The sequence below is a fragment of the Desmodus rotundus genome, chromosome 7 (assembly GCF_022682495.2).
Source record: "Desmodus rotundus isolate HL8 chromosome 7, HLdesRot8A.1, whole genome shotgun sequence".
NCBI lineage: Eukaryota > Metazoa > Chordata > Mammalia > Chiroptera > Phyllostomidae > Desmodus > Desmodus rotundus.
In genome coordinates, this window is record NC_071393.1 from 13,402,372 (window position 1) to 14,313,742 (window position 911,371).

Below are 911,371 nucleotides of genomic sequence, written 5' to 3' on the forward strand. Positions count from 1 at the left end.
CTAGGGTCACACGAGACAGGGACAGCGTGGGGATCAGGACGGCGGGACTTAGTGACTGCCGAGTGACGCCTGAGTTCTCACTTAACGCCGCAAGTGGATGCCCACTAGCGGGGATCGCAAGCTCTGAGCGTCAACAACCCAAGGAAGGGCTGACTGGAGGATGGGACGGTGGCCTGTCCCTGGGCTGTATATCAATCCTGTTGCTCCAGAGAACGGGCTGCAGCTCACAGGAAACGCTAACATAGACGCCCTGTGTCTCCCAGTTCCAGGTCGGGTATGTGCTCTCCTGAAGTGCTGGTGCGTGCCTGGAGGATGCGCAGGGTTTCCGTGGGCTGCGTGTGTGGAAGGAGAACCAGAACTGCCCCAGTGTCCCCCCTCTGGGGACAGGCCAGTACTGTGCTGTCTTCTCTCATAGAGAAGTCTATTCTCTATGAAGTCTCATGGAGTCTACTCTCACAGAGGCGTCTAGCTCTCTGTATTTGATGTGGTTGTACCCTAGTCCTGGAGATGCATTCGTAGGAAGTTAGGAGGAGCATGGCTGTCGGCATGATGTCCTTCGAGCACATTTGAAGACTTGGAACAGAATGCAAGGTGCTCAGCATGACCTTCAAGGCCCCAGGGGCCTGCTGGCTCCCTCTCTTGCTTTCCCCGCACCCTCCCTCAGATCTGGCCACAATGGCTTCCTTGCTGCTCCTGTAACTTATCAGGCACGTTCCACCCCAGGGCCTTTGCACGTGCTGCTTCTGCTGCCAGGAGCACTCCCTCCCAGGCACCTCCCTGGCTAGTCCCCTAGTGTCATTCAGAGGTGGCGTCTCCCGAGCACCTACCTATATAAACTACAGAAAGTTGGATAGTATCCAACTATCTAAAGCCAATAGTTGCCACTCTCTCCCTCCTATTACAGCACACTGTCTTCTTTGTTCTGGCCTGTGTCACTGCTGGAACTTTGCTCCAGGATTTGGTCTTAGAGGCCATTGTTGTTTTCCCAGGACCTAAAGCAGCACCAGGCTTTGGAGCTGCTCGGTAGCTATGTGTGGAATGAAAAGTGCTTGTTTTTTCTGGGGAAGGAGGGAGCTCATGGGATGGGGGTTGGGGGCTGAAAATGTGGGGCAGGGCAGGGGGCAAGGGGAGTCGCTCCAGCATGATTAGCTGTTCATCTTCCCTTCACGAAAACACCAGAGCTAGTTGGCCCCAGGTCAGCATTTGTTGCTTCTGCGTCTATATCAATGTTTTGGGCATTTTTGTGTTTCCGTAAAGCCAGACCCCCTTCCCTGCTGACACCCTCCATCCAGCATGGAGGAGCCCTGCCCCAGGGACTCTCTGGTCTGGAAATTCCTTTCCCCCAGGGTCCCTTCTTCCCTCCTTGGGAACTGTGCACCCTGTGTATGTGAAAGGTAGGGGTTCAAGATCCCATCAGCTCCTCTGCCACAGCCTTTGGAGAGCTCCCCTGGGAGAGCATCTGGCCCTTGTGCTCTGGCAGGGCCTTGGGAGCTGGAACTTGAGCGCCCAGGCCAGGTGGGAGGGGACCAGAGCACTGGTCTAGGAGTCGGGGCCAGGGCTCTACCACCTGCCTCCCGTGTGACCTTGGCCAGGTCACATCCATCCCTGTGAAAGGAGAGAATGTTCTTCCCAGACTTGTGCAGCCGGGATTTCTGATGAACACTCTTCCGGTTATTACTGAGATGAGTGTGACTTTGTAGAGAAATTACAACAGATGCCACTAGAGGGCACTATCAGTTTGGGTGTGCTCCGGTGTGAGTGTGAAGGCGTGTGAGTTGTGTGTGTGTGAATGTGAATGTGTGCCTGTGGACCTGAGTGTGAGGGGGCATTGCACTTGGACACTTGGGGTGTGTTGACCAGGAGTGCAGATGGGACACGTCTGTGTGGCCCATGGAGGACAGTCAGGGGAAGGTGGTGACATTTCTGTGCAGGTATCTCCCCTGAAAGGTGTGTGGTGCCCACCTGGCTGGGGTCCTCACCACCTGGCTGTTCTGCTTCTGGGTCAGCTCCTGACAGGCCCGAGCTCCTCTCTTCAGGGGTACACTTGAGCCCCTTGGGCCTGGGGAGAGCCCGGGGGGTCCTGGTCCATCAGAAGGGACCTGGGTCTGTGGGTGACTGTGGAGTACGGGGCAGGGGTCGCTGTGCTCCCTGGGGCCTGGAAGGAGGGGTGGCAGGAGGAGACAGCTTGTCCTCTCAGACATTGTGTATCGTGTCCCTGACAACTCAGACCCCATTCCTGTGTCCCCTCATGTTCTGTCTGCTCAGAGTGGGACTAGAGCCACTCACAGGGAGGTCACCCAGGGGCTGCCTGCTCCAGTCAGGTGCTGCCCCGACCCTGGGTCTCCTTGGTTAGGGTGTGAGGTAGGAAGCTGAGAGATGGGAAGCTGATGTTCAGTCTCGAATGTGCTGCAGGACTGAAGGCCAGAGGAAGGAAGTCCGGGCCTGCATGGGCCAAGCGGGGTGGGCCAGGAGGCCTGGAAGGGGCAGCCAGCTCTTTGGCCTTGACTGGGGACCCTGAGGGCTACTCACCTCAAAGTGGCCAATTCTAAGCCTTAGGGTGCAGGTCACAGGGCTCAAATGGCTGAGAGGGCGGCCCCCTTAGGGCCAAAGGCATGTGGGTGCCGTGTGGGGGGAGCAATAGGCCCTGAGTCCTAAGTCCTTAGCTGCTTGTGGGACTTGGTTTCTCCTGTGTAAGCTGAGTGGATTGCCCCTTCTATGTTCCCCAGTGAGCCCCCGTCAAGCCTTCCTCTGGCTTCTGGGGCAGCCGGGTTGGGCAGCCAGGACCCCTGACAGGCCTGGTTCCCAGGCTCTGAGACCAGACTCGGGGGGTGGGGGCACCAGGCTCTATGGTTGGAGGTGCTGGGGCTGGAGGTCTCCTGTCCAACCCCCTATGTCAGGGGCAGCTGTGCTGGGAAGGTCAGACTGGGGTCTCCGTCCCCAGAAACTGAGAGGTCAGGTATTATCTGGGCAGAGGGGACAAATCCCCTCTTTGGGCCCTAACTGTGAGAACCACCACCAGGCCCCTTGTGTCCTCCCACAGCCCACACAGCAGACCCCACAGACCCCCGCACAGCCTGCTGACCTTGGGCCACGTTCCTAGCCACCCTCACAGCCCCCAGATCAGACAGAGGTCACATTTACAGTGCTGAGCCTTCTCCTCTGGTGGGGATCTCGGTGCTGCCAGGCAGACACATCAACTGTGGTGTGGGGGGTCCGAGGCCTCCTTGTGGAAGGGGGTTTGGGCCTGGTTCATGTCACTGGTCGGGGTGGGGGGGGCTCTGAAGAGCTGGGGAGAGGCCTCAGGGCCTCTCTCTGCCTCTGTCTCAGAGCAGAGCCGGGGTTGTGGTGGGACAGGAGGGAGAGCAGTGTTCCCAGGCTCCTCTCTGTCCACACCTGTGCCGTCCCTTCCTGAGGTCCCAGCAGGTCCTCCAAGGCTCTGAGTGGTGCTTGGGGGCTGGTGGTACATTCTAGTTTTTCTGGAAGGCCTGGAAGTTGGTTTGTATCTTGCCTCCAAAGCCTCAGACAGGCGTGATCTTTGATGTGCATGAGGAATGTCCACCCGAAGGCAGTGGTGGACCACGGGGATGGGAGCCAGGGCACTGGCTGTGTCCTGTGTGGGACAGTGTTGCTCAGCGGGACCCGGACGGGCAGCCTGAGTGTTGTTGGAGCCACAGGGTCACAGGGCGCCCAGGTGACCCACAGCCACGTGGGGTGCTGCTCAGGGCAGAAGGGACGCCCTCCGTCCATCTGTCTGTCATCTATCTAGCCTTTTTCACCCACCTGTCTATCTACCATCTACGTGAAATTCAAGGTCACGCCTGGAAGGACACATACCAGATACAACCAGCATGGATCTGGACAAGGCTGTGCTGGAAACTTCTTTACACCTTATTTCCAAAGAATCTTTGTATTTCTTTATATAATCAGGAAAAAATTTAGGCTGGCTCCATGTTCGAAAACCAAGCAAAGGGAGACGACGCGTTGCACAAACACGAGGCGTTGGAGAGACTGTCACTGCAAGGCCCAGGCGGCGCTGCTGGGCCCGCTCCTGGCCGACCTGCCCAGCCTGGCCTGCAACCCGGCACACAGCCAGCTGTCCTGCCTCCGCCAGCGTGAATGGGTATCCAAGATGCAGCCTAATAACCTGTGTGACGTTCAAAAGCAGGCGAGGCTGAGAAACGGTGGGCTTCAGCGCGCGCACAGAAGAGGTAAAATTGTAAGGAAAAGTGAAGAACTCGGGATCCCGAGGTTCTGACCAGGTTCTGGGTCTGGGTGGCTAATTGACGGGACATTCACATCACACAGAATTCACCATGTTAAAGTGAACAATTTGGTCGCCTGATACGTTCCCAACATTGTGCAACCATCACCACTATGATTATTCCTTTTTAAACTGTACAGATGCATTTTATGTGTTTATTTTGTACTCCTTACAGTTTGCAATTAAAAAAGGAGATCCTTCAAAATATTAGCAGTGGCTCTTCTGGGTGCGTGAAGTATGCAGGTGAATTTCTTCTCCTATTTGTTTTTCTGTGCTTTTCACGTTGTTTACAGCGAGGAGTTATTGTTTTTAAACCAGAGACCAAGACCGATGCTCTATTTTAAGAGGAACTCAGAAAACAACAAGGTGATTTCCCTTACTCTGGATGGACACCTGTGTCCTTGTCGCTCATCTACACCCTGCTGCCTCCACCTGGGCCTGGAGTTGGGGACCCTGGAGGTGCTGGAACCTCGGACAGGGTGGGCCCTGAACAGGAGAGAAATCTCTTCCAGCCTTGGCAATTTCCTTCCTGGATTATCCGCTCCAGGTCCTCCGGCCCACTCCATGTTCGACAAACTCTATTTCCCTCTGTTTGGGCCTCTGGTTGGATTTTTGTCAGCACAGGCCCATGGGCTAGAGAACTGAAGGTCTCTCAAGGACGTGGGTTGAGATGTTTTGGCCCCAGCCACTGCCTCGTTCTCCTTCAACTTCAGTTTATTGTTAAAGCTCTCTCGTAACACACTGGAAAGACAGATTTGAAAGGAAAGTTGAGATTCCCCCCCGCTCCAATCCTACTGCTTGATCCAAATAGTATTTCCACCCCATTCTCCCCACCCCTGCAGCCCCCCAACTCTTGCAGCCTCTGCCTGGTGGTGGTAGTCCTGTCTCAGGCCAGGTGTTCCAAGGCAGGCCCCTGCTCCTGGGCCGGGAGGGTCTCCCACTGGGATGAGTGCTCAGCCTTTGCTGTCTCTTGACCTACCGCATGCTCTTGGGGGGCCTCAGGTCTCGGTCTCCTAAAGGAGGGCCTTGGTTATGGTTAATCCCTTCTGGGCCATGGCCGCTTTCTGCCCAAAACCCTGGGGCTCTCCGCACAATGCACATTTACACGGAAACATTTCCGAGTTTTGCCACCCCTGCGCTAGATGTCCTAGAACACCTTCTGGCCTCCAGGGCACTCAGCTGCAGGTAGGGGGCTGAGTCTCTTCTTTGTGAGACCTTAGTTCCATCACTGCACCCTTGCCTGGGGCTATGCTGAGTGCTTTATAGAATTATTCCCCCGGTGTCTGTCCACATGTCACTCCTCATACAGCCCTGCAGGACGGTGGCCACTATCATTACCTCCACATCACAGAGAGGACCCATAGAGGACAGTCACCAGCCCAAGGTGGTACCCTTGGAAAGTGGTGGAGCCAGGACTAGAACTCAGGTCTGTCTGGGCTCCAAGCTCAGACTCTTGCCACAAGGCGTGATCCAACCCTGGGTGGGGGGTCAGCCTGATGGCCTGCAAGGTCCTTCCACCACAGCAGCGCGCCCGAGAAGCCCTCTGGAGTTTCTAAAGCATCTTCATGGATGCGTGTCCCTCAGTGTCCTGCCCGCAGTTTGTGAGGTGGGCAGGGCAGGGACCAACATGCTCTTCGTCTACGAAGGACAAGGCTTGGAGACATTGAGGAAATTGTCCAAGGTCGCACCAAGTCAGCATCAGATGTGGGATTGGAACCCAAGTGTGGGGTTCAGTTCCTCTCCCAAGAGCTGCCAGGCACCGAGGTTCTATGTTTCTCATGATTAGGGTCTACCCACCCAGCCCACATCTGTCCATCTGTTCACCACCCAACTACCCATCCACTCTAGCACCCACCAACCCACCGATTCACACGCCCGTCTATTCATCATCCATCTGTCCGTCCATCCATACATCCACCCATCCACCCAGATATCCACCAGTCATCTACCTATCTCCCCAGCCACTCATCCACCTGCCCCACTACTCATCTCCCCATTCACCCATACAACTATACACCCAACCATTCACCCACCAGTCCACCCACCCACTCATCCATCCACCCACCCTCTCATCTGCCCATCAGTTACTCACCCATGTCCATGCACGTGTCCATTCACCCACTCCTCCCTCCCTCCTTCCTTCCCTCCTTCCCTTCCTCCTTCCTCCCTCCTTCCTTCCCTCCCTCCCTCATTCAATCTGTTTATTGGGAGTCTTGGAGTTACCAGGCACTGGGCTGGGGTTGAGATGAGGAGTCTGCAGACCTGGGGAGGAGCTGCATCTCCTGGAGCCAGTAGCTTTTCCTTTGTCAGTGAGGGTTCTGGAAGGGGAGCTGAGCCAGGAAGCAGACAGACTGCAGAGCTGACTGAGTTCCTGCCATTTTGGGCTCCAGGCGACAGCTCTAAAGTCACTGAGTTGTGTTAAATACTGTATTTTTCTGGGTAGAAAGTGAGGAGTGAACCACCGAGGTATGGTGTCTGACCACACGTCACTTGTAGAATAGAATGTTGGCCGTGACCTCCAGCGAGGAGATTCTGTACACAGAGATTCTATGAATATAAGAAAGAAACGACATGTGTACGAGTGACTAGAGAGCTAACGTAAATGTAATTGGAATTAACAAACTGGATAACGCAGAGTGGGTTTCCAGTAACAGTTTCTACCCGGTGTCTGCTCTTCATTGAGCCAGGGGTTGTTAAGGGACTTTTCCACATTCTCTCCTGTTCCCCGTAATGGACAATGCACCTTAGCAACTAACACTGTCGCCATCCACGTGATTAGAACACAAGGAGGGAGGCTGTCAGGGTGAATTGTCACCTACGTGGTGGAGAAGTTTGTCAGCCTAGGTCTTCCCGCCTCCACTCACCAAGCTCTGGGCAGCATACAATAATTAATATTCTCCTGGTCCAAGGAACCGGGGACATCTCTCGAAGTCTCTCCTGGCCTGAGTCCGATTGTGCTTCTGCCCCTCGCACCTTCTGCCAGCCCCGGACTAACCCCGGGGCCCACGCCACTCTGCTTTATCTGTAGGAAGGTTCGTAACACTGTTTGTAGACACTGTTTAAACTGTGATTGCAATCGCTCTGTCTTCTGTTTTTAATTGTATTAAACGGGTTGCTTTTCTCCGATCCGCTGTGCTCTCTGCCTGCTGCCGGGCCCTCACCGCCCCTGGAACACCTTCTCTTGTTTTTCCCATGGCCAGAAACTCCTTCTGCTTCCTGCCCCGTGTGGAGCTGGAGAAGGAGCTGCGAGAGACTTTCACCAGTTTGGACAAGATAACCCTCAGGAGTGAGATCCCATATTGGTACTTTCATGACCTTTGTCCCTGTGCATTTCACACCCCTCCCACCCCCTGTCCCGGGGCCTGAGCTACACGCTTCTGTCTTCGTCCTCACCATAATCCCAGACCCTGTCTCCACCTTTGACGATGCAGCAGGCATGCGACAAATATTTGTTGGATGTCAAGTGAATTGGGATAAATATGCTTACTTAAGTGAGAAAAAATCTGTTTTTCATCACTGTACATTAAATGTATAATCATTGCACAAACATTATAAAAGTCCAATGCTCACAATAGAAAATGACACTACCTGTCGTGTCCACCCCCACCGGCAGCCCTGGTAACAGATTCGGATGAGAACGTAGGTGTGGAAATAGACAGAGAGACGCCTTCCCAGAGGTCACGTTTTGTGACTTCTTTGTGCTAATATGTTCAAGCCCTTTCAGATGTCATTCAAGTCTAAGAGACCATTTTTAGTGCACCACTCATCTTCAGTCAGCTCACGGTTTTGTTTTCTGATTATAAAAGTACTACATGTCCTTGGAGAAACCAGAAAACGGGGAGACGTATAAAGAATCAAATAAAGCAAACATCTGCTCTCACCACCGGAGAGGACCCCTGTCGGCGTGTTGTTGACAAGGGTCCTTCCAGACTTTTCTCTGCGTGCAGTGGTGTCCTTTCTACAAAGATGGGCTCAAGAGAGCCTTCTCCTGTTACCTGCCCGGATGCCACCGTCCCCCGCTCTGGCATCAGGTCATGCACAGCCCCAGAGCCGTTTGGAGCTGTGGGCCTGAGGCCACCGGCAGCAGACGGGCTAGTCAGACACACACTGACGGGCTCACCTCGGCGTCTCCGTGTGCTGGCCCTGTGATGTCTTCACGATGATTTTCTACCAGCGGGCCTGCTGGGGTCAAGGGGGAGTGCCTTCCTGGGCCATGGATATGGGGGACAAATTTCCCCCTGAAAAGCTTCACTGTGTGTCCCCGAGGCCCCTCAGAATCATGGGGTCTTGGGAAGCCAGGATGCCCTCGCCCACCTGCCTGCCTGCCCACTCAACCACTCATTCTGCTGCAGGAAGGGCCTGGGCTGCGCCTCCAGAGCCCGGCCCCTTCCTCTTGTGTCAATCTGCTCTCTGACCCTGCTGGTCCCCTCCCTGGGACCCTGCTGACAAGGAGGAACACCTCGGGGGATTTTGAGATCCCTTGAGGTAGGGCCCTCCAGGATTCCAGGACCCAGGATGGAACTCAGGGGAGAGGAGGGGAGGCAGCCAGGGGGCAGCACCAGGCCCAGAGGGGCCGGGCGTGGCTGGAGGGCTCTGCTACCCCCACCTGGGAGCTACACAAACATCCGGCCGCAGCTCTGAAACTGCACGACCTGATTCCTGGGCCGCAGCTGGCCCTGTTTGTCTCTGGCCCCACGCCCTGCTGACCATGGGCCTGGTTTCTCTTCCCCTTACTTCTCCCCTTTTGCCACCCCGAGTTCTGGTTTCAACCAGCTCAGGGTTAACTTTAGCTTGGGGATTCCCAGGGGTGGCCAGCTGCAGGCTGGGCCAGCACTCCTCCCTCCTTGCCCCCACCCACCCTCAGCCTGCTCCTGACTCAGGCCTCACTGCCCCTCCAGGCCCAGGGCCTTCCCTCTCAACCCCTTCCTCCAGGAATTCCTAGTTTCCCTAGAATTCCTAGGTTCTGGCCCTCAGGGCTCCTCACCCAGCTCCTCCTTGAGCAGAAAGCAAGGCTGGGGCCCAGAGAGGGGAAGGAAGTTGCCTAGGGTCACACAGCATGTCAGAGGCAAGCCCCAGTGACAGCCCAGGAAATGACAGCAATGGCGGGGGGTTGGTGAGAGTCACCCTGGGCCAGGTATGCCACAGGCATCTTTAATCCCCAAACCCCCCCTGTCAGGGAGGAAACTGAGGCCCACAAAGGAGAAGCAAGGTCATAGCTAGCAGTCAAGGTCAAGGACTGAGAAAGGCTGCGTGTGGGTGGGGACCCAACCCTGTCTGCTCTGAGGTCTGGGCTCCCACTTCCAAGTCTCCCCCAGGCTCTTTGCCAGCCAGCCCTTCCTCCTCCCCGTGAAGGGGCGGCCGTGGAGTCCACTCTTGAGCCTCTTTTCTGCACCCTGGAGATGGGGTTAAGGCTGGGGAATGGTGGGGGGAAATTGCCCCAAGTGAGCACATGGCAGAGGGCAGTGCGCCACACAGGCCACCACTGTGTGAGCCCAGGCAGGCTCCCTCCTCTGCTGGCCTCAGTTTCTTCATCCATCAGATGGGACCGCCAGGCTTGGCACTGGGACACCCAGGAGCTGGTTCTCTCTCACTCTCTGGGATGTTAGTCATTCTGAGCCTCAGTTTTCCTGCCTGTGAAGTGGGACAATGATCTGGGCCATCAGCTCACAGAACACATGAGTGGCTCGGCCAGATAACTTGGCTCCTGTGTTTTATAAATGGCACAGGGACAATGGGCAACTCAACAGTGTCTCAGGGTGCAGCAGCTTTTGCAAACACAGGTCTGGTCAATGCCAAGGCCTCTAGGGCCTCTGCCCATGGCCTTGCCTCCTCTGAGTCCTGTACCCATACTTCACCCCTGGAGAACCCTTGTGCGCCCCACCCAGGGCCTCACCCTGGGCTGGAATCCCAGCATCCTCTGCACGCTCCCCCTCTGCCTGGCATTACTGACTACATCCAATTTTCCCTCCTTCCCAGGGCAGGGCCTGGCCACAGAACTCAAGGACTTTCTGGGCTGTAGACCACGTGACATGGGAGACAGGAGTCTGGGGTCACTGAGGTGGAGGAGTCAGGCGGCTTCACCGGGGGGTCTGTGTACCAGCTGAGGGGTGCGGCAGTCCCCCTCTGCACCTTTGCTCATGCTGACCCCCCAGGGTGCCCCTCCTCCCTCTGTCCCTCAGCCCCGGGCGTCTAGCTCCCAGGCCCTATTTTGAGGTGGTTTAAGTAGCGGCCACCACCAAACCACCTTTGCTGGCTGTCCAGGACCCCCAGGGTCCCCCATCCCTTGTCTTCCCCATTAATGTTTGTGGCAGGGAGGGTCTGGCCTGCAGCCTGAGTTCTGGGCTGAGCAGCGATGAGCCCAGGACCCGACCTGGGCAGGGCAGGTGTGCGCCTGCTGCAGGGGGGAGAAGCACAGTGGATGAGCCAGTTGATCACGGCTGAAGGGGGCACACTCCCCCAGGCTCCTGGTCGGGGCACTCTCCCACCAGACCCTGCACATCTCATGTGTCAGGTAACACGGTGTTCTGGCCTCGCCTCTGGCTCCTGGCTTCCCTGGGCTGAGGGAGCTATTGGCAGTGTCCCCCAAGAACAAGCTGGTAAAGCCCCACTGGTAGAAGGACTATGTCATTTTTGGGGGTGAACCCAGGAAACTGTGGTTGGGTACATGGTCCCCATCTCCACTCCCAGTAGGACCTTGGAGCTCTGGAGTGTCCTGGAGACCTGTCTGATTGGAGAAGGACAGGGAGAAGAGGGGAGAAGGGGAAGGTCAACCTCAAGGGTGGAGTAGGGAAGCCTCTAACTGAGGTGCTTGGGGAATCCGGTCACCCTCTGGGCAGGGGCATCAGGCCTTACCACCCTGTCTTTGCCCTCAGCAGCAAGGGCCAGCCAGGGGCAGACTGGGCAGGGACTCGGGCACCCAGTGCCTGATGCCCGCTCCTCCCATGGTGAAGCAAGCACATTCCAGGTCCCCAGCCTCAGGGAGGCTGGTGGGTGACTGGATGAAAGTATGGGTGATGGGTAGATGGATTGGTGGGCCAACAGATGGACAGACACATGTAGGGACAAATAAGTAAGTGACTGACCAATCCACTGGGGGGAGGACCCTGTGAGGCCTTGTGGCGGACAGCTGAGCCTGTGGGCTCTTCCTTATTACCCCAGACCCTGGGCTCCCAGGGCAGCGATTATGAGGGTCCACGTTTCTCTCTCCCTCCCCTTACTTGGCCCGCACTTCCTGAAGAGTCCCAGGCCTGGGGGTGGCAGTTGAGGTGTGACCCACAGTGTCCCGCACCAACCCTGGCCAGCCCTGCCCAGCCAGGGCCCCTCTGAGCCCTGGGTGTCTGATTGTGCCCAGTCAGCAGCAGCTCCGTGCCTGGCATTTAGAAAGGTGCTGGAGGAGTGAGAACGACCTGTACAGACACAGCATTCTGGAACAGGAGACGCCTCTCCTCACTGTTGGTTGACCGTGATCTTGAGACCTTGCCCTGCTCAGTCCTGGCCACAGGAACTTGGTGCCTTCGTCCTGGGATGTGGGCCCCTTCTCCAGCTGGGCTGGTGGAAGCTTCCAGAGCAGGAGCCCCCCTACCCCACCCCCACCCTGGGGAGCTGGGGACACCTGCTGCTAAGGCTGGGACACGTCGGAGTTTCCCAGCTATTTTGGGCATCGGGGACTCTTGGTTTCACCAGGCCAGCTGCACTGGGGTGAGGGTACGGGGCCGCAGGATCCCAGGGCGCTGGCCTGAAGCAGGTTGGGGTTGGCACAGCCCACCGACAACAGCAACAACAGTTGACCACAGAGACGAGCAGAAGGTCCATTTTCCATCTCACAGTCCTTCCCTCCAGGGAGTATGGTTCCATTATTGTGAACCCAGCTGCACTGGGGGGAAACTGAGGCCCTCAACCACCAACCCCAGCTGCAGGGACCTGGCCCTGAGTCAGGGCTTCTCCTGGCCCCGTGCCCCCTCCAGCTGCATGGACATCGCCCCCTGTTAGACCCTGGCTGGAGGGTCCCTGGCCCTGGCCCCCTGCCTCTGTGACTACATTCTCCCCTCTGTGAGGGCCCTGTCTCCTGCAGGAAACCATGCTATCGGGCTGACCCCACGTTCCCTGAACGTGCGAGCTCTAAGCAGGGCTGTGCCTGCGCTGCTGGCTGCTGCGGCCCCCATGCGGCAGGCGCTCAGAGAGAGACGCCGAATGGGCAGTGCTGCTCAGGGAGGTGTCTACACAGTGGTCCCATCTGTGCTGGGCCTTGGTCCCCGACAGAACTGAGCTGAAGCTCCTTTCTGACTGGGGGGCACCTGAGAGCGGGGCTCACTTAGTTGGTCTAGGGTCCTGCGTTTTCCAGCCCGTTCTGCCTCAGAGGATTTTTCTTGGCTACCCAGCACTCAAAGCCTTCTGTCCTCCTCTGGGAGCCAGGCCAGGCCAGGCTGCAGTTCCCCCTTCTTCTCAGGTCAGGAGACCCCGGTATCAACCCACACAGGCTGGGCACTGGGGGGAGGGGCAGGGACTGCCCATCCCAGTGAGGATCTGCAGGAGGTCTGGGCCCTGGTGCCCAGCACAACCCTGGGCACTGTGGGCACTCAGTGGACACCGCCCCTGACCTGAGATGTCCCCAGGCCAGATGCCGAGGAGCAGGAGGGATCTGGGCTGTTGATGTGGCTACAGAAAGTGGGTGCCACCACAAAGGGGCGACTTGTGTGGAAACAGACCCCTGGCAGGTGCCCTGGTGGGTCACGGTGACCACTGGCTACTCTGTCCCCAGAGGGACAAGGAAGCATATGCTGACTCTGTGCCGCTGGCCGTGGAAGTTTCTCAGCCCTCCCCTGGCCCCTGTCTTGGTTGCCCTGAGACATGTCCACTGACCTCTGCCCATTTCCCCAGGGACAAAGGCTGCCCAGACCAGTCCCTTGCTGATGCCCCCATACACTGTGTGGTCACTGAGTGGGAAATGGCGTCCGGTCACACTTGGGTCTCTCAGGGGCCGAAATGGTGTGAGCTCACACCCAGCGGACCAAGGCAGGGCCTGCGGAGACCTGGAACCTCCTGGTGGCCTCCTGAGTGTGGTCCCTGGTGAGGCCACTGGCCCCTACAGCAGCCTCTCTGTCAAGGCGGGAGCCACACAGTGTCCGGCAGGGCTGACTGCAGGGCTGTTTTAGCCCATTACAGGGAGCGTCATTTAGTCATTCAGCAGTCAGTTACTCTGAGCTTGGACACCCAACATTTATCTTCCAACTGGGACATTTTCAGGGATGGAAGGGCCGTTATTATTACTGGACCCAGGCATGAGCCGGGAATGTCTGGGAAAATCCAGGACCAGGTCACCAGCAGAGCTCACCCTGGGCCTGGTGTTCAAGGAGACACTGTTACTGTGGGTTCTGGGCCATAGAGGATTAAGTTTGTTGTGATTCCAAGTGACCAAGTTTGTTGTGATTCTGGCTTTTCAGAAAAGCCGATCCAAACACAGGCCTCACCCGACCCCACTGCTGCAGGCCTGTCTGCAGCTCTGCAAGGTGATCACACAGGACAGGGGCTCTCCCAGATCGCCCCACAGGAAGTGAGTTCTCACAAAGGCTCCCACAAGAAGTGCCTTTCGGGGACCTTGCACGGCAGTGTTTTGGGGAGAGCCAGCTGCCCCCTCTGTGGGTGCTGGTTTGGGATGCTCCCCTGTGTGCTGTGGGACCCTGTTCCTCCCACACTGCCTGCTAGGAGGAGGTGGATGTGTAATCTGGGCTGGATGGGCTTTGGCCTGAACCTGGCCAGGGGGTGATAGAGATCTCCAAAAGAGGCTGATGTGTTGGGAGGAAGGTGGCAAAGGAAACCCACTCTGAGAGGTGTGACTGTCATTGCGCTGTGTCACGTGTCACTGAACTGGTGGGTACTCCAGTGAACAGTTGATGGTTTTGTGGACACTCCTGGAGGCTGTATTGACAGGGTGGCTGGAAACCTGGTTTTGGACCTTTGTGTTGAAAAGTGGGCTTTGCCTCATTTTGGACATTCAGGTCTGGTTTGTCTGTTTCCTGGTGAGTGTATGTCTCCAGAAGACACAGACGGGGCAGGACCCCCTTCCCACCACTGCTGGGCTCAGTGAATACTGTGCCTGCTTGGGGAACGCTCTTGCAGGTCTCACGGGGGTCCTGGTAGACCGAAGAGTCACACAGCCCTGCCTAGCAGGAGCTCGCAGGCCTCCCCCAGGGCCCTGAGCACTCACCTCCCTCTCCTCCCCTCCCCCAGGGCCCTGAGCAATCACTTCTTCTCCACCCCGCCTCCACTGCCCTGAGCACTCACTTATCCTACCTTCCCCTCCCCCAGGGCCCTTCTGTGACACTATTCTGAGCTCTGGTTATTTGGTTGGCTGTGGAGGAAGCCACAGTTCCCTTCCCCCATCTGACTCAATGCTTCCCCGGCCCTGGCCACCAGCAATGCCTGGGGTGGGGGAGAGGGCTGCTCAGGTTGCACAGAAGGACAGGCGGGCCCAGGCCAAGTCCCCCATCTCCAGACCTGCCACTGTTTTCTATTCCATGAGGGGCCCCGCATGGACCTACCTGTTGCCCTGGGGGCATTACCCCCTGGGCTGCCCTGCCTCTGAGCTGGGCAGGGTAGCCCCAGTGTGACCTTCATGGTCAGTGTCCCTTCTGTGAAATGGGCAATGACAATGACAGGGACTTGGAGGGTCCATGAGGGACTGTGATACGCTTGGAGAGGTGCCCAGTGACGGCAGGTAGGGGCACCTGCCACGTGGGGTGACTTTTTCTGTGGGTGAAACCTTGTCCTGCGTGTGCAAGGAGAGGTTCATTCTCCATCAGGGGCCTGGGGTCAGGGGTAGAAGTCAGCCATGGTCCCCAGACGCATGAGCCCTGGCAGGACAGGTCATTCTCATCTCTTTGTACCCACAGCAGCGCTCACTGAGGGTTGAGTGAATGAGTGAGTGACACGTCACACAGGTCTGAGGAGCTGTGGAAAGAACCTGGGGGCAGGTCAGCCATCAGCTCACCTTGTGACCCAGAGCAGCTTACCCCCACTGCAGCCCCACTACTCTCATGTGTGACATGGGGACACAGCAGCTGTACCTGCTTCACTTTGTAGATTCAGAGGGTTGATGACTTCTTTTCTGCCTGCCTCTGCCCCCAGTGAGTCAATACAGATCCAGGAACCTAGGCGCCCCCACCCCCGGGCCTTAAGGAAGCCTCTGACTTCCATGTGCTCAGCATGTCTTCCTGGTCCAGCCCAGGCCCGGCCCCCAGGAGTGGAGATGACCACGGGGTGGGCAGCCCCGCCGTCTGTGTGGTCCTGAGCGCCTGTGGCATGTCCCCTTTAGTCTGGCATTGGAAAAGATGGGTGGCCTTGGGTCAACCCTGGGTAGGAAGCCTGGGTACCTGCCATTTGTGTGGCCCCGTACCACTGCGGGACATGGGCAGGTTGCCTCAGGACCCGGAAACGCTGTAAGGGTGTGAGCGCCTGGCTCTTCTGTGATCTGCGGGTCACAGGAGGTGAAGCACGTCAACCGCCAGTGCAGAACTTCCCTCAAGGAGCAATCGGCCAGGGTCACTGTCCTCAGAGTGGGCGGGATAACCCCGAGCAGAGTGGGGGACAATCCCACAACTGGGCAGAACTGCAGACAATCCCACAATTGGACAGACTTGGAGACAGTCCCACAACTCTGCAGAACTGGGGACAATCCCACCATTGGGAAGAACTGGGGGCCACCCAATAATTGGGAAGAGCGGGAGACAAACCCACAACTGGACAGAGCTGGGGACAATGCCACCATTGAGCAGGGCTGGGGACAATCCCACACTAGGGTAGCAGTCATCAGGGCTTAACAACACCGTGCCCAGCACCCGTCTGCTCCTCTGAGGGACCGAGGGAGATGTAGCCCTTGCCCTCAGGCGCCCACCATTCTGAACCTGGTCTTCAGCCCTGGTTGTCAAGTCCAAGGCAAGCCTAAGAGGCTGGGTGGGTAAAGAAATTAAGAGGTGCTTTTTAGCCAGTTTCTGGCCTCACATGGACAGAGAAGGGAAGAGTAGATGAGGGGCCAGCTCCCCATGCCTTTGCTGATGACGGGAGGGCCAATGAGGCAGGGAGACTGGAGGCCAGACAGATCCGGGAGAGGGTCTGGGGGACTGAGGAATTTCAAGATGGAGACGATGGTGTGTGGTGCCCAAGCCCACCTAGAGGCTGACAATGGGGGGACAGCTGAATTTGGCCACTTGGAGGCCACTGGTGGTTTGGCAAGCGTAGGGGAGAGATGGGGAGACAGCAGAAAGGGAGGGGACATGGAGTCCCAGAGATGCGCTGTAAGGGGCAGGAGGGAAGTAGGCGCAAGTGGAGAGAAGGTGGCATCTAAGATGGGTTCTGAGGGCACCAGAGTGGGCTTATGGCCACAGGGGCAGGAGGGGTGGTGGGAAAGGGGCTTGCTCAGATGTGCCGTACTCAAGGGTCAGGGCCTAGGGGGTACCAGAAGGGGCAACCTGGACAGACCAGATGGTTTACCCCGAAGTGACCAAGAACCTTGGAAGCCACTGGGGCTGCCTGCTGACTGAGGGGGTCAGAGGTCAAAGGCCCTGCTAGAGTGTCCGTTGTCCCAGGTTTAGAAGGGCGTCCCCACATAGTCCCCTACAGGGTTGTTCACACACACAGTCTTCTCATCATTTTCTTACGGAGAAATAAAATCCTCAGACCTTGTCAGGTCGCAGGTGGGCCAAGCCGAGCCCAGGTGCTTCACTGCGCCTGGGTTACTCGTTCCCCCTCGGAGTGCATCTGGGGTCCAGTGATGGCCACTGGGAGGTGTTGAGGCCTGGTCATTGGTGCTGGGGCTGAGGGACTGCCCGAGAAGGCGCGGGGGCCCTGAGGCAGCTGTGACTGCAGCCCAGGGCGTCTGGGCAGGGCCCTCCACGGCTGCTGCAGTGGGGCCAGGCAGGGTCGGGACTTCGTCCTCCGCTGGGGTTGGGCACACTCAGCACTTGGAAAACTGCTGCTGATTTGTGGTGGTGGCCTGGGACCTGGATGGGGCTGGGGTCCCTTGTGGGCCTGTCATTTCTCCAGTCCCAGCATCAGCCTCAGTTCCCAGGGGTCCCAGGGGAAGGGGATTGGAGCAGCAAGCAGTAACAGTGACGGCAGGGAAATGGGGTGTTGCTGAGATTTGACGGGGGTGGGGCAGGAGAGTTGACAGGTGGATCTGAGAGAAAAAGCACCCCTATTTCCTGGGCGGTGTGTGCTTCCCTGTAAGGCGTGTCTGTCTTTCTCGGGGTCTTGGGATCTGAGGGTCCTTCTCAGAAGTCACATCCCCTCTGCTGGGTGTGCTTATTATGTGCCTTCCCCTGGATATTTGGTGACGTCTCCTAGGGCAGGAGATGTGATACTGGAGGAAACGGGGGCCTGGAAGTTTCTCATTAGGAAGGGGCAGGGGTGGAATGGACGGCGTGGGGGGTCAGGAGTGGGAGGAAGGGAAGCCAGCCTGGTGTTCTCGCTGGTCGGGGTGCATCGTCCTGGCCTGCTCCTTGGGGGTTTCGTGCAAGTCACTGTTGCCATTCATCTGCCAGCCCTGGAGCGCCTGCTGTGCTCAGCACTGGGTCCCCTTTCTCTGAACCCCCAAACCCACAGCTCCATGTGTTTTCCCCCCAGAGAGCCGCTTTGGCTGAAGGTGTTGCTGGAAGTCCTGCACCCTGGGGAGAAGCAGGTGGCCCAGGGAATGGAGGGATTGACCTGGGAAGCCATCTGCCAGAGACTGACCTTCCCATGCTGGGGCAACCAAGGGTGAACATTACGGGACCCCTGCCACCCAGAGCCTGACCTGAGGTGAGATCCGCAGGAAGAGGAGACACTCTCGTGCCCTGCCCCACCAAGGCCCTGACACTGATTTTTAACCCGGAGGGAGAAAGGGTCTCAGGAAGCCAACCTCTCTGACCTGAGGCTTTTGTCCCCCTTGGTCTCTCATCAGCCCCAACAGCTCTGGCCCCTAAGGCCATGGGTCCTGAGGGGGGATCGGAGTACAGGTGGGCCTGGAGCTCTCCAGGGAGGAGGTGGGACTAATCAGGACAGCCTGCCGGGGTGGGCAGGACACTGAGGGTAGTGGGAACGGGGCTGAGATCTCCAGCCAGACTCTAGTCCCTGCTGTGACTTTGGGAGGGTCACCCGGGGTCTCTGGGTCTTGGTGTCTTCATCTGCAGTCTGAGGGTCATACAGGATCTTCCTGCAAGTATGGTAAGGTGTTCAGAATGTAAGATCGGGAGAGCATTTAGCTGGGGCCAGTGGGAGGAAATGCCCCAGGCTGAAGCTGAAATCAACATCTCCCCTCACCCCTGTGTCCCCAGGAAGAGAAGGGACTGCAGAGGACCAGGGTGAAAGGAGGGCTGCACCTAGGCTGGGAAGGCCCCAGAAGTGGTGCAGACTGGAGACTGGGCAGGACACGGCAACAGAGAGAAATGTGGGAGGTTTCTTGAACCCCTGGGAAACTGCACAGGGTCAGCCCACTAAGGGCCCCCATCCTCGTCCTCAGAAACGGCCTTCAGAGCTCATCTGTGTTGAGTGCCAGAGCCTCCCAGCTGGTGTTTGCGTGGCAGCTTCTTTCCCGCCTTCCTTCTAGTCCTCTCACACCTCTGAACCTGCCATCAGGTGAGGAATCCACATGGGCCCAGACTTAAGGCCTGTGAAGCAGATGCTGCTGAAGGATTCCTGGACTCTATGGGTGGCCCAACTTGAGGGAGTGACAGAGAGGCAGCGAGGGTGTGGGGGGGAGCTGAGCTGAGCACAGAAGAAGGAGGGCATTCCAGGGGGTGAGGGCCAGGAGCCAGAGCAGGGTTTCCAGGCTGAGGAAAGAGAGGACATGCAGGGTGGGTGTGGGAGGGAAGGGTCCCGACCCATGGCAGAAAGGGAGGGCTTACCTGGAGGTCACCTACCACGGCCAGCTCTGACCAGAAAGGAGGGATAGAGTGGGCTGGAGGAGGAACCAGGGGAAGCAGAGAGGGCAGAGGGACTGATCGGTAACCAGACTCCTTGTGTCCTGGTGAGATCCCTGCCAGGTGTCCCAGGAAGGCTGTGTGCCTCTCTCCGTGGGGTGTTTTCCCGTTGGTTGCTAAGGGTTCCCCCCACCCCATCCCAAGAACCGGGAGAGGTTGCAAATGAAATGTGAGACAAAATAAACAAGCAGGGACAGTGGCTCCTGATCGACACAGTGAGGACATTTTATTGAGAGTTGGTTGGTGCAGGAAGCGGGGCTGGGGAAGACTAGGTGGGGAAATGGAGAGAGCCCTACCAATCTGTGGGGAGATTCTCAGTGCCCTAATCACGGAAGTTCTGGGCTTCTCTTTGGCCTCAACCTCTCCTTAGGTTCTCACATCCTCATGACTGGCCACCCCAATGCTGCGCTCCCTGGTGCTGTCGGACATCAGCCTTGAGGTCTTCTCCTTCCTCAGGGCAGCTGCCTGTCTTGGGCTCAGACTCTCTTCCTGTTTGGGGACGGACTGTCTTGCCCACAGTCCCAGACCATGAGACCCCAGGATTCCAGAGAAGGGAGCTTAGACATTAACCTGGAGGCCAATGGGAGGCAATAGGATTTGGATAGGGGGCCAAAAATGAATAGCAATAAAAAATCACATGATCATATTAATAGATGCAGAAGAAGCATTTTATAAAACCCAGCACTCATTTATGAAAAAAACTCTCAGCAAAGTGGGACTAGAGGGAACCTACAGCAACATAATAAAGGCCACATATGACAAACCCACAGATGACATCATACTCAACTGGGAAAAACTAAAAGCATTTCCCTTAAGATCAGGAACAACACAGGGATGCCTGCTTTCACCACTCTTGTTCAGCATAGCTCTGGAAGTCCTGGCCACAGCAGTCAGACCGGAAGAAGAAATAAAAGGCATCCAAATTGGAAAGGAGGAAGTAAAACTGTCATTATTCACAGATGCCATGACACTGTGTCTACAGAACTCTAAAAAGTCCACCAAAAATTTACTAGGACTGATCAATGAATTCAGTAAAGTAGCAGAATACAAAATAAATACCCATAAATCAGTTGTATTTGTATACACCAATAATGAACTATCAGAAAGGGAAACTAAGAAAACAATCCCATTTACAATTGCATAAAAAATACCTAGGAACAAATTTAACCAAGGAGGTAAAAACCCTGTAGTTGGAAAATGATAAGGCATTGAAGAAAGACATCAAAGAAGATATAAATAAATGGAATCATATGCTGCATTTATGGGTAGGAAGAACTGACATTAAAATGTCCATACTACACAAAGCAATTTATAGATTCAGTGCAATTCCTATCAAAACACCAATGGTGTATTTAGCTGAACTAGAACAAATAATCCCGCAATTTATATGGAACCACAACCCTCACGCCCCGCCCCCGAGTAAGCTTAGCACTATTGAGGACGAAGAACTAAGTTGGAAGTGTCATGCTACTTGACGTCAAACTGTACTGCAAGGCCATAGTAATCCGAATGGCAGGGCATTGGCATGAAAACAGTCATACAGATCAGTGGCACAGAATAGAGAGCCCAGAAGTAAGTCCATGTCCATATGGTCCATTAATATTTGACGAAGGTGGCAAGAACATACAATGAATAAAGACAGTCTATTCAACAGATGGTGCCGGGAAAATTGACATACTTGCAAAAAACAATGAAACTAGATTATCTGCTTACACCATACACAAGAATAAACTCAAAATGCATTGAAGACTAAAATGTAAGACTCAAAACCATAAAAATCCTAGAAGAAAATCCCTGACGTTTCTCTCACCAATATTTTTCTGATATGTCTCCTTGAAGAAGGGAAACAAAATAAAAAACAAACAAATGGGACTAAAAAAGTTTTTGCACAGCAAAGGAAACCATCAACAAAACAAAGAGACAACTTTCTAAATGGGAGAACATATACACCAATGATACATCTGATAAGGGGCTAATATTAAACATCTATAAAGAGTTCATGCTACTCAACACCAGAAGAACAAACAATCCAATTAAAAATAGGCCTAGGGCCTGAATAGATAGATACTTCTGCAAAGAGAACATACAGATGGCCAATAGACATATGAAAAGATGCTCAATATCACTAATTGTCAGAAAAATGCAAATTAAAACCACAATGAGATATCACCTCACACCTGTCAGAATGGCCGTCAGCAGTAAATCAACAAACAAGTGCCAGAGAGGATGTGGAGGAAGGGGAACCGCGTGCATTGTAAGTGGGAACGCACATTGGTGCTGCCACTGTGAAAAAGAGTATGGAGCTTCCTCAAAAAATTAGAAATGGAACTGCCTTATGACCCAGTGATTCCACTTCTGGGATTCATCTTACGAAACCCAAAACCCTAATACAAAAGACTATATGCATCCCTATGTTCATTGCAGCATTATTTATAGTGGCCAACATATGGAAGCCTCCCATGGGCCCATGAATAGATGAGTGGATAAAAAAGCAGTGGTACATATATGCAAAGGACTATTCCTCAGCCATAAAAAGGAATAAAATATTACCACTTGTGACAGCATGGATGGCCCTGGAGGGTATTATGCTCAGTGAAATAAGTCAGAGAAAGACAAATACCATATGAATTCCCTTATATGTGGAATCTAAAGAAAAACAAACAAACGAAATTGAAACAGACTCAGAGATGCAGAGAGTGGACTGGCTGTAGGTAGCCGGAGGGGAGGGGTTGGGGGATTGGGTGAAAGAGGTGAAGGGATTAAGAAGTATAGATTGCTGGTTGCAAAATAGTCACGGGGGAGGGGGTAAGTGAAGCACAGGGAACATAGTCAGTAATATCGCGACAACTATGTATGGTGCCAGTGGGTACTGGCAATATCGAGGGAACACTATGGAAAGTATACAATTGCCGAAACCCTAAGCTACCCACCTGAAACCAGTGCAAAATAAAATTGGAAGAAAAGAAAAGAAAACAAAAGAATAATCGTAAGAGAGAAAGTGTGCAGGACACCTATCCTGGGCCCTCCTCCCTACCTTCTCTTCTGTGACGCTTTCTGGGTATTTCTGGGTGAGAGTGAACTCCCCTCAAGGAAAAAGGAAGACTCCATCAAACCCAGAGTCCAGAAGAGAAGGTCCCCGGGAGAGCTTGGACTCACAGTGAAGAGGGGCAGGACAGGGTCCTTGGCATCCTTTCATCTTGCCCTCACCAGGTGCCCCAGAAGCCATACAGGGCACAAGGGGCTGAGAAGAGCAGACAAAAGAGGTGAATGCCAGAGCGATTCAGACCCTAGGCCTCGGCTGGATGGAAAGAGGAGGAAAGCGGACCTAGATTTCACTCGACTCCTAGGAAGAGGGAAAGGAAGAGACTCACCCAGGACAGTCGGATAGGTCCCTCTGCCAAACACAGCACACAGTGACACAGCCTTGAACATAAACCTCCTGTCACCCCCTCTACCCTTGCCCAGGCCCACCTGCAGCTGCATGGGAGGCCCAAAGTCCAGCCTCCTTGTCATGGGGGCTGGTCTGGCTGATGGGAGGGTGAGGGAGGGTGGTCATCTCCCCACCTGCAACTTTGCTTCCTTGGGGGGTAACCTTCCATCCATCCCCAGTAGTGGAGGGAATAGGAGGGAATGTCTGAGTGTCCCAATATATCCCAGGGACCATACAGTCCTAGAAGGAGCTGTGTCTCTGGCTCCTTGGGGAATGTCAGGTAGGAGAAGTGAGAAGTCCACTTTACAACCCAGAGAGGATGGAGCCTGCGCCATCTGCAGAGCTGAGGCCCATAGGGAGGTTCTGGGTGCCAGACGTCCTAGACACGTGATCTATGGGGCCATGTTTGCAGTGGCAACTGTGGGTGCGAACGCGTGTGTTGTGTGTGCGCATGCGTGGTGAGTTAGTGAGAATGCATGTGTGCATGTGCGCGTGCGGTCCTTCAGTCTGTATGACAGCTCAGAACCCATCCTGTGCCAGCTTCTAGGACAATAATCTCCTGGCTTCTCAGGTCCCATTCTAGGGCCCCAAGAAGGGGAGTCAGCTCAGAGACATGTTCATGGCTCATTCCCAGAATCGTATTCTTGGCCTTAAACTTGTGGCCTTCTTGGCTGCCCATGGCTACTCTGACATTAGTGCTTGTGGTGGGATCTCTGGTGTGCTAGCCTCCAAGGGGTTGAAAGAGAGCAGAACTGGCCACTAATTCCCATGAGCCCTGACTACAGCTGGAAACCTCGTGATGCAAGGGGGGGAGGGGGTTGGTCCCAGGCACACTGTGCAGGTGAGTGACCAGGGTCCAGGGACTGAGGGCTCTCTATTAACTGTGACAGTGAGGGGCAAAGGGATAGGGCACATGGTAGTGTCCAAGATGAGGCAGGCAGGAGGGTGGGTGGTAAGGAAGGAGGAACGCTCTAGACTATGAAGATGAGAAGTTTCCAGAGTGGGTAGGAAGCAGTGGAAGGTATATAAATGGGGAGACTGAAGATTCTGGGGAAGGGAACTCCCCGGTGTCCATGGAGACCAAGGAAACTGGGTCTTGGGAGTAAGCATGGTCCATAGGAGAAAAGCCGTAGCAGGGAAGGTGCAGAGGGTGGGCTCTCCTGGGTTGTGCTGCCCCATCCCATGTTCAGGAACATTCTGTGGGCACTTGTGGGTATGAGCGAAACCCCCTAAGGGAAACAAAAAGACTCCTTCACTTGTTCCTTTCCCATAATGTCAAAAGGGTTGTTGTGTTCACCTTAGGAGACAGTTGAATTTGAGTTCAAAGTACATACACAAAAATGAGCAGAGAGTATGATGTCTGATTGACAGTAAGAAAAATTTATTGAGAGCTGATTAAGTGCAGGGAGAAGAATGGACATTAGGCCAGGGAAATTCTCCTTGGGGACCTTAAGGATCCAGTCCCCAAGGGAGGGGACTGAAGGTCCTAGGAACACTCCGAGGGGACCACTGTCTTCTCCACAGTGTTCCCATCGTGCGTCACGTGGCAGCTGTACTGGCTGGCAGATTTCCACTTGCTGGCTGACATGCTCAGGTAGCTGCTGGCTGCGTACTTGTTGTTGCTCTGTTTGGAGGGCTTGGTGGTCTCCACGCCCTGGGAGACGGGGCTGCCATTTTCCTTCCAGGCCACCGTCACGGCTCCGGGGTAGAAGTCACTCATCAGACACACCAGTGTGGCCTTGTTGTTGCTGAGCTCTTCAGTGGAGGGCGGGAACAGAGTGACCGTGGGTGCAGACTTGGGCTGACCTGTGAGGTGGGGGAGGGGCAGGAGGTCAGAGGCTCAGCATCCATCCTGGGAGCTCCTGACCTCAGTCTTGACATGGAACACACACTCCACAGGATGCAATCTGGGTCCCTAATTTCAGGACTACTCTGGTTTGAGGTCCATGCCAGAGAGACTGGTTTGGGTGTCTCCTCTTACAACTCCCCTCCTTCCTGGGGTAACAGGAGGCTGGACACCTGTCATCACTGTCCTCAGGCCCTCCTAGGCACTGGCTGTTCACACAGACATGCTAACTTGCACCCTCCTGCTCTGCTTCTTCCTGACACCCTAATGGGGTCCGTGTGTGTGGAGGGGTCTTTCCTTCATCAGAGAAGATGATGTGCCTCTGACCTCCAACTGGGACAATCTCGAAGCATTTGTGACCCATCTCATCTGCTTGGGCCTTTGTCCTAAGGGGCCTGTTTCTACTGAAATCTGCTTCTCCTGATCCTCTCTAATGGGGTGGGGTAGTCACTGAGGAGGGAGAGTCTGTTCGCCTGTCCTTAGCTCTCTCCCATCTGCAGAGTTGATTTGAGGTTCCCCTCTGGTAGCTGACCATCCTAAGATCTAACACTGAGGTATCTGTGATCTTTTTTCCTCAAGGATTTGTACTTCTGAGGAGTCTATCCCTTGAAATCCTTGAGTCCACTCTCTTACTGTCCCCTGTCTTCCATTCTCCTTGTCCCACTCTTAACATCCAGAGCATTAAGCTCCCCACTGTGCAGCACCCACACCCCCCACTGCCTGGTTCTCTGGGTCCCACACTGGCTGAGGACTGGGCTTGGAAGCTCCACAGAGCCCGTCCATGCCTGCACCATTGCTGGCCCTGCATCCTGAGTCCTGCAGCCTCGGGGGGCTTCCCTGAAAGTCTGACACATCTGTCCCCAGACTCAGCCCAGAGCATTTGGAGTTTCCCCTCAATATACATAGTCCCCCTTTCCACATTAAATGGGTGTCTAAGTGACCCCTAGAGTGGGGCTGCTCCAACAGGAACCCATTGGAGAAGACAGAACAGAGTAGGTCTACCCAGCCTGACCCTGACAGACAGATAGAAGAGTCTACTGGTCATCTTATCCATTCCTCTGCCTGTGGGGTCAGAGGTGAAGGCTGATGAGACCAGTAAAGGCAGGCAGGACAGAACAGGGTTGGAACAGGTCTTAACCCGAGACTGGGGTCTCGAGTGAAAGCTTGGGTAGAGGGCTAGAAAAAGGAAGCAAAAACAGCAGAAAATTGCTGAAACCTCTGGGAGAGTGGCGAAGGAAGGGGAAGGAGAGACTCACCTAGGACGGTCACCTGGGTCCCTCCACCGAACACGAAACACTGTGACACAGACTCATACAAAAACCTCTGTGGGAGGCCCTGCCCCAACCACCCTGAGCACCCCCTGCAGCTGTGATGGAGGAAGCCTGGGTCACTGTTCGAGGTACATGCCTGCTCTGTAAGCAATATATTAGCCCCCCCCAAAACGCCCACCTCCACCATGTAACGGGCTAGGCGAATGCTTGTGCTCAGTAGTAGGAGCCTGAAAATCCAGGCCCCTGAACGCAGTTCTCATGGATTCCATTTCCCATGAACTTCTTTAGGACTGGGAATGGGTTTATTGGAAGGCATTTATGCCACTGGGAGTGAAGTTCCATAGCAATCAAAAGAAGGTCTTTTCTTTCAGGGTTGAAAGAACATGATCCCTTGGGTGAGCTCATGGGTAGGAGTGACTCTCAAACACCTCTAGGAAAAGGCAGGGCCGGAGAGCAGTAGCCATAGGAATGTATCAGTGCACCCCCGCTGCACTCTGAGGTCTCAGCCTCATCCTACCTGTGGACATGCGAGTTTGGGATTGCCCTGAGGGATTCCTCAACCTGCACTGCCAGCAGTGGCTGCCCGTCCTCCATGAGGAACTCGAGAGACCCTCCTTCTCCCTCCGTGACCGGGTTTTATAGGATGAGGGGCTGGTGGTCCTGATCCTACATTCATCTTCAGGGCACCCTGATCAAGGTGGATTCTAGTCTTGAGTTTGGAAAGGCACAGGGAGCAATGTCATGTTGTCATCTGTGTGCGGGAGCCATGGATGTTCCCAGGTGTTGCCAGGGTCCCCAGGAGCTCCCTGCAGAGGCTGTAGTAGAGAAGTTCCATCATTGAGACCACATTGCCATGGACACTAGAGGATAACTGCCGTGTATTTGCACAACAGATACAGACCCAGTCTATCATTTGTCATTGTTTTTGTATGTTAATTGTCCCCTTAGTAGGGCTGAAGGGAGACTTATCCTCATTTTGTGAAGGGGAAATAAAGGAAGAATCTCCACTTCCTACTTTTCACTCTGAGGTGAAGGCAGAGCAGCTGAAGGCCCCCAGGGGGTGAGCCAAAGTGGGTGTGGATTCCTGAGATCCAGGACAGTGTTGTGTCACCAGGGGGGCAGCAGTGGGTAGGGGCTCACCTTGCTGTATCCCAGAGTGCACAGGCCCCCTGCCCTGAGGACTTCTGAACCTCCCTCCCACTACTCTTGAATTCCAGGGGACACGCCCTTTCTGGGACAGGACGTGGTGCTCCCACTGGGCCCAGGAAGTCACCCTTCCTCATCTCATGACCTGCCCTCATGACAGCGGTCACCTGCTCCCTCCGGGAACCAGCTGTGTGTTTGCTGCAGGAACAGTCAGTGTCTTGCTGAGCTATGGTCCAGTGAGGGAGTTTGAGACTCATCCTTAAGGGATACATGGCTCCAGATTTCTGTGGCTCTGCGGTGACAGGACAATGACAAAACCTTCACCTTGTCATGGTTCTCGCCAGTGGGTTTCTTGAGGAAACAGGGAAGTTAAACAGCTGTTCCTGTAAGAACAAGACTTGGCTCAAGGGTCTTCTCCCAAATTCCTACCATTGACCTCCCTGAGCCTCCTCATTTCCCCTTGACCCTGCAATGTGACCAGAAGCCTCTCACTCAGCCCTCCTCCCTTCCCAGGTGACAAGGGTCCCCTGGGCTAGCCCCGCAGGACAAGTTCATCTTCTGTGTCATGGCTCTTCCCAGTACTGAGATCACAGCTGGTTCCTGGGGAATAGGTGGGGTGTGGGAGGCCAGGGAAACAGGATTTCATGCTGGAGCGACCCCTGAGTCTGGCTGAGTAACCCTTCATCCCAGAGATGTCGTCAGATGCTGAACACACATAGAGTCACACAATGATACATGACCAGGGCTTTATTGAGGAAATGGAGAAATGGGGAGGTGGTGAGACCAGCCCATTCTGGACAGACCTGGGCTAGAGTCCCAGGGGCACAGTGAAGAGCTGGGAATGGGGAATGTGGGTGAGCAGAGTCCCAGAATGTGGGGGTTCAGTGTCCTAGGAACACTCTGAGGGGACCACTGTCTTCTCCACAGTGCTCACTTCGTGCGTCACGTGGCAGCTGTACTGGCTGGCAGATTTCCACTTGCTGGCTGACATGCTCAGGTAGCTGCTGGCTGCGTACTTGTTGTTGCTCTGTTTGGAGGGCTTGGTGGTCTCCACTCCCTGGGAGATGGGGCTGCCATTTTCCTTCCAGGCCACCGTCACGGCTCCGGGGTAGAAGTCACTCATCAGACACACCAGTGTGGCCTTGTTGTTGCTGAGCTCCTCAGTGGAGGGTGGGAACAGAGTGACCGTGGGTGCAGACTTGGGCTGACCTGTGAGGTGGGGGAGGGGTAGGAAGTCAGGGATTCAGCATCCATCCTGGGAGTTCCTGACCTCCGTCTAGATGTGAGTAGCATACACCCACTTTCAGGCCATGGACCCCAGTTTCATCTTAGGTCCCCTTCATCAGGTCAGTGATGGGAGGTGAGAATTCCTGTAGGGAAAATCTCAGTACCTGACTCTTGGGAGTGCTGGTTCCCTTTTGCTTACCATTGGTCCTCAGGGCCACTGTCCTCGTTACCTACCATCCTACCCTCTGCTCCCCTGGTCCTGTCTCCTTTATCTTGAGAGCTCATCTGTCCTCAGAGAATGGGGACATCTGTCCTTCTCATATCTCCTAGCCGATTCCTCTGCCCAGTGCCTTCACAAGAGGGCCTGTGTCTGTCCTGGGTTCAGACTCTCCTCCATTTCAGGGATGACATTTCTTGCTCACAGTCCCTGGACCCCATAGTTACAATCCCCTGCTTCACTGCCCGCAGAGAACCCTTCAGGGTACAGAGTTGGGGCCAAGGTGTGTTATCACTGGGGGCTCACTTTTAGGGGGTTACCTGGGTTTCTGTGGAACATGGCTGTTGAGTTCTTACCTAAATCTGGGGCTGTTCTGAGCAGGAGTTCCTGTTGTAAACTTTACTGGGGAAATTTGACTGTCTTAGAACATCTGTCTGCAAGGCCAGCTCTGTCCTTGCCACCTCTCCCAGGAGGTGTCCCCAGCCTGTGCTCTGGGCACTTGTTCTAGGCTTTCTCTCCCAGTGGAAATAGGGGTCGGATGGTCATTGGGGCCTGTCTGAATGTCCCACCACCTGTTCTGTCTGGGGGTTCAGCCTGTCTGGAGGAGGAAGAAGGATCCAGCACCCCAAGGCTGTCTCACGGGAAATCTCCCTTCCACTCTGTCTGCTCTGCGTCTATTCTTTCTCCTCCTCTCCACGCCTCCAGTGAGGAGCTCCTCTTCTAGCCCCTAACTAACTTCCACTCACCCAGAAAAGACAGGACTCAAGAGGGACACACACATGTACCATTCAGCGGACTCCAGACTTGTACCCACATCCCCTGACCCTGGACAACCATGGAGAGGCCCCCTCTCTCACGTCCCTTCAGTCCCTTAATTCTCCGAAGACCTTGGGCTTAGAGATCTGAGGGACCAACATCCTGGAGGTTAGGAGGCAATGTCCCCTTGAGACAGAGCTCTTGGCCACAGTGAAAAGTGGCAGAAACAGAGTCTGGGTTACTCCCATCTTGTCCCCATCAGGTGCCTCAGAAGTTAAGAATTAGGGGGCTAAGACAGGCAGCCAAAGGTGAAAGTTCCAGAATGCCAGAGTGATTCCAATGCCATCTCAACCCCATAAGTGGAAAAAGGAGAAAAATCAACCCCAGTTTCACTCTGCACCCCAAGCCGGAGGAAAAGGGGAGACTTACCCAGGATGGTCAGAAAGGTCCCTTGGCCGAACACATAACACAGTGACACAGCCTTGAACATAAACCTCCTGTCACCCCCTCCAGCCCCTGCCCAGGCCCACCTGCAGCTGCACAGGAGGCCCAAAGTCCAGCCTCCTTGTCACGCGTGCTGATCGGGCAGATGGAGGGGGTGGCGGTGAGAGGGGTGGCCCTGTGGATGGAATTTCCATTCTCTGGAGCTGTGGGATTCCATGAATCCTAGGCTACCTTGACGTGGCATGGAAGAGAGTGAGCTAGTGCTGAGTCAGGATTTCCACCTGCTTCCATCTTTGGGAAGGAGCTGTGTCCTGGCCCAGCCCCTGGCGCATATTGTGGGGAGGTCCTGGATACCACCATGTCCTCAGCACACAGGGTCGAGTCGGGTCAGGGGTGGGAATGGGAAGTGTGTGTGGGGGAGTATCACATTCACCCCCAGCACCCAGACCAGTCTGTAGAGACCCACTTTGTGGTGCACCTGTCCTCAGCTGAGCCAGCCTCATTGGGACAGTGACTATTGAGCCCCTCCTGAGCAGTGTGGGCTGCTTCAATCTGCGTGGGTCCACGGGCTGAATTAGAGGTGGAATGTCCCCTTCAGGAGCCCGCATGGTCAGGTAGGTGATCACCGCTGCCAGCACAGTGTTTTCTGTGAGGGCTCAGTGTGTGAGTTTCTGAGCCCCCTCACACCCCTGAGTGACACATATCCAAGTTCACCAAAGTCACTAGCACAGGGTGACTTTGTCACCCTGCCTTCCAAAGACATTGCAGCCCTGGGCTGAACGTGCATGTTGTGAATGGGAGCCCAACACCCAGGGGCTCAGCCTGCATTCTCTTTCTGTACATCATCTGCAAGGCTCACTCAAGGGACACACAGGCCTGGCATCCTTCTATGACCGCGTCAGGACCACCGAACACTCTCCCTTCCCAAGTCAGCCCGCTTTTGAAAGCCAGACTCCCTCCCAGAAACTTCCCCAGGTTTCCTGTCTCACTCTCAACCTGGACAGGAGTGTCCCTGCCCTTTGTCTGGTCACTGATTGTCTCTGGAGCCCAAGAGCTGGGACTGCAGTGACCTGCCTCTCTTTGCTCATTTGTGCCTGGGGTCCTGATCATCACCTTCTCCCTGAGCTTCTCCAGGGCTTCTCAGAGCGATGCCCCCTGAGGGCATCTTTGTAAACGGATGTGTGTCTTAATGAACATCACGTGTGTGAGTGTATGTGTGTGTGCACCTACACGTGGGTGTGTTACTGTTCCGATTTTACCCAAAGGAGGTGAACTGATTACTGAAGAGTCAATGGCCCATTATTAGAATTTGACTCTTGACTTTGACAGAGGTGCAGGCAGGTCACTGAGAACACCGGATGTTAGGCCTTGTGGTGGGATTAGTGGGGGCTGGCCTGGAAAGGGATGGAGAGAGCAGACCTGTCCTGTCTCCGAGGGGCCTCACATAGAGCGGGGACCCTGGTGACACTTGTGAGAGGTGAGGGTCACCACAGAGTGCTTGAGAGTGAGCAACCAGGTCCCAGAGACGGAGGGTCCTTCGGTGAGAGTGTCAGAGAGGGACTGGCAACTGAAGCACAGTGCGCGCCTGTGGGACAGCAGGAGTAGTCGGTGGGGGAGGGGGGGGCGTCTATAAGCAAAAAGGGAGTTCCTAGCCTGTGAGGATGCGAAGCTTCCAGATGGGGTGGGGCCCATGGGAGGCTTGTGAAAGGGAAGAATGAGGATTCCCTGGAATGGTGCTCAGGAATGATCCTGCTATCCGTGGGGACCAAGCCTTGGGATTGGACATGACCCACAGGACAGTGACAGGAGTAGGAAATTTGTGAAGGGAGGGCTCTCCTAGGTCATACTGCCCTTTCTTCCTTTCTGGAACATTCTATGGGCACTTCAGGTTAGGAGTGAAACTACCACTTGAGGATGGATACATGGAGCCTATTTTCCCAAAATGTTCCACAGGGCCAAAGGGTTGTGTCCACTTTGCATTTGGTGGAGTACTCCACGAAAATGAATAAAGCAAAGATGAGCAGAGAGCATGATGTCTGATTGACAAGGAAGATATTTTATTGAGAGATGATTTTGTCGAGGAAGAGGGTTGATTGGGGTTTGGTAGGGAGGTTTGTCCAGGGTCATGAGGTGCTAACCCCAGGGGTTGGGGAGTGAAGGTCCTAGGAACACTCCGAGGGGACCACTGTCTTCTCCACAGCGCTGACTTCGTGCGTCACGTGGCAGCTGTACTGGCTGGCAGATTTCCACTTGCTGGCTGACATGCTCAGGTAGCTGCTGGCCGCATACTTGTTGTTGCTCTGTTTGGAGGGCTTGGTGGTCTCCACGCCCTGGGAGACGGGGCTGCCATTTTCCTTCCAGGCCACCGTCACGGCTCCAGGGTAGAAGTCACTCATCAGACACACCAGTGTGGCCTTGTTGTTGCTGAGCTCCTCAGTGGAGGGTGGGAACAGAGTGACCGTGGGTGCAGACTTGGGCTGACCTGTGGGGTGGGGGAGGAGGCAGGAGGTCAGGTGTCTAGTTCAGAGTCCACTCTGGGTCTGAGGGACCTTTTCATGGGCAACAGTGTGCTATGTTCTTAAAGCAACTCCCCATTTTCCCGAGAAGTTCTGAGCCTGGACACCTGCCATCACCTGTCCTTTGGTCCCTCCTCTGCCCCACAGACATCTGACTGTCACCCTCTTGGCTGTGCCTTTTCCTGATAACAGCATCTGTCTGTCCTTCTGTTTGTCCCCAGAGAAGAAGAGATGAGCTCTCTGAGCTCCTCTGGGGCCATTCTCAGTACATTTCTGACCTGACCATTCTGTGTTCAGCTCTTAGGGTCTTTGTTGGAAGGGGCCAGTTTTTCTCTGAAATCTCTCTCTCCTGGAGCTTCTCAGTCATGATAGTATCTTGGCTAGTCAAAGAGATGTCGTTCTGTCTGTCCTCAGTCTCTGTTTTGTGCATTTGTCACAACCCCTGCACACTCAGCCCACTGGGCATGCAACTAGAGCATCATGGTGTAGAGTGTGCCCTTCTTTGTGTGCAGTTTGTCCCGCAGAGACTGAGGGGCCCACCTTGTCCTCATCCCCTGTCATTGCACAACCATTCCTCCAGCACCATCTCCTCCCCACCGTGTTCTCTCTCCTGCAGGGCTCTCCTGTCCCAGTCCGGTAAAGGACACTGCACAGTAGCTGTGTGCAGGCCCTGTCCACGTCCGCAAACTACCAGCCTGTGATTCAAGCCTCTCATCCCTGAGGATGTTCCCTTGTCTTCTGACCTGTGTAACTCTAGCCTTGGCCTTGAGAGATGAAGGATCCTTCTAAGATTCTATGTGGCCACCCCTTCAGGACTACTTGCCCTCTCTTTCCCTAGAGAGAGAACCCCTAGGAACCCCTCCAAAAAATCTGGTACACCAGGGCCCGAAAGGGAACTCAGAACACAGCCCAACAGAAATGCAGCCTGACCCTGGCAGACACAGAGAAGAGTCTACAAGTCACTCTGTCCATTCCTCTATCTCTTGGGTCAGAGTTAAAGGTCTGATAGTGACCATGGACACAAGGAAGACAGTAAGAAGAGGGACAGGAGGAGCTCAGGGTCCCAACGTTTGAGATCCTGGGTGAAAGATTGGCTATAGGCTGACTTTAAATCCAGGAAAGGAGCAGAAACAGCAGAAAATTGCACAAAAATGTGGGAGAGTGGGGAAGGAAGGGGAAGGAGAGACTCACCTAGGACGGTCAGCTGGGTCCCTGCGCCGAACACCCAACACTGTGACACAGCTTCATACAAAAACCTCTGTGGGAGGCCCTGCCCCACCCCTGAGCCCCCCATCTGCAGCTGTGATGGAGGAAGCCCAGGCCTCTGCCCTGGGCTGCTGTCTGCTCTGTATGGGGCCTAGAACCCCCACCCCAACTCTCAGCAGCAACTTGTAATAGGACTGTTGTGTCTGTGTACTCATGAGTAGGCTGCCTGGAAAGCCAGGCTCCAGAATGTAGCTGTTCTGTGGGATGCCTTGTCTCCATGACCTTCACCAGGACTGAGGGTGGATTTCTTAGGAGGCATTTGTGTCAGTAAGGAGTCCAGTGTCATGTCAATGAGCAGAAGTTCTCTTCTTTCAGGGGTTTGCAGAGTCCTGCACCCTGACCAGGGAAGACCATGGCCCTAGCAAGCAAGCCATGGAAATGTATGTACAGACCCTAGCCATACCCTGAGGTCTCAGCCTCATCCTACCTGTGGACATGTGAGTTTGGGATTGCCCTGAGGGATTCCTCAACCTGTACTGCCCGCAGTGGCTGCCCGTCCTCCATGAGGAACTCACGAGACTCTCCTTCTCCCTCCACAACCGGGTTTTATAGGATGAGGGGCTGGTGGTCCTGATCCTACATTCATCTTCAGGGCACCCTGATTAGGGTGGATTCCAGCCCTGGGTTTGGAAAGGCACAGGGAACAACAATCATGTTGTCATCTGTGCGCAGGAGCCATGATGTTCCCAAGTGTTGCCAGGGTCCCCAGGAGCTCCCTGCAGAGGCTGTAGTAGAGAAGTTCCATCATTGAGACCACATTGCCATGGACACTAGAGGATAACTGCCGTGTATTTGCACAACAGATACAGACCCAGTCTATCATTTGTCATTGTTTTTGTATGTTAATTGTCCCCTTAGTAGGGCTGAAGGGAACGTTATCCTCATTTTGTGAAATGAGGAATGTCTAATCCTACTTTTCACTAGAGAACACACACTGTGGGCTGAAGGAAGAACAGTTGAAGGCCCTTGGGGGATAAGCTAACGTGGGTGTGGGCCCCTGAACTCCAGGGGGGTGCTCTCTCACACCCAACAGAGGTGGGGGCTGACCTGGCTATAGCCCACAAGCCCACTGTCCTGAGGACTTCTGACCTACCCTCCCTCTAATCCTGATTCCAGGGGACACACCCTTCCTGGACATGGTGCTCCCTCTGGGCTCAGGAAGGTGCCCTTCCTCATCTCATGTCCTGCCCTCATGACGGCAGACACCACCTGCTCCCTCCGGGAACCAGCTGTGTGTTTGCTGCAGGAACAGTCAGTGTCTTGCTGAGCTATGGTCCCGTGATGGAATTTGACATAGGTCCTGAAGGGACATATTTTGTGTCCCAGATTTTTGTGGCTCAGTGGTGACAGGCCAATGACAAAACCCTCACCTTGTAATGGTTCTCCCCAGTGGGTTTCTTGAGGAAACAGGGAAGTTAAACAGCTGTTCCTGTAAGAACAAGGCTTGGCTCAAAGGTCTTCTTCTCCCAAATTCCTACCATTGACCCTCCCTGAGCCTCCTCATTTCCCCTTGACCCTGCAATGTGACCAGAAGCCTCTTACTCAGCCCTCCTCCCTTCCCAGGTGACAAGGGTCCCCTGGGCTAGCCCCGCAGGACAAGTTCATCTTCTGTGTCACAGCTCTTCCCAGTACCGAGATCACAGCTGGTTCCTGGGGAATAGGTGGGTGGGGGGGAGGCCAGGGAAACAGGATTTCATGCTGGAGCGACCCCTGAGTCTGGCTGAGTAACCCTTCATCCCAGAGACATCGTCAGATGCTGAACACACATAGAGTCACACAATGATACATGACCAGGGCTTTATTGAGGAAATGGAGAAATGGGGAGATGGTGAGACCAGCCCATTCTGGGCAGACTTGGGCTAGAGTCCCAGGGGCACAGTGGAGAGCTGGGAATAAGGGATGTGGGTGAGCAGAGTCCCAGAATGTGGAGGTTCAGTGTCCTAGGAACACTCTGAGGGGACCACTGTCTTCTCCACAGCGCTGACTTCGTGCGTCACGTGGCAGCTGTACTGGCTGGCAGATTTCCACTTGCTGGCTGACATGCTCAGGTAGCTGCTGGCTGCATACTTGTTGTTGCTCTGTTTGGAGGGCTTGGTGGTCTCCACTCCCTGGGAGACGGGGCTGCCATTTTCCTTCCAGGCCACCTTCACGGCTCCGGGGTAGAAGTCACTCATCAGACACACCAGCGTGGCCTTGTTGTTGTTGAGCTCCTCAGTGGAGGGCGGGAACAGAGTGACCGTGGGTGCAGACTTGGGCTGACCTGTGTGTGGGTGGGGGCAGGAGGTCAGATGTCTGAGGCCACTCTGGGTCTGAGGGACCTGTTCATGGGCAACAGTTTGCTGTGTTCTTAAATCAACTTCCCACTTTCCTGAGAAACCCAGAGCCTGGACACCTGTCAAAACCTGTCCTTTGGTCCCTCCTCTGCCCCACAGACACCTGACTGTCACCCTCTTCCCTTTGCCTTTTCCTTACAACAGGGTCTGTCCTTCTGTTTGTCCACAGAGAAGATGATATGAGCTCTCTGCGCTCCTCTGGGGCCAGTCTCTGTACTCTTCTGTGCTAGGCTCTTAGGGTCTTTGTTCAAAGGGTCCAGTTTTTCTCTGAAATCTCTCTCTCCTGGACCTTCTCCAGCATGATAGCGTCATGGCTAGTCAAACAGACACCTTTCTGCCTGTCCTTGGTCTCTGTCCTTGTACATTTGTCACACCCCTGCATACCCAGCCCACTGGTCATACAGCTAGAGCCTTCATGCTATAGAGTGTGCCCTTTTTTGTGTGCAGTTTGTCCCGCAGAGACCGAGGGGCCCACCTTGTCCTCATCCCCTGTCATTGCATGACTCTTCCTGCAGCACCTTCTCCTTCTCACTGTGTTCTCTCTCCTGCAGGGCTCTCCCTTCCCAGTCCGGTAAAGGCCACTGCGCAGCAGCTGTGCTCAGTCCCCACCCATGCCCCCATATTTCCTGGTCAGTGATCTCGACTCCCTCATTCCTGAGGACGTTCCCTTAACCTTTGACCTGTACCCTATAGCCATGGCCCTTAGAGTCCAAGGGTTGATCTGAGATTTTATGTGGCCACCCATTCAGGACTACTTACTCTCACTCCCCTTGAGAGAGAACCCTAGTAACCTGCATCCCCCTTAAATTTTTTGGTACAAGGGTTTTGAAGGGGAACTCAGAATGCAGCCCATGAAGAATGCAGCCTGACTCTGGCAGACACAGAGAAGAGTCTATGAGTTACTCTGTCCATTGCTCTCTCTCTGGGGTCAGAGTTGAAGGTCTGAGAGTGACTATGGAGACAAGCAGGACAGTAAGAAGAGGGACAGGAGGAGCTAAGGGTCCCAAGGTTTGAGATCCTGGGTGACAGATTGGCTACAGGCTGAAACTAAATCCAGAAAAGGAGCAAAACAGCAGAAAAATGCAAAAAAGTATGGGAGAGCAGGGAAGGTGGGGGAAGGGGAGACTCACCTAGGACGGTCAGCTGGGTCCCTCCGCCGAACACCCGACACTGTGACACAGCCTCATACAAAAACCTCTGTGGGAGGCCCAGCCCCACCCCTGAGCCCCCAACCTGCAGCTGTGATGGAGGAAGCCTGGGCCTCTGCCCTGGGCTGCTGTCTGCTCTGCATGGGGTCCTGAATCCCCAACCCAACTCTGGGCAGCAATGAGTAACAAGACCATTGTCTCTGTGTACTCATGAATAGGCTGCTTGGAAAGCCAGGCTCCAGAATGTAGCTGTTCTGTGGGATGCCTTGTCTCCATGACCTTCAGCAGGACTGGGGATGGTTTCTTGGAGGCATTTGTGTCAGTAAGGAGTCAAGTTCCATGTCAATGAGTAGAAGTTCTCTTCTTTCAAGTGTTTGCAGTGTCCTGCACCCCCACCAGGGAGGAGCATGGCCCCGGACAGCTAGAGCCATAGGAATGTCCCAGGGCAGGCCCCTTGCCCTGAGGCCTTCTACCTCCCTCAATCTACTCCTGAATTCCAGGGGACAGCCCTCCCTGGGACAGAACCCGGTGCTCCCTCTGTGCCAAGGAAGTCACCCTTCCTCATCTCGTGTCCCGACCTCATGACAGTGGACATCTGATCCCTCAGGGGACCAGCTGTGTGTTTGCTGCAGGAATGGTCAGTGTCTTGCTGAGCTGTGGTCCCTTGAGGGAGTTTGAGACTTGACCTTAAGGGACACATCACTCCAGATTTCTGTGGCTCTGTGGTGACAGGCCAATGACAAAACCCTCACCTTGTCATGGTTCTCGCCAGTGGGTTTCTTCAGGAAACAGGGAAGTTAAACAGCTGTTCCTATGAGAACAAGGCTTGGCTCAAGGGTCTTCTTCTCTCACATTCCTATAATTCACCCTCCCGGACCCTCTTCATTTCTCCCTGACCCTGAAAAGTGCCCAGAAGCCTCTCACTTGGCCTTCCTCCCTCCCCTGGTGACAAGGATCAGTTGCCTGGTGCCAGGGCTGAAGGACAAGTTCATTTTGTGGGTCATGCCTCCCCCCAGTACTGTGATCACAGCTGGCTCCTGGGGAATAGGTTGCGGGGGGCAGGGAAACAGGATTTCATGCTGGAGCGACCCCTGAGTCTGGCTGAGTAACCCTTCATCCCAGAGATGTCGTCAGATGCTGAACACACATAGAGTCACACAATGATACATGACCAGGGCTTTATTGAGGAAATGGAGAAATGGGGAGGTGGTGAGACCAGCTCATTCTGGACAGACCTGGGCTAGAGTCCCAGGGGCACAGTGGAGAGCTGGGAATGGGGGATATGGCTGAGCAGAGTCCCAGAATGTGGAGGTTCAGTGTCCTAGGAACACTCTGAGGGGACCACTGTCTTCTCCACGGTGTTCCCATCGTGCGTCACGTGGCAGCTGTACTGGCTGGCAGATTTCCACTTGCTGGCTGACATGCTCAGGTAGCTGCTGGCCGCATACTTGTTGTTGCTCTGTTTGGAGGGCTTGGTGGTCTCCACGCCCTGGGAGACGGGGCTGCCATTTTCCTTCCAGGCCACCGTCACGGCTCCAGGGTAGAAGTCACTCATCAGACACACCAGTGTGGCCTTGTTGTTGCTGAGCTCTTCAGTGGAGGGTGGGAACAGAGTGACCGTGGGTGCAGACTTGGGCTGACCTGTGGGGTGGGGGGGCAGGAGGTCAGATGTCTGAGGCCACTCTGGGTCTGAGGGACCTGTTCATGGGCAACAGTTTGCTGTGTTCTTAAATCAACTTCCCACTTTCCTGAAAAATCCAGAGCCTGGACAGTTGCCATCACCTGTCCTTTGGTCCCTCCTCTGCCCCACAGACACCTGACTGTCACCCTCTTCCCTTTGCCTTTTCCTCACAACAGGTCAGGGGTCTGTCCTTCTGTTTGTCCACAGAGAAGATGATATGAGCTCTCTGCGCTCCTCTGGGGCCAGTCTCTGTACCCTTCTGTGCTAGGCTCTTAGGGCCTTTGATCAAAGGGTCCAGTTTTTCTCTGAAATCTCTCTCTCCTGCACCTTCTCCAGCACGGTAGTGTCATGGCTAGTCAAACAGATGTCTTTCTGCCTGTCCTTGGCCTCTGTCCTTGTACATTTGTCACCCCCCTGCACACCCAGCCCACTGGTCATACAGCTAGAGCATCATGCTGTAGAGTGTGCCCTTCTTGGGTGCAGTTTGTCCCGAAGAGACCAGGCAGCACACCTTGTCCTCATCCCCTGTCTTTCCACGACCCTTCCTCCAGCACCTTCTCCTCCCCACTGTGTTCTTTCTCCTGCAGGGCTCTCCTGTCCCAGTCCGGTAAAGGCCACTGCACGGGGCCAGCAGCTCTGTGCAGGCCCCGTCCACACCTGTACAGTTCCCGGCCTGTGATCATGACCCCACATCCCAGACGTCCTTCCATTAACTCTAAACCTGTGTTTCTCTAGCCATGGCTTTGAGGGTTCTGGTTTCTTTAAATGTCTGCATTTCATCACATCCTTAATACTACTCACCCTCCCTTCCCTCAGAGATAGGACCCCTAGTAACACCTTGAAATAAATCTAGAACAGTGGGACTCGAAGGAGAACAGAGCACAGAGCCAGTCATGAATCCAGCCTGAACCAGGCAGACAGAGAGGAGACTGCAAGTCACTCTGTCCATTCCTCTGTCTCTGGGGTCAGAGATGAGTGTCTGATAGTGACCATGGAGACAAGCAGGACAGTAAGAAGAGGGACAGGAGGAGCTAAGGGTCTCAAGGTTTGAGATCCTGGGTGAAAGCTTGGCTACAGGCTGAGACTAAACCCAGAAAAGGAGCAAAAACAGCAGAAAATTGCCCAAAAGTGTAGGAGAGCAAGAAGGAGGGGGAGGGAGACTCACCTAGGACGGTCAGCTGGGTCCCTCCGCCGAACACAATACACTGTGACACAGTCTCAGACAAAAACCCATCTCTCAGAGGCCCTGCCCCACCCCTAAGCCCCCCACCTGCAGCTGTGATGGAGGAAGCCTGGGCCTGTGCCCCAGGATGCTGTCTGCTCAGCATGGGGCACACGCACTCCCTCCCCCACAAGCAGATGCAGGGCAGGTGACATGGGCCATGTGCAGAAACACTATTGGGGAAGGAATTCTCCCAATTCATTTTGGTGTCTGACATGATGTCCCCACTATGTCTCCTGGGATTTGGGATGAGTTTGATGGGCATTGGTGTCAGCATGAATGGGTTTCCATGGTGATGGGTAGCACATCTCTCATAGGTTCAAATCATCCAAATTCCTTGGTGGCATGAAGGGAGGGCAGGGTACATCCCCACCTCTGTCTGTACCTTCCCCTTCCTGGCAGAGGCACATGGCCTCTGGACAGAGTCTATCAGCCACTTCTTATGTCCCCAGTCATCAAATCAGGGCCGCACCTTATGTTTTCCAGTGACAGCCTAGTATGGGACTGTACTGTGTGAAGTCAGGGTGACCTCATAAGAAAAAGCTGCCTTCCTTTAGGGTGACCTTGTGAGTGTTCCCTGTAGTCCCTTAACCTGGTTTCATGTTGACAAGGGTCTGGTGCTGCCACTGTTGCTTTGCTTCATGCAAAGGGGGACATGAGCACACCTTGACTGTGGCCCGACATCCCCCCTCACACTGAAGGCTCATTTCAGACCAAGGTTTGGTCTGCCCAACATGAGGTACTTTATGTTGTCACCCAATAGTAGGAGCCACAGAGATCCCCTGGGGTCAGGTCCGGGCATCCAGAGGCCCCCCACAGATGCTCCCTGTGGACAAATGTCCACATTATCAGCCACACTGTGGTCATTGCTAGAGGACAATGGCTGCCTGTTCACACAGCAGACACATTCACAGGGTGTCCCCTGCCACATCACTCAGCAGCAATCGTTCACCATGGCAGGAAGGCAGGGACCAAAAGGACACTCTGTGACCTGGTGGACAACAGAGGACAGTCTCCATTGCTCCCTTCTTGTGGGTGTGAGACGCACTGCGGCGTGAGGAGAGAGCCGCTGAAGGCATTGACTGTGGGGCACTCTCAGCAGCAGGAGGGCAGAACTGAAAGTTCCCATGATGCATTCCTGCCTATCTGGTGGGCAAGTCATTGGACATGACAGCAGCTAAGGCCACTCAAAGGGGTCAATCCGATGTGCGTCCCTTGGTGCCAAGTGAGTAACCATCCTGGGAAGCAATTCTGCCCAAGTCCAACCTGGACCTCATGAAGCCTCTGATGCCAGACCACTTTGTAGGAACATGAAGCAGAGAAACCCACCCAGGTACGGCGTGGGGAGCCTGGGGACAGCTCCCTGGCCCTGGGAGATGCCGCATGACCAGCAATTCCAACCCCGCAGCCACCTCCTTGCACGAAAACTTGGAGCAAATTGAGAGACCCTTAGAGATCCAGTGCCTGTCAATCACTATGTGAAACTTCATTCAATTCATGTAGAGAAAGAAAACAAAGAAACATAACCAAATATAACGACACCCGAAAAACAATCAAGGAAATACACTATGACAACTATGAGCCATTTAATGAGAAAGTGCTGTTTGATATTCAAAAATTATTGATAATGTCTGCTCAGGTTCCATCATGATAATGTAATTATCTGTGAGGTCCCTACCTCTCAGCACACTAGCAAAATACTTACAGATGAAGAGTTACATCTGGAATTTGCTTCAACGTATTGCATAAGACAGGAGGTGCTGTGTTCTGTTGGGTGGGCATGATGAGGGAATCGAAGACTTTGGGGGACTTGTTGATGGACACGTGGGGTCGTTTCTATTCATCTGCCTTTTCATTTTTGTGTGTCCGGTTTTCCACAATAGAACATCACACAGAGTGAGCGGGAAAATGCTGTAACTGGGAAGTGACGCTCAGGCCTTGTAGCAGCAGTGCCACCAAGACGAGAGAGAGATGGGCGATTCTTTCCCTAAAGGGACCTAAACATTCAGATTCAGGGAAGGGGGCAGACAGACACTGTGGGACACTGGGACCCCCAATCTTCCTTCCATGTTTTCGGCTGTGATGGGGGCAGAGGTAGTTGTGGTGAAGCTCCAAGGGGGCCCCTCCTTCTGCTCTGTTCTGGCTGCAGAGCTCCGTGCCCTTACAGGCCCCCGTTCCTGTGCTGCCGTGGACGCCAGCAGTGGTGGTGAAGGCAGCTCCATGTCACTGATGAGCTTGAGGTTCACACAGGGAGGGCTTAGAATCTGGCAGCTGTGGGCTGGCAGCCTGCTGGGCCCGCACATCTGTGAGCTGACCAACCCGCCTCAGGGTCTGGGATGGAGGGTGTCTCTGACACCAGGCTGCAGGTGCACCAGGGGCTGAGCCACAGTGAGAGACGACTGAGGGGCTGTGGACTGGTGGTGTGAAATCACCCAGTCACCATGGAACTAGGACCTTTTTGTATCCCCTGATCACACTCACTTTACCCTGAGCTAATCTGCCCTTCTTCTGAAAGTGACCTCGCTCCCTAGGAAACTACTGATGTCCTTTCTGCACCCAGGACAGCGCCCTTTCTCAGTGACCCTGTGTTTTTGTGTCTCCCACTTCATGCAGGTAGGATCATGAGCTCCGTCCGTTAGCCAACCCTAAATGAGCTCTCTCCCTGGCCCACTTCAGATGTCCATACTCTTCATGGTTATGGTCCCTTAGCTCCTGGCTAGGGTAACCTTGAGCCTGAACTTATTCCCCAAAACATCTGAACATAAACTCCTTGCCTCTGTGTATCAGGCTCACTTGTCACCCTCCTCATTTCTCCCTGATTCTTCCTCAGGGCCCCCAGATCCCTGTCACTTCCACTTCTGCCATCCCAGCTGACAAAGCCTGCATCCAGTGGTCCCCCCGCAGGACAAGTTCCTGCTCAGGATCAGGCTTCCCACAAACGCAGAGAGCTAGCGTGCTCCCTGGGGTATTGGGTGGAGGGACAATGGTAAAGAGCAATTTGTGTTGTCTCTGTCCCTTCCCTTAATTACAGACCCTTTAACCAAGTGACCCATCCAGAGTAGAATGCATGCCACATTTTCACGATAGATGATAAGGTCTTTATTAAGGAGAAGTAAAAGAGGGGTGGGTGTGAGACCTGTCCAGTCAGAGAGGACTTGGGCCAGACGGAGTCCCAGGGGTACAGTGGAGAGCTGGGAATGAGGGATGTGGCTGAGCAGAATCCCCGAATTTGGGGGCTCAGTGTCCTAGGAACACTCCGAGGGGACCACTGTCTTCTCCACAGTGCTCACTTCGTGCGTCACGTGGCAGCTGTACTGGCTGGCAGATTTCCACTTGCTGGCTGACATGCTCAGGTAGCTGCTGGCTGCGTACTTGTTGTTGCTCTGTTTGGAGGGCTTGGTGGTCTCCACGCCCTGGGAGATGGGGCTGCCATTTTCCTTCCAGGCCACCGTCACGGCTCCGGGGTAGAAGTCACTCATCAGACACACCAGTGTGGCCTTGTTGTTGCTGAGCTCTTCAGTGGAGGGCGGGAACAGAGTGACTGAGGGTGCGGACTTGGGCTGACCTGTGGGGTGGGGGTGTGGAACAGGAGGTCAGGTGTCTAGTTCAGAGGCCACTCTGGGTCTGAGGGACCTGTTCATGGGCAACAGTTTGCTATGTTCTTAAAGCAACTCCCCACTTTCCTGAGAAACCCAGAGCCTGGACACCTGTCAAAACCTGTCCTTTGGTCCCTCCTCTGCCCCACAGACACCTGACTGTCACCCTCTTCCCTTTGCCTTTTCCTCACAACAGGGCCTGTCCTTCTGTTTGTCCACAGAGAAGATGATATGAGCTCTCTGCGCTCCTCTGGGGCCAGTCTCTGTACCCTTTTGTGCTAGGCTCTTAGGGCCTTTGATCAAAGGGTCCAGTTTTTCTCTGAAATCTCTCTCTCCTGGACCTTCTCCAGCATGGTAGCGTCATGGCTAGTCAAACAGACGTCTTTCTGCCTGTCCTTGGCCTCTGTCCTTGTACATTTGTCACCCCCCTGCACACCCAGCCCACTGGTCATACAGCTACAGCTTTCCTAGTATAGAGTGTGTCTTTCTTTGTGTGCAGTTTGTCCCGCAGAGACACAGGGACCCACCTTGTCCTCATCCCCTGTCTTTCCACGACCCTTCCTCCAGCACCTTCTCCTCCCCGCCCTGTTCTCTCTCCTGCAGGGCTCTCCTCTCTGAGTCTGGTAAAGGCCACTGCACGGCATCTGTGTGCAGGCCCCGTCAGTCCTGTGTATTTCCTGGCCCGTGATCATGACCCCTCACTCCCAAGGTCTTCCCTTAACTCTACAGCTGTGTGTCTCTAGCCATGACCTTGAGGATTCTTGTTCTTTCAGTAGTCTGCACATCATCACTCCCTCAATACTACTTATCTTCCCTTCCCCCAGAGATGGGACCCCTAGTAACCCCTAGAAATAAACCTGGAACACCGGGACTCAGAGGAGAACATAGAACAGAGCCTGTCATGAATCCGGTCTGACCCTGGCAGACTCAGAGAAGAGTGTACAAGTCACTCTGTCCATTCAACTATCTGTGGGGTGAGAGCGGAAGGTCTGATACTGAACATTGGAGGCAAGAAAGACATGAAGAAGAGGGACAGAGGGAGCTCAGGGTCCCCATAGTGGGGATGCTGGGTGAAAGTTTGCTACAGGATGAGACATCACTCAGAAAAGATTAAAAACAGCAGAAAATTTCCAAGCTGCTGGGAGAAGCAGGGAAGGAGGGGGAAGGAGAGACTCACCTAGGACGGTCAGATGGGTCCCTCCGCCGAACACACCACACTGTGACACAGGCCCATACAAAAACCTCTGTGGGAGGCCCTGCCCCACCCCTGAGACCCCCACCTGCAGCTGTGATGGAGGAAGCCCAGGCCTCTGTTCCAGGCTTCTGTCTGCTCTGTATGGGGCCTAGAACCCCCACCCCAACTCTCAGCAGCAACTTGTAATAGGACTGTTGTGTCCGTGTACTCATGAGTAGGCTGCCTGGAAAGCTGGGCTCCAGAATGTAGCTGTTCTGTGGGATGCCTTGTCTCCATGACCTTCACCAGGACTGGGGGTGGATTTCTTAGGAGGCATTTGTGTCAGTAAGGAGTCCAGTGTCATGTCAATGAGCAGAAGTTCTCTTCTTTCAGGGGTTTGCAGCGTCCTGCACCCTGACCAGGGAAGACCATGACCCTGAAGAAGAGTAGCCATGGGCATGTACCAGTGGACCCCCGCTGCACCCTGAGGTCTCAGCCTCATCCTCCCTGCAGACATGGGAGTTTGGGATTGCCCCGAGGGATTCCTGAACCTGCACTGCCAGCAGTGGCTGCCCGTCCTCCATGAGGAACTTGACAGACCATCCTTCTCCCTCCACAACCGGGTTTTATAGGATGAGGGGCTGGTGGTCCTGATCCTACATTCATCTTCAGGGCACCCAATCAGGGTGGATTCCAGCCCTGGGTTTGGAAAGGCACAGGGAGCAATGTCATGTTGTCATCTGTGCGCAGGAGCCATGGATGTTCCCAGGTGTTGCCAGGGTCCCCAGGAGCTCCCTGCAGAGGCTCTAGTAGAGAAGTTCCATCATTGAGACCACATTGCCGTGGACGCTAGAGGGTAACCGCCATGTATTTGCACAACAGATACAGACCCAGTCTATCATTTGTCATTGTTTTTGTATGTTAATTGTCCCCTTAGTAGGGCTTAGGGAACGTTATCCTCACTTTTTGAAATGGGAAATAAAAGGAGAATATTCACTCTCTTTTTCTCTAGAGTACACGCACTCTGAGGTGAAGGCAGAGCAGCTGAAGGCCCCCGGGGGGTGAGCCAAAGTGGGTGTGGATTCCTGAGATCCAGGACAGTGCTGTGTCACCAGGGGGGCCACAGGGTGTCGGGGCTCACATTGCTGTATCCCAGAGTGCACAGGCCCCTGCCCTGAGGACTTCTGAACCTTCCTCCCACTACTCCTGAATTCCAGGGGACATGCCCTGCCCGGGACAGGACATAGTGCTCCCTCTGGGCCAAGGAAGTCACCCTTCCTCATCTCATGTCCTGCCCTCATGACGGCGGTCACCTGCTTCCTCTGGAACCAGCTGTGTGTTTGCTGCAGGAATGGTCAGTGTCTTGCTGAGCTGTGGTCCCTTCAGGGAGTTTGAGACTCGACCTTAAGGGACACATCACTCCAGATTTCTGTGGCTCTGTGGTGACAGACCAATGACAAAACCTTCACCTTGTGATGGTTCTCGCCAGTGGGTTTCTTGAGGAAACAGGGAAGTTAAACAGCTGTTCCTATGAGAACAAGGCTTGGCTCAAGGGTCTTCTCCCAAAGTCCTATAATTCACCCTCCCTGAGCCTCCTCATTTCTCCCTGACCCTGAAAAGTGCCCAGAAGCCTCTCACTCAGCCCTCCTCCCTTCTGTGTTGACAAGGACCAGTTGCCTGGTGCCAGGCCTGCAGGACAAGCTCATCTTGTGGGTCATGCCTCCCCCCAGTACTGTGATCACAGCTGGTTCCTGGGGAATAGGTGGGGGGGGAGGCCAGGGAAATGGGATTTCATGCTGGAGCGACCCCTGAGTCTGGCTGAGTAACCCTTCATCCCAGAGAAGTCGCCAGATGCTGAACACACATAGTCACACAATGATACATGACCAGGGCTTTATTGAGGAAAGTAGAAGTGGAGAGGTGGTGAGACCAGCCCAGTATGAGCAGAGTGGGGCAGGACTCCCAGAGGCACAGTGAAGAGCTGGGGAATGGAGGATATGAGTCAGCAAAGCCCCAGAATGTGCGGGCTCAGAGTCCTAGGAGCACTCCGAGGGGACCACTGTCTTCTCCACAGTGTTCCCATCGTGCGTCACGTGGCAGCTGTACTGGCTGGCAGATTTCCACTTGCTGGCTGACATGCTCAGGTAGCTGCTGGCCGCATACTTGTTGTTGCTCTGTTTGGAGGGCTTGGTGGTCTCCACTCCCTGGGAGACGGGGCTGCCATTTTCCTTCCAGGCCACCGTCACGGCTCCGGGGTAGAAGTCACTCATCAGACACACCAGTGTGGCCTTGTTGTTGCTGAGCTCTTCAGTGGAGGGTGGGAACAGAGTGACCGTGGGTGCAGACTTGGGCTGACCTGTGGGTGGGGGTGTGGAACAGGAGGTCAGATGTCTAGTTCAGAGGCCACTCTGGGTCTGAGAATCCTTGCAATGAGCAACAGTTTGCTGTGTTCTTAAAGCAGCTCCCCACTTTCCTGAGAAACCCGGAGTCTGGATACCTGCCTGTCCTTTGGTCCTTCTTCTGCCCCAGAGAGAACTGACAATGACAATCTTGGCTGTGTCTTTGCCTGATATTCAGACAGGGTGTATTTTTCTGTTTGTCCCCAGAGAAAATAATATGAGCTTTCTGAGCTCATCTGGGGCCAATCTCTGTACATTTCTGACCTGACCCTTCTGTGCTCAGCTCTTAGGGTCTTTGTTCGAAGGGGCCAGTTTTTCTCTGAAATCTTTCTCTCCTGGAGCTTCTCTGACATGGCAGGTCTTATATAGTCAAAGAGAAATCTTTCTGTCTGTCTTCGAATCTCTGTCCTTGTACATTTGTCACACCCAGTGCACACTCAGCCCACTGGGCATACAACTAGAGCATCATGGTATAGAGTGTGTGCCCTTCTTTGTGTGAAGTTTGTCCTGCAGAGACTGAGGGGCCCACCTTGTCCTCATCCCCTGTCATTGCACAACCTTTCCTCCAGCACCATCTCCTCCCCACCGTGTTCTCTCTCCTGCAGGGTTCTCCTGTCCCAGTCTAGTAAAAGACACTGCATGGCAGCTGTGTGCAGACCCTGTCCACACCCGCACACTACCAGCCCGTGATCACAACTCTCTCATCCCTGAGGATGTTCCCTTGTCTTCTGACCCGTGAACTCTAGCCTTGGCCTTGAGGGTTGAAGGATCCTTCTAAGATTCTATGTGGCCACCCCTTCAGGACTACTTGCCCTCTCTTTCCCTAGAGAGAGAACCCCTAGGAACCCCTCCAAAAAATCTGGTACACCAGGTCCCAAAAGGGAACTCAGAACACAGCCCAACAGAAATGCAGCCTGACCCTGGCAGACACAGAGAAGAGTCTACAAGTCACTCTGTCCATTCCTCTGTCTCTCGGGTCAGAGTTGAAGGTCTGATAGTGACCATGGACACAAGGAAGACAGTAAGAAGAGGGACAGGAGGAGCTCAGGGTCCCAACGTTTGAGATCCTGGGTGAAAGATTGGCTATAGGCTGACTTTAAATCCAGGAAAGGAGCAGAAACAGCAGAAAATTGCACAAAAATGTGGGAGAGTGGGGAAGGAAGGGGAAGGAGAGACTCACCTAGGACGGTCAGCTGGGTCCCTCCGCCGAACACCCAACACTGTGACACAGCCTCATACAAAAACCTCTGTGGGAGGCCCTGCCCCACCCCTGAGCCCCCCATCTGGAGCTGTGATGGAGGAAGCCTGGGCCTCTGCCCCAGGCTGCTGTCTGCTCTGTATGGGGCCTAGAACCCCCACCCCAACTCTCAGCAGCAACTTGTAATAGGACTGTTGTGTCCGTGTACTCATGAGTAGGCTGCCTGGAAAGCCAGGCTCCAGAATGTAGCTGTTCTGTGGGATGCCTTGTCTCCATGACCTTCACCAGGACTGGGGGTGGATTTCTTAGGAGGCATTTGTGTCAGTAAGGAGTCCAGTGTCATGTCAATGAGCAGAAGTTCTCTTCTTTCAGGGGTTTGCAGAGTCCTGCACCCTGACCAGGGAAGACCATGACCCTGAAGAAGAGTAGCCATGGGCATGTACCAGTGGACCCCCGCTGCACCCTGAGGTCTCAGCCTCATCCTCCCTGCAGACATGGGAGTTTGGGATTGCCCCGAGGGATTCCTGAACCTGCACTGCCAGCAGTGGCTGCCCGTCCTTCATGAGGAACTTGAGAGACCCTCCTTCTCCCTCCACGACCAGGTTTTATAGGATGAGCGGCTGGTGGTCCTGATCCTACATTCATCTTCAGGGCACCCTGATCAAGGTGGATTCTAGTCTTGAGTTTGGAAAGGCACAGGGAGCAATGTCATGTTGTCATCTGTGCGCAGGAGCCATGGATGTTCCCAGGTGTTGCCAGGGTCCCCAGGAGCTCCCTGCAGAGGCTCTAGTAGAGAAGTTCCATCATTGAGACCACATTGCCATGGACACTAGAGGATAACTGCCATGTACTTGTACAACAGATGCAGACAGAGTCCATCATTTGTCATTGTTTTTGTATGTTAATTATCCCCTTAATAGAGCTGAAGGGAACGTTATCCTTATTTTGTGAAATGGGAACTAAAAGAAGAATGTCTTTTCCTACTTTTCACTAGAGAAGACACACTCCGAGGTGAAGGAAGAGCTGTTGAAGGCCCCTGGGGGTTGTGCCAAGTGGGTGTGTGACCCTGAGCTCAAGGGCAGTGCTGTGTCCAGGGAGGGTGGGGTTGACTCAGCTGCAGCCCACAGGACCCCTGCCCTGAAGACTTCTGACCTGACCTCCCTCTACTCCTGAATTCTAGGACACATGCCCTCCTTGGGACAGGACATGGTGCTCCCTCTGTGCCAAGGAAGGTGCCCTTCCTCATCTCGTGTCCCGACCTCATGACAGTGGACATCTGATCCCTCAGGGGACCAGCTGTGTGTTTGCTGCAGGAATGGTCAGTGTCTTGCTGAGCTGTGGTCCCTTCAGGGAGTTTGAGACTCGACCTTAAGGGACACATCACTCCAGATTTCTGTGGCTCTGTGGTGACAGGCCAATGACAAAACCCTCACCTTGTCATGGTTCTCGCCAGTGGGTTTCTTGAGGAAACAGGGAAGTTAAACAGCTGTTCCTGTGAGAACAAGGCTTGGCTCAATGGTCTTCTTCTCCCAAAGTCCTATAATTCACCCTCCCTGAGCCTCCTCATTTCTCCCTGACCCTGAAAAGTGCCCAGAAGCCTCTCACTCAGCCCTTCTCCCTTCTGTGTTGACAAGGACCAGTTGCCTGGTGCCAGGCCTGCAGGACAAGCTCATCTTGTGGGTCATGCCTCCCCCCAGTACTGTGATCACAGCTGGTTCCTGGGGAATAGGTGGGGGGGAGGCCAGGGAAATGGGATTTCATGCTGGAGCGACCCCTGAGTCTGGCTGAGTAACCCTTCATCCCAGAGAAGTCGCCAGATGCTGAACACACATAGTCACACAATGATACATGACCAGAGTTTTATTGAGAAAGTGGAGAAATGGGGAGGCTGTGAGACAAGCCCATTCTGGGCAGACCTGGGCTAGAGTCCCAGGGGCACAGTGGAGAGCTGGGAATGGGGGATGTGGGTGAGCAGAGTCCCAGAATGTGGGGGTTCAGAGTCCTAGGAACACTCTGAGGGGACCACTGTCTTCTCCACAGTGTTCCCATCGTGCGTCACGTGGCAGCTGTACTGGCTGGCAGATTTCCACTTGCTGGCTGACATGCTCAGGTAGCTGCTGGCCGCATACTTGTTGTTGCTCTGTTTGGAGGGCTTGGTGGTCTCCACTCCCTGGGAGACGGGGCTGCCATTTTCCTTCCAGGCCACCGTCACGGCTCCGGGGTAGAAGTCACTCATCAGACACACCAGTGTGGCCTTGTTGTTGCTGAGCTCTTCAGTGGAGGGTGGGAACAGAGTGACCGTGGGTGCGGACTTGGGCTGACCTGTGGGGTGGGGGTGTGGAACAGGAGGTCAGGTGTCTAGTTCAGAGACCACTCTGGGTCTGAGAATCCTTGCAATGAGCAACAGTTTGCTGTGTTCACTTTCCTGAGAAACCTGGAGCCTGGACACCTGCCTTGATCTGTCCTGTGTTCCCTCTTTTGTCCCATAGACATCTGACTGTCCCCTTCTTGGCTGTGCCTTTTCCTGATAACAGCATCTGTCTGTCCTTCTGTTTGTCCCCAGAGAAGAAGAGATGAGCTCTCTGAGCTCCTCTGGGAACATTCTCTGTACATTTCTGACCTGAGCCTTCTCTGCTGGCTATTAGGGTCTTTGTTGGAAGGGGCCACTTTTCCTCTGAAACCTCTCTGTCCTGGCCCTTCTGTCATGGCAGCATCTTGGCTAGTCAAACAGAAATTTTTCTGACTGTCCTCGGTCTCTGTCCTTGTACATTTGTCACACCCCCTCTGCACTCAGTAATCTAGGGCTTTCCTGGTACAGACTCTGCCCTCGGTGTGTGGTCAGTCCTGCAGAGACCGAGGGGCCCACCTTGTCCTCATCCCCTGTCATTGCACGACCCTTCCTCCAGCACCTTCTCCTCCCCAGTCTGTTCTCTCTCCTGCAGGGCTCTCCCGTCCCAGTCACGGCAGCTGTGTGCAGGCCCCGTCCACACCTGCACAGTTCCCGGACCGTGATCATAATCCCACATCCCAGACTTTCTTTCATTAACTCTACACCTGGTGTCTCTAGTCATGGCCCTGAGGGTTCTGGGTCCTTCTAAGGTCTTCCCCCGGTCAGCCCCTCAGAACTACTTATTCTCTCTTCCCCTGGAAATGGGATCCTTGGTAACCCTTAGAAATAAATCTGATACACCAGGGTATGAAGGCGATCAGAGATGAGAGCCTGTCAGGAATCAGCCTGACCCTGGCAGACAGAGAGAAGAGTCTACAAGATATTTGGTCCATTCCCCTGTCTTGGTTCAGAGTTGAAGGTCTGATAGTAACCAGTGGAGGCAAGTAAGAAAGTAAGAAGAGGGACAAGAGGAGCTCAGAGTCCCGGTAGCTGGGATCTGGGGTGAAGCTTGGCTAGAGCCTGGGACAAACCTCAGAAAAAGGGAAGAAAGAGCATAAAATTTTCCAAACAGCTGGGAGAGCAGGGAAGGTGGGGCAATGGGAGACTCACCCAAGACGGTCAGCTGGGTCCCTCTGCCGAACACAGCACACTGTGACACAGGCTCAGACAAAAACCTCTGTTGGAGGCCCAGCCCCCCGCCCCCACCCTGGAGCCCCCACCTGCAGCTGTGATGGAGGAAGCGGGCCTGTGCCCCAGGCTGCTGTCTGCTCTGCATGGGGCACATGCACCCCAGCCCCCACAAGCTGATGCAGGGCGGGTGACACAGGCCATGTGCAGCAACAGTGCTGTTGGAAGCAATTCTTCCCATTGATTTTGGTGTCTGATGTGCTGTCCCCATTAGTGTCTCTTGGGAGTTTGGTGGGCAATGCTGTCACTAATAGTGAGGTTCCATGGCATGGATGGCATAGGCTCAATCATCCAAATTTCTTGGTGGCATGAAGGAAGGGCAGAGTACAATCCATACCTCTGGGCCTTCTCCTTCCAGAGAGAGGCAGGCGGCCTGCGTAGAGAGTCTACCAGCCACTTCTTATGTCCCCAGTCATCAAATCTGGGCCCCATGTTTTCCAGTGACAGCCTAGTGTGGGACTGCACTGTGTGAAGTCAGGGTGGCCTTGTAGGAAATGGCTGCCTTCCTTTAGGGTGACCTTGTGAGTGTTCTCTGTGGTCCCTTAACCTGGTTTCATGTTGACAAGGGTCTGGTGCTGCCACTGTTGCTCTGCTTCATGCAAAGGGGGACATGAGCACACCTTGACTGTGGCCCGACATCCCCCCTCACACTGAAGGCTCATTTCAGACCAAGGTTTGGTCTGCCCAACATGAGGTACTTTATGTTGTCACCCAATAGTAGGAGCCACAGAGACCCCCTGGGGTCAGGTCCGGGCATCCAAAGGCCCCCCACAGATGCTCCCTGTGGACAAATGTCCACATTATCAGCCACACTGTGGTCATTGCTAGAGGACAATGGCTGCCTGTTCACACAGCAGACACATTCACAGGGTGTCCCCTGCCACATCACTCAGCAGCAATCGTTCACCATGGCAGGAAGGCAGGGACCAAAAGGACACTCTGTGACCTGGTGGACAACAGAGGACTGTCTCCATTGCTCCCTTCTTGTGGGTGTGAGACACACTGCGGCATGAGGAGAGAGCCGCTGAAGGCATTGACTGTGGGGCACTCTCAGCAGCAGGAGGGCAGAACTGAAAGTTCCCATGATGCATTCCTGCCTATCTGGTGGGCAAGTCATTGGACATGACAGCAGCTAAGGCCACTCAAAGGGGTCAATCCGATGTGCGTCCCTTGGTGCCAAGTGAGCAACCATCCTGGGAAGCAATTCTGCCCAAGTCCAACCTGGACCTCATGAAGCCTCTGATGCCAGACCACTTTGTAGGAACATGAAGCAGAGAAACCCCACCCAGGTACGGTGCGGGAAGCCTGGGGACAGCTCCCTGGCCCTGGGAGATGCCGCATGACTAGCAGCTCCAACCCTGCAGCCACTTCTTTGGGAGGAAAATCTGGCTCCCGTTGGGAGATACTTATGGAGCCTGTATCCACCAATCACAATCTTAAACCTTATTCCATCCTCATATGTGAGCACATAAACATCCCCAAATAACAACAGCACCTAAAATACAGCAAGTAAATGCGCTTTGGACTATTATGGGGCATTTGATGAGAAACTGAGTATTTATGGATATTAATGATTTAATCATAATTCCATTTTGGTTTGATAGTGATATTTTTGTTACTTTTTAAGTTCTTATCTTTTAGTGAACAAATGAATCATTTACAGATTAAAGACATACACTGGAATTTGCTTCAAAATATTGCAGAAGGGAGAATTTCTCCTGCTGTTGTGTTGGCATTGCCAGTAAATTGATTATTCTGTGATCTGGTTATTCGGAACATGGGAGTATTCTTATTGCTCTGTGTCCTTATTTTTGTGTTTTCCCTTTTTCTTCTTAAAAACTTACAAGGAAATAAATGAGGGATCAGTGCAGGGCAGCCCCCGAGGTGGGTGGGTCCTGGCATTCCAGCCGTACTGCCATTGACATGAGGGAATCCCGGTGGTTCTACCCCTCCTTTGTGCCTCACATTCAGATCCATGCAATGGGGTCCGACAGATGTTGGGGGACAGTAGGACACCCTACTCTTCCTTCCACTTCTCAGGTTGTGATTTGGGGGTGCATGACTAGGATCAAGCTCCAGGGGGTCCCATTCCTCTGCCCCTTTTGTGGCTACAGTGCCCCCTGTCCTTGCAAGCTCTGTTCCTGGGCTGTCCCAGTTGCTCAGCAGCCCTGGTGAAGGCAGCTCCATGTCCCCGATGAGCTGGAGGCTCAGACAAGGGACCTAAGAGGCCAGAGGCCCTGAGGTATGGCAGCGCTGGATGGGCCTGCACCTTCAAGAGGTGGATAAAACCTGTCTCAGGGGCCTGGGAGTGAATGTGTTTCTGGCACCAGCTGCAGGTGCACTCAGGGCTGAGCCAAAGTGCGCGAGGGGACAGCGAGCCCGTGGGTAGAGTGGTCTGGGGGTGCTGTGTCACCGGGGAAGGCTGACCTTGCTGGAACCCAGAGGCTTCCCTCACCTTGCTCTGAGCTAGTCTTACTCCACTCCTGAATTCCAGTTAGCATGCTGTTCTTCTGTATCACTGGTGCCCAGGACGGACGGTGCCCTTTCTTACTCATCCAGTGCTCCCAGGTCCCCCCCCTCACCCCACTGCCATCGCCTGCTCCATCATAAACTGAACATAAAGACTCTCTCCCTGATCTGACTTCAGGTGTGGAGACTCTTCATGATGGGTGTCCCAGTCCCCTGTCGGGTCACCTTGAGCCTGACCCAGGCCCATCAGATCATAAACTGAGCTTCCTTGTGGCTCAGCTGCACCCCTTCTTCCCAGCACCAGTAACCATGCCTTGAAGCCCATTGCAGGGATCCCTGAGTTGGTAGGGGTGTGAGCATGATTGGGGAACTGTTAGGCTGTATGATATGAAACTGTGTCTCTCCCGCAAGCCTTATCAGTATCTTTACTTGGCTAATGTGCATTGTCAAAGTTTGGGAAGCACACTTAGGGGATGCATGGTCCAAAGCTCTCCATGGTTCCATGGTAACAGGCCACCCATGATCCCTCACCATTTCCTGTTGGGTTCCTTGATGGAACAGCCAAGACCATGGCCTTGGCCCAAGGGTTTCCTTTCTCCATATTTCCAACTGTAGCCCACTGCTGTTCTCCTGGGACCTTCTTCATCTCTCCCTGATTCCTCCTCAGGGCCCCTGGGTCCTTCTCACTCAGCCCTTCTCCCTTCCCCATGGACAAGGCCGGCATCCCAAGGCCGGCCCTGTAGGGCAAGTCCCTGCTCTGGGTCAGGGCTCCCACAGGCCCTCAGAGCTGATTCAAGTCAGGTTGGTTGAGTGGATAACGAGTAGATGGACCCTCTTGTCATTACTGTCCTACCCTTTATTACTGACCTTTTAACCTAGAGACCCATCCAGAATATAGAACACACATCAGAAATACCAGATGATAAATGATCAGGGATTTATTAAGGAGAAGTAGACATCGGGAGCAGGTGAGACCTGCCCAGTTTGAGCAGACCTGGGCAGGAGTCCCAGGGGTACAGTGGAGAGCTGGGGAATGAAGGCTCTGGCTGAACAGGGCCCCCAAATATGGGGGCTCAGTGTCCTAGGAGCACTCCGAGGGGACCACTGTCTTCTCCACAGTGTTCCCATCGTGCGTCACGTGGCAGCTGTACTGGCTGGCAGATTTCCACTTGCTGGCTGACATGCTCAGGTAGCTGCTGGCCACGTACTTGTTGTTGCTCTGTTTGGAGGGCTTGGTGGTCTCCACTCCCTGGGAGATGGGGCTGCCATTTTCCTTCCAGGCCACCGTCACGGCTCCGGGGTAGAAGTCACTCATCAGACACACCAGTGTGGCCTTGTTGTTGCTTAGCTCTTCAGTGGAGGGCGGGAACAGAGTGACCGAGGGTGCAGACTTGGGCTGACCTGTGGGTGGCGGTATGAGACCCAGGGTGGTATCTAGGTGTTGGGATCCCCTCAACCCAATCTACAGCCTCTGTGACCCGTCCCATGGTGTCTGTGTTTGTTAACCCAGGGGACTCTTCTCTCTTTCTGCCCTTTGCTTCCATTCAGCCCCTGAACAGAAAACAGCTTCTCACCCTTCCAGAAGCCCTTTCACGGCAACTCTCCCAGGTGACTCGGTCAAGCCCCTCCACCTGTGGCCTCAGTTCCCCTAAGTGTAACCAGGTCAGGATGTCCTCCCTCCTGAGTTCGGAGTCTGGCCCCAACCTCCTGGGCCCTCAGCCCTGTGCCAGGCCCCCACCTCACCTCACTCCCCTGAAGCCTGGGGCCTCCTCTGTGGTCTGGGGCCCCCTGCTCAGCCAGCTGAGACTATCATGGCAGCATGTGGGGAGGCCCCAAGGCTGAGCCCAGCACACAGTGTGGCCTAGAGCCGCCTGTCTCCTTTCAGCACCTGGCTTTGTCCCTGTGCTTGGCCTCAGCTCTCCAGTGAAAGCTGGGTCCTCACAGCCGAAGCTCCCTGTGGCTCTTCCTGCCTCCATGTCCCTCATGCCCTGACCCCAGGACCCTTAATCTCGGCTGTGTTCTTGGGGCTGCTCAGAGGTCCTGCAGCCACCCCTGACCTCACGGGGCAGCTATATCTCTGAGTCCCCTGTTCACTCCCCCATTCACCACCTCCTGAATCTAACATTCTGTAGGAGGCTGACCCTTGGACAGATGGGACACCTGGGCCTGGGCTCCCTGGGACCTGCTCCTTCCTGACTGTCATCCTGAGGGGGCCGGCTTCTTGCCTGTTCACCCCATCTCACCCGTGTGTCTGTGGCCCCATATCTGCCAGGCCCTGCAGAGGCCCTGAGGGCTTCAGCCTAGAGTGAGCCTGACCCTTCTCTCTGCCCTTCATGCACCCCTCTCCGGCTATCCTCCTTGTCCCCAAAGGCTAAGTCCCAGCCCCAGCACTGCCCCAGCCTCCTGTATGGCTCCCCCAGGTTGGATGGGCATAGAGACCGTGGCCTGATTCTCTCAGCACCTGGGACCATCTCCAGGGCTGCCCAGTGACCCTGTCAGACTGGTCTTTGCCCCCATGCAGACAGCTGCCCTGGAAGTGGGTAAGGACCCTGTTTCCGAGGCCAAACCCCAGCCTAGGCCTCTAGGACCTGGTCACATCTGAGTGTCAGACTCTGGAATGGTCACTGGGGTTCTTCTCTGGGTCCTTCCTGCTCATTACCCCAAGATCAACCTGCCTCCCCAGGCCCCACAGAGAACGTAGAGGTCAGTCTGTAAGGCTGGAGGGCAGAGGGGAGCAGCCCACAGAGAGAGAAGAGGGACTTTCCCAAGACAGCAGTGGGGTGGGATACGACAGGAAAGGTGTGAGAGCCACTTACCTAGGACGCTGAGGTGGGTCCCGCTGCCGAAAACATAACACGGTGACTGAGGCTCGGACTAAAACCCACCGGGCCAGCACCTGGGGCCTGTGCCCCGGGGACCAGTCCTGAGCCGGAACCTGCTGGGCGTGACGGGTGCAGGGCTGCAGCTGTGTTCTGTGGCGGGGCAAGGAGGTGGGCAGTCAGCCCCCCAGAGGCTGGGGTAACTGTGGGTGGGTCCACAGCCCAGAGGCGTCCTTATGCCCAGCCCCTTCATTCAAGGCAGGTGCCACCCATGCCTTGGAGTGACCCAGTGTGTTCCTCCCAGCGCCTGGTACCCCCAAGGCTGTCCTGGTTACCATCAAATGCTCAGTGCTGACAAAGGTTCTGAGTGTCTTGTCCCCTCAAGCAGCTGGGTGGTGGAGCTGGGACCTGCCTGACCTCTCTCCTGGCCTCATTTCAGGGCCTCTGAGTGTTCCTTCCCCACAATGTCCCACATCCCAGCCAGGTGAAGCTCTCCCTGGGCCTGTGGACACCAGGCCACTTCTGACTCATGCTGCTCCCCTGTGGAGATCCCCTCCCCCTCTGTCTCCACATGCTGAGGCTCAGTTCAGTTCCACCTCTTTCACGAAATTTTTCTGATGTGTCAGACCACTGTCTTTCCATCGATCCACCCATCCACCCATCCACCCATCCATCCATTATCTTTCCATTTGTCCAACAATGGCTCCCAACTGTTTCGTGTGCTGGGATGTGTTTGGGGGACACCCAGGCTCTCACCCCATCTTTCCCTGAAACCTGCCACGTCAAAGCCAATAAGACCCTCAACCTGGTCAAGTTTGAGGTCCCTCCCCAGTGCCCTGACATGCCTACAAAGGATCCCTCTTCCTGGTGTCTGTCCTTCCCTTGGCGTCTGAGACTACCCACTCTCCCCTTCCCTTTCTCCCATCACTGTTGACCCCCAGGTCCCCAGAATCTCGTTCTGCCTGTTGTCTCCCTCTCTCTCTGCTTCTGACCTGCTCCGTGCACTCTGACAGCTGCCCAAGGGTTTCCCGTCCCTATTTGCAGCCCGACCTCTCTTTCCGGCTCTAGAGTCACGTGCACCCTGTCCTCTGAACTCTTCCCGAGGGCCCTGCAGTCCGCGCAAACGCAACGGGCCTCACAGACACTCCTTCCCCTTCCCCCACGTTCAGGGGCTTCCTTTCCAAGCCAGTGGCCTGGAGTCACCCAGAGGCTTTCCCCTCACTGAATCAGCCTCTGTGTTTTAGACATCCTACCATTAAACACAAATACCATTAAAACACGGAGACAAATAAGCAGAAACCCCCAAGTCACCCTCTAAGAGTTTATGACGGCAAGACACCTCAGGCTTTGCCCCATCTGGTGTTGTCTCTCAGGCTGGTTTATCTGAATTGGAAGGTGACCCATCGCCTCAGGGCCAGCGTTTTCCACCCTCGCAGCAGGGCCATTTGGTCCCGGGGGTATTTAAGATGTGCCCATAAGATTTTTGAATCAGAATTTAATATAATCTTGAGATAAATTCAACACTTGTTTCTGATTTAAAGAAAGCAAACATCCAGCCTTTTTATTAGGTTAATTTCCTAAGGACACTTCCTCAACTCAATAAAGTGTATCTCCCCAAATTCACAGCAACCTTCACGTGTAAAGGCGAAACTTTCTTAAGGGCCAGGTCGCCCACTCCCAGTTTTATGATTCAACATGTTCCACAGATTCTAGCCATAAATGAGACGAAGTGGGAAAGGCATAAGGAATAGGAAAACAGAGGGAACATGGTTCTTTGCAGGCGATGTGAGAGTCTACTTAACAAACAACCCAAGGCAATCAGCTGAAGAACTATTAGAATTACTATGAGTTAAATAAAGTCACTCAATACAAAAGCCACATACAAAAACCAGTAGTTTTCCCTTCTATACAAACAGTAACCTTTTAAGATAAGAAACTGGGGAAAATTTTATAGGTTCAATAAAAATTATGTTAAAAAACCCCAGGAGTTAACTTAACAGAAAATGCGCAGGATTTGCAGGAATCGAATACAAAACCACTTGGCTCAGAGACACAACCGAAACGCGCATGGGGAGGGGCAGGTCACGGTCCTGGAAGAAGATGCCGAGCGCCGCAAAGATGTCAGTTCTTCTCAAATACGTCCCACGAAACCACAAACAGACACAGAAGAATGGTTTCTGAAAGCGAGTGAATTGATTCTAAAGCCCAATAGATAGAACGATGACAGCGAATAGACACGGCTGTTTTGACAAACAGTGGTAACGATGGGTTCTCTCCCCACCAGATGCCGAAACGTACTTGAGAGCTAGAACACTTAAACCAGCGTGGGGCAGATGCAGGACTAGATCATCAGATCATTAGAACCACAGAGGGAATGTGACCAATCAGTAATGTAGTGTTTGATAGAAGTTGCATTTACGTTCAACAAGGATGTGATGCCTGGCTCTCCATTGGCAAAATCAATCAGGCTCCGTCCTCACCTACACAAAAATCAACTCCAGGTGACGTCAAAACAAGCAAATGAACACCAAAGCAATGAAAACACCAGACTGAAATAGAACAATGATCTTGTAATATTGAAATAAAGAGGTCTCTCCATGCTTGCCACAGATCACAGAAACCATGAAGAAAACGCTAAACCAGTCTGACATACCGAAATTAAAAAAGGCTTTACGGCAACCGGCCCCCTTAACAAAAGGCATAAAACAGATCAGGGAAAAAATTTTCCAACATAGATGCTTAACAACGGGGTTGAGATCTCCAACTGATGAAGAGTTTCTGTAGTTCTGTAAGAAAATACAACCAACTGCCTGGAAACAGGGGCAAAATGATGAGCGGTAAATTCACAAAAGAAATAAAACGAGTCAATAAAAATAGGAGAGGAAAATAAAATTTCTCAATGATCAAATAAACAGACAACAAACATACTCTCATTTTTTGCTCATCAAATGGGAGAATTAAAAAAAAACAACAACAACAGCAATACCACAGTATCGGCCAGCAGGTAGAGGAAAGGGCACCGTCATTACCTGTAGTGAACACAGGTTGGAGCAGCCTTTCAGGAGGACCACTGGGCCCCACCTGGGAACATTCCTAAAGCGCCCTCTCTCTGACCCGCAGTTCCACTTGCAGGCACCTGCCCTGTGGAAATCCGCAGGGGCCGCTGCCCATGGGCACACGGCGCATGCGTGTGCCTGCGGGGGTTTCAACAGGGCGTCGCTTGCAACTTATATTTTTCAATGGGAAGCAGCCTAAATGTCCATGAATAGGGGAATGCTTAAATATATTCCAGTTTATCCCAGCTTGGAAGCGTTGCAAAGCCATGATGAGAACACGGGAGAGCCCTATGGGCCGACATGGAAGATGTCAAGAACAGGTTGTTTAAGAAGCTGGTTGCAGGGTAATATGCGGAGTATGATTCCATTTCTGGAAAATAAAACCCGCACACCGACTGGATGTGTCTGTGCGTGTTTTCAGGGCCATGCTCTCGCAGGAGAGGGCCCGGCAGTGTACACGCCAAACTACAGGCTGCCTGCTGGGTGTAGGGTAAGGTGCAGAGAGAGAATACGCAGAAACACTCGGTTTTTACTCTGTATACTTCTGTGCTTAATCTCTTTTCACAGGACATTGACTCTTGTATTAAAATTATTTTAGAAGATGAAAATGAAATAAATATTCTTGTGAATATTTTCATAGCTACAGACAACTATAAAGCAAGAATCAAAATCAGGTAAAAATCCCACCAGCCAGAGACATATCTTTGGCATTTTTCTACATTTTCTGCCAAGCTTTTGAAAACGCACACGTATTAGAAAACCGGAGTGGAAGCATTCTGTATATCGGACATTGCGCATGCCCTCTAACAAAGGAAGTCTGCCGTGTTATTCAAGATGCTGCGGCACCGCAGTTTGGGGGGTTGTGCGAGGTTCCTTGGGATGGGTATTCTGTGCTGTGTTTACTCACAGCCGTTGTGCTGGGTGTTTAGGTTATTTCCAGCGTTCTCCCATCATTAAGGGTGTTGGGCTAACCACTTTTGTTTGTAAACCTTTGGTTATATCTGATTATTTCCGCCCCCTACCCCCCAGGATGAATTCCTAGAAGTGGAATTACACGATTTTAATAAAAACACGTTCTTTTATGACTTATATATTGCTAAAATGGTTGTACATTTTAGACTACTACAGTCTGTCCATGAGGGTGCCCACTCCTCTCCATCCACCGTCTGGTCTCGTCACTTCAATCCACTGGCCGACCGTAGAGGGGATTTCGGACCCGAACCGACTTTGCCTCCCCAAGGCGCAGGCTTGCGCTGCGCCTTCTCTGCGCTCTGATCAGGCTTCGCCCCAGTCTCTGGTATGAAGCCATTTTTCCAAAACACGAATCTGATTCTGACAATCCCCTACTAAGATCTTTCAACAATCCCTCCTGGACCTCAAGATGAAACCCGGGCGCACAAGGCACAAGACCCGCACGGTCTGTGCCCCAGCTCTGGCTCGCAGTTCCCTGGAGCCGCACCTGCGCACTGTGTTCTCCTCGCTCTCTCCCGCGCTGCTCCCTTTGCCTGGAGCATTCCCATCACGGGTGAGATGCCTGAAGCTAAGGGGGATGCCCTGTAAGACCAACTTGGGCATCCCCCTTCCACCTTACTGCTCCTAAAATGTCCATGGGTCTGTCCCCACAATGGGACATGACTCCCTGGTTCAGGTCCGACTGAGTGGCGTCCCTGGCCCTGGCCCTGGCCCCAGGAATCATTTATGAGAGTTGAGGAGCTGAGGACCACGGGGGAGACAAAGCCAAGCCCTTGCTCCCTTCTCTTGGACCATTTTGTTAACACACAGGACGTGCAGCTGAAGTCACAGCATTCAGTCCTGGGACTTCTTCCAGTCAGGTGCAGCCACCTCTCTGGGCCTCTATCCCGCTCTGACACCAGGACCTTATGGAGACCCAGAGACGGATGGTCTGCCTCTAAAATGATAAGTGCCTCATTAAAAAATAAGAATCAGTGCAAACAAATCCACACTGGACAAAAATGCCAACTCTTTAAATAAGGCTAGCATCTGCCCAGGGCCCTGCTCTCCGGCGGACTCTCCCTTCCTCCACATCCTTCCCGCTGCCGCGTGGGGTCCTTACCTGTCCCTCAGGCTCCGAGGGCTTCTTCCTGCCGGGGCTGGGGGCCTGGGGTGCTGCTATCAGGGGCTGTGGGCCATGGTGGCCATGGCCAGGCCCAGCAGCAGCAGCGACCAGAACTGTCTGAGGCCAGGGCTCTCCCGGAGTCCTCACGGCCCACTTGGCCTGTCCTGGGCCTCCTCTGCCTTCAGGGTCAAAGGCACCTCTGGCTTGACCTTCAGTGTGAGCTCCCTGGAGGGGGCGGGTGCTGTTGGTAGAAGCCCCAGGTCTTTACTGGTAGCGGCCATCCCAGTGCGTCCTGGCCTGAGCCTGGGCCTTCTTTGGTGCCTGTCCCCAGTGCCCGGTCCTCTCCAGGGTTGTTACCCCTGGAGATCTTCCTTAGAGTGGCATCTGCCAAGTGCCCTGCTGCAGCTGGGATCCAGAGCTCAACCATCTCCCACTGAAACCCCCGCCGGCCCCGCCCCTGGGGCACTGGGTGGAACACACCTGCTCCTGCCCGATTCCCCCAGTTCCCCAAGGGCACCTCTGGTCTGTAAAGCATCTCCCTAGGGCCTGGAGAGGCCGTGGAGGACAGCCAAGCACCCAGTGGGTGAGCAATTGAATTCCTCGGGGTGGGCCTGTGGCTTCTCTTCTGTCCAGGCCCCCAGGCTGGGCCCCTGCACGCTCCACTCCTTCGAGTCCAGCCCGGCCCTTCCCTGGCTGGCTTCGTCAAGCCTGGTAGGTTTGGTCGGCTCCTCACTCGGCTTCTCCGCTAGGCGAGGGTCCTATGGGGAGTGACCTCTACTCCTCATTCAAGCAGTAACATCAGGCTCATGAATGTTGAAACCGTCCAGACCTAGGTTACCCCCTTGGGCCTCAGTTTCCTTATCTGTGAAATGCGGGGAAGTTCCTGTGCAGCAGGCAGGCCAGAGGGTGAATGCGATCATGTGTCTGCCAAGTACCCACACAGAGCAAATGCCCTTCCCTGTTCGCCTCCTCTTCCTGTGGGCTTTGGAGCAACTCTTAGTGTGTCCTTGAGTCACGTGCCCCTGTTTCACAGGTGGGAACACTAAAGCCCAGAGAGGATGCATGCAGGACCCAAGGCAGTTCCGGGATGCAGGGTGTAGGATGAGCAGGAATTTAGGAGTGACTTTGTTCCCTGCGTTTCTGGCCCTCCACGCACCTGGAAGGCTGTGCTTTGCACCCAAGGGAGCCAGGGCTGGGTTCTGTTGGGCAGGGGTGCAGGAGGGATGGGCTGCACAGGCACGTTTTGGGTTGGGGTCTGTTTTGAAGCCCAGGAACATAGTATATAATACAACAATGAGCATGACGCTGCTTATGTAGCTCTGACAACGGCGCCTGCTCCCTTGTGAGCTAAGGTGGTCTCCCCCACTTAGAAGATGAGGAAAGCGCCATTCAAGCAGATTCCGCACTTTCTTGGGGCCACCCAGCCAGGAGGCCTGGCCCTTGCACAGCTCCTGGGTGAGCTTTGTTGTTGAAGACGCCGCTTCATGCGTCTCCGTGGAGTCGCGCTGCTGGGTGTCTGGGGGACTGTGGCTGTAGGTTCCTGCCTGTCGTGCCCGGCACCCACCCTCCTGCTTTCCAGTTGCCTTTTGGGCCACAGGATCTTTCATGCATCCACTCGAGTCCAGAGCTGCAGCTCCTGGAGCCCCCAGTTTTCTGTTTCAACAACTCCAAAGGGGGCTCCAGGACCCACCAACCTTGACTTTTGCTGGGAGGTCCCTTTATGAGTTGTCTGGCCTGTGTTTTGAGTCAGATACCCATTAATTTTTCTGCTACATTAGGTGAGCATCAATCCAGATCTTTCCATGGGATGCGGTAACAAATAGCCAGGGACTTCAGCTCGTTGGTGTGGATATTGATTGCCGGGAACAGCTGTCTGAGGGCCTCTTCTTTCCTGCCTGTCTCATGAGCAAAGGTGCTGATTGCCTTTGGGGCGGACTGTCTTTCCAAGGATGCTCAGGTAGTGAACAGCCTTGGGAGGCAGAGGTGCTGTCTCCTTCGGGAGCAACCTGTGCTTACTAGCCAGTATAAAAGGTTTGGGGTCCCAAGATTTGGGGTCCTCTTCATATCTCCTTATAGGGCTCAGAGAACTGATGGAAGAAGATGCTGCTATTCAGCTGTTGTTCTTGATGATGCTGATATTCTGGCTACTTGAAGGATAAACTATGAGCAATAAAGTGGCTTTTGTCTCTGATCCGAAAGTCTCGTGTCTCCCGCGGCATCCAGGAGTCTGAAGCAGACTCACTTTTTAGCTTGCAAGTAGAGTAAAATTCTCAGGCCCTCTACTGTTCTTGGTCACGGTGATAGGGAGCAGGGAGAAAGGAGCGGAGTTGGTGGTGGTGATTAGGATTTCATGGTTTGACCAAACTCAGCAGAGCAGCTTTCATGGGACCCCAAGCTGGGTCTTCCCAAGCCGCACGCACTGCTTAGGCGGCTTCTGAGAGACCAGGTCCGGGCTGAGCGCTGCCCCATGCAATGCACACATCCCTAGCCTCGGAGACAGTCAAGGCCCTGACCAGTGACAGGGAGTGGGTGCCCTAACAGACGTGATGCAGGGGGCAGGGGAGCCCCTGATCCAGTTCAGCTTCTCCCCATTTTGGTGCTTGACCCACTGCAGCCTCTGACCTTGGGCTCCTGGGGACCCTGGGCAGGGTCTACCCCAGGGGTTCAGGCCAAAGCTGCTCCATCCCATCACCCTTGTGTGGGTGTGGCTCTCATCCCATACCCAGGGCCCAGAAGGTGTGGTTCCCCCGAGGATGGTCCCAGGTCTTGGGGAGAAGAAGGGGCTGTCCCCTAGCCGCTCCATCCCCAGCTGCCCCTGCTCCCCCGCCCCTGCACCTGCCTCTGGGAAGACCCCACCGCCGACCACATCCTCCACCGACCACATCCTCCTGTGGTGGCTGCGGTCGGAAATCCGGGTTTGTCTACAGCCTGGGGACCCTTGAGGGATGGGCTGGGACTTCCCAGCTGATACAGCTGCAGCTCTGGCCCCTCCAGACTTGCTCCCCACCCCTTCCCTAGTCTCAGGTGTGCCTTGTGCTGAGGGTAGGATTCAGGTTGGGCCCAGCTGTCCGGCTCATTGGACCCCCTGCTCAGGGTTTCTGGGTCCTCTGCATCCCACCCTGGCCTTTCCCTCCTGGAGTGGAGGGGTGTGACCCTGCCCAGTCACTTCTGCCCTGCTCCCCGAGTCAGAGGTACTCTTTGCCCCCTGTCAATTAGTCTCCTGCCCACTCTCCGTCTCAGGGGCTGAGATACCTGCTGGAGGCCGAGGACTCCTCTCCCCCAGCCCAGGTCTCCCCGGCTCTGCATGCCCCTCCATTCATCCCCAGACTCAAGCCACTGGTCTTTCTCTCTCACCGTTAGCATTTCACTGTCATTCCTGCGGGGGTGGGGGTGGGGGGAGGGAGGCCTGGGGCAGAGGGTGACGAACAACCCATCTAGGAATATGACAAAGGTTCTGGCCTCTCAGAGTCCTCAGCATCAGGGTCTGGCTCTGCAGCTCCTGGGCCCCTCAAGGGGTCCCCAGGGGTCCCGAAGACCCGGGCTCTTCTGGTGACCCTGGGAGTGCAGCCCCTCCAGCAAGTGGGGAGAGAATGCTGCTGCTTCTCTAGACAGCATGGACTCACCAATGGAGGGGGCTCTTCCAGCTCCTACTGATGAGAAGAAACAGGCATGGAGAGGGGGGTTTCTTTCCTAAGACAGACAGTAGCGTGGTGTCAAGACTGTGTCCCGGGACGTGCCAGGACCAGCTAGACCTGGGAGGCCCAGCCTTTTTGGACACAGGGGTGGGGGCCCAGCCTGGCACTGAGGGCTTTGGAAAATGTCAGTGTTTTGACCTCTAACTCTCCCAGTCCAGCTGCCTGGGGTGCAGCTGGAAGGAGAGATTCCAGTAGGGGGCAGCAGAGACCAGCGGTAGAGGGAGGCAAGGCCCAGAAAGGCCTGGAGCTCAGAAGATGGAGACAGGCAGCAGACCAGGTGAGGGCTCCACTGGACAGGGCCAGAGGGAGGTGCAGGGGCAGGACTCCGGTTCTGCACCTTCCCTGGCACCCACCTCCCCCCAGGTACCTGGACTGGGTCTGGGGTGGGGTGGGGAGCAAGTGAAGCACGTGAGCGAAGTCTTGCCTGTGTAGGGCGGGATCCTGACTTGACTTAACAGTTTGATGTTTTATTCATCATGGAATATTTTTGTATTAATTTTGACTTCAAAACTATTGCATTAAATATTATTTATCTTGATTAGCAAGTCTTGGGCACGCCCTTAAATTTTGCATGCAAGGAAAATGTCTTACTTGCCTCACGCTTCACTCTAGTCCTGGCTGTGTCTGGAACTCGGGGACACCTGCTACTTCCAGCTCGAAGGCGGGGCGACGGCATGGCTCCCGCTGCAACGGATGTGGCCAGCTCTCTGCACCTTCTCACCAGGTGGCACACCTGCACAGCAGATCCCGATTTCCCAGTCCCTTTCCAAAGTCCTGTCTGACACCTGCGGGGACCGTCCACTCCCATCACGAGGAGACTGCACGCAGGTGGTGGCTTTGTAGCAGCCCCGGCTCCTTTCTCTGTTCCGCCAGCACCCATCAGTCCGGTCGTATTTATCCTGAGCCTCCAGAGGTCCTGTCTGCCTTGTTCATTCATAGGAAGTGCTGCATCCTGTTGGCTACCCAAACTGATCTGATTTCTATTGGTTCTACTGGTTCTTATTTCCTTATTCCTAGAGGCCAACACACCCCCACTTTATTTATAATTCACACACGGCATACAATACCAGCTACTACGTGGTAAATTCAATAATGACAAATAGCCTAGTGACTTACCTTGTTTTTAAAAAGTGAATATGAAATAAATAGATGATCACAAACGGCACCTTATTTTGATGTTGAACTCACCAGATACACCCTTTAATTATCAGTGAGTTTTATGGTGTTCTTCAAAATACCCAAATAACATCAGGCAGGTTCCTACGGAAGTGCATCTGAACGGGACATGTGACAAGGTAGACGGGCTGTGCCGACTCGATTAAGACCAAAGGCAGGGACACAGCATGTTCAAGGTGGCCTCAGGCGCTCGTGTTCAGAAGGACACCCTGTGCCCAGTGGTGCGTGAGAGGGGGTACTCACTCCTTCAGCCTTGAGCCTAGAAGGTTCCCATGTCAGGAGAGCTGACAACATGGCAGGGGACAGGCAGAGAGGAGGACCAGCCCAGGGTGGATTGTGTCTCCTTCCCAGCACTGAGACACTGTGGCAAAGAGCCCCGTCCCCGCATTGCATGGGAACCTCCACAGCTACCAGCCTCAAGGCTGCATGGAGCACAGAGGGAGGCTCAGGGAGGCCGCGTTGTCCCCTGGGGTCTGGGAGGATTGGTTCCTGACCTTCACCTCAGCCATTTAGGACGTGGTCTCAGCTGCTGGTATCAGGAGACACAATTATAATGTCCAATGTCACTGCTGCTCCTGACAGAATATGGTCACCATCTGTCCAGGGGCCCCATATGTCTGGGAGAAGGGAGAAGTCAGGACAGAGCAGGCCCCAACCTTGATGGGAGGGACAGATGAGAGCAGGGGTGAGTGCAGGGTCAAGGCCACAGGGAGTCTGGGAGGGAGGGAGAGCAGGTCCCTGTGCTAGACAGACGGTACCTTTAGGTGATGAGTGTCACTGAGCTGTGTGTGACAGGTGGACAGGAGTGAAGCCACCCCCAGTGTGATCCTAGGAGGGGACGGTCTGACAGGCAGTTTCCCGGGCCCACCCTGCCCTGCTGCCCTGCTGCATCTGCATCTGCATCTTAGTCCGTCCCTGGGAACCTGTGTGCCCTGGTCTGTCACCATGGAAACTCTCACTTCCTCCTGCTGTGTCCCCAGCTCCTTCCTAGGACACTGGAGTCTTCATGGTGAGCTGTCCTGCCCTTGTCACACTGAGCTTCATTAAGGTGCTGGACCCTGCAATGTTGTGGAGAAAGTGTTTTACAAAGAACCACATGGGGTGTGTTTGAAGAGAAGGTGGGGTCCCTTTCTAACCTTGGTCTTCATTGTATTCTGCTTCATTGTGAATAGATTCTTTAGCTCTGACAGCAAGTGCTGAGTGTTGTCTTTGGTAGCATCTCATTGGCTGTCAACCTCTTCCTGTGCATTTTGAATCCCCAACATTACAGCTTTTATATCTAGGTTTCCAATTTGGACTTTTGGCCTCTCTGTCTTCCCTTGTCATGTCAAACCATTCGTTCTCCCTTGTGAACAGAGGAAATACTGTTACAGTCACATTTTCTGTCTCCTAGTCCACAAACTGTGTCATCTGGGCCATTTCCGGGCCATTCTGGACAAAGTGGTTTTTATATTCATGACAGTCCTGTTTCCCTGATTATTCGTGGGAAAGTTTGACAGGGAGCCAGGCAACGTGACTGATTCCTGTTGGATCTGGAACACGTGTGCGTCCCACTATGTCGGGGATTCCCATTTGGAATTCAGTGACTTTCCTGGTCACAGGTCCATCCTGTCTCCACCTGCTCTCACTGACACTTTCTGAGATGCCACCAGCACACATATTGGTTGGGGACTAAGTTCCCTTCCGTGGGGCACAGTCTTCTCATTCGTCCACCTGATGCCTGGACTGGGAGCTCCCCCCGACTGGGCACAGGCACTGTAGGCTGGTGTGCTGACCTGTGCCTGTCCCCTCCCGTGTCCTTGGGAGGACACAGATCCTGCAAGAGAAGAGAGGAGAGGTGGGTTTAAGGATGAAGGACCCCTTCCCAGGACACCCCGGCCTGCCCGTGTTGGGCGAACTACAGGGATTCTCTGGGTCATTGGTCTCAGCCCGGGTGTCCCACGGACCTAGATGACCCATGAAGTCTGTGAAGAAACAAGGACCTTCCTGTCCCTTTCTCCTGGCAGGTGCAGCCCCTCAGGTCACTCAGACAGGGGAGGGTACAGCACCCCATCCCCTCATCCTGCAGCTGTGTCAGGGGCATCTGGAGCCCAGAGGCAGCACCCTGCTCAGCCAGAGTCAGGGTCAGGCTTGTCTAGGTCCCTGGGGCTGGGGGAGGGTGGGGGCCTGGGCCGAGCACCTGTGCAGTGAGCGAGGAGGCCGAGGAGGAGAGGGGTCCAGGCCATGGTGGAGGTGCCCCACTTCTGCTCCCTGAGGCCCAAGACTGGGCAGCTTTCCTCCCAGGCCTCTCTTATCCCCTTGCTGCAGGGAGAGCTGCTGGGTATGCAAATCAGCCAGGGCTCAGGGCTGCTGCCTGAGAGCTGTGTGGTTCCTGATGGGGGCTCAGCCTGAGAGACTCAGGGAAGAAAGAGGGTGTCCCTGCACCCTACCTCATTCCCAGGAGATTCCAGTTCATCCTCTGGTGCCACAGAGTGGGGCTGACATCTCCAACACAGACTGTCTCATGGCCTCACTCCTTGGGTGGCGTGGCCACATCTGAGCTCAGAGGTGACATCTGTCTGTATGTTCTGGACCCACTAGAGAGCGTTAACTGTAGTGGTGACAGTGTGAGACCAAGGTCCGAATAGGGTCCCACCCCAGTGACAGTGTGTGAGCATCAGAGCTGAATGACATCCCCACCTTGCTCAGGGCACAAGGAGCACTTGGAGCCCCTGAGGTGCTGTCAGTTTCCAAGTCGGTTCCAGCTCCTGGGACAGGTCATAGATGCTGTGCCCCATGTCCCCAGGGTGCGCTAGTGCCAGGGGCAGCCCCAGTGATAGAGCAGGTGTGACAGTTACAGAGTGTGAGCATGAATGGGGTGGCTGGACAGGAGTGAATTACCCGGGCCTGAGGTGGATAAATGACCAATTCTACAGGAACCCAGTCTGAGAGACTCAGTCAGAATGTTCTGTCATCCGTGTCAAAGGTGACACTGTGGAAAACTTACTATTCTCTCCACAGGTGTGAATGGTGGTTAATAAACCGCCTGTTTTAGGACATTTACATTATATCAATTATTAGTAAACAACAGATGATTTAAAACATAAATTATAATAATCCCCCTGCATGGTAGAATTCCCCAGGCCCCCACAGTCTCCAGGAGGCTTTGCGTGGTGGTCTCTGCTGCCCCCTGGTGGCCTCCCCACACAGGCTGCAGGAGGAGCAGGTGTGTCCTCTGTGGAGGTGGAGAGTCTGAACCTACTGTTCTCAGGTGGTAACTCCCTGATCCACGGACTGCTGGTTCCACGGGGGGTTGCTGTTCTGTACGTAACCACCGCCGGCCTCAAGACCAGGCACAAGCAGCTCAGATCGCCCATGAAAGTATGAAACAGGCTCATTGGGAGGATGAGAGGGCGGGCCCACCTAAAGCATCTCTGACATATCCCTGAGGTGGTGGTTTGATTCTGGGGCTTGCATGGGGGACAAGGGACACAGGGACTGCCTCTCACTGAGCCACCCTAGTGCAGGTTGAAAACAGAGCGCTGGCGGCATCTGCCCCAAAGACTGAGACAGGAGACGCTCACCCAGCATCAGTGATTCAGCCCCACTCTGTGTGCCAGACACTGTGTCCTGGGTAAGACATGTGAATGGGACCACTCCTGCCTCTCACATGCCAGTGTGCAATGGGAGCACCCGGGGGACACGCTGGTTTGGGTGACACAGCACAGTCACCTACATTCTACCTGTACCTTGTCTTCGATCCTCTGCTCAAAGACAGGCGATTGCTCTTCCTGAGTCCCTCTTGGCCGGTATTGAACTTGTGGCTCCCTGCTGACTCATGGGTGTGTCACTCAGCTGGGTATTTTCCTAAGAATTTGAGCTCTTGTGAAGGAAAGAAGAGGCTAGATTTGTGCAACTCCTATGCACAGACCTTGACCCTGGGTGTGACAGCTGAGCTGCAGTGGCCATGCTGAGGTCTGTCTGCAACAAGAAGGAGGGCAGAGCGTGCATAGCAGGGTTGGCGGAACATAAAGTGAGAGACGTTAGGACCTCACAGGGATGGTGGGCGTCTGCGGACAATCGTCCAAACCCAAACTCGTTGCTGCAGAAGAAAAAGATCTCTTGTCTGCCCACGTCTCTCATTGTCGGGTGTGTTTGCATTACAGAATTTCCTGACTAGTGAGGGAAATAATTAACAAATCAATCAAGCAATCAATAAAATAATTACAGGGGAATAACTGTGCAGCTGCTGTAGTATTCAGAGAATTAGATGAGATCAGACAAGAATGGACAGGCAAGTCCTCTGTGGGGACAGGCTGCAGGGGTCTCTCTGGAGGGGACCCTGGAGCTGCCATCAGGGTGGGAAGAGGAAGCAGTAGGAGGACGTGAGTGTGGGGACAGCAGGGTCCATGCCCTGGGAGGAGGGTCTGTTCGGTCTGAGCAGGAAGGACAGTGAGAAGCTAAGGTGGTTATGGTGCAAACCAGGTCGGCCCCACGTGACGTAAATCTGTAGCATTAAGGGAGGAGGGGCAGGACAGATGTCACACTGAGCACACACACCTGGCCCAGGAGTCAGAGCAGCTGAAGGGGGACCCAGGGGAGGGAGGAGCCACTGCACTGTGACCCCTGTCCTGTGTCAGCCAGGTGGGCGAGCAGGTGACCCACCAGGACCATCACTACACAGGGGCTGCTGCTTCCCTTCCTGGTTTGCACAGGAAGTCCCACGGGACCTTGTCTGGTGATTCAGAGAATTCTGACAACACTTCTCTCCTGCTGCCGAAGTTACGAACTTGTGGGAAAATGTCATATGGGACCTTAACTAGGTGTAAGTGAGACACCTGAGTTTATCATAACACGTTCCTCTTCCTCTCAAACCTTTGAGGTAACATGATGTATTATAAACCACAACATATATTGGTATAGTGTTTTTGCATTAAACAGTGATATCTTTTGTGGAATAACATGACAAAATATTTCATATTTATCCACGGGTAACGATACCTGACGCCGTTAATTTCTCTTTGTAGATTCCCATTTCTCTCTGTCCTGGGCGTGTCCGTGGCCTTTCTGGGTCAGAGCGTCCGTGGGTGTCAGTTCTCCCAGTTTCTGTACATCTGAGAACGTTCAACTTTGCTTCCTTTTTTGGAAGATATTTTCACTGGGTAAAGATTTGAAAGTAGAGAGGTTTTTGTTGAAGTTCTGTTCTTGCTTTTAGTTTTCAGACACTCTGCTCCCTTCTCCCCTCGTCTGTGTTGTTTCCAGGGAGACCTCTAGCCGGATCCCTCTGCTTCGTCCTCTCCGTGGACGGGCCTCGTGTCTCTGAGGCTTTGTTGTCAGCACTGGACCAGGAGTTTGGCTGTGTGATGTGTGAGGAGTTTGGCTTTGATGTTTCCTGTATGTTTTTTGTGCTTGAGTTTTGTTCATCTTCTTGGATCTGTAGGATCTCAGTTTTCACTGAAATGGGTACATTTTTGGCCAGTATTTCCTCAAACAATTTTTCTGCCTCCCCCAAGCTTCTCTGCTTCAGAGACTGCAGTCCCGGGCACGTGAGGCTCCCTCATGCCCTCCAGCACATGACGCTTCTGTGTGTGTTTTCAGTGAGGTTTGTGTCTGGGGTCTCATGTGGACCCAGCAGGGGAGTGGGGGAGGGTCAGCCCTGAGGGGGGATGCAGGTGGTCATCAGCAGCCCTGCCAGGGTTTGCTCTGTTCAGAACCCAGGCGTCCAGGACATCCTGCGGCCTCCTGAGCTCTGCTGAGCCGGGAAATTCTGGGGACAAACCCAGGACAGGCAACCAACGAGGGGCCCAGTCACCATTACAAGGATAATCAAGGACAATTAGCACTGGATGTGGGTCCTGGTCTGTGTGTCCTTCCACCTACGCCCTCTGTCTCCAACTCACGTGCAGGCCCTGGAAACACCAGGTCCTCCCCTTCCTGTGAGACTGAATCCCTGCTGTGCCATCCTCTGCACAGCTGCCTGAGGCTGAGGAGGGGCAGCCTGAGGATCTGAGGTCTGGGGGCCTGGGCCAGACCTGTTGATGGCTTTGTCTGTGGTCCTATTTGGGCTGGAGGAGAGTGTGACACAGAAGAGGAAGGGGGTTTGTGTCTCACTTCCCTGTTGGCCTGTGTCACTGTGAGCATTACCACTGCTGTACCATGTTGCACAGTAATAGTCAGCGTCGTCCTCAGACTGGAGGTTGGAGATGGTCAAGTAGCGGTCGGCCCCAGAGCTGGAGCCTGAGAACCGGTCCGGGATCCCGTCCCCCTTGCTGTGGCTTCCGCTACTCTGCACGTACAGCACAAACCGAGGGGCCTTCCCTGCCTGCTGCTGATACCACCGAATGGTATAGCCACTGAGCTCACTGCTGAGGGTGCAGGTGAGCTTGACCGAAGCTCCCGGGGAGGCAGAAGCAGACGGGGGCTGGGTCAGTACAGGCTCAGCGCACAGACCTGCAAACACAAAACACAGGGATGAGTCCAAATGCACCGAGACTGGACAGTTGCCCCTAGGAGCTGTTCTTGGAGAAAACCTGAACCCTTGAGTGCCCAGGGATGCTCTGACCTGTGAAGAACACCAGGGGCAGGAGGTAGAAGGGAGCCCAGTCCATGGTGGGAATGGCTTCCAGGAGCTCTGCCCTGAGGCTCCCCAGCTGGCACTGGCCTCTCCAAGCCCCTGTCTTATCTTCTTGCAGCTCGAGAGGGAGGAGCATGAATGCAAATGTGTTCTCCGCTCCTCACCTAGTCTGTCTTAGCTCTTGTGTCAACCCTGAGCCTAACAGCTTCCTGCTGGTAATTTCCAGTTGTCAGAACAAGGTCGAAGTGTTGGTTTCATTGTTAAGAATTGATTTTACCCGACAGATGTGTCTTCAAAGGAGCCTCAGTGGTGCCCTTTGCAATTGAGCACAGCCAAGGGCTCTTAACCTGTAATGTTCCCCAAACCAGGACCCACAGTGCCCCCTGGTGTCCACAGGTGGAATGTTTAGCTAGTGCATCAGATGGCTACTTCTAAGATCTTAATGAATGGTGAACCTTGGTGAGTGTTTTATATGCACCTCTCACCTGACATCATAATAACCTGACATCAGAATAACACACGTCATCCCTGTGCTGAAGGCCCAGCCCCTCCTCTGGTCTCATGGGCAGGGGGCCATCACTGAGAGGTTATGAGTCTCCCAGAGCCCCCCCAAGGCAGTGATGATGCAGCAAGACTTCAGTCCAGGAGGCTGACCCAGAGCCTGAGTGTTGAGTCCTCTCCTTGCCCCTCCCCTCTCTGGGCCCCGTGTCCCTGCCACCCTCACCCCAGGCCCCCTGTCACCGCCCTCTTTTTTGTTCCCGGGCACCGTCCTCCCGGAGTCTGCTTTGAAGAGCGCTCAGGTCCTCAGTGTTGGCACCTGCATTTCCCAATGACACGCGGGACTGTGTGTGGGAAACGCGGGGACCCTCCTGTAGCTCCCTCCCTGGCAGAGGGCACAGGGTCCCGTGTCAAAGGGGCATTGGGCATCAGGTGACTGGGCAGGGTTTGCATCAGGCTAGGTTTCCAACGGTTTACATCAGGGTTGTTTTTCTCACGTGGTCAAAGCCGTTGAGTTCTCACAAGTGTCAGTATCTGGAGAGAAACCTTTTAATTTTATAAAACTTCAAAATTTTATGTTTGGCAAGCAAGCACTTTTTACCTGCTACCCCGGACAAATACATTGGTTGTCACCCTGGTGGTGCTGAGGATGCAGTAGAACGAGTTCACGTACAAAATGCTGGAGGCGCTGTACTTGGGGGTGATGGTGCAGCCCTGCCGGGACTCGTGCACAGACAGACAGACAGACCCCTGACTCACTAGTCCGAGTTTGGTCTGAGAGACAGTGGAGAGAGGTCTGGGGTCCCGTGTCTGAGACACACCCACCGCTGTCCCCAGATGAGGGGACCACTGCAGCTCCTCTCTGCCCTTCCCACCCCGGGGTGTCCACTCCTCACACTCACACCTCAGGGTCCCCATGGGGCCCGCTGGTCACTCCTGCAGGCCAGTCTCACACCTGTGCCCTGGGTCTCCTGACCACCTGCGAGGTCACCTGTGAGTGCCATCCTGGGAGATTTCACCTTCAAAACGTGATCTGTGCTAGTGACTTTGGCAGAGATATCTCTTTGTGGGGAATAGGAAGTCATCTAACTTTAATAAAATATTCCTATGTTTTCTGTTTCCTTTGTATCTCTGCAGAAAACATCATGTTATGCCTTGCATAATGCTTATGGAAATGATCTTTCTACTGAGCAATATTTTGCAGCAATATTTTTTCAAAAAATCAAAAGGAGTATTGCCATTCATTACACAGATTTTTAATGTGTTTGTAGCTCAGATTTATCTTTAAAATTGTAATCATATTTAATAACGCGTGTGTAAGAATGAAAGTAGTGTGGACACATGGTGTGATAATTTCCTTGTTTCTCTGGCCTCAGGATTCCTGGTTTGGGTGGAAAGTGGAGCAGCCCTTGCTCCCTAAAGAGGCGCTGGGTTCTGGGGCCCTGTATCGCCCCCTGGTGGCCGTGAGTGTGTCCGTGATGAGCAGCACATGGTGAGTCCCTACATGGACAGTTACATGAGACACCTCATCCCCCTGATCCTACTCTGTCCTATTTGGTGCCACAAGCCACACGCTGCTGTTTAGCATGAATATGGGTCGACCCAGTGGAGATGAGCTGTAGTTCTGAGAGACATGGCAGATTTCAAAGACTTACTATGAACATAATGGAAAAGTATCAAAAAGTCTTTCTGTTTACTTCACATTGAAATATTTCAAACTGATTGAACTTAAATAAATATTTTAAGGAAATGGATTCTACCTGTTTAACCTGTAAATGCGGACTCTGGGAAGCCTAGGTTTCCTGGGGGATTCACACTTCATTGCTATGGGACAGGGCTGCGCTGCAGAACCAGGTCATCCGTCCCCTGCTTGTGAAAGAGGAGAGGGAACTTTCTGGCACCTAAAGAGGTGGCAAGTCTGCCCTTTGAGAGCACAGTGAGACTCCGCAGGACTGTGGTGAAGACCAGGGACTCTGGGCCCAGGACCTTGGTTTGCTACCGCGGGTCCACTTTCTAGTTTGGAGCTCAGACAGAAAGCTCATCTGTTCATGTCTCAGGTTCTCCCTCTGTCAAATGGGGTGATGGTGAGAATGCTTATCTAATGGAGGGGCTGATATTAAAGGGTTTGATAACTATGAAGCATTTGGTGCTTTACACATATGAAGCACACACGAGTGTGTACTCACACTTCTTCATTAATACCCTTATTTTATTTTCATGATAGAGCAAAGACACTGAAGACAGAAAACTGATAAAAGTTAAGTAAACATAAAAATATTGTGAGTTGGGACATGTGAGTAGACGACATTTCCTGGCAACACCAAACGCACACAGGGGCACGTGGCCCCAGTGCAGTGCCCTCCGCAGAGGTCACCGAGCCACCGGCACTCAGCCCCTTTCCTGTCCACTAGGCCTTAGTCCAGGGACCTGGTTCTCGTCCTCCACCAGCAACATCTCAGCGTGTCCAGTAGAGCAGAGGCAGAACGACTCCACATTGGAGGAGACCTGTGACATGTGTCATATCACCCTTGCTGTCTAACTGGACTCTGCCCCGAGTGCGACTTCAGGTTCTGGGAGGGGAGCCTGGTTCTGCAGAAGCTGCAGCCTGACCCGCACATGCTGGCATCAGTGTGTGTCTGCTGACCCGTCCACCGAGGGCCGCCAGGATGTCAGGGTGCCAGGTGAGGGCTGATGGGCTTAGGGCTCAGACAGATGCCACTGGGCAGAGAGAGAAGGGGCACCTCACATGACCCCTTGGGCACAGGAGAGTTTTAACAGGGTTCTAGAGTCACCATATCAATGCAGAGCTGAGCTGAATCAGGAGAACCAAGATCTTCAGGGGGAGGGGAAGCAGATCAGGTGGTGTCCTGGGGTCTCTATCAAAAAGTCAGGGTCCTCGGAGTCCTTCACTGGAAGTAGGCGGTCCTTGCCCCACTTCTACCAGACTGGGAAGCTGTGGAGGATACTTTGTCTCGTGTCAGAGACTCGTTCCCTGTGGCGATGTCAGAGAACAAGGATGGAGCCTGGCCGTGCTGCACAGAGAGGGGCCACTCAGGGGAGGGTCAGGGTCTTTCTGGGCCCCAGTGATGCCTCCTCTGATCCCTGAGAGCTTGTGGTACACCCCAGCCTGTGGGCCTCCTAGGAGGCGGGTAGACCCCATCACAACAAAGACAGTGTTGATGGTTGAATCGTGTGCCCCAAATTCGTATGCTGATGCCCTAATCTTCACTACCTCAGGTGAGAGCTCATGGAGTTAGGCATGTCGTAGATGTCGTTCTTCACGATGAGGTCATGTTGGAGTAGGGTGACCCCTGATTCATTAGGCTGGTGTTCTTAGTGAAAGGGGAAAATACAGAGACAGATGCTCATAAGGGAGAATGTTACGTGAAGAGGGAGGCAGAGTCCATCGGCCAATGACAACAGAGATGCCAGCGACCCCCAGAAGCTAGAGGGAGGCAGGGGGTGTCTCTCCTTCACAGCCCACAGACCACCAGCCCAGCTGACTATTGATCTCTCACTGCTATCCTCACAGCTGGGAGACAGTAAATCTCTATTGTCACCCCCCACTCTGGTGTGTGGTGTCAGTGGCCACGGCACCAGCAACTACTGGAGTCCCCCCTAAGGATGCTGCTCTCAGAGCGTAAGCAGTAGGCTGGCTCCTTCCAGGTGCTTGTTGCCCAATCTGTTCATCACAGGACCGAGTCTAATGGAGATGCAAGGGACAAAGGAGACAAGAGCTGTGCAGAGAGCTGGAAAGGGGGCGCTATGGAGTCCGACAAGATGCTTCAGCAAAGGCATCTCTCTTGGTCTTTGTGTCGTGGGGGCCTCCCCGAGGATGGGACTTTCGAACACAACCTTGAAAGAGAATTTGGTGTTGACTTGATAAGGTCGATCCCCTATGGAGGATGAAGAGCAGGAGCTGAATCGGCCGTAGGCTGTGGAAAGGGATTTGTGAGGAGGTGGGAGGCATCTCCAGTGGTAGGTCCCATTGCTCCTTCAGGGTTCTGCTGGATGCTGACCAAGCCTGAGTCCCTGCAGGCAGCAGGCGCTCCCTTCCCTCAAATCTGCTTCCTGGGTAACATGGCGGTCAGGCCAGATCAAGTGCCTGCTCCCATTACTTCCCCTGGTAACGAGAAGGAGGAACAGATCTGAAAATCTGGACCCCGAGGCTTCTGTCCGAGGACGAGCAGTAGCTAGAGGCAGGATCTCAAGGTGACACTTGTGCGCTGTCCCAGCGGGACTCTGAGCCACCCAGACAGCACCATACCCGCGTCTCACGAGGCATCTGGTGGGTGACTGAGCACACAGACCACAGGCAGAGAGAAACTTCATTCTCAGGTGATCTCAGTGAGCCTGTGCTCTCAAGGATCCACCAACCTCGTGGTGGGAGAGAGGAAGGGACCTCATTTCTTTGTGCTTGAACATGAAAGGTGTCCCTTATCACTGGAGCTGACAACAGAACTGAGGGCAGGAGGGGCAGCCTGGGATGGTTTGATCTCACTTCCTCAGCACTAACACACAGCGGGGAAGAGCCCCTTCCACACCCCACCTGGGAGCCACAAAAATAAACCTTGTGGCTGGGCTCGGGCCGAAAGATGCTCAGGGAGGCCCAGTTGCCAGAGTTGGTGTCTGTTGGTCTGTGAGGTTTGATTCTCGACCTTGCACCTCAGCCATGTTAGGCTGTGCACAGGAGCTGCTGGTATCAGGAGACACTGGTATCAGGAGACATGATTATAACCTCCGGTGTCACTACTGCTTCAGCACAGAATATGGTCACCATCTGTCCAAGGGCCTCATGTACTGGGAAGGGGGGAAGTCAGGACAGAGAGGCCCCCCTGTGATGGGAGGGAGAGATGTGGGCAGGGGTGAGCGCAGGGTCAAGACCACTAGGAGCCCGGGAGGGAGGGAGAGCTGGTCTGTGATCGACAGATTGTGCCTTCCTGTGGTGACTGTCACTGAGCTCTGAGTAGCAGGTGTACAGGGTGAAGCCACTCCCAGTGTGGTCCTGGGAAGGGTCAGTCAGACAGGCAGGTTCCTGGGCCCACCCCTCACCTGCTGCAGCTGCATCGGGGTTTTAAGAGACCCCAGGGGACTTGTGTGCTCACAGAGGTTCAGAAGCCTTGGTTTAGGTCACCATGGAAACTCTCACTTCCTCCTGCTGTGTCCCCAACTCCTTCCGAGGCCACCTGGCTCTTGGTGTTTAACTGTCCTGCCTTCGTCAGGCTGAGTCTGATTCAGGTGCTACACCCTGTAATGACGTGGAAAAAACCGTTTTACAAACATATTTCCACCAGCCACATGGGGGGGTAGAGGATGGGGGTGTCCCCATGAAACATGCAGATAAAAATAAATATTCATGACATCATTTGTTCTTCGCTCCAGTGGGTCTGGACATTCCTGCTTTCCACACGTGCTCTCCTCTGTCTGCCTTGCAGTCTCTGCACGTGTTTCTCTCGCACTGACCCCTCCCGTGGCCCCTTCCTCACCCAGTGCCTGCCTGAGCCCCAGCCTCCTTTCGGTTCTGTGTGCGCATCACTTGTCTGGGAGGCAGCCTCTGACCGCCACACATTCGGAAACACAGCGTTACAGCCCTGTATCATTTTTTAAGGAGAGTCTTCACCGTTGGGTGCGGCCATCCAGAACCTTTGCGCGGAAGAACCCACCCAATCCCCTCTCCACAGCAGCAATCGCACCTTCTGAGGAGGTGAGAGGGCTAGAAACACAGCTAGAAGCAAGGGCGAGGGGCGTGAAAACCTCGTGACTACCGAGAAGACAATGATGCTTTGTTCTCTACTGTGTTCCTATGGCGTCTGGCGTTGATTGGTTTCCAGGTGCTAAAACAAGCCTGCGTTCCCGGGATAAATGCCAGCCGGTCGTGGTGCATGCCCCTTTATGCAGGCGGCTGGGTTGGTTTTCTAGGGTGGTGCGGAGGGTTCCGGGTCTGTGTCATAAGGGTTATTGATGTGCAGTTTTCTTTCCTTGCGATATGTTATCTGATTTGGGGTTCACAGTAAAGCTGATCTTGAATGAGCCGGTAGGTGTCTTTTTCTTTTCTATTCTTTGGAAGAGTTTATGAATAATTGGTAATAATTGTTCTTTAAATGTGCGATGCCACTATCCAGTGAAGCGTCTGTGTCTGGGCCTTTCTTTGTGGGTAGTTTGGGATTATTTGTTCTCTGCGTTGTTGCAAGCTTCATCAGGTTTTCTTAGTTTTCACTGAGTGAGTTTCAGCAATTTCTCTTATTCTAGAAACTTGTCCACTGCATCTACTTTCTCTGGAATGCGTAGTGTTCCCTTATATCCTCAAAGTCTTGTTTCACTTTTGCGATGCCGGTAGTATTGTCTCCTCTTTATTACATGTACTTAGTAATTTATCTTTTTAAAATATAATCAGTCTCTCCCTGAGCAGTGTGGCTCAGTGGACTGAACACCATCCTGCAGAGCAAAAGGTCACTGGTTGGATTCCCAGTCAGGGCACATGCTTGGGTTGCGGGTTCAGTTCCTGGTCAGGGTGCATTTGAGAGGCAACCGATCGATGTTTCTCACATTGAAGCTTCTCTCCCTCGTTTCCCCCCTCCCTTCTCCTCTCTCTAAAAATAAATACATAAAAATCTTTAATAAATAAATAAGTAAATAAGTAAATAAAATATAATCAGTCTAGCTAAAAGTTTGTCAACATTGTTTATGTTTTAAAATAACAAACTTTTAGTTTTGTTGATATTCTTTAGTCCTTCTTTCCTTAATATGTCATCTAATCTTTATTATTTATTTTGTCTGCTTTGGTTCAGTGTACTCTTCTTTTTCTAACGTCTGAAATTGAAATGCTATGTTGCTGATTTGAGATCATATATATGTATTAGAATTTAGAAACAGAAAAATATTTTTAACTCTGTTTGTTAATATACATTAAGTACATGTAAGTATATTACACATAATAATTAATACCAGTAGGGCAACAGTAGTCTTATAGTTGTTTGTGTAGATAATAATACAATCGCAAATACATAACAATAGAAGAATACACTCTGTTGTGTATTCACCGCTGGAAACCTACTTTGACCCCCCTGTATATAAGTCAGGGTAAATACATGGATTTGGTTGTATAAATACGAATATGCAAGGCACTCCTTGGAGGGAACTATATTCCTGTGGATACGTACACATAAACACACAGGGCAGGTATACACTTTGGTGTGTGCACACTCGTGTGTAACATACAGTGCACACATTAAGAGAGCATGCACACACACACACAGAGATGAACACGCTCTCTTAAGCACGGCTTTGGAGGCCTTCCGTTGGGTTGATACGCCATGTCTTCACCATCATTCACTGTGAACACATTTTCCACTTTTCCTTTGATTTCTCCATTGACTATTTGGGTGTGCGCTTTTAAATTTCTGTTTTTCTCATCAATTTCAAAAATTGTTGTATTGATTTCTAATTGTATTCCCCTCTGGAGAAAATACAATGTGTAATTTCTATCTTTTATTTATTTTCTTGATGTGTAACTTTTTTATTGTATTTTTTCCATGACCATTTATCCTCCTTATACCTTCTCCCGCCTCCTCTGAATCTAGGACCCTGTTCCGTGTCCCCAGAAACGTCTGTTTGGGAGAGAGGTCACGTGCCCTGGAGACCCGTGTGTGTTGTGCTGGTTTGGGCCTGAGCGTTCTGTCTGCGTGTCTCGTTGTTTACACTGCGCTTCGATACATTCCACTCACTTGTACTCCTGGAAATAGGTGTTTGTGTCTGTGGTCCATCCTTTCTCAAAACTCTCTATATTCTGTCCTCTATCCGAACTGTGTCCATGTAGTTACCCTGTCTGAAGCTTTTCGATTCTTTGTGTGGACACCTTTCCTATCGGGTGTCATTCTCCTTGTGTCTGAGGGTGTCTCACTCTGTCCCGCAGTGGGGGTCTGCGTGTGGTTAATTCCGTTTGTTTGGTACGCCGGAAACACTATTATTTTGCCTTTAACTTTGAAAGACACTCTACCTGAGTAAAGAATTCAAGGGCCTTTTTTTCTGTCTCACTTTAGGACCCTTCCATCTCTTGGTTGCATTGTTTTTCAGAGAAATCTCCCCTTACCATTGTCTGGTCCTCATTACAGGCCATGTCTTCTCTCCGACTGCTTTCGAGATCATCTTTCCCTAAGCAATCTTGCTATGAAACGGTTGGTGTGGTTTTCTCTCTCTCTCTTTTCCTTCCTCCCTCCCTCCCTCCCTCCTTCCCTCCCTCTCTCTTTCACCCTTCCTTCCTTCCTTCCTTCCTTCCTTCCTTCCTTCCTTCCCTTCTTCCTTCGTTCCTTCCTTCCTTCCATCTTCCTTTCTCCCTGTCTTTCTTTCTCTCTGTCTTTCATTTGTGCTCGAGTTTGTTAAGGTTCATGGATCTGTGCCTTTACAATTTAACCAATTTGAAATATTTTGATCATATTTCTGCCGTTTCTCTAGTGACCCCAACCCCGTACTTGCCAACTTTTCCCCTTCACTGCTTCCAACGATGCATATTTAGGCCCTTTGAAATTGTTACAACTCAAAGAGGTTCTGACCTTTTTCATCATTTTTGTTTGTGTTTCGTTTTGTATATGTTCTATGGCAATCCATCAGTTTCACTAAACTTTGCTTCTACAGCATCCCATCTATTGTCGACCCCATGCTTTGTACTTTTGAGTCTCGGATGCCGTCGTTTTCATTTGCACAAGTTCAGTTTGTATCTCTATTTATTCCTCTGTATCTCCACGTAACGCGTTCAGTCTTTCTTCTACCCTCACGAGCCAGTTATAATAATTGCTTTTATATCCTTGAATATGAATTACATCATCAAGGAAATTTCAGGGCAAGTTTGGATTCATTGCTTTTTGTACTTATAATAGCTCATATTTTCCTAATTCTTTTTCAGAAAATTTTTCATAGGATGCAGGCTATTGTGAGTTTTCCCTTGTTGGGTATTAATATCTGTATTTCTCTTGATGCTTTTGATTTTTATATTTGGATTCAGTAAAGGTACTTGGACAGATCTGATTGTTTCTCAACTTGCTCTAATCGTCTCTTCGATGGCACCAGAGGAGTCTTTAGTTTGGGGCTAATTTTCTCACCTCTGAGTCAAAGCTCTTCTGACTGGTCCACCTGATGCCTGAAGTGGGAGCTTCCCACCCGAAGGCCACAAGGACTGTAGGCTGGAGTGCTGACCTGGGACCGTCCCCTCTGGTGTCCTTGGCTGGTTCCCTCCTGAGCCTCAGCTGGTTTCCTCCCATGTGCGCTCACCAGTCTCCCGGGGACCGTTTGTAGATGCCCAGAGGGTCATCTCTGTGCGGCCCTCTCCTCTCCCACACACTCCCCTGGGCTGTTATGTCCTCTCGGGGGCCCTGAGGACTCCCTCTGACACGGAGAGCCAGTCAGGGGGTCTGTCTGGAAGGAAGCCGAGGCGGGCAGACCTGCCCTGTGGTAACAAGTGAGGACTGAGCGGGAAACTGCACAGGATCCTCAGCAGAGGCAGGGCCTGGGGACCCTGGCATCGAGCGGTCATTCGGCCTGAGACATGCTCAGAGAAAGCACGTACCACCCGTGGGGGCGCAATTCTCTGCCACCACGGACTTCCCGGTGAGGGCACAAATGTGAGCTGCCTGGGGCTCCCAGCAGGGGTGGGTGGGTGTGAAAGCCCTGGTTGGGGATCACGGTGGATCCCCAGTGCCCACTCTACTAGTGTGTTCCATTCAGAATCCCAGCTGCCAGGGAACCCAGCGTTTCAGAACCTGGGGATTAATCTAGTACATTTTGCCGGGAAGTGGCCCAGTCACTGTACATGGAAATCCAAGGCCCACTGGATATAGATTTCCATCTGTATGTCCTTCAAGTCAGGACTTCTTTCTACAACTCATACCTTCTCCTCGACCCACCAGGACAGCCTGGATCAGCCAGCCCTGAATTCGCTCCTGACCCACCCTCTGCAGAGCTGCCTGAGGGCTCCAGGAGGGGGCAGCTGTGGGATCTCAGATCAGGGGACCTGAGCTGATGGCGCATGATTTCCTGCACAGTCCCCCTGGGGCTGGAGGAGAGTGAGACACAGACAGAGGAAGGGTTTGTGTCTCACTTCCCCGTCGGCCTGTGTCACTGTGAGCATCACTACTGCTGTCCCATGACTGACAGTGATAGTAGGCCTCGTCCTGGGCCTGGGCCCCGCTGATGGTCAGGGTGGCCGTGTTCCCTGATTTGGAGCCTGAGAATTGGTCAGGGATCCCTGAGGCCCGGTTGCTATCATCATAGATGACCATTACAGGGGCCTGGCCGGGCTTCTGCTGGTACCAGTTCACAGTAGATGCTTCCCCGTAGTCATCAGATTGTGTGAGGATATCTCCCTGGCAGGTGACGGTGGCCGTCTGTCCTGGGGCCACAGACACCGAGGGCGGCTGTGTCAGCTCTGAGGAAAACACAGAACCTGCAAGGGGTGGAGACAAGAGAGAGATTGAGAATTAAGGGCCTGTTCCCATAAGGGCCCACTGTAAGTCTGGGTCTGGGCTGAGATCAAGGTTTGGGGGGACACAGCTCTGGTCCTGTTGGGCTGAGAAGCAGGCAGGGCCTGGGGGCAGCACCTGTGCAGAGAGTGAGAAGGGGGAGCAGGAGTGGGGTCCAGGCCATGGTGCAGACGCCCAGAGCTCTGCCTCCTGTGACCTCATACACTGTGGGCTCCCCAGGCCTCTCTTATGTCCTCTCAGTCCTTTGGGGCCCTGACGCTTTAGTGTTTATGCAAATGCACTCCCCATAGGGCTCCAAGGTGAGCAGTCAGCAGACCTCATTTCCACCATCTAGCGGGGGCAGGCCTGGTGACTGAGGAGGAAGGGCTGAGTGCCCAGCTTCTTCTACGCTGCTTCTCAGGTCAGAAAATTATCCAAGGACTCTAGGACCCCTGGTCACAGTCACCTTCCTGGGGTCTGACCCCAGCACCACTGTCCCAAAGCCTCCTGGCCAGGCCTCTGACCTGGGCTGGCTCAGCAGGGCTGAGGGCCTTCCAGGAGCCTGGCCTCGGGGCTGAGTGAGCCCTCTGAGACCTAAGTGACAACACGTGTCTCAGCAGACAGAGGGCCATGGTCACCACCTCTTCCTCCTCCTCCTTCACGTCCACTCTCTGTGTCCCCGTGCCCGTGTGGGTGCCCATCATCGGCGTTACATTAGACGTGGTTCCGTGGGGTCAGGATGCGTGTGCGGTGCTTCTGTGGGATGTTTCCTTGTTCACTGTGCTCCTGCTTTGGACAATTCAAACCAGCTCCTAGTTGCACTCACACCTGTGTGTGTCTACCCTCTATCACTTCCCCCCTCTCCACGTAGACCCACTATGGGCGTTGTCGACTCTTTGGTCCTTTAAAATGTTTCATCAGGGTTTTAACTAACCTGTGAAAAGTTCCAGAAATCCACCTGACTGAGACACCAGCTTTAGTCTCCATGTGCTCTGTGAGGGTCCCCAGAGACCTGGTCTTCACACAGGTCGTGACCGCTGGCAACCAGACGTTGTGGTCTGTCCTTGGAGGCTGAACTTGTCTCAAACAAAGGACAACTGGTGACCAGAGTTGGACCCGAGTAGGGAGAATCCACTTCACTGAGAGTGTCCTGAAGTGTCTGGTGCTCCAGGCAGGGACCAGAGGTTCCGACTGTGAACCTCTTCCCCTGAGATGACCCTGAGCACAGGAGCTGCAGCCCCAGGGTCAGAGTGCACCCACAGGTGGGAACAAGAGGCAGAGGATAGAGGTCCGGGTGTCCCTATCCACGCCCAGACAGAGGGTCAGCCCCAGGATCCCTGTGCACAGTGAGGTGGCCTGCATTGCAGGTGAAGCACTCACGGGTGCTGTCAGGGTCCAGGAGTGACACTGTCTGACAGTCACGATGTGGTCATTGGGTCTCAAGGGGACAGATGGGACTTCCTGAAGTCCAGTGTCTGTACCCAGCCTTGGAACTGCTGACCCCAGGGTTGGTCTCCCTCAGGCTCTACCTGGGCAGCCTCAGTTCTGCCCAGGCTGCTCCTGGATGCAGCTCTGCTGCCCCCTGCTGGTGGGGAGAACTCAGACCTGGAGCTTCCCTCTTGCAGGTCACCCAGAGCACTTGGCACCTGAGAGGGTGTGACCCCTGCCTTGTGCAGCCCTGCTCTGGGAGGTCAAATAAGGATTGCAGGAAGGCGGGAGGTGCAGTTCCGGTAACACTGTCCCAGGGTTACAATGCCCTTCCCGGTGATTGGTTTATTAGAAGAGTGGAGGGTGCAGAATAAACTCTGTTCTCTTGCAAAGTATCAAGGCCCATAGAAACCCATGTGGCACCCTACAGGGACCCAGGCTTTCAGTGTATTTCAAACCAGAGCTGTCTCTACCCTTACCCCAGTAAGGACTGTGGGACGCAGATGTTCCCACACCGATGTCAGCTGGGCACTGAAGGCAGTGTCACTGTTGTCACCTGTAAGGCTGTGTTTCCATTTCCGCTCCTGCCTCCCAGAGTGAGGAGTGGGAGGGGTCTGCTCCGCTGGCGGCCCTTGACGAGACTGGGCACCTCCTGCTCCTTAGATGTGGGAGCTGACCCCTCCCCACAGATGTCAGCATCTGCTGGCTTCTCTCCCAGGTCCCCGGGGGATGAAGCGGAGGTGCCAGACCTGAGCCCAAACTGACCTCCTGCCCAGTCTCTAAGACACTTTGCTTTCTTTTGTATGATTTAATTTTGGGGAAAAAAGAAGAGTTTCCAAATTAATTGCAAAACTTTCCATTTAACAGCAGGTGAAGTTGAGGCCTAGAGACTAGGTCCCCAGGAAAAGAGAGAAAAGAGTGTGAGTCCAGGACAGGAGCCCCGGGGTCCTGGCCTCCGACCTTGGCTCTTTGGAGCTGAGCGTGACCAGAGGTGAGGGGCGGGGAGCATGTGGCCAGACTGGGTGGTAGGGTGGTATACTCCAGGCTCAATGCTGTGCCCATCTGTTCCTGGCTGTCATGAGAATCCCCCTCAGTGGGGACATTAGGGTGTCAGCAGCAGTGCCCAGGTTAGACCTGGAGAAGCCCTGGGGACCTGGGAGCTGCTTTGCTGTGCAGGGTCCGGCCTGGGTCCTGCTGGCTCTGCTCCACTGCACTGATTGGTCGTCAGCTCTCTGACCAGTGGGAGTGACAGGTGTGTCACGGCCACTCTACTGGGAGCACCTTTGTCTTCAGGAGACCATGGACCTGCAGCTACCGCAAATAGTAGGTCACTTGCAAGGGTCCCACCCCTCGCAGCATCCCCAGGGCTCAGCTCAGGCTCTGGGTTCTGTGGGTGCAGAGCCGCAGACAAGGCCTGGGGACACCACCTGTGCACAAAGGGCAGGAGAGGGGCCCGGGCCTCAGTGGCGATGCTCCAAGTCCTGCGTCCAGTTCTGACCCTGCAGCCCCAGCCTCCCTGCCCGCTCAGCAGTCCCTGTGAAAATGCTTTTCAGAGGCCTGTGTGGGAGAGAGCTCTGTGTGGGCGGGATGTGCAGGTCCAGGTGGTGCCAGGCACTCACCTCCTTCTCACACACCGTACCTTGTACTTCTGTGTTCTGTTTCTTTCCTGCTTTGTCCTGTATTGCTGACCCCAGCAGGTCAAAGCGCCACGGGGCGGGCGGGCATTCAGTCTGTTTCCTTCTCTGCGACGGCGGCACAGAGACCAGGGTCTGAGCCCGTCAGAGACTTGTCCCTCCTTCATGGTGTCGCTCACGGGAAAGCTTCGAGTGTCTGCAATGACATCAGATTACCACGCGTTATTCTGAAATCCATTCAGATTGTCTGAGAGGTTTTAGTGGAATTAGTGACTGAAAGCAAAAACGAAGACTCAGCCTCAATCGGCCTAAGCAGCAGAGGCATGTCACGGTGGTGCTCACGGGCCCCCTGAGGCCTTTCCAGGGGCCCTGGGACTCTGCCTTTCTCTCCCGGTGAGTGAGTCGTGGGACATCCTGGGTGGCCTCTGTCAGGTTCATTAAGCCCCTGGGCTCCTGATCTTAAGAGTTTCTTCTCTCACAGGAGAAATGCAAAATTCTACATTCAGATGCAGGCACTTCAGTATCTTTCCCTCAGAGAGAGCAGGAAGAGAGAGAGAGGGGAAGGGGAAGGAGAGGGAGAGACATTGATCAGCAATTAAACCCCTTCCTGCCACAACAAGAACCAGAGCCACAGTGGCCTCACTGGTCAATTCGATCAAATCTGTACGGAAGAGTAACACCAGCTCCACGTGGACTCCTTCACAACGAGGACGCAGGGGGCGCACTTTCTGGTTCATCTCTGAGACCAGCAGGGCTGAGGTCCCCATGGCAACTCCACGAAAACGGAAACGACAGAGGAACACCCAGCAGTGAGTCCACAAGCCCTCAGGGACCTGTCAGATGGAGGGACCTCAGGCAGGCGCTCTGTGCACCCCAAGGGCCCCTCCGGACACCCCTGGCCTCGCTCTCTCTCCACGTGTGTCCACACCACCGTCCTGTTCACCTGGCAAGTGCATGTGGGTGTTTGGTAGGCAGCCTTTTACCGAGTGTTGCTGGAAAATTCAATCTCACCATAACTGTCTTTGAATATATTTTCATGATTTCATGTTACCGCCCTTGGTGGCATATTAAATGTAACTGATGTTTACAAAGGGTTTCAGTTTAAGGGTTGTGGTGGGGTCCACGGGACACACCCACCTCACCAAAGTCCACCTTCTAGTGCTGTTGTATCGCTTCACACATCACACAGGGACATTACAGCACGTTTTCTCCCTCGAAAACTGCTGCTAACATTGTCCTACATTTTCCTTTAACGAACATGATAAATCACAGCATACTCTGTTACTCTTCTTTTGCTTTAAACAATAGGATAAAATGTTTCTGTTTATCCACGTGGTTACCTTTTCTGGTGCCTTTCATTTCTTTGCGGGGATTCCTACTTCTGTCTGGTCACTTCCCTTCTGTCGGAGGGGAGTCCTTTGTTCCTTCAGCATCAGGGTCTGCTAGTGGTCGGTTCTGTACGTGGTTATGCGTGTGAGCAAGGGTGGTTCTCCCCGTTCTCAGAGGCATTTCTCCGGGTTGAGTGGAGAGTCGACAGCTTCTGTGTTGGTTGGTGTGTGTGTTCTGAAGACGTTGCTCCTGGTTCCTCCCGTTGCGTTGCTTCTGCTGAGAAAGCGGCTCCCCCGCCACAGGTCTTCCCGTGTGTGGAAGGCGACGTTTGCTCTGATGCTCTGTGATTGTCTCCGCCTCATGGGTTGGAGGGGTTAGGTTGTGAAGTGTGTGGGTGCTGTTTCCTTTATGTTTTCGGTACTTGGGGTATGTTGTGTTTCTTGGATCTGTGGGTTCCTAAAGTTCACCTAAACTAGAACATTTTTGGCCAATATTTCCTCAAACATTTTTCCTTTCTACTCTCCCCACCCCACCCTTCACATCTGTTCAGAATCCCAGGTGCCGTCAGATCCTGCAGCCTCAGGAGCTCAGATCAGGGGGACAGTTCCGGGGATTAATTCAGATCAGTGGGCCCATGAGTGACAAGCCTCCATCGTGTGGACATCCGGTGTCCTCACCGCTGCATGTGTGTCTCCCTCTCTGTCCTTCCATTCAGGCCCTCTGTCCCTCCTCACACCCTGGCCTTGAAACCACAGGACATCCCGGTCCTGCCAGCCCTGAATGCACTCCTGCCTGCCCCGTGCAGAGCTGCGTGAGGGCTGGGAGGAGGGGGCAGCCTGGGGATCTCAGACCTGGGGCCTGAGTCAGACCAGGTCATGGCTGGTCTGTGTCCAGTTCAGGCTGAAAGCGAGTGTGACACTGTCAGTGGTTTTTGTCTCACTTCCCCGCCTGCCCGTGTCACTGTGAGCTTTACCATTGCTGTCCCACGCTGCACAGTAGTAGTCAGCCTCGTCCTCAGCCCGGGCCCCACTGAGGGTCAGGATGGTTTTGTCCTCTGGGTCAGAGACAGAGAATCGGTCAGGGATCACTGAAGTCCGGTTCTTGTCAGCATAGATAAGCAGCGTGGGGGCCTGGCCTGGCTTCTGCTGTAACCAGGAAGCATAATAGCGCTTTAGTATCTCCCCTTGGCAGGTGATCCGGGTTGTCTGTCCCAAGGTCACAGACACTGCTTGGGGCTGAGTCACTTCAGAGGAGGCCACTGAACCTGTGAGAGAGGACAGGAGAGGTGAGTGTGAGGATGAGGGTGTCCTTCCTACACCGTTCACGTCTGCTGTGCTGGGAGAAGGTCAGGGCCAGGTTTCTCCTGGTTTCTTTGGGGGCTTAGCCTTGGGACACAGCACCTGTACAGAGAGTGAGGAGGGGGAGCAGGAGAGGGGTCCAGGCCATGGTGGAGATGCCCCAGGATCTTCCTCTGACCCACAGCTGACAATATGGCTTCATGGCCTCTTTTATCCAGTATAACGGGCGCCATGCAAATCCACTTCCTTCCTCCTGAGTGGCACCCGGTGAGCAGAGAGCAGCTGGGGCCAGTGGAGGGTTTAAAGTTGGGTCCTCGTGTCCAGGTCTGTGCCAGGTTGCTCAGAGCTCTCTGTGGTGTTGAGTGAGACATACTGACCCCTGACCGGCCCCTGTACCCACACTTGGGCAGAGTCTCCTGTCTGGTCTAGGGGAGAAGGCTCAGTCCCCTGCAGTGAAGAGATCACACTCTGCTGTGGGGTGGGGGTGCTGGAAGCAGGGATGGAGGGACAGTGGTCAAGCTGGTGTAAGAGGCTGGCATTTCCTCCAGGGCCCAGGGAAACTGGTCGTGTGCTTCTGGGGGAATTTTTACTATGTTTTAAAAAATGGAGAAATCTTTTGCATCTTGGTCTTGGCAAAAGTTCTTAGAGTTCATAGAAATGCTTGATATGTAAAAAGAAAGAAAGTAAATGGAAACATTTTAAAATTAAAACTTTCTTCTACAAAAGGTTCTTTTATGGAGTTAATTTAAGAAAACAATAAAGTGGGAGAAAATGCTTGGCAATTCCAACCCTTCAAGGAACTGTGTGTACAAGTTCCAAACTAATTAATACGGAAAGGAAATGGCCCCAGCTGGGGGCTCGGTTGGTGGGAGGGGCGTCCAAGTGCACCAGGGGTTCGGTAGATCTCTGGCTGAGGTGCACACAGGAGTTGCCCAATGAGTGCACGGGGGCGGGGGGCAATAGATGCATATTTTTCTCAAATCATTTAAGAATTTTAAAAAACAAACCAAATGAAATTCTATTTGAAAATGGGCAAATGACATAAATAGAGAGTTGATGGAAAAATATACAGATGTCAAAAAAACACACAAAAAATGTCCATCAGTAGCCCCCAGGGAAGGTAAAAGAAAACCATGGTGAGACACCTGCACACCTGTGAGAGTGGATCAGACTGACCGGAGTACAAATCGGGGCAGCACCAAACACTGGGCAGGTGGTGAGAAGGGGGTCCGTCACGCGTCGCTGGCAGGAGTGTGAGACGGCAGAGCCACAGCGGAAAACCAGCCGTGCGCTCAGTGTAACATGAACATGCAGGCACCATGCCCCCCAGGCACTGCAGCACTGGGCGTTTGTTTCAGAAAGTTAACACGTTATGTTTACGTAGAAGCCCGTACACAAGTGTGCACAGCACCTGTCTAGTCCCCTCAGGCTGTGGTAACCAGACAGCACCGAGCTGCTTAAAGTTGGAAGTCAGAGGGAGACAGAGACAGAGAGACACAGAGAGACACAGAGAGACAGTCAGACAGACACAGAGACAGACACAGAGACAGACAGGCTCGGAACTTTGATATCTTCAGACCAGAGTCCTAACCATAACACATTGTTTGGCTTTTATTACTTTCTTAGAAGTCCCCCTCTCCAAATACAGCTACAGGAGGAAGGACTTCAACGTATGAACTTCGGAAGATGGAAACGTTCAGTTCATAGCAGCGCCGTTACACACAGGAGCCCCAAACTGAACACACTTCAAATGCCCTGGGGGCGATGGCTAAACAGCCTTTGGTACCTGTGAATCACGGAATGCTATTGAGCCCCCCAAAATGGACTGTGGGTACACACCACACCATTGTCAAGTCTATGATGAAAACAATGAATGAATGACCAGTCACAAATGTTATGTTCTGTAGGGTTCTATTTATACACAAGTTTTCAAATGACAGAATTGGAGAGATGGAGAAGCAGGGGATGGCTGCAGGGCTGAGGGACAGGGGAGGGGGTGGGTTGGAGGAGGTGGATGTTGTAACAGGGAAACAGGAAGAGTCCATGTGCAATTGGACTGCGTGGAATCCTGACTGAGTGGCAGGCGCATGAGCCTGCCCGTGGGACGGAAGTGCAGAGCCGAGGCCCATGTGGCTCAGGTGGTTGGAACATTGTCCTGTAACTAAAAGGTTTGGGGTTCAGTCCCGGGTCTGGGTGCTGACGGGAGGCAACCCACCAATGCTTCTCTCCCACACTGAAGTTTCTCTCTCTTCCTTCTTTTTTCTCCCTTTCTCTGTCCCGGAAAGTAATGAAAAAAAAAGACCTTTGGGGAGGAAAATAAACAAACAAATAAATAAAGTGCATAACAACAAATTCACAAGCGCACACACACACGCACACACAAGGCTGGGGACCCAAATTTTTAAAAATATGCAAATATGTGATCAAACACTTCACCAAAAAAGAAGGTGCATGTGTGAAAATATCACCTGGAAGTCTGCTCACCTCCCTGGTCACTAAGGTCATGGAGACGACAGACAGACACAGAGACACACGCACCCCGTGCACCAGGAAGAACATGGAGAAAGGGGTGCGTGACCGGGGTCAGGTGACACAGGGTCACAAGCTCTGGAGGGATGACCCAGAACATGACTGAGGAGGAGAGACCCAGATGTCACCAGAGTGACAGACAGAGAGTGACAGTGTGAGAGGGGCAGAAGGCACCGAGGGAAGGGGACAGCTCACCACACTCTCGCTTGCAGCCCAGCCTGCCTGTCACTCCCTCAGCCACATCCCCTCCAGCTGCCTCCAAGGGCGGGGCCTGGGGCCTGTGTCTGCTGCTCCCTGGTTTTTTTGTCAGCAGCTTTAATTGTCCCCTAATATACCAGCGACACTGGGCGATGTCCATTCTGCAGACCCCAGCTTGAAGTCCTGGGATGAGCCCCCAGATCATGGGACAGGACTGACCTGAACCTGGTCAGGTGAGTGCCCAGCCTTGCCGCTCACCTACCTGTGAGCAGTGGCCAAATCGCTGTGGTGCCCGCAGCTGCTCCGGGATGACTCTGTGGTGTCGGTGCGAGTGAAAGGCTCTGGTGTTTCAGTTCCCAGCAGAGTCAGCAGAATATCAGCCCTTCCACTAATCCTGTCCCCATGGCCCCGCAGATGCAGTTGAGGCCAATGACCCACAGGGCAGAGACTGGAGGTAGGAGGTCGTTGACATATTTTCCACGTCAGCATTCGCATGCCCCATGCCCCATGTCCCAGTGACATTGTTTTGGCCTGTCCCTGGAAAACTCCTGTAGCCCCCTGGGGAGCTTTCCTTGGCACCAGAGGCTGAGAATCTGGCACAGCTGGGGCACCCAGGCCATGCTCCATGCAGGTCCAGCCCCAGACCTCCAACAGGCACCCGCTTCCCTCCCGGACCCAGCTCAGCTCCCACCAGTGGGTCAGGTCTCTGTCCTGGCTCCACTGAGGGACAAGTGCTTCCTGCCAGACCTCAGTCCTGACAGGACCCCTGCTTCACCCCAAGGTGTCCTTAGTCAACATAGTCACTGTTCCCACTTCCAACCCTGGGACACCAAGGTCTGTGTTCCTTCCTTGAGAAGATTCCCATATGGGAGCAAAGGCCAGGTGGCTCCTGGTGACTGGTCATGTCATCCGAGCCACTCTCCCAGGGTCATGTTTGAGCCTGGGCTGGTCTGGTCTGTCCCAGCATGCCTCCCACAAGCCCGCAGTAGAGGAGGCAGAATGTACAAGGTGGACTCACAAGAACCCAGAATTTGTTTATTAAAAATTGAAAATTGATTCCTACATTTGAACTTCAGTCACCTTCAAAGAACTCTCCATTTTGTGCAATATATAAATGTTCTTCCATAGCTCAGAACAGTTTTTGAACTCATCAATTTTGATGTCTTTTAGTGCTTCTGCCATTTTTTGTTTCACCTCCTCCATGTTGGCAAAAGATTCCATTTGAGGACTTTTTTTTTTTTTTTACCTGAGGAAACAAAACACACAGTTGCTAGGGGCAAGTTCGGGGGAATAGGAAGAATGGGGCATGGGGGTCCTGCTATTTTAGTCAAAAATGGCTGAACACTCAGGTGGAGTGGGCAGGTGCACTTGTAAATCACCCATCATGAAATGGGCAAACCAGTTGAAAGAGTCTTCAAAGAAATTCACTGAAGCCATACACAGCCTCTCACAACAACGCCAGCCAGCACACTGCTACAGAGGGGTCCGAGAACACTCTCGTAGTGTGGGAATCCAGTACTACAAGGGTCTGTGCTCCAGAAGATAATTCCCCTTGGGGGTAGGTACGTCCTCTTAAGTGTCATCAAAATGACCTAAATTGTGACCCTCCTTTGACTCTCCCTAGTGGTGCTTTGGGGAGCAGGTGCAGGATGATGGGATTTGTACAGAGAAGAGTCAAAATCTCAGCATCTTGGTGACTGACAGGGAGCGGGTCACTCTGGGTCCCTGTGGGGCAGAGGGGACAGAGGAGGTAGGTTTTGGCCTCACTTCCCCTTTGTCTGTGTCACTGTGGCTTAACCATATTGGCCACCGATACTATAGTCTGCACCACAGATATACTCAGCCTCGTCCTCAGACTGGAGGTTGGAGATGGTCAAGTAGCGGTTGGCCCCAGAGCTGGAGCCCGAGAAGCGATCAGGGATCCCGTCCCCCTTGTTGTGGCTTCCATCACTCTTAAGCCACATCACATACCGAGGGGCCTTCCCTGGCTGCTGCTGATACCAGCGAATGGTATAGCTGCTGTGCTCACTGCTGAGGGTGCAGGTGAGCTTGGCCGAGGCTCCCAGGGAGGCAGAAGCAGACGGGGGCTGGGTCAGCACAGGCTCAGCACAGAGACCTGCAAACACAAAACACAGGGATGAGGCCGAATGCACCCAGACTGGACAGATGCCCTTGAAAACTGTGTTTGGAGAGGAACATCAAGCTTCAGGACCTCTAAGTGCTAAGGGATCACTGACCTGTGGAGAAAACCAGGGGCAGGAGGTAGAAGGGAACCCAGTCCACGGTGGGAGTGGCTTCCAGGAGCTCTGCCCTGAGGCTGCCCAGCTGGCACTGGCCTCTCCAAGCCCCTGTCTTATCCTCTCCTTGCAGCTCAAGAGGGAGGAGCACAGAATGCAAATCTGTTCTCCATTCCCCAACACGTGTCAGTCTCAGCTCTTGTCTCAACCCTGAGCCTAACAGCCTCCCAATGGTGATTTCCCGAGGTCAGAAGAAGGTCCAGGTGTGGGTTTCATTGTTCAGAGTTGATTTTACCCAATACAAGTGTCTTCAAAGCAGCCTCAGTCATGCCCTTTGCACTGGAGCACAACCAAGGGCACTTAACCTTTAAGTTCCCCAAACACGGACCCACAGTGCCCCCTGGTGTTTACAGGATGAATAACATCCTACAGGTGTAGCAAGTTCATCAGATGGCTACTTCTCAGAACTTAATGCAGGGGTGTCAAAGTCATTTTCACCAGGCTCCACATCAGCCTCGAGGTTGCCTTCAAAGGGCCGAATGTAATTTTAGGAGTGTATAAATGTAACTACTCCTTAGGGGCATGGAGCTGGCGCTGCCCCCCGGGTAGAAACAAGGTGCTGGGCCCCATAAAAGAAGGTGGAGGGCCGGATTCAGCTGGTGGGCCTTGTGTTTGCCACCTGTGACTTCAAGGATGGTGAACCTTGGGAATTGTTTTATACACACCCCTCACCTGATGACATAATAACACAACATCAGAATAACCCAAGTCATCCCTGTGCTGCTGGCCCAGCCCCTCCTCCTGTCTCATGCGCAGGGGGCCGTCACTGAGAGGTTATGATTCTCCAAGAGCCCCCCAGGCATTGATGAGGAATCAAGACTTCAGTCCAGGAGGCCGACCCAGAGCCTGAGTGTTGAGTCCTCTCCTTGCCCCGCCCCTCTCTGGGCCCTGTGCCAGCTGGTCCCACCCCAGGACCCCTGTCACCGCCCTCTTTTCTGTTCCCGGGTGCTGTCCTCCCAGAGTCTGCTCTGAAGAACGCTCAGGTCCTCAGTGTCGGCACCTGCGTGTGCCAGTGACATGCGGGACTGTCTGTGGGGAACTCGGGACCCTCCTGCGCTCCCTCCCCGACAGAGGGCACAGGGTCCCGTGTCAAAGGGGCATTGGGCATCAGGTGACTGGGCAGGGTTCATGTCAGGCTGGGTCTCTAATGGTTTATGTCAGGGTTGGTTTTCTCACGTGGTCAAAGCCATTGAGTTTCCACAACTGTCAGTAATAGGGGAGAAAACTTTTAGTTTACAAAACTGTAAAATTTTATGTTTGGCAAGAAAGCACTTTTTACCTGCTACCCCGGACAAATACATTGGTTGTTACCTGGTGGTGCTGAGGATGCAGTAGAATGAGTTCACGTACAAAATGCTGGAGGCGCTGTACTTGGGGGTGATGGTGCAGCCCTGCGGGGACTCATGTGCACAGACAGAGAGACCGGGGAGTCACTCCCCGAGTTTGGTCTGAGAGACAGTAGAGAGAGGTCTGGAGTCCAGTGCCTGAGACATGCCCACCGCTGTCCCCAGCTGAGGGGACCACAGCAGCTCCTCTCTGCCCTTCCCACCCTGGGACGTCCACTCCTCACACTCACACTTCTAGGGCCCCCATGGGGCCCACCTGCCACCCCTGCAAGCCAGTGCTCACACCTGTGCCCTGGGTCTCCTGACCACCTGGAAGGTCACCTGTGAGTGCCACCCTGGGAAATTTCACCGCAAACCGTGATCTGTGCTTGTGCGTTAGGCAAATGTATCCCTTTGTGAAGAATAAGAAGTGAACATTTTTGGCCAGTATTTCCTCAAATAATATTTCTGCCTCCTTCAACCTTCTCTGCTTCAGAGACTGCAGTCCCGGGCACGTGAGGCTCCCTCATGCCCTCCAGCACATGACACCTCTGTGTGTGTTCAGTGAGGTTAGTATCTGCGGTCTCGTCTCCTCTCTGCAGTGTCTCCTCCACGTCATCTATTCACTGTCTTCCTCCGCGCTGGTGAACCGGCCATCAGTCCCATCAGGGTCATTTGTCTCAGACGCTGCAGTTTCCGCATCTGTGTGCTGACTTGGCCGTGGTGTTCGTCCTCCTGGTCTGCAATTCCCAGTTCCAGCGTTCCCCTGCCCACCGGAACCAGGGAACATGGGTTTCATAAAATCCATCACTGACCCCTCAGTCACGGGTGACATTTCACGGCCAGGACGATTGGCTGATTTTGTTGCTTATCAGAGCTCGTATTTTCTTGCTTCCAATCAGGAATATTTGATGCGACACCGGACTTGGTGAATATTCCCTTGTTGGTGAACAATACTTGTGTTTCTATGTATGTTTTGTCTGCTGTTCCAGGTTATTGCGGATTCATTCGAGTTAATGCAAAGAGTTGGATCCTTCATCAGTTGTGCTCACACTTCGCAGGTGGGACCACAGCAGCGAGGAGTCGGGTGCTAATTTCCCACCTGGAGACCCAGCTCTTTCACAGGTCCATCCGATGCCTTGATTGGCACTTGTCCTCTCTGACTGCAGGACAAGTACGACTTCTGAGCTTGGCAAATGGTTCTCTGTGCCCTCAAGGGTTTCCTCACCTCCTGTGGTGGTCAGATTCATGAAAACGGGCAGTCAGCTCCCTGGGGGCACACAGGGGGTGGAGAACCACATGCAGGAGGGTTACGGGTGATCTTTCTGGAGTAAACATGAGAGACAAGAGTGGGGACCTGCAATGTGGTGATATTGAGAACTCAGCTGGGAGGACCTGTAAGGTCATCCTGACCTTGAGCCACCCTCTGAGAGGGGCGTGAACTTTTGGGGGGGAGCATCTGTCCTCTCCACCAGCATCACTTCGCTGTGAGGGCACCCCTGTGAGGGGCAAGGACGCAGCAGGAGAGGGAGGGAGGGTCAGCCCTGAGGGCGGGATGCAGGTGGATCCTCAGAGTCCCACGCCCGGGTTTGCTCTGCTCAGAACACAGGCTGCCAGGACGTCCTGGGGCCACCTGAGCTTTGCAGAGCTGGCTAGTTCTGGGGACAAACCCAGGAGAGGTGACCAATGGGAGGCCCAGTCACCATTACAAGGATAATTAGGGTCAAATACCATGAATTTTGTGTTCTTCTGCTCACGTCCTCTGCTTCCAACTCACACGCAGGCCCTGGAAACACCAGGTCCTCCCCTTTCTGTGAGACTGAACCTCTGCACAGCTGCCTGAGGCTGAGGAGGGGCAGCCTGAGGATCTAAGGTCTGGGGAGGTGGGCCAGACCTGCTCACGGCTTTGTCTCTGGTCCTGTTTGGGCTGGAGGAGAGTGTGACACAGCTGGGGAAGGGGTTTTTGTCTCACTTCCCAGTCTGCCCGTGTCACTGTGATAATTACTACTACTGACCCCCACTGCACAGTAATACTCAGCCTCGTCCTCAGCCCGGGCCCCGCTGATGCTCAGGGTGTTCGTGTCCCCTGAGTATGAGAGAGAGAATCGGTCTGGGATCCCGGAGGGCCGATCGTTGTTCCCATACACGACTGTTACAGGGGCCTGGCCCGGCTTCTGCTGTATCCAGGCAGGATAGTAGCTTTTTAGGGCCTCTCCCTGGCAGGTGATCCTGGCCATCTGTCCTGGGGTCACAGACACTGCATGGGGCTGAGTCACTTCAGAGGAGGCCACCGAACCTGTGAGAGAGGACAGGAGAGGTGAGTGTGAGGATGAGGGTGTCCTTCCTACACCGTTCACGTCTGCTGTGCTGGGAGAAGGTCAGGGCCAGGTTTCTCCTGGTTTCTTTGGGGGCTTAGCCTTGGGACACAGCACCTGTACAGAGAGTGAGGAGGGGGAGCAGGAGAGGGGTCCAGGCCATGGTGGAGATGCCCCAGGATCTTCCTCTGACCCACAGCTGACAATATGGCTTCATGGCCTCTTTTATCCAGTATAACGGGCGCCATGCAAATCCACTTCCTTCCTCCTGAGTGGCACTCACTGGGCAGAGAGCAGCTGGGGCCAGTGGAGGGTTTAAAGTTGGGTCCTCGTGTCCAGGTCTGTGCCCAGGTTGCTCAGAGCTCTCTGTGGTGTTGAGTGAGACATGCTGACCCCTGACCGGCCCCTGTACCCACACTTGGGCAGAGTCTCCTGTCTGGTCTAGGGGAGAAGGCTCAGTCCCCTGCAGTGAAGAGATCACACTCTGCTGTGGGGTGGGGGTGCTGGAAGCAGGGATGGAGGGACAGTGGTCAGCTGGTGTAAGAGGCTGGCATTTCCTCCAGGGCCCAGGGAAACTGGTCGTGTGCTTCTGGGGGAATTCTGACTATGTTTTAAAAAATGGAGAAATCTTTTGCATCTTGGTCTTGGCAAAAGTTCTTAGAGTTCATAGAAATGCTTGATATGTAAAAAGAAAGAAAGTAAATGGAAACATTTTAAAATTAAAACTTTCTTCTACAAAAGGTTCTTTTATGGAGTTAATTTAAGAAAACAATAAAGTGGGAGAAAATGCTTGGCAATTCCAACCCTTCAAGGAACTGTGTGTACAAGTTCCAAACTAATTAATACGGAAAGGAAATGGCCCCAGCTGGGGGCTCGGTTGGTGGGAGGGGCGTCCAAGTGCACCAGGGGTTCAGTAGATCTCTGGCTGAGGTGCACACAGGAGTCGCCCAATGAGTGCACGGGGGCGGGGGGCAATAGATGCGTATTTTTCTCAAATCATTTAAGAATTTTAAAAAACAAACCAAATGAAATTCTATTTGAAAATGGGCAAATGACATAAATAGAGAGTTGATGGAAAAATATACAGATGTCAAAAAAACACACAAAAAATGTCCATCAGTAGCCCCCAGGGAAGGTAAATGAAAACCATGGTGAGACACCTGCACACCTGTGAGAGTGGATCAGACTGACCGGAGTACAAATCGGGGCAGCACCAAACACTGGGCCGGTTGCGAGAAGGGGGTCCGTCACGCGTCGCTGGCAGGAGTGTGAGACGGCAGAGCCACAGCGGAAAACCAGCCGTGCGCTCAGTGTAACATGAACATGCAGGCACCATGCCCCCCAGGCACTGCAGCACTGGGCGTTTGTTTCAGAAAGTTAACACGTTATGTTTACGTAGAAGCCCGTACACAAGTGTGCACAGCACCTGTCTCGTCCCATCAGGCTGTGGTAACCAGACAGCACCGAGCTGCTTAAAGTTGGAAGTCAGAGGGAGACAGAGACAGAGAGACACAGAGAGACACAGAGAGACAGACAGACAGACACAGACAGACAGGCTCGGAACTTTGATATCTTCAGACCAGAGTCCTAACCATAACACATTGTTTGGCTTTTATTACTTTCTTAGAAGTCCCCCTCTCCAAATACAGCTACAGGAGGAAGGACTTCAACGTATGAACTTCGGAAGATGGAAACGTTCAGTTCATAGCAGCGCCGTTACACACAGGAGCCCCAAACTGAACACACTTCAAATGCCCTGGGGGCGATGGCTAAACAGCCTTTGGTACCTGTGAATCACGGAATGCTATTGAGCCCCCCAAAATGGACTGTGGGTACACACCACACCATTGTCAAGTCTATGATGAAAACAATGAATGAATGACCAGTCACAAATGTTACGTTCTGTAGGGTTCTATTTATACACAAGTTTTCAAATGACAGAATTGGAGAGATGGAGAAGCAGGGGATGGCTGCAGGGCTGAGGGACAGGGGAGGGGGTGGGTTGGAGGAGGTGGATGTTGTAACAGGGAAACAGGAAGAGTCCATGTGCAACTGGACTGCGTGGAATCCTGACTGAGTGGCAGGCGCATGAGCCTGCCCGTGGGACGGAAGTGCAGAGCCGAGGCCCATGTGGCTCAGGTGGTTGGAACATTGTCCTGTAACTAAAAGGTTTGGGGTTCAGTCCCGGGTCTGGGTGCTGACGGGAGGCAACCCACCAATGCTTCTCTCCCACACTGAAGTTTCTCTCTCTTCCTTCTTTTTTCTCCCTTTCTCTGTCCCGGAAAGTAATGAAAAAAAAAGACCTTTGGGGAGGAAAATAAACAAACAAATAAATAAAGTGCATAACAACAAATTCACAAGCGCACACACACACACACACACACACAAGGCTGGGGACCCAAATTTTTAAAAATATGCAAATATATGATCAAACACTTCACCAAAAAAGAAGGTGCATGTGTGAAAATATCACCTGGAAGTCTGCTCACCTCCCTGGTCACTAAGGTCATGGAGACGACAGACAGACACAGAGACACACGCACCCCGTGCACCAGGAAGAACATGGAGAAAGGGGTGCGTGACCGGGGTCAGGTGACACAGGGTCACAAGCTCTGGAGGGATGACCCAGAACATGACTGAGGAGGAGAGACCCAGATGTCACCAGAGTGACAGACAAACAGACACAGAGAGTGACAGTGTGAGAGGGGCAGAAGGCACCGAGGGAAGGGGACAGCTCACCACACTCTCACTTGCAGCCCAGACTGCCTGTCACTCCCTCAGCCACATCCCCTCCAGCTGCCTCCAAGGGCAGGGCCTGGGGCCTGTGTCTGCTGCTCCCTGGATTTTTTGTCAGCAGCTTTAATTGTCCCCGAATATACCAGCGACCCTGGGCGATGTCCATTCTGCAGACCCCAGCTTGAAGTCCTGGGATGAGCCCCCAGATCATGGGACAGGACTGACCTGAACCTGGTCAGGTGAGTGCCCAGCCTTGCCGCTCACCTACCTGTGAGCAGCGGCCAAATCGCTGTGGTGCCCGCAGCTGCTCCGGGATGACTCTGTGGTGTCGGCGCGAGTGAAAGGCTCTGGTGTTTCAGTTCCCAGCAGAGTCAGCAGAATATCAGCCCTTCCACTAATCCTGTCTCCATCGCCCCGCAGATGCAGTTGAGGCCAGTGACCCACAGGGCAGAGACTGGAGGTAGGTAGGAGGTGGTCGACATATTTTCCGCCTCAGCATTCCCATGCCCCATGTCCCAGGGGACATTGTCCTGGCCTGTCCCTGGAAAACTCCTGTGGCCACCTGTGGAGCTGTCCTTGGCAGAAGAGGCTGAGAATCTGGCACAGCTGGGGACCCAGGCCATGCTCCACATGGGTCCAGCCCCAGACCTCCCAACAGGCCCCCGCCTCCCTCCTGGACCCAGCTCAGCCCCACCACTGGGTCAGGTCTCTGTCCTGGCTCCACTGAGGGACAAGTGCTTCCTGCCAGACCTCAGTCCTGACAGGACCCCTGCCTCATCCCAAGGTGTCCTGAGTCAACACAGTCACTGTTGCCACTTCCAAGGTCACCCCTGGGACACCAAGGTCTGTGTTCCTTCCTTGAGCAGAGGCCCAAGATGGGAGCAAAGGCCAGATGGCTCCTGGGGACTCGGTCATGTCATCACAGCCACTCACTCAGGGTATTGTTCCTGTCTGGGCTGCTTGGGTCTCTCCCAGCGTCCTGCCTGCAGCCCCGTATTGCAGGAAACAGGACGTTGCTTTGTCAAAATGACCGACGTTGTGACCATATCTGACTGTTCCAAGTGGTAACCTGGGGAGGAAGTACGGGATGAGGGGTTTTGCAAGGGAACATGTCTCAGGGTCCTGGGCAAGGACAGGGAGCAGCATACCTGAAGGCCCTGTGGGGCAGGGGGACGGGGGATGGAGGTTTGGGACTCACTTCCCTTTTGTCTGTGTCACTGTGGTGTAAGTGAAAAGGCCATCGTGTGCATGGCTCTCACCACAGATGTACTCAGCCTCGTCCTCAGACTGGACGTGGGAGATGGTTAGGTAGCGGTCGGCCCCAGAGCTGGAGTCCAAGAAGCGCTCAGGGATCCCTCCCCCCTTGCTGTGACTCCCATCGCTCTTAATGTACATCATGTACCGAGGGCCGTTTCCAGGTCTCTGCTGATACCAGCGAATGGTGTAGGTGCTGTACTCACTGCTGAGGGTGCAGGTGAGCTGGGCCGAGGCCCCCAGGGAGGCAGAAGCAGACGGGGGCTGGGTCAGCACAGGCTCAGCACAGAGACCTGCAAACTCAAAACATAGGGATGATGTCGAATGAGCCACATACTGGACAGATGCCCCTTGGGACTGGGCTTGGAAGGAAAGTATTGGGGAGTGGGACCCCTGAGAGCCCAGGGATGCTCTGACCTGTGGAGAAAACCAGGGGCAGGAGGTAGAAGGGGGCCCAGTCCATGGTGGGAGGGGCTTCCAGGAGCTCTGCCCTGAGGCTGCCCAGCTGGCACTGGCCTGTCCAAGCACCTGTCTTATCCTCTCCTTGTAGCTCAAGAGGGAGGAGCATGAATGCAAATCTGTCTCAGCCCCAAGGCTGACAACCACCTGATGGCAATTTCCTGAGGTCAGAGGAAGGGCCAGGGGTTGGTTTCATTAAGAGTTGATTTTACTCAATAAATTATCTTGAAAGGAGCATCAGTCACACCCTTTGCCCTGACAGGGGACCTGGACTCTCTGAGATCCCAGGGCAAGACCCACAGTGCCCCCTGGTGCCCCCAGGGTGAATGTCATTCTCCATGTGAGTAGCTCAACCTATTGACTACTTGGAGGCCTCAATAGGTGCCAGACGGTTGGTGAGCGTTTCACACACACCCCTCACTGGACATCATACTTATGCAACATGATCCTTCTGCTGCAGGCACTGTCTGATGAGCCGGGCGTCATCCTTGGGAACTTAGGATTTTCCCAAAGTCCCCCAGACAGTGATGCTGAGTCAAGACTCCAATCCAGGAGCTGGACCTCAGAGCCTGACCTTTGAATCCCCTCCCTGCCCGGCCCCTCTCCATGTCCCTTATCCTGCTCCTGCCCTGTCCCAGGTCCCAGCCCCCTGAACCCCTGAGCACAGCCCTGCCTTCTGCACCCAGGGCTCCGCCTCCCCGAGTCTGCTCTGAAGTGGGCTCAGATCTTCACGGTGTGGAGTCTGCTTCCCAGGGGAACCCAGGTTTCTCTGGGCACAGAGGTGGGGACACTTCCACCACGGCAGACGACACCCCGAGACATTGCGGTTCAGGTTGGGATCCTTGGGAGAACTAAATCAGAACTATTTTTTTAACATTGTCAAGGCCATTGAGGTTGGATGACTGTCAGAACAGGAAGAGAGATCTTTCAATATTAACATATAGGATGGGCAGGTGCGCTGTTACCTAAGGTCTCAAACAAATGTATTTGTTTTCTCAGCCAGTACTGCTGTGAATATAATGTAATTAATTCACCTGGGAAATGCTGGAGGTGCTGTACTTGGAGATGATGGTTCAGCCCTGCAGGGACTCATGTGCACAGACAGACAGACCCCTGACTCACTCCTCCCAGTTTGTTCTGAGAGACAGTGGAGAGGGGACCAGGGTCCAGTGCCTCTGACATGCCCACCGCTGTCCCCAGCTGAGGGGAGCACAGCAGCTCCTCTTTGCCCTTCCCACCCCAGGGTGTCCACTGCTCACAGTCACACCTCCGGGGCCCCCATGGGGCCTGCTGGCCACCCCTGCAGGCCAGTGCTCACACCTGTGCTGAGGGTTTCCTGACCACCTGGGAGGTCACCTGTGAGTGCCATCCTGGGAGATTTCATCTCAAACCGTGATCTGTGTTGTGAGTTCCACAAATGTATCTCTTTGTGGAGAATAGCCAGTGATCCCACATCAATGAAATCCATCTATTACCCTCCTTCCCTCCAGATCTCTGCACAGAATACACCCTTATGGCTGTATTGATGTTCACGAAAATGACCTGCCCACAGATGCGTCTTCAGTACAAAATTGGTTACAAACATATCACAGACTGTGTGATCATTACACAGGTGATACAAATGGGCTCGATGTTTCAGAGTCGTGTTTAAAACTGTGCTTGTATTTACTGCCTGGTCTGTGAGGACGGAAGTGAGGACACGGGATGCAGTAATTTCCTCTTTCTGGCCCCATGTACCTGGCTGGGGTGCTGTGTGCAGCAGACATTCCTGCCCAGGAGGCTCTGGTCCTGGGACCCGTCCCCCGTTCCTTCCTGATGACTGTCTTCTGCACTGGAGGGTCAGAGTCATTCCCCCCCAGTCACAACTCAACGAGCACATGTCACCCATCTGACCTGCTCTGTCCAATGTGGTGTCCACAAGCCACACACACTTACTGAGGATGAGTTGTGGGCAGTCCCAGGAGAGAGGTGCTGTGGTTTGAAATGCTTACCAGATGTTTACGATTTATTATAAAGTAATGTGAAATTATCAATATTTAATATTTAATTTGTACTCAAATATCTTCCACTACCGGAGTGAAACACAATATATTATGGAAATGAATCCCACCTGTTTCCTCTCCTCCAGGTGTTACTACGCCTGAGTGACACTCAGAGAAAGTGCTGAACCAGGTTGGGGGGGCCCTTCCCTGCCACCATCCCGTTTGCGGGTGAGGGCCGAGCTGAGACCAGCCAGGGGCATACAGCTGTGGCGGAGGGTTTGTGTCTGACCTGACTGGGCACCTAGGGGGATGTCACAGTGTCCTCTATACTCATTGGCTCCATTCCGAGTCCCAGGTGGCCTTGGAGCCTGGGGCCTTAGGAGTTCAGCTGAGCTCGCAGCTTCTGGGGATTAAACCAGGACCTTTTGCCAAGGAGCAGCCCAGTCACGATAATATGGAAATTGCAGGACCATTACTTGTGGACACAGGTCTCTGGAGTTCTATCCTTTTGTCACTCCTCTACCAGAAGTGACACTGGGACAGCCTGGTCCTGCCGCCCTGAATCTACCCTCTGCACAGCTGCCTGAGGCTGGGAGGAGGGGCTGCTGGGAGAGCTGAGAAATGGGACCTGGGACAAACAATATCATGACTTTGCCCACAGTCCCCGTGGGGCCAGAGGAGAGTGTGACACAGAAGGAGGTTTTTGTCTCACTTCCCCGTCAGCCTGTGTCACTGTGAGCTTTACTATTGCTGTCCCACACCTGACAGTAGTAGTCAGCCTCGTCCTGGGCCTGGGCCCCACTGATGGTCAGGGTGGCCGTGTTCCCCGAGTTGGAGCCTGAGAATCGGTCAGGGATTCCTGAGGGCCGGTTGCTGCTATAATACATGACCGTTACAGGGGCCTGGCCGGGCTTCTGCTGGTACCACTGCACATAATAATTTCCAATGCTGTTTCCTGCACAGGTGATCCTGGCCGTCTGTCCCGGCTGCACTGACACCGAGGGCGGCTGTGTCAGCTCATAGGAGGCCACAGATCCTGCAAGAGAGGAAAGGAGGGGTTACATTCCAGATGAGAGGCGCATTATGTGGAAACCCCCTCCTGCCTGACCTGCACTGAGTTCCCGGCAGGCAATTTTGGGGCCCTAGGACTCCCCCACTCATCAGTCTCATCCTCAGCGGCCTGTGGGCCTGGCTGGTGGGTGGCACTGTGGACAGTGAGAGGACCCCAGTCACTCAGACTCAGAGAGCACAGTGGAGTCCAGCCCCAGCAGCCCTGCGTGCACCTGCAGGATCAAGAGCTTCCTGCCCCACAGGCAGCGCCCTACTCAGCCAAGGTCAGGGTCAGGGTCAGGCTTGTCCAGGTCCCTGGGGCTTGGGGAGGGTGGGAGCCTGGGCGCAGCACCTGTGCAGTGAGCGAGGAGGCCGAGGAGGAGAGGGGTCCAGGCCATGGTGGAGGTGCCCCACTTCTGCTCCCTGAGGCCTGAGGCTGGGCAACTTTCCTTCCAGGCCTCTCTTATCCCCTTGCTGCAGGGAGAGCTGCTGGGTATGCAAATCAGCCAGGGCTCAGGGCTGCTGCCTGAGAGCTGTGTGTTCCTGCTGGGGGCTCAGCCTGAGAGACTCAGGGAAGGGAGGGGCAGTCCCTGCTGACCCCATCTCAGCCCAGGGGATTCCGGTTCATCCCCTGGTGCCACAAAGTGGGACTGACATCTGCACCCCAGACTGTCTCATGGCCTCACTCCTGTGCTGGACTGGCCAGAGACGAGCTAGAGGTGACGTCTGTCTGCATGTTCTGAACCCGCTAGAGAGCGTTAACTGTAGTGGTGGCGATGAGTTCTGAGCAGGGTCCCACCCCAGTGACAGTGTGTGAGCATCAGAGCTGAATGACATCCTCACCTTGCTCAGGGCGCAAGGAGAATTTGGAACCCCTGAGATGCTGTCAATTCAAGTCAGTTCCAGCTCCTCGGACAGGTCATAGATGCTGTGTCCCATGTCCCCAGTGTGCGCTAGTGTCAGGGTCAGCCCCAGTGATAGAGCAGGAGAGACAGTTACAGAGTGTGAGCACGAATGTGGTGGGTGGACAGGAGCGAATTACCCAGGCCTGAGATGGAAAACACGCCAATCCTACAGGAACCAAATGTGAGAGGCTCAGTCAAATGTTCTGTCATCCATGTGAAAGGTGATACGGTGGAAAAGTTACCACTCATTTTAAAGATGCGATGCGGTGCTTAATGTTCCCCTTGTTTTACCACAATTAAATACTGTAATTATTAATAAATGGACAGATAGTTCCAAAACATAAATTATAATAATCCCCCTGCATTGTACAATTCCTCCTGCCCAGGCCCTCCCAGTCTCCAGGAGGCTCTGCCAGGTGGTCTCTGCTGCCCCCTGGTGGCCTCCCCACACTGGCTGCTGGAGGAGCAGGTGTGTCCTGGGTCCAGGTGCTAAGTCTGAACCTACTGCTTAGGTGGTAACACACTGATCCACGGACTGCTGATCCCAGGGGGTGTTGCTGTTCTCCACATAACCACCGCCGGCCTCAAGACCAGGCACAAGAGGCTCAGATGGCCCATGAAAATACCAACAGGCTCACTGGGAGGAGGAGGGGGCAGGGCTCACTGGACCATCCCTGAAATATTTCTTGGGTGGTGGTGTTCTTGGGTGTGGTTCTGGGGACAGAGGACTCAGAGGCTGCTTCTCACTGAGGCCACCGATAGTACAGGTTGAAAACAGGGCGCTGGTGGCATCTTCCCCAAAGACTGAGACAGGAGACCCTCACCCAGCATCAGTGACTCAGCCCCACTCTGTCTGCCGAACACTGTGTCCTGGGTGAGACGTTTGAACGGGACCAGTCCTGCCTCTCACATGCCAGTGTGCAATGGGAGCACCCAGTGGACACGCTGGTTCAGGTGACACAGCACAGTCACCGCCAGCTTCTATGTGAATGTTGTGTCCCTTCCTGATTCAACAGCCACAGGATTGCTCTTCCTGAGTCCCTCTTGGACGGTGTTGAACTTGTGGCTCCGTGCTGACCCGTGGGTGTGTCACCCAGCTGGGTTTTTTCCAAAGAACTTGAGCTCCTGTGAAGGATTGGAACAGACTAGATTTGTGCTGCTCCTGTCCCCTTGACACTGGGTGTGACAGCTGAGCTGCAGCGGCTGTACTGAGGTCCATCTGCAACAACAAGGAGAGCAGAGCCTCACTGCAGAGATGTCGGTAAAGAAAGGGAGAGACGTTAGGACCTCTCAGGGCTGGTGGGTGTCTGCGGACAACCGTCGGGCCCCGGACTCGTTCCTACAGGAGGAAAAGATCTCTTGTCTGCCCACGTCTCTCATTGTCGGGTGTGTGTTTTAAATTTAAAAATTCCTGACTACTGAGGAAAATAATAGGCACTAATAAATTAATAAAAAATGAGAATAATTATAGGGAAATAACTGTACAGCTGCTGTAGTATTCAGAGAATTAGATGAGATCAGACAAGAGTGGACAGGCAGGTCCTGTGTGCGGACAGGCTGCAGGGGTCTGGCTGGAGGGGACCCTGGAGCTGCTCTCAGGGTGGGAAGAGGAAGAGGTAGGAGGACGTGAGTGTGGGGACAGCAGGGTCCGTGCCCTGGGGGAAGGGTCTGGTCTGTCTGAGCAGGAAGGACAGTGAGAAGCTAAGGTGGTTATGGTGCAAACCAGGTCGGCCCCACGTGACATAAATCTGTAGCATTAAGGGAGGAGGGGCAGGACAGATGTCACACTGAGCACACACTCCTGGCCCAGGAGTCAGAGCAGCTGAAGGGGGACCCAGGGGAGGGAGGAGCCACTGCACTGTGACCCCTGTCCTGTGTCAGCCAGGTGGGCGAGCAGGTGACCCACCAGGACTGTCCCTACACAGGGGCTGCTGTTTCCCTTCCTGGTTAGCACAGGAAGTCACACGGGACCTTGTCTTGTGATTCAGAGAATTCTGACAGCACTTCTCTCCTGCTGCCGAAGTTATGAACTTGTGGGAAAATGCCACATTGGACCTGAACTTGGTTTGAGTGAGGCACCTGAGTTTATCATAACACATTCCTCTTCCTCTCAGAGCTTTGAGGTAACATTGTCATAACTTTACTTTATCATATATTATAAACCACAACATGTATTGTGATATTGTTTTCCCCTTAGCAGTGATGTATTTTGTGGAATAATAAGACAAAACATTTCATATTTATCCACGTGGTAACCATAGCTGATGCCATTAATTTCTCTGTGTAGATTCCCATTTCTCTCTGTCCTGGGCGTGTCCGTGGCCTTTCTGGGTCAGAGCGTCCGCGGGTGTCAGTTCTCCCAGTTTCTGTACATCTGAGAAAGTTCAACTTTGCTTCCTTTTTTGGAAGATATTTCACCGGGTAAAGACTTGAAAGTAGACAGCTTTTTATTGACGTTTGGTTGTTGCTGATAGTTTTCTAAACACTCTGCTCCCCTCTCCCCTCATCGGTGTTGTTTCCAGGGAGATGTCTGCCCGGATCCCTCTGCTTCGTCCTCTCCGTGGACGGGCCTTGTGTCTCTGAGGCTTTGTTGTCAGCACTGGACCAGGAATTTGACTGTGATGTGTGTTGATGTTTCCTGTATGTTTTACCTGCTTCAGTTTTGCTGAGGTTCTTGGATCTGTAGGATCTCAGTTTTCACTGAAATGGGTACATTTTAGGCCAGTATTTCTCTTACAGAGCAGGCGGGGGGTGGTTCACTATAAATTATTACAGAAAGGTTTCCCCCTTTCCGTCACTGGAGGTTCCCCCCTACACACACACCTGCTAGGTTCGAAATGCCCGCCACCAGAGGAAAGACATCTCTCAATGCCAGAGACTGGTGAAAAGGAAAGAAATTTTATATTTAAAAGTTATACAGACTTAGAGTAGTGACTTAATGTCTTCATTAAGATACTAAAGTCCTTTAGAATACCCACAGATGCAGACATTGCTTCCCTCTCCCTCTGCCCAGTCAGGGTAACAATGTCAGGAAAAGAAGTAGAAGTCCGTGATTCAGGCTCCCGGCACCATCAGCTGTGTGGCTGCTGCAATCTCCAGTTAATCCAAGACATGTGGCACCTTCTCATGGCCCAGCAGCAAGAGTCCTTTCTCCCGTTTTCTTCCTGGCAAAGTCTCTCCTGCTGCCTAAGACATGTAGTAAAAAGAAGCACTCCAAAGCCACATGGTCCTCTCCTATTCACTCTGGAACTGCCTGGTCCTCTCTTCTCCTCTTCAGAACCGCGTGGTCCTCTCCCACTCTATGGCTGCCGAGCCTAGGTTTAAATCCCAGCACCCATCTTTCTTTGCAGCCCCATTTCCGACTCCTCCTACAATCAGTTACACCTGCCAGCATCCCCGTATTCTTCCAGCTTTACTGGGCTGCCATAGTAAGTCCGGGCAGGTGTGGCCCCATGGCATGGAGCCAATCATCTCCAAGCACTCACACAGGCCCTGTAACCAGGGGGAATTGCTTCCCAGTCCCATCTTGGGTGGAATTGGCTCCCATCCCCCTGGCTCAAAGCATGGCCACAGCGATTTGACATATCGATGAAACAAGTTCAAGGTTATAGATATGTTAAATGACCATGCCAGGGGTTAGCTGCAAAGCTGTTGCTACCCAAAACAGCTCTGAATGGCCCTGTTCCATGTGTCTCATCCCCCCTGGCTCAGGCTTGTGGGGGTGAGGACGTCCTATATATATTTTTTCTAATATTTCCTGGACACCTTGAGTTCTGTATCCCATTACAATTCCCTTCTTGGGGCCCTCCTCTTGGCTGCACCCTGATTAATTTCCTCAAATATTTTTTCTGCCTCCCGCAGACGTCTCTTCTTCAGAGACTGCAGTCACGGGCACATGAGGCTCCCTCAAGCCATCCAGCACATGATGCTTCTGTGTATTTATTCAATGAGGTTTGTGTCTGTGTTCTCATGTCTTCTCCATAATTTCTCCTCCACGTCATCTATGCACTATCTTCCCTCCGTGGTGGTGAACCTGCCGTCAGTCCCATCAGGGTCATTTGTCTCAGACGCTGCAGTTTCCGCATCTGTGTGCTGACTTGGCCGTGGTGTTCGTCCTCCTGGTCTGCAGTTCCCTCGTTCCAGCGTTCCCCTGCCCACCGGAACCAGGGAACACGAGTATTCATGATGTCCGTCACTAAGCACCCAGTGACAGGTGACGTTTCACGGCCAGGACGATTGGCTGATTTTGTTGGTTTTATCAGAGCTCATATTTTCTAGATTCCAGTCAGGAATATTTGATGCGACACCGGACTTGGTGAATATTCCCTTGTTGGTGAACAATACTTGTGTTTCTATGTGTGTTTTGGCTGCTGTTCCAGGTTATTGCGGATTCATTCGAGTTAATGCAAACAGTTGGATCCTTCGTCAGTTGTGCTCACACGTTCGCAGGTTCGCAGGGACCACAGCAGCGAGGAGTTGGGTGCTAATTTCCCACTTCAAGGCTCAGCTCTCTGACAGGTCTGTCTGGTGTCCTTATGTGGTCTTGTCCTCTCTGACTGTGGGACAAGTGTTTGTTCTGATTGTGTGTGTGACCTCAGCAGGTGGTCTCTCGTGTCTCTGGGTGGTTCTCTGTGGCCTCAGGGGGTCTCCTCACACTGTGTGTGTTACAGAACAGACCCGGGGCGGGGGGGCAATATACTATTACCAAATGGACCCCATCTTCTCCCTGGGTCCCCTGTACTAGGTTCACCTTGCCCATCACCAGCAAATTATAGCTCTCAATGTCAGAGATTGGTGAAAAGGAAAGGAATTATTTATTCAAAAGTTATACAGTCTTAGAGGAATAATTTAATGTCTTCATTGACGTCCCAAAGTCCCTAAGAATACGCATGAAGCCACAGTCTTTCCTTTCCCCTCTGCCAGGTCGGGGTACCATATCTCAGATAAAGAACTAGAGGTCCGTGGCTCAGGTAGCCTCCAGTTCTTTCCAGTAATCCATGGCCGGCCTCCCTCGGTTCCCAGCACCATCAGCTGCGTAGCTGCAGCGAACTCCAGTTCTTAATCCAAACCCTGGTGGCCCCTTCTGCTGGCCAATCAGCAAGAGTCCTGTCACCCCTTTCCTTCCTGCAGCGTCTCCCCTTCATGCTTCCTCATCGCTAAGGGAGAGCTCTGCATCGCTGCTACATCTTTTTTCCGTTTTCCTAAGCTGCGTGGCAAAGGGAACCCCAAAGCCACTGGGTTCCAAACTTTTTCATGGCTACCACTCCTGGGTTTTAATCCCTGTGCCAATCTTCCTCTGCAGCCCCATTTCCGACTCCTCCCACAAGTGGCTACATCTGCCAGCATTCCAGTACCTTTCCAGCTTTTCTGAGCTGCCACAGTAAGTCCAGGCAGGCGAGGCCACATGGCATGGAGCCAAACATCTCCAAGCTCTCAGGCAGGTGCAGGGGCTCCAACCAGGGGAGCTGCCTCCTGGGAGCTCCATCCTGGGTTGAAGTCACTCCCATCTCCCTGGCTCAAAGCAAGGCCACAGCCATTTAACGTATCCATGAAACCAGGTACAGTCATAGACATGCTAAATGACCCTGCCTGAGGTTATCTGCAAAACTGTTGCTGTGCAGAACAACTCTGCATGGCCCTGCTCCGTGTGTCCCATCCCTTAGTTCAGACTTGTGGGGGTGAGGACATCTATATTTTTAATATTTCCTGGACACCCTGAGTTCTGGACCCCAGTATAAATCCCTCTTTGTGGGGGGCCCTGGCTGCAGCCTGTTACATGTGCTGATCAGATTCAGGAAACGGGCAGTCAGTTCCCTGGAGGCACACAGGGGATGGAGAACCTCATGCAGAGGGTTTGTGGGTGATCTATCTGGAGTAAACATGAGAGTTAAGAGTGGGGACCTGCAACGGGGTGACAAGTGAGGACTCAGCTGTAAAGTCATCCTGACCCTGAGACACCCTCTGAGAGTGGCTTGAACTTGCAGGGTTGGTCCTCTCCGCCAGCAGCACTTCCCTGTAAGGGCACAGCTGGGAGCTGCCAGGACCCAGCAGCGGGGAGGGGGGGGGGGCGGGAGGCGGGGGGGGGGGGTCAGCCCTGAGGAGGTGATGCAGGTGGATCCTCAGAGTCCCCTGTGCGGATTTTGCTCTGTTCAGAACACAGGTGCCAACATCCTGGAGCCACCTGAGCTCAGCTGAGCTGGTAGTTCTGGGGATAAGTCCAGGACAGGTGACCAGTGAGGAGCCCAGTCGCCATTAAAGGATAATCAAGGACAATTAGCACTGGATGTGTGTCCTGGTCTGTTGTCCTTCCACTCATGTCCTCTGTCTCCAACTCACACGCAGGGCAGGAAACACCAGGTCCTCCCCGTCCTGTGAGACTGAACCCCTGCTGTGCCATCCTCTGCACAGCTGCCTGAGGCTGAGGAGGGGCAGCCTGAGGATCTGAGGTCTAGGGACCTGGGCCAGACCTGCTCATGGCTTTGCCTCTGGTCCTGTTTGGGTGGGAGGAGAGTGTGACACAGATGGGGAAGGGGGTTTGTGTCTCACTTCCCTGTTGGCCTGTGTCACTGTGAGTAGTCTTATTGCTGTCCCATGACTGACAGTGATAGTCAGCCTCGTCCTCGGCCAGGGCCCCGCTGATGGTCAGGGTGGCCGTCTTCCCTGAGCTGGAGCCAGCAAATCGGTCAGGGATCCCTGAGGGCCGCTCACTGTCCTTATAAATGACCAGCACAGGGGCCTGGCCTGGCTTCTGCTGGTACCACTGAGTATATTTTTTATCCAGTAAATCCCCGGTGCAGGTGATCCTGGCCGTCTCTCCCAAGGCCACTGACAAGGGAGAGGACTGGGTCAGCTCGTAGGAGGCCACAGAGCCTGTAAGAGAGGAATGGGGGGAAGGCTGAGGCTAAAGAACCATGACCCACAGGTTCCATCTTGGGGCTGTGCTGAACTGAGCTCAGGGTTTGGGGCGGGTCCAGCTCAGGGTCTTGGGGGGCTGAGCCTGCAGGCAGAGCCTGTGAGGAAGCACCTGTGCAGAGGGTGAGGAGGGGGAGCAGGAGCGGGGCCCAGGCCATGGCGGTGGCGTCTCGGGTTCTGCCTCTGTGCCCACAGCTGGGGTTGGTCTCTGGGCTTCTCTTATCCTCTGCCAGGGGCTCCTCATGCAAATCTCCCTCCTTCCCTCCTTGGCCTCCCTGACAAGGGCAGTGGGGCAGAGTGTAGGTGGGCCCAGGGAGCATTTAAATTCAAGCCCTCACTCCCAGGCCTGTACCTAGTCTCCCCAGGTCTCTCTGCAGTGTTGAGGGAGACAGTGCTAAACCCCAAATCACTACCTGCACCCCCACTTCTGTCTGATCCCGGGTGCCTCTTCGGGCTGGGGGACAACCATCCATCATCCTCTCTAGTGAGCAGATCATTCGTGGGCGGGGCGGACTTATAGGGACAGGGGTCATGCTGGTGAGGGACAGGCCACATTCCACGATCACACACTGTGACATGGGTCACATACCTTCCAGGAACAACTTTTTCCTTATGTTTTGGGGAAAAAACATATAGTTTTTTGGGGGATCCAGAGATTTGCAGAGTATGTTGTTGACAACAGGCTCAGACTCACTGAAGGAAGAAAATCGGACCGCCCGGGACAGCCCCGCCCTTGTTACTGTGCTGTGCGGTATTGTCGAAAGGGGGAGAAAAGGAGAAGAAGTGCGAGAAAAGATTTGCAAACTAAATATCAAATGAAAAATTACTCCCAGAGTATAGAAAGAACTCTTAACACTGAACAGTGAAAAGATAACAAATGGATTGACACATTTAGAGACCGGTCAAGGGTTTCTGAACAAGAACAGACAGGTCCTGGAAGAGACAGAAAATGGCAACAAGAACATGGAAAGATGCTCCTCCTTAGCCAGCAAGGAAATGCAAGTTAAAATATTGGGGAGATCACCGCACACCTGTCAGAATGGGAAGGTAGGAAAGGTGACAAGCCCCTGTGACGGAAGGACGTGGAGAGACGGGGTCACCAAGTCACGGCTGAGGGGACGTGAACTGACATCGGCACTGGGAAGAGTTTGGCAGCTTCGTAAGGAAGCGAACCAGTGGTTCTCATGCGGCCCAGCGATCGCAGTTCAGGGCATTTATTTCAGACAACTGCAAACTGACGTCCACACAGAAACCACCCACACGTGTGTGTTCCTGGGACCCTGGTGCCCAGTCTCCCAAGGTGAGAACCTTCCAGGCGTCTCTGCACAGGTGGGTGGTTGCACAGACCGGGATCCACCCAGAACGTGAAATTCTTCTCAGCAAGGAAAAGGAACCAACTCAACATATAGCAAGTTGGAGGAATCTCGTGGAGTTATGAAAAGCAAATTCTGCCAATCCCAGAATGCTAACTACTACGAGATTTGATTTATTTTACGTCACTAGGCAATTTCCGCAAAGAAAAGGGGTTAGAAATGAAGAACTCATTAGTGGTGCAGGGTTAGGTGCAGGGAAGGGCACCTGGTGGGAGGTGGGTGCTGTTATAGGAGGACAAAAAGAGGGCCCAGGGGAAATGAGGCCCATCAGTCCTGAAGGCAAGTTCCACAGTGCCCCCTGCTGTCCACAGGGTGAGTGACATCCTACAATGTTTAGCTCCTTCAAAGGAGTGACTGTTCTTTACTTTTGAGCTCAGAAGAGAAGCTGACCCTTGGTGAGTGTGTCACCTGCACCCCCACCAGACACCAGCCCAGCCCAGCCCCTCCTCCTGTCCCATGAGCAGGAGCCCTCACTGTGAGGTTAGGATTTTCCCAGAGTCCCCCAGACAGTGATGCTGAGTCAAGACCCAATCCAGGAGCCCCACCTCAGTGACTGACTTGTAAATCCCTCCCTGCTCAGCCCCTCTCCATGCCCCTTATGCTGCCCTTCCCTGTCCCAGGTCCTGGCCTCCTGAGTCCCTGAGTCACCGCCCTGCCTTTGGCACCCTGGTGCTCTGAGCGCTGAGGTCGTCAACGGGGAGGAATACGCATCACTTGACATTAGAGGCTGGGTGTGCACAGAGTGGGCTGGGACACTGAAGTATTTCTGTTTCCAAAACCTCAGTTAAGAAACATGTAAAATACATCAATATTTTATATTTAATTCACATCGAGATGACGACATTTTCAACCAAGTCAGTTAAACAAAATCTATTATGAAACATAACGCCACTGGTTTCTGCACATTTGTCAGTGTGGCTCCTGGAAAAGTTTAGGTTACACGTGTGATTCAAAGTTTTATTTCTGTTGGACAGGAGCGCCCTGCAAGTCACTGTGTCAGTCACCTGCTTTTGAAATAGCAGAGAGAACTTTCTGGCACCTGAAGGAACAGACACATCTCAGCACTGAGAGCACAGTGAGAGGCTGAGGACGGTGGAGATGACCAGGGACCCTGGGGCCAGAACCTCCAAGTGCTGCCACTCACCAGTGGTGACCTAGCCCAGGGCCCCTGGGTCCGGGCCTCAACTCCCAGTCTGTGACAGGGGTGAGGGGGGACTGTGGGACACACAGAGCCCCTGCGGTCACACAGATGACGGACGGAGGTGCTGGGAGCAATACTGTCACCTGTGGGGCAGCAGTAAGGGGCTGACCCTCCTCCCATCCACGCCCGTGATCCTCCCCCTTGCAGGGAGCGCAGAGAAGAGGCCTGGGTGCTGGGTGAAGGACATGGAGGGGCAAGAGGTCCAGGGTTTGGAACATTGGACACTGGGAGTATTTCTTGGCAACACCAACACACACACACCGTATGCACACACACAAGTAATGGGAGGTCAGTTTCCCCAGCCCCCTGTTGTGAGCACAAGAAATGGGAGGGTTTTTTTGGATGAAATTATTTCAGATGAGGTCCCACTGGATCAGGCTGGGCCATTATCTCATTAGACAGGTGACATTATAAAAGGGGACATGTGTGGACAGACGCTCATAAGTGAGGCCACCCTGTGAAGAGGGAGGCAGAGTCTGTCAGCCAAGGAAACAGAGATGCCAGCGAACCCGGCAGCTGAAAGGGAGGCCGGGGAGACTCTCCTTCCCAGCCCACAACCCCCCACCCAGCTGACCACAGATGGCACACTGTTACCCTCAGACCTGAGACAGTCAGCCTCTATTGTCACCCCCATGGTGGTGTCTGTGACTGCAGCCCCAGCACCTGCACTGTCCCCTCCAAGGACCAGCTCTGAGGACACCAGCTGCTTCTGTGTCTCTGATGAGGACCCCCTGGGGCAGGGCCTCCAGCCCTCGCTTCCCTTTCCCCCGCCAGGCGCTGACACTGCTCGTAGAGCTGCCTCTGTCCCACATAGCACAGTCTCTCCTGCACCCTGAGACCCTGCACCCCCTTGCAGCTCCTTCTGGGGTCACAGTGAGGAGACATCAGAGGTCCCTAAGGTCTGTGCTGGCCCACGAGAGTGTTCTGCAGTGTCCAGGGTGAGGGTTGCCCTGAGTGCAGCTGTCCCCAGTCACTGGTCTGCGGGACCCTGTGTGAGGCCCCCCCTCCCAGGACTGAGTGTGAGGGGGACAGAAGGGGCGACTCAGATGGGAGCTGTGCTCAGAGCTGCAAAGGGGGAGACTGGGGTCTGATGAGTTCCCTTAGGAAAGCATGGCCCTCAGTGTTTGCATCACCAATGGCCTCCCTGGGGAGGGGACTTTTCTACAGGACCTTAAAGGGAAAGGCAGAGTTAATCAGGGGGGCCTGTGGATGAGGGCAGGGAGCTGAGACAGCACATGTACTGGGAAATGGGAGGGACTCAGGAGGAGGAGGGAGCCCTTTGACAGGAGGCCCTGGGGCTCTAGCAGGGCTGCAGGCAGCTGGGTGCAGATGAAGGTGATTTGCAGCCAGTAGGAACCCCCTCCCCTGACCTGCCCCCTCAGGTATCCCAGGCAGGGATCAATTGTCCCCGTTACCTCCCCTGGTGATAGGAAGAGAGGACACGTGACACACTGGCCTCTGTGTCTTCCCGTGTCCTGTCAGATCATTGATCCTCCCTTATGGATGGAGGGAATACGAGTACAGTCTCATTTTCTATCTCTTAGGAATGTCACCTGGGCCATTTCAGGGCCATTCTGGAAAAGGTGGTATTTATATTCACGACAGTCCTGTTTCCCTGATTATTTGCAGGAAAGTTTACCTGGTCACAGGTCTGTCCTGTCTCCACCTGCTCTCACTGACACTTTCTGAGATGCCACCAACATACACATTGGTTGGGGACTAAGTTCCTGTCCGTGGAGCACAGAGCTTCTCACTCGTCCACCTGATGCCTGAACTGGGAGCCCCCACCCCCCACTGGGCACAAGCACTGTAGGCTAGTGTGCTGACCTGTGACCATCCCCTCCCATGTCCCTGGGTGGCTCCCTCCTCAGCCTCAGCTGGGCCCTCCCACGTGCGATCACGAGTCTCATGGGAACGTGTGCAGACACCCAGAGGGTCATCTCTGTGGGGCCCTCTCCTCTCCTACACAGTCCCCTAGGCTGTTATGTCCTCTCTGGGCCCTGGAGACTCCCTCTGACACAGAGAACCTCACTCAGGGTGGTGTCAGGGGGTCTCTCTGGAAGGAAGGTCAGGGGCAAGTCCTGGGAACGGCAAAGTGGTGACAGTGGGGGACACAGCTGGGGGCTGCTATGTCCTTCTGACCTAAGGCAGGGCCTTGGATCTTGGCATCGGGTAGTCACCAGGCCTGAGTCATGCTGGTGGAAAGGAATGACCCTGAGGGAGGCAATTCTCTGCCCCAGGGTAACCTCCTGGTGAGGGCCCAGCTGTGGTCACCGGACCTCCAGCAGGGGGGCTGGGGGTGCAGACACTAGTTGGCCCCATTCAGCGTCCTAGGTGGCCATGGAGCCTGGGGTCAGCCAGGCCCAGCCGAGCTGCCAGCTCTGGGCATTAATCCAGAGCATTTCACATGGAGCGGCCCAGTCACCCTGATGCAGAAATTCAAGGACTGTTACTTCTGGACACAGGAATGTGGCAGTCTATCCTCTTGTCACTCCTTCTAACCAGAAGTGACACTGAGAAAGACACACTAGGACAGCGTGGCCCTGCCAGTCCCAAATACATTCATGACGCACCCTCTGCACAGCTGCCTGAGACTGGGAGGAGGGGCCACTGGGAGACCTGAGAAATGGGGTTGGGCCAAACATGCTGATGACTTTGCCCACTGTCCTCGTGGGACCAGAGGAGAGTGTGACACAGGAGGAGGTTTTTGTCACACTTCTCTGTCTGTGGGTATCACCGTGAGTCAATGCCAGCTGCTCCCACTGCCATCACCTACTGCACAGTAATAGTCAGCCTCGTCCTGGGCCTGGGCGCCACTGATGGTCAGGGTGGCCGTGTTCCCTGAGTTGGAGTCTGAGTATCGGTCAGGGATCCCTGAGGGCCGGTTGCTATAATACATGACCATTACAGGGGCCTGGCCGGGCTTCTGCTGGTACCAGTAAACACTTTTACTTCCAATGCTGTTTCCCCCACAGGTGATCCTGGCCGTCTGTCCCGGCTGCACCGACACTGAGGGCGGCTGTGTCAGCTCATAGGAGGACACAGACCCTGCAAGAGAGGAAAAGAAATGTTACATTCCAGCTAAGGGCGCATCATGTGGAAACCAACCCCTGCCTGAACTGCACTAAGCTCACAGCAGGCAATCTGTGGGCCCCCAAGACTCCCCCACTCATCAGTCTCAGCCTCAGCAGCCTGTGGGCCCGGTGGGTGGGCAGCACCCTGGACAGTGAGAGGACCCTAGTCACTCAGATTCAGAGAGCACAGTGGAGTCCAGCCCCATCAGCCCCTCCTCCACCTGCAGGGTCAAGAGCATCCTGCCCCACAGGTAGCACCCTGTTCAGCCAGAGTCAGGGTTAGGCTTGTCCAGGTCCCTGGGGCTGGGGGAGGGAGCGGCCTGGGCCCAGAACCTGTGCAGTGAACGAGGAGGCCGAGGAGGAGAGGAGTCCAGTCCATGGTGGAGGTGCCCCACTTTTGCTCCCTGAGGCCCGAGGCTGGGCAGCTTTCCTCCCAGGCCTCTCTTATCCCCTTGCTGCAGGGAGAGCTGCTGGGTATGCAAATCAGCCAGGGCTCAGGGCTGCTGCCTGAGAGCTGTGTGTTCCTGATGGGGGCTGAGCCTGAGAGACTCAGGGAAGGGAGGGGAGGCCCCTGCAGACCCCACCTCAGGTCAGGGGATCCGGTTCATCCTCTGGTGCCACAGAGTGGGGCTGACATCTCCACCCCAGACTGTCTCATGGTCTCACTCCTTGGGTGGCCTGGCCACATCTGAGCTCAGATGTGACGTCTGTCTGCACGTTCTGAACCCACTAGAGAGCGTTAACTGTAGTGGTGACGATGAGGTCCGAGCAGGGTCCCACCCCAGTGACAGTGTGTGAGCATCAGAGCTGAATGACATCCCCACCTTGCTCAGGGCACAAGGAGCACTGGGAGCCCCTGAGATGCTGTCAGTTTCCAAGTCGGTTCCAGTTCCTGGAACAGGTCATAGATGCTGTGCCCCATGTCCACAGGGTGCGCTAGTGCCAGTGTCAGCCCCAGTGATAGAGCAGGTGTGACAGGTACAGAGTGTGAGCACGAATGGGGTGGGCCGGACGGGAGTGAATTACTGGGACCTGAAATGGAAAAACAGGCCAATCCTACAGGAACCCAGTCTGAGACTCAGAGTCAGAATGTTCCATCTTCCGTGTCAATGGTGACACTGTACAAAAGTTACTCTGGACAAATACATTCATTGTCACCCTGGTGGTGCTGAGGATGCAGTAGAATGAGTTCATGTACAAAATGCTGGAGGCGCTGTACTTGGAGGTGGTGATGCAGCCCTGTGGGGACTCATGTGCACAGACAGACAGACCCCTGACTCACTCGTCCGAGTTTGGTCTGAGAGACAGTGGAGAGGGGACCAGGGTCTGGTGTCTGAGACACACCCACCGCTGTCCCCAGCTGAGGGGACCACAGCAGCTCCTCTCTGATCTTCCCACCCGGGGCGTCCACTCCTCACACTCACACCTCAGGGGTCCCCACGGGGCCCGCTGGCCACCCCTGCAGGCCAGTGCTCACACCTGTGCTGTGGGTCTCCTGACCACCTGGGAGGTCACCTGACAGTGCCCATTTGGGAGACTTCACCTTCAAACTGTGATCCGTGCTTGCGAGGTAGGGGAATACGTTCCTTTCTTAAAAATAGCAAGTCATCCTGCCTCAGGAGAATATTTCTTAGTCTTCCCCTCAGATCACTGCACCAAGTACAACATTATGACTTCAATGAGCTTTATGGAAATAATCACCCACTGAGAGGAAGGTTATTTACTTAAAAGTAAAAAAGGAAGATTGCCATCCTCACACTGACTCATAATAAATGTGTTTAATACCCCGATTCGTGTTTCAGGCTGTAGTTGTATTTAATATTGCGTATTTGAGAATGAAGGTAATGTGGACGCACTATAAATATCCCTCCATTGTCCTGGTCTCAGCCTTCTTGGGTTGGTGGAAAGTGGAGCAGCTTTTCCTGCCTAATGAGGCCTCTGGGTCATGAGACCCTCCATCACCCCTGGTGGCTGTCGTATGCACTGCAGGGACAGTTACCCAAGGACACCTCATCCCTCTCACCTGCTCTGTCCAATGTGGTGGCGCCAGTCATCACAGCTGTTGAACGTGAAATGTGTGTCTTCCCTGGAGAGAGGTGCTGTCGTTCTGAAATACACAGCAGATTCCAAGCCAGTTTAAAAACGATGTAAAGTATATCCATAGTTTTATATTTAATTCACATTGAAATATATATTTTTTCATTTAACATTTTTTATTGTTATTCTCTTACAGTTGTCCCAATTTTCCCCCCTCAGCCTCCTCCACCACCCAGCCCACCCGCCACTCCCAGAGTCAGTCAGCACAGCTGTCCATGTCCCTGGGTCGTGTATACTTGCTCTTTGACTAGTCCCTTCCCCTTCTCGCCACCATCATCCCCTCCCCCTCCCCTCTGGTCCCTGTCGGTGTGCTCCGTGTTTCCCTGTGCGGTTCTATTTTCTCATTAGTTACTTTTGTTCCTTAGGTTCCTCTTATAGCCAAGGTCATATGGTATTTTTATTTCACTGACTGGCCTATTTCACTTAGCATAATATTCTTCAGTTCCATCCATGATGTCTCAAGAGGTAGGAGTTCCTTCTTTCTTTCTGCTGTGTAGTATTCCATTGTGTCAATGTTCCACAGTTTTTTGATCCACTTGTTTACTGATGGGCACTTGGGCTGTTTTCAGCACTTGGCTATTGCAAATTGTGCTGCTGTGAACATTGGGGCGCATAAATTCTTTTGAATTAGTTTTTCAGGGTTCTTAGGGTATAGTTCCAGCAGGGAATTGCTGGGTCAAAAGGCAGTTCCATGGTTAGTTTTTGAGGAAATTCCATACTGTTTTCCACAGTGGCTGCACCAGTCTGCATTCCCACCAGTGCACGAGGGTTCCCTTTCCTCCACAACCTGGCCAGCACTTGTTGTTTGTTGATGTGTTTATGTGGCCATTCTGACGGGTGTGGAGTGGTGTCTCATTGTGGTTTTCATCTGCATCTCTCTGATGGCTAGTGATGTCGAGCATCTGTTCATATGTCTCTGGGCCCTCTGTATGTCCCCCTTGGAGAAGTGTCTGTGCAGGCCTTTTGTCCATTTTTCAATTGGATTGTTTTCCTGCCTGGTGTTGGGTTGTATGAGTTGTTTATGTATCTTGGAGATCAAACCCTTGTCCAATGTTCCATTGGCAAATGTGTTCTCCCATAGAGCCGTTTCCCTTTTCATTCTGATGATGGTTTCTTTAGCCATGCAGAAGCTTTTTGATTCCATGTAGCTTCAAACAAACGAAATCGTTAGGCATAAATCAATAAACTGGGAAAGAATTTTATGCTGAAAACTATTATCTGTTCATGAAATTAATAGAAGATCTAAATGGATAGAGAAGCATACTGTGTTTATGCATTAGAAGTCTCAACATAGGAAAAATGTTAATTCTCCGCAAACTGGCCTAAAGATTTCACAAAATGCAAATATAAATCCCTGCATATTTTTTGTGGGTATAAACATAACGATTTTTAAACTCACATGGAAAGACAGGAACTAGACTATCTAAAATAAAGAATACATTTAAGGAAACATATTTATTTCCCATAATCTCAATAGTAATCACGATAGGGTGGACTTTTGAACAATGGAGCAGAATTGAGAATTTAGAAATAGACCCACAACAACACACTACTTAATCAAAATCAAATCTTTTTTTCTTTTTTTAATTCTTGTTCAAGTACAGTTATCTCCATTTCTGCCACCACTTCCCACACCCCAGCATCTAAATGAATTAAACAAAATATATTATGAAAACTAATTCCAATGGTTTCATCTCATGTTTTAAATGTGGACCCTGCAAAATTTACAATTATGTTTGTGGATCCTATGGGACGGGGCTGGCTGCACTTTGAAGTCCCAATACCAGTCACTTGCTTTTGAAAGAGGAGAAGAACTCTCTGGCGTTTGAAGGAAAAGCCAATCTTCGTTTAGAGCCCGAGGAGAGGCCACAGGATGCAGGCGAGGACCGGGCACTGTGGGGCTGTGCTCCGGGTTCGCTACCGGGTCTGCCCCTTTCTGGCGCGGACCTCCGGTAAGGCTGCTGCCGACCTCAGCTTCCCCGTCTGTGAGGACAGCAGATCAGGAGAAGGCTTCTTCCTCGCCTGTTTGAGACTAAACAATTTAAAGTGCTGTGAATGTGCTGACATGTTTTAGACACAGATGAATGCTACTCCTCCTGTTCTTATTAATGTCCCTAACCCTTATGCTTAACGTGAAGCAAGGACAACAGAAGAGTGTACAGAGGAAGTTCTAGAAAGGGAGAGTCTGGGACATTTGCCATCGCGAGATTTCCTGGCTACACCAAGGTGCACACGCGTGTGCACACAGAGGCTCACAGGCCCACACATGCCCTGCCCTTTGCTCAGGTGACAGGAGGCACATTAGCAAGCTGTGACATGCTCCCTAGGTCTCTGGTGTCAGGGACATGACCCTGGTCCTAAGCAAAGACCACGGTGGAGGGCCCAGCAGGACCACCACACACACGGCTTCACAGTGTGGAGACCTGAGGTGTGTGCCAGGTCACCCGACTTTTCCCACTAGAGCCGACCCTGCACCTGACTCCCCATCCTGGAAGGGGAACTGGTTCTGCAGACTCCAGCCTGACCTGCACAGCGTTGACTTCAGGGCGTGTCCTCTACCTGTCCACTGAGGGCAGCATGGAGGTCTGGGTGGCAGGTGAGGACCTCAAAGAGCAGGTCCCCTGTGATTGACACATGGTGCCTTCCTGTGGTGACTGTCACTGAGCTGTGAGTGGCAGGTGGACAGGAGTGAAACCATCCCTAGTGTGATCCTAGGAGGGGATGGTCGGACAAGCAGGTTCCCGGGTCCCCGCTGACCTGCTACAGCTGCATCTGTATCTTAGTCCAACTCTGGGGACCTGTGTGCCCTGGTCTCAGTCACCATGGAAACTCTCACTTCCTCCTGCTGTGTCCCTCAACTCCTTCCTAGGAAGCCGGAGTCTTGATGGTGAGCTGTCCTGCCCTCGTCACACTGAGCTTCATTTAGGAGCCGGACCCTTCAATGTTGTGGGGAAAGTGTTTTACAAACAGCCACATGGAGTGTGTTTGAAGAGAAGGTGGGATCTCTTTGTAACCTTGGTCTTTGTTATTTTCTGCTTCATTGTGAATAGATTCTGTTGCTCTGACAGCAAGTGCTGAGTGTTTTCTCGTCAGCTGTCAGCCTCATCCCGTGCACTTTGAATCCCCAACATTACACCTCTTATCTAGGTTTCCAATTTGGACTTCTGGCCTCTGTGTCTTCCCTTGTCATGTAAAATCATTCGTCCTCCCTTATGAATGGAGGAAATGTCGCTGCAGTCATCCTTCCTGTCTCCTAGTCCACAAACTGTGTCATCTGGGCCATTTCAGGGTCATTCTGGACAAAGTGGTTTTTATATTCATGACAGTCCTGTTTCCCTGATTATTCGCAGGAAAGTTTGACAAGGTGCCAGGCAACGTGACTGATTCCTGTTGGATCTGGAACACGTGTGCGTCCCACTGTGTCCGGGATTCCCATTTGGGATTCAGTGACTACATGGTCATAGGACTGTCCTGTTTCCATGGCCCTGGAAACACCATGTCGGGCCTGTCCTGTGACACTGAATCCACTGCTGTCCCACCCTCTGCACAGCTGCCTGAGATGTGAGGTCTGGGGACCTCGGTCAGACCAGCTCATGGCTTTGTCTCCTGTCCTATTTGGGTTGAAAGAGAGTGTGACACAGATGGGGAAGGGGGTTTTTGTCTCACTTCCCCGTCGGCCCGTGTCACTGTGGTGTTACCACTGCCGTATGTTGCACAATAATAGTCAGCCTCGTCCTCCGACTGGAGGTTGGAGATGGTCAAGTAGCGGTTGGCCCCAGAGCTGGAGCCCGAGAACCGGTCAAGGATCCCGTCCCCCTTGCTCTGGCTTCCATCACTCCTAAGCCACATCAAATACTGAGGGGCCTTCCCTGGCTGCTGCTGTAACCATGCAATACCGTAGCTGCTGTGCTCACTGCTGAGGGTGCAGGTGAGCTTGACGGAAGCTCCCGGGGAGGCAGAAGCAGACAGCGGCTGGGTCAGCACAGGCGCAGCACACAGACCTGCAAACACAAAACACAGGGATGAGGCTGAATGCACCCAGACTGGACAGATGCCACTTAGGAGTGTTCTTGGAGGAAACCCGGACCCCTGAGTGCCCAGGGATGCTCAGACCTGTGGAGAAGACCAGAGGCAGGACGTAGAAAGGAACCCAGTCCATGGTGAGAGGGGCTTCCAGGAGCTCTGCCCTGAGGCTGCCCAGCTGGCACTGGCCTCTCCAAGCCCCTGTCTTATCCTCTTCTTGCAGCTCAAGAGGGAGGAGCATTGAATGCAAATCTGTTCTCCATTCCCCAACACGGGTCGGTCTCAGCTCTAGTCTGAGCCCTGAGCCTAACAGCCTCGTGCTGGTAATTTCCAGATGTCAGAAGAAGGTCCGGGTGTGGGTGTCATTGTTAAGAATTGATTTTAACCAACACACGTGTGTACAAAGGAGCCTCAGTGGTGCCCTTTGCAATCGAGCACAGCCAAGGACTCTAAACCTATAAAGTTCCCCAAAGAAGGATCCACAGTGCCTCCTGGTGTCCACATGTGGAATATCATCCTACAGGCACAGCTAGGGCATCACATGGCTACTTCTAAGAACTTAATGAATGGTGAACCTAGGTGAGTGTTTAACATGCACCTCTCACCTGACATCATAATAACGGACATCAGAATAACCCCATGTCATCTGTGGGTGCCGTGCGTCTCCTGACACCCTGGGAGGCCACCTGTGAGTGCCATCCTGGGAGATTTCACCTTCAAACCGTGATCTGTGCTTGTGAGTTGGCAAATGCATTCTACTGTGGAGAATAGAACATAATCTGACTTCAATAAAATATTCCTTAGGTTTCCCTTAGTTCGTAATCTCTGCAGAAAATGCCACGTTATGACTTGTGTGACATTTATGGAAATGATCTTCCTACTGAGAGGGATACTTGCAGCAATATTTTCTCAAAAATCCAAAAGGAGCATCACTATTCATTACACAGATTTTTAATAAAATGTGTTTGTAGCTCTGATTTATCTTTAAAACTGTAAGTATGTTTAGTATCGCGTGTGTAAGAATGAAAGTAGTGTGGACACAGGTTGTGATAATTTCCTTGTTTCTGTGGCCTCAGGATCCCTGGTTTGGGTGGAAAGTGGAGCAGCCCTTGCTCCCTAAAGAGGCACTGGGTTCGGGGGCCTGTATCGCCCCCTGGTGGCCGTGAGTGTGTCCGTGGTGAGCAGCACGTGGTGAGTCCCTACAGGGACAGTTACCTGAGACACCTCATCCCCCTGATCCTGCTCTGTCCTATTTGGTGCCACAAGCCACACGCTGCTGTTTAGCATGAATATGGGTCGACCCAGTGGAGATGAGCTGTAGTTCTGAGAGACACGGCAGATTTCAAAGACTTACTATGAACATAATGGAAAAGTATCAAAAAGTCTTTCTGTTTACTTCGCATTGAAATATTTCAAACTGATTGAACTTAAATAAATATTTTAAGGAAATGGATTCTACCCGTTTAACCTGTAAATGCGGACTCTGGGAAGCCTAGGTTTCCTGGGGGTTTCACACTTCATTGCTATGGGACAGGGCTGCGCTGCAGAACCAGGTCATCCGTCCCCTGCTTGTGAAAGAGGAGAGGGAACTTTCTGGCACCTAAAGAGGTGGCAAGTCTGCCCTTTGAGAGCACAGTGAGACTCCGCAGGACTGTGGTGAAGACCAGGGACTCTGGGCCCAGGACCTTGGTTTGCTACTGCCGGTCCACTTTCTAGTTTGGAGCTCAGACAGAAAGCTCATCTGTTCATGTCTCAGGTTCTCCCTCTGTCAAATGGGGTGATGGTGAGAATGCTTATCTAATGGAGGGGCTGATATTAAAGGGTTTGATAAACATGAAGCATTTGGCGCTTTACACATATGAAGCACACACGAGTGTGTACTCACACTTCTTCATTAATACCCTTATTTTATTTTCATGATAGAGCAAAGACACTGAAGACAGAAACTGATAAAAGTTAAGGAAACATAAAGACTTTGTGATTTGGGGCATGTGAGTAGACGACATTCCCGGCAACACCAAACGCACACAGGGGCACGTGGCCCCAGTGCACTGCCCTCAGCAGAGGTCACCGAGCCACCACCACTCAGCCCCTTTCCTGTCCACTCTCACCATAACTGTCTTTGAATATGTTTTCATGATTTCATGTTACCGCCCTTGGTGGCATATTAAATGTAACTGATGTTTAAAAAGGGTTTCAGTTTAAGGGTTGTGGTGGGGTCCACAGGACACACCCACCTCACCAAAGTCCACCTTCTAGTGCTGTTGTATCGCTTCACACATCACACAGGGACATTACAGCACGTTTTCTCCCTCGAAAACTGCTGCTAACATTGTCCTACATTTTCCTTTAACGAACATGATAAATCACAGCATACTCTGTTACTGTTCTTTTCCTTTAAACAATACGATAAAATGTTTCTGTTTATCCACGGGGTTACCTTTTCTGGTGCCTTTCATTTCTTTGCGGGGATTCCTACTTCTGTCTGGTCACTTCCCTTCTGTTGGAGGGGAGTCCTTTGTTCCTTCAGCATCAGTGTCTGCTAGTGGTCGGTCCTGTACGTGGTTGTACGTGTGAGCAAGGGTGGTTCTCCCCGTTCTCAGAGGCATTTCTCTGGGTTGAATGGAGAGTCCACAGCTTCTGTGTTTGTTGGTGTGTGTGTTCTGAAAACGTTGATCCTGGTTCCTCCCCTTGCGTTGCTTCTGCTGAGAAAGCGGCTCCCCCGCCACGGGTCTTGCTGTGTGTGGAAGGCGACGTTTGCTCTGATGCTCTGTGATTGTCTCCGCCTCATGGGTTGGAGGGGTTCGGTTGTGAAGTGTGTGGGTGCTGTTTCCTTTATGTTTTCGGTACTTGGGGTATGTTGTGTTTCTTGGATCTGTGGGTTCCTAATGCTCACCTAAACTAGAAGGGTTTTGGCCAATATTTCCTCAAACCTTTTTCCTTTCTACTCTCCCCACCCCGCCCTTCACATCTGTTCAGAATCCCAGGCTGCCGTCAGATCCTGCGGCCTCAGGAGCTCAGACCAGGGGGACAGTTCTGGGGATTAATTCAGAGCAGTGGGCCCGTGAGTGACAAGCCTCCATCATGTGGACATCCGGTGTCCTCACCGCTGTGTGTGTTTCCCTCTCTGTCCTTCCATTCAGGCCCTGTGTCCCTCCTCACACCCTGGTCTTGAAACCACAGGACATCCCGGTCCTGCCAGCCCTGAATGCACTCCTGCCCGCCCCCTGCAGAGCTGCGTGAGGGCCAGGAGGAGGGGGCAGCCTGGGCATCTCACACCTGGGCCTTGGGCCAGACCTACCCATGGCTTTGTCTCCGGACCTTTTCGGGCTGAAAGAGAGTGTGGCACCGTCAGTGGTTTTTGTCTCACTTCCCCGTCTGCCTGGGTCACCGTGAGCTTTACCACTGCTGTCCCACACTGCGCAGTGATACTCAGCCTCGTCCTCAGCCTGGGCGCCACTGAGGGTCAGGATGGTTTTGTCCTCTGGGTCAGAGGCAGAGAATCGGTCAGGGATCACTGAAGTCCGGTTCTTGTCAGCATAGATAAGCAGCGTGGGGGCCTGGCCTGGCTTCTGCTGTAACCAGGAAGCATAATAGCGCTTTAGTATCTCCCCTTGGCAGGTGATCCGGGTTGTCTGTCCCAAGGTCACAGACACTGCTTGGGGCTGAGTCACTTCAGAGGAGGCCACCGAACCTGTGAGAGAGGACAGGAGAGGTGAGTGTGAGGATGAGGGTGTCCTTCCCAGACAGTTCACATCCTCTGTGCTGAGAGAAGGTCAGGGCCAGGTTTCTCCTGTTTTCTTTGGGGGCTTAGCCTTGGGACACAGTACCTGTGCAGAGAGTAAGGAGGGGGAGCAGGAGTGGGGTCCAGGCCATGGTGGAGATGCCCCAGGATCTTCCTCTGACCCACAGCTGACAATATGGCTTCATGGCCTCTTTTATCCTGTATAAGGGGCGCCATGCAAATCCACTTCCTTCCTCCTGAGTGGCACCCACTGGGCAGAGAGCAGCTGGGGCCAGTGGAGGGTTTAAAGTTGGGTCCTCGTGTCCAGGTCTGTGCCCAGGTTGCTCAGAGCTCTCTGTGGTGTTGAGTGAGACAAGATGACCCCTGACCGGCCCCTGTACCCACACTTGGGCAGAGTCTCCTGTCTGGTCTAGGGGAGAAGGCTCAGTCCCCTGCAGTGAAGAGATCACACTCTGCTGTGGGGTGGGGGTGCTGGAAGCAGGGATGGAGGGACAGTGGTCAAGCTGGTGTAAGAGGCTGGCATTTCCTCCAGGGCCCAGGGAAACTGGTCGTGTGCTTCTGGGGGAATTCTGACTATGTTTTAAAAAATGGAGAAATCTTTTGCATCTTGGTCTTGGCAAAAGTTCTTAGAGTTCATAAAAATGCTTGATATGTAAAAAGAAAGAAAGTAAATGGAAACATTTTAAAATTAAAACTTTCTTCTACAAAAGGTTCTTTTATGGAGTTAATTTAAGAAAACAATAAAGTGGGAGAAAATGCTTGGCAATTCCAACCCTTCAAGGAACTGTGTGTACAAGTTCCAAACTAATTAATACGGAAAGGAAATGGCCCCAGCTGGGGGCTCGGTTGGTGGGAGGGGGTCCAAGTGCACCAGGGGTTCGGTCTGATCGCTGGCTGAGGTGCACACAGGAGTCGCCCAATGAGTGCACGGGGGCGGGGGGGTGGGCAATAGATGTGTATTTTTCTCAAATCATTTAAAAATTTTAAAAAACAAACCAGACAAAATTCTACTTGAAACTGGGCAAATGACATAAATAGAGAGTTGATGGGAAAATATACAGATGTCAAAAAACACACAAAAAATGTCCATCAGTAGCCCCCAGGGAAGGTAAATGAAAACCATGGTGAGATACCTGCACACCTGTGAAAGCGGATCAGACTGACCAGAGTACAAATAGGGGCAGCACCAAACACTGGGCCGGTGGCGAGAAGGGGGTCCGTCATGCGTCGCCGGCAGGAGTGTGAGACGGCAGAGCCACAGCGGGAAACCAGCCGTGCGCTCAGTGTAACATGAACATGCAGGCACCATGCCCCCCAGGCACTGCAGCACTGGGCGTTTGTTTCAGAAAGTTAACACGTTATGTTTACGTAGAAGCCCGTACACAAGTGTGCACAGCACCTGTCTCGTCCACTCAGGCTGTGGTAACCAAACAGCACCGAGCTGCTTAAAGTTGGAAGTCAGAGGGAGACAGAGACGCACACAGAGAGACACAGAGAGAGAGAGTCTCTGAACTTTGATCCCTTCAGTCCAGAGCCCCGACCATAACACTTCATTTGGCTTTTGTTACTTCCTCAGAGTCCCCCTCTCCAAATACAGCTCCACTGGGAGGAGGGACTTCAACGGATGAGCTTCGGGAGATGCAAACGTTCAGTTCAGAGCAGCCCTTACACTCAGGAGCCCCAAACTGAACACACTGCACATGTCCTGGGGGGCGATGGTTAAACAGACTTTGTTACGTGCGAATCACAGAGTCCTATTCAGCCAAAAATTGGACTATGGATACACAAAACACCATTGACGAGTCTATGATGAAAACAATGAATGAATGACCAGTCACAAATGTTATGTTCTGTAGGATTCTATTTATACACAAGTTTTCAAATGACAGAATTTGAGAGATGAACCAGGGGATGGCTGCAGGGCTTAGAGGCAGGGAAGGGACTTGGCGGGAGGGAGTGGATGTTGTAACAGGGAAACAGGAAGAGTCCACGTCTGATAGGGCTGCATGGAAACCTGACCACTGTGGCGGGCGCATGAGCCTGCCCGTGGGACGGAAGTGCACAGCTGTGGCCCGTGTGGCTCAGGTGGTTGGAACATTGTCCTGTAACTAAAAGGTTTGGGGTTCAGTCCCTGGTCTGGGTGCTGACGGGAGGCAACCCACCAATGCTTCTCTCCCACACTGAAGTTTCTCTCTCTCCCTTCTTTTCTCTCCCTTTCTCTGTCCCTGAAAGGAATGAAAACAAAGACGTTTGGGGAGGAAAACAAACAAACAAATAAATAAAGTGCATAAGAACAAATTCACAAGCACACAAGCACACACACACAAGGCTGGGGACCCAAATTTTTAAAAATATGCAAATATGTGATCAAACACTTCACCAAAAAAGAAGGTGCATGTGTGAAAATATCACCTGGAAGTCTGCTCACCTCCACCGGTCACTAAGGTGATGGAGACGACAGACAGACACAGAGACACATGCACCCCGTGCACCAGGAAGAACATGGAGAAAGGGGTGCATGACCAGGGTCAGGTGACACAGGGTCACATGCTCTGGAGGGATGACCCAGAACATGACTGAGGAGGACAGACCCAGATGTCACCAGAGTGACAGACAGAGAGTGACAGTGTGAGAGGGGCAGAAGGCGCTGAGGGAAGGGGACAGCTCACCACACTCTCGCTTGCAGCCCAGCCAGCCTGTCACTCCCTCAGCCACATCCCCTCCAGCTGCCTCCAAGGGCGGGGACTGGGGCCTGTGTCTGCTGCTCCCTGGATTTTTTGTCAGCAGCTTTAATTGTCCCCGAATATACCAGCGACACTGGGCGATGTCCATTCTGCAGACCCCAGCTTGAAATCCTGGGATGAGACCCAAATCACGAGACAGGAGTGGCCCGAACCTGCTCAGGTAGTGCCCAGCCATGCCGCTCACCTACCTGTGAGCAGCGGCCAAATCGCTGTGGTGCCCGCAGCTGCTCCGGGATGACTCTGTGGTGTCGGCGCGAGTGAAAGGCTCTGGTGTTTCAGTTCCCAGCAGAGTCAGCAGAATATCAGCCCTTCCACTAATCCTGTCTCCATCGCCCCGCAGATGTAGTTGAGGCCAGTGACCCACAGGGCAGATATTGGAGGTAGGTAGGAGGTGGTCGACATATTTTCCGCCTCAGCATTCCCATGCCCCATGTCCCAGTGACATTGTCCTGACCTGTCCCTTGAAAACTCCTGTGGCCACCTGTGGAGCTTTCCTTGGCAGAAGAGGCTGAGAATCTGGCACAGCTGGGGACCCAGGCCATGCTCCATGCGGGTCCTGGCCCAGACCTCCCAACAGGCACCCGCCTCCCTCCTGGACCCAGCTCAGCTCCCACCAGTGGGTCAGGTCTCTGTCCTGGTTCCACTGAGGGACAAGTGCTTCCTGCCAGACCTCAGTCCTGACAGGACCCCTCCCTCACCCCAAGGTGTCCTGAGTCAACACAGTCACTTCCCACTTCCAAGGTCACCCCTGGGACACCAAAGTCTGCGTTCCTTTTTTGAGCAGATCCCCATATGGGAGCAAAGGCCAGATGGCTCCTGGTGACTCGGTCATGTCATCGCAGCCGTTCGCTCAGGGTATTGTTCCTGTCTGGGCTGCTCTGGTCTCTCCCAGCGTCCTGCCTACAGCCCCATATTGCAAGAAACACAATGTTGCTTTGTCAAAATGACCAACATTGTGACCATATCTGACTGTCCCAAGTGGTAACTTGGGGAGGAAGTACGGGATGATGGGGTTTGCAAGGGAACATGTCTCAGGGTCCTGGGCAAGGACAGGGAGCAGCATAGCTGAAGGCCCTGTGGGGCAGGGGGACAGGGGATGGAGATTTGGGCCTCACTTCCCTTTTGTCTGTGTCACTGTGGTGTAAGTGAAAAGGCCATCGTGTCATGGCTCTCACCACAGATGTACTCAGCCTCGTCCTCAGACTGGACGTGGGAGATGGTTAGGTAGCAGTCGGCCCCAGAGCTGGAGCCCGAGAAGCGCTCAGGGATCCCGTCCCCTTTGCTGTTACTCCCATCGCTCTTAATGTATATCATGTACCGAGGGCCGTTTCCAGGTCTCTGCTGATACCAGCGAATGGTGTAGGTGCTGTACTCACTGCTGAGGGTGCAGGTGAGCTGGGCTGAGGCCCCCAGGGAGGCAGAAGCAGACGGGGGCTGGGTCAGCACAGGCTCAGCACAGAGACCTGTAAACTCAAAACATAGGGATGATGTCGAATGAGCCACATACTGGACAGATGCCCCTTGGGACTGGACTTGGAAGGAAAGTATTGGGGAGTGGGACCCCTGAGAGCCCAGGGATGCTCTGACCTGTGGCAGGAGGTAGAAGGGGGCTCAGTCCATGATGGGAGGGGCTTCCAGGAGCTCTGCCCTGAGGCTGCCCAGCTGGCACTGGCCTGTCCAAGCCCCTGTCTTGTCCTCTCCTTGTAGCTCAAGAGGGAGGAGCATGAATGCAAATCTGTCTCAGCCCGAAGCCTGACAGCTCCCTGATGGCAATTTCCTGAGGTCAGAGGAAGGGCCAGGGGTTGGTTTCATTAAGAGTTGATTTTACTCAATAAATTACCTTGAAAGGAGCTTCAGTCACACCCTTTTCCCTGAGCACAGCCCAGGGGACCTGGACTCTCTGAGATCCCAGGGCAAGACCCACAGTGCCCCCTGGTGTCCCCAGGATGAACGTCATTCTCCATGTGAGTAGCCCAACCTATTGACTACTTGGAGGCCTTAATACGTGCCAGACGGTTGGTGAGCGTTTCACCCGCACCCCTCACTGGACATCGTACTTGTGCAACATGATCCTTCTGCTGCAGGCACCATCCCATGAGCCGGGAGCTGTCCTGGCAGACTTAGGATTTTCCGAGAGTCCCCCAGACAGTGATGCTGAGTCAAGACTGCAATCTAGGAGCCAGACCTCAGAGCCTGAACTTTGAATCCCCTCCCTGCCCGGCCCCTCTCCATGTCCCTTATCCTGCTCCTGCCCCGACCCAGGTCCCAGCCCCCTGAGCCCCTGAGCACAGCCCTGCCTTCTGCACCCAGGGCTCCTCCTCCCCGAGTCTGCTCTGAAGTGGGCTCAGATCTTCACGGTGTGGAGTCTGCTTCCCAGGTGAACCCAGGTCTCTCTGGGCACAGAGGTGGGGACACTTCCACCACGGCAGATGACACCACGAGACCTTGGGGTTCAGGTTGGGATCCTTGGGAGAACTAAATCAGAACTATTTTTTTAACATTGTCAAGGCCATTGAGGTTGGATGACTGTCAGAATAGGAAGAGAGATCTTTCAATATTAACATATAGGATTGGCAGGTGCGCTGTTACCTAACATTTCAAACAAATGTATTTGTTTTCTTAGCCAATACTGCTGTGAATATAATGCAATTAATTCACCTGGGAAATGCTGGAGGCGCTGTACTTGGAGATGATGGTTCAGCCCTGCAGGGACTCATGTGCACAAACAGACAGACCCCTGACTCACTCCTCCCAGTTTGTTCTGAGAGACAGTGGAGAGGGGACCAGGGTCCAGTGCCTCTGACATGCCCACCGCTGTCCCCAGCTGAGGGGAGCACAGCAGCTCCTCTTTGCCCTTCCCACCCCGGGGTGTCCACTGCTCACAGTCACACCTCCGGGGCCCCCATGGGGCCCGCTGGCCACCCCTGCAGGCCAGTCTCACACCTGTGCTGTGGGTTTCCTGACCACCTGGGAGGTCACCTGTGAGTGCCATCCTGGGAGATTTCATCTCAAACCGTGATCTGTGTTGTGAGTTCCACAAATGTATCCCTTTGTGGAGAATAGCAAGTGATCCCACATCAATGAAATCCATCTATTATCCTCCTTCCCTCCAGATCTCTGCACGGAATACACCCTTATGGCTGTATTGATGTTCACGAAAATGACCTGCCCACAGATGTGTCTTCAGTACAAAATTGTTTACAAACATATCACAGACTGTGTGATCATTACACAGGTGATACAAATGGGCTCGATGTTTCAGAGTCGTGTTTAAAACTGTGCTTGTATTTACTGCCTGGTCTGTGAGGATGGAAGTGAGGACACCGGATGCAGTAATTCCCTCTTTCTGTCCCCATGTACCTGGCTGGGGTGCTGTGTGCAGCAGACATTCCTGCCCAGGAGGCTCTGGTCCTGAGACCCATCCCCTGTTCCTTCCTGATGACTGTCTTCTGCACTGGAGGGTCAGAGTCATTCCCCTCCAGTCACAACTCAACGAGCACATGTCACCCATCTGACCTGCTCTGTCCAATGCGGTGTCCGCAAGCCACATGCAGTTACTGAGGATGAGTTGTGGGTGGTCCCAGGAGAGAGGTGCTATAGTTGAAATGCCCACCAGATGTTTACGATTTATTATAAAGTAATGTGAAATTATCAATATTTAATATTTAATTTGTACTCAAATATCTTCCACTACCGGAGTGAAACACAATATATAATGGAAATGAATCCCACCTGTTTCCTCTCCTCCAGGTGTCACTACGCCTGAGTGACACTCAGAGAAAGTGCTGAACCAGGTTGGGGGGGCCCTTCCCTGCCACCATCCCGTTTGCGGGTGAGGGCTGAGCTGAGACCAGCCAGGGGCATACAGCTGTGGCGGAGGGTTTGTGTCTGACCTGACTGGGCACCTAGGGGGATGTCACAGTGCCCTCTATACTAGTTGGCTCCATTCCGAGTCCCAGGTGGCCTTGGAGCCTGGGGCCTTAGGAGTTCAGCTGAGCTCGCAGCTTCTGGGGATTAAACCAGGACCTTTTGCCAAGGAGCAGCCCAGTCACGATAATATGGAAATTGCAGGACCATTACTTGTGGACACAGGTCTCTGGAGTTCTATCCTTTTGTCACTCCTCTACCAGAAGTGACACTGGGACAGCCTGGTCCTGCCGCCCTGAATCTACCCTCTGCACAGCTGCCTGAGGCTGGAAGGAGGGGCTGCTGGGAGAGCTGAGAAATGGGACCTGGGACAAACAATCTCATGACTTTGCCCACAGTCCTCGTGGGGCCAGAGGAGAGTGTGACACAGAAGGAGGTTTTTGTCTCACTTCCCCGTCTGCCTGTGTCACTGTGAGTTTTACTACCGCTGTCCCACACCTGACAGTAGTAGTCAGCCTCGTCCTGGGCCTGGGCCCCGCTGATGGTCAGGGTGGCCGTGTTCCCCGAGTTGGAGCCTGAGAATCGATCAGGGATCCCAGAGGGCCGGTTGCTATCCCTATAGATGACCATTACAGGGGCCTGGCCGGGCTTCTGCTGGTACCACTGCACATAATAACTTCCAATGCTGTTTCCCCCACAGGTGATCCTGGCCGTCTGTCCCGGCTGCACTGACACCGAGGGCGGCTGTGTCAGCTCATAGGAGGCCACAGATCCTGCAAGAGAGGAAAGGAGGGGTTACATTCCAGATGAGGGGCGCATTATGTGGAAACCCCCTCCTGCCTGACCTGCACTGAGTTCCCGGCAGGCAATTTGGGGGCCCTAGGACTCCCCCACTCATCAGTCTCATCCTCAGCGGCCTGTGGGACTGGCTGGTGGGTGGCACTGTGGACAGTGAGAGGACCCCAGTCACTCAGACTCAGAGAGCACAGTGGAGTCCAGCCCCACCAGCCCTGCGTGCACCTGCAGGATCAAGAGCTTCCTGCCCCACAGGCAGCGCCCTACTCAGCCAAGGTCAGGGTCAGGGTCAGGCTTGTCCAGGTCCCTGGGGCTGGGGGAGGGTGGGAGCCTGGGCGCAGCACCTGTGCAGTGAGCGAGGAGGCCGAGGAGGAGAGGGGTCCAGGCCATGGTGGAGGTGCCCCACTTCTGCTCCCTGAGGCCCGAGGCTGGGCAGCTTTCCTTCCAGGCCTCTCTTATCCCCTTGCTGCAGGGAGAGCTGCTGGGTATGCAAATCAGCCAGGGCTCAGGGCTGGTGCCTGAGAGCTGTGTGTTCCTGATGGGGGCTCAGCCTGAGAGACTCAGGGAAGGGAGGGGCAGTCCCTGCTGACCCCACCTCAGACCAGGGGATTCCGGTTCATCCCCTGGTGCAACAAAGTGGGACTGACATCTGCACCCCAGACTGTCTCATGGCCTCACTCCTGTGCTGGACTGGCTAGAGATGAGCTAGAGGTGACGTCTGTCTGCATGTTCTGAACCCGCTAGAGAGCGTTAACTGTAGTGGTGACGATGAGGTCCGAGCAGGGACCCACCCCAGTGACAGTGTGTGAGCATCAGAGCTGAATGACATCCCCACCTTGCTCAGGGCACAAGGAGCACTTGGAGCCCCTGAGATGCCGTCAGTTCAAGTCAGTTCCAGCTCCTGGGACAGGTCATAGATGCTGTGTCCCATGTCCCCAGTGTGCGCTAGTGTCAGGGTCAGCCCCAGTGATAGAGCAGGAGTGACAGTTACAGAGTGTGAGCACGAATGGGGTGGGTGGACAGGAGCGAATTACCCAGGCCTGAGATGGAAAACAGGCCAATTCTACAGGAACCAAATCTGAGAGGCTCAGTCAAATGTTCTGTCATCCATGTGAAAGGTGATACGGTGGAAAAGTTACCACTCATTTTAAAGATGCGATGCGGTGCTTAATGTTCCCCTTGTTTTACCACAATTAAATATTTTAATTATTAATAAATGGACAGATAGTTCCAAAACATAAATTATAATAATCCCCCTGCATGGTACAATTCCTCCTGCCCAGGCCCTCCCAGTCTCCAGGAGGCTCTGCCAGGTGGTCTCTGGTGCCCCCTGGTGGCCTCCCCACACTGGCTGCTGGAGGAGCAGGTGTGTCCTGGGTCCAGGTGCTGAGTCTGAACCTACTGCTTAGGTGGTAACACACTGATCCACGGACTGCTGATCCCAGGGGGTGTTGCTGTTCTCCACATAACCACCGCCGGCCTCAAGACCAGGCACAAGAGGCTCAGATGGCCCATGAAAATACCAACAGGCTCACTGGGAGGAGGAGAGGGCAGGGCTCACCGGACCATCCCTGAAATATCCCTTGGGTGGTGGTGTTCCTGGGTGTGGTTCTGGGGACAGAGGACTCAGAGGCTGCTTCTCACTGAGGCCACCGCTAGTACAGGTTGAAAACAGGGCGCTGGCGGCATCTTCCCCAAAGACTGAGACAGGAGACGCTCACCGAGCATCAGTGACTCAGCCCCACTCTGTCTGCCAGACACTGTGTCCTGGGTAGGACGTGTGAACGGGACCAGTCCTGCCTCTCACATGCCAGTGTGCAATGGGAGCACCCAGTGGACACGCTGGTTCAGGTGACACAGCACAGTCACCGCCAGCTTCTATGTGAATGTTGTCTCCCTTCCTGATTTAACAGTCACACGATTGCTCTTCCTGAGTCCCTCTTGGCCGGTGTTGACCTTGTGGCTCCGTGCTGACCCGTGGGTGTGTCACCCAGCTGGGTTTTTTCCAAAGAACTTGAGCTCCTATGAAGGAATGGAACAGACTAGATTTGTGCTGCTCCTGTCCCCTTGACACTGGGTGTGACAGGTAAGCTGCAGCGGCCATGCTGAGGTCCATCTGCAACAAGGAGAGCAGAGCCTCACTGCAGAGATGTCGGTAAAGAAAGGGAGAGACATTAGGACCTCACAGGGCTGGTGGGTGTCTGCGGACAACCGTTGGGCCCCGGACTCGTTCCTACAGGAGGAAAAGATCTCTTGTCTGCCCACGTCTCTCATTGTCGGGTGTGTGTTTTGAATTAAAAAAAATTCCCGACTACTGAGGAAAAATAATAGGCACTAATAAATTAATCAAAAATGAGAATAATTATAGGGAAATAACTGTACAGCTGCTGTAGTATTCAGAGAATTAGATGAGATCAGACAAGAATGGTCAGGCAAGTCCTGTGTGGGGACAGGCTGCAGGGGTCTCTCTGGAGGGGACCCTGGAGCAGCGATCATAGTGGGAAAAGGAAGCAGTAGGAGGACGTGAGTGTGGGGACAGCAGGGTCCATGCCCTGGGGGAAGGGTCTGGTCTGTCTGAGCAGGAAGGACAGTGAGAAGCTAAGGTGGTTATGGTGCAAACCAGGTCGGCCCCATGTGACATAAATCTGTAGCATTAAGGGAGGAGGGGCAGGACAGATGTCACACTGAGCTCACACACCTGGCCCAGGAGTCAGAGCAGCTGAAGGGGGACCCAGGGGAGGGAGGAGCCACTGCACTGTGATCTCTGTCCTGTGTCAGCCAGGTGACCCGAGCAGGTGACCCACCAGGACTGTCCCTACACAGGGGCTGCTGCTTCCCTTCCTGGTTTGCACAGGAAGTCACACGGGACCTTGTCTTGTGACACAGAGAATTCTGACAGCACTTCTCTCCTGCTGCCAAAGTTCCAACTTGTGAGAAAATGTCACATTGGAACTGAACTAGGTATGAGTGAGGCACCTGAGTTTATCATAACAGGTTCCTCTTCCTCTCAAAACTTTGAGGTAACGTTGTCATAACTTTACTTTATCATGTATTATAAACCACAACACACACTGTTGTAGGCTTTTTGCATTAAACAGTGATGTATTTTGCGGAATAATATGACAAAACATTTCATATTTGTCCACGTGGTAATCATACCTGATGCCGTTAATTTCTCTGTGTAGATTCCCATTTCTCTCTGTCCTGGGCGTGTCCGCTGCCCTTTCTGGGTCAGAGTGTCCGCAGGTGTCAGTTCTCCAAGTTTCTGTACATCTGAGAAAGTTCAACTTTGCTTCCTGTTTTGGAAGATATTTTCACTGGGGAAAGACTTGAAAATGGAGAGGTTTTTGTTTTAGTTTTGTTGTTGCTGATAGTTTTCTAGTGACTCTGCTCCCCTGTCCCTTTGTCTGTGTTGTTTCCAGGGAGACCTCTGCCCGGATCCCTCTGCTTCATCCTCTCCATGGACGGGCCTCGGGTCTCTGAGGCTTTGTTGTCAGCACTGGACCAGGAATTTGACTGTGATGGGTGTTGATGTTTCCTGTGTGTTTTGTACTTCAGTGTTGCTGAGGTTCTTGGATTTGTAGGATCTCAGTTTTCACTGAAATGGGTACATTTTTGGCCAGTATTTCCTTAAATATTTTTTCTACCTCCCCCAAACGTCTCTGCTTCAAAGACTGCAATCACGGCACGTGAGGCTCCCTCATGCCCTCCAGCACATGATGCTTCTGTGTGTGTGTTCAGTGAGGTTTGTGACTGTGGTCTTGTCTCCTCTCTGCAGTGTCTCCTCCACGTCATCTATTCACTGGGTCCTCTGGGGTGGTGAACCGGCCATCAGTCCCATCAGGGTCATTTGTCTCAGACGCTGCAGTTTCCGCATCTGTGTGCTGACTTGGCCGTGGTGTTCGTCCTCCTGGTCTGCGGTTCCCGCGTTCCAGCGTTCCCCTGCCCACCGGAACCAGGGAACACGGGTTTCTAAAATCCATCACTGACCCCTCAGTCACGGGTGACATTTCACAGCAAGGACGATTGGCTGATTTTGTTGCTTATCAGAGCTCGTATTTTCTTGCTTCCAATCAGGAATATTTGATGCGACACCGGACTTGGTGAATATTCCCTTGTTGGTGAACAATACTTGTGTTTCTATGTGTGTTTTGTCTGCTGTTCCAGGTTATTGTGGATTCATTCGAGTTAATGCAAACAGTTGGATCCTTCGTCAGTTGTGCTCACACGTTCGCAGGTGGGACCACAGCAGGGAGGAGTCGGGTGCTAATTTCCCACTTCAAGGCTCAGCTCTCTGACAGGTCTGTCTGGTGTCCTTATGAGGTCTTGTCCTCTCTGACTGTGGGACAAGTGTTTGTTCTGATTGTGTGTGTGAGCTCGGCAGGTGGTTTCTCGTGTCTCTGGGTGGTTCTCTGTGGCCTCAGGGGGTCTCCTCACACTGTGTGTGTTATAGAACAGACCCAGGGTGGACGATATACCATTACCAAATGGACCCAATCTTCCTCCTGGGTCCCCTGTACTAGGTTCACCTTGCCCATCACCAGCAAATTATAGCTCTCAATGTCAGAGATTGGTGAAAAGGAAAGGAATTATTTATTCACAAGTTATACAGTCTTAGAGGAATAATTTAATGTCTTCATTGACATCCCAAAGTCCCTAAGAATATGCACGAAGCCACAGTCTTTCCTTCCCCCTCTGCCAGGTCGGGGTACCATATCTCAGATAAAGAATTAGAGGTCCGTGGCTCAGGTAGCCTCCAGTTCTTTCCAGTAATCCATGGCCGGCCTCCCTCGGTTCCCAGCACCATCAGCTGTGTAGCTGCAGCGATCTCCAGTTCTTAATCCAAACCCACGCGGCACCTTCTGCTGGCCAATCAGCAAGAGTCCTGTCACCCCTTTCCTTCCTGCAGCGTCTCTCCTTCATGCTTCCACATCGCTAAGGGAGAGCTCTGCATCGCTGCCACATCTTTTTTCCGTCTTCCTAAGCTGCGTGGCAAAGGGAACCCCAAAGCCACTGGGTTCCAAACTTTTTCATGGCTGCCACTCCTGGGTTTAATCCCTGTGCCAATCTTCCTCTGCAGCCCCATTTCCGACTCCTCCCACAAGCGGCTACATCTGCCAGCTTTCCAGTACCTTTCCAGCTTTTCTGAGCTTCCACAGTAAGTCCAGGCAGGCGAGGCCACATGGCATGGAGCCAAACATCTCCAAGCTCTCAGGCAGGTGCAGGGGCTCCAACCAGGGGAGCTGCCTCCTGGGAGCTCCATCCTGGGTTGAAGTCACTCCCATCTCCCTGGCTCAAAGCAAGGCCACAGCCATTTAACGTATCCATGAAACCAGGTACAGTCATAGACATGCCAAATGACCCTGCCTGAGGTTATCTGCAAAACTGTTGCTGTGCAGAACAACTCTCATTGGCCCTGTTCCATGTGTCCCATCCCTTAGTTCAGACTTGTGGGGGTGAGGGCATCCTATATTTTTCATATTTCCTGGACACCCTGAGTTCTGGACCCCAGTATAAATCCCTCTTTTGGGGGGCCCTGGCTGCACCCTGTTGCATGTGCTGATCAGATTCAGGAAATGGGCAGTCAGTTCCCTGGAGGCACACAGGGGATGGAGAACCTCATGCAGAGGGTTTGTGGGTGATCTATCTGGAGTAAACATGAGAGTTAAGAGTGGGGACCTGCAACGGGGTGACAAGTGAGGACTCAGGTGTAAAGTCATCCTGACCCTGAGACACCCTCTGAGAGGGGTGTGGCCTTGCAGGGTTGGTCCTCTCCACTAGGAGCACTTCCCTGTGAGGGGAGAGCTGGGAGCTGCCAGGACCCAGCAGGGGAGGGAGGGAGGGTCAGCCCTGAGGAGGGGATGCAGGTGGATCCTCAGCAGCCCCTCTACAGGTTTTGCTCTGTTCAGAAGACAGGCAGGCTGCCAGGACGTCCTGGGGCCTCCTGAGCTTCTTGGAGCTGGGTAGTTCTGGGGATAAGTCCAGGACCTCTGACCAATGAAGGGCCCAGTCGCCTTTACAAGGATAATCAAGGATAACTAGCCCTGGATGTGTGTCCTGGTCTGTTGTCCTTCCACTCCCGCCCTCTGTCTGTAACTCACAGCAGGCCCTGGAAACACCAGGTCCTCCCCGTCCTGTGAGACTGAACCCCTGCTGTGCCACCCTCTGCACAGCTGCCTGAGGCTGAGGAGGGGCAGCCTGAGGATCTGAGGTCTGGGGACCTGGGCCAGACCTGCTCATGGCTTTGTCTCCTGTCCTATTTGGGCTGGAGGAGAGTGTGACACAGAAGGGGAAGGGGGTTTGTGTCTCACTTCCCTGTTGGCCTGTGTCACTGTGAGGATTATCACTGCTGTCAGCTGAGAGACAATGATAGTCAGCCTCGTCCTCGGCCAGGGCCCCGCTGATGGTCAGGGTGGCCGTCTTCCCTGAGCTAGAGCCAGCGAATCTGTCAGGGATCCCTGAGGGTCGCTTGCTGTCCTCATAAATGACCAGCACAGGGGCCTGGCCTGGCTTCTGCTGGTACCAGTAAGTATATTTTTTATCCAGTAAATCCCCGGTGCAGGTGATCCTGGCCGTCTCTCCCAAGGCCACTGACAAGGGAGACGACTGGGTCAGTTCGTAGGAGGCCACAGAGCCTGTAAAGGAGGAGAGGGGAGGGGGTTGAAGATAAAGAACCGAGACCAGCAGGTTCTGCCTTGGGACTGTGCTGGACTGAGCTCAGGGTTTGGGGCAGGTCCAGCTTGGGGTCCCCGGGGGCCTGAGCCTGCAGGCAGGGCCTGTGAGGAAGCACCTGTGCAGAGGGTGAGGAGGGGGAGCAGGAGCAGGGTCCAGGCCATGGCGGTGGCGTCTCGGGTTCTGCTCTGTGCCCACAGCTGAGGTTGGTCTCTGGGACTCTCTTATCCTTTGCCAGGGGCTCCTCATGCAAATCTCCCTCCTTCCCTCCTTGGCCTCCCTGACAAGGGCAGTGGGGCAGAGTGTAGGTGGGCTCAGGGAGCATTTAAATTCAAGCCCTCACTCCCAGGCCTGTACCCAGTCTTCCCATCTCTGTCTGATCCCCGGTACCTCCTTGGGCTGGGGGCAACCGTCCGTCATCCTCTCTGGTGAGGAGGTCATCCGTGGATGGGGCGAACTGATAGGGACAGGGGTCCTGCTGGGGTATGAGAGGCCACATTCCATGATCACACACTGTGACATGGGTCACATATGTTCCAAGAGAAAAATCTCCTTATCTTTTGTGGAAAACACATATAGTTTTGGGGAGATGTAGAGATTTGCAGAGTATCTTGATGACAGCAGGCGCAGACTCACTGAAGGAAGAACCATCAGACCACCCAGGACAGCCCCGCCGCTGTTTCTGTGCTTGACAGTGTTGTCGAAAGAGGATGAAGAGGAGAAGAAGTGCGAAAAAAGATTTGCAAACTAAATATCAAATGAAAAATTACTCCCAGAGTATAGAAAGAACTCTTAAAACTAAAGAGTGGAAAGATAACTAACTGATTGAACACCTTTAGAGACCGGAAAATGGTTTCTGAACAAGAACAGACAGGTCCTGGAAGAGACAGAAAATGGCAACAAGAACATGGAAAGATGCTCCTCCTTAGCCAGCAGGGAAATGCAAGTTAAAATATCGGGGAGATCACCGCGCACCTGTCAGAATGGGAAGGTAGGAAATGTGAAAAGCCCCAGTGATGGCAGGACAGGGAGAGATGGGGTCACCGAGGCCCGGCTGAGGGGGCATGAACTGACATCGGCACTGGGAAGTGTTTGGCAGCTTCTTAAGGAAGCGAACCAGTGGTTCTCATGCGGCCCAGCGATCGCAGTTCAGGGCATTTATTTCAGACAACTGCAAATTGACGTCCACACAGAAACCACCCACACGTGTGTGTTCCTGGGACGCTGGTGCCCAGTCTCCCAAGGTGAGAACCTTCCAGGCGTCTCTGCACAGGTGGGTGGTTGCACAGAATGGGATCCACCCAGACCACGGAATTCTGCTCAGCAAGGAAAAGAAACCAACTCAATATACAGCAAGGTGGAGCAATCTCGTGGAGTTATGGAAAGCAAATTCTGCCAATCCCAGAATGCTAACTACTACGAGATTTGACTTATTTTATGTCACTAGGTAATTTCTGCAGAGAAAAGGTGCTAGAAATGAAGGACTCATTAGTGGTGCAGGGTTAGGTGCAGGGAAGGGCACCTGGGTGGGAGGTGGGTGCTGTTATAGGAGGACAAGAAGAGGGTCCAGGGGAAATGAGACCCATCAGTCCTGAAGGCAAGTTCCACAGTGCCCCCTGCTGTCCACAGCGTGAGTGACATGCTACAATGTTTAGTTCCTTCAATGGAGTGACTGTTCATTACTTTCAGCCCTCAAGAAATGCTGATGGTGGTGTGTATCACCTGCACCCCCACCCAACGTCAGCCCAGCCCCTCCTCCTGTCGCATGAGCAGGAGCCCTCACTGTGCGGTTAGGATTTTCCCAGAGTCCCCCAGACAGTGAGGCTGAGTCAAGACTCCAGTCCAGGAGCCCCACCTCAGAGACTGACCTGTGCGTTAAGCGGCTCTTTGCATCGGGAGTCACAATTATAATGTCCAATGTCACTGCTGCTCCTGACAGAACGTGGTCACATCTGTCCAGGGGCCACACATGCCTGGGAGAAGAGAGGTCAGGACAGAGTGGGCCACACACAGATGGGAGGGACAGATGTGGGCTGGGGTGAGAACAGGTTCGGGGACCACAAGGAGCTTGGGGGGAGGGAGAGCAGGTTCCCTGTGATTCACAGAGGGTGCCTTCCTGTGGTGACTGTCACTGAGCTGTGAGTGGCATGTGCACAGGAGTAAAGGCACTCCCAGTGTGGTCCTGGGAGGGGCAGTAGACGGGCAGACTCCCGGGCGCACCCTGCCCTGCTGCAGCTGCAGCTGCATCTTATTGGGGAGTGGATGAGGTCAATTTCCAGCGTTGGTGTTCACTGTTTTCTCTTTAATTTTGAATGCATTCTGTTGCTCTCTCAGCAAGTGCTGAGTGTTTTCTTTGGTAGCATCTCATCGGCTGTCAATCTCATCCCGTGCATTTTGAATCCCCAACATTACAGCTTTTATATCTAGGTCTCCAATTTGGACTTTTGGCCTCTGTGTCTTCCCTTGTCATGTCAAATCATCCGTCCTCCCTTATGAACGGTGGAAACACCGTTACAGTCATCTTTCCTGTCTCCTAGTCCACAAACTGTGTCGTCTCGGCCACTTCAGGGCCATTCTGGACAAAGTGGTTTCTATATTCATAACAGTCCTGTTTTCCTGATTATTCGCAGGAAAGTCTGACAGGGTGCCAGGCAATGTGACTGATTCCTGTTGGATCTGGAACATGTGTGTGTCCCACTGTGTCGGGGATTCCTATTTGGGAGTCAGTGACTTTCCTGGTCACAGGTCCATCCTGTCTCCACCTGCTCTCACTGAAACTTTCTGAGATGCCACCAGCACACACATTTTTGGGGACTAAGTTCCCTTCCGTGGGGCACAGATCTTCTGACTCATCCTCCTCATGCCTGAACTGGGAGCTCCCCACCAACTGGGCACAAGCACTGTAGGCTGGAGTGCTGACTCTGTGATTATCCCCTCCTGTGTCCTTGGGTGACTCCCTCCTCAGCCTCAGCTGGTTTCTCCCATGTGCGCTCACCAGTCTCGTGGGAACATTTGCAGATGCCCCCAGTGTCATCTCTGTGGGGCCCTTTCCTCTCCCACACACTCCCCCTGGGCTGTTATTTTCTCTCTGGGCCCTGGAGACTCCCTCTGACACGGAGAACCTCACTCCGGAAGGTGTCAGGTGTCTCTCTGGAAGGAAACCAGAGGAAAGACCTAGGAATGGCAGAGTGGTGATAGCGGGTGACTCGGCTTGGGGCTGCTATGTCCTTCTGACCTGAGGCAGGGCCTTGGATCTTGGCATCGGTCGGTCACCAGGTCTGAGTCACGCTTGGGAAAAAGAATTACCATGAGGCAGGCAATTCTCTGTCCCAGGGTAACCTCCCGGTGTGGGCACAGCTGTGGTCACCGCGCCTCCAGCAGGGGTGCTGGCTGTGCAGACACTGGTTGGCCCCATTCACAGTCCTAGGTGGCCATGGAGCCTGGGGCCTGCCGAGCTGGCAGCTGTGGGCATTAATCCAGAACATTTCACAATGAGCGCCCCAGTCACCATGATGCAGAAATTCAAGGACCGTTACTTCGGGACACAGGTCTCTGCCAGGCCCTCTTTTCAGAACTGATTCTGTGGCCCAGACACAGCAGGCCAGCCTGGACCTGCCAGCCCTGAATCCACTCCTGTCCAACCCTCTGCACAGCTGCCTGAGGCTGGGAGGAGGGGCCACTGGGAGACCTGAGAAATGGGGCCTGGGCCAGAGCTGCTCAGGGCTTTGTCTGCCGTGCTCCTGGGGCCTGAGGAGAGTGTGACTCAGACTGAGGTTTTGGTCTCACTTCCCCGTCTGCCTGTGTCACTGTGAGTATTAGTACTGCTACTGGACGCTGCACAGTAGTAGTGAGCCTCGTCCTGGGCCTGGGCCCCGCTGATGGTCAGGGTGGCCGTGTTCCCCGAGTTGGAGCCTGAGAATCGGTCAGGGATCCCTGAGGGCCTCCTGCTATCACCATAGATGACCGTTACAGGGGCCTGGCCGGGCTTCTGCTGGTGCCAGGAAACACTATAACTTCCAATGCTGTTTCCCCCACAGGTGATCCTGGCCGTCTGTCCCGGCTGCACCGACACTGAGGGTGGCTGTGTCACCTCATAGGTGGACACAGATCCTGCAAGAGAGGAGAGGAGAGGTGGGCTTAAGGATGAAGGACCCCTTCCCAGGACACGCCAGCATGCCCGTGCTGGGCGAACTAGAGGGATTCTCTGGGTCATCGGTCTGAGTCCGGGTGTCCCACGGACCTATATGACCCATGAAGCCTGTGAAGAAATGTGGAACCTCCTGTCCATTTCTCCTGGAAGGTACAGCCCCTCAGGTCACTCAGAGCCAGTGAGTACAGGGGAGGGTACAGCACCCCATCCCCTCATCCTGCCGCTGAGTCAGGGGCATCTGGAGCCCACAGGCAGCACCCTGCTGAGCTCTGAGTCAGGGTCAGGCTTGTCCAGTCCCTGGGACTGGGGGAGGGAGGGGCCTGGGCACGGCACCTGTGCAGTGAGCAAGGAGGCCGAGGAGGAGAGGGGTCCAGGCCATGGTGGAGGTGCCTCACTTCTGCTCCCTGAGGCTGGGTAGCTTTCCTCCCAGGCTTCTCTTATCCCCTTGCTGCAGGGAGAGTTGGTTGGTATGCAAAACAGCTAGGGCTCAGGGGTGATGCTTGATAGCTGTGTTCCTGATGGGGGCTCAGCCTGAGAGTTCAGGGAAGGGAGGGGCAGTCCCTGAGACCCCACCTCATTCCCAGGGGATTGCAGTTCATCCCCTGGTGCCACGAGGTGGGGCTGATATCTCCACCCCAGACTGTCTCATGGCCTCACTCCTGTGCTGTCTTGGCCACATCTGAGCTCAGAGATGACGTCTGTCTGCATGTTCTGGACCCACTAGAGAACGTTAACTGTAGAGATGATGGTGTGAGACCGAGGTCTGACAGGGTCCCACCCCAGTGACAGAGTGTGTGCATCAGAGCTGAATGACATCCCCACCTTGCTCAGGGCACAAGGAGCAGTTGGAGCCCCTGAGATGCTGTCAGTTTCCAAGTCAGTTCTAGCTCCTGGGACAGAAACTGTGCCCCAATGTCCCCAGTGTGTGCTAGTGCCAGGGTCAGCCCCAGTGATAGAGCCGGTGTGACAGTTACAGAGTGTGAGCATGAATGGGGTGGCTGGACAGGGGTGAATTACCCGGGCCTGAGGTGGATAAATTACCAATCCTACAGGAACCCAGTCTGAGAGCCTCAGAGTCAGAATGTTCCATCATGCATCTCAAAGTTATACTATAGAAAACTTACCACTCTTTTTAAAGATGCTACGTGGTGCTTAATATTCCCCTTGCTTTACCACATAAAATATATTAATTATTAATAAATGGACAGATAGTTCCAAAAAATAAATTATAACAATCCCCCTGCATGGAAGAATTCCCCAGGCCCTCCCAGTCTCCAGGAGGCTCTGCCAGGTGGTCTCTGCTGCCCCCTGGTGGCCTCCCCACACTGGCTGCTGGAGGAGCAGGTGTGTCCTGGGTCCAGGTGCAGAGTCTGAACCCACTGCTCTCAGGTGGTAACTCCCTAATCCATGGACTCCTGGTCTCAGGGGGGGTTGCTGTTCTCCACATAAGCACCGCCGGCCTCAAGACCAGGCACAAGATCACCCATAATTGTATGAACAGGCTCATTGGGAGGAGGAGAGGACCACCTGAAGCATCTCTGACATATCCCTGGGATGGTGGTTTGATTCTGGGGCTTGCGTGGAGAACAAGAGACACAGGGACTGCCTTTCACTGAGGCCACGCTAGTGCAGGTTGAACACAGGGCTCTGGCGGCATCTGCCCCAAAGACTGAGACAGGAGATGCTCACCCAGCATCAGTGACTCAGCCCCACTCTGTCTGCCAGACACTGTGTTCTGGGTAAGACGTGTGAACGGGACCAGTCCTGCCTCTCACATGCCAGTGCGCAATGGGAGCCCCCGGTACACACGCTGGTTTGGGTGACACAGCACCGTCACCGCCACCTTCTACGTGAATGTTGTCTCCCTTCCTGATTTAACAGCCACACGATTGCTCTTCCCGGGTCCCTCTTGGCCGGTGTTGAACTTGTGGCTCCATGTTGACCTGTGGGTGTGTCACCCAGCTGGGTTTTTCCCAAAGAACTTGAGCTCTTGTGAAGTATTGGAACAGACTATGTGTGTGCAGCTCCTGTCCCCTTGACCTTGGGTGTGACAGCTGAGCTGCAGCGGCCATGCTGAGGTCCATCTGCAACAAGAAGGAGAGCAGAGCCTGCACAGCAAGGCTGGCAGAACACAAAGTGACAGATGTTAGGACCTCACAGGTCTGGTGGGCGTCTGCGGACAACCATCGGACCCCGGACTCGTTGCTGCAGGAGGAAAAGATCTCCTGTCTGCCCTCGTCTCTCATAGTCGGGTGTATGTTTTGAATTAAAAAAATTCCTGACTACTGAGAAAAATAATAGGCACTAATAAATTAATAAAAAATAAGAATAATTATAGGAAAATAATTGTGCAGCTGCTGTAGTATTCAGAGAATTAGATGAGATCAGACAAGAGTGGACAGGCAGGTCCTGTGTGGGGACAGGCTGCAGGGGTCTCTCTGGAGGGGACCCTGGAGCAGCGATCATAGTGGGAAAAGGAAGCAGTAGGAGGATGTGACTGTGGGGACAGAAGGGTCTGTGCCCTGGGAGGAGGGTCTGGTCTGTCTGAGCAGGAAGGACAGTGAGAAGCTAAGGTGGTTGTGATGCAAACCAGGTCGGCCCCACGTGACGTAAATCTGTAGCATTAAGGGAGGAGGGGCAGGACAGATGTCACACTGAGCTCACACACCTGGCCCAGGAGTCAGAGCAGCTGAAGGGGGACCCAGGGGAGGGAGGAGCCACTGCACTGTGACCCCTGTCCTGTGTCAGCCAGGTGGACATGCAGGTGACCAACCAGGACCGTCCCTACACAGGGGCTGCTGCCTCCCTTCCTGGTTTGCACAGGAAGTCACACGGGACCTTGTCTTGTGACTCAGAGAATTCTGACAACACTTCTCTCCTGCTGCCGAAGTTATGAACTTGTGGAAAAATGTCACATTGGACTTGAACTAGGTGTGAGTGAGACACCTGAGTTTATCATAACAGGCTTCTCACCCTCTCAGAGCTTTGAGGTAACATTACCATAACTTTATCATGCATTATACACCACAAAATATGTTGTCATAGGCTTTTTGCATTAAACAGTGATGTATTTTGTGGAATAATATGACAAAACATTTCATATTTATCCACGTGGTAACCATAGCTGATGCCGTTAATTTCTCTGTGTGGATTCCCATTTCTCTCTGTCCTGGGCGTGTCCGCTGCCCTTTCTGGGCCAGAGTGTCCACAGGTGTCAGTTCTCCAAGTTTCTGTACATCTGAGAAAGTTCAACTTTGCTTCCTTTTTTGGAAGGTATTTTCACTGGGGAAAGACTTGAAAGCGGAGACATTTTTGTTGAAGTTCTGTTCTTGCTTTTAGTTTCCTAGTGACTTTGCTCCCCTGTCCCCTCGTCTGTGTTGTTTCCAGGGAGACCTCTGCCCGGATCCCTCTGCTTCGTCCTCCCCGTGGACGGGCCTCGAGTCTCTGAGGCTTTGTTGTCAGCACTGGACCAGGAATTTGACTGATGGGTGTTGATGTTTCCTGTGTGTTTTTTGTGCTTCAGTTTTGTTGAGTTTCTAGGATCTGTAGGATCTCAGTTTTCACTGAGATGGGTACATTTTGGCCAGTATTTCCTCATATAACTTTTCTTCCTTCCCCAAGCTTCTCTGCTTCAGAGACTGTAATCACAGTCACATGAGGCTCCCTCGTGCCCTCCAGCACATGACGCTTCTGTGTGTGTGTTCAGTGAGGTTTGTGTCTGCGGTCTCGTCCCCTCTCTGCAGTGTCTCCTCCACGTCATCTATTCACTGGGTCCTCCGGGGCGGTGAACCGGCCATCAGTCCCATCAGGGTCATTTGTCTCAGACGCTGCAGTTTCCGCATCTGTGTGCTGACTTGGCCGTGGTGTTCGTCCTCCTGGTCTGCAGTTCCCGCGTTCCAGCGTTCCCCTGCCCACCAGAACAAAGGACACACGGGTTTTCATGATGTCCGTCACTAACCACTCACACGGGTGACATTTCACGGCCAGGACGATTGGCTGATTTTGTTGCTTATCAGAGCTCGTATTTTCTTGCTTCCAATCAGGAATATTTGATGCAACACCGGACTTGGTGAATATTCCCTTGTTGGTGAACAATACTTGTGTTTCTATGTGTGTTTTGTCTGCTGTTCCAGGTTATTGCGGATTCATTCGAGTTAAGGCAAACAGTTGGATCCTTCGTCAGTTGTGCTCACACGTTCGCAGGTGGGACCACAGCAGGGAGGAGTTGGGTGCTAATTTCCCACTTCAAGGCTCAGCTCTCTGACAGGTCTGTCTGGTGTCCTTATGAGGTCTTGTCCTCTCTGACTGTGGGACAAGTGTGACTTCTGATTGTGTGTGTGAGCTCGGCAGGTGGTCTCTCGTGTCTCTGGGTGGTTCTCTGTGGCCTCAGGTGGTCTCACACTGTGTCTGTTACAGAACAGACCTGGGGCGTGGCGGGGGAGAAATACTATTACCAAATGGACCCCATCTTCTCCCTGGGTCCCCTGTACTAGGTTCACCTTGCCCGTCACCAGCAAATTATAGCTCTCAATGTCAGAGATTGGTGAAAAGGAAAGGAATTATTTATTCAAAAGTTATACAGTCTTAGAGGAATGACTTAATGTCTTCATTGACATCCCAAACTCCCTAAGAATACCCACAATTCCACCCAGTCCTTGCTTCCCCCTCTGCCAGGTCGGGGTACCATATCTCAGATAAAGAACTAGAGGTCCGTGGCTCAGGTAGCCTCCAGTTCTTTCCAGTAATCCATGGCCGGCCTCCCTCGGTTCCCAGCACCATCAGCTGTGTAGCTGCAGCGATCTCCAGTTCTTAATCCAAACCCTCGCGGCACCTTCTGCTGGCCAATCAGGAAGAGTCCTGTCACCCGTTTCCTTCCTGCAACGTCTCTCCTTCATGCTTCCTCATCGCTAAGGGAGAGCTCTGCATCGCTGCCACATCTTTTTTCCGTCTTCCTAAGCTGCGTGGCAAAGGGAACCCCAAGGCCACTGGGTTCCAAACTTTTTCATGGCTGCCACTCCTGGGTTTAAATCCCTGTGCCATTCTTCCTCTGCAGCCCCATTTCCGACTCCTCCCACAAGCGGCTACATCTGCCAGCATTCCAGTACCTTTCCAGCTTTTCTGAGCTGCCACAGTAAGTCCAGGCAGGTGAGGCCCCATGGCATGGAGCCAAACATCTCCAAGCTCTCAGGCAGGTGCAGGGGCTCCAACCAGGGGAGCTGCCTCCTGGGAGCTCCATCCTGGGTTGAAGTCACTCCCATCTCCCTGGCTCAAAGCAAGGCCACAGCCATTTAACGTATCCATGAAACCAGGTACAGTCATAGACATGCTAAAGGACCCTGCCTGAGGTTATCTGCAAAACTGTTGCTGTGCAGAACAACTCTGCATGGCCCTGCTCCGTGTGTCCCATCCCTTAGTTCAGACTTGTGGGGTTGAAGACATCTATATTTTTAATATTTCCTGGACACCCTCAGTTCTGGACCCCAGTATAAATCCCTCTTTTGGGGGGCCCTGGCTGCACCCTGTTGCATGTGCTGATCAGATTCAGGAAATGGGCAGTCAGTTCCCTGGAGGCACACAGGGGATGGAGAACCTCATGCAGAGGGTTTGTGGGTGATCTATCTGGAGTAAACATGAGAGTTAAGAGTGGGGACCTGCAACGGGGTGACAAGTGAGGACTCAGCTGTAGAGTCATCCTGACCCTGAGACACCCTCTGAGAGTGGCTTGACCTTGCAGGGTTGGTCCTCTCCGCCAGCAGCACTTCCCTGTAAGGGCACAGCTGGGAGCTGCCAGGACCCAGCAGCGGAGGGAGGGAGGGTCAGCCCTGAGGAGGTGATGCAGGTGGATCCTCAGAGTCTCCTGTGCGGATTTTGGTCTGTTCAGAACATAGGTGCCAACATCCTGGAGCCACCTGAGCTCAGCTGAGCTGGTAGTTCCGGGGGTAAGTCCAGGACAGGTGACCAGTGAGGGGCCCAGTCTCCATTAAAGGATAATCAAGGACAATTAGCACTGGATGTGTGTCCTGGTCTGTGTGTCCTTCCACTCATGCCCTCTGTCTGTAACTCACATGCAGGCCCTGGAAACACCAGGTCCTCCCTGTCCTGTGAGACTGAACCCCTGCTGTGCCACCCTCTGCACAGCTGCCTGAGGCTGAGGAGGGGCAGCCTGAGGATCTGAGGTCTGGGGACCTGGGCCAGACGTGCTCATGGCTTTGCCTCTGGTCCTGTTTGGGTGGGAGGAGAGTGTGACACAGATGGGGAAGGTGGTTTGCGTCTCACTTCCCTGTTGGCCTGTGTCACTGTGAGGATTATCACTGCTGTCAGCTGACTGACAGTGATAGTCAGCCTCATCCTCGGCCAGGGCCCCGCTGATGGTCAGGGTGGCCGTCTTCCCTGAGCTGGAGCCAGCAAATCGATCAGGGATCCCTGCGGGCCGCTCACTGTCTTTATAAATGACCAGCACAGGGGCCTGGCCTGGCTTCTGCTGGTACCAGTAAGTATATTTTTCATCCAGTAAATCCCCGGTGCAGGTGATCCTGGCCGTCTCTCCCAAGGCCACTGACAAGGGAGAGGACTGGGTCAGCTCGTAGGAGGCCACAGAGCCTGTAAGAGAGGAATGGGGGGAAGGCTGAGGCTAAAGAACCATGACCCACAGGTTCCGTCTTGGGGCTGTGCTGAACTGAGCTCAGGGTTTGGGGTGGGTCCAGCTCGGGGTCTTGGGGGGCTGAGCCTGCAGGCAGAGCCTGTGAGGAAGCACCTGTGCAGAGGGTGAGGAGGGGGAGCAGGAGTGGGGCCCAGGCCATGGCGGTGGCGTCTCGGGTTCTGCCTCTGTGCCCACAGCTGGGGTTGGTCTCTGGGACTCTCTTATCCTCTGCCAGGGGCTCCTCATGCAAATCTCCCTCCTTCCCTCCTTGGCCTCCCTGACAAGGGCAGTGGGGCAGAGTGTAGGTGGGCCCAGGGAGCATTTAAATTCAAGCCCTCCCTCCCAGGCCTGTACCTAGTCTCCCCAGGTCTCTCTGCGGTGTTGAGGGAGACAGTGCTAAACCCCAAATCACTACCTGCACCCCCACTTCTGTCTGATCCCGGGTGCCTCTTCGGGCTGGGGGACAACCATCCATCATCCTCTCTAGTGAGCAGATCATTCGTGGGCGGGGCGGACTTATAGGGACAGGGGTCATGCTGGTGAGGGACAGGCCACATTCCACGATCACACACTGTGACATGGGTCACATACCTTCCAGGAACAACTTTTTCCTTATGTTTTGGGGAAAATACATATGGCTTTTTGGGGGATCCAGAGATTTGCAGAGTATCTTGTTGACAACAGGCGCAGACTCACTGTAGGAAGAAAATCGGACCGCCCGGGACAGCCCCGCCCTTGTTACTGTGCTGTGCGGTATTGTCGAAAGGGGGAGAAAAGGAGAAGAAGTGCGAGAAAAGATTTGCAAACTAGATATCAAATGAAAAATTACTCCCAGAGTATAGAAAGAACTCTTAACACTGAACAGTGAAAAGATAACAAATGGATTGACACATTTAGAGACCGGTCAAGGGTTTCTGAACAAGAACAGACAGGTCCTGGAAGAGACAGAAAATGGCAACAAGAACATGGAAAGATGCTCCTCCTTAGCCAGCAAGGAAATGCAAGTTAAAATATTGGGGAGATCACCGCACACCTGTCAGAATGGGAAGGTAGGAAAGGTGACAAGCCCCTGTGACGGAAGGACGTGGAGAGACGGGGTCACCAAGTCACGGCTGAGGGGACGTGAACTGACATCGGCACTGGGAAGAGTTTGGCAGCTTCGTAAGGAAGCGAACCAGTGGTTCTCATGCGGCCCAGCGATCGCAGTTCAGGGCATTTATTTCAGACAACTGCAAACTGACGTCCACACAGAAACCACCCACACGTGTGTGTTCCTGGGACCCTGGTGCCCAGTCTCCCAAGGTGAGAACCTTCCAGGCGTCTCTGCACAGGTGGGTGGTTGCACAGACCGGGATCCACCCAGAACGTGAAATTCTTCTCAGCAAGGAAAAGGAACCAACTCAACATATAGCAAGTTGGAGGAATCTCGTGGAGTTATGAAAAGCAAATTCTGCCAATCCCAGAATGCTAACTACTACGAGATTTGATTTATTTTACGTCACTAGGCAATTTCCGCAAAGAAAAGGGGTTAGAAATGAAGAACTCATTAGTGGTGCAGGGTTAGGTGCAGGGAAGGGCACCTGGTGGGAGGTGGGTGCTGTTATAGGAGGACAAAAAGAGGGCCCAGGGGAAATGAGGCCCATCAGTCCTGAAGGCAAGTTCCACAGTGCCCCCTGCTGTCCACAGGGTGAGTGACATCCTACAATGTTTAGCTCCTTCAAAGGAGTGACTGTTCTTTACTTTTGAGCTCAGAAGAGAAGCTGACCCTTGGTGAGTGTGTCACCTGCACCCCCACCAGACACCAGCCCAGCCCAGCCCCTCCTCCTGTCCCATGAGCAGGAGCCCTCACTGTGAGGTTAGGATTTTCCCAGAGTCCCCCAGACAGTGATGCTGAGTCAAGACCCAATCCAGGAGCCCCACCTCAGTGACTGACTTGTAAATCCCTCCCTGCTCAGCCCCTCTCCATGCCCCTTATGCTGCCCTTCCCTGTCCCAGGTCCTGGCCTCCTGAGTCCCTGAGTCACCGCCCTGCCTTTGGCACCCTGGTGCTCTGAGCGCTGAGGTCGTCAACGGGGAGGAATACGCATCACTTGACATTAGAGGCTGGGTGTGCACAGAGTGGGCTGGGACACTGAAGTATTTCTGTTTCCAAAACCTCAGTTAAGAAACATGTAAAATACATCAATATTTTATATTTAATTCACATCGAGATGACGACATTTTCAACCAAGTCAGTTAAACAAAATCTATTATGAAACATAACGCCACTGGTTTCTGCACATTTGTCAGTGTGGCTCCTGGAAAAGTTTAGGTTACACGTGTGATTCAAAGTTTTATTTCTGTTGGACAGGAGCGCCCTGCAAGTCACTGTGTCAGTCACCTGCTTTTGAAATAGCAGAGAGAACTTTCTGGCACCTGAAGGAACAGACACATCTCAGCACTGAGAGCACAGTGAGAGGCTGAGGACGGTGGAGATGACCAGGGACCCTGGGGCCAGAACCTCCAAGTGCTGCCACTCACCAGTGGTGACCTAGCCCAGGGCCCCTGGGTCCGGGCCTCAACTCCCAGTCTGTGACAGGGGTGAGGGGGGACTGTGGGACACACAGAGCCCCTGCGGTCACACAGATGACGGACGGAGGTGCTGGGAGCAATACTGTCACCTGTGGGGCAGCAGTAAGGGGCTGACCCTCCTCCCATCCACGCCCGTGATCCTCCCCCTTGCAGGGAGCGCAGAGAAGAGGCCTGGGTGCTGGGTGAAGGACATGGAGGGGCAAGAGGTCCAGGGTTTGGAACATTGGACACTGGGAGTATTTCTTGGCAACACCAACACACACACACCGTATGCACACACACAAGTAATGGGAGGTCAGTTTCCCCAGCCCCCTGTTGTGAGCACAAGAAATGGGAGGGTTTTTTTGGATGAAATTATTTCAGATGAGGTCCCACTGGATCAGGCTGGGCCATTATCTCATTAGACAGGTGACATTATAAAAGGGGACATGTGTGGACAGACGCTCATAAGTGAGGCCACCCTGTGAAGAGGGAGGCAGAGTCTGTCAGCCAAGGAAACAGAGATGCCAGCGAACCCGGCAGCTGAAAGGGAGGCCGGGGAGACTCTCCTTCCCAGCCCACAACCCCCCACCCAGCTGACCACAGATGGCACACTGTTACCCTCAGACCTGAGACAGTCAGCCTCTATTGTCACCCCCATGGTGGTGTCTGTGACTGCAGCCCCAGCACCTGCACTGTCCCCTCCAAGGACCAGCTCTGAGGACACCAGCTGCTTCTGTGTCTCTGATGAGGACCCCCTGGGGCAGGGCCTCCAGCCCTCGCTTCCCTTTCCCCCGCCAGGCGCTGACACTGCTCGTAGAGCTGCCTCTGTCCCACATAGCACAGTCTCTCCTGCACCCTGAGACCCTGCACCCCCTTGCAGCTCCTTCTGGGGTCACAGTGAGGAGACATCAGAGGTCCCTAAGGTCTGTGCTGGCCCACGAGAGTGTTCTGCAGTGTCCAGGGTGAGGGTTGCCCTGAGTGCAGCTGTCCCCAGTCACTGGTCTGCGGGACCCTGTGTGAGGCCCCCCCTCCCAGGACTGAGTGTGAGGGGGACAGAAGGGGCGACTCAGATGGGAGCTGTGCTCAGAGCTGCAAAGGGGGAGACTGGGGTCTGATGAGTTCCCTTAGGAAAGCATGGCCCTCAGTGTTTGCATCACCAATGGCCTCCCTGGGGAGGGGACTTTTCTACAGGACCTTAAAGGGAAAGGCAGAGTTAATCAGGGGGGCCTGTGGATGAGGGCAGGGAGCTGAGACAGCACATGTACTGGGAAATGGGAGGGACTCAGGAGGAGGAGGGAGCCCTTTGACAGGAGGCCCTGGGGCTCTAGCAGGGCTGCAGGCAGCTGGGTGCAGATGAAGGTGATTTGCAGCCAGTAGGAACCCCCTCCCCTGACCTGCCCCCTCAGGTATCCCAGGCAGGGATCAATTGTCCCCGTTACCTCCCCTGGTGATAGGAAGAGAGGACACGTGACACACTGGCCTCTGTGTCTTCCCGTGTCCTGTCAGATCATTGATCCTCCCTTATGGATGGAGGGAATACGAGTACAGTCTCATTTTCTATCTCTTAGGAATGTCACCTGGGCCATTTCAGGGCCATTCTGGAAAAGGTGGTATTTATATTCACGACAGTCCTGTTTCCCTGATTATTTGCAGGAAAGTTTACCTGGTCACAGGTCTGTCCTGTCTCCACCTGCTCTCACTGACACTTTCTGAGATGCTACCAACATACACATTGGTTGGGGACTAAGTTCCTGTCCGTGGAGCACAGAGCTTCTCACTCGTCCACCTGATGCCTGAACTGGGAGCCCCCACCCCCCACTGGGCACAAGCACTGTAGGCTAGTGTGCTGACCTGTGACCATCCCCTCCCATGTCCCTGGGTGGCTCCCTCCTCAGCCTCAGCTGGGCCCTCCCACGTGCGATCACGAGTCTCATGGGAACGTGTGCAGACACCCAGAGGGTCATCTCTGTGGGGCCCTCTCCTCTCCTACACAGTCCCCTAGGCTGTTATGTCCTCTCTGGGCCCTGGAGACTCCCTCTGACACAGAGAACCTCACTCAGGGTGGTGTCAGGGGGTCTCTCTGGAAGGAAGGTCAGGGGCAAGTCCTGGGAACGGCAAAGTGGTGACAGTGGGGGACACAGCTGGGGGCTGCTATGTCCTTCTGACCTAAGGCAGGGCCTTGGATCTTGGCATCGGGTAGTCACCAGGCCTGAGTCATGCTGGTGGAAAGGAATGACCCTGAGGGAGGCAATTCTCTGCCCCAGGGTAACCTCCTGGTGAGGGCCCAGCTGTGGTCACCGGACCTCCAGCAGGGGGGCTGGGGGTGCAGACACTAGTTGGCCCCATTCAGCGTCCTAGGTGGCCATGGAGCCTGGGGTCAGCCAGGCCCAGCCGAGCTGCCAGCTCTGGGCATTAATCCAGAGCATTTCACATGGAGCGGCCCAGTCACCCTGATGCAGAAATTCAAGGACTGTTACTTCTGGACACAGGAATGTGGCAGTCTATCCTCTTGTCACTCCTTCTAACCAGAAGTGACACTGAGAAAGACACACTAGGACAGCGTGGCCCTGCCAGTCCCAAATACATTCATGACGCACCCTCTGCACAGCTGCCTGAGACTGGGAGGAGGGGCCACTGGGAGACCTGAGAAATGGGGTTGGGCCAAACATGCTGATGACTTTGCCCACTGTCCTCGTGGGACCAGAGGAGAGTGTGACACAGGAGGAGGTTTTTGTCACACTTCTCTGTCTGTGGGTATCACCGTGAGTCAATGCCAGCTGCTCCCACTGCCATCACCTACTGCACAGTAATAGTCAGCCTCGTCCTGGGCCTGGGCGCCACTGATGGTCAGGGTGGCCGTGTTCCCTGAGTTGGAGTCTGAGTATCGGTCAGGGATCCCTGAGGGCCGGTTGCTATAATACATGACCATTACAGGGGCCTGGCCGGGCTTCTGCTGGTACCAGTAAACACTTTTACTTCCAATGCTGTTTCCCCCACAGGTGATCCTGGCCGTCTGTCCCGGCTGCACCGACACTGAGGGCGGCTGTGTCAGCTCATAGGAGGACACAGACCCTGCAAGAGAGGAAAAGAAATGTTACATTCCAGCTAAGGGCGCATCATGTGGAAACCAACCCCTGCCTGAACTGCACTAAGCTCACAGCAGGCAATCTGTGGGCCCCCAAGACTCCCCCACTCATCAGTCTCAGCCTCAGCAGCCTGTGGGCCCGGTGGGTGGGCAGCACCCTGGACAGTGAGAGGACCCTAGTCACTCAGATTCAGAGAGCACAGTGGAGTCCAGCCCCATCAGCCCCTCCTCCACCTGCAGGGTCAAGAGCATCCTGCCCCACAGGTAGCACCCTGTTCAGCCAGAGTCAGGGTTAGGCTTGTCCAGGTCCCTGGGGCTGGGGGAGGGAGCGGCCTGGGCCCAGAACCTGTGCAGTGAACGAGGAGGCCGAGGAGGAGAGGAGTCCAGTCCATGGTGGAGGTGCCCCACTTTTGCTCCCTGAGGCCCGAGGCTGGGCAGCTTTCCTCCCAGGCCTCTCTTATCCCCTTGCTGCAGGGAGAGCTGCTGGGTATGCAAATCAGCCAGGGCTCAGGGCTGCTGCCTGAGAGCTGTGTGTTCCTGATGGGGGCTGAGCCTGAGAGACTCAGGGAAGGGAGGGGAGGCCCCTGCAGACCCCACCTCAGGTCAGGGGATCCGGTTCATCCTCTGGTGCCACAGAGTGGGGCTGACATCTCCACCCCAGACTGTCTCATGGTCTCACTCCTTGGGTGGCCTGGCCACATCTGAGCTCAGATGTGACGTCTGTCTGCACGTTCTGAACCCACTAGAGAGCGTTAACTGTAGTGGTGACGATGAGGTCCGAGCAGGGTCCCACCCCAGTGACAGTGTGTGAGCATCAGAGCTGAATGACATCCCCACCTTGCTCAGGGCACAAGGAGCACTGGGAGCCCCTGAGATGCTGTCAGTTTCCAAGTCGGTTCCAGTTCCTGGAACAGGTCATAGATGCTGTGCCCCATGTCCACAGGGTGCGCTAGTGCCAGTGTCAGCCCCAGTGATAGAGCAGGTGTGACAGGTACAGAGTGTGAGCACGAATGGGGTGGGCCGGACGGGAGTGAATTACTGGGACCTGAAATGGAAAAACAGGCCAATCCTACAGGAACCCAGTCTGAGACTCAGAGTCAGAATGTTCCATCTTCCGTGTCAATGGTGACACTGTACAAAAGTTACTCTGGACAAATACATTCATTGTCACCCTGGTGGTGCTGAGGATGCAGTAGAATGAGTTCATGTACAAAATGCTGGAGGCGCTGTACTTGGAGGTGGTGATGCAGCCCTGTGGGGACTCATGTGCACAGACAGACAGACCCCTGACTCACTCGTCCGAGTTTGGTCTGAGAGACAGTGGAGAGGGGACCAGGGTCTGGTGTCTGAGACACACCCACCGCTGTCCCCAGCTGAGGGGGCCACAGCAGCTCCTCTCTGATCTTCCCACCCGGGGCGTCCACTCCTCACACTCACACCTCAGGGGTCCCCACGGGGCCCGCTGGCCACCCCTGCAGGCCAGTGCTCACACCTGTGCTGTGGGTCTCCTGACCACCTGGGAGGTCACCTGACAGTGCCCATTTGGGAGACTTCACCTTCAAACTGTGATCCGTGCTTGCGAGGTAGGGGAATACGTTCCTTTCTTAAAAATAGCAAGTCATCCTGCCTCAGGAGAATATTTCTTAGTCTTCCCCTCAGATCACTGCACCAAGTACAACATTATGACTTCAATGAGCTTTATGGAAATAATCACCCACTGAGAGGAAGGTTATTTACTTAAAAGTAAAAAAGGAAGATTGCCATCCTCACACTGACTCATAATAAATGTGTTTAATACCCCGATTCGTGTTTCAGGCTGTAGTTGTATTTAATATTGCGTATTTGAGAATGAAGGTAATGTGGACGCACTATAAATATCCCTCCATTGTCCTGGTCTCAGCCTTCTTGGGTTGGTGGAAAGTGGAGCAGCTTTTCCTGCCTAATGAGGCCTCTGGGTCATGAGACCCTCCATCACCCCTGGTGGCTGTCGTATGCACTGCAGGGACAGTTACCCAAGGACACCTCATCCCTCTCACCTGCTCTGTCCAATGTGGTGGCGCCAGTCATCACAGCTGTTGAACGTGAAATGTGTGTCTTCCCTGGAGAGAGGTGCTGTCGTTCTGAAATACACAGCAGATTCCAAGCCAGTTTAAAAACGATGTAAAGTATATCCATAGTTTTATATTTAATTCACATTGAAATATATATTTTTTCATTTAACATTTTTTATTGTTATTCTCTTACAGTTGTCCCAATTTTCCCCCCTCAGCCTCCTCCACCACCCAGCCCACCCGCCACTCCCAGAGTCAGTCAGCACAGCTGTCCATGTCCCTGGGTCGTGTATACTTGCTCTTTGACTAGTCCCTTCCCCTTCTCGCCACCATCATCCCCTCCCCCTCCCCTCTGGTCCCTGTCGGTGTGCTCCGTGTTTCCCTGTGCGGTTCTATTTTCTCATTAGTTACTTTTGTTCCTTAGGTTCCTCTTATAGCCAAGGTCATATGGTATTTTTATTTCACTGACTGGCCTATTTCACTTAGCATAATATTCTTCAGTTCCATCCATGATGTCTCAAGAGGTAGGAGTTCCTTCTTTCTTTCTGCTGTGTAGTATTCCACTGTGTCAATGTTCCACAGTTTTTTGATCCACTTGTTTACTGACGGGCACTTGGGCTGTTTTCAGCACTTGGCTATTGCAAATTGTGCTGCTGTGAACATTGGGGCGCATAAATTCTTTTGAATTAGTTTTTCAGGGTTCTTAGGGTATAGTTCCAGCAGGGAATTGCTGGGTCAAAAGGCAGTTCCATGGTTAGTTTTTGAGGAAATTCCATACTGTTTTCCACAGTGGCTGCACCAGTCTGCATTCCCACCAGTGCACGAGGGTTCCCTTTCCTCCACAACCTGGCCAGCACTTGTTGTTTGTTGATGTGTTTATGTGGCCATTCTGACGGGTATGGAGTGGTGTCTCATTGTGGTTTTCATCTGCATCTCTCTGATGGCTAGTGATGTCGAGCATCTGTTCATATGTCTCTGGGCCCTCTGTATGTCCCCCTTGGAGAAGTGTCTGTGCAGGCCTTTTGTCCATTTTTCAATTGGATTGTTTTCCTGCCTGGTGTTGGGTTGTATGAGTTGTTTATGTATCTTGGAGATCAAACCCTTGTCCAATGTTCCATTGGCAATTGTGTTCGTCCATAGAATCGTTTCCCTTTTCATTCTGATGATGGTTTCTTTAGCCATGCAGAAGCTTTTTAATTCCATGTAGCTTCAAACAAACGAAATCATTAGGCATAAATCAATAAACTGGGAAAGAATTTTATGCTGAAAACTATTATCTGTTCATGAAATTAATAGAAGATCTAAATGGATAGAGAAGCATACTGTGTTTATGCATTAGAAGTCTCAACATAGGAAAAATGTTAATTCTCCGCAAACTGGCCTAAAGATTTCACAAAATGCAAATATAAATGCCTGCATATTTTTTGTGGGTATAAACATAACGATTTTTAAACTCACATGGAAAGACAGGAACTAGACTATCTAAAATAAAGAATACATTTAAGGAAACATATTTATTTCCCATAATCTCAATAGTAATCACGATAGGGTGGACTTTTGAACAATGGAGCAGAATTGAGAATTTAGAAATAGACCCACAACAACACACTACTTAATCAAAATCAAATCTTTTTTTTTTAATTCTTGTTCAAGTACAGTTATCTCCATTTCTGCCACCACTTCCCACACCCCAGCATCTAAATGAATTAAACAAAATATATTATGAAAACTAATTCCAATGGTTTCATCTCATGTTTTAAATGTGGACCCTGCAAAATTTACAATTACGTTTGTGGATCCTATGGGACGGGGCTGGCTGCACTTTGAAGTCCCAATACCAGTCACTTGCTTTTGAAAGAGGAGAAGAACTCTCTGGCATATGAAGGAAAAGCCAATCTTCGTTTAGAGCCCGAGGAGAGGCCACAGGATGCAGGAGAGGACCGGGCACTGTGGGGCTGTGCTCCGGGTTTGCTACCGGGTCTGCCCCTTTCTGGCGCGGACCTCCGGTAAGGCTGCTGCCGACCTCAGCTTCCCCGTCTGTGAGGATAGCAGATCACGAGAAGGCTTCTTCCTCGCCTGTTTGAGACTAAACAATTTAAAGTGCTGTGAATGTGCTGACATGTTTTAGACACAGATGAATGCTACTCCTCCTGTTCTTATTAATGTACCTAACCCTTATGCTTAACGTGAAGCAAGGACAACAGAAGAGTGTACAGAGGAAGTTCTAGAAAGGGAGAGTCTGGGACATTTGCCATCACGAGATTTCCTGGCTACACCAAGGTGCACACGCGTGTGCACACAGAGGCTCACAGGCCCACACATGCCCTGCCCTTTGCTCAGGTGACAGGAGGCACATTAGCAAGCTGTGACATGCTCCCTAGGTCTCTGGTGTCAGGGACATGACCCTGGTCCTAAGCAAAGACCACGGTGGAGGGCCCAGCAGGACCACCACACACACGGCTTCACAGTGTGGAGACCTGCGGTGTGTGCCAGGTCACCCGACTTTTCCCACTAGAGCCGACCCTGCACCTGACTCCCCATCCTGGAAGGGGAACTGGTTCTGCAGACTCCAGCCTGACCTGCACAGCGTTGACTTCAGGGCGTGTCCTCTACCTGTCCACTGAGGGCAGCATGGAGGTCTGGGTGGCAGGTGAGGACCTCAAAGAGCAGGTCCCCTGTGATTGACAGATGGTGCCTTCCTGTGGTGACTGTCACTGAGCTGTGAGTGGCAGGTGGACAGGAGTGAAACCATCCCTAGTGTGATCCTAGGAGGGGATGGTCGGACAGGCAGGTTCCCGGGTCCCCGCTGACCTGCTACAGCTGCATCTGTATCTTAGTCCAACTCTGGGGACCTGTGTGCCCTGGTCTCAGTCACCATGGAAACTCTCACTTCCTCCTGCTGTGTCCCTCAACTCCTTCCTAGGAAGCCGGAGTCTTGATGGTAAGCTGTCCTGCCCTCGTCACACTGAGCTTCATTTAGGAGCCGGACCCTTCAATGTTGTGGGGAAAGTGTTTTACAAACAGCCACATGGAGTGTGTTTGAAGAGAAGGTGGGATCTCTTTGTAACCTTGGTCTTTGTTATTTTCTGCTTCATTGTGAATAGATTCTGTTGCTCTGACAGCAAGTGCTGATTGTTTTCTCGTCAGCTGTCAGCCTCGTCCCGTGCACTTTGAATCCCCAACATTACAGCTCTTATCTAGGTTTCCAATTTGGACTTCTGGCCTCTGTGTCTTCCCTTGTCATGTAAAATCATTCGTCCTCCCTTATGAATGGAGGAAATGTCGCTGCAGTCATCCTTCCTGTCTCCTAGTCCACAAACTGTGTCACCTGGGCCATTTCAGGGTCATTCTGGACAAAGTGGTTTTTATATTCATGACAGTCCTGTTTCCCTGATTATTCGCAGGAAAGTTTGACAAGGTGCCAGGCAACGTGACTGATTCCTGATGGATCTGGAACACGTGTGCGTCCCACTGTGTCCGGGATTCTCATTTGGGATTCAGTGACTACATGGTCATAGGACTGTCCTGTTTCCATGGCTCTGGAAACACCATGTCGGGCCTGTCCTGTGACACTGAATCCACTGCTGTCCCACCCTCTGCACAGCTGCCTGAGATGTGAGGTCTGGGGACCTCGGTCAGACCAGCTCATGGCTTTGTCTCCTGTCCTATTTGGGTTGAAAGAGAGTGTGACACAGATGGGGAAGGGGGTTTTTGTCTCACTTCCCCGTGGGCCTATGTCACTGTGGTATTACCACTGCTGTCTCCTGTTGCACAATAATAGTCAGCCTCGTCCTCCGACTGGAGGTTGGAGATGGTCAAGTAGCGGTCGGCCCCAGAGCTGGAGCCCGAGAACCGGTCAAGGATCCCGTCCCCCTTGCTCTGGCTTCCATCACTCCTAAGCCACATCAAATACTGAGGGGCCTTCCCTGGCTGCTGCTGTAACCATGCAATACCGTAGCTGCTGTGCTCACTGCTGAGGGTGCAGGTGAGCTTGACGGAAGCTCCCGGGGAGGCAGAAGCAGACAGCGGCTGGGTCAGCACAGGCGCAGCACACAGACCTGCAAACACAAAACACAGGGATGAGGCTGAATGCACCCAGACTGGACAGATGCCACTTAGGAGTGTTCTTGGAGGAAACCCAGACCCCTGAGTGCCCAGGGATGCTCAGACCTGGGGAGAAGACCAGAGGCAGGACGTAGAAAGGAACCCAGTCCATGGTGAGAGGGGCTTCCAGGAGCTCTGCCCTGAGGCTGCCCAGCTGGCACTGGCCTCTCCAAGCCCCTGTCTTATCCTCTTCTTGCAGCTCAAGAGGGAGGAGCATTGAATGCAAATCTGTTCTCCATTCCCCAACACGTGTCGGTCTCAGCTCTAGTCTGAGCCCTGAGCCTAACAGCCTCGTGCTGGTAATTTCCAGATGTCAGAAGAAGGTCCGGGTGTGGGTGTCATTGTTAAGAATTGATTTTAACCAACACACGTGTGTACAAAGGAGCCTCAGTGGTGCCCTTTGCAATCGAGCACAGCCAAGGACTCTAAACCTATAAAGTTCCCCAAAGAAGGATCCACAGTGCCTCCTGGTGTCCACATGTGGAATATCATCCTACAGGCACAGCTAGGGCATCACATGGCTACTTCTAAGAACTTAATGAATGGTGAACCTAGGTGAGTGTTTAACATGCACCTCTCACCTGACATCATAATAACGGACATCAGAATAACCCCATGTCATCTGTGGGTGCCGTGCGTCTCCTGACACCCTGGGAGGCCACCTGTGAGTGCCATCCTGGGAGATTTCACCTTCAAACCCTGATCTGTGCTTGTGAGTTGGCAAATGCATTCTACTGTGGAGAATAGAACATAATCTGACTTCAATAAAATATTCCTTAGGTTTCCCTTAGTTCGTAATCTCTGCAGAAAATACCACGTTATGACTTGTGTGACATTTATGGAAATGATCTTCCTACTGAGAGGGATACTTGCAGCAATATTTTCTCAAAAATCCAAAAGGAGTATTGCCATTCATTGCACAGATTTTTAATAACATGTGTTTGTAGCTCAGATTTATCTTTAAAATTGTAAGTATGTTTAGTATCGCGTGTGTAAGAATGAAAGTAGTGTGGACACAGGTTGTGATAATTTCCTTGTTTCTGTGGCCTCAGGATCCCTGGTTTGGGTGGAAAGTGGAGCAGCCCTTGCTCCCTAAAGAGGCACTGGGTTCGGGGGCCTGTATCGCCCCCTGGTGGCCGTGAGTGTGTCCGTGGTGAGCAGCACGTGGTGAGTCCCTACAGGGACAGTTACCTGAGACACCTCATCCCCCTGATCCTGCTCTGTCCTATTTGGTGCCACAAGCCACACGCTGCTGTTTAGCATGAATATGGGTCGACCCAGTGGAGATGAGCTGTAGTTCTGAGAGACACGGCAGATTTCAAAGACTTACTATGAACATAATGGAAAAGTATCAAAAAGTCTTTCTGTTTACTTCACATTGAAATATTTCAAACTGATTGAACTTAAATAAATATTTTAAGGAAATGGATTCTACCCGTTTAACCTGTAAATGCGGACTCTGGGAAGCCTAGGTTTCCCGGGGGGTTCACACTTCATTGCTATGGGACAGGGCTGCGCTGCAGAACCAGGTCATCCGTCCCCTGCTTGTGAAAGAGGAGAGGGAACTTTCTGGCACCTAAAGAGGTGGCAAGTCTGCCCTTTGAGAGCACAGTGAGACTCCGCAGGACTGTGGTGAAGACCAGGGACTCTGGGCCCAGGACCTTGGTTTACTACTGCCGGTCCACTTTCTAGTTTGGAGCTCAGACAGAAAGCTCATCTGTTCACGTCTCAGGTTCTCCCTCTGTCAAATGGGGTGATGGTGAGAATGCTTATCTAATGGAGGGGCTGATATTAAAGGGTTTGATAAACATGAAGCATTTGGCGCTTTACACATATGAAGCACACACGAGTGTGTATCATCCTTCTTCATTAACAAGCTTATTTTATTTTTATGATAGAGCAAAGACACTGAAGACAGAAACTGATAAAAGTTAAGGAAACATAAAGACTTTGTGATTTGGGGCATGTGAGTAGATGACATTCCCGGCAACACCAAACGCACACAGGGGCACGTGGCCCCAGTGCACTGCCCTCAGCAGAGGTCACCGAGCCACCGCCACTCAGCCCCTTTCCGGTCCACTCTCACCATAACTGTCTTTGAATATGTTTTCATGATTTCATGTTACCGCCCTTGGTGGCATATTAAATGTAACTGATGTTTAAAAAGGGTTTCAGTTTAAGGGTTGTGGTGGGGTCCACAGGACACACCCACCTCACCAAAGTCCACCTTCTAGTGCTGTTGTATCGCTTCACACATCACACAGGGACATTACAGCACGTTTTCTCCCTCCGAAAACTGCTGCTAACATTGTCCTACATTTTCCTTTAACGAACATGATAAATCACAGCATACTCTGTTACTGTTCTTTTGCTTTAAACAATAGGATAAAATGTTTCTGTTTATCCACGGGGTTACCTTTTCTGGTGCCTTTCATTTCTTTGCGGGGATTCCTACTTCTGTCTGGTCACTTCCCTTCTGTCGGAGGGGAGTCCTTTGTTCCTTCAGCATCAGTGTCTGCTAGTGGTCGGTCCTGTACGTGGTTGTACGTGTGAGCAAGGGTGGTTCTCCCCGTTCTCAGAGGCATTTCTCTGGGTTGAATGGAGAGTCCACAGCTTCTGTGTTTGTTGGTGTGTGTGTTCTGAAAACGTTGATCCTGGTTCCTCCCCTTGCGTTGCTTCTGCTGAGAAAGCGGCTCCCCCGCCACGGGTCTTGCTGTGTGTGGAAGGCGACGTTTGCTCTGATGCTCTGTGATTGTCTCCGCCTCATGGGTTGGAGGGGTTCAGTTGTGAAGTGTGTGGGTGCTGTTTCCTTTATGTTTTCGGTACTTGGGGTATGTTGTGTTTCTTGGATCTGTGGGTTCCTAATGCTCACCTAAACTAGAAGGGTTTTGGCCAATATTTCCTCAAACCTTTTTCCTTTCTACTCTCCCCACCCCGCCCTTGACATCTGTTCAGAATCCCAGGCTGCCGTCAGATCCTGCGGCCTCAGGAGCTCAGACCAGGGGGACAGTTCTGGGGATTAATTCAGAGCAGTGGGCCCGTGAGTGACAAGCCTCCATCGTGTGGACATCCGGTGTCCTCACCGCTGGGTGTGTTTCCCTCTCTGTCCTTCCATTCAGGCCCTGTGTCCCTCCTCACACCCTGGTCTTGAAACCACAGGACATCCCGGTCCTGCCAGCCCTGAATGCACTCCTGCCCGCCCCGTGCAGAGCTGCCTGAGGGCTGGGAGGAGGGGGCAGCCTGGGGATCTCAGACCTGGGGCCTGAGTCAGACCAGGTCATGGCTGGTCTGTGTCCAGTTCAGGCTGAAAGCGAGTGTGACACTGTCAGTGGTTTTTGTCTCACTTCCCCGCCTGCCTGTGTCACTGTGAGCTTTACCATTGCTGTCCCACGCTGCACAGTAGTAGTCAGCCTCGTCCTCAGCCCGGGCCCCACTGAGGGTCAGGATGGTTTTGTCCTCTGGGTCAGAGACAGAGAATCGGTCAGGGATCACTGAAGTCCGGTTCTTGTCAGCATAGATAAGCAGCGTGGGGGCCTGGCCTGGCTTCTGCTGTAGCCAGGAAGCATAATAGCGCTTTAGTATCTCCCCTTGGCAGGTGATCCGGGTTGTCTGTCCCAAGGTCACAGACACTGCTTGGGGCTGAGTCACTTCAGAGGAGGCCACTGAACCTGTGAGAGAGGACAGGAGAGGTGAGTGTGAGGATGAGGGTGTCCTTCCCACACAGTTCACATCCTCTGTGCTGAGAGAAGGTCAGGGCCAGGTTTCTCCTGTTTTCTTTGGGGGCTTAGCCTTGGGACACAGTACCTGTGCAGAGAGTAAGGAGGGGGAGCAGGAGTGGGGTCCAGGCCATGGTGGAGATGCCCCAGGATCTTCCTCTGACCCACAGCTGACAATATGGCTTCATGGCCTCTTTTATCCTGTATAACGGGCGCCATGCAAATCCACTTCCTTCCTCCTGAGTGGCACTCACTGGGCAGAGAGCAGCTGGGGCCAGTGGAGGGTTTAAAGTTGGGTCCTCACATCCAGGTCTGTGCCCAGGTTGCTCAGAGCTCTCTGTGGTGTTGAGTGAGACATGCTGACCCCTGACCGGCCCCTGTACCCACACTTGGGCAGAGTCTCCTGTCTGGTCTAGGGGAGAAGGCTCAGTCCCCTGCAGTGAAGAGATCACACTCTGCTGTGGGGTGGGGGTGGTGGAAGCAGGGATGGAGGGACAGTGGTCAAGCTGGTGTAAGAGGCTGGCATTTCCTCCAGGGCCCAGGGAAACTGGTCGTGTGCTTCTGGGGGAATTCTGACTATGTTTTAAAAAATGGAGAAATCTTTTGCATCTTGGTCTTGGCAAAAGTTCTTAGAGTTCATAGAAATGCTTGATATGTAAAAAGAAAGAAAGTAAATGGAAACATTTTAAAATTAAAACTTTCTTCTACAAAAGGTTCTTTTATGGAGTTAATTTAAGAAAACAATAAAGTGGGAGAAAATGCTTGGCAATTCCAACCCTTCAAGGAACTGTGTGTACAAGTTCCAAACTAATTAATACGGAAAGGAAATGGCCCCAGCTGGGGGCTCGGTTGGTGGGAGGGGCGTCCAAGTGCACCAGGGGTTCGGTCTGATCGCTGGCTGAGGTGCACACAGGAGTCGCCCAATGAGTGCACGGGGGCGGGGGGGGTGGGCAATAGATGTGTATTTTTCTCAAATCATTTAAAAATTTTAAAAAACAAACCAGACAAAATTCTACTTGAAACTGGGCAAATGACATAAATAGAGAGTTGATGGGAAAATATACAGATGTCAAAAAACACACAAAAAATGTCCATCAGTAGCCCCCAGGGAAGGTAAATGAAAACCATGGTGAGATACCTGCACACCTGTGAAAGCGGATCAGACTGACCAGAGTACAAATAGGGGCAGCACCAAACACTGGGCCGGTGGCGAGAAGGGGGTCCGTCATGCGTCGCCGGCAGGAGTGTGAGACGGCAGAGCCACAGCGGGAAACCAGCCGTGCGCTCAGTGTAACATGAACATGCAGGCACCATGCCCCCCAGGCACTGCAGCACTGGGCGTTTGTTTCAGAAAGTTAACACGTTATGTTTACGTAGAAGCCCGTACACAAGTGTGCACAGCACCTGTCTCGTCCACTCAGGCTGTGGTAACCAAACAGCACCGAGCTGCTTACAGTTGGAAGTCAGAGGGAGACAGAGACGCACACAGAGAGACACAGAGAGAGAGAGTCTCTGAACTTTGATCCCTTCAGTCCAGAGCCCCGACCATAACACTTCATTTGGCTTTTGTTACTTCCTCAGAGTCCCCCTCTCCAAATACAGCTCCACTGGGAGGAGGGACTTCAACGGATGAGCTTCGGAAGATGCAAACGTTCAGTTCAGAGCAGCCCTTACACTCAGGAGCCCCAAACTGAACACACTGCACATGTCCTGGGGGGCGATGGTTAAGTGGCTTTGGCACATGAAAATCACAGAATCCTATTCAGCTCCCCTGCAAAATTTGTGTACTATGGATACTCACAACACCATTGACGAGTCTATGATGAAAACAATGAATGAATGACCAGCCACACATGTTATGTTCTGTAGGATTCTATTTATACACAAGTTTTCAAACGACAGAATTTGAGAGATGAACCAGGGGATGGCTGCAGGGCTGAGGGACAGGGGAGGCTGTGGGTGGGGGGAGGTGGATGTTGTAAAATGGGAACAGGACGAGTCCACATGCGATGGGACTGCGTGGAAACCTGACTGCTGTGGCGGGCGCATGAGCCTGCCCGTGGGACGGAAGTGCAGAGCCGAGGCCCGTGTGGCTCAGGCGGTTGGAACGTTGTCCTGTAACTAAAAGGTTTGGGGTTCAGTCCCGGGTCTGGGTGCTGACGGGAGGCAACCCACCAATGCTTCTCTCCCACACTGAAGTTTCTCTCTCTCCCTTCTTTTCTCTCCCTTTCTCTGTCCCTGAAAGGAATGAAAACAAAGACGTTTGGGGAGGAAAACAAACAAACAAATAAATAAAGTGCATAACAACAAATTCACAAGCACACACACACACACACACACACAAGGCTGGGGCCCGAATTTTTTAAAATATGCAAATATCTGATCAAACACTTCACCAAAAAAGAAGGTGCATGTGTGAAAATATCACCTGGAAGTCTGCTCACCTCCCCGGTCACTAAGGTGATGGAGACGACAGACAGACACAGAGACACACGCACCCCGTGCACAAGGACGAACATGGAGAAAGGGGTGCGTGACCGGGGTCAGGTAACACAGGGTCACATGCTCTGGAGGGATGACCCAGAACATGACTGAGGGGGAGAAACCCAGATGTCACCAGAGTGACAGACAAACAGACACAGAGAGTGACAGTGTGAGAGGGGCAGAAGGCGCCGAGGGAAGGGGACAGCTCACCACACTCTCGCTTGCAGCCCAGACTGCCTGTCACTCCCTCAGCCACATCCCCTCCAGCTGCCTCCAAGGGCAGGGCCTGGGGCCTGTGTCTGCTGCTCCCTGGATTTTTTGTCAGCAGCTTTAATTGTCCCCGAATATACCAGCGACCCTGGGCGATGTCCATTCTGCAGACCCCAGCTTGAAGTCCTGGGATGAGCCCCCAGATCATGGGACAGGACTGACCTGAACCTGGTCAGGTGAGTGCCCAGCCTTGCCGCTCACCTACCTGTGAGCAGCGGCCAAATCGCTGTGGTGCCCGCAGCTGCTCCGGGATGACTCTGTGGTGTCGGCGCGAGTGAAAGGCTCTGGTGTTTCAGTTCCCAGCAGAGTCAGCAGAATATCAGCCCTTCCACTAATCCTGTCTCCATCGCCCCGCAGATGTAGTTGAGGCCAGTGACCCACAGGGCAGATATTGGAGGTAGGTAGGAGGTGGTCGACATATTTTCCACCTCAGAATTCCCATGCCCCATGTCCCAGTGACATTGTCCTGACCTGTCCCTTGAAAACTCCTGTGGCCACCTGTGGAGCTGTCCTTGGCAGAAGAGGCTGAGAATCTGGCACAGCTGGGGACCCAGGCCATGCTCCATGCGGGTCCTGGCCCAGACCTCCCAACAGGCACCCGCCTCCCTCCTGGACCCAGCTCAGCTCCCACCAGTGGGTCAGGTCTCTGTCCTGGTTCCACTGAGGGACAAGTGCTTCCTGCCAGACCTCAGTCCTGACAGGACCCCTCCCTCACCCCAAGGTGTCCTGAGTCAACACAGTCACTTCCCACTTCCAAGGTCACCCCTGGGACACCAAGGTCTGCGTTCCTTTTTTGAGCAGATCCCCATATGGGAGCAAAGGCCAGATGGCTCCTGGTGACTCGGTCATGTCATCGCAGCCGCTCGCTCAGGGTATTGTTCCTGTCTGGGCTGCTCTGGTCTCTCCCAGCGTCCTGCCTACAGCCCCATATTGCAAGAAACACAATGTTGCTTTGTCAAAATGACCAACATTGTGACCATATCTGACTGTCCCAAGTGGTAACTTGGGGAGGAAGTACGGGATGATGGGGTTTGCAAGGGAACATGTCTCAGGTTCCTGGGCAAGGACAGGGACCAGCATAGCTGAAGGCCCTGTGGGGCAGGGGGACAGGGGATGGAGATTTGGGCCTCACTTCCCTTTTGTCTGTGTCACTGTGGTGTAAGTGAAAAGGCCATCGTGTCATGGCTCTCACCACAGATGTACTCAGCCTCGTCCTCAGACTGGACGTGGGAGATGGTTAGGTAGCGGTCGGCCCCAGAGCTGGAGCCTGAGAAGCGCTCAGGGATCCCGTCCCCTTTGCTGTGACTCCCATCGCTCTTAATGTATATCATGTACCGAGGGCCGTTTCCAGGTCTCTGCTGATACCAGCGAATGGTGTAGGTGCTGTACTCACTGCTGAGGGTGCAGGTGAGCTGGGCTGAGGCCCCCAGGGAGGCAGAAGCGGACGGGGGCTGGGTCAGCACAGGCTCAGCACAGAGACCTGCAAACTCAAAACATAGGGATGATGTCGAATGAGCCACATACTGGACAGATGCCCCTTGGGACTGGGCTTGGAAGGAAAGTATTGGGGAGTGGGACCCCTGAGAGCCCAGGGATGCTCTGACCTGTGGCAGGAGGTAGAAGGGGGCTCAGTCCATGATGGGAGGGGCTTCCAGGAGCTCTGCCCTGAGGCTGCCCAGCTGGCACTGGCCTGTCCAAGCCCCTGTCTTGTCCTCTCCTTGTAGCTCAAGAGGGAGGAGCATGAATGCAAATCTGTCTCAGCCCGAAGCCTGACAGCTCCCTGATGGCAATTTCCTGAGGTCAGAGGAAGGGCCAGGGGTTGGTTTCATTAAGAGTTGATTTTACTCAATAAATTACCTTGAAAGGAGCATCAGTCACACCCTTTTCCCTGAGCACAGCCCAGGGGACCTGGACTCTCTGAGATCCCAGGGCAAGACCCACAGTGCCCCCTGGTGTCCCCAGGATGAACGTCATTCTCCATGTGAGTAGCCCAACCTATTGACTACTTGGAGGCCTTAATACGTGCCAGACGGTTGGTGAGCGTTTCACCCGCACCCCTCTCTGGACATCGTACTTGTGCAACATGATCCTTCTGCTGCAGGCACCGTCCGATGAGCCCGGAGCCGTCCTGGCAGACTTAGGATTTTCCGAGAGTCCCCCAGACAGTGATGCTGAGTCAAGACTCCAATCTAGGAGCTGGACCTCAGAGCCTGACCTTTGAATCCCCTCCCTGCCCGGCCCCTCTCCATGTCCCTTATCCTGCTCCTGCCCCGACCCAGGTCCCAGCCCCCTGAGCCCCTGAGCACAGCCCTGCCTTCTGCACCCAGGGCTCCGCCTCCCTGAGTCTGCTCTGAAGTGGGCTCAGATCTTCACGGTGTGGAGTCTGCTTCCCAGGTGAACCCAGGTCTCTCTGGGCACAGAGGTGGGGACACTTCCACCACGGCAGATGACACCACGAGACCTTGGGGTTCAGGTTGGGATCCTTGGGAGAACTAAATCAGAACTATTTTTTTAACATTGTCAAGGCCATTGAGGTTGGATGACTGTCAGAATAGGAAGAGAGATCTTTCAATATTAACATATAGGATTGGCAGGTGCGCTGTTACCTAAGGTCTCAAACAAATGTATTTGTTTTCTCAGCCAATACTGCTGTGAATATAATGCAATTAATTCACCTGGGAAATGCTGGAGGCGCTGTACTTGGAGATGATGGTTCAGCCCTGCAGGGACTCATGTGCACAAACAGACAGACCCCTGACTCACTCCTCCCAGTTTGTTCTGAGAGACAGTGGAGAGGGGACCAGGGTCCAGTGCCTCTGACACACCCACCGCTGTCCCCAGCTGAGGGGAGCACAGCAGCTCCTCTTTGCCCTTCCCACCCCGGGGTGTCCACTGCTCACAGTCACACCTCCGGGGCCCCCATGGGGCCCGCTGGCCACCCCTGCAGGCCAGTCTCACACCTGTGCTGTGGGTTTCCTGACCACCTGGGAGGTCACCTGTGAGTGCCATCCTGGGAGATTTCATCTCAAACCGTGATCTGTGTTGTGAGTTCCACAAATGTATCCCTTTGTGGAGAATAGCCAGTGATCCCACATCAATGAAATCCATCTATTACCCTCCTTCCCTCCAGATCTCTGCACGGAATACACCCTTATGGCTGTATTGATGTTCACGAAAATGACCTGCCCACAGATGCGTCTTCAGTACAAAATTGGTTACAAACATATCACAGACTGTGTGATCATTACACAGGTGATACAAATGGGCTCGATGTTTCAGAGTCGTGTTTAAAACTGTGCTTGTATTTACTGCCTGGTCTGTGAGAACGGAAGTGAGGACACGGGATGCAGTAATTCCCTCTTTCTGTCCCCATGTACCTGGCTGGGGTGCTGTGTGCAGCAGCCATTCCTGCCCAGGAGGCTCTGGTCCTATATCCCGTCCCCCGTTCCTTCCTGATGACTGTCTTCTGCACTGGAGGGTCAGAGTCATTCCCCCCCAGTCACAACTCAACGAGCACATGTCACCCATCTGACCTGCTCTGTCCAATGTGGTGTCCACAAGCCACACCCACTTACTGAGGATGAGTTGTGGGCGGTCCCAGGAGAGAGGTGCTGTAGTTGAAATGCCCACCAGATGTTTACGATTTATTATAAAGTAATGTGAAATTATCAATATTTAATATTTAATTTGTACTCAAATATCTTCCACTACCGGAGTGAAACACAATATATTATGGAAATGAATCCCACCCGTTTCCTCTCCTCCAGGTGTCACTACGCCTGAGTGACACTCAGAGAAAGTGCTGAACCAGGTTGGGGGGGCCCTTCCCTGCCACCATCCCGTTTGCGGGTGAGGGCCGAGCTGAGACCAGCCAGGGGCATACAGCTGTGGCGGAGGGTTTGTGTCTGACCTGACTGGGCACCTAGGGGGATGTCACAGTGTCCTCTATACTCGTTGGCTCCATTCCGAGTCCCAGGTGGCCTTGGAGCCTGGGGCCTTAGGAGTTCAGCTGAGCTCGCAGCTTCTGGGGATTAAACCAGGACCTTTTGCCAAGGAGCAGCCCAGTCACGATAATATGGAAATTGCAGGACCATTACTTGTGGACACAGGTCTCTGGAGTTCTATCCTTTTGTCACTCCTCTACCAGAAGTGACACTGGGACAGCCTGGTCCTGCCGCCCTGAATCTACCCTCTGCACAGCTGCCTGAGGCTGGGAGGAGGGGCTGCTGGGAGAGCTGAGAAATGGGACCTGGGACAAACAATCTCATGACTTTGCCCACAGTCCTCGTGGGGCCAGAGGAGAGTGTGACACAGAAGGAGGTTTTTGTCTCACTTCCCCGTAGGCCTGTGTCACTGTGAGCATCACTACCGCTGTCCCACACCTGACAGTAGTAGTCAGCCTCGTCCTGGGCCTGGGCCCCACTGATGGTCAGGGTGGCCGTGTTCCCCGAGTTGGAGCCTGAGAATCGGTCAGGGATCCCTGAGGGCCGGCTGCTGCTATAATACATGACTGTTACAGGGGCCTGGCCGGGCTTCTGCTGGTACCACTGCACATTTTTACTTCCAATGCTGTTTCCCCCACAGGTGATCCTGGCCGTCTGTCCCGGCTGCACTGACACCGAGGGCGGCTGTGTCAGCTCATAGGAGGCCACAGATCCTGCAAGAGAGGAAAGGAGGGGTTACATTCCAGATGAGGGGCGCATTATGTGGAAACCCCCTCCTGCCTGACCTGCACTGAGTTCCCGGCAGGCAATTTTGGGGCCCCTAGGACTCTCCCACTCATCAGTCTCATCCTCAGCGGCCTGTGGGACTGGCTGGTGGGTGGCACTGTGGACAGTGAGAGGACCCCAGTCACTCAGACTCAGAGAGCACAGTGGAGTCCAGCCCCAGCAGCCCTGCGTGCACCTGCAGGATCAAGAGCTTCCTGCCCCACAGGCAGCGCCCTACTTAGCCAAGGTCAGGGTCAGGGTCAGGCTTGTCCAGGTCCCTGGGGCTGGGGGAGGGTGGGAACCTCGGCGCAGCACCTGTGCAGTGAGCGAGGAGGCCGAGGAGGAGAGGGGTCCAGGCCATGGTGGAGGTGCCCCACTTCTGCTCCCTGAGGCCCGAGGCTGGGCAACTTTCCTTCCAGGCCTCTCTTATCCCCTTGCTGCAGGGAGAGCTGCTGGGTATGCAAATCAGCCAGGGCTCAGGGGAGCTGCCTGAGAGCTGTGTGTTCCTGCTGGGGGCTCAGCCTGAGAGACTCAGGGAAGGGAGGGGCAGTCCCTGCTGACCCCATCTCAGCCCAGGGGATTCCGGTTCATCCCCTGGTGCCACAAAGTGGGACTGACATCTGCACCCCAGACTGTCTCATGGCCTCACTCCTGTGCTGGACTGGCCAGAGACGAGCTAGAGGTGACGTCTGTCTGCATGTTCTGAACCCGCTAGAGAGCGTTAACTGTAGTGGTGGCGATGAGGTCTGAGCAGGGACCCACCCCAGTGACAGTGTGTGAGCATCAGAGCTGAATGACATCCCCACCTTGCTCAGGGCGCAAGGAGAATTTGGAACCCCCGAGATGCTGTCAATTCAAGTCAGTTCCAGCTCCTGGGACAGGTCATAGATGCTGTGTCCCATGTCCCCAGTGTGCGCTAGTGTCAGGGTCAGCCCCAGTGATAGAGCAGGAGTGACAGTTACAGAGTGTGAGCACGAATGGGGTGGGTGGACAGGAGCGAATTACCCAGGCCTGAGATGGAAAACAGGCCAATCCTACAGGAACCAAAGCTGAGAGGCTCAGTCAAATGTTCTGTCATCCATGTGAAAGGTGATACGGTGGAAAAGTTACCACTCATTTTAAAGATGCGATGCAGTGCTTAATGTTCCCCTTGTTTTACCACAATTAAATACTGTAATTATTAATAAATGGACAGATAGTTCCAAAACATAAATTATAATAATCCCCCTGCATGGTACAATTCCTCCTGCCCAGGCCCTCCCAGTCTCCAGGAGGCTCTGCCAGGTGGTCTCTGCTGCCCCCTGGTGGCCTCCCCAAACTGGCTGCTGGAGGAGCAGGTGTGTCCTGGGTCCAGGTGCTGAGTCTGAACCTACTGCTTAGGTGGTAACACACTGATCCACGGACTGCTGATCCCAGGGGGTGTTGCTGTTCTCCACATAACCACCGCCGGCCTCAAGACCAGGCACAAGAGGCTCAGATGGCCCATGAAAATACCAACAGGCTCACTGGGAGGAGGAGAGGGCAGGGTTCACTGGACCATCCCTGAAATATCCCTTGGGTGGTGGTGTTCCTGGGTGTGGTTCTGGAGGCAGAGGACTCAGAGGCTGCTTCTCACTGAGGCCACCGCTAGTACAGGTTGAAAACAGGGCGCTGGCGGCATCTTCCCCAAAGACTGAGACAGGAGACCCTCACCCAGCATCAGTGACTCAGCCCCACTCTGTCTGCCAGACACTGTGTCCTGGGTAAGAGGTTTGAACGGGACCAGTCCTGCCTCTCACATGCCAGTGTGCAATGGGAGCACCCAGTGGACACGCTGGTTCAGGTGACACAGCACAGTCACCGCCAGCTTCTATGTGAATGTTGTGTCCCTTCCTGATTTAACAGTCACACGATTGCTCTTCCTGAGTCCCTCTTGGCCGGTGTTGACCTTGTGGCTCCGTGCTGACCCGTGGGTGTGTCACCCAGCTGGGTTTTTTCCAAAGAACTTGAGCTCCTGTGAAGGATTGGAACAGACTAGATTTGTGCTGCTCCTGCGGTGTGATAGCTGAGCTGCAGTGGCCGTGCTGAGGTCCGTCTGCAACAAGAAGGAGAGCAGAGCCTCACTGCAGAGATGTCGGTAAAGAAAGGGAGAGACATTAGGACCTCACAGGGTTGGTGGGTGTCTGCTGACAACCGTTGGGCCCCGGACTCGTTCCTACAGGAGGAAAAGATCTCTTGTCTGCCCACGTCTCTCATTGTCGGGTGTGTGTTTTAAATTTAAAAATTCCTGACTACTGAGGAAAATAATAGGCACTAATAAATTAATAAAAAATGAGAATAATTATAGGGAAATAATTGTGTAGCTGCTGTAGTATTCAGAGAATTAGATGAGATCAGACAAGAGTGGACAGGCAGGTCCTGTGTGGGGACAGGCTGCAGGGGTCTGGCTGGAGGGGACCCTGGAGCTGCTGTCAGGGTGGGAAGAGGAAGAGGTAGGAGGACGTGAGTGTGGGGACAGCAGGGTCCGTGCCCTGGGGGGAGGGTCTGGTCTGTCTGAGCAGGAAGGACAGTGAGAAGCTAAGGTGGTTATGGTGCAAACCAGGTCGGCCCCACGTGACATAAATCTGTAGCATTAAGGGAGGAGGGGCAGGACAGATGTCACACTGAGCTCACACACCTGGCCCAGGAGTCAGAGCAGCTGAAGGGGGACCCAGGGGAGGGAGGAGCCACTGCACTGTGACCCCTGTCCTGTGTCAGCCAGGTGGGCAAGCAGGTGACCCACCAGGACCGTCCCTACACAGGGGCTGCTGCTTCCCTTCCTGGTTTGCACAGGAAGTCACACGGGACCTTGTCTTGTGATTCAGAGAATTCTCACAGCACTTCTCTCCTGCTGCCGAAGTTATGAACTTTTGGGAAAATGTCACATTGGACCTGAACTTGGTTTGAGTGAGGCACCTGAGTTTATAATAACAGGTTTCTCTTCCCCTCAGAGCTTTGAGGTAACATTGTCATAACTTTACTTTATCATATATTATAAACCACAACATGTATTGTGATATTGTTTTCCCCTTAGCAGTGATGTATTTTGTGGAATAATATGACAAAACATTTCATATTTATCCACGTGGTAACCATACCTGATGCCGTTAATTTCTCTGTGTGGATTCCCATTTCTCTCTGTCCTGGGCGTTTCCGCTGCCCTTTCTGGGTCAGAGCGTCCGCGGGTGTCAGTTCTCCCAGTTTCTGTACATCTGAGAAAGTTCAACTTTGCTTCCTTTTTTGGAAGATATTTCACCGGGTAAAGACTTGAAAGTAGACAGCTTTTTATTGACGTTTGGTTGTTGCTGATAGTTTTCTAGACACTCTGCTCCCCTCTCCCCACATCTGTGTTGTTTCCAGGGAGACCTCTGCCCGGATCCCTCTGCTTCGTCCTCTCCATGGACGGGCCTCGTGTCTCTGAGGCTTTGTTGTCAGCACTGGACCAGGAATTTGACTGTGATGTGTGTTGATGTTTCCTGTATGTTTTACCTGCTTCAGTTTTGCTGAGGTTCTTGGATCTGTAGGATCTCAGTTTTCACTGAAATGGGTACATTTTAGGCCAGTATTTCTCTTACAGAGCAGGCGGGGGGTGGTTCACTATAAATTATTACAGAAAGGTTTCCCCCTTTCCGTCTCTGGAGGTTCCCCCCCACACACACACCTGCTAGGTTCGAAATGCCCGCCACCAGAGGAAAGACATCTCTCAATGCCAGAGACTGGTGAAAAGGAAAGAAATTTTTTATTTAAAAGTTATACAGACTTAGAGTAGTGACTTAATGTCTTCATTAAGATACTAAAGTCCTTTAGAATACCCACAGATGCAGACATTGCTTCCCTCTCCCTCTGCCCAGTCAGGGTAACGATGTCAGGAAAAGAAGTAGAAGTCCGTGATTCAGGCTCCCGGCACCATCAGCTGTGTGGCTGCTGCAATCTCCAGTTAATCCAAGACATGTGGCACCTTCTCATGGCCCAGCAGCAAGAGTCCTTTCTCCCGTTTTCTTCCTGGCAAAGTCTCTCCTGCTGCCTAAGACATGTAGTAAAAAGAAGCACCCCAAAGCCACATGGTCCTCTCCTATTCACTCTGGAACTGCCTGGTCCTCTCTTCTCCTCTTCAGAACCGCGTGGTCCTCTCCCACTCTATGGCTGCCGCGCCTAGGTTTAAATCCCAGCACCCATCTTTCTTTGCAGCCCCACTTCTGACTCCTCCTACAATCAGTTACACCTGCCAGCATCCCCGTATTCTTCCAGCTTTACTGGGCTGCCATAGTAAGTCCGGGCAGGTGTGGCCCCATGGCGTGGAGCCCATCATCTCCAAGCACTCACACAGGCCCTGTAACCAGGGGGAATTGCTTCCCAGTCCCATCTTGGGTGGAATTGGCTCCCATCCCTCTGGCTCAAAGCATGGCCACAGCGATTTAACATATCTATGAAACAAGTTCAAGGTTATAGATATGTTAAATGACCATGCCAGGGGTTAGCTGCAAAGCTGTTGCTACCCAAAACAGCTCTGAATGGCCCTGTTCCATGTGTCCCATCCCCCCTGGCTCAGGCTTGTGGGGGTGAGGACATCCTATATATTTTTTTCCTAATATTTCCTGGACACCTTGAGTTCTGGATCCCATTACAAATCCCTTCTTGGGGCCCTCCTCTTGGCTGCCCCTGCTTCATTTCCTCAAATATTTTTTCTGCCTCCCACAGACGTCTTTGCTTCAAAGACTGCAGTCACGGGCTCATGAGGCTCTCTCATGCCCTCCAGCACATGATGCTTCTGTGTATTTATTCAATGAGGTTTGTGTCTGTGTTCTCATGTCTTCTCCATAATTTCTCCTCCACGTCATCTATGCACTATCTTCCCTCCGCAGTGGTGAACCTGCCCTCAGTCCCATCAGGGTCATTTGTCTCAGACGCTGCAGTTTCCGCATCTGTGTGCTGACTTGGCCGTGGTGTTCGTCTTCCTGGTCTGCAGTTCCCGCATTCCAGCATTTTCCTGCCCACCGGAACCAGGGAACACGGGTTTCATACAATCCATCACTGACCCCTCAGTCACGGGTGACATTTCACAGCCAGGACGATTGGCTGATTTTGTTGCTTATCAGACCTCGTATTTTCTAGATTCCAGTCAGGAATATTTGATGCGACACCGGACTTGGTGAATATTTCCTTGTTGGTGAACAATAGTTGTGTTTCTATGTATGTTTTGTCTGCTGTTCTAGCTTATTGGAGATTCATTCAAGTTAATGCAAACAGTTCGATCCTTTGTCAGTTGCCCTCACACGTTCACAGATGGGACCACAGCAGGGAGGAGTCAGGTGCTAATTTCCCACATTGAGACCCAGCTCTCTGACAGCTCCATCTGGTGTCCTGATTGGTCTGTGTGTCCTTCCACTCACTCCCTCTGTCTCCAACTCACACGACAGCCTTGGAAACACCAGGGCCACCCAGTCCTGTGAGACTGAACCCACTGCTCTCCCACCCTCTGCACAGCTGCCTGAGATCCGAGGTTGGGGGCCTGGGCCTGACCTGCTGATGGCTTTGTATCTGGTCCTGTTGGGGCTGGAGGAGAGTGTGACACAGATGGGGAAGGGGTTTTTGTCCCACTTCCCCATCAGCCTGTGTCACTGTGAGCATTACTACTGCCATCCCATGTATAACAGTAATAGTCAGCCTCGTCCTCAGACTGCAGGTTGGAGATGGTCAAGTAGCGGTTGGCCCCAGAGCTGGAGCCCGAGAACCGGTCAGGGATCCCATCCCCCTTGCTCTGGCTTCCATCACTGCTAAGCCACATCACATACTGAGGGGCCTTCCCTGGCTGCTGCTGCTGTAACCATGCAATACCGTAGCTGCTGTGCTCACTGCTAAGGGTGCAGGTGAGCTTGACCGAAGCTCCTGGGGAGGCAGAAGCAGTTGGCGACTGGGTCAGCATAGGCTCAGCGCACAGACCTGCAAACACAAAACACAGGGATGAGGCCGAATGCACCCAGATGGGACAGATGCCCCTAGGTGCTGTTCTTGGAGGAAACTGGGACCCCTGAGTGCCCAGGGATGCTCCAACCTGTAGAGAAGACCAGGGGCAGGAAGTAGAAGGGAACCCAGTCCATGGTGAGAGGGGCTTCCAGGAGCTCCGCCCTGAGGCTGCCCAGCTGGAACTGGCCTCTCCAAGCCCTTGTCTTATCCTCTCCTTGCAGCTCAAGAGGGAGGAGCATGAATGCAAATCTGTTCTCCATTCCCCAACAAGTGTCAGTCTCAGCTCTAGTCTCATCACTGAACCTAACCGCCTCCTGCTGGTAATTTCCAAATGTCAGAAGAAGGTCCAGGTGTGGGTGTCATTGTTAAGAATTGATTTTACCCAACAGACGTGTCCTCAAAGGAGCCTCAGTGGTGCCCTTTACAATTGAGCACAGCCAAGAGCACTAAACCTATAACGTTCCCCAAAGAAGGATCCACAGTGCGCCCTGGTGCCCCCAGGATGAATGTCATTCTCCATGTGAGTAGCTCAACCTATTGACTACTTTGGAGGCCTCAATAGGTGCCAGATGGTTGGTGTGCGTTTCACACGCACCCCTCACAAGACATCGTACTTGTGCAACATGATCCTTCTGCTGCAGGCACCATCCAATGAGCTGGGCACGGTCCTTGGGAGCTTGGGATTTTCCCAGAGTCCCCCAGACAGTGATGCTGAGTCAAGACTCTAATCCAGGAGCTGGACCTCAGAGCCTGAACTTTGAATCCCCTGCATGCCCGGCCCCTCTCCATGTCCCTTATCCTGCTCCTGCCCCATCCCAGGTCCCAGCCCCCTGAGCCCCTGAGCACAGCCCTGCCTTCTGCACCCAGTGCTCCGCCTCCCTGAGTCTGCTCTGAAGTGGGCTCAGATCTTCACGGTGTTGGGGTTTGCTTCCCAGTGGGACCCGGGTCACTCTGGGCACAGAGGTGGGGACACTTCCACCACGGCAGATGACACCACGAGACCTTGGGGTTCAGGTTGGGATCCTTGGGAGAACTAAATCAGAACTATTTTTTTTAACATTGTCAAGGCCATTGAGGTTGGATGACTGTCAGAATAGGAAGAGAGATCTTTCAATATTAACATATAGGATTGGCAGGTGTGCTGTTACCTAACATCTCAAACAAATGTATTTGTTTTCTCAGCCAGTACTGCTGTGGGTATAATGTAATTAATTCACCTGGGAAATGCTGGAGGCGCTGTACTTGGAGATGATGGTTCAGCCCTGCAGGGACTCATGTGCACAGACAGACAGACCCCTGACTCACTCCTCCCAGTTTGTTCTGAGAGACAGTGGAGAGGGGACCAGGGTCCAGTGCCTCTGACATGCCCACCGCTGTCCCCAGCTGAGGGGAGCACAGCAGCTCCTCTTTGCCCTTCCCACCCCGGGGTGTCCACTGCTCACAGTCACACCTCCGGTGCCCCCATGGGGCCCGCTGGCCACCCCTGCAGGCCAGTGCTCACACCTGTGCTGAGGGTTTCCTGACCACCTGGGAGGTCACCTGTGAGTGCCATCCTGGGAGATTTCATCTCAAACCGTGATCTGGTTGTGAGTCAGGCAAATGTATCCCTTTGTGGAGAATAGCCAGTGATCCCACATCAATGAAATCCATCTATTATCCTCCTTCCCTCCAGATCTCTGCACAGAATACACCCTTATGGCTGTATTCATGTTCACGAAAATGACCTGCCCTCAGATGCGTCTTCAGTACAAAATTGGTTACAAACATATCACAGACTGTGTGATCATTACACAGGTGATACAAATGGGCTCGATGTTTCAGAGTCGTGTTTAAAACTGTGCTTGTATTTACTGCCTGGTCTGTGAGGACGGAAGTGAGGACACGGGATGCAGTAATTTCCTCTTTCTGTCCCCATGTACCTGGCTGGGGTGCTGTGTGCAGCAGACATTCCTGCCCAGGAGGCTCTGGTCCTGGAACCCGTCCCCCGTTCCTTCCTGATGACTGTCTTCTGCACTGGAGGGTCAGAGTCATTCCCCCCCAGTCACAACTCAACGAGCACATGTCACCCATCTGACCTGCTCTGTCCAATGTGGTGTCCACAAGCCACACCCACTTACTGAGGATGAGTTGTGGGCGGTCCCAGGAGAGAGGTGCTGTAGTTGAAATGCCCACCAGATGTTTACGATTTATTATAAAGTAATGTGAAATTATCAATATTTAACATTTAATTTGTACTCAAATATCTTCCACTACCGGAGTGAAACACAATATATTATGGAAATGAATCCCACCCGTTTCCTCTCCTCCAGGTGTCACTACGCCTGAGTGACACTCAGAGAAAGTGCTGAACCAGGTTGGGGGGGCCCTTCCCTGCCACCATCCCGTTTGCGGGTGAGGGCCGAGCTGAGACCAGCCAGGGGCATACAGCTGTGGCGGAGGGTTTGTGTCTGACCTGACTGGGCACCTAGGGGGATGTCACAGTGTCCTCTATACTCGTTGGCTCCATTCCGAGTCCCAGGTGGCCTTGGAGCCTGGGGCCTTAGGAGTTCAGCTGAGCTCGCAGCTTCTGGGGATTAAACCAGGACCTTTTGCCAAGGAGCAGCCCAGTCACGATAATATGGAAATTGTAGGACCATTACTGTGGACACAGGTCTCTGGAGTTCTATCCTTTTGTCACTCCTCTACGAGAAGTGACACTGGGACAGCCTGGTCCTGCCGCCCTGAATCCACCCTCTGCACAGCTGCCTGAGGCTGGGAGGAGGGGATGCTGGGAGAGCTGAGAAATGGGACCTGGGACAAACAATATCATGACTTTGCCCACAGTCCCCGTGGGGCCAGAGGAGAGTGTGACACAGAAGGAGGTTTTTGTCTCACTTCCCCGTCAGCCTGTGTCACTGTGAGCTTTACTATTGCTGTCCCACACCTGACAGTAGTAGTCAGCCTCGTCCTGGGCCTGGGCCCCACTGATGGTCAGGGTGGCCGTGTTCCCCGAGTTGGAGCCTGAGAATCGGTCAGGGATCCCTGAGGGCCGGCTGCTGCTATAATACATGACCGTTACAGGGGCCTGGCCGGGCTTCTGCTGGTACCACTGCACATAATAATTTCCAATGCTGTTTCCCCCACAGGTGATCCTGGCCGTCTGTCCCGGCTGCACTGACACCGAGGGCGGCTGTGTCAGCTCATAGGAGGCCACAGATCCTGCAAGAGAGGAAAGGAGGGGTTACATTCCAGATGAGGGGCGCATTATGTGGAAACCCCCTCCTGCCTGACCTGCACTGAGTTCCCGGCAGGCAATTTTGGGGCCCTAGGACTCTCCCACTCATCAGTCTCATCCTCAGCGGCCTGTGGGACTGGCTGGTGGGTGGCACTGTGGACAGTGAGAGGACCCCAGTCACTCAGACTCAGAGAGCACAGTGGAGTCCAGCCCTACCAGCCCTGCGTGCACCTGCAGGATCAAGAGCTTCCTGCCCCACAGGCAGCACCCTACTCAGCCAAGGTCAGGGTCAGGGTCAGGCTTGTCCAGGTCCCTGGGGCTGGGGGAGGGTGGGAGCCTGGGCGCAGCACCTGTGCAGTGAGCGAGGAGGCCGAGGAGGAGAGGGGTCCAGGCCATGGTGGAGGTGCCCCACTTCTGCTCCCTGAGGCCCGAGGCTGGGCAGCTTTCCTTCCAGGCCTCTCTTATCCCCTTGCTGCAGGGAGCGCTGCTGGGTATGCAAATCAGCCAGGGTTCAGGGCTGCTGCCTGAGAGCTGTGTGTTCCTGCTGGGGGCTCAGCCTGAGAGACTCAGGGAAGGGAGGGGCAGTCCCTGCTGACCCCATCTCAGCCCAGGGGATTCCGGTTCATCCCCTGGTGCCACAAAGTGGGACTGACATCTGCACCCCAGACTGTCTCATGGCCTCACTGCTGTGCTGGACTGGCCAGAGATGAGCTACAGGTGACGTCTGTCTGCATGTTCTGAACCCGCTAGAGAGCGTTAACTGTAGTGGTGATGATGAGGTCTGAGCAGTGTCCCACCCCAGTGACAGTGTGTGAGCATCAGAGCTGAATGACATCCTCACCTTGCTCAGGGCACAAGGAGAATTTGGAACCCCTGAGATGCTGTCAATTCAAGTCAGTTCCAGCTCCTCGGACAGGTCATAGATGCTGTGTCCCATGTCCCCAGTGTGCGCTAGTGTCAGGGTCAGCCCCAGTGATAGAGCAGGAGTGACAGTTACAGAGTGTGAGCACGAATGGGGTGGGTGGACAGGAGCGAATTACCCTGGTCTGAGATGGAAAACACGCCAATCCTACAGGAACCAAATGTGAGAGGCTCAGTCAAATGTTCTGTCATCCATGTGAAAGGTGATACGGTGGAAAAGTTACCACTCATTTTAAAGATGCGATGCGGTGCTTAATGTTCCCCTTGTTTTACCACAATTAAATACTGTAATTATTAATAAATGGACAGATAGTTCCAAAACATAAATTATAATAATCCCCCTGCATGGTACAATTCCTCCTGCCCAGGCCCTCCCAGTCTCCAGGAGGCTCTGCCAGGTGGTCTCTGCTGCCCCCTGGTGGCCTCCCCACACTGGCTGCTGGAGGAGCAGGTGTGTCCTGGGTCCAGGTGCTGAGTCTGAACCTACTGCTTAGGTGGTAACACACTGATCCACGGACTGCTGATCCCAGTGGGTGTTGCTGTTCTCCACATAACCACCGCCGGCCTCAAGACCAGGCACAAGAGGCTCAGATGGCCCATGAAAATACCAACAGGCTCACTGGGAGGAGGAGAGGGCAGGGCTCACTGGACCATCCCTGAAATATCTCTTGGGTGGTGGTGTTCTTGGGTGTGGTTCTGGGGACAGAGGACTCAGAGGCTGCTTCTCACTGAAGCCACCGATAGTACAGGTTGAAAACAGGGTGCTGGTGGCATCTTCCCCAAAGACTGAGACAGGAGACCCTCACCCAGCATCAGTGACTCAGCCCCACTCTGTCTGCCAGACACTGTGTCCTGGGTGAGATGTTTGAACGGGACCAGTCCTGCCTCTCACATGCCAGTGTGCAATGGGAGCACCCAGTGGACACGCTGGTTCAGGTGACACAGCACAGTCACCGCCAGCTTCTATGTGAATGTTGTCTCCCTTCCTGATTTAACAGCCACACGATTGCTCTTCCTGAGTCCCTCTTGGACGGTGTTGAACTTGTGGCTCCGTGCTGACCCGTGGGTGTGTCACCCAGCTGGGTTTTTTCCAAAGAACTTGAGCTCCTATGAAGGATTGGAACAGACTAGATTTGTGCTGCTCCTGTCCCCTTGACACTGGGTGTGACAGCTGAGCTGCAGCGGCCGTGCTGAGGTCCATCTGCAACAACAAGGAGAGCAGAGCCTCACTGCAGAGATGTTGGTAAAGAAAGGGAGAGACGTTAGGACCTCACAGGGCTGGTGGGTGTCTGAGGACAACCGTCGGGCCCCGGACTTGTTCCTACAGGAGGAAAAGATCTCTTGTCTGCCCACGTCTCTCATTGTCGGGTGTGTGTTTTAAATTTAAAAATTCCTGACTACTGAGGAAAATAATAGGCACTAATAAATTAATAAAAAATGAGAATAATTATAGGGAGATACTTGTGCAGCTGCTGTAGTATTCCGATACCTTGATGAGATCAGACAAGAATGGACAGGCAGGTCCTCTGGGGGACAGGCTGGAGTGGTCTTGCTGGAGGGGACCCTGGAGCTACCGTCAGGGTGGGAAAGGAAGCACTAGGAGGACGTGAGTGTGGGGACAGCAGGGTCCGTGCCCTGGGGGAAGGGTCTGGTCTGTCTGAGCAGGAAGGACAGTGAGAAGCTAAGGTGGTTATGGTGCAAACCAGATCAGCCCCACGTGACGTAAATCTGTAGCATTAAGGGAAGAGGGGCAGGACAGATGACACACTGAGCTCACACCTGGCCCAGGAGTCAGAGCAGCTGAAGGGGGACCCAGGGGAGGAAGGAGCCACTACACTGTGACCTCTGTCCTGTGTCAGCGAGGTGGGTGAACAGGTGACCCACCAGGACTGTCCCTACACAGGGGCTGCTGCTTCCCTTCCTGGTTTGCACAGGAAGTCCCACGGGACCTTGTCTTGTGATTCAGAGAATTCTGACAGCACTTCTCTCCTGCTGCTGAAGTTATGAACTTGTGGGAAAATGTCACATTGGACCTGGACTTGGTTTGAGTGAGGCACCTGAGTTTATCATAACAGGTTTCTCTTCCTCTCAGAGCTTTGAGGTAACATTGTCATAACTTTACTTTATCATATATTATAAACCACAACATGTATTGTGATATTGTTTTCCCCTTAGCAGTGATGTATTTTGTGGAATAATAAGACAAAACATTTCATATTTATCCACATGGTAACCATAGCTGATGCCGTTAATTTCTCTGTGTAGATTCCCATTTCTCTCTGTCCTGGGCGTGTCCGCTGCCCTTTTTGGGTCAGAGCGTCCGCGGGTGTCAGTTCTCCCAGTTTCTGTACATCTGAGAACGTTCAACTTTGCTTCCTTTTTAGGAAGATATTTCACCGGGTAAAGACTTGAAAGTAGACAGCTTTTTATTGAAGTTTGGTTGTTGCTGATAGTTTTCTAGACACTCTGCTCCCCTCTCCCCACATCTGTGTTGTTTCCAGGGGGACCACTGCCTGGATCCCTCTGCTTCATCCTCTCCATGGACGGGCCTCGTGTCTCTGAGGCTTTGTTGTCAGCACTGGACCAGGAATTTGACTGTGATGTGTGTTGATGTTTCCTGTATGTTTTACCTGCTTCAGTTTTGCTGAGGTTCTTGGATCTGTAGGATCTCAGTTTTCACTGAAATGGGTACATTTTAGGCCAGTATTTCTCTTACAGAGCAGGCGGGGGGTGGTTCACTATAAATTATTACAGAAAGGTTTCCCCCTTTCCGTCACTGGAGGTTCCCCCCCAACACACACACCTGCTAGGTTCGAAATGCCCGCCACCAGAGGAAAGACATCTCTCAATGCCAGAGACTGGTGAAAAGGAAAGAAATTTTTTATTTAAAAGTTATACAGACTTAGAGTAGTGACTTAATGTCTTCATTAAGATACTAAAGTCCTTTAGAATACCCACAGATGCAGACATTGCTTCCCTCTCCCTCTGCCCAGTCAGGGTAACAATGTCAGGAAAAGAAGTAGAAGTCCGTGATTCAGGCTCCCGGCACCATCAGCTGTGTGGCTGCTGCAATCTCCAGTTAATCCAAGACATGTGGCACCTTCTCATGGCCCAGCAGCAAGAGTCCTTTCTCCCGTTTTCTTCCTGGCAGAGTCTCTCCTGCTGCCTAAGACATGTAGTAAAAAGCAGCACTCCAAAACCACATGGTCCTCTCCTATTCACTCTGGAACTGCCTGGTCCTCTCTTCTCCTCTTCAGAACCGCGTGGTCCTCTCCCACTCTATGGCTGCCGCGCCTAGGTTTAAATCCCAGCACCCATCTTTCTTTGCAGCCCCATTTCCGACTCCTCCTACAATCAGTTACACCTGCCAGCATCCCCGTATTCTTCCAGCTTTACTGGGCTGCCATAGTAAGTCTGGGCAGGTGTGGCCCCATGGCATGGAGCCAATCATCTCCAAGCACTCACACAGGCCCTGTAACCAGGGGGAATTGCTTCCCAGTCGCATCTTGGGTGGAATTGGCTCCCATCCCTCTGGTTCAAAGCATGGCCACAGCGATTTAACATATCGATGAAACAAGTTCAAGGTTATAGATATGTTAAATGACCATGCCAGGGGTTAGCTGCAAAGCTGTTGCTACCCAAAACAGCTCTGAATGGCCCTGTTCCATGTGTCCCATCCCCGCTGGCTCAGGCTTGTTGGGGTGAGGACATCCTATATATATTTTTTCTAATATTTCCTGGACACCTTGAGTTCTGGATCCCATTACAAATCCCTTCTTGGGGCCCTCCTCTTGGCTGCACCCTGCTTCATTTCCTCAAATATTTTTTCTGCCTCCCGCAGACGTCTCTGCTTCAGAGACTGCAGTCACGGGCACATGAGGCTCCCTCAAGCCATCCAGCACATGACGCTTCTGTGTATTTATTCAATGAGGTTTGTGTCTGTGTTCTCATGTCTTCTCCATGATTCCTCCTCCATGTCATCTATGAACTATCTCCCCTCCGTGGTGGTGAACCTGCCGTCAGTCCCATCAGGGTCATTTGTCTCAGACGCTGCAGTTTCCGCATCTGTGTGCTGACTTGGCCGTGGTGTTCGTCCTCCTGGTCTGCAGTTCCCACGTTCCAGCGTTCCCCTGCACACCGGAACCAGGGAACACGGGTTTCATACAATCCATCACTGACCCCTCAGTCACGGGTGACATTTCATGGCCAGGATGATCGGCTGATTTTGTTGCTTATCAGAGCTTGTATTTTCTAGATTCCAGTCAGGAATATTTGATGCGACACCGGACTTGGTGAATATTTCCTTGTTGGTGAACAATAGTTGTGTTTCTATGTATGTTTTGTCTGCTGTTCTAGCTTATTGGAGATTCATTTGAGTTAATGCAAACAGTTCGATCCTTCTTCAGTTGCCCTCACACGTTCACAGATGGGACCACAGCAGGGAGGAGTCAGGTGCTAATTTCCCTCCTGGAGGCCCAGCTCTCTGACAGCTCCATCTGGTGTCCTGATTGGTTGTTGTCCTTCCACTCACGCCCTCTGTCTCCAACTCACACGACAGCCTTGGAAACACCAGGGCCGCCCAGTCCTGTGAGACTGAACCCACTGCTCTCCCACCCTCTGCACAGCTGCCTGAGATCCGAGGTTGGGGGCCTGGGCCAGACCTGCTGATGGCTTTGTATCTGGTCCTGTTGGGGCTGGAGGAGAGTGTGACACAGATGGGGAAGGGGTTTTTGTCTCACTTCCCCATCAGCCTGTGTCACTGTGAGCATTACCACTGCCATCCCATGTATAACAATAATAGTCAGCCTCGTCCTCAGACTGGAGGTTGGAGATGGTCAAGTAGCGGTTGGCCCCAGAGCTGGAGCCCGAGAACCGGTCAGGGATCCCGTCCCCCTTGTTGTGGCTTCCATCACTCTTAAGCCACATCACATACCGAGGGGCCTTCCCTGGCTGCTGCTGTAACCATGCAATAGTGTAGCCGCTGTGCTCACTGCTGAGGGTGCAGGTAAGCTTGGCCGAGGCTCCCAGGGAGGCAGAAGCAGACTGGGGCTGGGTCAGCTCAGGCTCAGCGCACAGACCTGCAAACACCAAACACAGGGATGAGGCCGAATGCACCCAGACTGGACAGATGCCCCTTGGGAGTGTTCTTGGAGGAAACTGGGACCCATGAGAGCCCAATGATGCTCCAACCTGTGGAGAAAACCAGGGGCAGGAGGTAGAAGGGAGCCCAGGCCATGGTGGGAGGCGCTTCCAGGAGCTCTGCCCTGAGGCTGCCCAGCTGGCACTGGCCTCTGTAAGCCCTTCTCTTATCTTCTGCTTGCAGCTCAAGAGGGAGGAGCATTGAATGCAAATCTGTCCTCTGCTCATCACCTTGTCTACTTTAGCTCTTGTCTCAACCCTGAGCCTAACAGCCTCCTGCTGGTAATTTCCAGATGTCAGAAGAAGGTCTGGTGTGAGTTCAAGGTGGAGAGATGATGTTACACAACAGAAGAGTCTTCGAAGCACACATATTACCACCTTCACACTCAGCACAGCCCAGGGGAAATGAGACCCATCAGTCCTAAAGGCAAATACCACAGTGCCCCCTTCTGTCCACAGGCTGAGTGACATCTTACAGTGTTTAGCTCCTTCAATGGAGTGACTATTATTACTTTTTAGCCCAGAAGAGAAGCTGACCCTTGGTGAGTGTGTCACCTGCACCCCCACCCGCCCTCAGCCCAGCCCCTTCTCCTGTCCCATGAGCAGGAGCCCTCACTGTAGGGTAGGATATTCCCAGAGTCCCCCAGTCAGTGATGCTGAGTCAAGACTCCAATCCAGGAGCCCCACCTCAGAGCCTCACCTGTGAATCCCCTGCCTGCCCTGCCCCTCTCTGTGTCCCTTATCCTGTCCTCCCCTGTCCCAGGACCCAGCATCCTGAGCCCCTGAGTCACTGACCTGCCTTCTGCAACCAGGTCCTCTGAGCGCTGATGTCGTCACCCTGGAAGAATTCGCATCTCTTGACATTAGAGGCTGCATGTGCACAGAGGCGGGACAGACACTGAAATATTTCCCTGTTTCCAAAACCTCAGTGTAAGAAACATGTAAAATACATCAATATTTAATATTTAATTCACATTGAGATGATGACATTTTCAACGGAGTCAGTTAAACAAAATCTATTGTGAAACATAACACCACTGGTTTCTGCACATTTGTCAGTGTGGCTCCGGGAAAAGTTTAAGTTACACGTGTGGTCAAAGTTTTATTTCTGTTGGACAGGACCGCCCTGCAAGTCAAACTGTCAGTCACCTGCTTTTGAAATAGCAGAGAGAACTTTCTGGCACCTGAAGGAGCAGACACATCTCAGTGCCCATCTCAGCACTGAGAGCACAGAAAGGCCGAGGACGGTGGTGATGACCAGGGACCCTGGAGCCGGAGGACCTCCGAGTGTTCCACTCCCCAGTGGTGACCTAGCCCAGGGCCCCTGGGTCCGGGCCTCAGCTCCCCATCTGTGACAGGGGTGAGGAGGGGACTGCGGGGCACACAGAGCCCCTGTGGTCACACAGCGTTCGGACTGAGGCTCTGGGAACGGTGCTGATAACTGCTGGGAAGCAGTAAGGGTCTGACCTCCTCCCATCCACGCGCGCGATCCCCACCTTGCAGGAAATGCAGAGCAGAGGCCCTGGGTGCTGCGTGAGGAAAGTGGAGGGCAGGGCCAGGGGTTGAGACATTGGACACTGGGAATATTTCTTGGCAAGGCTGACACACACGCACCGTATGCACACATACACACTCGTCTGCGCACACAAGCAATGCCCTTCACACAAATCACGGGAGTCAGTCTCCCCAGCACGCCTTTCTGATAAGCAGAAATGAGAGTTTTGTGGATGAAATTTGTTCAGACAAGGCCACACTGGACCAGGGTGGGCTCTCCTCCCATTAGACGGGTGACATTATAAAATGGGACAGGTGGGGACAGACGCTCACAAGTGAGACCACCCCGTGAGGAGGAGGCAGAGTCTGTCAGCCAAGGAATCAGAGATGCCAGCCACCCCGGCAGCTGGAAGGCAGGCCGGGGAGACTCTCCTTCCCAGCCCACAAACCCCCACCCAGCTGACCACATATGGCACACTGTTACCTCAGACCTGAGACACTCAGTCTCTATTGTCACCCCCATGATGGTGTCCGTGACTGCAGCCCCAACACCTGCACTGTCCCCTCCAAGGACCAGCTCTGAGGACACCAGCTGCTTCTGTGTCCCTGATCAGGACCCCCTGGGGCGGGGCCTCCTGCCCTGAGCTTCCCTCCCCTGAGGGGCTGACGCTGCTCCCTGAGCTGCCTCTGTCCCCACACAGCACAATCTCTCCTGCACCCTGGGACCCTGTGCCCTCTTGGCTCCTTCTGGGGTCACAGTAGGAAAGGTCACAGGTCCCCAGGGTCTGTGCTGGCCCACGAGAGCGTTCTGCAGTGTCCAGGGTGAGGGTTGCCCTGAGCGCAGCTGTCCCCAGTCACTGGTCTGCGGGACCCTGTGCGATGTCCCTTCTCCCAGGACTGAGTGTGAGGGGGACAGAAGGGGCGACTGAGATGGGAGCTGTGCTCAGAGCTGCAAAGGGGGAGACCGGGGTCTGATGAGTTCCCTCAGGAAAGCATGCCCCTCAGTGTTTGCACCACCGATGGCCTCCCTGAAAGGGGACTTTTCTACAGGACTTGAAAGGGAAAGGCAGAGTTAATCAGGGGGGTGTGTATACTCTATGGAGGATGAGGGCAGGGAGCTGAGACCGCCCACTGGGAGCAGGCAGGGTCTCGGGAGGATGGAGCCCCTTGAACACGAGGGCCTGGGGCTCTAGCAGGGCTCCAGGGAGCTGGGTGCAGATCAAGGTGACCTGCAGCCAGTAGGAGCCCCCCGACCCCCACCATCTGCTTCCTCAGGGATCCCAGGCAGGCCAAGGTCAATTGTCCCCATTACTTCCCCTGCTGATAGGAGCAGTGGACAGACCTGATACGTTGGACAGTGAGACCTGTGCTAGGGGCGGGTGGAAACAGTGCCTGGAGTCAGGATCTCCAGGTGAGACGCATCCCCACCCCGCCCCTCTCCTGTGCTCACAGCCAGACTATGCGGGGTGGGGTCACCACGTGAACCTGCCCCTCCTGTGCCATCCTGCAGTGTCTCAGCACACACACCGCCAGGGGGATGGGGTTGTTCCGAAGCGTCCCCATGCACTCGTGTTCACAAGGTCACACTGTGCCCAGTGGTGGGAGAGAGGAGGGATTCACTCCTTCCCATATCAGGAGAGGTGACAACACGGTAGGGGACAGGCGGAATGGAGGGCCAGCCCAGGATGGACTCTGCTCCCTTCCCAGCACTGAGACACTGTGGCAAAGAGCCCTGTCCCCGCCCTGCATGGGAACCTCCACAGCTACCAGCCTCAGGGCTGCGTGGAGCACAGAGGGAGGCTCAGGGAGGCCGTAGTGCCACCTGGGGTCTGGGAGGTTTCATTCCTGACCTTCCACCTCAGCCGTCTTAGGCTGCGTTAAGCGGCTGTTTGCATCAGGAGTCACAATTACAACGTCCAATGTCACTGCTGCTCCTGCACAGAATATGGTCACCATCTGTCCAAGGACCCCACATGTCTGGCAGAAGAGAGAAGTCAGGACAGAGCGGGCCCCAATCCTGATGGACGGGACAGGTGAGGACAGGGGTGAGGGCAGGGTCAAGACCACAGGGAGCCTGGGTGGGAGGGAGAGCAGGTCCCCTGAGATTTACACATGGTGCCTTCCTGTGGTGACTGTCACTGAGCTGTGAGTGGCAGGTGGACAGGAGTGAAGCCACGCCCACTGTGATCCTAGGAGGGGACAGTCTGACAGGCAGGTTCCCGGGCCCCTGCTGCCCTGCTGCAGCTGCATCTGCATCTTAGTCCATCCCCGGGGACCTGTGTGCCCTGGTCTCAGTCACCATGGAAACTCTCACTTCCTCCTGCTGTGTCCCTCAACTCCTTCCTAGGACACCAGGGTCTTGATGGTGAGCTGTCCTGCCCTCGTCACACTGAGCTTCATTCAGGTGCTGGACCCTTCAATGTTGTGGAGAAGTGTTTTAAAACAGCCACATGGAGTGTGTTTGAACAGAAGGTGGGATCCCTTTCTAACCTTGGTCTTTGTTATTTTCTGCTTCATTGTGAATAGATTACGTTGCTCTGACAAGTGCTGAGTGTTTTCTCGTCAGCTGTCAACCTCATCCCGTACCCTTTGAATCCCCAACATTACAGCTTTTATATCTGGGTTTCCAACTTGGTTTTTTGGCCTCTGTGTCTTCCCTTGTCATGTAAAATCATTCGTCCTCCCTTATGAATGGAGGAAATATGTTACAGTCATCTTTTCTGTCTCCTAGTCCACAAACTGTGTCATCTGGGCCATTTCATGGCCATTCTGGACAAAGTGATTTTTATATTCATGACAGTCCTGTTTCCTTGATTATTCACAGGAAAGTTTGACAGGGTGACAGGCAATGCGACTGATGCCTGTTGGATCTGGAACATGTGTGCGTCCCACTGTGTTGGGGGATTCCCATTTGGGAATCAGTGACTACATGGTCATAGGTCTGTCCTGTCTCCACCGCCCTGGAAACACCATGTCAGGCCCATCCTGTGACAATAAATCCACTGCTGTCCCACCCCCTTCACAGAAGCCTGAGATGTGAGGTCTGGGGACCTGGACCAGACCTGCTCATGGCTTTGTCTCTGGTCCTATTTGGGCTGAGGAGAGTGTGACACAGATGGGGAAGGGGTTTTTTGTCTCACTTCCCCATTGGCCTGAGTCACTGTGGTATTACCACTGCTGTACCCTATTGCACAGTAATAGTCAGCCTCGTCCTCAGACTGGAGGTTGGAGATGGTCAAGTAGCGGTCGGCCCCAGAGATGGAGCCCGAGAATCGATCAAGGATCCCTTCCCCCTTGCTCTGGCTTCCGTCTCTCCTAAGCCACATCACATACCGAGGGGCCTTCCCTGGCTGCTTCTGCTGTAACCATATAACACCGTAGCTGCTGTGCTCACTGCTGAGGGTGCAGGTGAGTTTGACCAAAGCTCCTGGGGAGGCAGAAGCAGTTGGCGGCTGGGTCAGCACAGGCTCAGCGCACAGACCTGCAAACACAAAACACAGGGATGAGGCTGAATGCACCCAGACTGGACAGATGCCCCTTGGGAGTGTTCTTGGAGGAAACCCGGAGCCCTGAGAGCCCAGGGATGCTCCAACCTGTGGAGAAGACCAGGGGCAGGAGGAAGAAAGGAACCCAGTCCATGGTGAGAGGGGCTTCCAGGAGCTCTGCCCTGAGGCTGCCCAGCTGGCACTGTCCTCTCCAAGACCCTGTCTTATCCTCCTCATGCAGCTCAAGAGGGAGGAGCGTGAATGCAAATCTGTTCTCCATTCCCCAACAAGTGTCTGTCTCAGGTCTAGTCTCATCCCTGAGCCTAACAGCCTCCTGCTGGCAATTTCCAGATGTCAGAAGAAGGTCCAGGTGTGGGTGTCATTGTTAAGAATTGATTTTAACCAACAGACATGTCCTCAAAGGAGCCTCACTGGTGCCCTTTACAACTGAGCACAACCAAGGACACTAAACCTATAAAGTTCCCCAAAGAAGGATCCACAGTGCCTCCTGGTGTCCATAGTATGAATATCATCCTACATGCGCAGCTAGGGCATCAGATGGCTACTTCAAAGAACTTAAAGGAGGGTAAACTTTGGTGAGTGTTTTATATGCTCCTCTCACCTGACATCATAATAACGGACATCAGAATAACCCCATGTCATCTGTGGGTGCCGTGCGTCTCCTGACACCCTGGGAGGCCACCTGTGAGTGCCATCCTGGGAGATTTCACCTTCAAACCGTGATCTGTGCTTGTGAGTTGGCAAATGCATTCTACTGTGGAGAATAGAACATCATCTGACTTCAATAAAATATTCCTTAGGTTTCCCTTAGTTTGGAATCTCTGCAGAAAATACCACGTTATGACTTGTGTGACGTTTATGAAAATGATCTTCCTACTGAGAGGGATACTTGCAGCAATATTTTCTCAAAAATCCAAAAGGAGTATCACTATTCATTACACAGATTTTTAATAAAATGTGTTTGTAGCTCAGATTTATCTTTAAAACTGTAACTATATTTAATATCGCGTGTGTAAGAATGAAAGTAGTGTGGACACATGGTGTGATAATTTCCTTGTTTCTCTGGCCTCAGGATCCCTGGTTTGGGTGGAAAGTGGAGCAGCCCTTGCTCCCTAAAGTGGGACTGGGTTCGGGGGCCTGTATCGCCCCCTGGTGGCCTTGAGTGTGTCCATGATGAGCTACACCTGGTGAGTCCCTACAGGGACAGTTATCTGAGACACCTCATCCCCCTGATCCTGCTCTGTCCTATTTGGTGCCACAAGCCACACGCTGCTGTTTAGCATGAATATGGGTCGACCCAGTGGAGATGAGCTGTAGTTCTGAGAGACATGGCAGATTTCAAAGACTTACTATGAACATAATGGAAAAGTATCAAAAAGTCTTTCTGTTTCCTTCACATTGAAATATTTCAAACTGATTGAACTTAAATAAATATTTTAAGGAAATGGATTCTACCCGTTTAACCTGTAAATGCGGACTCTGGGAAGCCTAGGTTTCCTGGGGGGTTCATACTTCATTGCTATGGGACAGGGCTGCGCTGCAGAACCAGGTCATCTGTCCCCTGCTTGTGAAAGAGGAGAGGGAACTTTCTGGCACCTAAAGAGGTGGCAAGTCTGCCCTTTGAGAGCACAGTGAGACTCTGCAGGACTGTGGTGAAAACCAGGGACTCTGGGCCCAGGACCTTGGTTTGCTACCACGGGTCCACTTTCTAGTTTGGAGCTCAGACAGAAAGCTCAGCTGTTCGTGTCTCAGCTTCTCCCTCTGTCAAATGGGGTGATGGTGAGAATGCTTATCTAATGGAGGGGCTGATATTACAGGGTTTGATAAATACGAAGCATTTGGTGCTTTACACATATGAAGCACACACAAGTGTGTACTCACCCTTCTTCATTAATACCCTTATTTTATTTTTATGATAGAGCAAAGACACTGAAGACAGAAAACTGATAAAAGTTAAGGAAACATAAAAACATTGTGATTTGGGGCATGTGAGTAGATGACATTCCCGGCAACACCAAATGCACACAGGGGCACGTGGCCCCAGTGCACTGCCCTCAGCAGAGGTCACCGAGCCACCGCCACTCAGCCCCTTTCCTGTCCACTCTCACCATAACTGTCTTTGAATATGTTTTCATGATTTCATGTTATCACCCTTGGTGGCATATTAAATGTAACTGATGTTTAAAAGGGTTTCAGTTTAAGGATTGTGGTGGGGTCCACGGTGTCGGGGGGCTTTAACGCAGCCCCCCGGTTCCGCCACGGAAGAAGAAAAAGACTACCAAGACATGATCTGCTTGGGGAAGAAAGGTGGCCGTTTCTCTCAAGGGGAGAAGGGCCCCCGAGTCTCTCTCTCCAGGGTCTTTTATTAGGTTCATTCGCACAGGAATACAGATAGAGCTCATCAATCATTGTCAGTCAGTAAGGGTTAAACAATACATGATTTACAGAGAACTCTGAGGGCTTATTCTGAGTTACAGCCAATTAGTTAGAGGGCCATAAAACTTTAGGCGCCAGACTCATCTCAGGTCTGGACCCTTATCTCTTGAACTGAGGGTACAAATTGAGTAGGTTTCACAGGAATGTATGTATTTTTGTTAGGCCTGATTCCCCAGGGAATCCGCCCCTCCCAGCACAGGACTGCACTGCCCTCTGTTATTGCTTCAGGCTTAAGTCAGGCAAGGGAAGTAAGGCAGCCAAGAGATTAGGAGACTTCTTGCAGACAGAATGAGGACTCAGGCTATTTCAAAGCCGAGGGGCGAGGGTCCATCACCCCCTTTTTCCACAGCCCCCCGAGTCCTTCCCTGCGGTCCTCTTCCATGACCAGAGCCTGTCTTAGGTTGATCCTCCCTTGAGGATTCTTACCCGTCATTGGCTAACTGGCCAAGTTCAGGGCCAAGCAGGGTGAAGTGGGCAGAGGTGGCACTTCTGCCAGGGAGACAAGCTTTGTCTCCTTAGTGGCTTATGGTCCCAACTCTGACTCAGCCTTAACCATGAGGGGTTACAGCCTCTGAAACCAGGCAGGGCGGTTCCCAACACACCGGACACACCCAGCTCACCAAAGTCCACCTTCTAGTGCTGTTGTATCGCTTCACACATCACACAGGGACATTACACCACGTTTTCTCCCTCCGAAAACTGCTGCTAACATTGTCCTACATTTTCCTTTAACGTACATGATAAATCACAGCATACTCTGTTACTCTTCTTTTGCTTTAAACAATACGATAAAATGTTTCTGTTTATCCACGTGGTTACCTTTTCTGGTGCCTTTCATTTCTTTGCGGGGATTCCTATTTCTGTTTGGGTCATTCTCCTTCCATTGGAGGGTGGTCCTTTGTTCCTTCAGCATCAGTATCTGCTAGTGGTCGGTCCTGTACGTGGCCGTACATGTGAACAAGGGTGGTTCTCCCCGTTCTCAGAGGCATTTCTCCGGGTTGAGTGGAGAGTCGACAGCTTCTGTGTTGGTTGGTGTCTGTGTTCTGAAGACGTTGCTCCTGGTTCCTCCCGCTGCGTTCCTTCCGCTGAGAAAGCGGCTCCCCCGCCACGGGTCTTGCTGTGTGTGGAAGGCGACGTTTGCTCTGATGCTCTGTGATTGTCTCCACCACACGGGCTTGAGGGGTTTGGTTGTGAAGCGTGTGGGCGCTGTTTCCTTTATGTTTTCGGTACTTGGGGTATGTTGTGTTTCTTGGATCTGTGGGTTCCTAAAGTTCACCTAAACTAGAAGGGTTTTGGTCAATATTTCTTCAAACCATTTTCCTTTCTACTCTCCCCACCCCGCCCTTCACATCTGTTCAGAATCCCAGGCTGCTGTCAGATCCTGCGGCTTCAGGAGCTCAGACCAGGGGGACAGCTCTGGGGATCAATTCAGAGCAGTGGGCCCGTGAGTGACAAGCCTCCATCGTGTGGACATCCGGTGTCCTCACCGCTGCGTGTGTGTCTCCCTCTCTGTCCTTCCATTCAGGCCCTCTGTCCCTCCTCACACCCTGGCCTTGAAACCATAGGACATCCCGGTCCTGCCAGCCCTGAATGCACTCCTGCCCTCCCCGTGCAGAGCTGCGTGAGGGCCGGGAGGAGGGGGCAGCCTGGGGATCTCAGACCTGGGGCCTGAGTCAGACCAGGTCATGGCTTTGTCTCCGGACCTATTGTGGCTGAAAGACAGTGTGACACTGTCAGTGGTTTTTGTCTCACTTCCCCGCCTGCCTGTGTCACTGTGAGCTTTACCACTGCTGTCCCACGCTGCACAGTAGTAGTCAGCCTCGTCCTCAGCCCGGGCCCCGCTGATGCTCAGGGTGCTGGTGTCCCCTGAGCGAGAACTGGAGAATCGGTCTGGGATCCCTGAGGGCCGATTATTGTTACCATAGATGACCAGCACGGGGGCCTGGCCCGGCTTCTGCTGTATCCAGGTAGGATAGTAGCTTCTTACAGCCTGTCCCTGGCAGGTGATCCTGGCCGTCTGTCCTGGGGTCACAGACACTGCTTGGGGCTGAGTCACTTCAGAGGAGGCCACTGAACCTGTGAGAGAGGACAGGAGAGGTGAGTGTGAGGATGAGGGTGTCCTTCCCACACAGTTCACGTCCTCTGTGCTGAGAGAAGGTCAGGGCCAGGTTGCTCCCTGGTTTCCTTGGGGGCTTAGTCTTGGGACACAGCACCTGTGCAGAAAGTGAGGAGGGGGAGCAGAAGAGGGGTCCAGGCCATGGTAGAGGTGCTCCAGGATCTTCCTCTGATCCACAGCTGACAATATGCCTTCAGGGCCTCTTTTATCCTGTATAAGGGGTGCCATGCAAATCTACTTCCTTCCTCCTGAGTGGCACCCGCTGGGCAGAGAGCAGCTGGGGCCAGTGGAGGGTTTAAAGTTGGGTCCTCATGTCCAGGTCTGTGCCCAGGTTGCTCAGAGCTCTCTGTGGTGTTGAGTGAGACATGCTGACCCCTGACCGGCCCCTACACCCACACTTGGGCAGAGTCTCCTGTCTGGTGTAGGGGAGAAGGCTCAGTCCCCTGCAGGGATGAGATCACACTGCGCTGTCGGGTGGGGGTGCTGGAAGCAGGGATGGTAGGGACAGTGGTCAAGCTGGGGTAAGAGGCCGGAATTTCCTCCAGGGCCCAGGCAAAGTGGTCCTGTGCGTCTGGGGGAATTTTGAGTATGTTTTAAAAAATGGAGAAATCTTTTGCGTCTTGGTCTTAGCAAAAGTTCATAGTGTTCATAGAAATGCTAGATATGTAGAAACAAAGAAAGTGAATGGAAGCCCTTTAAAATTAAAAACTTAGTTCTACAAAAGGCCCTTTTATGGAGTTAATTTAAGAAAACAATAAAGTGGGAGAAAATGCTTGGCAATCCCAACCCATCAAGGAACTGTGTGTATAAGCTTCACACTAATTAATACGGAAAGGAAATGGCCCCAGCTGGGGGCTCCGTCGGTGAAGAGGTGTCCAAGTGCACCAGGGGTTCGGTCGATCGCTGGCTGAGGTGCACACAGGAGTCGCCAATGAGTGCACGGGTTGGGGGGGGCTAGGGGGGGCAATAGACGCGTGTTTTTCTCAAATCATTTAAAAAATTTAAAAAACAAACCAAACGAAATTCTTTTTGAAAATGGGCAAATGACATAAATAGAGAGTTGATGGAACAATATACAGATGTCAAAAAAACACACAAAAAATGTCCATCAGTAGCCCCCAGGGAAGGTAAATGAAAACCATGGTGAGACACCTGCACACCTGTGAGAGCGGATGAGACTGACCAGAGTACAAATCGGGGCAGCACCAAACACTGGGCCGGTGGCGAGAAGGGGGTCCGTCACGAGTCGCCGCAGGAGTGTGAGACGGCAGAGCCACAGCGGGAAACCAGCCGTGCGCTCAGTGTAACATGAACATGCAGGCACCATGCCCCCCAGGCACTGCAGCACTGGGCGTTTGTTTCAGAAAGTTAACACGTTATGTTTACATAGAAGCCCGTACACAAGTGTGCACAGCACCTGTCTCGTCCCCTCAGGCTGTGGTAACCAAACAGCACCGAGCTGCTTACAGTTGGAAGTCAGAGGGAGACAGAGAGACAGAGACACAGAGAGAGAGAGTCTCTGAACTTTGATCCCTGCAGACCAGAGCCCCTCCCATAACACTTGGTTTGTTTGGCTTTTGTTACTTCCTCAGAGTCCCCCTCTCCAAATACAGCTCCACTGGGAGGAGGGACTTCAACGGATGAGCTTCGGAAGATGCAAACGTTCAGTTCAGAGCAGCCCTTACACTCAGGAGCCCCAAACTGAACACACTGCACATGTCCTGGGGGGCGATGGTTAAGTGGCTTTGGCACATGAAAATCACAGAATCCTATTCAGCTCCCCCACAAAATTTGTGTACTACGGATACACACAACACCATTGACGAGTCTATGATGAAAACAATGAATGAATGACCAGTCACAAATGTTACGTTCTGTAGGATTCTATTTATACACAAGTTTTCAAACGACAGAATTTGAGAGATGAACCAGGGGATGGCTGCAGGGCTGAGGGACAGGGGAGGCTGTGGGTGGGGGGAGGTGGATGTTGTAAAAGGGGAACAGGACGAGTCCACATGCGATGGGACTGCGTGGAAACCTGACCGCTGTGGCGGGCGCATGAGCCTGCCCGTGGGACGGAAGTGCACAGCCGAGGCCCGTGTGGCTCAGGTGGTTGGAACGTTGTCCTGTAACTAAAAGGTTTGGGGTTCAGTCCCGGGTCTGGGTGCTGACGGGAGGCAACCCACCAATGCTTCTCTCCCACACTGAAGTTCCTCTCTCTCCCTTCTTTTCTCTCCCTTTCTCTGTCCCGGAAAGGAATGAAAACAAAGACGTTTGGGTAGGAAAATAAACAAACAAATAAATAAAGTGCATAACAACAAATTCACAAGCGCGCACACACACACACACAGAAGGCTGGGACCCGAATTTTTTAAAATATGCAAATATCTGATCAAATACTTCACCAAAAAAGAAGGTGCATGTGTGAAAATATCACCTGGAAGTCTGCTCACCTCCCCGGTCACTAAGGTGATGGAGACGACAGACAGACACAGAGACACATGCACCCCGTGCACCAGGAAGAACATGGAGAAAGGGGTGGGTGACCGGGGTCAGGTAACACAGGGTCATATGCTCTGGAGGGATGACACAGAACATGACTGAGGAGGAGAGACCCAGATGTCACCACAGTGACAGACAGACAGAGTGACAGTGTGAGAGGGGCAGAAGGCGCCGAGGGAAGGGGACAGCTCACCACACTCTCGCTTGCTGCCTGTCACTCCCTCAGCCACATCCCCTCCAGCTGCCTCCAAGGGCAGGGCCTGGGGCCTGTGTCTGCTGCTCCCTGGATTTTTTGTCAGCAGCTTTAATTGTCCCCTAACATACCAGCGACACTGGGCGATGTCCATTCTACAGACCCCAGCTTGAAGTCCTGGGATGAACCCCCAGATCATGGGACAGGACTGACCTGAACCGGGTCAGGTGAGTGCCCAGCCTTGCCGCTCACCTACCTGTGAGCAGCGGCCAAATCGCTGTGGTGCCCGCAGCTGCTCCGGGATGACTCTGTGGTGTCGGCGCAAGTGAAAGGCTCTGGTGTTTCAGTTCCCAGCAGAGTCAGCAGAATATCAGCCCTTCCACTAATCCTGTCTCCATCGCCCCGCAGATGCAGTTGAGGCCAGTGACCCACAGGGCAGAGACTGGAGGTAGGAGGTGGTTGACATATTTTCCACGTCAGCATTCCCATGCCCCATGCCCCATGTCCCAGTGACATTGTTTTGGCCTGTCCCTGGAAAACTCCTGTGGCCACCTGGGGAGCTTTCCTTGGCACCAGAGGCTGAGAATCTGGCACAGCTGGGGCACCCAGGCCATGCTCCACACGGGTCCAGCCCCAGAACTCCCAACAGGCCCCTGCTTCCCTCCCGGACCCAGCTCAGCTCCCACCAGTGGGTCAGGTCTCTGTCCTGGTTCCGCTGAGGGACAAGTGCTTCCTGCTGTACTCAGTCCTGACAGGACCCCTGCTTCACCCCAAGATGTCCTGAGTCAACACAGTCACTGTTCCCACTTCCAAGGTCACCCCTGGGACACCAAGGTCTGTGTTCCTTCCTTGAGCAGAGGCCCAAGATGGGAGCAAAGGGCCACATGGCTCCTGGGGACTCGGTCATGTCATCACAGCCACTCGCTCAGGGTTTTGTTCCTGTCTGGGCTGCTCGGGTCTCTCCCAGCGTCCTGCCTACAGCCCCGTATTGCAGGAAACAGGACGTTGCTTTGTCAAAATGACCGACGTTGTGACCATATCTGACTATACCACGTGGTAACCTGGGGAGGAAGTACGGGATGATGGGGTTTGCAAGGGAACATGTCTCAGGGTCCTGGGCAAGGACAGGGACCAGCATAGCTGAAGGCCCTGTGGGGCACGGGGACAGGGGATGGAGATTTGGGCCTCACTTCCCTTTTGTCTGTTTCACTGTGGTGTAAGTGAAAAGGCCATCGTGTGCATGGCTCTCACCACAGATGTACTCAGCCTCGTCCTCAGACTGGACGTGGGAGATGGTTAGGTAGGGGTCGGCCCCAGAGCTGGAGCCCGAGAAGCGCTCAGGGATCCCGTCCCCCTTGCTGTGACTCCCATCGCTCTTAATGTACATCATGTACCAAGGGCCGTTTCCAGGTCTCTGCTGATACCAGCGAATGGTGTAGGTGCTGTACTCACTGCTGAGGGTGCAGGTGAGCTGGGCTGAGGCCCCCAGGGAGGCAGAGGCAGACGGGGGCTGGGTCAGCACAGGCTCAGCACAGAGACCTGCAAACTCAAAACATAGGGATGATGTCGAATGAGCCCAGACTGGACAGATGCCCCTTGGGACTGGGCTTGGAAGGAAACTATTGGGGAGTGGGACCCCTGAGAGCCAAGGATGCTCTGACCTGTGGCAGGAGGTAGAAGGGGGTTCAGTCCATGGTGGGAGGGGCTTCCAGGAGCTCTGCCCTGAGGCTGCTCAGCTGGCACTGGCCTGTCCAAGCCCCTGTCTTATCCTCTCCTTGTAGCTCAAGAGGGAGGAGCATGAATGCAAATCTGTCTCAGCCCCAAGCCTGACAAGCTTCCTGATGGCAATTTCCTGAGGTCAGAGGTACGGCCAGGTGTTGTTTCATTAAGAGTTGATGTTACTCAATAAATTACCTTGAAAGGAGTATCAGTCACACCCTTTGCCCATAGATAGTCCAGGGGACCTGGACTATCTATGATCCCAGGGCAAGACCCACAGTGCCCCCTGGTGCCCCCAGGATGAATGTCATTCTCCATGTGAGTAGCTGAACCTATTGACTACTTGGAGGCCTTAATAGGTGCCAGACGGTTGGTGAGCTTTTCACATGCACCCCTCACTGGATATCGTACTTGTGCAATATGATCCTTCTGCTGCAGGCACCGTCCGATGAGCCGGGCGCAGTCCTGGCAGATTTAGGATTTTCCCAGAGTCCCCCAGACAGTGATGCTGAGTCAAGGCTCCAATCCAGGAGCCAGACCTCAGAGCTTGACCTTTGAATCCCCTCCCTGCCTGGCCCCTCTCCATGTCCCTTATCCTGCTCCTGCCCCATCCCAGGTTCCAGCCCCATGAGCCCCTGAGCACAGCCCTGCCTTCTGCACCCAGGGCTCCGCCTCCCTGAGTCTGCTGTGAAGCGGGCTCAGATCTTCACGGTGTGGAGTCTGCTTCCCAGGGGAACCCGGGTCTCTCTGGGCACAGAGGTTGGGACATTTCCACCACGGCAGATGGCAACGCGAGACCTTGGGGTTCAGGTTGGGATCCTTGGGAGAACTAAATCAGAATTCCTTTTTTTAACATTGTCAAGGCCATTGAGGTTGGATGACTGTCAGAACAGGAAGAGAGATCTTTCAATATTAACATATAGGATTGGCAGGTGCGCTGTTACCTAAGGTCTCAAACAAATGTATTTTTTTTCTCAGCCAATACTGCTGTGAATATAATAATATAATGTAATTAATTCACCTGGGAAATGCTGGAGGCGCTGTACTTGGAGATGATGGTTCAGCCCTCAGGGATTCATGTGCACAGACAGACAGACCCCTGACTCACTCCTCCCAGTTTGGTCTGAGAGACAGTGGAGAGGGGACCAGGGTACAGTGCCTCTGACATGCCCACCGCTGTCCCCAGCTGAGGGGAGCATAGCAGCTCCTCTCTGCCCTTCCCACCCCGGGGTGTCCACTGCTCACAGTCACACCTCCGGGGCCCCCATGGGGCCCGCTGGCTACCCCTGCAGGCCAGTGCTCACACCTGTGCTGTGGGTTTCCTGACCACCTGGGAGGTCACCTGTGAGTGCCATCCTGGGAGATTTCACCTTAAACCGTGATCTGTGTTGTGCGTTCGGTAAATGTATCTCTTTGTAGAGAATAGCAAGTGATCCCACATCAATGAAATCCATCTATTATCCTCCTTCCCTCCAGATCTCTGCACGGAATACACCCTTATGGCTGTATTCATGTTCACGAAAATGATCTGCCCACCGATGGGTCTTTAGTTCAAAATTGTTTACAAACATATCACAGACTGTGTGATCATTACACAGGTGATACAAATGGGCTCAATGTTTCAGAGTCGTGTTTAAAACTGTGCTTGTATTTACTGCCTGTCTGTGAGGACAGAAGTGAGGACACGGGATGCAGTAATTTCCTCTTTCTGGCCCCATGTACCTGGCTGGGGTGCAGTGTGCAGCAGACATTCCTGCCCAGGAGGCTCTGGTCCTGGGACCCGTCCCCCGTTCCTTCCTGATGACTGTCTTCTGCACTGGAGGGTCAGTGTCATTCTCCCCCGCCTGCACCCCAACGGGCACATGTCACCCATCTGACCTGCTCTGTCCCATGTGGTGTCCGCAAGCCACATGCAGTTACTGAGGATGAGTTGTGGGCGGTCCCAGGAGAGAGGTGCTGTGGTTTGAAATGCCCACCAGATGTTTATGATTTATTATAAAATAATGTGAAATTATCAATATTTAACATTTAATTTGTACTCATATTTTCCACTACTGGAGTGAACCACAATATTTTGCACCCACTGACGCAAGAAACAGACGTTCGGAGACTTTCACGATGTTTACAGAGATGTTACTTTAATGGCCAACTCTTTTAACCTGCGCAGGGGCGGACTCTCGATGTGTCCCGGAGACACGGTGCTCAGAAGAGCTGCAGATGAGAGCCGCCCCGAGCGCTCACAGGCTAGCCCTTTTATACACGCGCGAAGCAAGCAAGCAAGTTACAAAAGCAGATGTGGCAGTTAGCAATTGGCTATTATTTCTTGGCACACTCAGGGTTGGTTACCAGGACAGGGGAGATGTTCACAAGAATAAAATGTTCTCTTAAGCTGCTGTTACAACAAATATATTATGGAAATGAATCCCACCCGTTTCCTGTCCTCCTGGTGTCACTAGACCTGAGTCACACTCAGAGAAAATGCTGAAGGGGTGCGGGGGGGCCCTTCCCTGCCACCATCCCGTTTGCCAGTGATGGCTGAGCTGAGTCCAGCCAGGGGCGTGCAGCTGTGGTGGCGGGTTTGTGTCTGACCTGACTGGGCACCTAGGGGGATGTCACAGTGTCCTCTATACTGGTTGGCTCCATTCCGAGTCCCAGGTGGCCTTGGAGCCTGGGGCCTTAGGAGCTCAGCTGAGCTCGCAGCTTCTGGGGATTAATCCAGGACATTTGCCAAGGAGCGGCCCAGTCACAATACCATGGAAATTGTAGGACCGTTACTTCTGGACACAGGTCTCTGGTGTTCTATCCTCTTGTCACTCCTCTATGAGAAGTGACACTGGGACAGACACACACTGGGACAGCCTGGTCCTGCCGCCTGAATCTACCCTCTGCACAGCTGCCTGAGGCTGGGAGGAGGGGCTGCTGGGAGAGCTGAGAAATGGGACCCTGGGACAAACAATCTCATGACTTTGCCCACAGTCCTCGTGGGACTAGAGGAGAGTGTGACACAGAAGGAGGTTTTTGTCTCATTTCCCTGTCAGCCTGTGTCACTGTGAGTTTTACTACCGCTGTCCCACACCTCACAGTAGTAGTCAGCCTCGTCCTGGGCCTGGGCCCCGCTAATGGTCAGGGTGGCCGTGTTCCCCGAGTTGGAGCCTGAGAATCGGTCAGGGATCCCTGAGGGCCGGCTGCTATCACCATAGATGACCATTACAGGGGCCTGGCCAGGCTTCTGCTGGTACCACTGCACACCCTTACTTCCAATGCTGTTTCCCCCACAGGTGATCCTGGCCGTCTGTCCCGGCTGCACCGACACTGAGGGCGGCTGTGTCAGCTCATAGGAGGCCACAGACCCTGCAAGAGATGAAAGCAGAGGTGACATTCCAGCTGTGGGAGCAATAGGTGGAAACCAACCCCTGCCTGACCTGCACTGAGCTCCTGGCAGGCATTCTCGGGGCCCCCAGGACTCCCCCACTCATCAGTCTCAGCCTCAGCGGCCTGTGGGCCTGGCTGGTGGGTGGCACTGTGGACAGTTAGAGGACCCCAGTCACTCAGACTCAGAGAGCACAGTGGAGTCCAGCCCCACCAGCCCCACCTCCACCTGCAAAGTCCAGAGCTTCCTGCCCCACAGGCAGTGCCCTGCTCAGCCAGAGTCAGGATCAGGCTTGTCCAGGTCCCAGGGTCTGGGGGAGGGTGGAGGCCTGGGCGCAGCACCTGTGCAGTGAGCGAGGAGGCCAAGGAGGAGAGGGGTCCAGGTCATGGTGGAGGTGCCCCACTTCTGCTCCCTGAGGCCCAAGGCTGGGCAGCTTTCCTCCCAGGCCTCTCTTATCCCCTTGCTGCAGGGAGAGCTGCTGGGTATGCAAATCAGCCAGGGCTCAGGGGAGCTGCCTGAGAGCTGTGTGGTTCCTGATGGGTGTTCAGCCTGAGAGTCTCAGGGAAGGGAGGGGAGGCCCCTGCAGACCCCACCTCAGACCAGGGGATCCGGCTCATCCTCTGGTGCCACAGAGTGGGGCTGACATCTCCACCCCAGACTGTCTCATGGCCTCACTCCTGTGCTGGCCTGGCCAGAGACGAGCTAGAGGTGACGTCTGTCTGCATGTTCTGAACCCACTAGAGAGCGTTAACTGTAGTGGAGACGATGAGGTCTGATCAGGGTCCCACCCCAGTGACAGTGTGTGAGCATCAGAGCTGAATGACATCCCCACCTTGCTCAGGGCACAAGGAGCACTTGGAGCCCCTGAGATGCCATCACTTCAAGTCAGTTCCAGCTCCTGGGACAGGACATATATCTGTGCCCCATGCCCCTAGTGTGCGCTAGTGCCAGGGTCAGCCCCAGGGATAGAGCCGGTGTGGCAGTTACAGAGTGTGAGCACGAATGTGGTGGCTGGACAGGAGTGAATTACCCGGACCTGAGGTGGATAAATGACCAATTCTACAGGAACCCACTTTGAGAGACTCAGTCAGAATGTTCCATCATGCGTCTCAAAGTTAATACTGTAGAAAACTTACCACTCTTTTTAAAGATATGACATGGTGCTTAATGTTCCCATTGTTTTACCACAATTAAATATTTTAATTATTAATAAATGGACTGATAGTTTCAAAACATAAATTATAATAATTCCCCTGCATGGTAGAATTCCTCAAGCCCAGGCCCTCCCACTCTCCAGGAGGCTCTGCCAGGTGGTCTCTGCTGCCCCCTGGTGGCCTCCAACCAGGGCTGCTGGAGGAGCAGGTGTGTCCTGGGTCCAGGTGCAGAGTCTGAACCTATGCTCAGGTGGTAACTCCCTGATCCTCGGACTGCTGGTCCCAAAGGGGGTTGCTGTTCTCTACATAACCACCACCAGCCTCAAGACCAGGCACAAGCAGCTCAGATCGCCAATGGAAGTACCAACAGGCTCACTGGGAGGATGAGGGGTGGTGGGGCCCACCTCAAGCATCTCTGACATATCCCTTGGATGGCTGTGTGATTCTGGGGCTTGCACAGGGGACAAGGAACACAGGGACTGCCTCTCACTGATGCCCACCGCTAGTGCAGGTTGAAAACAGGGCGCTAGTGGCAATTGGTCCAAAGACTGAGACAGGAGACCCTCACCCAGCATCAGTGACTCAGCCCCACTCTGTCTGCCAGACACTGCCTCCTGGGTAAGACGTGTGAATGGGACCAGTCCTGCCTCTCACATGCCAGTGTGCAATGGGAGCACCTGGGGGACATGCTGTTTCGGGTGACACAGCACCATCTCTGCCACCTTCTAGGTGAATGTTTTCTCCCTTCCTGATTTAACAGCCACACGATTGCTCTTCCCGGGTCCCTCTTGGCCAGTTTTGACTATGTAGCTCAGTCTTCATACATGGGTGTAGGTGTCAGCTGGCTCTTTTCCTGAGAAGTTTAGCTTTGTACAGGAAGAAACAAACTATGTTTGTGCAGCTCCTGTCCCCTTGACCCTGGGTGTGACAGCTGAGCTGCAGCGGCCATGCTGAGGTCCATCTGCAACAAGAAGGAGAGCAGAGCCTTCATTGCAGTGATGTCGGTAGAGAAAGTGAGAGACGTTAGGACCTCACAGGGCTGGTGGGCGTCTGCAGAACAACCATCCGACCCAGACTCATTGCTGCAGGAGGAAAAGATCTCCTGTCTGCCCACGTCTCTCATTGTCGGGTGTGTGTTTTGAATTAAAAAAATTCCCGACTACTGAGGAAAATAATAGGCTAATAAATTAATAAAAAGTAAGTATAATTATAGGGAAATAACTGTACAGCTGCTGTAGTATTCAGAGAATTAGATGAGATCAGACAAGAATGGTCAGGCAAGTCCTGTGTGGGGACAGGCTGCAGGGGTCTCTCTGGAGGGGACCCTGGAGCAGCGATCATAGTGGGAAAAGGAAGCAGTAGGAGGACGTGAGTGTGGGGACAGCAGGGTCCATGCCCTGGGGGAAGGGTCTGGTCTGTCTGAGCAGGAAGGACAGTGAGAAGCTAAGGTGGTTATGGTGCAAACCAGGTCGGCCCCATGTGACATAAATCTGTAGCATTAAGGGAGGAGGGGCAGGACAGATGTCACACTGAGCTCACACACCTGGCCCAGGAGTCAGAGCAGCTGAAGGGGGACCCAGGGGAGGGAGGAGCCACTGCACTGTGACCTCTGTCCTGTGTCAGCCAGGTGACCCGAGCAGGTGACCCACCAGGACTGTCCCTACACAGGGGCTGCTGCTTCCCTTCCTGGTTTGCACAGGAAGTCACACGGGACCTTGTCTTGTGACACAGAGAATTCTGACAGCACTTCTCTCCTGCTGCCAAAGTTCCAACTTGTGAGAAAATGTCACATTGGAACTGAACTAGGTATGAGTGAGGCACCTGAGTTTATCATAACAGGTTCCTCTTCCTCTCAAAACTTTGAGGTAACGTTGTCATAACTTTACTTTATCATGTATTATAAACCACAACACACACTGTTGTAGGCTTTTTGCATTAAACAGTGATGTATTTTGCGGAATAATATGACAAAACATTTCATATTTGTCCACGTGGTAATCATACCTGATGCCGTTAATTTCTCTGTGTAGATTCCCATTTCTCTGTGTCCTGGGCATGTCCGCTGCCCTTTCTGGGTCAGAGCGTCCGCAGGTGTCAGTTCTCCAAGTTTCTGTACATCTGAGAAAGTTCAACTTTGCTTCCTGTTTTGGAAGATATTTTCACTGGGGAAAGACTTGAAAATGGAGAGGTTTTTGTTTTAGTTTTGTTGTTGCTGATAGTTTTCTAGTGACTCTGCTCCCCTGTCCCTTTGTCTGTGTTGTTTCCAGGGAGACCTCTGCCCGGATCCCTCTGCTTCATCCTCTCCGTGGACGGGCCTCGGGTCTCTGAGGCTTTGTTGTCAGCACTGGACCAGGAATTTGACTGTGATGGGTGTTGATGTTTCCTGTGTGTTTTGTACTTCAGTGTTGCTGAGGTTCTTGGATTTGTAGGATCTCAGTTTTCACTGAAATGGGTACATTTTTGGCCAGTATTTCCTTAAATATTTTTTCTACCTCCCCCAAACGTCTCTGCTTCAAAGACTGCAATCACGGCACGTGAGGCTCCCTCATGCCCTCCAGCACATGATGCTTCTGTGTGTGTGTTCAGTGAGGTTTGTGACTGTGGTCTTGTCTCCTCTCTGCAGTGTCTCCTCCACGTCATCTATTCACTGGGTCCTCTGGGGCGGTGAACCGGCCATCAGTCCCATCAGGGTCATTTGTCTCAGACGCTGCAGTTTCCGCATCTGTGTGCTGACTTGGCCGTGGTGTTCGTCCTCCTGGTCTGCAGCTCCCGCGTTCCAGCGTTCCCCTGCCCACCGGAACCAGGGAACACGGGTTTCATAAAATCCATCACTGACCCCTCAGTCACGGGTGACATTTCACAGCAAGGACGATTGGCTGATTTTGTTGCTTATCAGAGCTCGTATTTTCTTGCTTCCAATCAGGAATATTTGATGCGACACCGGACTTGGTGAATATTCCCTTGTTGGTGAACAATACTTGTGTTTCTATGTGTGTTTTGTCTGCTGTTCCAGGTTATTGCGGATTCATTCGAGTTAATGCAAACAGTTGGATCCTTCGTCAGTTGTGCTCACACGTTCGCAGGTGGGACCACAGCAGGGAGGAGTCGGGTGCTAATTTCCCACTTCAAGGCTCAGCTCTCTGACAGGTCTGTCTGGTGTCCTTATGAGGTCTTGTCCTCTCTGACTGTGGGACAAGTGTTTGTTCTGATTGTGTGTGTGAGCTCGGCAGGTGGTTTCTCGTGTCTCTGGGTGGTTCTCTGTGGCCTCAGGGGGTCTCCTCACACTGTGTGTGTTATAGAACAGACCCAGGGTGGACGATATACCATTACCAAATGGACCCAATCTTCCTCCTGGGTCCCCTGTACTAGGTTCACCTTGCCCATCACCAGCAAATTATAGCTCTCAATGTCAGAGATTGGTGAAAAGGAAAGGAATTATTTATTCACAAGTTATACAGTCTTAGAGGAATAATTTAATGTCTTCATTGACATCCCAAAGTCCCTAAGAATATGCATGAAGCCACAGTCTTTCCTTCCCCCTCTGCCAGGTCGGGGTACCATATCTCAGATAAAGAATTAGAGGTCCGTGGCTCAGGTAGCCTCTGGTTCTTAGCAGTAATCCATGGCCGGCCTCCCTCGGTTCCCAGCACCATCAGCTGTGTAGCTGCAGCGATCTCCAGTTCTTAATCCAAACCCACGCGGCACCTTCTGCTGGCCAATCAGCAAGAGTCCTGTCACCCCTTTCCTTCCTGCAGCGTCTCCCCTTCATGCTTCCTCATCGCTAAGGGAGAGCTCTGCATCGCTGCCACATCCTTTTTCCGTCTTCCTAAGCTGCGTGGCAAAGGGAACCCCAAAGCCACTGGGTTCCAAACTTTTTCATGGCTGCCACTCCTGGGTTTAATCCCTGTGCCATTCTTCCTCTGCAGCCCCATTTCCGACTCCTCCCACAAGCGGCTACATCTGCCAGCATTCCAGTACCTTTCCAGCTTTTCTGAGCTGCCACAGTAAGTCCAGGCAGGTGAGGCCCCATGGCATGGTGCCAAACATCTCCAAGCTCTCAGGCAGGTGCAGGGGCTCCAACCAGGGGAGCTGCCTCCTGGGAGCTCCATCCTGGGTTGAAGTCACTCCCATCTCCCTGGCTCAAAGCAAGGCCACAGCCATTTAACGTATCCATGAAACCAGGTACAGTCATAGACATGCTAAATGACCCTGCCTGAGGTAATCTGCAAAACTGTTGCTGTGCAGAACAACTCTCATTGGCCCTGTTCCATGTGTCCCATCCCTTAGTTCAGACTTGTGGGGGTGAGGGCATCCTATATTTTTAATATTTCCTGGACACCCTGAGTTCTGGACCCCAGTATAAATCCCTCGTTGTGGGGGGCCCTGGCTGCACCCTGTTGCATGTGCTGATCAGATTCAGGAAATGGGCAGTCAGTTCCCTGGAGGCACACAGGGGATGGAGAACCTCATGCAGAGGGTTTGTGGGTGATCTATCTGGAGTAAACATGAGAGTTAAGAGTGGGGACCTGCAACGGGGTGACAAGTGAGGACTCAGGTGTAAAATCCTGACCCTGAGACACCCTCTGAGAGGGGTGTGGCCTTGCAGGGTTGGTCCTCTCCACTAGGAGCACTTCCCTGTGAGGGGAGAGCTGGGAGCTGCCAGGACCCAGCAGGGGAGGGAGGGAGGGTCAGCCCTGAGGAGGGGATGCAGGTGGATCCTCAGCAGCCCCTCTACAGGTTTTGCTCTGTTCAGAAGACAGGCAGGCTGCCAGGACGTCCTGGGGCCTCCTGAGCTTCTTGGAGATGGGTAGTTCTGGGGATAAGTCCAGGACCTCTGACCAATGAAGGGCCCAGTCGCCTTTACAAGGATTATCAAGGATAACTAGCCCTGGATGTGTGTCCTGGTCTGTTGTCCTTCCACTCCCGCCCTCTGTCTGTAACTCACAGCAGGCCCTGGAAACACCAGGTCCTCCCCGTCCTGTGAGACTGAACCCCTGCTCTGCCACCCTCTGCACAGCTGCCTGAGGCTGAGGAGGGGCAGCCTGAGATCTGAGGTCTGGGGACCTGGGCCAGACCTGCTCATGGCTTTGTCTCCTGTCCTATTTGGGCTGGAGGAGAGTGTGACACAGAAGGGGAAGGGGGTTTGTGTCTCACTTCCCTGTTGGCCTGTGTCACTGTGAGGATTATCACTGCTGTCAGCTGAGAGACAATGATAGTCAGCCTCGTCCTCGGCCAGGGCCCCGCTGATGGTCAGGGTGGCCGTCTTCCCTGAGCTAGAGCCAGCGAATCTGTCAGGGATCCCTGAGGGTCGCTTGCTGTCCTCATAAATGACCAGCACAGGGGCCTGGCCTGGCTTCTGCTGGTACCAGTAAGTATATTTTTTATCCAGTAAATCCCCGGTGCAGGTGATCCTGGCCGTCTCTCCCAAGGCCACTGACAAGGGAGACGACTGGGTCAGTTCGTAGGAGGCCACAGAGCCTGTAAAGGAGGAGAGGGGAGGGGGTTGAAGATAAAGAACCGAGACCAGCAGGTTCTGCCTTGGGACTGTGCTGGACTGAGCTCAGGGTTTGGGGCAGGTCCAGCTCGGGGTCCCCGGGGGCCTGAGCCTGCAGGCAGGGCCTGTGAGGAAGCACCTGTGCAGAGGGTGAGGAGGGGGAGCAGGAGCAGGGTCCAGGCCATGGCGGTGGCGTCTCGGGTTCTGCTCTGTGCCCACAGCTGAGGTTGGTCTCTGGGACTCTCTTATCCTTTGCCAGGGGCTCCTCATGCAAATCTCCCTCCTTCCCTCCTTGGCCTCCCTGACAAGGGCAGTGGGGCAGAGTGTAGGTGGGCTCAGGGAGCATTTAAATTCAAGCCCTCACTCCCAGGCCTGTACCCAGTCTTCCCATCTCTGTCTGATCCCCGGTACCTCCTTGGGCTGGGGGCAACCGTCCGTCATCCTCTCTGGTGAGGAGGTCATCCGTGGATGGGGCGAACTGATAGGGACAGGGGTCCTGCTGGGGTATGAGAGGCCACATTCCATGATCACACACTGTGACATGGGTCACATATGTTCCAAGAGAAAAATCTCCTTATCTTTTGTGGAAAACACATATAGTTTTTGGGAGATGTAGAGATTTGCAGAGTATCTTGATGACAGCAGGCGCAGACTCACTGAAGGAAGAATGATCAGACCACCCAGGACAGCCCCGCCGCTGTTTCTGTGCTTGGCAGTGTTGTCGAAAGAGGATGAAGAGGAGAAGAAGTGCGAAAAAAGATTTGCAAACTAAATATCAAATGAAAAATTACTCCCAGAGTATAGAAAGAACTCTTAAAACTAAAGAGTGGAAAGATAACTAACTGATTGAACACCTTTAGAGACCGGAAAATGGTTTCTGAACAAGAACAGACAGGTCCTGGAAGAGACAGAAAATGGCAACAAGAACATGGAAAGATGCTCCTCCTTAGCCAGCAGGGAAATGCAAGTTAAAATATCGGGGAGATCACCGCGCACCTGTCAGAATGGGAAGGTAGGAAATGTGAAAAGCCCCAGTGATGGCAGGACAGGGAGAGATGGGGTCACCGAGGCCCGGCTGAGGGGGCATGAACTGACATCGGCACTGGGAAGAGTTTGGCAGCTTCTTAAGGAAGCGAACCAGTGGTTCTCATGCGGCCCAGCGATCGCAGTTCAGGGCATTTATTTCAGACAACTGCAAACTGACGTCCACACAGAAACCACCCACACGTGTGTGTTCCTGGGACCCTGGTGCCCAGTCTCCCAAGGTGAGAACCTTCCAGGCGTCTCTGCACAGGTGGGTGGTTGCACAGAATGGGATCCACCCAGACCGCGGAATTCTGCTCAGCAAGGAAAAGGAACCAACTCAATATACAGCAAGGTGGAGGAATCTCGTGGAATTATGAAAAGCAAATTCTTCCAATCCCAGAATGCTAACTACTACGAGATTTGACTTATTTTATGTCACTAGGTAATTTCTGCAAAGAAAAGGTGCTAGAAATGAAGGACTCATTAGTGGTGCAGGGTTAGGTTCAGGGAAGGGCACCTGGGTGGGAGGTGGGTGCTGTTATAGGAGGACAAGAAGAGGGTCCAGGGGAAATGAGACCCATCAGTCCTGAAGGCAAGTTCCACAGTGCCCCCTGCTGTCCACAGGGTGAGTGACATGCTACAATGTTTAGTTCCTTCAATGGAGTGACTGTTCATTACTTTCAGCCCTCAAGAAATGCTGATGGTGGTGTGTATCACCTGCACCCCCACCCAACGTCAGCCCAGCCCCTCCTCCTGTCCCATGAGCAGGAGCCCTCACTGTGAGGTTAGGATTTTCCCAGAGTCCCCCAGACAGTGAGGCTGAGTCAAGACTCCAGTCCAGGAGCCCCACCTCAGAGACTGACCTGTGCGTTAAGCGGCTCTTTGCATCAGGAGTCATAATTATAATGTCCAATGTCACTGCTGATCCTGACAGAACATGGTCACATCTGTCCAGGGGCCACATGTGCCTGGGAGAAGAGAGGTCAGGACAGAGTGGGCCACACACAGATGGGAGGGACAGATGTGGGCTGGGGTGAGGACAGGTTCGGGGACCACAAGGAGCCTGGGGAGAGGGAGAGCAGGTTCCCCGTGATTCACAGAGGGTGCCTTCCTGTGGTGACTGTCACTGAGCTCTGAGTGGCACGTGCACAGGAGTAAAGGCATTCCCAGTGTGGTCCTGGGAGGGGCAGTAGACGGGCAGACTCCCGGGCGCACCCTGCCCTGCTGCAGCTGCAGCTGCACCTTATCGGGGAGTGGATGAGGTCAATTTCCAGCGTTGGTGTTCACTGTTTTCGCTTTAATTTTGAATGCATTCTGTTGCTCTCCCAGCAAGTGCTGAGAGTTTTCTTTGGTAGCATCTCATCGGCTGTCAATCTCATCCCGTGCATTTTGAATCCCCAATATTACAGCTTTTATATCTAGGTCTCCAATTTGGACTTTTGGCCTCTGTGTCTTCCCTTGTCATGTCAAATCATCCGTCCTCCCTTATGAACGGTGGAAACACCGTTACAGTCATCTTTCCTGTCTCCTAGTCCACAAACTGTGTCGTCTCGGCCACTTCAGGGCCATTCTGGACAAAGTGGTTTTTATATTCATAACAGTCCTGTTTCCCTGATTATTCACAGGAAAGTTTGACAAGGTGCCAGGCAATGTGACTGATTCCTGTTGGATCTGGAACATGTGTGCGTCCCACTGTGTCGGGGATTCCTATTTGGGATTCAGTGACTTTCCTGGTCACAGGTCCATCCTGTCTCCACCTGCTCTCACTGAAACTTTCTGAGATGCCACCAGCACACACATTTTTGGGGACTAAGTTCCCTTCCGTGGGGCACAGATCTTCTGACTCATCCTCCTCATGCCTGAACTGGGAGCTCCCCACCAACTGGGCACAAGCACTGTAGGCTGGAGTGCTGACTCTGTGATTGTCCCCTCCTGTGTCCTTGGGTGACTCCCTCCTCAGCCTCAGCTGGTTTCCTCCCATGTGTGCTCACCAATCTCGTGGGAACATTTGCAGATGCCCCCAGTGTCGTCTCTGTGGGGCCCTCTCCTCTCCCACACACTCCCCCTGGGCTATTATTTTCTCTCTGGGCCCTGGAGACTCCCTCTGACACGGAGAACCTCACTCAGGAAGGTGTCAGGTGTCTCTCTGGAAGGAAACCAGAGGAAAGACCTGGTAATGGCAGAGTGGTGACAGCGGGTGACTCGGCTTGGGGCTGCTTTGTCCTTCTGACCTGAGGCAGGGCCTTGGATCTTGGCATCAGGCTGTCACCAGGTCTGAGTCACGCTTGGGAAAAAGGATGACCTTGAGGCAGGCAATTCTCTGTCCCAGGGTAACCTCCCGGTGTGGGCACAGCTGTGGTCACCGGGCCTCCAGCAGGGGTGCTGGGTGTGCAGACACTGGTTGGCCCCATTCACAGTCGTAGGTGGCCATGGAGCCTGGGGCCTGCCAGGCCCAGCCGAGCTCCCAGCTCTGGGCATTAATCCAGAACATTTCACAATGAGCGGCCCAGTCACCATGATGCAGAAATTCAAGGACCGTTACTTCGGGACACAGGTCTCTGCCAGGCCCTCTTTTCAGAATTGATTCTGTGGCCCAGACACAGCTGGCCAGCCTGGACCTGCCAGCCCTGAATCCACTCCTGTCCAACCCTCTGCACAGCTGCCTGAGGCGGGCAGGAGGGGCCACTGGGAGCCCTGAGAAATGGGGCCTGGGCCAGAGCTGCTCAGGGCTTTGTCTGCAGTGCTTGAGGGGCCTGAGGAGAGTGTGACTCAGACCGAGGTTTTGGTCTCACTTCCTCATCTGCCTGTGTCACTGTGAGTATCACTACCATAGTCCCACGCTGCACAGTAGTAGTGAGCCTCGTCCTGGGCCTGGGCCCCGCTGATGGTCAGGGTGGCCGTGTTCCCCGAGTTGGAGCCTGAGAATCGGTCAGGGATCCCTGAGGGCCGGTTGCTATCACCATAGATGACCGTTACAGGGGCCTGGCTGGGCTTCTGCTGGTACCAGGAAACACCCTTACTTCCAATGCTGTTTCCCCCACAGGTGATCCTGGCCGTCTGTCCCGGCTGCACCGACACCGAGGGCGGCTGTGTCACCTCATACGAGGACACAGAGCCTGCAAGAGAGAAGAGGAGAGGTGAGGTGGGTCTAAGGTTGAAGGACCCCTTACCAGGACACCCCAGTCTGCCTGTGCTGGGCGAACTACAGGGATTCTCTGGGCCATCAGCCTCAGCCCAGGTGTCCCATGGATCTAGATGACCATGAAGCCTGTGAAGAAATGAGGACCCTCCTGTCCCTTTCTCCTGGCAGGTGCAGCCCTTTAGGTCACTCAGACCAGTGAGCACTGGGAGGTGGGTACAGCACCCCCTCCCCTCATCCTGCAGCTGAGTCAGGGGCATCTGGAGCCCACAGGCAGCGCCCTGCTCAGCCAGAGTCAGGGTCAGGCTTGTCCAGGTCCCAGGGGCTGGGGGAGTTTGGGGGCTTGGGCACAGCACCTGTGCAGTGAGCGAGGAGGCCGAGGAGGAGAGGGGTCCAGGCCATGGTGGAGGTGCCCCACTTTTGCTCCCTGAGGCCCGAGGCTGGGCAGCTTTCCTCCCAGGCCTCTCTTATCCCCTTGCTGCAGGGAGAGCTGCTAGGTATGCAAATCAGCCAGGGCTCAGGGTTGCTGCCTGAGAGCTGTGTGTTCCTGATGGGGGCTCAGCCTGAGAGACTCAGGGAAGGGCAGGAAGTCCCTGCAGACCCCACCCCAGCCCAGGGGATTCCAGTTCATCCTCTGGTGCCATGAAGTGGGGCTGACATCTCCACCCCTGATTGTCTCATGGCCTCACTCCTTGGGTGGCCTGGCCACATCTGAGTTCAGAGGTGACATCTCTCTCCATGTTCTGGACCCACTAGAGAGCGTTAATTGTAGCGCCGACAGTGTGAGACCGAAGTCCAAGCAGGGTCCCACCCCAATGACAGTGTGTGAGCATCAGAGCTGAATGACATCCCCACCTTGCTCAGGGCACAAGGAGCACTTGGAGCCCCTGTCAGTTTCTAAGTCAGTTCCAGCTCCTGGGACAGAAGCTGTGCCCCAATATTCCCAGGGTGCGCTAGTGCCAGGGTCAGCCCCAGTGAACGTGCAGGTGTGACAGTTACAGAGTGTGAGCACGAATGGGGTGGCCGGACAGGGGTGAATTACCCGGACCTGAGATGGATAAATGACCAATTCTACAGGAACCCAGTCTGAGAGCCTCAGTCAGAATGCTGTATCATCCGTGTCAAAGGTGACACTGTAGAAAAGTTACCAATGTTTCTACATGTGTGAGTGGTGGTTAATAAACCGCCTGTTTTAGGACATTTACATTATATCAATTATGAGTAAAGAACTGATAATTCAAAACATAAATTATAATAATCCCCCTGCTTGGTAGAATTCCCCAGACCCTCCCAGTCTCCAGGAGGCCTTGTCAGATGGTCTCTGCTGCCCCCTGGTGGCCTCCCCACACAGGCTGCAGGAGGAGCAGGTGTGTCCTCTGTGGAGGTGCAGAGTCTGAACCTACTGTTCTCAGGTGGTAACTCCCTGATCCACAGACTGCTGGTCCCAGGGGGCATTGCTGTTCTCTTCTTAACCACCGCCGGCCTCAAGAGCAGGCACAAGCAGCTCAGATCTCCCATAAAAGCACAAAAGAGGCTCATTGGGTGGAGGAGAGGGCGGGACCACCTGAAGCATCTCTGACATATCCCTGAGGTGGTGGTTTGATTCTGGGGCTTGCATGGGGGACAAAGGACACAGGGACTGCCTCTTACTGTGCCCACTGCTGTGCCCAGTGCACGTTGACAACATGGCGCTGGTGGCAATTGGCCCAAAGACTGAGACAGGAGACACTCACGCAGCATCAGTGATTCAGCCCCACTCTGTCTGCCAGACACTGCGTCCTGGGTAAGACGTATGAACGGGACCAGTCCTGCCTCTCACATGCCAGTGTGCAACAGGAGAACCCGGGGGACACACTGGTTTGGGTGACACAGCACAGTCACTGACACCTTGTGTCACTCAGCTGGGTATTTTCCTAAGAATTTGAGCTCTTGTGAAGCATTGGAACAGACTAGATTTGTGCTGCTCCTATGCCCTTGACCCTGGGTGTGACAGCTGAGCTGCAGCGGCCATGCTGAGGTCCAACTGCAAGGAGAAGGAGAGCAGAGCCCTCACTGCAGAGATGTCGGTAAAGAAGGTGAGAGACATAGGACCTCACAGGGCTGGCGGGTGTCTGCGGACAACCGTCGGACCCCGGACTCATTGGTGCAGCAGGAAAAGATCTCCTGTCTGTCCACGTCTCTCATTGTCGGGTGTGTTTGCATTAAGTAATTTTCTGACTAATGAGGGAAAGAATTAACAGAAATCAATCAATAATGAAGGAAAATAATTACAGGGGAACAATTGTGCAGCTGCTGTAGTATTCAGAGAATTAGATGAGATCAGACAAGAATGGTCAGGCAAGTCCTGTGTGGGTACAGGCTGCAGGGGTCTCCCTGGAGGGGACCCTGGAGCTATGGTCAGGGTGGGAAGAGGAAGCAGTAGGAGGACAGGAGTGTGGGGACAGCAGAGTCCGTGCCCTGGGGGAGGGTCTGGTCTGTCTGAGCAGGAAGGACAGTGAGAAGCTAAGGTGGTTATGGTGCAAACCAGGTCGGCCCCTGTGACTAAATCTGTCACATTAAGGGAGGAGGGGCAGGACAGATGTCACACTGAGCACACACCTGGCCCAGGAGTCAGAGCAGCTGAAGGGGGACCCAGGGGAGGGAGGAGCCACTGCACTGTGACCCCTGTCCTGTGTCAGCCAGGTGACCGAGCAGGTGACCCACCAGGACCGTCACTACACAGGGGCTGCTGACTCCCTTCCTGGTTTGCACAGGAAGTCACACGGGACCTTGTTTTGTGAGTCAGAGAATTCTGACAACACTACTCTCCTGCTGCTGAAGTTCAAACTTGTGAGAAAATGTCACATTGGACCTGAACTAGGTATGAGTGAGACACCTGAGTTTATCATAACAGGTTCCTCTTCCTCTCAAACCTTTGAGGTAATGTTGCCAAATCGCTGCTTTAATATACATCATAATTTGAAACATGCATTGTTATGTGTTCTTGCATTAATGATATCTTTTATAGAATTATCAGCTTCTGTATTTGTCCATGCGGTTACCGTATCGGATGCCCTTCCCCTCTTTGTGTAGATTCCCGTTGCTCTCTGTCTACAGTGTCCTTCCTTTCCCGTACTGCAGGTCTGCAGGTGACCCATTTCTAAAGTTTTGTACTATCTGAGAAAGCTCTATTTTTCCTTCTTTTATAGATATTTTTACTGGGTAAAGTCTCGAAAATTGACAGGTTTCCCTTCTTGTTTTGTTCTTTTCTTTTTGCTTTCTGTTTTCTAAAGACTTTGCTCCCCTCTCCCCTCGTCTCTGCTGTTTTGGGGGAGACATCTGCCCCGATCCCGCTGCTTTGTCCTCTCCATAGACGGGTCTCGTCTCTCTGATGCTCTAACAATTCTCCCGTCTGCACCGGTGGAGGAACGTGACTGTGTTGTGGTATGAGCTTCCCTCCCCTAAGGGCCTGATTCCATTCTCGGGAGCCTTTCTCAGTCCCCAGGCAGCAGAGGGTCTCCTGACCCTAGAACCCGCTGTCCCCTCCCTGCTCCTTCTGGGGTCACAGTGAGGAGTGACGCACAGCATCTCTAGCGTCTGTCCTCTCCCTCAGGAACATTCCGGAGTCTCAGGTGCGAGTATCAGCTTGAATGTAAACATTCAAATCACTGCTTTGCTGGTCCCCCTGCACAATCTCTCCCTGGCAGGGGAGAGTAACTGTGATGGAAGGTACGGAAATGAGACACTGCTGTTTCTAATCTACACGTTGGCTTTGGGTATTGTCGTTGTCCTCGTGTGTTCACTCAACATGTTCGGTGAACTGGGCACAGCACGAAAACATCCCCTCGTGCCTGGTGGCCCCGCCTCCTGCTCGTCTACAGATTTCACACAGGCTAGTCCAAGAGCTGCATGAGCCAGTTCCTTCAAATCTATTATCTGTCTGTCTGTCTGTCTACCTCCCTCCCTCCCTCCCTCTCTCCCTCCCTCCCTCCCTCCCTCCCTAGGTATATCAGCTGGGCAGCACGTGGAGGTCTTTCTGCGTGCAGACCCCATCCATACCATCTGCACCTCTATCTTTCTATGTCTGCGTGGTTTCTACACCTGCACCTGCACTCCCATCCGCCCGTTGTAATTTCTCTCCCCCTGGAGACCCGAGCAAATACACCTTATTGGCTGTAACTGTTGCTGTTGCAGGGCTGGTTTGAAGGACAGCTTTGGGGTCAGAGCACCAGCCTAAGTCACCCAGGTCCACCTCCAGTGACGCCACGTCACAGAGAGGGTGGGACTGTGCACCTGCTGCGCCCTCGCCCCCCGCCCTGAGTGCTGTCATTGTCACCTCTTTATCTGGACAGTCATGAAAGAGCCCCACATGTTGTAGTAACATTGTATTTACAGCACTTCATTCCATGCACATTAAGAGAAGACCGATGTTCCTATTGCTTTCCGGAGATGACCGTTTCTGCTGCTTCTCCTTTCTCTCTGTGGATTCACATTTCTTCTGGGGTCATTTTCCTTCTGTCCGAGGGGCCGTGAGTACTTTGTCTGAAGGTTCTGTTGGTGACCAATGTTGCACTTTTTTCATATGTAAAAATTCTTCATTCTGCCTTCATTTTTCAAAGATATTTTCACTGCATGAATGACTCAAACTTGACAGAGTTTTTTAAAGATTTATGTTTTTAAAAGCGCTTTTCTTTTAGAGATATTCTCCACGGTCTCCTTCCTTATGTCGCTTTACTGAGAAGCCAGGTTTTTCCATGACGTCTGTTCATCTGCATTTGACGTTACTTTCTGTCTGGCTGTTAGTTTGTTTTTTTTCATATTGTCTCCTCGTCACTGCTTTTGAGCAATTTCATCCTGACGTGCGTTTGTGTTGTCACCTCTTGTGCCCTGGGCATGACTTCTGTGGACATTCTCAAACATTTCAGTGTTTCCCCCGGGGCTGGGCCAGTTTCGGCCGTCGCTTCTCCGCGTACCTCTCTGTGCACTGCTGCAGGTCCTGTCCGCTCGGGGGCTCCAGTCCCGGGCCAGTGGGCTGCATGAGCTTGTCCTGCGCGTCGCTGAGGCTTGGTCTCTGTGCGCAGTCGCGTATTTCCCGTTCTGCTTTGAGCAGGTGCTACTTTTATGGCGTCAGGCTCGCCACCCTCGCGTCCGCAGTGTGTCATGGCCGTCGGTGCAAACGGTGCGGTTTCCCATCCGCGATGCCGAGTTTCCATCCCTGAAGACGCTGAGCCATTCACATGTCACACCAGCCAGCACTTCACACGTGTGACCGTGACACCCGCTCCTCAAACAAATGGGACACCGTGACAACATCAGTGTTGTGTCCTCTCCCAGGACCCCTCTGCAGAGCCTGTCTGGAGGGCGAGGAGGAGACGGGAGACTGGGGTCTCAGATGCAGGGACTGGGACTGTCCTGCTGTGGCCAGACCACAGTCCTCCCGGGGCTGGAGGAGGGCGTGACACAGAAGGAGGTTTGTGTCTCACTTCCCTGTCTGCCTGGGACCCTGTGGTTCCATCACTGATGTCCCACACCTGACAGTAGTAGTCAGCCTCGTCCTGGGCCTGGGCCCCACCAAGGGTCAGGGTGGCCGTGTTCCCTGAGCTGGAGCCTGAAATCGGTCAGGGATCCCTGAGGGCCGGCTGCTGCTGTAATAGATGATGGGCACAGGGACTGGCCGGGGTTCTGCTGGTGCCAGTGCACGTAACTTCTGTCCTCAAAGCAATCTACCCGGCAGGTGATGGTGGCCGTCTGTCCCAGGGCCACAGACACCGAGGGCGGCTGTGTCAGCTCTGAGGAAAACACAGAACCTGCAAGGGGTGGAGACAAGAGAGAGATTGAGAATTAAGGGCCCGTTCCCATAAGGGCCCACTGTAAGTCTGGGTCTGGGCTGAGATCAAGGTTTGGGGGGACACAGCTCTGGTCCTGTTGGGCTGAGAAGCAGGCAGGGCCTGGGGGCAGCACCTGTGCAGAGAGTGAGAAGGGGGAGCAGGAGTGGGGTCCAGGCCATGGTGCAGACGCCCAGAGCTCTGCCTCCTGCGACCTCACACACCCTGGGCTCCCCAGGCCTCTCTTATGTCCTCTCAGTCCTTTGGGGCCCTGACGCTTTAGTGTTTATGCAAATGCACTCCCCATCTGGGCTCCAAGGTGAGCAGTCAGCAGACCTCATTTCCACCATCTAGCGGGGGCAGGCCTGGTGACTGAGGAGGAAGGGCTGAGTGCCCAGCTCCTTCTACGCTGCTTCTCAGGTCAGAAAATTATCCAAGGACTCTAGGACCCCTGGTCACAGTCACCTTCCTGGGGTCTGACCCCAGCACCACTGTCCCAAAGCCTCCTGGCCAGGCCTCTGACCTGGGCTGGCTCAGCAGGGCTGCGGGCCTCCCAGGAGCCTGGCCTCGGGGCTGAGTGGGCCCTCTGAGACCTAAGTGACAACACGTGTATCAGCAGACAGAGGGCCATGGTCCCCACCTCTTCCTCCTCCTCCTTAAAGTCCACTCTGTGTGTCCCCATGCACGTGTGAGTGCCCGTCACGGTGTTTCATTAGACGTGGTTCCGTGGGGTCAGGATGCATGTGCGGTGCTTCTGTGGGATGTTTCCTTGTTCACCATGCTCCTGTTTTGGATGATTCAAACCAGCTCCTAGTTGCACTCACACTGGTGTGTGTCTACCCTCTACCACTTCCCCCCTCTCCACGTAGACACACTAAGGGCGTTGTCGACTCTTTGGTCCTTTTAAAATGTTTCATCAGGATTTTAAGTAACCTGTGGAAAGCTCTAGAAATCCACCTGACTGAGACACCAGCTTTAGTCTCCATATGCTCTGTGAGTGTCCCCAGCGACCTGGTCCCACACAGGTCATGACCTGTGGGGACCAGATGGTCCGCGGGTCTCCTTCAAGGCAGATGCTGTCCCTGAACGACGATAGCCCAGCAACCAGAGCTGGACTGGAGTAGGGAGAATCCACTTACCTTGGAGTCTTCTAAAGTGTCTGTGGTGCTCCAGGCAGGGACCAGAGGTTCTGAGTTGGCCCCGGACTCCCTGAGATGGACCTGACCAGAGGAGCTGCAGCCCCAGGGTCAGAGTGCACCTGGAGGTATAAACAAGAGGCAGAGGGTAGAGGTCAGGGTCTCCATTTTGGTGCCCAGACAGAGGGTCCAGGATCCCTGCGCACAGTGAGGTGACCTGCATTGCAGGTGAAGCGATCTCGGGGGTCATGCAGACTGAGAGAAACCAGAGCCACAGGGCTGCCTTGAGTTGCATGGTCTCATTTGTGTGACTTGTGTGCGAAGAGCCACTTATAAGTCAGACGAGGGATCAGTCATTGGCAGGGGTCGGGGCAGGGCCGGCAGAGGCTCTGACTGCCCAGGGCCTGTGGGCTTTATGGGCGCTGCCGGAGCTGTTGATGGGGGCAGCGGTGACTGCTCCGTGTGCCTTTGCCAAAACCCACATAACGTTCACTAAAAAGAAGCATTTCAGTGTATGCAAATTAACTGAATTTCAAAAAAAGAAAACTAAATTGTGGCCAGGGAAGGCGCCCGGGGCAGACTCTCCCTGAGAGTCTGTGTTCAGAAAGTCTGGAGTAATCAGAGATCACAGTGCAAGGGGAGGCGGCCTGGGGCGGCGGGCACCGTGCTGGCCTGCAAGGCCGTCCCAGCAACGCCCTAAGGAGCGCTTACACCTCAGTCAGTGCCAGACTCAAAGCATCGGTCTTGCTGTTTTTAAGGGATAGAGCCCGGCAAACGCATCCATGTGTGTTCACAGACTCACACACTGGCGCAGGAAAGACAATGAGGAAGGAATGCGTGGAAAAGGAGCAGGCAGCACAGGTGCAGGTGTACTGGCAGAATTAACAGAAAGTGACTGACGGGGAGAAGCGCAGGGCTGAAGCAGAGGAGACGCAGGAGGAGACAGCGGGGGAAAGGACCCCTCCTGAGCACACGCTCAGCCAAGTTGGCTCCAACTCTCTCCAGGGGCGGATTCTGGGGATGGTTTCAGCTGCTGCCTGGATTTAATGTCAACAGCTCTTCAGGTATGTGAGATCCCCCTCCTGCGACAGTGACCCTACATAACGTCCAATCTCAAGACCCTGCTAACGGCACAGAAACGAATTCTTTTGACATGAACATTGACTCCTCGTCCCAGAATCCCCTGGTGCAGTGACTCCGTGTGTGGAACAATCCAGAGGGACGCTGACACTTGTCCTTCACACCGGTCACTACTTTCCAATGACAGTGCTGACAGTGGCCTCACTGAGGTCCAACCCTTGCACAACCTTGACCACCAGAAATGCCCTACCCGGGGCCCTTTGTCCCTCTAAACTGGGATGTGAAGTGGCAGCCGCCTCACTGCTGGTCACCATCTAAGCGCAGCAGGGGTGACCTGCATCTGCTCCCTGTGCACTCCCTGTCGTCACTAACACAGGTGGTCCCTCTGTCTGTCTATCGAGGCCACTGCTGACTTTCTCCCACGTTACCCGCACCACAGGGCCCGTGGGGACCTGGACGAGACCTGGTCCATGCTCAGGTTGGGGCTTCATTCCCCACAGTCCTGGGGACGCACTGTCCTGCAGTGTGGGTGGTGGAGGCCACTCTGCCTGCTAGAGAGCCCGCGGGAGCCTCATTTGGGACAAAGTCGCTGTGTCCCTTGCAGAGAACACTTGACTGGAGAGGGGAGGATGGGGATGGCTCTGTGGCCCTGTGACTCCAGTCCCCTTAGATGACCAAGGTCACCATGGGACTGAGCCTCAGTCCATGTCCTCCTGCCCATTCTACCCCCTGTCCACGCCCACCCCAGAGACCAGCCCCCTCGAGGTCACACAGGCCACAGGCAGCTGCTGGATTTTCATCGGAGAATCAGTCACTGGGGACCAGCCTGCCATTCTGGGATCAGGCCTGAAATCCCCGCTCACGTCAGCGTCCTGCAGTCACTGCGGACAGGAGGCTGCTCCATGGGGGCTCAAGGCTGTGGCCGTGTGAGACGAGTGTACTGTTTCAGTTTCCAGAAGAGATATGGAGGCAATGAACTCGTCCAGAAAACTTGTCCCCCCGAAATGCTTTTGAAATGGAGCAATCACAGTGCTGAGGTGCAAGGGGATCCACACATCTTCGTGTCAGTGTCCCCCGCCCACCATGCTCTGCTGCTGTCCCAGTGAAGGTGGCCTTCACTGTCCCCTGTAAGGTCCTGTGGGCAGATGTGGAGCCTTTCCTGTCACCACAGGCTGAGAATCTGGCACAGCCGGAGGTACCGGGCCGTGCTCCACGCAGGTCCTGCCCAGACCTCCCACTAGGGCATCAGGTCTCTCTGTCCTGCCTCTGCTGAGGGACAAGTGCTTCCTGCTGAACCTCAGTGCTGACAGGCCCCGTCATAAACCGTGTCCACTCGGAGTATAGACATGCACTGCTGTGACTTCCATGGTCACTGCTGAAACCCCAACATCTACGTTTCTTCCCTGCTCAGAACCCCAGTGGGGGATCAGGGCTCAATGTCGCTTGGGGACGTGGTCATCCCAGCTCAGCCTGTCTCTCAGGGCGTTTTCCCTTCCGCTGGGCGGCTCTCTCCCAGCGTCGTCCCCATAGGCATGTGTGAGGAAGCACAGAGAATGTCTCTGTGTTGTCAAAATGACCCAGGTTATAAGCTGCATCAGCCTCTCCTTAGGGGTGTCCCAAGGAGGACGCGCAGGATGATGGGACTGTCAACCAGTAGAGTCGGGGTCTCAGGTCCTGGGGGGGGAGAGGGAGCACATCAGCTGGAACCCCTGGGGAGGTGGAACAGGGGGAGGAAGGTTTTTGCCTCACTTCCCCTTTGTCTGTGTCACTGTGGCTTAACCGTATTGACCACCGATGCTATAGTCTGCACCACAGATGTACTCAGCCTCGTCCTCAGACTGGAGGTTGGAGATGGCCAAGTAGCGGTCGGCCCCAGAGCTGGAGCCAGAGAACCGGTCGGGGATCCCGTCCCCCTTCTTGTGGCTTCCATCACTCTTAAGCCACATCACATACCGAGGGGCCTTCCCTGGCTGCTGCTGATACCAATAAATGGTGTAGGTGCTGTGCTCACTGCTGAGGGTGCAGGTGAGCTTGGCCGAGGCTCCCAGGGAGGCAGAAGCAGACGGGGGCTGGGTCAGCACAGGCACAGCACACAGACCTACAAACATAAAACACAGGGATGAGGCCAAATGTGCCCAGACTAGACAGATGCCCCTTGGGAGTGTTCTTGGAGGAAACCCAGACCCCTGAGTGCCCAGGGATGCTCTGACCTGTGGAGAAAACCAGGGGCAGGAGGTAGAAGGGGGCCCAGTCCATGGTCGGAGGTGCTTCCAGGAACTCTGCCCTGAGGCTGCCCAGCTGGCACTGGCCTCTCCAAGCCCCTGTCTTATCCTCTCCTTGCAGCTCAAGAGGGAGGAGCATTGAATGCAAATCTGTCCTCTGCTCCTCACCTTGTGTATCTTAGCTCTTGTCTCAAACCCAAGCCTAACAGTCACCTGCTGGTAATTTCCAGATGTCAGAAGAAAGTCCAGGTGTGGGTTTCAAGGTGGAGAGATGATTTTACACAACAGAAGTGTCTTCGAAGCACACATATTACTCACCACCTTTGCATTGAGCACAGCCCAGGGGAAATGAGACCCATCAGTCCTAAAGGCAAATTTCACAGTGCCCCCTGCTGTCCACAGGCTCAGTGACATCCTATTATGTCTAGCTCTTTCAATGGAGTGACTATTACTACTTTTTAGCCCAGAAGAGAAGCTGACCCTTGGTGAGTGTGTCACCTGCACCCCCACCCGCCCTCAGCCCAGCCCCTTGTCCTGTCCCATGAGCAGGAGCCCTCACTGTAGGGTAGGATATTCCCAGAGTCCCCCAGTCAGTGATGCTGAGTCAAGACTCCAATCCAAGAGCCCCACCTCAGAGCCTCACCTGTGAATTCCCTCCCTGCCTGGCCCCTCTCCATGTCCCTTATCCTGTCCTCCCCTGTCCCAGGTCCCGGCCTCCTGAGTCCCTGAGTCACCAACCAGGTGCTCTGAGCGCTGAGGTGGTCACCAGGGAGGAATCCGCATCTCTTGACCTTAGAGGCTGCATGTGCACAGAGGCGGGACAGACACTGAAATATTTCCTTCCCTGTTTGCAAAACCTTAGTGTAAGAAACATGTAGAATACATCAATATTTTATATTTAATTCACACTGAGATGATGACATTTTCAACCGAGTCAGTTAAACAAAATCTACTATGAAACATAACACCACTGGTTTCTGCACATTTGTCAGTGTGGCTCCTGGAAAAGTTTAGGTTACATATGTGGTTTAAAGTTTTATTTCTGTTGGACAGGACTGCCCTTCAAGTCACACTGTCAGTCGCCTGCTTTTGAAATAGCAGAGAGAACTTTCTGGCACCTGAAGGAGCAGACACATCTCAGCACTGAGAGCACAATGAGAGGTGGAGGACGGTGGTGACGACCAGGGACCCTGGGGCCAGAATCTCCAAGTGCTGCCACTCCCCAGTGGTGACCTAGCCCAGGGTCCCTGGGTCCGGGCCTCAGCTCCCCCGTCTGTGACAGGGGTGAGGGGGGACTGCGGGACACACAGAGCCCCTGCGGTCACACAGCTGATGGACTGCTGCCATCCTTGCCCTAGATCCCCCCCCCCCCCACTGTTGCAGGGAACGCAGAGCAGAGGACCTGGATGGTGGGTGAAGAACGTGGAGGGGAGGGAGGTCCAGGGTTTGGGACATTGGACACTGGGAGTATTTCTTGGCAACCTTGAGACACACATACCATAGGCACACACACACTCGTCTGCGCAAAGACGCAATGCCCTTCACACAAGTCACGGGAGTCAGTCTCCCCAGCACACCTTTCTGATTAGCAGAAATGAGAGTTTTGTGGATGAAATTTGTTCAGACAAGGCCACACTGGACCAAGGTGGGCCCTCATCCCATAGACAGGTGACATTATAAAGGGGGACATGTGTGGACAGACGCTCACAAGTGAGACCACCCCGTGAGGAGGAGGCAGAGTCTGTCAGCCAAGGAATCAGAGATGCCAGCCACCCCAGCAGCTGGAAGGCAGGCTGGGGAGACTCTCCTTCCCAGCCCACAAACCCCCACCCAGCTGACCACATATGGCACACTGTTACCTCAGACCTGAGACACTCAGTCTCTATTGTCACCCCCATGATGGTGTCCGTGACTGCAGCCCCAACACCTGCACTGTCCCCTCCAAGGACCAGCTCTGAGGACACCAGCTGCTTCTGTGTCCCTGATCAGGACCCCCTGGGGCGGGGCCTCCTGCCCTGAGCTTCCCTCCCCTGAGGGGCTGACGCTGCTCCCTGAGCTGCCTCTGTCCCCACACAGCACAGTCTCTCCTGCACCCTGGGACCCTGTGCCCTCTTGGCTCCTTCTGGGGTCACAGTAGGAAAGGTCACAGGTCCCCAGGGTCTGTGCTGGCCCACGAGAGCGTTCTGCAGTGTCCAGGGTGAGGGTTGCCCTGAGCGCAGCTGTCCCCAGTCACTGGTCTGCGGGACCCTGTGCGATGTCCCTTCTCCCAGGACTGAGTGTGAGGGGGACAGAAGGGGCGACTGAGATGGGAGCTGTGCTCAGAGCTGCAAAGGGGGAGACCGGGGTCTGATGAGTTCCCTCAGGAAAGCATGCCCCTCAGTGTTTGCACCACCGATGGCCTCCCTGAAAGGGGACTTTTCTACAGGACTTGAAAGGGAAAGGCAGAGTTAATCAGGGGGGTGTGTATACTCTATGGAGGATGAGGGCAGGGAGCTGAGACCGCCCACTGGGAGCAGGCAGGGTCTCGGGAGGATGGAGCCCCTTGAACACGAGGGCCTGGGGCTCTAGCAGGGCTCCAGGGAGCTGGGTGCAGATCAAGGTGACCTGCAGCCAGTAGGAGCCCCCCGACCCCCACCATCTGCTTCCTCAGGGATCCCAGGCAGGCCAAGGTCAATTGTCCCCATTACTTCCCCTGCTGATAGGAGCAGTGGACAGACCTGATACGTTGGACAGTGAGACCTGTGCTAGGGGCGGGTGGAAACAGTGCCTGGAGTCAGGATCTCCAGGTGAGACGCATCCCCACCCCGCCCCTCTCCTGTGCTCACAGCCAGACTATGCGGGGTGGGGTCACCACGTGAACCTGCCCCTCCTGTGCCATCCTGCAGTGTCTCAGCACACACACCGCCAGGGGGATGGGGTTGTTCCGAAGCGTCCCCATGCACTCGTGTTCACAAGGTCACACTGTGCCCAGTGGTGGGAGAGAGGAGGGATTCACTCCTTCCCATATCAGGAGAGGTGACAACACGGTAGGGGACAGGCGGAATGGAGGGCCAGCCCAGGATGGACTCTGCTCCCTTCCCAGCACTGAGACACTGTGGCAAAGAGCCCTGTCCCCGCCCTGCATGGGAACCTCCACAGCTACCAGCCTCAGGGCTGCGTGGAGCACAGAGGGAGGCTCAGGGAGGCCGTAGTGCCACCTGGGGTCTGGGAGGTTTCATTCCTGACCTTCCACCTCAGCCGTCTTAGGCTGCGTTAAGCGGCTGTTTGCATCAGGAGTCACAATTACAACGTCCAATGTCACTGCTGCTCCTGCACAGAATATGGTCACCATCTGTCCAAGGACCCCACATGTCTGGCAGAAGAGAGAAGTCAGGACAGAGCGGGCCCCAATCCTGATGGGCGGGACAGGTGAGGACAGGGGTGAGGGCAGGGTCAAGACCACAGGGAGCCTGGGTGGGAGGGAGAGCAGGTCCCCTGAGATTTACAAATGGTGCCTTCCTGTGGTGACTGTCACTGAGCTGTGAGTGGCAGGTGGACAGGAGTGAAGCCACGCCCACTGTGATCCTAGGAGGGGACAGTCTGACAGGCAGGTTCCCGGGCCCCTGCTGCCCTGCTGCAGCTGCATCTGCATCTTAGTCCATCCCCGGGGACCTGTGTGCCCTGGTCTCAGTCACCATGGAAACTCTCACTTCCTCCTGCTGTGTCCCTCAACTCCTTCCTAGGACACCAGGGTCTTGATGGTGAGCTGTCCTGCCCTCGTCACACTGAGCTTCATTCAGGTGCTGGACCCTTCAATGTTGTGGAGAAGTGTTTTAAAACAGCCACATGGAGTGTGTTTGAACAGAAGGTGGGATCCCTTTCTAACCTTGGTCTTTGTTATTTTCTGCTTCATTGTGAATAGATTACGTTGCTCTGACAAGTGCTGAGTGTTTTCTCGTCAGCTGTCAACCTCATCCCGTACCCTTTGAATCCCCAACATTACAGCTTTTATATCTGGGTTTCCAACTTGGTTTTTTGGCCTCTGTGTCTTCCCTTGTCATGTAAAATCATTCGTCCTCCCTTATGAATGGAGGAAATATGTTACAGTCATCTTTTCTGTCTCCTAGTCCACAAACTGTGTCATCTGGGCCATTTCATGGCCATTCTGGACAAAGTGATTTTTATATTCATGACAGTCCTGTTTCCTTGATTATTCACAGGAAAGTTTGACAGGGTGACAGGCAATGCGACTGATGCCTGTTGGATCTGGAACATGTGTGCGTCCCACTGTGTTGGGGGATTCCCATTTGGGATTCAGTGACTACATGGTCATAGGTCTGTCCTGTCTCCACCGCCCTGGAAACACCATGTCAGGCCCATCCTGTGACACTGAATCCACTGCTGTCCCACCCCCTTCACAGAAGCCTGAGATGTGAGGTCTGGGGACCTGGACCAGACCTGCTCATGGCTTTGTCTCTGGTCCTATTTGGGCTGAGGAGAGTGTGACACAGATGGGGAAGGGGTTTTTTGTCTCACTTCCCCATTGGCCTGAGTCACTGTGGTATTACCACTGCTGTACCCTATTGCACAGTAATAGTCAGCCTCGTCCTCAGACTGGAGGTTGGAGATGGTCAAGTAGCGGTCGGCCCCAGAGATGGAGCCCGAGAATCAATCAAGGATCCCTTCCCCCTTGCTCTGGCTTCCGTCTCTCCTAAGCCACATCACATACCGAGGGGCCTTCCCTGGCTGCTTCTGCTGTAACCATATAATACCGTAGCTGCTGTGCTCACTGCTGAGGGTGCAGGTGAATTTGACCAAAGCTCCTGGGGAGGCAGAAGCAGTTGGCGGCTGGGTCAGCACAGGCTCAGCGCACAGACCTGCAAACACAAAACACAGGGATGAGGCCGAATGCACCCAGACTGGACAGATGCCCCTTGGGAGTGTTCTTGGAGGAAACCCGGAGCCCTGAGAGCCCAGGGATGCTCCAACCTGTGGAGAAGACCAGGGGCAGGAGGAAGAAAGGAACCCAGTCCATGGTGAGAGAGGCTTCCAGGAGCTCTGCCCTGAGGCTGCCCAGCTGGCACTGTCCTCTCCAAGACCCTGTCTTATCCTCTTCATGCAGCTCAAGAGGGAGGAGCGTGAATGCAAATCTGTTCTCCATTCCCCAACCAGTGTCTGTCTCAGGTCTAGTCTCATCCCTGAGCCTAACAGCCTCCTGCTGGCAATTTCCAGATGTCAGAAGAAGGTCCAGGTGTGGGTGTCATTGTTAAGAATTGATTTTAACCAACAGACATGTCCTCAAAGGAGCCTCACTGGTGCCCTTTACAACTGAGCACAACCAAGGACACTAAACCTATAAAGTTCCCCAAAGAAGGATCCACAGTGCCTCCTGGTGTCCATAGTATGAATATCATCCTACATGCGCAGCTAGGGCATCAGATGGCTACTTCAAAGAACTTAAAGGAGGGTAAACTTTGGTGAGTGTTTTATATGCTCCTCTCACCTGACATCATAATAACGGACATCAGAATAACCCCATGTCATCTGTGGGTGCCGTGCGTCTCCTGACACCCTGGGGGGCCACCTGTGAGTGCCATCCTGGGAGATTTCACCTTCAAACCGTGATCTGTGCTTGTGAGTTGGCAAATGCATTCTACTGTGGAGAATAGAACATCATCTGACTTCAACAAAATATTCCTTAGGTTTCCCTTAGTTCGGAATCTCTGCAGAAAATACCACGTTATGACTTGTGTGACGTTTATGAAAATGATCTTCCTACTGAGAGGGATACTTGCAGCAATATTTTCTCAAAAATCCAAAAGGAGTATCACTATTCATTACACAGATTTTTAATAAAATGTGTTTGTAGCTCAGATTTATCTTTAAAATTGTAAGTATGTTTAGTGTCGCGTGTGTAAGAATGAAAGTAGTGTGGACACATGGTGTGATAATTTCCTTGTTTCTGTGGCCTCAGGATTCCTGGTTTGGGTGGAAAGTGGAGCAGCCCTTGCTCCCTAAAGAGGCACTGGGTTCGGGGGCCTGTATCGCCCCCTGGTGGCCGTGAGTGTGTCCGTGATGAGCAGCACATGGTGAGTCCCTACAGGGACAGTTACCTGAGACACCTCATCCCCCTGATCCTGCTCTGTCCTATTTGGTGCCACAAGCCACACGCTGCTGCTCAGCATGAATATGGGTCGACCCAGTGGAGATGAGCTGTAGTTCTGAGAGACACGGCAGATTTCAAAGACTTACTATGAACATAATGGAAAAGTATCAATGTCTTTCTGTTTCCTTCACATTGAAATATTTCAAACTGATTGAACTTAAATAAATATTTTAAGGAAATGGATTCTACCCATTTAACCTGTAAATGCGGACTCTGGGAAGCCTAGGTTTCCTGGGGGTTCATACTTCATTGCTATGGGACAGGGCTGCGCTGCAGAACCAGGTCATCTCTCCCCTGCTTGTGAAAGAGGAGAGGGAACTTTCTGGCACCTAAAGAGGTGGCAAGTCTGCCCTTTGAGAGCACAGTGAGACTCCGCAGGACTGTGGTGAAGACCAGGGACTCTGGGCCCAGGACCTTGGTTTGCTACCGAGGGTCCACTTTCTAGTTTGGAGCTCAGACAGAAAGCTCATCTGTTCATGTCTCAGGTTCTCCCTCTGTCAAATGGGGTGATGGTGAGAATGCTTATCTAATGGAGGGGCTGATATTACAGGGTTTGATAAATACGAAGCATTTGGTGCTTTACACATATGAAACACACACAAGTGTGTACTCACACTTCTTCATTAATACCCTTATTTTATTTTTATGATAGAGCAAAGACACTGAAGACAGAAAACTGATAAAAGTTAAGGAAACCTAAAAACATTGTGATTTGGGGCATGTGAGTAGACGACATTCCCGGCAACACCAAACGCACACAGGGGCACGTGGCCCCAGTGCACTGCCCTCAGCAGAGGTCACCGAGCCACCGCCACTCAGCCCCTTTCCTGTCCACTCTCACCATAACTGTCTTTGAATATGTTTTCATGATTTCATGTTACCGCCCTTGGTGGCATATTAAATGTAACTGATGTTTAAAAGGGTTTCAGTTTAAGGATTGTGGTGGGGTCCACGGTGTCGGGGGGCTTTAACGCAGCCCCCCCGGTTCCGCCACGGAAGAAGAAAAAGACTACCAAGACATGATCTGCTTGGGGAGGAAAGGTGGCCGTTTCTCTCAAGGGGAGAAGGGCCCCCGAGTCTCTCTCTCCAGGGTCTTTTATTAGGTTCATTCGCATAGGAATACAGATAGAGCTCATCAATCATTGTCAGTCAGTAAGGGTTAAACAATACATGATTTACAGAGAACTCTGAGGGCTTATTCTGAGTTACAGCCAATTAGTTAGAGGGCCATAAAACTTTAGGCGCCAGACTCATCTCAGGTCTGGACCCTTATCTCTTAAACTGAGGGTACAAATTAAGTAGGTTTCACAGGAATGTATGTATTTTTGTTAGGCCTGATTCCCCAGGGAATCTGCCCCTCCCAGCACAGGACTGCACTGCCCTCTGTTATTGCTTCAGGCTTAAGTCAGGCAAGGGAAGTAAGGCAGCCAAGAGATTAGGAGACTTCTTGCAGACAGAATGAGGACTCAGGCTATTTCAAAGCCGAGGGGCGAGGGTCCATCACCCCCTTTTTCCACAGCCCCCCGAGTCCTTCCCTGCGGTCCTCTTCCGTGACCAGAGCCTGTCTTAGGTTGATCCTCCCTTGAGGATTCTTACCCGTCATTGGCTAACTGGCCAAGCTCAGGGCCAAGCAGGGTGAAGTGGGCAGAGGTGGCACTTCTGCCAGGGAGACAAGCTTTATCTTCTTAGTGGCTTATGGTCCCAACTCTGACTCAGCCTTAATCATGGGGGGTTACAGCCTCTGAAACCAGGCAGGGCGGTTCCCAACACACCGGACACACCCACCTCACCAAAGTCCACCTTCTAGTGCTGCTGTATCGCTTCACACATCACACAGGGACATTACAGCACGTTTTCTCCCTCCGAAAACTGCTGCTAACATTGTCCTACATTTTCCTTTAACGTACATGATAAATCACAGCATACTCTGTTACTCTTCTTTTCTTTAAACAATGCAATAAAATGTTTCTGTTTATCCACGTAGTTACATTTTCTTAGGCCTTTCATTCCTTTGCGGGGATTCCTATTTCTGTCTGGTCACTTCCCTTCTGTCGGAGGGGAGTCCTTTGTTCCTTCAGCATCAGGGTCTGCTAGTGGTCGATTCTGTACGTGGCTGTACGTGTGAGCAAGGGTGGTTCTCCCCGTTCTCAGAGGCATTTCTCCGGGTTGAGTGGAGAGTCGACAGCTTCTGTGTTGGTTGGTGTCTGTGTTCTGAAGACGTTGCTCCTGGTTCCTCCCGCTGCGTTGCTTCTGCTCAGAAAGCTGCTCCCCCGCCACAGGTCTTCCTGTGTGTGGAAGGCGACGTTTGCTCTGATGCTCTGTGATTGTCTCTGCCACACGGGTTTGAGGGGTTTGGTTGTGAAGCGTGTGGGTGCTGTTTCCTTTATGTTTTCGGTACTTGGGGTATGTTGGGTTTCTTGGATCTGTGGGTTCCTAAAGTTTACCTAAACTAGAACATTTTCGGCCAATATTTCCTCAAACCTTTTTCCTTTCTACTCTCCCCACCCCGCCCTTGACATCTGTTCAGAATCCCAGGCTGCCGTCAGATCCTGCGGCCTCAGGAGCTCAGACCAGGGGGACAGTTCCAGGGATTAATTCAGAGCAGTGGGCCCGTGAGTGACAAGCCTCCATCGTGTGGACATCCGGTGTCCTCACCGCTGCGTGTGTGTCTCCCTCTCTGTCCTTCCATTCAGGCCCTGTGTCCCTCCTCACACCCTGGCCTTGAAACCACAGGACATCCCGGTCCTGCCAGCCCTGAATGTACTCCTGCCCGCCCCCTGCAGAGCTGCCTGAGGGCTGGGAGGAGGGGGCAGCCTGGGGATCTCAGACCTGGGGCCTGAGTCAGACCAGGTCATGGCTTTGTCTCCGGACCTTTTTGGGCTGAAAGAGAGTGTGACACCGTCAGTGGTTTTTGTCTCACTTCCCCACCTGCCTGTTGTCACCGTGAGTATTACTACTTCCATCCCACACCGCACAGTAATACTGAGCCTCGACCTCAGCCCGGGCCCCGCTGATGCTCAGGGTGCTGGTGTCCCCTGAGTATGAGATAGAGAATCGGTCTGGGATCCCTGAGGGCCGATAGTTGTTACCATAGATGACCAGCACGGGGGCCTGGCCTGGCTTCTGCTGTATCCAGGTAGGATAGTAGCTTCATAGGGCTTGTCCCTGGCAGGTGATCCTGGCCGTCTGTCCAGGGGGCACAGACACTGCTTGTGTCTGAGTCACTTCAGAGGAGGCCACTGAACCTGTGAGAGAGGACAGGAGAGGTGAGTGTGAGGATGAGGGTGTCCTTCCCACACGGTTCACGTCCTCTGTGCTGAGAAAAGGTCAAGGCCAGGTTGCTCCCGGGTTTCCTTGGGGGCTTAGCCTTGGGACACAGCACCTGTGCAGAGAGTGAGGAGGGGGAGCAGGAGAGGGGTCCAGGCCATGGTGGAGACGTCCCCAGGATCTTCCTCTGGCCCACGGCTGACAATATGGCTTCATGGCCTCTTTTATCCTGTATAAGGGGTGCCATGCAAATCTACTTCCTTCCTCCTGAGTGGCACCCGCTGGGCAGAGAGCAGCTGGGGCCAGTGGAGGGTTTAAAGTTGGGTCCTCATGTCCAGGTCTGTGCCCAGGTTACTCAGAGCTCTCTGTGGTGTTGAGTGAGACATGCTGACCCCTGACCGGCCCCTGCACCCACACTTGGGCAGAGTCTCCTGTCTGGTCTAGGGGAGAAGGCTCAGTCCCCTGCAGGGATGAGATCACAGTGTGCTGTGGGGTGGGGGTGCTGGAAGCAGGGATGGTAGGGACAGTGGTCAAGCTGGTGTAAGAGGCCGGAATGTCCTCAAGGGCCCAGGGAAACTGGTCATGTGCCTCTGGGGAAATTTTTAGTATTTTTTAAAAAATGGAAAAGTCTTTTGCATCTTGGTCTTGGCAAGAGATGTTAGACTTCATGGAAATGCTAGATATGTAGAAAGAAAGAAGGTGAATGGAAACCCTTTAAAATTAAAAACTTAGTTCTACAAAAGGCCCTTTTATGGAGTTAATTTAAGAAAACAATAAGGTGGGAGAAAATACTTGGCAATCCCAACCCTTCAAGGAACTGTGTGTATAAAATTTCACACTAATTAATACGGAAAGGAAATGGCCCTGGCTGGGGGCTCCGTCGGTGAAAGGGCATCCAAGTGCACCAGGGGTTCGGTTCCGATCGCTGGCTGAGGTGCACACAGGAGTCGCCAATGAGTGCACGGGGGTGGGGCGATAGATGCGTATTTTTCTCAAATCATTTAAAAATTTAAAAAAACAAACCAAACAAAATTCTATTTGAAAATGGGCAAATGACATAAATAGAGAGTTGAAAAGAAAATATACAGATGTCAAAAAACACACAAAAAATGTCCATCAGTAGCCCCCAGGGAAGGTAAATGAAAACCATGGTGAGACACCTGCACACCTGTGAGAGCGGATCAGACTGACCGGAGTACACTGGGCAGGTCGCGAGAAGGGGGTCCGTCACGCGTCGCCGGTAGGAGTGTGAGACGGCAGAGCCACAGCGGGAAACCAGCCGTGCGCTCAGTGTAACATGAACATGCAGGCACCATGCCCCCCAGGCACTGCAGCACTGGGCGTTTGTTTCAGAAAGTTAACACGTTATGTTTACGTAGAAGCCCGTACACAAGTGTGCACAGCACCTGTCTCGTCCCCTCAGGCTGTGGTAGCCAAACAGCACCGAGCTGCTTAAACTTGGAAGTCAGAGGGAGACAGAGAGACAGAGACAGAGAGACACAGAGAGAGAGAGTCTCTGAACTTTGATCCCTTCAGACCAGAGCCCCTCCCAGAACACTTCATTTGGCTTTTGTTACTTCCTCAGAGTCCCCCTCTCCAAATACAGCTCCACTGGGAGGAGGGACTTCAACGGATGAGCTTCGGAAGATGCAAACGTTCAGTTCAGAGCAGCCCTTACACTCAGGAGCCCCAAACTGAACACACTGCAGATGTCCTGGGGGGCGATGGTTAAACAGACTTTGGTACATGCGAATCACAGAATCCTATTCAGTCAAAAAAGTGGACTATGGATACACACAACACCACTGACGAGTCTATGATGAAAACAATGAATGAATGACCAGCCACAAATGTTATGTTCTGTAGGATTCTATTTATACACAAGTTTTCAAATGACAGAATTTGAGAGATGAACCAGGGGATGGCTGCAGGGCTGAGGGGCAGGGGAGGGGGTGGGTGGGGGGAGGTGGATGTTGTAACAGGGAAACAGGAAGAGTCCACATGCGATGGGATTGCGTGGAATCCTGACTGCTGTGGCGGGCGCATGAGCCTGCACCTGGGACAGAAGTGCAGAGCCGTGGCCCATGTGGCTCAGACGGTTGGAACGTTGTCCTGTAACTAAAAGGTTTGGGGTTCAGTCCCTGGTCTGGGTGCTGACGGGAGGCCACCCACCAATGCTTCTCTCTCACACTGAAGTTCCTCTCTCTCCCTTCTTTTCTCTCCCTTTCTCTGTCCCGGAAAGGAATGAGAAAAATAAAAGACATTTGGGGAGGAAAATAAACAAACAAATAAATAAAGTGCATAAGAACAAATTCACAAGCGCACACACACACACACACACACAAGGCTGGGACCCGAATTTTTAAAAATATGCAAATATCTGATCAAACACTTCACCAAAAAGAAGGTGCATGTGTGAAAATATCACCTGAAAGTCTGCTCACCTCCACCAGGCACTAAGGTGATGGAGACGACAGACAAACACAGAGACACACGCACCCCGTGCACCGGGAAGAACATGGAGAAAGGGGTGTGTGACTGGGGTCAGGTGACACAGGGTCACATGCTCTGGAGGGATGACCCAGATGTCACCAGAGTGACACACAGACAGACAGAGAGTGACAGTCTGAGAGGGGCAGAAGGCGCCGAGGGAAGGGGACAGCTCACCACACTCTCGCTTGCTGCCTGTCACTCCCTCAGCCACATCCCCTCCAGCTGCCTCCAAGGGCAGGTCCTGGGCCTGTGTCAGCTGCTCCCTGGATTTATTGTCAGCAGCTTTAATTGTCCCCTAATATACCAGTGACCCTGGGCGATGTCCATTCTGCAGACCCCAGCTTGAAGTCCTGGGATGAGCCCCCAGATCATGGGACAGGACTGACCTGAACCTGGTCAGGTGAGTGCCCAGCCTTGCCGCTCACCTACCTGTGAGCAGCGGCCAAATCGCTGTGGTGCCCGCAGCTGCTCCGGGATGACTCTGTGGTGTCGGCGCGAGTGAAAGGCTCTGGTGTTTCAGTTCCCAGCAGAGTCAGCAGAATATCAGCCCTTCCATTAATCCTGTCCCCATCGCCCCGCAGATGCAGTTGAGGCCAGTGACCCACAGGGCAGAGACTGGAGGTAGGAGGTGGTTGACATATTTTCCACGTCAGCACTCCCATGCCCCATGTCCCAGTGGACATTGTCCTGGCCTGTCCCTTGAAAACTCCTGTGGCCACCTGTGGAGCTGTCCTTGGCACCAGAGGCTGAGAATCTGGCACAGCTGGAGCACCCAGGCTATGCTCCACACGGGTCCAGCCCCAGACCTCACAACAGGCCCCCATTTCCCTCCCGGACCCAGCTCAGCTCCCACCAGTGGGTCAGGTCTCTGTCCTGGTTCTGCTGAGGGACAAGTGCTTCCTGCTGGACCTCAGTCCTAACAGGACCCCAGCTTCACCCCAAGGTGTCCTGAATCAACACAGTCACTGTTCCCACTTCCAAGGTCACCCCTGGGACACCAAGGTCTATGTTCCTTCCTTGAGAAGAGCCCCATATGGGAGCAAAGGGCCAGATGGCTCCTGGGGACTTGGTCATATCATCTGAGCCACTCTCCCGGGGTCATGTTTGTGCCTGGGACCTCTGGTCTGTCCCAGCATGCCTCCCACAGGCCCGGGATAGAGGAGGCACAATGTCCCTGGCAGACTCACAAGAACCCAGAATTTGCTTATTAAAAATTGAACATTGATTCTTACGTTTGAACTTCAGTCACCTTCAAACAACTCTCCATTTTGTGCCATATTGAAATGTTCTTCCACGGCTCAAAACAGTTTTTGAACTCATCAATTTTGATGTCTTTTAGTGCTTCTGCCATTTTTTGTTTCACCTCCTCCATGTTGGCAAAAGATTCCCTTTGAGGACTTTTTTTTATCTGTGGAAACAAAACACACAGTTGCTAGGGGCAAGTTCAGGTGAATAGGAAGAATGGGGCATGGGGGTCCTGCTATTTTTGGTCAAAAATGGCTGAACACTCAGGTAGATTGGGCAGGTGCACTTATAAATCACCCATCATGAAATGGGCAAACCAGTGGAAAGAGTCTTCAAATAAATTCACTGAAGCCATACGCAGCCTCTCACAACAACACCAGTCGGCACACTGCTACAGAGGGGTCCGAGAACATTCTCGTAGTGTGGGAATCCAGTACTACAAGGGTCTGTACTCCAGAAGATAATTCCTCTTGAGGGTGGGTATGCCCTCTTAAGTGTCATCTAAATGACCTAAATTGTGACCCTCCTTTGCTTCTCCCTAGTGGTGTTTTGGGGAGCAGGTGCAGGATGATGGGATTTGTACAGAGAAGAGTCAAAATCTCAGCATCTTGGTGCTAGACAGGGAGCGGGTCACTCTGGGTCCCTGTGGGGCAGAGGGGACAGAAGAGGTAGGTTTTGGCCTCACTTCCCCTTTGTCTGTGTCACTGTGGCTTAACCATATTGGCCACCGATACTATAGTCTGCACCACAGATATACTCAGCCTCGTCCTCAGACTGGAGGTTGGAGATGGTCAAGTAGCGGTCAGCCCCAGAGCTGGAGCCCGAGAAGCGATCAGAGATCCCATCCCCCTTGCTGTAGCTTCCGCCACTGTTAACATACATCAGATACCGAGGAGCCTTCCCTGGCTGCTGCTGCTGTAACCATGCAATAGTGTAGCTGCTGTGCTCACTGCTGAGGGTGCAGGTGAGCTTGGCCGAGGCTCCCGGGGAGGCAGAAGCAGACGGGGGCTGGGTCAGCACAGGCTCCGCACAGAGACCTGCAAACAGAAAACACAGGGATGAGGCCTAATGCGCCCAGACTGGACAGATGCCCTGAAAACTGTGTTTGAAGAGGAACATCGAGCTTCAGGACCTCTAAGTGCTAAGGGATCACTGACCTGTGGAGAAAACCAGGGGCAGGAGGTAGAAGGGAACCCAGTCCATGGTGGGAGTGGCTTCCAGGAGCTCTGCCCTGAGGCTGCCCAGCTGGCACTGGCCTCTCTAAGCCCCTGTCTTATCCTCTCCTTGCAGCTCAAGAGGGAGGAGCACAGAATGCAAATCTGTTCTCCATTCCCCAACAAGTATCTGTCTTAGCTCTTGTCTCAACCTTGAGCCCAACAGCCTCCCAATGGTGATTTCCCGAGGTCAGAAGAAGGTCCAGGTGTGGGTTTCATTGTTCAGAGTTGATTTTACCCAATACAAGTGTCTTCAAAGCAGCCTCAGTCATGCCCTTTGCACTGGAGCACAACCAAGGGCACTTAACCTTTAAGTTCCCCAAACACGGACCCACAGTGCCCCCTGGTGTTTACAGGATGAATATCATCCTACATGTGTAGCTACTTCATCAGATGGCTACTTCTCAGAACTTAATGCAGGGGTGTCAAAGTCATTTTCACCAGGGTCCACATCAGCCTCGAGGTTACCTTCAAAGGGCCGAATGTAATTTTAGGACTGTATAAATGTAACTACTCCTTAGGGGCATGGAGCTTGGCGCTGCCTCCAGGTAGAAACAAGGTGCTGGGCCCCATAAAAGAAGGTGGAGGGCCGGATTCAGCTGGTGGGCCTTGTGTTTGTCACCTGTGACTTCAAGGATGGTGAACCTTGGGAATTGTTTTATACACACCTCTCACCTGATGACATAATAACACGACATCAGAATAACCCAAGTCATCCCTGTGCTGCTGGCCCAGCCCCTCCTCCTGTCTCATGGGCAGGGGGCCATCACTGCAAGGTTATGATTCTCCCAGAGTCCCCCAGGCAGTGATGATGCAGCAAGGCTTCCCTCCAGGAGGCCAACCCAGGGCCTGAGCGGTTGGGTCCTCTCCTTGCCCCGCCCCTCTCTGGGCCCTGTGCCAGCCGGTCCCACCCCAGGACCCCTGTCACCGCCCTCTTTTCTGTTCCCTGGTGCGTCCTCCAGGAGTCTGCTCTGAAGAGCGCTCAGGTCCTCGTTGTCGGCACCTGCGTTTCCCAGTGACACGCGGGACTGTCTGTGGGAAACGTGGGACCCTCCCGCAGCTCTCTCCCTGGCAGAGGCACAGGGTCCCGTGTCAAAGGGGCATTGGGCATCAGGTGACTGGGCAGGGTTCATGTCAGGCTGGGTCTCTAATGGTTTATGTCAGGGTTGATTTTCTCACGTGGCCAAAGCCGTTGAGTTTCGACAACTGTCAGTATCAGAAGAGAAAACTTTTAGTTTACAAAACTGTAAATTTTATATTTGGTGAGAAAGCACTTTTTACCTGCTACCCTGGACAAATACATTGGTTGTCACCCTGGTGGTGCTGAGGATGCAGTAGAATGAGTTCACGTACAAAATGCTGGAGGCGCTGTACTTGGGGGTGATGGTGCAGCCCTGCGGGGACTCATGTGCACAGACAGAGAGACCGGGGAGTCACTCCCCGAGTTTGGTCTGAGAGACAGTAGAGAGAGGTCTGGAGTCCAGTGCCTGAGACACGCCCACCACTGCCCCCAGTTGAGGGGACCACAGCAGCTCCTCTCTGCCCTTCCCAACCTGGGGCGTCCACTCCTCACACTCACACTTCTAGGGCCCCCATGGGGCCCACCTGTCACCCCTGCAAGCCAGTGCTCACACCTGTGCCCTGGGTCTCCTGACCACCTGTGAGTGCCACCCTGGGATATTTCACCTCAAACCGTGATCTGTGCTTGTGAGTTAGGCAATTGCATCCCTTTGTGAAGAATAACGAGTGAACATTTTTGGCCAGTATTTCCGCAAATAATATTTCTACCTCCCCCAAACTTCTCTGCCTCAGAGACTGCAGTCCCGGGCACGTGAGGCTCCCTCATGCCCTCCAGCACACTGACACTTCTGTGTGTGTTCAGTGAGGTTAGTGTCTGCAGTCTCGTCTCCTCTCTGCAGTGTCTCCTCCACGTCATCTATTCACTGTCTTCCTCCGCGGTGGTGAACCTGCCATCAGTCCCATCAGGGTCATTTGTCTCAGACGCTGCAGTTTCCGCATCTGTGTGCTGACTTGGCCGTGGTGTTCGTCCTCCTGGTCTGCAGTTCCCGCGTTCCAGCGTTCCCCTGCCCACCGGAACCAGGGAACACGAGTATTCATGATGTCTGTCACTAACCACCCAATCACGGGTGACGTTTCACGGCCAGGACGATTGGCTGATTTTGTTGCTTATCAGAGCTCGTATTTTCTAGATTCCTATCAGGAATATTTGATGCGACACCGGACTTGGTGAATATTCCCTTGTTGGTGAACAATACTTGTGTTTCTATGTGTGTTTTGGCTGCTGTTCCAGGTTATTGCAGATTCATTCGAGTTAATGCAAACAGTTGGATCCTTCGTCCGTTGTGCTCACACGTTCGCAGGTGGGACCACAGCAGCGAGGAGTCGGGTGCTAATTTCCCACCTGGAGGCTCAGCTCTCTGACAGGTCTGTCTTGTGTCCTGACTGGGACTTGTCCTCTCTGACTGCGGGACAAGTGTGACTTCTGATTGTGTGTGTGAGCTCGGCAGGTGGTCTCTCGTGTCTCTGGGTGGTTCTCTGTGGCCTCAGGGGGTCTCCTCACACTGTGTGTGTTACAGAACAGACCCGGGGTGGGGGAGATATACTATTACCAAATGGACCCCATCTTCTCCCTGGGTCCCCTGTACTAGGTTCGCCTTGCCTGCCACCAGCAAATTATAGCTCTCAATGTCAGAGATTGGTGAAAAGGAAAGGAATTATTTATTCAAAAGTTATGTAGTCTTAGAGGAATGACTTAATGTCTTCATTGACATCCCAAAGTCCCTAAGAATACGCACGAAGCCACAGTCCTTCCTTCCCCCTCTGCCAGGTTGGGGTACCATATCTCAGATAAAGAAATAGAGGATTGTGGCTCAGGTAGCCCCTGCTTCGTTCCAGTAATCCATGGCCGGCCTCCCTCGGTTCCCAGCACCATCAGCTGTGTAGCTGCAGCGATCTCCAGTTCTTAATCCAAACCCACTCGGCACCTTCTGCTGGCCAATCAGCAAGGGTCCTGTCACCCCTTTCTTCCTGCAACGTCTCTCCTTCATGCTTCCTCATCGCTAAGGGAGAGCTCTGCATCGCTGCCACATCTATTTTCCGTCTTCCTAAGCTGCGTGGCAAAGGGAACCCCAAGGCCACTGGGTTCCAAACTTTTTCATGGCTGCCACTCCTGTGTTTAAATCCCTGTGCCAATCTTCCTCTGCAGCCCCATTTCCAACTCCTCCCATGATCGGCTACAACTGCCAGCATTCCGGAACCTTTCCAGCTTTTCTGCGCTGCCATAGTAACTCTGGGCTGGCATGGCCCCATGGCATGGAGCCAATCATCTCCAAGCTCTCAGGCAGGTGCAGGCGCTCCAACCAGGGAAGCTGCCTCCCAGTTCCATCCTGGGTTGAAGTCACTCCCATCTCCCTGGCTCAAAGCACGGCCACAGCCATTTAACGTATCCATGAAACCAGGTATAGTCATAGATAGGCTAAATGACCCTGCCTGAGGTTATCTACAAAACTGTTGCTATGCAGAACAACTCTCATTGACCCTGCTCCATGTGTCCCATCCCCCAGTTCAGACGTGTGGGGGTGAGGACATCCTATATTTTTAATATTTCCTGGACACCCTGAGTTCTGGACCCCAGTATAAATCCCTCGTTGTGGGGGGCCCTGGCTGCACCCTGTTGCATGTGCTGATCAGATTCAGGAAATGGGCAGTCAGTTCCCTGGAGGCACACAGGGGATGGAGAACCTCATGCAGAGGGTTTGTGGGTGATCTTTCCAGGGTAAACATGGGAGTTAAGAGTGGGGACCTGCAACGGGGTGACAAGTGAGGACTCAGGTGTAAAGTCATCTTGACCCTGAGCCACCCTCTGAGAGTGGCTTGACCTTGCAGGGTAGGTTCTCTTCACCATCAGCACTTCCCTGTGAGGACAGAGCTGGGAGCTGCCAGGACCCAGCAGGGGAGGGCGGGAGGGTCAGCCCTGAGGAGGTGATGCAGGTGGATCCTCTGAGTCCCCTGTGCAGATTTTACTCTGTTCAGAACACAGGTGCCAACATCCTGGAGCCTCCTGAGCTCAGCTGAGCTGGTAGTTCTGGGGATAAATCCAGGACAGGTGACCAGTGAGGGGCCCAGTCGCCTTTACAAGGATAATCAAGGACAATTAGCACTGGATGTGTGTCGTGGTCTGTTGTCCTTCCACTCATGCCCTCTGTCTGTAACTCACATGCAGGCCCTGGAAACACCAGGTCCTCCCTGTCCTGTGAGACTGAACCCCTGCTGTGCCACCCTCTGCACAGCTGCCTGAGGCTGAGGAGGGGCAGCCTGAGGATCTGAGGTCTGGGGACCTGGGCCAGACCTGCTCATGGCTTTGTCTCTGGTCCTATTTAGGCTGGAGGAGAGTGTGACACAGATGGGGAAGGGGGTTTGTGTATCACTTCTCGTCTGCCTTTGTCACTGTGAGGATTATCACTGCTGTCATCTGAGAGACAGTGGTAGTCAGCCTCGTCCTCGGCAAGGGCCCCGCTGATGGTCAGGGTGGCCGTCTTCCCTGAGCTGGAGCCTGAGAATCGGTCAGAGATCCCCGAGGGCCGTTTGCTGTCCTCATAAATGACCAGCACAGGGGCCTGGCCTGGCTTCTGCTGGTACCAGTAAGTATATTTTTCATCCAGTAAATCCCCGGTGCAGGTGATCCTGGCCGTCTCTCCCAAGGCCACTGACAAGGGAGACGACTGGGTCAGCTCGTAGGAGGCCACAGAGGTTGTAAGAGAGGAGAGGGGGGGAGGCTGAGGATAAAGAACCGAGACCAGCAGGTTCTGCCTTGGGGCTGTGCTGGACTGAGCTCAGGGTTTGGGGCAGGTCCAGCTCGGGGTCCCGGCAGGGCCTGTGAGGAAGCACCTGTGCAGAGGGTGAGGAGGGGGAGCAGGAGCGGGGCCCAGGCCATGGCGGTGGCGTCTCGGGTTCTGCCTCTGTGGCCACAACTGAGGTTGGTCTCTGGTCCTCTCTTATCCTCTGCCAGGGGCTCCTCATGCAAATCTCCCTCCTTCCCCCTTTGTCCTCCTTGACGGTTGCAGTGGGGCAGAGTGTAGGTGGGGCCAGGGAGCATTTAAATTCAAGCCCTCTCTCCCAGGCCTGTACCCAGTCTCCCCAGGGCTCTCTGGGGTGTTGAGGGAGACAGTGCTAAACCACGAATCACTACCTGCACCCCCACCTCTGTCTGATCCCCGATGCCTCTTTGGGCTGGGGGACAACCGTCTCTCATCCTCTCTAGTGAGGAGGTCATCCGCGGGCGGGGCGAGCTGATAGGGACAGGGGTCATTCCGGTGAGGGACAGGCCATATTCCACGATCACACACTGTGACATGGGTCACATACCTTCCAGGAACAACTTTTTCCTTATGTTTCAGGGAAGAAACATAGTTTTTGCGGGGGATCCAGAGATTTTCAGAGTATCTTGATGACAGCAGGTGCAGACTCACTGAAGGAAGAACGATTGGACCGCCCGGGACAGCCCCGCCCTTGTTCCTTTGCTGTGCGGTATTGTTGAAAGAGGATGAAGAGGAGAAGAAGTGCGAAAAAAGATTTGCAAACTAAATATCAAATGAAAAATTACTCCCAGAGTATAGAAAGAACTCTTAAAACTAAAGAGTGGAAAGATAACAAATGGATGGAATACATTTAGAGACCGGTCAATGGTTTCTGAACAAGAACAGACAGGTCCTGGAAGAGACAGAAAATGGCAACAAGAACATGGAAAGATGCTCCTCCTTAGCCAGCAGGGAAATGCAAGTTAAAATATCGGGGAGATCACCGCACACCTGTCAGAATGGGAAGGTAGGAAAGGTGACAAGCCCCAGTGATGGCAGGACCGGGGGAGACGGGGTCACCGAGGCCCGGCTGAGGGGACATGAACTGGCATCGGCACTGGGAAGAGTTTGGCAGCTTCGTAAGGAAGCGAACCAGTGGTTCTCATGCGGCCCAGTGATCACAGTTCACAGCATTTATTTCAGACAACTGCACACTGACGTCCACACAGAAACCACCCACACGTGTGTGTTCCTGGGACCCTGGTGCCCAGTCTCCCAAGGTGAGAACCTTCCAGGTGTCTCTGCACACGTGGGTGGTTACACAGACCGGGATCCACCCAGACCGTGGAATTCTGCTCAGCAAGGAAAAGGAACCAACTCAATATACAGCAAGTTGGAGCAATCTCGTGGAGTTATGGAAAGCAAATTCTACCAATCCCAGATTGCTAACAACTATGAAATTTCATTTATTTTACATCACTAGGCAATTTCTGCAAAGAAAAGGGCTTCGAAATGAAGAGCTCATTAGTGGTACAGGGTTAGGTGCAGGGAATGGCACCTGGGTGGGAAGTGGGTGCTGTTATAGGAGGACAACAAGAGGGTCCAGGGGAAATGAGACCCATCAGTCCTGAAGGCAAATTCCACAGTGCCCCCTGCTGTCCGCAGGGTGAGTGACATCCTACAACGTTTAGCTCCTTCTGTGGAGTGACTGTTTATTACTTCCAGCCCTCAAGAAAAGCTGACCCTTGGTGAGTGTGTCACCTGCACCCCCACCTGACGTCAGCCCAGCCCCTCCTCCTGTCGCATGAGCAGGAGCCCTCACTGTGAGGTTACGATTTTCCCAGAGTCCCCCAGACAGTGATGCTGAGTCAAGGCTCCAGTCCAGGAGCCCCACCTCAGAGACTGACCTGTGCGTTAAGCGACTGTTTGCATCAGGAGTCACAATTGTAATGTCCAGTGTCACTACTGCTCCTGACAGAACATGGTCACCATCTGTCCAGGGGCCACACGTGCCTGGGTGAAGAGAAAAGTCAGGACAGAGTGGGCCACACACACATGGGAGGGACAGATGTGAGCAGGGCTGAGGGCAGTTTCAAGACCACAAGGAACCTGGGCTGGAGCGAGAGCAGGTCCCCTGAGAATCACAGACGGTGCCTTCCTGTGGTGACTGTCACTGAGCTGTGAGTGGTAGGTGGACAAGAGTGAAGCCACCCCCAGTGTGGTCCTGGGAGGGGCAGTAGACGGGAAGATTCCTGGGCCCACCCTGCCCTGCTGCAGCTGCATCTTCATCTTAGTGGATCCCAGGGGACTTGTGCGCTCTGGTCTCAGTCACCACGTCACCATGGAAACTCTCTCTTCATTTTCTGTCCCCAATCCTTCCTGGGCCACTGGGGTGATTCCTGTTGGATCTGGAAAAAGTGTGGCTCCCAGTGCGTTGGGGATTCCCATTTGGGATTCAGTGACTTTTTGGTCACAGATCCGTCCTGTCTCTGCCTGCTGTCACTGACACTTCCTGACATGTCACCAGCACACATATTGGTTGGGGACTAAGTTCCCCTCCGTGGGGAGAGATCTTCTGACTCGTCCACCTGATGTCTGAACTGGGAGCCCCCCCACCCCCCGGACTGGGCACAAGCACTGTAGGCTGGAGTGCTGACCTGTGACCGTCCCCTCCCGTGTCCTTGGGTGGCTCCCTCCTCAGCCTCAGCTGGTTTCCTCCCACATTCTCACCAGTCTCGCTGGAATGTTTGCAGATGCCCCGAGTGTCATCTCTGTGTGGCCGTCTCCTCTCCCATACAGTCCCCTGGGCTGTTATTTCTTCTCTGGGGCCCTGGAAACTCCCTCTGACATGGAGAACCTCACTCAGGGAGGTGTCAGGAGGTCTCTATGGAAGGAAGTTCATAGGCAAGACCTGAGAACGGCAAAGCGGTGACAGCGGGGGACACAGCTGAGGGCTGCTATGTCCTTCTGACCTGAGGCAGGGCCTTGGATCTTGGCATCAGGTGGTCACCAGGCCTGAGTCACGCTTGGGAAAAAGAATGACCTTGAGACTGGCAATTCTCTGCCCCAGGGTAACCTCCTGGTGAGGGCACAGCTGTAGTCACCAGGCCTCCAGCAGGGGTGCTGGTGTGCAGACACTGGTTGGCCCCATTCAGAGTCCTAGGCAGCTATGGAGCCTGGGGTCTGCCAGGCCCAGCCGAGCTGGCAACTCTGGGCATTTATCCGGAATATTTCAAAGTAGTGATCCAGGCACCACGATGCAGAAATTCAAGGACCATTACTACTGGGCATAGGTCTCCAGCAGTCTGTCATTCTGCCAGGCCCTCTTTTCAGAACTGATTCTGTGGCCCAGACACAGCAGGCCTGTTTGGACCTGCCCTGAATCCACTCCTGACCCACCCTTTGCACAGCTGCCTGAGGCTGGGAGGAGGGGCCACTGGGAGCCCTGAGAAATGGGGCCTGGGCCAGAGCTGCTCAGGGCTTTGTCTGCAGTGCTTGTGGGGCCTGAGGAGAGTGTGACTCAGACTGAGGTTTTGGTCTCACTTCCCCGTCTGCCTGTGTCACTGTGAGCATCACTACTGCTACTGGATGCTGCACAGTAGTAGTGAGCCTCGTCCTGGGCGTGGACCCCGCTGATGGTCAGGGTGGCCATGTTCCCCGAGTTGGAGCCTGAGAATCGGTCAGGGATCCCTGAGGGCCGGTTGTTATCACCATAGATGACCGTTACAGGGGCCTGGCCGGGCTTCTGCTGGTGCCAGGAAGCATATTTATTTCCAATGCTGTCGCCCTCACAGGTGATCCTGGCTGTCTGTCCCGGCTGCACCGACACCGAGGGCGGCTGTGTCACCTCATAGGAGGACACAGAGCCTGCAAGAGAGGAGAGGAGAGGTGGGCTTAAAGATGAAGGACCCCTTCCCTGGACACCCTGGCCTGCCCGTGTTTGGCGAACTATAGAGATTCTCTGGGCCATCAGCCTCAGCCCGGGTGTCCCATGGACCTAGATGACCCATGAAGCCTGTGAAGAAACGAGGACCCTCCTGTCCCTTTCTCCTGGCTGGTGCAGCCCCTCAGGTCACTCAGACCAGTGAGCACAGGGGAGGGTACAGCACCTCATCCCCTCATCCTACAGCTGAGTCAAGGGCATCTGGAGACCACAGGCAGCGCCCTGCTCAGCCAGAGTCAGGGTCAGGCCTGTCCAGGTCCCTGGGGCTGGGGGAGGGTGGGGGTCTGGGCACCACACCTGTGCAGTGAGCAAGGAGGCCGAGGAGGAGAGGGGTCCAGGCCATGGTGGAGGTGCCCCACTTCTGCTCCCTGAGGCTGGGCAGCTTTCCTCCCAGGCCTCTCTTATCCCCTTGCTGCAGGGAGAGCTGCTGGGTATGCAAATCAGCCAGGACTCAGGGCTGCTGCCTGAGAGCTGTGTGTTCCTGGTGGGGGCTCAGCCTGAGAGACTCAGGGAAGGGAGGGGAGGCCCCTGCAGTCCTCACCTCATTCCCAGGGGATTCTGATCCCCTGGTGGCACAGAGTGGGGCAGACAGCTACGTCACATGGCCTCACTCCTGTGCTGGCCTGGCCATAGCCAAACTCAGAGGTGACGGTTGTCTGCATGTTCTGAACCCACTAGAGAGCGTTAACTGTAGCAATCAAAGAGACCAATTCCACAAGAACCAAATCTGAGAGACCTAGTGAGAATGTTCCATCATCCGTTGCAAATGTGATACTGTAGAAAACTTACTAGTCTTTCTACAGGTATGAGTGGTGGTTAATGACCTCCTGTTTACCACAATTAAATTATTTTCATTATTAATTAAGGGACAGATAGTTCAAAATAAATTATAATAGCCCCCCTGCATGGTAGAATTCCTCAGGCCCAGGTACTCCCAGTCTCCAGGAGACTCTGTCAGGTGGTCTCTGCTGCCCCCTGGTGGCCGCCCCACACTGGCTGCTGGACGAGCAGGTGTGTCCTGCATCCAGGTGCAGAGTGTGAACCTACTGCTCAGGCAGTAGCTCCGTGATCCACAGACTGCTGGTCCCAGGGCGGGTTGCTGTTCTCCACATAACCACTGCCGGCCTCAAGACCTGGCACAAGATCTCCCATAATTGTACGAACAGGCTCATTGGGAGGAGGAGAGGGCTGGGCCCACCTGAAGCATCTCTGACATTTCCCTGGGGGTGATGGTTTGATTCTGGGGCTTGCGTGAGGGACAAAGGACACAGGGACTGCCTCTCACTGAGGCCACGCTAGTGCAGGTTGAAAACAGGGTGCTGGTGGCAATTGGCCCAAAGACTGAGACAGGAGATGCCCACCCAGCATCAGTGATTCAGCCCCACTCTGTCTGCCAGACACTGCGTCCTGGGTAAGACGTGTGAACGGGACCAGTCCTGCCTCTCACATGCCAGTGTGCAATGGGAGCACCCGGTGCACATGCTGGTTTGGGTGACACAGCACAGTCACCGCCACCTTCTACCTGTATGCTGTCCTTTTCTTCCCAAGCCAAACTGTATCCAGCTTTATTAAAGATGCTTTTCATAAGCAATCCTGGTGTTTCAGGCAGGACGTGAGCAGACAACCGTTAACTGTACATAACAACTTTCACACTCCCGTGGTCTGTGGACTGCCCAACCAGAAAGCCACTGTAAAACCCGGCTACATCTTCCTCTGCTGCTCTGAATGGGGACAGTTTAGAGTGTGGGTTGACATCTCACACTGGCGTGTTGTTTAACAGCTTTTCACAAGCCGACACTGACTTTCAGGAAATGAAATGAAAATGGCAGAGTTAGCAACCTGTGGATCCACGACGGGAAAGAGGACGGCTGCTCTGTGGAGGGATGCCATCTCCATGGTGACACTGGAAAGCCCTGATTGCCGAACATATGGTGACCAATTCGTTTTTAGTCAGGTCACAGCAGTTCTGTGGGCTTTAGGGAGCCAAGTCTATGCTTAAAGAGGGGAGGGACAAAGGACATAAAAACAAATAGTTTTCCCACACCACAAGGCATCTGTGCCAGGGGGGCTATGTGTGCCAACCCCACGGGATCCCCCCTCCCGGGAGCCAAAAGGAAGTCTCTCAAAACTAGAAGGGATACTGTTCCCACCCCCCGTGTCTGTCCAGCTTTGGAGACATTCTATTTTTCCTCTGTGTCCTTCTCCCCAAAACAACAGTGACGTGTTCTGTGTGCTAACAACACAGCTTAAAAAAAAGTTTAAAAAGTATGCATTTTTATAAAACTTTATAAAAAGTAGTATTTGGAACTGTACAGTCACAGAAAAACAAGTCATCAAAGATGCACGCACTTCCCTTGGCATCTCCAGCACCTGCAGCTTCCTGTGCCTGGTCTGTTTTGGCATCTCCATTTTCTGCAGGGTTATTCCCATCCTCGCCAGCATCAGCTTCCCCCTTTTTCCCTAGGGTACCTGTCTCCCTTCTTTGCAGGGGCCTTTTTAGGTTTGGGCTCTGGCTTTGGAGGAGATGGTGAAGCCAATTACCTGGCGGATCTTCTCTGTGGTTCGTCCTTCAGCTTGGCTTCATCTCCTTTACATCCCCCTCGGCCGTTCTCTGGGGCAGGATGGGCATGGTGGCTGTGTGTTGTCTCCTATCCTCATTCAACAGCTAGACTATTGCTCTTTCTGTGTCCCTCTTGGAGGGTATTGAACTTGTAACTCTGTGCTGACTCATGGATGTGTCACCCAGCTGGATAGTTTCCCTAAGAGCTTGAGCTCTTGTGAAGGAATGGAACAGACCAGACTTGTGCAGTGCCATTCTCCTTGAACTGGGTGCTGGGTGCTGGGTGCGGGGTGCTGGGAGCAGCCATGCTGAGGTCCGTCTGCAACAAGAAGGAGAGCAGAGCCTGCACAGTGGTGCTGGTGGAACAGAAAGTGAGAGACGTTAGGAACTCACAGGGCCGGTGGGTGTCTGTAGAACAACCATCGGACCCTGGACTCGTTGCTGCAGGAGGAAAAGATCTCCTGTCTGCCCTCGTCTCACATTGTCCTGTGTGTTTGCATTAAATCATTTCCTGACTAATGAGGGAAATAACAGAAATCAATTAAGCAATCAATAAAATAATTACAGGGGAACAATTGTGCAGCTGCTGTAGTATTCAGAGAATAAGATGAGATTAGACAATAATGTTCAGGCAGGTCCTGTGTGGGGACAGGCTGCAGGGGTCTCTCTGGAGGGGACCCTGGAGCTTCGGTCAGAATGGGAAGAGGAAGTAGTAGGAAGACATGAGTATGGGGACAGCAGGGTCCATGCCCTGGGGGAAGGGTCTGGTCTGTCTGAGCAGGAAGGACAGTGAGAAGCTAAGGTGGTTATGGTGCAAACCAGGTCAGCCCCTGTGACTAAATCTGTCACATTAAGGGAGGAGGGGCAGGACAGATGTCACATTGAGCACACACCTGGCCCAGGAGTCAGAGCAGCTGAAGGGGGACCCAGGGGAGGGAAGAGCCACTGCACTGTGACCCCTGTCCTGTGTCAGCCAGGTGACCGAGCAGGTGACCCACCAGGACCGTCACTACACAGGGGCTGCTGACTCCCTTCCTGGTTTGCACAGGAAGTCACACGGGACCTTGTTTTGTGACTCAGAGAATTCTGACAACACTACTCTCCTGCTGCTGAAGTTCGAACTTGTGAGAAAATGTCACATTGGCCCTGAACTAGGTATGAGTGAGACACCTGAGTTTATCATAACAGGTTCCTCTTCCTCTCAAACCTTTGAGGTAACATGATGTATTATAAACCACAACATATATTGGTATAGTGTTTTTGCATTGAACAGTGATATCTTTTGTGGAATAATATGACAAAACATTTCATATTTATCCACGTGGTACCATAGCTGATGCCATTAATTTCTCTGCGTAGATTCCCATTTCTCTCTGTCCTGGGCGTGTCGCTGCTCTTTCTGGGTCAGAGCGTCCGCGGGTGTCAGTTCTCCCAGTTTCTGTACATCTGAGAAAGTTCAACTTTCTTTCCTTTTTTGGAAGATATTTTCACTGGGGAAAAATTTGTAAGTGGACAGGTTTTTGATGAAGTTCTGTTCTTGCTTTTAGTTTTCTAGACACTCTGCTCCCCTGTCCCCTCGTCTGTGTTGTTTCCAGGGAGACGTCTGCCCGGATCCCTCTGCTTCGTCCTCTCCGTGGACGGGCCTCGGGTCTCTGAGGCTTTGTTGTCAGCACTGGACCAGGAGTTTGACTGTGATGGGTGTTGATGTTTCCTGTGTGTTTTTTATGCTTGAATTTGCTGAGGTCCTTGGATCTGGAGAATCTCAGTTTTCACTGAAATAGGTACATTTTTGGCCAGTATTTCCTCAAATAATTTTTATGCCTCCCCCAAACTTCTCTACTTCAAAGACTGCAGTCACGGGCACATGAGGCTCCCTCATGCCCTTCAGCACATGACGCTTCTGTGTGTGTTTTCAGTGAGGTTTGTTTCTAAGGTGTCATGTGGACCCAGCAGGGGAGGGAGGGAGGGTCAGCCCTGAGGGAGGATGCGGGTGGTCATCAGCGGTCCCTCTACAGATTTTGCTCTGCTCAGAACCCAGGCTGCCAGGACATCCTGGGTCCTCCTGAGCTCTGCTGAGCCGGGTAATTCTTGGGACAAACCCAGGACAGGCAACCAATGAGGGGCCCAGTCGCCATTACAAGGATAATCAAGGACAATTATCATGGGATGTGGGTCCTTGTCTGTGTGTCCTCTGTCTGCAACTCACACACAGGCCCTGGAAACACCAGGTCTGCCCCTTCCTGTGAGACTGAACCCCCTGCTGTGCTACCCTCTGCACAGCTGCCTGAGGCTGAGGAGGGGCAACCTGAGGATCTGAGGTCTGGGGACCTGGGCCAGACCTGCTCATGGCTTTCTCTCTGGTCCTATTTGGGCTGGAGGAGAGTGTGACACAGAAGAGGAAGGGGTTTTTGTCTCACTTCCCCATCGGCCCATGTCACTGGGAGCATTACCACTGCTGTACCATGTTCCACAGATATACTCAGCCTCATCCTCAGACTGGAGGTTGGAGATGGTCAAGTAGCGGTCGGCCCCAGAGCTGGAGCCAGAGAACCGGTCGGGGATCCCGTCCCCCTTGCTCTGGTTTCCATCACTCTTAAGCCGCATCACATACCAAGGGGCCTTCCCTGGCTGCTGCTGATACCAATAAATGGTGTAGCTGCTGTGCTCACTGCTGAGGGTGCAGGTGAGCTTGGCCGAGGCTCCCAGGGAGGCAGAAGCAGACGGGGGCTGGGTCAGCACAGGTGCAGCACACAGACCTGCAAACACAAAACATAGGGATAAGGTTGAATGCACCCAGACTGGACAAATGCCCCTAGGAGCTGTTCTTCGAGAAAACCCGGACTCCTGAGTGCCCAGGGATGCTCCAACCTGTGGAGAACACCAGGGGCAGGAGGTAGAAGGGAGCCCAGTCCATGGTGGGAGGGGCTTCCAGGAGCTCTGCCCTGAGGCTGCCCAGCTGGCACTGGCCTGTCTAAGCCCCTGTCTTATCCTCTCCTTGCAGCTCAAGAGGGAGGAGCATGAATGCAAATCTGTCTCAGCCCCAAGCCTGACAGCCACCTGATGGCAATTTCCTGAGGTCAGAGGAAGGGCCAGGTGTTGGTTTCATTAAGAGTTGATTTTACTCAATAAATTATCTTGAAAGGAGCATCAGTCACACCCTTTGCCCTCAGCACAGCCCAGGGGACCTGGACTCTCTGAGATCTCAGGGCAAGACCCACAGTGCCCCCTGGTACCCCCAGGATGAATGTCATTCTCCATGTGAGTAGCTCAACCTATTGACTACTTGGAGGCCTTAATAGGTGCCAGACGGTTGGTGAGTGTTTCACAGGCACCCCTCACCGGACATCGTACTTATGCAACACGATCCTTCAGTTGCAGGCACCGTCCAATGAGCTGGGTGCCGTCCTGGCAGACTTAGGATTTTCCCAGAGTCCCCCAGACAGTGATGCTGAGTCAAGACTCCAATCCAGGAGCCAGACCTCAGAGCCTGACCTTTGAATCCCCTCCCTGCCTGGCCCCTCTCCATGTCCCTTATCCTGCTCCTGCCCTGTCCCAGGTCCCAGCCCCCTGAGCCCCTGAGCACAGCCCTGCCTTCTGCACCCAGGGCTCCGCCTCCCTGAGTCTGCTCTGAAGGGCGCTCAGATCTTCACAGTGTTGGAGTCTGCTTCCCAGGGGAACCCGGGTCTCTCTGGGCACAGAGGTGGGGACACTCCCACCACGGCAGATGACACCGCGAGACATTGAGGATCAGGTTGGGATCCTTGGGAGAAATAAATCAGAATTCCTTTTCTAACATTGTCAAGGCCATTGAGGTTGGATGACTGTCAGAACAGGAAGAGAGACATTCAATATTAACATATGTGATTGGCAGGTGTGCTGTTACCTAACATCTCAAACAAATGTATTTGTTTTCACATCCAGTACTGCTGTGGGTATAATGTAATTAATTCACCTGGGAAATGCTGGAGGCGCTGTACTTGGAGGTGATGGTGCAGCCCTGCAGGGACTCATGTCAGACAGACAGTCAGACAGTCAGACAGACCCCTGACTCAATCCTCCCAGTTTGGTCTGAGAGACAGTGGTCAAGGGACCAGAGTCTGGTGCCTCAGACACGCCCACCTTTGTCCCCAGATGAGGGGACCACAGCAGCTCCCCTCTGCCCTTCCCACCCCAGGGTGTCCACTCCTCACACTCATACCCCAGGGTCCGCATGGGGCCTGCTGGCCACCCCTGCAGGCCAGTCTCACACCTGTGCTGTGGGTCTCCTGACCACCTGCGAGGTCACCTGTGAGTGCCATCCTGGGAGATTTCACCTTCAAATCATGATCTGGGTTGTGAGTTAGGCAAATATATCCCACAGTGGAGAATGGCCAGTCTTCCATAGTTAAAAACAAAAACAAAAACAAAACACCTTAGGATTCTCCTTCTGTCTAAATCTCTGCCCAAAGTACCACTTTATGAGTTGCGTAACATTTAGGGAAATGATCTTCCCATTGTGATGGATTCTTGGACTGATATTTACACAAAACTAATCTGTACTTTGTCAGTTACTACACTCATAACAAAAAATGTGTTTGATGGCCAGCTTCATCTTCAGAATTGTAGTTATATTTAACATCTTGTCTTTTGAATGGCAGTGTTGTCGAAACGCTGTAAAAAGTCCCCTGTTTCTCTATGCCCTCAATACTCCTGGTTTGGGTGGAAACTGGAGCCGCCACTCCTCCCTAGTGCATCACATGCTTCATGGATCCCACCTTTTCCCCCGGTGGCTGTGAGTATGTACTGCAGGGACAGGTACCCAAGGTCACCTCCTCCTACCCGCTCTGTCCAATATGGTGGCCTCAGCCCCACGCAGCTGTTGAGAATGCAATGTGGTTCTAGCAGAGGCGTGCTGTCCGTCTGAAGTACACACACAATTTCAAAGACCTTGTATCAAATAATGAAAATATGTCAATATTTTAAGACTGTATTCCCATTGAACTACAGCCTTATAAACAATAAGGCAGTGATCTCTACCTGTGTGGCTTGGTTGGCTGGGCAACCAGTTTGATTCCCAGCCTGGGCACATGCCTGGGTTGTGGTTTCAGTCCCAGTCGGGGCTCGTGCAAGACATGACTGATCAATGCTTCTCTCCTGCATCAATGTTTCCCTCCCTCTTTCTGCCCTCTCTTCCCCAATCTCTAAAATAAATAAATAAAATCTTAAACTAAACAAAAGACTAGAGCAGTGATACTTGCTGCAGCTGTTTCTGGAAGGATGTACAAGACATGCTGCAGGTGATGGTCTTGGATAGGGAGAACCAGGGCAGAGCCTGCGAGAGGAACGTGGGCCCATGTCATTTATTGGAGAGTATCCTTAAGTGAAACCAAAGAGGGAGACTGGGGAGCTGGGTAAGGGAGGTAGGAAGGGAAGGCTGGCCTCTGCCTGACCTATCAGAAGCTCAGGAGCATACGTTCCACACCAGTGGGTGTGATCCCTTTAAGGTGAAGGGGTCAGGGTTTGTGTACCCCGCACCACTCAGTCATTGGCTAGAGAAGGGAGTGTATAGCTTCCAAGCCCCTCTTTGCAAGCCGACTTCAGTCTTCCGAGATGAACATCTGCAGAGAAAGCTGTCTGTGTGAACCATTAGCCAGAGCCCCTTCACTGAGGGGCAGGGGGGCTCACTAATGGAGCTGCAGTACCAATAGCATCGACTACTGGTACCATCTGAAAATGTTCTGCTGATGTGCATGTATTAGCCAGTGTTCAAATTCAAGTTCGTTACGTTTATTCTAAAGAATGCCATAAACTCCCCAATCAAAAGTCCTGTGACCCCAAAGAATGCAAATCAGACCACCTTCACCAACACTTCCTTTCTTTTGCACTGACTGCTAGTGAAGCAGCGAGGCAGAATCCGCGCTGCTCTGGAGGAAATCCATTTGTCCCAGGAATGTTATATTCCATCCACCCATTGGCTGAGGGAGCAGAGCCGGGAGTTTGGAGGGTTTCAGCCCTCGCCCAGTGTGAGGAGATTCTTTCTCTCTGCTCACTGTGCTGCTACTCCAGGCTGAGAATGGTGACGTTTCAAAGCAGCTCCCCGTTACAAGCTGTCACTGTGAGGCAGGTGCATTGTGCCAGGCTACACAGAATTGCTCAGCTTCATCCTCAGGCTGCATCCCCTTGATGGTGAGGCAGCTCAGTCCCCAAGGATAGAGTCTGAAAAATGGTTGGGGGCAGATGTGGGGCATTTGTCCATCTGGTAGATGAGCCATGCAGAGGAGCTTGGCCAAGGTTCTTTAGGAATCATTCTGGAGAATTCCCAGTCGTGACAGGTCCCATGTTCACAGAGCAAGTGAGGGTGACTGTCAGCCCGGGCCTCACAGTGAGGAAGGGCTCCTGAGTCACAACAGGCTGGGAGCTGACAGCTGCGGAGAACAGAAAGGGATGCCCACGAGCACTGCAGTTAGGACAACTCCTCCCCATGGCTGCTTGTTTTGCCAGGTCCCCAGCACGCAGGGAGTCTGCCCTGACCTGTGCAGGGGCTCACGAAGAGGACAGCGGTCCAGGGCATGTTGGTGATGCTCCTGCAGATACTGCTTCCTGAGGACCTCGCAGCTGGGGCTGGACTCCTCCAACTTTAACTCTCCTCGGTCTCCATCTCTCCTGTGAAGGGTGGTCTTCACGTAAATCTCCCACCCAGTTTCCTGCTTGCACCCTGGGCTAAGTCCCAGTGGGGTTAACATCCTGCTGGGTGAAGCAAGGGTGGAAAGGGGGGAGGGGTGATGAGGGCTTTGCTTATGTTTTCCTTCTTCCTGTCGCCTGCCCTGACTGACTGTGGGGGCACCACAGCTGCCTAGGCATGCCTGGTGGGCACCTAGGGAAAATGCAAATGCTGTCCGTTGAAAAGCTTCACAGCTGGGCCCCGGGTCCCCACAAACACAGACGTGATCCCACAGTGCCCCCTGCTTCTCACCCATCTGAAAAGACACTCAGGCCTGACAGATTCAACTTTGGGTCTCTGGCTGACTTCCTCTAAAACAAACCTCAGTCCTTTCTCGAATGCTCCCAAGTAAAACTGTTCCCTTTCAAGTCAAAATGGAGGCCTTAGTGTCCTAGAATCCAGCCAGAAATTCTGTATCAAACCCTGTCTGAGGCCCCTGGAACATTTGGCCAGAAGGAGGTGGATGTGATGACTTCTTTCTTTGATCGACCCAGAAGCCTGGTCATTTATGGACCAGGGGAATCAAGGAACCCAAGACTCTGTGTTCAGGTTTATGTAATAAGGCTTTTCCCAAGGGATGGAGGGAGGATGGAGAGGTGGGCGTGGGCCTGATCTCTGGGACAGGGTTGAATATTTTGGGATGTCAGTGTTCTCTTTAATTCAGTGAGATGGTGGCCCCCACATTGTAAGATGGCTCAGTCAGCTTCAGGGACCTGGGAGCTGAAAGGCTGAGGCACCAGTCAGTCTCTGGAGATTATCTGCCTCCCAAATTCTTGAACCCTACATGGATCCCAAGCAGTCCTCAAGAAGTGGCAATGACTTGCAATCACACGATAAGAGAATAAGAGAGGAAAGAGAACCGAGCAATTTGCTTAATACATGTATATAGACACATAAATATATTCATAACAAAATAAAGAGGACACACTCAAGACACAGTCCTCACGTCTACAAGTGGTCACGTGGCCACAGCTGGTATCTGTAACTTCCTTCTTCTACTGCCCAGTCTCTATTCCCTTGGCTGTCAGCAAGCAGCTCAGCTGTTCATGGGTCTGGCTCTCAGTCCCTTCACCTTTTACACCCCGTCCCCCAACTCTCCTCCCCTCTGGCAGCCATCAGCCTGCTCTCTGTATCTATGAGTCTGCTTCTGTTTCGTCTGTTCATTTATATTGTTCTTTACATTCCCCAGAGAAGTGAAACCATATGGTATTTGTCTTTCTCTGACTGGCTTATTTCACTAGTATTCTACCCTCTAGGTGCATCCATGATGCAAATGGTAAAATTTCGTTCGTTTTAGGGCCGAGTAATATTCCACTGTATATCACAGTTGTTTTTTTTATTCACTCACTTATTGATAGGGACTTGGGTGCTTCCACATCTTGGCTGTTGTAAATACTGCTGCAGCGAACATAGGGGTGCACGTACTCTTTCGAATTAGCGGCTTTGGATTTCTTCACCACCCACTTGATTTTGAAAATTCTCTGCTGAGGTCACATATTGATGTGCGTTCACATGGGACACAAATATCTTCGCTTCTTTTCCTACTCAGAGAGGTCTATTCACATACCTCTTTCCCAGATTTATTTTTGCACCAATTTCCCAACGTGTCCCTTCCAAGTCCCTGACCACCCAGCCAAACTAACGACTATATAGTCACTATATAATTGCATATCTGGCCATTTCTCCTTCCAAAGTACTCAACGAAGTGAACTGCTGGAAGTTCTGTGCACTGGGAAGATTTCCTGTGACCACTGTTCTTCAAAGACGACCCCGAGAAGGGCTGTAGTGCTATAGCTCTCCTCCTTTTGGTGGTTCTTGTGTGTTGTGCAGAACCATCTGTAAACCAGCCCTGAGTCTTGTCTTCCTCTGTCAGCTGACTGTTGGGAGCTCCGTATGGGGCCAGGGGTCCAGGCTGGAAGACAGAAGGCAGTGTAGCGGGCGTAGGGACCATGGGTGTGAACCACTTCATGTAACACACTTGTGCCTGCAGGAACAGCTCAGGCCTGCTCACATAAACACCGCTTTCCTTTGATAATGGAGCGTTGCTGTACATGCCCAGCTTTATGCCTTAGTGAGTCAGATAACACCGAATTTCTGATAGGCAGCGCAAGCCACAAGTTAACTACATTTTGGAACTGGAGAAATAACCTCCACATGGACTCAGGGATACCCTGGGCCCACTGTGATGCAGACTGAGATAACACCCCATTGGCCTCCCATCTCCATGAGCCCTACTCTGCCTGGAGGGCCACTGTGATGTTTTCAGTCTCGGAATCAGTGGCAGTTCAGAGACAATGTCCAGGAGATTCTAAAAAGTCTGATGACTTTCTTTCCCCCAATGCACACTTATCCCAATAAAAAAGCCATTGGTTCCCTTTGGGGAAGGCTGGGAGAGAAAGCAGCAGTGTACATTTTTCAGTAGCGTGCCGGGATCCTTCCTCAAGGGGACTCAGCCTCCCCTCCGCTCAAAGGATTCTGGATCTGTGAACTGGTGCATGCCTAGGAATTGATCAAGGGGCCATGACTCTCTGTTTTTGTGACTGGAGTTGGCCTTTTGTTTGCTTGACCTAGAATTTTTCTGCTTATACAGATCAAGTAAGAATTTAGTGGGCTTCCTATCTGTTTTACATCTAGGAACACAGTGATTAACTAGTGTCTGTACAAGTCAGCTTATTCCGATTGCTGCTTTGACTCTGATGTCAACTACGCCACCCACACCCACCTTGCCTCTGGCAGCTGGTGCCTCCACGTGGGCTCTGCCCTCCCTGGTTCCAATCACTCCCATCGCATTTGGTTTTCTGAGTGAGTGGCTGCTGCCCCCTCTGTAAGACCTGGCCTAGAGAAGAGTGATCGTGGAGCTCTTCAAGGATGTTAAGGTTTCCTTACAAGATAATTTCTCAAAGTATTGGTGGAAGATATGTCATTTGGACCCTCCCAGTGTGGGTGAGTAGGTCTTAAGTGATAAATCCACTTTAACATTCCAATCTCCCCACTGCTCTGAAGTCCTTCTTCTACATAAGACCACGGTAGGTCAAGCTTTTCCAGTTGGCTCACTATGGGCCATCTTTTGATCTATGTTTACAGCCAATGAATGAAACTGTTAGAGCTCTTTCTAGGTCCCTGATTCTGCATGAAATATCAATACATTCCGCCTGATCCAACTTTATGCTCCTCCTACCATTATCCCACATCCATCGTATCCGTTCCCACAACCACTCTTAGGATTTCTGTCTGTATAAACTAGAAGAATCCAGTAGTCTTTTTGGAGCATAATGTACCTCCTGGTAGGTCACATTCCATACCGCACCTTTGGCGGACGGCTGGGACTTGTGTCTAATTATAGGTCTAGGAGTAAACAGAGGGGTGCGAATGGGTCCTGAGGACAAACAGCAGGGCCCAGCATGGCAACTGCCTCAGGGTGGTCACACCTTTTCAGGGGATGCAGCGTTAGTCCTCTCAGACAGAAGGCGGAAGACCTATACCACTGGGCGTGAGGAGGCTACTTCCACTGAAGTGGGGCGGGGAGCTTCTTCCACTGGCAAAGAAGACTCATCAGAGTGGAGGGGCTCAATAGTCCCAGCTTCATCAAGGTCTTCCCACACATTCCCATCCCAACTTATAGGATCCCAGTCTAATTTAACCAACCAAAAGAAGAGGCTCTGCATTTGGTTCTCAGCAATTTCAGTCCAGCTGCTGCATGGCTTAAGGCTTTCCTTCAGAGCACACCTAGAAGCTCTTAAGGCATTTATAGGTCTCTTAAACTGAGAATTGAAATCCCTGAGCTCACCTTCGTCTCTCAGCACTTTATGCAGTAACATTAGGGGCAAGCAACCAACGTCACGATATTCCTTAGTGTTCCAAAAATGTTCAGGAGCGCCATGTACACAGTCATTTAGCTCCATGTTCCTTGTAAGTGATTGATTAAAAGTCTCCAATGCAGACACATTGCTTATCTTGATAAACAGTTCAGGACAGGGACTATCCGTGCTCTCTTTACTAATGGAACTAGAGTCATTAACATCATTACATCTAATCAGATTAAACAGCCAATTCTGTAATCTCAGAACCAATACAGAAAAGTCATCATTAAAATTCTATTTATTTAGAATGACTCCAGGTACCAACACAAGTATTAAATCTGTATTAGTCGGGATTCTCCAGAGAAACAGAATGTATACAATAAAAATTAGTTCACACAGTTTTGGAGGCTGAGAAGTCCCACAATCCACTGCAAACTGGAGAACCAGGAGAGCCAGTGGTACAATTCAGTCTGCATTGAAATACCGGAGAATTGGGAGGGAGCAGTGTCAGCTCTGGGTTGAGTCCCAAAAGTGAAGAACAGCAGTGCCACCGTCTGAGGACAGGAAGAGATGGATATCTGTGACTAAGCGGAGAGAGAGAATTCCCCCTTCCTCCACCTTTTGTTCCATCCAGGCCCTCAAGTGACAGGTGATGTCCAGCAGCATTGGCAAGAGTGATCTGCTTCACTCAGTCTATGGTTCAAATGTTAATACCTTCCAGATACATCTTCACAGCAACCAAGAAATAATGTTTACCAGCTCTCTGGGCACCCCTTATCCCAGCCAAGTTAACACATAACATTGGCACATAGTCACACCGTCACACCGCTGTCGAAAGCTGGAAAGAGTACCACATTTAGGGTCCACATCACACAGTCAAAGAGGAAGCTGTCATAGTCTTAAGACAATAAACCTAAGAGCCTATTTCCTTTCGTGTCAGGGAGAGTTGAGAGGGAAGTGAACTCTAGACGTACTAAATGAAGCCGCCTCTGCTCAGAGTGGAAAAGCATCTGCAGAGTAAGGAGGGAGCCTGTGAGCTCAGGGCAGGTTTTGGTCTCACTTCCCCATGAACTGGCACCGCTGTGGTTAGTGCTACTGCTGCTATATGAAGCACAGTAGTAATCAGCCTCGTCCTCAGCCTGGAGCCCAGAGATGGTCAGGGAGGCCGTGTTGCCGGACTTGGAGCCAGAGAAGCGATCAGGGATCCCCGAGGGCCGCTTTGTGACTTCATAAATCAGGAGTTTGGGAGCCATGCCCTGTTGTTGTTGATACCAGGAGACATAATTATAGCTCCCAATGTCATTGCTGCTTCCAGCACAGGAGATGGTGACCGACTGTCCCGGAGTCCCCGACACTGAGGCAGGCTGAGTGAGTGGAGCCTGGGCCCAGGAACCTGAAAAGAGCAAAAACACACTCACTGCTCAGTTCAGTGCTGGGCCGGGTGACCCTGAGGAGGAGACTGAAGAATCAGCCCAGATGTCCCCATGGTCCCCTTCCTGGAGGCCTCACCTGATCCCTGTGTAAGAAGAGTGAGGAGGAGCAGAGCCCAGGCCATGGTGGAGATCCCCCAAGACTGTTGCCTTCTGAGACCCCAACACTGAGCCTGGCTCCCCCAAACCTCTCTTATCCCCTCTTCCTGGCTCAGAGGAGAGAGTGGCCTCCATGCAAATCTGCTTCCTGCACCTGCCTCTCCTCACCCCACTCTGACCTCACCCTTGATCTAGATGCTTCTGCACACTGAACAGCACAGCTAATCCGAGAGTATTTTAAATGTTTGACATGGAATTTTCTCACTCAAAACACATTGCGACCATCATTCCAGTGTCCAGGAAATGGAGACCACTTCTTAGTGTAGGAGTCAGGGTGGTTTCTGGTTGAGGAATACGGCGATTTCCCCTCTGAGACATCTGGGAGGAGGGTGAGGACAGGGTCGGAAGTTGGCTAGAAAACATCCAGTCACCGCACTGTCCAAGGACCACAGGCAAAGCTGGCATCTCTCATTCTTCCTCAACCTTCTCTTGAGGCTCTTCAGTTGAAATGGATCCTCTCATATTCTTTGTCTCAATCTCTACAGTGTCTGCGCCTCAGGCACATTTATTGTCACTTGTAGAAGTAGAAAGATTGAGACACAACACATACAGGACATCCCCTTCCCTCAACCACCCACTCAGGGGAACCTCCAGGGAAGACTTCATACAGGTCAAGGAAAACCAGTAAGTGCTTTCTCCAAGTTAGACTATGCTGCCCCCTGGTGGCTACAGATGATTCCACCAAAGCAATTGAAAAGGCAGTTGAGTGGGAGGTGAAAAATTCTGCTCTGTTCCCTTCTCCTCCTCTTTTTATTCCCACGCAGCTCACTCCGAGGGCTCTAGATATCCTTGACATCCACCTGAGCTCATTATCTTCCTTGAGGACAGAATATTAACTGCCAAATGATTTGGTCCAATCCTCCGCACGGAACCAGGGAGCTTGTTTCTTAGCCATCTTTCCACAGGGTGTGTGCTCCAGAGGCGGATCTTGTCTTGGGTTAGAATATTACACTTGAAATAGAATCAATTGCAGGAGGAAAATGGATGAAGGAAATGGGACAAAGGGAAGACAGACTGACGTCCCACAATGTTGAAATACAGCGTAAGCATGTGAGAGGAGAGCTCAGTAGGATTGCCACTGAATGGAAGTCGGGAAGTAAAATGTTGTGTTTTGGATTCTGGGAGGTGACAAGTCAGGACTGGCAAAGAGCCCAAACCTGGGACTTGTCCTCCGAGCGTGTCTGTCTGTCACATGGGAGACAGAATGTTCTTCATCGTGCCCCCTACATAGTACATTGAAGTGACCTTGTCTGAGAGCTCTGTTACTTCTTGAGGCAAAATCTCCCTCATTCACAAAGAGATGTGAATGGTCCGGCATATTTTTCTGAAGAGTTGGATTTGGAGAACAAATAAATCGGGACTGACTGGTCCTGGCCAGACTGTAATGGAAATGTCCTCAGGAAATGACTGGAGGTTCTGTGGATTAAAATGCTCAGAGAACACTATTTAAATGTCATTGTTTATTCTGCATCACAGACATTGAGAATAGCAAAGAGAGGTAACATTCTGTCCCAGGGAGGGCACAGATTTATGGCAGCCTCTGGCATTGGGGGAGAGGAAATGGGACGTGAGAGGAAGTGCTGGTTTTCTATTCGATAAATTGTTTTACTGTTGGTGCACTAATCATTTATGTGCTATATGACGTGGTTTTGAGAATAATGTCTCTAGTGTGAAATAATAGTAAAGTGGTAGTCATCTATGACCTGGTCAGAGATCCTTCTGTCGGACCTGTGGATCAAGTAGACTGTTCCTTGTCACTTGGGAAAACCACGCAGACGTCCCCTGGGTACATTCCAGTTATCCACATAGCACAGCAAGAAGCAACCCTCTGATCTTCACTAGTTTCCACCGTGTCCTCATTCCTGGTTCTGATACAACCGGGAACAACTCAGAGCCCCCATGCTGCGGGAGCCCCCATCTCATTCAACATTCTCTCTGTATGTGTGTGACCACATGACAAGACGTGAGACAGAAGCACTAAGCATGACAGCCACCCAAGTGGGCAAAATGAACACTTGTAACTATGATTAATAATCTATAAAGCCCAGCAAATAAATTAAGACACACACATATTTATTCCCAAACCCATACTCATTTCACAATGAATTGATGATTCCTTTAAAAATTACAATTACGCCCTGGCCAGCATAGCTCAGTTGATTGAAGAATCGTCCCATAACAGAAGGATTGAAGGTTTCGATTCCTGGTCAGGGCAGAGGCCAAGGCTGGAAAATCAATCTGCAGTCCTTGCAGGTACAACCCTCAGTCTGGGCTTGTAAAGGAGGCAGCCATTGATGTTTCTCTCTCGCATCGATTTTTCTACTCTCCCTTTCTCTCTCTATAATCAATGGAAAAAAATGTCCTTGGGTGAGGATAAAAGAAAAATTGCAATTAACATTAAATTGCATGAAAAGAATATTAAATATCCAGAAGAGGTACAGTGTAAAATAAGTGGCACCTGACACAAAACAGCCCATCGTAATTGGAAGACAGCTCAGGTGCAGGGCTGCTTCCAGTAGAACCAATCAGGTACTGGAGGTGAGGGGAGACTCTGAGAAACACTGAATCTTTCATTCATATTATCAGCTGAGAACTTCCTGTTATGGGAATGTTTAGGAGCATGGAAAGAAGGACAGAGAGAAAGAGCAGACAGAATGAAAGGCAGAAGGAAGGAAGAAAAAAGGATGGAATGGAGGGAGAGCGGGAGGAAGGAAGGAAGGGAAGAAAAACTCTTGTTTTAATTCCCACTTCATTTGTAGAGATTTGAATCCAATTTGATCTGCACAGGTGTGGGAACCCAGGTAATTTAAAGTGAGGATTTTGATATCAGTCGTGGACAGAGGAAGGGGCAGGTTCCGTGGGCAACGCTGTCCTGCTGACCCTTCAGAACCCAGACATGTGCTCAGCCACAGTGCTGACTTCAGCCACGGAACGGTGAGCCGATGGCCAAAGTGTCGGTGCTGAACGTGAAGGTGCTGGAGAATCCAAGCCTTTCCACAGACCTTTTTGGTTTGAGATCAGCTTCGAGTGCAGTGAGGCTCTTGTGGACTGCCTGGAGTAGAAGATTGTTCATGTCGAACTTCTGCTCCAGGAGTAGGAATTTGACCAAACCCTAGACTCGGTGCTGGTTGGCCCCATCCCAGCAGGGAGACACAGGTTCATATTTGAAGACAATGTCAACAACCTGTCCCTCATCCCTGAGAGGGACATCACGGGTGAGACAGTGGCCCTTATCACCTGCACCTACCATAGACAGGAGCTCTTCCTCGTGACTACTACATCAACAATGAGAACCATGACCCAGAGCTGTGGAGGAACCTGCCCCCAAGCCAGAATTCTCTCAGCGCCAACGGAACATCACGGCCTCAAATTCTTGATGACACATTTCCACATCAACTGGGACAACAACGCGGACAACCTGGAGGCCATAGAGAACAAAGACCCTGCCCTAAGTTGCAGCCCACCCCCATCTACAGCACCCCTATCAAGAACTTGGGGCTCCCTAGCTGTGTCTCTGGCCTCCTGCCTGAGAACTCCATGGACTCGACCTAACTCGAGTTGTGATTACAGCTTCTATTTTAATGGGCTTTTAAAATTTTCAAATAGCTTTGGGTTGTGTAAAAAATAAATAAATAAAGTGAGAACTGAGGGATATCTACCCAACATTCAGTTCTGGGACCTCCCAGTGGCTGTTACAATTAAGGGTTTGGAATGAGTGCCTTTTTGGATCCACAAATTACAAGCGAAGGCAATAAACCAAAGACATAGCTTTCTTCTGCATTTCATGCGATAGAGGAGAATGCCTGAAAAAGAAAAAGGAAAACCCCACTGCATTCTCATAGCTTTGAGTTAGGACACAGGAAGAGGTAGAAAAGGGTTTCTCCAGGCCGTGCTGCATGAGCCCCCTGCCAGGGTTGAGGGAGCATCTTCAGAGCCAAGAGGAAGACAGTGAGCCCACTGGAGGTTTTGGTCTCACTTCCTCAGGAACTTGCACCACTGTGGAGAGTGCCACCGCTCCTATATGAACTACAATAATAATCAGCCTCGTCCTCAGCCTGGAGACCAGAGATGGTCAGGGAGGCCGTGTTGCCGGACTTGGAGCCAGAGAAACGATCAGGGATCCCCGAAGGCCGATCATCATCATCATAAATCAGGAGTTTGGGGCCCATGCCCGCTTGTTGTTGGTACCAGGAGACATCACTATAACCACCGACATCATCACTGCTTCCAGCACAGAAGATGGTGACCGACTGTCCCGGAGTCCCCGACACTAAGGGAGGCTGAGTCAGGGCAGCCTGGGCCCAGGAACCTGAAAAGAGAAAAAACACACTCAGTGCTCAGGTCAGTGCTGGGGACCAGGTGAGCCTACAAGAAGGAGAAAAGGAATCAGTGCTGATGACCCCATGGTCTCCACCCTGGAGTCCTCACCTGAGCTCTGAGTGAGGAGGGTGAGGAAGAGCAGAGCCCAGGCCATGGTGGAGATCCCCCAAGAGTGTTGCCTTCTGAGGCCCCAACACTGAGCATGGTTCCCCAATCCTCTCTTATCCCCTCTTCCTGCCTTAGACAAGGGAGGGGCCTCCATGCAAATCTGCTTCCTGCATCGACTTCTCCTCACCCCACCCTGACCTTAAACCTTTATCTGGATGTCTCCACTCACCGGACAAGACTTTAATCTGAGAGAATTAAAATGGTTTGACATGGCTTATTCTCACTCAGAAAGCACTGACAATATTACTTGAGTGTCTAGGAAATGGAGCCACCTTGGAAGTCCCTGTCTTTGCCACTGTAGGAATCAAGGTGTTTCTAGGCTGAGGAATACAGGGACTTCACCTCTTGCCTAAGATATCTGGGAGGAGGGTGAGGATAGGGTCTGAAGTTGGCTAGAAAAAATCCAGTCACTCCACTCTCCAAGGACCACAGGCAAAGCAGGCATGTCTCATTCTTTCTCAGCCTGTTCTTGAAGCTCCTCAGTTGAAATGAATCCTCACATATTCTTTGTCCCAATCTCTACAGTGTCTGAGAATCAGGGACATTTATTGCTATACCCACAAGTAAAAATATTGGGACACAACACATACATGGCATCCCCCACCCTCAACGACCCACGAGGGAGGATGTCAGAGAGAAGGTCTTTTAGACACCATACAGGTCAGGGGAAACCTCAGTTAAGTACTGGTGGCTTCCCCAAATGCAGACAACGCTGCCCCCTACTGGCATCAGATAATTCAACTTGAGTGGGAGCTCAAAAAATCTGCTCTATTCTCTTCTCCTCCTTTTTATTCCCATCCAGCTCAGCAACAGGTCCCTAGGTATCCCGTACATCCATCTTTGCTCATTTATCTCTGTATTCCTTTTCTTTTAGATGGAATGTGACCTGCCTAACGAAGAAGTTCAGACCCTCCCCACAGAACCACTGAGCTTGTCTCTAAGTCTTCTCATCACAGGGTTTGTGCTCCAGATCCAGGTCTTGGCCCGGGTGTGGAACATTAGATGTGAAATGAAATCAATTGCAAGAGGAAAAATGGATGAAAAAACAGGACAAAGGGAGGACAGACTGACATCCCACAATGTCAAAATACAACATATGTATGAAGGAGAGAGAGCTCAGTAGGATTCATTACCACCAAATGGAAAGCAGGAAGCAGAAATTTTGTGTTTGAGATTCTTAGAGGTGACAAGTCATGAGTGGCAAAGAGCCCATCTCCTGGACTTGCCCTCAGAGTGTGTTCATCTGTCACATGGGACACACAATGTCCTTCATTGTGCCCCCTACATAGTACATTGAGATGACCTTACCTAAGAGCTGTGTGACTTCTTGAGGCATAATCTCCCTGATCCATAGCGAGACACTTGGCTTTGTGTATTTTTCTGGAAAGAGTTGGATTTGGAAAACAGACATATCAGGACTGACTGGTCTTGGCCAGATTGGAATGGAAATGTCCTTAGGAAATAAGTAGAGGTTCTATGAATAAAAGTGCTCAGAAAACACGATTTTTGTGTCGCTGCTCTTTATGCATCATGGACATTGTGAAGAGGAAAGAGGGGTGACCCTGTTCAAGCAAGAGCACATATTTACGGCAGTCTCAGGCACTGGGGTAGAGGGAATGGGACGAGAGAGGAAGTGCCATTCTCCTGTCTGACACAGTCAATTCAGTGGGGGTCCTCGAACCATCTAAGTGCTATATGACGTGGTTTAGAGAGTAATGTCTCTAGTGTAACGTAGTAGTAAAGCGGTAGTCATCAGTGACCTGTTCAGAGATCCATCACTGGACCTGTGGATCAAGTAGACTGTTCCTTGTCACTTGGGAAAACCATGGAGAGGCCCCCTGGGTACACTCCAGTTATCCACATAGCACAGCAAGGAGCAAACCTCTGATCTTCACTAGGTTCCACCTTGTCCTCATTCCTGGTCTGGTAGAACCGGGAACAACTCAGAGCCCCCATGCTGGGGGAGCCCCCATCTCATTCAACATCACTGTGTATGTGTGTGACCACATGACAAGACATGAGACAGAAGCACCAAGCATGACAGCCACCCCAGTAGGTGACATGAACACTTGTTACTATGATTAATAGTCAATAAAGCCAAGCAAATAAATTAAAATATACAAATATTTATTCCCAAATCTGTAATTTCAGGTCAAAATAAGTATGTTAATTCCTTTAAAAATTAAAAAAGACTGACTGGTGCGTCTCAGTTGTTTGCAGCTTTTCTCATAACAGAGGGGTTACAGGTTTGATTTTCAGGCAGGGTTGATCCCTGTTCCAGGCCCATGCAGTTATTGGTTTGGGCATGTACAAGAAGCAAGCCATCGTCGCTTCTCTCGCGCATCGATGCTTCTCTTTCTCCCTATTTCTCTTCCTTCCTCTCTAAAATCAGTGAAAAAAAAATGTTCCCAGAAGATGATAAAAAAAGAAACTCTTGCAATTAAGAGAGAAAAGATTACATATTCAGAAGTGGTACAGCATAGAAAGAGTGGCAGCTGACACAGACACTGTGTGGACCCATGAAAGGTCATTGTCCTGTGCTGCTGAGTCCCTGACTACATCTAAAAGAAAAACATTGGCGGATATATTGACCATAGCGATGTAGAAAATGTCTATTCTGTTCCATCAAAAATGAGCCTTCCTCTGCATCTGAAAACAACTTATTTATTCTATTGCATTACTTGAGACAATGCTGGAAGCTTCCCTACAATTAGAGACTCCAAATATACAAGAAACACAGTGTGCTTGTTGCTTCACAGAGATCCTCTTCACTCAACATCTAGCCATCGGCTCTCGTTGTTAAACTCCCTCTTATAAAATAGTGACTTGTTCTCAAAAGGAAATTGTGGTTCCACCTTAGAGGAAAAACACCAGAAGAGTTAACGGGGGATCCCACCCTCCTATCACCTTGAAATAACTTGTAAACTACCGGACAGGCTATTAAAGCCAGAGAGCATGACATACATCAGATGCCATGGATGATCATCACAACAGTTGTCACTCTGCTTTCTACTGGTGTTCAACCCAAGGATGTTGTCACACATGCACCCTGTTGGCAAGCTCACCCTATGACCAGCATTACACAGACTCAGGGCTGTGATTCAGGACATTATCCTGTGTCTCCAATAGCAGAGACCCCTTCCCACTGTGGTGTGACCCAGCTAGGGAAGGGTCCACGTGTGTCACTGTGGCAGCCTGGATGATTAAACATGAAGGTACTGACTCTTTTTGGGGAACAGATGACATAACTGGAAAAATGTGAACAAGTAACTTAAAGAGAGAACATTACAACAAAGATGTGACTTCAGGTAGGATGACCCTCCACACTGATTTGGTGGGGATAGAGGTTATTTTCAAGACCTGGCACATTGAGGGCTAAGGTTGGGGAGGGTTTTTACAACCTGGGATGATGAGGTCACTGCACCGCCTATTCTGGCACCTAAACCCAGCTTCATTCAACAGTCAAAGAATTCTTGGCCTGATAGTTATATGTATTTGTATTAGTATTTTGTGATTCATTGTAACATGGATTATAAGTAGAAATGAGTTGGGTTATCATGGAAAATCGCACACTTTGGAGATCCCTTAGGACTGGGGGCCACAGCCAACACATGCTTGAAGAACCAAGCAGCCATTCGGAAAGATCCCATCGTAATGGGAAGACAGTTCACGGGCAGGGCTGCCTCCCGTACAATCATTCAGGTATCAGAGATGAGGGAGATTCTGAGAAACCACAGCACCTTTCACTCAAATTGTCACTTCACACATCTTGTTATGGGAAATATTAGGAGCGTGGAAAGAAACAGAGAGAGAGCAGAAGGATGGAAGGAAGAAAGGAAGGAATGAAGGAGGAAAGGAAGGAGGGAAGGGAGGAAAGGAAGGGAAAACTTAGTTTTCATTCCCACATCATTTGTGGAGAACTGGATCCAGGCCGGTCTAAACAGGTGTGGGAGACCAAGGGATTTAAAGTGAAGATTTCCCAGGGGAATCTGAGTAATCTACCCAACAAGCAGAGTTTGGGGTTCCCAGTGACTGTTACAATTAGGAGTTTGGAATGATTGATCTTCTGGATCCACAAAACACCTGCAAAGACAATAAACCAGAGAGAGGCTTTTCTTATGGATTTCATCTGAGAGAGGAGAACACCTGAACCCCACCCCCCCACACACACACACAAAACACTGCATTCTCATAAAGTTGGGTTAGGAGAAGGAACAGGTAGAAAATGAATTCTCCAGGCCAAGCTGCATGAGACCCCACCAGGGTTGAGGGAGCATCTTCAGAGCCAGGAGGGAGCCAAAGAACCCAATGGAGGTTAGCCTCACTTCCCCATGAACTTGCACCACTGTGGTTAGTGCTACTTGTTGTCTATGAAGCACAGTAATAATCAGCCTCGTCCTCAGCCTGGAGCCCAGAGATGCTCAGGGAGGCCGTGTTGCCGCACTTGGAGCCAGAGAAGCGATCAGGGATCCCCGAGGGCCGACCGCTGACACTATAAATCAGGAGTTTGGGGGCCACTCCAGGTTGTTGTTGGTACCAGGAGACATAACTACTATACCCAACACCACTGCTGCTTCCAGCACAGGAGATGGTGACCGACTGTCCCGGAGTCCCCAACACTGAGGGAGGCTGAGTCAGGGGAGCCTGGGCCCAGGAACCTGAAAAGAGAAAAAACACACTCACTGATCAGTTCAGTAGAGAGCCACATGAGTCTGAGGAAGTGACAAAGAATCAGCCCAGATGTCCCCATGGTCCCCTCCCTGGAGGTCCCCTACCTGAGCCCTGAGTGAGGAGGGTGAGGAGGAGCAGAGCCCAGGCCATGGTGCAGATGCCCAAAAGACTGTTGCCTTCTGAGACCCCAACACTGAGCCTGGCTCCCCCAGACCTCTCTTATCTCCCCTTCCCGCCTCAGAGGAGAGAGTGGCCTCCATGCAAATCTGCTTCCTGCACCTGCCTCTCCTCACCCCGGTCTGACCTGTTTGTTCTTGGGCTCTAGATAAACTTGCAACCCTGGGCAGCAGAACTTAGCTGAGGTATTAGAAATCATTGATAATTATGATTTGTGAAACACAGAGTTTGTTCTTGTATTATTATTGATTAATTATTGTATTATTTTCCATATGAACATCTGTAAACCTACTTTTGCCCCACTCTATGTGTATTTATTTACATATATGTACTCTATATAGAAAAACATTAAAAAATCTGCATTTAAGCACACCCATGCAGCTCGAATGCACGTTCAAGAGTCAACTATATTTTTGATCCATGTGTGGGAACCCACATATGCAGAGAGCTGACTCGGTACACATGGATTTCCTAACCTGTGGGTGGTGGGCGCCCCCTAACCCTCCTGCTGTATATATACACACACATTCATAAAATGAGGATTTATATTGAGGGGAAGCAGAATCTGTCACCCCAAGATATGCTTCTTGTGACGTTGATATATACATATTTCTGTTGGTTTTGTTTCTCTGAAGAATCCTGACTAATACAGCCACCTTACCAAAGAGCTCAATCTTCTCATAATATTCTCACCGTCAATTATTTAAAACATTTTTTTTTTGCTGGGTGTCTTGTGTCTTTCTCTAGCAAACAGTCAATACCTTCATGCTTACATCATCTAGGCTCGAGCTGCGTCACACATGGACACCTCAGCAGCTGGGTCACAGCACAGTGGGGCAGGTCCCCTCTCCCGGACAGAGAATAACACCCTGAGTCACAGCCCCTTGTCTCTGCAAGCATGGTCAGAGGTTGCACCTGCCGTAAAGTGTGTGTCTTTGTGAAGAAACGCAGCAGGTGGCAAAGGGACACTGTCTGGGTACCCTCTGTGGCATCTAATATAAGACTTGCTCCCTGACTGAAATGACCTCACAGGACCTTCACATGACATCAGAGGGCAGGGAGTCACCATTGCCTCTTCTAGTGTGTCTCCTTTAGAAGTGGGAACACAGTTGCCTTCTGAGAAGCGGTTATTGTTTGCGTAAGAAAAAGAATTACCTAGAGAACCACAAACTAGGTACTGAGTTAACAGAATCGTTTCAATATGAGATTTCTGGAGCAAAAAGCCCTTGCGTCTTGTATGTGGAGTATTAAGCTGTAGGAACAGCCTCCTGAATCTTCACAAATAATTAAACTCTATAAATTTAAAATTTCCTAAAAGGAGAAAAAAGTCCCCTTTGACAGAAATCATATAAAAGGTTTGGATGTCCCTACGGTCAATATTTCCACTGGTGTTTTCAGTTTCAGTGCAATGAGGGAATCAGTATCTCAAGGCAATTACCATTCACGTGTCCATTAAATCTCTGGGCCAGGTGCCATTATATCTCTTCTGGATATTTTCTCTATCTTTTCTTTAAAAATTGCTATTGTTTAAGGAATCACCATATTCAATTTATCATAAAAGATAAGAACGCAGGAACTGAGTTTTCTTTCTAGAAAGATATGCTTTGTTTGATCGGTTAGTAATCCTATCATGTGCGATTGGTAATTTTGCCTCCTTTTCGTGGCCCTCATGCTTATTATTTCTGTCATATCTCATTGTGTGGGCACAAACTCTAGAGGAACTTTGAGTAAACACAGGACTCCTGTATTGTGGGGGCCCTGAGCGCGCTCCCAGTAGTAACGGGACGTGGAACTGATCAAGGCCGCCCCTCATGAAGGTCAGTGCTTTCTTCTCAAAGCCGAGCCCGGCCACCTGCAATGCTCACAGGAGGCCTCTCCACGGACCCTAAGAGAAAAGGACCCAAACCGCTACCAGGCGCTGAACCGAGCCTCAGAGGCCTAGCTGCCTGTATCACAAGAAGGTCGGCAACCAGTTGCTGTTGTATTATCATCTCAAAAAGTAGATATCACTGTCTAAACGGATGCCCAAATAATAGAGCACATAAATGTTCCAAACACACAAAAATGATAGCCTCAAATCCCAAACTGTATTTCTTTACCCATACTTTTCCTTTTTCGCCAGAGGCTACCACTTTGCTCATCCCAGCATCTCAGCCAGGGCCACACCTTCTACACACTCATGGAACTATCTGCCACAGGGTATGAACAGTGGCATCCAAATCGTTTCATCAGAACACTTGAGTCCCAGAGGGGCTCCGATCTGTTTTCGGCAGGGACGTTTCCACTCTGTTCTGGAAAGTATCTGTCAGCCCTAACTGTAGTCGTTGCTCCAAACCGTTCTCCTTCTAGAAGACCACACTAGGTCAAGCATCGCCCTGTGGATGAGACTTTGCCTCAGGAGGCTGCACAGTTCTGAGTTAGTCTGTGTGCACAAGGAGGCCAGGCTAAGAGCGTCCCGTGTCCCCCGTGACTCACACACTGGCTCTAATGATGAGTTCCTGGAACTGGGGTCCTGAGGACAAACCTGACCCCGGTTCCACCCCCCACATCCTTCAACACTGGAATCTTCCTCTTGATTCTCATCAGGCCATTCTCCCTCTTTTCTGAGCTCTCCCTCTTTGTTGCATTATTCCTTTTTCTAACAGTTTTGAGAACTTGATCTTCTCGTGAGTCCCCTTTTCACATCTGTGTACATCCTGGGATTAGGTTAAGTTCATGTGTAATGTTTCCTGAGCTGACATCCACCTCACATATGCTAACCCTGTGACAGAGCCTTCCTGCAATAAGCAAGGTGACCCTTAGGGGGATCACTCTTGGCCACCAAATTTTGCATGTGACGTAAGTCACTCTGGAGGATGTTAAAGGGTCATGGACTGGCTCAAGAGGGATCAGGGGACTTGCTAATGAGCTGGGAGGGGGAGGAGGGAGGACAGGAGTAGGAGCAGAGCATGGTGCTAGGCATTCACCGTCACTGCTTTTTGTGGTTATTCTGTCCTGTTTAAAGTCCCAGAAGCTGCTTCCTGAGCCACTCCTACGTGGGGCATGAAGGAAGAAAAGGGTGTTCAATATCTACTGTGTCCCAGTAATTCCTTTTCTAGGAGTGCCAGTAAGCATCTCCAAAAGAGGGGGACCAAGGAGGGGTGGAGGGAGAATGACAGATCCCCAGCTCTGCCTTTGGTCCCTGGGAAGAGCAGTAGTTGGATATCCCTTATCCCAGCCAGCCTGGGTGGGTCTCTTCACCTTTGTCCCACGCGGCAGTTGGCGGACGTCCTAACATTCCTCTGCCACCCACGCCGTGACTTCCACAATAGGAAGGTGAGGACACTCCAAGGCTGGCTTGATTCCCTAGGCTCTGTCATGGGCTCAGTCTGCGGTGACTCAGAAAATATACAGGTGGGGCAAAAGTAGGTTTACAGTTGTGAGTATGTGAAACAGAGAATTTATTCTCGTGTTATTATTAATTAATTAATTATTGTATTATTTTCCATACAAACACCTGTAAACATACTTTTGCCCACCCCGCATCTCTGTTCAAAGGAATAAGCCTTTGTGAGGAATAGGCCCTCACGTGACTATTAATTACTGAGGCACGGAAGTCGCATGAGCTGCTATCTGCAAGCTAGAGAGCCGGTAAACCTGGTGTTTCAATTCAGCTTCAGTACAAGGGCCTGAGAACCAGGAGAGCTCATCATGTCAATTTCTGTTATGAAGGCAGGAGAAGATGAGATGAGATGTCCCCATTCAATCAGTGAGAAAGAAGAGGTGAATCCCTTCTCCCCCCACATTTTGTCTACTCACGCTCAGTGGGCTGTATGAGCCCAGTCACATGGCAGGGCTAGGGGGACCATCTGTCTACTCTACTGAGCCCACCAATTCAAATGCTGGTCTCATCCAGGAACACCGTCCGACAACCCCCAGAAACAATGTTTAGTCTGGGCACTCTGTAGTCCACTCAAGTTAACTATAAAATCAATCATCACAGGGGCCATCTTTCCTAATTTGCCCTGAGATCGAGGACCTTGCTAAGATACGGCACTTTTAGCGCTAAAACCAGGAAAATTCTTGCAAAATGGGAAGAGTTGGTCACAGTCCGGTTTTTCTGGTTCCTACTAAGCCTAGGTTCATTCAGATGGTCAAACAATTCTTAACATTACATATACATGCCAGAAATATACATATGCCAACAAGTAATTTCATTGGTTCATCACAGAAAACAGATACGTTGGGGATTTCTTGAAAAAAAAAGGGGGTGAACACACCCACCAGATGTCTCTTCCTTATGGAAAAAGAGGTATTTTGGAAAGAGCCTAGCTTGATGGGGTGCAGGCATTTTGCAGAGTTGTTTCCAGGTTAGGAATTCACTGCTCTAAAGAGAGTAGAAATTCTACGTAAAACAGAGTGGCAGCTCAAATTCGTTACTGCTCAGTGTCCTAGGATATGGGGTCAAAACGAGGTATCCTAAAAGGAAAAGAACATGTAGCCCCTTATCCTTGGTCCCTCAGCAACATCTTCAGAGAGTTGATCTTCTCTCAGCAGCAGACGTGTGGAGGAATCGCCCACCGAGGAGGGCCACGCTGCCCAGAGAACATGGGGGACCCTGACTGAATAAGACAAGGTTCTTTCTGCAGAACTAGATCCAACATGGTTGGGCTGCTGTGGAGACCATGGCATTTAAAGTGACGATTTTCCTGAGGACGGCAAAACTGCCCCAAGCATGAGGCAGCTTGCCTCTCTGTTACCGCACGTGAGGAGGTAGGAAGAGTTGTACATTTTGGGAAGGTGACACATATGCAAAGAGGAAAGTGTTTATTGTCCCACAACAAAAACTCAGAGAGTGCTCTGTTATGTGTGTGATGATGAGAGAGGAGAGGGGCTCTGAGTGAATGACTGTCCAGGGCTTTGGGAATGAAGCCAACACTTCAGGGAGTGGAAGCATGTTCAGAGGGAGGAGGGAGCCTGTGAGCTCAGGGCAGGTTTTGGTCTCACTTCCCCACGAACTGGCACCACTGTGGTTAGTGCTACTCCTTGTATATGAAGCACAGTAGTAATCAGCCTCGTCCTCAGCCTGGAGCCCAGAGATGCTCAGGGAGGCTGTGTTGCCAGACTTGGAGCCAGAGAAGCGATCAGGGATCCCCGAGGGACGATTGTTGTCACGATAAATCAGGAGTTTGGGGGCAGAGCCTGGTTGTTGTTGGTACCAGGAGACATAACTACTATACCCAACATCATTGCTGCTTCCAGCACAGGAGATGGTGACCGACTGTCCCGGAGTCCCCGACACTGAGGCAGGCTGAGTGAGTGGAGCCTGGGCCCAGGAACCTAAAAAGAGCAAAAATACACTCACTGCTCAGTTCAGTGCTGGGCCGGGTGACCCTGAGGAGGAGACTGAAAAATCAGCCCAGATATCCCCATGGTCCCCTCCCTGGAGGCCTCACCTGATCCCTGTGTGAGGAGGGTGAGGAGGAGCAGAGCCCAGGCCATGGTGGAGATCCCCCAAGACTGTTGCCTTCTGAGACCCCAACACTGAGCCTGGCTCCCCCAAACCTCTCTTATCCCCTCTTCCTGCCTCAGAGGAGAGAGTGGCCTCCATGCAAATCTGCTTCCTGCCCCTGCCTCTCCTCACCCCACTCTGACCTCACCCTTGATCTAGATGCTTCTGCACACCGAACAGCACAGCTAATCCGAGAGTATTTTAAATGTTTGACATGGAATTTTCTCACTCAAAACACACTGCGACCATCATTCCAGTGTCCAGGAAATGGAGACCACTTCTTAGTGTAGGAGTCAGGGTGGTTTCTGGTTGAGGAATACGGCGATTTCCCCTCTGAGACATCTGGGAGGAGGGTGAGGACAGGGTCGGAAGTTGGCTAGAAAACATCCAGTCACCGCACTGTCCAAGGACCACAGGCAAAGCTGGCATCTCTCATTGTTCCTCAACCTTTTCTTGAGGCTCTTCAGTTGAAATGGATCCTCTCATATTCTTTGTCTCAATCTCTACAGTGTCTGCGCCTCAGGCACATTTATTGTCAGTTGTAGAAGTAGAAAGATTGAGACACAACACATACAGGACATCCCCTTCCCTCAACCACCCACTCAGGGGAACCTCCAGGGAAGACTTCACACAGGTAAAGGAAAACCAGTTAAGTGCTTTCTCCAAGTTAGACTATGCTGCCCCCTGGTGGCTACAGATGATTCCACCCAAGCAACTGAAAAGGCAGTTGAGTGGGAGCTGGAAAAATCTGCTCTGTTCCCTTCTCCTCCTCTTTTTATTCCCACCCAGCTCACTCCCAGGGCTCTAGATATCCTTGACATCCACCTGAGCTCATTATCTTCCTTTAGGACAGAATATTAACTGCCAAACGATTTGGTCGAATCCTCCGCACGGAACCAGGGAGCTTGTTTCTTAGCCATCTTGCCACAGGGTGTGTGCTCCAGAGGCGGATCTTGTCTTGGGTTAGAATATTACACTTGAAATAGAGTCAACTGCAGGAGGAAAATGGATGAAGGAAATGGGACAAAGGGAAGACAGACTGACGTCCCACAATGTTGAAATACAGCGTAAGCATGTGGGAGGAGAGCTCACTAGGATTGCCACTGAATGGAAGTAGGGAAGTGAAAATGTTGTGTTTTGGACTCTGGGAGGTGACAAGTCAGGACTGGCAAAGAGCCCAAACCTGGGACTTGTCCTCCGAGCGTGTCTGTCTGTCACATGGGACACAGAATGTCCTTCATCGTGCCCCCTACATAGTACATTGAAGTGACCTTGTCTGAGAGCTCTGTTACTTCTTGAGGCAAAATCTCCCTCATTCACAAAGAGATGTGAATGGTCCGGTGTATTTTTCTGAAGAGTTGGATTTGGAGAACAAATAAATTGGGACTGACTGGTCCCGGCCAGACTGTAATGGAAATGTCCTCAGGAAATGACTGGAGGTTCTGTGGATTAAAATGCTCAGAGAACACTATTTAAATGTCATTGTTCATTCTGCATCACAGACATTGAGAATAGCAAAGAGAGGTAACATTCTGTCCCAGGGAGGGCACAGATGTATGGCAGCCTCCGGCATTGGGGGGAGAGGAAATGGGATGTGAGAGGAAGTGCTGGTTTTCTATTCGATACAATTGTTTTACTGTTGGTGCACCAAACATTTATGTGCTATATGACGTGGTTTAGAGAATAAGTCTCTAGTGTGAAATAATAGTAAAGTGGTAGTCATCTATGACCTGGTCAGAGATCCATCACTGGACCTGTGGATCGAGTGGACTGGACCCTTGTCTCCTGGGAAAACCACGCAGAGGCCCCCTGGGTACATTCCAGTTATGCACATAGCACAGCAAGGAGCAAACCCCTGATCTTCGCTAGGTCCCACCTTGTCCTCATTCCTGGTTCTGATAGAACCGGGAACAACTCAGAGCCCCCATGCTGTGGGAGCCCCCATCTCATTCAACATCGCTCTGTATGTGTGTGAGCACATGACAGACGTCCCACAATGTTGAAATATAGCATAAGCATGTGGGAGAGAGCTCAGACGTGAGACAGAAGCACTAAGCATGACAGCCACCCAAGTGGGCAAAGTAGACACTTGTAACTATGACTAATAATCTATAAAGCCAAGTAAATAAATTAAAATACACAAATGTTTATTCTCAAATCCATACTTTCAAGTCAAAATGAATATGATGATTCCTTTAAAAATTACAATTACGCCCTGGCCGGCGTAGCTCAGTTGACTGAAGAATCGTCCCATAACAGAAGGATTGAAGGTTTCGATTCCTGGTCAGGGCAGAGGCCAAGGTTGCAGGATCCAGCCCTAGTCCTTGCAGGTACGACCCCCAGTCTGGGCTTGTACAGGAAGCAAACATCAATGCTTCCCTCTCGCATCGATTTTTCTACTCTCCCTCTCTCTCTCTATAATCAATGAAGAAAAAATGTCCTTGGGTGAGGATAAAAGAAAAATTGCAATTAACATTAAATTGCATGAAAAGAATATTAAATATCTAGAAGGTTTAGAGTGTAAAATGAGTGGCACCTGACACAAAACAGCCCATCGTAATTGGAAGACAGCTCAGGTGCAGGGCTGCTTCCAGCAGAACCAATCAGGTAGCAGAGATGACGGGAGACTCTGAGAGACCACAGAATCTTTTACTCAAATTGTCACCTGAGAACTTCCTGTTATGGGAAAGTTTAGGAGAATGGAAAGAAAGACAGAAAGAAAGAGCCAACTGAAGGAAGGGTAAAAGGAAAAAAGGAAGGAGGCGAGAGAGAAAGGGAGGAAAGGATGAAGGAAGGAAGAAAGGAAGCAAGAAAGGAAAGAAGGAAGCAAGGACGGGAGGGAGGGGGATAAAGAAAAAATTCTCCTTTGTTTTCATTCCCAGTTCATTTGTCAAGACCTGAATCCAGTTCCATCTGCACAGGGGTGGGAACCCTGGCACTTGAAAGGGAGGATTTCATTAGCAGCCCACGGTCACAGGAAGGGGCAGTTTCGTGGCCAACTGCTGACCTTACGGAACCCAGACATGGACTTGGCCACATGTCCAGCTTCAGCCGCGCCAGGCGAGATGACAGCCAAAGTGTCCGTGCTGAATGTGACTGTGTTGGAGAATCTGAGACCTTTCCACAGACCTTCCTGGTTCGAGATCAGCTTCTAGTGCAGTGAGGCTCTGGCGGATGGCCTGGAGTAGAAGAGTGAGGAGTTTGATCAAACCCCAGACCCGGTGCTGGTCACCCTGGCCCATGAGGGAGGCACACATTCATATTTGAGGACTATGCCCCGAGCCCATCCCTCTTCGCTGAGAGCGACACCATCGGTGTGACAGTGACCCTCATCACCTGCACCTACCATGGACAAGAGCTCTTCCACGTGACTACTATGTCAACAGTGAGAACGTCCCAGAGCTGCAGGAGAACCTGTCCCCAAGCCAGAGTTCTCTCAGTGCCAATGGAACACCATGACCTCAGATCCTTGGGTGACACATTTCCACATCAACTGGGACAATAACACGGACAGGCTGGAAGCCATCGAGAACCAAGACCCTGCCCTAAGCTGCAGCCCTCCCCCCATCAACTACACCCCTGTCAAGAGCTTGGGGCTTCCTGGCTGTGTCCCTGGCCTCCTCCCCAAGGACTCCATGAATGCTACCTAACTTGGGGCTCTAGGCTGTCCCTGGGCCCAGCCAACACTATAGCCAGTCTCCCCACACACTTAGAGGTGGTAGTCAGGCCTCCCAGAAACTCCTGTGACCATCTGGAAGACCTAGTGTGATCAGGCGGATGCTGAGCAGTGATGGTTGGCACTTCCTCTCAGTCAAAACCACCCCGTCGTTCCCTCTAACTGCATCTGGGTCTCCCTGGAAGCTGCTCCTGTGGGGAGATGGCCCGTTGGAGTGACCAGGCCGTACTCTGACACGCCCCTCTGTCTCTGGCCACCGAGATCTGCTCTCTGATAAGACCTTGTGCTCTCGACACTGCACAGTGATGCTGGCACGGGGGGCAGAAAGAACCCAGAAAATCTCCCACCTGTCCATGCTCTCTGCCACATTCACCATCCCCTCGCTGCTATGTGGAGGCTGTTGTGATTACAGCTTGTATATTAAAGGGTTTTTAAATTTTAATATGTTTGGTTGGTTAAAACTATAAATACATAAACTGAGGACTATGGGAAATTTACCCATATTCAGTGCTGGGGTCTCCCTGTGGCTGTTACAATTAAAATTTTGGAATAAGTGGCTTCTTAGATCTGCAAATCACAAGCAAAAGCAATAAACCAAAGACACCATTTCCTTCTGGATTACCAGTGAGATAGGAGAACACCTGAAAAAAACCAACCCTGCATTCTCAAAGCTTTGGGAGAGGAGACAGGAACAGGCAGGGAACACATTCTCCAGGCCGTGCTGATGAGCCCCCTGCACAGGGATGAGGGAGCATCCTCAGGGCCAGGAGGGAGCCTGTGAGCGCAGGACAGGTTTTGGTCTCACTTCCCCATGAACTGGCACCACTGTGGTTAGTGCTACTGCTTGTATATGAAGCACAGTAGTAATCAGCCTCGTCCTCAGCCTGGAGCCCAGAGATGCTCAGGGAGGCCGTGTTGCCAGACTTGGAGCCAGAGAAGCGATCAGGGATCCCCGAGGGCCGATTGCTGACATCATAAATCAGGAGTTTGGGGGCAGATCCTGGTTGTTGTTGGAGCCAGGAGACATAATTATATTTCCCAACGTCATTGCTGCTTCCAGCGCAGGAGATGGTAACTGACTGCCCCGGAGCCCCGGACACTGAGGGAGGCTGAGTCAGGGGAGCCTGGGCCCAGGAACCTGAAAAGAGCAAAAACACACTCACTGCTCAGGTCAGTGCTGGGTCTACATGAGCCTGAGAAAGAGACAAAGAATCAGCCCAGATGTGCCCATGGTCCCCTCCCTGGAGGCCTCACCTGAGCCCTGAGTGAGGAGGGTGAGGAGGAGCAGAGCCCAGGCCATGGTAGAGATCCCCCAAGAGTGTTGCCTTCTGAGACCCCAACCCGGGACCTGGCTCCCCCAGACCTGTCTTATCCCCTCTTCCTGCCTCAGAGGAGGGAGGGGCCTCCATGCAAATCTGTTTCCTGCACCTGCCTCTCCTCACCCCACTCTGACCTCATCCTTGATCTAGATTTTTCTGCACACTGAACAGCACAGCTAATCTGAGAGAATTAAAATGGTTTGACATGATTTATTCTCACTCAGAGTACAATGAGAGCATTATTCGAGTGCCTAGGAAATGGAGCCCACCTAGATGTCCTTGTCCTTCCTACTGTGGGAAGCAGGGTCGTTCTTGGCTCAGGAATACAGGGACTTTCCCTCTGAGACATCTGGGAGGAAGTTGAGGACAGGGTCGGAAGTTGGCTAGAAAACATCCAGTCACTGCACTGTCCAAGGACCGTAGACAAAGCTGGCATCTCTCATTCTTCCTCAACCTTTTCCGGAAGCTCTTCAGTTGAAATGGGTCCTCATGTATTCTTTGTACCTGTCCCCACAATGTCTGTGACTCAGGGACATCTACTGTCACTTGTAGAAGTAGAAATATTGAGACACAACACGTACAGGACATCCCTCACCCTGAATGACCCACTCGGGACAATGTCAGGGTAAAGGTCTATTAAAACTTTATACAGTCCTGGTAAACCACAGCAAGTGCCTTCCCCCAATTCAAACAGCGCTGCCCCCTGATGGCTACAGATAATTCAACCTATGCACCCGAGAAGGCAGCTGAGTGGGAGCTGGAAAATCAGCCCTGTTCCCTCTCCCCTTCTTCTTCTCCCCATCCAGCTCAGTGCTAGGTCTCTAGATAACCCTAAAATCCATCCAAGCTCATCTGTCTTTGTATTCTCTTCCTTTAGAATGGAAGGTCACCTGTTCAACGAGGTTGCCTAGATCCTCCCCCGAGGATCCCTGAGCCCGTTTCTAATCCATCTTGTCACAGGGTTAGTGCTTCTGGGGTAGTTCTTGGCCTTTCCTCAGGAAACATTAGACACGAAATAAAATCTAATCCAGGAGAAAAAAGTGGAGGAAAGTAATGGGACTAAGGGCAGACAGATGGACTTCCCACAGTGAGGAAATACAACACATCCACGAAGGAGAGAGAGCTCAGTAGGATTGATCACCAGCGAATGGAAAGCAGGACTAGGTTCTTGTGTTTGAGATTCTGGAGATGACAAGTCAGGATTGGCAAAGAGTCCAACTCTGGCACTTGTCCTCAGAGTGTGTCCGTCACATGGGACACACAATGTCCTTCACCGTGCCCCCTACCTAGCACATTGAGATGACCTCACCTGAGAGGTCTGTGAATTCGTGACACAAAATCTCCCTGACCCACAGAGAGATGCTCGGCTTTGTGTAAAGAGTTGGATTTGGAGAACAGACAACCAGGAATAATGGATCCTGGCCAAATTGGAATGGCAATGTTCTCAGGAAATAACTGGAGGTCCCATGAATGAAAATGCTCCGAGAACACTATTTTAGTGTCATTGCTCATTCCACATCATGGACATTGTGAAGAGCAAAGAGAGGTGCTATTCCGGCCAAGGGAGGGCACAGATTTACGGCAGCCTCAGGCGCTGGGGAAGAGGGAATCGGATGTGGGAGGAAGTGACACTCTGCTGTTGGACGCAGCCCTTTCACTGGGGGTCCTCTAGCCATCTGTGTGCTATATGACGTGGTTGAGAGTAATGTCTCCAGTGTAACAGAGTAGTAAAATGGTAGTCATCAGTGACCTGGCCAGAGATCCATCCGCTGGACCTGTGGATCAGCAGACTTCATTCTTGTCTCCTGGGAAACCCTGGAGAGGCCCCCTGGGTACATTCCAGTTATCCACATAGCACAGCAAGGAGCAAACTTCTGATCTTCACCAGGTTCCTCCTCAATCCGGTCCCTGGTTGTTAACACGAGGAACAATTCCAAGCCTGAGCACTGCAGTAGTTTTCATTTCATTTAACCTCGTCTGTAAATGTTTGACAGCATGACGAGTAGTGACACAGAAATACTAAGCATGACAGCCACCCAAGCAGGTGAAATGAACACTTGCAACTATGATTAACAACCTATAAAGCCAAGCAAATAAATTTAAATACATGATATTTGTTCCCAAATTCATACTTTCATGTTAAAATAAAAAGATGATTTCTTTTAAAGGGCAATTATGCCCTGGCTGGTGTGGCTCCGTTCATCGGATCATTGTTCCATAACAGAAGGGTTACGGGTTCGATTCCCAGTCAGGGCACATGTCTAGGTTGCAAGTTCAATCCCTGGTCTGGCGTGTCCAGGAAGCATCTGATCAATGCTTCTCTCTCTCTCATCCTCTCTCTCTAAAATCAATGAAAAAATATCTTCAGTTGAAGATTTTTAAACATTGCTATAAAAAAGATTAAATATTGCAAAGAGGTGCAGTGTAAACAGAGTGGCAGCTGACACAGACACTGTGCGGACCCATGAGAGGCCACTGCCCTGTGCTGCGGAGTCCCGGACCGCATCTAAGAGAAAAGCATGTGCACATATGCTGACCACAGTGCCATGTAGAGCATGTCTAACCTCTCCCATCCAAAAGGACCATTTCCTTCTGCATCTGAAAAAGACAAACAGGTATTCTGTTGTCTTACTTGAAAACCTTAAGGGGCCTGTCGCTACAATATCCGTTCCAAATACACAAGAAAAAAGGGGCACTGTGGCTCCAGGGAGATCACGTTCACTCAACATGCATCTACCTACTGGCTCGGCTTGTAACACCCTCTGTATGAAACAGCGACTTAGTTCTGAAAGGGACATTGTGGTCCCACCTTAGGTGAGAAACACTAGAAGGGTAAACGGGGGCCCTTACGGCCCTGTGCACATTGAAATGAATTATAACATACCGGCATAGCTGTTGAATTCAGAGAGAAGGACGTGCCTGAGATGCCAGGGCGGACCACCAGAGCGCTTGTCACTCTGCTTTCTGCGGGTGCTCAGCACAAGGATGTTGTCACACACGCACCCTGTAGACCGGCTGACCCTGTTGCCAGCATTGCACAGACACAAGAATGTGACTCACAACCTCACCCCGTGTCTCCAGTAGCAGAGACCCCTTCCCGCTGTGCTGTGGCCCAGCCGGGGAGGGTCCGCGTGTGTCACTGTGGCAGCCTGGATGATTAAGCATGAAGGTACTGACTCTTAATGGGGAAAGAAAGGAGTGACTGGAAAAATTCTGAACAAGTAACTGAAACAGAGAACATTGCAACAAAGATGTGACTTCAGGTAGGATGACCATCCATGCTGATTTGGTGGGGATCGAGGTCATTTTCACAACCTGGCGCTGCCAGGGCTGAAGTGAGAGAATTCTGACAACCTGTGATGGTGAGGTCACTGCACCACATCTTCTGGCTCCTAAGCTCAGCGCATCCAACGGTCAATGATTTCTTGTCCTGAGAGTCACGTGTATTTGTGCTTGTGATTCACTGTAACTGGGAGCACAGCTAGAAATGAGTTGGATGATCATGAGAATCACATACTTTGGAGACATACATCCGAGATACATCTTTTTCTTTTTTTGTTTTTTAAAGATTATTTATTTATTTATATTTAGACAGAGGGGAAGGGACAGAGAAAGAGAGGGAGAGAAACATCAATGTGTGGTTGCCTCTCACGTGCCCCCAACAGGGGACCTGGCCCGCAACCCAGGCATGTGCCCTGACTGGTGACCCCTTGGTTCGCAGGCTGGCCCTCAATCCACCGAGCCACACCAGCCAGGACCCAAGATATATCTTGAAGAACCAACCAGCCATTTGGAAAGATCCCATCGTAATGGGAAGACATTTCGCGTGCAGAGCTGCTTCTAGTAGAATCACTCAGGACCCTGAGAAGAGGGGCGATTCTGAGAGAGGCAGCATCTTTCACTCAAATTCCCACATCAAAACTTTCTCATTAAGGGAAATACTAGGAGCAAGGAAAGAAAGACTTAAGGAGGGAAGAAGGAAGGAAGGAAGGAAGGAAGGAAGGGAGGAAGGAAGGAAGGAAGGAAGGAAGGAAGGAAGGAAGGAAGGAAAAGAGGGAGGGAAGAAGGAAAGCCGGGAGGGAGGGAGGGAGGGAGGGTGGGAGGAAAGAAGGAAAGAAGGAAGGAAGGAAAGAAGGAAGGAAGGATAAAATAGAGGGACGGAGGGAGGGAGGGAAGAAAGAATGTAGGAAGGGAAAGAAAACTTCTTTGTTCTCATTCCAAAATTGTTTGTGGAGAACTGGATCCAAGCCAGTCTGCACAGGTGTGGGAGACCAAGGGATTTAAAATGACACTTTCCCAGAGGACTGTGGGAAAACTACACAACAAGCGGAGCACAAGCCTCCCAGTGGCTGTTGCAACAAAGGGTTTGAAATGAGTGGCCTACCGGGTCCACGAAACCCATGCAAAGACAACAAACCAGAGAGAATTTCCTTTTGGATTTCATGTGAGAGAGAACACATGAAAAAAACCGCTGCATTTTCACAGCTTTGGGAGAGGAGATGGCAATAGATATAAAAGGAGTTCTCCAGGCCGTGCTGCATGAGCCCCCTGCACAGGGATGAGGGAGCATCTTCAGAGCCAGGAGGGAGCCTGCGAGTTCAGGGCAGGTTTTGGTCTCACTTCCCCATGAACTGGCACCACTGTGGTTAGTGCTACTTGTTGTATATGAAGCACAGTAATAATCAGCCTCGTCCTCAGCCTGGAGCCCAGAGATGGTCAGGGAGGCCATGTTGCCGGACTTCGAGCCAGAGAAGCGATCAGGGATCCCCGAGGGCCGACTGCTGACACCATAAATCAGGAGTTTGGGGGCAGAGCTTGGTTGTTGTTGGTACCAGGAGACATAACTACTATACCCAACATCACTGCTGCTTCCAGCACAGGTGATGGTGACCGACTGTTCCGGAGTCCCCGACACTGAGGCAGGCTGAGTCGGGGGAGCCTGGGCCCAGGAACCTGAAAAGAGTAAAAACACACTCAGTGCTCAGGTCAGTGCTGAGTCCATGTGAGCCTGAGGAGGAGACAAGAATCAGCCCAGGTGTCCCCATGGTCCCCTCCCTGGAGGCCTCACCTGAGCCCTGTGTGAGGAGGGTGAGGAGGAGCAGAGTCCAGGCCATGGTGGAGACCCCACAACAGTGTTGCCTTTGAGACCCCAACCCAGGACCTGGCTCCCCCAGACCTGTCTTATCCCCTCTTCCTGCCTCAGAAGAAGGAGTGGCTTCTATGCAAATCTGCTTCCTGCCCCTGCCTCTCCTCACCCACTCCGACCTGACTCTTGATCTAGATGCTTCTCCACAGTGGACAGCACAGGTAGTCTGAGAGAATTTAAATAATTTACCAGGATTTTTCTCACTCAGAACACACTGAGACCATTATTCGATCTTGTAGGAAATGGAGTCCACCTGGACATCCCTGTCCTTCCTACTGTAGGAGTCAAGGTGGTCCGAGGCTGAGGAATACAGGCACTTCCCCCCTAGACATCAGGGAGGAGGGTGAAAATATCCAGCCACTCCATTATTAAAGGACCTAAGACAAACCTGGCATCTCTCATTCTTTCTCAACCTTTTTTTTTTTTTAAGCTTCTCAGTTGAAATGAATTCTCATGTATACCTTGTCCAAAACTCTATAGTGTCTAGGTCCACAAGCATTTTTGTCACTTATACAAGTAGAAATATTGGGACAGAACACATGCAGGACATCCCCTTCCCTCAACCACCGAATCTCCAGGTAGGACTTCATACAGGTCACAGTAAACCACAGTGCTTTCTCCAAACTTAGACAACGCTGCCCCCTGGTGGCTACAGATGATTTAACCCAAGCACCTGAGAAGGCATTGAATTGGAGCTGGAAAAATCCACTCTGTTCCCTTCTCCTCTTTTTATTCCCATCCGCTCAGTAACAGGTCTCTAGATAACCCTTACATCATCTGAGCTCATTTATCCTCTTTTAGAATGGAGTACCAACTGCCCAACGAGGGAGTCCCAGACCCTCCCTTCAGAACCATTGAGCTTGTCTCATCACAGGGTTTGTGCTTCACATCCAGATCTTGTCCCAGGTGAGGGACATTAGACGTGAAGTAAAATCAATCTCAGGAGGAAAAATGGCTGAAAAAATGGGACAAAGGGAAAACAGAGGGACTGTCTGCAATGTCGAAATACAACATATCCGTGAGGGAGAGAGAGCTCAGTAGGGCTGATTACCGCCAAATGGATAAGCGGAAGTGGAATTCTGTGTCTGTGCTTCTGGGAAGTGACAGGTCAGGACTGGCAAAGAGCCCAGCTCCGGGACTTGTCCTCAGGGTGTTTAACCTGTCACAATTATATGGGACATATAATTTTCTTCCCTGTGCCCTCTACATAGTACATTGAAATACCTCACCTGCGAGCTGTGTGACTTTGTCAAGCAATATCTACCTCATCCACAAAGAGATGCTTGGCCTGGTGTATTTTTCCGGGAAGCATCGGATTTGGAGAGCAAACAAATCAGGACTGACTGGTCCCGGCCAGATTGGAATGGAAATGTCCTCAGGAAATGACTGGAGGTTCTATGAATTAAAATGCTCAAAGAACACTATTTAAATGTCATTGTTCATTCTGTATCACAGACATTGAGAAGAGCAAAGAAAGGTGACATTTTGGCCCAGGGAGGGCACAGATTTATGGTAGTGTCAGGCATTGGGGGAAAGGGAATGGGACGAGGGAGGAAGTGACAGCTTTCTATTTGATACAATTGTTTTACTGTTGGTGCACCAAACATTTATGTGCTATATGACGTGGTTTTGAGAGTAAGTCTCTAGTGTGAAATAATAGTAAAGTGGTAGTCATCTATGACCTGGTCAGAGATCCATCACTGGACCTGTGGATCGAGTGGACTGGACCCTTGTCTCCTGGGAAAACCACGCAGAGGCCCCCTGGGTACATTCCAGTTATGCACATAGCACAGCAAGGAGCAAACCCCTGATCTTCGCTAGGTCCCACCTTGTCCTCATTCCAGGTTCTGATAGAACCGGGAACAACTCAGAGCCCCCATGCTGTGGGAGCCCCCATCTCATTCAACATCACTGTGTATGTGTGTGACCACATGACAAGACGTGAGACAGAACCACTAAGCATGACAGCCACTCAAATGGGCAGTGAACACTTTTAACTATGACTAATAATCTATAAAGCCAAGTAAATAAATTAAAATACACAAATGTTTATTCTCAAATCCGTACTTTCAAGCCGAAATGAATATAATGATTCCTTTAAAAATTACAATTACTCCCTGGCCGGCGTAGCTCAGTTGACTGAGGAATCGTCCCATAACAGAAGGATTGAAGGTTTCGATTCCTGGTCAGGGCAGAGGCCAAGGTTGCAGGATCCAGCCCTAGTCCTTGCAGGTACGACCCCCAGTCTGGGCTTGTACAGGAAGCAAACATCAATGCTTCCCTCTCGCATCGATTTTTCTACTCTCCCTTTCTCTCTCTCTAAAATCAATGAAAAAAAAATGTCCTTGGGTGAGGATAAACAAAAATTGCAATTGAGAAAAACAGATTGAATATCCAGAAGAGGTACGGTGTAAAATGAGTGGCACCTGCCAGACACTGTGGACCCCTGAAGGGTCTCTGGCCTGTGGCGCTGAGTCCCTGAGTGTATCTAACAGAGAAGCGTGGGCGGATATGTTGCCTGTAGTGAAGTAGAACATGTCTTGCCTTTTCCTTCAAAAATGACCCTTCCCTTCCTGTCTGAAAAAAGACTTAAACAGGCATTCTGTTGCATTACATGAGAAAAAGCAGGGGGCTATTCCCACAACTGGAGACTCCAAATTCACCAGAAACAAAGGGTGACTTTTGCTACAAACAGGTCATGTTAGAGAGATGCTGTCCACTCAACATACTGGCTCTCCCTGTAAGAGTCCCTCTTGTAAATTAGTGACTACCTTCTCAAAAGGCCATTGTGGTCCCACGTTAGAGGAGAATCACTGGAAGAGGTCATGCAGGCTCCTACCTTCCTATCACATTGAAATAACTTATAAAATACTGGGCTTGCTATTACAGCCAGGGTGTGGCACATACACCTGATGCCGAAAAGGGTCACAAGAGCGGTTATCAGTCTGCTTCCTGCTGCTGTTCGGCACGAACATTATCACACACGCACCCTACAGGCAGGCTCACCCTGTGACCAGCATTACACAGACTCAGCACTGTGACTCAGGACATTATCCTGTGTCTCCAACAGCAGAGACCCTGTCCCACTGTGCTGCGACCCAGCTGGGAGGGTCCACAAGTGTCACTCTTGCAGCCTGGATGATTAAACATGAAGGTACCGACTCTCTATAGGGAAAGAAAGAGGTAACAGGAAAAAATGTGAACTAGTAGCTTAAACAGAGAACATGATAACAAAGATGTATCTGCAGGCAGGAGGACCATCCACCCTGATTTGACAAGGAGCGAGGTCATTTTCAAGACCTGGAGCTTTCAGGGCTGAAGTTGATAGGTCTTACAAGTTGGGATGATGAGGTCACTGCACCAGGTATTCCGGCACCTAAGCTCAGCCTCATTCAATGATCAAAAGAATTTTGGCCTAAGTATTATGAGTATTTGTACTTCGTGATTCATTGTAACTGGGATCACAGCTAGAAGTGAGTTGGGTCATCATGAAAATCATATACTTTGGGGATGCCTCAGGAATGGGGGCCACATCCAACAGATATCTTGAAGAACCAAGCAGCCATTTGGAAATATCCCGTCATAAAGGGAAGACATTTCACGTGCAGATCTGCTTCCAGCAGAATCACTCAGGAGTCCAAGGGGAGGGGCAGTTCTGAGAGAGGCAGAATCTTTCACTCAATTCCTACCTCAAACATTCCTTGGTTATGGGAAATATTAGGAGATCAGAAGGGAAGAATGAAAGAAAGAGAAAAAGAAAAAGAAGGAAGACAGAAAGGAGGGATGGAGGGAGGAAAAACTTCGTTTTCATTCCCACTTCCTTGGTTGAAAACTGAAGCCAGGTGGGTGTGCACAGGTGTGGGAGACCAACGGACTTAAACTGAGGATTTCCCAGAGGACTCTGGGTGATCTACCCAACAAGCAGAGCGTGGGGCTCCCAGTGGCTGTTACAATGAAGGGTTTGGAATGAGTGGCCTCTGGATCCACAAAACCCATGCAAAGACAATAAACCAGAGAGAGAGTTTCCTTTTGGATTTCATGTGAGAGAGAACACATGAAAAAAACAAACACACACACACACCTGTATTTTCAAAGCTTTGGGAGAGGAGATGGGAATAGGTAGAAATACAATTCTCTAGGCCGTGCTGCATGAGCCCCCTGCACAAGGGTGAGGGAGCATCTTCAGAGCCAGGAGGGAGCCTGTGAGCACAGGGCAGGTTTTGGTCTCACTTCCCCATGAACTGGCACCACTGTGGAGAGTGCCACCGCTCCTATATGAAGCACAGTAATAATCAGCCTCGTCCTCAGCCTGGAGCCCAGAGATGGTCAGGGAGGCCGTGTTGCCGGACTTGGAGCCAGAGAAGCGATCAGGGATCCCCGAGGGCCGCTTTGTGACTTCATAAATCAGGAGTTTGGGGGCAGAGCCTGGTTGTTGTTGGTACCAGGAGACATAATTACCATACCCAACATCACTGCTGCTTCCAGCACAGGAGATGGTGACCGACTGTCCCGGAGTCCCCGACACTGAGGGAGGCTGAGTCAGGGGAGCCTGGGCCCGGGAACCTGAAAAGAGCAAAAACACACTCAGTGGTCAGTTCAGTGCTGAGTCCATGTGAGTCTGAGGAGGAGACAAGAAATCAGCCCAGGTGTCCCCATGGTCCCCTCCCTGGAGGCCTCACCTGAGCCCTGAGTGAGGAGGGTGAGGAGGAGCAGAGTCCAGGTCATGGTGGAGATCCCCCAAGAACGTTGCCTTCTGAGACCCCAACCCGGGACCTGGGTCCCCCAGACCTCTCTTATTCTGTCATCCTGCCTCAGAGGAGGGAGGGGCCTCCATGCAAATCTGCTTCTGCTCTCTCTCCTCACCCCACTCTGACCTGATCCTTGATTCTAGATATTTTGCATCCCTGGACAGCAGAGCCAATCTGAGGCGTTTAGGCTCTTTAACACAGATTTCCTAAGACTGAGCCCATGACAGTGGCCAGGAAATGCAGTCCAACTTGAAAGGTCCCCATCCTTCCAACTGTTGGTTTCACGATGTGCTCGATTGGCTAAATAGACTCATATCCCAGTACTTTTTTTTTTGTTCTGCGTGGTTCAAGGGTAAGGACAGGGTTCAGAAGGGCTGGGTTGGAAGAAATCTAATTGGTTTTCTTCTCAGGTGCTGAAGACAGAGCTGGTGGTTGTTCACATCCCTCACCTGCTTTCTATCCTCCTCAGTAGCTTGGTTCTTCATCCTACCTGTTCCACCTCTTCACTGCTCTGAGGCTGAGACCTGGGGAAATTTATGGTTCTGTCTTGCAGTACAGAGTGGGGACACTCTACTTCCAAATTCTCCTCTGGAGGAGCTCAGTTGGAACCAGGCTTTGGGACCTCATACAGGCCAGGGTAAAGCACAGCTAGGACCTCCCCCAAATCTGGGCTTTTGCTGCCACCTGGTGGCTAACATTGGAGTGACAAGCTTCAAGGTGGTATACCAAGAAGGCAGCTGAAAATCCCCGCTCTGCTCACCTCCCAGGCTCCCTCTTTCTCATCTCAGCTCAGCACCAGGTCCCTTGATTCTGTCGGTTAAAAAAAGAAATAACTGGCCCAAATGGAGTCCCTTTTGCTAAACTGCATCACCAAACCAAAACTTACTGCCTAACTTAGTTTCAGTTTCAGCTGCTCCAGGGATGGAATTTTAAACCTAGTAGTCTGGGATTTCCAGGCCAGCACTAGTCAGGTCACCTGCCTGATGAGACCCCTGCCTTCCCCAGAGGGAAAGTGCCCTTGTCTGAAATAATCTATTCTTTTAACTTCTTAGTCCCACCCTCTTTCTGCCTATAAAAATTTCCACTTTCTATGCTCCTTAGAAAGCCCTTCCAGCTGCTAGGCAGGATACTGCTCAACATATGAATCGTGAATAAAACTAATTAGATCTTCAAATTCATTCTGTTGAAGGTTGTTCGTTAACACTTCTGGTCCTGTTTACTGTCTTCTCAGTTTGTCACCAGCTTCTTCCAGAATGGAATGTGGTAGCTGCCGTGCCTGGTGGTCCAGACCAGGACCACCAGGACCACACCCCGCAGGACCACTGTGCTGGTCGGGGGGACCTTGTCACAGACCTCTCAGGGCTGAGGAAACATTAGACACGAAATAGTCCCAACCCCGGCTGGAAGGCTAGGTGAAGAGAAGACTGGCTGATTGCCTTCTCAAAATGAGGAAAAAATATTCCCAAAAGGAGAAGAGTAAGTTCACTAGGGTTGAAAATAATCTCATAAACACCAAGAGTGGAACTCCAGTGTTGGAGGAGTTTTGAAATGGAGAATGGGGTCAGGATTGCTCTAAGGGCCCCGTCTCAGGGACCTGCCCTCCGGGAGTGTCCGTCTGTCACAGGGGGTAAGAAGCTTTCATCCCCGCGCGCTGAAACAACTTCACCCCAGAGCTCTGCCCGTTCCCGAGGTAACATCGCCTCCATCCGCACAGAGAAGCTAGGCTTTTCTAGGAAAACATGGGCTTGGGGTGCAGACTCCAATCAGGGCTGACCTAGTCTACCCTGAATGGAAACAGAAATGTCCACTGAGGAAGTGGGAAAAGAGTTTCGTAGAATGCAAGTGTTCTGAGGAAACGATTTTAGTGTCGCTGTACATGACAAGGGACAGACACGTTCAAGAGCGCACGAAGGGTGAGGTCTTGGTTAAGGGCAGGATGAGCTACGAGCAGGATCGGGGGATTGGGGAGAAAGTGGTAAGAAAAACCTTGAGAAAACAACCTTTGCTCAATTGCTCATGAACTTCTGGGCCCACCTCTGAAGTGCGCTTGCGTGGACGGGGCCCCACAGAGCAAGGACAGATTTCGGAGCAGCATCAAGAGGCAGCCCGCTGCTCAGTTCCCACGTGGGCCTCTTGGTGGGGCGCACTGTTTGTAGACCCATGTAGTGCTGGCGAGATTTTAAATTGAACAGACATTTAAACGCCGATTCACAGACAGCTGGGAGGAACTTGTTGCCAAAAGGCAGCTTATCTTCTAAAATAAAAAGGCCAACAAAACATTGAACAAGATCCAGTTTCACTCCATAATACAAGATAGATCCAGAAGAGAATCCTAAGTTACTAGACGTATGAAGAACAGGATAACCGCAACTGCAGAAAAGACAATCGGCCGATGATGACTCAGAAAGGACTCAGACGTGGGACTTACCTGACAGAAGATGGAAAAACTAAGCTCTTGTTACAATAATGGCCTAAGTAGAGAAAACCCTCTTGAAATGAGTGAAAATGGAAAGTGTCAGTAAAGAAACAGAATAAAGACAACAAATGAACCCATTAAAAGTGAAAACTACACTAGGTGGTAGGAATGGCCTTTTTCCATTGCAGATATAACTATGAGAGCATAGCTTTTTAACGGGAATTATTCAAAATGAAGCACACATTTTTTAAAATTAAAAAAAATGATCAGTGAGATACAAGATAACAAGAGAATTAGTAAACATGTAAATGGAGTTTCCAAAGTTGAAGAAATAGCAAAAGAACATGTAATGGCCAAAAACATTCAAAGTTTTTTTTAAAAAATCCTGAACCCATAGATTCAAAAAGCTCAACCAAGCCCAAGCACAAGGACCATGAAAAAAGAACAAAGCAGGGGCCATCCAGTCCACTCCTTGTTTTTGTAGAAACCCTTCTAGAGCCCTCTTTACGCTTCAGTAACTATTCAGTTGTTGGTTAAATGTCAACAACAGAAGTTTATTTCCTGAGAAGTCTATGAAAACACTTCTCTCTCTCTCCCTTCCCCCCTCCCTCCCTCTCCCCTCCTCCCCACTCATAACACAACCTGAAGTGTTAAGGCCACTTCTGCCTCTGCCCGATGTGAGTGCCGTATCACGGTATCACCGTTTTGGCATCTCCAGTGACCTACTTCTACCGGAGCAAGAGCTGCTCCCCGGACGCATCCCAGGAGCCTGTGGGAACATGGAGAATAGGGAATATACACCCGGGCAGTAGCAGTTTAAGACGCTGGATCAAAAGTGAGTGAACACATGCCTCCCTCCATTCCTCCACGAAACACCACCAAAACTGTTGAAAGAATTCAAACACGTGAGAAAACAGGGATATGGGTAACAGGACTACAGAGAAAAAACAAGTCAGGAATTTGACGCCCACGTGTTACCTGACGTAGGCTCATCAACGCCCAATCCCAGGGCTGCAGGCACACAGACCTGGGATATCGGTTGAATTCTCAGTTGGCTGTGGTGTCCAAGTGATGAAGGAGAGTAAAACTAAAGTTTAAATGAGCGGGGAAGCTTTTAGAAAAGCGGGTACATGCTATTTGGAATAGGCAGCCCAAACCCAACAACGCAAGAAGCCTGCTAAAAAAATCAACGATTTAAACAAGACATATTGTTTCATAACATAAAGTAACGTTGGATATATCGAGGATAGAATTCAAAATTACACACGGACCATGAAGAAAAAAATCTCAATTGACTAGAAAAGACATTTACCACATGCTAACCCCATATGACAGGTATGCTAGAATTTTTTTCCCAAACACTTTAAAACAACTATTTAAAAGCTGATGAAAGAAATAAGGGGAAACCTTCTTGAAATGAGTGGAGATATAGAACATCTCGGCCCAGAAGTAGAAGATATAATGAGACACAAAAAGTAAACAAACCAAAGGAACTACACCGTATGGAACTACATACTACACTGTATGTAGTATGGAAACAAAAGACTAGTGACCTCAAAGTCATAGCAAAGGAAATTGTACAATGTAAAATGTAGGAAAAAATAAAGAAATACCATCAAAAGGTGTCTGTAAACTTGAACTTGAAGTGGTACTTCAAGTGCATAATACAGATAAAATTGAAGATGCTAAAGAGAGACACAGAGGAATAGAAAGAAAACTACAGTCCAGAAACTCGACAAACCCCAAGCACAAGAAACATAAAGAAGAAAGAAAGAAAGAGAGAGAGAGAGAGAGAGAGAGAGAGAGAGAGAGAGAGAGAGAGAAAGAAAGAAAGAAAGAAAGAAAGAAAGAAAGAAAGAAAGAAAGAAAGAAAGAAAGAAAGGAAGGAAGGAAGAAAGAAAGAGAAAGGAAGAAAGAAGGAAGGAAGGAAAGAAAAAGAAAGAAAAGGAAAATAAAAGAAAAACCACCACAAGGCACATTTACCCAATTCTTTGCTCTAGGGACCTTTTTCAAGACCCTTGTTTGGCTTCTGTAACTATTCATTCATTCATTAAGAAAATATTAACCAAGAGATTTTACTCCCTGAGAATCCTCCTTGGGTTGTGAATGTGGAAGTGATGGGAGCGGATGTTGTCACATAAGCAGAAAGATCTCCAGACCCCTCCACAGCTCCGCTAGCACTAAGGCTAACAGACCGCACCCCACTGGCCCGGCCCCTGACCAGTTCTGTCTCGGCAAAGGACCAAGGGCATAATGCAGGCTGAGAGGAGCCCAAGTAGCGTTGGCGTTGTGGGTATCGTAATGAGAAGCCTTGCGCTTTACAGATGTTGAACCCTTTGACGGCCTGCCTCTGGAGGTCATCTTGTTCCAGGCTCTTCCTAAAGAAACTCCAAAGCTCACCTCTGAGGAAGCTACAGTGTTGACGGCAACGGGACTGTCTTGAAGTGTTCGTGTGTTGGGCCTGGAATCTTACTTGCACTTTCTGGTGTGAACCAGGTTCATCTCAACACGAGCCGTGCACTGATGTTCTGATCAGCGAAGAATAATCCTCGCTCTCCCCCTCCCAGAGAAGTGATCACAGACTGTGCTGGGAAAACGTGCTGAGTTAGGCAGCACAAAACGTCTGACAATATTCCTGCTGGAGACCCAGTGCCTGCCCATTATTCAGGAAGGCCATGTGCCCAATTCCTCCCCCTCGGCCCTAACTGTCATCTTCAGAAAGGGATCCAGTAGACTCCCAGGGAAGCTTCCCCAACATTGACCCTGAGCCTCTGTCAAGGTGACTCTCTCCCAGGGCCCCATCTGATAGACACATTGTCCTTTTTTCCAATCAGCTGATGCGTTGCTTTCTACTCACTGCTTCGAACTTACAAATTGCTTGAGGATGATAATTGGTGGAAAGAACGTGGAGAAGAGCAAAGAAGGGGTTAACAGCAAACACAAGACACTAGTAACTGTGGGTCGGACAGATGCATGTTCTGAGCGAGTAGAGGCAGAGGGGGTAGATGTAGCTTCCATCTGTTATTCTTTCTAAATTGTATATCATCACTTCATGTACTCTTCTTTAGGTACAATATGCTCACAATAAAAGAAATTTAGAAAAATAAAAGAAAACACACCTGAATGCTTCTCCTTTCTCCTACCTAGAACAGAGAGGCAGAATAAATGCAGAAGTAGAGAAAGTTCCCATGAGCAAACACAAGGAAAGGGGAAAGAACCGCCCTTGTGGGCTTTTTGGAGTACACGGAAACAAATTTACCAGGAATCTTTGAACAAAGTCACTGGAAAAGAAAGAGAAAGAGCCGAGGGCAAGGGCGAAGCCCCACCTCACGCTGTTCTGATGAATCGGAGGCCCCTCCTCCCTCCCTGTCCTCTGCGGCACGTCCAGACAACAGGTGAGAAGGAGGGAAGATGCCCCTCAGTATGGAATCCTCTGGAGACTCAAAGATGAGACGACAATGATGCCTGGCCTCCTACTATGTTAACTCCCCGAAAATGAATTCTTTTCTAAATATGATTTGATGGTATAATAGTAAATAAAAATCTTAGTGGGGGTGGGGGGAGTGTTCCCTAGTCAAAGAGGAAAGGAGGCCACCCTCTCCTGTTTTTTGGCATTTACTTCAGAAAACTTGTGCTGCAAATTCTTTCCCCTCCTCTTAAAATTGTATGTAAATCGTTGAAACAACTAAAGAAGCCCCTATGTGGGTTAACAACCCAGGGATGCCTTTCTCTAGGACCTGAGTCACAGACCTTTGAAATGCAAACATCAGGGAAGACAGTGTCCCTGATTTACAGTTTGCGTGGGAGGGTGGGGGCCTCCCTTTCCTGAGAGCCTGGCTCCAAGCACAAGCCTACCTCTGGTCATAAACACATAAGAAACGTCTTTTTTTCTGACATATTTTGGATATTAACCCCATGTGGGATACATGGTTTGCAAACATTTCCTCCCGTTCTACAGGTTGTCTTCACTTTGTAAAGATGCCCAGGAATCCTACTGCACCCACGGAGCTCTGTTGGGTCACAGGTGAAAACCCTAATGGCCCTGCCACCTCGTATAGGCTTCCTTCGAAGACACACACGCCCTGTGGGCAGGTGCCGCCTCTGACCCGCCTTACACAGACCAGGGACCAGAAGTCGAGATGTCAGACTCCGTGAACAGAGGCCCTTGCCCACTGTCTGGTGGCTCAGCTGCTTAGGTCTCCATACGTGCACCCCATTTCAGAGGACATGACTGAGGTACTGGTCATTTACTGGGGGCGGGGGGCAGTATAAATAGGTGACTGGGACAAGATTGGAACATAACTGAAGAAGAACATTAGGAGAAAGTTATTAGGGAAGGTGAACATCCATCCTAGTTTGCCCAAGAATGAGCCCAGTGCCTAGATTGACACTGTAGAGTGCTAAAACTGGGAAAGTTCTAGAACTTGGAAGACATGGTCATCCTATCAGGCATTCCAGAATTTAAGCCTGGTGTCAAAGGAGTTCAACAGAATCCTGCATAGATATTTAGGTGTCGGTGTACTTAGGGGTTCATCAGAAGTGGGAGTCAGGTAGAAACCTGGTGGGTTCCGCACGGAAGCCGGACACACACGAAGGTCCCGGGAGAACCGAGGACAACCTGCTGTTTCTTCCCTTGCGGAACAAAGAACTCATTTTAAAAAGAGTCTGTTCTAACGAGGAGACAGTCCATGTGCGGGGCAGTGTCCAGGACAGCGGTTCAGGGGTCTGGGCGGTGGGCAGGGGTGGGGCAGGAGCGAGGGGCAGGGAGACTCTTACAGACCACAGAGTCTGCCAGTCCAATTGGCCAAGCTCAGCCCCCAAGGGTATTATTGGTCAAAGATGAGGGACAATGAAAAGAAAAGTACATTCCGTTTGTCCTCCTTCTCTCGGCAATGTCTTCAGATACTCTCTCAGGTGCTGTTGCTTTGGGAATAGACGTGCAGAACGATGACCCACACGGGGAACTAGCGTGCCTAGAGCATGGTGAAAGCCGAGTTGAATATGACAGTCATTTTGTAACTGAATGCAGGTCCAGCCGCCCTCGGCTTCGAAAGCCAATATTTGAGATGGGTGCCGATGTAAAGGAAAGTGGTTTTATTCAGGTGCCAGCAACCCGGAATATGAGGGGCTCTCGTTTCAAAGCTCATCGATGTCCTGGCTAGTTTTTGGGAACCGTGGGGAAAGGGGAACTGAGGAATTCCTGGTGACATGTGTGCAGTTTCTCTTGGGTGGGTTCAACGTTACCTCCTGCGTGCATCGTCATGTAGTGTCAAGGCCCCGTCTGAGGTTTCCCTGCCGATAGCTGGGAACGGGGCATGCAGGGCAGCGTCTCTGCTGGTTCTGATATGCGTCCCCGACACTCATCCAATTTCTCGTTTCCAGGGTCATTCCTCGGTTAAGCAGAAGCTGCAACTGCTTATGTGTATAAAATACTTACAAGGAAACTGTTAATACACGAATCTTCTATGAGTTTGTCAGTACAGCCTATTCTATAGTTACCACCTGATTAGTATAATAGGTTTATTTCAATCACTGTTACATCCCTGGAGAACTGAATCCAGGGCAGTAAGTAGCTGCGTCCGTGGAGAAATTTAAAGCCAGATTTCCCTGAAAACAGCAGAAGGTGTGCCAGGCAGGCAGGTGCTTCTCACTCTGCCTCTAACAATGAAGAGAGAGATTTGCCTCTGGGGGCACACAGGACAAGAGGAAGCTGACATGATACCCTGAAAACTACAGAGTGTTTTTGTTTGAACTCCATGGTAGGAGAGGAGATGAGAACAAAGGGAATTCCAGGCCATGCTGCCTGAAGCATGGGGCTGAGGGTGAGGAAGCGTCAGAACAAGGAGACAGCCAGTAAGCAGAGGGCAGATTTTGGTCTCACTTCCCCATGAACCTGCATCACTGTGGTAAGTGCCACTGCCCACATATGAAAAACAGTGATAATCAGCCTCGTCCTCGGACTGGAGCCCAGAGATGGTCAGTAAGGCCATGTTGCTGGACTTGGAGCCAGAGAAGCGATCAGGGATTCCCGAGGGCCGAGTATTTACATAATAAATCAGAAGTCTGGGGGCTGTGCCCGGGCGCTGTTGATACCAGGAGACATAATTATAACGCCCAATGTCACTACTGCTTCCAGCACAGGAGATGGTGGCTGACTGTCCCAGAGCCCCGGACACTGAGGTAGGCTGAGTTAGGGCAGCCTGGGCCCAGGGACCTGAAAAGAGCAAAAACGTACTCTGGTAAGTTCAGTGCTGGGGCCCAGGTGAGACTAAAAGAGGAGAGAAAGGATCAGCCCAGATGTCCCTGTGGTCCCTTCCTGGGAGGCCTCACCTGAGCCCTGAGTGAGGAGGTGGAGGAGGAGCAGAGCCCAGGCCATTGCAGAGATGCCCCAAGAACACTGCCTTCTGAGCCCCCCAAGCTTGGTGGCCTCCCTTATCCCTTCCCCCTGCCTCGGAGGAGGGAGGGGCCTCCATGCAAATCTGCTTCCTGCACCTGCCTCTCCCTAGGCCCCTCAGACCTAGCCCGTTGATTCCAGATGTTCTGCACACTGGACAGAGAGCTCAATTGAGGGGTTAAAAGCCTTCGACCTGCACTTTCTGAGCTGGGATAAGCTGAGCCCGTGGCAGAGCCGAGGAAAGGAAGACAATCTTGGGTGTCCCTTTCTTTCCTACTGTGAGGGTCACTGTGGTTCCCCACTGAGGAATCTAAGGGCTTCGGCTTCTTGCTCTGAGGGATGAAGGTGAGGACAGGGTGTGAGGCAGGAGGGGAGAGATTTGTGCTGTTTCCAGGGACAACAGGCAAAGCTGGGTACTTTTCATTTTCCTTCACACCGCCCTGGGCCTTCTCCTAGGATGGCTTCTCCTGCACGGCTCTGTCCCCTGCCTGTGCATTGGCTGTGTCCTGAGTCTGAGCCCTGGAGTGCACGTAATGAACCCTGTATAAAGAACTTACTGGGGTGTAACAGATTTGGGACCCTACCCCCATGTCCCTTTAGAGATGCTCAGGGGGACATGGCTCCTAGGACTTCATACAGGTCGGGCTAAACCAGAGCAAAGACCTTCCCCAAGTCCAGACCCTCACCGCCCTCTGGTAGCCATAGACTGCGTGACATGTACCAGGGGAGGCAACTGAGTGGGAGCTGGAAATCCCTGCTCTGCTCCTACACCTACTGTCAATATATTGGACAGATAACAAAATCAACCGCAGCAGGCAGGTTGCATAAGAAAAATGGATTGAGAGGGACCAACTGGCTCCTCAAAATGTTAACAGGAAAGTATTGCTTGAAGGAGAGGGAGCTCAATACGATTCAGAATAACATAATAGAAAGCAGGACACGAACTCCGAGATGAAAGGATCGAGAAGAAGGGGACTTGGGTCAGGATTGTTCTAAGGGCACAAGCTCTGGGACCTCTCGTTAATCTGTCTGTCACCTGCAACAGCTGATGTTCCTCGTCTTGCCCACTGAGTGCACACCGGCTAACCACATCACAGCTGTGCGCCTTCCTGAGGCAAAGTCTGCTCATCGGCAGAGAGGGGCTTAGCCGAATGGGTGTCTAGAGTTACACTGGTTTGGTGATGTGGCTGCAATTACAGCTAGCTGATCCTTCCAGAATAAAAATGTCCCCTCAGGAAATGGACAAGGTGTTCTATGGTGTGGGAATGTTCAGAGAAAACTATTTTGCTGTCACTGTTAATATCTTGTGACAGACATTTCCAACTGAACAAGGGAAGAGACTTTATAGCTAAGGGTGGGAGAAGCTGAACTTTGGCCTCTGGGATGGAGGGAGAAGGAGAAGGATGTTCAGGGGAAGTGATACTTTTAGCTTTGTCACTATTGTTTGTTTTCAACATTTAGGTGCTGCATTACTTTTTACACTAGTTTAGACAATAATGTGTATAATTTGAGAGAGATAGTAAGTCAATGACCTGCTCAGAAATCCATTAGGCAGGGCACGTATGCCTGGATCAGAGACTAGAAGTCTGAACTTTGCCTCTTAGAATCACCATGGCGCGGCCCCCTGGGAACACGACAGGTGTCTAGGCATTTTCTGCAAGAGGCAAATGTCTGACCTTTATGAGGATCCACCTTGGCCTCTGTTCCATGTTCTATTACTGTGAATTGAGCATCCTCATTCCACGCTACGGGTGTACTCAATTTCATCTGAAATATCCTGGATACATGTGCCCACACATTAAGGCGTGAAACAGTTAAAAGAAACAAAATGCTGTCATTCGGGAGGCAGAAGGACCAGTACAAAAAAATCATTATTAATTAAATCAATGCACATAAATTAAACATATGCAAAATCAACTTCAATTCACTTATCTCTCCGTACAAATTAAAACTGATGTTTCTCTGCACAAACACAATTTCTTAAGAAGAATAAAATACGTGGGGAAATGCTGTGGAAAACGTGTGACCACTAACCCTGGAATCTGCAGGCAGTTGAGTGGGAATCTGATTATCGATCATCTGGTCACACGGATGATGCCCCCCCGGGGGATGATCTTACAATGAGGACACTGAAACCCTTACACCTCTTCTACTGAAAATGATCTGGCACATTTTTACAAAATTAGAAAAAAAAAACTTACCAAAAATTTTTAATTAAATAATTAAAAGAGAGAGAGAGAAATTGTATTACTTGAGAAAATGTAGGTCGCCATTTCTGCAAACTGTCTCCTGTATCAGGAAAACAGATACACAGAGCAATGGTATTTCCAGAAATGTCATATGGGGAGTAATCCTGTTTCCTCAACATCTAGCTACTGGTTTTCTACATACGGCACAAGTTACAAAACACCTGACTCCCACCTGAGAAGGGAATTGTTGCACCACTTCAGAGCCAGACAGACAGGAGGGGCATTCGAGGTGGCCTGCCCTCCTGCTCACATGTAGGACATTCATCTAAAAAACTGGTCATGTTACACATTTGGGGGCAGGTGTTGGATTGCTCTGGATAAAGACCAGAACTTAGCTCCCCCACCTCCTATTTGCTGCCTCCACAAAGACACACCCTACAGGCGCTGTATCCTCTGTCCTGAATTGCACCGAGGCTGGGCTGTGACTCAGGGCTCTAATCTCTGTCTTCAAGAGAAGATGCCCCTTCCCGTTGGTGCTCTGACCAGTGAGCGGCTCCAGGGTTAATCTAAATCACTCTTTCTGCCATAAATGATTAAAGCATGAAGGTACTTCTCATTTTCTGGGAACTAAAGAGTATAATGAAAAAGTTGTGAAAAAATCGAAGTGTGTAAACATTATGAGAAAGAGCAAGTTAGTAGACAGAGTGACCAACACTCTGGCTGACACAGGAATGAGGGCCCACCAGGGCCCTCCAGTGCCAAAGGACCAGACTTCTGGTTCCAAAACCAAGAGAGTGAAGATGGTCATCTACCAGGTCTTCTTGAACTTAAACCCGGTGTCCATCAGAAGTCCAACGAAGTCTTGCACAGATATTTAATGCTTGTGCACTTAGTGATCATTATAATGTGAAGTCCAGCTAAAAATTTATTTAGACAGCCAAGGAAATTAGACATCAGTGAGAACTCCAGAGGAAATGGAGAGAGGCTCGCCAAATATCTCTTCCTTGTGGAACCAAGAAACCATTTTAGGAAGATCCCATTCTTATGAGAAGGAAGTCAGGTGCTGAGTGGTTTCAAAACTATGTCGTTTGTGGGTGCAGAGTGAGGAAGGTACAGGGGAGGAATGAAAATAACAACAATAGGGGGATTAACACCAAAGCCGGCACAGTGGCTCTGTGGGGAATGGGACAGATGGATATGCTTTGGGCGGGTAGATCTAGCCAGGGGTAGATGTGGTTCCTGTTTATTACTCGTTCTTAAGTTGTGAGTATTCATCGCACACTCTTCTTTGGGAACGACGCATATAGTAACAGAAGGAATTTAGAAAAGTAAACTGAAAGGTACTTGAATTTTTTTCCTCTCCTTAGCTCCATAGAGAAGAGCTCAGAACAAATGCAGACAGGGAGGAAGTTTTTTTATGACAAACCTCAAGTAGAAGGTGAAAAACTTGTCCTTTTAGCCTTTTGGAGGTGGTGGAAAGTCACCTAGAACATTTGGCACTGGGAAAGAGAAAGAAACAGCTAGTAGAAGGACAAGGCCCCCTGGCTCGGTTGAAGCTGAGGCCCAGGCCCCTGCTTACCCTCTCTGCTTCATCCAGCACAAGCTAAAAAACAGGTGGAAAGAGGGAAAAATGCTCCTCAACAGGAAATCCTTATGAGGAGGCTCTAAAACTGAAAAAAAAAATAAAAAAATGAAGGCTTGGCTGCCTCCTACGGACTTCCCGGAGTATTATATTTTTATTTCCTCTTGTGAAGTGATGTGAACCTCGGGTTTTTCATGCCTTGGATCCAAAAGGATCACTCTGCCCTTGGGTTGTGAAGGAAGAGACAGATAAACTAATGGGAGTCCGTCAATTGATTAATGAATAAATAAAATGAGGCCTATCTATATAATGCAATATTATTCGGCCATGACAATTGATGAAGTCCTGATACATGCTTCAACCTGAAGGAACCTTGAAAACGCTTTGGTAAACAGGGAAAATCAAACACAGAAGACCAGGTACTGTGTGACCCCATCTATGTGCCGTGTCCAGAATAGACAAACCCAGAGAGACAGAAAGTGAGTGACTGATCACGACGGGTTGAGAGAAGAGGGAGACGGGAGTGACCGCTAACGGATGAGGTGTTACTTTCAGGGGGATGAAAACGTTCTGGAGTTACAGCGTGTAATGGGTGCACTTACTTGTGAATATAATGACAACCAAGGGTTATACACCTTGAAATGTTGTCTGTTGTGGAATGTGAATTCTAGAAAAATAGACATTAAAATGAGGTGCTGGTGGATACAGCTTACTCTCAAATAACTCAGAAAATGACTGTTCTGTGTGTGTTATGTAAGTATGTTTATGTATGTGTGTATATTTATGTACGTGTGTATATTTATGTATGTGTGTATATGTATGTATGTATATTTATGTATGTGTGTGTTTATGTATATTTATGTATGTGTGTATACCTATACTTAAACATACACACACACATATATGCTGAGATGAAAAATAAGAAAATATAATGAAAATCAAATATGATAAAGTCTTAAAAAGTGGTGAATCAGGAAAAAGGTTATATAGGATTTCTTTATATTACCTTTAAAATTTTAAGTTTGCAATTATTTAAAAATTAAATAATAACAAAGAATAAACAAATGAAAGCCTGAGTTTACGATTAAAGGGACTTGAGTGAGTTCAAAGGAGGTTTTGGTCTCACTTCGCCATGAACTGGCACCACTGTGGAGAGTGTTAGCACTCCTATATGAAGCACAGTAATAATCAGCCTCGTCCTCAGCCTGGAGCCCAGAGATCCTCAGGGAGGCCGTGTTGCCGGATTTGGAGCCAGAGAAGCGATCAGGGATCCCCGAGGGACGATTGTTGTCACGATAAATCAGGAGTTTGGGGGCAGAGCCCGGTTGTTGTTGGTACCAGGAGACATAATTACCATACCCAACATCACTGCTGCTTCCAGCACAGGTGATGGTGACCGACTGTCCCGGAGTCCCCGACACTGAGGGAGGCTGAGTCAGGGGAGCCTGGGCCCAGGAACCTGAAAAGAGCGAAAACACACTCAGTGCTCAGTTCAGTGCTGGGTCCACGTGAGTCTGAGGAGGAGATGAAAATCAGCCCAGATGTCCCCATGGTCCCCACCCTGGAGGCCTCACCTGAGCCCTGAGTGAGGAGGGTGAGGAGGAGCAGAGCCCAGGCCATGGTGGAGATCCCCCAAGAGTGTTGCCTTCTGAGACCCAACACTGAGCCTGGCTCCCCAAGACCTCTCTTATCCTCTCCCTCTGCCTTAGGGGAGGGAGTGGCCTCCATGCAAATCTGCTTCCTGCACCTGCCTCTCTTCACTCCACTCTGACCTGACTGGGAGTCTAGGTATTCCTGCAATCCTGGAAAGAAGAGATTTCTGAAGAATTAAACTCTTGCCCTGGCTGGGTAGCTCAGTTTGTTAGAGCATTAGTACTGATATGCTGAGGTTGCGAGTTCTATACCCAGTCAGGGCACATCTAAGAATCAACCAATGAATGCATCAGTACGTGGAACAACAAATCAACGTTTCTCTCTCTCTTCCTCTCTCCCTCCCCCTTTCTCTCTCTCTCTCACATCAATCAATAAAAATGTTTAAAAATCAAATTAAACTCTTTAACATGTTCTAAGTAAGATTAGACTCTGCCCAGGACAGTATGCAGAAATGAAGCCAGGCCAGGGAGACACCCCCCTTTTGTGGTGTGGGAGCCATGGAGGTTCCTGAGGGCGAAACCTCAGGACTTCCCTTCTGCGTTGTGTGGAAAGAGGCGAGTACAAGGTCCCAGGATGGCTGACAGATCCAACGGCTCCATTTCCCTGGTATGAACGGCAGAGCGGGGAGTAAGTTCCACCCTCAACCCTTTCTTATTCCCCTTAGTTAGGATGGCTCCTCATGAATGGCTCCATCCTCTGTCTTTGCTGTGGTTTGGGACTGAAGTCTGACACCAAGCCCTTAGACATATTAGCTCTTTTAAAAGATGATTTATTGGGCACAACCGTTTTGGGATAAAAGGGGCTCAGAGGGAAGCAACTCCTCCAACTTTACCTGGGACAGCATAAACCACAGCAGGCACCTTCCCCACATCCAGGCCTGGGCTGCCCCCTGGTGGCCTAAAACGGTGCATCCCAAGCACCAGAGAAGGCCACTCACTGAGCAGGAGCTGGAAATCCATTTGCTTCCTTCCCATTTTCTGTCCTTCCCCACTGAGCTCAGTACCAGGCCTCCTGATCCCTTCTATTTCCCTCTAAGCCCATCTAGAGTGGAATGTGTCGCCTGTCACACCAGGTGGCCCAGATGCTCACCTCAGGACTATTTAGCACGTCCCACCACAGACTTGACACAAGATAATTGCTTGTGAAGCAGCTCTTGGCTCAAGGCCGAGGAAACATTAAATAAAACCAAACCAAACAGGAGGGCTGGCTGAGAAACACGGGCCTAAGTGGAGACAGGCTGACTTCCCAAAGTGTGGAAGGAAAAAACACTGCACAGAGAAGAAAAATCTCCGTAGGACTGAGAAGTCCCAGGGGCTTAGAATAGCAGACATTACGGTGTCAGATGGACTAGTTCCTTCTGGAGGCTCCAGGGAGAATCTGTTTCCTTTCTCCTCCAGCTGCTAGGTTGCCAGCATTCCTTGGCTAGAAGATCCATGAACTCCAATCTCTCCTCTATGGGCACATGTCCTTCTCCTTTTCTGTCCCCAAATCTGCCTGCACCTCTTCTTCTAAGGACACGTGATTATATGAAGGCACGCTGAGTCCAGGATAATATCCCTTGACTTTGTATTAGTCAGGATTCTCCAGAGGAATTGACCCAATAGGAGATTTCTCTCTCTCCCTCTCTCTCTCTGTGTGTCTCTCTCCTCCTACATATGATTATGAGGAATTGGCTCATGTGATTACAGAGACTGAGAAGTCCCACAATGTGCAAGATGGAGGCCCAGGAAAACTGTTGCTATAATTTAGTCTGAGTCTGAACACCTGAAAACCAGAGGAGCCGATGATCCAGTCTGAGGGGAAAGGGATAAGAGATGAGATGCGACGTCCCAGCTCAACAGTGAGACAGCAAAAAAAAGGAGGGAATTCTTCCTTTCGTTCTGTTCAGGCCCTCAGTAGACTGGATGATGCCCACCCACATAGGGAGGGTGATCTAGTTTTCTGAGTCCACCAATTCAAATGTTAATCTCATCTGGAAAACCTGCTCACAGACCTTTCCAGAAATAATGTTTAATCCAGGCCCTCTCCCCTTGGTCAGTGAAGCCAACACATAAACCATCACAGTCTCCACTGCAAGATCCTTCAATCACATCTGCAAAGTCCCTTTTGCTTTATAAGGTAACACTCACAGGCTCCAGGAACTGGGACCTGGATATATCTGGGGCTCATTATGGAGGCTACTGACCAGCCTTCAAGTCCTACGGAGGCGCACACACAGGAAATGCTCTCAGGGGCTGTTCTCAGGGTGTTTTGCACAGTAGCACACTGACATATTCCACAAACTGGAGCTACCCACAACCGATGTTTAAGTCACTAAAATGACCTACCAGTCCTCCTTTTATTGGAAATCTGGGAGGCTGTTCCGACTACGTGATACAAAGTAGAGAACTGCACAAAGAGAGAACTCACAAAGAAAAGTTCTAGAAATATCCATTGGTACAATATTTATGAGAACCTGGGATGATGTTCCTACTGCTTGAGTCTGCACAAAGAGAGAACTCACAAAGAAAAGTTCTAGAAATAAGCACTGGTATAATCCTGTCTTGCTCACAGTCTGAGCTACCGGGGCTCTCACTATTGCTTCGCATGAAAATCTGTCTCACCATAAACCTAAGAGGACATTTTCCTTCCACAATCACAGGAATTTTAGGAAGTCATTTATGCATTCCTACACTTGTCCCCACCGGGTTCTTTTTTAAGGGATTCCATCCCTCCCACCACAGGCACAGGGCGGGAGGAGGGGGGGGACTTCCCGTGTGAACCCTCCGTGACATATGGTACGAGGGTGGTACCTCTCAACCTCCTGCTCTTTCCTTCCCAGTACTCTGTAATTTCTTTTTTAATTTTTGACCAGGCAATTACATTTTTAAAAAAATAAATTGCAGATACTTTTTCTATGTATCAAAGTTCATTAAAGAACTTTCCAAATTATGAAATCATCTTCATCCTTCAGGAATGATTCATTCACAAAGCAAACCATCATTTCATATCTTAAATCCCAGGGCTCTCATGCGCTCCCTGTGGGCCTCAGTTGGGTGTCCACAGTGTTCTCCTTTCTCAAGGATGCACACATCGTGTGCCTTCTTGGTGTCCGGGCAGGCACAGCAGGGCTTCAGCGGCTCCTTCTTCTGCATCTCAGGAGGGGCAGGCTGGCGGCCACCCCCAGCACCTTGCAGGCTGAAAGCAGCAGCTAGTACGGGCACTGTGACTTCTATCCCAAGCACGGTTAAGTTGAGAATTCAGGTTCTTTCCCCTTCAGGCTTACTTTATTTTACTCTATTTTTCTTTCTTTCTTTCTTTTAAAAAATTGTTGTTCTATTACAGTTGTCCCAATTTTCCCCTGTTGCTCTCCCCGCCCCCCACAGTCAATCCCCACCCTGTTTCCGTGTCCATGGGTCATTTATACCCGTTTGTTGATTAGACCCTTCCCTTTCTTCCCCCTTATCCCCCTCCCCCCTCTCCTCTGGTCACTGTCAGTCTGTTGCTTGTTTCCATCCCTTCAGGCTTACTTTAGGTGATCCTAGAAAAAAACATTTTCCTGTTTCAGTTCATCCCTATCTCATCCCCAGCCTCTCTCAGCAGAGCCGGCTGACACACACACAGAACAGCTTCTTCAAAGGCATCCTCCCTCCCTTTCTTCCCTCGCTGGTTTCTAACGTCTCCACGGTGATCATTAGAATGCAGTGCAGGCTGACTGAATTTTTTAACATTTCCAAAGTGAAAATACCACTGTTTTCATCGCTAGTTAAGGAGAAATGATTTTGATAGAAAACATTTTAAAAATACAGAAAAGTATTTCACAATAACCAGCATTAACATTTTAGTGACCATCTTCGGAACGTGTGGACCTGCTTATCTAAGAGGTTCACAGATGTGAGTTACACATATCCCAGAAGCAAGGGGCCCTGTAACTTCCAGTCCCTCTTCCATGCCCAGGCCCAGCGTAACCCAGGCATGTGGTAGACACCGTGAAGCATTACTTGAAGCAATTTAATAAATGAGTGTTATATTGATGTTTAATTTTACATGAATGGGATTGCATTACATAATTAATTGAGTGTTGTGCATTTTGCTTTCAAATATTACAGACCTCATCTTTTTAGTGTATCAGTGTCAGTGAGTATGACAAGCAACCAGATCATGAAAATAAGGATGGGCAATCTTTGAATGGATTCGCTTTTCAGTGTACGCCGCACAGATGCATCCGCAGCCCTCCCCATCACTCTCACCCCCCAGGCCTCGCCCCAGTCTTTTATGTTCGCAAATTGGCCAAGCGCTGGACTCTCTCAGCGTTTGCGCAGTCTGTCCTTACGCCCCCAAGGGCTGCTTCTTGCTCAGGCCTCAGGCAGGAGTGGGCCTGAAAGTTGCATTTGTAACTTTCCTGTACCACCCCCTTTGTTTTTTTCAGAGAATTAGTTACAACTTGCCACTTTAAGACAATGTTCTTCTTGTTTTTTGGTGGGGTTTTTTTTTTTCTGTTTTCATCCTAAACCTTATGAGGAGAGACTGTGTGTACCTCAGAGCATTGCATTAGCAGCCACTCAAGGGCAAATATTTGCTGAATGAGTCTAAAACACAGGAGGGAAGGGCAGGCTGAGCCTCCAGTTCCAAGGTGAAGAAATTGAGTTTTTAATCAGCTCTGTTCTAGGTGACAATCCCAGATCCACAGGGGATCGATGCAATGACCTCATTGGTATTCATTCATTCATTCATTCATTTATTCATCTATGTAGATGGCAACTTTATACTCTGCTAGTTCATAAGCATGGGGATATCTGGAGGAACGGCAGGGTAGATCCACAAAAAGTAACCAGCCTTACCACCCTGCCTGTTACTCTCAACCACCACAACCTGCCTATAGCCCACGGTAAAAAGATTCAGGGTTATTTGGATGAGATGGATACGGCGCCCACGACCCCTTTCAGAAAAATGTCTTACAGTTTGAGGAGGCTGAGTATTTCCCAGGCATGGGTGAGGAAACTCATTTCAAAAGACCCCAGGGAAATTCCTCAGGCCACCTTGAATGACAGGGCTGGGGCCTCCACTTTGGTCCTAACCCCTCCCTCTCTCCTCACCAGGAAAGGGTCCTCACCCATCTGAGTTTTGCCATCTCTACAGAGAAGCCTGACTTTTCCGCCCTAAATTGACAGGCAAAAAGCAGGCGCCAAAACCGGGCACACGTGGAGGATCCCAGGCCCCTGGCGCCCCCTGCTGGCGCCACAGGGTACCCCCAGGTTTAAGAGGAGTCGCTCTGTGAGAGGCCAACACCAGTCTCCGGCGAGGTGCCTCCCCAACCTCTCCGGGGCGTTGTTGACCTGCTCCCTCTTCAGGAGCGTGCTGTCCGCAGTTTGTTTTCAGGTCCAGTTGTGGCTTTGTCCAAAGGGATTTGTTGGTGAGAAGCAGAGAAGCCTTGCATTTAGGGGAGCGGACGCTGAAATCATTTCAAGGACTGGGGGAGGTGAGTAGAGCAAACGCCGGAATTTGGGGTTTCTGAAGGAGCTCTGGTAAACCAAATCCGAAGGGAAGTCAGAGGAGAGTACGCTTTGGAGAGAGGACAATCTAAATGAATCTGGCTGAGTTCTCCTCTGCCCAGGGGGTTACAAAAATGGTCAGAAAGTAGGGAACAGTGGACTAGCTAATGGCGGCGCCATCTTTTCTAGACGAGGGAGGTGGAGGCGGGACGAGAACCCGCGCTCGGGGCAGCCGAGAGGTGACCATGGCATCCTGCAGAGGGAGAGGGGTGGAGAGCTGGGGATGGGTTGGGGTGTTCCGGCCCTCCATCCTCTCCTTCCACGCACCAAAGGCCCCCGCATCCCAGCCCACCTCCCACCCCACCCCCTCCATTTCATCCCCACGCCCCACCTCGCCCCCCCACCAACACCCCAGGCAGCCTGGTGGGTGTGGCCCCTGGCACCCCCCCCCATCCTCTCCGAGCTAAAGCAAACCCCTTCCCGGCTGCCTGGGCGACCCCACTCGTTATCTCAGGATCTCGCAGCTTTTCGCCCGAGAGGGAACCCTAAAACAGGATTGGTCTGCCGCTGTTTCCGGCGGAGCGGAAGTTTGCTGAATCCGTTTCCGCTCCTTTCCCTCCAGCCGCTGGGCCGGGGACCGCGTGGCGACTTGCATGGTCTGTGGAAACCGTAAGTTCAAACCCCACTTTGTCGCAGGGTGAACTTGCGCTAGTCACCAGTAACCCTCAACCCCGCTTTTGCCTCTGTTTTCCAACTGAAAATGAGTTCTCACAACTGGGGCTAGAGAAAAGGAATAGGTGGGTCATTCGGGGGAGCCCAGGCCACGTGCTCCGTAAAAATGGCCGCGCGGCTTTGAGTTTCAGATGTAACAATTCACTGAACTCCGGCGTTTGCGTTCATTGTTGCTTCTTAGTTGGTCGTGTATGCACTTGCGATGGGTGGGCTCCCCTGGGAATCTGGCTCCTCAAGAGGTGCCAGGGTACGAGGAGCAGAAACGTGGCCGCAGGACGGTGGTCCGTGTTCGTGAGCGGGAAGGGACCCTTTTGAAAGAGGGCAAGGACTGTCACTCAGATTGTCCTCTGGTGCAGCCAATGAGAAACGGGTGGTCAGGCGTGGACGTAGGAGGTGACTCCCGCTGAAAGGGCTGGATTGTGTTTCCAGTTTTCAACTTTCTCAGCAGTGTTCTCAAAGATTTTCATAGGAGCCTGTAGCTTCCTAAATACTCGCGTTAACACAGCCTCCTTGTTTTTGGAGCATTTTGGGTCTTGCTCTCACTTGCGTGGACACGGGTGACTGAGACCAGAGAAACCACCCATTGGAGCACCTGAGGCCAGTCTGAGGTGGACCAGAGTGGAAGGAAGACTTGTTCAGGTAAGCTAGCCGTCTCCAGTGTCTGGAGAAGCCCTATCGTGGCCCCCCCCCCCACCCCCCTTCTTATCTTTGAGCAACTAGGTGGAGGCTGCATCCTGAGGTTCCTGTGGAGGAGAAGCAGGAGCAGCTGCTACATTCTCAAGTCATATCTCCGAGAGAACGTCTGTCCTGCTGCTGTTTTATGAGAGGGGAAAAAACATTGTATAGCAGTAGCTGTACAATGTTAGGGACCCCATTCCCAAAGCCACGGTTACATTCGCCAACTCCACTTGGGGTGAAGGAGCAGACTTGACTGGTGTTTGGTATCAAGTAGGTTCTGGTCTCACTTCCCTGGGAGCTGGGGCCAGTGAGGTAAGGGGTGCTCCTTGAAAGAAAGTAACAATAGTGTACAGCTTGTTCTCTGGCTGCAGCCTGAGGAATTCAGGGAGGCCTGGGAGCTGGAGAATGGGGCTGGATAGTGGTTGACCTCATGCATTGGGAGTATCAGGCACAGAGAGTGGCTATGTCAGGACAGACTGGACCCAGGACCCTGAGAGGAGAGGTCAAGGTCATGATTCCAGGGTAGTAGGGGGCAAAGAGAGAGAGAACGGTCAGCCCTGGGCTGCCAGAAGGTCCCCTCCTTAGTATATTTCACATGTGCAGAGAGTGAGGAGGATGAGCAGGACAGAACAGAGCCCAGGTCATGGATGAGACCCCTGGAGCTATGCCTCCTGTGGTCCCTCCCCCTTCTTATCCTCTGCCTCACATGTGGGAAGGGCCTCCATGCGCATCTGCTTCCCAGAGCTTGCAGGTGACATCCCATCCACAAATTTGCTTACTTGGGGATCTTCCCGAATTTCTCCCTGGGAATATCACACTATCCCTGCCCCCACCCAGAAAGACCTGGTAGGGTCCATAGACTCGCTGAGCCCCAAGACTGTGGTGGGTGATTGCTGCCTAAATGAAGGCCTCTGCCCGTGTCCCTGACCTTGTCTGCTGCTGCCACCCATAGAGCGGGATGTCCTCACTCTCTGGTGACTTCTCTGGCGCACTCCTGTCAGGCTGCGTAAGTCATGACCATTGGAGCCCTAGACGAGGAGCCAGGGCCTTGTTCTGGTGTCGCCTTCCCGTTGCCTGCTCTTGGGATACGGGTGCAGGTGACTCACTCACTCAGGCCCCGGATACTGCACAGGAAAGGGAGTATCAGTTTAAGTGCCCTGCTGACATTTTATGTCTTGGGAGAAATAACGAGACTAGGGAAGTGAAATGCTTTGATAATTCCTTAAATTCTACCAAACACAAGGAGTTATTTTTACTCGTCGTCATGATTAAGAATCCAGCTTCAAGCTCACAGTTCCAAGCTCCCAGAGAAGTGTAAATGAAGAATAGGGTTGTGACAGAAAGGATGACAGTGTCCCAGAGGAAGCAATGCAGGGAAAAGCATCTTCCCACTAAAGGAACTCTCTCAGAGAGGTCCTGACACAGAACGCAGGAAGGATGAAACCTTGGAAGCCTGTCCAAACTTAGAAAGCGGTGTGACAGCTCACCAGGGCGTGGAAAAGATTCTCGCTCTGTAGCGGGAGTTCTGTGACCAGAAAAAACACAAGTCACGTTTGAACTATTATTCACAGCTTTTTACAAAGACACAAAATACTTTAATTCTTGACATGTAAAATCACAGTGTATTAAATAGTAATTGTACTATATTATTTGCTCACTTATATATTTATATAAATTTTGTTTTTGATTTCCTTTTCTTTTGGGATGATACCACAGTCTGCCTAAAGCATCTGAACTCGAACATTTGGGAATAGTCATGTGGCCCAAACGCTCCCGAGTGTACTTACAGGTTGGTTGAATTTTCTTTTTCTTTTCCTTTCACAAATGGACATATGATTCAGTTAGTCATGTGAAGAGTGAAAAACCCAACCAGGGCTAACTGGGTAGAGATCCAGTAATAAGGATCTCTTTTGCTTTCAGTTAGAAGTTGAAGTTTCAGCTGGGAACTCAAAAGGAAGGCATGGCAAGAAAGGGCCGTAATAGCTTCTGAGGAGCCCGAGGAGGGACCAGAGGCTAGCCTGTGAGGGTCACTGCCGAGGTCTGAGCAGAGGGCGCAGCATGCCTGCTCTGGTCAATCAGGAGCTTCAGGTGGTCTCCAAGGACCTGCAGGCCAAGATCGCACAGAGAATTGTCCTTTTTGTCCTGACAAAGGAGCAGGCTTGGCTTCTGCCTGGAAAGGCAGTTTTGCCTTAATCTCAAACATATCTTGACGACTTGTTCCGGTGCGTGCCGTTTTGTAGATGTTTACAATGCAGGTTTCCCCTGTTACCTGAAAGTAGAACATTCCCACGAAACCTTTCATAAGCTGAAATGGCAAATCCTCTTTGGATTTCCTTTGGTTAGTGAAAACAGGTACTAGGGTAGGTCTTTCATAAAAGCAAAGTGACCTAACATGAAGTTTGGGGAAGTGCGGGAGTGATACCTGTATTTCTTAACCGAGCAGATTGTTTAAAAAATGCATCCAATTCATTGGAAATTTCTGATCATATTTAAACTCTTTAGTTTGTAACCATAGTTAATAGTTCAAATCATTTATGGTTTTGTAATTTTATTAGCTAATTAAAATAAAAACAAAAAACCTAAGAGCTTAGAAAAGGTTCCATAGTCTCTTTTGAAGTGGGGGCTTCGTTCTGCAGGTGAGCACTTCGTTCCCACGAACAAAGTGGCAATTCTGACATTCAGACAGTAAAATGTCTCTCGGAATTAATGTTTGTTTTTCTCCTCTCCAGCTCTCATGTGCTATATAATACTGTTATGCTGCTTTTGCAGTTTCTCATTTAAAATGTTTTAAATGATATAACGGTACCCATCGAGTGGGTGTTCCTTCATCTTCCCCATGTGGATGGTCTGTTGGAGCCTAGAAAGAGACCGTGCTGGGCCCCGTGCTGCTCCTTATTGCAGTTGTTGTCAGTTTCTGAGTGAAGATAGGAAACTTTTCTCCCCACAAAGGGTGGGATCAGCTCTCAGGCTGGGATCAGCTCTCAGGCGTCTCAGTGCTCACTGCACTGCAGAATTAAACACAGCCAGTGGGTAGGTGTGGGAGGGGGCTGGTGGTCATCTTGCCCCTCCTCAGTGCCTGGCGAGATGTTTGCCTTGCCACTGGCAAAGGCAGAGCTGTGGCTTTTGGCCCCCAAGCAGAAAGTGGAATCTGGGTAAACAGAGGACCGACCCCCTGACTATTGTCGGAGCAGTGCCTTTGGCCCTCAGCTGGTTCCTCTGAAGAGTGGAGGGTCAGTGGGGTTGCTCATGCTCAGCTTTGCTCTCTGGATGTCTCCCCAGGATCTGTTTCAGAGCAGATTCATCAGGATGAGCCTCCCGACCCCACGCAGACTCCTGGAGCTGGCGTGTCAGAGTCTGCTGAAGGATGAGGCCTTGGCCATGAGTGCTGTGGAATTGCTGCCTGCAGAGATCTTCCCACCTCTGTTCATGGCGGCCTTTGCTGGGAAGCACGATAAGATCGTGAAGATGATGGTGCAGTCTTGGCCCTTCCCCTGCCTCCCTCTGGGGGCCCTGATGAAGGATCAGCAGCCTCAGCAAGAAACCTTCCAGGCTGTGCTTGATGGACTCGATGCCCTGCTTGCCCAGGAGGTTCGCCCCAGGTGAGGGGCATTCATAGCCCAGTAGGGCCCCGGGGATCTGTGCAGATACAGTGGGGATCAGGGAGAGGGCAGTGCCAAAGGAGGAGCCAGAGGCTTCAGATGGCATCAGTGAGAATGCTCAGGGAGGCCTGGGAACCATTGCTGGGATCATTCTGGAAAAAGGCTTCTGGTCATATAGGGCTGACTAAGATGCAGAGGTGACCAAAGAAAAGTGCACTTAAAGGTATCAGAAATGGAGAGCAGGAAGGATCTCAGTAGTGCAAGGAGCAGCTAATACCTTGCGTATGGAGTAAAAATGCAGTCAGGTATCTGGTCCAGATGCCCAGGTTCCTTGATTCACGGTCATGGTCTTACTCTCTGTTATCTTGCTGGAGCTCTGTTTGTCTCCTGTTTTCTGTACAGGAGATGGAAGCTGCAGGTGCTGAATTTACAGAAGGATGCTCATCAGGAGTTCTGGACCGTGTGGTCTGGAACCAGGGCTGCTGCGTGCTCACTGATGGAGACCGAGGCCCAGCCCATGGGGAAGAGGCAAAAAGTGGACAGTTCAAGGGTGGGGTCCAAACCGCCCTTGGCCCCTGTGGAGGTGTTCATAGACCTTAGTCTCAAGGAAGGTGCCCCTGATGAGTCCCTCAGCTACCTCATTAAGAAAGTCAGTCAGGGGAGAGGTTTGCTGCACCTTTGCTGTAAGAAGCTGAAGATTTTTGCAGTGTCGATGCAAAACATTAATATTCTTAAGATGGTGCAGCTCGACTCTGTCCAGGATTTGGAAGTAAATTGTACCTGGAAGCCGTCCACCCTGAAGAAATTCGTTCCTCAACTGAGCCAGATGGGCAATCTGCGCCGGTTCTTTCTCTCCCACATCCTGATGTCTTCTCACACCACTCCGTCGCAGGAGCAGCAGTGTGTTCGCCAGCTCACGTCTCAGTTCCTCAGCTTGCACCACCTCCAGGAGCTCTGTCTAGATGCGCTCTCCTTCCTTGAGGGCCGCCTGCACCAGGTGCTCAGGTGAGAGATGGCAGGGCTTCTCTGCAGACCAGACCAACCCCTTTTCATCTTAGTCAACAGTAACGGTATTTCCCATGTGCCTGCTGTCAGCGTGCCAGGGTGCCTGAGTCACTAGATGGTCTGCACAGTCAGGATCTTGTTCACTGCTCCGTCCCCCTGCAGATTGTCCTTGCTAGGCATCTCTGTGACGGCGGCTCCATCAGGCCAGGTGAGGGTAGCTTTGGGAATTCTTTCCTTAGGAAGTGATGGCTAAGTGAAGATGTTGGAAAAGTGCTAAGTGAGGATGGCAGTGATGAAGGGAAGGCCCATCAGAGGTGAGGTTTCAGGTGTTAAGCAGTTTGTCGATAGGAGCTTCTCACTTTGATCCTGCCTTGAATTGCCTGCCAAGGATTCTTTTAGGCTCCAGCTAAGGGAATACGTGGGAAATTCGGGGTTCTGGAGTAAGGAATTGTAAAAGGGGATAGATGGTTTGTGGGTGATGCAGTGACATAAATTAGTCCCTGCAGGCTGGCAGCCCCCTTTCTGCACATCTGCCAGTAACCTCATTGGGCTCAGAGGTGAGGGTGATGGGCCCAGGCTGTGGTTGGAAGGAAGCTAAGTTGAATGCATCTCGGACCATGTCTCCCAATACTAAAACATATTGACTCCCTCCTGCTTGAGACATTGGGTCAGGCTCCGTTCTGGGCACCTCCCATCTTTTTACCCCCATTCCTGCTCACTATACCTGGGGGTGGGGGGGTGTTATATATTCTACTTGACCTAGAGCAAAGAGTGTGTGAGGTTTCATTCACTTGATTCAGTCACACAGCAAATAAGTGATGGAAAAAGGACTCTACTTTGCACCGCTTCGATGCTTTTCACCTTGCAGCATCTCGGAGGTTGACTCACCTGGAAAACTTTAGGTTTTGGTGATACAGGACCCTTTGCCCTTAAGGCTGGGTCATCTCCACCTCTCTCTGCCCACCAGCTCCATCCTCCAGAACTAACTGCTCTGTCTCTCCCCAGGTGCCTGCAGACCCCATTGGAGGCCTTGTCCATCACTAACTGTTCGCTTTCAGAAAACGACTTCGCATATCTGTGCCAGACCCTGAACGTCAGTCAGCTGAAAGGCCTGAGTTTCAGCGGGCTCAACCTAACCAATATGAGTTCTGGGCCCCTCCAGCTTCTGATAGAGAGAGCCTCTGCCACCCTCCAGGACCTGGACTTGGATGAGTGTGGGATCATGGATCCTGAGATCACTGACATTTTGCCTGCTCTGAGCCTCTGCTCTGAGCTCACCACCTTCAGCTTCTGTGAAAACCCCATCTCTATGAGTGTCCTGGAGGAGCTGCTGCGCCACACTATCGGGCTGAGCAAGCTGAACCACGTGCTGTATGCTGCCCCCCTGGAAAGTTACGAGGAGCTCACTGGCACCCTCCACCTGGGCAGGCTTGCCCAGGTGCACACCACGCTGAGGCAGTTGCTGCAGGAGTTGGGGCGCCCCGACATGGTCTGGTTCAGTGCTAGTCCCTGTCCTCACTGTGGTGATAGGACCTTCTATGACCCAAATCCCATTCTGTGTCCCTGTTACATGTCTGTCTAGCTGGCTGCACATATCATAGGCTTTATTCTGGGCATCTGGGAACTGAAGCCCAGGCATAAGTGCATGTTAAGGAAACACAGCAGCCACAGTTTGAGACAGCTACTCAGTTTAGGGGGGGAAATGTTGACATGGGGAGTTGATGGTTTTGGGGAGAGTGTGTTCTATAAAGTTAGAAATAGGAATCTGAATGTTTAGAGGGGGATTCGGGCTTGGGAGGTGGATGTGGGAGTTAACTGTTGCTTGAACGGTTGTAAAGAAAAATAAAGGGGACCTCGCTGTTAACTACCTGTTGTCCTCTATGACATGTTATCCTGATTTTCCAGCTTAAACCTTAGTATCTTCAGTTACTGATCAAATGAGGCATGAGCATCCGTGATGCTGACACTCTATGCTGGGTGAGTCTCGGTCCCAGGAGTTCACGTCGCCATTTATCATTTCCTGTTTGGTTCTTTCTGGTGCATCTGTTCTCTCCTCACTTATCTGTGACTATTCAGTCAGCGCACTCGAGTTGCATCTGCAGGGCCTGGAACGTACTAAGTGGCCTGTAGTGAGCGCCATCGAAGTAAAAGTTCTCAGGGGTCCTCACTGCTAATTCACCCAGGCCCTGGACTTGAACACTCCTCCCCATTGGCAGCCAGAGCCTCCATCCCTGGCCTTTGGCTGCTCCAGGACAGGGCTTCCCTGTGCACAAGTCAGGCCCCAGGGGACATCTACCCTGCCAGTGAGCCAGAGCCTCACCCTCACCAATCCATTGCTGTCATCCCACTGGTCCAGCCCCTTCTTGAATTCAACTACTCAGGGCCAATGAAATCGTCTACATTCCTTTCAGCAAAATCCTAAAGTTATATAAGCATCTTAACGTTTGTTTAGTGTATGTGTCCCATGTTAAACACACAACATCCTTTTGTGGAGGCTAGGTTGGAACAGTGTGAGGATGACTCCCCAGGTGATCTGCCTCTATCGAGGTGGTGAGCCAACTCTGAGCCAGTGAGAATCCCTGAATTTTGGGCCCCAAGAGTGAACAACCACATACCATGTCCCAGAGGGCACTTAAGTGGACATAGATGAATGCGAGTTCACCTATGGGAGTTAGTGTGGAGGGGCCACCCGAAGGGACAATACATCCAAATGAAAAGGAGATGGCATACTGTGTGGTTGGGTTCTGTGGTCAGTGGGCAGTTAGCTACCCAGCAAGGAAGAAGCTCCATGCCTCCCTGCCACTACACACTGACCCTAGGCGGTCTCAGCTCCCTCACGAGTGGTCTCAGAAAAGCAGCTGGGGAGAGGGCCATGTGCCCAGGCCCAGGGGCAGACTCTGTTTGCATGCTTCTCCGAGGAAGAGCGAGCCAGTCCTCTTTCTCCTTTAACCGCCTCACTCAGTGCCAGCCACTTGGGTGTGTGCTGCTGTCTCTGCCGAGTGTCAGCAGCTTCCTGTCTTGCCAAGTATAGCAACTGGCCCTTCTCCATTCTCTTCCCATAGCCGTTACCCTCTTCCACCTTCCAGGCCCCTACCTGATATGCCATGAGAAAGAACCAGAAATGGGCCTGCCAGCTTGTTGGCACACTTGCCATTTCTAAGAAAATAGAAAATGCAGCAATCTCTATAACTGATGGTGAGCCCAAACAAAGGAGGATCGGGAAAAGATGCCTTCTTTTTCCCGACATGCACTCTGTCTCAACTTCCCCATCTTAGACCCAAGTTACAAGGACTAGTTTCCAGAATGGGAACCAGCAACTCTGGAATTTAGGGAAAAAAATTATACAAAATGGGCAGTTCCTTGGGGAGGAAGGGCATAGGCAAAACATCACACAATCTCAGCGTCGGTTCCTCAGCCACAAAATGGAGATAACACCCCATTATGTTGTGAGATTCACCTATGGAGTTCACTTACGTAAAGCACCTGTCAGCGTGCCCTGTGTCAGGATGGCACCTTATTATTAGCGTTAGTAGTGATTATTAGCCACCAGATGCAAGTGGGAAGAAAAAAGCTAATGTTGCGTCTTGCTTCAAGCCTGGGCTGCAGGTGGGTCCCCAGTGGGGGGTATGGGAGAGGCAACCACACACTGATGTTTCTCTCCCTCTCTTTCTCCTTCCCTTCCCCTCTGTCTGGAAATAAATAAAATCTTCAAAAAGAAAAAAAAAATAAAACGGTATTCTGCAGTTGAGGCTTTATTTGGTCTGGAGACCTCATTTGAGAAATCAGGCACAATTCTTTACTACAATTTAGGCTTTTCCATTGAAATATTCAAAGGCATAGTGTTAAGGCAATGGACTTTTGAAAACTTGTGTTTAGTCAGAGATGTCATCCGTGAGGATGGCCATACAAGGCACCCGGGGAGGTGGTAACTGCTAGCGCACGGGGTCATGTAGATGAAGTCCCTATGTGCGTGGACCTCATTACAAAGCAAGCCAGGAGAGTATGGCACACACAGTAGGTTGCTTACTATTAACAATTTACCCTGGAGTCCAGTGATCTACATAGCAGGCAGGCAGGTTGAATTCAGAGCAGCTGGGGGAGATGCATGTCAAAGGGAAGAACCTGGATGGAAAACAGCCAGAACGCAATCCAATGCAACATGCTCAGGGCATTATCCAGAGGCAGAACTGAGACTGAAAGGATGCCTGAGGTCAAGGCACAAAGGAAAAGTCAAATGGTTTTAGGAGAATGAGTTGGGGGAGATCTGAACTATTTCCTGATGCCAGCCAGAACTGCTGACTGGACCCAGAGTCTGGATCAGTATTAGGAACCCACGTTACTATTACTACTATTAATAAATAATAATAACAGGGCTATACAACTAGATTCTGCAGTCATTATAAGAGGCACATGCTCATTGTGGAGAGGGGGAGCTGCTGGACTATAGAGACCTGTCAATCTAACTAGGGAGTGTGGACCCATCCAAAGCCTATGAAAGCCTGGGAATTTGACTGGTTCTTTTGAAAGGCACCTGGTCCATTCCAAATGCAAACTAATATAATCCCAGGAAACAAAGACTCTCTCTCTCTCTCTCTCTCTCTCTCTCTCTCTCTCTCTCTCTCTCTCTCTGTGTCCCTCTCTCCCCCTAACCCCCTCATTCTCTCTTGCCCAGGAGCGTGTGACCATGTGGCTCTAGCAGCCGCGGGGTCCCGTAGAAGATGATGTGGGCTTCGAAAGAACTAACTTCGCTCTCTCACCCAGGTGACCTGCACTTGCACGGTGCACTCACACATCCTCTCTCCATAGCCATGTGCCCTTAGCAGCCATGGGGCCATGGCCTTGGGGACTCCACACGCAGGCTTCAGGAGGGAGCCCGAATACAGCAGCACAGCAATGGTCTGCAGCTGGAAACACACACTCATCTAGCCGGATGCCGGACTGGACTGCACGTTAATATGGAGCAGAAACTAACTCTGGACACTGGCTTCTGTGTCGGCCTTACTGAAGACAAGATTGGACTTTTTCCATGGCGAGACAGATGGAGATGGGACATTGGGAAGCCAGGAGGAGAACCCCCTTAACTTTATATCCCCCATAAAGTCTACCACAGAGCCTCATCACCCCATGCGAGTCTCGGGAAATTCTTTTCCTCTAGACACTGCAAGAACTCGTTTTCCACCAGTAACTCTATGAAACGCACAAGTGCCAAGTAGGCCGGGGTCTGTCAGACCTCTGCATGCCCTTCACACGTGCGGCCCTGAGCGCCTGCATAGCTTTCTTCCAGCCCACAGACTATTTAACATATCTTCCTTTGACAAGATAGATCCCTGTGTTCTTCATTTTAGTCCTATGTGAAGATCCCCACTCGCCTCCTTTCTCCTGGCTCAGCTCCTCCAGCGTTTTAGTTGAGGGGCAGAGAAAGGCTTCCACTGAATCCCATAAAAGGACCAAAATGGATCAGGACAGATCAAGTCTGATTGACATATCACTGCTATCGCCTATGAAACCTTCTTGCTCACTGAGCGAGGGACTCTTTCTTGTGTCTGATGGAGCTGGGGCGAACATGAGCAGCCACCATAATTTGTCATCTGGGAGTGTCCTGGAAATTAGTATCTCCCTGCTTTGCAAAGTCGATGATATAAATTAATGGATTTTTAAATAGATTTTATTCATTTATTTTTAAAGGTTATATTTATTTTTAGAGAGAGGGAATGGGAGGGAGAGAAACAACAATGTGCTAGAGAAACATCCATCCGTTGGTTCTCGCACGCCCCCAACTGGGGACCTGACCCACAAGCCAGGCATGTGCCCTGACTGGGAATGGAACTGGCGACCTCTCCGTTCGCAGGCCGGCACTCAATGCAGCCAGGGCTTATTTATTTATTTTTAGGTAGAGGGGAGGAGAGGGAGATAGGGAGAGAAACATCGATGTGCAAGAGAAACATCGATTGGTTGCCTCTTGCATGAACCAGTGACGTTTCAGTTCACAGGTCAGTGTTCAATCCACTGAGCCACATCTGCCAGGGCAGTTGTTGGATTTTTTTTCAGTGTGTCTTGTTCCCTTGTATTTTAGTTCCTCTCTTCCCTCTGCTGGCATTTAAGCTGGGAAATCATCCTTTTTGTGAGTTGTAACTGCAGTGATAATCAAAGCTGAGAGCAGAAGCAGCAGGAAGCTAGAGGCACTGCCACTCACTGATTTACAAAAGCTCAAATCTCTTGTAATAAAGCTTTCCCAGGGCGAGGGGAAGAGGAAAACGTTTGTGAGAACAATGGGAGAGCCTTGATGGCCTTGGAATTGGAGGAAGGGACAAAGGCTGGCTTGATCAGTGCCCTCCTGAACAGGTGTACCTCCCTAGGCCACATCATAAAGTAGGGTCCACTTTCCTTGCAGCTTCAGTCTGCCTGTAACGGGGTGCCAGCCCCTCCATCCTCAGGGCTTGATTTACTCCTGGGTATAACATTCTTAGATGGACCGAGGTGCCCAGTCCTGTTGGTAGGTCATCAGTCTGACCACATATCATGACCTTGAGTCTCAGAGATGATGTTGAGGTCAAGGAGCTGCCTCCTTGATCACAGCTCTGCTGGGGCTCCTTTGGCCTTGGGGCTGACCACGGGTGGGAGGGTGGGAACAGGTAATTCCCTGAGCCCAGCGTGCTGCCCAGAAGCACTCTGATGTTAGCTGGTGAAAAGGCAGCCTCCACGTGATTGGTTTTGATGAAGTCAGGGCCAACATTCCTCTCCCTGACTCCAGGGAATTCCCATGCTCAAGACTCATTATGTGGAGGCTCCTGGAGAGAGAGAAAACTGAGAAATAACACACACCCCCTTCCTACCCCTTTGCTACTCATATTCTTTTATTGGCTAAAGCCCCAAATTCCTTCTAAGTTTTTCTTCTCTCAACCCAGTCTGCAGATGGCATCTTGTCCTTCATGGCAACCTTCCCAGCGTCTGCAAGCAGGTTGAACTTATGCCCTCTGCGTCTCCATAACTTAACATTTTAAGGCCTTTCTGCATGTCAGGTAGTTAGCTTTGAGACCATACTGCTATACAGCTAAAGTTTGTTTTTCTTCCTTTTCTTGGCTATAGTAGATGGAAAGAGCACAGGTATTTTTCTTCACCTCTGGGATGATATGAAAACGAAACTCTGTCTTTAGGGTTCTGTCCTTCACAGTCTAGCAGGGAAAGGAAAAGAATTGGGGGCCTGGAAGTCAGTTGAATGGGGGCTCCTACCAGTCATGGTCTCAGGAGATAGTGCAAAGGAGAAGCAGAAGCAGACCGCTTCCTGGAAAATCAGGGTGGATGGGTATTTGCTTGTGGCCAGGGGTCACTTGGGCATTCAGCTATCACCTGCACAGTATAAACAGTCATATAAATGGAGCCACTTTAAAATGGAGGCGGAGCTGCCTTCCCAGAGGGGCTGCCTTGCACATCTTATGCCTCAAACGTCTAGAGTGTTAACTGGACAAAATAACCTTGGAACTGGGCCTAAGGCAACATCGTGTCCCAAGAACTGTGTGCGTGATAGCAAGAAAGCAAATATTAAGGCAACCGGACTAATGCCTACTGGGCTGACAATGAAAAATATTGTTTAGAATTGGGGGCATTATGTCATGTTTTCTGCGCCAATAGAAATGCCTTCCTTCTTTTGATGTGATTGGTCCCCTTCCCTTTCTCATAAATCCCCCTCGCCTTTGTCTCCTCATCAAATATGATTTGGGCTTCTGCCTGAATCCATGTGCCCCAAATAGTATGCTTTATTTTTTTTTAAATCTCTAATTAATGTTTGTTATCTCTCACTTCGGCCTTTTCTTTTTAGGAAAGAACAACAGCCCCTCCCTGTCACTGAGGTCAGCCCTCTCTACTGGCTTCTTTTCAAGGGAGTATCAGTTTGCTAGCGCTGCCATAACAAAATACTACAGACTGAATGGCTTAAGCAAATGAAATTTATTTTCTCATAGTACAGGAGGCTGGAAATTCGAAACCAAGGTGTTGGCAGGTTTTGTCTCTCCTGAGGCCTTTCTCCTTGACTTGCAGGTGGCTGCATTGTCACTGGGTCCTCACATGGTCTTTTCCTCTATGCGTCAGCATCCCTGGTGTCTCTGCATGTCCAAATTTCCTCTTATAAGGACGCCAGTCAGATTAGATTAGGGTCCATCCAAACGACCTCGTTTTCCTTTTAACTTACCTCTTTAAAGGTCTTATCGCTAAATATCATTATATCCGGAGGTACTGGGGGGTTAGAACTACAACATATGAATTTTGAGGGACACAATCAAGGCCACAGCAGGGAGTGACGGAGGGGGCCTCGTTCGCACAGGCTACTTTACTCGGTAAATGCTGAGCAGGAGCCGTCACCAACTGAAACAGTGGTTTCACCACCCAGCTGTTTATTAGAAATACCTGGGAGCTTTAATAACACGGAATCCTGGGTCCCACCCTTGGAGATACTGCTTCTGTTGGTTTAGAGGAGGATCAACAGAATCAACCAGGACATCACTACTTTTCAAAAGCTCCCTAGTACCTGCTGCTCAAAATCTGGGCTGTGGCCAAGTGGCCTCCGTGTCACTCAGGAGCTTGTTGGGTACATTCAGACTGTCAGGCCCTGCCCAGAACTACTGAACCAGAATCTTTACTTTCATAAGACCCATGGTGAGCCCCTAGGTTCACTGATGCTTAAAAAGCGCAGTGCAGGTGATTCAGTCCTCATTGAGGCATTTGCTTCTAGATCTCTGGGCTTTGCTCACACACCCAGCCTCCATAAACATTGTAGGTCATTCAGAAGCCCCAGAAAAAGAGGTGGGGGTCCTGAAAACTTAGAGGGGAAGGGGGAAGCTCCCAGCTCAAGCTCCAGACTGAATTGTTCGATTGTGTCACCCAACACTGCACTTGTCCCAAAGGAGATGCTCAGTGTAAATGTCAAATAAATGAAAAAAAAAAAACCACCCAAAATTCCTGACCCTCAATCCACCCTCAGGTTTCCCTTGGAAGAATAGGTACAGAAATATTTCAGTCATACCCGAGAGATCAGTGCTTCCCAAGGTACTCTCGTTTAAGAATCCAATGGCTTACTGGATTGAGCGCTGGCCTGTGAGCCAAAGGGTCACCAGTTAGGGCACATGCCTGGGTTGTGGGCCAGATTCCCCGGTAGGGGGCGTGTGAGAAACATCAAACCACACTTCGCTGTTTCTTTCCCTCTCTCCCTCCCTTCCGCTCTCTCTAAAAATTAAATAAATAAAATCTTTTTTTTAAAAAAAGAACCCAATGGGCAAACAGCAGACATTTAGATTCCAGGGCCCCTCTCCTAGAAATTTGAGCTTCCTGGTATGACAATGCAGCTCCAGAATCTGTATGTATAACAATGTCCTAGGTGATTCTGAGGTTTAAACAGTCTTTAGAAGCATCTAAGGGACCAAAATTCCGCCACCCCAAAGATGCCTTTTTGGGATATTGATTTTTATGATTTTAAGCTGTTTATCAAAAAACCTAAGACTCAGAAAGAAGCATCGATCCTCCTTGCTTTCTGGCACAAGAGATTCAGACAGAGAAACCTGCTTCAGGAAGGAGATCTTAGGATGTTTGTCTTAGCTTAATTTGAATTAAGTATGGTAAATAAGAGGACTTCAGGCAGGTGCCTGCGCCTGTTAGCTAGATAACACCCCCCCCACCCCCCCCACCCCCCGCCATGCCACAGTCCCATCTCTGAGTTGCCTAACAAGGATTTTCCTGCCTGTGTATTCCACCCTTCCTCAATTACCTGTAAATTGTCCATTTGCACTTCTGAAATCTAAAACCCCTTTCTCCTTTTTCCAAAAATATCTTATATACCTAATGTTGCCTCATTGTCTTTGAAGTTTTCCTGCCTATGTGGATTCCCCATGCACATATATTAACACTTTGATTTCCAGCTGTTAATCTGTCTTTGTTAACTTGGTTATTAGCCCAGCCAGAACAACTTAGAAGGTGGGAGCAAAGGTATTCGTATTATTTTAGCCCCGCAGTTCGTTGAGCTGGCCAGTAGAATTACCAGGTGGGACACTGCTGGCTCCCTGGACTCCTGCAGCTGAGAGACCATGGACGCCTGACAACAGCCAGCAGAGGTGGAAAGCATTCAGACTGTCAGGCCCTGCCCATCCCCTCTGATCTCTTGTCTGCAGGCTTTGGTAGAAGTTGGCAGTGGTGAGTCTCTCTTCTAAATTTACCTCGGTGGAGAAGAAAAATATTTGTGAATTTAGCTTCCAAGGCCTAGAAGCTCTTGAGTTTTAATTTTATTTTATTTTTTATTGATTCTTTTCTCCCAGAGAGATGATTATTTTGTTTTTCTATGTCTGTGTGTTTTATGTTGTTTTGGCATAAGAAGGAAATACCATAGGGATAGAACACAGGCGTAGGCTCCCTCTGTGCCTGGTCTTTGAGCGGCCTCAGAGGCTGGGGAGTTAAGTGGTTCTCTCTAGACTGGTGTCTATCCAGACAAATGTCTCTGAGTTTTCATATAAAAGCCCAATGAGGTTTTTCCTTTTGTTGCTGGTGGAAATGGGATCCTTTCATGCAGTCGTGAGAAAAACATTTCTGGGGACGCATGCAAGGGAAGATGAGGTTTAATGGTAAGATTTCTTGGGGTTGAAATAAATGGCTGTGCCCAGGTCTCTGGTGCCTCATCACCATCCACCCTACTTTCAAAAAGTCCAGGCTTGTCTTCATCAGGCCCAGTTTCCAGTTTACAAACTTTCAGACTCTTGAATAAATCATTTGTTTCTAGCAAAGCCTCCAGATTCTTGAGTTTTTTGTCATAGAAAAAAATATATTTAGAAAAAAGGGTTAGAAAAATAATGACTTAAGTCAGTGCTGTCTGATGGAAATGTTTTATATCTGCTCTGTTCAATTTGCCATATATGACTACTGAGCCATCAAAAGGTAGCCAGTGCGACGGAGGTACTCCGTGTTTAATTTTATTTAATTTTGATTTCTTAAAATTAAGTTTAAAGGTAGAAGAAATGTCTTCCTTACAAATGAATTCCAAATAATTTGTGTACTCGCTGTAATTTGTGTGGCTTAAAGATACTCGCCCCTTCACGAGACTCCATGCCCTATTCTGAGTGTAGGCTGGATTTAGTGACTTCCTTCCAAAGAATAGAATATGGAGAGTGAAAAAAAATGACATTTATAGTGGAGAAACTAGTGCTAAATAATACTGATACCATGTATCCGTGATGGAAAGTTATGAGAAGTATCTGTCACGTCTGTGGTAGAATTCTAAAAACTTATCACCCAAGTTTAACCATGAGAAAAACACCAAGCCCAGATTGAGGAACATTCTGCAAAATACCTGAACTTTAAGGACACCTTAAAGTCATCAAGGAGATGAAAAACAAAGAAAGTTTAAGAAACTTCCCAGAATAAGCTAAGGAGATGCTATAGCAAAAATCGTAGTGGTATCCTGTATGGGAATCTGGAACAGAAAAAAAAGGACGTTTAGTGGAAAAACTAGTGAAATTTGAACAAAGTCGGGAGCTTACTTAATTGTAACTTACTGGAGGATACTGGAGTAATTTTGAGGCTTAAATAAGGTCATTTCACATATATACATTTTAAACATTGCAAATATTTTCTCTACATCTACATCCTCTACTTTCTTATGGTACACTTCATTAACCAGAAATCTTCAAATACAAGGATCAATAATATGGAGACTGTGTGTCTGACCATAACGCAACAAAATGAGAAACTGATGAAGAGCTTTGTAAAATTTCATGGATTTGAAAAAATAAATTCCATATTATTATATAACCCTTGTGTTAAAAAGACAATCACTAGGGAAATTAGGACATACTTGGAATTGAATAATGAACATACCATAAAGCAAAAATTGTGGAACACAGTTAAACTGGCACTTAAGTAAAATTAAGGTAAATTTATAGCATTACATAAGGAGAAATAAAGGAATTTAAACAAATGAGGAACAATGTACATAGATAAGGAATAGTGGAAGACTTAAATGAAATGGGGGTGGGGGGAAGTGGCACTATAGATTAATAAAACCAAAAGAGTCCTAGAAAGATTCCTAAGTCTATTCCTAAGTAGACTTCTGGCAGAATTGAGCAATTAAAAATAATTCCATAAAGGTCCAGATAGTAGCTATTTTAGGCTTTGTGAATATGACCTCTGGCAATTAGTGAACTTTGCTGTTGTATCAGGAGAGCAGCCATAATGCAGTACCTGCAGGAATGTCCTGTGTCCAATAAAACTTTATTTGCGGACACTGAAATTTGAATTTCATAGAATTTTCAAGTCTCTTTGTGGGTTTTTCAGCCCTTAAAAACCGTAAAGCTCATTCTTAGCTTTCTACTAAGGTGGCAGAGGCTAGATTGGATGGGCCCCAGATGCAGCTTTAAGAGAATGGATGGCGAGACACAGCCCCATGATCAAGTTCCTTAAACATGGGACAGGATTGTATGGAAAAGAGACCATACTTGAGGACTATGAGATGGACACCAGGTGGGGAAACCTATTCCCTGGTAGACTGTGAGCCCCGCCTTCCGTGTTAACGTCGACGCCCAAGACCCGTCCAGGAACTCAAGTATTCATTATTTCCCTACCCACACTCCTCGACCCTGACCCCTCCCTCAGCGGGACCCTGCCCAGAGCCAGCTCCCCGCGCATGCGCCCGACCCAACCTCCCGACCAATGAGATCGCAGCCCCTGGAGCCGCGCCGGCCTCACGCCCGCACCTGGCAGCCAGTCACTGGTTGCTGCGGGCGCTTGTGTGGAGGCGTTGGCGGCGGCTGCGGTGGCGCCTGGGGACTGAGGAGACGACGTCACCTCAGACTTCACCGGGGGAGCTTCTGGGGCCGGGGCGCTGCAGGCAGCCTCGGGAACGGCGCGGGCTGGCCTCGGTAAGCACCGGGCGTGGCGCGCTCCACGTGTTCCTTGAGGGGAGAGGAGAGGAATTCCGCCACCCCACGCCTGTCCTTGCACTGCCTAGCGGCCTGTCCCTGTGTCGCAGCGGGGCAGCGGCCTCCGCGCGCGGTCGGGAAAGAGCCTTTCACATGCGTTCCCGCCCCGCATCTCCCCGGCGAGGCGTCCGCATCCCGTGAGTGTGGGGAGAGGGCCTGTCCGCGCGCCCGCTGGGGACCCTCGTGGGGCTTTCTCCCGCGGTGGGACTCTGAAACCAAGTTCGTGGCCCCGGCGTCGCCCCCTTTCCCAACGTCTGTGGGCTCAGACCCTGGGAGACCTTGGAAGCACCGAGGGGTTTATTACTTATTGACCTCTCCTCTGCCTCACTTTCCCCTTTACCGCCTGGCTGGACTCCGCGCAGCCTCCGCGGCCCGAGCCGGCGCCCAGACAGCCGGGGCCACGCGTGGGTTTGAGGCTTTTGTGTTGAGCAGTTGCCAGATGGGGTGTTTTCTTGACGGAGGTGGGGTGGTGAGGAGAACGAGGATTTGGGGTTTTGTGGTTCTTTCTTTTTTAACCAGAGCATCACAGATTTATTTCAGAGGTAGCAGCAAGTGCTAAAATCAACAAGTTTGTTCTTGGCTGCACCAAGTAAACGTAGTCATTTAAGTATTTTCAAAGTTAGTCCCTCCAAAAAAAAAAAAAAAAAAAAAAAAACAACTCAGGGAGCTTTTCTTTTTCAGTCCAGGTACCACGTTTTCTCATTAGTTCTGTTCTTTTCTTCTTCCTTTATTTCTTTTTTTGGAAGGACTTCCCATTGATGAGTAAACTGCTTTGGGGAAATTTCAGAATTTGTTTCCCCAAATAAAAACTAATCTATATATTGCATAGATTTCTCTGCAGAGTCTTTTCTTCAGAACCTAAATGCCATTACCATGCAGTATATTCTTACTTACTTGCCCACAGTAAAAACTACCTGTCCCGAAAAGTATGATGGCTGTGATCATCCAGTTAATAGAATTGTTTTACCTCAGTGATGATTTTTGCCATATTTCAACAAAGCCAGCTCAGCATGGGGCATTATTTCAGTCTCCATTGACTCACAGGCATATGAACTAGTGCCCAGCTTCTGCTTCTTCGAAGTCTTCCTTCTCCATCAGTGGGTGGAATTAATACAAGTTTGAGGTGGGACAATGAAACTTACCCAGTTTAGGTTAAAGTTATTGACTAGGGTGGAAAAAGAAACACTATAATGGTAGTGTTCACACAATTCAAAATTTAATTTTTTATTTTGGAGGAATAGGTTTGAGGGAAGGAATTAAATTCTCTTTTCTGGTTAAGTGGGAGATGCTTGAGAAACAGCCAAAGGGCAACATCAGGTAGGCGGTGGATAGAAACTATTTCTGTAACACGTAAGTGACCTTAACCCTTCTCTCTGGTTGCCTCAAGGGTGTGATCTTCTGCCTGGAATATCTCAAGTTCTTAGAAGTTTTCAGTGCACACCCAAGGTAAGAGAAGAGAAATCTCTTCATCGTGAGGACTTAAAATTGTATCTTTTTTCCTTCAGTTTTTCTCTGGTTCTCTCCCGTGCTTAAACATCAGTATTTAGACAGTGCTTCCTGAGTGTGTATGGTCTGAATCTGAATGTGTGTGATACATTCAGGCTAATCATTGATTTAGGTAATTTTGGAATCTTCTGAATTGCTTCTTTAAAAAGGGGGAGGGTGGTTGTGAAATTCTTATACCTGATCCCTTGAAAGGAAAAGAAAATTAAGAGCACTATGGATTTTAAGCTATGTAAATCTGATTTCTTCTAGCATGTTATGAGGCTAAAATTGGCTAACACAAACCATAAGATCCCAGCAAATGTGTTAAGGTGATAAGTGATTCACTTAGGGTGAATGGATATTGGTTAAAATGATTACATGGGGTTAGGCTGTTCATTTCTATACCTTTTCCAAAAGGGAGTTCTGTAACTGAATGTGACTGGGTAGAGGAAGGCAGGTTTATAGGTACGTCGTATGCCCAGCAACTTGCATATACCGCTCAATGAGACCCATTGGGTGGGTCTCAGGTGGTTCTGGCTCAGGGTCTCCCATGAGGTTGTACTCAAGCTTTTGGCTATAACCACAGACTTGACTTGTGTTGGATGATCTTCATCTAAGCTCACTCGCTTCACTGTTACCTAGAGATACTCGAGGCTTCAGTGCCTCACTCTGTGGGCCTCTCCGTTAGGCTGCTCATGCCATGGCAGCTTGCATCCCCCAGAGCGAGTGATTCGAGGGAGAACTTGCACCCAAGATGAAGCACAGACTCTTTTTCAAAAGTTAGGTGTGCTGTATCTGCCTGGCCCCACAGGCCAGCCCTGTGACAGTGTGGGAGAGGGCTGCATAAGACGTGAATACCAGCAGGTGGGATTCATTTGGGTCCATCTTGGAGGTTGGCTACTACTCCCATATATATACTGTTCCAACCTTTCCCTCATATGATCTCAGATACTGTCCTATGACCATGAGTCAGTTACCTGGCTCCAGGCTAAGGCCAAAACCTCTGCTTGCGTACTAGATCAAAGGAATTCTTGTTTATTCAAGGATATTGTTCCAGCAAGTCTCCTCTTTGTACTGGATTATGTTGTCTGTTTTTCTGGATCATTCCCATCAGCAAACAGACTGATCGTAATGTCACCTCTCATTAAAAATTCATCTTTTGATTACACAGTCCCCCTCCTGCTTATTTTATTTCATATTTGGAAAATTTCTTCAGAGTTGTTTATATTTGCTGACTACTATTCTCTTTCTCCTTTAAAACCTTTAAAATTCATATTAAGGCTAATAATGAATTCCATAATGTATATAATTCAGTGGTCAATTTTTAGTTTTTTAAAAATTTGATCTATGGGTAGCATTTGTCAGAATAACTCATTTCCACCTCATTTGGATTACAGGATGCTGTTGTTTCTTGATCTTCTCTCTAACCCCCCACCCCCGCCCACATGGCTGTGAATAACTGTTACCTCTTCATATTCTTTTTTGGTTCCTTCTCATTCCACCTAATCTCTAACCAGTGGGATTCCCCATGGCTTGGATCTCAGCTCTTTTTCCTTAAGTGAACTTATCCAATCTTGTATTTTAAGTAACACTACATGCTGAAGGCTCCAACATTTGTATACCTAGCCCAGGCCTTTCCCTGAGCTCCAGTTTTATCTATTTATTTGCTTAGCATCACCTATGGTTTGTCAGCCTCTTCTTCAAATCCCAAATCCAATCCATCAGCAAATCTTGTGGACCTTCAAGATACTGATCTAGAATCTGACTCCTTAGTACATCCATTTTTCTGTGTGTGTTTGTGGCATTGAATTCTAAGGCAGCATATATGTGCGGGTTAATGAAGGAAGAGAGAGGAATAGTGGTGGCGAAGGGAACAAGTGCTGTGGGTGGGGAGAAAGTGAGGGGGTTGGAACAGGAATTTGGAGGAATAGTTCTGGGGGGAAAAGGGTCTGGGGCAAGGGAAGATGGTGAGGATAGGTACCAGAGGAGTCCTGGTGGCCTAATTTTAGGAAGTTACTCAAGAAGGACAGATGCCTGAGAAAAGCTGGTGATAATAATAACAAAGAGCCATTACAAGGTCCATTGTGTAAATGCACAGGAATAAAGTAGGAGGTGGATTATTGCCAACTGACCTGTCAGCTGCCTTTGGAATAAAACCTTTGCTTTGGCTCCTCCTACAGCCCTGGGCAACTTTCTGACCGGAGGGGTATAAAGTGATATTTCAGGACTGATGTGGATTATCACTGACTGACCTGTCAGCTGCCTTTGGAATGAAACCTTTACTTTGGCTCCTCCTCCAGCCCTTGGCAACTTCCTGGCTGGAGACGTATGAAGTTATTTTTCAGGACTGACTCCTTAGATCCTTAGAGCTAGTAGGTCTTTACAGTTCCAGCCTCAGAACCCCCCTATCTCAAGATTCTAATAAATTGTAGAAAATAAGGACACTAGAGAAGTGGTAAGAAAATTCCCATGTTCTAATGTTATGCTTGCTCTAAATGAACTCATTAATTTATTCACTTTGTCTGATTGTTTCTGTATTCTTAACTTTCCATCTTGAATTATTTGGTTGGATGGAAGGGTAATCAATATGGATAATAGCTAGAAATCCAACCAAGATGAGTTGAGTGAAAGTGTAGCAATGTTACTAGAACTTGCTCATTTCATATTTTTTTAACACAGGAAAGTATCATAATTTGGGAGCCTGGGAAGTCCAAGATCAAAGTGATGGCTGATTTTGTTCTCCAGTGAGTATGCTCTCATCCTGGTTTGAATACAGCTGCCTTCTCCTGTGTCCTTACCTGGTCCTGGGATAGAGAGGAAGCAATCTCTCCAGTCTCTTTAAGGTCACTAATCTCATCATGAGGCCCCCACCCTGATGACTTCATCTAAACCTAATTACCTGTCAAAAACCCTATCTCCAATTCCATCACATTCTGGGTTTAGGGCTTCAACACATAGATTTGAGGGATGGGGATACAATTCAGTCCATAGCAAAACCTAAACTGTATTGCCAAGGATCGAAGGAATCATTCAACATTTAGGTGTTTTAATATTCAAATAGTGGTGATGTGTTATATAATTTGAAGGATAGAGAGATAATACAGAACAATTTGGAGCCTATTACAGATGTACAAACAGGAAGTAATTAGTGGACCTAAACCTAGAAGTTGGGGAGAGGTACTTTAATAGGAATGGAAATGTAGTTAGAATGACCAAGGCTCTAAAAAGTTATTTAGAATCTCTTACAACTTTCTGTAATTAATTTGATAAGAGCTGGGGGAGGTTAGAATAAGTTCTACAACATAGAAGTGTTAACAGGAGAAACCTGGTTCTTGCCGATGCAGTAAAGAATTACAGATCAGCAAGACTATTAGCATGTGAGCAGGGCTTATTAGTGATAGGTTCTGAGGTAGGGGAGAAAGGTAAGAGCATGGGTGACAAGAGCAAGGGTAGCAAAAGGCTGAGTGGCCAGAGGCCCAGTGGCCATAGGCCAGGCGGCCAGAGGCATCAGGTCCTTTGTTCTGAGGACTTGTAAAGTTGGTGGGATGGGGTGAAGAAGTTACATACTGATCAGTAGATAAAAGTGATACCCCCGTGGGATGACTACCCAAATGTAGGTATGTGTGGGGGTTCTTTCCCAGGTAGTGGAAACAACATAGAATTTCAAGGACTCCCCTCCTACCTTTTAGGCCTTGGGATGTTCAGGACACCTGGCAATCTTAGTAAGATTGTTACAGAAGCCCAGTCTCAAGGACTGTTCCCTCCTCCTGTGCTATCGTAGTTTTGCTTGTGTTGTTCAGAATACTTGGCAATCTTACTGGACTAGGCTCAAGACAGCTGGGTCAACCGGTGAGACATGTCTTCCTTTGCTTCTATCCTCCTGGATTAAGTTCTTTGTTAGATTGTAATGGTGAGGGCCCTGCCTTTATTTCCCCTCTAGCTGCTCGTTCCTAGCTGCTACCTAATAGAAGGAGAGTAAAAATGAATCCAGTGAAGCTCTTCGATCCTTAGAGGCTAAGCAATTAATAGCACTATCATCAGAAACAGGTATGCATTAAATTAGAGTTCTTTTGGAGAGAACATAGGACCAGAATTCAGGAATCACACATTTACTGCTAGCTCTGTTCCCAAACACTACATGTATAGCTTTAGGTGAATCATAAACTTTTCTAGGCTTTAGAAGTCCATCTTCAGAAAATTCTGATTGTTACAGAACAGACCCCGGGGAGGGGGCGAATGATAAACTATTTCCGAATGGACCCACCCTTGTGCTCTAGGGGTCCCCCACCCTGTACAAGGTTTGCCTTGCCTGCCTTCGGGGGAAGACTTCTCAATGCCAGAGATCGGTGAAGAGGAAGGGGATTATTTATTTTAAAAGTTATACAAACTTAAGAGTAATGACTTAATGTCTTCATTGAGATCCCAGAGTCCTTTAGAATACCCACAAACGCACAGTCCTTCCTTCCCCCTCTGCCCAGTCCAGGGTACCGTATCTCAGAAAAAGAAATAGAAGTCCGTGGATCTCTGTCCCAGCCGCATGGTCCCAAAAAGATGCCTGGTTCTTCTCTGCCCAAGCCTCACGGTCCCAAAAAGACGCTGCATGGCTGCCATGCCTGGGTTTAAATCCCAGCGCCAATCTTCCTCTGCCGCGCCATTTCTGACTCCTCCCACAATTGGCCACAGCTGCCAGCATTCCCGTATTTTTCCAGCTTGACTGGGCTGCCATAGTAAGCCCTGGCAGGTGTGGCCCTGTGCTGTGCAGCCAATCATCTCCAAGCTCTTACGCAGGCTCTGTAACCAGGGGGATTTGCCTCCCAGTTATATCATGGGTTGAAGTCACTCCCATCCCCCTGGCTCAGGGCACAGCCACAGCTGTTTAACATATCTATGAAACCAGTTAAAGATTACAGATACGTTAAACTACCGTTCAGAGGTAATCTGCAAAATTGTTGCTATTCAAAACAACTCTCAATGGCCCTGCTCCATGCGTCCCATCCCCCCGCTCAGGCTTGTGGGGGTGAGGACGTCCTATATATATATATATTTTTTTTTTTCTAATATTTCCTGGACATGGAGTTCTGGGCCCTGTTACAAATCCCTGTTTGGGGGCCCCCCTTGGCTGCACCCTGTTATATTTTGGTCATATCACTTGTCAAATTACTTTGTGATTTTTATCGTATCAGGAAGAATATTAATAATTTTGATCTAGATTCATGTTTTTAGAGAGGATAGTAGAGCATAAATGTAGAATTACCTAGAAGGTAGTTACTAGAAATGTGGAAGTGATCATGCAGAGAAGGTTAGATTAAGGAAGAAGTTCTCCCACAGAACATTTTCTGATTGCCACAACTAGGGGATTGCTACTGGCATTAGCAGGTAGAGGCCAAAGATGCTGCTAAATGTCCTAAATGCAGCCGACAGTCTCCCACAACAAAGAATTATCTGCTCCGAAAAGTCAACTTAGATTGGGAAACACTGGACTATGTGGCATCTGGAGTTAAATGACTGAAATTGTGGATAGACACACCAAACCCATTTTTGTGGACTCCAAAGAGCAGTGTTTTCAAATCTGCATTATGTTTTCTTGCATTACATATCTCCTAATTATCTACTTAATCTTAGTTTTGAAATTTTAAATTACTTTGTAAATAACTGCTTATGACATATTAGACTATAAGCTTCATGCATTTACCACTTTCTTTTTTTCTTTATGCGTTCAGTACTTTGCATGCTTGGTAGTGCTTTCAGACCAGTGTTGGGCAGGCAAAATATAGTTGTGGAATAGTGAGGAAAAGGACAATTTTTATTATTCTTAATATTACATATCTTTTTATATTCACTTCCCTGTTGGTACACGTTTGCAGGATTAGATATCTATATGTTCCAAAATTATACTAATAAGCTAATTAAATTAATGAGAGGTGCATAGCACATGGTAGATGCAGTTTGATTTTTATAGATTGGATTATGCTGGTTTGAAGATACCCACATTGGGCTACAATGAATTTGACATTGTTTTCAGAAGTTGGTGAGTTTTGAGCTGTGGTTTAAAGTGCCTACATTTGCCAGCCTAAACCAATGGTTTTCAAACTGCTAGTAGTGTACCCACTGATGAATCATAATTGAATTTGTGGATCATGGTCAATTTAGGAAAAATGAAATAAAAATATTAGAATAAGCATCCCATGTAGTAAAGGAAATTTTTATATGTGTTTGTGTAGTTGGATGCCATATAAATTTTATTTTTATTATAGATTGTAGCAAAAAGTATTTGTAACAGGGTAACAGCTTTAAATCCTTTATTGACTTACAGAATTTCTGTTGTGGACAAGGTTCTCAGAGTAAATTCATAGAAAACATTGAATTAATGGAGCACAATCTGCTCTACAAAAGAAGGTTCTTAATAAATACTATTTATTAATTCATTTAACAAATAATGTATTTGTTGAGCTCCAGTGCTGGGGATACAGCCCTTTGGAGTTTATATTTTATTGGATAGACAGTAGAAAAGAATCAAGAGAAATAAAATTTATAATACCTTAGGTAGTGATAAGGGATTGAAGGTAAAGGAAGGGAAGAGGTACCAGGAAAATGAGTTAGAAGTTTGTTGGCGTATTTGAGAACCTCTGTGTAAGACTTGGCACGGAGCCCTGAAGGCGGTGAGGAGCCAGCCATGCAGATACCTGGATGATGAGCATTCATATTAGAGGGGCAGCAAATACAAAGGCCCTAAGCAAGGTGAAGTATTCTGTGTGTTTAATAAATAGTAAGGAGGTTAGTGTGGCTAGAATGAAGTGGATGTGAGGAGTATGAGATAGCTGCAGGGTGATTTGCAGGGTTGGAACATGGTCTTGTAGGCATTGGAAGGATTTGGTCCTTTACTGAGTAAATCAGAAAGTCATTAGAGAGTTTTGAGCTGAGTAGTGATAGAATCTGATTTAACAGAATCACTTTCCCTGCTGTGTGGAGAAGTCACTGAGGTGGGGTGAGGGAGGGAGGAAGCACTGTTGGATTTAAGTTCAGTGGGGGAGGCAAGGACTGGAGGGAGAAATTTAGGATACATCTGCAAATGAATTATAATTAAGGCCTTGAGCTGGGATGAGATCATCTGGAGAGCTGTATGTGCTAAGCATTTGACATTGAATTATATTATGTGTTAACTGTGTGTAGGTATTCTTAGTCTATTCTTTGAATTTGATACTTTATTAATATTTATGAAATTAGTATGTGCGAATTCACTTGAATATGTGCATTTAATATAAATTTTCCTCAATTCTACTACAAAACAAACTGCCACTTAATAGTTGGTGCTTTTTAGAAAGAACTGTTACCTTAAGTCTAAGAAATAAGAATTTTTGCCATTAAGATAACAGAAACACATTTAAAAGTTATAAACTTGCCAAAGAAGCTTCAGCTGCTGTGTGGCTGACTTAGTTTCTGGCTTTATCTTCTCTGATTCTGAAGCTTTTTTTCTAAACACTGTGCAGTGGTACCTTTGTCAAAAATACTTGTCCTTTACTTATGATTTTGCCTAATGATTAGTTGTTGGATGTTTTTGTTATTAGAAGAGATCATAATTAGCATAGGACAAAGCTATGATTCTAGAGTCGCGCAGACTTGTAATCAGAGTTTTAAGCTATCATTTATCCTCTTTGATATTCAGTGACCTTAGCTGTAAAATAAGGATGTTTATAACTATCTTAGAGTTTTGGAGAGAATTAAAAGAGATACATCTTTTTTCTATACTTACTGATGTGTAGTGTCATTTGTGCTTAGGTGGCAGTTCATATAAAGGAAGCATTGGGAATTGTGCTACAAGGCTACACCCTTCAAGAATAAAAAAAAAAATTAGAAAATGGAACCAACACGTGTATCACGTGAGGAAGAACAAGAGCCAGAACCACAGAAGAGCACAGAAAGAAAACAGGTAGATGAAGAAGATAACGAGCTGATCTTTGTTGGAGTGGAACGTGGAAGTGACGATGCTGAGCTGATCTTTGTTGGGGTGACTTCAGATTCAAAACCAGTCATTTCAAACATTTTGAACAGAGTCACCCCAGGTTCATATTCAAGGAGAAAAAAGTATGGTCACCCCAGAAATGCTACTGCTCGCGAATTGCGGCCTGTAAGTCACGTGACCCCTACGTCAGAAGCAGTGACTGTCTTGCCAGTTTCTGAATCTGAATCAAGATTAACAGATAGTCCTATTATTATTGAGCCTTTGTCTAAACCTGATTATAAAAGTAATTCACCACATGTTGTGCCTAATAGTTCTTCAGAGTTATGTTCTCCTTTGATTACATTCACAAATTCATTGCAGCATCCAGTAGGAACAGCACTTTCTGTAGCAAGTTGTGCATCAAAGCAACTTTCCAATTCTGAAGTAAACAGCATAAGTCCCAAAAGGCCTAAACTCAGTGACGGAGTCACAAGGGGACATTCTTCAGCTTTATCCTCTTCAGGAAACTTTCATACAATTATTCCTCAACAGACCACACCCCCAAATGGTGTTCATACCTCATTAAGCCCTATTCATAATGGAACATCTTTTCCAACAGCTTATCCAAAGGACAGTGTCCGTTTCAAGACTATAAACCCTGTTAGGGAAGATGGTCAGACAAAAACAGACTTTTCAGGTCTAGCGAGTCAAAACAAGACTGTTGATCCCAAGAAAGGAAATCTGATCATGTTACTTCACGACTTTTACTATGGACAGCATAAAGGAAATGGACGGCCAGAAAAAAAGACCCACACAGCCTTTAAATGCCTCAGCTGCTTGAAAGTTCTAAAAAATGTCAAGTTTATGAATCACATGAAGCATCATTTGGAACTCGAGAAGCAGAGGGGTGACAACTGGGAAATCCACACCACCTGCCAGCACTGCAACCGGCAGTTTCCCACTCTCTTTCAGCTGCAGTGTCACATTGGAAGTGTGCACACTGCCCAGGAGTCCTCTGCTGTCTGTAGAATTTGTGAATTGTCATTTGAAACAGATCAGTTTCTCTTACAGCACATGAAGGACAATCACAAGCCTGGCGAAATGCCCTATGTGTGCCAGGTTTGCAATTACAGGTCATCGGTCTTTGCTGATGTGGAAACACATTTCAGAACATGCCATGAAAACACTAAGAATTTGCTTTGTCCGTTTTGTCTCAAAATTTTCAAAACAGCAACACCCTACATGTGTCATTATAGAGGACACTGGGAAAAGAGTTTTCATCAATGCTCCAAATGCCGACTACAGTTTTTAACTTTCAAGGAGAAAATGGAGCACAAGACCCGGTGTCATCAGATGTTTAAGAAACCTAAACAACTAGAAGGGTTGCCTCCTGAAACTAAAGTTGTTATTCAAGTATCACTGGAACCTCTTCGACCGGGGTCAGTGGAAGTAGCATCCATCACTGTGAGCACATCTGATTCTGAATCATCATCCCCCAGCGCCTAAAAGTAGAATTAAAAAAAAAAACTTTTGAATCCCAGTTTCAGGAAATCTAAAGCAAGTATTTAATCAAAATCAGATACACCATAAAGAAAAAATACAAACCATACATTATTTAATAGCTTAAATATGAGTTTTTTTAAATTAATAAAATATAGTATTATTTGATATGAGTTTTGAGATGCTATTTAAAAATGTATTACCTGGTTTTTATATGACTGTATGTGGCTTAACTCAAAAGGTGCTTGTGTGTGTATATGTTTGTGAAAGAAAGTTGGAAACCTATTTATTATTTTGCTATTTCATATAACTTGTGTGTAACCTCTGCCTATATAGAGAGAGTTTAAGTATTTAATTTTATTTTCTACTTTTTCCATACCTTGAAGACTTTAATGTTAACTCTAGTCAGACTGGGATGGCTTTGTTATGGCATAGTCCTGTTTGCTGCTGAACTCCCAAAAGTGCCTCTGTTGTGCTGGCCTAAAATAAACCTGGCTCCAAAAGCCTGAATGTGGAGAGAAGTTGAGCAAGAAGCTGTGGCATGAATGGGACCAGAAAGTGAGAGGTTAGTCAGTGGACAGCAGTGACTCCTTTGCCCAGTTAAGAGAGTCGTGCATTCACTTGTCTTGGAGCTAAGGCATAAGGAATTCTGTGTCAGAGTGTCTTTACCTAGCCCATGTACATCCAGGAAAGCAAGACCATTACAATGGAATGCCTATGTTTGGTGAGAAGTCCCTGCAGACTCAAACAACTAGTGTATCACTGACTTCAGCTGGAGAAGCAGAAGTAGTTAATAGAATTGTGCCTGGTGCCAGTGGACCTACTGTTGAGTGATCCACAGGGGAATTTGATATGTTCCCGCCCCTCTCCTTTCTCGCTGGCCTTTAGTCAGAGTGAACTCTGTCCCTCACAGCCACAGCAGTAAAGAAGTAAAGTTTCCCAAGGGAAAGAAGCTCTGGCATCTATAGTTTGAACTGTACTGGGCCCATAATTTTAACAGAAAAGGGCCAAACAGATTGTATCTGTCCAGTTCATGGACTGAGAGAGCTCAGTTCAGTTCTGTTAAGCTGGAATGGGGGTTGTCCAAGAACACTAGGTATAGTGGATAAAAATAGCCCTTGTGATTACCTAAACTTAAGCTGGTTGTAGGGCTTTTTCTTGTATTTTTTATTGAACATGTGAAGTTTGCAGTTTTGTATCTTGCCTTGGACATGAATGTATTACAATTAAGTTATTATTCTTTTGTGTGTATAATTTCCCACTTTATGAAATTAATACTGTTTGAGTCTTACTTGACCCATTCCAATGTGCAAGAAATGACCCTTCTTTCAGTAAGTATTAGGATGTAGAGTTGCTGCTCTTCATCCAATCTGTCCAGCTTTCTAATATGTGGGAGACCTTTTTTTCTTGCCATTTCCACGGGCTCCTCCGCAGAACTGTGGAGTACCCTCTGAGTGTTGATTTAACAGCAGCAGCCTTGGCTGCCTCTGTGGTTCCCAGGGTTGAGTCTTCCTCAGTGTATTCTGGTGCCTTCTTTCCTCCACCCCTGACCCAGGCACCTAGCAGCTTCTGTGCACTATTCAAGGGATATTGGATCCTGGTGGTATATCTAAGCCAGGAGAAATCTTTTTTCCCTTGCTTTCTCCTCTTCCTTAAAGGCACCTTATTTCTCCCCACTCCTTTCTTCCCTCCTTAGTCTAGTTAAATTCCTTAAACTTTCGCAAAGAGCTGGGAAGTGATAATCATCAAAGGTTTAGCATTCCTCTTAGAATAGGGGAGGAAGAACTACAGACAACAATGTAGCTGTGAATATAATGTCCATAATTTAGATAATACCCTCAGTGTAGATTCCATTGTATCTCTTTGCTCAATGCTCGACTGATTGATTAGCACTTTGAACGTTTAACTAGGCCTTTTTGGTTAGTTTGCTTGGACCAAGGCACTTTGCTAAAATTTTAGCCTGAACCCCTTTCTTTAGACGTAGAGAATGTGTTTGTGTGTGTGTGTGTGTTCTACTTGTTCTGGTGTCAGGTGGAAGCTTCTCTGTATAACCAGAGCTTCAGACTTCGCATACTTACCTCCCTTATTCTGTTTTGATGATAAAAATATGAAATGTTTTAGTTCTGTGTGTTTGTGATTGCTTAGTTTTATCAACTGTTAACTGCTGTTTGCTCTTTTACTAAATACACCCCTAAGGAGTGCAATTGTTATTTATTGCCAAGGTTTCAGTGATAGGGGCCCTCCCTGCCTCTTCTCTTTCATTCTGGACCATGGTACTCTACCATTTTCCCCAGTGATGCACTATTTTTGACACACTGGCCTTGCTTCTCCTCAAGCAAGTCACATTTCTTCCCAATCCAAAGACTTTACAACTGCTGTTCTTTGTCTTAGAATGCTCTTCCCCAAGACCTGCATGGTTTGCTACCTCAATTAATTGTTGGACATTTTCTTTGAGTCATTGAGTTTCGTCAATGTTCTTAAAATGACACTGAATGAAATTTGACCCTTATCCCTTTTCTCCCCATAAAGACACTTTATGCCTCTCCTTCCTTCTCTCTCTGATCTAGTTAAAGTTCCTAGGTTTACACCAAAAGCTGGGAAGGGATAATCATTAAGGGCTTTGCTTCTCTCTCAGAATTGAGCTAGCCTGAGTCCATTTCTGTGCCTGCAACCGAAAGAAAATTAATATAGTGAGTTGAGTTCCTTCAGGAGCTTTCTCTGTTTTTCTATTGATATCTCTATATTTTTTAAGGCAATGTCACTTTCTTTTGTTTACATATATATTGAATAGCAGTCAAGATTACTATTTTGTAATTACCTCTTGTGAATTTCCTTATTTTGCTTGCTTGTTATTTCAGATAAAAGTTTATTATTGTTGCCAAAAAGTGTAAGTAAAGTAGCAATTATAGTAATAAAATGTTCTTTTGAAAAAAATGTTTTTTGGTATTTGTCTTTTCATCAATAACACGGCACGTTTTTAGTTAATTTTATTTATTTATTTTTTTAGTACCACTCTGTAAACTCTTTGGACTTTACTGCATTGGCCAGACCATCTAAATGATGATATGAAAATAGGCTTTCTTGTTCTTGGTTTTAATGAGAAATGCTTACCATTAAAGGTAATGAGTATATATATTAAGGAATTTCTATTTAGAATATTTAAAGAGAATTGTTATTTAGTTTTATTGGATAGTTTATGACATTATTGAGATAATCATTTACTTTTCCTTTACAGACCCAGGGTTTTGCTTGGCTGGATTCACAACTTTTCTGTTAATGCAGAAATAGTTCCACCTGGGGTTGAGTATTGTTCTCCCTACTCAGCCTGTTACTCCCTTTCTCATTTCTAATACTGAAATGTATTTTCTTTTCCCCTCATTACATTTGCCAGTTTTATCAATGTTTCTGGTTTACTTTTTCCAAGAAGCAACTCTTGATTTATTATCCCAAGTAGTTTTGATTTTATTCTCTATTTTTATCTTGATTCATTATACACCTACTTTTTAATGAGTTCTTTTTTATGGCTTTTTATTTTAAAAGCTATATATGTACATATTTTGTATTAAAGGACTTAAGTTCTGGCTGGTATGGCTCAGTGGATTGAGTGCTGGCCTGAGAACCCAGGGAGTGGCCAATTCGATTCCCCATCAGGGCATATGCCTGGGTCCCTGTGTTTGAGAAACAACCACACATTGATGTTTCTCTCCCTCTCTTTCTCCCTCCCTGCCACTCTTTCTAAAATAAATAAAATCTTTTTAAAAATTAAAAAAAAGGATTTAAGACTGCCTGACTTTGTTTACAGGTTTGTCTGAACCCAAGTATTTTGATGCATACTTTCATTTTTATTAGAGTTTTAATTCTCCGTACCTTTTTGGTAAGTTAATTCCATTACCATTTGCAGGCTCTTTTAGCCTTAATTTAGTTTTACTGAGAATGAAGTTTTTCTTGGAGCTTTGAGGGTGTGTATATTATACACTGACATGTATACACATCCTTCTCAAATTACTCCATGAATTATTTTAAAATTACTTCTTCATTTTTATGGTAAAAATATGAAATATTTTAATCTAAAAATCTGTTCCTCAAAGTGAATATAAAATAAAAGGTAAAGGTATGAAAATACGAATTTGAGAATTCCTAGTAACAAAACTTGGAAATGTTAAAGAAAAGGTACTCTTGACACTGTCAAAGATGGTAAGGAAAACTTTATTCAAGGGGGCACTAGTATACCACTAGATAAAATGGGGTTTTGTGAGAGAGCCTGAGCTTAACTCTGACTCCACGAAGTGCCAAGTTGGGTTTTATAGCCCGGAACAGGGTGGGTGTCAGTGGATGGAACATTACTAAGAGGAAACTTCAGGGGTAACGTAGATTTGGGCCAAACCACCTTGACAGGATTATTGCTGACGACAGGCCAGGGTGCTGAGGAATTTGATCAGCTATAAAGGGTGGCGATTTTCCCTAAACTGACCCAGCAGAAATCTTGCTAAAACCAGACTAAACGGGAAGAGCCACTGGGTTAAAGACAGAGCTCAGTGTTGGGAGTGTGTGAGTTGTCTATTGATGAATAATTCATTACCATAGGACTAGCACCTTAAAGAAACATTTATTACCTCTCACTGTGTCTCAGAGCTGGGGACCCAGGAGCAGCTTAGCTGAGTTGTTCTGCATCAGGGTTTCATGAAGTTGCAGTCACCTGAAGGCTTGCTGGGGCTGGAGGATTTGCTTCCAAGGTGGCTCACTCACATGGCTAATGAGAGGAAACTAGTTCCTTGCTGGCTGTGGGGAGAAAGCCTCAGTTCCTCCACGTGAGCCTCTCCACTGGGCTACCTGAGCGTTCTCGAGACATGGCTAGTGGGCTTCTAGAGCAAGTGATCTGAGAGAGGGAGTAAGGGGTCTGCAATGCCTTCATGACCTAGTCTCAGAAGTTCCACTTGTCATTTCTATGACACTCTATTCATTAGAAGGGAGACACTAAGTTCAGTCCACATATCAAGGGGAAGGTAATTAAGTTTCACCTTTGACTCAATTAGGTATGTTTTCAACTTTTCCTATCACTGTAGGTGCTGTTACTAAACTTTCAGGCTCTTCCTGAAAGACTCTTCCTCCATTTTCTAATAACATGTTCTTCACTTCTTTTTAAGCCACATCAGAGCTGTCTCAAAGTCAAAGTCCAGTTTTTTTGTTTTTTCCCACAAAGGCATGTACTAACTCTTCAGAGTCCTTTCGGCCTTTGCACACCGCCCAGTTCCAAACACACTTCCATGTTTTAGGTACAGTATTGCAGCAGCATGCCCCTCCGGGTACGAAAATCTTTATTAGTTACCTATTCCTGTATAAAATACTACCCCAAACTTAACAGTTCAAAACAACAAACACTTATTTATCTTGTGATTTTTTTCAAGAGCCAGGAATTTGGAATTGGCTTAGGTCAGTGTTCCTGGCTTTGCTGCTTTCATGAGGTTGCAATTAAGGTGTTGGCTGCAGCTACAACCATCTGAAGGCTTGACAGGCTGGAGGATTAGTGCCGTGGTCTGTTTATGCCCCCCTCAAATTCATGTTAAAATTCTAACCCCCAGATGTGGTGGTATTAGTAGGTGCGGCCTTTGGGAGGTGATTAGGTCATGAGGGCAGAACCTTATGAGTGGGATTACTACTCATAAAAGAGGTCTCGAAGGGCTCCCTTTCCCCCGTTTCCACGTGAGGACACAATGAGAAGTCTGTGACCTGGAAGAGGGCCCTGGTCATGCACTCTGACCTTTGACTCCCAGCCTCCTCAACTGTAAGCAATAGGTTTCTATGGTTTATAAACTACCTGATCTTTGGTATTTTGTTAGTCTTGAATGGACTAACATAATCAACTTTTAAACCTGATCGGATGCTGGCAGGAGGCCTCAGTTCCTTGTCATGTGCTCCTCAAGACATGTCATTTGGCTTCTGGCAGAGTTAGTGATCTAAGAGAGAGCCAGGAAGACGCTGCAACCGAGCCTCCGAGATGAAATACCATCACTACTGTTGTATACCGTTGGTCGCACAGACCAGCCTTGATATAATATCGAAGCGGGCCACAGGAATACCGGGGGGTGGGGAGCCCTTGGGGGCCATCTGGGGGCCTACCACAGGGAGAATGGAACATTGGAGATTGTATGCCACCCCACACATTCTTGAGATAAAACCTAGTTAGTGGTGATACCTTCCCACGCTCTGGTTTGCCATCGTGGTTGACACTCACCAGTTCGAGATGAGATTCTTTTACAATTAAGTACATAAATTTAAAAACTTTGGATACAGAATATATTCACATTGTTCAAACATCCGAAAGTATGACAACTTTGATTCTTTTTTAGCCTTCCAGATAATTTATCTTCTTTTTGTAGAAAACTGATTTCTATTACAGTTTTTGCCTACTTTTTTTGGACAATGTAACATGTTTACAATGTTTTATGGCGTGCAAACTGGCAAAACCATTGCCTGAAATGATGAAAGGAATAATTAAATATTTTTGAAGCTTTTCTAGACATTACTAAGGAAAATCTCTAATGCACTACTGTAAAATTACTGTAAAGAGAAAAATCCAGGCTGTTTCACAAAGGAAAATTACAGCTAGTTAATAAATAAATGCAAACTACTCAATCTCAACAGCAAACATAGAATGGAAATTAAAGCAGTGGTATCTTACTGATGAATATTGTAGGAATTACAAAGTCTGTGCCGATGAGAGGGGGATGAAAGGAGCGTCGGTGTAAACCCTTCAAAAATGTGTAGAAAAAGCAATCATGTCACATTTTTTCATAGATGTTATAAATTCAATAAAAATGTCCATAATGAATGTTCATGTGTCAAAAAATTTAGCACACAAGAAAATGCAAGGTTTTAGTTTGTACTTACAAAAAGTGGAAATAATTTAAATGCTCAAAAATTGCAAGATTGCAGTAATATGTAATAAAACTAGCAGGATATAAATGTGTGTATACTCTGTGATCTGGAGAAAATATTTGAAGAAAAAAGACTAAAATTAGTAACTTCTATAGTAATCCAACTTTTGAACTATTTTGGTCTCTACAGGTTAGGAAATAAACTTCTTCCAGATTTTAAAAGACTGTTAAAAAAAAACCACTTCCAGATTTTATGCAGTGACCCTGCATTGTTTTGAAAACATATGAAATGAGGAGCTCATTTTCTTTGCTACCAGCAGTCAGAAGTATATCTTCGAGAGATGCTTTTTTTGGAAAAAATATATGATCATGAACTGTTCATGTAGTGTAGCTTCTATTGTCCCCTATGGATTGACAAAATATTTGGGTTCTATTTTTGCTAGATCCATCTTCTCCCAAAATACTCCCTGAATCATTTTAGCCTCCTTCCCTGAACATTTTTTCCCTCCGTGAGTAGCTAGTATTTAGATTGCCTTGAGAGCTAAGATGTCTGTCCATGTGATACCCAATTCAGGTAATCTCGGATGCAGACCCAGGCAGATTCATGCCTCCCCGCTCCTCATCAGGGAGGGCCTCTCCCTGAGGCAAGCAACTGGATTTACCAGCAAACAGCAGCGCTCGGCCTGCTCCTTGGGCTGGGCTTCTGAGAAGGTGAGGGCAGCTTAGCCTCCAGTAGGGAACCTGAGAAGTGAGCATGGGTTCATGACTGTTTGCCTTTGTATGAGAAATCAGTGTCCTTGAAACTTGGTCAGACGTCTTCCGGCCACATTGTGAGTCGTCTCTGGTGGCTACTCTAGTGCTGGAGCTGCAGGTGAGAGCGACTGTCCTCCGGGTCAGTGAGGACTCCTGAGTAACCATAGCCTGACAAGTGACCCCTTGAAACAAACCAAAAAATGGACATCCATTAAGAATGAGGAAGGAAGACAGAAGGATCACTCTCGAGCCTGCTCTCTGAAATTTCCTTGAGCCTGGGCAGTGATGAGGAACAAGAGAAGAAGAATCTAGGGGATGGCGTGGATGTTCCATGGCCCCACGGGCCCACAGTTAGTGTTGGCCCCTCTGATGACTCTCTTAAACGGCTTTGCCTCTTCTGTTCAAGGTTGGCTGTTTGCATGATGCATTATGGAAGTCTAAGCCCTTACCCACCACCACCCACCACCCACCACCACCTCGCAATTCTGGGTCCTTGGTCCAGGGAGCAGCCTCATTGTCCAGGGGAGGCCTGGGTGGCTCTTAACTCTGGGTTTTCCCTGTGGGAGGAAACGACTGCTGTGTGCTCTCAGTGTCCGGTTCATTAACTCGGACCACTTGAACCTGAACTTCCTTCAGGTTTCTGAGAAGACTCACAGTGCCCCCCAACTTGTGACTTCTTTGGGCCAAGGAAGTATGCTACCCTTCTTATTCATTTAACAAATTACTCTGGTTTAAGCTTTTTTTTTTGACATCTCCACTTTGTTTCTCAGGCCAACCCACATTCATTGCTTGTCTTTTCTTTGCTCATTGCTGTTTGTTCTTCTTTCTACAGTTATTGTTGAAATCCACTGTGTTGTCTGCATTTCAATTTCAGTGTTACTTGGTCTTACTCATTAATCTGAGTATTTTGAGTGACTAAAGACATTGTATACGTGACTGTCTGACTTCAGGTTATTTACTTTGAATCTCAAGTTCAATAAACTGCTGGTTCAAAATGATATTTATTTTAAATAACTTACTTTAGAGCATTCTAAATAGAAAATACAGACACATAATAAAAAACTATGCCAGTCCAGCAGGTGGGTTAGGCTTGGGGGACTCAGATGGGAAGGGAAATCTGGAGCATTTAAAAGCTGAGAAGCACAAACTGTCTTTGCCTGATTTTAGGACAAAGCAGTATCTCCTCGTGCTGCTCATCAGGGAAAGAATTTAAGCTTACGTTGAGGCATTGTGCAAGTTCTTTTCCTTGGTAGCTTCTGGTGTGTAAGTGTGTGTGTGTGAGGGGGGGGTGGGGAGAGAGAGGAGAGAGAGAGAGAGAGAGAGGGAGAGAGAGAGAGGGAGATCCTGGTTTGGGAGTTACAGGCCCTTCTGATGTTTTAACAGGCATCTAAACTGTACCGTTGTCAGCAGGTCATCTAGCCACATCAATAAAAATGGCATTCTAGACCCTAGAAGGTATTCATGAATTTTATGCACCTTGGAGGGATTTCAATTTTAAGTACAAGGTAGGAAAGAAATTACTTTGTGAGTTGCAAAATATGGGAGGTGCTTATTATTTGCATTTAATGTCTACCCATAACTCTGGCAAGGGACTGAGATCTGCACAAAATTCAGCCTACTGTTTTGAGTGAGAAATTTAGGAGTTTTTACAAAGAACATGACTATTGTTATAGCAACAGAAGTAGTTTGAAAGTTCAACAATGTACTACATATTAGAGAAAACACATAAAACCTCTACAGTGCTCTGAATAAGTAATGATTTAAACAGGTGAAGAACACTTGAAAGCACGCAGAGATGTTGATTGTATCACTAAATGGGAAACTGGATTATAAGATACATTGCCGTTTGACCTATCTCCCTTTCTGAGTTCCTACCCTAACCCTTCACCCTGCCCCAGCCTAACTAACATCTCATATAGAAACAAGAAAACAAGCAAAAACCTGGAATGGTATTGTTGCCACAGGTAGTTCTCTAGTTACTAATAAGAAAGGGAGTAAAGGGAAACTGAGGAGCAGAAGCCCGCTTGCCTAGCCAGGAAGCTGCGGCATTTACAGATTCATTCACACTTTCCAGGGGACCCCTGCAGAGGAGACTTCATCCTAGGGACACAGGTAACATTCCCAGGAGCACTGCTGTCCCTCCAGCATCAGATTGCTGGGGAGAGCAGAGGGAGGTAAGTGCATGCACACCAGAAGTCAAAATGGCAAAGGTGAAGGTGCTTTACAGAGGCTTGTCAGTCTAACTAGGGGGTGGGCCCGTCAGAAGCCCACAAAAGCTTGGGAAGTTGATTGGTTAATTTGAAAAAACTGGTCTTTCCCCAAACCCAAGATAATATAATCCCAGAACAAAAAAGTTCTCTCTCTCTCTCCCCCCTTCTCTTTCTCGGGTGACCCACACTCACCCCTTTTGTTTGTGTTTGTGCATTCTCTCTCCCTAGGAGCATGTGACCATGTGGGGCTCGCAGCTCCCGGGGCCCAGAGGGGACTGTATGGGCTCCAAAGGACTAAGCTTTAACAAGAAACACTCTGGACACCAGCCTTTGTTTTTGCCCCGGTTTTTCTGTGGTGGGATGGAGAAAAATGGGACACAGGGGCAGATTTCTACCTGAATAAATCATCTTGCCACATCACAATCTCCCATGCACAAGTCTGAAATGTTTTCTCATGGTCTTGTGGAAGAGCCTGATTTGCACCGACAAGAGTATATGTTGTCAAAATATGTGCAGAGGTTACCTCTAAGTGGTGAGCTTATTAAACAATTTTTACAGTGGCCATTTATTCCTTTCGTTATGTTACACTCATCCTTTTCAATGTTATTTAACTTCAAAGGAACGTGTGGGAGAGTCCAGACGAGCAGTCAAAAAAAGCAATTCCTTCCTGATTATGAACGGGTCATTGGTGCCCACGTCTTTCCTCCGTGGCTCCACACTGTCGATCTCTCAGCCCCGGGTCATGGCAGCCCTTTCCCAGCCGCCCGTCCTCTGCATGCCCGTCTACCTCCAGCTCAGGCCACACTGAACCTGCAGCCTTAACAATAGGGCAGCAGAGATCAACCGCACAGCAGGAAGTGTTTGAGTGAGTCTTCCTTCACTCCTCGACCTCCTGTAGGCCCTACATTTACAAGAAAATAAAGACAAGCAAGCTGTAAATATTAATCTCAGGAGGAGATAAAGGGAGATGGGGGTGGGGCCTCTAGTCCGTCAGGTGGGGTAAAGCAACAGAAGAGGGTAGACTTTACCGCACTGTGAAATGGGGGCTCTGCTCCTGGCAGCGAGTGACACATGCTAAGTCTTGGGCTTTAGTGCCTTCTCTTTGTACCTTTTAAATCTGAATAGGTGGAACCCCCCCGTGGAATGGTCATGGAATTAATCAGACACCTATAGCAATACACACACATTATAAAAAGGTATTGACTCAACATTTTAACAAAACAATCTAATAGAACATCCAGATTTAAAATAAGCACAATGTCCTCAGCAATTTAAGTAAGAATAATAGTGGTAACAAAGTGTTGAGAGCATTTGTTGCGCCCAAAGAGGCACTGATTGCCATCCCTCCCCCCCAATTTTGCACAAGTGTCATACAGACCAGATTATTTAAAGTTGTATCCCTGCCATTCCTTATTTCCATCCTCTGCTTTACTCACAGTGCTTACCCACCTTCTACAAAATTTATCTTTCTGGTCTGTGTCTCTCTCTTAGCACGTATTTTCCATGAGGTCATTGGTCTGTGTCCTCAGCACCTGGAACATGGCCTGACTCATAGTGGGTATGGAGTAAAGCCTTGTTGAACTAGATCAATAAATGGAGACGTGTAAAAGAAATGGGAATGGAGACTATGGAATTAGCGTACAGATTTATTATCAGCAGAAATGAGGGTAAAAAGTAAAAAGGAAGGATGGTGGAAAGGGGGAGAGAGAACAAGGGAAGAAGGAAAGGAGGAAGGAAGGGAAGAATTAAAACACATGTTCATTTCAACCCTTACCTAAAATAATAAGTGATTCCTATGGAATGAGGATGCTGAGGACTGGGCGCGGGGAGTGGAGCCAGAAAGGCGTGAGAGCTTGCTGCGTGCTTAGTGGTTAGTCACAGGTGAGTTGTCAGTTAGGGGCCACAGACAGCAAAGGCTTGTCTGGAGCAGTTAATTGGCTCTGCTTTCTCACATGGCTATTGCAGGCCTTGGTCCCTCACCAGGTGGCCTTCTCCGGGAGGTCACTTAGGCAGGGTACCTTGTTCCTCCCAGGACAAGCAACCCAAGAGAAAACAACCAGGACAGGCCCCTCTCTTTCTACAACCTAGTACCAGAGGTGACATTCCATCTCAGTTCCGTGACCTATTTGTTAGAACTCAGTTGTTACATAGTGGGTTGTAGATGTCTCTATATCTTGTCTCCTACTGTGTTTACCCCTTCACAGCATGCTACGGCCATGAGCTTAAATCTGCCTGCAACTGAAATCAAATCTTTTCACATCCAGTTGTTTTCAATAGAGACCAAATAAACAGATGTGTATTCATTTAGAACCTGCCTGCTTCGCGCACCCCATGAGACTGCACTCAGTGAGTGCTAGCTATAGACAAGAAAATGCTTGGCGGGCTTTGATGGACCCCAATCTGCTGCTGCCCCGTGTTGCTGTCTGACCCAGAGATGCCTGGCTGTGCTGCTGAGAGGCATGTGGGAGACTCAGGAGCCCTTCACCGATTCCCTTCCCACCTGGGAGTTCTCCGCCCTCTTCTCTGCGTGTTGGCCCTGTGCCACTGTATCCAAAGGTTCACTTACGGCTGTGAGGGACTTCACCTCTCACCTAGCCTTTCTAAGTGCCGCCCAAATAGAGCTCTCTGTGCGACCGCCATCTCCTAACAGTGCTTTTTGTCTTTTCCCTCCATCCTCCTGAAGTCCTCACACTCACCACCCCTTCGTGCAGTGCAGCCTGCACTCAAGGGAGGGGCTCACAAGAGCGTGAACACCAGGAGGTGGGGTCATGGGGGGCTGTCTGAGTGGTTTTCAATAACAGTCTGCCCTCTGGGCCCCAAAGATTCACGTCTCTGTCACATAGCATCCACATTTCCTAGGCCTAGTGTTCAGCTTTGCAGACGCAGAAGGGAAATGTTCAGGGGCAGAGGGTGCATGGAGCATGGGGGTTTGTGTCTCACTTCCCCCCTGCATCTGTCACTGTGGGAATGGTTGCTGTACCACAGAACACAGTAGTACTCGGCCTCGTCCTCAGGCTGGGCCCCGGTGATGGTGAGGGCGGCTTTGTCTCCAAGCAGGCTGCCGGAGAACCTGGCAGGAACCCCTGGTACCCGGCTGCTGGTACCACCTATTAGACCCTGGGGTGCCTGGTAGGACTTCTGTTGGACCCAGCAGGCATAGTTACTGGTGGTAACGGCCCCAGTACTGGAGCCACAGGTGAGTGTGACTGTCCCCCCAGGAGTTGTGGACAGTAAAGCTTCCTGAGTCACCACAGCCTGGGATATGGCTCCTGAAAACAGGTGAGAGACCAAAGGTCAGGAATGGGGACAGGTGGCATGAAGGTGCCTTGTGGCCTCTCTCACTTACCCCCGACCCCCAGCCCAGAGAGCCCCCCTTGACCTGTGCAGTGAGCCAGAAGTGTGAGCAGGAGAGGAGCCCAGGCCATGGTGTAGATGCCTCGCTGCTGTGCTTCTCTAGACCCTGCAGCAGAGTCCGCCTGCACAGCTCTCGTTATAACTCCCGCCGCGTGTGGGGGTGGGGCTGCCAGGAAAATGCGCTCCACCCCCGGGGGTGTTCAGCAGTGCGGTCACAGCTAGGGAGCCGCTCCACAAAAGTGACCACGTGGTAGAGGGACCCAGCGCCTATAGGACCTTTTCACAGCTGAGCCTGCTTTCCCAGGCGCTGACCCACAGCCCCCTCTAGTGTCCATAGTGAAAATATCACCCATGGACAGATGCTCTCCTGAAGGGCTTTCCGAGTTTGCAACCCCTCTCTCCTCTGATCTGGAGCTTTCAGTCCTCTCAGTAGGTCATGTGAAGTACCTACGATTCCTCAGGCAGAAACTGGAGAGAGGAATTTGGGCAAGGGGAGGCATGAATGAACTACTGCCTCTCCACACATCGTAGGCATCTATATTGAGTAGAAAGGCTAAGGTCTTGGACTCCCCGGCTGCCTTAGCTCCGGTTCCTCAGGAACCCAATTATATGCACGCCTTGCCACATAGGTAGTTGACTGCCCCTGGTCAGGTACTTGGTCTCCACCAGAGCCTAGCAGCATTTCGGAATGTATTTCTTTTTTCTCTTTCTTAATGGTGTTTAGTTTACTACTGCTCCGGAAAACTGAAAGACCACAGTGGGATTTTTCTCCCAGGGCTTGCCAAATACTTGCTGTGTGTGTGTCAGCTGGGTCGTAGGACTCAAGTGTCAAGGCTGTGTACATCATAGCTTCCGCGAACTTGTCTGCTCTGGGCCACCTTAGCATCGGTGTCACCTGGTAATCTGGTGGAGCAGTATCTCCGACAGTGGAACGTGGGCTTCCAGAAGCTGAACAGGCCAACGAAGTGCATATTCCCTATTGAGGGTGGGCACCGTGAGACGCACTCAGTTTTCCTACTCTGGAGGGCGTGTCTTGTCACGTCGGAGACTAACGCTGCCCTAGGAGCCTCAGTGATAGGGTGGGCCTCTAAAATTTCACAGGGTTTGTCTCCTATGTGACAAAATCCTAGTAACTGAAATGTAATCTAAACGGTAGTGTAGAGCTTCTGGAAGGCTTTTTTAAAAAGCCAGGGTAGCTCTGCTGCCGGAATATCTGGGTATATACCCAAAGAAAAGGAAAGAAACACCTTGAAGCGATATCTACGCTCCCGTGTTCATTGCAGCAGCATTCTCAATCAGCAAGATACCGGGACAACCCAAGTGCCCATTAACAGATTAGCGGATAAAGCAAATATGGTGTGCGCATGCAATGGGGTATGATTCAGTCGTGAAAAAGAAGCCCCTGCCCTGCCCCGGTCAGGGCACACGCCTGGTTCCAGGTTCGGTTCCTGGTTGGGGCAGATGTGAGAGGCGGCTGATCAACGTTTCTCTCTCGCATCGATGTTTCTCTCCCTCACTCTCTCCTGCCCTTCCCTTCTCTCTGAGGTTGATGAATGTGTCCTCGGGTAAGGATCAAAAAAAAAGAGAGAGAGAGATACTGCCATTTGCAAGAACATGGATGATTTTTTATTGTGGTAAAATACACAAAACATTTCATGTTTTTAATTTTGAAGGTATCCAAAAATGTCATACACTGGGGAATCCTTCGTGGACTTGAGGGCGCGGTGGGCCTGGATACTCACAGGGTGTCCCCTACCTTCCCTTATCCGGAAGCCCTTATCTGGAGCCCTGCGTCTCCTTACCAAGGACTTTGATGTGCTCCTATCTCTTGCTCATCTTGTGCAAATACCTCGGTGTCAGCAATATAATGTATTACTGTGAAGTTCCACAAAAAAATGCAGGTTGTCCGGTCTTCTTGGGGAAATGTTGGCCAAAAGGCAGAGTCAAAACCACCCAGGGGAACTCTGCGTACACTGTTGTCCTTCCCACGTGAGTGCGAATGGCGGCCGGTACTCCTCACTGGCCACTGAGAGGCGTGGAAGGTCTGCACTCGCCAGAGCCGAGGCTCTCTCTATAGCGCTGGACTGAAGCAGTGTGCACGTGCCCCAGAAAGCATGGCACGTGAAGCACACAGCTGCAGTTGGGGTCCTAGTTGTCTGAGTTTGGAATAGCCCGCATTCTTCTGGCAGAGCCCTGGGGTTTTGTTTGTTGTTGGTTGTTGTAGCTGAGTAGCCACATTGGTAGATTAAATGAGGACGTGTCAGGGACCAACGAACTGCATTATTAAGGGTAGCTCTAACTCTGCTGTTTTCCCATAATAATAATTATTTTTTAAATGTCCATCTTGAGGAAAATGGAGCAAGGCGAAGTTACATAGGCTTTCCCTTGGCCCTCTCAACTACCAGTACGGTGACTTGTTGACCTCGTGTCCAGGGCAGTAAACGAGTGTGGAGATTCTACTGACAGGTATGGGAATATGTCCACTGGGTGATTCCATAGACCTGTTCCCAGCTGCGCCTCTGCTAGACCAGACACCCAACATCCCTGTTGTAGTGGGGGGCGCCATGAAGTCTGAGATTCCTGAGTATTGCTGTCACTTGGGTCATGTGTCCAACAGCACTAGCGATATTTGGACATTTCCTCCCTGCCGCCGGGTACATTCAATGGTACATTCGACGACCAGGGGCCCCTTTACGGCAGCAGTGGGAGAATCACTACCATATACTTCGGTCAGGTGCTGACCACCTTACTGGTTTCCACCATAAATTTCACAAGTTTCTGGGTTTGAGGAATGGGTCAAGTCAATACACTGGGTGATAAAAAATAGCATTTTATTAGTCTGGCTACGCTCAGTCCTCTGCACATCCAGTGTTCACGATTTGGCTGTAGAGAGTGACAGTCTCTTTGGTGGCTACTGTCTGCCGCGCCCCCGGAACACTGCGGGCTAGCAGCCACGCCCACTGCACTTTGTGTGGTCCTCTCTGATTGCGGCTCTTTGCCCTAATTGTATTCACCTTCTTTCTAATAATGAGAGGCCTCTGTGCCCTCTAATTTTTGGAGGCGCTAATATTTCTGCTGATAGCAGAGAGAACATTTCATCAATGAAATATCCTCCCGTGAGCCCTAGCCTACCAAGAACCACATGACTAAGGTATGAGGTGGGCGGGGATAGAGGAGCTGCCGATGCTGTTGGCACTATAAGTGCACCTGTGAAGGCTGGACAACCTGGAAATTAAAGCCCGTCAGGGAGCATGTGGATCTCAGCAACCACCTGTTGATGTATAAACTCTCAGATTTCAAGAAGTCCCTAGGAAATGTTTTGTAACACATGAAGACATGTGCTGTGGACCAAGACCAGGTAGGGCATTCAGAAATGCACCATTCTCATAGATGGGTGCTGGGAAATACCTGGGAAGGTGAAGTTCCCATCGCAGAGAGGGAGGCTACACTGGAAGTCAAGCCCTTTGGAAGGATGTGGGTCCAGGGCAGGCCAGCCGTGAGGGTTTTCCTCGCTGCCTCTGCCTGGGTCACAGTGGGTTGCTCTCTGTATGCCGCCTGCTCCACAGCGGGAGTCATTCTTATCTTCTTCCCGGGGGTTTTGGGGAGTCGGGCACCAATTTAGGTCAGAGCCAGGGCCTGAGAAGCATTGGTTAAGGAGGGGAAGTCCTAGAAATGACATATGGGAGGAGAGAGAGGAAGAAAGAGTGGGGTGGCTTCGGCCGGGACAGGGGGCCTCTGCATCTGGGATCTGGGGACCGTGTGGTTCTTCTTTAATGAGAACACTTTCCTCTCTGTTGGCGATTTCACTCTGTTTCTTGTCTGCAAATAGCTTCCCATCTTATTTCACAGCATGCTTATGGATTTCATGTAAAACATTCACGTCGATTTTTTAGGCAGGGAGGTTGTGGAAATGAAGAATCTTAGGTTCGACTCAAGATCCACTGATTCAGAATCCACATTTTACAAGATACCCACATGATCCCTGTGCATTTTAAAGTTTGAAAGCAACTGATCTAACACATTCAGGAAGGCTAGGAGTTTGGTTTTGGATATGAATTAATTCCATCTTAACCTGTTCTGCTTACAACCAACCTGTCAGAAAATTAACTCTCTGTTTCTTCATTTTGTGCAAGGCAAGTCAAGATTAGTGGACACGGAACACAGAGATTGTCATTTGATATTTCAGGGCTACTGGGAACATTGTGCACTGTTCATTCCTACAGGTTAACTTATGTCCCTGCTGTTGGTGGGGGAGGCTCTTGTCGGTCCCCAGCCCCCACTGCAGAGGCTATGGCTTTGATCCCTGTCTGTGCAGGAGACTCATCGTTGTCTGGGTTCGTGTCTGCTCTTCGTTACTGCTCTGGGTCCCCTTTGGCCCTCCTTTGTCAGCCTGGTGACACCTTACTTTCCTGTGACCATCTAATACATTTCAGACCTTAGAGTCTAATTACTGTTTTCTTCAGTGCAAAAGCTCTTACAAAGCAGAGAATCAAGTTTTTGTCTGCAAATGAGGCTGGAGTGTGTAGGACCCATGCCCAAATGAATGGAATTTACCCAACATCCTTCCACCCAAACTACTGGCGAGGGAAATGATTGGAAGTCCTGGCGCTCAGCTGGGATGGTGAGCACTTGGTGGTCTGAGAGCCTCTCCGCAGTGGGAGGCTTTGCCCAGCCCTGGGGATGAGGGGCTCCGTGGAGCTCTGATTGCAGGTGACAGGGAGACCCAGCTCTGTAAGGTCTCAGAGCTCAGGTGGCACCAGGAGGCTCACAGGGCAGTGGGCACGGGCACCTGGCTCTCTCAGTCACACACGATGTGCTCCTGTCCTCCTCCCCACCCACCCGGCCACTGAGCCGGTGCTTTACAGTGTTTGCCCCGGGCTCTAACGTCCTGTATGATTTTCCTACAGTGTCCACTTTTTTGCTGAGATCTTCTACCTGTTCATTCGTTACAAGTGATTGTCAATCAAATTCTGGCTGGGAATACATAAATACACTTGGGGATGATTTATACTGAGTGTCGGACCTTGAACTGGATGTGTGTTCATTTATTTAGGTCTCCATGTATCTCAGGACAGTTTGTACCTCTCATTTTACATCAATTTTGTTTTTCAGTTTTATCTTTAAGTATTTCTTCCTTTTCATGCCAGTATAATATTTTAAAATTTTATGTTAATTTAAGTTTTCTTATTAGTTTTTGATGATTTACTGGTATGTGTATACACTGGTATTCATTTATTCATGCTGCTTTTTTTTTTAATCTGAAAGTCCCAAAAATCATTCAGAGAAGAAACATCACTGAGTGTCCCCTGGACACAGAGACGGGCATGGTCACTGCCAACCATGGTCCACACCTCCAGCGTCTCCACTGGGAGACCTTTCTCCCTGAGAAGAGCTCTCTGCCTCTAAGACATAAACAGCTGAGACAGAATGGCCACGGTCAGTCTGAATGAGAGACGAGGGAAAGGCCAGATTGCTCTTAAGGTTAAACTCAGGTCCTCTCTGCAGAAGTGATAACAGGTGTCAGCCCTGTATGAGACTTGGTTTCAGGCCGAGCAGGGGTGAGGTTCCCTGGAGGCAGGGGCAGGGAGGTTTTAGTCTCACTTCCCCGTGACTCTGGAGCACTGTGCAATTGTACGGGCCGCTGTAATATAAGCAACAGTAATAGTCCCCCTCGTCCTCGGGCTGGGCCCCCGTGATGGTGAGGGTGGCTTTGTTACCAGAGATGGACCCGGAGAAGTGCTCAGGGACCCCAGAGGGGCGATGGCTCGTGCTGTAGATGAGTGTGCGGGGAGCCTTGCCTGGGGTCTGCTGGAACCACTTAGGGTAGGTGCTGGTAGAGACTGACCCAGAGCTAAGGCCACAGGTGAGTGTGACCGTCCCTCCTGGAGACACGGACAGTGACGGCTCCTGAATCACCACAGTCTGAGAATCCACACCTAAAACTGGCAGGAAAGACACAGGTTTTGTTATATATGAGAGATAAGCTCCCCCTGAGACCCTGCTCTGTCGTGTCCCCCAAAATGCAGAGTCCCTTTCTCTGACCTGCGCTGTAAGCAAGGACCCCGAGCAGGAGCACTGTCCAGGCCATGGTGGGGACGCTCACAGGATGCAGCCTCCTCAGGCTCCTTAGGTGGAGTGAATGTCCTTGGGCCTTTTCATGCCTCCCAGACACTAGGACAGCCATGTGCTTCATGCAAATCAGCTTCCTCTGTCTTCCTGCCCCAGTGTCACCCTGGTGTTCCATGGGGAGATCTTGAAAGAGGCAGATGCTGGGACCTCACACTGACCAGTGACTGCACCTTGTTGGAGACACTGAGTGAGGGGATTGACGTGTGTCACCAAACCAGTTCCCCCACATTCCTGATGACCTGAATACGAAATTTCACTCCTGGAGACCCTGTGGTTCACAGATAAGAGGCCATGTTCTCCCTTCCTGGCCCAGCCATCCAGTCTAGACCATCCCCAATCGGTCCCGTACCCTGGAGCCTCCATCCCTCCTCAGTGTAATCCTTCCTGGTCTTTGGAGGATCTGAGCAGTCACTCCTCCGCCCAGCTGGGATTCCTCTGGGACTTCGCAGAGCTTGTGTCTGAGGTGTGAAGGGATAAGGGTGTCCCCTACCTCCGTCCTGGACCCTGCCCCAGTGGCCCTGCCCCTGTATCCCTGGTCAAGGGGTGAGGCTCCAGGTTCTGACACAGACGCATGTGCTGCCAGGCACTGATGTCACCTCCGCTTTCCTCTAAGAACTATCTCCAGGAAATTAGAGATCCTATTAGTGTCTGAAAACAAAGTAGGAACGTGTACATCGTTACCAGTGATGAGAACCACGCTGTGTGTGAGCCCCTCGGGGTTCCCGTGAGAGATTTAAATCGGCCTTTCCCTTCACGTCCTGCTGTGGAGCCGAAGGAGCAGGGAGGGCAGACAAGGGGTTTGGGACGTCAGGGGACCAGCAGGGAGACAAGGAGGCTCCAGGGAGAGGGGAACAGAAACACACACCAAAGTCGTCCCTCAGGGTATGAAATAAAACTGTGGTTTGTGGTGTTTCCTTCGCAATCACTAACAAGTCCTCTATGTTTTCAAAGTTGGGTGATTAATCCGTTCTTATGTGTTTGAGAGTTCAAGCCAAAGGAAAATTCGTGGTAAATTATTTTTCTATCATACAAACATGTAGCTGATAGTGCACAGAAATATGGAAATTTCAATACCTATCAAATTTGGAGATGAGGAATGTTAACTCTCAAGAAAAAGGAAGACAGAGAGCAAAACTGTGCACCGTCCATGTCCACAATCACTATGAGACGTGTGGTCGCTGAGACCCACAGACGAGTAGAGCAGCAGTCGCCTGCCCGCACAGAAGGACTAAGCACTGACTGTGTTCTCCAGCACGAACACACTGGGGTCGTCTTAGCAGCAGGGGTCCCTGAGGTGTCCACCCCTGCAGCTGTCTCAGGCTTCTCCCAGCTGCACGGGTCACATAAATGTTTCCCAAGGAGCAGACCTGGGTGGGGAATGGGAGCTGGAGTGGGAGGGAGGGCTTGATAGGCTGGATATGGGAGATGCACCCAGGGCCCCAGGAGCCCCTCCCATATATGAAGGAGACAGACCAGCGCCCCCTGTGGATGCTGAATAACACTGCCTGCCTGGAGGAGGGGGTTGGGGGTGGGAGCAGGGTGGGCATTGGGGGGAGCCTTCCCAGAGAGAGTGCCCATGGCTGCTGGCTGACCATGGCTTCTTCACATCTACTCCCCCACAATTGCAGGGCCATCATCATTCTGAGACTGCGCATGTCCTAACCTCAGCCCAGATCCTCCCTGTGGGTCAAGGAGAAGTTGTCTTGATAAGGTGTGGATTCCTTTTGTTTGGACATTGAGCCATTTGTGCAACTAGTAACTATGAGTATAAATAATTTTTTTTGTATTTTCCCCATACACTACTGTGCCTGGTTTATGTGGCTCCTTTGATTTGCTAGAATGAAAACATTAGTTTAGGCTACATTCTCTCTCCATCTCTGTCTCTCTCTTTCTGGCAGAGACAGCACCATGTACCCCAGGACTGGAAGCAGGCCTAGAGGTGGCAGAATAAATGGGACAAGCCACCAGCTGTGCCCCGAAGGCGGGAGGAAAAGGCAGCACCAATGCCTCCCCCCACGCGTCCTCTCAGGGTCCCCGGGAGCCACTCCTTGAGCAATAATGAGTGAGAAGGTGCAGGGGCACCCAGGCGAGGGAGGCCTGATTGTTGGCATGGAGAACGTTCCTCCCCAGGCTCCTCCTACCCTATGCCCAGGTGCCATTGTGGGTCATGTTCCTTCAAGGAGATTTCTTTTGTGTGTGTGTGTGTGTGTGTGTTTATCTATGGAGACGTGTGAATCTGGCCTGGACAATGGAATTCCTGAAGGTAGGAGAATGAGATATGAGGGAAGTGAGTAAGTCAGAGCTGAGCGCTCATGTGGCTCTTGGGAACCAGGTGCAGGACAGTCACACTTCACTGAGGATACTGCCTGCCCAAGTGGGCAAGGGCCAGTAGAGTCTTTCTGGCACACAGTCCTGAGCTTTCAGGCCCAGTCAACTGGTGCCCCCTGCTGGTCTCAGAAGGCATATCCTCCAGCTCATCTCAGCCCCAGCTGTCCTGGGAGGGCTCTGATGTTTGCAGTTGGGTCTCTCTGAGGTCACCCCCCAGGGCAGTGGAATGAGCAGGTCCCCTCTGTGATGTTTGGGATGAGCCATTGCTTTTTCAGGTCACTGGTGGTCCTCAGCCAGCACAACGAAATGCTGTGTTCCCAGATTGTAAAGCGTCACCTGCTAGTTGAGTTTCCTTCTGTCTGGCCCCTGGGTGAATTTCTGGTACTGACCATTTTGGCAAAATTGGGTGCCTAAATATTCCCAGAAAGCCCTGTCAGTTCCTCCCGGGTGATAAATCTACCTGGGCGGTCCTTGCAGGTTGAAATGCTTGTTTTCTCGTCGTTGCTGCAGATGCTGGAAGGGGCTCCTGTTCCACCCCCCACACCCAGGGACACGTCTTGCCTTTTATTCCTGCCTTTGCCGTGAGAACACCACACTGTCAGGGGACAAATGTCCTGTGTTCTGGGTTCCTCCTGCAGGTCCTCCTTTGCCCTTGACTGTGATGCTGACGATGCTACTGACCCTTGAGGGATTTAAGAGATTGGCCATAATCTTGTCATTTGTTTCAGTACAATGATTCTCGTTTCACATCAGTCATGGTACTGAATCGGTCATGTTATTGACTGATTAATATCAATCATATTAATATGAAAGGGTCTGTGCCTGTTTTTACAGGTTCTTCCTCCAGTATGCAATTTCCAAACCCTCATTTTGCATCTCCAGTCGGCATGAGCCCCAATCAAGCTCAGATGTTAAGAGCCCCACAGATTTAACGGGCACTGGGTGTGTAAGCTGCAAGTCCAACCAACTATGAACCATCACAACCAGCCCCACAGCACAAACAACACCCACAGCGCAAACCCAGAGTGGAAAGTAGGACAGGCCATGGGACGTGCTGGAGGAGGAGGGGAGCCAGAGCCCAAGAGCCGGGCCCTTCATGGAGCGGGTGTCCCAGCAACCGGGCATCAGGCGCTCCTTCGAGAGTGATCTCCAGAAAAAAGAAAACCCCAGCTTTCCTCAGGCGTCAGGATTCAGGGATTGTGTCCTTCCTGCTCACCCCTCTCCCCACCAAGACCCACCCGCTCATCTCTCCTCATTCACAGGGCCACCCTGAGGTCTGGGCCACCCTGAGGTCTGGGCCGCCCTGATGGAGACAGCCCGGGGCAGAGGAGCCAGAAGCCCAGAGGGGAGTCAGCAGCTACCTCCTTCCCAGGGCACCAGGACCAGCTCTCCCTTCCTTCACCCCTGGCCAGACCAGACCCTCGTCCCCTGACACAGGTCCCGCCTTCAGAGTCCCAGGTGTCCCCACCTGGGCTTTGTCTTCTCTCAGCCCTCCTGACACCACTTTCCGTAGATTCTGAGCTCCCTTGTGGAAGGAAAAGGTAATAACGTGTGCACAGTTGTATTCATAACCCACACGTTACCACCTGATCCAGGAGAGACCTCACAGGCGGCAGCATCAGGGTGTAACTGTTGCTGGGGTCATTTCCTCTGCAGACACCTTCCCTATTGGGTCAGAATCCTACAGAGGGCAACCAGTATGGCCCTAAGTGACAGAGTGTCCAGGGAAAGCTCATGTCTTTCTCACTGCTGTGCCTTCTTTTGGGGCCACTGAACAATCTACAGTCCCTTAGAGTCACAGGAGAACACGGGACCTGTGACAGCAGCACAAGACACAACCTGATCCTGGATCTACGAAGGTTGATTTAGGAGACACTGTGACCTGGAAGGTTAACTTGTTTAAAATTCAAACAGAAGTTTTCAGGAATCATTTCCTAATAATAGAGGCAGAGGTATATTTAAAACTTTAGTGTTCCTAAAATACTTTAGGAGAGACTTGTTAAAGCACCGTTTTGCTCACAAAGACACAGATCTGACTCAGCAGGCTGGATCAGGGGTCCAGCATTACGTAGAAGCTCCCGATGACACCGTCAGTCAAATACCAATGAAACGTTCATGTGGTCCGAAATGTGAAATCAACATGGGAGAGTATAAGTTGCTAAAGCTGCCGGAAGGCAGGCCCACACGGGTCGTGGGGGCTCTTCGTGTCTGATGGTTAATGTGTTTGCACTCAGCCTTCACCCCATCCTGGCTCTAGGGAGAGGGAGGAGAGGAAGCCCATTCTGCCAGTGTCCCATGGGACAGATGGGCACACCCTGGGGGAGCCTGGAGGAGGCATGTGCAGAGGAGCCCCTGGACACAGGAATGGGGCCATGGAACCCGCTCCCCTTGGTGTGCTGACCACCTATTTCCTTCTGTCACTGAAGCTGAGCCACTGTGAAGAGGTTTAGGTTGCACTTCCCCCTGGGTTCACACCACTGTGTGAGTATCCACACTACTACCCGTGTACAGAGCACAGTAATAGTCGGCCTCGTCCTCAGGCTGGGCCCCCTTGATGGTGAGGGCGGCTTTGTTCCCAGAGATGGACCCGGAGAAGCGCTCAGGGACCCCAGAGGGGCGGCTGTTTGTGTTGTAGATGAGCGTGAGGGGAGCCTTGCCTGGGGTCTGCTGGAACCAACTAGGGTAGTTACTACTAGTGACTGACCCAGAGCTCAGGCCACAGGTGAGTGTGACCGTCCCTCCTGGAGACACGGACAGTGACGGCTCCTGGATCACCACAGTCTGAGAATCCACACCTAAAACCAACAGGAAAGACACAGGTTTTGTTATGATAGACAAGCTCCCACTGAGACCCTGCTCTGTCGTGTCCCCCAAAATGCAGAGTCCCTTTCTCTGACCTGAGCTGTAAGCAAGGACCCCGAGCAGGAGCACCGTCCAGGCCATGGTGGGGATGCTCACAGGATGCAGCTTCCTCAGGCTCCTGGGCTGCAGGGTGGTGTCCTTGGGCCTTTTCATGCCTCCCAGACACTAGGACAGCCATGTGCTTCATGCAAATCAGCTTCCTCTGCCTTCCTGCCCCAGTGTCACCCTGGTGTCCCCTGGGGAGATCTTGAAAGAGGCAGATGCTGGGACCTCACACTGACCAGTGACTGCACAGTGATGGAGACACTGAGTAAGGGGATTGACCTGTATCACCAAACCTGTTCCCCTACATTCCTGATGACCTGAATAAGAAATTTCACTCCTGGAGAGCCTGAGGTTCACAGATAAGAGGCCATGTTCTCCCTTCCTAGCCCAGCCACCCAGTCTAGACCATCCCCAATCTGACCCTGTCCCTGGGAACCTCCGTCGCTCCTCAGTGTAATCCTTCCTGGTCTTTGGAGGATCTGAGCACTCACTCCTCAGCCCAGCCGTGAGTGCTCTGGGACTTCGCAGAGCTTGGTGTCTGAGGTGTGAAGGGATAAGGGGGTCCCCTACCTCCGTCCTGGACCCTGCCCCAGTAGCCCTGTTTGGGGGTGAGGCTGGGGGTTCTGACACAGACACATGTGCTGCCAGGCACGGATGTCACCTCCGCTTTGCTATAAGAACTATCTATTGTGTAAGTGTCCAGGAAATTATGAGATCCTATTAGTGTCTGAAAACAAAGTAGGAACGTGTAAGTCGTTACCAGTGATGAGAACAACGCTGTGTGTGAGCCCCTCGGAATTCCCCTGAGAGAAGATTTAAATCCACCTTTCCCTTCACGTCCTGCTGTGGAGTTGAAGGAGCACGGAGGGCAGAAAAGGGGTTTGGGACATCAGGGGACCAGCAGGGAGACAAGGAGGCTCCAGGGAGAGGGGTACAGAAACACACACCACGGGTGTCCCTCAGGGTGTGAAATAAAACTGTGGTTTGTGGTGTTTCCTTTGCAATCACTAACAAGTCCTCTATGTTTTCAAAGTTGGGTGATTAATCCTTTCTTATGTGTATGAGAGTTCACGCCATAAGAAAATCCATGGTAAATTATTTTTCTATCATACAACATGTAGCTGATAGTGCACAGAAATATGGAAATTTCAATACCTGTCAAATTTGGAGATGAGGAATGTTAACTCTCAAAAAAAAGGAGACAGAGAGCAAAACTGTGCACCGTCCATGTCCACAATCACTATGAGACGTGTGGTCGCTGAGACCCACAGACGAGTAGAGCAGCAGTCGCCTGCCCGCACAGAAGGACTAAGCACTGACTGTGTTCTCCAGCACGAACACACTGGGGTCGTCTTAGCAGCAGGGGTCCCTGAGGTGTCCACCCCTGCAGCTGTCTCAGGCTTCTCCCAGCTGCACGGGTCACATAAATGTTTCCCAAGGAGCAGACCTGGGTGGGGACTGGGAGCCGGAGTGGGAGGGAGGGCTTGATAGGCTGGATATGGGAGATGCACCCAGGGCCCCAGGAGCCCCTCCCATATATGAAGGAGACAGACCAGCGCCCCCTGTGGATGCTGAATAACACTGCCTGCCTGGAGGAGGGGGTTGGGGGTGGGAGCAGGGTGGGCATTGGGGGGAGCCTTCCCAGAGAGAGTGCCCATGGCTGCTGGCTGACCATGGCTTCTTCACATCTACTGCCCCACAATTGCAGGGCCATCATCATTCTGAGACTGCGCATGTCCTAACCTCAGCCCAGATCCTCCCTGTGGGTCAAGGAGAAGTTGTCTTGATAAGGTGTGGATTCCTTTTGTTTGGACATTGAGCCATTTGTGCAACTAGTAACTATGAGTATAAATAATTTTTTTTGTATTTTCCCCATACACTATTGTGCCTGGTTTATGTGGCTCCTTTGATTTGCTAGAATGAAAACATTAGTTTAGGCTACATTCTCTCTCCATCTCTGTCTCTCTCTTTCTGGCAGAGACAGCACCATGTACCTCAGGACTGGAAGCAGGGCTAGAGGTGGCAGAATAAATGGGACAAGCCACCAGCTGCGCCCCGAAGGCGGGAGGAAAAGGCAGCACCAATGCCTCCCCCCACGCGTCCTCTCAGGGTCCCCGGGAGCCACTCCTTGAGCAATAATGAGTGAGAAGGTGCAGAGGCACCCAGGCGAGGGAGGCCTGATTGTTGGCGTGGAGAACGTTCCTCCCAAGGCTCCTCCTACCCTATGGCCAGGTGCCATTGTGGGTCACGTTCTTTCAAGGAGATTTCTTTTGTGTGTGTGTGAGTGTTTATCTATGGAGACGTGTTAATCTGGCCTGGACGATGGAATCCGTGAAGGTAGGAGGATGAGATACAAGGCAAGTGAGTAAGTCAGAGCTGAGTGCTCATGTGGCTCTTGGGGACCAGGTGCAGGACAGTCACACTACACTGAGGACACTGCCTGCCCAAGTGGGCAAGGGCCAGTAGAGTCTTTCTGGCACACAGCCCTGAGCTTTCAGGCCCAGTCAACTGGTGCCCCCTGCTGGTCTCAGAAGGCATATCCTCCAGCTCATCTCAGCCCCAGCTGTCCTGGGGAGGGCTCTGAGGTTTGCAGGTGGATCTCTCTGAGGTCATCCCCCAGGGCAGTGGAATGAGCAGGTCCCCTCTGTGATGTTTGGGATGAGCCATTGCTTTTTCAGGTCACTGGTGGTCCCCGAACAGCACAACGAAATGCTGTGTTCCCAGATTGTAAAGCGTCACCTGCTAGTTGAGTTTCCTTCTGTCTGGCCCCTGGGTGAATTTCTGGTACTGACCATTTTGGCAAAATTGGGTGCCTAAATATTCCCAGAAAGCCCTGTCAGTTCCTCCCGGGTGATAAATCTACCTGGGCGGTCCTTGCAGGTTGAAATGCTTGTTTTGTCGTCGTTGCTGCAGATGCTGGAAGGGGCTCCTGTTCCACCCCCCACACCCAGGGACACGTCTTGCCTTTTATTCCTGCCTTTGCCGTGAGAACACCACACTGTCAGGGGACAAATGTCCTGTGTTCTGGGCTCCTCCTGCAGGTCCTCCTTTACCTTTGACTGTGATGCTGACGATGCTACTGACCCTTGAGGGATTTAAGAGATTGGCCATAATCTTGTCATTTGTTTCAGTACAATGATTCTCGTTTCACATCAGTCATGGTACTGAATCGGTCATGTTATTGACTGATTAATATCAATCATATTAATATGAAAGGGTCTGTGCCTGTTTTTACAGGTTCTTCCTCCAGTATGCAATTTCCAAACCCTATTTTGCATCTCCAGTCGGCATGAGCCCCAATCAAGCTCAGATGTTAAGAGCCCCACAGATTTAACGGGCACTGGGTGTGTAAGCTGCAAGTCCAACCAACTACGAACCACCACAACCAGCCCCACAGCACAAACAACACCCAGGCGCAAACTCAGAGTGGAAAGTAGGACAGGCCATGGGACGTGCTGGAGGAGGAGGGGAGCCAGAGCCCAAGAGCCGGGCCCTTCATGGGGCGGGTGTCCCAGCGCCCGGGCATCAGGCGCTCATTCGAGAGTGATCTCCAGAAAGAAGAAAACCCCAGCTTCCCTCAGGCATCAGGATTCAGGGATTGTGTCCTTCCTGCTCACCCCTCTCCCCCACCGAGACCCACCAGCTGATCTCTCCTCATTCACAGGACCACCCTGAGGTCTGGGCCACCCAGATATCTGGGCCGCCCTGATGGAGACAGCCCCGGGGCAGTGGAGCAGAAAGCCCAGAGGGGAGGAGTCAGCAGCCACCTCCCTCCCAGGGCACCAGGACCAGCTCTCCCTTCCTTCACCCCTGGCCAGACCAGACCCTCGTCCCCTGACACAGGTCACGCCTTCAGAGCCCCTGCTCTCTCTGCCTCGGCTTTGTCTTCTCTCAGCCCTTCTGACACCACTTTCCGTATATTCTGAGCTCCCTGGTGGAAGGAAAAGGTAATAACGTGTGCACAGTTGTATTCATAACCCACACGTTACCACCTGATCCAGGAGAGACCTCACAGGCGGCAGCATCAGGGTGTAACTGTTGCTGGGGTCCTTTCCTCTGCAGACACCTTCCCTATTGGGTCAGAATCCTACAGAGGGCAACCAGTGTGGCCCTAAGTGACAGAGTGCCTGGGGAAAGCTCATGTCTTTCTCACTGCTGTGCCTTCTTTGGGGGCCACTGAATGATCTACAGTGCCTTAGAGTCACAGGAGAACACGGGACCTGTGACAGCAGCACAAGACACAACCTGATCCTGGATCTACGAAGGTTGATTTAGGAGACACTGTGACCTGGAAGGTTAACTTGTTTAAAATCCAAACAGAAGTTTTCAGGAATCATTTCCTAATAATAGAAGCAGAGGTATATTTAAAACTTTAGTGTTCCTAAAATACTTTAGGAGAGACTTGTTAAAGCACCGTTTTGCTCACAAAGACACAGATCTGACTCTGCAGGCCGGATCAGGGGTCCAGCATTATGTAGAAGCTCCCGATGACACCGTCAGTCAAATATCAATGAAACATTCATGTGGTCCGAAATGTGAAATCAACATATGAGAGTGTAAGCTGGGAAAGTTGCCGAAAGGCTGGCCCACAGGGGCCGTGGGGGCTCTTCGTGTCTGATGGCTAATGTGTTTGCATTCAGCCTTCACCGAATCCTGGCTCTAGGGAGAGGGAGGAGAGGAAGCCCATTCTGCCAGTGTCCCATGGGACAGATGGGCACACCCTGGGGGAGCCTGGAGGAGGCATGTGCAGAGGAGCCCCTGGACACAGGAATGGGGCCATGGAACCCGCTCCCCTTGGTGTGCTGACCACCTATTTCCTTCTGTCACTGAAGCTGAGCCACTGTGAAGAGGTTTAGGTTGCACTTCCCCCTGGGTTCACATCACTGTGTGAGTATCCACACTACTACCCGTGTCCAGAGCACAGTAATAGTCGGCCTCGTCCTCGGGCTGGGCCCCCTTGATGGTGAGGGCGGCTTTGTTCCCAGAGATGGACCCAGAGAAGCGCTCAGGGACCCCAGGGGGGCGGTTGTTTGTACTGTAGATGAGCATGCGGGGAGCCTTGCCTGGGGTCTGCTGGAACCAACTAGGGTAGTTACTACTAGTGACTGACCCAGAGCTCAGGCCACAGGTGAGCGTGACGGTCCCTCCTGGAGACACGGACAGTGACGGCTCCTGGATCACCACAGTCTGAGAATCCACACCTAAAACCAATAGAAAAGACACGGGCATTGTTATGAGAGACAAGCTCCCCCTGAGACCCTGCTCTGTCATGTCCCCCAAGAATGCAGAGTCCCTTCCTCTGACCTGAGCTGTAAGCGAGGACCCCGAGCAGGAGCACCATCCAGGCCATGGTGGGGACGCTCACAGGATGCAGCTTCCTCAGGCTCCTGGGCTGCAGGGTGGTGTCCTTGGGCTTTTTCATGCCTCCAGGACCCATTAGGAGGAGGAGATGCTTCATGCAAATCAGCTTCCTCTGTCTTCCTGCCCCAGTGTCACCCCAATGTCCCCTGGAGAGATCTGGAAAGAGGCAGATGCTGCTACCTCACACACACCAAAGACTGCACTGTGACTAAGGCCCTGAGTCAGGGGTTTGACCCCTGTCACCAAATCAGTGCCCCCACATCCCTGGTGGCCTTCACGTTAAATGTCTGTGTGAATGGGCTCTGGCCTGCAGGGTGAGATGACTGTGTTTAACTCTGGCCCCAGCGATCTAGTTCATCTCAAATGTCACCCCGTCCCTTAGATGAGATCATGTCTTCCTTCTTCAGTAAATACCATTCTTGTCTTATTTGAAGGAGGTAGCAGGCCCTCCCTCCTCCTACAGGCAGTCCACCCGGAAACCACAGAGTTCGCTTCTGGGGAGTGGAGGGACAGGGTGTCCCCTGACTCAGCCCTGACCCAGCAGCCAACAGAGAAAGAGCCTGACCAGGCTGAGTGTGGACACTGGGTGCACGGTCAGGCGGGGAGGGCAGCTCTCCTTTGTGCTCAAAGCTGGCAATTAGATGGAGCAGCTTAATTTTAACTGAAGATCCTGAGTAAGAAAGTCACTGTGTCACCACGAAGTCCTGAGACACTTCACAACATCAGACATAGAAAGTAGGACATGTGTCTCCTCATCAGAAATAAAAATAACTTAAAGCATGCTTTTCTGTGAACGTGAGGGAACACTGACAAGCTCTGTTTCCCTGTGCATTGGGCTGTGGGGCAGACACAGGGAGGGGCGGAGAGGGACCTGGGACAGAAGAGGAGGAGCAGACAGCAGAGCATCTCCCGCCTTCGGGGAAGACACACACAGTGGGTGCGTCAGTGTGAAGTGAAATTCTGCTTGGGGTGCATTTGGAAAGTCCTAGTTGATTGTGTGTGGAAGAGAACTTGAATGCTTCTTTTTCCTTTTCTTCATATGTGTTTGAGACCTGAGATCACAGGAGACAAAATACTCACACCGCATTATTTTCCCCATTATTCAACTGTACCTGTGACAGTGTAGAGAGAAATTAGAAGTGTACGCCCCTTGTACTTTGACATTAGGAAGAGTGCCAAGACAAGAAAAATAATGAAAATGTCGAATGTGTGATTAATGCCAGTCCCATAGGTCATTTCATACCACTGACATTAATGAGAAAGGACAGACTAGTAAGAAACAACAACTTAAATAATGAGGGAAAAACGTGAAAGCGTTTATTACCAATTTCTTCACCAACACATTTGTAAGTATAGCAGCAAATGACCCTGACGTTTGCCACGGGTACAGACTGTCTCAGGCTGTCCCCAGACACCATGAGTGCCTTTAAGGCTTAGGAGCCAGTGGGGGATGGAGGGAATCATAGGCTGGGTGTGGGGACACTCCCAGGTCCCAGGAGCCCCTCCCATATATGAAGGAGACAGAGCAGCACCCCCCATAGATACCAAGGGACACAGCCTGACTGAGGGAGCACTTTACTTCCTGAGCTGCTTTCACCCCTGAGAGACACCCACCTGAAGACCAACCTTGGCCTCTTCACGTCTGCTCTCCCCCAAATTCCAGGTCCATCACCCAGACTTGTGAACATATTCTCTCCTCAGCCCAAGTCCTCCCTGCGGGTCAAGGGTAATTTTTCTTGATAAGATGTGGATCCTCCCTGCCCCATGTTGACTCATTTGTGAAAATATCAGGTACAATCATAAACTAGGGATTTTTTGTAATTTTCCAATAGTTCCTTTACAGGACTATTAAAATCCGTTGATTTGCTAGAAAGAAAACAGTAATTTAGGTGACACTCTTCTCTCTCTCTCTCTGGCAGAGGCAGCACTGTGTAATCCAGGACCAGACACAGGGCTAGAGGTGGCAGAATGAATGGGACAAGCCCCACCACCTGCGCCCCGATGGCAGGAGGAAAGGGCAGCGCCAATGCCTCCCCCAGCATATCCTCTCAGGGTCCATGGGAACAAACTCATCTGCAGGGAGTGACCACGTGACAGGAATCCAGGCCATGATGGGGAAGCCCCGGAGCTCTGCTAGCTGAGAACTAATTGTTGACATCCAGACTGTCCCTGCCCAGGAGTCCCCTACCCTATGCCCAGGGACAACTGTAGGCCACATTTTTTTCAAGGAAGTTTATTTTGGTTGTGTGAAGGTCCACCTACCTTGTCCTGTCAATCAGGCTGGGACAATGACTACATGAGGGGCGGGGGGCAAGATATGAGGCTTGTGTGTGAGTCAGAGCTGAGTGCTCATGTGGCTCCTGGGGACCAGGTGCGGGACAGTCACACTTCACTGAGGACACTGCCTGTCCAAGTGCCCAAGAGTCAATAAAGTTGTTTCCCAGGCCCGAGACAGAGCCCTGAGCTCTCAGGCCCAGTCCACCAGTGCCCCCTGCTGGTCTGAGGAGGCACATCCTCCAGCTCATCTCACACCCCCAGCTCCCCTGGGAGGGCTTGATGTTTGCAGTGGGTCTTTCTGGTGTCACCAGCCAGGGCAGTGGAAGGAGCAGGTCCCCCCTGTGACTCTGGGTTGAGTCGTTAATTTTTTCAGATCACTAATGGTCTCCATGGAGCTACCTGAAATGCTGTGTTTCCAGATGTTAAAGGATTATGAGATAGTTGAGTCTCCTTCTGTCTGGCCCCTGCGTTAGTTGCTGGCACATGACCGTTCTGAGTCACTTTTCAGGATAAATATTCTCAGGCAGCCCCGTTAGTTCATAGCCGGTCATAGTTCTATTTGGGTGGTTCTTTCAGGTTGAAGCATTTGGTGGTTGCTTTTGCTGTTGTCATCATTGTGAGGGTTTCCTGTTGGGTCTCCAGCCCCAGGGACAGGCCTTGGCTTTCTATTCCTGCCTTTGCCATGAGAACGCAGCCCTGACGGAACAAACGCCAGGTGTTCTTGGTTCCTCCTGCTGGTTCTCATTTACCCTGGACTGCCATGCTGACGATACTTCCTTCTGGCTCTGGGGGTATGTAATATGTGTCTTGTCTAGTTTTATAATTACTTTTCAGGACAAGGACTGATATGTAAGAATATTACTATGAGTGGTAGCCCGCCCCTTTGTAGAGGTCCTTCTCCATCATGGGATTTAGAAACCCTCGTTTCGTATTCTCCCGTCTTCATTAGCTCTCATCTAGTTACTGTCGACATTATTTTGTATTGATTTCAGGTGCACAGCAGAGTCGTCAGACAATCATACCCTTTACAAAGTGATTCTCGTGATATCCGAGTCCCCAGGGGGCCCCACACCCAGTGTGGCAGCGTTACTGACCACGTTCCCACGCTGTGCGTCCCATCCCCGAGACGCTCTGTTCTTAGGGTGCCTCAGGGGTGTGGACCCCACTCATGTCTCCATCTTCTCTGAGCCCCAGGCTGCTCTTCTCCCTCTGGCGGACTCACTGCATTTGGTACAACAGGGAGCCGAGTGAGTGCGTCTCCTATTCCTACCACGTGTCAACTCTGGCTTCCCTGAATGGTGTCCTGAAGACTGGACCCTGCCTGCCTGGTCAGTGCTACAAATGACCCTGAGTCACAGACCCAAGCCTGACACATAGTATGTGTTCGGAAAACATTAAGGACAGACAGAAGTCTGCATTTCTTGTTTTCCCTGATCTGACCCCGCTGGACTCTGTCCCTTTTCGGACTGGCCCGTCCCAGATTCTATCTCCTGGGTCGGCTGCCCCGGGCATCAGGGAGCTGCCTTTGAAGCAGGCTGACAAGGGTGCCCTTTGAGGGTCAACCTTGGGAGGATGAGGCTGTGTTCTTGAGCTAGCCGTCCTGACTTGAGTGCTAGGCCCTAGTTAGGGCTCAGACTAGCACACGTGCCAACAAAAGCTGTCCCCACCATGGGCATCAGGTGCTGCAGGCAGGGTCACAGTGTTGGCTGGTCCCGCAAGTTGTTGTCTCACTTCCCTGCAGGCTGGACCTCTGCGGGAGCCTGTCTAGGGCCTCACTGTGACAACCAGCTTTGTCCACAGCTGGAGCCCACCTGCTCTGCAAGGCCGTGTTGCCAGACAACGTAACCTGAAAAGCAGGCCATGTCCCCAGCAGGCTGGTATTTGCTTCTATAGACCAGAGGTTTGTGGTCATCGCCTGGTCCTTGTTTGTACCAGGACAGAGTCCCAAGACCCACCTTGGTGCTGTTTCCAGTGTAGGATGTGGTGACAGGTGTAGCCACAGCCTAAGACAGTGCGGGCTCCTGAGAGTTGGGAGAGAGACACAGGGTGAAGGAGCCAGCTCCTGATGCCTGGTCTCCAGCCACCTGTGTAGAGAGAGAGGCTGGTGAGGAGGGGAGGGGTCCAGGCCAGGGTAGAACCACAAGGCTCAGGGTGAACAGCCTCCATGCTGTCTCATCCCCCCGCCCCAGCAATCCTGGGGAGGAAAGGGACTCAACGCAACTCTGTCCAGCTAACCCTGGTTGTGTTTGCCCACATAGGACACAGAGCTCAGCTGCTCTGGTTGAGGTGAGGCTGTTTGGAGATGGGGAGGCCATCTGGTCAGTGAGTCCCATGGCACCCTAGTGGGATATGGCTGCTTGTGAGCACAAAACAGACACGGGGATGGGTGCCTGCTTTCCCAGGACATGTTCAGCCACGAACCCTTTTCAGGCTGTTCATAATTCGGTTTTCTCTCCTTCCACTTGAATGCTCACCTGATTGGCTCTGGGGCCGAGGGGTGAATGTTTGTGAAGATAAATTAGCATGCTTGTGTGGTTTTCTGCATTGAATGGAAAATGAGGGGGAGACCCAGGAAATAGAAAAAGAAGGTACTGAGGGGAAATAAACAAAGAGAGACTTTGTTTATTTTTGTTTATTTCCTCCTCCTCCTAACAGCAGGGTTAGGAGACTTCAGAACTACGGGGTTAGAGAGGGTCAAGAAAGGGAAAGGAAATGTGTCAACTCCAAGGCGTAAAAGTCTGGAATAATGTCAACAGCACTTTGAGGAGGGGACAAAGGAGAAGGAGCAGGTGGGAAAGGGAGCGGGACAGTGAATTCAGAAGGGAAGCTTCCATCAGATATGGAGAAGGTCCTCTCCCTTAGAGAAGACTGGAGGGGCAGCCAACAGGGTAATCAATCAGGCAAGAGCACAGGGGAGTTCAGGTGCGGAAGAGATCTTCCAGTTCTTTTGTTGCTTTTGTTTTTGCTCCTAAACACAGAGGAGCCTCTCCCAGCTTTGCATCTGTGCTCCCAGGGAAGCACCCTGTTGCAGCTCAGGGGAGCTTTTTCTCTAATCCAAACTCATCAGTTCTGTCAGAGGTCTCTCTTAGGCTCTTGTCTTCCAGTGATTCTCCTTTGTATTTTGTACTATTCTCATACTTTTGCTATTAAATATATATAAAAATATACACACATAGAGACGTTGCACTTTGGGTGGCTGGGAGCTTTTAGAAATACGGAAATTCCACCCTCACTCCACACCCAGGAATCAGAATCCACATTTTACAAGATCCAGAGACGGTGCGTGTGTCCCTTAGAGTTTGAGAGACACCGGCCTAGGGCAGCTCGAGACGCTGGCATGATTGTGGACATGGATTACACCGTTAAGGGATCCATTACACTCCCACCGGATATGTGCATCCCCTCTCCGTGTCTCCCGCATTGTGTGCTGAAACGGCAGGGTAAGGTACTGGAGGGTTCCCGGTGGAAATGGCGGGCATCTCCCTGACTTCATGAAATGCACGGAATTGAACAGCGTGTTGTCTGAGTAACAACATGGGTTACATAACAACGTCACTTCTTTATTTGACTAGTAACCCTTTGCTTTACTATAATAGTGCATCATAGAGAAATCACAGTAATATTAAGCAGACATTCAAATACATGTGGCCTTTTAATAAGTGGATGTTATTTTTTGTGTGACGTGAACAGTACACAGTGCCCAATATCAGCACTTGGTTTGATCTCAGTTTTGGATGTACTGAGAACAAAAGTGAAAGCGCGCGTTCAACTGCACAACTACAGTTACATCGATAGATCACGGGTATAACATATTGATATTAATAAGGGCTTGGCATACAGAACCTTTGGGGGAACCTTAGTGATATTCAATACTTTTTCTAAAGATTTTATTTATTTATTTATTTTTAGATAAGAGGGGAAGGGAGGGAGAGAGGGGAACACCAATGTGTGGTTGCCTCCTGTGTGCCCCCTTCTGGGGACCTGGCCTTTAACCCAGACACATGCCCTGACTGGGAATTGATCCGGCGATCCTTTGGTTTGCGGGACGGTGCTCCATGCACTGGGCCCACAAAGCAGGGCTGATATTCAATACTTTTGCTTTTAAACAACCCGTGTGTGTTGCATTACTTAAAACCCAACGAAATACCCTTTAGTGATGTATGAAAGGAGCCGGCCAACTAGATCATGGGAGGAGGCACTCCCTTCTGGGGGGAAGGTGTTTGACCACACCCCTTAGGTCTGATCCAGCTCTTCCTATTCCTTCTGGATTATGAAATAATTGGGTGTTGCTTTTCCAGGACGAGTTCCTCCCAAATCGTATGTATTTCCTCCACTTTAGGGCTGAAGCACCTATAGGAATTAATTTCTACCCTCTGTTCCCTTTCAATGGGTGGCCCACTTATAGCTTCGTGAGAGCTGGTATGTCTGGTCATGCGATCCTCTTATCACAAGTGCTGAGGAGGTTGATGTCCTGGGTCCCCCTCTGGGTGTCCACTGTACACCAGTGAGCACTGGTGCACAGCCTTGTCCTCAGCCTGGGCTCCCGAGAGGGGCAGGGTAGCTTTGCCCCCGAGGTTGGAGCCTGAGAAACGGGCAGGGGTTCGGGAGAGTTTATTGGTTGCATCATAATTCCGTGTCCTGGTGGCTTGGCCAGACTTCTGCTAGAACCAGTGTGGGTAGTGACCACTGGTGACCGCTCTGGTGCTGGAGGCACAGGTGACAGTGACTGGCCCTCCTGGGGACACGGTCAGTGAGGGCTACTGAGTCACCACAGCCTGAGACCTGGACCCTGAAATAAAATACTCACATGTCAGGAATAAAGAAGGAAAGCAGAGGGATCCCCAAAGGCTCGTATCTAACACCTGTGTTCACCTGGGCAGAGGGCGAGCAGGGCGAGCAGGAGGAGAGGAGTCCAGACCATGGTGGACACTTTCCAAACCCCTGGCCTCGGGCTGGCGCTGGTCTCTGGGTGTCCCTTTATCTCCTCCTCAGCTCCCTGGGTGAAGGGTGTGTTTGGTGGGGCACTATGCAAATATGAGCCCACAGCACCATCCAATTCTGGACCCTGGGCCCAGTTTATAGTTCTACTATCAGGAGGAGGCTGGGTTCTGTGAGCTCTGAGTCTGTCCCTTGAGAGGAAGCACCTGCTGTTACTTCTAAGGGAGGCAATGAATGTGGGCACAAATTAGAACCATTTGGGTTGCTTTCAGGCCTTGCAGCTCTGAGAAGACCCACAGCGCCCCCTAGTGACGTCCTCCACAGTCTATTCCTGGCGGTGAGAGCTCTGCAGTCCCAGTGGCAGCCCAGTTACCATTTCAACAATCAATCAATCTATAAACACGTAACAAATAAAATAATCAGTAAACTTTATGTATCCTTGATCCTTCCATTAGTTTATAAAATTGCACGTTTGGTGTTTTTTAGTTCTACATTTCCATTTGGTGCCTTTTTATCACGTCTCCTTCTATTTGAGTTTCTCTCCTTTTTCATTTCATCCGAGAATGTCTGTAGTGCTGGTTACATGGATTTTATGATGTTGCCAAAGAAATCGGTCACATAATTTAATTATCTGACTCAATTCTCTGTCGATTTCAGTAGATTTTCTAGATTCTTCAATTTTTCATATTCCTGGTTCTAGATATGACCCGTGTTATTTCCTGTGGGACCCTGGATGTGGGGACACTACATTGGGGCCCCTGTGTCCCATTTCCTCTGTCTCTCAGGCCACGTGCCTGCTGAGCTGCAGCAGAGGGTCAGGGTGTGTTTGTTCGGCTCCCAGTGGCCCAGTAAATGTGGAGCACAGACTCGCTTGCTCTGTGCTACCTTCCTGGGGACAGTGGGGCAGTGACTGTCACCAGCTGGTTCCCATCAAGGTAGGATGAGTGTCGAGCCCACAGCCAGACCCTGCAGACTCAGGGAGGGAAGCACAGGGAGGAGGGGAGTTGCTGTGCTCAGTGGGTTGAGCGCCCATCTCCTCACTGGTTCCCACAGTTACAAGCAAGGGGTACAGGAGTGCAGACTAACTCTGCCTTGTACCCTCACCCAGTCTCATTCCTTAGGGGTGAGGTTGAAGTTCAGGTTCCCACTGGGCGGCCAGAGTCCTGGGCGGGAGAACTGGAGTGCTAAGCAGCCTCAACTGGCCCTACCTGGCTAAGGCCTGTTGAGTCTCTAATGGGAGGGAGTCAGCCTTCCACTGAATCCCCCACACTGTCCCAGGTGGCAAAGGGACACTGCCAGCTTGTGCTGGGAGGGAATGGACCCCAACACCCTGGTCCTTACGGCTGACATCCCCGGAAGGGGGTGCAGGTCAGGGAATCTATAGTGTGGGAGGGCGGTGGGTGGGTGTAGTCCCCAAGGTTTTCTCTGGCTAGGCAAGTGGTTCCCAGGTTCTTCGGCTGGAGAGACAGGGTCATCTAGGAGCCTCTATCTGTCTTTCCATCTGCCATTCTGTCTGTATCTTAGTTATTTGAAATCTTGAGGTCTCTGCACCTGTCTGCTCTGTCTACAGGGAGGAAACAGGGACCCAACGACTCCAAACCACTCTGTTCCTCTAGTTGGAGGATGCAGGAAGTCTGCCTTCTTCTTTTCGCATTGGAAGCCTAAGTCTGCTTTGATTGGCTAGGTCCACTGTATGTAAGATTTCCTTGGCCCAAGACACCAGAGGAGGAGACTGGCCACATCATTCCATCAGGAGCTCAGTCAGGGAAGTGACACAAATGGTGCATCTGGGGCGGGGACAGGAACACGTGGATTTGCTGTGCCTTCCACTGCCACCCCCTGACTCTCTGCTGTATCTCAGAACCAGTGAGCCTACCTGCTGTGAAAAGAATGTGACTTTCATCTAAGGGTGGGGCACCCTCAGGTGCCCAGGCTCTGTCACCAGAGCTGGGGTAGAGACAGATAAAGACAAGGGAGGGGCACAGTCTTTGTGTATAGTGGGGGAGGGGTGCAGCAGGAGTCAAAACGGCAGGATGGCTTCCAGATGGAGTCACTTTGGCTGCACAGCCAGGAGGTTTTACTTAAGGAGATTCTGGGAACAATGGGGCTCTTCAGAGGGACTCAGTCCCGAGATTCTCATGGAATAGAATCCTAGTGGTTTATTGCAGCCACTGGATGAATGAGAGGCTCTGCTTTTCTGGTTCCGCAGAGAGTATGTGTGTATAATAAATAAGTGGCTGGTGCACATGATTGATATTTTCATATGTTTTTTTCCTCAGCGTAGATGAACATGGACATAGAGCACGTGGCCGCGGTTTGCGTGTGAAAGGCTGGCTGTCTGCTCAGGAGCCTCCCACTGCACCAGGGGTCGGCCTTGGACTTCACCCACCCAGAAGGGAAGGGAGTATATTTTCACTCCTCTGTGTGTGTTTCCAAACTTTTAATTTTGTAATAATTTTGCACTTACTGAAAAAAATTTTAGTAAACAAAACTTTTCCATAACTATCACCCATATTTGTTCTAACATTACAACCTTGAAAAACTGTTGTCGTTTTTAAAAACTGAGACGCTAACATTGGTAAAACAGCATTAACTAAACTGGAGGTTTCATTTAAATTTCATCAAATTTGTTGAGAGCTAGGAAAGAGGGCTAGCCAATTTTAAGCATTGCTAAGCAGAAAACCTCTTGAAGGTCACCAGAATAGATAGGGGAGAGAAACAACATTGTCGGCCAAAGTAAGGGTAAAGGTAAACAATACGTGATTTGCAGAGGGCTTATTCTGAGTTACAGCCAATTAGAGGGCCATAAAACTTTGGGTGCCAGACTCATCTCGGGTCTGGACCCTTATCTTTAAATTGAGGGTACAAATTAAGTGGGACAGACAGATGGTTCTTATCAACAGGAGACAGACAGATAGTTCCTCCTGACCCCAGAGCTATGCAGAGATAACCACAACTCCCACTTTTGTAACTTGCTTGCTTGCTTCTCACTGTATAAAAGAGCTAGCCTGTGAGCGTTCGGAGCGACTCCCCTTTGCAGCCTTAACGGGCACCCTGGGAGTTCGCCCCTGCGCAGGTAAAAATAAAGTACCATCTAAGTGCACTCCACACGTCTCCATTTGATTTTCTGCTCGCGTACGGGATACAACAAAATTCCCAATATATTCTTTTTAAATTATTAGAACCAGTTTGGGAATCATAATGTCATAAACGCTACAGAAAACAATCACAGATAAACATATATATTCCTAACATGCCTGATATTAAGCTTTTTTCTTTTCAATTTAGTTTTCATTGACTTGAAATAAAGTTTTTAAAGCATTTTTTAACAAAGATCAGAACAGTGAAAAATGGGCAGTTTCACACTCCGCTTCCCCCTCACAGCCCAGAGCCAGGCGCCTTAGGGAGCCGGGTGTGGACTCAGGGCCTGCAGCCCCGCCCCTGTCCCTGAGCCAGAGCAGGAGGCCCAGGGGCTTGGGAGGAGTGTTTCTGGAAGCCACTTCTAAACAGATGCCATCTCAGAGCATCAATAATCAGGTAAGTCCTGGAAATCCTCTCAACTTATGGTTGTAGTTTTCAATTTAAAAACAAGGGAGAAGAGAAATCAGCTCACAGTTTTCAGCTGTGACCTGAGATTTTAAACCTGTTTCTGAAAGTTCAAGGATTTATGAATGTTGATATAGGAGAGATGGTGACCTAGATTTAACTTGATTAAATTTTACACACAGGTGTTCAGGGATAATTTTATAATAATAGAAGTGGAGGTATTTAAAACTTTAGTGCTCCTAAAATACTTTAGGAGAGACTTGTTAAAGCACCGTTTTGCTCACAAACACACAGATCTGACTCAGCAGGCCTGGTCAGGGGTCCAGCATCACCTGGAAGGTGGTAGTGACACTCTCATTTAAAGGCTATTAAAATGTTCACAAGGTCGGCAGTGTGAAATCAACATATAAGTGTATAACTTCCTAAAGCTCCTCGAAGGCAGGCAGGCTCACAGGGGCACTGGGGGCTCTGCGTCTCTGATGGATAACGTGTCTGCACTGAGCCTTCACCCCGTCCTGGTTCTAGGGAGAGGGAGGAGGGAAGCCCATTCTGCCAGTTCGCATGGGACAGATGGGCACACCCTGGGGGAGCCTGGAGGAGGCGTGTGCAGAGGAGCCCCTGGACACAGGAATGGGTCCTTGGAACCCCCTCCCCTTGGTGTGCTGACCATCTATTTCCTTCTGTCACTGAAGCTGAGCCACTGTGAAGAGGTTTAGGTTGCACTTCCCCCTGGGTTCACATCACTGTGTGAGTAGTACTACCCATGTCCAGAGCACAGTAATAGTCGGCCTCGTCCTCAGGCTGGGCCCCCTTGATGGTGAGGGCGGCTTTGTTCCCAGAGATGGACCCAGAGAAGCGCTCAGGGACACCAGAGGGCCGGCTGTTTGTGTTGTAGATGAGCGTGCGGGGAGCCTTGCCTGGGGTCTGCTGGAACCAGTTAGGGTAGTTACCAGTAGAGACTGACCCAGAGCTCAGGCCACAGGTGAGTGTGACCGTCCCTCCTGGAGACACAGACAGTGATGGCTCCTGGATCACAACATTTTGAGATTCCACACCTAAAAACAAAAGGAAAGACACAGGCATTGTTATGAGAGACAAGCTCCACCTGAGACCCTGCTCTGTCGTGTCTCCCAAGAATGCAGTCCCTTCCTCTCACCTGAGCTGTAAGCGAGGACCCCGAGCAGGAGCACTGTCCAGGCCATGGTGGGGACGCTCACAGGATACGGCCTCCTCAGGCTCCTGAGGTGGAAAGAGGTGTCCTTGGGCCCTTTTCTGGCCTCCCAGACGCATTGGGAGGAGGAGGTGCTTCATGCAAATCAGCTTCCTGTCTGGGTGCCACAGTGTCATCCTGATGTCCCCTGGGGAGATGTGGAAACAGGCAGGTGCTGGCACCTCCCACCAGACCAGTGAGGATAGAGGGACTCAGGCACTGCATGAGCAGAGTGACCTGAGCCTTGGGGACCACTGCTTTGGCACCTCCAGTGGGTCTGGGGCTCCCTGTGCAGGAGAAGATGACCTTAGATCTGGCTCATTGAGCCCTTCACAGGGGGTGTGACACAGGAACAGATTGGGGAGCAGGCGCTCCTGCTCCGCTCTCCCGCCAGCCCCCACGCTGGACTGTTTGGGAGCTGCAGGAGGGTGTGGGAGGGGCGAGGCACAGCCCATGCGTGTTCACAGACTCAGGGATCCACTCCCAGGAGTCCCTGTGGTCCTAAGCACTGTCAGCTGTCACAGCGTCTCACGCATGGACCCACTTTACCCTGGAGCAGGCTCGGCAATTCTCCAGGAAACATAGACACCCCCCCATCCTCTCCTGTCCCATGGAGAGTCTCCTGGTCTCAGGCCTCAAATTTGCCCTTGGACGAACCCTCCCGTCCCTGACCTCACACCTAAAAGTCCAGGTACCCAGCTAGGGGTCCGAGCCTCCCTGTGCCTGTAGTTCCACACACACCTGTGTCCCCACCCAGCCTCTCATTTCTCAGTACTAGCTCCCTGGGACCCAGAGTGCTCAGGCAGCCCTGAGCTCAGGGACTGGGAGGAAGGGACCAGCTCTGCTTTGACCCCCTGATTTGGTTTCCTAATGTCAAGCCAACTCCATATGCCCCTCCTTCCCCAGATGCAGGCAGGTCACGTGGCCATGGAGCAGTGTTTTCCCAGGGCTCTAACGTATTTTATGATTTTCTTAGAGTTTCCACTTCTTTGCTGAGATTTCCTGTATGTTCCTTCACTGCAAGTTTATGTCATTCAAATTCTCCCTGAGGATGCAGAAATACGTGTGGGAATGATGGTATTCAGTGTCTGATCATGAATTAGATATGTGTTCATGTACTTAGGTCTCCTTTATGTATATCGGGAACACTTTGTACCTCTCAATTTTACAAAACTTCCTGTTGTTTAATTTCATTTCTAAGTATTTCTAATTTTTGATGCCGTTATAATATTTAAAACTATTATTCTTAATTTATAAGTTTTCTTGTTAATTGTTGATGGTTTATTGCTAGTGTGTACATTTGTATTCATTTCTGCATATTGTTTTTGTATCTCAAAGCCCCGATTAAAGCATTTAGAGAAGAAACAGCACTGAGTCTCCCCTGCACCCAGAGCCGGGCACAGCCAGTCCCAACCACTGTCCGCACGTCCAGCCTCTGCGCTGGGAGACGCTTCTCTCTGAGAAGAGCTCTCTGCCTCTGACACAGGAACAGTTCAGACACCATGGCGATGCTGAGTGTGAATGAGAGACGAGGGAAAGGACAAGTCCTATCTGCCTAAGTGACAACAGATGTCACCCATGAGGGAAACTTGATCCCAGGCCGAGCAGGGGTGAGGTTCCCTTCCAGGGGGAGCACAGGGGGCCTTTAGTCTCACCACCTGTGACCCTTAGCAGAGTGTGAGCATCAGGGCTGCTGTCATGGACACAGCAGCAAGGCCAGGCTGGTCCTCAGGCTGCAGCCCAGATATGAGCAGGGGCCCTGCTTAGGCCGAGGCAAACTTGGATCCAGAGATGCACCTGCAGAGATCAGAGCCCTGATGCTTATCTGAGTGTGGGAGGTAGGACAGGAGATGCTGGGAAGGGCTCCCTGACTTCTGCTGGTACCAGACTGTGTGGTAGGTGCCAACATTAAATCCACTTCTCAGGGTGCAAAGGAATCTCACTGATGTGGCCAGGATGCAGAGAGGGAGGGGCTGAGTCAGCACAGGCTGGGAGAGGGAACCTATAAACAGACATACTCATGGCTGATGGAACAGGTACTCAGGGTCAAGTTTCTCAAGGCTCTGGGCAAGTAAAGAAAGATGTAAGATCAGTGGCTGTCCTGGTTTGAGAGGCCTGTCCCTACCAGTGCAAAGAAAGAGGAGCACGAGGAGGAGAGGGGTCCAGGCCATGGTGCACACAGCCCCTGAGCCCACAGTGGGGCTGGGCTGCCCAGGCCTCCTTTTCTCCCCACCCTCTGCCAGGGGAGGGGCCGTCCATGCTAATGTGTATCCATCCAATGGCTACCCAGACCTCCCTCAGCCCTGGGGCTGGAGCTCAACTCACACCCAAGACAGAGGAGGATGGGGGTTGGCTTCATCCCTGGGGAGAGCCCTAAGGGAAGCACCTGCTGAAATCACAAAAAGGCCCCAACTCAGGAGACTCTGCCAGGCCTGAAAGGACACAGCTGCTAAGTCCCCATCAGTGAGCACAGTGCCCAGCCCCCAGGCCCAGATTCCTTGGAGAGAATGATCCTCACTGAGCTACGGGTTAGAGGCTCCTGGGTAGTCCAGCAGCAGCCCCTGCTGGTCATGGCCCAAAGCCCTGAGAGCCCAGCTGGTTTGTGCAGCTCACCAGGTGGCTGTCTCTATTCACACACGCAGGGTCTCATGTGTAGATATTGTTGATCAATCAAGTAGGGTGTGTAATTACCCTACTTCTTTTCACTGCCAGAGAGAGTTCCAGTCTCCGGGAAGTGAGAATGTGTACGGGTAACTATTTCAGATATCAGCCGGAACACATTGTAGGAAATGTTAACAACCCCTGTGTTCCATGCAGTCCAGGGTCACACAAGAGGAGCGCAGTAAAACTAGTGTGGAGGGAATTGTCCAGAAAGTGAGCTGGTGGCCTATTCAAATCAGGGCAAAGCTTTCGAATGTTGATGGGGAACAGAGAATATCCAGGGATTTGTGAGGAACTAATACATTGGTGTGCTTAACATTCACCAGTGAATATACTTCTTTGTATCAAGAATTGATTTTCTTTTTCTGTATTTGTATCTCAGTGCGGTGCTGGGCGCCCTTTCCTTCACTGTATTTAACTTTGGGCGTTATTATCACAGTGAGAGTTCAGACGATGCATATGATGATGCCTGTCTGCTCATAAAACTCCCAATCATTCCCTCCCCATCATGATAAATACAAATCCTTAGTGTCTCATTCAAGGTATCCGGGGGCGGACACACACTGATGCCCGTCTCCTGCCTCACCTTCCCCTCTGTAGTCTGTAAAACACACGAATGGATCCCGGTGGCTAATGATTCTCAACCCTGAACATCTGAGCCTCATTCCATTACACTCTTCCCGTCCCTCAGCTCACATCCCGAGTGCCCTTTCCCGGGAGTTCATACGGGGTCTCTTATTGATATAGAGACTCAGGCAGTGTCAGCTCAGAGCTGTTGGATGACGACCCTCTGCCAATGGGCCAGGACGCTCAGTCCTGGAAGAAGCCATCACAGCAGGATAGGGCTCCATCCCCTAGGGTCCGCCCTTGTAGCTTTTAGTCCACTAGCTTCTGTGACCCGTTCACGAGCCCTTCTTCCATGGCCTGTGGGCAAACTGCAGGCGCTCATCCGTGGGAGGAACTGTAGGGTCTGCTGCTAGAGTTGGTCTCAAGCTGCAAGGACACCACGTGACCTCTCCTTCCACCTCCCATGCTGATTCCCCTCCCCTTTCTAACCAGCAGGTGCAGGTGGCTAGTGGTAGGGAGGATCAGAACCTCATTCTTGAGGGGTCTGTGCTCAAACCCATTCCTCCTGAGGACACGTGTCTGATGTTGCTGTAGCTGTTCTCTTCCCATCACAATAGGGGAGGAGAGGCTCCCCAAAGCCAAGCTCAGCATCTTCCATCCCCATTCTGTGACAGCAGCCCCACCAGGTCCTGATAACCAGAGTGAACTGTCCCTGCCAGTTTAGTGACTTTTCTCTTTATGTGTAGGTCCCAGGGGAGCTGACCTTGGAAATGTTCGGATTTCCCTTGTGTCCCTGGAAGAAATATTCCTCATCTCCCCGTAGCAACCTAAAAACCCACAGAGACCAGCACTGCAGGAAATGGAGGCAGAGGTGCCCCACGTGGAACCCCGGACTGATGGAAGGAGTGGCCTCTCCTCTGCGCCCCTCGTGCTGCTGGGGTCCAGACAACGCTCCAGGGCAGGACAGAGCAGCAGGTCCATAGTCCCGGGGTTGGTGTTTCTATGTCACAGGTGTGCTTCAACCACCGTGCTGGGTGTCCTGTGGGGGTGGGTCCTCAGGGAGGATGGTGAGAAGCTAGGGAAATTGCTCAACAAGTGGAATATGGGAAACAGAGAGAAAAAATTAAACAAGGTGAAACAGTGTGAGCAAGTACAGCCAGCTGATGAATCACTAGGTTTGATGTTACCTCACCAAGGACACTAGGAGCAAAAGAGTCACACCTTCCAGACTGCTCCGGGGCAGACCGGCATGTGTCCTGGTCTCTCTTCAATATGTTCTGAAAGATACAACCCACCAGACAATATCCTGACCCCTTATACTCACATTTGGATGAATCAATATATTGCAGGACACCTGGGAAGGTAATGAATATTCTGTGAAGACCCCCCGCCCAGATAAAATCCCTCAGGACAAAGAATCCCTGAGCCATCCAGCTGTAGCAATGCCACGCCTTGTGTCTCTGCTCTCTCCCAAATGCTACGGGTCCCCTTGAGACTTGCAACCAGGGAAGCAGCGGACACTGGCCCCTTGTCCTGGGCTCACACCCTGCAAATGTCTTCAAGGCACCATTTATAAAAATTTACTTCATTGTGTTTTTTTCATTAAAATGTGTCCCTCTTCTACCCTCTTCTACCCCCTCCCACCCCTGCAGTCAGCACACTGTTGTTGGTATCCATGAGTTCTTCCTTGTTTGTCATTTTTGCTCATCCCTCCATCCACTCCCCTCTCCCCCACAGAGCTGGCAGCCTGCTGTGTTCTCTTTCCTACCCTGTTCCAGTCACATTCAGGTTCAGTGTGAGCCTGTATATTTGTGAACTCAGTGTGTTGGTCTTTCTGTTATCACCTCTACAGAGCAGGCTGGGATTCTGAGTGTAAAATTCATCTTTTACACATCCAGCTGAGGAAAATGGCACCCGAAGGAGATGATTCTCGCCATTGGGAGCCTGACTGCGCTGCACACCCTGTCACGTGCCCTCCCTACCTGCCCACTGCTGACAAGAGCAGCCCAAGGGCCACCACCGTCCTCACAGGGCTGCTGCCCTTGGATCTCTCTGACCGCAGGCCCCATAGTGCGATGCTGAGTAACATCTCCAGAGCTCTCTCCCCCTCTCTGTCCCCATCCCAGGAAGTCCCCGTGCTCCCCGCACCTGGGTGCCAGTGTCTGGACAAGCACTCGAATTGCGGGTTAGTCTGTCACACAGCCTGTCGAAGTGCAGCCCAAAGAGGCTCCTGCTGGGCCCCAGCCAGGGTGCGCTCACGCCTTCTCATTGTCCCCTTACAGCCTCCGTCTCAGTCCCCACGCAGTGCAGCCCACACTCAAGGCAGGGGTCACACAAGGGCAGGAGCAGCGGGAGGAGGGACGCAAGCTGTTCCAGGGATGTGTGCCTTCTCACGTCCAGAGGTCCACCCCTCTCACTTCCCAGACACACTTCCTAGGGCATCTGTTCAGCTTTGCACGCACAGGAAGGGGCAGAGCTGTGGCTGAACATGGGGTTTGTGTCTCACTTCTCCCCTGCATGTGTCACTGTGGGGATGGTTGCTGTGCCACGGAGCACAGTAATAGTCAGCGTCGTCCTCAGGCCGGGCCCCCGTGATGGTGAGGACGGCTTTGTTCCCAGAGATGGATCCTGAGAAGCGCTCAGGCACCCCAGAGGGCCGGTTGTTTGTGCTGTAGATGAGCAAGTGGGGAGCCTTGCCTGGGGTCTGCTGGAACCAGTTAGGGTAGTTACTGGTAGAGACTGACCCAACGCTGGAGCCACAGGTGAGTGTGACCGTCCCTCCTGGAGACACGGACAGTGATGGCTCCTGGGTCACCACAGTCTGAGAATCCACACCTAAAACCAACAGGAAAGACACGGGTGTTGTGATGGGTTACTAAGTCACCCTGTGAGCCTGCTGGGTGTGTCCTCCCAGAATGCAGAGTCCCTTCCTCTGACCTGAGCTGTAGGCGAGGACCCCGAGCAGGAGCACCATCCAGGCCATGGTGGGGACGCTCATAGGATGCACCCTCCTCAGGCTCCTGGGCTGCAGGGTGGTGTCCTTGGGCCTTTCATACCTCCCAGGCATATTAGGAGGAAGAGGTGCTTCATGCAAATGACTTTCCTCTCTCCTATCCTTCCACAGTGTCACCCTGATGTCCCCTGGGGACACTGGAAAGAGACAGATGCTACTACCTCACACACACCAAATACTGCACTGTGACTAAGGCCTGAATCAGGGGCTTGACCCCTGTCACCAAATCAGTTCCCCCACATCCCTGGTGACCTTCACGTTAAATGTCTGTGTGAATGGGCTCTGGCCTGCAGGGTGAGATGACTGTGTTTAACTCTGGCCCCAGCGATCTAGTTCATCTCAAATGTCACCCCGTCCCTTAGATTAGATCATGTCTTCCTTCTTCAGTGAAAACCATTTTTATTTTATTTGAAGGAGGTAGCAGACCCTCCCTCCTCCTACAGGCAGTCCACGGGGAAACCACAGAGTTCGTTTCTGGGGAGTGGAGGGGCAGGGTGTCCCCTGACTCAGCCCTGACCCAGCAGCAGAGAAAGAACCCGACCAGGCTGAGTGTGGACACTGGCTGCACAGCCAGGCGAGGAGGGCAGCTCTCCTTTGTGCTCAGAGCCGGCAATTACATGGACCAGCTTCCTTTCACCTGAAGATCCTGAGTAAGAAAGTCACTGTGTCACCACAAAGTCCTGAGACACTTTGCAACATCAGACATACAAAGTAGGACATGTGTCTCCTCATCAGAAATAAAAATAACTGTAAATCATGCTTTTCTGTGAACATGAGGGAACACTGACAAGCTCTGTTTCCCTGTGCATTGTGCTGTGGGGCAGACACAGGGAGGGGCAGAGAGGGACCTGGGACAGAAGAGGAGGAGCAGGCAGCAGAGCATCTCCCGCCTTCGGGGAGGACACACACAGTGGGTGCATCAGTGTGAAGAAATTCTGCTTGGGGTTCATTTGGAAAGTCCTAGTCAATTGTATGTGGAAGAGAACTTGAATGCTTCCTTTTCCTTTTCCTCATATGTGTTTGAGACATGAGCTCACAGGAGACAAAATATTCACACCGAATTATTGTTCTCATTATTCAACTATACCTGTGACAGTGTAGAGAGAAATTAGAATTGTACGCCCCTTGTACTTTGACACTAGGAAGAGTGCCAAGATAAGAAAAATAATTAAAAGTTTGAATGGGTGATTAATGCCAGTCCCATAGGTCATTATATACCTCTGAAATGAATGAGAAAGGACAGACTAGTAAGAATTAACAACTTAAACAATGAGGGAAAAACGTGAATGCATTTATTACCAATTTCTTCATCAACACATTTGTAAGTATAGCAGCAAATGACCCTGACGTTTGCCACGGGTACAGACTGTCTCAGGCTGTTCCCAGACCCCATGGGTGCCTTTAAGGATTTGGAGCCAGTGGGGGATGGAGGGAATGATAGTCTGGGTGTGGGGACACTCCCAGGGCCCCAGGAGCCCCTCCCACATATGAAGGAGGTTGAGCAGTGCCCCCTGTTGGTCCTGAGGGACACAGCCTGACTCAGGGAGCACTTTCCATCCTGAGGTGCTTTCACCTCTCAGAGACACCCGGCTGCAGGATGACCTTGGCCTCTTCACATCTGCTCTCCCCCAAATTTCAGGTCCATCATCACCCAGACATGTGAACGTATTCTAGCCTCAGTCTAAACCCTCCCTGGGGGTCAACGGCAATTTTTCTTGATAAGACATGGATTGTTCTTGCTCATATGTTCAGTCATTTGTGAAAATATCTGCTATAATCATAAATGAGATATTTTGGGTAATTTTCCAATAGTTCCTTTGTGTTAAGCTCCTTTGAGTTTCTGGAAAGAAAACATTAATTTAAGTGACATTCTCGCTCTCTCTCTGGCAGTAAGAACACTGTGTAATCCAGGACCAGACGCAGGGCTAGAGGTGGCAAAATGAATGGGACAAGCCCCACCAGCTGCACCCCGATGGCAGGAGGAAAGGGCAGCGCCAATGCCTCCCCCCACGTATCCTCTCAGGGTCCACGGGAGCAAACTCATCTGCAATGAATGAGCACGTGACAGGAATCCAGACCATGGTGGGGAAGCCCTGGAGCTCTGCTAGCTGAGAACTAATTGTTGACATCCAGACTGTCCCTGCCCAGGCGTCCCCTACCCTATGCCCAGGGACAACTGTAGGGCACATATTTTTCAAGGAAGTTTATTTTGGTTGTGTGATTGTCCACCCACCTTGTCCTGTCAATCAGGCGGGGACAATGACTACATGAGGGGAGGGGGGCGAGATATGAGGCTTGTGTGTGAGTCAGAGCTGAGTGCTCATGTGGCTCCTGGGGACCAGGTGCAGGACAGTCACACTTCACTGAGGACACTGCCTGCCCAAAGGTGCAAGGGCCAGTAGAGTCTTTCCCAGCTTGCCTGGCCAGAACCCTGAGCTCTCAGGCCCAGTCCACCAGTGCCCCCTGCTGGTCTGAGGAGGCACATCCTCCAGCTCATCTCACACCCCCAGCTCCCCTGGGAGGGATTGATGTTTGCAGTGGGTCTTTCTGGTGGCACCACTCAGGGCAGTGGAAGGAGCAGGTCCCCTCTGTGACTCTGGGTTGAGTCGTTAATTTTTTCAGATCACTAATTGTCTCCATGGAGCTACCTGCAATGCTGTGTTTCCAGATGTTAAAGGATTTGGAGATAGTTGAGTCTCCTTCTGTCTGGCCCTGGGTTAGTTGCTGCTACATGACCATCCTGAGTTCGCTTTTCAGGATTAAATATCCTCAGGCTGCCCCATTAGTTCATAGCCGGTCATAGTTCCATTTGGGTGGTTCTTTCAGGTTGAAGCATTCGGTGGTTGCTTTTGCTGTTGTCATCATTGTGAGGGTTTCCTGTTGGGTCTCCAGCCCCATGGACAGGCCTTGGCTTTCTATTCCTGCCTTTGCCATGAGAACACAGCCCTGTCGGAACAAACGCCGTGTGCTCTTGCTTCCTCCTGCTGGTTCTCATTTACCCTGGACTGTGATGCTGACAAGACTTCTGACTTTTGAAGAATTTAAGATAATTTTGTCTAATTTTATAAATATTATCAACACAAGGATTGATATGAAAATCATATTATTATTATGGATGGCAGTCCACCCCTTTCTACAGGTCTTGCTCCATTTCTGGGTTTAGAAACCGTCATTTTATGTTCTCCAGTCTCCATTAGCTCTCATCTAGTTACTGCCCACATTATTTTGTATTGATTTCCGGTGCACAGCAGAGACGTTACACAATCATACCCTTTACAAAGTGATTCTCGGGATATCTGCGTCCCCACGGGCCCCACACCCAGTGTGGCAGCGTTACTGACCACATTCCCACGCTGTGCGTCCCATCCCCGTGACGCTCTGTTCTTAGGGTGCCTCAGGGGTGTGGTCCCCACACATGTCACCTTCTTCTTGAACCCCAGGCTGCTCTGCTCCCTCTGGCGGACTCACTGCTTTTGGTACAACAGGGAGCCGAGCGAGTGAGCGGGTGAGGAGGAGCAGGATGCACCACGCGGATTTCTTCCGACCAAACGAGGGCAGTTCAGTAGAGTGTCTCAGGGGCTGAGGGAGTGTGGCCTCCTCAAGCCATTTGACCAGCAGAGGGCCCTCCCCCTGGGACCCTGCCCTGGGAAGGAGGCAGTGGGGGTGGCAGAGGATGTGGATGAGGAGGCTGGAGGCAGATTAGGTGGCTGCATGCCCTTCCCTGCACAGACGCAGTTCGTGCTGCTCTGGAGCTTTTCCATGGGCCCTTATTTCCCTGCACCCAGAGCCGGGGCTGCCACAAGGGTCCTGGCCCACGATGACACCTGCAGTGTCTTGCCTGAGCTGAGCATCAGCCCTGAGTCCCCTGCCCACCCTGTCCAGCAGCTGCTCACAGCGCCCCTGTACTGTCAGAAGTAGCTCTGTTCTTTAGCTGGGGACAAGTAGCCCCTTCAGTAGCTAAGTGCACCCCAATGGTCTCCGTGCGCCCCAACACACATGGCCCAGAGCCTCGGCACCGTAACTCAGGGGCAGATAGCCAGCTGCTCTCCCCATGAAAAAGTGACAGTTCAAGTAAGTCTCCGTGAGTGGGAATGAAGGGCAGCGATGCTCCCGTGAGTCCCTGTGCTGTCCCACACACAGGGAGCGTGTTCCCATGATACCTGTGCAGAGGGCTGATCACCTTTTGGTGTCTCTGGCCACACTGGAAGAAGGAGAGTTGTCTAGGGCCACCCACAAATACACAAACACTGACGACAACTGATCAGCAAATAAAGGTCCGTGCGTGATTTTCACGATACCCGCCACCACGGACAAGCAAACTGTCCTCACACAGTAACCCTGTCAGGCAGCAGCATTTTCGATAATCTTCCAAAATCTCCTGGCTGTAGTAACCAGAGCCACGCATGCGTGCAAGTAGCCAGAGTGCACAGACGTGGATTTTATGTGACATTGCCACACGTAGTCACAAAAAAGTCTCCTGAAGTTTCAGGTAAATTTATAATTTGGGTTAGGCCCCATTCATAGCCATCCTGGGGCTCATTCAGCCGTGGGCCTCACTTTGGAAACCCCTTGTCTATATACCTGATGACGTCTGCTCGTAGGTCCTCATCACCTCTTCACGGCAGGCTGGGATTCTGAGTGTGAAATTCATGATTTTACATTTCCAGATATGTAGATGGAACCGAAAAGGATGATTCTCAGCCATTCGGAGCCCAACTGCATTCCTCACCCTGTCACCTGTGCTCCCCTCCCGCTCACAGCCGCCAAGACCAGCCCCGGGGCCACCGCTGCCCTCCCGGGGCTGCTGCCCTGGCAGCTCTTGCAGGAAAAGTCAGTATAAAAAATTTTGTATAACTTTCATCCACTTTTTTTCTACCATTACATTCTTACAACACTAGGGTCCTATTTAAAATCTAAGAAGCTAACTTTGGTAAAATAATATAAACTAAACTGCAGGTTTGATTTACATTTCATGAAATTCCCAATATATCCTTTTTCTGTTCTTAGAGCCAATCCAGGAATCCAATGATCCAATAACATTCCAGAAAACAAGCGCGCACCAGTATAGATATTTGTTACATGCTAGATAAAATGCTTTATTGTTTTATTTTGTGTTGCCTCGTTATAAAGTTTTTCTAAGGATTTTTTAAGAAAGATGAGAAGTGTTAATACAAGGACAGTTTCAAACTCTGCTTCTCCCCTCCCGGCCGGTGCCCGGCACCCTGGGGAACCTGGTGCGGAGACAAGGCTTCCCGCCCTCACCTGTCGCTGTGCCGGGGGAGGCGGCCAGGAGGGTGGGAGGAGTGTTTCTCGAAGCCACTTCTAAACACGTGTCGTCTCAGAGCAGAAATATTCACACAATCCATGGAAATCCTCCCAACTGTGGCTGTGGTTTTCAATTTAAAAACAAGGAATAAAGAAATCAAGTCACAGTTTCCATCGACGACCTGAGATTTTAAGTCTGCTTGTGAGTGTTCCTGGGTTTATGAGGGTGATTTAGGAGAGATGGTGACCTGGAATTTAACTTGATTCACTTTCAAACACAAATTTTCAGGAATACTTTTATAATGATAGACGTGGAGGTGTATTTACACTTCAGTGTTCCTAAAATGCTTTAGGAGAAAGCTTGTTTAAAACAGAGATTTTGCTCACAAACACACAGTTCTGACTCAGTCCGAGACAGTGGACCAGCATCACCTACAAGCTCCCACTGACACTCTCATTTAAATGCTATTGAAGTGTTCACGAGGTCCGCAGGGTGAAATGAGAGTATAACCCGTTAAAGCTGCTGTATTACAGGCGGGCTCTCAGGGGCATGGGCTCTGTGTCTCTGATGGATAACGTGTCTGCACTCAGCCTTCACCCCGTCCTGGTTCTGGGGAGAGGGGAGGAGGGGAAGCCCATTCTGCCAGTGTCACATGGGAGACATGGGCACACCCTGGGGGAGCCCGGAGGAGGCATGTGCAGAGGAGCCACTGGACACGGGAATGGGGCCGTGGAGCCCCTCCCCTTGGTGTGGGGACTGTTTCCACCCTCTCTCTGTCCTTCTATTACTGAAGCTGAGCCAGTCTGAGCACAGGAGCAGGTTTAGGTTGCACTTCCCCCTGGGTTCACATCACTGTGTGAGTATCCACACTACTACCCGTGTACAGAGCACAGTGATAGTCGGCCTCGTCCTCAGGCTGGGCCCCCTTGATGGTGAGGGCGGCTTTGTTCCCAGAAATGGACCCAGAGAAGCGCTCAGGGACCCCAGAGGGGCGGCTGTTTGTGTAGTAGATGAGCATGCGGGGAGCCTTGCCTGGGGTCTGCTGGTACCAACTAGGGTAGTTACTACTAGTGACTGACCCAGAGCTAAGGCCACAGGTGAGTGTCACTGTCCCTCCTGAAGACACAGACAGAGATGGCTCCTGGATCACCACAGTCTGAGATTCCACCCCTAAAACCAAGAGGAAAGACACGGCTGTTGTTATGGTAAACTAGGTCACCCCGAGACCCTGCTTTGCTGTGTCCCCCAAGGACACAGAGTCCCTTCCTCTGACCTGCACTGTAAGCGAGGACCCCGAGCAGGAGCACCGTCCAGGCCATGGTGGGGATGCTCACAGGACGAAGCCTCCTCAGACTCCTGGGCTGGGGGCAGGTGTCCTTGGGGCCTTTTCTGGCCTCCCAGACACATCGGGAGGAGGAGGTGCTTCATGCAAATCAGCTTCCTGTCTTGGTGCCACAGTGTCATCCTGATGTCCCCTGGGGAGATGTGGAAAGAGGCAGATGCTGGCACCTCCAAAAGACCAGTGAAGATTGAGGGACTCGGGCCCTGAATGAGCAGAGTGACCTCTGTCACCAAAGCATGGAGTGAGGAGGGTGAGGCGCAGAGGGTTCTGGGTCAGATGGGGAAGGCCGGGCGCTCTGCTTGCTCAGGCCTCGCTGCTGGAACTGAGACTCTCCCATCTCCAGGGGTCTCTCGTCCTGTGTCCAGCAAGACTCATGGGCCGAGTTTCTTCATGCAGATTTGTTTGTGCTGTGTGTCTGTCCACCTGACCCTGTCTGTCTGCACATCAGGCGGGAACAACTCTTTGAAGGGGAAGATGAATGTGAAGTGAGGGTGTGAGTCAGACCCCGGGGCTCATGGAGCTCCTGGGGACCCTGGTGATGGCAAGTCACACACAGTTAGGGTTCTGCTTGCCCAAATGGGCAAGAGTCAGAAAAGTACTTTCCTAGTTGTCCTGTCTCAGAACCCAGTCCTCCCAGCACCAGGCACCAGCACCCCCTAGTGTCTTCAGAGCCCACATGCTCCAGGCTTGCAGAAACCTCCCAGCTCTCCTGAAAAGGGCGGGGTTTTGGGGATGCCTTTTGCACTTGGATGTTGTCTTATGTCACTGACTCAGGTAGTACACTGAGCAGGTCCCAGCTGTGTGGACTGGGACCGAGACACCGATTTTCCACATCACTGATGACCTCTACAGAGCTAAATACAGGACGTGGAGCACAGAGCTTGTCATTTGATATTTCAGGGCTACTGGGAACATTGTACACTGTTCATCCCTACAGGTTAACTTATGTCCCTGCTGTTGTGTGCGGGGGGGGGCTCCTGTCGGTCCCCAGCCCCCACTGCTGAGGCCGTGGCTGTGATCCCTGTCTGTCCACTGGACATATCGTTGTCTGGGACCGTGTGTTCTGCTCTTCATTACTGCTCTGGGTCCCCTTTGGCCCTACTTTGTCAGCCTGGTGATGCCTTTCTTGTGACTGGCTAACACATTTCAGACCTTAGAGTCTAATTACTGTTTTCTTCAGTGCAAAAGCTCTTACAAAACAGAGAATCAAGTTTTTGTCTGCAAATGTGGCTGGAGTGTGTGGGATCCATGCCCAAATGAATGGAATTTATCCGACATCCTTCCACCCAAACTACTGGCGAGGGAAATGATTGGTAGTCCTGGCGCTCAGCTGGGACGGTGAGCACTTGGTGGTCTGAGAGCCTCTCCGTGGTGGGAGGCTTTGCCCAGCCCCTGGGATGAGGGGCTCCGTGGAGCTCTGATTGCAGGTGACAGGGAGACCCAGCTCTGTAAGGTCTCAGAGCTCAGGGAGTGGCCAGTGGAGCCCCGGCAGCACCAGGAGGCTCACAGGGCAGCGGGCACGGGCACCTGGCTCTCTCAGTCACACACGATGTGCTCCTGTCCTCCTCCCCACCCCGCCACTGAGCTGGCACTTTGCTTCTTCTAAGAATAATATTATGTTTGTGTTCAGAGACCAGCGACCCCAAAAGCAGATATTTTCATTTGGTTTGTAAGGACGGACTGAGTCGAGCGCCGGCCCCCCTGGCTTTAGTAGCACAAGGGACAGCAGAAGCCCAGAAATGAGCTGGTGTTGGTCCCGGGCAGGGACAGGGCAGCCATGGGTCAGACAGCAGAGGAGGGACAAATTTGCTCACGTGTCCCCATGGAACAGGAGCCTTCTGTGGCATTCGGGTCATGTTCGTCTCTCTAACGATGAGCATCAGCCTGAGCCTGAGACTGCAGCCCAGAGGTGATCACATAGGATCTGGTGACAGACCTGCATCAGGACCATCCAGCCCGAACCCCTGGGAGGTCGTCTGTGCTGTCTCAGGTAGGAAAGCCAGGGCCCTGCTGGGGTCCTGGGGACCATTGCCAAGGTACCTCATCTGGATCTGCAAGTCCCTGTGCAGGAGACAGTGACCTCATATTTGGGCTCACAGGGAGCTTAACAGGGGGTGTGTCAAAGGAACAGATTGGGGAGCACCCACTCTTGCTGCCCCACTGCCCAGCCCCCACCCTAGACTGTTGGAGAGCTGCAGGAGGGTGAGGGAGGGGCGGGAGCACAGTCCGTGCCCACAGACTCAGGGATCCACTCCCAGGAGTCCCCGTGGTCCTGAGCGGTGTCAGCTGTCACAGCGTCTCATCCATGGACCCACTTTACCCTGGAGCAGGCTCGGCAATTCCCCGGGAAATGTGGACCACCCCCTCCCTTGTCCCACTAAGAGGGTCCTGGTTTCAGGTTAAAAAGTTCCCCTTGGATGACCCCTCCTGTCCAGGACCTCACACGTGAAGGTCCAGGTACTCAGTCAGGGGTCCCGACCACTCTGCGCCTGGAGTTCCTCCCAACCTGGTGCCCCCCCACCCACCCCTCGCCCTGGATCTCACCACTCAGACAGCCTGGAGCTCAGGGACTGGGAGGGAGGGAGGGGGTCTGCTTAGACCCCCTTAATTGGTCTCCTAACATGAAGCCACCTTCACAAGTGCATCCTTCCCCAGATGCAGTCAGGTCACGTGAACATGGAGCAGCGTTTTCCCAGGGCTCTAACGTCATTTATGATTTTGTCACAGTTCCCACTTCTTCACTGAGAATTTCTAGCTGCTCATTCAGTACAAGTGGTTGTCACTCAAATTTTCGCCGTGAATGTGTAAATCCGTATGGGGTTGATTGACACCGAGTGTCTGGCCATGAACTGGATGCGTGTTCATTTGTTTAGGTCTCCTTTATGTGTGTTGGGAATACTTTGTACCTCTCATTTTCACAAAACTTTCAGTGTTTCACTTTTATATTTAAGTATTTCTTGGTTTTGATGCCATTATAATTTAATAAATTTTATTGTTAGAGTTTAAGCTGTTAATTTTTGATGGTTTACTGCTTGTGTGTAGACTGGTAGTCACTTCCACATGCTGCTTTTGTATCTCAAAGCCCCGATTAAAGCATTTAGAGAAGAAACAGCACTGAGTCTCCCCTGGACTCAGAGCCGGGCACGGCCAGTGCCAACCACGGTCCGCACCTCCAGCCTCTCCACTGAGAGACCTTTCTCCCTGAGAAGAGCTCTCTGCCTCTGAGTCAGGAACAGCTGAGACACCATGGCGATGGTAAGTCTGGAAGAGACTCGAGGGAAAGGCCTGATTGCTGTTAAGAGGAAGTGACAACAGATGTCAGCCCTGCATTAGACTAGGTTTCAGGCCCAGCAGGGGTGAGGTTCCCTGGAGGGGGGGCCCTGGGGGGTTTTAGTCTCACTTCCCGGTGACTCTGGAGCACTGTGTGATTGTACGGGCTGCTGTAGTATAAGCAACAGTAATAGTCCCCCTCGTCCTCGGGCTGGGCCCCCGTGATGGTGAGGGCGGCTTTGTTCCCAGAGATGGACCCGGAGAAGCGCTCAGGGACCCCAGAAGGGCGGCCGTTTGTGCTGTAGATGAGCATGCGGGGAGCCTTGCCTGGGGTCTGCTGGAACCAACAAGGGTAGTTACTACTAGTGACTGACCCAGAGCTAGAGCCACAGGTGAGTGTGACCGTCCCTCCTGGTGACACAGACAGTGTCGGCTCCTGGGTCACCACAGTCTGAGAATCCACACCTAAAACCAATAGAAAAGACACGGGCATTGTTATGAGAGACAAGATCACCCTGAACCCCTGCTTTGTTTTGTCCCCCAAGGATGGGGAGTCCCTTCCTCTGACCTGAGCTGTAAGCAAGGACCCCGAGCAGGAGCACCGTCCAGGCCATGGTGGGGACGCTCACAGGATGCAGCCTCCTCAGGCTCCTGGGCTGCAGGGTGGTGTGCTTGGGCTTTTTCATGCCTCCAGGATCCATTAGGAGGAGGAGATGCTTCATGCAAATCAGCTTCCTCTGTCTTCCTGCCCCAATGCCACCCCAGTGTCCCCTGGAGAGATCTGGAAAGAGGCAGATACTGCTACACACACCAAAGACTGCACTGTGACTAAGGCCCTGAGTCAGGGGTGTTGACCTCGTCACGAAATCAGTGCCCCCACATCCCTGGTGGCCTTCACGTTAAATGTCTGTGTGAATGGGCTCTGGCCTGCAGGGTGAGATGACTGTGTTTAACTGTGGCCCCAGCGATCTAGTTCATCTCAAATGTCACCCCGTCCCTTAGATTAGATCATGTCTTCCTTCTTCAGTAAATACCAGTCTTGTCTCATTTGAAGGAGGTAGCAGGCCCTCCCTCCTCCTACAGGCAGTCCACCGGGAAACCACAGAGTTCATTTCTGAGGAGTGGAGGGGCAGGGTGTCCCCTGACTCAGCCTGAACCAGAAGCCGCAGAGAAAGAGCTGACCAGGCTGAGTGTGGACACTGGGTGCACAGCCAGGCGGGGAGGGCAGCTCTCCTTTCTGCTCAGAACCAGCAATTACATGGAGTGGCTTCCTTTTAACTGAAGATCCTGAGTAAGAAAGTCACTGTGTCACCATGAAGTCCTGAGACGCTTCGCAACATCAGACATACAAAGTAGGACACGTGTCTCCTCATCAGAAATAAAAATAACTTAAATCATGCTTTTCTGTGAACATGAGGGAACACTGACAAGCTCTGTTTCCCTGTGCATTGGGCTGTGGGGCAGACACAGGGAAGGGGGGGACCAGGGACCTGGGACAGAAGAGGAGGAGCAGGCAGCAGAGCATCTCCCGCCTTCGGGGACGACACACAGTGGGTGCATCAGTGTGAAGTGAAATTCTGCTTGGGGTTCATTTGGAAAGTCCTAGTCAATTGTATGTGGAAGAGAACTTGAATGCTTCTTTTTCCTTTTCTTCATATGTGTTTGAGACCTGAGCTCACAGGAGACAAAATACTCACACCGAATTATTTTTCCCATTATTCAACTGTACCTGTGACAGTGTAGAGAGAAATTAGAAGTGTACGCCCCTTGTACTTTGACATTAGGAAGAGTGCTAAGACAAGAAAAATAATTAAAAGGTCGAATGTGTGATTAATGCCAGTCCCATAGGTCATTATATACCTCTGAAATGAATGAGAAAGGACAGACTAGTAAGAATTAACAACTTAAACAGTGAGGGAAAAACGTGAATGCATTTATTACCAATTTCTTCATCAACACATTTTTAAATATAACAGCAAATGACCCTGACATTTGCCACGGGTACAGACTATCTCAGGCTGTCCCCAGACACGATGGGTGCCTTTAAGGCTAAGGAGCCAGTGGGGGATGGAGGGAATCATACTCTAGGTGTGGGGCCACTCTCAGAGCCCCAGGAGCTCCTCCCACATATGAAGGAGACAGAGCAGCACCCCCTATGGATACCAAGGGACACAGCCTGACTCAGGGAGCACTTTACTTCCTGAGGTGCTTACACCCCTGAGAGACACCCACCTGAAGACCAACCTTGGCCTCTTCACGTCTGCTCTCCCCCAAATTCCAGGTCCATCATCACCCAGACTTGTGAACATATTCCATCCTCAGCCCAAGTCCTCCCTGAGGGTCAAGGGTAATTTTTCTCGATAAGATGTGGATCCTCCCTGCCCCATGTTGACTCATTTGTGAAAATATCAGCTATAATCATAAATGAGGGGTTTTTTTCTAATTTTTCAATAGTTCCTTTGTGTTAAATTCCTTTGATTTGCTAGAAAGAAAACAGTAATCTAGGTGACATTCTCGCTCTCTCTCTGGCAGTAGGAACACTGTGTAATCCAGGACCAGACGCAGAGCTAGAGGTGGCAGAATGAATGGGACAAGCCCCACCACCTGCGCCCCGATGGCAGTAGGAAAGGCCAGCGCCAATGCCTCACCCCACGTATCCTCTCAGGGTCCACGGGAACAAACTCATCTGCAATGAATGAGCACGTGACAGGAATCCAGGCCATGGTGGGGAAGCCCTGGAGCTCTGCTAGCTGAGAACTAATTGTTGACATCCAGACTGTCCCTGCCCAGGCGTCCCCTACCCTATGCCCAGGGACAAATCTAGGGCACTTTTTTTTTAAGGAAGTTTATTTTTGTTGTGTGATTGTCCACCTACCTTGTCCTGTCAATCAGGCCTGGACAATGACTACATGAGGGGAGGGGGGCAAGATATGAGGCTTGTGTGTGAGTCAGAGCTCAGTGCTCATGTGGCTCCTGGGGACCAGGTGTAGGACAGTCACACTTCACTGAGAACACTGCCTGTCCAAGTGCCCAAGAGTCAATGAAGTCGTGTCCCAGGCCCAGACAGAGCCCTGAGCTCTCAGACCCTGTCCACCAGTGCCCCCTGCTGGTCTGAGGAGGCACATCCTCCAGCTCATCTCAAACCCCCGCTCCCCTGGGAGGGCTTGATGTTTGCAGTGGGTCTTTGTGATGTCACCACCCAGGGCAGTGGAAGGAGCAGGTCCCCCCTGTGACTCTGGGTTGAGTCGTTAATTTTCTCAGATCAGTAATGGTCTCCACGGAGCTACCTGAAATGCTGTGTTTCCTGATGTTAAAGGATTATGAGATAGTTGAGTCTCCTTCTGTCTGGCCCCTGGATTTGTTGCTGGCACATGACCGTTCTGAGTCACTTTTCAGGATAAATATCCTCAGGCAGCCCCGTTAGTACATAGCCGGTCATAGTTCTATTTGGGTGGTTCTTTCAGGTTGAAGCATTCGGTGGTTGCTTTTGCTGTTGTCATCATTGTGAGGGTTTCCTGTTGGGTCTCCAGCCCCAGGGACAGGCCTTGGCTTTCTATTCCTGCCTTTGCCATGAGAACGCAGCCCTGTCGGCACAAACACCGTGTGCTCTTGGTTCCTCCTGCTGGTTCTCATTGACCCTTGACTGTGATGCTGACAAGACTTCTGACTTTTGAAGAATTTAAGATAATTTTGTCTAATTTTATAAATATTATCAACACAAGGATTGATATGAAAATCATATTATTATTATGAATGGCAGTCCAACCCTTTGTACAGGTCTTGCTCCATTTCTGGGTTTAGAAACCGTCATTTTATGTTCTCCAGTCTTCATTAGCTCTCATCTAGTTACTGCCCACATTATTTTGTATTGATTTCAGGTGCACAGCAGAGTCGTCAGACAATCATACCCTTTACAAAGTGTTTCTCGGGATATCTGCATCCCCACCAGGCCCCACACCCAGTGTGGCAGCGTTACTGACCACGTTCCCCCGCTGTGCGTCCCATCCCCGTGACGCTCTGTTCTTAGGGTGCCTCAGGGGTGTGGTCCCCACACATGTCTCCTTCTTCTTGAACCCCAGGCTGCTCTGCTCCCTCTGGCGGACTCACTGCTTTTGGTACAACAGGGAGACGAGCGAGTGAGCGGGTGAGGAGGAGCAGGATGCACCACGTGGATTTCTTTCGACCAAACGAGGGCAGTTCAGTAGAGTGTCTCAGGGGCTGAGGGAGTGTGGCCTCCTCAAGCCATTTGACCAGCAGAGGGCCCTCCCCCTGGGACCCTGCCCTGGGAAGGAGGCAGTGGGGGTGGCAGAGGATGTGGATGAGGAGGCTGGAGGCAGATTAGGTGGCTGCATGCCCTTCCCTGCACAGACGCAGTTCGTGCTGCTCTGGAGCTTTTCCATGGGCCCTTATTTCCCTGCACCCAGAGCCGGGGCTGCCACGAGGGTCCTGGCCCACGATGACACCTGCAGTGTCTTGCCTGAGCTGAGCATCAGCCCTGAGTCCCCTGCCCACCCTGTCCAGCAGCTGCTCACAGCGCCCCTGTACTGTCAGAAGTAGCTCTGTTCTTTAGCTGGGGACAAGTAGCCCCTTCAGTGGCTAAGTGCACCCCAATGGTCTCCGTGCGCCCCAACACACATGGCCCAGAGCCTCGGCACCGTAACTCAGGGGCAGATAGCCAGCTGCTCTTCCCATGAAAAAGTGACAGTTCAAGTAAATCTCCGTGAGTGGGAATGAAGGGCAGCGATGCTCCCGTGAGTCCCTGTGCTGTCCCACACACGGGAGCGTGTTCCCATGATACCTGTGCAGAGGGCTGGTCACCTTTTCCTGTCTCTGGCCACAATGGAAGAAGAAGAGTTGTCTAGGGCCACCCACAAATACACAAACACTGACGACAACTGATCAGCAAATAAAGGTCCGTGCGTGATTTTCACGATACCCGCCACCACGGACAAGCAAACTGTCCTCACGCAGTAACCCTGTCACGCAGCAGGGTTTCCGATAATCTTCCAAAATCACCTCGCAGTAGTGACCGGAGCCACGCATGCATGGATTTTATGTGACATTGCAACACATAGTCACAAAAAAGTCCCCTGAAGTTTCAGGTAAATTTATGATTTGGGTTGGGGCCCATTCATAGCCATCCTGGGGCTCATTCAGCCGTGGGCCTCACTTTGGAAACCCCTTGTCTATATACTTGGTGGCATCTGCATGTAGGTCCTCATCACCTCTTCACGGCAGGCTGGGATTCTGAGTGTGAAATTCATGATTTTACACTTCCAATTATGTAGATGGAACCGAAAAGGATGATTCTCAGCCATTCGGAGCCCAACTGCGTTGCCCACCCTGTCACCTGTGCTCCCCTCCCCCTCACCAGCCGCCAAGACCAGCCCCGGGGCCACTGCCGCCCTCCCGGGGCTGCTGCCCTGGCAGCTCTTGCAGGAAAAGTCAGTATAAAAAATTTTGCATAACTTTCATCCACTTTTTTTCTACCATTACATTCTTACAACACTAGGACCCTATTTAAAATCTAAGAAGCTAACTTTGGTAAAATAATATGAACTAAACTGCAGGTTTCATTTACATTTCATGAAATTCCCAATATATCCTTTTTCTGGTCATAGAGCCAATCCAGGAATCCAATGATCCAATAACATTCCAGAAAACAAGCGCGCACCAGTATAGATATTTGTTACATGCTAGATAAAATGCTTTATTGTTTTATTTTGTGTTGCCTCGTTATAAAGTTTTTCTAAGGATTTTTTAAGAAAGATGAGAAGTGTTAATACAAGGACAGTTTCAAACTCTGCTTCTCCCCTCCCGGCCGGTGCCCGGCACCCTGGGGAACCTGGTGCGGAGACAAGGCTTCCCGCCCTCACCTGTCGCTGTGCCGAGGGAGGCGGCCAGGAGGGTGGGAGGAGTGTTTCTCGAAGCCACTTCTAAACACGTGTCGTCTCAGAGCACAAATATTCACACAATCCATGGAAATCCTCCCAACTTGTGGCTGTAGTTTTCAATTTAAAAACAAGGAATAAAGAAGTCAAGTCACAGTTTCCATCGATGACCTGAGATTTTAAATCTGTTTGTGAGTGTTCCTGGGTTTATGAGGGTGATGTAGGAGAGATGGTGACCTGGAATTTAACTTGATTCACTTTCAAACACAAATTTTCAGGAATACTTTTATAATGATAGACGTGGAGGTAGCTTGAACTTCATATCCTTTGAAGTGTTCCTAAAATACTTTAAGAGAGAGCTTGTTTAAAAGAGAGATTTTGCTCGTGAACACACAGTTCTCACTCAGCAGTCTGACACAGGGGAGCAGCATCACCTACAAGCTCCCTCTGACACTCTCAGTTAAATGCTATTAAAGTGTTCACGAGGTCCGCAGGGCGAAATCAAGTTATGAGAGTGTAACCCATTAAAGCTGATGCAATACAGGCGGGCTCTCAGGGGCGGGGGCTCTGTGTCTCTGATGGATAATGTGTCTGCACTCAGCCTTCACCCCGTCCTGGTTCTGGGGAGAGGGGAGGAGGGAAGCCCATTCAGCCAGTGTCACATGGGAGACATGGGCACACCCTGGGGGAGCCCGGAGGAGGCATGTGCAGAGGAGCCACTGGACACGGGAATGGGGCCTTGGAGCCCCTCCCCTTGGTGTGGGGACTGTTTCCACCCTCTCTCTGTCCTTCTATTACTGAAGCTGAGCCAGTCTGAGCACAGGAACAGGTTTAGGTTGCACTTCCCCCTGTGTTCACACCACTGTGTGAGTATCCACAGTACTACCCGTGTACAGAGCACAGTGATAGTCGGCCTCGTCCTCTGGCTGGGCCCCCTTGATGGTGAGGGCGGCTTTGTTCCCAGAGATGGACCCGGAGAAGCGCTCAGGGACCCCAGAGGGCCGGCTGTTTGTGCTATAGATGAGCCTGCGGGGAGCCTTCCCTGGGGTCTGCTGGAACCAACTAGGGTAGTAACTACTAGTGACTGACCCAGAGCTAAGGCCACAGGTGACTGTGACGGTCCCTCCTGGAGACACGGACAGTGACGGCTCCTGGATCACCACAGTCTGAGAATCCACACCTAAAAACAACAGGAAAGACACAGGTTTTGTTATGATAGACAAGCTCCCCCTGAGACCCTGCTCTGTCGTGTCCCCCAAAATGCAGAGTCCCTTTCTCTGACCTGCGCTGTAAGCGAGGACCCCGAGCAGGAGCACCGTCCAGGCCATGGTGGGGACGCTCACAGGATGCAGCTTCCTCAGGCTCCTGGGCTGCAGGGTGGTGTCCTTGGGCCTTTTCATGCCTCCCAGACACTAGGACAGCCATGTGCTTCATGCAAATCAGCTTCCTCTGCCTTCCTGCCCCAGTGTCACCCTGGTGTCCCCTGGGGAGATCTTGAAAGAGGCAGATGCTGGGACCTCACACTGACCAGTGACTGCACAGTGATGGAGACACTGAGTGAGGGGATTGACCTGTATCACCAAACCTGTTCCCCTACATTCCTGATGACCTGAATACGAAATTTCACTCCTGGGGAGCCTGAGGTTCACAGATAAGAGGCCATGTTCTCCCTTCCTGGCCCTGTCCCCGGGAACCTCCATCCCTCCTCAGTGTAATCCTTCCTGGTCTTTGGAGGATCTGAGCACTCACTCCTCCGCCCAGCCGTGAGTGCTCTGGGACTTCGCAGAGCTTGGTGTCTGAGGTGTGAAGGGATAAGGGGGTCCCCTACCTCCGTCCTGGACCCTGCCCCAGTAGCCCTGTTTGGGGGTGAGGCTGGGGGTTCTGACACAGACACATGTGCTGCCAGGCACGGATGTCACCTCCGCTTTGCTATAAGAACTATCTATTGTGTAAGTGTCCAGGAAATTATGAGATCCTATTAGTGTCTGAAAACAAAGTACTAACCTGTACGTCGTTACCAGTGATGAGAACAACGCTGTGTGTGAGCCCCTCGGGGTTCCCGGGAGAGAAGATTTAAATCCGCCTTTCCCTTCACGTCCTGCTGTGGAGTTGAAGGAGCACGGAGGGCAGACAAGGGGTTTGGGAGGTCAGGGGAGAAGTGGGGAGGCAAGGAGGCTCCAGGGAGAGATTGAACAGAAACACACACCACAGGCGTCCCTCAGGGTGTGAAATAAAACTGTGGTTTGTGGTGTTTCCTTTGCAATCACTAACAAGTCCTCTATGTTTTCAAAGTTGGGTGATTAATCCTTTCTTATGTGTATGAGAGTTCAAGCCAAAGGAAAATTCGTGGTAAATTATTTTTCTATCATACAAACATGTAGCTGATAGTGCACAGAAATATGGAAATTTCAATACCTATCAAATTTGGAGATGAGGAATGTTAACTCTCAAGAAAAAGGAGACAGAGAGCAAAACTGTGCACCCTCCGTGTCCACAATCACTATGAGACGCGTGGTCGCTGAGACCCACAGACGAGTAGAGCAGCAGCCGCCTGCCGGCGACAAGACTAAGCACTGACTGTGTTCTCCAGCACGAACACGCTGGGGTCGTCTTAGCAGCAGGGGTCCCTGAGGTGTCCACCCCTGCAGCTGTCTCAGGCTTCTCCCAGCTGCACGGGTCACATAAATGTTTCCCAAGGAGCAGACCTGGGTGGGGACTGGGAGCCGGAGTGGGATGGAAGGCTTGATAGGCTGGATGTGGGAGATGCACCCAGGAGGGGGCCCCAGGAGCCCCTCCCATATATGAAGAAGACAGAGTGGCGCCCCCTGTGGATGCTGAATAACACTGCCTGCCTGGAGGAGGGGGTTGGTGGTGGGAGCAGGGTGGGCATTGGGGGGAGCCTTCCCAGAGAGAGTGCCCATGGCTGCTAGCTGACCGTGGCTTCTTCACATCTACTGCCCCACAATTGCAGGGCCATCATCATTCTGAGACTGCGCATGTCCTAACCTCAGCCCAGATCCTCCTCCCTGTGGGTCAAGGAGAAGTTGTCTTGATAAGGTGTGGATTCCTTTTGTTTGGACATTGAGCCATTTGTGCAACTAGTAACTGTGAGTATAAATTTTTTATATTTTCCCCATACACTACTGTGCCTGGTGTGTGTGGCTCCTTTGATTTGCTAGAATGAAAACATTAGTTTAGCTACATTCTCTCTCCATCGCTGTCTCTATCCTTCTGGCAGAGACAGCACCATGTACCCCAGGACTGGAAGCAGGGCTAGAGGTGGCAGAATAAGTGGGACAAGCCACCAGCTGAGCCCCGAAGGCGGGAGGAAAAGGCAGCGCCAATACCTCACCCCACGCGTCCTCTCAGGGTCCCCGGGAACCACTCCTTGAGCAATAATGAGTGAGAAGGTGCAGAGGCATCCAGGCGAGGGAGGCCTGATTGTTGGCGTGGAGAATGTTCCTCCCCAGGCTCCTCCTACCCTATGCCCAGGTGCCATTGTGGGTCACGTTCCTTCAAGGAGATTTCTTTTGTGTGTGTGTGTGAGTGTTTATCTATGGGGCGTGTGAATCTGGCCTGGACAATGGAATCCGTGAAGGTAGGAGAAAGAGATACGAGGCAAGTGAGCAAGTCAGAGCTGAGTGCTCATGTGGCTCTTGGGGACCAGGTGCAGGACAGTCACACTTCACTGAGGACACTGCCTGCCCAAGTGGGCAAGGGCCAGTGGAGTCTTTCTGGCACACAGCCCTGAGCTTTCAGGCCCAGTCATCTGGTGCCCCCTGCTGGTCTCAGAAGGCATATCCTCCAGCTCATCTCAGCCCCAGCTGTGCTGGGAGGGCTCTGAGGTTTGCAGGTGGGTCTCTCTGAGGTCACCCCCCAGGGCAGTGGAATGAGCAGGTCCCCTCTGTGATGTTTGGGATGAGCCATTGCTTTTTCAGGTCACTGGTGGTCCCCGAACAGCACAACGAAATGCTGTGTTCCCAGATTGTAAAGCGTCGCCTACTAGTTGAGTTTCCTTCTGTCTGGCCCCTGGGTGAATTTCTGGTACTGACCATTTTGGCAAAATTGGGTGCCTAAATATTCCCAGAAAGCCCTGTCAGTTCCTCCCGGGTGATAAATCTACCTGGGCGGTCCTTGCAGGTTGAAATGCTTGTTTTCTCATTGTTGCTGCAGATGCTGGAAGGGGCTCCTGTTCCACCCCCCACAGCCAGGGAAACGTCTTGCCTTTTATTCCTGCCTTCGCCATGAGAACACCACACTGTCAGGGGACAAATGTCCTGTGTTCTGGGCTCCTCCTGCAGGTCCTCCTTTGCCCTTGACTGTGATGCTGACGATGCTACTGACCCTTGAGGGATTTAAGAGATTGGCCATAATCTTGTCATTTGTTTCAGTACAATGATTCTCGTTTCACATCAGTCATGGTACTGAATCGGTCATGTTATTGACTGATTCATATCAGTCATATTAATATGAAAGGGTCTGTGCCTCTTTTTTACAGGTTCTTCCTCCAGTATGCAATTTCCAAACCCTATTTTGCATCTCCAGTCGGCATGAGCCCCAATCAAGCTCAGATGTTAAGAGCTCCACAGATTTAACGGGCACTGGGTGCGTAAGCTGCAAGTCCAACCAACTACGAACCATCACAACCAGCCCCACAGCACAAACAACACCCACAGCGCAAACCCAGAGTGGAAAGAAGGACAGGCCATGGGACACACTGGAGGAGGAGGGGAGCCAGAGCCCGAGAGCCGGGCCCTTCATGGGGCGGGTGTCCCAGCGCCCGGGCATCAGGCGCTCATCTGAGAGTCATCTCCAGAAAGAAGAAAACCCCAGCTTCCCTCAGGCATCAGGATTCAGGGATTGTGTCCTTCCTGCTCACCCCTCTCCCCCACCGAGACCCACCTGCTCATCTCTCCTCATTCACAGGGCCACCCTGAGGTCTGGGCCACCCTGATATCTGGGCCGCCCTTGTGGAGACAGCCCCGGGGCAGAGGAGCAGGAAGCCCAGAGGGGAGTCAGCAGCCACCTCCTTCCCAGGGCACCAGGACCAGCTCTCCCTTCCTTCACCCCTGGCCAGACCAGAACCTCTTCCCCTGACACAGGTCCCGCCTTCAGAGCCCCTGCTCTCTCTGCCTTGGCTTTGTCTTCTCTCAGCCCTCCTGACACCACTTTCCATATATTCTGAGCTCCCTGGTGGAAGGAAAAGGTAATAACGTGTGCACGGATGTATTCATAACCCACACATTACCACCTGATCCAGGAGAGACCTCACAGGCGGCAGCATCAGGGTGTAACTGTGCGGTGGGGTCCTTTCCTCTGCAGACACCTTCCCTATTGGGTCAGAATCCTACAGAGGGCAACCAGTGTGGCCCTAAGTGACAGAGTGCCCGGGGAAAGCTCATGTCTTTCTCACAGCTGTGCCTTCTTTGGGGGCCACTGAACGATCTACAGTCCCTTAGAGTCACAGGAGAACACGGGACCTGTGCCAGCAGCACAAGACACGACCTGATCCTGGATTTACGAAGGTTGATTTAGGAGACACTGTGACCTGGAAGGTTAACTTGTTTAAAATCCAAACAGAAGTTTTCAGGAATCATTTCCTAATAATAGAAGCAGAGGTATATTTACAACTTTAGTGCTCCTAAAATACTTTAGGAGAGACTTGTTAAAGCACCGTTTTGCTCACAAACACACAGATCTGACTCAGCAGGCCTAGTCAGGGGTCCAGCATTACATAGAAGCTCCCGATGACACCGTCAGTCAAATACCAATGAAACATTCATGTGGTCCAAAATGTGAAATCAACATATGAGAGTATAAGTTGGTAAAGCTGCCGGAAGGCAGGCAGGCCCACAGGGGCCGTGGGGGCTCTTCGTGTCTGATGGTTAATGTGTTTGCACTCAGCCTTCACCCCATCCTGGCTCTAGGGAGAGGGAGGAGAGGCAGCCCATTCTGCCAGTGTCCCATGGGACAGATGGGCACACCCTGGGGGACCCTGGAGGAGGCATGTGCAGAGGAGCCCCTGGACACAGGAATGGGGCCATGGAGCCCCCTCCCCTTGGCATGCTGACCATCTATTTCCTTCTGTCACTGAAGCTGAGCCACTGTGAAGAGGTTTAGGTTGCACTTCCCCCTGGGTTCACATCACTGTGTGAGTAGTACTACCCGTGTCCAGAGCACAGTAATAGTCGGCCTCGTCCTCAGGCTGGGCCCCCGTGATGGTGAGGGCGGCTTTGTTCCCAGAGATGGACCCGGAGAAGCGCTCAGGGACCCCAGAGAGCCGGTTATTTGTGCTGTGCATGAGCATGCGGGGAGCCTTGCCTGGGGTCTGCTGGAACCAACTAGGGTAGTTACTACTAGTGACTGACCCAGAGCTAAGGCCACAGGTGAGTGTGACCGTCCCTCCTGGAGACACTGACAGTGACGGCTCCTGGGTCACCACAGTCTGAGAATCCACACCTAAAACCAATAGAAAAGACTCGGGCATTGTTATGAGAGACAAGATCACCCTGAACCCTTGCTTTGTTTTGTCCCCCAAGAATGCAGAGTCCCTTCCTCTGACCTGAGCTGTAAGCAAGGACCCCGAGCAGCAGCACCGTCCAGGCCATGGTGGAGACGCTCACAGGACGCAGCCTCCTCAGGTTCCTGGGCTGCAGGGTGGTGTCCTTGGGCTTTTTCATGTCTCCAGGACCCATTAGGAGGAGGAGATGCTTCATGCAAATCAGCTTCCTCTGTCTTCCTGCCCCAGTGTCACCCCAATGTCCCCTGGAGAGATCTGGGAAGAGGCAGATGCTGCTACCTCACACACACCAAAGACTGCACTGTGACTAAGGCCCTGAATCAGGGGTTTGACCCCTGTCACCAAATCAGTGCCCCCACATCCCTGGTGGCCTTCACGTTAAATGTCTGTGTGAATGGGCTCTGGCCTGCAGGGTGAGATGACTGTGTTTAACTCTGGCCCCCAGTGATCTAGTTCATCTCAAATGTCACCTCGTCCCTTAGATTAGATCATGTCTTCCTTCTTCAGTAAATACCATTCTTGTCTGATTTGAAGGAGGTAGCAGGCCCTCCCTCCTCCTACAGGCAGTCCACCGGGAAACCACAGAGTTCATTTCTGGGGAGTGGAGGGACAGGGTGTCCCCTGACTCAGCCCTGACCCAGCAGCCAACAGAGAAAGAGCCTGACCAGGCTGAGTGTGGACACTGGGTGCACAGCCAGGCGGGGAGGGCAGCTCTCCTTTGTGCTCAGAACCAGCAATTACATGGGGTGGCTTAATTTTAACTGAAGATCCCGAGTAAGAAAGTCACTGTGTCACCATGAAGTCCTGAGACACTTTGCAACATCAGACATACAAAGTAGGACATGTGTCTCCTCATCAGAAATAAAAATAACTGTAAATCATGCTTTTCTGTGAACATGAGTGAACACTGACAAGCTCTGTTTCCCTGTGCATTGGGCTGTGGGGCAGACACAGGGAGGGGGGGACCAGGGACCTGGGACAGAAGAGGAGGAGCAGGCAGCAGAGCATCTCCCACCTTCGGGGACGACACACAGTGGGTGCGTCAGTGTGAAGTGAAATTCTGCTTGGGGTTCATTTGGAAAGTCCTAGTCGATTGTATGTGGAAGAGAACTTGAATGCTTCCTTTTCCTTTTCCTCATATGTGTTTGAGACCTGAGCTCACAGGAGACAAAATACTCACACCGCATTATTTTCCCCATTATTCAACTGTACCTGTGACAGTGTAGAGAGAAATTAGAAGTGTACGCCCCTTGTACTTTGACATTAGGAAGAGTGCTAAGACAAGAAAAATAATTAAAAGGTCGAATGTGGGATTAATGCCAGTCCCATAGGTCATTATATACCTCTGAAATGAATGAGAAAGGACAGACTAGTAAGAATTAACAACTTAAACAGTGAGGGAAAAACGTGAATGTATTTATTACCAATTTCTTCATCAACACATTTGTAAGTATAGCAGCAAATGACCCTGATGTTTGCCACGGGTACAGACTGTCTCAGGCTGTCCCCAGACCCCATGGGTGCCTTTAAGGCTTCGGAGCCAGTGGGGGATGGAGGGAATCATAGGCTGGGTGTGGGGACACTCCCAGGGCCCCAGGAGCCCCTCCCACATATGAAGGAGACAGAGCAGTACCCCCATGGATACCAAGGGACACAGCCTCACTGAGGGAGCACTTTCCTTCCTGAGGTGCTTTCACCCCTGAGAGACACCCACCTGAAGACTGACCTTGGCCTCTTCACGCCTGCTCTCCCCCAGATTCCAGGTCCATCATCACCCAGACATGTGAACACATTCTATCCTCAGCCCAAGTGCTCCTTGCGGGTCAAGGGTAATTTTTCTTGATAAAATGTGGATCCTCCCTGCCCCATGTTGAGTCATTTGTGAAAATATCAGCTATAATCATAAATGAGGGTTTTTTTTCTAATTTTCCAATAGTTCCTTTGTGTTAAATTCCTTTGATTTGCTAGAAAGAAAACAGTAATCTAGGTGACATTCTTCTCGCTCTCTCTCTCTGGCAGAGGCATCACTGTGTAATCCAGGACCAGACGCAGGGCTAGAGGTGGCAGAATGAATGGGACAAGCCCCACCACCTGCGCCCCGATGGCAGTAGGAAAGGCCAGCGCCAATGCCTCCCCCCACGTATCCTCTCAGGGTCCACGGGAACAAACTCATCTGCAGGGAGTGAGCACGTGACAGGAATCCAGGCCATGGTGGGGAAGCCCCGGAGCTCTGCTAGCTGAGAACTAATTGTTGACATCCAGACTGTCCCTGCCCAGGCGTCCCCTACCCTATGGCCAGGGACAACTGTAGGGCACATATTTTTCAAGGAAGTTTATTTTGGTTGTGTGATTGTCCACCTACCTTCTCCTGTGAATCAGGCTGGGACAATGACTACATGAGGGGCGGGGGGCAAGATATGAGGCTTGTGTGTGAGTCAGAGCTGAGTGCTCATGTGGCTCCTGGGGACCAGGTGCGGGACAGTCACACTTCACTGAGGACACTGCCTGTCCAAGTGCCCAAGAGTCAATAAAGTCGTGTCCCAGGCCCAGACAGAGCCATGAGCTCTCAGGCCCAGAACACCAGTGCCCCCTGCTGGTCTGAGGAGGCACATCCTCCATCTCATCTCACACCCCCAGCTCTCCTGGGAGGGCTTGATGTTTGCAGTGGGTCTTTCTGGTGGCACCACCCAGGGCAGTGGAAGGAGCAGGTCCCCCCTGTGACTCTGGGTTGAGTCGTTAATTTTTTCAGATCACTAATGGTCTCCATGCACCTACCTGAAATGCTGTGTTTCCAGATGTTAAAGGATTAGGAGATAGTTGAGTCTCCTTCTGTCTGGCCCTGGGTTTGTTGCTGGCACATGACCATCCTGAGTTCGCTTTTCAGGATTAAAGTTGCTCAGGGAGCCCCGTTAGTTCATAGCTGGTCATAGTTCTATTCAGGTGATTCTTTCAGGTTGAAGCATTCGGTGGCTGTTTTTGCTGTTGTTGTCATTGTGAGGGTTTCCTGTCGGGTCTCCAGTCCCAGGGACAGGCCTTGGCTTTCTATTCCTGCCTTTGCCCTGAGAACGCAGCCCTGTCGGAACAAACTCCAGGTGTTCTTGCCTCCTCCTGCTGGTTGTATTTTACCCTTGACTGCGATGCTGACGATACTTCCTTCTGACTCTGGGGGTATGTAATATGTGTCTTGTCTAGTTTTATAATTACTTTTCAGGACAAGGACTGATATCGTAAGAATGTTACTATGAGTGGCAGTCCGCCCCTTTGTAGAGGTCCTTCTCCATCATGGGATTTAGAAACCCTCGTTTGGTATTCTCCAGTCTTCATTAGCTCTCATCTAGTTACTGTCGATATTGTTTTGTATTGATTTCCGGTGCACGGCATGGTGGCTAGACAGTCATACCCTTTACAAAGTGATTCTCGTGATATCCGAGTCCCCAGGGGGCCCCACACCCAGTGTGGCAGCGTTACTGACCACATTCCCACACTGTGCTTCCCATCCCCGAGACGCTCTGTTCTTAGGGTGCCTCAGGGGTGTGGTCCCCACTCATGTCTCCATCTTCTCTGAGCCCCAGGCTGCTCTGCTCCCTCTGGCGGACTCACTGCATTTGGTACAACAGGGAGACGAGTGAGTGCGTCTCCTATTCCTACCACATGTCGACTCTGGCTTCCCTGAATGGTGTCCTGAAGACTGGACCCTGCCTGCCTGGTCAGTGCTACAAATGACCCTGAGTCACAGACCCGAGCCTAACACATAGTATGTGTTCGGAAAACATTAAGGACAGACAGAAGTCTGCATTTCTTGTTTTCCCTGATCTGACCCCGCTGGACTCTGTCCCTGTTCGGACTGGCCCGTCCCAGACTCTGTCTCCTGGGTTGGCTGCCCCGGGCATCAGGGAGCTGCCTTTGAAGCAGGCTGACAAGGGTGCCCTTTGAGGGCCAACCTTGGGAGGATGAGGCTGTGTTCTTGAGCTAGCCGTCCTGACTTGAGTGCTAGGCCCTAGTTAGGGCTCAGACTAGCACACGTGCCAACAAAAGCTGTCCCCACCATGGGCATCAGGTGCTGCAGGCAGGGTCACAGTGTTGGCTGGTCCCGCAAGTTGTTGTCTCACTTCCCTGCAGGCTGGACCTCTGCGGGAGCCTGTCTAGGGCCTCAATGTGACAACCAGCTTTTTCCACAGCTGGAGCCCACCTGCTCTGCAAGGCCGTGTTGCCAGACAACGTAACCTGAAAAGCAGGCCAGGTCCCCAGCAGGCTGGTATTTGCTTGTATAGACCAGAGGTTTGCGGGCATCGCCTGGTCCTTGTTTGTACCAGGACAGAGTCCCAAGACCCACCTTGGTGCTGTTTCCAGTGTAGGACGTGGTGACAGGTGTAGCCACAGCCTAAGACAGTGTGGGCTCCTGAGAGTTGGGAGAGAGACACAGGGTGAACGAGCCAGCTCCTGATGCCTGGTCTCCAGCCACCTGTGTAGAGAGAGAGGCTGGTGAGGAGGGGAGGGGTCCAGGCCAGGGTAGAACCACAAGGCTCAGGGTGAACAGCCTCCATGCTGTCTCATCCCCCCGCCCCAGCAATCCTGGGGAGGAAAGGGACTCAATGCAACTCTGTCCCGCTAACCCTGGTTGTGTTTGCCCACATAGGACACAGAGCTCAGCTGCTCTGGTTGAGGTGAGGCTGTTTGGAGATGGGGAGGCCGTCTGGTCAGTGAGTCCCATGGCACCCTAGTGGGATATGGCTGCTTGTGAGCACAAAACAGACACGGGGATGGGTGTCTGCTTTCCCAGGACATGTTCAGCCACGAATCCCTTTCAGGCTGTTCATAATTCGGTTTTCTCTCCTTCCACTTGACTGCTCACCTGATTGGCTCTGGGGCTGAGGGGTGAATGTTTGTGAAGATAAATTAGCATGCTTGTGTGGTTTTCTGCATTGAATGGAAAATGAGGGGGAGACCCAGGAAATAGAAAAAGAAGGTACTGAGGGGAAATAAACAAAGAGAGACTTTGTTTATTTTTGTTTATTTCCTCCTCCTCCTAACAGCAGGGTTAGGAGGCTTCAGAAGTAAGGGGTTAGAGAGGGTCAAGAAAGGGAAAGGAAATGTGTCAACTCCAAGGTGTAAAAGTCTGGAATAATGTCAACAGCACTGTGAGGAGGGGACAAGGGAGAAGGAGCCAGGTGGGAAAGGGAGCGGGACAGTGAATTCAGAAGGGAAGCTTCCATCAGAGATGGAGAAGGTCCTCTCCCTTAGAGAAGACTGGAGGGGCAGCCAACAGGGTAATCAATCAGGCAAGAGAACAGGGGAGTTCAGGTGCGGAAGAGATCTTCCAGTTCTTTTGTTGCTTTTGTTTTTGCTCCTAAACACAGAGGAGCCTCTCCCACCTTTGCATCTGTGCTCCCAGGGAAGCACCCTGTTGCAGCTCAGGGGAGCTTTTTCTCTAATCCAAACTCATCAGTTCTGTCAGAGGTCTCTCTTAGGCTCTTGTCTTCCAGTGATTCTCCTTTGTATTTTGTACTATTTTCATACTTTTGCTATTAAATATATATAAAAATATACACACATAGAGAAGTTGCACTTTGGGTGGCTGGGAGCTTTTAGAAATACGGAAATTCCACCCTCACTCCACACCTAGGAATCAGAATCCACATTTTACAAGATCCAGAGACGGTGCGTGTGTCCCTTAGAGTTTGAGAGACACCGGCCTAGGGCAGCTCGAGACGCTGGCATGATTGTGGACATGCCACAATCATTAAGGGATCACATCGTTAAGGGATCCATTACACTCCCACCGGATATGTGCATCCCCTCTCCGTGTCTCCCGCATTGTGTGCTGAAACGGCAGGGTAAGGTACTGGAGGGTTCCCGGTGGAAATGGCGGGCATCTCCCTGACTTCATGAAATGCACGGAATTGAACAGCGTGTTGTCTGAGTAACAACATGGGTTGCATAACAACGTCACTTCTTTATTTGACTAGTAAACCTTTGCTTTACTATAATAGTGCATCATAGAGAAATCACAGTAATATTAAGCAGACATTCAAATACATGTGTCCTTTTAATAAGTGGATGTTATTTTTCGTGTGACATGAACAGTACACAGTGCCCAATATCAGCACTTGGTTTGATCACAGTTTTGGATGTACTGAGAACAAAAGTGAAAGCGCGCGTTCAACTGCACAACTACAGTTACATCGATAGATCACGGGTATAACATATTGATATTAATAAGGGCTTGGCATACAGAACCTTTGGGGGGACCTTAGTGATATTCAATACTTTTTCTAAAGATTTTATTTATTTATTTAGTTTTAGATAAGAGGGGAAGGGAGGGAGAGAGGGGAACATCAATGTGTGGTTGCCTCCTGTGTGCCCCCTTCTGGGGACCTGGCCTTTAACCCAGACACATGCCCTGACTGGGAATTGATCCGGCGATCCTTTGGTTTGCGGGACGGTGCTCCATGCACTGGGCCCACAAAGCAGGGCTGATATTCAATACTTTTCCTTTTAAACAACCCGTGTGTGTTGCATTACTTAAAACCCAACGAAATACCCTTTAGTGATGTATGAAAGGAGCCGGCCAACTAGATCATGGGAGGAGGCACTCCCTTCTGGGGGGAAGGTGTTTGACCACACCCCTTAGGTCTGATCCAGCTCTTCCTATTCCTTGTGGATTATGAAATAATTGGGTGTTGCTTTTCCAGGACGACTTCCTCCCAAATCATATGTATTTCCTCCACTTTAGGGCTGAAGCACCTATAGGAATTAATTTCTACCCTCTGTTCCCTTTCAATGGGTTGCCCACTTATAGCTTCGTGAGAGCTGGTATGTCTGGTCATGCGATCCTCTTATCACAAGTGCTGAGGAGGTTGATGTCCTGGGTCCCCCTCTGGGTGTCCACTGTACACCAGTGAGCACTGGTGCACAGCCTTGTCCTCAGCCTGGGCTCCCGAGAGGGGCAGGGTAGCTTTGCCCCCAAGGTTGGAGCCTGAGAAACGGGCAAGGGTTCGGGAGAGTTTATTGGTTGCATCATAATTCCGTGTCCTGGTGGCTTGGCCAGACTTCTGCTAGAACCAGTGTGGGTAGTGACCACTGGTGACCGCTCTGGTGCTGGAGGCACAGGTGACAGTGACTGGCCCTCCTGGGGACACGGTCAGTGAGGGCTCCTGAGTCACCACAGCCTGAGACCTGGACCCTGAAATAAAATACTCACATGTCAGGAATAAAGAAGGAAAGCAGAGGGATCCCCAAAGGCTCGTATCTAACACCTGTGTTCACCTGGGCAGAGGGCGAGCAGGGCGAGCAGGAGGAGAGGATTCCAGGCCATGGTGGACACTTTCCAAACCCCTGGCCTCGGGCTGGCGCTGGTCTCTGGGTGTCCCTTTATCTCCTCCTCAGCTCCCTGGGTGAAGGGTGTGTTTGGTGGGGCACTATGCAAATATGAGCCCACAGCTCCATCCAATTCTGGACCCTGGGCCCAGTTTATAGTTCTACTATCAGGAGGAGGCTGGGTTCTGTGAGCTCTGAGTCTGTCCCTTGAGAGGAAGCACCTGCTGTTACTTCTAAGGGAGGCAATGAATGTGGGCACAAATTAGAACCATTTGGGTTGCTTTCAGGCCTTGCAGCTCTGAGAAGACCCACAGCGCCCCCTAGTGACGTCCTCCACAGTCTATTCCTGGCGGTGAGAGCTCTGCCGTCCCAGTGGGAGCCCAGTTACCATTTCAACAATCAATCAATCTATAAACACGTAGCAAATAAAATAATCAGCAAACTTTATGTATCCTTGATCCTTCCATTAGTTTATAAAATTGCACCTTTGGTGGTTTTTAGTTCTACATTTCCATTTGGTGCCTTTTTATCACGTCTCCTATTGGAGTTTCTCTCCTTTTTCATTTCATCCGAGAATGTCTGTAGTGCTGGTTACATGGATTTTATGATGTTGCCAAAGAAATCTGTCACATAATTTAATTATCTGACTCAATTCTCTGTCGATTTCAGTAGATTTTCTAGATTCTTCAATTTTTCATATTCCTGGTTCTAGATATGACCCGTGTTATTTCCTGTGGGACCCTGGATGTGGGGACACTACATTGGGGCCCCTGTGTCCCATTTCCTCTGTCTCTCAGGCCACGTGCCTGCTGAGCTGCAGCAGAGGGTCAGGGTGTGTTTGTTCGGCTCCCAGTGGCCCAGTAAATGTGGAGCACAGACTCGCTTGCTCTGTGCTACCTTCCTGGGGACAGTGGGGCAGTGACTGTCACCAGCTGGTTCCCATCAAGGTAGGATGAGTGTCGAGCCCACAGCCAGACCCTGCAGACTCAGGGAGGGAAGCACAGGGAGGAGGGGAGTTGCTGTGCTCAATGGGTTGAGCGCCCATCTCCTCACTGGTTCCCACAGTTACAAGCAAGGGGTACAGGAGTGCAGACTAACTCTGCCTTGTACCCTCACCCAGTCTCATTCCTTAGGGGTGAGGTTGAAGTTCAGGTTCCCACTGGGCGGCCAGAGTCCTGGGCGGGAGAACTGGAGTGCTAAGCAGCCTCAACTGGCCCTACCTGGCTAAGGCCTGTTGAGTCTCTAATGGGAGGGAGTCAGCCTTCCACTGAATCCCCCACACTGTCCCAGGTGGCAAAGGGACACTGCCAGCTTGTGCTGGGAGGGAATGGACCCCAACACCCTGGTCCTTACGGCTGACATCCCCGGAAGGGGGTGCAGGTCAGGGAATCTATAGTGTGGGAGGGCGGTGGGTGGGTGTAGTCCCCAAGATTTTCTCTGGCTAAAGATAAAATCTTTAAGTGGTTCCCAGGTTCTTCGGCTGGAGAGACAGGGTCATCTAGGAGCCTCTATCTGTGTTTCCATCTGCCATTCTGTCTGTATCTTAGTTATTTGAAATCTTGAGGTCTCTGCACCTGTCTGCTCTGTCTACAGGGAGGAAACAGGGACCCAACGACTCCAAACCACTCTGTTCCTCTAGTTGGAGGATGCAGGAAGTCTGCCTTCTTCTTTTCACATTGGAAGCCTAAGTCTCTTTGATTGGCTAGGTCCACTGTATGTAAGATTTCCTTGGCCCAAGACACCAGAGGAGGAGACTGGCCACATCATTCCATCAGGAGCTGAGACAGGGAAGTGACACAAAAGGTGCATCTGGGGCGGGGACAGGACCACGTGGATTTGCTGTGCCTTCCACTGCCACCCCCTGACTCTCTGCTGTATCTCAGAACCAGGGAGCCTACCTGCTGTGAAAAGAATGTGACTTTCATCTAAGGGTGGGGCACCTTCAGGTGCCCAGGCTCTGTCACCAGAGCTGGTGTAGAGACAGATAAAGACAAGGGAGGGGCACAGTCTTTGTGTATAGTGGGGGAGGGGGTGCAGCAGGAGTCAAAACGTCAGGATGGCTTCCAGATGGAGTCACTTTGGCTGCACAGCCAGGAGGTTTTACTTAAAGAGATTCTGGGAACAATGGGGCTCTTCAGAGGGACTCAGTCCCCAGATTCTCATGGAATAGAATCCTAGTGGTTTATTGCAGCCACTGGATGAATGAGAGGCTCTGCTTTTCTGGTTCTGCAGAGAGTATGTGTGTATAATAAATAAGTGGCTGGTGCACATGATTGATATTTTCATATGTTTTTTTCCTTAGCGTAGATGAACATGGACATAGAGCACGTGGCCGCGGTTTGCGTGTGAAAGGCTGGCTGTCTGCTCAGGAGCGTCCCACCGCACCAGGGGTCGGCCTTGGACTTCACCCTCCCAGAGGAGAAGGGAGTATATTTTCACTCCTCTGTGTGTGTTTCCGAGCTTTTAATTTTGTAATAATTTTGCACTTACTGAAAAAATTTTAGTAAACAAAACTTTTCCATAACTATCACCCATATTTGTTCTAACATTACAATCTTGAAAAACTGGTGTCGTTTTTAAAAACTGAGATGCTAACATTGGTAAAACAGCATTAACTAAACTGCAGGTTTCATTTAAATTTCATCAAATTCCCAATATATTCTTTTTAAATTATTAGAACCAGTTTGAGAATCATAATGTCATAAACGCTACAGAAAACAATCACAGATAAACATATATATTCCTAACATGCCTGATATTAAGCTTTTTTCTTTTCAATTTAGTTTTCATTGACTTGAAATAAAGTTTTTAAAGCATTTTTTAACAAAGATCAGAACAGTGAAAAATGGGCAGTTTCACACTCCGCTTCCCCCTCACAGCCCAGAGCCAGGCGCCTTAGGGAGCCGGGTGTGGACTCAGGGCCTGCAGCCCCGCCCCTGTCCCTGAGCCAGAGCAGGGGGCCCAGGGGCTTGGGAGGAGTGTTTCTGGAAGCCACTTCTAGACAGATGCCATCTCAGAGCATCAATAATCACGTAAGTCCTGGAAATCCTCTCAACTTATGGTTGTAGTTTTCAATTCAAAAACAAGGGAGAAGAGAAATCAGCTCACAGTTTTCAGCTGTGACCTGAGATTTTAAACCTGTTTCTGAAAGTTCAAGGATTTGTGAATGTTGATATAGGAGAGATGGTGACCTGGATTTAACTTGATTAAATTTTACACACAGGTGTTCAGGGATAATTTTATAATAATAGAAGTGGAGGTATTTAAAACTTTAGTGCTCCTAAAATACTTTAGGAGAGAACTTGTTAAAGCACCGTTTTGCTCACAAACACACAGATCTGACTCAGCAGGCCTGGTCAGGGGTCCAGCATCACCTGGAAGGTTGTAGTGACACTCTCATTTAAATGCTATTAAAATGTTCACAAGGTCAGCAGTGTGAAATCAACATATAAGTGTATAACTTCCTAAAGCTCCTCGAAGGGAGGCAGGCTCACAGGCGCACTGGGGGCTCTGCGTCTCTGATGGATAACGTGTCTGCACTCAGCCTTCACCCCGTCCTGGTTCTAGGGAGAGGGGAGGAGGGGAAGCCCATTCAGCCAGTGTCACATGGGAGACATGGGCACACCCTGGGGGACCCTGGAGGAGGCATGTGGAGAGGAGACAGTGGACATGGGAATGGGGCCGTGGAGCCCCTCCCCTTGGTGTGCTGACAGTTTCCACCCTCTCTCTGTCCTTCTATTACTGAAGCTGAGCCAGTCTGAGCACAGGAGCAGGTTTAGGTTGCACTTCCCCCTGGGTTCACATCACTGTGTGAGTATCCACACTACTACCCGTGTACAGAGCACAGTGATAGTCGGCCTCGTCCTCAGGCTGGGCCCCCTTGATGGTGAGGGCGGCTTTGTTCCCAGAGATGGACCCGGAGAAGCGCTCAGGGACCCCAGAGGGCCGGTTGTTTGTGCTGTAGATGAGCTGGCGGGGAGCCTTGCCTGGGGTCTGCTGGAACCACTCAGGGTAGTTACCAGTAGAGACTGACCCAGAGCTCAGGCCACAGGTGAGTGTGACCGTCCCTCCTGGAGACACAGACAGTGATGGCTCCTGGATCACAACATTTTGAGATTCCACACCTAAAAACAAAAGGAAAGACACAGGCATTGTTATGAGAGACAAGCTCCACCTGAGACCCTGCTCTGTCGTGTCTCCCAAGAATGCAGTCCCTTCCTCTGACCTGAGCTGTAAGCGAGGACCCCGAGCAGGAGCACCATCCAGGCCATGGTGGGGACGCTCACAGGATACGGCCTCCTCAGGCTCCTGAGGTGGAAAGAGGTGTCCTTGGGACCTTTTCATGCCTCCAGGACCCATTGGGAGGAGGAGGTGCTTCATGCAAATCAGCTTCCTGTCTTGGTGCCACAGTGCCATCCTGATGTCCCCTGGGGAGATGTGGAAACAGGCAAGTGCTGGCACCTCCCACCAGACCAGTGAGGATAGAGGGACTCAGGCACTGCATGAGCAGAGTGACCTGAGCCTTGGGGACCACTGCTTTGGCACCTCCAGTGGGTCTGGGGCTCCCTGTGCAGGAGAAGATGACCTTGGATCTGGCTCATTGAGCCCTTCACAGGGGGTGTGACACAGGAACAGATTGGGGAGCAGGCGCTCCTGCTGCGCTCTCCCGCCAGCCCCCACGCTGGACTGTTGGGGAGCTGCAGGAGGGTGTGGGAGGGGTGGGGCACAGCCCGTTGCGTGTTCACAGACTCAGGGATCCACTCCCAGGAGTCCCTGTGGTCCTAAGCACTGTCAGCTGTCACAGCGTCTCACGCATGGACCCACTTTACCCTGGAGCAGGCTCGGTAATTCTCCAGGAAACATAGACACTGTTGAGAGCTAGGAAAGAGGGCTAGCCAATTTTAAGCATTGCTAAGCAGAAAACCTCTTGAAGGTCACCAGAATAGATAGGGGAGAGAAACAACATTGTCGGCCAAAGTAAGGGTAAAGGTAAACAATACGTGATTTGCAGAGGGCTTATTCTGAGTTACAGCCAATTAGAGGGCCATAAAACTTTGGGTGCCAGACTCATCTCGGGTCTGGACCCTTATCTTTAAACTGAGGGTACAAATTAAGTGGGACAGACAGATGGTTCTTATCAACAGGAGACAGACAGATAGTTCCTCCTGACCCCAGAGCTATGCAGAGATAACCACAACTCCCACTTTTGTAACTTGCTTGCTTGCTTCTCACCGTATAAAAGAGCTAGCCTGTGAGCGTTCGGTGCGACTCCCCTTTGCAGCCTTAACGGGCACCCTGGGAGTTCGCCCCTGCGCAGGTAAAAATAAAGTACCATCTAAGTGCACTCCACACGTCTCCATTTGATTTTCTGCTCGCGTACGGGATACAACAGACACCCCCTATCCTCTCCTGTCCCATGGAGAGTCTCCTGGTCCCTGTCCTCAGATTTGCCCTTGGACGAACCCTCCCGTCCCTGACCTCACACCTGAAAGTCCAGGTACCCAGCTAGGGGTCCGAGCCTCTCTCTGCCTGTAGTTCCACATACACCTGTGTCCCCACCCAGCCTCTCACTTCTCAGTACTAGCTCCCTGGGACCCAGAGTGCTCAGGCAGCCCTGAGCTCAGGGACTGGGAGGAAGGGACCAGCTCTGCTTTGACCCCCTGATTTGGTTTCCTAATGTCAAGCCAACTCTATATGCCTCTCCTTCCCCAGATGCAGGCAGGTCACGTGGACATGGAGCAGTGTTTTCCCAGGGCTCTAACGTATTTTATGATTTTCTTAGAGTTTCCACTTCTTTGCTGAGATTTCCTGTATGTTCCTTCACTGCAAGTTTATGTCATTCAAATTCCCCCTGAGGATGCAGAAATACGTGTGGGGATGATGGTATTCAGTGTCTGACCATGAACTAGATATGTGTTCATGTACTTAGGTCTCCTTTATGTATATTGGGAACACTTTGTACCTCTCAATTTTACAAAACTTCCTGTTATTTAATTTCATTTCTAAGTATTTCTAATTTTTGATGCCATTATAATATTTAAAACTATTATTGTTAATTTATAAGTTTTCTTGTTAATTGTTGATGGTTTATTGCTAGTGTGTACATTTGTATCCATTTCTGCATATTGTTATTTTATCTCAAAGCCCCAATTAAATCATTTAGAGAAGAAGCAGCACTGAGTCTCCCCTGCACCCAGAGCCAGGCACGGCCAGTGCCAACCACTGTTCGCACCTCCAGCCTCTGCGCTGGGAGACGCTTCTCTCTCAGAAGAGCTCTCTGCCTCTGAGACAGGAACAGTTCAGACACAATGGCGATGCTGAGTGTGAATGAGAGATGAGGGAAAGGACAAGTCCTATCTGCCTAAGTGACAACAGATGTCACCCATGAGGGAAACGTGATCCCAGGCGGAGCAGGGGTGAGGTTCCCTTCCAGGCGGAGCACAGGGTGCCTTTAGTCTCACCACCTGTGACCCTTAGCAGAGTGTGAGCATCAGGGCTGCTGTCACGGACACAGCAGTAAGGCCAGGCTGGTCCTCAGGCTGCAGCTCAGATATGAGCAGGGGCCCTGCTTAGCTCGAGGCAAACTTGGATCCAGAGATGCACCTGCAGAGATCAGAGCCCTGATGCTTATCTGAGTGTGGGAGGTAGGACAGGAGATGCTGGGAAGGGCTCCCTGACTTCTGCTGGTACCAGACTGTGTGGTAGGTGCCAACATTAAATCCACTTCTCAGGGTGCAAAGGAATCTCACTGATGTGGCCAGGATGCAGAGAGGGAGGGGCTGAGTCAGCACAGGCTGGGAGAGGGAACCTATAAACAGACACACTCATGGCTGATGGAACAGGTACTCAGGGTCAAGTTTCTCAAGGCTCTGGGCAAGTAAAGAAAGATGTAAGGTCAGTGGCTGTCCTGGTTCACGAGGCCTGTCCCTACCAGTGCAAAGAGAGAGGAGCACGAGGAGGAGAGGGGTCCAGGCCATGGTGCACACAGCCCCTGAGCCCACAGTGGGGCTGGGCTGCCCAGGCCTCCTTTTCTCCCCACCCTCTGCTAGGGGAGGGGCCGTCCATGCTAATGTGTGTCAATCCAGGGGCTGCCCAGCCCCTCCCTCAGCCCTGGGGCTGGAGCTCAACTCATACTCAAGACAGAGGAGGATGGGGGTTGGCTTCATCCCTGGGGAGAGCCCTAAGGGAAGCACCTGCTGAAATCACAAAAAGGCCCCAACTCAGGAGACTCTGCCAGGCCTGAAAGGACACAGCTGCTGAGTCCCCATCAGTGAGCACAGTGCCCAGCCCCCAGGCCCAGATTCCTTGGAGAGAATGATCCTCACTGAGCAACTGTTTAGAGGCTCCTGGGTGGTCCACCAGCGGCCCCTGCTGGTCATGGCCCAAAGCCCTGAGAGCCCAGCTGGTTTCTGCAGCTCAGCAGGTGGCTGTCTCTGTTCACACAAGCAGGGTCTGATGTGTAGATATTGTTGATCAATCAAGTAGGGTGTGTAATTACCCTACTTCTTTTCACTGCCAGAGAGAGTTCCAGTCTCCGGGAAGTGAGAATGTGTACGGGTAACTATTTCAGATATCAGCCAGAACGCATTGTAGGAAATGTTAACAACCCCTGTGTTCCATGCAGTCCAGGGTCACACAAGAGGAGCGCAGTAAAACTAGTGTGGAGGGAATTGTCCAGAAAGTGAGCTGGTGGCCTATTCAAATCAGGGCAAAGCTTTCGAATGTTGATGGGGAACAGAGAATATCCAGGGATTTGTGAGGAACTAATACATTGGTGTGCTTAACATTCACCAGTGAATATACTTCTTTGTATCAAGAATTGATTTTCTTTTTCTGTATTTGTATCTCAGTGCGGTGCTGGGCGCCCTTTCCTTCACCGTATTTAACTTTGGGCGTTATTATCACAGTGAGAGTTCAGACGATGCATATGATGATGCCTGTCTGCTCATAAAACTCCCAATCATTCCCTCCCCATCATGATAAATACAGATCCTTAGTGTCTCATTCAAGGTATCCGGGGGCGGACACACACTGATGCCCGTCTCCTGCCTCGCCTTCCCCTCTGTAGTCTGTAAAACACACGAATGGATCCCGGTGGCTAATGATTCTCAACCCTGAACATCTGAGCCTCATTCCATTACACTCTTCCCGTCTCTCAGCTCACATCCCGAGTATCCTTTCCCCGGGAGTTCATACGGGGTCTCTTATTGATATAGAGACTCAGGCAGTGTCAGCTAGAGCTGTTGGATGACGACCCTCTGCCATTGGGCCAGGACGCTAAGTCCTGGAAGAAGCAATCACAACAGGCCAGTGCTCCGTCCGCTATGTTCCGCCCTTGTAGCTTCTAGTCCACTAGCTTCTGTGACCCGTTCACGAGCCCTTCTTCCATGGCCTGTGGGCAAACTGCAGGCGCTCATCCGTGGGAGGAACTGTAGGGTCTGCTGCTAGAGTTGGTCTCAAGCTGCAAGGACACCACGTGACCTCTCCTTCCACCTCCCATGCTGATTCCCCTCCCCTTTCTAACCAGCAGGTGCAGGTGGCTAGTGGTAGGGAGGATCAGAACCTCATTCTTGAGGGGTCTGTGCTCAAACCCATTCCTCCTGAGGACACGTGTCTGATGTTGCTGTAGCTGTTCTCTTCCCATCACAATAGGGGAGGAGAGGCTCCCCAAAGCCAAGCTCAGCATCTCCCATCCCCATTCTGTGACAGCAGCCCCACCAGGTCCTGATAACCAGAGTGAACTGTCCCTGCCAGTTTAGTGACTTTTCTCTTTATGTGTAGGTCCCAGGGGAGCTGACCTTGGAAATGTTCGGATTTCCCTTGTGTCCCTGGAAGAAATATTCCTCATCTCCCCGTAGCAACCTAAGAACCCACAGAGACCAGCACTGCAGGAAATGGAGGCAGAGGTGCCCCACATGGAACCCCGGACTGACGGAAGGAGTGGCCTCTCCTCTGCGCCCCTCGTGCTGCTGGGGTCCAGACAACGCTCCAGGGCAGGACAGAGCAGCAGGTCCATAGTCCCGGGGTTGGTGTTTCTATGTCACAGGTGTGCTTCAACCACCGTGCTGGGTGTCCTGTGGAGGTGGGTCCTCAGGGAGGATGGTGAGAAGCTAGGGAAATTGCTCGACAAGTGGAATATGGGAAATGGAGAGAGAAAAATTGAACAAGGTGAAGCAGTGTGAGCAAGTGCAGCCAGCTGATGAAGCACTAGGTTTGATGTTACCTCACCAAGGACACTAGGAGCTAAAGGGTCACACCTTGCAGACTGCCCCGGGGCAGACGGGCATGTGTCCTGGTCCCTCTTCAATATGTTCTGAAAAATACAACCCACCAGACAATATCCTGACCCCTCTATACACACATTTGGATGAATCAATATATTGCAGGACGCCTGGGAAGGTAATGCATATTCTGTGAAGACCCCCCGCCCAGATAAAATCCCTCAGGACAAAGGATCCCTGGGCCATCCAGCTGGAGCAATGCCATGCCTTGTGTCTCTGCTCTCTCTCCCAAATGCTAAGGGTCCCCATGAGCCTTGCCACCAGGGACGCAGCGGACACTGGCCCCTTGTCCTGGGCTCATACCCTGCAAATGTCTCCAAGGCACCATTTATAAAAATGTACTTCATAGTGTTTTTTTCATTAAAATGTATCCCTCTTCCACCCTCTTCTACCCCCTCCCACCCCCGCAGTCAGCACACTGTTGTTGGTGTCCATGAGTTCTTCCTTGTTTGTCATTTTTGCTCATCCCTCCATCCACTCCCCTCTCCCCCACAGAGCTGGCAGCCTGCTGTGTTCTCTTTCCTACCCTGTTCCAGTCACATTCAGGTTCAGTGCGAGTCTGTATATTTGTGAACTCAGCATGTTGGTCTTTCTGTTATCACCTCTACAGAGCAGGCTGGGATTCTGAGTGTAAAATTCATCTTTTACACATCCAGTTGAGGAAAATGGCACCCGAAGGAGGTGATTCTCAGCCATTGGGAGCCGGACTGGGCTGCACACCCTGTCACGTGCCCTCCCCACCTGCCCACTGCTGACAAGAGCAGCCCCGGGGCCACCATCATCCTCACAGGGCTGCTGCCTTTGGAGCTCTGTGACCTCGGGCCCCCAGTGCGCTGCTGAATGACATCTCCAGAGCTCTCTCCCCCTCTCTGTCCCCATCCCAGGAAGTCCCCGTGCTCCCCGCACCTGGGTTCCAGTTTCTGGACAAGCACTCGAATTGCGGGTTAGTCTGTCACACAGCCTGTCCAAGTGCGGCCAAAACAAGCTCCCGCTGGGCCCCAGCCAGGGTGCGCTCACGCCTTCTCATTGTCCCCTTACAGCCTCCGTCTCAGTCCCCACGCAGTGCAGCCCACACTCAAGGCAGGGGTCACACAAGGGCGAGAGCAGCAGGAGGAGGGGCACAGGCTGTCCCAGGGGTGTCTGCCCTCTCACATCCAGAGGTCCACCCCTCTCACTTCCCAGACACACTTCCTAGGGCATCTGTTCAGCTTTGCACACACAGGAAGGGGCAGAGCTGTGGCTGAACCTGGGGTTTGTGTCTCACTTCCCCCCTGCATGTGTCACTGTGGGGATGGTTGCTGTGCCACGGAGCACAGTAATAGTCAGCGTCGTCCTCAGGCCGGGCCCCCGTGATGGTGAGGACGGCTTTGTTCCCAGAGATGGATCCTGAGAAGCGCTCAGGGACCCCAGAGGGCCGGTTGTTTGTGCTGTAGATGAGCAAGTGGGGAGCCTTGCCTGGGGTCTGCTGGAACCAGTTAGGGTAGTTAGCACTAGAGACTGACCCAGCACTGGAGCCACAGGTGAGGGTGACTGTCCCTCCTGGAGACACGGACAGTGATGGCTCCTGGGTCACCACAGCCTGAGAATCCACACCTAAAACCAACAGGAAAGACACGGGTGTTGTTATGGATTACTAAGTCACCCCGTGACCATGCTGGGTGTGTCCTCCCAGAATGCAGAGTCCCTTCCTCTGACCTGCGCTGTAAGCGAGGACCCCGAGCAGGAGCACCGTCCAGGCCATGGTGGGGACACTCACTGGATGCAGCCTCCTCTGGCTCCTGGGCTGGAAGATGGTGTCTTTGGGCCTTTCATGCCTCCCAGACCCATTAGAAGGAGGAGATGCTTCGTGCAAATCAGCTCCTCTGTGTTCCTGCCCAATTGTCACCCTGATGTCCCCTGGAGAGATCTGGAAATAGACAGATGCTGTGACCTCACTACACCAGTGACTGCACTGTGACTAAGTTGTTTTTGCTGTTGTCGTCGTTGTGAGGGTTTCCTGTTGGGTCTCCAGCCCCATGGACAGGTCTTGGCTTTCTATTCCTGCCTTTGCCATGAGAACGTAGCCCTGTCGGGACAAACTCCAGGTGTTCTTGCCTCCTCCTGCTGGTTCTCATTTACCCTGGACTGTGATGCTGACAAGACTTCTGACTTTTGAAGAATTTAAGATAATTTTGTCTAATTTTATAAATATTATCAACACAAGGATTGATATGAAAATCATATTATTATTATGAATGGCAGTCCACCCCTTTGTACAGGTCTTGCTCCAATTCTGGGTTTAGAAACCGTCATTTTATGTTCTCCAGTCTCCATTAGCTCTCATCTAGTTACTGTCCATATTATTTTGTGTTGATTTCAGGTGCACAACAGAGTCGTCAGACAATCATACCCTTTACAAAGTGATTCTCGGAATATCTGCGTCCCCACGGGCCCCACACCCAGTGTGGCAGCGTTACTGACCACATTCCCACGCTGTGCGTCCCATCCCCGTGACGCTCTGTTCTTAGGGTGCCTCAGGGGTGTGGTCCCCACACATGTCTCCTTCTTCTTGAACCCCAGGCTGCTCTGCTCCCTCTGGCGGACTCACTGCTTTTGGTACAACAGGGAGCTGAGCGAGTGAGCGGGTGAGTGAGGAGCAGGATGCACCACGCGGATTTCTTCCGACCAAACGAGGGCAGTTCAGTAGAGTGTCTCAGGGGCTGAGGGAGTGTGGCCTCCTCAAGCCATTTGACCAGCAGAGGGCCCTCCCCCTGGGACCCTGCCCTGGGAAGGAGGCAGTGGGGGTGGCAGAGGATGTGGATGAGGAGGCTGGAGGCAGATTAGGTGGCTGCATGCCCTTCCCTGCACAGATGCAGTTCGTGCTGCTCTGGAGCTTTTCCATGGGCCCTTATTTCCCTGCACCCAGAGCCGGGGCTGCCACAGGGTCCTGGCCCACGTTGGCACTTGCAGTGTCTTGCCTGAGTTGAGCATCAGCCCTGAGTCCCCTGCCCACCCTGTCCAGCATCTGCTCACAGTGCCCCTGCCCCCCTCTCCCCCGTAGTGTCAGAAGTAGCTCTGTTCTTTAGCTGGGGACAAGTAGCCCCTTCAGTGGCTAAGTGCACCCCAATGGTCTCCGTGCACCCCAACACACATGGCCCAGAGCCTCGGCACCGTAACTCAGGGGCAGATAGCCAGCTGCTCTTCCCATGAAAAAGTGACAGTTCAAGTAAATCTCCGTGAGTGGGAATGAAGGGCAGCGATGCTCCCGTGAGTCCCTGTGCTGTCCCACACACGGGAGCGTGTTCCCATGATACCTGTCCAGAGGGCTGGTCACCTTTTCCTGTCTCTGGCCACACTGGAAGAAGGAGAGTTGTCTAGGGCCACCCACAAATACACAAACACTGACGACAACTGATCAGCAAATAAAGGTCCGTGCGTGATTTTCACGATACCCGCCACCACGGACAAGCGAACTGTCCTCACGCAGTAACCCTGTCACGCAGCAGCATTTTCGATAATCTTCCAAAATCTCCTGGCTGTAGTAACTGGAGCCACGCATGCGTGCAAGTAGCCAGAGTGCACAGACGTGGATTTTATGTGACATTGCCACACGTAGTCACAAAAAAGTCTCCTGAAGTTTCAGGTAAATTTATGATTTGGATTGGGCCCCATTCATAGCCATCCTGGGGCTCATTCAGCCGTGGGCCTCACTTTGGAAACCCCTTGTATATATACCTGATGACGTCTGCTCGTAGGTCCTCATCACCTCTTCACAGCAGGCTGGGATTCTGAGTGTGAAATTCATGATTTTACACTTCCAGATATGTAGATGGAACCGAAAAGGATGATTCTCAGCCATTCGGAGCCCAACTGAGTTGCACGCCCTGTCACCTGTGCTCCCCTCCCCCTCACCAGCCGCCAAGACCAGCCCCGGGGCCACTGCCGCCCTCCCGGGGCTGCTGCCCTGGCAGCTCTTGCAGGAAAAGTCAGTATAAAAAATTTTGCATAACTTTCATCCACTTTTTTTTCTAACATTACTTCCTTGCAACACCAGGATCCTATTTAAAATCTAAGAAGCTAACTTTGGTAAAATAATATGAACTAAAATGCAGGTTGGATTTACATTAAATGAAATTCCCAATATATCCTTTTTCTGTTCTTAGAGCCAATCCAGGAATCCAATGATCCAATAACATTCCAGAAAACAAGCGCGCACCAGTATAGATATTTGTTACATGCTAGATAAAATGCTTTATTGTTTTATTTTGTGTTGCCTCGTTATAAAGTTTTTCTAAGGATTTTTTAAGAAAGATGAGAAGTGTTAATACAAGGACAGTTTCAAACTCTGCTTCTCCCCTCCCGGCCGGTGCCCGGCACCCTGGGGAACCTGGTGTGGAGACAAGGCTTCCCGCCCTCACCTGTCGCTGTGCCGGGGGAGGCGGCCAGGAGGGTGGGAGGAGTGTTTCTCGAAGCCACTTCTAAATACGTGTCGTCTCAGAGCACAAATATTCACACAATCCATGGAAATCCTCCCAACTTGTGGCTGTGGTTTTCAATTTAAAAACAAGGAATAAAGAAATCAAGCCACAGTTTACATCGATGACCTGAGATTTTAAATCTGTTTGTGAGTGTTCCTGGGTTTATGAGGGCTGATTTAGGAGAGATGGTGACCTGGAATTTAACTTGATTCACTGGCAAACACAAATTTTCTGGAATACTTTTATAATGATAGACGTGGAGGTATATTTAACACTTCAGTGTTCCTAAAATGCTTTAGGAGAGAGCTTCTTTAAAACAGAGATTTTGCTCACAAACACACAGTTCTGACTCAGTCCGAGACAGCGGACCAGCATCACCTACAAGCTCCCACTGACACTCTCATTTAAATGCTATTAAAGTGTTCACGAGATCCACAGGGTGAAATCAACTTATGAGAGTATAACCCGTTAAAGCTGCTGCAATACAGGCGGGCTCTCAGGGGCAGGGGCTCTGTGTCTCTGATGGATAACGTGTCTGCACTCAGCCTTCACCCCGTCGTGGTTCTGGGGAGAGGGGAGGAGGGGAAGCCCATTCTGCCAGTGTCACATGGGAGACATGGGCACACCCTGGGGGAGCCAGGAGGAGGCCTGTGGAGAAGAGACAGTGGACATGGGAATGGGGCCGTGGAGCTCCTCCTCTTGGTGTGCGACCCTTTCCACCCTCTCTCTGTCCTTCTATTACTGAAGCTGAGCCAGTCTGAGCACAGGAGCAGGTTTAGGTTGCACTTCCCCCTGGGTTCACATCACTGTGTGAGTGTCCACAGTACTACCCGTGTACAGAGCACAGTAATAGTCGGCCTCGTCCTCTGGCTGGGCCCCCGTGATGGTGAGGGCGGCTTTGTTCCCAGAGATGGACCCAGAGAAGCGCTCAGGGACCCCAGAGGGGCGGCTGTTTGTGTAGTAGATGAGCATGCGAGGAGCCTTCCCTGGGGTCTGCTGGAACCAACTAGGGTAGTTACTACTAGTGACTGACCCAGAGCTCAGGCCACAGGTGAGTGTGTCGGTCCCTCCTGGAGACACGGACAGTGACGGCTCCTGGATCACCACAGTCTGAGAATCCACACCTAAAAACAACAGGAAAGACACAGGTTTTGTTATGATAGACAAGCTCCCCCTGAGACCCTGCTCTGTCATGTCCCCCAAAATGCAGAGTCCCTTTCTCTGACCTGCACTGTAAGCGAGGACCCCGAGCAGGAGCACCGTCCAGGCCATGGTGGGGACGCTCACAGGATGCAGCTTCCTCAGGCTCCTGGGCTGCAGGGTGGTGTCCTTGGGCCTTTTCATGCCTCCCAGACACTAGGACAGCCATGTGCTTCATGCAAATCAGCTTCCTCTGCCTTCCTGCCTCAGTGTCACCCTGGTGTCCCCTGGGGAGTTCTTGAAAGAGGCAGATGCTGGGACCTCACACTGACCAATGACTGCACAGTGATGGAGACACTGAGTGAGGGGATTGACGTGTGTCACCAAACCAGTTCCCCCACATTCCTGATGACCTGAATGTGAAATTTCACTCCTGGAGAGCCTGACGTTCACAGTTGAGAGGCCATGTTCTCCCTTCCTGGCCCAGCCACCCAGTCTAGACCATCCCCAATCTGACCCTGTCCCCGGGAACCTCCGTCCCTCCTCAGTGTAATCCTTCCTGGTCTTTGGAAGATCTGAGCAGTCACTCCTCTGCCCGCTGGGAGTCTCGGGGACTTTGCAGAGCTTGTGTCTGAGGTGTGAAGGGATAAGGGTGTCCCCTGACTCGATACAGGCCCTGCCCCAGTAGCCCTGTTTGGGGGGTGGGTGAGGCTGCGGGTTCTGACACAGACACATGTGCTGCCATGCACGGATATCACCTCTGCTTTGCTCTAAGAACTATCTATTGTGTAAGTGTTTCCATGAAAGTATGAGATCCTATTAGTGTCTGAAACAAAGTAGGAACGTGTACGTCGTTACCAGTGATGAGAACAACGCTGTGTGTGAGCCCCTCGGAGTTCCCCTGAGAGAAGATTTAAATCCGCCTTTCCCTTCACGTCCTGCTGTGGAGTTGAAGGAGCACGGAGGGCAGAAAAGGGGTTTGGGACATCAGGGGACCAGCAGGGAGACAGGAGGCTCCAGGGAGAGATTGAACAGAAACACACGCCGCAGGCGTCCCTCAGGGTGTGAAATAAAACTGTGGTTTGTGGTGTTTCCTTCGCAATCACTAACAAGTCCTCTATGTTTTCAAAGTTGGGTGATTAATCCTTTCTTTTCTTATGTGTTTGAGAGTTCAAGCCATAGGAAAATTCATGGTAAATTATTTTTCTATCATACAAACATGTAGCTGATAGTGCACAGAAATATGGAAATTTCAATACCTATCAAATTTGGAGATGAGGAATGTTAACTCTCAAGAAAAAGGAGACAGAGAGCAAAACTGTGCACCCTCCGTGTCCACAATCACTATGAGACGCGTGGTCACTGAGACCCACAGACGAGTAGAGCAGCAGCCGCCTGCCGGCGACAAGACTAAGCACTGACTGTGTTCTCCAGCACGAACACGCTGGGGTCATCTTAGCAGCAGGGGTCCCTGAGGTGTCCACCCCTGCAGCTGTCTCAGGCTTCTCCCAGCTGCACGGGTCACATAAATGTTTCCCAAGGAGCAGACCTGGGTGGGGACTGGGAGCCGGAGTGGGATGGAAGGCTTGATACCCTGGATGTCGGAGATGCACCAGGGCCCCAGGAGCCCCTCCCATATATGAAGGAGACAGAGTGGCGCCCCCTGTGGATGCTGAATAACACTGCCTGCCTGGAGGAGGGGGTTGGTGGTGGGAGCAGGGTGGGCATTGGGGGGAGCCTTCCCAGAGAGAGTGCCCATGGCTGCTAGCTGACCGTGGCTTCTTCACATCTACTGCCCCACAATTGCAGGGCCATCATCATTCTGAGACTGCGCATGTCCTAACCTCAGCCCAGATCCTCCCTGTGGGTCAAGGAGAAGTTATCTTGATAAGGTGTGGATTCCTTTTGTTTGGACATTGAGCCATTTGTGCAACTAGTAACTGTGAGTATAAATTTTTTATATTTTCCCCATACACTACTGTGCCTGGTGTGTGTGGCTCCTTTGATTTGCCAGAATGAAAACATTAGTTTAGCTACATTCTCTCTCCATCGCTGTCTCTATCCTTCTGGCAGAGACAGCACCATGTACCCCAGGACTGGAAGCAGGGCTAGAGGTGGCAGAATAAGTGGGACAAGCCACCAGCTGAGCCCCGAAGGCGGGAGGAAAAGGCAGTGCCAATACCTCCCTCCACGGGTCCTCTCAGGGTCCCCGGGAACCACTCCTTGAGCAATAATGAGTGAGAAGGTGCAGAGGCATCCAGGCAAGGGAGGCCTGATTGTTGGCGTGGAGAACGTTCCTCCCCAGGCTCCTCCTACCCTATGCCCAGGTGCCATTGTGGGTCATGTTCCTTCAAGGAGATTTCTTTTGTGTGTGTGTGTGTGTGTGTTTATCTATGGAGACGTGTGAATCTGGCCTGGACAATGGAATCCGTGAAGGTAGGAGGATGAGATACAAGGCAAGTGAGTAAGTCAGAGCTGAGTGCTCATGTGGCTCTTGGGGACCAGGTGCAGGACAGTCACACTACACTGAGGACACTGCCTGCCCAAGTGGGCAAGGGCCAGTAGAGTCTTTCTGGCACACAGCCCTGAGCTTTCAGGCCCAGTCAACTGGTGCCCCCTGCTGGTCTCAGAAGGCATATCCTCCAGCTCATCTCAGCCCCAGCTGTCCTGGGGAGGGCTCTGAGGTTTGCAGGTGGGTCTCTCTGAGGTCACCCCCCCAGGGCAGTGGAATGAGCAGGTCCCCTCTGTGATGTTTGGGATGAGCTATTACCTTTTTCAGGTCACTGGTGGTCCTCAGCCAGCACAACGAAATGCTGTGTTCCCAGATTGTAAAGCGTCACCTGCTAGTTGAGTTTCCTTCTGTCTGGCCCCTGGGTAAATTTCTGGTACTGACCATTTTGGCAAAATTGGGTGCTTACATATTCCCAGAAAGCCCTGTCAGTTCCTCCCGGGTGATAAATCTACCTGGGCGGTCCTTGCAGGTTGAAATGCTTGTTTTCTCGTCGTTGCTGCAGATGCTGGAAGGGGCTCCTGTTCCACCCCCCACACCAAGGGACACTTCTTGCCTTTTATTCCTGCCTTCGCCATGAGAACACCACACTGTCAGGGGACAAATGTCCTGTGTTCTGGGTTCCTCCTGCAGGTCCTCCTTTGCCCTTGACTGTGATGCTGACGATGCTACTGACCCTTGAGGGATTTAAGAGATTGGCCATAATCTTGTCATTTGTTTCAGTACAATGATTCTCGTTTCACATCAGTCATGGTACTGAATCGGTCATGTTATTGACTGATTCATATCAGTCATATTACTATGAAAGGGTCTGTGCCTCTTTTTACAGGTTCTTCCTCCAGTATGCAATTTCCAAACCCTATTTTACATCTCCAGTCGGCATGAGCCCCAATCAAGCTCAGATGTTAAGAGCCCCACAGATTTAACGGGCACTGGGTGTGTAAGCTGCAAGTCCAACCAACTACGAACCACCACAACCAGCCCTACAGCACAAACAACACCCACAGCGCAAACCCAGAGTGGAAAGTAGGACAGGCCATGGGACGTGCTGGAGGAAGAGGGGAGCCAGAGCCCAAGAGCCGGGCCCTTCATGGGGCGGGTGTCCCAGCAACCGGGCATCAGGCGCTCCTTCGAGAGTGATCTCCAGAAAAAAGAAAACCCCAGCTTTCCTCAGGCGTCAGGATTCAGGGATTGTGTCCTTCCTGCTCACCCCTCTCCCCACCGAGACCCACCAGCTCATCTCTCCTCATTCACAGGGCCACCCTGAGGTCTGGGCCACCCAGATATCTGGGCCGCCCTGATGGAGACAGCCCCGGGGCAGAGGAGCCGGAAGCCCAGAGGGGAGTCAGCAGCTACCTCCTTCCCAGGGCACCAGGACCAGCTCTCCCTTCCTTCACCCCTGGCCAGACCAGACCCTCGTCCCCTGACACAGGTCCCGCCTTCAGAGTCCCAGGTGTCCCCACCTGGGCTTTGTCTTCTCTCAGCCCTCCTGACACCGCTTTCCGTAGATTCTGAGCTCCCTCTTGGAAGGAAAAGGTAATAACATGTGCACTGTTGTATTCATAACCCACACGTTACCACCTGATCCAGGAGAGACCTCACAGGCGGCAGCATCAGCGTGTAACTGTGTGGTGGGGTCCTTTCCTCTGCAGACACCTTCCCTATTGGGTCAGAATCCTACAGAGGGCAACCAGTGTGGCCCTAAGTGACAGAGTGCCCGGGGAAAGCTCATGTCTTTCTCACTGCTGTGCCTTCTTTGGGGGCCACTGAACGATCTACAGTGCCTTAGAGTCACAGGAGAACACGGGACCTGTGACAGCAGCACAAGACATGCCCTGATCCTGGATTTACGAAGGTTGATTTAGGAGACACTGTGACCTGGAAGGTTAACTTGTTTAAAATCCAAACAGAAGTTTTCAAGAATCATTTCCTAATAATAGAAGCAGAGGTATATTTAAAACTTTAGTGTTCCTAAAATACTTTAGGAGAGACTTGTTAAAGCACCGTTTTGCTCACAAAGACACAGATCTGACTCTGCAGGCCTGGTCAGGGGTCCAGCATTATGTATAAGCTCCCGATGACACCGTCAGTCAAATACCAATGAAACATTCATGTGATCCGAAATGTGCAATCAACATATGAGAGTGTAAGTTGCTAAAGCTGCCGGAAGGCAGGCCCACAGGGGCCGTGGGGGCTCTTCGTGTCTGATGGTTAATGTGTTTGCACTCAGCCTTCACCCCATCCTGGCTCTAGGGAGAGGGAGGAGAGGAAGCCCATTCTGCCAGTGTCCCATGGGACAGATGGGCACACCCTGGGGGACCCTGGAGGAGGCATGTGCAGAGGAGCCCCTGGACACAGGAATGGGGCCATGGAGCCCCCTCCCCTTGGTGTGCTGACCATCTATTTCCTTCTGTCACTGAAGCTGAGCCACTGTGAAGAGGTTTAGGTTGCACTTCCCCCTGGGTTCACATCACTGTGTGAGTATTACTACCCGTGTACAGAGCACAGTAATAGTCGGCCTCGTCCTCAGGCTGGGCCCCCTTGATGGTGAGGGCGGCTTTGTTCCCAGAGATGGACCCGGAGAAGCGCTCAGGGACCCCAGAGGGCCGGCTGTTTGTGTAGTAGATGAGCGTGCGGGGAGCCTTGCCTGGGGTCTGCTGGAACCAACCAGGGTAGTAACTACTAGTGACTGACCCAGAGCTAAGGCCACAGGTGAGTGTGACGGTCCCTCCTGGAGACACGGACAGTGACGGCTCCTGGGTCACCACTGTCTGAGAATCCACACCTAAAACCAATAGAAAAGACACGGGCATTGTTATCAGAGACAAGCTCCCCCTGAGACCCTGCTCTGTCATGTCCCCCAAGAATGCAGAGTCCCTTCCTCAGACCTGAGCTGTAAGCGAGGACCCCGAGCAGGAGCACTGTCCAGGCCATGGTGGGGACTGCTCACTGGACGCAGCCTCCTCAGGTTCCTGGGCTGCAGGGTGGTGTCCTTGGGCTTTTTCATGCCTCCAGGACCCATTAGGAGGAGGAGATGCTTCATGCAAATCAGCTTCCTCTGTCTTCCTGCCCCAGTGTCACCCCAATGTCCCCTGGAGAGATCTGGAAAGAGGCAGATGCTGCTACCTCACACACACCGAAGACTGTACTGTGACTAAGGCCCTGAGTCAGGGGTTTGACCTCGTCACCGAATCAGTGCCCCCACATCCCTGGTGGCCTTCACGTTAAATGTCTGTGTGAATGGGCTCTGGCCTGCAGGGTGAGATGACTGTGTTTAACTGTGGCCCCAGTGATCTAGTTCATCTCAAATGTCACCCCGTCCCTTAGATTAGATCATGTCTTCCTTCTTCAGTAAATACCAGTCTTGTCTCATTTGAAGGAGGTAGCAGGCCCTCCCTCCTCCTACAGGCAGTCCACCGGGAAACCACAGAGTTCATTTCTGGGGAGTGGAGGGGCACGGTGTCCCCTGACTCAGCCTGACCCAGCAGCAGAGAAAGAGCCTGACCAGGCTGAGTGTGGACACTGGTGCACAGCCAGGCGGGGAGGGCAGCTCTCCTTTGTGCTCAGAGCTGGCAATTACACAGAGCGGCTTAATTTTAACTGAAGATCCCGAGAAAGAAAGTCACTGTGTCACCACGAAGTCCTGAGACACTTCACAACATCAGACATAGAAAGTAGGACACGTGTCTCCTCATAAGAAATAAAAATAACTTAAATCATGCTTTTCTGTGAACATGAGGGAACACTGACGAGCTGTGTTTCCCTGTGCATTGGGCTGTGGGGCAGACACAGGGAAGGGGGGACCAGGGACCTGGGACAGAAGAGGAGGAGCAGGCAGCAGAGCATCTCCCACCTTCGGGGACGACACACACAGTGGGTGCATCAGTGTGAAGTGAAATTCTGCTTGGGGTTCATTTGGAAAGTACTAGTCAATTTATGTGGTAGAGAACTTGAATGCTTCTTTTTCCCTTTCTTCATATGTGTTTGAGTCCTGAGATCACATGAGACAAAATATTCACACCGAATTATTTTCCCCATTATTCAACTGTACCGGTGACAGTGTAGAGAGAAATTAGAAATGTACACCCCTTGTACTTTGACATTAGGAGGAGTGACAAGACAAGAAAAATAATGAAAATGTCGAATGTGTGATTAATGCCAGTCCCATAGGTCATTTCATACCACTGACATTAATGAGAAAGGACAGACTGTAAGAAATAACAACTTAAATAATGAGGGAAAAACGTGAATGCATTTATTACCAATTTCTTCATCAACACATTTGTAAGTATAGCAGCAAATGACCCTGACGTTTGCCACGGGTACAGACTATCTCAGGCTGTCCCCAGACCCCATGGGTGCCTTTAAGGCTTAGGAGCCAGTGGGGGATGGAGGGAATCATAGGCTGGGTGTGGGGACACTCCCAGGTCCCAGGAGCCCCTCCCATATATGAAGGAGAAGAGCAGCACCCCCCATAGATACCAAGGGACACAGCCTGACTCAGGGAGCACTTTACTTCCTGAGCTGCTTTCACCCCTGAGAGACACCCACCTGAAGACTGACCTTGGCCTCTTCATGCCTGCTCTCCCCCAAATTCCAGGTCCATCACCCAGACATGTGAACATATTCTATCCTCAGCCCAAGTCCTCCTTGCGGGTCAAGGGTAATTTTTCTTGATAAGATGTGGGTCCTCCCTGCCCCATGTTGACTCATTTGTGAAAATATCAGGTACAATCATAAACTAGGGATTTTTTGTAATTTTCCAATAGTTCCTTTGTGTTAAATTCCTTTGATTTGCTAGAAAGAAAACAATAATTTAGGTGACATTCTCGCTCTCTCTCTGGCAGTAGGAACACTGTGTAATCCAGGACCAGAAGCAGGGCTAGAGGTGGCAGAATGAATGGGACAAGCCCCACCAGCTGTGTCCCGATGGCAGTAGGAAAGGGCAGCGCCAATGCCTCCCCCCACGTATCCTCTCAGGGTCCACGGGAACAAACTCATCTGCAAGGAGTGAGCACGTGACAGGAATCCAGGCCATGGTGGGGAAGCCCCGGAGCTCTGCTAGCTGAGAACTAATTGTTGACATCCAGACTGTCCCTGCCCAGGCGTCCACTACCCTATGCCCAGGGACAACTGTAGGCCACATTTTTTTCAAGGAAGTTTATTTTGGTTGTGTGATTCTCCACCTCCCTTGTCCTGTCAATCAGGCCTGGACAATGACTACATGAGGGGCGGGGGGCAAGATATGAGGCTTGTGTGTGAGTCAGAGCTGAGTGCTCATGTGGCTCCTGGGGACCAGGTGCGGGACAGTCACACTTCACTGAGGACACTGCCTGTCCAAGTGCCCAAGAGCCAATAAAGTCGTGTCCCAGGCCCAGACAGAGCCCTGAGCTCTCAGGCCCTGTCCACCAGTGCCCCCTGCTGGTCTGAGGAGGCACATCCTCCATCTCATATCACACCCCCAGCTCTCCTGGGGGGGGCTTGATGTTTGCAGTGGGTCTTTGTGATGTCACCAGCCAGGGCAGTGGAAGGAGCAGGTCCCCCCTGTGACTCTGGATTGAGTCACTAATTTTTTCAGGTCAGTTATGGTCTCCATGCACCTACCTGAAATGCTGTGTTTCCAGATGTTAAAGGATTATGAGATAGTTGAGTCTCCTTCTGTCTGGCCCTGGGTTTGTTGCTGGCACATGACCATCCTGAGTCACTTTTCAGGATTAAATATCCTCAGGGAGCCCCGTTAGTTCATAGCTGGTCATAGTTCCATTTGGGTGGTTCTTTCAGGTTGAAGCATTCGGTGGTTGTTTTTGCTGTTCTCATCATTGTGAGGGTTTCCTGTCGGGTCTCCAGCCCCAGGGACAGGCCTTGGCTTTCTATTCCTGCCTTTGCCCTGAGAACGCAGCCCTGTCCGAACAAACGCCAGGTGTTCTTGCTTCCTCCTGCTGGTTCTCATTTACCCTTGACTGCGATGCTGACGATACTTCCTTCTGGCTCTGGGGGTATGTAATATGTATCTTGTCTAGTTTTATAATTACTTTTCAGGACAAGGACTGATATCGTAAGAATGTTACTATGAGTGGCAGTCCGCCCCTTTGTAGAGGTCCTTCTCCATCATGGGATTTAGAAACCCTCGTTTGGTATTCTCCAGTCTTCATTAGCTCTCATCTAGTTACTGTCGATATTGTTTTGTATTGATTTCCGGTGCACGGCATGGTGGCTAGACAGTCATACCCTTATAAAGTGATTCTCGTGATATCCGAGTCCCCACGGGCCCCACACCCAGTGTGGCAGCGTTACTGACCACATTCCCACACTGTGCTTCCCATCCCCGAGACGCTCTGTTCTTAGGGTGCCTCAGGGGTGTGGACCCCACTCATGTCTCCATCTTCTCTGAGCCCCAGGCTGCTCTGCTCCCTCTGGCGGACTCACTGCTTTTGGTACAACAGGGAGACGAGTGAGTGCGTCTCCTATTCCTACCACTTGTTGACTCTGGCTTCCCTGAATGGTGTCCTGAAGACTGGACCCTGCCTGCCTGGTCAGTGCTGCAAATGACCCTGAGTCACAGACCCGAGCCTGACACATAGTATGTGTTCAGAAAACATTAAGGACAGACAGAAGTCTGCATTTCTTGTTTTCCCTGATCTGACCCCGCTGGACTCCGTCCCTGTTTGGACTGGCCTGTCCCAGACTCTATCTCCTGGGTCGGCTGCCCCTGGCATCAGGGAACTGCCTTTGAGGCAGGCTGGCAAGGGTGCCCTTTGAGGGCCAACCTTGGGAGGATGAGGCTGTGTTCTTCAGCTAGCCGTGCTGCAGGCAGGGTCACAGTGTTGGCTGGTCCCGCAAGTTTTTGTCTCACTTCCCTGCAGGCTGGACTTCTGTGGGAGCCTGTCTAGGGCCTCACTGTGACAACCAGCTTTGTCCATAGCTGGAGCCCACATGCTCTGCAAGGCCGTGTTGCCAGACAACGTAACCTGAAAAGCAGGCCAGGTCCCCAGCAGGCTGGTATTTGCTTGTATAGACCAGAGGTTTGCGGGCATCGCCTGGTCCTTGTTTGTACCAGGACAGAGTCCCAAGACCCACCTTGGTGCTGTTTCCAGTGTAGGACGTGGTGACAGGTGTAGCCACAGCCTAAGACAGTGCGGGCTCCTGAGAGTTGGGAGAGAGACACAGGGTGAACGAGCCAGCTCCTGGTGCCTGGTCTCCAGCCACCTGTGTAGAGAGAGAGGCTGGTGAGGAGGGGAGGGGTCCAGGCCAGGGTAGAACCACAAGACTCAGGGTGAACAGCCTCTGTGACATCTCACTCCTCTGCCCCCGCAATCCTGGGGAGGGAGGGGCCTCAACGCAACTCTGTCCCGCTAACCCTGGTTGTGTTTGCCCACATAAGACACAGAGCTCAGCTGCTCTGGTTGAGGTGGGGCTGTTTGGAGATGGGGAGGCCGTCTGGTCAGTGAGTCCCCCTGGCACCTTAGTGGAATATGGCTGCTTGTGAGCACAGAACAGACACGGGGATGGGTGTCTGCTTTCCCAGGACATGTTCAGCCACGAACTCCTTTCAGGTTGTTCATAATTCGGTTTTCTCTCCTTCCACTTGAATGCTCACCTGATCGGCTCCAGGGCTGAATGTTGAATATTTGTGAGGGTAAATTAGCACGCTTGTGTGGTTTTCTGAATTGAATGGAAAATGAGGGGGGGAACCAGGAAATAGAAAAAGAAGGTACTGAGGGGAAAAAAAACAAAGAGAGACTTTATTTATTTCCTCCTCCTCCTAACAGCAGGGTTAGGAGACTTCAGAACTAAGGGGTTAGAGAGGGTCAAGAAAGGGAAAGGAAATGTGTCAACTCCAGGCTGTAAAACTCTGGAATAATGTCAACAGCACTGTGAGGAGGGGACAAGGGAGAAGGAGCAGGTGGGAAAGGGAGCGGGACAGTGAATTCAGAAGGGAAGCTTCCATCAGATATGGAGAAGGTCCTCTCCCTTAGAGAAGACTGGAGGGGCAGCCAACAGGGTAATCAATCAGGCAAGAGCACAGGGGAGTTCAGGTGCGGAAGAGATCTTCCAGTTCTTTTGTTGCTTTTGTTTTTGCTCCTAAACACAGAGGAGCCTCTCCCACCTTTGCATCTGTGCTCCCAGGGAAGCACCCTGTTGCAGCTCAGGGGAGCTTTTTCTCTAATCCAAACTCATCAGTTCTGTCAGAGGTCTCTCTTAGGCTCTTGTCTTCCAGTGATTCCCTTTGTATTTTGTACTATTCTCATACTTTTGCTATTAAATATATATAAAAATATACACACATAGAGAAGCTGCACCTGGGTGGCTGGGAGCTTTTAGAAATACGGAAATTCCACCCTCACTCCACACCTAGGAATCAGAATCCACATTTTACAAGATCCAGAGACGGTGCGTGTGTCCCTTAGAGTTTGAGAGACACCGGCCTAGGGCAGCTCGAGACGCTGGCATGATTGTGGACATGGATTACACTGTTAAGGGATCCATTACACTCCCACCGGATATGTGCATCCCCTCTCCGTGTCTCCCGCATTGTGTGCTGAAACGGCAGGGTAAGGTACTGGAGGGTTCCCGGTGGAAATGGCGGGCATCTCCCTGACTTCATGAAATGCACGGAATTGAACAGCGTGTTGTCTGAGTAACAACATGGGTTACATAACAACGTCACTTCTTTATTTGACTAGTAAACCTTTGCTTTTCTATAATAGTGCATCATAGAGAAATCACAGTAATATTAAGCAGACATTCAAATACATGTGGCATTTTAATAAGTGGATGTTATTTTTCGTGTGACATGAACAGTACACAGTGCCCAATATCAGCACTTGGTTTGATCTCAGTTTTGGATGTACTGAGAAGAAAAGTGAAAGCACGCGTTGAACTGCACAACTACAGTTACATCGATAGATCACAGGTACAATATATTGATATTAATAAGGGCTTGGCATACAGAACCTTTGGGGGACCTTAGTGATATTCAATACTTTTTCTAAAGATTTTATTTATTTATTTATTTTTAGATAAGTTGGGAAGGGAGGGAGAGAGGGGAACACCAATGTGTGGTTGCCTCCTGTGTGCCCCCTTCTGGGGACCTGGCCTTTAACCCAGACACATGCCCTGACTGGGAATTGATCCGGCGATCCTTTGGTTTGCGGGCCGGTGCTCCATGCACTGGGCCCACAAAGCAGGGCTGATATTCAATACTTTTGCTTTTAAACAACCCGTGTGTGTTGCATTACTTAAAACCCAACGAAATACCCTTTAGTGATGTATGAAAGGAGCCAGCCAACTAGATCATGGGAGGAGGCACTCCCTTCTGGGGGGAAGGTGTTTGACCACACCCCTTAGGTCTGATCCAGCTCTTCCTATTCCTTCCAATTCCTGGATTATGAAATAATTGGGTGTTGCTTGTCCAGGACGACCTCCTCCCAAATCATATGTATTTCCTCCACTTAAGGGCTGAAGTACCTATGGGAATTAATTTCTACCCTCTGTTCCCTTTCAATGGGTGGCCCACCTATAGCTTCGTGAGAGCTGGTATGTCTGGTCATGCAATCCTCTTATCACAAGTGCTGAGGAGGTTGATGTCCTGGGTCCCCCTCTGGGTGTCCACTGTACACCAGTGAGCACTGGTGCACAGCCTTGTCCTCAGGCTGGGCTCCCGAGAGGGGCAGGGCAGCTTTGCCCCAGAGGATGGAACCTGAGAAACGGGCAGGGGTTCCGGAGAGTTTATTGGTTGCATCATAATTCCGTGTCCTGGCGGCTTGGCCAGACTTCTGCTAGAACCAGTGTGGGTAGTGACCACTGGTGACTGCTCTGGTGCTGGAGGCACAGGTGACAGTGACTGGCCCTCCTGGGGACACGGTCAGTGAGGGCTCCTGAGTCACCACAGCCTGAGACCTGGACCCTGAAATAAAATACTCACATGTCAGGAATAAAGAAGGAAAGCAGATGGATCCCCAAAGGCTCGTATCTAACACCTGTGTTCACCTGGGCAGAGGGCGAGCAGGGCGAGCAGGAGGAGAGGAGTCCAGACCATGGTGGACCCTTTCCAAACCCCTGGCCTCGGGCTGGCGCTGGTCTCTGGGTGTCCCTTTATCTCCTCCTCAGCTCCCTGGGTGAAGGGTGTGTTTCGTGGGGCGCTATGCAAATACGAGCCTACAGCATCATCCAATTCTGGACCCTGGGCCCAGTTTATAGTTCTACTATCAGGAGGAGGCTGGGTTTGTTGTGAGCTCTGAGTCTGTCCCTTGAGAGGAAGCACCTGCTGTTACTTCTAAGGGAGGCAATGAATGTGGGCACAAATTAGAACCATTTGGGTTGCTTTCAGGCCTTGCAGCTCTGAGAAGACCCACAGCGCCCCCTAGTGACGTCCTCCACAGTCTATTCCTGGCGGTGAGAGCTCTGCAGTCCCACCTGTGCTCCCCTCCCGCTCACAGCCGCCAAGACCAGCCCCCGGGCCACTGCCGCCCTCCCGGGGCTGCTGCCCTGGCAGCTCTTGCAGGAAAAGTCAGTATAAAAAATTTTGCATAACTTTCATCCACTTTTTTTCTACCATTACATTCTTACAACACTAGGATCTTATATAAAATCTAAGAAGCTAACTTTGGTAAAATAATATGAACTAAACTGCAGGTTTCATTTACATTAAATGAAATTCCCAATATATCCTTTTTCTGTTCTTAGAGCCAATCCAGGAATCCAATGATCCAATAACATTCCAGAAAACAAGCGCGCACCGGTATAGATATTTGTTACATGCTAGATAAAATGCTTTATTGTTTTATTTTGTGTTGCCTCGTTATAAAGTTTTTCTAAGGATTTTTTAAGAAAGATGAGAAGTGTTAATACAAGGACAGTTTCAAACTCTGCTTCTCCCCTCCCGGCCGGTGCCCGGCACCCTGGGGAACCTGGTGTGGAGACAAGGCTTCCCGCCCTCACCTGTCGCTGTGCCGGGGGAGGCGGCCAGGAGGGTGGGAGGAGTGTTTCTCGAAGCCACTTCTAAATACGTGTCGTCTCAGAGCACAAATATTCACACAATCCATGGAAATCCTCCCAACTTGTGGCTGTGGTTTTCAATTTAAAAACAAGGAATAAAGAAATCAAGTCACAGTTTCCATCGATGACCTGAGATTTTAAGTCTGCTTGTGAGTGTTCCTGGGTTTATGAGGGTGATTTAGGAGAGATGGTGACCTGGAATTTAACTTGATTCACTGTCAAACACAAATTTTCAGGAATACTTTTATAATGATAGACGTGGAGGTGTATTTAACACTTCAGTGTTCCTAAAATGCTTTAGGAGAGAGCTTGTTTAAAACAGAGATTTTGCTCACAAACACACAGTTCTGACTCAGTCCGAGATAGTGACCAGCATCACCTACAAGCTCCCACTGACACTCTCATTTAAATGCTATTGAAGTGTTCACGAGGTTCCGCAGGGTGAAATCACTTTATGAGAGTATAACCCGTTAAAGCTGCTGTATTACAGGCGGGCTCTCAGGCGCACTGGGGGCTCTGCGTCTCTGATGGATAACGTGTCTGCACTCAGCCTTCACCCCGTCCTGGTTCTGGGGAGAGGGGAGGAGGGGAGCCCATTCTGCCAGTGTCGCATGGGAGACATGGGCACACCCTGGGGGAGCCCGGAGGAGGCCTGTGGAGAAGAGACAGTGGACATGGGAATGGGGCCGTGGAGCCCCTCCCCTTGGTGTGCGGACCGTTTCCACCCTCTCTCTGTCCTTCTATTACTGAAGCTGAGCCAGTCTGAGCACAGGAGCAGGTTTAGGTTGCACTTCCCCCTGGGTTCACACCACTGTGTGAGTATCCACACTACTACCCGTGTACAGAGCACAGTGATAGTCGGCCTCGTCCTCAGGCTGGGCCCCCTTGATGGTGAGGGCGGCTTTGTTCCCAGTGATGGACCCGGAGAAGCGCTCAGGGACCCCAGAGGGGCGGCTGTTTGTGTAGTAGATGAGCGTGCGGGGAGCCTTGCCTGGGGTCTGCTGGAACCAACTAGGGTAGTTACTACTAGTGACTGACCCAGAGCTAAGGCCACAGGTGAGTGTCACTGTCCCTCCTGAAGACACAGACAGAGATGGCTCCTGGATCACCACTGTCTGAGAATCCACACCTAAAACCAAGAGGAAAGACACGGCCGTTGTTATGGGAAACTAGGTCACCCCAAGACCCTGCTTTGCTGTGTCCCCCAAGGACACAGAGTCCCTTCCTCTGACCTGCACTGTAAGCGAGGACCCCGAGCAGGAGCACCGTCCAGGCCATGGTGGGGATGCTCACAGGACGCAGCCTCCTCAGACTCCTGGGCTGGGGGCAGGTGTCCTTGGGGCCTTTTCTGGCCTCCCAGACACATCGGGAGGAGGAGATGCTTCATGCAAATCAGCTTCCTGTCTTGGTGCCACAGTGTCATCCTGATGTCCCCTGGGGAGATGTGGAAAGAGGCAGATGCTGGCACCTCCAAAAGACCAGTGAAGATTGAGGGACTCGGGCCCTGAATGAGCAGAGTGACCTCTGTCACCAAAGCATGGAGTGAGGAGGGTGAGGCGCAGAGGGTTCTGGGTCAGATGGGGAAGGCCGGGCGCTCTGCTTGCTCAGGCCTCGCTGCTGGAACTGCGACTCTCCCATCTCCAGGGGTCTCTCGTCCTGTGTCCAGCAAGACTCATGGGCCGAGTTTCTTCATGCAGATTTGTTTGTGCTGTGTGTCTGTCTACCTGACCCTGTCTGTCTGCACATCAGGCGGGAACAACTCTTTGAAGGGGAAGATGAATATGAAGCGAGGGTGTGAGTCAGACCCCGGGGCTCATGGAGCTCCTGGGGACCCTGGTGATGGCAAGTCACACACAGTTAGGGTTCTGCTTGCCCAAATGGGCAAGAGTCAGAAAAGTACTTTCCTAGTTGTCCTGTCTCAGAACCCATTCCTCCCAGCACCAGGCACCAGCACCCCCTAGTGTCTTCAGAGCCCACATGCTCCAGGCTTGCAGAAACCTCCCAGCTCTCCTGAAAGGGGCGGGGTTTGGGGGATGCCTTTTGCACTTGGATGTTGTCTTATGTCACTGACTCAGGCAGTACACTGAGCAGGTCCCAGCTGTGTGGACTGGGACCGAGACACCGATTTTCCACATCACTAATGACCTCTACAGAGCTAAATACAGGACGTGGAGCACAGAGCTTGTCATTTGATATTTCAGGGCTACTGGGAACATTGTACACTGTTCATCCCTACAGGTTAACTTATGTCCCTGCTGTTGTGTGTGGGGGGCTCCTGTCGGTCCCCAGCCCCCACTGCTGAGGCCGTGGCTGTGATCCCTGTCTGTCCACTGGACATATCGTTGTCTGGGACCGTGTGTTCTGCTCTTCATTACTGCTCTGGGTCCCCTTTGGCCCTACTTTGTCAGCCTGGTGATGCCTTTCTTGTGACTGTCTAATACATTTCAGACCTTAGAGTCTAATTACTGTTTTCTTCAGTGCAAAAGCTCTTACAAAACAGAGAATCAAGTTTTTGTCTGCAAATGTGGCTGGAGTGTGTGGGATCCATGCCCAAATGAATGGAATTTGCCCAACATCCTTCCACCCAAACTACTGGCGAGGGAAACGATCAGAAGTCCTGATGCGGAGCTGGGATGGTGAGCACTTGGTGGTCTGAGAGCCTCTCCGTGGTGGGAGGCTTTGCCCAGCCCCTGGGATGAGGGGCTCCGTGGAGCTCTGATCACAGGTGAGTGTAAGGTCTCAGAGCTCAGGGAGTGACCAGTGGAGCCCAGGCAGCACCAGGAGGCTCACAGGGCAGCGGGCACGGGCACCTGGCTCTCTCAGTCACACACGATGTGCTCCTGTCCTCCTCCCCACCCCGCCACTGAGCCGGTGCTTTGCTTCTTCTAAGAATAATATTATGTTTGTGTTCAGAGACCAGCGACCCCAAAAGCAGATATTTTCATTTGGTTCGTAAGGACGGACTGAGTCGAGCGCCGGCCCCCCTGGCTTTAGTAGCACAAGGGACAGCAGAAGCCCAGAAATGAGCTGGTGTTGGTCCCGGGCAGGGACAGGGCAGCCATGGGTCAGACAGCAGAGGAGGGACAAATTTGCTCACTTGTCCCCATGGAACAGGAGCCCTTTGTGGCATTGGGGTCGTGTTCGTCTCTCTAACGATGAGCATCAGCCTGAGCCTGAGACTGCAGCCCAGAGGTGATCACATAGGATCTGGTGACAGACCTGCATCAGGACCATCCAGCCCGAACCCCTGGGAGGTCGTCTGTGCTGTCTCAGGTAGGAAAGCCGGGGCCCTGCTGGGGGCCCTGGGCACCATTGCCAAGGTACCTCATCTGGATCTGCAACTCCCTGTTCAGGAGACGGTGACCTCATATTTGGGCTCACAGAGAGCTTAACAGGGGGTGTGTCAAAGGAACAGATTGGGGAGCACCCACTCTTGCTGCCCCACTGCCCAGCCCCCACCCTAGACTGTTGGAGAGCTACAGGAGGGTGAGGGAGGGGCGGGAGCACAGTCCGTGCCCACAGACTCAGGGATCCACTCCCAGGAGTCCCCGTGGTCCTGAGCGGTGTCAGCTGTCACAGCGTCTCATCCATGGACCCACTTTACCCTGGAGCAGGCTCGGCAATTCCCCAGGAAATGTGGACCATCCCCTCCCCTGTCCCACTAAGAGGGTCCTGGTTTCAGGTTACAAAGTTCCCCTTGCATGATCCCTCCTGTCCAGGACCTCACACGTGAAGGTCCAGGTACCCAGTCAGGGGTCCCAGCCACTCTGCTCCTGGAGTTCCTCCCAACCTGGTGCCCCCCCACCCACCCCTCGCCCCGGATCTCACCACTCAGACAGCCTGGAGCTCAGGGACTGGGAGGGAGGGAGGGGGTCTGCTTAGACCCCCTTAATTGGTCTCCTAACATGAAGCCACCTTCACAAGTGCATCCTTCCCCAGATGCAGGCAGGTCACGTGAACATGGAGCAGCGTTTTCCCAGGGCTCTAACGTCATTTATGATTTTGTCACAGTTCCCACTTCTTCACTGAGAATTTCTAGCTGCTCATTCAGTACAAGTGGTTGTCACTCAAATTTTCGCCATGAATGTGTAAATCCGTATGGGGATGATTGATACCGAGTGTCTGGCCATGAACTGGATGCGTGTTCATTCGTTTAGGTCTCCTTTATGTGTGTTGGGAATACTTTGTACCTCTCATTTTCACAAAACTTTCAGTGTTTCACTTTTATATTTAAGTATTTCTTGGTTTTGATGCCATTATAATTTAATACATTTTATTGTTAGAGTTTAAGTTTTCTTGATAATTTTTGATGCTTTACTGCTTGTGTGTAGACTGGTAGTCACTTCCACATGCTGCTTTTGTATCTCAAAGCCCCGATTAAAGCATTTAGAGAAGAAACAGCACTGAGTCTCCCCTGGACTCAGAGCCGGGCACGGCCAGTGCCAACCACGGTCCGCACCTCCAGCCTCTGCGCTGGGAGACCTTTCTCCCTGAGAAGAGCTCTCTGCCTCTGAGTCAGGAACAGCTGAGACACCATGGCGATGGTAAGTCTGGAAGAGACACGAGGGAAAGGCCAGATTGCTGTTAAGAGGAAGTGACAACAGATGTCAGCCCTGCATTAGACTAGGTTTCAGGCCGAGCAGGGGTGAGGTTCCCTGGAGGGGCAGCCCTGGGGGGTTTTAGTCTCACTTCCCGGTGACTCTGGAGCACTGTGCAATTGTACGGGCCGCTGTAGTATAAGCTACAGTAATAGTCCCCCTCGTCCTCGGGCTGGGCCCCCGTGATGGTGAGGGTGGCTTTGTTCCCAGAGATGGACCCGGAGAAGCGCTCAGGGACCCCAGAGGGGCGGTTGTTTGTGCTGTAGATGAGCATTCGGGGAGCCTTGCCTGGGGTCTGCTGGTACCAGTTAGCGTAGTTACTACTAGTGACTGACCCAGAGCTAGAGCCACAGGTGAGTGTGACTGTCCCTCCTGGTGACACAGACAGTGTCGGCTCCTGGGTCACCACAGTCTGCAATTCCACACCTAAAACCAACAGGAAAGACATGGGTGTTGTTAAGGGCAACTAGGTCACCCCGAGACCCCATTTTGCTGTGTCTCCCAAGGATGGAGAGTCCCTTCCTCTGACCTGAGCTGTAAGTAAGGACCCAAGCAGGACCACCGTCCAGGCCATGGTGGGGACGCTCACAGGAAGCAGCCTCCTCAGGCTCCTGGGCTGCAGGGTGGTGTCCTTGGGCTTTTTCATGCCTCCAGGACCCATTAGGAGGAGGAGATGCTTCATGCAAATCAGCTTTCTCTGTCTTCCTGCCCCAATGCCACCCCAATGTCCCCTGGAGAGATCTGGAAAGAGGCAGATGCTGCTACCTCACACACACCAAAGACTACTGTGACTAAGGCCTGAATTAGGGGTGTTGACCCCTGTCACCAAATCAGTGCCCCCACATCCCTGGTGGCCTTCACGTTAAATGTCTGTGTGAATGGGCTCTGGCCTGCAGGGTGAGAACTGTGTTTAACTCTGGACGCAGAGATCTAGTTCATCTCAAATGTCACCCCGTCCCTTAGATTAGATCATGTCTTCCTTCTTCAGTGAAACCCATTCTTGCCTTATTTGAAGGAGGTAGTAGGCCCTCCCTCCTCCTACAGGCAGTCCACCGGGAAACCACAGAGTTCGTTTCTCTGGAGTGGAGGGACAGGGTGTCCCCTGACTCAGCCTGACCCAGCAGCCAACAGAGAAAGCGCCGACCAGGCTGAGTGTGGACACTGGGTGCACGGTCAGGCGGGGAGGACAGCTCTTCTTTGTGCTCAGAACCGGCAATTACATGGAGTGGCTTCCTTTTAACTGAAGATCCTGAGTAGGAGAGTCACTGTGTCACCATGAAGTCCTGAGACACTTTGCAACATCAGACATACAAAGTAGGACACGTGTCTCCTCATCAGAAATAAAAATAACTTAAAGCATGCTTTTCTGTGAACATGAGGGAACACTGACAAGCTCTGTTTCCCTGTGCATTGTGCTGTGGGGCAGACACAGGGAAGGGGGGGACCAGGGACCTGGGACAGAAGAGGAGGAGCAGACAGCAGAGCATCTCCCGCCTTCGGGGACGACACACACAGTGGGTGCGTCAGTGTGAAGTGAAATTCTGCTTGGGGTTCATTTGGAAAGTCCTAGTCAATTGTATGTGCAAGAGAACTTGAATGCTTCCTTTTCCTTTTCTTCATATGTGTTTGAGACCTGAGCTCACAGGAGACAAAATACTCACACTGAATTATTTTTCCCATTATTCAACTGTACCTGTGACAGTGTAGAGAGAAATTAGAACTGTACGCCCCTTGTACTTTGACATTAGGAAGAGTGCTAAGACAAGAAAAATAATTAAAAGGTCGAATGTGTGATTAATGCCAGTCCCATAGGTCATTATATACCTCTGACATTAATGAGAAAGGACAGACTAGTAGGAAACAACAACTTAAACAATGAGGGAAAAACGTGAAAGCGTTTATTACCAATTTCTTCATCAACACATTTGTAAGTATAGCAGCAAATGACCCTGACATTTGCCACGGGTACAGACTATCTCAGGCTGTCCCCAGACCCCATGGGTGCCTTTAAGGCTAAGGAGCCAGTGGGGGATGGAGGGAATCATAGGCTGAGTGTGGGGACACTCTCAGGGCCCCAGGAGCTCCTCCCACATATGAAGGAGACAGAGCAGCACCCCCCATGGATACCAAGGGACACAGCCTGACTCAGGGAGCACTTTCCTTCCTGAGGTGCTTTCACCTCTGAGAGACACCCACTTGAAGACTGACCTTGGCCTCTTCACGTCTGCTCTCCCCCAAATTCCAGGTCCATCATCACCCAGACATGTGAACATATTCTATCCTCAGCCCAAGTCCTCCCCTGGGGTCAAGGGTAATTTGTCTTGATAAGATGTGGATCCGCCCTGCCCCATGTTGACTCATTTGTGAAAATATCAGCTATAATCATAAATGAGGGTTTTTTTTTCTAATTTTCCAATAGTTCCTTTGTGTTAAATTCCTTTGATTTGCTAGAAAGAAAACAGTAATCTAGGTGAGATTCTTCTTCTCCCTCTCTCTCTCTGGCAGAGGCAGCACTGTGTAATCCAGGACCAGAAGCAGGGCTAGAGGTGGCAGAATGAATGGGACAAGCCCCACCACCTGCGCCCCGATGGCAGTAGGAAAGGGCTGCGCCAATGCCTCCCCCCACGTATCCTCTCAGGGTCCACGGGAGCAAACTCATCTGCAGGGAGTGAGCACGTGACAGGAATCCAGGCCATGGTGGGGAAGCCCCGGAGCTCTGCTAGCTGAGAACTAATTGTTGACATCCAGACTGTCCCTGCCCAGGCGTCCCCTACCCTATGCCCAGGGACAACTGTAGGGCACATATTTTTCAAGGAAGTTTATTTTGGTTGTGTGAAGGCCCACCTACCTTGTCCTGTCAATCAGGCGGGGACAATGACTACATGAGGGGCGGGGGGCGAGATATGAGGCTTGTGTGTGAGTCAGAGCTGAGTGCTCATGTGGCTCCTGGGGACCAGGTGCAGGACACTCACACTTCACTGAGGACACTGCCTGTCCAAGTGCCCAAGAGTCAATAACGTCGTGTCCCAGGCCCAGACAGAGCCCTGAGCTCTCAGGCCCAGTCCACCAGTGCCCCCTGCTGGTCTGAGGAGGCACATCCTCCAGCTCATCTCACACCCCCAGCTCCCCTGGGAGGGCTTGATGTTTGCAGTGGGTCTTTCTGGTGTCACCAGCCAGGGCAGTGGAAGGAGCAGGTCCCCCCTGTGACTCTGGGCTGAGTCGTTAATTTTTTCAGATCACTAATGGTCTCCATGGAGCTACCTGAAATGCTGTGTTTCCAGATGTTAAAGGATTAGGAGATAGTTGAGTCTCCTTCTGTCTGGCCCCTGGGTTTGTTGCTGGCACATGACCATCCTGAGTCACTTTTCAGGATAAATATCCTCAGGCAGCCCCGTTAGTTCAGAGCCGGTCATAGTTCTATTCAGGTGATTCTTTCAGGTTGAAGCATTCGGTGGCTGTTTTTGCTGTTGTTGTCATTGTGAGGGTTTCCTGTTGGGTCTCCAGCCCCAGGGAAGGGCCTTGGCTTTCTATTCCTGCCTTTGCCCTGAGAACGCAGCCCTGTCGGAACAAACGCCAGGTGTTCTTGCTTCCTCCTGCTGGTTCTCATTTACCCTGGACTGCGATGCTGAGGATACTTCCTTCTGGCTCTGGGGGTATGTAATATGTATCTTGTCTAGTTTTATAATTACTTTTCAGGACAAGGACTGATATCGTAAGAATGTTACTATGAATGGCAGCCCGCCCCTTTGTAGAGGTCCTTCTCCATCATGGGATTTAGAAACCCTCGTTTGGTATTCTCCAGTCTTCATTAGCTCTCATCTAGTTACTGTCGATATTGTTTTGTATTGATTTCCGGTGCACGGCATGGTGGCTAGACAGTCATACCCTTATAAAGTGTTTCTCGTGATATCCGAGTCCCCAGGGGGCCCCACACCCAGTGTGGCAGCGTTATTGACCACATTCCCACGCTGTGCTTGTTGAGAGCTAGGAAAGAGGGCTAGGCAATTATAACCATTGCTAAACAGAAAACCTCTTAAAGGTCACTAGAATGGATGGGGAAGAGAAACAACATTGTCAGTCATGATTTGCAGGGATTTGAGGGCTCATCCTGAGTTATAGCCAACTAGTTGGTGTGCCATAAAATTTGAGGCGCCAGTCGCATCTTAGGTAAGACAAATGGTTCTTATCACAGGAGACAGGGGTTCAAAAGAAGATTTTAACATCTGGTTAATGTCCCTCCAGGACCAAGAGCTATGCAGAGATAACAGCAACCCCCGCTTTTGTAGCTTGCTTCCTTGCTTGTTTCGCGCGTATAAAAGAGCTAGCCTGTAAGCGTTTGGCGCGACTCCCCTTTGCAGCCTTAACCGGCACCCTGGGAGTTCGCCCCTGCGCAGGTAAAAAAATAAAGTACCATCTAAGTGCACTCCACACGTCTCCATTTGATTTTCTGCTCGCGTTCGGGATACAACATTTGGAGGCCCCAGCGGGATCTCCCTTTTGGGAGTTTTGCTTTCGGAGACTGGGTGGACAGTTCGAACTCAGTAAGTAATTTGTCAGGATCCTGTTTTGGTTTTGGTTTCAGTCCTCCGGAGGCTTTGCCCTGAGGTAGTAGGCAGGACGCTGCCGGAACCCTACCCAGGGGTTCGGAGAATAGTGGGACGCCACTTCCGAATATAGGTTTTGTCTCTGTGCCGCGCGGCCTTGTCGTGTTTGTCTGTGTTATGTTGTCGGAGGTATGTGTAGTGAGAATGAGAGTGTGATTGTGTCTGTGGCTCCACCGGCATCAGCCTACGGAGCGTGCGTGGGCCCCAACCTGCGGTTCCTCGGTCTGTCATACGGCATAACGGCTGGGAGTTTAACCCGAATTCTACGCGGGCAGCCTTAGCTAAGACAGACCTAAGTCCTCGCGAGAGGAGAGGCCAGGCGGGCGAGGCGAAGATTGTGTCTGTGGCTCCACCGGCATCAGCCTACGGAGCGTGCGTGGGCCCCAACCTGCGGTTCCTCGGTCTGTCATACGGCATAACGGCTGGGAGCTTAACCCGAATTCTACGCGGGCAGCCTTAGCTAAGACAGACCTAAGTCCTCGCGAGAGGAGAGGCCAGGCGGGCGAGGCGAATATCCTCCGACCTCGTCAACTACCTGTTTGTCTTGTCTCAGTTGTGTGTTAACAACCTTTGTGAAAATGGGCCAGCGGGAGTCCACCCCGAACTCCCCGCTTGATTGCATCTTGAATAACTTTTCTGATTTCCAGCGCCGTGCACGCGGTTACGGGAGCGTGCGGGTTGATCCAGAGTTCCTGCGGACTCTTTGCCAATTAGAGTGGCCGACCTTTGGTGTCGGATGGCCTGCAGAGGGGACTTTCGACCTCCCTGTATTGTTTGCAGTTCGGGCCACAGTTTATAGAACTCCACACCTCGATCAGATGGTTTACATCGATGTGTGGGTAGACATAGCCACAGACAAGCCAGGCTATGTTCGGAAATGTCTAAAAAGGAGTGCCTCCCGCAGAAGAACGGTTCTGTTAGCCGCGGGAAGAGAAAAGCAAAAGAAATCCCCGGAGCGCTCCGCACAGCGAGAGCAGAGGGTGCCTAAACTCTACCCCCCACTACCAGGTCCTGGGGAGGACATGTTAGATCCCTTGAATGCGCCCCCTCCCTACCCTAGGAGGGAAGTGCCGCATTCTACCCAGCCGGAGGAGGGAGGGACACTTGCGAGCCCTCCTCACACCCGAGGGGGAGCTAGATACGGGCAGGAGGCTCCGGTATCCCCAGCGCCTCCGGCGCTTCTGCCACTCCGTGAGGCGCTGCCTGGACCGGATGCCCCTGCCGGAGCACCCCCTCGGTTGATATATGTCCCCTTCTCTACTAGTGATCTGTATAATTGGAAACACCAGAATCCCCCATTTTCTGAGAAACCGCAGGGATTAATTTCCCTACTAGAAACTATATTTAGGACTCACCAGCCAACCTGGGATGATTGTCAGCAGATAATGTTTACTTTATTCACCTCAGAAGAAAGGGAAAGGATCTATAGGGAGGCTGCGAAGCTTGTGTTGGGAGAAGGGGAGGGAACTGCTGCAGCTCGCCAAGAACTGGAGGGTATTCTCCCCTCACAGCCTCCCAATTGGGACCCCAATACCACGGGAGGAAGGGATGCGCTTCACCAGTACCGCCGGACCTTATTAAGAGGGCTTAAAGCAGCTGCTAGGAAACCCACCAATTTTGGGAAGATTAGTGAAGTGATTCAGGGAAGGGAGGAATCTCCCGCTGCCTTCCTGGAAAGATTACTAGAGGCTTATAGGATCTATACTCCCCTCGACCCAGAAGCTGGAGAGAACCGGAGAATAGTTAACATAGCCTTTGTGACTCAGTCAGCTTCAGATATTAGAAAGAAACTGCAAAAAAATTGAAGGGTTTGAGGGAGAGAATAGGAGTAGGTTACTGGAGATAGCTCAAAAGGTATATGTCAACAGAGATGACCCTGAGATTGGCAGGGCAAAGGAGGTGGCCAAGATTCTTATAGCGGCCCAGACACCAGAAGGTAAGGGAAAGGGGAGGATGGACAAGGGCAGGCGAAGACGGGTTGAGAAAGATCAGTGTGCCTATTGCAAGGAGAAGGGGCACTGGAAGAAGGATTGTCCTAAGCTAGGTGGAACAACCAAGGACCCTGGACGTGGTCCCCAGGTGCTATTGCAGACGCTGGACTGAAGGGGCCGGGGCTCCATCCCTGTTGGCTCCCAGGAGCCCATGGTCACCCTCAGGGTCGAAGGAAAGCCAGTGGACTTTCTTGTAGACACGGGAGCCACCTATTCAGTGCTGAAACAACCCCAAGGACAATTACAGAAGGCAACTACCAAGATAGTAGGGGCAACAGGGAAATCACAAGCATACCCATGGACAACAGCTAGGATCACAGATTTAGGAAAAGGAACTGTCACCCATTCTTTCCTAGTCATACCGGACTGCCCATACCCATTAATGGGCAGGGACCTGTTGCAGAAGCTTCAGGCAACTATAACCTTCAGGAAAGAACCAACAGTTGGGGAAAGGAATAGTGAGGAAACTGGAGTAAGCCTCAATGTGACTGTGCCCATGTCAGAAGAATACCTCATGATAACGGTCCCAGAGGAGGAGGCAGATGTAAAAGGGGAGATAGGAGAACTGTTGGCCAAGATACCTGGGGTGTGGGCTGAGCAGAACCCCCCAGGGTTGGCATCTCACCAGCCACCGGTGCTTGTACAATTGGCCAGTTCCGCCACCCCTATTAGGATCCGCCAGTACCCAGTTCCTGCCAAAGCACGGCAGGGGATTGCCAAACATCTGCAGCGGCTACTGCAGGCGGGAGTGCTGAGGCCCTGTCAGTCCGTTTGGAACACTCCTCTCCTCCCCGTGCAAAAGCCAGGGACTGAGGACTACCGCCCTGTACAGGATCTCCGGGAGGTCAATGCACGGATAGAGACTATACACCCAACTGTGCCAAACCCGTATACCTTGCTCAGTTCCTTACCCCCAACCCATGGTCATTATTCTGTATTGGACCTGAAGGATGCTTTTTTTTGCATCCCCCTGGCACCCTCAAGCCAGGAGATATTTGCGTTCGAATGGAACGACCCAGAGAATGGGTTCATAGGACAATATACTTGGACTCGCCTACCTCAAGGCTTTAAGAACTCACCTACCCTGTTTAATGAGGCTTTGGGAAAGGATATACAGGGTTTCCGGGTATCACATCCAACCATAGTCCTGTTGCAATACGTCGATGACCTCCTCCTTGCCGCCAGAACAAGGGAGGAGTGTTTAGAAGCCACTACCGACTTGTTGCGGGACCTGGAGCGGATGGGGTACCGGGTGTCAGCTAAGAAGGCCCGGATTGCCGTGCAAACCGTGAGCTACCTCGGATACGTACTCCAGCAAGGTAAGAGAGCCTTGTCTCAGCAAAGGATCCAGGCTGTCCTGCAGATTCCCAGACCTACTACAAAGAGGCAGGTGCGGGAGTTCTTGGGAGCAGTAGGATATTGCCGCCTCTGGATTCTAGGGTTTGCAGAATTGGCTAAGCCTCTCCATGAGCTTACGAAGGGAAAAAAAGAGAGTATAACTTGGACTGAAAAAGAGAACCAAGCCTTTGAGGCGCTTAAGGCAGCCTTGGTATCTGCACCTGCATTGGCCTTGCCCAATTTAGAGAAGCCGTTCCAGCTGTTTGTGGCAGAAAACGGAGGCATCGCAAAGGGAGTGCTGAGCCAGGCTTTGGGACCATGGAGGAGGCCCGTGGCCTATTTGTCTAAGAAATTGGACCCAGTAGCCTCAGGGTGGCCAGCCTGCTTGCGAGCTCTAGCGGCTACAGCTATGCTAGCGAAGGAGGCCAGTAAGCTCACCCTTGGACAGAATTTGCAGATAATTGGGGAGCATCACATAGAGAGAATTTTGAAATCTCCTCCTGATCGCTGGTTGTCTAATGCACGGCTAACTCAGTACCAGGTGCAGTTGCTGAATCCCCCAGCAGTCCAGTTCCTGAAAAGTGCAGCCCTGAATCCAGCCACCCTGCTGCCAGCCCCTGATCCAACCATCATGCATAGCTGCCATGAAATACTAGAGCGGGTCACAGGTGTGCGCCCAGACTTGCGGGATGAGGCATACGACAAACCAGAGCTCACTCTATTCTCGGATGGCAGTAGTTTCGTTAGAGAAGGGCAGCGGTATGCGGGGGCGGCGGTAACTACCGAAACTAAAGTCATTTGGCAGCAAGCCCTGCCAAAAGGAACTTCAGCCCAGAGGGCAGAGTTGATAGGGCTCATACAAGCTCTGAAAATAGCAGAACAGAAGACGGCGAACATTTATACTGATAGCCGCTATGCCTTTGCAACTGCACATATTCATGGAGCATTGTATAGAGAAAGAGGATTGCTAACTGCTGAAGGGAAAGAAATTAAGAACAAGAAAGAAATCTTAGCCTTACTAGAGGCCATTTGGTTGCCCCAGAAAATTGCAATAATACATTGCAAAGGACATCAGAAAGGGGAAGACCCTGTCGCCAGAGGGAACCGGTTGGCAGACGAGGCCGCCCGAGAAATAGCTTTGCAAGAAACCCCACATATACTACCTTTAGTGCCTCAGCCCGAATTGTCCATCAGCCCAAAGTATACTCATAAGGAAGAACTTGAAGGTCAGAATCTAGGAGGAAGGAAGGATAATCAGGGATGGCTAGAATTGCCAGACCATAGGATATACTTACCCCAGGGAGCAGTAGATCTCATAGTCAAGGAGATCCATAGGGGAACCCACCTAGGGCAGACTAAGTTGGAACAGCTATTAAGAAAATACTACTATAGCCCAAGGATGAAAGACGTAGTTCAATCGGTAGTATCGAGATGTGAAATTTGTGCCAGGGTAAATTCCCCAGTAAGGAAGTTTCCACTTCAAGTCAGGTATAGGGGAAAGGCCCCAGGGGAGCTATGGGAAATTGATTTCACTGAAATGACTCCTGGGAAATTTGGGTATAGATATCTTCTGGTCCTTATAGATACATACTCAGGTTGGGTAGAAGCGTATCCCACGAAGGGAGAGACCGCATCTCTAGTTTGCAAGATCTTACTGAAAGAAATCATTCCCCGTTATGGGCTACCTGTAGCCATTGGATCAGATAATGGGCCAGCATTTGTCTCCAAAATTTCACAGGAGTTAGCAACTAGGCTAGGGATTAATTGGAGATTGCATTGTATTTATAGACCCCAGAGTTCAGGACAGGTAGAAAGAATGAATAGAACCATAAAAGAAACCTTGACCAAATTGCATGAGGAAACAGGTGAGAACTGGGTGGAGCTCCTTCCTTTCTCCCTATTAAAAATTCGTTGCACCCCTCACATTGGTAAATGGACCCCTTATGAAATCATGTTTGGGCAACCAGTACCAGTCATACCTCGGCTGACTGCGGAGGAACAAGAAATTACTAACCAGAACTTTCTTAAGTCCCTTCAGGCTTTGCAGCACATCCGGGGAGAGGTCCGAGCCTTGCGCCAGCGCCAGGCACTAGCCCAACAGGACGCAGACGGATCAGAACCTCATGAACCAGGACAGTGGGTGTGGATTTTGCGGCATCGGCGGAAAAACCTTGAACCCAGGTGGGAAGGACCCTACCAGGTAATCATAAGCACTCCCACCGCGGTGAGGATAGCCGAGAAGCCGTATTGGATCCATCAGTCACACCTAAAGCCTGCGGATCCCCCGGTAGAGGAAGTAGCTAAGGAATGGAAGGTGAAGCAGGACCCACAGAAACCTTTGAGACTCACCCTCACCTCGCGTTGAGATTGTTAACGCTATTCTGTATCATTTGCTCAGGCTCAGGTCTTAGCAGACAGCAGTGGGTGCTCATTAGGACAGCGGATGGGACTGTCATTGCGTCCAACTACACCTGGGGCGATGCCGCAGTGACCCTCACAGCGGACTTTTCCAAATTTTTTGAGGACCACTTCTGTGATTCCCCGGCCGCCTGGAGGCATTCTAACCCCAACGGCCCTCTGCAGGAAGCGCATGACGGACTCACCCAGTGGGCGAGAGGTGGTAGGGGGTGCGATCCGGCACAAATGAACAAGAACCTTTGGTATACCCCCCATTACGGGTGCCCAGAGCCACCCCCAGGGAAGCGGTACACATGTGGGTCTCATACTGACTATTATTGCAAAGCTTGGGGTTGTGAGACCTTAGCCCTAGGCTGGGATCCAGGGGCAGGGCAGGATAAGCATATTATCCTCTACCGCGACCCAAGCAAGAAGCCTGGGTTTGGGTGGAATAATAATTGCGCCTTAGACAGCTGCAACCCTACAATTGTAACTGTTTTGAACCCAGCTGATCCTGAATGGATAAGAGGCAGGACTTGGGGAATAAGACTATATGTGTCTGGGACAGACCCAGGGACTTTCTTTACTGTACGACAGCTCCCTATAAGTAACGGGCCCTTCCTGAAAGGGATGGGACGAGGTCTGCCCAGAAAACCCACCAGCATTCCCCAACCGGTTTCAGCAACCCTTAAGACCCATCAGCCCACCACTTCCCCGACTAAGCCAACAGAGAAAGCAGAGGAAAAACTAAATAGTGCCCAGAAGGTGACCCAGATGGAGGAGCAACCTGTTATAAGACCTCAGAGGCCACAGGAGACTAACCAGGAAAATCAGCGGACTTATGCCTTACTAGACAAGGTATTTCCATTCCTAAATTCCACACAGCCAGATCTAACTGACTCATGCTGGCTGTGCTTGAGCCCTCATCCACCTTATTATGTGGGGATAGGAGCTAATACTTCACAGGGAGGTGACTTAGCACCAACTTTTATAACCCTCTCCCAGGATTATAGCCATGAGGAGGAGACGCTCCAGCATTGCCTCACTGAGGGCACTTTAACCATTGAAGATTTTCAGGGAAATGGGACCTGCTATGTATTTGGCCACTATAATCCGGCTCAGTCCGATTATAGAAATCGTTGTTTGACAACAAGGAACATGACCCACTCCTCTTCAAAGAATCCAGGATTACTGAAAGCCCCTGAGGGCATCTGGTTTATATGCCTCCAAGGAATGTACCGTTGTTTGCCACCAATTTCTTATCCAGAGTTTTGTGTAACTGGGTATATAATTCCCCAAGTGTATATATATGCAGGAAACCCAGATTTTGTTCTCCCCTTTAGGACAAGGGAGAAGAGAACTCCCCTTCTTATACCCATAATAGCCACTGTTGGGATCTTAGGGTCCACCGCACTCGGTGCTGCAGCCCTCATTCGGGGGGAATTGGAGTTAAGGCAGCTTTCGCAGACTTTCTCTAAGGACCTGTCTCTGCTGCAAGATCAGGTAGCTTATTTAGAAAGACAAGTAGACTCCTTAGCAGAGGTAGCTCTCCAAAATCGGAGAGGATTAGATTTATTATTCTTAAGGCAAGGAGGATTATGCGCAGCATTAGGAGAAACTTGTTGCTTTTATGCTAATCATTCAGGGATAATTAGGGATAGTATTAAGGTCTTAACCCAGAGACTGGCAGAACGAGAAAAGCCGGAAGAGCTAACGTGGTACGCAGGAATCTATAAGATGTCCCCATGGCTGACTACCCAAATTTACTCTATCAGCGGGCCTTTATTAATTATACTCCTCTGTTTGACCTGTGGCCCCATCGTCATTAATAAGCTTACATCTTTTGTTAAAGAAAGGATAGAGACTGTCAAGCTGATGGTATTGGCGCAGCCCTACACTATCCTTCCCCCTGAAGAAGATGATTCAAGGATTTGACTCATAAGTGCCCGCAAGGAAATGGGGGAATGTTGAGAGCTAGGAAAGAGGGCTAGGCAATTATAACCATTGCTAAACAGAAAACCTCTTAAAGGTCACTAGAATGGATGGGGAAGAGAAACAACATTGTCAGTCATGATTTGCAGGGATTTGAGGGCTCATCCTGAGTTATAGCCAACTAGTTGGTGTGCCATAAAATTTGAGGCGCCAGTCGCATCTTAGGTAAGACAAATGGTTCTTATCACAGGAGACAGGGGTTCAAAAGAAGATTTTAACATCTGGTTAATGTCCCTCCAGGACCAAGAGCTATGCAGAGATAACAGCAACCCCCGCTTTTGTAGCTTGCTTCCTTGCTTGTTTCGCGCGTATAAAAGAGCTAGCCTGTAAGCGTTTGGCGCGACTCCCCTTTGCAGCCTTAACCGGCACCCTGGGAGTTCGCCCCTGCGCAGGTAAAAAAATAAAGTACCATCTAAGTGCACTCCACACGTCTCCATTTGATTTTCTGCTCGCGTTCGGGATACAACATGCTTCCCATCCCCGAGACGCTCTGTTCTTAGGGTGGCTCAGGGGTGTGGTCCCCACTCATGTCTCCATCTTCTCTGAGCCCCAGGCTGCTCTGCTCCCTCTGGCGGACTCACTGCTTTTGGTACAACAGGGAGACGAGTGAGTGCGTCTCCTATTCCTGGCTTCCCTGAATGGTGTCCTGAAGACTGGACCCTGCCTGCCTGGTCAGTGCTGCAAATGACCCTGAGTCACAGACCCGAGCCTGACACATAGTATGTGTTCGGAAAACATTAAGGACAGACAGAAGTCTGCATTTCTTGTTTTCCCTGATCTGACCCCACTGGACTCTGTCCCTGTTCGGACTGGCCCTTCCCCGACTCTATCTCCTGGGTCGGCTGCCCCTGGGCATCAGGGAGCTGCCTTTGAAGCAGGCTGACAAGGGTGCCCTTTGAGGGCCAACCTTGGGAGGATGAGGCTGTGTTCTTGAGCTAGCCGTCCTGACTTGAGTGCTAGGCCCTAGTTAGGGCTCAGACTAGCACACGTGCCAACAAAAGCTGTCCCCACCATGGGCATCAGGTGCTGCAGGCAGGGTCACAGTGTTGGCTGGTCCCGCAAGTTGTTGTCTCACTTCCCTGCAGGCTGGACCTCTGCGGGAGCCTGTCTAGGGCCTCACTGTGACAACCAGCTTTGTCCACAGCTGGAGCCCACCTGCTCTGCAAGGCCGTGTTGCCAGACAACGTAACCTGAAAAGCAGGCCAGGTCCCCAGCAGGCTGGTATTTGCTTCTATAGACCAGAGGTTTGCGGTCATCGCCTGGTCCTTGTTTGTACCAGGACAGAGTCCCAAGACCCACCTTGGTGCTGTTTCCAGTGTAGGACGTGGTGACAGGTGTAGCCACAGCCTAAGACAGTGTGGGCTCCTGAGAGTTGGGAGAGAGACACAGGGTGAACGAGCCAGCTCCTGATGCCTGGTCTCCAGCCACCTGTGTAGAGAGAGAGGCTGGTGAGGAGGGCAGGGGTCCAGGCCAGGGTAGAACCACAAGGCTCAGGGTGAACAGCCTCCATGCTGTCTCATCCCCCCGCCCCAGCAATCCTGGGGAGGAAAGGGACTCAATGCAACTCTGTCCCGCTAACCCTGGTTGTGTTTGCCCACATAGGACACAGAGCTCAGCTGCTCTGGTTGAGGTGAGGCTGTTTGGAGATGGGGAGGCCGTCTGGTCAGTGAGTCCCATGGCACCCTAGTGGGATATGGCTGCTTGTGAGCACAAAACAGACACGGGGATGGGTGTCTGCTTTCCCAGGACTTGTTCAGCCACGAATCCCTTTCAGGCTGTTCATAATTCGGTTTTCTCTCCTTCCACTTGACTGCTCACCTGATTGGCTCTGGGGCTGAGGGGTGAATGTTTCTGAAGATAAATTAGCATGCTTGTGTGGTTTTCTGCATTGAATGGAAAATGAGGGGGAGACCCAGGAAATAGAAAAAGAAGGTAGTGAGGGGATATAAACAAAGAGAGACTTTGTTTATTTTTGTTTATTTCCTCCTCCTCCTAACAGCAGGGTTAGGAGGCTTCAGAAGTAAGGGGTTAGAGAGGGTCAAGAAAGGGAAAGGAAATGTGTCAACTCCAGGCTGTAAAAGTCTGGAATAATGTCAACAGCACTTTGAGGAGGGACAAGGGAGAAGGAGCAGGTGGGAAAGGGAGCGGGACAGTGAATTCAGAAGGGAAGCTTCCATCAGAGATGGAGAAGGTCCTCTCCCTTAGAGAAGACTGGAGGGGCAGCCAACAGGGTAATCAATCAGGCAAGAGCACAGGGGAGTTCAGGTGCGGAAGAGATCTTCCAGTTCTTTTGTTGCTTTTGTTTTTGCTCCTAAACACAGAGGAGCCTCTCCCAGCTTTGCATCTGTGCTCCCAGGGAAGCACCCTGTTGCAGCTCAGGGGAGCTTTTTCTCTAATCCAAACTCATCAGTTCTGTCAGAGGTCTCTCGTAGGCTCTTGTCTTCCAGTGATTCCCTTTGTATTTTGTACTATTCTCATACTTTTGCTATTAAATATATATAAAAATATACACACATAGAGAAGCTGCACCTGGGTGGCTGGGAGCTTTTAGAAATATGGAAATTCCACCCTCCTCACTCCACACCCAGGAATCAGAATCCACATTTTACAAGATCCAGAGACGGTGCGTGTGTCCCTTAGAGTTTGAGAGACACCGGCCTAGGGCAGCTCGAGACGCTGGCATGATTGTGGACATGGATTACACCGTTAAGGGATCCATTACACTCCCACCGGATATGTGCATCCCCTCTCCGTGTCTCCCGCTTCGTGTGCTGAAACGGCAGGGTAAGGTACTGGAGGGTTCCCGGTGGAAATGGCGGGCATCTCCCTGACTTCATGAAATGCACGGAATTGAACAGCGTGTTGTCTGAGTAACAACATGGGTTGCATAACAACGTCACTTCTTTATTTGACTAGTAAACCTTTGCTTTACTATAATAGTGCATCATAGAGAAATCACAGTAATATTAAGCAGACATTCAAATACATGTGTCCTTTTAATAAGTGGATGTTATTTTTTGTGTGACGTGAACAGTACACAGTGCCCAATATCAGCACTTGGTTTGATCACAGTTTTGGATGTACTGAGAACAAAAGTGAAAGCGCGCGTTCAACTGCACAACTACAGTTACATCGATAGATCACGGGTATAACATATTGATATTAATAAGGGCTTGGCATACAGAACCTTTGGGGGAACCTTAGTGATATTCAATACTTTTTCTAAAGATTTTATTTATTTATTTAGTTTTAGATAAGAGGGGAAGGGAGGGAGAGAGGGGAACATCAATGTGTGGTTGCCTCCTGTGTGCCCCCTTCTGGGGACCTGGCCTTTAACCCAGACACATGCCCTGACTGGGAATTGATCTGGCGATCCTTTGGTTTGCGGGACGGTGCTCCATGCACTGGGCCCACAAAGCAGGGCTGATATTCAATACTTTTCCTTTTAAACAACCCGTGTGTGTTGCATTACTTAAAACCCAACGAAATACCCTTTAGTGATGTATGAAAGGAGCCGGCCAACTAGATCATGGGAGGAGGCACTCCCTTCTGGGGGGAAGGTGTTTGACCACACCCCTTAGGTCTGATCCAGCTCTTCCTATTCCTTGTGGATTATGAAATAATTGGGTGTTGCTTTTCCAGGACGAGTTCCTCCCAAATCGTATGTATTTCCTCCACTTTAGGGCTGAAGCACCTATAGGAATTAATTTCTACCCTCTGTTCCCTTTCAATGGGTGGCCCACTTATAGCTTCGTGAGAGCTGGTATGTCTGGTCATGCGATCCTCTTATCACAAGTGCTGAGGAGGTTGATGTCCTGGGTCCCCCTCTGGGTGTCCACTGTACACCAGTGAGCACTGGTGCACAGCCTTGTCCTCAGGCTGGGCTCCCGAGAGGGGCAGGGTAGCTTTGCCCCCAAGGTTGGAGCCTGAGAAACGGGCAGGGGTTCTGGAGAGTTTATTGGTTGCATCATAATTCCGTGTCCTGGCGGCTTGGCCAGACTTCTGCTAGAACCAGTGTGGGTAGTGACCACTGGTGACCGCTCTGGTGCTGGAGGCACAGGTGACAGTGACTGGCCCTCCTGGGGACACGGTCAGTGAGGGCTCCTGAGTCACCACAGCCTGAGACCTGGACCCTGAAATAAAATACTCACATGTCAGGAATAAAGAAGGAAAGCAGAGGGATCCCCAAAGGCTCGTATCTAACACCTGTGTTCACCTGGGCAGAGGGCGAGCAGGGCGAGCAGGAGGAGAGGATTCCAGGCCATGGTGGACACTTTCCAAACCCCTGGCCTCGGGCTGGTGCTGGTCTCTGGGTGTCCCTTTATCTCCTCCTCAGCTCCCTGGGTGAAGGGTGTGTTTAGTGGGGCACTATGCAAATATGAGCCCACAGCACCATCCAATTCTGGACCCTGGGCCCAGTTTATAGTTCTACTATCAGGAGGAGGCTGGGTTCTGTGAGCTCTGAGTCTGTCCCTTGAGAGGAAGCACCTGCTGTTACTTCTAAGGGAGGCAATGAATGTGGGCACAAATTAGAACCATTTGGGTTGCTTTCAGGCCTTGCAGCTCTGAGAAGACCCACAGCGCCCCCTAGTGACGTCCTCCACATACTATTCCTGGCGGTGAGAGCTCTGCAGTCCCAGTGGCAGCCCAGTTACCATTTCAACAATCAATCAATCTATAAACACGTAACAAATAAAATAATCAGTAGACTTTATGTATCCTTGATCCTTCCATTAGTTTATAAAATTGCACCTTTGGTGGTTTTTAGTTCTACATTTCCATTTGGTGCCTTTTTATCACGTCTCCTATTGGAGTTTCTCTCCTTTTTCATTTCATCCGAGAATGTCTGTAGTGCTGGTTACATGGATTTTATGATGTTGCCAAAGAAATCTGTCACATAATTTAATTATCTGACTCAATTCTCTGTCGATTTCAGTAGATTTTCTAGATTCTTCAATTTTTCATATTCCTGGTTCTAGATATGACCCGTGTTATTTCCTGTGGGACCCTGGATGTGGGGACACTACATTGGGGCCCCTGTGTCCCATTTCCTCTGTCTCTCAGGCCACGTGCCTGCTGAGCTGCAGCAGAGGGTCAGGGTGTGTTTGTTCGGCTCCCAGTGGCCCAGTAAATGTGGAGCACAGACTCGCTTGCTCTGTGCTACCTTCCTGGGGACAGTGGGGCAGTGACTGTCACCAGCTGGTTCCCATCAAGGTAGGATGAGTGTCGAGCCCACAGCCAGACCCTGCAGACTCAGAGAGGGAAGCACAGGGAGGAGGGGAGTTGCTGTGCTCAGTGGGTTGAGCGCCCATCTCCTCACTGGTTCCCACAGTTACAAGCAAGGGGTACAGGAGTGCAGACTAACTCTGCCTTGTACCCTCACCCAGTCTCATTCCTTAGGGGTGAGGTTGAAGTTCAGGTTCCCACTGGGCGGCCAGAGTCCTGGGCGGGAGAACTGGAGTGCTAAGCAGCCTCAACTGGCCCTACCTGGCTAAGGCCTGTTGAGTCTCTAATGGGAGGGAGTCAGCCTTCCACTGAATCCCCCACACTGTCCCAGGTGGCAAAGGGACACTGCCAGCTTGTGCTGGGAGGGAATGGACCCCAACACCCTGGTCCTTACGGCTGACATCCCCGGAAGGGGGTGCAGGTCAGGGAATCTATAGTGTGGGAGGGCGGTGGGTGGGTGTAGTCCCCAAGATTTTCTCTGGCTAAAGATAAAATCTTTAAGTGGTTCCCAGGTTCTTCGGCTGGAGAGACAGGGTCATCTAGGAGCCTCTATCTGTGTTTCCATCTGCCATTCTGTCTGTATCTTAGTTATTTGAAATCTTGAGGTCTCTGCACCTGTCTGCTCTGTCTACAGGGAGGAAACAGGGACCCAACGACTCCAAACCACTCTGTTCCTCTAGTTGGAGGATGCAGGAAGTCTGCCTTCTTCTTTTCACATTGGAAGCCTAAGTCTCTTTGATTGGCTAGGTCCACTGTATGTAAGATTTCCTTGGCCCAAGACACCAGAGGAGGAGACTGGCCACATCATTCCATCAGGAGCTGAGACAGGGAAGTGACACAAAAGGTGCATCTGGGGCGGGGACAGGACCACGTGGATTTGCTGTGCCTTCCACTGCCACCCCCTGACTCTCTGCTGTATCTCAGAACCAGGGAGCCTACCTGCTGTGAAAAGAATGTGACTTTCATCTAAGGGTGGGGCACCCTCAGGTGCCCAGGCTCTGTCACCAGAGCTGGTGTAGAGACAGATAAAGACAAGGGAGGGGCACAGTCTTTGTGTATAGTGGGGGAGGGGGTGCAGCAGGAGTCAAAACGGCAGGATGGCTTCCAGATGGAGTCACTTTGGCTGCACAGCCAGGAGGTTTTACTTAAAGAGATTCTGGGAACAATGGGGCTCTTCAGAGGGACTCAGTCCCCAGATTCTCATGGAATAGAATCCTAGTGGTTTATTGCAGCCACTGGATGAATGAGAGGCTCTGCTTTTCTGGTTCCGCAGAGAGTATGTGTGTATAATAAATAAGTGGCTGGTGCACATGATTGATATTTTCATATGTTTTTTTCCTTAGCGTAGATGAACATGGACATAGAGCACGTGGCCGCGGTTTGCGTGTGAAAGGCTGGCTGTCTGCTCAGGAGCGTCCCACCGCACCAGGGGTCGGCCTTGGACTTCACCCTCCCAGAGGAGAAGGGAGTATATTTTCACTCCTCTGTGTGTGTTTCCGAGCTTTTAATTTTGTAATAATTTTGCACTTACTGAAAAAATTTTAGTAAACAAAACTTTTCCATAACTATCACCCATATTTGTTCTAACATTACAATCTTGAAAAACTGGTGTCGTTTTTAAAAACTGAGATGCTAACATTGGTAAAACAGCATTAACTAAACTGCAGGTTTCATTTAAATTTCATCAAATTCCCAATATATTCTTTTTAAATTATTAGAACCAGTTTGAGAATCATAATGTCATAAACGCTACAGAAAACAATCACAGATAAACATATATATTCCTAACATGCCTGATATTAAGCTTTTTTCTTTTCAATTTAGTTTTCATTGACTTGAAATAAAGTTTTTAAAGCATTTTTTAACAAAGATCAGAACAGTGAAAAATGGGCAGTTTCACACTCCGCTTCCCCCTCACAGCCCAGAGCCAGGCGCCTTAGGGAGCCGGGTGTGGACTCAGGGCCTGCAGCCCCGCCCCTGTCCCTGAGCCAGAGCAGGGGGCCCAGGGGCTTGGGAGGAGTGTTTCTGGAAGCCACTTCTAGACAGATGCCATCTCAGAGCATCAATAATCACGTAAGTCCTGGAAATCCTCTCAACTTATGGTTGTAGTTTTCAATTCAAAAACAAGGGAGAAGAGAAATCAGCTCACAGTTTTCAGCTGTGACCTGAGATTTTAAACCTGTTTCTGAAAGTTCAAGGATTTGTGAATGTTGATATAGGAGAGATGGTGACCTGGATTTAACTTGATTAAATTTTACACACAGGTGTTCAGGGATAATTTTATAATAATAGAAGTGGAGGTATTTAAAACTTTAGTGCTCCTAAAATACTTTAGGAGAGAACTTGTTAAAGCACCGTTTTGCTCACAAACACACAGATCTGACTCAGCAGGCCTGGTCAGGGGTCCAGCATCACCTGGAAGGTTGTAGTGACACTCTCATTTAAATGCTATTAAAATGTTCACAAGGTCAGCAGTGTGAAATCAACATATAAGTGTATAACTTCCTAAAGCTCCTCGAAGGGAGGCAGGCTCACAGGCGCACTGGGGGCTCTGCGTCTCTGATGGATAACGTGTCTGCACTCAGCCTTCACCCCGTCCTGGTTCTAGGGAGAGGGGAGGAGGGGAAGCCCATTCAGCCAGTGTCACATGGGAGACATGGGCACACCCTGGGGGACCCTGGAGGAGGCATGTGGAGAGGAGACAGTGGACATGGGAATGGGGCCGTGGAGCCCCTCCCCTTGGTGTGCTGACAGTTTCCACCCTCTCTCTGTCCTTCTATTACTGAAGCTGAGCCAGTCTGAGCACAGGAGCAGGTTTAGGTTGCACTTCCCCCTGGGTTCACATCACTGTGTGAGTATCCACACTACTACCCGTGTACAGAGCACAGTGATAGTCGGCCTCGTCCTCAGGCTGGGCCCCCTTGATGGTGAGGGCGGCTTTGTTCCCAGAGATGGACCCGGAGAAGCGCTCAGGGACCCCAGAGGGCCGGTTGTTTGTGCTGTAGATGAGCTGGCGGGGAGCCTTGCCTGGGGTCTGCTGGAACCACTCAGGGTAGTTACCAGTAGAGACTGACCCAGAGCTCAGGCCACAGGTGAGTGTGACCGTCCCTCCTGGAGACACAGACAGTGATGGCTCCTGGATCACAACATTTTGAGATTCCACACCTAAAAACAAAAGGAAAGACACAGGCATTGTTATGAGAGACAAGCTCCACCTGAGACCCTGCTCTGTCGTGTCTCCCAAGAATGCAGAGTCCCTTCCTCAGACCTGAGCTGTAAGCGAGGACCCCGAGCAGGAGCACCATCCAGGCCATGGTGGGGACGCTCACAGGATACGGCCTCCTCAGGCTCCTGAGGTGGAAAGAGGTGTCCTTGGGACCTTTTCATGCCTCCAGGACCCATTGGGAGGAGGAGGTGCTTCATGCAAATCAGCTTCCTGTCTTGGTGCCACAGTGCCATCCTGATGTCCCCTGGGGAGATGTGGAAACAGGCAAGTGCTGGCACCTCCCACCAGACCAGTGAGGATAGAGGGACTCAGGCACTGCATGAGCAGAGTGACCTGAGCCTTGGGGACCACTGCTTTGGCACCTCCAGTGGGTCTGGGGCTCCCTGTGCAGGAGAAGATGACCTTGGATCTGGCTCATTGAGCCCTTCACAGGGGGTGTGACACAGGAACAGATTGGGGAGCAGGCGCTCCTGCTGCGCTCTCCCGCCAGCCCCCACGCTGGACTGTTGGGGAGCTGCAGGAGGGTGTGGGAGGGGTGGGGCACAGCCCGTTGCGTGTTCACAGACTCAGGGATCCACTCCCAGGAGTCCCTGTGGTCCTAAGCACTGTCAGCTGTCACAGCGTCTCACGCATGGACCCACTTTACCCTGGAGCAGGCTCGGTAATTCTCCAGGAAACATAGACACTGTTGAGAGCTAGGAAAGAGGGCTAGCCAATTTTAAGCATTGCTAAGCAGAAAACCTCTTGAAGGTCACCAGAATAGATAGGGGAGAGAAACAACATTGTCGGCCAAAGTAAGGGTAAAGGTAAACAATACGTGATTTGCAGAGGGCTTATTCTGAGTTACAGCCAATTAGAGGGCCATAAAACTTTGGGTGCCAGACTCATCTCGGGTCTGGACCCTTATCTTTAAACTGAGGGTACAAATTAAGTGGGACAGACAGATGGTTCTTATCAACAGGAGACAGACAGATAGTTCCTCCTGACCCCAGAGCTATGCAGAGATAACCACAACTCCCACTTTTGTAACTTGCTTGCTTGCTTCTCACCGTATAAAAGAGCTAGCCTGTGAGCGTTCGGCGCGACTCCCCTTTGCAGCCTTAACGGGCACCCTGGGAGTTCGCCCCTGCGCAGGTAAAAATAAAGTACCATCTAAGTGCACTCCACACGTCTCCATTTGATTTTCTGCTCGCGTACGGGATACAACAGACACCCCCTATCCTCTCCTGTCCCATGGAGAGTCTCCTGGTCCCTGTCCTCAGATTTGCCCTTGGACGAACCCTCCCGTCCCTGACCTCACACCTGAAAGTCCAGGTACCCAGCTAGGGGTCCGAGCCTCTCTCTGCCTGTAGTTCCACATACACCTGTGTCCCCACCCAGCCTCTCACTTCTCAGTACTAGCTCCCTGGGACCCAGAGTGCTCAGGCAGCCCTGAGCTCAGGGACTGGGAGGAAGGGACCAGCTCTGCTTTGACCCCCTGATTTGGTTTCCTAATGTCAAGCCAACTCTATATGCCTCTCCTTCCCCAGATGCAGGCAGGTCACGTGGACATGGAGCAGTGTTTTCCCAGGGCTCTAACGTATTTTATGATTTTCTTAGAGTTTCCACTTCTTTGCTGAGATTTCCTGTATGTTCCTTCACTGCAAGTTTATGTCATTCAAATTCCCCCTGAGGATGCAGAAATACATGTGGGGATGATGGTATTCAGTGTCTGACCATGAACTAGATATGTGTTCATGTACTTAGGTCTCCTTTATGTATATTGGGAACACTTTGTACCTCTCAATTTTACAAAACTTCCTGTTATTTAATTTCATTTCTAAGTATTTCTAATTTTTGATGCCATTATAATATTTAAAACTATTATTGTTAATTTATAAGTTTTCTTGTTAATTGTTGATGGTTTATTGCTAGTGTGTATATTTGTATCCATTTCTGCATATTGTTATTTTATCTCAAAGCCCCAATTAAATCATTTAGAGAAGAAGCAGCACTGAGTCTCCCCTGCACCCAGAGCCAGGCACGGCCAGTGCCAACCACTGTTCGCACCTCCAGCCTCTGCGCTGGGAGACGCTTCTCTCTCAGAAGAGCTCTCTGCCTCTGAGACAGGAACAGTTCAGACACAATGGCGATGCTGAGTGTGAATGAGAGATGAGGGAAAGGACAAGTCCTATCTGCCTAAGTGACAACAGATGTCACCCATGAGGGAAACGTGATCCCAGGCGGAGCCGGGGTGAGGTTCCCTTCCAGGCGGAGCACAGGGTGCCTTTAGTCTCACCACCTGTGACCCTTAGCAGAGTGTGAGCATCAGGGCTGCTGTCACGGACACAGCAGTAAGGCCAGGCTGGTCCTCAGGCTGCAGCCCAGATATGAGCAGGGGCCCTGCTTAGCTCGAGGCAAACTTGGATCCAGAGATGCACCTGCAGAGATCAGAGCCCTGATGCTTATCTGAGTGTGGGAGGTAGGACAGGAGATGCTGGGAAGGGCTCCCTGACTTCTGCTGGTACCAGACTGTGTGGTAGGTGCCAACATTAAATCCACTTCTCAGGGTGCAAAGGAATCTCACTGATGTGGCCAGGATGCAGAGAGGGAGGGGCTGAGTCAGCACAGGCTGGGAGAGGGAACCTATAAACAGACACACTCATGGCTGATGGAACAGGTACTCAGGGTCAAGTTTCTCAAGGCTCTGGGCAAGTAAAGAAAGATGTAAGGTCAGTGGCTGTCCTGGTTCATGAGGCCTGTCCCTACCAGTGCAAAGAGAGAGGAGCACGAGGAGGAGAGGGGTCCAGGCCATGGTGCACACAGCCCCTGAGCCCACAGTGGGGCTGGGCTGCCCAGGCCTCCTTTTCTCCCCACCCTCTGCTAGGGGAGGGGCCGTCCATGCTAATGTGTGTCAATCCAGGGGCTGCCCAGCCCCTCCCTCAGCCCTGGGGCTGGAGCTCAACTCATACTCAAGACAGAGGAGGATGGGGGTTGGCTTCATCCCTGGGGAGAGCCCTAAGGGAAGCACCTGCTGAAATCACAAAAAGGCCCCAACTCAGGAGACTCTGCCAGGCCTGAAAGGACACAGCTGCTGAGTCCCCATCAGTGAGCACAGTGCCCAGCCCCCAGGCCCAGATTCCTTGGAGAGAATGATCCTCACTGAGCAACTGTTTAGAGGCTCCTGGGTGGTCCACCAGCGGCCCCTGCTGGTCATGGCCCAAAGCCCTGAGAGCCCAGCTGGTTTCTGCAGCTCAGCAGGTGGCTGTCTCTGTTCACACAAGCAGGGTCTGATGTGTAGATATTGTTGATCAATCAAGTAGGGTGTGTAATTACCCTACTTCTTTTCACTGCCAGAGAGAGTTCCAGTCTCCGGGAAGTGAGAATGTGTACGGGTAACTATTTCAGATATCAGCCGGAACACATTGTAGGAAATGTTAACAACCCCTGTGTTCCATGCAGTCCAGGGTCACACAAGAGGAGCGCAGTAAAACTAGTGTGGAGGGAATTGTCCAGAAAGTGAGCTGGTGGCCTATTCAAATCAGGGCAAAGCTTTCGAATGTTGATAGGGAACAGAGAATATCCAGGGATTTGTGAGGAACTAATACATTGGTGTGCTTAACATTCACCAGTGAATATACTTCTTTGTATCAAGAATTGATTTTCTTTTTCTGTATTTGTATCTCAGTGCGGTGCTGGGCGCCCTTTCCTTCACCGTATTTAACTTTGGGCGTTATTATCACAGTGAGAGTTCAGACGATGCATATGATGATGCCTGTCTGCTCATAAAACTCCCAATCATTCCCTCCCCATCATGATAAATACAGATCCTTAGTGTCTCATTCAAGGTATCCGGGGGCGGACACACACTGATGCCCGTCTCCTGCCTCGCCTTCCCCTCTGTAGTCTGTAAAACACACGAATGGATCCCGGTGGCTAATGATTCTCAACCCTGAACATCTGAGCCTCATTCCATTACACTCTTCCCGTCTCTCAGCTCACATCCCGAGTATCCTTTCCCTGGGAGTTCATACGGGGTCTCTTATTGATATAGAGACTCAGGCAGTGTCAGCTAGAGCTGTTGGATGACGACCCTCTGCCATTGGGCCAGGACGCTAAGTCCTGGAAGATGCAATCACAACAGGCCAGTGCTCCGTCCGCTATGTTCCGCCCTTGTAGCTTCTAGTCCACTAGCTTCTGTGACCCGTTCACGAGCCCTTCTTCCATGGCCTGTGGGCAAACTGCAGGCACTCATCCATGGGAGGAACTGTAGGGTCTGCTGCTAGAGTTGGTCTCAAGCTGCAAGGACACCACGTGACCTCTCCTTCCACCTCCCATGCTGATTCCCCTCCCCTTTCTAACCAGCAGGTGCAGGTGGCTAGTGGTAGGGAGGATCAGAACCTCATTCTTGAGGGGTCTGTGCTCAAACCCATTCCTCCTGAGGACACGTGTCTGATGTTGCTGTAGCTGTTCTCTTCCCATCACAATAGGGGAGGAGAGGCTCCCCAAAGCCAAGCTCAGCATCTTCCATCCCCATTCTGTGACAGCAGCCCCACCAGGTCCTGATAACCAGAGTGAACTGTCCCTGCCAGTTTAGTGACTTTTCTCTTTATGTGTAGGTCCCAGGGGAGCTGACCTTGGAAATGTTCAGATTTCTCTTGTGTCCCTGGAAGAATATTCCTCATCTCCCCGTAGCAACCTAAGAACCCACAGAGACCAGCACTGCAGGAAATGGAGGCAGAGGTGCCCCACATGGAACCCCGGACTGACGGAAGGAGTGGCCTCTCCTCTGCGCCCCTCGTGCTGCTGGGGTCCAGACAACGCTCCAGGGCAGGACAGAGCAGCAGGTCCATAGTCCCGGGGTTGGTGTTTCTATGTCACAGGTGTGCTTCAACCACCGTGCTGGGTGTCCTGTGGAGGTGGGTCCTCAGGGAGGATGGTGAGAAGCTAGGGAAATTGCTCAACAAGTGGAATATGGGAAACAGAGAGAAAAAATTAAACAAGGTGAAACAGTGTGAGCAAGTACAGCCAGCTGATGAATCACTAGGTTTGATGTTACCTCACCAAGGACACTAGGAGCTAAAGGGTCACACCTTGCAGACTGCCTCGGGGCAGACGGGCATGTGTCCTGGTCCCTCTTCAATATGTTCTGAAAAATACAACCCACCAGACAATATCCTGACCCCTCTATACACACATTTGGATGAATCAATATATTGCAGGACGCCTGGGAAGGTAATGCATATTCTGTGAAGACCCCCCGCCCAGATAAAATCCCTCAGGACAAAGGATCCCTGGGCCATCCAGCTGGAGCAATGCCATGCCTTGTGTCTCTGCTCTCTCTCCCAAATGCTAAGGGTCCCCATGAGCCTTGCCACCAGGGATGCAGCGGACACTGGCCCCTTGTCCTGGGCTCACACCCTGCAAATGTCTTCAAGGCCTCCATTTATAAAAATGTACTTCATAGTGTTTTTTTCATTAAAATGTATCCCTCTTCCACCCTCTTCTACCCCCTCCCACCCCCGCAGTCAGCACGCTGTTGTTGGTGTCCATGAGTTCTTCCTTGTTTGTCATTTTTGCTCATCCCTCCGTCCGCTCCCCTCTCCCCCACAGAGCTGGCAGCCTGCTGTGTTCTCTTTCCTACCCTGTTCTAGTCACATTCAGGTTCAGTGTGAGTCTGTATATTTGTGAACTCAGTGTGTTGGTCTTTCTGTTATCACCTCTACAGAGCAGGCTGGGATTCTGAGTGTAAAATTCATCTTTTACACATCCAGCTGAGGAAAATGGCATCCGAAGGAGGTGATTCTCAGCCACTGGGAGCCGGACTGGGCTGCACACCCTGTCACGTGCCCCCCCACCTGCCCACTGCTGACAAGACCAGCTTGGGGCCACCATCATCCTCACAGGGCTGCTGCCCTTGGATCTCTCTGACCGCAGGCCCCATAGTGCGATGCTGAGTAACATCTCCAGAGCACTCTCCCCCTCTCTGTCCCCATCCCAGGAAGTCCCCGTGCTCCCCGCACCTGGGTGCCAGTGTCTGGACAAGCACTCGAATTGCGGGTTAGTCTGTCACACAGCCTGTCCAAGTGCGGCCAAAACAAGCTCCCGCTGGGCCCCAGCCAGGGTGCGCTCACGCCTTCTCATTGTCCCCTTACAGCCTCCGTCTCAGTCCCCACGCAGTGCAGCCCACACTCAAGGCAGGGGTCACACAAGGGCGAGAGCAGCAGGAGGAGGGGCACAGGCTGTCCCAGGGGTGTCTGCCCTCTCACATCCAGAGGTCCACCCCTCTCACTTCCCAGACACACTTCCTAGGGCATCTGTTCAGCTTTGCACACACAGGAAGGGGCAGAGCTGTGGCTGAACCTGGGGTTTGTGTCTCACTTCCCCCCTGCATGTGTCACTGTGGGGATGGTTGCTGTGCCACGGAGCACAGTAATAGTCAGCGTCGTCCTCAGGCCGGGCCCCGTGATGGTGAGGACGGCTTTGTTCCCAGAGATGGATCCTGAGAAGCGCTCAGGGACCCCAGAGGGCCGGTTGTTTGTGCTGTAGATGAGCAAGTGGGGAGCCTTGCCTGGGGTCTGCTGGAACCAGTTAGGGTAGTTAGCACTAGAGACTGACCCAGCACTGGAGCCACAGGTGAGGGTGACCGTCCCTCCTGGAGACACGGACAGTGTTGGATCCTGGGTCACCACAGCCTGAGAATCCCCACCTAAAACCAACAGGAAAGACACGGGTGTTGTTATGGATTACTGAGTCACCCCGTGACCATGCTGGGTGTGTCCTCCCAGAATGCAGAGTCCCTCCCTCTGACTTGAGCTGTAAGCGAGGACCCCGAGCAGGAGCACCGTCCAGGCCATGGTGGGGACACTCACTGGATGCAGCCTCCTCTGGCTCCTGGGCTGGAAGATGGTGTCTTTGGGCCTTTCATGCCTCCCAGACCCATTAGAAGGAGGAGATGCTTCGTGCAAATCAGCTCCTCTGTGTTCCTGCCCAATTGTCACCCTGATGTCCCCTGGAGAGATCTGGAAATAGACAGATGCTGTGACCTCACTACACCAGTGACTGCACTGTGACTAAGTTGTTTTTGCTGTTGTCGTCGTTGTGAGGGTTTCCTGTTGGGTCTCCAGCCCCATGGACAGGCCTTGGCTTTCTATTCCTGCCTTTGCCATGAGAACGCAGCCCTGTCGGGACAAAAACCGTGTGCTCTTGCTTCCTCCTGCTGGTTCTCATTTACCCTGGACTGTGATGCTGACAAGACTTCTGACTTTTGAAGAATTTAAGATAATTTTGTCTAATTTTATAAATATTATCAACACAAGGATTGATATGAAAATCATATTATTATTATGGATGGCAGTCCACCCCTTTGTACAGGTCTTGCTCCATTTCTGGGTTTAGAAACCGTCATTTTATGTTCTCCAGTCTCCATTAGCTCTCATCTAGTTACTGCCCACATTATTTTGTATTGATTTCAGGTGCACAGCAGAGTCGTCAGACAGTCATACCCTTTACAAAGTGATTCTCGGGATATCTGCGTCCCCAGGGGGCCCCACACCCAGTGTGGCAGCGTTACTGACCACGTCCCCACGCTGTGCGTCCCATCCCCGAGACGCTCTGTTCTTAGGGTGCCTCAGGGGTGTGGTCCCCACACATGTCTCCTTCTTCTTGAACCCCAGGCTGCTCTGCTCCCTCTGGCGGACTCACTGCTTTTGGTACAACAGGGAGCCGAGCGAGTGAGCGGGTGAGTGAGGAGCAGGATGCACCACGCGGATTTCTTCCGAGCAAACGAGGGCAGTTCAGTAGAGTGTCTCAGGGGCTGAGGGAGTGTGGCCTCCTCAAGCCATCTGACCAGCAGAGGGCCCTCCCCCTGGGACCCTGCCCTGGGAAGGAGGCAGTGGGGGTGGCAGAGGATGTGGATGAGGAGGCTGGAGGCAGATTAGGTGGCTGCATGCCCTTCCCTGCACAGACGCAGAATCCGGTGTTCGTGCTGCTCTGGAGCTTTTCCATGGGCCCTTATTTCCCTGCACCCAGAGCCGGGGCTGCCACGAGGGTCCTGGCCCACAATGACACCTGCAGTGTCTTGCCTGAGCTGAGCATCAGCCCTGAGTCCCCTGCCCACCCTGTCCAGCAGCTGCTCACAGCGCCCCCTGCCCCCCCCCATAGTATCAGAAGTAGTTGTGTTCTTTTCCTGGGGACAAGTAGCCCCTTCAGTGGCTACGTGCACCCCAATGGTCTCCGTGCGCCCCAACACACATGGCCCAGAGCCTCAGCACCGTAACTCAGGAGCAGATAGCCAGCTGCATCCCCATGAAAAAGTGACAGTTCAAGTAAGTCTCCGTGAGTGGGAATGAAGGGCAGCGATGCTCCCGTGAGTCCCTGTGCTGTCCCATGCACAGGGAGCGTGTTCCCATGATACCTGTGCAGAGGGCTGGTCACCTTTTGGTGTCTCTGGCCACGCTGGAAAAAGGAGAGTTGTCTAGGGCCACCCACAAATATACAAACACTGACGACAACTGATCAGCAAATAAAGGTCCGTGCGTGATTTTCACGATACCCGCCACCACGGACAAGCGAACTGTCCTCACACAGTAACCCTGTCAGGCAGCAGCATTTTCGATAATCTTCCAAAATCTCCTGGCTGTAGTAACCGCAGCCACGCATGCGTGCAAGTAGCCAGAGTGCACAGACGTGGATTTTATGTGACATTGCCACACGTAGTCACAAAAAAGTCTCCTGAAGTTTCAGGTAAATTTATGATTTGGGTTGGGCCCCATTCATAGCCATCCTGGGGCGCATTCAGCCGTGGGCCTCACTTTGGAAACCCCTTGTCTATATACCTGATGACATCTGCTCGTAGGTCCTGATCACCTCTTCACGGCAGGCTGGGATTCTGAGTGTGAAATTCATGATTTTACACTTCCAGATATGTAGATGGAACCGAAAAGGATGATTCTCAGCCATTCGGAGCCCGACTGCATTGCTCGCCCTGTCACCTGCGATTCCGTCCTGCTCACCAGCCGCCAAGACCAGCCCCGGGGCCACCGCCGCCATCCCGGGGCTGCTGCCCTGGCAGCTCTTGCAGGAAAAGTCAGTATAAAAAATTTTGCATAACTTTCATCCACTTTTTTTCTACCATTACATTCTTACAACACTAGGACCCTATTTAAAATCTAAGAAGCTAACTTTGGTAAAATAATATGAACTAAACTGCAGGTTTGATTTACATTTCATGAAATTCCCAATATATCCTTTTTCTGTTCTTAGAGCCAATCCAGGAATCCAATGATCCAATAACATTCCAGAAAACAAGTGCGCACCAGTATAGATATTTGTTACATGCTAGATAAAATGCTTTATTGTTTTATTTTGTGTTGCCTCGTTATAAAGTTTTTCTAAGGATTTTTTAAGAAAGATGAGAAGTGTTAATACAAGGACAGTTTCAAACTCTGCTTCTCCCCTCCCGGCCGGTGCCCGGCACCCTGGGGAACCTGGTGCGGAGACAAGGCTTCCCGCCCTCACCTGTCGCTGTGCCGGGGGAGGCGGCCAGGAGGGTGGGAGGAGTGTTTCTCGAAGCCAATTCTAAACACATGTCGTCTCAGAGCACAAATATTCACACAATCCATGGAAATCCTCTCAACCTGTGGCTGTGGTTTTCAATTTAAATACAAGGAATAAAGAAGTCAAGTCACAGTTTCCATCGATGACCTGAGATTTTAAATCTGTTTGTGAGTGTTCCTGGGTTTATGAGGGTGATGTAGGAGAGATGGTGACCTGGAATTTAACTTGATTCACTTTCAAACACAAATTTTCAGGAATACTTTTATAATGATAGACGTAGAGGTACATTGAACTTCAGATCCTCTGACGTGTTCCTAAAATACTTTAAGAGAGAGCTTGTTTAAAAGAGAGATTTTGCTCGTGAACACACAATTCGCACTCAGCAGTCTGACACAGGGGAGCAGCATCACCTACAAGCTCCCAGTGACGCTCTCACTTCAATGCTATTAAAGTGTTCACGAGGTCCGCAGGGCAAAATCAACTTATGAGAGTGTAACCCGTTAAAGTTGGTGCAATACAGGCCGGCTCTCAGGGGCGGGGGCTCTGTGTCTCTGATGGATAACGTGTCTGCACTCAGCCTTCACCCCGTCCTGGTTCTGGGGAGAGGGGAGGAGGGAAGCCCATTCAGCCAGTGTCGCATGGGAGACATGGGCACACCCTGGGGGAGCCCGGAGGAGGCATGTGCAGAGGAGCCACTGGACACGGGAATGGGGCCTTGGAGCCCCTCCCCTTGGTGTGGGGACTGTTTCCACCCTCTCTCTGTCCTTCTATTACTGAAGCTGAGCCAGTCTGAGCACAGGAGCAGGTTTAGGTTGCACTTCCCCCTGGGTTCACATCACTGTGTGAGTATCCACACTACTACCCGTGTACAGAGCACAGTGATAGTCGGCCTCGTCCTCAGGCTGGGCCCCCTTGATGGTGAGGGCGGCTTTGTTCCCAGAGATGGACCCAGAGAAGCGCTCAGGGACCCCAGAGGGGCGGCTGTTTGTGCTGTAGATGAGCATGCGGGGAGCCTTGCCTGGGGTCTGCTGGTACCAACTAGGGTAGTTACTACTAGTGACTGACCCAGAGCTAAGGCCACAGGTGAGTGTCACTGTCCCTCCTGGAGATACGGACAGTGACGGCTCCTGGATCACCACAGTCTGAGAATCCACACCTAAAACCGGCAGGAAAGACACAGGTTTTGTTATGATAGACAAGCTCCCACTGAGACCCTGCTCTGTCGTGTCCCCCAAGGACGCAGAGTCCCTTTCTCTGACCTGCACTGTAAGCGAGGACCCCGAGCAGGAGCACGATCCAGGCCATGGTGGGGACGCTCACAGGATGCAGCCTCCTCAGGCTCCTGGGCTGCAGGGTGGTGCCCTTGGGCCTTTTCATGCCTCCCAGACACTAGGACAGCCATGTGCTTCATGCAAATCAGCTTCCTCTGCCTTCCAGCCCCAGTGTCACCCTGGTGTCCCCTGGGGAGATCTTGAAAGAGGCAGATGCTGGGACCTCACACTGACCAGTGACTGCACAGTGATGGAGACACTGAGTGAGGGGATTGACATGTGTCTCCAAACCTGTTCCCCTACATTCCTGATGACCTGAATACGAAATTTCACTCCTGGAGACCCTGTGGTTCACAGATAAGAGGCCATGTTCTCCCTTCCTGGCCCTGTCCCCGGGAACCTCCATCCCTCCTCAGTGTAATCCTTCCTGGTCTTTGGAGGATCCGAGCAGTCACTCCTCTGCCCAGCCGTGAGTGCTCTGGGACTTCGCAGAGCTTGGTGTCTGAGGTGTGAAGGGATAAGGGGGTCCCCTGACTCTGTCCTGGACCCTGCCCTAGTAGCCCTGTTTGGGGGGTGAGGCTGCGGGTTCTGACACAGACACGTGCTGTCAGGCACGGATGTCACCTCTGCTTTGCTCTAAGAACTATCTATTGTGTAAGAGTCTAGGAAATTAGAGATCCTATTAGTGTCTGAAAACAAAGTAGTAACGTGTACGTCATTATCAGTGAGGAGAACAACGCTGTGTGTGAGCCCCTCGGAGTTCCCCTGAGAGAAGATTTAAATCCGCCTTTCCCTTCAGGTCCTGCTGTGGGGCCTAAGGAGCAGGGAGGGCAGACAAGGTGTTTGGGACGTCAGGGGACCAGCAGGGAGACAAGGAGGCTCCAGGGAGAGGGGAACAGAAACACACACCACAGGCATCCCTCAGGGTGTGAAATAAAACTGTGGTTTGTGGTGTTTCCTTTGCAATCACTAACAAGTCCTCTATGTTTTCAAAGTTGGGTGATTAATCCTTTCTTATGTGTATGAGAGTTCAAGCCAAAGGAAAATTCGTGGTAAATTATTTTTCTATCATACAAACATGTAGCTGATAGTGCACAGAAATATGGAAATTTTAATACCTATCAAATTTGGAGCTGAGGAATGTTAACTCTCAAGAAAAAGGAGACAGAGAGCAAAACTGTGCACCCTCCGTGTCCACAATCACTATGAGACGCGTGGTCGCTGAGACCCACAGACAAGTAGAGCAGCAGCCGCCTGCCGGCACAGAAGGACTAAGCACTGACTGTGCTCTCCAGCACGAACATGCTGGGGTCGTCTTAGCAGCAGGGGTCCCTGAAGTGTCCACCGCTGCAGCTGTCTCAGGCTTCTCCCAGCTGCACGGGTCACATAAATGTTTCCCAAGGAGCAGACCTGGGTGGGGAATGGGAGCTGGAGTGGGAGGGAGGGCTTGATAGGCTGGATATGGGAGATGCACCCAGGGCCCCAGGAGTCCCTCCCATATATGAAGGAGACGGAGCAGCGCCCCCTGTGGATGCTGAATAACACTGCCTGCATGGAGGAGGGGGTTGGGGATGGGAGCAGGGTGGGCATTGGGGGTAGCCTTCCCAGAGAGAGTGCCCATGGCTGCTGGCTGACCATGGCTTCTTCACATCTACTCCCCCACAATTGCAGGGCCATCATCATTCTGAGACTGCGCATGTCCTAACCTCAGCCCAGATCCTCCCTGTGGGTCAAGGAGAAGTTGTCTTGATAAGGTGTGGATTCCTTTTGTTCGGACATTGAGCCATTTGTGCAACTAGTAACTATGAGTATAAATTTTTTTATATTTTCCCCATACACTACTGTGCCTGGTGTGTGTGGCTCCTTTGATTTGCTAGAATGAAAACATTAGTTTAGCTACATTCTCTCTCCATCTCGGTCTCTCTCTTCCTGGCAGAGACAGCACCATGTACCCCAGGACTGGAAGCAGGGCTAGAGGTGGCAGAATAAATGGGACAAGCCACCAGCTGTGCCCTGAAGGCGGGAGGAAAAGGCAGCACCAATGCCTCCCCCCACGCGTCCTCTCAGGGTCCCCGGGAGCCACTCCTTGAGCAATAATGAGTGAGAAGGTGCAGAGGCATCCAGGCGAGGGAGGCCTGATTGTTGGCGTGGAGAACGTTCCTCCCCAGGCTCCTCCTACCCTATGCCCAGGTGCCATTGTGGGTCATGTTCCTTCAAGGAGATTTCTTTTGTGTGTGTGTGTGTGTTTATCTATGGAGACTTGTGAATCTGGCCTGGACAATGGAATCCGTGAAGGTAGGAGAAAGAGATACGAGGCAAGTGAGCAAGTCAGAGCTGAGTGCTCATGTGGCTCTTGGGGACCAGGTGCAGGACAGTCACACTTCACTGAGGACACTGCCTGCCCAAGTGGGCAAGGGCCAGTAGAGTCTTTCTGGCACACAGCCCTGAGCTTTCAGGCCCAGTCAACTGGTGCCCCCTGCTGGTCTCAGAAGGCATATCCTCCAGCTCATCTCAGCCCCAGCTGTCCTGGGGAGGGCTCTGAGGTTTGCAGGTGGGTCTCTCTGAGATCACCCCCCCAGGGCAGTGGAATGAGCAGGTCCCCTCTGTGATGTTTGGGATGAGCCATTGCTTTTTCAGGTCACTGGTGGTCCTCAGCCAGCACAACGAAATGCTGTGTTCCCAGATTGTAAAGTGTCGCCTGCTAGTTGAGTTTCCTTCTGTCTGGCCCCTGGGTGAATTTCTGGTACTAACTATTTTGGCAAAATTGGGTGCGTAAATATTCCCAGAAAGCCCTGTCAGTTCCTCCCTGGTGATAAATCTACCTGGGCGGTCCTTGCAGGTTGAAATGCTTGTTTTGTCGTCGTTGCTGCAGATGCTGGAAGGGGCTCCTGTTCCACCCCCCACACCAAGGGACACTTCTTGCCTTTTATTCCTGCCTTCGCCGTGAGAACACCACACTGTCAGGGGACAAATGTCCTGTGTTCTGGGCTCCTCCTGCAGGTCCTCCTTTACCTTTGACTGTGATGCTGACGATGCTACTGACCCTTGAGGGATTTAAGAGATTGGCCATAATCTTGTCATTTGTTTCAGTACAATGATTCTCGTTTCACATCAGTCATGGTACTGAATCGGTCATGTTATTGACTGATTCATATCAGTCATATTACTATGAAAGGGTCTGTGCCTCTTTTTACAGGTTCTTCCTCCAGTATGCAATTTCCAAACCCTATTTTGCATCTCCAGTCGGCATGAGCCCCAATCAAGCTCAGATGTTAAGAGCCCCCAGATTTAACGGGCACTGGGTGTGTAAGCTGCAAGTCCAACCAACTATGAACCATCACAACCAGCCCCACAGCACAAACAACACCCACAGCGCAAACCCAGAGTGGAAAGAAGGACAGGCCATGGGACACACTGGAGGAGGAGGGGAGCCAGAGCCCAAGAGCCGGGCTCTTCATGGGGCGGGTGTCCCAGAGCCCGGGCATCAGGCGCTCATCTGAGAGTCATCTCCAGAAAAAAGAAAACCCCAGCTTTCCTCAGGCGTCAGGATTCAGGGATTGCGTCCTTCCTGCTCACCCCTCTCCCCACCGAGACCCACCTGCTCATCTCTCCTCATTCACAGGCCCACCCTGAGGTCTGGGCCACCCAGATATCTGGGCCACCCTGATGGAGACAGCCCCGGGGCAGCGGATCAGGAAGGCCAGAGGGGAGTCAGCAGCCACCTCCCTCCCAGGGCACTAGGACCAGCTCTCCCTTCCTTCACCCCTGGCCAGACCAGACCCTCGTCCCCTGACACAGGTCCCGCCTTCAGAGCCCCTGGTCTCTCTGCCTCGGCTTTGTCTTCTGTCAGCCCTCCTGACACCACTTTCCGTAGATTCTGAGTTCCCTGGTGGAAGGAAAAGGTAATAACAAGTGCACAGTTGTATTCATAACCCACACATTACCACCTGATCCAGGAGAGACCTCACAGGCGGCAGCATCAGCGTGTAACTGTGCGGTGGGGTCCTTTCCTCTGCAGACACCTTCCCTATTGGGTCAGAATCCTACACAGGGCAACCAGTGTGGCCCTAAGTGACAGAGTGCCCGGGGAAAGCTCATGTCTTTCTCACTGCTGTGCCTTCTTTGGCGCCACTGAACGATCTACAGTCCCTTAGAGTCACAGGAGAACACGGGACCTGTGCCAGCAGCACAAGACACGACCTGATCCTGGATTTACGAAGGTTGATTTAGGAGACACTGTGACCTGGAAGGTTAACTTGTTTAAAATCCAAACAGAAGTTTTCAGGAATCATTTCCTAATAATAGAAGCAGAGGTATATTTAAAACTTTAGTGCTCCTAAAATACTTTAGGAGAGACTTGTTAAAGCACCGTTTTGCTCACAAACACACAGATCTGACTCAGCAGGCCTGGTCAGGGGTCCAGCATTACGTAGAAGCTCCCGATGACACCGTCAGTCAAATACCAATGAAACATTCATGTCGTCTGAAATGTGAAATCAACATGGGAGAGTATAAGTTGCGAAAGCTGCCGGAAGGCAGGCAGGCTCACAGGGGCCGTGGGGGCTCTTCGTGTCTGATGGTTAATGTGTTTGCACTGGAGGAGGCATGTGCAGAGGAGCCCCTGGACACAGGAATGGAACCATGGAGCCCCCTTCCCTTGGTGTGCTGACCATCTATTTCCTTCTGTCACTGAAGCTGAGCCACTGTGAAGAGGTTTAGGTTGCACTTCCCCCTGGGTTCACATCACTGTGTGAGTAGTACTACCCGTGTCCAGAGCACAGTAATAGTCGGCCTCGTCCTCAGGCTGGGCCCCCTTGATGGTGAGGACGGCTTTGTTCCCAGAGATGGACCCAGAGAAGCGCTCAGGGACCCCAGAGGGGCGGTTGTTTGTGCTGTAGATGAGCATGCGGGGAGCCTTGCCTGGGGTCTGCTGGTACCAACTAGGGTAGTTACTACTAGTAACTGACCCAGAGCTAAGGCCACAGGTGAGTGTGACCGTCCCTCCTGGAGACACGGACAGTGACGGCTCCTGGGTCACCACAGTCTGAGAATCCACACCTAAAACCAATAGAAAAGACAGGGGCATTGTTATGAGAGACAAGCTCCCCCTGAGACCCTGCTCTGTCATGTCCCCCAAGAATGCAGAGTCCCTTCCTCTGACCTGAGCTGTAAGTGAGGACCCCGAGCAGGAGCACCGTCCAGGCCATGGTGGGGACTGCTCACTGGACGCAGCCTCCTCAGGTTCCTGGGCTGCAGGGTGGTGTCCTTGGGCTTTTTCATGCCTCCAGGACCCATTAGGAGGAGGAGATGCTTCATGCAAATCAGCTTCCTCTCTCCTCCTGCCCCAGTGTCACCCCAATGTCCCCTGGAGAGATCTGGAAAGAGGCAGATGCTGCTACCTCACACACACCAAAGACTGTACTGTGACTAGGCCCTGAGTCAGGGGTGTTGACCTCGTCACGAAATCAGTGCCCCCACATCCCTGGTGGCCTTCACGTTAAATGTCTGTGTGAATGGGCTCTGGCCTGCAGGGTGAGATGACTGTGTTTAACTCTGGCCCCAGCAATCTAGTTCATCTCAAATGTCACCCCGTCCCTTAGATGAGATCATTTCTTCTTTCTTCAGTAAATACCATTCTTGTCTTATTTGAAGGAGGTAGCAGGCCCTCCCTCCTCCTACAGGCAGTCCACCGGGAAACCACAGAGTTCATTTCTGGGGAGTGGAGGGGCACGGTGTCCCCTGACTCAGCCTGACCCAGCAGCAGAGAAAGAGCCTGACCAGGCTGAGTGTGGACACTGGTGCACAGCCAGGCGGGGAGGGCAGCTCTCCTTTGTGCTCAGAGCTGGCAATTACATCGACCAGCTTCCTTTTACCTGATGATCCTGAGTAAGAAAGTCACTGTGTCACCACAAAGTCTTGAGACACTTCGCAACATCAGACATACAAAGTAGGACATGTGTCTCCTCATCAGAAATAAAAGTAACTGTAAAATATGCTTTTCTGTGAACATGAGGGAACACTGACAAGCTCTGTTTCCCTCTGCACTGTGCTGTGGGGCAGACACAGGGAAGGGGGGGACCAGGGACCTGGGACAGAAGAGGAGGAGCAGGCAGCAGAGCATCTCCCGCCTTCGGGGACGACACACAGTGGGTGCGTCAGTGTGAAGTGAAATTCTGCTTGGGGTTCATTTGGAAAGTCCTAGTTGATTGTATGTGGAAGAGAACTTGAATGCTTCTTTTTCCTTTTCCTCATATGTGTTTGAGACCTGAGCTCACAGGAGACAAAATACTCACACTGCATTATTTTCCCCATTATTCAACTGTACCTGTGACAGTGTAGAGAGAAATTAGAAGTGTACGCCCCTTGTACCTTGACATTAGGAAGAGTGCTAAGACAAGAAAAATAATTAAAAGGTCGAATGTGTGATTAATGCCAGTCCCATAGGTCATTATATACCTCTGACATTAATGAGAAAGGACAGACTAGTAGGAAACAACAACTTAAATAATGAGGGAAAAACGTGAAAGCGTTTATTACCAATTTCTTCATCAACACATTTGTAAGTATAACAACAAATGACCCTGACGTTTGCCACGGGTACAGACTGTCTCAGGCTGTCCCCAGACCCCATGGGTGCCTTTAAGGCTTCGGAGCCAGTGGGGGATGGAGGGAATCATAGGCTGGGTGTGGGGACACTCCCAGGGCCCCAGGAGCCCCTCCCACATATGAAGGAGACAGAGCAGTACCCCCATGGATACCAAGGGACACAGCCTCACTGAGGGAGCACTTTCCTTCCTGAGGTGCTTTCACCCCTGAGAGACACCCACCTGAAGACTGACCTTGGCCTCTTCACGCCTGCTCTCCCCCAGATTCCAGGTCCATCATCACCCAGACATGTGAACATATTCTATCCTCAGCCCAAGTCCTCCCTGCGGTTCAAGGGTAATTTTTCTTGATAAGATGTGGATCCTCCCTGCCCCATGTTGACTCATTTGTGAAAATATCAGGTACAATCATAAACTAGGGATTTTTTGTAATTTTCCAATAGTTCCTTGACAGGACTATTAAACTCCTTTGATTAGCTAGAAAGAAAACATTAATTTAAGTGACATTCTCCCTCTCTCTCTGGCAGAGGCAGCACTGTGTAATCCAGGACCAGACGCAGGGCTAGAGGTGGCAGAATGAATGGGACAAGCCCCACCACCTGCGCCCCGATGGCAGGAGGAAAGGGCAGCGCCAATGCATCCCCCACGTATCCTTTCAGGGTCCACGGGAGCAAACTCATCTGCAATGAATGAGCACGTGACAGGAATCCAGGCCATGGTGGGGAAGCCCCGGAGCTCTGCTAGCTGAGAACTAATTGTTGACATCCAGACTGTCCCTGCCCAGGCGTCCCCTACCCTATGGCCAGGGACAAATCTAGGGCACATATTTTTCAAGGAAGTTTATTTTGGTTGTGTGAAGGTCCACCTACCTTGTCCTGTCAATCAGGCCTCAACAATGACTACATGAGGGGAGGGGGGCGAGATATGAGGCTTGTGTGTGAGTCAGAGCTGAGTGCTCATGTGGCTCCTGGGGACCAGGTGCGGGACAGTCACACTTCACTGAGGACACTGCCTGTCCAAGTGCCCAAGAGTCAATAAAGTCGTTTCCCAGGCCCAGACAGAGCCCTGAGCTCTCAGGCCCAGTCCATCAGAGCCCCCTGCTGGTCTGAGGAGGCACATCCTCCAGCTCATCTCACAACCCCAGCTCCCCTGGGAGGGCTTGATGTTTGCAGTGGGTCTTTGTGATGTCACCAGCCAGGGCAGTGGAAGGAGCAGGTCCCCCCTGTGACTCTGGGCTGAATCGTTAATTTTTTCAGATCACTAATTGTCTCCATGGAGCTACCTGAAATGCTGTGTTTCCAGATGTTAAAGGATTATGAGATAGTTGAGTGTCCTTCTGTCTGGCCCCTGCGTTTGTTGCTGGCACATGACCGTTCTGAGTCTATTTTCAGGGTTAAAGTTGCTCAGGGAGCCCCGTTAGTTCATAGCTGGTCATAGTTCCATTTGGGTGATTCATTCAGGTTGAAGCATTCGGTGGCTGTTTTTGCTGTTGTTGTCATTGTGAGGGTTTCCTGTCGGGTCTCCAGCCCCAGGGACAGGCCTTGGCTTTCTATTCCTGCCTTTGCCATGAGAACGCAGCCCTGACGGAACAAACGCCAGGTGTTCTTGGTTCCTCCTGCTGGTTCTCATTTACCCTTGACTGCGATGCTGAGGATACTTCCTTCTGGCTCTGGGGGTATGTAATATGTGTCTTGTCTAGTTTTATAATTACTTTTCAGGACAAGGACTGATATCGTAAGAATGTTACTATGAGTGGCAGTCCGCCCCTTTGTAGAGGTCCTTCTCCATCATGGGATTTAGAAACCCTCGTTTCGTATTCTCCAGTCTTCATTAGCTCTCATCTAGTTACTGTCGACATTATTTTGTATTGATTTCCGGTGCACTGCATGGTGGCTAGACAGTCATACCCTTTACAAAGTGATTCTCGTGATATCCGAGTCCCCAGGGGGCCCCACACCCAGTGTGGCAGCGTTACTGACCACGTCCCCACGCTGTGCGTCCCATCCCCGAGACGCTCTGTTCTTAGGGTGCCTCAGGGGTGTGGACCCCACTCATGTCCCCTTCTTCTTGAACCCCAGGCTGCTCTGCTCCCTCTTGGGGACACACAGCTTTTGGTACAACAGGGAGCCGAGCGAGTGAGCGGGTGAGGAGGAGCAGGATGCACCACGCGGATTTCTTTCGAGCAAACGAGGGCAGTTCAGTAGAGTGTCTCAGGGACTGAGGGAGTGTGGCCTCCTCAAGCCATTTGACCAGCAGAGGGCCCTCCCCCTGGGAACCCTGCCCTGGGAAGGAGGCAGTGGGGGTGGCAGAGGATGTGGATGAGGCGGCTGGAGGCAGATTAGGTGGCTGCATGCCCTTCCCTGCACAGACGCAGAATCCGGTGTTCGTGCTGCTCTGGAACTTTTCCATGGGCCCTTATTTCCCTGCACCCAGAGCCGGGGCTGCCACGAGGGTCCTGGCCCACGATGACACATGCAGTGTCTTGCCTGAGCTGAGCATCAGCCCTGAGCCCCTGCCCACCCTGTCCAGCAGCTGCTCACAGCGCCCCCTCCGCCCTGTACTGTCAGAAGTAGCTCTGTTCTTTAGCTGGGGACAAGTAGCCCCTTCAGTGGCTAAGTGCACCCCAATGGTCTCCGTGCGCCCCAACACACATGGCCCAGAGCTCGGCACCGTAACTCAGGGGCAGATAGCCAGCTGCTCTTCCCATGAAAAAGTGACAGTTCAAGTAAATCTCCGTGAGTGGGAATGAAGGGCAACGATGCTCCTGTGAGTCCCTGTGCTGTCCCACACACGGGAGTGTGTTCCCATGATACCTGTGCAGAGGGCTGGTCACCTTTTGGTGTCTCTGGCCACACTGGAAGAAGGAGAGTTGTCTAGGGCCACCAACAAATACACAAACACTGACAACAACTGATCAGCAAATAAAGGTCCGTGCGTGATTTTCACGATACCCGCCACCACGGACAAGCAAACTGTCCTCACGCAGTAACCCTGTCAGGCAGCAGGGTTTCCGATAATCTTCCAATATCACCTCGCAGTAGTGACCGGAGCCACGCATGCGTGGATTTTATGTGACATTGCAACACATAGTCACAAAAAAGTCCCCTGAAGTTTCAGGTAAATTTATGATTTGAGTTGGGCCCCATTCATAGCCATCCTGGGGCTCATTCAGCCGTGGGCCTCACTTTGGAAACCCCTTGTCTATATACCTGATGACGTCTGCTCGTAGGTCCTCATCACCTCTTCACGTTAGGCTGTGATTCTGAGTGTGAAATTCATGACTTTACACTTCCAGATATGTAGATGGAACCGAAAAGGATGATTCTCAGCCATTCGGAGCCCGACTGCATTGCTCGCCCTGTCACCTGCCCTGCCCTCCCGCTCACAGCCGCCAAGACCAGCCCCGGGGCCACTGCTGCCCTCCCGGGGCTGCTGCCCTGGCAGCTCTTGCAGGAAAAGTCAGTATAAAAAATATTGCATAACTTTCATCCACTTTTTTTCTACCATTACATTCTTACAACACTAGGATCTTATATAAAATCTAAGAAGCTAACTTTGGTAAAATAATATGAACTAAACTGCAGGTTTCATTTACATTTCATGAAATTCCCAATATATCCTTTTTCTGGTCATAGAGCCAATCCAGGAATCCAATGACCCAATAACATTCCAGAAAACAAGCGCGTACCAGTATAGATATTTGTTACATGCTAGATAAAATGCTTTATTGTTTTATTTTGTGTTGCCTCGTTATAAAGTTTTTCTAAGGATTTTTTAAGAAAGATGAGAAGTGTTAATACAAGGACAGTTTCAAACTCTGCTTCTCCCCTCCCGGCTGGTGCCGGGCACCCTAGGGAACCTGGTGTGGAGACAAGGCTTCCCGCCCTCACCTGTCGCTGTGCCGGGGGAGGCGGCCAGGAGGGTGGGAGGAATGTTTCTCGAAGCCAATTCTAAACACGTGTCATCTCAGAGCACAAATATTCACACAATCCATGGAAATCCTCCCAACTTGTGGCTGTGGTTTTTAATTTAAAAACAAGGAATAAAGAAATCAAGTCACAGTTTCCATCGATGACCTGAGATTTTAAGTCTGCTTGTGAGTGTTCCTGGGTTTATGAGGGCTGATTTAGGAGAGATGGTGACCTGGAATTTAACTTGATTCACTGGCAAACACAAATTTTCAGGAATACTTTTATAATGATAGACGTGGAGGTGTATTTAACACTTCAGTGTTCCTAAAATGCTTTAGGAGAGAGCTTGTTTAAAACAGAGATTTTGCTCACAAACACACAGTTCTGACTCAGTCCGAGACAGTGGACCAGCATCATCTACAAGCTCCCACTGACACTCTCATTTAAATGCTATTGAAGTGTTCACGAGGTTCCGCAGGGTGAAATCACTTCATGAGAGTATAACCCGTTAAAGCTGCTGTATTACAGGCGGGCTCTCAGGGGCATGGGCTCTGTGTCTCTGATGGATAACGTGTCTGCACTCAGCCTTCACCCCGTCCTGGTTCTGGGGAGAGGGGAGGAGGGGAGCCCATTCTGCCAGTGTCGCATGGGAGACATGGGCACACCCTGGGGGAGCCCGGAGGAGGCATGTGCAGAGGAGCCACTGGACACGGGAATGGGGCCTTGGAGCCCCTCCCCTTGGTGTGGGGACTGTTTCCACCCTCTCTCTGTCCTTCTATTACTGAAGCTGAGCCAGTCTGAGCACAGGAGCAGGTTTAGGTTGCACTTCCCCCTGGGTTCACATCACTGTGTAAGTGTAACTACCCGTGTACAGAGCACAGTGATAGTCGGACTCGTCCTCTGGCTGGGCCCCCTTGATGGTGAGGGCGGCTTTGTTCCCAGAGATGGACCCGGAGAAGCGCTCAGGGACCCCAGAGGGGCGGCTGTTTGTGTAGTAGATGAGCCTGCGGGGAGCCTTCCCTGGGGTCTGCTGGAACCAACTAGGGTAGTTACTACTAGTGACTGACCCAGAGCTAAGGCCACAGGTGAGTGTGACCGTCCCTCCTGGAGACACGGACAGTGACGGCTCCTGGATCACCACAGTCTGAGAATCCACACCTAAAAACAACAGGAAAGACACAGGTTTTGTTATAAGAGACAAGCTCCCCCTGAGACCCTGCTCTGTCGTGTCCCCCAAAATGCAGAGTCCCTTTCTCTGACCTGAGCTGCAAGCAAGGACCCCGAGCAGGAGCACCGTCCAGGCCATGGTGGGGACGCTCACAGGATGCAGCTTCCTCAGGCTCCTGGGCTTCAGGGTGGTGTCCTTGGGCCTTTTCATGCCTCCCAGACACTAGGACAGCCATGTGCTTCATGCAAATCAGCTTCCTCTGCCTTCCTGCCCCAGTGTCACCCTGGTGTCCCCTGGGGAGATCTTGAAAGAGGCAGATGCTGGGACCTCACACTGACCAGTGACTTCACAGTGATGGAGACACTGAGTGAGGGGATTGACCTGTGTCACCAAACCTGTTCCCCTACATTCCTGATGACCTGAATAAGAAATTTCACTCCTGGGGAGTCTGAGGTTCACAGATAAGAGGCCATGTTCTCCCTTCCTGGCCCGGCCACCCAGTCTAGACCATCCCCAATCCGACCCTGTCCCTGGGAACCTCCGTCGCTCATCAGTGTAATCCTTCCTGGTCTTTGGAGGATCCGAGTAGTCACTCCTCTGCCCAGCCGTGAGTGCTCTGGGACTTCGCAGAGCTTGGTGTCTGAGGTGTGAAGGAATAAGGGGGTCCCCTACCTCCGTCCTGGACCCTGCCCCAGTAGCCCTGTTTGGGGGTGAGGCTGGGGGTTCTGACACAGACACATGTGCTGCCAGGCACAGATATCACCTCCGCTTTGCTCTAAGAACTATCTATTGTGTAAGTGTCCAGGAAATTATGAGATCCTATTAGTGTCTGAAAACAAAGTAAGAACGTGTACATCGTTACCAGTGATGAGAACAACGCTGTGTGTGAGCCCCTCGGAGTTCCCCTGAGAGAAGATTTATATACGCCTTTCCCTTCACTTCCTGCTGTGGGGCCTAAGGAGCAGGGAGGGCAGACAAGGGGTTTGGGACGTCAGGGGACCAGCAGGGAGACAAGGAGTCTCCAGGGAGAGGGGAACAGAAACACACACCACAGGCGTCCCTCAGGGTATGAAATAAAACTGTGGTTTGTGGAGTTTCCTTTGCAATCACTAACAAGTCCTCTATGTTTTCAAAGTTGGGTGATTAATCCTTTCTTTTCTTATGTGTTTGAGAGTTCAAGCCATAGGAAAATTCATGGTAAATTATTTTTCTATCATACAAACATGTAGCTGATAGTGCACAGAAATATGGAAATTCAATACCTATCAAATTTGGAGATGAGGAATGTTAACTCTCAAGAAAAAGGAGACAGAGAACAAAACTGTGCACCATCTGTGTCCACAATCACTATGAGACGTGGTCGCTGAGACCCACAGACGAGTAGAGCAGCAGTCGCCTACCCGCACAGAAGGACTAAGCACTGACTGTGCTTTCCAGCACGAACACGCTGGGGTCGTCTTAGCAGCAGGGGTCCCTGAGGTGTCCACCCCTGCAGCTGTCTCAGGCTTCTCCCAGCTGCACGGGTCACATAAATGTTTCCCAAGGAGCAGACCTGGGTGGGGACTGGGAGCCAGAGTGGGAGGGAGGGCTTGATAGGCTGGATGTGGGAGATGCACCCAGGGCCCAGGAGTCCCTCCCATATATGAAGGAGACAGAGCGGTGCCCCCTGTGGATGCTGAATAACACTGCCTGCCTGGAGAAGGGGGTTGGGGATGGGAGCAGGGTGGGCATTGGGGGGAGCCTTCCCAGAGAGAGTACCTATGACTGCTGGCTGACCGTGGCTTCTTCACATCTACTCCCCCACAATTGCAGGGCCATCATCATTCTGAGACTGCGCATGTCCTAACCTCAGCCCAGATCCTCCCTGTGGGTCAAGGAGAAGTTGTCTTGATAAGGTATGGATTCCTTTTGTTTGGACATTGAGCCATTTGTGCAACTAGTAACTATGAGTATAAATTTTTTATATTTTCCCCATACACAACTGTGCCTGGTGTGTGTGGCTCCTTTGATTTGCTAGAATGAAAACATTAGTTTAGGCTACATTCTCTCTCCATCTCTGTCTCTCTCTTTCTGGCAGAGACAGCACCATGTACCTCAGGACTGGAAGCAGGGCTAGAGGTGGCAGAATAAATGGGACAAGCCACCAGCTGCGCCCCGAAGGCGGGAGGAAAAGGCAGTGCCAATACCTCACCCCACGCGTCCTCTCAGGGTCCCCGGGAGCCACTCCTTGAGCAATAATGAGTGAGAAGGTGCAGAGGCATCCAGGCAAGGGAGGCCTGATTGTTGGCGTGGAGAACGTTCCTCCCCAGGCTCCTCCTACCCTATGGCCAGGTACCATTGTGGGTCATGTTCCTTCAAGGAGATTTCTTTTGTGTGTGTGTGAGTGTTTATCTATGGAGACGTGTGAATCTGGCCTGGACAATGGAATCCCTGAAGGTAGGAGAATGAGATATGAGGGAAGTGAGTAAGTCAGAGCTGAGTGCTCATGTGGCTCTTGGGTACCAGGTGCAGGACAGTCACACTTCACTGAGGACACTGCCTGCCCAAGTGGGCAAGGGCCAGTAGAGTCTTTCTGGCACACAGCCCTGAGCTTTCAGGCCCAGTCATCTGGTGCCCCCTGCTGGTCTCAGAAGGCATATCCTCCAGCTCATCTCAGCCCCAGCTGTGCTGGGGAGGGCTCTGAGGTTTGCAGGTGGGTCTCTCTGAGGTCACCCCCCAGGGCAGTGGAATGAGCAGGTCCCCTCTGTGATGTTTGGGATGAGCCATTGCTTTTTCAGGTCACTGGTGGTCCCCGAACAGCACAACGAAATGCTGTGTTCCCAGATTGTAAAGCATCGCCTACTAGTTGAGGTTCCTTCTGTCTGGCCCCTGGGTGAATTTCTGGTACTGACCATTTTGGCAAAATTGGGTGCCTAAATATTCCCAGAAAGCCCTGTCAGTTCCTCCCGGGTGATAAATCTACCTGGGCGGTCCTTGCAGGTTGAAATGCTTGTTTTCTCATTGTTGCTGCAGATGCTGGAAGGGGCTCCTGTTCCACCCCCCACAGCCAGGGAAACGTCTTGCCTTTTATTCCTGCCTTCGCCATGAGAACACCACACTGTCAGGGGACAAATGTCCTGTGTTCTGGGCTCCTCCTGCAGGTCCTCCTTTGCCCTTGACTGTGATGCTGACGATGCTACTGACCCTTGAGGGATTTAAGAGATTGGCCATAATCTTGTCATTTGTTTCAGTACAATGATTCTCGTTTCACATCAGTCATGGTACTGAATCGGTCATGTTATTGACTGATTCATATCAGTCATATTAATATGAAAGGGTCTGTGCTTCTTTTTTACAGGTTCTTCCTCCAGTATGCAATTTCCAAACCCTATTTTGCATCTCCAGTCGGCATGAGCCCCAATCAAGCTCAGATGTTAAGAGCTCCACAGATTTAACGGGCACTGGGTGTGTAAGCTGCAAGTCCAACCAACTACGAACCATCACAACCAGCCCCACAGCACAAACAACACCCACAGCGCAAACCCAGAGTGGAAAGAAGGACAGGCCATGGGACACACTGGAGGAGGAGGGGAGCCAGATCCCGAGAGCCGGGCCCTTCATGGGGTGGGTGTCCCAGCGCCCGGGCATCAGGCGCTCATCTGAGAGTCATCTCCAGAAAGAAGAAAACCCCAGCTTCCCTCAGGCATCAGGATTCAGGGATTGTGTCCTTCCTGCTCACCCCTCTCCCCCACCGAGACCCACCTGCTCATCTCTCCTCATTCACAGGGCCACCCTGAGGTCTGGGCCACCCTGATATCTGGGCCGCCCTTGTGGAGACAGCCCCGGGGCAGAGGAGCAGGAAGCCCAGAGGGGAGTCAGCAGCCACCTCCCTCCCAGGGCACCAGGACCAGCTCTCCCTTCCTTCACCCCTGGCCAGACCAGAACCTCTTCCCCTGACACAGGTCCCGCCTTCAGAGCCCCTGCTCTCTCTGCCTTGGCTTTGTCTTCTCTCAGCCCTCCTGACACCACTTTCCATATATTCTGAGCTCCCTGGTGGAAGGAAAAGGTAATAACGTGTGCACGGATGTATTCATAACCCACACATTACCACCTGATCCAGGAGAGACCTCACAGGCGGCAGCATCAGGGTGTAACTGTCCGGTGGGGTCCTTTCCTCTGCAGACACCTTCCCTATTGGGTCAGAATCCTACACAGGGCAACCAGTGTGGCCCTAAGTGACAGAGTGCCCGGGGAAAGCTCATGTCTTTCTCACAGCTGTGCCTTCTTTGGGGGCCACTGAACGATCTACAGTCCCTTAGAGTCACAGGAGAACACGGGACCTGTGCCAGCAGCACAAGACACGACCTGATCCTGGATTTACGAAGGTTGATTTAGGAGACACTGTGACCTGGAAGGTTAACTTGTTTAAAATCCAAACAGAAGTTTTCAGGAATCATTTCCTAATAATAGAAGCAGAGGTATATTTACAACTTTAGTGCTCCTAAAATACTTTAGGAGAGACTTGTTAAAGCACCGTTTTGCTCACAAACATACAGATCTGACTCAGCAGGCCTAGTCAGGGGTCCAGCATTACATAGAAGCTCCCGATGACACCGTCAGTCAAATACCAATGAAACATTCATGTGGTCCAAAATGTGAAATCAACATATGAGAGTATAAGTTGGTAAAGCTGCCGGAAGGCAGGCAGGCCCACAGGGGCCGTGGGGGCTCTTCGTGTCTGATGGTTAATGTGTTTGCACTCAGCCTTCACCCCATCCTGGCTCTAGGGAGAGGGAGGAGAGGCAGCCCATTCTGCCAGTGTCCCATGGGACAGATGGGCACACCCTGGGGGACCCTGGAGGAGGCATGTGCAGAGGAGCCCCTGGACACAGGAATGGGGCCATGGAGCCCCCTCCCCTTGGCATGCTGACCATCTATTTCCTTCTGTCACTGAAGCTGAGCCACTGTGAAGAGGTTTAGGTTGCACTTCCCCCTGGGTTCACATCACTGTGTGAGTAGTACTACCCGTGTCCAGAGCACAGTAATAGTCGGCCTCGTCCTCAGGCTGGGCCCCCGTGATGGTGAGGGCGGCTTTGTTCCCAGAGATGGACCCGGAGAAGCGCTCAGGGACCCCAGAGAGCCGGTTATTTGTGCTGTGCATGAGCATGCGGGGAGCCTTGCCTGGGGTCTGCTGGAACCAACTAGGGTAGTTACTACTAGTGACTGACCCAGAGCTAAGGCCACAGGTGAGTGTGACCGTCCCTCCTGGAGACACGGACAGTGACGGGTCCTGGATCACCACAGTCTGAGAATCCACACCTAAAACCAATAGAAAAGACTCGGGCATTGTTATCAGAGACAAGATCACCCTGAACCCCTGCTTTGTTTTGTCCCCCAAGAATGCAGAGTCCCTTCCTCTGACCTGAGCTGTAAGCAAGGACCCCGAGCAGCAGCACCGTCCAGGCCATGGTGGAGACGCTCACAGGACGCAGCCTCCTCAGGTTCCTGGGCTGCAGGGTGGTGTCCTTGGGCTTTTTCATGTCTCCAGGACCCATTAGGAGGAGGAGATGCTTCATGCAAATCAGCTTCCTCTGTCTTCCTGCCCCAGTGTCACCCCAATGTCCCCTGGAGAGATCTGGGAAGAGGCAGATGCTGCTACCTCACACACACCAAAGACTGCACTGTGACTAAGGCCCTGAATCAGGGGTTTGACCCCTGTCACCAAATCAGTGCCCCCACATCCCTGGTGGCCTTCACGTTAAATGTCTGTGTGAATGGGCTCTGGCCTGCAGGGTGAGATGACTGTGTTTAACTCTGGCCCCCAGTGATCTAGTTCATCTCAAATGTCACCTCGTCCCTTAGATTAGATCATGTCTTCCTTCTTCAGTAAATACCATTCTTGTCTGATTTGAAGGAGGTAGCAGGCCCTCCCTCCTCCTACAGGCAGTCCACCGGGAAACCACAGAGTTCATTTCTGGGGAGTGGAGGGACAGGGTGTCCCCTGACTCAGCCCTGACCCAGCAGCCAACAGAGAAAGAGCCTGACCAGGCTGAGTGTGGACACTGGGTGCACAGCCAGGCGGGGAGGGCAGCTCTCCTTTGTGCTCAGAACCAGCAATTACATGGGGTGGCTTAATTTTAACTGAAGATCCCGAGTAAGAAAGTCACTGTGTCACCATGAAGTCCTGAGACACTTTGCAACATCAGACATACAAAGTAGGACATGTGTCTCCTCATCAGAAATAAAAATAACTGTAAATCATGCTTTTCTGTGAACATGAGGGAACACTGACAAGCTCTGTTTCCCTGTGCATTGGGCTGTGGGGCAGACACAGGGAGGGGGGGACCAGGGACCTGGGACAGAAGAGGAGGAGCAGGCAGCAGAGCATCTCCCGCCTTCGGGGACGACACACAGTGGGTGCGTCAGTGTGAAGTGAAATTCTGCTTGGGGTTCATTTGGAAAGTCCTAGTCGATTGTATGTGGAAGAGAACTTGAATGCTTCCTTTTCCTTTTCCTCATATGTGTTTGAGACCTGAGCTCACAGGAGACAAAATACTCACACCGCATTATTTTCCCCATTATTCAACTGTACCTGTGACAGTGTAGAGAGAAATTAGAAGTGTACGCCCCTTGTACTTTGACATTAGGAAGAGTGCTAAGACAAGAAAAATAATTAAAAGGTCGAATGTGGGATTAATGCCAGTCCCATAGGTCATTATATACCTCTGAAATGAATGAGAAAGGACAGACTAGTAAGAATTAACAACTTAAACAGTGAGGGAAAAACGTGAATGCATTTATTACCAATTTCTTCATCAACACATTTGTAAGTATAGCAGCAAATGACCCTGACGTTTGCCACGGGTACAGACTGTCTCAGGCTGTCCCCAGACCCCATGGGTGCCTTTAAGGCTTCGGAGCCAGTGGGGGATGGAGGGAATCATAGGCTGGGTGTGGGGACACTCCCAGGGCCCCAGGAGCCCCTCCCACATATGAAGGAGACAGAGCAGTACCCCCATGGATACCAAGGGACACAGCCTCACTGAGGGAGCACTTTCCTTCCTGAGGTGCTTTCACCCCTGAGAGACACCCACCTGAAGACTGACCTTGGCCTCTTCACGCCTGCTCTCCCCCAGATTCCAGGTCCATCATCACCCAGACATGTGAACACATTCTATCCTCAGCCCAAGTGCTCCTTGCGGGTCAAGGGTAATTTTTCTTGATAAAATGTGGATCCTCCCTGCCCCATGTTGAGTCATTTGTGAAAATATCAGCTATAATCATAAATGAGGGTTTTTTTTCTAATTTTCCAATAGTTCCTTTGTGTTAAATTCCTTTGATTTGCTAGAAAGAAAACAGTAATCTAGGTGACATTCTTCTCGCTCTCTCTCTCTGGCAGAGGCATCACTGTGTAATCCAGGACCAGACGCAGGGCTAGAGGTGGCAGAATGAATGGGACAAGCCCCACCACCTGCGCCCCGATGGCAGTAGGAAAGGGCAGCGCCAATGCCTCCCCCCACGTATCCTCTCGGTCCACGGGAGCAAACTCATCTGCAATGAATGAGCACGTGACAGGAATCCAGGCCATGGTGGGGAAGCCCCGGAGCTCTGCTAGCTGAGAACTAATTGTTGACATCCAGACTGTCCCTGCCCAGGCGTCCCCTACCCTATGCCCAGGGACAACTGTAGGGCACATATTTTTCAAGGAAGTTTATTTTGGTTGTGTGATTGTCCACCTACCTTCTCCTGTGAATCAGGCTGGGACAATGACTACATGAGGGGCGGGGGGCAAGATATGAGGCTTGTGTGTGAGTCAGAGCTGAGTGCTCATGTGGCTCCTGGGGACCAGGTGCGGGACAGTCACACTTCACTGAGGACACTGCCTGTCCAAGTGCCCAAGAGTCAATAAAGTCGTGTCCCAGGCCCAGACAGAGCCATGAGCTCTCAGGCCCAGAACACCAGTGCCCCCTGCTGGTCTGAGGAGGCACATCCTCCATCTCATCTCACACCCCCAGCTCTCCTGGGAGGGCTTGATGTTTGCAGTGGGTCTTTCTGGTGGCACCACCCAGGGCAGTGGAAGGAGCAGGTCCCCCCTGTGACTCTGGGTTGAGTCGTTAATTTTTTCAGATCACTAATGGTCTCCATGCACCTACCTGAAATGCTGTGTTTCCAGATGTTAAAGGATTAGGAGATAGTTGAGTCTCCTTCTGTCTGGCCCTGGGTTTGTTGCTGGCACATGACCATCCTGAGTTCGCTTTTCAGGATTAAAGTTCCTCAGGGAGCCCCGTTAGTTCATAGCTGGTCATAGTTCTATTCAGGTGATTCTTTCAGGTTGAAGCATTCGGTGGCTGTTTTTGCTGTTGTTGTCATTGTGAGGGTTTCCTGTCGGGTCTCCAGCCCCAGGGACAGGCCTTGGCTTTCTATTCCTGCCTTTGCCCTGAGAACGCAGCCCTGTCGGAACAAACTCCAGGTGTTCTTGCCTCCTCCTGCTGGTTGTATTTTACCCTTGACTGCGATGCTGACGATACTTCCTTCTGACTCTGGGGGTATGTAATATGTGTCTTGTCTAGTTTTATAATTACTTTTCAGGACAAGGACTGATATGTAAGAATATTACTATGAATGGCAGCCCGCCCCTTTGTAGAGGTCCTTCTCCATCATGGGATTTAGAAACCCTCGTTTCGTATTCTCCCGTCTTCATTAGCTCTCATCTAGTTACTGCCCACATTATTTTGTATTGATTTCCGGTGCACTGCATGGTGGCTAGACAGTCATACCCTTTACAAAGTGATTCTCGTGATATCCGAGTCCCCAGGGGGCCCCACACCCAGTGTGGCAGCGTTACTGACCACGTTCCCACGCTGTGCTTCCCATTCCCGAGACGCTCTGTTCTTAGGGTGCCTCAGGGGTGTGGTCCCCACTCATGTCTCCATCTTCTCTGAGCCCCAGGCTGCTCTGCTCCCTCTGGCGGACTCACTGCTTTTGGTACAACAGGGAGACGAATGAGTGCGTCTCCTATTCCTACCACGTGTTGACTCTGGCTTCCCTGAATGGTGTCCTGAAGACTGGACCCTGCCTGCCTGGTCAGTGCTGCAAATGACCCTGAGTCACAGACCCGAGCCTGACACATAGTATGTGTTCGGAAAACATTAAGGACAGACAGAAGTCTGCATTTCTTGTTTTCCCTGATCTGACCCTGCTGGACTCCATCCCTGTTTGGACTGGCCTGTCCCAGATTCTATCTCCTGGGTCGGCTGCCCCTGGCATCAGGGAGCTGCCTTTGAGGCAGGCTGACAAGGGTGCCCTTTGAGGGCCAACCTTGGGAGGATGAGGCTGTGTTCTTGAGCTAGCCGTCCTGACTTGAGTGCTAGGCCCTAGTTAGGGCTCAGACTAGCACACGTGCCAACAAAAGCTGTCCCCACCATGGGCATCAGGTGCTGCAGGCAGGGTCACAGTGTTGGCTGGTCCCGCAAGTTGTTGTCTCACTTCCCTGCAGTCTGGACTTCTGCGGGAGCCTGTCTAGGGCCTCACTGTGACAACCAGCTTTGTCCACAGCTGGAGCCCACATGCTCTGCAAGGCCATGTTGCCAGACACCATAGCCTGAAAAGCAGGCCAGGTCCCCAGCAGGCTGGTATTTGCTTCTATAGGCCAGAGGTTTGCGGGCATTGCCTGGTCCTTGTTTGTACCAGGACAGAGTCCCAAGACCCACCTTGGTGCTGTTTCCAGTGTAGGACGTGGTGACAGGTGTAGCCACAGCCTAAGACAGTGTGGGCTCCTGAGAGTTGGGAGGGAGACACAGGGTGAATGAGCCAGCTCCTGGTGCCTGGTCTCCAGCCACCTGTGTAGAGAGAGAGGCTGGTGAGGAGGGGAGGGGTCCAGGCCAGGGTAGAACCACAAGGCTCAGGGTGAACAGCCTCCATGCTGTCTCATTCCCCCGCCCCCGCAATCCTGGAAAGGGAAGGGACTCAACACAACTCTGTCCCACTAACCCTGGTTGTGTTTGCTCCCATAGGACACAGAGCTCAGCTGCTCTGGTTGAGGTGAGGCTGTTTGGAGATGGGGAGGCCGTCTGGTCAGTGAGTCCCCCTGGCACCTTAGTGGGATATGGCTGCTTGTGAGCACAAAACAGACATGGGGATGGGTGTCTGCTTTCCCAGGACATGTTCAGCCACGAACTCCTTTCAGGCTGTTCATAATTCGGTTTTCTCTCCTTCCACTTGAATGCTCACCTGATCGGCTCCAGGGTTGAATGGTGAATGTTTGTGAGGGTAAATTAGCATGCTTGTGTGGTTTTCTGAATTGAATGGAAAATGAGGGGGGGGGGGCCAGGAAATAAAAAAAGAAGGTACTGAGGGAAAAAACACAAAGAGAAACTTTGTTTATTTCCTCCTCCTCCTAACAGCAGGGTTAGGAGACTTCAGAAGTAAGGGGTTAGAGAGGGTCAAGAAAGGGAAAGGAAATGTGTCAACTCCAAGGTGTAAAAGTCTGGAATAATGTCAACAGCACTTTGAGGAGGGGACAAGGGAGAAGGAGCAGGTGGGAAAGGGAGCGGGACAGTGAATTCAGAAGGGAAGCTTCCATCAGAGATAGAGAAGGTCCTCTCCCTTAGAGAAGACTGGAGGGGCAGCCAACAGGGTAATCAATCAGGCAAGAGCACAGGGGAGTTCAGGTGCGGAAGAGATCTTCCAGTTCTTTTGTTGCTTTTGTTTTTGCTCCTAAACACAGAGGAGCCTCTCCCAGCTTTGCATCTGTGCTCCCAGGGAAGCACCCTGTTGCAGCTCAGGGGAGCTTTTTCTCTAATCCAAACTCATCAGTTCTGTCAGAGGTCTGTCTTAGGCTCTTGTCTTCCAGTGATTCTCCTTTGTATTTTGTACTATTCTCAACTTTTGCTATTAAATATATATAAAAATATACACACATAGAGAAGCTGCACCTGGGTGGCTGGGAGCTTTTAGAAATACGGAAATTCCACCCTCACTCCACACCCAGGAATCAGAATCCACATTTTACAAGATCCAGAGACAGTGCGTGTGTCCCTTAGAGTTTGAGAGACACCGGCCTAGGGCAGCTCGAGACACTGGCATGATTGTGGACATGGATTACACCGTTAAGGGATCCATTACACTCCCACCGGATATGTGCATCCCCTCTCCGCGTCTCCCGCATTGTGTGCTGAAACGGCAGGGTAAGGTACTGGAGGGTTCCCGGTGGAAATAGCGGGCATCTCCCTGACTTCATGAAATGCACGGAATTGAACAGCGTGTTGTCTGAGTAACAACATGGGTTACATAACAACGTCACTTCTTTATTTGACTAGTAACCCTTTGCTTTACTATAATAGTGCATCATAGAGAAATCACAGTAATATTAAGCAGCCATTTCAATACATGTGGCCTTTTAATAAGTGGAAGTTATTTTTTGTGTGACATGAACAGTACACAGTGCCCAATATCAGCACTTGGTTTGATCACAGTTTTGGATGTACTGAGAACAAAAGTGAAAGCGCGCGTTCAACTGCACAACTACAGTTACATCGATAGATTACGTGTATAATTAAAAGTTTGGCATACAAAACCTTCTTGGGGACCTTGGTGATATTCAATACTTTTCCTAAAGATTTTATTTACTTATTTTTAGATAAGAAGGGAGGGGAGGGAGAGAGGAGAACATCAACGTATGGTTGCCTCTTGTGTGCCCCCTTCTGGGGACCTGGCTTATAACCCAGACATATGCCCCGACTGGGAATTGAACCAGCGATCCATTGGTTTGCGGGCCGGTGCTCTATCCACTGGGCCACACAAGGTGGGCTGATATTCAATTCTTTTGGTTTAAACAACCCATGTGTGTTGCATTACTTAAAACCCAACGAAATACCCTTTAGTGATGTATGAAAGGAGCCAGCCAACTAGATCATGGGAGGCACTCCCTTCTGGGGGGAAGGTGTTTGACCACACCCCTTAGGTCTGATCCAGCTCTTCCTATTCCTTCTGGATTATGAAATAATTGGGTGTTGCTTTTCCAGGACGACTTCCTCCCAAATCATATGTATTTCCTCCACTTCAGCTCAAGCACCTATAGGAATTAATTTCTACCCTCTGTTCCCTTTCAATGGGTGGCCCACTTATAGCTTCATGAGAGCTGGTATGTCTGGTCATGCGATCCTCTTATCACAAGTGCTGAGGAGGTTGATGTCCTGGGTCCCCCTCTGGGTGTCCACTGTACACCAGTGAGCACTGGTGCACAGCCTTGTCCTCAGCCTGGGCTCCCGAGAGGGGCAGGGTAGCTTTGCCCCCGAGGTTGGAGCCTGAGAAACGGGCAGGGGTTCGGGAGAGTTTATTGCTGGCATCATAATTCCATGTCCTGGCGGCTTGGCCAGACTTCTGCTAGAACCATTGTGGGCAGTGACCACTGGTGACCGCTCTGGTGCTAGAGGCACAGGTGACAGTGACTGGCCCTCTGGGGACACGGTCAGTGAGGGCTCCTGAGTCACCACAGCCTGAGACCTGGACCCTGAAATAAAAACAGTCACATGTCAGGAATAAGGAAGGAAAGCAGAGGGATCTCCAAAGACTTGTATCTAACACCTGTGTTCACCTGGGCAGAGGGCGAGCCGGGCGAGCCCGGCGAGCAGGAGGAGAGGATTCCAGGCCATGGTGGACACTTTCCAAACCCCTGGCCTCGGGCTGGTGCTGGTCTCTGGGTGTCCCTTTATCTCCTCCTCAGCTCCCTGGGTGAAGGGTGTGTTTGGTGGGGCACTATGCAAATATGAGCCCACAGCATCATCCAATTCTGGATCCTGGGCCCAGTTTATAGTTCTACTATCAGGAGGAGGCTGGGTTTGTTGTGAGCTCTGAGTCTGTCCCTTGAGAGGAAGCACCTGCTGTTACTTCTAAGGGAGGCAATGAATGTGGGCACAAATTAGAACCATTTGGGTTGCTTCCTGGCCTTGCAGCTCTGAGAAGACCAATGGCGCCCCCTAGTGACGTCCTCCACAGACTATTCCTGGTGGTGAGAGCTCTGCAGTCCCAGAGGTAGCCCAGTTACCACTTCAACAATCAATCAATCTATAAACACATAACAAATGAAATAATAAATTTTATGTATGCTCGATCCTTCCATTAGTTTATAAAACTGTACCTTTGGTGTTTTTAGGTTCTACATTTCCATTTGGTGCCTTTTTATCACGTCTCCTTCTATTTGAGTTTCTCTCCTTTTTCATTTCATCCGAGAATGTCTGTAGTGCTGGTTACATGGATTTTATGATTCTTGCCGAAGAAATCTGTCACATAATTTAATTATCTGACTCAATTCTGTGTCAGTTCCAGTAGATTTTCTTGGTTTCTTGAAGTTTTCATTTTCCTGATTCTAGATATGACCCGTGTTATTTCCTGCGGGACCCTGGATGTGGGGACACTACATTGGGGCCCCTGTGTCCCATTTCCTCTGTCTCTCAGGCCACGTGCCTGCTGAGCTGCAGCAGAAGGTCAGGGTGTGTTTGTTCGGCTCCCAGTGGCCCAGTAAATGTGGAGCACCGACTCGCTTGCTCTGTGCTACCTTCCTGGGGACAGTGGGGCAGTGACTGTCACCAGCTCGTTCCCATCAAGGTAGGATGAGTGTTGAGCCCACAGCCAGACCCTGCAGACTCAGGGAGGGAAGCACAGGGCGGAGGGAAGTTGCTATGTTCAGTGGGTTGGGCGCCCAGCTCCCCACTGGGCACCTCGGGCATCCCTGACACAAGAGGGGTGGGTGCCCCTGCATGGCCAACCTGCCTGCCTCCCACCCCCTACTCAGAGCTCAGAATGCTACTTGGAGACCAAGGCTTAGCTGCTCACTGGTTCCCACAGTTACAAGCAAGGGGTACAGGAGTGCAGACTAGCTCTGCCTTTCACCCCCTCACCCAGTCTCATTGCTGAGGAGTGAGTTTGAAGTTCAGGTCCCCACTGGGCGGCCAGAGTCCTGAGCGGGAGAACTGGAGTGCTAACCAGCCTCAACTGGCTCTGCCTGGCTAAGGCCTGTTGAGTCTCTAATGGGAGGGGCTCAGCCTTCCACTCAATCACCCACACTGTCTCAGGTGGCAAAGGGACACAGCCAGCTTGTGCTGGGAGGGAATGGAGTCCAACACCCTGGCCCTTATGGCTGACATCCCCAGGTGGGGGTGCAGGTCAGGGATTCTCTAGTGTGGCTGGGCGGTGGGTGGGTGTAGTCCCCAAGATTTTCTCTGGCTAAAGATAAAATCTTTAAGTGGTTCCCAGGTTCTTCGGCTGGAGAGACAGGGTCATCTAGGAGCCTCTATCTGTGTTTCCATCTGCCATTCTGTCTGTATCTTAGTTATTTGAAATCTTGAGGTCTCTGCACCTGTCTGCTCTGTCTACAGGGAGGAAACAAGGACCCAACACCTCCACACCACTCTGTTCCTCTAGTTGGAGGATGCAGGAAGTCTGCCTTCTTCTTTTCACATTGGAAGCCTAAGTCTGCTTTGATTGGCTAGGTCCACTGTATGTAAGATTTCCTTGGCCCAAGACACCAGAGGAGGAGACTGGCCACATCATTCCATCAGGAGCTGAGACAGGGAAGTGACACAAAAGGTGCATCTGGGGCGGGGACAGGACCACTTGGATTTGCTGTGCCTTCCACTGCCACCCCCTGATTCTCTGCTGTATCTCAGAACCAGGGAGCCTACCTGCTGTGAAAAGAATGTGACTTTCATCTAAGGGTGGGGCACCCTCAGGTGCCCAGGCTCTGTCACCAGAGCTGGTATAGAGACAGATAAAGACAAGGGAGGGGCACAGTCTTTGTGTATAGTGGGGGAGGGGTGCAGCAGGAGTCAAAACGGCAGGATGGCTTCCAGATGGAGTCACTTTGGCTGCACAGCCAGGAGTTTTTACTTAAGGAAATTCTGGGAACAATGGGGCTCTTCAGAGGGACTCAGTCCCCAGATTCTCATGGAATAGAATCCTAGTGGTTTATTGCAGCCACTGGATGAATGAGAGGCTCTGCTTTTCTGGTTCCGCAGAGAGCATGTGTGTGTAAATAAGTGGCTGGTGCACATGATTGATATTTTCATATGTTTTTTTCCTTAGCGTAGATGAACATGGACATAGAGCACGTGGCCGCGGTTTGCGTGTGAAAGGCTGGCTGTCTGCTCAGGAGCCTCCCACCGCACCAGGGGTCAGCCTTGGACTTCACCCTCCCAGAGGAGAAGGAAGTATATTTTCACTCCTCTGTGTGTGTTTCCAAACTTTTAATTTTGTAATAATTTTTCACTTACAGAACAAAATGTTAGTAAACAAAACTTTTCCATAACTATCGACCATATTTGTTCTAACATTACAACCTTGAAAAACTGTTGTCGTTTTTAAAAACTGAGACGCTAACATTGGTAAAACAGCATTAACTAAACTGCAGGTTTTATTTAAATTTACCAAATTCCCAATATATTCTTTTTAAATTATTAGAACCAGTCCGCGAATCCATAATGTCATAAACGCTACAGAAAACAATCACAGATAAATATATGTATTTCTAACATGCCTGATATTAAGCTTTTTCCTTTTAAATTTATGTTGTGTTGACTTGAAATAAAGTTTTTAAAGCATTTTTTAACAAAGATCAGAACAGTGAAAAATGGGCAGTTTCACACTCTGCTTCCCCCTCACAGCCCAGAGCCAGGCGCCTTAGGGAGCCGGGTGTGGACTCAGGGCCTGCAGCCCCACCCCTGTCCCTGAGCCAGAGCAGGGGGCCCAGGGGCTTGGGAGGAGTGTTCCTGGAAGCCACTTCTAGACAGATGCCATCTCAGAGCATCAATAATCACATAAGTCACGAAAATCCTCTCAACTTGTTGTTGTAGTTTTCAATTTAAAAACAAGGGAGAAGAGAAATCAGCTCACAGTTTTCAACTATGACCTGAGATTTTAAACCTGTTTCTGAAAGTTCAAGGAATCATGAATGTTGATATAGGAGGGATGGTGACCTGGCGTTTAACTTGATTAAATTTTACACACAGGTGTTCAGGGATAATTTTATAATAATAGAAGTGGAGGTATATTTAAAGCGTTAGTGTTCCTAAAATACTTTAGCAGAGACTTGTTAAAACATTGTTTTGCTCCCAAACACAGTTCTGACTCAGCACCCTGGTCAGGGGACCCACATCACCTGAAGGTCCCAGTGACACTCATTTAAATGCTAATAAAATGTTCCCACTGTCCACTGGCTGAATCAATACAGTATAAGTTGTTAAAGCTCCCGGAAGGCAGGCCGGCTCCCAGGGGCACTGGGGGCTCTGGGACTCTGATGGATAATGTGTCTGCACTCAGCCTTCACCCCGTCCTGGTTCTGGGGAGAGGGGAGGAGGGGAAGCCCATTCTGCCAGTGTCACATGGGAGACATGGGCACATCCTGGGGGAGCCCGGAGGAGGCCTGTGGAAAGGAGATGTGGACACGGGAATGGGGCCGTAGAGCACCTCCCCTTGGTGTGGGGACTGTTTCCACCCTCTCTCTGTCCTTCCATTACTGAAGCTGAGCCAGTCTGAGCACAGGAGCAGGTTTAGGTTGCACTTCCCCCTGGGTTCACATCACTGTGTAAGTGTAACTACCCGTGTACAGAGCACAGTGATAGTCGGACTCGTCCTCTGGCTGGGCCCCCTTGATGGTGAGGGCGGCTTTGTTCCCAGAGATGGACCCAGAGAAGCGCTCAGGGACCCCAGAGGGCCGGTTATTTGTGCTGTAGATGAGCATGCGGGGAGCCTTGCCTTGGGTCTGCTGGAACCACTTAGGGTAGTTACCAGTAGAGACTGACCCAGAGCTAAGGCCACAGGTGAGTGTGACCGTCCCTCCTGGAGACATGGACAGTGATGGCTCCTGGATCACCACAGTCTGAGAATCCACACCTAAAACCAACAGGAAAGACACAGGCATTGTTTTGGGAGACAAGCTCCACCTGAGCTTGTCCCCCAAGAATGCAGAGTCCCTTCCTCTGACCTGTGCTGTAAGCGAGGACCCCGAGCAGGAGCACCGTCCAGGCCATGGTGGGGATGCTCACAGGACGCAGCCTCCTCAGACTCCTGGGCTGGGGGCAGGTGTCCTTGGGCCTTTTCTGGCCTCCCAGACACATCGGGAGGAGGAGGTGCTTCATGCAAATCAGGTTCCTCTCTTGGTGTCACAGTGTCATCCTGATGTCCCCTGGGGAGATGTGGAAAGAGGCAGATGCTGGCACCTTCCACCAGACCAGTGAGGATAGAGGGACTCAGGCACTGCATGAGCAGAGTGACCTGAGCCTTGGGGACCACTGCATTGGCAACTCCAGTGGGTCTGGGGCTCCCTCTGCAGGAGAAGATGACCTTGGATCTGGCTCATTGAGGGCTTCACAGGGGGTGTGATACAGGAACAGATTGGGGAGCATCCGCTCCTGCTCTGCTCTCTGCCCAGCCCCCAGCCTGGACTGTTGGGGAGCTGCATGAGGGTGTGGGAGGAGCGGGGCACAGCCTGTGCTCACACTCTCAGGGTTGCACTCCCAGGAGTCCCCGTGGTCCTGAGCGGTGTCAGCTGTCACAGCATCTCATCCTTGGACCCACTTTACCCTAGAGCAGGCTCGCAAATTCCCCAGGAAACGAAGACTACCCTCCATCCTCTCATGTCCCATGGAGAGTCTCCTGGTCTCATGCCTCAAATTTGCCCTTGGACGAACCCTCCTGTCCCTGACCTAACACTTAAACTCCAGGTACCCAGGCAGGGGTCAGGATCGCTCTGTGCCTGGAGTTCTTCCCACGCCTGTCTCCCCACCAGCCTCTCCCCACTCAGTACTGGGTCCCTGGGGCCCAGGGTGCTCAGGCAGCCCTGACCTCAGGGACTGGCGGGGAGGCACCAGCTCTGCTTTGACCCCCTGATTTGGTTTCCTAATGTCAAACTACCTCCATATGCCTCCCTTCCCCAGATGCAGGCAGGTCACATGGACATGGAGCAGTGTTTTCCCAGGGCTCTAACGTATTTTATGATTTTCTTAGAGTTTCCACTTCTTTGCTGAGATTTCCTACATGTTCCTTCATTGAAAGTTTATGTCATTCAAATTCCCCCTGAGGATGCATAAATACGTGTGGGGATGATGGCATTGACTGTCTGACCATGAACTAGATATGTGTTCATGTACTTAGGTCTCCTTTATGTATATCGGGAACACTTTGTACCTCTCAATTTTACAAAACTTCCTGTTTTTTAATTTTATTTCTAAGTATTTCTAATTTTGATGCCATTATAATATTTAAAAATTTTATTGTTAATTTATAAGTATTCTTGTTAATTTTTGATGGTTTATTACTAGGGTGTACACTGGTATTCATTTCTGCATATTGTTTTTGTATCTCAAAGCCCCGATTAAGTCATTCAGAGAAGAAACAGCACTGAGTCTCCCCTGCACCCAGAGCCGGACAAGGCCAGTGCCACCCACTGTCCGCACCTCCAGCCTCTCCACTGGGAGACCCTTCTCTCTGAGAAGAGCTCTCTGCCTCTGAGATAGGAACAGCTCAGACACCATGGTGACGGTGAGTGTGAATGAGAGACGAGGGAAAGGCCAGATTGCTGTTTAGAGGAAACTCAAGTCCTGTCTGCCCAAGTGACAACAGATGTCACCCATGAGGGAAACTTGATCCCAGGTTGAGCACTGGTGAAGTTCCCTTCCAGGGGGAACACAGGGGCCTTTAGTCTCACCACCTGTGACCCTTAGCAGAGTGTGAGCATCAGGGCTGCTGTCACGGACACAGCAGCAAGGCCAGCCTGGTCCTCGGACTGCAGCCCAGATATGAGCAGGGGCCTGCTTAGGCTGAGGTGTCTTTGGACAGAGACCCACCTGCAGAGCCCAGAGCCCTGATGCTTATCTGAGTGTGGGCGGTAGGTTAGGAGATGCTGGCAAGGGCTCCCTGACTTCTGCTGGTACCAGACTGTGTAGTGGGTGCCAACATTAAATCCACTTCTCAGGGTGCAAAGGAATCTCACTGATGTTGCCAGGATGCAGAGAGGGAGGGGCTGAGTCAGCACAGCTGGGAGAGGGAACCTATAAACAGACACACTCATGGCTGATGGAGCAGGTATCAGGGTCAAGTTTCTCAAGGCTCTGGGCTAGTAAAGAAAGATGTAAGGTCAGTGGCTGTCCTGGGACCCTTAGGCCCATCCCTACCTGTGCAGTGAGAGAGGAGCACGAGGAGGAGAGGGGTCCAGGCCATGGTGCACACAGCCCCTGAGCCCACAGTGGGGCTGGGCTGCCCAGGCCTCCTTTTCTCCCCACCCTCTGCCAGGGGGAGGGCTGTCCATGCGAATGTGTGTCCATCCAGGGGCAGCCCAGCAACTCCCTCAGCCCTGGGGCTGGAGCTCAGCTCACACACCACACAGAGGATGATGGGGGTTGGCTTCATCCCTGGGGAGAGCCCTAAGGGAAGCACCTGCTGAAAACACCAAAAAGCCCCAGCTCAGGAGACTCTGCCAGGCCTGAAAGGACACAGCTGCTGAGTCCCCAGCAGTGAGCACAGAGCGCAGCCCCTAGGCCCAGATTCCTTGGAGAGAATGATCCTCACTGAGCAAGTGTTTAGCGGCTCCTGGGTGGTCCAACGGCGGCCCCTGCTGGTCATGGACCAAAGCCCTGAGAGCCCAGCTGGTTTCTGCAGCTCAGCAGGTGGCTGTCTCTATTCACACAATCAGGGTCTGATGTGTCGATATTGTTGATCAATCAAGTAGGGTGTGTAATTACCCTACTTCTTTTCACTGCCAGAGAGAGTTCCAGTCTCCGGGAAGTGAGAATGTGTACGGGTAACTATTTCAGATATCAGCCGGAACACATTGTAGGAAATGTTAACAACCCCTGTGTTCCATGCAGTCCAGGGTCACACAAGAGGAGCGCAGTAAAACGAGTGTGGAGGGAATTGTCCAGAAAGTGAGCTGGTGGCCTATTCAAATCAGGGCAAAGCTTTCGAATGTTGATGGGGAACAGAGAATATCCAGGGATTTGTGAGGAACTAATACATTGGTGAGCTTAACATTTACCAGTGAATATACTTCTTTGTATCAAGAATTGATTTTTCTTTTTCTGTATTTGTATCTCAGTGCGGTGCTGGGCGCCCTTTCCTTCACCGTATTTAACTTTGGGCGTTATTATCACAGTGAGAGTTCAGACGATGCATATGATGATGCCTGTCTGCTCATAAAACTCCCAATCATTCCCTCCCCATCATGATAAATACAGATCCTTAGTGTCTCATTCAAGGTATCCGGGGGCGGACACACACTGATGCCCGTCTCCTGCCTCGCCTTCCCCTCTGTAGTCTGTAAAACACACGAATGGATCCCGGTGGCTAATGATTCTCAACCCTGAACATCTGAGCCTCATTCCATTACACTCTTCCCGTCCCTCAGCTCACATCCCGAGTGCCCTTTCCCCGGAGTTCATACTGGGTCTCTTACCCAAATAGAGACTCAGGCAGTGTCAGCTAGAGCTGTTGGATGACAACCCTCTGCCATTGGGCAAGGACACTCAGTCCTGGAAGAAGCCGTCACAGCAGGACAGGGCTCCATCCCCTACAGTCCGCCCTTGTAGCGTTTAGTCCACTAGCTTCTGTGATCCATTCCCGAGCATCCTGTGGGCAAACTGCAAGCGCTCATCCGTTGGAGGAACTGTAGGGTCTGCTGCTAGAGTTGGTCTCTAGCTGTAAGGATGCCAGGTGTCCTCTCCTTCCACCTCCCATGCTGATTCCCCTCCCCTTTCTAACCAGCAGGTGCAGGTGGCTAGTGGTAGGGAGGATCAGAAGCTCATTCTTGAGGGGTCTGTGCTCAAACCCATTCCTCCTGAGGACACGTGTCTGATGTTGCTGTAGCTGTTCTCTTCCCACCATAATCGGGGTGGAGAGACTCCCCAAAGCCAAGCTCAGCATCTCTCATCCCCATTCTGTGACAGCAGCCCCACCAGGTCCTGATAACCAGAGTGAACTGTCCCTGCCACTTTAGTGACTTTTCTCTTTATGTGTCGGTCCCAGGGGAGCTGACCTTGGAAATGTTCGGATTTCCCTTGTGTCCCTGGAAGACATATTCCTCATCTCCCTGCAGCAACCTGAGAACCCACAGAGACCAGCACTGCAGGAAATGGAGGCAGAGATGCCCTGCGTAGACCCCAGGACTGATGGAAGGAGTGGCCTCTCCTCTGGGCCCCTCATGCTGCTGGGGTCCAGACAACGCTCCAGGTCAGGATGGAGCATCAGGTCCATAGTCCCGGGGTAGGTGTTTCTATGTCACAGGTGTGCTTCAACCACCGTGCTGGGTGTCCTGTAGAGGTGGGTCCTCAGGGAGGATGGTGAGAAGCTAGGGAAATTGCTCGACAAGTGGAATATGGGAAACAGAGAGAAAAAAATTAAACAAGGTGAAACAGTGTGAGCAAGTACAGCCAGCTGATGAATCACTAGGTTTGATGTTACCTCACCAAGGACACTAGGAGCTAAAGGGTCACACCTTGCAGACTGCCCCGGGGCAGACCGGCATGTGTCCTGGTCCCTCTTCAATATGTTCTTAAAAATACAACCCACCAGACAATATCCTGACCCCTTATACTCACATTTTGATGAATCAATATATCGCAGGACACCAGGGAAGGTAATGAATATTCTGTGAAGACCCCCCCCCCCCCAGATAAAATCCCTCAGGACAAAGGATCCCTGGGCCATCCAGCTGGAGCAATGCCACGCCTTGTGTCTCTGCTCTCTCTCCCAAACGCTAAGGGTCCCCATGAGCCTTGCCACCAGGGAAGCAGCGGGCAGTTGCCCCTTGTCCTGGGCTCACACCCTGCAAATGTCTCCAAGGCACCATTTATAAAAATTTACTTCATTGTGTTTTTTTCATTAAAATGTATCCCTCTTCTACCCTCTTCTACCCCCTCCCACCCCCGCAGTCAGCACGCTGTTGTTGGTGTCCATGAGTTCTTCCTTCTTTGTCATTTTTGCTCATCCCTCCGTCCGCTCCCCTCTCCCCCACAGAGCTGGCAGCCTGCTGTGTTCTCTTTCCTACCTTGTTCCAGTCACATTCAGGTTCAGTGTGAGCCTGTATATTTGATGACCTCTGCGTGTTGGTCTTTCTGTTATCACCTCTACAGAGCAGGCTGGGATTCTGAGTGTAAAATTCATCTTTTACACATCCAGCTGAGGAAAATGGCACCTGAAGGAGATGATTCTCGCCACTGGGAGCCTGACTGCACTGCACACCCTGTCACGTGCCCTCCCCACCTGCCCACTGCTGACAAGACCAGCTTGGGGCCACCACCGTCCTCACAGGGCTGCTGCCCTTGGATCTCTCTGACCGCAGGCCCCATAGTGCGATGCTGAGTAACATCTCCAGAGCTCTCTTCCCCTCTTTGTCCCCGTCCCAGGAAGTCCCCATGCTCCCCGCACCTGGGTTCCAGTTTCTGGACAAGCACTCGAATTGCGGGTTAGTCTGTCACACAGTCTGTCCAAGTGCGGCCCAAACAAGCTCCCGCTGGGCCCCAGCCTGGGTGCGCTCACGCCTTCTCATTGTCCCCTGACTGCCTTCGTCTCAGTCCCCACACAGTGCAGCCCACACTCAAGGCATGGGTCACACAAGGGCGGAACAGCGGGAGGAGGGACGCAGGCTGTCCCAGGGATGTGTGCCTTCTCACGTCCAGAGGTCCACCCCTCTCACTTCCCAGACACACTTTCTAGGGCGTCTGTTCAGCTTTGCACACACAGGAAGGGGCAGAGCTGTGGCTGAACCTGGGGTTTGTGTCTCACTTCTCCCCTGCATGTGTCACTGTGGGGATGGTTGCTGTGCCACAGAGCACAGTAATAGTCGGCCTCGTCCTCAGGCCGGGCCCCCGTGATGGTGAGGACGGCTTTGTTCCCAGAGATGGATCCTGAGAAGCGCTCAGGGACCCCAGAGGGCCTGCGGTTTGTGTAGTAGATGAGCGTGCCGGGAGCCTTGCCTGGGGTCTGCTGGAGCCAGTTAGGTTCATTACTACTAGTGACTGACCCAGAGCTAGAGCCACAGGTGAGGGTGACCGTCCCTCCTGGAGACACGGACAGTGTTGGCTCCTGGGTCACCACAGTCTGAGAATCCACACCTAAAACCAATAAGAAAGACACAGGTGTTGTTATGGGCACCTATGTTACCCTGCAATCCTGCTCTGTCGTGTCCCCCAAGAATGCAGAGTCCCTTCCTCTGACCTGCGCTGTAAGCGAGGACCCCGAGCAGGAGCACCGTCCAGGCCATGGTGGGGACGCTCACAGGATGCAGCCTCCTCAGGCTCCTGAGGTGGAGTGAATGTCCTTGGGGCCTTTTCATGCCTCCAAGACCCATTAGGAGGAGTATGTACTTCATGCAAATCAGCTTCCTCTGTGTTCCTGCCCCAGTGTCACCCCGATGTCCCCTGGGGAGATGTGGAAAGAGGCAGCTGCTGGGACCTCGCACAGAGCAGTGACCGCACAGTGACTGAGTCACTGAGTGAGGGGCTGGATGTCTTGCACCCAAGCAGCTTCCCTAGGTCCTCGGGGACCGCAGTCCTAATTTCTCAGTCCTCTGGAAAGCGGGAGGACTGAACGGTGGCCTATGCGCGGTCTCACCCTCCTCCCCCAGACGCTTTGTTTTTCCCGGACCTAACCCTATCCTTCAAACGTGTTCTGGCCTCTCTAGTGAAGCCCCTTCCTGCCCTCCCTGGGGGTCCTTTGCAGGTCTCCTCCCTCCAGCACTGAGACCACTAGGAAATCACAGTGCTAGTGTCAGGGTTGTGAAGGGACAGGAGTCTCCCACCGACACGGCCCTGTCAGCAATCTGGGCGTAGCAGTCAGGGGACCGGGGCTGGAGCTGTCTGCCAGTCTTGGGTGCCACCTCCCCTCAGCTCTCCGTAGCCATAATGCACGGCGCATCCTCCGCAGCGCTGCCGGCTTTGAGGAGAAAGGCAACAGCATCGCCATTAAATTACGAGATGTATCCCAACAAACAAGGGATATGACAAAATAAGAAAAATATGCCTAATAATTAGAAAGAAAACAAGACAGTCACACGGTGCCTAGACTAGTGGGTGTGAACACCATGGGGCATTTTAACCACCTGTGTCCCACTGTCCACTGTGGAGCAGAAGGCATGGACAGGAAGGAGGGAGACTTGGGGGGAGGTAAGATGGCAGGAGATAAAATTTTTCCAGTATTTGGTGAAGATAATGCCCTCAATTGTTTCATCACAGTGTGAAATAAAAAATATGATTTCATATTTATTTCTTAATTGCCTGTAAATTGATTAATGGAATTTGAATGTACTTTTTATTCTTATCATTGTGTTTGTGATGCTCAACTTCCATCAGACAAAATGATTCCTACTAAAATACTGTATGTGTATAGTAACCAAATGTGTACTTGTTGCAATAGAGATAATTTTATCTTGAAATGAGAAGGATCTAAAATTTAAGGTTAAAATAAATCATTTGAAAGGTAATTGAAATACCTCAAAATGTAAACGACATCCGTTTCCAGAAGTTGTTAGGAATTACTGTCTCTGAAGTAAGTGAGAACTGGACCAGCCAGACTTAGAATCTGAATAGACGGCGGCGCAGGGACTGCAGCCTTTACTGCGAGTCTCCTCAGGGGCGCACTGGGTCCGCACGGCTGCCCGCAGGGTTCCTGACCTCTGGAGGGAGCCCTGAGCCTCCTTTGGAAATTGTCTGAGACACTAGGGTTGAAAGCAGTTTTCTGCCGTGGGGAAATCTGGGCTGCAATTGGGAGGGAGTGCTGAACTGAGGGTTGCTAAAACGCACACGGGAGAAGAACCCGGGTCGCAGGAGCCCATCACAATGCGGGAAGGAGCGGGGCGCAGCGCCCCCTGGTGGCTCTGGGCTGATGCTGCCTCACCCAGGGAAGAGCTTTCTTTTGGGCTGAGCTGTGCATTTCTGGAGGACCGTGCTGATGCACTTTATGGACCGTGGGCTGCAGTATCAATGAGTCCATGACATGGTGTCCAGTTACACCATATTGCCCTCTTATAGTGTGTCACAGCAACCCCGGAGAGAGCTCTGAAAGGGGCATCTCCCACGTGGTTCAGTACTTCTTCATATTTGCTCTCCCTCCAAAGTCTGTGTTCCCATCCCCCAGAAACATCCCATATTCCCTAGCACCAGCCCATGTCCTCCCTGGTGGTCAAGTCAATCTTTCTGGATATCACATGGGTCCTACTGGTATGTTGAGGAATTTTTGCGCCTATGCTCATAAATGATGATGTCCTATAATTTTGAAACCTCAGACTGTTCCTGTTTTGGGGTTTCCTGCTTTTTCTATAATCAGTGAATTAGATTAGACTATGTACCTCTATTTCAGGTCTTTGAAAGACCTTCTTTTTTAGAGTTTAGAGTGAAAGTGAGTTTATTAATAAAGCTATGAGACAGAGGATGGCTACTCCACAGGAAGAGTACCCTGGGATACCCTCTTGAATATTTGCTGGACCATGTCGTTGTGCTTTCTGACTCAGATTTAGTATCAGAGACCATCCCGCACATACGCTTAGGTGCACGCACACACAGACCCAGAGAATGTGCACGACCGCAGGGTTAGCACTGTCTAACCCAGGACCCTGGAACTGGGGACAGACGGTTGTAGAAAGACTGAGAAAACCCACTTCTTGTGCCCAGATGACAAAAGGAAAGGGCAGTGTGAATGTCCCCCAAGGACATCCTTCCCATCCCACCCCCCCAATGAAGCTCCTTGTCCAGGGAAGGAGGAGGGTGAGGAGCGGAGGGGTCTGGGTCAGGAGGGGGGAGCCCCAGAGCTCTGCCTGCTCAGGCCTCCTTGCTGGAACTCTCTCAACCCCAAGTGTCTCTTGTCCTGTGCCCAGGAAGACGTCATGCAGATTTGCTCCCGAGCATGGCAGTCTCTCTGTTTACCCCTGGACATCAGGCTGGAGAAAGAACTCTAGGGAACTCTAGGGAGGATGAAACATGAGGCAAGTGGGTAAGCCAGAGCCCAGAGCTCACAGGGCTCCTGAGAGTCCTGCGGATGCAGTGCCCATCACAGGCCGATTCCACAGCACTTTCCTACACTGTGGTCCTCACACGGGGACGCTGCCCATCCCCCCATCTGTGAGAGGGATTCTCTTCTTAATTCCTGCTGTGCAGGGATGAACACAGGCAGAGTGAATCATTCTAGCAATAACTCAGATAAAATACTGTAGAGCCTTGAATGTTCAAAACTTGAGACAAGCAACACCTACAGCACATGGAAAGATGGCGTTGCTCACTAGAGAAATACAAGTTCAAACTGCAGTGAGACCCCCGCCCAGTGTGGCTCAGTTGGTCAGGTGTCGTTCTGCAAAGCAAGGAGGTGGCTGCTGTGATTCCCGATCAGAGCACACGCCTGGGTTGCAGGTTTGATTCCTGGGCGGGACAGGTAGGAGGGTGATCGATCGCTGCTGCTTTCTAAAACTGCAGTGAAATATCACTTCTCCCGGACTAGAAGGGCTGTGATAAAAGGAGACAGGTTAACAGTTGTTGGGGAGATGTGAAGACACCAGGCCCTGATATCTTGTTGGTAGAAAAGTCAACCGTCCAGCCGTGCTGACCGACATCTAACGGCCTCTCACAATTATAACGGAATGTTGGCACGTGTCTCGGTAACTCCAGTTTTCAGTGTCTCCCCCAGAGAAACGAAAGCATACGTCCACTCAAAACAAAATAAATTGTCACGTGTACACAGATGTCCCTAGCAGCGCAGTGCATCACAGCCAAAGATACAACCACTGCAGTGCCCATCCGCAGGTGACGGGCACACAAACACCAGTGCGCTCGGACACTGCGGTATTATTTGCCCGAAACAAGGATGCTGGCCCACATCCCGGCATGGGTGGGCCCTCCAGGTCATCGATCAAGAGAATTTTGAAGGACACAAGATAGCCACCAAGGACCACCTATTTTCTGCTTCCGTCTATATGAGTGTCCGGGAGAGGAAACGTATAAATGCAGACAGTGGGGCGGCAGTGGCTCCGCGCTGACACAGGTGTGATGAGGCGTGATTCCTGGTGCGTGGGGACTTCCTCTGAGGGATAATAAAAATGTTCTAAAATTAGAATATGGGATGGTAATACCAGTCTGTAAATATGCTAAATGATGTTGTGTTGTATGAATGAACCAGTGAAACTTATGGCATGCAAGTTATATCTTAATGAAGTTATGATAAACAATGTGAGAAGAATCACCTGCCATGAACTCTTTAGCTGGGTTTTTGCTCACAAAGTCAGACCCTTGGAGTCAGACCGTCTAGGCAGGGGTGTCCAACCCCGGCCTGCAGGCTGCATGCGGCCAGATGGCTATGAATGTGGTCCAACACAAACTCGTAAACTTACTTTAAACATTATGAGATTTTTTTTTTTGTGATTACGTGTCTCGATGTATTTAAAGTGTGGCCCAAGACAACTCTACTTCTTCCAGTGCTGCCCAGAGATGCCAAAATGTCAGACACCCCCGCCTAGGGTCTACCATAGTCACCCTCTTTATCTGTCACACGCATGGTGGGGAGATCCTGGGAGGAGGGCGGGTTTTTGTCTCAGTTCCCCATGGGGCTGGAGCACTGTGGGATTGCCACTTAAATCGAATGTCAAACAGTAGTAATCAGCCTCGTCCTCGGGCTGCAGGCCGGTGATGGTCAGAGTGGCCGTGTTGCCAGACTTGGAGCCGGAGAACCGAGCCGGGATCCCTGAGGGCCGAGAATTTTTGATCATCACAGTTTTGGGGGCGGCACCAAGAACCTGTTGGTACCAGCCTACACCAAGGATTCCAAAAGTGTATCTGTCTCCAGTGCAGGTGAGGTTGACCGTCTGTCCCGCAGACCCTGACACCGAGGCTTCCTGTGTCAGCCCCGACTGCGCCCAAGACCCTGGAACAGAAAAGGGGAGACACAGAGAGGTGAGACTGGGGGTGGGAGGGTTATTTCTCACAGCGTGTCTTCAGTCAAAGAGAAAAGGTATCCCAGGTGTGTCCCATAGTCACTACTTCAGCTTCCCTCAGTCAGTCACCTGAGCAGTGAGCAAGGAGGGCGAGGAGGAGAGGGGTCCAGGCCATGGTGGAGGTGCCCACGCTCTGCTTCTGAGCCCACGAGGAAGAAGGGCACAAAGTCTCTTTTCTTCTCCCCTCCTGGGAGGGCAGAAAGGACCCTTCATGCAAATTGTTTCCTCCTCCTGGGTCCCTGGGATAAAGCCGGTGAAAGCTGAGAGTGTGTAGGGCTGTGTGAGCCTCAGGGGGTGAGGGGGACTTGGCAGGTCCCAGCTGCTTGTCCCCAGTGAGCACGGAGCAGAGGGCACTGGGCTCAGGCCCTGGTTTCCCAGCTGAGACACCCCCATAGGCCCTCAGGGATGGGCCCACAGCGCCCCCTGCTGTTTCAGAGTCCACACTCACTTGGGACTGGAATGGAGAGGCAGGAGCTTACCAGAGAGAGTGAGGCTTGGACTTCAGTCCTGCCTGGCACACCATCCGCCCCACAGGGCAGGGTGGGCAGGGATTTCTCAACCCCCAGGGCTGCTTGCTGTGCTGCAGGTGTCCCCAGCCTCACTCCTTCCTCCAAAGAGGTGACCTCCTCAGCATGAGGTCTTCCTCCTGCTCCTCCTACTGTTTAGATAATGATCTTGTTGGGACCATATAGGTGCCTGAGCCCTCAGAACGAACGTGTCCTCCACTCAGAGAACGGACATGCTGAGGCCGTGAAGACCCCAAAACACCCTTTATTTCAGGGTGACCAGCTCCCCTTTCTCTCCTCATACTTGACTTCCCACCTTGTCATCCCAGTACCCCAAACCTCTTCAATTGTCCCGTCATCACGATGGGGCCTGGGTCCACTGACAACCAGCCACAGGGGACGTCTCCAGAAGAGACAGGAATCATTCGGAAGAGAGATGTGCTTTCTTGTTGCTCGCCCCCCCCCCCCGAGAGCACCCACAGGAGAAGGTCACAGTACTTCCCTCCAGGACACAGCCAGGTCCCCTCAGCCCCAGCGGTCCAGCAGGGTGAATGGGTTTCTCGCACCATGTGAGGTGTGTATCGGGACGGGGTTGGAACCTGGGGATGTGCAGAAGCATTGAACTTGCTACAAGAGTGCTGAGTATGGTGACCCTGACATCCCCGGGGCCCTGTGGGAGCCTCCCTCACTGCCCACAATGCCTATTTACTCACTCAACACACCTTCTCCGGACCCTACTGGGTGTCAGCCTCGCATTCCACCCACATACAGAATATCAACACAGCTACTTCCCCATGCTTTTTAGCCTAATTAATGTCTGTGCTAATAATGCTATTAATATGAATTACATATATTTTAATATATAAACGTGTATACACTTTTCTGTCCAGTCATGTCCACTCTCACGTGCTAACTTCACAACTGCATACTGTACCCCTGTGAAGCCTCAGTGCTTCCCTCCGAATACATCACAGAAAACACCCCCTCACGGGATCGCACACGGATCACACGAAAACCAAAGGGTGCCCGTGGCCACGACAGTTTCTTGCTGCCTTATTGTAGCACCGATTGTCTGGAGCACGATGACGTTTATTTGTGGCTCAGCAATTCATTTTAAAATTTCCAAAAAGTTAAGTCTGTGAAGAGAAACGAAAACACATGTATTCACTTTCCTTAACCCATGGTTCACACATGTGTGCCCTTCTTGCATACGACCATGGTCATCCAACCACATCCCAGCCAGGAACGCGGAGCCGTCCTAGACCCACCCACACACCCACACTGAACTTCCACGCGAGGCCCCAGGCCAGCGTTTTTCCCAAGGAAACAATCTGGAGTCTTCTCTATTGTCTTCGTCTTTCCTATACTCCCCTAGACCTGGCCACTATCTTCTCCTCCAGGATGGGACAGACAGACCCTGATCTGTGTCCCTGCCCTGCTCACTGTATTCTCACATCAGCTGGGAACGGAGTCAGCAGACGCCAATGTACTCATGTCACTCCCCTCTGCTGGTCCTTCCATGACTGCGCTTCTCCTTCTCAGCAGAAGTCATCACAGCTACCTGGCCTCTGCCTGCCTCTTCAGCCCTCCTGTGCTTCCTAAGGCGCTCCTCCTGGTGCCCTTCCTCACTCCAGAAACCCATGCATGGCCCAAAGGGAACTTCCCCCATTTATTTGCATGACCAACACCTGCTTCTTTGCGTTCTTGCCTGTTGTTACAATATTATGCTGCTTGCCCATACCTCCTTCTCCCTCCTACTTATTCTGAAAATCCCAGATTCGACACCAGTCACATTGATCGGGTCTATTTGGCCCAATGCCTCACCCACTTCAACGCAAACCTACACAAGCACCATGTCATGTGGGTGCTGGTATTTCACTTAAGTTTTCTCCCATAGCACACCTTCTGTGACCAGGAAGAAGCAGATACAGAACTCGAAGTACACAATTGGCATATTTTTGGTTTTGGTTTTAATTATGAAGAGATTTAAATATCCTTCAGGTAAAAATTTATTTTTATCACATCCCTGGAGCATCCACGTATATTTTCCCTGAATGAAGAGTTCAGACCCTTCTGCTCCTTGGGACAGCCCCACAGCGCCCCCTGCAGGATCCTCGTTACAATCTCTCCAGGTCTTATGACCAGACCCCCCTGCCACCCCACCACCACCCCAGGAATGAAGGAGGAGATCCATGATTGAACTGTTTTACTCATCACTCTGGACCTCACTGGTTAGGGGTCCTGGAATAGTTGTTCACACGGGAAAGAGAACAGACTGTTCTGTCTTCTCCAGAATGCAGCTGTGGGATCTTTGCAAAGCCCTGAGTTTCTGGAATCAGATTCCACAACAATGTCAAGTTATTCAAATGGAATTCCTCTCTTCACTTGAGGGAGAACCTTAACGATTAAAATGAAAGGAGGTGGATCCTAAACGTGCACGCAGACCTCTGGCTCATGGAGGCTCAGAGTGGCCCGTGTGACAGGCTCTGGACCCACCTGACAAGGGGGTGTCACTCCCCGAATCCCACCCCCGTCCTTCTTCTAAGACTCTCTCCTTCCTTGGGCTTTGCTAATTGGTGCCCATGACGGGGTCATGTTTTTTAAAGCTCTGACTACCCTTCCAAGTGTGTATGTCACACAGAGTCACCACCAGTTAAAAGCCACTCTGAGGGCAGTGTTGGGGCTTTTGGTCAAGATCTGCTACACCTGCTTCACCCCACACTCCCTCGGGATCCCCTGAGCCGTTCACTGCTCCAGCCGGGAGAGCTGTGGCAGGCAGGAGAGGATTTTGTCACTGTTTTTATAATTTCAAACCCAAAAGGTGTTTCTAATCATTTGGAGCAGTAAACAGATCAAATCTGCTCTTTATCCAGTGACTCCCAGCGTTACTAAGGGGGCCGCAGTCCTGTGATATGGACACAAGCTCATCACCACGCGATCCGTGTCAGTTGCTGCCATACATAATGTTCCCAAGAGAAGCAAGTGAAGCTCAGCTGGTCCAAGTGTCCTGAACTCAGATTCAGGAGGGACGATCATCTTCATTTGGCTCCACCTGCAAATGCAAACACCCTAATGTCCTGTGGTGTCCCCCAATCAGGCTTTATTGGAGACATTTACAGAGGGCTCGGCAGAATCATAGCCTTTCTATGCTCTCCTAAGCCTTATGAGTAGCAGATATGGTCGCAGCCAGGGGCAGCTGGATGGATTTGGGGTCCTGCTCCTGAAGAAGCACCGCTCTCGACCCCCGAGAGGCCCTGTCTGCAATAAATGACATAGGTGAGAGGTGGTGTAGGGAGACCTGATGGAGGAGAGTCAGCAGCAGCTCAGGGGAGATGCAGGGCTGTGACTTAAATCTGTGTGCATGGCACCTGGAGACTCGAGAGAGTGATTTTCCCTGGGGGAGGCACAGATGACATTTCTGGCCAGCTCAGGTCAGGCCACACTGAGAGAGACATTTGAGCCCCCAATAGAGAGTCGTTTTACACAAGTAGGATCTGAAGCCACACAAATGGCCAAACCTGTCCTAGGGGACAGGAAGGAGGAACAGGGATGTGCTCCTGAGGGGCCATGTCCAGGAACCTCTCAGCCGCGCACCTGTGCAGAGAGAACAGTGAAGACAGGAGCACCCCACGCCATGGGTGGAGTGTGCCAGAGTGGTCTTCCTGACCCATTACCATGGACATAACTCCCCCACACATCTGGTCCTCATTCAAATGTTTCATCGGATGTGTGTCATCCAGCTGAGTGTCCCCAAACTCTGCATGTCTCCAGCCTCGCAGACATCAGGGCATGACCCTTCTCACAGGGGAAGAAGAGAAAGGTGGAGATTACAGATCTTGCCTCAGGGATGGTGGAGCCCCCTTATTGTAAATCCTCACCTGAGCGAGTTTATTGATATGAGAGACAGAGGAAGGGGGTTGGAGAAAGAGAGAGAGAGGATGGGAGAGACAGAACGTGAAAGAGACAGAGAAAGAGAGAGAGAGACATTGACGTGAGAAACAAACTAACTGGTTGCCTCCTATATGGTCAAACTCACAACCTAGCATGTGCGCTGACCAGGAATGAAACCTGCAAGCTTCCCTGTGCACAGGATGACACTCTGACCATCTGAGCCTCTCGGCCAGGGCCTGAGGGAACCTTTTGCTGACATCCTGGTGGGCACGGAGAGGTCATACACAATCATATTTGAATGCGGAGAGGACTCTGTATGCTCAGCATCCCTGGAGCCAGAGTAACCCACTTCCCCTGAGCCCCAGGAGGAGAGAACAGGTCCCAGAAATGGGCCACAATGGGCACAGGCAGATGGAACTAAGCTCCCTCTTGGAGCAGTTTCCTGGGAAGTGGGCCTGGGACACACTGGACCCTCTGACCCGCCCGCACCTCTACTCCAGGCCTGGACCTCAGCTGGGCACAGGAGGGTTCAACCACCTCCTTCCTTGTCTATGATGCCCCTGGAGGGTTAAGCAGCCCTGAGATCAGATTTATGCCAGTGTAGACTTGAGCAGGCTGAAAAGATATTAACAAAGGAGAAAGAAAATATTTAACTAAGGACAATAAGTAAAAAATCGCAAATCCATGGGTCTTAAGAAAACAGTTGCCAAACTGAAAAGTGACAAGTGCCACCCTGAGTTAGACTTGGTCCCAGGCAGATCAGGGTGGCAGCCCCAGGCAGAAAGAGCAGGGCAAGGGTTTCAATCTCACTTCCCCGTGACTCTGGAGCACCGTGTAAGTACTACTGCTGCTGTCCCACACAGCACAGTGATAGTCGGCCTCGTCCTCGGGCTGCAGCCCAGAGATGGTCAGGAGCCCTGCATTGGCCGAGGCATCTTTGGATCCAGAGAAGCGGCTGGGGACCTCAGAGCCCTGGTGCTTGTTGGAGTCTGAGTAGAACCTCAGCAGATACCGGGGAGGGCTCCCTGGCTTCTGCTGGTACCAGTATATGTGGTAGCTGCCAACACTGAAGCCACTGCTGAGGGTGCAGGTGAGTCTGGCTGATGATCCAGGAAATGCAGAGAGGGAGGGCGGCTAAGTCGGCACAGGCTGGGAGAGGGAACCTGCAAACACAGAGACATCAGCGGGAAGAGAAGGGTCAGGGTGCAGGTGCTCTGTGTCCTTGAGGCCTGTCCCTACCTGTGCAGTGAGAGAGGAGCACGAGGAGGAGCGGAGCCAAGGCCATGGTGCGCACAGCCGTGCTGGATGCCCGGAGCTGGTGCTCCGTTGTCCCAGCTTCTTTTATCTTCCTCGAGGGCCTTGAGAGGAGGGGCTGCTCACACAAATTTGTTTCCCTTCCTGGAGAACCTGCACCACCCTCACCTCATCCCTGAAGTCTGAGTTTGTTGCTGTAGACAGACCAGAGTCTTAGGGTGAGTCTCCGAGTTTCCCCATGGGAGGCCCTTGGGAGGAAGCAGCTGCTGCGACCCTCCACAGACCAGTGGGCAGGAGACTGTGCCCAGCCCCGAGATGCAGCTGCTGAGTCCCCACCAGCAAACAGGCACCAAGGCCTCAGCCCTGGGGAGCTGGGGAGATTGCACAGCAGGCAGCGAGCGCCCATGGGCCCTGGGGATGGCCCACTGTGCCCCCTGTTGCCCACCTTTCCAACTTTAGTCTGTGTACGGAGATGATGTCAGAGATGTAGACCTGATGGCAGGGTCACTGTCATTCTTGCAGCATCCATGGGCCACAACTGCTGCCGTGTCCCTAGGTAACTGACATTAATAAACAGCCCATCCCCTGGAGCGAGTTCCTAGGCTACTGCGAGGAAGCAAGGCGGGCACGTGACCACTGTCCGAGGCCTACCTGGAGGAGGTGAGCATGCAGAGGGCTGTGGGGGCAAAGCCCTGAGTAGACACAGGGAGGAGGCCATTGGCGATCTGGGTCTGAATGGCCAGTGAGGGTCTGGCTGGTGCACAAGCAAAGGGCCCGATATTCCAAGAAGACGTGAGGGTTCTTAACCGTTCGGCAGAATCTGCAGACACTCAGCAACGTGAAACAGAGTCCTTTTGTGGAACAGGTGACAGACCGCACAGGCGCCCATGGCACGGGCCTGGTGGCATGAAGGCCGCGGGGCCAGGAGCAGCAATGTAGCCAGATTGCAGAGAGCTTTCTCGGTCATTGGGAAGGGTCAGAGGTGTAATTAGGGCAACTTTGATGAGGTTTTCCTACGGTCAATGGCCCACAACTAAATGTGTTATGTGCTAACTCCTCTAATGTGTGTATATCTGGGAATACATCACCACAATCAAGATAATAAATATATCTGCCACCCCCCAAAATGTCCACATGTCCTTTTAGAAGTCTCTGTGTCATACCACCCCTTTCCCAGTCTCTAATCAGTCTCCGGTCTTCCTTTTATCATTTGCATTTCATAGCTTTGTACAGAAATGGAATCTTATTTTCCCAGTTTTTCTCGTTTCCCTCATTAAGCGTTCTTTGAGGTCTGGCATGGTTTGCATGTACACACCGATCGTTCCTTGCCAAAGAGCATCCCATTGCACAGCTGTGCCGAAGTGTGCTGGTCCATTCGCTGCCTCACAGGCCTGCGGGTTGTTTCCGCATTGGGGCAATTGTGCATAAAGTATTATTTACATTATAAATCAGTTAGTCATCAACTTACACTTGTGTGATGCAATGGAAGTATCCATGATATAAATGTTTAATATTAATTAATGAATATAAATTTGGTGTACAAATCAGATACATTATAAATGAATAGAGTCGCTGTGCATCCCTGTGGACATGTCTTTGCATGGGTGTGCACTCCCTTTTTCAAGGGTAAATAACAATAGCTGAGTCACAGGGTAGGCGTACATTCAACCTCATTAAAAACTTTCCAGCTATTTTCCAAAGCAGTTTTTCGACTGCACACTCCCCCACAAGTGTTCAAGAGGTATTGGGCCGCCCACTCTCCAAAGCTGGCCCGGGGCGGCATCTTACTTGCACCCATTCTGCTGTATGTTCAGTGATATTCTTGTTTTAATTTCTATCTCCATATCCTGTGATGACGCCGAACATAATGCCATGTTCTAACTTGCCATCATAGACCATCCTTGTTGAGGTGTCTGCCTAAATTTAATTCAATTGCCTTCTAATTTTGAATTGTAGGAGTTCTTTGTATACTAGTGATAGAAGCCTCTATTGCAGATGTGGTTTGCATATATATTTCCTCAGTTTATCAATTGCCTTTTCATTAAGTTTGACTGAATGATGTCATTTTATTTTCCTTACAAGTACTCACAGAACAGTACGTCTCACACCAGCCCCCGGGGCTGGACCCCGGGGGCTGACGATGCCGATCTCTGATGAGGTCAGGTTCTTCGTGCAGTAAAGACAGGTCAGGAGGTTTCTCTCTGCGGTTAGCTTTCCCTTTGGAGAAACAAGGCCAAGCTCGGGGGCTGTGACAATCATCCGGTCAGTCTCTGCCAGACAGGCTCACACACTCACACTCACACTCACACACACGCTCTGGCTTGCGCGATCTTCCCTGAGAAACCCTACCCTACAGGATGGCCAGGTGATGGATTTCACCTTCTTTTCCCGGGCCTTTACTACTGAAAATGTGTTGTCATTCTGCCCACTTGGGACTGTCATTGTTTTTATTCCATCAGTATACATTTTAGTTAGTTTAATGTGTAAGGGTCATCGTGACCATTTTATATAAAGTGGGAAGGGGCTATAGTGTGACGTCATTTACACCAGACACCCTGGGGCTTAAGTCTACTGTTATTATCAGTAAGTTGTTTGCTGCCTACTGAATGTTTCTGAAGCTGGAAACATTGAGGCCCTGGGTTTTTGTCACACTTCCTCATGTGTCTCTGTCACGGTGGAAAGCGCTGCTTTCATACACCTGACAATAATAGTCGGCCTCGTCCTCGGGCTGCAGCCCCGAGATGAGCAAATGCGCTGCGTTGCTTGAGGCGTCTTTGGATCCAGAGACTCGACTGGGGACCCCAGGCCCCAGCTGCTTGTCTGAGTCTGAGTAGTAGTACAGGAACAACCGGGGAGCACTCCCTGGCTTCTGCTGGTACCAGTACATGTTTTTACCACCAACGCTGAGGTCTCTGCTGAGGGTGCAGGTGAGTCTGGCTGTTGCTCCCGGAGATTCAGACAGGGAAGGAGGCTGAGTCAGCACAGGCTGGGAGAGGGAACCTGCAGACACACAGACACGTGGGAGTGAACACAAGGGTCAGGGTGCAGGTGCTGTGGGTCTCTGGGGCCCATACCTACCTGTGCAGTGACAGAGGAACACCAGGAGCACGGGGGCCCAGGCCATGGTGAGCAGGCTGCTCCTCAGTCCTCACAGCTGGGGCTGGGCTGACCAGGCCTCTCTTATCCCCTCCCAGGGGGCTCCATAGAGGAGGGGCTGCTCATGCAAATGAGTCCCCATCCTTTGTGTTTTTCCCAGGTTCACCCACAGGGTCTGGAGCCCTTGCTGGGGGAGGCCAGTCTAACGTACTTGGTTCCTCCTGGGTATGGCTGGGAGCAAGTAGTTCTGGGACCACACAGAGGGCCACGTCCAGGGAGCTGAGACAGGCCATGGCCTGTACTCACAGGAATCAAAGGGCCCAGGGCTGAGGGCTCCTGTCACTAGAGGGCTGCCTAGCCAGGAGCTCCTGTTTTACAGAGACGGCCTCGTGGCGCCCTCTGCTGGTCCCCAGGCAAACTGCTCTTCTTTCAAGATGATCCAACATCTAGACTTCACTTGCCTCCTTTACTCCTGTGTTTCCAACACTTAAGGGTCATGGCTACAGGGGACAAGAGTCATCCTTACAGGAGATGATGCAGGCTCAGGCCTGGTGTGGCCATCGTGTATTCGGGCACACAATACTCCTGAACGAGGAGAGCCTGAGGACTGCTGTAGAGTGAAGTCACATGAGGGGAACAGAGAGCAGAGTGGATATGGGACTGGGGCCAGGCCAGAGCCTGGATCACTGCAGCAGGAGGACCCTGGAAGAGGAGGGTGGAGGGGGCTACAGAGGTATACCCCCAATTCTGGGTCCTCTGCCCAGTTTGTAGCTCCACTGTCAGGAGGAGGCTGCGGTGGCTGTGAGCTCTGAGTCTGTCTCTTGAGAGGAAGCACCTGCGGTCTCCTCTGATTGCCAGTGAGCATGAGTCCGGGCCCATCAGTTAGAATCATTGCACTTGTTTCAGGCCTTGCAGCTCTGAGAAGATCCACAGCGCCCCCTGGTGACTGTCAAGGAGAATGTTAGTGCTAGGAATTAAGCAGAACACAGGGCTAGTGGGACAGGGTTGGGTTTTCTTGAAGTCCCTTCCCCTCTTCCCTCCTTCATTCCTGTCAACCCATGTTCCTGAGGACCAATTCGATGCCAACAAGGATCCCAGTCTGGGGTGGGGTCAAGAAGGAAACTTTATTCAGTAGCAACCACAGCGATACAGCATGGCTGTGGAAACAGCGCTGCTGTGGAACAGCCCAACTGTGATGCAGCAGAGCTGTGGAAACCGTGGGGTGCAGATCAGCTCTGGACCAGGTGGCCAGGCCACTCTGGCTACATGGCTCTGCTCTCTTCCTGTATGTTCCCTTCTTCGTGCCGCCCTGGTTTGCTCCACTCTGCACTCATCGGCTTCACTCTGCTCTGGGGAGACCACTTTGGCTTCTCTGAGCCACAAGGAGCCCAGCTCATCTCAACAGCAGGGGACTCTGATCCCTGGTCCCTGATAGGTCCATCCTCATGCAAATGAGGGTGCCAAATCCTTGTGGTTTTATTGGCCCAAAAGGCACTGCCCTGACTGGTCAGAGTAGAGCTGCTGTGATTGGAGGTGGGAAGTCTCAATGTTATTGCCTGACATAGAATTCCAGGAACCCTTTAAAGGGCTGGCTCAGAGGGCAGCCACACAGGGCTGGCAGGCAGGTTGGCTCAGAGGAAAGGCACCTTAGGAAAGAGGTAATTTGTGTGATAGGTCCCTGTGCAGAAAGGCTGCACATTTCTCTGTATTCACAGCGAATCCAGAAATCCAACTGGGCAATAACCATTACAGAAAGCAAGCATACAGACAACTATTCTATATACATTGCTAACATAGTGTATGTCATGCTTTTCTTTCTTATATTTATTTGGATTGACTCAACCTGAAATTTCCCCGATCAGATATTTAGGAAGATGAGGCAAATAAGGTAAATCATAATATCACATGTTTCCCCCTTCATGGCCCAGTGCTACAGCCTTAAGGGAAGTCATGTAGTGATACACCTGTAGCTTGTAGAACCGCAATTCTCCCACCAAACACGGTGTCTGTCTCTGTGGGTTAGTCTGGGGAACTGCATTTCCAGCCCGCCCAAGGGGAAGGCTCCCACTTGAGTGGGAAACGGCATATGTGTGTGGTTTGAGCGTCAAATCAATAAGAGAAAACCTGTTACGACCCTTTAAACAGAAGAGACTTCCAGAGAGTAGAGGGACCTGTGACTCGCTGTTGGTTAATACATTTTGGGGACCAGGTCCTCTCCAGCATCACCCTAGAAAGAAGAGGAGAGAGAAAACCCAGCCTTAACGGAGTCACACGGGGAGATGGACACACCCTGGGAGACTGGAGGAGGCACGTGGTGCTGAGCACTGGAGAGAAAACAGGACCAAGGAGCCAGTCCCATTCCCCGCTGACCATTCCCACCCTCTGCCCTTTCTTCTGCCTCTAATGGTTCAGCCCTCCTGAATTATGTGGAGGTTTTGGGTGCACTTCCCCACGGGTTCACATCACTGTGTAAGTGCCAACACTAGCACCCGTGTACAGAGCACAGTAATAGTCGGCCTCGTCCTCAGGCTGGGCCCCCCTGATGGTTAGGGTGGCTTTGTTCCCAGAGGTGGATCCGGAGAAGCACTCAGGGACTCCAGAGGGCCGGGTGTTTGTGTGGTAGATGAGCGTGCGGGGAACCTTTCCTGGGGTCTGCTGGAACCATCTGGGGTAGTTACCACTCGAGACTGACCCAGAGCTAGAGCTACAGGTGAGTGGACTGTCCCTCCTGGAGACACGAACAGTGACGGCTCCTGGGTCACCACAGTCTGAGTATCCACACCTAAAACCAACAGCAGAGAGGCAGGGATGGTATTAGGTGAAAAGGTGCACCTCTGATCCCGCTTTTATTCACCTTCCACCCCCAAAACGCAGAGCCCCTTCCTCTGACCCGAGCTGTAAGCGAGGAGCCCAAGCAGGAGCACCTTCCAGGCCATGGTGGGGACGCTCACAGGACTCGGGCTCCTCAGGCTCCTGGGCTGGAGGGTGGTGTCCTTGGGGCCTCTTCCTGCCTCCCAGGCCCATTACAGGGAAGAGGTACTTTATCACTTGTGCAACTATCAGCTCTGATCACAAATGATATTGGCTTCTAATTGTCACATCTCATTCTGTTCCTCTTAGGTTCTTTAATTAGTAAGATGAGAAAATATGTTGAGGCTACCTGCCCTCTATATTATTATATGTTTTTGTTTTTCAAAAAAAACAAAGTCCTAGACACTGTGGATGGCAAAGCCAGAAGCATCTGCCCAAGGACCCTGGGAGGACAGTTAGAAGGTGGCAAAAAGTTGAACGACAACCACCCATGCCCAGAGAGTAGTAGCAGCAAATGTCCCCTTCCCCTAATAACATTCCCCTGTCCCCTAAAGTAAAGTGTTGGTTCATTGACTGAAAAGGTAAAGAGAGGAGTCCGGGCCGTGGTGGAGCCGCCCCAGAGCTTTGGACTGACACAGTCCTTGCCCGGCTGTCTCCAAATAGATGGGTTGCCTCAGTGATTCTGTTTGCGCTGGGTACCAGGAAGGAAAGAGACATTTACTGAGTGCCAACAACAGACGAAGGTGAGAACCTGTGACCGCTGGTGTCAGAGCACTCATGACAGCTGAAGCCATAACCCTGGCAAGTACAGGACAGACTCAGGGACACAGCCCTGATGAGACAGGGTGCGGAGTGGACAGCAGATTTACCTCACTTCTCTGTGGAACTGCAGCCCTGGGGTGGCAGGCCGTTGTCCTGAGCTGCGTGACAGTGAGCACCTGGCTCCTCATCAGGCTGCAGCCCACAGCTGGTCCGGGGGCCGTACGCAACACCAGAAGGCAAAGAGGGACGAACCCCTGAGGATCGATCACCTCTGTCTTAGCTCACAAGGTAGGGACCCTGCCTGGGAGCCCTCGGCACCATTTCCATGGTAACCCCCAATGCCTCTGTTGCTCCTTGTGCAGGAAAAGGAAGCCTCACATCTGGGCTCATCAACAGCATGAAAGGGTAAGTGAAATAGGCCAATATTGGGAAATTCTTGCTCCTGATATCCCATATCCCACCCACAGCCGGGATCTGGGAAAGCTCCAGTGAGGTGTGAGAGGAGAGGAGAGGAGAGCCCAGTCGGTGTCAGTGGGCTCAGGGAAGCTGCTCAGGGATCCCACTCGCAGGAGTCCCCGTGCTCCTGAGTGGTGTCAGCCATAGGGACATTCATCCATGGATCCACGTCACCCACTTTCCCTTGGGCGGGCTCAGCATTTTTCTAGCAACTGTGGGTCATCTGCCCACTGTCTCATGTCCCACAAAGAAGGGTTTGGCCCAGGCCTCGAATTTTCCTTTGACAGACCCTCCTCTCCCTGACTTCACAACCAAAGGCTCAGGACCCAGCCAGGGGTCCAGGCAGGCTGTGTCCTGCATCCTCACACAGCATCGCACAGCTTGGTGCCTGGTCGCTGGGACACTGTGCGCCATGGGGACTCTGAACTGATGGGCCTGAAAGGGAGGACACATTTCTGCTTGGAGCCTGGCACTGCAGAGTGTACTCTGTGAAGACTGTCACCTGCCAGGATGTCCCCGGATCACAACAAACACTAAACATAGAAAAGTCTCCGTTGTCTTATTTCCAGAGGTCAAGGGTAGCTCGGCAGGCTCGGGTCCCCCACAGTGAACACCAGGCAGCTCTGCAGTGTCACCGTGGCCACTTAGTGTTCAGTTTGGCCTCCATGTTCCTGAGACTCCACATGAGGGATGGAAAACTAGGAGTAGACCAATTATAAGCCAGTAGGTACTTCTGAGTATAGTTTACACACACACAAATTATTTTCAAATGTTCCACCATCTTGAACAAAAACTCTGCTAGGCTGAGGTTTTTGTCCCACTTCCCCATCTGTGTGTGTCACTGTGAGGAGCACCACTGTGCCATATCATACAGTAATAGTTGGCCTCGTCCTCGGGCTGCAGCCCAGAGATGGTCAGCAGCCCTGCGTTGGCCGAGGTGTCTTTGGATCCAGAGAAGCGGCTGGGGACCCCGGAGCCCTGGTGCTTGTCTGAGTCTGACTTGTAGGACAGCAGATACCGGGGAGGGCTCCCCGGTTTCTGCTGGTACCAGCGTATGGTGTAGCTGCCTACACTGAAGCCACTGCTGAGGGTGCAGGTGAGTCTGGCTGATGCTCCAGGAGATGCAGAGAGGGAGGGCGGCTGAGTCAGCACAGGCTGGGAGAGGGAACCTGCAAACACAAAGACTCATAGGTGAAGAGGCATGAACCCATGTTAAGGTCTCTGATTTCTGAGTAATGTTGAGGGGTGCTGTGGTTTCCAAAGTCCTGTCCCTACCTGTGCAGTGAGAGAGGAGCACGAGGAGGAGAGGGGTCCAGGCCATGGTGCACACAGACCCTGAGCCCACAGTGGGGCTGGGCTGCCCAGGCCTCCTTTTCTCCCCACCCTCTGCCAGGGGAGGGGCCGTCCATGCAAATGTGTGTCCATCCAGGGAATGCCCAGCCCCTCCCTCAGCCCTGGAGCTGGAGCTCAGCTCACACCCAGACTGAAGAGGATAGAGGTTGGCTTCACCCCTTGAGTGAGCCCTGCTGGGGAAGAACTTGCTGAGACAACACAGCTCTGAAAACCATAGAAGACGAGAGAAGACACAGCTGCTAAGTCCCCATCATTAAGCACTGAGGCCAGCCCCCAGGCCCAGGCTCCTATTAAAAATGGTCCTTAATGAGCAGCTGAGTAGGCTCAACAGGGCAGCCCCTAGCGTCCCCTGCTGGTCACAGGGCACACATGTCTCCCTGGAACAAACCCTGAGAGCCCAGCTGGTTTCTGCAGCTCAGCAGGTCACTGCCTCTATTCACACATCCAGGGTCTGGTTCTCAGATACCGCGACTCTGATACACTGTACTGGTTACTGGTGCATCTCACTCCCAGGTATCCACAACTGTGGGAGTTGCAAACTTGTATGGAAATGACAAATTAATTTGGATTCACCCCCCATGATGATATTGCAAAAGTAAATGCACAGTGACCTTCATGTCCACTGTCATAGATGAGGGGGCCCCGCACCTGGTTTGAAGACTCATAACATAAGGGCTGCTCAGAGAATTTTCTGGGAACACACTCAGGGGCACATGCAGAGGAGGCCTGTTCAGCAAACATCTCAAGTCCCGTGTTGCACGCAGTTTTCATAGATCCGATGTGATGAAGAGATGGGCAACAACAATGGCTTTTGAAAGGCCTGGGAGTGTGTGGGAAGGGCCAACCTGAACATCCAGGCCAGCTTCCATGGGCAGTACACTCAGTGGCAGGTGAGCAAAAGGCCTGAGGACCCTGAGCTCTGCCTCCACCTGCCTTTGCCTGCTGCCTGCCTGGCAGACTCAGTCGCTGAAAGACTTCTGCAAGGCAGGTTCTCGGTGAGTCCGCGAGTGGAAGCAGGTGGTGCTCACACATCGATTGGACTCCATCTCCTAGCCCAGGTTACGTCTGAAGCCACTCAGCGCGCGTCCGAGCGCTCACCAAGGCGAGTGGCCCCCCGCCCGGTGCCTGCAGACTTTGTGGTGGGCCCAGGTCTCAGGTGGTCAGCAGGGAAAAACCAGCAGAGCTTGTCAGGCACAGAGCAGCCAATATTGGCCATGCTAGGGGATGGCTCTGAGCCTGTCAGGCCAGTGAAGGAAAAGTGCCCCCATCCATCCTACAACCAGGCAACTCAGCCTGTGCCTGATACTTTCAGGACCTCCGGGAGGACCCACGCTTGTCAGGGGTTTCCCACCAACACAGCCCTGTCAACCCTCCAGGTGCACCCATCAGGGGACCAAGGTGGGAGCTGTACTGCCTGGCCTGGGTGCAGCTCCCCTTTGCTCTGCGAAGTTCTAATTGTAAAAGTACCTTCAATAGAGCTTCAGATAGGGAGGAGAAAGCTAACAGCGTTGTCATTAATTATGAGATTTATCCTAACAGGAGATCTAACAAAATTGGGGGAAATGCACCCAATAATTAGAAAGAAAACAAGACAGTCACATGGTGCCCAGACTAGTGGGCGTGAGCACCACGGGGCATTTTAACCACCTGTGTCCCACTGTCTCTTGTGGAGCAGAAGGAATGACAGGAAGGAGGGAGTCCTGGGAGGTTGGGGAAGGTGGGAGGAGATGAAATTTTGCCAGTATTTGGTGAAGATAATGCCTCATATTTGTTTTCATCACAGTGCAAAACAAAGCTGTGGTTCCATTTTCATTTCTTACATGCCAATAAATCAACTGATAAAATTGTCATGGAGTCTTTTTTCTCATCCTGTTCGTGATGCTTAACTTACAGCTGCACAGCTATTCCTACGAAAATATGGTGTGTGCATAACAGTCAAATGCACATTTGAGGCAGTAGAGATGAATGGATATACTTATCTGTATAACATTTTGAAATGAGGAAAAGGATGGAAAACAAGATAAAAATAAATCATTGAAAGTAATTAAAATGTGTGAAAACATACACAACATCAGTTTCTGTAAGTCGTTAGGAAATATGTCATGGAAAGAAACGAGAGACAGCAGAGTGGCAAGACATGTCATCCAAAAGCCTGGCAGCGCAGGGATGCAGCCTTTACTGCGAGTCTCCTCGGGAACACACTGGGTCCACGGGGCCCTGACCTCTGGAGGGAGCCCTGAGCCTCCTTTGGAAACTGTCTCAGGTATTCTTGGGGCACCGCTGTTCAGAGCAGATCTTTCCAGTCGGGCCAGTCTGGGTTGCAATGAGGAGCCAGCATTGAACTGAGGACTGCTAATTTCATAAGAAGAACCCAGGGGACCCAGAAGCCCATCATGATGCAGTAGGCAGCAGAGCGCAGCGCCCCCTGGTGGCCCAGGGTGATGCTGTCCCACCCTGTTAAGAGCTTTCCTTTGGGCTGGGCTGTGCATCTCTGAAGGGCGGTGCTGATGTCAGCACATCATGGACCCAGGGCTGCAGTATCAATGAGTCCATTCGTGACGTCCAGTTACATCATCTCTTTCTCCTGCACCGTGTCACAGACCCAATGCTGAGCGCTGCGAGGTCCTTTCCCTGCATGGGCATCGGACATATGACTCAGCACTTCTTCCTATCTGCTCTCTCTCCAATATCCATGTGTCCATCCCCCAGAAACTTCTCCAATCCCCTCGCCTCAGCCCAAGATTTCCCTGGTGGTCACGGTAAATCTCCGCGGATATCACATGGGTTCTACCGGTGTGCGGAGAAATTTCTGTATCTGTGCTCAAAAATGATGACGTCCTACAATTCTGAAACATCATAGTCTTTCTGTAATGTCAGTCCCCGCTTTCTCTATGATCAGTGAGTGAGGCAGACTGCGAGCCTCTGTTTAAGTCTCTGGAAAAGCTTCACGCATATTCTGTAGAACTGTGTCATCGTACCTTCCGACCTAGACCTATTATTAGAAAAGATCGCTACTCACTCATTTTACACACGGACACACTCATGTGCGCGCACACACCGAGACCTGGACAACATGCATGACGGCAGGGTTAGCGCTGTCCAACCGAGGACGCTGGACCTGGGGACAGAGGGTGGTAGAATGAAGGAGACAACCCACTTCTTGTGCCCAGATGATACTAGTAAAGGGCAGTGTGAATGTCCTCCACAGACATCCTTCTCTTCCCCCCTGAAACTCCTTTTCCAGTGAGTGAGGAGGGTGAGGAGCGGAGGGATCCGGGTCAGATGGGGAAGCCCCAGCGCTCTGCCTGCTCAGGCCTCATTGTTGGACCTCATTGTTGGAGACCCATCTCCAAGGGTCTGATACCCCATGTCCATGAGATGCATAGGCCAATTCATGCAAATTTGCCCCCGAGCTGTGCCTGCCCGTGTCTCTCTACCCGGACACCAGGCTGCAACAACAGCTCCAGAAGTGCAGGGAATGAAATGTGAGGCAAGAGTGTGAGTCAGAGCTGAGTGCTCCCGTGGCCGCCAGGATTCCTTCGGCTGCGTGCCCATCACAGGCCGATTCCACAGCCCCTTCCTGTCTCATGGTCCTCACAGGAGAGGGCTGGCCTATGCTGCGCGATCAATTCTCTGTAAATAGGTAAACACTATTGCTTTGTAGGCATTATCAGTGGAAAGTATGGCATGCACCCTGTATCTCAAAAAACTCATGAAAAGAATTGGGAGGAATCACCTGTCACAATTTAAAGGGGGACTGTGCCCAGAAAGGAAGTCCCTTGGGCTCGGAAGCTCTATGCTCTGCCACATCACCCTCTTTATCTGTCACTGGCACCCATGGGGTGATCACGGGAAGATGGCAGGTTTTCGTCTCAGTTCCCCATGGGGCTGGAGCACTGTGTCATTGCTGATGCTATAGTCCCACGTTGAACAGTAATAATCAGCCTCGTCCTCGGGCTGCAGGCCAGTGATGGTCAGAGAGGCCGTGTTGCCGGACTTGGAGCCGGAGAACCGAGCCGGGATCCCTGAGGGCCGAGTACTGCCGAGCATCACAGCTCTGGGGGCGGCACCAGGAACCTGTTGGTACCAGCCTGCACCATAGGCTCCTACATTGTTGCTGTTTCCAGTGCAGGTGAGGGTGACCTTCTGTCCTGCAGACCCTGACACCGAGGCTTCCTGTGTCAGACCCGACTGCGCCCAGGACCCTGGAACAGAAAAGTGGAGACACAGACGTGAGACTGCGGTTATACCTCTCAGCCTGGTCTCAGTCAAAGAGAAAAGGTGTCCCAGGTGTGTCCCATAGTCACTACTCCGGCTTCCCTCAGTCAGTCACCTGAGCAGTGAGCAAGGAGGGCAAGGAGGAGAGGGGTCCAGGCCATGGTGGAGGTGCCCACGCTCTGCTTCTGAGCCCACGAGGGACAGAAGGGCACAAAGTCTCTTATCTTCTCTCCTCCTGGATGGGCAGAGAGGACCCTTCATGCAAATTGTTTCCTCCTCCTGGGTCCCTGGGGATAAATTGGTGAAAGCTGAGTGGCGGGGGGGGGGGGGGCGGCTTGAGCCTCTGGGGGAGGTCCAGCTGCTGGTCCCCATTGAGCACAGAGCAGAGGGCACTGGGATCGGGCCCTGGTTTCCCAGCTGAGATACCCCACAGGCCCTCAGGGATGGGCCCACAGCGCCCCCTGCTGTTTCAGAGTCCAGACTCACTTAGGACTGGAATGGAGAGGCAGGAGCTTACCAGAGAAAGTGAGGCTTGGACTTCAGTCCTGCCTGGCACACCATCCGCCCCACAGGGCAGGGTGGGCAGGGATTTCTCAACCCCCAGGGCTGCTCGATGTGCTGCAGGTGTCCCCAGCCTCACTCCTTCCTCCAAAGAGGTGACCTCCTCAGCATGAGGTCTTCCTCCTGCTCCTCCTACTGTTTAGATAATGATCTTGTTGGGATCATCTAGGTGCCTGAGCCCTCAGAACGAACGTGTCCTCCACTCAGAGAACGGACATGCCCAGGGCATGAAGACCCCAAAACACCCTCTATTTCAGGGTGACCGGCTCCCCTTTCTCTCCTCATACTTGACTTCCCACCTTGTCATCCCAGTACCCCAAACCTCTTCAATTGCCCCGTCATCACGATGGGGCCTGGGTCCACTGACAACCAGCCACAGGGGACGTCTCCAGGAAGAGACAGGAATCATTCGGAAGAGAGATGTGCTTTCTTGTTGCTCGCCCCCCCCCCCGAGAGCACCCACAGGAGAAGGTCACAGTACTTCCCTCCTGGACACAGCCAGGTCCCCTCAGCCCTGAGCGGTCCAGCAGGGTGAACGGGGTTCTCGCACCATGTGAGGCGTGCATCGGGACGGGGTTGGATCCTGGGGATGTGCAGAAGCATTGAACTTGCTACAAGAGTGCTGAGTATGGTGACCCTGACGTCCCCGGGGCCCTGTTGGAGCCTCCCTCACTGCCCACAATGCCGATTTACTCACTCAACACACCTTCTCCGGACCCTACTGGGTGTCAGCCTCGCATTCCACCCACATACAGAATATCAACACAGCTACTTCCCCATGCTTTTTAGCCTAATTAATGTCTGTGCTAATAATGCTATTAATATGAATTACATATATTTTAATATATAAACGTGTATGCACTTTTCTCTCCAGTCATGTCCACTCTCACGTACTAACTTCACAACTGCATACTGTACCCCTGTGAAGCCTCAATGCTTCCCTCCAAATACGTCACAGAAAACACCCCCTCACGGGATCGCACACGGATCACATGAAAACCAAGGGTGCCCGTGGCCACGACAGTTTCTTGCTGCCTTATTGTAGCACCGATTGTCTGGAGCACGATGACATTTATTTGTGGCTCAGCAATTCATTTTAATTTCCAAAAAGTTAAGTCTGTGAAGAGAAACGAAAACACATATATTCACTTTCCTTAACCCATGGTTCACACATGTGTGCCCTTCTTGCATACGACCGTAGTCATCCAACCACATCCCAGCCAGGAACGCAGAGCCGTCCTAGACCCACCCACACACCCACACTGAACTTCCACGCGAGGCCCCAGGCCAGCGTTTTCCCCAAGGAAACGATCTGGAGTCTTCTCTATTGTCTTCGTCTTTCCTATACTCCCCTAGACCTGGCCACTATCTTCTCCTCCAGGATGGGACAGACAGACCCTGACCTGTGTCCCTGCCCTGCTCACTGTATTCTCACATCAGCTGGGAATGGAGTGAGCAGACACCAATGTACTCATGTCACTCCCCTCTGCTGGTCCTTCCATGACTGCGCTTCTCCTTCTCAGCAGAAGTCATCACAGCAACCTGGCCTCTGCCTGCCTCTTCAGCTCTCCTGCGCTTCCTAAGGCGCTCCTCCTGGTGCCCTTCCTCACTCCAATAACCCATGCATGGCCCAAAGGGAACTTCCCCCATTTATTTGCATGACCAACACCTGCTTCTTTGCGTTCTTGCCTGTTGTTACATTATGCTGCTTGCCCATACCTCCTTCTCCCTCCTACTTATTCTGAAAATCCCAGATTCGACACCAGTCCCATCGATCAGGTCTATTTGGCCCAATGCCTCACCCACTTCAACGCAAACCTACACAAGCACCATGTCACGTGGGTGCTGGTATTTCACTTAAGTTTTCTCCCATAGCACACCTTCTGTGACCAGGAAGAAGCAGATACAGAACTCGAAGTACACAATGGGCATATTTTTGGTTTTGGTTTTAATTATGAAGGGATTTAAATATCCTTCAGGTAAAAATTTATTTTTATCACATCCCTGGAGCATCCACATGTGTTTCCCAGGATGAAAAGTTCAGACCCTTCTGCTCCTTGGGACAGCCCCACAGCGCCCCCTGCAGGATCCTCGTTGCAATCGCTCCAGGTCTTATGACCAGACCCCCCTGCCACCCCACCACCACCCCAGGAATGAAGGAGGAGATCCATGATTGAACTGTTTTACTCATCACTCTGGACCTCACTGGTTAGGGGTCCTGGAATAGTTTTCACACGGGAAAGAGAACAGACTGTTCTGTCTTCTCCAGAATGCAGCTGTGGGATCTTTGCAAAGCCCTGAGTTTCTGGAATCAGATTCCGCAACAATGTCAGGTTATTCAAATGGAATTCCTCTCTTCACTTGAGGGAGAACCTTAACGATTAAAATGAAAGGAGGTGGATCCTAAACGTGCACGCAGACATCTGGCTCATGGAGGCTCAGAGTGGCCCGTGTGACAGGCTCTGGACCCACCTGACAAGGGGGTGTCACTCCCCGAATCCCACCCCCGTCCTTCTTCTAAGACTCTCTCCTTCCTTGGGCTTTGCTAATTGGTGCCCGTGACGGGGTCACGTTTTTTAAAGCTCTGACTACCCTTCCAAGTGTGTATATCACACAGAGTGACCAGCAGTTAAAAGCCACTCTGAGGGCGGTGTTGGGGCTTTTGGTCAAGATCTGCTACACCTGCTTCACCCCCATACTTCCTGGGGATCCCCTGAGCCGTTCACTGCTCCAGCCGGGAGAACTGTGGCAGGCAGGAGAGGGTTTTGTCACTGTTTTTATAATTTCAAACCCAAAAGGTCTTTCTGATCATTTGGAGCAGTAAAGAGATCAAATCTGCTCTTTACCCAGTGACTCCCAGCGTTACTAAGGTATCCAGTGTCTCCCAGCATTACTAAGGGTGCGGGAATTCTGTGTTACTGGACACAATCTCATCACCACATGATCTGTGTCGATTGCTGACAACAGTGTTTCTAAGACAACCAAGGTGTCTCCCATCCTCAGAAAGGTTCAGCTGGTACAAGCTTCCCCAACTCAGATTCAGGAGGGGCCATCACCCTCACTTGGCACCACCTGCAAATGCAAACACCCAATGTCCTGCACCGTCCCCCGTCAGGCTTTATTGGAGATGTTTACTACAGAGGGTCCTCGGAATAGCCACACACTTCCATGGTCTCCTGAGCCTCATGAGTAGCAGATGCGGTCACAGCCAGGGGCACCTGGATGGATTTGGGGTCCCGCTCCTGGAGAAGCACCATGCCCCACCCCCGAGAGGCCCTGTCTGTGGTGATGACGTGGGTGAGAGGTGGTGCCGGGAGACGTGACAGAGGACAGTCAGCAGCAGCTCGGGGGAGATGCAGGGCTGGGACTCAAATCTGTGTCCATGGCACCTGGAGACTCGGGAGACTTAGGTCCCTCAGGGAGGCCCAGACCACATTCCCGGCAGGCTCAGGTCAGGCCAGACTCAGAGGGACATCTGATCCCTCTACAGAGAGTTGTTTCACACAGGTAGGGTCTGAAGCCACATAAGCAGCCACATGTCTCCTAGGCGATGGGAAGGAGGAACAGGGATGTGCTCCTGAGGGCCCATGTCCAGGAACCCCTCAGCTGATCGCCTGTGCAGAGAGAAGGGTGAAGAAAGACTTCAGGCCAGGGCTGGAGTGTCCCCTACAGTAAGAGTTGGCCTCCTGACCCATTACCATGGACATAACTCCCCCACACATCTCTGGTCCTCATTCAAATGTTTCGTTGGATATGTCTTCTGCAGCTGAGTGTCCCCAAAATCTGCATGTCTCCAGCCTCGCAGACATCAGGGCATGCCCCTTCTCACGGGGGGAAGAAGAGAAAGGAGGAGATTACAGATCCTGCCTCAGGGATGGTGGAGCCCCCTTATTGTAAATCCTCACCTGAATGTGTTTATTGATATGAGAGACAGAGGAAAAGGGATGAGAGAGAGACATTGATGTGAAGAAGAGACACTTGATTTGTTGTGTCTCATACGATCAAACCTGCACCCTGTACGTGCGCTGACCAGGAATGAAACCTGCAAGCTTCCCTGTGCACAGGACAACGCTCCGACCATCTGAGCCTCTCGGCCAGGGCCTGAGGGAACCTTTTTCTGACATCCTGGTGGGCACGGAGAGGTCACACACAATCATATTTGAATGCGGAGAGGACTCTGTATGCTCAGCATCCCTGGAGCCAGAGTCCCAGGAGGAGAGAACAGGTCCCAGAAACAGGCCACAATGGGCACAGGCAGACGGAACTAAGCTCCCTCTTGGAGCAGGTTCCTGGGAAGAGGGCCTGGGGCATGTTGGACCCCCTCACCCACCAGAAGCCCTCAGCCCACCTACCCCTCTGATCCAGGCCTAGAACTGGGCTGGGCACGGGGGTGGGAGGGGGCGGTACAACCACTTCATTCCTTGTCCATCATGCTCCTGGAGGGTTTCATAGCCCTGGGAACTGATTAGGGCCTGTGTAGACTTGAGCAGGCTACAAAGATATTAACAAAGGAGAAACAAATTTTTTAACTACGGACAATAGGAAAAGAGTTGAGCAGCCAAGGGTCTCTGCAAAAGAGTTGCCAACTGAAGAAGTGACACAAGTGCCACCCTGAGTTAGACTTGGTCCCAGGCAGATCAGGGTGGCAGCCCCAGGCAGAAAGATCAGAGTGAGGGTTTTAGTCTCACTTCCCCGTGACTCTGGTGCACCGTGTAAGTTTTACCGCTGCTGTCCCATGCAGCACAGTAGTAGTCGGCCTCGTCCTCGGGCTGCAGCCCTGAGATGAGCAGGAGCCCTGCATTGGCCGAGGTGTCTTTGGATCCAGAGAAGCGGCTGGGGACCCCAGGTCCTAGCTGCTTGTTCGAGTTTGAGTAGTAGTACAGGAGAAACCGGGGAGCGCTCCCTGGCTTCTGCTGGTACCAGTTTATGTAGTAGCTGCCAACACTAGTACTGAAGCCACTGCTGAGGGTGCAGGTGAGTCTGGCTGTTGCTCCTGGAGATTCAGACAGGGAAGGCGGCTGAGTCAGCACAGGCTGGGAGAGGGAACCTGCAGACACACAGACACGTGGGAGTGAACACAAGGGTCAAGTTGCAGGTGCTGTGGGTCTCTAGGGCCCGTCCCTACCTGTGCAGTGACAGAGGAACACCAGGAGCACGGGGGCCCAGGCCATGGTGAGCAGGCTGCTCCTCAGTCCTCACAGCTGGGGCTGGGCTGACCAGGCCTCTCTTATCCCCTCCCAGGTGTCTCCATAGAGGAGGGGCTGCTCATGCAAATGAGTCCCCATCCTTTGCCTTTTTCACAGGTTCACCTACAGGGTCTGGAGCCCTTGCTGGGGGAGGCCAGTCTAACGTACTTGGTTCCTCCTGGGTATGGCTGGGAGCAAGTAGTTCTGGGACCACACAGAGGGCCACGTGCAGGGAGCTGAGACAGGCCATGGCCTGTACTCACAGGAATCAAAGGGTCCAGGGCTGAGGGCTCCTGTCACTGGAGGGCTGCCTAGCCAGGAGCTCCTGTTTCACAGAGACGGTCTCATGGCGCCCTCTGCTGGTCCCCAGGCAAACTGCTCTTCTTTCAAGATGATCCAACATCTAGTCTTTGCTTGTCTCCTTCACTGCTGTGTTTCCAACACTTAAGAGTCATGGCTACAGGGGACAAGAGTCATCCTTACAGGGGATGATGCAGGCACAGTCCTGGTGTGACCACCATGGATTCATCACATGGTGGTCACATTCACACATGACTCCTGACTGAGGAGAGCTTGAGGACTGCTGGGGAGTGAGGTCGCATGAGGGGAACACAGAGCTGAGAGGACATGGGACCAGGGCCAGGCCAGAGCCTGGATTATTGCATCAGGAGGACCCTGAGCCCCTGCTGCAGAGGAGGGTGGAGGCAGCTCCAGAGGATTCCCCAGGCCTGAAAACTCCCTGATGTCTCCCACGCCAGTCAACTGGTAAGACTGCGGGCGTCTTACAGGGCCTTCCCTCTAAGCATGTGGCTAGGGCAAGGTGGGCAGTATCTCCATGAATGCAGGGGCCCGTGGGAGGAGGAGGGCACACCCCTGTCCTGAGGGTGGGACACAAGCAGCACAGGCCCTGGTGGCGGCCCTGGAAGTACACCAGTCACACCTCCTTCCCAGAGACCCTGCAGGGGAGTAGAGGCCACCTGCAGTGCCACTGCCTCATTGTGGGTTCAGGCAAAGAGGGGCAGCACAGGTGGCTAGAGCCCAGCCTGCCCTGCTGGAGGCAGTGTCCTTAAGGGGCCCCCCACCTGCAGGAGACTTCCAGGCACTCAGCCTGCCTGAGACCTACCCAGACCTGCACTGTGGTAGCAGCTCTTCCTACCCCATCCCTCCTTCTCGCCCCTCCTGGGAGCAGCACTGTCGATGACGGCTCTCCCTCCTTCTCCATCCCTTCCCGTTTCCTGCACCAGCGTTCCCACCTCCAAAGTCACTTCTCTACTTCTTTGTTGTCCTCTGCTTCACAGAGCTGCACACTCAAGAAATTCCGAGTCAGAGAGAAAAGCAATCCACAAGAAAAATATGGCTCTTTTGTTAATTAATATAGTTAATCAATATATTTATTCATTCATTCAGTTAAAGGTATATACCTTAAAATTGACTTACTACATTAAGGTATATATACACATATATTATGTATGTATGCATACATATGTATTACATATACATATATTTATGAATATGTACAGATAAATATGCACATTCAATACACACAAATGTTTATATTGTATAACACAGGCCCAGCACTAAGGTGCTGTCTCTTCTACAAACTCCTCTTAGATCAGGTTGAAGTCCAGACCAGTGACTGTCCCTTGAAGGCCTGTCCCTTCCATGCAGAACACCTGGTTCTTTCCTTCTTTGCAATTCTTCCCCGGGCCGGGCTCTCCTCCTTGTGGATCCCCTGCCATCCCGGGGAGCAAGCAGGCTCTTCCATCCAGGGACTGAGAGGCGGTTGAATGGAAGGCCCTGTGTGGGTTGTGAGTCGCTGATGTGTAATTCTTTACTGTCTGTCAATGTTCCCATGCACTTAAACACAACTGTCATTCACATGGTTTTTGCAGGGGGACTCCTGGGAACCTTTTCTTCAGGCAGAGAAAACAGGTTTGCAGGGAGCCATGCAAAAGATGTTCTCCGGAGCATTTTACTTACAAACTCCACTTGCTTAGAGCTGTGCTTGTTCCCAGTGGAGGCTGATACATGGTAGATATTAGGAGTAACTTTCCCAAATGGAGAGTTTGAAAAAATATGGGTTTCTGCTCAAGAGTGAATGCTGTTGGGGCCTGATGAAAGGCAGAGAAATTTATATGCTCTTATCTGAAAATATGCCCACTCTACATCATGATTTTCCTGGAAAGGTCAATGCAGAAAATAATAAAAACAGAAGCAGAATAAAATAATAAAATCATTGTATCCATGTACTAAATTAAAAATGAGAAACTAAAGTGATTTTGTGTGATTAGATAAATTCTGGGCTGCTATGCGCCAGGCTGTGACGTGATCTCAGTCTGGGGCGGGGTGTTCTGGGAAGACCACCTGACTGTCGTTACATGGATTATGGAAACCTACGTTCATCATCTAAACGTAGTCCATGGGTTGGTTGTAATTTGGGGTGCGTGTCCCAAGCCCCACACCAAGGATGAGTCGGTAACATGGGGCCACAGCCCCCCAAAGAGGGGACCACATCCTCTCCCATGGACGCGCATTCATTTCATCCCCACAGCCCCAGCCCTCCCTTGGCCACCCCCGGTTTCAATCTCAGTCCAAAGTCTCACCTACACACCACCAGCATCGGTGTGGCTGAGACTCAAGGTGCAGTTGGTCCCGAGGCTCATTTGTCTCCAGCTAGGACCCTGGGAAACCGAACAACTGATATTCATAGAAAACATAGCCGTGAGCCCTGACTGGTGCAGCTTGGCCCTGGGTTAGAACTCGACACATCTTATTCGGGACACAATTTAACTCATTTTGTTAGATAAGAATAATCCTTTTTCCCAAGTTTAATATTGAAAAAACATAACAAAAAATTTCAGAATACAGTCAAATTGCTTTTAAGTAAATCTGAAAATTAACCATCTATATTATAAAAAATGTGTTTTTCTTTTTCTTTTGTTTTCCTTCTATTAGGTGAAACTCATTTCACCTCAAACCCGCTTCCCCTGAGCCCCAGGAGGAGAAAACAGGTCCCAGAAACAGGCCACAAAGGGCACAGGCAGACGGAACTAAGCTCCCTCCTGGAGCAGTTTCCTGGGAAGTGGGCCTGGGACACACTGGACCCTCTGACCCACCCACACCTCTACTCCAGGCCAAGACCTGGTCTGGGCTCGGGGCTGGGGGGGGGGGGGGGCGGTAAAACCACCTCCTTCCTAGTCTATCATGCACCTGGAAGGTTAAGCAGCCCTGAGACCTATTTGGGCCAGTGTAGACTTGAGCAGGCTGCAAAGATATTAACAAAGGAGAAACAAATTTTTTAACTACGGACAATAGGAAAAGAGTTGAGCAGCCAAGGGTCTCTGCAAAAGAGTTGCCAACTGAAGAAGTGACACAAGTGCCACCCTGAGTTAGACTTGGTCCCAGGCAACTCAGGGTGACAGCCCCAGGCAGAAAGATCAGAGTGAGGGTTTTAGTCTCACTTCCCCGTGACTCTGGTGCACCGTGTAAGTATTACTGCTGCTGTCCCATACAGCACAGTAGTAGTCGGCCTCGTCCTCGGGCTGCAGCCCCGAGATGAGCAAATGCGCTGCGTTGGTTGAGGCGTCTTTGGATCCAGAGACTCGACTGGGGACCCCAGGTCCCAGCTGCTTGTCCGAGTCTGAGTAGTAGTACAGGAGCAACCGGGGAGCGCTCCCTGTCTTCTGCTGGTACCAGTACATGTTTTTACTACCGACGCTGAGGTCTCTGCTGAGGGTGCAGGTGAGTCTGGCTGTTGCTCCCGGAGATTCAGACAGAGAAGGTGGCTGAGTCAGCACAGGCTGGGAGAGGGAACCTGCAGACACACAGACACGTGGGAGTGAACACAAGGGTCAAGTTGCAGGTGCTGTGGGTCTCTAGGGCCCGTCCCTACCTGTGCAGTGACAGAGGAACACCAGGAGCACGGGGGCCCAGGCCATGGTGAGCAGGCTGCTCCTCAGTCCTCACAGCTGGGGCTGGGCTGACCAGGCCTCTCTTATCCCCTCCCAGGCATCTCCATAGAGGAGGGGCTGCTCATGCAAATGAGTCCCCATCCTTTGCCTTTTTCACAGGTTCACCCACAGGGTCTGGAGCCCTTGCTGGGGGAGGCCAGTCTAACGTACTTGGTTCCTCCTGGTATGGCTGGGAGCAAGTAGTTCTGGGACCACACAGAGGGCCACGTCCAGGGAGCTACACCAGGCCCAGAGAGAACAGGCCATGCATGCCCTGTACTCACAGGATTCAAAGGGCCCAGGGCTGAGGGCTCCTGTCACTGGAGGGCTGCCTACCCAGGAGCTCCTGTTTTACAGAGACGGCTTCGTGGCGTCCTCTCCTGGTCACCAGGCAAACTGCTCTTCTTTCAAGATGATCCAACATCTAGACTTCACTTGCCTCCTTTACTCCTGTGTTTCCAACACTTAAGGGTCATGGCTACAGGGGACAAGAGTCATCCTTACAGGAGATGATGCAGGCTCAGGCCTGGTGTGGCCATCGTGTATTCGGGCACACAATACTCCTGAACAAGGAGAGCCTGAGGACTGCTGTAGAGTGAAGTCACATGAGGGGAACAGAGAGCAGAGTGGATATGGGACTGGGGCCAGGCCAGAGCCTGGATCACTGCAGCAGGAGGACCCTGGAAGAGGAAGGTGGAGGGGGCTACAGAGGTACACCCTCGATTCTGGGTCCTCTGCCCAGTTTGTAGCTCCACTGTCAGGAGGAGGCTGGGGTGCTTGTGAGCTCTGAGTCTGTCTCTTGAGAGGAAGCACCTGCGGTCTCCTCTGACTGCCAGTGAGCATGAGTCCAGGCCCATCAGTTAGAATCATTGCACTTGTTTCAGGCCTTGCAGCTCTGAGAAGATCCACAGCGCCCCCTGGTGACTGTCAAGGAGAATGTTAGTGCTAGGAATTAAGCAGAACACAGGGCTAGTGGGACAGGGTTGGGTTTTCTTGAAGTCCCTTCCCCTCTTCCCTCCTTCATTCCTGTCAACCCATGTTCCTGAGGACCAATTCGATGCCAACAAGGATCCCAATCTGGGGTGGGGTCAAGAAGGAAACTGTATTCAGTAGCAACCACAGCGATACAGCATGGCTGTGGAAACAGCGCTGCTGTAGAACAGCCCAACTGTGATGCAGCAGAGCTGTGGAAACGCGGGGGTGCAGATCAGCCTGGACCAGGTGGCCAGGCCACTCTGGCTACATGGCTCTGCTCTCTTCCTGTATGTTTCCTTCTTCGTGCCGCCCTGGTTTGCTCCACTCTGCACTCATCGGCTTCACTCTGCTCTGGGGAGAACACTTCGGCTTCTCTGAGCCACAAGGAGCCCAGCTCATCTCAACAGCAGGGGACTCTGATCCCTGGTCCCTGATAGGTCCATCCTCATGCAAATGAGGGTGCCAAATCCTTGCGGTTTTATTGGCCCAAAAGGCACTGCCCTGACTGGTCAGAGTAGAGCTGCTGTGATTGGAGGTGGGAAGTCTCAATGCTATTGCCTGACATAGAATTCCAGGAAACCTTTAAAGGGCTGGCTCAGAGGGCAGCCACACAGGGCAGGCAGGCAGGTTAGCCCAGAAGCAGGCAGTTCAGTAAGGGGGGAGTTTGTATGAGAGGTCGCTGCACAGAAATACTGCACATTTTTGTGTTCACTGCCAATCCAGGAACCCAACTGTGCAATAAACATTATAGGATGCAAGCATACAGACAACTGTATTATATATATATTCCTAACATAGTGTATATAATGCATTTTCCTTTATATTTAATTTGTATTGACTTAACCTGAAAATTTCCAATTGAGACATTTAGGGAGAAGAAAAAATCAGGTAAATCATAATATCATATGTTTCCCTCCTCACACTCAGTGCTGGAAGCCTTGGGGAGTCATATAGTGATACAGCCGCAGCCTCTAGCCTGTCCCCGCACTGAGGCATGTAGCCCAGGTATCAGTGGTTCTGGGAGCCAGTTCTAAGCAAGATGTGTTCTCATGTGTAATTCTGCCTATGAGCCAGAAAATGCGTCTTAACATATAGTTTAAAAAATCCTTCCAAATTCTGGTTGTACTTTGAAATCAAGTCATAATGAATATAGTTGGATATTGTAAATCTGTTTATTAGTGTTTCTGGAGTTTTGAATGGTTATTGGAAACAGATTGTGCCCTGAGATGTGAATCTTATTGAATTTGAAGCAGAAATTCTCAGGAAGGATTTTAGCAGAGAAGGTACTTTTCAAACTTTAATATGTACAAAAATCTCATGGAGGGCTTGTTAGAGTGGCAATTCTCCCGCCAAACACGGTGTCTGTCTCTGTGGGTTAGTCTGGGGAACTGCATTTCCAGCCCGCCCAAGGGGAAGGCTCCCACTTGAGTGGGAAACAGCATTATGTGTGTGGTTTGAGCGTCAAATCAGTAAGAGAAAACCTGTTACGGCCCTTTAAACAGAAGAGACTTCCAGGGAGTAGAGGGACCTGGGATTCGCTGTTGGTTAATACATTTGGAGGTCCAGGTCTCTCCAGCATCACCCTAGAAAGAAGGGGAGAGAGAAAACCCAGCCTTAACGGAGTCGCACCGGGAGATGGACACACCCTGGGAAACTGGAGGAGGCACGTGGTGCTGAGCACTGGAGAGAAAACAGGGCCATGGAGCCAGTCCCATTCCCTGCTGACCATTCCCACCCTCTCCCCTTTCTTCTGCCTCTAATGGTTCAGCCCTCCTGAACTATGTGGAGGTTTTGGGTGCACTTCCCCACGGGTTCACATCACTGTGTAAGTGCCAACACTAGCACCCGTGTACAGAGCACAGTAATAGTCAGCCTCGTCCTCAGGCTGGGCCCCCCTGATGGTGAGGGTGGCTTTGTTCCCAGAGGTGGATCCGGAGAAGCGCTCAGGGACCCCAGAGGGCCGGGTGTTTGTGTGGTAGATGAGCGTGCGGGGAGCCTTTCCTGGGGTCTGCTGGAACCATCTGGGGTAGTTACCACTCGAGACTGACCCAGAGCTAGAGCTACAGGTAAGTGTGACCATCCCTCCTGGAGACACGAACAGTGACGGCTCCTGGGTCACCACAGTCTGAGTATCCACACCTAAAACCAGCAGCAGAGAGGCAGGGATGGTATTAGGTGAAAAGGTGCACCTCTGATCCCGCTTTTATTCACCTTCCACCCCCAAAACGCAGAGCCCCTTCCTCTGACCTTGGGTGAGGAGCCCAAGCAGGAGCACCTTCCAGGCCATGGTGGGAGCAGTCACAGGACTCTGGCTCCTCAGGCTTCTGATCTGGAATGGGGTGTCCTTCGGGCCTTTTCATGCCTCCCAGGCCCATTAGGAGGAAGAGGTGCTTCATGCAAATCAGCTTCCCCTCTCCTGCCCTGCCCCTGTGTCACCCTGATATCCCCTGGGGGTCATCTTGAAAGAGGAAGATGCTGGGACCTCACTCAGACCAATGACTGCACAGTGACTGCACAGGGTCCAAGGCCCCACCCCTGGGCAGTCTGGGAGTTCACACAGTGGGAGGCACACACTGTCTGGCCCTGGGGACTCACAGCACCTCTGCTGCTCACTGCTCAGAATTCATCTGGGATGGAAATGATGTTGGGGACACTAACCTGAGACTGGTCACTGTCGGTCCATGGGCACACTGCTTGCTACACTCCCAGTCTCTGATATAAATAAACTACCTTTTACTGTGATTGGCTTTCTGGAGCTGGTTAGAAGAAAAGAATCCTCAGGGATTTTGTGTCGCAGAGGCCTCAGCTGCTGGCTTCCACCACAAGCACATGAACAGGGGCTCTGCCGGCCCCTGGGGGCAGGCATAGCTGCTGAGACCTCAGGATGAGCTCTAGGACCATGTGTTTCCCGCCAGACTCTAAGTCAGCCAAGCCCCACGGAAGTGAGCTCACCAGGTAAGAAGAGAAGGAATTTATCTGGGAAGATGGTCCGAGGGGATGGGGCCTGTCCAGGAGTAGCTCCCACACTGGTCTGAGGCCTGGACCCACTGACTCCCTAAGTCACGTTCCCCTCCGGGCCTCTGCCCACCTCAGGCAGCTTCCTTCCCCCTCCACATCTTCTCCTGGACAGTTCTCTGCTGTGAGGAGGTGATGGTACCTTAGACTGCTGACTTGGCTTGAAGCGTGGTAGGGGGCTTCATAGACACTCGGATACCAGAAATAGCCTCCCCTACTCAGGGAATGGGGATGGAGGTGACAGCAGAGTCACAGACACAGACATGGACAGGGCTGGGAGCTGGGTGGCAGGTCTGTCTGGTTCACAGGGACCTTGAGCAGGAGCAGGAGCTCCCTGACTGGAAGGAAGGTCAGGTTGGAAGCACTTCCTGCCTCTTCACTGCAGTGACACTGCAGAATGGACACTAAGCGGCAGCAAAGCACCAATTCACCCAACACCCCACTGAGTCCTGGCTGGCTGTGTTCTGATACAAAACATAAAAAGAGAAGTGATTCTGCAGATATTTCTTTTAAGGAAGAGCTACCCATGTTCGTCTGGCCACTCTGAAGAGAGCCATGGGAATAAATGAGATGTCATTTGGACGAAAGCTGCTTTAAAATAGAAGAGCTGAACAAAACAAATAAGTGAGTAATCCCCCCCACAACAACTCATCATTTATGAAGTACCTCCCAGAGAAAATACAATACAATTAGGTTCTGATTTTTCAGACCTGGCAATTGGATGCTGCAGGTGCACAAGGAGACTAAGCCTGCGGTCTCCAAGGCCCTTCATCCCAGGCAGGTACCCTGTGGGGGGGGTTCCTGACGGGTGTGGGCCCCAGAGGAGGCAGTTCTGCTGCTTCATTGATGCAGTGGCTGTGGTATAGTGAGCATTTTGTAGATAATACTCAGGCCCCAGGCAGGTGGCCAGATGGGGCTTTCTCATTGATGAGGAGTAGCTCAGGAGGAAGAATCCATCTGCTTCTAGGGCCGAGCCTTCAGAGTAGAAGATTCAGCACTTGGCAGACAGGTCCCTGTTGCAGGCTGCATCCCAGAGGCAGGAAAAGGACAAGCGGGGGACAGGAAAAGCTTATCCAAAAGAGCACTCAGCTAGAGTCCAGCAACCTGCGTCCTGTCTCCCAAAGACCAACATGTTCTAAGAACCTATTTAGCCCACCCCATGGCCCTGCTCACCACACCCACCCTCATGCTCTGCTCTTACAAGAGAAATTTCTTTTTCCTTTTTCTTTAAAGAGAGGGAGAGAAACGCTAATGTGCGATTACCTTTCGCACATCCCCCAGTGGGGACCCCGCCCACAGCCCAGGCATGTGCCCTGACTAGGAATGGAACCAGAGACCCTTTGGTTTGCAGGCTGGCACTCAGTCTACTGAGCCACACCAGCCAGGGCAGAGAGAGCTATAAGAAGCCAGGCAAGGTCAGCTGAAGTTGTTAAACTTGTAGAAGACCAGTTGTTCAGCTGGTTGGAAACTCTGTGTGTGGCCGTCTGACAGCACGAGCAGAAACCAGAATCCGAGCTGGGAGTGGAGCAGTGGGGAGGGGGCCCTGTCAGACGCCTGTCCTTTTTCTCTGGCTGCAGCATCTAAGCAGCCCCAAATGTCAAAGGCCATTGAGAGCTGTAACTTTACAGAGTATAAGGAACTCGATATTGCCATCTGGGTGTTTTGTCGTCTTCCTCACCCTTCCCAGTCCCTGTGAGTTCAGTGAGGTGGGGGACATGGCACATGTGCCCTGTGACTTCTCCCACAAGCCTGGGCAATGCGGGGACATTAACCCACGTGCCATCCTGGGTCAGTGGACCACTGACTCCACACGAGGGCATTTTAGGCTTGTCTTTCCGATTTTACATATTGCCTGAAACCCCTCCTCCTTTGCAAAGCCTTCCTTAATTAATGAATTAGACTTGTCTGCTAATGAATCCCTTACATTCAAAGCCTATAATTCTACTTTTACATGTAACCTCCCTACAATTAATTAATTTCTGTGCTTACGATGTAAAGGATTTCCTGGTAAATTTCCTGTGTGTTTATACTAGCTTTGCTCACAGTTCATATTTTCTCTGTTTCCAGAATCATCATGCTGTGTCCCGGATGTCTATCTCCCTGAGGGCATGGAAATGAGGGGGGATGCAGGTGACCCCCTGCACCCGGACATTAGGGCGGCTTGACCCACGCTCCAGTCCACGTGCGGACTGACTGCCAGTTGCAGCGGTTGCAACTTGAGGGGGACGCGCTCTCTCCATCGCGCAGGCCTGGCAGGTTGTCTGGACGAGCCCTGGCTCTGCGCCTCGAGGCTCAGTCGCCCAACGCCTTTGATGGCTCCTATAGCGCATGCGCGTGTGTCGCGGAGCATCGCTGCCAGGGTTCTGGGACCGACAGACGTTGGAGAAGCCAGGTCACAGGGACCGCCGGGTCACAGGAACGGGCTCACAGGAGCCAGGTATTCCCCAGCCCTAAACTACCCAATGCACACACGTCCACAGCAGAGTGGGAGAGAACCAACTGCTTTTCAGGTGGGACAGGGACACTGGCGGAGTATCCTCCTCTCCCGGCACCCGGGAGACCGTAAGCCCGCACGTCCACGTGGGCGATTCACTGTTGCTCCTTGGCAGTTACTGCCTTGGAATCCACTGTGGCCGTAGTCTCCCTCTGTCCCAGAGACTAGGGAGTTTTGGGGCCCAGGGGCAAACTCCATAGGCCCCAGCCGCCAGAGGCCTGAGTGAAGGGTGGGTGTTTACCGCTCCTGGGCGAGGGGCAAAGTTCAGGGTCACAGGGATCTGAGTGGGGCTGGGCTCCAATATCTGTACTTGCTTTTCCCTCTGTCCATGGCTCCCTCCACGTGTAACTAACCCTGTCATTGTCTGCTGAATAATGTGTTTTTTGCATGTGTTTGGGGCGAGAAAAAGAAGGCCTCTAAGGCCTCGTAGATTTTCCCAGCTCACTTGCTCTTGGTCACCCCTTCTCTGTACCTTGCTCCCCCTCAGTGATGTGTCAAATAGGGGCCACATCTTTTTGTGACCTGGAATGAAATAAGAATCCTGCTAAGCACGCGCAAACTAGCCCAGGAAGTCCTGTCCGTATGGCTCAGTTGGGTGTCGTGCCAAACCAAACACCAGAAGGCTGTGGGCTCGATAACCCGTCAGGGCACATACTCAGGTTGCAGGGGAGATCCCGGGTCGAGGAGCATACGGGAAACAACCAATCGATGTTTCTCTCTCACATCTACATTTCTCTCCCCCTTCCTCTCGCTCTAAAATCCGTAACCATATCCTCGGGTGAGGATTTTTTTTTTTTTAATTAAGATTTTAAAAACTAGCCCAGGAAGGTAGGTGGCAACATTAGGAAAAGAGAGTGACTGTATTTTCAGAAACAGTGTGACCATTCGAGGGCAGAGTCTGTTCCCCGAGGAGGCACCAGCTCGGGCCGTTCTGAGTAACGGTTCTGTGCCTCCCTCTGGGGCATCCCTGACAGCAGCTAAGCCTCCTACAGACTGGCTTTCAAGGTGACTACTGAAATGTAGTCCACAGGTCTCACAGTCCCTTGCCCTTATAAACCTGTGGCCCTGGCTATGTGGTGATGGACACCTGGCCTTGTGTCCCAACTGTCACTCAGTGAGCCGAGAGATTTAAATTTGTTAGAAGAAGAACGCTCTCAGGTTCAAACCTGGAGTCCTAGCAGACGGGACATGTGAATGGTGGCTGTAGGGCTACATTTGTATTGATCTGCTGAATGACATCTCCGCAGATGGGTATTTTTTGTCACTATATGTGTATCTCATTTCCATGTTCTGCTCTCCAAATTGTTCTGGGAGTATAAATGTATTTTATAATATTTTTATTTCTCAATTTATGTTTGATTTTCCTATCACGCTGTTGCAAGAAATGTTTTAACCATTTAGGAAATTGCAGTGTTTGCTAGTGTCTAAATGAGGAGCAAACCCACACCAAGAACAGGCACAGAAAGGACACTCTAGCTGCTCTCATGGGGCCAGGGGTGTCTTAACTCAACCTCAGGAACAGGCATTTCGGCAGAGGGAAGTCCCACGAGAAAGTCTTTGGGGGGAAAAGTCAATCCAAACTAAACAAACGCATTTTCCCTCGGTGCCCTCTAAGCTGGCTGTGGGGGCCTCGACTGACTACTCCAGTGCTCAGCGAGACAACCGAGCGATGCACAGACAGTCCGTGAACGGATCGGTGCCACTGTGGCCTCCTCCGTAACGGCAGGTGGTGTCTAGACCAGAAGGAAATGGTACAAATTCTGGATGTTTTTTCTGGCCGAGAAGACATTGAGAAGATCAGACAAGTGGACACCCTGCCTGCCTTCATGCCGGAGCTCAAACGTGATTCCAGGTTTTGGTGAGAATGGGAATTGGGGCTTGAAGAACAAATCCTGATTTTCCGAATTAAAAAAAAACGAAAGTGATAAATGTGGTCTACTGTGCAGCACCTGGAAGCAACTGTGCTCCCTTTGGGTGGGGCAGGGCTGTGTGCACTGGGTGAGGGTGTCTTGTGTTGTTAGGTGTGGAGAGATTGTAAATGTGTGTGTGAGTTGTGTTTGTGAGCCCGCATGTCTTCCCAAGAGTTATTTTCCATTCACACCCTGATGTCAGTGTCAACCTTCTGATATAAATCCCATGACAACTGCACACTTTTTTAAATTAACTCATACAGCGCACACCCCAGCTTCACCTGGAGTTCTGTTTATTTCTCCAGCTCATCAGATGGAGAAACCGAGGTGCTGATATCAATGGCGCAGGCTCTCTGGTTCTTAAAGTGGAACAGCCGCTACGTGGACATGGAGATTCCGATGCTCTGAACCACCGACCTGCACGTTCACTCCGTCATGGGATCGGTATTCGCCGTGCAAGCGTCAAGGATGTGTGGAGGCCAAGCCGCACTCCCTGCACCTCGCATGTTGCCAGAAGACCGCAACTTGCAGAGAGTCCGAGGAGGCCAGCCAGGCGCTGGGCACAACCAGCTGTGGTGTGAGCTGTTCAAGAAGTACACGCAGCCCCGTGTGCACAGCACGCCCAGGGCAGAGGACCCAGTGCTGGGGAGGATGGAGGCTTGCGGACTGCTGGGTGCTCACTCAGTAAGTTTCCGACAAAGAGGCTGGCTGGCACCTCCACGGCCTTCCAAAGTATTGTGCCCAAAATAGCCATTGAGCTCAACGAGCTGCCAGGTTTGTCTGGAGTCCAGAGCAGAGGCTGCCACCCTCACTGCAGCCAGACCCCGCAGGCCGCCTGGTGACACTTCAGGGACTGGAGTGTTTCTCTGGAGCTTCTCCCCTTCCCTGCTCTTCTCCATCTTGTCCTACGTGCCTGTGGCGGGAGGGAAGGGGGTTATTGCCATTCGCTGAGCTTGTTTCTTCAACTCTTTCAGGGAAACGGATGCTCCAGAGAGCTGTACCACACACAGATACTCTGTTGTTGGCAGCCTCCGCCACAGGCTCGGGGTTGTGCATTCTCCAGTCTGAGAAGCATGTAGTGATGTAGTATGTGGGGTTAATCAGAAACCTGAAGTGGAAAACAAGACGTAAGAGAATTTTCAGGGTGACCCCAATACCAGGGCATGATTAAAGGCGGCTTTGAGTGGCTGGCCACGCAGGAACCATGTGTGACCTTCATTCACGCAGTAACATCACCTGACATTTCAGAAAGAACAATTGGGGCACTTTTTAAATCCTCACCTGAGAACATTTTGTTTTTATTGCTTTTAGAGAGAGAAGAAGGGAGAGAGGGAAACATCAGTGCGAGAGAGAAGCATTGATTGGTCACCTCCCGTGGGGGCAGAGTTGGGGAATGACTCCTAGACCAGGGATTGTATGTGCCCACGCCCATACCAGGGTTCGAATCCGCACCCTGCCTCTGTGTCCTGACTGGGAGTCAAAGCTGCAACCTTCTGACTACAGGATAACATGCCAACCAACTGAGCCCCACCGGCCAGGGCAAGGGGATTTTTGTCCTGTGTTAAGGTCAACAGGTCCACAGTAGGATGAGGAAGTCCCATAAACAGGCTGCTATCTTGGGTGTCAGGTAGGAGTGGGCATGGTACCCAGAAAGGCTTAGGGGTCACTTATCTGTGCCCTGAGTTTCCTGACTATAAATTCAGGAGCAGGACCTGCCAGCGTGATCCCTTCTCCTTTTTATGACAGGTGACAGGAGCATCTTCCTTATACCCCTGACCCAGGCCTGGGCCTCCCGCCAACCCAAGGGGCCCAGGGTGTCCTTGATGCCCAACCTCCCGGCGTCCAGTGGGAGGACTCCCAGCAGAGACAGCAGCCCGTGGGATGGCGGGCATGAGGGGAGAGCGGGCTGTACAAAGGCAAGGTCCCGTCTCAGGGGTCTGTGTTGATATTTTGGACAGTGAATGGACAGATTCAGAAACCATCAGGGGTGTCCATGGTTTCAAAGACGCCTGAGAACTGTATAGGAGTCCCGGCCGCCAGGGTGGCATCTGGCCGCAAAGTCTTCTCACCTGCAGTTACCTGTCTGCTGTGATCACGGTCAGGGATCGTCCTAGAGTCTCAGCAGGTAGATACCGTTCTCCTTCACCTCTGGAGGAGGACGAGGAGTGAGAGCGGGGCCGGGGACCAGGGCTGGAGTTGGCTGAGGTGGGGGAGTGTCCTGCAGTCTGTCATCCAGCTGAGCCCCAAACCAGAGGGTTAGCCTCGTTGTGACTCCTGGAATCCATGGGACTCTGGGGCTGATGGATGACAAAATCTTTACTTTCCAAGCCACAGAACTCTAGGTTCTTTAACATTTTGCCTCCCTATGCCACCTTTGGCCTGAATTTTTGTAGTAGACTTACATTTCCCAAATGATGTCAGCCATGCTGGCCCTGGTGCTGTTGTTGACGTGGCCCCAGAGGGAGAGCAGGGTCTTTCTTGGGGCCCACGTGGATTCTCTGAGCCTGGAGACTTCATTGCTGGCTCTTGTCTGGGTGTCCTTGACCTTCAGCTTGCATGTAGGTGAGTGAGGGAAATTCTGTGGCCCTCAAACCCTGCAGAGGGTCAACCCTTAACACTTAGTCGAAAAGGATACGAATGAAAACATCCATGAGTCAATATCAGAGAAAAAATGCTCAGCCACCCTCCCTAACACACGGGTGAAGAGGGGGAAGACATGGCCACAGAATCGCTGTGATTTGTGCTGGAATCCAGCACCCTCATCTCCGGCAGGCGTCCACGCACGGAGTCGCCCTAGGTGCACCCACGTGACCTCGCCCGGACACCTAAGCGACCCCCCGCTGCTTGCTGAAGAGCAAAACGTATCTTGACTCTGCTCTCTCCATCTCAGTTTGACTAACCGAGGCCCAGCCTCCGTTACCTTGCCCTGAGTAATGACGACAGTCCTCTGCTCTCTCTCCCTATCGAAGTTCTCAATTTCGTCGTCCCTTCAGTCACCTCCAAGGATCAGCTGGCAAGTCACTGACCAAAGAGCGGCGTCTTCATAGTCTCCGCTTGCCTCCACATGCCTCTCTTATCACCTCAGCTCATCTTGGGGGGATGGGGGGGTCTCTTCTCGGAACTCTTACCCTCCCAGCAATCCAGTGCATGGGGCAAACGCAACTTGTGCGATTTAACTGAGGCCGATTTCCCAATGTTAACAACATGTGCTCATGTGAAAACATTCAAACCCTCACCCCTGTATGTCACTCCTTCGTTAGAAACATCCCGAATGAGCTTCCATGCCTGTCAATCAGGCCTCATTGGCCCGATTCTCTCTCACCCTCAGCCCCACCCACACACAAGTGCCTTCCCCCATGGATACTCCTGTTCCACGCTTTGGTTTTTCTACCACAGCGCATCTTCAGGGACTGGTAGCAACAAGTACTATAACTCTGTAATAAATAGTTTACACATTTTCCTTTAAAATAGGAAGGCCTTTACAATTGTTTCTGGATGAAAATAAAGATGTTCAGAGCCAAGCCCTGAGAAGTGTCCAGTCTTAGAGAGCCCAGGCCATTGCTTTTCAGACAGCCCACAGCGCCCTCTGCTGGTCCCATAACCCCAAACCCTCCCCCACCGATGACCCCCCTGAGCTCCCTGGGCAGGAGAACCCTGAACACACGGATCCCCAGGACCACCCTGGTCAGGGGCCCTGCAAAGTCATGGATCTGGGAAAAGCCCAGAGCTGTACCCAAGCCTCTCTGACGTGCAGGACTCGCTCCTCACACTGTCGCCCCATCAGATGTCATCGGGGCTTGGTTATAGCCTTTGTTAGTTTTGTTAGTTAGAAACAGTCGGACAGGCATTGAAGTATTTCTTACAATTTTCACGTGAGCCAGCAGTTCCACTCTTAGGTAGCTACCCAAGAAAAATTAAACTGTGAGCACACACACAATAATGCACAGAAATGTTCGTGGCAGCAATGTGCCTCATTACTACTGAGGTGTGAATAACCCCACGTGCCCATCCACTGATGAATGGAGAAACACGCTGTGCTATGTCCCTGTGACGGAGCATTGTAAGCCAATGAACACGAAGAGGTACAAATTCACTCTACGTCCTGTGTGGAGTCCAAAATCGTTACGTAAGAGAATTAAATGAAAGACATCCTTTGCACAGGACCACATGTTATGAAACTTTATTTATGGAAAATGCACAAAACTGGTACATTTGTAGAGATGCAAGGCAGACCAGTCCTTACTAAGCGCTGGGTGCAGGGAGCCTGAGGCATGGCGGCTAATATACGAATGATCTCCTGTCTCTCACAAGACTCAACTGCTAGGCTCTACCAAACACTCAGATTCAGGAGAAGTAAATGTCCATGATTTCCACTGGGTGCAAATGCAAACACCCCAATGTCATGTGTGTCCCCCCTTGGGGTTTATGGGGGAAGTTTAGAACACTGGGCTCAGCACTTCCATGGCCCGGCTCCCCTCTGCTGAGCCTCCCAAGAAGCCGATGTGGGCATGGCCAGGTGCAGTGGAATGGCTATGGACTCCTGCTTTGGGGGGAAGCAGCCCCACGAGAGAGGCTCCATCTGCAATCAACGAAGTGGGTGAGAGGCCGTGAAAGGAGACGTGATGGAGGAGAGTTGGCAGCTGCCCAGAGGAGACGCAGGGCCGTGAATGTGACTTGTGTGCATGGCACCTGGAGACCAGGGGCTCAGGTCACTGGAGGAGGCACAGGCAGCCGTCCAGGGCAGCTCAAGTCAGGCCATGCTGGCAGAGGCTGTCGAGTCACCTGCAGACTTTGGCTTCACCTTAAGTAGGATTGGAAGCCAGTACGAAGGACGGACCCTGTACTAGCGGACAGAAAAAAACAGGGCAGGTGCTTGTGATGAGCCATTTCCAAAACCCTCCACCTCTCACCAGTGCAGAGAAATGTGCAGAGGGAGGACCCAGAGTCAGGGATAAAGTGTCCTCACTATCGGGCTCCTCGAAGACTAGTGGAGGGACATACCTCCCCACATATTCTCATCTTCCTTTATTGATTTCGCGGGATTTATCTTAGTCACCTGTAAATACCAAGTAAATGCCAAGTCCCCATCCTCATGGAAATGTGGGCACGACCTTAGGGTGAGGAAGAACTGTGGCTCTGCCACAAGCATGGTGTTAGTGTCTTCGTGCACACAGGTAAGTCACACACACAGTTGCATTTCACTGTGCAGACTGTTTGCTCAGAATTCCTAGAGCCACGGAGACCTGGTTCTTCTCAGCCTCAGGAGGGAAAACAGTCCCCAGAGATGGGCCACAAGGACCAGATAGGGGAGGTGACCTGACACTTGGAGCTCTGCCCTGGATGATGGGCTAGAGGCCTATTGGATCCTGTGACCAGCCGAAAGGACTCAGGCCACATACAACCCTGAGTCGAGTCTCAGCCGTGCACGGTGGGGACAATCAGCTCCTTTCTTGTCCACCATCCCCTTGGAGGAGTGGTGGCCCAAAGGCCAGTTTTATAACTGCGTAGGCAGGATCAGGGTAAGAAGATATGAGCATAGGTACAATTAACTTTTAATAAGAAGATGGAAAACATCGGCACCTCTACGAGTCCTAGGGTAGAAAGTGCTGACATAACAAGTGACAACACTGTCATCTATGAGGAAGGCTTGGTTTGAGGCAGAACCAGGGTGATGGCCCCAGACAGAGAGGGTACAGGGAGGTTTCAGTCTCACTTCCCCGTAACTCTGGAGCACTGTGTAAGTACTACTGCTGCTATGCCACACAGCACAGTGATAGTTGGCCTCGTCCTCAGGCTGCAGCCCAGAGATGGTCAGGAGCCCTGCATTGGCCAAGGTGTCTTTGGATCCAGAGAAGCGGCTGGGGACCCCGGAACCCTGGTGCTTCTCTGAGTCTGACTTGTAGTACAGGAGAAACCGGGGAGGGCTCCCTGGCTTCTGCTGGAACCAGCGTATGGTGTAGCTGCCAACACTGAAGCCACTGCTGAGGGTGCAGTTGAGGCTGATGCTCCAGGAGATGCAGAGAGGGAGGGCGGCTGAGTCAGCACAGGCTGGGACAGGGAACCTGCAAACACAGACACGTGTCAGTGATGAGGCAGAACCAGGGGAAGCTTCTCAGGAGATGGAGCAGGAGGAGAATAACTTGGAAACTGAGATCTGGTCTGCGATGCCTGTCCCTACCTGTGCAGTGAGAGAGGAGCATGAGGAGGAAAGGGGTCCAGGCCATGGTGCACACAGCCCCTGAGCCCACAGTGGAGCTGGGCTGCCCAGGCCTCCTTTTCTCCCCACCCTCAGCCAGGGGAGGGGCCGTCCACGCAAATGTCTATCCATCCAGGTACCGCCCAGCCCCTCCCTCAGCCCTGGAGCTGGAGCTCAGCTCACACCCCAGACTCAGGGCGATGGACTTTGGCTTCACTCTTGGGAGAACCCTGGGAGGAAGCATCTGCTGACACCGCATAAAGGGTAATTAATGCTCAGGAGAATATGCCAGCCCTGATGCACTGTCAGGGCAGAAGCAACCAACCCAGGTGCACGTGTCAGATGCCCTCAACCCTTGCCCGGAAAAGCGATGGAAGCCACCACTCTCTCATACACCTGTATGTGCTCTAATCCACTCAGAGGAGACAAGATTGGCTAGAAGGTCGGCCCAGAGCAAGCCCATGGATGTGTGGGAAGGTCATTGGTTCTTTGTCAAAAGGGTCCTTCCCAAGCCTGAGACAACATAATGCCAGAGCATTATGAGAGAGAGTCCTCTCTCTCTCTCTTGCCCACTAACTTGTGCTCGCCTGGTTCATTCACATCTTCTCTCCATAGCGACATTTGGGTGCAACAGCCAACCAGGGCCCACAGCAGGCCACACGGGAACCAAAGGATGAAGCTTCCATGTGAAACAGAAACTAAGCTGGACACCGGCCTTTGCTCCGGCCTTGCTGAAGCCACAGCTGAACGTGTTCCATGGCGGGAGAGACAGACATGTGACACAGCAGCAGCCTGCTATTCCCACCCGAATAAATCTGCCACCCCACAAAGTCCCATGAGTGCGTCTGAGAAATGCTTTTCTCAGGGTCCCGAGAAAGGACAGGATGTCCACCAGCAGCATGAAGGGCCATCGGGCTCTCTGGGGTCACACCCGCTGCACTTGGTCCTTCCCCACCCCCCTCAGCACTGTGGGAAGGTTTTCTCTGGAAACAAGGCTATTCTGTTTGGTTTGGGAGAACTGCATTTTCCAACAGATATTTTGATTGATACCATAAAGAGAAACAGATTTGAGAGAATAAACTCTTTGGTATTAATAGAACCAGTGAAAGCCAGAGAAAAATCCTGAGCTGGTGTTGGTCACCAGCAGGAACAGGGGACTGAGGAGCCAGGCAGGGGCACGGAGGGCAGATTCATCACTTGTCCCCATGAAGCAGGAGATCTGTGTGGCATTGGGTTCTGTTCTGCTCTGTACCAGTGATGGTCAGCCTCTCCCAGGGGAACGATAATTCGGAGAACGAGACTCAAACCCTGGATGGTCCCTCAAAGCTCTTCTAGGTCACACCTGTAGGAGCACTACCTGGGAGCCCTTGACAACATTGCCATGGTCACCCCCAATGTGTCTGCTGCTTCCTGTGCAGGAGAGGCTGACCAGGGGTCAGGGTTCATCAACAGCTTCGTGGGGGAGGAAACACAGGCACATACTGGGGACTTCCTGCTCCTCATGTCCCACACCCAGCCCACAGCCTGGATGGTGGGGGAGCCCAGGGAAGTGTGAGAGGAGAGGGGGACAGGCAGTGCCTGTGGGCTCAGGAGAAGCCACTGGCAGTCATGAGGTCCAGAGTCACAGAGGTGCCCGAGGGCACAGAGTTGAGGGTCAGGCTGAAGGGCCTGGGGCCGTGGGTGTGTTGAACAGGTAACACAAGGTTCTCACTTATGACATTAACTTGTGGGTTCACGTGACTGTCGGGGTCATCACTTGTAGTTGGTGACACAGTATCATGAGATAATAGAGAATATCTACTGGTCTCAGCCTCCTGACCTTGAAATTTCCTGGGTGACAGGTTTTCCTTTTGTTCTAATGAGGTGACTGGGTGGGCTGCTGGGTGAGGACTGCTCACTCAATAGACAGAGGCGTGATTCAAAGCTTGGAATTTTCATAGCTGCCCCCCATTTCCTTGAGGAGGGAGAAGGGCTCAGGTGGAGTCAGCAAATTCATTGAAACCATGTGAGAGACCCTCGGAACCGTTGACTTATAGCCAAGGCAATGAGAGAAACCTGGGGACGTCCTGCTTGTGACTGTTACCTGCAGCGCGGGCAGTCCTGTGGGACGGAGCCCCTCACTGCAGACTTGACACCATCTCCAGGCTGTTGTGTGAGAGTGGAGTTGTGTGGTGGGACATCCAGCTGGTGTCACAGGGAATTGCTTGTTGTGAAGAAACACACCGCACACATTTCGTGACCAGAACAAAGCGGTTTTATGTGAGTAGAAACCAAGACACAACAGATGAAAGGAAATGAGATTTTAACCTAAAAATATTTTGTTAAAATTTACTCTAGACACTGTTGGGACAGTTACTCAGGCTTTGTCACTCCTTCAATGAGAGTGACCCGGGGACGCCCTGTGCTCTCACTCATGACTGTGCTGCTCCTTCCCTTCCATGGACAGTTCTGACTGCAGAGGAGCCCCCCTCACAGAGGCCTCCACAGACGCCTCACTAAGACTCAGAGCCATAACCTCTGGGCCCAGGGGTTTCTGTCTCACTTCCTCGTCATCTGAGCCACTGTGAGTGACTATAGCTGCTCCCACTGCCCTGCTCTATAGAACAATAATAGTCGGCCTCATCCTCAGGCTGGGCCCCCGTGATGGTGAGGGTGGCTTTGTTCCCAGAGATGGACCCGGAGAAGCGCTCAGGGACCCCGGAGGGGCGGCTGTCTGTGCTGTAGATGAGCAAGCGGGGAGCCTTGCCTGGGGTCTGCTGGTACCAGCCGGGGTAGTTACTCCTAGAGATGGACCCAGAGGTAGGGCCGCAGGTGAGAGTGACTGTCACTCCTGGAGACACAGACAGTGACGGCTCCTGGGTCACCACAATCTGAGAGCTGGACCCTGAAATGAAAACAGACACATCAGGAATGAGGAAGGAAGGCAGAAGGTCCCGTCCAAAGCTGGTCTCTGAAATGTCCATGAACCTGGGCAGAGAGCGAGGAGGAGCAGCAGCACGAGGGGAGCCCCGGTCATGGTGCAAACGTGTCCAGCACACTCTGGCCCCACAGCTGGCACTGGACACTCTGGTGGCTCTTTTATCTCCCTCCGCTCCCCGGAGGAAGGCTTCGTGTTTGGGTCATGCTCAATGCAAATCTCAGCTCTTTCTTTCCCCACCCTCCATTTCGTGCGTCCTCAACCCAGGGCCAGCTCTACCGTCGGGAGGAGCGGCCGGTGTGCCTGTGGGCTCTGAGTTGGTCCCTTGGGAGGAAGCACCTGCTGGAAAATATAACTCAAGCCAGTGAGCTTGTTGCATTCACAGTCATTAAATCTGCATTTACTGCAGGCCTTGTTCACCTCAAGTGGATCCACAGCGCCCCCTGGTGACAGCCTCAAAAAATAATAGCGATAGAGCGACTTATTTAGAGCAAATGTCCCCTTTCCTTCAAATATGTTGCAATCTTTGAACATCCCTCTTTGTTGTCCAGGTACCACCAGGCTCATTGGTGCTCCGTCTTTGTGAATACTTGTTGGTTCTTTTTCTCCCCAGTTCCTGGAATTCAATGTAATTGTTAGTCTGTTCTTCAGCCCATCCCATGGACTTATTAGTCACCCAGTGCCATTTTTATTTTGGTAATTTTCCTTTGTTCCAATGTATAATGCATACATTCTGAGGTTTTCCCTCTTTTTCAGGTCTCTCGACACGGAACATAATTTTTTTTGTCCAGGTGATTATGTGATTGTCGCTTAAAATCCGTGTCACATAATTTCCACCTCTCACTCAAGTTGCAGCTAAAGCAGGTCCGTCAGCCTGTCACCCCTGCCGCCTAGGACACAGACATGAGCGAGAAGAGGCCCATGGAAAATGGGAGCAAATGAGCAGAGTCAAAGCAACGTGGTGAAGGGCCAGGCCGGGCCATCGGGGCACTGGGGTGACAAGTGCAGAGAGACACAGACGCACGCCGGTGTGTGGGCCACAGCGCGGGGGCAGGTGGGCCTGTTCTCACCTGTCTGGTGGCACCTGCTCACCTCAGAACCAGACCTGCAAACAGCTGCTACAGAGAAACCCGGGGCCTTGCACAGCCAGTGGGAATGTCAGTGTCCCCGCACACGAGAAAGTCCCTGTCATTGACTTCTGCTTGTGAGAGGCCTGGTCTCAGGATGGCAGCTCTGCGGCAGTCAGGACGCTCTGGGTAATGCTGGGCAACAACACACTCAGCTCACACACACACAGCAAACAGGCAGCAAAGGATCAGGGTTCTGGGTGTTTCCCGACTGCCCTGACAACAAGACCCAGTGACACTCACATCACTGCTGTTTCCTGCTGATGAGGATTCTGCCTCCTGGAGACTCTGAGCCTGAGGACGCTGGGTCAGCAGAGTGTGACCCGGACTTCTGGAGTGAAAGAGAAGCCTGAGACCTGCACAGTCCTGAGCAAGAAACCCTCAGAGAGGATAGAGGGTGTCTCTTTGGGGAAGACTGCACGTCCAGGACACCCTCAGGGAGCCCATCCCTCAGAATTGGAGCAAGAGGACAAGTGGCCTCCTGTCCATCTGACATCCTCTCCATCCCTGAGCAAACCTGTCCTCAGGGCAGCATAGCTGTCAGACCCTCAGGGCCTGGATCCTGGAGCTACAGAAGACCAGTGTGTGAAAGGCACTTGCCTGAGACCAGGATGAATCTGAGGGGAAAGGACCCAATTGGTGCAAGATCAGCTCTGGTAACAATTGCCCTTCCTTAGGAGTCCGGGTCCTGTGGGGGGCAGGAAATCTGTGTCCTTCCCTACGGGCACGGCATCCCCAGCCGTGGTGTCTTCAGGTCTCAGGGAGCACAGGACAGGGGTGAGCACAGCCACTTGCTTCTGCCATGACACCACCGCCCGCCCCACAGTGCCCGGTGGTCCCTGGTGCCTCCCTGGCGGTGACCAGGAGAGAGTGTAAACTTTTATTTTCTGTAAATAACAATGCATGGGATTTCCTTAATGTGCACAAAATGTATGTGTGGCTGGAGTGGGTCAGATGTGCTCAGCGAACACATAGTCTCAGGAGGAGGAAGAAATGGTCGCATGTTCTGACATAGGCAGCCCACCCTGCCTGTGTCTCTGACATTGAGACTGATGCTGTGCAGGGACTCAGCGTGTCTCAGGGATGAACACTGACCACCTCAATGGCTTCTCTGTGTGAGTACTCAAAGGCAGATGGACACATCTTCTGAAGAAAACAACAGGAATTATATTGTCATGTTACAGAGATTGGCTCTCGGTGAGAGCCAGAGGGAGAGAAGAGGGGGTGAGGGAACAACAGCGGAGGAGAGGAGGGGAGGGTCGACCTGCGGGGCCTGTTCAGCGAGTGTCTACAGGACCTGGGTCCCTGTACCTGTGTGGGCTGCTCCAGGGACAGAGGAAACTGTGTCTATGACCAGGGTGGGAATCGCTGTGGACGTGTCATTAGCAACACAATGTTGTCACTTCAAGGTGTAAGATGTGTCAGCTCAGCATGACTGTCTTTTTCTTTTGTCCTTTTTTTATCCTCGCCTGAGGACATGCTTACTGATTTTAATGGGAAAGGAAAGGGGAGAGGAAGAGATACATCAATGCAAGATAGAAACATGGGCAGCTCGCCTCCCGCTCGTGCCCTGGCCAGGGACTGAACCCACAACCAGGCATGTGCCTGGCAGAAAACTGTCCCGGACTCTTTGATCTATGGGGTGACACTACAACCAACTGCACCACAGCAGCTGGGAAAACACGTCTGTCTTCATCACCATTTAGAGTTGCAGACACTGTGTTCATTTGTTACCTCACTCCTACCCTGTGGGCATGGACAGCGGGGCTCCATCACCTCATCAGTGTGGGACCCTGGAATGGCCTGTGCTCCCTGACTGAGTCACTTCTTCCTATTCAAGAACAGGACTGACTGAAGGGCACCCCCAGCAGGCACCTCCACACAAATATCTCAATAAAAGATGCTCAGAGACAAGGTCTTCGGGCCCAGGAGTTTTTGTCTCACTTCCTAGTCATCTGAGCCACTGTGAGTGACTGATGCTGCTCCCACTGCCATGAGCTGTAGCACAGTGGTAGTCGGCCTCGTCCTCGGGCTGCAGCCCTGAGATGGTCAGGATCCCTGCATTGGCCGAGGCATCTTTGGATCCAGAGAAGCGGCTGGGGACCCCAGAGCCTTGATGTTTTTGTGAATCTGAGATGAATGCCAGGAGATACCGGGGAGGGCTCCCTGGCTTCTGCTGGAGCCACAGTATACCATAACTGCCCACACTGAAGCCACTGCTGAGGGTGCAGGTGAGTCTGGCTGATGCTCCGGGAGATGCAGAGAGGGAGGGTGGCTGAGTCAGCACAGGCTGGGACAGGGAACCTGCAACACAGACACGTGTCAGTGATGGGACAGAAACAGGGGAAGCTTCTTAGGAGATGGAGGAGGAAGAGAATAACTTGGGAACTGAACCCTGGTCCCTGAGGCCCGTCCCTACCTGTGCAGTGAGAGAGGATCACAAGGAGGAGAGGGGTCCAGGCCATGGTGCACACAGCCCCTGAGCCCACAGTGGAGCTGGGCTGCCCAGGCCTCCTTTTCTCCCCACCCTCTGCAAGGGGAGGGGCCGTCCATGCAAATGTGTGTCCATCCAGGGGCTGCCCAGCCCCTCCCTCAGCCCTGGGGATGGAGCTCAGCTCAGTTCCCTGAATGAGGGGATGGAGGTTGGCTTCACCCCTTGAGTGAGCCCTGTGGGGGGAGCACTTGTGAAACAACACAAGTTCCCAGCTCTGGGAACCATATAAGTCCTGAGAGGACACAGCTGCGAAGTCCCCATCATTAAACACCAGGCCCAACCCCAGGCCAAGGCTCCTGTCAATAAATGGTCCTTAATGAGCAACTGGGTAGGCTCAACAGGGCAACCCCACAGTGCCCCCTGATGGTCACAGGGCACACATGTCTCCCTGGAACAAACCCTGAGAGCCCAGCTGGTGTCTGCAGCTCAGCAGGTCACTGCCTCTATTCACACATCAGGGTCTGGTTCCCAGATACTGTGACTCTGACACACTGTACTGGTTACTGGTGCATCTCACTGCCAGGAATCCACACCTTTGGGACATGCAAATTGTACCTAAATGACAAATTAATATGTTTTCTCCCCCAGTGATGATAATTGCAAAAAGAAATGCACAGTGACCTTCATGTCCAATGTCACAGATGAGATGGCCACACATCTGCTTTGAAGGGTCACAAGGGCTGCTCAGAGAATTTGCCAGGAACACAGGCAGGGGCACGTGCAGAGGGGACCTACTCAGCTAACATCTCAAGTCACGTGAGCACCCACACTTGTCCTAGATCCGATGTGATGAAGTCATGGGCAACAACAATGGCTTTTGAAGGCTTCACACTTACCAGCAGGAAGTGTAACACGCTTATCCGTTTCAGAAGTTGCCTTTGACCTTAGTTTCTGGTGTTCTGTATACCTTGGTCATGTGTTTTTTCGTAGGGTTTTGTGTTAGGCGACCAAACATTGGTTTTTATCTTAAACCAATCTCCACCTATGGGTGTTCTCTTACTGATTGTCCTATTTTTGCAGGAAGATAAATGTGAGATGGAAGTATTTTTCATTTCAACTATTCTGTTTTTCAGTTCTTTAATGTCCATTTGGTTTGTTTTCATGACTTTCTTTCAATTCTGAGTTTTTCTAAACACCCTTTTGAAACAAGCAGGCTTATGATCGCTCATCAAATGGATGTTGGGATTGGTCTCAGAAACTACCAGTCACAGCATTTCCTCATGTGAGTCAGCTCCGCGTTAGCACTAACAGATTGTCCTTCCCATTCAACTTTGGTCTTCTGTTTATTCTTTAACATGAGGAAGGACGTATTTACACTGGTTTCAGGACTTCCGGTAGGTTAGATTAGGAGGAGCTTAGCAGAGAGAGAGAGAGTGAGGCTTGGACTCCAGTCCTGCCTGGGAAACTACCCACTCCACACTGGGCAGGGGCTCCTCATCCCTGAAGGCTCCTCAACCTTGCTGCAGGTGTCCCCAGCCTCACTCCTTCCTCTAAAGAGGTGACCTCCTCACCATGAGATCTTCCTCCCGCCCCTCCTTCCGTTTAGAGAATTATGTTGTTGGACCATATAGGTGCCTGAGCCCTCAGAGCGAACATGTTCTCTACTCAGAGAACGGACGGGCCGAGGGCATGAACACCCCTGCATACCCTCCATTTCGGGGCCTGGGGTGACCAGCTCCTCTCTCTCCTCATACTTTACTTCCCACCATGGCGTCCCAGTACCCTAAACCTCTTCAATTGTCCTGTTGTCCCCTGTGATGGGGCCTGGGGCCACTGATAACCAGTCACAGGGGACCTCTCCAGGAAGAGACCAGAATCATTCAGGAAGAGAGACCTGTTTCCTGCTTGTTCGCCCCCCTGAGGGCATCTGCATGAAAAGGTCACAGCACTTCCCTCCCAGGAACCCAGCCAGGTCCCCTCACCCACGGACATGTGACTCCTATGCAATACAGTGAGCTGTTGTGTCCTGTGACTTCTTCAGAGGGAGGCATCAGGCCTTCACAAGTATGCACTTGTGGAGTCAGTAAGTGAGAGTGGAGTGTGACTGGAGAAAAAAGTAAGTATACAAACACACACACACACCAGCACAGAAATGTATTAGACCAGGGCACTAAGGACATCATTGCGTTAACATCCTGTACACGAGTGCAGTACGAGGCTGACACACAGCAGGGTCTGGAGAAGGAGGGCAGAGTGAATGAAGAGGCATTGTGGGCAGAGAGGGAGGCTCCGCCAGGGCCCCCCGGGGGTGTCAGGGTCACCATGCTGAACAGTCTCCTGGGAGTTCGGCGCTTCTTTGACAGCCTTCCCTGGTGCCACCCACAGCTCAAAGGTGATAATCAGCCTCGGCCTCAGGCTGCAGGCTAGTGATGGTCAGAGGGGCTGTGCTGCTGGACCAGGAGCCGGAGAACCCAGCCGGGATCCCTGAGGGCCGAGGACTGCCGAGCATCACAGCTCTGGGGGCGGCACCAGGAACCTATTGGTACCAGCCTGCACCATAGGTTCCTACACTGTCGCTGTCTCCAGTGCAGGTGAGGGTGCCCTTCTGTCCTGCTCATTTCATTCCCATTGCAGATGGAGAGCAAGTGTGTCACTCCCCACTTTCCCGGTCCCCTTCCTACTTCACTAACCAACACCTGGCCCCGAGCAACTTCCCTCATTCATTTGAATGATCGATACCTTTTTCTTTGCATTCTTACCTATTATTAGAACACTCTGGGCCCCACCCATACATCCACGTCACTCCTACTTCTTCTGCCAATTCCAAGTTGAAGAGCAGTCCATTGATTAGGCCTCTTTGGCCTATCTCCCCACCCACCCTCAGGCCCAAGCCCACCCACATAAGCACTTCCCCATGTAGGTGTTTTTTTCCACTCTGTACACTTTCCCTCACAGCACAGCTTCAGGGGCTGGGAAGACGCTGACAGAGAGCTGGAAATACACAGCTGGCATAGTTTTGGTTTCCGTTGTAATTGAGAAGAGATTTATACGTCCCTCAGAGAAAAATTCATTGTTATTTCATCCCTGGAGCATCCAAGTGTATAGCCCACTATGAAGAATTCAAATGCCTCTCCCCTTTAGGACAGCCCCACAGCGCCCCCTGCAGGGTCCATGTCACAATCCCTCCAGGTCCAATGGCCTGTCTGAGGAATGCAAGTACAAAGTTCATGATTTTGGATAATTTTACTAATCACTCTGGATCTCACTGGTTAGGGGTCCTGGAATTTTGGTCCACACACAGAAGAGAAGAGACTGTCTGTCTTCTCTAGGATACACCTTACGTGGTCTTTGCCAAACACTTAGTTTGTGAACAGGCAGAAATGATAGTAACACTGGGTAACAAATGTGTAACTACCGACAATACGGAAAAACGTGCACATCGATGGGTCCGTGGAAAAGAGTTGCCAGCTGAAGAAGTGACAACAAGTGCCACCCTGAGTTAGAAGTGGACCCAGACAGATCAGGGTGGCAGCCCCAGGCAGAAAGAGCACAGCAAGGGTTATAGTCTCACTTCCCCGTGACTCTGGAGCACCGTGTCAGTATTACTGTTGCTGTGCCACGTACCACAGTAGTAGTCGGCCTCGTCCTCGGGCTGCAGCCCAGAGATGGTCAGGAGCCCTGCGTTGGCCGAGGCGTCCTTGGATCCAGAGAAGCGGCTAGGGACCCCGGAGCCCTGGTACTTATCTGAACCTGATTTAAATCTCAGTAGAAACCGGGGAGGACTCCCTGGCTTCTGCTGGAACCAGTTTATATGGTAGCCCTCAACAACAAAGCCACTGCTGAGGGTGCAGGTGAGTCTTGCTGTGGCTCCCGGAGATGCAGAGAGGGAGGGAGGCTGAGTCAGCACAGGCTGGGAGAGGGAACCTGCAAACACAGACACTCATTATATCCTGGAGCAACAACAAGAGAAGGACATTTTCAGCATGTGGGGAGAGGCGGTCCAGGGAGCTGGGGAGTCAGGACTTCCTGACCTGTGCAGTGAAGGAGGAGGCTGAGGAGGGAGAGTAGAGTCCAGGCCATGGTCAGGACTCCCCAGAGCTCTGCTGAGGCTGACACCCAGCTGGCCTCTCTTATCCCCTGAGACACAATAGAAAGGGTTCTTCATGCAAATTTGTTCCATCCTTTGGCCAACCAAATCCATCCCAAGGCCCTGGGTGTCCCCCAGTCTCCTGAGTCCTATCTGGGAGGGGTGGCCCTGGGCTGGGCCTCACCTAAGGTTCCCCAGGGGCCCATAGAGGACTCAGATGCTGGGCCCAGTGAACACAGACACCAGTAGCCGCATGCCTGGTTTCCCAGCTGAGAGTCCACATAGACCACTCGCCAGAAAATCTCAGAGCCCCCACTGCCCCAGCCCAGGTCCGTCATGCCCATGACCAGGTGGCAGGTGACTGACTGAGACCCTGCCTCCACTACCGCCTTGTCCTCGGCCCACTCCCTGCCCAAGTGCACAGCCAGGCCCCTCCTCAGGGGCTGCCTGCTTCCTCCTTTCAGTGTGTTTTCCCTTCGGGCTCCTTCAACCAGAACCAGTGCAACTTTTCCCCCCTTTATAAGGAAGCTGCGGGCAATGGTGCCTCCTGCACAAGCTGCACGTGACACAGGCTCACGTTAGCTGAGAACAGGGACAGTTCAGCCAGACGGTCACTCCCCAGGCTGCTCAAGAAGGCAGGTTTCTCACCTGCTGCGGGGTCCGCACTACATTGGCACATGAGACACACAGAGCACGTCGAGGTGAGGTCTGTGGTGAGTGCCCCTCTGTATTTGCTCGTGTTGTTAAAGTGACGTGGGGTCTCTCCCAGGTTTGCAGCGGTCTGCTTTGGTTTAGGAATAGAGTCCAGGTTGCTCCTTTCATCAAATAACTTGATTCTCCTTGTCAAGATTTCTCCTCGGTTTCTGACTACCTTTGTCTTCCCTTCCTATTTTATACCAATCTGGGCAGTTGAATGATTTTAAAACGTGTTTGTAGATGTGTTTGAAGAAGGGAGTTTTTGTCCCCACTGCAGACCCGCTGAATCAGAATCCACATTCTGCACGGCCCCGGAAGCTTCCTGCACAGAGTGAAGTTGGAGGGGCTCCGGCCTCACACACACGAAGGCCCTGCTGGGCGTTTGTTGTGGAGTGTTTCCCCTCCTCAATCTCTCCTCCTCCCCTGGCTCATTCCTGCAAATTCACGTCCTGTTTCTCCTTGCCAGCCCCTCACACCCAGACAGAAGTTCCTCAGGCTTCCCACTGAGAATGGCAGGCATCGCCCCCTCACCTCACAGAACACAAACAGGCCACCAGACTGTGTCGATAGTGAGCAGATGGTCCTCACATAATGACACTAGCAAGCAGTGGGACCCATACAATAGCCACAATTTGTATTATTTCTTACAATCAAAATAATAGTAGCAATTATTCCATGTTTGTATACTTTTTAAGACAAGGGAAATTAAGCTTAAATGAGACAGTAATTGATAAAAGGTAAGGAAATAGGCACAAATTGGACAATAATTTGGGAAATATTGAGAATGGAGTTTATGTAACGTATGCACCCTAGGGAATACGGTGATGTGAATTGTTGGAGGTATTAGTTTCCTGGAGATGCCATAACAATGTACCACAACTTGGTGACTCAAATTCACAGATATGTGCGATGTGTTGGACCCCAGCCCTTAGTTCTAACTGAGCAGTTACTGCTCCTCCTGGACTATCCAGTAGGTGGATTCTACTTTCCAGGACATGTTGGACAGGTTCCACACCCCTGGACCCCCAGCAGTGGTCTCCGGTGTGGGTGAGGTGGCTGAGGCACAGGGCAGAGGGCAAGGAGGGCAAACAGGAGGAGAGGAGTCCAGGCCATGGTGGGCACTTTCCAAACCCGTGGCCTCAGGCTGGCGCTGGTCTCTGGGTGTGCCTTTATCTCCTCCTCAGCTCCCTGGGTGAAGGGTGTGTTTGGTGGGACATTATGCAAATACGAGCTCACAGCACCATCCAATTCATGGCCCTCAGTCCAGTTTCAACCCTCAGTCTCAGGAGCAGTCTGTGAGCTCTGAGTCTGTCCCTTGAGAGGAAGCACCTGCTGTCTCCTCTAACTCAGCCCAGTGACCATGAGTCAGGGCCATTCAATTAGAACCATTTGAGTTTGTTTCAGGCCTTGCAGCTCTGAGAAGACCCACAGCGCCCCCTGGTGACGTCCTCTACAATATTCATGATGGTGGGAACTACAGAAGGAATGATATAGGCCTTTATTTTCTGTCAACAAGTAAAATAAATAAGTAAATAAGTAAGTAAGAAAATAAAGTATTACCTGATCTTGATTCCCTGTAGATAATTTTCTCTTTTAATTTTAACTATTGTGTTTTTTAGTTCTACGATTTCCATTTGTCTCGTTCTCATGACTGCTATTTCCATTCCGACTGTCTCTCGTTTCCTAACGCTTGTAGTTTCCTTTCAGATGAATATTATGAATGCTGCCTAAACACATCCATCATTAATGTCGCCTGCCTCATGTCTCTGTTACTGTCAGTAGCTCCTCTTTTCCCTGAGTCTTTGTGAGACACCAGGTGTTTTTTACTTCCGGATGCTGGACATTTTGGAAAATGCATCAGCATCCTGTGGGTCCCATCTACTCTCCTTCATCCAGTGACCCTCGTTTTGAGTAGCACCAGGTCAGGGGGTGTATGTTAAGTTGCCACTGGCCCCAGCAAAGGTGGAGCCTGACTCCAAGGCCAGCTCCGTGCTACTGACACCCTCCTGGGCACAATGAAGCAGAGACTGTCACCAGCAGGTGCCCATCCAGGGGAGTGTGAGGCAAGCCCGCTGCCTGCTGAGCGAGTTCCTGGGTGGCAGTGGGGGTGGGCGCTGTGCTCTCCACTGATTCCTTTCATGTCACCACACCAGGGAGGTCCAGGGCAACTCAGTCCCAACTCCCCTGCCCCCCACTTCTCAGTGCTATTAATGCAGGATGGGGTCAAGTTTCATTTCTCGCTGGTCCACATAGTCACCATCAGGGGGCGCACATGTACAATGTAGTGTTGGTCACAGTCAGGGACAGGGCACTGATGGGTCACCAGGGAGAGGTGGGCAGATGTTTCCCTCACTGCCCCATGTAATGGGAGCCCTTGGTGGCATTAGGTTGTATTGAGTCCTGTGACAGTGATAATTAGACTCCTGATTAAGCTGGAGCCCAGAGGTGGGCAAGGAGGTCGTGAGCACCAACAAGGAGCCAGAGAAGAGGCCGAACCCCTGAGGGTCAGTGACCTCTGTCCTAGGTCACAAGGTCAGAGACCTGTCTGGGAGCCCCGAGGACCAGGGGGTTCGCTGCTCTCTGTGCAGGAGAAGGGATCCTGGACCTGGGCTCATCAAGAGCTTCCCAGGGGCAGTGGCCTAGGAACACCCAGGGGATGTGCTGCTCCTGCTGGCCCACAGCCCGGCCCACGCTCTGGAGTGCTGGAAAGTTCCAATTACATCTGAGAGGGGAGGGGTAGGTTTCAGGAAGCCTACTCACAAGCATCCCCATCATCCTGAGTGGTGGCAGGTGTGAGAGCACCTCATCCATGGACCCACTGCCCCCACGTGCCCTGCAGCGGGATCAGCATTTCCAGCTGCTGAGGAGCCTCCTTCACCACGTGAGTTGGACTATACAGGCTTGTGAAGGTCCAACTGAATGTGAGCATAACAGTCTACTTGCCATGCTCCAAGTACATTTCACTATGATAAAACTGTGGTGAAGAGTTTGAGCGCCTCGAAATAACTTGGGAATGAGAATACTTCATACGAAGTGGGTTCTTGGGAAAACCCATCTGCAGCGTTTATAACGCCGTGTACGTGTACTCATTTCAGTAGGTGCTGAATTCTACTGGCGTCTGAGATGATAAATGCTGTTTCCAGCGGATCTGTGACCCAAACGCAGATTTCCTGATCTCAGGTCCCACATTTCCCCTTTGAGGAACCACCCAACCCAGCTTCACAACCGAAGACTCAGGGCCCCTGCAAGGCTCACAGGTGAGCTCTGTCCCTGCAATTCCTCCTGCACCTGAGTCTCCACCCAGACTCTCACGTCTGAGTTTCCAGGCCCTGAGACACAATGGCCCTCGGCCAGCCTGGAGCTCGGGGACCAGGAGGGAATGGGACAGTCTCTGCTCTGAGCCCTCACAGAACAGAGTCCATGGGGTGAGAAAGTGTCCCCCTGCTGGGGTGGTCATCGCATCCGACCAAGATAGAAGCCCGCAAGTATGTTTTCTTATTTCAAAGGAAATAAAGAAGTTCCTCAGCCTCTAGTTTTATTGCACATGGATGATGGGCAGCATTTCTGTCAAAATGAATACTTCGCTTTTGTTTTGTTTTGTGTTTCTGACACTTGAGGAAACGGAATAGAATACGGGGAGTACTCCCACAATGAAACAAAGGCACTTCCAGGTAGAGATTGCATGTACACAGGATATTTTCTACTGTTGAATTGCCATGAGCCAAAACTCTGTGAGGCTGAGGTTGTTGTCCGCTTCCGATCTGTGTGTGTCACTGTGAGGACCATTATTGTGCCCAGTCATACAGTAATAGTCAGCCTCGTCCTCCGGCTGCAGCCCAGAGATGGTCAGGAGCCCTGCATTGGCCAAGGTGTCTTTGGATCCAGAGAAGTGGCTGGGGACCCCGGAGCCCTGGTGCTTGCTCGAGTCTGTGTGATAGTACAGCAGATACCGGGGAGGGCTCCCTGGCTTCTGCTGGAACCAGAATATACCATAGCTGCCCACACTGAAGCCACTGCTGAGGGTGCAGGTGAGTCTGGCTGTGGATCCCGGAGATGCAGACAGGGAGGGCGGCTGAGTCAGCACAGGCTGGGAGAGGGAACCTGCAAACACAGACACGTGTCAGTGATTAGGCAGAAAGAGGGGAAGCTTCTCAGGAGATGGAGCAAGAGGGGAAGAAACTTGGGAACTCAGCCTGGGTCCCTGAGGCCTGTCCCTACCTGTGCAGTGAGAGAGGAGCACGAGGAGGAGAGGGGTCCAGGTCATGGTGCACACAGCCCCTGAGCCCACAGTGGGGCTGGGCTGCCCAGGCCTCCTTTTCTCCCCACCCTCTGCAAGGGGAGGGGCCGTCCATGCAAATGTGTGTCCATCCAGGGAATGCCCAGCCCCTCCCTCAGCCCTGGGGATGGAGCTCAGCTCACACCCCAGACTCAGGGGAATGGACTTCGGCTTCACCCTTGGGAGAACCCTTGGAGGAAGCATCTGCTGACACCGCACAAAGGTTAATGCTCAGGAGAATATGCCAGCCCTGAGAAGAGACACAGCTGCTGAGTCCCCATCATCTACCACAGGGCCCAGCCCCCAGGCACAGGCTCCTTTGAGTGATGTGTCCTCACTGAGCTGCTATACAGAAACCACAGTGCAGCCCCACAGCACCACCTGCTGGTCACAGGGCCCACTAGTGTCCTGGACCAAAACCCTGAGAGCCCAGCTGGTGTCTGCAGCTCAGCAGGTCACGGGCTCTGTTCACACATCCAGGGTCTGGTTCAGATACCGTCACTCTGATACACTGAACTGGTTACACTGGCATCTCACTCCCAGGGGTTCCCACCTTGGGAGGGGCAAACATGTACTTATATGACAAATTAATTTGGTGTCACCCTCATGGAAGATGTGGCACAACACATACACAGTGAGCTTCCTGTCCCACATTGCAGATGACAGACAGCTGATCTGGTTTGAAGGGCTCACAGGGGCTGCTCCGGGAAACCACATAGAAAGGGGGTTTTCCAGGACAACGCTCAGAGGCATCTTCAAAGGAGAGCAACGCAGCAAACGTTTACACTCATGGGATGCATTTGCAGTTCTTTTAAACAATTTTTTTAAAGAGTTTATTTATTTATTTGGAGAGAGGGGAAGGGAGGGAGAGAGAGAGAGAAACATCAATGTGTGGTTGCCTCTCCCATGGACCCCACTGGGGGCTTCGGCCACAACCCAGGCATGTGCCCTGACTGGGAATCGAACCCTGTGCCACTTTCGTTTGCAGCCCACACTCAATCCACTGAGCGATACCAGAAAGGGCATTTACAGTTTTTATGGCAATCTGATTTAATAGTATGTAATTAGTAAACACATAATAACAGTGGCTTTGCTGGGCTTCACAAGTACCAGTGTAGAGAGTGGCCTGCTTCTTCACTTCAGAAACTGACTTCCAGTCTCACGTTTGCTGTGTTCCCCTTCTCCGGGCCACGTGTTTCTGGTCAGAACTTTGTCACAGGTGTCCTAAGTTTACTTACACTGTAAATAAGGCTTTCCCTGCCTGCACTGTCTTACTCCCTGGCTCACTTTAGTAGCAAGATGCCAGTCGGGTGTGATGCGTTTGCAGATGAGCTGAGTGTCTGCTCAGTTGGAGGCAGAGACCAGCACGTCCCTCTGTGCCCAGATCCAGCTCTGCTGCGCCTGTGCCCAAGGTCCCATGTCCCACACGTCTAGACTCACAGGGACTCCCAGTCAATGACTCTGATCAGGACCTCTTGCTCCCCGCGGGCGCAGTGTCCTGAAGGCACTCAAGGGGCCTTTCTCATCACCTCAGGCAGGTCACCCCCTGCTCAGAACCCTCAGGGACTCCCCACTGACGGTTGAACACAGAACCCCAACTCCTAGGCTCTGCTCAGGGGGCTTCATGACCTGTCTTCTCCACGCCTGGCTGGCAGCCCCTCCTCTTGCTCTCAGACACCAGGCTGCCCTGACTATTTTGTAGCTGGAGAACCATGGACTCCTGTTCTTCCTATGGTCTCCATCCACGTCAGATTCTTCTGTTTGTCCGGGGAAATGGCCTTAAGCTTGAGATTATAGCGAAAACACCACTGTTGGTCATTTTGAGTTTCTCTTTATGACAACGCCTAAATGCATCATCACACAGACAAAGAGAATTTAAAAAAATAGGTAATGGAGAGAATTTTGAATTTACACACACTAGAGAGAATACTTCAAAATACTCCCTGTCTCCACCATCCCCTGCACATGAACCGCAGGTCTCTGGCTGTGTGTGTGCCCCCCTCCGTGACTGCAGCCCACCCGCCGGCTGACTGTGAAAGCCACCCACACACGAGAGCGCTCCGTCAGCACGAGCGTCTGCCCCGGTGCACGTGTCAGATGCCCTCAACCCTTGCCCGGAAAAGCGATGGAAGCCACCACTCTCTCATACACCCGTATGTGCTCTAATCCACTCAGAGGAGACAAGATTGGCTATAAGGTCGGCCCAGAGCAAGCCCACAGATGCGTGGGAAGGTCATTGGTTCTTTGTGAAAAGGGTCCTTCCCAAGCCTGAGACAACATAATGCCAGAGCATTATGAGAGAGAGTCCTCTCTCTCTCTCTTGCCCACTAACTTGTGCTCGCCTGGTTCATTCACGTCTTCTCTCCATAACGACATTTGGGTGCAACAGCCAACCAGGGCCCACAGCAGGCCACGTGGGATCCAAAGGACGAAGCTTCCATGTGAAACAGAAACTAAGCTGGACACCGGCCTTTGCTCTGGCCTTGCTGAAGCCACAGCTGAACGTGTTCCATGGCGGGACAGACAGACATGTGACACAGCAGCAGCCTGCTATTCCCACCCGAATAAATCTTGCCACCCCACAAAGTCCCATGAGTGCGCCTGAGAAATGCTTTTCTCAGGGTCCCGAGAAAGGACACGATGTCCACCAGCAGCATGAAGGGCCATCAGGTTCTCTGGGGTCACACCTGCTGCACTTGGTCCTACCCCACCCCCCTCAGCACTGTGGGAAGGTTTTCTCTGGAAACAAGGCTATTTTGTCTGGTTTGGGAGAACTGCATTTTCCAACAGATATTTTGATTGACACCATAAAGAGAAACAGATTTGAGAGAATAAACACTTTGGTATTAATAGAACCAGTGAAAGCCAGAGAAAAATCCTGAGCTGGTGTTGGTCACCAGCAGGAACAGGGGACTGAGGAGCCAGGCAGGGGCACGGAGGGCAGATTCATCACTTGTCTCCATGAAGCAGGAGATCTGTGTGGCATTGGGTTCTGTTCTGCTCTGTACCAGTGATGGTCAGCCTCTCCCAGGGGAACGATAATTCGGAGAATGAGACTCAAACCCTGGATGGTCCCTCAAAGCTCTTCTAGGTCACACCTGTAGGAGCACTACCTGGGAGCCCTTGACAACATTGCCATGGTCACCCCCAATGTGTCTGCACTTCCTGTGCAGGAGAGGCTGACCAGGGGTCAGGGTTCATCAACAGCTTCGTGGGGGAGGAAACACAGGCACATACTGGGGACTTCCTTCTCCTCGTGTCCCACACCCAGCCCACAGCCTGGATGGTGGGGGAGCCCAGGGAAGTGTGAGAGGAGAGGGGGACAGGCGATGCCTGTGGTCTCAGGAGAAGCCACTGACAGTCATGAGGTCCAGAGTCACAGAGGTGCCCGAGGGCACAGAGTTCAGGGTCAGGCTGAAGGGCCGGGGGCCGTGGGTGTGTTGAAGACATAACACAAGATTCTCACTTATGACATTAACTTGTGGGTTCATGTGACTGTCAGGGTCATCACTTGTAGTTGGTGACACAGTATTGTGAGATAATAGAGAATATCTACTGGTCTCAGCCTCCTGACCTTGAAATTTCCTGGGTGACAGGTTTTCCTTTTGTTCTAATGAGGTGACTGGGTGGGCTGCTGGGTGAGGACTGCTCACTCAATAGACAGGCGTGATTCAAAGCTTGGAATTTTCAGAGCTGCCCCCCATTTCCTTGAGGACGGAGAAGGGCTCAGGTGGAGTCAGCAAATTCATTGAAACCATGGGAGGGACCCCGGGAGCCTTTGACTTATAGCCAAGGCAATGAGAGAAACCTGGGGATGTCCTGCTTCTGACTGTCACCTGCAGTGCGGGCAGTCCTGTGGGACGGAGCCCTTCACTGCGGACCTGACACCGTCTCCAGGCTGTCGTGCAAGAGCAGAGTGGTGTGGTGGGACATCCAGCTGGTGTCACAGGGAATTGCTTGTTGTGAAGAAATACGCCCCACACATTTCGTGACCAGAAGAGAGCAGTTTTATGTGAGTAGAAACCAAGACACAACACATGAAAAGCAATGAGATTTTAACCTAAAATATTTTGTTAAAATTTACTCTAGACACTGTGGGGACAGTCACTCAGGCTTTGTCACCCCTTCAGCGAGAGTGACCCGGGGACGCCCTGTTCTCTCCCTCATGACTGTGCTGCTCCTTCCCCTTCCATGGACGGTTCTGACTGCAGAGGAGCCCCCCTCACAGAAGCCCCCTACAGACGCCTCAGTGTGGCTCAGAGCCACAACCTCTGGGCCCAGGGGTTTCTGTCTCACTTCCTTGTCATCTGAGCCACTGTGAGTGACTGAAGCTGCTCCCACTGCCATGGTCTATAGAACAATAATAGTCCCCCTCGTCCTCAGGCTGGGCCCCCATGATGGTGAGGGTGGCTTTGTTCCCAGAGATGGATCCGGAGAAGGGCTCAGGGACCCCTGAGAGGCGGTTGTTTATGTCATAGATGAGCATGCGGGGAGCCTTGCCTGGGGTCTGCTGGAACCAGTTAGGGTAGTTACTCCTAGAGATGGACCCAGAGCTAGAGCCACAGGTGAGTGTGACCGTCCCTCCTGGATACACGGACAGTGACGGTTCCTGGGTCACCACAATCTGAGAATCCACACCTAAAATCAACAGCAGAGAGATAGGGATGATATTAGGAGAAAAGGGTGAACCTCAGATCTGGCTTTTATTTGCCCTCCACCCCTAAAACGCAGAGTCCCTTCCTCTGACCCGAGCTGTAAGCGAAGAGCCCGAACAGAAGCACCATCCAGGCCATGGTGGGGATGAGCACAGGAAGACGTGTCCTCAGGCTCCTGGGCTGGAGGGTGGTGTCCTTGGGGCCTTGTCTTACCTCCAGGACCCATTAGGAGAAGGTGGTGTGTCATGCAAATCAGCTTCCCCTCTCTCATCCTGCCCCATTGTCACCCTGATGTCCCCTGGAGGTTATATTAAAAGAGGCAGATGCTGCCACCTCACGCAGACCCTCTTCCTCCTAATCAGCCTCCCCGTGGTTCCCGTGGCCTCTTTCCTGATGGTGTTCTGGACAGAGCGGTTGAGGGCTGAACGATGGGCTGGGTGGGCTCTCCTCTTGGCCCCAGCGACCTAGTCCATCCCAACTGTAGCCCCAACCCTGTGTACACACCTTCCGACCTCAGTGAAGTCCCCGCCTGTCTTCTCTGGAGGAGTGAAGCAATCACCCCTCCCTCCAGAAGTCAAATGCTTGGGAGTCACAAGCCAATGTCTGGCGTGCAAAGGGACAGGCTTCTCCCAGTGACAAAATCTTATAACCTGTCCCCAGTAGCACCTGGAGGCCCAGGCCTTGGGGTGCCCACACACAGCCTCACTGCCAGCCTCGGGGCGACAGGTCGCCTTTGCTATCAAAAGCGATAACTGTGTGTGCCTTCAAAGTAAGCACAGGTTTGAGGAGGAAGGTCACGGTGCCATTGTGAAAATGTGAGATTCCTGAGGCATCAGCTACGGCAAAGTAGGCACCTGGATGTGGTGTGTGAGCCTGTCGGTGTGCACGTGATAGAGGATTTAAATCCCCCTCTCGCTTCACATCCTGCTGTGGAGCCAAAGGAGCAGGGAGGATGGACGAAGGGGTTGGGAGGTCAGGGGGTGGAGCAGGGAGACACGGTGGGTGCTCCTCAGCATGTGAAACAAAACTGTGACTCGGTATCCATGTTGGAATTGCTAGTATACTTTCTGTTTATTAAAATAGTATGCATATCTGCTAGTGTATAAAATTAGGTCATTTCGTATGTACCAAATGGTGAGACAAGGGGCAGTATGAACACATGAGAAAAAGAAAGAATTAGAAAGCTGAAACACAAACAATACCAGTTTCCATAAGTCAGTATAAAATAAAGAAAAATGAGAATGAACAGGGCAGTAAGGTGGAAACAGCAGACCTGACGGCAGATAAGGACTAAAGCGTTGACTACATTTTCCAGCAGGAACACGCTGGGGTCATGTTAGCAGCAGGGTCCCTGAGGTGTCTACCCCTACGGCTCTCTCAGGCCCCACGGGTCCCTTAAAGGTTTGCTGTGTGGCAGATCTGGGAGGGAATTTGAAGCCGAACAATGCCCATAGAATTAAGAGGTATTGAAAGCCACGATTTTGGAGACACACCTAGAGCCCCAGGACACCCTCACAGGCAGGAAAAAGAGACAGAGCAGCGCCCCCTGTTGGTCCTGAGGGACACAGCCTGACTCAGGGAGGAGCTTTCTCTGGGCGGTGCTTTTACCTCTGAGAGATGCCCTGCTGCAGGCTGACCTTGGCCTCTTCACATCTGCTGTCCCCCAGATTCCAGGTCCTTCATCACCCAGAGACTGCACACACATCCTGATCTCAGCCCAAATCCTTCCTGTTGGTCAAGATAAGTTTTGTGCATATGACATGGATTCTTTTTGCTCACGTGTTGAGTCATTTATGCAACTATCAGTTACGGTTTTAAATGAGATTGGCTTCTAATTTTCAAATTCAATACAGTTCTGTTGGGTTGGGATCCTCTGATTTGCTACAATGAGATAATTTTCTTAGGCTACTCGACCTCATTTCAACATATATATTTAAACACGATTAAACAAAGACTTAGGTGCTGTGGATGGCAGAGCCAGCAGCCTCTGACCTAGGGCTCAGGAAGGAGGTTTAGAAGGTGGCAGGAAGTATGGATGACGACCACCTGGGCCAGATGACAGAAGCAAAAGACAGTGCCAACGCCCACACCTTTCACTCTTCCACTTTCCCTGGGACGAGACTCTTTGCTCAGTGAATGAGGAGGGGAAGGGAGGAATCTGGACCATTGGGGGAAGCCCGGGAGTTCTGTTGGCTGAGGACTAATTGTTGACATTGAGAAAAATCCCTCCATAGGTGTCTCCTGTCCTGTGTACACATGGCACTATAGGTCACATTTCATTGAGCAAACGTACTTTTGTGTGTGTGATTGTTTATCTCTCTGTGAATCAGGCCTGGACAATGGAATCTGTAAAGGTAGGAGGATGAGATATGAAGCAAGTGTGTGTGTCAGAGCTGAGGACTCATGTGGTTTGGGGACCAGGTGCAGGACAGTCACACTTCACTGAGGACACTGCCTGCCCAAGTGTGCAACAGCCTGTATAATCTTTCCCATCCTGCCCGGCCCAGAGCCCTGAGCAATCAGGCCCAGTCCACCAGTGCCCCCTACTGGCCAAGAGGAGATGGCACATCCTCCTGCTCATTTCACACCCCCAGCTCTTCTGGGAGGGCTCTGATGTTTGCAGTTGGGTCTTTCTGATGTCACCACCGAAGGCAGTAAAATGAGCAGTTCCACTTAGTGTAGTTTGGGGTTGAGACATTAATTTTTCTAGCTAATGACCTCCAGACAGCACAATGAAGTGCAATGTTACCAGATATTAAAGGATCACTGATAATTGAGTTTGCTTCTGCCTTGCCCCTGGGTTCATTAGTGGTACGTAACCACCTTGTAACAAACTCCAGGGTTAAGGTTCCCCAGAGAACACCGTTAGTTCATCTCTGGGAACAATCCGACTTGGCTGACCCTCTCTGGGGGACACATGTGGTTGCTGTAGCTGTTGCAGGGACGCCTGCTAGGGTCCCCATCCCACACTGCACATGTCTTAGCTTCTCATCTGTGCCTTTGCCATCAGGATACAACATTGTCAGAGACAAAAGGTGTTTTGTGGTTGATTACTCTGTGTGTTCTCATTTAGTCTTGAATTTATTCTGGAAGTACAAACATGGTGAGCAAAAGTAGGTTTGCAGCGGTAATGTGAATGAATAGCACAACAGATAAAAAATAGTAATAGAAGATTAAACTGTTTTGCATGCTCACACCTGTAAGACTGCTGTTGTCCACCCCCTGTGTGTGTGTGTGTGTGTGTGTGCACACTCAGAGTTTCCTTCTTCATTTGTCACCCGAAAAACTCTTACAGCCTGTTTTTTTCTAATCTGTACTAGCCTGGATAAAGTTTATTTTTGAGAGCTCAGCAGGTTTTTTTTTCCTTGTCCTCACCCAAGGATATGCCCATTGATCCCAGAGAGAGAGGAGGAAGAGTGAAAGAGAGAAAGAGAGAGAGAGAAACATCAGTGTGAGAGAGAAACACCTATCAGTTGCCCCATCCCATTGTGTCCCGATTGGGACTCAAACCCAAAACCTAGTATGTGCCATGACCGGAAATAGAACCCGCAACCTTTTGGTGCACAGGACAACGCTCCCATCAACTGGGCCACCAGGCCAGGGTGACTGGAGCATTCTTATGCACAGGTTCTGGAAATATAAAATGAATTGAATCACATGGAGTCAAGTTCAACTACAACAGGTTGAACCACTCATCCTTTTTTATGCTGGATACTCCTGGTTTCATTAATGGAAGTCTTGTATTCGTGTTCCTGGTTATGCAAGGTACAGGTCCCCTAAATTAAACTTACAGTTGAATTTGATACATGTATTGTATTAGAAAAGATTTATGTACACAAAGTGATAATAGCCTTAATTTGTACAGATTATAATATTTAAAATGCTATACAATTGTAATAGTGTAACAGGGTGCAGCCAAGAAGGGGGGCCACATAGGGATTTGTAATGGGGCCCAGAACTCGGTGTCCAGAAAATATTAGAAAAATATATACATATAGGATGTCCTCACCCCCACAAGTCTGAGCTGGGGGGTGGGACGCAGGGAGCAGGGCCATTGAGAGTTGTTTTGAATAGCAACAGTTTTGCAGATTACCTCTGGAACGATCGTTTAACATATCTATAACCTTTAACTGGTTTCATAGATATGTTAAACAGCTGTGGCCATGCTTTGAGCCAGGGAGATGGGAGTGACTTCAACCCATGATGTAACTGGGAGGCAACTCCCCCTGGTTACAGAGCCTGCGTAAGAGCTTGGAGATGATTGGCTCCACACCACAGGCCACACCTGCCCGGACTTACTATGGCAGCCCAGTCAAGCTGGAAGAATACAGGAATGCTGGCAGCTGTGGCCAATTGTGGGAGGAGTCAGAAATGGTGCGGCAGAGGAAGATTGGCGCTGGGATTTAAACCCAGGTATGGCAGCCATGCGTCAGTGTCTTTTTGGGACCGTGAGGCTTGGGCAGAGAAGAACCACGGACTTCTATTTCTTTTTCTGAGATACGGTACCCCTGACTGGGCAGAGGGGGAAGGAAGGACTGTGCGTTTGTGGGTATTCTAAAGGACTTTGGGATCTCATGAAGACATTACGTGATTACTCTTAAGTTTGTATAACTCTTTAAATAAATAATCCCTTTCCTTTTCACCAATCTCTGTCATTGAGAGATGTCTTTCCCTGGCGGTGGGCAAGACAAACCTAGTACAGGGTGGGGGACCCCCCAACCACAAGGGTGGGTCCATTCAGTAATAGTATATCGTTCTCCCCCACCCCTGGCTCTTTTCTTTAACAGTAGGTCTTACATGAAAAAATAATATTATGTGGCCATTCCAGTATATATTGAAATACAGTTCAAGAAACATTAAATAGTTTATAATTGTATTTAAAATTATTTCATTACACTAATGATACAATTATAACCATGTATTGTATTGAAAATTCTGGAAATAATTGAGGAAAATTAATCTACTTAAACTCTAAAAAGTGTACAAGTGATAAGAAGTGAGCTTTCTTAAAAGCTTTGTAATATCCATATTTCCTAGATTTTCTTTAATAACATCTCACTGATTAAAAATCCCATGAGATGAAACATACACTTTCAGTCATATACAAAATGATGAGTCCATCCCTTCTACCTTAGCTGACAAAATTCATAGTTTGGACATCTCTTTCCGGCGAAAACATGTTTGACTTCGGCCTGCTCAGCCGATCCAGGTCTCTCCGTTCGAATTATAAATAACTGGACTCCCCAGAATTATAAAATAACTGGGCTCTGGTTTATCTGGAAAAGCTTCTCCTACGTCATTCACTGTGATTTCCTCCTCTTTAGTGCTCCAGGGGCGTAGGCATCACCAAAGAGTCTTTCCTGTCCCCTCTGTCTCATTGGGACTGTCTGGAGGGCTGAAGCGTATGACCATGTGACCCTCAAACTGTGAGATTATTCTTAAACCAGGCTGGGCCAGGAGCAGGTTTATGTCCTAGTTCCTCATCTGAATCTGTCACTGTGCCGAGCACCACTGTACACCATCCAACAGTAGTACTCGGCCTCATCCTCGGGCTGGGCCCCCGACAGGGTCAGGGCCCCTTTGCCCCCGATAATGGAGCCTGAGAACCGGGCTGGGGTCCACCTGTTTTTCTTGTCTATGTCATAAATCAAAGTTGTGGGGGCTCGTCCAGACTTCTGCTGGAACCAGGATGGGTAGTGATCACTGGTGACGGCTCCCGTGTTGTGGCCGCAGGTGAGAGTGACTGTCCCTCCTGGGGACACTGTCAGGAAGGGCTCCTGAGTCACCACAGCCTGAGAGCTGGACCCTGCAATGAAAACAGACACATCAGGAATGAGGAAGGAAGGCAGAAGGTCCCGTCCAAAGCTGGTCTTTGAAATGTCCATGAACCTGGGCAGAGAGTGAGGAGGAGCAGGAGCACGAGAGGAGCCCCGGTCATGGTGCAAATGTGTCCAGGACTCTCTGGCCCCACAGCTGGCACTGGACACTCTGGTGGCTCTTTTATCTCCCTCCGCTCCCCGGAGGAAGGCTTCGTGTTTGGGTCATGCTCAATGCAAATCTCAGCTCTTTCTTTCCCCACCCTCCATTTCGTACGTCCTCAGCCCAGGGCCAGCTCTACCATCGGGAGGAGCAGCTGGCGTGCCTGTGGGCTCTGAGTTGGTCCCTTGGGAGGAAGCACCTGCTGGAAAATATAACTCAAGCCAGTGAGCTTGTTGCATTCACAGTCATCAAATCTGCATTTACTGCAGGCCTTGTTCACCTCAAGTGGATCCACAGCGCCCCCTGGTGACAGCCTCAAAAAATAATAGCGATAGAGTGACTTATTTAGAGCAAATGTCCCATTTCTTTCAAATATGTTGCAATCTTTGAACATCCCTCTTTGTTGTCCAGGTACCACCAGGCTCATTGTTGCTCCATCTTTGTGAATACTCGTTGGTTCTTTTTCTCCCCAGTTCCTGGAATTCAATGTAATTGTTAGTCTGTTCTTCAGCCCATCTAGCGGGGTTTTTAGTCATCCAGTGCCATTTTTATTTCGTTAATTTTCCTTCCACTTGAATTTATAATGTATATTTCATTTCTGAGCTTAACTCCTCTTCACTTGTTTAAACAGTGACCATAATTTTTGTCAAGGTAATTTTATGATTGTCGCTTAAAATCTGTGTCCCAGGATTTCCACCTGTCAGTGATCTTGTAACGGAAAGCAGGTCCGTCTGCCCATCGCTGTGAAGCTGACACTGGAGACGCAAGTGCTGCTGGGGCCACGTGGCTGCTATGAAAAGGAGAGAGAACATGTTACTGGGAGGGAGAGACGGAGACACAGAGAGAGGTTCTTTGTTAAATGGAGATTACCGTATTTGCCATGTATAAGCGCATCCACATTTCTGTGTGCATCATTGACCAGATTATTATACCCGATATTATACCTGTGGTATGTTATCATTATACCCATGTATAATGGGCATCCTTATTTTTCCCTCAAAAATTTGGGCAAAAAATGTGCACATTATACATGGCAAAATACAGTATATTATCTTGGGTTTGGGAAGGACCAAGCACCTTTTTTTTTTTTTTTTTTTTTTTTTATTGTTATGCAATTACAGTTGTATGCCTTTTCTCCCCATCCCTCTACCCCATCCCAGGTGAACCCACCTCCCTCCCCCCTCTCCACCCTCCCCCTTGGTTTTGTCCATGTGTCCTTTATAGTAGTTCCTGTAATACCCTCTTCCCACTATCCCACTTAGCCAGGAAGTGAGGGACAAGTACCATATGATCTCACCTTTAACTGGAACATAAGCACCTTTTCAAACTAACCAATCAACTTCCCAATCTTTCCTGGGCTGGCACAGATCCTCCCCCTAACCAATCCATTTCCTGGATCTCCCGGGTTCTGTGTCCCATATCCAATCCAATCCTTTTCCCAGGCTGGACACTCCTCCCTCTTAGTTCCTACTGCTCATGCCACAAAGTAGAAGCAAACCTCACCCCATGCCATCTGGCCTCCACTGGGCATGTGTCCAGCAGAGGAATTTCTTCTGGTGTTTTATTCCTCCCTGGGTAATGAATGACCAGTAGCGATCCTTCCTGCCCACTTTGTGGCTTACAAGTCACCTGGGGAAGGAGTGAAGCTGCAGCTTTCTAGCAAAGCAGGCCCGGTGTCTGATTCCTCTCCACAGCCCATTAGGTTCGGCAATGCCTGATTCCATATGCTCCCTTCCTTTATTAACACCTGGCTACCTATGGTAACATAACAAGGAGATAAACAGAGACAGAGAAATGCAGAAAGAGATGTACACGAGGAGAGACAGAGACAGAGAGACAGGGGATGAGCACAGGAGAGAGGGAACCAGAGGAAGTCAGCCTTCCCATAACTACACTTGAATGACCCTTCATCGCTTCGTTCTACTCTTGTTGTTAGAAAACAGTCACAAAGTCCATCCAGCCTCAAAGGAGAGGGGATCACACAGGGATGGGAGAACGGGAGGTGGGAACACTTGGAGCCATCCCGGGGGGGTCCCAACACACAGGCAAGGATGAGGCACTTGGCCCTGAGTCTGTCCACATTGGCAGCCCTGGAAGGTTGCCCACCCAAGGGATGACATCGAAATTTCAGGTCTCTTCAACCTTCTCAGGTACCTTGGACATGGGCAGGAGGAGCAGGGAGTTCCCCTCCATCCAGAGCAGACCTGGTCTATTTGCATCCAATTCTGTGCTCCCCCAGCCCTCCGTGTGACCCTCCCACTGCCGAGTCTGTGCCTGAGTCCCGTGGATCCTGCCCCGAGGTTACAGGCACCACAGGTGTTTATAGTACCACACACCTGAGGACACAGTAGGAGGTAGATGCCAGAAAGACCCCAAGCTCAGACTGGGAGACTAAGATGACTTGAGAAGATATAACTGGTTTAGGGTCCCGTGACAGGTGAGGAGGAGGAGCCTGACGCCAGGTCTGTGTCCCCAAAGCTGAGGCCCTGGCTGCACCCAGGCCTCCCGGGGCTAGGGGTGGGTGAGTCAGTGTATCAGTGTTTGGACAGCAGTGGTGGAGCTGCGTGTGGCATGGGGTGCAGGGTGAGCAGTCAGCAGCCCAAAGGGACCCTTGGGGAGCTCTTTTCCTAGGAGCAATCCCAAGTAGGGGACCCCAGGCCGTGACCTCACTTCCTGGTGATGGAGCAAAACAGAACTTGGAACCCTGGTGACCGTGAGGCCACATTCTAGAGAAACCTCTACTCAGCTCACCTTGTTGCAGATGCACCAGAGACAACACGTTCACTTGTTTTGTCCCCAGTGTAGGAGGCACTCGCCTCAGGAAATCACGCAATGACAGCGTCCTTACACTGTGCGATTGTTGTGTCAGCCCAGACATCTCTGACCCTTTCCCAGCGGGACTCAAAGATGACCCAGAGAGGCCCAGGGAGTCCAGCTCCAGCTAGGCGCCACTCCAATTCCACCTGGGCAGCCGTATTTCCCCTCCCTGTTTTGTATGTGGAGGGAGAGTTCACGTGGGCCGGGCCCACCCCCACCTCCAGGCAAAGCAGGCTAAGGGGAACAGAGCCTGGCGTGGTGGTCACGTTCACACCCCAGTTCAAGGCTGGCTGGCATAGGGGAGCCCTCTGACCACAGTTTATCCTGAGCCCTGGAGGTGAACCTCCTGTCCCCAGGGTACAGTTCTGGGGAGACACAGGGCTTGGCTGATGTGGGAGCCGAGAGTAAAATGGGTGAGAGGAGTCCCACAGAGGGCCTAGGAGGCCTGCAAGGCCTCCAGGGAACCTGGTGGTCACTGTCATTGCAGAGGTACACTCAGGATATGGGCAGGAGACACCCATGATGTCTTCACATGATGATCCACGGGGACACCGCTCCACCTGCCCTAGTGACATGCAGCTGGGCCACAGCACCAATAAGGCCGGCAGAGGCACAGAGTAACTGTGGCCATTGGGTAGCCGGCGTCTTCGTTTAAAAAATCTCGAATGGCTGGGGAAGACCCTCAGCCCAGATGCCGTCCAGACCACTCCCCAGGGTCCCTTCCACAGTTTCTATATTGTTCAGAATCTTCAGCCCCGACCTGGATCTCTGGACTCATCTGCCCTGGACTTGGCTTGAGAAGCTGGAGCTTTCGGAGGCAGAGACTGACAGTGCGAGGTGGGTGGGAAGTGCCTGTGCCTGGGAGCCTGTGGGGAGGGGCCGGCCAGGACACACAGAACGTAAACCTGGACCTGGCGCTGGATCGGGAGCAAAGTCTGGCCTCAGACCACCCACCTGGAGGACAGCAGGCAGGGAAGATGTCCTGTGCCGGGTCCTGGGCTGACGCCTCTCTGGAAGGCTCAGCCTGTGGTCAGTCTTTGGAGAGCACATGGAAAGAGAGGCACACGGGTGATCTTTTCTCCTCTTGCAGCTCCAGCCCCATCCAGAAGGCAGATCTAGCTCCAGCCTCAGCACCTGCACATCCTGAGGTGCCAGGCACAGGGGCAGAAGCCAGTGCAGAAGCCAGTGCAGAGGTAGGGGCCACTCCAGAGCAATGTCCACCTCTAGGAGCAGCTACAGAGCCGCAGGCAACGCCAAGGCCAGCATCCGCTCCTCCCTCCTCCCGCAGCTCTGCAGGCTGCATATGCACACTGTGCAGGGCGGGGCCACGTCCCTCTGACACCTGCAGAGGGTCCTTCCGTGCCCCTCCAGAGGTAACGCAGGCTTTCCTGGAATGTCTGGGGTTCCTCGTCCTGTCACTGGGCAACTCCAGTCTCTGCCTCCACCTTCACATGATGATTTTTTTGTGACTCCCTGACTTCACGTGGCCTTTTTCTTATATGGACACGGGTCATGTGAGTTCAAAGGGCCACCCTACAGTAATAGGGCCGCATCTCTGCTCCGATAGCATTTTTAAATGATGCCACACTGTGAGGCACTAGGTGTTAGGACCTTTACATACTTCCTTCAGTGCACCATTTAACTGCCAAGATCTGGGAGCAAGGGCTCTTCCCAAAATTTTATATTTTAAAACATATTTCTGAAAGCAACACATACTGTTGCATTTGCAATAAAATGATTCATGATAAAAACATAGTCTTGACTAATACTGAAAAGAGGATTTCTTTCCTTACAAGGATATGGGTCGGACTTCAGTCCTTAGTCCTAATTCAGCACTTACTGCTCCTCCTGGACTACAAGGGAACTGTAGTCTACTGTGTCTACTTTATTTTACTAAATAAGTTTCTTCCTAGTTATTCACAAATTTTTTCCACTTTAGGACCCAACAGTAGTGAGGTTGATTCAGACCCTCTTCCCCACCTTCTCTCTCTACGAGTCGTCAGCGTCCAGGCTGAGCTGGAGTGCGGGTGTCTAGTCACGTGATCTCCGCACCAAGTGATCCTATTTGTACCCACAGACGCTGTGAACTAGAGGCTCACGTCCTGGTTCCCCATCCGGGTCTCAGACGATACTGAGCACCACTGTAGCGCAGCCAGAAGTAGTCTCAGCCTCGTCCTCGGGCTGGGCCCCCGACAGGGTCAGGGCAGCTTTGCCCCGAGAATGGACCCTGAGAACCTGGCAGGGGTCCCAGAGAGTTGATTGCTTCTGTTGTAAATAAGCATCCTGAGGACTTGTGCAGCCTTCTGCTGGAACCAGTGTTGTCAGTGACCTTTGTGACACTCCAGGGTCCCCGTGGTCCTGAGTGGTGCCAGCTGTGAGAGCACCTCATCCATGGACCCGCTTCTCCCATGTGCCCTGCAGCAAAATCAACATTTCCAGCTGGTGTGGAGCATCCCCCACCATCGGAACACAAAAACAGATTTCCTGACCCAGGGCCCCACATTTCCTGGCTGAGGATCCCCTCTCCCCTCAACTTCACAACTGAAAACTGGGGTGCCCAGCAGGTGTCATGGGTTAGCTTTCCTCCGGCATTTCTCCTAGGCCTGAGTCTCCACTCAGACTCTCACGTCTGAGTTTCCAGGCCCTGAGACACGGCGCTCCTCCACCTGCCCGAGCTCAGGGACAGGGTGGGAATGGGACTGTCTCTGCTCTGAGCCCTCACAGCACAGAGTCCCTGCAGTGAGCAACTGTCCCCCTGCTGGGATGTCCTGGGCTCGGACCGAGGACAAAGGTAGGAAGGTCCGTCACCTTATTTCAGGGGAGAGGGCCGTTCCACAGGCTCTCTTCTATCATACATGGAAACAAGCAACGTTTCTGTGTGATCATAAATATTTAGGTTTGGTTTTATTTCTGTTTTCCTGAGACTTCAGACACATTGAGGGGAAATTGAGAGTAACACATAGTGGGTCCAAAAGTAGTTCCAAATGCAATTAGCATATATACAAGTTATTTAAAAATGGTCAAATGTCGTAAACCAAAAGCATGGCACTTCGAGGTTTTTGTCCCACTTCCCCGTCTGCATGTGCCACTGTGTGAGGGATATTGTGCCAGATCCTGCAGTAGTAGTCGGCCTCGTCCTCGGGCTGCAACCCCGCGATGAGCAGCAGCCCTGCGTTGGCCAAGGTGTCTTTGGATCCAGAGAAGCGGCTGGGGACCCCAGAGCCCTGCTGCTTGTCTGAGTCTGATTTATACCACAGCAGATACCGGGGAGGGCTCCCCTGCTTCTGCTGGTACCAGTGGATGTGGTAGTCGCCAACACTGATGTCCCTTCTCAGGGTGCAGGTGAGTCTGGCTGTGGCTCCCAGAGATGCAGAGAGGGAGGGCGGCTGAGTCAGCACAGGCTGGGAGAAGGAACCTGCAAAAATGGACATCCATGGGTGATGGGGCAGATGCCAGGGTAAAGTTTATCAAGATACCAAGCACAATGGGAGTGACATTGGAGGATGCCAAGGGTGTCCAAATTCTGTCCCTACCTGTGCAGTAAGAGAGGAGCACGAGGAGGAGAGTGGTCCAGGCCATGGTGCACACAGCCCCTGAGCCCACAGTGGGGCTGGGCTGCCCAGGCCTCCTTTTCTCCCCACCCTCTGCCAGGGGAGGGGCTGTCCATGCAAATGTGTGTCCATCCAGGGGATGTCCAGCCCCTCCCTCAGCTCTGGGGCTGGAGCTCAGCTCACACCCCAACAGGGAAGGATGGAGGTTATCCTCATCATTCCATAGAGCCCACCCACAGAGGAAGCACCTGTTGAGACAACACAAAGGAGGATAGGAGAATATGCCAGACCAGAGAGGAGACACTGATGGTTAATCCCCATCAGGGAACGCAGAGCCCAGCCCCCAGGCCCAGACACCCTTGACTGAGCATTCCTCACTGAGCAGTGGTGTGGGGACCACAGTGCAGTCCCACAGCTCCCCCTGCTGGTCACAGGGCACACATGTCTCCCTGGAACGAAGTCCTGAGAACCCTGCTGGTTTCTGCAGCTCAGAGGGTCACTGACTATTCACACACCCAGGGTCTGTTTCCAGATACTGTGACTCTGATCACTGTACCAGTTACTGTAGCAGCTTGGCCCCAGGGCCTCTTCTGTGGGAGGTGGAAACAGGAACGTACAAAACTAATTAATTTGGCGTCACCCTCAGGGAAGATGTGGCACAGCACATGCACAGTGAGCTTCCTGTCCCACATTGCAGATGACGGACAGCTGATCCGGCTTGAAGGGCTCACAGGGGCTGCTCGGGGAAACGACTTAGAAAAGTAGTTTCCCAGGGGAACGCTCAGTGCCAGGTTCAAAGGAGAGCAACGCAGCAAACATTTTAATTCATGGGATGCATGTACAGTATTTATGGAGATCTGATTTAATTTAGTATGAAATTGGTAAAAAGTGATGGCTTTGGTGGGCTTCACAAGTGCCAGTGGAGAATGTGGGATGCTTCTTTGTTTTAGAAATTGAGTTAATACTCTTAAGTTGGCAGTATTCTCTTTATCTATGTCACATGGTCCTTGTCAAAATTTAGTCTAAGGTATCCTAAAGATTGTTTATATTGCAAACAAAATTTTCCTGTATTTTCTCGCTCATTGTGTTAGTTTTGTAACAAGCTAAATATGAGATTGTGATGTGTTTGCAGATGTGCTGAATGTCTGCGCGGTGGGATGCAGAAGATACCACTTCCTTCTGTGCCCCGCGTGCAGCTCTGCTTTACTAAGCTACTGGTGCCACGGCCCCCACACCTCTACACCCACAGGCCGTTCAGTAAATGGTTGGGACCAGGAACCCAGTTCCCTAAGACCCTCCCTTCTCCAGGCACCGGAGAGATCTTTCCCATTTATCTCAGGCAGGTGCTCTCCGCTTAAAAAGATCATGAATTCTCTCGCTACTGTTTGAACAAAACACTGTCTCCTTCCAGGAGAATCCAAAGCAGTTTGGTCACTTCTGTGCAGATGATCCCATGTTACAGGTGCACAAGGAGACAGACTGCGGTCTCCGAGGCCCTTCATCCCAGGCAGGTACCCTGTGTGGGTCCATGACGGGTGTGGGCCCCAGAGGAGGCAGTTCTGCTGCTTCAGTGATGCAGCGGCTGCGGTATATGAGCATTTTGTAGATAATACTCGGGCCCCAGGCTGGTGTCCAGATGGGCCTTTCTCGTTGATGAAGAGTAGCTCAGGAGGAGAATCCACCCACTTCTAGGCAGAGCCTTCAGAGTAGAAGATTCCGCATTTGGCAGACGGGGCCCTGATGCAAGCTGCATCCCAGAGGCAGGAAAAGGACAAGCAAGGGACAAGGGATGTGGTGACTTTAAGGCTATTCTGCTAGAGTCCAGGACCTCCAAGTCCTGTCTCCCAAACACCAACTCTTCCTAGAATTCCATCAGCCCCTTCATGCAGGCAAGCACCGGAATAGAGGTTGAACCTCCTGGTACCCGCTGCAGTCTGGGCAGCTTAGGGGACTCCAGGGACTGATAGATGATAAGTCTTTACATTTCTGTCCACTCAGAGATGGTTTCTTCATGTCTTCCCTCTCAATATCCATCTCTGAGGCTCAATGTCAGTATTATATTTCATGTCCCAGAGCGGTGCTGCCCAGGCTGGCCCTGATGCTGTCACTACGGTGGCCCTGGACGGGGCAGGGGTCCTCCCTGGGGCCCCAGTGGGATCCCTGAGCCATAAGACTTCATTATAGGGGGTTGTCTGGGTGCCATTGACCTTCAGGTTGACATGTGGGTGAGTGAAGAAAATGTTCTCAGATGTGGCCTACAGTGAGATTCCACTAGTTTGTGGATTTTAATCTCCTTATACTTATTGGCTAATACAGTAGAGTATTTACCATATGGTGAAGAGAAACAAGCCTGAGAAATTCAGAATTATCCAGTGTACAAGAAAATGAAAAAGGTTTACGAGAAACATCTCCCTCTCATAATACATGTAAAATAAATGAAGGAGACTCACAAACACGGTAACTGTAACTAGCACATCAAAAGCACTTTTAAATAACAGAACAGAACCACCACTTACTATATTTGAGTGAAAATTGATAGTGTAGAAAATTAAAAATGGTATGAGGAAACCATGAAAATGAAAAAAGTCTATTAAAAATAGACAATACGCACATTTTCCTAGGAAGATAATAAAGGGCTTCAGGAAATTGAATAAAATGAACAAGTTCCTTAGAAAAAATAAAATACACTATAATGGAACTATCCACAAAGAGAGCATAAGATACAGTTTAGTTTTGCAACCAACACTAAGACATTCAGAGATGGGATGTTTCAAATGTGTTTATATATATTTTTTCCCCAAACTTTGAGGAAATGGAATGTTTTCTAATTCTTACAGAAAGCAGGTGTAACACAGATACCAACAGCTGACAGGGAAAATACAGAAAAGGGAAAAGAATGTGCATTATGAATGCGAACGTTCCATCAAAATGTTACCAGAGACTCCGGTATCAGACTAGTAAAGAGACACGCAAGTGGCACGTTTGATTTCGCTCAGATACGGCTCACAGGGTCCCTGCTGACAACCTGTCCTATAGCACGTCATGCTAATGGGACAAAGGAAAAAATCCTATGATCACAACACATCAGACAAGCCTTTGACCATCTTAAAATACATTTCTCATGAAAACACATACAAAGTGAACAGCAGGCACATTTACAGAAAGGGATTCACACTCCCTCCTCACACACACGCCCGAGCCCTACAGTCAGCCCTCAGCTGCTGAGGCGGGAAGATGACATTCCCACAAAGATGGGGAACTGACCAAGGTGACTTCACCTGCATTGTCATTCAACGTCACACGGCAAGTATTAACAATACAATTGAACAAGAAGAAATCGATGGTTGCATCGTAGCATGATGGGAACGGACACCTGGTCGTCCCCAGGCCCCAAAGCTCAGCCACAGCCCGAGGCGCTGCGGGGCCGGTGCAGCCTGGACAGAGGCCCCTCCCTGTGAGCTGCAGGCACAGCTGTTCGCAGGGAGGGCTAAGGAGAGGATGGCAGCTGGGGAACACCCAGGAAAGAAGTCAGTGATCAATGACAGAGATGCAGGAGGCCCAGTCAGAGCTTGGGCCTGAAATGACCAGAGATTGTACCCCCATTTCAGCTCCTGGGCTTCAGAGCAGAGCCTCTCTGTGTCCCCAGCTGATGGGGAGCTGGACTTCCTGTTTCCTGTGGGACCTGCTGTGTAGGAAGGGGCTGCGGTGAGGTGCTGGGAGCACAGCAGGTGGAGGAGGCACATCCACTCCCCAGGGGCTGCCCTGGAAGAACCTGGCCCACGGTGGTGGCAGCAGAAGCAGAAGCCACAGGCTGTCTGAGCAGCAGGTGCTAGGACGCCCCCTCCTGGCAGATGACAATGGGCTTCTCCTGGTGTCAGGTCCCACAGGCCTGCAGCTTGGTGTGAGCAGGGAGGCTGCTGCCACAAGGGTGGCTGCAAGAGGTGGCCTTGTCCCCAGCTCTCAGCCCAGGGAGGGTCAAGGAGCCTGAGCTGCCAGACCTGCTCCCGGGAATGGGTCGTGGGTCACACAGGATGGACCCATCATGAGTGAGGAGAAGAGCAGAGGCTGTGTGGGGACATGTTGGTGACAGCACACACGCTGGGCCTTCCGGATGTGCACTGACTGGGACACAGCTGGGTTCCGTGTCCCTTGTTCTTCCTGACCCATCCTGCACTCTATTCCCAGGACAGCCTGCCCTCACACACAGGAACTCCCCTCATTGGAGAAAATTGCACAATGTGTTGCTGCCACAGACAGGCCTCAGAGGCAGCACTCAAACCATGTGACAAATGTTCCCATCCAAGTCCCCTGCAGTGGGTCTCAGACCTGAGTTCAGGCCACGCAAACTGAGAAAGCAGCTGTCTTCTCGGAGGAGTGGGGACTGCACCGGGGAACCGCATTGCAGGGGACAGCAGTTTTTGTCTCACTTCCCCATGGCCCTGCGGCACTGTGGGACCGCTGAGACTACTGTCCCATGCTGAGCAGTAGTAGTCGGCCTCATCATCAGCCTGGAGCCCAGTGATGGTCAGAGTGCCAACGCTGCCAGACCTGTAGCCAGAGAATCGATCGGGGATCCCGGATGGTCGGCCGCTATTACCATAGATGACTGTCTTAGGGGTTTTTCCTGGGACCTGTTGGTACCAGTGTGCATATTCACCAGCCCCAAAGTTGGAGCTGCTTCCACTGCAGGCGATGGTGACACTCTGTCCTGGGTTCCCAAACACTGAGGGCGGCTGAGTCAGCACAGGCTGGGACCAGGACCCTGGAGGAGGGAGACACACAGAGACAGTGATTGAGGGTCCAGAGACAGGAGCAAGAAAAAGACCCCCAAGTGTCCTCCCCAGGCCTCGTCCCCGGTCCCCTTATCCAGTCACCTGTGCAGTGAGCCAGGAGGGTGAACAGGAGAGGGGACCAGGCCATGGTGGAGACCACCCCTGAGTCCTGCCTTCTCTGGCCCCACAGCTGAAGCAGAGTTCCCCCACACCTCTCCCTTCACTTCTTCATACTCTGAGACAGGGAGGGTCCACCCATGCAAATGAGACACCCCCAATTTCTGGTCACTCACTGGGCCCTCCCTCAGGTACCAGTGCCTGGGGATATCAGGGGGCATAGGACTGAGTCTGTTTGAGGGCCAGGGCGTGGCCACAGCTGTGTGCCCTCAGCAGAGGTCTCCAGGCAGTGCCAAGTCAAAGGTCCCAGCTCTGATTACACCACACCTTCAGGAACACTCCCTGAGCACCCCCTGGTGCTGACACCTACTCACACCATTGTGTGACATGCTGGTGAGGCCTATCACAGACACATCCTGCCTGCCCACAGCCCTGTTCACTGACCTGCTCCCTTACGGACAGGCCAGGTGCCCCTTTATGAAGGGTCCTCGTCACTCCAGGACACTTTCATGTCCTCCTCAGGCCCCTCCGGGTGAGGCGGCCCACGTGTCCTTCGGCTGGTCCGTGGTCAGCACCACACTGCTTTCACTCGGGTCGTCTTCCCTGGAGCGGGAGCAGGCCCACAGCAGTGACTGTCCCACGGCGGCGGGAGTGCTATGGCAGGACACTTATTTTTCACTGTGATTGCTCCCTTGTTAACACTTAATCACTATTTCTCCAAGGCACAAACAAGAGTGCTTCAACATCCTTCCCTTTTTTCAGCACACAGTAAGTATATTATTATGCATATAATTTTAGCCAAGCTTTACCTATTGCCTGGTATCTAATGGACTGTGTGTTCTAGACGGTGCTCGCTGATGTGAGTGTCAGACACTAGATTCTGCTTAAATAAATGAACAGTCAGGGATACGTCAACTCCATACTTGGAAGGGAAGGTCTTTGTCCAAGTGCGCAAAAGGCAGTAGAGCATTTCACATCTTGACCTTTTCCTAACCTGCTCCTGAGGGGACCAGCCTCACAGTGCCCCCTGCTGGTTTCTGATCCAGGGCCCACCAGCCCCTGGACCATACCCCCCACTCCTGGAGGGCAACCTGATTTGACACAAGGACCTTTGGGACGTCACTACCTGTAACAGGAGGATGAGTGGGTTTCTCCATGGGGTGGGGAACTAACACATTAACTGTCTCCTGATAACCGATGACTTCCAGGTGGCTGCATGCAGGACGCATTCACCACGTTTATGTTGCTAGAAATTTCAGGTTTTCTTGACATTTTCTTTGCTTCCTCCCCTTGTGTGTTGCCTTACACCTCCAGGAACATCTCAAACCAAGTTCAAGGCTCAGAACCTTCACTGTACTCTGCCAGCTTGTACTGACACAATGTCTATGTGAAGGACCCTTATTCGGGGACACATGTTATGTGTGTGTGTTGGACACGCTGCAGTTGGACTCCCACCCCCGCTGCCCCGGTGCTGGTGTGTCCTGTCCCTCTTGGTCACTCTAATCGGCACAGTCAGAGAGGAAGTGTCCTGTCCCCCTGATCTCCACTCTGCCCCTCCTGTCCCCTTCAGGGATATTCTGACACTTTATTCTTTCCTCTCTGAATATATTATGTATTTGTGATTCTTTGCCTTTTCCCCTTTTTAGTACAATGTTAACATTATCCTCAGTCTAAAGATTGAGAAATGAGCCACTACTATAAACATCTCTTTAGTGTTTATTATTTTCCCTTTTCAACCTAATGCCCTCATCCCACACTGAGTCCTATCAACTTTTTTGAAAACTGCTCCACATTTGAACTTGAAGAACAACCAGAGTTTTCTTGATATTTTCATGTAATTTTGGTAATTGGTGGTATTGAGTGTTACATCGTAGGCTCTAGACTTGAATGAACTCAAATGCTTTTAAACAACCTTCAAATAATTAGGATTTTTGTTAGTAAACTGGGTACTGCATAAAGGTTATGAGCCTGACAGCAAGGGCCTTAAAGGGACAGGGCTCCCTCCTGTGCCTGGGAACTCGGAAGTTCCTCAGAATGTGACGGCAGGAGAGAGAGAGCACTCTGCTGTGTGCAGAGGTCAGAGCTCAAGGAATGATCAGCACTTCCTGGGCCAGGCTTCGGGGACAGACCTGGGACAGGGCAGCAGGGCTGGGGGGGAACCAAGCTCCTGGCTCTCATGAGCCAGGATTCTCTGTCATTCCCAGTCAGCATGTGAGTGGAGGTATTGTCGCTTCTGGTGACAAAGAAACGTTCTTTTCATTGGACAGCAGGAAGAACGAGAGTCATTTTTGTCGCATCCCTAAGGTAGGAATGTCTCAGAGCATCAGTCCCTGCAGCTTTACTAGCACAGTGAAAGAGAATCCAAACCTGAGCTGCTGTTGCCCACAGAGAGGGGGAGATGTGCGGGGGTTGAAATAGGGGGGAGTGGAGGGCAGATGTTCTAGCACTTTCCATGGACTGCATGTTCCTGTGTCACTGGGTTGCATTCAGCTCCTTTGACCGAGACCAGGAGCCTGGTTCACCCTCCGGCTGCAGCCCTGCGTGATCACAGGGGTTGTGTGGACTGACCTGACTCTGCAGAGCTGGCGTGGCACTCAGGGGGGTCCACCATGCCTCCGAGGTCACACACATATGGGCTCTGCCTGGGGGTCTGGAGCTGCGTCAGAGACGCCCACACTGACTCTGCTACTCCCCTGGTGACAGCTGAATGGATGGAGTCTCCTTGTGTGTACCCTGGGGACTCTGATATTCCAAAGACCCCTGTGAACTTGGGCTGGGTAAAAGCTACAGTGGGACATGAGGGGAGGGGAGGACACACTCCAGCTCTCGGGGACTCAGGAAACACCCCTCACACAAATTCTTATGGATTCTGAGAGGTAGGAGCTGTAGAAAAGTCACATCCAGGGACCTACTTCACCCACCTTCTCTGGAGCAGCCTCACGGTTTTTCCAGCAATGGTGGAGCCTCTCCTTCATCATCTCAGGTCCCAGAAATGGGTTCATGTCCTCAGGCCCCACACCTATTCTTGCCTGACGCCCTACTCCCTAACATCACAACTCAGGTACCTGGGTAAGTGCCAGGCCAGCTCTGTGCCTGGTGTCCTCCCACATCTCCCTCATCACACAGCACCTGGAGTGCCTTGTCTCAGGGACAGAGGGAGCCTCAGGTCCCTGGAAGTGATGGGAGGGCTCTGCTGTGACCCCTTGATTTGATTCCTTAACCTTAGACCAACTTCTGATGCTCCCCAGGCCTCCTTTCCTTCCCACCTTCTGCCACAGGAGGGGCCATCCAGGCAAATGTGTGACCGACCAGGGCTGCCCAGCCCTCCCTGAGCCCTCTTGTGAGCCCTGAGCTCAGCTCACACCAAAGACCGAGGGGGACAGAGGGTGGCTTCACCCCTTGGGAGATCCCTGGGAGGAAGCACCTGCTGACACCACACAAAGTCCCTGCTCTGGAGACTCTGCCAGGCTACAGAGGACACAGAAGCTGAATCTCCAGCAGTGAGCACAGAGCCCAGCCTACAAACCCGGCCCCCTCTGAGTGAACAGTCCTCCCTGAGCAGCTGTGCAGGGACCACAGCAGAGGCCCACAGTGCCCCCTGGCCTGGGCAGGGCACACATCTCTGTGTTCCCTAAAGGCCTTAGAGCCCAGCTGGTCCCTGCAGCTCAGAGGGTCACTGACTGTATCCTCATGTCTGTGACCGCACTCCCCAATACTGTGATCCTGATGCACTGGGTGTGGTCACAGTGCTGTCCCTCACTCCGCCATGGAGGCTCCGCCTGTGCCTCATGCCTGACTGCTGAGATACACATGCCCCTCAACTCCCGAGGACACTGTCATTCTCAGTGCTCTGCACACAGTGTGTCTGCAGTCCCCACACCTCCCTGTGCCACTCCTGGTGTGTACGGGCGGGTTCCCATCTACACTCTCCGGGACCACTCATGTTCCCCCTCTGATACTATTATTGTCACACTTCATTCCATTCCTTGCATAATGACCAGTTATATTTCACACGCACCCATCTGGTGAGGCCCCTCTCTGGTGATAAGTCATACGTACCCTCTCTACAATAATTAAGGGACAATCTTTCATATCTCCTTCAAGGTATTTGGGACCGGTCGGCATTGGGACCCGTCTCCGCCCTCCTATCTCCCGTCTGTAGCCTGTAAACCAGCACACAAGGACCCTGGTGGCTAAACTGAAATTCACCGCTGGACCCTTTCAGGTTAAATGCTGGTCTGACCCCACCCCCCAATTCTAGCACTGTCCTTACAGGTGACCATGAGCAACCCTTTACCCTACTGCACATCCAGAAAAAGTGTCAGCTTAGACCTACTGGAGGATGACTCTCGGCCATTGGGCAAGTCATGAGCAGTTCTGAAGGAATTCACGGCAGGACACCCCTGCATCTGGGGCGTCATCGCTGGCTCAGTTTGACCCCCTACTTTCTCACGTAAGTCCCAGGAGGATATACTCCAGGAATCCATTTAGCCTGTTTTCCTGGGGGAGCTAGGGTGGCAAGATGCCATGCTTGGGAAGGACCCCAGGCCCACTGGTACAGCTGGACTTAGGCTGGAAGGATGCTCACTGTCCTCTTCCTCCACTTCCTGTGCTGGAAGCCCCGCCCCTTTGCTGAGCACCTGGTGCAGTTTCTACCTGGCAGGGGGTGCCAGAGATCAGCTCCGTGGGTCCATATACTCCAAACCCATGTCCTTCTCAAGATGTGGGCTATGTTTTTATTATGTTTCTACTATGTTTCCCTCTAGTATTTCTCTTCATAAATCATAGCTGTACAATATCACTAATGTTAACCTGAAAACTAAAAGCCAATGGCAGAGGCTACAACCATTTATTTGGGTTAAGAAGAATTGCAAGCCTGGGACATAGTTTCATGCAGAAAGCCACAGTGTGTCCAATTATGGGGTGAAGGCAGTGCATTTTATGTGAAAGGGGAGGAAATAGTTACATGAATAGAAGGGACATGCTTCTGTGAACGTACGTTTAATGAGCCAACAAAGAAATTTCTACAGTGAAAATAAGCAGCTGTTCTTTAGCTACACACAGTGGACCAGGTCTAAGGAGCGTCCTGACTTGTGGGCCCCGTCCTCAGGCTGTCTGCTCTCCCGTTAGCTGTGCGAACGGTCGGCTGGAATATGCCGTTGCTCTCACCCAGAACAGAGGTTAGGAGTTCCTGTCCTCAAGCATCACAGAGGATGGAGAAGGAAGAGAAGGAAGGAACCTCCTCTGGGACGGCGGCTGCAGCTCCATTTCCCAGGGGCTCTGCCTCCACCGCTTCTTTACACCAGATTATGAAGTGTGTCTTGGTTGTTCAGTGCCAGCCATGCCACCATCACACCTGACTGTCTGTGTCGTGTGTGTCCGCGTGGGGATCACCTTTCCTTTGCTGTCCTGTCCATTACCTGTGACATTGTTGCTGACATTTGCTCTGGTTTTAAAGAGGACTTTGTCTTCACGAAACAGTGGCTTAAATCATGTCACGGCTTAGAAATGTGGGTCCGATTGCACCCCTGGGGCCGTGGAGAAGAAACCTCCTGAGCCCGCACTCCCTCGACCAGCCTCTGTGAGCAGGATCGGGGAAGGCAGAAGCAGAGGGTGCCCTGAGCCCTGGGTTTGTGTCTCACTTCCCCCCTGCATGTGTCACTGTGGGGATGGTTGCTGTGCCACAGAGCACAGTAGTACTCGGCCTCGTCCTCGGGCTGGGCCCCCGACAGGGTCAGGGCAGCTTTGTCCCCCAGGATGGAGCCTGAGAACCGGGCGGGGGTCCCGGAGGGTTTACCGTTTGTGTTATAAATGAGTGTCCTGGGCACTTGGCCAGACTTCTGCTGGATCCAGTGTGGATAGTTACTGTTGGTGACGGCCCCGGTGCTGGAGGCACAGGTGAGAGTGACTGTCCCTCCTGGGGACACGGTCAGTGAGGGCTCCTGAGTCACCACAGCCTGAGACCTGGACCCTGAAATGAAAACAGACACGTGTCAGGAATGAAGAAGAAGGCAGACAGATCCCTCCAAAAGGCTGGTCTGTGAAGCATCCCCGGACCTGGGCAGAGGGCGAGGAGGGCGAGCAGGAGGAGAGGACTCCAGGCCATGGTGGACACTTTCCAAATCCCCTGGCCTTGGTCTGGCGCTGGTCTCTGGGTGTCCCTTTATCTCCTCCTCAGCTCCCTGGGTGAAGGGTGTGTTTTGGGGGCACTATGCAAATATGATCACACACCACCATCAAATTCTGGGTCCTCAGGACAGTCCTTGGCTTTCCTGTGCGCAGAATGCAGTGGTTGTTGTGAGCTTTTGGTCTGTCCCTTGAGGGGAAGCACCTGCTGTCTGTCAGGTCTAACTCAGGCCATGAATGTGGGCACAGGGCCTTTCCATTAGCACCATTAGAGTTGGTTTCAGCCTCTGAGAAGACCCACAGCGCCCCCTGGTGACGTCCTCTCAGGAACAGTCATGGTGATGGGAACTGTTGAAGTAATGGTGGTGGAAGAGAGTGAGAGGAGGGAAGGAAGGAAGGAAGGAAGGGAGGGAGGAGGGGAGGGAGTGGGCAGGAGGGAAGAAGGGGGGAAGGTAGGAAGGATGGCGGGAGGGGTAAGGAGGGAGGAAGGGCAGAAGGAAAGGAAAGAGAAAGTAAAGAGAGAGAGAGAGAGAGAAGGAAGGGAGGGAGGATGGATGCAAGGAGAGAAAGAAAGTTAAGCTAGTCCTGATCCCCTGCCGAAAGTATCTTTTTTCGATTGCACTTATTGTGCCTTTCAGTTCTACAATGTAATGTCCATTTGGTTCCTTGGATGACTCCATTTTAAATTCAGTGTTTTTCTCTTTTCCCATTTGTCCCAGGAACACTCATTGTTGCTCTTCACATGGATTTAGGTTCCTTGTCAAAGTAATAGTGTCACCTTTTTCTCATCTCAGTCCACTCTGTGTTAGTATCAATAGAGTTTCTTTTTCCATTCAAGCTTTGACTTTTCTGTTTACTTTTTTTTCACTATACTATGGTGTGTATTTACTGGATTTTGGACATTTGGAGACCTCAGGAGGAGCCCCTGGGTCCCGATTTCTCTTCCTTTAATCAGGCCACCCTCCCGCGGGGCTAAGCAGAAGGTCAGGGGGAGTGTGTTCAGCTCGCACTGGGCCCTGGCAAAGGTGGAGCCCTGACTCCACTGCTCTGTGATCTGACATCTTCTGGGGACCGTGTGGAAGTGTCTGTCACAAGCTGGTTCCCTTCAGGTGGGTGAGAGACTAGTCCCTTGCTCTGGCTCTGCTGGCCTCAGGGTGGGAAGCACCCTGGGGATGTCCTGCTCCTGCTGGCCCACAGCCCGGCCCACACCTTCGAGTGCTAGAAATTTCCAATTACATCTGAGAGGGGAGGAGACACAGTCACTGCCTGTGGGCTCAGGAAACCCACTCATGAGCATCCCCACCATCCTGAGTGGTGGCAGCTGTGAGAGCACCTCATCCATGGATCCACTGCCCCCACGTGCCCTGCAGCAGGATCAGCATTTCCAGCTGCTGAGGAGCCTCCCCCACCACCTAGTGACCCAAAGAATTTCCAGGCCTAAGACCCCATATTTCCCCTTGAGGACCCCCTGTTCCTCAGTGTCACACCTGAAGACTCAGGGCCCCAGCAAGGCTCACAGGTGAGCTCTGCCCCTGCAATTCCTCCTGCACCTGAGTCTCCACCTAGACTCTCACATCTGAGTGTCCAGGCCCTGAGACCCAGTGGTCCTCGGCCCGCCCGAGCTCAGGGACAGGGTGGGAATGGGACTGTCTCTGCTCTGAGCCCTCACAACACAGAATCCCTGCGGTGAGCAACTGTCCCCCCGCTGGGATGTCCTGGGCTGTGACCAAGGACAAAGGTAGGAAGGGCTGTCACCTTATTTCAGGGGAGAGGGCAGTTCCACAGACTCTGGTCTTATTGCACATGGATGACATGCAGCATTTCTGTGTCATAAATGTTTTGTGTTTGGTTTTGTTTCTGCTTCCTGAGACTTCAGAAACATAGGAGAGAAAAGTGAGAGTAATTCATCACGGATCCAAAGGAACTTCTAAGTAAAATCTATGTGTATACTAGTTATTTCAATACATGACTGCCCTGCTTGATATTGGTCACTGCTGACAATAGCACTTCTTCTTGATTAATCACTGTTACCCAGCAAATGGGCACGTGAGCCCTGTTACATCACCTGAGGTTGTTGCTGGGACAGCCCATGTGGACTGGGGTACCAGGCATCATAGTGGGCTACTTTTCCACCTTGGAGGTCAGGTCCAACCACAGAGGGGCCTCCCCTGCAAGTGTCATCACAGAGCCTTGTCGATAAAAAGGGCTCAGAGCCAAGGGCTCTGGGCCCAGGGGTTTGTGTCTCACTTCCTCGTCATCTGAGACACTGTGAGTGACTGTAGCTGCTCCCACTAACATAACCTGTACCACAGTAATAGTCGGCCTCGTCCTCGGGCTGCAGCCCAGAGATGGTCAGGAGCCCTGCGTTGGCTGAGGCATCTTTGGATCCGGAGAGGCGGCTGGGGACTCCGGAGCCCTGGTGCTTGTCTGAGTCTGATTTATACCACAGCAGATACCGGGGAGGGCTCCCTGGTTTCTGCTGGAACCAGTATATGTAGTAGCCGCCAACGCTGAAGCCACTGCTGAGGGTGCAGGTGAGTCTGGCTGTGGCTCCAGGAGATGCAGAGAGGGAGGGCAGCTGAGTCAGCACAGGCTGGGAGAGGGAACCTGCAAACACAGACATTCATAAGGGATGTGGCAAGAACCATTATAAAATTTTTTCGAGCAGAATGAAACAAAATCAGCTTAGGGAAATCTCTTGTTGATAAGTAACTTGTCCCTACCTGTGCAGTGAGAGAGGAGCACGAGGAGGAAAGGGGTCCAGGCCATGGTGCACACAGCCCCTGAGCCCACAGTGGGGCTGGGCTGCCCAGGCCTCCTTTTCTCCCCACCCTCTGCCAGGGGAGGGGCTGTCCATGCAAATGTGTGTCCATCCAGGGGCTGCCCAGCCCCTCCCTGAGCCCTGGGGCTGGAGCTCAGCTCACACCCCAGACAGAGGAGGATGGAGGTTAGATTCACCCCTTGAAAAATCATGGAGCTCTGACCAGATCAGGTGCATTCAGGGCAGTAGGGCCATACACAGTATATCTGAATGAACCTCGAACACTAATTTGAAAGAACATAAGCACCCGCATGTCCATCGCCGTCGCCGTATTACTTACAGTCACCAAGATGTGGAAGCAGCCTAAGTGTCCATCAGTACATGACTGGATAAAACAACTATGGGACATTTACTCAATGGAATACTACTCAGACACAAAAAAGAAGAAAATTTTACCCTTTACAACAGAAGGGATGGACCTGGAGAATGTTAGGCTGTGTGACGTAAGCCAGTCAGAGAAATACAAACATCATGTGATTTCACTCCTATGTGGAATCCAATGAACAAACTGAACTCAACAAGGAAAATAGAGACAGACTCTTAGATCGAGCCCAGAGTGACAGCTAAGGGGGAAGGTCAGAGGGTGGAGGGACAGGTAAAAAGGGAAAAGAACTCATGGACGTGGACAACAGTGGGGTGATTGTGGGGGGAGGAGTGATTAAGGGGGACTAAATGGTAATGGAAAAAATATAATTAAAGAAAGAAAAGGGGGGGGGGGAGGAAGCACCTGCTGAGAGAACACAAAGGTCTTTGCTCACAGGATCTGCCAGGCCAGAGAGGACCCACCTGCAGAGTAACAATCAGTGAGTTCCCGCCCCTCCCCCAGCCCCAGGCTCCACTGAGTAAAGGGTCCCAGCTGAGCAGCTGTTGGGGGACCACAGGACAGTCCCACAGCGCCCCCTGCTGGTTGCAGCGCACACACCTCACCATGGCCCAGAGCCCTAAGAGCCCTGCTGGTCTCTGCAGCTCAGCAGGTTACACACTGTTCCTTGGGCTTGATTCCTAAAACCAGAACCACCTTACCATCCAGCCGTTCCACCTGTGGGTATTTATCTGGAGAAAACTAAAACATCTCTAAAAGACATCCGCAGCCCCAGGTTCAGGACAGCATGTTATACAAGAGCCAGCACCCGGGAATCACCTAACTATCTGTTGATGGGTGAATGGCTAAGGATAATGTCGCGTATAATATATAATGTTAAATCAGTGTATAAATGAGCCTTGAGAGAAATGGAATCTTGTCGTTTGACACAACATGAATAAAACTTGGGGACATTATGCCACGTGAAGTAAGTCAAACAGCAAGACGGACACCGTGATCTCACTTATATGTGTAATCTGAGCAACCAGAAAAACCTAATAAACAAGATACAGAGAACAAAGTGGTGGTTGCCAGAGGCTGAGGGAGGGTGTGACAGAATGAGTGAAGAAGTTCAAAGGTACCAATTTGCAGTTATGACATAAAGTAGTCCCTGGCCAGGTAGCTCAGTCGGTTACAACAAGTCGAGATATGGCGAGGTTGTGGGCTCGGCCTTTGGTCAGGGCACATACAGGAAGCAACTAATGATTGCGTAAATAAGTGGAACAACAGCATCCCTATCTGTGTGTGTCTGTGTCTCTCTCACTGTCTCTCTCCCTCTCTTTCTCCCTGTCTCTCTCCCATCGCCTTCCTCTCTCTCTCTCAAGTCATATCTACCAAGAAGCCGTCGTTATTATTCTTAGAGTCTTAGAGAAGCCGATATCTGGGGAAAGGCAGATTCACAACACTGGGCACCATCATATGCGATTCCACTCAATGGACAAAACAATGAAATATTCATGAGTAATCTCCTGCAGGGACATGCACAGTTGTAAATGTTTCCATATGCAACCATACGTGTCCGTGAAACCAAACCTGAGTTCATACCGCTATTGGCAACCCCAGCACGTCACTGCCTGGAGCATGGTGCCTCCTCCGCATGGTGATAGGTGTCAATCCCATTACTAGAGTGACAAGTCTGGCCCCCACTCGTGCCCACCCACTCACGTGATTATGTAACGACAGTGCACAGCACAGCCACACCTGCACTGGTACCTGTACCCCCTGGGAATCCCCTTTTTCACCTGGAGCAGAGATTTATGTGCAGTTTCCTCTGCTGTTAGTCTAATTGGAGCCCCTCACTGTCACAGGTACTTCAGTCAGTAGCTTCCCTCCCATCCCTCCAACGCGGGGCTCAGGCCTTCCCAGTGCAAACTGATGGGCCCCTGTCACCTTCCGCATTCCACCACCGGGTCCTCCACCTCCTAAACTGCATGTCATGGGCACATGTTAAGGTTCTGTCCTTGTGCTTCACAGTTTTCAATGCACTAGACAAGGTCATAGTGCCATTTAGGGGCCACCACATTGTCACGTAGGATAATTCAGTTGCTCCTTCTTTGTGTTCACATGGGCAAATTTACAACAGATGTTCATACTCTCCCTAGAGTTCTGCCTCTTCCAAAATGTGACAACATTAGAAATATATTCTGAATCACATCTATTTTTAAAAAGAGGCCACCTGTTGGAGGACCTCACCGCTGCTTCCAGGTTGGGCTGAGTCCACACACAGCTGTAATACACACCCACGCACGGCCTTTGGTGGCTGTCAGGCTGGGGAGACTGTTAATAAAGCAACTGCAAACATTCGCATGCACGATTTTCTGTGGACAGAAGACTTGAATTTATTTTTATCATTCATTTTATATATTTTATTTATATTGAGTTATAAATGACATACAATGGTATATTAGTTGGAGGGCACAGCATATCATTCTATATGGATATACATTGCACAGAAAGCCTGTGAGAGTGACTCTAGTTGACATCTCTCACTATACAAAGATACAATTTTTATTATTTCTTGTGCTGCGACTGTTGGGGTCCTGCTCGTTTAGCTGTGTTCACACACGCATGATCACAGCATCTCTGCCGTAGTTCTCGTGCTGTCCCTGACGTCCCCAGAGCCATTCATTTCACAACTGGAAGTGGGTCCCCTTTCACTCCCTGTACCCACGTGGGCCAACCCCTTCATCTCCCATGTATGGGCACCATGAAATGGTTCTAATTTTATGTTTGTCTGAGACTATATTTTGTACTGAAAATCAGAAGACAACACAAAGCAGTCAGCACTGATTGCACTGGAGGACGTTATAATATGAGATGCAGACAACTGACTCCTCCTTCATGCACATCACGCACAGTGCGGAAGCCCCACGGTAGGCTCAGGGGCCCAACACGATGTTACTTTTTTGTTCCATTACTAAAAATGATGAATATAAACCAGCCGGAAAGTCCACAGCTCCAGCTGGACAGAGTTGGCCTTTCACTTTTGTTTGGACCCTTAGTCCAGAAAAGTGCCACTTTCAATGACATTAAAGACAGAGGGAGAGGAGAATCCTTCCCTCCCAGACAGTGTCCCTGGGTGACCCTGGGCCCTGGACAGCAGCCACAGAATGAGCAGAAGTCACAGAGCACAGGCTGAGCCTGAGCGGCAGCGCCTGCAGTGTTCACCCAGCTCACAGATGACACAGGGGTTCTTGTCTCACTTCCCCACAGGCCTGCCGCACTGTGGGACCACTGAGACTGCTGTCCCATACTGAGCAGTAATAATCGGCCTCGTCCCCAGCCTGGAGCCCAGTGATGGTCAGGGTGGCTGAGCTGCCAGACTTGGAGCCAGAGAATCGGTCAGGGATCCCAGAGGGTCGTTTGCTATTATCATAAATAAGGAGTTTGGGGGCCTTTCCTGGGAGCTGTTGGTACCAGGCCACGTAATAACCCCCAATGTTGGAGCTGCTTCCAGTGCAGGAGATGGTGACCCTCTGTCCTGGGTTCCCAGACACTGAGGGCGGCTGAGTCACCACAGACTGGGCCCAGGATCCTGGAGGAGGGAGACACACAGAGATGGTGATTGTGGGTCTAGAGACAAAAGGAGGAACCCAACTTCCCAGCGCCCTTCCCCTGTCCCCTCAACCACTCACCTGTGCAGTGAGCCAGGAGGGTGAGCAGGAGAGGGGACCAGGCCATGGTGGAGACCATCCCAGAGTCCTGCCTTCTGGGGCCCCACAAATGAAGTAGAGCTTCCCACACACCTCTCCATTCCCCTCTTCATACTCTGACAGAGGGAGGGCCCACTCATGCAAATGAGATCCCCACCCACACCACCTGCTACATTATTCCTTCCTGGGCCCAAACCAGGTGGCTCTGCCTGAGGATGGCCATGGGTGTTTGCAGGGTGGGACTGTGTGAGGCCTATAGGTGGGGAAGTCACAGCTGTTAGCCCAGAGCAGAGGGCACTAGGCAGTGCCAGGTGGTGGGTAACAGCTCAAAACACACCTAGAAACTCAAAACAACACCCCAGCGCCCTCCTGTGGCCAGGGTCAGACACACCATTGTGTGACAGGGTGACCAGAACCCATGAGAGACAACCTCTGCATCCCAGGGCTCTCTGTCCACTGAACCCTGCCTTAAGCCCAGGCCACAAGTCCCCTCTAGTGGCTTCACCTTCACCTCAGGGCACTTTATACTCTACTCAGCCTTCTCTGGTCGAGTCTGTCCTCAGCGCCCTTGTGTCCGTTCAGTGGTCAGGACTGACGTGGTGTCTCTCACACAAACCCTTAGACCAGTGTCAAGTCCAGAGCAGGGACCGGCCCCAGGCGGACATGTCCCCTTCTCAGCAGGACACGGGTTCGCTCCTCCCTGGTTGTTAGAGGTCTCCTTCCCTGTGGGCCCCCAGCAGAACTGAGGGGATAGGGGCCCTTCTCTCTAGGGACGGGCCGTTGCAGGAAGGAAGCCCTCCTGCTCATCCCTAGTGTGCCACGCTGTGTGCTCCTTCGTCTGCCTTCATCCCACCTGCAGGAGACCCTTGGTCCCCACACACTGTGAGCAGCGATCCCTCCTGGGAGTCTGTTCTCAAGGTCACAGTCAAAAGTTGCCAGGCACCTTGCACAATGACATTGTTTGTGGCATGTCTCTGAGAGCAAAAAGGGAAAACATGCAGAAAGATCTGGAAAAAATTTTTAAATTCCTTGGAAAAGTTTTTATTAAAATGTATAACTAGTCACCACTTACCCGACTTAAAATGCATGTATGTTAGTATTGTAAGAGTCACCTCAATAAGATTGAGTTAAAAATTCCACCACAGGATCCCCAACTTTCTACATTACAATTCTTGTGCCTCTTTTAAGCTTCTGTCATTGTGCCATAAAGTTTTCAATGGATACGACACAGCCATGGTCTCCTTTGCGTGCCATTCCATGGTCGTGTAGAATAATTCCTTTGCTCCCAAGGAAATACGTTGTTTTCACATAGTCCGTTCTTCTTCGCAAAACCCTGTGTACAACAAGTGTTCATACTATTCTCGAGTTGTGCCTCTTCCAAAATGTGACGTAGTTAGAATCGTACTGGGAATAAAAATCCCCTTTTCAAAACAGGCCGCTTGTTGGAGGACGTCATTGCCGCTTCCAGCTGGGCTGAGGCTGCTGACAGCCACATGGACGCCCACGCGCAGGGGTGTGGCTGCTTTCTGATTGGGGACGTTCTCAGTAAAGCAACTGTGAAGTGTCACATGCAGGGTTTTCTATGAACAGAAACAAGTTTTGCATTTCTTTTTATAATAATTTTCATTGTATCTTTTTACTCAGGTTGATTCACACACAACACTGATGAGTGTCAGTTGCACAACACTACCGATCTCCATGGATGTGTATTACAAAATCATCAAGGGAAGTCTGCCTACATCCATCATGTAGTGATGAATGTGTATTATTTCTTGTGCTGAGACTGTTTGGGGTCTGCTCGTTTAGCTGTGTTCACACACACACGACCGCAGCATCTCCGCCGTAGTCCCCGTGCTGGCCCTGACGTCTCCAGAACCATTCATTTCACAAGTGGAAGTGGGTCCCCTTTAACTCCCTTTAAGCACGTGGGCCACAACTTCATCCCAGACCCCTGGAAACTACTGATCTGTTAAAATGTTATACTTCTACATGCACATATTTTACACTGAAAATCAGATGCCAAAACAGCAGGTCAGCACTGATTACACTGGAGGACATTATAACACGAGATGCAAACAGCAGACTCATCCTTCACCCACACCTCACAATGTACTGAGGCCCCACTGTAGGCTCAGGGGCTACACAATGTTTTATTTATTTGAACATCACAAGAAAAACTGAATCCAAACCAGTCTGGAAATGAACTGTCTCCATCGTGTGGGAAAATGGACTTGCAGATTCATTTAGGACCCTTAGTCTGGGAAAGTGCTGCTGTGACTGACTCTGAGGACACAAGGGACAGAAGCATCCTTCAATCCCAGACAGTGTCCCTGGGTGACCCTGGGCCCAGGACAGCAGCCACAGAATGAGCCGAAGTCACAGGGCACAGGCTGAGCCTGAGCAGCAGTGGCTGCAGTGTTCACCCAGTTCACAGATGACACAGGGCTTCTCGTCTCACTTCCCCACAGGCCTGCAGCACTGTGCGACCACTGAGACTGCTGTCCCATGCTGAGCAGTAATAATCGGCCTCATCCTCTGCCTGGAGCCCAGTGATGGTCAGGGTGGCTGAGCTGCCAGACTTGGAGCCAGAGAATCGCTCAGGGACCCCTGAGGGTCGAATGCTATTATCATAGATGAGGAGTTTGGGGGCCTTTCCTGGGAGCTGTTGGTGCCATTGCACATAATAACCCCCGAAGTTGGAGCTGCTTCCAGCACAGGAGATGGTGACCCTCTGTCCTGGGTTCCCAGACACTGAGGGCGGCTGAGTCAGCACAGACTGGGCCCAAGACCCTGGAGGAGGGAGACACACAGAGATGGTAATTACGAGTCTAGATACAAAGAAGAAAGTACAGCATGAGTTTGCCCAGGGACCCATCCCCTGTCCCCTTATCCAGTCACCTGTGCAGTGAGAGAGGAGAGTGAGCAGGAGATGGGACCAGACCATGGTGGAGACCATCCCTGAGCCTGCCTTCTGTGACCCCACAGCTGAAGCAGAGCTTCCCACACACCTCTCCCTTCCCCTCTTCATACTCTCAGAAAAGGAGGGTCCACTCATGCAAAGGAGGCCCCTCAGCTTTCTGATTCTTTATTGGTCCCTGGGACAGGCCCCTCTGTCTGAGGTTGCATGGGGAGGGAAGTGGCAGGGTTAAGGGGTGTGGGACCCAAGGACTAAAAAAGTCACATCTATGACCCTTGAGCCAAGGGCATAGGCACAGCTAGGTGGCTGCAACCAGCTCTATCACCCCAGAACCCTGAGGAACAGGCCAGGAGCGCCCCCTGGTGTTCAGACATATACAGACTATGGTGCCACATGGTGACCAGAGCCATCAGTGACAGCTTCTGCCCCCTCTGCTCTGCCCACCATTCTCCTGCCTCAGAGACAGGCCAGGTGTGCCCTCAGCTAGCTTCCCATCACCTGAGAGCAGACTTACGCTCTACACAGACACCCGAGGGTGAGTCTCTTCATGTCCTCCCCGGCAGTTCCGTGGTCAGGACGCAGGCTGTGTGTGTTACACAAACTTCTCTGAGGTCAGGTGCAAGTCCAGAGCAGTGACCGCCCCCTGAATGGCAGGTCCCCTACTGTGCTGGACACACGTGTTTTCCTTATATTGCCCCTCCCTTGTGGTGAGAGCTCTCTTCCTTGTGGTTCCCCCCACAGCCCTGAGAAGATCAAGGCCCTTCTGTCCAGGGATGGAGAAGTACAGAAAGGAAGCCCCTGTGGATGACCCACGGGTAGTGGTGTGGAGCCTCACTGTCATCAGTATCCCCCCTGGAACGAGCGACCCCACACTGAGAGCGGGGGTCACCTTGAGGCTCTGTGCCCAGATCACCGCCATCCGTCCTCAGGGGCCTCCCAACGTGACCTTGTCTGCTGCTTGTTCATAAAATAAAAGATGGCGAATATTCAGTTAGTTCTAGAAAGAATGAGTTGACTTTCAAATCGCTCTGGTAGGGTTGATTAAAACAGTTTATAACTCATTTTTGAGAACAGTATAGAAGGCGATACCTGGCAAAGGGCAGACTCGCGACCATGGGGCCCCATCCCTGCAAATCCAGTCCATGGACAGACAATGGGGTGTCTCTGAGGAAACCAGTGCAGGCACCTGCACGTTTGTAAATGTTTCCGTGTGCCGTCGTCTGTCTCCGTGAACCAACCTGAGTTCGCACTGCTACCCGCAACTCTAACATGGCACTGCCCGGAGCATCGCCCCTGCTCCCCACAGTGAGCAGTTGAATCCCATGACTAGAGTGAGGAGTCCGCCTCCCACCCGTGCCCACCCACTCATGTGATTATGTAACCACAGGGCATGGCAGAGCCACACCTGCACTGGTACCTGTACCCCCTGGGAATCCACATGATCACCTGGAGCAGAGATTTATGTGCAGTTTCCTCTGCTGTTAGTCTAGTTGGAGCCCCTCACTGTCACAGGTACTTCGGTCAGTAGCTTGGCCCCAAGGCCCCGGGGCGGGGCTCATGCCTTCCCAGTGCAAACTGATGGGCCCCTGTCACCTTCCACATTCCACCACAGCGTCCTCCGCCTCCTAAACTGCATGTCACGTGCACACGTTAGCGTCTGTCCTTGTGCTTCACAGTTTTCAATGCATTGACAAGGTCGTAGTGCATTTAGGTGCCATCACATTGTCACGTACAATGATTTTATCACTCCTCAGGAAACAGCTTGTGTTCACTAGTGACCTCTTCTCCTTCTAATCCACGTGCCTCCCAGATGTCCGTGCTCCCCCTACAGCTGGTCTCTTCCAACATGGGACATCATGAGCATCTCACTGTGAATCCCATCCCCTTCTGAAATAAGCCACTTTGTGGGGACATCTTTACTGCCACCAGCTTGCGCTGAGTCTGTTGCCAACTTACTACACATTCATGCACAGATGTTCGGCTGTTTTCAGATTGGGGAGACTATTAATAAAGACACTATTCACCTTCCCATGATGATTCTGGTGATTCTGGGCACACAAATTAGGATTTATTTTACAATTACATTTAGTTATTGTGTCTCTGTAATTGCCATATAATTTTACACAACATTATGTTGGTATCAGGTGTACAAGATCATCGATCTATGTTGATATATATTACAACATCATCACGAGATAAGTCTAATTAACTTCTATCACTATGCATGGTAACGATTTTTATTATTTCATCTGCTGAGAACGTTTGCGGTCTGCTCCTTTAGCTGAGTTCACACACCCACCATCGAAGCATCTCTGCCGTAGTCCCCATGTTGGCCGTGACGTCCCCAGAACCATTCATTTCACAACTGGAAGTTAGTCCCCTTTCACTCGCTGTACCCACGTGGGTCACCTCCGTCATCTCCCACCTCTGGAACCACCAATCCGGTGTAATTTTGTACTTCAAAAAGGCCGTCTGCTGCACTAATATCAGAAGGCAACACAAAGCACTCAGCCCTGATTACAGGGAAGGACGTTATAATAAGAGATGCAAACAGCTGACTTATCCTTCGCCCACAGCACACACAATGCTGAGGCCTTGTGATACTTTCAGAGAATCTACACTACGTTACATTTTTGTTACCATTACAAAAAACATATTTAAAACAGTCTGGAAGTAAACTGTCTCCATCGTGTGGGAAAATGGACTTTCAGATTCATATAGGACACTTACTCTGGGAAAGTGCTGCTGTGACCGACTCTGAGGACACAAAGGACAGAAGCATCCTTCAATCCCATACAGTGTCCATGGGTGAACCTGAAACCAGGACAGCAGCCACAGAATGTGCAGAAGTCACAGGGCACAGGCCAAGCCTGAGCAGCAGTGGCTGCAGTGTTCACCCAGCTCACAGATGACACAGGGCTTCTTGTCTCACTTCCCCACAGGCCTGCCGCACTGTGGGACCACTGAGACTATCGTCCCATGCTGAGCAGTAATAATCGGCCTCGTCCTCTGCCTGGAGCCCAGTGATGGTCAGGGTGGCTGAGCTGCCAGACTTGGAGCCAGAGAATCGGTCAGGGACCCCTGAGGGTCGATTGCTGTTCCAATAGATGAGCAGTTTGGGGGCCTTTCCTGGGAGCTGTTGGTGCCATTGCACAGAATTACCCCCGATGTTGGAGCTGCTTCCAGTGCAGGAGATGGTGACCCTCTGTCCTGGGTTCCCAGACACTGAGGGCGGCTGAGTCAGCACAGACTGGGCCCAGGAACCTGGAGGAGGGAGACACACAGAGATGGTGATTGTGGGTCTAGAGACAAAAGGAGGACCCAACTTCCCAGCGCCCTTCCTCTGGCTCCCTATCCAGTCACCTGTGCATTGAGCCAGGAGGGTCAAGAGCAGAGGAGACCAGGCCATGGTGGACACCATCCCCGAGTCCTGCCTTCTTGGGCCCCACAGCTGACACAGAACTTCCCCCACGCCTCTCCATTCCCCTCTTCATACTCTGACAGAGGGAGGGCCCACTCATGCAAATGAGATCCCCACCCACACCACCTGCTATAATATTCCTCCAAGAGCCCGAGGCAAGTGCCTCTGCCTGAGGATGGCCATGGGTGTTTGCAGGGTGGGACTGTGTGAGGCCTATAGGTGGGGAAGTCACAGCTGTTAGCCCAGAGCAGAGGGCGCTAGGCAGTGCCAGGTGGTGGGTAACACCTCAAAACACACCTAGTCCCTCAAAACAACACCCTAGCACCCTCTAGTGGCCCGGGCCAGACACACCATTGTGTGACTGGGTGACCAGAACCCATCAGAGACAACCTCTGCATCCCAGGGCTCTCTGTCCATTGAACCCTGCCTTAGGTCCAGGCCACGGGTCCCCTCTAGTGGCCTCACCTTCACCTCAGGGCACTTCATGCTCTACTCAGCCTTCTCTGGTTGAGTCTGTCCTCAGCTCCCTTGTGACCGTTCAGTGGTCAGGACTGACGTGGTGTCTCTCACACAAACCCTTAGACCAGTGTCAAGTCCAGAGCAGGGACCGGCCCCAGGCAGGCATGTCCCCTTCTGTGCAGGTCACACGTTCGCTCCTCCCTGGTTGTTAGAGGTCTCCTTCCCTGTGGGTCCCCATCAGAACTGAGGGGAAAGGGGCCCTTCTCTCTAGGGACCAGGGGCCATTGCGGGGAGAAAGCCCCTCTGCTCATCCCTAGAGTGCGAGGCTGTGTGCTCCTTCGTCTGCCTTCATCCCACCTGCAGGAGACCCTCGGTGCCCACACACTGTGAGCAGCGATCCCTCCGGGAGTCTGTCCTCAACCTCACAGCCAAAAGTTGGCCGGGACTTTGTCACATGAAAGAAATCCCACGATTTTGTTTTCTTTCTTGTAACATTTACCAAATTATATGCACATGTTGTACGTGAACTGCATCTCACTGTGTGAAAACGATACGTCAACGGTTCAGAAAACATCCGTCACCACCCAGGAGCGTGCCACAAGCTGTAAATGGGCAAATCTGTGTTTCAGAGTTACCACTCTGTTTGGTTAATAACAACAGCATCGGCTCATGGACTGCAGCCAGGGCCAGGCCTCTCTGCTTCTCTCAGCTCTCTGCCCGGTCCTGGTGGATGAAAAGCAGCATCAAGGTCCTATTTGTCATGTGACAAAGGCTTGACCATCTCTGTGATGGGGACGGGATACTGTGACTTAGGTCCTCGTCCCAAACCCAAGCACTCCTTCCCCAACCTCCTGAGTCCGTGGGCGGAAGTCCACACGACATCCACGTGCCCAGCCTCTGGATGCTCACGGGCACTTTCCACCTGAGCCTCAGTCTGTGTGGTCGTGAGCAGGCTGGGGGCTTTATCAGAACAGTCCAGTATGAAGATGGGACTGGACAAAAGGCCCACGGATCTCGGAAGCGTTCTGAACTTTGGGTCCTGAGGGACAGGTGGCTGTAGGGAAGGCTCCTGAGTTGGTGTCCGGCCCACGGGGTGAGGTGGGTCTATGGGCCTGGCTGAGGTTCCAATGGAAGGCTTGCATCTCATTCTCCTCCTGGGCTGGTGCCCTGGCTTAGGGCAGGATCCCTGCAAGTCTCAACGACCATAGTCACCCTGGTTCCCTTCCTGTTCCATCCTCCTACAGGAGCCCACAGGTGTCGGGAGAATGAGCAACTAGGTCTGGACACAAGGGAACAGGTAGGGACCCTGAGGGTTCAGGACAGCAATATGACTCTTTGGGGCTCCTGTGGGGGAACCCTTGGTGCCTGGACACAGTGTAGCCCAACTCAGCGGCTCCTTCCCGGTAAACGAAGCTGACATTCCAACCAGGGGGTCCAGTCAGCTGGGACAGTCCAGACCACCCACAGGCCCTGGACAGGACCACACGGCACATCTGTGGAAGAGCCGGCCCTGAGAAGGCACAGTGACCCTGCGTGATGTCAGTCCATGGTGTTTGCGACACGCCAATCCCGGTACCAACGACGAGTTTGTAGTGTGGCCTCCGCTGACACCCACCTGTGTGCCCTATCAAGGGAAAGCTCGTTTAAATCAGTAATAACATAAAAAGGAAAAGTGCTTATATCACTTTCCCACTCAGAGCTGACAGTTCCACTGTGTTTTTATGTAAGAAGATATTTGACAACATGTCAAAATTTTCTTTTTTATTGACTGCTGAACATTGTATTTCTTTTTCTACACATATAGATTCATTCCTCATGGACTTGGAACACACTGATGAAAACCTTTTTTATCAGGTCCGATACATCAGCTTCTTCTTCGTACTGGATATAAAACACGTGTGGGGAGTCCAGGACGCGGTGGAGACGACCTGAGCCCTGATCTCGGCCCTGGATCCAGCCTCGCATCCGCAGCCCCCTCCGCAGTACAGGTACTGGAAGACCTGGCACTTCGCTTTTCCCTCCATTTGGGAAAGATGTTGTCTTGGGCACTCTGAGAATTTGGAACCACAAACTAGGATATTTACTTAAGTTTAAATTTCTGACCATGTTCTGCACCTTTCCCTGTATCAGACTGTCCTGTCTTTCAGGTTTACCCTTCAGTATTTCGTGTGTATGTTGTTGCAAACAGTCCTGACACCGAACACGTGGGTTCTGGTGCCGGCTCCAAGGAAAGGCAAACTGGTGAGTCAGGAGCGGGTGCAAAAGACAGAGGTTTGTTTAGGTGCCGTGCAACCCGGGACACCAGTGGACTCCTGACTCAAAGCCCGTCTGCCCTCCCTGCTCAAGCCCGCAGTTCTTGCAGGTGTAGGAAGGGGAGGGCTCTTCTTTTCTATCCTATTGTCTTGCTGGTATTCAGTAGGTTGGGTGGTACCTATTCATCATACCAGCTATTGGCATCTCAGTGTAAGTGTCTCCGTTACCCCCGCCTTTGCCACTGGGGAAGAGACTCCCTGAGCTCCCTGCCTCTCTGTGGTATGTGGGTCAGTGGGGAAGAGGTGGGGGCTACAGGATGCTCTGTCAGATATCCTGGAGATTTGCAGTCCTCACCCCATGCCCTGATGCTGGACAAGGTGTCCAGGCATCCGGGGGAGCCCCTAGGAGTCCAGCCTGCACATATGCTCTGTGATGCGTCTGCTTGGCCCATGACTCAAAGTGGCCAGCTGGGACGACACTTTGGCTGGCAGCAGCGTACGGTCCCAGTACTGCAGTTATTTTTACATTCTGATAGCTCACTGCTAGTATATCCAACTGGATACGGTTGATGCCGACGTGTTGGTTTGCATCACCCAGTTCAGATTTGAGCACTCATACTGGAATCCCATCTCAGTCGCCCCTCCAGCCTGAGCTGGCCTGGGCCCGAATCAACCTGACTGGACCTCCTCAGACGTCTCCGATGGGAAATTGTCTCTCTCAGCAAGGAATTTCTGTGTGTGAAAAAGCTAACACAGTGAGACACACGGGCAAGACATGTTCTAAAGGTTGAAGTGAAGGAAAAGACGAGACATTGTCACAACTAGTGCTCCAAGCAAAGTCGGTGCCAAAGGAAGATGTGACCCCACAGTCAGCGCTGAGCTAGAGTGGGTCAGAGCCACCGGCCGGGGTGGCTGCAGCAGGACTGGAGAGCAGAGAGGCGGTTTCTGTCCCGCTCCCGGGTGTGTCTGAAACACTGTGCAAGTCTCGGAGGTGCTGTCCCACGTAGCACACTAGTAGTCACCTCGTCCTTGGGCTGCAGCCCAGTGACGTGCAGGACACTGGAGTCAGTGGAGGCGTCTTTGGATCCAGAGTAGCGGCTGGGGACCCCGGAGCCCTGGCCCTGGTCTGAGTCTGTGTGGTAGTAAGGAGCCACCGGGAACGGCTCCTGGGGTTCTGCTGGAACCAGTGTATGTGGTAGTTGCCGAGATTAGGCCACTGCTGAGGGTGCATGTGAGTCTGCCTTGGCTCCCAGAGATGCAGAGAGGGAGGGCTGCTGAGTCAGCACAGCTGGGAGAGGGAACCTGTAAAATACACACTGTTCAGTGATGGGACAAAAACCAGGGGAAGTTTCTAAGTACATGTAGCATGAAGAGAATACACAAGAACTGATCCCTGATCGCCGTGCCTGTCCCTATCTGTGCAGTGAGATAGGAGCACGAGGAGGAGAGGGGTCCAGGCCATGGTGCACACAGCCCCTGAGCCCACAGTGGGGCTGGGCTCCCCAGGCCTCCTTTTCTCCCCACCCTCTGCCTGGGGAAGGGCCGTCCATGCAAATGTGTGTCCTTCCAGGGACTGCCTATCCCCTCCCTGCACCCTGGGGTTGGAGGTCAGCTCACACCCCAGACAAAGGTGGATGGAGATTGGCTTCACCTGTTGAAAAATCATGGGGCTCAGACAATATCAGGTGCGTTCAGGGTAGTAGGGCCTTACACAGTATATCTGAATGAACCTGGAACACCAAATTTGAAAGAACATAAGCACCCCTATGTTCATTGCTACATTATTTACAGTCACCAAGATGTGGAAGCAGCCTAAGTGTCCATCAGTACATGACTGGATAAAACAACTATGGGACATTCACTCAATGGAATACTACTCAGACACAAAAAAGAAGAAAATTTTACCCTTTACGACAGAAGGGATGGACCTGGAGAATGTTAGGCTGTGTGACGTAAGCCAGTCAGAGAAATACAAACATCAAGTGATTTCACTCCTATGTGGAATCCAATGAACAAACTGAACTCACAAGAAAAATAGGGACAGACTCTTAGATGGAGCCCAGAGTGACAGCTAAGAGGGGGAGGGCCAGAGGGTGGAGGGACAGAGCAAAAAGGGAAAAGATCTCATGGACTTGGACAACAGTGGGGTGATTGTGGGGGGAGGAGTGATTAAGGGGGACTAAATGGTAAAGGAAAAAATATAATTAAAGAAAGAAACGGTGGGGTGGGGGGGGAGGAAGCACCTGCTGAGAGAACACAAAGGTCTTTGCTCACAGGATCTGCCAGGCCAGAGAGGACCCACCTGCAGAGTAACAATCAGTGAGTTCCCGCCCCTCCCCCAGCCCCAGGCTCCACTGAGTAAAGGGTCCCAGCTGAGCAGCTGTGGGGGGACCACAGGACAGTCCCACAGCGCCCCCTGCTGGTTGCAGCGCACACACCTCACCATGGCCCAGAGCCCTAAGAGCCCTGCTGGTCTCTGCAGCTCAGCAGGTTACACACTGTTCCTTGGGCTTGATTCCTAAAACCAGAACCACCTTATCATCCAGCCGTTCCACCTGTGGGTATTTATCTGGAGAAAACTAAAACATCTCTAAAAGACATCCGCAGCCCCAGGTTCAGGACAGCATGTTATACAAGAGCCAGCACCCGGGAATCACCTAACTATCTGTTGATGGGTGAATGGCTAAGGATAATGTCGCGTATAATATATAAAGTTGAATCAATGTATAAATGAGCCTTGAGAGAAATGGAATCTCGTCGTTTGACACAACATGAACAAAACTTGGGGACATTATGCCACGTAAAGTGAGTCAAACAGCAAGACGGACACCATGATCTCACTTATATGTGTAATCTGAGCAACCAGAAAAACCTAATAAACAAGATACAGAGAACAAAGTGGTGGTTTCCTGAGGCTGAGGGAGGGTGTGACAGAATGAGTGAAGAAGTTCAAAGGTACCAATTTGCAGTTATGACATAAATTAGTCCCTGGCCAGGTATCTCAATCGGTTACAACAAGTCGAGATATGGCGAGGTTGTGGGACCGACCTTTGGTCAGGGCACATACAGGAAGCAACTAATGATTGCGTAAATAAGTGGAATAACAGCATCCCTATCTGTGTGTGTCTGTGTCTCTCTCACTGTCTCTCTCCCACCCCCTTCCTCTCTCTCTCTAAAGTCACTTCTCCAAAGAAGCCATCCTTATTTTTTTTAGAATATCATAGAAACCAATATCTGGGAGAAGGCAGGTTCATCACATTGGGCACCATCATATGCGATTCCACTCAACGGACCAAACAATAAAATATTCATGAGTAATCTCCTGCAGGGACATGCACAGTTGTAAATGTTTCCATATGCAAACATACGTGTCCGCGAAACCAAACCTGAGTTCAAACCGCTATTGGCAACCCCAGCACGTCACTGCCTGGAGTCTGGCGCCTCCTCGCCCTGGAGATAGGTGTCAATCCCATTACTAGAGTGAGGAGTTCGGCTCCCACCCGTGCCCACCCACTCACGTGATTATGTAACCACAGGACACAGCACAGCCCCACCTGCACTGGTACCTGTACCCCCTGGGAATCCCCTTAATCACCTGGAGCTCTCATGTGCAGTTTCCTCTGCTGTTAGTCTAATTGGAGCCCCTCACTGTCACAGGTACTTCAGTCAGTAGCTTCCTCCCACACACCCCCAGGGTGGGCGGGGCTCAGGCCTTCCCAGTACAAACTGATGGGCCCCTGTCACCCTCTGCAAAGCACCACCGGCTCCTCCACCTCCTAAACTGTATGTCGTGTGCACACGTTAAGGTTCTGTCCTTGTGCTTCACAGTTTTCAATGCACTAGACAAGGTCGTAGTGCCATTTAGGGGCCACCACATTTCACGTAGAATAATTCAGTTGCTCCCTCTTTGATTTCACATGGGCAAATTTACAACAGATGTTCATACTCTCCCTAGAGTTCTGCCTCTTCCAAAATGTGACATTAGAATCATATTGTCAATCACATCTCCTGTTAAGAACAGGCCACTTGTTGGAGGACCGCACCGCTGCTTCCAGCTGGGGTGAGTCTACACACAGCTGTCATACACACCCACGCACCGCCTTCGTTGGCTGTCAGGTTAAGGAGACTAGTAAAAAAGATACTTTAAACTTTCACATGCAGTTGTTTCTGTGGACAGAAATTCAGGTTTATTTTTATAATTTCGTTTTATTTACTGTAACTTTTAAATTGAGGTATAACGGATATACAATATTATGTTAGTTTCAGCTGTACAACATCATCATTCTATGTTGGTAATTATTGCAAAATCATCACCAAAATAAGTCTACTTCCATCACTACACATGGTAAGAGTTTTTATTATTTCTTGTCTGCGACTGTTCAGGGTCTGCTCGTTTAGCTGTGTTCACACACACACAACCGCAGCATCTCTGCCGTAGTCCCCGTGCTGGCCCTGACGTCCCCGGAACCATTCATTTCACAGCCGGAAGTTGGTCCCCTTTAACTCCCTTTAACCACGTGGGCCACACACTTCATCCCAAACCCCTGGAAACTACTGATCTGTTATAATGTTATACGTCTACATGCACATATTTTACACTGAAAATAAGAAGCCAACACAGCAGGTCAGCACTAATTACACTGAAGGACGTTATAACACGAGATATATATAGCAGACTCATCCTTCACGCCCAGCACGCACAGTGCTGAGGCCCCACAGTAGCCTCAGGGGACCAACACAATGTTTTATTGATTTGAACATCACAAGAAAAACTGAATCCAAACCAGTCTGGAAGTAAACTGTCTCCACCATGTGGGGAAATGGACTTTCAGATTCATTTAGGCCCCTTAGTCTGGGAAAGTGCAGCTGTGAGTGACTCTGAGAATAGGAGGGAGAGAAGCATCCTTCAATCCCAGAAAGGGTCCCTGGGTGAACCTGGGCCCAGGACAGCAGCCACAGAATGACCAAATGTCTCAGGGCACAGGCTGACCCTGAGCAGCAGCGGCTGCAGTGTTCGCCCAGCTCACAGATGACACAGGGCTTCTTGTCTCACTTCCCCACAGGCCTGCCGCACTGTGGGACCACGGAGACTATCGTCCCATGCTGAGCAGTAATAATCGGCCTCGTCTTCTGCCTGGAGCCCAGTGATGGTCAGGGTGGCTGAGCTGCCAGACTTGGAGCCAGAGAATCGGTCAGGGACCCCTGAGGGTCGACTGTTAGTACCATAGATGACAGTTTTAGGAGGTTTTCCTGGAACCTGTTGGTACCAGTGCACATAATTACCCCCGATGTTGGAGCTGCTGCCAGTGCAGGTGATGGTGACCCTCTGTCCTGGGTTCCCAGACACTGAGGGCAGCTGAGTCACCACAGACTGGGCCCAGGAACCTGGAGGAGGGAGACACACAGAGATGGTGATTGTGGGTCTAGAGACAAAAGGAGGACCCAACTTCCCAGCGCCCTTCCTCTGGCCCCCTATCCACTCACCTGTGCAGTGAGCCAGGAGGGTCAAGAGGAGAGGGGACCAGGCCATGGTGGAGACCATCCCCGATTCCTGCCTTCTGGGGCCCCACAGCTGAAGCAGAGCTTCCCACACACCTCTCCATTCCCCTCTTCATACTCTGACAGAGGGAGGGCCCACTCATGCAAATGAGATCCCCACCCACACCACCTGCTATATTATTCCTCCCTGGGCCCAAACCAGGTGGCTCTGCCTGAGGATGGCCATGGGCGTTTCCAGGGTGGGACTGTGTGAGGCCTATAGGTGGGGAAGTCACAGCTGTTAGCCAAGGGCAGAGTGCACTAGGTAGTGCCAGGTGGTGGGTACAGCTCAAAACACACCTAATCCCTCAAAACAACACCCTAGCACCCTCTCGTGGCCAGGGTCAGACACACCATTGTGTGACTGGGTGACCAGAACCCATCAGAGACAACCTCTGCATCCCAGGGCTCTCTGTCCACTGAACCCTGCCTTAGGTCCAGGCCACAGGTCCCCTCTAGTGGCCTCACCTTCACCTCAGGGCACTTTATGCTCTACTCAGCCTTCTCTGGTTGAGTCTTTCCTCAGCCGCCTTGTGACCGTTCAGTGGTCAGGACTGACGTGGTGTCTCTCACACAAACCCTTAGACCAGTGTCAAGTCCAGAGCAGGGACCGGCCCCAGGCAGGCATGTCCCCTTCTGTGCAGGTCACAGGTTTGCTCCTCCCTGGTTGTTAGAGTTCTCCATCCCTGTGGGTCCCCAGCAGAACTGAGGGGATAGGGGCCCTTCTCTCTGGGGACGGGCCGTTGCAGGAAGGAAGCCCTCCTGCTCATCCCTAGTGTGCCACGCTGTGTGCTCCTTCGTCTGCCTTCATCCCACCTTCAGGAGACCCTTGGTGCCCACACACTGTGAGCAGCGATCCCTCCTGGGAGTCTGTTCTCAAGTTCACAGTCAACAGTTGCCAGGCACCTTGCACAATGACATTGTTTGTGGCATGTCTCTGAGAGCAAAAAGGGAAAACATGCAGGAATATCTAGAAAAAATTTTTTAAATTCCTTGGAAAGGTTTTTATTAAAATGTATAACTAGTCACCACTTACCCGACTTAAAATGCATGTATGTTAGTATTGTAAGAGCCACCTCGATAAGATTGAGTTAAAAATTCCACCACAGGATCCCCAACTTTCTACATTACAATTCTTGTGCCTCTTTTAAGCTTCTGTCATTGTGCCATAAAGTTTTCAATGGATACGACACAGCCATGGTCTCCTTTGCGTGCCATTCCATGGTCGTGTAGAATAATTCCTTTGCTCCCAAGGAAATACGTTGTTTTCACATAGTCCGTTCTTCTTCGCAAAATCCTGTGTACAACAAGTGTTCATACTATTCTCGAGTTGTGCCTCTTCCAAAATGTGACGTAGTTAGAATCGTACTGGGAATAAAAATCCCCTTTTCAAAACAGGCCGCTTGTTGGAGGACGTCATTGCCGCTTCCAGCTGGGCTGAGGCTGCAGACAGCCGCATGGACGCTGACGTGCAGGGTTGTGGCTGCTTTCTGATTGGGGACGTTACTAGTAAAGCAACTGTGAAGTGTCACATGCAGGGTTTTTTATGAACAGAAACAAGTTTTGCATTTCTTTTTATAATAATTTTCATTGTATCTTTTTACTCAGGTTGATTCACACACAACACTGATGAGTGTCAGTTGCACAACACTACCGATCTCCATGGATGTGTATTACAAAATCATCAAGGGAAGTCTGCCTACATCCATCATGTAGTGATGAATGTGTATTATTTCTTGTGCTGAGACTGTTTGGGGTCTGCTCGTTTAGCTGTGTTCACACACACACGACCGCAGCATCTCCGCCGTAGTCCCCGTGCTGGCCCTGACGTCTCCAGAACCATTCATTTCACAAGTGGAAGTGGGTCCCCTTTAACTCCCTTTAAGCACGTGGGCCACAGCTTCATCCCAGACCCCTGGAAACTACTGATCTGTTAAAATGTTATACTTCTACATGCACATATTTTACACTGAAAATCAGATGCCAAAACAGCAGGTCAGCACTGATTACACTGGAGGACATTATAACACGAGATGCAAACAGCAGACTCATCCTTCACCCACACCTCACAATGTACTGAGGCCCCACTGTAGGCTCAGGGGCTACACAATGTTTTATTTATTTGAACATCACAAGAAAAACTGAATCCAAACCAGTCTGGAAATGAACTGTCTCCATCGTGTGGGAAAATGGACTTGCAGATTCATTTAGGACCCTTAGTCTGGGAAAGTGCTGCTGTGACTGACTCTGAGGACACAAGGGACAGAAGCATCCTTCAATCCCAGACAGTGTCCCTGGGTGACCCTGGGCCCAGGACAGCAGCCACAGAATGAGCCGAAGTCACAGGGCACAGGCTGAGCCTGAGCAGCAGTGGCTGCAGTGTTCACCCAGTTCACAGATGACACAGGGCTTCTCGTCTCACTTCCCCACAGGCCTGCAGCACTGTGCGACCACTGAGACTGCTGTCCCATGCTGAGCAGTAATAATCGGCCTCATCCTCTGCCTGGAGCCCAGTGATGGTCAGGGTGGCTGAGCTGCCAGACTTGGAGCCAGAGAATCGCTCAGGGACCCCTGAGGGTCGAATGCTATTATCATAGATGAGGAGTTTGGGGGCCTTTCCTGGGAGCTGTTGGTGCCATTGCACATAATAACCCCCGAAGTTGGAGCTGCTTCCAGCACAGGAGATGGTGACCCTCTGTCCTGGGTTCCCAGACACTGAGGGCGGCTGAGTCAGCACAGACTGGGCCCAAGACCCTGGAGGAGGGAGACACACAGAGATGGTAATTACGAGTCTAGATACAAAGAAGAAAGTACAGCATGAGTTTGCCCAGGGACCCATCCCCTGTCCCCTTATCCAGTCACCTGTGCAGTGAGAGAGGAGAGTGAGCAGGAGATGGGACCAGACCATGGTGGAGACCATCCCTGAGCCTGCCTTCTGTGACCCCACAGCTGAAGCAGAGCTTCCCACACACCTCTCCCTTCCCCTCTTCATACTCTCAGAAAAGGAGGGTCCACTCATGCAAAGGAGGCCCCTCAGCTTTCTGATTCTTTATTGGTCCCTGGGACAGGCCCCTCTGTCTGAGGTTGCATGGGGAGGGAAGTGGCAGGGTTAAGGGGTGTGGGACCCAAGGACTAAAAAAGTCACATCTATGACCCTTGAGCCAAGGGCATAGGCACAGCTAGGTGGCTGCAACCAGCTCTATCACCCCAGAACCCTGAGGAACAGGCCAGGAGCGCCCCCTGGTGTTCAGACATATACAGACTATGGTGCCACATGGTGACCAGAGCCATCAGTGACAGCTTCTGCCCCCTCTGCTCTGCCCACCATTCTCCTGCCTCAGAGACAGGCCAGGTGTGCCCTCAGCTAGCTTCCCATCACCTGAGAGCAGACTTACGCTCTACACAGACACCCGAGGGTGAGTCTCTTCATGTCCTCCCCGGCAGTTCCGTGGTCAGGACGCAGGCTGTGTGTGTTACACAAACTTCTCTGAGGTCAGGTGCAAGTCCAGAGCAGTGACCGCCCCCTGAATGGCAGGTCCCCTACTGTGCTGGACACACGTGTTTTCCTTATATTGCCCCTCCCTTGTGGTGAGAGCTCTCTTCCTTGTGGTTCCCCCCACAGCCCTGAGAAGATCAAGGCCCTTCTGTCCAGGGATGGAGAAGTACAGAAAGGAAGCCCCTGTGGATGACCCACGGGTAGTGGTGTGGAGCCTCACTGTCATCAGTATCCCCCCTGGAACGAGCGACCCCACACTGAGAGCGGGGGTCACCTTGAGGCTCTGTGCCCAGATCACCGCCATCCGTCCTCAGGGGCCTCCCAACGTGACCTTGTCTGCTGCTTGTTCATAAAATAAAAGATGGCGAATATTCAGTTAGTTCTAGAAAGAATGAGTTGACTTTCAAATCGCTCTGGTAGGGTTGATTAAAACAGTTTATAACTCATTTTTGAGAACAGTATAGAAGGCGATACCTGGCAAAGGGCAGACTCGCGACCATGGGGCCCCATCCCTGCAAATCCAGTCCATGGACAGACAATGGGGTGTCTCTGAGGAAACCAGTGCAGGCACCTGCACGTTTGTAAATGTTTCCGTGTGCCGTCGTCTGTCTCCGTGAACCAACCTGAGTTCGCACTGCTACCCGCAACTCTAACATGGCACTGCCCGGAGCATCGCCCCTGCTCCCCACAGTGAGCAGTTGAATCCCATGACTAGAGTGAGGAGTCCGCCTCCCACCCGTGCCCACCCACTCATGTGATTATGTAACCACAGGGCATGGCAGAGCCACACCTGCACTGGTACCTGTACCCCCTGGGAATCCACATGATCACCTGGAGCAGAGATTTATGTGCAGTTTCCTCTGCTGTTAGTCTAGTTGGAGCCCCTCACTGTCACAGGTACTTCGGTCAGTAGCTTGGCCCCAAGGCCCCGGGGCGGGGCTCATGCCTTCCCAGTGCAAACTGATGGGCCCCTGTCACCTTCCACATTCCACCACAGCGTCCTCCGCCTCCTAAACTGCATGTCACGTGCACACGTTAGCGTCTGTCCTTGTGCTTCACAGTTTTCAATGCATTGACAAGGTCGTAGTGCATTTAGGTGCCATCACATTGTCACGTACAATGATTTTATCACTCCTCAGGAAACAGCTTGTGTTCACTAGTGACCTCTTCTCCTTCTAATCCACGTGCCTCCCAGATGTCCGTGCTCCCCCTACAGCTGGTCTCTTCCAACATGGGACATCATGAGCATCTCACTGTGAATCCCATCCCCTTCTGAAATAAGCCACTTTGTGGGGACATCTTTACTGCCACCAGCTTGCGCTGAGTCTGTTGCCAACTTACTACACATTCATGCACAGATGTTCGGCTGTTTTCAGATTGGGGAGACTATTAATAAAGACACTATTCACCTTCCCATGATGATTCTGGTGATTCTGGGCACACAAATTAGGATTTATTTTACAATTACATTTAGTTATTGTGTCTCTGTAATTGCCATATAATTTTACACAACATTATGTTGGTATCAGGTGTACAAGATCATCGATCTATGTTGATATATATTACAACATCATCACGAGATAAGTCTAATTAACTTCTATCACTATGCATGGTAACGATTTTTATTATTTCATCTGCTGAGAACGTTTGCGGTCTGCTCCTTTAGCTGAGTTCACACACCCACCATCGAAGCATCTCTGCCGTAGTCCCCATGTTGGCCGTGACGTCCCCAGAACCATTCATTTCACAACTGGAAGTTAGTCCCCTTTCACTCGCTGTACCCACGTGGGTCACCTCCGTCATCTCCCACCTCTGGAACCACCAATCCGGTGTAATTTTGTACTTCAAAAAGGCCGTCTGCTGCACTAATATCAGAAGGCAACACAAAGCACTCAGCCCTGATTACAGGGAAGGACGTTATAATAAGAGATGCAAACAGCTGACTGATCCTTCGCCCACAGCACACGCAATGCTGAGGCCTTGTGATACTTTCAGAGAATCTACACTACGTTACATTTTTGTTACCATTACAAAAAACATATTTAAAACAGTCTGAAAGTAAACTGTCTCCATCGTGTGGGAAAATGGACTTTCAGATTCATATAGGACACTTAGTCTGGGAAAGTGCTGCTGTGACCGACTCTGAGGACACAAGGGACAGAAGCATCCTTCAATCCCAGACACTGTCCATGGGTGAACCTGAAACCAGGACAGCAGCCACAGAATGTGCAGAAGTCACAGGGCACAGGCCGAGCCTGAGCAGCAGTGGCTGCAGTGTTCACCCAGCTCACAGATGACACAGGGCTTCTTGTCTCACTTCCCCACAGGCCTGCAGCACTGTGGGACCACTGAGACTGCTGTCCCATGCTGAGCAGTAATAATCGGCCTCGTCCTCTGCCTGGAGCGCAGTGATGGTCAGGGTGGCTGAGCTGCCAGACTTGGAGCCAGAGAATCGGTCAGGGACCCCGGAGGGTCGATTGCTGTTCCTATAGATGAGCAGTTTGGGGGCCTTTCCTGGGAGCTGTTGGTGCCATTGCACATAATTACCCCCGATGTTGGAGCTGCTTCCAGTGCAGGAGATGGTGACCCTCTGTCCTGGGTTCCCAGACACTGAGGGCGGCTGAGTCAGCACAGACTGGGCCCAGGAACCTGGAGGAGGGAGACACACACAGATGGTGATTGTGGGTCTAGAGACAAAAGGACGAAAGCGGCCTCCCAGCGCCCTTCCCCTGGCGCCCTATCCAGTCACCTGTGCATTGAGCCAGGAGGGTGAAGAGGAGAGGGGACCAGGCCATGGTGGACACCATCCCTGAGTCCTGCCTTCTTGGGCCCCACAGCTGACACAGAACTTCCCCCACGCCTCTCCATTCCCCTCTTCATACTCTGACAGAGGGAGGGCCCACTCATGCAAATGAGATCCCCACCCACACCACCTGCTATAATATTCCTCCAAGAGCCCGAAGCAAGTGCCTCTGCCTGAGGATGGCCATGGGTGTTTGCAGGGTGGGACTGTGTGAGGCCTATAGTTGGGGAAGTCACAGCTGTTAGCCCAGAGCAGAGGGCGCTAGGCAGTGCCAGGTGGTGGGTAACAGCTCAAAACACACCTAGTCCCTCAAAACAACACCCTAGCACCCTCTAGTGGCCAGGGTCAGACACACCATTGTGTGACTGGGTGACCAGAACCCATCAGAGACAACCTCTGCATCCCAGGGCTCTCTGTCCACTGAACCCTGCCTTAGGTCCAGGCCACGAGTCCCGTCTACTGGCCTCACCTTTACCTCAGGGCACTTTGTGCTCTACTCAGCCTTCTCTGGTTGAGTCTTTCCTCAGCCGCCTTGTGTCCGTTCAGTGGTCAGGACTGACGTGGTGTCTCTCACACAAACCCTTAGACCAGTGTCAAGTCCAGAGCAGGGACTGGCCACAGGCTGGCATGTCCCCTTCTGTGCAGGACACTGGTTCGCTCCTCCCTGGTTGTTAAAGGTCTCCTTCCCTGTGGGTCCCCATCAGAGCTGAGGGGAAAGGGGCCCTTCTCTCTAGGGACGGGGCCATTGCGGGGAGAAAGCCCCTCTGCTCATCCCTAGAGTGCGACGCTGTGTGCTCCTTCGTCTGCCTTCATCCCACCTGCAGGAGACCCTCGGTGCCCACACACTGTGAGCAGCGATCCCTCCGGGAGTCTGTCCTCAACCTCACAGCCAAAAGTTGGCCGGGACTTTGTCACATGAAAGAAATCCCACGATTTTGTTTTCTTTCTTGTAACATTTACCAAATTATATGCACATGTTGTACGTGAACTGCATCACACCGCGTGTAAACGATACGTCAACAGTTCAGAAAACATCCGTCACCACCCAGGAGCGTGCCACAAGCTGTAAATGGGCAAATCTGTGTTTCAGAGTTACCACTCTGTTTGGTTAATAACAAGGGCATCTGGTCATGGACCGCAGCCCGGCCCAGGCCTCTCTGCTTCTCTCAGCTCTCTGCCGGGTCCTGGTGGATGAAAAGCAGCATCACGGTCCTATTTGTCATGTGACAAAGGCTTGAGCATCTCTGTGATGGGGACAGGATACTACGACTTAGGTCCTCGTCCCAAACCCAAGCACTCCTTCCCCAACCTCCTGAGTCCATGGGTGGAAGTCCACACGACATCCATGTGCCCAGCCTCTGGATGCTCACGGGCACTTTCCACCTGAGCCTCGGTCTGTGTGGTCGTCAGCAGGCTGGGGGCTTTATCAGAACAGTCCAGTATGAAGATGGGACTGGACAAAAGGCCACGGATCTCAGAAGCGTTCTGAACTTTGGGTCCTGAGGGACAGGTGGCTGTAGGGAAGGCTCCTGAGTTGGTGTCCGGCCCCTTGGGTGAGGTGGGTCTATGGGCCTGGCTGAGGTTCCAATGGAAGGCCTGCCTCTCATTCTCCTCCTGGGCTGGTGCCCTGGCTTAGGGCAGGATCCCTGCAAGTCTCAACGACCATAGTCACCCTGGTTCCCTTCCTGTTCCATCCTCCTACAGGAGCCCACAGGTGTCGGGAGAATGAGTAACTAGGTCTGGACACAAAGGAACAGGTAGGGACCCTGAGGGTTCAGGACAGCAATATGACTCTTTGGGGCTCCTGTGGGGGAACCCTTGGTGCCTGGACACAGTGTAGCCCAACTCAGCGGCTCCTTCCCGGGCAAAGGGAGCTGACATTCCAACCAGGGGGTCCAGTCAGCTGGGACAGTCCAGACCACCCTGAGAATAGCCGGCCCTGAGAAGGCACAGTGACCCTGCGTGCTGTCAGTCCATGGTGTTTGCGACACGCCAATCCCGGTACCAACGACGAGTTTGTAGTGTGGCCTCCGCTGACACCCACCTGTGTGCCCTCTCAAGGGAAAGCTCGTTTAAATCAGTAATAACATAAAAAGGAAAAGTGCTTATATCACTTTCCCACTCAGAGCTGACAGTTCCACTGTGTTTTTATGTAAGAAGATATTTGACAACATGTCAAAATTTTCTTTTTTATTGACTGCTGAACATTGTATTTCTTTTTCTACACATATAGATTCATTCCTCATGGACCTGGAACACACTGATGAAAACCTTTTTTTATCAGGTCCGATACATCAGCTTCTTCTTCGTACTGGATATAAAACATGTGTGGGGAGTCCAGGACGCAGTGGAGACGACCTGAGCCCTGATCTCGGCCCTGGATCCAGCCTCGCATCCGCAGCCCCCTCCGCAGTACAGGTACTGGAAGACCTTGCACTTCGCTTTTCCCTCCATTTGGGAAAGATGTTGTCTTGGGCACTCTGAGAATTTGGAACCACAAACTAGGATATTTACTTAAGTTTAAATTTCTGACCATGTTCTGCACCTTTCACTGTATCAGACTGTCCTGTCTTTCAGGTTTACCCTTCAGTATTTCGTGTGTATGTTGTTACAAACAGTCCTGACACCGAACACGTGGGTTCTGGTGCCGGCTCCAAGGAAAGGCAAACTGGTGAGTCAGGAGCTGGTGCAAAAGACAGAGGTTTGTTTAGGTGCCGTGCGACCCGGGACACCAGTGGACTCCTGACTCAAAGCCCGTCTGCCCTCCCTGCTCAAGCCCGCAGTTCTTGCAGGTGTAGGAAGGGGAGGGCTCTTCTTTTCTATCCTATTGTCTTGCTGGTATTCAGTAGGTTGGGTGGTACCTATTCATCATACCAGCTATTGGCGTCTCAGTGTAAGTGTCTCCCTTACCGCCGCCTTTGCCACTGGGGAAGAGACTCCCTGAGCTCCCTGCCTCTCTGTGGTATGTCTGTCAGTGGGGAAGAGGTGGGGGCTGCAGGACACCCTGTCAGATACCCTGGAGATTCGCAGTCCTCACCCCATACCCTGATGCTGGACAAGGTGTCCAGGCATCCGGGGGAGCCCCTAGGAGTCCAGCCTGCACACATGCTCTGTTAAGCGTCTGCCTGGCCCATGATTCAAAGTGGCCAGCTGGGACGACGCTTTGGCTGGCTGCAGCGTACGGTCCCAGTACTGCAGTTATTTTTACATTCTGATAGCTCACTGCTAGTATATCCAACTGGATATGGTTTTAGCCGACATGTTGGTTTGCATCACCCAGTTCAGATTTGAGCACTCATACTGGAATCCCATCTCAGTCGCCCCTCCAGCCTGAGCTGGCCTGGGCCCGAATCAACCTGACTGGACTTCCTCAGACGTCTCTGATGGGAAATTGTCTCTCTCAGCAAGGAATTTCTGTGTGTGAAAAAGCTAACACAGTGAGACACACGTGCAAGACGCGTTCTAAAGGTTGAAGTGAAGGAAAAGACGAGACATTGTCACAACTACTGGTCCAAGCAAAGTCGGCGCTGAAGGAAGATGTGACCCCACAGTCAGCGCTGAGCTAGAGTGGGTCAGAGCGACCGGCCGGGGTGGCTGCAGCAGGACTGGAGAGCAGAGAGGCGGTTTCTGTCCCGCTCCCGGGTGTGTCTGAAACACTGTGCAAGTCTCGGAGGTGCCGTCCCACGTAGCACACTAGTAGTCACCTCGTCCTCGGGCTGCAGCCCAGTGACATGCAGGACACTGGAGTCAGTGGAGGCGTCTTTGGATCCAGAGTAGTGGCTGGGGACCCCGGAGCCCTGGCCCTGGTCTGAGTCTGTGTGCTAGTACAGGAGCAACCGGGAACGGCTCCTGGGATTCTGCTGGAACCAGTGTATGTGGTAGTCGCCGAGATTAGGCCACTGCTGAGGGTGCATGTGAGTCTGCCTTGGCTCCCAGAGATGCAGAGAGGGAGGGCTGCTGAGTCAGCACAGCTGGGAGAGGGAACCTGTAAAATACACACTGTTCAGTGATGGGACAAAAACCAGGGGAAGTTTCTAAGTACATGTAGCATGAAGACAATACACAAGAACTGATCCCTGATCGCCGTGCCTGTCCCTACCTGTGCAGTGAGAGAGGAGCACGAGGAGGAGAGGGGTCCAGGCCATGGTGCACACAGCCCCTGAGCCCACAGTGGGGCTGGGCTGCCCAGGCCTCCTTTTCTCCCCACCCTCTGCCTGGGAAGGGGCTGTCCATGCAAATGTGTGTCCTTCCAGGGACTGCCCAGCCCCTCCCTGCGCCCCAGGGTTGGAGGTCAGCTCACACCCCAGACAAAGGTGGATGGAGATTGGCTTCACCTGTTGAAAAATCATGGGGCTCAGGCAAGATCAGGTGCATTCAGGGTAGTAGGGCCTTACACAGGATATCTGAATGAACCTCGAACACTAATTTGAAAGAACATAAGCACCCCTATGTTCATTGCTACATTATTTACAGTCACCAAGATATGGAAGCAGCCTAAGTGTCCATCAGTAGATGACTGGATAAAACAACTATGGGACATTTACTCAATGGAATACTACTCAGACACAAAAAAGAAAAAAATTTTACCCTTTACGACAGAAGGGATGGACCTGGAGAATGTTAGGCTGTGTGACGTAAGCCAGTCAGAGAAATACAAACATCATGTGATTTCACTCCTATGTGGAATCTAATGAACAAACTGAACTCAACAAGGAAAATAGAGACAGACTCTTAGATCGAGCCCAGAGTGACAGCTAAGGGAGGGAGGGCCGGAGGATGGAGGGACAGGTAAAAAGGGAAAAGAACTCATGGATGTGGACAACAGTGGGGTGATTGTGGGGGAGGAGTGATTAAGGGGGACTAAATGGTAATGGAAAAAATATAATTAAAGAAAGAAAAGGCAGGGGGAGGAAGCACCTGCTGAGAGAACACAAAGGTCTTTGCTCACAGGATCTGCCAGGCCAGAGAGGACCCACCTGCAGAGTAACAATCAGTGAGTTCCCGCCCCTCCCCCAGCCCCAGGCTCCACTGAGTAAAGGGTCCCAGCTGAGCAGCTGTGGGGAGACCACAGGACAGTCCCACAGCGCCCCCTGCTGGTTGCAGCGCACACACCTCACCAAGGCCCAGAGCCCTAAGAGCCCTGCTGGTCTCTGCAGCTCAGCAGGTTACACACTGTTCCTTGGGCTTGATTCCTAAAACCAGAACCACCTTACCATCCAGCCGTTCCACCTGTGGGTATTTATCTGGAGACAACTAAAACATCTCTAAAAGACATCCGCAGCCCCAGGTTCAGGACAGCATGTTATACAAGAGCCAGCACCCGGGAATCACCTAACTATCTGTTGATGGGTGAATGGCTAAGGATAATGTCGCGTATAATATATAATGTTAAATCAGTGTATAAATGAGCCTTGAGAGAAATGGAATCTTGTCGTTTGACACAACATGAACAAAACTTGGGGACATTATGCCACGTGAAGTAAGTCAAACAGCAAGACAGACACCGTGATCTCACTTATATGTGTAATCTGAGCAACCAGAAAAACCTAATAAACAAGATACAGAGAACAAAGTGGTGGTTGCCAGAGGCTGAGGGAGGGTGTGACAGAATGAGTGAAGAAGTTCAAAGGTACCAATTTGCACTTATGACATAAATTAATCCCTGGCCAGGTAGCTCACTCAGAACGAGGCGCAATAAGGCGAGGTTGTGGGCTCGGCCTTTGGTCAGGGCACATACAGGAAGCAACTAATGATTGCGTAAATAAGTGGAACAACAGCATCCCTATCTGTGTGTGTCTGTGTCTCTCTCACTGTCTCTCTCCCTCTCTTTCTCCCTGTCTCTCTCCCACCGCCTTCCTCTCTCTCTCTCAAGTCATATCTACCAAGAAGCCGTCGTTATTATTCTTAGAGTCTTAGAGAAGCCGATATCTGGGGAAAGGCAGATTCACATCACTGGGCACCATCATATGCGATTCCACTCAATGGACAAAACAATGAAATATTCATGAGTAATCTCCTGCAGGGACATGCACAGTTGTAAATGTTTCCATATGCAACCATACGTGTCCGTGAAACCAAACCTGAGTTCATACCGCTATTGGCAACCCCAGCACGTCACTGCCTGGAGCATGGTGCCTCCTCCGCATGGTGATAGGTGTCAATCCCATTACTAGAGTGACAAGTCTGGCCCCCACTCCTGCCCACCCACTCACGTGATTATGTAACGACAGTGCACAGCACAGCCACACCTGCACTGGTACCTGTACCCCCTGGGAATCCCCTTTATCACCTGGAGCAGAGATTTATGTGCAGTTTCCTCTGCTGTTAGTCTAATTGGAGCCCCTCACTGTCACAGGTACTTCAGTCAGTAGCTTCCCTCCCATCCCTCCAACGCGGGGCTCAGGCCTTCCCAGTGCAAACTGATGGGCCCCTGTCACCTTCCGCATTCCACCACCGGGTCCTCCACCTCCTAAACTGCATGTCATGGGCACATGTTAAGGTTCTGTCCTTGTGCTTCACAGTTTTCAATGCACTAGACAAGGTCATAGTGCCATTTAGGGGCCACCACATTGTCACGTAGGATAATTCAGTTGCTCCTTCTTTGTGTTCACATGGGCAAATTTACAACAGATGTTCATACTCTCCCTAGAGTTCTGCCTCTTCCAAAATGTGACAACATTAGAAATATATTCTGAATCACATCTATTTTTAAAAAGAGGCCACCTGTTGGAGGACCTCACCGCTGCTTCCAGGTTGGGCTGAGTCCACACACAGCTGTAATACACACCCACGCACAGCCTTTGGTGGCTGTCAGGCTGGGGAGACTGTTAATAAAGCAACTGCAAACATTCGCATGCACGATTTTCTGTGGACAGAAGACTTGAATTTATTTTTATCATTCATTTTATATATTTTATTTATATTGAGTTATAAATGACATACAATGGTATATTAGTTGGAGGGCACAGCATATCATTCTATATGGATATACATTGCACAGAAAGCCTGTGAGAGTGACTCTAGTTGACATCTCTCACTATACAAAGATACAATTTTTATTATTTCTTGTGCTGCGACTGTTGGGGTCCTGCTCGTTTAGCTGTGTTCACACACGCATGATCACAGCATCTCTGCCGTAGTTCTCGTGCTGTCCCTGACGTCCCCAGAGCCATTCATTTCACAACTGGAAGTGGGTCCCCTTTCACTCCCTGTACCCACGTGGGCCAACCCCTTCATCTCCCATGTATGGGCACCATGAAATGGTTCTAATTTTATGTTTCTCTGAGACTATATTTTGTACTGAAAATCAGAAGACAACACAAAGCAGTCAGCACTGATTGCACTGGAGGACGTTATAATATGAGATGCAGACAACTGACTCCTCCTTCATGCACATCACGCACAGTGCGGAGGCCCCACGGTAGGCTCAGGGGCCCAACACGATGTTACTTTTTTGTTCCATTACAAAAAATGATGAATATAAACCAGCCGGAAAGTCCACAGCTCCAGCTGGACAGAGTTGGCCTTTCACTTTTGTTTGGACCCTTAGTCCAGAAAAGTGCCACTTTCAATGACATTAAAGACAGAGGGAGAGGAGAATCCTTCCCTCCCAGACAGTGTCCCTGGGTGACCCTGGGCCCTGGACAGCAGCCACAGAATGAGCAGAAGTCACAGAGCACAGGCTGAGCCTGAGCGGCAGCACCTGCAGTGTTCACCCAGCTCACAGATGACACAGGGGTTCTTGTCTCACTTCCCCACAGGCCTGCCGCACTGTGGGACCACTGAGACTGCTGTCCCATACTGAGCAGTAATAATCGGCCTCGTCCCCAGCCTGGAGCCCAGTGATGGTCAGGGTGGCTGAGCTGCCAGACTTGGAGCCAGAGAATCGGTCAGGGATCCCAGAGGGTCGTTTGCTATTTTCATAAATAAGGAGTTTGGGGGCCTTTCCTGGGAGCTGTTGGTACCAGGCCACGTAATAACCCCCAATGTTGGAGCTGCTTCCAGTGCAGGAGATGGTGACCCTCTGTCCTGGGTTCCCAGACACTGAGGGCGGCTGAGTCAGCACAGACTGGGCCCAGGATCCTGGAGGAGGGAGACACACAGAGATGGTGATTGTGGGTCTAGAGACAAAAGGAGGAACCCAACTTCCCAGCGCCTTTCCCCTGTCCCATCAACCACTCACCTGTGCAGTGAGCCAGGAGGGTGAGCAGGAGAGGGGACCAGGCCATGGTGGAGACCATCCCAGAGTCCTGCCTTCTGGGGCCCCACAAATGAAGTAGAGCTTCCCACACACCTCTCCATTCCCCTCTTCATACTCTGACAGAGGGAGGGCCCACTCATGCAAATGAGATCCCCACCCACACCACCTGCTACATTATTCCTTCCTGGGCCCAAACCAGGTGGCTCTGCCTGAGGATGGCCATGGGTGTTTGCAGGGTGGGACTGTGTGAGGCCTATAGGTGGGGAAGTCACAGCTGTTAGCCCAGAGCAGAGGGCACTAGGCAGTGCCAGGTGGTGGGTAACAGCTCAAAACACACCTAGAAACTCAAAACAACACCCCAGCGCCCTCCTGTGGCCAGGGTCAGACACACCATTGTGTGACAGGGTGACCAGAACCCATGAGAGACAACCTCTGCATCCCAGGGCTCTCTGTCCACTGAACCCTGCCTTAAGCCCAGGCCACAAGTCCCCTCTAGTGGCTTCACCTTCACCTCAGGGCACTTTATACTCTACTCAGCCTTCTCTGGTCGAGTCTGTCCTCAGCCCCCTTGTGTCCGTTCAGTGGTCAGGACTGACGTGGTGTCTCTCACACAAACCCTTAGACCAGTGTCAAGTCCAGAGCAGGGACCGGCCCCAGGCGGACATGTCCCCTTCTCAGCAGGACACGGGTTCGCTCCTCCCTGGTTGTTAGAGGTCTCCTTCCCTGTGGGCCCCCAGCAGAACTGAGGGGATAGGGGCCCTTCTCTCTAGGGACGGGCCGTTGCAGGAAGGAAGCCCTCCTGCTCATCCCTAGTGTGCCACGCTGTGTGCTCCTTCGTCTGCCTTCATCCCACCTGCAGGAGACCCTTGGTGCCCACACACTGTGAGCAGTGATCCCTCCTGGGAGTCTGTTCTCAAGGTCACAGTCAAAAGTTGCCAGGCACCTTGCACAATGACATTGTTTGTGGCATGTCTCTGAGAGCAAAAAGGGAAAACATGCAGAAAGATCTGGAAAAAATTTTTAAATTCCTTGGAAAAGTTTTTATTAAAAATGTATAACTAGTCACCACTTACCCGACTTAAAATGCATGTATGTTAGTATTGTAAGAGTCACCTCGATAAGATTGAGTTAAAAATTCCACCACAGGATCCCCAACTTTCTACATTACAATTCTTGTGCCTCTTTTAAGCTTCTGTCATTGTGCCATAAAGTTTTCAATGAATACGACACAGCCATGGTCTCCTTTGCGTGCCATTCCATGGTCGTGTAGAATAATTCCTTTGCTTCCAAGGAAATACGTTGTGTTCACATAGTCCGTTCTTCTTCTGCAAAACCCTGTGTACAACAAATGTTCATACTATTCTAGAGTTGTGCCTCTTCCAAAATGTGACGTAGTTAGAATCGTACTGGGAATAAAAATCCCCTTTTCAAAACAGGCCGCTTGTTGGAGGACGTCATTGCCACTTCCAGCTGGGCTGAGGCTGCAGACAGCCGCATGGACGCCCACGTACAGGGTTGTGGCTGCTTTCTGATTGGGGACGCTCTCAGTAAAGCAACTGTGAAGTGTCACATGCAGGGTTTTCTATGAACAGAAACAAGTTTTGCATTTGTTTTTATAATAATTTTCATTGTATCTTTTTACTCAGGTTAATTCACACACAACACTGATGAGTGTCGTTGCACAACACTACCGATCTCCATGGATGTGTATTACAAAATCATCAAGGGAAGTCTGCCTACATCCATCATGTAGTGATGAATGTGTATTATTTCTTGTGCTGAGACTGGTTGGGGTCTGCTCGTTTAGCTGTGTTCACACACACACGACCGCAGCATCTCCGCCATAGTCCCCATGCTGGCCCTGACGTCCCCAGAACCATTCATTTCACAAGTGGAAGTGGGTCCCCTTTAACTCCCTTTAAGCACGTGGGCCACCCCCTTCATCCCAGACCCCTGGAAACTACTGATCTGTTAAAATGTTATACTTCTACATGCACATATTTTACACTGAAAATCAGATGCCAAAACAGCAGGTCAGCACTGATTACACTGGAGGACATTATAACACGAGATGCAAACAGCAGACTCATCCTTCACCCACACCTCACAATGTACTGAGGCCCCACTGTAGGCTCAGGGGCTACACAATGTTTTATTTATTTGAACATCACAAGAAAAACTGAATCCAAACCAGTCTGGAAATGAACTGTCTCCATCGTGTGGGAAAATGGACTTGCACATTCATTTAGGACCCTTAGTCTGGGAAAGTGCTGCTGTGACTGACAATGAGGACACAAGGGACAGAAGCATCCTTCAATCCCAGACAGTGTCCCTGGGTGACCCTGGGCCCAGGACAGCAGCCACAGAATGAGCCAAAGTCACAGGGCACAGGCTGAGCCTGAGCAGCAGTGGCTGCAGTGTTCACCCAGCTCACAGATGACACAGGGCTTCTTGTCTCACTTCCCCACAGGCCTGCAGCACTGTGTGACCACTGAGACTGCTGTCCCATGCTGAGCAGTAATAATCAGCCTCGTCCTCTGCCTGGAGCCCAGTGATGGTCAGGGTGGCTGAGCTGCCAGACTTGGAGCCAGAGAATCGGTCAGGGACCCCTGAGGGTCGTTTGCTATTATCATAGATGAGGAGTTTGGGGGCCTTTCCTGGGAGCTGTTGGTGCCATTGCACATAATAACCCCCGAAGTTGGAGCTGCTTCCAGCACAGGAGATGGTGACCCTCTGTCCTGGGTTCCCAGACACTGAGGGCGGCTGAGTCAGCACAGACTGGGCCCAGGACCCTGGAGGGGGGAGACACACAGAGATGGTAATCACGAGTCTAGAGACAAAGAAGAAAGTACAGCATGAGTTTTCCCAGGGCCCCATCCCCTGTCCCCTTATCCAGTCACCTGTGCAGTGAGAGAGGAGGGTGAGCAGGAGAGGGGACCAGACCATGGTGGAGACCATCCCTGAGCCTGCCTTCTGTGACCCCACAGCTGAAGCAGAGCTTCCCACACACCTCTCCCTTCCCCTCTTCATACTCTCAGAAAAGGAGGGTCCACTCATGCAAATGAGGCCCCTCAGCTTTCTGATTCTTTATTGGTCCCTGAGACAGGCCCCTCTGTCTGAGGTTGCATGGGGAGGGAAGTGGCAGGGTTAAGGGGTGTGGGACCCAAGGACTAAAAAAGTCACATCTGTGACCCTTGAGCCAAGGGCATAGGCACAGCTAGGTGGCTGCAACCAGCTCTATCACCCCAGAACCCTGAGGAACAGGCCAAGAGCGCCCCCTGGTGTTCAGACATATACAGACTATGGTGCCACATGGTGACCAGAGCCATCAGTGACAGCTTCTGCCCACACTGCTCTGCCCACCATTCTCCTGCCTCAGAGCCAGGCCAGGTGTGCCCTCAGCTAGCTTCCCATCACCTGAGAGCAGACTTACGCTCTACACAGACACCCGAGGGTGAGTCTGTCCATGTCCTCCCCGGCAGTTCCGTGGTCAGGACGCAGGCTGTGTGTGTTACACAAACTTCTCTGAGGTCAGGTGCAAGTCCAGAGCAGTGACCGCCCCCTGAATGGCAGGTCCCCTACTGTGCTGGACACACGTGTTTTCCTTATATTGCCCCTCCCTTGTGGTGAGAGCTCTCTTCCTTGTGGTTCCCCCCACAGCCCTGAGAAGATCGAGGCCCTTCTGTCCAGGGATGGAGAAGTACAGAAAGGAAGCCCCTGTGGATGACCCACGGGTGGTGGTGTGGAGCCTCACTGTCATCAGTATCCGCCCTGGAATGAGCGACCCCACACTGAGAGCGGGGGTCACCGTGAGGCTCTGTGCCCAGATCACCGCCATCCGTCCTCAGGGGCCTCCCAACGTGACTTTGTCTGCTGCTTGTTCATAAGATAAAAGATGGCGAATATTCAGTTAGTTCTAGAAAGAATGAGTTGACTTTCAAATCGCTCTGATAGGGTTGATTAAAACAGTTTATAAGTCATTTTTGAGAATAGTATAGAAGCTGATACCCGCAAAGGGCAGACTCACGACCAAGGGGCCCCATCCCTGCAACTCCGGTCCATGGACAGACAATGGGGTGTCTCTGAGGAAACCAGTGCCGGCACCTGCACGTTTGTAAATGTTTCCGTGTGCCGTCGTCTGTCTCCGTGAACCAAACCTGAGTTCACACTGCTACCCGCAACTCTAACACGGCACTGCCGGGAGCACCGAGCCTGCTCCCCGCAGTGAGCAGTGTGAATCCCATGACTAGAGTGAGGAGTCCGCCTCCCACCCATGGCCAACCACTCATGTGATTATGTAACCACAGGGGACGGCACAGCCACACCTGCACTGTTACCTGTACCCCCTTGAAATCCACTTGATCACCTGGAACAGAGATTTATGTGCAGTTTCCTCTGCTGTTAGTCTAGTTGGAGCCCCTCACTGTCACAGGTACTTCGGTCAGTAGCTTGGCCCCAAGGCCCCGGGGCGGGGCTCATGCCTTCCCAGTGCAAACTGATGTACCCCTGTCACCTTCCACATTCTACCACAGCGTCCTCCGCCTCCTAAACTGCATATCACGTGCACACGTTAGCGTCTGTCCTTGTGCTTCACAGTTTTCAATGCATTGACAAGGTCGTAGTGCATTTAGGTGCCATCACATTGTCACGTACAATGATTTTATCACTCCTCAGGAAACAGCTTGTGTTCACACAATGACCTCTACTCCTCCTAATCCATGTGCCCCCCGATGTCCGTGATGCCCCTACAGCTGGTCTCTTCCAACATGGGACATCATGAGCATCTCACTGTGAATCCCATCCCCTTCTGAAATAAGCCACTTTGTGGGGACATCTTTACTGCCACCAGCTTGTGCTGAGTCTGTTGCCAACTTACTATATATTCATGCACAGATGTTCGGCTGTTTTCAGATTGGGGAGACTATTAATAAAGACACTATTCACCTTCCCATGATGATTCTGGTGATTCTGGGCACAAAAATTAGGATTTATTTTACAATTACATTTAGTTATTGTGTCTCTGTAATTGCCATATAATTTTTACACAACATTATGTTTGTATCAGGTGTACAAGATCATCGATCTATGTTGATATATATTACAGCATCATCACTAGATAAGTCTAATTAACTTCTATCACTATGCATGGTAACGATTTTTATTATTTCATCTGCTGAGAACGTTTGGGGTCTGCTCCTTTAGCTGAGTTCACACACCCACCATCGAAGCATCTCTGCCGTAGTCCCCGTGCAGGCCGTGACGTCCCCAGAACCATTCATTTCACAACTGGAAGTTGGTCCCCTTTCACTCGCTGTACCCATGTGGGTCACCTCCGTCATCTCCCACCTCTGGAACCACCAATCCGGTGTAATTTTGTACTTCAAAAAGGCCGTCTGCTGCACTAATATCAGAAGGCAACACAAAGCACTCAGCCCTGATTACAGGGAAGGACGTTATAATAAGAGATGCAAACAGCTGACTGATCCTTCGCCCACAGCACACGCAATGCTGAGGCCTTGTGATACTTTCAGAGAATCTACACTACGTTACATTTTTGTTACCATTACAAAAAACATATTTAAAACAGTCTGAAAGTAAACTGTCTCCATCGTGTGGGAAAATGGACTTTCAGATTCATATAGGACACTTAGTCTGGGAAAGTGCTGCTGTGACCGACTCTGAGGACACAAGGGACAGAAGCATCCTTCAATCCCAGACACTGTCCATGGGTGAACCTGAAACCAGGACAGCAGCCACAGAATGTGCAGAAGTCACAGGGCACAGGCCGAGCCTGAGCAGCAGTGGCTGCAGTGTTCACCCAGCTCACAGATGACACAGGGCTTCTTGTCTCACTTCCCCACAGGCCTGCAGCACTGTGGGACCACTGAGACTGCTGTCCCATGCTGAGCAGTAATAATCGGCCTCGTCCTCTGCCTGGAGCGCAGTGATGGTCAGGGTGGCTGAGCTGCCAGACTTGGAGCCAGAGAATCGGTCAGGGACCCCGGAGGGTCGATTGCTGTTCCTATAGATGAGCAGTTTGGGGGCCTTTCCTGGGAGCTGTTGGTGCCATTGCACATAATTACCCCCGATGTTGGAGCTGCTTCCAGTGCAGGAGATGGTGACCCTCTGTCCTGGGTTCCCAGACACTGAGGGCGGCTGAGTCAGCACAGACTGGGCCCAGGAACCTGGAGGAGGGAGACACACACAGATGGTGATTGTGGGTCTAGAGACAAAAGGACGAAAGCGGCCTCCCAGCGCCCTTCCCCTGGCGCCCTATCCAGTCACCTGTGCATTGAGCCAGGAGGGTGAAGAGGAGAGGGGACCAGGCCATGGTGGACACCATCCCTGAGTCCTGCCTTCTTGGGCCCCACAGCTGACACAGAACTTCCCCCACGCCTCTCCATTCCCCTCTTCATACTCTGACAGAGGGAGGGCCCACTCATGCAAATGAGATCCCCACCCACACCACCTGCTATAATATTCCTCCAAGAGCCCGAAGCAAGTGCCTCTGCCTGAGGATGGCCATGGGTGTTTGCAGGGTGGGACTGTGTGAGGCCTATAGTTGGGGAAGTCACAGCTGTTAGCCCAGAGCAGAGGGCGCTAGGCAGTGCCAGGTGGTGGGTAACAGCTCAAAACACACCTAGTCCCTCAAAACAACACCCTAGCACCCTCTAGTGGCCAGGGTCAGACACACCATTGTGTGACTGGGTGACCAGAACCCATCAGAGACAACCTCTGCATCCCAGGGCTCTCTGTCCACTGAACCCTGCCTTAGGTCCAGGCCACGAGTCCCGTCTACTGGCCTCACCTTTACCTCAGGGCACTTTGTGCTCTACTCAGCCTTCTCTGGTTGAGTCTTTCCTCAGCCGCCTTGTGTCCGTTCAGTGGTCAGGACTGACGTGGTGTCTCTCACACAAACCCTTAGACCAGTGTCAAGTCCAGAGCAGGGACTGGCCACAGGCTGGCATGTCCCCTTCTGTGCAGGACACTGGTTCGCTCCTCCCTGGTTGTTAAAGGTCTCCTTCCCTGTGGGTCCCCATCAGAGCTGAGGGGAAAGGGGCCCTTCTCTCTAGGGACGGGGCCATTGCGGGGAGAAAGCCCCTCTGCTCATCCCTAGAGTGCGACGCTGTGTGCTCCTTCGTCTGCCTTCATCCCACCTGCAGGAGACCCTCGGTGCCCACACACTGTGAGCAGCGATCCCTCCAGGAGTCTGTCCTCAACCTCACAGCCAAAAGTTGGCCGGGACTTTGTCACATGAAAGAAATCCCACGATTTTGTTTTCTTTCTTGTAACATTTACCAAATTATATGCACATGTTGTACGTGAACTGCATCACACCGCGTGTAAACGATACGTCAACAGTTCAGAAAACATCCGTCACCACCCAGGAGCGTGCCACAAGCTGTAAATGGGCAAATCTGTGTTTCAGAGTTACCACTCTGTTTGGTTAATAACAAGGGCATCTGGTCATGGACCGCAGCCCGGCCCAGGCCTCTCTGCTTCTCTCAGCTCTCTGCCGGGTCCTGGTGGATGAAAAGCAGCATCACGGTCCTATTTGTCATGTGACAAAGGCTTGAGCATCTCTGTGATGGGGACAGGATACTACGACTTAGGTCCTCGTCCCAAACCCAAGCACTCCTTCCCCAACCTCCTGAGTCCATGGGTGGAAGTCCACACGACATCCATGTGCCCAGCCTCTGGATGCTCACGGGCACTTTCCACCTGAGCCTCGGTCTGTGTGGTCGTCAGCAGGCTGGGGGCTTTATCAGAACAGTCCAGTATGAAGATGGGACTGGACAAAAGGCCACGGATCTCAGAAGCGTTCTGAACTTTGGGTCCTGAGGGACAGGTGGCTGTAGGGAAGGCTCCTGAGTTGGTGTCCGGCCCCTTGGGTGAGGTGGGTCTATGGGCCTGGCTGAGGTTCCAATGGAAGGCCTGCCTCTCATTCTCCTCCTGGGCTGGTGCCCTGGCTTAGGGCAGGATCCCTGCAAGTCTCAACGACCATAGTCACCCTGGTTCCCTTCCTGTTCCATCCTCCTACAGGAGCCCACAGGTGTCGGGAGAATGAGTAACTAGGTCTGGACACAAAGGAACAGGTAGGGACCCTGAGGGTTCAGGACAGCAATATGACTCTTTGGGGCTCCTGTGGGGGAACCCTTGGTGCCTGGACACAGTGTAGCCCAACTCAGCGGCTCCTTCCCGGGCAAAGGGAGCTGACATTCCAACCAGGGGGTCCAGTCAGCTGGGACAGTCCAGACCACCCTGAGAATAGCCGGCCCTGAGAAGGCACAGTGACCCTGCGTGCTGTCAGTCCATGGTGTTTGCGACACGCCAATCCCGGTACCAACGACGAGTTTGTAGTGTGGCCTCCGCTGACACCCACCTGTGTGCCCTCTCAAGGGAAAGCTCGTTTAAATCAGTAATAACATAAAAAGGAAAAGTGCTTATATCACTTTCCCACTCAGAGCTGACAGTTCCACTGTGTTTTTATGTAAGAAGATATTTGACAACATGTCAAAATTTTCTTTTTTATTGACTGCTGAACATTGTATTTCTTTTTCTACACATATAGATTCATTCCTCATGGACCTGGAACACACTGATGAAAACCTTTTTTTATCAGGTCCGATACATCAGCTTCTTCTTCGTACTGGATATAAAACATGTGTGGGGAGTCCAGGACGCAGTGGAGACGACCTGAGCCCTGATCTCGGCCCTGGATCCAGCCTCGCATCCGCAGCCCCCTCCGCAGTACAGGTACTGGAAGACCTTGCACTTCGCTTTTCCCTCCATTTGGGAAAGATGTTGTCTTGGGCACTCTGAGAATTTGGAACCACAAACTAGGATATTTACTTAAGTTTAAATTTCTGACCATGTTCTGCACCTTTCACTGTATCAGACTGTCCTGTCTTTCAGGTTTACCCTTCAGTATTTCGTGTGTATGTTGTTACAAACAGTCCTGACACCGAACACGTGGGTTCTGGTGCCGGCTCCAAGGAAAGGCAAACTGGTGAGTCAGGAGCTGGTGCAAAAGACAGAGGTTTGTTTAGGTGCCGTGCGACCCGGGACACCAGTGGACTCCTGACTCAAAGCCCGTCTGCCCTCCCTGCTCAAGCCCGCAGTTCTTGCAGGTGTAGGAAGGGGAGGGCTCTTCTTTTCTATCCTATTGTCTTGCTGGTATTCAGTAGGTTGGGTGGTACCTATTCATCATACCAGCTATTGGCGTCTCAGTGTAAGTGTCTCCCTTACCGCCGCCTTTGCCACTGGGGAAGAGACTCCCTGAGCTCCCTGCCTCTCTGTGGTATGTCTGTCAGTGGGGAAGAGGTGGGGGCTGCAGGACACCCTGTCAGATACCCTGGAGATTCGCAGTCCTCACCCCATACCCTGATGCTGGACAAGGTGTCCAGGCATCCGGGGGAGCCCCTAGGAGTCCAGCCTGCACACATGCTCTGTTAAGCGTCTGCCTGGCCCATGATTCAAAGTGGCCAGCTGGGACGACGCTTTGGCTGGCTGCAGCGTACGGTCCCAGTACTGCAGTTATTTTTACATTCTGATAGCTCACTGCTAGTATATCCAACTGGATATGGTTTTAGCCGACATGTTGGTTTGCATCACCCAGTTCAGATTTGAGCACTCATACTGGAATCCCATCTCAGTCGCCCCTCCAGCCTGAGCTGGCCTGGGCCCGAATCAACCTGACTGGACTTCCTCAGACGTCTCTGATGGGAAATTGTCTCTCTCAGCAAGGAATTTCTGTGTGTGAAAAAGCTAACACAGTGAGACACACGTGCAAGACGCGTTCTAAAGGTTGAAGTGAAGGAAAAGACGAGACATTGTCACAACTACTGGTCCAAGCAAAGTCGGCGCTGAAGGAAGATGTGACCCCACAGTCAGCGCTGAGCTAGAGTGGGTCAGAGCGACCGGCCGGGGTGGCTGCAGCAGGACTGGAGAGCAGAGAGGCGGTTTCTGTCCCGCTCCCGGGTGTGTCTGAAACACTGTGCAAGTCTCGGAGGTGCCGTCCCACGTAGCACACTAGTAGTCACCTCGTCCTCGGGCTGCAGCCCAGTGACATGCAGGACACTGGAGTCAGTGGAGGCGTCTTTGGATCCAGAGTAGTGGCTGGGGACCCCGGAGCCCTGGCCCTGGTCTGAGTCTGTGTGCTAGTACAGGAGCAACCGGGAACGGCTCCTGGGATTCTGCTGGAACCAGTGTATGTGGTAGTCGCCGAGATTAGGCCACTGCTGAGGGTGCATGTGAGTCTGCCTTGGCTCCCAGAGATGCAGAGAGGGAGGGCTGCTGAGTCAGCACAGCTGGGAGAGGGAACCTGTAAAATACACACTGTTCAGTGATGGGACAAAAACCAGGGGAAGTTTCTAAGTACATGTAGCATGAAGACAATACACAAGAACTGATCCCTGATCGCCGTGCCTGTCCCTACCTGTGCAGTGAGAGAGGAGCACGAGGAGGAGAGGGGTCCAGGCCATGGTGCACACAGCCCCTGAGCCCACAGTGGGGCTGGGCTGCCCAGGCCTCCTTTTCTCCCCACCCTCTGCCTGGGAAGGGGCTGTCCATGCAAATGTGTGTCCTTCCAGGGACTGCCCAGCCCCTCCCTGCGCCCCAGGGTTGGAGGTCAGCTCACACCCCAGACAAAGGTGGATGGAGATTGGCTTCACCTGTTGAAAAATCATGGGGCTCAGGCAAGATCAGGTGCATTCAGGGTAGTAGGGCCTTACACAGGATATCTGAATGAACCTCGAACACTAATTTGAAAGAACATAAGCACCCCTATGTTCATTGCTACATTATTTACAGTCACCAAGATATGGAAGCAGCCTAAGTGTCCATCAGTAGATGACTGGATAAAACAACTATGGGACATTTACTCAATGGAATACTACTCAGACACAAAAAAGAAAAAAATTTTACCCTTTACGACAGAAGGGATGGACCTGGAGAATGTTAGGCTGTGTGACGTAAGCCAGTCAGAGAAATACAAACATCATGTGATTTCACTCCTATGTGGAATCTAATGAACAAACTGAACTCAACAAGGAAAATAGAGACAGACTCTTAGATCGAGCCCAGAGTGACAGCTAAGGGAGGGAGGGCCGGAGGATGGAGGGACAGGTAAAAAGGGAAAAGAACTCATGGATGTGGACAACAGTGGGGTGATTGTGGGGGAGGAGTGATTAAGGGGGACTAAATGGTAATGGAAAAAATATAATTAAAGAAAGAAAAGGCAGGGGGAGGAAGCACCTGCTGAGAGAACACAAAGGTCTTTGCTCACAGGATCTGCCAGGCCAGAGAGGACCCACCTGCAGAGTAACAATCAGTGAGTTCCCGCCCCTCCCCCAGCCCCAGGCTCCACTGAGTAAAGGGTCCCAGCTGAGCAGCTGTGGGGAGACCACAGGACAGTCCCACAGCGCCCCCTGCTGGTTGCAGCGCACACACCTCACCAAGGCCCAGAGCCCTAAGAGCCCTGCTGGTCTCTGCAGCTCAGCAGGTTACACACTGTTCCTTGGGCTTGATTCCTAAAACCAGAACCACCTTACCATCCAGCCGTTCCACCTGTGGGTATTTATCTGGAGACAACTAAAACATCTCTAAAAGACATCCGCAGCCCCAGGTTCAGGACAGCATGTTATACAAGAGCCAGCACCCGGGAATCACCTAACTATCTGTTGATGGGTGAATGGCTAAGGATAATGTCGCGTATAATATATAATGTTAAATCAGTGTATAAATGAGCCTTGAGAGAAATGGAATCTTGTCGTTTGACACAACATGAACAAAACTTGGGGACATTATGCCACGTGAAGTAAGTCAAACAGCAAGACAGACACCGTGATCTCACTTATATGTGTAATCTGAGCAACCAGAAAAACCTAATAAACAAGATACAGAGAACAAAGTGGTGGTTGCCAGAGGCTGAGGGAGGGTGTGACAGAATGAGTGAAGAAGTTCAAAGGTACCAATTTGCACTTATGACATAAATTAATCCCTGGCCAGGTAGCTCACTCAGAACGAGGCGCAATAAGGCGAGGTTGTGGGCTCGGCCTTTGGTCAGGGCACATACAGGAAGCAACTAATGATTGCGTAAATAAGTGGAACAACAGCATCCCTATCTGTGTGTGTCTGTGTCTCTCTCACTGTCTCTCTCCCTCTCTTTCTCCCTGTCTCTCTCCCACCGCCTTCCTCTCTCTCTCTCAAGTCATATCTACCAAGAAGCCGTCGTTATTATTCTTAGAGTCTTAGAGAAGCCGATATCTGGGGAAAGGCAGATTCACAACACTGGGCACCATCATATGCGATTCCACTCAATGGACAAAACAATGAAATATTCATGAGTAATCTCCTGCAGGGACATGCACAGTTGTAAATGTTTCCATATGCAACCATACGTGTCCGTGAAACCAAACCTGAGTTCATACCGCTATTGGCAACCCCAGCACGTCACTGCCTGGAGCATGGTGCCTCCTCCGCATGGTGATAGGTGTCAATCCCATTACTAGAGTGACAAGTCTGGCCCCCACTCCTGCCCACCCACTCACGTGATTATGTAACGACAGTGCACAGCACAGCCACACCTGCACTGGTACCTGTACCCCCTGGGAATCCCCTTTATCACCTGGAGCAGAGATTTATGTGCAGTTTCCTCTGCTGTTAGTCTAATTGGAGCCCCTCACTGTCACAGGTACTTCAGTCAGTAGCTTCCCTCCCATCCCTCCAACGCGGGGCTCAGGCCTTCCCAGTGCAAACTGATGGGCCCCTGTCACCTTCCGCATTCCACCACCGGGTCCTCCACCTCCTAAACTGCATGTCATGGGCACATGTTAAGGTTCTGTCCTTGTGCTTCACAGTTTTCAATGCACTAGACAAGGTCATAGTGCCATTTAGGGGCTACCACATTGTCACATAGAATAATTCAGTTGCTCCTTCTTTGTGTTCACATGGGCAAATTTATAACAGATGTTCATACTCTCCCAAGAGTTCTGCTTCTTCCAAAATGTGACATCATTAGAAATATATTCTGAATCACATCTATTTTTAAAAAGAGGCCACCTGTTGGAGGACCTCACCGCTGCTTCCAGGTTGGGCTGAGTCTACACATAGCTGTAATACACACCCACGCACGGCCTTTGGTGGCTGTCAGGCTGGGGAGACTGTTAATAAAGCAACTGCAAACATTCGCATGCACGATTTTCTGTGGACAGAAGACTTGAATTTATTTTTATCATTCATTTTATATATTTTATTTATATTGAGTTATAAATGACATACAATGGTATATTAGTTAGAGGGTACAACATGTCATTCTATATGGATATACATTGCACAGAAAGCCTGTGAGAGTGACTCTAGTTGACATCTCTCACTATACAAAGATACAATTTTTATTATTTCTTGTGCTGCGACTGTTGGGGTCCTGCTCGTTTAGCTGTGTTCACACACGCACGATCACAGCATCTCTGCCGTAGTTCTCGTGCTGTCCCTGACATCCCCAGAGCCATTCATTTCACAACTGGAAGTTGGTCCCCTTTCACTCCCTGTACCCATGTGGGCCAACCCCTTCATCTCCCATGTATGGGCACCATGAAATGGTTCTAATTTTATGTTTCTCTGAGACTATATTTTGTACTGAAAATCAGAAGACAACACAAAGCAGTCAGCACTGATTGCACTGGAGGACATTATAATATGAGATGCAAACGTCTGACTCCTCCTTCATGCACATCACGCACAGTGCGGAGGCCCCACGGTAGGCTCAGGGGCCCAACACGATGTTACTTTTTTGTTCCATTACAAAAAATGATGAATATAAACCAGCCGGAAAGTCCACAGCTCCAGCTGGACAGAGTTGGCCTTTCACTTTTGTTTGGACCCTTAGTCCAGAAAAGTGCCACTTTCAATGACATTAAAGACAGAGGGAGAGGAGAATCCTTCCCTCCCAGACAGTGTCCCTGGGTGACCCTGGGCCCTGGACAGCAGCCACAGAATGAGCAGAAGTCACAGAGCACAGGCTGAGCCTGAGCGGCAGCACCTGCAGTGTTCACCCAGCTCACAGATGACACAGGGGTTCTTGTCTCACTTCCCCACAGGCCTGCCGCACTGTGGGACCACTGAGACTGCTGTCCCATACTGAGCAGTAATAATCGGCCTCGTCCCCAGCCTGGAGCCCAGTGATGGTCAGGGTGGCTGAGCTGCCAGACTTGGAGCCAGAGAATCGGTCAGGGATCCCAGAGGGTCGTTTGCTATCATCATAAATAAGGAGTTTGGGGGTCTTTCCTGGGAACTGTTGGTACCACTGCACATAATTACCCCCGATGTTGGAGCTGCTTCCAGTGCAGGAGATGGTGACCCTCTGTCCTGGGTTCCCAGACACTGAGGGCGGCTGAGTCACCACAGACTGGGCCCAGGATCCTGGAGGAGGGAGACACACAGAGTTGGTGATTGTGGGTCTAGAGACAAAAGGAGGAACCCAACTTCCCAGCGCCCTTCCCCTGTCCCCTCAACCACTAACCTGTGCAGTGAGCCAGGAGGGTCAAGAGGAGAGGGGACCAGGCCATGGTGGAGACCATTCCCGAGTCCTGCCTTCTGGGGCCCCACAAATGAAGCAGAGCTTCCCGCACACCTCTCCATTCCTCTCTTCATACTCTGACAGAGGGAGGGCCCACTCATGCAAATGAGATCCCCACCCACACCACCTGCTACATTATTCCTCCCTGGGCCCAAACCAGGTGGCTCTGCCTGAGGATGGCCATGGGTGTTTGCAGGGTGGGACTGTGTGAGGCCTATAGGTGGGGAAGTCACAGCTGTTAGCCCAGAGCAGAGGGCGCTAGGCAGTGCCAGGTGGTGGGTAACAGCTCAAAACACACCTAGTCCCTCAAAACAACACCCCAGCGACCTCCTGTGGCCAGGGTCAGACACACCATTGTGTGACAGGGTGACCAGAACCCATTAGAGACAACCTCTGCATCCCAGGGCCCTCTGTCCACTGAACCCTGCCTTAGGCCCAGGCCACGAGTCCCATCTACTGGCCTCACCTTCACCTCAGGGCACTTTATGCTCTACTCAGCCTTCTCTGGTCGAGTCTGTCCTCAGCCCGCTGTGACTGTTCAGTGGTCAGGACTGACGTGGTGTCTCTCACACAAACTCTTGGGCCAGTGTCAAGTCCAGAGCAGGGACCGGCCCCAGGCAGGCATGTCCCCTTCTGTGCAGGACACGGGTTCGCTCCTCCCTGGTTGTTAGAGGTCTCCTTCCCTGTGGGTCCCCAGCAGAACTGAGGGGAAAGGGGCCCTTCTCTCTAGGGACGGGCCGTTGCAGGAAGGAAGCCCTCCTGCTCATCCCCAGTGTGCCACGCTGTGTGCTCCTTCGTCTGCCTTCATCCCACCTGCAGGAGACCCTCGGTGCCCACACACTGTGAGCAGCGATCCCTCCTGGCAGTCTGTTCTCAAGGTCACAGCCAAAAGTTGCCAGGCACCTTGCACAATGACATTGTTTGTGGCATGTCTCTGAGAGCAAAAAGGGAAAATATGCAGAAAGATCTGGAAAAAATTTTTAAATTCCTTGGAAAAGATTTTATTAAAATGTATAACTAGTCACCACTTACCCGACTTAAAATGCATGTATGTTAGTATTGTAAGAGTCACCTCGATAAGATTGAGTTAAAAATTCCACCACAGGATCCCCAACTTTCTACATTACAATTCTTGTGCCTCTTTTAAGCTTCTGCCATTGTGCCATAAAGTTTTCAATGAATACGACACAGCCATGGTCTCCTTTGCGTGCCATTCCATGGTCGTGTAGAATAATTCCTTTGCTCCCAAGGAAATATGTTGTGTTCACACAGTCCGTTCTTCTTCTGCAAAACCCCGTGTACAACAAGTGTTCATACTATTCTCGAGTTGTGCCTCTTCCAAAATGTGACGTAGTTAGAATCGTACTCGGAATAAAAATCCCCTTTTCAAAACAGGCCGCTTGTTGGAGGACGTCATTGCCACTTCCAGCTGGGCTGAGGCTGCTGACAGCCGCATGGACGCCCACGCGCAGGGGTGTGGCTGCTTTCTGATTGGGGACGTTATTAGTAAGGCAACTGTGAAGTGTCACATGCAGGGTTTTCTATGAACAGAAAGAAGTTTTGCATTTGTTTTTATAATAATTTTCATTGTATCTTTTTACTCAGGTTGATTCACACACAACACTGATGAGTGTCGTTGCACAACACTACCGATCTCCATTGATGTGTATTACAAAATCATCAAGGGAAGTCTGCCTACATCCATCATGTAGTGATGAAGATGTGTATTATTTCTTGTGCTGAGACTGTTTGGGGTCTGCTCGTTTAGCTGTGTTCACACACACACGACCGCAGCATCTCCGCCGTAGTCCCCGTGCTGGCCCTGACGTCCCCAGAACCATGCATTTCACAAGTGGAAGTTGGTCCCCTTTAACTCCCTTTAACCACGTGGGCCACAACTTCATACCAGACCTCTGGGAACCACTGATCTGTTATAATGTTATACTTCTACATGCACATATTTTACACTGAAAATCAGATGCCAAAACAGCAGGTCAGCACTGATTACACTTAAGGACATTATAACACGAGATGCAAACAGCAGACTCATCCTTCACCCACACCTCACAATGTACTGAGGCCCCACCGTAGGCTCAGGGGCTACACAATGTTTTATTTATTTGAACATCACAAGAAAAACTGAATCCAAACCAGTCTGGAAATGAACTGTCTCCATCGTGTGGGAAAATGGACTTGCAGATTCATTTAGGACCCTTAGTCTGGGAAAGTGCTGCTGTGACTGACTCTGAGGACACAAGGGACAGAAGCATCCTTCAATCCCAGACAGTGTCCCTAGATAAACCTGGGCCCAGGACAGCAACCAGACAATGAGCAGAAGTCACAGGGCACAGGCTGAGCCTGAGCAGCAGTGGCTGCAGTGTTCACCCAGCTCACACATGACACAGGGCTTCTTGTCTCACTTTCCCACAGGCCTGCAGCACTGTGGGACCACTGAGACTGCTGTCCCATGCTGAGCAGTAATAATCGGCCTCGTCCTCTGCCTGGAGCCCAGTGATGGTCAGGGTGGCTGAGCTGCCAGACTTGGAGCCAGAGAATCGGTCAGGGACCCCTGAGGGTCGATTGCTATTATCATAGATGAGGAGTTTGGGGGCCTTTCCTGGGAGCTGTTGGTACCACTGCACAGAATTACCCCCGATGTTGGAGCTGCTTCCAGCACAGGAGATGGTGACCCTCTGTCCTGGGTTCCCAGACACTGAGGGCGGCTGAGTCAGCACAGACTGGGCCCAGGACCCTGGAGGAGGGAGACACACAGAGATGGTAATCACGAGTCTAGAGACAAAGAAGAAAGTACAGCATGAGTTTTCCCAGGGCCCCATCCCCTGTCCCCTTATCCAGTCACCTGTGAAGTGAGAGAGGAGAGTGAGCAGGAGAGGGGACCAGACCATGGTGGAGACCATCCCAGAGTCCTGCCTTCCGGTGACCCACAGCTGAAGTAGAGCTTCCCACACACCTCTCCCTTCCCCTCTTCATACTCTCAGAAAAGGAGGGTCCACTCATGCAAATGAGGACCCTCAGCTTTCTGATTCTTTATTGGTCCCTGAGACAGGCCCCTCTGTCTGAGGTTGCATGGGGAGGGAAGTGGCAGGGTTAAGGGGTGTGGCACCCAAGGACTAAAAAAGTCACATCTGTGACCCCTGAGCCAAGGACATAGGCACAGCTAGGTGGCTGCAACCAGCTCTATCACCCCAGAACCCTGAGGAACAGGCCAAGAGCGCCCCCTGGTGTTCAGACACATACAGACTATGGTGCCACATGGTGACCAGAGCCATCAGTGACAGCTTCTGCCCACACTGCTCTGCCCACCATTCTCCTGCCTCAGAGCCAGGCCAGGTGTGCCCTCAGCTAGCTTCCCATCACCTGAGAGCAGACTTACGCTCTACACAGACACCCGAGGGTGAGTCTGTCCATGTCCTCCCCGGCAGTTCCGTGGTCAGGACGCAGGCTGTTTGTGTTACACAAGTTCTCTGAGGTCAGGTGCAAGTCCAGAGCAGTGACCGCCCCCTGAATGGCAGATCCCCTACTGTGCTGGACACACGTTTTTTCCTTATATTGTCCCCTCCCTTGTGGCGAGAGCTCTCTTCCTTGGGGTTCCCCCCAAAATCCTGAGAAGATTGAGGCCCTTCTGTCCAGGGATTGAGAAGTACAGAAAGGAAGCCCCTGTGGATGCTCTGCGGGTGGCTGTGTGGAGCCTCACTGTCGTCGGTATCTCCCCTGGAACAAGCGACCCCACACTGAGAGCGGGGGTCACCGTGAGGCTCTGTGCCCAGATCACCGCCGTCCATCCTGAGGGGCCTCCCAACGTGACCTTGTCTGCTGCTTGTTCATAAGATAAAAGATGGCGAATATTCAGTTAGTTCTAGAAAGAATAAGTTGACTTTCAAATTGCTCTGGTAGGGTTGATTAAAACAGTTTATAAGTCATCTTTGAGAACAGTATAGAAGCCGATACCTGGCAAAGGGCAGACTCACGACCATGGGGCCCCATCCCTGCAAATCCAGTCCATGGACAGACAATGGGGTGTCTCTGAGGAAACCAGTGCAGGCACCTGCACGTTTGTAAATGTTTCCGTGTGCTGTCGTCTGTCTCCGTGAACCAAACCTGAGTTCACACTGCTACCCGCAACTCTAACACGGCACTGCCGGGAGCATCCCGCCTGCTCCCCGCAGTGAGCAGTGTGAATCCCATGACTAGAGTGAGGAGTCCAGCTCCCACCCGTGTCCACCCACTCACATGATTATGTAACCACAGGGCACGGCACAGCCACACCTGCACTGTTACCTGTGCCCCCTGGGAATCCAAACAGCTTGTGTTCACTAGTGACCTCTTCTCCTTCTAGTCCATGTGCCTCCCGGATGTCCGTGCTCCCCCTCCAGCTGGTCTCTTCCAACATGGGACATCATGAGCATCTCACTGTGAATCCCATCCCCTTCTGAAATAAGCCACTTTGGGGGGACATCTTTACTGCCACCAGCTTGTGCTGAGTCTGTTGACAACTTGCTACACATCCATGCACAGATGGTTGGATGTTTTCAGATTGGGGAGACTATTAATAAAGACACTATTCACCTTCATGTGCAGGTGACTCTGGGCACAGAAATTGGGATTTATTTTTACAATTACATTTAGTTATTGTGTCTCTTTAATTGCCGTATAATTATTACACAACATTATGTTGGTTTCAGATGTACAAGATCATCGATCTATGTTGATATAAATTGCAACATCACCACTAGGTAAGTCTAATTAACTTCTATCACTATGCATGGTAACGACTTTTATTATTTCTTCTACTGAGAATGTTTGGGGTCCTGCTCGTTTAGCTGTGTTCACACCCGCACGATCACAGCATCTCTGCCGTAGTCCCCGTGGTGTCCCTGACGTCCCCAGAGCCATTCATTTCACAACTGGAAGTAGGTCCCCTTTCACTCCCTGTACCCACGTGGGCCAACCCCTTCATCTCCCATGTATGGGCACCATGAAATGGTTCTAAATTTATGTTGCTCTGAGACTATATTTTGTACTGAAAATCAGAAGACAACACAAAGCAGTCAGCACTGATTGCACTGGAGGACGTTATAATAGGAGATGCAGACGGCCGACTCCTCCTTCATGCACAGCACGCACAGTGCGGAGGCCCCACGGTAGGCTCAGGGGCCCAACACGATGTTACTTTTTTGTTCCATTACAAAAAATGATGAATAGAAACCAGCCGGAAAGTCCACAGCTCCAGCTGGACAGAGTTGGCCTTTCACTTTTGTTTGGACCATTAGTCCAGGAAAGTGGCACTTTCAATGACATTAAAGACAGAGGGAGAGGAGAATCATTCCCTCCCAGACAGTGTCCCTGGGTGAACCTGGGCCCAGTACAGCAGCCAGACAATGAGCAGAAGTCACAGGGCACAGGCTGAGCCTGAGCAGCAGCGGCTGCAGTGTTCACCAAGCTCACAGATGACACAGGGCTTCTTGTCTCACTTCCCCACAGGCCTGCAGCACTGTGGGACCATTGAGATTATCATCATAGGACTCGCAGTAATAATCAGCCTCGTCCTCAGCCTGGAGCCCAGTGATGGTCAGGGTGGCTGAGCTGCCAGACTTGGAGCCAGAGAATCGGTCAGGGATCCCAGAGGGTCGTTTGCTATTTTCATAAATGAGGAGTTTGGGGGCCTTTCCTGGGAACTGTTGGTACCACTGCACATAATTACCCCCGATGTTGGAGCTGCTGCCAGTGCAGGTGATGGTGACCCTCTGTCCTGGGTTCCCAGACACTGAGGGCGGCTGAGTCAGCACAGACTGGGCCCAGGAACCTGGAGGAGGGAGACACACACAGATGGTGATTGTGGGTCTAGAGACAAAAGGAGGAACCCAACTTCCCAGTGCCCTTCGCCTGTCTCCTCACCCACTCACCTGTGCAGTGAGCCAGGAGGGTCAAGAGGAGAGGGGACCAGGCCATGGTGGAGACCATCCCCGAGTCCTGCCTTCTGGGGCCCCACAGCTGAAGCAGAGCTTCCCACACACCTCTCCATTCCCCTCTTCATACTCTGACAGAGGGAGGGCCCTCTCATGCAAATGAATCCCCACCCACACCACCTGCTACATTATTCCTCCCTGGGCCCAAACCAGGTGCCTCTGCCTGAGGATGGCCATGGGTGTTTGCAGGGTGGGACTGTGTGAGGCCCATGGGTGGGGGAAGTCACAGCTGTTAGCCAAGGGCAGAGGGCGCTAGGCAGTGCCAGGTGGTGGGTAACAGCTCAAAACACACCTAATCCCTCAAAACACCCCAGCGCCCTCCTGTGTCCAGGGTCAGACACACCATTGTGTGACTGGGTGACCAGAACCCATCAGAGACAACCTCTGCATCCCAGGGCTCTCTGTCCACTGAACCCTGCCTTAGGTCCAGGCCACGGGTCCCCTCTAGTGGCCTCACCTTCACCTAAGGGCACTTTATGCTCTACTCAGCCTTCTCTGGTTGAGTCTGTCCTCAGCTCCCTTGTGACCGTTCAGTGGTCAGGACTGACGTGCTGTCTCTCACACAAACCCTTAGACCAGTGTCAAGTCCAGAGCAGGGACCGGCCCCAGGCAGGCATGTCCCCTTCTGTGCAGGTCACACGTTCGCTCCTCCCTGGTTGTTAGAGGTCTCCTTCCCTGTGGGTCCCCAGCAGAACTGAGGGGAAAGGGGCCCTTCTCTCTAGGGACGGGGCCATTGCGGGGAGAAAGCCCCTCTGCTCATCCCTAGAGTGCGACGCTGTGTGCTCCTTCGTCTGCCTTCATCCCACCTGCAGGAGACCCTCGGTGCCCACACACTGTGAGCAGCGATCCCTCCGGGAGTCTGTCCTCAACCTCACAGCCAAAAGTTGGCCGGGACTTTGTCACATGAAAGAAATCCCATGATTTTGTTTTCTTTCTTGTAACATTTACCAAATTATATGCAGATGTTGTACGTGAACTGCATCGCACCGCGTGTAAACGATACGCCAACAGTTCAGAAAACATCCGTCACCACCCAGGAGCGTGCCACAAGCTGTAAATGGGCAAATCTGTGTTTCAGAGTTACCACTCTGTTTGGTTAATAACAAGGGCATCTGGTCATGGACTGCATCCCGGCCCAGGCCTCTCTGCTTCTCTCAGCTCTGTGCCGGGTTCTGGTGGAGGAAAAGCAGCATCACGGTCTTATTAGTCCTGTGACAAAGGCTTGACCATCTCTGTAATGGGGACGGGATACTGTGACTTAGGTCCTTGTCCCAAACCCAAGCACTCCTTCCCCAACCTCCTGAGTCCGTGGGCGGAAGTCCACACGACATCCACGTGCCCAGCCTCTGGATGCTCACGGGCACTTTCCACCTGAGCCTCGGTCTGAGAGTGGTCGTGAGCAGGCTGGGGGCTTCATCAGAACAGTCCAGTATGAAGATGGGACTGGACAAAAGGCCCACGGATCTCGGAAGCGTTCTGAACTTTGGGTCCTGAGGGACAGGTGGCTGTAGGGAAGGCTCCTGAGTCTAGTGTCCGGCCCACGGGGTGAGGTGGGTCTATGGGCCTGGCTGAGGTTCCAATGGAAGGCCTGCCTCTCATTCTCCTCTTGGGTTGGTGCCCTGGCTTAGGGCAGGATCCCTGCAAGTCTCAACGACCATAGTCACCCTGGTTCCCTTCCTGTTCCATCCTCCTACAGGAGCCCACAGGTGTCGGGAGAATGAGCAACTAGGTCTGGACACAAAGGAACAGGTAGGTACCCTGAGAGTTCAAGACACCAATATAACCCCTTTGGGGCTCCTGTTTGGTTTCACCACCTGTAGAGTCTGGGGGGAAATACCCGTGGGACCACACAGGGTCTCTACTCAGGGGACTCTGCCAGGCCAGAGGGGAAACAGCTGCTGCATCCTCTTCAGAGTACAAAGCCTGGCCACCAGGCCCAGTCTCCTGGAAGTGTGAATAGTCCTCACTGAGCAGCTGTAGGAGGACCTCAAGGCTGTCCCACAGCACCACCTGCTGGTCATGTGTGTAATTTTTTTAAATAATAAAGCCAAGATTTCTAACCTTTATTTAAAAATAGATAAAATGTATACTTTCCTAGGAAGATGCAACACCAGCCACATCAAAAATAAAGTAAATGATAGATCAATTTTCTCACGAAAATAGCAAATGTTGCGGAACTGCTTCACAGAACGGATTTTTTCACTGGAACATCCAACACATCATCACAGATACGATGATTCCGAATTACTTTCGTCATAATTTAAAAAGATGTAAACCGTGTTTGTTCCTTTTGAAGCAGTTGTCACAGTGGGAGATGCACCAGGAAATTGCAGACCAATGACGTTAGGTACCGACGCAGGTGCCCAAATAAAATATGAACCGAGGAAACCAGAATAAAAGCGAATGTGCAATTACTAAATGCCATTTAATCCAAGGTAAATGCGGGGCTTTGTTTTAAGAAATACGTAATATAATACACCATAGTAATACACCCATAGATAATATATATACATTGCCTGCCTTGGTCATGAAAGCATGTAACTTTCCAACACCAGACTCTTATGAAGCCATATATATGTATATGTTTTCTATATCACTAGATAAATGTGTGATATGGTTTTAGACACCTGATGCTGGTGCGAAAGTGACAGCAGAGATTTCCCCAGTGAGTGACCAGCTAGCAACGCTACCCAGTCCTGGGAAGAGTTAGCGGCAGTGGAGCAATGGACGGAACAAGAGGAGTGGAGGACATCGTTGGCCCGCGTGCCCGGGGATGAAGAGGGCCCTGTGAGCTCTGAGCCACACACCCCGCCACCAGGTGTGAGTAACAACCTCTCTCCCATTCAGGCTGAGTCCTCAGGAACATAAATCATCACATTGCAGGGCTGCAGTCTCAGAGCCAGGATAACCGCCGCTGCAGAGACTGCCAGTGCAGAAAGGGGTGACCACCTGACCAGCGGCCGATACACGGAGACAGAGAGCTGGGGTCTGGTGTCACAGAATCTGGTCTGCGGGCAGCTGAGGAGAAGCCCGGTCCTCTGGGGCCCCAGGAGATCTTCTCTGTAAAATGCGACAAAGGCTCACTACACATGCACTGGGAGAGGAAGCCTCCAGGACACGACGGCGACACCTCAGAGCTCTGTGTCCTGTTGTTCTGTGGGCAGGTTCAGCCCAAGGCCAAGTCGTGTCTCCCAGGCAGGTTTTCTGGAAGCTCTCTTCCTCCTCGGAAATACATTCTGGCTCCTCGTTGTCTACAATGTCCAACCTGCCCCAGATGTGACCAAAGACTCCACAGTGAAAGAGGAGAGGACTCGCACTGGAAGCACTGAGGTGTGAGAGCTGGACCCAGGAACTCATGGAGAATGGGGGTCTCAGAGAGGGAGGATGGTCCCACATGAGTGAGGACACAGCCCAACTCTAGATGCGGTCATTGGTTTACCAGCTGCTGTCTGGCTCAGCACCCTCGCTGTGGCACAGTGCACTGCTCCCCCTGCTGGTCACAGGAGCTTCCTCCTCCTCCTCCAGCCACTGGGATGCCCCTAAACACACCACACAGACTGGTCTTTTTGTACTGGTATCTATTGATGTTACTCCCAATAGGTGAGAGAGGACCTTTCTAAGTGTCGATGGGAACAGTAACTCACTCACATTGGAACATTAGTCTCCATGGAAACTATATTTTTTCAAAACATCCATTTTTGCCCACTGCACCCATACATCTCCAACCTTGTTTGCTGTACCAGACACTGAACATTTATGTAAAAGGACAGGTAACGGGTGCAACAGGAGCACGTGTGGTGACATTTCCCTGCAAACATGTTGTGCTGTTCATGGAGTAGGCGGGCCCAAGAAGCCTGTTCGAAACCTTGGAGTGTATGTAGCCTTGTCCAGGTGGCTCAGGTGATTGGAGCTCTGTCCCATACACCAAAAGGTTGTGGCTCCCATCCCCCGTCTGGGTGTGTACAAGAGGCAACCGATCAATGTTTTCTCTCACATCAATGCTTCTCTCTCTCTCTCCTTTCCTCCCTCCCTCCCTCCCCTTCTCTCTAAAATGTGTAAAAATATTTCAGGATGAATACCTAAAAAAAGATCGAGTTAAGTTGGATCTTTAGAATAAGGCAGGTAATCACCAGGGCAGAGTGGAGAAGAGCCCTTGAGTCAGAGGGCAGAGCAGGTGCCAAGGCCAAAAAAGGGGAGGCTGTTTGCTGACGACCCTGGGGAATGACCACAGCTGGTCAGAGAGGTGGACCCTCCGAGCTTGTGTATCCCATGACTCCAAGTAACGTTAAAAATCTGAGAAAATATATATTCCTTACTTAAATGTTGAAATCCATTTTTACCACTTGTTAATTTATGTGAATATTTGATCATGTAGCCACAAATATATTCACCATTATGTTGCCTGTATAAATTGGCTAACCATGCAGTTATACTTTCTTTTCACTTACCTCATATTTAATAGCCCTAAGTGGTGGACACCACTCTCAGCTGGAACCCCGCCTTTGTCTTTCCCTGGGGCAGTCAAGTGGTGCTCTCTGAGGTCCCCACATGCAGGGTGAAGACAGGGCGCTCAGGGTTTGTGTCTCACTCCCCCACTGGCCTGGAGCTCTGTGTGACCATGGAGGCTGCTGTCCTATGCTGAGAGGTATCGCTCAGCCTCGGCATCAGGCTGGAGACAAGTCAGGGGCACTGTGCTGCGTCTCCCAGGGCCAGAGAACCTCTAAGAGACCCCAGAGGGCCTGTTACTATTCTTGGGGTTCAGGACTTGAGGGATGTGGCTCCGGTGTCTCTCCGGTGTCTCTCTAGTCCCCTCACCCTGGTAACCAACATGGTTTTTGTTCCCAGGGCTGGTGCGGGTGGCCATCTGTCCCAGGAATTTGGCCACTGAGGATGGGCAAGTGAGCCCTGCCTGGCCACAGACACTGAGAGGAGGACAGAGGAGAGGGACAGCAGGATCGCAAGTCACTGTGAATGAGAGAGGGAAGTGGGGCAGACCTGAGTGCGGATCCCACAATCCCCAGAGAAGGTCGGCCCCACCTGTGCGGAGGGTGAGGAGGGTGAGGAAGAGAGGAGCCCAGGGCGTGTTGCAAACTTCGATCTGATCTCTGACGCTCTGTTGTGGAGACAGAGCTTCCCTGAGTCTCTGTATCAGGCCTAATATAACTGGAGGCAATGTTTGTTCATTCAGAGAAGCCCTTGTCACCTTCCTGTTCCTGGCCTCCCAGCTTTGAGTCCTCAAGAATCAAGAAGGAGAAAGAGGAGGAGGACGTGAGCTGACCCAGAAGGCAGAGATGCCTGGCTTTTGATCACCCTGCTAGTTAACTAGTTATTAATAAGAAAGAGAGCAAAGGCAATTAGACATTGAGCTTAATAAACTGAGAAGCATAAGCCTGCTTACCTAGCCAGGAAGCTAGAGCATTTACAGACTCATTCACACACTCCAGGGAGCCACTGCGAAGGAGCCTTCATCCTAGGAACACAGCAAGTATCCCCAGGAGCACCCACCAATATTGGACTGTTGGGGTTGCAGGGAGAGGTAAGAACAGGAGCAACACAAGCCAAACGGCCGAGGCGGAGGTGTTTGACCATAGAGACCTGTCAGTCAAAGGAGGGGTGGGCCCATCATAAGCCCACGAAAACTTGGGAAGTTGTTTGGTTGTTTTGAAAAACTCCTGGTTATAACCCCGGGGAACAAAGACGCTCTCTCTCTCCCTCTCTCTCCCTCTGTCCCCCTCTCTCCCCACCGCCCTCACTCTCGGGGACCTGTTCGGTCACTGTCTTGCTCAGGAACACGAGCAAGCATGTGGTCTGGCAGCCGCGTTGCCACTGGGTCAAAGGACTAAGCTTCGAAATGAAACAGAAACTCTGGACACTGGCCTTTGTTTTGACCTGCTGAAGACACAGTTGGATGTTTTCCATGGTGGGACAGACAGAGATGGACCCTGGAAACCCAGGGACAGATTCCACCCGAATAAACCTTGCCACGCCACAGTCTCCTCCCGTGTGTGGGTCCGTGAAGTGCTTTTCTCGCCATCCTGTGCAAGAGCCTGATTTCCACCAGCAGCAAGAGGGGCAGCGGTGGCCTGATCCACTTTGGAGACGGATGGAGCCTTTACACACTGGGAGGCCCCCTGAAGGCTGGTGTTGGGTCAGGAGCACAGTCTTTGTAAAGATATTTGATCACGTAGATAACAGTTTCTGGTGGATTATACACAGTTGCTGGATTGGTATTTTATTAACTGGTAGCCATTAAGCATGCATGGGTAAGCATTCATATCAAGGCCAAGAAGATTGAATTTGTTTGGGGAAACCAACGAATGGCCCTGAAAATGACTTAAAAAACTAAACTACCGTGGGTATTTTAGTTTAAAAGTTATATATTTAAACTGTTTTCGTTTTGTCACAAATTCGTCCTCCTGTAAAATATCAGCGTAACATGGGGAAAGGACAACCATATAAAATGAGTTTCTGGCTTCAGGAGGCTGCTCTGGTCCACTGTTTGCCTGAGACAAATCTTGTCATGAAAAAGCATTAAACAGGTAAGTATTAAAGGTTAGAAACATATTCCTGGCCGAAGTAAGAAATGCATTTATTTTACTAGGGTAGCAAATGCGGGGGTTTTTTGTTTGGGTTTTTTTTTTTGGGGGGGGGTTGGTTTGTAGAACAAACAATCCATCTCAGTTTTAGTCACAATCAGGCACAATTCCTGATTCTATTTAAATTGTGTGTAAACATATAGTGCACACTTATATGATGTCTGTATTTGTCAGGAAATATGTTTCTACATGGTGCCACGCTGACAAATACAGGCTCAGTGTCAGCCTGCCAGCTTCCAACTCTGGCTGTTATTTAATAGCTTATTTCTTGACTGGCTGTAAAATGAGAATAAAATGTGTACCTACTGTGTGGGTCTATTATAAGGTTTAATCACATAAAATAAGTGTTTTGAAGGCCCAGCACACTTAGTAAATGTTCAAAATCTGCCAATTACCACCGCAAGTCATGTACATCCCAGTGACTATTGTGGACTGTGTGCATTTAATTCTCTATTGTTATCATTCTCAGCAGCAGAACACGTGTGGTGAGTTTAGTGTCTCTTCCTTTCACATGGGACTTCATATAGGAAAGAGATCAGAGGGACTTAGGGTCCAGTCTTCCTCCTTGTAAAGCCCATGTTTGAACTCTCTCTGCAATGCCATTTTACTGAGAGAATATCTTGAGCAGGAAATAGAGGGTACAGATTTCCACTCCCCCCAAATTCTCAAAACGCTAAATGCTTTAACATTTTCTCAGAAGCTTAACATAACAGCCAATTGTATGTTATATACCGTAAGTAACGGTCTGTCTGTAACACAAAATTAAAAAGCATGTTTAGAAATCTAGACACAAACAGATTGGTGGGAAAGCACACGGCACCACCTTCGCAGCACCCAGAGATTCCGAGGACCAGCGCTTGGACTGCCACTGCTGACCCTGAAGACGAAGGAAGAGGGCCCCGGAACGAAGCCAGTAAGCCGACCTGGGCGGGGAGCAAAGGTGAAGGATGTAAAACACGGTTAACAAAAAAAAGAGAGAGAGAGAGATTTCTGTATAAGAACTATGGGGAGCCACTGGAAAGCCTTAGGCAGAAGAATAATAGGACCCGACTTTCAGTTTTAAGAGCCTAGTGGATTAGAGGCAGAACCAGCAGGAAAGGGGAGACTCCTTGGCAGTGGGTGGTGTGTCCAGGAGAGAGACTGATCCTGTGTCCAGTGGCAGGAGTGTGGAGAAGGGTGTTAACCAGAAGATGGTGAGAAATGGAGGAGGAGATTGTCACCAGAACCTACCAATGGGGTGGGCCTGAGAGGACAGGAAAGATTCATCAACGATGCCACCCAGAGTTTTGTTCCGAGTACCAGGCTGGGTGGTGGAGCTTTTAAGGGAGTTGATGAAGAAAGGAACATGGTTTCATCAAACAGCGTTGGGTCTGGGGACCTACACATAGCTCAGTGCTGCTGAAATGCAACCCATGGCACCATACTGGGCGAGGTGAGAAGAGACTAAAAATGGAGAACGGCTAAATTGTGGGAAGCCTCCTTTCTTGGTGGGCTGTTTCCATACAGGCAAATGGGTAGCCTCTGGCCACTTTCTTCCAAGACGCAGTGGCATTATATTGAGGATGCTCTCCCGGGTGATGTGGTCGAGTTTCAATCACTGGAAACACCGCCGATGGGAGGAGACAGGTGAGGAGGCTGGAGCAAGAAGTCAGGTTGACTAAACAGGCTCTCCCAGTCTTCTGAAAGAGAATTCCCCATTGCCTGACATTGGCATTTGTTTCGCTATGTGTCTTCATTTGCAATGCAAAGTCTAATTGCTTTCAGCTACGGGTGATTATCTAATTCTATGTTACCCAGTGTGCACGGCATTCTCGTTTTCTCTGCTTTCTCCCCTTTGGAGAGTGTGCAGCTACTGGCTGGCCCTGGAAAGACAATGGGACACGTCCCCTGTCAGCAAGGCCTTAGTGGGGACCAGACCTCATGGAAAAGGAGCCTCCCCCCATTGCAGGCACAGAGAGGTCATTGATTTCTAATTACTGAAATAGTATGTCTCAAAAAGGGGGCACATACCCACTTTCCAAGGCTACAGGTAATGAGCAAATGGGTTTGAGGCACCCTGCAATAGCCAGAGAGGAGAGATGGCTGAGAAGAATGAGGCTTTGCCACCACCTTTGAAGGTTCACTTACGGCTTTTGCATGATGGGCTTCTCCTGTGAATCCTGAAAGATGGCGTAGCGGTTGGGATTGAGGGACATCCCTCAACAGTGCGAGCCTGAGAAGGGTGTCCCAGAATCCCAGGGGTTCCCCAATGGCAAGGGGTAAAGAATATCAAAGAAAGGGAAAGAAATCAACAGAGCCCTTCCCTTCGCTGCACATGGACGGTTATGGTGGGACTGTGTGTGGCGTTGGGTGTAGGGTGAGCATCAGCATACCAGAGGAGCCCTTGGGTAGATTCCGTCTGGGGAGGAAGCCCAGGCGAGGCACACCAGACAGTGACCTCACTTCAGCCCTGGGAACCAGGCAGCCACATTCTACAGAAACCCCTATGTGGCTCACTTGACTAGGGACATTTAGACTGACAAGATGTTTTCTTGTTGGGGCCCCAGGTCACAAGACCGTGGCCTCAGAAGAGCTTACAGTGACAGCCTCTTTATATGTTGCAGACTTTGGGCCAGCTCTCACTCCGAGAACCTCTGGCCTTTTTCTCGAAGGGACCCAAGGGAAGCACAGGGAAGCCCAGGGCGGTTGCATTCATACCAGGCTACCACTCTGATCCCTCCTGGGCATCTCCACACCCTACCCCGTGGTGTGTGTGTGTGTGTGTGTGTGTGTGTGTGTGTGTGTGTGTGTGAAAGGGAGAAGTTCCTTAGGGTAGGGTCTGCTGTGAGCAAGAGCAGGCTGAGAAGGGGTCAGAAGCCAGTCATGTTCACACCACAGATCAAGGCTGGCTGCGGAGCTGGACATAGAGTGTGGGGAGGTAGTCGCTGCCTGAGGTTTTTCCTGATCCCTGGAGGCGAAGCTCATTCCCCTCCCCATCCTCAGTGGAAGACTGTGCAGACACAGGGTTGGGCTTAATTTAAGAACAGAAGGTCAAGTGGTCAGAAGAGGCAGCAAAGAACTGGCAGGGCTCTGATGCCTCCAGATCGGCTGCCGGTCACTGTCATCGCCACGCTCCCCACAAAAGACCGGCGAGGGGATGGTCAATTGAGAAGTGAGCGGGCAAGTGTCTCAAACTGCCACCAAGGTCCCGTGCAAGCTCAAAGGGACTGTGGCTACTGTGGGATCTCCACAAACAGGGCCAAGGGGCGGCTGGGGAAGGCCCCGTCCAGACGCTGCCCAGGCCAGTTCCCAGGGTCCCGCCCAGTTTCTCCATGCAGTTCAGCTGCTGCGTCCCTGCCCTATAGCACCACGTCAGCTCCCTGGTTCTTGGCTTGAGAACCTGGAGCCCTCGGATGCAGAGGCTGGTGGGGTGAAGACAGTGGTGAGGGAAGGGAAGTGGTACCTGTGAGCCTTTGGGGAGGGTCCCGATCTGGACACCCGGGGAGGACCTCTGCTTACTGACTTTGGGTCAGGAGCAAAGTCTGGCCTCAGACCACCCATCTCGAGGTGGGGAAGATGTCCTGTGTTGGGTCCTGGGCTGACACTTCTCTGGAAGGCTCAGGCTGTGATCTGTCTTTGGGGGGCACGCAGAAAGGCAGTCACGCGAGTGATCTTTTTTCCTCTCGTAGCTCCAGCGCCAGCCAGGAAGCAGAGCCAGCTCCAACTTTACTGCCTGCACATCTTGAGGTGCCAGGCGCAGCGGCAGAAGCCAGTGTAGAAATAAAGGCCACTTCAGAACCAGAGGAATGTCCGCCTCCGGCAAGTGCCCTAGAGCTGCAGGCAACAACAACATCCATTCCAGCAGCAGCTCTGGATCAAGCGCCAGCATGCGGGTGGCTCCTGCAGGAGCTGACAGAGAAATCACCAGTCCTGCCAGAAAAACCATCACCTGCCCTTGTACCGGATCCTGCAGAGGCCATGCGCTGCCACATGACCCAGCACCCAAACTGGGACAACCACCACCGGAACCTGCACCCCAGAACTGGCAAGTTACCCAGCCCCCCTGTGGGCAGAACCATCACCCGCACCTGCTATGGCTCCCACGGGAGAGGAGAAGTTGGCACATCACTTAACACCCCTGAAAGCAGAGCTGCTTCTAGAACCTTCTACAAAGCCAGTTACGGAGCCTCTTCTTCTGCCTGCTGTCCCACAGGACCTCCCTTACCCCTTCCCTTTTTGAGCTTTGCTTTCACGTTATTTATGTTTTATAATGTGTACATGTCACGTTCTCATTGATTTCAGATTACACACACTAAAAATTTTATTTTAAATTGTACAAGTCACGGGCATCGTGCATACTTACGAGGCTGTGCAAACATCCCCAAAATATATTTGCAGAATATTTTAACTCTGCAAATGAAAACCTTTCAGCAAGAGTCTCACTCCCCATTCTTCCTCCCCTGGTCTGCTTTTGGTCTGTGTCCCTTTACCTCTTCTGGACACTTCCTATAAATGAAATCTTACCACAGTTGTCTTTTTTGCAGCCGCTCACATGTTTTTTAATGACGGAACTCATTAATTTTTTGTCCTGTTTTTATTTGAACTAGAAAGTTCAAATTTTTGTTTATTTGAAAGGGAAACCCAGGGTAAATTAAAGATTACGTGTAAGGAGACCCTTTTAGTCAGTGTGTGCATGATCCCAGAGTAGGGACCACCGGGATGAGGGTGACCCTAACCTACAGCCAGGAAGAAAAAGGCTAATTCTCCATGCGCCCGAAACAAAACTAAGAAAAATGCAGAAAGCTGGAAAGAAGAACCACAAGCTGGAAAGCAGCCTTATCGCCCCAGGCCAGAGTGAGGTTTAACAACCCCTGTGATGCAGAAAACTCACAAAAGTCAGTGTTTTTAAAAATACAAGGACTGCTTGCACCTCAGTGAGAGGCAACACCCACACCGGGCCACGTCAAAGAGGCCTGGCCTCTCCGATGGACACACACGCACTGTAAGCCCTGGAGGCGGCACTGTCTCCGCCAGATTGGCAGGCCTCCAGTCAGGAGGGGACCCGCCTTGGGGACAAAGCCGGGAAGCAGAGAACCCAGCAGATCCCCTGGAGAGAAGGGAGAAAGGCACCTCCTCTAGGGGAACGGTGTGCTGACCCCTTCAAACTGCCACAGGTGCTTATCCTAGGAGGTGACCTCACAGAAATACGGGCAAAATTTTTCAAAGACGTATATTCAAGAACCTGTCAGAGCATCGGCAAAATTGACACGGATTGAAGAAAATGCGGTCTTTGGAGAGGGGTTGGTACCCATCCATCCTGACCTCATGGAGGAGTGAAGCTGAGCAGCTGCTAAATTGGGGGCAGGGGTCTCCGTGTGCCAACAGGTAAAGACCTCAGGCATCCACGTAGGTGAGACACCTGGACCAACCCTGTGCCACCAGGATCCCCTGTTAGACCACGTATGTGTCATTTCAATAGGAAGACACACATGTGTATAAATGAGTCTGCGTGTGACCAAAAAAAAGACAGAATGAGAGGTTAAGCCAGAGAGATGCCCCTAAACTACGCATCGTGGTCTCCTCTGGGGGTGGCACTTGCAAATCCCTTTTAGGTGGTGGAGAAATTTTTTATTAGGTGCATTACTTCTGTAACTCCAAAAAAGATTAAAATATGGTAATATCCATTTATCTCTCATCTATGGACTAAAGTACATTATTTAGCTTTTATTTTTAAAGGTGTTTATTACAAGGACAACAGGACTTACTAAGTAATAAAATAGTGAATTCTGAAAGAAATAAAAATGAAGTAAACAGAAAAGGCCTTTCCTGCAGGAGCAGCGCCGTCACCGGTGGCAGGTGGCAATTCAAGGGGAAAACCCAGCTGCAGAACAGGGTTGAGTCCAGCGCCAAAGACCCCAGAAGCAAGTGTCCTGGCTGCTTATCCCGATTCCAGGTAGAACCAATGGGTGAGATTTACCAAGAATCTCAGAATTTATCAGCAGGGGCTTTGAAAAAGTAACGCCTGGCCAACCAACACGGGGTGCCCAACCTATGTTTGGAGTGAAGGTACTGTGAAAATTCAAGTTTTATTTTGATTCACGATGAGTAGTTACAGGATTCTTCATTTCCCAAATGTGAGAGAAAACTATATAAAGACCGTTCGTATCATGGCTTTTCTGCCCTCCCCCCCTTGTCATTTGGCTTTGCCTCAGTAGAACGGTTCAGCAGAGGCTCTCTCACCGCCTCCATACCCTCTGGTGTCGTGCTCACACCTGTCACAACTCTCTAAGGAGTTCGCTGCACCAGCTCTGGATGCATTTGTCGTATAGGGAAGCCAAAGGCCAAGGGTCAGAATTCTCCAAAACCAGACATCATTTCCCACAGAGTCCATCCATTAACAAGCGCCAGAAGAAAACGCCATGAGAATCCAATCATCTGCCCCTGTGTTTTGAACTCATAAAGAGTTTAAAAAAACAAAAAGTGGTGGGTGGGGAGGCATCCATGGCCGTTCTTTTCCAGATTCAGCCACGACGTGGCAACTGTTTTTATAAGGAAAATGGTGGTTTCTGCTGTGAACACTCTCCTACATCTGAGTCATTGAACAGCGATGCCCCATGCGCTCTCCAACCTCCTGCTGGGCCCCCCGCATGCTGCAGGCCCAGCAGGTATGAAATCCAGCGCACCTGTGGACTTCCCTCTCTCCTGCCACCCCCTGCCTGGCCTGCAGCCAGCTCTGGGGTTCAAGGCCAATGGCGTCACCAAGCAGCATTGCCGGGACTGTTAGCCAGGTGAGGCATGGGCAGTGGTTCACCTAGTGCTAAAACAAACCCAAAGCACAAGCAGAGGCAGATATGTCTCCTCAGCATGTGAAACAACATGCAAGAAAAATTGCACCATGTCCTTGGAAAGTGATGTTACCTTAGCGATAAGAAAAATAAAATGCACGCATTCCGTTTTCCTTAAAAACAGGGATGTGTAAAAGTGCACAGCTTGTTTTCTGACCCTCCCAGGGTTTTCTTTGCTACTATTGCAGACGCCTCAAGCGTCGGGGATGTTAGTATGGGTTCTGGAACATCAAGCTGGCTGAACAGGAGAAAAAATGGCTCTCGTCAAGGTAGCCACTCGACTTCTGAGTCCTGAAACAGGCAAGGGGGTGTGGCCAAAGAGAACGGTCCCCGGTGTGGGCAGTTTATGCTGAGTGAGTCTCCAGAGAAGGGCTGTGAATCCAGAAGAAAGAGCACGGTGGTCTGGTGTCAGCCAGCACAGTGCAACTGCTGTCCGGCGGGAGGGACGAGCCCTTTCCACTAATCAATTTAGTCGCGACGCGGCTGTCCTCACAGAGTGCCTTTTAGAGGCTGTGAGTAATGCAATCTGTGCTTCTGGGTACCAACGTTCCCGGACAATCCAGGGCGGTAGGGTTCCCGGGAACATTCAGCACGCACCAACAGTGCTTAAAAAATGTATGTCCCTCTCAGCGACCCTGTGCACCAAGCCTGTGTTCAAACCATGGGTGCCTACCCTTTTGGCATCTCTGGGCCACACGGGAAGAAGAAGAGCTGTCTTGGGCCACTCATTAAATACACAAACACTAACGAAAACTGATGAGCAAAAAAAGGCCGTGTGTGATCATCCTGATACCCACCGTCACAGAATAGCAGAAAAGCCCTCACATAGTAGCCCTAATTATGCAGTGGCCCTTTGGATAATCTTTTAAAAAATCGTTCAGCATGTCCCAAGTTTGTGATTTTTCATATGGAAAATGTAAATATCTAAGTAATAAAACTTAGTAATAAAGCTAAGTAATGTCTTCAGTGAATTTACGATTTTGTGTTGGGCCACATGCATAGTCGTCCTGGGCCATATGCCGCCGGCGGGCCGCAGGTTGGACACCCCTCGTTTAAAGCGAAGGTACTGTGAAAATTCCAATTAATTTTTATGTGATGAATCATTAGAGGCTTTCAACTTCCCATATGTAAGAGAAAATTATAAAGTCTTTGTCTGATTTCTTTCTGTTAGAATGCACGGGGACACGAAGGACCTGAGCCACCACCTATACTGGAACAAAGAAGGTGTGCATCCCCGGGGGAACACCTGACCTTGAGGTTCCCTATTACCGGAGGCAACAGAGGTATGGCTGCCAGCACCCTGCTGGGAACCCACTGAATCCTCACTGCCCCTCCCCTCTCCCTCAAGCTTTTCCCAGAGGCAAGGCCCAGAAACCTCCTGGACTTTAGAAGTCCCCCAAATTAGCCATCCCCCATCAGAGGACATTGTCTTGCAAACATCTATTCCCAGGACACCTGGGGCGGATCAGCAGGGTGACTCATCCTCCCCAGGAGTGGGGGGGGTTGGGGGTTCTGCTACACACCCTTAAAAAACCCTCTACCCATTCCCTTGCTGCTGCCACCTGCTCAGACTCAGCCTGTCCGATCGCAGTGTCCTGCCTGGAATAAAAGCCCTTTATTGGAACACTTTGGCTCCTGGTCCTTTCTTAGCCACCTCAGCTACGTAACACTTTCCTGCTCCTCTTCTTCGTCAACTATCTTTCACCCAGCAGGATGGCCCAGCAGTTCAGTCCATACTACTCAGTAATCACCTTCATGCCCTCTGGCCCCTTGTCCAAACCGAGAAGAGCTCCCTGAATGGTCCGGAATTAGCCTCCACCGGAGCGCTGAGGGCAGCTCTGTGCTGTGTGCCCCTGACTCCGTCTGACGCCCTGCTGCCATCAGAAAGTCTGGGGTTCAAGTAAGTGCGCTTTTACTGAAGTTACAGGGAAATGTGGCTTCAACAGTACTTTTCCTTTCCAAATTCAGATACCAAAATTCAATCATGTATAATCAGCAAGATAGAGTGTCTTTGACGTTAGGTTCATAGTGACCTGTCTTTTACCGTGTGATATCTGATTGGAGAGAACAGTTTGAAATGACGGAATCCATCACAAACTGGATGGTGGAGTCTTTCCTCACAAGCCCTGCCCCGGCCTGGATTAAATAAGTTTGTCGTTGGAAATCCAATGAGCATGAGGGATACTTGCTCCAAGAAAAGCTTCTGCCTTTCACAGAGGTCATCTCTACTTGCTTTTGTGGTCTTTAACCTTTGATTCAAACCCTGTTCCACTTTTTTTTTTAACTCATCAAGAAAAAATAGCCCTTGAGAAGTCACACAGCTTGGTACTTCACTCCCCAGGGATGCAGTTGTCTCAAGCATTAGGGATATTGCTACATACCCTGAAATTATTCACTGACTGAATTTTAAAAAGGAGTTGGCTTCTTGTCTGCGTAGCCACCCTCATTCTGGATACCACCACTGAAATGAGCATGGGGGTGTGGTGAGAGAAACGGGCTTCACATGTGTAGTTCAGTGTTGAGTGAGTCTCCAGGAAATTGCTCGGAAGGAAGCCAGGAGAAAGAGCAGGGTGGTCTGGGGTCAGCCAGCTCAGCCTCACTGGCGTCCAGAGGAAGTAGTGATCCCCTTCCTCTAGCGACTCTCCTTCTGATGTCTGCATTTCGACAGAGTATCAGAATCCACCAGCAAGGGGCTGGAGAAAGGAACGCCCTGCCAAGCAGCGGGTTGCTCCCCGCCTGTGTTCAGATTGAAGTTACTGTGAGAATGTCAATGTCGGTGTGATTCATGTTGAATAATCGTAGGTTACTCAATTTCTGAAGAGCAAACTGTACAAACCCTCTTTGTGGCCTTTAGCTCCTGCTTCTCTCCTCTGCCATCTGTGTTTCACCCACTGGATTGTGCAGCGGGGGCAGTGGGGGCAGAGACCTAACCCCTTAAACTACCTGCACGCCCTCCAGTCGGGCCACACCCAGCAAAGCTCCCTGCGTAATTTGTAATTAGCAGCCCCCCCGACTGTTTTTCTGTGTCCCCCCAGCTCCCCCAACGTTGGTGCCCAGGATACATTTCTTCATCACTGCCTCTGAGACCCTGCTGGAGGCAACTTCTGGAAAAGCAAAGTGCTGCTGTTGGAGCAAGGCCCGCTTTATTTCTCATACGGATGTTTACTTCCTTGGGTTTTTTGTCTTTGTTTTTACTTTTAGATCCATTACAGATATTATAATGTGACAGAGTATCATATACATGATATACACAGCACCGTAGTGCTCTGGCTTGGAATTTACCGTGAATCTTTCATTACTTGGCAGCTGAGAGAAAACCACCTTGAAATGGAGCATCCATTAGGAACTACATAGTGAGAGCTTTCTCTCAAGACCAATTTCTCTGTTGGATTACGTATGTGTGTTTTTGTAATTGGGAGTCCAATGTACTCAGCAGGTACGTGCTCCAGGAAAAGCATTTGCCTTTTAACTAGTTTCCCCTGCACTTGCTTTTGGAGTCTTTGATCTTTGAGTCAGCACGTAATTCCCATCTTTAAAAAGTAAAAACTTAGCAGAGTAAAAAAAAAATACCCTTGTGAATTTCCACAGCTTGATCTGCCCCTCACAGGGTTTTCCTTTCTTCAAGTGCAGATTCCTGAAGCTTCAGGGGTAGTGGTATGTGTTCTGGGATTACTCACTGGCTGAGCAAAACTGTCTGTTGGCTGTTGTCTGTATAGCCCCCCTAATTCTGGGTCCTGAAATGGAATGGGGGTGCATCTGGTGAGAGAAAAAGAGCAGAGTGATTTGGTGTCAGCCATACAGCCTCCCTGGTGTCCGGAGAGGGGGCAGGTGAGCCCTTGTCCCTAATAAACTTTCCTCCTGGTGTCAGTTTTTACGGAGATTTTAGAGAGTGCGAGTGAGGTTAAAATCTGTTCTGCTATGTAATAAGTTTCTAGAAAGGTCCAATGAAGAATGGCTGCCAGGGGCAGTCAGAAAATACAATAATTTTGAAAAAAATTACATCCTGCCAAAAATAGGACCAATTATTCCAATGACATTACTGTGGAAATTATATTTTCAGTTGACTCAAAATTAATAATGGTAGCTACTTAATGCCTCATATGTAAGGGAAAACTGTGAAAAGGCAAAGCCATATTCTTTTCATTGGCACGTGGAAGATCATTTTACTTAGCCAAACAGTGTTGCTGCAACCACAGATGGGAAGATTCATTTGAGAGTCAAGTGTGAGGACAACCACTGCCAGGTTCACCAGGTCCCAGTCAAGGCTGCACAGAAAGTATTAATAGCTCCGAGACCATGACTCATGACTCAGCCAAGTACCAGGACCCACAGACTTCATCCACTAACCCACCGAAGCTCCAGCCCAAGTGGCCACTTTCCCACTTTGTTGCATTAACTGCTCTTCCAGAGCTGGACCGTTGAAATAACTGCTGATTCTTGGCAGAGCTACCATGTGACAGTTGGTTTAGAACGTTCTGGGTTCTAAGACAGTTTGAGAGTCAAGCAGATGCCTAGTTCGAGTGTGGTCCCCCGATCACAAGAAGGACTCAGGGCAAAAGATCCGACCCTGAATATATCTGCGTGTGTGGCAACAGGCTTGGTTTCCCCAAGGGACCTCACTCAGAGAGGCTTTGGTTGGAGGAAAACGAGCAGGAAGGAGGCTGGTCAGGTTTGAGAATCTTCCCGACTCAGGTCTTTGCCTGCATTTCTTTTCCCCATATTAGGCAGGTGGCCATGATGGCCCCAGAAAGCCTGAACCAGTGACAAGGTTGACAGATTGGCTCTTCGGTAGAGAAAGAGAAAAAAAAATACATGAGGTTACATGAGCATAGTTTTGTATAAATGAACCAAAGATGCCCAACTCACTGGCCCTGTTGTTTACTGCCCCATTTGTTCAAAAATCAGCACAACCCACCGAGCTACAGCCGCCACAGCCAGACAAGGACATTTATTTTAATATAAAGATTTAGAAGGACATCAAGTCTCTAGGGAATTCCTAGAAATCCAGAGGAAGAGCAGAGGGATTTGGTATCAGCCGTCACAGCCTCCCCGGTGTCCCTAATGAACTTTCCTCCTGAAGCTGGTTTTTATGGAGGAGATTTTAGAGAGTGTTAGTGAGGTTCAAATCTGTCCTGCTGTGTAATTAAGTTTCTAGAAAGGTCCAGTGAAGGATGGTTCCCAGGCGCATTCAGAAGATACTTTCAGTAAGTTTGAAAAATTTACATTTAAAAGTCAAGTGTGAGTACAGCCACCACCAGCTTCTTCAGGACTCATTGAAGGCTGAACAGAAAGTAGCAGAAATCATCAGTCAGCCATATACCAGGGCCTGCAGACTTAATTCCTTAAGCCACCGAGGCTCCATCCCACGTGGCCGCTTTCTGTTTGATGCATTAACTGCTTTTCCGGGGCTGGCCAGTTGAAGTAACTGCTGATCCTCGGCAGAGCTATCACGAGACAGTTGGTTTGGAATGCGGTGGGTTCTGAGACAGTTTGACAGCCAGGCAGCCTGCTGGTCACTGGTGTGGTCCCTGATCCTGAGAAGGACTAGGGCAAAAGATGCGACCCCGAATATGTCTGGGGGGAGGGGAAAGGCGAGAAGGGACTGCCTGAGTGTTTGCTTTTCCCAAGGGACCTCAGCGAGGCTTTGGTTGGAGGAAAATGAGCAAGAAGGAGGTTGATCAGTTTTGAGAATTTTTTCCTGACTCAGGCATTTGCCTGCATTTCCTGTCCAAATAGGCTGGTGGCCTTGATAGCTCCAAGGAAGCCTGAAGCAGTGACAAGGACAACAGATCATTGGCTATTCTGTGGAGAAAGAGAAACTGCAAGAGAGGGTATGTGAGCAGGGTTTATATAAATGAACCAAAGACCCCAGACCATTGGCCCTGTGGTTTTTTCACCGCACAGCAGCCTGGACCACTTTTTCAAAAACTACCTGTCCCAACCCCAATTCTTACACATGCAATTGTTTTAATTATACCTGAAGTAAGCACATCTTAGCCATTTAATGCCTGCCAGCTCTGTGTAAAATCTGCCTCACCATTTCCTGGCTATGAATAAGACAGACCCTGGGGGTGTGAACGGACTCAACCCACCACAGCCTTTGTGGGTTCTGTGACCCAGAGCCCCCTCACCACACTGCTGAGCAAATTCACGAGATACCTCAGGTCCCTGACAGATTCCCTTCTCCCCCTGGAGCTACCTGCACTTTTCATTTCCAGATGGGACCCCATCCTGTTGACTCTAAAAGGCCCTCATCCTGGGAGGGACTCCCCTTGCACGTAAACTTGGCAAAGTGCTCCCCAAATAAAGCCTGCTGTGTGTGACTGCTTCCTTGCTGTGAACATATGATTTGCCTTGATTAGCATGAAATCCCTGAACTCAGCACACAGGGGAATTGGCGCCAATAATCGGGCAGTGCGCGCTGTGAGGGGTGACAGGGATAGGCGAGGTTTCTACCTGCTCCTCACCTACCCAGACTGAGTCCTGAGTGGTTCCAGGAGAAGAATATGCGGCCACACTTCTTTATAAGTGTGCGGCCCAGGGAATATGACTTCAGGCCAACAAAATGCCAACAGCTCTCTCTATTGTAATGTGTTTCCCAGAGTCTTGTCTCAAAGTTACAACCACAGAAGCTGACACTTTGTTAGGAAATACAGAGGCTGTTTCAGAAAGTAGATCAGAAACACGGGCATCTGGCTAAACACCTGGGTACACTGCCCACACAGCTCTCTGGAAAGAACTGTTGAAATTGAATCTTTAAGATGATGCAAGCTGCCTGGGGTGGGAGTGGGAGAGAGTCCCTAGAGGGGTGAGGGTGTAACTATAGATAGTTAACTAGTTATTAATAAGGAGGAGAACAAAAGGAATTGCACCTTGAGTTTAATAAATTGGGAAGCATAAGCCTGCTTGCTTAGCCAGGAAGCTGGAGCATTTACAGACTCATTCACACTTTCCAGGGGACCACTGCTAAGGAGACTTCATCCTAGGAACACAGGAAATCTTTCCCAGGAGCACTGCCTGCCCTTGGGTACCAGACTGATGGGGGTGCAGGTGGAGGTGCTTGGCCATAGATACATAAAAGTTCGATCTTCTTCTTGAACAACAAGAGACTAGGCACGAATCTGACGTTCTATCAGAACCTGTCCTTGCTTTGGCTTTTCAGGCACTCAGAACAATGGGCTAAGACCAACTTAGTGGTGAGAAAGATGCCCAAGAGAAAGATCCCTTGCTAAACCCACCACACTGGTCAGAAACACCGGCCATGTTAACAGAATGGGACTCAGGATGGCCTATTGGGGCAGAAGCACAGGGAAGAAACAAGAGCCAGTCAATTTTCAGGTGGCATTTGTAAATAGCATTGCCTGCACGCTTGTTGATAGAACCATATGTCTCTCGGAATAGCTTCAGACGACCAAAAAGGGAAGGGTTAGGTATAAATGAGGTCTGGGAGTCCAGGCAGTATATGATTTCATCCTACAGAATTTCCAGGGTTTGGGCCCTAGCTTTATGACTGTGTGGAGGAGTCCACACAGCTCATCACATCTCAGCTTTCCTTTAACTCGACAGAGCTTCCGTTGTACCAGGCAGATAAAAACTGAGAAGGGCTCGTTTGGTTTGAAGCTTTGGGTGGGAACTGGGTTAAATTGTGTTCCCAGCTCATTTTCACATTCTTAAGCCAAATGAAAAACACCCATCCCTTCAAGACTGACACACAACTAGATTTCACATGGTGAGACTGGATTTTTCCAACATGAAGCGTGTCCCTAGGGGCCAGTTATGGCTGAACTTCCTTTCACTCCAAGTTGGGGCCTATAGCCCTATTTGGGGTAATTTGCATGCAAATTGGTAAGACTGCTGCCTATCCCCTGGCTGCCAGCAAGTCTAGCTATGTTTGGAAATTGATTTTAATTTATTTTTTTCCTAAGCGATAAAGGTGCCTCATCAAAGGCCAGTCCTTGTATTGTGTTTATGGCGATCCTATCATTCAAACTGGGACACTTTTGAGAGTGAAAAAACTGCTGTTACTAACTATGCTGGCAGACAGGTGTAAAGCAAGGCTGTGCCGGGGAAACTGGGATGAAAGTTCACCCTGCCTGCAAGGAAATGGAGGTGGTTTCATCCAGCGCAATGACCAAGGGAGAAATGTGCTCTCTCTGAAGGCGCGCTAGGTGATGAATCCATGCCACACCCACACAAGGACCTTATAAATCCCAGGCCACCAAGAGCATTACTGGAAGAAACACCAGACCGTTACTCATCATTCACCTGAGCTCGGTTTAGGATGTGTTCCTTTTTGTGTGTCACGGATATTTTTTGAAATACGATGAAACCTAACCAAAAATGCTCTGAATCAGAAGGATTCACGGGCATGTCAGATTTTGCATAGAATTCCACAGGAGTCTGAGTTTCCACAAAGCCACCCATGAAAAGATGAACCCTAGATGTATCAGTCCTGTAAGGCGTGAGCTACCCAAAATGTTTTTGTTATTTTTATCAAAGGTGTTAAAACAAGTTGAGGAGCATCCTGGCTGGGTGGCTCAATTGGTTGGAGCACCGTCCGGTACACCAAAATGTTATGGGTTCCATCTTCGGTCGGGGCGCATATAGGAAGCAACCAATTGAGGTTTCTCACGTTGATGTTCTCTCTCTCTCTCCCTTCCTCTCTCTCTAAGATCAATAAACACACGCTCTGGTGAGGATTAAAAAAAATAAGTTTAGGAGCATATAACTTACAGAATTTGTTGAAATAGGCATGATCAAAAGCCATTGTGTAAAAGGTAATGAACAACATGTGAATGAATATAATTCACGAGTGGTTGCCCCAAATTTACTTCCTGAATACGCATCATTGACTGACTTTCTACCAACTGGGGGGCCATTAAAGCAATTTATAAAATATATCCAGAAGTTAGCATGCCCGATCTCAAGATACCTCCATGAGAGGTGTCAGGCTATAACAGCAATCATAATTTGGTAACATCCTTTCTTTCTTAACCCAAGTAGGTTTATTTTTTAATGACAAAAAGCTTGTTAATAAAGACACTACATATTTAACAGAAAAATTGTTAAAGCTAGAAGTTAAAGGCACATTAAGGGAGAGTGCCTTTTTAATCCTATTATTTTTCTCTTTCTTTTCTAATTTGGGCCCGGAGGAAGGTTGGGGAAACCCCTAAAACTGTTCCTTGCCCCCATTCCAAGATCCCAAGTACACCTCACACCCTGGCGCATCCCTTCACTGGGAGCGAGGTGCTGTGTACCATTTAATCCAATTTAAAGGAATCATTTTTACATATCAATAAAACAAAATTGAAGAAAATTATTTTGAAGTGTTTTATTACTGACAATTTTAAATAAATCCCTGGTTAACCATCAATACTTCATAAATACAAAAAAAATACTCTACTATAAAAAAATCTATACTATAAAAAATACTCTTCCTAATTCTCTTCAAAAAGCATAAATACATGGCACCTATAATAAGAAAATGTAATAGGGGACCTAAAACTAACCTAACGAGTTTAGGGTGCTGCTAGGGAAATAAATGGCCCAAAAGGCTTTAGAATGTTGTTAGTTGTTGTCCAGATATTTTTAAACTTTTCACTTTCTAAAAAGAACGTAGAGGCGTTAGGCTGCCTCACTAATTCTGGAGGTATTTTTTCACATTTTCAAAAGAGTTGACATAGTACACACCCTCTTTATTCTCCTCCTTTCTCAAGGTACTGAGATGACCTAACGAAGAAAAAAACTAATGAAGGGTCACACAAACACCTAGCCCTTCAGCTGGTAAAAAGCACCTAATCCTTCACACTGACATGATGACGGCTATTTTACGGTAGCCGATGAGGTCCAATAGCCTTCCTTACAGGGTATATGAGGGAGGACCAAAAATACCCAAAAAACTATTTATAAAAAATTGTGTATTCTTGCATGTTTAAATTTCAGTCACCTTCAAAGTACCTTCCCTTTGATCGATACACGTATCGAGATGGTTTTCCCACCGCTCAAAACCGTTTTCGATTCGTCGATTTTGATGCCTTTCAGCACTTCTGCCTTTTTTGTTTCACCTCTTCCACATCAGCGAAACGTTTCCCCTTGAGGAATTTTTTCATGCAAGGAAACAAAAAGAAGTCACTAGGGGAGAGACGGGGTGAATAGGGAGGGTGGGGCATGGGGGTCATGCCATTCCTGGTCAAAAACTGCTGAACACTCAGCATGATGGTGGGCAAGTATACTTATAAGTCACTCATGAAATGGGCAAATGCCTTGAAAGAGTCTTCAAAGACATTTCAGTGAGGCCAGACTCAGCCTCTCACAACAATACTAGCTGGCACACTGATTACAGATGGTTCCTAGAACACTCACCTAGGGTGGGCAGGGGAGCCTGTACTACAAGGGACTGCAGTCCAAAAGATAATTCCAGTTTTGAGGGGATCCCCCTGGTATGCAGCACCTAGAGTTACTTGCTCCAACCATTAATGAATCAGTCCTATCCAACAGGAATTACTGTGGCTTAATTAATCCTCATTTTGGTCCCCGGGGAAGAGGGTTTTGGAGTCTCTGGGGACGCAATTGAAGAAATGGCTTGCCTTGGATTAGAAACTCAAGGTACCCTTGCTCCCGCTGCTGCGGCTGAAACCTCAGATTTTGTAAGCTTCATGGGGTGCTCCGCACTTCCCTGCGGGGTTGGGGCTCCTGTGCTGAGTCCCCGTGCGACCGGGACAGCTGCACTAAATCTGAGCCCATGTGGACCCTCTGGCTCTCTCTTCTCAGGTCTACGCATAACTCACACACTCGCCTCTGTGTTGCAGCTGCTGAGGCCTGGGCTCTCCGTTTCTTCCCCTGTCTTCCATTTTCCAGCAGTTACAGTTGCGGCAGCTGCAGCTGGCACTTTCCCGAGCGTCTGCTCCAACATCTGCATCTCCCTGTACTGGCTCCTTTCCTTTAACAGTACTTTTCTCACTTACTCAACTGCTGCTTCAAAACGGTTTCCATCTTTTCCTACTCCAGGAGCTGTGTTTGTTTTACATAGTTGGGAGCCATTTGCTCACCCGTTTGGTAATATCTCACCACTCTCTTTTACATAGTCGTTCCCCTGATGTTCAATTTTCCTTTATAGGCCTCCGTTTTGTTGGTCACATTTACTACCTTGAATTTAGTGGCAGCCTGCACAGGGACTCTGTCACTGAGGAGCAGCAGCCTGACTTCCTCCACTCCTTTTATTTGCTTCATCACTTCGCCTTTCTTCTCCACAGCCCCCATTGCTGCCGTTGTTGGTTCAAAACCATTAGTACTGAAGGAAGATATTGTGTAGTGCGAATGCTAGGAACCTCAGCAAACAGGCTCCTGGGGTCCAGGCCTTCCTTGTCCAGGTCACTGGGAGGGACAGGCAACAAGGAGGTGGGGTGAGGGGCCTGCCAGTCGCTCGCCGCACGGACCCCTGTGGCATGGGTTCTCGATGTCTGGAGTCTGGCCTCAATAGGAGCCTCCTGCACAACCCAGCACACCTGCTCCTGCCGGTCACTGAGCAGCCAGGTCCTGACCACAGCGGCTTTGAGTGGCACCACGCTGTGGGTTGGGGCCCGGAGAGGCACCATGGGCATGCATGGCACACTGGTGTCCGGCGGCACTTATGTTTTAGGAGGTTCTGGTCTGGGTGATGCACCCTGGCACTCTTGTCTCCAGGGGCCCTGGTCCCCACTCCATTGCCCCTGAAAGGGAACCACTCAGCACTCTCCCTTCTGGGCACCCTCAGGAGGCCCTTTCCCACCATGGAGAGCTCTGGCCCTTTGCAGCCCTGCTTCCCTGGTCACCTGCTCTCTGCCATTGTTCTGGGTTGGCTCCCAGGACAGTTTGACACGGAAAGATAAGGCCTCATCCCTTGGCTCTCTCCTCTTCAATCTGATAGGCTCTCTTTCCCAGCTGGGAATGAGAGACCTTGAATGCAGGCCTCTTCTTTAAAGCTGAGAATCTGTAATGGGGGACCTGACCCCCAGAAATGGGGATAAGTAGAGCTGCGTCTGTGTGCATCGCCCTAAAGCCAGGGCGACACACGCTGGCCGCACAAGGGATACTGGGGGAAGGATTGAAAAAGGAGCACCTGGAAATGCAGCTCCTCTTTAACCTCCTCCTCATCCGGTGCCTGGAGCTGGAGGTCCTGGGCCCCAGGCATCAGGACCAGGAAGAGGGGAGGGGAGGAAGCTTTGGCCTATCAATGGCAGGCCCCTCGCCTTTCCCCCATGCATGCATGTCACCCTAAAATATTAGTTTCAGGGCTCTTATGGAGGGAGAAAAACACTAAACGGGACTGAAGTTTTATGTGTCTTCTTCAGTGGTCTTAGATGACTTTTATCAGCATTCTAGTTTTTCAGGAAATACTTAATTTTTGTAACCTGAGGCACACGTTCCTAAGAACAAAGATATTTGTCTGGTCCAACGAGACCTTGGGGATGAGTCATAAATTGAAAGCTGCTTATGAAAGCTCAGTCCAGCACTGCCAACAGAGTGCTGTCCTTGCATTATTGCTAGTTCTTGAATCTATGTGGTAGTTGTAATGGGTCATATTCTGGCCATTGTCCCCCAGAGAGTTTGCAAATTACATAAAAGATTCCTTTTCCACCAAACTCTGTCTCCAGAATTTTTTGTGGGGGCAGAGCAGTTGGGCCCCTCCTGGTTGGGTATCAGCTCCGCTGTGACCCAGGCAGAGGGGTGAAGCCCGCTGAGCTCATAAGGGGGCTGTGGCCCCAGTGTGTCTGTTGGTGTTGGGAACATTTTTCTTGAAACAAAAAACTATTCTCCAGCTCCTATGGTGGGCTTGGCTGCTGTTAGAGTCAGCTGCTGTGGCCGGGCCGTGAGGCCCGAGCTCACATGCAGCCCGTGGAGAGCCTAGGATATGCCAGACTCCAACCCACCCTTGGGCTTCAACGTCTTGGTGCTGGATCTTGGCTTTCTCGTGCTTTTTCTCATTTGTTGCTTTCTTCTCCCCTTCTGCAGTGCCATTTGCAATGGCTTTCCACACCTCCGAGACTTTCTCTTTCCTGTGTATTTAAATAGATTATTAAATGTTTCGGGCATCCCTGAATCCTCTAACCATGTCCTTAGAAAAATGGAAACTCCTCAAATGCAAGGACTCAACAAGAAAATGGATAAACTTAGTTTGTAACATTTTTTCCCTTTATTATTCAGTAGAATCTAACTGTAATATATAGTCTTGACATACTTCGGGTTCCCTGGGTAGATTTTCAACTATTAGTATAATTTCTTTAAAGGTCTAAGGACTATTTATGTTTTCTATTTCTTCTTGAGGGAGCTACACTAAGTACATATTTGTAGAAAATTGTCCACTTTATTTAGGCCATTAAATATATTGGCATAATATTAATAAGATATGATTATTATTATTGTTATATAACATCTTATGCTGAACTTATGGCTTCATAGTTGTTCCTAATTAATTTGTGGCCTTTTTCTGTTTCCTTCTTGGTCTTTTCTAAGGAAATATACACATTAGTTTCTTCTCATGTTAACGGCTATACATATATTCATATTCAAACACTAGACCAGATGAAAACACACGAATTTGATTTGTGCTCTTCAAACAAATCTAAGGTGATTCTAGTGACAGGCATATTAGGCACATTTTGGTAGATGTGTGAGTTAAACTCAAGACTTACTACAAGGTACCCATTCTGCTCATACATAGGACTGTTCTACTCCTCCACACTGCCCAAGTCTTTTGTAGTTGTTGTTAACCTATTTAAAAATGTAAGAGCATATGCAAGACAAGCTCAGAGCACACAGCCAAGCAGTAAGCTAATTGATTGTTTCATCCATGAATGCAACAAGTATCTGTGAGACACGTACCACGTGCCGGGCCTGATCTTAGGCACACTGTACTGCTAGGCACCGCCGCCCTCCTGGCCCAGAGCGTACAGTGCCCTTGTAATCTGAAGTGTCCTTGTACATGATTTCTAGGAACCCTAAGAAAAGCAGAGTGTTCGTACAGGCCAAATCAGCAACAGGATGAAAGCACTGCCTCCAAACAATTGGTGGAAACTAAACCGCTGGGCTTCCGCTCTGCCTCCCTGCACCCTCTGTCCCATGACACGCCTGTGTCTGGGCTCGTTCCTCTCCTGCTGCTGTTGTTTCTGTCAGATTAATGCTGCCGAGTGGGAGGATCGTTTGCTTCGTACCATTAAATTGCTGGTGGAATCTGAGCGGCATACACATTTCTTTCACTGAGTCATTTTGTATTTCATCACTGTCGTTTCGAACATATTCTGAGAGAGACTTGATTATGTGGTTATGTCCACTGACACAGGTGAATACTTTGGTTTTGAGAATACGTAGTGTACGGTGGTATTGCCGAAATCTGGAGGTCAATTGGTTGGTTAGGGGACAGAGAGTTAAAATTTTCTATTTTGACCTGTTGCAAATTACTTTTCTATGGAACAATAGTGGTGGGGAATAGACATTAATTTGCAATCTCCGTTATCAATATACATAAAATTATGTAAATATGCTTTGAAGACAGTTCCTATTCCAGTGCCCACTTAGGTTCGCCTTTAGTACTGTTTTATGGGACTCCAGGCATTTCAGAATCGAGTGGTTTTCAGTTAATGTCCATCCCAACACACCTGAGCACCACACCAGCTGTGCCATTCCCCATCAGGGATGCGCTGGGGGGGTGATAGGGTGTTTATAAAAACCCTCAAAGCGGCTTTTCACAAACAGTGACCACTATGAATATTTGTTGAGTGTCTGCTGTGCATTAAACACAAAATACTGAAGATACAGGACTGAGCAGGTTCGTTATTGCCGTCTTGGGATTACGTTATATTGATGGACTTCTGTCACGCAACGTCACTGCTCCCAGGCAACTCTGAGGCTCCGGCCCAGCTGGGGGATGATCCTCTGGGCTTAAACACGAAAGTCACTGCAGCTAACATTACATGTCAGAAAGCCAACTCCACCGCCTGCAAGTCTGGCATGTAAGGCATAGAGATCTATCTTGAATCAAAACCACGGACAGTTGGAGCTTGGGGCAGTCCAAGAATGCAGGCAGGGATTCTCTCTGATCCAGCCCCAGCTGAAAGCTCAGGTGAACACCTGATGTTGAGGGGCTTGGTGAACCCTCTAACCTCCGAGACACGCACAATCCTATCAGAGTTAGATGAGTTCATAAATCTCACAGAGGCCTCCCCACCAAAGTTCCCCATTGGTATGCCTTGCCTGGATTTTAAGTTAATATAATAGCTTCAGACTCAGATGTTCAACTAGATTTTTTATTTTTAAAACCAACCACACATTAGCCAGGGTTTGTCTAAGTCCTCCTGTGAATTGCCCGTTCAATCCCTCTGGACTCATCTATCACTGTTGACCCATAAAGCCATAACTTTTGCCCTTTTATCTTACTTATTGAGGACTTTCTGAAATGTCAGTTGCTGAGGATATAAAGGGGAACAAAACATCGTTCTTGCCTTTAAGGGATCACATTAGCCCAGTAGAAAGATGGACTTTGTTCTGTAGCCAAGGTAGGTAGGAAAGGACCAGGAGCCAAAAAGTTCCTGGGCTTTTAATTCCAGGCGGGACACTGCGATCAGACAGGCTGAGTCCGAGCAGAGTGCAGCAGCAAGGGAAAGGGTAGAGGGGTTTTTAAGGGTGTGTAGCAGACCCCCGGGGAGGATGAGTCACCCTGCTGATCTGCCCCAGGTGTCCTGGGTATAGGTGTTTGCAAGACAATGTCCTCCGATGGGGGATGGCTGATTTGGAGGACTTTTTAAAGTCCAGGAGGTTTCTGGGCCTTGCCTCTGGGAAAAGCTTGAGGGAGAGGGGAGGGGCAGTGAGCATTCAGTGGGTTCCCAGCAGGATGTAGGTGGCTCTGACCCCAGTAATAGGGAACCTCAAGGTCAGGTGTTCAGCGGGTGATGCACACCTTCTTTGTTTCAGCATAGGTGGTGGCTTAGGTCCTCCCCGTACATTCTAACAGACTTTGGACTGTAGTAGGAACAGGTTTTTTTCAAGTGTATCTCTCCAGCACCGTTTTAGTATCTGCCCAAACTGTTCCAAATACTTTAGGAACTTTGAAAAATTAGAGGCACCTCCTCATTCTAAGCGGACCTTACTTTGTAATTGTATAGCCACAATGAGATGGCAATTTAGGGCAGTTAGAGAGACCAGCCAAAGGTCTTTGCTGTCCCTTTGTGCCTGACAAAATGCGGGCCAAGCAGAACCCAGAAAACACCAGCTGTGCCCTAGCTCTGAGCACGGGCTGTGTCTTCCCCACCGGAGCAACTGACTGACCCAGGACTCCTCAGGATTGCGTACAATCTACAGTCAAACCAAGCGCTGTGACCTTGACCAGGTGACAGCTTCAAAGGATGAGGAAGAGCTTTATCCTTCTGATACCCCCTGGGCCTGTGCATTCTGATTGTCACCGAACAGTAATTGAGGCCCTGCTTCCCGCCACCACCCTCTCCACAAAATTCCAGAGGCAAAGGTTTGGTGATAAGGAAAGGAATCTTTATTCAAAAGCTTCACAGTTTTGGCATAACAGCTTTCCACATGAATTAGTCACTTAGACCTATCAATTAAGGCTAAACTCCTGGATTCTCCTATCATTCCCCTGTTAGTTTTTAATTGTCTTATTTCTTTTTTAAAAAATTTATTTATTTATTTTTACTCAGTTACAATTGTCTGCATTCTCTCCCCATCCCTCCACCCCACCCCAGCCGGTCCCACCTCCCTCCCCCACCTCTACCCTCCCCCTTGATTTTGTCCTTGTGTCCTTTATAGTAGCCTTATTTCTATAAGATTAGTTTACAAACTAAAACAACATAAACAATTCTGGAAGAATGGCAGGCTTCTGCCTCAGAGCTCGTCACCTCTAGAGCACCCAAAGAAGAATAACCCCGCCACCCTCTGCCAGGCCAACCCGAACCTAGTCTGCGCCCAGAGTTCCTTCCCATCCCAAACACCACCAGCTGGGAAATCAGGCAGCTGCAGCAAAGCATTCGGGCACCCTGGAGGAAGAGAGAGCCCCAGAGCCAGAGCCAGCCGGTCCAGGAGCCAGAGAGCCTGAGTGGGCCGCCCCAGGGCCCTTCTCTTATTTCAGATCTTCTTGCCCATAATTCCATGCTCTGGAGGCATGCAGCTTCTCAGCCATTCCCACCCTAGACTTTAACCATTGCTACTCCCTACTCCCCCCTCCCCTCTTCTCAGGTGATGTAATCCGCCTCTCAGTGGCACCATTAGAGGTTCTTCTTCTGAGTCACGAATGCGCACGGTGCTCTCTGTTATAGAACTCCTACGCAGCATGCACATTTTTTGGACAGACAGAGTTTAATCCCAGAAATTTTATGAGATCAACATACTTTCTCTCCTGTGTAATATGTAGGATTTCTTTTACAGTGAATTAAGAAGAATAAACAATGAGCACAGTTTATTAATGCTATGTTTCCCATGAAAAGAAGACGAAAAAAATAATGTGTTAACAACAGTCAAGGATTTCTGAGGCCCTTGGTGACGGTTCATTTTATATTTTAACTTGACTGAGTTGTGGACTCTCCAGATAGCTGGTAAGAGCATTATTTCTGAGTGTCTTCGTGAGGGTGTTTCCAGAAGAGATCAGCCCTGGAATCAGCATCCTGAGATGCTGAGTAAAGAAGGTCTGCCCTCACCGACGTAGGTGGCTACCGCCAATTCCCGGAGGGCCTGAAAAGACTAAAAAGCAGAAGGAGGAGGAATTCATTCTCTCTCTCTGTCCCTCTCTCTCTCTCTTTCTCTCCCCTCACACCTCCTCCTCCTCTTTCTTTCTCTCCCTCTCTCCCTCCTCCTGCTCCTTGAGCTGGGACACCCATTTTCTCCTGCCTTTAGACATTGGAGTTCCCAGGTTTGGGGCCTCTGGATTCCAGGACTTATACCGGTACCCACCCTACCCCTCCCAGTTCTCAGGCCTTAGGCTTCATAGTGGGGGTTAAACCATCAGCTGCCCTATTATCACACCTTTAGACTTGGACCGAATCCTACCACCACCTTCCCTGGTTCTCCAGCTTGCAGAAGGTGTATCATGGAACTTGGCAGTCCCTGTAACCATGTGAGCTGATTCCGATAATAAATCTTCTCTTATATATCTCTGTGCATATGTCCTATTGGTTTTGTTTCTCCCGAGGACCCTGACACACCCTTTAAAGGAAACACTGACTGAAGTCCTCCCGTAGCAAACATCTAGCGCAGTGCTGGGCACATGGACAGTTTGTGACCTGACACTAATGTTAGTCCTAATTGTAGGCTTCTGTAGGAGACGGATACATACTTTTCCTCCACCTTGTTCACATTCTCCTTGAGTTTCTAAATGGTACTTCTTTTGCCAATGCCTCCTAGGTCATCCTACTTACCAATATGTATGAGTTCTACATAATTAGTTACTAAAAGTTTGCCAACCTCTCCCCGCTTTGCAAAGTAATGCCAACCTTTGATGCATCCAAATGAGTCACTCATGCATACAGCTCCTTACCTATTGGCTGTTGCCACCCTGTGTGGCAGCGACTCCAGACTGCTGGAATGGCATGGACACGGGCATGGTGACAACCGTGGCCTTCACACAGAGTCAGCAATGTCGTGGGCTGCCTCTTAACCATGAGTGAGTTGTCGTTTTGGCCTGCATCCATTTTAGACACCACTATTCCAAGGCTACTATAGTCTTCCCACTTAAGTCCACTCGCATGGGAATGTTTCTCTCCTCCCCGAACTTTCACAGGCTGCGAGGCAGCCCGAGATCCTCTACGTAGCCGGTAGAGTCAGCTGACCTCTGCTCTGCAGACTCAACTCCCTCCAGGGCCAGTCCAAGGTGTAGATTTGGACAGAGGTAGGAGGAAGCCTCTGATTTTGCCTTGGTTTCCAGCCAGGAAGACCTGGGCTTTGGGAATGATTAGTTCTTGATTTAAAAACTAATCATTTTACTTATTAATCCTGAATTAGTTTTCTACTTATTTGCTCTTAGAGGAGAAGAAAGGTAATAATTAATTGGTATCCTAGAATGCTAACAGGCTTAGGAGAGGCTATTTCGGCACTGGCTCAATTTCACCTTCCAAGACACTTTCTTGTAGGACCCCGTGGGCGCATGGGCTTCAAAGCACACACAGGCAGAGTAAGCACTGACTGCGGTAGGTCTGCCTGCTCTGCTCCCTCGGCACACACTCAAAGTCTGCAGTTCAGAAGCAGATCACAGTCTAGAGTATCAACCCATCTTATGGACCAGCTGGCCTCCATTTCCTTCCCCAATGATGAAAGTGAGATTCTATTAAAGGGAAAAACTAGAAGGTATATGGGAGGGGAGGTTAAAAGCCATATAAAGTAGGAAGTAAATTTAACCTCAGCAGAAATAAAAATCCTAATACTGAAAATCCTTAGCAAAAAGTGCAACCCACCACTGGAAATGTGATATGGAAGCTGGGTGGTCACGGCAAGGGGCTCAAGGTGGGATCTACAACTTGAATGAGAAAGTCAAGATTCTCTGCGACCCAGGTACATTATGCAGTCAGGAGACCCCAAGCTGCCGTCCAGCCCAAGTACAACCTGGACTGGCTTGCTTTGCCCAGAGAGCACCAGAGGCCCCCAGGTGTCAGTGAAAGCAAGAAAATAAAAACGAGTCCTTGGGTTTGGGGGGGTTTGCTTTGTTTTTAAGTAGCTTGCCTAAATGTACACCAGGTGACAATATTCTGGACACCTTTAAGATTAAATAATAATAATAATAATAACAACAGCAAATACAGAAGCTCACAAATATTATCAAAAAAGTTCATGAACACTATAATAAATGAACTCCCACTTTTTCTCAGAGTATCAGAGAATATTTTAACGAATATTACATTATTCGTTAACGAATGCCACATTTAAGAGGAAGAAACACTAGTCTCTACTGGTCAAATATGCAAATGGCAAAGTGACTTTAATAAACTTGACTGACAGGTGCCTTCCCACCTGGGATCAGCACAAGCATCGTGAGAAATGCACAGCTCTTGGAGGCTCACAGCTGTTGACTCATTCCAAGCACTTTTAGCTGGCTCTCCCACACTCCCCAAGAGAACGATCTTGCTTCGCATTCTTACTGGCAACGTTAGAGAAGGTTCTGCCCATTGGGAGGGTCGCCTGTGCCACACAGATTGAAGTAAGAACAACCCACTCCCTCTCACCTGTGTGGGACCTAAATTGACCCTGCACGGCGTAGATCGGCACCCCCAGGAAACTTCATACCTGTACACTTCTGAAGTCACTGTGTTCTTGTGGGGGCCTTCCCTGCACCTTTAAAGAAGCTATATTAGGGAGAACTAGCTACCTCTCTTTGCCTCAAAAACAAAATTCTTCCTGAGGAAATAAAAACCAATGTTTGCATACCACGTTATGCTTATAAGACAACACTTTCATCCATATTTGATATTAACGGGAATCCTGTTTGTAGGTAAAAAAAAAAAAAATCCATGTCCATTTTGTACAGGAAGTGATCGAGGCTCAGCCATGAACCCAAGTTTGCACATGAACATCCCATTTGTAATTTTTTCTCAGTCAGCTCTAAGAACAATTAAAAATAAACAATGATCCATGTGGCAGGGCAACACACACCAGCCACCTAGTTTTATTAGAAAAGGGAGACCTTTCTCTCACAAAGCACATATGGCAGCCCAGTGTGCATAAATACGTGTACGTGTGTGTGTGTGTGTGTGTTTACATGCACGCACCAATGACTCAATTGGCTGAAGATTAAATAATGGCCTTCGGTAAATGTCGATTCTATAGAAAGATGAGACGGTCGACATAGAGCTATGAAGTTCCTGTAACAAAAGCCGAGTGTGTGCTGTGAGAGACTGCGGACCACCTTTGAGAGCAAAGATAACATGCTCATTCATTCTTCGTTCATTCTGTAGGGATTGAATACCTGCTTGGCAGGTGGAAGATTGGGGGAATGGCAGAACAGAGGTTGTATTAGTTGCCGCATAACGAACTAACCACCCAAATGCAACAACTGGAAGCAACACAAATTTGCTGTCTCAGAGTTTCTGAGTGCCAGGAGTCTGAGGGAGGCTTAGTTGGGTGGATCTGGCCCAGCGCCTCTGATGAGGTTGCAGTTCAGATATCAGCCCAAGCTGCAGTCATCCGAAGTGGTAACTGGCTAGAGGATCTGCTTCCAGGGTCACCTCTGGGGCTGTGCCCATCGTCCTCAGTCACTCAGCACGTGGACATCTCCATAAGACTGCCCACAGCACGGCCGCTGGCCTCCCTAGAAGCACGTGATTGCAGACCAAGAGAGAGCAACCAAGAAGGGAGCCACCTGACCCTCTCTTTTGAGACATGTGTATTTGGAACCTCGAGTCACCGTGTAAGAAATCCTGCTACCCTGAAGCCACCAGGCTGGTGAAAGCACGGGGAACAGTCACACAGACCCAGAGAAAGATGCCAGGGGAGCCTCAGCTGTGGCAGCCTTCAGCCCAGACAGCACAGCACCCAGCCACTGAGGGACTGCGAGCCCATCAGAGACCCCGAGCAAGAAACACCTAGCTGGGCGCAGCCAACTCTCAGCACCATCGGAGGTGAGAAGTGATTGTTACCGGGTTTTGAGCCACTCCTTCTGCAGTAACAGACAACCTGAGGCAGAGATCTTAGGAAGAGTAAAGGCCCCTTGCCTTTAGGACAAGGAGCCACCAGGACATAATCAAAGATGTGAGATGAGTACTGTGATGAGTAATGTCCCAGAAACCAAGAGAGTGTGTCTTAGTCCGTTCAGGCTGCTATAACAAAGATACCATAAACTAGGTGGCCCATGTAGGTTTTCACAGTTCTAGAAGCTGGAAGTCCAAGATCAAAGGACTGGCAGATTGTCTGGTGAGGGCCCACTCCCTGGTTCTCAGGTGGCCATCTTTTAACTCTCAGCACACAGAGCTCTCTGGGGTTTATATTATAAGGGCACTGATCCCATTTCTGAGCACTCCGCCCTCCTTACCTAATCGCCTTCCAAAGGCCCCCTCTCCCAATACCATGGCTTTGGGAGTTAGGATATTAATGTAGGAATTATCGGGGGATGTTCAAACCACCGCAGAGAGTTTCAAGAAGGGTGTTACCAAAGGTGAGAAAAGCTACAGAGTACACACATAATTTACAGACTGAAAGGTGCCCATTTAATGAGACAGATTCCACAATAATGAAGTTTACAAAAGGCCAAAATTGTAGAGAAGGGGTAACCTAGAAAAAGGAAACAAACAAACCTAGCGGAATAAGAAAAGACTTTACTTTGCCCATCTTTTGGATAGAAGCTTCCTTTACCTCCCTCCACAGAACTCAGCACAAAGATTATCAAAGTCTTTTCTCATGCCATTCAGATATGTTCTAAGTTGGACAAAAGATACTGTATCATTCAAACAAAACACTGATTGTCTTCCCCAGTTTCCAGGAGGGAAGTCATTTACGGTTTGCAATGGCATCTTTGTTGCTCACGTATCTGAGTCGCACTTTTGGAGCCAAGTGTTAGAGGCTAGAAAAGAAAAGAAATAAGCAGTAATAAATACTGAAGATGGAAACCTAGGAAGAAGCTAACTGTTGATTTGGTGACTTTCTATTTCATGGATAGTTATGCTTAAGATTGTAATTTTATGTTATTAACTTAAAGTATGTCCTTAGTTCATATAATAGAATTAACTATGTCCACTTTTTCGTGGTGTTCTAAAAAATACCAAGAAAAGTGGTACTTTTTTTTGTTTTACCCAAAAAAATCTGGGCACTCTATCTCCTGAACAAATTTGCTAACCGTTGGCCTAACACATTAATTTGCATGAAGTGAACAAACTCCCACTGACGGGGGATCGAACCCACAACCTTGGCATATCTGGACAACTCTCTAATCAACTGAGGTACATGGCCAAGGCTACCACTTACATTTCTCACCAGAAATCTTAGCATGAGTGTGGCATGGAATGTGCCTTCTAGTAAAAAAGCAGCTCTCTCATTTGTGCCTAGAGGAAGATGATTGTTGCCAAGGACATAGAATATTCTAGAATGGGAAATGAGATTCTTGGGAGAGGTTGGAGAAACTAGATAACTGAAGAGACGAATGGATATTTTAGTATCTTTAGTATCTTTAATTGCCCCTATTATTATTCTCAGAATAGCACAGTTAAAATATTTTAGTTTTTTCTAGACTCTATTTTGGGGTTCTGGATTCTGTGTTTTGAATGTTAAAGCACTTAAGTGGGGCTGCCCGAGTCTTCGGGTTCACGGAGCCTCATCTAGAGTTTCAGACCCTCTCAGGGTCACTCCGAGGCTGGGCTCCGGGGTCAACTGTAGTGACTTCCTGAGCAGAGAACCTTCTTCTCAGTGACCCGCTGAGAACGTGTTCTCTCCGCATATCACCCACCACCTCTGAGTAACAACTGAGCAGGTCGAAAAGTTCGTTTCGTTTTTTTCCATACAATGGCTCCGCTAGTGCTGCTGGGTTGTTCTTAACTTCGTTCTAAACAATTTTGTTAGATGGTACTGTGACAGCTGTCATGTCAGCGTGCATTTTAAAAAATTTATGAAAATTGGTGAATTTGGGGGCATCCATTTTACTACTGAAGATGGAAGAAAATAAGCAACATTGTTGGCATCTTATGCTTGATTATTTCAAGAAAGGTAAAAGCGCAACTGAAATGCAGAGAAAGATTTGTGCAGCGTGTGGAGAAGGTGCTGTGACTGACTGATTTAACGAGTCAAAAGTGGTTTGCGAAGTTTCTTGGTCCTATTGACAATGTATCCAAATAATTCTTTGCTGTGGGGCTGTCTTATGCATTGGAAGATGTTTAGCAGCACCCCTGGTCTCTACTCACTAGAAGCCAATAGCAGGAGATAGCCGACGTGCTCAAAATATCCAAATCAATAAAGTTATTGGTGAAAATGAAAAATGCATCTTTTATTTTACAGGAAAAACTAAGCAGACTTTCTGCCAACCCGATCCATTCTTGGCAAATGGCTCTGCCCTCCTACCTGCAGCTGGGTGCAATTGGTCTCCCAGTCTTAGCCAAACTTGTACAGACAAGGAACCAAAGGCCTTTATCCCACAGTGAAAAGTTACTCCCGCATCCTCGGTATGCCATAATTTTTCCATCCAGCCATCAAATGAGCTGCAAGAATTCCCATCTCCTCCACCCATGGGAGAATTAGCTGGAAAAATCAATGTCGTACTGATTTACAGTTCTGGGCAGCCTTTCCCACATAGATGAGAAAGCATTTCTCACAGGGCTATTCCCGGCTGTGGCCTTTTCCTGACTCAAGCGTCAAGTGCTCTGGTAGGTGCATTTTGCACCCCGGTTGTGGCCTTAGATGTTGATATTGATAAGCCCGGTATATTTCTATCATCACCCACGTGCCAAAGCTCATAAGAAAGTTACATGTGCGCTGGAGGAAAGGCAGCTGCCATTTTCTCTGGGGAACAATACAATGAAGAATGCTTTTAGCAACAAACTCAGCATTGTCTTTGGAGAATAAGAGGGAAAGGTGGAGAGCTTGGGGGTTCAGGCCAGAGGAACGGGCTCCCTAGAACCAGATACATGAATCTCACGAAGAAGCTTAAGGGGAGAGCAAAGTCGAAGGCAATGACAAAAGGTAGGGCCTCACCCCTTTCCTCATGTTGCCCAAACCTGTGCCTGAGGCAGTGCCCAGAAACTTCATCCTTGATTCTGCCCGGCGAGGCGGAGGAGTGGAATTAATTTCCAATGCTTTATGTTGCATAGACATGGCAGGGACCGACTGGAACAAAAGGAGCCAAAAGTAGATACAGATACAAAGACGTAGATGTAGGTATCAAAAGCCGTCCTTCTCAGCTTCATTACCTGTCAATTGCAACATCCAACACTTTCCTGAAAGACAATTAGGTGCCCTTTCTACTTTATCAAATAAAACCAAGTAGGTAAGACCACTGCTTGAAGGAACTCTTTAGACACTGAAAAGAGTATGAAACAGTAGAGGCAGAAATTACCTTGGTACTAAAATTCTCAAGTCCCTCACCTTGGGTAAGAAACCAGAGCGTCAAAGCGAGTTCATCAAGGTCAGCCGGCTGCTTAGTGAGAATAGTAAATTTGATGTAATTATTTAGCCAAAACTCATTTGTCATTTTTCCAGGCATGGTGCTGGGCACCTGGGGGCACTAAGGAGAAACAAACTTCACTCTGAGTTCCTGAGGGCAGGGGTTACGGTTTCCCGCAGGGAGGTCAAAGCTGAAGAGTCACACCAAGAACCGCTCCTTTAGCGACCACTTACATCGTGCATAACTCCGCCTCCCCATGACTAGTAAATACAGAACTTGCAGAATCATACATTAAATTACACCCCCCATTTGAAACACGTGCGGGACGGTGGATAAGTCCAGGGGGGGATGAGCTCACTCGGGTACAATGTGCAGAGAGAAAGCAGGACACAAAACCCAGTCTCCTCACAAGTCGCCCAAGGTTACGCCCAAGGTTATCGCCACAAGGTACAACCCTGTCAGCCAGCGCATTCAAAAGGAAGCTTTAATGTGATCATCATAGCATTACGTTGCAAAATTTTGTGATGTGAGAGAGTTTTATGTTAATGGAAAATGTTATTTATTTATTACCAAATGCTCTGAAAGTTTATATTTGTACAGGTTACTATAAAACAGATTTCGGTCCATAACTCAAACACCCCAGACTTGAGGGCCCAGGAGGACAGTTTTCCTATAACATGCAAATCAAAACAGTTAGAGCCCTCTCGCCCTTCAACTTGAGATCTTTTCCAGGTTGCCTTAGCCCCTTTGGGCCCTGCTATTGACACAATACCATAGACTGAGTGGATTTTAAACAGCAGAAATTTATTTCCCACAGATCTGGAAGCTGGAAGTCCAAGATCAAGGCGCCGGCAGATTTGGACTCTCCTCCTGGTCCTCAGACGACCAGCAGCTCTTTGCTGTGTCCTCGCGTGGCGCGAGGGGGTGAGGGCTCTCCTTATTTTATCAGGGCCCGATCCCGTTCACAAGGATTCCACCTTCATGACCTAGTCAATCACTTCCCAAAGGCCACGTCCAAATAACATCACGCTGGCGATCAGGCTTCCACACATACGTTTTGGGGACACATTTGGCACAGCACAGCATTTCCTCTTGTAACAGTTTCTGAGCATCTCAGGATCTGGTGTGCTCCCTAAATCTCCCGTGAGCAGCCCTCTGATTCTGGACTCTGTAAGTGCTGCCTCCCACCTCGTGAGAGTCCCCCGCAAGTGGGGCAGAAGCCCCCCCCTTCACTTTTCACACGGTTGTAAAAGCAAACTACCTAAACAGTAACAATAATGATATTCCAGGAGTAATTCAAAGATACTGCACCACCCCCAGCCCCTTCTAGTTCCCTTACAAAGAGAGTTTATGTCACGTCCTCTATCCCAGGCCCCTTGCTCAGACACAAAGGTTTATCCTACACCCCAAAACTGTGCCTACTCCCTGTACCTCCACATTTTCATGTCTAGATCAAAGGGAGCCCAGACCTCCGGGAAAGAAGGTACCTTAGTCCTTCTGGGACTCAAGAAAACTATATAAAACAGTAAATGAATAAGATGAAGTCAATAGGAAGGAACTAGGGCCCATGGGAGGAAGTTTTAGAAAATTAGGTTTCAGAACAAAATACAAAAAAAAAAAAAAACAACCCTTGTGTTGTTGTTTAAATGAGAATTACTTAGCCATAAACTGAGCTCAGCTGTGAATCAGCTCTTCAGCAAGTGCATGCAGGAGCCCTGATTCAGCTGCGAGGCTGGACCAGCAGCCTTGAGAACGGCCTCTTCCCACCGAGGGGGTCTGCACAGTGATCACCGCACCCGGAGGCGGCTGCCGTCTGGGGCTCTCGGGTCCTGAATTCTAAGACGTCACACTAGGAATGCAAAGGGGTTCAGGTCATAAAGGGGAAATAATCAGTCTGACTCCACATAGAATGAAGGTTGAGATATCCTAGAATAGCATTTCCGGACAGCCTTTGAGACAGACAACAACATCTGAATTTTGAACCTTCAACCTCCTTCCCTCAGAACTAGTCTCGACACTGGAACCGTCTAGATAACGTCAGAAATGTAGGGCGGACCTTCACTACACGAAATGTTGCTTTAGCTGGGCCGTATCATCACTGCAGCAGAAAGACAGGGACGACTCCCTGGTAGATATTTCAAACTTCAGTTACTGCCTAGTTCTCCGTCACTTAAAGAAAAACAACTCACAAGGTTTGTCAAATTCCGTTCACAGACTGTCCTTGTCTTCCTGTGAAGTTCACAAGCTTTTCTTTATTCCCATGCGTCTGAGGCCAGCTTATCAGAAGCAACAAGGTTTGCAGCTATGTAGCCAAATCCTGGCACCTACTAAGAAGTCGTTCTGATGATATTTCTGGTCTCCTCTGACACTGCTTTAAAGCCCATGTAGAGACCCCGCTTCGTTGCTATCTCCCTGTCCCGACTCAGGAAGGGCATTTTAGCAGCCTCGTTAAGGTATTCAGATTTTCAAACATCAGATCCCAGAAAGCAGCTCTCCAGGCTGGAACTTTACAGAGCAGAAGAACATTTTTAGAGTTTGAGATAAAAATGGAATAAAATACAATGCAACAGAAAGAGGACATATCGCTATTGTTTTTTAAATTTTTTTTTAAATTGTTTTGGATTAATCCTCACCAGAAGATTATCCACTGACGTTAGAGAGAGAGGAAGGTAGAGTGAAACATCAATGTGTTTCTGAGCTTAATCTGAGCTTGAATCCGGTTGCTAGATTTCAATTCTATTTATATCATGGATTTCTCCCACAACATGGACACATCATTTCCCCTGCAGTTCAGCCATCCTGCCTGTAAAATGAAGATGAGATACATACATGGTTTCCCACTTCGCGCTGTAACCAGGAGATGCTTGGGTAGATTCTTTTCAGTGAGTGAACCCGGCACAAGAAGCCGCATAGACTCTGGCAGCATTTACACGCTCACTGAAGTGCATTCAAAAGACAAACGGAGTGTCCTAGAAGCTCATGTACACAAGATACAACATGATTCCTTGACCATCATTCACTCCGTCTTCGCTACTTCAGCCTCATTAAAAAGCAGTTTTCAGAAGACAGGGAATTATAATCATGTACTCCCCTGTATGAGCTATTTGCTACAATATTACAACTTTTTAGGCAGTTACCATGTTTTATTAAGCACAATTTTAAGCACTTTACATATATTACTCATTACTCTGCACAATAACCCTGTGGTTAATAGTATTTTTGCCCCCTCTGCACATCAGGCAAACTAGGACAGAGTGGATAAATACATTGCCCCAGATGTACTGGGTTCCTATTGGCATAACAAATTACCACAGACAACTTAGAACAGCACACATTTATGAAATTGCTGCTGGTCAAGAGTCCACACACGTCTCAAAGGCCCTTCGCTCAGGGTCTTAACAAGGCTGCCAACAAGGTGTCAGCTGGACCGCCCAGACCCTGAGGAACAGCAAAGGTAGGAAACTGCAGTTTGAGCTCCTGTCCCTATACTCTTAACGGCTTCCCGATACTTGTCAGCTCGCCCAGGACGGCACACACGCTGCCGGGGAGAGGACTTCACCTGCTCCAGGGCTCCACGTCTGGCTTGCTGAGCACTGTTGGATGAGTGCGGCTTTACATGCTCAACCACCACCTCCCTCCTTAGAGAGAAGGGTTCCTTCAATTCTTGTGTTTTACATTGAGCCTCCTTGGACATCTTCACCTGACCTAAATGTTTTGCCAGAGAAATCTTTTCTTTTTAAAGAACAGAAAAAAAGGAAGTACAGGTTTTAAACCCTCCTTGACTTTTGAAGATAACTATTTACTTTGAAAAAAAGACAAGGACTGAAAGCATCTTACTTAAGACTTCTGGTCAAGATGGAGGTAAAGGTAAACACGCTTTGCCTCCTCGTGCAACCACAGAAAGAATGACAGCTAGACCAGAAAACAAGTAACAGCAAGAACCATCAGAAATTCAAGCTGTGTGGAAGTCCGACAACCAAGGATTTAAAGAAGCCACATTAATCCAGATGGGTAGGAGGGGCAGACACGTGCAGACAGTTTGACAGTTTGAAACAGAGGTGCGGCGGAGGCAGAATGGGCAGTCCCACCATTCACGCGCGGTGGATAAAAATAGAGAGGATGCCTTGGGAGTGAGGGATCCCAGACTCGGGCCAGATCACAGAGCCCAGGGTTCCAGCACCAGGAAGATAAATGCCCATAACTTCCGGTTGCAAAAACCAGTGGGGCAGCAGGCAAAACTGCCAGATTTGCAACAGAATCCACTCAAAGGGCCCACAAGAACTTAATACGTGTGCAAACCTACCCCTTCTGGGATTCAGCACCAGGGCAACAGCTGGAAGGGCACCAGTCACACGGGGTAAATGCCAGGTGAACCTCCAGAAGGCAGGCGGTGGCATTGTCCCCTCTCCAAGACCCCCCCCTCACAGAGCCACAAAGTGGTAAAGCAGGTTGCCCCACCCTGGCGACTACCTAAGGCTCTGCCTTACACAATCTACAGGTGCCTTTTCTACAACAGGCCACACCACTGAGCCAGGGAGTCAGAGCAGCTCTACCGAATACACAGAAACACACACAGGGAGGCTGCCAATCTGAGAGGACAAAGAAACATGGCCCAAATGAAAGCACAAAATAAACCCCCAGAAAAAGAGCTAAATGAAACGGAGATAATCAACCTATCAGATGCAGAGTCCAGAACACGGGTGATTAGGATGCTCAGAGAACTCACTGAGTACAGCAACGAAATAAAATACTCTCAGGAAGAAATGAAGGTCACACCAAGTGAAATTAAGAAAAATCTACAGGGAACCAACAGTGATGGGAAGGAAGCCGGGATTGAAATCAACGATTTGGAACATAAGGAAAAAATGAACATTCAACTAGAACAGTAAGAAGTAAAAAGAACTCAAAAAACCAAAGATAGTATAAGAAGAGTCGGGGACCTCTACAAAAGTGCTGACATCCAAATCATAGGGATGCCAGAAGGAGAAGAGGAAGAGCAAGAAGTAAAAAAACTTATTTGAAAAAATAGTGAAAGAAAACTTCCTTAATTTGGTGAGGAAATAGACACACAAGTTCAGGAAGCACAGAGAGTCCCAAACAAGTTGGATGCAAAGAGGCCCACCCCAGGACACATCGTAATCACAATGCCAAATGTCAAAGATAATGAAAATCTTAAAAGGCAGCAAGAGAAAAGCAGAGAGTTACCTACAAAGGAGTGCCCATAAGACTGTCAGCTGCTTTCTTAAAAGAAACTTTGCAGGCAAGAAAGGACTGGCAAGAAGTATTCAAAGTGATGGAAAGCAAGAACCTACAACCTAGATTACTGTATCCAGCAAAGTTATTTAGAATGGAAGGGCAGAAAAAGTGTTTCTCAGCCAAGGTAAATCTAAAGGAGTTCATCAGCACCAAGCCATTATTACATGAAAGGTTAAAGGGAACTACTTAAGAAAAAAAAAAGAAGATAAAAACTATGAAAATTAAAATGGCAACAAATTCACAACTATCAACAACAGAACGTATTTTTAAAAACTAAGCAAAGAAGAAGAACGGGAACAGAATCATAGGTATGGAGATCATTTGGATGGTTATCAGCTGGCAGGGAGGAGGGGGAGAATGGGGGAAAGGTACAGAGAATAAGAAGTATAATTGGTAGCTACAAAATAGACAGGGGGATGTTAAGAGTAGTGTAGGAAGGTGGGGGGAGACAAAAAACTTATATGCACAACCCAAGCTCAAAAACTAAGGGGTGGGAGGATTACTGAAGGGAATGGGGGGTACCAGGCAGAGGGTGGCAAAGGGGGGGAAATTGAGACAACTGTAATAGCATAATCAATAAAATATATTTTAAAATAAATAAATAAAACATCTTACTTAACTACAAAGCACTCTCCCTGGACTTGGTAGGGGGGAGTATTTCTCACGAAAAGAGTAAAAAAACATTGAATGGAAGTTTCTCTTTCAGTAACCTCTCCCAGACAGGAAGCTGTTATCTACCTTCCTTCCAACAGGCTGCTTAGATCCTTAAAATGAATTCCCCAGTGACGTGTCCTGTTGAGCATCACCGAACACGTTTATCTTCCCGTTGTACCCATTCCTTAGTAATGAGGCTGTTCTGACCAGCTCAGTAAGGTCTGCTCCTCCAATATCTGGGAATTCAGGGGCTCCACAAAATTCTGACATCAGGAGGGAAAAAAAACCTCAGATTCTATATGGTTGTCTGAGTTCAGAGAACTATTAGTGTAGCCCAGGCTGGTTCCTGGGTACAAACGAGGTGCTCTGCAGAGGGCCACCTGGTTTTCTGGGGTCCCACATGCTGCACTTCAACCTTCCCCAACCTCACTCACTACTGTGGGGCTGTTTTGTTGTGGAAAGAAAGAAATTTTGTTTGCAGTGGGAGAACTGTATCTTCAAACAGAGATATTTTCATTGCCGTGAAAATGATACATAGAGCTGGAAGAATGAATCCTTTTGTCTTAACAGCACAGGTGACAACAGAAGCAAACTCCTGACCTGGTGTTGGTCACAAGCAGGGACAGGGGACTCATGATCAGGCAGGGGCACGGGAGGCAGATGGATCACATTCTCCATGGAGCAGGAGGTCTGTGTGGCACTGGGTTGTGTTCAGCTCTGTGACAAGGATGGCCAGCCTCTCCCAGGGGCTTGAGCCCAGAGGTGTCAAAGGGGTTCTGGTGACAACACTGGTTCTGGAGAATCAGGTATCTCACTGTTCTCCCAAGTCACAAATGTGGGGGCTCTCCCTGGGAGCCTTTGGGAGTGTTGCCGTGGTAACCACCAATGATCTGCTGCTTCCTGTGCAGGAGAAACTGACCTGGGGTCTGGGTTCACAACAGCTTCATGGGGGAGGAAACACAGGCACATACTAGGGACTTCCTGCTCCTCATGTCCCACACCCAGCCCACAGCCTGGATGGTGGGGGAGCCCAGGGAAGTGTGAGAGGACAGGGGGACAGGTGGTGCCTGCTCAGGAGAAGCCACTGACAGTCATGAGGTCCCTAGTCAGGGAGGTGCCCAAGGGCGCAGAGTCCAGGGTCAGGCTTGTAGTCCTGGAGTCCTGGGCATGTTGAAGACGTACCACAAGGTTATCACTTATGCCATTAATTTATAGGTGACAGTCACTGTCTTGGTCATCATTTGTAGTCACAGACACAGTGTTATGAGATAATAGAAAATCTACATTGGTCTCGGTCCCTGGTTCCTAACACAGACTACTGGAACCCCTGTCATTTCCTGGGTGGGAGGAACCCTTTTCTGGGATCTGGGTGGGCTCTAGGTGAGGACTCAACAGACAGAGGCATGATTCAGATTGGAATTTTCACACCTGCTCCCCATTGCCTTGAGGAAGGACAAGAGCTAAGGTCGAGCCAAAAATTAATTGAAACCAAAGTGAGGGACCACAGGAGCCTTCGAGTTGTAGCCAAGAAGCTGTAAAAGACCTGGGGACACCCTGCTTGTGACTGTCACCTGCAGTGCGGGCAGTACCGTGGGACGGAGCCCTTCACTGTGGTTCTGACACCTTCTCCAGGCGGCCGTGGGAGAGCTGAGTTGTGTGCTGGGACATCAAGCTGCTGTCACAGGGAATTGCTTATTGTGAAGAAAAATCCCCCATATTTGGTGACCAGATGTGTCAGAACTGAAGGGTGCTACAGGACAAAACCAGACAAAACAGGATGAAAGAAATGAGATTTTTACTTAAAAAATATTACTTTGTTAACATTTACTCCAGGCACAGTGGGGACGGTCACTCAGGCCTTGTCACCCCTTCAGCATGAGTGACCCAGGGACGCCCTGTGCTCTCACTAATGACTGTGCTGCTCCCACAGGACAGTTCTGACTGCAGAGGAGCACACCTCACAGAGGCCTCCACAAATGCCTCACTGAGGCTCAGAGCCATAACCTCTGGGCCCAGGGGTTTCTGTCTCACTTCCTCATCATCTGAGCCACTGTGAGTGACTTAAGCTGCTCCCACTGCCCTGAGCTGCAGCACAGTAGTAGTCGGCCTCGTCCTCGGGCTGAAGCCCAGAGATGGTCAGGAGCCCTGCGTTGGCCGAGGAGTCTTTGGATCCAGAGAAGCGGCTGGGGACCCCGGAGCCCTGGTGCTTGTTGGAGTCTGAGTAGAACCTCAGGAGATACCGGGGAGGGCTCCCTGCCTTCTGCTGGTACCAGAGTATGTGGTAGCTGCCAACACTGAAGCCACTGCTGAGGGTGCAGGTGAGTCTGGCAAATGATCCAGGAGATGCAGACACGGATGGTGGCTGAGTCAGCACAGGCTGGGACAGGGAACCTGCAAACACAGACACATGTCAGTGATGGGGCAGAACCAGGGGAAGCTTCTCAGGAGATGGAGCAGGAAGAGAATAACTTGGGAACAGAGGCCTGGTCCCCGAGGCCTGTCCCTACCTGTGCAGTGAGAGAGGAGCACGAGGAGGAGAGGGGTCCAGGCCATGGTACACACAGCCCCTGAGCCCACAGTGAGGCTGGGCTGCCCAGGCCTCATTTCTCCCCACCCTCTGCCAGGGGAGGGGCCATCCATGCAAATGTGTGTCCATCCAGGGGCTGCCCAGTCCCTCCCTACACCCGGGGGCTGGAGCTCAGCTCACACCCAGACTGAGGAGGATGGTGCTTGGTGTCAGCCCTTGGGAGAGCCCCTGGAGGAAGCACCTGCTGAGACCACACAAAGTCCCTGCTCTGGAGACTCTGCCAGGCCTGAGAGGACACAGCTGCTGAGTCTCCATCAGTAGGCACAGGGTCCAGCCCCCAGGCCCAACTCCCAGGATGAATGGTCCCTAATAGCAGCTTGGTAGGGCCACCAGGGCAGTCCCACAGCGCCCCCTGAAGGTGGCACAGCACACACCTCTCCATGGACCAACTCCCTGAGAGCCCAGCTGGTGTCTGCAGCTCAGCAGGTCACTGACTCTGTTCACACATCCAGGGTCTGGTTCCCACATACCGTGACTCTGATACATTGTACTGGTTACTGGTGCAGCTCATCCCAGGAATCCCCAGCTGTGGGAGGTGCAAACATGACTTAGATAACAAATTTGGTTTCACCTCTAGTAAAGATGATGAAAGTGTAAATATACAGAGAGCTTCCTGGCCAAAGTCACAGACAAAGAGATCACTGGTCTGGTTGGAAGGGCTCCTGAGAGTTGTTCAGTGTCAGTTTCAGGAATACCCTCAGAGACCGGGACAGAGAAGGACCATTCAGGTAACATTTCTAGTCATGGGATGCATGTAAAGTTTTCATGGGCCTGATTGGTTCGATGATCAGAAAAAGCAGTGGCTGTGGAAGTCTCCACAGCGACCCCTGGAGCCTGCAGCATGACTGCTCAGAGCAGGAACTGACGTCTCATCTCAGTCTGTGCAGTTCTGCACATCTGTGCCATGTGGGTGTGGGTAGAATTTTGCCTTAGAGTCCTAACATGTGCTGTATTATACAGCAATCTTTCCCTGCCCGTACTGTCTTACTCACTGTCTCTTTAGTGGCGACATACCAGTTGGCTGTGATGCGTCTGCAGACGAGCTGAGTGTCTGGGCAGTTGGAGGCAGAGACCAGCACGTCCTTCTGTGCCAAGATCACCCTCTGCTGTGCCTGTGCCCACGGTCCCATGTCCCACACGTCTAGACTCATGGGGACTCTTAGCCAATGACTCTGACCAGGACCCCTTGCTCCCCATGGGCGCTGGGTCCTGAAGGCACTCGAGGGGCCTTTCTCATTCAACTCAGACAGGTTACCCCCTGCTCACAACCCTCAGTGACTCCCCACCAATGTTTGCACTGAACCACAGCTCCTGGGCACCCTCAGGGGATTCATGGTGGGGCCCCACCTTCTCCTCACTGTCACTCAGCTCCTTCCTACGTGTCAGACCTCCAGCTTCCCCCACTTCCCTGTCACTTCAACCCCTGGCTACTGTCCTTCAGGGTGTCTGAGATGACTCCTCCTCTGTCCTTTGGAAGGTAATAGGATTAATCTTGAATCATGGTGACAAGTCATACTGTGGAAATTCAAGTGGCTCTCAGTAGTAGGGGACACACACATCATCACAGACAGAATTAGACGAATAATATGACAATGATGAAGGCACATAAACTCTAGGGAGGGATTCAAGACCTGTCTACATGGATTACACCACCTCAACCCCCATCCACAGGACTCCTCTTGTTCACTCCTGAACCCTGTACCTCTCGTCTGCCCGCTCACTCACTATAGAAATCACATCCACACGGCATGTCCCTTCATCAGTATGTGATCTAACATAAATATGCTTTATGTGCCCAAACTTGACAGGACAACAACGGTGTACAACTACTGTCACGTGAGTGAGTGTGCACAGAGCAGCTGACTGTGCTGCTCTCAGTGAGAGCGTGAAGGGGAACAGGCCTCCTGTGTTGGAGTCCTGGGGTTCAGGGGTGACACTTCTGTGTGAGCAGAAGGAAGTCCAGACCAGCACACTCGTCCTCAGACATCACTTATCTGCTCCCTTCACCCACGTCACAGGGCAGAATCCTGTCTTCTTTCACACAGACAATTCAAACCCACGGTTCTTCCTTTATGAGATTCCCCACTAGGGTCCATTATGGGACTTTGGGTAAAGAAGGTGAGTATTACGATTCGCTGATCACAGGGTGGACTTTGAGCTGCGTGTTAGTCCCAGGGGACAACTGATGACCTCACAGACTGTTACTTAAGTGAAACGTGAGCAGACGTTCAAACAGCCACCGTGCCCTGGGCAGAGCCTTGCTCATGGGGCTCGTCTGGTCTCCTGTCCTCGGTGTCTGCTCCCCTCCCACCAGCGGCTCCTGTCTGTGCTCCAGGCCCCACACAGACCCAACCCCCAGGGCCGAGGCCTTGTCCTGTGTTCATTCCTCTCTGTGCCTCAGGCCTGAAACGCACTGCCTGAGACAGTAAATGAAATAGATATGGTGTATTTTTAGGGCAATGTGTAAAACGTCAACATGTTAACTGCACACAGAGTTGGGCCAAAAACTTTAATTCACTCATGGATTTTTGTTGGTTATTTTTGTTTGATTTATTTAATCTTTATTGTGGTAGCTTCCATTACCATTTACTCCCCTGACACCCTCCTCCCCCAGCAATCACCACCTGTTGTCAGTGTCCATCAGTCCTTTCCATTTGCTCAATTCCTCCACCCCCTAACCTCCCGCCCACACACTGGCTGTGGTCCTGCTGTCCTTCACACTGATTGAGAGGAAGTTCCACAGGACTGGGTCACAGGCTCTGACCCCATGGGTGTCTCTGTGACTGTTTGGTCTAACAGACGAGATCTCAGAAGCACAGAGAGACAGCACATTAGTCTCCGTCCAGCTGACAGGCATGAACAGGACTCAAAAGCAAAGGTTGCTTAACAGCTGAGAACGCGTTCTTTTACCCAGGGGGTCTCAGCCTGGGTTAACTGCAACCCCTCGGGGCATATTTCGAAACGTGAAGTTGGTTCATGGGTCATAACTTAACAGGACCGTGTCACTGTCATCTCTATTCAGAGTCGAAAGGACGCATTTAAGTGTCACACACGCACAGAGCACACCGTCACAAGCATGGACCCACACCCACTTCACAAAGGCACAGGCTCACACCCCTGGGCTGAACCAACTCACCCTCTGGAATCCCTTGTACAGGAAATGAGCTATCAGCCTCCCTGACATGGGGAAAGTGGGAAAGAAAATACGGGGACTCAGAAACCTCCAATCTCAACACAAATGTTCCAGTAGGAGACAGAGGCCAGCACCCTCCTTGGTGGGAACAGGCTGAGTGCAGACCAGAAGGGGAAGCTCTGGGAGTTTTGGCCTCACTTCCCCCTGAGTCTGCAGCACTGTGATTACACTACCACCAGAAGACTGACAGTAGTAGTCGGCCTCGTCCTCAGGCTGCAGCCCCGAGATGGTCAGGGAGGCAGAGTAGGAGGCGCTGTCTATGGAGCCAGAGAACCGATCCGGAACCCCGGAGGGTCTTTCGTAATCTTTATAGATCACAGTCCTGGGGCCACTGCCTGGCTGCTGTTGGTACCAGTGCACATAGTTGCCCCCAAATCTGCCGCTGCTGCGGGTGCAAGAGATGGTGACTGTCTGTCCCAGAGACCCCGACACAGATTCAGGCTGATTCAGCACAAACTGGGCCCAAGACCCTGCAAGGAGGGAGCAACACAGAGATCAGTGAGGTCAGGACAGACCCTGTTCCCAGGGAGGGAGGAAAGGTCATGGACCCAGGGGACAAATTCCCGCCCTCCCAGACTTCCCCTCAGGCCCCACCTGTGCAGTGAGCCAGTAGGGTGAGGACAAGTGGAGCCCAACCCATGGCGGAGACGCCCCCAGACTCTGCTGCCTGAGCCCCACAGCCAGCCTGAGTCTTCAGACTTATATGTCAGCCTGAGGCTTAGAGTGGGACGTCCTTATGCAAATCTTCCCTTTTATTGGCCTTCCAAGCCCCTCCTTTAACCAAGCCTGGGCTCCCACTGAGAACAAGAGATCATAGGAGTGGGAGGGCTTCAGTCCAAAGATGACACAGGAATCAGAAGAGTCAGGGGCAACTCCCAGCAGAGAAGTGTGGGGCACCCTCTGGTGGGTATGAGAGACATGGCGCCCTCGGGCAGGTGCTGGGGCTCAGGGCCCTTCCTGCCCTGCTCCTGGCCCTGCTCCTGTGCCCCTCCCAGTCCCAGCCTTTTCTGACTAAGCTCCGTTCACTTAAAATTATGCCTCTTAGGTTCCTTCTGTGGACTGATGAATGATTTATTGATGTTTCCAGTTATATTTTTCCATTGTGTATGGACCAGAGTGTGTTTTCTTCATTCATTCACTTATTGAAGGACAGGGCAGTAGCTTTCTAAGTTTTAACAAACACAAATAAATAAGCTGTAACTTTATGTGCATCTGCTTATTTGCACACAAGTGACTGATTTAAATAGGAACCTAGGGGTGTGATTTCTGTGTTGTATCACACAGGAGTGTGTTTAACTTTGTGAGAAACTGCCAGAGTGTCTTCAAAGGTGCCCGTGGCTGGTGCATCCCAGCAGCACGAAGCAGAGCTCCTGCCGCCCCACAGCCTGGGAGCCTCTGCTGCGGTCAGTGTGTCAGTGTCGGCCATGCTGATGGGAACCTGGTGGTCCCTGGTTGTACAAACATGGAATTCCCCAGTAATGCCTTATGTTCACCATCTTTGCACGTTGCTCTCCCAATTGTACATGTTGCTTCGTAATAAGACTGTTCAGAACTGCTCATTGGGGTGTCAGGGGGGCTGAGGTGGCATTCCCCAGTATGAGGGGATTCAAGGGCTCCACAAAGGTCTTAAATCAGGTGAAAAAGAATTCCTTGTGGTTTCAAAGCTCAGAGAAGGATGAGCGAAGCCCAGGCTGGTACCAGGGAACACACAGGTTGCTGTGCACCTGTTAGCTGGGTAAGAATGAAGGAAGGAAGTGAAGCAGGGTGTAGCCAAGAGGAGGGCCCCAAGAAGGGATTTGTAATGGGGTCCAGAGCTCAAGGTGTTCAGGAAATATTAGGAAAATATATATAGGGTGTCCTTACCCCCGCAAGCCTGAGCCAGGGGGGATGGGGCACATGGAACAGGGCCATTCAGAGCTGTTTTGGGTAGCAAGAGCTTTGCAGCTAACCCCTGGCACGGTCACTTAACACATCCATAACCTTTAACAGGTTTCATGGATATGTTAAATAGCTGTGGCCATGTTTTGAGCCAGGGGGATGGAAGTGACTTCCACCCAAGATGGGACTGGGAAGCAAGTCCCCCTGGTAACAGGGCCAGCGTGAGAGCTTGGAGATGATTGGCTCCACGCCATGGGGCCACACATACCCAGACTTACTATGGCAGCTCAGTAAAGCTGGAAGAATACAGGGATGCTGGCAGGTGTAACTGACTGTAGGAGGAGTCAGAAATGGGGCTGCAAAGAAAGATGAGCGCTGGGATTTAAACCTAGGCGCGGCAGCCATAGAGGGAGGAGGACCATGCGGTTCTGAGGGGAAAGGAAGAGGACCACGAGGTTCTGAAGTAAATAGGGGGCCACGCAGTTCTGGAGTGAATAGGAAGGATCATGTGGTTCTGAAGGAGAAAGAGGGCCACGTGGTTCTGAAGGAGAGTAGAGAGGACCGTGTGGTTTTGGAGTGCTTCTTTTTGCCACGCGGCTTAGGCAGCAGGAGAGACTCTGCCAGGAAGAAAAGGGGAGGAAGGACTCTTGCTGGTGGACTATGAGAAGGTGCCACATGGTTTTGGATTAACTGGAGATTGCAGCAGCCACACAGCTGATGATGCCAGGAGCCTGAATCACGGACTTCTACTTCTTTTCCTGAGATACGGTACCACGGACTGGGCACAGGGAGAGGGAAGGACTGTGCATCTGTGGGTATTCTAAAGGACTTTAGTATCTTATTGAAGTCATTAAGCCATTACTCTAAGTCTGTGTAACTTTTAAATAAACCATTCCCTTCCTTTTCACCAGTCTCTGACATTGAGAGAAGTCTTTCTGCTGGCGGTGGGCATTTCGAACCTAGCAGGTGTGGGGTGGAGGGGGAGGAACCTCCAGAGACAGAAAGGGGGAATCCTTTCTGTAATAACTTATCATGAACTACCCGTCCCCTGCTCTGTAACAGAAGGAAGCAAAGGGAGTCAGACATGATTAAGCATCAGGGTCTGGGGAGCCTCAGCCTGCTTGCTTAGCCACAGCTTCCCTCTCCCCAGGGGATGGCAGCACTGACCCTCCCAGGGATAAACACCTCCCCCAACACTTTTGGGGATCAGCCCGACCTCCACTGCCAGGTTGTCCTGAAGACCAGGGGACAGTAAGCACATGCACACGACAACTCCAAATGTGCAGGAGGAGGTGCTTCTATGCAGCCTGTGCAACAGGAGCCGAAATTGGTTGGAGGTTTGGCCCCGTGACAAGCTGTGGAAACGTAGACGTTGGTTGGTTGTTTTGAACCAGTACGAGGCCTGCCTGAGCCCGAGGTGATACAATGCCAGGCAACAAAGCCTTTCTCACTCTCTCTGTCTCTCTCTCTGTGGGTCTCTCTCTCTCCACACCCCCCAGGAATATGCGGTCGCCCACGTGATCACGTGTTCTCTCCATATGGACAATGTGTGCATAGCCGCCGACTGAAGCCCCCAGCAGACCTGGTGGGATCCAAAGGACTAACCTTCAATATGAAAGAGAAACTCGGGACACTGGCATTTTTCTGGAAGATATGGTTGAATGTTTTCCATGGCGGGACGGACACGGATGTGACACAGGGGCAGTCCACCCGCATAAATCCTGCCACCCCACAGTCTCCCATGCGTGAGCCTCTTCTCGCGATCCCATTCAAGAAACACGATTTCTGCCGGCAGCACAAACGGCCACCGGGTCTGGGGTCACACGTGCTGCTCGCAGGCCTTTCCTACCACCGCTCAGCACTTTGGGAATGTTTTACTCTGGAATCAAAGCAGTTCTGTTTGCACTGGAAGGACCATATCTTCAAACAGAGATACTTTTCCTTGACAGCACAAAGCAAGAATTCAGAGAATGAAATCTTTTTGTTTAATTTCACGTATGACAACAGAAGGAAAATCCTGAGCGGGTGTCGGTCGGAGTCTTCTAGGGCTGGACCCCAGGGGAGGTCAGCAAGGTTCTTTCACAGCTTCAATTCTGAGAATGAGGTCCAAACCCTGGGTGGTCCCTCATTACTCTTCTAGGTCACAAAAGCGGCAGCTCCATCCAGGAGGCTTTGGGATGGTTGCCATGGTCACCCCCAATGTGTCTGCTGCTTCCTGTGCAGGAGAGGCTGACCTGGGGTCTGGGTTCCTCAGCAGCTTCATGGGGGAGGAAACACAGGCACATACTGGGGACTTCCTGCTCCTCATGTCCCACACCCAGCCCACAGCCTGGATGGTGGGGGAGCCCAGGGAAGTGTGAGAGGACAAGGGGTCAGGCGGTGTCTGTGGGCTCAGGAGAACGCACTGACACTCCTGGGGCCCGGAGTCAGGAAGGTGTCCGAGGGCGCAGATTCCAGGGTCAGGCTGAAGGGCCAGAGGCCGTGGGCATGTTCCAGAAGTAACACAAGATTCCGAATTATGACATTGATGTGTGTGACCGCGACTGTCTCGGTTATTGTTTGTAGTCGCAGACACAGTATTGTGAGAAAACAGAATTTATATTGGTCTTGCTCCCTGGCGACAGACACAGAACCTTGTCATTCCTGGGTGACAGGCAGCCTTTGTTCTAATGAGGTCACTCTGGGTGGGCTCCCGGGTGAGGACTGGTCACTCAGTAGACAGAGGGATGACTGGAAGCTAGGAATGTACAGCCCTGCCCCCCATTTCCTTGCGGAGAGAGAAGGACTCAGGTGGAGCCACCCAATTAATTCAAATGAAGGGAAGAAACATGGGAATCTTCAATTTACACCCAAGGCATTAAAGAAACTTGGGCACATCCTGCTTGTGACTGTCACCTGCAGCGCGGGCAGTCCCGTGGGACGGAGCCCTTCACTGCGGACCTGACACCGTCTCCAGAATGTTGGGTTAGGGCTGAGTTGTGTGCTGGGACATCCAGCTGCTGTCACAGGGAATGGCTCTGGTAGAGAAACATCCCCCCCATCTGGTGACCAGATGAGTCAGAAATGAAGTGTTTTATGTGAGTAGAAACCAAACACAACAAATTAAATGAAATGAGATTTTTACCTAAACCTATTTATTTTGTTAAAATTTACTCTGAGACTGTAGGGACAGTCAGTTGGGCTTTGTCACCCCATCAGCGTGAGTGACCCGGGGACGCCCTGTGCTCTCACTCATGACTGAGCTGCTCCTTCCCTTCCAGGGACGGTTCTGACTGCAGAGGAGCCCCCCTCACAGAGGCCTCCACAGACGCCTCACTGAGGCTCAGAGCCATGACCTCTGGGCCCAGGGGTTTCTGTCTCACTTCCTCATCATCTGAGCCACTGTGAGTGACTGTAGCTGCTCCCACTGCCATGAGCTGTAGCACAGTAGTAGTCGGCCTCGTCCTCGGGCTGCAGCCCAGAGATGGTCAGGAGCCCTGCGTTGGCCGAGGCGTCTTTGGATCCAGAGAAGCGGCTGGGGACCCCGGAGCCCTGGTGCTTGCTCGAGTCTGTGTGATAGTACAGCAGATACCGGGGAGGGCTCCCTGCCTTCTGCTGGAACCAGAATATAACATAGCTGCCAACACTGAAGCCACTGCTGAGGGTGCAGGTGAGTCTGGCTGATGCTCCAGGAGATGCAGAGATGGAGGGCGGCTGAGTCAGCACAGGCTGGGACAGGGAACCTGCAAACACAGACACGTGTCAGTGATGGGGCAGAACCAGGGGAAGCTTCTCAGGAGATGGAGCAGGAAGAGAATAACTTAGGAACTGAGCCCCTGGACCCCGAGGCCAGTCCCTACCTGTGCAGTGAGAGAGGAGCACGAGCAGGAGAGGGGTCCAGGCCATGGTGCACACAGCCCCTGAGCCCACAGTGGGGCTGGGCTGCCCAGGCCTCCTTTTCTCCCCACCCTCTGCCAGGGGAGGGGCCGTCCATGCAAATGTGTGTCCATCCAGGGGCTGCCCAGCCCCTCCCTTAGCCCTGGGGCTGGAGCTCAGCTCACACCCAGACTGAGGATTATGGTGCTTGGTGTCACCCCTTGGGAGATCCCTGGGAGGAAGCACCTGCTGAGACCACACAAAGTCCCTGCTCTGGAGACTCTGCCAGGCCTGAGAGGACACAGCTGCTGAGTCTCCATCAGTAGGCACAGGGTCCAGCTCCCAGGCCCAACTCCCAGGATGAATGGTCCCTAATAGCAGCTTGGTAGGGCCACCAGGGCAGTCCCACAGCGCCCCCTGAAGGTGGCACAGCACACACCTCTCCATGGACCAACTCCCTGAGAGCCCAGCTGGTGTCTGCAGCTCAGCAGGTCACTGACTCTGTTCACACATCCAGGGTCTGGTTCCCACATACCGTGACTCTGATACATTGTACTGGTTACTGGTGCAGCTCATCCCAGGAATCCCCAGCTGTGGGAGGTGCAAACATGACTTAGATAACAAATTTGGTTTCACCTCTAGTAAAGATGATGAAAGTGTAAATATACAGAGAGCTTCCTGGCCAAGGTCACAGACAAAGAGATCACTGGTCTGGTTGGAAGGGCTCCTGAGAGTTGTTCGGTGTCAGTTTCAGGAATACCCTCAGAGACCGGGGCAGAGAAGGACCATTCAGGTAACATTTCTAGTCATGGGATGCATGTAAAGTTTTCATGGGCCTGATTGGTTCGATGATCAGAAAAAGCAGTGGCTGTGGAAGTCTCCACAGAGACCCGTGGAGCGTGCAGCATGACTGCTCAGAGCAGGAACTGACGTCTCATCTCAGTCTGTGCAGTTCTGCACATCTGTGCCATGCGGGTGTGGGTAGAATTTTGCCTTAGAGTCCTAACACGTGCTTGTATTATACAGCGATCTTTCCCTGCCCGTACTGTCTTACTTACTGTCTCTCTTTAGGAGCAAGATACCAGTCGGCTGTGATGCGTCTGCAGACGAGCTGAGTGTCTGGGCAGTTGGAGGCAGAGACCAGCACGTCCCTCTGTGCCAAGATCACCCTCTGCTGTGCCTGTGCCCACGGTCCCATGTCCCACCCGTCTTGATTCATGGGGACTCTTAGCCAATGACTCCGAGCAGGACCCCTTGCTCCCCATGGGCGCTGGGTCCTGAAGGCACTCGAGGGGCCTTTCTCATTCAACTCAGACAGGTTACCCCCTGCTCACAACCCTCAGTGACTCCCCACTAATGTTTGCACTGAACCACAACTCCTGGGCACCCTCAGGGGATTCATGGTAGGGCCCCACCTTCTCCTCACTGTCACTCAGCTCCTTCCTACGTGTCAGACCTCCAGCTTCCCCCACTTCCCTGTCACTTCAACCCCTGGCTACTGTCCTTCAGGGTGTCTGAGATGACTCCTCCTCTGTCCTTTGGAAGGTAATAGGATTAATCTTGAATCATGGTGACAAGTCATACTGTGGAAATTCAAGTGGCTCTCAGTAGTAGGGGACACACACATCATCACAGACAGAATTAGACGAATAATATGACAATGGTGAAGGCACATAAACTCTAGGGAGGGGTTCAAGACCTGTCTACATGGATTACACCACCTCAACCCCCATCCACAGGACTCCTCTTGTTCACTCCTGTACCCTGTACCTCTCGTCTGCCCGCTCACTCACTATTGAAATCACATCCACACGGCATGTCCCTTCATCAGTATGTGATCTAACATAAATATGCTTTATGTGCCCAAACTTGACAGGACAGCAACGGTGTACAACTACTGTCACGTGAGTGAGTGTGTCCAGATCTCCGGAACGGGCAGCTGACTGCTGCTCTCAGTGAGAGCGTGAAGGGGAACAGGCCTCCTGTGTTGGAGTCCTGGGGTTCAGGGGTGACACGTGTGAGCAGAAGGAAGTCCAGACCAGCACACTCGTCCTCGGATATCACTTATCCACTCCCTTCACCCCCGTCACAGGGCAGAATCCTGTCTTCGTTCACACAGACAATTCAAACCCACGGTTCTTCCTTTATGAGATTCCCCACTAGGGTCCACTGTGGGACTTTGGGTAAAGAAGGTGAGTATTACGACTCACTGATCACAGGGTGGACTTTGAGCTGCGTGTTAGTCCCAGGGGACAACCGATGACCTCACAGACTGTTACTTAAGTGAAACGTGAGCAGACATTCAAACAGCCACCGTGCCCTGGGCAGGGCCTGGCTCATGGGGGTCGCTGGTCTGTCCTCGGTGTCTGCTCCCCTCCCACCAGCGGCTCCTGTCTGTGCTCCAGGCCCCACACAGACCCAACCCCCAGGGCCGTGGCCTTGTCCTGTGTTCATTCCTCTCTGTGCCTCAGGCCTGAAACGCACTGCCTGAGACAGTAAATGAAATAGATATGGTATATTTTTAGGGCAATGTGTAAAACGTCAACATATTAACTGCACACAGAGTTGGGCCAAAAACTGTACTTCACTCATGGATTTTTGTTTGTTCTTTTTGTTTGTTTTATTTCATCTTTATTGTGGTAGCTTCCATTACCATTTACTCCCCTGACACCCTCCTCCCCCAGCAATCACCACCTGTTGTCAGTGTCCATCAGTCCTTTCCGTTTGCTCAATTCCTCCACCCCCTACCTCCCGCCCACACACTGGCTGTGGTCCTGCTGTCCTTCACACTGATTGACAGGCAGTTCCACAGGACTGGGTCACAGGCTCTGACCCCACGGGTGTCTCTGTGACTGTTTGGTCTAACAGACAAGTCTCAGAAGCACAGAGGGACAGCATATTAGTCTCTGTCCAGCTGACTGGCATGAACAGGACTCAAAAGCAAAGGCTGCCTAACAACTGCGAACACGTCCTTTTACCCATTGGTTCTCAGCCTGGAGTAACTGCGCCCCCTCGGGGCATATTTGGAAATGCGCAGGGGGTGTTGTGGGTCATAACTTAATAAGACCTTGTCACTGTCATCTCTATGCAGAGTCCAAAGGATGCATTTAAGTGTCGCACACGCACAGAGCAGACCCTGCACAAGCACTGAGGACCCCCACTTCACAAGCACTGCCCCACACCCACTTCACAAAGGCACAGGCTCACACCACCTGCACTGAACCAACTCACCCTCAGGAATCCCTTGTACAGGAAATGGGCAATCAGCCTCCCGGACATGGGGAAAGGTGGAAAGAAAAAAAAGGCACTCAGAAACCTACACTCTCAACAAACACTTTCCAGCAGGAGACAGAGGACAGCAACCTCCTTGGTGGGGAAAGGCTGAGTGCAGACCAGAAGGAGAAGAAGTTCTGAGAGTTTTGGTCTCACTTCCCCCTGAGTCTGCAGCACTGTGATTACCACCACTACCATCATAAGACTGACAGTAGTAGTCGGCCTCGTCCTCAGGCTGCAGCCCTGAGATGGTCAGGGAGGCAGAGCTGGAGGAGCTGTCTATGGAGCCAGAGAACCGATCCGGAACCCCGGAGGGTCTTCTGTCATAACCATACATCACAATGGTGGGGCCACTGCCTGGGCGCTGTTGGTACCAAGACACAAAGTAGCTTCCCACGGTTCCACTGCTGATGGTGCAGGAGATGGTGGCTGTCTGTCCCGGAGACCCCGACACAGATTCAGGCTGAGTCACCCCAAACTGGGCCCAAGACCCTGCAAGGAGGGAGCAACACAGAGATCAGTGAGGTCAGGACAGACCCTGTTCCCAGGGAGGGAGGAGAGGTCATGGACCCAGGGGCAAAGTGCCACCCTCCCAGACTTCCCCTCAGGCCCCACCTGTACAGTGAGCCAGGAGCGTGAGGACAAGTGGAGCCCAACCCATGGTGGAGATGCCCCCAGACTCTGCTGCCTGAGCCCCACAGCCAGCCTGAGTCTTCAGACTTATATGTCAGCCTGAGGCTTAGAGTGGGACGTCCTTATGCAAATCTTCCCTTTTATTGGCTTTTCAAGCCCATCCTTTAAATAAGCCTGGGCTCCCCCTGAGAACAAGAGATCATAGGAGAGGGAGGGCTTCAGCCCAAAGATGACACAGGAAACAGGCAAGAGTCAGGGGGCAGGACTCCCAGCTGAGGACTGTGGGGCACTGGCGCCCCCTGGTGGATAGAGGAGACATGGCTCCCTGGGACAGGAGCTGGGGCTCAGGGTCCTGCCCTGTTCTGGCCCTGCTCCTGTGCCCCTCCCAGTCCCAGCCTTTTCTGATTGGCTCCCTTCACTTAGAAATATGTGTGTCAGGTTCCTTCTGTGGACTGATGAATGATTTATTGATGAATTGATGTTGCCAATTATATTGTTCCATAGTATATGGACCGGAGTGTGTTTTCTTCATTCATCCACTTATTAAAGGACACAGCAGTTGCTTTATAAGTTTTAACAAACATGAATAAATAAGCAGTAACCTTATGTACACATGATTGTTTCCTCACAAGTGACTGATTTAAATAGGAACCTAGGGGTGTGATTTCTGTGTTGTATCACACAGGAGTGTGTTTAACTTTGTGAGAAACTGACGGAGTGTCTTCAAAGGTGCCCGTGGCTGGTGCATCCCAGCAGCACGAAGCAGAGCTCCTGCCGCCCCACAGCCTGGGAGCCTCTGCTGCGGTCAGTGTGTCAGTGTCGGCCATGCTGATGGGAACCTGGTGGTCCCTCGTTGTGCAAACATGGAATTCCCCAGTAATGCCTTATGTTCACCATCTTTGCACGTTGTTCTCCCAGTTGTACGTTACTGATTAATAAGACTATTCAGACCCACTTAACAAGGATGGGGGGGGGGAAGGGAGGGTGATGTTCCCCACTACGTACGAATTCGAAGGCTGCACAAAGGTCTTAAATCAGATGAAAAGAAATTATCTGTGGGCTCAAAGCTCAGAGAAGGATGAGCGAAGCCCAGGCTGGTACCAGGGAACACACAGGTTGCTGTGCATGTGTTAGCTGGGTGAGAATGAAGGAAGGAAGGAAGCAAAGGGATCAGACATGATTAAGCATCAGGGTCTGGGGAGCCTCAGCCTGCTTGCTTAGTCACAGCTTCCCTCTCCCCAGGGGATGGCAGCACTGACCCTCCCAGGGATGAACATCTCTCCCAACACTTTTAGGGATCAGCCCGACCTCCACTGCCAGGTTGTCCTGAAGACCAGGGGACAGTAAGCACACGCACACGACAACTCCAAATGTGCAGGAGGAGGTGCTTCTATGCAGCCTGTGCAACAGGAGCCGAAATTCGTTGGAAGTCTGGCCCCGTGCCAAGCTGTGGAACCTTAGATGTTGATTGGTTGTTTTGGACAATATGAGGTCTTCCTGAGCCCGAGGTAATACAATGCCAGGGAACAAAGCCTTTCTCACTCTCTCTGTCTCTCTGTGTGTGTCTCTCTCCACACCCCCCAGGAATATGCGGTCGCCCACGTGATCACATGTTCTCTCCATATAGACAATGTGTGTAGAGCCGCCTTCCGGAGCCCCCAGCAGACCTGGTGGGATCCAAAGGACTAACCTTCAATATGAAAGAGAAACTCGGGACACTGGCATTTTTCTGGAAGATACGGTTGAACGTTTTCCATGGCGGGACGGACACGGATGTGACACAGGGGCAGTCCACCCGCATAAATCCTGCCACCCCACAGTCTCCCATGCGTGAGCCTCTTCTCGCGATCCCATTCAAGAAACACGATTTCTGCCGGCAGCACAAAGGGCCACCGGGTCTGGGGTTATACGTGCTGCTCGCAGGCCTTTCCTACCACCGCTCAGCACTTTGGGAATGTTTTACTCTGGAATCAAAGCTGTTCTGTTTGCACTGGAAGAACCATATATTCAAACAGAGATACTTTTCCTTGACAGCACAAAGCAAGAATTCAGAGAATGAAATCTTTTTGTTTAATTTCACGTGTGACAACAGAAGGAAAAACCTGAGCTGGTGTTTGTCGGAGTCTTCTAGGGCTGGACCCCAGGGGAGGTCAGCAAGGTTCTTTCACAACCTTCAATTCCGAGAATGAGGTCCAAACCCTGGGTGGTCCCTCATTACTCTTCTAGGTCACAAAAGCGGCAGCTCCATCCAGGAGGCTTTGGGATGGTTGCCATGGTCGCCCCCAATGTGTCTGCTGCTTCCTGTGCAGGAGAGGCTGACCTGGGGTCTGGGTTCCTCAGCAGCTTCATGGGGGAGGAAACACAGGCACATACTGGGGACTTCCTGCTCCTCATGTCCCACACCCAGCCCACAGCCTGGATGGTGGGGGAGCCCAGGGAAGTGTGAGAGGACAAGGGGTCAGGCGGTGTCTGTGGGCTCAGGAGAACGCACTGACACTCCTGGGGCCCGGAGTCAGGAAGGTGTCCGAGGGCGCAGATTCCAGGGTCAGGCTGAAGGGCCAGAGGCCGTGGGCATGTTCCAGAAGTAACACAAGATTCCGAATTATGACATTGATGTGTGTGACCGCGACTGTCTCGGTTATTGTTTGTAGTCGCAGACACAGTATTGTGAGAAAACAGAATTTATATTGGTCTTGCTCCCTGGTGACAGACACAGAACCTTGTCATTTCTGGGTGACAGGCAGCCTTTTGTTCTAATGAGGTCACTCTGGGTGGGCTGCTGGGTGAGAAATGCTCACTCAATAGACAGAGGGATGACTGGAAGCTAGGAATTTACAGCCCTGCCCCCCATTTCCTTGAGGAGGGAGAAGGACTCAGGTGGAGCCACCCAATTAATTCAAATGAAGGGAAGGAACATGGGAATCTTCAATTTACATCCAAGGCATTAAAGAAACTTGGGCACATCCTGCTTGTGACTGTCCCCTGCAGCGCGGGCAGTCCCGTGGGACGGAGCCCTTCACTGCGGACCTGACACCGTCTCCAGAATGTCGGGTTAGGGCTGAGTTGTGTGCTGGGACATCCAGCTGCTGTCGCAGGGAATGGCTCTGGTAGAGAAACATCCCCCCACGTTTGGTGACCAGATGTGTCAGAAGAGAAGTGTTTTGTGTGAGTAGAAACCAAACACAACAAATTAAATGAAATGAGATTTTTACATGAAACTATTTATTTTGTTAAAATTTACTCTGATACTGTGGGGACAGTCACTTGGGCTTTGTCACCCCATCAGCGTGAGTGACCCGGGGACGCCCTGTGCTCTCACTCATGACTGAGCTGCTCCTTCCCCTTCCACGGACGGTTCTGACTGCAGAGGAGCCCCCCTCACAGAGGCCTCCACAGATGCCTCACTGAGGCTCAGAGCCATGACCTCTGGGCCCAGGGGTTTCTGTCTCACTTCCTCATCATCTGAGCCACTGTGAGTGACTGAAGCTGCTCCCACTGCCATGAGCTGTAGCACAGTAGTAGTCGGCCTCGTCCTCGGGCTGAAGCCCAGAGATGGTCAGGAGCCCTGCGTTGGCCGAGGCGTCTTTGGATCCAGAGAAGCGGCTGGGGACCCCGGAGCCCTGGTGCTTGCTCGAGTCTGAGTAGAACCTCAGGAGATACCGGGGAGGGCTCCCTGGCTTCTGCTGGAACCAGTATATATGGTAGCTGCCAACACTGAAGCCACTGCTGAGGGTGCAGGTGAGTCTGGCTGTGGCTCCAGGAGATGCAGAGATGGAGGGCTGCTGAGTCAGCACAGGCTGGGACAGGGAACCTGCAAACACAGACACATGTCAGTGATGGGGCAGAACCAGGGGAAACTTCTCAGGTGATGGAGCAGGAAGAGAATAACTTAGGAACTGAGCCCCTGGACCCCGAGGCCTGTCCCTACCTGTGCAGTGAGAGAGGAGCACGAGGAGGAGAGGGGTCCAGGCCATGGTGCACACAGCCCCTGAGCCCACAGTGAGGCTGGGCTGCCCAGGCCTCCTTTTCTCCCCACCCTCTGCCAGGGGAGGGGCCATCCATGCAAATGTGTGTCCATCCAGGAGCTGCCCAGCCCCTCCCTGCGCCCTGGGGCTGGAGCTCAGCTCACACCCCAGAATGAGGGGGATGGAAGTTGGCTTCACCCTTTGGGACAGCTCTGGGGGAAGCACCTGCTGAGAAAATACAGGAGTCCATGGGACTCTGCCAGGCCTGAGAGGACACAGCTGCTGAGTCCCCATCAGTGAGCACAAACCCTGTCTCCAGGCCCAGGCTCCTGGGAGTGAATGGTTCTTAATTAGCAGTTGTGTAGGGAACACAGGGCAGTCCCACAGTGCCCCCTGCTGGTGGCAGTGCACACACCACCCATGGCCCACAGCCTTGAGAGCCCAGCTGGTTTCTTCAGCTCACCAGGTCACTGTCTCCTCACACATCCTGGGTCTGCTTCTGTAGGGTCAGTGGAGGCAGTCTGGCTTCCTCACCCAGGTGTCTGGGTAGCTAAGGGGAGCAGTGTTCCCATAGCCTTGAGCCTGGGCCCGATGAACTCTTCCCAGAACGTGAAGTAGGCTGCATGCACAGAATTATGTTATGCTATGTAATCTTCTGGCATTTTTCCGGTTTTGTTCCCTTCTAGTAGTTAAACACGTATAGGGGCTTCTCACTAGAGAGACATGCAGAGAGACGTGCGAGGGGGCAGGTGCCACGCTGGGTGCCACGCTGGGGAGCAAGGGCCATGACATGTGCCATGCAGAGACATGGAGAGAGGCACACGGCTTGCAGCACGCGTGGCTCACCCACCCATGAATAAAGGCATGCCAGGCTCCCAACGCCTCCGTGAATATTTTCCACCCGCACGAATACCATGCCCAGCCTTGAACGATCGCCATACAGGTTCCCAGATCCCGTGTCTCTGACACACTGTACTGGTTCCTGCTGCATCTCACTCCCAGGAATCCACAACGGTGGGAGGGGCAGACAAGTACATTAACGTCAAATTAATTTGGATTCGCCTTTAGTGAAGATGTTGCAAAGTACACGCACAGTGACTTTCATGTCCAATGCCACAGACACCAGGACTGTCTGTCTGGTTGAAGGGCTCATAGGATCTGCTCATGGAAATCTCCAGGAGTGCACTTGTGGGCATGTGCAGAGCACTACTGAGAAAACTTTCATAGATCTGATTTGATTAAGTGATGGGTAAAATAATGGTTTTTGAAGGCTACACATTTACTGGTGGAAAATGTAGCATGCTGATAAATTTCAGGAACTGACTTTTTATCTTAGTTTGTGATGTTTTGCACACCTGTGACATTGTTTCTTGTCAGGATTTTTATTGGGAGTCATCAAATTTGTTTATAATATAAACAGTACTTTCCCTAATTGTGAATTCTTTCTCATTGTCTTATTTTAGTAACAGTCGGGTGTGATGAGTTTGCAGACGTGCCGAGGGTCTGGGCAGTGGGAGGCAGAGACCAGCACGTCCCTCTGTGCCCAGAACCACCTCAGCTTTACCTGTGGCCACAGTCCGATGTCCCCACACGTCTAGTTTCATGGGGACCCCTAGTCACTGACTCTGACCAGGATCCCTTGCTCACCTTGGGTGCTGTGTCCTCAAGGCATTCGAGGGGTCTTTCTCATTCACCTCAGAAAGGTCACCCCCTGCTCAAAACCCTCTGTGACTCCCCACTGCTGTTTGCACAGAACCCCCACTCCTGGGCTCCCCTCATGGGGCTTCATGGTTGCCTCGCCCTCTCCACCCACCACCCTGCAGCCCCTCCACGTGCTCCCACAGCCCTCCTGGCTTTCCTATTGCTTTAAAACCCTGACCCCTCTCCCTCCATGCTGTCTGAGACGACGGCTCTGTTCTTTGCAAAGAAACAGGAATAAACTTGGAATCACGGTGACAACACCAGTGTTGGCAACTCTGAGTGACCCCGATTCGCAGGGCACATGCATGTCACCACAGAATGAAATGAGGAATTAAACGAGACACAAATATAGAGAAAGATCAGAGTCACCCACATTGATTATGCCACCTCAGCCTCCATCCATAGAGTTCCTGTTAGTTAATCTTCTAACTTCTTGTCACTCACTCTGCTCCCACACTGACTATGGCAACAACCCACGCTCCATGTCCTGCATCAGTGTGTGTTTTAGCGTGAACATGATGTAACCTCCCAAACTCTCAGACAGAACAACTGACTTCAACTACTGTCACACACAAACACAGATATGTGCTGTCACCTCGGGAACGGGCAGCTAACTGTGCTGATCTGAGTGAGAGCGTGAAGGGGAACAGACATCCTGTGTTGGAGTCCTGAGGTTCAGGGGTGACATGTGTGAGCAGAAGGAAGTCCAGACCAGCACACTCGTCCTCAGACGTCACTTATCCGCTCCCTTCACCCACGTCACAAGGCAGAATCCTGTCTTGTTCACACAGACAATTCAAACACAAAGTTCTTCCTTTATGAGTTTCCCCACTAGGGTCCATTGTGAGACTTTGGGTAAAGAACTTGAATATCACCTTGTACTGATTACATGGTGGACTTTGAGCTGCGTGTTAGTCCCAGGGGACAACTGATGACCTCACAGACTGTTACTTAAGTGAAAGGTGAGCAGATGTTCAAACAGCCACCGTGCCCTGGGCAGGGCCTGGCTCATGGGGGTCGTCTGGACTTCTGTCCTTGGTGTCTGTTCCCCAACCCCCACGGCTCCTGTCTATGCTCCAGACCCCACACAGACCCCACCCCCAGGGCCCGAGGCTTGTCCTGTGTTCATTGCTCTCTGTGTCTCATGCTTGAAGCGCACTGCCTGAGACAGTAAATGAAGGTAGGTATTTTATATGGTATATGCGTCGTGAAAACTTTCAACATATTAACTGCACACAGAGTACTGCACTCTGGTTGAGAGGAGACTGGGTCATAGGCTCTGACCTCATGTGACAATGTGTGACTGTTTTGTCTAACAGACGGGAACTCAGAAGCACAGAGAGACAGCACATTAGTCTCCGTCCAGCTGACTGGCATGAACAGGACTCAAAGGAAACAGCTGCCTAAACAGCTGAGAAGGAGCCCTTTTAACCCCGTGGGTGTCAAGCTGGGGTGATGGGACCCCCTCTATGATATTTAGAAATGTGTGTAGGTGGTTTCGTGGGTCCTGACTTACAGAACAGGCTGCTACTGCCATGTGTGTGCAGAGTGCAAAGGATGCAGCTAAATGTGCCCCATGCACAGAACTGACGACCCGCGAGCAAAGGCTGCATCCCCATCGTAGGACATGCAAAAGCTCTGCTGCCTTGTTCTGAACTCACTCACCTTCCTGACGAGATTGCAAACAAATAGGCAATCAATCATCAAGACATGGGGAAACTCTGGAAAGAAAATAAAGGGACTCAGAAACCTACAATCTCAACAAACACTTCCCTGCAGGAGACAGAAGTGAGCACCCCCACTAGGTGGGGACCGGTGAGGGCAGACCCAGCAGGGGGAGGCCTGGGGAGTTTTGGCCTCACTTCCCCCTGAGTCTGCAGCAGTGTGATTACACTACCACCAGAAGACTGACAGTAGTAGTCGGCCTCGTCCTCAGGCTGCAGCCCCGAGATGGTCAGGGAGGCCTTGGCTCCTGAACGAGAGCCAGAGAACCGAGCCGGGATCCCTGAGGGTCGACCGTTGCTACCATAGATGAGAAGTTTGGGGACAGCACCAGGGACCTGTTGGTACCAGCTTGCACCACTGTATCCAACATTGTTGCTGTTTCCAGTGCAGGTGAGGGTGACTGTCTGACCCGGAGACCCTGACACTGAGGCTTCCTGGGTCAGCCCGGACTGGGCCCAGGTCCCTGCAGTAAAGGAAAGAAAGGCAGAGAGAGTGAGTAGGGTCTAACAACTCAGTCTGGACCCCAGGGGATGGGCCCAGCCTGTGAGTCCTCCTGGGGCTGCGTTCCCAGACTGAGGACCCAGGCACCTGTGTAGTGAGTGAGGAGGGTGAGCAGGAGGGCAGTCCAGTCCATGGTCGAGACAATCCTGAGGCGCTACCTTCTGAGTTCCACCACTTACAAGAGGCACCTCTGATCTCTTTTATCTTTCCCTGTGCCCCAGAGGAAGAAGGTGTCTTTATGCAAATAAGTCCCTCCAACTGATGGTCCCAGCCCCTTCTTGTACTCCTGTGTCTGCCCCTCTACTGGGCGTGGTTCTGTGAAGGCTGGGGGCCTAGACTGACAGACTCTGAGAGTCCCCAAGGTTTACAGGGAGCACCTGGCAGAGGCACCCAAAATACAAACACATTGCTGGGCTTCCAGCTGAGGGCACACCCAGCAGACCCTCTCCAGAGCTGTCTTGCAGCGCCCCCTGCTCTCCCAGGCAGGGATTCCTCCATGTGAGAGAGGAGAAGCCAGGAGCCCAGACAGAGGAATCAGCCTTCCTCACACCTTGTCCTCCAGGAGGAAAACAAATTAATACCTCATGTCTTGTCCACGCCTTACCCCCTAGTTCAAAGAGGAAACTTTCAGACAGCACCTCTGTTTAGAGAATTGTGGGATAGGCTTCTGGTACCTTCCCTGACAGGGAATTTGTCCCGCATCCTGCATTGAAGGACAGTGGACAGAGCCACGCTGTTACCAGACTAAAGGGGCTTCCTTTGCCTGCACATCAAAGCCCAATAAAACTCCAATAGGCGTTTGCAGCAAAGAGAGCCACGGTTTATTTAAGGAAATGGCATGGAGCCTGGAGACACAGGAGAGCTGGTGGTCTAAAACCTGTTCTCTGATGGCCCACGCAGGCCCAGTTACACATGCGGAAAGTATCAATTATGGTGACTGACGGATTGGGGTCATGGGCTCCACTGATTGCTTGGGCCAGGGCAGGAGGAGTTGATCATTGCTCTGATGTCAGCCCTGGAGACCTTCTGTCTAGTTTGCTGAGGGTGTGGGATGTAGGGTCATTGAGCTTTCAAGAGCCCGGGCTATACCCCCAACTGCCAGGATGGACCTCGGTCCCTGGACTATGCATTTGTCTTCATTAACCCTTCATGGGAAGCGGGTTTCATGGACACTGCACACCGGGAAGGCATTCACAAAGAGGGGCCCTCCTGACAAGGGCAGGCCACCGTCTCTAATGAGCACATCCACGGAGGTTCCGAAGGGGCCTTCGGCGCCCTCCCTGGTGAAGCTGAGAACTGCAGCCCTGAGGTTGCATGGTGGAGAAGGTCTCAACCACCAGAGAGGCAAATGGTATGAATCAGAGAGGGAATCAGGATACCCGGGGAAGGGAGGATGGAGAAGGAGGGAAACAGGCAAAAAGGGCTGCAAACCACTTACATTCACATCAAAACTGCGCAAAAAGTACGAAGTTCCCATATGTCCCCTGCCCCCACGCTTACACAGCCTCCCCCACCATCAACACCGCCCCCGCCCCCGGAGTGGGACATTTCTTACAAACCACAAACCTACACTGACACTCTGTTATCAGCCAAAGCCCCTATTTTACACTAGCGTTCGCCTTGGTGTTGTACATCCTATGGGTTTTGACAGATGTAAAAGCCGTGTACCCACCAGTACAGTGCCACACAGGACAGTTTCACTGCCCTAAAACCCACTGCGCTCCACAACTGTATCCCTCCCTGTGTCTCTCCCTAACCTCTGGAAACCACTGGTCTTTTTACTGTCTCCTTACCTTTCCCATTTCCGGAACGTCATATAATCGGAATCATGCAATGTGTAGCCTTTTCAGATTGGCTCCTCTCACTTAGTAATGTTCATTTAAGATTCCTCCATGTCTTCTCACGTATCTTATTTCCTTTCAGGGCTGAATAATATTCCACTCACTGTACATACAATTGTTCATCTACCACCTACTGAAGAGCATCGCAGCCGCTTTCAAGTTTTGGCATTTACGAAACAGGTGCTGTGCCATCCCTGCGTGGGTTTTGATGGATTCAATTTTGAACTCATTTGAGTGCTGGGTTGTATGGCAAGATTATTTTTAACTTCATAAGAAACCACCAAACTTTTTTACAAAGTGGCTGCACTATTTTACATTCCCACCAGCAATGAATGAGCGTTCCCTTTGCTCCACATGCTTGCCAGCATTTGGTGTTGTCAGTGTTTTGGATTTTTCCCATTCTGACAGGTGTGTTGTGGTATCTCATTGCTGTTTTAATTTGCAATCTTAAATGACAAGTCTTCCTGAATGTGTTTTCACATGCTCATTTGCATCTGGATATCTTCTTTGGTGAAATGGCTGTTCACATCTCTTGCACATTTTTATTAGGTTTTTTCTTCTTTTTGATTTTTGAGAGTGTTTTCTATAATTTGGATAACAGTCCGTTATTCGATTTGTCCTTTGCAAATGTTTCCTCTTCCTCTGTGGGAGAAATAGAGTGAACTGTGCCTGTCTTCTCATTCTCTTGACAGCGCCTGAGTCAGAACAGAAGTTTTAAATTTAATATTTAACAAAATAAATATTGAGCAGGCCCAGCTGATCAATCTTTTGATGGACTGTGACTTTGGCATTGTAATGAAAATGTCATCACCATACACAAGTTCATCTTGATTTTTCCCTGTTTTCTTTTAGGCGTTTTATCATTTTGCATTTTATAACCAGGCCTATACATTTTGAGTTGATTTTTGTAAACGTTGTTAGGTCTCTCTCTAGGTTTTTGTTTTGTTTTGCATGTGGATATTCCAGTTTTTCACCACCTTTGCTGAGAGACCACCCTTTCCCCATTGCACTGCCTTGGCTCCATTGCCAATGTCAGGTAACTGGACTTGTGGGGGTGTGTTTCTTGGCTCTCTGTTCTGTTCCATTGGTCTACATGTGTGTTCTCTTGCTAAGGCCGCTCTGTCTTCATTACTGTACCTTTAGAGCCGGTCTTGAAGTTAGGTAGTGCCAGTCCTCGGAGCTTTTTCTTCTCTTTCAATACTGCTTTGGCTCTTCTGGATTCTTTTTCTTATGCATATCAACTCTTAGAACCATTTTGTTGGTATTTTCAAAATAACTCTCTAAGGTTTCTATTGGGATTGCATGGAATTTGTAGATCGACTAAGAAAGAACTGACATCTTAACAATATTGAGTCTTCCTATCCGTGAGCACGATGATCTCTCTACTTACTTAGTTCTTCTTTGATTTCCTCTGTCAGAGTTTTGTAGTTTTCCCTCTATCGGTGTTGTACATATACTGTTATATTTATAACTGAGTATCTCATTTGAGGGGCGATAATGTAAAGGGTATTGTCTTTCTAATTTCAAACTCACTAGTTCGTTGCTGATATATAAGACAGTGGTCAACACTTGTGTATTAATGTCATGTCTTCTTACTTTGTTATAAATGCTTATTAGTTCCTGGAGGGGTTTTTGGTGGTGGTGGTGATTCTTTCAGATTTCTTCATAGACAACCATGTCATTTATAGAAAAAGATAATTGTGTATCTTCCTTCTCAATCTGTATAACTTTTCTTTCTCTTTCTTGTCTTATTAGCTAAACTTCTAGTACAATGTTTAAAGGAGCGGTGAGAGGGGGCATCCTGGCCTTGTTTCTGACCTTAGCAATAGAGCTTATTAGCAGCCATTAGCATCCCATTAGCCCCCATTAGCATGATGTTAGCTATAGGTTGTTTGTAGATGCATTTCCCTCTATTCTTAGTTTGCTGTGAGTTTTTACCATGAATGGATGTCGAATTTTGTCAAAAGCTCTCTCAGCATCGATTGGCATGGTTATGTGTTTCATCCTCTTCACCTGTTGATGTGATGAATGACATTCATTGATTTTTGAATATTAAACATAGCTGGGATATATGCCACTTGCTCGTGGTACATAATATTTTTACATATTTTCATATTCAATTGGCTAATATTTTGTTGAGGATTTTTGTATCTCTGCCCATCAGTGATATTGATCTGTTATAATTTTTACTGTAATGTTTTTTCCAGTTTTGATATTAGGTTAATACTGTTTTCATAAAATGAGTTAGGAAGTATTCCATCTGCTTCTATTTTCTGGAAGAGCCGGTAGAGAATTGCTATAATTTTTTTCTTACATGTTTGATAGCATTCACCAGTGAACCCACTTGAGCTCGGTTTCATTCCGTTTTGGAAGGTTATTAATTATTGATTCAATTTTTTTAATTGGCATATGCTTGTTGGGACTGTTCCTTCTCGGGAGAGCTTGGAGTAGACTGTGACTTTCAAAGACTTATTGATGGCATTCTTTTGTTATCGTTTGAATATTCACGGGATCAGTACTCTTCCGTTCTTTTGTAATATTGGTAATGTGCATCTTCTCTTTTTTTCTTAGTTAGCATAGCTCCAGGTCTACCATTTACCTTTTCACAGAACCAGCTTTTGACTTTGCGGATCCCTCTGCAATTAGCTGTTCCCACTCTCACTGCCTCATGGCTTGATCTGCACTATTTCTGCTGCTGCTGCTCTGTGTTTCATGTGTGCTCCTTTCTCTAGTTTTCCACAATGGAAGCTTATGTTATCGATTTTAGATCTTTCTTTTATCTAATATGTGCATTCTAGCAATGTTTTCCTCTAAGCACCCGTTTTGGCCCATCTCACAGATTTTGATGTTTTATTTTCATTTAGTTCAATGTTTTCAAACATTCTCTTAAGATGCCCTCTTTGGCACATGAGTTATTTAGAAGTGTATTATTGAATCTCCAAGTGTTTGGGAGATTTTCCAGCTGTTTGTGGGAGCTTTGGAACCTAAGATTTGTCCACTTCCAGCAAGTCAGCAATACAGTTTAGGTTCGTACTGAGTACTGGTCGCCATGGACGTTTCTGCTCCAATAAGCTGTGATTCTCTGTATTCACCTGCCTGTCTCCACGGTTTTGGGGTCAGTGACCTCACCTCTCTGAAGGATATAAGAAGAGTTATTGATGTTCCTGTTTGTCAGATTCTCACCTGTTAGGAAGGACTGACTAGTTCCAAGTTCCTTACCTGTTAGATCAGAAACTGGAAGTCCTTTATGTACCCTTTTCCAAAGACTATTAAGGAGGAAGTTACATACACACAAACGAACAATATATTTTGCAAAGCTAATTAAGTCCTTATACCACCCACATAAACATGGACAAACCCTTAAGAAGCCTCATTTCTGTAGTTGCAGAGTATTCTATGTCCCTCAAAGGGAGAACCACTCTCCTTATTAAGCTACCGTAGCTTCCTGCCCCGTCACTACCGCCTCTCCCCACACACAGAGATCAGCCTTTGGAATAGAGGGGACCCTGCAGACCTAGGCTGTGGAGGATACAATGACTCTCCTTCTTCGCACAGAGGGCGGGGTCTGTGGGTCCTCGTCTGCACTTGCTCTGGGTAGAATTCCCCCAGGAGCCCATAGGTCGTGTGAGAACCTCATCAATGTCTGCACGATGTCCACCCCGCTCCTCCCTGCAGTCAAAGAGGTCCCCCCTGAGTCTAAACTGTCTGTATGGCTGACAAGTAGGCCCTCCAGGCTCTGCATAATGCAGCCAGGGCTGACCCAGGCTAAACCGGATAGTCCAGCGGCCATTTGGGGTCGTGAAGGGAGGACAGCACTGACCATTCTTGTCACTAGCATGTGCCCAGGTAGGTATGCACTCAATGACCTCTTTCCCGCGCCCCAGGTACTCTACCCACCAGGCTGGTGCAGTGAGTACTGTATGTTCACGCTGCAGATAAGGCCCCTGACACGCAGACATATTCAGAAGCGTGTCCGTGATGCACGTCCAGGGCTTGAAACATCTAGGTTTTCAATCCAGACTTTTTCAGATGGAAAGCAAGTTCTCTTTCAATTCCTCCCTCCATTGGGTGAGTCTTGGAAATGGAGAGAAGGGGAGGAGCAGGAGTTAGAAAAGAAATAGGAAGATAGTATTTCTGAGGTATCTGGTCCTAGAATAAGCTCAGTTCATGGTAACAAGGACCCCAGCAGCAAGAATTAGCATCACAATTTAATACAAATTTAATAAGAATTTAATATGATCCTCCCACACCCCTAGGAAGTAGATAACGTTCTGCTCTCCTTTCACAGGTGACAACTCAAAGATTAAGCTCTTCTCGGAGCTGGGAAGCGAACTGCAGGCAGCAAGGGCATGGGGTCAGTGGGGCCAGCATCTCTGCTGACCTGGACGTGGCTGTGCCCAAGGCTCTCTGTCCCAGAACTCAGGAGTGTTTATGAGGCTCTGTCTGGGCAAGTGTGAGAGCCCGCCCAGTGCAGGGACGGTGGAGGAACCTCTCTGCTTCCTTTGTCAGCAGAGCTAAGCAGTAAGGAGGTTTCTGTCTCACTTCCCCACAGGTCGGAAGCACTGTGAAACTCTTTGAGTTGCCATGATATGTAGCACAGTAATAGTCGGCCTCGTCCTCAGGCTGCAGCCCAGAGATGGTCAGGAGCCCTGCATTGGCCGAGGCATCTTTGGATCCAGAGAAGCGGCTGGGGACCCCGGAGCCCTGGTGCTTGTCTGAGTCTGATTTAAATCTCAGGAGATACCGGGGAGGGCTCCCTGGCTTCTGCTGGAACCAGCGTATGTGGTAGCTGTCAACATTGAAGCCACTGCTGAGGGTGCAGGTGAGTCTGGCTGATGCTCCAGGAGATGCAGAGAGGGAGGGTGGCTGAGTCAGCACAGGCTGGGAGAGGGAACCTGCAAACACAAATACTCATTGGTGATGGGACGGACACCCAGGCAAAGATTATCAAGATTCTGAAAGAGAGGGGCGTAATATCGGAAGATTCCCAGGTGTCCCAGTTCCATCCCTACCTGTGCAGTGAGAGAGGAACACGAGGAGGAGAGGGGTCCAGGCCATGGTGCACACAGCCCCTGAGCCCACAGTGGGGCTGGGCTGCCCAGGCTTCCTTTTCTTTCCCACCCTCTGCCAGGGGAGGGGCCGTCCATGCAAATGTGTGTCCATCCAGGGGCTGGCCAACCCCTCCCTGAGCCCTGGTGCTGGAGCTCAGTTCACACCCAGACTGAGGAGGATGGAGGCTGGCTTCACCCCTTGAGAGAACCCTGCAGGGATCGCCTCTTCAGACATCACACAGGGCCCTTCTCAAGGGATATTATCAGGCCCCAGAGGACACAGCTGCTGAGTCCCCGTCAGTATGCACAGGTTCCAGCCACAAGGCCCGGGCTCCTATTAGTGAATGTTACCTAATGAGCAGCTTAAGTGGCACCCCAGGGCAGTCCCACAGCGCCCCCTGCTGGTGGCAGTTTCAACTCCTCCCAACATGGCCCAAAGCACAAGCTGGTTTCTGCAGCTCAGCAGGTCACTTACTCTGTTCACACGTCCAGGGTCTGGGTCCCAGATACTGTGACTCTGATACACTGTACTGGTTACTGTACCATTTCCCCCAGGAATCCACAACTGTGGGAGGTGCTAACTTGTACATAAATGCCAAATTAATTTGTTTCACATTCAGTGAAGATGTTGCAAAATGCACAGTGACCTTCATGTCCAGGGTCACAGATGAGGGGGCCGCACATCTGCTTTGAAGGGTCACAAGGGCTGCTCAGAGAATTTGCCAGGAACACAGGCAGGGGCACGTGCAGAGGAGGCCTACTCAGCTAAAATCTCAAATCACATGACACACACACAGTTGTCCTAGATCTGATGTGATGAAGTCATGGGCAACAATAATGGCTTTTGAAGGGCTCACAGGTAACAGAGGAAAGTGTAACATGCTAATTCGTTTTAGGAATTAACCTTTATTCTTCCTTGTGTTCTCTTATTTTATGTTCTTGGTGTTCTGCATACCCGTGCCATGTGTATCCTGTTAGGGTTTTGTCTTAGGTGACATCACATTTGTTCATATTTTAAACAAAACTTCCTACCTTAATTTTCTTACTCACTGTCTCCCTTAGTTACAAGATACCAGTCGGGTGTGAAGCATTTGCAGATGTGCTAAGTGTCTGGGCAGTTGGAGGCAGAGACCAGCACGTCCCTCTGTGACCGGATCCACCTCTGCTGCACCTGTGCCCACGGTCCCATGTCCCCACACGTCTAAACTCAAGGGGCCCCGTAATCAATGACTCTGACCAGGATCCTTTGCTCACCTGGGACACTGTGTCCTCAAGACACTTGAGGGGTCTTTCTCATTCACCTCAAGCAGGTTACCTCCTGCTTAAAACCCTCAGGGACTCCCCTCTAATGTTTGCACAGAACCCCAATACCTCAGCTGTCCTCAGGGAGCTTCATGGTTGGCCCATCATCTCTCCACACACCATGTAGCCCCTCCACATGCTCTCAAAGCTCCGATGCCCCCACTTCCCTGTTACTTCAGATACCCGGCTCCACTCCCTTCATGAGGTTCAAGGTGACTCCTCCTCTGTCCTTTGGAAGGAGATAGGGTTAAACTTGAATCATGGTGACAACTCACATTTCACCCATTCTTAGTGGCTCCCAGTAGTAGGGCACACACATCACGCAGACAGAATTGGAGAATTAACATGACGATGTTGAAGTCACACAAACTATGGAGAAGAGTTCAAAGAACCACCTGCACCGGTTACACCACCTCAACCTCCATCCACAGGACTCCTGTTGTTTAATCTCCTATCCTCTGTATCTACTGACTTTAAACACAAACACACGGTGCCCTGGCTGGTGTGGGTCAGTGGATAGAGCGCCAGCCTGCAAAACAAAGGGTCTCTGGTTCGATTTCCAGTCAGGGCACTTGCCTGCTTTGCGGGCTATGACTCTGAAGGGGGCGCTCAAGAGGCAGCCACACTCTCATGTTCTTTTTCTTTCTCCTCCCTTCCCCTCTAGAAAAATAAATAAATAAAATCTTAAAAAAAAACCCAGAAACACAAATATGTCCCTTCATCAGCATGTGTTGTAGCATAAATACGCATGTATGTCCCAAACCCTTTGCACAGGACAGCAACGGGTACCACCCCCTGTCCCAGGAGTGCCCTTGTACAGATCTCTGGAACGGGCAGCTGACTGTGCTGCTCTCAGTGAGAGCGTGAAGGGGAACGGCCTCCTGTGTTGGAGTCCTGGGATTCAGGGGTGACACGTGTGAGTAGAAGGAAGTGCAGACCAGCACACACGTCCTCGGAAATCACTTATTTGCTCCCTTCACCCACGTCACACGGCAGAATCCTGTCTTCATTCACTCAGACAATTCAAACCCACGGTTCTTCCTTTATGAGTTTCCCCACTAGGGTCCACTGTGGGACTTTGGGTGAAGAAGTTGAGTATTACGATTCACTGATCACAGGGTGGACTTTGAGCTGCGTGTTAGTCCCAGGTGACAACTGATGACCTCACAGACTGTTACTTAAGTGAAACATGAGCAGACGTTCAAACAGCCACCGTGCCCTGGGCAGGGCCTTGCTCATGGGGGTCGCTGGTCTGTCCTCGGTGTCTGCTCCCCACCCATCCACCGCCCCTGTCTGTGCTCCAGGCCCCACACAGACCCGATCCCCAGGGCCTGAGGCTTTGTCCTGTGTTCATTCCTCTCTGTGTCTCAGGCCTGAAATGCACTGCCTGAGACAGTAATTGAAGGTGGATATTATATAAGTATGTGCGTTGTGAAAACTTTCAACATATTAACTGCACACATACTTTACCCCAATATTGTACATTACATTTTGGGTTTTTTCTTTGTTTGTTTGTTTTATTTAATCTTTATTGTATTTTTTCCATTACCATTTACTCCCCTTACACCCTCCTGCCCCAGCAATCACCACATATTGTCCATGTCCATGAGTCCTTTCCTTTTTGCTCAACCATGCCCACTCCCTGGCCCCACCCTCCCCACACTAGCTGTGTTCCTGCTGTCCTTCACACTGATTGACAGGACGATCCACAGGACTGGGTCTCAGGCTCTGATCTCACGAGTCTGTGTGACCGTTTTGTCTAACAGACGGGATCTCAGAAGCACAGAGAGATGGCACGTTATCTCCGTCCAGCTCACTGGCATGAACACGACTCAAAGGCAACCGCTGCCTAACAGCTGAGAACACGCTCATTTAACCCCAATGGTCTTGACCTGGGGTGATGGGGCCCTTCAAGGCATATTTGGAAATCTGGAGGGGGTGTTGTGGGTCACAACTTAACAAGAGGGTGTCACTGTCATCTATGAGCAGAGTCCAAAGGACGCATCTAAGTGTTGCACACGCACAGAGCAGACCCCGCACAAGCACTGCCCCACACCCACTTCACAAACGCACAGGCTCACACCCCTGAGCTGAAAACTCACCCTCAGGAATCCCTTGTACAGGAAATGGGCAATCAGCCTCCCTGACATGGGGAAATTTGGGGGGAAAACAGATGGACTCACAAACCTCCAGTCTCAACACAAACTTTCCAGCAGGAGGCAGAAGAGAGCCCCCCTCCTTGGTGGGGACAGGCTGAGTGCAGACCAGAAGGGGAAGCTCTGGGAGATTTGGTCTCACTTCCCCGAGTCTGCAGCACTGTGATTACACTACCACCAGAAGACTGACAGTAGTAGTCGGCCTCGTCCTCAGGCTGCAGCCCCGAGATGGTCAGGGAGGCAGAGTTGGAGGAGCTGTCTATGGAGCCAGAGAACCGATCCGGAACCCCGGAGGGTCTATCGTCATCTTCATAGATCACAGTCCTGGGGACACTGCCTGGCCGCTGTTGGTACCAGTGCACATATCTGCTCCCAATGTTGCCGCTGCTGCGGGTGCAGGAGATGGTGACTGTCTGTCCCGGAGACCCCGACACAGACTCGGGCTGAGTCAGCACAAACTGGGCCCAAGACCCTGCAAGGAGACAGCACCACAGAGATCAGTGAGTCAGGACAGACCCTGTTCCCAGGGGAGGGAGGAGAGGTCATGGACCCAGGGGACAAAGTGCCGCCCTCCCAGACTTCCCCTCAGGCCCCACCTGTGCAGTGAGCCAGGAGGGTGAGGACAAGTGGAGCCCAATCCATGGTGGAGACGCCCCCAGACTCTGCTGCCTGAGCCCAAAAGCCAGCCTGAGTCTTCAGACCTATATGTCAGCCTGAGGCTTAGAGTGGGACGTCCTTATGCAAATCTTCCCTTTTATTGGCCTTTCAAGCTGCTCCTTCAGCCTAAGCCTGGGCTCCCACTGAGAACAAGAGATCATAGGAGTGGGAGGGCTTCAGCCCAAAGATGACACAGGAAACAGGCAAGAGTCAGAGGCAGGACTCCCAGCTGAGGACTGTGGGGCACTGGCGCCCCCTGGTGGATACAGGAGACATGGCTCCCTGGGACAGGAGCTGGGGCTCAGGGTCCTGCCCTGCTCCTGGCCCTGCTCCTGTGCCCCTCCCAGTCCCAGCCTTTTCTGACTAAGCTCCGTTCACTTAAAATTATGCCTCTTAGGTTCCTTCTGTGGACTGATGAATGATTTATTGATGTTTCCAGTTATATTGTTCCATTGTGTATGGACCAGAGTGTGTTTTCTTCATTCATTCACTTATTGAAGGACAGGGCAGTAGCTTTCTAAGTTTTAACAAACACAAATAAATAAGCTGTAACTTTATGTGCATCTGCTTATTTGCACACAAGTGACTGATTTAAATAGGAACCTAGGGGTGTGATTTCTGTGTTGTATCACACAGGAGTGTGTTTAACTTTGTGAGAAACTGCCAGAGTGTCTTCAAAGGTGCCCGTGGCTGGTGCATCCCAGCAGCACGAAGCAGAGCTCCTGCCGCCCCACAGCCTGGGAGCCTCTGCTGCGGTCAGTGTGTCAGTGTCGGCCATGCTGATGGGAACCTGGTGGTCCCTGGTTGTACAAACATGGAATTCCCCAGTAATGCCTTATGTTCACCATCTTTGCACGTTGCTCTCCCAGTTGTGTGTTACTGATTAACAAGACTGTTCAGACCCACTCACTGGGGCAAGGGATGACGTTCCCCACTACATAAGAATTGAAAGGCTCCACAAAGCTCTTAAATCAGATGAACATAAAATTCTCTGTGGTCTCAAAGCTCAGAGAAGGATGAGTGAAGCCCAGGCTGGTACCAGGGAACACAAAGGTTGCTGTGCACATGTTAGCTGGGTAAGAATAAAGGAAGGAAAGAAGCAAAGGGATCAGACATGATTAAGCATCATCACCTGGGGAGCATCAGCCTGCTTGCTTAGCCAGGAAGCTACAGCTTCACTCTCCCCAAGGGATGGCAGCACTGACCCTCCCAGGGGATTAATGCCCTCACCTCCCCTTGTAGGAGGAGCATCCTGGCTCTAAAGGAACAAAGAGACCTCTCTCTCTTTCTCTCTGTCCCTCTCTAGGAACATGCAATCACCCCATTTGTTCACTATCTCCATAGCAACAATGTGGGTCTAGCAGCCAAGCAGGGTCCACCCCAGATGGCGTGGCCCCTACAGACTAAGCTGTAATTAGAAGCAGAAACTCTGAATACTGGTCTTTGTTCTGGCCTTGCTGAAGACACTGTTGAACGTTCTCCATACCGAGACAGACAGACGTGTGACACAGGGGCAGCCTTCTATTTCCACTCAAATAAATGCTGCCACCCCACAGTCTCCCGAGCATGTGTCTGAGAAATGCTTTTCTCGTGACCCCATGAATCAGCACCGGAATACAAAGGCCCACCTGCTCTTCTGGGGCCTCACGTGCTGTACTTAGGCCTTTCCTGACCCTATTCAGCTCTGTGGGGCTCTTTTGCTCTGGAAGCAAAGCAAATCTGTGTGCATTGGGAGAACCATACCTTCATTAAAGACATTTTCATTGACACCATAAAAATAGAATTGAGAGAATGAAATCCTTTTCTTTTAAAAGCACAAGTGACAGCAGAAGCCAACTCCAGAGCTGGTGTTGGTCACCGGGAAGGACAGGGGACGGAGGAGCCAGGCATGGGCAGGGAGGGCAGATTCATCACATGTCACCATGGAGCAGCCCATCGATGTAGCATTGGGGTGCGTTCAGCTCTGTAATGAAGACCATCAGCACCTTCTAGGGCTGCACCCCAAAAGTGGTCAAAGAAGATCTGGTGACAACACTGAATTCAGAGAATGAGACCTTGGATGGTCCCTCACAGCTCTTCTAGGTCGAAAATATGGAGGCTCTACCTGGGGGCCTTTGGGAACATTGCCATGGTCACCACCAATGTGTCTGCTGCTCCCGTGGATGAGAATGTGACCTGGGGTCAGGGTTCATCAGCAGTTTCATGGGGGAGGAAACACAGGCACAAACTGGGGACTTCCTGCTCCTCATGTCCCACACCCAGCCCACAGCCTGGATGGTGGGGGAGCCCAGGGAAGTGAGAGAGGACAGGGGGACAGGCGGTGCCTGTGGGCTCAGGCGGTGCCTGTGGGCTCAGGAGAACCCACTGACACTCATGGGGTCCCAAGTCATGGAAGTGCCCAGGACACAGAGTCCAGGGTCAGGCTGAAGGGCCTGGGGCCCTGGACATGTTGATGAGGTAACACAAGGTTCTCACGTATGACATTAACTTGTGAGTTCACATGACTGTAGGGGTATCACTTGTAGTTGGTGACACAGTATCGTAAGATCATAGAGAATCTACATTGGTCTCAGTCCCTGACCCCCGACACAGAACTCCTCACCAGGAAATATCCTGGGTGACAGGTGTTCCCTTTTTCCTAATGAAGTGACTCTGGGTGGGTTCCTGGGTGAGGCCTGATCACTCAATAGAAAAAGGCTGATTAGAAGCTTGGAATTTTCAGCCCTGCCCCCCATTTCCTTGAGAAGGGAGAAGGGTGCAGGTGGAATCTGCAAATTAATGTAGCAAGTTAATCGAAACCAAGGGAGAGACCATGAGAACCTTGGAGTTATAGCCAGTAAATTGTGCGAAATCTGGTGCAGTTCTGCTTGATGTGGAGGAAATTTGGAAAGAAAATAGAGGGACTCAGAAACCTACAATCTCAACACAAATGTTCCAGCAGGAGACAGAGGCCAGCACCCTCCTTGGTGGGAACAGGCTGAGTGCAGACCCGAAGGGGAAGCTCTGGGAGTTTTGGCCTCACTTCCCCCTGAGTCTGCAGCACTGTGATTACACTACCACCAGAAGACTGACAGTAGTAGTCGGCCTCGTCCTCAGGCCGCAGCCCCGAGATGGTCAGGGAGGCAGCGTTGGAGGAGCTGTCAAACCCTACGAAGATGTTCCTGTGTCAAGAAACAGAGGCCTCGTGCCACTCGCCTTGTGACTCAGCCAAATTAGAAGTTGATCCCCCGGCCCCAGCCAAGCCTTTGTGTGACAGTTGCCCTCTTGGGCACTCTGCACGCTCAAATCGGGCAGCCATGAGGCACACGAAGCCATTAGGCAATTGAAGTCCAACTCATGTGAGTGAGAAGTAGAATTTTCAATTTTACCTAATTGAAAGTGACTTAAATGTAAATGTCCACATTCTGATAGTGGAGCCTGGACAGCAGAGGCCGGAGGACCAGAATCTGAACAGAGCCACAGAGCAGCAGCGCGGAGCCGAATCTGACCGTCCGGTGCAGGAGGGACATTATTATACACTCATCTGTGCTGCTGGTCCCGTCTGGGCCTCGGACCCATCTCAAATGTAAACTGAGAGAGCACAGAACCTTGTCGCATCTTTCTTCATCTTTGAATCCCACATCTGAAAAATGCTCCCTGAAGAATAAGTGAAGAGAGATCTATTCTATTTTGTGTGCTTTGTAAAAAGGTTAAAAATATTAATTACACATTTAGTCTGGCCACAAGTCATACTCCGCACTCTGGTTGAGAAGAAATTCCATGTGACTGGGTCGCAGGCTCTGACCTCACGGGAGTCTGTGTGACTGTTTTTGTCTAACAGACGGGAGCTCAGAAGTGCAGAGAGATGACACGTTAGTCTCTGTTCAGCTGACTGGCATGAACAGGACTCCAGGGCAAAGTCTGCCTAACAGCTGAGAACGTGTCCTTTTAACCCAGTGGGGCTCACCCTGGGGTATTTCCCCACCCGGGGTTATGTGTAAATGTCTGGAGGTGTTTTGTTGATTGTGACTTACAGAGTAGGGTGCTACTGGCCTGTGATGTGTGGAGCCCAAAAGATGTTTCTGAAGGTCCCACATGCACAGACCAGCCCCTCCACAAGCAGGGACCCTGGCCCCATAGTCAGCGGTGTCCAGGCTCAGAAACCTGTCCTGAAGTAAATCCCCTCTGTGAAGTGATTGCAAGGGGATTAGGAGATTGTCTGTCCATCAGGACATGGAAGGAAAATTTCACATTTTGCAAAAAAAATAGAGGAACTCATGAAAACTCAAACACTAGCACTGGAGCAGAAAGCAAGAAAGAACACCTCCCTGGTGTGTATGGGGTGAGTGCAGACCCAGGGCAAGGAGGCTCTGAGCAGTTTTTGTCTCACTTCCCCATGGGCCTGAATCACTGTGCTAATAGTTGCCATAACCAGACAGACAGTGGTAGTCGGCCTCATCCTCAGGCTGCAGCCCAGAGATGGTCAGGTAGGCGGTGTTGGAGGACCTGTCCACAGAGCCAGAGAACCGATCCGGAACCCCGGAAGGTCTTTTGTCATAATTATAGATCATAATTGTGGGCACACTGCCTGGGCGCTGTTGGTACCAGTACACATAGTTGTCCCCAATGTTGCCGCTGCTGCGGGTGCAGGAGATGGTGGCCTTCTGTCCTGGGGACCCTGAGACAGATTCGGGCTGAGTCATCACAACCTCGGCCCAAGCCCCTACAAGAACGGAGAGACACAGAGGTCAGGGAGGACAGGACAGACCCTGTTCCCAGGGAGGAGGAAGAGGTCATGGTCCCAGATGACAAACAGGCACACCCTCCCCAAATTCCCTTCAGGCCCCACCTGTGCAGTGAGCCAGAAGGGCGAGGAGAAGTGGAACCCAATCCATGGTGGAGACGCCCCCAGACTCTGCTTCTTGAGCCCCACAGCCAGGCCTGAAGCCACCAACCCTTCTTATATGTCCCTTAACCTGAGGGTGGGAGGACTCCACGCAAATCTTCTCTTTTCTGGAGCTGTGCAAGCCCCTCCTTCAAATTTAGCCTTGGCTCTGCCTGAGAAAGAGAGAGATCGAAGGAGGAAGGACGTTGTTTACCTCTGTGAGCCCACACAGGACCTGCAAGGGGCAGGAGAAACAGCTAAGAAACTTGGGAGCATCGAGCAGGTGCTTAAGCCACAGCGCCCCCCAGTGAATGCAGGACGCATGTCCGACCTTGGCCAGGCGATGGTGCTCAAAGTTTAGTCCTGCCCTCCCCAATCCGCACCCCTCACAATTCCAGCCGCAAGTCGAGGGAGTTTCCACACAGCATCCTATGGTGACACATCTGTGTAGGTGGACAAAGAGTCACTACTCTGGTCCAGACATTTAGAGTCTCTTCTTTGTGTCATTGGAGGTGAGACATATCACAGTGAGAATGGGCTCTGTTTGGAAGGAAATGGAAGCAAAGGCCCTGTCTTCCTAGGAGGGACCACATGGGATGTTTCTGAGCCATGCACTGAAATGAAGCCCAACTGTTCAGGCAGGAAGAAGGAGGGACCCTTGGATCAGAACCAGATTTCACCATCAGAAGACACCAGGGGAGCAGAAAGACCCTGAGGAGTCGGGGAGGGGAGGGGAGGGGCCAGATATGAATCAGGAGTCAATTATAGCCATAATCAATAAGTGCCATGAAGATTTAAAATAAGATGTTATCATGGACCGCCAACAGGACCAGATGAATTTGAAGGAAGTTTAGAAAGAACCCATATGGTTAGTGATCGATTGGATGTCTAGGCAGCATCGAGAGAAGAGTCCATATACGTCTGAGGCTTTCTTATTTTGTGGACCAGTTGGGCATTACCACTTTTATTTTTACATTGAACAGTTTAAGCCCTATTTGAGCCTCTTTATTAAGGCAGTTTTATGATTAGACTGAGTGATTCGGAAGTAGGAGGAGATTGAATGGCACTTGGAGATTCTGGGGCCACCATGGAGTCCTATGAAAACTTCTGTGACTTCCATTGGTGGCACAGTCACAACCAGTGACACCACAGCTGTGGTTTGTTGACAACGGCGTGCATGGAGAGACGTGTTATTCTGCGGTGAAAGGTGGGTGAACAAGTAGGTGGTACTTCCTCCTACCAGTATGACACACCCTGGCTCCATCTGTGCCCTCCACGGCTCTGCCTTGGTAACGGCGCCCAATTTAATATTCACTGTCTTACCCATTCTGAAGTGTGCAGTTCGTCAGTGTTAAGTATATCGCCATTATTGTGCCACAGACCTCCAGAATTTTTCCATATTGAAAAACTGAAGCTCGTTATATATTAAACAATTCTCCATGGCCCACTACTCCAGTCCCTGACAACTACCATTGCACTTTGTGTTTCTATGAATTTAATTACTTGAAATACCTCCTTTGAATGAAACATATAGTATTTTTTTAATAATTGTTCTAAACCACATAATGTCCCAGTTGCTGTGATTGTTGTTTTGCCCATGCTTTGGTGTCACATCCAAGAAATCATTGGCAAATATGATATCACGATGGTTTTCCTGTAGAACTTTTATAGTTTAAGTTGCTCTGTTAGGTCTTTAATCCATTTGAGTTAATTTTTAAATGATGTGAGAGTCTCCCTTTGTTCTATTGCCTGTGGATATCCAATTTTCCCAGCACCGTTGGTAAAGGGACTGTCCTTTCTCTCATTAAGTGGTCTTGCCATGCTTGTTGAAGGTCCTTTGCCCATATGTGTGAGAGTTCTTTCTGTTATAGCTGCCTGTATGTCTGTCTTTATGTTAGTGTCGCATTGTTTTAATCACTGGAGCATTGGAATGTGTTCGAAATCAGAAAGTAGGAGACCTCCCACATCTTCTGCTTTGGCGATATTTTCTTCAGGGTGTCTTGTGATTTCACATAAATTTAGGGTGGATTTTTCTGTTTCTGGAAAATAAGGTCATTGGAATTTTTATAAAGACTGCATTGAATCTTTAGATTGCTTATTAATATCTTAATAAAATATTGTCTTTGAATTCATAAACACAAGATGCCTATCCATCTACTTATATCTTCTTTGCTTTATTTCGGGACTATTTTGTAATTTTCACTGTACAAGTCTTTAAAAATTCATACTCAATAAAAAAAGAAAGAAAGAAGACAAAGGAAACTACACAAAATCCACATTCCCAATAAAACAATAAAAAATGTGCAAACTTCAAACCACGTGTAAGTGAAATGCATAAACAAATGAACACACTAACTTCCGAATGCCAGCAAGCTCTCTCCCATTCTTCCGTCCTTAGCCATAATCTAAGCAGAAAGCAAGATCAGTCAAGAAATCTTTGTAGAGGATAGAAGAGGAAAGCTAGCAGCAAGCAAGTTTAATATTAATCTAAAATCACTGCAAGAAATAGAAAACCCCTGAAACACGAAGACAGAGAAAAAGAATGCAGTTCAGAAGCCAGAGCGCTGACTTCAAGGAAGGGACGTCAGAGTAAAGGGCTGCTGGGAAAGGAAATGTGTCAAGGGAAAAGATCATCGAAAGGAAGGCTGGAGAGCTCTGTGGGAACCATCTAGTGAAAGGAAAATCAGGCAAGGGGGAGAAATTTTGAGTTCAGCCCAGTCCAAGAAAATTAAAAAAGCAAGTGAGAAAGAACCCATCTCCCCATCACAACAAAAGCAAGAGGTTATGTGGTCGAGGCTAGAAAAACAGTAGATCTAATTGGCACATCAAAATTCTTTTCAAATGACAAAGTACAAAAACCACTGATTAACTTACTCAATGAAAATGGATAATGTATGTATGTTACAGAACAGACCAGGGGTGGGAGGGTGAATGATATACAAGGACCCCCTTTTCTCCGGTGGTTCCTCCCCTGTACTAGGTTCATTTTGCCCACCACCAGAGGAAAGATATCTCTCAATGCCAGAGATTGGTGAAAAGGAAAGGAATTATTATTTATTTGAAATAATACAGACTAAAGTTCTTTAGAATACCCACAAACGCACACAGTCCTTCCTTCTCCCTCCGCCCAGTCCAGGGTACCATATCTCAGGAAAGAAGTAGAAGTCGGTGATTCCGGCTCCCAGCACCATCCTCGTGGCAAAAGGGAGCACTTCCAAAGCCGCATGGCCCTAACTCTCTGCCAAAGCCACATGGCCCTGACTCTCGCCCAAGCCACATGGCCCTGACTCTCGCCCAAGCCGCATGGTCCCCGAAAAGACTCATGGTCCAAAACAGAGACGCCAAATAGCTGCCAAACCTGAGTTTAAATCACAGCGCCAATCTTCCTCTGCAGCCCCATTTCTGGCTCCTCCCAAAATTGGTCACAGCTGCCAGCATTCCCGGCAGGTGTGGCCCTGTGGTGTGGAGCCAATTATCTCCAAGCTCTTCTGGACCCCATTACAAATCCCTATTTGGGGCCCTCCTCTTGGCTGCACCCTGTTACATGTATGTGGGAAATACTGAAAAATGGAAAAAATATAAGAGATAACCTCTATTTTTTTTAAGAAAACTAGATGAAATGCATACTTTTCATGGAAAAAGCAAAACTTGTCCTATTAAAGTTAAAAATATTTAAACAGACTGATTTCCTGAGGAAAAAATAGAGAATGTTATCAGGACTGAGGCTCAGGTAGTACAACAGGGAACTTCTAACAAACCTTCAAAATCAGATGATTCCAATTTGTTTGCTTTGTCATTTTTCCAAAGCACTGAAAAAGAGAGGAGATTTTCTAGTTCCCATAGAAAGCAGGAAGTAACACATGCTTAAACAAAACAAAGAAGTACCCAAAAAAGGCATTTTCAGACCAAGTGATTAAATACTCATATATAATCTCTAAATAAAAAATTAACAAAATTCAATATGAAAATAGTAATTTACAGACCATCACCAAGTGAGATTTATTTCAGAAATGCAAGTGTTATCAATATTAAGAAATATTTATATATAATACACCATATTAATAGATCAAAAGATAAAATATTATTGTCTCAACAGATTTGGAAAGAGTCATTCATTACATTTAACAACTATTCCTAATAAAAACCAGTTAAGAAAATAGACAGGTACGTTTATACTACGCTAACATGTGCTCTTCCACACACACACACAGTTTGGTCCTAAAGTCAGCATCTCTGTTAATGAAGGGCGTTCTCACTAAGATTAGGAAAAGGAAAACTTACTCATTACCTTCATTATTATTCAATACTGTCATGTGATAACTACTAGACAGTGCAGTCAAACAAAAGTAATCAATAGTCAAGTCTAAGCCTTAGCGGGACCACACAAGTAAACACTGCTAACGACGTAAATGCCGTATATCTTCAGTGCTGGTGGCAGCAAAAATGGCCCCGGTGAGTTCGTGTGGGTCACAAGGTGTGATAGAGGGGCAAACGGCTGGGCAAAGGGTGCGGAGGGGAGGACTCGGCGCACCTCCCTGGGGCCAAGATCGCAGCACAAGCTCTGAGGCCATCATTTCAGGGGCAGTAATATTCATTCTCCCCTTCAGCCCAAAGTTCAGGGAACAACAATCGTCACATTTACAGAGCCCCTTGATGCACCAAAAAGTCTGCATCAAAATTACCCATGTTTCCAAGGCTCCGGTCGCAGAAAGCGGTTGCCTGACCAAGTGACCGATGCAGTGAGACAGAGGCTTGGGAGTCTAGCATCACAGCACACCTGCTCCTCGGGGACCCAAGGGGACAGGCAGGTGCTGTGTGCCCCTGGGGCCCTTCAGCTAAACCCTTTCTTTGCCAATGCCCCATTTATAAAGGACTGAGGGGGGAAAGCTCGAGGGCATGTTAGAGGTGCCCCAGAGCTCTGTCTTCAGAAGCTCCCCTGTGGGGAGAATGCCCACAAGCTGTGTCTTATCCCCTAGACAGACTCTCCAGGATTCAGCTTACTCTAATCCTCACTATCTATCATCTCTTCCTGGACCCAATTTGGACAAAGACTCGTAGACAAAAAGGAGATGACCCAAATCCGACCCAGACCCAGGAGCTCATGGGTTGATGGGGGTGAGGGTATCATAGATGGGGGATAGTCACACATCAGTGAGGATACAGTTTGCCCAAATGGCCCAGAGCCAGCTGGGTGGTTCACCAGCTGTCTATCACAAGCCTGCACTCAGCACGTCACACAGTGCCCCCTGCTGGCCACCTGGCCCACATCCTCCGGTCCCTGTGCCAGCACCACGCACATGGGCAGAGTGTCCTTTTTGTACTGTAACTAGTCCTGGCATTGCTGCCCAAGACAACAGAGTGAGAAGAGGCCTCGGTCGGCCCACCACTGGAACAGTAATGCTCTCACACCTGGATCCTTATCTTGCTGAAAAACTTTTTTTTCCAAAATCTCTGGCATCTGCCCCCTGCAACTCCAACTTTGCCTGCACATGTATGTGAACTGCACATGTATGTGAAAAGACAGAAGAGTGCAAACAAGAACATTCAGGTGGGGAAATTACCCCGCGTACACGTCGAGGGGTGCAAGGAAATGGGGCCAAAGAAACCTCAAAAAGGTTGGTGTATAGGTTTGGATCTGTAGGGTGAGTCAGGTGATCTCTTTGGCCGGCAGGAAGAAAGAGCCCTCAGGTCAGAGGTCAGGGCAGGCGCCAAGGCCAAAGAAAGAGTGGAGGCTGGTCGTCGGCGACCCTGGTGGTTGGCTACGTGAGGTCAGAGAGGTGGACCCTCTGAGCATGTGAAGCCAGCACTTCCATCTGGAACAGAAAAGAAAAATCTAGAAAAATATATGTATTCCCTTAGTTAAACCTTGTATTCTTTTTTACCATTTTTAATGCACGTGAATATGCTTATCTTTAAATCGCTACAAATATATTCACAATGATGTTACCTGTATACATTTGCCAATTGTGTAAATCCAGTCACTTTAACTCATATTATTTTTAATACTCCTGAACAGCATACATTACTGGCATTTGGAACCCAGCCCTTGCCTTCCCCTGGGGCACTTAAATGGTGCTCTGTGAGGTGCCCATACGCAGGGTGAGGACGGGGAGCTCAGGGTTTGTGTCTCACTTCCCCACTGGCCTGGAGCACTGTGTGACCATGGAGGCTGCTGTCCCACGCTGAACAGTGACACTCAGCCTTGTTCTCAGGCTGGAGCCCAGAGATGGTTGGGGAGACCATGCGGCCTCTCCTAGAGCCAGAGAATTGGACTGAGATTCAAATAATATCATATCATATCATATATATTATATTATATTATATTATTATATTATATTATATATTATAAATGCATTTGGATATCCAAAGAAAGAAGTTTGAACCACAGAACCAAGCTGCTTATTTTAAAGCCATTAAAACCTCAAGAAAAATAGAATAGAGCTCCCAGACTTCTGCTGGTATTATTCAGACTTCTGCTGAATAATTCATGGTTTATCACCTGACTCCACTGATGCCCTTCCTCAGGGAGGCACAGCTGCCAAGTCCCCAAAAGTGAGCAAAAGTGCTTGCAGCTCTCTGGGGGTTCATCCAGCTGGGAGTGGCCACACACCAACTACCCATGGTTAGTCCCACAGCACCCCCTGTTGGTCCAAGTGGAACTGCCTTAACTGGGCGACCAGAGTTTGCAACACACATTATTTTTACGACTCCAATCTGCCCAGCACTGTCCCAGGCCTTTATGTTATGACGATCAACACAGCCTTTTACTTTTACATTTGGGTCTCCCAGAGGAGGTGGAACCTGATCAAGTTCTAAGGGGATAGCAGCAAAATCATTGTAAGAAAGGAAATAAAAGGCATAAAACACCTGCAGCATTTAGGATCAAGGGACTTCCCAGAGGCGGCAGAAGTCCGCGGCGCCTGCCAGCTGTAGAAGGCGGCGAAGTGCGGAAGGCCAGGCAGAGAGGAAATGCGCAAGAGAGGCTTGGCCCGGAGGGGGAGGGGTGCTCTATAGGCTACCTGGGAATTTGAGGCTTCATTTACTTGACATTGAAGACTTTAAACATGGCAGTAACATTCTCAGGTTTCCATATTGGAAACTTTTTTTTTTTTAATGACATAAATCAGAGAAACCCAGCGAGGAGAGAGTGTGGTTCTGTGCAAGTGTCCGTGGCGTGGAAACAAGAGGAGAGGAGTTTGAAAAGTGATTCGGAGTAGACCCTACTGGGCTGGTGAGCACATGGATCTGGCAGGTGAGAAAGAAAAAGGGGCTCAACATCACTAATCACCAGGGAAATGCCGATCAAAACCACCATGAGATATTACCCTACACCTGTTTCGATGGCTATTAACAAAAAGGCAAGAGGTAAGTGTTGGCGAGAATGTGGAGAGAGGGGAATTCTAGTGCCCTCTTGGCGGGCATGTAGACTGATACAGTCATTGTGGAAAACAGTATGCAGGGTCCTCAGAAAATTAGAAGCTGCCCTGGCTGGTGTGGCCCAGTGGATTGGAGGGGGCTGCGACCGTGCTTGGGAGTGCATAAACATCATTCGCAGCCCAGCCACATGATGGTCTCCGAGTGATTCTTCTTTAGCTTTTCTTTAAATCTCTAGATAAGTAGTTGCTTCTAATAAATAATTCTTAATTTTTTGTTTTAAATTTTCCTAGTAATTATTACTCAAACACCAAGCCCTCCGCGACTTGCCTCAATCGCCTCTCTATACTTGCAGACACATCAAGTATCCTACCTACTCTTTTCTTCTCGTTCTCCCAGAGCCTTCGGCCTCTCGCAGACTGCCGTGCTGCTCTGCACGCTTGGGGCCCACCCACAGCCAGGAAATCCCTTCCCCTCATTCTTGGGTTATAGCCCCGGTTTCCAGGATTCCATATCACCGTCTTTCTTGATTTACTCCTTCTTCCTTCTTCCAGGCAATTAAATTCTCAAGGAAGTTCCTGAGAAAGACAGGAGACAAATTTATTGTGAATTTGCACATTTGAAGATGTCTCTACTCCAACTTTTCCTAAACTGATCCTCTGGCTTTAACACACATATGGGTTGGAAATAACACTCCCAAAGCCATAGATTCGTGGCCTTCTGACTTCCACCGTTACCGCTGAGAAGGCTGAAGTCATTCTTGAACCTTTGGATGTGACCTGTTTTTCCTTTGTCCTCAGCATTTCAGAAATGCCTCCACAATGTACTATTGTATGTAGAGCTATTTTTCTCTTTTTGTCCATTGTGATTGTGAGCCTGATTAATCTGGTCATTGATGTCTTGGATAATTTGGGAGGATTATTTCTTTGGTTTTTTTCTATTTTGTTTTCTTTTTTGGGACCTTGATTTTTGGGTTGATTCTTTCTCAGCTGATTCTTTAATGTTCTTACCTGTTCTCCCCATCTTCCATCTCTTGGTCTTTTGCTCTCCTTTTTAGGAGACTTCTTCAACTTTATGCTCAAGTTCTTCTGCTTTTGTATTTATAACTTCCAGGATATTATTTTTTTTGTTTTCTGACTGTTCCTTTTTATAGCAGTTAAGGTGTTTGCTTGTTTGTCTGTTTTTAGGTTTTTTTCACCCTAAATAGATTCTGGAAGCTCAAACTTGTTATTTCACAATGTTAGCCTATCTTGGATCAATGGTCATGTGTGATATTAGTGTGGGATTGATTTTCTTTTTATAATAAACTGATTTTTCTCAACATATTTACCAAAGAAAGCACATTTTCACCATTTACTTGTAGAACCATCTTTATTATTTGTATAGGCTTTTAAAAAATATTTTATTTGTTCATTTTAAAGAGGGGAAGGGAAGAAGAAAGAGAGGGAGAGAAACATCAATGTGTGGTTGCTTCTTGTGCACCCCCTGCTGGGGACCTGGCCTGCAACCCAGGCATGTGCCCTGACTGGGAATCAAACCAGTGACCCTTTGGTTCACAGGCCGGCACTCAATCCACTGAGCCACACCAGCCAGAACCATCTTTATTATTTATATGTGGCCTCTGACCACCTGCCTTCCCTTCTAGAAGTGGTCTCACATTCAGCCTGAGTTCTGATGCCTGACCTGCTTGTCTGCTCGCAGGGCACCCTCCTCACCTCTAATTTGTGTTGTCCCCACAACTGTCTGCTTCTAGCCCTCTGTCTAAAAACATCACCTGCTCCCCCAGCTCTAAAGGCACAGCTGCTGTCCCTAACAGATTTGTCTCTCCAAAGAGAATTAAGAAGAAAAAGACATCCCAATTTTCTAACATTTCTGGAAAAGAAAAACATCAAGAAGTTATTCTGGCATTAGGGGTAGAAACCCTGATTTGCTAGAAAATTCTTTGTTAGTCAAGAGATTGTACAACTTAAATACGAACAATGAAATTATGTAAATTGATTTTCCCAGGACCATTGTATTCGATTCGTAACTCAATGAGGTCCTCAGAATATTTTGTCTGATGAATGTCTGCGGATTCTCTTCTGATGGGTGCCTGACTCTGGTGTTTCTATGGCAATGGTCTTGATTTCCCCGAAGGACAACTGCTCCTTAACAGTGGAGAGACACTGATGAGTATGTAGCTTATTTAGTGCCTAAAATATTAAAGGCACAACTTACACAGCTTGTTGCAAGAATCAGTAGCGAGGGCTTTGTACCTGGAGGAGCATATAGCCATTGTTGTAATGCAGCCTGGAAGCTATAAACATATTTTCATAGTAACAATGTGTATTGAATTCTAGGTACCAAGAGTCTTTTATACACATTATACCAAATATTCAGGATAGTACATCACAGGTAACCTTAGGTAGAGATGAGAAACCAGAAATGCACAGAAGTCAAACACTCATGGGAGAGAGCAGGGATTCATGCCCCGCTTTTCCTCCAAAGCTCCTTATTCTCTAGCCATCATCCCGTTGGTCACTGTAACATTAATTCCTGAAAAGAGGCACTCCCTGTCTTTGAACTCACTCTCTGGTCATTTCACGACGGGGTGGTGCTTCCCTGGCAGGTCATCGTGCAGCGCTGCCTCTCAGGCAAGGACATGTCCCATGCGAAGGCCACCGGCATCCTGTGCGGGTACCAGAAGCTGCTGCCCGTGTTCCTCCTGGTGATGCCCGCGGTGATCGGCTGCATCCTGTACACAGGCAAGTCCCGCATCCATCAGTTCTCGGTTTTTTTATGCTTGAATCACAAACAGTGATTTTTAAGATGTATTAAAACCTTCATAACTAGAAAACACATTAGGTAGGAAAGTAAAAACAAAATTCCAAGTGAAAATTACAGATTGTGTAGAGGGTTGAATGCAAAAAACAAAAAAAGAGAGAGAGAATTCCATGTTTGACACTCCGTTCTCTTATCCCTTTTACCCGGCATGCCTGCCTTTTTGTGGGCATTTGAGTCTGTCTTGTCCCGTTGTCCTGAGTGACTTGGACTGACACAAGTCCAGGGGATGATGCAGGGGGCTGACAAAGAACTGGGGAACTATGCGCTAGGTGAGCTGTGGTGGTCCAGCCCAGGGCGTCACCGCCTGGGAAGGTCTTGGCGGTGCCCTGTCACGTGTTGGTCCCTCTCAGATGACTGGAGAACTGTACCCACCTTTACTGCTTTGGAATTGGGTTGTTTGGGATACTCCCATTTCTGAGTCAGCTGAGAGTAACTACTAATGTTGAAAATCTTCCTTAAAAACTTTGGCATGAAGAGTAAAGGAAATATAGCAGAGTATTTCTTGGCTAATCAAGACCTCTGGTATTTAGGAGGCAATCCATCAGCTAACACTGAATTCACTTCATGTTTTCCCAACTGGGCATCATTTATTTAGCTGAAAACTTGTTAAGATGAACATCCAGTGACCGACATCCCTTCTTATTGCAACATAGTCTATAACAATAAAGAATGTACAGATATTCAACAAGGAGGCAGTGGCCAAAGACATTATTGTACGCTATACCAATACTTGGGGAAATGAGGAAGCTATTATGTTAGATGTAAAAAGCGGATTAAAAGATATTATCTCAACAATTACTATACTTATGCAAAAAAGACATTTCTCTCTGAAAAAGGATTAGAAAGGAGTAAAAAAGGTCAAAGAAGCTAATGTGCTAAGGTGTTAGTATTCAGGGCGACTTTTATATCCATTTTTGCTATTTGTTTTCTTAATGTCGTTGTAGCAAAAATATCTCCAAGGTGTCGTGCAACTGCCACATGAATGAGACATCATCCTACACGGGGCAGTCGCCCCAACAACATCACAAGTGACACCTCTTCTCTGATGTGGGAGAAAGACATTGGGTGAAATGATTGGACACAGGACTAACTTCCTGAGTGGTGGTGGTGTTCGTGTGGTGTTTTATCTCCAGAGTTCTATGCTCCTGGGAGGATTCACGCTCTTGCGCCTTTGCTGGAGGATGGAATCAGCTCCCTCTGTTGGCTCAAAGCCTTAATTGGTCCCAAGTGTTAACCTTATTATCATCATTTTCAGATGAGGAGCAGGTGCAGGAAGTTAATGTCTATGTACTTTCCACACGTTACTTAATATTAGGAAGTGGGATCTTGGGATTCAGACTCACATTTTCCTCCATCCAAAGCTCATACTCTTAATCTGTATGTAATACTGTTTCCGCTAAACATAACATCTTAATCAGGGGAACAGGGGACATATATTTCCACCTCCGCTACTTCTCAGGGAAAATAAATGCTTTTAATTGCCAAAAGCTTAATAGAAGTTTTTACTATTAACTATTATATAGTTACAAATATCATAACTGTATAGTTATAAATATAATGATTTAATACCAACTCTGCAAATTGTAGAACATAAGTCATAGCTGTGTTTATCCTACAGAATAAGCCACAGGTTTTTTAAATCTATATACAAAATAACAGTCAAGGCAAACCTGAGCGCAGGTCAGAGTGGACAGTACAGGTTTCCTCCACTCTCCAAAAGCGGAGCGTCTCTGTGACACCTCACCTCAGCCACGATGGCGTCAAGTGAAGAAGCATTTACTGTTAATTTATATGGGAAAACTTTTTAGCATCTCCAGACCCAAAAAATAATCTCTCTCGGGCTTTTCTGACCCATTAGGACACATGCTGCTAGTGGAAGCACAGAACAAACGAAGGTCAAGTACAGATGCTCGCAGACGCAGGTCAAAGCTAGGGCGGCCTGATGCTGAGAGGCTGAGCGAGGTGCCGGCTAAGTGGCTCGGAGGGGTCCCTCTGTAAGGCCACACTGAAAAACGAACGCTGGAAGCTATTTTCGTTTCTCACCTTTTTTCCTAAAAGTGAAGATGCTCTTCAAATTTGGCTGGTGAAAACAAGTACAAACATCAGTCTTTTGTAAAAGCAAAGTGGCGCATTAAGCAAACTTCTGAAAAGCAGGGGGTACCTGTAGTGTCCTGGAGTTGGAGAATTAACAGTACAATGATGTTTCAAGACTGCAGAGAGCGACAGCCCACTCTGGTAAACACACGCATTGGCGTCTGTTCCCTGCTTTGGTGACCTTTGGTGACCTTGTGGTCAGCCATTTGTTGGTTCTTAGTGGAGAAAGCAGGTAGGATGATAATTATGACCTACTAGAATGGGCTTCTCATCATTTCTAAATACCCTGCTTTTGTTCTTGCTTCTTTTGCTGGGAGCCTTCTAGGGTCTAATGCTTGGACGTGTGGTGGGCCTCATTCGTCTGATTGCAGAGTTTGCCTGTGGCACAGGGGGTTGCTTGGCTGCCCGCTCCTGCCCGAAGATCGTCTGTGGAATGCACTATCTGTACTTTGCCATCATTCTCTTTTTTGTTTCCATTCTGGCCATCCTGGGAGTTTCCTTGACGTGCACGTGAGTGATGAGTAGCAGATCCACGCTTACTGGAAAGTAAGAATTCTTTGCCTTCTAAAGCTAAGCTGGCGTGCAAGTCCCAGACAACAGAATCGTAGCACCATTTGAGCTAGAAGGAACCTGAGAGTTACTCAGCTCAACACATCTGCGCCCAAAGTACTTTTGTCCATGTTTTCCTTGAGCTCTTAGAGCATATGTAAGGCAGTTGTTCTAAAGTTTAAATTTATAATTCCAATGTATGGACTTCCTCAGAGACAGTTTCTGTCCATTTATTTTTTTTTTCCCTTTGAATGGGTTATAACATCCTGTTTCTTTGTATGTCTTGGGATATTTTTTGCAAAAAGTGAACACTTGACTATTATATTGTGATAACTCTGTAAATCAGATCCTCCCCCTACCCTGCTATTTTTCTCTTTTATTGGTTGTTGAAGGCTGGAGTACTTCATTTATTCAGTGACTTTCTCAAACTACTATTGCAAAGACCATATTCTTTGCTGATGTAGTCACAGAGAACTCTCTTCTTTAGCCTGTGTTCCCCAGACACTGTTTTTAATTTTTTTATTTATTGATTTGAGAGACAGAGAGAGGAATGAAGAGAAAGAGAGCGAGAGAAACATCAATTTGTTGTTCCACTTATTTATACATTCATGGGTTGCTTCTTTTATGTGCCCCAACCGGGGACCGAACCCGCAAACTTGGCAGATCGGGATGATGCTCCAACTAACTGAGCTTCCCGGCCAGGGCCTCAGGTACTGTTTTGATAGTGCTTTCCTCAAATGCCAGGGGCTCCCCCAGGCTTTGCAAACTGACCCTGTTCTGGGGCTCTCCAACTCCTAGCCAGCCTTGCACTGAGCCTAGGGATCAGACCAAGAGGAAAGCTTAAGGTCTTCTCAGGTATTTTCTGAGTGCGTGTCTTGCACATGACTTTCTAGATGCCTTGGTATATACGGTTGTTTGTGGGTGTCCTTATTTCCCAAAGACATCTTCCCCAGATTTTGCCTCAGGCAGTCTATTCCTGTGTGTTTTGACCATAATCTTTTGCTTCAGGTGTCTGAGTCTTGCTAGTTTGGCTTTCAGAGTCCTCAAGCTCCCCCAGTCTGAGTTCAGAGTGAGGTGAGACAGAGAGGAGCGCCTTGTGTCAGGTACCTATGTACCGCCCAGACTGGTTAGAACAGGGATGCGTGATAACTTGTGAATACGATCCACTCTGCTCCTCCTGGAATCAGGACATGGTCCCACACTGGGAACACAGGCTGCCCCTGACACTTTACGACTGCTGCTGCTCTAAGATGACCACCATGCAAGGGAGAGGGTGACAGTCACTGTTTTGGTGAGAGGCATCATTCTGTAGTGACTTTTCCTTGATTTGGCAGTTTGGTTGGTTGCTGTAAACTTTTGGCAGGTGTCTAGACTTCTCACAAAATCGGTGCTGACAGTGTCTGACGGGGGACAAGAGCCTGGAGTTGCCCACTCCACCATTTGCCCAACGTCACAATTTTTATGGGGTTCTTCTGATTTTCTCTGAAGACTTTTTATATCTTTTGTCCATCTTTTTTCCTAATGATTTCCTTATTTTTCTTGTTGATTCACAGAAATCCTTCAAACACCCTAGTTACCAATTGCTTACTATTCTTTGTATCACTCCTCCTTTCACGCTCTGCCTACTCTTTGTCTGGAGCCCCAATGAGATGGGCGCTGGACTTCTTGGGTCATATCTTTTGAGTTTTATTTCACAGTTTCCATCACTTTACCTCTTCAAAGTACATGTTAGGATAACTGCTGGGCTCCATATTCCAAATCACTGCTCTGAGCCCTTCGATTCTGAAATGCGTGTGTATGTGCTGCCGGCACTCGTGTGTAAAGAAGGTCCCTTTATCTGGTGACATGTGCCACCAGTTCTCCCAGCATGGGGTGAATTGCATCAAGCCACCTGTTCTTTGGGTTGCTCTTAAGACTGACTACAAAAACTGGCTGGGTCAGGGACGCAGCGTGGGGCAGTCAGACTGAGCAACACTCACCTGCATCTTCCAGAACCAGTCCGACGATGCTGCCCAGTAAACCTCACCCACCCTCCCTAGTCCCGCCCCACCAACCCAGCAGGGCGACGGTACCTCATTCAAACAGTTTCATTTACCTAAATCCAATTTGAACATTAGGAGTTTTCTTGGAGGCAGGGGTGATGTTAAGAAAACCCTCTTCTTCAGCTAAACACATATGTGCTCTTCTCCCAGGGGTGTTATGTGACCCAGGACAGGCTGCAGCACATCTTTGAGGAAGTGGTGAGTGACTCAGCACCAGCAAAGAGTGGGTTTTAGTGAGTTCCAGAGGCGGAAGTTTCTCTAAGTAAACACGGCTGCCTGGCCCAGCTACACAGACCATATCAAAGGTCCCAGGACCAGCTTTACTTTGCAGGGCAGGAGGTCTGTGTTTGCCTTTGGAGAGTCATCCATATTTAAAGAAGCTTGTTTTGCTTGAAAGGGCATGATTCTTTTTTCTCCTCTATAAAGTGAGCATTAATAAGCAATCACTCTGCCCCATAACACCCATCTTCCATTTGAAGAAAAAGATAGCTCTTCCCTGCACCCTGAAATTATTCTAGTGTAGTTTAGCACTTGCTGGTCCCTGGTGACCCACGTGGCTCAGTCTGTTCTAAGAGGATATTATACATTGAAGCTACTCACCTTGTGTGTACTAGAGATTTTGAAATTGAAAGTATTTCCAGACTTCCCTACATTTTTTCATGGTGCTATAGTCTGTGTTCTACTCTCAACTGTCTCGGCGCCTGTGTCTTAATCCATGTGTGACACCAACTAAAACTCACCACAGACATGGTCCGTATTTGTCTGGAATCTCTAGAGAACAGGAAACCTGGATGGTATGGTTGTTAATGTTTATTTTTATCAAAGTACAAGAATACATTGTAATTATGGGACAAAATGCAGCTTAACATAACATCTGTATGTCATCTCTCATGGACATACCTCCCACCCCCTGTCCAAGTGACGTCATCACAGCCAGAGGAGGTAGGGAAGTGCTATGAGCACCAAGGTTCCCATCTTTCAACAGAAAAATGCACAGTTGAGATGACGTAATTTACCCCAATACACACGATGAATCACTGGCAAAGCCAGACACAGAATCCAGGACAAACGTGCTACTCTGTGTCCGCTCCATCCGTCAGCATCAACCCTCTCCCTCTATCCTCTCAAAACTCAAAAACACCACAAACTCCACACAAAACCGAATACACCGAGCAATGCCAGCCACCTGAAATTCTCTCCTTTTCCATCTTCTCTCCTCAGCTTAGGAGGAATGTAAGGGCACCTCAGACAGACACCTCTGGGTTTCCTTCCTGTGAGAACAAGCCACTCCTTCTCCTGCTGAACCCTGTTTACCTGCAGGAACCACACTCAGCTCCACCGAGCCTCAGATCCCGCCCCTCCTAAGCCACCCTGAAGTCAGTCCACACAGCCGTCCTGAGAGTTTCTTCACTTCAATGAGATCATATTACAATACGATTAGGTTTCGCAGGTAGACTCGAAAGAAGGGTATTTAGCTCATTACATTTAAAAAATTCCTCTCTAGGAAACAAACAAGTTCAACAAGAAATACACTCCCCGAAGCTGTAAGTGTCCAGCACTACCGCACGGAACAGAGAGCGCGAACCCTAACCTCGGGTGGTGGGTGGTCACCAACCCAGACAGCTGAAAAGAGCAGGGTCTGGGTCACGGGCACTCAGGTGGCGGAGGATCACAGGCTGATTGTTTCAATACTTCAGGAGAGCACGGCTGCTTTGCGATGCCAGATGCACGCTTGCTCTGTGATGTGACAGAGCCAACTTCTGAGCCCATACATCAACACCCACACCAGGAGGAAGCGTGGCCTCTGGAAAGGGCACACACAGGGCACACACAGTCACCACAGTGGGTGCTTTGTGCAGCCACAGCGGAGGTCAGCCAAAAATGGAGTGTGCGTTTATACAAAGCCCATACTCTTCATTCAGTCCACGAACCCCGCTGAGCGGCGGGGACATTCCAGGCACAGCGAATGCCACCGTGAGTGAGATCTCCGACGTGAGGAACCCCCAGTGGACATTTTTAAGAAGCCCAGCAAATCCTCGTGACTCCACCCCCCACTGGCCTTGGGATTTGTCGACAGTTTGCTCACTATCATCGTTCGTGACCAACTAACCACTTTTGAAAGATTGCCTTGTAGCTGGTTTGTTGTCCTTTCTCTGACCTTCCGAAATGACAAAAAAAAGCCTATCTTATAATAGAATTATTTCCATTTGGCTTTTTGCTGCTTTGGGGTAAGTACTACTCTCAGGCGCCTGTTCTCTCCTTCAAAGAGCAAACACCCAGATAGGGGCCCCATTGAGCTCCCATACTTAGCCGCAATGGGTTTATCAGTTTATCAGATTGCTTTTTCTTGTGCCAAGAAAAAAATGGACAGGGATATGATGAGGAGTACAATTTTTCTTTAAAAAAACAATTGAGGAGGATCAGATAGGGCAAGCGGCAGGAACCAGGGGGGCTACAGCTCTGAAAAATGACATTCAAGGGTGGCAAACAATGTTGAGGGACTGAGTCTCCCTGAGACAGAGGTGCACCAGGCGTCCTGGGACTTCCGGTCCTTGGTCTGCTTTTTCATGAATGAGTGGACTTTTCTTCCACGGCTCTGATACGCATACCTGACTCTATCACACTGGCCTCAAATATATAAGTTAACAGCAAATTAATCACTTTCATCCAGCTATCTTATGGCTACACATGTGTACATTTGTCAACTGGTCAAAATTTACAACTGGCTGGTTTCCTCTCGATACCACAGAAAGGGACAGAAGGGAGGCAAAACAAACAGTCCAGCCTCTAGGAGAGCAGTCTGCAGCAAAAGGCAGGACTCAGGCAAAATACGCGTGGCAGAAGATGGCCACGGCCAGCAGGATGATGCCGTTGATGTTCACGACCGTCCTCCACAAAGGCTTCTCGGAGGTGTCTGTCATCATCAGCTTCATGGCTGCCTCCTCCTCCTTTGTCATCTTGGGGCCCTTCTGCTGGTCCAGGCCACAGAACAGGTCATAGGCCTTCCTGCAGCATCCTTTTTTCTGCTCGGGATATTCTGTGTTGGGGAAAAGGAATAAAAGAACTGTTGGATACAGAAGTGGGAGGAACTAGAAAAGGGTTCCCGGGGGCGGGGGGAGAACGTCCTATCACGGAACAGCTGCCATTCTGCAGACACTTCCCAGTTTTCTTTATTCACAGGAATGGACATGGTACGAAATGTCTGAGTCAACTTAGTTAATTACAGGATGGATTCTACACTCTTATGATCAGCTAGCATCTATTTCATCTCTACCAGACCAAATGCAAACTCGTTTTCATTTAGAACCATTAGAAGCAAACAGGGAATGATAGTTTATGGCAGACAGATGGTAACAATGGGCTGAGCGATGTAACACCTCTGAAACATGAACATATCTGTTTGCTACATCACTGAAAAGCAATGAGAATTTCATGACTCCGGAGTTCATCAGTTACACCTAGAAATTCCCAGGCTTTGCAACAGGTCCAGCTGAGTAGTAAGGAGCAGGCTGAACAGGGCAGCAGTGATGACACTTCCAGGGCTTCAGAGCTGATGCTGCATATCGACACTGCTGCATCAGTCAAATCATCCAACTGGCCTGCCATTCAGGGCGGATGCCCACCGAGGGAACTGCCTCTCTCCTCTGCCCAGGTTTGGCCCTGGAGCTAGACAGACCTGAACTAGAAAGCCAGGTCTGTGGCTCACTAGACATGCAAGGAAGCCCACTGTGTTTTCAGCACCGTAGCAAGGGTCAGTGCTCTCCACTCTCCCATTTATATGTCACAGAACTTTAGAACCGGAAAGAACCTTCATAGTGATCAAGCACATATGTGTGTCAGAACTGGGACAAAACCCCAGTTTAACACCCTGGTTCATTCACCTCTCATTTTCTGTATCCGTAAAACTGGATAAATGCTGCCTTCTTCATCATGGGATTGAATGAGGGGCCACCCGGGACACAGTAGGTGTCCAGAAGCGTTAGCCTCCTTGCAGTCTCTGTTTTCGCTCTCACACACATAAGAGATAGACAAGCCTCCTCCCCACCCTGTACTTTCACCCACTTCACCAAAATAGGAGAATGGCAAAGGCTCACTGGCCAGCCCAAATGAGAAACTCATGCCTCTGGGGGCCACTGAAAAGTCGGGTGGGCCCTGGCCGAGTAGCTCCGTTGGCTGGAGCACCCTCCCGATGCACCAAGGTTGCAGGTGTGACCCCAGTCAGGGCACAGGCAGGAAGCAAGCAATGGACGCAGGGATGTATGGGGCAATAAGCCAATCTCTCCCTCCCTCCCTCTCTTTCTCTAAAAATCAATTTAAAAAGAATGTCAAAGTCAGGTGGCTTTGAGAAAGTCTCTGTCTCATTTACCCATCTTTAAAATTGGAAGAATTATACTTGCATCAGCTGCTATAAAAGTATGATAGGACACCAAAATTAAACGCTACACTGACACGTTCATAATTCAAATACATCATGATCATATCGTTGTCTGCCACGATGATGGTGGTCGTGGTGACAGTGCTGTAGAGGTGAACTCTCACGCTGCTGTTTCTTGGAGAACGATGAGGGTGACCCCATTGTCTGTGAAGGCCTCTAGCGATCCCAGTTTATCGTACTTTAAGGGCAGGGTGTTCAGTGTGATTTCGCCATGAGTTCACCCAGAAACAGCGGAAGGCAAGCACCGCTGTGAACCTCAGAAATCACTAAGCCAATCCTCTAGCCAGTGGGGGAGGCCCTTCTAGGCACCCCGACAGATGCACATTGCTGCTCACCTCTTTCCACACAAACTCAGGAAAGCCTTCCTTAGTTGCAAACATAACGCTACAAGTAAAGCCAATTCTATTGTGGAATATTATTTCCTTCAAAGTTTTCAACAGTGCTATGAAGTATAAGCTCTCCTTTAGAATACTTTCATGTGATGAGCCTGAGCTTTAGAAAAATGAAAGAATGTGCCCAGGGTCGTAGGTAGAGACGTGAGGATTCAATCTAAGTTCTTCCTGAATCCAAATCCCACACTCTGTCTCTACGCCATCCTGCCTCTCTTTACTTTGAGTTAAAATGGGATGAGTTCTATCCAACCAAGTCTTAATTCTGGTGCAAAAAAACCCAAACACACTAAAAAACAAAAACAAAAACAAAAACAAAACCCTAATCTCTTCTTCCACATTAAAACATTTAAAATACTCCTCCTGCATGTCCCTTTAAAATCTATGATATTCTCATTCAATGTGGGGACATTTCTGGAGGTGGGAGAAGGGGGGGCATGTTCACTCTGGCCTGCTCCAGGGGAGCAGGCAGGGGCTACTTTTTTCAGCACCAGGGTCAGCTGCCTCTGGCTCCAGGCAAAGCCTCTCCATTCATGTTTAAAATGAGGTGATAAGACCACACAACCTCAGGGCCCTTTGCAAAGAGCTAGGAGTCTGTGATATCCCTGATGGCCAGATTCAGAACTTGTTCTGTGGTAGCTGTGCTCCCTTCAGATGGAGTGATGAGACCTTCTGCTCACACCAGGTAAAGAACCTACGACCTCAGCTCCCACATCACCATACACCACACACTTCCACCAAAATCTCCATGTAGGAAAGGAAATTGGCAACACAGAAGCTGAGAAAGCATGTCTCTACGAGCAGGACGAATCTCTGAGCACTGACTAGGGATTATCTCACGGACTTCCTGAGAAATTTGGTTTTCTAAATCTGATGTGATAAGCCAGTAGGACATAAGATCCCTGGGCCTCTATCCCACCCCCACCCCCACCCCGATGTCATCAGGACTAGCCACAGCTTTGATTCCATGTGCTTTCAGTTCACAGGCTTTGTCAGAAGAGCTCTGACTCTCCCCTTGTCCCTGACCACGCCCCAAATCAAGTCACGGTGGCAAATGCCTCACCCAGCCTTAGTCACTGAGCACTGTAAACCATGAGGGGTGAGGGAGCAGGAATGATTCTGGACCTCCCTCCTGCCCTTGACCAAGCTTCAGAGTGAATACCCCAAAACCCATGTATTCATCTCACACACCCCACACCTCGCTCCCTGCTCCCCCTGGGAGAGAGATCTGAGCTTTGAGAAAGGCATTCAGTGAGGGCTTCAGTAAAATGGTCTTGCTGATGTAGGAGTAACTTTTTAGGGCTTGAGAACAGCCTCTGAGTCATGAGTCACCTATTTCAAGAGTCTCCTCGGGGGCTTCGTGGATGTTTTCCTCTTCTGCATCCAGGTCGATACGCTCCTCTTTGCTGTTGCGCAGGGTCCAGCACAGGCGGTAGAGCTGTGGAGAAAGCAGAACAGGCTGGCAGAAAGTTCCAAACAGTGTCTCAGGCCAAGAAGTTGGGAGAACAAAGAGAAATGCATCAAGAAGGAAAAAGGAAAGTGGCCTCTCAGCACCAATAAGAACATATATGACAATTCGGATCCATAGCCTTATATCTAAATATATCGGGAGCTTAGATGTAAATCATACACCTGTAAACACTCGTCCGTATGCTATATGCATATTCCGAGGCTAAGGGGCTGCCTTGAGAACAGAAATGTTTTCAGTGAATGAACTCTTGGTACATATGATAAAGGAATTTGTTCCTTTTAGCACCAGTTCGGGGAAAAAAACAAGACACCCGTCTGTCCAGACCAGCAGCGTAAGATGATGTTTTTCTGCTGTGTGTTTGTCATATTGTGGGGAGAGAATTTATAGAACCACGGGCCATGTACAACGGGAAAGAACTGGAGGCAGAGTCTCTATTGACAGGAAACCAGAAACTTGAAGAAGTGTGAAAATCCATGCACTGTGTTCATCCCGACCACGCCCTCTTCGGTGACCACCTTGCTCCCTTCCGGGCAAGAGGAAGCCTGAAGCTCAAATGCGCTCGGGGCGCAACGCTTGCAAAGATGGGGATGTCGGGAAGAATTGCCACAACAGAAAGCTTGTGGTACATTCAGCAAGTAAGCTTGGTGCTCGTGCTGCTGTAAAAGCAATTTTCCTTTGACACACAGTTTGCTCACAGCTTTGAATGTTTGGCAATGAGGCTGAAGATCTCTTACGGATTTCTTGAGTCCCTGTATTTAGGCAGGTGTAATGGGTTAGAAAACCCTTTGTCTTTCTCTATTGACAAATATAATTGGGTTAACTCTCTATCTCTGTTTCTTGGAAACCTGAAAAAGGTAGAATGCCAGGTGTATTGGGTTACCAGAATGTATTGCTTGTGGTTAAAAAAAAAAGAAGCAGCCTTAAAGTGGTCACCTTCACCAGCGCTGGGAGGGCTGTGAATATATCCTAAGCCAAGGGCGACATCTAGAGCCAAAGAAGAGTATTGCCATTTTTGAAGTCGAATCAATTAGACTTTAGTATAGTTTGAAATTTTTTGAAATCTATGGGTCTCACGTGCTATACAAATAGTTGAAGGTTAATTAGCAGTATAACTAAATAGTGATGCTGCCAGTCTCCTTCAGACAGTTAAAAAAAATTTAAGTTAAAAATAAAATAATAAAAAAATTAAATTTAAAATAATAATAAATAAAAAATAAGTTTTTTTAAATAAGAAATAAAATAATAAAATAAATAAAATAAAATATTTTTAAGTTTAAAAAATTTTAAAAATTAAAAAATTTTTAAGTTTAAAATAAAATAATAAAATAAAATAATAAAATTAAATTAAATTAAATTAAAAATAATAAATAAAATAAAAGTTTTTTTAAATACGAAATAAATAATAAAATAAATAAAATAAATTTTTTTAAGTTTAAAAAATTTTTAAATTTAAAAAAATTTTAAAGTTAAAAAAATAGAAATCTGTGGGCCACTATTTAGAGGCTTAATAGGGAAAGTCAAAGGGTAGATCATATTTCAGATTTCCCTGGGTGTGATGATTTCTGTAACCAGGTATGTCTCTTGCTGAGACCCCTGGAAGTTCTGACCATGGAGCTGTTACAAGAAATGTAAGTTCCTGTTTGGGACATGAGCTTCTAAACCAGGGTGGCCCCTGTGTGGCCCATGTGATCTCACACCTTTGCACCTGAGCTGTCCCTTGGGGAGCATGATTCAGAGACGAACCCCTGGACAGAAATGTAGAGTGCTCGAGGACTCCTGCTGAAGACACATGATCGATACTGCCCTGCCGTCACCCCGAGCCTCCTGTCCTGCATCCTTCCACAGCACCCCACGGGCGAGTATGGACCGTTTAGTCACGTGAGTGTGCCATGTCTAGTTGAGCTGAGGGCGACCAAGACGGGTGTGCAGCATGCGTGTGAGACACGCACTCCCAGCACGGGTCTCCCAAGTGCACACTCACGTGCTTGTCCTCAATGGGCTTGGTGCAGAGGGAGACGGCCACGATGACGATGACAGAGATGGCAAAGAGGATGATGGCGAAGTACAGGTAGTGCACACCACAGATGATCGTGGGGCAGCTGCTGGGCTGCATGCAGCTCCCGGTGCCATAAACAAACTCGGTGATCATACGCGCCACCCCAATCAGAAATCCTATGATCAGTCCCCAAAAGGCTCCCTGTGGAAGAAAACCTGGGGTTACCAAGTGCTGAATACGCAAAACAGCTGCACACTCCTGAGGGACGGAGGCAAAAGGGTGAGGGAAACGATAGCCCAGGCCACCTGGGGCCCGCATACCGGGACGGCTGGGAGGGTTGTGTCAGGCCTTGGGTGGACGTCATGTCGGTCTTGTTCCAGTGACGTGATGTCACCTGGGTCACAAGACAAGGATTCATGATACAATGGGGTAACGTGTCTAAGAACAGGTTACAGTATCAACCCAAAGCCTTACTTCCAAAAATTCCCTTTAACTTTAAAAATACTTTGAATCTCTCTGTCTGCAGCTACTGTTAACATTACTCTCCAGATTTGACACATTTAGATGTAAAGTAATTGTGAAATAATTTGTATCCTCAAAGACATGGAAAAGGCAATGGGTCTTTTGGGGACAGAGGAGAAAGGAACTTTTCCATCCACCTCTTTTATGAATTCAAAGTCACTGTTTTTAATTTGAGAACATAAAATTCTTCTATGTGTTTTCACATTAAATTTTGGGTTTGCATATTAAAAATATGGAAGCTTTTAGGAGACTAGAAATATTAGGGGTGATTTTTTAAGGGGTTTTTTTTCCTACCCATTCTTTCCTTTTCTTTCTTTCTTCCTTCCTTCCTTCCTTCCTTCCTTCCTTCCTTCCTTTCTTTCTTTCTTTCTTTCTTTCTTTCTCTTTCTCTCTTTCTCTCTTTCCCTTTCTTATCAGGCTTCACCTACAAGACCAGGCTGAATCTAGAGGCCGCATTTTAAAAGGACCAGTGACAAAGTAGTGTGAGCTCGTAGAAGGGTGGCCGAAAAGAGCCTTCGCGATTTTGTCAAGCGTTGATCTGAACAGCCCCTCTGTCAGCCGTTGGTACTCCCACACTTCACATCCCCATGCACTGAATGACCCGCTCTTCTTTAAATGTTTCAGTCCCAGGTCTTTGCGCAGGTCATTCCCTCTACCTAGGAGAGCCAGGCTCTTCCCTTCCTGGTAACCTTGTCCTAACCTGAATGTCCCCTCTCCTCTGCAGACAGAACTGGGTGGGCACACCCTCCTTGCCGGGGCTGCAGCACTGTGGACACACCTCCAGTCAGCACTGACCACACCGCTGCGTAACTATACAGTCGTTTCTCAGCCTCCTCATCTGAACTGGGGGCTCCCCCAGGGAAGGAATCAGTATTCTCTGCCTTTGTGTTGCTAGTGCCTCGCCCCATGTCTGGCATCAGGAAGTGTCTGCTAGATGAATAAGTGGACAAGGAGAAAGGAAAAAGGTGTTTCCCATTTATCCTCCTTCCATTCATTTCTTCATACAAATGATTTCTCAACTCTACTTTGTGTGACCAGTATCAGTAACACTTGCTAAGGCTTTCCTCCTTTACTGGCAATTAGCCTCTTCCTGTTCCTTTAGTCTTCATTCTCAAGAGGTGCTTGAAAAATCTGGGAGCCTTTGACATTTCGCTCAAGACTTAGAGTCACCCCTCAGCACCCAGAGTGCCTGACCGACCAGTCCTGAGAATCACTTTGCAGCCTCTGCGTGCTGCTCTCTGAAGATTCTAGGTCAGGGCTTCTCGCCCTCATCTCTGGACATTTGGGCTGGATAACTTATTGTTGGGGTGGGGGGCTGCCTTGCATATTATAGAATGTTTAACAGTAACCCTGGGGTCCACCCACTAGATACCAAAAATATTCCCCAAATTATAACAATCGAAAATGTTCCCAGACATCACCACATGCCCCACGGGGGAGGGCAGAATCACCCCCCTCCCTGCTGAGGACCTCTACAGTCTATCCCAATTCTTAGCCTTACTTTTTGAAAGCCCTGGCCCACTGCTGAATTGAATCTGCTCGTGGCCCACCACAACACCCAGCCAAGCTTTTAGCCACATGTTCCTAACTGGTATTTTAGAAGTCTCCCAGTGAACCAGCCTCGCCCAGTCGCTACTGAAAGTCATCCCTTTGTGTGCCCACTTCTCTAATTTGCCAAGATCACTTTCAGCTTCAATTCTGATCTCCCAGGGGTCTTTATCTGTGCACCCAGTTTTGTGTAACAAGCAAATCTGGACTATCTTCCTAATAGCAAATGTCGAATGAAAAGGGACACATGCAGTGATTTATGCACCTCAAAGCTGCACTGGGTCACCCCAGTGAGGTATTTCCCAGGTGTGTATTTGTTTCTGTCCTACTGGGAGAAAGGGGTCAGCTCCAGCCAAACATAGGTCACCATTTACTTGTTTCAGACAACGAGCTATACAGTCAGCATCCCCACAGCTTCCCAGCCTCCCCGCCCCAGGCATGCAGACAGTTGGATACAGAGACAGCTGAACGATACCCCAATCAGAAGCCATGTCCAAAGGAATCATTTTCACAGTGGTTCAGACCCTGCAAAGGCACCCCAGTGGTGACCCAGACTCTTTAGCCTGGCTTTCAAAGGGGCCATGCCTACTCAACTTAACCTGCCTCCCCAACTAACTCCCTCTCCAGCCAGGTGAGATGCCTGACAAGTCTCTCACCCTCTGCCCTGTCCTCCCACCTCCACCTCCAAGTCCTGGTCAGTGTTGTTCTCTCTGCCTTGAATGCCCTCTCTTCCCTCTCAGTCTCAGCCCGTGTTAATGTAGCCCGTCTAGGAATCCCTCCATACTAGCATTTTGTGCCACCTTTTACCCCTCAATTGTTATGCTGTTCTGCATATAAAGTGCTTGAGCACCCTCACTGGGCTCTGGTAAGCGCTGGCTGGGAAGCAGAGCTCGCTGCCGAACCAGTGGAGGTGTCCTGTGCTAGGACTTCCTCTGCAGCTGCTCGCCAGGGGCTGCAAACTTCCCAGGGAGAGCCATGGTGTCAGGGAAAAAATCACCAAGACTGGATGGAAAATGTACATCATTAGCTGGGAATTAGTTTGGAAACTGCAGTAAGGAGGAGAGGGGAGTCCAGGAGAATGTGAACCTGTCAGAGACCCATGGCCCTTGGAAGCATTCCCATACACACCCTGAGGAACGCATCCATTCCACCTTGAGATCTCTGGGAAAATCCCTCCCACAGAGAATAGGCCAGTCCAGGTGGGCATTTTTGTGCCAGAATGGGCCTTTCTGGCTACACGTGAATGATACTTACCGGCTCGTTGACCCTCTTGCAGAAAATAGCGAGCAGGAAGACAGCGGCAATGGGTGGTCCCAAGTAACTCGTGATGGACTGGATGTAATCGAAGAGCTGCCCACTCTGTGCTGACTGTACAATGGGCACCCAGGCGATGCTGATGCCAATCAGCACCAGGATGAACAATCTGAGATCAAAGCCCCCAGCAGAGTGTCAATCAATATACAAAGCTGTATATCTAATACATAAATAACTAGCAAATATACATACATATTATGACCACAGTAAGGAAACATAAGTAGCAAATTCATTCTTGAGCCTTTTTTTCTTCCATATTCTGCCTCTCTGGGAAAGATATCTGTACCTATGAGTAAGTGAAATGCACTTGACTTTCAATAGTAACCTAAACCAGCCACTACCACCAGAGAGGCCCACTCTGAGAGGCAGTACAGTACTGGAGCACAGATGTGAACTCTGGGTCCAGGCAGTCCTGGATCCAAATGTTTATTTTCTCTGGGTGACATAGGACACCTTGCTTTACCTCTCAGAGTCTTGGATTCTCCATCCGTAATCTGGGAATACTATAAAGGATCTTCTTACAAGGTTGGAATAAGGATTAGCTGTAGCTAAACAAATAGTAGGCAAGTAGATGAGCAAGTACTAAGCACTCAGTACACAGTAAAGACTATAATTATTCTTTTCTTCTCCTTCTCCTCCTTCTTCTTCATAAGAAAGTGAAAATCATAAGCCAAGAAGAACTTCTAAAGGAACGGTCTGGATAGAAAGAAACACTACAGGTATTTCTCTCTCTCCTCTGATTGAGTTTCTTTCAAACCCTGAAAAAGATTGGAGGGTCCCCTTAGAAGTCCTCTTACTGGTCCTCTTGATTTAATTAGAAAGAAGACTGTGATTTCTTTGCCTCAATTACCTGAATTGAAGGCAAAAAAAAAAAAAAGTCTGAAAATAAACTTCACAAAACACTGTTTTCACTCACATATTTCTTTCTCCGGAATGCTATTCCCACCGCGCTCCACTTACCCAAACCCAACCCGGCACTGTGGACTCAGCTAAAGGTCTTCCTCACCTGGGAGCCCTCCCTAATTGCATGTCACACTCACCTCTCACTTCTCTGAGCCCTTGATGGCTCTTACAGTCCCCACAGCAAAGTGTGGGATTATTTCACATAAGTGCAAGCTTATCTAGGCGGAGACAAGCCCCAGACAGCAGTCGCCCGGCTCGCACAAAAACGTACAGTAAATCCCAACATAATCCCAGGGCCAAAGGCCTGGCTCTGAGCAAAGCAACAAAACGGCTCTCTTCCCATGTTGCATCTTGAGCCTCATAAATAACAGAAAAAGCCAGTAAACTCCTTTCTAAGGAAAAATTAGTCAGGGTAATGGTGCTGCGTCTTGTGAAGCAGAGTAGTAGACTCTCACCTTGTCACCTGAGAGTGACCTGTCAGTTTTCCTTTCTTTTCTCTGTCCTGATCTTGGTCACGAGAACAATGAGGAGCACTCACCCCTCCTTCACTCACTGGGGACCTTTCCCTGGGCTGACGTCCCAGGGACTTGTTCCACCTGCCCTGAGGAGGTTGACCTGCCACCGCCCTATGGAGAGATGTGGCAGAGCTCCTGCTAGTCCCCTACCCAGACCATCTGATCCTAGATAATCATGATAATGAGCACACCTGACCCACGTGCCAATGCTTACTGCTTTCCGTATCCTGTTGCGTCCATTAGTCCATCGATAATAACAAAAGTGCACATAGCCCAGTGTTTCAGATTTTACAGAGCATGTTCCCAAGCTCAATACCACTTGACCCGCACAGCAGCCTTGCAAAATGTCGCAGCAAAGGATCGAGTCACTGGAGGCATCTGGACCTCAAAGTCAGCCAGTAAGGAGAGCTTCAGTGTGGAGGGCTGAGGGGGACAGCACGGGGTGGTATAAAGGACCTCAGACAAGGACTCGGTTGGGGTTCCAGTCATGGCCCTGCCATTGTCCCAGGGGCCTAGATTTAGGCAAGATGACCCTCATTTTCCTCATTGGTAAATTGAGGGTTAGATTAGATGATTTCCGATGCCACATCTCACTCCAGAGGGGCATTGTTCGATGATCTCCAATTTAAAGTTGATGCCCCTGGGGGCCAAATATAGTCACAGAGGTTACTCCCATTCTACCCAGCCATCTACCAGTCTTCTCTAGCTCGATGGAACCTCTGTATTTATTCAGGCTTCCCTGGTGCATGGCAGGGAGAAGCTGCATTTACCTTCCTGCAATCATGAGCTCTTTCTCCGATGCCTGCTTCCGAATCTTGGTGTAGAGGTCCATGGTGAAGAGGGTGCTGGCGCTGTTGAAGATGGAGGTCAGGGAGCTCATGAGGGAAGCCAGCATGACCGACAGCATCAGGCCCCGCAGCCCTGGAGGAGAAGGAGGTGATGAGCGTACACACAGCACTTCGGCTCTTTTGACCTGGAGCATGTGAGGACTCAGTGTTTGTTTGCCTTCCGCGACCACGCCGTGGTCGGTCTTTGATTGATCTCTCCAGAAAGACTAGACATTTTCAAGAATGGGTTGGGGCCTTACATTACATTGAAAACCCCCAGCAGTCGACCAAGAGGCAGGGACAACAGATATGTGAGGTTAACACTTCGCAGTTGGATGATGTTGGTGCTGATGGTGGTGATGGGTGTGTGTGTGTGTGTGTGTGTTTCCACCTAAGGGGACTTTTATGAGATCTCTCACCCAAAAGATCCATAATATGGCATAAACGTTTAAACAAGAATTCAAGAAAGTGAAAAAACAATCCATAGAATGGATAAAAATATTTGCAAATCACATATCTAATATGGATCTAGTATACAGAAGATATATAGAACTCCTACAACTCAATAATAAAGAGACAATTCATTTACAAATGGCCAAAGGATCTGAATAGACACTTCTCCAAAAAAAGATGAACAAGTAGTCACTAATCACATGAAAAAATGCTCAACATCAGGGAAATTTAAATCAAAACCACAATGAGGCACTCCTTCACACCTACTAGGGTGGCTATAAGAATAAAAAAAGAAGGCAGCTAATAACAAGTGTGGGTGGGCATGTGGAGAAATAGAAACCCCCGTGCATTGCTGGCAGTAATGTGAAGTGGTACAGCCACTGTGGAGAACAGTCTTGCGGTTCCTCAAATAGTTGAACACTGAGTAACCATAGGATCTATCAACCCCACTCCTAGATGTCTCCCAAGAGAAATGAGAGCATGTGTCCACAAAAATGGGCGCATGAATGTTCATACCAGTATTATTTGTAATAGCTAAAAAGTGGAAACAACACGATGTGCTTCCACTGATGAACGGATAAACAAAATGTAGTATATCCATGCAATGGGGTCTTATTCATCAATACAGAGGAATGAAGTCCTGACGCCTGCTACCGCCTGGATGAACCCTGAAAACATTATGCTACATGGAAGAAGCCAGACACGAAAGAATATTACATGATCCCATTTCTGTGAAGTGTCCAGAGTAAGCGAATCCATAGGGACAGAGAGGAGATTAGTGGTTGCCAAGGGCTAGGGGGCTGGGGGGCTAAGTATGGAGTGATGGCCAAGGGACACAGGATTTCTGTGGAGGGAGACAAAAAATGCTTTTTCATTGATTGTGGTGATGGTCGCTCAACTCTGTGAATATAATGCTAAAAACCATCCATTGTCTACCCTGAGAAAATCACACGGCGTGTGAACTGCAGCTCAGTAAAGTTATCTGGAGAAGGGAAAGACAAGGCTCTGTGTCCAGCTGACCCTGGGGAAGTCACGCCAACCCGAGAGCCTCATTTCTCCGCGGGGCAGTGGGGGGTGATACTATACCTGCCCAAATCAGAATAAGGAATTGCCATTTTGAAATTTTTCCTGGTCATGAAAAGCAAGGTTGGCTGCAATCTCTGCTACTCTTTTCATACCAAGGAGAGCACAGGGCTGTCCTGATGAGGCTGGAAGGCCAGGCCAGGCTGCGGGGCCACCACTGATTGAGAGGACAGCCTCCGAGTTCAAAGTGAACTCTGGCCTGCCATCTCTCTGCTACATGAATCCCTGCCACAGTCCCTCTGCCCAAACCCTCCAGCGACGGGACACCCACTGCCCCACAGGGAGTCTGCTCCCTCCTGGGCAGTCCTGACCCATCTGACAACTGCCTCCGAGAGCTTTAGACACAGCTCTGCGGCCACGCCTCTCTGTCCGGCAGGACGCCCTCTAGCACCACTTGCAAAGCCACCGTCCCCACCCAGCGTCTGTCTGCTGATCTAAAGAAGCAGCAGAAACCCTACACAGAGGCCAGTGTAATCCAAACCAGAACTCTAAGAGTCAGGTGACTCATACTAATTGCCACCTTAATTAATAAGCAGCCCAGCTAAGTGGAATAGTTAACTATTACCCCCATGTTTATAGAATTTGACTCCAAATGGTTTGCCCAAGGTCATGCATCCAGTCTGTGGTTAAAAAAAAATTTTTTTTTAAGACCATCCCAAATTCCTCAATTCCAGCCTTGAGCAGAGTTACACGAGCCAGACACTGAGTTTCTGTGTGGCCTGGAAAAGTCACTTTCCTTCTGTGGACCTCGGTTTCCCCAATTGTAAAACGAAGAACTTCGATTAGGTGATCTCTATGTTTTCTTTCAGTAATAAAATTTTATAGAAGTTTACTCTAAATTTTCCTAACCGATACCTTTGGGTTTTTGCTTTCCTAAGACCCCCTAACCTAACTAAATTTGCATCTCTTGAGCCAGAATTTGATTTCTCTTCAGTATAAAACATGAAAAGTACCCCCACAGGTCTACCCCAAACCTCTTCCTAATCTGGACTCTATGTCCCGTGTCTGCTGGGATAGCACGTTCTCTGGAGTGAGAAGCCCCTTTGCATCCCATCCAGCGGTTGCCTCGAACGTCCTCATTCTAGAGCTACAACCACCCCTTGCCTTTCCTCTCCAGGGTTTTCCTCGGAACAGTCTAGAAGTCAGTTCACTCTCCAGGTAAACCTCCCCTTAGTTCACGCCATCACGTTAGTGTCTGGTAGAAAGCTTCAAAGACCTCCTGGACGAGCATGGAAAAGCTGTGTTTATCCCTAACACACTTTCAAATCATCTCATTTCCAAGCCTGACTGATGGATGGGTGCCAGTTCTGAGAGCCCACTGGAGCCCTATGTGCCCTTCCCACTGAAGGAAGGCACGTCCAGACACCGAGGCCACCTGGAGTGAGGCCTCCCCTGCTGACCTCCAGGCTTGGAAACGGCTTCGCCAAGAAGGCCCGCAGAATCCGCGGAATGCCCAAGCCCAACCAGCCTCCCAAGGAAGACGCCACCAGTGGGGACGGATCTCACCATTGGGCATGAGCTCCACCACCAGGGTCGGGTAGGCAATGTTGGTACAGCCCACTGCGGCGCCGCAATGTTTCTCACATTCAGAGGGGACGGCGCAGGCCACTTTGTCTGGAGAGAGATGGTGAGCCGTGTGAGCAAGCAGACATAGGGGAAACACTTTCAAGATTCACTTTCTCAAAACAAGGCTTCAAAGAAGACATTCCTGCTCAAGGCCCTGAAATATTCCCACAAAGAGTGGAGCTCCTGGCTGAGCCCTTCACTACCATGTCTTTGTCCCGCTGGTCCTGACCCTCCCCAAGCTCTGCCTGGGGAGAAAAGACAGCTCCTAGGCAGAGGAGGCGGAAGCAAAGAAATGTTCAGTGTGGGAAGGGAGGGGGCACACTCCTTAGACTTCAGCTAGCTACCCTGCGGCCCAGCAGTAACCATTGTCTCATTTGGCCAAAGGTCACGGTGAGGGACGGACAGTGGTGTGGGGAGTAACTATGGAAGTGGTGGAGAAGGAGGAGGAAGGAGGAGGAGGCGGAGCAGAAGGTGGAGGAGGAGCGACAGGAGGAAAGGAAGGAGCAGGGAGCTAAGGGGCTTTAGCAGTGACTCGGAGTCAGAGATGAGAGAGAGTGACCGCTGAGTCCAGCAGAAGGCATCACCTGTGTACAGGATGCGGCTGATCATCCCGGGCATCACCATGAGGAACATGGGCAGCAGCTTCAGGTACCCGCACATCACGCAGCCGGCCTTCACGTGAGACATGTTTTTGGCTGAGAGGCAGCGCTGCACGATGACCTGCCAGGGAAAGCCCGGTGAGGGAGGGGTGCAGGTCATGACACCTCCTGGCAACCCCAGCTCCCCTCCCCCGCATCCTGGGTCCTTGGCCTGGCCCTCCCATGTTGCCAAGGCTCAGTGAGCCCCAGACCACGTGAGCCCTGCCCTACCTCCCCCAGCCCCACAAGCCACAGACAGACAGGAGTCCCTTTAGCACCTGGGTAAGCCCCCGCCCACCCTGCACTTCCAGCACCGGTACCTGATCGGTGCACCAGTACCACAGGGCGAGGATGGACAGCCCAAAGATGAGCCCAGGCCACGGCAGGTCTCCCTTGAGGGGATCTCGAAAGATGTGGAAGGAGTCATTCCTCGGGGTGTAGCACTCCTTTCTGACGGTGATGTTCCCATCCGAAACCACGGTTGGAATGGCATTCATGTACTTTTCCATGAAGCTGCCATACCCTCCCACTTCCTGAAAAGCTGGAAAATACCAGTAAAAAAAATCAACATCCCAGAACTCTCTTGTCCTCACAGCAGTTTCCTCCCGGGGATGCCTGAGACACTGCGAGGAGCTGGCCCACAGCCAGAGCCCTCCCTGTGTGTCTTGGGCCAGTCACCTTCCTGGTCTGGGCCTTGGCTTTCCCGTCCATTGTTAACCCTGCCCGGCCCTCAGGGGCTACTGAAGGTCCAAGGCAATAACCTATGAAAGGGCTCCAACCATGAATATCTTTCCAAAGGGAAGGGACTCAAATTACTGAGAGAAAGACCTTGGTTTTGAACCAGGTTCAAAAGCTCTCATTTTCCCTCAGCCCCTACCATCAGCAGTGGCCCCTGGGACCCCAGACATAGCCCTAGAGACATGCAGACCTGGCCCAACCACCCTTGGTCCCAGCCATGGGGTGGGATGGACAGAGAATGGGTGACAGGTCTGGAGCTCTGCCACCTGACGACTGTGTCCTTGTAGTAAGTCCTTCCAGTCCCTGCCCTGCAGACCCCCATGGGACCGCTGGGGGAAAATTCAACGGATTTTATGTAATATATAATAAAAAGTAGTTTATACCCTCCCATAACAAGTACCTCTACCTCTAGGGTTTCTAGTCTTGCCTTTAGCATTTTACAGACAAAATTTCACCAAATTAGGGAGCGGAGGGGCCAACATAGAGTGGCTGATTTTTTTTTAATTTTGTACAATAAGGACATAAACAAGACAAGTATCCCCTCCTATCATCAACTCATACAAGGAAGGACATTTAACATCAAAATGTAGACAAGATTAATCTGAGATTTAAGACACCACATTTGCATATAGTTAGTCTGATGGGCATTTAGTCTTATCCTTTTTTTGCCCAGTTTCTCTGTGGAGAGAAGACCACATCATCACAGGCCCACGGTGGGGACCACTGGCCCCGACTGTCCAGAGAGGACAGTAGGGACACAGGTGTCGTCTGGGCCAGGCCCCACTCAGACATCCAGGGCCGAGGAAGGTGCCCCCACCACACACACACACCCTCAGCAGTGGCCAGTCTGGGCTGTACCACTCCCCCGGGGAAGGCAGGCAGGGAGTCTGGACCCGGCTTCCCCCCCTGGACCTCTGTCTCTGCCTCCCTGCCCCCTCTGCCCGCCCTGCGCCGCTTACCAAACCCGGTCAGGATGAAAGACCCCACCAGCATGATCGCCGTCTGCAGGGTGTCCGTGTAAATCACCGCCGCCAGGCCCCCTAAGTGGACAAGGAGACAGCGTGTCTGACCCCACGCAGGAGAGCAGCCAGCCAGCCTGCCTCCTGTCCCCACCGCCACCCTCTCCATCCGCACACCTGTGAGCATGCCCCCCAGGCACCCACCGCCCTCCCTTCCCTCCTCCACTTGGCCTGTTATGGCTGTCTGCTGCCCAGCATGACGCTACAGCTCCACTCTCCACAGAGGAGCTGGGAAGGCGGCGGAAAGGAGAGAGCCACCTCAGAGTGTAAGGATGAAGAGCTTGATGAGATAATTTGAAGCTAGGAGATGGCTCCTCAGAGGTAAGAAATAGCACCTTCCCCAAGAGAAGGCAGAGGAGAGCAAAGGCTGGCATCTCTACCAGATGGCTGGAACGTTACCAAATCGACACTTTCAGAGGGCTACTTGTACACTGACCCTATTCTCAGACCACCTGAGTACTTCTTGTCACCAAAGCTACAGGGCTCCAGCTGGGCAGCGGGATCCATCACTGACCCTGGCCCCCGGACTCGGGCAGAGTAACACCCCCGCAAAGGGGCCCCCCATTATTCCTCAGGTCATCAGCTTCTCCAGTCTTCCTCTAAAGTCTCCTTGTATGTGTTAGTCCCTCCTTCTTCCCCAGAGTGCCTCCCAGTCCCTGACACATCAAACCCAAGGCCTCTGCCTGGCTTCCAAGGCCCCTGCCATGTGGCGTCGTTTGAATTATCAGGATTTATCACCCCCCAACACACATAACTTCCACTGACCACCTCCCACTGCTCACCCTGCCCCTGCCCTTTGTGCTGCCCATTCCTGTCTCCACGCCTTGCCCTCACCTGTCCCTGCACCTGGCACTCCCTCTCTGATTCTCCCAACTTAGCCAGGTTCTCCCCACAATCTCCAAGGCTAAGCCCTGCCCTGCCTCCTGGGAGAAGCTGTCTTGACTATTCCAGCCAACACTGGAGTTTTCTGGGCCACAGAAAGCTCCAGGAATCTGTAACTCCACAACAGATTTCTGGAGTTTTCTATTGGCTACAGATAACTCGTTAGGGTCTGTGATTTGGGACCCAGCAAATACCCCATCCTCCAAGTGTTTCCTGGGTGAATCTCTCCTACTCGAGAGAAGCCTTGGTGCCCACTTCCTTTCATTCTTCCCTAGTGCCTACCCCAGGGCTGGGCTTGAGCCAAGTCATTTGAATGGACTCACCTGTAATTGTGTAAATGCCAGTGATTACCAATAAGAGAAAGATGGCCAGGTACAGATCCAGGCCCAAGGCCAAGTTGATGAATATGGCCCCAGAGAAGATGTCTGCCTGGAAGGAGAGGAGAGGTGAGTTAGGGGTGAGAGAGGCCAGCTGGCTGCAAGGTGATGAACTTGAAGAGGTTCGCAGAAGCTGCCTCCTGGGTAGCGTCAATGCCTGTGATTTCTAGGGTCCAATGTTGGCCCACACCCCCTTCCTTGCCCTTTGGCTGAAATACCACAGTTAAATATTCATATTTTTACCCCCAGTTCAGAACATGAAAGACAAGTACTGTAAAATTCCATGTATACGAGTATCTAAAATAGTCAAATTCATAAACTCAAAGACTGGAATGGTGGTTACCAGGTGCTGGGGCGAGGGGGAGGGGACATGGGGAGTTATTCATTACAGACGCTGAGTTTCAGTTAAGTGAGATGAACAAGCTCTCGACATCTGCTGTAAAACACTGTACCTAGAAGTCGACAATAATGTATCGCACACAAAATCTGCCCAGAGGTTAGACGCCCTAAGTGCTCTTCCCACAATAAAATAAAAATAAAAGGATACAAATACCTGAGAGACAGGCTCTATTCCTAAGTTTTTCAACAAACTTTACTTAAGAGAATAATAGATATTGCATGAAAAGAAAAAGATTCTATGGTCAAAGAGGTCTGTGAAATGCTGGATTAAACCAAGTTCAGGCAGGTTCTTGGCCACACAACGCCTCTGAGCCCTTCACCGCGCTGCCTGTGCTGTGCATCCCCAGGAGGGGAGCATGGTAAATGACCCTTCACAAGCTCATTTAACCACCGCACTCACTTTGCCAAGGAGCAACTATTAACACCTTGAGGTTCCTTTCAGTGCATCCCGCTGCTCTAAGCTAATTGTCCACTGTTCACACCTTAGTGTGCAAAGGCGTATCAGATCTATTTCCACAGCAACTTTGAGTGCGGGAAGGTCAGGTGCAAGGGAGAGCCCTGCCCCGCCCTGGAGTGGAGAGAAACTTCAGCCACATCACAATCGTATCTCTCCAGCCGAGATGGAGTTCATCTTGGTCCTAACACAACCAGAACATCACCAAGAACCTCTTGCTTGGCAGGCTTGGTGCTAGGTGGTTTGATCTGGATTAGCGCATAACTTGAGGGCGAGTGGTTCGCTTTTCACTGAATTCGCCAGTTCTTGATACAGTTCTTTTTCTCTTCGGTGCTTCATTTAGCCCCATAAACAACCTTCCACCTGGCTGGATGGTGCAGCCACTGATTTTACCAACAGAGGGCGCTGGAGTTACTCAAAATGAATTTTCCTGGCATCTCAAATTACTACCAGGAAGGGAAGGGATTAAGGGATGATTAAAATGAATCTTTTGTTTTCAAACCTCTAGGTAGGAAAGAAATTAGACTTCCCCTAGATGCAATGCACAAGCTGTTTCATTGTGTAAAAGCTAATACATTTCAGGGCACACGAAGGGCCCCCCATTAAGAGCCCTGGGAAATGGTACCCTTGCCTCTCTATTCTTATCTCCCCCTTTCTATCAGAGCCCTCCGGCGACAGGTACCCTATTCCCTCCCTGTCTCTTCATTGTCTGAGAGCTTGTCTCACGCCAACTGCAAGCCTATGTGTGATGCATGACCTCCTCCCCCAAGACTGACCTCCTGAAGACCCATTGCCTTGGGTCCCCTACAGAGTCTCTAGCCCCAGGAGACCTAACGGCACTGTATTTCCTGGTAGAGGAGAAGAGCCAGAAGCAGGAGCTAGGGAGAGACATGCTGACTTAGAAAGAGGCCCCTCACCCTCAGGGCTGGCGGTGGAAGGACCTGGATTTTAACCCCAGAGCTGCAGCTATCGCCTTGAGGGGCTGGATAAAACATTGCGCCTCTCAGTCATCACAGGGTTCCCATCTTTTTAAAAGTGGGGCTCATGACCCTCACTGGCCAGGAGTGGGAAAGTCCTGCCATCAAGGAAAATACTTCTTCCCAAGCCCTGGAGCTGTTCCACCCTGCCCTCTGCAGCAGCCGAAAAAGAAGAGCGTCCCCAGAAGCACCTTAGCCTTGCTTCGGTGAAAAGGTCACTCCTTCCTGACTCTGCTCCCTGGGCCACTTGAAATCGTGATGAGTAATCGTGAGGCCTGCCCCTCCCCTCCCATGCCTCCACGTCATCTCACACTTTCATTGACGGGCCCCTCCGCTGATTACAATGCAATGTGGGCGAGTATGATTCATTAGATTAGCGAACAAGCATAGTGAGCAAAAACATATGTCTACATTATAAGGACACTACTGCCTTTAAAATGCCCTTGATTGGTTTATTTTCCCAGGGTAGTTCGTTGGTAACATTTTATGACAACACATCACAGTAGACTGTGATATTCCCATTCATAGTCACCTTGCTGTTACTAGTCACAAATAAATAGCACTCAAGTCCTAAAATAAGCTATTAACAAAGTCTGTAAACACTTCTGAGAAGTGTTGGGCTAATAGAAATCTTGTTTTTATAATACTCTATTTCCTGGGCAGATAAACAATTCTAACAAAAACTTCCTCATGAATAGAAAAAAACCTAAGACAAATTTCTCCCCCCATGAGTCACTCCTAACTTCAGGGATGAATTCCTTCTGTCCTTAGGACCCCGAAAGCCACCAGGAGTGCCACGTTAGCCTGGGCGCTCTGACATCAGTTTTCGAATCTCCTGGGTGCCCAAACTTCATCTGCTTCGTGGAGTACTTTTTCCTCGTCTCCAGGTGATTTTACAGTTTACCAAGAACTTTTAGACACAGGTACTGCTTGTGTCCTCAGACTAAGGTGCTGGAACAGGTAAACTGGCTCCACTTTTCAGATGAGAGAAGCAAGTTAACGACTTGTGCAAGGGCTGGAATCCAGAGCTCCTGCCTCCATGCCCAACGACATTCTGACAACCTGAAAAGGCGAGGGTCTTCCTTTCTGGAATATTTTCTGCAGAGGGCAAGGTCTTCTTTAATGCAAAAAAAATTTTAACTTACTTTTAAAATAAAATTATATATATATATATGGTTTAAAAACAAACAACACAGAAAGTTATACATTGAAATGTGAAAGTGGCCCCACTTCCGCCCCCTGGCCCAAAGGTGACCATCATTGAGAGCTTTTTGTCCACCAGAGAACTTTCAAATGGCTTGCTGAAAATTATATACTATGATTATGTTCCACAGCCTCTAAAAATAATAATCCTGAAGATGGCAACATGGGAAAATGTTTACAGTTTGACCTTAACAGGGGAGAGAAAGGCCACGAAAGTGCAGCTCTGTGAAAGGATGCACGCAATCCAGGCAAGGCCACACTATGAAAATGTTTGTATCCGAGTTATAGGGTTACAGGTGCTCCCCCCGCCAGCTTTTCTTAAATACTGTGGCTACATTTTATATAGTTTTATAGTCTTAGTGTGTATAGTTTTAAAGGGAGAGCAGAAACTTTAAAACACAATATGAGTATATTCCTTATGGATATAGAGATATACATATATGTAGAAAAATGTAAAATCATAGATCAGAGAATACATACCAAGTTAAGAGAGTGTTTATCTTTTAAGAAGGAAATCGGTCAAGAAGGGTACAGATAAGCCTTTGGTCATATCGGTAATGTTTCATTTCTTTTTAAAAACGGTAAGCCCTTTAGACCCATAGCGTCTGGGTGGTGACATTCGCTATATGATTCTTAGTACTTTTCTGTATGTTTGAAGTACGCATTATGTTTTTATTTGTAAGAATAAGGGACTTTACCACCAGCTTTGGTATAAAAGAACTCTCTTATAATCCTATGCGACCATTTGTTTCACAGCTCATTCCAGGTTGCTCCTTCTCTGAACTATTCACCCTTAATAAAGAAAAAGAAAAGAAAGGAAGGGAGGGAGGCCGGAGGGAAGGAAATTTCCCCAATGCTGCTAAGCAAAACCAACTTGAAGTGAAATAGAAAATTGTGGTCCTCCCAACCAGGAGCCAGCAAACGTTTTCTGTAAAGGGTCAGATAATAAATGTTTTAGCCTTTGTAGACCACAGTCTCTGTACAACCTGCTCAACTCTGCCACGGAAGCACGAAAGCAGCCACGGACCAGATAGCAACAAGTGGGTGTGGCTGTGTTCCAATAAAACTTTATTTACAAAACAGGAAGTTGGATTTAGCCCAAGAGCATTGTTCCCATCACTTTGAAGGTTTGGCTGAACAATTTCCATGGAACTCATGGGGAACAGTAAAAATGCAGGCCCAGTTGGAAAAACGTGTTAGAATAACAGTCTCTGGCTGCCAGCCTTGGGCAGGTTGTTTTGTCTCAACTCTGATACTCTGAGATCCTGTGATTTTACACACGTGTGTTTTCTGCCCATGCTGGTCCTCGTTGTATCTGAGCACCCAATAAATCCTCCCTGGCAATTATATTTGAGATGGAGAGCCCCATTGCTCAAACTTCTCTTTCCATTTGTGAAAGTAAATGGTGCAAGTGATGAGCATTCAAACCATAAGCAAAAGCCAGAGTTCTTGTTTTCACCCAGTGATCCAAAGTGGACGGTGAAGCTGCTGTAAAAGTTTATTGCACCCGTGATCTGTGACAACAGCCCCAGGAAACAGAGACAGGGACATTGGCCATCACGTGTAATCCATAAAATCTGAGGCTTTATCTCAAGGGACTGTGCACATTGGAGTAAGCTGCATGATGCCCTGAGGCTGGACAGAACAAAGTGATTCTCAGAACTCGATAGGACAGGCTTCTCAGGCAGAGCCGATAAAATTCAGAGGAGAACACGGAGGAATAATCAAGTCTGGGCCTCGGCACCCAAAAGGATGCGGCCACACGAGAGCAGCCGCAGTCACGGCCCCACAGCACCACTGTTCAATGGCCTGGGTCACATCTGGTCCCTGCCCCTGGCATACCTTTCGGTGTTCTCTCCCATCCATTACCTACCCACTGGATCCCCACATCCTCCCCAAGCCTTCCTAGCAGGTCCCTGGTTATTCACTGTCTCAGCATGGATCCCACAAGGCCACTCTTCTCACCCATCACAAGTGCCTCTCCACACACACAATAAAATTAATATTTATACTCAGTGTAAATACTTGACTTCCTTACTCTGTTAACTAACAATTCTTTTTCTTTTTTTCTTTATGGTCCATGAATGCTGAACTCATGTGTATTTTAATCTGAGTGTCTGGCAGGTTGACATCAGCATAAACCTTCCAAAGATCAATTTGACCCACGGGCTCTATGACCCATGAGAACCTAAAGTTAGAGAACTTTATAAAGACAAAGCCTTGCCTATCTGACCCTTCTCTTCCCTTCCCTGGTTCCTAATTGTCCCTCCTTCATCTGACGTTCTCTCCTCACAGGCCTCTCCAATCCCACTCTCAGAAACTCTTTTATATTGTAAGGTCATCTTACTGGCTATCTTAATTTTTCCCGAGGTCTTCCATTTGGACCTACTCTGTAAAAACTAAAAACTAAAAGCTGAAAGACTTAGAAGTCAAGGAGTAGGGGCAGAAGCTACATAATGTCAAAATGTATGGATTCCGTATCGGGAGTTCCTGCTTCTCATCCTGGTACTGCTTCTGTTTAACCACACAGTCCCTTCCCCATCGGGACCTCAGTTTCCCTATCTGTAAAATGAAAGCATAGACTTAGGATGGGATAGTCTACCCCGTTCTGTCATCCTACGCCTTCATTCCATCCAAGCACAAAAGAGAACTGTATGGAGAACAGACTTCGGGACTAAAGACATCCAAGAGTCCGTCCTGGCTTTGCCACGCACCAGCTGTGTGATTTGGGGCAAAGAACCTAACTTCTCTGAGACTCGGTTTTCTCTTCCATGAAATAGAAAATAAAAATTAAAACCCCTACCCATGCAATACTCTTATGAGAAATGGAAAGAGAGTAAGCAAGGCCCCTATTGGAGGCTAAGTAGAGACTGGCACTGAATAAAGAGCAGCTATCATCCTTCTTGTGCATCACTCAAGGGACGGCTGCCTCTGGGAAGCAGGTAGAGCAGGCAGGACCCAGGGCCAGGCCTCCAGTAAGGAGCCCCAGAAATCACACGGAGAGGGAGTAGCCTACACCAAGTATCATTTAAAAGCAAAACTCCAAGAAAGCTGATTGCTACCCTTAGTGGGAGCCATCAGGACCTGAGCTGAGGGGGGCTGCCCCTCAAATACCTGGGAGCACCCACAGTCCAGGGAGGTTTAATCAGTTACCCAAACAGTAAGTGAGGTGATGGGGAAGGCAGGGAGCGAGGCCGGGCCCTTCATTCATTTGTATGACTACCTGTATCCCAGCTTTGAGGACAAAATGTGCCCTTTCCATGGCAACGGTAGTCCACAGACTTCCGCCCGTTTGAACTGTGGACTTGGACGAGCCTTGCTCCCAAGAAGGGGAGTCCAAGTGCCGTTCCCTACGAGTTCACTAGACAGGTCCAGGAACTGACCCCAGGACCTGTTGAACCCAGGAACTGTTCCCTTTCCGGCTTCCCGCAAGTTCAGGGTAACCGCCCCACCCTCCCTGCTTACATTTTTTTGTCTCCTCTTACATTGCTGCCCTTCCCCCTCAGGAAGACTGATTTCTCTACCCCTCCCAGTACTTCACAGTGCGGTCTCTGCACATTGATCTCTTATAAACTAGGCCAGGAACTAAAAACTAGCCCCGGAGGAGGGAAGGAAAGAGTGAAGAGGGTGGAATCCTCACACTGGCAGGGAAAGCACGAAGACACCCAGCAGGGCAGCAGCAAAAGTTTGAAGCAGGAAACTGGGCGGGGAGGGAGCAGCGGCCTGCCCTGGGCATCAGACCCGCCTCCGAGACAAGGCCCTATCGACCCTAAGGGTGAGAACGGTTTTTCAGTGAGTTGTGTAAAAAACATACGTGCAAGACCTTTCAATGGGGAAATGAGGGACTTCAAAAACGGGGCTGGTAGAACTGGCTATCCACATGCAAAAGGATAAAGTGGAACCCCTACCTCACATCATATGCAAAAAATTAACTCAAAATGAATCAAAGACCCTGATGTAAGAGCTAAGACCATAAGACTCTAAGGAGCAAACGTAAGAGTCAATCTTCATGACGTCAGCTTCGTTGATGGAATTTCTTGGTGTCACAGAATTGGTGAATTCAATGACCACATAAGCATGTGCAGCAAAAGTAAAAGTGGATAAAATTAACTTCATCAAGATTTGAAACCTTTGTGCATCAAAGGACACTATCAAGAAAGTGAAAGCACAACCTACAGAATGTTAGAAAATATGTGCAAATCATACATCTGATAAGGGTCTGCCATCCACAACACATAAAAACACTTTCAACTCAACAGCGAACAAGACAGAGCACCCGTGGAGAAAAGGGAGCCCTTGTGCACTGCCGGTGGGGATGCAGGTAGGTGACTCCACTGCGGGACACAGTAGGGAGGTTCCTCAAAAAACTAAAAATAGAACTGCCTTATCACCCAGCGGTTCCACTTCTGGGTGTATATTTGAAGAAACCCAAAACACTACTTCGAAAGAATATGTGCATCCCTATGTTCATTGCAGCGTTATTTACAATAACCAAGGTATGGAAGCAGCCCAAGTGCCCGTCAACAGACAAGTCAATAAAGAAGTTGTGATGCATATAGATAACGGAATATCACTCAGCCACGGGAAAGAGTGAAATCTTACCGCATGCAACAGCGTGTACAGCACTGGAGGGTCTTACGCTAAGTGAAATGTCAGACAGTGAAAGACAAATACCATATATTTCTCTTGTATGTTGAATCTAAAGAATAGATAAATGAACAAACAAAACAGAAACAGACTCACAGAGAACAGACTGAGGGTTCCCAGGGGGAGGAAGGTTGGAGGGCTGGCCTAAATGAGAGGGGGAGCAGCCCCGGGGGTTGAGTTCAGAGAGCAGGAATCCCCCAGGCGGCGGTTAGTGACTGAAGGCCCAGGGAGCTGGTTCCAAGCAAACAGAAGTCTTGCCCATTGAAAAGGACAGGGAGCTGGAGCCAGAGGTCTGGGTCCTATTCCTGATGCAGGGTCCCGAGCGGGTGCTTTCCACCCCCAGGGTTTCTGTGTCTTCATCCATAAAGAAAGAGGGAGAACCCCTCTTGAGATGGTTACTGACTTTTCATATTTAAGTGCACCAGAAACGTCCCTGGAAGCCAGATTCTGACCCTAAGAGGGCACAAAGCCACGGCTACTTCTACGTTTGGGGCCAGCCTCAGACGTCCCTAAGTCCCTTTCAATCTTCTATTAAGAACAGCTTTCCCTGAACCTTCTTGAACCTGTTTATGGTTTGGACCTTCCACATGGTAGAGGATAAGGAGTTCCATGTGTTGGCTCCTTGATGCATGAAATAGGACGTCACCCTAAGGAGCAAGAAGGCTTAAGGGACCGAATGAATAGAAACATACAGTGCTGCCCCTTCGCGAGGCACCAGTGCCCAGCCTCGCTGGGCAGTGGACTCACCGAGATCTTGGTGAAGACGTAGAGCAGCAGGGACAGAATGGAGAGGTAGATCTGGATCCGCTTGCCTCCAAATCGCTTCCTCAGGTACTCTGGCATCGTCACCACCTGCACGAGATGGAGGGGCGGTCACTGCAGCCAGAGTGACCAGAAAGCCCAGAGCAAGCAGAAGAGTGGCATCTACCAGGGCGCCAGAGGCTTAACCCTTGTTGGTCAGAGGAGTGTGTGGCGTGTCCAGGCGGCCATCCTCCAGCCATTTGCTCATCTCGGTCCCAGGTGCCTTACTGCAGAGGTGGCTGTGTGTTGTCCCAGGACATAGAAGGTGCCTTATTAACACTTTTTAAAATAAGTACACATACTCTGGTTTCTCTTCAGATCGTATAAATCTTTCGCCTTTTAAAATAAGTACACGACTGCACATAACCCAGACGGCAGATCTTTGCCCTGGAGGAGGTGGGGATGGAGAGATCGATGTTCCTCTACACGGCACCGACTGCGCACGAGGCATAACAACACTAGCAGCTTTTCAATGCATCAAAAAAGGTGGCCAGGCTGGCTGTGTGCTTCACCCGGCTCTGCATGCAGCCCTCACCACGGCGTGTGCCTGCAGGCCTGCTCAACTGTTCTCCCGGTTCCTTTCTGCAAATTTCAACCACACTCTGTCTTGTTCCCTCAACCCAGAGCCTGTTGTCTCCTGGGATCAGACGTGTGTCACCACCAGCCTCCAGAAGTGGCGGAGCCTGCCCTGTGCTTCTTCCATACTGCTTTCAGTAGACTTACACAGAGTAGTTACTCTTTATACCTCACTGAAGTGATGCTGCTAAAGCTGCCTTAGGTATAGAGCTTCCTCTGAGAGCTGGAGCAAGCATTTGACAGTTGAGGACCAGCTGCATGCTCAGCAAAGACGCCTGCCGATGTACATAAAGGAAGGAGAAATATGACCCTTCCAGAGGCAGAGGCACACGGTTTTATATCCTAAGCAAACGCAGGGCGGTGCCTTGTAAATACACACCCAGCATATTCAGGGGTGATGCTTCAGAGGGCTCTGAACAGAGCGAGATTGTTAAGGAGGAGCAAGCCATGGCTTAGTGGGTGCATTTGAAGTCGCCAGGAGCAATCAGGAACTTTATAACCTGGAAAAGCAAGCCACGGCGCAGGCTTTCTCTGCCATTTATGCTGAAAAGTCTGCTCTGCCTTTCAGGGGGACCAAGCATGTTTGTGTGTATGTGCGTGCCCATCAGTCCGCAGTAGATGGAACAACAGGTACTTACCCCAGCCTTGATGTAAATAGGGACAAACAACCAGCCCAGCACAACCACAAAAAACAGGGCCTAAAACCAAAAGAGAAGTGGAGTCAGATCATGCTGCCTGGAGGCCCCCAGAGACTGCAGAACAATCACGCAGCGGTTTCTCTTTGGGCTCCCAGGACAACTCCCTACGAGGCCGTCAGGGCGGGCCGGGCCCATGGGAATGGTAGCTGAGCAACGGTGGAGGGGGCCCCTCCTGACTGTCCAGTGACCTCACAGCTCTTTTCCCCTCTTCCCTGGTTTACAAAAAGTCAAATACCATTTAGAGACCTTTTAAAAAAATAAATAATTACAATAATGGAAATCTGGTGATAAGCATTTGCAAACCTCCAATATGGCTGAAAGGGTAGAGGAGTGTTTGGCTTGCCAAGAGAAGAAAGAAACGCTATTGCTATAACATCAGTGGTTTTCTCACGCTACTCTAGTAGAAGGAGAATGGGACCCTGGGGCTCCTGGAACTGGGCCCCTCCTTCATCTGTGTCGCAGGGTGGCTGGAAGAGGCCCCCTAACATCTACAGCATCTTCCTCTGAACACAGATTGAACTGGCTGACTGCTAAAGCTCCTTCCCGCTCCAGGACGCAGTGTCTCTGATGTTACTCACGTTCCATTCAAAGCCCCCAGTGGCGATGCCTGCAGCTGCTCCCGTCCCGGCCAGCCCCACAAAGTGGCCACTTCCAATGTTGCTGGCGAAGAGAGAAGCTCCAATCTGGAAACACAAAGAAAAAGTAGGATGAGGACTCCATGCTCCGTCAGGACACTCAGGGGTGAACCAAAGAGAAAAGAGACATGTCAGCCAAGAGAGCGACAAGAAAGAGCAGAAGAAGGCCAGGAACTTGACTGCGCTGCAGTCTGTCGGGACTGCTGGTTCTGAAGGTGGTTGTGGGGACTTGCGTAATAACAGTGAAGAGGAAAAGGAAAGAATTGAGGAAGAGCCAGCAGGCTGTACCCCCGAATCGGATCATCTGTGAGTCCTTTGTGAGCCCAATGCACCGTAGTGTAGTGCACCATGGGAGCCCCACAGCCTGCCAGGCCTCTCAGAAGTCTCCCAAGAGGCTGTGGGCGCAGGAGCAGGGTCTATGACAATCATCTCTGTGTCCTCAAGCACTCCTGGCTTGGGACCTTGATGAATATAGGTTCTCAGTACATGGGGCCAGTTCGATAAAGGAATCGCTTGAAAGGAAGCCTCTTGACCTCAGTCCCATCACTTGTCAGAGAAGGGAGGCAGCAGAGCCAGGGATTTCCAAGTGACTCCTAGCTGTTAAATTCCGTGATTCCATGTGCTCCCAAGTAACAAGAGATGGGATTAGTAATAATAATAATTCTCTAAATTGATACATTATATTTATTTTTACAACAATCCCAGAGACTCAGAGACAAGTGCACAAAACAGTGCATTTTTCAATATGTCTCAATACACAGTTCAGAAGACAGATCGGAACATATACTAAATGCCCAAGAGTGAAAACCGGGAAGGGGAAATACCAGGCGAAACAAGATAAAGAGCTTGCACTGACCAACCACAACACTGTGCCATCAACTCAACTGCATCTGAGGCTCAAGAGAACTCCAGGAAGTTCTAGAGTCCTTTCATACCCAGGAGCAGAAGGGATGGCAGCATCTGATAAATACCAAACTAGTCTAGTTATCCCCATTCTTGCTAAGCGAATGGCAGGGAGGCTTGTAGTTATTTGTTTACCCCTAAGAGGTTCCAAATCTGGAAAACACACGTATTTCCCCAAACACAGGTCACTCCAAAAAAGCTGTCCTAACTGTCTCAGACCCTACACCCAATATAAGGCAGTTAGGTGCTTAGTGCCAGGTCAGAGGAGATCCTTAAAGGCCAGGCTGAAAGGAGGTCTCTGGAATGAGGAGGAAGTAGTGGTATAAATGCCTTCCTTCCTTCATTCATTCTACACATTTATTCAATGTGTCGAGCACTGTTCCAGACGCTTGGGGTTCTGCTATGAATAGCACAGGCCAAAAAATAAAAATAAAAATAAAAAAATCCCTACATCCAGAAGTTTATATTCTAACAGAGGAAACATAAATAAATAAACCAAAAAAAAAAAAAAGATGAGAGAGTGGTAAGTGCTGTGAAGAAGAGAGAGAAGGTATGATAGAGAGACTAGCTTGGAGAGTCGGGGGAGGCTCCCTCTGTGGGGCTTAACCTCTAAACTGAGATCAGAATGATAAAAGAAGTCAACTATACTGAGAGCAGAGGGAAGGCATTCCAGCAAAGCAAAGACCCCCTGAGTGGGAAGGTCCTCATGGTTGAGAAGCAAGAAGAAGGTGAAGGTCAAAGGTCAGAGTAGCTGGAGTGTGGTGGACATGGAGAAGGGTGCTGTGAGGTGAGGCTGGAAGCTGGGCGGGGATACATCGCATAGGCCCTAGCAAGCCAGGACAGGAAGCGAAGATTTTATTGCAAGCTGATGGGAAGGCACTGGAGGATTTCAGGCAGAGCAGGGACAGAATCTCATTTGCTTTTAAAGATTGCTCTCAAGCGTGTGGAAAGTGTAGTGTTGGGGACAAGGGACAAGAGAAACCATGTGGGAGGCTGTGGCAGCATCTGGGTGAGAGAGAACAGTGACTTGGTCTTGGGTGGTAGTGGTAGAGACAAAGACAATCATAGAGATGAGGGTCTGTTACAGAAACAGTTCAGGGGCCTTGTTGATGGATCAAATGTGGGAAATGAGAGAGAGATTCGGTACTTGAGTAATTGGGTGAACACTATTCATTGAGAAGGGGAAACTGCATACTTTGATTATTGCCACTTAAGACTTTTAATCTTTGCCCTGGCTGGTGTAGCTCAGTGGATTGAGCATGGGCTGCAAACCAAAGGGTCACCGGTTCGATTCTCAGTCAGGGCACATGCCTGGGTTGCAGGCCAGGTCCCCAGTGTGGGCCACGTGAGAGGCAACCACACATTGATGTTTCTCTCCCTCTCTTTCTCCCTCCCTTCCCCTCTCTCTAATTACATATACACACACACACATATACACACATATATATATACACATATATACACACACACATATATATACACACATGTATATATATACATATATATGTAAATTAATAAAGTTTTAATCTTTGGTCATCTGTACTTTAAAGTGTGTTGTATAATGTAGACATGCTTGCCTTTGTTAAAAGAATTGGACCCAGTAAATTTTGCCAGAGACGTAAACTACTATCGCCTCTGACTGTTGGTGGAATTCTCACGGTGTGAAAAGTTCTATTGGCCCAGACTGCATCTTGTCTTCCTTATAACATAAACATTAAAACACTTTGTGTGCTTGAAGAAGAAAGAGCAAGAGGAAGAGAGAAGGAAAAAAAGAAGGAGATAGAGGAAAAGAAGGAGCAACTGGGAAGAAAGCAGACTGTGTAGAGATTCACTTTTTTCTCCTCAAAGCTTGATGGGGATAACAGTCCATTTTTAATCAAAATTCTGCTGTCCATGCAGCCTGCCTGTCCTGACCCACTATCTTTTCACTTATCATCTCTCGCTTAATAAGTTATTAAGCCTAATATGCTATTAAGGGCATAATTACCAGCAATGATTAACTGCATTAGATTAACCTTAAGTTCAAGAAGTCCTCTCCAACACCCCCCCAAAGGGAGTATTGGACTTTAAACTGCTGTAGGCTTTTCTGAGATACTCCTCATCGCCTGATGGAGTGGAGGCCAGGAGAGCTTTGGGGATACCAGATGAACGGGGTCCAGGTCCAGTTCGTTTCTATCGGGGGCACTGCTGTCCTCCCAGTTGCTCACTTTGGCCGCAACCTAGACTCCCTCCCTTTGCCCCATGGCCTGCACTCAGTCATTTACCAAACCCCGCCTGCCTTCACAGTGTCACGGGAATCCAGCACTTTGTATATTGCCCTTGCTGGCTGTCATAATTTCTCAGCAGGACCATGGCATGAGGCTTCTAGATGATCTCCAGTCACCCCCCGCCCTCACGGCCAGTTACATCCCCAAAGCACAACTCTGATAATGGCACTTCCCTGTTCAGAGACCCTCCCAGACCCAAACGGACTTGCCAAACAACCTCCGTGGCAACTCCAAGTTTAAAGACATAGTCCCTAGGAATTCAGCAAGGTTTCAGTTAAAGTCCCCTCCAGTGATATGACAGCATGAGCCTCTAAATTAGAGTTGGAGGGCTTTCTTGATCTCACTCTCTGGGTGGTCACATCTGCGAGCTTCAGTCTGCTCTCCTGACAGCCTTGTGCAGGAGTCAAGTGAGATCATGAATCAGTAATGATGACACTCAGCTGGCCCTCAATCAGTGTCCTTTCTCTACCCCAAGAGGACATTCAGTTCACCCTCAAGGACAATTTACAAGAACTACAGTGAACACTATTTTGGTCTGAATTATGTTCCCCCGAAATTTGAATGTTGAAACCCTAATCCCCCATGTGACTGTATTTGGAGATAGGGTCTTTTTTTTTTCTTTTTTTTATTTAATTTTATTGTTATTCAATTACAGTTGTATGCCTTTTCTCCCCTCCCCCCCCCCCCCCGGAGATAGGGTCTTTAGAGGAGTAAATAAGGTTAAATTGGGTCATAAGGGTGGGTCCCTAATCTGGTAGGACCGGTCCATGTGTACACAGAGAAGAGGCCATGTGAGTGCCAAGAGAAGAGGAAGCTACCTATCAGCCAGGAAGACAGGTCTCGCCAGAAACCTGCCCTAAGAGCACTGTGATTTTGGATGTATAGCCTCCAGAACTGTGAAACAGATACCTTTCTCTCGTCTAAGCCGCCCAGTCTCTGATATTTTGTTATGGCAGCCCGTGCGAGCTAACGTAGACACCTTCGCTTTATCACCTGCTCTCCCATGCCGGGTTTTCACGCCTCCCTTCCTCTCACCGGAGCTCATTAACAATGCTTTCATCACTCTGATTTCCCAAACCCTCACCCAGGTTTATGCCCGTTTGGGAATAATGCCCCAACCAGGGAGGGAGTCACCCAGTGACGTGTTCGTCTCTGTAATTTTCTCCCACGTTCCTTCTGAGCACAGAATTGCAGACTTTATCTAGCTGGACCTTGCTTGTGACACTTCTTTCCAAGCCTTCCTCATCTGCTAATGGGGCTTGAGAAACCATTACAAGTATCAAGATGGTTTTGCTTTCACTGTGCAAGAGGAGCTGGATCTAACCAAACCCAAGAGATGAGAGAGCACTGTAACTGGAAAATAACATAAAGTCACAAGACATGAGGCAAAAAGACTATGTTTTCCTTTGCCTGTAGGGAATTCAGAATCACATTTCACTGTCTTCATTCCCTATCTTAGAAACTTGGCAGGAAAGGAAACATGAAGAAATTATAGAATCATAGAACCTTCCAAAGTCAGATGAACCCACAGATGTCACAGCTTAATGTTCAGCTTCTGGATGCCTACAGAGAACTCCTCACCGTACAGGGCAGCTGAATCCATATGGAACAACTCTAATGGTTAAAATGTCTGTCTTTATATCGATCTGAAATCTGCCAGTGAATCCTACTTACACCCTCTGGAGTGACACAGAACAAGTTCAATTTCCCTTCCACAAGCTAGCCCTCCCAATATCTGAGGACAGGGGCGGTACCCACTTTCAAATCTTCTCCATGCTAAGCTTCCTCTTCCATTGGGTCTGCCCCTCACTGTCTATGGACTTAAATCTCACCATCCTTGTTGCTCTCTGCTGTCCTCAGTCCCAACAGTCCCCAGGTGGGCCTCAGACCCACATGGACCACGCCAGACATGGGCTATTTACAACACACCAGGCTATACTTCTTGATATCCTATCCGGTTTTAACATCAAGTAGTTTCAAATCTTCTTTTAAACCTGCCACTCAGCCATGTGGCTTTGGCAGCAGTGAGGACTAAGCCCACCCCTCTCATCCCCATCACTGTCAGAGAATCTGCCTCTAAATTATTGCGACCATTTAACAAGAAGAGATTTCCTCTTGTTGCATGTTAGACTCCTGATCACACTAATTTGGTTTGCCTTAACAATACAGTGACTCTATCACTGAAAATTTTTTCACTTCAGTCCTTCCAGGGTTTGGCACAAATTTGATGTTTTCCTATGAGCCTTCTCTGAAGGGGAAACTACTTAAAACCACCAAGGAAAACATCTGGCCAAATTCATTTCTCTCTACCAACTACAGATGTCAGAAGTCGGGAGCTAGCAGGGGCTGCATATATCTCTTGAACCAAAGACGGACATGATTCTGTGTAATGATCACTCCTGCAGTGCTTAATTCAGCTCTAGAAATGGGCTCTCTGAGCCAAAGCTATTCACAGAGTGCTCTGCAAGCCAGGAGCATCAGCTTCACCTGGGAGTTTATGAGAACTGCAAATTCTCCGTCCCCATCCCAGACGTACTAATTCAGTCATCAGCTCTCCAGGTGACTTCTTCGACACAATAAAGTTTGAGAAGCCTGCCTAAACCGTAATGAAAGTTGCTGTTCTCACCTTAATCTTGTCTCGACCTCTCTTCCAGAACAGGAGCACAATGACTAGCTACAAAATTGGGAAGCTAGGCTGTGGGGGACCATATGTTTGGGTAAAAGAGGCTCTCTCTCCAAAATCCCCTACCTAATCTCCAGAGTTTTAAGACCAGAGCTGTCTCAGATTTACTCACTCAGCCTGAGGCCTAAGAATAAAGCATGCAGGGAAGTTATCTATTTATTTGGGGGCAGGGCATATAGAAAAAGACATAAAAATCTCATTGAGCCCTGGCTGGTGTGACTCAGTGGATTGAGCACCAGCCTGAAAACTGAAGGGCCGCCAGTTCAGTTCCGGGTCAGGGCACATGCCTGGGTTGTGGGCCAGGTCCCTGGTTAAGGGTGTGCGAGAGGCGACCGATTGATGGCTCTCTCACACACTGATGTTTCTCTCCCTCTCTTCCCTTCTCTCTAAAAATAAATACATAAAATCTTTTTAAAACATTTAAAAATTTTTAAAAAGAGAAAATGTCATTGAACACTACCTAACTAAAACTTACATTTGTGTGACAGGAAATAGAAATTAGACATCTTAGCCCAGACATCTGATGTTAGAATTATCTTGGAAATGATTAAGGTCAACCTTCCGTTTGCAAATGGAAACAAAACAAGAGCCCGGAGGGAAAACGTGATTCGAGTTTACACGTTAATTTTATTTTTACTTCCGTACACTCAGGGAGGTAAGACAGCATGTACACACGCAGGACCACTAACCCGGGAGACGAGAATTGCCTAAGTCGGTGGACATCGGCCATGTGTCTTCTAGCCGCACAGCCAGAGGCTGCCAGTGGATTCGACAAAAGCACCCTGTATCCCACTTGAAAGCGTAATTAATGGCGTGGACCCCCCTCTTCTTCCCCTCCTTCTAAGTACATGAGGAGGCTTGTGACCTGGTGCTAACCATAGTTCTGCCAGAGCAAATTATGTGACTGTGAGCCAATCACGTTCCTGCCTGGACCTCAGTTTCCTCCATTATAAACGTGTACGGGCTTTAATGAGTGACAATATGAGAACCTTTGAAGAAAGTTTTGCCCCACGTGGGCATGTGATGGTGAAGAAACATTGATGATGGTGCTTTTCCACAGCCCATGCTTGTACAGAGTGCCCTGAATTTCCCCCGAAGAGTCAGAATGCTCCTTTTCTCTTGGAGGGAGCAAGAGTCTCACAGTTCAAATGGCAAATGCACTCAGCTAATTTCAGAAAACTGCTTTCTTGGTTCACAGGCCATATAATACCCCGAATGCCCAGAGCTCTAGAGATGGCTTCTGCTTCCAGCTCCGTCTTCCCTTTTAAGAAAGGGGAAGAGGGTGACTGACTATTACAGAGCCTCCTTGAAGCCAAGTCTGGGGCCGGGCACTTCCTTCACTTCATCTTATTTCAGTCACGCAACAGCCTGTGAGGTAGGTATTATTCTCACCTGAATTTTACAGGTGAGAAAACTGAGGACCAGAGAAGTGACATGATTTCCACAAGGCCTTGCAGCCCGACGTGACCGACATCCAAGGGGCCAAAGGGGAGGCCACGGGCACTGTGCTGACTTTCATCCTTCCCCAGGCATCCTCCTCTGAACTCCCATGAAGGGGCACGGTCCAGTCAGAGCCCCCAGCCCTCTCCCTGTAAACTCAGGAATAGCTCGTGCATGTCTGCATCACACTCGGGTTCCTCCCTTCTCCTCTCAGGAGCTGGTCTTTAACCTGAATTAACATTTTGGACTCCCTTCCTAAGGTATCTTTTTATGGGAGAAGTTTGACCCTTGCCATCTCTCAGGGAATCACACTTCCTGGATTGGGACGAAGGAGAAGGTGGGGCTTGTATATTCAGATAATTTTATTTCCAGGCCCCTGGTAAATATTTAGACACAGGCCTTGCTCCAGCCTCATCATAATCTCTGTTTACTCTACATCAGCTCACATGCCTCCATGGACAATGGATGCCTTTCACTCATTATCTTCACCAACACCTCTCCTTGCTCCAAGAACCAAAAAGGCAGGAAATCAGGAAACCACTGCCAAAGCTGGTATTTTCCCACAGGTTTTTGCATCAAAGGCAGATAAGGGTTTCTGTTGGCATTTACAGGTCAAGGAGACTGGAGACCATCCTTCTTACCAATTCAGATGAGCTCGTCTTTGCGATCATCAACAACTTGGGGCGCCTGATCGATATGCACCCTTTCTCCCCCACACTGGCCCCCTGGCAGTTCCTCAAGTATCCCAAACTTCTTCCCACCTCAGGCCTCCGACATTCTGTTCCTTCTGGTTAGATTGCTCTTCCCTCAATCTTCACATGCCTGCCTCCTCCTGGGCCTTCAGTCTCCATCTAAATGCTCAGCCCTCAGGAAGGCCTTCCCTGACCCTCTTCCGTAGGTCAAAAAAGACCCCTCCCCTCTCATCCACGACTCAAATACATTTTCTGCGTAACATTTACCATTATTTGTCATTGTTGATATAGTTTATAAGAACGTCTGTCACAAACACACCAGCACCTAACAGATTGTGGCACATAGTAGGTAACCAACATGTACATGTAGAATGAAGCGCTAACTATCTACTGTTCTAACAGATTTACACGTATTAACTACTTTATTCTTCAGAACAACTCTACAATGTGGGTGCCATGATCTCTATTTTCTACCTGAGAAAACTAAGCCACTGAGAGGTTAAGTCACGCAGCTAGGAATGGGTGACTCTGGAGTTCAAACCAAGGCAGCCTGGCTCCAGAGTCCACACTCGTAACTCCGACTCTAAATCACCTCCCTAATACAAAGTTTACCCCAGGAGATACACAGAGCTTCAGCCAACTCACAACGCGCTCGCCAGTGGTGGGCACTGAAAGCCCAGATGCATTCCCAGCGCGAACAATGCAAAGACGTCATCTTAGCCGGCAGTTTGAGCGCTCTTTCGACTTCGACCAACTAGAAGCATTTCTTACACAGTCACGCACCGCACAAGGGCGTTCGGTCAGTGACGGACGGCACAGGCCTTGGTGGTCCCACGAGATCATACCAGTAATGGAGCCAAAAAATTCCTATTGCCTAGTGACGTTGCAGCTGCCTTAATGTCATGGCTTGACGCATTGCTCACGTGTTGGTGGCGATGCTGGTATAAACAAACCTACCGCACTGCAGCTGTATAAAAGTCTAGTACATACAGTTGTGCACAGTACGTAATACTTGACAGAACAGCAAACTTTGCTGTAAAACAGTATGCCAGGCTGTGCCAGCAGCAGCCTCGTGCATCTTCTCTTTACCTTCTAAGTTGATTGCATCATTTCCTCGTGTGCTTGATTTAATCTTGGGTTGTTTTATTAATTTGGTGTAGCCTGAGTGTACGGTGTTTATAAAGTTACAGCAATATGCAGCAATGTCCTAGACCTTCACATTCACTCACCGCTCACTCACTCACTGACCCAGAGCAACTTCCAGCCCTACGGGCTCCATTCGCGGCCAGTGTCCTATACCAGGGTACCATTTTTTTATCGTTTACACTATGCTTTTCTATGCCTTTTCTATGTTTCGATACACAAATCCAATTAGGCTGTAGCATGTCAGTTAGGTGTGGGGGGGGCTATACCATCTACATTTGTGTAAGTGCACTCTGTGATGTTCGCGTGACGAAATCACCTAATGACGCATTTCTCGGAACATATCCACCTCGTCAGGCAGTGTGTGACTGTAATTTACTTTTTGCTCTCTCTTCCTGTGGAAGTGCTGATGTGCTGGAAGATAATGGGAGGGCAGCCAGAGGAAGAGGAGAAGGCAGGAGACAGGCACGTGGCTACACACACCAGTCCACTGTGGCCTAGGAGCACAAAGAGAACATGGTCTCTGGTCAGCCCTAAATGAAGGAATTTCTTGGTTTTCAGATAAACCTTTAGGCCATATCTATTGATCTCATAGATTCCATCTCAAAGGATAAGGAGAAAGACCTGAATAACCAGAAGAACAAGGAGAGTCCTAGCTCTGGCTATTATCTTGTGCGGACTTGGCCAACCCATGGGCTTAATCATCGTTCTTGCTGGATCACGGAGGATTCAATCAGACAGGTGATGTGACAATCCTTTAAAAAATTCCAGTTGAAAAAAGATGAACAAGAGCTGAACCAGAGTTTACTGAATGCCAGGCACTGTTCTGAGACACATGTGTCTTTACAACTTCAAGAAGGGACTTTATTACCCCTGTCACAGAGATAACAGATGTAAGGCACAGAGCTGTTTAGTAACTCATCCAGGGTAGCACAGCCAATAAGGAGCAGAGAGGCTGGATTCAAACCCAAGAAGCCTGACTTCAGAGCCCAGGACTGAACAAGGGGTCAGCAAATGATGGTATGTGGGCCAAATCTGGCCCTCCACATATTTTTGTAAATAAAGTTTTATTGGAACATCGCCACACCTGTCCACTTATGTACTACCATAGCTGCTTTCATACTAGCCACAGAGCTGAGTAGTTGTGATAGAAATCACATAGCCTCCAAAAACATTTACAGTCTGGCCCTTTTCAGAGAAGTTTTCAACCCTTGCCCTAAACCACTCTGATGCTCTCCTCTATGATGATTCTCTGATAAAAAAGGAAGGACTGAAACTGTGGCGATTGAGAGACACACACGCACTCCATTTTCAAGACCTTCACTGGTGATGAATTGAACCGCATGCCCACACCCATTTCCCTCATGTTTGTCCCTTCCTCTGTGGTATGGAATCAGAATTTTATTCCTGGGAGAGTCTTTGAGACCCTCAATCTAACTGTCTCCCATTACAGAGGACACTCTCTGAGACTAAGAGTGGCCCAATGTCACAAAGCTGGGACAAGCCACCTCCTTTGGTTCCAGTGAGGTCCCCACTGCCTTTGGAGTGTTTACTTATGCGTTGAAGGGGTTGTGGGAGGGTTGGCTCAGCCCCGTTGTCCCCACCGCTCCTATGGAGCTGCCTCTGGTATATATGATCCAGCTCTCCTCCAAAACCAGAGTCCCCCACTGGGCTGTGTACCCAAGGCCCTGCCTCTCTGAGCAGTTTCCAGTACCACCAGCCAAGGAGTGGGAAATGTCCCCTTTCAAGCTCGCATTCTGCTTTCACGTCTCTCACATCCCCCAAATAATCATTACAACGCAGCACACAGGCAAAGGTGCCAAACCACAGTTCCACTGAAAAAGGGAATCCTGCACCACAAACCAGCTCCCTGTTACGAAAGGTATAGCTTCACAGTTTCGTGTTACTCAGTTGGCTTGGCTGGCCTCAGCTTGACTCAAGCTGAGTCACCGTGGCACTACCTGGCTGGCTCCCTGTACAAACTGACTCCTCCTGTAAGCCAGCCCTGGAGTCCTTGCTCCTCCTCTCCAGTCATCCCTCACTTCTATCCCCAGGCCTGGGCATGAGCTGTTTCTCTCACTGGGCCTTATTCACTTTTTTAGGAACAGGTTACAACCGCTCCTTTCAAAGTCCCCAAGGCCCCCAGGAATGTCCCCAGCTAGCCTCTCCTTTGTCCAATCTCTTTTCAGGCTTTACAAACTCTGATTCCCTCCTGCTTTTTTCATGGGTGCCTACCCAAGCCCTCCAGGTCTAGGGTGTATCAACCAAGGTCAACTCAAGTCCTCCCTCCCTAAAATCCCCTACGACTCTCTTTCCTCTGGTTGCTCACTCCTCCTAAAGCACAAAGTAGGGGACAAAGGCAGATGAAGGGGGCAAAGGGTCCCCTGGAGGGTTTCTGCCTCAGTCAAGAGGCTGAGAGAGATGTCAGCTGCAGAGGCCCCATGGCCCTGTGGCCGAGGTTCCCCTTGGGCCAGCACATTTGAGAACTGATATCGGTTATAAACTTCTGGGCCAACAGACAGGCTTGAACTGACTTTGTATTTTGATGCCGAAGGAAATTTAGAAGTACAGGTTTTAACACAGTTTAAACTATTTTTCAATTTTGGAGAGGAAGCACTTACACCTGCACTTTCTTGCACACCATGTTTTCCTTTCAGGTATGTAGCTCAATAACACTTTTCAACCGTTTTAAATTTTAGAATAGAAATCACCATGCTTATTTTTCTTCTGAACTAGCAGTTTTTAAACTTTGTAAATTAGCAGAATCTTGTTCTCAAACAAAATCTTAGTAGATTTCCTTTTTATAAAATAAATAAATGTTGAGTTGCTAGGAAAGAGGGACAGGGCAGCCCCCTAGGCTTTTCTGCAGCACCTGAAGGTTGTAGTGAACACATTTTTTCAAACCTCTACTTGAGAATATAACTGTCCTTCACTGAATCTAAAACACTGGCTATTACAAGACATGCCATGGAGTGTGAAGGAAGAAAAACACCTTGCTACTTAAATATGCACGCCACTGATGGATCACAACACACAAGCCAAGTTCAAAGATGTTGAAACAGGGTCAGTGAGTAGCTAGAATTGATTTACAGTAGTTTAAATAAGTATACACATAAATCATGTTCATTTAGTCACACAGCCAATCTGAAAGTTAAATTTTTTAATATATTTATTGATTATGCTATTGCAGTTGTCCCATTTCCCGCCCCCCTCACTCCACTCCATCCTGCCCACCCCCTCCCTCCTACATTCCCCCCCTATAGTTCATGTCCATGGGTCATACTTATAAGTTCTTTGGCTTCTACATTTCCTACACTATTCTTACCCTCCCCCTGTCTATTTTCCACCTATCATCTATGCTACTTATTCTCTGTACCTTTCCCCCCCTCTCCCCCTCCCACTCCCCTATTGACAACCCTCCATGTGATCTCCATCTCTATGGTTCTGTTCCTGCTCTAGTTGTTTGCCTAGTTTGCTCTTGTTTTTGTTTCAGGTGTAATTGTTAATAACTGTGAGTTTGCTGTCATTTTTACTGTTCATATTTTTTATCTTTTTTTTCTTAGGTAACTCCCTTTAACATTTCATATAATAAGGGCTTGGTGATGATGAACTTCTTTAACTTGACCTTATCTGAGAAGCACTTTATCTTCCCTTCCATTCTAAATGATAGCTTTGCTGGATACAGTAATCTTGGGTGTAGGTCCTTGCCTTTCATGACTTGGAATACTTCTTGCCAGTCCCTTCTTGCCTGTAAGGTCTCTTTGGAGAAATCAACTGACAGTCTTATGGGAAGTCCTTTGTAGGTAACTGTGTCCTTTTCTCTTGCTGCTTCTAAGATTCTCTCCTTGTGTTTAATCTTGGGTAATGTAATTATGATGTGCCTTGGTGTGTTCCTCCTTGGGTCCAGCTTCTTGGGGACTCTCTGAGCTTCCTGGACTTCCTGGAAGTCTATTTCCTTTGCCAGATGAGGGAAGTTCTCCTTCGTTATTTGTTCAAATAAGTTTTCAATTTTTTGTTCTTCCTCTTCTCCTTCTGGCACCCCTATAATTCGGATGTTGGAACGTTTCAAGATGGCCTGGAGGTTCCTAAGCCTCTCTTCATTTTTCCGAATTCTTGTTGCTTCATTCTTTTCTGGTTCGATGTTTCTTTCTTCCTTCTGGTCCACACCATTGATTTGAGTTCCAGTTTCCTTCGCATCACTATTGGTTCTCTGTACATTTTCCTTTGTTTCTCTTAGCATAGGCTTCATTTTTTCATCTGGTTTTCGAAAAAAATTCAACCAATTCTGTGAGCGTCTTGATAACCAGTGTTTTGAACTGTGCATCCGATAGGTTGGCTATCTCTTCCTCACTTAGTTGTATTTTTTCTGGAGCTTTGAAGTGTTCTGTCATTTGGGCCTTTTTTTTTTTTTTTTTTTTTTTGGTCTTGGCGTATCTGTTACTTAAAGGGGCAGAGCCTTAGGTGTTCCCTGGGGCGGGGGAACGCTGGTCGCTGAGCTGTGACACTGTATGTGGGGGAGGGGCCGAGAGGGAGCAATGGTGCCCGCTCTGCTCTCCACCGGACCTCAATCTTTCACTCTGCTACCCACAATCAAACTGGGCTCCTCCGGTGCTGGTTCCCAAGTGGGTGGGCCTGTGCACACTCTAGGCCCCTGTGGGTCTCTCCAACGACCTCTCCTGTGAGGCTGGGAGTCTCTCCTGCTGCCTCCCCAACCCCCACGGGCGTTTTCATTCAGAGGTCTGAGGCTTTATTTCCCCGCACTGGAGCCCTGGGTTGCGCAGTGTGCTTCACTCCCCGCCGTTCGTCCCAGTTTATCTGTGCATGAGTGTGGGGCCGTGGGGTGCTACCTGCGCTCTGCCTGCCCCGTTCTCCGCCACTCTGAGTCCAGCCCTCTCGGTTTATCTGTGCGAATGTGGGGCCACAGGGTCTGCCAGTGGTCAGACTGCCTGCCTTGTTGGTCCCACACTCCACCAGTCTCATCCCACCACAGCAACGCGAGTCCTCTCCACCCCAGTGCCCATCTCCGCCCCTCCTACCGGTCTGGATGAATGTTTATTTTTTATTTCCTTGGTGTCGGACTTCCTTGCCGTTCGATTTTCTGTCGGTTCTGGTTGTGCGAGGAGGCGCAGTGTGTCTACCTACGCCGCCATCTTGGTTCTCCCTGAAAGTTAAATTTAAGCGAAGCGGCAACAATAACTTCATGTAAATGCTAACTTCCCTTTACTGGGCACTACTAAGTGCTGCACACCAGGCTAATGCCAACTGGAGGGGTCTCCTGGGCCCTCCTGGCCTTTCTTTCACATCGTGATGTTTCCATTTATTGAGCACTTGCCAAGCACAGTGCTGAGTGCTGTACATGCACTGTCCCATTTAATCCTGATACGAACCCTCAAAGCAGGTATTGTTCTGCTGTTTTATACAGGTAGACATGGAAGCTCAGGGAAGTTCTGCAACTTGCCCAAAGTCACACAATGAGTAAATGCATCAGGTCAGACATTCTGATGTCAAAGCCCATGCTCATTCTACTTTCCAGAGTATTCTAGAAAATTCTAGGGTTGGAGGGACTTAGAGATCACCGTTCCCCATTTAAGAATCTCCCTTCCCAGCATTCCTGACAGATGGTGATGTTTCAGTAAGTCTGACCAGATAGAGAAGAGTCTACCCAAACCAGTGATTATCAAACTGGTGCCCAATCATCAAAAATATCTAGGAAGCTTTTTTAAATGCAGATTCTTAGGGCCCTCTTTTAAGGTGTGGTTTTTTTGTTTGTTTTGGGGGCGGTTGAAGTAGGTCTGGAAATCAGCCCAGGAATCTGCATCTTTAGAAAGCACACCCAGGAATCCTGATACCTGGGCAGGTTTAGAAACCATTGCTATAATCCTATGACGCCTTAGATGCAAATTAAGAAAAGTTGAATTACAGCCTCATCAAGGAAGCAGTGGCTCCTGCACAAAAGAACGATGCGATGTTTCTCTGTTGGTTAGAATAATTCACTACTAAGACATGAGTAAGGAAAACCACTCACCCACTAAAAACCCCGCATGAACCATTGAACCCTGCCTGCTTTGTGTGAGGCTAATTCCTCTTACCAAACAACTCTCAGCCCAGACCCACACCTGGGCACTATCAGGAAGAGAGGCATCATTGCTGCTTGAGGTGTGAGGGGTTCCCTGGCCTAGACCCAATGCAGACCTCATAAGGGTGGTTCTGCCCCATGCTCCCCCCTCATTGGCTTCTCCAAGACCCAGAGACTGGAAGCTAAGATCTTATCCCCATTAAATCAGCACTCGAATTTTTACATGAAGAGATATAAGTTTTCTGTCATCATGGGGGAGGTGGTTGAAAGGGGTAAAGGGGGCGAACTGAGGCTGGATGAACACTTAGCAGGCTTACTATAGGGGACAATGAAGTATTAGATCAGGTGGTGATGCACTGTTTTCAAAATAACTAGAGTAAACTTCAAGGTCCTATTTAGCTATCTAATTCAGCAAATCTCAAGTCCACTGAGATTTCAAGCCAGGCTTGGCTCTGAAACCTAGAGAGTGGCACCATCCAATAGAACTTTCTACAGTGATGGAAATGTTCTAGAGCTACACTGTCGAATATGCAGCTATTAAGCACTTGAAATATGGCTAGTGTGACTTAGGGGGGAAAGTTTAATGTTATCTAATTTTAATTTCAGTCTAGGTAGCCAATGTGATTAATGGTTACCACATTGGACCACACGGTCCTGGAGGGACTGTCCCAGACCTGTCTTGCACTTTGTGATCTGGGCTGCCTATTCAACGCCAGCTTTTAGGAAAACACCCAAGTCCAAAGCATGAGAACACAAAAGCCCTGACAAAGAACAGACAGAAGGCATCAGAATATGCGTCCCTCTCCCCACACACAGTGTCAGGAGAGACCACCATGAGGGACCTACCAAGGAAATCAGCCCCTGCCCAGTATTCTTGGCCACCTTAAGGATAAAGCAAAAATGACTTCGGGGGTAATCCAAGCAACTGTGAAGAAACCAGTGATTAAAATTCATCTCAAAACAACAAACCAAAGCCCAAATGCAGCGTGATGCCCGTGCAAGTTTTCTCTGTGCTATGCATGACAGTGACTTTACTTTCTTTATTTCTTGTTTCCCTTCCGCCAATCAGTCTCTTCGTATTGTATGTATGTTTCATTCCCCACTCTTTCACCAGCCAGGCTTACTTGTATCCGAATCTCAAGGAATTAAACGATTTAGCCAATTTGGTCAACCAGTCGTTTGGGTGAGAACTCTGGATGGAAATGGTCATTGGGCTGAACTGATAAACCAACCAGACCCCTGGGATGGAAGGGACCTCCCAGTTTCTCTTTGGTCCATGCACACATCCTTTGATTGGGATAGTTCTGCCCTCATGTAAGTGTCAGGGAAAGCACACCTTAAATAGACAAAATACAAAATCCATGAAGAGATGAAGAAAACTGTAATTGGGAACAGTAGGGGCCCCTCTTCTACCCATTCAACGAGTATGTCCCAAGGGCCTCCCGGCAATCAGGCACTGAATTAGGCTCCCACAGCGGGACGGATAATGTCTGTCTTCCATGGGCCTTCAAGTAGCAAAAAGGTAGCAAACAGCTATTTATTGAGTTTCCACCTCATAAGAGGTGTCCCCATCTCATAACACTCCTGGAAGGTAAATCCACCATCCTCATTTTATAGATACAGAAATGGAAGCTCCAATTTGTCCCAACTTCCCTTGGTCTGTGTGCTGTTTTTGCTTTCCTTGCCTGCCCACGTGTGCATTCTATTCCTCTATCTCTTGAAGGATCCTGAACATTTTTTTAAGGCTATTCCCTTATCAGAAGAAGGTAAGGGTGCCCAGGAGACCAGGAAAGCCAGAGACCCATAACCAGGATCTAAGGCAGGAAGGAGAGGAATCACCGCTACCCCAACCCAAGAAAAATGTGGCCTCCTACAGGGAATATCATAGCTAAGCAAACAATATGTCAGAGAAAACTTACCGGCCACCACACCATACTCCGTCCTGCCAGGAAGAAGCCTCCAACGGTCCCACGATTAGTGGAAAACATAGCCTGAGGAGGAAAGGGTCAAAAGTTTAATAGAAAACTAGAACAGAGTGACCTTGCCAGCCAGAAGGACACACCTCCCCATATACTCGCACTTCCTTCTCCCCACTTGGGGTGCCACTCTGGCGCTCCAGTGCACTCAGACGGAGGGGGCAGGGACCAACACGACCGACTAGGAGACCGGTGCTCACGAGGTTTAAACGCTAACTCTGCCCTGAGCTTATGGTGCGGCTTTGAACCAGTCACCCCACCTGGATCTCTCTGCAAGGGGAAGTGGAAATGTTTGCAGCTTTTTGACAAGCATATTCAAAGTGCCTGGTAAAACATCACAGTTTTTAAAAGCACCACTCAGTGTGTGTAGTATATCTCAATAATGCTGAAGAAAAGGAAGGGAGGGAGGCAGGGAAGGAGGAAGGAATGAAAGAAGGAAGGAAGGAAGGAAGGAAGGAAGTATAGGAATGCACAGCAATCATCCTAAATATTACATAAGAGACTAAACATTCAAACTCAATTCAAACCTATCCTCTTTGGACATGTAGGTAGGAGCTTGCTAGAAACGTTACTTTTCAATGTATTCGGAATACTGCAAAATAATTATTATCGTGAATGCAGAGGAAGGAGGAGATGCCTTCCCACTGGGGTGTCAGGAAAGGATTCACAGAGAGGGCAGCATTTCAGCAAGTCTTGAAGGAAGAGGGGGATTTGCTAGTCAGAGAAAAGAAGGAAAGGACATTTCAGACTGCAGGGACAGCACACTGATGACCCAGAGGTAGAGCCGCACCACAGTGGTGAGGAGGGAAAGGTGAATAATGTCATCTGATGGACCCAGTTAAGGTGTATGGATGGGGAGAGTGGGGAGAAGCAAGGACAGACCACAGGCCCTCAAATGCTGGGCTAAAAAGTATAGGCTTTACTCCATAGGCAGTAGGGAGCCACTGAAGGTTGACAAGAGAAGAATGACATGCATTTTCAATACATGACCACCAAGCCCCTCCCACAGCTCCTCAGAATGTTGCTTGTGAGCCTTCAGGTTCTTCCTGGTCCAGCTCAGGCCCAGGCCCAGTCCTCTAGCAGTAAAGGAGAACACTGTCTCTGCCCTGGCCTCCTTTCCCCTTGCTATCTCTGTGTCAATGGCCTTCCCTTAGCTGAAGCTTGCTAATCTCCCTAAAAATGCCAGTGGATGATAATAGCCCTGTCAGTGGTGTTTACATTTTCACAGGTGACTTCTGAGGCTTAAGAGTATCACTAGTCCAAAGGCATTAACCTCTGATGGTGACATTTCAGGCACTTAGAAACCCACCATTCGTTCAGCCAACATGTCTGCTACAGATAGCACATTGCTGCAGGCTCAGTCTGCAAAGATGGACTGGACTTAGTCCTTCAGGGAGCACGGCCATTCACGCATCCACACAGTCAGTGTAGATTTAGTGCACGCCCCTCTGTGCTAGGCAGCACCAGGGACAGCAAGACTCAGATCTTCCCGGACTCCTGGCAGGGTCCTCCCTCCCACATACTTGGGGCCTCTGTTGTGGTTTTTCTGGGAAGAGCAAAAGAACCAACAGACCCAAGGAGCAGAGAAGGTAGCTAGGATTGAAACAGAAATAAGTCCCAAAAACTCAGGCTCCAGAAGCTGTCCAGGGAAATACCATTCTGAAGATCACTCTGAAGTTGAAGAAAGTCGACACCCCCAGGCAGGGTTGGAGGGACAGGAAGAGTGGAGGTGGACCCCATGCACAACATTTCCAAGCTGGTCTTCGATATGAAGAGCATAGAAGAAGAGTATGAGGCCAGAGGCTAGAGTGGGGAGTTGGAATAATTCAGGAGCTATGCTGAGGATGGATAAAAAGTGAGGAGAGGTGTACCTACACTCAGCCTTCTCCTCTCTAGAATATTCACCCCCTCCTTCCCAAAAGCGCAGGCCCTGCAGAACCATCCTTCAAGGACTCTCCACACCCCACCTTCACCAGGAAGCCTCTCCCAACACGCCCCCACAGAACCCTCTCCTCCCCTCCCGGAACAAACACAAGCTCTCTCGCCTGTGAACATCTAGATGACTCCATCTATACCTCATACACGCCTCTTATCATTGTTTTTACTTTATCTTATATGATGAATTTTCTTCCAGCTTTATCAAGGCATCTGAACAAATAACAATTGTATATATTTAAGGTACACAATGTGATATTTTGATTGATATACATATTCATTGTATGTATATCAATGTACATCAAAAGCTACAATGTTTCAGTTAAGGATGATTAACTTCTGGAGACCTAATGTACAGCATGGTGCAGTTAAACTGGCCAAAAGAGTAAATCTTAAGTGTTCTCAACACAGCAAAATAGATAGATCGATAGATGATAGACAGATAGATAGATTAACCATGTGAGGTGATGCATGTGTTACTTAGATTGTGGTAATCATCTTACAAATATTTCACCCCCCACAATGCTTAATATAATGCCACATGCATGGTGCACTTCAGTAAAAAGTTAAATGAATGGGATTCTCGATTCTCTCAGGCTCCATTCTTTCCCCTTCACCCACCCTTAACACTTTATGGAAATGAGCAACACCCCGCCCTCCACCCCCGCCCCATCTGAGGCAGGCATTCCTCAAACAGTCTGCCATTCAGTAAGTGCTTCCTGGGGCATGCTTGGCAGCCCGTGTACCACGACTTCTGTCTCCCTGCTGTTCACTACCTGCGAACAGAAACACACTATCTCCATGAGCACCGGATGCTCAAAGGAAAACTCTAAGATTCCAAACCTCACTCTGTAACTATGACATTAAATTTGCCCGTGGACCCTGCAACTAGAAGAGAATGATTTCACTACTGCAAGGAGCAGGAGCCAAAGAAGCACAATTATTGACCCACACATTGTTGTTTTTTTTTCTCAATGGAATAAAAATATCATTGAGCAAAAGGAAGGCTCTTCAAACCTTTGAAACTTAAGAAACTGGGGGTGTTGGGCCTGGAGAAGGAAAAGCTCAGGTGTGGCTTATAGCCTTCTGACACGTGAAGTGGGACAGACTCACTCAGTGTGGCCAACATAAGTCACCGCCAGACACATTGGGAGAAACTGAGACATCAGATCTGAGCACAGAACAAAAAAGAATTTCCTCACTATCAGAGATGTCCAGAGGTAAAAATGTGGCTACTGGGAAGAGTTTTTGCTGCAAGTATGCTAGTGAAGTGTTGGCAACTTGTCCAGATGATGTCAAGTGGCTTAAAGAAGAGACTCAAGCACAGGATGAAAATAAACTGTAGGCCCTCACTTTGTGAAGAAAGAGGGAATTCAGCACCTCCAGGACACTGCCACAGCAATGCAAGTGGTGGTAAGGATCCTGGAGAGGATATTCCCACACACACACACACACAAAAATAGTGTCCTAGGAAGGAGGAAACATGAGATAATGCAAAGAGCATTGCCTTTGAGATCTTAAGACCTGAGTTCTAGTCCCAGCTCTGATGCTGATTCATCTGAGTGACTTCTGGGTGACTTCTGAGTGACCCTCATCTGAAAATGGAAATGTTGGGCTCCCCAGTGGCCATGGCTACTCAGGCATCCAAGGATGCTATTAGTGCAAAGGATCACATAAGGACTTCTGGCAAAGATGGAGGCATAGACAGACACACCTCGCCTCCTCAAACAACCAGAAGAAGGATCACAACTTACCTCAAAACAAAAAGCAACTGAAACTGCCAGAAAGTTGAACTTATGGAAGTCCAACAACCAAGGATTTAAAGAAGAAATATTCATCCAGACAGGTAGGAGGGGTGGCGTCAGGAGCAAGGGCAGAGAGGATTTGGTGTGGTGGCGGTGAGGTGGCCAGTGGAAGAGGCAGTCCCACATTCACATGTGGCAGATAAAAACTGGAGGGACACCTGGGGAGCAAGCAATTCCAGCCCCAGGCCAGACTGTATAGCCCAGGGTTCCAGCATAGGGAACTAAAGCTCCATAGCTTCTGGCTGTATAACTTCTGGGGAGGCAGAAATTGCCAGTCTCTCAGGAGAGTCCATGTAAAGGACCTGCATGGTCCTAGAATGTCCACAAACCCACCCACTCTGGGATTCAGCACCAGGGCAGCAGCTAGAAGGGCACCAGTCAACACACAGGAAGTGGGGGAAGTGACTAGAAATGGGGCAAGAGCCAAGCAAGCAGCATTTTTCCCTCTTCGACCCCTCCCCCACATACAGTGCCACAAAGCAGTGAAGCATAGAGGGTTGCCCCACCCTGGCAAACATGTAATAGGTGGGCCAAGACAGGGAGTCAAAGCAGCTTTACCTAATACACAGAAACAAACACAGGGAAGCTGCCAAATTGAGGAGACAAAGACATATGGCCCAAATGAAAGCACAGATCAAAACTCCAGAAAAAGCCCTGGCTGGTGCGGCTCAGTGGATGGAGTACCAGACTGCGAACCAAAAGGTCACCAGTTGGATTCCCAGTCAGGGCACATGCCTGGGTTGCAGGCCAGGTCCCCAGGAGGGGACACATGAGAAGCAACCACATATTGATGTTTCTCTCCCTCTCCATCCCTTCTCTCTATCTAAAAATAAATAAATAAATCTTTAAAAAAGAAAAACTCTAGAAAAAGAACTAAGTAAAATGGAGATAGCCAACCCATCAGATGCAGAGTTCAAAACACTGGTGACAAGGATGCTCCAAGAACTCAGTTAGCATGGCAAACACATAAGGGAAGAGACAAAGGCTACACTAAGTAAAATAAAGAAAAATCCACAGAAAACCAACCATGAAGGGAAGGAAGCCAGGGTTCAAATCAATGAGCTGGAACATAAGGAAGAAATAAACACTCAACCAGTACAGGATGAAGAAACAAGAATTCAAAAAAAAAATGAGGAGAGAATGAGAAGACTCTGGGGCATCTCCAGACATGCCAACATCCAAATCATAGGGGTGTCAGAAGGAGAAGAGGAAGAGCAAGAAATTGAAAACTTATTTGAAAAAATAATGAAAGAAAATTTCCCTAATTTGGTGAAGGAAATAGACATACAAATCCAGGAAGCACAGACAGTCCCAAACAAGTTGGACCCAAAGAGGGCCACACCAAGACACATCATAATTAAAATGCCGAAGGTAAAAGATAAAGAGAGAATCTTAAAAGCAGCAAGAGAAGAGAGTTACCTACAAAGGAGTTCTCATAAGACTGTCAGCTGATTTCTCAAAAGAAACTTTGCAGGCAAGAAGGGACTGGCAAGAAGTATTCAAAGTTATGAAAAGCAAGGACCTACAGCCAAAGATGACTCTATCCAGCAAAGCTATCATTTAGAATGGAAGGGTAGATAAAGTGCTTCCCAGACAAGGTAAAGCTAAAGGGGTTCATCACCAAGTCCTTATTACATGAAATGTTAAAGGGACTTATTTAAGAAAAAGAAGAGGATCAAAACTATGAACAGTAAAATGGCAAAAATACATATCCATCAACAAGTGAATCTAAAAAACAAACGAGCAAACAAGCAGAACAGAAACAGAATCATAGCAGGTAGGGGGAAGGGGGAGAATGGTGGGGGAACTACAGGGATTAAGAAGCATAAGTGGTAGGTACAAAATAGATGGGGGGGGGATGTTAAGAATATGTAAAATGGAAAGCCAAAGAATTTATATGCATGACCACGGACATGAACTAAGTGGGGGAGCACTGCTGGAGGGAAGAGGGGTACCTGGCAGAGAGGGTCAAAGGGGGAAAAATTGGGAAAACCATAATAGCATAATCAATAAAATATATTTTTAAAAAATAGTAAATAAATAAAATAGCTAGGCCCTCAAAAGAAAAATGATCACATAAGGCAGGGGCCAGTAAATGTTTTCTGTGAATAAAAAGAGCCAGATAGTAAATATGTTTTGTGGGATACATATGATCTCCACCGCATATTCTTCTTGTTTTCTTTTTTACAACCTCTTAAAAGTGTCAAAACCATTCTTAACTGTGGGCCACACAAAACAGGCTGTGAGCCAGATTTGGCCAGTGGGTCATAGTTAACAACCCTTGGCATAAAGGGCTTAAGGATAATTTAATGAAATGTTCCAAAAAGAATAAAGTAGGAGAATCAGCCTAAAAGCATACAAAATCCCCCCAAGAAACAGCCGAGAGGTAATGAAAGAAAAAATGGAAACACACAATTAGCCCTTGAGCAACATGGGGCTTAGCGGTACCAACCCCCATGAACTTGAACATCCACACATAACTTCTGACTCCTCAAACACTTACCCACAGTCATCCCTCGATATCCATGAGAGTTTGATCCCAGGAGCCCTGTGGATACCAAACCCACAGACACTCAAGTCCCTTCTACAAAACAGCACAGAACAATGCACACAGTCAGCCTTCTATGTCTGCGAGTTCCTAACCAAGGACTGAAAATAGTTTGCTATCCCTGGTCCGTTGAATCCACAGATATGAAACCCTGGCCAACCTAGAATTTATTGGAAAAAAATCTGCATATAAGTGGACCCACAGAGTTCAAACCCATGTTGTTCAAGGGCCAACTGGACACCGAAGAATAAGCTCAAGCCCCAATACGATTGGTTGAAGTAGTTAGTGTTGGGAGAGGATAAAACAGAACAAAATCATGTTAGAAGAGATGGGGGCGGTGACAGAGGGACATTAGCTGAGTCTTTTCGAAGGTGAAGGCGCACAGTAGGGCTGGCTCGCTCTGGCTCTGCAGCCCAGAGACCATGCAGAAGTCAGGATGCCTGTCCCTGAATAAAGCCACTCTTGACGCTCCAAGAGAAAAAAAGAGGAATGTAAACTGGAAGAAATTCAGCACATTAAATGACCAGGGTCCAGAGGGGCAAGACTAAATGTGAACAGACACTAGCAGACTCATTAAAGAGCACTTAACAGGACAAGGGGTTCTGAGTCGCAGATATTTGAAAAGAATAAACACCATAGTCATCAGGACTGGTAGGGCTAAATAAAATGAGATTGCTCGAGGCAATGGAGATTACCAGCGATTGTCTGGGAAACAGGCAATACAACACAGCGACAGACGATGGATTCACCTCTTGGCTCCAGCACGTACAAGCTGCGGAGGGGCGGAAGGGGGAAGGCAGGCCAGGCAGCAAAGTACCTGGTGCCCTGGAAAAGTGACCTGAGTTCCAGGAATTACTCCATGCATTGCACCCTCAGACAAATCACAACCACATGGGGCTTCAATTTCCTCTTTTGTAAAATGGGGACTAATATGCTTGCCCTCTCTGTCTCATGGCTTTTTGTCAAAATGTCCTACCCAGCTGGCCACTTTGGTCCATTTTATTTAAAAGGACAAAAAATAATTCAGGGCCTGGATCACACCCTTGAGGGCAAATGATCATAGTATTTTTAAAGGTTTCTAGCATTCATAATGAGCCTTCAGACTCAGCTCTGCCAGTCCTCACAACGACCTGGGGGAGTCATAGGGATAAGGAACATCGTGCCCATTTTACACCCGCATAAACGGAGGCTGAGGCAGGTTATCCTAGGTCACGTATCTGAAACCATGTCAAAGCCGGTACTAAACTTGAGAACCCAGCTCCTAGGTGGACACTTCTGGGAAGCTGAGGGTTTAGAGGAAGAGTTAGCCACACGGAGCCCTTGTGACATTCGGGGTGGCTTTTAATCCCATCTGGTTTCTACAATTACTTAAAAACAAAACAACTTCATTTTATCCCTAAAAAAACTCTGTGGCCATGGAGGGGTTAATGTCCACCCTCCTCTCCTCCTGGTCCGCCACCCTCCACGAAAGCCTCCCAGAGTGACTGGAACTTCTGCGAACTTAAAACACCTCTTCTGGTTGTTGGGTGTGCCAGTCTGTCACCAGTGAAATTTCCATGTCCCAGGCTTCTAAGAACAAGTTCCTCTGGTTTGGTGTGTCCCCAGAGTCCCAAAGGGGAGCCACGGGCATTTCCCTCTTCCCGGTGCCAGGCCACCTCCAGTCTTCCTCCCCCTCCTCCTCCACTCAGCTTTCCCAACTCACTAGCTCCAGCCCCTGGGATCCCAGGCACCAGCCTTTCCCAGGAGGGGGACAGGGAAAGCCTCCTTGGGTAGGCTGCCCTACAGCACCTGCGTCTGGCAGAGGCCTGTGTCCTTCCCCACCCACACTGCTTCTTTTCCACCCGAACCTGGATGACCAAGAGCCCCCAGGACAGTACTGACCTCCTCCCAAGCTTGGGAGCCCTCCCTGCGACTGCAGGCTGGCCCTCTCCTGCCCCGCACACCCTGTCCCCATCTCCCGCCCTCCTTCTCTGCTCACAGGTCCCGACCACCCATCTTCCGTGCTGGCCAGCGCCCGGCTCCCTTCTGCTCATCCTTACCTGCCTCCTCACTTCGCACCGCGCCCCCTGACTTCCTCTCTTAAGCGCTCCCCAGTCGTTTCCTCTTCGCTCCACACACCTTTAAGGCCATCCTCCCGCCCCTCCTCGCAGTTCACCCAGGCCTTTGCTCCTCCGTGCGCCCCTCTTGTCCCTCCTGGCGGCCCTCGGTCCGTCAGCGAGAGTCCCAGGGCCCCTACGTACCCACAGCCCGACAGCCATCACCACCACGAAATACACGACGATGACAGAGATGTCGGCCGCATTCCGGATGCGCTCGTGGGGCGCAGCGGTCTCGGGGCTCCAGGTGCTGTTGACCATGACGGCGATGAGGTGTGCCTCCCGCCGAGGCCACTCGCTCCTTACAAGGCCCTCGGGTTAATGATCAGCCTCGGAGGAGGGCGCCAGCCAAGTCGCGGTAGCCGGGCGGCAATGCCAGACCCCTGCGCTGCGCCGTCGGGGAGCAGCTCCGGAGCAGCTTTGGACGCAAAGCACGGGACGAGCAGCGCTGCCGGCGGGGCGGCTGCGGGACCGCAGATAAGGCCATTTGCCAGCGGGGAGGGGCCGGCCAGGGGGTGGTGCCCGCCTGTCAGAAAGGCCCGCTGCGCTCCAGCAGCGGGCATCGGACTGATCTCCGGAACTGCCGCCGGGCCACTCCCGACACTCCCGAGCAGAGAGCGGGAGCGGCTCCATTGAAGAACCGGGCTACCTGCGCCAAGCGCCCAACGGCTTCAAGTCACCTGTCACCTGCCCTCTGTGGACCTTGCTTCCCCACGTATAAAATGGGTGCAGGATCGACTGTTTCCAGGAAGCAGCCACGATCTTGGTCTCCATGGAGAACATTCTGGGTAGGACTGAAAGTTGTTGGATGCTGCTGGTAAGTTCAGCACAACTGCAATCTCTATGCCACTGGATGGCCACCCACTCACCCACATTTCTGTCTCCCCCTCCACAGCCTGCAGCCTTCAGGGGCATGTTACCCCACCCAAAGGAGGGAGAAACTGAGACTAGGAAAGGGAATCCCAATAAGAGCTATTTTCTTGCCCTTCTTGGGTGCTTCACCCAATAATGTGATTTGGTGCCCTTCTCAAGCAGGCAGGAGGAAAGATACCAGAGAAAGATGCCAAGGAGCTCGTCAAACCCTGGCCCTTCCTGGGGGCTCAGCCCATGTGGAAACACACAGTCAGGGTTCAGACCAGAGACGGCTGAGAGAGGAGGCATGACTCACCCAAGGTCACACAGTGAGCCCATGATAAATGTGGTTCTGCAGTCCAGGCCAGGGCAAGCCCAGTTCAGAGGACGGCTGGGAGATGCTCTCAGGCGCTGATGCTGGAGGCCACAGAGCAGCCACTTTGGGAGGGAAGGAGGGAGGGAGGAGGAGGGAGGGAGCCTTAGTGGGGCTATGAGGTACTGGCAGGGGAAAGACCACACAAACCCTGCCAGGATGCTGTTCTGCCTCAGGTCCCCCCTGCACACCACCAGACAACCACACACGGCCCAAATGCCAGCAGCCCGCTCCTTTGCACCTTGCCACCTCTGAGGTCCACTCCTCTCCTCCCTCATCAGTGCTTGATCTTCCTACTAAGGCTGCAGTCTACCGTTTTCCCCCCATCCACCCCCAAGACTGTAAACTGTATAAGGATTCAATGTCCAGGGCCCATCCTAACGCCTGGCCACAGGGAGCAGGAATTCTTCCAGGGAACCCGGCAGCAGGGGCTCTTCTCTGTGGATGCCTCCCAAGCTCCTCCACCAGGGGATGCCTCCTCAGAGTGGAGCAACTACCTCCCTTTCATTGTGTCCATTAGTCAGGCATTCAGCTAAGTGTTTTTACCTTGCTCTGGGCCAAGCATAGCCCCTGCTTTCAGGGAACTTCAGGTCTGATCTGGAAGTGAAACCCTCCATAGGAAAAACCCAGCCCTCTACCTGCTGCTGCAGGCAGCCAGCCCTGCCAAGTTCAAAAGCGAAGTCTGTGGAAATGAGCAAATCCAGAAAAGGACAGCAGAGCATGGATGGCCAGAGAAGGAAAGGGGTGGTGGCCAGGGGAACCTGAAAGTGCAGTCATTCATTCATTCATTTATTCACTCTTGCAACAAAAAAGCAGCTTCTGTGTGCCTTGTCATGAGAGTCAACCCTGGGGCCACAGCTGCAAGACCTCAGGGTTCTTCCCCTCACAGGGCTCCCGACCCAGTGGAGGAAATAGACCGTCATCAAAGATGAGACAAATACCTAAAACATAGCATTATGCTACGTGCCCCAAATTCTAGCAAGGATTTTAACCTGGGAATGAGTGAGGTTGGAGGGAGACCTGGGAAAGCTCTGGTTTGATCAGGGCCCTGAAAGAGAAGGAACGAGCCAGGTAAGGTAGAAGTGAGGGACTTCCTGGGAAAGGGCAAGTTGGGGGAGGGGAGGGCTGTCCACAATGTACAGGGAGGGACCAGTGGGGTGAAAAATAAAAAATAAAAGCATGCCATCAAAAAGTAACTTCCCACACAGTCATCCCCAGGTTGTGTGAGGCCCTTTTGCAATTTCTCTTCCTCAGGAGTCTCTTCTAAAAGGACAATTTAAACTCAAGAAAACAGTGTGGGGCTCCCATAAAAAATTAAAACTAGAACTACCATAGGATCCAGCAATCCCACTACCGGAGCTACATCCAAAGGAAATGAAATCAGCATCTCAAAGAGCTTTCACCACTCCCACATTCAATTAAGTGTTATTCACAATAGTCAAGATATAGGAAGAACTTAAGTGTCCATCAACAGATGAATGAATAAAGAAAATGTGTTTTTTACATATATAATGGGATATTATTCATTCATAAAAGAGAATGAAATCCTGCCATTTTTGACACCATGGATGAACCTGTAAGGCCTTAAGCTAAGTGAAATCAGCCAGATACAGAACCAGAAATGCTGTATGAAGTGCAATCTTAAAAAGCCACTCACAGATGCACAGTTCAAAACACTGGTTATCAAGACGCTCACAGAATTGGTTGAATTTGTTCAAAAACCAGATGAAAAAATGAAGCTTATGCTAAGAGAAACAAAGGAAAATGTACAGGGAACCAATAGTGATGCGAAGGAAACTGAGACTCAAATCAGTGATGTGGACCAGAAGGAAGAAAGAAACATCCAACCAAAGAATGAAGCAACAAGAATTCAAAAAAATGAAGAGAGGCTTAGGAACCTCCAGGACATCTTGAAACGTTCCAACATCTGAATTATAGGGGTGCCAGAAGGAGAAGAGGAAGAACAAAAAATGGAAAACTTATTTGAACAAATAATGAAGGAGAACTTCCCTCATCTGGCAAAGGAAATAGACTTCCAGGAAGTCCAGGAAGCTCAGAGAGTCCCCAAGAAGCTGGACCCAAGGAGGAACACACCAAGGCACATCATAATTACATTACCCAAGATTAAACACAAGGAGAGAATCTTAGAAGCAGCAAGAGAAAAGGACACAGTTACCTACAAAGGACTTCCCCTAAGACTGTCAGCTGACTTCTCCAAAGAGACCTTACAGGCAAGAAGGGGCTGGCAAGAAGTATTCCAAGTCATGAAAGGCAAGGACCTACACCCAAGATTACTGTATCCAGCAAAGCTATCATTTAGAATGGAAGGGAAGATAAAGTGCTTCTCAGATAAGGTCAAGTTAAAGAAGTTCATCATCACCAAGCCCTTATTATATGAAATGTTAAAGGGAGTTACCTAAGAAAAAAAAGATAAAAAATATGAACAGTAAAAATGACAGCAAACTCACAGTTATTAACGATCACACCTGAAACAAAAACAAGAGCAAACTAGGCAAACAACCAGAACAGGAACAGAACCATAGAGATGGAGATCACATGGAGGGTTGTCAATAGGGGAGTGGGAGGGGGAGAGGGGGGGAAAGGTACAGAGAATAAGTAGCATAGATGATAGGTGGAAAATAGACAGGGGGAGGGTAAGAATAGTGCAGGAAATGTAGAAGCCAAAGAACTTATAAGAGTATGACCCATGGACATGAACTATAGGGGGGGAATGTGGGAGGGAGGGGGTGGGCAGGATGGAGTGGAGTGGGGGGGTGGAAATGGGACAACTGTAATAGCATAATCAATAAATATATTTTTTTTTAAAAAGCCACTCACAAACCACAGACTAGAATAGTGGTTACCAGGGGCTGAGGGTGAAGGAAGTGAGTTGTTGGCCAAGAGCACAAACTACCAGTTAAGTTCTGGGGATCTAAGGCACAGTATGGCGGTTATAGTTAACAATACCATTGTGAGTATGAATATTGCTAAGAGAGTAGCTCTTAAATGTTTTCACCGAAAAGAAAAACACACAAAATGGTAACTATGGGAGGTGATGGATGCCTGTTAACTTGATTGGGATAGCTACTTCACACTGCAATCACATATTAAATCATCACATTGTACATCTTTTTAAAAACCATGTGTACAACCTGATTTCTTTCAGAATTACTTCCCCTGAACAGATGCCTCTGCCTCCAGGGAAACGTGGTATGATGCACCACCTGCCCCAACAACTGGCCAGAGCCACCAGGTCACTGTTCATGGCTAAGGACCCTGTTGACTCCTCTCCTGCCCTCACTGGTGCCAAACAAAACCAGGATAACTAAAGGGGCCCTCACCATGAGAACCCCAGAGAGAGAAGAAAGTTGGCCAACAGCCAGGCCATGAGAGAAGAAGAGGCTGATGGGGAAAAAAGACAGACATGAAAGCAAGAAGCAGACCCAGAGGAACCCACACAGGTTCACAATCTATGGTCAGGCCAGGGGCCTAAGTTTGAAAAGCCAGGTATCCACAGCTGTTAAACCGGACTGTCGGGAGAAAAATGAATATTCAAATGATTCTGAGGTACCTAAGCTAATATCCACCAGTGGCAGAGGTGTGCCCAGAATTTGGAGGGTAATGACTTAGCATTCAGTGGGAATTTTCCTGTCGAACCTTCTCTGCCTCCTTCCACACTACTCATCTGCCCATGTCCTACAGGAGTCCCACCTGTTCCTGCCAGCCTGGGAGCTCCCCCACCCCACCAGCAGGCCCCAAAGGCACAGGGCCCACCTCTCACTAGCCAAACTGAGTCCTTTACAAACCGCGCTCCTCTTAGCTAGGTAACCTCAAAACAAGCTGTCTGACTTTGGGGGCCTCGGTGACCTGACTTACACATTGAGGATGGTAATAGTCAACGAAATGAGAGGACATAGGGAATGCATTTCAGTGCAGGGCCAAGCACACACTTGGTGCCCAATGAAATGTTAACTTTGACCTTCATCATCCTCACCTTACCTAGTCCACAAGATAGGGGGCCCCAAGCTGGGGCCCTGCCCTCACAGAGCAGAAGACAGATACGAAAAGAAAACGTAGACTGCGGGTTGGACAAGTGGTACAACTTTAACCTTCACAATGACCCCCTGTTGTCACCCTCATTTTGTGGAGGAGAGCCTTCAGACTCACAGGAGTTAAGAAGCTTGCCAAAAGGCCAAGCTGGAGCTCAACCCCACGTAGGTCTAATACCAAAGCCTATATTTTAACCCCTGGTACAGAGAGCAGGGACAGAATGGGACAAACAAAAGGTAAGTGAGACTTAGCCCTGATTCCAAGCCTACACTCCAGCCAGCCTCCCTCTCTTCCTCCCCGCACCTCACCCCAGACGCTGGGCTGCCTGGAGGTGTGAGGCATTTCAGTGAGTCATTAATTTAACAGGTGCAGACAAAAGTCAGCAGCATTACAGGCACCATCTTCTGCCAAGTGCCCTGGTTTTCTGAAAACCCAGAGTCTAGGATAGGAACAGGTGGAGTAGGAAGAGTTAACTGTCACTCAGGTCCTGAAGAAGGCGGCCCTCTGATAGTGGCAGCTCAGTGTGACCCTCACCCTGTGTGTTCCAGCTCCCTCTTTGAGATGAGACAAAGAAGCAGTTCCTTTGCCCACCTCCCCCTATTCCCCACCCCCCTGTCCCTCTGGCCGACACCGCACTGTTGGCTGGGTCTATGGGATATACATACATGTTTTTTGCTTACTCCCTTCACACTCTTCATGCAGCCCCCCACACCCCGCCCCTCTGACAGCTGTCAGTCTGTTCCATGTATCCATACCTCTGTTTCTATTTTGCTTTGTCAGTTTATTTTGTTCATTAGATTCCACATATAAGTGAGATCCTATTAAAATATATATACAAAATACTAAAATATATTAATATATTTAATACATATCATATTAAAATACATATGAAAATCAAATAGAAAAAAAGAAGCAGCTTCTGCCAGAAAGCAGACCTGAAGGCATTGGCTGAGGAACTCACCAGCCTTCTCACCTGTGAACCTTACCCCCACATAGCCAATTACCACCCACCCAGCAACTGCTACTAAGGCTGGGATTCCAGAAACACAAAAAACAGGCTCAAAAATCCTTGGGTCACCAAAGGACCCACAAAGGTAACAGTGGGCATGGGAAACCATTCCTGTATCCAACAAACACCTGTGGAGTATTTGTTGCAGCCTCAGGGGGACAAAGTGAATGAGACTAATGCAGTCCCTGCCTTTCAGAAGCTTAAAATCCATGCGCATGCTTACTGGGTGTGGGGTTTCCTTTTGAGGTGGTGAAAACATTTTGGGATGGGATAGACATGGCGGTTTCATGCATTAGATGCCACTGGATTCTTCGCTTGAAAATGGTTAATTTTATGTTCTGTGAATTTCACCGCAGTTTTTTTTTAAGTGCACAAAGCAACAAGCCAGAGATAATAAAATTTTAATTCCCCACCAGATACATTCTCCCTAACCTATGGCTGGTCCTCAAGTTTTCATGAGTTTCATTCATTTATTCAACAAGTCCCTTGAAGAGAATGAAAAGGTGAGTTTATTTTGCCATCAAAAGAATAATCTCTCCCATCTTATGACTGGTCCTGATAATTCTACATTGAGAACTTCTTTCTTTCTTTCTTCCTTCCTTCCTTCCTTCATTCCTTCCTTCCTCCCTCCCTCCCTCCCTCCCTCCCTCCCTCCCTCCCTCCCTCTCTCTCTCTCTCTCTCTCTCTCTCTCTCTCTCTCTCTCTCTCTCTCTCTTTCTTTCTTTCTTTCTTTCTTTCTTTCTTTCTTTCTTTCTTTCTTTCTTTCTTTCTTTCTTTCTTTCTTTCTTTCTTTCGAGTACCAGCCACCGGGGTTACAAACGGGAATGAGACACAGTCTCTGCAACGAACACGGGAGGGCAGCTATCACGTCAACACACTGACTTCGTTTCCTTTGGACACATCCCCAGAAGGAAGATGGCCGGACTGTACAGTAGCTCTAGTGCTAATTTCGGAGCATCCTCCATGCTGTTCCCACAGTGGCTGCATCACTTTACATTCCCACGAGCCGTGCACAGGGTTCCCTTTTCTCCACGTCCTGGCCAGCACTTGTTTTGTCTTTTTAATAATAGCCATTCTAACAGGTATAAGGTGATATTTCACTGTGCTTTTGATCTGCATTTGCCTGAGGATTAGGAATCTTGAGAACCTTTTCACGTGCCCATTAATTCCTCATATATTGTATGAGTTCTTTGTATTTTTTGGATATTAAGAAATGGTCATGACGTACCCTGGCTGGTTTGGCTCAGTGAGTTGGCTGTCATCCCACAAACCAAAAGGTCACCGGTTTGGTTGTTGGTCAGGGCACATGCCTGGGTTATGGGTTCAGTCCCCAGTCGGGGTGTGTGCAGGAGGCAAGCAGCCGATCTTTCTCTTCCTCTCTTTCTCCTTCCATTTTCCTCTCTGTAAAATCAAAAATAAAATAAAATTTTTAAAATGGTAACAATTTGAGGTGATCAATGCATTGATTAACTTGATTGTGGTATAGTCATTTTACTGCGTATATGTGTATATCAAATCATCACATTGTATACCTTAAATAAGTACAATTTTGTCAATTACATCTCAATAAAGTAAGAGGAAAAGAAGAAAATAAGTAGTTGCAAAAAAAAAAAAAAAGGCACACTCTCGAGCCGGGGCCCTCCCAGACAATCAGAGAAAGTATACATCTGATGTGCCCGTGCCGCTTCCGGTGCAAGAACACTTTCTCCCCAGTTCTTCACCTGGCTAAGTCTCATAATCATTTTGTCTCAGCTTAAATTTCTTCCAAGAGGTCTCCTGACCAGCTCTGCCCCCCTCGCCTAAAAGCTCTCTGAGAACCCTGTTCTTGAGCCCTATTCTCATCCTTCCTACACTTGTCTCCATTTTTAGTCCACACTTAGTCATATAACTATACATTTAATGTCTCTAGCCCCCACTAGACTATAAGCGCGAAGGTGGTGTCAGTGTCTCTTGACCGCGACCGTGCCTAGGACTGAGGCAGGCATATAGTAGATGCTCAATGAACACTAGCTGGGCAAATAAATGCATTAAAATCACTAACATAAACAATTATAACTTGATAGGTGCTCTGATAGTGAGGCAAGGTGAGGCAGAACATGCCTCACCTTGTCTCACTAAGGGAGAGGGGCAAAAGAAATCATCATTAAGAGGGGATATTTGGTCACATATCCCTCAATTTAAAAAAGAAGGGATATTTGCACTGAATCTTAATTGATGTAGGAGATCCTGAGGCCACACAGTTGGGAGAGATTTTGAGAAGTGAGGACACAGAGTATGCACCTTCAGGGAATGCTGAGTGCTTAGGTGTGCATGGCTGAGCAGAACACAGGAAATAAGGCCAGAGATGTGGGCAGGAGCCGGACCTCAGGGAACCTAGCATGTCATGTCAAGTATCCTGAATGCACCCCACTGGGGAGCCAACTAAGCGTGGATGCCTAACCTCAGGCCGATAGAACCTTCAGAGATGGGTTCCGAACATCCGTGGGCTCCGTAAAATTGCTCGCACAACTATGGTCAGACCTGTGTTTTCTCCGAGAGAGGAACCAGGGCTTTCATCAGATTCTCAGGAAGATTGATGACCTGAAAAAAGGTTAAGACCACCTTCCCTGGCCCCCCTAGAACGAAAGCATCCCCGCCCCCTTTCCTGACTTTCACTGTGCTCGTAACAAAATGTAAATATGTTGTTGATGTATTTCCTTACTTGTTTATTGTCTGTCTTCCCCTCTGTGAGGGCAGGGATTTTTGTCTTTCTTCTTGGAAGGTCTAGCTCCCATGTCTAGCACGCATGCCCTAGAACACACAGAGCTCAATAAATACCTGTCGACTAAAGAAATCTTTCTGTTGGTGTTCTTTCTAATTGTGGTAAAATACACACAACACAAAATTTGCCATCTTAACCATTTCGAAGTGCTACAGTTCAGTGGCAGTAAGTACATTCACATTGTTGTACGACCTCCCCCCCTCCATCCACAGAACTTCCTTCGCCTCGCAAAACTAAGACCGTGCACCCATTGAACAGTAACTCCCCATCTTCCCACCTGCACCCAGCCCGGGGCAACTATCATTCCACTTCCTGTCTCTATGACTTTGACTCCTCTCCCTCATGTAAGTGGGATCATACATACATGATCCTTTCGTGTTTGTCCTTTCGTGGCTGGCTTAGTTCACTGAGTATAATGTCCTCAAGGTTCATCCATGTTGTAGCATGTGTCAGAATTTCCTTCTTTTTAAAGCTGAGTAATTCCATTGCATGTATATGCCACATTTTGTTTATCTGTTTATTCGATTGGATTGCTTCCACCTTTTCGCCATTATGAATTATGCTGCTATGAACATGGGTATGTATTTTGTAGCCCTTTTTAAAATACAAGTAGTCAAAGGATGGATGGTGGATGGATGATGGATGGATGGATGAATGACGGATGAACGAATGATGGATGAATGGATGGATGAATGATGGATGAACAAGTGATGGATGGATGGATGCGTGGATGCATGCATGATGGATGGATGATGGATGGATGGATGACAGACAGATGGATAGAAAACTGAAAGAGCTCTGAACTGAGAGTTGTATCTGTTTCCTGTCCCATCTGTAACACTTTCCATGTGCATGACACACCGGACATCACAGATACTGTGAAGTCACAAGTGACAGTACTATTGAGTTCCACGCAATTTCAAAATACTTAGAAGGATGAGTAACTGCTATTTCATGATCACAGTTGGCGTGCATTGGTGAAAGGATTATGTATGAGACTTTCAGGTGGTGCTGACTAAGAAGAATGGGGCTTCCTGGAGTGGCAACCCTGGGAAGGAAGGGAGTGATTCATGTTGGGAAACCACAGTCAGTGTCAAATAGGAAATAAGCAATACCTTGGTAAAAACAGCAGAAACAGAGTCACTGAAATTTCAGGACACTGTTCCACAGAGGCTGCTGGCAGTAAATGGTTCTAAACGTCGAAGAAACATGTATAGCCCTGGCCAGGTGGCTCAGTTGGTTGGAGCATCATGCCGTACACGAAAAGAGGTTGTGGGCTCAATCCCCGGTCAGGGCACATACCTAAGCTATGGACTCAATCTTCAGTCGCACTGACGGGAGGCAACCAATCGATGTTTCTCTCTCTTTCCCTCTCTCTCTCTCATCAATAAACATATCCTTAGGTGATGATTAAAAAAGAAGCATATATAAATGGAAAGCACAGAGAGAGAGAGGAGATTTTGAGGATTTTGAGCTGTGCTCTGAACCAGCCCACAGAATTTGCTCATCCATAGTCTCAATGTCCATAGCCAACCCCAATAGAAAATAAATAAATAGTTCATATAAAAGCAAATATACCTGGCTGGTGTAGTTCAGTGGATTGAGCACGGGCTGAGAACCTGGGGGTCGCCAGTTCATTCCCTGTCAGGGCATAGGCCTGGGTTGTGGGCCAGGTCTCCAGTAGCGGGCATGTGAGAGGCAACCACACATGATGTTTCTCTCCCTCTCTTTCTCCTTCCCTTCCCCTCTCTCTAAAAATAAATAAATAAAATCATTTTTTAAAAAGGAAATACAAATGGCACATAAACCTATTAAAAGATACCCCAGCCTTTCTCTAATAAGAAAAATGCAAATTAAAACTTCAGTGACATACTATTATTTTTTACCTCCCATACTGGAAAAGATCATAAACAAAATGATAATATATTATGTTGTAAGAAAAATATGTACTATCACTCAACACTGGTGGGAGCATAAATCAGCACCACCTCTAAAAGAGTAATTTGAGAACATCTATAGAAATTATATCAAGAGAATGAGAAGACAAGCCACAGACTGGGGGATAAATTGTAAAAGACACATCTGATAGAAAACTTTCAACTAAAATATACAAAGAACTCTTAAAATTTAACAATAAGAAAATGAACACCCAATTTAAAAATAGGAAAAGGATCTGAACAGATACCTCATCAAAGAAGACATACAGATATCTTTTGATATGCAAATAACCATATGAAAAGATGCTCAGCATCATGTGTCCTTGGGGAATTACAAATTAAAACAAGATATCACTACACACCTATCAGAATGGCCCAAATCCAAAACACTGGCAAGGAAGTGGAACAAGAGGAACTCTCATTATTGCCGATGGAAATTCAAAATGGTACAGGCATTTCGGAGGGAAGTTTGGCAGTTTCTTACAAAACTAAACATACTTCTACTATATGACCCAGCAATTGTGCCCCAAAGGGAGTTAAAAACATGTTGACACAAAAAACCTACACCCAGATGTTCATAGCAGCTTTATCCATAATTGCCAAAACCTGGAAGCAACCCAGACGTCCTTTCAGTAGCTGAATGGATAAACTGTGGTACATCCAGACGTACCATTCATGTAATGAAATATTACTCAGCGATGAAAAGTAAGTAAGCTATCAAGCCACAACAAGACAGGAAAGAATGTTAAATATATATTAACAAGTGCCAATCTGAAAAAGCTACACACACTCTTATAGTTCCAACTACACGACATTGGGAAAAGGCAAAACTGTGGAGAGAGGAGAAAGATCAGTGCTTGTTGGAGGTTAGAGAGAAAAGGGGAGGAATAGGTGAGCCCAGAGAAGGTGAGAATTTAAAGCAGTGAAATTATTCATTATTCTATATGATGCTATAATAGTAGACCCATGTCATTATACATTTCTCAAAATTCATAGAATGTACAACGCCAAGAGTGAGCCCCATTTATAATGGAGGGCCCCTGCAGTGCCCATTTGCTCTGCCCTCCGGCCAGCAGTCATCCCAGGTCCCAGTTTCATCTCTTGTTTTGACAGACCCTGAGTCACTCTCTGCTTGTCTCCCACTTCCACTCCTTGAGAATGCACCTGAGCTGAGAGAGCTTCCTTCAGTGTCTCCAAGGTCAGTGTTCACGTGAAAGTGCTGTGAGCTCTTTGGAGCAAAGGCCTCTTTAAACTATGACTGTCATCAATATTGTTACTATGTCCATATATGGGAGGGCTCCTTGGGACTTCTTGAGCCCTGGGAGCTGCTGGTGAGTGGCCTTGAGAGAGAGTCTTTAACGCCTGAATCAGGCATGTGTCGGGTTGTTGATTTCCACAACCTCTAAGAATAATAGACTCTCGGGCTGAAAGGAGTTAAGACATTCAACTCACCCCTGCATTTTATAGGGGAAACTGAGACCCAAAGAGGAAGGGCGACTTGTCCAAGGTCATAGCTTGGCCTCTGAGCTCCTAATCCAATGCTCTGCCTTCTCTAAAATTATTGTTCAAGATAAATTCATACAATTTCTTATAAAATTAAACCTATATCTATCCTATGGCCTTACAATTCCACTTTTAAGTATTTACTTGAGGGAAATGAACATGTATGCTATGGTCTGAATGTGTCCCCCTAAAACTCATATGTTGTTGAATCCTAACCCCCAAAGGTGACGGTATTAGCAGGTAGGGGCTTGGGGAAATAATCACATCATGAGGATGGAGCCTTCACGAATGGCACTAGTGCCTCATAACAGAGGCTCCAGCGCACTCCCCCTCCAGGAGCACACCCATGGCTTTCCCTTCCCCCTCTTCTTCCCTCTCAGGTGTGCATCTCCTAAATTCTAGCAGACCCCACAAGACTCGCAACCAATGGAGCAATGGGCAACAGCAGCTCATCCCAAACCCCCTGAACCTGCCACCAAGGCCCCCTTTTTTATGACTCTCCAGAGAGTTCACAGCAGCCCCCTCTTGGCTCATTTCTTTCTTATAATGTTTCTAGGGAGCCAAAGGGGCCCCGCCTAGGCTCTCTCCTGCTGCTTCTTCTATCCTAAGCCCTTCCTTGTTTCACTGTCCCCAGCTTTAATAAACATACTCTCAAAATAAAAATAATTTTTAAAGGCTCCAGAAAGATCCCTAGTCCTTTCCACCAGGTAAGAACACCATGTGGCTCAGTGGACTGAGCGCCAGCCTGTGAAGCAAAAGTTCACCCCTTTGAGTCCCAGCTGGGGCACAGGCCTGGGTTGCAGGCCAGGTCCCCAGTGTGGGGTGTGAGAGAGGCAACCAATCGATGTATCTCTTGCACATTAATATTTCTCTTCCTCTCTTTCTCCCTCCCTCCCCCTCTCTCTAGAAGTAAATAAATAAAATCTTTTATTAAAAAAAAGAACACAGTGAGAAGGTACCACCTGTGAACCAAGAAGAGAGCCCTCACCCAAACTTAATCATGCTGACTTCTTGATCTTGGATGTATCAGCATCTGACACTGAGAAATAAAGTTCTGTTTTTTATAAGCTACCAAGTCTGTAGTACTTTGTTATAGCAGCTAAATCAGACTAAGACAACATACAGAGGTAGGCAAAAGTAGGTTTACACTTATGAGTACACAAAACAGCTTATTCTTGTATTATCATTTATAACGATACGTAAATGTTTACAGCAGCTTTCTTTTAGCCAGAAACTAGATACAATCCAATGACTTCGGTAGATGCAGAAAAAACATTTGACAAAATTTAACATCCATTCACAATTAAAAAAAAAAATTCTAAGCAAACTAGGAATAGAAAGGAGCTTCCTTTACCTAACAAAAGACATCTGCCAAAAACCTACAGCTAACAACTTATTTAATGGTGGAAGACTAAAAGCTTTCTGCTAAGATTAGAAAAAAGGCAAGAATGTTCACTCTTACTACTCCTAATCAACATTATCCTAGCAAGCACAATAAGGGTGGTGGGGAAAGGAGAAAAAGGAGGTGGTGGAAGAGGACAAAGAAGGAAAGGGGAGGAAGAAAGAAAGAGAAAGAAAGAAAGAAAGAAAGAAAGAAAGAAAGAAAGAAAGAAAGAAGGAAGGAAGGAAGGAAGGAAGGAAGGAAGGAAGGAAGGAAGGAAGGAAGGAAAGAAAGAAAGAAAGAAAGAAAAAGAAAGAAAGAAAGAAAGAAAGAAAGAAAGAAAGAAAGAAAGAAAGAAAGAAAGAAAGAAAGAAAGAAAGAAAGAAAGAAAAAAAGAGAGGGAGGGAGGAAGGAAGGAGAAAGAAGGAAGGAAGGAAGGAAGGAAGGAAGGAAGGAAGGAAGGAAGGAAGGAAGGAAGGAAGGAAGGAAGGAAAGAAAGGAAGGAAGGAAGGAAGGAAGGAAGGAAGGAAGGAAGGAAGGGAAGCTATACACATTGGTTGGAAAGGAAGAAAAAAATTGCCTCTGCTCTTAGACAACATGAGGTTCGACGTACAAAACTTCATGAAATCTATAAAAAAAGCTCCTAAACTAATAAATTCATTTAGCAAAATCACAGGATACAAGAGCAATATGTGAAAATCAATTGTATTCCTATATACTTGTAATGAACCAATTGAATTTTTTACAGCGTTGTCTATAATAGCATCAGACAGATGAAGTGCTAAGGCACAAAGCTAACAAAATGTGTGCAGGATCTGTATGCTGGAAACTGCAGTACACAGGCTTAAATAAGTGGAGAAATATATCGAGTTCATGGATTGGAAGACTCATTATTGTTAAAAAGTCAATTTTCCCCCAAATTAATCTGTAGAACCAACACAATCCCAATCAAAATCTCAGCAAGATTGATAAGGTCATTCTAAAACTTAGAAAGGCAAAGGAGCACATATCACCCAAATTTTGAAATAGGATAACCAAGTTGGAGAAATCAGAATTGAGCTACATACTGTATTATTTTACGTCTATGAAATACACAGAACTATAGTAATGGAGAACAAACCGGTGGTTGCCAGGGGTTAAGAGTTGGAGGGAGGATTGACTGCAAAGGAACAGAGAGGGAATTTTGCAGGATGATGGAATTTTCCCTGATTGTGGTGGTAGTCATATGACAGCATTTGTCAAAACTCATGGAACTGAACAGCAAAAAAGAGTGAATTTTATGTAAATCAAAAACTGCAATGAAAGATCTGTGATTCACCACAAAATGTGAATTAATAAACTACCATTTCTTTATACTTTAATAAGAGAACTCCCCAGGTGGTTCTAACATGCAATCAAGGTTAAGAACCAGAGCCCAAGGTAGCTATGTTCCCACACGTATGTAGATCCCCTAGGGCTACCTTTTCTTCCCAGGCTCCTCAAGAGAGGTCAAGTCTCTCCTCCCGCTCCAATAATGCTCAGTAACAAAATCTCATGGAGCTGGGCAAGATGATCCATGAATGCCTCAGAATAAAATGGAGGTTGACTGGACTAGCAATGATTCATTTGGAGACAAGGAGACTCAAAACATACAAGGTTACTGTCTTTAGGTATCTGAAGGGCAAGCAAGTAGAATGAACGGGTCTTTTGTTTGTTTGTTTGTTTCCAGTGGGAAGACAGGAAACCATGGGTGGAAAGGGCATGGAGCCCAATAGAAGGAGAGATTTATAACAACCAGTTAATCTGCAGATAGATGAGATGCCTCATGAAGGACTGAGCTTCTCAGGCTCGGGGACTCAATGGCAACAGCAGGTTAGCCACCCACCTAAGATGTTATCCAGGGCATTCCAGCATTGGGTGAAAGATTAGATTCGATGCCCTCTTAGGACTAGTTCAATTCTAAAATTCTCTAAGTCTCAAACATAGGAAGCTGAATTTGCCCTAGACTCTTAAACTGAGTAAAGGTGAGAGATACTACAAGGTCGCACCTGCTCCATATCCCTCGTCTATCTCACTTCCATTTCACTCCTACACACGCTAAATAATGCTCACTAAGTAGAAGGTAGTGTGCAGAGAAAGTGCATTTGGGGGGAGATAAAAAGAAGATAAGGCTCAGTTCCCCAACTGGCTACCTGATCTCCATCTCAGATGAAATGTCATTTTCAAGAAGCCTCGCACTCCCTCTAAAACCTGGCTTCAGAGCCCTGTCCAAGCCCCTTTACATCTCAGAGCCCCTAGAACCTGTTGTGGCACTCGCCACGTTCCATTGCCTGTTCTTCATTCAACTATGAAGTTTGTGAGCACAGGCGATAGATAAACAGGCACAAAAGCAAACACCCAGAATATATAAAGAGTCCTTCTAATTCAATAAGAAAACAATGACCTAACAGGGTGGAAAAGGTGGTAGGAAATGAGGAAACCCAACAAGCCAATAATCATATAAAAAGGTGCTCTGCTTCAACAGTAATAAAGGAAATAGACAATTATTAAAAATTTTATTATAACCTATCAGGTTGGTCAATATGAAGAGAAGCTAAAAATAGCAGGTATTGGAAAGGATGTGAAGAAGTGGATTTTTTTTTGCATTACTGGTGGGAGTATAAATTAGTACAAATACTTTGAATAAAATTTGGTTATACCTAGGGAAGGTGGGGATGTGCGTAGACAGCTTTAAGTGCTTGCACTTCCAGGTGCCCACCCTGAAGGAACTCTTACACATATCGTGCACAAAGCGACAGATATGAGGGCGTTCCTTATACAGCACTGCTTGCGATTTCTTCAAAAAAGGAAAGGAATACTGTAACTGCACATCGGGTAAGGACTTAATCTTTAGGAGGGAATATCATGTGGCCATAATAGGTGTCAACATGGCTAAATCTCAAAAACACAATGTTGAGTGAGAAAAACAAGTTGCCAAGAATTTTATAGCGTGCTTCTACTTACGTACATTTTAAAAGCACCCAAAGCTATGTGTGTGTATAGGTATGTGTGTGGAGAGAGAGAGAAAGAGACCAAGAGAAAGAGGGAGAATACACACATATGTAGAAATAAAGTATAAAAATAAACATTGGAATGATAAATGGCAACTTCAAGATAGTAGTTACCTCTGGAGAGGCAAAAAGGAAGGTTGAAGAGCAAAGCTTTAACCAAACCTATATAATTTAATTGTTTTTAAAAGGACAAAGAGATCAGAACCCAAAAGCACACACAAATAAGTACAGTACAAAGAGAGTGAGATAATATCAGAAGCAAAGAGCTATGAGAAAAGAGAGAATTTGTGACTCTGGGAAGCCCCAGGAAGACTTCATGGAGGGAGCAGCTTAGAGCTGGACCTTGAAGGGTGGGTAGGGTTTCACAGCCTGAGATAGGATGAGATAGAATGAGCAAAGGCATAGTGATGTGAATGGGGCAGGAGACTGGGGGAACCCAGGTCACCCCAAGCAGCTGGAGCAAAGGAGTGGAGGGGTGACAGAATTCCTACAGTAGGTGAGTGGGGGGTTTATGCTCTTTTGCTGGAAAGCTCTCCAGAGGGCTTTATGAGCAACCTGAAGGTCAAGCCCTGCCCTCTCAGGGCCTCATTGCATATGTGATAGTATCTTGCATATGCCAATCACTTACTCAGCCAATAAACAGATAGAATGAAGGCAACATCATCTAAGAGGTAAGAGGTACCTACGGCTCCTAGACTTTTGATAGAGGAAGGAAAAACAGATTATTGCCTCCATTTTGCCTCTTTTTCAGATAACTTATAGGAAGGAACCTAGGGTATTGCAGAATGTTCTGGAAAATTGATATGTGTAAGGTTAGGGTTAGAACTTAGAGCCCCTGTCCTAGTGTAGCACATGGCCATTATTTCAAATGCACAGCAGGGTGATGCAATTATTTATAACTGTCTGAAACCAGATAGAAATTGAAACATGTCAGTCAATTAAATCATCTATTTAAATTGTGAAGCCACACGTAGTCACATTTTTATTTGCTGAGTTAACAGTGTGCAAATTCAGACATTTTCCACCAAGATAGAAACCAGAAGCAAAGGAAGCTACAGCGCCACCTTGTGGTGAGACCCAGCACTGCACTGAGATAGTTCCCCACCAAGACCATTGGGTAGCCCCGGCCTTGTCTGGGTCTGAAGTCACTAGATGCAGGTGAGGGTCAGCAGAAGCAAAGAACTGGAGTCAACAACAGACATGACCGGGAGTCAGGTGGCCCCATCTGTGGCTCCCTTGAGGTACTAGAGGCCTCCTTTCTTCCCAACATACTTCAGGCAAGACCAGCACAGCCAAGCTCAGAAAGCCTGGAAGGTGAATAAAATAGTGGGGGTGGGAGAAGATTAAGCAGGAGTAGTGTGATACCAACACCACAGAGGCTCCCAGGTGGTCGAACAAGCTGGTATTGATTATCTATGAACTTCAGGCCTTCTTGAAAAGTAAATTAACCCTTTTTTTTCTGTAAAAATGGCCTGATAGCAGAAGCAGGGATCATCAGCTACAGATGGCCAATAGTCTCCGTCTCAAGTGTCAACTTTCAGCTCATTGGTGGTAACTAACTAGAACATTGTGTTAAGTAGGATTCTGAGGCAGAGTTGGAGCTCAGTGGAACAAAGGGCATTAATGATTAACACCTGTCTGCGGTATGAGAGGGTGGACTAAAATATACACATCCTAGTGAAGGTTCTGTTGATGAAGATCTCTATGTGGCTCTAACTTCTCTGGGTCTCAGTTTTTCTCATTGTAAAATGAGGATAACTATGCCTTCTATGCCTATTTTACGAAAGCGAAGACCACAGATTTGAAGGGTCTTTTTTATTGTTATTCTATAACAGCTGTCCAAATTTTTCCCCCTGTGCCTTCCTCTGCCCATCCACCCCACCCCCAATTCTCACAGTCCATCCCCACACTGTTGTCCATGTCCATGGGTCATTCATACATGTCCTTTGACTAGTCCCTTCCCCTTCTTTCCACCAGTATCCCCTCCCCCGCCCCTCTGGTCACTGTCAGTCTGCTCCATGTTTCCCTGCCTGTGGTTCAATTTTGTTCATTAGTTTATTTTGTTCATTAGATTCCTCTTATAGGTGAGATCATAAGGTATTTGTCTTTCACCGACTGGCTTATTTCACTTAGCTTAATAGTCTCCAGTTATATCCATGCTCTTGCAAAAGGTAGGAGTTCCTTCTTTCTTTCTGCTGTGTAGTATTCCATTGTGTAAATGTACCACAGTTTTTTGATCCACTCATTTACTGATGGGCACTTAGGCTGTATCCAGCACTTGGCTATTGTAAATAGCACTGCTATGAACATAGGGGTGCATAAGTTATTTTGAATTAGTTATTCAAGATTCTTAGGGTATATTCCCAGCAGCAAAATCGCTGGATCAAAGGCAGTTCCATTTTTAGTTTTCTGAGAAAATTCCATACCATTTTCCACAGTGGCTGCACCAGTCTGCATTCCCACTGAAGGGTCTTTAAAGATCTGAGAGTAAATGTGTGGGATAGTACAGTGTTTCCGTTGACTTCCTGGATGAGCAAAAGAGTGGACAGCTCCAGAGCTGCTCGTTGCCTTTCCCAGCCAAGACACCACTGCAAGAGCTGAAGGGCATTGTTTGGAAACAATGGGGCTCAACCAGATCATCACACTGAGTCGAACAAAGTGGGCAAACTGGGGTCTAAAGAATTTATACCATTAACTATGAGGCTGGTGCTGTAATTTATTCAGGGCCAGAGAATGGAATAAAATGAAAACAACAGCGTCACCTGATGCGGTCACTGGCCCGCAGTGTCCGTGGCATTGTGGCTGAGACGAGACAAATTCACACGGACTACCGAGTCCTGTGGAAGAAAAGGGACCGCACCGCCACTCTCTCAAGGGGAGAGTGCCCAGACCCTTGCCTTGACAGGCTTTTATTTCTTTTCTGGGCACATTACATTGAGGATGGTCCTCACTTACTGTGCACAGGTTCGCTTTAGGTGGTTACCTTTCACAGAAAACAAAGGAGAGGATGTTGCTAATTATATCAAAAAGGAAGGATATTTGCAAATGTAAGGGGAAAAGTGGTTGAGCTGGATACACTTGGAAGGTTTAGCATCGAGTTTAGGAAGTTACTTTAAAGATATCCAGTAAACATTTGCTGCCTCAGTTCTGGGTGAGGGAGTTTTAGCAAAAGGCAAGCCTCATAGCAGCCTAGGTACAATGCAGCCCTGATTCCCCAGGGGAGAACCTAACTGTAGGCGTGGGTCCTGTGTACCAGACCTCGCTTTCCACTGGCCTTTCCGAGTGGGAGCTGGGCCCACACCACGCAGAACGGTCTCCTATAGTCATCGAAGGACCCTTATATTAATTCACTCAACAATTACTTATTAACCATCCCCTCACTTGCTGATTTTATAAATATTTACTGAGCACCTACTATGTACCAGTTCCATGATAAGTTTAGGAATAGAGTTGAGGATAAAAGAGTTTTGTACCCGCCCAAATGGATTTATAGCCTAGTGGAAAAGTCTGAAATACACAAATAATTACCATAAAATGATGTGTTACAAAAAGAGGAGTGTGAGGTGCCAGGGGAGCCTCCTTTGAGAAAGGGGGCCTTACATGTCCATAGGCCAGAGGTCGCAAATCCCCGTGTCAGGGCAAATTCAACCACTGACAACTTTTTGGGTTAGCACCATGTTTTAAAAGCAACTGAATGGCTTCATTGGGACATGAACTCTCCAGTTTTCCACAGTCCCTAGCACTCCATGCTATGTTCTGCTCAGTACTCTCTCACGCTGGGTAGCCTGGACCCTGAACAACATGCCATGAAGAAGAACACCAGGTGAGTGAGGTAGGAGGTGGGGTGAGAAAGCATCCCAGGTGGGCAAATTCCCAGAGCAGACAGAGATGGAAGTGCATCCAAGGGACTGGGAGGTCCAGGTAGCCACCGCGTGGAAGACAACACAGAGTTCAACTCCCTCGCGTTATATATGAAGCAACTGAGGCTAAAAGAGAAGGGACGTGCTCGAGTCACACACCTACCAAAGCGAGCCACAGACTCAGGACTAAACCCCAGCTCTCCTGCTCTTCAATGACAAATTCTTCCCATGCGACTCTTTCCTCTGACCCATTAGGCCCACTAATCCCTAGTAAAATCCCAGGGAACATCCAGGAATCCAGGCTTATTCACACCAGCTGCCCACGTGGATTCGGACCAATCAGGCATGAGGCCCTGGCCCTGTTCCCCAGGATGGCTCCTCCACCACACTCTCGAGTGTGAGTCAGAGCTGAGTTTAGGGAGCTGGCAAGTTTCTGGGGCTGGGTTCAGGGCCCGCCTTAGCTGTACTTTCCTAGGTGGTGTGACGACAGGGAACTACCTCTCCCAGACACATAAGGAAGCCTGGCATTCCACCATCAGCTCCCCTTCCTCTGGCCGAAGTCTCTGTCCCACATTTCAATGCAAATACCCTTGGAAGAAGTGACACTGCCACCTTAGTGTGATTCTGGCTTCCAATCCAAAACTGGAACAAAACCTAAGGATGAGCCAAGCCAACCCTATAATGATACTAATGAGGAACATGAGCCCAGAGACAAGAGGCTGGCCCACGATTATCCGGGGTCAAAGCCAGTGTGAACCCCTGGTCTCCTGATGCCTCATCCAGGGCACTGTCTGCTGCTCCACGCTGTTGCTCATTGGGTCCTGCCCTAAGAGTGATTTCCTGCAGGAACCAAGGAGGGAAAGGAAGAGGGCATCCCAGGGGTGAGGAAAGGCGCAGGGAGGAGAAAGAGAAGGAAGAGGAGGAGAAAACTTGACGTACTGGTTCAAGCATGCTCATCTGTCTATTGAATTATAACGTTGTGCACTTGAAACCTATATAATTTTATGGGCCCATTTTACCTTTTAAACAAAAGAGAGAACGCTCACCCGGACTGTGTCCAAACCCACACTGAATCTCTTCGGTTTGCCGACTACAGCACCACTTGAGACAATGTTCTCCATGTGAACTCTTTGCCTGGTAAAGAAGATATCTTTCTGGCTTTTTATTTATCTTAAAGCTGCTCCTTCTAATTCTGATACATGTTACAACATGGGTGAATCTTGAAAATATTCAATATTATATGAAGTACCTAAAATAGGCAAATGTCTCTCTATAGAGAGACAAAAATTATAATAGTGGCTACCAAGGGGTTGGGGAGGGAGTGTAGAGGGGCATGTGATTGTTTAATAGGTACAGAGTTTCTGTTTGGGATGCTGAAAAAGTTCTGGAAACAGTGGGGAGGGTGGCACGACACCATGAATGTACTTAATGCCTTTGAATTGCACACTTAAAACTAATTTAATAAGCCCTGGCTGGTGTGGCTCAGTGGACTGAGTGCCAGCCTGTAGACCAAGAGGTCGCCAGTTTGATTCCCAGTCAGGGCACATGCCTGGGTTGCAGGCCAGGTCCCCAGCTGGGGACATGTGGGAGGCAACCAGTCAGTGTTTCTCTCCCTCTTTCTCCCTCCTTTCTCCTCTCTCTAAAAATAATAATAATAATAATAATAATAATTTAATAAGTAAATTGAATGTCGTGTATATTTTACCACAATTTTTTTAAAAATATCTGTTCCTTCTAAGCTGAGAATACTAGCTGTGGAAGACGTCTCATGCTTCTGTTCAATAAAAATTAAATCTATGTTTCTTCTCTCTGTCCCTGCCATGGACATACAGACAGATAAAGTCTTAGTGGTTAAGAACAAATATTTTCTAGTCAGAACACAGATGCATTCAAAGTTTGCTTCTGTGGTTTACAAGTTGTGTGACCTCAAGCAAGCCATATACCACACGCTTCCAAACTTCGAGGTGCATACAAACCCCTGGGGCACCCGGACATCCCCCAGCCTCAGTCTCCCTGCGGGAAACCTACTTGCTAATACCTACTTGATAAAATTACTATGACAATGAGGTGAGACAGTCTATGTAAAGTGCTTAACCGAATCACGAGCACTCGGTGAGTACTCAATGAATGGAAATTAATATTCTTATTTTTTTTCCACTTAGATTTTGTCCTTCCAAATTTAAGAGTCACCTAAGAGTGTGTGTGTGTGTGTTATTTTTTTTTTTTTTTGGTTTTTGCTATGTGTACACAATTGGGTAGATAAGGTCTCTTGCACATGTGGCAGGTTCCTTGCAAAGTTGCTTGTGTTCCAAGGAGACACCTGTTTGTGCGTTTGCCACTGAGCAGGGTGTGTATGTACAAAACACTGTTTCCTTAGACGACTTTGTTGTCAATGAAATAATTCAAAAAACATTTCCTCTTACTTATCATAATAATCTAATTTTAGTTGATAAGGTTATCAACCAAGGTTAGTGAGTGGGAAGATAACTAAAAATTGACTGGTCAAAGGGGAAGATTATGTTTTCACTGAGATCTCTTATCCTAACCAAAGGCTCTAAATATTGCAGAACATTGCGATGACTGGTTATTATCTATAGTTGGTGCGGGTCGCCAGACCGTAAATGCGACATGGTCTCTCAGGTCCCCTGCCCATCCTTCTCAGTCAGAGGTAGGGAGACTGATCTTGGCGATTTCAGGGCACCCTTTCTGCTGCCCTCCCCCAGAGGCCCTCTGTAGACTCAGAAAGGCTAAAGTCTAGAGGCAGGATCCCTGAGTTCTGATCAGCCTCTGCGGCAGCTCCCTTGGCCCCAGCAGGACTCCAGGGTCATCCCTGAAGAAAGGTCGCAGCCTGGTGCAATGGTTAATTGCAGCGGCATTAAAGTCCCCACCTGGGCCTCCACCTCCCAGCTAGAAATTGTGTGACCCAGTGACTTCCTCTTGCTGAGATTCCATTTCCTCAATTATGAAACATGGATTTAAAACAAATAAAATTTCTATCTCACCAAGTGATTAGGAAAATTAATTTAAGACTTGCATTGAGCCCTGGCTCGTATGGCTCAGTGGACTGAGCACTGGCCTGCAAACCAAAGGGTCACCAGTTCGATTCCCAATCGGGGCACATGCCTGGGTTGTGGGCCAGGTCCCCAGTTGGTGGCGTGAGAGAGGCAACCAGTCGATGTGTCTCTCACACATCAATGTTTCTCTCCCTCTCTTTCTCGTTCCCTTTCCAACTCTCTAAAAATAAATAAATAAAAATTTTAAAAATTTGCATTGAAAGTCCTTGGCATACTACCTGGCATAAGGTAATGTTCAAATAATCATAGCTAATATTTATTGAACACTTACTCTGTGCCTATTTACACGAGTATCTTCTCATTTAATCTTCACAACAACCCAAAGTGGTAGATACTGTTAATAGATACCATTATTATCCCCATTTTTCAGATGAGGAAACTGAGGCACTGGCCCAAAACCCATATGTTGAATCCTTAACCTCCAGGAGCTCAGAACATGACCTTGTTGGGAGAGAGGGTCTTTGCAGAGGTGGTCAAGTTACTGGACCATGGCCTATGTCTCTGCTTCTCCATTTTCTCTGTTTATAAGGACGCTAGTCACTGGGCTTGAGACCCACCCTAATTCCGTGTGACCTTATCTTAAATAATTACATCTGCAAAGACCCTATTTCCAAATAAGGTCACAAGCTGAGATTCCAGGTGGTCATGAATTTTGGGGGTGCACTAATCAACCCGGGACAGATAGAAGAGCTCTAAAGCAGTGGGTCTCAAAGGTAGGCTGAGTGGGAGGCAGCCGACTGATGTTTCTCTCTCACATCAATGTTTCTCTCCCTCTCTTTTTCCCTCCCTTCCCCTCTCTCTAAAAATAAATAAAATGTTTTAAAAAAACATACGTTGGCATGGAGGTTAAGCGCAGAGGGACCTGCTTTTAGATGTCCATAGGCATGTACTTCCCTAACCAGAGTGAAATCAAGGATATTACATATTATCTTTTATTTATATGCAGATAGCATACATATAAACAATATATACTCATACATGTACATTATACGCACACACATACACACATAACAGGCATAGAGAAGAGATTGCAGGGGCATATACCTAGGTATTAACTATGGCCACCTAAGGGGAGGGGTGGATGGGACTGTGGAGCTTATTTCTTCTGTGTCTTCTTATTATTCTGTAATGAGGGGATACTGCTTTTTTAATAAGAAAAAAAATATCTCCCTGATTCTAAACCTGAGCTCTAACCTCTAGCTCGACTGCTAGAACTGGGGCCCCTGGGCTGCCCTCATCTTTTCGTAGCTCTGAATACCTTCTCACTTTCTTTTCCCATCTCTCAGAAAGGCTCTGCTTGCCCCAGTAACACTGAGCTCCCAGATGACTCCCAGATTACTACGTATGTTCTTCCTCCCGGGGCAGAACAGCATTTCAAAGAAGATCAAAGCCTAACTCCATGGGCATGAAGGTCTCCCAGTGGAATGCTGGCTATCAGTTAGCCAGGTAGGAACACAGAGAGCCTTGGTCACCCCTGAAATAGGGAACACCCCAGCATAGGGAACTGCCTACTTCAGTTATTTACAGGAGTCTGGCCAGTGGATAATCTTAGGCTCTGCACCCAGAAACAATCAACAAATACATACAAGGTAGGATCCAAACTCTCAGCATTACTCAGCACTAGGTAAGAAGCCTCCAAAACTCAGCCCACTTTTAAGACCCAGAAAAAGCGCTAAACTCAGGAGACCCGAGTTCATATTTTGGCTCTGCCACTAACTCCCTATCCATCCCTCTGTTTGGCCTCCCCTGGCCTGGGTTTTGCCTCTGGGAAAGGGTCAGGTTTGGACAGGGTGAGTTCCAGGTCCCCCTCAGCCCTACTCTGGGCCACACAGATCCTCCAGTCGTGAGTGTGTGCGCCTGGGACAGGGTCCAAGTAATTCCTGAAGGGTCAGACGATTAACCATTGCCCTGGGTCAGTTCCAGAAAAGACTCAAAAATTAACCTTGCTGCTCCTGTTTTCTCTTTTAATCTTTACCATTTGACTCTGGTGAGGGATCCTTGCTCTCCTGCCTCCGTGGCCCAGCTGCCATCGCCCGACCCTCTACCCAGAGTGCTCCACTGCCCCGACTTCCCCTCCCCGCAACAAAACTTTGCCAATTCTCACTTCCTCCATGAAACCGTTTCTGACCCCCCAAGGCCCTGCGACCACCCCCTCGATATACTGAACTGTAGCCCAGGGGAGGTGCTGAGCACCAGCTGTGGGGGTAGTAGTGGGTACTTCTATGGGTACTTCTTCCTACTTGGCTACTCCCCTTGGGAGCTGAAGCTGTGCTGTGTGCTACCTCTTATCCAATGCACAGATTCCTTGTTCGGGATGCTGGAATATTGGAGATGCCGGAATACTGGAGATGCCTTCCACGGAGCTGAGAAGTAAGCCCTGATCACTAGGAACAGTCCTAAACTCTTCAAAGCACCTGTGAGTTCTCTTTGCTCCCCGATCTTCACAGGAACTCTGTGAGGCAGACTGACCACTTAACTGGAATGTGAAGCAACCTTAGGGCCATGGGGCAAGCTGACAGGAGAGCCCGAACCATGCACCGGAGTTCTTGCCTCTAGATTTTGGGCTTTGGGGTGTGCAGCATGCAGTGAAATCACAGACTCACCCCATTTTTAAGAAACTGCAGCCTGGGGCCACTCTTATAACATGTGAGCCCCCCCACGCCCTTTATAAATAACCTTCACACTGGCTCCAGCCTGTTTGGGGCTGCACCCCTTTAGACTCCGGGGTTGTTTTTCTCCTCCCTTTTATCACCACTCTCTAAGACAGTAGTAGCCTGGGGTGGTTCCCAGATCAATATATTTTCTCCAAGAGATTCTGAGGGGCCAGGAGAAGCTGACGTTGATACTGCTGCCGTGCCCCCTGCAGCCCCTGCCCTCCTCTCCTGTGCACTGCCTTCTTAGCATGGAGAACAGAGGGGTGAACCTTTCAGAATGCAGGCAAGCACCCCAGTTCACAACTGGGACATGGCTTCACAGCTGAAATATCATCTTTGTCCTGTCCTGCGGGACCATATTCCCTCATCATAGCCACCACCTTTGCCGCTTAGCAGGGTCATTCGGGCATCTGTGAAAACGTGCCCATGTCCATATGCATCTGACTGGTAGGTGCAGGTGTGTGGGGGCAGGTGCATTCATGCTACCGTGTTTAGTTGGAGTGTAGAGTGAGTGTATGTGTGTTGTGGGCAGAGCGAACACCCAGGGGTATCTACAGCACCCTCCTCAACATGTGTACACGTGTGGATGAGTATGTGGGAGGCCATAAATAGTTTTCACTCATATTCACCCGTCAGTCCAAGCAAGATGTGCGGAGGCAGGCCGTGTGCCAGATTCTGGAGCGAGAGACAGTGTACGGATGGACCTACTCCAGGGCACATGGTGGTAGGCGTGTTTCTCAGGACCACGTCGATGTCTGTGAAGTCACCGCACATATGTATGTGCACATCGGGGCCCACGTAAACCAGGAAAGTTCCTGATTGCCTAAGTGAGGGCACATCGTCTGTTGCTGCCGAAAGATGCTGCTGTGCTCTCTTCCCAAGCCCCAAGGATTGGACTCTAAACAGTCCTCAGGCCATAGAGGCATCCTCTGCCCTCCGCTCTGCCAGGGTGGATGCCTAGACTGCTGGGTCCCCCTCATCATTCCAGCCACTCCACCCTCCCCCCCCCCAAAGGGAGGAGAGCCAGCATTTCCTGATAGCAGGGCACCGAGAGTCCAGGCCGCTGGGAGCCACCTGAGCTTCACGTGGTTTTATGGTTTCACAGTTAATGTTTGGCCCTGAGTTATTTCTACTCTAGGAGGTAAGCCAGATGAGGCAGGGGAGAGATGGGGGCAGGGGAGATAAGGTGGCCGGTCACCTGCAGGTGATACCTGCCTTGGCAGCCGCCTCTGGCACCACAATGCCCACAGGATTACCGGTCCTACGGCAGGAAGGAGCCACCCGAACAAAAGAGGGCCAGGGCTTCTAGGAGCTGGGATGGAAAAGAGAGCCCCTCTAAAGTGCCCCCCCAGGAGCCCAGCGTCCCCTCTGCAGCCTTCTAAGTGACCCAGGAAGTTCCTCTACCAACAGGTCAGCTAGTCTCCTCAGCTTGGTCACCTCTGAGGACACAGCAGCTCACCACCTCCAATGCTCTCAAATTTCTCTTTTATACGGGAACAAAACTGTGTCTCCTTGCAACTTCCGTTTATCAGTCCTACTTTCCGTCTCAAAAACAAAATCTTCCTGGGAATAACCACCCTTTGGTTAATGTCTCCAGAAAGTCGCTATTTCACATGCTAATATATAACCTGGGAAAATACAGTATTACTTTACAGTTTGAGTGCTTTTCTTTCCCATTCGAAGTCTTTAAATTCCTTACGAGTAGATAGGTTATATATACAGCTGACCTTTGGACAACACAGGTCTGAAAGGCATGGGTTCACTGACACGTGGCTTTTTTTCAATAAACACTGTAAGTGTATTTTCTCTTCCTTATGACTTTCTTAATAACGCTTCCTTTTCTTAAGCTCACTTCATTGTACGAATACAGAATATAGCCCTGGCTGGTGTGGCTCAGTGGATTGCGTGCCAGCCTGTGAACCAAAGGGTCACAGATTTGATTCCCAGTCAGGGCACATGCCTGGGTTGCAGGCCAAGTTATAATACATAGGTTTTTGACTGTGTGAGGGGTCGGTGCCCCAACCCTTGAGTTGTTCAAGGGAGATATATACCTAATCTCCAACCCAGTCTGCCCAGAACTATGAGGGAGTGTCTAGGGAACTTTGAAAGCTGAGAAATCTACAGTAACTGGTAATGAGTAGGTGGTAGAGAGAAGAATTCGGTGAGGACAGAGGTTATGGTGAGTTGGCTCCAGATAAGCAAACAATAAGGAATCTGTCAGGGCAAAGAAGAAGAGCTCCTCAAGACACAGTTGTTATCCTTGGGAACGATGCAGCCAGCAGAAAATGCCCAAGGCCTGGGGCAAGGCCTGGGAGGAGGTCAGGAAGAGAAGGGGTCACCAGGACCCACAAGGCAGAAAGGGAACTTAGTCTGCCCGCTTCCCAGAGCCCTTCAGTGAACTCGCACAAGGCAAGATTTTCACATAGGACGTGGAGGAGAATTCAGCGAGCTCAGACCAAGAGAGTCTCAGAATATGCCACAGGCACATCTAAGAAACTACACTGGATGGTCCAGTTCTTCCCATTCGGGATTGATTCTCTCCAACAGGGCTTGATTCAGCTCAAGAAAAGAGTGGAATACATTACAAACACATGAAAAGAAGCTCAGCATCATTAGCCATTAGGAAAATGCAAATCAAAACTATAAGGATATACTACTTCATAGCCTCTAGGATGGCTATAGTCAATCAACCAATCAATAGCAAGCGTTGGTGAGGATATGGAGAAATCAAAACCCCCATACACTGCTGGCGGGAATGTAAAATGCTGCAGCCGGTATTGGGCAGTTGCTCAAAAAAGTCAAGCACAGATTACCATACGATCCAGAAATTCCACTCCTAGGTATGTGCCCCGAAGGGTAGAAAACACATCAACACAAAAACATGTGCCTGAATGTCCGTGGCAGCACTGCTCACAATAGCCAAACGCTGGCAACAACCCAGATGTCCGTCAGCTGGTGAGAGGTTGAACCAAAGGTGGTCTCTACCCACACAACGGAATGATGCTCAGCCATGAAAAGAAATGAAGTGTGGATACACACTGCAACGGGGGCACACCCTGAAAACACTGTACTGAGTGAAGGAAGACAGACACAGAAGACCACTTATTATGATCCTGTACCTATGAAGTGGCCAGAACAGGGGAATCCATGGAGACAAGAGCAGATCGGTCGCTGGTTGTCAGGGACTAAGGGAGGAAGAAATAGGGTGTGAGCCCTAGCAGGTACATGTTTCCCTTCAGGGTGATAAAGACATTTTGGGACTACAGGTGATGATTACGCAACAGTGCAAATGTATTAAATGCCACTAAATTATACACCTTAAATAGTTACTATGATATTATGTGAATTTCACCTCAATGGAAAAAAATTTTTAAAAGATCAGGCTAACAGGGTCTTTTAAACAACTCTGCATAGGCATTGCCTCCTCCAGCAAGGTGGACACCAGGCCTCCACCTCACAAAATCAGGGAGTCATAGCCCATAGGGACCTTTCCCCTCTGGGCCAGCCATTGAGGCAGAGCACCCCTCACGGCTCCCCTCCTCCCCACCTCAGCAACTCTCTCCGCTTAATGAGGCCACCGGTGCCCCCAGAGCCCTCAGAGGTGTCAGAGCAAGAAATCAGGAGAAAAGGGCAGCTCCTTAGCGCTGACCTTCCTTTGAACTCACTGTGTGGCTCCTTCATGGGCTTGCACATTCAATAACTCACCAGCTTGCCAAGGTACCAGTCCTATGAAAGGGGCCTGCGCTGGCAAGGGAAACTCCCTCTGCTCCCCCACAGATAATGACCTTTTACTGGTTGTCTACTATGGGCCAGCACAGCACATGGTATTTGACCTAACTATCTTATTTAATCTTCACAATAACCATATAAGGTAGATATTATTAGGGTCACAATAGGACTCTTGTGGATGCAAGGTACTGTGGCCACATGGGTCCCTTTCTCAACAAAAAATTGTTAAACATTATATTTCCCAACTGCATTTGTACAAAGATATTATTATTGTCTTAGTGTTATATATTAAGACATTTTGCCCCGGCTGACGTGGCTCAGTGGATTGAGCGCTGGCCTGCGAACCAAAGGGTCACCAGTTCAATTCACAGGGCACATGCCTGAGTTACGGGCCAGGACTCCAGCAGGGGGCACATGAGAGGCAACCACACACTGGTGTTTCTCTCCCTCTCTTTCTCCTTCCCTTCCCTTCTCTAAAACTAAACAAATAAAATCATTTTTTAAAAAAGACATTTTCCTTGACCTAAATGTTCATTTTTGTTCTCATTTGAAAAGAAACATTTTCATGGGCCTCTAAAAAGCTCGTGGGCCCCACACATTGAGCCTTCTGTGCCTGAGGAATACGTTGACCTGGATACTATTGTCACCGTTTCACAGGTGACAAATCTGAGGCTCACACTACAGAGTTGGAAAGCGGTAGGAATGTATGAACGGTCGACTTCTGACAAGCGTGCCAAGACAACTCAGCGAAGGAAAAACAGTGTCTTCAGCAAACGGTCCCGAGAAAACTGCGTACCCACATACAAATGAGTGAAGTGGACCCCCTACCTCACACCTTATACACACATTCACTCAAAATGCACCAAAGGACTCATTGTAAGAGCTACAACTATAAAACTCTTAGAAGAAAACATAGATGTAAGACTTCATGACCTTATAGTTCCTTAGATATGAAAACTAAAATACGACCAACCAAACCAAAAATAGGTAAATCAGACTTCATCAAAAAAAATTTAATTTTGTTCTTCAAAGGACACTTTCAAGAAAGTAACAGGACAAGCCACAGAATGGGAGAAAAAGTGTATTTTAAGAACTTTTAACAACTCAACAATAAAAAGACAACCCAATTTAAAATTAGCTGTAGGACTTGAATAGAAATTTCTCCTAAAAGGATACACAAGTGGCTAACAAAGACATGAAATGATGCATAGCCTCATTAATTATTAGGAAAATGCAGATCAAAACCACAATGAGATACCGCTTCACACACATTAGGATGGCTTTTTTGTTCTTTAAATGGAAGTACCAAGTGTTGGTGAGGATGGGGCGAAATTAGAAACCTCGTGCATTACTGGTGGGCCAGTAAAGTGGTGCAGCCTCTTTGCAGAACAGCCTAGCAGTTCCTTGAGAAGTTCATCATCAAGGATGACCCAGGAATTCTACTCATAGGTATATGCCCAAGAGAAATGAAAATCCATACCCGCATAAACACATGTACGCAAATGTTCACAGCAGCATTCTTCCTAACAAAAAGAGGAAACAACCCAAATGTCCATCAGCCATGACGGACAAACACAATGTGGTGCCCGACTGGTGAATGGAGAAACAAAATTCACACGGTGAAATAGTACGCAGTCATGAAAAGGAGTGAGTATTATCACCTACTGCAACATGGAAGCCCCGTGTAAACGTTATGCTTAGTAAAAGAACCAGACATAAAAGGCCACATATTGTAAATATAATAAAGGTTAAATCCAAAATAAGAGACAGCCAAGTACATTGGGATGCTCAAAGGGAGTGTTGTATCAGGGCTCTAGTTAACTGGGGGTACTGACGTTGTGTGCCAGGCAACACCCTCTAAGGCCCTTTGAGAGTCTTGGGAGACATTGTTGATTAGAATCTCTGAAATCATGTGACCATCTGCTTGTGAAAGGGAGGACAGTGTGGCAAGGTGATGCTTAAACTCCCTTGGGAGTTGTACTTATTTTTACCAAATTGAAGGTTGGGTAGTTTTTTTATGATAAAAATTAATTGAAGGAAAAAAAGCCATGTATTATACGATTCCATGTATATTAAGTGTCCAGAATAGGCAAATCCATAGAGACAGAAAATAGATTAGTGGTTATCAGGGGCTGGGGCAGGGGGGAGGGGAGAATGGGAGTGACTGCTAAGAGGTACTGGGTTTCTTTTTGGAGTGATGAAAATATGGAATTACACAGCAGTGCTGCTTGCCCAATTTTGTGAATTTACTAAAAACAGATAAAATCTACATTTCAAAATGGTCACTTTTATGGTATATGAATAATATCTCCTTTTTTAATCCTCACCCAAGGTTGTTTATTGATTTTTAGAGGGAGAGGAAGTGGGGGAGAGAGAGAAAAAAAAAAACATTGGTCAGTTGCCTCCTGTACGTGCCTCGACCAGGGACCAAACCTGCAACCTAGGTGTGTGCCCAGACCAGGTATGGAGCCCCCAACCTTTTGGTGCATGGGATGATGCCCCAACCAACCAGCCAGGGCTATATCTTAATTTTTAAAAAGGAAAATTGATTGTAGTTATGAGTGTATAACTGTGAACATACTAAATGCTACTGAATTGTACACTTTACATGAGTGAATTGTATGGCATGTGAATCATATCTCAACAAAGCTATTACCGAAAAAAAAAAAAAAAAACATGGTAAGACTACAGTTCAATTCCAGGTCTTTCCAATTCCAGAACAAATGCTTTTAACCAGTACATCACACTGCAGGGTGGTCCCAGAAGGGCTCTTTACCTCCCTCCTTTCCTCATACAAGTTCCTTTTCCTCTCCCTGCTTTGTGAGGCCCTCTGAGCACCAAAAGCTCTGGGCAAGAAGTTTCTTTTTTTCTGAGTACATGTTGTCTAGATCCTTTCTTCCTCACTAGCTCCCAAAAGCCTATAATCTAAAACCAAATCTCCCTAACCGGAAATCCAGGCCCTTGAGGATCTGGCACCGACTTTCTTTACCTGGGACTTTGTTCCACCTGCCCAACGTTCGAGTCAAACAGTTCTGCCTGCGCTTACCTGAACCACGTCTTTTCCTGCTGTCCCGCGTGCCTGGAAAACCATCTCTCCACACCGTCCACTGTGTGGCCACATCCTGGCCCTCTGCTCTGGCCACCTTCTCTGAGTCCACACTGACACACACACACACACACGCACACACACTGGCACTAATGTTGCTTCCTCTGAGAGGTCTTTATCCATACCTCCATGCTTCTGTCCCTGTATTAAGATATTTGAACATATACCACTTGAGACAGCTCAGCAAACAGCCCAAAGCACCAGCACCGTGTCTGGCACACAGTGATGCCCACAACAGTCACACCAGACTAACTGAAGTCACTTCGGTCTGACCCCCAGGCGTTTCACCCCCAGGCGTCTCCCTGCTCTTTCTACTAGCGGCCAGCTGGACACACTACAGGCAGTTTGAGCAGAGTATTTAGAAGGCTAATGGATGAAAGTGGGTCACAGCCACATCGACTTCATGTAAACCGTGAATTTTATGACCTTGGTTGCCGTGACTACCCAGCTGTTGGCTGACATACCTTGCTCAGTCCAAGGGGAGGAAATGTTCCCCTGGCGGGGTGATGTCAGGCAGGGGTGATGTGAAGGGGATGAGAATTCAGCATCTAAGGTACCAGCACCTCCTGAGTCCGTCATACTGCTGCCATATTGGGACCATTGCTGACCCTTCCTCAATCCCAACTGACATTGCCGAAGGGTTGAAAATCCAGACGGGGGGTGCTAACAGTTCTGCTGTGTGAAGGTCCCAGGTAGGGGAGCAAGGGAGCGCCAGGCCAACAACCTCCACTGTGGGCATTAATGGAGGATTGCCCTCACTGGAGGTGCCCTTCCAATGCCTCGCCAATGCTGCCCCCTGGTGTCCTGACTGGTCACATCTTACAGTGTTTCACCAGCCCTCCCAACTAGGGCCGCGGCTCCCAATAGAAATACCACAAGGTGAGCCACCAGCGTAATTTTAAGTGTTTTAGTAGCCACGTTTTAAAAGGTAAAAAGTAACAGATGGAATTAATTTAATAATGTATTTTACTTAACCCGATATATCCAAAATATTAACCCCTCAACATGTAATCACTATAAAAAATTATTAATGAGATATTCTATATTTTTTTCCATGATAAACCTTCAAAATGGTGTGTATTTCACACTTGCAGGGCACCTCAGTTCAGACAAGCCACGTGTCAAGTGCCCAAAAGCCACACGCGTCCGGCGGCTGCTGTGAACAGCCCAGCTCTAGCGCCTTGAAGAGGGCGGACTCTGTCCCATGTCCCCGCCGTGTCTACACGGATCTTCTCTCCTGAGCTCATGCTTGTCATCTTCACTTGCCTGTCCAACAGACATCTTTGTAAGTCCTCCAAAATTGCATTCTCGTTCTCCACCGCATAATCTATCTCCCCGACTCAATCAGTGGCCTCAGCATCCGTTTGCTGGAATTACAAATCCAAAGAGTCACCCTTTTCCTTCACTCCTGCCGCACACCTGAACAGGTATCAAGTGCTTCCAGTTGAGCCCCTAGTTATATCTGCTCCCCTGCCTCCTCCTCCACTGCTACTACCCTAGTGTTGGCCAGCATCGCCTTGCCCGGACTATCGCAGTAGCCTACTAACTGCTTCCACCCCCTCACCCCACACCCACTCGGGGCAGCCAGAGGGATCAGACCTGCCTCCTGCCCACACCCCTTCATCAGCTTCCCAATGCCTTCTAATGAAATCCAAACTCCTCACCTAACTTTGCCACACCCTTTATTACCTGCTCCCTGCAGGTCACTGCCCACCACTCTCCCACCAGCCACATGGCTCACACCTGCTGAACTCATTCACACTTCCTGCTCCGTCCATCTGGAATGTTCTTCCTCCAGAGCTTTGTATGGCTGGTTGCTTCTCCTCATTCACATCACTCACCATCCCATCTGCCATAGTCCTGTCATTCTTAACCATCTTCTATCATATAATCTTGTTTTTATTTCCTTCACAATGTTCATTACTCCCCAAAATTTGTTTGTTTTGTTTTGTTTTCTGCCTCCTTTCACTAAAACATAAGCTTCCTGAGAGAAAGGATTTCCTTTCTATTGTCCTTGGCTGTTCTGCTAGGAACTAGAATAGAACCTGACACAGAGTAACGGGTGAGTGAGTGAGTGAGTGCTGTCCCTCACTCTGCAACCATCGCTGCTGCCCGTGGTGGGCTCCTTCTCCTCCACCAGCCCAGAGAGCCACCTCAGACTGGCCTCCTTGTTTTCTATCTCAGCATCCTCTTTGCTACCTTCACAGCACAATTTTGACTCGAACCAATCTGTTGACTTTCTGTCTTTTTTTTTTTTTGTCTTCCTCTGACTGTTCTCACCACCACTCCATAATCTGCACTCCATAAGCAGGGAGAACGTCTGCAAAATTCATTCTTGTCACCCACTGCTTGGCACAAACCCTGGCATATGGTGCATGTCCAATAAATACCTGTGGAATGAGTGACCAACTCTTCCTGGTACCTTCCAGCCCTGCTCAGGTAAGCAATCCCCCAGGGGCATCCTACCAGGCCCCTTCAAGGAGCCTGCCTTGCCCTGGTCTCCTCCAGCCCCCAGGAACTGAAGCTCCCACCTCAATGGACCACTGAGGGGAGCTGGGCATGATGTGAGCTGGGTATATAACTTCAAAGAAAGAGGAGGGACTGAGGGAGCAAGAGAAGGCCATTGTCCCCGGGGTATGGTTGAGGCTTGTCCTTTCCCTTCCCTCCCTCCCCCAGGATCAGCAGGGCCTTCCTCTCAGCAAGGGTCCCAAGGGCCCACCCAGCTTGGGCTGAGGGAGAGTTTCTGACTCCAGAGACCCAAGCTACCACCGTCCTCAGCCCCTGCTCCCACCCTCACTGGGCTGAGCACAAGGCCAGGCACTTTAGCCCTCCCCCTTACCACCAGGTCAAAAGCAACAGGGCCCGTTGCCAGTCCCCATACTGTGGCTGGTCAGAGTCCCACAATGTCCTTGGGAGGAATTCTCCACTCAGGACTTTTCTTTCCATTCAAGTCTCAGGCCTTAGAGACCATGGAGTCTGAGTTCCTCACTGTTCCAGAAGCCGAGGGAGAAGCAGGGGCTTGCCCAAGGTCACCAGCCAAGGCCAGAACCCCAGGCTCCTTTGGGTGGAGGTAGCCAGCCATGGTTTCCCCAAGCCACCTCTGCCTCTTCTTTCTTCCACACTCCCCCAGCCCTCCCCTCAGGAAAACCACAAGAAGTCTGGTTATAACCTCCTCACACCGGGGCACTCACCTCGGTGGTCTCATTTTCAACCCAGAGCGTGAGGCAGGGTAGGGGAGTAGGTGGTGGGTTACAGAGATTGTTCCCCCCACTTGAGAGAGGGTTCACGGTAACACTGAGGCCCAGAACGGTCAAGTGGCTCCCTCAGGACACAGAAGCAACACCGAGAACAGAAGCCAGGAGACCTATCTCCACCTCAGGGCCAGGACGCACTGTGCTCTGGGTCTGGGCCACCACTGTGCCTGCCCTGACCTTCAAGGAGGGGAGCAGACTGGGCCAAAACCACACAGCAAAGGGTGGACTTGGAAGTGTCTCCCAGCTCAGCAGCCTGCGAGCACTGGCCTGGCTGCTTCTAAAGCAGCTCTGCAAGCTCCTAGGCCACCTGGGCTGGCCCCGAGAATACCATGGCACTCGGGATCATTTCCGTGTCATTGTCACTTTTCCCTCAAGTGGCTGGAAGATGCCAAGTGGGCGGATCATCTCGGGAGGGAGAAACCAAGGCCTGGGTACGGCATATTCCCTCCCCTCACCAACCCTCCTCGCCCTGGCGGTGTGCAGGCCCAACACCCCAGGACAGAGGTGGCAAGGGAACCTTGATGGCCCGCTAACAGGCCCACAAGAAAATGAACGACTAAGGGACTGATGGAGACACTGTGTGACCAGCGCGGCTGTGTGACCTGACTGCCTGCTGATGGGCTGACAGGCTGGCTGACAGGCTGGCTGGCGGGATAGACTAGACTGCGGTGGGTTGGCTGCTGCCGCTGTTGCTGCGGGCCGCCAGCCTCTCCGCCTCCTGGTCACTTCATGTCCACTCACCGCGCCTCCTCTCCCATCACCAACCGGTTCTGAACCAAAGCGCACGGAGCTGGGCAGCCAGGGCTCCTTCCAAGGGCAGAGGTGAAGCCTTTTCACGGCCTGCGGCGCCACCTAGTGGCGGCACTCGAAAGAGAGGGGCGGGCCGTGGGAGGGGCCTGTATTGTGGGCGGGGATAAAGTGGGGAGTCGGGAGCTGCGGGAAGGGGCTGGAAGAGGTCGGGCGGGCTCTGCACTACCTTCTTTTACGGACTTCGCCCCTTTTCGCGCCTCTTTTGTTTGCCTCTTGGGCCTCCGCCTGTTCTTCCTCTCTTAGTCGAAGTGGGCGGGACCCTCCGGAACCTGAGTCACACCGCGGACCTGTCCTGTGACCTGAACCGGGGACTGAAGTTCCCGTTTCCCCTTATACCCCTTGGCATCCTGGCACCCTGAAGGCTCCAAGGCCCGGCTGGGGCGGAGGACGGCGGGACCCTTCCGTGTAGGGCGGTGGCAGAGCTCCGTAGGGGTGAAGAGCCCCAGAAATCCTTGATGACTCTTCAGGGGCCTGGGGAGCCTGAGTGAGCAAGGTGGGGGCAAGGGCCGGTGGAATTTGCATTGTTTCTGTTCCTGGGCCCAGAATCGCCCCTCACACCATTTGCTTCTTCCTCCGCATCCAGCCGGACCTCAGCAGCTCACCTGCAAACACCTGCCTTCCAGCAGGCCAGTCTGAAGCGTTGTAAATAACGGCGAGCCCCCTAGGTGGCAGCAAAGGCTGGAGAAAGCGGTCGCAGATTGTTAACCCCGAGCCCTAACGTCAGAAAAGCAGGGAGGGGTAGAGCCACTTCACAGAGGGGAGAACTGGAGTCCAGAGCGCAGGAGCTAGCTCACATCACCCAGCAGGAGGAGAAGAGACGAGGTGGAGAGAGGAGAGGCCAACCGGGAGAAGCCCCAGAAAGAGATGGTTCAGCGCACGGATGCACTCAGATCCCGGAGTCTTCTCACCTTTCCGAGGCTGACTCCTTACCTGTAGATTAGGCACAAGAAGGGCACCTACTTCACAGGATGTTTTGAAGATGAACTGAGATGCTGTGTGGAAATCACTTAGTGCAGTGCCTAGTACGTAGGAAGTGCTCATAAATAGCCACATTAATAAATGTAAAGCAGCATTTCAAAGGCCACCCAAACCATGTCTGGCTGGTATCTGGGTGTGATGGTCTCTTGTCAAATTGGCTAAATTACAGTCCCCAATTATTCAATCAAATACCAATCTAGATGTTGATGGTGATGAGATTTTGTGAAGGCAATTAAAGTCCATTATCAATTGACTTTAAAGGAGATTATCCTAGATAATCTAGGTGGGTCAGATTCAATCAGTTGAAAGGCCTGAAGATCAGAGCTGAGGCTTCCCTGAGGAAAAAGGAATTCTGGCCCTGACTGGTGTGGCTCGGTGGACTGAGCACCAGACTGTGAACTGAAAGGTCGCTGGTTTGATTCCCAGTCAGGACCCATGCCTGGGTTGCAGGCCAGGTTGGAGGCCTTGTGAGAGGCAACTAATACCTCTCACACACTGATGTTTGTCTCTCTCACTTTCTCCCAACTTCCCCTCTCTCTAAAAGTAAATAAATAAAATCCTTTTTAAAGAAAAGAAAGAAAAAGAAATTCTGCCTGTGGATAGCAGCTTTGACCCTTGGCAAGAGCTGTAGCCTGCACCTCATGATTTCAGATCTCTCAGTACTCATCTCCTACTGGTACTACTTCTCTGCTTGAACCCTAATACATAGAGGAAGTGGAGGGTGTGTGCACAAGCATGCACTGGAATCACAGGGCCTAATCTTCATGTTTATTCACTCCTTTTTAGGCTCACGGTAGTTTGTGCCTTTAAGAATGCTGTGTTGGAGGCTCTAGCGAAACCATGGCCAGGACTGAGGGTAGGGCTAGGAGGAGATGGGGGCAAAGGGTCCAAGCACAGGTTTCTTAATCCCATCCACAACCCCCACCCCCTGGCTCAGGCCTCATGGATGCTACGTGCTTGTTTCCAGTCTTTCTCTACAGTCCTGTTTTCCCAAAGGAGGCCGTGCTCATCCTCCACCCCCTGCAGCAGGTGTAGGATTGGGAATGAGGGGTACGAACCTTGCTGCCTCCCTGAGAGCCAGCTGGCGAAGAGGAGGCTTCTCCCTCAGCCAGCTGGTCCATATGTCCCTGTACCCGGCGTCTTCCGTCTCCATCCCACAGGTCCTGATCCTGTGCACACCCATACCTCTTGCCCTCCCGCCCGAATTCTAGGAGTCACTATAATGCATTGATTACATCTCGTTTTGCCTCAACACCAACCTGTGGGGCAGGAGTTAATTCTGCCATGATCCCTGTTTTACAGAAGAGGACGCTGGGGCACAGAGGTGTGTTCTCAGCCTCCCACCTGTTCCTCCTCCTGGGGAGACAGGCTTGGGAGAAATTTAAAGGTCAGTCGAGAATACCTGTGGTGTTGAGAAAGCAGCTCTGATGGGGCTGAAGGGTTTCGTCTCTTCTCAGATCCTCTGTTTGCTCCTCTGCACAAATGGAGATGGGAAAGATCAAGGAAGTGGCCAATCCAAAAGCACTTGGCTTCCCTTCCTTCCTCCCTTTCCCTAGGAAACTGAGGAGGCTGGTAAAACGTGGTCTGGTGGGAAAAGGACGGGCTCAGGAGTCAGCAAGCCCTTGTCTGAAGCCTCAGGGTCGGGGTGGAGGGGGGGGGGCCTTGTAAACTATAAGGACTCCAGCAAGTTCTGGAACCTGTCTGAGCCTCCGTTTTCTCATCTGTGAGATGGGCCAGGGAGGCACTCCCTCACAGGGCTCCTGTGGGGACAGGCAAGCAGCTGACACTCATTAGCACTGAGGCCTGCTGCCTGTTCTCTCCACTTTTATTAGGGGTCGGTGACAGTGAGGACCTCATGCCTCCCTTAGTCCCAGTCTTGCCCTGCTTTTTCATCTGAGAGAAGAGCAGTGACTCCCCCCCACCCCGAGTCACTCATGCTATCCCGTGTCATCCTGAGTCCTTCCTTACCCTCACCCCATATCTAGTCCTTCAGCAAATCCTGTCAGCTCCATCTCCCCAATATATCCACCTTGTCCCTCCATATCATTGCCACCACCCAGGTCCCTGCCATCCAATCTCCCTCCTGGGTAAACTGCTCTTCCTCTCTGCCCCATGCAACAGCAAGGGTAAGATTTTTTTTTTTTTTTAATACAAAGAGGATCATGCTCAACATATTTCCTTTGGGGCTTCCCAATGCCCTGGCCTCCGAGTCCCATGAGGCCTGGTCCCTGCCACTCTCTCCACCCTCATTTCACACCTGGCTCTCTCCTGCTCTCTCCTTGGCCTCATTTCAGCTCCTATTATTCTGCACACTCCCTTAGCACTTGCTGTTCCCTCTGCCAAAAGGGACTTCTTCCCTACTCCACCCCACCCCCTTTAGGCTGCTTCTGGTACTTCTGTTAAACACATCCCTGGCATTTGTGTCTTCCCTTCCAAGCACTGCACTCAGTCTGCACCGCATCATTCTTTGGGTGACTGCAGGATTACCCTCGGCCCCACCGCACACAGCTGTGAGCTCCATTAGGACAGAGACCAGGGCTGGTTTTGCTTGCTGTGGTATCCTGGTGCCCACACACAGGGAGAGCTGAATCAACGCTTATTGAGGTGAGGGAGGCAAGTCACCTTGCTGATTATGGGCGGGGCCCACATGCCCTGGTTTACTTGGGGAGGCCCAGTTTTCACCTGTCACCCCAGCATAATGATAACAGTGCCCTGGTTCACTCTCAAGTGTCCCAGTTTGGTGATATATTACCTGGTCGGCCTAGTTATTGGGAGGGATAGGGGGTTCACCCGAGAACTTCTGTTCTTTCCCAGCCCCATGCTGGTTTCCCACGTTCCTCCTATAAGCCCAGAGACTTTTCTTCTTGCTCCTGAGATATTTTTAATATTCTCCATGCATTGCCCCCATTCCTCAGAAATACAAAAGAATTCTGTTTGCCCATTTCACTGCAGAACTGTCTTCCTGGAAGGTTGCCATGGTGCCGGAATGATGTCACTGCCCTGGAAACAGTTGCCTAGGAGATAAGTGATGTCACTTCCAGGGGATGGTTGCCATGGTAACCATCTCAGTGGAACTAGGGGGTGGCCAGGAAAGTGAAGAGGGTGGAGGGCGGATGCAGAAGGGACAAATGTGAAGGGCGGAAGGAAGAGGGGGGCCGTGCAGGAAAAAAAAGGTCAGGAAGAGGATGAGGACTGTCCCAGAGCAGTTGAAAATAACAGAGAATCACAGAATCTCAGAAATGGAAAGGCACCAGAGACCACAAAAAGCAATGGCCTCCTTTTTAGAGGCTGCTGAGAGGCCAGACCTTGCCCAAGGTCACACCACCAATTTTCAGGTGACATCCCGACCTGTTTCCATAGGGCTCATCAGTAGCAGACTTGGGTGGGAATATAAAGGATTCCTTTTGCTCATTCATTTTTTAAAAACTCTGGCCCCCCTCAAATCAATCAATCATTCATGAATTTAACAAATACTTATGGTGAGCTGTGTGCTAGGCCCTCAAGAGGAACCTAAGCAACATTTGCATAGTTGCTTTTTTATTTTATATTTTTATCGTAGCTCCCCCACTAGAGCGTTAGCCCCAGGACAAGTAACTCACCAAGGCATCCCTGGCACCCCGCCCAATGTCTACCATGTGGTGTGTGTTGAGTGAGTGAAGACGAAGTGGTAGACGACATTGTGTGGTACAGACCCACAGCGCAGGAGCCCGGAGAGGGGCTCACAGTAGCTGGCAGGAAGAAGGTAGGATTTCACCGATAGAGCTTGAGTAGGCCAAGAGCGGAAAGCCATTCCAGAGAGAGTAATGGCTTGAGCCAAAGTGAGAGCAGGCTGAACGAGTTGGGTCCAGCTAGGGAGAGATCTCAACTGGTGGTGGTTGGGTCCACCTCTTGAGTCATACGGTAGCTGCAGCACCTACAGGTACCACCTCTTAGAAGGAAGAAAAGCACTAGGGGCCATGTCCTGGGTGTGCCTGGTGGTGGGAGTGGGGCAGCAGAAAACACTGGTTGGGCTGAAGAGGCAAATGTGAAGGAGGTAACGGAGGGGAGTCTGGTTGGTGAGGAAGGAAGAGGTCCCATCAAGGAAGACCTGGATGTCAGGCTCCCAGCCTCTGCGTGAAGGTGACATGTTCCTGAAAAGGACGAGGACCTTGGAGACCCGCACAGAGACATGCTCTGTCATTTCCCAGCTGTGCGACCATAGGAAAGTCACTTTTCCTCTCCAAGCCTCTTGATTGTAGCTACGACCTTCATGAATCGCCTGTTTTGAATTTTAAGCTGTATGTAAAGCCCCATTTAGTGCGATGACTGCTAAGTCACCCACAGAAGGCAGTCACCAAATGTTACTTGTCCTCCCCTTCTTTGTAGAGTCCCTGCCTCCAGAATGGCATGGGAGTTGTAAACTTGACGGTGGATTCCTTCCTTCTTTAAGCTCACCCAACCTTGTTTTGCCAGGCACCATGGGGACCCATGGTCCAGTGGAGAGATGTGCAGTGACTTAGAATAATGCAAAGATTGACCCCAAGTTACCCGGCAGGAGGCTTCCAGCCAGATCAGAGGTTTCCTAAGAGATAGCATTTCATTAGGTCTTGAAAGGATTTGATTTGGATAGGATGTTCTATAGATTGGAGAATAAAGGATAGAGACCAGACAGAGGGGCTAACTATTGTCACAACTTTTCCAGGACTCCTTTTCTCCAGGCGGGGATCAAAAAACACATGGTGTGGTGGAAGAGCTTTGAAGTGGGACAGCCTGTTTTGATCTCAGCATTTCCTCTGGTAGGTACCTCATACCATCTGATACCTGGGGTCGCCTGTTAAAATGATCATGTCTACCTTTCAGTAGCTGGGAAGATTCAGGCCATGCACCTCAACTGCCCAGAACACGGTAGGTATTTGAAATGGTTGCTTTCATCAGCCTAACGACTGGACGATCTGTTAGGTCCCACCCAGCTGTGAATCAGTGTTTGTGTCTGCCTTATAGATGGAGGGTCACCTAAAAACCAAGGACCCTCTCAGTCCCTGAATGGTAGGCATTCTGTAAGGGTAAGTGGGAGGGCGTGGAAGGCCCAATGGTTGGAATGAAGCCTAGTTTTTGTTACAGAGCCAAGGGGTATCCTGGGCTCCCCTATCCCAAGTGATTTTTCTATTTTAACCCAGCAATAGCCCCATTTTCAAGAATCCTCCAACCCGAGCAAATGGATTCTGAGCAGGGTTTGAGGAGTTACCTAATATCGGAAGCAATAGCACCAATAAATTTAAACATCCCTTTCCAAATGTAATTCCTTTGACTCTAAGTGAAAACCTTTAAAGGCACCGAGTATCCAGAATGGAAATACCTACACCTCCCTCCATTTGTCCTTCCATCTCAATCCCAAGAGCCTGGCAGTGAAAAGAACCACGAACAAAGGTCTAGGGGGTCTGAATACTGGTCTGGGTTGTTACTGATTCCACAGGGGCTCTGGGAGAAGCCGTTTCACTCCTCGGGACTTCAGTTTCCCCTGCAGCAATGCTGAGATGACCCCATCTTATTTCATAAGTTTATCTTGACCAGTTTTAAAACACGAGTGTGCAGCACTAGAAGGAAACTTTTGAGATCACGAAGCAGAGAAGCCTTCCAGGCTTACCCCACATGTCATTTCATAGCTCCCTGTTAGGACCTCTCCAAGGTCCCCATTTATAACTTACGGGGTTAAGTGTAATTGTGTGTCCGTACCTTCCCCACACCCCATCCTGAGACCACAGAGGATGCCTTACACACACTGAGTACTTCGAGTTGAATTAAAATTTATATTCCAAATCCTACACTTAAACATGAGGGGCCTGAGTCTCAAAGGCCATGTGGCTTGTCAAGGCTGCCTGGAGCATCGGCAGCAAGGCACTGCTAGAGACCCCGAGGGCAGAGATTTCTGAATGAGTGGAGAAGCTGTTGACTTTCCAGCTGTGTGGATCCCAGAGGCCCCCAACCTTTGCTCCTCAGCTTTTTCCGAGGGTGGGGACAAAACCTTTTGCAGGACAGCTGTGAGATGAAAATGTGTTTCCTGAAGCCTTTCCTCTGAAGAACACTTCAAATGTAAGAACTGTAATGGCTACATGATTATCGAAGACAAGCGTCCTGGCCACATAACGCTTGTAGCTTTAAAATACCTGACCCAATTGAAGTAAAACTCAGTAACCATTCTAGACAGCAATTAGGCCAACTTCAAACAGACTTCTGAAGGAGTATTTATTAACACGTGGGTCATTCCTGATTTAGAGTGAAGAGGGGTTAAACGTCCATGCTTAGAAGTTGGGCTCATCCACAATCCAAGCTCAAGGACAGAAGTTGGGTCATGGACATTTTCACCAGTCTAGTATCAAGCTTTCGTCAAGAGTAAGGTATTTAAGACATTTGTGTAATGGAACCAATGCACTTAAAAAGCACGTTCGGTCCCGGGCACCGCGCTGAAGGCGGTAAAACTTGTGAGGGCTGGAGACACCACCAGACAGAGTCCAGCTGGGGGTGCCGAGCCCCAGGAGGGGCCTTGGGGTGTGGTGAAAAAGGCAGCACACTTAAGGGGTAACATGCTCCCTTTTTTAAAACTTTTTCCTTTTTAAACTCAGAGGTTTGCTTTTCTATTTTTAAAGAATACTCAAAGCTTTAATAATAGTCAGTAAAGATTATTTCAGGGATCCCGTTTTGCCCCTAATTAACATTTTACTACATTTAATACAAAAAGAGTATTAAGAAAATCTGAGGTCATGCATAAGCTCGGTATCCACCAAATCGATCAGCTTCCACTGGGGTGGATCGACCGCCCCTCTCCTCCCTTCCCGAGTCAAACACCACCTGACCTTTCACTGAGGTGCTGTATGCGGAAGGCAGCATTTTGGTCTGCGTGGCTGTTAGCAGAAGTGCGACTATGTTGGCTGGGTTCACAGAAAACTAATTAAAATGCATGTGTCTTATCCACATATCACAAACTGTGTCATGAGATCAGAGGGCAAGAGAACTTACTGTGTGAAAAGTTAAAAATGCTTCAACATTTGAGAGACTCAAACAGAATTCAAAATGGTGACCTGTGACACAGCTCTCTGAGGAGGGGAAATGAAGACCACACACCTAGAGATATCCCCAAAGCAGCGTTTATTTACCCATTGAACTCCAAAACATTTAATTTAGAAGTCTGGCATTTCAGTAACTACCCATCTGGACTGACACGGGCTGACACACACGGACGGCGCTGTCAGGGTACACAAGGACAATAGCCAGAGTTACAAAAAATAAATCCGTGATTCTCAAACAATCGCCAAAAAAAAGTTACCAGGTATCAAAACTTCAGATGCACTGCATTGAAAAGAAGGTTTGTGCACATCATAACTTAAAGAGGCAAAAAACAAGGCGCTACTGAAACCTCACGTTAACAGTTCATTATAAAGCTGACAGAAAAGGAGCGAGAGTTCGCTTTGTATCAGCTTCCCTTAACAGTTTCCCATTCGCAGAAGAAAGAGGTGGGAGGGGGGAATTCATTTTCGCATGCACAAGATGTACTGCTTATTAACAAAACACTATTAGCTCATTTTAAATGGATCATTTAAGTATCATTACAGCCTGTTTTGGCTAATTCTCCTTTCTAAACTTCCCCACTGCTTTCGCCTGGATTTCACAACTATCAACAGGCACAGGAAAATGCCTCATTCGGAAAGCACACGTCTGGACAATTCGAATTGAAAAGCAAGCCCCTGCGGGCTCAAAGCAACCATCAGTCCAGCAACGCCCACGAAGACTTATCGGAAACTGCTTCCCAGGGAGCGGGGAAGCAGAGCTGAGTAGCTGTGCTGCCAATACAGATAGGTATAGCACTAGATATTTAGTGATTGTGGCAAGGAAGAATCGGTGACGAGGGGGGTGGTGGGTGAAGGAAGGGCCGGGGGTCCTAAGGCTCTTCAGTTGCCTTCGCCTGCTTCTTCATCCTGCTGGTCGCTGGTCCAGAGGGTGAGGTTGTCTCGCAGCAACTGCATGATGAGCGTGGAGTCTTTATAGGAATCTTCGTTTAGTGTGTCCAGCTCAGCGATGGCATCATCGAAGGCTTGTTTGGCTAAGAGGCAGGCCTGCTCCGGTGCATTCTGGATCTCGTAGTAGAACACGGAGAAGTTGAGGGCCAGGCCCAGCCGGATGGGGTGCGTCGGCTGCATGTGCTCTTTGCTGATTTCAAAGGCTTCCTTGTAGGCTGCCTCGGAAGCTTCGACCACACTGTTTTTCTTCTCCCCGGAAGCTACCTCTGCCAAGTAACGATAGTAATCGCCTTTCATTTTCAGGTAAAATACCTTGCTCTCGTACTGGAAATCATTGCAGTTCTTGATGAGAAACTTGTCAAGCAGAGCGAGGACATCATTGCACACGGTTTCCAGCTCCTTCTCAATCTTCTCCCGGTAAGCTTTAACCTTCTCCAACTTCTTTTCATTTCCATCAGCCATGGTCTTCTGCTCAATGCTGCTGATGACCCTCCAGGAAGATCGCCTGGCACCAACCACATTCTTGTAGGCCACCGAGAGGAGGTTTCGATCTTCGTTGGAGAGAGGTTCATTGAGCTCTGTCACCTGCAAAATGCCAAAGATAAACACTGAGCTCCAAGTCTGGAAAATCTGGAAAGGAATCCTCCCTTCAACCTAATCAACAACCCTTCTCATAACCAAGGTTATAGACAAGACACTCGAGAGAAAAAACAATCGGACATGGATATCATCTGAAGGGGAGACTGTAGTCTAGCTGAAGAAATAAACACTTGAAACTCAAACTATTAAAGGATAAGGGCTTTGAAAAACTAATAATCCAGGCCCAGCTAAGACGTTGCCTTCACCTTGGCAAAGGTGCGGTGGGGATAAAGGTAATCATGGAAAGGATGTGAGAGGATGGTGGTACATAATGGTGGGTGACAAACCCCAAAGGTTCAGCTATTCCGCAAAAGACATTCTCAATATGATCACGCGATTCCTTTGTCAAACGTTCACAAGTTTAGAGAGCCGAAGTCTGTTCCAGATTCTACTTCCAACTTGTATTCAAGAAAGAACCAATGAAACCTCCCTCAAATACTTAGTAATAGACAAGAGCTTTGCAGATGAGATCAAACTCCACACAAATCTAGTGGCCAGTGTTTCATTCAGCCTATGTGGTTACAAGTGGAATCCCACTGGTACACCCAACCCTCCTCTAGGCCAAAACGGATACATTAGTGACAGTCAAGTGCCCCAGCTCTGCTGAGAGGAAGGAGAGCTACTCAGCAGCAAGCTCTACTCTGACCGACCTGACAGGAAACCCAGGCTGGCCATCAAGGAGGAAAGCACCGCTTATTTGAACTGGAAATGTTAAATGCCACAAGCTGTAACTTCCATCACTTAGTTCTCCAAGCGAGCCAGCTTCGTCATTGGAAGAAAGGACACTGGATTTTGTTGTGGTTCACCCCTAGCACCTGGTTCCACAACCTTATTTGGAAACGGGGCCTTTGCAGATGTTATCAGTGAGGATGAAGTCACACTGACTGGGGTGGAGCCCACACCAACTGGCGTCCTTATAAGGAGAAGGAGATTCGTAGACACACACACAGGGAGAACACCTTCTGATGACGGAGGCGGGGACTGGAGTGATGTGTCTACAAGCCAAGGAACACCCCGGATTACCAGAGGCCGTAAGAAGCTAGGACAGAGGCAAGGGGGGACTCTTCCCTGAAGCCTTCAGGGGGAGCGCTGCACTGCCAACACCTTGATGTTGGACTTCTAACCTTCCCAACTGTGATAAAACAAATGTCTGTTGTTTTAAGCCACCCAACTTCCTAGGGCAACCCTAGGAAACCAATACGGACCTGGAATCAGAAAACCTTGGTTTGGGCCCCAGCAAAGCCACTAACTTGCTAAATTGGTCCATATCCTCTATACAGCAAGGAGATTCCTTAATTACATGACCTACTGGTAAAGAGAAATACTGAGGAGACCATAACACTCAAAAAAAAGAGGTGTTACTGTAAGTCAAGCCAATAAGGACAGAAACTCCTCCAGTGGAGGGAAAAAACCAAGTTCATTGGAGAAAGTTATTAACAGACAGCTTAACATGGATTGAGAAGACTGAGCAGTGGAAAATCAGAAATTTTAAAAACAAAAATGTTGATAGGGTATTTGAAAAATTAGTTCAAGAGCATAATAAATGTAATCATTTTGTATTAAATTAGGAAACTTGTGCCAAGTTCCTAGAAAGTGAAGAAATTGTCTACCACCCCCCACCTCCCTAACAAAGCCCAAGCAAAATAAAAACGCCAGCTCCCCTTTCTCATGTATCCATTTCCCCATACCCAGCACCCCTGTTCGTTTGCCAAAATCTTTAGCCAGGGACTCTCTCCGCTTCTGTCTACTCTATCAATCCTACCCCTCTTCTTTCTTCAGTGTGCTCTTCGCCTACAAGCCGCCCCCTGCCCACTCCCCAGGCTGGCTGCCTGGAAGCCAGGATCCTGCATCGGCCTCAGACAGGAGTGGTCTCTCCTATCTGTGATCTGCCTGCCGATCTTCTACTACTCCACAATCCACGCTCCCCTCAAAGCCAGAGGAGGGCCTAGAACTGCACGATAGTGTTTTCCTCTCCAGTGAGTGCCTGTAAACACTCATTTGTTTATTGGAAATATAAAGTGTCTTTGTAGATATTTGTTTGATCATTTGCTCTTTTAAGGAAGAAACCTTTATAAATCAAAATTCTATCTCCAATACTCTGACAAGTCTCAAAATGCTTGAATCCTCCAGAATAACTTTTCTAGGGCAATAGTCAATAAAACAAAACATGAAGCAAAAACAGAATTTGGAGAACCCCTTAGATCTCATAGTAAGTAAATCTGAGACCACCTGTCACTAAAATGTAAATGTAGTCCTGACTGGTGTGGTTCTGTGGGTTGGGCATCATCCCTGAAACCACAGGGTCCCCAGTTCAATTCCCAGTCAGGGCACATGCCTGGGTTGTGGGCCAGTCCCAGTTGGGGGCATGGTAGGGGCAAACGATTGATGCTTCTGTCTCACATCGATGTTTCTCTCCCTCTTTCTCCCTCTCTTCCCATTTTTGTAAGATAAATAAATACTAACTGCAAATGTATCCCTAAGAACTAACTATATACTTCAGCCTGTGACTAAGAAAGCTGCTCGTGTTAGACTGCTGCAAAGATTCACAAAGTAACTCTCAAGAGCACATCATTAAAACCAAGTGCATATCTGAAATATATTTATAATCACAGAGGGCATTTGTAGCAGGGGCTCTGTCGTTACTTTAAAAAAAAACAAAACAAAACACTACAACAACTGGAGTTTAGCCTGAGTTAGCTATGTGACCTTGAATAAATTACAACCTTTCATTAAAAGTAAAATAAGGTGGCCCTGGCCAGGTGGCTCAGTTGGTTGGAGTGTTGTCCCATACACCAAAAAGTTGCTTGATTCCTGGTCAAGGCACACAGCTACATCATGGGTTCAAACCCCAGTCAGGGCGCAAATAGGAAGCAACCCTTCGATGTTTCTCTCTTGTATCAATGTCTCTCTACCTCTCTCCCCTCACCTCTAAAACAAAACAAAAAAAATTCAATGAACATATCCTCTCTCGATTTTTTTTAAAGAATGATACATTGTTAATATTTTCACTACTTTATTTTGTTTATTTCTAGAGAGAAAGGAAGGGAGGGAGATAAACATCAATGTGTGGTTGCCTCTCACACGCCCCCCCACCAGGAACCTGGCCCCAAACCCAGGCACGTGCTCCGACTGGGAACTGAACTGGCAACTCTTGGGTTCACAGGCCCACGCTCAATCCACTGAGCTACACCAGCTGGGGCTTGGGTGAAGATTTTTTTTAAATGATTTAAAAAAATAAAATAAGGTAGACCAGCCCAAACAATGTCCAAGGACTTCTTCAGCTCTACTTTTCCTGAGCAACAATAAAAGGTAAGGTTAAGGCATGAGATTGATACTGTTAATGTAAATGAAATATATCTGTGGGTTTCAGGAATTCACATAGCATTCCCTTTCTCCATCAGGAATAAACTGCCAAAAAAGGCTACTGGGCAACACTTACAATGACACCCTCACAGGAAAAATAATTTACTAAGAGTATTAGTGTTTATATAACAATCATCTGGTTGCCTGCCAGTCTGAATGAATCACTATCAGCATCAGCTGAGGGTGACTAACTGGTATCACTAAACAAGCATTGTTCTTAGAACCCTAGCCAAGGCCTCACTGGATACATTTAAATATAGTATTTTTTAGCATTCCTGAGTTACAACTCAGTTAACAAAGGGAAATTTATGGAACGAAGATAGTTTTATTACTTGATCACATAACTAAGGAAACCTGGGACTTTTCCCAGATTGGAAAATTATGGGTTGAAGAGAAATCAGATGGCCCATTACAACAAAACAGATCCATAGCCAGTCTTGACTGGTGATACTTATTGTAAATAACCTGCATTAACATTAGCCCCAGTTCCCAACACTTCAAATTCCAAAATACTGGAGCCAGGAATCTAAAAAGGATGGCCCTACATGAAGAGAAGCAGACACTGGGAGGCAATGTAGCATAATGGGAAGAAAGGGAAGCACTAACTGCGAGTCCCAACCACACACCCTAAAAACCAGCAATATGATCACCTAGAGATTCCATGGAGATGATTTACCGCATCTCTACATCCGTAAGTTTCCAAATGGTCTCTAATTCGGAACATGAAGACAATACAAAGAATTTTCCAGATAGAAGAGACCTAGACAATGGTTCTCAACCTTCTTTCCACTCTTAAGGACAGAGTTTCAACACATTCTCATTTCTGCCACAGGTCAGCCGCTCGCACAGCCGCTCAAGGCACTAACGTCCTCACGCAGCAACTCTGTAAAGGGGCTCCCCCGCCTCTGAGCCTCTGCCTTTTCCTGCCCTTCTCCCCACCTCATTTAATCCTGTTTACACTCTTCAAGGAAACCTTACATGGACAGACCCTTCCCATTTAGAAATGCCCTCCTCCCTGTTTCCTTTAAGGACTGGACTCCCCATGAGCCATTCACCTGGTGTCCTTACCACAGGCTCGGGCTATACCAACTCCCAACCCTGGGGCACGCGCTTCAACACTACACAGCATCACTAATAGACCCAAATAACCTGGTCTACTATGAATTCATTTGTCTTCCTCTGACACTACTGCTTACTCAAAAATCCCCAGGGGCCTCCTCCCACTAACTCACAAGGCAATAAACTATGTGTTTGCGAGTAAAAATAGATCCACTACCAAAAATAGCACAGGGACTATCTGGGAAAACTTAAAAAGTTCTTATTCTGGGAAACATCCAGCCTCAGAAGTAATACTGAGCAAACAGAACTGCCACCCCTGAATGGCCAGGCCATGGGTAGAGCTGTTCCCTCTCCTCAACAGCACTCCCGCCCTCCATAGCCACACCACGCCCACTGCTCTCCCATCTTTTCGTTACCCACACACACATGCTACCAACAGGCTTGCTTCTGATACTAGACTTCTCAGCAGAATAAAATGATTTTCATAAACAATTAGGTAAACACAATCATAAAATCTTTAAGCTTCTTCAGCAGAACTGTACATGGTTTTTGGGTGTTGTTTAAAGTGAGCTAGAGGGATGAAAGCTTTTTTGGCTGACTCTTTCCCAAGTCAAAGGAAGCCCTGAAGGTGAGGATTCTGCCTGGTCCCAAGCTGGCAAATCACCGTCACCACTTGCCTAGGCCTGGAAAGACCACACCCTGTCCTCACCAGGACGAGGCTGCAGGTCTATAAGGCCACCAGAGAGGCTCAACCACGAGCACAGAGCAGATGAGTTCAGGTGATTAATATCCAACAGCTACATCCCGCCCCCAGCTGGTGTGGCTCAGTGGATTGAGCACCAGCCTGTGAACCAAAAGGCTGCTGGTTCAATTCCCATTCAGGGCACATGCCTGGGTTGCAGGCCAGGTCCCCATCTGGGAGTGTGCTGAGAGGCAACAGATTGATGTTTCCCTCCCTCTCATTCTCCCTCCTTTCCCCTCCCTATAAAAACAAATAAATAAAATCTTAAAAAAAAAAACAACAATCCTTCCCCTGTATCATTGAGAGACTACCTGTGTCTTGCTCTGGACACAACTGGACATGTTCGTAGGCGCTGGCAAGAGTTAAACACAACCCCATCTGAATGGCACTACTGCATGCCACTGTCCCTGGAGCACCAGGACTGAAGGCTCCAGAGGCTGTACCAGGTTCTGATCACACAGAAGTGCCAACACCCACCAAAGAAGGGAATGTCACAGCAGCCAGGAGGGGGCAGAAGACAGGCAGCCTCAACTTGGACGCTATCAATTTTACCAACCTAAAGATTGAAATTTGGGGGGTCTATGTATGAGCTTACAGGCAATACACAAGAACTGGTGCCAAGGATATCAAAGTTTCTTAAAATACCACATATAATTTAACATAGTACTGTATTTAATTCATAGCAGGAACTTTACCATTTTGCTTAAGCTAAAAAAATCCTAATAAAAATAAAAGAAAAAATATCCTGGTCAAGAGAATAAGCAAAATCCAGATGTGTGACTTTGCCTTTTCTGCTCCTCTGCTGCAGCTGTTAGTTAAGATTCTGTTTTTAATCAATCTTGGCAAAAATAACTGACATCTAATAGATTAACTTACATGTTCAGTAAGCCCACTCATGTAAAAGGCTTGGGATTTCATCACCAATGATTGCAACAGCTACCATGTATACTGGAAATATTATCCCTCAGCCTCAAGGGGCACTATCACATGGTGGTTTAAGTGAGAGCTCTAAATTAAATTTAATTCAAATCCTGGCTTTACAATTTGACCATGACAAAATTAAACTCTAAATTTCATTTGTAAGCTAGAGTTAATAACAGCATCCATCCAGAATGGTTATAAAGATTAAACGAGAATGCACACATGTAATAACAGCTACTGTTTACTAAGTGCCCATTAAGTCAAACCATAAACGGATTTCACCAACTTGATGAACTGTAACACAGAAAACACATTTGGGGGAACCCCATCAAACCCTGTTTCTGGAAAACTGCAGCCTGCTCCTAATACAGAATTCGACAGAAATGAGGGAACGTTTCTGGTCTCTTTAACTAAGCAGTGGTGGGTCCCTTGACTGTGGGCGCTCTTCTGGGGCTAATTCGGGAAACCCAAACCCAGACAGGGCCCACAACTCACTTCAGTGCAATGGAGCTGTGAATCGTTCACCATCTGAGGTGTAATTCAGACGATTGCAAGAATCCAGAGCCTGCCTTCTTCCCCAGAAGACAGATGACAACGCAATAATTACATCTCAAATGACTGGTTAGTGGGAAACAGGACCCACGTGTGTGTGTGTGTGTGTGTGTGTATTTATCTATTTCGGACTGTTGTACCAATGTTGCTTTATGGTTTCACACTGACCACAATGTTGGTACACCTCAAAATCATGTCTGGTTTTACACTGTGAGGTGTGGGTTACGTCTCGCTCGGCCACTCAGCTGTGCTCTCGTTTTACACGCCACCTGCTCACTTCCCCACTTCCCAGTCTCACAGCTGTCGGATGAACAGCCCTTTGCCACTGGCTGGGCCAAGTGCCTCTTCCTCTCTGACTCCTGTTTCCTTAAGCTGCAGTTTTGTTTCCTGTACTTAAGATTTCTGCAGATATTCAAATCCTTCAGATGCATTTCTGCCCATCCTTTGTCAGTGTTGATAAAGGCTTGGGGTTCTACAATCTTTCAGTGTTTCTTCCCATTATTATATTCTCTGTACGCTACTAGGTGTGAGATGAGGAGGGCTTCAGGGCACTCCTTCGTTTCACCTCAGAAACGTTTCTTGTCTCTTCAGATTATGGAGTGAGGCAGGCAACTGCCCTTCTCAACTGATGCGAGACACCACTGATCCCAATACGCATGATTTTTCTTACAGCTTACCGACACCGTCCTCCAGCATCCTCCAGGTGACGCTGGTATAGCATAAAAAACACCAATCACACAAGCAGGCAGTATTATTAGGTGAGCATTTAAATTATAAGGGAAAAAGAACACAAGTTAGAAAAATGAAGGCTAAAAACCAAATTGATAGTAATACCAACATTACTAGTTTCACACTACGGAGAACCCAAAACCAAGATGTAAGTTTCAAGGTCAAAGTGGTGGCATCAGAACACGCCTTCACTCAGGTGTGCTGCTCCATCCCCCTCACAGCAGTCTACTTACCTGCCCTGAAGAAAACCCACAGAAACCCCAAGGGTTACTAGAATTCACTCTTTCCAAGAGCGCTTCCTAAGGCTTGTGATGATATTAAAATGAAGACTGAGTCTTTTCCATAACATTAAGAATTTAACATACAAACACCAAGGTTTCCCACCAACCCCTGCCAAGCCTTTTCCAATAAATACATTAATTTAAGTAACACACACACACACACACACACAAAGGCATATTGACCAAAAAAAAAAAAAAAAGGTTCTTAGTTTTTCACAGAAGTTACCTTGAGGAAGTGGTTTGTCGCAATTCTGAGATGGCAGGATTAGAGCCTGGATTGCCTTTTTGACACTGGATGGCTTATCCAACCCATCAATCACTTCAGACCCGCTATCAGATTCCCAACACTTGGGGGGACCCACTAGCTGGCAAAATGCTACGTGAAAAGCCTTAGAGAAAAACTGGGCACAGCAGCTGTAGGAAAGCATTTTTCAAACCTGCATATGAAGAACTGAAAGTCCATTTTTTCCCTCCCCAAGCTGTATTTTATTCTGGTTACATCTCTCCCTTCCCTTTAGGTTGCCTCAGGTTTCCTAGAGCTCCACAACACACCCTCTCGTCCTTTCCCCTGAACCTCAATTTACCTTCTTTGAAGCCTCATCCCTTCGTTCCCCAAAGGGCTCCTACTATTCACAGGGTTAGCAGGGGCCTCGCTAAAACACGCAGAGAACTCACCCTGCCTAACCCCAGTACCACTCAACTACTGGGGAGAAGGGGCTCACTTAAGTATGACTTTCTGTTGGAGTGTTTATCACAAAGAAATTAAAGCTCTGGACCTCTTTCAAGGAAATGAGTTTACATAGCCAGTCCTGTTTCTGAAAAACTTCTGAAATTAATATACTTTACTTTTTTTTTTCTTAAAGAGGGCCCTCAGAATTGCATAGACTTCAGTGCCAAACTTATTGTCCCTATTTGGATGAAAAGGTCCTATCTAATCCATGACATCATGTCATGTCACCACTGAATCAACAAATGGGCTGTGGTGGCGGTTTCCAAACACACCTTGTTCAAGTGCAGTAAGGACACCACGGGAAACACAACTCTTCAAGTACGTTTCTTACCGGGAGAACCCTAAATATCGCCCTCAACGACATACTTCATGTGATGTTAATATCAAAAGCCTTAAAAGAAACTTTTCAAACGGTTCTGACACTTTATGGTACTCTGGATTTGTAGGGTTTTTCCCTAAGAAATCCCCTCACAAGGAAAAGGACAAATGAACTATGACCCAGAGAAGTAATTCTCAAATTTAAGCCCATTACAATTTGTCATGAGAACTGAAGATTGCAGGATCCCACCCCGCCAAGAGTTTCAGAATCTTTAAGTCTAATGTGGGGCCCAGACGGACCCTCCCTGGTCTCAGGAGGTTGTACACAGGGTGAACACAGTAGGTGGGTGGCCGCCCTTGTAGCTTGACCACTGTGTGACCTTGAAGCAGAGAGAAAGTAATGTGCATTTAGAGAAAAACGAAAAATAAGGTTAAGACACAGGGACAGTAACAGGATAACCGGAACTCTCAGAAACGCAGGTGGTATCTAATCCAAGGCATTTGCTAGGGTGTGGCTGGTCCCGACTCCTTCACCGGAAATCAGGCTGCAGATCCATCTGTGAGGGTCTCAGAAATGCAATGGCACACTGGCTCGTGTCGCTTTTAAGTCACACCTCATTTTAATCTCCAGGCAGATGGGCGCAGCATCGAACCTGACAGTGGGGCCCCGCGCCCGCCGCCCTCCCGCCCGCGTCCACGCCTAGACTGCAGGATGGGGGTCTTCGCACACGAAACCAGATCCCGGGCGTGGGAAGATGGAACGAGCACGATTCCGGCGAGCAGAGCAAAACAGACAGAATTACAGACTTAGGTCGTGGCAGCAAAAGCCAGGAGAGACAGGGCGCCACTAACTAGGTGATTCTTTATTACAAGTTAGGGTACTGAGAAAGAAGACAAGAGGGGAGTGAGCCCCAGGTCTCGAAGAACGCTCTAGAAGGAGGAATGTGTCTGCCTTACGTTTCCTCTGGCACCCCCTCCCCCCACGCAGGGCCCTGAGCTAGGATGCGGCGACCCTCGCCCGCCCACCTGAATGGGGACACCCACACGCATCCGTCCCAGGAAGGCTGCACGCGCGACCCCGAGCAGCTCCCTGCCCGGAGACCCCACCCGGGTCCGGCCGCAGGAAATGGCGGGGCGCCCGGCAGGCGCGGGAAGCACGGGCTACGGGCGGGCGGCCGCGCCCAGCGGGGTCGCCCCGGGCCCAGAAGAAGACGCCGCCCGGCCGCCCATCCCATCCCCACGCCGAGCCCCCCGGCCGGCCGCCCGGGCTCCCGGCGCCCTCACCGCCTTCATGGCGGAGGCCATGTCGTCGTAGCGCTCTGCCTGTTCGGCCAGCCGCGCCCGCTGCAGCAGCTGCTCCCGGTCCCCCATGTCGCTCGTGGCTTGGCCTCGTCTCACGCCCCGCACCGCTCTCTCGCCCGCCCGTCCGCTCCCCTGTCGCCGAGGAGGCCGCCGCCGCGCACGCGCACTGGCTCGCCGGCCGGCCGGAGGCTCAGGCTGCAGACAGCGCCGCCGCTCGCGCCCTCTCGCTGGCTCGCCCCGCGCACAGTGGCTAGCGCCGCGGACGCCGCCGAGGGAGGAGACGCAGCCGCGCCAGGGGGATGGGAGGACTGGAGGACGCCTGCGCAGTGGGAGCGGCGGAGCAGAGCGGCGGGGACCGGCCGGAGTGGGAGGGGGGAAGGGCGGGCCGGCCCTAACGGTCTATTTCAAGGTGACGTCACCTACTATAAATAGCTGCCGCTGTGGCCCCGCCCCAGAGCTGCGCAGGCGCCCTTTGGGTGCTGCATTTTACCGCCGCATAGGTGGAGGTAGGAGAAGGGAACGTGGGGTGGGGACTGCAGGCTAGAAGAAGGGTTGAAGTGAATGGCAGCGGAACGGGCAGCACTTTGGCGCAACCCCACCCAGAAAAGCGCCTCTGAATCCAGATTAGAGGTCTGGCTCGAGAAGGGCCCAAAAAGCAAATAAACCTAGGGCTTGGAGAGTCCGGGAGACCGCTTGCCCCGAGGGGCGGGTCGAACCCGCCCTGCAGTCTTGCCGCCCCGCGCCCCCCCCGCCTCGCTGTCGGGTGGGCTCCGCTGGGCCACACCCTGCACTGCCCCACCCTGATAAGGGGCTGGACAAACTGTGCCTTCTTGGAGAAGAGGGACGCTCACACTGGGAGCTACCCCTGTGCTATGCCTTTACGGGTATAATCCTATGTAATCCTCACAACCCACCCCCCGCAGGTGGGCACTACTGGGCTCTCCATTTTTCCAAAGCCAGGATAGTGACTTGCTTACGGTTATACAGCCTTTAAGTGATGGAACTAGGACCTGAGTTCAAACCCAGGATCGGCTTCCTCTTGTAGCAAAGACAGTGGTGGAAGGCTTGCTGGTTGACCAAGCTGTCCAGTCCTGGCGTTCTGTGCCGAGGGTACCTCGTGCCAGGCCCTGGGCTGGGCCCAGGACAAGCTAGGAAAATCCCAGTGACTAAAACAGGTCCTAACTTAAGCACAACATGCCAAGGACAGCACAGGACAAGGGGCCTTAGGCTCAGAATTTTACTGAGCACCTACTGCATGCTCAGCACTTAGGGAAGTAGTAGCTACAGAATAAGTAAGATACAGCCTTGCCTCAGAAACTGAGATACAAATACACAACAGCACAGGTAAGCTGGACCTCGAAGGAGATGACAGGAAAAAGTATTAGGGATTGGGGTTCAGCATGGGCAAAGTCTCGCCAGGGAGAATGGAAACAACGGTGAGAAGAGAGGCCTGGCAGTAGGAAAAGACGTTGGATAAAACAAGATCATGGAGTGTTTCAAATGACAGGCTGAAGACATGAGGCATTGTCCTTAGGTCACGAGGAACCACCAGAGGTGGGGAGATCATTTTTCAGGCCGGGAATCTTGCTCTGGAGAAGATGCGTTAGAAGGGAGTCCCTGGAGAGTGGGTCCTTTCTGCATCTTAGTTTTACCATCTGGAAATTGGACTTGAAAGACTGTTCAACGCACTGTGGAATAGAAATCTCGGAATGTCAAAGCTTCCAGGGCAGTTAAAAAGCACCACTGTCTGACCCTTTATTCTGCATAAGAGGAAACAGATCTGAGAGGGAGGAGAGCGTGGCCCCAATTTGCACAGTGAGTGAGCAGAGCTGAGGCCTCCGTACCAGGTCTCCTGCCTCCCGGGTCTCCCCCTTGCTGTGATGCTACATTGAAGACCTCAGTACCCATGAAGGAGGATTTGGGCGTGGACCCGGCAGGAGGCCCCCACGCGGGGCTTCACCATGCTTTGAAGAGTCACCTTTGCTAACTACAAATGGAATCAAGGTTAACAAACCAGGCTTACGTTTCTCCTAGTGAATATCTTTAACAAGCTTGATAGATAATAACTGTCTCCGGGGGTAGGGGAGTATAAGGGGGCTAAATGGTAATGGAAAAATATATATAATAAGGATTATATTAAAAATAAAAAATAACTAACTGTCCCCCACCAACCCTGACCTCCATGAGGATAGGGTTCCAGTGAGAGGTAGGAAGAGGGCCAGCCCTGGGGGGACCTCCATAGTTCCTCCCAACTCTTAGAGGGGTTAGAGCCCTTTCAGTTTTTCTAATCACTTTGGACTGAGATTAATTTCAAAGCAGAGAAAGTTAGGTAGACTCGAGCATTCTAATCACATTCAGTTCTAATTGATTTTGACATTAATAAATGTCCAATAGGGAACACTTCCGTTCTCCCACAAAGCGTTCTTTCCTTCTCACCAAACTTCAGGATCTCCACTTCCTCACCTTCCACCCAACCCTCAGCCCAGTGTACTCTGGCTCTACCCCGACTCCTCCGCTGTGGCCACCCGTGACTCCTGTTGTCAAATCCAAGGTCGTTTCATTGTCCTCGCCTTCTTGACCCTTTTAGCTTCGTGACCCTGCCCTCTCCTGGTGTCCCTCTGCTGCTCTGGCCACTCTTCTTCTGTCTCTGGTGTGCACTTGTCTTCCCAGCCTACCCCAAAGTGCCGGGGGGTCCTCGGGGGCTCTGCCCCAGGCCTCTTCTCACCCTGCCCTCCCTGGCTGACCTCATCCACACCCACTGTTGAGGACAAGGGCACGTCTACCATATTCACAGCGCTGGGCAAGAAGGTCTGCAGAAGTGGATACATTTCCTAAAGATAGCACTGCGAGGTAGGCAGGGAGCGTTTCCGTTCCCATTTCACAGAGGAGGAAACTGGCTCAGAGATGATCCGTGTTTTGAATAAAAGTCGCACAGCCAGTCATCAGCAGTCAGGACTCAGACTTGGGTCTCAGACTCCCAAGCCTAAGGGCCTCACACTGCCCTGTGGTGTCATCTGAGAAGGGGTCAAAGTGTGACTCCCTTTCGGGGGTCACTCGGATTGTGGAAAGCACACACAAGCCTCCCCTCTTGTAGCCTACACACTCCTAGCGACACCCATATTCTTCTCCCTCCAGAGGGAGCTGCTAATGCCCCCATACATCCCACATAAAGACCAGGACAACCACCTCAGCCAGGTCATTTACTCAGGGTTCTAAGTGTCATCAAGAAATGTGACCCTCAACTCCAAAGAGAGCCCCTGAACCGCGAGTACAGGCTCTCATGATGAAGATCCAACACACTTGTCACAGAGCTAGAGCAGGTCCCCAGTGCTGGTGCCAGGTCTCACTCAGGAAACACAGCGATGCCCCCAGGCCATCTGAGGATGTGTGGGTGGTGTGATGGGGGAGAAGGATCTGGACTTGGGTTATTATCCTGCTCTGCCTGTTGCCAGCTGAGTACCCCTGGGCAAGCCACTTGTAAAATGAGACTAACCACACCTGTTTCTTAGGGTTGAGGATCAGCAGGAGTGCGTTTGCACCCCGCCTGCTTGGTGCCAGCACAGGGGAGGCACCAGCCAGCACAGCTATATAAGAATTCCTTGCTGTGTTCCACCCTGAGCCAGTGGTTAGGGACAGCTCCTCACGTGGGACTGGGCTTCCAAGGTATTGCCAGAACCCTCTGCTGGAGCCCAGTGAAAGGGTGACCCAGAAAAGGCACGTCCTGTTTTTCTCTCTCAGGTACTCTGGAACACTCTGAGCTCCCTGAGAAGTCTGGACACCAAGGGACATGTTACAAAGAAGACCTGGTATTGTTCTGGAAGAGATGGCATTCGCACTGTTGGCATGGTTACCATCTTGAGCAGGAGGGGCCACCTGCCCACAGATTGGTGTCACCCAGATAGGATTTTAATTTTTTTCTCAAATGCAGATCTCCTGCTGCCCGGTTGGCCTTGCTGGTCCCGAGCCAGTGATAACACCATCAACAGGAGTTTAGTTGATTAATCACTGGCTCTCTGCCTGGCTTGAGGGTAAACACTTTATCCCCATTTATTATCTCACCGAATCCTCACAACTTTTGGACGGAGATTGTTATCCCCACGGTATGGATGAGGAAAATGAAACCTAGAAGGGTTAGGCACTTGCTCTAGGCAGTGAATCGCAGCCCCCCATTCATGCCCACTTCCTGCCATTTGCTTTGGCCCCAGTATCCTTTTGCTGATACTAAATTCCACCCCTCGTGTCTGCAATCAGCCTGAGTGTGCAGATTTCAGGATCACCCGGAGTCTTCCGCCACTCTTTCAAAGGCTGCTTGGGGAGCAGATCGGCTCCCACAGCAGCGTTTGGCATTAAGAAGTGTGGAAATGTCCTGGTAGCTGCAATCTGTGAGCTCAGAGCCCCATTCCCAGCACCCGCCCCCCCTTCAGCTCGTTCAGAAGAGCTCAGCTCTGGGGGAGAAGGTGGAGCTGTGCGATAGCAGTTAAAATAAAGGCAAAAAAGGCTTTTACTTCAGTTCTGCAGATGGTCAAGGAGCATGTGTTTCTTAGCCAGAATTTTCTAGATCCTTTGGCTGGAACCTTCGGGATAATTGCCTCAGGCTTCTGTGTGATTCCCACATGGTGAGCCTAGGTGGGAGGGGCCGTGTGGTCCTGGAAAGCTGGAGGACAGGGCCTGAGAATGCTGTGACTGCCCCTGTGGGAGCCTTGGATTTCTTACCTGTGAGACGGGAGGCTGCACTGGTGGATGGCAGAGCTCTTTCTTTTTGTGCAGCTCTGAAGGTCTAAGGTATTTCAACATTGGCAGTTCAGCAGACTCAAGAGGATGAACAGGGATGCATCGTGGGACCATGTTTGGACCACTTCAGTACACGGAGTGGAGGAAGGTAACAAGCACCTGCACCACAACAGGCCTTGCGGCTGCAGTTTGCCAGGGAGCTCCCACTGAGTTAAGGTAAGGTCAGTATTATTGTTCCAATTTTATAGGTGAGGAAACTGAGGTCAAGGGAGGTTAAGCGTCTTGCCCAACTGCAGCACAGACAGCAGGGGGCAGGAAGCAGAATCCAGACCTGCTCCACCATCGCCATTCTTTCCACTGCTCCCTCTGACCTCCTAAGAGCCTGAGAACATTCTTTTGGTTGCTGAGCTGTGAGCATAACTGTCGTCACCTGCTGCTTAGTCAGAGTACCCCGGGAAATGAGGGAGGGGGTCGCTGAGTTTTCACCAAGGTCCCCTGTCAGGCAACTGTGCTAAAAAAACATCTTTTTCCTCCCAGTATGTTAGTGGGAGGCGAGCAGATTGCTATAGCCTTCTGCCTTCTTCCAGACAGCAGTGGTGGGCTGGCCCCAACTCTAGAAACAAAGGGATTCGGTAGGACCAAAGCCACAGGAGAAGGCGGACTCCAGGGGGCTGGCCTTTGCAGAGAGCACTGAGCAGATGCTGGGGTAATAGGCAGGGCCTCTTAAAGATACGGGCTCCTCCCCCTGGCCCTTCGTAACCCGACCTGGCCCACCTTTCCAAGCTCATCACTCACCCCTGGACATCCTAGGCCCACCGTGAGTTTCTACCAAAGTAGAAATGTAGACTCTCCTGACTCCGCCACCTCTCTGTTCCTTAAGTACTTTGCTGCCCAGCTGAAATCGTATCTCCTCTAGGGAGCCTTCCTCGTCCTCCATCAATAAGCACTCTCCCCTTCTGCCCACTCCCACTGTGATGCTGGTACCCACCTTCTGCATAGAGTTCTATTGGTAGGATTAGTGTTTACTGGCCAGCTACTTGGCGTCAATCACTATGATATACTATTGAATCTAACATATGCTCTCGCTTAGTCCTTACGCCGACCATTAGGGAGGGATTCCTCTCGTACCCCTTAAACAGATGGAGAAACTGAAGCCCGGTTACCCAAGATCATGCAGCTACAGGTGCAGAGTGAGGATTTGAACCCAGGCCTCTCTGACTATGAAGTCCACACTCTCACTTACACTGTTTGCTTCCCACTTCCTTAGGAAGTTGGCATTTCCCTTGTAGAATGTAAACACCCGAGGAAGGGCCCGTGTTTCATTCATCATCTGGGCCTCCAGGGTGCACCTCTCCACGGATGCTAAATTGAATCTGAGGACACCTTGTGCGTATTGCAGAAATGCCGTCACTAGAGCCCTCTGTGAGTGGCCAATGTCTTTCAGAAAGGGGAACACTTTAAATGGGCTGACAGCTCACGTTAATTGACAGCTGAGGGTAAGATAAGACAAGGGAAGGAGCCATGGCGGGGAAGGCAAAACTGCAGGAGGAAGGAAGCAGGTGAAAGGAGGAGAAAGACTCTGGGTCGAATTTGGCCTCCGTGAGGTTACTCAGATCAGGCTGTCCACAAACCCCAGCTCTTCCACAGCAGCTGGGGAAGCCTGGGCGAGTCACTGTCCCTCTCGGGTTTCAGGTTGCTCATCCGTAAAATGGGCACAGAGCAACAGTGCTTGCCGTTCCCACTAGACCCCCTGGGTAGCTGCCGGAGAAACGAGGCTGTGGCTGAGGGAGGGTGTGGGTGCTGCCTACTGGGCACTTGTGCTGTTACTTCCCTTAAATAGGGACAGTCAGAGGGTCAGCCCAACCTGAAAGGCCCTCCCCATGAAATCACTAGGACCTGAAGGCCTGGGGACAGCAGGGAACTCACAGAATCACAGACTCATAGTAAGGATCTTGGAGACAACTCAGGTTGTCTTTCCTGCTCGGAGACAGCACAGCATGGTGGACCAGCAACCAGCTCTGCCAGCAGCTGGGCCTCACTCCAGATCCGGCCGCCACTTGCTGTGTAGTCTTGCACATGTCCTCTCAGACTGGTTCCTCATCTTTAATAGGATATCAAAAACTTTTCCTTGGCCATAGCTCTGTTGGGAGGATCAGAGACCCAGGCAATGACAGCTGGTATTAGTATTAAGTATGGGCAACTGAGGCTCAGAAAGGGAAAGTAATTCACTCACAGTCACACAGCAGGTGAGCAACAGAACCAGGTCCACACCCAGGCCTCCCAAAGTCAAGGCCTGGGCTTGTCCTTGGACAGCTGCAGCCTTACCTTGAAGAAGACCTAGACTAGCCTTGGAAATCCGGCCAAGGACCTCACACTGAGCTCGCTGGTGAGATCTGTGTCTTGCTGAACTGAGGCGACTATTTGGGGTGCCTGTGATTGGAGAATGGCAAAAAGCCCAAGTCAGAGCCTAGGGTTGCCTGTCCAGCCCAGGGTCTGATCCCCATTATAACCCTGGGCATGTGAGGTCGTTTCTCTGAGCCTCAGTTTCTCTGCTCACTATAGGGGGTAAGAATTCTTGGAAGGGCAAAGGACTTGTATAAAGGCACAGAGTTCTTTTAGTAACAGTCCCCCACCCCCACCCCAAGCTCTCACTATGCACCAAGCCCCATGCTATTGCCAGCCATGGTTTCACTCAGTCCTAGCAACCCCGTGCAGAGGACCCAACCTGCAGATAAGTGGCTAGGATGGGGTAGAACCGGGATCTGAGCTCTGATCCTCTTCCCTGTGCCTGAAACAGTTTCCCTGCCTCTCTCCATAGCTAAATTGAGCTCCTTCTTCAGGTCTCAACGCAGCCCTACCTCCTCTGGAGGTGTCCCTCAGCTTCAGGCTGGGCAGGCACAGCACTGGGCTTTTTTTTTTTAAACTGTTTCTCCCTCTCCTCCACCAAACAGGGAGCCCCACGATGCTGGGATCTTATCACACTTAGGGCTGTATCCCCAGAGCCTAGCACTGTGCTTGGCATTCAGCAGGCGCTCAGTAAATACTTCCCAAATGACTGAGTGCATTGTGTCAGCATCAGGAAGGCGCCAGGGAGGAAAGCTTTAGAACTCCTGCCACGCCTTCCATTAGCAGTATCTTCTCCGAGTCCAGCAGCCAGCCCCCAGGGATGCCATTTGAGCCAGCTGAATTCCGGTCACTGCTTCACCTTGGAAAGGCAGCCGCGGCCCTCACTAAGCAGCCCACTAATTGACGTCACCTCCGTGCCAGGAGCTGCCCTGTCAATATTTAATGCTGCCTTCACTGCCGCAGAGCTGCAGGCTAGAAGGGCTGGAGGGGCCATGCAGAGTCTCTGTGGGGTCACGAGGAGGGCACAGCTGGGAAAGACTGGGTGCTCCTCATAAACCAGGAAGCCCCCAGCAGACAAGTGTTACACCACCCATTTTAGCCCCTGGCTTAACTCAGAAAAAGCCAGGGCTGGACGCGCCTGCAGTGGGACAAGGAGACTGCTGACTGAGCCCAAGCGATAAATGTGGGGGGGATTAGAGGCTCCCCGGGGGACATTTCCTGGAAACAGTGGAAGGGCAGAGCAGTGGCGCCAGCCAGACCTGGACTCCATTCCAGGTTTGCGCTGCGCAGCCGTATGACCTGGGCAGCAACTGTACCACTGAGCCTCAGTTCTCTGATCTGTGAAATGGGCATAATAATACTGTACCTTCCTTGAGGAGCTGTTGTGGGGCTTAAATGTGGTAAGTGATATAGAGAACCCAGCTCAGCACATAGGACCTCAGCAAGTGCTGGGTCTCTTCTCCCAAACCAGGCCTGGATCCTGAGGTTGGAGAAAGACGATGTTGGGGTGCTACACCCATTTATTGGCCAGAGTGATGGCAGAGAGAAGAAGGAATGAGGGGGCACAGGAAGGGTGACCTTGAAGCCAAACGTCTTGAGTGTGGACTTGTCATCATGGCGCGGCCACACCTAGGAGAGATGTCAGAGAGAGGATGGACAGAGAGCCCACGATGGCAGGGACAGAACAGCCCTATGGGCCATCTCTTCTGATCATCTGACTCCTTCCTTCAACAGATGAGGCTGCAGAGGACTCAGGAGGGAGCAGACCAGCCCAGGAGTTCACACAGCAGTGCTGAGGTCTGACGGTCACCCACCTGAGACTGCATCAGCTGAGGGGTTTTTCCAAGCCTGCCCACCGGGTCAGGGAGGAAGGCAACACATAAGGTGCCCCCCATCCCTGGTGGAGACCTCCGCCTCTCTGGCCTGGACAAAGCAGGACCCTCATCTTTCACCCCTTCCGGTCTCTCTCCAGTATGGTTCCCACACATTCTGGGAGCTTCCCAAATGTAAATCTGACCGTGTCATTTCCTGCTGAAAACCCTTCTGTGGTCCCACACTTAGGGCTGCCAGAGAAAACACAGGAAGCCCAGTTAAAACTGAATTTCAGATAAACAACGAATAATTTTTTAGTATGAAAGTGTTCCAGATATTTCATGCACATAATTATACTAAAAATATGTTTGTTATTTGCAATTCAAAGTTAACAGGACAACCTGTATTTATTTGCTAAATCTGGAAATCCTATGTAAACCGCCTTCAGGGAAAAGGTCAGAGACTTTCATTGGTCTACAAGGCCATTTAGGCCCCAGGCTCAACCTTTCCCTCTCTTCCACAGGAACCCTGTTTCAGGCGCAACTCTGCCTCTACTTGAAAATCCCCGCTGCCCCGCCCCTCTGGCCTTGCAGATACTGTTCCTTCTGCTGGGACACTCTCAGTACCTCCTTCTCCTCCCTCTGCCCCACGGCACTTGACCTGACTCATCCTTCAGGCCTCTAAAGTGTTACAGGTTCCTCCTGGAAGCCTTCCTGGCTTTCCAGGCCTGGGTGCTGCCTCCTCTGGATTCCGACCATGCCTTGGGCAGGCCCTCTGTCTGTCCTGGCCACTTAGTAGGGGTTCAGCAAACATTTGTTGCATTGAATTACTAAATTGTACAACCCCCTGCACTTGCCCCACCTACAGTTTCCCCTCCTTCAGCCCAAATCCTATGTGCTCCGCAAGGTCCTGTTGGAATCCCACCTCCTTCAGGCCTTCCTGGGGCCCACGATCCTTCCAGCTCAGTCACTATCCTGCTCAGTGAGCGATCTTTTCAGCCCATAAGCTCAGCAAATTGGCACCCCTCGGACTCTGCTGTTACCTGCAGTGCTCAGCACTGTGTCCTCCCTCAGATGGAGGTCCACAAATGCTGGTCAGCTTGGAGGGTGCCAACCAAGCTCCTGTGGTTTGGTTCTCCTTTCACTCCATGATCGGTAAGCAAAATCCTAACCCTGCCCTGAAGCGAAGCCTCCTGCATCCTATATGTCTTACAAAGGAGGCAGGGAGGCATCCTTAGTGCCCACTTGACATAAAAGGAAACTGAGGAAGTGGAGGTACCCCCACTAGTCGTGGCTCAGGTCTCTGGACCCCATTCTATCTCAGGGCCTTTGTACCTGCTCTTCCCTCTGCCTAGAATACTCTTCCCAAAGATCTTCCTGTGGATGATGTGCCAGATTGAGATGGCCACCAATACTTTGCCACACCCTCCCCGCCATCAAGAGGTAGTGTCTCTTTCCCCACCCACTGAATCCAAGCTGATCCTGTGACTTCCTTTGGCAACAGAATGTGACAGAAGTGACCCTTTATGAGTTCAGAAGCCTAGCAGCTCTGTCTTCACCCTCCTGGAATGCTGCCACTCCTAAACCGCTGCCTAAGGCAGCTGTCCTAGCTGACTGCAGGAGGAGGGGCCTGTGATTGGGAGCTGAGGTGCCCCAGCCAACAGTCAGCACCATCTACTAGATGCAAGCCCGAGGCCTTCTTAGACCTTCCAGCCCAGCTGGGCCTCAAGCTGCATGCAGCCACGTGCGAGACGGGAGAAACGGGCAGAGAACCCACCCAGGCCAACCACAGACTCGCGAGAAATAATAAATAGTTGTTGTAAGGCACTAAGTTTGGGGGCTTATTACACAGTCTGGGTTTCTTATGCGGCCATAGGTAACTGAAACAACTGCCTCCTCCTCATTCAGGTGTCTGCTCAGGGGTTACCTCCTCAGAGAGACCTTTCCTCACCATCCTGGCTCAAACAGCACACCCCCAGCCCCCACGGCCAGCCACTCTCTCCCCTATTATCCTGTCATCCTGCGCAAGGCATTTGTCCCTATGTGAAGTCATGGTTTATTCACTTGCGGACTTCCTGTCCATTTCCTCCACTAGCTGGCAGGTTCCATGAGGGCAGGGGTCATAACGGTTTGCCCCCTGTCTTCTACCTAGTGCCTGTTGATGGCTGGCACAGGGAGGATGCTGCAAAATATTGGCAGTGGTGACACTGTGTGCCTTCCCCTTGCTGGTGTGGCACTTAAGGAAGCAGAGTGGCAGGTGTGAGCTCCCACCTTGCTGCATCATCCAAAACCGGTGCCCTTTGGAGGGGAGGCCTGGCCAGGTGGCTGGGCTGTGTTTCAGGGGCAAGAGCTTCAGGGGGCCCGAGTTGAGCAGGAAGAAAAGGAAGCTGCCAAAATGTTTGCAATCAGCAGGGGCTCACATTCAGAGCGAGGAGATCACTAGGTGTTCTCTCATCCACATCTACTGCCAGTTACCAGCAGCGCAGCCACGCCCGCCTGAAGAATGGCAGAGCTGAGCAACGAGGCAGTGTTGGGGACGCTGGGCGGCTCTGCAGGGTCAAGGATTTCTAAGTCCCTAACACAGAGCAGATCCTCTGAGCCTGCTTTTTTCCAGAGTCAAAAAAACAGGTCTAGCCACAGCCTCGACGGAGGATAGACTGCACAGCCAAGAGCAAAGGAATCTGCTCTCCAACGCCTCTTTGAGCTACCCTTCCACATTCTGTGCGAGCAGAGAACACATCACCTCTGCTCAAGGCAGCCTGCTTTCAAGTCCAGCAGCCTTGTGTTGGAATTCTGGCTGCACTGCTAACTACCTGTGTGACCTTGGCCTGCTGCCAAACCTTCCTGAGCACCAGTTTCTGCATCGATTAATGCTGGGCAACCAAGACCTAACACCTAAGGTTATGATGATGACTCATGCTCAGCACAGGTTCAAGCACGTAGTTAAACCGATTGTAGTTAAGCTTATGGGTATTTCTTTGCCTGTCAGTGTGTGCAGGGGCTGGGTGGAGAGCAAGGTTTTCAGTGAAACATAGGCCCTTCCTGGGGCCTGGAGCCCTCTTTAGGAGCTGCCAGGCAGGGACAAGGGTTATGGTGGAAAACCCTCGGCCCACATTAGAATGCCTGATTTTACTTGGCATTGTTCTCTAAACAGATGAGAGGACTCCTCAGAGCAGCCCCCCAGTCCTGGAAGCCCCCGGTATGGATAAGCCAATGATGTGGAGTTAGAGCCCTGACAAGAATTTTGGAGGCTGGGGTTGGCAGTCCAGCCCTGGCATCAATATGCTGTGTGACATGGCATGAACTGCTTGACCTCTCTGGACTCTGGTGTCCTCATCTATAAAATGGGTCATTCATCCCTGACTTGCCAAACCCATGGGGTTGTTGGGAGGATCAGATAACAATTCAGATGATGGAGTGGTTTGGAAAGCACTAGCTGTTTGATGAATAAAAAGGAGATTCCTATCCAAACTGAAAACTATTGGAAATCTCTCCCTTCTCCTCAGTTTTGCTGTGAATCTAAAATTGCTCTAAAAAATAAAGTCTATTTAAAAAAGGAAAAGAGAAAAAGGACCTCTGGATTCTCTATCAAGACCTTATAAAGCCTTAAGTCAGGCAATATAATATGGACTCAAATGCTGGCTTGCAACTTGCGTGACTTTGGGCAAATAAGTTAACCTCTGCCAGAGGTTTGTTTTTTCTTCTGCAGAGACAGGCACCCTAGGGGAAAGAAAAGGCTGGGAAGGTGCTGCTAGATATAAGATAGATGAGATGAAGAGAAGCCCACCAGCCTGGGCAACCAAGGAGGAGGGTTCCCCACCTGACCGGGAGAGGAGGTGGGGACTACCTGTTCCTGTTTGCATCCCCCTCCCCTCCCTGCCTCTCAGCTCCACCCCAGGTAGATGGTGACTCAAGTCATTCTACAGAGACTGGTCCTTCTGCCCCTGTTGCCATGGCACTGCAGCACAGTCTGGCCAATCAGGAAGGAGATGGGTATCTGAGCCTCTGTTGCTAAAGCTGAAGCAGAATGCCTGGCCAATGGGAAGGGCAGCAGAGTGGAGCCACCATGGAAACCTCATCCCTGAGGTTCTAACCAGGTTTTTGTTTGCAGGGGGTAGGCTAGTTTTTCTGCATTCCTTTTCTTGCAAAGAGCATCCTGCAGCCCAGGGAGGACATTCAGTTGCCACAGCAGGGGTGAATGAAAAGAGGCATCTTTAAAGAGTCCAAAAGGACCCAGCTTCACAGGGCACAGCTTCAGATGATCCCATCATCATTCTTCTCCCCAGACACTCAGCATCACCTATGTCCATGATCTCAGTCCCTCCTCGCAACTCTACCCAGCCCCATGTGTCCTAAGAAATGACTGTCAGCTGCAGAAAAATCCCCACCATCAGAGAGGAGGAACGCGGAGCTCCCCCCTAAGTGGTACTCTTCCTCCCTTTAGCTTTGCAGCTTTGCCTGAACAGCTCTACCTCTTCTCCCACATGCAGGGTAGTGTTGGAGGATAGGGATACGGGTCAGAGAGGAGCTGCCCCTCTCTGTAAAATTCAAAGATGGAGCAAACGGGCTCTGTGATTCCTGTCAGATCCCACAGTCCAGACTTAATGCTGTCTGAACCTTCAGGCTCTGGATAAGGTGGATCTACAAGGAATAAATATCCAAGGGGGAGCCCTGTCAATAGTGCCAATGGACACAAATTAGACTCAGGTTGCTTTGTGCCCTTGAAATGCCACACCAGCAAGGCCATCAATTTTAGAGTTGAGGCCCAAAGGGGTGAAGCTGCCCCTTCAAGGTCACACAGCTACACAGATTCAGAGCCACGACTGGAAGCCCTAGCTCCCGGGCCCACCCCTCTAGCCAGCAACGCACAAATCCCTTCTGCGGAGCCTTCTCACCCTCGGACATGCCCACACTCTCAACACCCCTTATTTTGCAAACACGGGCACAATCACAAAGGCAAGGGAAAGTGTGTCCCACCACTCCCCAGCTCTCCCAGCTCGCCCCTGGCTTTCACTCTGTTGCCTGGCAACAGTTCTATCTGGAAACCTGGGTGTCATCCCGGACGACTCCCTCGCCCTCTTCCTTCCCACCAAACCCATTGCCCAGTCTGATCCATTTTATCTCCTAACGACCCTCCAATCGCCCACTCCTCCCCGACCCCCACCACTTCCCCCATCCGAGGTTCCATCATGGATTTCCTGGACAACCACGCCGGCTTCTCAGAGGCTTCCTGCTTTTACACTTGCTCATCCCAACCCCCGCTTCCATTTTTTATAACCACAGCCAGACAATCTTTTAAAAATACAAATCAGATCATGTCACCTGACACTTGCTTAGAACCTTGGAGGATAAAAGGCAAAAACAAGTGTTATTACAGTTTACGTTCAATATTATTTTGTATTGGTTTCAGGTGCACAGCACAGCGGTCAGACAATCGTATACTTTGCAAAGTGTTCCCCCGATATTTCCCGTAGCCACCTGGCACCATCCCTAGTTATTACCGTGTTATTGACTATATATTCCCTGGGCTGTGCTTTACATCCCTGTGACTTCTGTAACTACCAATTTGTACTTCCTAATCCCTTCACCTTTTTCACCCGGTCTCCTCTGGCCACCAGCAGTCTACTCTCTTTATCTGTGAGTCCGTCACATATCAGAAGTCTGAACAAGCCCAGGAGGCCCTGCATTGCCGTGCTGACCCCTCAACTTCATCTTGCCCTTGGCTTCACGCTTTCCTCCCTGAATGCAACATTCTCCCTTCCCCCTCATCCTTCCATTTACTCCCTTTAGCACTCAGTCCGATGGTCACTTTCTTGGGGAGACTTTCCTGACTTCCCTAAATAGGGTCAAATCACCCCATTTCAAGCTCTCTTGGCACTGTATGCCCCTGTTGTCTGTAGCAGTGATCAGAGCTGCAGTTTTACATTATCGTGTGATTGTTTGATTCATACCTGTAAGCCTGCTGCACTTGATGGAAGCTTTGTAAGGACAGTCACTCTGTCTCGCTCTCTGCCTAAAACGACATATGGATGAACGATGGGCGATGGATGATGGATGGATGTGTGTATGTACATGTGCGCGTGTGTCGTTGGACAATAGGAGTATACGGATGCTCTCTTGTTCCCCAGCTTACTTAGATCAACCCATCTTTCCCTCTATTCTCCGGCTAGCCAGTCTTCCCTCTGTTTATTCAACATATACTAAGCATCTCCCACGCATCTCCCATAGGAATGAGGCCACAGTGCTGCGGGAGCCCAAGGAAAGAGTGATTGCCACGTTCTTGAAACTGAGGTAATAATAATAGCTATTTCTAGTTAACACTTCCTATATTGACCCTTGAACAACATGGGGGGTGGGGGGCTGACCTCCTGCGCAGTTGAAAATCCATGTTTTACAACAATCAGCCCTCCACATATGAGAATCCCCAGCCCGAGCTGACCCTTGAACCATATGGGTTTCAACTGGGGGCTCAAACTAACTGCGGTCAATTGAAAAATATCCGTGTATAAGGGGGCCCGCACAGTTCACGCCTGTGTTGTCCAAGGGTCAGCTGTACCATGTGCCAGAGACCACCGTGTGCTCATTTCTTGGGAAGCTCCCCACTCCTTTTTGGCTGTCGCCTCCTCCAAGAATTTCCCCCTGATCAGCCCACCCTGGTCTCCCATCCTCAGAAATGTCCCAGACACATAAGTCTGGCCACACTTGTTGGTCTTTGCTCATAAAATCTGCATGTTATTCTTTCTCTGTGAGTCTCTCCCTCTCCACCAGACTCTAGGAAAGCTCCCGGGGACGGAGCTCACATCTCGTGGAAGACCCACCTGTGAGCTGGGCGTTGTACACACATCCTCCTGTTTAACCTCACAGGACCCTGGGGGAGGCGTGATGACCCCCATTTTAAATAGAAGGAAACTGATCTGTCCAAGGTCATACAGAGAGTAAGTGGTGAGACTGATGCTGAAACCAGGTTGAATCTAAGAGTAAAATCCTTAATTAGTACCTCAGGCCCCAGTAATTTATCCAACAGCCCTGGGTGTGGCCGATACACCTACACCTGAACACTGCGGGGGAGGGGGGGGGAGGCAGGGTGTGAGGGAGGGCAGCCGGTCCATTATTGAACACCGGCCAGTCAGAAACTTTATTCCAAACCAATTGAAATGTGCCTGTCAGAAACTGCCACCCAGCAACCCCAACGCTGTCCCCTGGGTGCAACTAGAACAAGCATGTCCCCTCTTCCACATGGCAGCCTGTCAATAATTTACAGCCAGCTCTCATGTCTCCCTGCGTGTTACCCCTCCAGGGAGGGCTGCAGAGCAGGGAGAGCAGAAACCTGAGCTAGAAAGCCCGGGTTTTCATCCTGGCTCAGCCACTGTCCACAGACCAATACATTTCAAAAGAAAATAAGGCGGTGATTTGACAAACAAGGACATAAAAAAACAAACCCATCACCACCCCCATCACCCTTGTTCCATAAAAGCAAGAGCATCCTGACACACGAAAAGTAGGGCAGACAATCTGAAAATTAATTGAGCTTTATGAATACTCCCTACATTGTCCCGGTTTCTCTCATTCTGCTGCGTCCCGATGCAGACTGTGGGGGACTGGCCCAGGGCTGTAGCCTGCAAGGACCTCCGCCCCAACCAAGAAAGGTAAACACCGTCAGCCAGGAAAACCAGAACAGAGCACTCCACCGTCGGGAGGCCGGAGTTACCCTGTTTCAAGAGGGAAGGAAGGGCTGGAAGTGTCTGCCAGTGAGACAGGCAAGCTCAGGAAGTGAGACAGACTTCTCCATCGAGTCCCAGCTTTAGGTCCAGTTTTTGTCTCACTTCGATGAGCGAAAGTTTTCCCTACTCATGTTTCTGTGGGCTCCTCGTGGAAATAGCACAGCAGGCAGGGGTAGGTTAGCAGGAGGAGCCCACTGGAAGTCAGGAGGGCTGTTCCAACTCCACGGTGGGAGGCTGGCGAGAAAGGCCTGTTGGTTATGCACAGGCAGCAGATTTTCTCTTAGGGCGTTTCTGTGCTTGACCTGAAGGGCTACCCTCCAACCCAAGGGCTTTCTCACTACTCATTCATTCCCTCATTCATTTACTATTTCTTGAATACTTCCTATGTGCAAACATTCTGCTAGCATTGGGAGTACAGAGAGGGGCAAAGAATGACTCGGTCTCTGTTCTCATGAAGCTTAGACTCTTTGAGAAAAGTCAGCTATTAATCCAACTGAAAGAAATAAATGCCACTTATGACTGTACTAAGCCCTCTAACCAAGGTGCATGTTGTCCTGAGAGTGTGTAACAAGGGAAGTCCCTGGTCAGTGGCCGCGGGACACTGAGACAGTAACGACCCAGCTGAGATCGGGAGGAAGAGCAGACGCTGATCCCGTGAAGAAGGAGGGAAAGCAAATTCCAGGCAGTCCCCTGGGGTGGCTTGAGCATAAATCACATAAAGAACCAAAATGAGGCCAGTGTGACCACAGGGGGTCAAGCAACAGGGAAAGCTGTGCGAGATGAGCAGGACAAAAGAAGGAACTCTTTCTCTTGTGACAGCATGGATGAACCCGGAGAATATTATGCTAAGTAAAATAAGCAGGCTGATGAAAGACAAATACCATGTGATCTCACTTACATGTGGAATCTAATGAATTAAATAGACACAGAAGCATAGATACATGGATCAGACTGATAGCTACAGAATGGGGTGGGTGGGATGGATGAAAGATGGTGAAGGGATTAACCGAAGAACATACGAGGTCTGTCCAGAAAGTATCCGGCCATGTGCTATGAAAAATAGAGACATTTATTGAAGAAGATGTAAGATACAAGAAACATGTACATAGGACAATGACGCCTCAGTCCCCTTCAAAGTAGGTACCTTGGGACCTCACACAGTCCTCCCGGTGGCCATCAGCTGCCCTGTCGTATCTTTGTGAATCTCCTGAAATCTCATCCCTTTCAAGGGTGCTTTTAGTTTTGGGAAAAGCCAGAAGTTGCAGGGCACCAAATCTGGGTTGTGGGGGAGCTGAGTCACCTGGGTGATTTGATGTTTCACCAAACAGCTCTGCATGAGATGTGACGCATGAGTAGGCATGCTGTTGTGATGAAGCTGTCAATCACCAGTTGCCCATGGCTGAGGCCCTCTGAATCATCCAAATAGTTCCTGCGGAGGAATATTCAAGCTTAACGCAAAATTTGAGGAAGATTTGTTGCTCTACTCATTCAGTCATGTTGAATGTGGGGGCCACACAGTACACACACTCACTCAATGGCGTCTACCACCCCCACAGACTACTACAGTGAAGTCATCATTGTTCGTGCATGCACACTCCAGCCCACTCTCCTTGGCTGCCAGGTTACACTGATGTTGCACTAACTGTTCTTGTTATATTAACAGTGGCTGGGCTTTTTCCGGACAGACCTTGTATATGCATAACCCACAGACATGGGCAATGATGTGGGAACTGACTGAGGGAAGGGAGTGGATGGGACTAGGGGAGGTGGGCAAAGGAAGAAAAAAGCAGACAGAACTGTAATAGCATAAACAGTCAAAAAATAAAAAATAAATTTGAAAAAGAAAGTTGTGCAAGATGAGACTGGAAAGGTAGGTGAGAGCCTCACCAGCTACTTCAAGGGGTTTGGTCTCTTTCTTAAGGGAGACAGGAAGTCACTGAAGGCTACCGAGCAGCAAAGGGGCCTGACGGAGTATGACTTGAAGGGAGAAAGGAAACAACAGTTGCCTCTTCCAGGAGTCAGACTGGCGATGGACGTTAACTAGACTTTTTGTGGTGATCATTCTGCAATACACACAAATATCGAATCACCACGTTGTACACCTGAAACTTATATGTTGAGCCCTTATCAATTTTTAAAAACTCGGGATGGTGATGGTGGTGATAATAATAATAATGATAAAACTAATACCGGCGCTAACGTTACAGAATGCTGGCCACGTCCCACTCCCTGCTTTAAGCACTCTGTATGCATTCATTCATTGAATCTTCACGGTCGCTCTCTGAGACGGGCCCTGTTACCATCCCCACTTTACAGCCCACAAAACCGAGGCACAGGAGGATGAGGTAACTTGCCTAAGGTCACACAGCTTAGTGGTGGTAGAGCTGGCAGGTAAGTGAGGGACTTACAGAAATGACTGTCTTACAGAAGTCATCGAACAGGGGAATGCTGTCCTACAAAAGAGAGGCTGGGGACAGCGGCCTGGAACAACCTCGATTGGTAATTCAGGTCCTTGGTCCTGTGAGCAGCGCTCGCTGAGCACCGCCCCTCTCAGGCACCCTGTGGTAGGCACTTCGGACACAGCAGGGACAAGGACAGCCCTGGAACTTACATCCCAGTGAGGAGAAAAGATGATGCACAGTGGGCGCGCAGTGCAGGTGGTTTCAGGTGATGACAAGGGCTGGGAGGGAGGCTCACAGAGCAGTGTGACAGGCGGTGACAAGCAGACAGAGGGGTTGGTGGTGCTTCTCTGCACCGGGAGGTCAGGGAAGGCAACAAGTGACACCAACAATGAGGAAGCACCTGGGCCATGGTCTTGGGGAAAGGGTTCCAGGGTTGGGGGAGAGTTGTGCAAAGGGCCTGAGGCAGGGGCAACCTTGGGGTATTCATGGCACAGAAAGGAGAAACATTGCCTCATTCGGAATTGTGAGAATGGAGACAGAAGCTTCCAGAAGCCCTTGTGGGCCATGGCAAGGAGTTGGGATTTCATCCTGAATTGACGGGAAGTCACAGAAGCACTTTCAAGCAGGGGAATGACGCAGCACGTTCTGTGTTTAAGAGAGCACAGTGGTTGCTGTGAGGAGAATAGATTCTTGAAGGCAAAAGAGAATGCAGACGGACCAGTTAGGTCGCCACTGCATCAGATGAGGGTGGACATCGGGAGAAGGGTCAGGTTGTAATACATTTTTGCAAATGGATTAGGTATATGGGGCTTGAGGGAAGGAAATATAACTCCAAGCCTTTCAGCCTGAAAAACCAGGGAGATGATGGTGCAAAAACTAAACTGGTGAAGAATTGTGTGAGAAGCAGGTTTGGGTGGGAGCTGGGAGGACACAGCCCAATCAGGAGTTGTGTTTTAGACATATCCAGCTTGATATCCTTTTAGATCTCTAAGGAATGAATGGCCAAGAAGGCAGCTGAACAGACAGGTTGGAGTTCAGAGGTCGGGCCAGGGCTGGAGATTTCAGGTTGAGACCCACAGGCATGCAGATGGAATTTAGAATCATGGGTCTCGGCAACAGGGGAATGAGGTGCAGAAAAGAGATTCGGGGGCCACAGCCCGGGATCCTCCGATGTGTGAAGGCTGGACAGAGGCGTAGAGGCCGGCAAGGGAGGGGGAGAAAGAAGGCCACCCAAGGGGGTCGCGGGGCAGCCGGGCTGGCCCAGCTCTGTGCTGACCAATGTTATAGCCTCAGGGAAGTTGCTCCCCATCTTGAGGCCTCAGTTTCCTGTCTGTGAACAGGAGTGTGGCCCCACCCATCGCTGAAGTGGCTCCAGCTTGATCACTTGGTGCCACTCCTTCGGCCACTTGTCAGATGAAGACGTCAAAGCTCAGGTTCACCTACGTCACTTGCATACCTTCTACAAATCAAGTCACACTGGATGAAATACAAAAATACAACAGAACACAGCCCAAAGGCCCGCCACTGGGGATCGGGGGCAGGGCATCGTGATGGGAACCCAGAGTAGAACCCAGACTGTGCCACTTGCTAGCTGGTGACCTTTGGTGACCCCGGTCCTCAAATGCCTATCTGTAAAAGGCAGCCAGTAATACCTACCCTCAGGGCCTGTTGCAAGCAAAGCAGCCAGCACAGCCCCACACAAGCGGTGCTCGATTTAGGAGGACTTCTTCCCTAGATCAGATGAGTCAACGTGTCTGTACCCTTTCAGAAGAATGCAGTCCTGCTGCAGGCCAATTCCAGGGTCCCTGCTCGGGCCGCCCCGCCTCTCCCCTGCACAGCCCATGGCTGCCTCTGAAGGAACCAGGAGCCTGCAAAGACTGACTAGGTTATCCAGCCAGAGCCAGGGGCACTGTGGGGGCTGGCAGGAGGGCTGGGGGCATCAGTTTCTACCACGGACCATAGCTGTAGACGGGAGCCTCTCGGGCCTGCATTAACTTGGCGGCCAAAGGACAGTGGCAACAGCAGAGAAACGCTTCCGCAGAGAGCAAATCGGAGCTGGGGCCACTGCGTTCCAAGGTGATGACAGCACCTGGTTCCATGTCTCCTACAGACAGCGCTGGGGGGAGACAGGAACTGAGGGGGAGGCAGCTGCTGGAGGGGCAGGTGGGGCAGGAGCCCCGATTCCTCCCCTGTCTCTGTCACAATAATGTGACTAATGGCTCCACTCATGGGCAAGTGGCTTTACCTACAGGCTCTCCTACAGTCCTGCAGGGATGGCGAGCATGTTCCTGGTAAAAAAGTGAGGAAACTGAGATGAGAAGGGAAAGGCTTCCTCGGGGTCACCCAGCCTTCCAGGCTCTCCCCATCTTGTTAGCAGGATCCCCTACACAGCCGGCAAGGTTCTGTGTGGTCCTGTTTCTGCTTCCTTCTCCAGCTACACTGGCCTCCTGGGTCCCACCAAGGGTCTCAGGGTCTTCGGAGCCAGGAGTTGCCCCTCTCTCCATCTCTGCCCTTTGCAAACCCTGTCATCCATCCGAAATGCCCCGGAAACCTCCCTGACCCCTGGACTTGGCTGGAGACCCCATTTAAACTCTCATAGTGACCTCTCCTTGGCCTTTGCAGCATTTTGCACAACGATATTATTTTCAACCAAAGCAAGAGTGATCTGTGTAAATCTGTGTTTACAGTCCTTCTCCCTCACACACCTGCACATAGATGGATGGCTCTTAACATATTTGTTGATGGGAGAACAATGAATGAGCAAATAAACCATGAATGAATCTCCCTCTTGTAGCGACGGGCTAGCTGCGATTCTGCGGAAACAGGGGATTTATATAAAGGGCCATCTCCCTGAGAGTCTAAATCGTGAAACCTGATAGAGGCTTCCCATCAAACAGATGCCGGCCGAGGAGGCCTGTGTGAAGAGAGGCTGCTCAAGATGTGTGTGGTGGGAGGCGGACACGGGCCGGTCCCCAGACCAGGTCGGCTTCTCTTTGTCATCCCCCATCCCAGACCCCAGCAGGGGCAGCCAGTCTGTGGTTCCCACCGGAGGCCGTGGTGACTGGACGGTCCGACTTGCCTCCGGTCTTGCAAGGGGAAGTGGGCCCCGTCTCACTTCTGCTTTGAGGTGAGACACATCCTGTGTGTCGGGCCACCCCCGGAGCGCTCCTGTACCCCTGTGCCAACCACCAACGGTGGCCAGCGCGGTGATCAAGGCCTGGAGTGCCTGTGGGCTTGGCCCTCATCGCTGTGCAGGGAGCAAAGGCCCCAAGCCAGGCCCTCCCTTCTTCCCAGATGCGGCTGCACCCCCGGGGAAACCACTCACAGGGGGCTCCTTTCTCCCACTCCCCAACTCCTTCTCTCCAAGGGAAGAGCCCTGGGGTGGAGAGTCCCTGAGTTCAATCCTTCCTGTGCCGAGTGCGTGCTCAGTTACCCTGGGTAAGTCCCACCTCTTCCCTGAGACTTGGTTTCTCCTTTGAGAAGCAGGGGTACCATCCCCCACTCACCTCCTGCAAGGCTGCTTGTTCTCAGGCTCTGTCAGGACAACGGGTGCACACTTGCTTGGGGCTCCATATAAAAGTATATAAATATAAAAGTACCTTTCTTCTGCCTTCTCTCCCTCGCTCCCAAGTTTCCGACTAGCTAGTGGTGTCCCGGGTTCTTGGCGGACCTCCAGGCACAGTTAAAACAGTGTTTGGATGGGCTCCCTTAGGAGAGTGTTCCCAGTGTGCCTTGAAGTGATGGGGTTTGGTGCAACGCCCAGACACCTTTGCGAAGCTGATGTCACCGGATGCTCACCGGATCCCCACCGTGACCCTTGAAGGAGGCAGAGGAAACACCAATCATGGCCCACCCCCAAACCTGAGGTCCATGGAGGTGAGTGGACTTGGGCAGGATCACACAGGTAGTTGGTGCTGAAGTCAGACAAGAACGGCATGGACTCCACCGCAGACTGGGCAGGGGTTCAGGCCTCAAAACATTTCAGAGCCCTTCCCCGAGCCTCACACGGATCCCCCAGGCTCAGCGCAATTCCAGGAGCCTGGCAGGGTGACCCTGGGAGCAGGGCTTCTGGCTCCCTGAAGAGAACGGGGATGAGGTAAGAGGATCATTCCCAGCCAGCCACCCTGCTGGGAGCCTGGGTGTGTTTAAACCTGCGTTCTCCCCAGGTTGGAGCCAGGAGCAGCAAAGCCTGACAGGTAAGCAACGTGTGCCTCCCCACCCCCCACCAGGGACGTGACCCTAGGGCCCAGGCTGGCTCAGGGCTCCCAAATAATGGCCCGTTTGTCACTCTGCAACCTGGAACTTGACAAAACACTCACCTCTCTCTGGAAATCGGTTGTTGAAAGCGCAAGCTGGGTGGGGCAGGTTTGGAGAAATCTCTCTCCAGTTTTCTCCCCTGAGTTTTCAGGTGGTCACCTTCTCGTTTGCTTTAGTGCCAGAGCCCCTTCAGCCCTCCAGAATCCCCTTCCCCGCTCGCTGCTTCCCACAGGCCTGGAGAACTCTGACACGGCCATCTTTCCCAGCTCCCTTAGGCAGCATTAAGCCCCTCTCTTATTCTATAGTGTTGTGGTCCCCAACTTTTTGGTATCAGGGATCAGTTGCAGTTTTGTGGAAGACAATTTTTCCACCAACTGGGGGCAAGAGAGGGGAGAGGGATGGTTTCGGGATGATTCAAGCGCATTACATTCCAGCTCACCTCCTGCTGTGCAGCCCGGTTCCTAACATGCCCAGACAGGTACTGGTCCACGGCCAGCCGGAGGTTAGGGACCCCGCTGTAGTGCATCATACACAGCCCACGCGAGGCTGCTCCTAGAGCGCCACAGTTGCGGCTCTGCACGTCTGCTTCCCTTCACCAAGACAGCAGCATCCACGTTGCTCCAGCGCTGTACAAATGTTGGCTGAGTGAATTCAACCGATGCTAAATGAGCGCCTGCCTGTGATGGGCACTGACGTGGAGGATACCAGGAGCAGCAAGCTGTGCTCTCTGCCATCAAGGAGCTTACATACAATCAGAGGGGCAAGCTGTGTGGACCAGGAAATAGGAACACCACACTGTTAGCATGTGAGCCCTAAACACAACCAGGATTCGACCCCCAGTTTTGTCCCTAATGGCTCAAACCAGGTCTCTTAGCCACTCTTACCTGGAACCTAACAAGAGTGTTGCTACAGGAGATGGGGATGGAGCTGCCATCAATAAAGGGTTCAGACCTCCACAGTCAGAGCACGTGGCAGGTCCCTGTTCCTCTAAAGTCACAGGAGGCAGGGGACCTCTTGCCTAATCAGAATTCAGTTCAGGATGTGTCAACCTCAACACTGCTAACGTGGGGAGGAATAATGCTTTGTTTTGGGGCCATCCTGTGCATTGCAGGGTGTTCGGAAGCACCCGTTAGATGTCATAGCATTTCCGACAGTTATGACAACCTAGTGTCTCCAGATATTGCCAAAGGTCCCTCAAATGGGGGGCTCCCCAGCTGAGAACCCCCAGCCATTCCTGGTTCTCCTCCAACACTGTACCCAGGGCCCTGGAAAGGTGTAGGGTGTTATTTAAGACAGTGTCAGGACAAAATTGTCACAGGCTTGCCTCTGGCAGAGCTCTGCCCACCCTCTCGGGCTGTGTCACTCTCGAGGTTCTGAGGACACACAGCAGGCAGGACATTTCACCTTAAAAAGGGGCCCCTTTCCCAAGGCAGCCCCTGAGCAAGCCTCCCAGCTGCGCTCAGAGTGTGTGGAGAAGGACCCAGAAATGTGAGCTACCACAGCTGGATGAACATCAAAGGCACCAGGGAATGCTTCTCCCATCCATGCACTAACCAGGCCCGACCCCCGCTCGGCTTCCGAGATCAGATGAAATCGGGCGCGTTCAGGGTGTGGTATGGCCGTACCTGTTTCTATCCCGGGACGCCATGGGCTTAAAAATACAATTTCCTGTCTCTAAGACACACGTGAGGGGTGTGGGGGATTGAGCTGGATAAGCAATCTGGTTCAATTCAAAGTGCACAGAGAGGAGGTAAGAGACTCAGTGCCAGTCATGACCGCCATCCACAGCTGAAATCTTGTGGCTGCTAGTGTCTGTCCCAGGTTCATTGCCAGTGAAGTTCAGATGAAAATGCTGGGGCTCAGAGAGAAAAGGGTTTGCTGGGGATCACACAGCACACACCCCCCCATCTCCCTGTGCCCCCATGGGGACGAGATTTTCTCCTTGGAAGGACTATGTGCTAATTCACTGAGAAACACATGAATCTCGCTGCAGTGAATCAGCAGACAGAGGTCAAGTCTAAAGGCTGATAGGACTGAGTTCTTGGCACCTGCTTTGGCCCCACAAAGGCATAGGGCGACGGTGCAGGCCAGGAGCTGCCTCAAGCACTCACAGGCTGAAGTCAGGTATGTGGGCCGGAAGGAAAGAAGCAGTCAGGGCCTTCCAGACAGGGGCCCAGGAGAGAGGGGAAAGGCCACTGGCTTCTTCCCTTCCAGACGGCCCAATGTGAGACCATGCCCACATGTCACACAGCATCCGCACCCCAGCAGGGCTGCACCACACACGGACTTCAGTCCACTGAAAGGAATACAGAGGCCCCCAGCCGGAGCCCCAGGACAGAGCAGCGGGCAATGCCTCGCTGACCCAGGACCACCAGGCAGTAAGGGATACAGCACAGTAGATGGCGGCTGGGCTCTGCCCTGCTGTTGGCTGTGTGGCCTGGGCTCTGCCTTCTGGGGCCTTTGGCCTCTGATCTGTTATGATAGTGGCTGATAAGATTACATAACGAAAAGGCATGTAAAGTATGCTACATTCCCAGAATACAGGAAACACTCAAAAAAATGGAGTGACCATTATTGCGTCATGTACCTGAAAATTTCTGGGTAAAAGAGGAGGCCTGTAAATGGGCTTCTGCTCAGCTTTCTCTCTCACTATTTCCTACCCACGTTAGCAAAGCCTCACAGATTTCCTTAGTGTCCCAAGTGTACATCATGTATATCACGTATAGTGGCCCTCAAACAACACGGGTTTGAACTGAGCAGGACTACTTATTCGCAGATTTTTTCAATAAATGTACCGTCGGCCCTCCATATCCTGGGGTTCGCATCTGTGGATTCAACAAAAGGTGATTGGGAATCCACATGGGCAGAGGACTGACTTAGATTATACGTGGATTTTTTACTGCAGGGGATGGGCGCTTCCAATCCCCACGTTGTCCAAGGGCCAACTGTACTTCTTCGTTACACCACTTGAAGTTTCCATTTGAATTTTTTGATGAGTCTCTTTCTGCAAAGAGGACGCAGGCTTCTGAGCCTGTCCGAGGTAGTACTCGGCAGCTCCTGGCCCAGCGGCTTGGCCTTGGGTGGTCTCGTAGTGCTCCCTCTGCTCGAGCCATCAGTTGTCATTCCATTCTGCTGTCACATTCTCTCCTCTACCGCGTGGCCTTCCAGTGTGCGGCTTCTAATCTGCTTTGGTCTGAGAGTCAAATTTCCAGGCTGGGTAGAACCGCGTGTAAGGTAGACAGAAAGAAGCCCAGAGAAGGACTCTGA

General features: G+C 50.7%; 6 protein-coding genes, 8 long non-coding RNA genes, 5 pseudogenes and 15 gene segments (V, D, J or C); 6 read left to right on the forward strand and 28 right to left on the reverse strand.

Moving 5' to 3' along the window:
* Positions 1-3,877: 3,877 nt before the first annotated feature.
* On the reverse strand, positions 3,878-9,224 carry LOC123480408 (uncharacterized). Of its 2 annotated transcripts, none has more exons than XR_006656413.2 (4): positions 8,382-9,224; positions 7,126-7,283; positions 6,485-6,808; positions 3,878-5,002 (listed from the first exon to the last, which is right to left on the reverse strand). It is a non-coding gene; the product is annotated as an uncharacterized lncRNA (long non-coding RNA). The 2 variants fall into 2 exon arrangements; XR_006656414.2 differs by having other exon boundaries at positions 6,524-6,808; positions 8,382-9,223.
* An 18,413-nt stretch (positions 9,225-27,637) lies between these two features.
* On the reverse strand, positions 27,638-619,109 carry LOC128781375 (immunoglobulin lambda variable 5-39-like). The segment is given in 4 exon segments: positions 27,638-28,114; positions 29,535-29,571; positions 618,570-618,901; positions 619,018-619,109. Coding segments are annotated over 4 exon segments (735 nt in total).
* LOC112310504 (immunoglobulin lambda variable 5-45-like) lies at positions 31,585-747,420 on the reverse strand. The segment is given in 4 exon segments: positions 31,585-32,031; positions 33,257-33,292; positions 746,876-747,202; positions 747,320-747,420. Coding segments are annotated over 4 exon segments (729 nt in total).
* On the reverse strand, positions 35,115-37,572 carry LOC139441055 (immunoglobulin lambda constant 6-like). The segment is given in 3 exon segments: positions 35,115-35,591; positions 36,795-36,961; positions 37,565-37,572. Coding segments are annotated over 3 exon segments (495 nt in total).
* LOC128779138 (immunoglobulin lambda-1 light chain) lies at positions 37,977-137,483 on the reverse strand. Of its 4 annotated transcripts, none has more exons than XM_053928368.1 (4): positions 137,368-137,482; positions 136,703-137,001; positions 39,659-39,695; positions 37,977-38,453 (listed from the first exon to the last, which is right to left on the reverse strand). In XM_053928368.1, exons 1-4 carry the CDS (start codon positions 137,411-137,413, stop codon positions 38,134-38,136), a joined length of 702 nt encoding a protein of 233 aa, XP_053784343.1. In that variant the 5' UTR covers positions 137,414-137,482; the 3' UTR covers positions 37,977-38,133. The 4 variants fall into 4 exon arrangements, with proteins under 4 accessions (XP_053784343.1, XP_053784346.1, XP_053784345.1 ...); XM_053928371.1 differs by lacking the exons at positions 37,977-38,453; positions 39,659-39,695 and adding exons at positions 49,928-50,404; positions 51,582-51,618 and having other exon boundaries at positions 136,712-137,001; positions 137,368-137,483; XM_053928370.1 differs by lacking the exons at positions 37,977-38,453; positions 39,659-39,695 and adding exons at positions 49,928-50,404; positions 51,582-51,618 and having other exon boundaries at positions 136,709-137,001; positions 137,368-137,483.
* Positions 46,365-558,196, reverse strand: LOC139441033 (probable non-functional immunoglobulin lambda variable 11-55). The segment is given in 4 exon segments: positions 46,365-46,841; positions 48,065-48,100; positions 557,688-558,014; positions 558,093-558,196. Coding segments are annotated over 4 exon segments (729 nt in total).
* On the reverse strand, positions 55,049-106,746 carry LOC112310363 (immunoglobulin lambda-1 light chain). Of its 6 annotated transcripts, none has more exons than XM_071221896.1 (4): positions 106,640-106,746; positions 105,981-106,273; positions 56,945-56,981; positions 55,049-55,529 (listed from the first exon to the last, which is right to left on the reverse strand). In XM_071221896.1, the coding sequence occupies exons 1-4, from the start codon at positions 106,683-106,685 to the stop codon at positions 55,210-55,212; spliced, it is 696 nt and encodes a 231-aa protein (XP_071077997.1). In that variant the 5' UTR covers positions 106,686-106,746; the 3' UTR covers positions 55,049-55,209. The 6 variants fall into 6 exon arrangements, with proteins under 6 accessions (XP_071077997.1, XP_071077994.1, XP_071077996.1 ...); XM_071221893.1 differs by having other exon boundaries at positions 105,975-106,273; XM_071221895.1 differs by lacking the exons at positions 105,981-106,273; positions 106,640-106,746 and adding exons at positions 98,489-98,787; positions 98,924-99,004 and having other exon boundaries at positions 56,945-56,978.
* On the reverse strand, positions 202,144-240,702 carry LOC139441034 (uncharacterized). 2 transcript variants are annotated; one of them, XR_011651411.1, is made up of 2 exons: positions 240,631-240,702; positions 202,144-202,224 (listed from the first exon to the last, which is right to left on the reverse strand). It is a non-coding gene; the product is annotated as an uncharacterized lncRNA (long non-coding RNA). The 2 variants fall into 2 exon arrangements; XR_011651412.1 differs by lacking the exon at positions 240,631-240,702 and adding an exon at positions 226,802-226,860.
* LOC128781378 (immunoglobulin lambda variable 4-3-like) lies at positions 244,846-245,487 on the reverse strand. The segment is given in 3 exon segments: positions 244,846-244,896; positions 244,939-245,290; positions 245,411-245,487. Coding segments are annotated over 3 exon segments (449 nt in total).
* On the reverse strand, positions 249,196-254,597 carry LOC139441056 (immunoglobulin lambda variable 3-1-like). The segment is given in 4 exon segments: positions 249,196-249,203; positions 249,936-250,193; positions 253,828-254,151; positions 254,525-254,597. Coding segments are annotated over 4 exon segments (636 nt in total).
* LOC139441057 (non-histone chromosomal protein HMG-17 pseudogene) lies at positions 255,929-256,856 on the reverse strand (annotated as a pseudogene).
* Positions 267,827-268,916, reverse strand: LOC128781363 (uncharacterized). The gene is made up of 3 exons (XR_011651410.1): positions 268,797-268,916; positions 268,262-268,680; positions 267,827-267,841 (listed from the first exon to the last, which is right to left on the reverse strand). It is a non-coding gene; the product is annotated as an uncharacterized lncRNA (long non-coding RNA).
* Positions 271,819-272,428, forward strand: LOC112310409 (histone chaperone ASF1B pseudogene; annotated as a pseudogene).
* On the forward strand, positions 286,696-287,353 carry LOC112310410 (histone chaperone ASF1B pseudogene; annotated as a pseudogene).
* PRAME (PRAME nuclear receptor transcriptional regulator) lies at positions 321,464-325,893 on the forward strand. The gene is made up of 4 exons (XM_024566644.3): positions 321,464-321,496; positions 322,987-323,306; positions 323,709-324,311; positions 325,317-325,893. The coding sequence occupies exons 1-4, from the start codon at positions 321,464-321,466 to the stop codon at positions 325,891-325,893; spliced, it is 1,533 nt and encodes a 510-aa protein (XP_024422412.3).
* On the forward strand, positions 337,067-351,078 carry ZNF280B (zinc finger protein 280B). Of its 2 annotated transcripts, none has more exons than XM_045200578.2 (4): positions 337,067-337,201; positions 338,649-338,707; positions 341,426-341,490; positions 346,523-351,078. In XM_045200578.2, exon 4 carries the CDS (start codon positions 346,602-346,604, stop codon positions 348,189-348,191), a length of 1,590 nt encoding a protein of 529 aa, XP_045056513.2. In that variant the 5' UTR covers positions 337,067-337,201; positions 338,649-338,707; positions 341,426-341,490; positions 346,523-346,601; the 3' UTR covers positions 348,192-351,078. The 2 variants fall into 2 exon arrangements, with proteins under 2 accessions (XP_045056513.2, XP_045056514.2); XM_045200579.2 differs by lacking the exon at positions 337,067-337,201 and adding an exon at positions 337,283-337,398.
* On the reverse strand, positions 490,030-490,584 carry LOC128781376 (immunoglobulin lambda variable 8-61-like). The segment is given in 2 exon segments: positions 490,030-490,370; positions 490,474-490,584. Coding segments are annotated over 2 exon segments (372 nt in total).
* Positions 532,802-535,917, reverse strand: LOC123480379 (probable non-functional immunoglobulin lambda variable 5-48; annotated as a pseudogene).
* On the reverse strand, positions 538,399-538,922 carry LOC128781335 (probable non-functional immunoglobulin lambda variable 11-55). The segment is given in 2 exon segments: positions 538,399-538,757; positions 538,836-538,922. Coding segments are annotated over 2 exon segments (390 nt in total).
* On the reverse strand, positions 543,681-544,226 carry LOC112310413 (probable non-functional immunoglobulin lambda variable 5-48). The segment is given in 2 exon segments: positions 543,681-544,051; positions 544,158-544,226. Coding segments are annotated over 2 exon segments (417 nt in total).
* Positions 553,679-554,232, reverse strand: LOC112310414 (probable non-functional immunoglobulin lambda variable 5-48). The segment is given in 2 exon segments: positions 553,679-554,061; positions 554,140-554,232. Coding segments are annotated over 2 exon segments (429 nt in total).
* Positions 560,284-561,481, reverse strand: LOC128781379 (uncharacterized). Its single transcript, XR_008427329.2, has 3 exons — positions 561,373-561,481; positions 561,174-561,264; positions 560,284-560,708 (listed from the first exon to the last, which is right to left on the reverse strand). It is a non-coding gene; the product is annotated as an uncharacterized lncRNA (long non-coding RNA).
* Positions 568,655-572,768, reverse strand: LOC139441058 (immunoglobulin lambda variable 5-39-like; annotated as a pseudogene).
* LOC128781374 (probable non-functional immunoglobulin lambda variable 5-48) lies at positions 578,736-579,295 on the reverse strand. The segment is given in 2 exon segments: positions 578,736-579,088; positions 579,204-579,295. Coding segments are annotated over 2 exon segments (399 nt in total).
* Positions 583,480-587,477, forward strand: LOC128781380 (uncharacterized). Its single transcript, XR_008427330.1, has 3 exons — positions 583,480-584,018; positions 585,406-585,537; positions 587,097-587,477. It is a non-coding gene; the product is annotated as an uncharacterized lncRNA (long non-coding RNA).
* On the reverse strand, positions 604,647-605,325 carry LOC112310418 (immunoglobulin lambda variable 5-39-like). The segment is given in 2 exon segments: positions 604,647-605,143; positions 605,262-605,325. Coding segments are annotated over 2 exon segments (441 nt in total).
* LOC128781367 (uncharacterized) lies at positions 672,518-672,825 on the reverse strand. The gene is made up of 2 exons (XR_011651408.1): positions 672,718-672,825; positions 672,518-672,617 (listed from the first exon to the last, which is right to left on the reverse strand). It is a non-coding gene; the product is annotated as an uncharacterized lncRNA (long non-coding RNA).
* Positions 719,194-719,759, reverse strand: LOC128781365 (probable non-functional immunoglobulin lambda variable 5-48). The segment is given in 2 exon segments: positions 719,194-719,546; positions 719,663-719,759. Coding segments are annotated over 2 exon segments (450 nt in total).
* On the reverse strand, positions 728,183-728,747 carry LOC128781373 (probable non-functional immunoglobulin lambda variable 5-48). The segment is given in 2 exon segments: positions 728,183-728,535; positions 728,653-728,747. Coding segments are annotated over 2 exon segments (399 nt in total).
* LOC128781372 (probable non-functional immunoglobulin lambda variable 5-48) lies at positions 736,018-736,582 on the reverse strand. The segment is given in 2 exon segments: positions 736,018-736,385; positions 736,503-736,582. Coding segments are annotated over 2 exon segments (399 nt in total).
* A 3,769-nt stretch (positions 747,421-751,189) lies between the features above and the next one.
* Positions 751,190-751,508, reverse strand: LOC112310370 (uncharacterized). Its single transcript, XR_011651409.1, has 2 exons — positions 751,413-751,508; positions 751,190-751,288 (listed from the first exon to the last, which is right to left on the reverse strand). It is a non-coding gene; the product is annotated as an uncharacterized lncRNA (long non-coding RNA).
* An 11,895-nt stretch (positions 751,509-763,403) lies between these two features.
* LOC139441075 (uncharacterized) lies at positions 763,404-768,011 on the forward strand. Its single transcript, XR_011651464.1, has 3 exons — positions 763,404-763,589; positions 766,320-766,455; positions 767,479-768,011. It is a non-coding gene; the product is annotated as an uncharacterized lncRNA (long non-coding RNA).
* A 4,000-nt stretch (positions 768,012-772,011) lies between these two features.
* SLC5A1 (solute carrier family 5 member 1) lies at positions 772,012-828,332 on the reverse strand. Its single transcript, XM_024566643.4, has 15 exons — positions 827,994-828,332; positions 819,409-819,480; positions 802,229-802,333; positions 801,591-801,650; positions 800,323-800,427; positions 791,842-791,947; positions 790,577-790,657; positions 789,200-789,420; positions 788,826-788,961; positions 788,182-788,289; positions 785,083-785,233; positions 782,835-783,003; positions 779,496-779,711; positions 777,376-777,481; positions 772,012-774,256 (listed from the first exon to the last, which is right to left on the reverse strand). The coding sequence occupies exons 1-15, from the start codon at positions 828,108-828,110 to the stop codon at positions 774,039-774,041; spliced, it is 1,971 nt and encodes a 656-aa protein (XP_024422411.2). The 5' UTR covers positions 828,111-828,332; the 3' UTR covers positions 772,012-774,038.
* Positions 828,333-873,314: 44,982 nt separating this feature from the next.
* On the reverse strand, positions 873,315-885,184 carry YWHAH (tyrosine 3-monooxygenase/tryptophan 5-monooxygenase activation protein eta). Its single transcript, XM_053928627.2, has 2 exons — positions 884,819-885,184; positions 873,315-874,785 (listed from the first exon to the last, which is right to left on the reverse strand). The coding sequence occupies exons 1-2, from the start codon at positions 884,903-884,905 to the stop codon at positions 874,132-874,134; spliced, it is 741 nt and encodes a 246-aa protein (XP_053784602.1). The 5' UTR covers positions 884,906-885,184; the 3' UTR covers positions 873,315-874,131.
* Positions 885,185-911,371: the final 26,187 nt, after the last annotated feature.

Coding starts and splice junctions, on each gene's coding strand:
- LOC112310363 (XM_071221892.1), bottom strand. CDS start 84,637: ATGGCCTGGACCCCACTCCTGCTCCCCCTTCTCACTCTCTGCACAG. Junction 56,982..84,117: donor GGGACAGCAGTAGTGATGCT/CACAGTGACACA, acceptor CAGTCACCGTGT/TATGTTTTCGGCAGCGGGAC. Junction 55,530..56,944: donor GACCCACCTCAGCGTCCTAG/GTAAGTGGCTCT, acceptor CGCCACCCACAG/GTCAGCCCAAGTCTGCACCC.
- LOC128779138 (XM_053928368.1), bottom strand. CDS start 137,413: ATGGCCTGGACCCCTCTCCTCCTCGGCCTCCTCGCTCACTGCACAG. Junction 137,002..137,367: donor CCTCCTCGCTCACTGCACAG/GTGCTGCGCCCA, acceptor CCTCTCTTGCAG/GATCTGTGGCCTCCTATGAG. Junction 38,454..39,658: donor GACCCAGCTGACCGTCCTAG/GTGAGTCTCCCT, acceptor CCCACCCCACAG/GTCAGCCCAAGTCTGCACCC.
- PRAME (XM_024566644.3), top strand. CDS start 321,464: ATGTGGCCCAAACGCTCCCGAGTGTACTTACAG. Junction 321,497..322,986: donor GCTCCCGAGTGTACTTACAG/GTTGGTTGAATT, acceptor ATGTCTCCCCAG/GATCTGTTTCAGAGCAGATT. Junction 324,312..325,316: donor CGCCTGCACCAGGTGCTCAG/GTGAGAGATGGC, acceptor GTCTCTCCCCAG/GTGCCTGCAGACCCCATTGG.
- ZNF280B (XM_045200578.2), top strand. CDS start 346,602: ATGGAACCAACACGTGTATCACGTGAGGAAGAACAAGAGCCAGAACCA.
- SLC5A1 (XM_024566643.4), bottom strand. CDS start 828,110: ATGGTCAACAGCACCTGGAGCCCCGAGACCGCTGCGCCCCACGAGCGC. Junction 789,421..790,576: donor TTTCATCCTGACCGGGTTTG/GTAAGCGGCGCA, acceptor GGTATTTTCCAG/CTTTTCAGGAAGTGGGAGGG. Junction 783,004..785,082: donor GAGCTCATGATTGCAGGAAG/GTAAATGCAGCT, acceptor CTTTGATCTCAG/ATTGTTCATCCTGGTGCTGA.
- YWHAH (XM_053928627.2), bottom strand. CDS start 884,905: ATGGGGGACCGGGAGCAGCTGCTGCAGCGGGCGCGGCTGGCCGAACAG. Junction 874,786..884,818: donor TGGCCTCCGCCATGAAGGCG/GTGAGGGCGCCG, acceptor GGCATTTTGCAG/GTGACAGAGCTCAATGAACC.